At 37.4% G+C, this 1,153,433-nt stretch overlaps 1 protein-coding gene and 1 long non-coding RNA gene across 3 annotated transcripts; one reads left to right on the top strand and one right to left on the bottom strand.

Annotated features, from left to right (window-relative positions):
- Window positions 1–250,118: 250,118 nt before the first annotated feature.
- On the bottom strand, window positions 250,119–761,182 carry PCDH11X (protocadherin 11 X-linked). Of its 2 annotated transcripts, XM_054839633.1 has the most exons (7): window positions 760,502–761,182; window positions 708,301–708,884; window positions 682,382–682,429; window positions 676,816–679,302; window positions 513,321–513,392; window positions 389,825–390,023; window positions 250,119–254,819 (listed from the first exon to the last, which is right to left on the bottom strand). In XM_054839633.1, exons 2-7 carry the CDS (start codon window positions 708,838–708,840, stop codon window positions 254,428–254,430), a joined length of 3,738 nt encoding a protein of 1,245 aa, XP_054695608.1. In that variant the 5' UTR covers window positions 708,841–708,884; window positions 760,502–761,182; the 3' UTR covers window positions 250,119–254,427. The 2 variants fall into 2 exon arrangements, with proteins under 2 accessions (XP_054695608.1, XP_054695610.1); XM_054839635.1 differs by lacking the exons at window positions 250,119–254,819; window positions 389,825–390,023; window positions 513,321–513,392 and adding an exon at window positions 668,236–670,445.
- LOC129211877 (uncharacterized) lies at window positions 510,514–527,296 on the top strand. The gene is made up of 4 exons (XR_008578998.1): window positions 510,514–510,597; window positions 518,816–518,918; window positions 523,217–523,405; window positions 526,572–527,296. It is a non-coding gene; the product is annotated as an uncharacterized LOC129211877 (long non-coding RNA).
- Window positions 761,183–1,153,433: the final 392,251 nt, after the last annotated feature.

Below are 1,153,433 nucleotides of genomic sequence, written 5' to 3'. Positions count from 1 at the left end.
AGTTCTGATCTTCCAGCGCTTGTCAATGGAGACACATAACTTTTAATGGTGGTTTTAGCAAGTTTTGACTGGTGACAATGTTATAAGATGGAAGAATTGCTTCTGAGCTTTCGTAGACAGGTACCTTTTGTCTTTTTGGCTTTCGGTCCTAGAGCTTGAAGCCAAAGTACTGGAGACGCATCGATCTGGAAAAAGGGGGTATGCAGTGATGTAATAAAAAGGACAGTGCTCCATCTAACCTTAAGTTTTATGATTTTTATGCAGATGAGCACTAACCTGTGTTTCATGACTCGCTAATATCTCTCAATTCTGAAGACCTGCTTGTGTGACTTAATTATATATATGTAAATATATACCCCCGAATGTCATCAAGAAGAAAAGAGGAGGTTCGTGTGATGTGCATATCTGAGGTGACCCAGGTATGTTCTTGTGCACAGACTCCACCTTGCAATGCTGGAGTGGAGGGGTGAAAAAATTCAGGAGCTGAACCTTCATGACCATTTGCTTTTGGTCTCCTTAATAAGCCCTTTTGACTTAAAAGACAGGTTGCAAAGGTTATTGAAAGAAAATGGTGGTCTTTATTTGTGGTTGCTGACTAAGTTGATTTCTGTCTGTGTATTGGATTTTCCATTAGTGTCAGATTTTTAAATTTAAATTTTATAGCATACGTATTTGCTCCTGGGCATTGCAGTCAGTTCATTGTAACAAATAAAATCACAGTAAAATAACATTGCTTTTTCACAGATCACAGATTATTGAATTGATGCTTTAACATGGAAATTTAGCATTTAAGATGTATGTTATTACTGTCATTTTTGCTCTAAAGAAGCTTCTCAAAAAGTACTTTCACTTTAAAACTGCCTAAGTGCTTTACACTACATGGAATCAGGCAAAACTAACTTTGCAGTATTGAACAGTAGGACAAAAGCTGCCTGTTAATAGACCAAGAAAATGATTGGGAGAAAAATGGAGTAGCTGAGTTGAGAGAAACTTGTACTTTTTTCTTAATGAGCAGTTTAACTGCCAATTGATCAGTCATTCAGCATTACAGTAAATGGTCAATGAAATATATAACGATGCAAGACTGCTCTTTAACAAGACTGAATCTTGCAGCAATCAGGAATGCTTAAGGACAGGAAAATAAATACAGAGCAAATTTCTCTCTGTGCTTACTTTTCAAAAAAAAAGCCAAAAGAGCAGTAACAAACATTTAGGCAGCTAATCAATGGTATTCTTTATTGTGTGTGGTGACACACTTGCTCATGAATTTCCATTTTGTGCTTTTGTCTTTTGTTTATTTAATGCTACAGGATTATTTTAGTGTTGGATTTCAGTCAAATCTAACTGCTAGAGAATGGTTGCGGTTTTAAGGTCTTGAGCTCACAAATTTTTATGTACTTCCTTACTTATATACACGTGAGCTCAAGGCAGCTATCCAAATGGATGAAACTGAGAACATTGGTATGTGTTGCAGTATTAATTTCTACATTAACACTTAGGTAGGCTAAGACTCAATGCAGGGGATAATTTCTATTTTCATAACTTTAAAAATATACAGATTTTAGTTTTCAAAAGCAAATCTTAGATTATAATCAAGTAAAAATCAGAGCACATCACTGTCTTGCTTCTCACCAAAACCACGGTATCAAACAGTCCTTTGACCAGTGACATTTGCTAGTGCAAATGAGAAATACTGGTAAAACAAACAGGGTTTTTTCTTCTTTTCTTTGCATAGGGTGTGAAATGTACCATTATAGGCAGCTGTCAGTGTGAACAGGTTAACATTTACCTAATTTATAATGTGTGAAAATGGACACCTACTAGCAGAACTGGAATGGAAAGAGAACAGTCTCAAAAGAGCACAGTTCACATAACGTTTACCCCTCTTCCCTGACTCCGGCCCTCTGGCACTGAATACACTGTTTGCAGGGTTGTTCAATATTTGACTTTTACGTTGTGACCTCCTCTTTCAAGCGAGAAGGGAAATAGAAAGGCTCAGTTTGACATCTCTCAAGAGATCAGGTGGAGTAATGGGTAGCACTTACCTTTTTTGATCCCAGAGTTAAAGAAGAAACTTTTTTTTTCCTAATAACTTGCAGTGAATGAAACTGCTATTCTCCACGATGTGACCTAATGATCCTAGAAGGCTAAAAGAAAGTCATAGCATACATAAAAAAGCAGCTTTTGACGGGACACAGGTGAGTGACTCTCATGCATCTTCCATTGACAATTTTCATCTTCGGAAATGCTCAGATTTCCGGGTACTACCTACTTATTTCTGAGCAAATTTTTCAATGGGCTTGGAAAGATGAGAGAATCCCCATATCTCTGTAGTCTCATGTATGCGTACTGTACGTGAACGGCCCAACTTTCTCTTGCAGCAGCTGCAAATAATGAATTTAATATTCAAGTAGTTTGCAAAAGGTACAGGGGAGTTTGGCAATTGCAGTATTAAACAAACTAATTATGATAGCATTAACAACTCTCTTCTGCATGCACAGCTTTAATTAAATCTGATTTTGTACCTAACAGAACTGTCTCTGGGCTTTGAAAATAGTAGTAGTTCTGTTATTGATTAAGACTGAACATGATTAACATTAATTATTGATTAAACTTCCCCATACCTTCATACAGCATCAAAGAGAGATTTATTGATGAAATCTGAAAGGTCTTAAAACTGTAGTTATTCTGCTGTAATTCCTTTTGACTACAGCTTAACTGGAGCATTCACAAGATATCTTTCTGCACGTGGAAACTGAGCATAAAGTCCACCTCCTAAACCAGGCTAAGCACTTTAGAGATTCTTGAAATATCTGTCTTTATGGAAGCATAAGTTTGTGTTGGAGGGGTTTGTTTGGAATTATTTTTAAGGGTGAGAGAGGAGGGAAATAAAGCAATGTAGACACTAGATTAGGACACTAACCTGAGTTACAGGTTAGTTCACTCCTGATTATATGTTTGGAATAGAAAATTCTGCAGGATTTCATGCAGTCTTGTGGCTCTCTGTTAGTAACTGGCCTTAAGAATATTCTCTCTTTGTTTTTTTAACACCTCCCTCCAAAGATAAAGCACTGGAAAATGCTTTGTCTTTGACAAATCATCATATTGCAGTGAAAAGAATTTAAAATTACTATATGAATAAATAATGCTTGAGTGAGGAAAATACTATAACATTGATCTTCAGGACCTTTGGGAATCGGAATGATTGTTACATTGGATTGTTAATTAATGGAAGTCTGGTGCAGAATCCTTCTCCAAATAAATTGTCATCACTTGTAATTTTTCAGGGGAAGTTAAACAGCAATTTAAGACCTTTTCAGATTAATTGACCTACTTATTTATCAGCTATCCCATGTGTTCAGTAAATATTCAGATGAGATCTTCTGAATTAAACAAAGAAAAATATTTTTTTTAAACAAAGGGTGATGCAACAGGGATATAAAGTGGATATTGTTTTAGAAGGGTAACTGTACGACCAGTGCAGCTTCAGGCACCTAGTTTCGGATGAGTATTACAAATCCAAACAAGAGAGTATGGATAATGACAGGGCAGTAGCTCAGCGGGAAAGAAACATCCATTTCCTTACTGTGTCCTGCTAGCTATACTGGTTAGGCGATTTCGGACTGGTATTCATGACTCTTCCTACACTTTGTGCAGGGAACTCATTGCCTGAATTGCTGAAATTCTGAAAAATGGATAGGTATAAAATACAAGATGAGAAAAATCTTCAACAAGGAATTTTTGGCTGTTTTCCATGCATGTTTATTTTCCACCCTTCAGACGGAGAAAAAAATCTTACTGATTTTGAGGTTTGGTTGGTTGGGTTTTCTTCTGAAAAGCCATAGAGATGGAAAAGAAAGACGACTATAACTGGCATCATATAAAGCAGGTTGGTTATCATTTTTCAAAGTATGAAGATAATGAAATACTTCCTTGGGAACAAGTGTACCAGCACTGGCAAAACATTATGTACTTGTTAACACCATGGAAGGTCACCATACTCTTGTTACTGCTGAGTCGTGGTATTATTTTAATTGGGCTTTGCCCACTGATCTGCATGCTCAATTTGCAAAAGATGCCAGAGAACATGTGGCTTCGACATTAAAACAAACTCCCTACACAGCATAATTAAAGCTGGGGTTAATCCCAGTGTGGACGCAGAATTTTGTAACAGCTCTTGGACAAGCGCCGTTGGACACTCGACACTGATTATTTGCAATCAATAATTCTTATGCTTAAAGTACATAGAGAAAAATTAAAAGTGTAGGCATGTGTGATTTGGACAAATGGGGTCATTGAGCAAAATGACATAAAAGTAAAAAACCCAAGGCATTCAGAAGGCGAATTATTTGTGCTGTGTATTTTCTCCTGTATTTTGCCTCTGTGCCATATAAAATGTTTGATGTGCAGAACTGACATACAAGAAGGAAAATGTTTCCTTTACTTTGGATTCATCCTTTGGAAATTGAATAGCAACCCCGCCTTCACTTCTCCAGATCCACATCAGCCCAGGCTATAGAGAATTCCTTCCTTTCTCTTTCCTTTCTGTGTTGCACAATAACTTTTCTATCTTGTGCTGCTGTTTTTCTGGTTTTTGGATCATCTTGAGTTATTTCAGAAGTAGATGTTAAGCAGGTGTGCTGTAGAGCGTGTTAGGAACATTCAGGTAAAAATGGTTTCTGAATCTGATGTTTGTAACACCAAGGGCAAGATTCTTTGCATGACTTCTCCAGGTAATTATTTTGTATTTCTATAGTTGGTTTTAAAAAATCTGTAAACAGAACTGTAAAAAAAAAAAAAAAAAAAGGTTTTTTATACAGATTTTTTTCCCTTAACTCTTTCACAAGTGGACAATAAAGAATGTTTTACTTCCCAGCCTTTATAACTTTATCTTCCATGTCAGTGTTACAGCATTAGCCATGTTACTGCAGTTGAGTCGTCCTCTAATTTACTTTTGAGCATTCTGTAGACTGCAGAAATAGATCCTTTAACAGTAATAGCACCCATGTATGTATATGTAAAGGGCTAAAAGTGAATTATTTTTCCTGATGAATTTTAGTATACATTTAAACTATATTTTATACTCTGAATTGAAGGTGCCTTAGCAGGAAAAAAAATCATTGAACATTCATCAATTCTGTTTCTGGTTTCTTTGTTTCCTACAGTTTTCCCTTCTTAATGTGGGAGGTACTTTTTGGTTATCTATGTAATTAATGAATCAATGATGTCAAGTTATTTCCTGAGCTGAAACACTCAAAGAGATAGAAATGGAGGATTTCTTAATAATAGGAATTTCTTAAATTAAATGGCCACTGCGTATGGCAGATGAGTATATAGAAGATGAAAAGTTCTTTGTTAGGGAATAACTACAAATAATGAGATAACACTATCTGACTTGGCTTAAAGGATTACTATGTTAATCTGTGTCCCTCTGAGATATGACTTTTTAAGTCCCCTAAGGTAAGCAGCATTATATCTGATACGGACACTTTGCAAGAATACCAGTGGTCTTCAGAGAAAAAAATACTGCATTCAGGAAACAGCTTGTTCTCAGTTAAAACGTGCAAAGAGCAAAAGCTCTGGCACTCTGGGTAGCTGGAAAAAGCACAAGATCAAATGTACGTGCAAGGTAAGGTAATGCATCGGTTCACTCTTCCAGAGCCTCTATCAGGTTTGTGAGCAGTGCTACTTGCCTACAGGTGTCGTAGCAGGGAATACCGGCAGTCTGCAAATCCGCTAGCAGACTGACTGAGATTTAAACAGAAATGTAGAGCATTCTCTCTTAAAAAACCTCGGGGCAGGTGGAAAGTATGAACATATCAAATATTTTAACTGTTAAAACCTCTAGGGAGTTGATGTTCATAGGCAGGCTTTTTGTGTATCAATGAATGATTCAGATAAAGGAAAACCAGGATGGACAGGTTTAGCTTGGAGACTTGAAAATAATTACATTCCAACCAATCTTAAGAAGGAACATAGAGACTATATTAACAATGGATCATGACATAGATTCTGGCACTTCGATGTAACTGCTCATGTAAATTACCAGAAGCAGGTTTTCTGATCCCGTATGTTTTGTATAGTCATTCACAGCTCATTAAACCTTCACCAGTGCTGTCATTCACTAAATACAAAGGTAGCATGAGAACAGCATAATTAAAGTGTTTAAGTCAGACTACTGTAGCTAGATTTCTAAACAGTAACTGCTCTACCTGCAACTCACTGTGGTTTTGAGGAATAAGGGTTAGAGCAGATAATGAGCAAGATGTATCCTAGTGGACCCCAGAAGCTTTGGTGTTTTATTGAACTAGTAGACCTTCCCTACATTTAAATCTTTGATGTCAAGGTATTCTAGTAACTAAACCAAACTGTGGTTCTGCTGTCCTACTAATCTTTAGATTAAGCATAGTATCATAATATTATGGGTTTTTTGGATGGGGTGGTCATTTGACAATAAAGTTAAAAGCAGGTGAGTATAGGTGGACCATGTGGTGGCATATTGATAACATTTCTGCAGACCTGTGCTCAAAACCGGTATTGAATATATATTAAGCAACAATTTTACTTAGATGTCAGCACAAACAACTGATATTTTGATAATTTACTTTATACCAAAATCTTAATTAACAGAGAAAATGCCTTTACGTATGTGATTGACTGTTCATATCTACACTGCTTCATAGCCACTGACCAGTTTGCTCTGGAGAGTCTTACACATTCAACATATATACTCTTCTGCTTCCTTGACCTAAATGGGCTTTAGTGCGCATGATTTCTTCCTTGGTATCCCCGGCACACTACCTTGGGAAACAAGAATAAATGACAGGACATTGATGCCTAGACTAGCTGAGAACTGACTGTAGCTCCACACGCTGTAAGTCAGAACTTTTATAGCGGTATTAGCATGGCACCTTCCAAACTAAGAGCTTGAGCTTAGCGTCATGCTGACAGAACTATGTGTGTTCTTGACCTGAGAGGAGCCTAACCCAGCTAACTTAGGAATTTTTCGCCTGAGTTCTTTTGCACCTCTCTGACAGAAAATACAGACGTCACAGATCTAGTGAAACCCACAGAGCAGCTGCCTGTATTGACTTACCCAAGGTTGCCTCACCCTCAGCACTCCGAGCACACTATTTCCTGTAGTCCTTCACCTAACAAACAGTCTTGATTTGCAATTCACTTTTCAACTAAAAGCAGATGTGCAATTTAACTTAGTCGAGGTTTCTGAACATCAAAGCTGTAATAAAGCGAGAAATGTACCCAGGCACCAAAGCTAGTCGCTACAACTCTCATAAACGTAACAGGAACAACTATGCTGTCAAGTAATTTATCTCCTCGTTCAGTCCTATTTCCTGGTCCCCCGATCATCTGTGGTGCATAAATACCAATTCACTGATGATTTCTCTTTTGGTTTGAACTAATTAGTTCTTTCTTTAAGTTCTCTCAAGCCCAGGTGCGGTTCTGGGGATCACTTGCTGCAGGGACTTCTCCCAGTGAGCAGAGTTGGGGAGACAGACCCAGGTTTGGATAGCCCTTCTCTTGGACACCACTGTGGCCAGCTTCACGCTCTCAGGAAGCTCACCTGCTCTGAAGCTACACCCCCAGCTGCATAAAGCATACCTGTCATTTCAGGCCATAGATACCGTTATTCAGGTGGGCTGCGACATAGTCCTCACACCCTACTGAACCACAACAACAACAAAATCCCCCACGTGAAAGAATGGGACACAGCGTGATGTGAAGCTCAGAGGAACGCTTGGCCGCTCTGCACTAGTTGGCTGTGATCGGTGGTTCTTTACCTTGGTAAGGACATAATTAGCATTGCAGATGTAACTGTAATTTCTTTCTTACAAGGTTCAGACCAAAAATACTCTCTCTGTATGTAGTTACTAACTGTGACCAAAGAATGGTCACTGTTAAGTCATGAAGAAGGCCCTTCAAAATAGGAGTTAGGTGCTTTTGAAAAAGAAATCCTTATCCCTAATGTATTCCACATCTATTGTGTATTCCTTAGTTCTGCATATGTTGTTTGGGATATAAGATTTTGATGTTATTTGGGATATAATATGTTATTTGGGATGTAGGAGTTTTCAGTGCTTGAACAAAACAGGGCATAATACAGAGGTGTTGCTCTCCGCTTTGGTTCTGTGTTTTAGTGCCAATGATAAATCCTTTTTTCCTAGCTCAAAGCATGTTTTTATACGTGAGAATGGTCTTGTTTTTCATTGCTACTCAATACGGTCTATTGTTTGCATAATTAATGTAATTATTGCTAATTATGTAATTACTGTAAATACATGTAATCAGTGATTCTAATTTGTAATTATAGAATTTTGATGTTTATTTGTGTAAAAGTCCTTACAAAACTTAGTAAGGGGAAGAAAAATTGGTCACGTACAGCAGGTAATTTAAAAAATTTGTAAGACAGAAATTACACATTTATTTTTTTTTGCCAACTACCAAAAGGAAGTTAGTTTTCATTATTTACTAATTGGGTACACATTTTTATTTTTTTATAAAAGGTAATAATTACATTACAGAAGCCTAAAACTAATTTTCTATCCTCTTATGTTATAGCTTAAATGAGTTAGCAAAATATTAGATTAGTAGTGTAGGTGCCAAATTTAACCTGTAATTACAGTAGCCACTTGAAGTGAAATTACAGCACAAAAATTCTAACCAAAAAAGATAAAACATATTTTTGCAAAACCCCCTTCTCCCGTCCCAATATACAAAGTAGGTTACTTCCAGAGAGCTGGCTATTGCTTTCAAGGCAGACATAAAGCTTCTGCTTGGGAGAGTGTAATTACCCAGTGGAGAAAAAAGTCAGATGGAAATTAGCTTCTTACCATCTGCATATCACAAAATACTTTGCTTATTACCATCTTCTCAGTTCTCCTCCTTCCCCATCCATGGAAACTAGAGGAATTCCTGCAGTCTTAAAAGTCTGCCTGGGTCTCTTTAAGTGGAGATCAATAGCTATGAGTTTCAGTCCAAATTACAGCTGGTGGTTGCTGATAAAAAGAGAATCTATCCTAGTGCTATGCAAATTATTTGCGTTTTTGATTTGGTAACCAGACTGGAAGTCAAAGAAACTGAATCAAATCTATTCTAACTCTAGTTTCCATTTCCAATAAGATGGACCTCTCCTTCTAGTCATCTTTTGTGCCATGAACTGCTTAACGCAAGATAAACTGGGATCTTTTACACCTTTTATTTTTAATTATTTGGGATAAAAAGAGAAGGAAATAACGAGCTAGATGGGCAACTGTGAGTTCATGATGATGCATCCTCCTAATATCAAAGTGATAAAAGGACTAAATTAGGATGGAGGAGACCCAAGTTAAGATTTCAAATATCAGTCTAACTGCTTAGGCTTTAAAGGAGAGTATCCTTAGCTTTTCATGTTGAAGCTGTCTCTTTTTGCCCATTTACATCCTCAAAGAAAGGAAAAAAAGCTCTGGCTGTAGCTGATGACTAGGACAGTCTCCAAAGTCTAGAGTATTGCTGTGTTTGCAGTGCAGTGTGGATTTGTGTTGGGTTTTTTCCAGTTACTTGAAATTCTTCCATTTTTCTGTCCAGCTTAATTCCATAAAAGGTGTAACTGCTTCAGGAAAATTAGTTGCACAATTATTTCCTTTGTGTTGACAATTAAACATTTTTTTTTTCTGAAAGCAGGTGATTTTCACATAATTTCAATTTTCCACTTCAAAATTGTTCAATGGTCAATATTCTTAGTATTAGAAAAATATCTAAGTTTACCCAAAATTCTTCTGATTTCATCAGAAGAGATGTTTTTGGGGGCAGTGTTTACCAGTGTTAATAAAATAAGGTAGATGTTTATACTAATATTTAATACATGTTATACTAAATATGCATATACATAGTCTGATTGGACATTGGGATATTAGTTATATATGTCTAATACATGTTTTAGTATAATTTTATACTATAACCAATTGTTAAAATGGTAGTTTAAATAACTTGGGAAAAATGCTTTTTATTTTGAATCCAGTTCATATACTTGAAATATCTTTATATAAGATACCGTTATATAGCTGCACATTAACATGTATTATCATTTTTGGATAGGTAATTAGGTACTGAGTCTCACTGTACATTCCCATCTGGTAATCTATACATTTCTATTGTCCTTAACATAAGAATTTCTCCAGATTGTAGATAAAATGAGTTTCTTAGGTATAAAAATGTTTTAATTCAGGGGAATTTTTTTCTTCAAGTAGGAATTCACAAGAATGGAACTGTATGTTAAATGTAAGTTTGTGGTTTAGGAATTATCATTTCAAGTCAAAATAACAAATTTGGAAAAGAACTAACCTCACAAATAATGGACAAGGTTTTCCTTCTCCTTATGAGTTTGCATTTGGCAGATATAGATTCATGTATCTGTATCCATACCTACGTACATACTCCTCGCCTCCATTTCTCACCAAGTCAGCTGTGATCTGAACTTAACCGTTGATTCCACAGTGCTTTTATTTTCACTTTTTTTTTTCCTGAGGAATCTTTGCAAAACAAGGCTTTATGTGGTTTCAGAACCCTCTAAAGAGACTTTAAATAAATCATTAATGCTAGAGAAAAATATTTGTTTTCCTGTTCTAGGCAAAAGTCTAGATTTGTTTTTATTATTAGATTGTCTTGCAATAAACCATGTCTGTGCATTATTGGTAATTATTTTCCTTGATCTGTTTCTTTTAGGATAACAGTCAGATGATTGTTTTAAACACACTTTTCTACATTTCTGAAATTCTGTTTGCATCTACTTCCATCAATTCAATATGTTCACTTCAGGCTGCAAATATACAAGAGTAAACAAAAGCATTTTGGGGGAAATATGATCTTACAGATCAAACCAAAATGTTAGAGCAGCATATATGCCTGGAGAAGTGGAAAATACTATGCGACTGCATATTCCAACTGATACACAGCCCTTATAATGAAGTTTTAACATGCTATGCAGTTAAATGAAAATTTATGTATATGGAAAAGGATCTTTCTCTTAAAAACTAATCTTTTGTTTACTATTATGCTATGAATAATTAAATGTACATGGATTCCAGAAAGGGCTTGAAAGCTTCCTGCAGAGAAAGTTTATTCAGGTTTTCCAGATAGAGAAAAACCTCAGGAAGTCAGGAAAACTTTTAGCTTCAAACTGATAGATAACTGGAGCATTTCCATGCAAGTATCACTCTAAACTTGTCCTATTCCTGATTTTTTTTTTTCCTTAAGAGTCCACATGGAGACAGACGCGTCATTGACATTGAGGTTTCTTTGATCTCATCCATTTGAACTCTTCTTAATGCTTTTGAAGGTGCCATATTTCAGACTGAAATGTTGAGGTTTATCAACGGTGTTTCTGGGTCTTGACACATGAAGCCTAGAATGATCTGCTTTCTGTACTGAGCTGTAATTTGTCGTTCGGTCCCTACCTAACATTGAAGTGGTTTTAATACAATGATAAATTCCTTAAGTGTATCTGTGACTTGTAATGATATAGTGCACAGTAGCATATTCATGGTTTAGTGGATTATAAACCTGAAATGTATGCTCTGTTTTTTGAGTCTTGGTTTTTAAATGATATCCCTGGTCTTTAGCTTGGAGCACAATATGCCTTCTGGAATATACATGAAATTTCTTATTACCCACACAAAGCTTAAAAACCCCCAGCCTCATAAACTTCTTCATTAAATGATGCCTGGAAGCAATGAGTTCCATGTGTTAATTATGTATTATATTAAAAAAAAAAAAAAATTGCTCTGTTTTAATAATTACTTCCCAGTTTTCATTAAGTCTCAGATCATTTATGATGAGATGGTGCATTTTGATTCATATCATTCATTATCTTATACACCTCTGTCATATCTTTTCTTAAATCAATACATGTAACATGATCCTTTATAACTTTTTGTTGAAGAACTATGTCATTAGTTTAATTGATTAATTTAAAGGCTAGTATTATAATCTGAAAAGTGCTACAAAATACATGGTCTGAACCAGAGCAGCATTGGAGTGGTAAGCATGGATGTGATTTCTAAATTCTTAGCGTCTCAGTTTTGTGATTTGACCAATATGGTGGAATATTTAATATCTCTAAATACCATCAATCGATCAAATGGCCTTATAATGTACTCTTGGTAGTAGATTTATAACAAAGGAGTTATGTTGAAAATGCTGTTAAAACTTCGTCAGTCAATGTTTTTCAGGCAGATAGATAGCATTGGTACTCTTGTTGAAGATCATACCGTAATCTAAATCTACATCAGCTGTTGGCAGTTGGTTTTCCTTGATGAAGCAAGAACCTGCTTGCACTCAGTTCCGTGCAAGTGTCCTTTTGGAACAGGTCAAATGCCAGTGTTTATTATGCCAAGAATAAATATAATGAATATGAAAAGAGTGAACATCTTTTTCTGGTGAGAAGTGATTGCTCAAGTGACATGATGATCTCCAGCCTATTTTAAAATACTAGAAGGCTGCTGAGGATTCTGGCTTTAAACTAGCACAATACATAGTAATGTTCGAAAAAGCTAGTGTAAATGCAATTTTTCACTGCTGTAACTGTTAAAAATATAATGTTTTACCCTCCGGTGTGGATGGAAAAAACGTTTGTGCAGGAAAAAGGTGTGGATTTGTATCCAAGTTAAAGAATTTATATAATTTATTGTATACTTAGGCCCTAGAAAATGCACAGGAGTACATTTAGAAACAAATATCATCATTGAATCTATATACAGATGAGAGATCATATGAATATGGTACTCTAATATAGTAAGGTTAAATCATCATGTTATCTAGGTTATCGTGAAATGTGAAATCAGATATCAGATTTTATTGTTTATTTTTTAAATATAAAAGTTATTTGGGTTTTGCAAAAGCTATAGATAAATGTCAGGATTGATTTTTATTATTAGGTTTTTTTCTCCCAGCAACAATTGGTTACTATACAATAGGTCTCACTCCTACTCTGGGAAAATAATCTTTGATTTAAACCTACAAGTGACCTTAAATTTTGACGCATACACTACCAAAAGCATAGTTTCATATTTTATGTTATTTGGAGTAAAACCCCCAAACCAAAAGCCTCCCCAAACAAAAGAAACAAATGTGATTATGTATTAGAGTTCTTGCAAAACAGGCACCTAACCAACAGGTCTGAAATCACAAATTTTATGAAAGAAATGTGGATGATGGAAACCCTTTTGATTTAACTTTAAGCCAAAATTGAATGCATTAGCTGGAAACATGACCCGTGCCCTTGTTAGACCTATGAGTTGTTCAATGTTCTGTCAGGTTGCTAAACTTTTGATATCTCCCCAAACCTTAAAATACCCAGAAAAATCAGAAAGCTATACATACAGTTCCTGTAAACATATGGTCCATTCTAAAATTGCAGTTTTAAAGATAATAAAGTGTTATTTGTAGGCTAGATCTGTCACTGATCCATGACTTGTACAAGGCAGATAACTTCACTCGGATGCTCTAGAGCATCCCTAGGATGCTGCTTTAAACCAGCAGAGACCCTCTTGCTCATTTCCCTGCCCACACTACACTGCTGTGGTCGTGCTCCTTCTGCGACCTGAATGAGGATGGCATTACAAGCACAGGGCTTGTGTAAAAATCTCATTCTGAGTTGCACGATAAAGACTACTTGCAAATCAAATGCTTTTAACAATTCACTGGAGCCAGCGAATCATTTCCTGCGCTTACCCAGAATACTGTCTCCAATTCAGTTGTTGCTATGCAGTAAGTTCTGTTTACCATAAAAAGATACTCAATATTTCCTTATACATTCAAATGAGACAAAAGAAAGATGTTCTCATGTCGCAAAAGCGACAAGGAAAGGGGAAGGTGATTTGTTCCATCTCCAAAATACAGGTAGGACATTATTTGGCACGGCAGAACATGTACTTTGCTGACAGACTGAGCCAGTCATACCCAAATCAGCTGCAGTCACCAAGTGTGTCGCACTGGGGATTGCTTCAGGAGCAGTCGCTCTTAAGGCCAGGTCTGAAACCACCTGTAATGCGCTCACGAAGCTGCAAGATGGAGTGACATCATACAGCCGCTGCTGTGGGCTTTGCTTTGTGCCATGCTGGGTTATACGCTCCTGCATAGCATCCTTGGTTACAAAAGGGTTACTCTTAATATCTGGATTTTGTGCATAGAAATGGAATTATTTCATTGTTAACAAAATTTGTGTAGTGCTATGCATTTACATAACGGTTTACAAACACTGACATGCTTCTTGCCCTGAAGAAATGAAGGGAGGAAAATAACTTTATTTTTTCTGATTTTTTTTTTTTTTAAAAGTGGGTCAGTGCCTAAGGTGCACTAATTACAGAACAGCCATTGGGTAGAGAGCCGATGTATTACTTTCTAGAAATCTTAGTATCTCACATTTCTTATCTACCATCAATATATTGCAATGGTTTCAGGGTCAATGGTAAGTCAGAAATATTTTTCTTGAACATTTTGCCTTCATCCAGCTTGCCCCTATCACACGCTGCTGTCACTTACAGTTTTCTTGACGGTTGTGTTTGTGTTTCCTCTCTCTGTTACTATACTTCAAAAATACTCTGCAAACAATGTATATTTTTGAAAAGACCAAAGCATATAATTTTTCTTTTTGTAATTTTGGATGGGACTGTGATTGTAGAGCAATATCAAAATAAGGAGCATAATGTGTTAAAGGATCTGAAACTAGCAAACGCAGACAATATTCATCTGTGTTTGAGCCCAAAATGACAAAATTTGCTATCAGTTACATTTTTAGAAATATAAGGGATTCCTCGAACTACATTGCTGCAAACTCTCAGTAAATGGGAGAAGGATTTTTGAGGAAGTCTCTTCTGAGCTGGCAGACCAAACCCACAGAGCTTGGTTTTGCCAGCTGCTTCAGCCAGGTTTTCGTGGACTGTACACGTGACACCCAAGATGTTAAAAAATATGTAATTGCAACGAGGCAGGAAGCGTCTGCTATTGCGGTATGTTTGTAAAACTGTAACAATATTATGTGAATAGCTTGAAATCAAGCAAGGTAAGTAAGGCAGCTCCTGGGTATCCCTCAACCACGTGGAACCTACTTACCCATGGACAGCTAAGTCCTGAACTGAAGGGACTGATATACGTGTACAGAGACTGTTAATCAAGTAAGCATGACAAATACAACCAAAGGTAAATGAAAGTTAAAACCAGGGTCTAGTGAAGCATGTGTTAATCTTGCTGGAGATTTTGCCTTCAGCAATAGCGTATTACACGTTGCTTCTAAGGAGTATGGACTATATTGCTCTCAACCTACATATAAATGTGTTCAGAGAGTAATACAGTTACAACCAGGGAAAAAAGGCTGTTAACTTGAAAAGCTTATGAAGTGAGACCTGTGATTGCTCTCAAATAGTCCAGGAGACTTAGTTTAATGGCATATTAGTTATTTTTCAGACAATATTTAATCCCACAACTTTCAGACCTGAAAACAGTCTGGTGGAGGGAAGAGGAAGGTCAAGTCCAGTCTCTGAAGAACGCAAGAACTTCTGTTTTCCCCCATTCTTCTTTGTGACGGCTGATGAGCAAAGGTCGTTCTTACAAATTAAATGTGGAATGTCATTTGTGTGGTCAGCAGGGAAAACTGGGAGGAAGAGTTCAGTTTCTAGAAAAACGCACTCTCCTTGGCCACAGACTGATAAAATTGCAAGGGGCTGGAAACCATGAAGGGTGAATACGATATGCCATTATATTTATGTACTAGGAACAGTAAATGTTGGAGTTTGAAATGCTTAGTTGTTAGTGTGAAATTATGCAACTATTAAATGTGTTAATTTGCATAATTTTTTCTCTCGTATAAGCCCAGTTTTGAGCACTTCCTCATCTGTCCAGTTACAGATAATGTGGGTTTTGATCACCCTTGTGTCTGAAGGGGGAGGAATAGTCCTCCTAAAATGTAAACTGCTTTACAAAATCTCCTCTCCCCGTACAAATATATGAGAAAAAACCCCAATGCATTTCTAGGTATGGGCCATTGCTACGCAGGTGTTTGTGGAAGGCTGAACGTCCACATATCGTGTCATACGTAGCACGGTAGAAGTAAGACTCTGCAGGTCAGCGTGGTATTTGGCAAGATGGAAATACACCTAATGCCACAACTTTCAGGTCAAAATGATGGTATTCTGGCAGCTTTTTGGATATGGTATTACCAAGAACAATCAAATACCAGTAATACTACTTGGATTTTTTTATCTTATGGATGTGTAAGAAATATTTCAACTTTGTAACTGTTATTATTTGCTCATCTCCAAAGACACGCCTGCGTCACAGCTGAAGTGACTCCCAGACTGAGCCGGAGCACTCCAAGCCTCGTGGAGCAGATGCAGAGATATCAGTCCACCTGCAGCATAGCTGTGCTCGGAGGGCTGAGTGCTCAAGCCAGTCCTAATAAACTCTGACTCTGTAAATGAGCTCATTTACGGTACTGCATGATGGGATGCTCGCTGGCACATTGGCACAGCGCTGCACTGAGCCATGTCGACGTAAGAGCGCAGGGTAGCACCGTTCAGGGAACTCCGCAGAACACTTGCGCTGCGCAGCTACATCCAACAGCACTCATTCGAAAAATTGTACTATACTTTACAATGTAAATGAAATAAACTTTCGGCTCTGGATAGCAGAGAGTTTGGGTTTAGATAACATATATTAAATGAGAGCAATCAGCAGTGCGAAGAAAACAGAGGGAAGGGAGGAAAGCATTAGGCCGTCTGATATTTTTCTGTTAGCTTCATGGCTTGGAAGTGTTTGACACGGATGGGAACGTGGACTGTGAAATAATCCGAACGCATGTATGTAAACACTACTTGTTGCTCATTGCTCTTCACTGCAGCCAATTTAATCTGAAGAGGTGTTGTGGTTGGAATCGCACTTTGAAACAGGCTTTAAAAAAGTCAGTTTCTGCATGCACGTGATTAATAGCATCCCTCGTGTTGTAACAAGCATAGATTCTTCCCCAGCTTCAGGAAATACCGTAATACCTCAGTTTGATAGAACAAAGACACATATTCATTTTAGCTGAACTTCAGTAAGGAATCTATTATGCCTGTCTTTAAACTACAAAAGCACATATAACTGTACACAGAATGCTTGAAGACAGCCTTTGTCTAGTATTTAAGAGTGTTAAAGCGTCTCATACTGAGACCGCAACTTAAGAACTTGTACAAGTCAACAGCTGTGACCTCAGTCAAGCAGGCAACTGAGTTTTCAGATAGCAAGCTGTGCCTCGTTCTTCTTTGGCCAGAGCTATGTATATTTAATTAGTGTCCTCTCACCTTCACGCTACGTGTTTTCTCACTTGACAGTTCCTGGCATCAAAAGAATGTCCTTGAGAAAAAGTCGGGCCTATTGACTCCTAAGCATATTATTTGACTTGCTGTTCAAGTAGTCTGAAGAAAGAGCTGGAAATAATGAAAGACACTGCAATGTGGAGCTGCCTTAACTGACGGTGTCAGGTGGGTCGAAGCTATTGAACAGTTCCTATTAAATTAGCTTACCTTCATCTCAGCTAGTTAAAGCTGGCATGCTGACAAATTAGTTGCTTTCTGTATATAAAAGAGGAGAGGCAAGATGCGATTCCCGTTTTGGAGCTTAGTGACAGTAGATATGTCACATCACAAGGTCAATAACAATCTGTCCATGGAAGAAATGTAAATGTTTGGCTGATGTCAATACATTCTGGATTAGATTGTGAAATATTCATTCCTACAGCAGATGAGCTCATTTGCACTAATAAAGACCACTTTATTCCAACCCAGTTAATTACAATACTTTATATTGTCTGTTTTAAAATCTGATTACAGCTTTTGTTTAGCTTTTCCAATATTAGCTCTTGCGCATTCTATATGCTATTTCTATCCAAAGAGTGTTAATAGAGAAAGTTAACAGACATGCTTGGAATGTGAAAAGGGTTCGGATTTCATTTATTTATTTTTGCTCATCAGAACAGATGGATTTTACAGTTTTCTTTAGATGGAGAGTCTGAAACTGTCATAGGCTGTGTTTGAAATTCAAACAGAGAAAATGTTATTCAGGTTGGTTGGTTGCTGTAGATGTAGATTATCTCACATAGCTAAACTCAGATTTTTAGGAACAGAAAACATTTAAGGTTAAACTTTTTATTTTATCACACTGTTCTGCACCTAGCAAGTGTTCATAACTTTTGTATCTTCTCAACAGAATGGTAAGTGTTGGGGATACTTTGTTGCCCCTCTTCACCTATTAATTTCAAACTCCTTCATTGCTAGGTTTTGATCCTAAATTGCTCGCTGCCTAAAAGACTGCACTTCTTCATCTTTTGGGAGTAATCGCTGGTAAGGACATCATGACCTGTGTTTAAGCACTTCTAAAGTACACTGCTAATTACTGCAGAGCTACCTAGTAATGTTCTCAGCTAAGTCACTGCTTCTTACACACTAGAGTGACTGGTTTAGATATTTTGAAACTTAAGTATTTTGAAATTTAATTACCGAAACCACCAGTTCAAACAAATATATCATTTTGGGGGGGCTGGCAAGGTTTCTTCTCTATAGTTGTCTTTTGATATGACTGTTCAGTTCTGTGAACATTTTCTGACTCTTCATATCTTTCTTTAATTTTTTTAATGAAAATATTTCAGTGCTGTAATTATGTCCTGGAGTATAATATTGAACTCGCTTTTACTATTTTCAGGATGTCTGTAAATCTGTGAAGTTTCATTATCACTAAATTTAGTCTTGCCAGCTCATTTGGGCACAAACCAAAGCTCCAAGTGTACCACCTAAATTCGGGTCTGAAAAAGTGCTGTACTGCATAGGGCTTAGTCTAGGTAGAGGGGAGGACCTCAGTGGCTACCAAACCTAAAAGAAAGCTTTGAAATATCACTTTTAAGGTTATAAAATTATTTTTTGACATATTTTGAGAATTTAACAGAATCACAGAATTTGAAGGTCATTTTCCTATAAGGAAGGTTATGCTAACTGTAAATATACCTTCAAATGTGTACAGCCCTTTTTTGTTTGTTTTTATTTTTGTGTTTATTAATCTGATTTATATAACTTGACTCGCATCTATTAAATGCCTCTCAGAAGAAGTCTTAGCGTCTTTCACTTCCAGCAATTTGTAAGTGAAAGATTTGTTTTCAATTCTCTAAATAGTTTATTAAGTGAAGTATGATTCTTAATACTTTTTTGGCATCATGTTGATGTAGGCAACCTAAACTGTTTCCAGTGTTTTTTACTTTTATTGCAGGGCCCTGATTCTGCCAGGAATCACACAAGGAGTTAACCTGTACTTGATAATGATCACGTACATGTAAGCAAAGTCTCACACGCAAAGGTGCCCCGCAGTAAGACACGTTCTCTAGTTAATACCCTCATTTCTCCCGTCGCATGGCTTAGCGTACTGCCGTAACATCCGACATGACCCTGTGCATATATTGTGCATCCTATTATGTCAGAGGACCGTCTCCTATATTACTGTTTAATGTATGGAATTGACATGTCTGTGCATTTCTGTAAACTCAATTCCACGTACAGCCTCAGTGCCCATTCTCCAGGAACCAAGCCAAGTAAACAGCACTCTTATGCATAGTGAAGGACTTCCAGGTAATTGTGAATAGGCTAATTAATGTGGAAGTGAAAAGTCTAAAGCAGCTCAGCGATTCAGACCTTATATATTGAGGAAATATTTCATTGTGTTGAAAATCAGATGATGTGTAATTTTATTTCCTAGGACTCATCACTGAAAACCCTCCTTGTATGGCACATTGGCTCTCACGTAAGGAATGATGTTTTATCAATATTTGTATCCATTTAACGATTATACATCTTTAGAAACTGAAAAGGCAGTCATATTGCATCAACATTGTACTGGGAAAACACTTGATTCTCATTAAAAATAAATTATCTGGAGTGATAAGAGACCTGGTGTTATACGAACCAACCTATCAGCTTGATGCCTTGGTGTATACCTGGAGGCAGAAAAGAAATAAAGTAACTGCTATTCCGTGCTTCAGTTTCTGATGAACATATAATAGAATATGGAAATACAAAGATATTAAAATTATAAATTTTTCATCTGGCATGCTCAGCAAGCATGTTCTTTTTGCTTTATCCCATCTTTCAAGCCTATGAGTCTCTTTACTGAGGTTAGCGAGCTGTCTTAATCTTTTAAATCAGCAACAGCTGGAATGAGCACACATAAATTATCCACAGGTAGTGGGGTCTCTAAATGAACGAGCTCTCAGAAGATATTCAGAATACTCGTGTCTTCTAACTTTCATTCTTGATGTCCTATTTGTATCTGTCTACCTATTTGTATCAGAAAATATGGAGGACATTTTGGCAAACGCAGTGGAAATTTTTAGTTTGCAGAATTAGCTATAGAAGCTGATTTTAATCTGTGCCTGAGAGAAATCTATTATTGGCATGCAATTTTAATCAGAAATAATATGACATCTGCTACAGAGGTATAAAAGTACATAAATATTTTTGTATTCTCAGTAGAAAAATAAACATTCCTAGAATATCTAGTCTGTATTTTTACTTCTAAAACATCTCCCTACTTTTAGTAATGGTTATTATTGACAGATACCACCTATACTTTGTGGCACTCCCTTGAATCCAATTAACTGCACAATCAGGCCCTAAGGTATCTAAAATAACATAACAACCTACACAAAATATCGCTTTTATTGGTCTGAAAAAGTGTTCATTCTATTGATGTTGGCAAGGAGCTGATTCTTTTTCACGGTGTTTCATGTATTGTTTTATACTGAGTCTCAGCTTTAGACTTGTCTCTAGAGACAAGGCACAGAAGCATATGGAAAGAAGTGTAGAACAAATTACATACTTCCCAGTTGTCAAAATATTGTTTTATTTGAGTGTATGTTGAAAAGAAGAGAGTTTCTTGAACTCTAGCTGCTTCTCAAAAGCTATTTGGTGGATCGGGTCCATTATTCCCACCAAAATCATGTAGATTTTTGTCTGTGATGTGGATTTTCTTGTCCCTTCCTTTCATGCTTCATGTTTTGTGGTATCTTTCTCCTCCTGTGAAAAAGTAAGCAGAAAGAACTAAAAAAGAGGAAACATTTTGTATGCCATCAGGAAAATGAATACTGTGTTCTTTTTAAAGAATTTTTTTTGGTTTTTGTTTTTTTTATAGACTAATGGAGAAATGGAAGTATCAAAGTGGCATGAGAGCCATGTACAGAAGATTTTCTTGTGCCTCTTTTCAGTATAGCCAGGTAAAGTGAGAATATGGTGCTATAATATTTTAATTGAAAAGCATACAAATTATCCGGTTATGGGAAGATATTTCTAGTTTTGGTCAGTCTGAAATTCCCTGTTTGGAGCAGAAAAGAAACCTCAAAGTTTACTACCTAGCAAAACATTTGATCACATGATAATTGATTTTGATTTGTCATAGCTATTTCTATACTACTTGAAAAGTCTCATGTTATTAGTATTTTATGACTTTTAAAATAATATTTATCTGAAAAATACTAGTGCCAAGCTCTGTGAAGTTTCACTGGAAACAAATTCGCTGCTCACTCAGTTACCTTAAGTTAAGCAGCTAATGTGCTGACTACTTGCCTCAGCTCAAAATGAGATGGCAGGTAGTTCAAAGGAGAGAATAAGGACTCTGCTTACTCCATAGTCTATAATGAAGTTTGTCTGAAATCATACAGTATCTCCTGAGGGAATCAGTTGGTAAAAGTAGGGCCACAGTGATAGGAGACTGTCATGAGTGACAGTTATGATACGACCAGCAGTAGCTGGTAAAATAGATTTCAGCATGACATCCTATTTCTGTTGACAGAAGGTATATTGCAGTCGTGTTGTGTGACAGAGGATATGCTGGCCAGAAAGCATCGGTTATCCCCATCTGTTTTCAAAATGTTTCGTGAGATCTGTAGCAATGAACCCAAATCTATAACGTCTCATCCAAAGAATAGCACATAATAGATTGCAGTGTTAGTTTTGGCTAGGTCCCAAAAGCCTGGTGTGGAGGACAGAACCACCACCTTCTGGCCCAGGAATGAGGGCTGCCAAAGGTCATCTTCATTGCTCCCCCCTGCAAAGTCCCAGTTAATAGTAGACCTGTCATTTCCTTACATTGAACTATAGATACGAAGTGAAAAAACCCACAGCTTAGAAGTGTGACTTCTTAATTGCTGATTCAAACGAGTACCTGGAGGGTCATATCTGTTTGCAGGACTGGGACACTTATCCTGCTCCCAAGCTGACTTTGGCTATATTCATGCACTTCAGCAACAACACCTTTTAAATCTAAGTTCCATCGCTGACTTGTGGATTACTCAGGTTGCAAAAGTTAGCCATTGTTGTTAAGAAAATTAGTAACCATACTGGAGTATGAGTGGGTAATATCAAGAAGCTGAGGGAGCTTGAAGTTTAGGATATTACCTTGAATCATGCAAACCGAAGAAATACCTCATTCTTGAAGGATCAAGTTGTAAATGTTTAAAATTTCTCTTTCACTTCTCTCCTGCTCTCAGTTTCATGCAGATTTTCTGGTCACAAGTTTCACTAGAATGCTTTTATGTATTCAGATGGCACTACTGAAGTGCTGCTGCTGAGCTTACAAGTTTTGTCAGGAAAGCCATGAAGCAGGGGCAAAATACTAATGGGATGCTTTGACACCACTCCATCAAATATTTAACCTTTTTCATTTCTTCTTCACACACTAGTTATTCCAGCAGCTCTGCTTTAATTGTTTAGGGCTCAATTCTCACCAAGTGAAGTGGTATACTTGTGACCTACTTTTAGTGCCATCTTATCTTTAACAGGCGACATGGGAACTGGTGTAACTGTAAGCCGTTTCCAGGTGCTTCTCACTGCTCAGAGAAACTGCTGCTATAATATTCCTCTGATCCATCTGAAGAATTCTTCCATTCACGTGGTTGAACTTTCACTCAGCAGTTTCTAATTTTGCCATCAAACAGGTAAAAGGTAAAGGCTGAGAGGAATAGACCTCCATTTAGTAAGAAAGGGACATCTCAGGCTTTAAATTGGTCCAAAATTTACAACAAACCAGATTAGTTTTGCATATGGGCTTTTGTAACTGTCTAAAGGTTCAGACTCAAGCTCAGTGAGCCTGGTAACTCAAGATAGTTTCATCCATGATGTCTGCCGTTCAGGTTGTTTATTATAAACTTACAGGCTGTATTAACTTATCATAATTAAGACCTATGAATATTAATGTTAATTAAAGACTGCCAACAAGTAGCAATTCCTGTAGAGAGATGTTGCTGGACAGTGTACCCAATGCTTTAAAAAAAATGAGTTACTTTTCATGGAGAACTAATTTAGAGCACAGGGACAGTATGTGCAATAGTGAAGTGTCTTAACTGGAGTTGTGGTAGCAACATGTTGTGTAAAGATGACTAGGTAATGTAGGAGATTCCAAGTCTATTGCTAAAGTTAGTAGCAAGACAGATCTCTTCTAACCTAAATTTTGTATCCAACCTACTAGGCCATGTGGTTTTTGGCAGTGGAAGACTGCCACCACTTCATTCTAATTCTAGATGGAAATTACTTGCACCATCTCTGCTATGCGAAATGCAGCTGGTAATAAACTGCCAGCTTGCTCACATTTCCGAATGGCCTTATAAATTGCAGAAAATGCTTCATGTGAGGGAATAGTACCACTATATGCTTATCTGAATAGAACTGACGATTATAACAAAATCTGCTGCTCCTTTTTCTATTATATGCTCTTGCAAGACAGAGAAGTGCTTATGTATAGAGTTTTATCTGAGTCTGCTGATAGTACTAAAATCTTTTGGATTCTTGATGGAAATTCAATCTGCTTTTCTCAGAGTTTTCTCCCCAGCTTTGTACATGTTCTTTCAGTGGTACCCTTGTTAAACCTGAAGATATGGGAAGGTTTTAATTCAGTGGTCTTTTCAGACTTTCCTTCCCCCCTAAAGATTACATAATAATTCTGGAGACAAGAGTGGATTGCAAGGAAGGTATTTCTTTTTGTGCCAGTTCTGATATTTATTTTACAGTGTGCATTCACCTGCTGATAATTATCCAATGTTATACACTAGGATAATGTATTCTGCTGTATATAAACAGTGGTGCAACTTCTGAAGGTATTAAACAATGGCAGCTTCTTTGAAATGAATAGGAGGTGCAGGTATTCTATCTCTGCTTACATGATTATGTATGAATTTTATATTTTATCCTGCTGCCTGTGTGGTACAATTATGGTTCAGCAAAACTAAATCCACAGGGAAAAAAACTAATCAGATAGGAAACTGAAACAGGGTATAAATGAGTTCACTATGTAGTCAGAGAAGAAATATAAAAATCATATTCATTGAGGAAAGGGAGAGAAGATTAAAAATAGGTAGTGTGAAATGTGTTACAATTGTTCACATTCAAATTAAGGTTAGAACATGGGCCATTCACGAGCAAAAGTATAGAACATGATTTCAGTAAAAATTATCTTGGCTAATCATACTTTGCAAATTATATAAAGTCTATTCTGCAGATTAATTCTGCAGAATTAATCACACTAAATGTTAGGACTAGAAATAGCAGGTATCTTGGTTGGAGTCCAGGCCCTTCTATCGTTAAGAATTAAACTATATAATCCTATTTGCAAATGTTGCAAGCTTTATCTTACAATTAATTAGATTTCATTTCTGACTATTGCTGTCAAATGGCTATCTAAATGCTCTAAAACCTTACTCCTAGTTTAGGTATGATCAGGCAGAAAGTCAGTTCAGAAATGCTGAATAATGGCATCTTAAGAATTTTGCATCATTCTATTCTATTCTATTCTATTCTATTCTATTCTATTCTATTCTATTCTATTCTATTCTATTCTATTCTATTTACCAGATATTGGCTCAATAAGATTTTGGAGGCAGTGCCATAAATTTAATGCTCCAAAGTCTCTAAATTGTGACATAAGTAAAATGTGTCCACTGAAAAACTCACTGCATTTAAAAAGTGTGTTAAAAGAAAGAAAAAAAGAAGAAGAAAAAAAAAAAGCACTGAATATTTTTCTTGTATACTTCTGCTGTGGACAGGGTCTCATAGTTACAGAACAACTACAAGTAAGTTTAAATATTTTACTACCTCTAATTCATGATGTTTCACGTTTCATTAATGTTACTTTTTCTGTCTTGGGAATGTACAAAGAAGAGCCATCGTCACTTTAAATTTCTATTCAGGTGGAAATATACCTTTCATATATGTTTCATTCTGGAAGGGAACAAGATGCAATTTAATGACAGCAAAAACTGACAAGGTATAGGAAAGAATTTGAAATAATTGCTAAATACTTCTTGAGGAGGTTTCTTTATATTACTACACGCACAATAATTGCAAGTTCATTTCATAGTTGCGTATTTGAAGATTATAAAATATTTAGCAGGAATATAGCCTTCTATATCTTAGAAAAAGGATGATGTATGGAATGTGTCAAGGACTGAAGCCTTGTATAAATGTAAACAGAGATGGTAGTTTATGTTGGAAGGTGATCAATCAATGAATGCACGGAATGGCATTGGACTTCAGTGTGCTCACATGTCACAGTGATGAGGTCGGTACATACATCTGGGTAGATTTTCAGTTATTGGAATATAATAGAGCAGAATTGTCAGCAGCTTCTACTGTTGGTTATTTAAGGCATTGTAATCAGTTAGTTGAACTAACAAGAGTTGCATCTAAGAAAAGGAGAGCAGAGATAACAAATATTGAATGTGTTTTCCAGAAGACAAAGACTTATGGAATTCAATGTTTTTCTTCCTGTTAGGCATGTAAGACTGTTATTAGTTTCACTAGACAGAAGAATGTAATTTTTCATTTATAGGTTTTGCAGACTTTTTGTTTAGGGTAACACAATGTTTTTCATTCATGAACTCTGGTATCTGTTAGAGACAAAACTAAGAGATTATTGTGTTGTCCAAACAAATTTTTGAACAATAATGTCTTCTTATGTACAATATCAGATTAACACTGCTCAGTCCCAGAGGTTTAGCTTTGTTGCCTTTGAATTTAATGACAAAATTAATTATGGCTACTATTAAAGAAATTCCTGTTGCTCCAGTGCTATGGGGCCTATATGCTCAATACAATTTGTGTCAGCACTGCATTTGATGTAATATTGAGGAGACATGGCTGTACTTCAATAAATCCATAGTTTCTAGGACCAACAAAGACTGTGAATATAAAACAAATACATACAACTAGGATTTGTCCTGCGAAACATTTTTAGCGTACATCATAAGGAACATAATTTCTGAATACCAATATAGATATTTGTGGGAAGGTCTATGTGGCAGTCGATAGTGCTTAGGAAGGAAAATTAAACTAAACTCTGTATGAAAACAGTTTTCGAAGTAGTCCATCTGTTGATATAAAGCCAAAGGAATAATTTTTCTTCTATATTAATTCTCAAAGATCCCTAATAAAAGTACTATGAAGAGTTATGATGTCATTTTGCCACGCAGACTCTGGTTTTGACAGTCATCTTTGTTTGTCGTTTGATTATCAGAATAGAAGCAAATAAAATATTCCAATTAAACCGATATTCACCTACTCAGGGCACTAAAAATAAAGTGTTGAACTTCTTAATTCATATGGCCTAGATTTGGGGTCCTCTTAAAGAGCTTTTTCTTAGATGGATGTTCACCCATTCAAAACAATAAAGTAATATCCTTTTTCATTTGTGGGCTCAGATATTCAGAAGTACTTCAACTTGATATTTCTTACAATGTATCTAATTCTGTATGTGCAAGCTACTTTTCAGACTTTATTTAGTATGTAATTTCATGATTTTTTTGGTGAACCTCAAGAATAAATTTCAGGCAAATTTTATTGTTTCAGAAATATTTCCCTATGGCTTTTCCCAATATAAGCTTTTTGTTCTTTCTAAGACAGCACGTATTGTGTTCCCACAGTCAGTCTCCTAAACACTTCGAGACTTCACCTGTTTGCACTGCTATATATGTGGGATTTGAAGCTCTTGCTATACAGATCCTAATTTTAAGTCAGAAGGCATAGATTGTTTGTATGGCAACACATTATCCTGTTAGATTTCATCCAGTCTCAATTAAGCTACATCTTTTTGACATTCAAATCAGTGTTTAAAAAGCATAATTTTTCCTTCAATTGCAGCTTTCTTAATAAGATCTCAGAAAATGGTCTTAGATTCCAGTCTTATGCTCCTGAAAAGTTCCACTTTTTTCACTAGAAGCTACTTTGTTACCAGAAGTGAAGCCTTAGCAGTTGAAAATGAAATTAAAGCTAAAATTGCCATCCTAGGGGGAAGATTTGTTCCACTACCTCATTCATTTTCAATAAAATGTAAGAGTTAGTGAAGTATTTTAAGTGTATTACATGTTATGCCAGTTTGTTTTGTGCCACACAAGTAACATGATAAAAGGTAACACAATTTATTATGACAAACTATACAGGTAATTAAAACCAAGTTCAGATCAAATCTATTACTACATTAACTCTCAATTTAAAATTAGAAGCAAATGGACTTCGTAGTGTATTATAAATGTACCAGATAGCAGACTTTAGAATATACACTGTCTTGAAAGGAAATGTCCTTTCAAAAAATTTACGTTATATGACACAGTTAAAGAGTTAATACAGTAATTCTCAGATAACTAAAAGTTCCTAAAAAAACAAAATTGCCAACAGAGTAGATATTTTTCATATAGGCCTTTATATGCTATTGGATTTTTATCATCCAGTTATCTCCACTTTGTCACTTTTTAAGGAATTCATGATTTGAGTTAGGCAGAATCGGTTTCCTTGGATGTTTATGTTTATGTGCATGTAGAAATAGCTTTTCTCCTTTGTTATTCTCTGTTACTAATCTTCTAAGTGAGACAATTAATGCTGTGAAAGAATTTATACAAACTTTCAGCTTCCCAATTAGGAATTTATTCACTACTCTTTATATGTAACCAAGTCTCAAATATCAGTTATATGTTGTTGAAATCTTTCTGCTCTGAAGTAGGTGTCATATAGATTCTGTATCCATTTGAACTTCAGCTAATGGCTATTAGAGATTATTCTTAATGTTTAGACACAATGGTCATATACAATAGAAAATTAAAATATTTTTGAATTTTTTCCTGATGACCAAGCTCTTTTTCCCAAAGGATTTTTGCTCTTTAGCTAATTTGCCAAGTCAGATACATTCTGAGCCAGCACATCGGAGTTTTTTCTAACCTGCTGAGCTCTACAGGCTGGCCCAAAGTATACCTATGGTATGTAGATCTAAGGGAAGGCAAAAATATCAACTTGCCTTTCTCTCCAGCGTTAGTAATAAAGAGTTCTTCCCTTCCTCTTAATGTGACCCACTGAGTTTGAAAGCACATTTAATTTCTTGACTACTGACTGGATTCTAGCCAGACAGTTCATTTGAAGGTTTGGGGTAACCTTTTGCCAGGCCCCTTGTTTGCCCCTCCCTATCGATTTGCTAAAAACCCCGGTACAAGTGTCTGCATTAAGACTGAGACAATGCATAAAGCAAGCATGACAGAGGAAGGTCATATAGAAGACATTGCTCTGTGGAACTGTGATCTGTGAAAGGCAGGGATGTGTGAACTCAAATTTATAGGCTCTCTGTTGAGACATTTCCAGAATATTGCTCATAATACCACCGTACTCTATCAATCATCTTTCTATGGGCTTGTTCTAACTCACTTTTTTAAATTACAAGAAAAAAAAATATTTACAGCTTTCCATTTGTATTCTTATCATGAACTGAAGCTTCATAAGCACTACTTATAAGGTTTATCTTTTTTATGTGATTTATTACTTTACTACTTTTTCTAGTCCAGCTACTGTTCTAAATATTGCTTATTGTTGAGACATACAGATAATATTGCAAAAAAAATATAAAAAAAAATCTCCAGTTTAACCAAGAGTTGAGGATTTCTTGAATTAGTGCTGTCTGTTCACTCTTAATCAATCTGTTATTAATATGAATTACAATGTCTTTTAAACAATTATCATGTTATTTCCGTAGGACTCTACTTCCTTTAAAACAAGATGGACAGTGCTCTCATAATGTTCATTTTTGTTCCATTTCTTGTCCTACCTTATGATATGCAAGTAAAATCACACTATTAAGATGGAATTAGTTTCTATCTGGCTTTTGTACAGATTTTGAAAAGTTTAAGTGCTTTAAGAACATTAATTTATTTATTGTCAAATGTAAGATGAAAAAGAAGTTCTCCATGTAACTAGGGAATTATAACTAGGGAATCAGGGCACAGAAAGAAGATAAAAATACTCTCTCATACAGGGTGTCCAAGGAAAGGACATGCTGGTATTTTCAGCATGTTCATGTATCATTATATGGAACTTTGTATTTTTATACTATAGCTTCATTGACTTAATTAGTTGCTGTAGTAGCATATCTGTAAGCAAGATTAATTTTAAAGTTGTGTGCTAGGGAATTAATGAAGATACCTAACTTTCCATGAGCAAAATGACCACCTATAGAAAAACCTAAATAAAGGGATTACCTAGCATTATATATGAATTGTGCAGCAGAGGCAATTCTAATTTCTATTTTAAAACAACATTCAACTGTTCTGACTATAAGACAATCCTTTTTTTCTTTTGTAACAATGATACATTCACATTCCAGGTTCTTCAGGAACTGAAACAATAAACACATGTACAATGGGTTTGCGTATCGTCCGCTAATCAGAGTCACTAAATATGAGACACCTAAATCACTATTTTCAGGCAAGGTTTATTCTTATATTTCAGAAGTTCATTTTTTGCAGCCCTGACACTTCCGTGTGGCTCTTTTTGCTTGGTGAAATTTCTTCATTGTTTTTTCATCGTAGTCACGTTCAACTTCCAGCATCAGTTTTGGAGCTTTTCAATGTAGTGCTCAGGCTTTGCTGCACAGCGCAGCAGAGAACCTTGCTGAGGATAACAGTTTACTACCACCGTATCAACCAGCCCAGTATAGGAGGGAACGCTTTACTGAAAGATTTCAGATATGTCCCGTAAAAAAAGAATAGTTAAATTGTGTGTCCTGTTCCAATGGACTGCTTCATACATGCCACTTCTCCCTACCTTTGCCTATTTGTTCATTCTCTTCATCCAGCCAGAGGTTTTTTCCCTAGACTCGTTTTTAGCTGTCTCAGTCCCTCTCTATCCAGAAACAAGGCGTTCCACCCCAGCGTCCTTGCTCAGTCCTTCCCGACTGTCCCTCTCAGTCTGGGTGATAAGCAATCGAAGTGACATAGAAGTGATATTTCACTTCTTCCCATGCTGTCAGGGTACTTCTACTTTTTCCGTTGACTAGCAGCATCCTGAATTCCAGAATAAAATGATTTTTTTCTGCTGAATTCAGTGATGTGACTGTATCGAGCCCTCTTCAGCTGCGGCTTCATTATTGCATAAGCACAATCCGCATGGGATGTATAAAATTTCCTTATGGCAGCTTAGATTTCCTTTAAAATTATCCAGAAAATTATGGCTCTACCTGCAGCTAATATAAGCAAATAAATAGGTGATGTAAAAAGCTTAAAAATACTGTTTGGTACACGATTTCTCAAGTTAATTAAGAATCATTTCAGCATGAGGAACAATTGATAGTGCAGTAGGTCACAGTGGCTCTACAATTCCAGTTATAATACTTATTTCCCAAGCTTTCTTTCTTTTAATTTTTACTGAGGCTTTTTTAAGGCCTGTGGTGGTGACCAGGTCAGGTGGGTGGTTGGCAGCCTGTGCTCGATGCCAGCGCTGGGAGCGGGTGGCCAGCGGAGGGGAGCTGCCCGCCTCGCCTGGCCACCATGCTCAGGCCTGTGCCCCTGCGCCTGCCTGAGCGACCTTGGGCCTTGCCAGGGGTCCCTGACACCAGCCATGACGTCCCGGCAGGCATCTCCGGGGCTGCGGGAGGCCCTGGGCCCAGGCCCACAGCAGGTGCTGGGCCTGCGCCCCCTCGGTGAGGGCACGGCTGCCCTGCAGACCACAGCCCTGCTGCTCCCTGCGAGTGTCGTGTTTTAAGATGAGATAAAGGTTTTTCATTTAATGAGTCACAAATGTTACTTTCTTTCATTTTGAACGATCTGTCCCACATGGAGAATGCCTGTGCCCAGTTCTCTGACAGGAGGTGGGGGGGAGCAGCGAGCACCCTCACACAACCAAAGGCCCGCATCCTGGGGGTGGAGGAGGGGGCTGGGATTTGCATAGGGCTGACTGGCCTGCAAAGAGTGAGGGAACGGCTTCAGCCTGCCTCATCTCTGCCCGCTGCTTATGAAATATAATACAATAAATTGAAAGGGTGTTGAGCCATGGTTTCTATTAAATACAATGGAAACAAGGGAAAGAACAATTTCAGTGAAAAATACGTCCATAAGTAATTCCCTAGGGACTTGCTGTGGTCTGGGGATTAGGTTTGGGATTACTTTCAGAATTCAGCAGTGACTTATTGTGTAATTTTTGGTAAACCTTTTAAGCTTGGAATTTTAAATTTTCTATTGAGAAATGAGGTTGATGGTTTTCTGTCACGTACATTAGCATTTGTAAAGCATGCCGTGTCTTTTCTGCTCTACATTAAACTGGCTTCTCCTCTCCTGGTGGCTGGATTTCTGTTTCTTTATATGGTTTTTAAAACTATATAATTTCTTTTCTGGTCAAATTGCTCATGAAAAATAAATGCTGTCCTATCTTCTTACCATAGAACAGGATTAACTCATGTATATGTATGTGTTTGTGTGTGTGTAGGTGTATTCAAACAAAAAAGATATATATATATACCTTTTGATTGAATATATGGAAAATGAACCTACAGAAACAATAAAAATTAATCCCCCAGGAAAATGAAGAGAGAGAGGGGAGAAAAGAGGAGCTCAGCCAGTTGGTCTTGATTTACCAGTTGCTGATACCACTTCTGTCTAGAAACATCTGGGGTGCGCGTACTGACTTTCTGAATCGTGTGGGGGTTTTGTTCACTTTTTGTGGATGCTCCTTATTTCTTTGTTTCTTGGTCATACATCAAGTAAATACATGACCTTCCAGTAATCTTCATCCTATTCTAAGAACAGGACATCTGTATAAAACCCAATTTGTCTCGCCTTCCTAGTTGTTCATTTCCGGAGTAGTGGGAGCACTTCTGCTGCTGTTACTCACCACTTTCAATCTAGAATTATATGCTACTGGATACCCATTCAGAAACTTGTACCTATAGTGGAAATACCATTTGGTGTAGCTGTAAAACGTTTTGCAAAACCTCCATCCACTAGGTGTGTAGCTTTCCAAGTTGTGCAGCCTCCTATAAAATAAAGTACAGAAGTAATGGCTGCTGTCATAGCACATTTGTTCATATCAACTCACCACACAGTCCTCTTGGGTGCAGAAAATGAAATAGTTTCTTGTTTACCTAGGCTAAGTGAATAATTCATTACTATTTTACATGTCTTGTCAAGGTAAGTCTACAAATGTTGTGGTGGGTGAACTTAACTATGTTTGTGTTGTACTAGTTACTACTAAGTTAACTTTTATGTAACAGGTGTTAGTGTTCACTTCATGCTTGGGTCTCACCTACATAGCAGGAAAAGCTTTAATTTATTTCTTGAGCTGAATGAATAATTCATCAGTATTTTTGCATGTCGTCTTGGTGTCAGTCCACAAACATCATGCTGGAGGAATTTAACATTTGTCTCATGCTATTTACTACTACATTACCCTCCAAGTATCAGATGTCACTGTTCACCTCTCTGTCTAGTATCAGCTGTCTACCAGGAAATACTTTCAATTTACTGTAGCACTATTGCTGAGCAGCTGGAAAATAATTTTTCTAACATGTGGCAGAACAAATTATTGCACAGGAGGGGGTTAATGGAATTGTCTGCCAGAGGAATAAATAATTGAAGGGACATGGATCTACTTATTAGCTTGAATAGAGGTTTGATGTCCTAAATTATACCTTGTTAGAGGTAGGGAGCCTATGCTTTGTTTCAACAGAAGCTGACTTGAAGAAACAATGTCAGTATACCTGATATTTTTTTCTGTCATATATATCCTAAGAAGTTGAAAAACTGGAAGTTGTAGTAATTCTCACATACAAGTAAGATACTATTATTTTTCTCTATTAAAAGTTTTGTCTGTTGCAGTGACACAACAGAGTCAGAAGGGCTGAGCCATCTTTAAAAACAAAGCTACACATGTTTTATATTGGTCTGGCTAATACTGTTATTAATGACAGGACTCTATGAAATATAAATTGCTTGCTGGGTTCTTTTCATGGTTTTTTTTCTATACATTATTTTTTAAATGAAGCTATTTAAGTGATATAGCACATGTAGTTGCTGTTTTCATGTTAAAAGCTTAAAGTAAACTATGTCTTGCAGTATGAAGTATTTTTTTCTGGAGTCTTTTGTCATAAAGATATGGTTACTTAAAATTTTTCTTTCTATTTACTTTTTTTTTAACATAGAAACAGAAGTTAAGGTTGACTGCTGCTTACTCTCTGACTTTATTGTATGCATTTCACAGTAGTACTTACAAAGATAGCCTTATATGATTTTGAACTAAGAAGAAGAAAGTATTTTCTTAAAATTAAAGTTTTGTGCGTTTGGTTTTTTTGGGTTTGTTTTGTTTTGTTTTGTTTTTAAATTGAATGTATTTGCAATCTAGCAGAACAGATATAAGGCAAGGTATAGAAATTGCTAAACATATTTAGAGAGTAATTGGGTTGCAAAATTATTATAGGCTAACATATGGGCAAGAGGGCTGGATATTTAACAGTAAAACAAAGAACCCCTTGAAAATATGTGCATCTTCAGACACTAAAAGAATTTTCAAAATCTTCCTGGAAGTAAATTAAAATACAGGTTGCAGATTTCCAAAATCATCTTATGTAAAAACTGATTTTGGTTACTGGTGATTTTACTGAAGCCTTACGTTCTTCGTTCAATCACCTTGGAGTGCCAGCCTAAAGTTAATCCTGGGATTCTGATGCAGGACTGCTCTACAGCAGAATTACCCATAATTGCCTCAATTCCTGCTGACTGGTTATTTTTGCACCAGTGACTCAAATTAGGCACAGCTGGCCCTAGCAAGTTGGAGTTTAATAACAGCCAATTGTCAGAAACTAGCTGACGGTCAATGTTTTTGTCTCAAACGGGTGAGAGGAACAGTGACAGTTCTCCCCCCTCTCCCTCCCCTGCCCCCAAAGAAGTAGGTATCTACTTTCTGAAGCTGAAGAAACAATAAGTTGAGTAAGCTTCTTCCTGTGGGGAAATGTACTTTTTCTGCTTCTGATCAGTTGCCATAATACTGAGATGTCTATGCTAACCGCATGAATATTTCATGGGTGTTAACAACAAAGTACAAAAAAGATCTCATTCATTTTTGTACATAGGCATTGTATGTTGACCCAATGAAACTGAAAAAATAAAACTAGGTTTAATCTGAGAGACTTCTTACTAGAGGGGTTGGTCACTCAGCAGTGAAAGCTTTGCTTTTGAAATGAGACTGACAGTGGTTGCCATTTCATACAGCTGTTGGTTGATTTTACCAAAAAATTGGTAAAATATTGAAATAGCAGTCCATAAATCAATCAGAGGGGAGTCTTACTGCTGAACAGGCAGCTGTCTGTCTGTGGATCTTGCTGTCACTTCTGGTTGCTGTGGCAAGCAGCAATGCTGTGATTTTCATTTTGCATGAGATGGTGTCTGATGCTTTTTTTCTTGGTAGAGATGGGAATGTCTTTTGTGGCAAACTTGGCAGGACCACTTTTTCTAAGAATTTGTAGTGAAAATTACAGCTCTGTCAATAACAAACCAAAAGTATTTTGAGAAATCAGCTGCTGAGTAAATCCATGGATTTATGAGGCATAGTTGCAAGGCAGTGCTTCAGTTGCATTTGGTTCTAATGAAGTGTACAAGCTTTTGCAAAATTCCCTATTTAAATTCTTGCTGGCTATATGGTAACAGAGTGTGCACGCTTGTCCCTGCATATGAGAATCTTAGATCCATTAATGTGTTTGCTTCAGTGCTCACCTGTCCAATTAATGTGAAAGAATCCCTTGAAGTTAATTAATGTTGCATCAAACAAGATCACCGATGACAAAAAACAAATACCAAAGTTAGTCAAAGTGGAAATGCTGATTTTCATTCACTATCTTAAAACTATCTTTGAATGGTAACGGTCTGCATTCAAAAGCAATGTGTAATGAAAACAGGCATATGTAAAATAGTGTTAAATATTTGCTACCAGAATATTTAGTGAATCTAAAGATATTTGCTGCTTATGTCTGTCTTCATTATCTTGTGAAATCTTTAAAAATCACAAATGCCAGCACAGAGACATTATATGAAGACATCCCCAAGGGTAAGTTGAATAAAAATTCCCTAGAGCCTATAAATCTATTTGAAGGTGATAACCTAATCACTAGTATGCCTGTCAAATCTCAAGGAAAGTGATAAGTAAAACAGTAATTCTATGAAATATGGACTTTTACTTATCTGTCTTGACCTTTCCTCCTGCTCTTTAACCTTTCTGCCCTTCAAGTCTCAAAAAATTGTTGCGTACAAAGAATAATATAATACAGACTTCTACTTGGTAAGCTGGAGATGTTGAGCACTTCAATACTGCATTGAATCTTTCACCTACTGAGGATCTGTTTGGAAGCCAACATAATAAAATGAGCATAATGCGGTTGTATTCAATTGACCATTTGTCCTTTTGTGAAAAGAAAGGTTCCATGGGACAACAGGCCCTATATGGTACTTTGAAGCTAAGTTTTGGAAGTAATGTGGCCAAAAAAAGTTAGCTAAGGGTCTGTACTGCCCTAGTTAGCTGCTTTCAACATTGAAACTAGGTCATTCCTCTATATTACTCAAGTATTTCTGACTTGCAATTCAGACAGCAATACAGCAAAACTCAAAGAACTGAGCAATAAACAATTGAATCAAGGTCAGAACAACGAGTTAGTTTGTATCACCTTTCTTTAATCAGTGTTGGTCCAGAACCTCTGGTGACCTGAGTGGATACCAGCTGTCAATGTAAAAGCTTGACCAGCTCCCTTTAATGAGAACCCTTGTTTTTCACAGATACGCGTAATAAACATTCCGATTAAATTCATGGGCCAATCAAGTATCCTAAATGATTGAAAGGATGATTAAATTTTAAAATTACCAAAGTGTCTGAGAGACTAAAATATACCTGCAGTCTTTAATGATATGACAGTTTTATAAAAAACTGACAATGAAAATCAAGAAATTGCACAGCATATTCAACACAAATGTATTAATTGGAAGAAAAAAAAGCCTAGGTTTTTATTTTGCATTAATTAATTTCTACTTAGTCAATAAAACAGCAAATATTAATGCTTGCATGAGCAGTATTTCACATATTGGAAATGATCATATTCACTTCATTTAAGCTCTCTAATCAAAGTAATAGTTTGAACAATCATACTATGAAGTTTACAGATTTCCTTCCCTATAGGCATGCTATTAATGCAGCAGGTATAGTCATATAAAGAAAAAGATGCACATAGGCTTTTAGAAACAGAGACTCTATATGAAAACTAATAAATGGATTAACAATTTTACTTTTAGCTGCTACTCAGCCTTGACTGGGTATATAAAGTATATATACACTCATATATATGAGCGTATAAAGTATTTCTTGAGCCATAAGTAATATGAAATCAGGAAAAAAAATCAGTTAAAGATCCAGAATTTTTGTGTGCTACAAAATGACAGTGGAGTACATAGTTCTCACGAAAACAAATTTTCCCCTCCTGTTATATAGTTCCAGCTAAGCCACATATTTTGTTTGATTCTTCCACTCCCACACACAATTTGCAAATACCATGTATGAAACAAATAAAATATTTGGGGAGCAGGACAGGACTGTAAACTTCTCAAATTGTTCTGAAAATTACAATTTACAATTAAGGTGACAATTTGGTTCCTTCAGGAGCATACATTGTGTGAGGCTGAAATCCTATAACTGATGTTAAGCAATCAGCTTTCTTCATATCATTTGTTTCTTCCCTTTTTAGCTAGCTAATCAAATTCCTGCTAGCTCTCGTATGCAAATTCCTTGGGTTATTTCATATATGTGTTTATACTGATGAATTTGTTTGCATAGGCCTTTGTCTTACAGAACTCCCTTTTTTTTTTACTCACTCATCGCTGCTCATCATGTTGTCTTTATTCAAAAAGAAAGCACGTAGTGGAAGCTGGCCTCAGATACCTTCCAAGAAGTTAATGAATGCCCTCAGGTGGATTCTGGGAAATTTTCAATGAGTTGTTTCTACAAGCCTGTCCAATCTCTCTTAGAAGCCCATAAGAAATATCTTTATATCTGGGTTTTTCTCTATTTGGCAAGGACAGAGTGAAGAGGGATGTATATGTGTACATCTGTATATGTGTTAGGGAATGATTAACTAATATCCATATTAGAACAGCACCTGAATTATTTAAAATGTATTTGTAGATAGCTTTCTGGTTTCTGCCTGGGACGTTAATAAGGTGTGCTCTACAATGATTTGCTCTTGTTAGGCTTCCTGTGGGATTGTGAAGATATTGGAGAACAGAATAAGATGCTGCAGTGCATTTCAATTTCTACATGCTTACCTGAACTTGAACTTCCAGTTATATATTTTAATGTGCTACTATTTACATGCTTGTAATAACATAATTGCTCTATGAAAGCTGTGTTTCCCTTTTTGTGCCTTATGTGAGGCAATGCAGTCTGCACCTGTTAAAATGGGTGATTGAGGGAGATCACTGGGTGAAGTCTGGAAAAACATGTTTTTAAGCCCCTTCTCCTGGGCTTATTTTTCCCTCTTCATATGGTTAATCTTTTTCTTGCTTGAGAATGCCTCTAGGTCCCCAAGACAGATTTCAATGTTTAGCTTATTTTCATTTTTGGTAGGCTTCATTCTATGAGTGGTGAAATAAACTCTGCTGTTTGTATTACAATTTTATCATCATCAGCTTTCAAACTATTCAGTACTCTGCTTATTTTGTGGTACCAGTTTTTGGAATACTAAGTCAAGATGTACTGTTACTGGCAGTTCTTCTTTTGTCTGTTGATTTGGATTTTTTTTTTTTTTTCAATTCACAAAATATTTAGAAAATTTAACACTAGAAGAGACCAGCTATGGTCACATAGTCTGACTTCCTGCTTTACCTGGTTATAGAGTTTGACCTACACCAAATCCCAAACTTTCCCGGCTAAGGACAGCCAGCTCTTCGAAAGGCATGAAAAGTAAGCTTTAAGGTAAGTCATAGCTGATAAATTTTCTATAGGACACAAAAATAATGGGGCCTTTGGAATCGCCTGCTGAGGTTGCAATCAACTGGATATAAACCACAGGTGGGCGAAGGAGGGCCCTCAGGGCCCTTTAGCTGGTTTCCCTGCATCAGCTTCTTGAGGGTCAGCCTCACTCAGCTTTTCCTGACCAGTTGAAGACTTACTTTTGAGTCTGGCTGGTGTTTGTTACCCTGCCAGGTAAGAAAAGCAGTCTTATCTCTGGCTTTTAGCTTCTCAGTGCGCTTTGGTTATGGCTGCTTTCCTTCATCTCCCTCCTTGTTCCTGTCTACCTAATTATGTATACTGTCCATTTAACCCAGCTATAGCCCTGTATTACGCTTAGTGGAAAAATTCCATGTATTGTCTGATACAGGACTCTGTTGTAGGATCATCTTCTGTTGGAGTTAGGTACTGACTGTATCTTTAGGGTTTTTTAATTACTTCAGATGTCTTTAATCAGAAGACTGAGGTTAAGCTTTTGCTAAAATGAGTTTCTGGCCATGGGAATTCTTTATGTCTGATTATTTCTATCATACTACACAGTCATTCACAAGTGGCTATTCTAGCCCTCCTTATTCATGTTGTCTACTCACACTCCATATAGTTTCAGTAAATGTGGGCTTATATGTTCTATGTACTTTAACTCTTAGTAAAAAACCTCAGAAGATTAAACTTGAGAGGAGTGGATTCCAAAGTAACTTCCATGAGGTTCCAGACTTGCTTCAAAATGTCAGATGGTTTTCCATTTCACAGAAAAAGAACAAACGTCTTTTTTTCTGACAAAGTAGAAATTATATACTTGATATTTTCCCTGAAAGGTACAGAAGGTGAATAGTTCAGCAGTTATGTTAAAAGACCTCATTAGGCAAGCTAATTAAATGTGGCTGGAGCAGAGAGCTCTATTTCTGGTGCAGAAGTTGACTTCTAGTTGACTTATCTTGAAGATGTTTCTGTATGCCTTTTTACATGCCAGAAACTTTCAACTAGCCACCAAAAGAACTACAGTATCATTATGGAAGCATACCTGTTTCAGAAGTATACTGGTTTGTTTTTAAAATGTTAATTTTATTGTCTTTCATATTTTATTTAGTTTTTCTGGTGCAATCTTATTCCGTACCATCTGCTCTTCAGCTTGATTTTTCTCTATTTTGTTGCTGTCTTTAGGCTGTACTAGCAAGAACCTAAGTTTTTTACATCTTTCTAAGACACCAGGTCCACCCGTGATGATGCATATTGCAAATAAATGACATTTACTTTATTACTGCAAACAGAAGCACCCATAAAGACTCATAAAGAAATTAAGTATTTCTGTAGACACTGCCTTTAGACAGTTCAGATACTTTAATCTAGCTTTTCAACAAGAGACCTTGTTTACCTAAATTTATACAGAAGTACTATCTCTTAACGAACATATTTCGAAGGAACTCTCCTGGATTTTATTAAGTTACGGAAAATCCAAATGACATGTGATTATTATATTCTTTGGAGTTATAGACTGGAGAATGCATTGATCAAGTATTTAAGGCCATCTGAGCCATCCAGCCATCCAGGTGGAGGATATTCTTTGTTGCCAGAGGTATAATATAACAACAGGATTATTGCACTAGCATGTGGGGGTTTTCTTCTTAAGTGCGAGCTTTTTTCCTCTTAGCTGTGATTTCTGATTGCCAAACCATGTTGCAACAGCAGAGATGCATCTTCTTAACACTATACCGCTTTATCTACCTAATTGTGTTTAGGTTTGTAAGGACAAACCAGATTGTAATTAACTTCCAGGAATAAAAGATGTTTTATAATTTGTACTAGCTGAATAAGGGCAAGCCTTATCATGGTACATCTTGCAAACAGGCTGTCGAAGGTCCAAGAGCCCAGAGCTGCACTTCCTAGAGTAAGTAATGTGCTGGGGACTCCTTTTGTCCCCCCAAATAACCACATACCTCATGGATTTGGAAATGCAGCAATGAGGCACCCAAAGACTGTCAACAGAAGCCTACCTGAAACACAGTGTATGCTGGTTAATGATTTTTATCCATGTTCTGTAGGTGCTTAGGAAGAGCTAATCAGTAGATGTTACATTTGTGGGGCATTTTGACTCTGTGCAATATATTATGTGTCTGAAACCAATTAATTCTTCATCCAAGTAATGCAATTCATGCAGAAATAAATGTGTCTGTCTATTGCACAAGTTAACCATAGAATCATTTAGGTTGGAAAAGACCTTTAAGATCAAGTCCAACCATTAACCTAGCACTGCCAAGTCCACCACTAAACCATGTCCCAAAGCAGCGTGTCAACACGTCTTTTAAGTACCTGCAGGGACAGTGACTTAACCACTTCCCTGGGCAGCCTGTTCCAGTGCTTGACAACCCTTTTGGTGATGAAATTTTTCTTAATATTCAATCTAAACCTCCCCTCGTGCAACTTGAGGCCATTTCCTTTTGTCCTGTGACTTGTTATTTGGGAAAAGAGACTGACACCCATGTCACTACAACCTCCTTTCAGGTAACTTTCATGTATTTAATTGTAGGTTTTGCCATAGACTAAATTCACTGTCTTTTCAGTGTTTGGGATTTTCAGATTTTGAAAGTTTTGCAGACTTTTTTTTTTTAATTGCTGATCTCCTTTGGCTTTCTCTATTTTACATTATCTGTGATATTGGCAGTGCAAAACTAAGTGCAATTTAACCATTTCTTCAAATCTGGAACCAAAACTAAAAGGCTTAACTTATGACAAGAAAATGTTTCTGCAAACTGTAAAAAGACCCACTTTCCAGAGTTTGCATGAATCTTCAGTGGTTTTTAAATATTAATTATTATTTTTTAACTGGAAAGCATAGAAAATAGATATTTTTTATAAAAGTGCTGCTTAAAAGGGATTTTCTCTCCTCCAGAGTTCTGTACTTCCAAACATGAAGTCTGGCTTATATGACCTTTTAAAATAAGTGTGAATGAAATTGAAGTAAAATCACAATAAAGTAAAATATTTCTATTTATTTGGCAGTATGAATTATTTCCGCTTACTTACAAATTTGTTTGCATCCTATAACTATGCTAACATGTTTTTGAAGAGTTTAAAAAACCATAAAAGAACAACTTTTGATCATTTTAGCTTATGTAATTAGGATATTATCCACTAGGATACTTTTGCACTTTTTTTTTTATCATTGAGGTGATGTAAGGGATGCAAGATTTTGCTCAGTACTTTACAGTTAACATTGACATTAATATCCTGAATTTTGAAAGCATATTGAGGTCACTTATTGCCCTGGCTTTTTCTAGGATTTATCTGTCTGCCAGCACGGTGTGGGAGTTGTGCTGGAAGACTTTTTGAATGAGTCAAGCTTGGTTTTTATCACAAAATTTGAGTTGTTCATGAAATTGATTGCAAACTATTTAACTGCCATAATTTTTAGGATAAGGGAGGACTTTTAAACTGTAATGTCCTTAATAGTAGGCAATTAATAAGTAGATAAATTGGGGAAAAAAAAAATTAGTTCAGTTTTTAACCGATTCACTTTTAGTCCTTCTCTATCAGTGTTCCAGAAAAAGCATTAAGAAGGTGAAACCATTTCCTGTAATGCAGGAGAAGATGGGAAGATTCTTAATAAAAATATAAGCAGTTATCAATGTTTAATTCTTCAGCAAATTTATTAAAAGTGCTATTACCAGCATATCCATTGGCAGGATGAGTTGCATCATCAAGTTTATGATGTTTTTAATGTTTGTTACAATTAACTAATGCCATGAAAGGAACCTAACCTCTTTGGTTGGTTAGTTTGGATGAGTTAGTGTTCCTCCAGATCAACAAAGCTCCTGAACTACACTGCACAATTACAGGCAATGAGCTTTAGCACAAGAAAAATGAATGGCTGGGAAGAGGAGGGAGAGAAGATGTCCATTTTTAGCAGGAGCCTAAAGTTGGAACGGACAAAGCTTAGGGTGAAACTGCAGTCCTAAGTAACTGTATCCTCCTTTACTCACACAGTAGCATCCACATTCCACGAAGTGGCTGCTGATCCTCACAAATTATTTTCTGCCTTGTTATATCCGTGTGGCAGACTGAATTGGGCCACCCGTACTGGTATTCCAGCAGTGTGCGTTTAAGATAAGGCAAGATGTAGCTGTAGCAAGATGGCACAGTCCTTGTCTGTCACTTCTGTACTCCGGTTAATGTGTATTGGAAGCAGAACAACCTGTATGCCTTGGAGCTCTGCTTTCTTTTGCAAAGGACAAGGAAGTGGGGATCATGGAAGAGATAACGATCAGCGTTCTTCCTTGTCCACGCTCATTCTTAAAATAAAATTGTTAAAATCATAGCAGGGACTTAGAATGTCTGTGCATTCATCTCTCAGGTCTTTCAGGAAGCATTAACATTGGTAGAAATCCTTCAAACTTGCTCCCGTAAGTCATATAATGCTCCCAAATGGAAGAAGCTGAAAGCTTTGCGTGGGAGCATAGGAACACTGCTGGGAACCTTCTGAGCAGTTCACTGAAAGCCACTTGCTTCAGGCCTGGATATTTTCAGCCTCTGCACCTTCATATGTTATATTGTCTGTTGTGGTGCTTGGGGGGAAATGTTATTGTCATTAATGATGCCAGGGCCTTCAAGTAATAGGTTTCTCACTGTCCGCTTCAGCTCAGGAGAAATGTACTGTCCTATACAATCTGCACAGAGACCACTGCCCTTGGAACTGGCCTCAGACACTATAACTTTAAGGTTTTAGAACAAGACTGTTTGCATCACCTGTTTTCCCATTTAGGGAAAAACTTAAAAATACTGGTACAGCAGTATTTACAATTCTGGCTGTTTCTCCCAAAGTTTAAGGAAAATTTGCTATGACAATCAGAAAGTTTCTGATCAAATTAATGAAAGAGCTAATTCTGGATTAAAGGAGCAGGCAATGTAAAGCTCTCGATGTACACTGATGATTTACTGTTAAATGTCAGTCATGACTGTCAGATGCGGGGAGTAGCTTTAAGTTTGCTGGGGTCCCTTTCACCATCTTTATTGCCTAGCAGTGGCCTTAGGGGCTCATCATACAGATTGGTCCAAGCCCAGATGTTGCTCCCAGCTGGGAGCTCTAGGGAAAGTGTTACAATAAGGCAAATATTTAATGATACTTTCCTTGTGTATCCCACGCTGACTCTGATTTCTGCTCTTGTACCGTCCTTGTGCTTAACGAGTGATAAAATGTGATGATGAATGCTGAACTCTGACAAACTTTTGTTCCACGCATTTGTGTAACTGCTTCCTGGATCCATATTGCTGTTTTCTCCTTACTTTTTAAACTGTAATCACTATTAACAAAAGGAGTCTTCCTGGAAGTTGATGCTTCCATGATACTGGACTAGCTCAGAATTTGACCTGCTGTGTTTCTTCATAGTGTAACGTTATCAGGTTGTAAAGCATCAAATGTGATTATTTATGGATTAAGTGTGTGTTTGCTTGCAATACAAAGATAATTTGATACTTCTTAATATGTTCTCTCCCTGAATTGTTTCATAGAAATATAAATTTGTCACATGTGCCCATTTATATAATCAGATGTTGGTACCTTTCTTGTTCAGTCTTTCAGCAGTCTGTCTCCTCTGAGTTCTGCTACATTTTCTGTACAAGTGACGTATTGCATATTTTGTTTCTTGCAGCTTGCTGTTTCACTGTCAGTTTCTAAATTTCATAAGGTCAAAACTGAAATTACATAGAAAGAATAGAATAAGTTCCTTTGACCAGCTGGAAACACTTTATAAAACCAGAAGTCCATTTTTTTGTTCAGGTAGAAACAGGGACAGTGTATGTAACCAATCATTTCACTTAGAGATTCATTATACTTTTGAAGATGAGTAAAATTTCTAGAAAAAATAGAATTTGAAATAAAAATATACAGTACTGGAAATACCAGAAATTAATACTTTGATTTAGACACCTCAGGTTAAGTGTATAGTGGTTTTGTGATTATTTCTTGGACTTTTAATGTATTTTGATTCCAATTCCCCTTTTGAAAAAGGCACCTTTCTGTAGAGAAAGCAAACTCCAATATCAGACCCCAAAAGTTTTTCTTGAGTCGTTCAAATACTTTTTTTTTAGCAAAGTTAAAGGTTGTACATCCTTGGATAAGCATCTGGTTTTACAGTGCAAACAATGATAAAGAAAGCAAAAGCTGGAATAAATCCAACGATGTAACATACAAAATGTCATGGTAGCAAAAAAGTTCTAAACCTTCAGAAGCTCTAGTGCTAATTTGATCCCTTTGTGAAGAATACTTTGATAGGAAGCTTCAGACTCTGACAAATCAAGTGACTAACTGGGAAACTTTTTTTTTATTTATTTGAAGTACTTCATCAAGTGTAACCAGGCATAGGTATGGTATCTTTTGAACTGTCATTTACAGAAAAAAAAAAAAATAATAAAAAAAAGCACTTTGTTACTGTAAAGTTCTACTCAAAATGCTGGTTTTTCTTGCTGGATACATGAGAACATGGGGCATCCACTTGGGGCAGGGAAGTCTCACCTCCTTTTTCTTGACATGATAAACTGCACCTCATCTGATCACAGAATGTGGCCGGTTTGCTTAAAGAGCAAAGTGGTTTCCTGTCTTTGTTGGAATTTTGGTGTTGTGTAGAACAAATACAGATGCAATAATGTGCAGAGCAGAATATTTTAGGCTGTTGGTTTGGGTTTTGGGGGTTTGTTTGTTTGTTCTTTAATGCAAGTCTATCTATAAGGGTTTTTCATAGAAGGGTGGTTTAGTTTTTGCTTCAAGCCTGGAAATTTTTTCTCAGTAATATTTTTTTTTAATACATTCTTAGTTTCTACAGTGAAAGTAAAAAAAAAAAAAAAAACAAACAACAAACAAAAACAAACCCAGAGAAAAACAAACTGGATACTTTCCATTTAGAATCTCTGTTTGAAGAGTAAGCTGCTTGACTTTAACTGAAATGATAATATCCCCTGAACTGTTTTTAATAAAGGAATTTGGAACAAAAATGATGTTGGTAAATCACTATTAAAAACAAGACAATGCAAACTGTTCGCGATTGTTTCCAGATTCAGTAGCACTTAGCAGTTACGTATGTTCTGCCTTGAATTACATATCCCAGTAGGTGTGACTTTTATACCCAAGGCAAGGATTTATTTTAACATGGTTTAGGGTGCTCACTCTTTTAAAAAGCGTTCTGAAGGAAAGCTTTTATTGATGCTTCAGTCAATTCCAGAAAAATAATTGGTGACTAATGAGAAGTAGATACTAAGATATTTCTGAATGTTTAGTCCTTTACTTTTTATGGCTGTCATCAGAAGTTACTCCAAGTTGTTCATCTTTAATAATTACCTTTTAACCTGAAACCAGAAGAAATTAGAAGCTTGTATTCGAGGCATGCCTAATGGCATAGGTGGGATTGCTGATTTGAGTTCAGTAAGCCTCAAGAAAATGCTTCAGCTGGTTTTGAGATCCAAATGAAAAAACAATCTCATTTAGTAGCTGTAAAGACAACAATAGATTCTGGAAAAGAGAGAATGAATAATCAAATGTGTGCACACTAGTCTAAGTATGGCAGGAATTTCACAGCCACAAAACACAGAAAGTCTTTGTTCTTAAGAATTCTTCATATGTTATTTATCCATACCTCAATTGATTTAAAATCTTTAGCTTAAGGTTTGTGTCTTGTACAGTGCACAGTACAGCAGGGCATGATCGGAGCGAATCTGCATAATGATGAAAAAAGTAATTTTAGAATTATTTGTAATTTAGAACAAAGCTTCTTCCCTGAGATTGCCACCGTGGGGAGGAAAGGGGAAGAGAGGAGACATTAAAAAAAAGAAAAAAAGGGGTAAATTTCATACTTTGCACAAAATGCATTGGGTAAGTTTCATGAAAATTTCAGGAGTGTTCTTTTCCCACGCATACATATATACATATGTGAAAGCTTGGCTATTATACCATATTAGCTTTGATTTTGTAAGCACCAGAAAAGCCATAGTATTTGTCTCTATGGTGGCGGCAATGACTATTAATGTTATCTTTTGTGATTTCATCTTCTCATAATGTCTGAGAGCTCTGCTTTAAACTAGCAGTCTGTGATTGTGACTGGTGAGATAAAAATTTCAGTGAGATAGAGAAACCTCACGCTACTATGTGTGACAAATTGCAATGACAAGGCTGTGTTGATAGCAGCTTATGATGTGAAATGAAATCACAACCACAATACCATAAAGATGTGTGCTTAGGGCATCTTTACAGAGCTCAAAGTGAAAGAAGATACGGTCAAAATGTCTAGTAGACCCTGTGTTCCTTCTCTGCACTTCTTTTTATTGCTAGAGCTGGCCAGTGCTGTTCAATAAAAATATTTCATGCATTTCCAATTTTTTTTTCTTTGCTTTTTATCCCAGCTCCCGTGTAATGGATACAGTCAGCATTTGAAAATTAGCTAAATTCATTATACAACTATAATATTTGTCGGAGTGTACAAGTTCTTTGATTCATTCGATTGGCTGAATGATCCATTTGCAAAATCAACAACAGGAAAAGGTAACTGAGCAGTTACAGAATGCACTCCATGAAACTTCAGGGATTTGCACCAAACTCTTTATTCGTATTAGCTATTTATACGGCTGACAAAGTACAGCCTGACAGTAGAAGCAACTATGTTTGCGAATCTGTTCTGGATATTAAGTGTAAAATTCTGTTGCCTAAATATCGAAATCTGAAGCCATTTTTGTATATTATAGGCATTTAAGACAGCTTTGTGGGTCTAGCAGGTATGAGATGGGATGGATGGGACACCGGCGCCCGTCCGGAGCGGCAGCTGGAGGCTACATATAAGCATGTAAAATGGCACAATAAATCTATAGTTAAGCAATTGAGTTATTGACTAGTGACCTTTATGGCAACTGAAATTAGGGGTTGGGGGGGGGGGGGGGGGGCTGGTGTCCAGGAATGACAGGAAACAGCCATTGCAAAACTGAAAAATAGTAGGATTCAAAACTTATATAACTTTTAATAATCTCAAATATTATTAAGCACCAAGGGGAAAACGAGTGTCCCCAAATCAGGACAGAAATATGGAGGTGATATCCTTTCGGTAGAGAGAGATATGCATTCAGAGCACAGTTGCAGAGATTCTTGAAATCATTTTAGTTTCCTGATATGATCTGCTAAATAAATTGCCATTGAAGAGATGAGTTTTCACCCTTCTGAATAAATAAGCAGATCCATAATCAAATGGAGGGGGAAGGAGGGGGAGGAAGAAAGCTAGGAAACTATTTCCAAATCAGTCTCATTCAGAAATAATTGTCATAATAATTATTTCATTTATTTTATATATTGTGCATTAATTTTATTTTATTCTTTTTAGCATTACTATTCTTGTTAATTACCATTTAAAGGATAATTGTCAATTATGGCTTCTGCAGTTGCTGTAGATGATGGTTTGCTTGCTGAGATTCAGGCACGTTATGCTTCCATTTAAAACCTCTGGTTTTGTCATTGATTTCTGTCCCATCACGCTGATTGAGCATACTCTGCAGATACTCTGAGTACAAGCATAAATCAGTTCAGAAACTTCTTGATAATAATAATAATAAAAAAACCAAAAAAAAAACAAACCACCAAACATTAACTCTTAGAATTTACCTGAATTAGAACAGGTTTCCCCTGTTGTTATTCTCAGTACCAAATTACTGAAGGACAATTAAAAGAATGGAAAATACTCTCCTAATGAAGTGGGAAGGGTGCAAACCAAAAATTACTAGAAACAGCATTTCTGTTCCTGATTAAAGAGCAAGCAATAATTGATCATGGAGCACGCGAATACTATTTTCTACCAATAGGTGCCAGTATAAGCTAATTAAGCTAAAGTATTTAATGACAGGTTTAAAACAGACATTAGCAAAACATGAAACACACTCACCCCCCAAAAAATGGGTAAGTTATTTTAGTGATTTTTTTAAAAAAAAAATCTGTCTGTTTTCTTGGTCTTAGAAGCAGAAAGGTTGTCTTAAAACATATTCCGGGGGCAGAAGTGGAGAATCGTTTTCTCGCAGTCATTTGCAAAGTGCTGGTTTACCTTCTTCAAAGGGAACGCTGAAAGCAAGCTGGCATAGAGCATGGCAACGCGCCGCACCAGCCTCCGCGTGCGATCGCGGCAGCTTAGAAATCCTCCAGCATCTGCTCCAGCTCAGCCCTCAGCTAGCACCAAGAGCCCGTTTGCATTGGACCTGTTCATGTTTGACTTTCCACGGACATGAAGAGTGAACTGAGTTACCCAGATGCTAATTGTTTCTCTCCGTTAGTTATCTTTTTAGGTAGGGCATAACCTTTCTTGCGAGGATTTTGGATGCTGATGGCAAAGTTTCTGTTCTGTCCTTTTCCTGCTTCTCGTCCCCTTTGTCCAGTACAGCTGAATACACCCTCTCCCCCTCACTTCTGTGTCTAGCTTGTAGATATTGTAATCAGTCTCTCTTTAAAACCAGAAATTCTTTAAAGCTCTTTAACAAGCAAAATGTGCAGGGAAGAAAAACAGCAGAGGGTGATCCACTACAGCTGACTCTTGCCAATGCAGGTTTCGGCAGCTGGAATTAATTTATATAGGAGGAAATAAATATTTATTGTGTAAGAATAGAGTGAACCATCATTACAGTATTTCTTTAGTCAGATATTTCCCTTTAAAAATCATCAAGGTATGTTTCAAACTGAGCCTCACCAAAATGTGGCTAGCCAGCCTCATGTGAGTGTTTCATGAGCAAAGCCATGCAGTATCGCTCTGCATTTTTTTAATTTTTTTTTTTTTATGCAACTTAGCTCCTAACCTTCTTCCTATTTGGTGCCCTGTTGTAGATGTATGTAGCCAACCATGTAATTTAATCTCATTCCTATTCAGTCTTAATGGAAAGATGACCTTTCAACAGATTAGAATTGATTTGTTTATAAATCTTCTAGTCTTGTCAAAGCTTTGTTCTTACAGACAATAATTTTTCTGTCATCTGGCCAGCGCTGATACTTATCAGTGTATCATAGCAGATGTAATGTGGGTTTTTTTTTTTTTTTTGGTGGGATTTGCATAGTAACAGCCTTGCTGGGCACCTCCTCAGCCAAGTTCTCAGTTGTTCCACAAAGCCTGGACGGTGTCACTTGCAAAGCGTCCCTCCCTTTACTGCGTGAAATGCCACAGAGGCCGTTCCCTCTCTCATTTTCCCTCAGCTCCCCTCTCATTGAACACGTATATGCTCAGCAAAGCCACCTCAGCAGGAGAATATGAAAAGGAGGAGCCCCTTGGCTACATCAGCAGTCCTTTTCAACCCAAATTTTGCTGTCTATTCAATCGGTTTATGCTAAACGTGGTTCTACCATGATTGTATTATCTGCATATGGACTCTGTTGTTACCGTAAAAGTTTCATAGCGTCATTGCTCCTTTTTATGATACTCACCAGATTGAACCCTTCATCCATTTTGCAGGCTCTCTTTACTTTCCCTGTGGTGTTTGGGTGGGGGTCTTTGTTCGGGTTTTTTTAGAGCAATTGACTTGAACCTATGACAGTGGGCTGTTTTCATAAGGAGGAAAAGTAATGTACTTCTCAAGGTTTACTAAGGAACGTGGAATTATTTGCTGTAAAGCTTTTTCAGTGTTGATTGTAAATTTCAAAGCATACAGACATTTGTATAGAAAGGCAAATTTTGAGACTTAAGATAAAATATACTGAGGAACATCCTGTTGGTGGCAGCAATAACTTATATTTAACTTGGTAGAAGTTGGGAAATACGCAGCTACTGTGCAGTCTGTAGTGACTGCGTGTAGTAATGGGCTTGCTGTGCTTTTGAACGCTCTACATTGATTCTTATCTCTTAATAGCTATTTAATCCAGACTTAAAATCACACATTGGGTGTAATGTACAGCTAATATTTTGCATAAGCTTGTGAATCTGGACTAAAGCATAGCGATATGCCACGGATGTTTAAATTTCCAGACAAATGGCCTTGCCTCTGGTGTTTTGGGGTGTATGTGTCGTCTTGATTATTATTTGTTCATTTTCTTGTAGGAAGAAACATGATTCAGTGCTTATGTGTTCTTGAGGGTGCAATAGCAGAACATTTGTAGCTTCTGCGGTCATAGTACGTTTTTGACACTGATTATACAGTTGTTCTTCCCGGAAAAAATGGATTGGAATAATTCATCAAAAGGATGTTTTATATGATGTGAGTTGTATATAACATATAGTGAAATGCATAGGGATGCATATTTTAATACTAATTTGGGTTGGCAACAGTAGTTGATCATAGAGTCCGGTTTGGGCTGAATACTCACTAAACAATTATTTGAAGTTGAAACAAGATGGTTCTTCTAATGCTAAAATTTCCTTCGACTTCAGGTTTTGTATTAAGCTGTATGGTTTTATAAAGACTAATCAGATTTCTCCCCACAAAATATTTAAATGAAAAGTCAAACAAAAAGAAATGCAAAGGGAAAGTACGGCTCCTCAAACAGGCATATTTGTTCTGACTACATTTAAAAATGGATATACCTAGGAGGATCTTCTCAAACCTGAATTCTTTTTTTCAGCTAAGAGAAAATGGTTCCCTTTTTTACAAGGAAAAGAAACTTATTCTACCAGCCAAGATGTTTTTTTCTGCATTTATGACATGAAAATATTTTTTTCACACGTTATACTCTGATAGCAAGCATTATGTCAACACTGAGGGCTGTATCACCTGAAACATAACTGCCAACTTTCATAGTAAATGCCACTAAATATAATTTGTGTATGTGGAGCTGTTCTTATCTCTCCCTTTGTTTTCCCCTCCCTGTCTTTCTCATGCAGCCCTTTGAGGCTGTTTTTCTTGGACGGTGGATCTGGCAGTTTTCAGATGGCACACTATAATTTCTCACCTTAAGTCCTTCTGAGAGAAGGGACCTGGAAGGCTGCTTGTCTCCACAGATTGTGCAAGTGTTATCTTTAAAAAAAAAGCCATCCTTTCTCAACCGAAGCAAACAGTGGTTGTCTGGTTCCATTATTTCATTAAAGTAGTCCTCAGAAATTTATACTATTGCATTATATACATATATATCTCATTATATACTATAGCGCAGTGTTTTAGTACAGTAACAATTTCTGAAGTTGTTTTGCACAGGTAATTTGATGCACATATTTTGAAGGCAGGTGGTTGTGCGCGTGGTTTTTAATGACCGTTTCTGTGCTGCAGCTCCCAGTCTGAGCCAGGCAGCGCAGAGAGTGACGCGTTGGTACAGCAACGACTCCCAGCAGCGACCAGTTGTGAAGCGCGTCTGTCAGGGTTACGTGACGTACGGATCTGTACTTGGCAAAGGAGAAAATCAGTCCAGACAGAAAGGACAGACAGAAAGCAGCTGTCCCCAAAATGTTAACGAACTGTCATAGCTATTTTAATTTCAACTGTCTGTACTCAAAAGGAAGACAGTCTGGCCGGAAGAACTCTGTTAGAGAAAATCTAGATAAGACTAGAACACCTGGGTTCTCATCGAGGTCTGGCTGCCAGGGGCTTTATCACAATTATTACTTCCTGGGTAGTAATCCAAGATGTTAACTTCACGGTCACATCTTTGAGAAAACTGCAGCCATTCCTGTCGACCACCGCGTGCTGTGCACAGTTGCATGTGTAGGTGTAACTTTATCTCAGCACTGATGGTCCCTTCACTTCCAGAAGCAATTCTTCCATTTCTGGTCCTTCCACTTCTGGGAGCAGTCCAGCCTTTGGTCTCTTTTCCAGCCCTGCCGAAGATCGTACCAGGTTAGCACAGAGATGAAGCCGTACTTCACCAGAGACTGGGTGCTTGTTGGTTCGTTGTTTGCCTGGCTGGGGGTTTTGTTCATTTATTTGTTCCCCCTCTAGTAGTCCCCATCTCAGATTTAGCGATGAAGTTAGGAAAAAACACTTCAAATCAGTTTGCAATGATGGTTTCTAGCTACAAAGAAAAAAGCATTTTACTGAGATACGCATTTACAATATCCCAAGGATTTAAAAACTGAAGCAATTTATTTTTAAAGAATTCCTATTTAATAGAGTAATTGTGACATCAGTAAATTAAACCAGAAATTTTCCCTAACCCTTTTATTTAAAGCTACAGGATATATATTATGTATACTTTATGCCATGCAAGGTTTGTACAGAATCTCTTGTATTACTGCTTTACTGAACAGAAGCGTAGCTTCCAAGAGATTTTTGGACGGTTGCAGAATGTATGTCCGTGATTATTAATTTTCATCAAGCACTTCCAACACACTGTATATTACTACTTCATAAATGCAAGCTACTTTGCATCCAGCACAATGGAATGAATAACATAAATTTGTTGGTTTTTATCTGAAGTCACCCTTCCAAGCTTGTAAATATTTTCTGATCTCAAGATGAAATCTCAAGATGTGGATGGCTATTATCTCCTTCTCTTTTTTTTTGCTTTGTTAAATATGAATTTCTGTCTTGGCGAGAAACTATTTCTTATTGTGTTGTTATACCATATCATATTCTTAACTAAAAATAGGATACTTATGGAATTACTGTTCATTTGCTTTGTTGGTTTTGTGTTACTGCATTTTGCAAAGGTGTTTCATTGCAAAGGAAGTCTTCCAATGTTTTGCAGTTGTAGAACTAGAAATGATTATTTTTTTCATCCTGACTGAATGATTAAAGGATCTCCCCACCCAGTCTTTACTTACTATTTTTCCCTTGATGCTTCTTTTTAAGCAGGATCATTTAACATATTTGGTTGCAATGAGAAAGGTGAATACAAAGCACATGCAGGCTGATTTTTTTTTTTTTTCCTGCATTGTCTATATTCCCAGCCAACTATGCTAACCAACCTCTATGCCTAAAATAAATAAGGTTATTTTTCTAGTTCTGGATATATTTTTCAATACGTACACTGAATTGTGACAAAATTGCTTTGCTGTGAACATGGATTCATAGCTTCCCAGCTCCTCACAGCAGACGTGACAGAGCAGGGTAGGAAGGGACGTTCTGGTTGCTGGGTTAAAAGCATTTGCCGTTTGAGGCACCAGCTACGTTGGTTCTTACACACAGTGCTCTTTTCTGAGTACTGAGGTGGGTGACACAGGCTGTGTGATTTTGTCTATCTTTCTGAACAGTCTTGAACTGAAATAATGTTCCAGAAGGCAAAGACTCCTTGATATATGTTTATATAGTTTTTTTTCTAGGAAGAATTCTGATCACTCACTGTGCTGAGCTGAGGAGCTGCACGGTGTGCTGAGGTGACAGGCTTATATTCGTTCATCCCCAGATGGTGATGACATCTAGAATATTTACCTTGCTTATTTTTTTGTCATGCCTGTTTAACTATAAAAGGTTAAAGGAAAAGTACTTGTTATCAGGCTGGAGCAGCAAATTTTTTGACCTTCAAAGAAATTACATGTGCTCATTCTCATATTTTTTTTTATATATTCTGCTTTGAATTGTGTGTCTATCATCTTCAACATTTGAGACTCTTCTTTCTAGAGCAGAGCTGGTTGTGTTGAGTTACATTCCATAGTTATGATCTCCATATTGATTGATTTGAGGTTGCATATACGGATGAGAATCAGGGTCGTCATTGGGATTTAGTTGAAACAAATTTTCTTAAGACATCAAAACCATAGCTGACTTGAGAGAGAGTAGAAACTTTGTTGGAAGTTGGATGGTGCTAAGCAAGGTGGGGGAGGTACGAGTGGTTGTTTTGTGTTTTTAAGCTGGAGTTTGGCCTGATTAAAATTCTTAGGGCATTAAATGTGCCACAGTATGCTGTTAAAGAATTCTTTAAGAATTCACTGACACTTAAGGTTAGAGAATTTAAATTGGTAGCTCTTCAGTGTCAGACCTTTGAACTAATTTGGTTTTGTTCTTCAGCTTACAAAGCACTTTCTTAATTAGATTAGCCTGCCATGGGCTCTTGGCAATTTCAAATGTTAGTGGCAATAAGAACAAATACAATTAATTAATCCATACATAAAAAAGGAAGGGATAAATGTTCCAGTTACCCTGACAGGAAAAACTCTGCTATAACCTCAGAGTCCCACTGCAACTTGTGGCAGTTGATTTACGCAACCATGGCTTATGCAAATGTGTCTATTGGAAGGCATGCAAAACTTACTATGGCATATACTTTGAAAATTACTCTTATTTATAAAATTGCAATCCAATTGCTTATTTTGCACTTACAAGGGGTACAGATTTTCCAGTGCAGAAATGTGAAGCTGACCTCAGGAGAACCTTATGTCTTTATTACAAACATATAAAGTTAGCATTAATATTTATTTCGGTAATGTTGCTTCAAAGTATGGTCTGATGTTTTAATTTTGCATGACATTTGAGAAGCAGCATAGTCTAAAGTGATTTTCTATAAATACGTTGACTTTATAATATTAAAGACTTTATTCTTTGGTGGAAGTTAATAGCACTGTTACCATGGAACACTTATTCCTTTAATTTCATGTAAATTTAAATTTTATGATGTTTGCTTCTCCAAGATTATATAATCCCTTTTTATTGAAAAGAATCACAATTATGCAAATGATGATATCCAAGGAGACAAGCAGCAATTAACTGCAAAAGACAGGCTGTTACCATAAGAGTTTACTCTCAATGAATATAACAGGACCTCCTTTAAAATAAACCTTTATTTAAAGAAATCAATTTGGCATAGTTTCTAAAAGAAAGCGATTCATTCAGACAGAAGTTTCTAGTCTTAGGAGTATGTTCAATAGTAGCTTTGGGTTTTTTTCCTTTGACTCCAAGTGCATTATTTCTGTACGTGGAAGATGGAAAGAGGAAAGCTTCAGCATCAGCATGGACCCTGCTGGCTTTGCTTCGAAGAAAGCCGGTACAAGACTTGCCTTTCTACAGGAGGCTATTAATGGAGCAAAATAACCATCTGTAAGCATGGAGTTACGCAGTGTAATAGTCACCGGTCACAGCTCTGGAAAGGTAAAATAATGCTCAAAAGAACTGTGTGGATTGCTACTAACCTCCCTACAGAAGGAAATTATCTGGATCCAGCCATGTGCCGTGCATTTCGCTTACACTCCAAATGATGCCATAGTCTCCTGTGTGCTTTGGAACACACTGTAAAATGTTCACAGATGGCTTGAGAACATACTTAAGAGCTATCTTCCCTTGGATATCTTCCCTGTGCTTGATGGGAGAGTTATGCTGCTTCAGATATGGGCAGACTTGCAACTGTAGGCACTGTATGTGCTGTTATATATTAGAATTAATTTCGCTTTCCCATTTTCCTGTGTAGTGAACTAAGAAGTGTCGGAGGAGGAGGAGGAGGAAATAGCAGCTGGTTTCTTCCTCAGTAACTTTGATACTATGAGCTGTTAAGGAGCCTCAAGGGAGATTGTGGAAGGGAACACAGGATTTGAAGGTGGGATTTGAGCCAGTCAGAGAGCAAGCAAAGTGTGTCACAAATCACAGCGTAGCACAGCTACGAGAACAGGCCTCACGCACGAGCTACCAAAATCCTCTCTGCCATTACCTACTAGGTAAAACACATAACGCCAAACGTATTTTCTCTCGCCTCTTTACAGGTAATAGGTAGATGTGAATAAAATCTGGGACCAGGACTACATGTTTCATGACAAAAAACAGCTGTACTTTTCCTCCTCCGCTCTCTCTTCCAGCGAATCAGCCGAGGCAGCAGCCTGGGCAGGGATCCATCTGACTTCAAGGAGGGCTGTTGCTTCAAACACAGTTGTTACAGTTGTGCACAAGCTCGGGAAAGTCGTCTGGCTGCCAAAAGTCTGAAGAGTGTCAATAGATTCTGCGTGCTTTAAATCCCAAGAACTGTCAGAAGCTTCATAGCTACAGAGAATTGCGATAAGCGCAATCGGGAAAATATTTTTTTCCATTAGTGGCTTTTCCTCAATGAAAGTCAAAGATTAAATAAAAAGCTCCTCTCACCAAAAAAACCCAAGGACAATAGGTTTCAGAATTTATCTGATAACTGTAAAATAAAGAGACCTCATTTTATGAGTTTTATTTGCACTACTCAAAGCATTTTATAAATGTATTAAATAATAGGTGAGGTAAACATTTAGCTATTGCATTTTATAGGTAGGTCAACACTAAAAATAGAGATATTCAGTGAACTCTGCATTGAATCCCTTCTTGTACACGGCTTTTATCTGTAATAGTAGTCATACAGATATGAGGTTACGTACCGGACAATTACCTACCCTGAACATTTTGAACAAAGACAATATCAACTGGGAATAACAGAGTTCTTATTCTATATTTATCAGGCTAAGGGGTGGGGGTTTTTTTCATGCTTTGGGATGATACTAATGTGTGAAAGGGTTACTGTTCTTTGAGATGAATGTCAGACAAGTGCCAATAATGTGGGTGATAACGTATCAGGAAAACCTATGCTGTGGTTAAGGTGCAACTGTGAGGACCATGGAGATGACTTTCAGGAAGCTTTTGGTACTGGCAAATGGTTGCAATACACTGTGTGCAGGGAGCACTGGCATTTCAGTGCAGCGTGAATGGAAAGTCATGCAAAGGTGTTGACCTCTAAGCATTAAGCGTGTTTACCTTCCTCCGCTCCCAAATGCTTTGCCCCCAGATTGCTAGTGCCTCAGGGCTGGCATTAAAACCATTGCAGCTCAGACAATCTCTGTTAAGTGGGATGACTGTATTTTGTTCAGTGAATATGATGTATGAAGAGTGGGCTTGACCGTGTCTTTAAAAAGTGATGCGCTTTGGAGGTCACGTATGAAAACATATAGAAAGGTCAAGGTGGAACAGTTAACCAGACAGATGGCTCTTGCCCACCTAAGTGTAGTTTGGAACTGGCTTTCTCAAAAAAAGATTTTATTTTATTTTTTATGTGTGAACTAAGTAAACCTGTAAGGCAAACTGCCTGAAAAGCTGAGTTTCAACAGGCTGGAACTTACTCTGTTTATGCTTTATTAATAAAAAATCAAACCCCAGGCAGAAAGTGAGTGTTGATGATGATCACTTTGTAATGCCTGTACAGCAAAATGAGAAAATCAGCTACCAAGATACAATATAGGCTGAGGGAACAAAAGCATCGACTTCTGTTATTGCACTGGCTGAAAGTATAATGTTTCAGCTTCTCATTTATTTAATTAAGACTGAATATGGAGGACTGAAACCCCTTGTAATTAAATAATAAACTTTGGAGAAATTGATGTAATGAACAGAAAAGCACTGAGCATTTTTTAAAAAAAACTAGGGTTTTTAACTGATATATTCACTTGTGAGGAGTCCCTATGTAAGTTATCTACGGAGATGTATTTTAAATGTTACAAATTTAATAAAAACATAACCATAATTTTGATCCCTACATTGATGTAAAGGTACCAGGGAACAAGAACCTTAAGATACAGCGAAGGTGAGAAGAAAAGGTTCTTTGTGGAAAGGTTGTTTTCAATTGTACTAGAAACAAGTAATACTTAAAAAAGGTATTTATGTGATTGATGTATATAGCATTTAGCTAAATATTATATCAAGATCTTTTTCTAAGAACTCTGTTGGTACACAAATGTCTCTAATTTCATTCTTTCAATTTACAATGACATAAGCACTCTTGATTTAATACATTTTAGGTAGTACACCAAAACATAATCCTTAAACCCATTAGCCCCTAAAACTGTAGCTCAAGATACTGTTGGTTTGGAGAGAAGATCTTGCTAAAGTTAATTATAATATTTTAAAATTTTTGAGGCAGTAGTCAGTGAAATATATCTTATAGTCACTGCAATAATTACTTTATATTGCTATTAGCTCATCTGTACTTGCTTTCTGAAATTTCTTTTCCAATATGGAAAAATTCTCACAGCTAGTTTTAATTCTTTTCTTCACCCAGGTTCAGAGATTGGTTTGGTTATAATTCTTCAGAAATAGTTAACAGAATAAAAGGGAAAATATAAAGTAGCTATGTAGTAGGAGCCCCTATGACTTTGCACATTGTACAATTGGCGTCACAAAACTGAACTACATTTAGTGTATTTAACTTCATTCTGGCATCGCTGAATCTTTGAGATAAAATGATAATGAAATGATCAGTGCACTTTCAAGAAGTTTTTCTCCACCCACATCTCGTCTTTGATTTAGCTAAAATACCGTGACAAAGGGCTGATTTCATTGAGCATCTGCACCAGCAAAACACTCCTCACCAGGAACCTTGTGCAAGAAATCTGTGAAATATCAAGGGCATTTCTCCATTATTTTTTTTTCCCTTTAGTATTTCTTAATTCAATGGGGATAAAAAGAAGTTATTGAAGATATTGCACCTCCCTACCTGACACCTCTCATATTTCTAGGAAAGCTTTAGTAGGTTTACAGTTTAACATGCTACAGCATCTTATTGAGGTTTCTTCTAGAGTAGATATTTCTCAAACAGATTTTTTTTTTCTTTTTTCCAGTGTTTCAGTAGTGTATGAAACATAACTAGGGCTGATTGGTATGATAGAATTATTTTGTTTCAAAATTTATCAAAAAAACCCCCAAACAAAACAAAATCTCAGTTAAATAAAAAGGCCACTTCAACAATCGAATGAAGCAGGCTGAAAAGGTTTTTCAGAAGGGATAAAATTTATGAGAAAAGCAAAGCTGAGAAAATAATCCATTTATGAAGATGCAACATTGAATATAATTAACTTTTTTTTCATGTTCAGTGCCTTGGCTCCCCTAAAATTTATGTTTCTGAACTGCAAGGAATTTATCTATACTGAATTCTTTGGAATTTGAAGTTCATCCAGAACTTCATATTCTTTTTGGATGTAAAATATTTGTTGGCAATACAAACTCTTGCTTTGAGACCAAGACTCATTTTACATTAATTTACAAAACCTACAGGAGGTTTTTATACTAAAACCTTTCTGAAGATCTTAGTTTAGAAATAGTGAAGTACCTCGGGTAATAAAGTGAAACAGGTGATATTCATATGACATGGACTTTAATGAATAGAGCAGGAGAGAGAAGAGATAGCAAACACAGAGACATCCCTTAGGAAGATTTACAAAGTGCAGACACTCTGCTGAACTAACACAGCAGTATTTTCTGTTCTGTTTGTGCAACAGGAGATTGTGGGGGCTTAGCAGGAGACACTGAGAGGTTGTACAGAGAGTTACTGGTGAACTTGCTCCAAAAGTCAAAAGGTTTGCATGTATGAGCTAAGATGAATTCTCTATTGTCTCATTTCTCAACTATTCTTACTTGAAGTAAAAAGATTATTTTTTTTCCTTTTAGAACTACTAATGCCAAGTTTTATCCCCTAAACCCAGAAACAGGCATGAAAAACTACAGGAGCATATGCTTGCATCAGGGCATTCTTGATATTTACTGTAACAAACGTTTCAAGGAATGAGTCTGTATAAATAAATACCAATAAAATGAAATCCTCCCCTTTTCTCCATCGTCTCCGTCCCCTCACCCCTTCCCCAGATTGCTGCTAGAGTTAGGGGCAATGAACTACAGGAATTCTGTGCAGCAGTTCACTCAAATTTATTTATAAGCTTTCCCCTTTACAAAACAAGTTTCTCTTTTGTTGAGTGTCTTATCTAGACAGATTTTTTTTATTATATTTACTTTGAAACAATATTTTGTTTCAAACATGACGACTATATACTTTTAAAAATTGTTCTAAAGGAGGAGTATGAGGTACCAGACCTTCACTGTTCCCTCTGGCTCTCCTGTTGGTACAGCTGTGAAGGGAGACCAGACTCTCATGTGTGACCAAACCCAACAGCTCAAGATTTGAGAAATCCCTCCCTAAATTTGTGAGGCTGGGATTTCTTTCTCAAATCCAATATTCTTAGGTGCTTATACTTAGTTGTTTATAAAACACCCCTAATAAATTCAACCTGGTAAAAACAAACCCATGCTGAAGGCAACAGTGCAGAAAAGTGTTCTGGAAAGCTTGAGCAGAAAGTTGAACGTAAGAATATGTGGTGGATACAAAGTTGTATGAAATTAGGAGGTAGGAAAGTCAAAGAGGATTGATGAAATAGAAAAGCAAGAAATCCTAAGTATAACCAGAAAATATCTCAAAGTTAAAAAAAAAAAAGTATAAAAGTAAAAGCTATCTTGTATAACTGTGATGAAAAAGATTAACTAAAAAAAAACAAGATGAAAATGTTAGTTTAAATTTATATCATTTATATTTTTTTCCAGAGATATTTAGATGAAAAATACAGCTTCTATGATTTTTGTATCAGCGTCTAAAAGAGGAAATAGGAGCTTCTAAATTCAGTGCCTTCCCAGTCATTTCTTTTAGGCTTTTGATCATGGTATAGAAATGTAGCTTGTACTGTCTTTGTAGGATCACTTGTAGATGGCTGGCTGAGTTTCAAGTCCCTTTTCTCTTGGGCAGTCAAGTCTTTTCCAGCTTCCTAGTAATTAAAAAGAAAAAAACAGACTCCTACTGTGAAGGTATGGCATATCAGCAGAATTTTTATAATGCTGGAACGGAATGATTTCATAAGCTTTGGCAGGACAAAAAAAAAATCAAGTCAGTGCTTTGGTTCTTCATTAGATCATATTCTCTAGCTTCTGATTGCATTCTGGTGTATTCATCACTTTGTAACTCTGAGTTTGAGCCTTTGTATCAGAATGTGTACGTTTATGCGTTAAAGTCCACCTCTTGGAGAACAGCTTGCTTTCTGTATCTCAGCTGTATTTTATTTGGAGAGATAAATACGTTTTTTATGTTCTGGATTCAATAATAGAGTACTTGACTTGAGGTGGGGCCATTCAATCTGTAGTTTACATAATGTAATAAAAAAGGCAGCAAAAGGGCTTTCTGGACAGCAGAAAAACACTGGTAATTATGCTAATTCAGAAAATACATGCCATGGGTTAATCCTACTGTCACAAATTACTGTAAAGAGTTGTGAGTCTGGAAAGAAAAGACAGGCAATTTCGCGTGTGACTGAAGTCTCCAAAGAGAATCTCACTGTAGTGCTATATACGTTGTATTAGATCCAAAATATACAGGTGGTGGTGGGTTATAAATATAGCCAGAAAGATGTGCAGCTAAGTCTCTACTGCAATGCCAATTTATACTGCTTTCTGTAGTAATCACAACTCACAATTTGGACTGGAGCGGGGAGGGGGGGGAAGCGTTTTCAAAAGAAGCAATAAGAAATCCCAGAAGAATGAATATTCCACGAGGAGAATATCATGAGATGAAGTAGTCTATTTATATTTGTATTGCATTCCTGCTGTGAAAGGAATTGCTGCAAGTTTACAGCATCATTTAGAACTTTGTGTTTCTGTAGCTGTGAAGGTGTTCAGGTGTTTAGGAAGGTTTTTGTTCTCAGTTTGCTTTGTTTCTGTAGCATTAGTTAACTTTATCTAAAGAAGTTGGCTGTGATTTGCCAAGGAGTATGGCTCACAGCTCTCATCGCTACAGGAGTAATTCAGACCACAGACAATCATTTAGGAAGCATGAAAACACTTCCAAACTGGTTTGTAATGTTTTTACATCATCTGTATTTTCCTCTCTTCTCTATGCCATAGTGTTCAGTGTAAGCTGCTGCTTAAAAGAAAGGACTCTTTCCATGGCTCAGTTTTGACCCTTGAAGCTATGTGTCTTATGGGTGTCAGGTACTGTAAATACTGTATTTTTGAGGCATGTCTGAAATCAAATAAGCTAATCCTGGCAGCAGGATTTGGACCTTGACATTTAAAACACCACCTCTAGTAGAACTCATTTAGAAACAAAAATGAATAAGCACGATAGCTGTTAAAGTAATGGTAAAGTGTGCTGTGTAGGGTAGCACAAACAGATAAACACATTCAAAGTCTATGATTGTCTTTTTTTTTGTTTTTTATAACTGTGTATGGTGTGTGACATATAAAGAATTATCAAACAAAATTAAAAAATACATAGCCATTCAGGTAGGAAAAATGTGTGTGTCTGACGGAAATCTACTTACTCTTCTTCCAACATGCTAATTCTTCTGGCGTTTACTTCTCTGGTGTCTATCACCCTCCTGAACACGTAGGAACCCTACCTTTGTGAAGCCTTAATTTTTCCTGGGATGAACAAGCCAAGAATTTCTAGTCCTCGCTAATTTTGCAGTCTCTGTTTTCCTGACTCTCCTGTTCCAGAACAACTTCATTTTGCCGTATTTTGCAATGGTATTAATACTTCCCTATTTGTAATTCAGATATCTCTCTGAGGTGTCAATATCTTAGAATACTATTTATAATTTCCTCAGCTGCCTTGCATTGTTCTTCCTGCTTTGAGATACAGACATGGAATCTTATCCTTTTCAGTTATTTACATACAGCTGAATTTTTTTTTTTTTTAATCCCTTAGGAGAATATCTTGAAACTTTTTCTTGATCCCTTGTATTCATTCTGTGATTTGCAGTAATTGTCTCTTGCATTTGTAGGTATAGGATGTTAAGATATTTAAATTATTTCAAATGGTCAGAAGATATTTTCTTGTAGTATGAAGATGTGCAGTGCACATGAAGATGCCATACAAAAGGTTTTCCTAGCATCCATTTAGGATGCTCCCCAGAGCTGACTCGTAAGTTTTGCTGTTTGTGAGTAATGCTCCAATCTCGTACACCTGCTACTGTAGCTTTTGTGCTGTTCCACATCATTGTGCATGCTTTATGGCAGTAGTCTGAGCACAAGATTATGTGCTAGAAACCCCAGAATCCTGACGCATGTCATAGAGCTAGCTCTGACTGGTTTGGATACAAATCCACACACCTGGATATACATTTCTAATGAAAGACCAGTGCATACCTTTTCTGAAATAAGGAACAGATTTATTAGTTAATAAGCATTCAAAACCATATGCTATCTATTATGAATGATAGCAAGAATTTGGTACCAGAAACTGCAATGACAAACTCAATATGATAACCACATTATGAAAGATGTACAGTGCCATCCATTCAATCTTTATTCAAAGAGCTGAACCGGGAGAGGTCCATAGATGGTTGGAGGTCAAATGAAAAGTGTGACTTTAATAAAATCATGATATGAAAAACAAATTCTTGCTTGCTGAATAAAACATCTGCCTTTTATTTTGTGTCAGTATGGACATGGAGCACTGCTGTGTGAAGATACTTAGTATTTTTAAAAATTATGAATCCTTTTGTCCTTCCTGGACTTGAGAAGTCAGTTTTCCTAGGGAAAACTTTTAGATCACTAAGATTTTTTTATTTTTTTTTATGTTGCTCAGTGGCCATGATTAGGTTTACTTTTATCTGGTTAGTTCAACTTATTTTTTTAAAACCCTACCACAAAAGATTTGAAAGTTCAAATATCAACAATTACTAGCTATCAGCTTTATATGCTCTTGCATACATTCATTCTGGAACAAATAACAGTTAAATAAAATAAATACAGTCACTTCATCCACCACCAAGTAATCCATGTCTAAAAGTTTTGGTAAGGCCAGGTATCATTATGCTCTCCCAGCTGCAAAAATCTCATTAATTAAATGTGAATGACCTAATGCCGGTTTTATTCAGTATCTGTGATCATGCAAGTCATCCTCCAACAACGGTCTAAAGCTCATTCAGAAAGTCTTACACCGACAGAAATGAAGGGTTGTTACAGGACTATCTGCTTTTACCAAAACATTTTAGGTCGACTAACCATTTGAGGAGCTTCACTGCAATGTCAAACTAAATAAACATAAAGCTTTTTCCTTTGCTCATCTCTCCAGGTTTTCAATCATTAGAGTGGAAGCAGGAGGAGTATATAATGATGTTCGTTGGCATATATGGGAAAAAATGAATTCATCTAATGTGGAGGAGAAAGAGACTTAAAGTAGATTAATGACAGAGGAAAAGTACAAGCTTCATAAATGATTTGCAAAGTCTTGAAAATAGAAGTATCTGCTCTACCATTTTTCTTTTTTTGGGGGGGGAAATAATCTTTGCAACTTTATTGAATGGCAGATATGAAATGGCAAAATCTGATACTTCATGAGAGGAGGATGGTGAAGGATAAAAAAAGCAAGAACAATAACAGAAAATAAGAGCAAGGTGTGGATTTTCTTTCCTATCTATTATCTGACAACTTCTGGTTTACTGTCATACTACATTTGTCTTCTAATAAAACAAGCTACTTTTATTTGCAAAAGCTGCTATTTTACAGTGTTAGGAAAAGGAGAATTTTCAGGTTTGCATCCCTCAGTGAGAGAGAGACCAGCACAGGGAGAGAGGCAGTCATCTACTTTCTCTAAAGAGACAATTCATTTGTACTCTCATAATGACACGCTCACGTTCATCTCTTTACGATCCTTTCTCTCCCTCTCTTTGTCATTCCCTCTCTTTCTCTCTCTCTCTTCTCCCCTCTTTTCTGTAAAGCTTTTGACATCTAATCCAATTACTTTGCAGTTTGTCTTCTCCATGCCTCAATTTTCCTTAGAGAACGTTTGAAAGTGTTGGGTTGCGTATTCTCCTTTTGTGGGCTGCCCAAGGAGTATCTGTGCTCTCCCTCCTGAGGAGAGTTTTGTGTCAGACGCCCACAATGAATAGCAACAGTCTGTCTTTGACAGGAATACATATACTGACCTTCAATTAAGCTGCAGGTTAAGACAATACTGGAAAATCAATACCTCATTTTCTGTCTTTTGTGCTCAGATTTTGATGTTTACTAAGATAAAGGATGACAACGCTAAAGGCAGGAATCTTTGCGGAACATCCATCGATGTTACCGCGGGCTCAAGGGCCAGGTATGGCCTAATCTTTGCAAAGCTTCCAAACACCAATATGTCAATAGATATCAACTGTAGCTTTATACGACATCCACTATCTCTGAATTTTCATCAAGTAGCATTTTCCGTTCTCTTCCAGTCTTCTGACCCAGAGATTCTCGGGAAAGGTCATGAATAATCAAAACTCAGTTCATCGGAGGTTACAGTTACCGTGAGGAAAACCGGTAGCATGAAGGCTTAAACTCTTTGTATCTAATTTTTAGGTTCAAGCCCAAACTTGCAGGTTCTGGTGCCAGCAAGATTGGTTTTCTTTTTTTCTTTTTCTTTTTTTTTTTTCTTTTTGATGTGTGTGTGGGAAGGGTGAGTTTTGTTTACCTATGCAATATAAGCATGCACTGACAGCTGCATCCTTGTCTCAGTTCTTTCAGTATCTGTATGGACACCCAGAATGGGGAGGGGACATTGAACTCCACTTTTTGGCACGTACCTATCTGGCAAGGTAACTACTACCTGCAACTAACATTTGCCTAATTGTACACATAACAGCAATTGATTAATTACCCTGTGAGGCCAAAGCCAAATGTTCAAGGCAGGACCTTTCTTACAATGGCAAAAGAGAAAAAATCAGCCAAAAGATAGAGAATTTTGTATACAATAGGAGTAAATGTATCTTAATGGACTTACTTTCTTTTTCATTTTGACAAATTTTGAAATAACAAAACCTTTCTTTTAATCCAAATATATTTTTTTTCCAATGGAAAAATATGATTTTTATATATATATATTTACAAGAAATACTATTTAAATATTATGAGCATCTGTTAAAAATGCTTGTAACAGTGAAAGGGAAGGACATGACCCCGATGTGAACGCACTCAGTCCTGGAGCTTCTCCCTGTGCCATGTCAGGAGAGCTCACGTGGTGAGGCTCTCTGCCAGGGAGGGACGCAGTGGGGGAGATCCAAGGAAGAAAAAGATGCAAATTGGAAGGACAGAATGGGAGGGAAGAAAGGGAGTTGGAGGGAGACAGATAATTAGCCTTTCCCCATCTACTGCTGTAATGACAAACTGTGTGACCTTAACTTTAGCTGGAAGTTATTATAAGTGCTACACTGGATTTATCGTAGATGCATTCATGTGGACAAACAAATGGACTAGGCAAGTCAGATTTCAGTCATGAGAAATTAAGTATTTGCAAAGTATCAAAATGAAAATTGTTCCTTGTCCTAAATATATTTAAATTTTGGCCTGAAAGATATTGTCATCAGTTCTTTTTAAACCTTCACAAATTCATAACTCTTAATAAATTGTATTCAAATACAAAAATCAGACGTAAAAATTGAATGTAGGAGAACAGTTTGATATGTTATGCCATGTCGTATTGGAAACGGTCTTTGGATTTGCCCTGATATCTCTGTTAGGCCTGAAAATTAAACATTTGTTAGTATTCCATGTTGACCTGTCTGAACGGAGTGGTATTAACTAGCTCTGACTGACAGCCTCCAGTCCTTGACTAAAGATCTGGTAATTGTGACATGAGACCCTGAAGCAGAGAAGTGTAAAGGTCAGAAAACTTATGATGTCCCTTACAAGCTCCTGGAGGGAGGGTTCCCAGGAGACTGTCTACCTGATAAGTAGGAGTAGAGAGAGAAGTGGAATAGTCACGTGTGAAGGACGTGAAATGTAGCCGTGTTCGTGTAAATGAATAAGAAAACTTCCTCTCATTCTGTGTTTTGTGCCGGCTCCCAGAGCACCTTTTATTTTCTTTCACATTTTTGCAGGTTAGCATCTCTCCTTTCTTCAGGTCTATTTTTTGTGAGCCCTGCACATCACATCCTAAAAAGAATAAAAAAGGGTATGATTCTCCCCAGGCGAGGTTCCTGCCTACCCAATAATCCCACTGACATGCTGCTTTCCGAGGCACTCGCTGTGCGTGAGTGCAAGATTTCACAGAGGCAGAGCAGCACAGGAGTGCTGGAGGCATTCTGCTAATGAGCTGTCCAGGTTACTTTCAGATTCTCTATTTCACATGCCTCCTTGATTCAGGAGAAGCCAAATCCTGGGATCTCCCTACCGCTTCTTTCCATGCGGATTTTAAAGAGAGGAGAGCCTAGTTCTTTCCTGAACTTTTTCAGTCTTTCATTTTCAGTAGTAAAAGTAATAGCAACGTGTCCTCATACCTGAGCGATGGGTGTTCACATCTTTAATATTTGGTATGAGGATTCCATTCCAAACACCGCACTCAAGTTCATTTCTTACGTGACTATTTTATTATCTTTTTAACAACTGAAAATAAACCCAGGTTTTCCATTGATCACAGAAAAGCAAGCAGAACTTAATATGTTGTTTTCTTTCCTACAAAATCTGCAGTGATAAGTCAAGTAGAAGCATCTTCATGTTGGAATATGCAGCCTGGCTAAAACTTTATTTTGAGCCCTCTAACTCAATTTTTTTATTTTTATTTTGCATGTTTTCTGACAATGTCCACAGCTGGTAGAATCCAAATATATTTCGGAAGTGGAAATATAAGCAAGGATCAGTTTCCAATTTAGTTTAGCAACTGTGACTCAGAAAATAATAGTAAAATCCTATAAGGACAGCTACTGAGGGTCTGTTCCTTCCTCAGCTCAGTGTGGTTTTATGAGAGGTTCTTCAAAACGTGATTACAGCATTATACAGTGAATTTTGTATGAAACTATCATTACTTCCTTTGGAACATGATTGCATAGATTAATTCTTTAATTCATCTTTTATATTGAAAGTAGATGAGCAACGCAATTGGATGGGTTCTTGAAAATGGATAAAAATGTATATGAATTTGGATTTTCTTACCGAGAAGTTTAATGAACCAGAGAAGCAATGATTCACGCAATAAATCAAATAAAGCTGTATTTTCCATAGCTATCACCTGTTATTTCACTCTTCTGGAGGGGAAAAATGAATCTGTTCTTAAGGGGGTTGATATGGAAGGGAAGGATAAAGTGCGTGCAAAGCTGGTATTGGAACTAACATTGGATTTGTATTGTTCCCATGCAAAAAGTAAACAGGAAAAGACCCTGTCCAATAGACTTTTACAAATATGATTCTCCATGAAAACTGTATGTACTAAAATTAAAACTGAATTTTGATGGAGCTAAGTAGTTAATGTGTTCACTATATAATCTTATGTCGCTTTTTCTGGTTGTTGTTTATGAGCAGATTTTATTTATTTTTTAAAAACAAATATTAATAGTTTAAAAAATAAAGGTGGTTTAAATAATTTTGAACTCTAGAGATCATGAGTAGTTCAGTAGTTATTGACTGCTGGAGGTTGAGATTTTGTGGTAAATCAGAGAAGTCCCACAGCAGTAAGCCCTTCCAGCACAAAGATTTTCGTGTGTGGATTTTACTTTCCTTTTGCAAATACTGGTGCATCGTACTTTGAAATTAACTTTGCACAAATGTGCATGCCAATAAGTTAGTCACTCAAATGTTCATGAAAATCAAACACCTCAAAGGATGTGAGCATGGCCTAGGAGAACTCATTTAATAAAATCAGTTGAATATTCAGATATACTGTTTTCCTCAAGAAAATTGTTTTACCGTGGGCAGAACTTTAATACTGACAATTTTGATAAGTACCTCTGTAACTCTAAAGTGGTGTATTTGCCTAGGGGGCCTCATGCATTCAATCATATCCAGCTTATGGGGACATTAAAAAAAAAAAAAGGTGATAGAGAATTGCATAGTTTACATGAAGTGAAAATATCTTAGATGTTCAGAGCCTGAGTGAATGCAATTGCACTCACTTCTGTGTCGTTCCAAACCTTTTGGAGTCTGTCAAATGCAGCTTTGTGGTTTAAGTAGCAGTGGTATAATTGCATCCAGCCCCTGCACTGGAGGAGGCTGTGAGAGCTTTTGCTTGGCTGTGATCATATCCACTTGGAAAACCTTACTTTGGCATGGTACCACTTCTGAAGTTCTGTTACTTTACATTTATCATTAGGAAGCAAATGGCTGCCTTAGCTAAATTTGTGATAATGTGTTCACGTGCTCACGCCTTTACTCCAGCTGTGTTTTGCAATTTATGCATCTCATGAATCCTTCAACTTTAAGGCTTCCCAGAAAAGTCTCACTGAAGTCCTTTTCCCTAAGGATGAAAAGAACTCATCAGTGAAGAATTTTATTCCCAGATTCTTCTGCTATTTCTTTATAGGTAGGGCATTTTAATAAATAAATAAAAAGTTGAGAATTCAATTCTGAAGAGGGTCCAGAGGAGGGCCAACAGGATCATCAAAGGATTGGGAAGCCTGCCATATGAGGAAAGGTTTAGAGAATTGGGTTTGTTCAGCCTTGAGAAAAGAAGGCTTAGGGGAGACCTCATCACCATGTTCCAGTACTTCAAGGGTGGCTACAAAGAAGATGGAGACTTCCTTTTTACAAGGAGTCACATGGAAAACACGAAGGGTAATGGGTGCAAGATACTCCTGGGGAGATTCCGATTGCAGTCTGGAGGAAAATTTTTCACAGTGAGAACAATCAGCCATTGGAATAATCCCCCCAGGGAAGTGGTAGATTCCCCAGCGTTGGACACTTTGAAGATTTGGCTGGATGGGGTACTGGGCCATCTTGTCTAGGTGGTGCTTTTGTCTAGATGGAGCTTTTGCAAAGAAAGTTTGGACCAGATGGTCCTTGAAGTCCCTTCCAACCTGGTATTCTATGATTCTATGTTTTAATGATATGCTGATATAATTCGGCAGCTGATTGGACAGATTCCAATAGAGTTTTCACGAAATAGGATCCCTTGATTGTCCAAATTACAGCTTGCAACAACAAAAACCATGGGATTTGCCAGGACTACCTACTCTGAGTGTAAAAAATCCTTAGTTATGAAATGGCAGAACATAGAGAGCTATTGCTTATTCCAAAACTGTGCAGTAGATTTTATTTTTCTTCACAGATGTTCAACATTTACAAATCAGCTTATTTGGAAATCCAAAAGTGAAGAAAGAATCTAGATACTTGTTTTATATATATATATATTTGGTCTTTAAATGTAAGCATAGCTTTGCATTGTGCTTTAAGAGGATTTAGAAGTACAGATTGAAGGTGCCATTCAAATCCCTATATAAATAGTAAGTTTAAATTTTGATAAACATGAATTAAAATTTGGAAGTATCATTAACAACTTTGTATTTAAGGTCCAGATATTAAATTAGTTCTTCATCACCAGTGAAAGTAACCATAAGAGCTCTAAATTATGCTGGTATAATGTATCACTGGAGTTTACTTTGTCATCCAACATCTGGAAACTCCTTCCAAGCCATCGCCATGTTTCCTGTATAGAGCTGAAAGGAATGGCAATAATCTGGAAGTGTTTATTTATACCTATTTCCTGTATCACCTTCTATTTGTTCCAAGCAGTTGTGTGGGAATGTAAATAATGACAAAGGTACGAAGGTATGACCTCTCTATGCTGAACTTGGCAATTATTTTTTAAGTTTTTAAATAGGAAGCTTGTAGAGAGCTTCTGTTGTTCATCCCACGTGCAAATGCTTTTTAACATTGCTCTGAAATAGCAGTTGCACAGATCAATGAAAACAGGGTTAAAATTAAATCAAAGACATCATGGACAAAATTTGTTCAAAAAACTTTCTAAGTGATACTTAAGATCATGTCCTTTCACAGGAAAACTGTTCTTCAATGTTTGTCATGCAAACTCACGCTTAACATTTTCAGGAGTGACCAACCAATTTGTTCTGGTACAGAAGGTTTTATCCATGATTTTAATTCATGTGTTGCCATCTAAACTGAGACCAAATTAATGCTGATGGTCTCTGACCTCTTCAATTGCGATGCCAATTATATGCTACTCCCATTAGAATGCAACTGCCTTCCACATCTGGAGCAATGAGGCTGTAAACAGCTTGGGGTAAGCTGGGCAGGGAATGATGTGCCACCATCAAAATACACTTTAACTATGGATTACACAGGACCACGCTTTCTCTTGCTGAATTTCCGAAAAAGACAAAGTATGAATTTAGCGATTTTGTCAGAGCAACTTCTAAATTCTAGATGACAGATTAATCTGGTATTGAGAACTGTTGGGTTTGCATTTTGTTATTTGGTGTCTGATACGTGTCTGGTGTAATAAGGTCATACATACTAAGAAATTAACCACCTTTTTAAACAGCAGTTGTGGCGTTACTGAATGCCTTATGGATTGCAATTCATAATCGTGCATCCATCTGGACTAGATGATCACTGTAGGTCCCTTTCAAATGAAACATACCATTCTATATGAATAGAATATTGTATATGGCTGGCTTGAATCATGAAAACACGTTCTTGCCACAATTAAATCTCTTTACAAAATAATAAAAAAATCAGTGACTGCAAATGTGGTATTTGCAATTTCATGTATTGAGAAATTGGTATTGATGAAGACGTATCTCAGAATAAATGGCAAATGTGTAAATCATCTTTGAACAAGCACTGATGGCTCTTTTATTTCACTTCATACCAAGTCATCCATTTAGATCTGATGGTTTTGTTCTGTCTAAGGCATGTTAACCAATACAGTAACCGTTGCTATACTCTTTTTAAACTATAGGCATGCGCTTCTGAGAATCCTGCCAAAGTAGATTATGAATTCAATTCAGATTGGGCTTTATGATTTTTTTTTTCTTTTAATGTCAACTACTGAAGTGCCAATAAGGCATGACAAATGATGGTGGCTCATACACACTCATGGCTAGAAATAGTTTTACTGCTGAGCTATTAACACATATCATGAAAAAGACAGATGAAATAAGAGTAAGTACAATCTGTTTATCAGAGTCCAGACATGGAGGTAGAAACAGTTGTGGTTATGGAAAGACCTCTGTTTGAAGAGAGACTGAAAAGAATAGCCGTAACAAATACAAGAGTATTAGCAAAGAGAAGAAACAGCACAGATGAGCTGATTTTGTCTGGATTTTACACCGAGTGTATTTTTATGAATTAGTAGACTTTTATTCTTGAATTCCTACTTATGTGGTTGAAACTATCCTCAATTCTCTTGGAAGAGCTAAGCATTAGAGATCAGCCACACTCTAAAAGGTACAAAGGAACAAAACTACTGCTAGAAATGAAGTATTCATCAGCTGTCCCATATGATGTTTTACTACTACTGGGTAGTAAACTGTTTCTTTGAGGTGAAATAGTAATTTTTCTTTGCCTGTGCTGTAGGAAAAAGGAGTGCAGATAGAAAAGTATCGAAGCAATTGTGATCACTAATCTGCTTGCAGTGCTTGAAATTTGGTAGAATGACAGTTCAATGTAGTGCAGAAAGCCCTTTGTGCCTGTAAGAAAATGAAAGTATCGTGGTATGAATTTTCATTGCACGCTGCATTTACTAGGTGTTTTCCATTGTTTTAACTGTGATAAGGTGACCTTGATTTCCTAGATTTAAGATTTCGGTAGTTCATTTGACTGAATTCTGATGATCACAGCAAACAGTATCTGCACACTGAGTCCTACCGACCCGCAAGCACGTGGCCAGCTGACCCAGAACACAGAAACACAGAAGTTCCATGCACAAAATTTGAGTCTAAATGACCTTCTCCTGTACAAAAGACATGAGGGCACTCCATACTCAAAGGCAAATGAGATTATTAGAATTGTGTTCTCTATAAATAGCTGTAAAGAGACTGCCTGTATCTAGCAAATGTAATATTTCACTGCAGTTATATTTCACAGCTAGTTACTAAATTTCCTCATTCAAAATACAAATTAATAAATGGGCCGAAATATCACACTGCACACCTTGGCAGAATTGTTCATATGTCCTTTAAGTATATTTTCTTTGGAGGTATAAAGACTATCCGTTGAAATTTCAGCCATCACAGTCTATAAGTTCAGCATAATACTGTGGGAGCTTTCTTGTATTTTCGATTGTTATTACTGAGCATAACTTTGCTATGTATTGTCAAATTTTTCTAAATTTTAAAGGTCAGAAAAGAGGAGCAATGGTAAGACTGTTAATAAGAAACTTCTTGTTACTGTCAGGAACATCAATATAACTTTACTGATACGGTCACCTGGAAAACAGGGATCGTCATGTTGATAAATTTGCTGCAGGTGAGTTGAGGAGGTCCTTATACAGAGACAGGCCTTTTTTAGTATTGCTGCTAATTATTGCAATATGTGTCCTTTAATGGCCCTTGTGTCATGCTTTGCTGCTTCACCATGGCATATGTAAGAGCAGGGTGGAGGACACTATATTCCAGAACTGTTGCTTATAATATAATTTAAATTCAAGTGTTCTGTTGTTTGTTCTCTTTGTGAGTACAGGTCTCTAGTACCTATATGCAGTAAAATGATTTAAAGTTCATAAGTAAGTGTACTTCCAATAATGTCCGATTGCTTCATTCAATATTCACAGAAAATCACTCAGAAATTTCTCAACAAAGAGAAACAGTACACAATTATTTCTTGAGCAGAATTTTTGCCAGATGGAAAGCATATTTGGTCAAATCCTCAACTCTTAGAGACGCTTCCAACAGCTAGAGAAGTGTCCTAAAACTCTACTTCTTGTTCTCCAATAAACTGTTTCATTTTGCTATATTAAATCTACATTGGTTTCTTTATTTTGTTTATCCTTTGAGATACCCTCATATGCTATTAGATACTTTAGTGTTTGGATGTCAGGTTACTTTGCTAATGTCTTTGGATAATCTCTCATTCCAGATCCATGAACTGCATCTTTTGAGAAATATAAGTGTGTGTTACCAGTCTCATTTACGTATTACTTTAGGAGTTGTCCTTTTAGCCTATAGGGTTTTTGTTTCCCTGGAACACAGTTGGTGTACTTCCTGAGTATGGTCTCACCACATTGAGTTTGTCCTTTCTGTTTTAGCTTCCTTGCTGCTGTCTTTCTGAAAAGAGGAATAAAATAATTATTAATAAATTCAGCCTGTAAGATAGGGTCTATTAATTGGTTAATGACAGCAGTATTGGTTACTACAAGAACTAGCTGTAAGATACCAACATATCTTCAATCCAAAGACAAGCTGTCATTGAAGAGTAACTGAGTCACATTTTTATGAACAGCACATCTATATGGATATATTGGACTTGTACACATGCATCTTATTTTTTTAACTATATGACTAATGAATTAATGACTAATCTCTTACCACTTTGAATAAGCAAACAAAAAATCAAAATAAAGAACAGCTTTATAAAAACAGTGGAAAGCAGTTATCAAGATGTAAGATGTACCTGAAATACAAGATGATGATTATTAAATTTTCTGATTTTTTTCATCTCCAGAAAATGTTGTGCTTTAGGGAAAAAAAATACAGCATAACTGCTATATTTTATGTCATTACTGTATGTTGTTTTACCTTATTTTCCTTAAATATACAATAATGATTTATTTTTGGTGTGTTTGGAAATTGATGGTATGCCTCTAGAAGACAATGCTGTCTCTAGGGATACCTTATCTGCTGATATAAAGTATCCATCACACATTTATCCAAAAACTGCATATAGTGGGAAATATATAGCCATGATATTTGGATAATTACAAAACTTTCTACAACTAAACCAGCATTTTTTTTTTTATATTCTCAGCAGAGGTAAATCCCTGTTAATTATAAACTATATTTGTTTCATTCGAGATAAGCTACTTTCAAGCTGAGAATCATTATCTTTTTCAGAAAAGGAATTGTACTGCTTTAAAAATTATCAAATTTTAAACAATTATTTCCTTCGAACTCCTTAGACTCGATGGATTATTCTTGTTGTCAGGATAACCTTTAAGCCACTGATTCCCAAATTCATTGGATTATATCACATTATCTACCATCAGCACTTCTCAGACTATCATGGATCCTTATCATAAAACTTTTAATTGAAAATGTTCCAACAGGGATGAGATTTGGAGGCCACTTGTGGAATACTCGGTAAGGTATCGAAAGCATAATTTGGTAACTACAGCCCTAAACTAAGAATCTTACAAATAAGAAGCTATTTGGCTAACAATGGGTTTACTTGTAGCTTTGGGCATTTCTGAAGTGATATGCTAAACTGACTCTCTAAAGCAATTAAATTCACTTCTAAAAAAATTAAGACTCACTCTCCAGCTGTCACTGCATAACCAGAAGGAAATTACTATCATGGGAAAACTAAACTCTTACCTCTCCTGGGCTTTTCTTCAATTATACTTCGACATGTCACAGGAAAGACACTTATTGAAATTTATGAAGTTTTATTCAAATTTATCTTGTTTTTTAATAACACTTTGAAAAAAATTACAATTTATTTGTGGAATTGTATTCCAAGCCCCACTGTAAATCATGTACCTTGTCCATTTTTTGTATATGTGTGAATTTGTCAAGTTGCAGCGTGACAGACAACATTTGGTTGAGTTCTTTGTTCTAAATTTGCATCTTATTTCTTTTATAAAGGAGCGATCAGGCAAGGTGACACAGTCTGGAGAGAGGGGAGACAGTGCCTTTCCTGGGCTAACACTGAGCGTTGTCTGGGGAGATTCTGCCAGGCAGAAGAGAGAGACAGGGTCATAACAGCAAGCTGGGCACTCACAAAGGATCTGTAGACTAAGCAGTGCAGGGAACAGATTTCCAGGCCTTGATAACCTTCTAAATAACCTTCCTTGATCAGCAGGGATTATTAAGATATTGCCACTATTCAGAAAGGTGCATAATAGACTGAAACCCACCTGGAAGCAGGGATATATCTGGGCACTTGTTTTTAAGTTGCTTTTATATTTCTACCTGAGCTTAATCAGCTATTTTGAATTTTCTCTATAAAAACAAATATTCTAATTTATTTCATAAAAAACCCTAACTTTTGGGTCAAATGTCTTTTAGTCTTTTTAAGAAGAAGGTAAAGACAAAACTACCCTAGAGGACTGAATAGTTAAGAGTTCAGTTGCCATGAGTTTTTTCCTCCTGAGTATATATCCATTTATAACATTGATAATTCAAAATAGACTTAATAATTTGTAATATAGTATTTTATGAAGACATTAATACAGAAAAATGTGTAGAATTGAAAATTTTTAGTTATGTCTATTTTTACATCACATTCAGGGTTTTGGTTGGCTTGTCAACTTTGTTTGAACAGTGGTAACCTTCGCAGTAGTTCATTGAAAAGTGTGGTGGTTCTTCTATTCTGATTTTGCTTACCTGGATCAACAGAAATAATTAGGTTTCAAAATTTCCAGTCAGTGATATTCACACAGAAGCAGAGCTGAAATTTTTAGTGTAGATCAATTATACTCCACACATCATCAGTCTTGCTTCTTCTAAAATTGGGCTCAAAAGCTCAGATTTATTATTTTTTTCAGTTTACTTGTGTTTTTATTGGTGCTTCTGTTTCTCATTTTGCTAATTTTTTCCTTCAATTATTTCCCCTTGCCACCATGGTACTGCCATACAAGAACAGCATTTTTATAATAGAATCGTAGCCTTGTGCAGAGATATTAGAGATTATGTGTAGGTATACTTGTCAACAATGAGCTGCTTTTATATGAGATGATAGAAAAAAAAATTCAGTCTGAATATTTGCTCGCCCGTGTTCAGCAAGGAGCATATAATTTCATTATTTTTCTCGGCTTAGAGATGAAGATAGATAGGCTGTTAGTTTGACCATGTTTTGCTCTTTGGAAGACTGTCTTGAATTGCCATTGCTCAAGAGAAAGATGCTCATTCACTACGTCAGAATTCTTTAATACACCTGGTTTTCTTGTTCTAATCTGTTTTGCTGTGTTGTTTGTAGCTAAAACTGTGTGTGAAGAATGAGGATCTCATGAAGCTCATTATGCTTCATTCAATTCGAAAATTAAATTTTGCAATGGGAGTTGTAAACACTTTTGAGAAGTGTTGCTTCCTGTAATGGAAAACAACATGTTCCTACAGTGTTGTTAGGAAATAAATTTGTATCGTGAATCTTTAATAAGTCATTCAATATGTTGTGCCCTTGGGCTATTGATATACCAGGAATCTTACCTGTATTCTGGAAAAAATGTGCAATTTGGAAATCTTTTCTTCTTTTCAAGACATGTAACAATTTGAATCTTATTCAATTTGCCTGTAATAAGCCACAGCTATTTCAGCCTTTTCTTCTTACAATAAAGCTTCTCAAAGACAGGTAGTTTTCTGTCATATCTGTTTCCCACCACCAAACCTTTGCACATTTGTTTCAGCAGTAATGAAAAGAGAGTGAAATTCTATTAAGTATCACACTTTCCAGTATGTAATGCATACCTTGTCAGTGTCCTTTAGGGTCTTTGCTTGAGTTAGTTGTTATTGAATCAGACTTTCAAGAGACTAGACACTGGATAGTCTCTTGCCCATGCACCTTCAAGCTGTACGTAAAGTATTTATTAGACAAAAGCTGAAAGGAGAAGACCACATTCTTTTTCTAGAGGTCTAATGTAGACCTTAATGTGTTATCTGTGGATAACAATGCAATTTTTGCACAACAATACAGTGTCTTCTTGTAGCAACTCTTTAAAAGATGCCTTTTTCTTTGGAAAAAAAAAAAAAAAAAGCTGTATTTTGTGTGTGTGTTCATGTGCACTCACATTTAAGTATGTTATTTAGTAAGTGGAATTATTAGATTTAAGAAAGTCTAAGTGAAGTACTAATTCTTTCAATTCCTTGCATATCAAATGAGAGTGGTATTTTTCCAGAAGTTTTTAGAATGCTTGGTCTTGGAAATTAGATAATTAAGTTTTAGAAATTGCTTGCCTGTAGTTAGAAGAAGAAAGTACGTCCTATTTAAATAGCCTCTGGTTAAGTTTTCAGAAACCTAGATTCTCTTCTTCCACTTCAGGAAGTCATTTCACCAGTCTGTTTCTAATTTTTTTTTATTTGAAAAATAGGGGTAGCAGCAATATTCTCCTTTGATCTTTTCTGAGATTCAAATTCTTCAGGTAGAAGTTACTCTTTAAATAAATTCAGTATTTTTATTTATTCCACAGACACTGTTCAGAATACTGATATAAAAAAAAAAAAAAACCACAAAACCAAACAAACAAAACGCCCACACAAAGAAACCCCCACAAAAAACCCAAACCAAACCAAAACAAAACAAAAAAAAAACCAAGAAAAGCACTCTCAGCAAAAAGAACAAAGGTATGAGAAGCAGAAAGATACGTATTAGTTGATTCTAAATCTTGCAATAATTGTATGTTCTGAAATTCACTGAAGAAGATGAGGATGATCTGCAATATTTCCCAGTTGTGTAACTGGTTCATATGTTTTGTCTCATCTATTTGTTTTTGTACTCAGACTGACATTATGGAATTCCTCAAACAGGAATCTGAATATTTCTGAACTCAGAGATAAGGAGAAATTATTTATGGCATTATTTATGTCTCTAAAGGAAAAAGAAATTTCACACTTTTAAAAATATATTGAACACAGTTACTTTTTTTTAATAAACACATTCAGAGATTAATTATTGACCATCAAGGAATCCAGGATCACTTTAAAATAAAATTTTAGAAGTAAAAAAAAAAATATCATTTCAAGTAAAGAAGAATTTCCTTTGAAAGTAATTGATTAGAGTGTCTTTGCAGATCTTCAAGCACAGCAATAAGAGCAATTTTCTTGGCTCAGAAGCAAAAAATCCATAAATTTTGTTCTCTCTAATTTACACATTTTAACTTCAGCATTATGTTTGATTTCAGCTCATGCTCAATAACTCACATTCTGTTGTATGATCCCACCACTGACTTAAAGCTTGTTTCTCTTGATCCTCAAAATTTTTTTGTAAAGCCCAATGTAAAAGCAGCAGAAGACAAAGCTAAATTGCTGTAATTATCATTATTATGATTAATACTTCCAGTGTCAAAATATCTGCTGTAGGAAAGACCAGACCAACTCTTAACCTGAGCTCTTTCATTCAATATTCAGGTAAAGAGTATACTTTACTATTGTGTGACTGATCAATAAATTATGTTTGAATGGCAATAAATTAATACAGTCAATATAATTCTGAATAAAGATAATGCAAAATAATGTGGAAGAGGAAATTTCAATAGTTATTTCATGCTGTATGGGAAAAATTTTCTTAAGGAAATTAGTTTTTCAAACTTTTTCTTTGGACTCTTGCTTCTCCCCTCCCTACTTAAGGAATATTAAGGTCTCTGTTAACAATGAGGTCAAAGTTCTTTATGACTTCTGATTCTTACTTGAGTTAATAAAATTAACCCTACTGGGAGAGAAATCTTCACTTTTCTTATCAGTACCATATTTGTTTCCAGTGTACAAAATATAATGTACTAGGCTTGAGAGAAGTTAAACAGAACTACGCTGTTGACTACACTCTGTTGTTCCTGGTAAAACTTTATCTAACATATTATTTAAGATCTCCACTAATGGAGACCATACAGTTGCTCTGGTTTTCTATAGTCTAGGGCTTCATCATTACTGTGAGAAAGGTTTCCCCTTCCCTCCCACGTCTAGCCCTAATTTTTCTCACTGCAATTTAAGCCCACAAACATGAAAAACAGATTATTTCCTTCCTCCTTTCAAGGGCCTCTTAAATTCATAAAGAACGCAGTCTTTCCCTTCAGCTAAATAGTACCTAACTGTCTTTTCTAGTATGTGTTTCTCTTGACCTCTCATACGTCTTATTGCTCTCCTCCATGTATCTCTTGGAACACTATGTCTGAAACTCCTATTTCAACAGCAATTCTATCCATGCTGTGTAAATAGGGATCTCTTCATATATCTTGCAACTATAAACTCCTGTTTGTAGATCCCAGTACGATATTTGCCTTCAACAATATCATGACATTGACTCATACTTTTGTCGCAATCTAAAACAATGCCCAGATTTTGTTCTGAAGAACTTCTGTCTGATCTTTGATTCTTTATTGTGTGTTTGCAAAACTGATTAGCCCTGCTTTGGTAGCCCTCCTTCGGAAGCCCTCCTTCACACACTGAAATTTGCTTTTAGAAACGTGTGTGTAGGTGCATGTAAGATTACAAAAGTATGTAAGTGGGATTAATACATATTAGTCAGTAGTAGCTCTTGATTAAGGCTAGACAAAATACTAATAAAAAATTTGGGGAGTTGTTGAGTTTCAGCGTCTTGCCCATAGTCCAGCAAAATGTTTAAAATACTCTCAGAAGTAAGACTCTGCGGTTGCTTTGTCAGGCTGAATTAAGTAATTAAGGACAGAGGCAGGCTCGAGGCTCCTGCACAAGAATCTGACTTTTGGTCTCCAACTCCATACAAGAGATTGTTGGGTTTTGGTTTTTTGGGTTTGGCTTTGGGTTTGGCTTTTTTTTTTTTTTTTTTTTAACATAGCATGAGAGCAAGATATTGATTAAGTTTGTTTCTGATTGTGCAGGTGAAGTTCATACAAAAAAGTCTTGTTCCAGTTGTGCAAGCTAGGTTTCAAGCTAGCCATTGACTATTGTGAGCAGGGAATAGGCATAAGGTGTAAACTGCAAAGAGAGAAGAACCCTTGTGTAAGGAAGATGGGCTTGAGTCATTAAATGGCATTTCGGCTTCTGACTTCTACATAGGAGTTCTGTCTGCCTGACACTAACAAGCGGAAATCTTCGACAAGGAGTGAACACATTAACTTATGCAGCTATTCACTATGTAAATTGGGGCAAGTTGCTATGGTAACCTGCTGCATAAAACAGCTATCCTTGCAAGCTGAACTGGCCTGTCTGATGTCGAACCCCATGGTGTTCAGGGTCTGCTTTGATCCCAAGGAGCCAGTGTCAGCTACGTGGTGAAGAGGACAATGCTGCACAACCGTCCCGTTCTGTGTGTAAGCGGTGAGAGCGTCTCCTTTGTGCTGTGAAACCCACAACCTGCTCTTCCTCTACATGAAGAACACTAGCCACACTTTTTTTTTTAAAGATTTTTTTTTCTTACATTAAAATTAAGGCAAATGATAATTTGTGACAATCAACTGTGACCTTCATTGTTTTATAATGAGAGAAATCTTTGTAGTTTTTTTTCTAGTGAAGAATTAATTATTTTGTGATTACATCAATTTCTCCATTATTGTTCTCTCATATTTGTTCAGAAGTTAGCCTACCAGCCTTCTTTTTTTTGGATTTGCCTTGTCTTTCACTGCAATAACAGAAGTCAGTTTAATTTCACTAGAAAATATATTTTGGGAATATTTGAGGCAGAGCGAGCAGACTGCATTAGTAGTCGAATATTATACAAGCGGCTCTGGAATGGGTAAGAACACGGCAATGCTGTTAAAGCAGAAATGCTACATCATTCACACCTTGCTCTTTAAGAGGAGCAGTGTTTACAGAAAGGCTTAACGCTTAGAGCTAGAGCAGTACAAAATATAAAATAAAGCAAGCAAGCAACCAAACCACCTGATGAATTGGTACAGGGATTACCTTCATGATACTCATTTTTCTTTCCAGTCTCTATGCTTGCAGCCTTTACTGTGGAGACAGAGCGGTCTTGTGTTTTTCATTGAATTTGCAGTACAACCTGGGGGTTGTTTCATTCTCAACCAAACTGCAAAGTTTTCTTGTTAACTCCTATATAGACAAACCTGCCCTCGTTTGCAGAGTCCTCCCAACAATCATGTGCCTTTTCTGAGGAGTGCACATCCCTTTAAAGTCTCACTGGATGGCACCTCAGTAGGCTGGAAGCGATTTCAACAATCCCTTTAATCTTATTGGGAATACAGGCTTAGAAAGGCCTTCCTCCGCTGAGGCCGGTTCTTTAAATTTATCAAGCCTCATTTTAAAATTAATGCATTTTTTGCTTTGTTGTGTTTTCCTCCTCTCCCTCGCCCCTTACCCCATGAGAAGGCTGCTTTGGAATCTCACCCTTCTGGGAGTTATAAACCAGTTTCTTCTTTGTAGTCTAGATGTCGTCTTTGCTTTAATGCTGATGTGACAACGCTATCAGGAGCTCTAACAGCTTTCCCTGCCCCCCCAAGTGGTTGCTATCACCAATATACTTGTAAACAACAATTGCTCAGTCAATAAATAAATTTTATTGTGTATTTAAACCGATGCTTGAAAGTAATTCTGCAACCCAGAATGCCAACAAATTTTAGCTTGATTTCCCAGCAACAGTTTAGCTTGAGTCCTGCAGCTCTGGTGAGAGCAAGAATGTGTTTGGAGACTCATGTGCAGGCCCATTCCCTTAAGATAGTAGGAATTAAATTGCTCATTAGAGGTCCTGAACATAGCACCACCATTTCTGCTGCTTTTCATTCCTACTTCTCCATCCCAGGTCTGTTATCAGCCTTTAGAAACAGTCCAAGACTCCAAACAGAATCCAGACAGAGGACTAAAATGTATAATATGAGAAATACCACAAGAGGCAGCCTATGAAGAACTGTGACTCCTACGATTTGAACGACACAAGGGTGACCATCAGGGTTGACTGTAGATCTCAGTATTGATTCCTAATCACGCTTTTCTTATTACGTGTGTATAATTATCATTCAAAACCAAAGCTGTCTCACTGGACAGAAGTTCAGACCTGGTAGATGTTATAATGTATTCTACATACGGAAGTTTTGAGAGACAACTCAAAGCACATGATCAAAAGTTACTGGTTTTCTGTTGAATTGATGCAAACAAGTGTTTAAAAAGAATTTACTCATTTAATTCATATAACATGATGAATACTAAAATTAATAGATCTAGGCAAAATAACTTTCAGTTTGTAAATGTCTTCAGCAACTTGAAGACAACAACCTATTTTATATGTTTCTGGTTTAAAAGGCTCTCTGAAAAATATTTGAGACCATAGAGTTCAGTGCAACCTTCAGTAGAAAGTGACTGCTGCCTTAGTTGCCGTTCCGTGTACTGTTTTTCTAATTTCTGGAAGGGATTTGGGTATTATGATACACAGCATTAAGCTGAACACGGTTAAAGGCTGAATGAGTGACAAATGCCTCTGGAAACATTTAGAGAGCCATCTTTTTCACAAGGACACTTGAAAGAAAACAGCTTTGAAAAGAAGAAAAAGATGAACTTTAGAACATTCACTCCTTTGTCAGAAGAAATTGACTATATTTAATATAGAAAAATTGTCATCTAGTAAAAGAAACAAAAAAACCACATTTAATTGTTCCAGGACATTGTGTTAGTTTTATTTCAGTGGATATAACAGTTCATTTATACACCAACATGTGGCTTTGCTTTACAGTTAATACATTTGATGTTCAAAGAGATGTATTGCTTGTTCAGCAAGGCAAGATCTTATAGATTCATCTAAACCAAGGGAAATTTTGTCAGTCCCCTAAATTCAAAACTTACCTGATTTCCTTTTATTTTCTATGAGATGAAATCTTGTATAGTCATAAGGCAAAGCAAGTCAGCGTCTCTCAAGATTGGATTTTAAGTAACTGAGAATATGAGTCTTCAGGGGCCATAGATATATATATAGAGAGAGATAACTGAAGCTATAAAGGTATGTAATCAGGTAAGAGTTTGGAATTTAAATACATTTTAAAATATCTGGTTGTTGGAAAAATTATTTTTTTCCAGAATGATTTGTGTATAATGTGAGGCACACAGTCATATGTGTAAGTTTATCGGTTTGCTATTGATTAGTCATTCTCCTTGGAAAAGAGCTTGCCTTAAGTCTCAAGAAAAATGGAGAAGACCTGGTTTGGCAGTGAAGGATTGCAATAGCTTGGAAACCAACCTGGTCAAAGAATTTTCTGAATGTTTATTTTCTAACTATTATTTATCTTTATATTTTAGTAGTGAATAACAATACTCTTTAATTGGATACATTCGGAAGGCAAAAATGAAACTTAAGACCTATTTTTATCACCTTTCAGTTAAAGTTCAGTAACTAGTTTGCTTTGGAAAAATCTTTTTATCACTTCAATTTTCAAAAGAAAATATTTACCTGACAGAAAGGGACCGCTAGGTCTGATCCTTGTAGTTATTAGTAATTAACACTTTACTCAATAATACGTTTGACACTGTTGATATGAAAAGCAAAAGGATACCTTCTATAGCTCAGGAATCCAGTCTTCCTCTGCAGACAAGAAGTTGTTAAGAAGGAACATTTCTATCGAGCCTCATAAATATTCAACTCTTATTTTGTCAGCTATGTGTACAATAGTTTTCTGAAGTGCTGCAGTCTGTAAGCAAGAATATTTTTAAATTAAACCCAAATTACGTTAGACACAGATCTGCCAGCTTTAGGTAGGCATCATTCATACTATGATAGTTACAATTTAATTGTTCTCCTAGCACAGCAGGGAAGAAACAGGAGAGGCCAGCGCTTCACCCTTATGGGATCGTCTTCATCAAGGACAGCAGAGAGAAGAAAGCACACTGATATATTTGCATTAAAAATACATTTAACAAATTGCAGGAAAGAAGCAAGTAAAGAATATCTGAATACTTTCCCTACCTGATATTCATTATTTCCAACTTAAATCTCCAGCATCTGATTAAATAGCACCACTGATTCCATTAAATACGTGTGTGGAATGAGCACACATTTTTAACATTAGGTTCCAGAAGTAATTTTAATTAGAAAGAAGGCAAACTTTTGTATAGCATATAAAATTTTATTTTTCTTTCTTTTGTTCTCAGTTTTAATTGGATGTGGTTTCTATGAGAGTTATTGGCTGTCACGATATGTGCACTTTAGGACAATTGAAATGTATCTTCCCACCTGTAAAGATAGCCTATCTAAAAGCATGAGGCTTATTGTAACTTCTGAGTGCACTTCACGAGAAAAATCTTGCTAGGGATCTGGTTTTCCCCTTTGTGAAAAGTATGGTTTAAGATATTATTAAAAATCTACCCTTATTATTGCTTGTTCACAACAGTAGAAAGTAGCGCTGAAATGCTCTTTGTTTACATCAAATGCCACCTCACTCACATTTGACATTTTCTTATTTGTTACCTGTATGTCTGAACTTGTTTTATTAATAACAAAATAAGCATCTGAGACTGTGTTGGTTTTTTCTTACTGAAAAATTTATATAAAAATAAATATAAAAACACTGGGTATAACAAACTACCCAAATTGTGAACAGTGCAGCTTGAGGGGCTAGATTGTACAAAAATGGGAGTATGCTTTTGTCAGCTTGCTTTTCCCACTGGAATTTGCAGTTAAGCATTGAAGTGAGTATAAGGAGTGAAGCAGGGGAGCATAAGAGAGTTAAAGGAGGAAAAGTAAAAGAGAAAAAACAAAATAGATATAGGAGATAAATGCTAATATATGTATTCTTTCCTTCTGTCCACACTTAATTATAATAACAGTAAGGTTTTAACTGTAATCTTTTCATTTTCTCTCATTAAAAAAATAATGTACTTTGTACTGTCCTACATTAGTTCTATGTGGGGGTGACTTTAATACAGCTTTTGAAATCAGAAACCTCAATTCAGTATGGATATCACAAAGCACATTCTGCATCCACCTTGCGTGAAATCCTGACCCAGTGAAATCGATGGCAAAATTCCCATTGACTTCAAAGGGGGTTGGATTTCACACCCAATCTCCTCTTTCTTTTTTCTTCAGCCTCTCTGCTTTTGCTAAATGGGATCTCTTTTTCCCAGATGGAGCTCTTAATACTATGCACAATGATAATTTCAACTTTCTTTTATAAAATGGTGAGAGTCTTCTAAGGAAAGTTCTGTCTTTTCTTCTGTGGTTTCTTTTTAGTAAAGTACTGATTTCCTCCATAGTAAGGCCAGCGTGCCATCCCCCGATCTGTTGTCTTAACGGTATTTTGTGTCCTTTTTTTTTTTTTCTTTTTTACTTACAATTTAACAAGGCATAGTTTTCAGAAGTTCACATTTTAAATATATTTTGGCTGTATATCAAGGGAGCACACGTTTCAGATAAGAATTATATTCCACAATGAATGTTCATATCCACATACAGTCAACTGCACAAACAGCTAAACTGTAATGTGTTTTGAAACAAATTTCCACCTTACGCATAACCTCAACTCTGCTATGTTTTAATCACTTCATGTTACCTTCCTTATACTTCTTTGAGAGATAAACTAAAATTCTTCATGTTTATATACTTCAAAGCATCTGAACTACTAGTGTTATTTTTGGCGTTCCATTTAGAAGCTGAATTCCCCTTTCTTGATTCATTTAAGTCTTTTCCGTGAAGACCACCACCATATTTGCAGGCATGGTTGTACCTTAATCAGCAGAGAGACAGATCTATTTATGGCATATCTAATGTTTTATCTAACTTACGCCTTGTCCTTAAACATCGCAAGTGCATTTATATTTCTTTAAGGATTACCCCTTTCCTTAAACATAGTTACTGAATAAGGCTAAGCCATTTATTAGGAAATGTGGGATGCAACGTATAGACGTTTTCTTTGCAGTGGTTGCTGAGTAGTTATAGCTTTTATGTTCTGTAAATAAGGCAAAATCTTTATATAACTCGTTACATTACAAACTATACTTGTGATTATAGTATTAATCATAGAGAAATTAAACATAGACCAAGCCCTCGAGTGTTTGGAAGTTTTTAATGTCATCCAAAATAAGAAATTTTCCATAGGTTTGAATGGCTTACTCTCGCTTGTTCATCCAAAGCTATTTAAGTCTAAAACTTTCCCTTTTGCACTGAGCTTTTTTTTCATCAGAAGTGCACTCGCTCAATAGCTTAAGAAAATATGTGGATAACTCAGATAGTAATTTGAATGCATTTATGGAAGACTGACTTTAACTATAATGGGAGTAGATGCTGAACCCTATTATGTAAAACATGCTGGCTACTGTGTGGACATGAAGCTCTTAATCATGCTGCTGACAATAGTCCCAAGCTCATCTTTCTGAAATGCTTCCATTTGGCTAGCGTTTAAGCTTCCTTGAGTTAGAGGTATATTATAACAGATTTTTTTCTCTAATACTAGCATATTGTTTTGTCTTTTGGCTCTGCTTGACCCCAGTTTGGGCTTTCTCCTCATTAATTTGTCTCTTTTTTATTTACTAGCTGTATATGAAGATGAAGTGTCTCATTTACTATTATTTTCTCTATTCCTTTTTGTGCTCCCTTCACTTACTTTCAGGTATCTGTATATCCTTTCCTCCTCATTTATTATTTGTTTCTTACTAATGCAATGAAAGCAATCTGCCAAGTGTTTCTTAACATCAGTCCCCTCAAATGTTAACAATCACAATTTATACCCTCTGCAGCTAACCAATATAAAAATCTGTGCCACAGGCCTGATTGTTAAAAATTCAGATACTCTGATGAAATCAAGAATGCAGCCAGACTATACATAAACCAGTAATGTTCTTAAAACAGCACAGATAAACCAGTACATTTCTTTAAAGTTATAATTTACTTTTAAATTATAAGGTATAAATATATTCCTGCAGTTATAATATCTAACTAATTTGCAGGTATATTCTGTCTGATATGCTCTTACTGTCTAAATATGCAATTTGACATTTCAAAAGTTATTTTCATGGTTCATGCCCTAAGCACCTAATTTTTCCCAGAACATTTTTTCATGTTCAACACCTTTGAATAATTAGTATACCTTAAAAATGATACGTAGCTTTTCATGGAAGGTCTACAACAGATGGGCACACAGAAGCATGGAACTATCATGCAAAAACAATTCAACTTATTGAAAGCAATTCATGCATTAGACTGGTTAGCAAAGGAACCCTTATGGTATAGGTTTTACAACTTTTTATTTTTAAATACAGGACAATTTTTGACAATTCTTTTTGTATTATTTGGTAGTTTTGCTGTTAGCTCTGTTACTTAACTCTCAGGCTACTTTCTGGTTCATGTACCTGCAAACGAAAGCCTGTCTAAGTGCCCTAACCTCTTAGAGTTTCTGCATCTTTTTTTTTCTACCCTATTGCCAACAGTACCCTCGAAGTTCATGAGCATCCCCTCCTGTGAAAAGATACACCAAGGCGAGGGTTTGTACGCCCTTCTGTGCCAGGCTGGTAAATAAGCACTCGGATTGTCTGGTACCACTTGTATGTTACAAAGCTGTGATGGAAAGACTGCTACTAATTTACTACATGCTTTTTCTCTGCCATTGTGGGAATAACTTCTGTCAAATACTTTGTGAACCACAGCCTGCCTTTTCTAGGATTGTCTTCTGGTATTTAGTTGAATAGGTGACATATACCGTTCGGTCCCTCCCTTTCCCAGCTGTTCCCCGTTATAACACCTTTACATCTGTCACTGAGGTACACGGCAGACATTCTGCAAACGGATGCTAGTTTCTAGCAGTGTTTGACTTCCCTCCTGGTGAAAACAGCTTTCCTTACAAATACTTGGAATTTCCTGTGTTGCAAATTGTGTCCGTTGTCTCTCATCCTGTCACCAGGCATCTCCAAGAAAAATCTGGCTTCATGTTTTTTCTTCCTTCCCACTGTGCAGTTGTCAATAGCGATATGATCTCCCCTTCGCCTTCTGGTCTGACGGCTGAACATACTCAGCTTCCTGGTGCTCCAGCCCCCTGGCCAAAACTGGACGTACACACAACTACCAAATCAGAGGCAATAATCATGTCCCTCAACCTGCTGGCTGCACGCGTGCTAAGACAGCCCAGAATGCATTCGATTGCCTCTGCCACAAAGACTGGTTGTTGTCTCATGTTTGACCTGTTCACCAGGACCTCCAGGTCTTCTTCTGCAAAGCTGCTTTCTGTCCTGCTGGCCCCAACCAGTGCTGCTGCGTGGAGTCGTTCTGTTCCAAATGCTGAACTTGCATTTCCCTTTGTTGAACTTCCTGGGATTTCTGTCAGCCAAGTTTGTATCTTACCAGTTTGGCCATAAAAATATTATAAGTAGCATTGTCAAAGGCCTTGCTAAAGTTGCAAATTATATTAACATCAGCTGATCTCCCCTCGCTATAGAGCCTGTCATCATTTCATGGCAAGCAATCAAGTTGTCAGGTATAACCTGGCTTTGGAAAGGCTTCCAGAAGGATTTGCTCGATTGCCCTTCTAGGGACCAGGGTAAAGCTCATCAGCTTCTAAAGAAAGCTTCATCTATATCATCTTTTTGATCAGCTGGGCTGTAGAAGATGCCTACCACAGCATCACCTGTGCTGATCCCTTATCTTCTCCTGCAAGCTCTCCCCTGGCCCATCAGCTGCCCCAGGATGAAGCTGCGCGTGTTCCAGCCACTCCTCTGCGCAGAACACAACCCTTTCTCCACACCTTCCCAGCTCTCTCCTGAAGAGCCTTTATTTTGTCTAGTCTAATTTACTTAAAGTATGGTTTTGAGTGTTGCACAAGAAAAAACATGGGGTTTACACTTCATGTTGAGTGTGGGAATGGAAAATGCAGGAATCTTTGTTTCAATAACATTGTCTCAAACTGCATCTGCGTCATCAGCAACTACAAAGAACTACTCCGAAAGAGATACATTCACTTAAAATTTGGGTGCAGGTAAGAAATAGAAGCAATAAATCTGGGGTTTATGAACAAAGATGTTTTTAGAATAGTCTTAATATTGCCTGTGACAGATAAACAGGGTTTGAAGAATGCTTGAATTAGTACAAACTACCCACACCTCCTATTTACATTTTCTTTTTATCTTTGAAACCATATACTCTTCTAAAATTGTCACAGACACATGCAGAATTATAGCTAGCAGTTAGGTAAGACTGTCTGACAGCATTAGCCTTTGTTTTGATTTTAACAATTCTCTTGGATTAAAAAAAAATATATCATCTGATAAGATAGTGGTGAAGTGCTATGCATTCCTTCAGCAGGACTCTCAGCTTTTTTCTCGTTTTGGTTTTAAAAGCTACCTGGTTTATGGGGTAGGAGCTATATACCTATCACAGTCTGAGTAGTAATTATGATAACACTGTAATAATTTATTAAGTAATGAATGGAATATCTTACAAGTTTTTACTGTGGGATTTTTAAGTTCTGTATGAAAGTTGCATTCTAGGAAATGGAAAGGATTGGTTTTCGTCCAACCACTTTTGTTTTTCTACCGGTACGAATAGTTGAATGTATTTAACCATTTCTGCTCTCCTTGAAACATCTGATCCTGTGCAGAGATTTATTTTTTTTAGTCAAAAGAAGTTATGTGGGACTCAAAGGCTGAATGGGACTGTTCAGAATGACTACTGAACTGCAGTCAGTAATCAGAGTAGAAAAGGAGTCTGAAATATTCTATCCTAAATTTATTTTGACTGTCATTGAAAGCAAATTAAATTGAAATCATATCACTTAATATTTACCATACTTATTTTTATTTTTTTAGATATTTTGGGTCTATTAGTGCAAAATTACTAGTAATTGCGTTAGAAGTATAAGATTTATAAATACCTTCATAATAAATCCTATCAAAGGTTGCTTTCTAAAATAATTATATATGCATTTTGATGGTACTGTAATCACTGTTGTCTCTCTTTAAAACTAAATTACATTTTCTTAGCTGGAAGAAGTCACACACTGGAAAAATTTGTAGGTAAGAACAAAAATTTACAGATTTATGATCTCACAAGGAACACCTCTAAAATGTATCTGGCACAATGATTAAAGATAATGCTTTTGTACTTCATAAAATTTCAGTATTAGACAATAAAAGATTCTAAAATTAGATACAAGAGTTTCTAGGAATTCAGACTAGCTAGGTTTAACTAGAATGCTATTTATTTCTATTATGCGTGTAGGGAAATGTTAAACAAGTTGACCTTCCACTACCTAGCATGAAAGCATTTACAACTCCATTAAATTGAAGATGTATGTTTCAACTAGTCTGTCTCTTCCTCTGAGACATTTAATTTTGCCAGCATTTACTTCAGTTGGAAATAAAAGGGATTATATCAGTAAACTGGAAACACGAGTTAATGTGTCAGGATTAAGAAACATCATGTTTTCTGATTTTTTGAATTTTTAATGGGTGACACTCTGCTGCAGCTCGGAAGCATGGCACAGAGCAAGGACTGCAGACAGAAAGTATCCTTATAAAAACTGTCCTTACTCACTGGCCCTATAGGTATGTGCATCCATTTTGAAAATTCTCATGTTCTTCTCTTTCAAGACTTCCTAGTAATAAATGGAAGTTGGTCACTATTTTATCAGATTACCAGTGTTCTGAATTTTTATTTTCTTGCTTTCAAAATACATAAAATATGATGTTATGAAACATTTACCCTTTGGGCTTATCATTAGTTTTTAAATAATTAAAAAAAAAAAAAAAGAATTTGCAATTTACATGTATTATGACTTAAGAATACTGGAATAAACTGAAAAATACTAGTTCCATGGAACTAGTTTGTTTTGTTTTATTTTATTCTTTTCCTGCAAACATAGTAAAGCATTGGGACAAATTAAGAATTAAACCATATAATCAAATTCAGATTAGCCTCAGATGCTGGTGCACTGCTGTTAGGGGAGAAAATAGTTTTCCCAGTTGTCTAAAGGATAGGGTGATATATTTAAAATCAAAGTACTGTCAATCACATTTGCTTACAATCTGGTAGGGAAATTGCAGTTGCCACAATATCTGACAGAAACTCTTTGATGTTTTGTAGAAAACTATTTTGATATTAAAAGTTTGTATTGATTTCTCAAATTCATATTAGCATTTCAATTTAAAGTTTGTCATGGTGTGAAAATTATGCATAAATCCAACAATGGCTGGAAGGATTAGCAGAGTCAAGTGGAGAGAAAGAATCTTTTAATGTGCTACATGGACAGGCTTGATAGTCTTCCACAACATTTCCCTCTTGACCACGTCTATAATCCTCTTCCACAGTTGACTCAAGTGAAATGCAAGGAGCTTCAAGTCTTCATCTGCTGTCCTCAGGGAAGGTATTTTTTTCTGTTTCATTGTTTCCCTCAAAGAAGAAAGATGAAGAGGAAGTGAGGAATGAGGGGGAAAAAAAAAAAAAAGGAGGCAAAATTATTTCAAAGGTCAAACAAAAAAAGAAAGTCAAAGATCCTCCTGTGAAGCTTTTTGAAGTTAATCAAAAAGTTGGTTTGACATCTGCAAGTTTCTCTGACATTTAGATAAGCTTTTCACGTATATGTTAAGTGAGTAAGTTCTGGTTTATTTTATAACATTCCATATGTTTGTAGTCTGAACACATTTTGAACAGTGTCATTAATTACTATTTTTCTCTTAGTCTTTCAGCAGTTAGTCAAATCATGGTGGGTTTTTTTTTTAAAAAAAAGGGTTAAAAGTGACTTTTCAAATACTTAAATATAGCACCTATGTAACAGGCTGTATTAGATAGTTTAAAATTCTTTGATGAAACATAGGTTATAAGCTTTTATGCCAAATCAAGTAGCTACATTTTTCATAGCTAAATAACATCAGTCAGATGTGCTGCAGGCTATAGCGTGTATAGAGTACAACATAAGCTAGATAAATTTTATCTGTGTGATATCATTTTGAAATATAACCTAACTTAAGGCTTTTGTTAATGTAGAGTGCCCTATTGGCTTTTGTGAATGAAGAGATGTATTCTGACGCTATTTTGTATAGTTTAAGTGAAATACACTGGAATCTGGAATGCTAATCTCTGCTGAATGGAATGATCTTACTACAAAATATGTAAACTACTGAAACCTTCTTGATATTAATTCCTAGCTGAAAAATCTTTATTTATCCATTAATCATATCTTACCACCCCCCTCCAAAAAAAAGAGAAAGATAATATAGTTTATCCATACCTTGAGTTCAAATTTTTAATCAGTAATCACATGAATTCCAAAGTAAATATTTTTTAAAAAATTGCTTATTATTTTGTTCAATTTACTATTTCCTGTATTTGCCATTAAGGAAAGATAGGTATTGTGTAGACAAACTGAGATCCAGTGGATCAACCTGCGGTAGGTCATGGTGACACTGAATGACTGAGATCCAGGAGATAAGGACAGCATTTTCTGCATTTTAATGAGTTCCTCAGGTTTGAATCTGGTATTTGCTAGGAAACCTTAAAATTAAGAAGATGACACAGAAATCATTGTTGTGCAGGTAAAAAGGAAGTCGGTGCTCTCAAACAGGAAACACTGGAGTGAAGCATGTACTTCCACAGAGTAAAGCAGCCTGTTTTTCTGATTACGTTTGATTTTTCTGATTTTTGGTCTCTCAGTTCCTCTACCAGTTTCCAGAAATCTTGGATTTCTGAAAAGATGCACATTTTAGTTTAATCTGGTGGTTTTTCATCTTTACCTTCCAAGAGCTGATTATTAAATCTTCCAGAAGTTTTGTTCTGGAAAAGAAAAATGTATTACAAGTTGTCTGGTGACAACCTAGTGAAGATAACACATTATTCTTACATAAATTGACCTTTAGGTATTTCTTAATGTGCTTAGTCTTTTGCAAAAATGTTGTTTTACTAAAACTGTTGGTGTTTATACTCTTAAATTGAGTTTAATTACCACTGTTTCCATTTATCTGTATACATTACTCTCTGTAGCAAATTAACACCCTGACTTTGGGCCTCTAGTTAAGCAAGGGCGTTCTACAGGGTCATCCCCTCACATCACATCAAGGTCTTCTGCCCAGATACAGTTCAACAAAACCACACAACAACATTGTTAAACAAAAGCTAATTATCAAAGGTGAACAATGAGTTGCCTACAGCACACCATGTGCTGAAGTAGTCATTTAATAAAAGGAAATTATGCAGGGGTTTTTGTGATTATGAAAATATCATTTCGCCAGTTTATGCTCTCAGAACCCCCCAAAATCTGGTGCCAATGCAAATATGTGAGTGAAAAATTAGGAAATTTTCTGAGTGGCTCCTGTAGACCTCATACAGTATACATTTCAGTTGATAAAGTCTATGCAGGATTTAATAATACAGTTATAAATTAGGCAAAAGCAAATGAATTTGTATTTATGTTTTTTTCCTTTCTCTGTCTTTTTTTTGGCATAGAAGTGTCAAAATTTTTTATTCTATTCTTTGCTCCACTCTGGTTTCTTCTCAGCAATATTTCCTAAGTGGAAGACAAACCAACATTTAAATCAACTCTTCTAAATGCATGATTCTGCAGGTTCTTTTGAACTAAACTTATTATAGCTATATGTCTCTAATTTTGGAGGTCATTTATTTTTCAAAGAAGTATTTGTTCAAGCTATGTACTGTTTCCCACCTTACAACATTCAAGCTACCACAAAAACCATCAGTGGCTAAATCAGAAACTTTCTTATGGATCCCGTGTGACTAAATCATTAAAGCTCCTTCTGTTTGTGAAAACTTTGAGTATAGTTGTTTGCAACATCTGGATACAATATTCTTTTGTCATCTTTTGTCCCTTTCAAACATCTAACCAGAAGTAGTGTGTTTTTTTGTTTTGGGTTTTTTTTTTTTTTTTAACATAACTTCACAGCATAAAGCATTTCATTTTCAGCACTGTCCTGAAGGATAGATTTGTGACAGAGCAGACACATACATTTTTATTAAACTGATGTGTACCTGCAGCAGAAGCTACTGGAAGCCTCCAAGGTTGAAATTCTTTATGTATCCAGTTATGGGAAGGAAGAATTTGGTTTACTCTCATGCAAGTTTCCAGCCTTGAAACAATAGAATAACTATTGCAAATGAGGACACAACTTACCTTCCTATAAAAGGCACAATCCTATGTAAATCTCATAAGCTAATTTTTAAAAAGTTATATTACTTGATACTGCAATTATAAATAGCTTTCTAAAAATGGCTTGAAGGATATTGTAGTTTTTAATCATTTGAGCACAGAAGGAAGTCTACCGCAGTCACCTGGGGCACCGGGAGAAAAATCTCTACTACAAAGTTCTCTCTTTCTTTTTGGTTTTGTATATCTAATTGTCTATCTAAATTGCAATAAGGACCTCAAAGCGTAGGTTACACTTATTTCCAGTTAATAACATTTGAAGATAAGCAAACATTTTCCCCTCAGTGCTCCTACCAAAAAAAAAAAAAGACTGAAATTGTTCTTTTAAAAATAAAGCAGTTAAATGAGATTTTGCAAAGGGTAAAGCAGAGTATTTATGATAATACATGCAAAACAAATCACTTGCCTGTGATTTAATTGGTACATTCATGAGACAGTTTCCTTCAAACCATTTGTTACACAGTTATTTTAGCCCTGTGTCCTAAGGAAACGCTATTTGTGTGATCGTGGTCTCTGTCTGGTTCCCTTGCTCCTTTCAGTAAATGTTGAGTCTCTTGGCTGATTTCAACCAGATTTGGCAAAGGGACAGAAGTATCAAAGATAATTAAGTTTCTGCAAATTTGGTAACAAGTAGTGTATAGGGGATGGGGGACAACTCAGATTAATACTCTACTGAGAAACACCATAAGACAATTTCTGCCCCCAGCAGGCACACTGGTATGCAAAGACTATGTGAGGTGCTGCAAATAGAATAAGGGGCTCTGTGGGATTGTCCTGGTTTCGACTAGGATAGAGTTAATTATCTTTCTAGTAGCTGGTATAGTGCCGTGTTTTGGATTTAAGTATGAGAATAATACTGATAACACACTGATGGTTTTAGTTGTTGCTAGGTAGTTGTAGTGTCTACACTAAGCCAAGGACTTCCCAGCTTCTCATGCCCTGCCAGATGCACAAGAAGCTGGAGAGCACAGCCAGGACAGCTGACCCAGACTGGCCAAAGGGATGTTCCCTACCACAGAACGTCATGCTCTGGATAGAACTGGGGAAGCTAGCTGGGAGGTGGGATCGCTGCTTGGAAGCAGACAGGGCATCGAGTTTTGGTTTTTTCTGCAAGCAGTGAGCAATTGAATTTGTGCATCACTTGTTTTATGTATTATTGTTATTATTAGTTTATTATTCTCTTCCTCTGTTATCCTATTAAACTCTCTCTATCTCAACCCACAAGTTTTTTCCCCACTCTCCTCCCTGTGCCCTTGGGGAAGGGAGGGGTGAGCGAGTGGCGGTGTGGTGGTTAGTTACCGGCTGGGGTTAAACCACGACACGGGTATGGACAGAGCTGAATCAGAACAGAAGGACCATAGAAAATATTAATGGCGAAGAGATGGGCAATAACTGTTTTACAGGGGGCATGAAAAGCAATTTAGGTTGTGTGAGGTTGGGGAACTACTCTACCGAACAGCTACTTGTATTCTTCCAATGACTAAAGATTTGTTCACAATTTCCAGACAACTGGAGTTGGTGGGTAAAAGAAAATAGAAAACTTTCTATTTTCAGAAGGCAGGACTTAGTAGCAGACTAAATGTAATTTCACAGTGATGATGATAAAACTATATATTTGAGATGGAAAATACCAGGAGGCAAAAAGTCCTCAAATATTTGTTTGAATTTAATAGGTTATTTCACCAGCGTGTATCCTTGTTATGCCCAATTGAAAAAAGGAAATTTTTTTTAATGTTCTGTTAAGTAAACATTAAATGAAAGTAGAAATCCCTTCCCTGTACGTATAAGTTATTTCTTGCAACAATTTGTACCAAAATCTTCATAGCCTGAAGTAGTCAAAACATCTTTAATGGAAGTGATATTAGTGACAAAAGGTAATTTTGGAGAGTTCACAACTTTCTGCAGGAATGTAGCCATTTTGATGAAATCTCAGTCTGGAAATAAGCATTTAAATCCTTTAAAAGAAAAATATTTCTTCTTTTACTTTTAAGAGACAATTAGATAAATGCAATTTCCATAATTAATACTGTACATTAAAAATGTGGAATAACTAATTTCAACTATGAAGCAAAAAAAAATTGTGCTAAAAGAAATGACTTGAGTTTTTTAATTTATAAAATATTTTATATTGTATATCATAATTCATCATATATACTTTATCATATATGTTATGTATCATAATTTCCAAAGAAATGGTAGTACTAAGATTTGGACAGTGCTACTGTTGTATTAAACTTTATTCAGCATAATTTATAAGCTTTGATGCATTTATTTTGCAGTATAATTAATGATATCAATGTAGAAATTCAAATGAAATGCATCAAAATTAATGTTTAATTTAATAATTTAGGTTTCTATTTCACATTTACCAACAGCAATGAAAGAATTCTTTCTCAGATCTCTGAGTATAGAATGAGCGATTACAAGCAGGGGAATGATAAGTGAAGAACTATTTTAATTGTAGTAAGTGTAATTTGAAAGCAAAAGGGTTTTTTTTAAATAACTCAGTTTAAAAAAATGTAAAGTGTATTATAAAATGTTACCATTTTGGTCTATTAAATGTGTCATTGAGTATTCAATTATAAAGAGCATGTGTTTCTTTACTGTTTCTTTTCTCCCCAAAATAGATGTATGACAGTAATAAATATGTATATATTTTCATGGGGTAGGCAAGTAAAACTATACAAAGCTCCATAGTCCCTTAAAAAAAAAGCAACCACCAAACAAACCACAAACAAAGCTTTACTTAAAATATAAGCAGCTTCTCAAAGCTTTCACCAAAAGGTGTACATGGAAGATAATTTTTTTTGAAGGAGTTTGAAGTTATATGAACAAAATAACTATCAAGCCCTACAAGTAGAAGTCCCCAAGTTTTTATTTATTATTAAAATTCATACTCTTTGGCCTTGTCCTGGCAGAATATTAACTATGTAGCAGTTTAGTTATCTGCAATAGGTTTTGCAGATTAATGCAATCTTGCGTTGTGTTTCCCTTATTCCTTCCTTTCAGTTTGCCAGTATTCAATGCAGGAAGTATAACAGAAATTTCTATTTGAAGTTAAAAACAAAGCAAAGCAAAACAAAGCCAAAAAAAAAACCCAAAACCCCAAGCCTCCGGCTAGCTATAAAGAACCAACTGGGATCAAGATTAAAGGTAGAAGTGGCAAAAAATGCATAAAACTACTCTAAACCTCTAGGCGTTTTGAAAGATAGAACATGAAATGTTTATATAGATAAGGGAGACCTAATGAAAGAACAGAAATTTGATCACTACTGAATTTTATCATGACATTGTCTGGAATAAGAACTGAGGATCAAGAAATACGACAGCCTTTCAGCAGATAGGCAGTCTTACAGAGCTCTCTCCTTTATTAATCAGCAAACAATACGCTGAAAAGAGCAACAAGGAATTGTGTAGCTGAACCACATACCATAAATTGGATAGAAGTTTGGAAGTGTCTTTGGAGCGATTCAACTCGGGAAAAATCAGGCAATCTTGGGAACTATACTTCAGTAGATAAAATCATAAAAATATTTCAATATTGCAGACTTCCTGAACAAAATTCCTGAAATACAAATTGGGCAAAAAGATGATGTTTGTTCTTTAAACATGTAAGGGAGGTAATAGCAAAATAGTGAGCATTTAATGTAAATCAATATAATTAGAATAAAGTAATAATAAAAGCCATAATAAGAGGATGTTAACTTTTGAGAAGCCATAAGTTTCTAACTTCAATGCTTGCACTACATCTTTTGACTAGGAATTTCTTCATATTGTGGTTAAGTTTTGTCTTCCATTGACTCACTGGGAGATAAAAACAATATATATATATATATATATTTTTTTTACCTATCTAAAATTCTGGAATCTGTTGTTTGGATTCAATAATCTACAGGAAATTGCCTAAGATGTCACTAGGATACATATGTACACTTTATAGGGACAAGTCCTACGGTTTAACAATTTTTATAAAACCAGAGGTTTCTGCAAGCCATTTAAGGAATGAGGCATCTTAGTAACTGAAGCTGCAGTAACTGAATCATTTAAAGATCATAGTTGTATTTGTAGTTGAAGAAATATTTCTATACTAGAGTAATGTTGAGATGCAGAAATATGTGAGAGTCTATGAAGTGTACAGTAATGTCGGAAGTGTTGACCTAATTGTTTAAAGATAAAATGAAAACTACATGGTTTCTGGTATTCAGTATAAAAAAAAAAAAAATCATTCATTGCCAACTGATTTTTTTAAAATCCTGTTTTAAATTAAAAGTATCACAAATAAAAATTTTCTACTCCAGTATGCTATAGTATATGTGTATCAAAAAAGTGGATCTACCAAGTAGCATATTATTCTGGATTTTGGCAAGATATTGGTAAAAGATATTTTAAATATTTGAGGGGAAAATAACTAAATCCATATTATAGTTTCAAAATAATTCTTAAAGTTGCACATATCCTCCCAATGTTCAAATTAAAAGTTTCTATTACAGTTATTACTCTAAGTATGTAACCTTTTTTTAATTATCTCTAGCTAAAAGGGCAGCAGTTCTCATAAGACTTCTTGCTTTAGAATGCTACATTTGCTTTCCTTTGTCTGCATTTTGGACAGACTACTAAAGAATTTTTTTTTTTCCCCCTAATAAGGCAAAGTGAGCTCCTCTCAGCTTTGAATTGCAAGGAAAAAAAAAAAAATCTGCTGAAGTGTAATCTTAGCTGCATCCACGGAAACCAGTTACTTTGCTGGAGAGTATTCTGTCTTCCATTCAACAGACTCGTGTACCATAAGAGGAAAAAAAGAAAACTGGTTTGGATTAAATCATTACCCTCAAGAAAGGATAAGGTCTAAGGTTACTGTAAAAGTGCTTGTTGCTGAAAAGTATTCAGCCCAATAGTCCTTCCTGAGTTTGCTCTGGATTTCTAATCAAGGTGTCCTCTGGCCCAACTAGACTGAACAGTTTTACTATGGGTCTAACCCAACTTCTCACAAATAGTAGAGATCATGGGACTCCAATTCACACTTGTGTACTACTGAGGAAATTTTCTCAGTGACTTCATCAGCATGTCTTTTGGAAACTGCTGGATGAAAGATCTAATCCTAAGTAATTCATGATTTGATAATATTAAGAATTTTTGTTGTTTGGGTGGGTGTCGATGCCTATATTTTAAAGGGTATGATTCAGCGAAAGAATTCACACATTTCTGCAGAGCCTTAGTATATATCCCTCCTCTGTATAAGGAAGAGCGAGGAAAGTGAAAACTATTTTCCATAAATTACTTCCCACTCTGAAAAACTGAAATGTCTTGTTAAGCTGTCTAATATTGTTGTCCTCCTTTTTCTGCCTATGTAGGAAAGCACTCGCAAAGTATAATGAAAACTTTCTGAAAGCGTGAAGCGTATTGGTGTCGGGAATGGGGAAGAGCCTGTCTCTGAAGAAGCCGAAACTGGCAGTTTCAGAAGGACTGGCTTGCTGGGGAGGGTTACAGTCTGTGCACCAGCAGTGGCAGGTGGAGAAGGTGCCTCAGCTGCTGGGAGGGCTGTTCAACAACTGGCCAACTAAAATTGGCAAGCAGCTCACTCTGAATAGGGGCTGAAAAACTTCACCCTCAAATTCCTTCAGAATCTGTGGAACTATCTATCCGGCTTTGCCTGACTTTTTCTGATATCTTCATAAAATGAAAAGCAAGAAAAAGAACTATTCTCCATACAACTGGAACAATTTGATTTAATGGTTCCACTTCATGCCTTTGTGAAAGGGGTAACATTGAAGAAAAGCAATTGCAATACTGAATAGTTTATAATATTATAAAAACACAGGGCATAGAACAAGCAGGAGGACATTATAGAACAATTACCCAGAGTAAGGGTGCCCTTCTTTAATTAGACAGTGGTCCTGGCATAAATGGCAAATGGGTTTTGTGTGGGATGAGGTAAATTAAAAAATTAGGACCTAAGAGATTGAGGTTAAGTTTTGGGTTGTGGTTTTTTAAGTGACAGAAAAAAAATGATCCAGTATCGCTGCTGCTGCTGCTGTGTTACCTGATTGGTGTAACCTGGTTCAGACTAGTGGCCACTAAAAATGGATGAAATTCAATCCTGTATGTTTCATATCTTTAAAATATTACTCTGCTATCAACTTAAATACCTCATTTATGCATAGTTATAGTAGCAAACTGCATTTCTGTCATTTTGCTCCTCTGAATGTATCCCTGAACTGTAGAGGCCCATCTTTGTAAAGCCTTCCAGTGCTCTACCACTCTGCCTCTCTGAAGCAGGCTCTGCGGACCGCTCTCAGCGGAGCCGATAGCGTTTGAAAGCACGGCTTTCTGGCGCGCGAGTTCAGAAAGACCCGACTGTACTGTGAAATGGGATTTCACAACTCCTTGACCAAGTCTGTTAGTGAATGTTAGTAAAACCCTTAGGATTCATTTTCAGAGGCTGAATAGTGAATAAGCTTGACTAGAGAAACCTTTTAGTTTTCAGAACTTTGAAAAACTAAGGTTATATGACCTGTCTCGTACTGAGCATCTTACAATCAACGGTCGCTTCAGAAAACAGAAATATTCAATTTCTGTTTATATAGGCTGTCGCTACTATCTAGAATGAGGTCTTATTTCATACGTTTTACCAAGCCTCATGACATTCCTATAGCAGAATTTTAGCATTTAGAGAATTGAAATTTTTAAAAAATTTATAATTAAAGAGGATTTCCAAGTAATTTTTCAGAGTATATTCTCATTTTATTAATTTATGGTATATTCCAAAAAGGAAATAATTTTGGCATGATTTCCTTTTGATACTTGGTCTACATTCAGTTTCAACAGATCAATGCCTCTATTTCAGGCCACTATTAATCTTCTCACTCTGATGTAGTTTAACTTCTTAAGGTTTCTGATGTGGCCGCATGTGATGTCTATAAAGGATTCCTTTTGAACACTTTTGTGTCCATTCATTTCAAAGAGAAACAGCAGTAGCATTTATTTCATCAGAGATTAATATTGACTGAAATCAAGAAAGGTGTTTTTTTAAAAAATACATCAAACATTTGACTTCTTTTAAAATGGTATTACAATTTTCACAGAACTCTTTAACCGTGTTATCATTCCAGTGGCTTTTGTCTTCTCTTCTATTATTAACTAAATACTTTTGATTAGTGCCTCTGTGATTTTTATACTGAAATAAAATAATTGTTTGATCAGTGTATGAATTAAGTAACTAAAAAGGGCTACTTCTTATAGGAAATGTACATACCACTTACATTTACAGTCTACTTTTCATACAGTAATCAAACAATTTAGGCAGAATTCAGAGATATGTCTGTCCTGATTAGTATTTGCAATCAAATAAGTCAATCTATTAGCCATGTTATTCAGTATACTTCATTATCTGAGTGCTGTGTGACAACTTTACATTATTTAGGGAGTTCTTACCAAGTAGAAAAGTTTTTCCCAACTAATTATAAATCTTAAAATAACCCAAACCATAAATTTGAAGTGTCTATGGCAGGACTTGGAGTAAGGAAGATTTTAATAGTAGAAACTAGGTGACAGCAACGTCTTTTTAAATATTAACAGACAGATTTGCAGACATAGAAAACCTAAAATAGGGAGCAAAATGAAACCAAACCTTTTTGATTGCATTTCTTATGTTCCTGATGGAATGGAATGCACTACCATGGTTTGTTCTGTTTCATCTCATCTCATTCATGGTGCTGACATAAAACATGGATTGACAAAGCTGCATTATACAGTTTTATAATTACAGAAAATTCACTCTGCAATTCAAGTCAGATAATGACTCCTGAAGATGGTACGTCTACCACTACAGGTCGTCTTCAACTACTAAAATGCAGCTTTGAATGCTAAAAAACATTATTTCAGCACTTTTTCCAGTTAGGCATCTGTTTAATACCAGCTGGAGAGGTCTTTCTCTGAGGGCGTGTGGTAGCAGTGCTGCCGTTACCTTCCTGCCCCACAGGATCGAAGCGATCCTCCAGCTCTTGCTATGCCATCTTGCTCCTTACATCTCTCCTCTTGTGGCACTGAGCTGGCACAGTATTGGTGAGAGAGACACACACACACAAAAGGAACCCATGCATTGCTGTAAAGGGGTGAGTTATGCTTTATTACCTTACACCGCACTCCAGGAGTGATGTGTTCTGTCTTTATGGACACGTGGAAGGCTTACAGAAATAAAAAGAACTGTGTATAGATTGCGAAAAGCAGGAGCTCGTGTTGGTTCAGATACCTGCTAGTGCTACAGAACGGAGAGCTACGCTGCAGGTGGATCAGTCAGCACTGGGTCTCCAGTGAAAGGGATGATGCTTTAAGCATCAAAGTTAAGAGTAACTGCAAAGTACTGAAGTCATTGCACTGGGGGATAGCTCCCCACGTTCAATTCACGTTTCTAACAATGTATCTTGGACCAATAATGATTGTAGTTAGACCGGTATAGTCTAGAGACACTTTTTGATTTTAAGAACTAAAATGAGAAATGTTTCCAAGTATGAGTTTAGTTGCTGCAATATGTTGTCATGGAAATTTCTTTTCTTGCTGTGTGCCCGTTTTATAAATGCTGTGTGGTTTATATGGGGAAACAGACCCAATTCCAAGGCCGAACGCACCATTCAGCCTCGATTCCTGAGATTGCCTAGGGTTATGGTCAGGAGGGAAGGCCAAACAGAAGAGGTAACCTGCAGTGATGTTTCTATCAGCTCACACCTCTGTATGGTTTGTGCTGTCATTGTCGAGTTTTCCCACATTACCGCTGTAGGAAGGGATGTGACCTTAAGAGAAATTCTCTTCAGCTTCAGATGCTTCTTCAGCACATTACATGGGACAGTGGCTTTTGGTAGAGGAGTGATGGAGTGACCTCTGCAACTTTTTGCACTGATTGATTTTCATTCCCACTGCTCCAGCACTTTACCTGAATGTACCAATTGATCTGTGACTATACAGTGCTGAAGAGCATTTCATTTTCAAAGTTAATAAACTTGGCATCTAAAAGAAAAAAAGGAAAGAAAAAAAAGCAAGCTTAAAATATTTCTGAAACAGACATTAGTGATGGTAGAAAGAAAATTGTTACTACTATTTGGCTGACATTAATTTAATGTGTATTGATTTCAGTGTATTTTTTCTGTTGAGGTATCTCAAATAGTTTTGCCTAAGTCTTTCTCTTTTAAATCATGACAGAGGCTTAATAAAAGCACTCAGCTCTCTAAATCTTGGAGATACATATTCTCAGGGCTGCAAGTACAAAGTAAGATATTCGATACAGTAGTTTGGAAAAGCAGAAGTTTTTATTACTTCATTTAGCTGAGTATCATAAAAGAGTATATCTCACCATAAAACAGAACATGTCATCCTCAAACACTCAGGAAGAATAACTTAACTGTGCAACTTTCAGCCAAGTAGGGTTTGGGGGTTTTTGTCTTGGGTGTTTTTTTGGGGGGAGGGGGTGTTTGATTGGATGTGGTTTTGAGGTAAGTGGGTTTCTCCTCATTGCCACTTGGCCTGTCCAAGGCGAACCGATGTCTGGCAATCAGTCCTCCCTGATACTTTCTTTGTAAGTCTAATGTTAGCTTATTTCTTTTATTTGGTAAATTATCCGAAAGAACTTGCACAGGTTGAAGCCAATAAATATGCTGTTGATATGGAGATAAATGGACATTTATTACAAAGAAAGATTGACAGTTAATACTCTGTAAATTAAATTTGGTTTCTAAAAGCTAAAAAATCCTTCATGTCACTTAAATTGCCTTATTCAGGCAATTTAAGAAAGAGAAACATGCCTTTCCTTATGCTACCTTACTTCTGTATTCAGAAATGTTCATTTTTACTTGAAGTTTGCCTTCATAACTTTATGCATGAATGTGAAAGTTACCATTAAAGTTCTGGATTCCCACTCCCAAGGAGGAATTATTGAAAGCAATGAAGGATGTGTTCTTAAATTATACCCTGAAATATTGAAGGAGTCTGAGAGAGAAGTTAAATTTATTTTTTAATGCCATTTCAAAAAATGCATTCTGTTTATCATGAGTCATTTTCTGGTAAGCCCTAAAGTATGGATATTATACTTTAATATCATTTTCCGTAACATTAAATTTGCAATGGAGAAAGGAACTAGGTCTGATTCATCATTTCATTACACTGCTCGGATTTCCTTGACTTCAACAGAGTAAATTGGAGCAAGATAAAGGACAATCTGGTTTCTCTTCTCTTGCAATTATTCTGGTTAATTTTGTTGTTGTTGTTTGTTTTGGTTTTTTCATTCCAGAATTTCTTATGTTCTAATTTGAGTGAAATCATCCATGTACCAGTTTAAAATGCTCAGTTTTTTCCATTAAAAACCACCCAAAAACAATCTGGATTCAATGGAAGTGAACTGCAACTGAAAACCTTCTAATAGAGCTTTAGAAAATATTTTAAAGAAATTTGATTTTGTGATAACTTAATTGTGATTCTAGAAAGACTGAAAGTTTAGATGAGAGAAAGAAAGCTCAAGGAGGCACAAACACAAAGAATAAAAACTCATTTACCTACTGTTGTCCAAAGATTTTCTGAGAGTGCTGGTTAAGTTTCCCTTACTGGACATTCACCTGACTTCCTTGGGTGTCTGTGCTTTTAATCTAAATGGGGCTCAGCAGATTCTAACTCTCATTTTTAAGCATATTTTGGGTGATGGTTCTAGGACCACCCTCCTTAAAGATGAGTTGCCAATACTCAGTGATTAGTGCCAACATTAACAGTCTATCCAAATGCTAAACACACCTTTTCCTGCCCTGTTTATAATTCAATTCTTCAGCAACAGCTGATGGCTAAAAAAAAAAGTATATAGACTAAAGTTTTAAAGTAACTTTTTTAGATCACATAAGAAATGCACCGATCTAAAACAAACAAAGAAACAAAAAACCCAAACACCCCAATAATTCTTTGCTATCTGCTGTCTTCCTTGTTGTCCTTCAACTCTGGATGGAAAACCTTATAATATGTCCAGACTTTTATTCTTGAAGCTTATTGAGATCCACAAGAGTCCTGGGGCACTGCCAGACTTGTAGCTCCTCAATTTTTATTGCTTGGTTTCCAGAGTGGAATCCAAACCTAGTTCAGCTTCTGTCAATATGTGGAAAGATTACAAAACCCAGAGCAGCAATTTCTACACAGAAAATAGGGAGCTGCCTTATCCCAAGGATGTACTCCTAAATCTTGCCCTTGGGAACTTAAGCACAGTGGATTCAGTGTCCTCCCCGCTCTGAAGCTCTTCCTATCAACAAAGTATGGTGAATAGGGTCGTTCCCACTCTTTCCCCTCCAGAAAGGGATGGAAGATTCAGAGAGTATCAAACCGGGAAAAAACAAACAAACAAACCAAAACAAAACAAAAACCCCACAAACCAAAAAAACACAAGAAGTCTTAATAAGGATTCTCGACTTTAGAATTATTTTTGTTGCCTGGTAAAAGCCATTGTGCTTTGGCTCTGGTTGAGTGACTTTAATAAATGTTGAGAGACTGCTGTCTTCCAGGCTGTCCCACAGTCACTTGTATAATCAGCATACAGTTTCGGTGCAGGAAAGACATAAGGCTGTAGATGGTTATTAAATCTGGAGTTCATATTAAAGCTGGGGCTCATAAATTACATACAAGCTCCCCAGATTATCACAGCTCGGTTCTCAGAAAATAATATGAACCAGAGTGTCGTGATACTTTATACCTTCCTGTAACTCGGAATCCAAATTACTCTCCGAGTAAAGCATAAACAAAGATTACTAGAAATACAATCTAAAATCTTATACCAGTGTATCACTAGGAATCAAGACTTTTGAACCCATCTTTTTTTCTCATTACCCAAAAAAATATGAATAAACAGAAAGTAAATACAGTCATAAGAACACTGACCCAAACTCAAGAGTGTTCTCAGAACTCAGAAAAACAAATTTTAATGCTCAGATACTTTCTTGGTTTCCTTCTTGGCCCAGCGAAGTGATGACTACATGAGCGATTCCCACTGTTCTCACCCATTTGGCATCTTTTTCACTGAAGCAGTGACAGATGAGAGCAGCATGCTGAGAGAAGGTACTGGCAGTACCTATCGTATTTGTTATTTACAATGCATTTGCACAAAGAGTACCACAATATTATGGATGCTATCTCAGGTGCAACATTGAAAAAGACCTGAATATATATTCTACTCATTGTTCTCAGTGTAGCTTCACTAAAAACTAATGCTCTACAGGTTATTTAGAGAGGATGTCAAGACTAAAGGAAGATGGTATTTGCAAAGGAGAGATCTCTGGACAGGTAAGTGTGAAGGTGGAAGTATTTTCTGTATTGATCTTCAACATCATCAGAGAATATGCTGCAGGTCCAACACAAGTGCATGGCCTTCAAGGCTTTGTAGTCTATGGTGCTTGACTGTGGTCTCCTGGGTAGCATGTTTGGTTGATAGTGTCAGAATTTTTTCTAAATTTATGACCTTGTACAGATTGTTGTTATTTTGACCTATTGCTGCTTGTTGAGCTTCTGGGATGGTTTTATTGTGTGAACTTTTTTAATTATAGATTGTGCTTTCCTTTATAAATATCTGCACGTGCAAGTATTCAGAGCAGTGCCTTGAAGCGGTTTTGTGTATTGATGTACAGATCTTTCTTATAAATTAATAGTGGAGACATGCTGTTATATGCAATAAATAGGAGGTCTTTGAGATTCAAGATTGGCATTGATGTACTGTTGGTGGTTGGTCGAAACTTGTAAACCAGCCTTGATACTAGTACAGAAGGAGTCTTACTGTTTAGGACTACCCATGGCTAATTCTTTTCTTCCTTGGAGGGACTTATTTTATATGTATATTTTAGGCTCTACAGCTGGATTCTTTGAGATTCCATATATTAAAAATGCTATATAATAATAACTACCATAATTTCTGGGTAAAGATCACATTTTTTTCTGCTTACAGAAAATACCACAGCTCTTTTTAGGCATCTAAAGGCAGAAACTATTTTTATGTAGAAAGACAACCTAATGGAGTCAAGCTGCTGTTCACGGACTGTGTGCCTGTCTCCTGGGAACAATTTGCTATTTTGAAGCAGAAATGGTTATTGTAGGACGGAGCTGCAAAGTACTGCATGCCACAACCCACATTTTTATCAGCTGGTCAGCTTATGCATCCCACATTGCATTTTTTCCATTTTCTCTCATAATAGAAGTTTAAGCAGTTAAAACTTTTTATGGGAGCAGCTGAGATCATAAACTCTGCCTGATGAATAGGCTGGTAATAGCCCTCATCTTACAGAGGGAAAATTAATGCACCAAGGTCAAACGATGTGGATAAAGATAGACAGAAAAATCAGAAAAGATGGAACATAAGGATTTCTTGATCTTATTTTTCTTCTTTGTCTGATAGATTAAGGATCTCTTTGTCTCACCTACTTGGTGCAAGAGAAGGCTGCCTTTTGCATTGTGCAGCTGACTATACTGGCTATTTTAAGAGCTGTTTTCCAAAGCTGTTGACTGACTACTCTATATTGGATGCAGTTCTCTAGATACCATTTGGACAGAATAATGTTTTGTGCCAGACAGTCACTCAACAAGTAAAGTAAGCATTCATTGGATGCAGGTACATTATTATTCAAGCACTCAGATAACAGAATGGCTTAAGAGTCGATTGGGACCCCAAATATACGTCCTAAGCATTTAATAATATGAATGTCTGACACTGTTGAAATCACCCAACACAGCGCATAGTCAAAAGGTTACCCTAAGTACAGCCTCATTATAATTTTCCGAGGCTTGCTCATTACTCAGTAATGACTGTGACTTTATGTGAAGAGCAAAGTATTGAATTAAATGAAGCTTAAGTACCTTAATTTTAATGCAATCTTCATGTATTTTTATTTTTACTGAATTCAGCCCAATAATCAATCCTACAACAAAGCATGTGTGCCTACTGTTCAAAAAGTGAACCAAAGAAACAAATAAATCAGTATCTTGTGCTTTGCCAGCAGAATCGACCATAGGCAAAAGCTTTTTGAAAAAATTCTGTGAGGCATCAGCAGAACACGTAATTGCATGTTAATGCAGCACTTCAGTAGACCTAGGTAAACCAGCCACCAGGTATCCATAACCAGCCACATTCTTTTCTTTTTCTTCTTCTTCCCATAGAATTTTTTGCTCTTTCTGCTGTTGCTATTATTTTGGATCACAAATTCTCTTTCTTATTATTGTGGTAAATACAAATCTTTCCATTTGATACCCTATCTGTAACTTGCTGTTCAGAGAGGCTGTTTTAAAAAAATTCAGTAGGTAGCAAAACATGACTAATGATGTAGTTTGGAGGAGGGTGGTAGGAATATTTTTGCTCTTCTGTATGAGTAGGAGATGAAATTTCAATCGACTTCAATTTTTAAAACACAGATCCTAGCTCTTTTAAAGCTTTCCACTTATAATCTAAAATCTGTGGGCAAACTAAGTGTGCCTGGTAGGGACACATTTTCATCAGATACATGCTAATTTTTCAATGTTAATTTTGCATGTAACTAATTACAATAGTAGACAAAAATTGGCATCTGATTGACCATAACGAATTACGTAAGATTTGTAATTTATGATTGTGTATTGGAGGAACTTAAAACTGGAATTTTCCTTCTCATTTCAGTAAATGTTAGATCAGTCTCCACCTGAAAACCTGCCTTTGATTTTTAGGGAAAACTTCCTCATATCATCTGGAGGTCAGCAAATAGTGGAACTCTTTACCCAGGCTTCATTTATTCAGCTTGTGCTCACTAGTTCCTATTCGAGCTCATCCTGCTGTGCTCATGAATTAACAAGCCATAAGAGTTTTGGTTATCCTAATTTTCTTCTCTTAGAAATTTAATTTCCTGCCAATGAGCGTGTGCTGATACACCCACTGTTTTTCCAAAGATGGGGATAACAACCAACCACTCCTAATGTATTAATTAATGACCATGATTTTCAACATTCAGGAGCTGCATCTTGTTCTTTATTAATTTCACACATATGATTTTTACTCAAAATAACTGTCCAGTGACAAATTCAACAAATTACTATTGCTGGGATTCTTGCAGTCTCGTAATCTAATTTACCTGAGGTCAGGCAACATGACTGTGTATAGACATTCACCACTGAACAGCATAATATAAGAACGCACTTTCTCCCCCACCCCACTCCCCCCCCCGAGTTGCATTAACTAAACTCTAAAAAATGAAATTAGTATATCAGATAATGACTTTCTAAAGCACTTAAAGTGTCCTTAAATTATTTTAAACATGGTTTTATTTCCTTTTCTATCTACAAAGTAATTACGTGTGTTTTCTGTTGGAGTAAAAAGATAGATATTAAACATAGCTTCTTTTTAAATGCATTTAAAAGTAGGTGGGGAATAGTCTCATGTGTTTGGCTTTCAATTATGGTTTACAAGTCTTAGGTGATTATGGACAGCCTCCCTTCGAAACACATACTTCCATTGACCTTAAATAGCATTTATATTTCAAAACCACCCCTTTAAAACTGTTGATGCTATTTCCTTGTATCTGTGCTCAGTGAAGCAAAAAAGGCTGGAAAAAATTGGCTAAACAGCAACGAGATTAATGCTAATATTTGATTCTTGCAATATTTAGTATGTAGAACATCCAGTTTTGCCCAAAACTTATGAAGTAAGCATGAGGGACTTCTAGAAACCTACATAAGTCCTACAAATGCTAATGGATATTTGGCATGCTGTAAGTCACGGTGTAAACACAATTCTCTTGGCAATATTCTTTAACAGGTGCTGAACATCTGCACCTTTCGTACAAGTTCTTTGGAGCCGTGGGTGCTAAGAGACAGCTTTAAAATGAAGCTGTTAATCTCTCATTCTACACCTAGTTTTCCCCAGATTTAGAGCTACCCTGCTTAAGAGAAATATTAGAAAAGGAACTTCACAAACATTTTCAAGGCATTCAGACAAGAGAGAGATGAGATTCGTGAAAAGTCATTAGTGGTCAAATTAGGAGTCTTAAGTGTAAGTACACCCGTATGACAAATGCATGGACTGAACACTGACAGTTTAATCACCTGCTGGCATCTTTATGTTTGGATATTTTGGGCTTTTAAATAAAGATTTTCAGGGCATTAGCCAGAGAAGCTGATGGTTTAAATATCTCAAAAAGTATTTTTTTCAAAAAATGGAACTAGGCTCTGATGCAGGATCAGCTAGCAAGAATGATGCAGGATCAGCACTCCAAAATGATGCTAGGCTGGCTATATTTCCAGCAACTTAGTCTTAAGTCTACCTTTTTTTTTTTTTTTTTAATTCTCGCTGTCATGAGGATAGGTCTTCTCATTCCGAGTTCTTTCCTGATGAGAACTTTAAAGGAGAAGAGTTAAAACTGTTGTTAGAAAAAATTGCTTTGCTCTTTAAAACAATACTAGTCTTTTAAATAGTCCAGATGTGAAAACTTAGATTTGTTCTTTATTTTATCAGAACATGTTCTCCCGTTCAATAGAAAATAGAATGTAGCAAACTGCTATGTTCAGCTTACAAAACATACTCATCGATATCTCTACTAGCAACATAATCTGGAAAGTAATTCACTTATTGGCACATTTAGCACTCCCTATTTTATGCATCGCTCTGTCAAGTCTGATTGGAATCACACCAGTCAAACAGTCAAATTTGCTAATTCTAACAAGCAATAGCCTCTGGTTATCAGTTATCAGAACAGTGCCCTTACTGAGCCCACTGCAAGGTGGATCAATGCAATTATCATCCACTGACATATGGCAAGGAGCTATGAGTATTTTCACATGAACGGAATTGAATGGGACACAAATCATTGACTTATGTCAAGGAAACCCGAGACAGCACCTGAAATACACCAAATTTCAGAGGGGGCTGACAGGCAGTGAGTGAGAAAAACAGAGCTGCGTGTGGTTGATACTATTCTGGACAAAAATCGCCCGACCACTTCAGTGCAGCTTGATATTTGCTCTGTCACCCAGAGAAGGTGAAGCAGTGCAGTGTGATCTGCTCCCTGTATGTCTGCTCTATTTACGCAAGTGTTTGCTCATTTTCATATTCTTTCCAGAGGGTAAATCCCCTTATTCTGTTTAACAAGTAAGTTTGGTTAAATTTAATCAGGAATGCTATAACTGCTGCCGGCAATTTAGATGGAAAAATAGCAAGAGTTTCGATAGTCAAAATGCTTTCCACACTTTTGCCAGCCTCAGCAATGAAGACAAGAGTTTAAAAGGACTGGAAATGCCACTTTTTTTGGTTTGGTGGGGTTTTCCAAACATAGACTGTCATTTTATGAAAAAAGTAGTAGTGACTTAATTGAATTTGAATACTGGAAATTTTATTTCAGTTCATTAAGTCCACATTTGTAGACAAAGCGTAGTTCAGTGTGCTTAGTTCAGCCTATTTGGTAATAAAGAGGTAGTCACACCATCTAACTTCAGGAGCTCTTGGTCCCCAAACCAGAAACTAATCTCCTTAGGCCTCTGATGAAATCCATGATGAGAGAGGCAGATTTCTCCAGAGGGCAATTCAGAGTAAGAATTTCACTTAGGTGTTTTGAATTGGACTCCTCCAGAGAACCCCCTCCTTCTACTTCTGGGTATACGATGTGTGACCGGCTTTCTAACTTAGGTACTTTAGCTAGGTGAGTGAAAGACCATGTGAGCATCTCCTACAGCTCCATGAACATTTGGAATGGGACAAACATTTTCTTGCTAAATAGTGAATTCTTTCTACAATACAACTTACCTGTCTTGAAACGGTTCATGAATATGAGTAAAATTCACAGAATAAATGTAATTCTGCAGCTAGGTTGAGTGTAGCAAAGTGCACTGCGAGTGGTGGTTGTGCTTTTTATAATTAGTATATTTGAATGTGATTTCATTTTCATCATGCTTTTAGAAAATACAAGTTGAATAAGCTATAAATATGCGAAGGTTAAATAGTCACGAAAAAGAAAAGCAACAATGATAGAGATATATTTGTATGCTATGTTAAATGTATCTGTCACCTTGTTTAAGCAAATGTTTGAAATAGATTTGCAAGTTGCCTTGAGTGTTATACATTTGTTCAGACGCGCAGTTGCTGAATTTCATACGACGTTTTATTTAATTTTTATAAGACTTCATTTCAATAGCTACTTTAATAAAGTTTAATCCTGCAAGCCATTTTGTTTGACCAACATGCTTTTAATGTAAATCTCTCAAATGTTTTGAGACAGACACTGCAGTAGGGAAGTTAGCACACGCAGACCATACGGTCAAAGAAATTTCAGCTTGACAAAGGGCTTGGATAAACTTGATCCAGGTTTTGAGCAGTTAGAATCAGTGTATTGGGAAGGGCAGAAAGAAAAACTCCCAGTAAAGCTCAGAGATTTGTTTCTTAACTTCTAGCCTAGCAGGATCCCCTGACTGCTTTCTGCCAGTCCGGTTCTTCAGAAAAAATGGAAAACAACAACAAAAAGCAGCTGCCTAAGGATTCACTTTAACGTTTTCTGAGTTTTCTCTCTTTTGCTTCCCTTGCGGTTGTCAAAACCACCTTACTCTTTCAATTACCTCAGGCCTGGCACTTTCTGTCCATAGACCATTTCCTTCTAAACACCTTTTGGCTTTTACTCAAGTCTCCATCCATCATGGCCTCATTCTGAAAAGCTTTAGAGAGAGCAGCTCTGATGAAAACTCTGGAGAAACAAGACGGCTTTCAGGCCTTTCATATACTGACTGGACAAGCAAAGAGGGGAGAAATAGACTTAGGAGAGTACACAATGAGTTTCTCTTCAGCAGAAAACCACAAATACTCAATGGACATTCTCATCCAGTCAGTCCTTCAGCTGACAGCAAAAAGATGACTCAAATCCATTTTTTACTTCCATTTTTGATGTGTTCCGGAGGCCATTGTGGCCCCTGGTAAGAAAGCCTCCTCGAAGACTGCAGCCTCCGAGTTAAGCTCTAACTAGCCAGAGTGATAGACTCCCACCACGCTCCTGTTAGCTAGTTTGGGGAATACGGTTGGTGTAGTGTTTCTCTAACAGTTCTGTTCTAACTTGAAGAAGTATTTTTCTCAGAGGCCATACTGAATGCGCATTCATTAGCCATATGAAAAAAAAAAAAAGCCCTAGTGAAATGGAGAGTATAGTAAAAGAAAATTTGGGCAGCAAATATTTCAAGAGTTATTAAGAATTAATGCATTCCAACTATGCCCCTATGCATTTTGCCTCTCATTCCTCTACCTGGATTTGCTTTTGTTGATTATGTTTCAGTTGCGTTTTTTTCCTAAATGTGTTTTAAGAAACTTGTAGCACAGAAAGAAAAGGATCTTATCCTATACCACGTGAGAGATGTTTATTCCGTTTGGATGAATAATGGAGTGTGTCTATGGATAGATTTAACCACATCCGTCTCTTATCAAGTCCTAACCTTGTTAGTGAGCGCTAATACCTCAGCCAAGAGTTTTCCTTGATAATTGTCAACTTCTTTTTAATTACTGATGTCTTTGTTTCAAGTAAGTTTAAAATATCATAGTGGTGTTTTGCTATATCTGCTATACCTGAATATACCTGTTATTTTGTTTCTGTTGATAACATGTTCTACATTCTGTTTTTCTGCACCTTGCTTGTCTTCTCCTATGAGAAAAAAAAAAATACAGTTTCTGTCTGTTGAAAAGCTTTTGCATTTTTTGAGCTCACAGGCATAGTATAAATTACTGAATTTAGTAAATTGTAAAATTTCTTGGCCACCCACTCTGAGCTCAGAATGGACATCTTTCAGTTTCACATTAACATGTGTACTTAATCAAATAAAAATTCAAATAAAAATTACTTCTTAAAGAGGAAGGTTAAAAATAATGTTATTCAGAATATTTCTGTGATTTGTAAATCTGTACACAAAAAAAAAAAAAAGAAAAAAAAGAGAAAAAAGTTAGATCAAGGTTATATTTCTCATTTCTCAGAGTGAAAGAGCCTTTTCTGAGTTTAAGCCTGCTATACATAGTTTTACCCGTCAGTAGTACGGTTAAAATGAATTTGGATATTGCTATATTGCACGGCAGTTGCTGAAGCACAATTAACTCTCAGCAAGCTAATCTTTGAGAAGCAGATTCTTTTTGCCTTCTTATATATAAGAAGCTGTTACCTAAGCATTACTGTATGACTAATTTATTTCAAGACTTATATCATACTTAAATAGCTTCTAAAGTAACAAGGCAAAGAGAGTATCAAGTAGCATCATGTTCATATTCAGTATTCATATGTTGTATCAGATAATTATTATTAAGAGACTTTATGTTCAAATTCAAATACTTTCAAAAGTGACTTTAATAAAGATTATACAACATTAAGTATTGGAAGGACAGAAAAGGTATTCAGGTCAAATCCAAGCAAGAATTAGAAATGACTGAATTTCAGAGTACTTTTACAGTATGGGAATCCCTGGCTAGAGATTCCATATAATAAGGACTTTCTTACTGCATCTTTTCTACTCTGTTCCCAAGAAAAATAACAGGGCTTGTGAAAATAATCTCTTTTAAACTGAGTAAAGGAGGATAAAGATGTGTGCAAACTTAATATTCTCATACACAATTTATCTTCCTTTATTTGGGGGGTGATCATTTTGGCTGAGCGTGGATGAAGATTCTTACTGTTTGGTACAAAGATTCGCAGTGAATTATGAACAAAACTATGATGCTTGCATTAAAGAATTTCAAGCCTATTTATATACACTTTTTTTTTTTCTTTCCAGTTTGGTGGAGGAGTTTGTCAGTACCACGCAGAACATGTAAACCTGGTTAGTAAATTACCTGTAATTGTGTACTATTGAAGTGTGGATTCATTGAAAGCTCAATGCACCATAAAGCTCACGCTAACCACACAGCAAAATGATGAAGGTTAAATTCTGCCCTTAAATAACATTTTGTAGCTTCCCCAAAGCCATTCGTGTCCTAAACAGCAGAAAGTTGCTAAGATTCTTTAAGTATCTGACTTCAAAGCTGTGTAAAGGTATTGTAAGGACAGAGAGAGGGAAAAACAATTGGTCCAGAGAGCATTCAGATAAAATCAAGTCTTATCTCTTCTGTTGTACAGAGAAAAACAATTTAACAATTGTGAAGCTTCTCTTCCCTCAAGGATCTTACAGCCTGCTCTCTCCCATCCTGCCCTCAGCTGCTGTTCTGCTACCCATTTATTCTCTCTAGCACCACTTAAAAACAGGGGAACGTGGACCAGGAAGCAGCATGCGCCGAGAACACGAACCTTCGCTAGAAACCTTAGCCGAAAAAGAAGGGAGGAAAGGGAGTTGAGGAACTCCGAGCGCTGAAATGCTCTTGCAGCCTGTCCTTCCACTCGTACATAGCTATAGCTTGGACGGATGGGAATAGAAAACAGATTAATGGACAGATCCTATCCCAGTACTTTTTCTTTTTAAGAGACTGGTTCACAACTGGCAAAATATCCTTTTTTTTCCCCCTAGTATTTTTATCTTTAGTCTTATTTATTTTTGCAGCCTACTGAATTGTCGCTTAAATGGGAAATGTTTATTTTGCCATAAAAAAATCACTCCTTCCAATGTGTTTAATCTCTGTTACTTTATTAAGCCATTTTTTAAGAATTAAATTAAAAACCGAAGTCAAATGTTATTTGCGGACCCATACTTAAGCAAGTAGCTACAGCAAGATTAAGCAAATCCACAGAAACCGCAAAGCAAGTCACGCAGCTATGAAGCCACACGTGCATAAAATCATTTCACTCATATGGAAGAGCCTGAGTCGGGTTAAGGACCAAACTGGGCATTGTGAGCAAAGAGGCCTGCATTATCTTCATCAACAAAAGTATCAGTAATCCTGATTTTTGAAAGGAGTAGGAATGTTTGCTCCAATAGACACAAAGATATTTAATACTAACTATATTGTTAACCACACAGATTGGAAAGAATTAAATTTAGCATATATGTTTTATGCCCTACGTTGTTCTCTAAATAAAGCTACCGTGTGCAAGGCAGTCATCTAGGTCGAAATGAAACAATAGAGTAGCAATGAAACAGGATAAGGGATATAAAACCAGGGAAAAAGTAGTAAATACAAGTTATTATTTAAAAGGTTCATGCAATTACTAAGGTGGAGAAGAAATAGAACTAGGATATCAATAGTGAACAGAGTAAGTAAAAAGAAAGGTGGAGGGTGTTTTTTTTTTTAAAAAAAAGAAAAAAAAAGTAGTGTTTGGGTTTAAAACAGCATTGTAAAACCTGTGTAAGGAATAACAACTATGCCAGGATTTGAAATAAAGAAGCTGTTTGCAGGTCTTGTGAAATAGAAAAGTTCTCATCTATAACTGGGGAGGATGAGAAGAAACATTTACTAAAAGTATACCATGTGTAATCATCTAGCCTAGGTGACATAAATCCTGGAGTCATAGAAAAACTAACTGTGTAGTCCTCGACCACAATTAATATCAACATTAACAAGAAAACAAGGGTTGAACAAAAGATTGATGTTATAAAATTGCCCCAGTACTGGATAAGGTGAAACTCATGACCTGGGAATTCTATATCAATGAGATTGATTTTGATTTTAAGTAAAATTAAGGAACGATTGAGTTGGGACTTTAGATGCCTAATTATTAAAATGCTGATTCTTACATTACTTGTCTGGTTTTGTGGAATTTGTCTTTTCAGACTTTCCTTTCTGTATTTGTCTGTTCTGACAGGCTTGAAGACCTGGTCAAAACAGACAGTATCATAATATCTGGATTTCTCCAGCTTCTTTGTGATTGAAAGCTCTCATTACATGGAATAATAGGGTATTTTGCAGATTAAATTTAAAAATTACTCCCTCATAGAAGACAAATTTAAGTTGCTAATGGGCATAAAGGAAAGTACTGGGCTGTTACTGAGCAATTCATATTTGCTGGAGACATACAGAGAATATGTGGAGTCATATATATGAAGTTTGCAAATAATACAACATTTCTGGGGTAAGAAATGATGAGAAGGATGGGATACTAATGCAGAACAAGGTATGGATTCAGATGATGACCTGACTGAAGAGGCTGCTCAACAGCAGTCATGCAAGTGGAGCACGTTCACTGCTTCAACCCATCCTCTCTCAGGGCAGAAGTTACAACTCCATTAATATCTTCCTCCTTTCTTCCAGTACATCTGGTCTTAAGAATGACCTGGAGTACTTAATTAAATGGTCACAAGTGAATACTGATATGCATAATGATATGCATTTCCAAATGAAGACCATACGCTGTGCTTACAAAGTTGGAGCTCTTGTGTAGAAATATAGTAAGTTAAAAAGGTTTTTAATGGTCATTGTGAGTAGATATACTGTTGAAATTCACTTCAGAATTAACTCAAGAAATACACCCTAAAAATGAACAAGCTAAAACCAATAAATTTAGGTAATGAAAAGATTTTGCTTTTTTTTCCTGGCTGTGCTAAAACTGCCACAGTTCAAAAGAAATATTAAAATAATAAAGTGGGAATAAAGGAAACTCACAAAGTGTATCCGGAATTTGGAATACAAAACCTTATGTTGTGAAGAGTGGCCTTATCCAAGGGGAAGTTGAGAGAAGACTTGCTCCCTCTTTAAAAGAGCTTTGGCATGGATGCATTTAAATAGCATGAGGCATGAAGATCCTTCTGTCCAAGGACTGTTAACTGAGGTTAGAGAAATTCAGTGCCTAATTAGGATATGATTTCCTAGCAGTCTGACAGATGATGCAAAGGTGCAACTTCTTATCATTCAGAATCTTCGATGTGAGTTGGAACAGTTATCTGAGATGTGTATGATTTAATTCAGCTTTCCAGAAGAAATCTGAAGCCTATGTGTTCTGAGGAATCATCCTGAATCTTTCAGATGGTCTGCTGCATCTTCCTGGGGCATTTGTGACACATTCTTTTTGCTCTGAACACTCTCATAACACTTAGTTTTACAAAAAACATAACATTTATTAGTCTCATGCTTCAGAGCCTCATTTAGTCACCTGACCAATCAGAAATTAATATTTGTTTCCCCTTCCATAGGAATATTACTTTACTATGCCTTGCTGGATTCTTTTCTCCTTTCGGAAACATTATTTTTTTTTCCAAATGAAGATAGGATGATAAACTGTGGATGCTGCAGGGAGGTATTAGTTAGAATTGCTGCTCAGCTTGACGGATATACTTGTCCCTCCTGCTCAAGGCAGACCAGGCCCTCCTTCAGCCTTCTCTTTGGTAAGACAAATACACAAAGCTCCCTAAGCTCTGCAACACAAGGCTGATTTTCCAGTTTTGGGATTATTCCTTTCTTCTTCAGTGTGTGGTAGAGCTCACCAGCTGGATCACCTATGTATATCAATCAACCATTTTCCTTCTATTTGGGAGGTATTGGATATCAATGGTCTGCTAGGCTTTTTTTCTATTCTCATTATCAGTGTGTTTCGGAGGGTTTTCTGAGAATTCAGAATTTTTGAGTAATTGAAATTGCTATTTGTTAGAGGGAAGTCAAAAGATACAGAAGAATATATGATGTGCAAGTGGTTGGCTTCAAAAGTCTAAAAGCCCGTCTAAGAACATTTAGCCGATACCTGTGTTTCAGTTAGGTGCCTAGTCTACAAAACTCATCTGGAACTGATCTGTAGTCAGTGAATGTGTTCTCCAGAGGACAATTCAGCTCACCTATTTTAAGAAGGAATTAATTATCTTCTGGTAATTGATGGTGCAATAAATTGATGTTTTAGATTTAGACTATACTCCTCACTTTCTGGTGGCTAAAATTAGGTGAACTGGATGCCACCTACTGTGATATAAAAGCCTAATAATTTATTTTTTCAGATTGAAATATTATTAACTGAATATTTGGCTACAGACAGGTGATACACAGCATTTTTTATTTAGACTGATTCACTTTTCAGGAATTGCAGTTACCATAGCTGTATCATTATATTAGCAATTGCCACATAATTTTGGCCACACACATAACAGAACTGTTACGGTAGCTCTGTAGTTATTAAATGGGAAAATGAAAATGGGTTTGTTGAGCAACATCATTACTCATAAATGCTTCCTTTGTTATATAGTATTATCTACTGTGTTTTTCTCTTAGAGTGAATAACATTTAAGATCAAAACAATTATGCCAAATGTAGAAAGTAATTGTACAATGTCTATACTCAGACACAAGATTTATAATAGATAATAAGAACATGATCAAAATACAATTACACATGCAATTTGTTTTGATGTACATGTTTTTGTGTGATAAAGATGCTTTAATTCAAGCCTTCTTTTTTGTTGGTTTTGTATTTTAGTTTGGCTTGGTTTTTAATGTCCATTACTGTAAGGACAGGCTAAATTAAAGAAATGGCATTTATGAATTGCAAACCACCCTTTGGTCAGAATTATTTCCTCCCTGTAATAAGTGAAGCATGAAGTGCTATGTTTCTGCTGCTGTAAGCTGGTAGACCTAACCCTCCGGTTCAGCTAATACTTTTACTTATTTAGGGTTTTATTATAAGAAATTTATACTGTGGAATCAAACCATCGTTGATAGGGAATTCTCCCGCCGGAACTGTGGTCTTGTGGTACTGGATGAGAAATTGTAGTAAAGAGATGGGAGCCATGAAGGGTTAGGATTAAGGTCTTGAGTATTTGCTTCCTATCTTGTTGTTATATATGGAACAATCTGCAAATGAACGCTTAAAAATACCATGATTCTGAGAGGAGGTTCACTGTGAGACAAGATTATGTAGCATATGCAGCATTCACTCCTTTGGCGTATTGTCCTGTTACAGTTTCATTTGGAGTTCTTTGGCACAGATTTCCAAGTGGCAGTAGAGGGAGGGTGGTGGAATTTTAATGTTCAGATCCTGTGCTCAGCACGTTCAGAGTTATCTGTAGAAACAAACAAACATCTTAGAAGGAAAAGATGTTAAATATCCCCAAGATTAAGTTTCTCTTTTGCTGCATAAAGCTATGCATGTTTGGGGGTGGAGGGGAGGAAGGGTTACCCGTTAGCTCATGTTAACACAATTTCTCTATCTCACATGAGCAACTAGATTTCTCATTAAAAACTGGATAATTTTCTCATATTTTATTTTAAAATATTAAAAAATGTTTTAATTAGGTAATCTGATCAAAGGATGCGTGTAAAAATCTATATTACAAAACAGACTAATGTAACTTTTACTGTCATAGCTTCCTTCCCGACAGTGGTGTAGTTTCTGTGAGCTGCTGGGATATGGTGTCAACTTCCGTCCAAGAAGCAGTTAACACCATCATCACGTTATATGACAAGTCTTTATGCGTTCCAAAACATAATGATTTTGCTGCACCTGCCTAATACTGTTTCATTATCCTCTGTTCTGAATTTTTGTACTAACCATTTACTGCTTCATTTTCACTGGGATATCACAAACAAGAGATACACCGTGAGCGTGTGACTCTATCGGCTTGTTTTCATACACAGCAGAGGTATAGGTTGAGTACGCACTTGAGCTTTTCCATTTGTTCAGCTCTCTCCTGCTATCAGAGTTAAAATAGCCGTACTCCAACTCTAAGCTTGAACTTCCTGTTAAAAAAGTAAAAGTAACTGCTCGGAAGGAAGAACTAACTTACTGGATGTCAGAGGGCCCTTGACGGTGCTAAACTTTAATGGAGGATGAGCTGCCTCTATTTTTCCATGCTGAGATGCCTACCTATTTTGTCTGCTTAGACTGACAGGTCTGAAAATGAATGATTTTTCCTCAGTCATGATGGATACCATTTCTAGACATATTGTAGCATAATGGACAAATAACTTCTCTTAAAGACTTGTCATATAATTTGAAGGAAAAAAAAAATTGTACCCCTGAGACAGACATTTCTATCTATATCCTCTGGGAATAATGAGACCTTAGAGCAGAGTCTAAGGCTAAGAGTTGGTTCAAAATACTATGATGTGATGTGCCCTTATCTTCTTTTACAGATAAGACAGGCAGACTGTTTCTTGCACAGAAAATCAAAGAGCATGCTGCAAAATCATAGGAAATAAAAAACGAAAACTGAAATATCTCCTTTCCTTTGAAAAACATTTCTTGCAGAAATTCTTTTTTTTCCCCTCTCCCTATTCCTTGGTGACCCCCATTTACCTAAACTATACAGACCATAGAAGAATCTGAATATGGAAAATATAAAGCTCCATATTCTATTTCAAATACTTGTTTTGTTAGTAAGATACTGGAAAAAAAACCCCACAACTACTTGCTGCTTAACAATAAGGACAAGGAACTGGAGATCAGTAAGTCCCCTGCACTCCCAAGCATAGCAGAGGGATATTCAGGACAAAAAGAGCTTTGCAAATTGGTATATTGATCTTCCCCCTTCCCTCAAGCCCTTACAAGTCCCTTGAGGTTGTCTTGGAAGCAGCTAGTACAGATGTTGTGGCCTTTACTTAGCTTGAAGAGCTTGCAAAGCAGAAGGTGGTGGGAGGTCTGGGACTGCTGCAAGACATGGGCAGACAGTGATTTACTTGTATGTTTGTATAATCTCATTCGCACAATGTTTTTGTTGTCCCCTGGGGAGAAGGAGGCCACTGTTACCCGCCATGCCTCCTCTTCTTCCCGTGCCCCCTAACAGACCTGTCCCCTACGGTCCTTCCGCGTTCCATAGGTGGAGATGTGCACTCATATTGCAATGACTCTACATCCAAAGGCTGATAACCTCATGCCTGCACAAAGCATCATGCATGTGCTGTGACCCTGACAGGCTAGGAGGCAGTTCATTGAGCTGGAGAAGATGGCCTATAAACCTGTGAGAATATTCCAGGTTGAGGAGGAGCCAGCTCTAGGGTATCAGGTGAGAACTGCACAGCTGGGACAACAAAGAGTTCTCCTAGGAGAAGATGTGGAGCTGAAGGGGCCATATGTGGAATAACTAGCAGTAAGCAGTAACATCATGATTGCATTTGAGACATGTTCACCTTAGCTCAGAGGACATCATCATCAGTGTGTAAAGGAGCAATATCTTTCATTTCCTTCAGCCAGTAGCTGATTAGTTTCCTATTATCAGCACAAGAGGTCAGATGGTTGCTGTAGAACTTTCTGTGTTGGTATCAAAAGCTGGTTTTCCTCCTCAGGTCATAAAGTCAATCAGTGCCCAAGAGGAAGAGTTGATTGATGAATATGCATATCTGTGGATCCAAATGCTAAAGGTGCTCATGATGGGCTCTGAGAGGCTATTTTTTTTCCCCAGCTCTTCTCATCTATAGTAAAGGATCTTTCATATGTGCTGGAAGCCCTGCTGGGTGAGGATGTCAGGGGCTGTTACTATGGGATGACTGGGATGAGTCCACAATGCTGCAGTCCTTAATATTTTGGTGCTTTCCCTAGAGAAAAAGACAGCTTAGCAAATAGGTTAGAGCAGGCTAAAAATAGACTCAGGGAAGATGTAATATAAGAAGAAAATATTAAAAAATAAAGAGAAAAGATTGGCGTCTGTCAAATATCATTAAGTAGATCAAATATTAATCATAACAAAGGATGTAATTTATTTTAAATCTGCATTGTAATACACATAGAGAACATTATACTATAAAGTATGTTATCAGTATTTGGGTACATGATGCTTGTGCATGACAACCCGTCACTCTACCTATTTGCTTTACAAATTGCTATGTGGAACTGATTAATTGATTTTTGTTCATTAACAAGAGAGTCCTGGTTATTTCTAAGTCTCTCAAGGTTTCATAATTGCTTATTACTACAGCTTCTTCTTTTTGAGAATACCGAAAGATTGCTGTTTGACATGCTTCATTCATTGGCAGTGAGTAGCAGTCACCTTCTGCAGGCAATGAAACAGAGGGGTATCTGCAGCTGGGTGAAATGTCCAGGGTGACTGGGCTCTGCAGAGCCGTATAGACTGACACAAAGTTGTGAGTACTTTATTTGGCCAGTACAGTGCACTATCTATTAAGAAAAAAAAAAAAAAGTCAACTAGAATTCCAGAAAGATATTTTAAAATTTGAAAAGAAACATACATAAAGGCTTTTTAAAAAATTTTGAAATAACTTTTCTTCTGGAAAACGGCCTAAAACTAAATAGCACATTTTAAGGTTAAAATATATGGTTACAAACAAAGTTTCATTTGACTCAAAACAACATCTGTTGTTTGTTCTAAACAAACTAGAAAAAGATTGACCCAGATTTGATTAAAAATTGTAGTCTTTCACCAAGCCACAAACTGATAACATTTTTTTCACAGATCTAGTGCAATACTTCTTAACATTATATATTAAAATATCTGAGTTGTATGTGAAATCGTATTACAAAATCCCTATTGCCATTTATGAGGGAAAATACTGCTTGCAGCCCCTAACCACTTCATATATGTCATTTCTCTGGAGGAAATATTATTTTTATTTACTGGAAAAGTCTCTCTGATGAACAGACTGTAATTAATGAAATACATTAGTCTGTTTTAAGTAAAGACCAGTCTTACAGGATGGACCACTTTCTTCTTTAGAAGATGTGAATGGTCCTATCACAGTACACTGTATTCTGCATTTGATTTGACTCACAAACTTTTATCCATTTTCACAGGGGGAAAAAAAAAAAAAAGACGATGACAGGAAAAAAAGCAATAAAATCATAGCTTTTGCTTCCCTCATTCACTATTTGATCAACACACCTCTTCATTTCAATGAGCTTCTTGCGTGATAGGAAAAAGGAATTGTGAGTGTATTATATAACAGCATCTTCCAGCCAAGGACCATGGTTACCTAGGATGTATAAATCTTTGAATGCTTACATTGTCCTAGAGTATATTTTCCACTGTGTTAACTGGGATGCAGAGAAGGTAAGGCCAGAAGTTTCAAATTTTGCTGCCTAACTGAAGAAAATTCAACTGTGGCTGGGTACCTGGAGTGTTGCAAGTGCATGGTAATAGTGGAATTGCAGTACTTCATTTAAAGGCTATTTGAAGGCTTATAAAACTTAGTACTAAGTGTCTTTAGAAAGGGATACACCGAGAATTAAAGCTCCTAAATTTCAACTTTTATTGTTGCTTCTTAAATTACAGTGGAATTGCAGTCCACAAATTAAATCATTGACCACGACCCTCATTAAAAGTCAATATTTATGGAAATTACTTCATTCTGGGATCTGAGAACTGAAGCGTTTCTCTATACGCAGAAAAGGCAATGACTATTTCTATGGCATACACATCAATATTTTAATAGCACCACTGAGGCGAAGTACCTCAATTATAACTTCAGTGTCTTACAATGAACTGTTTGTAAATCTCTGAAAAATATTTTAATTTTCTTCTTTTTTTCATCATAATGCTGGAAAAGACATTCTTACAAATGTAAACATAAGTACTAAGCTTAAATAAATCTGTTTATACAATAAATTCTTCCGAGCTTCTCGTAGCTAAAATGAGTTAACAAAAATGCAAACCAATTCTGATGGAGGACAAAAAACCAACTGACCGTGGTTGCTCTGGTAACAAATTGCCTTTCTCTGTGAGTGTGTGTAGGCATGCATGAATATGAGACGGATATCTGTATATCGCTCATAGCTAGTCGCGTATTTGTACACGTCTGTTTACACGTGCATCATTCCCCCTCTCAGATTCCTTCACATGTTGTATTACCCATGGATCTCTCTTTCTTTTTTTTCCTTTAAATTTCATTAATCATCCTTGGAAATGGAATACTTCCCTTGAGTGACATTTTTATGTTAAAATTATATTATATTTGATTTGAAAAGCAACCTAATTAAGGTAGGCTTCCTGTAAGCTATTTAAGTCTCACCTCCCAGTGGAATTATGGAACATTTAGAAAAATAATGAATTACATCTTATATAATCTTTATTGCTACTTTGTAGAATGAATAATATATTCAGTTTGGGTTGAAATAACATATCCCTAAGGTACAATTCGTTTCCACAAATTAGATTGGTCCCTCACATACAAGATTATTAAGCATGAAGAAGTTATTGGGTCCCGTGTGCCCCGTAGGAATAGGGGTTTTTTTTCCTTCATATCTAAGCTTTAAATTTAGCCTTATTCAAGACAAATCTGGTAAATAGTTAAAAGAATGATGCAGTTGCTTGGGCTTACATATTAACCTTGTTTATTAAAATTTTCCTCCTTTTTTGTTTTGAATACATGATTTATATACACAGCTCAAAGTGAAACACAAAGAACAGAGATATTACTGTGATTCTCTGTTTTTATAGGTTCTGGATGTAGTTTTAGTTCTCTTTCTAGCTTTACCCATCTTTTAGTTTATTAAAAAACCCAGTGTGATTCACTCTGATTGTCAAAGAAGGGTTGAGTTATTATTTCTAGTCAAAAATGTGATTATACCAGTATTATGAAGTGGGGTGAAACATGTTCAATACAGAGTTACCATTAAATAATTTATGAGTCTGATAGTTCCCCTGGAAAAGGCTTGAATAACGAGTCATGTGATGAATCATGGAAAATTATTTGCAGATGATGCAACAAAAGATTTTTTAAATCATTGCCTAAGACAGTCATGTGGTTCTCAGTGGGTTCTCTTTATAATTACGTTAAATAATCATTTGGGTTTTTTGCATGAAGGTAGAGGTATATATTTGTTACAAGTCATTTTAATAGGTTGAGAAAAACAAATACTCTGCTCAGAGCTAAAAACTCCACTCCAAGTTACATTTTAAAAACACAGCTGTAGTTAGTGTTTATACTAAATAGGGAAACTGGTAAAATCAAAATTGGATCATGAAATATTTGCTGTCATATCTGTTGATTCTGTTAAAGCATATTAGCTGATGTAAAGAAAAGACAATACAGTTACTTAAATTCGGTGGTAACTATATCTAAAAGCCCTGCTGAATTGGAACCTTAAAATTAAGTAGTTTTGAAACTAAAATGAATATGAAAATAATGCTTCTTTAACGTTTTATTTTTCTGAGAATTTTCCACTTCTCTTATTATTAAATGTCTATTTAGACTAGTTTCCCCAAGTTATATTAGCTTATATTCTGCTAGTACCTGAACTGAATTCAGGTACTGAGCTGAATATCTATTCATCCAATCTGTTCAGGGCTGTAAGTAGGTTGTCCCAGTCTGTTTTTCACTAAAATAAAAAATGCATATATTTTAATTCTTAGATAGGTTTCTACTATTATGGTTGAGATTATCCAAATGAGTGCTTCACACAATATCAAATGATCAGAATATCAGACACCCCAGAAAGTTCCAACTGTTCCTGTCACAGGTAACACTTGGACAAACCTGATGTAGAGTATTCTAAACCTCATTTTCACCTAGCCTTACTTATACCTAGCTCGAATGATACAACTGGTAAGAGCCAGGAAGATCTATCATGTGTAAGATTTTATATCATTGCTGCCAACTAAGCTACGCAGAGATTTTAAGAAGCAAATGAAGTAAAGCTACTGCCATAAGCTCATTATAATTTTTAGCATCTTTACAGATCAGTAGTAATAGACACTCAGTCTTGGATATTTTTTCTTTTCTTTTTTTTTCTTGGAACAAATTGTGTTCCTGTAAGGGAAGGTATGAACTTACTAAACTTCCTTCAAATAAAAGATATTCTGATGGTTAGAGAGCTAAAAGTGAATTGGGAGGCCAAGGCTCAACTGCTTGTTCCTTTATCTGTGCTGTAGACTTCAGAAGAGGCAGCTGGAAGGTGGAGGTAGGGATTTCTCTCACAAAGGTGAAGGTGTAAGAAGGTCAAGCTCCCAAAGCTGCCCGGGGAAAGGGATGGACTTCTCTAGCTAGTGTTTTGGAGAAGAAAACTTACAGTACTATCACAGTTTGTCAACTGAAAAATAGTAGAAATGGAAAGGGGAGATAAAAAAGGTGAGAAATGTGGTTTTCAGGAAAAGTAGTATCTCATTGTCCTGTACATGGATACTGTGACTTGTGTATGAAGGAATCGTGTATACGTTACTTGATAGATAAGGATTTTTACCCCGTGTCAGACCCTAGGCATTTGCCTATTTAATGCAATAACATATTAAACTCAGCCTATAGTATGCGTGCACACATATAGCATAGAACAACAGGATGAATTACTCCTCTCTCCTTTCTGTGCTTGAACACGGCTTTGCCTTGCCTTTGCTTTTTCTGGAAGGATAAAAGCTGATAGCTTTTTACTATAGCTGACGGGCTGATTTATTTGATGAGGAACAGCAGATTTTGATTTAAGAAAAGGCTGGTTTGTTTTAAGAAAAATTGAATGTGTGAAACAGTGAATCACTCCCAGGAAATTGCTGCCATTCAACCCAGTCACAGCTGGAACTAATTTCAGGTGTCTCAGGTGTGACAGGGAAGTGGAGCACAGGAGGATTGCTGGTATGAAGGAGAGATGAGGCTGGCTGTGGTGGTCTCGATTGTTCCCTCTGGTCCAAAGCTCCAAGGAAACCTCTCCAGGTGCAGCAGAACTTCAGTGTCATAAAGCCAAGGGTTTCTGCATGAAGCATGTTCCTAAATGTTATAACAAGGCTGCTGTGAGCTCTGCGTGGTTCTGACTCAGTGAGAAGCAGAAAGTACCTCAGTGGTAGAATACATGTATTTGTTGCTACGTTTCCAGCCAGATGTTTTTTTCATGTGCTGCAAGTGGGTAAAATGTGAAAGCTTTGTGCAATACTAACATAAATTTGTACTTTAAGAGATAGCATCAGGTCCTGGTGCCTCTCATCTAAATTCTTCTGTGTCTGAGGTAGTTTGCTACAGCACTCCGGTCCTAATGCTACTGGAAGTAGCTCTGCTCCCGATGAGACAGGTGAGGTGCTCTGCCATGTGGACCACCTGAAGGACGGGTTCAGAACTCAATGTCCAAAGCAGGGATCCTCAATGCTTGGTACTTGTTAGTTAACACGTGTGAGTTGACCTTTCTCTCTGTTTGCTGGGATTGCTTAAGAAGGCTGTTGGTATAATCTTGCTGTTTGTTGGAATTTTCATGACTTGGACTTTGCTTCCAGGCAGACTCTTTGCAAAGTCATTTTGTTTGGAATTTTTCTGGTTTAGGTTATGGGCTATGAGTTAGGCAAGGAGTCTCTTTCCTAAACTTCTTGTGATGGTATAAAGTAATTTCAATTTTTGTTTGTTGTTTAATTCCTTGGTCTCATAATGTTTTCCTTGTCCAGGATGATTCATCTATGGCAGGTGCCTATTTTTCATTATCACCAACTGTGAATTCAACTTCCAGACTGCTGTGTCATCTCAAATTCTCTTTGTGGTTTAACACTGCCGGTGGTGTCCCCACAGGTGTGGGAAAGTGAGTTGTGCCAAGACAGCACCCTGGGCACTGTTTGGGAAACACTATTGTGTGTTGAACATAAATATTTATTTGTCAAAGAAGGCTTAGAAAAAGAGAAGGAGTGGAGAAATGCAGAACAGAGAGAGAGATGTTTTAAAAAGGTGAATGTGGTTTTGGTCCCTGGATCCTAATTCTTTGAAAATACAAAAACCAGAATGGGATTGACAGTGCTGACTCTGCATACCAGCTCACTGATTCCTCTGCCTGAGTTCTGGTTGGCACTTGAATCAAAGACTAGCAGTTATTATTTACAGTATCGGATTTTCTCACCATTCAGGAAATGCCAATAGGATCATATGACATAAGAGTTGAGCAGCCAAGAGGGTTACCTGAAATATTGTTTATTCAAGTAGATTCTATATGTATTAAAGCTTTCTGAAGTTTTTATTTTGCTTTGTGTAATGACTTAATCTCATGCTGCTGAAATTTCAGTCGTAGTCTCTTTTGAACAGATGTTAATAGTTGTGCTTTTTAATATAAACCTAAAATGCCAGGGAGACTCTGAATTTCATCTTCTGTCTGAAATAGTTACGTATTTTTCCCAGTAAATCCTATTTCCACTCAGGCCAGTGGAACTTTTCCATTGACTTCAACAGCATTATATTTTTCAACCTTAATCTGTGCAGGTGACAAATAGACCATGGCTTATACATCATATGACACTATTCCAAAGTCATCAGAACGCCTCTGAATCATCATAATCAAAATTTCGTGCACTCTATTGTATCTCGGCCTTATAGGGACTTGAATTAATGCTCACAAAGACTCAGCAGTGGACAAAAAATAAAGAGCACTTGCTATATTTGTTATCTGACTCCCTTTTCGCATTGAATTTATAGACATTCCAGGGTCCTGTTCCAGTATGCGTGTCATTTACAAATCCAAGGCTTGCTTTTTCTTCCCTTAATGAGATCCACAAATAACAGACCTACCTGATTATTTTAAATCAGTATTCTATGGGGGGGGGGGGGAATATAATTCAGAAATTGTTTTCAGTTAATAATATCCTTTTTATTTCTCTTAAAGAACAGATTTAACCATACACAGGATAAACAGTAGCTTTTATTTGAAAAAACCCTTGGAACTATTGTATTTGGGAGGAGTCACATTCTGCTTCTACAACTTAGTAATTACAAAATGGGGAAAGAATTCTCTTTCTTTTTTTTTTGGGGGGGGGGGGTTCAGCTCTCAAATTTTTGAAATATTCCAGCACAGAAACAAAAATTAAATGAAAAAATGTATGTATTACAGAAAAGTAGAGCCAGGGTCCAATTCTTTCTGTTGTATTCTGGGCACGTGCCATCTCTACTGAAATAATTTATATTGCTTTCCTGATGTATTCAAGACGCATTCATATTTTATCTTTACTCTGTCTTTGAATCATTCCGTTTTAAAGGTTGAATGCCATTACTGCTTGGTTTGGGGGGTTCAGGGGCTTATTTTGTTGGCTTTTTTTAACTTTTTATTTCTCTTTTTTTCTTTTAATGACATCTACTACTGTGCCATAATAGTTTCTGAGGAAAGCAGGAATGGGTCCTAACCTATTCAATAGAACAGTAGCAAAAACCAAAGTCCTAAGGAAGGACGTGTTTGGAAATCTGAGAAACCCTTTCAAAGGAAATCATACATATATTAAGAAGGAAAATTTTATGTTAGAGAAAATCCTCTGCCTCATGCTTCGTCATGTGATACTTGAAAAAGCCTGATTATTAAAAAGGCTGCATCCCATAAACGCAGTGTCGTTAGAGTGAATGCGCTTGAGCCCCTGTTTACTGTCACTTAAAGCAACTTGCTGTGCTTGCCTCTCTCTAAAGTTTTATATGTCACCCTTTCTCACTGCTTTTCTTTCTGTTACTGTCCCTAATGATTTCTTCAAGGAACCTGATCAGTGGGAAGGCTTTTTCCTGTGATTTTTACCCATGTGTCTTGCACGCTCCTTTCCCAGGTAGTGCGAGCTCGTCCTGCTCACCGCTGCTGCCGTCAAAGCAGCCCAAAAGCCCTTTATACTTCAGGGGTGTCTCTGGCCTTAAAAACTCATTCTGCCCATTCGGCCCAGGTTATTCCTATTACGCAGAACAGTTGATGTAGCACAGTAACTTCTTTGATGTAGCCCAGATCTGTTCCAATTCCAGCATCTAGGTAATGTTTCCTGGCTGTATCACTAGTGCAATATTCAAAATTCCGCCACGCCGTATGTTGTTGCTGCACATGCTATTTTGCATGAAATGTAATGTGTGAACCTACTCAATAACAATGTCTCACTGAGATGAATAAATGCCAAAGGCTAGCTTTTATTGCAGTTAGTGTGATGGCTGGGGTGATAGGTTGGTTTTCTTCCCTTCCGTATGATGTCTGTGATTCCAGTAGCTTTGTATTTTAATGACAGTGCCTCATGGCCCAATGCTTTTCCTTTAGTCAGTACATATACTGAACAAATTGCATGGAGCAACAAGGGATATATTGGTTTAAAACAGGGGATCACCTCCAGAAATGACTCAGAGTTAAATGGCAAAATATCTATCGCTGTGTCTGAAGCACTAGAAAAGGATTAACTTCGGCTTCTTTTTTGAGTGAAAAGATGTACGTGCCATTGACGGAGTTCTGCGTTTACTAGTCTTTTTGCTTATTTGACCACTTTACGTTTAAAAGTGAGTGATGATGTTCAAATCGGTTCGTAAAGCAAAAGCTTCACATCGGAAATGCACAGTAGGAAAGTCTGTCTGTTTTGCAAGGCAGTTTGTATTTTCTTTGTTATCAAGCAGCAGGAATACTGCAAAGCTCACCCGGAGTGAGCAACACTAACCCATAAAGACTTGTCTTTGTTATTATAAGGGTGGTCAGTGGACTGACAGTTGTGCGATAATCTCCTTGTGTGGCAATAAACAGCCCCATTTATCATTAAGTTAACAGTTTAAAAATTACGCTGACAAAATCGAAATATACAAATTGATGTTTGAGCTAAAGAAAGAAAGTTTGGCAAAAATCACTTGGTGCTGAATGTTCATGTGATTTCTACAATTGCCACATGAATTATCACTCTGATATGCAATAATATAACCATATAAATGAGTTCACCAAGATTTATAGCAAACCTAATCTGTGTTCCACTTGTAATTCATGAAGAGGAACAATCACATTTGCTCTGTGTGAGAATGAGAAATCTGCATCTGCAAATTTCCACTGCCTCTGCCTTTTAAAGTTTATTACTCCCTTTCATGTATTCTTTGTGCCTGCAATATTAAGCTGTAGGAGGACAAAATTTAGCAAAAAGAATACTTAAAATAGAGCTGTGCTATCTGTTTTGTTTTGAGGGTGTTTCTGAATGAAAGAAAATTAAGAAAGAACATACAGGCTCGGAATTTAGTGACTACACTGACTGGATATTGGAAATCAGTGTAGATTCCAACCCCAAATCTGTGTAATGCCTATAGTTCCTACATGGCATATTACATAAATACTAAAAAGGAGGTCTGTACTCTTATTTTAGAAGCAAATTGGACCACATAAATTGCATAACAATGTGCCTAGTTGAATATTCCAGGCTCTCTTAAGTCTGTAACTAAATGGTGTGTTTCTAGAAGACATGCAAAGTGCTGCTGTCACTTTTCTTATGTAACGTTCCGAGTGGTGCAAGGATATTTGTTCCTAGCAGAGTGCTTGAATACCTGAAGCAGAGTCAGTGCTTGAAAACTACCTATGTTCTACAAGGTTGTTTCAAATACTCTTTCTTGTAGTACTCTCATGCTTGAGATACAGCTTATGTCTGAATCTAAATGAAGTTATACTTAATGTATACTCAGATTCTATTGAATTGATTTCTTCTCCACTGGGAAAAGGTCTTGCAAGACCATGAATATTTTCTACCGCCTTGCAGAGAGACAATACTGTTACTTTCTGTCAATTTTAGAAACAGATAAATTGGTAGTCAAGTGTTGGATAATTTCACAACAGTTGAACAGCAATTGTAATTAGACCTATTTGCAGAAAAATCTGCTCTTGTTGTGCTTTTAAAAAAGTTTGGTCTGAAATCTGCAACTTCACAGAATCCTGTAATGAAGCTGTTAGGTTTTTTGGAATTATTATTACTGTCGGAAAGAAAACTGCCATATTTTATGTCACAATTTGCTTGAAAGAACCTGTATATAATTCAGAATCTAGAATAAGGATGTAACTACCTGTGCTCAAAAAGCCCATATGATTGTAGGGCAGGTAAATATACTTCCTATGCATGGAGATGTGAGAAGGAGATTTCATTATGTTTTGGTTTGTTTGTTTGGGTGTTGTTGTTGTTGTTGGTTTTTTAATTGGTAGAAAAGAATAACGTAGTGCTTCTTCCACTTAAAGGTTGAGATATGGCCCTGTTGGCTTTATGAGAGACGAGGCTATGGACCATCTGTCAAGGCAGATCTTTCCTTAATATGTCATGTATGAGCTACAGAGAAATAATACCCAAATTATTATTTTATTGATCAGTCTGATACCCAACCTGTCCCTGGGTGACTGCTGAGATTCCCTGCTTTCAGACTCTTCCTTTCTGTAGATAGTGCCAACATGAAGATTTAGCTTGTGGGTTTTTAGTTTATAACAGGTATGACACTGTTTTATCCCCTAACCGTCTACTTATGTAGTGATCATATTTTTAATTTCATTAGACAGCTGACTATGCTGTAGCTGCTGGAATACACTCACAAAACTGAAGCAACACAAAGGAACATTCGTTATTCAAGAACATATTTCAGAAATCTCCTGCAAGTTCTTTTCCACGTCAGAAATTCAACAGCTAAACCTATCGCTAACTCAGACCAAGGTCTAGACTGGCAGTGGGTATTTTTGCCATGAAGTTCACCTATTCATCATTACTATGTCATCTTCATTTTTCATTAACGCCAGCCTTACAATGTTTCCAGAATTCCAGTGTCATACACACAACTGTCAGATGTGAACTTCACCACCAGCTTGTCCGAATGGCACATGCAGTAAACCAGAAGCAGACGGGCTGAGCCATACTTCCAGTACCGAGCCATCAGAGGAGAAGTCAGTCTAGGGCTCTTGGTTACACACTCAAAGATTTGCATCACATCAGGATTTTTCAGATAGGCTTTAGACACAGTTATGACTTCTGCTTCATCTTTCCTTCTGGATATTTTCCTATTTATGCAATGGCGACTGAAAATAAATTGTTCTTTTTATCAGGGCATATGATTCAAATGTGTCAGTCTGTAGGGTGTACACACCTACAGCTGGAAAGGTGCCAATTTCACAGTAAGTCTTTCACAACACGTTTGAGCGCTGAAATAGTATGAAGTGGTTATTAGTCTTTCGTGAACAATTTTTTGTGATAGATAAAGGGCAAAACCCATGAAAACATTAGGAAACAAATCAAAACATAGGGATCTGAAAATGGGAAACAAATTCCAACATCACTAGAAAAGTAAGAGAGAGCTGCGAGGACTCGTTTTTTCTGAAATCCCTCTAGATATATTCACGGAGTTTCACATTCAGCATCATCAAACTTCCAGCTCCCACAGAAGGAGAGGCAGTAACTTAAGATGTTCTGGTGACCTGTATGACTTCATGCCACACTGCCATTCCTCCCTGTCCAGTTGATTCATTCCAAAATAGGCATCAGAACTGGTGGGAGTTTTTGGGTTTGGTTTTTGTTTTGGTTTTTTCCAGTGGTCCAGCTTTCACACCCAAACTCTCCTACCAGGCCAGTTAATCTTTTAGATATCATCCTCCTTTGATTATACTAAAATATACTGAGTTCGAGGGAAACCTGAACTATAAAGTTTTGTTGCCTGTTCCTGACAAGGTTTCTCTGCAGGTGTCCTGATTTCCAGGATGATCTGTCCACTGGCTTCCTCCCAGTGCAAAACGTAAGTCTGCAGTAAGGCAGTCTATAAATCCTTCCTGCCTCCACAATAGGTGATGTCTTGGTGTCCCTTTAGGAAGGACACTGAAACCACCGCAAAAAAGGAATCAGAGTAATCTATTTTATCTGGCATTAATGCTACAAGAACAGATGTGACAGCTGACAAGGAACTGGGTAATGCAAAAAATGCCAACTAGCCCACAGAGCAACTCACTGCACCCTAAAGGATTCTTCAGGATTTCCCTCAAATTGACCCAGGGGTTTTTCTTGCCAGAAGCAGCTAATTTGTTTTCAAGGCTTCTCTGCTGCTGCTGCTTCCCCTTTTCTGATGGGGAAACGTGAATCCAAAATTGCATGATAGATATATAGAGATGCCTGCATTTCTGTGGTGCTGTAACTGTAGGTTGGGTAACTCATCATATGGAAAACACAAAAGACAATTAAAAAACCACCACTCAACCCTGACCACCATGACTTTTGTTCTTCTTTTCTCTTATGTGCTCTTTTTATTCTCTAGTTTTTGGGTTTTTAATTTCTACTTTGACTTTAATTATGTTCTTGCTAGATTTCTGACTTGGCTTGCTACAGAATAGGCCTTGCAAATCCTCTGCAGCTTTAATCTGAACCCTTCAGAAGAAAACAGTGCTTTCCAAATGAGACTCAAAATGATTAGACTTACACATATGATTAGATATAGTTTCTGAAATGGTTCCTGTCCTGGTTCTGGCAAGGACAGAGTTAATTTCACAAAGAGCCAGGACAGGTGACCCAAGCTGGCCGGGGGCTATTCCATACCATGGGACATCATGCTCACCATAAAAGGGGGCCGGTCGGGCAGGGGCGGGTTCGGCGTGGCTCTGGGACAGGCTGAGCGTCCCGTCCGTCGGTCATCGGATCGGTAAATTGTTCTTTGTTATCACCCATTGTGAATATCTGTTATCAGCACTGTTGTTGATTGTTTCCCTCCCCCTTGCTGTCCCAGTAAACTGCCCTTACCCCAACCCTCGAGGCTTTGCCGTTGTGTTTCCGTTCTCCTCCCCATCCCGCCAGGGGAGGGGTGAGTGAGTGGTGCGTGGCACCCAGCTACCGGCTGGGGCTAAACCACGTCAGTTCCTTTCCTGTCATGGTTTCCAGCAAATTGTTTCATTATGAAAATTTAATCATTGTGTAGTATGGTGTTCCAAACTTTTTGAGATCCTTAGATTTCCACAGAAAAAATTAAGGCTGTGACTTTTTGCCGAAATTTTCCTTTCTCATATATATATCATTTAATTGGTATTGTAGTACAAATAATTAGAATCTCACTGAATTTTTATAATAAAGTAGCATATTTCCTAGAGCATGCAGGCACATGTTAGCACAAGAGATTCAATTTGCCTCCTGCAGGGGGGCAAAACAGGGTAGAGGTGGTCAATGGCTTCTCGATATCGTTAGTCCTAAATTGTCATGGGCACTTAGACAGCCGGGCTGCTGTCACCAATTCTTTGTTAGTGGCCCAATAAGTCTGGTGCTTTAAAGCAGTCGGTGCCCATATGACACAATAACCCCCAGAGAGGCCTGGGACTGTCACAGCCACCATAACACAATAACATATTTTTTTCTGTTAAACTGTGCCACTTTACAGTTGATGGAAAATTTCTGGAAAATGGGAGTTGTGTGTATTTTATGCACAAAGTACAACTTTGGCTGTTCTGTCTGGGCATTGTCATATTCAGAGCACTCAGGAAGAAAGCACTTTTTCTTCTCTTCACCTTTCTTTGCATCCAGGAGTAAAACCATCACACATGAATGATCCCCAGATAGTGCAAACACCAGCTGATAAAAGTCCAAAAGAGTCCGTATTTCCTTAGATAAACAGTGAAAGTTAAGATAAAATAAACACAATAGACAATTGTATTTTTTTCTTTAAGTTCAAGATGTGAAAGGGAAACTGCAAAATGCAAATTAGCTGGATTTTAGAACCACATATCTGAGACTGACCTGTTGAAATTAGCATATGATTAACTTCCCATAGAACCTGGCTACATGTCTACAAGGCAACTTTCTAACACGTTATGGCCACACTCAGAGAGCTTCCACCTCTCCTCTGTGTTTTAAGTTTATTGAACGCCTGTTTGAAGTAAATGTTCAAAAGCAATGTACTGAGCGTAAAGGCGAGGGACTTCTCTTGGATAAAGGTGCAGAGCGCTACTGAGCTCCAAGTATCGCCGTCCTGTTAATTGCGTCTGAGTATGCCCGACTGCTGCTCGGTACAGCGCACGATACAAAGTGCAATCACGTGGAATCCATGTTGATAGGTAATGACGCCCCATAGGTTACAGGAACTGCATAACAGCAGACAGGCAACTGTGTGCTGGGGGGTGAAGTTATCCTAATGTACAAAAGCGTTTATAGTTTCCTGATTTGCACTTTTTTCTACCAGCTGTGTCAACTATCATGTTATACCATTTTTTATTTTTAAATTATTTTTTAAAATAATTTTCAATTTAAGAATAATTTTGGGGGTTTAATTCCGTTATCTAAAACATTTTATACTTATTGTGTTGTAGTTCAGCTTACCTTTTGAAAAACTGAATAGTTTGGTAGCGGTGAGCCTCGGGTCTCATATATTCAGGTGATTTGACATCACAGTACTTACGCTATGTAAGATCAAGCTGTGTGTACATGTATGAATCTCTTTGGCATCCATATAAACAACTATTACATGATGCCAGCCTTTTGTAGGCATTGCTGGGTAGAGTACAAAGATGAGGGATGTGCACAGCCATGAGGAACGATGGAGATTTGGTGCAGCCATCCATATATTTCAGACTGTTGACTGCATGCATGGCTAGTCTGATTTTTTGAAGGGTGTTCATGAAGTAACACTTAAGTTGTCATGAACATAGTTTCAGAGACTGAGATGCAAACCTGTTCATATCTCATACAGAGGGAGGATAAAAGTTACCCACTGATAGCCCTGGGGAAGTTGTTTTATGCATTCGTAATGACACAAATAAGCTCTGCCTCATCTAGCGTGGCATATCATTCATCGAGGGAAGTGTTGGAAGCGATCTGTGACTGCCTTCTGTCAAGCAAAAATGAGTGGGATCCTGATTTACTCCTTCCTACGCTTATTAGCAATGAACGCTGTATATTGACCCTCATTAATCCTGATTGCGAGGTACCAGTGCAACTTGCAGTATGCTAATGGCATTACACCTGCCACTCTGCTGTGCATTCCCACTTTCTTCGTTCAAGTCTTTTAGGAAGATGGCATTCAGGTATTGCTAATAGACTCACATATCTGGAAACACCAGTATTTTTCTTACTGCAGCTCCTGCTTGAACTCACCGTATTCCTATGGTGAAATGGCTGTAGGTTCATGCACAGACACAAGCAGGGAACAGACATAAGAAGGGGAAGGTGACATATAAAAAACCATCATTAAGAACAGATTATCTGGACTTAAGAAAAAAACAAAAACAACAATAAAAAAAAAGCTACCACAGCATTATTGTGATGGTAAATTATTAAGATAATGTATTATCTTCATTTATTACAGCCTAAAAGTACTGCAGTGGAAGCAACGAAATCCAAACAAGTTAAAATGAAAATCAAAATGTTATTGCAAATCATGAGACTGTGAAGGGAAAAAATTACTACAGAGGCAATAAACTCTGTTATTGTTTGTGGTGTAAGAGCTTTCTATAATTTCTTGGGCTAACAAACAATCCCATCTAATTACAGAAACATTCTTCTTGATTAGGGTTGGCTAGTCCTTGCTTGCATCTTACTGTATTTCATGAATAGATGAACTGAGTTCTTGATTGTGTGAGAGTCTTGGACAACTGTTGCTACAAATTAAAAAAAAAAATCTGAATGCAGTTCAGCAACCTTTATTTGTACCCTTCCAGGGCATCAAATATCCTACCACGTCCCTTTGGGGAAAGCCTTGCATAGCAAAGAGGATACAGAAAAAGAATGGTGTTTCCCATGCAGCGGTCTCATTCCTCTCAACTCCACCAGCGGCCGTCGGTCAGTCTTCAAAGCCTGGAGCGTTGCTTTGCTGTGCTGGGTGATCCAAACAGGGACGGTGGCCATCAGTTCTCTAGAGAAGCTGAGTATGAACCAAGAGGAGCTCTCTGGTCACGCTGCAGAACTCCAGGCAGAAAAATGCATTGACAGCGCACTTCAGGGAGGGCTCCGGTAGCATTGCCTTTGTGCTGGCTAGAGAGCCTCACAAACTACTCTACGGTTTCTAATATCCTTTGAGTGCAATGTATTGCCTAACTTGTAACTGTAACGCAGTGGTAAATGCATGGTGTGCCTATAACCGCCACCGTGTGCGATGACAAGTGCTGAAATGCAGCACGATACCTAATATTTGGTAATTTCAGGTAAGAAACAGAATCTAATATTCTTAAGCAACTGAGTCGCAGCTCTTGGTATATATTTCCCAACTTAGAAAGCAAAACAGAAAAAGGTATTCTAGAGAATTCACTTTGGCTTTACTGTTGGTTGGGGTTTTTTAACCTCTCTAAAAATAAAAATTTCCCCTTAAAATCCCCAAAACCCTGATTGTCCTGAAATCTAAAATTTAAACTATTGGAATATGCCAGTTTAACAACTAATATATATGTTTAATGACTTAAATATTATATTCTCCACACTAATGTGATAGGTAGTTGAACTGAATAGGAAAAACACACTAATAAAGGAATCTTTCATAACTTAATCTTGATTTCAGTCTCATCTGGATGAGCTTTTCCATTAATTACACCCCAAAGTCTAATGATTCAATTATAAAGAATGCTTCAAAAATGGTCTCCCTCATTCATTAACCCTTTTTTTTTTTTCCTTCTTGCAAGAACTTGCTTTAAGTCTGATCATGTTTAAAGAGTAAGACATTTTCAGTTGATCAATGATGGTATATTGTACAGAAAGACAACAGTTTTTCTAAAGCTAACACTTTTTAAGTCAAGGTCATTAGAAACTTTCCGGTTAAAAGTATTTTTGAGGGGATAAAGTCAATGTATGTAAGTGAAACTAATCAGTTATGTTTGTACTGCTCAGGCCCAGGATATGCTCAAGGACCCAGAACAGAGGGAGAAATTTGGGATCTCAGTCTTGCCCCCTGAATGAGGTGAAGTTGAGTCGCAGTGTTCACAGTGAGACTGTAAATGACTTGGGTCTGTAACGCAGAACTTAACAGCGTTGAGCAGTGCATACCTGTCAGTAGGGTGTCACATCACCGTAAAAATAATAGTAGCTAATAGGCAACAGTAATTATTTTTTCCTAAATAAATTTCCCTATTTCAAATTCAGTAAAATCAATGTATATGCCCTTTGGAAATTGTGGTAATAAATTTTTCTGTATTTTAAAATACAAAGGAAAATATGACCTATCAAAAGATCGTTTTCTTGTTTCAGAGAAAACATTCCTCTCAATAAAAAAAAAAAAAAAAAAAAAGGCAAGAGAGCTGAGGAAGCATTCCATGAAGCAGATGAACATTTCACCTGAAAATCCCAATTGCAGTGATAATAGTGAGATATGATTAAAGACAAAGGCAGGAAAGGAGTTGTTTAATGGTATTTCAGTTTTCTAGCTCTGCTTATCAGGATTATCTTGAATTAAATTAATCCATCATTTATTAATAACTTTTTCCTTTTTTCTAATTTTAAAAAAATCTATTTTATGCAAATACTTGGATTATTTTTGTAAGATCTGTGGCAGTCTGGGCTCTATGCTTTAACACGGTGACACCTGAAAACACTTCTAAATGAAGCTTCTATCAGTGTTCTTCATTCTAAATTCCATTTTTAAGTCAAAGTGATGCATTTATTTTTTTTCCTCCACTGTCCTTTCTGAACTGTGATCCAGCACGTCAAGCTACAGACCATGCGAACTTCTGCAGCACAGAAAATAGTATGCCTACACCTAAAAAGACAAATTAATACCAGAATTATAAATTGCTTCCCAGGTATGAAGATAACATGGATATCAGCCTTGGATGAAATAAACACTAATCTTGTTCCTGTTACTCATGCTGCCTGCCACGGGAAGAGCAATCACCTAATGGAAAAAGCGCAGCAGTAATAGCTGGGTTATTTGACTTCAATTTTCGGTTCAGCTAACAACTTCTGGTACGGGTTTAGGTAAGTAACTGTGTGTCAGCTTTCCCAGGATAAAAATGGTTATGCCCTTTTTTATTCTCTCATTGGCAATACTGTGAAGACAGGATATTTCAGGTCTGAATCAAGATGACAGATAACATTTTTTTGTTCAACTTACAAATGTAGCTGATAATAAAGAATGGGTAAAAATCTCTTATGCCACTGAAATATGCCATTTGCAGATTACTGCTCTTCTGCCAGTGCAGACTTTTGTATTTGTCAATTAGTTTTATTCAACGTAAGTGCATGTACCTGCTGTTAGATTTGTGTGTGTATATGCACATATATGGAATGTGTAGTTTAATTTTAGTATACTGTATTACAGTATACAGATACAGGCTGTGTGCATAATGTATATACACTTTATAGTAAATAATATACTAAATGTATATACATTTTATAGTAGAAGTCTAATATTTTGTGTATGCCTAGATGAAACGGCATCTTGTTACATGATCGTATTTAGTGCCAGTTTAGTAGTCAGCCTAAGCACGTTCTTCCTGCTTAGATAGTAAACAACATACCTAGGGGAAGTGCTTTAGTGTGCAGATGCATCTGAACTCTGTTGAGAAATAAATAATCACCAATACTGGACTTTGCCAGCGCCTTCCCTCAGGACACCACAAGTCACTTAAATGGGTTAGCCCAGTACCATGTTTAAGTTCGTAGGCTTAGACCAACTTCCAAAACTTCCTGCACAGTCAGCGGGAAGACGTTTATATAAAAAACCCTAAAACACACACAAACCCAAACCAAAAAAAAAAACCACAAAAAAACACAAAAAACCCCACAAAAAGCATGATCCAGCACATCCACTTCAGAGCTGCCGGATTCCTTGTAGTGTAGCTGATCAGAGCTTCCCTCTGCAAGCACACACCCTCCACTGCGCGTTTCGGGACCCTGCATTTCTAAGTTACATATTTTCCAGGCACCTTTAAGGTTAAGAGTATCTTTTCTATTTAATACGATTTCTTCTTGACGATGTGATCCTTTCCATAGTTTCCTGTTTGTATCAAGCACGTAATGTTTACTTCAAAGGAGAACTGTGAGGCTAAGCACCTTGGTGTAGGGAAAGTTAAAGTTATGACGCCAGAATGAATGTCCAGCGTGAAGGGAAATTTTTCTCCTTTGCCCTGTTACTAGTCAATAAGAGGCATCTGATAAGTACTGATAAACAGAGGAGACGTATCCAACGTAACAAGGTAATGACGAGGAAAAGTAGTGAGATGAGCAAGCTAGCCCAAACTAGTAAAAAATAGTATATTTTGTTATTTTAAAGTACTTAATTTTCCAATAATGAGTAAGGGATGAGAGGCTTTCTCCATATCTGTGAGTGGAGCACAGAATCAGTCAGGACCAGCGGCAGGATGCGTGCGTGCTTGAGATAAGGTTCTAGCTGGGGGAACGACTGGCGGCTGCTGCCTGCAGAAGGGAAAATGGGTGCTGGTATGCAGAAAGCATTAATAAGACATAGCCTGAATATGTGGGATCCGTGTCAAATTTAGTCCCTGTGTTATAACTGTTCATGCCAGGCAAGAAGCTGATGGTCTGTCTGCTGGTCAGAAATGAAGTTCTGGTGAAGATTAAGAGCTGTTTAAAACAGGCTGAGGTGCAGCTCAAAACTAGGGGCATGTGTGATTAGATTATCAAACAGGCAAAACAGAAGAAAATCAGTCTGGAGCAGAGCAAGCAGCTAATAAGGATAATTTGATTTAAAAATGAAAATGGTTGCAGACAAAGAAGAGAGCAGAATGGAACCAAAGACAGAGTCTTCTGGAAGCTCATAGGGAAATATGGAGACATAATGAACGATGAAAAAGGGAAAAAGGAAAAAGGGTGTGAGGGGGAGATAATCACAGAAAGACAAAAACCTTGAGAAAAAAGAGACAATGAAGATATTGAAGACACCTTACAGGTTGTGACAAGATACTGAGTCAGTCTGTGTCCTGAAGAGGAGCAGCTGGCAACAGGTTTAAACTGAGAAAATAAAAAAGGTTTTCAGTCTCCATATAATTATACCATAGAATACTAATTACAACAGAGTAGAGACCTTTACATTGAGAATGCAGATTTGCTAGGTGAAAAATGATGCAATCTGAGTCAAAATCCTTCTCCCTGGTGGATCATATTTCCTGAAAACAGACAGTAAAGAAATTCTCCTTAATATGAAAAGACTCAGTGCTATCCTAGATTAAATGAAAGGAATCCTCTTGATTCCACAGTTCAGGCATTGAGCAGAGGGGGTTTCTGCATTTGGCTCAGAATGCAAAAATCTTAAAATTTAAACACCTTGGTGAAAATCTACTGGAAAGTTACTGAGGGAGCCACCTGCCTTCCCCCCCGCTTCAAATAACAGTTCAATTTGCAAAAAAAAAAAAAAAAGAAACAAGCCCCTTTCAGTTAGTTCCTTGCTTTACCTCATTTTTGTGGGGCGTTTGGGGTTTTTTTTAATGTTCTCAGTTTCCTCCATGGACAAGCTATGGGGGAGTTTACTTTGCTTGGCATAATTATTTATGAGTAACTCAGTTTATAAAATATATGTAAAAGCCATCAGCAATCTGTCATTTTGCATCTGTAGCAAAGTCCCCTATGCTCCTTAAAGAATAAGGGTCCAAATTCATCCTAATGCAATTTTATTGACTTACACTTCACAGAAGTTGGATGCCCTAGACAGCTGCACAGATTTAGCCTGAGTCATTTGTTTCTGATATTCCTGCAAAGCTACAGGATTCAGTAGCTACACGGGAGGCAATGATACAACACCAAAAACTTGCTGCCTGGGAGAGAAAAACAAAATCAGGCAATTGAACTTAAATCTCACTGGAAAACATGTTAGTGGGTCCTTCCGCTTTCCAAATGCCCCTCTTTTGCAGGCACTGAAATAGTCAACAGATGTTCATCATACAGCCCATTGCGAATCAGGATCATGATGTCACTTCTTTCTTCCGGAAACATTTGTTCCGATGTTACCTGTCTGAGAGTAGTGTAAGTTGACAGTAGTGCTATCACAAGGAAGTTGAGCAACGTAAGCTACAAGCTCGCCTAAACAGGTCAGTGAACTTCAGATCCTGCTGGGAAGAGAACCGTTTGGAGCGGTACTGGTATCACTGGAGATGGTATCACTGCCTCGTAACCTGAGCAAATTAGCCTCCGGATTGTGAATAGGTCAGTGCCTGCTATTAGTACAACAGGGATTTACAGCCTTCAGCTTTTTTCCTTAACTTTTTATACTGTTCTTCTTAAGATCAAAATTCACACCAAGAGATGTATTGTAACAAGAATGAACAGACCGACTATGTATTAACTTAGTGCTTTTATTTCGAGACTTGAACAGAAAAGAAAATGATACTTCAGGCCACGGGGATTTGACTCAGGTGGAATGCCCGTCTCTAGAGAAAGGAAAATAATTTGTTCCCTCACTCTATTAAAAAAAATCTAAAGAAAGTGCCTGCAGGCTAAAACATCATCTTCTGTTCAGCCTCAAAAGAAGGGAAAATGGGAAATAGTGGATACCAGAGAGTTAGAATATAAATAGTCCACCAAGCTCTTATTTTAATTACAGATGTATATTCTTTGTGAAAGCTGTAGGAAAACCGCACAGCACAGAGATCCAAAAATTATACAGATGGCTTTGTCATTATCTGTACCATGGCTCCTACAAAGATGCTTTTACAATGTTATTTTTAAATTACACTTAATCGCTTCTGCCACAATCTGAGAGTTTCCAGGATACTTCTCGTATAGGTTTCCCAATATCTTGTCTTACTAATTTTAGTGTTTTGGTGATATGTGACTGTCACTAGATTTTTTTTGCAGAAGAGGAACCCAGGGAACAGGAATACAGGAGGGCAGGCTCTTAACTGGCTAAAAGTGCCTTAGCTGCTGCTTAGGGACTATTGTCTATCACTTGTTAAATATAGTAGGGTTTAGATATTATTTATAAAATTATTATGTAGTATAATAATAGTCTTCTTTCTAAAAGTGCTTCCTTTTTATCAGTGATGCCAGTGAGTTTTTAAGAACTGTAATGAACTTCTTAAGCAGGTCTAAAGCTTGGATGCTAACTGTACAATTTCAAAGCTGGGTAGATCTCATGACAGCAAGCAAAACTAATAGTTCACTAATATACAAAGCAATAAGCAGAGACATGAATATTTTTCCTAAATAATCCTTGTGGATTTAAGGCAAGAAATATTTTTTATTTCTCCATCTCCCACGCAACTTGAACCATGCAGCTAAAAATTATTCCTTTATCTCAACTATTCCAAAGTTGAATTATTTTGGTGCTTTTGGTCATTTTTTTGATGCTTTTGATGTGAATCTGACTTTTATCTCTGGGCTTAGAATTCCAGCTCAACATCGGTTTAGAAATGCTTTTTTTTTTTTTACATTTACAATGTCCAAATCATTATTGTCTCCTTTCACTTTTATTTGTGCTACTAGTTTTCTGGAAGTACACAAATTCACTTACAAGTAAAGCTGATGATAATATGTATTAATCTGATAATTAATATGTATTAATCTGATACCTGAAATCTCTTACTACATTTTACTGCTTCTTCAGTTGTACAGCTGCAATTGTTTTGGGGGATCATGTAATCAGGGGTAAGATCTCTGAAAATGAAAAGAGACAGGAAATCATTAGTCTAGATGATTTTAGTGTAAAGACCCCAAACGCTGATGATTTCTTTTAAAGCAAATAAGCATGGCACTGCCAAGCTACTATAAAACCCCACAGTATTTTCTTGTAGTCTGTTCTTACATTTATTTTTATTTTCAGTGATGACTCCTGGTCCCATTTAATTCTCGTCTTTCATTCTATTCTGACTTGGTACTTCACTTGTTTTCAGTCTGCCCACTAACTATTGCTTTTACAGAATTTCTTTCTGAATATTTTCAATATAAATCTGTCTTGAACAAACACTAGAAATGAAAATGTTCATTTTATCCTAGGATAGGAAATTTTCCTCTGTTGGATGCTTTCATTTGATTTACCACCCCCTGAAGTTTTAACACATTTTGACAAATGTTCTAATTCCAATCTCTAAAAAAAAACCCCTGACCAAAACCCAGTATTTCACTGTGATTGACAGTGCAAACTTCGCAGCTCATTTCAGAGCTGCAGGTAATTAGTGTCATTACAATGTGCTTCAGTTAGATGGCAGAACTTAGTACTATTTTCCAAGCTACCCAGTCATAAGGGCATGAAAACAGTGTGTCATTTGTCAAGGACCGCCAAAAGAAAGCTCACAGTTTAGCATGGTATAAGAAAAAATGAACCTTTAAAAAGGTCTGTGGTTTAACGCTGCATCACCTTTGAAACTGCTATCAAACTGTCCTTTGACCACAGCAGGGGAGCATTTGATTAACTACCAGCAAGGATGCGGTGAACAATGAGACATCAAAGACGACAGCTTTCTGACAGCATTTATTGAACAGTGATTAATGAATGACATAAATGAAGAATGTATAACCTCCAGGATATTTAAGAGGGCTAATCAAGTATCATGAGATGAAGTTCAAAAGAGTCATTAATTGGTAAAAATAAAAAACAGCAACTTTAAAAATATTATTAAAATTTCCATTTGGTCTGGCTTAAAAATCAATTGTATGGGGTGACACAACTAATATTCATATCGTGACTTTCTTTTGTAATGAAAAGATCTTCTCAGATTAGTTTTTGGGAAAGATTGATGTTGACTTCAATAAGCATTACAATAACTTTTAAAATACTGGCCGTGCTTTTAAAAAACCCCAGTCCTTATTAACTGTCCCTATTTTTCCTCATAACTAGTTACTGTTGAATTTTCTATGGCAAAACTGAAGAGTTTAAGGAAGAGCAGAAATATTAGAAACATCAGTGATCCGTAATACGGGGAGAGATAATTGAGTATTATTACCACTTAAGCTTTTTTTTTTTGTGCCCTTGGTTTATGTCACCTGTTACTAATGACCCAAATAAGTATGTGACATATTTCATTGCAATCAGATGCAGTGTTCAGACCAGTGCTAATCTTCTCGTTTGCTTATACTTCTCTCATGCACTGCAAAATCCCATTCGTACCGGCCAAAGTATGATGTCACGGTCATGATGTGGTGAGAAGCTCAAAACTGTGAGAAAAATAAAGCTTGCCAGTTTATGTGCTGTTTTCCTTCTGGCAGCTGCTTGATGCTGGTCCTCCCCTTCCAGCATGCGTTTCTCACCACTCAACAAAATGCTCTGCTGTAAATGAAAATACATTCCCCACGTGGCTATTTCATATTGCATAAGCTCCATCCAGCTGGAGGGAGCTAAGGCCGGCGTTAGCGAGCCTCACACCCAGACCTAGTGGAATTCACAGCTCTGAATTAGGTATACAAGTTTCTTTTTCCAGGGAGAAATTGCTGGTAACGCGCTCGGATCGAAGCCAGCAAGTTAAGCAGTAGGCTGTGTGATCCACAATGGCAACTGCTGGGCACCAAGTTTTGTCTCAGTCCTAACCAGTTTCTTGGAACGCAACAAGGCGCCCATCCCAGTTGGACTGAGGCAGGAGCAGTACTCTTCTCACAAAAGGTGGCCACTAGAAGCCCTCTGCTCCCCTTTGCAGTTGCACAAAAGTGAGGACAGTCGTTGGGATTAGAAGGGATCGAGCTCCCTCCTCTGCCTACAGGGATTGTCAGAGCTCTCAGAAGAGTCCTAGTTAGTGTGCTCTGAAGTATTAAACGGAAGAATGTTCTTGGTCACTCCTGATGGTATTGCACTTAGCATTAAATAGTTAAATCTTTGCTGGAGAAAAGATGCAAGGGAATGGCAGGGGACAGGAGTGGGGGAGAGAGACCACACCAACATGACTTTTAAGCACAATGTCTGAGAAATTCAGACTTGTATTCTCATTTCTATAAATACACCAACATTTCACACTACATAGTCATTGAAGGAGGGAACATGTACCTCCCCATCCCAAGTAGCTCCCTATCTACTAGACAAATCAAATTTTCTTTTAATTAAATGTTAAGAGATTGTTGGGAGACTCACAGAATGTGTGTTGCACATGCTCATAGCACTTCTTTCCTGCAGGGAAGGTCATACCCCTTCACTGAGCAGAAATGCTTTGGTGTCCCTGAGTTCTTGGACCTGGAGATAAATCCTTTCAGCTAGGTTGCTGAAGAGTGCAAAGCATCTAGGAGGGAGAGATTTATATATGTAATCTTGATGCTTCTGAAGTGAAAGTTTAAGGTGTGATAAGGCAGATGTACGGCTGAAGTATTTAATGTGATTAGGAAGCTGTGAGACACAGGTTTGTGTGAGTGCTCCTGAGTTTTGATATGAGATCACTGTTGTTTTTCATGTTTGGGACATGACAACAGATGGAAAAGAGCTGCTCTACTTGATGTCAATCATGTTTGTGACTGAACGACCTATCTAGTTCTAGTGATACAGCAACTTAAAACCATACAATTGTACTGCTCGGCGTGTCGGGGGGTGTTCTGCTGTGAGTGAGAATTTTTTTGGACTTTCATGCTGAGTAGTAATATTTTTTGTGCATGCATCTTCATATAAAACTAGAAAGATGTTCTTGGGAAATGACTTCTTTGGTGACAATTGTTTAATTGTATCTGTGGTCTCTGTGGGTGATAGCCTAAGTATATACGGTTTTCAGAAACTGTGTATTGAGGCAGTGACGAACATGGGCAATAATTGTTCTTTCTGGGCTTTTTGTAATACTTTAATAAGACACAGTGATACCTGAAGTTAATACTTTTCTCTGTGAGATTTAATATGTGATCTAGTAACAAGGCATTATCTTGTGCCATTCCAAGACAGTAAGCTTTCCACATTTATCAAAAGTTCTGGGGGCTTGAGAAAAGAAAGATTTTTTTTTTTCTCGAGGCTTCTGGCATTGCTTGAGTCAGGCTAAAAACAATGTTTCACTGCTTTTAAACCCAAGAAAAGACTGGTATAATTAGTAATGTTAACTGAAGGCTTTCAAAGACTGTTCCAGTCTGAGAAGGCTTCAAGGGTTAGGGAGGGCAAGGTCAGAATTTTCAGTGGTACGATCCTATTAGTACGGAGCACTTAAGCTAATCTGTGCTGTGTTAAGACTAAGTTAACACCAGGGCTCGGAAATGGTGTTAAAAGTTCAATAGAAAGCACTCAAGAGTTGATGCGACCTCAGAGTTTCTGGATGGCGTGAAAAGCCTCCCTGGCCGTGGCTGATACACGTGCCTTATCAAGTGCTCTGGCTGCAGGTACACCATCGTGGTTTTGAAGAGAACTTGCTGTCCACCAGCTGTAATTGTGCTGTTTGTGGCTAAATAGTGAAAGTACCAAATATGCTTTCTCCTATTGAGTTACCTGGCTTGAGTCTGGGAATCAAAGTCTATGCATCTTGCTATACTCATATATAGAGATTTATATTTGAACATCGTAATGTTCTCAATTTGGTGTATGCTCTTCACTCCCTCGTTATCCCAAAGGAGGATTCATTTCAGTGATGAAGGAAATTATCTCTGTATATAATTGTATTTTTTGGTATTCCTGTGACTCAAAGGCACATTATAAGTGCAAAATAGAAATTTAATATTTTGATCTAAAGTGAAAAATACAGAGGAAAGTTATTAAGCTCCTATTCATCTGAATTCTGGCAAAACCTCTGGTGTCTTATGGTGATATTCTCTGTCTGCAGCTGTGTTGTAGAAACCAGATGGAACTGCAAAGCTTTACATTTTGCACACTCTATATCTGTGATGCTGCATGAAATTCAACTACAGTTACATTTTGAAGACAGACTGTTCTGCACTCATCTGGAGTGGAAGAATAGGAAGCTTCCAAACTTGAAGCAAAAATGAGCTTAAATGCTCAAGCTCCAGAGGGTGATGATGATGATCCCTTCCAGCCTCAATATTGCAACACATCTTTACTTTCAGAAGTTCACATTGTGGTAAAGAGGTTATCTTTAACTGATATTAGCATTTCTCACTCAGCGTGGTCATTGCGGAATTTACTGTCTTTGGGTTTTACTATTTGTGACTCTCTCTCATGTCAAGACGTGCATCCAAATACTAATAAGCAGCCTGCAGACTGTCTGCTCATCAGACCAAGACCACCACCATTCCACGTGTTTTAAAGGGCTGCTCTTTGACTTGGACATTTCTCCAGGCCCTCACACGTGTTATAGATTTGTTCTCTGTGGGTTGTCTAAGGAAACACCTGTCACGGCAAACAGCTGCATCATCTCAAGACTCAGTTATGGCAATAACTTTTCAACATCTCCTGTCTTGACAACTGCCATGTGTGTGTTTCTTTGACATCTCTGGGACGTTGACCTTTCACGTATCTTAATGCTTGTAGCATCTTGGCATTGTTTTACTGCTGCCTCCTGGCCATAAGGTGAGCAAGAAACTGCATCCCATGCTCATCAGAATTCTGCTTTCCCGTCTGCCTCTTTCTTCTAATTACTCATTGCTTTTTTTTAATTGAGCTGCAGGATCTTTACATCAATGATTATTCCTATCACATCATACCTTGAGCAATGATAGAAAAAAAAATATTGAAAAACAGCTCATAAGTGAATTTGGAAAACAAAGTGGTAAACAAAATTATTTCTTGCTGTTTATCCCATCTTAAAAAATGTATAGATAAAACCAGTAAACTGGCTTAGTTAATAAGCTAGTCACATATGTAAAGTTCAGCTATGCTGACGTTTGTTATAATCAGGAGATTATTAGAATACAGTAGATTTTAAATGCAATGTCAGTGACTCACTGAGCCATGAAATAGAGTATGTCAAGCCCTGGCCATGCTCTCTGCTTCCACTGCTCACCTCTATTGTGTGTGAATCCCAGCACTGGACTCTTGGGCTGGTGGGTTGCCGAGTGGGAGCAGGCTGTTAGGTATAAATCTGCAACTTATACTAGTTCATAGTCTGACTGCTCGGGCCTCTTGGCTCTTTTTTCTTTTTTTTTTTTTTTATTCTGCAGTAATCTAAATACCTTTTCTCTCTTGGATCTCCAAACTTATGACACTAGTTTTTCTGCTGGGTTTCAACAGTATATTACTCTTTGACAGATTTTTCTTCTATTACTGCACTCTCTCTACCTCTGCTTATTTCTGGAAACTCTTTAAAAGTGTAGAGGTTTAACCTCAGCTAAGAGATTTTGCTAAAAGTGGCAGGGGCTTGCACAAAGGTGTCTATCTCTTCTCTCCCCTAAATTGGATGTTATAATCTATGTCTATAAACATAAAGCCACCACATGAGAGAGAAATTAAGCTTGACATTGCATGAAAACTATCACTTTGTCTTCATTTTATCTAGTTATCCTGCATAAGGAGTTTCATGGCGTCTTTCAAGAAAGGCCATTTTTCTCAGCAAAAGCTATAGGTGCTTGCTAGAGAAGTAATGACACATAAATCACCTTTCCTCTCCTGCGACCCCTTCTTTTCCACTGAAAGTTCAAGGTTCTGCTTTATCTACTTGCGTAAGTGTGAGGAATTACACCAGCAGAAGTTGGTATCTATTTACAAAATCCATAAACAAACTGATTTTACTCATTGTCTATCTCAAAATTTGCATTAATTCTCACACCAACATACTCAATCACAGACCTGTGTGTCCCCAGATAGTCTGTCCAGGATCACCTGTGCTTGACACAGGACCAGAGACATCAATTATTGAATCCTGTCTCCTATCCCATCATGTCTCTGAGATTCTTGTGTGGTAACAGCAAACTCATTTGGGGCTTTCAGACTCTTTGGTGTCCACAGTTGTTGTGGAGTGGGCCTTTTCTTCAGAATCTTGCCTGCATTAATCTCCATAGATCTACAGCCAAGTTTGCTGTCTTGTTGTCTTGTTCTTGTTTGAGACCGACCCCTCTATATGAGGACAGCCTGTTTTCCTGGTGGGGTAACTGGAAAAGGAACAGGCTACGGGGCACGCTGTAACCCTGATGCTCTTGCCTTGCTTGCAGAACGCAGGGTCTCCTGGCAACATGCGCTCTGTGGCCGTGGTCGTATCAGAACGCAGGATTTCTGGTTTTGACAAAAGCAGCATGATCCCCATTTTATTGTTGGGTATGCTTTCCTCTGTTATCAGTATAGGACATTCTTTTCAAGTCCTATTCTGCTGCTTCATCTGATCCTTACATACACACGTTTCTATTTGTACTTCGATTCATACCAATCTTTGTACTTCTATTGCAAGTCTTTCAAAGGACGTTTAAGCAATGTGCTGAACTGAGAAAATTAAATTGCATTAGCATATTAGCATTGTTAAATGCATTATATGCCAGCCCTGAGATACCACCAGTTTTATAGATATTGCACTCCAGAATACAGTAACAATGAATTGTGCTAAATACACAACTCTTCCTACCCAGATTGTGACCTATAGCAGCTCTGCTTGTCCTTTCCTTTTGCAGTTGCAATTTTCCCTCTAAAGTCCCAGCTATATTTTTTCTTTTATGTTTGTCATAAGTTTGTGCTGATGACTCCTGGAAGACACGGAGACTTTTGGAAAACACAGTTATCCAAATGGTAGTAAAAGGTAATGCATGAGTTCAGCCTTCTGCATTGCTGCTTCATTTATCTACGACATTCTCAAGCTTGCTGCAGTATCTTTAAGTAAGATAACTTAATTGCAAAGTCAATGTTAAATGAATTTATAAGTCATGCACACTTTGCACAAGCATCTTCTTCCATGAACTTGAATTGTCATGTTAATTCAGCTTTCTCCTAAAGGGCTTTGAGAGTGATAATCTGATTTTCTCATCTAGTTTCACATGTAACAGAGAAACAGAGATGACGAACTACTGGCCTGGAGCACAATATCCTTCAAATGCATAATACTATTTTAGGAGTCTTAAAATATAGTGAGCTCAATGTTTTCTTTTTAAAAATATATTCAAAATGAATACCTGAAAAATATGCTGCATAATGAAAAGAGATATGAAGTGATTGCCTTGAGAATAACTTATAAAGATTACTTTTACCCTTCAGCTCATGCTCTATACTGAGCATTTCTCTCACATATTAATTTCCAAGTGGATTTTGGTGCTAATAAATAATGAGTCTTTGAAATGGCTAGAAGTAAAGAAAGTTCTGCTCCTAGGAATAAAGAACACTTTTTTTACAGAATGCTCTCCACCTCCTGGGCTTATTCTGGAAGCAATCCGCAAGTACAGTGGATAACCCACTCAGATTTGAATGGGCAATCAGTCGTAAGCTTGTCTGAATGCCCAAGGGGGCTGATAGGCTGCTTAGTTATATGAAGGAGAGAGTATTAAATAGAAAAATTCCAGAAGCTTTTCATTTAACATGGCTGTGATAACAACAGGAGTAAAGTGTCTGGTTCTGCCAGCTGTATACTTGATAAGGTGCGCATAGGAAGTGGGAGAAATTTGGGGGTGTTTGCTGCTGCATTCCTCAGTCATCTCACAGTCTGGGAAGGCAAAGGAGCTCGAGGTAATGTCAGAGCTCAAGAGAAGCAGTTCTGTGTGTTTCCTGGGAAAGTCCTGAGAATACGAAGGTTGGTGGCTAAGCAAACTGGGCGCACGCTAACCAAGAAGTGCCAAAGAGAAGGTGCGTGTAAGGAGGAGTTATCCTATCAAACGTGTTTCTGTTCCAGAGGCGTTTGCCCATTTCAGAGCAACCTATTGCTGTAGACACTCTTGAAGCTCAGTAAAGCCATTGTATGGCTAGGAAGGCTTACAAATTCAGTCTGAGCGCCAGCTCTACTGGAAACAAAGCTGACTCTCATACAGCATGTGGAAAGTGAGCTTTCCAATACTGGCATTCTGAGAGAGGTAGAGTGTCTTCAAGAATATTTGATAGCACAGTATAGAAATAAGCGTATCCTCAAAAACCAGATCAGACCTTCTGGCATTGGGTATGTCTAAATTCATATTCTTGACTGTAAGAAGATTGTACAAGATCATTGTGCGAAGTAGGTTCTTCATAGCATCTTTATTTCATGCTATATGCTGAATAAGCCACCACTGGAACAATTTTCTAAAATTTTGGTAGATTCTTCATCAGCAGTAACTTTTTAAAAACAAAAAAAAAAGTATTTTGGTTTTCTTTGAAAATTTCCTAGTCAAGCAGGAATTAATTTAAGAAAATCCATTGGTTTGAGTTGAGCAGGAGGCTCTTAGACACCATAATCATGGTCCTCTCTGGATTAAAAAAACTTTGAATCTTGACTCTTAATCATTCTTGAACATGTCGTCCTTCTGTGTCAGCTACCACATAGCTGTCGGTAGGATTCCAAGTTGAAGGGGACTAAATTGTCTTCTGGCCAGAGCTGTGTGGTAGGAGAAAGCTAAAAAGGTAGCTTGCATTTTGTCAAATGAAGGAACTCCTGTGTTTCTGGTCTCCTGGACAATAAATTAAAATGGTTCCCTGTTAACTGTTGTATTGAGAGAGATTTCCTTTCACAGAACCACAGAATGGTTTGGGTTGGAAGGGACCTTAAAGCCCATCTAGTTCCAACCCCCTGCCATGGGCAGGGACACCCTCCACTAGACCGGGTTGCCCAAAGCTCCATCCAACCTGGCCTTGAACACTTCTAGGGACGAGGCATCCACATTCTCTCTGGGCAACCTGTGCCAGCGCCTCACCAGCCTCCTTTTCCCGGTGGTTTAATCTGGTTATAACAACACGTGGGATGGTTGTGCAGATTTCCTCTTTTTTTGTGATAAGGAACACATTTCTGTGTTAATGGTGGAGGGACATGATTCTCTAAGTTTCGGTGGGTCAGCCTTATCTATCTTTTTTTTCAGTTTGACATTTAAATAAGAATGCAGTTTATGTGCAGAATTCTTCTTACTAGTGCCAAAGACTTGCCTACAAAGACCCAGCATCTATTTTCAGATATGCATATTTTAGATGCCATGCTCTTAATTCTAACTGAGATTCTGTTGCTTTTTAAAAAATAAATAATTAAGTTTACTGCCCTTGTATCTGTCTCTCTTCCAGCCTTTCCTTGGTAGTAAAGAGTACTATAAATGATAGCTGAGTCTAGTAATTAGACAAGACTTCTCTTTTCTGTCCTGCTTTTTTTTGGCTGTAATGCATTTTGTCTGTTTACTGGCTTGAGGTCCCTTCCCCCCTGTGAGACTTATCTTTTTAATGGCAGTCATTTTTAACACGCACAATTTTTCTGTAAGCATGACATTCACTATCTCTATAATAACAACCATTTGGCTTATGATTTAAACCATTACAGCAGTGTACCATGCTGTGAGACTCAAATGCTGGCTTCACTTTCACATTGTTTACTTTCCTATCAGCATGTTGACAGTTCATAACTCTTGGCTATTTCCGCATTGACTGCAATTTTCATAAGGCTCTAGTGGAAATAAAGAACTTCATCAGACAATTGGTTTTTTTGGATTGCTTGGCTAAGCATGCTGTAAACTTGGTAAAGTCCTAGTAAGATACTGAACTAGTTAGGCATTTTAACATGGCATGAATTTGCTAGTGAAGTGTGGAATGGGTGTAGCATCGTTTTTAATCACATATCTGAAGTGTAATAGACAAAGATCAATGAAAACCTCATAACAACTAAAATATGAGATGGGATATATTAAGTATTAACTTTAATACACTGTTGCCTGACCAAATTTTTTTTTTTCCTTGCTCCACCCCTCCTTGTCCCCCATGAAGAGTACTGCTCCATTTGAAGGATCAGGCTTTGCCTGAACATTTAGTCATGATGGTCTTTGAGAGTGAAGAAATTTGAAGGGTTTGTTTTAGAGGAGATGGTTTTATTTTGATTACTGGAATTTATTTTTATTATCTAATGTGTCTAAACCTTTGTTCCCTGCAATCATTTTACCTTCAGTTTTCCAACTAAATCTCAGTAGCCAGTTCAGCCAGCAGGAACATGAGAATGCATAGGAAAACTCAGTGCAAATGGACTCTGGAAATTCAGCACAAAGAACTCTTGAATATGAGCATATGACTAGGGCTTTGTTTTTTAAGAGGTTTATAGCTTGGTTAAATTGAGTGGAGTTTTTTACAGCTGTTTCTCAAGTCATATCTCTGCCATCAGATTCTCAGCTGCATTTTGAGTCCTGTCCTATTTCAAAGAAAAGATCTAAAGAATTTTTTACATGGAAAGGAATTATTTTTCAAAGATATCCAACCTGAGGTGTACATATGTTTAACTTGGGCAATGTTTTATGAGGCAGACAGTTTCTGGTCTGCATATTTTAATCTTAATGAGCCTTCCTTATAAAATGCACACTAGTATTCTGGTCTTCTATAGAAGCAAGTGTAAGTGTTGGTATAGATCAAAAATATATATTAAAGCTGAAAATTTTTGTTATACTTATTTTACCATGCACCTTTATTTCTTTTTGTAATTAGAGTTTGTTTCTTTTGTGGCAATTGTTTGTTATTAAAATGGAAAATAGAATGTGGGAGAACTTTTTCTCTTAAAGATGGTTGAATCTGCTTGTCATAAGCAGTGCAGAGTCAGAATTTGTTTTTTGGAAAGATAAATTTATTTAATAAAATCTCATTTTCCAGGTTTTAATACTAATGAGCTGGGGAATTTATACTTTCACACACTGCTAATGACTTACAAGTATGTTATGCTGTACACAAGAACAGCGTTACCTAGTTGCACAATTATACCACAAGTTTGCCTTGTTTGTATTTAAGCTTCAGGAACTGCGTGATTATACATTTTTAAAAAAACATTTCCAGTGTGTTTAGCTGCAGATAAAAAGCTTGATATCCATTTTAAAGGCTTAAAACCTGGAGAAGTTAGAAATATTTCAAAATGTTTTTTAATAAATCTTATGGTGGGAAACTGAAAATTTCTGAGTGACTGGAGTTGTAGTGTACTTTTTGGATATGGCAAGTATTGCTCATCATGAATGGGCATGTACCTGTATCTTTTTAGGACAGGATTGCAGGAGCAAGATGGGTGGATTTATTTTGAGTCTGTTTTTTTCTTAAATGACCTCTTGTGTACCTTGAGGGCACCATGCCCATTCTTGATGTCTGGAGGTAAAAAAATTTGGGTTTGGGTTTGGTTTGGGGTTTTTTCCCAGTTTCTTAACTTCCTTATTAGCATTTCAGTGAACTTGTACAATATATATTGATGAAACCTTTTAAAGAATATTTCATACCATTATACAATTTGGATCATGCTAGCGTAGAAATATTTCTAAACTCTGCTTCCCATTTATCTTATATTCTAGCATCTGAATTCATATTTTTGTAAAAATAAGTGGGTAGGAGGAGGGTAGGGGAGAAACTATGCTTGAAACATTCTTCTTCCACTTGGAGTTTGCCTTTGCTTTTCATCTTGAAATTAAAATTGATGGACAGAGAATAATTTGTGTTAATGCAGCTGTTATTCAGTTTGAAAGATGACTAACAGGAAAATAGTGCTCTTATCTGGGGAACAAAGGGTGACAAATGCTGTTCTGCAAATCAAGTTTTTCCAACACTGCCTCTGAAGCAGATGGTACGCTAGCTCAAAAAAAAAAAAAAAAAAAAAAGAGCATTTGAACCTGTTCGGTGTCAATATGCTAGAACAGTCTCCTAAACCTCTTGTCATCTGTGATAAGGACATCAATAATAGTCATTGTCAACCTTCATTAAGTTCAGCTCTTCCAGTTTTATGTCCCTCAGGATGTTTTTCATTGATATTTTCCCTGGAAAGAGGAAAGGCCCTACATCAAGCTAGTGTATAAAGCTTGATTCCTTTCCTCAGGGCTCTCAGTAAAAAAGAAACAAATTATTTTAATTACTCTTTTTCTGTTGTGGGGGTTTTTTTTATTTGCTTGGTTGGGTTTTCTTTTGAGTTCCTCTCGGCTCTTTAACCTGTTTCTAGACGCAGAAGAGCCCTTGCTTATTAATCCATGTAATAAAGTCTAAGAAAATGGGAATGTTCCACTTGTAAACAAATAAAAAATAAGATGTCAGGAAAATCAGATCAGATGCTTCCCCTTCTCCAGGGATTTGTCTAGACATTGTTGTTGATATTGCTTAGTTTACACGTGTCTAGAGTTAGTTTTTTAGATTCTCGTTAGCTCTTGCAGGTTGAGATACCAGTGACCAGCACCATGTGAGTTCTTCAGTTTTCTTCAAAAAAGACAATCAGAAAGATAAAATTCCTGACTCTGGATTGCGTTTGAAGTCTTTTCAAGCATGGTAGGTGGTTGGGAGAATGGATGTTGATATATTCAAAAAAGTGACTTAGCTCACAAATTGATTTTTTTATTGAAGGAAGAGAAGGAGCTTATTTCTAAATTCATTCAGTGTTACACTCTTTTCAGCGCTCTCAGCAGTTATTTCCAATGTGAGAAGAAAATATACCATGTCAGAGAAGGAAGGCTCACACATTCAACATTGCTACAATTAACAAGGAATTGTATATATTGTACCCAAAGTTTTAGGAGCCCATGACTTGAATTGTTGCTCCTTTTGAAATTATTTTCTATGCAATGAACTATTTTCTCAGACCTTCTTAGAGATTTTGACTAGAAATAAATATTCTCCACCAAAAGGAAAAGAAAACTTATCCCCAAAATACTTGGAAGTACAAGCAGAGGCTTTCCTGTCGCTGTAAAGAATTGGAACCAGATATTAGGTCCAAAGACACTTCTCATATTTTATGTTAATGTACATTTTTTAAATCTAAAATTCAGAATACCAAACCACTTTATGGAGCTGGTTTCTCATGCCTTTCACTTACAAATGAAACTGTGCAATCTAACACTCAGCCCTGCAAAGTCATTCTGAGAACAGAGAATCAAAGAGACGTGCTCTTATAACTGGCAATGTTATAATCCAGAAAGCATTTTGCTGCCAGTCCTGCAGACCTCTGTGAATTTAATTGCACAAGCTAGCTTGTCAATTATTATTTAAATCTTATGGAACTTTTACTATAGATATGGTGGTGTTGCACTGACAGTATTGTATCTATTTACCCCAAAATTGAGCACATTTAGTGAAAAACAAATTACAGCACAAAATAGAAATTGGTCTATTACAAAATCCCTTGACTGGATGTCATTTTCTGCTTTCAACCAGATCTACCAAAAAATCATCCTTTTTTTTTTTTTTTTTTTTTTACTATAACTTGTCCAGCTGAATTGTCAGTTGAATTGCCTGTTCAGGTTCAGTTAACAATCCAACTGATAGTAAAGCTTGTTAAAGAACTGAATATACATCCAACCTGGTTATAAATAAGTCTATTCACAAATTCTCATAAATCTGAAATGAGTTTCCAACAAATCTAGACTGACCAATTTCAAATGTGAATAGCCGTAAGGGCTGCATAATCTTCATAATCGTTGGGAGATATCTGAGGTCCTGTGATCATGTTTGTGTGCCAGGCAAAGAATTTGGAGAGTAGAAAGACATCTCTGCTCAGTGTAGGAGCTTGGATATATGAAATAATATATCTTTAAAAATATGTATCAGTAGAATTCCATTTATTAGTTAATTTCTTTGCTTGTTTCTGAGAGGGTTTGGGGGTTTTTTAAAAGAATTTTGATCAACCAGTCCCACTTGAAGTTTCATTAGTGCAGTGTTTGCAGAGCTCAGGAAATATCTTTCTCTGGCGTCACTTATAAGAGACTCTTCAGGTGGTGAATGTACTCATCATCCTTCTTTTGTCAGTGGTACGGGACTTCATTACGGTGTGCAAGCACTTAAAAGGGCAATACCTACTGTGTGAAAGACCTGTGCAGCTTATGAAAGAAGATATCCTATAGTGTCATTATGAGTTGTCAATGCAATCGTACCTCAGGCCATTCCCACAACATATCTAATTCTGTTCCCCTCTGACCCCTTTCATGCCAGAAAATGGTAGAATTGTGCAGTTGTGTCTTTGAAAAGTGGCGTAGCGCCTGGCACAATAGATTCCTTATAATATCATACAGCATATTGAGCTAGACCTACAGAGATTTTGAAAGAGATGAAATTATGCTGATCATCATATGGGAGAGTTAAGTCTTATCTTCAGTCTTAAAAATAAAACATGGGCGTACAAATTTTTTTTTACATTGAAAGCCACTCTATAAAATGACGCATGAAACAATCATGAAAGTCAGTGCTGGCCTGAAAATGCACCATATTTTAAAAATTAGTTCAAATCCAAGGATTTCGTGTGAGCCTTTCTAACACTAGAGTACTGTCTGACCCAAATCCACACAGAGACTGCACTCTGTGAAGCAACTTAAATGCCTCTGGCATCTGTAGTAGTGTAATGCTCTAAGAGTTTCTTACGCATGTGAGGAAATTGGAAAGACAATATTGTTCTCTAATATGACTTATAATTAAACAAACAGCTTATGTTCTCTTAGAGTGGACTGCAGCTGGTGTGTGTGACACAGCCCTCCCTCTTCCCCAGCATGGACACACAATCTACACTCGTTTTCTGAACCACGTGTTGGTGGGAAGGTAGTCACCGTGGCATCTGGTCACCTCTTCCAGCTATCGCAGAGAAGGGATGGAGTCAAAGGTGTCTGAGAGGAGGGAGGAGCACTGCAGGATCCTGCTAGGAGAAGTTTGGGGATGACAGACATGCATGTGCATCTTGAAGTTATATGCAGGTAAGCACTTCCTCACCTCACTTTTACACTTTGCTAAATCCAGATTTAGTGCCTGATATTCTTCTTGTTATATGGTTGTGAGGGCACATAGTCTAGAAAATCTTGAATTGATTTACTCCTTTTTCCTCTGCCTTCCCTGATATAAAGTCATAGTTCCTGGGAGCAGGCACAGGAATCCAAAAGCAAAATTATGTTCACCTCTTGGCTTCCTGTTGTAAGCATAATATCCTGAGTGTTTTCGCCATATTAATGTGTAGCTCATGATTGTTAATATTGCCAGCGATTTACTGATGAGCCTCTTAACTTTAAGCAATGCTGCGACTCAATCCCTTTCCCTGTAGCATTAAGAACTAATTTGACAGTTGCTACAGGCAAAGCTGCAAGATGACTCAGATTGTCAAATGTCCTTTGTCCTCACAAAAGCAAAATCCTCCAGCCAAGTTTCGAATGCAATTCCATTTTATTCTAATTTATTGTTCATTTCTCTTCTTGACATAGCAGCTCCCTAACAAGTCCGTACATCATTACTTAAATGCTTGCTCACAAAGGACTGTTGTCAATCACTGGCACAGAACATCAAGCAGAAAGAATGTCTGATCAAACACGTTTTGAAAGGTCTACCACAACAATAGAGAAAAGCTGAATCAAACTGGGGGGCAGGGAAGGGCTAAACAAGACTTATTTGCATCAGGCAGATGAGATTATTTTAAATAGGCCTAAAACTCTGAAAATCATGTGGAATTAATTCATTTCTAGATACTTCTTAAAGCGCATGTTTTTTTAAGCATTGATGATAATGCAAGTGGTGGATAAAATACTAATACCAATGAGCACAGCAAAAATGAACCATCAGACCATTCAGACCTTCCTGGGGCTGCAAAGAACCTTGGAGTCTGCCTGAAAATTACTAAAAATAAAATGAGAAATGATTGCTCTAAGGGCGAATCACTCCTGGGTCGTCTGTATTAACAGTAAAAAGAGCGTTTTAAATAATCATAACTATTTTCAGGCATCTTTTTGAGTCATGATCTTGATTTTATTTATTTTAAAATGCCCACAATAAGAGAACATACGTGGTTCAGTTTTACAAACAATATGTTTGCTTTTAATTTATTCTAAGATATAATTGTTCTTTACATAATGGATCAAAGCCTCCATCAGTTCAAGAGGTAAACTACACAAAGGAATTGATCAATTTTAAATTTGAAATACTAAAATAGATTTTTCATTCTGTGTACCTTGATGAAAGTAATTAGATTTTTTTTTTCCCTCTAATCTGAGAGGAATTTAACAACAGTGTATAGCCTTGAACTTCCCCTGATCTCTGCACTGTAGCTGCATACAAATCAATAACACACTTCACTTACAAGAGTTTATGTCCTTGTCAGCTCAAAATTCTGGTCACTCAGGGCTGTCACACTGAAGGTGAGCTGTGCACATCTCTCTGGATTTGTTTATCGCTCCTGACGGGGCAGGGAATGGCAGTGGGAGGAAAATAGCAATGGTTGTATGATTCTCTGCTAACCCTACTTCACCCCAAAAATCTTAAAAATAACAAGGTCTTTCTCAACAAATGGGAAAATCTTGCAGTCCCTGAGGAGTTTCTGGTATGACATTCCTCTGAGGACCTCCCGATGGGTTGGGCAGCAAGAACAGCTGGCTGTGGGGTTCAGCTGTACTGAACAGCGTTCCCACACTGGGCACTGGGGCTGGAGTCTAAAAGGAAAACCAGTAGATGATCATTTAATATAGCAACAGCTCACATCCATAAAGAGACAATGAAATATGGATAGCATTATTTTATCTCTAACTTTTAAATGCCTCATTGTGAAATTGCCTTTTAAGTTGCTTTAATGTAATTCCCTATGTTCTTTGGGTTTTTTTAAGTAAACAAAACCCCACCACCTCCATTGTGTAAAACAGCAATATTCCCATGGTCCACCACTTGGCTTTACACACAGATTCTTTTGGTGAATTGAAAACATGAACTAAAATGATTACGTAGGGCTAAACAAAATTACGTAAAGTACATGAATATTCTTGAGTAAGGTTACAGGAAACCTGGCTAGAAAGCACCACTAGTCTCAGAAGAGCTGAGCGCTTTATGGGACCAGCATGTTGCGTGTGTGTGTCCTAAACTACAATTGCGAGGAGATCCACTATTTGAAACAAGTTGTCTCCTCTCCTCTCCCTTGGTCTTTGCTGGAGATTGTTGGGGTTTTTTTCCCCCATTCACTTGTTTGTTTCCACCTGGGGATCCGGAGCACCCCATTCTCTGGTAAGAAAGTGGATATATTGCACAATCCCAACCACCACCACCATCTTCATCATCATCCTCATCATAGAATACCAGATTGGAAGGTACCTCAAGGTCCGACCTTTCTTTGCTCCATCTAGACAAAAGCACCACCTAGACAAGATGGCCCAGTACCCCATCCAGCCAAATCTTCAAAGTGTCCAACGCTGGGGAATCTACCACTTCCCTGGGGGGATTATTCCAATGGCTGATTGTTCTCACCGTGAAAAATTTTCCTCTAGACTCCAATCGGAATCTCCCCAGGAGTATCTTGCACCCATTACCCTTCGTCTTTTCCATGTGACTCCTTGTAAAAAGGGAGTCTCCATCTTCTTTGTAGCCACCCTTGAAGTACTGGAACATGGTGATGAGGTCTCCCCTAAGCCTTCTTTTCTCAAGGCTGAACAAACCCAATTCTCTAAACCTTTCCTCATATGGCAGACAATCCTTTGATCATCCTGGTGGCCCTGCTCTGGACCCTCTTCAGCCTGTCCACATCTTTTTTGCATAGTGGCAACCAAAACTGAACACAGTATTGCAGGTGTGTCCTGACAAGCACCGAGTGAGGTAATAATTTCTTTATCTCTGCTGGTGACACCCTTATTGCAGCAACCCAGCATCCTGTTGGCTTCCTTTGCCGCTGCAGCAAAGAAAGCACCGGGACCTCAGGTTGCTCTCCATGGAACTGCTCTCCAGCCAGGTGGATCCTAGCCTGTGCTGCTCTCCTGGTTTATGTCTTCCCAGGTGCAAGACCTTACATTTGTCCTTGTTGGACTTCATAAGGTTCTTGTTAGCCCACTCTTCCAACCTATCTATGTCTTCCTGCAGGGTGGCTCTCCCTTCCTAAGTGTCCCCTTCCCCATTCGGTTTGGTATCATCCACAAACTTCATCAGGGTGCATTTGATCCCATCACCCAGTTCACTTGTGAAGATATTAAACAGCATTGCGCCCAGTATCGAGCCACTTGTGACAGTTTGCCAGTTCGAAAAAGAGCTCTTTACCACCACCCCCCTCTGGGTGCAGTCTGTCAGCCAGTTCCTCACCCACTGCACAGACCACTTGTCTAGACCACAACACATAACCATCATTATCATCTTATTCTGAGAACCAGCCACTAGAGGTAAAGAGATTTCTGCTGAAAGCAAATTCTTACTGAGCAGGAGAAAAGCTGGGACCTCAAGTCTTGGACTCAGTGGCAGGGTCTGGAGTATACTGCTGTGACTGCAGCCCGAACCAATGCTGTAACATGGCTATTCATGGAGTAAATTACAAGGTAAAGAGTCTATAACCTTTTTAAAAGACTCTGTGGAACCTTTGGAATAGCTTCATCTAGAAACTGGTAGCATAGGTAACAGCATAGGAAGAGATTTGTTGCTTTAGTGGCACTGCAATTCATCCATGATAGAGTTTAGAATAATGAAAGATAATACCTGCATTGGGAAAGGTAATGGAGCAAAAACCCTACATTTATGCAACTGGAAAAAGCTACCATAGCATCCTCATTATAATTTTATTAAGCAGATTGTCTTGTCTTTTCTTATACTATGAAAAAAATAAAATAATTATTCAAAGATACCATCAAAGAAATTAATGATATCCAGAAGCAATGGGAGATCTTTGGTAAACTTGCAACACAATTGTACCCTTACAGCATCAATCAAATGTTTGAGCAACCTAATCTCATCATCCCAAAGCTGGAACACATTTCATTAGTTTACCTATGAAAAAATTTTAGAAAAAAACTTCAGGAAAATATCAATAAGAATTATGGAAGTGTAAAATCTGTTCAGAGATCGCTTCAAATCTACACTTTTAGGAAGAGAAAAAATAATTTACTAACAGTAGATTCCTTGTTGCTTTTATTGATGACTGTTGGTTAACTTAATAATTCCTTGGAATACTGTAGATCCAATGGTATCAGCATTAAAACCTTCTAAGTAAGTTGCATAATTTCACCTTGTTTGTGCTCTACCCATCATCTGTGTTGATTTAATAGCTAGGATTGGTGGTAGTTTAGGTTCTGTTTTGAAGTGCCTTTTTTTTCCCCCATGTAGAATTGGAGGCTCTGAATTGAGTCCTAGCTTCAGTTCAGAGATCAGAAGCTAGAGGAACAGTAATAAGTACCATCTGGCTTGAATAGAAGATGTAATATATATTAAGAGTGGGTAAAATTGAGCAGCATCAGCTGGAAAGGGAGCAAAGGAAAGTGCCAGTGTTAAGTGATGTATTGGTTTGATTTATATTGGATGAGAAAATTGCTGGTAGGTTTATTTTATTGAAAAATTAAGTAACAATCAGTAGAGTTTTTTTAAAAAGTACAGATTGCTTTTGAGCTAACAAACCATAAAACTGATTCAGTGCTACAAAAGTGGATAACCATTGTTTTATTCTTTTCTGGGTGTTTTTGGTGATTGCATGAATCACTACTGTGTCATAAACCAAGGTCTTAAAAGTGAGCTTGAGACAATAAAAAGAAAAGCCTTAAAATATTTTCCTGGGATTAAAAGATTGTTTGATTTACTTTCAGCTCATCTGAACTTGGTTGTATTGACAAGGTCAATATTTAAGTCCTTTTTTCATACCATTATAATAACTGGCTGGGGAAAAGATAGCAATTTCTTTCATTACAGCTCGAGCAGAGAATGGATTGAGATGTAAAAGTGAACCTTTTTGTAAAGTGATCATCTCGAAACAGCCATATCTAGCTTCCAGGCTGGGGAAATCCATGCAAAGGAACCATTAATGATTCACACCACCACCACACACATATTTATTGCTGGTATATTTATCTTCTTTTTTTTTTTTTTTGTTCTTTTTTCAGTGGGAATCAAAGAGTCTGTAAACTCAAAAAGCAAACAAACTGTTTAAATTGTGGTTAAAAAAGCTTCTGGACTGGGTAAGGTTGTTGAATGATCTTACAAACTATGTATGCCTAGAAAGCATCAAAATACTGTATATGCAGGCAAAAGCTTTCTGCAGTAAGTCCAGCACTTCTTAATAGTAGTAGCTTACTGCAATGAACTCGTATTTGTACGGGAAATCCTGTGAAAGCTTAAATATAGAAAAATTATCCAGTATTATTGCATTACCCAAGCTGCTATTCCTCCCTTTATCATTCTTATCCCCTTGGATATTCTTCTGTCTATAGTATGAAAACTAAAAATTGTTTCACTCAGAAGGCTGAGGGCTGCTCTGTGTGTTACCCAGAGCTCCCATCAAGAGCTAAACCCCTCCAATAATTCCAAAAGAAAAGGTCTGGCAAAAGGGTTAATTCTGTTAAGAAACAAGAGTCTCAGCAAATGGCCAGACTAAAATGTAGCTGTTAGCATCAAGCTCTACAGGTAATGTTTGCAGAATAAATGGGTTTACTTAGCACACATTCCTCACTTCTTAGAAACTAAGGAGAAAAAGCAGCAATTCTGTTAAAACCCAACTCTTCCCCTGTCTTGATTCCAGGTACTCTAAAAAAGCATTCCCTATACTGATTGACTTTCATCAAGAGCTCTTTCAATGTCACAGAAATAGATTTCATTGGTTTTGACAGCCTGGCTTGATGCTAAGCTTGTATCAAAAACCTACCAACAGGAAAAAGACTGCTGAGTCAAACATAATGGTCATATTTGGGGTTTCTGCTGTGCATGTCTCTGTGGTAGATGTGATTTCCTCTATTTTGACCCCAAGAAGCTTGTACAGAAGCTCATTTAAAGTTCATGTCTCTAAAAGGAAAATAGTGGAAGTACGAAAAGCGAAATGATCAACTGCACTTTTATTTTCAGTAGCCCTCCCACAGTCTGTGAGCTCTGCAGGGGAGCAGGAGATGGGAAATCAGTGTTGCCCTTAAAACAGAAGAAATGTTTTTCTAACATAATATACATGAAGCACTTGAGTATTCCCACTCTCTGCAAATGACTGAAAGATAATAGGTGCAAAATCTAACGACGTGGCCATCGGTATTCCCACTCTCTGCAAATGACTGAAAGATAATAGGCGCAAAATCTAACGACGTGGCCAGCTCTTCTAAATCTCTGCCCTCTTCAAGCATCCCATGCTCTCGTTGTCTTTTCCTATACGCTTAGCATTATGTGGCCTCCTAAGGGTATGTGAATAATACATCTATTGGCAACTTTCACATCTTGTGAGAATCTTCCATTTTCTAAAGGAGTTCAGATCAAGCGGGTAATTGAAACAATACACTGAATTAGTATTTCCATACTGGCCACTCCGAAAGTCTGGTCCCAGATTGAATGAGCCATTACATATTTCTGCATCATTTTCTTTTCCTATAGAGTCATTGACAAACCCCATAGAAACAGTCTAACACCTTGTCTGAAGCCACGATCGTTTTCCACGCTTGTATTTTCCTCTTTGTAGTTGATCGGCAATATCCAGTAGTACAAACTAGGGGAAGGAAATACACTGTCTCCTTCATGTACCGGCACAGAGTATTTCCTCTATCAAGCTGAAGAAGGGCTCTAGTCCTTCATTCTGCTGCTTCTTCCCCAAAGCCTGGTCAATGCCAAGTTCATAGCTACAGTCAATAAATCTTATATACATACACAGCCTCTCTGTGCATGCGGTTCGTTTGGTGGTGATGGCCCCTCAGTGGGCGATACTGAGGTATCTCCATGCTGGAGAGGGAGCACTGGGAACGTAATAACTAACAGGCAAAATCCATTTTTGCCTCCCACCCTTCCCACCCCCATTAAACAGTCCTGGTTTGGAAACAGAAGAACTGAACCAAAAATATAGCCTCTATGAAACTGTAGCAACATCTTAAAACTTCACAATTTATTCACATCTGCTGGGTGTACTAGAGTTTGCTCAAATTTTTTGCCAAAGAAGCATAACTATGTTATACTTTTATCCTTAGCTACGACTTTTTGAGAGCGTGACTCAGGCACGGAAAGAACTTGTGTTTAATACTCCAGTTTGGTGATGATGTGTGCAAATCTGTTCCCTTAACACCTTTTTAGACTTTTTTTTTTTTGAAACTTTTTTTTCAGTTCATACAGATGTAAAACTTTTCATGTGGGATGTGGTTCAATTAGTGTAGAGAGATACAGTTAATTGTTTAAAAATACTTTTAAAATGCTCTTATTTGTTACAAACAACTTGAATTATAAACAGCAAAATTAAGCTTGGTACTAATTTCTCGTGTGTTCCTCCCAGTTGGCAAAAATAGAAAATGGCTAGTCAGCTTTCCCATTGTTTACATAATTTTGAGTTTTTAATTAACATAATCTGCTTATTGCAATGTAGCTGCTAATTGCAGGCAGTTGAAGGAGAGGGGTACAAATTGCTGTGTTTATGTGGTAGAAAAAGGAGCCAAATAATTAAGGAAACTGTTTCCCATATAGAAAATGATAATATTTTCTTTCTTTACGTGGAAACATAAATAAATCTGTGACCAACTGTTTAGACACCATTTAAAAAGCACTATAGCAAAGCAAAGAACTTCAATACATTCAAATTGGTTCATTCCTCCATCAACTTGCCTGAACGCTTTTTTTTTTCTTTTTTAATGAAAACAAAGCTTGTATTTTGAAGAACTCCATGCTCAGTTTCTGAGGATTTTGGGGATGTACATAAAGGCTCGCTGATCTTTCCCCAGCCCACTCTGCAGTAGAGCTCTAAAGGTGCAGCGATACCAACTCTGGACTTTCCATATCTGAGACTGTTGCTAGAGTTTCTCTGAGTCTTTGTGAGGATGACTGTAAGTGTACGTGAGCCTTCCAGGGCTATTTTAGTGTCTTAATTATTTGCAATTAAAATGATGATTGCTTAGGCGCTGAATGTTTCTATTTATTTTCCTCCAAACTGGAATGTTTTTTAGCAAGAAAAAAAAAAAAATCAATGGTTTTGGCAAATATTCAGATAATAGGCCTGGCTCTAACCAAGCTTTACTATTATGTATAACTCTGCAGGAGAATCTTAGGCAAAAGGAACCATTAATTTTGACTTTTTCTGCAAACCTAAGCAACAGAACCAAACCTAATTACAGAACCGAGTTTTGTCCCAGCCATATAATCCACTGTGTAAATTTTACTCTTCTTCACACTTCCACTGAGCCAAATATGGTAAAGGTTATTAAGTATTCTAATCTCGTAAAATAAAAAGGAACAAAACTGGATGCTGTTAAGATGACTAGATTCTCTTCAAACACAGCAAGATTTACTTTATGCTAGAATGAAAAATGATTAAGAAGGTTTGACTGTATTATTAGGAATCTTTAATTGCAAAAGGAGAAGCAGCTATGTATTTTGTAAAATGTAATCGAAGTCATTTGCAGTAGCAAATTAAATATATTCATGAGTAAAAGTTCCAAATATTTTATCTGTTGACCTTTACCATACACTGTAAAATTTTAGTATTGGTGCTACTGTATAACTTTAGAAGCAACAGTGCCGAAATGTGTGGGCCTGATTCTGATTTCATTTACATCTAATGTAATTCTTTTGAACTCTGGAAGCAACTCTTGATTGGCAATGCTGACGGCTAATTGGAAACATGCCTTATGGCTCAAAAGTTGCCCTTATGCCCACAATAATACTCATTTCTGTAATTAATAAAAAGAACAATGGTTACTGATCTATTCCAAATTACACGCTCTATGTGCTTCTCTAGGCTGGGCACCTGAGTCAGGGAAATGGATGATGAATTGATGGTAGGATTAAATGCCTCCTTGCATTTTTTCTTTGAATCTTTCAAATCATAGTTATTACTGAAATTTCTATTCCTTTTATTTTTTTCTAAAATGGTGCCAGATATGTTCATAATGTTTCCCTAACAGGTACAGTAGGTAACACGTTTATTGTCCTAAGACACATCCAAACACATTTAGAACGCAGATCAGGGTGACAATATTATTGTTCTCTCCTTCTCCTTTGAGAAAAATAAAGAAATCCAAATTTGTAATGTATTGAAGTTAGACCCTATATCTGAGATTGGTGAATAGTATAAAATGTTTGCTCATGTAGCTAAAATATATGTCCATGACATACTAATAGGAAAGACGGTGTCCTTGAAGTCCTAAAATAGTCTTTTCTAACATCTGACACATCCTTTCTTCAAACAATGTTCACAGACTCAACAAAGTAATACAGCAAGTGTGCATGCATGAGCACCTGTTCCATAAACCAGGCTCCATCTGTGTTTGAGCTGACAAAGAGAATGTCTGCGTGTTTGGTATGAGCCAACAAATTCATGAAAGGGAAATCAATTAAAGGTTACTAAATACAAAGGCATCTCCTCTGGGTCTGGAAGTGTGACTTGCAAAGTATTGGTGCCTCTGAGAATGATGACTTCATGTTTGGCCTGTTTGTATTTCTGCTGTGAGGTCAGCGCGTTAAGGAGTAGTTGAAGTTGTCATCCATGGATAACAGAATAGTATTTGAATATGTACCGTCTAATTTTCAGCTTCCACTAGGAAGCTGTTGCAAATACTCTCCTACCAAAAAAAAAGCTTTGAGTTTTGAGTTCTGTTCCAAAACAGCATAGTTAAACTTCTTTTTCCTATTTCTTCTGGTTTTCTAAAAATAAGTTTGGACAGGCGTCACAAAGAGAATATTTAATCAGAACATATAGTTTTATACCCTAATAATTTGTTCTTTAATTCAAACTCTGAGATGGAAGCAATCTCAAACGAAGCTAACATGCAGTAGATCTGTCTTATAAGCAAGTCAAAATCTGGACCTTGATATATTTTTATTATTAGCTATTTCCTCAATGATTTTCCACCTTTTCTTCCTACAATTTATTATGCCAAGGTTGTTAGCCTGTTACATAGAAGTAAGCTCAGCACTTCCTTCCTTTTTTGTGTTCACTTAGCAGCAGCACCAAGAAAAGTCTGCAGGCATAAGGTGTCACCTGGGTACCCTGACTGCGTTTTCAGAGCGGGCTCATGCCTGGCATTGCAGCAGCAGAGCGATGGCATTGCACAGGGGATGCAAATGGCTTCGTAGTCGAGCAGGAAGCTCTGAAAAAATTGTTGCTAAAGACTTCGGCGTTTCTGATTCTGCCATGCTGAAGCCAAGTGATGTCTCCTTTCAGAAGACTTCTGCTGTTGTTGGCTACATAGTGCTTAGCATGGTGCTGTTAATAAAGCAGCTGTCATCTGTGACAGAACGCTGGTGTTTACAGTAAGATTTAACTCAGTCGGATGCTAGAGAAGAATGTCCTGATGAATTTTGTTCAGTAGTTTAGCAGAGGATAATAGATCCTGAAAAAAATCCTATAATGACCACTATAGCTGTTTTTCAGGAGAGGCAGTTCTCCTATTTACAGAATATGAAGAAGGGTGATAAAGTGCTTTTAGACAGACAATGAAACAACTCTTAAAACATTCTAATGACCTCAGAATACTACCTTGCCCCCCTCTTCCTGGTTCTTTATGATTCCAATCTCTTTTGAGTGAAAATGCTACAATGAAATATATTATCCCTTTTATAGAAATGACAGAGATAGAACACTTACCAAGCAATTTAAGAGACACAACTGAACCTAATCACTCCTGAAATCAAAAGAAATAAAGGGAAAATTCTTTTTTCCCTCCTTTTCCCTGGTAATGAATGTGAATACTTAGTTTTGGACTCCTTTCACCATTCTGCCTCAATAAATGAGAATAGGCAGGGAATAGATCTTCACATCGCTACACTGCTCACAGCTCAGTGCTGTCACTCCTTTATCCTCTGCTCCATTTCTCTGGTGCGTCACCAACTTTTTAAGTGGGTTTGCAACAGTGGTTATCAATTGATTCAGTTTTCAGAATAGTTCTTCTGTAACTATGCTAATGAAAAAGTAAGCGTGAGGAGAAAAAAGAGCTTGTGTTTCATGTGAGTCAATAGTCTTGATATACAACAGAATCCATTAAATGTTGTTTCATTTCTGTCTGCATAAATGGGTTTAAACCTCCTGGTTTCACTGTTCAGCTTTTTGCACAACAAAAAGCTTGGGACCATCGCTGCTGTTCTACCCACAGGGTAATTAGTAGCTTAACTATCAACTGGCTAGAGACAGGATAATTTAAGCAGGTCAAAATTGCTTGTATATCAACACGGTTGAATGCCTTATTTAAGTGAAGATAAGGAATGCATAGGCTTTTTGCTGAAGTCTGAACCAGGCATGAGCTTCATTAGCATCGTTAGTGCTAGAACCCTCCTGCCTCGTACCCATAAGCAGAAAGTAAACCAAAGACAGTGCAAAAATGCAATGATGCACTATCTGCTTCTGTTAGACCTTGCTCCTGTAGAAGGGTTTTTGTTTCAACTGGCTTTGTGGTGAGTGGGTGACAGCCACCAGCAGCACCAGAATGCAGATGGTGAGAAGATAATGCGACCTCATTGATGCTACACCTTGTTATTTTGCATACTTCGGTAACCTGTGGAAATTGGCACAAAACACAGTACTGACCATTGAGAGCAGATTAAGCCACACTTGTATAACAGACTACGAGACAACCTTTTAGCGGTTTGCTGGTGGGGAGGAAGACATTTGGAGGGGACATTTGCACAATACACTGTATTCGATTAATTTAAATTGCTATCATGGTTGAACCCGGCAGGCAGCTAAACACCACAGAGGCATTCACTCAACCCCCAGTGGGATGGGGGAGAGAATCAAAAAAAAGGGTAGAACTCATGGGTTGAGATAAAGACAGTTTAATAGCACAGAAAAGGAAGGGAATATAATAATAATAGTAATAATAATAATAATGATGATAAAAGAATATACAAAAGAAGTGATGCACAATGCAATCGCTCACCACGCGCTGACCGATGCCCAGCTAGCTCCTGAGCAGCAGCCCCTGGCCAGCTTTACCCCTAGTTTATACGCTGCGCATGACCTCATATGGTATGGAATATCCCTTTGGCCAGCGTGGGTCAGCCGTGTCCCCTCCCAGCTTCTTGTGTGCCCCAGCTACTAGGAAGAAAATTAACTCTAGCCCAGCTGAAACCAGGACAATTGCAAAGGAATCAGCAAATGGAACATTTTTCTTTTTTTTCTTTTTTTTTTCTTTTTTTTCTTTTTTTTCTTTTCTCTTTTTCTTTTTCTTTTTTTTTACATCCCAAATCGAGGGAACAATTCAGATACTATAATAAGATTTTTCTCAAAAGCCCAAGGGATAAAGGAAATGGTTGCTCGATATAGTGGCGTCTTTGCAATTCAGATGGCTTCTAATGATGAATAGGAACATCCAGAAACACTTATTTTGTTTTATTTTCACTTTTAACATGTCTTTGTAATAAACAAGCTCTATGAATAAATATACCTGATGCAACAGTTAAATATACTGTGTGCTATTGCGAGTGTTCCTCCCTCTGCAATATAACAGCTGGAAAATTATGATACAACTACAGTGACATAGTTCCCCCCCATGGAGCATTTTTGCAGCAAGAAGAGTTAAAAGTAAGAATAAGATAAAATGTTATTATAGGGCCATTGATCTTCTGTTACCTAAAAGGAGTGAATATAGGTGTCACAGCTGACAAAGTGCTAAGCTATCCCAGCCTATGCAAAGCTCAGTACAAAACAGTGAAAAACAGCCTTATCAGATCTTTTCCCAGCTTGAGGGGGGAGGGAGAGAAGGTGTCCTTTAGAACCAATACGACTATAAAAACTGTCAGGTTCCCAAACAAAACAAAGCTTGGATGACAGCTGCAAGTGCATACTCCACGAAAATATAAATTCCACTTAAAAAAAAAATTGCTTTCAAGCATCAAGTCTACTTGCCAAGTAATATCATGGAGTCAGATTTTATTACCTAGTTATAAAGTCCTAATACAGAGGTTCTGGAATAGAAGCATTCACACAAAATGATCTGTGGAGACTCCAGCGGTGTCGCTGAAATGGGGGGATTCAGAGCTGAGACAGGCTGTCGCAGGAGCTTCCTACAGACCAACGCTACCAGCGTGCCTTGGTGACACCAGGCTCTGCTACACATCAGACCGTCTTGTATGAGCCTGGCACGTATGAGCACAGAATCCTAATGATGCTGCCACCCCAGCACTTAGCGCGATTTGCAGTGCAATTTTGTTTCTATGCTACTCAATGATGATAATAACAATAATAATAATAATTGATTCTTTACTCATGCAGTTTGTGTTGATCTTTTTCCCCTTTACCCTTTGTTTTCCTTCCTCTCCCAGTCCCCGATAGTGCGAAGATCTCTCTACCACACCTTTTACTGCAGAGGTATAGCAAGTCAGTACGATGCATACCTCAGGGCTGTTTTTCTTTCCTTGACTACCAAATCACGTGGTAAGTCTCTCTGAATCAGTGCTCTTTCTGCTTTGAATAAAGTTTTAGAAGATTTAGTCTGAAGCTTACATACAACACTACTGCCACATTCAGTGTTGACAGTCTTACCAGGTTTAGAAGTAGAGCAATCCACTGATATGAGTAATTTGGAAGTAAACTGACAAATTCTATCTATGTTGATTTCTTTTGTTTTCCTCCCCACGAATCATTCACGAACTGACTGAATATTCTCAGAACATACCTTATTTTCTCTCTGACATAACTTGTTTGCACACTCTTTTTCCTGCCACCTGGTCAGATGACTTGGTACCATTCGGTTGGATTTCAATGAAAAAGTGGAAACTATTGGCTCAAATAGCTCTCCTCCTCTCTCCTTTAGAGCTGTGCTTACAAAAGGCATTCTTGTTGAAGAGAAATGCCGTAAGGGTGGCCACGTGTACTCTCTGTTGAAGGAATTCTGCTTTAAGTATTGCAGTAAAATATCATAGAGCATGTAAATGAGTCCTGAAATGTGAAGAGCTTGTTTAGTCCACACACCCCATCAGAGGCAGGATTAGCCTCCTGCTTCATTCTGACAGCTTTTTCCAACCCAGCCATCCTCGAAGGGTGCACCTGGCAGTCTATCGTGCCATGAGAGCACCCAAGCATGGTGACAAACCCAAGCGCCTGGCCAGAGCACGTGGAGGATGGGTGCCGAGGTGTGGGACGTGCCTGTGAAAGGCTGAGCAAGCAGCCGTGGGACTGCTGCCCATGGTGAGCGCATCTTGGCAGAACTGGCAGCGACCGCCAGCGATTTTGATCCGGTTCTCAAAAGACTGATCTAATCTAATCTTAAAACTCTCCAGTGAGAGGGATTTTATATTGCTGCGTCAGGCAATCTATCACAGCGCTAAGCTCTCTTCTTTGTCATAGAGGGTTTTGCATTGCCCCTCAGTGTGTAAAGCCCTGCAGAGGAGTGGGCCCAGCTGCCAGGGTTTACCTGCAGTCCGAGGAAGGTGGACGTTGTCTGAGGGACCATCAAGTACGATGCTACCTTTAGACTCTGGCACTGATATTACTAAAGTTTTCCTAAGTTTGTTTTGTTTTCTTTAAAAAAAGTGTAGAATATGTTGAAATCATATCAAAGTGTATCTTGTGAGCACAAAATCTGTATATTTCCTTTCAGCGTATGTGATCAAATTGTGGGGACAGGAAGGAGATGCTAGCACCCGGTGTGCAGAAACACCCTACCCTCTAGATAGTAATCAATATGTCAACTGAAATAAATAGCGCTAGCATGTAAAGAGCACGGGAAAGAAATGCCACAACAGAGGTGGTAGTGAGCCCAGCGTAGCAGCTGCTCTCTAGCAAAGGCTTTCTACCAACGTCCTTCTAGCACCGGCTGTGTGGCCGTGCCACCCACTACTTCTCGTTGCTTTTTATTGAGGAGATTCCAAGGAAAATAAACAGAACCGGCCAAACATCTTTCCCACTAATTTCATAGCACTGTTGTGTGTTTATATACCAGTTGTGGGGTTTTTTGCCTTAGGAAAAACACCTCAAGGTAATTTAGGTGAGTTTTGTTATGGTCTCCGAGAGATGACTTATATATCTTTATTATTCCATTTAGGTTATGATTTACCTGAGCTTAATGATCAGGTTTTCATTTGCAGCAATATTACATAAAGACAGACGCTAACCTTGGGCTCTTTGGACAGCATCTGTTAGAAGGTTGCATCTGAAAGACAAATACCTGATAAAGCTTCTGTGGCTAAATAGTCATAAATGAGGACCTAATCAGGACCTTTTAATTTCTCAGCTGCTTACAAACAGCTTAAATAGAAGGGTTTTACAACCCCTCATATGCTTACAGATTTTTATTTATTTATTTTAATACTTATCCTAGCAGAAAACCAATCATATTGTTAATTACTCAATGTAGTGTCTGTCCTTGGCAGGAATATTATCAAAACACAAGAGGAATGTTACCTGTGGGCATGACTCTGTATGGGAAGAACTGATGCTCAAAATCCATATTAGGTTGTTTTATTTATGTCTCTATGGCAGCTCATCTGAGGAAATGTATTTGGATGTAATTTTTTAAGCCATTTTAGGATCCAAAATTTTGTTTCTACATAAGCCCTTAGACAAAGAAAAATGCACTTTTGTTGGGTGATCAACAAATGCAGCCTCTTTCGTGGGAAAATGAGCTTTCCTTTCTTGTGCCTGTCCCTAGTGTTAAATGCCAGATATGAAATAGAGAAGGTACCAGCTGAAGTGAAATCCAGTGTGAAACCACCCCCATCACTTTAAAGTATTCAAGATAGTTCAAGCCTATCTATTGCAACGGAGCAGTAACATCTGTACTATGTTCAGCTTGAGTAAAAGATGTGTTCATAGACTTATATTCACTCCAGCAATCTGAATTTTGCATTTATGTCCTCTATGTGCTTTTCAGATACTACAGTTGGGTTCCTTTTGTTGTGGGTTTTTGGTTTTGTTTTGTTGTTTTGTTTGGGTTTTTTTTAAATAAAAATCCATGCTTTATGGTCAATGAGATTAAGTAAGTTGACACAAAATAAAAACTAATTAAATCATGTGATTATAAATTGTTTATCCTCAGAGAATAGATTATAAAAAATGAAAATAAATTATGTCAAGAAGCAGTCTGAATAATAGTAAAGTAGTGTATCTTTTGGCTGCCAGGAGCCAGCTACCAGCTGAGTCAAGATGCACCCTCATCTCCTGCTTGCTGCCTTTGAACAGCAGTTATGGATTAAGTCTGACAGTGTGAAAATAAATGGGAGAGTGTAGCTGAAGCCAAGCATTTATCAAGCCTGGTTGTACTCTATGCAAGGCAAGTCTGATACAATTTAATAAGATAACAGAAAACTTAACACTGTCTTCAGGATGTCAAAATATGGATTTATGCCCTGTGCCAATGCTACTACTGTTAACTTGATGAATTTTAAGCTATTTCAGGTTTTGTGTTTCGCATCCATAAGTCAGTGGTGCTATAGGAGTAATTTTCAGATACAGAACTGAATACCTGTGCATATGTATGACAGGAGTATTCAAAACTGTCAGGTGTCATAAAATGGGGGAAGAACCAGAGAAAGCCTTGAGATAGCAGATCTTCTGTCTCATTACATGTTATATGGCACTTTGCGTTCTCCAAATGCTTTGTTTCAGGAAGTTTAGGAACTAAACCTGTGAATGCAGGAAGAGAGAGACCAACAATAAATTAAAAGAACACTTATTTATCTGGGTTTTTTTCACTTTTGAAATTGGAGATGTCTGTCACAGACCCTCTTTTTTCTGTTCTTCATTACATTTAAACTGAGCAAACTTGGGATGCCTTAATCAACAATAAGGTTATTTTTCTATCCCTCATTTAATATGCCCACTGGTTACCAATCCTGCCCCTAAAATAACATCCTACCTTGTGGGTTTGCTGACTTCTTGTTGAAGAACCAGTGAACTTTCACAGCAAAGTACACGTAGGCCTGACTGTTGCCAGTGGCATTTCTCTCCAATGAGAGAAAATTAAACAATTGCAGGTGGGTTTTGTCCCTCCGTTTAATAAATACTATCAAGATATCAAGTCATGAGTTAAGGTAACCTTTTGGACTACATAGAAGGAATTCCCATAGTCCCTCAATGGCTATTCATCATTCTTTTCAAGAGTGATTTTGACCCAAATGGATTGTTTTCTTGTTCTACTTTATCTTTATGCCCTAGTTCATCTTTAACACACACTGCAGCACTATCTGTTCTTGAAAGTGCAAGGACTTTGATAAATGTACTCGGTCATCACTGCTTTTTCATACTAGGTATCTATTGATTCTTATAATATCAACTTTCATGACTTGCATCATTTGTTAGAATTCCTCTGTTTAGTTTTAAAGGCTGTCCACATTGATATACAAACAATTCAAGTTTTTTCTCACTAGTTCCTTTCAGCACTCTTTACGGCTCCTTTTATCGATCATATCTGCCTCAGTTCAGGAAGGACATGCCCCAGTTACTCAGGCTATTCAATGAAGTACCACAGGACGAGGTCCAAAGCTCTTCCAGGGTCAAGCCTTTATAGTGAGCAGAGTGAAATGGAGTAAGTAGGTGATATTCCTGAGCCCAATTTCCAGATACCCTGTAGAATAGGAGGCTATGTTTAATACAGAGAAGTCAGTAAGTACATTTTGTTAGAGAGGAATGGAACGGCTTTGCCTTGATCTGTTTCAGAGATGATCAAAGAACAGATTAAAAGGCCTGAAAGCTCTGTTCAGCCATCATTCACCTGTGTGCTGTACAACAATGCTGCCATGCTTCCCTCCTGCCTTGCTGTCAAGAGCTAGACGGGTAGCTCAACTTAGACCAGCATTTTTCCCTTGTGATTATACTGCTTCCACCATTCATGTTTTCATAATTCCATGCGTAGAAGCTAATTGAATTTATCTGTTAGCAAGTGGATATACGCTCAAGGTTAAATGAAATAGGTGTCAAATAATAGGTGCAGAACTTCCATCAAATATAAGGACTGCTTTCTTGACTGGGTGAAGGCTCTTCTTCACACTTACACTTGGATGGAGGTACGGAGGACAAGAGACAGGCAAGATTCTCAGTGAAATAAAATTGATGCAATTTTGCTTTTCCTGTAGTTGAACAACAGCAGTTCAAGTCTTATGCAGCAATCAGCAGTCTACTGTTTGGGGACCATCAGAGAAATAACTTGGAAGCAAGCATTATAAGGAATAACATTCAGTCAAGGGATACACAGCAGTCAGACCTTTAATCTGTTTAAGAATGGGGCAGCTGAGCAGCTACTCTATGTGCAAGCACTGCACCTTCCATTTAGCTAATCTGTTCTTTCGTTGACTTATTGGCTTATTGGCCTGCTAAAATGCTAGTCCCTGATTAAAATTAATAGATGATTTTCTCAGTAATGGTTGTATAATAAATTTTCCATAATAAAATGGGGGGTTTACCCCCAACTGTTGTGCTGATAGCTTCTATAGAGGTAGATGTATAAGGCACGAGGCTATATTGCTAAAATCTGTTTTAATCAAAGGAAATGAAAATTTGACTGTTGTCAAATGCAAATTTTTATTAACTTATAGAAATATTCCTAATTATTCAGAAGTTAGGTCAGGTCTTCCATTTTAGTAATCGTACCAATACGTCTTGCTGATTGAGAGTTTATAATCCTTTTTTCTTTGTTACTTTTATGCAGATTCCAGATGCATTTATCATTTCATCAAAACATCTGTTTTTAAAAACAAGTTAAAAAAATGGAATATCATAGATACTAATTCAGTTGCATTGCAGTGACAGAAAGACAATCAAAACCAATGAGATCTACAATAGAAACTTTTTCATAAGTTCAGCACATTCCCTTTGCACTCATTATTCAGTGGATTGGAAAAACACTTCTCCAAAACAGATGCTGATCTTGTTTTCACTTTTGGTGAAGAAATTCCTCCAAAAGAAATCTGAAAAAGTTGTGAGGAGACCAAAGCTGACAAAAGGTTGAGGACTGTAAGTGGTGAATGATGGCATTTCTCCAGAAGAAAAGTGAAGCACAGGCAAACCGAGATGCTCAACTTGATCCGTGCAGTGTGATAATTTGGCACTAAAGAACAAGCTGAATCAGTTCTTTTTTCCCTGAATGGAGCCGTTCATGGCTGTCACGGTCAGAAGGAAGAAAACCAAAATATGTTCTATTAACAGGTTTTTCTTCCCTCTTTGTAACCATATGAAAGGAGCCAAATTCCTCTAATTCAGTTTGGGCTACTCTTTAGGTACTTCATTTTAGTTTAAAGGAACTCCAGATTTGGTTCACTGGGATCGTGGGTTAAACACTAAGCTGAGTATGGAGACAATCCACAGTTTGAAAGAATGATGAGTTAATTACATGTTGTTCTGTCTCAAATTATTATTTTTAAAAGCATATTTCTCTATGGTGTGAGAGTATTATCTCTCTTGCCTGAAATTCTTTTTTCTTTCTACGCAAGAGTAGAAAAGGCAAAAGTGGCTGGGGTCTAATAGCTCACTTGATCTCTTAATAAAAAATGGATATGGTCAAAGTTATACCTCTCCTCATAAGAATATGACAAAAGCTTTTGACAGGGAACAAGTTAAGAAGCAGGAAGACCCAGGGGAGAGGTAGGAGTTGGGGGGGCGCGGTGACACGTGCACTTGTAAGAAATGTTATGGAGCACGTTCACTTGTTCACCGTGTGAAATAGAGCTGGTCCTGTATTTTCAGGTCACAGATCAGAAACCTGTAACCACCTTAGAGAACCAAGAAAGGACTTGGGGGGGAAAAAAAAAAAAGGAATTTGATGAAGGATGTTGTAATGACAGTCAAGTCCTGTGTGTTATATCCAGGACAGTGAAGGAATGAATGCAGTATGACGTGTAATTCAGGGTAATAGTCAACATTACAGAAGTTGAATGACAAATTGGAACTGCACAGTATGGAGCAGGGAACAGTAGCCAAGCCTGAACATTGTGAAGGGATCAAATATCGTATGAGATAATTATCTGAACAGTTTTCAGGTGAATATAATGCACTGTTCAACTTATTGGGAAGTCAGATAATTTAAAAAGCACGTACTAGAAAAGCGCTAGTAACAATAGACTGGCAGTTAGACTTTTTTTATTTTTTTTATTTGAACAATATTAGGCTGAACTAGCACCTCACCATTTCACTGAGCAGTAGCCTATTGTAAGTCACAGATTACAGCTCAGAGAAGAAAAGAAATACAAATAGCAGGATTTATAGAAAGCAGATAGTCATTTTGTCTATTAAGGGAGAGTCAAACTGAATGCAATGTAAGGGTGAAATCAATATGCTATGACTCATACATGTAAAGGCAATATAAAGGAAATATGGGCTGATTTGAAGGTGAACTCACTACAATGATCACTTTATTTTGAACACAGCAAGCAGTCTGGTGGTTTCAGCAGCAAAGATGAGAAGTTTATAAAATGTAATAAAACTCTCAAAAGCCAGAGCATTTTATTGGGTCACAACACAAATTTTTTTGAAAGAAAAAATGTCAACCATGTATTGGATCCTTCTCTGTTCTGGCTTTCAGTATTCTCCCCCATCTTGAATTTGTGTCTTCTTTCAGAAAGAACTGGACTATTAATATTTCCTTCCCGGTTTAATTATAAAAAGAATGATTGTGATTTCAACTGTCCACTTCACAGGAATCCATGCAAACAAAGGTAGGTAATCTTCCTTCTCATGATTAACACTTTCAAAGGGATATTCTGTCTTTCCCCCCCCCACACACACACACCTTGAAATGCAAACCCAACAGCCACATTATGCACGGTTCAGGGAATTTTACTTCAGATTGACTTTAATCTGATCCCTGGGACTAAAATCCCATTAACAGCTGGTGCTCCATCACATGAAGCAGAGCACAGTAAGTGGGGAAAGTAAATTCATATATATATAGGTTTCTTAAGATCAAAGTTCTTAAATTAATAGAGATCTCGAGATAAAGGAAACCAAGTAATGAAGGAAACATCTTGAGATCTTGAGCTACTCAGAATTATTGAATTCCATGCTTATTCTTTATTTGAAAATGTAATCTTCTGTTTATTCCTTTACAAAGCTGGCAGGTCTGAATAATCTGGTTTTAAAGGTAATATTCTAAACTATAATATCAATTTTGTATTTATTTAAAATTATTACAAAACAGAATTAAACTGTTACTCCTTGGTCTTGCTTTTAAATATCTTCATTAATAAGAATAATATTATTATTTGTTTGTATTTTAGCATACAGGGGCCCTACTTATGGATCAGGGAATCTGTTGTGCTAGTCACTGCTACAATCAGAAAGAAAAAGATGTCCCAAGTTGCATACCAAATGCAAAACAGCTATTGATATGTGCAGAATTTGAAGGAAAATCTTAATTCCCATAATGGGTATATTCTGTACACCCCCAGTCTTACTTTTGCTGAGTTTATTGTGGGAATAGTAACAAAGACTTTTAAGGTGGGACTAAGGACTAACAGGAAAATAGCAAAAGATACATCTGTGTGGGGTTTGTCTGGGGTTTTTTGGAGGAGATAAAATTTCCTTATGTGTGTTTGTTCAGCCAAATGGAAGCCATAAAGAGGGAGCGAACAGCATATAAGCAAAAGGTACTTATTTCTCCCTGAAAAAGACTGTGGGGAAAACCCTGAAATGGTCTTGTATGTGTTTTTGCAGAGAGGACCTCTAGAGCATGAAGAACAGCACAGGACAAAGAACAAATGCGTTTGTCCCTAACTCCAGTAAGTAGCTGAACAAGCTGAGATCAGAAGCTAATCAGTGGTGGCACTTGATGTGTCAGTGCCTCATGTGAAATGATGAGTTGGACGAAAGGCCATAAAGGCACATGATGGTCAGGTTATCTGTGAAGGGACAGAAATGGGTTAAAAAAAAAAAAAAAAAAGGAAAGGAAAGGATACAAAGAGAGGAAAAGAGAAATGCTCCTTGCAGAAGCATTTCAGATGGCTGTCTAAGGCAAATCTGTACTTATAAAATCTGCAAAGATGTTGCAGATATAAGATGAAAGCTCAACAAAATTGTGTGGTTGAAATATGGCCCACATGATTACAGAGCTGAGAGGTCCAAGCCCAGCTGCTATCTGGGTAAGGGACCTCCACAAGGAGAATGCAAGAACGGTTCTCCTGGGCCCTTAGCTCGTGGTCCTGTCTCTGAGAAAGACAAGTTGCAGATTCCTCTGGAAGAGAAGCTATATGAAAACAGGAAAGGCAAGAATGGCAATACTGACCACAGAAATAACTTGGGGAGATGCTAGGACATTTGGGGAAAGGGAGGGCTGACTAAGAAAGCACAGCTAAGCCAGACTCCTGTCGGATACCTTTTGCCGCCTTCAGTTTCTCACAAGTGAGACTGCAGCTCGACTAGAAAGTCAATAGCTCTTCTTCCCCATCCCTTTACCAGATCCCCTCAGAGGAGATTGCTGCTCTGTAGTTCCCTGAAGAATTGCCCAGTAAAATCAAGAAATACTAAGCTTAGCAAAGATAATGTTTTTGAAAGCTAATGGAGGGAGAAAAAAAGCCCCAAACCAAGAACAAGAAGCCAGAGATTTTCACACACACTGTAAAGAAAAAGAAAGACAGAGATATACCTGTTTTCTGTCATTGTAGGTCATTCTTCAGTGCTTCGTCTTGATATGAATAGATCCCTCAATAGTTAACTTAGCCAAGGGAGGATTCAGATCAATCCTCCTCACTCCAGCCATGCCTTCTTCTAAATCAATAATGGCTGATGAATACCTCTGCCAAGCTCGCAACACAGACACAATGGAAATCCTGCTCTTTTAGAAAGTGCCTTTGCAAGCCCTTTGGATCAGGGGTGCTTTACTTCTTCTCCGCTAAACCTCGGCAATGAAGCTGAATTCCTGATGATGCTGCCATTCTGCAGCAGCAGCACTGCGCTGGTAACCTGCACCTTTCTGCTCTTTTGAGGATTTAGCAAGAGCCGCTTGAATTCATTTGGAAGCGAATTCAAACACACATTCTATATCGCTTTCATCTTTAATAAAGTCTGGGGTTTTGAGTTAGACTCTGCTTTTACAACACATGTAACTTTGTTTTTCAAAATATCTCTCTGATAATTGGAGATTTTCTTTTTTAAAAAAGTTTAGAGTTCTGTAAGCAATGCGAGCTAGCTGAATTAAAATAGAGTTAGGGGCTTCATCTTCTGCAAAAAAAAAAAAAAAAAAGTTGGAAAGATCAGCTGGATCTTGCAGTTCACATTCATAAATCAAATCCCTTAATTGCATTAAAGCACTAAAAGGAGAATCACTTTTGTTAACTTGAAAGATAGGATGCATTTTTTTGACAATTCAGTCCTTTTTGATGCAGCTATTCCTAGTAAAAAGTATGCCTGATTATAATCTACAGTAGCATTGTCCATTATTAAAAATATTTTACAGGATGCTTTTTCAAAAACTCTGCAATAATTAATAATAAATATCTCTTTTCAACAGCACATGAATCTACAATAATAAAATAAAACTGAAGTTACAAGCGTACCACTCTAGACTATGCAAACAGACTTGGCAGTTATAAGTACAGATTTATGGCTGGAAGGGTGCATTCTCCTTGAAGCTGTTTGTGCAACCTACTTATCAGAAGAAAGAGATTTCCTGGAGATTTCCTTTAATTAGCTGGAACAAGCCATTAGTAAAACAAGCAACTAAAACCATAAGTATATAAGCAATTAGTCTTCCAGCATAGTTTATAAAAAAAAAATAATTAAAAATATGTCCTAAAATTCAATAAGGGAGTGGCCAGGCTCAGTAATAACCATTTCTGCATGGACAACAATATTTATAAGAGTCCAGGAAGGGAAAAGTTAGCAGTTTGCCAGTAAAGATAACAAGAAGAGAGGAAAGACATGATCCATGTTAATGTGGTTTATGTCCCTCCCTTTTTAAGCTTCTGAAAGGCTCCACTTATTATATTATGGCAATTAGGAGTAATCACCACTGCCAATGACATATTCGTACTAGGTCATCAATACAATGCAATGTAATTTCCAAAAATTTTGAATCAGATGAACTTTAAAGGTTGAAATGTAGCTATTTTACTTTGTGTATGGAGTAGCCACTGCCCAATGTGATTTGAATACGAATTGCGAGGTGCGCTTCCAGGGGCTTACATGAGGCAATAGATGTGTTTCTTCTATTAACCATAATGAGAATTGCATGACTCATTCCTCTCACACCAGGCTAAAATGTACCCCTGCGGTTCTGTACTATGTATATTGACTTGAATGAAGCTTTGTGTAATAAGATTTAAATTGTAATGAGTCATTATGTCAACCTTTTTTGCTGGCATTTTACATAGTAAGACTACTGCATAGCGTGTAGTATGCTACTGCAGGAAATCCTAGCAAGTACGATAAGTTGGCAGTGGGTAGGTATGAAAAAAAAATTATTATGAAAACTTCTCACAAAATCTTACCATGACCGTAGTTTCCAAGGGATGAGTTTTGTGTGTGTGCTTATTACAGCCATTATCATCCAAGTCCAAGACACACTCCTGAATCCATCACATTTAGATATCTGTCCTCATTTGCTTTTGGTGGGACGAGATGGTCCTGTTTACAGGGGCTCGAGGTGAATGATGTCAAAGTATTCTTTTTCAAGATTGTTTAAACATTCAGACATGCACACACACAGAGCGAGCTGTTTTCTAATAATCCTTTTATCAGCCTGAAGCTGAAATAACTTTCCTTCTTGCAAGGATCTGTTATTGAGAGTTTCTTATTAGTAACTAGATGCTGACATTGATTTCATTAAAAAATAAGCACAGTCCCGAAGAGCTTTTGATTTATATTTTTAATTGCATAACATGTAGAGTATAAAAACAAACTGCATTGCTCAGAACTGTACCTCTTTAATTGCTTGAATTAAAAGGATTTCTGGATGAGCATTTTCCATCATTTTTCAGCATATATTGGTGGCATGTTACCAAGGTACCTCTGAAACCTCTAAAGCTGGCTGGGGCTGAAAGCGATGTGGAAAAATTGTTTTTGTGTTTATTGTAAAGAGTGTTTAAAAAAACCCCTTAAGTTTTACAGTAGCAAAGTAATGGCTATTTTGTGCAAAATCAACTGTAGATAAATATGTTTTCTTCTTATAGTGATTACCTATACAGGACGTAAAGAATTAACTATGTCTTGAGATACCATTTTGCGTCCAGTGACTTTAATAGACAAATGTTGTTAATCTACACCAAAAAGTAAACAGATTCTAAGCCTAGACTGTGACTTTTTGGTCTCAGCGTTTCAAAGACAGACGTTAACAAAACTCTTCATGAAATACACATGCACACAAACCCTTTCTCTATAGGTATCTGCATTCATCCACAAAGCACTATTCTCCGACCAGTTTCTAAATTCTGTTGTTCCCTACTTAAACATCCACAGCAACGATGAACACGCCTCTCTCCTTCTGCACCCTTCTTGTGTCAGGATTTAGTATCAACAATCAAATCATTTCGGACTAGAAGAGAGCAGGTTGGGCAAGTGGGAGAAGGACCAGAAGATTGACAAAGAAATGCAAAAGACGATGGAAGCTTGAAGCTTCTTATAGTTCATCACAGTAGCTCACATTACTCTTACATTTGCACTCTTGCTTCTCTTAAGTATCTAAGTGTTTACAAGGTAGACACTAGAGGTTGTAACTGGAAGCTACAGAACTGACAAATATCAATATCTAATAGCTGGTGTCCTTCCTCCTTTTCTCCTCTGTTAGATATTGCCTGCAAAATGGTGTCAATGAACAAAAGACCACATAGCTGGTGCTTTATTTCCCCAACTCATCCTTAGATGTCCCTTTTCTCCCCCCTCCCAGCAAACTGTTACCTATTTCAGGATTGGTTTGCTTGCCTTTTTCGCTGGCAGCTCTTCCTGCTCTTGTTAGTACGTGAAAGTCAAATTGTGCTGGGCAGCTCTGTCTTGGCAAGCAACTTACAAATTATACGTGAAATGGGACAGGAATCTTGGAAAAGCCTAGCAGTAGACATCATTAATTCTACTCTTAGTAGATAAGTTTTTCTCAGGTGAATGATGTGCTCTGCTTCTTACCTGAAACAGCTCCGTATTTTTTTTTTCCTAAGCCTTCTGCATTGTGATATCAATTAATGTATAAAAAAATTATTCCTATAATTAATTAGCAATCAGTGAGAAAATCAGTGTGAAATTTAGAGACAGATTAATACCGTAGAGAACCAAACAATTTATGCTCAATCTAGTGACTCAATATCCAGCTTGTTACCTCTGTTTATTTTTTTATCAGTATCTTAATTCAGGAGCAGGCAGGGAATATATCTGTATGTTTTACTTCTCTTGTAGAATTATCTTAAAGAAAGGAAAAACACCACCAAAACATAGGATTGCAGACTCGCCATTTCTTTTCCTGAGAGGATCATACATTATTTAAAGTTTCTTCATCTTCAGAATGCCCAGATGAATGCACTAAAATATTCAGAGGCTAGAACCTAAAAGATTACACAGGTGATTCCATAATTCTTGTCAACAACTGAAATAAAAATTATGCCTTTTTCTTTATATTTTAAGTATGAGGAATTAATTTTTCCCCTTAATTTTCCCCTGTATCAACAAATCATTTCAGATACATCAGTAGTAAATGAAAGGATATAAACATAGCTGAAATGTAAATGTATGTCCATTTTTATTTTCCTTGGAAATACTTTTTCCCTTTTCCCACTTGGTTCTCTGTACTTGAAAAAGTAATATTGCTTTATGTGTACACTGGTAATTAAGTCTGGCATTCAGATTTTTTTTGTATTACCACTTTTCTTGGTGCTTATTAAAGAACTTTGTTTGCAAAGTTGAATACACGAGGTTCCTTTTCAACACTTGTATTGATTTTCTTTTGTATTTTAACAAACAGACAGCAACCTGTACACAACATGGAAAATATAACAAGCAGCCAGTGCTCAAAGAGCAAAATCAACATTCTTATTCTTCTTTTAATGACTACTATGAGCAAGCCAAGATCCAACAGTACTGCAACAGAAAAGGAGAGTCCTTTATTTCTCAAGTATCAATGATATGGTCAATAGTTAAATACAACAGGTGGGGGGGTTTCCCCCTCTTGACCTAAAAATGAATAAGTAAATTCAAATGGAAGCTTTTCAGCTTTTTTTGTTTCCTTACTAGGCTTTTCAGAATACGACTTACTTCAAATCAGGTCCCTGTCCAAAAATGGGCTGCAAATATGTTAATCCAGCAGGGCATGGAAAATTAATCTTGATTGTAAATTAACATTGTCACTGTAGTCCAGATAGTCAAGATATGGATATGCATCTCAACCCTCTGTGCATAACCTGGCAGGAATAAAAAGTTATCATAGCATTTCGTGTATGCACTTTTGAAGTGTGAAATGGGTCCAGAGGTACCGATGTGTGTGGATGGAGAGGAAGTTACCAGAAAATAGCTCAAGAGAGGATAAGTATGTGTTGAGAGATAGTGTTTAAAAACCTTCCAAGGTCTGATAAGCTCTGGAGACTAATGGTCTGACTGAACCTGCAAAAATGGATAAAACACCAAAAATCTGCTGAATTTGTCCAAAGCCACCAGCAGCATCAACAAGGGGTTGTATCACTCAGACCACATCCAAGAAGGTGGTGACTGCTGTATTCAAAGATATCAATATTATACGTATGCCCTTGAGTGTCTTCCACAACTACCTAGAAGCTGTTGGTGTCACCGTGGCTCTCCATGTGGTTGTCCTCCTGGCTTTTGCTCCATCCACAAAATCGTGACTCGCCCCATGTGAGTGTGTATATGAGTGAACTGTTTGGAGGAGTAAGTGGATGTACAGTTATCTGTACTTAATAATAAAGGCTGAATTCTACTAATAATGCCCACTTAATTAATGAAAGGTTTTAATAAATATTAGCCATGATCTGTGTCTCCCACAGCTTCACCCCCTACCAGGGAAAATGGAATTTATAATACTTGAACATTTTTTCTACTTGGAAGAGACAAAGGACGAAGCATTCAGTGCAGGATCTGCTACAGAAGACCCCTGTCATTGAAGTAACTTCATTTCCTGAACATACCCATCCATTATTCTCCACCAGCAATAAACACCTTATGATTTCTTTCTAGTAAGATCTTTATGAGTCTTCAGTTCATGTTAAATTTAAAAGGGTCATATTCTTTTGTGTTTTGACAGTGCAAAGGATTCCGAGTTGGCTTTTTTTTTTTTTCCTCTTTTTAAATCTTAACTGGAATCAGAAGGTTGGATCATCAGTAGGCATAATGCATTATCATTAACTTCATGAAGCAATTTCTCATGTACAATTTTGCTAGTGCAGACATTCTAGCTTTTAGTTTAATTGAATTTGTTGATAAATCTGTCATGACATGCTTTCTATATATGATCTTGCTACAGAAAAATTATTTCTACAGAATAAAATTCACTCCGTGAACAGGATTAGAACAAGGCTTGTGTATTGTTTAATCACATATTGAATTGGTTTCTAATAAGCAGTAGGAATGATTTAGATTGGCCCTCTGTTCATTTATGACTTTCCCATTAACATCTGCAAAACAGGCGATGAGAAAAAACACATGTTGAAATCACCTATTTTAGCAAATGTTTTCATTAATTACCAACTTTTTTTTCATTATTGAAAATGGAATATTCTTTATTAATCAATGAATCCAGTAAACAAAAGCACTATTGCCTGCAGTGTCTTTTGTATCAGCATTTCAGTTCCTACACTTGTCCCGAAGGCCAAGAAAGAGCACGACTTTATGTTGCCAATGTGCTGCGTTTCATCAGGTTGTGTCTTAGTACATACATCTTACTTTAGACCTAAGCAGATGTGACAGAAGGTAACAGACTACGCTGTGGTGCTGCAATGTCAGCCTGTGCACCAGAAAGATTAGAAAACGCGGTGCTGTAAGCACGTTGACTGGAAAGCAGAAAACAAACATCGGAACATCTAGTTTTCTGACAGGAAGTCAAATAATTGGAGCACACGCACTCCTTCGTTGCAAAAAAACCCTGTTACTACCATGAGAATAGGAACGGTTTGCTTTTCCTTTTGGTCTGGCAGCAAGTGATTATCATCACCTTCAACAGAACTGAAGCAGACAGTGAGTACATTGTATATACATGGGAAAGGAAATACTGACTACGTGCTGCTGGATTTAACACATTTTATTACTGCATGTAGTTTTATGAATTTGTAAAAGTGGAATCAATTTTCCCTTTCTGAATTCTGATTGTAATGATTTTATTTATTTCTTTTTAATGAGAATGCTATGGGCTTTCTGTGGCATGTTTCTTGATAATAAGACTGCCTTGGTTATTACAGTGCTACGTTTCATATCTCTTTGACCGCAACACAAGATGTTCCATTTACTCAAAGCTTTCTTGATGTTATCGGACTGAGAAAATTTACTTCAGTAGCCCTAAAAGCTATTCCAGGAATAAGACTTGATCCTGCACTCAATTATCTGTCCACATTCCATCAAACATCTGTAAAGAGGTTAAACAAAGTGTAAGGACACCCAGGCCTTAGCTTAGCCGGTAAATGTTATCTGGGAAGTGACTTTCTTCTTTCCCCCAGAATCACAAAAATTAATGCCAGCAAGTCTCAGCTGTATCAAAGCTAGGCTCACCTTCATGACTGCCAAACTGTTTTACAAACTCAATTATCTGTCATTTGAATTTCACTATATTTCACAAAAAATGCAGAGGAGGACTCGCATCTCAGACGAGGATGCAATACTGGTGTGGTCATGCAGAACAGCATTGTCCTTAAAAGTTATTAAAGCCAGTCGGTGGGAGAAGGGAAATAAAATTAGGTCATCTTAATTCAAAGCCCTATTTTATTTTCCTTGTCATTTGGCTTTTTGTAATCATCAGCCTTATCCAAACATCATACATTGTCTCTCTCACGTGATAATTATGTTTTCATAAACAAGCAGAAGTTTACCTTTGGAACTTTTTAACTAGCCAGTTTCTCAAACTTTTGAGGTAAACTTTTTCAATGAAATGTCTATTTGACATTTGAGCAATTTGGAGTAACACACAACGAGTTACCATACCTTCTTATGTCACCAAATGAAGGACTAAACATTAAAATTATGATGAAACATGAGACATCCAGTTATTAATTTGGTGACTGTGACCACTTCATCACGCTGTGTATTTCTGATAATTTCTAAGAAACTTTTAGCACAGACTAAAACTAAAATGGAAGATGAGCTTTTGACCATAGCAGTTCAGCTAGGTATGCCCACTTGCACCTATAAGCACGCTAATGCGTATGACAGCACAAAAGGCAGGGAGAGAGAGCGTAAGTGCCTGAGTAAGTGGAAATACAGTGAATAACTTTAAGGATTAAAGTGCATCAGATCCTTATAGCAAGTGGCATAGGCCTCCTGTCAGTTACGGGAAAAATAGCTCTGTTCCTTTCATGAAGTAGCTCTCTCTGTGAGGTTTCAAGGACAAAATGAAGAGGGTTTGTTGGGGGGTTTTTCCACCCAGTTTTTAATATACTGGCATGAAGAAAACCCAGGCTGCAGGGATTTTTGACCTGCAAGCATCTTGCTGTTGTTTTGGTACAAGATAAACTCCAACACTTAAATCCCTGTTTGGGGGACATATTAATAGGCGATAGACCTGAAATAAAGGCACATGTTTGGCAAAAGAGTTCACAAGTTTGTTGGTTTAGCGTAGCTTTGGGGGAAGAAAAGAAAAAAAAAAAAACCTAACAACAGGAAGATCTAAGCAATATGAACGTTGTTAGTGCAAGGAAAAGCAATGTGGGAGAAGAATTTAAAAGAGAAAAAAAAAAGATTAACCAACTCTTGAAGTTTCCTTCACCAGTAGAACAATTTGTGTGGTTATTCATAAATATTACCAAGGAAACAACTAACTTAATAATGCTATTTCTTCCTAGTAGACAGAATTTCTGGCATGCTTTGCCCCATCCTCCCCAAACATACAACCCTTTCTGGACATAAGAGTAAACCTGCAATAGCTGCATTCCAGGATACTTCAAAAAGGACTGGGGTTTAGTAATACTTTACCTTCTGCCATGGAAAAGTCAATTCTGACTTTGGGACATGAAGCAAATTTTTTATCTAACATCTGGGCTCCTATTTAAGTGCAATATTACCTCTGAGATATAGATAACTTCTTTAAATTAGATAGCTCATGAAATGTCTTTTACAATAATAATAATAAAAAATCTTTTACCATTTTAACCTCTACATCGATGCAGAGCTTATTCTAATCTACCTTTACCTCAGGTGTTAAAAGGATCCGCCAAAACATAAAATGAGTTTTTGAGAAGCTGCACTCCCCCTCCCCTAGCCATGGATAGTAGCATCCACTAGGTCTGCTTGTTTCTGAGACAGAAACCAAAAACATGTAGGAAAAAATAACATATTTTTGCTTTTTCCTATAAATCTGGCCTTTTGATTAAGTACGAAAAGACAAACAGCTAGGTTCACGGACTGCTTCTACAGAAACAGACACTTTATTGCTATTTAGAAACTAAAACCAAAACTGATTTAGATTTTGGAGGTTTAACTTACCTAAACATGAGACAAACCTTCAAATTTCAGGTGTGTTGTTACACTGTTTCAGCTACCTTTTGGCACTGCTAGCCAAGGTTTTACAAAAGATGACACTTACAGGTCAGAAACTTTATTCTGATGGAAGAAGTAAGTGGTTTCATATCCACTGTGCTGAAATCCAGGACAGAGAACAGCAGATGACTCGTATGCCAGCTGTTGGCTCAGGCTCTTCAATTTGTATTCCCGTATTTACCATTCTTGATCAATCTGCATGCTAGACACCAACTGGAATCCAGAATCTAGAACTCTAGATTTGCAGGCTGATGCAGAGCCAGGCTTTGTGCCCGCAGCCTCAGCACACAGCAGGACAGAGTAATAATTCTCAGTGAGGAAGCTGAATGCTTGTGTCACAGACTCTTGTGGGTTTTGTATAGCAGAGTACACTGCTGTCAAATAAAAAGCATCCTTGTTTCTCAGTAGTGCTGGCAAGTCGGATGGGAAACTGTTGAAATACGTTGTCTTCCTGAATGTTCAGGACATGCCTAAGGTGCTGCTGAAGAGTAGCAGGAGGATGGTTGGGAAAATTTCTGGTTGACTTTGAGTTTGATGACAGGAGATGCTCGGGGAGCGTTGCCTGCTGTACTCGGCTTCCTATGAAGAAAACTTGGTTGAGGATGCAGCTATACATTCCTGGTGAGGTTAGGAAGGACCAGGGAGAAAGGCATGTGTCCAAAGATGCTACTTTACCACTTTAAAAGATTCCTTAACTGCACCACCACTCTTAAATTTAGTGCAGCTATTGCAATGCTATTATTGTAGGTACAAGGAGCTATCTACCTTTAGCCGAAAGAGTAGAACAAATTCCATATAATGCAAAGACAATATGAAGAATAGATTATGAATTTATAGCAGACTAGTCATCTGCCTGTGAATCTCATCCAAACTGTGAATTAAAAGCATATTCCATTGAAACAAACAGCTTTTAGCAGATAACCTTTTGAATGCCATTCAAAAAAAGAATGCGTTCCATCATTTTTAATGTTTGTAAAAATACTTCTTTGTGGCTGCCCTTCCCACACACAGATCACAATGAAAATAAGCAAACGAAATACATAAAACATGCTGGACTCAAAGCCTGCTCTGTGTGTCCAGCAGACAGTGGTACACGAGGGGAAACTGGAGCCTAAGACAGAATATTCACCATTTAGCATGCATTGATTTGCCTGGTTGGTGTTTGCCGTGCCAGCCCCTCCTCCCCTTCTTTCACACAGTCTTGGACTACAGCAAGTGTCTTAATCAGTTCTTATATACATGGCCAAAGATAACTGCAATAAGTAGGGTGTATTTGTTCCCATGATGACAAATGACTTCATCTACATGAGACGGAGACCCAGAATCTCTCAGAAGGCTGCCCTACCTCTTTCATTTAGTCATGGAAACTTAAAAAGCAGAATAAGGCTTTTAGGTTATTTTTCAATCACATTGCACTGCAACTCAAGACTCCTCTAGAAGTCTTACACAGTTCTAAACATTGCAGTGATCCTGGGATTTTTATTTTTTTAGCATGTGTCCATCCAGAGGAGCTCATTTTGCCTTTCTTCAGCAGCTATACAATGGCTTGGTTTCATTTTTGAAAAAAAGTGTAAGAAATTATCCAGGCCTCAAGATAAAAATGTTCACAGCTGAGTTTTTGATCATTTAAACATCAATACCACTGGCTGCACACAAACTATTCAGAATCATTTCACAGGGCAGGCAGAAAGCAAAGAAAAATATTTTTCACAGTATTGCTATCAATTAAGCCTCTTGCCTCCCAAAGGCAAGCTCATGCCTTTGGGCTCATCCTGTCCCAAAAAGATTTGGTCACTGTCAGCCTCAAACAGAAACCAAGGATGTCTTTCATGCAATTGATCTCAGTTATGTGGTTGCATAAGTTATGATTAACATTCTTAATGTAAGAATGTAGGCTATGCTGGAGAGAGCAGAAGCTTCATGAGGGAGAAACACCCGATTTTTTTTCTCCCTAGGTGAAGTAAGGTCCACTTGTCTTGGTTGCTTGTTCCAGCCCTTCAACCATAGTAAACAGTTTGCCCAGGATGAAGTTATTAACTGACTCCATTTACACTGTCTGGGCAGGCAACAATCAGGTCTGGGTATCTGCAAGGCCAACCCTAATCAGCATTTTCGCAGGAACGTCTTCAGTAAGCACCATCTCTGCACTTAAAGAAAAAAATCCAAGAGCTTCAGCAAGTATGATGGGTAATAGTCCTAAAGAGATCGTTTTCATTGTTCCTTGATTTCACTTAGCAAAGACAGAGAAACAGGAACATTTCACCCAGCGTCTTTCTCTCCCGTAAGTGGTTCCAATTCCTTCATTTCTAAAATGAGGAAACACAAAATGGAACAAGCTTTGCAAATTTATTATCTAATGTTTCATGCTTGTCCACAGAATGTCACTATACATCCATTCTTGTTTCCTCCATTAATTTAATGATGTCCATGACACCTTCAGGGCACCAGGTAGCAGAAGGCTAATGAAAGCTCTTCTGAACAATTTCACTCACTTATTGCCTCCTGACAAATCCAGACAGCCTTACAGCCCAACTGGAGCGCATGCTGGTCTTCAAGGCTGATAAGCAGACAGTCACTGGCATTGTAGTATTTTATATATAGGTATATACATATGGTTAGTATCTCACATATATGTATGTGTGTACATGTACAGATTTTATACAAATACTGGCATTCTTTTTTAAAAACATTAACACATTAAGTGCCCCAGTGTCACTGTAGTACCAGGAGCATTAGATTTAATTAGGTAGCAAAAATAGAAACTGGAATCTGGTTAATAGCTTCCAAAGCTGATCTTAATTGGCTTATTAGTTGGAGATCGAGAAAACAATTTTTTCAGACATCGGCTTAAGTGAACACTGAATAAGTTATTCAAAATAACTTTGAGAATGAAATAATTAGACAAATAATACACAAAGTCAATAATGTGTGATCATCAACAAATGACAAATGTACGAACAGTGGAACAGTATTATTCCTCTAGTTCTACTTAGCTGCAGAGAGTTCCTGTGTATCCATCAGATTAATCGTTTATTCCAGTTATTACATTCATTCAAATGTATGAGAAAGCAAACCATTGATTTACTGCCGTCAAGGAGTACTTAGTGCAGCAGTTTAAACAAAGCATGGCTGTCTCCATATATAATTCATGTTTATTATAAATGTAAAGGAGAAAGAAAAAGCTACAAGAGTAGGTGTAGGCTCAGCTATGTAAATTCCTGTTGGTTTCTGAATGTAATAAATACAATGTTTACCTGTAGAAATAACCAAACAGAAATTTCCTGCACTGAATAGGTAATTTCCAGAAGGAAAGACAGTGTTATTAAAAGCATTCTGCAAACACTGATTGCTTCATTCTAAACTAAAGCACGTCATTTGGTATTTAAAAGCTGTCTGGATTTGCTGCTTTGTTCTTAATATGCTTGACACATATGCCTCACAAATCTTCAAATGGATCTAAAACGTGTCCCGGATTATTTTTTGCTGGGATAGCACTGATTTAGAGAATGCACAACCGTGCAATCTCCCCCCCCACCACCCACCCCCGCCCCGAACCCTGCTCTTCCCTTATTGAGCTTGTTGTAATTCAAATAGCGTTCAGATATAAAAGAGCATTCAGATCCTGTCACTCTCACAGACCCAACTGCAAGGCTGAGTTATATTTTGGATTTAGGCTAGTAATATATCAGTGGTTATGTCATGTCCTCTTTAGCATTTTGCACTTGTGGTTCACTCCGTTTCATTAGCCGGAGTTTTCTCCTCTCCCAGGTGTGAGCACCACGTTACAGCAATGAACTCGCTCTCCTTCCAGGAGTCTGTAATGCCTTCACTGCATAGCCCCCACTTCTTTCTTATCCTAATAAAAAGTAGAAAATCACTTGGGCTTTGTCCCTCGATTACATATTCACCATGTAACTCTGACATAGAAAAAGTAAAGTTCTAGGTGCACATTTCTAATTAAAATACCATTCCAATTACTAACTTGAAATCAGATTCCTACTGTGCAGTGGTTTCTTATGAAATGTATCTGAAGAAAGCAACAGAGGGCAATGCAATGCACAGCCCCCATTTTTTTTTAAGTGACTTCAGCAAAATAATAGGCCCATAAGACCAAGCTGTTCAGCTAGAGCATATCAGAGTGAATGAGAGCGTGTGTAAGTCCCTCGAAGGCGTAATAATGATAGTGCCTGTTAAGGTCACCATTTTCATTTCAAACTACAGCAACAGCTATTTAAAAAATAAATTTACGACCAAGAAGAACTTGGAATTAGCAGAGTGTTGCAGTGTATTTACAGATGTTATGTCATGTCTATATGAAAAAAACAACTTTGAAAGCAAATAATTTCAACTGCCTAAAACACAGAAACCCATTTAGACTATAGAGAACTATCAACCAGAAATCCTAAATATTCTGGATAACAGAACTGACCAATCATCATCCAAGCACCCAAGTAGATAGGCTGAGTGCTTTTAGAGAAATAGTTGCTGTGTTAATTCTTGTCTGTTAGTTTGCCTGCAAGGTCTTCAAAAAAATAAAAAATCTGATCTGGAAATAAATAAGGTTTGCACTTCTCTTATACTTTATTATAATTCTTAGCAGATTAGACTTGGTAAGACTCTTAGCATTTTAAATCTTAAAATACAGTCTTTAAATAAGCTTGTCTTTGCTGACCTGTCACCTTTAACTTATTTGCAGAGAACTTTGATTAAGTAGCATTAACTAAGTCTTTTCCTTAAATGATTTGAAAAATGTAACTTTAAATAGGTCATTTAAAAAAAAAACCAACCCAACTTTCTGAGCTGCTTTCCTCAAGTCTCTCCCCTATGGATTGTCTTAATAGGTAAAGCACTGTCTGCATTTGCTAGGGGTTGCAGCCTTTACTGGCAACAAAGTCAGCGTGTTCAGTCAGACAGATTCCTACAGAGACCTCAGAGCTTTCATGTGGGACCTCTGTCTCTTGGAAACTATATTGGATTTTACACAGAAAGCACCTTCCTCACTCCCACTCCTGCAATCACTGAAAAATTTTGAGTTCTGCAAAGCACGCTCAAAACTCTCTGCAATCCTATTTAATCAGCGATTGAGGTAGCCCTCCTCAACTATGGATTGTGCCAACAGAGTTTACATTACTTTTATCATTCTTACTCGCTGCTAAGAACTTCCTGTTTTATCAAAATACTTTGGTGATTCTCTCTCGGAAAATATTTCTTTTTCTGTATGAACAACCTGAAGCTCCGTTTTTGTGTTTTCCGTTTGTGGTTGGCGTGAAGAGCTAGTTGCACTCTAATAATTATGAGAACAAAAATAGTTTTAAATGGCTTATGTTTCAAAGCTCTTTGAGGATCTACAAATAGAGAGCATCATTCTTACACCCACTATGTGAACTTAAGTAAGTCTGCAAAACTAGCCTGGTCAGCTTGTGAAGCACATCTCTCTTTTCCAGCATGCAAAAAAAAAGCTTAGGAGCAGAGCAGCTTCTTAATGATGTTCTCACATTTGTGTGTCGTGGTTTAACCCCAGCCAGCAGCAAAGCACCACACAGCCGCTCGCTCCTCCCCCTCCAGTGGGATGGGGAGAGAACTGGAAGGGTAAAAGTGAGAAAACTCATGGGTTGAGATAAAGACAGTTTAATAGGTGAACCAAAAGCCGCACATGCAAGCAAAGCAAACCAAGGAATTCATTCCCCCCTTCCCATTGGCAGGCAGGTGTTCAGCCATCTCCAGGAAAGCCAGACTCCATCACGTGTAACGGTGACTTGGGAAGACAAACGCCATCACTCCGAACGTCCCCTTCTTCCTCCTTCTTCCCCCAGCTTTATGTGCTGAGCATGACGTCATATGGTATGGGATATCCCTTTGGGTCAGTTGGGGTCAGCTGTCCTGGCTGTGTCCCCTCCCAGCTCCTTGTGCACCCCCAGCCTCCTCGCTGGTGGGGTGGTGTGAGGAGCAGCAAAGGCCTTGGCTCTGTGTAAGCACTGCTCAGCAGGAACGAAAACATCCCTGTGTTATCAACGCGGTTTTCAGCACAAATCCAACACATAGCCCCATACCAGCTACTGTGAAGAAAATTAACTCTATCCCATCTATCCCAGTCAAAATCAGCACATCTCATTTTGGACAGAAGCATTCAAAAAGACATTTCTCACATTTTTAAATACTTTTTTCCCTCCTCCAAATTGCAGAGAAAGCTGAGGCTAAAGGCTTGAGCTTCAGGTATTCTGTCAAGTCACTTTCAATAGTCAATCACCACTGACAGACTTCAGTCACTACTAAGGACAGCAAATATTTATGGATGTTTCTAAAGTAATATCTAAAATCAGGCCACTGCTCTGACAAACTGGTGACCCAGAACTGAAAGGTTTTTGTGATACTGGTAACTCCCTTAGTCCCAGGATCTCCTGAGAATTACCTGTCGCCAAGCGAAGACTGAGTGATCCAGGATTTCACTAGCGAATACATTTCTCTTACCTTTGCGAACTGCATATACAGCTAAAATTTGCCATTTCAGTTTTCGTGGCTGGTATATCACACTTCATTCTGTTAGGGCATGCATTGGGAAGTAACCTACAGTGAAAGCAAAGCAAGTAGACATATTTACTTACCAATAAAAACACTCTTCTTCTTGGAATATTTTCAGCTGACCTTTTTGGTCTTGTTAACTCAAGAAGGGGATGTTACTGAGATTGTTTTAGATGCAATCATTGCTTAAACATGACATTTAGGACTCGCTTAGAGGTGAAATGCAGTAAGGCACCTTTTCCCAATCAGTGAGAAGTGTCTTACATTTCTTCCCATGCTCCTTACCCTCAGCTGTTCCTAAACACATCTCATACACAAGAACTTCTGTAGAGGATGCAGCAAATTTTCAGCCTGTAGGAAGTTTGAGCTGTTAAGAAGACTAGCATAGCACTAATAAAATCTAAACACTTATAGTCAAATCTTATTCCTGATGCTGCTAAATGGGAACTTACAGCTTAACATAATAGGCAATTTAGCATATAAATGTGCCCCATAAAAGCAGGATGTTGGCAGTGCAAAACTATAAATGTTAACCTTTGGGCAAGCTGTTACAAATGTGCTACAGGCTCTTGCAATTTTAATGAACTTGTTTGCACATCTGAGGTTTATTTTGTACTAAACACTAGGATACACACACCCAATAAGAGGAACACCTTCAGAAATTCAGACCCGTGGGAGTTCATCAAATTTGCGAGTTAACTTTTTTATTTTTTTTTTTAAACCTTGCCATTCTGAAGCTATGTCCTACTCATCCGTTGTCAGAGGTTTATACCAGCAGGCAAGAACGATGGCCTTTTTACCCTGAGAAACAATACGTAACTCTCCTAACAGTGTTAGAGAAGATAGGAAGTATTTTATAACTACAAGGGTTTGTGGTCAAGACTTACATCCTGGATAAGTACAGATGTGAATCAATGTGATTTTCCTGAGTTGTTATTTCATTATTTTTGCTAAGTTCCTGGTAAGGCAGAAGATGTTGAAAATGTGAGAAATGTATCGTAATTTCAAATCTAAATCAGGGCTAATAGTTAACTTATGAACTAGTAGGCACCTGAGACCTTTTGTGGAAAGTAATTACGGTTTGGCGAATCAATGTGTAAGCACCCTCAAAATCAGCTAATCCTGCAGAGTAACCAAATTAAGTTGCTCCGTTTCAGAGAAGCGCTTGCAAAACCACACATTTTCAGGCAACTTTGCTGGTCATGAACGCAATACGCACAATCCAGCCTTGATGGCGAGTATGTTTTCAGTCCAAGTCTCTCACGTTGTTTGGCTTTGGGAGGCCACTTCATTCCAAAGCAGAATTATTCAGAGCTACTCTTTCAAGCTAAATGTGTGAAACATAAATCATAAAAAAAAATTATATTTCACTCCTATCTGACTTCACTGCCAAATTTTCTTCACCTTATACCCTATGATTGCCTCAGCAAAATATCAAGTTTTCAGTTTGCATTCACACTATTTAGTAACATGATGTCTACTGGAACATGCATAACTAAGAATCTTTTCACTTGCTTATTCCTTCATGTAAAGAAAAGGAACTCAAAGAACTTTCTTTTTATTTGGCTATGAGGTTCTTTTTCCTTGGTTAACAACCTTAACTGCCAACAAAGCATGAATCTAGGTTGTAAAGAGAATTCATGCAGAGACGAAAAAGTACTTATCAGGTATTTCTCCTCTCTAACAACTCATTTTATTCCTCATTGTAGATATATGTATCTGTACACACAATAGGTAACAATCTGGAGACTCATTAAGAAGTAAGGCAAGAAGAAAATGAGGAGTTTCATAATAACTTACATTATTATAAAGCCTAAAAAATTATACGTGCGTATTAAATGGAAAGTTAAAACATGAAAGAGAGAGAGAGAAAATGTAGGGAGTGTAAAGTCACTGAAGTTTGCATTTTTAGAGGTACAGCCAGTGAGAAAAGTTTCTCTAATGTTATCCTTCAATATGCAGTGTAGTGCACCCAATTTGGATTCAAAAACATCCGAAAATGCTCCACATCATGTTTACTTACATAAAAGCTCAGAGTAAGAATTTAATGTACAAGTCACCATAAGAACAGGACAACCTGTCTTTACACGTCTCTCTCCCAATACCAATCTATTGAAAATTTGCTGAAGTTCTCAACTGGTTTTTGCATTTCACTATAAGAAAGATGTATTAGTTCATGTTTCCCAATTCGAGCAAGCAGTCAGGAGTCATCTTCCATCCCCACCCAAGCAAAACTAAAAAGCACCCCTCAGAAAATGAAACTTTGCTTTAAAAGCATGTCCTGGCTACTCTCTACAGCAGTTCTGCTTGTAGAGTGCCATTGCTTTGCAGCACCATTGACCTCCAAACGAGAAAGGCTGCTTCTCTTGGGGAAAGAACCATCCGCTAAGACTCTCAGTTACTCATCTGAGCTGAAGTAATGGGTTAGGAGACCTGTGCTGGGTGTGGGGGCAGAAGTGTCTGCTGCAGACACAATTTTTTTTTCTTCACTTAAAAACACAAGCAAATCTTTAGTTATGATGCAAATCTTTCTAATAGTAGAAACAAGCAGTATAATCATTAGGTTGCTTTTTACTCCTGGTCTCAATGACACCACAGAAAGAAATTGAAGTATATCACAAGTAAGAATAAATACAAGTAAATTGAAAATACAGCAATTTCATATTCCTTATCTAGTTATAAAAGAACCTGCTGGCCTATTACTTAGCTAAGAATTAACTTCATTGACTAGCTTTCCTAGAAGCCAAATCAAATAGTTTTTAGTGGATCAGATTTGGTTGATTGGTATGCACAGACTGTATTGTTTTAATTAAAAAAAAAAAAAAATTCCCTTGGGTATAAGTGCAATACAATCAGGAGATAAGAGTACTCTTCATGTGTCTGTTCCAAAGGTAGCTTTTGTCTAGCAGATTCATGTAGCAATAATTTTGGGATCCTGGCAGCAAAAGGTTCACTCTGAGTTGTAAAGGTCTGCAGAGATCCTAAGTACGTGCTCAGAGTGTGACTTTTATAACCACCCTGTGTGTGTCTTTGTGACTGACTTACTGTCGCATTCCCTTGTACATTGGCTATTTCATCTGGAAAGTAGCACAGAAAGTTACTTGAATTGTGGAAGTATCCCATTACTTTTAAACAGTCCACTTTTAAACTAAATATTTTATATAAAAGAAGATTGCAGATGACACAATATTAGTACTTTCTTCCACCTGAGTTTTCTGAAAGAAATTTAATAATTAAAAACCAAAACAAAAACATGTCTCAAAACTGAGAATCAGAGGTTCATTCATTTAAAAATTATTTCACAGTAGTACGATTAAATTGAATTAATGGATTTAGTACTATCATACCCCACTATGTATGAGTAGTACTTAACACACACAGGTTTAAAAGATGGAACATTTTAGGTTTGAATTATAAGAACAGGACTTGACCTGCATGGTTGGTTGCTTTTGTTGCTCTGGATTATGCCAGTTTACATACTGTTAAACATATCCTTGACATCAATTTTCTGTAGAAAGCAACCAGGAAAATTATTTGCCTAACTATAAAACCAAAACTCCTTCAAGTCATTAGTATAGAAAAATATTCATGTTCATTTAAACTTGGCCTATGAAATGAACAGTTCAGTGCTTTCCAGTCGGAATTTCTTCGTTTAACTTAATCAAATCTAATGGTGCAAAGGTGATTATCTGTCTTCTTCTAAGAACGTAATAAAACTGGTTACATTAGGAAGGACAATTTATTATCTGTACAATGACAGAAAAAGGTAAAGAAAAAGCAATTTATGGCGGAGTCTTCCATGCTTATTGTATCAGTTGCAGCAGAGGTTAAAACTCTCATCTTCTTAGACTTGTGGAACTGAGAAATCTTGTGAATACATGAGACAGCACATGTACGATAACGTAGAAATTACGCTTCTTGCCTTTGTGTTGCTGTATTTGTATAGCAGATGGAGATTCATTCTTTTGGAGTTATTTCAGTAATGTTCTGTTTTATGGTATGAAGAGTTACCCTGAAGTACAGAAGGAAAATCCTTGGGGTTGCATTCGCTTTTTCAGGTTGTTGCCTATTATGATCCCTTGGGAAAAACTGCTCAGTCGCATTGTGGCTCCACTCGTGGCAAAAGACGGAATCAGGACAGAAATATATTTCTCATTGCTGCTATGAGCCTAGTGGAAGATACTCAGCGTCCACAGGACTTGAAGAGAACACAGAGCATACAGACCCTTGGATGAATGGCGTAAGAAGCACAGCTATTTCAAGCCTTACTGCCTTTGCCTTTTCTGAGTATGATTAGTATGTCAAATAAGACAAAAACCAGAGATATTTTTCAGACACACGTTTTCTGGAAACATCCCAGTAATAATGGAAAAAAACATTCTTATTAATTTTCTGCTTTAGGAAACTCAGCCCTTTCTTTCCACGTTACATCTCTAGCAGTTGCACTACACTTACCTAAAATGTCAGGAAATTGTAAACTTGAAATACAGCAGCATATCTTTTTCTCTTATTACTGTAATATTTAAAGTTTTGTCTATTTTCTCCCTGTGTGTCAAAGTTTATTTGTATGTTTGGCCCCCCAGCCTCTCTCACCTTTCTGATCCATGGAACTTGTATATTAAGATTCACAGGGAGACTGAGGATGATGCTTGACTGAGCTTGACTGATCTGGCATTTACAGTTTAAAATTTATTAAATTTTGTTTATCTGCAAAAATATTTTTTTTTTTGGCTAGGTTAGCAGACAAAATTTGGCAAAGCCTTCAAAATCTAAGGTGGTTGTCAACTGTGTGAGTTCTCCTTATTTACCCCAAACATCTCCATTCTGTCTCACCAAACAATCGTTTGTTTGCTATTAAAGCAGATCGTGTGTTTGTACACCCAAACATCGCAGCTCTTTCATGATCTGATTATCTCGGCTTTCAAAACATCTTAAAATTCAGACAGAAAATAAGATATCATACGTGTGTGATTTCATACTCAAGTGCAGAAAAAAAGTCCATGCAGTGGACTATACTCTGAATGATGTCACCCATTAAATTTGTGATGCCACTTCCTGAATCTTCCGTAACATTCAGCAAATCAGCCACTCCCACTGCTGCATTAGCTGTAGTTTCCACAGCATCCAGCACCTCACTTCAATCAAGATGCATCACCTTTCAAATCAGAAACATCACCTGATTGAATTAGATACATTAAGAATTGAATCTAATATATGGTATATTAAATCACTTGATGAAATCAGCTTGTGATTATAGAAAAATGCAATGACATCCTTGTCTGGACTGCCTGCATCCTTAAGGAAGCTTGATTGGGTGTAGTCTCCTTACTGGAATTTTATAATTAAGGTCTATGTCCTTCAATGAGACTGACATAACTGTGTGACTTTTCAGAGCCATAAGAGCATACTCATCTAGATATGTTCAGGAATACTTGTTAAAAAAAAGTAAATTATTTTTCACTGCCTAACTCTTTTACTGCCAAACATACCCCAGCGACTCCTTTTCTAACATAACCAGATTTTTTTCCCCCAAAGCACTGATAATCTGTTGTCAAGCTTTCCTATCTACTGTTTGGTACCATTCAATCAAGTACATTTTACTCATGCAAAAACCTCTGTGAGATTGTGCTTATCAGAAAAAGGGTTTCTGAATGTGTTTGGCTTCACTTTTATGGTCCTGTTTCAAGACTAGTGTCTGTGTCTAGATATCCCAGAGTAGTGATAAATAAAGCCAAGGGCTGTTTATTACAAATGTTTCCTATCTTGAATGTGTTGCCATCTCATTACAACATGTTTCAGCTTCTGCATGGTCAGGTCTCTTATTTACACCCTACTGCATTGATGTAGGGAACGCTGATATTTAAGGTGGTAGAAAGCAGAGTGAAAGGACGCTGTTTCTAATACTTTTAAATATTCTCTTTTCATTATTTTTAACACCAGAAACTGATGTCTCTGTATCAAAAATTTAAAAGGTTTTTATTTTAGGATTCTCAGATTAAGATAGTTATGGTTAAAGCCTAGAACTGAGATAAAAATTTATGATAGTCTGGGTCAGCTGAGCTTCTGGGAGCTGTCAGCCAACCAACGCATATCGACAGTGAAACGTATGGATTGCTTCTGTCTCAGACTCCCAAAGCAAGTTTGAGGACATTATAGTACCATACGGACTGTCAGACTTAGAAATTTCAGATGAGAAGGTACAGTATGTCTTTTTTTCTGCCCCTGGTCTCTATAATGTCATTGCGTTGCTTGTGATATAAATGACACGACAAATTTTACCTATATAGCTCTATATAGCCTCAACGGAATATTCACAGGTAGATAATCAGGACATACTCTGTATGCAACACTTACTTTAGCTTTACTCTCAATGAGCTCTGTGAAGAACTAATTTTATTATCGTATATAACAAGTAATGAAATGATAGTTCATTTCTGGAATTCCTTAAATAGATGAAGAAATTACTCTAAAAATAAAGTAAGAGCAAAATTCATACCTGAAGTGCATCAGCTGTTTGAAGCCTGCCTGGAAGCTGATTAGAAGTGGCGTTACTTAGAGGCAGCCACCACAGCCCCTCACGTCTCACATCGCTGGACGGTGGGGGAAGGCACCCTGTGCAAGCTCACAGGTGACGATGAACTGGCACGGCTCCCTGGCTGCCCTCCTGCCATTCAGAGGGATCCCAAAAGACTGAAAAAAATGAACCAACAGAAACTCATCAACAAGATTCAACAAGGGCAAAAGCAAAGACATGTCCTTGGGACATCACAACCCCACGCAACAGCACTAGGAAGGCATCAACTGGCCAGTAAGCAGCTCCGCAGAAAGGAACCTGGTGGAAAAGTGTAAAATGATATCGTAGCGTGTCCTTACGGCAATGAACACTAACTTCACATCATGCTGCAGCTGCAAAAGCACAGCCAGCGGGTCAAGAGAAGCAATTATTCTCTTCTACTTGGCATTTGTTGGATCACACTTTGCCCAGTTTTGGGCTCTCAGTACCTTGCCAAACTTTTTTTAACGAGCAGTCCAATATCTGTTTTAAGTGAGTGTTTCATAAGGAAAACAGAGCCAGACTTTTCTGAGAGATGCACAACATGACTAGCAACAGTGGACATAAGTTGTAGCAAAAGAAAGTTTTCATTAGAGCTAAGAAAAAAATTGTTCCTGCTGAAGGTGGTCAAACATTCAAGGGCCCAGAGAGGCTACGAGATCTCCTTTACTGGAGATACTGAAAACTCGAAAGGAAAAAGCACTGAGCAACTTCACCAAACTAAGCCTTATTTTTAAGGGGGTAGACCAAATGATGTTCAAAGGTCCTTTCCAACCTAAAATACTCTGTATTTCTGTGGTTCTAGAATGTTGCATCTACAGATAATTTGATTGCTTGTATCTCCAGCCAGAATTTTCTCATTAGTTACAGATTTTCCCAGTGTTGTTTGTTTGGTTTGGTGGTTTTTTTCCAGTGGGTTAGGGTGCTGAGTTTTTCTGATGAAACCACCCTTAGCATCTATTTCTCAAAATAAGAATCTGATGCCAGAAACATTCTTCAAAAGACATCAACTGACTGAAATTATTCCATATTATAGATTTCCAAGGAGGGTAATTCATGGCAAATATAATGTTTTCCCGTACTTCCTATAACCTATTTCTTCAAGATCCAAATAAATGCTGTCAGAACAATGAATAAACTGTTCTTCCAGAATGTGAGAAGCGCAATCTTTCCACATTATACTATCTCACTCTCTAAGGAGCGAAAAAGGATTTGCTTCAGTAAAGGAAGCACTCTGTTATATGACTTTCTCTTTTGTAGTCTCATATCTTATGTTTCAATGGGTAAACTTTGCAAGTCAGATTTATATTCAAGTCTAAAGTTATGTTTTGTTGCAGTAAAATCAAAGGAAGCAATGACAGATTGATCTATAGAAGAACAGGTGGGAACTGAACAGACCTTATTAATCTTCTTCTCTACTTGGTGGCACTCATGTGCCTTTAATACACGGAGAGAGCTTTATCTGTGGCATGTAAAGTTAACCTTGAATAGGACTTGCATTTCTAAGCACAAAATGCAATTGTTTCTAAGTTAATAACCTCCCTTTTTTTTTGATAATATGGACATTTTGGTAACATCCCCCTGTTCTCAGTGCTTTCTGCCCAGCTGAACAACATTTAATGCGGATCCTCTCCTGAGACACCTCTTCCCATGTTTTATATCTGAGACAGTGGGATGAACTCCCTTTGTGGAAGAGAGGCCTCCCAAATGAAACTTTAAGGCACCTCAGACCAATACCTAAGGCATTTTAACAATTTTACAATGCATGATAAAGAACTTCATCTTCCTGTTGAAGCGACTTTATTGCAGTTCAAGGCATAAAAATTAATTGAGCTAAATATAGGCTAGTTTAAGCATGACATTGAAGTCTAATGACTACAAAAGAAATGGGAGGAACCCGTGCTCAAGCACCCATTGCTCTGTGTATTTTCCATGCTAATGTTTTGTGTAAAATACAAACCGTAGAGTACAGACTGATGTGCCTCTGCTGGCTCTCTTTAGCTGCCCATCCACGAGACCTAAGTACAAAGCTAACCTGTAAATGGGGTCAGAAACTACAAAGCTGACATTACAAGTATGGCACAAATATTAGTCAACTGTCATTATGCATGTTAAAGAGTTTTTACTTATAATTACTTAAATTTAACTAAATTCAGAGCTTTACCAAGCAGTATCTTCACTACATCACTTATTTCCTTCTGATTAGAAGGACACTGTATTTGTTATCTAATTGGGCACTGAAAAATGCAAGTGAAATTTTGCTGTCTTACACAAAAGCCATATAGCCATGCCCATACATAAAGGCAACATTATTGTGATGGTTCACCAGCCTTCATCCTGAGAGAAAATGAACTGAGCTGAAAGAAATGCTATGGCGATGTGGTGGCTAGGAGGGGAAATCATCCCCAAGCCATAGCGCTAGTTTCCTTTTTGTACTGGATCTGCTTCTTGAACTCTTATTCCTGCATGAAAATGCTCAGAAACTGAAGACCTATGTAAGTTACTGATTATTGTTGTTGTCTTTCAGCCAGAGTTTTGAAAAATGCATTTACGGGCATTAATGCCATTAAAAGAATTTAACAAGTTAATGCAATAAAATTTAATTATCTTGATTTGAGTGTGTCTCTAGTTGTTGCATTTACATGATGGAAGTGCTATAAGGCTCATTATCTTAAATAAACTAATTTTCTCCTCGCAGTCGCTAAAATGTTGTTCCAGGTTCAGCAGCACCAAAATGAACATTTCATTCACTTCCTCATGGTTACAAGCCTTCAAGCTTAAAAGCTGTAACCTTCACGTCATGACTGAGAAGAAATCATATTTTTGCAGGAGTACAAAATTGCCACTGCCAATAGCAGGCCACAGGCTTTGGCCCGAGTTTGCGAGGTGTCAGGACTGAGGCAGGTCAGGCTCTGCCCAAGCTTTATGCGACCTACCCAGCGGTTTGCTTTTTCTTGATTTTGCTGCAATAGCAACTTTTCTAAAAACCCAGTGGTTACCCCTAATTTCTTTTGGTAATCTTTGTATGGTAGAGTCTCTGTTTTTATAGAGATAACAGTAACAAGTAGTTTAGTTATTCTGCGTACTATGAGCTATTTATGACTGCAGCATAACAATTTCACGTAGAGGAACTCAGGCCTGGTATGACAGCAAAGGCGTTAAGAGGTGGGGACACAGGATGTGGTGTACAAGTGTGCTTGGGATGACAACCGATGGGCACGGATCGGCCCTGGACACTGTAGCATCATTATACGCAAGCTTCTAAGTTTCTGCCTCTTTCTGGCGTTACAGTCACCCTTCCACATCCCTTTGGGTGTCCTAATGTTGATGACCAGTCCGGTTGGAGGGAGTTGGAGGAGTAGGGTATGGCATTTCATCAGCATCCTAAGTCCTCTGCCCTGAGGAGTATGATGCTGGTGTTGAGGTTCTCTTTTTCCTTCTCTCCTTCCTTACCTTTCTACTCACCTGCTGTCATTTTTTTAGGTTTTCTAACATGCTTTCACATCTTGCTCTTTTTTTATTGACCTGCAGCTGCAAATTACATTCAAATTTGTTAAATATGGTGTGTCTAACATACATCAGCTATTTGGGGTTTTTTTTTCTCTTCTACCCCAAAAAGAGTTCTGCCCAGCTCCAGGTCTGCATTTCTCTAACTGACCATCTCAGTATATACATTTCTTAGAGGCAAAAATAAAGATGAGATTCTTGAACTAGCTAACTGGGGAAAGAGTGGGTTATCCTCAATTCCTCCCCCACCCCCACCCCCCCCCAAAAAAAATCAATTCATTAGATATTTTGTTTTGAAAGCCATAGGATGAAAAATTGTAACAATAATAATAAACCCCTCTGATTCTATTGTGCATACAAGTTCTTCAAAGCCAAAGACTGACTTTGAATAGATGAGAAACCAGACTTCCTGCTCTCAGGTTCCGTTGGTGAACCTTCCATGTGAGGATGTTGCATTGTAACAATTGCAGTCAATCACTCAGCAGCAGGAAATTGGTCTGAATACCTGACAAAGCAAACTTACCATTTTCTAGCCACCCCTAATACCTCAGGAGACGGCTCTGTGGTTTGCATCGATACTGCAGTTCATAAGTCTCTTTCAGTAACACGTCTTTTCAAGATGAGGGGTACATACTTGATTTTTCCAAACTACCATCACTCATGAATAGTCCTTCCCATTGGACCTGAATGATGGTAAATATTACTCAAGTGAGCGTCATTTAGTTCATTTGGTCGGAGGGTGGACACATTGTTATCACTGGTGACAGCAGCAAAGTTAAATTTAGTCCCTGTTACATATTTCAACTTCTGTAGGAGAACTGATAGTCTAAATAAAAACCTGCCTTTTTTAAAAGGGAATTGGCTTCTTGCTTTTTCTGTATAGCTGCTTCTTAGTTTGCTGAATTATTTCCTTTTAAAATTAATGTCATTAAATAACTATTGCACTATATGCCACACATAAATATCACAGAACATAGAGGGTTGCAGATCAAAAAAAAAAAGGGAAACAGGTGTGTGTGTCTGTCCATCAATAAACTAGAATTAATGAAACTACTTACAGAGAATAAATTTTTTACCATAGTCTGAACTACGTTTGATCTTGTTCTCCCATCTTTTAGCAGTCACGTTGTTGTAACTTTACTAGAACAATGGCAGACAAACACAGTCTTAAGGCCATAACAATTTAACGTGTTAGACAGTAGCCAAATATCCTCATGCTGTTATCAAAATCATTAATATGCTACATGAACACATGAACAACAAAAATTCCTCATTTATTCTCCCTGCATATCAGCAGGATTAATGTCAAATGCTCTCCAGCTTCCTGAATAAAAGGTTTCTTGTTTTTGATGTGACAAATGAGAAACAAAGCTCAGCCTGAACTTTTTCATGAGCTGATTATTTTATATCATGATTTGTATTTTTTTGACAGGCCCAAGTTCCAGGTGGACCAGAGGTAACACCAGTCACCCGTGCATGTTGGCAGAAAGGCAGCAGAAGACTACAAAACTGTACAAAATGCTAATTCTCAATATTCTGTTCCCATCCCTATGAGTCAGGCTTTCCTTGCTGTATTCTATGAGTTGTGACCTGATTCCACTAAAATAAAACTAGGATGTGTGTTAAGTTTTCCTGACATTCTTTAGGGTATTTCTTTACTGGCACAGAAATCTGTGGAAATAACCACTCTTCTTGTGGGCTATCACGTACCCGAATGCACATTATCAGGGACTGTGTGATAATGCATCTACATCTCAGAGAAGCAAACAGTTAATTCTATTTGCTCTTTCTGTAGAGGATACAATCAGGTCCTCCCTGCCTGGTCTTCAGGAACTTGCAAAGGCACTATTAACATGGTTCTCTCGCTTCATTTGGGAGTTCATTAAAAAGCTACTTTCTTAAATTACACCCAGAGTCTCTAATTTTGCCTAGACCTAGCCATGGCACGAGCTAAAATGAAATCTGAAAGAAACAAATTGTGATACAAATTCCAATCATTAGCCCAGGATCAAAAACATCATTTATTGGTGTGTAAGAACTTCCCTTAGCCAGAACTAGGTAGCACAGCCAGGAAAACCAAAGGAAACCATCACGTATTGAACAAAAGACCAAATCCTTCACTCTTCCAGCCTTACAAACTGTACTCCACAAGAACATTTTTATGCAGGAAGAGTCCACACCTAGAGTAAAGGAAATCAATTATTTATGCAGAGGGTTTTTTTCAGGTAATTTTGCTCTTCTTCAGAGATCGGACTAGAATGGGAAAGAGGAATAATTTTAAGCTAAGGAGTCTTAAGGCTTCTCTGCTAGGAATTCCCAACTTTATTCATTTTCTCTTGCAAGCAATACAATTTTGCTTAGAAATAAATTCCCCTTTAATGTCATCTTCCTTCTTTGGGGAGCCTTTAAGGCAGTTCTAAGAGTCACATTCTGCATATTCAGTAGGAGGGGGAAAAAAAAAAACTGTGAGTTTACTAATGCCAAGAATAACACCTCTAAAATGAAAAAAGCTTATCTACTAACTATTGCCAGAGACAAGGCTACAACTTTCAATTCAGCTAGACTAGATAAAATGCTGTTTATGAGCTGGGTGCAACCATTTGGAATAATCATAGCAGTTACAACAGAAGAAAGAGGACTGGGAGAGAACTAATTCACCCAACTGCAAATCTCAGCCTATCATTCTGAGTTCCAAGTTGACACATACTAGATTTTTGATGGCTAAATACAGTTATCATACAGTCCCAAAGTTGACTTTAATATTAAGGAATCTAAAAAAACTACACCTAGTGATAATGAAGTTATCAGCATAGGTGCAACTGATGCAGTGTTCCGGACCTTCAGTAAAAATTTCCAAGACAAATCTTCCTAGGGAATTCTATGGAACACTGACAAGACCTGCCCTAACGCCTTGCTTAGGATTTGATCTGCCCAAAATCAGTGCAGCTACGTTAAGCCCTGAGTAATCTGGCTTTTAATCAGCCAACATCCTATGCTACACTCTGTGTACTGTACAGGCAACCCTGTGTGATCTTACATTTCCACTCTGTCCATCATACTGTGATTCTGGATTGTAATGTCTCCCCAGATCGGCAGTACTACTGGATTTGGGCAGCCACCTGTGTTGCCTTTCCCAGTTCAGGAATCAAATCTTAACCAACATTAGCGAGGAGAGAGAGGAGGAAAAAAAGAAATTAAAAAAAAAAATGAGGAAGACCTTTTTTCCCACCTTCCTTCTAGATTTCAATTAATCACTGGATCAAAATGCTATGAAGAGCCTTGTTTTCCTTCTAATTGTTTTTTCTTGAAGTTACTGTGTTTCTGGAAATGCTTTCTCTTTCCCAGACATGTGCAGATTCTGTTTTTTTAAACCACTGGTACCATAGATGATCTTAATTCTGTCCTCCTCCACATTTCTGAATAATACTTTCTGCAGTCATGCTGGTGTTAGTTTGACCAAATGTGAAAGTTGAGAACCTAGTCTTTGTATCCTGAATTTCTAGTTGTATCTACTGTGGTTTGTGCAGATTTAGAGATAATTTCCTACAAAACGAAGTGCCGCAGAAGGACTGATAGGAAGAGGACTTCAATGGCATTTATGGGACCTTCTCCCATATGAAGTTACTTGATTTATCAAAGTAACTTAAATAGATGTTCTTTGAAGTATTGTTGTTATTTTATCATATTGTTTCTACTGTATGATATGCTGGTTTCTATCCTCAAATATATTGGCCCGTCAATGAAATAATGGTCTACTTAAATTAGTAATTTGAAACAGATCAGTTACATTTGCTAAATACGAGAGTCTGTATGACAACTAATTGGATTGTATATTAAATTTATTGACTTGTAATTAGAATATATTGGTTTGTATGTAGCAAACTGTTTACACTATGTGTGCCGTCTGCCATGATCAGTAATCATCGCATTTAAAACAGATGGGATTATATATAGAGCATATTGGGTTTTGTGTACATTATAATACATTGTAGCAGTTTACATGCTCAAATATATATATGAAGTTACAGAACTCTATTAAATAAATGTTCTTTTTATATCCTCCAGCAACAGATCCTATATACTTCAAGAAATAATCAAGCTATTAGAAATGTTTATTTATGATTCTATTTATTTTCTTCTCATAGTGTGTCCAAATGAAGGAACTACATCCTACTGGCTGTTAACGAAATGAAGATTCTCATTAGATTGTATGAATTTTACATGAGCATATTTTGCCTTTGACGTGTATATTTACTCGTTATCAGTATATCAAGACAATCTGATGATTGATAGTCACCTGCAAAAGTTGTGAAGGTGTAAGCAGTCATGCAGCATTCAATACAGTGGAGAATCAAGGTTACTTCCTTCAAAAAACACGTACAGTTTTGTCTCAGTAAACAAAATCCATGCAATAAAGGCAGGCTTACGTGTGGGAGTGCAATAGCCCATCGTCCATGGAGGTCCAGCTACTCCAAAATCACACACACTGCCAGCCTGCTCAAGGTCCTAAACCAGAGGAAGGGAATGACACCACAGTAAAAGGGTCAAAGCCAGAAGCCTAGCTTCACGGAAACATGGAGAGGAGCATTTATGGGACATTTGAGCACCGCTTGACATAACCCACTTTAAACTACACTTGAATATGAACCAGCTTGAAAAAAAAATAATTACACCACTTTGGATGCACATTGCATAGTGTCATATTTTTTATCAACATTAACAACATAAGCAGTTTTGTAATAAAACACAAGGAAAAAACAAAGCTGAGATTCTATAAGAACAAAGTAAATATGTTTTCCATTTTTTTTTTCTGTACATTTAGAGCCAGCACAGTAAGCTTTGGATCATTTCCTCTCTGAAACCTGTTGAAAATTCCTTTTAATAAAATGGTCCTCAGTATTGAAATGTCAATTATTGAAAGTACATTAACCATTACATAGTATGTACAAGTTCACGATTATTGAAAAAAATTACTTTTGTTTTATGCTATTCTGTATATACTGATGTATATAAAGTTCAGTTGATTATTTCTGAAAAGCTAGGTATTTATTTGAGTACAAGGGTTATATGTGGCTGAATTCAATTAAGTATTGAGTGGCCTCAAATTTTATGGGAAGCACTTGGTGCCCTGTTAAAATAAAACAAATTGATTGAGCCTATATATATGTACTGTAACAAGCTCTTAATGAGGAAGTGCCTGCTCATCAGTGGTGCTTGGGAATCTGTGCTTTATGGCTTTCGCTGGTCTTTATGGACTTCTCTCTCCCCAGTGATCTTTGTTCCGATGATCTGCTCTTCAATATCAAAAACCTTGTAAATACTGTCATGCCTTCTCCTTGGATGGGCAAACCTCTTCTCTCCTCGGTCTCTTATCGCCACTATTCTCAGAACCTTGCAAAATCTTCAGAACTAATTCAGATCTCGGCATCCGAGGAGTGGCGTTCCCAGAAAGCTACGGCATAAATTAAGTTCTACCCCATTTACATGTATTTCTATGAAGCCTTTCTGAGTCAGATCCATTGTATCTAATATCTTCTCAAATCCTAGTATGAGTCATGAAATGACTGCATTTATTTTTATTTATATAATATTATGACTAGAATGCTTACGCACTACACAACACACATTAAAAGGGTCAGTAACTTTTCATTATGTCAAATGATTTATATTATTTTGATAGATTTGTGACTTTGAGCAAGAATATTTTACAATAAAATTGCAATGATCACAAACGTACAAACTACTAGCTGCTACTTCATTTCTCCAACAGCACACACTGTATCATTAGACTTGTCATCTACTTTACACTGAAGTTAATGGGAACATTCCAATTTTATCATAAATAAAATAGGGATCATATCGTAGAAAGATATTTCCAGCAGTATTTATTACACAGCACTGCTTTTTTATTATATTACTTTATATAAAATTAGGCAAAAAGTTCGAAAGATTTCTTGGTGAAAAAAAGCCCTTGTTAGAAAAACTAAAGACTATTACAGGAGGAAGACTTTATGGTTCACCAACTACATTGGGAATCTCACAGTGAACATTTTCCTCTGTTCTTTACAAATAACCTGTCCAGAAGTCTCTATGACTATTCTGTTCAACAGCAATAAGCAACAAAGCTGTTACTTTGACAAAAATATGCTTACCACTCGCTACAGGTGAGCAATGCTATGATTAGCACGTAAAGATACGCCACACATGTATATGGAGAATGGGGCTAAAATTGGATGCATTTGCAGACTTGGATACTCAGCACCTATGATTGATTTGGATTGTTTTTTCACTGCTTTTCTGAACACTCTGAATTTGACCCAAAGAACTTATCTTTTTAGAGGTTTCTGATGACTTTGGATAACTTCCAAATTCATATTAATTTCCTGTAGAGGATAGCATGCTACAGAACTTTGAGGACAACAGTTTTGAACTATACAAATGGGTTTCCACATTCCAAAAGGTCATTGAATTTAAGAACAGAAAATTGTAAGGGACCACAGATCAGCAGAACTTCTAAAGCCAATTGTCTTTATAAGAACTCAAGCAAGTTGTAGCAGGATGGAGGATTTGATTTGAATTTGTTTGCTAACAACAACTGTTTCTATAGAATTTTTTCACTAATATTAAGTATATTTTAATAAACTAAAATAATTTAATCCATTTAATTTAGGTCATCAACCTGAAAGTTTAAAACGTAGCACTTTTTTTCCACAGTGCATGAACATATTTTAAAATAGGTTTATGAGCAGAGCAGTGGCTAGCAGTGCTGAGAACAGATCTATGTAACACCCTAGATCTGGCAGAAAAGTAGAAAGCTTTCATCTCATCTAAAATGCTTTGAAGAGTTAAGAAGAACATTTTAAAAACCATTGTCAGCATAATTTTCTCTCATTTTTCACACAAGTTTTATTTAGGTGGAATTATCTCCATGTTTCAAGGGGCAAAAAAGAAGGCAAACATTCATGTAAATCCTCCCATTTCTCCCTGGGAGAGCAGAGTGGAGATGACAAGTCTTCAAAGGACACTTTTTGTTTGTGTACATGCGTTTGCAGAGTCCTGGAGCTTTGGAGAGTTGATGACTCCAGGTCAGTAGGAAGCATCTGGCTGATACCACAGAGATACTTAGTATGTAACTAGGTAAATTGAGCTCAAATGCTTCAGCTGGAGCCATTCACTGACAAGTCTACTTCTGAAAATCAAGGGCAATGAGAAGCAAACAGAGGATGTCCTGCAGCAGTAGGTCATTCTCTAGGCTATAGACATGATGGTTCTCAAGAAAATGGGAAAGTGAAGCCGTGAAGTACATATTCTCCTAAGCAGAAACTCTAAGAGATACTGAAATTAAACAGAACAGAGGTGGAAGGGATCAGCTAGTTCATCCTGCTGACAATTCTGTAATGTTCCTGTGAGGATTAGCATATTGTTCAGCATGGTGTTAAATATTCCCTGCTAGGAACTGCTTTTTTTTTTTTTTTTTTTCCCTCTCCTTAAGAGACTATTCAAACTAGAACAGGTCTTAGTATCAGGAAATAGTCTTGTCTGTAGCCTAAATATGCATATTTCTTAATTTCATCCTATTATGTCTGCTTAGACCATGACACACACTGCTCTGTCAAATAACGTCTATCTTGTTTAACTCCTTCAGATACTGAATACTGCTCTAGTGTCTACCACGGATTGCTTAGCCAGAAATCGTTCCCATTAAGAGTTCTTTTCACACTTAACCTCTTGTTCCATGACTGAATTATTCTGCTGCCGTTGCCATCTATTACCATCATATCAAATACTCACGTATTCTAAATGAAATATCTGAAATTTATCATTTAAAGAGCAACAGTGGGAGAACAAACTCCAGTGTGAGTTATTTTACGTCAACTGTCATTTGCTTTAAAAGTTCTCATCGGTCTGACACAATAAAGCATGAAATAGAAGACATACGTTCCTCTGAAAACATCCCCAAAGGTTCAAACTTAGATTCCTACTGTGCCAAATATCAGGCAGTCTGCCAATAAGCTCAATTAGAATTTCTGACTAAATTAAGGAGCGCACAATCAAAGCATATGAATGAAAAAAGCACCCTCCAGAAGAATAGCTTTCCTGTAGGTGTAACGAAATCTTTTCTTCGCTACTCAAAATAAGTCTCAAATTATATCTGACTTTAGGAATGCACAGATGTGTTAAGTATTTCATCGGGAATACAGTGTGGTTAGTTGGACAAGCATAAAGCATACATAATTAATTTCACTCTTGCAGTGCCTCTGCTCTTTAGCATGATATTTGTTACCGTAGCAAAAGCAGCTTACTAGGCACCATGTTTAGCTGACAACATTGAAGGGAATTGTTAAAAAAAGAAAAATCTGTTTCATTCCACTCTTAAATTTGCACCTAGTTTCAGAGAGTATGTCTGCATTTAGTGTTTTAAAGCAGGCACAAGAAGAATGGCAGGTTCCTGCAGAGAAATATGTCACTGGTGATAAACAGCCCCAAAGTCAGTAGAGCAGATAATGCATTGCAGGTCAGAAACTACACCCCTGACAATACTGCACGTGCAGGTAATACACCAAATGTCACATCTGAAGGGGGTAATGCTTTTACTACTGCTACATCCTCAACAAATTGTAGTACATAGCTGAGCTACTTGCTGACATGGAAGCATGAAGGATCTTTAGGAGGTAGAAAATACAATGAGAGACTAAGACAGACCACCGAAACTAAAAAGTCCAGCAAAATTAACAGCCCAACTCTCATCAGCAATATAAGCCAAATAGTAAATCATCTTAGATTGTAATCGTAACCTATAAAAAAAGAATTGTTCTTTATAGCTCTGTGTTAAAAGATTAAGCCCTCTAGACAGAAAGGCATCAGACCTTAATAAGGTTAAAAATTGCTTGCTTGTTTGTTTTCAGTCTTGACACATTTTATCCTTTATGTGCAGATTTTTAACAGCACATTTCCCTTTAACGGATGCAGTTGAATTCATCTATGTTGTTCATAATTCTTACTTACATACATCTTGACTTGTATCTTTACAGCACAGACATTAACTCATTCATTCTTACCATACATAGATGAGCTGGAAATGCGAGAAGATGATAGTACTGGAAAACCTGCCTAAAATCATACTGGCATTACTACTGGCATGCAGTGTTCCTGCGTTTCACTCACGTGCTCATCCTCCCAGCCTATGCTTCCTCTTCCTCATCACCCTCCCGCAGTACTGAGGAAGACCCAGACTGTAGTATTAATTCACTGTCTTTAGTACAAAGCTGCAAAAACCACTGATGGGCAGAAGTTCCCAATTAAGTTTCTCATCTGGACGAAGCTTTCCCGTACCTTGGGTGATCATATCAGAGGTCAACATCTGAATATAAGCACGTATGCCTGCACAAGCATGCACACATATATGAAGCTAATGCAGCAGTCTCTAACCCAGAACAGGGTGGGGTGAAAGCAGCACTGCCAATTAAACAGACCCCCTAAAGTCACACGGCAGCCTAAGAAATGAATTTTAAAGGGTTTTCTTTTGTCGTACACAGTATGCAGCTTCCAGATTATCTCTACATAAAAATTCTAAATTCAGCAGACCATTTCCAAGCAGGAGTATGTTAAAACGTAGAAATATTTTCAGTAGCAGAGGATGGCAGGTCTATTTTCTATGATGAGTCACTTCTTGACGATCTGAGCATTTTCCTTTCAGGTCTGGAGCCACGGAAAAACCTGGAATATTTTTTAATCATCACCTGTCTCAGCCAGCAGGTAATTCTACTGGTAGCTTACTGGCCCAGTCTTGTGCTCAGAGTTTGGAAGATCAGAAAATCTGCCTAACAGAGCAACATGGCAAATGGTCTCCTGTAGCACAATAGAACCCGGTTAGCACTTCTCCTTCCTATCCCATAATCAAACAAGGATGAACTCTTCCTTTCTCAGTCAAGAAAGGGTAACAACTTAGGCAGATTTTGCAAAAAAATCGTGCTATCTTCCACGGACAGTTTTAGTGCTGACAGGGCTGAGTCAGATGATATGAGGACCCAGCAATCCACTATTTTTGGTGGATTTTCCATTTTTCAAAGTGGTCTTTGCAGCACATTCTAATCAGGTGTATGGTGATTCCCAGGATTTGTGAGGATCGTACCAGGAGCTACAGAATGGATAATGATGAACAAACATCATGAAAGTCGGCAGCAAATCCTTAACTTTGGTTCCTTCTATGGTATGCAACATCATACCCAATTCCGCAGCCTTGTGAACAATTCTGTGACACCTTCTTGCCTTAGATTGTTCATTTGCAGAATACATAGGAAGGAAATGTCTTCCAAAGAGGAGAGGTGCCATGTACACTGCCTGGAACTACTACAGTTCTGTATATTTTTAATCTCTTGAGTAGATGTCCACAGCAGCGATTCACTCTGCACTGCTGTATCTCCCAGTCTAGCTGCACGCCAGAGGTAAGAGACATGCTTCATCTTTTCAAGCTAAGTGAAAAACAATGCTTTATTAAAACCATATTCATGGGCTAGTAATATTCAGGGACTTCAGATCTGTCTTTGAGGAGGAACCGATGAAGAGCAGAGATTCTGCGCCATAGATGCAAAATCTTAACATTACCAGAGGAAGAAAACTACATTTCTTACTACGTAGATGTACTCTCAGTGGAAAATGAGGATTTATGTGCATAAACAACCTACGTTTACCTACAAGACCATAATGAGGAGGTAAATTTGATCTGGTATACAATAGGGCTGAGTGATATAGCCAGCAGGTCATTAGTGGAGAGCTGTTGTTTATGCATTCCACTTTAATTACATTAATATTTCTTAAGAGATCTGCTACAGTTTAACGTCATCAGTTATCATTAAGAAGTTCTTCCATATGGGCAGGACGACTTAATGCAACATGTTGTTTGTGCTACCACTTCTTACTTTTCAGTGTTCACAGTGGTCGTACATTTTCCACTACTGAAAAAGGAATCCTCATATGGCCGTGCAACTACTTATTTTAAGTCACAGAAAACGCAAAGCCTGGCATGTCAAATTCAAACATAAAATACGTGATATGACAATACCAGATCAAAGTGGCAAACTGTATATAGGACAGCTGTCTCTAATAATAGTCTTGTCAAGTGCTGAAATGATGGTTAAATGTTGATGCAGGGACCAGGTAAGGAATCACGCTTCCTGAGAGACAACGGCTTTAAATATTTCACCTTTTAAGTCCAATTCTGCCTTAATTTACACAGGTTCAGCTGATGTCAACCTTAGAGAAAAGATCTGAAATCTCATTTTTCCTGCTCTTAAAACAAAAGTGATAAATATAACCTGTAATAATAGTGTGAATTTTTTCAAAGAAGAAAGGAAAATTTCTGTACACGGAGCATGCCCGTACTACAGTCTCAGAGTCGCCAAGAATCCAAACAGAACTGGCTCATTATGATCCTCCTAATGCCCTAATTATGCAGCTGTTCCTGACAGAGTAACTCGAAATAACTAGTTGGATTTCTCCATACTATTTAGCGGCCACTGCAGTGAACTGATATCCACTGAGCCCTAAATCAAAGAATCTTGAATCCTAATCTATTTCACAGTTTCCAACAGAATATTTTCAGGGTGGGCAACAGCACTTTCTGTATGTCTGCCAAATTTCATAGAATTATGAAAATAGGCTGTCGGTCAACACAGACAACGGACTGATTTCACATGAAATAATGCATAAGAGCCCAACTCCATACTAAACTTGTTATCCCTTTGTACTTTGATATATAGGTATCTGCTACTGCCTACCTGGCGACCTGCTTTTCTCTAAACATCCCATGGAGTCTGAAGTATCCCATTAGGACAGTAAGAATTGCAAACCAGATGACAAAACTAAACCCATGTCATCTTAAAGGAAGATTTGCGTCCCTCTTAAAGGAAAATTGATCTCTTAGTTTAACACCACTGCAGTTCACAAGCCTGGAAGCTGAAAACCACTTGTCACTCTGACGAAGCTGTCTCACATTATGACATGATGCTATTAAAACCAGAATCTTTTCCATTAAAATTATTAATTTACTGAAAAAACCCAAACACAGAATACCAGTAATCACTGCCCTGACTAATCACTTCTACCTCAGTTTCAGGTGAACTAAGATGATATTATCTCCTACGCAGCACCCAGAATGACCTTGCGCCTTATCCTGTCCTACAGTTCCTTTGCAGGCATCAGGAAATTATTTAGACTGAGAAAGTATCCAGCCATCGGAACCGTCTGTAGCATGATGTGAGACCTGTGAAATGCCTTTCTTTGTTCACGTACAGACTGGGTGATTGCTTTGATAGCAACAGCTCATACTGCTACAAAGAAAAACTTAAGAGGATGAGAAAGATATGAAACATTCCTGAGTGAAATCTGAAGGATTTTAGCAGGCTAACGAATTCTTTTTCTCTCTGAGGGGAGCCTGGTAAGGAAATCTTACAGGAAGAGATTTGTCATGTATCAAGAAAGGGAATGAAACAGCCAGCTTTTTCCTCTGGAAAACCTGAAAATGTTTTCTGTCTATAACCCCTGTTGATAACTTCCCACCAATATACTGATTTGTACTCTTTGTTCCGCACAGCTTGGGATGCAAATTCCCTTCACTGAAACAAAGCCCAGGACTCTGTTTGGACCTTACGTGCTGGAGCTGTGTCCATTCAGGTTTCCCTTGTACTGACCAGCACTGTCATTTTTGACATGTTTCTTGAGCAAAACCGGTGTTTCCCTGTCTCAGAAATGGAGTATCACCATTGCATCACCCTGAGCTGTGTGAATGCAGCTGACCTTTCCCAGGTTCCTCACTGGCATTAGTACACTATTTTCCAGAGTCCTAGACTTTTGGGCTGTCCTATTGCTAGTCTGTCTCCGAAGAGAAACAGTGGGCTGATGCAACTTTCCACAAACTTTGCAGATGGGCTTGGAAAAAACACACAGTCTTCACTTAAAAACTACAACAAACGTATAAAGATGAAAAAAATTCTAATCTTATTCCCTCACCCTGCTGTGCTACCTGGAAACATTCCTTGTGTTGAGGAGCTAGAGGTTAATGAGTTAGGGGATAAGGATCCTCCCTTTTTCCTTTTTTTAACTTTTATATTCTCTTTCTGGTTTCCTCCACTTTTCTCTAAACATCCGGAAGGACTCTCCTTTTATTAAAGCGAGATCATATTGCTACGAGAGCCTGATAAGATTCATCAGGTGTCCCAAATCAGATGTCCAGAAGGTGTGTAGTTTTGCATGGTTATTAGCCTACGAGATGCTATTCCTAAAAGGGCAGCAGTGCGCTCAGTGCAAGATGTTCTAAAATTTCCTGAACATTAATACAAAGGTGCGCCTAAGAAAAATACAGAGCTATTGTACACTAAGATAGAACCTCAAAATGTTTTTTCTTCACTTTTTTACTAGCATTTGTAAATGCAAAATTAACAAGAAGCCATGACTCTATTAATTCTTAATTTATGGTTCCTGATGCAATTTCATCTGTTAGTATAAACAATAAAAATAGGTAGATGCATATTGGTCATACAAGTCATTACCGGCAGATTAAATTTCATCTGAATTTGTCTCCCTCTTGCCTCTGCAGTATGGTTTTACTTTCACTGCAATATACTTAGCACATAGACTAAAATGAATAAAAGACTGAAGCCAAAGGGAAGACACTACTAACAAGGCTGCATAAGGATTTTATATTATGTTTACAAAATCTGAGACACTAATATGAAACCAGTTTCATTAGTTTGGTAAAGAGTTTAACTGTTATGCTTATTATCTTGCACAGATTAATTGCTCTTTCTTCTCTCCATTGAGTTACATGTGATTCAGCTACAAGTAAATTGCTCCGTAAAAGCAGAATAAAGCTGGATTTGAAGAGAATGTTGCCACTGTCCAGATTACATACTTATGGGACTGTTCTGCTGTGGATAAAAAGTTGTGATACAGTGCACTGTGAATGACAGTACACCCTCAAAGTTACAGAGGAAACAAGATAATCATTTAGAAGTTAGGAAAGTAGGACAGGAATGAACCAGGCAACTCCAGTTAGACAGTAAGTCTCGGATGAAGACTTTCACTTGCTTGTTCAAAACTTTTTTTGCTAGTCTTCCTTTTCTCAGAAGTAGAGATATCGCAGAGGATGTATGTGGATGGGTCACTGCTCAATATGCAGTCTGGCAGACTCTTTATTTGTTCCACTTGGCCTTGCAGCACCATCATGTGGTTACTGTTGAGGAAATAAGATAGCCTATCGCCAAATACCACCTGCCTGCCACAAGTACAGATGGAATTTGTAAGCAGTCTAGTATTAGATGGAGCAAAGCCTACGTAGAGGAGAGATGGGAATAACAAGTACTCAGAATGAGGGACACACTGTGCTTTCTCAAGGTCATTTGGTTTCTTCTCCCTCATTATTAAGTTTAATAATTTATACTATTATTTGAGCTATTTCTGCTTTCTTTGTATATCTCTCACTTAAAGAATGAGATTTAGGTCTTTGTTTAGGCCTTCTGAACATAAAACCATGGCTGATCAGAGAATGAACAAGAAGCATGCTTCCAACTGTATTGTTACATTTATTTTGGTCCCCAAACAAAAATGTTTTAGGCTTACTAAAGTAAAGAACACTGAAAAGTGTATGGTCACTAAATGACTGTTAAAATATGTAGACATGCTAACTCATGGATTTAGAAAGCCCTTAGAAGCGTTAAATCTGGTAAGACAAAAAACTAGAATATCACAGTCTTTTTTCCTATCAGATTTGTAGCATTTACTGAACTATAGCCTCCGTTCTGGCAATAGAGAATAAACTTGAATTTATTGAATGTGAAGTGAAGCAGATTCCGGCCTTGAACTTACAGTTGTTTCTGTGGGACTGTTTACTCAACCTGGCTTAGATAAGGGAAAAAATTCTTAAGTTCTAGAAATTTGAATCCAGCTGAAGGAGAGCAGTACACCTGTACCCAAAGCTGCCTTTGGGCCTATCACGTGGCCATTTCTGACAATGACATTGAAGTGATGTAACCGACTGGTTCAATGTTTACAAGACATCATATGTACAGTTGTCTCGTATGGCAGGCAGGGAGGAGATTTTAAGCCAAAGCACACTACTTCCCTAGAAGAAGCAATGAGAAAAAGACAATGTCAGAATCTGCATATAAAGCCCTGCAGTATGAAATCTGTTAAGCTTTCTAAAAGGGTTTTCATCTAGAAGTACAAGATCTTGGCAATCCAGCCAATTTTATTACATGTGCAGATACGGTAAAACTATGGTCTCGTCATTGTAGTCATAATAAAAATTCAGTGGTTAACTTCTGTAGATAATCGTAACATACATTCTTTAGGTCACAGATGTCACAGGGTGGAATTTTAGAGTATATTATCCAAAGTGGCAGTGGCCTATTTTAACTAATAAGCAAGTCTTTTCTTCCTCCTAAGTTAAGAAGTTTGCTGAAGATGTGGTCCAGAATGCATTTCCTCACCCTGTTGGGGCTAAGTGGGCTTTCTTCTCTATTCATCTTCCCAAGCTACTATACAAACTCCTATGTGTAGGCTAACAGTTAAATCAAAATCAGGTAACTGGCAGAGCAGGGTGAAAGACATTCATTCAATACAATTATTACACTTTCTCACTCAAAGCCTTGCTCATCTTTCTCTACATTTTTCTTGCATAAACTAAAACTGCATATCCACTTTCCTGCAGAAATGAAATTCTATTTGCAGCAGAGCACATTTGTCACCAGCTGCAAAATTCATAGGCTAAACCTTGTTAGTATCTGATAATACAGTAAAATAAAGGAACAGCAAAGTACATTGCTATAGCAGGCTGGTCAACGAATCCTTTGAGAGGAACGTAAGGCAACATTACCATTCTTTGTGCTTCTCAAAGCTTGGCTACTTTACTTTTGGTATTCCTGCAACAGTCAAATCTTTTTAGGCAGACAGCTTGTCATGCCACACACACTCTGAAGCTGGCTCCTAAATTGTTTTGGTGTTTTACAGACCTTAGAGTTCATTGAAGCTCTTAAACTAGATGAGATTGGCACCATCATCGTACTATGAAAGAAACAACTTTCTGTAATGCTTAAATGCTTGTTGTCCTTTGCCATACTATTTACCCAACTACTATTCATTAACAACAATTTATATATCCTAACCATGGCTTCATTTATGCCCACTGTGTAGCTAATTGATTCCACAGAGCATCCCTACTCTATAATTTTCCACCAGTCTTTTTCCTCAAGAAGTGTTTTACCCAGAGCATTATAGTATTGAACTTTGAGGATTTACTCTGGGATATATTGAAGTTATTACACCTCCCATATTCTGTTAAGAGATATTACCAATATGCCTGGATTATGCACAGTCTAACTTGGGAATAGATTATTCTGTGATAAAGTCACAGGATTACGCAGTACTCGGCATTATTCCATGAAGAAAAATCTTGTGAGTTTTCATGCAGAATGAAGCAATTTTATTAGATTAGGGAACATCAACATTCTCAACTCACCAAGAATTCTGTTATAACAGCTAGTCTGTGGGAGCCCGTATAGTTCAGCTAGAAGTGCCTTAAGTGTTAAGGATATGAATATTACTTAGTAGGAAGGAGATAACAGGTCTCTGCCCCTGTGAGGCTGAGTCCTCGTTCCTTATCTAAGAAGATAGACTGAAAGATTGAGTTGAGCAGAAGTCATAGCAGTGCAGGTGGTATAAAAGACTATTGCAAAGAGGAAGGTCATGCTTTCAACATTCACAAGAGCACAATAAACAGCAGCGGATCACTTAATACTGCAGCAAGACAGACTCGAGTCAGACATTACAAAAAGCTTTGTAACAACTGAGGTAAATTTCGGAACATGCTGCCTAGAAAGATGGTAACAGCTTACAGGAAAGGGGTGGTCCTAGTGACTTTTCAAGCTCTTTGAGACAAATTTCTTGATCACTATGTCACTGTTTTTCTATTTTTGGGCATTTAATGCTAAAACATCTGAGTTAAATATAAATTATTTTCCAGTGCTTTATTTCCAGTCTTCAGATATCCTTTTCTTTTTCACTTCTTTCACATTTGTCTCCAGACAAAGAATTCAACCATTTTAAATAGATAACCAAGGGACCTGACTTTAGTTATATTTTATGGCTTTGAATTCCACAGATAGCAGCGTTACTCCAGTGACTATGCTGAAGACTAAACACTTCAGTGATTTTGACAGCTTACCAGCTATCACTTGCCGTTGCTTTCACAACTGAAAAATCAAAGTTGTTATCCATAAAATATGAATGATAAACACAAATTGTAGCCTTCCACAAGCTCTCAGGCTTTCATGGCTTTCTTAGACAACACGTGGCACAGCGTATCAATGAGGTGATCAAACTGCTACTTGTCTTCAGTGCTGCTTTACCATTTATCCTTGGACTGCAGAAACAAGCCACCACTGAACAATACAGGGCTGCTCTCCCAGGGTGAAGATGCATGCAGCAGACTGAGAAATCATTATGACCAAATAGGCAAATACTTCTCTTCAGTTGATTTCATTCTCTTTCTTTTGCCGATCAGTTGGCCACACTACTTGCGGGATTTGGCCTGGTAACTGAGTAGAACTCAGAATACATGGCAGAACCAATGCAGAAGGTCAATGTAATATTTCACGACATTCAGGTGAAAATTAACCTCACAGGAATGCTGCCATATCTTGCCATACTTCATTTACACATAAATTTGAAATATTTATTTCCAAGTTTTAAATGGAAGAAAAATAGTCACATTTATTTTAATAGGCACCACGCATAATGGATTATAAAATAATCTTTAAGTTAATGCAAGACCTTTAAAAGGTAGAAAATTGGACTACAAGACCCCTCTAAGAGCTTTCCTAAAATTTCTAACAATGTATCAGTATTTTTTAGTTTCAAATTCAGACTATTTCTTGTTTTACTTCTGGTAGTACACAGAGTATATCTCTTTCTTCACCAAGTTACATATTAGTCCTGTAGACTTTTAATTAAAAGACATCAGTAGTTTTCTTGAGTAGAAGAGTTACAGGGTGTGGTGTGGCAGAAATCAGGTTTCATAATAAAAAATATTATGGAAATACAGAATGTTTATTTAGAAAAAAAATGCTTCAAACTGACCCCACAAGTAATCTTTATATATATGTGTGTGTATATATATATATATAAAAATACAGACTTGCAGATGGATTTTGTACCCATTAAGATTTCTGCAAGTACTTATACAGGTTTATACTTATAAATTTAACTACAGGGCTGTAGTTAAACAGGTTTATGTAAAAAAAAAAAGTTGCAGGTACTCTTACTTCTTCCAGGTAAGAGAAAGTATTTCAAATTCATACTCTGTACCACTAAACTACTCCAAGATCGCTCTGTGAAGGAAAGGTATAACATGAGGTAGTATCCTGAAGGTGGAGAAAGTGGTTCCCTGACTGATGATCTTCTGTTAGCTTCCTGAGAGGGGAAAGGTTTATTAGTTATTTGATGCTTCTGGAAATTTGTACTCAGATTTTGTGTGTGTCACTGTGAAAGCTGAGCTGATATATCTAAGTTCTATTTCAGGGCACTGTTGCATAAACCACATGTTACATTCAATCACGTTTTGGCCACTGCTAACAAGAAAAATCAATAGAAATTCCAAAATATGATTAAAGAATGTCTACCCAGGAAAATGTATTGGTATGCTCAAACAAATATAATTATAGCACTCTACGTTAGTGCAGGTCTATCTTTGGAATTTAGTGTTTTTTCTTTTATATATATATTTTTTTTTTCAGTGGTTTTGCTAAAATTGCACCACTTCCAAGGAGACACAAATAACACTCTAAACGCTGTTGTAAATCCTGAAACTATGTGTTTATACTGAGAGTTATATCACTACAGCTATATAGCTAAATTTCCCCATTTCAACATTCCTCATGCTATGCTTATTTAATATCTTATAGACGATTGTTTTGTTCATAAGGAAGTGGCACAGCAGAGCTGCAGAATCGTGTTAGAGAAGATGACTGCAATTGCTGTCATGGTGAAATACTAGACTTGAGTCACTAAAGACGCTGCAATGTAACGCACTCAACCGCATGATTTGTGCGGAACAACGCTCATGTATTCCAAAGCACATTTGTAGAAGTCTACCCCCATATCTTACAGTAATCAATAAATTAAAACTTTGCTGAACTACTCTGTCTGCTGTTTGATAATGCTGGATTTAATATTATGATGATAACACAATATGTATAAGAAAACACCTTTAAACATGCAGTCGAACACATTTTAAAAAGCAAATTGTTTGATCTTCCCAGGACTCCAGATGGCACCATCAATTTTTTTTTTTAAAAGACTGAAGGGAAGTTACTGTACACGTCTGCTAGTTTACTGCAGTTCTTAACATCTTCTGTAAAACTGTTGGAAGAGTAAAGGCTTTCCTGACAGGAATAAAATACATATAAAGAAAGAGCAGAAATAAAAGTGAAGAGTTCAGGAAGTTCAGATTAATTCTCTAGTTGAGACTTTCACAGATGGCTCTTAGTACCAGTCACATTTATATGAATTGCATTCAGCTGTCATTGACTTGTCATTGATTTCTTACCAATCTTTTCTCTCATTAATTTTATTTCCTTAGATTTTCTTGTAGAGATATTCTGTATGTAGTGAATAAATGAGAGTTACTAACCGCCTATTAGAACTATTAAAGCTTGGAGACATTAAGTAATGCCTTCTATTTGATGGAAAACACTTAATGAAACACCAAGACTGGTAGATGCAAACAGAAACTCAAATTCACAAATCTGACTTATTTTTTTCTTTAAAAGGCAAATTAAGAAATTTGCCTTTATTTATCTTTGCCTGCATTGCAAATGACCCAGTCTCTGGAGTAAGAAAGCAACTCAAAAAAAAAAAGCAGCAGGTAGAGCTAATGCATAGTCTGAATTTAAGATGAAAAGGAATTAAACACATTAGTGAAAAGCTTTTAAAACAAAGCACTCTTTAAACTGACCACTGCTCAGAGGACAGGTTGTAATTTATGGTGTGGGAGACAGCCTATTCATCTCTAGTCAGCAGCCCATAGTAAGACTGCCACAGAACAGGGAGCCAAGAGCCATGGCACTGAACAAATTTGTGAGAGGCAGCTCCTCCTAGTTTTTGGCTTCCACCCTATTCCAAACCCATCGGGGGGGGTGTTATTGGCACTATCTACCTCTGCATTAAGGAAGAAATCAGTAGCATCTTGCTTCTTGAGAAGGAAACTCAGCAGGAGTCAGGAGACGATGAGAACACATAACCTCTAATTTGGAAAAGAAAATCAAATTTAGCACTTAAACGAGGTTGCCAAAGCCTAGTCTGCAGGCCAAACTCTCCAACTGTTTTGATCAGTGTTGTATGGGAAATGAACACATAGTCTGGGATGAGGGAAATGAACTGGCAATGGGATGATGCTGAAAATTTTGACAGGCTCAAGGATATTACATTTGATAAGCTATGAACTGCAATTTTTTATTTGGAAGAAAGAGATTGGCACATATATGTTTGTACATACACAAAGTGTAAAGATAAAGTGACATTTAGAAAAGCTCAAGTATGTTGAATGATTCCTACTAATTTTAAGCCAACTATGGTCCTCCGGGGCCTGGAGGATCTATCTATGAAATGAAGCCTATCTACGTCTCAATGGAAGAGGCATTAGGACTGTGACTAAAATTAAGAAGAAACCATATATCAGATTTTCCACAAATAAGCCATGAAGATATCAAGAACTGACCCTATTAATAAATGACCTTTTTCTCAATAATTAATCATGACCTACCCTGACCTTGGGTTTAACTACATCCAAATGATAGGCTAATGGTCAACATTTAATTTTAGTTTAAGTCCAGCAATCAAACCTAACACAGCCTTTAGATCATCTTAGTGACAAAAAAAGCTGTAATATAAACACTGATCAACCTCTACAGTGGCACAAACTCAGACCATGTAGACACCACCAATATACCCCACCCATCAGGTCTACCTGTGATACATGCTACCAAATCCTTCCCCTTATTGTATAAACTACATCCATCAAGCAAGTTTTTGCCATCTCCAACCCTCACTCTAAACATTAGGACCTCAACAATAAACAATGTACAGCCTTCTTTTTCAAAGCCTAAACTTAACCAAGTGCTTACACCAAAACTAACCACCTGCACTCTGTAGAGTTTTAGCATTACTTAGTCCATCTGTAATCTTACTTCAGAGTCCCTCTTCCCAAACCCTGGCTTAATCATTTGTCCTAATCCTTGATTATTCTCATTTTTAATACACATGTATTGAAACTAAACACTTCTTTCACTCAATCCGCTGTTGATCTGGAAACTTCAGTGACACACTGTTACTACTACTATTATGTAGTCTCCGTGCCTTCATAATAATCCCAAAGCCATCTCCAGCATCAAAAAACATTAACCATCACTATATATACTTTTGATATCAGCTACTGCTCTTGACAACAGCAGGCTTCTCTCTAGCCTCTCCAGGATTTAAAGCAGTCAACAATAGCCAGATATCTCCTAAGGCTGGGGTTTTTTATTATAGAAGTAACCCAAGCCACAGTGCCAGCGTAGACTATGGATGTGAGATCAGGCCTTGATTTCCCTTTTTAAATCTATTTGCCCTTAAGAGAAATAAGAAGTTAACAGTATAAGGAATTTCTACAAAGCAGAACAGAATTTGAATTCTTCAGGGTGATGCTAAATTCCTTTTTTTTGAGGGCCTGTACCAGCATATTGCATGGCTTTTACTTCAGTGTTGTAGAATCAAAGGTCATACATATGTCTCCATTCATACACGTATTTCTACCTTAAGGATACCTCTTGTTATCAAGAAGGCATTACTAACTACATTTACCCAGACTTGTGCTGTAGCTAGCATGCTACAGTCACGCTGTCAAAGCTGTAAACATTAAAACTATTATTTCTGTCTAGGTAGGAAAGTTTGAGATGCAGAGCTTGCTGTTAACCAAAATAATGTGACACTGTATGCCTGAAGAGCTATTTTGGACGTAGTCTGACTGGAGATGTGGACCGTATGTTAGAAAGCCTTGGTAAATTATGGTAAGCAGAAAACAGCTGTAAAGTAAGCAGTTTATACTCCAAGTTCATTTAATCTTTAAAGAAAGCAAGCTGAATAAATATAGGGTTTTGGGTTTTTTCTACAAAGAAGAATTTCTTTATGAAGAAAATCCTGAATTCGCATTTTTGTCTCAATTGAAACTTGTAATAGGAAAGCAAATCTTTCGTGGCTTTAATCAGAAACATTAGGGCTGGAAGTCTGAACAACTGTTTACTATTCCACTATCTGATAAAGCTTCAGAACCCTAGGGAAACTAATTTAAAAGAAAGACCTGAGATCTAGACAAGCTACTGCAAATTTAAAACTAGTCATCCAAAATGGAAACAAGAGAGAATTTCAGTTTACCTGATAAATCACCATCTGAATAGTGGTATTTTAATTAATGAACAATAATGAATAGAAGCACATGATAACCACTTCAAATCCCTTGATTCGTAACTCACTAGCAATGGAAGGAAAACAGGTTTCAGGGTAATTTTATGTTGTAATGTATGCTACATTGTAATGAAAAAGAAAGTATGTCTAACTATTTAAGAACTGCTTAAAGGAAAAGGACAAAAAAGCAATGAAAGTTGCTAAATTGAGCTTTGATCTCTGACTAGCTTTAACTAGAATCTTCAAGGTGTTTGGGGGTAAATTTTATTCTTCATAGTTGGTAATTAAGTATCACTTAGACTGTTAGGAAGTTAGAGTTATCAAGTCCCAATTCAGCAGAATATTTAAGCTCCTCATTAAATCCTTTCTTATTCAGCAACGAAAGGTACATACACATTTATGTGCCTGACATTATACAAAAAGGAATTTTGAAAAAATGACCTTTAAAAGGAATCAATTTAGATAGAGGAGAGGAAATAAACATATTTTACTGTATTCAAACATGTTTCCATTTCATTAAAGTTCTTAAAAATGTTTTAGCACTCCCTACAGCTTTTTGGACACAATAAGATATCCCATTACAAAGGAAGGGATAATAAACTTTGGTACTTTAAACATACAAACACAGTAAGTCAACCAAAGAAGAATTCAAGAAACAACAAGCAAAAGGAATCAAAGCTAACAATCTTTTTTTCATATATATCAACAGCAGAAAACCTTTCAAAAAGTCTGTAAGGTCACCACACAACTCCAAAAGAAGCATTCAGAGAAGCCAACGCTATTTCAAAGAAGCCAAATTCTTTTCATGTGTTCCCCGTGGCAAAAACTGAGGAGACTCTTACTCCAGAATCCTTCTCTGTGGAGGACTCAAAGGATACGTCTGAAACTGAAGTGACAACAGAAGAGATTCCAGGACATTTTTACATTATGAACAATATCAAATCAGAAGGACTAACTGGTGTTAATCTAAGACTTCTAAGGGAAGTCAAATAGCCAAATCACTTACTGCAGTGAATAACCATTCACTTAATCAGCTTGGCATCTGAACATTAGGGAGGGAAAAATATGGTACCAAATTTTAGAAGGATGCCAGAGAGATGTGGGAAATAACACGTCTGGAAATTGGACATCTACAGAAACTGTAAGGAAAAAATTAATGGACTTCTTGACAAAAATAATGAACTTTGAGAGAGTCAACCTGCCTTCCACTAAAGGAAATTGCCCCTCACAAACCTGAAAGAATTCTCCAAAAAGGTCACATCTGTGCAGTTAAAGCGATCCAGCTGATAAAAGTCTACATGTATTTCTAAAAGGCTTTCAACAAATTTCTCCATCAAGGCTTTGAAAGAAACTAAGAAGCTATAGCATAAGAGGGAATGTCATGGATAAATGATGGCTTAAAAGATAGGAAACAAAATGTAGGAATAAACGATCTGCCCTCATGAAGAAGCAAGGTCACTAATGGCATTCTACAGGGATGTGTACTGTGACTGTTGAACATTCACAAGATGGAAAAGGGATCGAGCAGCTAGGTAGTTAGGTGATAGAAGTTCAACAATATGAAGTCATTCAAAGGAGTAAGGACAAATAGCAGCTATAGAGAACTGCAGAAAGGTTTTAAGTTAGAGCAGCTAGGCACTAAAACCAGACAAAACTCAAGGAAGAAAAACATGAAGTGATGTATGTTGGGCAAGCAGAGTAATCCTAATTCCATATATAAAACAGGCTCTGAGGTGACTATTATCATTCAGGACCAAGACATTGGGAGTAATTATAAAGACTTCCATGAAAACACCAGCTCAGCAGCAGCCTCAAAGGCAAAGCAAATTTTAATCATTGTATAAGAAAACAAGATAAATAATCCATGATTCGTTGGTATCTTGCATCCAGTTCTGATCCTTTCACCTCAAAGAATACACCAGACCTTGAAAAGGTTCAGAGGAGGGCAACAAGCATGATCAATGCTTGATGAAGAGGGTTCCTTATAAGAAAGGATAAGTAAGCAATGACTCCTCTGTATCCTTCAGATACAACAAGTATCTGTAACTGAGTGCCATGGAGGAGGTGGCTCTGGATCAGTTTGTTGATCAATCACCAGCCCTTCATGCATAAGAACAATATAAACATGCATAAACTACCAGGATGCAGGTTCCAACCTACGTCAGCCTACCATTAATGCAACATGTCATTAGGATGTGGAACTCCTTGCCAAAGAACATCACTGATGCCAGAAGTTTACACAGGTTCAGTAAGAGTCTCGATGAGTTCATGGAAGAGGACTCCTGCATTAATTATGCCTTATTGGCTACATAGAAACTACATCTGGTTTAGTAAGTAGTCAACCAAAAATAGCTGAAACCAGGGAAAGCATTAGGTGTCACACTCAGCTATTAGAGGAATGTAGATTTCTCTTCTTCAAGCATTCCACCTCTGGGAGGTGGAATCCTGGGTTATATGAACTTCTGACACAATTCAGAACAGTGCTGCAGCAAAATAGAGCTCATGAGAGTGTCCTGGAATGGCTTTGTCCTTCAAGGGGACCTAGAAACACTTCTTATCTCCAGGGATATACACCCAAGGACATGTGCAAGGCATTTGACACTGTTCCACACGACATCCTTGTCTCTAAATTGGAGACACATGGATTTCATGGATGGACTACTCGGTGGATAAGGAATTGGCTAGATGGTTGCACTCAAAGAGTTGTGGTCAACGGCTCAATGTCCAAGTGGAGAACGGTGACGAGTGGCGTTCCTCAGGGGTCAGTACTGGGACCGGCACTGTTCAACATCTTTGTCAGCCACATGGACAATGGGATCAAGTGCACCCTCAGCAAGTTTGCCGATGACACCAAGCTGCGTGGTGTGGTCAACACGCTGGAGGGAAGGGATGCCATCCAGAGGGACCTTGACAGGCTGGAGAGGTGGGCCCATGCGAACCGCATGAAGTTCAACAAGGCCAAGTGCAAGGTCCTGCACGTGGGTCAGTGCAATCCCAAGCACAACTATAGGCTGGGCAAGGAATGGATTGCAAGCAGCCCTGAGGAGAAGGACTTGGGGGTATTGATTGATGAGAAGCTCAACACGAGCCATCAGTGTGCACCTACAGCCCAGAAAGCCAACCGTGTCCTGGGCTGCATCAAAAGAGGCGTGACCAGCAGGTCGAGGGAGGTGATCCTGCCCCTCTACTCCACTCTTGTGAGACCCCACCTGCAGTACTGCGTCCAGCTCTGGGGGCCCCAGTACGGGAGAGACATCGAGCTGTTGGAGTGAGTCCAGAGGAGGGCCACGAAGCTGATCAAAGGGCTGGAGCACCTCTCCTATGAAGACAGGCTGAGAGAGTTGGGGTTGTTCAGCCTGGAGAAAAGAAGGCTCCAGGGAGATCTAATTGCAGCTTACCAGTACCTGAAGGCAGCCTACAGGAAAGATGGTGAGGGACTGTTTACAAGGGAGTGTAGTGACAGGACAAGGGGGAATGGCCTTAAGCTGAAGGAGGGGAGATTTAGATGAGATGTTAGAAAGAAATTCTTTACTGTTAGAGTGGTGAGGCACTGGAACAGGTTGCCCAGAGAGGTTGTGGAGGCCCTATCCCTGGAAGTGTTCAAGGCCAGGTTGGATGAGGCTTTGGGCAACCTGGTCTAGTGGAGGGTGTCCCAGCCTGCAGCAGGGGGGTTGGAACTAGATGATCTTTAAGGTCCTTTCCAACCCAAACCATTCTACGACATACTGATAGCTTTTCAGATGGACTTCCATGTTGACTGTACACCACCTTCTGGTTGCTGCTGGAGAGAAATCCAGTGCATCTTAGTTATCTGATTACCTACCCTGGAAGCCTGGGAATCAGGCTGGCAGGGCACATGCCTGAAGGCACCCGTCCCTACCTATCCACGCTGCCTTTGAGACTAATCTGTAACAGGAATCCTAAATAAAGCCTTAGACCTGACACCAACACAGGAAGGTTTAGGAACAAATGAAACGGACACCCTGCGTTACCAGAGATGATGTCATCTCCTTTTTGACTACTATGTCATAAAATTCATTATCCTTTTACAACAGGTATCTCTTTTCTTTTTCTATTATGTAGAGATATATTTTGGGGACTAGCACAAGGTGAACAGAGAATTTCTGTGTGTTGTACAGCCTCATAACAAGGACTAATGAAAAAGCCATGTTATAACAGTCACCTCTGTTTTCTTTTAGTAACAATCCCTTTGCAGAAAGGCTGGAAAAGAATATTAACAAATCAGTAAAACTGCCCTATGTGTTTTTAGCAACTCCTGCACGGCGAGTGGGTAGCTTCTTCTGTTAGACTACTATTTACACTATTTCAGGATTTCTTTCTCATACATATATTGTTAGAATTTTCCCCAAGATGAATTTCATAATCATTATGGGTCATGCTTTTAGTACTTCTACAAATTATTCTTTCACTCCTTCTGACCTCAAACACCAAAACAATCCCCCCCATTAATCTCTTCTATTTGCATTGTAAATATTGAACCCTGAACACTGAAAGTAACAAGTAGTAAATTATAAAAATGCCATTGTTAAACTTAGAATTTCAAAAGATTGCTTTGAGGGCAGAAATTCTTACAAGAAAGTATTTCAAGCTTCCATCTTCAGTAAGGGGAACCATGATCAGGAAAAACATGCCAAAAGAAATAAGGAAATGCTAAGTAGGATATTCAAATTTCACATAGACTATTTCTGTTAATACTTTTATTCAAATCTAGTGCATGTGTAGTAATGAAGAGATGTATTAAAGGCTTACCAACAGGATTCATAGACTCATAGAATAATTTAGGTTGGAAGGGACCTCTGGAGCTCATCTAGTTCAATCATCTAGCTCACAGCAGCACTAAGCAGATCAGGCTGCTCAGAGTCGCTGAGTTTTGAGTGTCTCAAAGGACAGAGATTCCACAACTCCTGTAATCCTCTGTTCCAGGGTCTGACCACTCACATGGTGAAAAAAGTTCTTGCATCTAACTGGACTATCTCTTGTTTTGTCCCTTGTGTCTCAGCCTGTCCCCTGCGCATTTCCAAAGAGTCCAGCTCTGCCTCCTCCGCATTTTCACACCAGGTAGCTGTAGACAGCAATAAGGCCACCCCCTTGTCTTCTCTTCCTAATGCTGAGCAAACTGATTTCTCTGACTCTCCTGAAGACAGAAAAAAGGCCATGACATCCAAAGAACAGTCCATGGTCAGTATTAAGCGTTATTCCTTCGGGATGATCCTTCTGTTTATATAAACTTGAATCCTTTTAACAGGAGCACAGCTTAGCCCAACGCATAAGGAACAGGACAAAGTCAAACTTGGAAAAAGAATTCCTCCAAAGTTCCATATCGACAATGTCAGCATAAGTAAACTTTGGGCCTGGAAAATGCATTTGCACTCTCATGCATTTGGCCTGAACATCAACTCAGCTGAATGAAGCTCAGCTCAAGTGCCCTGGGACAGTCCCCAGGCCCTGCCTGCCACCTCAAACAGGACAGCAGCTGCTGGCACTGGGAACCACCTCTGCAGAGCACCCCCAGACCTTCCTGGACAGTTTCCAGCCCCAGCCCACCACAGACGGCCCTGTCAGGCACCCACTCACCAGCCAGGTACAAAGTCCACCACAAGCACCAGCAGGCAAACCAGTCACCAAGCAACCGGCAGGCCTCTTATTCAAGAATCAGCCAATCAGGAGTCAGCTAACAACCACGAACCTGCCAATCACAGCCCACAGAGGCTGTGGGCTACAGAACCTTCTAGAAGCTCCCAGGAGCAACTGAAAGGCTCAGCAAAACACAGTGCATATACAGAACCAGAAGTAAACAAGTGAATGAACAAGTTCTAATTAGATAGAGCTGAAAAATAATTCACAGGGATGGTGATCAGGTGGTGGAACGGGGCTGAGCAAGGCAAGCCCCAAGCAACCTGACCTAACCTTAGTTCTGCCTTAGACTGTGGGATGGACCAGATGGCCTCCAAATGTCCCTTCTAACCAATTTGTAAATTGTTCTCTGATTTATACCAGTGCACACACATAGATTAAATGTCATGTTAATTGGCAGTCCATAACTGAGCTCAATAACCTAACTGGATGGCTGTGAATAAGGAACATAAGAGAGGTTGTAGTGGATTCAAGCCAAAAGTCTGACCAGCCCAGTGGAGGTATACCTTGATGAGATGATAACAAAATGCTAAAGCAGGTACAGTACTTCCTCCTGCTACTCTTTCAGAATCCAACCATTTGTAGCTTCAGCATTTCCTGAGCTGACATCATTGCTATACATTTAATAAGTAACACAGAGGATTTCTCTGAGGATTTGCTATGTCTCCTCTTGAACTCTAAGCAGTGACAGCATCCTGTGTCCAGGAATGCCAGACATGAACTGCAACCACCTGAAGAGCCACCTCTTTTTGCGTTCTTTGAACTCTTGCTAGTTTTATTCTAGTTCTTTGATGGGCAATTAATTCCTCTTCACCTGTCAGACACCACTCATCATTTTCTAATATACTTCCAATCACTCCACTTCTGAGTTTATTGCCACTTTACACATGTCATTACAGAGTGACAGGACCCAATGACACTGTGGCTGCAGGGTAGATGCAGGCCTTGAAGAGATTCAGGCTTAGCTAGACAAACATGTGCTGCAGCTAACTTTGCTCATGAGGAAAGGTTCGAGTATTAGCTTTGCTGAAAGTCCTAAGACAATTGCTTCTCATCTGTGCGTTCACTTCAGTCACTCAAGGACCTGGATGGTGCTGTGTTTGTTCCTGATAGATGAGCTGTATCGTCAGGTGTCATTGGCTTTTGAGTCTGGAACATCTCATGTTACCCACTGCTGATCTGACAGATGTTGAATAAGATAGAGGACAGCATTAGTTCATGTGGGACCTGGCATATGAGAGCTTTCAGGATTAAAAATAGCTGCCCGTCTCAGACCTGTGAGATATAGCAGAAAAGAAATGAATGAAGACAGGATAATGTCATCCTAATGATTCATGCCATGTTGTGCACCTGGGCCAATTATACTTTGTGACTGACTGATAAGACAGGAAACTCAGATATTTTTCCCCAAGATTGTCGATGCTTTGTGTTCCCTATATTATACTTTAAAAGAAACCATTTTTTTACAAATGACTTCTATTAGGTTTTGAATCCCTCCCAAAACTTTTACATAATCAGGATACACTAAACTCATCCTCCAAAGTGGTCCTCTGCCAGGCAGCCATTCCTTCATCCAGACAGAGCTCCTTCAGTATAGCTCCAAAGTTCAGCCTATACCTAGATTACATCAACATTTGCCAAATACCTATCTCAAGACCAGAGCATACCAAGATAACAGACCACTTTAAAACACTTAGTACGCTTGTAATTATTTGTGTAGATGTGTTCTTGTACAAAAATACACTGCAAATAAAGAAATTGTTTATTTTAATGTTCACATAAGGCCTGAATATTCTGAAAGGAAAAAGGTGGTGTGTAGGATACTAACAGCAGGGCAACAAACATACTCAAAATACTGAAGGTAGGAAGAAAGAGGACTAATCTTCAAAGTAAGTATTAGTATAAAATAGCTTTTACTAATACTAAATGCGTTATCTTTTTGACAGGTAGAGAGAGATATATCAGGTCTCTGAAATAATAAAAAGGACATATTTTCCACTGCTGTAAAAGAAGCCTTATTCATTTAATACATGATTCAAGGTCCAACAAGAGCTGATGAAAATCTTTTGGTCGACTTTGCTGGGTTTTGGTTCTGCTATCTCTGCTCCTGGAAATCCAGCCCCCAGCAAAGCGTATGGATAAGGACTCAAGATATAAATGGGGTGATCTATATAGCAGCCTTCCAGTACCTAAAGGGGCCTACAAGAAAGCAGGAGAGGGACTGTTTACAAGGGCATGGAGTGACAGGACGAGGGGTAATGGTCTTAAGCTGAAGGAGGGGAGATTTAGATATTAGGAAGAAATTCTTCCCTGTGAGGGTGGTGAGGCACTGGCACAGGTTGCCCAGAGAAGCTGTGGATGCCCCTTCACTGGAAGTGTTCAAGGCCAGGTTGGATGGGGCTTTGGGCAACCTGGTCTAGTGGAGGGTGTCCCTGCCCATGGCAGGGGGGTTGGAACTAGATGACCTTTGAGGTCTCTTCCAACCCAAACCCATTTATGATTCTATGATATTTCACTCCAAGATGTATTAAAAAAAAATCTGGATAAAGAATGTTTCTAACCTTTTATCTGTAGCATTCTACTAACTCAATCATTCATCTTCCTGCCACATTTGAAACAAGGAAATGTTTTGTCAGATAAGTCTCTCAAACTGCAGCAGAAGTTTTATCACAGGTTTGAAATGGAAAGTAATGCTCCTGTTAAAATCTAGTCTTGGTAACATATAGATCTACTGACATTACTGAGGTTGCCCTTCCAGTGCATTTCAGCATGTTTTACTAGATTTATGATGAATACATGTAGATGGAAAAACAGATGAGACTGAATATAAGATATGACAAATACATTCTGGCTTTGCTTTGACCTGCTCACACCGTAATGAAAAAGTACTTGTGTGTATGTATAGATATGTAGTCTATCACTTACCATTCACCGAAAATAATTTTTCATGAAATCTATGTATGCATGTAAACATGCTCAAAGTTGAGTAGAAAAATATATCAGTGCTTAAGTGACTCTTTCTTACATTTCAGTTAAATCATCTAGAAAGAGCTTAGTGTGTACTTCATTTCATGTTTCCAGATTAATGTTAGGTTGGAAGGAAATTTGCTTGTTCTCCAGGCAGAAGTTGCTTTTCTTCAAGATTATTGCAGATTTTTCAATATTTTTGAAACACAACCAGATAAAATATCTTTATTCCAGAGACACAGCACATAAAGCTAATGGGAATATAGGCATTTGGAGACATTTTGTTCCTTCAGGACTAAACAAAAGGGGTTCGTAAATCCCATAGCTCCAGCTTGTGGCTTTCCTCTAGGCAATACACTATCTGAGATGAAAAAATTCTCTTGCTCTTTACTCTTTTTGTCACAAAATACAAAGCACATTTGGTTTGAACAGATGGCCACTGAATTCAGTGGAAACAAACTATTGATTTCAATAGGAATTGGATCAGGTTTGAGGTCTCAAACTCGCTACTTGATTCGAGCATTAATTTGTATCTCTGGTAGTAGGATCATGGGTTAAGGTATGTCTGCCAAATCTCAGATTTCCAAATGAAAGCTGCAATTTCAAATCCTGTTCAGAAGTGTACTACTTCCAGGTTGTTGATTTAGTTTAAAAATAGCTGTATGATTTATATTGCAGCACACAGGTTAAATTCATATTAGAATGTCTAAAACATGTTCCTTCAGCATTGGCTTTCAGGTTTACATAAAATTCTCATATCATAAAGGCTGTTCAAAACTATTCTGGCAGCTCTTTAACTTATCAGCCCCAATGACAGGAAGCCAGTCACTGTGAGTCTGTCTGAAGCAACATGCTAGTACTTTTCAGATGTTGAGAGATAATGTGTATGTCTTCCTGAAGACTTCTTCCTCCCCTCCTGCCCTGTCTCCCCCTTGAGAAAATTTCATTGATTGTGAAATATTGGGGAACTGTGCATGTGTTGAGTGGGCAAACTGAAAACAAGAAGGAAGGACTGATTATCTCAAGAATTGAGAAGACTGGATCACAGAAACAGCAAGGAATAGAACCAGGAACTCCATTCTCCTATGCAGTTAGTTGCTTTACTGCTTTCTGGTGACTGTGATTACTTTTACCAGTTTGGCATCCCTAATAGTTCTGAATCCAGAAGAATCTATTCAATAGAAACATCTAAATAAATCAGCAATCTGAACGTGATGTACTGTTGCACAGGGCTTAGGACGCTTAAGAACAAGAGTTTGCAGATGCATTTAGAAATGTGGCACAGTTCTTTTGGATTTTTTCCCAAGAAAACTCTTACTTGGGAATGCAAATATCTTCGCGGGGGCGGGGGGGTATGGAATAAAGACCACACTGTGAAAAACAGGGTGCTGTAGTGAAAAATTCCTGAAACAGTGCCGGAAAGTTCATTGACATAAATGGATTGTAATAGGGAGGAAACAAACTCTGACTGCCGGAGCTGGTTTTAATTAAATGCCTAAAATCTCCTCATGCCTGTCTTGCCCTTGATGCTGCCGCTCACTGGATCAAAATGTCGTCAACTCAGCAATGCTCACTTTCTCAACAACAAATGGTAGCATTTTTCCCGTGTTCTTTGCACAGCTGTTTAATGACCGCCTACCTGCAGCTCACCATTAACTGAGACAGAATTCCGTTGCGCAGAAATAGTTTTCCCTGCTTCATTGGAAGCATGGGGCACCTGCCTTAACAACTGCTCTTATGAACATACACGTTCCTTTAGAAGGCTGGTTAAAGGTAACAAAGTGCAGAAACCTCCCCTGGACCTTTTTGCCCTTGGGTGGGTAAAATATTTACACTGATTCAAAATAAAATAAAATCTAAAAATCCCATTTCCTGTTAGGAAAATGGAGTCGTTAATATGACTAGTGATTTTTTTTTTACATTGCGAATGTTCTATTCACAATATTCAATTTGAGTACAAGTTGCACTATTTGAGGTTCTTTGAATAATTCAGATGCATTCATTTACTCTTGATTAGTGGATCAGATTCTTCAAAAAGTGAGTATTTATTTTATTTTATGACATGTAGCATTAATAATGTATTACCTTTCTCACAAGCTGCTTTTTAAAGAAAGCAATAAAAATATGCAGGGAGACAAGACTTCTGAATAGATATTAAGGAACCATGGAGCCACTTAAGCTGTCATTTTGAAAATAGTCTATTATAACTGCTGTTTCTCAGGGAGGAAAAATACAATCTTGATAATGCAAAAGGGTGAGTAACCCGAGTTGAACAGATGATGCAATGCCAGAGAATTACAGCGCTGCTTTCTGTACAATAAATGACGGAGGCAGTTGTATTCCATGCCTTCTCTGTGATGAGTATGTGTTTGGAGAACAGCTTTGAGTATTTTTATGAAGTAGTACATGGAAGTTCTCTGGATTATCAAATACTGTTTGAAAATTGCAGTGGGAAAAGGCCAAGTAAAATTACTAGGACCAGTAGTAATATTAGTTATGGCAAATGAAAAATAAATCACAGCTGCAAAGTCTGAGCACTTTAAAGCTTGCGTTCAAAGAAGAGGAAAAATTTTTTAAAGACTTTTGCTTATGCAGAAACCCTTCTGAAGAGGGGCCATTTCTGCAGGCATATTGAAGAAGTGGCTCCTGGGAGACACGATTAATCTCCGTGAGCTGTGAGCACTGTTAAGTGTCCAGATGTCCTTGACAGACTGCCCGAGCACATGAGAAATGCCCTAACTCAGCGAGACCAGAAGCGTGTCCAGCTCTATGGTCTGCCTCTGATAGGGACAGCTGGACATGCCGCTTAGAAGGAGCAAGTGAACTTGGACTATCTTCTGCTGTCCAGGTCCCAGACAATCCTCCAGCGGTCCCACTTTGTGTTAGTGACGTTAGAAGCTGTACCGCGTCCATCCCTTTTAGTGTCTGGTTATAGATCTGCTGCCCATGATTTTGCCTAATCCCTTATTGACCGTGCTGTGACAGATATGTAGGTAAGTATGAAGGTAAGTTAACTGCAACTAATTGAAATGTTGCTATCCCTTGTGAGTAAAATCTTCATGTATGCTTAATTTTTTTTTTTTAAAAATAAGATTTTTCATTCTAGCCTAAAATGTGAAGATGTGCCAAGGACAAGGTTCAAACTAGTGATAGTAGAATAATATTTATATCCCTTTAAGGATACAGTTTTTTAGATAGAGAGCCCAAAGGGGAGCATCTGACAGCGTAAGAAGTTGACTGTAAAAGTTACCATGTTACTATAAATTTTAGTGCTAATTTCATTCCCTTATGGAATTAAACTCCTAAAACTTCATGATAGCTTCAGGAACCAGGTTGTCCTTGGTTGACTATTTCCCTATTGACTGCCTTCCTTGAACTCTCAGCATAACTGTTTTCTCTTAATTTCAGTTGTTGATAATTATATTAAGATTAGGAAGGCTCAGTTCTAGCATCACACTTAAATTACTGTAGAATGCAAGCTCCCTTCAACAGAAATTGAGACGTAAATTTGTTTTCATTTCTGCCAAAATCTTTTTTGTTGCTGAAATTGTGGTAGTTGTATGGAAAGAGCAGAAAGGAACAAGCTGCTATATTATCCAAAGATATTACACAGAACTTTTCTTGTTCTCCAGCTTTTCTTTACTGTGCTGGTTAAGGATAGAAGAATGTGATGTAATACTTACTGATTTGTACAAATCACCTTTGTCTACTTGCTTCAATACATACAATTTTCCATAGTAATAGTACTACTATAAATAAACACTTCTTAGGACTAAAATCTAATTTTACTACACCATCCACTGTACACCATCTACTGTAATAAATGCATGCGGTTTTGGTTGTTGGGTTTTGGTTGGGTTTTTTTTTATAAACAAGGTTACAATAACCTTGATTAATTCAGCTTTCTTTATTGAGCAATATAGTTACAATCTACTTATGTCAAACTTCTTAGACTAATGCTGAACAGCTAAAGCCTCTCTAGAGAGTCAGCACTCAACTGATCACTACATTTTAAACCCTTTATGCAAACTATCAGTTATAGAATCAATAGTCACAGACTCTGGCTTTTTAAATTAGTGTTCATAAACTGAGGAAAAATGGGCACATTCCTCTGCAGAAAAATCTGTAAGCCCTTTAGTGACTACAGCTGCCATAAACTCCATTTAAGAAAATGGCAAATCAAGTTTATAAAGTCTGTGTAAAATACAATATGAATATGTAACTTTATCATGTGCCTGCACTTCAAGGGAACAATTGTAATGTAGCTGTATAAAAGAACAATTTTCCTACTCCAGATAGGAAATTTCTGCACTGAAATTGCAAGCAGAACTTCTTTGAATTTATTTGTTATTATTATATTTTTATGTCACGTCTGGTCTGTGAAGGTAACTATGACTAGGCAACTAAGTTGTAAAGATTTGGGAAAGATTTGAGGAAAAGGTGAATAACTCGTAGTAGAAGGAATACTTCTGAGTAGTTAAAAAGGTTTATGATACAGAGACTAAAGTTGAGAGGAAGATGGAGAGGAAATGACTTAAAAATATAAAAAAATACACTGTACATATTTACATTACTGTGCATATTTATGCCCAGCTGAACTGAGAACCAGGTAAATGTAACGCTTATATTATGAATCATTTCCTTCTTACCAACATCCAACTTTTACTGCCTGTGCACGTTTAAAGTTAAACCTGTATCTCAGGTCATTTATCATCTAAGAATTGACTTGGAGAATGCTACTAAAGATGCTTTTCAGTCAGACTGAAATCACCATTGCATGTGCCGCAACCTTTCTGCCGCTGGTGTTACTACAGCTGGTGTTACTTTACCTAAGTTGTTTCCTGCTACAGCCAACTATAACCTTGTACGGTAGGTGTTTCTGGAAATCTCATCAGTTGAGGGCTTTTCTGGAAAGCAGAAAGTTGCCAACCCTGGCAACCAAGTCCTAATCCTCGAGCCCCGTGCTCCAGCACGTGAGGCAGATGTGACGAGTGAGGCAGCCGCGAGGAAGTTACAGGCTTACGGCAGCTCATTCTTGGCCATGCGGAGAACACGCAGTGTTGACGCAGTCCAGCAAGTAATGAATTAGTAATGAGTAATAAATTGTCAAAACTAATGGTGCAGGCTGGAGTAAACTTGTGAAACGTAAGTGAGGAGGAGTTTGAAATGTGCATAGGAGGAGCTGCTAAATATTGGAAAAATTCACTGGAAAAATAGATTTTAGTAGCTCCCCTGTTAGAAATGGCGCTGTCGGATTTGTGTGACTGTACAGCGTGGATGACGGCATGCCAAGAGATTTCCAAGTGGAGGAGACCTGGGGATATCACCCGGGTCAGTCCAACATGACCTTCTCACTGAAGTGCTATTGCCCTGCCCGGGACCTTCCTTCGGGTGATCAGCTGTTCAACTGAAGCTGAGGGGAAGCAATTTCATTGACATAATTGTTTTCTTGGCTTGGTGCAGCCACAGGTTGTTCAGACGTAAGCACTTCACAAACAGGTAAACTCACAAAAATAAGACACTTCTTCCCAATTTAGAAGAATTTTCTTTTTTCATGAAGAGACAAGGCTATTTACCAATTTCTCTGCGTTATGGCAATGCTTCTTGCAGAATTTTTGGGGTTTTTTTTCCACTCTTGACATTTCTCCTGCACAAAGAGAAACATCATTTAATGTTTTCATTTGGTTCTTCTATGGTACAGGTGCACATGCCTAAGCACAGTTGGCTCCCTGTTAGCTTTCCGAAAGACTTGTCACAGAAAAGAAAGCGATGTGCCAGCGCAGCATTTAGCAAGGGAGCGAAGAAAGGGAAGTGGAAACCCAGCAACTGCGCTTACCTTCTTCAATAAATTCCGTTTTATGCTATGGGAGCACGCTTCTCTGCGCGGCTGCCACTTGTGCTAGTTAAGCAAAACTTGTCACAGGAAACAAAAATATTTGCCAATTTGGCTTTAACGCAAAACCTATTCTTTGTTCTTTTGCATACATCAAATGTCAGCCTCTCTGTACCCCTCTGACGGGAAGCTGGCACGAAAGACAAAGCACAACCAGGTGCATCCTGGCAGGGAAACCGGTCTGAAGAGGTTAGCGGTCCTGCTGGGTGGGAGAAGAGGGGTTGGGCTTGGTTTATTTGCTCTCCACCAATCATACTTAGCATATAATCTTTTCTATAAATACTAGGGTTTGGATTCATTTGATTTTAGCCATCTAAAAGGCAGACACGTAATCTGAATTTTCGAGCTTTCCTCCATCGTCAGCTGGGCACATGTAGATTCTGAAATTTTAGAACTGCAGGAACTGCCCCTGCGGGTACCTGTTCCCCGATACCCAGCTCAGAGGTGCTTTACGCAATTGATTTGACAAAACACCTCCCTAAAATTAAGGGTGATGTATCTGTCTTTGGCTGTTGTTTCTAATTAGAAGTACACAGAAAGAATTTCTTTTTCCCAATATGTAATAGGTAAATGTTGATATATATTTATATGTTGTTTATATTCAGCCTACTGGCTTGATTTACTTTCACTGTAATTAGATTCAGGTACTCACTTTATGTCAGATGTTCTGAGTAGAGAAAGCATTAACGTTCCTGAATTTTCATTACATTTCATATATCCTGTGAAAGATTTATATGCAAATTCACTCAAACTGTACAGCTATAAATCTTCAATATTAGTGTTTTCTTGGTCCTGTGTACTTTAGTAGTATATTTTGAGGGAATTTCAGACAAGCATTTCCAAAACAGTAATAGGCTTCGATAACTGCCTTTTGTAGACTGAAGTGACAGCTTTTGGGTTGGAAAATCTGATCTTTTCTTTAATATTCAGTAGTATTACACTGACAAAAATACATTTATGATTCAATAGGCTGAAATCTGATAAAAAGCATTTAAAAATCCAAGTAGATTGATTGTGTGTAATCATTGCAAGAGAGTGAATTCGGCTAACAAAAGGGCTTTCTTACCATGCCTCACTGTGAAAATTTTACTTTTATATAGCTATAGCTGTGCAGCACATTATTTGCAGCACATAAGCTGCAAATATGACCCTTTAGATTATTTTTCTGCATTTAAAATACTTGTTTAGAATTTCAGAGACTTGTTTTCTTTGCCAATTTCCTCAGCATTGTTTTTATGAGCCAGTCAGCTCAGACAGTCTAATCTTTTTAGATGTCAAGGTCTTGTATTACGTTTCCTATGTTACCAGGCAGGCACAGTGCTAAATGTCTCCACTGCAATTAAAACAAACAAACAGCAACTTGTATCTGCCAAGACAGGCAGCTTTGACTTTGTGCACACCTACGTAATATAATGAATATTTTTAGATTATATGTAGTAATTGGTGTGATGCTCAGCGATGACATTTGTCTCTTGTACATAGATGAACTTTGAAAACAAAGATAATTAAATTGAGAACATGTATATTTATGCATAGATTGATTACACGTCTTTATTTTCTCATTGAACTTTAGTTTTTAAACCCTTACGGTCCATTCTGGTCTGCCTAGTTAGAATCACTGGAAAGCATTAGCTCTTGCACAGCAACAGCAAGAGTCCCATTATCATAGAATCATAGAATCTTTAAGGTTGGAAAAGACCTCTGGGACCATCGAGTCCAACCGTTACATGTACTAGAAATGAGCCTCTAGGTCTACCAGGTACAAGGGCCTTTTTAAATAGGCCTGAAAATATTCCAGGTATGTCATCTTTGCCATTGCAGATCTTGATTAAGTTGGTTTTAACTGATACTTTTATGCAAACCAAAAATTTTACGTATCTACGAAGTGTTAACTAATGAAATCAGCGTTGCAGTGCAAGTCTGCAGACATCCCAGTGTATCTGCTAGCTGGAAAAGTTGCTCATTTGACCTGCTTGCCTCTGTCTTTTTACAGTATTTTTCCTAAAGCATTCGAAGTATTCACCTTTCCCCCCACCCACCCTGCTCATAATCCCTTCATTTTTCAGCCTGATTTTAGCTTTCCTCTGTTCAATTAGCCTCCTGAGAGCTATACGCTGACTTATTGTAGTTCATACACCTGTAAATCGAAGCTTGATCTCCACAGCAGAGAAGCAAAAATGCAGCTTTTATGGAACAGCTGACATTTGGGAAGTTTAGACAAGCTTTTGGGTACAGTCTTTTATCATCTCTGATAACTAAACAACAACTCAAGCTAAGTACAGGTTAAAAGCAATTTCTCTTAGTTTAATCTCATTATGTTAATCAACTCTTTTACTACATACATAACAGCTGCGGTAGCAATGATTAACTTCATTTCAGCGCCTTAGAAAATGTCTTTTTCTTTGCACATCCCACTCATCTGCTCTAGAACACATCACAGCTGGTGGCTTAAAGCTATGGGCTGAAGTCTAGTACAGTGCTTCCGGGCACTTCAGTTCACCGTCTCTGTGATAGGTGTACATACTAACTTTCTTTTTTATTAATACAGACTTCTAAATCCTACTGGAGAAAAAGTGTAAGAAGAGGTAGCATCAATTCCGTAGCTAAAAGCTATCCAGAAAGCACGGACCTACAGATTTAAGTTCCTGCTTGAATTAAGTATGATGACATAGCTTTCAGATCGTAAATGCATCTGCTATTAGAGCTTTAGTTTTAAGCATGGAATTAGCACCATCAAAAGACCTCTAAATCACTAAAATAATGAAAGTGGAAATATATCATTAGTCTCATTGTAGATATCAGACATGATCTATTTTAGTACTGGATCCTGAATGCAAGAACCATTAAATCTTGGAAAAATACTTGTTATTTGCAAGTGGAGTCCATATGTACCTTCTTAAAACACGACTTTCACCACCAGACAAGGGAGGAGAGCTGTCTTCGCTGCAGAAAGTTCCTTCTTCTGCTTGATACATTGCACTTCCAAGGAGGAGCAGACTAGCTGCTGTTCAGTCAAACTACAGCTCGCTCCTAAGGCCACACCTGGAAGAAACCTGAAGAAAAGGCAAGAATTCTAAATGATCATATGGGCAGCATATCTCCAAAATTGCCTGCTGTTGGTAAACACATGTTCTTCTTTAAATAAATCTATGTGTACGTTCTAACGAGCCATTACCTCAGCATGAGTTACCTAGCAGGAGGTCTTTGGGAACATCTTACAGGTAAGAGATATTTTTTGGACACTGTGCCAGCCCTCCCTCAGTGCTGCAGCGCTTTGGTGAAAATAGTGCTCTCCTTAGAGCCCCACAGCAAATACCTGGGATTTAAGTATTGCCGACGTGGCCGGAGAAGCGCTCCAGGTATTCCTTGTGCCCGCAGGCAGGGAAGCAAGAAGATGAGTCCCCAGGAACATGCCTTCTGCAATCCCCCCCCCCCAGTTTTGCACAGTGACACCAATGCTAAAATTCTGCACATCTTCAGATGCTACATATTTCTGCCTTGCTCTGTTATTCTGGTTTATCAGATCTCTGTGAAATTCCACAGTTTCATTGCTTCCTGAGGTTGCCCTTCAAAATATTACTGAGCCCAGCTTGAGAATTTACCACCCAAACCAGGGAAACCATCTCCAGAAGTTTTTATCCATTTTTAGTTTTCTTTTTTTTTTTTTTCAATTTGTAGGCTGAATATGTTCTGTAGAATAACAACTAATGTGCCAACAGTTATTGTCAGTGAAGGAATATACTTGTGCACAGTTTTGATGCCAAAATAAATACAAGCTTCCTGCTTGAAAAGGTCCCGCAGACAAGAAAGCTATGCTTGCAAAGCCGTAACTGTGTCAAAGAATAAGATATGATTGCCTTAGTGTCAGGACAAGTATCAAAAGAGTTGCTTTTTAAATATGGTCGTAAATAATATAGAAAAATGCATAAAATATTGTTTCATTAGTTCCTCGTTTGCCAGTTATTTCATTACATCACATTCATGGTGAGAGGATAATCCCTTTAGCTCAACAACAACTTACTAACAATGTTCTCTCAATTAGAAATAGCTTCTTTTCTAACAAAACAAAACCCATAAACACTCTTGCCTCCAGCTCATAATGATTTTCTATAAGTAAGTTTATCAGAGGCAGCTTGGTATGAAAAGAAGTGACACAGAAACGGAAGATATTTCTGACGAGATTGGTGCACGCGTTTGTGAATACCAAAAGCCTGTTACTCGGTTGCATGAAGCGACTGCACGTGAAGTTAAATTTTGTTGACTTTCTGACAGTTTGGAGCTTCACAAAGAAATGAGGTTTGGGAAGCTGGAAAGAAGCGTAGCTGAGGAATGCTTTCAAACCCAAAGATGACAGTGCAAAGGAGAAAACTGCTTTTGTGGATCTAGTTTATTAATAAGCATTGTAATTAACAAGACAACATGCTGTACAGAAACCTGAAATAGAACTACTGCAAATTTACTGGTCTTTAAATGCTGCTGGACCGTAGTATATGATGTCCAACTGCATGATTTGTAAAGTGTGGTTAGGGCTGTTCCAATACACAGACATACACTGCTCACTCTCAGATCCTGGAGTATGTCATAAAGCAGGGAGATTTCCCAGAAATACAAACTCAAATATTTACAAGAAATCGTCAATCTCTTTCTTCACTAGGGATAACATAAGTTATACACAATTTTCCTACGTATACCAAATAAAATCTTTGCCTTCAACTTTACTTTGTGTCTGCACAAACCAATCCCTTTTTCTCTATCTGGTTAAATAATGGGAGCAAACTTCAGTGCAATCATTTAATTGATACTCATTCATTAAGGATTGGTATTAAAGCTGCAAAAGCAAAACTTGAGCAAAGTCAGGTGTTTAAAAACTTGAACTTTCTAAGCTTGAATCAAACACCCTTGAGCTAATCAACCATTACTGACCAGAAGTTATTTAGGTCTAATGTCTTTGGCTTGCCCACGCTGGAAGCGGGGTGATAACGGCAGCTCGGGGCTGACGGGGTTCCACGCTGGCTTGCAGCTTGCTCGGCGTACAACGGAGCAAACTTTCACTTCTCTTACCAAAAACCCCAAACTGGTCTATACACACCGGGGTCGTAGATGCCCGATACAAAGTGGCTGCTCTCCTCCAGCCCTACGCCAAGCAAAAAGACCTGGCTGGATTCAGAACCACATAACTAATGTTATGTCAAGCTAGCTGTCATGCTAACATTCATAAGCCCTCAGGTCCTATTAGCATGGGCTCATTGCCATGATAATTAGCTAAATAACCTGCATCCAGCCAGCTCACAGCCCAGAGAGAGCAGGTGCTCAGTAGTCTCTGTCTGGCCAAGCAGACATGCCTAATTATTCTTCCTTTAGAATTAAGTTACACTGCAGAATACAGCACGCTTTAGGAAAACAAAGAAATAGCACATTTTAGCTCAAATGCTTTGACTTGAATTCTTTTTCCTTAAGGTTTTCTAGGTTTTTTTATAATTGACTGCCCTGCGATATGGAAAAAAAAGCACCTTCCTTTCTGCCAGCTCTACCCATGACTTTGATGCAATACTTAGAAGAGCAACAAGCATGTGCTGAGTTTGGGGTGGGGAAATAATCTAGGCTAGACTGCGGGACACGTTACTTTGAAGGCAAAGGTTTTCCTTTATTGTTACACTGTATGAAACAAATCTAATCATGTAACTACCATTTTACTGTATATTGTATATAGGATTGTTTTTTCCACAAATTCACACAAGTAAGATAAAATAAGTTAAATGACTAAAAAAAAATTACACAAAAATATACAGTCTATGTACTAGATAAATTATTTATATATATGGCAAGATGTGTAAAGAGTCTCTAGAAACGTCATTCCTCTGGGTACTGACATGCCACTCAAAAATGTTGTCTCAAATGCATAGTTTTATATATTAGATATGCAATATATAAAAATGAGGAAAACCGCTTAGCTCTTGATACGATGTGTATTTACAATTAATTGGTCTGTATCTCGTTGACAGAATTTTAGAATATCACAACACAATTCATGGATATAACATGTAATACTTCCTATAATCAGATTCATCTTTACAATGCTTTTTGTGTACACAATTTTTTGTTGTCTGCTGTTGGGGTTTTGTTTGTTGTTTTCAAGAGAAAGGCTGATGGTTACTTGTTTCTGTACCTTAGGAAAAAAACCCAAACCAAAAAACCCCCTAAACGTTCAAATATGAAGTTTGTTGGTTTTTCTCCCTACCTACGAAAAAACACTAATTCTGGTTCTTTCATCTTTTCCTATGAAAATCCTAAAATCATAGAAATGAATTTTTTGCCAGGTAATTTCAGTTGCAATTTGCAGCTAGAAAGGAAATGTTACAGGCAAAAAAAATTGAGAGTTCTCCAATGCAGCTGCCAATTCTGTAAACATTTGGTGTGGCAGCCCTCTGTAATAAAAACTAAAGTCCTCTGCTTACAATCGGAAGCATTGGCTGTCAGCGTTATTCTAAATTTGCACAATTAATATGTTTGGTAAATCTGTGTAAACTACAGATAAGTTTTTTTCGCGTCTCCCTGAAAAGGACTGCTGAATTTTCTCATTGTGAAATCTCCAAAGCAAACAACAAAGAGCTTTGTATATTAGATATGAATTAATTTGTCAAATTTTTAATTGTCCTGGAATTGAAAATGAGTTGTGTCAGCTAATGTGTGTCAGTACCCAAAGGATTATTATTTTTTTCCAGGATTTACATGCAACTGGAAGCCAGTGTGCCACATCTTTTCTAAACGTTATTGAAAACTACATGAAAAAAAAAAGAAAAGTACATCATTAGATAATCTGATGTTCATTAATTAAACCCTATCAGTAGGTTAAAGGTGAAGCTTCTTTTATTTTGCACATAAAATCTAAATGTGATTTGAATAGATTTACAGTGGGGACAGCGATATATAAAGCTACTTATACCTGCTGGGCACATAAGAGAAGCTCTTTTAACATTCATTGGAAACCCTCAACAACTTGAACTTCTGTAAATTTTACAAGCAGCTAATATTACAGCATTTTTACACACAGTTTTGTTTATAAATTACAGATTTAAGTTACAATATGAAGCCTACGTAGAATTCTATTCATAGGAAATATTCACACACTTTTTTCCCCCCTCATACAACTTCGATTGTCTCACTTAATGTAGCAATAAAACTGAACAAAGTTATGCAGTTTTTTAAAGAAAAAAATTCTTGGTATGTACATATTGTAAATGATGAAATGGCTAAACAGCAACAAAACACTAGAAGGAAAATGTGTTTTTTCCTCTAAGGAAGGAACCTCCTTTTCATCCACTGTAGAATTTACCAGCTTTTTTCTGCCACTATTAAGAATATATCCTCCAGTACACAGAACACTGAAAAAAATCCCTCGTCTTTAAAGAGAATAATCTTGAGACTTTACCAAATAAACTGATTGGGGTGTATTTATAATTACATTTATCCAGCTTTCATTACCTAGATTCTTCTTTCTTTGCTGAGAACTGTCAGTCATTCTCTAATAATCTAAGCCACAATGACGAGAACTCCTTCATCTAATAGGTTTGTGGTGAAGGAACTAATATCATAGCTAACCTTTTACTGAATACTTACAATAGGTGAATATAGCTGTAAAAAAAAAAAAAAGCAATATACATCACTATAATATTCTTTTAAACACCAGTAGCTTGCAGCCACGACATCACAATAGCCAAAAAAACTACCCCATTTTCCTACTGTTTTCAGCGGTGCCCATGTAATTTTCAACTAACAGGAACAGTAGCCAAAGCAAGCTCTGCAAGATGAAAAAAAAAAACTAAAAAAAAAAAAAAATTAGAAACAGACTTATGGCCTGAAAAGCATAATATGTATCATATTGTTGATTGCATTATTGTAGAAAGGAAAATCTTGGAAATTAAAAAAAGTTATTTATAATTTTTTCCCGGTTTTGATCCTGCATAATCTATCATTGTCGTGTTGTTTATTTCACACAGAAAAGCCTAGCTGAGAGCTTTCTATTTCATCTGTTGCATTCTTTCAAAGAATAAATACCTGTAGACTGAGCCAATAAACATTAAAATCAAAAGCAGTTATCAAGTCTTTAAGTACATTTTCCTTCTTAATTATATAAAAGATAAATTTTGGTGGAAAGATAGACCATCCTTCTTAAGAATTAGATTTTAGGATCTTATTCATTTGATGATGTAAGGTAATCAAATGAGAAATTGCCCACTTGATCTCTATCACTAAGCAAATGGCAGATGAAGTCTAGGAATATGCTATAAATTATAACAACAAAGAAAAAAATTGAGTAAGCTCTATTTAGACTGTAATATTCCCCAAACCATACTAAGAAATTGCTTCCAACAGGGAGGAAGAACTGCTAACAGATAGTTGCACTATATGGCCCATATAAGAAAATGAACAGGATTTATTGTTTTTCTTTTGATTATTTCTGGGTTGTGGGTTTTCTTCCCCATTTTGTGGATTTTACCAAGAACTATGGTAAATTTCTTTCAACTAAGTCCTAAGGATTTAGCTTTTCAATTTCAAACTTAGGATTCTATATACATAAATATTCACAAGCCTAACAAGTTTGCGTACGCACTAAGACGACTGTTAGGCTGTGACTATATACAGTCACACTTAAAGCCTGAAATAGCGGATTTGTCAGATCTGCATTTATAGCTGGTGCTCGTGTATAAACGTAGCGCTACTCCCAGACACCGGGGCCTGGTGGGACGCGGCGAAGTTTGCCAGAGGAATGACTTTGACGGGATCTTCGCTGGCGCAATGTCTTTCGCAGGTGTTGTAGAACTGGGGCCTGGGCCCACCCTGGCCTTTGTCAGTGTCGTCCTTTGGAAGGGGCCTCCCGAGAGTGTGTCGTCCCTCAGGCCGGGCTCCCCGGCCCCAGCCTTGCTGGAAGCCAAACGATGGCAAAGGGGTGTTGGACTGCTGATACTGTGTCAAGGACGGCGGCATCCAGCAGTTGTCAGAATGGCCTAGGATGAGACACTCCTGCGTGCAGGTTTCAGAGGCTTCGGCCAGGGCTTTCTGCAGATTTACCTCGATAGCTGCGGGGGTGGAAAAAAGACAAGACGTCGTCAGAGGTCTGAAGACTGATGTGCACAGGGAATCAAGGTTAACGAAGCAATCCCAGTTCTACAATAACGGCCACAGCCTGGAATCAAAATACCTCCAGCTGTACAACTTAAGTGCAGGCTTAGATGTTCCCAAGTTTGGGGCCCGCAGTGTTGTCACTGGCTATCGTCAGAAAAAAAAAATGTTTAATGAACAGATGATACCATCATTACAGCTATGTAACTACAGCCCTTAAACATTCTACTTACCTCTTCGCTTTTTGAAATTGTCATTTGTGTAATAAAGCAAAAAGCTTTATAATAATCTAATACCATAACTCCACATATCTGCATACAACTACTTGGAAAAAAAAAAAAAACCAAACTAAAATTAGGGTGGGGTTTTTTTTAATGTTCTCTTAAAACTGGATTTTTTGATTGTTTTGTTTTGCTTAGGGCAAAACAAAATTAATTTGGACACATAGCCAAAGATGGTACATTGGCTTCAAAGATGCACTCCAGAGCTTTAAGAATGAAAGACGGCGTAACAGCTATTTTAAAGAGAATTGATTTCTCCATGCATTCAATACTGGAAACCTTGAAAAATCAAAGGGCAATAGCAAAAGAAGCTGTAACCTTCCATAGTTTGCTAGTAATCGAAAGATTTCTTCAGTAGATGCAAGGTTTGTGCCCTTGAAAAAGGATTATAGAATTTATAATTTGTTCAAAGGCAAAGTAAACTACTAAATCTGAGAGACGTAATTTGCAATACATAAACAACCTTGATCGGTTTCATTTAAACTGTGGCTGTACCATGTTGTGTACATTCAAACTAATAGAATCATTCCTTGAAATAGTTTTCACATTATATGTGTTAATTTTATATTCTCTCGCTGCATACAGGGTTTAAACACATCAGGAACAAAGAAGAATATCTGATTAGATATTTTGCTGTATTGTCTTCGCAAAACTTTCTAGTGAAAGATACATACCTATTTTTAATATCTGTCTTCATGAAAATAACATTTAAAATTGGATTCTGGCTCATAACCATTGGAGAAGGTATGCCGCTAGGAATTACTTATAGCAATATGAGTTCTGAGTAGGAGCCTCTCACCCTCTGAGCTTTATGTTTAAACATGTGCTGCATTTCTGTTTTAATAAATACTTTGCCTCTTGAAATCTGTGTAAAGCTACAAAGCACAAATACATATTTCCACGCTACATCTCGATACAAACGAATTAAGTTTTTCCTTCAGGCATTGAACTATATAATGCTGCTGTCCAAAATACAGTATGTACCTATATATAAATCCACCACATTTAAGCAGACAACTGGTTGCTTGTTGTATCATGAATGCTATACTCTTGATTATTTCTCCTTAAGTACATTGTATGAGTATGTGCCAGTTAGAGAAATGATTGTTTTTAAACGCTACTTTGCCCTATTACTGGTATTTCAACATGTCTTCAGTCATTTTGTCTCAGTATTTTCCAGTGTAATCCTGACAAAGCTTTGGCACCTTGCTGTTGAAATACTAATCCAGTTTTGATGGGCAGTAGGAGACATAAATATGGAAATAATTCAGCAGAGGCAATAGTTCCTGCAAAAAAAAAAAAAGTTACTACTGGTAGATTAGTCTAATCTTTCTGTGTCCTACTATCTGCTATTAGAGACATAAATCTGAGTATATACAAGTCTTTGTAAAGCTCTTTAATTATCCAAGTTTGCTTCTCTTCTGATCAAAGCAATTAATTGAAATCAGGTACAACCTTGACAGAGGTTATCCCTTTTTTATACAGAAACTGATCTTTACTGTATTTATTAAAAACCCCTCTTTGATACCCAGTAACTCAGTGTTTCTTTTTATCTCAAGGCTTTCTGAACGCTCTTAAAAATGCTAATAATTCGGTTAAACTGAAAAAACACAATTATTTGGAAATAATACTTAGGCATTTCTGGCTCTTCACAGCAAGCGGTTACAATACTTATATTGTACTAGCTCTCTCAAACTTCAGTAAGAGAGTAAACAAAGCTAAACCATCAAAAGAAGTGTTTGGCAATAAAAACTTAACATTTAAGCTTTCGACAAGGCAACTGCAGAAATAAAAGGTCACTTATAAAATATTCTCTACACCATCTCGACCCATCAGTAGGACAGTAATTTTGTGCCATGTGTTGTCAGAATACCTGTGGACTTGGAACATGCTACCATGCAAAGAATAACAACGTTGTCAGAATGACAGTCTTGTTTATTCTGTTAATAAAGAGATATTTTTACCTGAGTTTTTTAGCAAAAAAACTTTAAAAATAACAAAATCTCTAGAACAATCCCGGGCATAATCCTAAGTTATGCATACAAATTGTTTTGGCTTTGAGTTGACAACAGTCTGCCAATGCAGACTTCTTTAGAAGATACACTTTTTGTAGCAGTCATAATCTTTCTGTCGATGTCTTCGCAGATGTGGCACACGTAATCTTGATTGTCAGAGTATGTTTTTCATCACTGCTTATGATTAATAACATGTAAAATATACAGTTTTCATTAGCTTTGAAGAGTTAAGACCCTTTTCTACTAGGCACTTCTGCAGTATTGCAGAACAGGAAATAAAAGAAGTATTTAGCAAATACAAGTACTTTTCTGTATGATGTCTGACTCAATTTTTCACCAACAGTAAGTCAAGTTTTGTTTTATAATATAGTGAATTTGTTAAAAAAAATTAAATAAATTTTAAGAAATCAATGATATCTTTAACTTCTAGACTAACTTTAACAGGTGTACAAATTTAAAAAAAAAAATTAATGAAACAGTTTTGTGGGTTTTTTAAGGAAAATCACGTGTGTATAGGCCATAGCATTAGTGCAACCCTAAGGCAGTCTTTAGGAGACTGGGTGTGCTGTAGGAAACCAAATTAACTAAGGGTGTTACAATGAACATGGCGTGAGGTAGGCAAGGTCTCCAATATCTGCATTTAAAGGAAACTTAGAAAATCTCGTCAAGTGATCTGCTGCAGTGAATAGTACTAGCAAGGATAATTGAGATGCAAAACAGTTTCTGTTTGGTATAAAGTAAAAACAAATATAACCAGCGGTGTGAAATATTATATTTTTAGCACAATGAAGTAAAAATGACTGTTGGAACATAACTCATCTGTTTTGAATGAACCTTGAACAAAATGTAGGAAATTTTCTGCATGAATATTCACCAGGCATTATCTTTTTTGCCTGTTCTTCCAGGCTATGAAATGTAGCTTGTTTCTGTCAGTCTAATTTATTCTCTGTTTTCCTAACATATCACCATTCTCCCGCTTCTTTAGCACCTGAAATCCTACTAAATAGCTACTTGGCAATGGCATTGCACCATCATCTGAACTATGCTTTACTTATGAAAAGTACATTTTTTAACAATTTCCTATTTTATCAAAGAAGAGAGCTTTATGTTAGCAATGTATTATACTCATGGTGCCAACTTAAACCCGAATGCAGCTGACTTCCAAATATGCCGTTACAGACTTAACCCAGGGAGAGGTCACTGTAACTAGCATTGGGCGGATGTCCTCAGCACCCTGTCTGGCTCCCCCTCCACCACTTACTTTAAACAAAGGATTCTCTGGCTGGCTCAGCCGAGCATCCCAGAGGACCATCTGAGGAGGAATTCAAGCCACCCAGCTGGGTGAGGTTCGGTGGTGACGTGGCCATTTATCAGAGGCTGTGTAAATTGACCATGGCATTTTCTAGCTGCTACTCTTTAAGCTTTCTTTTGGTTTGCATCATTGCTAGATGTAGGTGACAAGAAAAGTTTTGAGCCCTTCTCTCTCATTCGAAAGTTGTAATGTTGGCAACTATTCTGCATAGTCTGATAAGTACTCAGTGGTAGGAAACATCTGTGACATCTGCCTCTACCAATCAAGTAAAAGAACGTTCCTGCTGTCTCTAAATATTTTCAGAAGAAATTATGGTTTTCTCTACTGAAATTTAGTGTCTAGTGACATCTTCTCACATAAGATATGACAGGGTTATAAGTGCAGATAGAAGTGTACATATCCCCATGTATTATGAATAAACAATACATTCCATCGAACTCTTACCTGTCTACCTCGCTTCTTACTTCACTCAGTAATAAACCCTTAATTTTATATATTTTTTTCATACTACATGGAGATTCTTCAACCATGACATACAAGCAGTATGAAAGAGAATTTTTAATTCATAGACTAGATCACACTCATGCACATGTGAGTTTACCACTTTGATTTGAACTCCAGATTGTATCAGGAATGAAACTATTTTTTAAATTGTCTGCCTCAGAACTAAGAACATTTTTAAAGAACGTGTCTGTCAGCTTTTATGCAATGTTTAGATCAGAACTGTCAAATATAACTAAAAGCACAATAGTTAAAAGACTTTTCTTCATTGTTCCACGATCTTTAGTCAGTATTGGGACCAGCGCTGTTTAACATCTTTGTTGGCGACACAGACAGTGGGATCGAGTGCACTCTCAGCAAGTTTGCCGACGACACCAAGTTGTGTGGTGTGGTCAACACGCTGGAGGGAAGGGATGCCATCCAGAGGGACCCTTGACAGGCTGGAGAGATGGGTCTGTGTGAACATCATGAAGTCCAACAAGGCCAAGTGCAAGGTCCTGCGCACGGGTCAGTGCAATCCCAAGCACAACTACAGGCTGGGCGGAGGATGGATTGAGAGCAGCCCTCAGGAGAAGGACTTGGGAGAAGCTCAGCATGACCCAGCAGTGTGTGCTTGCAGCCCAGAAAGCCAACTGTATCCTGGGCTGCATCACCAGCAGCGTGACCAGCAGGTGAGGGAAGGGATTCTGCCCCTCTGCTCTGCTCTTGTGAGAACCCACTTGGAGTACTGCGTCCAGCTCTGGGGGCCCCAGTACAGGAAAGACATTGAGCTGTTGGACCGAGTCCAGAGTAGGCCACAAAGATGATCAGAGGGCTGGAGCACCTCTCCTATGAAGAAGGGATGAGAGACTTGGGGTTGTTCAGCCTGGAGAAGAGAAGGCTCCGGGGAGACCTTAGAGCAGCCTTCCAGTACCCAAAGGGGCCTACAAGTGAAATCTGGAGAGAGACTATTTACAAGTGCATGGAGTGACGGGACAAGGGGGAGTGGCCTTAAGCTGAAGGAGGGGAGATTTAGATCAGATATAAGGAAGAAATTCTTCTCTATGAGGGTGGTGAGGCACTGGAACAGAGAAGCTGTGGATGCCCCCTCCCTGGAAGTGTTCAAGGCCAGGCTGGATGGGGCTTTGGGCAACCTGGTCTAGTGGAGGGTGTCCCTGCCCATGGCAGGGGGGTTGGAACCAGATGGGCTTTAAGGTCCCTTCCAACCCAAACTGTTCCATTATTCTATAAGAGGGCTCGTTCCTTTCTTGGTCTGCCAAGTCATCGCTTGCATCAAGGAATCACAAAAAGACTTAGGCTGGGAGGAATTTTTGAAGATATCTGTCTAACATTCTGCTCAAAGCAGGATATCTTGGTCAAAGGAGAAGAGAATAGATTTTCCAAAAGTTTAGGCCAAACTTTCAGAATTGCACATATCCCTTTTAAAAAACCCTGCATGTATATGTTAAAAGAGAAATGTGCGTTTCTAAGAGCTGAACAATTAATAAACAATCAATAACATGAGCTCCTGGAGAAGCCTTAAAACATTTCCACCTTTATCCACATGTGTAATAATGATCAAAAGACATTTGTAAATGCATGCATTAGCAAAGTACTCAGACTCATTAGAAGTTCAAAAAACTGCCTGACTGCACTGTACTGATGCAGGCTTAGGGGCTTATAAATTGTGCAAAAAAAATTTCAAAAATAATTTAAACAAAAAAAAGAAAAAGAAAAAAAAAGAAATCAACTTAAAATACAGAATATAGAGTGCTTGAATTTTAAAGCTATGTAGCTGAAGTCTTAATGAAAAGCCAGTATTGAATTTGACACATTTTGGATGCAAACCATCCAGTGTTACATTTAGAGCACTCTTGTTTCATAATAAAGCAAGCAACAATTAGCAAGCAATTAAGCAAATTGCCCATAATTATGCCATTGCTGAGCTATTTTTCATATTTTCACAACACAGCACATATATGAATACATGGCTTGCAGTGCCAACGCTATTCTGTCAGCATCCAGAAGTGCCTCTCATTTACTGAAGCGTTTCGTATTAAACAGCTCCCATCGCACTTTCAGTGCTCTCTGCTCAGCAGGAACCCACCAGAGTGATGAAGATGACAACCTTATACTACTCATCTCAGCCAATAGCTCCTAAGGAATGGGTCGTGTCCCCCCCATTTTTTGCCAATGTGTATTTACTAAATGCGGTACTAAATCTAAGCAGGAATTCAAGCATAATATAGGGAAATTATAGTCCAGAATTACCCTGGTGACCAAAAGCGGCCACTTGGGTAACATCATTTACCAGTCTGCACTATGTGGAGAGAACAGAAATGACATTAACAATAAAAAAGGGAGGGGAGAATAGTTGTTAGTGTAAACTGGGTTACTTTAATAAGGTCAGAATATAATAAGGAAGAAGCTTGGATGTAGAAACCCTAAATAACTGCTGCTATAATATACTCCACTTTTTTTGCTTTAATAATAAAATGCCTTTGGGAGAAGTTTCCTATGAATATTTTATTTCCTGTATATGTCTCAATAAATTAAAAACATAAAAGAGTTACTTAAGTTCTAGCCTTTAAACCATTTTATTCAAAGAACAAGTAGGACACACCACTTCCTTTCCTTCTCAGCTGTGTGTACAGAGCTTGCCTCTACCAAAGCCTGTGAGAAATCATACTCGGAGGAAGAGTGATCCTCCAGATGTTCTAACTGAGGAATCAACAGGCGTGCAGGAAATCACACGTTTTCATGTGCTACCTAGGCTTGCCAGATTGTACTGGATACCTTGCAAGAATAAGCTCTCCTTCCATTCCAGGGAACACAGTTTATATCCTAGCATCCGTGGGTTTAATGTGAATTTAATCCTAAAAACTGCCATGAGTTAGGCTTATTATAAAATCCTAATGGTATGAGGTGTGAGTATTTTGTACCTGGCTTCAATTAGTCAAGCAAACATTGCCAAAGGTGGCTGGGAAAACTTGGTGAGAAGGAAGACAGGGAATGGAATGGAGGAAGTATCCGGGCAAAAGAGACAGCATATGGTAATTCCTGTATAATTAACTATGCTTGTGAAGTGAAGTGAATCTTTCCTTCACAAATAATAGCCATATAAATAATGCACATTAATCTTTCATTAAGTCATCTCTTATTGTTATTCTGACTAGAATTTCAATCTTGTATTACTCAAACCCAAGCAATGGTCTAAAAGCAATGCTCCCATAATAATTTCAGTAAAAATAATTGCTGTTTTCCACAGGAAGAGATTTCATCAAAACACCCTCAAGTCCCCAAACCCCCTGCAACCTCTTCTGTTTCAGCCTAATGAACACGGGCGTGACGGTGTTGTAGAACACGGGGCATTGACCCTTATTGCTTCAACATTCCAATTGTATTCATCTTCAATGCCCATGTTTGGTTGCTAATTATGGCAAAACAAATACGGTAATTTGCAAAGGACACATGTTTCTTGGCTTATGAAGTACACATTGAGTTATCAATGAGAATTTTAACCATAACTTGTAAAGTACGATGACCATTTAAACGAATAGCCTAAAACCTAGTATATTGATTACAACACTGGGTAATACAATGTGCTTTATTTAATATTTAATTAACTGCTTCACATTTGTACTGAAGCTTCTTAATTATTAATACATGGTTCATTATTTAACACAGAATATAAATTTAAATTCAAATCAATTAAACAAGGTGAAACTACATAGTAAAAAATGGTTTATCCTCCAGCAATAACCTTCGACCTGGACACACAGTAAAGAGTGAAATTTGCATTTCTTCCCCCATACCTGAGAAGACTATGCATTTTAGCTGGTATACATTAAGCTTTTCTACTGATGTAAAGTTTGTGTAATAAACCTGACATTTTACAAAAATACGCTGGATGAAACAGGGGTTCAGCTGGTGCCTGGAAGAGGCATTTCAATAGGCATTTCATTCTCCAGGGCGTTTTGTAACACAGCAAACTTTCTCTCTTGATGTGTCATTTTAAGCCATTTCAACCTCTTATTTGCAGTAAGGGAAAGAAGAGGCTACAGAATGTTGTAGATACCCAGAATGACTGCCTCCTCGAGTAACATCTTTATCTCAGCGCGGTGGGCTGAGCCCGGGCAGCAGCTCAGGACCACACAGCGCTGGCTCGCTCGCTCCCACCCCGAGCAGTGTGGCGAGCACTGGGAGACTTCTACCCTTCTCCGGGGATGAGCGGTGCTTGTCGATGCTCTCTCTTACAGTCACCAGGAGGGCAAAAAGTGCAGTCACATATCTGCAAGCATTATTAGGGAGTCTGCAGCAATAAGTACAACACTAATTTCACTAAACACTCCAATATGATGATGTTTCTAAAGCCTTATTGCTCACATATGTGTGTATATGTATATAAAACCTAGTTTTAGGCTTGCTTAAATATCCTTAAACTTGAAATAGGAGACGAGGGAAATGTATGAAGAATAGTGTATATCTCATATCAACTTCTAGAGATTAAATTTCAAATGCTCAGTAAATGTTGCTGTTAAATGTGCATATGGAAGTCATACCTTAAAATTTTTAACTTGGAAAAAGTGATCTAGTCAAACATGTTGAAACAGAATGGGGGCTAATTGACAGAAGAATCACTTGACCAGTACAAGGTAACTCTGTACACTATGAAGTACCATTTATATCTCCTTTTAGTGATGAAAGAGTTATTCAAATGCCTCATTAGGAATGTGTATGAGGATCCACTACCACCAATTAAACAGATGTGTATTTGTGTAAATTCGTTTAGTATTTAATCCTGAGTCAGTTCAACGTAGTACGTTCTTTCATTTAATTCAACATTGAGGAGAATCTTTTGCATGTGGGTTTGCTGGGGAATTTAGGGGCATATCAATATACCATTTTAAGAGGCACTGAACATGTCAGGAGGATATAACAAAGTGAGAAAATGTATTATATCATGGAAGTATGGCTATTACTGTACTTTCCCCATAAAAGCAGGGAAAAAATACATTAAAACAATACAAACAGCTTGAGGTTTTGTCTGTACAGAAAGGTTGTTTGTCTGAAACTATAAAATGAGCAGTCTGCAAAATGCAGCTTCATATAGCTAACCCTTAGAAAAAGGAATTCACTTAGTAATTTCTACAGATAACTCATAACATCTGTTCTCTCTTCTTCAAACCTAGCTAAAGAGGTTGCTCAGTTTCATTCACACTTGCATTCATATTAAGTTTTAAAAAGAAGAAAATTCTGGCTTACAATATCTACAGTGTAAGTATACTGAATATAATATTATACTCAGTTTTTAAGGTGTAAGTTTTAAATAAAAGTGTGTGTGTGAAGGAGAGGTAGTTTACTGATTTTATTATAAATCACAAAATACCTCGAAAGGGTGATGATTCATAAAGAGAGCTAAGAATCACTGAATCTACATAAACTCATTTGGTGTGGAAACAGCAGAAAATACATTTCTTAAGCTTAGGCTGCAGACATCGTAATAAAAAAAAATCAATTACCTTTTGTGTTTCTCTGGCTAGAGAACAAAGATCTGGGCTTGGAGATAGGAAAAAGGATGAACTTCAAAGAGATAAGAAGGGAACAGAATTTCTAGGTGGGATAAGGTCAGTAGCATTTATTCTCGGTAACAGACCTACATGAAAATATTAGTATACTCTCACACTACTCTAATGATGAATTCTAACAGTGGTGACAATAAGCAGATGAGGTAACCGAGTCATCCTCAGCAGAATGCAGAATGCAGGCAAGGTGATGAAGAAGGGGACAAGAAGTTGATTTTCATTGTGTTTGAGATACTTCACATGCGGCAATTCCTTCACGGGATAGGTGTGGGATAAAAGACCTACAGTTCTGCTTCAAATATCTGTATTTACACCCTTTACGCACTTCAGTAAGAGTTTCTTGATGTATCTACATAACAAATGGGGCTCTGTTTTCTTTTTATTGACTTTACAGTAAAAATAAACAAAAGTTTGTTCTACTAAGAAATTATTTTCAATTAAGTAATTGAACAACCGTGGGCAATTGTTCATGGTTCAGACACTTCAATGAAACAGTAATTTTCAAAAGGAAACCACAAAAACCCCAAATGCTAAGCAAGCTGGTAAACATATCTTTCCTGTGATCACTTAAGAGGTAGACAATAAAAGATGTTTTGAAATTGTGTTTTCATCAGATATACACAAACAGAAATTTAAAGTCAAAGGCCACTAGAGCAACAAACAAAATAAACCTACAACACTCTGAAAATACTCTGTGGGTTTTATGCTCTGACTCCAATTGCATTTTGAGAAAAAAACAAAAAAAAAAGAAAGCATTTTTCTTTGTTAGAATGTAAACAAAAAATTATTTGGTTTTATTACAAATACCCTGATTTATTTATTTTGTGAATACTTCTCAGTGGTTTTATGATATTCACCTATGCTGGTATCTAAGTAACACACTATGCTTACTTGAGTGCTGACAGATTTTACATTTGATTGGACCATGAACAATATTAAATCTATTTATTTCACCTTAATGTATAAGTAAAGCTCGCTGAAGTTTTTTTGACAAAACAATTTTCCAATCAAAAACGTAGTTTCCAAGTTCAACTGTTTTGTGACAGTGTTGATTCAAATGACACTTTGGAGTATAAATACAGGAACTAATAGTTTCCATTTTCACTATTCATTTTATTTTCATTTAGATTTTTAAAACATGAGAATCCTTAATATTTCAACATTATGCAGAAATGACATTATTGAAAGGAAACGTTCTCGTTTCTCCAAAGCTTTTCCTCAGATTTTCCATTTCACAATAAATTTCAAGTTCCAATTACGATACTGAAAGCCAACGTGAACTGTTTACAGTTCACGGCATCTGCAACATGGTCTGAGTAATTCGGATAACTGTTGCAGGGCCAAGAGACACTTTTTAGTTCCCCTAAAGTATCCAGTAGCAAGTCGGTTCTGTTGTGCTTATTAAACTCCTTAATCACAATCCACAACCTTGCAGAAGGACGGGCTGGGGGAGTAAAACTTTGACATTTCCTGGCTCCGCAGGAGCTTCGTATCTCCTGCAGCTTTTGTCCTCCCCAAGAGGACACCCTCCTCCATATGGCTGCAGCTCAGGCGGGTTTTTCTCTTGGAAAACCCTCTGAACCACAGACTCCTTGATGACTAGACAAAACATTTTCTAACCAATTTTTCACAGCAGTTTTCTGTCACTACCGCTTTGTCAATCTGCCACAGACTACCCTCAGTGGAACCACGTAGCTACTCATCCCTTTGACAAAGACCCCAAAAAAGTGTGAATACACGGAAAGGGCCATGTTTGATTAACAACTTTGTGATTGCTGTAAAAATGAAATTTGAAAGGTAATAATTACATTTGTAATTACTTAGGTCTAAATCTCTTACGTTTCCTCCTCCCTCTCTTTCTGGGCAGCTGGAGCAATGACTCATTAATAATAAAAAGTCATTTAACCCTGCAGGCACATTACAAGGAGAAAGATGTCATTTGTCACCAACGCAAATAGAACAATCACTGAAGGATACAGAAAGACCACTATTTCATATTTATTGCAAATGATAAAAGGGACGTTTTGCACTCATTCTTACCATGACATCCCAATCTGCTTTTTAATTATCAGCAAACATAAGGGGACAGCATACAACATATGAGGGACTACTAATAATGTATTGTCCTGCGGTGACATTTCCATAATCACTTTAAATCTATCCTATACATATGTACTAGTTAAAGCTTTCAGCTCATGAAATCATACCCCCTAGTAAGGAATGAATTATCCTTTGCAGATTTAGCACACAAAGCAGCTCTTTCCCAGAGTCTGAGGGTCTGATAGCTGACGTATGTATTGCTATTACTTTAAGTGATGGGATTTGGCATTCTGTTGCCCTTACAGTTGAATACAGTATAACTTAAGAAGAAGGACATCTGTACACTTGTAATTTTAGGGCAGAAACTTTACAGTTGTAATTCTCACTGGCACTGATTTAGCCACGAACTTCTGCAAGGCACTTAATTTTCCAGTCCTGTTCTGTACTTCGCTCCTACAAGAACTCTGTAAGAAGCACTCTATATTAAAGGAAACAAATACCCCTATTCATAGGGAACTCAAGGAACTAACTTGGAATTTACTGGATTTTAAAAAAGAATTACTGTTATAACTGCCTGTGTATGAAACAAACTTCTGAGGAAGAGAAAAGACTATTCTTTCCCTAAAGGATTTATTCAGGAGATGGGAAACCTTGAGGAAAAATACGGAGAGAAGTTTCTACTGTGGTATTAGTATGAAAACAAATGAAAGAAGGCAGTTTCATGTAAATAAAAGTTGCCATAATCTGAGTTTCAACTCTATCAAGCTAGAACTTCAAATTCTTCTTTGCTTTGCTTTATCATCAGCACTTATCTAACCATCAGGCATGTAGAAAGACCAGAAAACAAATTTAACAAGTTATAAACTGTTATTGTGTGGGGTAGAAAGGAGGTAAGCAAACCTCCTAAATCTGTTTATATTTTCCCCAGGTACCACAACAGACTATATAAAGACATGCTTTAAAAAAGTTAAATAAGTAGTGTTAAGAAATAAGACACATCAGGAAAGAGTAAAATGCACAAGAGTAAAATACGTATTTTCACTCTTAAGATAGTGACAATACAGAAAAGCTTATACATGGAGTGAAATGTTTTGTCAAATTGAAAAATGGAAATAATATGAACACTACAATTTTCACATCAATTTGAGGTAAAATGTTTTGAATTACAGTCATTTTAATCTTGTTTTATAAAGAAAATTACTTCAAATGGGTGATAATTTAAAACAGCATAATCCAAACTTCATTGTGCTCCAGTCAGGCAGAGAAGTGTGGCTCCGAGTGATTTGGAGCAATCTTTGCACAGCGGCTCAGAGCCTCATTCGGAATACGCATTTCAAAGAAGAAAAAGGATGCCTGACTAGAGTCTCCATCATTTACCTGTAAGTTCAAAACTACTTACTGTGATGGCTACAACTTCCTAATTGGGACTTTATAGGCATTGCTAGCACCTTCGGAAATGTTGGCACCATTCTGATGGGGCAATTCTTTCACAGGACTCATCTCTTTAAACATTCAGTTGTGCCCAGTTTCTCCACTGAAGTTTTGCTGTTGGACTGGAAGTTTCTTGTATCGCTTCACATAAGCCTTTTCCAACTATTAAGGCAGCTTTGGCAACAAGGAGTTTTGCTGACAGGATAGGAATATATATATAAATTCCCCCCCCCCCGCCCTTTTCCTTTGCTGAAAGAAAATACTCTATTTAGTTTTAATCCTCAGTTTCCCGTGAACAACCTCCAACAGTGACTTTCAGATTTTCTTCAACATTCTTCTCTGTTGTTTTAATTTTCAATTAAAAGATAAAAATATTTTAGCTAGTAGCATTAGTAAACTTGTAGTTTCCTTCTCTAAACCAGATAATTCTCTCAGCACCTGGACAATTGACACATGACGGCAATAATTTAGGACAGAACAACATTTGACACAATTCTTTAAAGAACACGATTTCTCAGAGCATACGTAATTTTAAAAGACAGCGTTAGGGAACAGTCACAGCTGTGATTATTCTGAAAGATTTTAGGGTCGGTAATATCAGCCAAGAGAAGGGGAGTGAGCAACTGCTGACAGTAATCTTTTCAGCCCATTGCAATAGCTGTCAAGACAGGTTCTGTGACTGCAGCCGTGAGGATTATGATGATGCTTGAAAACAGGGTAGTGTAGTAGTATTATTATTAATAATAATCATCATCATCATCTATTTTAAGACATTATTTTGAGCACAAGAAATATAAAACTGGGGGGGTATAAAGTTAAACTTCATGAAGTATCCAATTGTTCAGAAAATTAAATTCCATTACTTCAAAGACAGACATGTTTTAAAATAGGAATAAAAAAATTGATTCATCTTTAAAGAATGCTTTTATAAACTTAATTATATAAACATCTTCTTATAACCACACACTCTCTATGTGTGTCTATATTGAGGATTCTGAAGAGACACATGTATTTGTCGAACTTCAAATTTTGGAGAGTAGATGTTAAGTTTTGACTCAGTCCTATCTGAATAACAAGATATCCTAGCATAAAACAATAATTTGTGGTTTTCTACATTTAATAGACCATAACTGTCTTTGCAAAAAAGTAATGTTCGCTCCTGTTTGATAAGCTTTGGCATGAGTATACCTAAGCGAATAAAAGCCTAACATCTATTATTAAATGAGGTTAAATACTAGCATTCAGATTTGTCAAGGAACTTATCACTTTTGTACGTACGTAAGCCTCAATCAGCCATCTCTCTATTGCATATGACAGAGGATCCCTGAGAAACAGATTTAAGAAACACTCAGCTCTTATAAAGTCACCGAAGCTTAGCATTCAGCTCTTTTGAAAGTCTAAGTTTCAAACCAGTTTGGAAATCCTGGGCATAGGAGGCATACATTAAAGTTAACCAAATAAGATGAAATCACAACAATTCTGGTTAGGAATGGAAGTCCATATACTACCCTAATCTCCGGTTTATAAAAGTAAATCCACAAAAGCACATAATTTACGTTTATTTTTTCATAAGCTCTACAGAAAGGATTTTTTAAGTCTGGGGTAAGTGCTGCTCTGCAGATGCACGCAGACAGCTCTTGCCATGTTTGGCACATAGATTTCTTTTTAAGAGGGTACACACCTGAATTTCTGAAGCAGATGTTCCTTAATCGTCAGTGGAGTACATCTGACAATCATTTTTTTCTACAGCAAATATGGATGGCAGGAGTTCATACTTAGTCTGTATTCCAAAAGGCTGCTTTAAAATCTGTCTATGGTTTTTAATTAACCATAGGATATAAAAGGACCAAAATGAAAAGCCACCAGTCAATTGCTGACTAAGTGTTCACCAGCCTGTTATTGAACCTATTTCATCTATTTATTCCTTAATTCATCCGTAGTCTCCTAGAGATGTCATTAATATGCTCAAAGTTAATTTATTATCATCTATTGCTTCTATTCAAGCTCATGTTAACAGAATAAATTCATCAAAAATGATCAGACTTGAAAAGGCAGATTTGGATTCTGACAGAGAATAATTTATCATTGCTGGGAAAAAGCCTCCCACCAACTGGGCCGTTGGAATGCCGGGAGATGAAATTGTAATGACTGCAGAACTTCTGCAAAAAAGGACGTTAAAGTCTCACGGGGAAAACAAACAAACAAAAAACCCCCAGAGTCTAACTCCCAAAATATGTAGGTTCCTGACACTGATTCTTTTTTATTTTCACACTCACGGGTCCTTTCTCTCACCCTCTGTGCTGCCTGGAGGCAGAAGGAATCATTAAGGCTCTGCTCACCATCATTTGCATTGAGCCTGGAGATGCAGCGGGGCAGCGTCACACAAGTACAAGGAGTGGCGGTGGCATTCAAAGCGAACAGAGATGGTGCTGATGCTCAGAGGGTCGCAAACTGTTAATCAACACATCCATGCAGCAAAGGGCTTCATAGTAATGCTGCATAATGTAGCACTGATTTCTTTTATTTACAATTTGTTGTAATTAACCCTTCTATAATAGTAATCAGTAGATTTTGGGTAATCTACTATAAGTATTATACCACCCTTTCTACGTATCTATAAATTATCTGAATTCCAGGAACAGCTGGCTATAACAGCAGTTATAAAATGTTTTAGATGCTATTACAATGGGAAAAAAAAAATCAAATTTTTTGCCATTATACAGTAGAATTGGAAAGCATTGTGATAGTCATGAATGTGGTACCACCATAATTGTAATATGGGTTGTGGAGATTTATTTTAAAGGCTGGAAACACTTGATTAATCATCACATTCTAGTGAATAATCTCGCTGCTATTGTTTCACCCAGTTATTGTTTTATCCCCCACTGCACCACAGAGAGAATTTTCCCTCCCCTGTACTAGAAGCTGCTGTATACTGGACACGGCCACTTCCCCAAGGGACTGTTACTCCATTTATCCATCACTTCATATACTCGTACTCTAACTCTCTACGTACCAGAGCCATTTCCCTGCTCCTTGGCTTGTTACGCTCAGTAATTATGCTGCTTCAAGATGTGAGTAACTAAATTTCCCCAGGGAAGGGGCGGGGGGGGGGGCGGGGGCAAACCCCAACAATGAGTACTCTAGATCTGCCCAAGAAATACAAACCTCACCAGGCTCTGCCTAGGTGTTTCACAGAAGATCTTAAATATAATAATAAATAATGATAAATATCAGTGCTTAAGTATGTGTATTTAGGCTTCTCTGGCTGACTCAATCAATAAATAAATCCTAGCTGCCTTTCCCCCCTTCCTTCTATCATATTCCAAATGCTATCATCATTTGACATTTCTGATTCAAGATCTATACTTACTTTATTATATTAATGCCTTGAATCTAAGAAATTCAGTGAGGTGAATATGCCAAGTGTCTGATCAGTACATTATGTCACACTGAAGAACCAGTACATTAAAAAAGAGTTAACATTTCCCAGGGAAGCACTGAAAAGTTAGGAAGTGCAAATTCTGCAATATTAATTCAGCTCCCTTGTGTAAATGTGTTTTGATGCAAACTTTAATTAAATTATCATATACTATTTTTCTCATAGGACCCTTGGGCCCAATTCAGACAGTAAGTAGTTATTCAATATTTCTCTTTATCTACTCTAATCAGCATGTGGCCATACACCTTTTTAATTAATACTTTCAAAGCCTTGTGTTGAATGCAGATTTATTCATTTCCTTCTGTACTTTGTTGTTGTTTTCACAGCGCAATCAAAAGCTGCATGAACATGAATAACATCCCACTTGCATAATTTGTTTTATTGAGGCCATTTGCATCTGGGAAACTGAGGCATAAAGAAATCCGGCAAAATTATGCAGTCTCCATTATTTCTGGGTTCCAACTTGAGATAGCTTACACCAGATTTTCGCACACTTGAGCTTTGGATAATACACTACGCTTTCAAAGCGTATCTGTTGGAGTAGTGAATGATGCCTTTGGCACCCAGAGAAACCCGGAGGGCACAACTTATTAGCAAAAATTCAGTTTTCTCTCTCTGCACCAAAAGAGCTGTGTTGTACATTTCGAAATGTGCAACAAAAACTAGACGTGTTAGTTATTTATCTTTTACTTTCATTAATAGATCTAACCAAATACAACATCAGAAAGCCACATACACACTTTAAATAGTCCTCCTGTGATGAAGAGCTCATTATTTTAATAAACCACTAAAAATCCTTGGATTATATGTGCTTGGATGATTTGATATGGTATCAAATCTTTCCAAAAGACATATCTTAAAATTTATCACTAACTCTAATTTAATAAAATTTAATGATTTCATAAATTTTTATGCGGTAAACCAATTTCTAGAAATTCCTTAAAGTGCTTCTTGGAATTAAACTTTAATTCTTTTGTAAAATAGATTGGACTATAGTTATAACTATTTGCATTGTAAAATCTTTATGGGTTTGTATGTAAATTAAAAGTTGTTTTGGCCATATGTAATTAAAAATAGACACATACGTGAGTATTTCTGAGAACTACTGTGTTAGTATCTATAACTGATAAGTATTTTATTTTGAAGATATTTTTTTTTTTTCCCCTGTATGTTTCTGACATGGGTTGTAACCTATCCTTCCTAACCACTACAGACAGGCTACAGTTTCCATGCAGTGAAGCTAAATACTTATTTCCTTAGGGAACAAGCCAAATACAAAGACAGATAATGAAGAGAAGGGAAGGAGGCATATGCAGAAGAAAGTATAAAATACTTTTGATAGCAGGAAATCTGCTCTCCCTTTCCAGTTCCAATACAATCATCATCTGTGGAAAAGTAAATCTTACAAATTGTTATCATACAGATGGCAGAAAGTTACGAATTAATTCCGAAGGGCTATGTACAGCTACGTCGGGTAACACAGAGGTCTATTCTGCAGTCAGCACAATATGCTCAGCTCAGTCAGTTACAGCCAAGCCAGCTCAGGCATACCTACCATTATGGCTGCAGCGACAGGGAGCTCAGCGGAGCAACGGCGCAGCTTTTCTCTGACTCTGTGGAAGCATTTAAGCTACATCCATGTTACTGCAATGCAACACTCCAATTTCCTTGGATAAACTGGCAGCCCTTTTCACTAGAAAGTCTGTGTTGCAGATACAGAGGAACTAAGATGCATATGACATGGGTTAGAGCTTGCTAATTCATGTTAGTGTGGATTATATTAATATAATTATGTGACAGAGTGTGTAAATGGGCTTGAGGACAGCTACAAAGGAGGAGGGAGAGGAAGGGGCTCCTCACTCATCACAGAACAACGGAGCTTCACATTTGGTCCCTATACTTATGTCAACCTGAAGAATCAGAGTTCTGAACTGAACAGCCATATTCTTGTAATCCAAAGCAAAGAAGAAAAATAGCAGATATGACTATCTTTCCTTCATGAAAGAAAAAAAGCAAAGTGGGGAAAGCAAGATGTACTCTAAAAGAGTTCTGGTCTACCAGGTTTTAACGCTCGACTTTTCATTACAAGGTTTCATCTTCACAAGCAGCAATTTGCTGGCCACCCCAGAGGTTTGTTCAGAAAACCGTATTTTCTAATTTGAGCCTTAAGTACCCACTAGAAAGGCCATTTGTTCAGAGATTTTTAGATACAGCTGGGCTTCAGAAATTCCACAGGCTCACAGTAAGCATCTTGAATGTAAACTTCTATCTTCCTCCAGCAAAAAAAAAAAAAACGAACAAACCCAAACAGCCTGTTACAAAATCTTCACAATTTGAACACAGCTAAAGTTAGGGTTCATAACTTTTGCTGGTCTGGCCAACTAGCCTGAAGTGGTAATTAATGCACACATGTAGACATGCCAAAAAAAGAAAATAAGTATTAAAAAAATTAAAAAAAAAAATTCCCAGAGCACATAGTTTCAAGTATATATTCAAATCAAAGCTAATAGTTGCTGTATTCCAGTCAAATAACAGAATGTTAGAAGAAACTCTTGAAAAAGAATATCAATATCTGATGTAGCCTAAGAGTAGAAGCAACTGTGAAATGATACATTAAAGGAAAAATAAGCTGTTCTAATAACTGCCTTTCACTCTGTTTGTTGACCCTGTATGATATCAGAATTTGACACGTTCATATACCGCTAACCATGTGATTGATTACTTTCTTCTCTGAAATATATACCGTTTTCTGTCACTCTCCTGTCATGCATTGTTCATCGCAGATCCATTTTTTTCTGACTTATTTTATGCACAGCTCGTCATATTAACAAAAACGGATGAAGGGAAACATTTGGCTTGCTGAAGAGGAGGCACAGAAAAGTATTGCTTAAATTCAGATTTTAAAATGGCCCTGAAACCTTGAATGGGATTGTGTGAGCTCTTAAGAACATGTTACTTTCTGTAAATTATTGGCCTAGGGTTCTTCATCTCCTGAAGAATCATCTTCTTTTATATTACTTACTGCTTTAGCTTGTCCATCAAAAAGAAATAAAGAAAGGAACAAAAACCACAGGGCGCCTAGAATGTATCGAGGATGAGGCAAAAAGTTTCATCAACCTCCTTCAAGCAAAGGCTTGATCTTTTTATTTCTTCCACTTCGTAACAAAGCTAGGTAATACACTGAGAAATCTTCATTATATTCTCAACAGACAAGCTTTTAGGAACCTGATAATACTAAAATATTACCTTGCTAAATGGTACGCCGTTACCATAACGCCACATTAAATCTATTACATTAGCATGTTATTTCCAAGCTAAATGATCAATACAAAATTACTGATCGTGCTAAATGGCCAGTGAAGTAGATCTTCTTCATGAACATACTTGATTTCCAGTCAGCCAAATGTGACCACCTTCTCATATATTAAACAACAACAACAACAACAGTCATCTTTATATCCAAAGAATTCAAACTACTCTTATATCTTTCTAAAATTGGGTCAAAATCTCTGATCCAGAAACATATTTGAATTCAAGTGCTGCTTACATGAATCCCAGTGACAGTTCGTGCCAATCATTGTGTGGAACTTCTGTCATAAAACATGGTGAATAACTCACAAATTACGTTGGGAAAGAAGAAAAAGGTGAAACAAACAAAAAAAATCTCTTGAAATAAGTGGTTTGAATTTGGCTTTTTTTTTTTTAGTACAGACAGCTGAGATGATTAACTAAAAATTGTTTTAGGCATGTACATCATGTTATCATAATTTTGAGAAGATCAGTAAGGATCACTGGAGATGCTGGTAACAAGATGCAAGAAGAATGGATAAAGGAATAAAAATAAACCCATGGGAAGTGATTGGGATGTTTCCTTTAGCTAGTTTTACCGATATTGTTACAGTAAGTAAGCTTGCAATATGCAAGAGAAAAATTTTTGAGTCTATTTAAAGTGAAGACTCTTCAGACTACTTTTCATAAACCCAGCAGAATTGATAAAGAATTGTTTTAATTTCTTTTTTGTTTCTAAGGAAGATGAAATGGCATTTTAAGAGGTGAGTGATTGCAGAATGTACAGCAATACAAAAAAGTTAAGCTCTATACAGAATGAAAAGATTTCAGTTCACAAAAGATTCAATACTTGTCTAATTTATTGCTTGTTTCTTCTCCTTTCCCTTTCTCTCCCCTGCCTTTGCCCTGCTTTACTCCCTCCCCAAATACCCTTTGCAGTACCCAATTACAACTTCTCAGACACAGTTTTTCATCCCAAGGCAATTTGGTAATCTTACACTGATTAATTAAACTGGGGTCTCCAAACAAACTGTTAAAACTCCTATATCCACAGCTTGCATATCTAATCCAGATAACAGGATAAGCAACGTGATTGTCAAAGTTCGTGCAGAAATGAAAACAAAAACACCCTGTATTCATTCTTCTTTGCAGAGTTCCCAAACAATGAGTAAGTTGTACTTCTAGGTAGAAAATCTAATCTGCATTTAAATAGAATTTCTCCAAATAATAAACAAAAGCCTGAAGCAACATTTTTACAGCAAGTCTTCCTGCTAGTTCACAGCCTAATCCTTCTATCTCTATCTGTAATCCCTTCTACCCTTGTATATTCATTTCCTTACCGGTTTATCAAGGCATCTTGGCAGTTTCTGCTCACAGTAACAACAGTAACTTTGCATGTCCTCAAGTTCATAGAATCACAAAATCATACAATGGTTTGGGTTGGAAGGGACCATAAAGCCCATCTAGTTCCAACCCCCTGCCATGGGCAGGGACACCCTCCACTAGACCAGGTTGCCCAAAGCCCCATCCAACCTGGCCTTGAACACTTCCAACCTGAGATAGAACCACTTTGATTAAAACAAGGAGAAATTATCAACCCAAAGAGCGAGAACAACAGACTGAAGGGACGTGCTTTGCACATGAAACACTAACGACAACAGGGGTACGCCTACAGTGTACTATGTGACCCCACCAAAAAGCTCTGATGTATTTGAAGTTGGTCTTCTCTGAGCTCTACAAACAGCTGCCCATGCAGATCCTATGGAGAACTATACATCTCCCAGGTGATTCAAAATAACCAGAATGCCACACCAGATGTCACTGAAATTAGCAAGCACATGCTGATTAACATAGTTGTCCTGGTTTTCAGCTGGGATAGAGTTAATTTTCCCAGGAAGCTGGGAGGGGACACAGCCAGGACAGGTGACCCGAACTGGCCAAAGGGGTATTCCATACCATATGACGTCATGCTCAGCATGTAAGTGGGAGGGCTGGCTGGGGAGGAGAGGTCGCTGCTTGGGGATGGGCTGGGCATTGGGGGTGAGCAAATTGCATTGTGTCTCACCCGCTTTGTATATTGTAAGTATTGTTATTATTTTCCTCTCCCTTCGCTGTCCCAGTAAACTGTCCTTATCCCAGCTCAGGAGTTTTACCTTTTTCTTTTGATTGTCCTCCCCATCCTACCCGGGGGAAGGAGTGAGCAAGCAGCTGCGTGGTGCTCAGCACAACAGTGGTTAACAGCTAGCCAAATGGCTAGCAATGCTGCAAATGAGCCTTTTGGGAACCTGAGCACGTGCTACATTTTCATTCTCTTTCTCTGACCATGACTTTGCTTCTCTTTCAGGCTGTAGCCACCTGAAGAAATCTAAACCTGTGACAGCGTAGAACTCCCCAAAATCAGAGGTTTAGGTTTAGAATAGGAGAATGCTAAATGCTAGAGATTACTTTTCAAAATCTTTTGAAATAGAAGTTCAATTTTCAGATGCCACCTTGCTATTCAAGCAGAAAGTACTTTATTCTTCTGCTTGAAGGCAACAGATCTGATTCTACTTAAAGTACCCACCTCTCCTACTGCTTTCTCTCTGACAGCAGTATTTTCATATTTCAGTGCAGAAATTAAAAGACAACCTGAAAAAAAGAAGGCTTTGTCCTAAATTTAAAAACAAGGAAAAAAGTCATTATTAAATGAAAGATGCCTCAGAGGAAAAGATGGAAGGATAGAATTAGCATTCTAGATGAGATTTACCAAATTCTCAGATATAAAGAAAGCTAGTACCAGATAAGCAATACCTAATTTAATTCAGCCAGCTCTGCTTTAATAAAGGTCACTTCTAATTAGACAAATGCCCACTAGATTTTGTCTACCTGATTCCCACTTTAGTCCTAATATTGACAGACCATCAGCACATCATCCTTTAAAATATTTTCTCACTCTACAGCCCAACAAATCTGACCTATAACTCTATTGCATTATTAGTTGTTGTTCTAAGCTGGCTTGTTCTTTAAAGGGCCAAGGAGACTTGCCTGACTTTGAACCAATATAGTTTGCAGGCACAGTGATCATCTTGTTTAGAGGACTCAACAATACAGATTTTTTTTTTTTCTGAAAACAGAGTTATAACTCTCAATTTGAGAAAGACTTTTTTTTGGATTTCAGGAAAGAGAGATAACTAAGTAATCAGTTCTCCTCCAGACTGTCTGTAGCATTTTTTCACATTCAGGGAAGAAAAAAACCCCAATATTAAGGATTCTGTAAAAGGACTTGATAAGCTCCTTTGGTAAGCAGGGAAAAAAACCCCAAAAACAATTACTCTCTCAAGAAAACATTCTCTTTATGAAACAAAGCTGTGTGCCAATAAATATTTCTAATATTTTAACTAGAAGACTCTTGCTCTTCAAGGTAGGAGATAGTCACTGCATAAATTGGCTAAATGTTAAAGTGAAGGAGAAAATGGTTCTGGGCAAGAAAGAAACTGAATAAAAGAAAAAAACCTTTCCACTTTACAACTAATGATAGGAAGTTAAAGAAAGAAAAGGCTATACATAATTCATTCATTACTGATGGATTAATAAAGTATTTATTAGAGACAAAATAATAAACTTTGCATCACTTGAATGCCGTGTATCCCGAGACTATAAATTGTTTTGCAAAATATATAGGGAATATTTCAGCTATGGGCAGAGGCTTAATGTTTCACCATTCCACTAAAAAATATGTAGGCATCCAGAGGGACAACAAAATCCCATGTAAAAACAATCAAATCACAGCAAGAATAATTAAAACGCTATTTTATGTTACTTGTACGGTCAGGGAGATTATTATTGTAAGCAGAATTACAAAAGGTCAGGTTTCCTTGCTCAGCTGGCAGATACAGGGACACTACACAGAACTTACTCAAACCTTTTTGTGCAATCAGTTTAAAAGCTGAGTACAGGACAAATCTCGGCTCCCTTGATGGGCGACAAGACACGAGGAAGTGAAGGAGAAGAAAAACTTAGTATTTCCTCATTTCTCATCTGGTTAGGGTTATACTAGACAGAGAATTAGCAACCAGTATCTCAAGGTCATTAGAGAAGAATACATAGGGTTAGCAGCAGAGGCCGACATCTGCCCCTCTTTTTTTTTTTTTTTTTGTGTGTGTGTGGAAAGTGCATTTTTACACTACATTTGCTATGTTTTGGCACCAAAGACATCCAATGACACACAAGAATTGTCGTGTCTCTTAAACCTAAGCAACCAGATGACTTTCAGAAAATCAAATTCAGAGATCAAGCAAAATGTCGCATTTAGAGAAGATTTTATAGAGCTGCATTCACCTGTACCTTTATGATTTTTGCATCTTCAGGATTTGTGTTTCGAAGCTTTTTAATCTCAATCCACAGAAGCAGAAGCTTCTTTTCAAAAAGAAAATCTTTTCAGATTCTCTAAGAGCTAAGATCCTGCTCAAGTAGCATGAAAACAAAAGGGGGAAACTACTAAACAGAACTGAGAATCAGCAATTCAGAGAAATTACGAAATGCTAGGTACGAAAGCTTTTGGACTACATGTAAAAATGTTTAAGCTTTCCAAATTATAATATCTTATAAAACAAATTTATCCACATAAAACTCTATTTGAACAATGTTTCCTGTAGGTATTTTGTTATTTTTACTGAAAAAAATTACAATGTTATCCGTTTCTCCTTAAGGAGTCTTACAATATAAATAATGGCATTCATAAAGTCAATTAGAAGTCAAAAGTAAATAAGTGTTGAACTGAAGTAATTAGACTATGCAATATAAATGATTAATCCATTAGAGTTCACGGCAAAGGTAAGACGCTGATCTTGCATGTACAGTGCCCCTAATGGAAAACAGATCTAAAACCCCCTCTAATTAGGTGGAATTAAGTGGTCACCTCTCTTAATTGGAAGGAAGACAGAATTCCGACTTAGAGAGGAGAAGCTCATGTTTAACACAGGAATAGCTCTCCCCTCCCTCTGGCTCCATCACTTCCCTGTGCATCCCCACACACCCGGACTTGATCTCTCCCTGATCTCCTTGATCTCTCGACCCACACGTGCGGCTGGACCAGCCCGGCTTCGTCCGGAGAGAACGGCCCGGAGCTCAGAGCTCTTACTGCTGCACCTCCTTCAGCCTGAGGAAAGCCTTACTGCTCAAGATGTTGTGCCAGCTCTCCCCATCCTTACTCCAAGGAACTGAACACGCTGATTTCTTCCCAAATTACTGACAGTTCAGCCGGAGGGATGAGATGGAAATAAAAAGGTGTAATCTGTAAATACCGGGCTAGTGGCCACTCTAATACAACAAGTATTTTGCTGTATTTCTTAGAATAGGTAATAACCTGCATTTCCCTTTCATGCAGTTAAATTTCACCTTGAGTGACTGTGGCATTTGGAATGTATTCAAAGATCAGGGGAGAGCATTCTGGAGCCAGGTACCAGAGAAAAAGAGCAGGCTGTGTTAAACAGTACCACCCCAGAAGCCGTGCTCAAATTATTAGTACATCTCCATATTAGCATTATCCTTGGGGGGGTGGGGGGGGGTGTGTGTGTATGTAAATCAGAATTTTAGCCTTACACCAAAAGAAACAGGTTTCTATTTTTGAGGAACACAACTAAAAATTTAGCAGTCACCCCTGATCACTTTTTTTTTTTTTTAAATTCAGTTTGTTGTTAACATAAATCACACTTCCCCTCCAATCTTCCTGGTACACATGTGGATACCATAGCAACTATCACAACGTACAAATCCTGTGCTCATAAAACACACAACTGAGTGATGAAAGGATTGCTATCTGTAAATCCACAGATCTGCAATCACCCCTTAGCCATGGCTTAATAGCATAAGTAATTGTAGTATAGCCTTTTTTTAATAGAAACGCAGCAATAGCAGCAGAAAATCAAATATTGCTTTTCCATCTGAGTTATATCAAGATACCCAACATTACAACTCTCTTAAGAAACTGAGTAGTTAATTACATTACCTTCAAGGTTAGTGAATAACTGTCAGGAAGGAGACTTAAAACTTGGAATCTGTTTTAAGTTATGGTTTTTGTGGGCACAAGTGAGGCTTTCAGGTCACTTAATACAAAATAAATTGGACTGTGAATGTTAAAAGAAAAGTCAATTTAAAATAGAGGTAGATTTAAGTAGAACAGGTACTTAAAAATAAAAGAATTGTTTGCAAACAAACCAACTGACCTGGCAGGAATGGGAGGAGGAACACAAGGCCAAGGTGCAGAGGAGAGCAGGACTACTCCAATCCCTGGTAGCCCACCACCATATGCCTAAATTAGCTGGAATAAACCAGGGTCTAAGATGCTGAAACATCTCTCTCTCCTAACTTTTCAGACTCATCTCACATCCTTTTGAAACAGTCTTAGTAACAAAAAGAGTACACTTTAGAAGATTTTGTAATTAATATAAGCTCATTTTTGAAAACATGTACTTCTGGTTTAAGTCAGGTGAGAGAAAGTATATAGTAACAAGTTATATTCAGAACTCTTCTTGTTTTGCCTGAATCACCTTTTTTCCTCCATCTGAACTAATTAAAAAATGTTCAGAAGAATGAGATTTCCTCAGCTTTCTTACCATGGGCAGGGATTTGTTTCTGGGTTACAGCATTGCAGAGGTATTATTCAGATAATAAAAAAGAAGGCCAGAGATTTGTAAACAATGGAAAAACAGCTTAACCATTTGATCCGTGCTTTCCTAATGGTCACTATTACAGAGCTTATTTTGTTATTATATTCCGTTCTTCCAGAAATATCAGGGAAAAAAAAAATAGTTTAGCTTACCCTTGAACAACATTTTAGTTCGTTTTAACAAAACTTTAAAGTTTCTGAGCATTTATATCCTTAGATCTGTATTCCATAGAACTCCACAATTCCTGAACAGCTGAAGCCCTGAAGAAGAATCCCTTGGCCATGTATTCTCTTTATAAATTCCCAGATGATGCAGTTTACAACACCCCACTGAACTTCTGACTTTCATTTACAGAGCTCGGAAGGGAACTCATAGCCAATGCTACGCTGTTTGCCAAAGGATACCCGTTTGGTTAAGGCTAGCTCTTTAATCTCCAAATTTGAACAGAGGGAGTAGGAGTAGCTTTCTCTTCTCTTTCTCCTCAGTTTTACAGGGGGTTTTTTTGTTGTTGTTTTCAGTGCAAGCTACTGTCATACAATATTTAGCTAGAAATGAACTAAAAAAAAAAGAATATCTTCATGGTAGGAATATATAGATTACATATAGAAGTAGATGGAAAGGTACAGAATTAATTTCCAGAGGGCTGGTAAAATTGTGTCTGAAATATCTGAAAGCACGGAACCTCTATGTATTTAAATACCACTGTGATTAGTGCTTTCAGAAAACAGACGAGCCCCTTAAAACCATCTTTTCCTGTTTGAAATTTGATTTTTTTGGCAAGTTTACGAGTTTACTTGTTCGACTCAGCTCATATAAACACCAGTGGCCGCTTGCAAATGCGTATGTATGATACTTCAGCAGTAAATCTACTGTGCAGTCACCTGTAAGCCGGTGGCAATTAAAGAAGCAATAACTAAGATAATAGTATTTTATTATTGCAGGGCCAGAGTAATGAAAATGATCAAGAATCTAATTAATGGTTTTGCTACCATGCGCATGACAACTGCCATTCATCACGATATATCAACAGTAATATATAAGTACACGGTGGATCCCCAGTGATTAGAGGTTTGAGATGAACCTGTCTGGACCTGAGCTGGTGCCAACTGCATCGGCCATCCCCTGGCACCCTCCTCCTGCACCCAGGGTGCTCACCTCCGCAGGGTACAGCAGCCACGATCAAGCAAACAGTCAGCCGTCCTGTTTGCTGCCCAGTCGCACAAAAAATAGTGTAAAGTCCCAATACAGCGAACTGTGAGCAAACAAACCAGAGAGCATCCGTCGCAAAGAGTTACAGGGGATTCACCTGGCACGTCAGAGGGATGGTTACTGCATTAACCCAAAACTGCCGTGAACTGTGATTATCATTGCACTGCAGGGAATCACAGCTGTGTCTCTTGCTAGTGTAGCACTCCCAGCCATGGATTGAATTGAAATTGGTATTGGAAATGCTGACTCAGAGGTATCTAGCATGAACTAGCCATACAAAAGCATAAAATGGCTGTGAGGGATAATGCCAAACCCATCTGTGTTCATTATCATGAAAACTCTCTTCAATCCTTCCATTTGGCCAAAATAGAATATGTCTTTGCAGCATTTTACTCGCTGCATGGTTTTGGGAACCTTAATTTAAAAAAAAAAAAAAATCAAACCTGCATGTACTGTTTTAGCCTGAAGAGAAACAAATTGTTTTAAGAAAACATCTTTGAGAACTATCATTAACATGAGATGTTAAGATGGTAGTAACAAGTTGTTCAAAAAGTATCTCTCACACACACACACACGCGCGCGCGTATATATTCTTTTGCTATTACCTAACCTGAATTTTCAGAGATCTTGAGAAGTTCAGGAACCCTAGAGTAACAATGTTTGGATGACCAAGAATATATTAAGGCAAACTTGAACTGTGCTTGGCAAAAAAATGAGTAAGAGGTGGTTCAAAATAACGTTAATCTATTACTGAGGAAAAACATATCCTGATGGATGGTTCCCAGATAACAAAGTTATGAGAAAATATGGTCCACAAGATGAACAGGTTATCTGAGAAAATATAATTTGATGGATCCCCAGAGAATGGATACATTAGCAAATTAAAAAAACCAACCAAACAAACAAAACAAAAAAAAAAAACCAAACCAGAAACTCTTTGTGGGAATTAACCCAGTACAGGAACCACAAAACTTAAATGTGGAGAATCAAAGTTGACCATAATTAATAGCACAAGTGAAACTACATCTAAATTGCTCAAGTAATACTGCAGCAAACCTTAGTCAGCTGTACGCGTTCCCTTTTCTTCAGAGTTGGGTTAAACAGAATTAATCATTCTGATAGCCCGTACTTCACTGCTTCTTTATATATAAATTACCGTCTTATCATTAAAAGGAACGGTATCGCAGGATCTGGTTTAAAGTTATTTGCATTGTATCTGATTGATCTGGTTATTTTTGAGGACTCGCTGCCAAGACTGGATGCAACACTACGCAATGAGAACGCTGGTGAAAACATGAGCTGTTTTCATCCAGATCATAATACCTCATTATATATTAAAATACATTCTGCTATGCCAGAGTCTGCCAAATGTAATATTTAGGTGCCATGCCCCTATAAAAATGTAAGCAATATGGCACCCACCAATGAAGAAAGAATTGAAGGCTAAGTGAAAAATAAGGAATCAATGGAATAGCTAGAGATTCAACAGAAGAATCCCAATTTCTATTCTAAATACACTTCTGATGGAATTTGTCTAAGGTCTCAGATCACTTGTAGATGAGACTTTCCGCTTTCCGAATTGCAGAGTTTGGACATTTTGAAAAGATCTAAGTTAGTTCTAATTAATACTATAACACGAACAGCAAATTCACATGTTTGGCCTGAACTTTAAGACACTCATTGCAATCTCCTTGAAGACATGACATTATGAGAACCCCTCACAAATTAGCTCACATAACAGAAAATAAAATTGAGTTTACCCTTTAGTAAGACAGAGTTCACAGTCTTCAGGTTCTGAAAGTAGAAATTGGAGCTGAAAAGAGGCCAAATTGCTTTAACATTTAACCAATTTGGATCAGACAGACTGAAGTCTACGGTCACAATGAAGTAAGCGAAATATAAAGGAAACTTAATTCTCCCATTTTGTTCTACTGAAAAATGGGTTTCTGGTAAAGCACAGTTAATCACAGTGAGGAAATGACATGTCATAGTCATGGCACAATTGTGACAGCAGTGCTGCTGCTAATTTATGAACTCTGTGACCATTCGTAATTCTCTTCTGCGTGTACCAACTCAAAGGCTGATGGCCAGAGTACTCCAGGTTTGTACTGTGAGTTTACCTTGATGGGCAGCTTGTGCAGCATATCCTTATAAGACAAAGATATCTACTATAATTTCGAAAGTTTGGGAAGCAACAGGTCAGGATAACTGGACTAGGTATTATTTTATGGCTAAAGTTTGGTGGGGAACCCTTTCTTTTTCGTTGTTTTTTTTTTTTTTAGTGATTTAAAAACTAATAAAAATTGCCCTTCCTAGCAAAAGCACATAAAGAAATATCACCTTGAGGACAAGAATAATTTTTTTATTTATTTGGGATACACCTCACATTAATAATGTTTTTAGTTTACATTTGCTGTCTAGGAAACTGCTTACTGAAGAATGGAAAGGGACACTGGTGAACAAAAAGGTTTCAGGAGAAGTTATTTCACACAGATGAATCAATGCAACGGAGGTCTATTTGCTACTTCATGTACTGGCTAACGAGAAAAGATGTCCTAACTTTTAAATCCAATTCCACTTCAGCTGACCCACAGTTCTTCTCATACAGCAGTGGATGGGAAAAGGTAACAATTCCCACTTGACTCAAAGTCACAAGACAGTAATAAATTTCAAAGCATTATTCTTCTGTAGGCTGAGTCATCAGAGTGTTTCTGAGAAACCGAACAATAAATGTTCAGCTGCAGAAATTCACACTACCAAAGAATTTTGTGGCCTGGGAACCACAGTTAGACGATCCAAAAATGCTAAATTTCATTGTTGATGAGAATAAGTGATGTTCCCCATTCAGTAGCTTATGTTCCAAGCAGAACCATCTCAGTTTCTGCTTGAGGAAACAAAAACCATCCTTCAACATGGTGGCAAGCACTTTAAATAAATCATTCCAACACAAAAGGTGTAACAATGATCACATAAAATTACATCTGGCCTATAGTGGACATGCTGTGACTTAGATGGTACCTTAATAAGCAGGAGGAAGAATAATCATGTTTGTTGAAGATGTAAAATAATTCTGAAGAAACTGAAATTGTTGCCTCTCTATGCGGTGGGCTTAAACAGTATTTAAGTGGCTATTATTCTACTTTGGAATTCTATTCTGCTCTGTGTTCTACTGAATTAGATCAAGAATAAATTTGGATGAAGTTAAAGTGCCAGTTCCATCAGTGAGAGTGGAACAGAGATCACACTCAAGTCAGAGGAATAAAAAGAATGATTAAATGAGGTCTACGTGCTTTTTGTAAGATGTACGGCTGGAGGCTCTTTTATGTGAATCGAGTTCAAAGCTACCTTGTAAGAGTACATTAAAAATAAAGTAGCACCCAGAAAAGATATGAGGGCAGAATTTTTACCCTGAAAGTTTCTGCTTTTTGTGGTAAATTACGGATAACACTCATCAGCAGTACTTAAGCCCACTTCTCTTCCAAGAGCTTGACAGTGGCAGCCAGGAATGCGGTGACAGTCCAGCTTCTTTAAGTAGTAAAGAGACAGCCTAGAAACATCCGAGTGATAGGAAGATAGTCTTAAAGGTACAATGACTGTAGAGACAAATCTCAGAACAGAAGCCATCTACTGCATATACTGTAATGAAGACAACCCTTCAACACAGAGAAGAGACTAAATTGTACTTTCTAATCTCAGACACTGACTTTACAGATTGATATTTGTAAATTTACATACACCAGTACTTACTGTCGCTGCATCCCAGCCAATACTATATGCGTGCACTGATGGAAGAGAAGGTACTCTCCCTTTATCAGAGTAAATACATTTGGTATGCAATCCTTATTTGTTTTATAGTGTCTGATTTTATTCTGATGCCTACACACTTATGAAGCGAAAACCCCAGAGATGGACTTAGGTTTTATACTTGTGATGGGAGTACTTGCTGAGATTTTTCAGCCAACATACTATGTCTTTAATAGCCATTTAATATTAATTTCGTGCTACGTATCTGTGCAGCACTTGGATGTTTCAAATCTCTTCTCTCTCCCTCTTTCCAATAATGTGCTTTCTCATTAGAGAGCTGTAACCTGTGCAAAGATGTAGCTGTAGCAAAGTTGCCAGTAGAGGCCAACTTTGGGTGAGGGGAGCCACCTTTTCTGCTCTTATTTCAGTGGGGTGTAGCACTGCAAGTATCCTCCTCCCTTACCCGTTCCTGTGTCAGCCTCCCATCCACCTTGTCCATGGAGTTCCTCTGCTCTACGCCCCATCGATGGGAAGAAGAAGGTGCTTGAAGCTGGGGAAAGGGAAGGGGACATGGCCACTCCTCCATTTCCACTGCCAGGTGAGTCGGGAGTTAGACCAGACTTTGCACTCTGGTGTAAAGGAGGCACGAAAATACTGTGGTTATACCTGTGCCTACCACCTCTGGTGTGGTTTGGGATCACATACATATGGTTGAGTGTTCTGAAAGTATCGCATCCATAAGAACGGCAAGCAGAGGACGTTTAAAATTGTGATATACTGACAGCATTTATATATTATTGCCTATCATCATCAGAGATTAGAGACAAAATGCAGCCTACTGACTTCCACATTGAAAATCTTGATTTGGCTAACAGTTGGGAAACTCTTATATCTCCTACCGGCTTCTGCTGAAACAGTGAAAGACAGTTTGCTGGTTGAACAGATGCACAATACCATGAATGTTCATGCCCTTATTTTCAGGCAGATGTTAATATCCACTGATATACAGCCAACATAATATTAAATCCAAGAATTTTATACAAATATATGCAGTATATACTGGTTTATATTTTTAAGGGAAGAAAAATAATCTTAAATCAGTTATTTATACTTTTTCCATTTTTCACTGAGATATAGTATGTATTAGCAAGCTGGGTAGAATTGGGCTTATAGTGAATAGGTAAATGTTTAGAAATAAAGAACCCTGATGATGGGTGACAGATGGTTTCAAGAGCTACTGTGTATTACTTAGTATGTTTTACTGACAAATGCACAATCAGAGTGTTTATAAATGAAAATGCTGTATCAACTAGCACAGTGACAATTTCATTCTTATTAGCATCAAATTTTGGGAGTCTATTCAGAATTCAAGTTAAATTGAAATTAATAAAAGAGATCATGTAATTGCAAAGTGGTCAAAAATTTCTTATCATGGATCACAGCATTTAAAACTTTTGATGAACGACAGTGAAAAAACAATTCCTGTGCGTTCTTACTTTACACAGATTTGGTGCTTTATCTAAAAATGGAAGGTAAAGGGTTGTTAAAGCACTAGCAGCCGGAATTTTTATGATGACAATTCAGTATTTTCAGTGTCTCAGTCAATTCAAACTGAAAAGCAATTTTACTCCTACATTTACCTTCAACAGGTATTCTACAATAGTAACTTTCCATTTGTAAGCCAATGTGAACTCATTATTACTTACAAAGCATGACAGCATTTTCTTTAACCCTTTGGTGCACTAAAGAATTAGTAACTTTTAATACATTATCTCTCTTTAGATCTAAGGTGGGATGTCACCATGACTTCGTTTTGGAGAACTAGATCTGTGGAAACAGCATCCTACCTTCAGTTGCTGAGTCCTGGAGTCACTACCTAATGTTTTGCAGAGAAAAGGACAGCAGTATCCAACAGGAATTGGTTCTACCATTTGCTGTAGACTGATAGCTCACATCACCAGCTGTGAAACTGGGGGGAGAGCTTGGTGAAACAAGGATGGAGAAATCTTTCCATACACTAAGAAGAAAGCTGTACCACCTACCACTCCCTGCCAGTCCTACCATCATCCATGCTCCTTCCCAGCAGGAGAAAAACATAATACATACATTAATTTGTATTTTCCTTATCTTAATTCTATTTGTGATAGACTGCACCTTTTTGCACAGAGGTTCAGCACTTCTTGCATCTTTTTTCCGCCTCCTGATCTCCTACATGTAATAACCTCTGTGCAAAAGACCCCCATGTATGGAAATTAAGCTTCTAGATCTTTTGATGCTTTTTTGTGGTATCTACGAAAGACTGCGCAAAATGTAGATAGAGGAGAGATGCCCCAATATCTGTTACAAAACAGTTCCATTTGTCACTTTTTTTAAACTCCATGAACTTGAAGCAATTTCCAAAAGAATTTTCTCCCTTACAAGTTAAATCCCTTTTCTCCTCCTCCTGTTCCACTGCTGTTAACAAAAAGCAGCTCATAAATCAAACTTTAATCAAGCTGAAAATCCCAATTTTATTTCTTCGCTTCCCTAGGGGGTCAGAGCATTTTGCAGAATCTTTTATTTTCTGAACTTCTCCACTTCAGAACTTCTGTTTGCTGCTTGCTTTCTCTCCTAATAAAATTACTTTCATTTAGGATTACCACCCTCCTCCCCTCCCTGACATTGCACTTGCTTCTTCAGCCTCCTGTGATTGAAAGTATTTAAAGCCCTGCAACTTAATTGGAAGAAACATGATTGTAAGGGATTAGCAGCCCCTCAATTCAATATACAGAATTATGTTTACACAGCCAAGGAGAGATTAATCTGCTATTTCTCTAATTTTTCCGGTGTTTTCCTAGCTTTAGACTTCAAATCTTTATAAACTAACACTAAGACCATATTCAAGCAAAACAAATGACAGAAGCACAGGACATTGTCACTAACTACTCATACTATTAACAGTGATTATGGTGAATTCACTTCCTAAACATTCCAGTAATATACACAATTCTTCTTTCTTTAAAATTCCATGCTATATATTTGCTACACAGTTTAACTGACACAGCTATTTTCATAAATCTTGAAACAATTCCTGGATTACTTTATCTTGGAATGAAACATGACTTTTCCTTTTAATCCACAGTTAACAGACAACAAAACATTGATCTGGGACAGATTCTGCTTTAAAATTTGGACTAGACTATAAAGATTTTACCCCCCCCCAGCGTCATTATTTTAAAATATAGTTTACAACGTTAGATTTGAGGCACCACAAAGCCTCTTTATGCCTTATTTATGAATAGAACAGGGGCAAGAATGAATAAAACTAAGCAAGCTGTCTTTGGATAGCACGATACGAGAAACTCAACCAGAGTACGCAAATGAAAGAAATGTTTCCTATGAGACTACCTTATGAGATTTCCAGAATGACTAAGATTGTCTTTAAGGTGATAAGGCAAGTTTTATACTGCAGTTTAGGGAATCACTTCCCAAGAATGAACAGAATTATGCCTATGGCATTTAGTAAAAATCAATGTTGAAGGACAAGAAAGCCCCACAGCTAACACTTATAAAAATCTGCCTCTTTTGCTTCATTCTGTTACCTAGTTGTTTTCTTTTATTATATGATGGAGATGGCTCTGAGCTGCAAGATGTGAATAAAAGAGAAAACTTCTTCAAACAGTGAAACTTCCCAATTCAATCTGTAGTAAACCCAGGCATTCCAGATACCGAATTTAATTTCTTTTAAACATACTTCACTACTCAACAAAAGAGATAAAAGCCCGAGAAGCGAGTAAAGAGAAAGCTTTACACAGGAGGCACCTTCCTTATTTCTTTTAAACAAGGAGCTATTTTCCTCCAAAATAAAAGCTCTGAGTAAAGCAATCAAACTGATATGTCTTCAAAAAACTTCCCTGAATCAAAGTCCCTTTCCAAGTACATATTTTAATAGCACAGAATCCGTGACACAAAGCTCAGGACTGGATTTCCTGTCATATGGAAGTGGAAATGTCTGGATCCTCAGGGCCAAATGAAAGAATGAATACTTTTGGAATGGTTTGCTTTAAATGTTATAACTGTATAGAATACTCACATGAATATCAAAGCAGAGTAAGCAATATCTGTACACCGGCACTAAAATCTATTCAAGTGCTACTTGGACCATATGCAGGGTTTCAGAAGTGATATATTGCAGACTGCCTGCTATTCTGGTTCTAAAGGTCTAAAGCCTCTCCAGGTAACTGCTGTGTGCTACTGATTATGATGAACAGTTTCATATTTTGGGGTTTTGCTGACTACCACTTTTCTATTGACAATTAATAATACTGTAGGGTTTTTGAGCACTACACTAAAAGTAATAAACATTGATTGTCAAGAAATCTTCATGTGTTAGCTCTTTCAAGCCGAGATCATCTGGCCAGTATAAGGCAAATAAAAGCCTGCAGCAAGGTCGCAGTCTACAGATGTCCACGTACCACTAGCTTGTGTCGCCAGAAACACTTCTTCTTGTAATCGATTTGGATGAAAAGTCTTGACACCTGATTTAAGTAGGCTAAATGATTTGGTTCAGTCAGTAATATGAACAAAACCACTGAATTCATTATTTATGCGTTTTCATTTTTTTCTTTGCTTTTTCTCTTACTGTTCAAATAGACTTTCAATAAAGGAACTTCAACTGTGACAAATAATGGATTAATTCTTTGAGGAACTGCTGTTAATTCAGCATTGAATGTCACGAGTTTACCCTTCTCCAGAAGTTTTAACTGCTTTTATAAAATTTTGTTATACCCTTAATGGGACTTTGGATAAAATTAATTCTCAGAGTAATTATCCATATTAAGTAGTTGACTACCTCTGCTGTAAATGAAAATGTTGAATACATCTGTGTGTGCTGCATTTTAGGTGTTATCTAGCTATCTAGTCTTCCTGCGAACAAGACAGCACAGTTCAAATATGATGCAATGAACTGTAGATAGTACACTCCATCACTTTCAAAAGTACAGGTAGGAGAATAGGGATTTGCATGAATGTGCTGATGCTTTGGAGAAATGGGGGACTACTTTAATGTGTCCTTCACACAGCAGATGGTACGTGAAATCTGTTTCATGGTTGGTAAGCTTTGTAAAGGCTTGTAAAGATTTGTTGCCCGCTGCTTTAGCCACAAAATGAAGATATATACCCACACCAAAAGCACCAAAAAATCAATTGTAATAGCACCATCTCATAGAATAATCCAGTTTTTTCTTAAAGAAACACTCGGTTTCAGTTAAATTGTGGGCTTTGACCTGACAATAAGAAATTTTGCACCCAAAAAATGAAGCTATGTTCATATTCCTCTGAAGCCATACTTTGCAACAAAAAAAAAAGAAAACAAAAAAGTAGAAACATGTATTTACAATATTCAGTAGGATTTAAAACATGCGTTATGGGATGTACATGTATAAACAATGAAAATACCAGTTATCATACACTGGTGAATCTAAAGTTTCTCAGCTGAGATCAAATCTTTGAACACCCTTGAACCTCTCTGACATTCACTAATCTATTTTCTCATGTGCCATCTATCAGCTTGAAACTTCTAAGACTTTTTTTTTTGTGTAGCAGAGCAGAACTTTGAGGCAACACTGTTCTAAATTGTTTATTCTTACCCTATTTTTAGTGTCTTATCAAGTTTCTAATCCAAACCAATAATTTAGCTGACAATTCATGACAACTTCTTCTCTATTAATCTGTCAAAAACGTTAATTTTTAATATTCCAACAGGAATATTAAAACATTTTTAAGATTTTTATTATTCCAACAGGTTCTAATATATTTGTTATTCAATCAACAAACTGAGGAAATCCTACAGAGGCAGGATGGAAAAACATACTATTACAGAAACTATGTTGGATTTATTTAGTTTTTTAGAATTCTTTTCACGTTGATGGGAGGTTTTAGATCTTTTGAAACATTTTCTCAACAACTTTTTTAATTTTCAAATGATCCTAGGATCACTAGCATTTTGTAAAAACTAGATACAGCAGCTGTTACCTTCTTCCTTCCACCACTGTTTATTTAGATGCAAACTACACACTTTTGTTAACAGCTTGCTCATGTTAGTACGTTCCTTCAAAATTCATAGATCAATATAGTCTACGCCTGACAATTTTTTTTACACTTCTTCGACATGCACTGGCACCTCCATTTTTGGCTCAGTTTCTAATGGCACTGGAATAATGCAAGTAAATAATCCTGATTTTTCACAATCTCATGATTTTCAGCTATGCTGTTTCCGAGTATTCTGACAGACTTGCTGATTCTTTTACAGACTTCATATTTCTGATTGATCCAGTTCATGAAGTGTTTTCCATTGGCTTCTAGTACTCTGTCTGGTTGTTCCACGCTTTCTTATTTGGCTCGTACAATTTTTTTATTTTTTATTGACTTAAATAGATTAAATTTCCATTTTCTGGTGGAAAGACACTTATTTCAGGCTCTACTACCGGCACCTTTGAACTGATATAAAAATACACATTCTGATATATGACAGCAGCTTTTTTTGTCCAAGAAAGAAGATCTAAATACAACATGCACATTTTACAGGCCTGTCCAATAATGGAAATATTACACACACAGAATACTTCATAAGGTACACTGAGGTATAAGTCCTGGTTCTAGTTCATAGCTTGAACCTTCCACATTAAATGGCTCGCAAAGACTCAAAAGGAAGGTAGTAGATAGGTTTTCACATTCTCTTCTGCCGTACACATTTGATTCATTGTCTGAACTTCCCCAAGTTTGCTGAAAAGACTCATAAGTGAGTTTTTACATAACTGAGCTGCTGCTGCAGCTGACTGGAAAATAGAGGAAAAGGTGAATGACCAGCTAATGGTTGTAATGAAGTACAGGAACAAAGCTGGCAGCCTTAATGGCTTCTAAATTTACTCGCTTATAATTTCAACCCCTTATTATGGTATTTCTATCTATTTCTATTCAGAGTAGTTGTCAATTAAGAACTTGTTGTTTACAATATTATAAATATTCAGGAGACTGTAATGCCACGGCAGACCCTCGAAGTCTCAGCCATGATTTAAGGATGCCGGCCATGCAAAATACTTCAAGTTTGTTGACTACAGCAGTTACATTATGATTCAGCTTTAAAAGTGGGTATCAATACCCTATTATTACACATGTAATATACAGACATGGATATGTTATTCATACAATAATTCTACTGAAAAAGTTCTGCTTCTGAGAACATATAACATTTTGAAAGAGTATTTTTATCTACTGGTCATCCCATCACTACATATTATTAATTGCTTTCCAAAAATGTCACAGATGTTCACATAATCAATCAGATCACATAAACCCCACAAAGTATTTCCATATGTAATAACAACTTTTCCATATCCTGACCCTCAGAAAAGCAATGGTCATCAGATCCAGCTATTAGAGAACCAAATATTCCGATACTATAATTCTCTAAAAGTTTACTTCAAAAAGAAAATACTGCAGAACCAGAGACAACAATATACAAAAGCCTGCATTCCTCATCATTTTCTCTGACAAGAAGAAAAAATCTGAAACCACATATTTTATTGGTTTTAAATACAAAAAAAAAAAGTTTGTCTCTCATTAGTGACTCTTCTCCTCTTTGACCTTATCTTCACAGAGAAGAGATAGGATTTCTTTTTTAACCATCTCAGCTTTTATCATACAAGATTTCTAAGAGCTACATTTTGGAAATTGGGTTTGTGCATCATGGCAGGTCTGGCATGTGAGGAAATCAGCTACATGCTGTATTTTTCCCCCCATTCCTGTCCAAAAATACACAGCACAATTTCCATCCCATCATTTCGGCTAAGAAGAAAATCTGACAATTTATTACAGTCCTCCTGTGCCAGATAATAGTCCAATTGATGGTATGTGACAGAGCAGCTTAACTTCAAGAGCCAGCGCTTCTTCGTATAACTGCTGTCACTTTTGCTTTTCTCAACTTCACCTCAGTAACTGATTTTTTTTTTGCTGCTGCTGTTTTAATTTTGATATGTCTTGTTTCCTCAGGAGGTTGCCAAGAAAGTGAATAAAAAATAGGCTGATACAAAATACTCTGTATAAGGTGCATCATTTTCCATCTAATGTATCCACAGAGAAAAGCGTGCAGGCATTTGCCATAGGTCTGCTGTATACAAACAAATGCTTAAAGGGTTCACTTTGGAAAACTGCCGATCTGTCTATACATCTACACTGAGAAACTCCGTTAATTAGTTTAGAGCGAGGTCTATATTGCTAGGGTCAGCCTGCTACTGTATCTAAATTTGCCCATGCAAAACTAGTTTGGCTGAGTTACTCTGCAGTCCCAACTAAGCATTTACACTAAAGAAATACATTACTGTAAATAAGGTGGAAGTGAGGAACAGAAGAGTAAGAAGTTTGGAAAGTTTTGGGCCAGTTTAGTACAAGGTAAACAGTCTATTTCTGTACACTCTGCCCTACTAGTTCAAGATCTTTTATAAATTTTGCAAATTGTCAAATGTATTTATCATTTATAATACATATATACCTCAATGTCAAAGAATTCTCCCTCAGAGAATCGCCTTAACCTCAGTATGTAAGAACATTTGCACTGGGTGGTGCCAAAAGACCACTTGCCCCGGCATCGCGACTCTGGCAGTGACCACGCAGATGGCTGTGCTGCCCAGCCTGCCGTAAGCGTCAGCTCAGGAACCGTCTGAACCAGTGGAAGAGCGGTGTTCATGAGAACTGCACACGAATGTTCATTTACTGTTCTCACAGCACTCCACATATATACCCACCCACACACAGTGTTTTAAAGGCATAATCACTAATACCTACAGGTTTTTCCCTCTAGTGAAAATTCTCCTTTAGGGATGCCTGCCTCAATTGTAAAAGAAATCAGTGAGAAGAACACAACTGATGCAATTATACTTTGTAAGTAATGTAGTATTTTTAATTTATCCATTTGTAAAATAAATAATGATAATAATAGCAACCAATTGTAGAACACAAAGCAGCTCAATCCTTGTCATATCAAGACTATACTTAAATAGAGACTCTACAGACATAGGATGAAATTAAAGATGAGTTATGAGAGTTATGAGTTAATGCATATACCTAGGCTTTTAACATGCTTAAGGTATTTACCTTTATGAGGGCCCAAGAAGTAATACATAGTGATACTCAACTTATACATCAGATATTAGACTACCTTTGATGTGAATAAAACAAAAGTTCATTTACTTCTCTCAAGGTTACACAGGGAGTCCTTGACAGAAACTGAAATTACAATTTTTGACTATTAGCTGTTTGCTCCAAAGGTGGTACAGAAAATATTTTACAGCTGCTTTTTTTAAAAAAAAAGAAACTCTTTTTAAAACAGAAAACAAGAAAACTGATGCTTGCTTCTTCCTATAAAGTATCAGAACAGCCGACATGTTTGAATCTCATGTTACTGAATCATAATCTATGATTACATTACAGCCTTTAATGGCTAAACGCTTTTGAAGAGATCCGTGAACCATGCTGCGTTCCCCAATTATTTGAAAGAAGTAACAAGCACTTCTTTGCAATACGTAAAACTTCTTTTTTCTTTTTTTGAAAAACAGAAAGGATTTTTCTTTTAGAATTATGTATTTCCTTATAATGCTCCCTGGCTGTAAGTCTTCTCAAACACAGATGCATTTAAACAATCAAACTGTGATTTCTAATGGTAACGCAAAATAAAATGACAATCTGATTGTACTTCAGAGATAATGTTTCCATCTCATCTCCCCTTCCACTCCTATCTCTTCTCTGTCACTCACAAAGAATAGTTTGGGATAGCTGCTAGGCTAGACAAAGCTAGTCAATACTTAGTACCTATTCAGACACTGGAAAATAAAAGGTGACTGTTGCGCATTATAATGATGTATGTATTACAAGCATCTTCAGTCAAAGGTGGATTTTTTTAATTACCTATTTATACACCACTTAATAACACGGGAATAATGCTCCACTGTTAAACATACATAAGTGTGGATCATCTTTCAACAGAGCATTTATTAAATTAATACATAATTTAATACAGTATAGAGAACAACAACAAAATTCAAAAGCTTTAGTGTTTTTATTAAATCTGAGCCCTTAAGTGTTTGTTAAAATTAAAAGCTTTTCAGCCTCAGCTCCTGCAGCAGTCACAATTATTTCACTGTGTTTGCCTGAGAGTTCAATCCAGAATCTACTGAAAGTCAGTGGAAGGGCTTTTGTTGAATTAAACGAACAAAGAGAAAAGCATTAAGCTTACTGGATCAATTAAGTCACATTGCAATTTGTATGTGGTTGAACAAGATTAGAGTAGCTAATTCTGTCAGTGTTGATCACCCCTGGATCTCACCCTGAGGTTCTTCCCCACACTACGCACATGCAAACTCATCTCCAAAATCTCTTTTGGACTGGAAATAATATATCTCCCACTAGATGAAACCTGGGACTACTCGACAAGCTAGTACGGCAGAGGCTGCGTCAGGCGTCACTCCTCCCAGCTCACTCTTCCAAATGATCTTGCAGAACCACCCTCAAACACTGTCTGCATGCTTCACACATCTTAGTGTCCTCTATAAAAATACATATACAGTTCTCTGTGAATCATGCTGAACATATTATTAAAAAAAACTAAATTCCTAAATGATCCATATAAATATCAAATGTTTCAGAATTACAGCACTAAGCCAGGTGCATGACCTTGTGACAGTGTCCTAGCCTTACCAGGATACGTGTGCTCCTGTGAATATCTCCTTGGCCACTTTCAGGAATGTAACAGCTTTGTGCTTCTGCCTTAGAGTCCTGAAAGCCCTGGTCAAAATAAAAAAACTCCGAAGCCTTCATTAAGGGTCTATAATGAGAGCTGAAAATGTCCTATAGAATACAAAGCAGAAAGGATTAGGCGTGCTACATCCACTGGGTTTGAGACTCTGGGGACATATGCATTTATGGGGCAAATGCCCCAAGCGAGGGACAGCTGTGGAGTCCTTGTGGACTGCATGCTCCAGACTGCCCTACAAAATGGGGGTCACATGGATGTGAATATATCCAAACCCAATGTAGGCATAGCCACTGATGCATACATAAGAACAGAACTCAGCAGAATTTCTTATTGCAACCATGTGAAGAAAGAATCTACTTTTTCTACTCAATTTTTCAAATGTGAAGACACTGACTTCATCATTTTCCCCCCTCCCCAGTAAATATCTTCACCTGTCATTGATAATTGGAAAAGATACTTTTAGCAGAGTTATAGATACTTATACACCCAGAATTTTTTCAGCATTAATGAGAATTTTAGAAATGAGAGTTTCTGGATCAGCATCTGTTGCGATAGATGGTATGTCCAAATATTTGTAGATCTCCTTCCAGCCTAGTGGTTTCAAGATAAGCTGTTCTTCTATGCAGTGTCCCTGATCCATAATAACTATAATTCAAATTTAACACTTAGCAAAACTACAAAGTATTTTTATTGAATTCATACAACCATATACTCTTCTATGAGCTGACATTTTGGATTACACTTTCCAAGTGAGCATTAGGTAAACTAAACTTGCACAGTAGGAGCTGCTTAAACTTTAACTTAAAAATCCTGAGCCAGGATGGTCACAGTTACGCACTATTAACTACCATACTGTAGCACAGGACTCTCCAAAGACTGGAGACTTTGCATACCATATGTGCTGTGAAGGTGTCCTAAAAGAAGGGACTATGTAGTGTTTTGAGTTTAAAAAAAAAAAAAAAAAAAAAAAAGTTTCATCATTCTTTTATAAAGAAGAGATGTAGGGCAGAAGGAGAGCGAGAGAGAGAGTGCATGTGTGTATACAAGCATGCACCGTTAGTATCTCCTCCAGTTAATCATAATAAAATCATGCCACTTCTAGACAAGAAAACATGATCTTATTGTTTCATTACTTACATAAACATTATTCCACAATTCTTTAAGCATGTACTGATGAAACATAGTATTTTCACCTAAATTTATAGCCGGGTTTACAACATTATCTACTTGTCAAAGGCATACTGACCTTCATTAACAATAATAACACTTCTGAATAGATGTAAAATGCTAGCATTTGGGGAATAACTTCAGACATCTGTTTATTCCTCTCTGAAACCTTTCTCAATCTAAACAAGGGGCGGGGGGTTTCTGTCACTATTAAAGTCGTGAAACAAATAAAAACTGAAATCTTTAGTAGATTCTAAAATAATCTTTTGTAGATTTTCTGATACCCTCTTAATTACAGTAGCACAGGTTACTCAAACAGAGTTAATGGCTCCTTAGCATTTTCATTACTATCAACTACTTCTGAGTAGGTGATATTTGTCAGTAAATGTTCACTGCTGCCTAAAACTTGACGGAAAATCTCAGCCCATCAAAGCACTTTGTCAGATCATGGAGCAACCCTCCATCTCCCAAGGCAGCCAGATGATCAAAAATCTTCAAGGCGACAAGTTTTACTCCTAGAACTCCTTGACTGGAGTGTCAAGAGAAATGGCCAGCACAGATCAAAGCAGTCATCTATCTAATCCCAAATCCTGTCTTGAACAGTGACATTTTACAGGAAAAAAACCCCAAAACTCTTCATTTAGGAGACAAATCTACCCTGTGAAAAGTGTCCTTTTAACCACATGTGCCACAAGACCATTTATGCAAGGAAGCATGAAGATTTGTAATCCTTTCAATACTCTGACATATTTTTAAATACTAATCATTTCAAGTAGAGTGTTATTTTATTCTTATTAATGTTCAGTTCAGGATACCATATGGCAATGAGTGATGCAGATTAATCATTAGTCCCAAGAGAAAAACAATCGCCCTGTGCTGGTTTTGAACAGGCCAGCTTTCCATTTCTGTGCCCTTCCTCCTTAGAACATGAAGAGCTTAGAAAAAGGAATCTATCCTCTCCACATTTTCCGTGATCACATATCACAGCTTTACCACATCTCCTCTCCAAACTTAATTCTCTCCCTTCTCTTAAGGAGAGTTCAATGAACAAAAATGAAGACTTGACTAGGTTGCTGAAAAATAAACTGGGGATTTTTTTCTTCGGCTGCGTACCAGATTAAATGTTAGGTGAGAATCAGTACTTTGTAGTTTTAAGTGATGGCAGGGAGACAATGAGAAAGAACATGACAGGGGAAAATAGACCACCAAATAGCTGGAGAGCTGTCCTACATCTGGAGACCCCTTCTAGTTATTTGTACCTTCTGCATCACCTTGTTTCTATCAATTCTCCCCTGTAATAAGTTTTGACCTCAAAACTGCTTTCTGAGGTTCAGAAGGATTCTGAAGTACTCAAATACAACATTAATGGGGAACATGTAAGGACAGATATAAGGATAAACAAATTAGGCCTGTAGTGTTGCAGTGAGTGAGCTGTACTATAAAAATAAATGAAACTTAGAAAAGATGGAGAGAAGTACAGACAACTAATGCCTTTTTTTTTTTAATGGAGGGAAATTACAGTGATTGAAAGGAAAAACTACTCATTTCTAGTCACATCCTTGCTTCTTATCTGCCTGGTTTTTTGTGTAAGCCCTTTGGCATCACAGCCAATGTTACGTTTTTGTACAGCACCTGATACGTCTTGGAGGCTATTATTAATAATATATAATCCAGCTAGACTTGTAAATTATTTTTTTTTACATTTATTAACTGCTCAGGCAAGTTTGACAGACTACAATATTCACTTAAATGATGCCTCAATTTACCGGAATATATTGCAGGCCAGTGTATGCCATAACTTACATTAAGACTTTAAGTTAGGCTTCCTAAAGTAGGAAAGGTATTTAATTAAAACACCAAACCTCACTTAATTCATGATAACTTGTAAATACTCATTAGGAAGTTTATACCTAAACTAATATTAGGTGTGGGATTTGCTTCTTGGCTACTATAAGGCTCATTAAATACGTTTTCCTTCTCACTGATGACAGGTGATTTGGGCCATGTCATAATTAAGAACAGTGTTAACAGCTGTATAGGAAAGAAATTTCAGTGAAGCCCAGCCATGCTATAAGACCTGAATTAAGGTGTTCTGGGAACTCAGTAGATACTATTCTTTAATAAATAACATAAAATAAACACCCACAGACAGCAATAGTACTGCAGTACGGATAGACACTGGCCTTGTTAGATGCTAACCATTTAGCCAGCTAGATACTGGCCATTTTAAATTCTGAGTATTTTTGTGGGAAAACAATCATTCTTTAGCATATACATACACTCCTGAAACAGTAGCTTGGACCTGCATAAATTTGTACTACTAAATGGAGTCCTACAGAGGAAAAAGAACTGAATTATTTGCAAATGTAATTGTCAAACATACATAATAAAGTGACTCTCATACATAGAATCACAGAATGGTTTCTGTTGGAGGGGACCTTAAAGCCCATCTAGTTCCAACCCCCTGCCATGGGCAGGGACACCCTCCACTAGACCAGGCTGTCCAAAGCTCCATCCAACCTGGCCTTGAACACTTCCAGGGAGGGGGCACCCACATCCTCTCTGCACAACCTGTTCCAGTGCCTCACCACCCTCAGAGTGAAGAATTTCTTCTTTAATCTGAATCTCTCCTCTTTCAGCTTAAGGCCATTCCCCCTTGTCCTGTCACTCCATGCCCTTGTAAACAGTCTCTCTCCAGATTTCACTTGTAGGCCCCTTTGGGTACTGGAAGGCTGCTCTAAGGTCTCCCCGGAGCCTTCTCTTCTCCAGGCTGAAGAAATTTGGCTGATACTTTCTGTACAAATATGAGAGAATGTATATGTACTTTGAATAACCTAGGAGGGGCTACCCAATACGGAAATACAAAGATAGACACAACCCTAAAATACAGTATAAAGGGCCAAAATACAACCTCAGTGGAAAAAAGAGATCAATTGCAATATGAATACACCTATTACGTGCAGAGGAGTTAACAAGAAAAAAACCAAGGGACATAAAAAGTACTAAATCAAGTGAATTAGGAAGATTTATGCTTAATGTCATAGGCAGCTTAAAGGAGTGATATGCCATATGCAGGACTGGAAAATCATCTGAATAAACACTGCTCTGGAAGTGTGAATTCATCACATAATGACAAGGTAAGATTGGTCATGTTTGTGCACATTGTCCCAGCATGCCAAGTCATTTGCTAGAAACGTCGCTCTGTTCACAGTGCACACAGGGGAGTGTCAACTGGTTAAAAACAACCAATACTCTTCTTTTAGGGGAAATTATGGAAAAGACTGTTAAAGAATAAAATTAAAAAGTGAACATACTAAGGCATTTGGGTTTCCCATGTCCTCATGGGCTTGGAAGCAACAGGCAGTCTCAGTGATGTAGGAGCTAACTGCACAGACCTTCGGCCATACAAGCATACTGGTATGAAAGCCAAATGGAGACTCTCACAATGAAGACTGTTCCCACTGGCGTTTTCTCACCCAAAAGGAGAATTCCCTAGAAAAAGGGAATAGCTTTTAGCTCCTTCACTTCTCCTCCCTGCTCTGCAGCCTGACTCAAATGATGACTCAGATCCTAAGAGGGTTGTCATTAGTAATTGTTCACTAAGTGGTCACTGTTACCCTTTCATGCCAATGAAAGAAACAGCTTGAGAAATCTATATAAATGCTTAGGGCTGAATATTTACAGATCAGTCCTCGCAATTGTTTGACAATGAATTTTGCTACAGCTAAGAACAAACAGGCATTGTATACAATTGCTTCCAAGTAGTATTTCCAGCTATACTGATCCAGACAGAGAAAATCCGATTGTGTAGTACGTAAGTATTCTGTCTACCCTCTTTTTCTTTAGACTATTACATGTTTATGTACTCTGTAAATTATCTGAGTAAAGAAACTATACATTACTACAATTTTGCTCTGCAAAAGTCACTGCAGAAAACAAGTCTGACTACATATCATGTCAGTTTTTTTCTGTACAGAAAAAAGTGATAGGTGCACTGCTTATACAAGTATCATGACAACCACATCAAATAAACTTCATTTTTCATGGAGTAAACTGACAGTGACATTTAATATGGGGAACAGGGGACAAATTTTCAAATCTATGGAAATCTTTGACAGCTTAGATACAAAAACAGGCTAGGATACCATAGACATGTCAGGGCAGAATAAAATCTAACTTTTTCAGAGACAATAGACAGGATTTTACAATTTACATATTTATAGGCTCATTCAATAACTCTACAGCAAGGGTATAATCACTATGTTTTTCAAATCAATCAATATTTCACATTCATCATAACTATATACTCTGCTTTAAAAGGGGTATTGAATATCCTAGAAGATCAGGTGCAAGTTTTCTCATGGTTTGCCTTTAGAACATGCAAGCCACATATCCAATGAATTATGGACAAACATTCTGGTTTGAATAATATTTTAATTTTGGGGGGGGCAAAGGGAGGAGAGCTTTATAAAATCCCTCAAGGGAATTTCTGCCAGATGATATCAGTTTCTTTACCTCAATCCCTGGAAAGTAATTGGAGAAATACAGATATTCACACACTGAATTAAGTGAAACTTTAGATTTCCTTTGTGCTGTATGGATGCCAGATAACTCTGAAATCCTAAATGCAACTTAATGCAAATAGTACTGTTTCCCTATGGCACAACATTATTTTGGTAGTATAAAACAAAAAGAAAATCAGCTTTTCATGGAAATGGAAATTGGAAGTGAAACAGTAAGATAAGCCTATGAATTTCAGAACTTCTTACAGGTTATGCTTTATTCAGTAGGAACTTCAATATTTTAACTAAAAATTTCTAGCTCTTCTGTTTCCAAAGATAGACTCTCTCCTGCAGAAGAGTTCATGGCCGTCTTGTCTGCTCACAACCAAACTGAAACAGTAAGGCACCTTCCAAGGCGTGAACAGCCCCCATTTATTTGGGTAGAATGTTAACATCCAAATGCAATTTTCACAGATTAAATGTTAATATGTGTATGGATAGTTTGTTCAAAACAAAAATTAGCTACTACTATACTATATAATACTGCTAATTCAGGATACATCACTGAAAACATAACTATATTAAAGTCTGGCTAACTACAGTTTTCAAAATAACTATGAAAGGCATGTAGGGAGGCAGTATAGATTTCAGTTTTGTGACACATAGCTTGTCCCTGAAAAGCTGACACGGGATGTAATTACACAATATGTTTTCTTCAGAAGTGGTTTAACACACCCTGCCCAGCCCATCATTCTTGTCACTCATTTTGCTGGCCCTCCATACCACACCAGTACAGACCTATTTGCAAGCCTTTGTTCTAAGTCAAATTAAAAACAATAGTTGAAAAAAAAAATCAGTGTTTCTGAGGTTTTTTTCACATGTGCATGTAGGGTTCTAGAGCATTTCCAGGGTTCACAAAGAGATGTATCAGTACATATGGAAGACTGGAATACAGAGATGGCAGCACACCTGATGTAGGGGCGAGAAGGGCTGGCAGAAGCAGGGGAACAGAGTAGGACCTTCTCAGACCAGATCTTCTGCTGAAGAAAACATGTTGTCTAACTATTCTGAAGTGAGAATCTCTCAGGAGTGTGTAGCATAATATTGTATGAGCAGTGATTATAAGCAATGATAATGACTGTTGATAAGAAAAAAGGTATAAACATAATAAAGAAACATGCTGAAAACAGAGGAAGGATTTTGCAAAAAACCCACACATTTTTGTGTTTAACATAACACATGTAATAACCCATTATCTTACAGTATCTTAGTCATACTAGATAATTACTTATGTTAATTTTTGCAGCAATAATGTCAAGAAATATGGTAGATCTCTATACTGAAAATAAAACCCAGTAATCTAAATAACATTCTATATTTCATTCCAAAATTTGATTAGATTTGTTTACATATAGACCCAGAGTTCAAGGTAGAAGTATGTACTGTTATTATGTTTGCTCTGAGTATTTTTAGAACACCATTTTTTATTTTTTGTGTGTGTGAAATACCTGGATTCAAAGCAGCTGCAGGTAGGCTTCACTGAAAGCATGGCGGAATAAACCAAATTGGTAGTTGTGAAGTTTCAGAGGGGCAAGATTCTGCCAAGGAGCTGACCACTACTCTGAGGAGTAGGGATTTTTGACTCCTGTAACCTGCTGAGCCAGATCAACCAGGAAATACAAAATTCTTCAAGATTAAATACATACACAAGACTTGAATTCATTCCTGAAATGACCATCATCATTCTAAAAATACAAATAACAAAGTGGATATGATTTTCCTGCTCTACGCAGGAAATTTCACTGTAGATATTTGGACTGATGTCATGAATCAGATAATCAAAATGTTCCCATGCCATACTCCTAGGCACACTGCAATATTCTATTTTATTCTATTTGCATGTTCATGTCAAAGGTTTGCTTTTTTCCCAAGGAAAGAAATTCAGATATAGTCTGAATTATTCAGAGAAACAAGTCAGAAAGGCAGCACTTGGTATAGCGCATAAAAACATGGGTATTGTAATTCCACAAAAAAAGAAAGCACTTTAATTACTTGCTGTCTAAAATAGGCTTGGAAACACACAGAAATAAACTGTCTTTTATTGTTCAACTCTTCTGTGATGAGTTTCTCTTCCACATGGAGGGAAGAAACCTATAAGATATTACTTTCCTTGTAAAGACATAAACGTATATGATAAATGGGATGACATAAAGCATCAATTTACTCATGACTTTGGATATCAGAATGATAACTGATTTTATAGATAAAGGAAATGTGGTAGAACTAACCTATCTGAACCTTAATATTAAGTATTTGACACATATAGGAAACTATCAGTCAATCTGTAGAAACTGGTAGTAAAAGAATTATGAAGATAGATAAGGAACTACTTAAAGGGTACATAGTGAAGAAAAGAAAAAGGAACAAGTGGGCTGGAGGCTTCTTATCTAAAGTTAATGGCTTCCATAAAAAAGTGGGAGGTGTTGGTGGGTTTTCTGGTGGCAGGAAGTTGGAAACCATCAGCTTGAAGGGCACTAGGATATCAAACATGAAGAACTACATGACCTTGAGAGTGATGGTAGAATGAAATGTAACACTATTAAAATTTAAGTGTACTAATAACAGGAAATGGTAGCTCAGGGGGTAGTTAATAGTTACAAGGAAAAGTTACAAGCTGAAAATATCTTTTGAATATTAATTAACAGGATGACTATGTCCCAAAATTCTTCCACCCTCGCAACTCCCATTTACTCCCCCATACTTCTTTTGAATGCCTCAAATTTCCCACCTCTGTTTTGAAGTATCCCATTCTTCCCTACATTACATATATTTAAAGAATTACAGGGGTATTTCTGACTGGGAGAGAATGGGTCTCTACAGAACAGTCCCAGATGCTCCTCTCTCCAAGCATTCCTGGTTAACATGATCATGAAAAAGATAAATGTACTTTGCTTTTCTATACAAGCATTTTTGGTATTTTTCTATAGACATTGGGAGGAATTAATGCTCTAGTTGAATGCATGAGGGTCTTATCTAGAAAGTTTTATACAATTCTTGTAAACAGCAATGAAAAAAATTAAGTTAACTTGGCATGGGTGTAGAGAAGAACTACTGAGGCCAACTGGTGAATGGCAAACTCTACAACAAAGTAGACTAAAGGATGCTTGCTCCTTTGTTTAGTAAAATGAATTCCATAATACAATTATAATTTATTTTAAAAAATGGATCAGAAGAATAAAAATTACTGAATTAAAAGAATAATGTTGGTACAAAACAAATGCCATGAATAAACTGGCATGGAAATTAGAAAACTTAAGAACCATTAAAGGAATTTGATAGCTCCAAGCAGTCATAAGAATAATTTTTAAGACAGAGCCTGACATAAAAGACATTATGTGACATGGTTGCCAGAAACAGAGGCTGAATTTGTTTATCCAGAAGTGTTCTGTGATCATAACTCTGAATTTGGCAAACTGCTTGTGCCTAAAATATGTGACGTACTTTAATCACAAGGATCTTTCTTGGTATATATAGGAACACTCACATAAGATATTTACCTTAAAATATGTATATATTCAGACAGGGTTTAGCCAGAAAGAAACACATTAGATCCTTGGATGAATAATTTTACATAAAAAAACCCATTTGTCAGTTGCTATTGTTTTATGAAAAAGCAGCATATCCATTTCAATTATATATACACACATATGTGTGCATGTTTGTGAACAAAACTGTATTTGAAAAAAATGTATATACTTGGAAAATAACCCTCAACATTTTTTGGTCTTATTCTCGATCCACTTTTGCAGTCAACAAAAATATTTGTTATTATAACTATGGACACAAACAGTAAAACTTCAGTGAACTACAAGCCGGTCTATTAATTGCTCTGACACCACTTCTTCCAGGAGCAGAGGGTCTGTGAGCATGTCCAGTGGAATGCTGCACTATTTCTTACAGTTTGAAAATTCACTCTACAAAAAAAACCTTAGCCTTAACATTTTTTTTAATAGACAAAATTTTATTTTTAAAAATGAAGCCCCATTTTTTTCAGAGTAAAAAGTAAAACAACTTATTTTGATTTTTCTTCTATAATATTCGCTAAAAAAGGATGTAGGGGGAAACCCCTGTATTTTTGACCAGCAGTTCTTCTTACAGGTCTTTTTTTCCTCATTTTACACCCATAGGCTTTCTATTTCTTAAAAGTATTAATTGCGTTTTTTCCTTTGTTCTCTATAAAGGAAAGCTACTGCGTATTTCAGAACACCTTCAGCCTCTGAGGCGCTTCTCACTTACATAACCAGAATATAATTCTGTATGTACAAAAACTGCATTACATTATTAGGAGTTTTAACTCATATTTATGGAAACAGAAGTGGTGTAACATAAATCTGTGTGAAACTCTTCATGATTTACATCTGCTTAAAGACCATTGTGAAACAGATATCCATAGCAAAAAAAAAAGGGGGTGTGTGTTATCCTCTGAGTAAAGTTATGCTAGGCAATAGTTACAAAAATCATTCCTGGAAACATTAACTATCTCTTAGTGCTGGTCCCCACATCTTTTGGGGCAAATATCCTTAAATCACCACACATAACAAGTGTGTAACATCTCACACATTAGACTCTTCTGACTTGCTACTTTGAAAACACCCCAAACACTACAAACTGCATTGGTTTTGTTAAAGCATAAGTTTAAACGCTTCCAAGGAACAAAGAAGCAACCCACCACACATACAAGGAGCCCAAACCCCATGTTTTTACTCACAGGCTGACTTTTGTGGGTTCAGCCCATGCAGGATCGCAGCTCACTGCCCTGTCCCAGGTGTGTACAATGTGGGCACACTGCCTCACAGGTGCAAGAACTCATTAATTCACACCACTTCCTCAAAAGACAGTGACTTTAAACCCTCCACCTTCCCACCAGTTTTCCTAGCATGGATAGAAAAGTTGGGGCCTGACATGAAGCCCAGGAGCCCCTGCCTAAGCCCCCCTCTCTCCCTGGGGAGGCAGCAAGGCCCTGCTGTGGTGTCTGATGTGGGGTTTGTTTGTGCTCCTTCAGTCATGTCCCCTTTCTCCAAGAAGTGACCAGCTCAGGAAGAGCCTCAGGAAGGAGGGAAAGCCCATCCATGTTTAGGGGACAGCTGGATGCCCTGCAGAGAGCAGCAGGAAGGAGGACATGGGCACAGCCCAGGGGCCACCTGCCATGTCCCACCCAGTGAGGCCTGCCTGTGCTCGTCCAACACAATTGGGCCCAAATATGTGAGGTTTTTTCATTTAAGTTTAAAATGAAAAGCCTCCTGGGAACTCTGAAAGAAGGTATATCTGATGCAACTAATACATATGCCTCTGAAAATTAGGAATGTTACTTGTTTTACCAAGTGGCTGCTTCTGTGAGCTCGTTAACCCTGAGAACAGGTCTCACAGTACTCTAAGAACAGGCTAGTAAGGAAAGAAAAAAAAAAAAGGAAGCTAATTATGTATGGTCACATAACAGAAAAACTTTTTAAACAAAGATTAATTTTTAAAAAGGTAGCTTCATACCATTCACATATAGTTCAAGCATTCCCTTATTATATGCAAATAATAAATGTTTACTTCTTTGGATGGCTTGCCAGTATGTGTCAGTTTGTGATGTTTATGATAAAATATCAACACAAAGCCTCAGTATATATGAGGTCCCTGGTGTTTTAACCCATTTAGTGCTTACAGTTCTATCTCAGTAACTCTACATGAAAAAATGCACAATATTTTTTCCACTTGATAAGACTACACTTAAGGGATCCTGGTGTATTGAAATAGTTATGCATGCCTAGCAGGTAACTTTTTTTTTTTTTCCCCCTCCTATTTCCAGATCCTCATTTATTTTTGTTTTTAATAGAATTTAAAATTACGATTTTTTTTTAGAGTAGATAAAAGAGCCAAGTGCTCACTGATGCTTTTAGGAAAATCCCTCTTTTGAATGCAAAAGCTGTTGCAGTTCACGCTATCCATAGCAGATCACACAGGAAAGTCTAACAAGCTTCTGTTGAAGCAGTGAGCTTTTTTATTATTATTATTCCAGTCAGTCAACTGACAACAGCTCCAACCCAGTTAGAAATCCTTTAAACTGCACTTCAGAAATCACCATCACAATTGCTACTAATTGGCACTTTTGCTGGCAGCCTCAGGAAAAGAAAGAAGCCAGTGACTGAATGGGCCATGGAGAAGCAGCTCCCCTTCCCGCCTGTCAGAAATCCGCTCCCCAGAACAGGGCTGAAGCTCGTTCCTGCCGCAGTGGGGGTTTTAAACTAAAACCAAACCAGACCTAGCCCGCTCCAGTTTGTAACTGGGAAACATCGCCCTCGGGACTGGCCATCGGAAGTGTTTCAGGCATCCTAAGAATCATTTAGGAACGGTTGTTAAAATAGTTTTTTAAATGGTTACTCTTTAAGCATGCTGTTGCAGGTTGTCTCTTTAGTTTTCTAGCTTACTATTCAAAAGGAACCAAATTGTCTGAGGCTGGATCGAAGCAAGCGATGAGCTAGGCCGTGCCCTGTGAAAGCAGAGCCGAGAGAAGACTAGAAAACAGAATGAATGTATTTAAAATCTCTGAAACTTTTTTCTCATTTTTAATGAAATGATGACGTCTATGTGCTGTGCTTTGATTGCAATCCATACATAACCAACCTCCTAGCCTGCTTTCTCTGGCACAAATCCATTTTATACAGATTGTGTAGTAAAGCTCTTAACTGAAAATCCACGACAACTCTTTCATAAACTAGTCTTACCATGACTTGTTTTCAATTCTTTTTGATACCTAGTTGTATGTTAGGACCATAAAAGCAACCCCTAGATTTTGGTAGGAGCTTTTTGTGAAGCATTTAACTTAAGGAAGACCAGACCTTAACTCACGTTAAGGCAAAAGGTTGTTCCTGTGTGTGAAACCTGCAGAAATGAGGTAAATTGCCTAAGCGATTACCCTATTGATTCTTTGATAAAATGGCTTTCCTAATGTGTGGCAATTAAAGGATTGTGGCATTCCTTTCTTGAAAGGTGCATTATTGCAAGTCAGCCAAATACAAAGAGTTAGGTTTGTGCTTTACTTGGAAGTCCCATTGCACAGCCGGATACACACAATATTCCCCTGTAACTATTGAATTGCTGACATTGTTAGGCTCGCTAAGCATATAATTAGCATAAATTAAGTCAACTTGTCCACTAAGTTCAAGGAACAGAGAAGAAATGATTACACTTATTTCATATATTCATGGACAATCACCATGTTCCCATTTTGAGCATGTCTCTTTTTTTTGCTGAAAGCTTCTCAGCGTCAGATGTGCGCTAGCTAGGGGACATTACTGTGCTAAGACTGGGACTTGGGCCTACTGCTCAGAATTCCTTCCTATTTTCCCAAATGATGGTTTAGTAAGACTACAGTCTATACACTGCAAAGTTCACCTTATGCTGAACAGGTGGAGAATTGTAGATCAAACACACCATCAGTTCATTGCCTGTGTGCCATTCAGAAAGATATCTGTAGTCTCTATAAGGCAGCTGGCTTTGCTGATCCTAGGTTGTGTTGCTGCACAGAAGAGCAAACAGCCAGCACTTGCAAATCCCACTCAGCACCAGGAGAGTAGGTCTGCTGTGCCGTATAGAATGACCCGGATGGTTCCTTGGATCCATCCTACTTGGATGAAATATTTAATTTACTTCTGCAATGAGAACAGTGAAATGGCGAAAGTGGAAGTTCAGATTTAAATGCAGTACTTCAGCTGCTTGAAAACTGTATTGAAATAGCCCGATCTAAAAATTCACTGTAAAAGTAGACACCAGAACTGTTGAAAAAACCCAAACAACCCACAACCAAACCAAAACCTCTTAGCATTCAGGTTAATTATGTAATAATTGAACTCTTCTGGTTATTAAAGGTTAAAATGTTCTTGTCAATATACAGTATACATTGTGTAAATATTATGAAATATAACAGTTTTATGCCAGTGTAGTGTAAACCAGCAAACATTGGTTTTTAGATATTGGGAAAACAAACTTTAAATCACTTTTTGTTTCCTTACAATGGAAGCAGTTGCTAGCAGCATTAAATTTTTTTTCTGTTTACTGTTTTATTTATTGTTCTGTCAAACTAAGAACATTTGAAGTACTTCTGCACTAAATATATTCAACTTATCAAAAATCATGTACAGAATGAGAAGTGTCAGAATAAAATTAGCAAGATTTTTTTTCAGTGTAAGTCATAACAAACAGAGCTCTATATTTGGTGCAGTGTAATTTTTGCTTTAAAGTCAAAGTTTAACCTTTAAAATAAACTGCAGAATTAAAAAGTGGAATCCTGTTTTTCTGAGGAGGAATTTAGAAACAATATGTTGTTATGCGTATAATTTTAATTAATGGAAATTACTGCACAACAGTAATTATGAGGCCCACATTTGATTGACACCTGATATTCAAGTGGAAAATGAGTAATTATGTGGTTTTTTGGAAAAGAAAGGGGCATAATTTTTTTGTTCAACATGTTAGTCAACTGCAGTAAGAATGTGGAGTATGAGAATTAACACCCACAAGCTTTTTGTTTAGTAAATCTCTACTATTTCAACTGCCAAATGAAAAACAGGAAGTGACTTAACTACAAAATATTAACAGATTTTTTCACCAAATTGATTTCCTAAGGGAAGGTGACTTTAATCAGACTGCAATGGACTTTGTTATGCTAGTTAAGACTTTGAGTAAAATGGTAAAACTGGCAGACACTTAACAGAGGCAGGTCATTAAAACATACCAGTTTCACTTTCTTGGAGCTATCAGTCAACTAGAGAGCCCTAAACTATACCTGATATCCAGTATACCTGATTTTCACAAATGCCAGCTATTAAAAAATACCTTTGAGATTCTCATTTGGTACCCATTATCTGGAGTAAAAAGTAGTAATATTTGCAAATTTAGTAGCAGTTGCCGGTCGCCAGTGCTGGTGAGAGTTACAGATCCTCTTACAGAGTTTTCCAGAAACTTGCTACACAGTCACGTCAGATGAGCAAGAAACAAATATTGCTTGATTGTTATGGTTAAAACTCTGGAGTGGAAAGTATGAGACTTTTGTTATATTGAATGACTGAAATAAGCTGAAATTCATAGCATATCACTGTGACAGACTCTAACTTTCATGGGCATTAGCCCTTACGCCAGACAGATATGACTGTAGTAACAGTGTATATAGCAACCTTAGTTACAATGGAATAATCTAACACTGCAATCTTTCAGTCTATGTGATTTGGTTAATTCTTCTACTTTGACTAAGCTGGCAGCAAAATGTTTGGGGACGTGGGGTTTTTTTATTCTCTCTGTCTAAGAAGTGTTGTATCCTTAATTCTAACACTACTTCTACAGGTATAAGAAAATTGGAATGACTTGCACCAGCACTGACTCCATTTGAACTATGAGTGAAACCACGTATTACTCCTCAGGTGAGTGTTCCATGGCTTGAGTGATACGCTTCCATTTCAGACCTAAACCCAGGATTATACAGAAGTGGAAAACTGTCTGTAATAATATATCTTCCAGCTGGTAAACCCCTTTTTTTGGAAATAAAGATAATCTTACAGACACTTAAAGATGCATTTTAAGAAGGACAACACTGTACTTGATTTGTATGCCTAATTTGCAGCGCAAAGGTAAGAAATCAACTACTTGTTCTTGACTCATATTTTCAATGAGCTTGTTATTTGCTCTGCTTAGTGTTTGTGCAAGAAAAATTGCTCATCGGAAAGTAAAGTGGAAAAGAACAAAGAAAAACATTTTTAGCTTAATTTTAATTTGTGCATGCTGGGTAAACAGCGTACATTTTCTTGTAAAAATTGTGTTGAAATTGGAGCCATTGAGCTAGGGAATGTTCAATCTCAGTTTTGCTTGTTTAACCAATTCTTGATTTCTGTGCAAGTGAATCTAATGCAGTATGGCTTGGGGATGTTTCTTACTGTATTTCATTACAGCTGCTGAGAATTTAAAGCAATTAGCTTTTCATGTTTCTCTCTGGGTTTTTTTGTGTAGTGTTCCCTATCATGGGACTGCTCTTATTATCTTGTATGTTAAAGCTCATCAAATTTGTATCCTTGTTTGTCAGGCAAAAATTATCTCTGAACTATATGAGCTGAGCTTGAGTTATGTTATGCACATGCTTCCTGATTTTACAATATGCTTCTGTTCAAAGATCAGCTTGCAGATTACTGGTACACCTTAGGGCTTAAGCAGATGCTCTCAGTTTTGGTTAGTTCATACAAATTTGGACACCAAGCACTTCTCAATGTAGGTGTCCTCCTTGTTGCCAAAGTTATTTGAAGAAATTGCCACACTGTATAGTAGGACATGGATTCTAACTGGTGAATTATGGTTCTGAAAGAGAAACTACGATACTAATTTTATTTTGCACAGAGTGATTTTTTTTAAATTTGTATAAATCTATTCTAGATCCTGCTTGTCCCTGTATTTTGTGACCTTTTATGATAATAATTCAGATTTAAACTTACCCAAAAGTGCATTTAACTCCCAGAAACTGAGACAGGCATTTAATTAGTTTAAAACAAACTCCCAAAATCTCTAGCAAAGTTTCCTCAGCATTTATGAGCGGTATTTTTTCCATTTTTCAGACTGCAAACTACAGTAGGGAAACCTATTTAAAATGTTAAAAGTGGTAAGAAATTGCTGTTTCATTAGTCTCAGAAGTGCTGCCAGTGTGCTGCAATAATGCAGCGCTTATTTCAGTGTTTTAAGCTTGAGATGATGCAAGACTCCAATTCAGTCAGGCTTTGAGAGCCTGGATCTGTGTAGATTTTCTATTTATAATGAGGAACATAGAAAAAAGGGCTTTCGAATGCAAAAGTCAAGTTTGGTTAGAACACACCTGGAGCTATTAACTTCTTCAATAGTTCAAATCAGGATGAGATAATAAAACCAAAAGATTTATAAACAGGTCACCCTTTTTGTCACTGTGCTTTACAGGATATTGAAAGAGCCTTTCTTTCAGCCTTGCTCTCAGTCTAGCAACTCTGAGATTGTTACAAGCTCTATTCGTTCTGCTCTAAGTCCCTAAGATGTTTCTGTCTGCTGCCTCTCAGGCCTCCACATCTGTCTGCGTGTCGGCTCCCTGCTGGTTGTCTCTCATTCTCAATCCTTTCTCCCTTTCTTACCTTATGCCAAAGCAACTTGAGAAGTTGGATTAGTTGCCCTCTTAAATTAAGAGGAGATGTGGAAGAATTACTGCTCTCTACCCTTCTTACTAGGTGAACCAGTTTGCAGCCAGCAGGCCAAGACAAACAGCAGCCTATACCCACACTTTTTAAAAAGAACATTGCAAAATAAAATGCAAGTAAAACACTTTGCAAAATAAGTGAGGCTTGTACATTATGGGAAAATGGTCACAAAATCCCTGGCAGAAAAACTAACAGGTTGCACAGTCTATTCTGTTCAAACTAGCCTCAAAAAAGGAGAATCGGGGGAAAAAACACAGACAGCTAAGACTCTAAAATTTTAATGAAAACTAGTCACTGAACTAGTTGAAAGCTTATTCTGAAAATTTAAATGTGGATTAGAAAGTCAAATTAACCATTCCCCACAATGGACTATAGCCCCGCTCAGAAGCCCCTGTTTGTGGCACTCCAACACTGTGCAGTTAGCATCAAGTGTACAAGGGGCACAAGCACAGTATCACCAGCTCTGGATAGCTGCATAGGAACATGACAGTCTACACAATCAGACACATTTCATAGAGATATATCTTTCCAGACACTTTAATAGTTCGCAGCCTTGGTGTTGATGAGCAGTAAGCTTGTACTTGAACGTCATTCTTGTTTTCTACCACTTTCTGGTAGAAAAATATATAGGCAATAAACTACCATTTGATGAAAAGGTATGAGTCCTCTAGTTGGAAGCATTTCCTATTTAACTCATGTTAAAGACATGACAAGAGCAGCCTGAGAAATGTTTCTAAAATTGAAAACTCTGTTTCTATCCTATTCAATTTTTGCTCTGTCTGCAACCATTAACAATGAGCAAGTTAACTATGGTGCTCTTTTTGTTACAGACTTTTTTTCCTGTAGAAATAAGCTAAGTCCCCTTTAATCAGAAGCCGACACAATACTACAAGTACTACTTCAAACCTTCTGAATGTAAGAGAAACTCAGTCTTACCATCCAAGGAAAAAACAGTAACCAGTTTTAGGTGTTTTTTTCCTGAAAATGGTAGTGTGTGGGGATGGGGACCTTTCTTACTGCAGCGGCTGCCTTAAGTGGTGACCGATGGCCCTGACCCCACCTTGCTGTAGCAGGATGGAGCAGCTGTAGTAGGCACAGTTCTCTGACGCTCTGCCATAAACAAGACAGTGCAGCCACATCTACTCTTTTTCTTGTTTTGCTAGTAATTAGAACAGACCCCATTCTCACACTCTCCTTTCTTGAAGACTCAAGTGTCCTCCCCAAAAGTTGAAGATAGTATCTAAGACATTTTCTTACATCTTTTGTATTTTGCCTCATGCATTCTACTTCTTTTAGTTTGAGGGTGGGTTTTGGGTCCTTTTCTTAAAACTGTCATATGGTTAAAACAGAAAGCCTTTCTTGTGTGGAATATAGTTAGTACTTTACATCTAAACCTCTGTTCTGCATTTTGACAGTAAGCTTGGATCTGGCAATCTAACAGAAGGAAAAAGCAGTCTCAGCAGACATGCTCCAACCTTATGTTCGACCATATTAAGAATTAATACTTAGTCTTGCCGTACAACCCAGCTTTAATAAAGCTACCTAAATCCTCTTGGCTGCTGCTTTGGCAGGGCAGCATCAATCAGAGTGCTCAACTTTTGTATTTGCTAATTCAATAGACAGCCTGACAAGGCTTTCGGATCTGCGTTTATGGGATAATGAGGCTTTTTACATAGTTTCCATTTTTGCTATGTTGACAGAAAAAAAGCATTTTTGAGAACAATGGATTTTAAAAATATTTTCATAATAAATGCTTCCCACATATTGAATGCTTCTGATAGGGCTAACCATTTGAACTTTTGTACCTCTTCAGGAACCTGGGACTTGGGATATGCCCCCTTTTTGTAACTTCACTGGCCATTTTTGACAGAGGAGAAGCCTTAAATCATCACTTATTTAGAGTGAATATAAATCTAAGATTTCAAAATGGGAGAATGTGCTTCTTGAGTCTTTTTTCTCGCATTTTATGTAACTTCTACTTCTCTAGAGTAACACTGCTACCTGTTTTGGCAGTTTCAATTACCGTTTAATATTGTAAAAGCACAAACATGCATGCTTAGCTGAAGGTTTGTGCATCTGAGTGGAAATTTAGAAGATGGCTTAGTGTTGATCTGGTTAAACACGCCATTGCCCAAAAGAATTTTGTCTCAAAGCTGCCTGCATACAGCTGTTAAACCTCGTGGTGCAGCAGAGCAGTTCATCTGTATGTTCGCCTGCTCTGGCTCATTGGAAGGGGAGCACTGTATAAATGTTAATTTACTGATCTCGTTAAGACATGTTATGAGAGTGAAAGGACTCTGTTATGCTCTGAGCAATTCTAAAGTAGATTTATAAACTCACACATAGAAAGCTAAATGTTGGCAGCAACAATGCGTTGTGGCAGGTACAGTCAAGATTCACAAATTCTGACCTGACTACCTTATCCCGTCTTTAACTGATACAATTTCTTTTAGTAAGTAGAACTGGTCAAATGACTTCTTTACTCTTTTGGCTCAAGCGACTTGGGAACGTGCAATTTTGCAGATAAAATCCAGACTCAAAGTGTCAAGGGCAAAATTTGCACTGATTTGACAATACCAAAATTTTATTTATGATTGGGGAAGATAATTTTCCAAATAGAGTTCTTTAAGCTTTTTTCCCACTCTGGAGGCTCTAATCTGAGGCCTCTTCTCTTGTATCTCTGGAAGCTTTTGTACTGTTCCATTTGATTTTTTGTTTATGGAGCTCTGTTCACTTCTTTTTCAGTACATATTTAATTACGTTTGGATTTTGATTAGGAATTTTGACCTCTGAAGTGTTTCAGTTTTAAAAATACCTGTAGTGATCAAAATAGTTCTGATTTAAAACTCATTAACATTTAATATTTAAAATCAAGAGTCTTTCGAGCCTAACTACAATCAGCAGTTAGGGATTATGGTAAAACTGTTGACTTTGGGGTATCTGTTCGTAGTATGCGTGCAGACCTACCCATATAGATGTCCTGAATGCTGCTGTACATTTCTAATAGGGTTAGATGATAAATAACTATAGCTTATATGCAGATAATGGGCAAATAAGCCATGTTACTGGGATTTGCTTACTTAGCTGTTCTGACTTAATCAGAACTACTCATCTAAACAGATGATATTACGTATCAGCAACACCACCTTTTGACAGATTAGTACTTCTCTAGGTGTTTTTAACATGCTGTATGAACATCAGTTCAGCTTCGTATCTGTCTAGTATCCTCAAGATAAGCCCTATAAACTATACATGCTTCCACCATTTTGCTCAAGATGGTGAGGCAGTTCCCCTGTGATGCTGTACTTCAACACTTAATCCCTAGTAAATATTGTTCTATATAACTTTTTGATGAAACGTCATTTCAGAGGCTTTCCCCTTTTGTCATCTCTGCAACCAGTTGGTGTTTGGGACTGCACAGAACAGCATTTATTTAAAAACCAAACAAACAACAGAGTTAGGAACTCTGAAATTACAATGGAAATTGAGAGTGTATGAATATACAGCCTCCTCGCTCATTCTTGATTTTTTTCCTCACCCTGCTAGCAGAGACCTTGTCTCTGTAACCTGATAATTTAGTTGTTTCAAGCTCTGCATCTTTTGACATTTACTAAGGTCCTTCATTGATTTATCTTAGTTAAGTACATTCATATGTTGACAGCTCTTGATAGTTTATTCTTATCTGCCCAGTCGTGGCTGTACAACTCAATCTCTCTCAGTCTTCAAGGAAAGAAATTACCACAAATCAAAGCCCTGAGGTAACAAACCAGAAAACTTAGTGGGCAAACTTTGCAAACTGAATCACCTGTTACCTTTCTAAAGCAGGTTTTCCTTACTTCTTCCTCAGTTTTGGAACCAACCTGAAGAGCACCCTGAATAGATTTACTACATAATAAGATTAATTTGTGCTAATAGTTCTATTTATGAGGTTAACTTGTGGAAAAACCTCCATGAACAGACAAATTTGACACCTTGCTGTTTAAGAGCCATCCTTGCTACTTGCTCAAGTCATGAATGGTAGTGCTGATGTTGTCAGGGAGTTAGTCTCCTGTAATACCCAGGTGAATGCAGATGCCTGTTCATGTTAAAAACCATTTTTCATGCAATATAGCGTGTTGCTCAAAATGTGAGTTTGTCCCCTGCTGCTGCCGAGCCATCCCTTCACTTCATACTCTTCTTTTGCCCAGGGCCATGCTGGTTTCTATTCATAAAGGCTTCACATCAGTGTCCCACTGCTGCCTAATTGCAGCTAGGAACTCAAAAGAGCAGCACTGTGGCTTTACCTAATGGGTTGCGGCTAGAAATTCCCATGCATAATATACTGTGGCAGGATATCAGATTCCTGTCACACAACAAAATTCTAGTCAGCCATTTGAGTTGTAATTGTGTTAACAGCAAGTTGGCTGTTGCTGAATTCTTTTCGCCCAGTAACAATTTGTAAAACTATCACAGAGTTTTCAAAGTAGAAGAATAATCTTATTTTCACTAAATGTGTCTATATTTTTCCCTGCCCTGGAAGTGCTGTATGCATTGCCATTTCTAAGCCTCATAATTCAGTGAGTTACTGACTCCTGCACTCTCACCATGACTGTAGGTCAGAGATGGTGACAGTTTTGCAGTCTTGAAAAACCTCACTGATCTCTGAAGCCCTGTAATGACAGTAGATTTAGACAATTATCAGCATTTTTAGCTCCAGTCACTATGGGGTTTGTGACTCAGTCATAAAAATAATCATGCAATGCTGAAACCTGACATACGAGCTCTAACTTGTAGAGCTATTAATATTGGGTTATGCATTTTAAAAGGAAGTCAACAAAACGTTTTTCACATCATAAGTGTATGACAAAGAACAAATCAGTGTGGAAGCTATTATTATTAAACCCTTTTATTGTCAGATCTGTTTCCAAAGAAGGTGTTTGACAAGGTGAAGCAAGACTGATGATTGCTGGTTGTTTAATGTAGTATTGTTGGTTTGTGAAGCTTTGATTGTCCTTGCATTACATACACTCATTAAATAAAACAAAAATTACACTACTTAAAACCACATGTTGTACTTTGAACTTTGTTTCTTAATCATTGGATGTCCAAAAGAAGCTGACTGTAAAAAGACATAATATTGCTTTATACCAGTCTAACTAGTGGCTTAATAAACACAAGAGATGATGTAAGAAATTATGATTACATAAATTATTTAAAATATTTTAGATTTTCTGTATGGTAATGACAACACAGTATCTTGTTACAACTGAATAAATTAGTGCTAACTAAGAGTACAAGTTTTTGTAATATCATTAAGTGGAAGCCCTACCAGTGTTGTCTGTTTCAAAGAGGCTAACGTCATTAGATTAAAAACCCCAGAGTTATGGATAGATTTATTACAGGCTTTTATGTTAAAAATGTGTTTAAAATTTAAAGGATAACCAGACTTTTAAACAATTTTAATATAATCCTAGAGGACATCCTTGTCCTGGTTTTCGGCTGGGATAGAGTTAATTTTCAGAGGAAGCTGGGAGGGGACACAGCCAGGACAGCTGACCCAAACCAGCCACAGGGGTATTCCATACCATATGACGTCATGCTCAGTATATGAAGGGGGCTGGCTGGGGAGGAGAGGTTGCTGCTCAGGGACAGGCTGGGCATTGGGCTCTGAGGTTGAGCAAATTGCATTGTGTATCACCCGCTTTGCACATTCTAAGTGGTGGTGGTGTTATTTCCCTTTCCCTTTGCTGTCCCAGTAAACTGTCCTTATCCCAACCCATGAGTTTTCCCTTTTTCTTTTGATTCTCCTCCCCATCCTACCGGGGCTGGAGAAGTGAGTGAGCAGCCACGTGGTGCTCAGCTGCCAGCTGGGGTTAAAGCAGAACACTCCTAAAAGTACACATGACCACCAGAGGCATATTCTTCATGTGCTGGAAACCTTCTACTTTAAGATCTTTTTTCTCTTCTGTCTCCAACAGTTGTTTGCTTATGGCCAAAAAGCATTAGACATACCATGTATAGCAGGAAAATCTAATATAATTAGCATCTATATAGAATTCACTGAGATAATATTCGTGATATATCTGGAGCACTTCAAGGTTACCTAGCTACACAATCACACATTAGAAATGCTAAACTTAAAGTTTTTAATTAGAGTTTACATTGATCTTCTTTAGTTTAACTAGAAAATGTGTATGGGCTCTAATTCGGTTCCCAAATTTCAGTGGGGGGAAAAAAACTACTTGTAATATTAAGACTCATGTGTGACCTCTTGTTTCCTGTCTTTTAAAGTGAACATGAGCTAGAAAACAAGTTTTACTATTAACGGGTTGATAGGTACTCAGAGAAACTTTATAATGGTTATAACTGAGATCTATAAATGAAAATATCTAGACTGCACTAAGCATATGATTGAGCATTGTTAATCCCACAGATGGATCTTGCATTAGAAAAGGAAGATAGATGGACAAAAATAAAGCAAATAAAGATTCTTCTTTAAATCTCCAAGTGCCAGATTTATGGAATCTACAGCATTAGTCACTTTTATGCCTATTTTCACATTTCAGTGTCTCAACTTCTGTCCACATCCACTTGTAGTGTGAATAGTATTCAGCTGATACCAAGAGTCCAGAATCTCACCTAGTACAATCATCTGTTTCTAAAAGAAGCCATTCTTGTTTTAAAAATAATTTTCCTTTTTGCATTTTGACTTCTGAATTCAATATATACCAGCACATTCATAGCAATTTCAAAGGAAGTCCTTCTCCATCAAAATACAGGGTTAAGTGGGACCAATCAATATAAAATATACAGCAGGGATTAAAAAAAAAAAAAGTTCAGGTCAGATACTTTAAGAGCTATAAAATGTCATAGTTAATTTTTCATTCATCTAGACTGGAGAGGGACTACTGAATTATCTATGAAAGTGAACTAACTTTGATAATTTTACATCAATACTGCATAACATTATCCCAAAGAGTACAGCCACTCCATTATTTACTATCTTACACGCAATATCTACTAATATATGTATATCCACAGAATCAGAGAGCCTTCCAAATTACAATGTTATAGTACAATATTAATTTTTGGAAATAGAGAAGAAAATGTAAATGGTGGAACCAAAGGATGTACGTACAGCTATGCTGACTGGCTGTCTGTTGGTCAGTCTCTGTCATGCCATGTATGTAATGCTCCCATAAGCCATGCAAAACTATTTCTATGCTGAGACTTGGCCTATTGCAAATTAAATCATTGTTTTCTACAATGTTAATCTTAATCATCTTATTGAAATGAACTTCTGCAAACAGCACTTCCTGTGAACTGTATTCTGCCTAATCAATTGCCAAATTGTTTTCCTTAGTTTCAATTGTTCAAGTGACTGTTCCCTTAAAAAAAAAAAAAAAAAAAAGCCTCTCATGTTAAAAATCCTTTAAAAGATTTTCTTCTGCCTTTGTTCATCTCAAGTATTCACCTTCAGGCTTTTCCAAGCCAAATAAAAATAATTACTAGCCCTCGATAGTGGCTACTCTCACACTGAAATTGCAAGCACTTAGGCAAGTTTCCTGTCCATCAACTTTAAATAAGACATGTTTGTAACTCACAATGCAAAAAATCTGAACGCTGCCTACAATTTTTAACTATTAGACAATCTTTTGCTTTCTTAGACTCTACGCTGGTGGTATTTTCTCCTTTGTTTTTACTGAGACGTTTTTCTAACTTGTCTTGGTGGTAACTATGGTGACAGTGATGTCAACGAAGAACAGATCAAAATATATCAGATAAGATAGAAATGATGAGACCCAGAGATGTAAAGAGATTGTGTGATTCCTGGTATGTTAATTTGTATTTAATAATTAATCAATCAAATTAGGATTTCACATATAGATATACAAAAATACTGATACCTAACTGGCAGCCATCAACTTTCTGCAGCCTTGAAAATGAATTCAGGATTGGATTACACACACAGAAAAAAAAAAGCATCAGTCATACTAAGCACCCATCTGGAAATTAAATGTCAAAGATAAATGCAAGAGAGGGGAAAAAAATCAAATCAGAAAGTCAGTGTGCTTACTGGAAGACACAGACTGTTCTGAACGAAATTACCAAAGAAATGAGATATTTGCTGAATGCCAAATACTTGCTTTGATTTTTTTTTCCATAGTATGACCACCTAAGTATCTTTTAAAAATATGATCTTTTCTGTAAACTCTCATAAAAAACTATTCCTGTGACACCTTTCAGAGGAATTCAATTCAGGAAAAAAGTACACTTACACTTCCATTTTACAGCTTACAGATTGCAATTTATTGGCACATAAGGAAAAAAATCTTAATTGTTATATCTGTACATGGATATGTTCTTTCCCTTCTGTTTCTTGAGTAGATTTCTCCCTTCCACATATATCTTGTAAGCGATTATCATTAGATGATTGATCAAAAGGGCCACATTGTAAAATGCAAAACTTCTATGTGCTTTTATGGCATGTAACAAATTACCAGATTAATATGTGAAATACTAGCAAGCTCATAGATAAATAGATCTGAAAAATGGATAGGTAGAACTATAGCTCCATTTCCTTTAAACTTCAAGGAAAAGTAAGGGTTCCTCACTGCATAACTTATTCCAATGGCTTCCTTCAAATAGACTTTTTAAATTTGCATCACAACTATTGACAATCTCCATAATGTGGAGATATTCAAACTTCTGTCGGAAGAAATCACCAGAGCCAGCACATGGGTGGTTGTACAAAACCTGAGCATTAAAGGAGGCTGTTGAAAGAGAAGTTCTGGCAGGTCTTCCCATGATAATCTAAGGAGTTACCAGCTGCTCCTGCAATGCTTCTCCTGGAAGTTATCACACACAAAGGAGTCGGCGGAAGAATGGTGAGAACAGCTGGTGGCTCCACAGATTCTCACACCCACAGCAGTCGACAAAAGGAAACGTCTGCATGCATCTTCAGCACTTCAGTGCAAAGTCTGAAAACTGAACTTAAATCAGCCTAGCAATGAGATTCATCAGAGCTTACTTATTAATACCCTCTGTCACCTGCTGGTATTTTGGTAACGTGAGATCACCTTTCTTACTGAGTTGCTATGAGGAAAGCAACAGTTTGCCTGAGAAAACAGGGCTAAAATCAGCTCTCTCAAACATATTTTGTTGCACAGCATGCACAGACATATGTCTTTATTTTGACGTAGTTTATCAGTTGTTAGGCCACTTCTCATTTGTCTCAAATGTGGAGCTGTGCAATCTTGAAAAATTCACATCAAATGAATTAGGTTTGGGATCTTAATCACATAAGTTGCTGGATGCAGGGGCAGAGTCCACTTCTGTCAGTTTTTATATCAGAAGTAGAGATGTATGAAACCAAAGTAATGAGAAATATATAGTTATGAAACCATGAATATGCCCTAAAACATTTGTTTATTACTGTAGTCCTTTTTTCATTATACACTAGGTCTTGACAGGATGAATGGTGCTGCTAACGGTGCTGCAATAGCTTTCATGATGCCTTCCTAAATCTGCAAGTATAAACAGGGTGAAAGTGTCATTGTCATTGAATTTTATCACATACAAACATCAGAGGATAAAACACAATGACTAACCTGAACCGTCCCTTATTTAGATTAGGTGCTCATTAATGAATGATTCAGACATAATATGTCAGATCTGAACCTTTGGGAGATAATCCTTTAATCTGCAAAAAGTTCTAGTATTTGACACAAATTCACCATTTTGTACCTTATTGATTTGTCCCTCCGCATAGAGCTAAGCCACCTCCTTTTGGTCCTGGGAATTTTTCTCACTTGAGAGAAAATTACTGCAAAATTGAATGCAGTCATTTTTATTTCCTGATTGCACCTGTGAATCAAACATAAGTTAGCCTTGATCCAGTCTGGCCCTTTTTTCCGTAGAGCAGGAAAACATTCTTATAAATACACTTTGGAAACTAGATTTTGGTAATTCAGTTAATTTCTTGAAAAAAATTGAATATGACTGACCTGATTTTGAAAAAGAAATAGTCAAAACCATAAGTAAGGGTATGCAATTTCTCCGAAACTTTTAGGAGAACACTTACAGGTGTTATGGTACAAAGGTGAAGTTCAGATTGTTTTTACTTTTAATGAAAATGTAGGAAAGAACAGAAATTTGCTAATTAATTAGCAGGAAATATCCTGACATAGCCATTAGGGAGTAACCCCTATGAAAGCACTATCATAATCAATTAGCAGGGATGCATTCTTAATTAAGTTCAAGCAATGGGAATGGTATATGCTGCAACACTAGTATTGAATTAATAATTTGTAAATAAGACTGTGGCTAGAAACTGCAATGTACAATTGCAGAATCCCCTCTAAAAGCAATCGTACATTATATTTACTTTAAATTTGGCATTTTATGACCTTTAAGCTAAACTAATTAAACTCAATAATATTAGAAAACACACAGTGTCTGCCCAGTATAGAGCCACTTAAAAAATTACCTTTGCTTTAGAAGTGACCACCCAAAATCATTAACATGAAGAACATGACCAATCACTAGAAGGAAATACTTACTCAATTTCTGCTGCAGAAATGAAAGTCCTTTTAAAATTATTTAGACCACACAGAGGGAAGTAGTAGAAATATAAACATCTTTATCATGCTGTTTCTTCAATCACACAATTCCAGCATTCATCAGCATCCATATGATTGGTCTATGTTAACGAAGAATATCCTTTCATAAATAACAATACTGGGTATGACATTTTATTAAAGTTTCACTGCTCTCAAAGTCTTTCTCCAGGAAAATATAATTTCTAATCTAAGAATTAGATTCTTTCTAAGACTCTTTCTTACTGGTACACTAGAGCAGCTAAGAGCAAGGAGTGACCTATATCGCTCCTACAGACGTTGGCTTCACTAGCGATATTACTGGACATCCACTACCTTTGCTTCCCCACAAAGCACTTCACATAGCTTGCCCTTTCCGGGCTGTAGTTAAGACAGCCTTTCCTGTGGCATACGAAAATGCTTATTACTTTTCTCATTCTGCTGGGAAGAAGAACCAGATTTGTCTTGGATTTCCTATGTAAATAAAGATCAAGAATAAAATCTTTACGTACGAACAATTGTGCTGCTTTTCCAGTGGCATTTCAGTTTTCACTCTAGATGACCTCCAGAGGTTCCTTCAAACCTACGTGTTTCTGTGGTTCTAGTATTATATTTGCAGTATTTCCTCCAGTATTGGAGAATTTTAACATGTTGTTCATAAACTATAATACAATGATGTGAGAGTAGAGTTATTGAATGTGGTAGTAGTTTGTTAGTGGGTAAGCATAAATGAAAGCATAAAAAAGAATTGTATACAACTCTGACTGGTTTTTATCCAGAGCCATGTCATCTTGGAGAAGAGGGAGAATTAAATTCTAATGTTAGATTTATAGCTATTATCACATATCCGATGACAGATATGCAGATGAGTTTTCATAGACTGGGTGAGTGGTGTGGAAGGAAGCCGTTAGTGCATACCGCTTGCTTTTACTGGCACACCCTAAAATTGAAGGACAACTCCTGTCTCAGTGTTATTTATATTGTAGTATGACTGAAATAACTAAATAATCACACATTACTGTCAAGAAAGTTATTATTTAGCCAAATCAAGCCATATAAAAATAAGATTTTCTTACTCTGCAATACCCATGCCTGTCAGGATCTCAGAGTAATAATGCGATACAGCACATCAGTAAGCCACTCTCCAGAGTAACTACACTTTGGGCCTACACCCAGTTACTTCTCCTTGGCTCATGCTTGAGACTTCACATTTGCTGGGTGAGACCTTCTCAACATTGTGTTCTCTGACTCTGCGAGAAAAAGCTCTTAAAATATATATTGGTCTTTAGTTCTGTCAAGTATGGCACAACTTTCAAACATTTTCTGCATACAACTTTGTAGCTGTCATCACAGTTCTGGCTTAGCGCTGTTTGGGTGTCTGTATGTCCCAGTTAGATTTGTGGTGTATGTGACATGCAAACATTCTGTGCAAACACAATAAATCTGATGTGTCCAACATCAGGTTTACTTTGCATGCACAACTTGTCTGCGTGGAAAATGTGCACTTTCTCCAAAAATCCGAAACTGGGCTGGTGGGTCTTGCTGATTCCTTCACTCCAGAGGCTTCAGGCCCTGAGCAGAGACCATACAAACCAGAATATAAGTAGCCACAGTTCTAATTTTCTCTAGGTTTTTATGATTAATCTTGGATTCCTTCATGTTAACCATGAATTAAGTGGGAGGAGAAAGAGGTTGCTCCGAGGCACCTGTAACTTTTGGCTCACTATCCTAGTTTAGCTACCAATGTGTATAAAGGTGTGCATTTCCAGGAAGAGGAATATAATTATCAGTTCACTTATTTTTGGAAGGGGAAGAGCCTTCAGCAGTAAATACTAGCCACTGGGCCACAACTCCACTCATTGCTGAGTGCCTTCCAGGGGAAGCCAGCAAAGATGGATCCCAGGCTGGATGCTTTTAGCAAGTAACTGCTTCTTTCTTCATTTAGTTCATGAGGAAGCAGACTGGCAATTTGACAGGATTAGAACCTAATTTCATTTTAGCTTTTAGTCATCTGTTCATTCATTAGTATCTATTTTTCTTATATCTGATCAGATGAAGAACATGGCAAGTTACCAAAAATGACCAAAATACATACAATGTTTTTCACTAAAGTCAGCCTTAGATGCCTTCTCCCTCACACTGCTTTTCAGCATATTTTATATTAAGAAACATATTTAATAGTGGCCCTCAATAGCGAAGAAATGCATACTTACATGTTAATTTTGAAGTGACTTACTCATTTTCATGAAAAATTGTATATACTATATTGGATATACCTTAGCCAAAGGCATCTATCCTTAGAATATGCCTTGTTAACTTTCCAAGGAAATGGGATCCAAAGATATTACCATAGATGAAGCATCTAGTGACGGAGTCATTTTTTGAAATGCCTTTGATTGAACTGCATTGCTACAGCAGGTATGCAAGAGTGCACGCTGAATGCATTTTCAAAGTGACCCTGTCAAACTCATAGTGACTGTATCTTATCTCTCTGAACTTTTGATGAAATGCTCATGATTACATGCTGATTTTGTCAGAAACTCCATCCAGGCATGAACAGTGTATCTATTGGCAGCAAGGTCATGATATAGCAAGTTTCCATCCCACAAAATAACCTACCATTAAGAACTCGTTTTTACCAATTTATTACCAAAGCCCCTGTGGAATGTATCTATAGATGTTTTCCTTTTATACACAGCTTGGCAGATGATCTGGTATCCAGCAAATTCTAACTCCTCAGAGAAGTGCAAAGAAATGCTGCTTGTATACAGCCTGCGTTAAAAAACTATCCAGATAGCAAATACGGCACTGAAACAGTAAGCGTTTTCATGCATTGTTGGTAGTTTAGTTTCTCACGCCTCCAGCGTTTTAACTATCCATATTATCACTGACTGCATTTATCTTATAAAAATCAAAATGGTGACAAACCAACTTCCATATATTTTTACCTCTTCTGCACATTGATTTTTTGGAATGCAAATACGTGCTATTAACAGGGCATCAGCTTGTATTTGGTATTCCTTGTTAAGCCTAGCTGTTCTTTTTTTCAGTTTGTTTTTCCACCTCTTCTCCTTTGTTTTTATTCTAGTTCAAATAGAATAGGAGGAGCGGGGTAATTTCATTGTATTGAATAGATTTATGACAGTGAGAGATATTTTTGAGAGATATTATACTTTGCTTCGCTTTTGTTCTTTCTTAGAATCTAAGTGCTTATTCTTTCTCCACTTGAATACTTTTCTTTAAACTCTGTTTCCTCTCTCTTTGGAAAAAAATCAAAGAAGTAAAACCAGACTTCTGTTTCATTCTGGTAGTGCTTCAAATTCATCAACAGAAACCACAAGAACAACTGATCATTGCTTATGAAAGTTGCAACAATTTCTAAATCACAATACATTCTCTCTGACCAGATTTTAAGAAGTTCCCCACAAAAGTTCCAATAAATTTATTCTCTGGAATGCAGGTTGGGTTTTTTTCTTGTTTTATGTTTGGGGTTTTTTTTCCCCAAGTTGTAAGTCCTCCCCTCTTTTTCTTCATAGCACTGTCCTAATCCATGACCCTGTTCAGTGTTTTTCATAAAAGTGTAATTACATAACAAAAGTGGAATTGTTTGATACAGATGTCAAGAAATGTATCACGTACTTTTCACAGAACATACTGTAGTCCTGAACTGTTTAAAAACAGCGAAAACAGCAAGAAAGGATGAAAAATAGCTTATTTATTTGTCTGTTGATGGATCTGAACCACACCACCACCATAAACTTTTATGATCTACAGTCGAAACTAGCCTTTATCTATTGAGGCGCAGATGAAAACTGTAACTTGCATTATTTCACAACTGTGCAGTCTACTATTTTTTTTTTGAATGTGCCAAAACTGGTAGTTTCTATGGGCCTATTGAATGCTGAAATCTAGAGTTTGCACTTGAACAATTTACCTCTAAGCTCTGTGTCACAGAGCTCCTCAGCCACACGGTTTTCCCTATTTCTCCATGTTAAGTCACGAAGCACTTATGAAAAGGGTTGAACAGAACATTATGGGACATGAGTAAAGACGGAAGTGAAACACTTAAAGTTGTCATCACATTTTCTATAAATTGCATTTTTCATCCTCTTTTACTGCTTGTGTCTTGCTCCTGTTTCCTGAATTTAATATAATTGTAGCAGCGTTCTATTTTCTACAGTCTAAATAGTTGTTTCTCCTTGACACTTCGGCAGTTTTACCTGGCAGGCCATCAGGGGGTAAATGCTTTTAATGAGACACCTTCACCTGTGCTGTATATTATTTTATCTTGCTTCTTTCTCCCCAGGGAAGAGAGAGTTGTGTACCCTACAGGGTATCTTTTGGTTTACTATTGAGCCTCTTTTGCATAACAACAGGCATCTGAATACAGTAAGCAAAAAGTACTTATGCCATTACTGAGATTTAATACTGCATTTATGAAGAGTCCTATTGCTATTTTAGGAAGAAGGTACAAAGAGTTTGTTAGAAACAAAAATCATTAGGCAGTAAAGGCACCGGCACTGTGCTTTGATCATTTCACAGAATCCTTCGCATCCTGAAGGGGTTGTTGATAAAGCAGCCTAGTGCAACTATTTAAAAGAATTGCTACAGTTTGGAAAGCGTTCAGTGTTTTGCTGTGTAAGTGAGTAAACTTCTGACAGATGAGTTTCCTTGAGACAACTTTTATGAAATACTTAAGAAACCAGTTCTGAGTCATTGAGACCTGAGGAAATATTTAATAAATACTGAGGTTTTTTAAAGTCTTCCCCCTTGGCCCTCCAGTCTTCTCAGAGAAAAATAATTGCTTAAAATTATTTACTTCATAACTTTACGATCTTGCCACAATATACAGTGTAATCACGTCAATTCTTTCCTTGTACACTGACTTTGCTGCACTACATAAGCTGAGAGAAAAGTTTTCTCTATATTCTGAGTATTACAGACTGACAGAACTATGTTAAAATGATATCTGTCAGGACAGGCCAGATTTGATATAAACATGAATCTTTGCACAGTAGTTGACTTGAAGGCCTGTTACTGAATTAGAAATCTATTTTATATAACATAGTGTTTGATGTACTAAAATATGACATGGGTGACAACATCACTAGTGGAACCAACCAAAGTATGTTAAAATAGCTACTTAGTCATTTCAGAAGCGTGCCCTGACATATGTCTTGTAGTATTGCCAAGGAATCTTTCTGCCATTTCTTAGCCACCTCCAGCACTGACTTTAAGTCAGAAAGCTTTAATGCTGCCACAGCTGTCAGCCTCATATTTCTACAGCAAGGTCATTCTTCAGTTTTCTCAACCTTGAGGCTTTCCAAGGGAAAAGCATCTGATCTTTAAATCTCTAGTGACCTCTTGCTCATTGCGGATTTGAGAGTAACACATACCTTTGTTTTAAAATTGAGATTCCTCCTAATCATAACAATTGTGAAACATCACAGTTTGGAAATTGGTTTATAGATTCTTCCAAGAGCTGTTCTCTTTTCATCCCTTGGTTGGAATTACTACTACTTTTGTTCCTTCAAATGGTACGTATTAACTCTTACTGTATGACCTTTTAGCCAAGTGGCGTGGACAATGACAAATGCAAGAAAACAGGTTTTTCATACCTCTGTACTGGTCAGAGCTGACCTGCCCCAAACAGCAGGGGCTCTTCTTATCAGTGTAGACCATCAGTCTTAACCTATCCTTGGCCTACGTGCTAAAGAGTGACTTTATAACACTGCTTTATGTCACGGACAGTAGGACTGCATGGCATCCTTAATTTGCAAAATCCAACCCAACAGTGCTTATTGTTGTTGTGCAAGTGGCTGAACCTGCTTAATGGCTGTGTGAGTTGAGTTCAGTGTTTCACTACAAAGCACAAGTATTTTACAGATTCTGCTACAGATTTTGAATATTCAGTTTAGGATTTACTACATAACTAAGCTTATTTAAAATATCAACATTTCTATTTCGGAGAAGACATTAGTACTCCATATCTCTCTCTCTCTCTCTCTCTCTCTGTGTGCATACATGATAGGTATTATTTTCTGTAACTCTTTGTTACTTTAGTAATATCCTTTATCATTCTAAAAAACTCATTGAAATTCTGCCCTGTCTGAAATTTTTTGTAGCATTTTGCCTTTTTTACCTCCTGCCTTCCATTCCATCTGGAGAAGATACGTGTTAGTGTTATTAATTAACAGCCATACTTTGTGGTAAGTTTTTACACTGAATGAAGCTATTTAATTTTAGTTCTGTCTATACAATTTTTATGTTTTGGAAAACAATAGGGGTTTTTGTAATTTAAAGAAAACTGTACTTGAGAAGTATTTTTGCATGCAACCTAATAAAACTTTGATAACACAAGCTTAGAATGTTGTTGTTTTGGGGGTTTTTTGCTTATTTAAGGTTTGATGCCTCTCAAATAGTGGTGTTATAATGGTATGAATTTGATATGCAACAAAATGAACAGAAAGTGTCTCAGGTTTTCATGCCATTGACAGTGATAACTTCATTATTTGCATGGAGGGGTTCAGCTAGCATTTGCCACTTTCTCAACCATGTATGTCATTCTGCAGTAGTATCTCAGAAAGCAGTATCCACTATAATTGTCCTACCCCTGTGTTCACTTGCTTTTTGAGGTGTTATGCTAACTGTAAGAATATTCACAACTTCCAGAGGCTACAGGGGAATATTACTGCACACAAGTACGTTTTAAGGTACTCCACATACTCATCAGATACAAACATTTAAATATCATTATATAAAGAGTATAAATAAAAATATAGTGCTGATATACTTAATAACACACAGATAATAGGACACAAAAGAACACGTATAAGAAAAAAATTAAAATAAACTGAGCTTTCTTCATGTTCTTGTGAATATTTTTATCTTTCAGAAAATTATATATGGTACATTTGAGTAATAAAATACCTGAAAGAATGAGAAATATTTTATTAATTTACTTTTTTCCCCATTTTCTGCCTCAGCTGACAGCAGGTTTATCTAACTCAGCTGTATATTGAATTTTTGCTTTATGCTAAATTTAATCGCACTGAACAAATTGAAATGTATTTCAACAACCAAGAATTTGTCTGAATGAGAGACATTAAAACTGTTTCCTGACAAACAACGACAAGACTCATGGACCTTCTATTTCAGGTCCTCTTGTGCATGCTTCTAGTATTAACAACTGAGCATAGTCTTTGTCATAATATCGCACAAGAACTGCTGGATGTTTTTTCTGAGAAGCTTCTAGAATTTACCTAGCATGCTGGATTTGAGCAAGAGGTAGAAGTCTGCCAGAATTACAATCATGTGTAAAAAAGTTTTATAATAAGCAGAGTATTGGGCAATGTTAATGAGGAGACAGCACTATCATATGGACTTACACAGTAGATATGAAACTATTTTCCATTTTATAATAATTTTTTAATGCAGGAATTCATAGAGTAATTTCCTTATTTCATTATCAGAATAATAGGTCAAACATGCAAGAATAAAAATAGAGAAACTGTTTAAAAACGCATAATATTTGCAAAAAAAAGTCAAACTGATTTTCTTTAAACTTACTATTTTTTCTTTTTCAGTGACAATTATTAAATACTCCAAAACTGACATTTTGTGTTGAGTTTTTTGGTGGATAAGTACTGAATTTAGAATGTATGCCAAAGTACAGCAGGCTTTTGTATATAATTACATAGCTCAAGAAGTTTCTTTTGGTCACATTTTTCCAGTGCTTATTTTTTGGCTGACTCTTACCCATAAAAAGTTTCAAATTAAAGAGGCACTTGTTTGACACATTGTCTGCAGTAGTGCCTCCGAACACAGTGATTTGCTCAGTATTGACTTAAAGCGCAATTTATTCAATGAAAAGACTCTAAGGAAAACTAGGAGGCTTCAGGAATAGCATGAAGTATTGACCTAATCCAACCTTGCTTAGACAAACTGGCAATATCAGAATTGAAGCAGTACATCTGGAGGCAAGAAGAAAAAAGTCTGGTGCCTCTACAATTTACATATTCTTCCAAGTAGCAGTATAAAATAAAGCCTGAACTGCTTCTGCAAAGCAAACCTTCTGGCTATGTGTAAATTTCTGCATAAAATTCTGGTAGCAGATCCTGAGCTGACACAGACTTCAGACACGGTAATTTACATCAGCAGATGATCTAGCTCTGCTTGGTTTTTTCTGCTGCAGTGTGACAGAAAGATCTGGAACCGCATTTGAAACAACCAGCTTATGAAAACCATTTCCCACATAGCTCATTGACCGCAGGAAGATCACTGCAATTACTGAGCAACATGTTTTGGCCCGCAGTGCAAATATTCACAGGCACAAAAAGACCTAAGGCAGCAAGAAGAATCCTTATTTCTCTGTAAAATGTAAATCATTGCAGATGCCATATTTGCCAAACAACAGCATCACATTACGATCTCTACTATAGATAGGTAACATAAAACCTGTAACAATTTCCCTGATGGCAATCAAAGGTTGTGTGTTTTGTAAGGGCTGCACATTTTTTTTTTAAATACACCCTTTTTATCTTCTTTTCACCATAAGATATTCCAACATGTTTGACATGCGTATGTGTTCTTTGTTATGCCCTAAAACCAGTTCCACCCAGCTTTCATTTCTTTAGTGAATACTAATTGGCCTTTCGTAACCTAGACTTACACATTTGGGATGCCTAGTGCCTGTTCTTTCCATGAGTCTGCTATCCTCCTTCACTTGTACTCTTAGGGACCCTTGCTATATAGTAAACCACAATACTCAGTTACATGTTTTTTCAAAATGTGACTTATTTTTGTTGTTATAGCTCTATAAGCCATATTTTCATGTGTGTAGCCAATTGCTATTTTTTAAAAGCTGACTCAGCAGCAGCTTGGGTTATATATAAATAAAAGTAATAAAAGTAGAGTTGTATCACAGCGCTTGTACTCCCCTCACCCCATCTTGCGTAGACAACTTTTGTCCTATAATCTACAACCATCCCTAACCTCCTAAGCAAGGAAAAAGACCTGAGGATGTTGCTTGATAAGAAACTCAACATGACTCGGCAATGTGCGCTTGCAGCCCTGAAAGCCAACCGTGTCCTGGGCTGCATCAAAAGCAACATGACCAGCAGGTCGAGGGAGGGGATTTTCCTCTCTATTTCACGCTCGTGAGACCCCACCTGCAGTACTGCATCCAGCTCTGGGGTCCTCAGTACAAGAAAGGGATGAGAGAGTTGGGGTTGTTCAGCCTGGAAAAGAGAAGGCTCCAGGGAGACCTTAGAGCAGCCTTCCAGTACCTAAAGGGGCCTACAAGAAAGCTGGAGAGGGACTGTTTACAAGGGCATGGAGTGACAGGACAAGGGGTAGAGGCCTTAAGCTGAAACAGGGGAGATTTAGATTAGATATTAGGAAGAAATTCTTCCCTGTGAGGGTTGTGAGGCACTGGAACAGGTTGCCCAGAGAAACTGTGGATGCCCCATCCCTGGAAGTGTTCAAGGCCAGGTTGGATGGGGCTTTGGGCAACCTGGTCTAGTGGAGGGTGTCCCTGCCCATGGTGGGGGGTTGGAATTAGATGGGCTTTAAGGTCCCCTCCAACCCAAACCATTGCATGATTCTATGATTCTAACCTCTGCCTAAAACTGGGGAATGGGTCGGACCAGAAGGTGCCTTGTGGTGGGGAGAGTCACTTCACCCACCCCAGCTCATGGCTTGCTCTCCTGAGCTCCCTTTCTAGCCCACAAGCCTCTGTATACGATTCCCTACTGCGTGTTCCTGCCACAGCAGAGTTTTTCTTGAAAGAGAAACAATAGTGAAATAATATTCTTTAATAAAGTTTTGAAGGAACAAAATGTTAAAAAGTCTGCTTAGGCTTATTGCACTTGTAATAATTACGACAGTTTTTTCTTCATTTTTCTTGTTACTCCTCTGCGTCACAGTGAATCTTTTTTTTCAGGGGAAGGGCTCTTCTTTCTGTTTTCATTTCTAAATCAGTATTAGTTGTGAAAGAAGATAATTGGTTAGTTTCTATCTAAGGTTAAACGAAAAGTAAATTATTGACTATTTTCTACCTGATGTCGCACAAACCCCACAATATTTGAGATTACAGATTCATGAGTTTAATCTTAGACTCCAAGTAAAATGTTATTGAATCATATATGGACAATAATAATCAAGATTGCAGAAATGATTATTTGATGTTTAAGGGCATTCTCACTGAAAAGTTGAATTACTTTAATGCAATAATCCCTACATAGAGCAAGCTTTATGGATATAGCTTTATGAATATGTATTGCATAGCTGTTTTTCTTTTATAACTTCATATAAAAAGTCTCATATGCTAATTCCCACTGCAGAGAATCTCTGATGAGCCCTGAATTTACTTGTAATTTATACTCTCATTTTGTTATGGACTAACCTTAGAACACTTTTTCTCAATGTTCAAGAGCAAAATTTACTGTACTAAAGGTCAAATCACGTGGAAAAGTCCAAATAAAACACACTTGGAAGATGCAATGCCATAACAATCCAGGATGTGTTTTTCCTGTAAGAAACTGTGGGAAAACAATGGAAGATTGGTGAGGAGGATTATAAACATGCTCAAGTGACCTCCAGCTAAGGTGTAGAAAAACACATACTAACACATACTAATTGTTATTTAGCTTTGTGTGTTGGACAGGTGGAACATCTGTGGTTCGATAACACAGGCCTGTGACAGACTGAGAGGCGCCCTATTGAACACGCTTGAGAGTCCTGCCGTGCCATGGGACAGATCAAAGCACAGCAGTAAACTACACCTCTGCAAATCCCTGAAACACAGGCGAAAACTGCGGGTTTGGCGATCCTATAGCGTGGACCGAGCTCTGCGGTGCCTGCATCCCTGCTTGTGTGCCTCCGCCTGGGTGCCGCTTCGGGGATGCCCCCATTGGCCAGGTAACAAAAATAAATTTACTCTTTGCATTTCATCCATGGTTTTGTGGCTGTTCCTGCATCCTGCCTGTGCCAGCTCCCACAACAATAGTAATTTTAATAATGTTCTAACACTAATATCAGGTGCAAAAATAGTCTTTCCTGATGTATATTTTGGGTCATTCTGCTTACAAAACTCACATGCAACAGTTATCTCCTACTCACGTTGGTGGCTTCAACGTAAGCTTTTTAAGACTTCATCAAATGTTCAGCTGAGGTTCAGGAAATATTTGTTTCAAAATCTTATTGTAAACAAGAATGTTTTGAAGACTGGGCTCACCTAAAAGTTTTATGTACATATGTTAAAAATGAGATACCTACCTACTTTGACTGCAATGCCAACAGATTTTAAGCTAATTCTATGTTGTGTCAAACCCCTCCAATTAGCTACAAATTGCAGCTCTGCCTGCTGTAATGCTATTTCACTGAAACCCACAGAACTGCCGCATGTTCCTCTGATTAAAACAGCTTAATCTACTCAACAGCAGAAGTTGATGTTTTACAAGCGATTTCATTCCTCTCGTGTCATGAAATGTTTTAGAAACATTTTGTTTACACAATGAGAGTCTGTTGTATACAGACTGTAAGATATTCCATGGTAGTTTTTCAAAGATGTATGCTGGATTTCGGTGAACAATTCTCAAAGGTAGCGGCGAAAAATATCCACAGACTTCATACAGTTTTGAAAATCTTGGATTGCTGCCTATGGACTTTGACAGAAGTGAATATTTGGGATTTTTACAAAGTCACTGAAAAATGCAACATAATTACTCGGAATGACTTGCTATAGAATATAGCGTAGGATGAAGTATTTTATTTTTCCTCTCTTATTTGTGCTTATGTGATGAAACATCACTAGTATAATATGAAAGTAATGTAGCATTGCAATTACTGGATAAAATACTTACACTGCCTCCAGGTAGGTGTGATTATTACCCTATAGCTAGCCCTAATTTACAGTACTCTATATGCTACTTACTACCTGGCAACGTTACTTAGCTTTACACTTTTAGATAACGTCTGGGATCATTTGTGGCTTAGAGGAATTTTACATATTTTCTTTGTGAATTTTAAGTAGCTAAAATTGTTTATGCTAGTGCCATGTTTCATTTTAACCATTTGAGCTCTATGAGCCATTTCTGTACATGTTCTCAAATTTTTTCTTACTTAAACTATACTAGCATCTTCGAATGAAACAATATGATTTAAGAAAAAGCTAAGCTCATTTAAAATTTTATGATTTGTATTATTACAGAAATAGAACCCCTAATTATGAAATGAAAAGGTGTGTGTTCTTAAAGAACAAAATACAGTAAGACAAATGGAAGACAGATGCAGACAAATTCCACAATAGGATGGAATAAGAAAACAGAAGGAATGACAAGATATTAAAAAAAAAAACAACCAAACCCCAAAAACCAGCATGGCTGACTGGTAAAAGCATCTGAGAGCTCAGGTAAGATAAGAATGACTTTCAACTGAAAATATGTGATTAAAAAGTTTGGTAAGAATAGTTTTAGCTGAGTGCAGAAGCTGGAGTGGGGTAAGACTGAGAGGAAAGGACCTGCAGACAACCTCAATTAGAATACGACACAGAACAAAAGAAAATGGCGAGAAGAGCAGAAGCAGTGTTTCAGGTGTTTTGTTTTTTAAAAGGTTGAGAGGCTTAAGGCTTAATCATGTTTTTATTGTCAAGGGAAATAAAAGGAAAGATAAAAACAGTGCAAGAAATGTAAGGAAATGTGATGGGACAGGCAGAACAGAATAGGAAGTAGATGAGAAACTTCAGCTTCTTTGTAATGAAGGATGTTTGTGATGGAGAAAAGAATGTCAAAAAAATGGGAAGGCATAGATAAACACCTTGTTTTGTCAGGGTTTTTTTCCAGAAGAAAGTGACAAGATATTATGCAGTGATATAAAAATAAATGGAAGCAAGAGAAGAATAAGAAGGGAGTGCAGATTTGAGAGAATTTTAAAACAAGTCCAAAAAATGTAGAGTGCTACATGCAGGAAAAAGCTGATGGCAGTATTGAGTAAGACATCTGCTGAAAAGGAGAAACAACAACATGCCTCCAAGAAAGAAGAGTGTTCAATAAAATAGTAAAGAAAAGCTATTTTGGTGCAGAGAAGTGTTGTAGTAGGGCTGTAGATTAAATGAAAACGTGAACAAGGAAATACACAGCTCAAAAGAAATTGGTCATTAGCCTGTAAGCTGAAGCATCCAGAATGAGTGCAGGATACTGCAAGGAGGAAAACAGAGAACCAGGTGGAAATCTGCTGCTGCTAATGGGAAGAGCTGATTGAAGAGTAAATGTCAGTAAGTTAGAGCAAGAAGGGGATAGAGCAGCTGTCTGCAATATCGCTCTGGGGAAGAGAAACTATAAGAAGAGAGCAAACTTGCTGGAAAAGAAAGTAAAATTTATTTCAGGTGAGGTATGTGAAAATAACCTGTCTGGTATCATGTGATTACATTTAAACTTTTAAAAAAATAGATAATTAGTTATTTTATTTTAGAGACTATTCTCACATTTAGTATGTTTGGGCAGATTATAGTACAGAAAAAGTTTCTGGAGCCTTGAAATTAAAGGTCTTGAAGAAAGTTCCTTATAAACATGAAGTCATCTTTAAAAGTTTTTAGAGAAAAATAGCTGAAGATTAACTCCACTTTTTTGCATGTACTTCTGCCCTACCTATCAGAGTCACTATAGTACTAAGCAATTAAACATCAGGTTCAGTGTAATGAAAACTCTGTGCAATTAAACGCTGATTCAGGTTGAAAGGAATGTACCGCAAAATTACTTTCTATTTCATTCAAATGCATCTTCCCATTAGAACATAACCGTGGGATCTCCATGATCTATTCCCTGTGCACGAACACACAAGTGTGCACGCTGTAAGTGATAGGGACTAGGTAACTTGCAATCTGTATATGGCATAAAGGATAAATGATAAGGATAAAATTCCAAACCTGACAAGATCAGATAATGTAAATAGGGCTGAATGGGACTAACTGAACACAATTCTGATCCAAAATCTGAGCATGAAGCCAGAAATTTCAAAGGGTTTCCTCATGTGTTTTGCAAAACATTTAACCACGTAGATTATGTCAGCACTGCAGATTTACCTGGGTTTTACCTCACAACTTATCTATCTCTAAATCTCTTACCTGCGCTGGAAGTGATTTAAATCCTGACAGACTCTAACAGTAGATGTACAGCTTATGACACTGGCTCCGCTTTCATTTCAAATAGAACCTGCTCTCTTTGCAGTGGGGATTCAAGGTGGGTCGTGAGGGCTAACGGTCTTCCAAAGGTCTCACTCAATGGACATAGTTGACTAGAGAAAGAGGAGACAACCTCTCACTAATAAAAAACCACACGCACACAAATGAACCAGCACCCCGAACCCCAAGGTGGGATATATCTGCACACATGACAAAGGAGTGTGACTCCAATGATGATCCAATAAAGTGATGCGAGAAGTAGACATCTGTATTAATACAAATGCTCGGAAGTCTAGAAAAAATAGGATTCTTGATATTGGGGATAATGCTGAAGTTACAGTCTTTTGTACTGCACATTCAGGTATGTAAATATAGCAGCGTCTGGGGCCTTTTCTTCTTCCTTAGAAAAGAAAATCTAAAAAAATCCTGTAATATCCCTCAGAAACTGAGCCTAGTTAGACAAAGCAGAGTAACAGACCCCAGAAGAAAGAACCATCTTCAAGAAAGTTGTTCCCTGCTCTCATTCTGCAGAGAGATGCCAGAAACACTCCTGTTCATCTACGTTACTGCATTAGAGATAGGCTGTTCATAGGAATTTACCAACATGATGACACTCAGGAAGGTTAATTGGAATTAAGTAAAATGTATGAACTCTGAAGTGGATTAATTACATTATCCTAAGTCCTTGTGTAGATATTCTTATTTAAAATTAAAATGATCTTAATTTAGTTTATCTTATTTCACTCCTAAACTAAAGATAAAATGAATTACGATAATTTCAGAACTCATTTGCATTAATTTTCCTGTGTACACATGTGTAAACAAGCGCTGAGATCCTAAAACTTAAAACCTCATTCACTTTCATTAAGCATATCAATAATGCATCAGAACTCTGAGATTGATTTTCAGACATAAGCTCTTCATGATGACATCGTTTAGGATGATCACAATATCCAGAGTAGTGGAGACCACAAATCTACTAGCTTTGTAAAGTTCTAAAATCCTTTAGAAACAGAAATTCCTTTAACAGAAAATGTGTTTTATGCGATTGTACTAAAAAGTGGGCGAGAGTAAATGGAAAATGTTATAAACATCCCAATTTATACATATTTCATCTTTGAAATAATAGCATCCTAAAGATAGAAGAGGTTTGCAAAAATTCTTCACAAAACCCAATATATGCTGTGATTACCATGCTTCTTTAAAGGCCAGTGAACGTAAAACACATAAGAAAATGTGGAATTCTGTAACATACAATTAAGATCAAATAAATTTTTCAGCAGTCCTGCTGAATGAAGGCAGACTATTGAGGTTATTCAGCAAACGGATGATGAAAAAGGAGTTCTAAAGAAATCTAAGAATATAACTCAGGTATTCTAAATAAAATGCTAGAAACAAGCCAGAATCCCAAGTCATAGGCAGTTTATCTCACATCATTGGCAAAAAGCATAATTGTCTAACACTTGTAACAAAGAGAGCTCTAAAAAATACTTTTATGGATATTGCTTCCAGTGAAAATTTCTTCTATTTCTTTACCAAAATTGAGGAATATGTAGATTGGCAAAAATATAGTCACATGAGAAAACTGTTGGAATGTTTGTTGTGTGACAAAATGTTCCACTGAAAACAACCAGAGATCGTAATAATACAATAGGTAAATTAAATCTTACTCACTGAATAACACTACTAAAGGAGCAGCGCACTGAATGGCCAGAACCACTATGCAGTAATTACAAATTGCATTGTACCTGCCAAAGGCTGAATCGTACTAATTATGGATACATGCATTGACAGAGATGAGCTATATATTTAGTACTACTGTTAGACTGATAAAGAATAATATTTTTTAAATATAAAAAACTTTGCTACATTAGTTTTTGCTAGAGGAAAGTTGTGATGAATGTGCTTTGAAGATTTTTTTTTTTGCATGGAGTTCCCACTGCGTTTTGTCCTATGTGAGGACAAAACTCACTGAATACTATTATGAAGAAGGGGTATAAAATACTGTAACGATGTACCTAATAGGTAAGGAACAGGAATCATGAGAGGCACTTGCTGTTTCTAAATCTACCACTCGTATCTTGTGTGACCTCAGGTATCTAAACTCCTTCTATCTCAGTTTCTCCGTTTTTCAACTGAAAGCAGTATTTGTTCATATATCTTTATGATACATAAAACTAAAAAGAGATATAAGGAAATATCATTCAGCTGAATAAGAATTTGATCATTGATAGACTAATTAAAAGAAATACTTTCAAAGCTGGTGTGCTCACCATAGCATTCAGTTGCTCTCTCAAGAAATGGAAGAATGCCTGAAAAAAATCCATAGTCCTTACTGCAAAATGAACTTATAGAAAACAGTGGACGTAGATTACCCTGGATTTAAAAGATAGTTTTGAAAAGAATCAGAATGTAATGCTTTCCTTTAGATCCCATCAGACTAGATGTTCTTTCTGTTATGTTTTGCATCTTAAACCACACACAATTTGTACTGTAGTTTTGAACTACCATTAGTCTTCCTCATCTTAGGCTCCCTGCTTTGGCAGAGTATTTGCTGCTTTTTCACCGCAATCAGAGCACTTAGAGAATAAAGAATAGCATTAGTTCAGATTGCTGCTGGTCTGACTGCAATTATAAAACAGAACTATGCCTGGTTTGTGTTCATTAAATAGGAAGGTCACAGGTATCTTTGAACTGACACTCATTCTTTGTGTGCAAACACATTCTCTTTCATGTACTTATCCCCCCTGCTTTCATACTATCCAATGTGAATTTTTTGACACTTCTTAAAATATTTTTAAAAAGAACTTATTTAAAAATTGGAAAAGTCAACTCATTAAATAACGTATTTGTAGTAAGAACCTTTTATCTTCCACTGAAGGCAGTAACAACAGTCTCTCTGAAAATTTTCAACAGACAACAAACAACCTCTTTGAGTTTAGAGCTTTCTGAAGTGACTGATCCTGTCTTTCTCGTAAAGGAATTTGCCATATGTACTAGATATAAGGAAACATCGCAAAAAAGGAAAGCATTCCAAATTACATTTACTAGTAGTTATTCCACTTTACATCTTCAGGTTTATTAGAAATATTACAAGTATTTTTTGAAAGTCATATGGCTTTCCTATTATTTCCTTTATTTATGATGGCTTAATTAAAAACTAAAATAACTTCTGGACAAACTACTCACTAACTGATTGTGAACCAGCACGACCTCTGCTAAAGACAACATGTAATCTGCATACTCAAGTGCTGCAGTTAACAGACATCTCTTAACAGGTACATGAGTAAATTCCAATTTGGATGATAACTCTGAGTGGAACCTACCTTTGATTTTTTTTAGCATTATTCACAGTAAGATCTATCCAACATTAACTGACAATTACATTACTCAGCAGTCAGTACACGTTGTTAATTCTATCTTGCATGTACACGGAACAAAGCAAGAAACCGAGATTCCACTAGGTAAGCACCAAAAAATAATTGCTAACCTGCAGGTCAAGAATCCAACAAGAAGTTGAGTTAGGAGCAATACAGTGAGTGAAAATTCTTTCCTTTACAATCCTATCTGAGATACAATTGTGGTATACCTGCTGTGCTCAAAGATGTGTCTAAGATGTCTGTACATGATCTGAAGTATTTCATACGTCAGAAAGAATACTAGGTGAAATTGCCATTTAAAGCAGAGTATTTTGGCATATCCAGATTGCCTGTAGGGCTTCCACATTTCTTATAAGTTTACTTTTCAGTTTATGTCTTTTTCATTTCCTATTAGTAATGTTTACATTTTACAGAATAACTAAATCTCAATTCTTCTTTTCCTTTCCAGACAGACGTATTGAACTTGTTCTTATTTGAACTTCCTAGTTCCATACCGCTCAGCCAGGAATGCAAATTACAGATCCACGGTGATCCTGTAAATTATATCCCTCTAATGCTCCTCACACCTCAGCAAACTCAAACTTTTTGATACCACAATATGCAGAACCAGAGAAACACAGTTCTAATTCAGTAAAGAAAGAAAAGGAAGAAATTTTACTTGTAAGTCTGCCTTTCCTGTATCTCACATTGAAACTGTTTCTAAAAAAGAGCAGAGATTTTTGCTCATTTAAAAATGTGTTATGTGATGATTACCTCAAGGAATATTAAGAGAAACATGGGGATAATTCCATCAAGGCTTTTAAAAATCCTGTATGCAATTTGTCTTTCTTTTCTGAGGGTTAAGAATCTAAACCGCAATGGCAGAAACAACCATTTATCTGCCATTGTTCATTCCCAAGAGTTATTCATAAGCACTGCATTAGTTTTCAGAAGGAGCTAACTACCTGAACTTTTATTCAGAACATGTACTGTCTGCACCGTTCATTGGTTGGGTCATACACAATTTACTCTTTTATGCATTCTCATCTCATTTTTGCTTTCTTATTTAAATGCGGTATTATTTATTGTGGTGTAAAAAGAAAACAGCCTCAATCCAAGGTGATTGCTAAGACAAAATAAGCAGTAAGTAGCTTTTGTCATTACTGCCCACATAGAGTCATTTTCTTCATGCTTGTGCCTAAAGTTACGAGAGTGGGAGGTTCTTGGGTTTTTTTCCAAGTCTTTATTTCTAAGATAGTTCTCAACCTTTGTTTAATTATAGAGATGTCAGTAGCCCCCAAAAATCTAGGAAATGAAGAAGTAGAGTCAAAAGCACACTACAAAAGTGTATGATGTTGGCAGAATGGATTGTAATTGTTATTGTTGTCACTTCTTCCTCTTTTTATTTCTCGTGAGTTTAAAAAAAACCCCATAAAACTCTGAATTATGGTATATACAGTTTCCCACATGCTGTAGAAGTATGTAAGCTTTGACCAATCGGTAGGAATCAGGTGTGCATACGTATACTCCCTCACACACTAACTTCAGACAGAACACTGTTAAGATTGAAAAAGTCAGGTACTCAAAGAGACGATATGCTGAATTAAGTTTGTGTTTGCAACCTCTGAGGCCTCTGTATGTATGCAGTTGGTACAGTTTTGATATGCAGAGTTTGTATTTAACGCATAGTTCATTTTGTCGGTGTGTCTGTAGTGTGTGACTTGTGTAATTTTTACTGCGCACTTCAAACTCAGCGCTCAGGGCAGACCTGTTCACTTCTTGATGGGAGAATTATTCATCGCTACTACCACTTTGTAACATTCATCGCTGGGGCATCTGACTCTTCACTAGTAATAATGAATCTACTTTCACAGAGTCTTTGTGAGACGAGATGTGTGATGGACAAGTAAAGGAATTAAGGTGGAAAGAAATTAAGATTAAAGGTACTTACAAATTTTTGATGGGCAGTCTGAGGCAGTTAGGACCCAGTAGTTCACAGTACGGAGAGCACTTTATTGTAAAGCTTGTCTGAAAAATTCTACAGGAAACTTATAATTTGGAATGTATTGATTTAAGAAAATTGTAACATATACTGAGAAATATACTGTTTCACTGACATAATTAGACCTGGTCTGGGCTTCATGTTTAATTAAAGAAATAATGGAAAATTAAATCGCAACCTGCTATCTATCCACCCTTATAAAAGGGTGCAACCTGCTATCTATCCACCCTTATAAAAGATGATGTAAATCATCTTTATACCCAAATGCTATTAATCCTACCTAAGAAGTATTCGAGTCTGCACCTTCGTTCCACCAGTGGCCCATAGTGTGCTAACATAACACTGCACTTTAAGTCTATGCATTAAAGGAATTAGGTAGCCCTAGTCTCCATGTTGTTAAAATAGAAACTCAATCTACAAACGTGTAAATAAATCCAACAGTTTGCTAAACAGAAAGAAAAATAAGTGCAGTACTGGTAAGAAGAAAATATTATCAGAATAGGGAAAGGAAAAAGACAATTGTGATTAATCTGTATTCATGTCATCTGCTTTGCACAGTATATTTCCCACTTAAACTCTTAAAAGAAAAGGTATAGAAGAACATGGTTATACACAGGCAGGCTCTGAGAAGTTTGCCAGAATAGCTGCTAGTCATTCTATCAAGTTCTGCTTTCGCATTACATACTGCACTTCTGCATTTCTACATGCATGGCTGCCATTCTACTCATTTCTTGAAGGCCTTATTTCTATTTTACTTCCTTCAGGAAAGCGCCGCTTAAGGAGGATGATACATAACCGAAGTTATACCGTGTTCACGTTGGACTACAAGGAGGCATTGCGATAGATACTCCATCCAGCGATGAGAAGGTATGGGGCAAGACAGACCTTTTCTGGATCCAGAATTATTTCCCATTAAGCTGCCTAATGACCCTAGGATATTGGTGAGTCCTAACCATTTCTTAATAATGGATATTATGACTCATCCATCCATCTTGTCTTACTTTTCAATGCACCATTGAAAAGGTAGGAAGCCATTTTAGTAACATACCCTAATACATCATATCAATTTAACTTCTAATAGATTTTATTATTGCTTTTAATTCTTTTTTCTTTCAAGGATATTGATTTTGAGAGTACACTATTCTTGCAATTAGATACAACCAGTTTTTCAGCATGTAATCATTTTTGCTTTGTAACTTCTGCAGGAGACAAACTGCCTTAATATAACCTCTGATCTCTCCGAGTCATGTACAGATGTTAAAATAACAAGGACGTAAATATGATACACAAGTTAGTGAATACAAAACAAGACGGTACCTATAATATCTTAAAGAAATGGCTCTATTCTCTGAGTTGTCAACACACTAAAACCTAAAACTGCTACATACTTGCACACACACAGCACTTAGAAAGCAGTTAGGCAAAGCAGCCTAAGGTAACGGCTGGGTAACATGAAATGCCCGTGGGTTCTCACAAATAGTCTACCAAGAAATGCAGCGGGCATCTCCACTGCAGTCTCAGACATCCATTTCGCAGCAAGCACACACTCCATCCTCTGCAAAAGTATTCTATAGAGAACGTATTTCATGGTCTGTTTCTCTGTGAAAATTTACATAAAACCAGCAAGCTTCTTCGGTTAGAAGGTGGCGCTTTACAAGGCTAGAGCAGTGTTTGTTCTATCAATAGTACTTGTTTAAGCATTACACTGCGAGCTGCTCCTCTTCTATTAACAATTTTGCTGCTGTTCTACACATATTAAGCAGCTTCCCTGGCGATGCAGAAACGAGGCATTAAACCATGGCAAGAAATGTTATTCTAATATTATCACAAAAAATATATTTACTATTCACAGGAGGAGAATCAGTATTGATGTTTAGTTCTTTTGGAGAAATAAAGTATTAAAAAGCACATGGAATTTTGTCAGGACCTTTTTCCACAATTAATGCTGATCGCTATACGTATAACCTAGTTTAAATTTCTGCTTTATTGTCATAATCTATGCCACCTAGTCATAGCTCTTTTATTCTTAATTCCAAATTATCTTTTATTTTTGGTGTACTTCGAGCAAGAAATTGATGTTTCTTTTAGATAGCAGCAGGGTGGTACCAGTCCTTTTCTTTATGATCTACATGAAAACATGGTCATAATTGTAATATGGAGTTTGTTTACTACATACAGAATTCCCCCCACAGTATCCTTCAAACTGTAACTTGTAATTATCAATGCCAGAGTAAATAGTAACTTCCTGCCAGAGAATATAAGAAACTAAGCACAGTTACTGGTTAACGCTCCAGAAAAGAAATAGTAATTTCTCGTGATTCCATCACAATTAAGTAGGACTTAAATGACACAAAGATGGACCAAGCTGTCTTGTTTTAGACACCTTCGATGAGCACACCAACTCTGTAGTCAACACCGCCTCAACCCCCTTTTTAAGCAATAGCAGAAATTACCATAAAAACTTGCGTATTTTGAAGTCATCATGGTCTTTTCCTGAATAGCGCCTTTTTTGAGAAAGCACCAGAAAAGCTGAGTCACAAGGAGCTGTTCAAACCAAGCCCAAACACCTCTGGAACAACCCAGAAATCACCATGCTCCCAGTCATCAAGAGCTGTCATGAAACAAAGCACCTATTCCTATGAGTGCTCTAAAAACTAGGAAGAACAAATTCAGGAATTAGTCATTTTGTCTCTGTTTTTAGTCACAGAAACAGTGACATAAATTTTTCTGCATGTCTATCTTTTTGTGCTTTTAAGAGAATTAATAGCTTGTAGCATATACAGCATTTAAGACACAAATGCATACCTTTTTTTCCTCGGAAGGAACAAGCTTCTGCACCCGCAGGGGTACCTGAAATATTTGAAACTATAAAACTGTCTAAGACCATTATTGATTTCACCGTGTATAAAGCAGCTGAAGCATTAGACAGCAGACATTCCTAGTCATAAACATTACAAGGTATCTCTGTATCTTCAGCAAATACATAATGCTGCTGTTAATGTAGCAGATTATTCACTTTGGAATCGGAGTCCTGGAAGTGTCCTTGGTGTCTGCTTCTACATACTTCAGCTGCAATGACAATCAGAAGGGCAAGGCTACTACTACTTGTTACGACGTAATGCCATGTTAAGCACATTCCTGAGCAGTCATCTTGCTGGGGACTTATCCTTGTAATTGCAGTTGCAAATCTGTCGTATCTGGAAGCCTCTGGAACTTTTTGTAGCCTTATTAGACGTGAGAGAGCCAAGCAAGCTCAGTGGCACTGTGCTCATGAAAAGCAGCCCAAAAGAACTTAACTGACCGTATCACCTGTTTTACACATGGCTTTCCTAATTGTAATTTGAAAAAAAACCCCAAAAAACAAAAAACCCACTCAAAAGTGTAATGGCCTTGTTTTAAATCACATGCTGTATTGGGATTAGAAAATAATTATTATTCCTCTTTTAGGTAAGCAGATTATCATGCCACTAATTATTCTCAACAGAATAGAAGAGATGAGAAAATAATCTAAAACTTTTCCTGATGGAACTAAAGTCATGACTAGGCTTAATAGGCTCATTATAATTATCAACAACTTTTGCTTCGCTAGTTCCAGAAAGAATTGTTACTAGGATAACATTTGAAGCTGACTTTCCGTATCAAAAAAAATTCTATTGGCTGCCTGCATTATAGCACAAATAAAGATGAAATCATCTCTTAGGAAAGAAAGTTCATTATTTAAAAAAAGATCTTATGATTTAGTGGTAGCATATACACAATTTGGGGTTGTTTAGAAGTGTCTGACCTGGGCAAAGAGATATCTGGGCAAATTGGGGTAATGGAGCAGGCTTCCCATCGAAGCAGGGAAGGGTGACAACGCTCTCAAAGCCCCAGCTAGCATGGCAGCTCCGTGCAGCTCAAGGCTGTTCCACTGAAGGTATCCCTTGCAGATGGTGCTTCAGCAGCACAAGGCTTTGCCTCCACTATGCTGCCATCTAAAGGGTACGAAAACAGGGAGGAAGATTAGATTTTCCATGTGCTCTGTGGGAACTGTGAACCAATTGGCACTGGACTATCCAAATTCCAGGTTTTAATTAGAACTGCACTTGAAACTTGAGGGGTATTGGTTGACTCAATGTAGTGGACTGGATCACCACCAGCAGTAACATAATACTTGTACTTTTAGAGATTTCATTACATGGGAAAGATTGAACCAGTCTCTGTATAGTTAGAGAGGAGGAGTCAGAAATTATTTATGGACTGCTCAGAAAAATTAACACAGATAGCAGACAGCTGTGTAAACAAGAGCCTCAATATATCCTTTTCCCATTCTGTGACTGAGTAAGCAGCTATATCAAAGCCCTCTTTAGTCTACCTCTGCAATGACTTGAAGTGAAATTGGAACTTGGTAACAAAAGTAATGAAGTACAAGATCTAACTCACCAGGTGGGTTTTCCCAAGAAACCTACAACACTAATTATAAAACTTCATAACATTGTAATTTTTGGTAGTTTATCACAGGTTTATGTTTATACTTTGCTATCAGTTTTTTTAAAAAATTGTTTGTATTTCTTACAACTACATTTTAATCTACATTTAACAAACAAAAGATAAGAAAACAATAGTTTTTAAGAGATTAATAGAATATTGAAATGTATGGAGTTTGTTTACATAAACTGTTATTCAATAATGGCTCACAAAACAAAAAGTATGAACTACTAGAGAATGTTTTTTCAGTTTTTGTCCATGTACTTTGTTTTCGAATTTATTCTGTGTACGGTAAAGTGCTCCTACAACATGAGCACTCTGACATTTACTTCTTTCCTACAAAGAAGGAAATGGTATTTCCCAAAATCTTACATTTGCTAAATTGTCCAGTCTACCTTCAAATAAGGAAAGGAAAATGTACTCATTTCTAAAGTCATGTAAGTTATTCATATGAAAACAAGGCAATTAAATCAGAGTCTGGAACTAGACAAGAATATTTGCAATTAATCCCAATTTCTTCTTGAAAGTCATCATTTTTGGTAACATTGATTGCAGAGCTCATACTTAGGTTTATAGCTAGAATACCAGTAATAAAGACAAGCAGTTAAAAAAAAAAAAAAGAAAGAAGTAGATATAAGGTTTTGTTTCAAGAAGAAATATGAATCAAAGAAAATAAGGAATGTTAAATGAAGTGAAACTGCCTAATAACAGATTATTTAAATTATTTAACTATGGAGTTATCAGAGTCACTACATATTGTTTCAGTCAAAACCAGTCAAAATAGTATGGTCTGGTGATTAAAGAACTGGACTACAGTAAGGACAATTTCCTGTCCATCACAGAGTTTCTGGATTATAGAAGTTTTTTTATTAAGTCATCTTCTGCCTGTGTTTCCAGCTTTAAAATGGAATCCGATCCGATCACAACTCACACAAGAAGCTTTATGGAGATAAACTGAATAGTGTTGATGAAGTACGTGGATAATGTAGGGAAAAAGGTCAAGAAGAAAATTGAACAAGCCTTTTTTTGAATAAGTATTTCTTTGAACAAGCTAATTCACTGCACTAAGATTACAATAAGAAAAAACACCAATATGACGTTACAAAGCACTTCTGTCATCTTGAAATCCACGAGCTCAGTGGCTCTGAAATCTGCACATTTATCTTTAGGAAGATAGAAATTAAACATACCCATCTAGAAACTGTATAAAAGTACACTTAAAATTGAGACTGTATAAGCAAAGATCAGAGACAATTTCCCAGTCACTGTTACAGTGGACATGACATAGAGCAGCAAATTCAGGAAGTGCTGATGATGTTTTAGTTTGACGTTACTTGACCTACAACAGTAACCGCGCAAACTCCTGACAGAAGTTTAGTATTTTCTCCGGCACATTCCAGAGCAAGTAGTAGCTACTGAACCATGACTACTTGAAGTCAGATAGCCAAATCTCAATAGCTAGTATCATTCTGCTCACCAGATCCCTGCAAATGAGAAGGTTTTAGAAGGTACATTGTATGTAGTCAAGTGCTGAACATAGTATGTCTTTTCAGCAAAATATGCCAAAATTCACAACTATTTTTTCATTCATTCTATGGCTTATATTCTACAGCAGAAATTAAAGTAGATAAAACAAAAGCATTCATTTCCCTAGCACATTAACAGAAAAATGCACTTGTATAGAGGTTTGTGTATGGAGGATGATGAAATGTGAAATATTCAATTCGGTTTTATACTTTAAGAGTAACCAAAGGCGACTTTAATCCACATTTATATATGCCACAGCATGAATTAACCAGCTGCCTTCCTCACAAGTGGGCAGAACAAGTTAAAGCAACCGGAAATGTAGTTTGATTTATACATTCTCCTGTAGTTGCGCTGAATAGTATCTGTACTGCGGTGCATTTGGCTAGGATCCCTGCCATGTGTCCTGTCTGAGGAGAACTACTTGATCTAAAGCAAAATCATCTTTGTTCTTTTCCACTCATTTTAGAAGAGCTTTGAATATTTTTTAGCTGGCATTATATTTACTCAAATTATAAAAAATAACAGCCATTTCATTGATTGTATGCAGTTGTTTGTGGAAACCAAAACACCCTGAAAAGATGGAAGACTTTGACATTTAAATAACAAAACATTTACTTCAAATAATTTCAAAATGTATCTTATGTTTTTTAGATTAAAAAATTTAATTTGAAAATGCCACAACAAAATAAGTGATTTCATCCAAAAGCAGCGTTTTAATTTAATTTTACAGAGCCAAATTTCCAGTGTTTTTTTAAAACATTCTTTTAGAATTTTTATTTAACTAAATATAAGCTATTTGAACATCTCAAGTCCTTTTCTGGCAGGTCTTAGCTGCATTAGAAAACTATGAGTTACTGTGACAAATGAACAACTCATCAGAGTAGTTGACAGCACATAAATAAGGACTGATGCACGTCTCAGTTTGTAGTATTAATTGAAAAATAGGACTTCCAGGAGTTTTCAATACTGGGTTCGGTGAGGATAATTTTAAAGGAATGTATAAAAAGTATCAAACGTTCAAAAAATATAAATACATATCACTTCTTGTCTGTCACCAGTTAAGAGTAATAAAAAGTAATAAAATACTTGAAAATAAAAGCCTAAATGAAACCTAGACCTCCTTGAACACAGCCAAATTGCAAAGAATCACCTTACTTATGTCCTGCAAAATCCAAGTAAAACCTTTGTGACTGGAAGCTGTAACTACAAAGGGCAAATTTCTCTTTCCAGACCACCATGTGCATCCACATCTTGCATGCACGCATTTTGCTCATTAACTACACGTTTAGAGCTCTCTTTCCACTGTGAGACTGTTGCTTATTTCACTGCGTCAGAAGCAAACCAACACTGCAGACCATGACACGGCAGGAAAGCCGCGATGAATCCTAAGTCAACACAGCTCATTTCCCGAGGTCTTAAGAAGAGCCTGGTTTGTGGCCAGCTACTTTGTTCCTGTACTGCTTTGTTTTGGAAGAATTCCCTGCTGGCTTGTTTCAGGCTTTTACAATAAATATGCAAGGCAGAAGTTGGATACATTTACCCTAAAAACTGAGTCAAAAGATAACTCTTTTAAGAAATGTTTAAAAAACCCCTACCCTACATAATGCACAATGCAATACCCATGGCAAGGAGAAATATGCAGTGCCTTATCTTGTGTTACATACACTAAGCTGGTTAGAGCAGCAACACTGCTGGAAATTATTAGGTGGAAATTATTGCCTGGTCAGAAAAAGAATGTATTTCAAATGTTGTGGAGTTTCTCAGAGAGAAGAAAAGAGATAAACGCGGAGGTATGATGTTTCTGTTTATGTGAATGTGATCACACTGCTCTTGCAAATATTATTTCAAGTGCTGGATGGATCATACATGAAGTAAAATTTGTGCCTTCCTATTAAGTAGTATGAAAAGGTCAGGCTGCGTTCCCCTAACAACATACTAAAAGTTGCAACAAGGAATGTGACTGGGGCATGCTGGCGAGAAACTGAGAAAGGCTCGTTTCAAAATTATTGGGAGATTCACAGCTATTTATATTAAAAGCTGACTCCAAGGCGTGAGCAAATAAGGAAAAGCAAGCACATTTCTACCGTGCCAGCTGTAAGCAGATAGGAGAGAATTAATTATCAAAAAGAGTAAAGTGTAAGAGAGATTTTTGCTCCTGCAAAGGAACATCACGTAAAGTACCAGGGCAAGACATGAGGATTTCTAGGGTAACACAAAGTTAAAACAGTGTGCTGTTTGCATAAAATTAGGCTGTCTTAGAGTTTAAAATGGTATTTTTTCCAAGGTTTATGAGTAATCATACAGTTGAAGAATGTTGGTGAGTCCGCTTGCCTCCAATTTCTTCTTAGCCTCTACGGATCATTGCACCTGAGAGTTTATCTCCCTGGGAACTTATTATACAGTAAATAAGGCTGTAAATTTATAGAGGACTCTTCACTTACTCCACTTGTAGACACTGTTAATGTGCCGTAAGGACCCTCTGTGAGAGTTCACTCTCCCTTTACAAAAGTGAACAACACTGAACACAGAGAATCTACGTGGGGGATCCATAGGGATCGCTGAATGGGATGTCATTTCCCATCTACGTTTACTCCCTTGCAAATACAAACTCATCTACGTAGAAAGACCAGTAGACTTCCATCTGCACGTGCCAGAGCACTTGCTTGGGTTTCCTAAACCCAGGAGCCTCCACTAACCACTGCCCCATGCAACGTGATCAGCTTTCACTCTGCTGTAGACATCAGAATTGTCTCTCCTTTTTAAATAACCAACCCAAATATAAATCAATATAGAAGTAAATATAAGCATAAATAATAGGAAGAATTGCAAAACAGCCAATATTGCCCTCAATATTAAGTTGTGCTTCAGTGTTCCAGACAACACCGCGCACAGACTACAGTGCTGCTCCCAGTAACCTTATGACTTGTACTGACTACTAATAGTAATACTGATAAAGGCACAGAAGTTTTAAGAGCTAAAGCATGGAATGGGAACGTAGTTTTGAGCACTGCCTCTGCTAAATTTTCTAAGCTCCTCTGGTGCTTGAGGCCTACGAGGGAAGATTTTATGTCTTTTCAGTAGCAGGTTGAACATTGGCAAATGTTACAACTTAGCAGACTTCTGTGGCCTTATCCAAAAGCAAATGGTGAAGCTAGAAATTTAAGGCAGATATTTAATGCAGTTAATTAAACTAAATGAATTAACAATAAAATTAAATTATTTAACAAAAAGAAAAAGCTGCTTTTCTTGTGTTGCACTGAACAGAAAAGAAAATTTTACTTAGCGTTCCCATCAGAACTTCAGCTGGTCTCGTATGTTATAGAGCATAACATAGCCTGAATAAGCCTTTGAATCTTGCATTCCTTGCTCTTGTACAATTCGTTTCTTTTATTAAAGCATCAGCTTACAAATGTATTATGGAATTTCATTTTCTGTGGTGAGAAGAACAAAGCAGCAGTAAGAATTCCAAACCCAACAGCACTTCTATCATTTATAGCTGCAGAGAAAAAAACCAGAAAATGTAACAAGTCTCACAAGTGCGAAATTACCCAAAGCAAGCCATTCCCAGAATTCAATATTAGTACAAAAAAAGAGCCTCATGATTCTTTCTAGAGCACCCCTTCACTAAATTTGAATACATGGGAATGACATTACCAAGAGCACATTCTTCTTTTGCATCTGTTGCAAGTGATCGAGTTGTGGAATCAGAGTCACCAATTAGATTTTGTTTTCATTAATGTCTGGAAAAGTAGAATTTTCCAGGCTGTTAATGCCAATGATTCAAGCTTACGTAGAAACCCAAAAAGGCACGGAAACAGAAAAAAAACTAAAGCAGTACCATATTAGCACTCCTCAATCTATATGACTTTTATAGTGATACCTGACCTTAAATTAAAGGATTTTTTTCCAATATTTCAATATGCTGTATCAGTCTGAAAACAGAAAACGCTAACCCTCTGCACTGTGAAATAGGTACACACACATCTACATGAGCTGAATTTTTTGAGGATAATTCAACTCATCACATTATTTGTAGCATTTCTTAAAGCAGGATGTGAATATATTCAGCTGAAGGCTTTCCAATACAATTTGCAAGGAGTTAGGAGAATTGGATGTATTTTTCCTTTTATAATATACACTCCATCACTTCTCCAAAGCTATTGCCATTCTGTAATGAATATTTCTGATTATTTATAACAGAGTAAGGGTCAGGGAGCATTAGAAATTGAACTCAGACAGAACAGAGCTGCATCCCAAGATACACTGCTAGCAGGCAAAGTCTGAGATTTCTTTCACTCTGTTGTTCGTGACCTCAGTCCTGACCCTTCTGTAAATGTGAGAGGTAAATATGTCTGGTTCCAACACAGTCCAAGGTCTTTGACAACCAAATATCAGGTAGCTGTACGTGCTTGAGTATGTCCATCTGCTGAGCCTGCTTTAAACCACAATCCATAAACCTGTCAGCTTGTATTTGAAGAGTATTACTTTTCTCCTCCATCCCCAGAATAGATGGAATTTATTTTATCTGTGTTATTTTATGGTAATCATGCTCGTTACTCATCAAACAATTATCAACTAAATTCCCAAACTGGTTAAAACATGCAAAATAACTTCTGTGAATTGAGAAATCAATTCCAGTAGTAGCTAACAACATATACAACCTACAGTAATACTATAATAGATGACCTTAGCCAAAGTAACGGCATAAGTGCAGCACTTATATATTTTACAATATCATGTGGTATCTGGGAGTATCTGCAATAAATTTTTACCTCGGGTCCACTGGCAAAAGAAAATTAAGTAGATATCATTTTGGTTCGGATTGGGAAAAGGACTAAGCCTAAGGAAAGTGTGGTTGGGGCACGTAGATATCGCCTGAGACTTCTGCTTTGCAGTTGATCATTCGTAATTTCGGTAGGTACGCATACAGTCAAAGAAAATAAGATAGGAGACATTAATAAAAAGAAAATTTTGTATAAAATATTGGAATTTGTAAACACAAAAGAGCAGATGGTTACAGATTACTTTAGAAGAGCTATTTTCCAGGGTATTTTACACAATAGTAGGGTGATTTGCAATTAGAAAATCCTGGTTTCACTCTGCTGGTTCAAGAAAAGCACCTAAACAACAGTACTATTGTGATTGAAATGAAAAAAAAAAAAAGGAAAAAAAATGAAAAAAAATCTGCATTTGAGATTTTCAAATAGGTCAATATCAATAAATATTCTTTCACTTCTGAAGCACTGAAGTTTTCATTCTATGCTATTGGATTTGTGTTTAAAAATACGGTAAATATACTGAAAGTATATTAAATACCCAAAGTAAACATTTTTTTCGAAAGTATCTTCCAAACTTTTGAGGAAGTTTCTTGATATAGTATGAATCATGGAAAATACTTGCGTGATCTCTAATGAATGTAAGTGTCAACGTTTATTTCTCATTCCCTATTTTAGCTAACATTTCCTCTTCCTTTTTTTAAAATAGTCTTTGACAAATTACAAACAGCATAGTTAATAAAAGGCATTGATATGACAAACGTTAAATATACATATATTGATATACATATAGATATACTCTTATATATGATGCAGTACACATACAACCTATTCTAGCAAGTTCTGTCTGAAAGAAATTCCTACCCAGTCTGGAAACAAAGACAAAAGCACTAAGATGATGTGTTACTCTAAAAGTGTGTTTGATGCGGGGAAGCCTCATCATTTCCTCAAATTCATGTTGTCGGCAAAGTTGTATTCTAGTATTAAACCAATTAATGCAAAGCTACGAGTATAATCAAAACTGTAAAACAAACAAAAAGGCTGTTTTGCTATATAGTCCCGTTCCGTTCTATTCATGACCACCTCTGTAAGCCCCAATGTACTAATTCTCCACCTGCAATTCTTTTGCTACAGTGACAATATTCAGAATATCACCTGTGGAGTTAGATAAAGGGTACCTGGGGTATCCCACTCAATTGAGATACAAAAAACCCTGACCAAACAACTAAGACTTAAATAAATCATTTCTGCAGATTATTTCTTTCGCTTTCAGAGAAAAAGAAAAGCTCCTTCCTCCCATTTTCAAACATTTTTAAGATGAGCAAAATCTCTATTGACAAAAAGGTTAAGTCAGATAAACACAGTTTTATTTAAATCATTAAAAAAATGGGTCTTTTTGTAGAGATACACAACTAGCAGCTATCATACTGAGCCTTCCATATTCCACACAATATAATTTTAAAATTACAAGCTCTGAAATCAGTCAAGATGTTCCAAAAACACTAAGTAGTCAAAACACAAGACTGAAATTAGCTCTGCAAAGAAAAGCCAAATAAAAAAATACTTTGTAATGGCAGACTTGATAAATGCTTTATGAGGAACCTGTAAAATAACCCACAGGACACTCCAGGTGGCTGCAGAACCACAGAATGCCGCATTCGCCCTCTGAGTCCACACTGTGACACAGAGTCAAGTTTAATATTTACAATTTCTTTTCATAATCCCTTATCACACATAATACTTTGAGAGACAAGGATTTACAGCGGTCCCAACATCTTCCTGCCAGCTTAGACATTAACTGGTGAACTTCTACCTCTTTTGATTAAAAGTCTCTTGGAAAAGTTGGAACCGATGCAAATTGCTATCTATCCTATTAATTTAGATATTTCTATAGCTAGGGAAGTTTATCTGTGCTTGGATATTCAGATGGGAAACAGCTCTTCATGAACATTTTGATTTTAAATTATTTGGCTATTTCAAAATTAGCGAATGCTTTCTCATATATATAAAAATCATAATTGACGCTACAAGCATAGTACACAAGTAAAAGATGAGGCTCAGATCATGGGAGTCTTTAGAGATTTATCATAGTTATCAGATCTTGTGAGTTGCAAAGTATTAGGAACTAAATCCATAAAATACATGGGTTTTGCCCTGAGCGTTTTTAATGGGTTAAAAGACATTTCACAGACAAAAGCAATTAGTGACTATGTTCAGAAATTGGTGATACCATCTTGATATGGAGCCGAAGATGCCAGAGGGTTCAATTTGAATCGTTTTGATGTTCTGAATTTTAGTTAATGATAAATCTCTTTCTGCGGGAGTTCTGCATCTATCTATATTCAGATAGCAAAATTATGTCTGTGGCCTCTTCAAACACCTCCCACTCCTTTTTTCTCAGCATTACGGATAGTCACTAAGATTAGGAAATATGACTTTTAAAATGTTAATGATAAATATGACAGAAAAATATATTAATTCTCTGCTAAGGTCCAGAGAATGAACAGTGCATAAAGGAAGTGAAAAGTGTAAATATTTGTACACAGACGTCTCTTTAAGCTATTGAGGGGATGTTCTGGAATGAAGCATGCAATTTTGTATTCAAACCTTGTCTCATCATATGTTAAGCCTATCCAAGCAGCCTTTCTAGATTATAAAAAGCAGTCTATTGAATAGAAATGTAATATTTGTTCTTGTTCTTTCCTATGTTCCCTGAAAATTGATGACATTCTTAGTGGTATTTTAAAATAGAAATGTATATATGTAGGCATATAATACATATATATTTTCATATTAAAAATGTCTTAAAACATTAAGCTATTAAGAAAAATAGTTTGCACACCTATGCAGAATGTGCCTTCGATTGGTATAAAATTGAGCTAATTGAGAACGCTCTTGCGAGCAGGAGACAGTTGGGAGGAAAGAAGGAAGGAAGCTTGCTGCGTCTGCAGGCACTCTGTCCTCAGCGCAGTCTGTACGCTCTGCGAAGGCTCTTGGCCAACAGTCCTGGAGGACCACAGCTCCAGACCTTACAAAGCAGAAACCTTCACAGCCAAAGCAGTTTAAAGCTGTTTTTCTAATTTGGGAGTTTCTAATTTTGGCTAAGGAGTTGTGCTCATTACAGGCAACCTGCTAAAATCAGCAGTTCCAGCAAGATGGCAATGCAATATTAAAATATGGAGATTATTTATTTGTTAAACTACAACGTGAGGGGAGGAAAATGTAATAAATAAAAGTCATCAGAAAAAGCAGAAACTCCATCCACATGTTGTCGTAGTACGAAGCATACGCGTGTGTCTGTCATTGTGTCGCTCAAACTGCTGTGTAAATGATGTTGGAGTTAGAATTTGAAGCATCTTCTACATCTTACTCTTAAGAAATAAATTCAGAAAAGGAATCCACAAAGCCCAGTCTCTTGCATGACTTCGTTGAGCGAAGTTTCTCCCAAATAAACTATAATAATATTATAGATGTAAATGACAGACATATATGCTTTAAAATAAGGGAATTCTGGGATAAAGTCTTCTGTGTAAATACACACACAGAACTCAGAAACTGATACTCCGTGTGCTTCATAATTATGTATATGTACCTAAGTAACCTGCTCAACGGGGATTTTAGGATGGGGGAAGAAAAGCAGGAAATATTTGTGAAGAGCATACATCTGAAGACCTCAGAAAAATAGTCTGAAGAGACTAAATTTTGTTATTGTCAACAAAAATGCCAGCACCAGTCTCAAACGAGTTTTTAAAATGGACACTTTCCTTCCAGAATTGCATTCTGAAAGGCAAACAGCATTTTGTTTCCATCTGTAAAAACCCAAATACAATAGAGAGAAAGGCAACTTCGTACTTCAGGATGTACCAAACTCCAGAAACCATAATGAACAGCTTCTTTGTAAAAAGGTTAGCGCTTGCAGTGATTACATCCTCTATTGCTGGTATATGAATCTTTGAATATTAAATGATTTTTGTCTATCAGGCCATTCCTTGCAAACAAATTATTAATGAGTTATGACTGCAAGTGGATGAGGAAATGACATGCAGGACCTTGCTAGTGCATGGATTATACAGATATATCCGCCAATGCCTTTTCACAGTGCTGTCTTTAGTTTAATGTTCAGATATACAAATATAATTCACCGAGCTATCATTTTTTGGTAAACTGCACTTTGCAGACAGTGCAGAGCGATTCGATGTCTCTCAAGGTGCATGAATAATTCATTAAGCTCACTGGAGTTAATGTTGTTGTACTCAAGGTTAAGTATTCCCCCATCTCCATATAAGGAATAACTTGATTGCTTACCTTAAAAATGAACTTTCTTTTAAAAAGCCATTGTATAAATAATAGGATATGTCTGACCACCATAATTTGTAAGCTAATCCATCAAGGTACCAGCAAATAATGATACACTGAATAAGCTTACTTTTTTTTTTTCAGCTATCTTACAACTCTTTATAACAAACACACCCATTTAGTGAAAATATCTTTGTTCGGAGACACTTTTTACTCCTTAGAGTACCTCTGCCAATGATGAAGGTGATTTTATTTATTAAGGACTATAATAAAAAATAAAAGCAAAATCAAGGGACTATGTCCAGATTGGTCATGAGCTTAATAAAGATTAATAAAACTACCAAGAGTAAAGCAACGTGCTATTTAGTCAAAATCGCAAATACACTGTAGCATTCAGATTATCCTCGGACAAATTGGGGGAAAAAAAAACCCTCTAAGAAACAAGGCCATGGAAACAAGCCAAGTTGTTTGGCTGGTGGTCGATTTAATTAAAAGCAGCAGCCAGACAGCTAGCTACGTTCAGCTGCAGCTAAGTAACTGGTTTCACCGTGTCCTCTACGAGCAAGTCCTTCTGCATGGCAAGATCAAATCCTGCAGAACAAAAACTACTTTCTGACAAGCGCAGCCTTCACCTCTAGCTAATAACTCCCTGATCAAACTCCAGTTGAACCCAGTAGGAAACAAGGACTATGTTGAAGCGTTCCAAAGGGACTCGGCATCTTAGAGATAGCTTGGTCTCTCCGAGCAGTAACGTAACGCAGATTATTTGGAAGAGGACATTGCCACAGGACACTAAGAAACTCTCTTCAATATTCAATGGACGCTAGTCACCTCAGACTCGCAGGTTCTTCAGAAACTCCTAGACTGGAGCGCATGTTAAAAGGTCATTTATGTATCTGTTTAATTGCTTGACTGGCTATAAAAGCTTGTTCAGACACACAGCGAAGTGGATGATGAAACTCCTGCTCCTTCTGCTGCAAGCTGGGGCTCTGTACGCATGCCTGCACTACGGCACGCTCCACCCCAGAACAGGGATGCTCTCCCTAATCACGCCCACAGAACAAACAGGAGCTGATAGCACCGCTGAATGTTTATCTATTATTAATGCACTGAAGGTGGTAAACAGTTGTGAGAAACTATTTCAGGTTTATTGCATTCTGTATATTTTGAGGGTTGACTATAAGTGATATTTACTGAGTTTCCACCATTGCAGTGGCCCTGCCTATTTAGCTGCCTTCCAGCTCTCTTATTTCTTGCTTCAACAAATGATAACAAATTATTAATTTGTCTGCAGATGACATTTACTCACAGCATAAAGCAGAAAGCTACACCAAAGAAAACGGTAATACAATAGCTTAAACAAGCCTAAGTGCCAGCTACCAGGCACAGTCATCGATAAAATAAATTAGTGAGATTTCTGTTCTGCTGATGAAATAATAGTCTGTGCTATGAAAACTGTACTCATAAAGCGATACTGAACTCCGAAGAAAGCTTCACTTAACAAGTCCAGGGAGCTGAAAACGTAAGCATTCACCAATTATCCTTTATTCACATTTAACAAAGAGTAAATTCCTTGCGGGGAACTGTAGCAAGAGAGTATGGTTTCCTAACGCTAGTGAAGGCACAGGACACATGTCCGACTGGGGATTTCACAGAATTCAGGTGAAAGAGAAAGGCTATGTAAGAAATTTTTATTATGAGAGATAGATAGTGACTTCTCTAAAAACTATTAACCAATGAAGTTGGCAACTACTCCTTTTCAATATATGTATGCACAGATTCTTCCCCCCCCCCCAAAAACATGCAAATGGTCTGAATACTATTGAAAGTTTGGAAGAATCTAACTTGAAATTACAGATACCGGTTTCAGGATGCCAGCAGGCAGACTTCAAAATAATAGGTTGCATTTGTTTGATCTTGAATCACAAATATAAAGTAATAACCACAGATTAATTTAAATCCTGATTTATGTACCTAACACATCAACCGTTGCACGGACACAAACCCCATTAAAAGAGACAACAGGTTTGCATCTCCTGACTTCCATTCAGAGACTTTACCTAGAATTTCTTATAACTAAAACTAATTACCTCTACTGAATGACTAACAGCATTTTTTCACACTGAAATAACATGAATATATATCTGTGAATTCACATTATTTCAGGACCATTTTAATTGCAAGTATAAGGAAATAGCTTAGAGCATCATGTGCTTGTCTCTCTGAGCTTACTGGAGAAAATTCCACTCTAATTTCACAAGTGAGAAGGTATTTGCATGCTGTAATAAAACAGCCAAAACCAAACCGAGCAAATTAAGATTTATAGAACAACAGTGGCTACGGGTCCCTAGCAAGCCATATAGATCTCAACTCCAATTTCCATTGTCACCTTTACTACTCCGATTGCACAGTAAATGGTTTTATAATGCTGGCAGTAATGCTGTGTCTAGCTAACATTTGCAGTTGGACACTAAGTTCAGTCAATCACTATTGTCTCTCTCTTGCCAAACCCCTTGAAGACGTTCTCCATGGCCATTATTCCAGAAACTTTTTGAACCATTTTGGATGAGTGAGTTTGATGATTTTTTTGACTACGTTTTCATGAAATGCATCTTTTCCACCTATAAATCTTACATACATCACTTTTTCTTAAAATTATTTTCGTCTCAGACATCAGTGACAGCATATAGCAATCCTGCCAGGAAGTTTATGAAGGCAGAGATGCCATTGCTGGATTAATGTTTCAGAATAATGAGAATGACTGATGTCAAACAACAGATTGGCAAAATGAAAAATATCAGCATAGCTTTGAAAAATATATGTGAAGAATTATTTCTTTACTCATTTCTGTTTGTAGGATTATTCTTAGCTTTTTCTTATGTTCTACTATTGGAATTGCAGGTTTAATCTTACTTCAAATCTCCTTCTCTTCCATAATTTCATTTGAAAATTTAGTTATTGAGTGTAGGCTGGCAGAAGGGTAGGTGTTTTTATTAATTAATTACTTAATATTTGCTTCTAAAGCAAAATGTCCCTTAAAAAAATGTATTCTCTTTTTATAACTGCTAGGAAAATTCCAACTCTTAAATATGCCAACAACAGAAATCAAATAAAACTCCTTAAAATTTAACAACCTTTTCTTAAGTTATCTTGATATAAACATCATTTAAGGTTGGCTATTTAGGAAATTATTTAATTATAATCTATGACAAGAGTTTAAAAATATGAACATGGAGAAGGTATTTGAGAAAAACATACATAGTGACCTCTCAAATTCATTTCTGAAAATCCCTGACTTTTTCACTGCTGGACAGCCCTCCTATAAATACCTACCTCTCAATTTTCCCGTGTTGTAACACCATTTTCATACTTTCATAATTCCTTTATCAGACTACAATTTAACATTATCAGGTTTTATTATATTTTATTAGTGTCTCATAAAAACAAATGAAAACACATTAAACTATTTTTAACTTCCTGAGCAAAACCAGGGGTTTTTTTATCATTTGAGACAGTATGGAAAAAAAATCTGAAACAGCATCAAGGACAAAACAGCGACACTATTTTTCCTTACCTGCCTCATCTTGAAAAAGAGATCTTGTTTTAAGTAATCATTCATATTGATGAATATCTTCTGGGAGGCTATGTATCCTGCCTACAGACTGAGAAGGCAGGAAAGCATCTACTGTATTTTCTAGTACAAAACCCAACATGTCTCTCTGTATTACATCAAGAGACATGGCTAAATGAGCATTTACAACAAAGTAAAAACACAGTATGAAACTTTGTGTAATGGGGAAAACTTTCATTTATCCTTCCATAATATCCTTATTTGTAAATATAGATCAGGTATGAAGGACGTGGGCTAAATAAAGTTCTCAGAGATGCTGACAGGATGTCATCCTGCCCATTTTTGCAGTCTAGTTTATTTTCTGGAAAAATAAATAATTTTGCACTTCTTTGCCTAATCCTGCTGAAAACCATTTCATTGTCACATTATGCAGGATTTATTATTATTTTTAATAGGACAAGACTGCACTTTCTTTCATTACTGCTTTTTAGCTATCTGGCAGGCTTGTCACAGTCTTGCCAGGTTTTCAGGTGCTGTTCTTCATTTCGCACGTGTAGCCTGTTCATCAGATTTGTTAGCCACAATTTTGGTAGTTCTCTATTAGGTGACAACAACTACCAGACAATATATACATACTTTTACTATTTTGAAAGTGGAACGGCAGTATCTCACTTCTATCAACGCATCTCATTTCTATCAACACATTAATAATTCCTTTAATATAGATTATTATCCATATCTAATATCTATCAGATAGTTTGTGCAGAGACAGGGTTTACATTTCGAGTTCTCACGAGATCAGTAGTTATTCAGTCAGCTTGATACTGAAATAGTTTTATCTATATCCTTTCTAATACCTTCCCTCATTTGGCTCATTAGTGTTTCCTAGTCTTTAAAGAAAAACAAAACCGTCCCTGCCCAAAACCTCCAACAACTTAAATTTCCTACAACCATTTTATATTTTCAGAGAAAACAGACTGAAAATGCAAAGAAGCAGCAAGAACAGAAAAAGATCGCTTTCACCTCCACGTATGAGACATATGTATAGTATCTGTTGCACTCACCGCATAATAATACCTCCATATGAATAAATGAAATAGCCGCAATGATTATGTGTTATTCATAAGCACATCATTTATAATATTCTGCAGAGACACTGTGAAAGTTTTTCACGTCGAGGGTCTCTAATCTCAGTCTCTCTTCCCTTTTCTTCTAATTTCATGGATCTTACAGAACCAGAAGAAGCGGCTTTGGAAATCATCATTCCCCACGGACATCTGTGCTGTTTTTAAAGTGTCGGACGACCCCAAGCCAGCCTTCGCCAAAAGCAGCAGGGACCCGCGGTGGTGGCGGTGCTGCTGCGGGAGTAAGCCAGCCTAAGAGAAACCGTTGGGATGATCTATCGCCTGGAACACGCATGGCTCCTATTAAAGCCTCTTGAGTAGATGTACTATGAAACCCTTTGAAAGGCTTGATATATAATGCAGTTCTGTAAAATACTTATTTTTCAAGACAACTCAACCTCTATGTGTTTCTTAATATATATACACATACTTGAACTTAAGTGTATATATAGAAGAGAAATAGATTTAAGTTTAATCCATTAAGTTTAAATTTCAATGTATGAAACGTCTTCTACAGAGATTGAGAAACTATTATACATTACTAATGCAAAAAAATGAAAAAAAAATTTGAGTGCAGGTCAAAAAAGAAAAGTTTTTGGGTTTTGTATCTTTAATCCATCTGCTGTTCTCTGGCAGATAAACATATTTAATCAAAGATAACGAGACTATTAAGGTTTCTTTTACAGGGAGAAACTAAACTCAGTAGCTCCACACTGAATTGTCCTATATTGGACTGATCAGATAGCTACTGAGTTTATAAATTACTGGTATCAGAAGCAAACAAAAAAAGAAGGTTCTTTAAAAACAAAATTTAAATTTTAACCTGATATTTTCCTCTTAATTTTGTTCCTGGTATTACTATTAGAGAGTTGTTACATTTTTAACAAACTTCTCTATTTCACACAAACAAACAAACCCTTCCTTTTCTGTGGCTTTCCACTGAGAAGCCAGTTAAAACATCACCACTTCCACCGCAAGTTCACTGGACAGATTGAAGGTAGTGGGGTCAAAAGATTCACAAAAGAAAACACAAGTTTTCTAATTTTTTCATCAGTTGCTGAACTTGTTTCTCTTCGTCTTCTGCTGAAAGTGTTACACAGCATTATTAGACTGGCAAAGGAAAAAGACATATGCACAAACTATATATAATGGATGTTTACGATATACTTCTTTTCAGCTCTTCTATCTTGAAAGCACTACAGTCTCAAGTGAAACATGAATATCGTACAAGTGAAGCACTGAGATTACATTTATTATTAACCACCCTTTCCTTCAGATTTTCAGTATTTTTATCAGACATGTTTCATTGTTGCAATGCTTGATTGTTATTCTATGACTAGACTTAAAAATCGCACGATTCAAATTTTTGTCTTGTATTTTTAAATACATCAGAAAGACTGACTTTTTGTTTGTTTGTTTCTTTTCAGATTAATTTAGTTATATAGTGGCAAAGATGTGATTTGTCAGCGTGATCCAAAACCAAGGGGCAATGGATCATGCCCTGTCAACCCCGCACAGGAAAAGTTATCTTCTTCCCGCATAACCCCACGCAGAAGTCTCACCTCATTAAGTCTGGCAAGGCAGAATACCCAAACAGGTGTTTTCTCCCCTGTTTTGAAAGAAAATATGCAAAAATATCTACTCCTGAGGTGCATACATTTTTCATCATTACAGCATGTGGACAGGGCTGCCAGGATCAGTACCGCATCCGGGACGGAATACCCAGCCATTCCTCATTCATTAGGAAGAAAAAAAAAGGGATTCCAGTTCTTGGCATTTAATGAAAAAACACGCTGGGTCACTTTTAGCCTTCCTCGCTGGAGGTGCTCGCCAAGATATTTGAACTAAAGAAGCCATTCACTGAATGAGGGAGGGTCTAAGAGTGCTGTAAAAACCAGAACCTTTGTAACAGAAACGTCTCAAATGTTTTGTCACAAAAATTAACAGCTTGCTTACAATTATCTTCTGGGCTCTTTTCCCCTCAATGAAAAAGAACAGAAATTATGAATGGAATAATCTGAAGAAGAATTCACCCAATTCTTAGAAATGAACCCCCAAAGTAATGATTTGATTTATGAAAGACCGTTGGAAATCACCACAGACCTAGAGTGGTTGTCACAGAATTGCTAACATTTGGGGTCCTTAACAGTATCTGGTATAAGAAATGGAGGGAAAACAATTAGCGTGGTATCAGGCTTTCTCCTAGGATAATAATTAAGCCAAAGTCAATATTATGAGTATACTCTACCTAGTCTAACCAGACTTACTGCAAAACAGTGTGCCACGCTATAAATAGAAATGGGATGTACTCAGCTTTTGAGCTACAAAGCCAGCTTGAAGTTCAGCAGATTTTTTGAGGGTAAGTATTTTCATAGTTTTTACACAAGGGGAACAAAACCAGATAAAAAGCCATAGGACAACTTGGTTTTATAAAAGGAATTTATATCTATACTTTTCAGAGCAGGCCGTGAAACTGTATTGCCAAGTATTAAAATTTCCAGTCACGCTTTGCTACAAATGAGGTACAAACAGCGTATCGGTTTCAGGAAAAATAATAAAATTCCCCTAATTAATGGAGAGAGAACTTTGTCGGACGGTTAATTCCAAGGATCACCAAAAAACACAGATGGTGCAAGCTGATATCATCTCAGAGCTATCAGCCCGGGCTACCAGGCAGCTCCTGTGGCCACCGCGGACACGGCAGCCCTGTGGCACCCTCTCACTCCTCTCTCTGCTCTGTTGCTGCAAAGCCAAACCACGGTGCAAGCTCCATGTAGCCTCTACGTACATGTCAGGCTGGCATTTACAGCTCACTTCTCTGAATATTCACTCTATACATTATGCAGAGTATTATAACAATATTTTATAGCTGCTGGATAGGCATGGATAAGAGTTTCTGCAAAATCGCTTTCCCATTTGTATACATAAAAATATCGTGACAGCTATTCGGTTAAAAATAGTTCAATTACAAAGATCTAGCAAACAAAGGTTCTTGGCTAAACACATATAAACAGGCATTACAATTCAGTGTAATAGAGGTTGTTTATGGAATTTCTTTTAAAAGGGTGTTAGAGAATTGGGATTTCAGGTCAGTAAAAAAGCAACGTGTGTAACACTAATGAAACGTCTTCCGTTTTTTAAAATTTTTTTCAGGTTGGATTTCAATCATCATTTCAATGAAATTCACTGACTAAAACCAGTGCAACCACCCATTTGTATTTACGCCTTTTTATGGATGTTTATACTGGGAAAACTAAGTCTCACAAAAGAAGCCTAAAACGTGACTCTGGTGTTTGTTCTGCTGGATATTATCTGTGGACAAAGCTTTGCTTATCTCCAGGTCTCCTCTGCTCTTCTGATTGCAATCTCATTTCACTTGTCCTTGGGATCTCATGTCTGCTACGACCTCTGGCTTGTTAAATATTCAGCCGAAAGTTTATGGACTTTCCCATAACCTTGATTAAAAGCCTATGGGGAACCTGAATGCCGAAAAAAATTCCTTTATTTGAAAAGAAACTTGAGTATACCGTGCTGATTTCTGTTTCACTAATAGTATTTATAATCAGCAGTCACTGGCACAGAGTCGAGATCAGAGGAAAAAAATGGTGATTCAATCTTACCCGTTTAATAATTATTGTATTATCATGCCAAATTGGGATTTTATAGTGGAGCTTAATTTAACTAAGTGGAATTTGTGGGAGCAATACTGAGAGGGAGTGGCAAGTACATAGGATAAAAAAAAATTGGTCTTTCAAAGAAAACAGAGAAATAGTATTGACAGAACTACAGATTTTTCTATCGTTGTCCCCCTTCAAGAAGGAACCCTGTCACTATTTTGAAGATGTGAGTTTCTGTGGTTTTGGGCAACTCCATCTCTTAACCCAGCGGACCAGTCCAGCCCCGCTTGCTCTGGCACTCCAGGCCAGCGCTCGGGCTGGCGGCCGGCCGGCGTCCTGGATGTTTCCAGCCTCAAGCTGCAGGCACTCTGGGTCCACCACTTCTTTCTTTTTTTTTTTTTTTTTTTTTTAGGGAAACACTACAGGAAAACAAGCAGACACCCCAATTTTCTACGGGCTTTTCAGTATTATCTTCCTGTTCGAGCAATTAAAATACAAAGTGAGACGAAAAGAAACCCAAAGTACCTAAGGAAATGCCTGAGTTTCCCATTACTGTAGAGCATCTTCAGGCACTGGTAAGAGTTTTTAGATAGTACAGGAGACCCTCACCCCCTCAATAATTTAGTTTGTCATCATCTCTATTTCTATTCTCGGTCTTTTGTTCCTCTTTCAGTAATGGACAGAGATCTTTTCTTTTAAATTGTCGGGTGATTAAAGACCCATCAGGTAATTTTGTGCTTAACTATTATATCCTTCCTGCTTTAGGCTTCAAAATAATTTGTTCTGAGTGATAGTCCTATTTCTGATCAAGACACACTCACTAAATGGAAGATGTCAAATTTTATTGTGCCTTTACAACTACATCAGTACAAGATGCAGTAATTTTCTTCATCAGCGTTTGGAAATTATCTCAATATGGGAGAAAAAAGACAGCATAAAAGGCAAGTAGTGTCAAAAATTAAACCTGTGTTTAAGCCTTAAGTAGAGCTACTACAGGGGATCCTATACTGTCAAACACAATTCTCAATCATACATCAAAGGATTTGCCACATGATGCTAAGATGGTTTCATGAAGGCAGGAGACTATATTGTATAACACATACAGTGGAACAAAAAAATCAAACCAGCCTTTTCACAATAAATTAGAACATTTCACTAAGTCTTTTTGTTCACAAAAGCATTTTACAGCTATTAATCAGTGTTTTATTTTTAATTCTCCCTCAATTATATAATAACAGGAGGATGAGTGAGAGATAAATTCTAACTGTGGCCCAAGGCTAAAGAAGGAAATAAGAGAAATATTACTAGCCTGAGGAAATCCTACCTCTTCATCATATTTGATTACCACAGATCACAATACTTGCAAGGAACTCTATAATAAAATAGAAAACATATGTTTTCTTTCATTATCGCTATCTTTTATTTAATTATCCTTGAACTGAAGTGACTTTGTATAAAGTTATGTTTGTTATATGCAACTGCAAAGATGTATACAGATTGTATTAAACTATAATCATACCAACACGGCATCGTCTTCTGAGTGGATTATCCATGTGTTGCATTGATTGGGATCCTTGAGTAAGATGCAAACCACTAGAGAGGTTTAAACAGCTATATTCTTTCTAAAGTACTCTTTAATTAATGTTGTCTAGAGCACTAATTATGAAAGCTTGTAAAGCCTAAAGCCTGAAAACACTTATGCACCTACTTAACTTTGCTCATTCAGGGTAGACCCATTGAATTCATTGGAACGGCTCAGAGTATGTAATTTAACTAAAGAAAGCACGTAGGCTGTTGCGGGTTAAAAGCTAAGCAGCGAACGCAGCTTGGCACGCTTATACCCATGGTGGACTTTAAAGCATTTTGCTCTTTGTTATTTCCCATTACAAGACTTGTCTTCCGTGGGCATATTTGTCTTTCCCCAACAAAGCATGGAACTGCTCCCTGATAGTGTCTTGATAAAGTGTTGAATTACGCAAAACTGAGCCGTGAGTCAGTGGGATACGAGATGTATGCCTCTGTATATACATATGTTTAGATGCACACATAATTTGTCCACATTATGAAGGCAGATAAATATGCATATATGTGCATATAAACAAGCATAGCTTCTACTCAGTGAAAAATATTGAAATTAGAACAGAAGCCAAATTATTGTGTCCTGTCAATGGAAAACTCCTAAATCTCTTTCAAAACAGAATACTCATGTTTCTAGTTCATTTATTTTAACATTATAAACCATTTTTATTTTGCTAAACAGATTTCTGTTTGTTTAATTAATAGTTGCAAAAGAGAAAAGCTTTAAAAGGATTACCAAGCTCCTCATTTATAAGCAGCCATTCACCTTTTGTTATTTTCCCCCTCCACTTTAGCTATAAACATTATGATGTCATTGGAAAGTTCTGACACATACATGCTTTGAAACTGAGACTAACAGCTGTTAAAGAAATCTCACTAACATTGCCGTTCTTTTTATAAAAGATGTTATATAATTTCCACATCTTATTTAAAAGAAGAGACCCTGACTCAAGAAAGGCAGTGGGCCGCTACATGTCTTAATTCTATTTTGGTTATATATTCCAGCCGCCTCATATTCTCATCAATCCTTTCTAATTTTTGCCCTGGTTGTACAACCCCCGGTGCACACGTGCTGGTTGGTCAGCCAGTTGGCAAAGATCAAACATATTTTCTTGTCTCAGCTGTTGGCAGGTCCGACAGTGGCTTTGGAGGCACTGCTTGGCCAAGTGGGCATACAGGTCCCCTTTGGAGACTTGCTAGAAATATGTAGCTAAATTCCATCATCATATCCCAGTCCCATTCCTCTGCCCAGCAAAACTAGATTGTCTGCGCGTTATCCCAAAGATCACCGACTGCCAACTGGGCTAGTGCCAACCAGAGCATTTATCTCCAGATATAGCTCCACTGTGCTCCCCAGCGCTCTTTGTAAGAACCAAGGAAGTGTTGAGGAGCAAGAAGGACATCAGTCTTTATTTAGACTAGTCTTTAAATAAGAGTCAATAATTGCAGTACCTATTAAAGACTTAAAATAAAAATCGAGAGGCTGCTCCTTCAAAGCATGCTGTCCATCCTATGACTAAATAAGCAAAATGTTTTGCAGAAAAATAAGATTTGACCCAAAGGTCGACTGAATATCATGCAGCATATGCAAAATACACCAAATTAAGACTACATAAGAAGTCTTGGTTCTCATTTTACTCTGTTCTGCATGTTTGGCTTTGAAACCTTAACAGACTCTAAATGTAAATCATGGGCATACTGATAATTATCGGATAATTCAGGCTTAATACGGAACCCCTGTAAACCCTTCTATCTTTGTGAAATGAACAACTACATAATGAAAAGCCAAACTAAACAACTTCAATATGTCAAAAAGTAACATTTTTCACATTTAAAAGCACACTGGAAGAAGGGCATCTGACTCAGCAGAGAATTTATCTGCAATCCACTCAACACGCTGTGTCGTTTATGGAACTATGCCGTTAGCTAAATAACAGCACACAGTGCAACGGCATCATTGCTTCAGACTGATACATTTTCCTTCCCCTGCGTCACATTACTTATGCCTACTGCATTACTGCAAGACATCAAGTTCTTCAATGGAAATTTTGTATATGCTCATAGATTTAAGCTAGCATAAGACACCATGGTGCAGTACGTTACCCATTGATTTGAACAGTTCCCACAACAAGGAACGCTTTTGCCTCAACTTTGGCTTTAATCCTAGAGGGTTCTCACTGACGGGAGACCCTGAAAACCACGTAACAGCAGTACAAAGTCCAGGAAGTAACACAATTACACACACTTCATATTATATATGCCATATAATTTCTAGATCATCTGGTTTTTTTCATACAGTTTTTGGGGAATGCTAGGTGATAAAGTCACGCTGTCAACTGCTGGTGTCAGCTATACGGTGATGGATCCATAATATAAACCTATGGATGCAGATGAACACTCTTCACTCTCAAGGGAGAGACACCAAAAAGCGGTTGCTGCAAAATGAAAGAAGCAACATCGAACTTGAGTACCCAATTGCACTAAATACGTGCAACTCTTGGAAGAGTGTAACATTATGAAATAAGTTTATCCTACTACAACAGACTACCTTATCCACATGATCCACAAGGGACAGAGTTTGAGCCTCCAGGAAAAACATACTTTTTTATAGTTTTAACATGCCCCTATTACTTAGCCATAGTATGTTTCTCAAGGTATAGAGTACTCCAGGGTAATTAAAAAAAAATAAAAATAAATTCCATTGTATAAACAGAATATTTAATTGCTCCCAGTGATGTTCTGTCTGTACAGTATATTCATTAATCCATCTCATGCACTCTGTTCTTCTGGATCAAAGGAGTCATTATTAAACATATGATAACGTAAGGACTTGTGCTGCTGTTACGACAACAGCATCAATACAAGGCCCTTCAATGGTCTCAACAGTAAGACCTTGAAAAACTAACTGGTGTGGATTTGATAACAAGACAATCCATAAAATCTTATCTTGATCTCGCAGTCCTATTCTAAAGCCTGTATTGCTTGCTATGTGTTACTGGCCGAACGATGCTATTTCACTAACATACACTGGCAAAATGCAGAGAAAATTCATTGACGAGGTCATCTGAATTTTATGGAAAGCTAGAGACAGGCTGTGTGGAGTGGTACAAGTGGAATGATATATAAAGGTTAGACCATACGACAGTTAGTCTGTGAAGATGTGGCCAAGTCACACTAGGGAGAGAGCCCAGAAGAATCTGCAGGGTTAATATATTTTTGTCTTGAGCAATAATGTGATTTAGTATGCTGATATGCCTAGAGCTTGAAGACAAGCACAGCTCTGTAGACTCTAACAAACGCAAATCTTCTCCCTCCTGATATAGCACAATCAGCTAGACTCATTTTCATGTATGGATTCAGGTGATAGCAGGAAACACACACAAATTTGGGGCCTCTGGTCAATCCAAACTTTTCCACGTTTGTGCCATCTTTTCAGTTACTTCCCCAGTGGAGTAGGATGGAAGATTGTGACATTAGCAACAAGAAAAAGGCTTTTGCTCCATCTACACATTCATCTGGAGAGCATCCGTGGGGCCCTGACACCAGGAAAATAGGCATGTCCTGTGTCCATCGGCCCATTACCTCCAGGTGAAACCCGATGCTGAAGATGGTATGAATATCCTTCACTACCTAGAGTGCAGACACTTCTGTTCAAGTCACAGTTCATAGATACATCCCATATATCACATGGTCCTAAACCCCAGACTAGAAAGGGGAAACTCCAAAATGAGTTTTCCAGCACACTGCTGCTACACCAAAGGTCTCACCGGTCCTCCAACTAAAGAGATGGATGACAAAAATTACACTGTATGTCCACACAGTCATGCAGAGCTAAGTTATACCTTTATCCCCAAAGACCTTAGTAGTGGTGCACTTCCAGACAGGATTGAAAACATATTTCATACAATGTGTGATTTGCTTGGAACAGTATCATCTGATACTGTAAGGTGTGTGAAAGGGATTATTGGTACTATTTAAGGATCATTGAGCCTTTTCTCCTTTTCTCATCTCACACAAAAATGATGCATATTTGCAATCCATTTCTGTAGTTGCTTTATGAAGTGCAATAGTGACTAGGAAACTGAGAGAATACAAATGAGACATTATCATTTGATCTACAGCCTTTCCTTAAAATTCCAAATCTTGCTACAGGAGCTCTCATGCATGCTGAACACTATCGTCATTAGATAATTACTCATTATAAATGAGCACACGCTAAAGCCAGACATAGTGTTCAGCTTTCTGAGCACATGCAAGTTTCAATGTTAAAATGAAAATATAATATACTTCAAAATAATTTTTACTGATCAAATGTGCTGGATTTACATCTAGGAGTAGTTTGTTTTTCTGGTGACTGGAAAAAATCTGTCTCTGCAGTACTCAGTGACTTGTAGAATCTCAATGTAAAAGGTTATTTGAAACTTAGATTTTGCTTTCTTTTTTTTTTTTTCCTTTCTGACTTCCAGAACATACAGCTTTGGAGAAACTGGTCTATAGGACACTGCATGTCATGCACTGCATTACCAGCATGGGATATCTGCTGGATGCTTTGAAAACTACCCTGACAGCTTCACTTCAGCTTCCAGCAGGAAACTGGAGAGATGCCCACCTTTCAAGAGCCCATGACAGTAAGTTCACAATACATTCAAAGGTCCGAAGCCAAAGTATGGTACATCCCTGGGCAATACAGCCTAGGATCAGTGTTGAGCTGCTATTATTTCGTGTGTTGGGGATGAACAATTCAATCTTCAGGTTTGTCAGTAAGTCACAGCCCTAACATCTCCCACTAATGTAGCCAGTTTTTGGATGTGGTTGTATGTTAGCAATGGTCTTTTGTCTATTTCCTTGACTGCTGAAAAACTAGAGTCACCTCCTCCACTACCCCAAACCCCCTCATGTCCAATTTATTTGCATTTATTCTTAGAAGATGTCATTCCTCCACATCTATGACTTTATTTATTCATTGCACTTCACAGTGAAGTTTGGCCGTGGTTGTGCCTGTTACACTGGTGCCCAGAGTTTCCTAATTTGTGTCTCAGCATTCATAATTGCAAATAGTAATTGTAATGATTTATGGATTGATAGTTCTTGTTATTACCCACTCCGCAGTTTCACCATTTTTGGAGGCAGAAAGCATCTGTCCCACAAGCCTGTGTCACATATAACTTCTATCCTGATGCCACTATACGGACCCCAAAGTTAGACTTTCAGCTTTGGGCATCCATCATCAGGCAGAGCAGGACTAACCAAAATCACACTAATACCAGAGGCTCACTCAGCGGTAGACATATTTTTAGATAAGATCCTGGGTGACCAGCCGGGGCCTTGCTGAAAGGCAGCGCTAAGTTCAGTACGTTTGGGGAAAAGTATATCACAACCCCATCGTTTTGATGCTGAATAGGTGACCAAGCTGAAGCACATGAAAAGAAAAAAGAAGAGGAAAGCTGTACCGCCCGAGCGAACTGCTGTGTCCGCAGTTTCAGAGCTCTTTTTTCTTCTCAGTCATTCATCTGTCTGCTCTATTTAATCAAGGCTGCAAATTGCCCAGTACAGTCAGGGTTGCTTATTTTTTTCCCAAACAAACCTAGTACAATCAGTGCAACATTATTGTTACATATTGTATATCTCACACATGAAACTAGAATTACTTTCACATCAAATAAAGCAGGTCTTTTAGTTCAAGATTCTCAAACAGTAATTTACAAATACATTTTACAACTGAGACTTCTTCTGACATGAGCAGAAGTTAGATAAATTCCTCACATAATGGGAATAAAAATGAAAGTTCCATCAAGGACTCCAGAGAAAGCTCCCCTCTTCTTAGAAACCTTGAAAGAAAAGTGGCATTGCACTTTTCAGCTCAAGTTGTCCTCTGGAAAAAAGAATTTGTTGAAATAGTACTACAGAGTTGGGGTTTTATCTTACTGATTTTACAGTGAGGTCTGCTAAACACAGTGCTGTGTTTTCTTACTGATAACTTCACGTACCGATCCTCTTAGACTGGGTTTATTTTTATCTTTCTCTCTTCAGAACCTGAAACTATTCCTGAAACTTTCTGAAATTTCTTCAGAACCTGAAACTATTCCTTGTACATTACCAAGAGTCCGAGAGACAGTGAACAACCCAAAGGTAAGCTCTGAGCAGATGGATGGCTTGCACAGTCCTCAATGACAGCTATGCAGATATCTGGGGAGTTAAAATTTTGCCAGATTTTTCCAGTTGTATCAGTAATCTACCAAATTACACTATTACTCTGTACAAAATGAAAGCAAAAGTCACCCGTAGAATCCAACTGAATTCTTAAGATTTTTTTTAAAATACGTATACAGATACACGACCATTTCTTTGCAGGCTGTCTCATGTCATCGATTAACGACTTCTTAATTTCCCTCCAGGAAGAACTCACTCCCACGCTAAGCAGGCAAGAGGTGTGTTTATGAAAAGGATTGTTTCAGAGCAGAATCATAACAGAAGCTCAAAGTGCGCAACATTCGAAAATGTTCCAGAAATACCACTGATACTTGAGTAAAAAACCCATTTGGCTTCAAAGGGATTTCTGTTGAGAAAAAAGCTTGTTTATTTTCCTCTTTTTGTTACTACGGACATCTGAATAAAGATAGTATATTTTTACTGGAACCATCTTCTACTGCTGTGAGGAAAAAAGTTGCCATCTGCAGTAAAATATGTCCCTCTGCAAGTAGTTATACACGCAGCAAAGACGATGATAATTTGATGCGAGTACATATGGAGCGAACACCTGAGAAAGATCTTGCTTCCATACAAATATTTTAACAATGGAAGACAAATATGTCTTAGTTAGAGACATATACACTGACATCAGATTTTAAAAATCTTTTTATGATGTATTGTGATGTAGTCGTAGTTTTTTGGTTTTTTTAAATCTCTTTCTTCCTTTACAGCAGCTTAGGTTGAAGGAGGAATGCCATTTTTAACCTTGAGATCCCTGTTCTTGCTGGTTTGTGTCATAAGCTTATTATTTAAAAGCCATTCTTTGTATTTAACATCTCACCTCAGCATGCAAAATGGTTATGGATTAGAGTACATTTGCTAGGGGGGAAAGGATGGAGTGACTGTGAATTCGAAATGCTGGCTGCCTGGCTGGGTCACAGCTTCGCTTCCAGCTTCTGGGCCAGAAAAATCTTTCTGTGACCCCCTGTCTACTCTATTTATGTGCTTATTTCAAAATTGTGCATCACTAGTCAAAGACTGTTCAGCGCAGGACGTTAGATCCGGTTTATCTCAGTCACTGTAAATAGTAAGATACAGTTACAGCGTATGCTTAGAGTGTAATCAATTTTTAAAGCATAAATGCAACGTAATACTGTACTATATATTCTGGAGCTTCATCAACAGTGCAGGTAAGAAACTGTCGTCTTGCCTTCCAGTGCAGGCAGCCGTCTGGTTTCTAAATTCATAGACTGGACCGTCGGTAATTCAGCTTGCCAATCATTTGGCTAAAAAGCCAAGATCTTTTCTGACGTACAGTCTATACTAACCAAATAACCTCGAAAACTACTTAGGTAATGCCAGTTCCAGTTGAGTAACGCAGTGAGTAACCTGTGTCCACACGTCAGCGGCAATCGCAGGCGCTGTCTGCAGCGCTGCCCGCCGTGCCAAGCGCTGGACCAGGGCACCCGCACACCCCGGGCTGCGCTCCCGGCGCTTCCACTGGGAAATGGGGCAACGACTGTAAGATCACCTTGGGGAAAAACAAAAAAGTACAAATAACCGATAGCAAGAGCATTAAAAGAGTATTACTATTTTGTGTCAGCATTTCTTTGAAAGATTCTCAGGGAACATTAAGATGACGGTGGTGCGGTTGGCAGCATTAGAAATACCCTGCAACCACAGAACGATGCTGCAGAGAATCCTGCTAGGAGGGAAACAGCAGCTCTATCAGAGAGCGAAACGTTTCTTTTTCCAGGGCCGTGAAACAAGAGGAAACCAACCCCCCATTTCACAGACTTGTTAACCTTATGTCTTGATGAAAATTAGCAGCTACAGTTCCTTTTAAATAAATTCTGAAATTTTTACTGGATAAAGCATTCCTCTATTCCTGTCAAAGAGTTGTACAGCACAGCTGTTTTTAACAAATTCCTATTTTTACTCCTTGACTTTTGACCATCATTATGTATATGAGTTTCTTCAGCCTGCAAAGCACGTTTTAACAAGAAATATTAATGTCCCTCTACATATATCATCTTTTCTCCTTATTCAGCAAGAATAGGTGTTATACAAAATCAAAAACATCTGCTTACTTGTATTATAATTTCTCTTGAACTCATTAGATGAGAAATACAAAGTTGATAGAGGTTAATGATGAACATACAAAGCAGAGCCACGTTTCCTTGTAAGTATGTTTCAAAGGAAAAAAATCCTAAATTTCAGTATTTATAAAAAAGCATGAAGAAAGAATTACGAGGAAGTTTGTTATTCAGACATCCTTAATATCTTAAGTTTTGTAATCCTTATAATGATTCACTCCTAACGCAGGAGCTAGAATACGGTCAGGGCATTTTCTCTTTTCCCTGCTCCTAAATATCTTGCCTCTCTTGGGATTTGTGGTCTGTCCAATATTGTCTATCAGCGTGTTTAATTTTTATGTCGGCGCACTGAATTATCACGATGCGGACAGCGGTCTCCTTGGCAATTTTAACCACGTGAAGTGAATCCCTCTTTTCCTCTCTTTGCTGTCAACTGCTGGGGCTCTGCGCGAAGAGCTCTGATGGCAAGATGCCTGTCACAGCACGGGCTCTGCTAGAAACAAACGCTCCAAGGAAATGCTCCTTAAAGGCCTCGCCTGAGCTCAAAGACAGAAAATCTCCTACTCCATTAAGATTTAGTGAGTCAGCTTTCGTGTTACAGAGGCAGGCAGCTTCAAATAAACCGAGCGTACTCATTAGGTTTATCGAGCGGTTAAGTGTTAATGTCAGAGCCCTGCTAACTATAATATTAGCTGGTAGCAGTGGCAGAGGAAGTCCTACTAACGTCACGGCTCCTTCCTTGGTGCTTTCTTCTGTTGTGCCAGTTCTAGGATGACAGAGCGCGTAACGTTTCTGAAGCTGTGACACGTATTTGGCAATCTGCTGCATTCTGACACAAATTAAGGGCCAGGAGTTAGACTATGATCCAGACACAGGCTCCCTCCACAGAAATGGCCCCACCGTATCAAAAAATCAGAAGATTTCAAGGGGAAGAAAAAAAAATAAAAGAATTGTCCCTTTCCAACTCCAGAATAATGCACAGCACTGCACTTCTGAAATCTTTGTGTAACTTAGCAGCTGTAAACAAAAATATAAAAAAAAATAAATCAGGAGAAAGTACCCTATCCTTTTCCCAAAAGCTAAACATCTTGCAATTATGAATCCTTAAATGGAAAACTGGATAGTTTGATATCCAAGCTGATTATGTATCTCTTAATATTCTTTACAAAACGCACAAACCATACTTTAATCATCTAAACTCCTAATTATCATACGACAACTCAGACCGCACGTACAGACATAACCCAATGCTATTCCATTCACAGGACAAAGGTGAAGCGCCCGTTTTCTGTGCAGATCTCTGGCACACACCTTTTCCACAGTGCTGTGAACACGTTCCAGTGCCGGAGTAGCTCAGAGTAATGCTGACTGATAACGGATCGATGGAAGGAGATTCTTGTGATCTTCACAAAAAAAGAAATAAGGAGATAATTTTAGATACAGATGTATGAGAGCTCCACCCCAGCAGAATCTGTAATCAGTGATATTTGACCCCCAGTGAATAAATGAGCATGTGTGTAAAGAAAAGCTTTAATATCAGTTGTAATAAGATAAAACAATTTTTGCTTTTATAGTTTTCAAAGTGCTTTCTCTCACCATTCCTATTTCCCTTTACTGCCACTGTTTTTCTCTACATGTACTACTCCTGAGGAGGAGAGGCAGAGGTTGTCTTTCTTTTTCTAAACAGTTCTTTGGTGTATGATTAGTATGTGACATGAGTAAAGCCTTTCTTGGTAGAGAAATGCTTGCTTTCTTTTAAAGTATTAGGTGAGGGCTAGACTTTATAACGTCTCGTCCTATACAGGACACATCTTCTGGGACACTGGTTTTGGAACATCAGTCAAGATAACCAGATAAAAGAACAGCTATTGAAACAGAGTCATTGTTCTTCCTGGTATTTCAAAGAAACAGAGTTATTTTGGATGAGAGGAATTTAAGTACAGTAGACCATATAGAATCAGCTAGCCATGTCCTTATCCTCAAAACAGCATTTTAGCTGGATCGGTTGTTGCTTATTATTATTATTATTATTTAGAGAGAATTTTAATTTGACGCACCATGGCTTCGAGTAGAGCTTTAAGCATTGCAAGGACAAGCATTGCAACCGTGCTGCTTGGCAGCAAGGCACGTCAGAAAGCAACGTTTTTTTCAAAGCACAAAGCAGGAAAAAGGGAAGATGCTGTTAACTACTGTTCCAGCTCTGTATCCCACCCTGTTATCCCATCTAAGCCAAGCTATTCCGGATGCAATAGTGTTGCTCACCCTGACAGAAGTAACGCGCATCTGCGGAACACAAAAGCATTCATTAAATACATTCAGCAAATTAGTGCTATTAACATGCAGAGATGCGGGTGGGTATTTGCCAGACACCTTATACAGTGAGGTTAAAGTAACTTGCTGTTGCAAGAAGCTCCATGAAACAGTAGATCTGGCAGTCGGGTGACTCTGCAAATTAAAGCAGCACGATGCTGGCTCACCACAGTACTGCCGGCAGCATTAGCACATCTCCTCGTCCGCACGCGGGGCGTTTCACGACATGAGTTACCCAATTCACATCTTCATTAACAGTGTGATTGAACTTTGGGAATCTAATACAAGACAAGCTAGCTATCTACTTTTACAGGATGAAATGAAAACAAAAAGACCTGATATGCACTGAGAAGCATTGCTAGTACAGCGTATGTTATTTGTACAGATCAGTTCCACACCTATTTCACAAGTATTAGTGAACATTTTTACTGCAATTGTACTGGGAGCACAGAATGAGCGTAACAGCCACACTGTGCTCGGAGCCCCGCAAACACAGAGCAAAATTTGTCTGCAATCCAGAGAGTTTCCAATCTAATTCAAAGTGAAACACGGGAATGGATATGTACAAATAACCAAGATAGCGTGAGAGGGGGATGAGAATTATGAGAGGGATACGTGAGACAGGAGCTTCCGGCATCGCTGCAATCAGCCATGTACAGTCAGAGGTAACTCGGAAAACATTTACGAACAATCAGAATGGCACTTGGTTTCATAACAAAAGTACCGAATCACACAGCATTCCGAATAAAACGCAACCGATACAAAATCCTGCCACTAACAAGAAAGCAGCAACATTATTTACTGGTATTAACATCACAGGTGAGAATCTCAACTTCTGATGTAATATAAATCCAAAAGTATCATCATAAATATTTAGCCTAGGTCTCTCCGTCTCAATCCAGACAAATCTACTTTATTTTTCAGAATGTGTATATAATACTGCTGGGCAGTAGGTTTCAAAAAAACCTGGTGTTATACTAGCTGGGTCAACAGCACGTACCAAGGACACCGGCCCCGCGGTCCCCTGACGCAGAGCCCGTGTGAGGGTTTCCAAGCCTTCCCTTGACCTTACCACAGCACAGCTGAGGTTTGAAAAGCAGCCAGAAAATAAAAGGGTCCCAACGCAGATCATGCAACCTCAAAAAATACAGAAACAGCAGTTTATTAAAAACACACTGCTTTTCCAGAAGACTGAAAGATATTTGAAGAGTTAAGGCAAAAATATCTCCCTTATTCAGGAATATATGGATATACGTGAGCTCTTTGGAACAAAAATTTTAGTTGTTCCCAATGCATACTTCAATATTGGATCCTATTTCCCTACCAAAAGTCCAGTTAAAGGGAAAGGATCAGATCACAGGATGCCCACATTTCTTCACAAACAAGGACAACAATTGCTAGATTTATTGAGTCGATCAAATTTGACTCAGCAAACATTGTGACTTTAAGTGCACTGTCAGTTGGGAATCTTCTTTGTTCAATAAATACAATTCTTCTGTTTAATTTCTAACACAGATTGGTAGCTGCAGACATTCATTAAACATATTTCCTGATATATTTTTCATTAATCATGGTGAATCAAGTAATAAATTATGATGCTTCAAATGAAATTATAATCATGCAATTTTTCACATGGCTTAAATGATATAAAATACAAAAAAAAAGGTGGGTGGGTTTCCTTTCCTATATTTCTGGTTTTAAAGCAGGAACTAGATGCTAACAAACATCTTAATACTTCATACTGCTAAAAGCTCCTCCCAGTGCCGCTGATTAGCTTGACTTGAAAAAAAACCAAAACAAATTGCATCACCAGTGTTTTCCTATTCTTAAAATTAAGAACAAAGTGAAAGTTTGAGACAAAATACGACAGAAGGCGGCCATAAAATGAATTGCTTGTGGCTCATAAGTAACAGAAACACAAACGTCACATGAACTTTACCTTACCGCGTGGGTGGCCTAATGAAAACTCAAGGCAAAGCAAGGCTTGCTGTCAGGAGAGGACCACCGCCTGCCTCCGGCCGAAGCCTTGCTGGCGCGGGGTGACAGCCGCCCCGGACTCCCGCTGCCGCCCGGCACTTGGGCCCCGTCCGCGCACTTGCCATTTGCAAACCGGGTGGACGAGATAAGGCACCGCTCTGCTTGCCGAGGTCTGCTTCCCCGTGATAAACTTCTATCTCATCCATAACTAGATTTAAGATACGTAGGATACGCTCGTCTTCAAAGCTGTCACCAGAAGGGAACTCTATCAATGACTTCAGCTTTCATACGCTTCAGATAAACTTCCCGCTTTAATCTGCCCTTTGTGACTTTCCAAGCTATCGTAACCATCACAGCCCAAATACACTCCCGGATACAGGGTGCTCCAAATTAGATTCCATTTATGTGGCCAAACTTCAGGGCCTCTATTTACTGCAAATGTGACAGCTAGTCAGATCTAAAAAGAGTTTGAAAAATTAGAGGGAAGAAATTTGTTCTCTTTCCACCTCTGCCCCACCAGGCTCCTTGCTATAGCAATATATTTTAAAACTTTCATAAACCTCAAACAGAAAAAAATAGGATTATCCATTACCATGTCAGCTTAAGTGATAACATAAATATATATCACAGAACATCTGCCACTAAATCACTGTTTATAGATGTCAGATCTCATTTATTATTAAAAAACCCCAAAAACAAACACTTTAAAGCCTTCCTTATTATTTCACAAGAGATGACTGATTTCTAAACTGCAAGGTGGAGCTATTCTTTCTAATCTTTTTATACAGAGTAACTGCTGTTACAAACCTCAGTCAAGAATCACATTAGATGGTATTCACAAACGCATTATTATTGCCCAAATTACTTCATACCAGTATGTAGTCCAGAAAATCCAACAGATTTTCCCCATTGATTTTCCTCATCAATCCCCATTGATTTTGCATGAAAGAATATGGAGCATCTTGGAAAACTTGCTTTTATCTTACTTTTCTCCTAACAGTAGAAAATGTACATCAAGGCATCATATTCTGGTATCAACAATAAAATATCTAAAATATATTTTTAGAGTAATTTATAGAGAGTGCTCGTATTTCACAGAAAGAATAAGATTTTAAAAATCAGAGTCTGTGTTTATAGCACTGTGTTTGACTGACAGGGTACGAGCGGTATGATCTTTTTGCTTTTGCGTTTTTTCATTTAATTGGCTTTGTCCATTTTTTCCACTTTGTGTCACCTGCTTTAATAACTATTAAGTCAGGCACTTGGGGATCAAATTACCAAATCATGGACTTATTTCTGAATATGCAATCTGTATCCTCTTAGGTGCAAGTAAAAATCCGCTTGCAAAAGCCACTCATCTGCATCATCGCAAATTCACCTCTCCAGTCTGACCTCTTTCCCTCTTCTCCAATCTCCAGTCATCAACAAATCAAAAATGTCATAATATTTTGTTTTGTAGGAGTTTCTGTTGGCTTGCTTCATTGAATGTGATTGTGACTAGACAGTAATTTCATTTTAGAAACAGATAGCTAAAACATCTGGAAAATCCACACAGTTGTCAGCCCTGTGACATTCGGTGCCCTCAAACATATGCCATGCAGATATAAAGCTGCCCTTCTGCAGGAGACATACTTACTTTAAACTGTGAATGTTGAGCACACCCTGATTTTGATCTCTGCCAGTTCCCCATCTTTTCAATCAAACAGGCACTTAATGATCGCTGTGGTGGTTTGTGTTACGTGATTCACGGGCGTGCTCTCAGGAGGTCATCTGAAAGGTTGGCATTTCACAAAGTGGTACAGTACCGTAGTCAGCCATTACATTCTCCCACCTACGTACAAGCTAATTTGATTAAAGGTAGAAGATCAATCAAACTGTACTGCCTCAGAAAGATTAATTACCTCAGCACTTTCTGAATTAATTATTAGTGTTCAGCCGTGGGGATAGAGAAACCCAATACAGCAGCAGTAAAGGGACCCAACGGGCAGATGTGGTAGACTGGGATGTATTTAAGCCCAAAATTTATTATCTTTAACTAATGACAGCGTCTTCCTTTTTTTACTCAAATTAGACCTAAGTGCTATAGTGTGTTTATAACTCAGCAACAACTGAGTTAAAACATTACTGTTACATTTCAACTGTATTACGGAACTAAAAGCACACAAGAAGAGAACAAAAAAAATTAAAACACCATAAAAAAAAATAACCTTATCTGCTGGCAAGCACTCCTTAAGGCCCAGTTTTTGGACAGGGAACGAGATACTTAAAACTTTGTAGTTCTATTTTTTCTTGTGCCCCAGCGTGAGGTCTGAAGTCCAGCTGCCAGAGCAGTCTTATTGATGATGTTTAAAGAGTATATTTCAGCCACTGCAGAGTTTCTGATTATCAGACAAGTCAGCACGGCAAAAAATGCAACCATTTTCCCCAGGGAGAGCGAGCTTCCCGTCTTCAGCTGTCTGCCGTCAGCGCGCAGCACTGACCCTTCCTTCTCCATGATGCCATCAATGAGATTTTGTATTACCAACACGGCAAAGGGACCTCTTGGATCACACACTAGATTTGCTGCTATTACGGAGGGCGATTTATTTGCCCCTCCCATAAATTTATCAAGCTTCTCTTTAAAACCAGTTAGCATTCTTATTCTCTGCTTCTATACTTCCTGACGGATCTTGGTTGAAACCCCCAAATTTCTGGCCTCGGCTGGTTACAGACATCACCTGGTCATCTGCCTGTGAAGCAACCCGGCGCATTCTCCGCTATTACTTGAGAGCAGTCCTAATCCCCAGCCAGCCTTTACCTTGCAGTTTAAACAAGCCAATATTAATTCCTTTTTCTGTATATAGGCATTCCATTCCCTTGTTATTAATAATATTTCTTTACACCTGTTTCTCAAGTGAGTTCACCTTTCTTTAATGTGGGAAGCCAACGCTATTCGTGATAGGCCAGCTGCAGTATCATCAATGCCTTGGGGGTTTTTTTCTCTTTTTTTTTTTCTGCTGTACTAAGAGTAACTCAGGATTTTTTCACAATCACATAAGGTACTGGTGATTTATAGTTTATCTTTGTAATACTCAGTTGTTTTTTTTCTTTATGTCATTTTCAGCTGGTGATTTATATACTAGTTACATACACCCGTTCCTATGAGAAAGACTCTCAACTATTAGATTTCATCCCACTGCTATTACTCCAAATCCTTAGCAAAATCCAATTCTTGTGTCATACACACCTCCTCCTCTATATTTTCAGTGATGCCCGGCTTTGAGATAGCAAAATATTTCATTGACACGCTCCTGCTTTTTAATGCCAAACTCATTAATGAAGATAATGATGGAGATTTTTCCAGTCTTGTATTAATCTGTGTCTTTTCCTTCTTAATTACTAATGCTCCACCTTAATGTCATAATAATATAGATGTAAATCTGTATAGACTAACTATATATGTATTCCCCAAAATTAAAAATACGTGTTATTGAAGTGAGATAATAGAGCTAATCTAGTACTATTCTTGAGAAACCGATGATACCATTTATTGTTTTATGTTAACGTATATCTTCATTTCTTTCTTGTAAATGTTTTCCAGTAGCGAAGCCTGATCGAGCGCTTTTTTTTTCTTGACACCTTGTCTCTTAGAATTACGGAAAAATAAGGAAAACATTATCAATTTTGATATCCTGGGAGGAAGATTATCTCCTCTCCTCCACATGAATGCACTAAACCTGCTCTGACTTTTACTTCCATTATCATCATTCTTCATCAGCCTTGTCTTTGCTCTCATCAACATCATCCTTATCAAAAATTAAGGCAAGGTGAAAGTGTTCTTTTCATTTTGGGGAAGGAATATATGCTATCTTTAATCATGAACAGATGTCATCCTTGCTGCAAACCTCTTTCTTATGTGGCTAAATACCATAGATTAGAGTCTTAATTCTTCTTAAGACTAATGCTCTTGAAGTTTGATGATCACTTAAAGCCAGCACAAGCTTTGCCCCAGCTACTCACTCACTCGTTTGCTGCCCACAAGTAGTGCCTCATGTAACGAATGCAACCGGGGAATCGATCTGTTTAAAAAGAACTTCCCGTCCACATCAGGTTGAACCCAGATGAATTCTTCTAGCCAGCTCACCCAAACAGCTCTACAAATGCTTGTGCTGCCACAAGAGAAGGTGCTGTGAGGAGATACGAACAAGCAGCCACGGACACCTCTGGCAACACCGGCTCCAAGTGACCGTGAAGTTAGAGCACACAGCGGCTCGCCTTTCAGCCTTCCTTTCCTTAGCAATACACCACCTGGCTTTCAAAACGACTTTCTTGGCTTATTAGTCACTAAGTCATGCTAAATTGGAGACCTCCTCTCCTTAAGACACCAGTTTTCTCCTATTTGAAACCCTGAAATCCCAGTGTGATTTGCCTCATTAACTAGTCCTTTAATTTTCAACTACCTTTATTTATACTTCCATTTTGTTTCTACAAAATGGAATTACAATTATTTAATTGCAGATTACTTTCAGTTTTTCTGGTGCTTTTTTCCTCCCCAAAGCTGCAATCATATTCCTCTTACTCTGCCCAATTTCTTAGCTGAACTGGGCGTATTCTACCTTCTCCAGATAAGAAAAATAATTTTATTCTCTAGAGCAAAAAAAAAAAAAAAAAAGCTGGATTGTTTTAATAAGGCTATAAAAACAGGTGAAGCATGAAAATTTGTCATTAATATGTTACACACGTATTAAATAACCAAGTATAACTGGGGTTAACATATACCTTTCAACCCCTTCAGTCAACATCGCTGCTTACAGCCACTAAGTGGGCACCTTGGCGAGACAGTTTGCTAGGGAAGTTTACCCTTTGTTACTTTTTGTATACGTTTGTAGTGTGGTTTGTATTTAAACATAACACAGGGGGAAAAATGAAGGGGGAAAAAAAAAGTGGTATGGTTAAAATCCTTAGCAAGGAGTTACTGGAGCATCCTTGTTAGTTTGAGCAATTTATGAGCAGAAAATATAAGACGACTGCATACATTAGTGCTGTTACTTAAGGATAACTTTCTCTACAAACCTACGTGCATTTTTATATTACTATTTACTCAGTGTGACAGTTTATTGGCATCTCTTCCTTATGACGCATCTACCACACTTTACATTATGCATTCTTGAGGAGGCAACTAAAGAGAAGACAAATTTTAAATAGCCTATTTCTAATTTTAATTAGTATAGTCAATTAATTTTAAAGGTGTACATATAAATCGCTCATAGTTTTCTAACCACTATAGTCTTAGTTATTCTTTCCCCCTTGCTTCAGTACTATATTGGATGTGAATTTGTAAGGCTTCCTCTCACCAATATTTCTCAGCTTTTGTTATTTTAAGTTATGCTCATCTTTTTCAATGTTTTGTAATAAATGCTTTGCTATTGCTAATAAATGGAAAGTTTCCAAAATACAATAATTTCCAACATTAGAGAAACAAATAAAACCTAAGAACTGTATTTGGGAAAAAACAAGAGGAAGAAAACACTTTTGAATATATTCCTGTGTGACGTGGCATCTGTCATCAGCATTCATAAATCACTTGCTGTCTCGGCTAGCTCTAGATGTTGTTGAAGTTGTTTCATCCCAACTCTAAGTCTCCTTGATAGGCAAAGTTGAACTAAATCACCATTAAATGATTAATCAGGCTTCATGTTTTTGACAATGTTTCAGATTAAGACAGGCCAGATATTCAAAATTTTGAGACACGATGAAGGCCATGCTTATTGTTGTATGAATTCTACTCAGATTATCTGACTGTATATTCCTTTCTATTTTCAAATTAACATTTTGGTCCGTGATACAAGAATAGAAATACTTCAAATATATCATGCCACTCCAAATTAGATGAAAAAAACCCAACAATCAAAAATCTAGCAGCATGTTTGTAGAGGAAACTATCAATTCAGAACGGTTTTCGCTATTTCACTACCGACTGTGTCATGCGTGCACAAGCGAAGGAAATGAGCCTCAGGCTGAACACTTTCATAGACCAGCACACAAGATGGTTTGGTTGCTCTTACCTAGAGTAAGTGACTTTGCAGGAGTAGACTGAATAAAAACATGCTGTGGGTCATCTTTTTTTTTTTTTTACTTAGACGTCTGAGAGCACACAACAGATATCTATTTATATCTGCTTTTTTTTCTGCCACTAGATGCTGCCATTAATATAAGCCTAAAACAGTAAAAAGGACTGCAAACTACGATTTCCGCACTGTAAGCATCACACTATATTGTGTCAATTAAACTGTTTCAATAAGATACAAGTTAGAAGGGCAAAAAATCTTCACATAACATAAATGCTAATTAAACTGTGATTTCAAGTTTAAAACTGAACTGTCAGGTAATTAAACAGGTGATTAAACTTTCTTCAACTTCACACTTGAAAAGACATCAGATGCCTGCTTAGTCTCCACACGATGATACGTGTCGAAGATACCCAGATGTCAAAGCTGTACTACTTTTAGGGCAACATTCTACAAGAGTCATGATCCATATTTCTTCTGAAATTGCAAAACCTGGGCTCAAAGAGCGCCGGTAAATCCCAAACCTGAGCCTCTTTGTAAACAGCAGGACAGGAGCCCCACGCCTGTTCTCACAGCTCCTCACGCACCGGGTCCTGTCCCACGCTCTGCGTGAAAGGACCCACGTAGTGATTTTGGGCACATCACGCTCACTTCAGCCAAGCATAGATATCAGAGTTACAAACAACAAAAGAGAGCTGGAAAGCAAGTTCAGATGATGAGTCTGCATAGCAAAAGCAGCAAACACAATTTGTAACTTGATACTTTCTTTCTTTGGGGGTATATTTGTAGCCTTTAAAGCCTCATTCTGTGAAGAATTCAGTTTCCCTGCCTAGAATATTCTTAAGGGTATATTACAGCCTCAGATATATAAACACAACAAAAGCAAACGATGAATAATGTTTCCAACACAACACCCAAAACCTCTGATGGTTCTTGTCAGCTGTCTATCAGCTCAGAAAAAAATAACATTCTGGCATTATTTCAGGAACCATACAACTTTACAAATTTTAAAAAGGCTGAAACTGAGGTTCCCTAGTTAACAGTTCATGAACCAAAAGAAAATGAGAGAGCAGCCCTCACCCGTGCCGACAAGCCCCTCCGACTCCAGTCTCGGGCAGCACCAGGCGGAGGCCGGAGGGCGATTCCCAAAAAGCTGGGCTGAATTTGTCAGAGCCAGCTCGGAGTCGGAGGCAACGCTGTCTGCTGGGTGCTGTCTTTGCCAGCGCAGAGATGTAACTACTTTCTCACAGAGCTATCGCAAGTGCATAGGACTTACTAATTCATTCCTCATGCTACACTAAAGCAGCTGAAATACACCTTTCGGGCCAAGTTTTGCCCAGAACAGATGTATTTTCAAATCACTTATTAGGCCGCTAACAAGGCCTTAGAGGCTTACACACGTTCAGGTGTCTCTTTATCAATGGCACAGTTCAATTTAATCCAGATAAAGAGCCCCTGGACAATTAACAATTGACTAAAGCGCGGTGGAGTCTCTAACCGGCTATCACATCACGGCAGAGAAAGCCGTACCGGTATCCATCACTCCGGCGTGGTCCTGAGCTCACCTTGACTTTACCTAACTGTTTGCAGTATCGTCAGAAGCCAGCGATAACAGCAGAAGTAAGATGACAAACTCTTTTGAGATTATTATTACTACGTACCATAGCTGCTCTCAAAAGACAGCTCAAGAAACCCTTACTTCTGGGGACCGCGGTGTCTTCACAGACCTACTCAACATCCAGAAGTTCCTCCTGTTAAAACAAACTACAACGCGCACTGCTCTTGGGTAGGGAAACACATTAAAAAGCGTACGCTCCCTCAGCACGGTATTTATGACCGTAAGGGCAGCGGTGTTAACCTCATCAGAAAGCTCCTCTGCGTACAGCACAGCAGATCCATAAAAATACCAGGTCATCCATAAACCCTTAACAGCTCAAGAGTGTTTTATTTCCAACAGTCAGACTTCGCATTTTTAGAAATATAGGGCTGCTTTGACCACATTAAAATCGACGTTCGGTTTTAATAATTGCCTGAAAGAGAAGCCTACTTTTGACACTCAAGTGATTTAATAACTAAGATGACCAGAGTTCATCACTTACTGGACTCCGGGTCCGAGTTGCCGTCTCCTTCCGTCCGGCTGTTGGGTGAAGCTTGCTCATAGTACTCCTCCTGCGGGAAGCCGAGGGGCAGGGGGTGCGACGTGCTGGCACCGCTCGGGGGTTCGTGGTCTCCAAGCCCACTGTCGCTGCAGCTTTCCTGGGAGCCATCTGGTAGGTGAAACGTGACACGGCGCTGAGGCTACAAGGAAGGAAGAAAATTATATGGTTTCCACTACAGTATCAGTAATTGCTTAATGCAAGCAATTTAGGAAATGTATTATTTCAGTTATCTGCTGAAGACGCATTATCTAGAGTCGTGCACAATTTCAGGCTTTCATGAACAGGCAGCCTGCTTTCAAACCCGCTTCACCTGACAGCACTGCTTTCTTCTGTTTTTTAAAAATGTAAGCCCTGATGCAAAATGAAAGACACCTCAAACTAAAGAGATTCTGTCAGACTTCACAAGTCTTTGGATGCCTTTTGTATATTGACTTGGAGATTTCAATCACTTTTTGAGGCTCAATTTATTTCACCGCTCAGTTTTCTAGTTTTCAAAAAACATTTTCTTTCCCATTAAAAGCTGTTCCACACTTTCGGGCCTAAAAAATGTGACACACTTCTAACGTCGCTGGATTCTTCTAAGGCAGAGAAAGAACAAACAATAACAAGCCTTACGTATTGAAAACAATTTTAATAGATTTTGCACATCCATTAAGCTAATGAATTGAAAGCGGATTCCACTACTCTCCTTCAGACATTTCATTTCGACCCTTTCGATTTCGGTGACGCCACAAACCTGTATGTTATCTGTGAAAGGCTGGGAAACAGGCTGAGGAAGGAAAGCGTCCCAGCGCAGCTACTGCAGGAAGGGCCAGGTGAATGAGGCACCTGATGCATCAGGCATAGCACAACGTTTTCATTACCTAAGTGACTCTGCCTGACTTAGGCCCTGAATAACTGAAATTTAAATCTGTCCCGGTATTAGAAGAAAACATGAACGAAGAAATAAGCAGCTCTCCTGCTTATTGCCGTGTGTCTTGGAAATATGAAACCTGATGATTCAAAAAAATCCCAAAATAACAATTTAAAGTGTACTTAGCTTGATGTTACTCAAAATTCCATTTGAAAGGCAATGTGAAACCTTCCAGTTCAATTGCTGGGATTAGTAATGCTGGAGATCAGATTTTTGATGCGATTATGCAAAAAATTGTATATACTGTGTTTATAATACAGCAGATGTTGTCAGAGGTCCCCAGATATGTGGTTCCTATAGGTGATGGTGTTGAACACCATCGGTTATATTAGGTTTTTGCTAAAAAGTGAAGTTCCTCTATTCCTTCTATCTTTTTATCACTGTGACGTTATTACATATGCCCACAGACAACTGCTGTACAGCGTGGTACAGCCAAGAAAATGGCAAGATCAACCTTACCTATGCAACTCCTGACAGATGTGGGTGAAAACTCTTCTTAAAAGCTACCAGCAAGAAATTCATGACTTCCCCAGAAAATCTGTTCTAGTGCTTCACCATTACCCACGGAGAGGTTTTCTTCTACTGTCTAGCCTGCCTCTTTCTTGTTACAAAATAAATCACTTCCGCAGTCCCATCCATCATGGTCTGGTTATTCCCACTCGTCTTTCTGGCATTTGGCACTTTAGTCTACTTCAGAATAAACAGACCTTATTATTTCAATCTGTCGTGTGCCTTCTGATACCTCTTACTGCTCCCCCCCCCGCACACGTGCTCACACACGCTTCTCTGCGCACTGCTCAAAACTCGTTACGCAGCTTCAGCTGAGATCTTTAAAGCGTGGAGTAGAGCAGAAGGATCATTTCACGTCTCCTGCAGGCTCCACTGCTGCTTTGCATTTTTCATGGCAGCGTAACGCATTTTCCTTGCCAACCAACATAGTGCCCAGCTCCTTTTCTAATGATCTTTTGCTACTTGTCCCCTTTCTGGTTGGTGCCATTGATTGCTGGAGCCTAACTGTGGCACTTCGCATTTATCCTTCCTGCCATTCTGTTTTTCCAGATGATTTCGTCTGTTTATCACCAAGTACACTCTGCCTCCCAGCCCTGCTTTCCTGTTTACCAAAGTTGCAGATTTTAGATTCTCCTTCATTAGGCAGATCTTTAAGAAAAACTGGGACAGATCAAGCCAAGAAATCAGTTGAGGAGCTCTGAAAACCTGAATGCAGAACGACTTCCCATCACAGAGGATGGAAAGGGGAGAAGACATCCCTCCTGTGACTGCAGGAGAAGCCTTACAGCCCACTGGAAAAAAAAGTCAGATGGTGAAAGGTTCGCAGCTAACATCTCCACCCCTACCACTGTATTTCTGGTGTCATCAAAAGAATCTTTTTATTTAATTATTTAAAGCGAGCCGTCTGGCGCTGCTGCCAGGGCTCCCTGGAAGGTGGCTGGGACAGTGGTCCTACTCCTCCCACCGGCTGTCTGACCCTTTTCCCACCACAGACGGCTAGAGATACATGGAGTGTCTCTGCACAGTCCGAAAAACAGATGGATCCACGGAAATTCTGATATGACTTACCCTATTCTACCTCTTCACTGTCAGTTGCCTCTCAGAGCCCTACTCACACCAGCAGCCTCAGTCGACTCTTACCTGAAAGTCCAAATAACTAAAGTTTTGTTGAGTCGATGCAGCAAAAATATTCCTGCAATGTTTCTGATTTACTCCCCGCATACAAAACCGCACCAAGCTTGCAGAGTCACACAGCTACGGCACGTGGAAATGGAATATGCTGTTTCTTTTGTCTTAAATGAGTCTGCTGCTCACAGTATCTATGAAAAATCAACCTTCATGGCATGACCTGTTCCTTCAGATTTATTTGTGAGGTTTATTGCCTTCCTGCCGTCTCCCCTTGTGCACGTACTCATGCTAGGTTGTATCTTATCTCCAAGCTACCAGTGAATCTTAAGAATAAAGTATTCTTAAAACATTATTAGCCCAAGTTTTAGCATTAGATACCAGTATTAGCTTTTGCAAATGGCTGGGAATGCAATGGTTACTATTATGCGCAACCGGGATTCACTAAGTTTAAACAAGAATATTTCTGTTCATGGTTCATCATCAAAATACAGCAGGAGTTCTTTAGCAGATGACAGGAAAGGAGACCAGACAGTCACCAAGTTTTTGTTTGGTTTTTTTTTTTAACTGCCTAGCCCAATGAGAACAAACAAAAGCCATACCCCAAGCAAAATTAAAAATCTCGCTAACCCTCACATTCAGTAAAAAATGGTAAATATTTAGTTGCATAATTTGAGATGTTAGTAGTAGGAAAGATAAAACCCATAAGATTTCAAGGAAACTGGCATCAGCTAAAGGCTCATGATTTTTAATTTGATAGTGTCCCTGAGTATATCACACCTGATAACGCTGATGACAGAGCACTTTCGGAAGAATTTATCCAGATGAAAAAAAATCCAGCTATTTCGCTCCATGGCAGTGCTGCCATTTTCTTAATTCATGCAGGCATCAGACAATGATCTGGAACAAGTAATTCTAATAAAATTTTGCCAAAAGCTGGGACTTATCTTCTGTCACAATTATTTTGGAAATTTCCTCCTTGAGGCATTTAAATTTCAATTTATAAGATTACAAAATATCCTCAGACTCCAGCTGTTTTTCTATTTATCTCCAAAGGGAGTTAGCACCGATAGTCATAGAATAACAAGGATTATGGTTTGTTTTATTTATTTGACTGACAGTCAGTATATTTTTTCAAAAAGAGAGAAACGCAAGCAAACCCATTATGTATTCTTAGTGGATTCTGAAAACGCTGATGTAGGAAGTTGTAATACAGACAATTAGACTGATGGGGGAAAATGAAGTGGAAATTTCAGGAAAAATGTACAGTAGTATATAGTTTCTCTGACATATTTAACAATATTAAATTACTCTTTATTGGTATGAAAAAAAGAATTTTGCTTCCAGAGATGTCACGAGCCCAGACACAAATTCTGTCAGAGGTCTCATACGGCATCCAAAAAAGAACTGCATCTTGTAAAAGCAATGTGTGTCTGGAGGGATCAAATTATCTCAGAAAACCGCAAACCTTTTACTCTCATTATTGAAATTTATATGAAGACTGATCAAAGCCCCAAACTATTCTGTGTTCAATCTTTCACTACAATAATTAGACTCTGGCAGTAGGGAATAATAAAAGATGAGTCTAAGTAAATAGCTTTGGATACATTGAAGGGATGATTTCTGGAATTATACACCAGGGGTTAGCCAATTTATAATCAAAAACTGAAAAAAGGTAATAGAAAAAGCAGCAGATAGCAACTGAGGAACATTAAACTATTAACCTTATTATCTTCATTCATTGAAGCAAATTAATATCCTTTTAAAAGGATATCATAAAGAAAAAATATTACTGTTTAATTTATGTTGAATTAATTATATTATTTAGATTATAATTCTGATTTAAAACAGATCTTATTTAGGAGATGCTGTAAGACAGCACGGAAGTAAAAGAACAGGACGACTTCAACATTTTTCTCCACTATTAGCAGCCAGTGAATAAAGAAGTAGTCAAAAATATCTTTTAACTTCAAACTCTAGTTTTGCTACTCATATTCATTTTCTCAGTTGCTTATGTTTTTCAAATGCTAGGAAGCTATGAAATGCATACCTTAAATAACCAGACAACAACTATCCAGTTATGACCAGTACTACTTCTCAGCTGTTAAAGAAAATCCCTAATCAAACTACAATTTCCAGCTCAAGTCTTCTTATACTCAACTTTATCTCCTTTTGTTCCAAAACTACAATCTTTTGTTCCATATGCTTTGATAGAGACACACAGAACCCAGGTACTATCAATGTAAAATTCTCAGAATAACATGAAAACAAACAGCTTAAAAGGATCCAACCACAAACCCAATGGGAAACGTGTCTTCGTGTTGAAACTCAAGAAAGAAAAGCTAATATTTTTATTTTTTCTTTCCCTAAACTTAGTAGCGTACAGCATAACTATTATGACCCAAAGAGTTTCTATCAATTGTTTTGTAAGTCTGTATTTCACACACTTATTACAGCTCAGAGCATTAATCTAAGACCTTACTATGTTATCCTGATAACTTCATAATGGAAAAAATACATAATTTTTCACTCAAATTAGAGTAACTTCTAAATTTTTACCAACAATGATCTGTATTTTCTTTTGGAGTATCTATGAAGATGCTGAACTCTCTTGGTCACCTTTATTACACACAACTAGAAACACTTCACTAGCAACGAAACACTATTGTAATCACCTTTTATGATTTTGCAGTTGTTTTTTTTTAAATTTCTTCAATATGGCCTGCAGTGATCCCACATAGGACTGTTTTTTTTAAAAAAAGAGCAAAATGAAGGGCCTGTGTTTGGGGGGTGGGGGGAAAGAGGAGAGGTAGTGTGTGTTAATACCCAGCTGATTTGATCAGTCCAAGCTTAGCAGACATTAAAATCCGTATTTTCCCCATCTCACGTGAAAAAGTAAAATATCCAATATTGCCAATACTATTAGCATTAATTCTCATCTCGTACAGACCAAGCTTGTTGAACAAGCCCTTCTTTTTATTAAACAAATTCAGCTGTATCAGTTACTGTCCTATATTGATTGCATCCCTTTCAGCTTTTGATGTGTTTGTCAAATCAAACAGACCTGCTGTTTTCCCAGTTTACCATATTTACCCTTTTAAATATTGGCAAAGCAGTACATTTTCAGATATTTAAAACTTCAGAAATTCAATACAATCCTTTTGACATTCTTGTTATAAATTTATCGCGTCTTCCTGATTTAATATCATTAACATTAATAACCGGTATCTTTCATCCTCACTAATTACTAATGGAAAATACAGCATCTGGCTTCCTTCTAAAGAAGAGAAAGCTTTGATAATTACTTTTACCTTTCCTCACTGTGATTAATGATCTAACTGTTCCAAAGCAGTACGAGATATGTAAATAGTTTTAGGCTTTCACTTATTATTGATTTAAATAACTCCTCCCACTTTATTAATTTATTTAGATGCAGGAAGCATCATCTATTCTTTTCAAAAAGACAAGAAAAAGTTTGGTTGACTGCCCAGACAAATGCAAATTCAATATGGATGAATACCCTAGACAGATCTGTAGTTTTTCAAAGAAAGAATTACTACCTCCACAGCAAAACAGTGGAACAGACGGCGCCCTGTTACCTGCTCAAATGGAAATTACTGAAAATTGTCAGAGCTTGTAGCTGGATTCACTCACACAAAGAGTTGGCTCAAGTGATGAGAAGTAATCTTGCAAGACAGTCTTGTAACTCTACCACACTCACTCACTCAGGGTGCCTTATTAAAATCATACTTACATGCCACTACAGGCATTTCTTGCTGCCATGTAAAACTGCGCCTGATAAGCAAAAATATTATATATTTCAGCTATTAGCTATTGCAAAGAAATAATTTTGTGAAACCCTTTTTCATGTGGGTAAGCGACAGGGTTTTTAACACCACCCGCTTTAAGAAGCAAATTTTCACTGATGCCAGTTTTCACTGAAGTAACTAGAAGCCTAGCTGATAGTCCCATCTTCCTCTTGCGGCACAGAGGTCATGGAACAAACTCCTTAACCAAATTGTCGCTGAACAAAAGCGTTATAAATCTGGAACTTCACAAATTTCTGATTAACAACCTCAATGGGTATTTATTTTCAGACTCTAATCGTTTTACCAAAGAGTATATCTCATATGACATTTCCCAGCAACATTTAACAATTAAATTGTATTTTCTGGGCTTCTTGAAATAACAACAAAGAATTGAAATAAAAAAGAAAATAAAACTGAAAATAACATTTAAAGCACGTCAAACATTTTATTTAGCTTTTGAAAGGCAGTTATTGTATGCTAACTAGATGTCAAAATGATAGCTGAAAGCATGCTTTTTAAAGTTTAATTCATGTAAGTCTTCAATTTGACATGTGATTAAATAAAAATTACACATGAAAGTTGCACTATGGCTGTGCTGTTGCTAAGGTTGAGAAATAGCAAAGTCTCAATTCTGATTTTTTTTTTTTTAATATGTTCTTCACTTTCCAGGTTATCATGTGTGATGTTATTATCTTCAATGCTTGATTTCCGATAGGCAAAGCCATTTTAGTTAAAAGCACATAATCATAAACAATAATACAGAAACATTTTGTAATATTTGACATCATTTCTGACTGCTGGTCCAACAACATGGATCTTTTTTAGCAGAAATATCAATCGGGTGTTATTACAGTTGTGAATATTTCTTTTAAAAGCAACACTACTGCTTACCAAGTATTTTCTTTGTGTTAATACTGAAATGGAGCAGAATTTATACTTTCATAAATGTACATAGCACTCTAGATCTAATTTCATTTTGTTAATTTATACATTTCAGTTGTAGCTCAGATAAATACACTTCATCTTCCTCCATGAGTAAGAAACAGATTTATGGAATAATAAATGTTGTTCCAGTGAATTACTTACTGACCTCCAGCCCCTACTTTTGCATCATAGCAGTCAAGGCTAAGCCATTAAGTTCAAGCCTGATGAGGTTATTAGATCTATAAAGACCTGGAAGAAATCTCAAAAACTTGATTCAATTTCCATTTGCAATTTTTTTTTTCTATTCAGTTCTTCATTTAAAGGTCAAATCTTTCTGAAGCAATACACATGCGTATAACACAAGCCATCACAAGCATTCACTTAAAGAAGCTTGAAAATGTGCTTTCATCATTTCTGAGCAATAAATGGAGCTATTCTTATTAGTGTTTCCCAGAAAAAGGGACTTTTATCTAAATTTGGTTCTTTGGATTGAAAGTTTACTGAAGTCAGAAGAAAAACACAGACACATACTTTCAGTAAGACATGCTCAAGGAGTATTCTTAAATACTCTAGCACAAGTAGCTGTGTATCACTTTAGTTGTATTATAAAATAATCTTGGCTCCACAGAACATTTTCCTGCAGGTGTGGACAGGATATTTGAGTAAGACGATTATCAAGTGGTTCACGTGTAATACAGACATGGAATAACCTTATGTTTGATATTCACATACACAGTTGTTGAATGTGAACACATTTTGCTATGGTTAAAAAAAAAAAAAAAGGTACACAAATTATGGCTGAGAGCAAGGCTGCAGTAGAAGCTCAGAACCTGAAGAGGCTGAGTTACCTCTTTATTCAAGAGACAGACAGACACACAGATCTCCTCAATTTCTTCTAGAAAACCCCCTGATATTTTTTGATCCAATAGTTTCCAGACTACATTTCCACCAATTTTGGTATAATTCATGGTAGCCTTCAACAGCCTTGGAGACCACCCGTTGCTCTTAGTCCCCAGGGAGCAGCCAGCCCTTGCTGCACCTAGACGTAGTAAAGCAGCAGGTTTTCTGCGCTATCTCCCTAAGAAGAGTCAACACACACAAAAAAAAGAATAAATTAAATTAAAAGTGAAGGGCCTTTAAAACTGAGTAGAAAAGCAGCTCTCTGGCATATCACTATCTCACGACATTTGTTTTGACCTTTGTTATAACAGCATTTAATTTGTTATAGCAGCAAATATACATATAAAATGTTTGATATCAAGTGTTTGATTAGCTAGAATGGAAACCGATGATAGTTGAAATGGAAGGATAAAACTAATATATTTTATGCTGTTGTCAAAAAAAGCATCTTGCTCTTTCTGGAGAAGAGAAAGAACAGACAAAAAGTTACCCTTTCACCCAAAATGTGCTCTCAGGAAACTCAAGACTTACTTAGAGTGCAGTGAAAGCATTCTCTTTTCTGTATCAGTATTTGCTTGCAACCTTTACCTTTTTGGCCTTTAGCAAATATCCTTTAACCACCTAGATTACCCATTCTCAATTTTAAATGTACAGTGCGTTTGCCATCTGAGGTGACCTATCTAAAGTACATTCTCATGGCAATTATAATGAGTCCACCTTTAGGTGAAACGGTTAAGGAAGAGGCAAGAGAATAAAAAGAAAACCCGCTGGCCTGTGTAAAATAAAGCCATAGACCAAAATTTACAAGCAGTGATGCAGTTCATGCTGTATTTGCTTTGCACAAAGTAAAAATCTAGCATTTAAGTATGGCGATGTTTATCAGCATTACACTCGTTAGTGGACTCCAGTGGTCCAGGACAATCTTCCCTGAATCAAGAAAACTGTCATCAGAAGAGGCACCACTGAGGAGAATCCAAGAAAGCTTCCAGAGTCAAAACACATATCCTGAAATTGCCTTTCCAATTGCCAGATAAAAGTTTTACTTTCAATATGAGAATTTATTCCATATACTGAAATAGAGGAATTTTTGACTGGTACGCTGCTTTGCTTCAATCTTCTTTTTTGTCAGGAGGAAAGATGCTATGTGATAAATGCCACGGTGAACACTGTTGCAATACTTTGGTTTTATTTCAAATATTGGAAATATCCATTTTTGTCTCCAAGTTGTTTTAAGAAAAAGCATTATGTTTTATTTGATTGAAGTCAGAAATCTCCCATTTGCATCACTATTTTCACAGCTTATACTATCAGGGTGATAATAAGTTTTTAGCTGTTATTTACAGTGGAATACATGAAATATTCAAAATTACTGAAGTGAGTTGAGCTACATGCTACTAACACATTCCTAAAAGGATGTCTGAAATACCTATTTGGAAATGGGAAAAATTTTGCAAATTGAAATGCTGTATTGTATCATTGATACCATCCTCCGCTCCTCAGAGCAATGTCTCTGCAGTTGTCCTTTCAGATAATCAGAATATATAACTGTCTGTCAGAATTCACCACTTGTGTAATTTCAGTAAAGCAAAATAAAAAGCCATTAGCTTTCCCTTGTTCTTTAAATCTCTCCAGCTTATTTTTGTATTCAGTGCAGCCATTCGTTGGGACTATTAAGATTACTTATCTTTCTTCATGGAGCAAAATATACAATAAAAATTACTCAAGTAATGCAGCATATGCTAGTTTGCATAAAGAAATAATGCAGTTCTGGGCAAGGAGAACCAAGGGACTCCAGCAGAAGCGTGGGGGAAGTCTCTTCCCCCCAAAGCAGGCCGAGAGCGGCTGCGTGCCACTGAGAGCGGGCAACCTGCCCGCAGCCAGACCCGTGTGACTGCCCCGATTCCAGCCCGGCCGCGACCTCCAGCCGTGGGGTTCGTGCTTCGAAACCACAACGAGAGGGCAGCTGTGAAGGGGAGCTGTGAGGCAAGGTCTGGTTTTGTGAGGTCCAGACGTCTGTCAGCAGGGACCTGCCTTTATAAAGCACAGCCCCGTGACCGTGGGTTGCTTTCCTGACAAACAGTTACTGAGCTCATTGAGAAAACAGGTGAACTCAAGCCACGCATAGTAAGCGGAAACCGAGACAGAAGTGAAGCGGTTTACTTAGTAACTCAAGGAGTCAAGAGAAAGAATGCAAAAACCCATATAAAGCACCAAGGGGAAATAGTAGAGAAGTCAGCAGAAGTGAGGACCGGGCACTGCCAGTGAGCAGTGAAGGCCAGCTCTTCCTCACGGGAAGCCCGACCGGACCACCAAGTGCTCTCAGCAGCACTGAGCATACCGACGTTTTGCTTAAGAGCAACTCAGTCCCAGCCATTTACTGTATAAACCCAAAAATAACATTATCGCATACTTATAAATAGCATAGTCCTGCATCCGAGTCCTCGCGGCTTTGGAAAGATGCCCAAGGAAAAGTGCCCCGAAGAGCTGAGAAACAAAAGGGGCTGGGGAGGGAAGGCCGAAGGCACAGAGAATGCCTCGTCTGCAACTCCCTGAGTCCGTTCGGTGGCTACGTCTCCTTCCTCACCTGACACCGCTATCATCTTTACTTCAGGACTATTGAAATATCACCTAAAGCTCAGTTAAATCAGAGGTAAATGTTACTCTCCATACAAGCCACACTGAACCTGCAAACTATAAATCGGCAATACTTTTGCAACCCTGACACCAAGGAGATGAGCAGGAAAGGCGACTGCTTGCTCTAGTTGATCCAGAAAAGCGTGACGGTGCAGAAATCCCTCGTAACGTGCAGTCGTGCAAGAACAAACGCAAGGCTGGGGGTCTGCACTGTACTCTTACTGCTCAGGAAAAGCAGATTGCTGTAGATATCCGAGAACCAGGGAGGACATTTGATATAAACCAGCAGGAAAAACGTGCGTATGGAAGGGTAATAACATTAATGGGAGCAGAGCTGGCGTAAATCGTGAGGGCAGCAGGGAGACACTATGGGCACGAGTATCTTCCACACACAGCCACACGTACATGCACGCAGACTTGCGTTCCTGGATCAGTTGCACTATCGAACGCCCGTGGTAACTGCCCTGGCTGCTCACCCTGAAACCATTGTTACGCATAAATTTTCCTGACTAAAGAATTCAATTTAATTCTACTCTTTAAGATATTTCTTAGTGTTTTCTTATTTTCATTGGCATACAGCGTCTGTGCTTTGCACAATACAAAATGGATTTCACATATTTTCCAGGCAAAACGTGTAAATACAAACTTGCAGTACTAATTATGTTCTTTCTCCTACTGTTTTTAATTAATTTGACCTTTAGTCCTATTTTTGTCAATTCAGGAGGCATATTGCAATCAGAAGAAAGCTACTGTGTATTCTGCAAGTCACCAACTAAATGAGTAAGCAATGGAGGAAAGTCTATAGCACGCAATTAGCATTATCCTTTTCATTTTTTTTTTTTTACTTCACAGAACTCATTAATAACTTTTAGTAGGTAAAATTGAAGCTAGGAACCCTCCTACACCTTAGGCACGTTATATTCTACCTTTGCACAAAAGAAAATCTTTTGATGTGCTGGAAATCTTATTAATAGATTCACCAGAAAACAAGCATGTAAGCTGGCAGAGGCAATTGCAAGAGGTAAAATGAATGTCAATGACAGATGAAAGAAAATTTCCATGCCGTTCAGATCAATATAAACAAAAGTGCTGCAGCAACCACAGCACAGAGACGAAGGGAATTCATCAAACTTGTATTTCAGATTATTTGTCCTGTTCCAAATGCACCCTCTGTGTTCCTGAGCTATGTTCTTCCTTTACCCAATTAATACTACATTAAGATGCACTCCTGCAGGGGCTTTTTCCTTCTGTTGCCGAATTGAAGTTTTTCAGTGCACTCAGATATGGGAGGGGGGGAGCGTAGAGAATAGATCTTGCTTCTAAATACTGCCATTTGGAAAGCCTGTAATTGCAGCACTTAATAATTTTCTAAATACTTAAGCCAGAATTAATTATCCCTGCTATTATTGCAGGAGTATGGATCATATATTGGGTATGATGAAGAGAACGTGTGATAGAACATTTTATTGTACTCGGTGCGTGCAGTGGGTGCGCAAAGCACTTAAACTATTAGAAGCAACAGGCTTCTCTACTTCAATTATATCTCAGTGTGATCATCGGATATCTACAGAATCAGCTTTGCTCATTTCGTGCTTTTTGTTGTTGCCTAATTAAACACTTTCAGGCCCCCTCTTTACACCAGGGACTAATCATCATTTTAAAAAGAACCCTACTTTATTTAAAATCGTATTGGTTCTTGGTGAAGAATTAGAGGAAAGTAAATGCTGATTGCTAAACAGCTTCCATTTCAACAGACTTTGAAATGCATTTTCATTAGTAGCCAGAAATCACGGCACGTCATGAACTTCAGCAACCACCTTTAACAGAGTGCATTCTACAGTCGTCTGGCAGTTTTATATGGTGCTGAGGAATCAAAAATACCTGTAGCTACGGTTATAGTTAATTGCCCACGCTGTTTAAAAATCCCTTTATGCAGAAGCTGGGTGAATGCAGGAGGGGCGGTGGGAAGGGGACGAATGGCTGCAGAACTGGTTGTAGTCGATTCAGCAGTAGAAATACTACCTTTAATGCATAAGATGTTTAAACATTTTGAGATACATAACAAAGAAAACACATAAACATGGTATTTGCAAGGGGGAAATCAAAGCCACGAGGAGATGAAGCTTCGCTTCCAGAACACTGGATTCAGACCTTCGCACAGAGCACAAACTAAAGTGACTTTGATCTCATTCTAGTGTGTTGAAAACAAAACAAAAAAAAAATTTCTTCCAAAAAGACCAACCAGCCCCTCTCCAAAAAACCCAATGCTTGTCTGAGATTCAGTGGAATAATATTAAACTGTTGAGGCAGGCTCACTGTTTGAAAGAAGGCTGGCAGTGTTGCTTTGGTTTCAAAGTCGTTTACTGGGAAGCCAGAAGTGAAGCAGCAGCCTGAAGCACACCAGCTGACTCTTCCCAGAAGTTCAAAAGACTTGGGCGGCGTTGCCGTAGGTAGCTGAAGCACGGACAGGGGTATATTTACTAGAGAAATGTACTGTCACACCTCAGATGAACACATGCAAAATCAAGCGCGGATTTCAGCTAGTGCCCATGTAGCAAGCTGGCAAGATACTAAATGCCATCACGAGCAGTGACACAAAAGGGATCCAGAGCGACGCTTTGCCCCTTTCACCTCCGTCTCTAGAATTGCCTTTGAGACTCAGGACCGTGGTACGCTATTTCATAACAGAAATCACGACTAACGCTGAGAGTGTCTGATGAAAGAGATCAGGCAGCTGTGGAAGTAATTTCCCTAGTTGGGAGGAAATAATTTCCTCTTGTGTTATATGCCCTTGGTCTGGCTCTCTGTGACCCCAGCCAACAAATTCACTTTCTGTAATTGTTTATATCCCTGCCTCAAAAGATATACCCCATTTTTTCCCCCACAGTTAAAGACTGTAAATCCAACTCTTGGTACAGACTACAGTCTAATTCCCAACTGACTCCCCAGGGACTCACAGAAGACAAGAGAAGACAAACAACAACTACAAGAAGATGACTTTCCAGCTCCAATCAATAATTTGCCTGTCACTCCGCAAGCGCATCGCCCTATCGGCATAACTCTGCAAAGTTCCTTATCAGTGATGCGCTCTTACACTTGCTAGGTAGACATTAAGCATTTTTGCATCCCGTGGGTTTTGCATTTCAGTAAATCTCCTTCTCCCAGCAACACAAACGTACAATAACCGCCACAGACTGACAATAGATGTTAGAAATTTGAAAAACAGCCTGTAGTGTAATAGCACTTTGCACGTATATATCATTCTTTACTCGAATGGGCTTTAGAAAGATGAAGTCAGTTGCAGAATAACAGAATGGAAAAGACAGTTATTAAAACAGTTTACAAATCAACAAACCAAAGCACAAATGGCTATGCTCTCTTGATTCTTGTGATTGAAGGTTAGGCTAAGTCAATGGCGGAATCCAAAAATGAAAACAGGAGTCCTGGACAGAAGAGACGCTTTTCTGCAAGTTGTAATTACATTTTATGTTCTCCGTCTACCATGCCTCTCCAGAGAACAAGCTTTTGTCTCTCAAGATATACCAGAAAACAGTATTTACACTCCAGTAAACTATCCCAGGCTGCCCAAAATAGGGAATTATGCACGTGCATTTTGTAAGAATAATGCACATAAACACACGCACATACAGCATCACGTAAAACCATATCAAAGCCAGACAATACACCACAAACCCAAAAGAAAGTGACTCAATAAAAACTGTTTTCTGACTAGTTTGGCCAACACTAGCGGGCATTCACTGAAGTGAGTGCTCACGCAGTCTGTTTCGATGGAGCCATATGGATTTAAAAATGCCATTAGCAACATCATCTAACACTAAACCTCTGCGAGCAAGTGAGAGAACAATAATGATCTTATCTGCTCTAACAAGACTGAAAAACTGGTGACTGCAGAAGGTGCATTCTGCCAGATATTCCATCTGTGAGTAACAGACCAGTTCATTAATGGAAATCTTCAAATTAGAGCTGAGAAACCTGTGGCTAAGGACAGACTGCCTTGACAAGCAAAGTTCCTGCTTAAAAGCTCTACAGGTTCATGAGGCTTAAGACTGAGTCACTACAATTATCTGCAATCACTTTTAAATATGTCTTTTTCTTGCGCTGAAGTTGCATTGACAGCAGTGCTCCTGCCAGCGTTTGCCACTCGGTTCCACGAGAACAGTCTGAGCTTTGGGAGGAGCTCTGAGCACGGAGCCTGAAATCTGTCATGTCCGACAACTTACCAGCTCTGCAGTATAACGCAGAATTTAAATGAGAAGCACGGGTGTCCATTTTAGCATTTAACTCAGTCCTACAGTCTGCTCAGACGTGTAAAATGCTTCCAGGCAGTACCATCTTACCCCCGTGGGATGCACTACCTACCCACGGCAGACTTGATCCCAAGCTCCCTGCAGTACTTCTCCCCCAGCCCCACCTCCCTCCAAATAACTGCTGGGTGAAGTGAAGAGTAAAAGCCCCAATAAAATCCAGATTCATAATGTAAGACATGGTAATACTGACCAGTTCAAAGATATAAGGCTAGATCTTGAGTCCCAACAAGCCATCCCTGGTAAAACCAGACATCCTCAGAGGAAAAGCAGACATCATTTAAAATTTTCAGTTTCCCTTCACAAAGGAAACATTAGTAGCAAAGTATTCGGTGATTTTCCTACATAATCTTGCAATTCAATATTGACACAACTTGTATCGAAACATCAGAAGAAATAGTTCTACAGAAAATGACTGTAATATTTTTCCCCCAGACCCTCTTTAACCAAAGCCCTGCTACAGAGCAGCACTGCAGAGTTTCGTCGGGAATGCTAGCACAGGAGTTTCATGAAGCTTCATCGTATTAAATGGATGCCGAAATACTTTATTGTTATTCATTTTAGAAACTCAAACAGAACACCAGAGCTCTGTTCAGCTTCAGGCCCACTCCAAATTTTTTTTCCATTTAATATTTCAAGGTCTAAAGCCAGGCAGGACGGGAGCTGCTTTCAGCAGGAGGCCAGTGGAGAAGCGAGTGGTGTGTATCAATAGGACAGTTAGGTAAAAGCCTAACGGGGGATCAAACAGAAAAGCCGCATTTCTAATACCAGCCTAGAGGTAATCAAACAAAACCACAGGCAAATCGATGCAAATCAAACCCAGCCAAGAGGCATTATATCACAAACTACCACATCCGACTGTGAAGTCCGAGCTTACATCTCTTACAAGCACACTGCGCCAGCTGCCAATACTCCCAAATAAGCAACCAAAGTATTAAAACTTCGCAACGCTCAAAGCGGTAACAGCAAATTTACCTTAACAGACTATATGTTTCGGCTGAATCATTGCATAGGTACCAAAACATTTGTCCCTGCCCATGGCAGGGGGTTGGAACTACATGACCTTTAAGGTCCCTTCCGACCCAAACCATTCCGTGATTCTATAACGTTCTGCTTCACCTCAAACACCAACCTGTGGAAACCCTAGTAAAACCTTGTACCTCACCTTCCCTGAGCGACAGGCCAGCCAAGAGTCCTTTTTGCCCCCCGGGATAACAGTACGGTGACAAAGAACTAATTCACCCCGCGGCACATGTATGAAGTTGCTGGAGTCACGCTGCTGGGTAGGATTTATTCAAAAGGCTCTTGAAAACCACATTAGTTCTCACACCAGCATTTTTTTTTTTTTGTTTACGCCGTGTTCTTTTTCATCTCGTTCATTTTAAAGCCTTTAAAAACCAAAAATAATCCCCCCAAGAGAACAAACAGGAAAAGAAATAAACTCCATCTTTTTTAATTTGTTTACAACTTGCTTGTTCTGGGGTGATTTCTGGAACTATTTAGTGATATTGTGGTTAAGTTCAAAACAGGAACCAGAATGGATCCAGCTCATTTCTGGACAGCTGAAGACATCATGCCCTCAGATTTTCACTGTTTTGTTCATTCAAAATAATTACATTATTGTATGGAGTTTGACTTCTAAACCATTTTTTGGATCCTCTTGATAATTCCTGTGAGAAAAAAGAATTAATTCGGTTTTCTGATAGTTTGAGTGACTGAAAAATCTTGAAAAACAAATTGATTTTAGACATATTTTCAATCACCGTTGGCCAAGATCTTGTACCTTAATGCAAACGTGCAAATAGATTTTTCTTTTTCTCATTTAAAAGGACCTCTTAGCAGGTGAAAGGTCATTTGCGAGAGTTATTTTGCTTTACATTGCAAAACGCTAAGCTCATTAAAAATAATAAAATAAAACCAAAAAGGTCGAATTCTGCTGTTAATGATGGCTGTTCATTGCCTCCGGAGTGCTCTTCTCCCCTGGTCAGAATGCTGCACCACCCAGTCGGGGACAACGCCTCCCTCCTACGGCTTTCTTCAAACAAAGGGACGCCATTGAATTAGAAGACTTCACCTAAATACTTGAGATACTTGTTGCTTGACAAGAAAGTATAAGGTAGATTTTTCTCTCTAATGAGACTGTTTTGCAGGTTGGAAATGCAGCACAGACTCTACCGTGTGCTGCCTTACCTTCCACCGGTGCTCGAAGTGGGCACGTTTGCAGAAAAAGCTGAAAACCTGATTGATTTACAGAGGTGAGAGAGGACCAGACAATTAACTTCCGAAATGGAAAGTTAAAACAGTCAATGTCTTCTCAGTGCATGTTAACATCCGACAAAGGTTCCCACTGAGATACCCCTACCAAAGGCAGAAGGTTCAATTATTGCAACTTAAAATATAAGTGTAATGATTTGTGTTATCCCAGCTAGCTTAAAACTTGAGTAAAACAATCAATGGCTGTTTTCCCATCCATGAAAATAAAGACGTGGACATCTGGGGTTTTTGTGGTGGTTTTTGGTTTCTTTGTTTTGTTTGTGGGTTTGTTTTAATTTAAGTTCACCAGAATGGAAATTCAGGCAAAAGACAATTTTCCAACCGTAGGAAGATACATCTGAAGCCACTGAACAACAATACTGAGCTTCTGCATGAAACTGAAGCAAAATTCAGGAACAGAAGAAATCCTACAAATCCAAAATTCAAAACATACTTTACCTTGACTTTACATCATTCCATATAAATGAGTTAAAAAACCCCACCCCAAACAACAAAAAACCAAGCCCATTCTTTCCCTACATTTAATCCACATTACCATATTTGTATCGTATTAGTCTGCCATCAGAATAAATCCAAAGCTTGTTGCTCATCAGGTCAATACTTACGCCCATCCCTCTGAAGTGGGGTTCCAGCTGTTGACAGCTGTACACAGACCCACTGCTTTTAGTCCCTGCTTTGCCAGCAGTATTTTAGTCATATATAAACCCAGTAAATCCCTATCGACCGATCACACAAAAGCTTCCAACGCTGGAATTGTGGCTATAATCTGGCATATATAGCACTGCTTGCCACACAGGCACACTCCCTCACCCTTGGGTATTTTGCAAGGAAGATTGATTCTTCCACGCACAATAAAAATGCTACGATGCAGAAGCAGTGTTACCATAAAACAGAAGCCATGAGGCTTCACAGTGCATCCGGAAGGTACTAAGCCTCTCGTGGGTCACAGAGGAGACCCCAGGTTCCTTTATTTACAAGACCTGGGTTACACCTGGAGATATTTTTAAGTTGCTCCATCAAAACCAAGTATATTCCCCTCTCTCTCCCAGGAGGAGAAAGGGTGTGAAAGAGGGTGACTGCACACCAAGAATGACTGTAGCAGAAAGAAAAAATATGTCATTCCTAAACAATGTGTACATATTTCTCCCTTACCAATTAGATGATTTTGGTAAGAAAACAAATGAGAAATAGAAATGGGGGTGGGGCACAACACAACCTTAATTTACACCTATAAATTGCTTAAGGTCAAAGAGACATTTATCTTCACTGATTAGGCGACACAATGGTCCATATCTGTGAATAAAATGTATTTTAGACATTCTAGTTCTCTACTGTGTTTATACTTATGACATGCCTATATAATTTGTCTGTCAAAACCACAAAGCTTGGAGCAGACTATATATGCCTGTGTGGATGGAATTAGAGTAGGCTTTACAACAGGTAATGAAAGTCACAGAATCATGGAACAGTTTGGGTTGGAAGGGACCTCAATGCCCATCTCGTTCCAACCCCCCTGCCATGGGCAGGGACACCCTCCACTAGACCACATTGCCCAAAGCCCCATCCAACCTGGCCTTGAACATTTCCGGGGAGGGGATATCCACAACTTCTGTAGTACTGAATTGTGGAATACCATATTGCACTATTCTACAAAATCCTGCTTTTAAAAAAATCATATAACAAAATATCTTTTCTTTAAAGAAGAAAAGAAAGATTTTAAAGGAGACTGAAAGAAAGAATGAGCTACCTCTTAATACAAAGAATAGACAAATCAAAAAAACAACTTACTCCAAAGTTGCTCAAAGTAGTTAGCTGCTTCTCCTTTTCATTCCTCAGTTACACAAAGGTTGCTCACACTCTGATCCAATCCTAAGATCGATGTAATGACCAGTATATTGGCCAGCCATACATCTTAATAAATGAATCTTCATTAAGCAATCTCCTAAATACTTCAAGAGCTGGTCTGCCACTTGTAAGTGCTAATGAGAGGTCAGCTTCTGCAAATAATAATTTGTGACCGAACTGCAATCTCTCTTTTGCATCCATTATTTATTATATACTATGACTCAAATCAGCCCATTGTGAACAAAATAAAATTCATTTCATTTCAGAAAGTGCTTAAATGGATAATGTACCTTGGTACAGCATCAAACACTAGACTCCAAAGTTACGCGGACTTCTTCACATACTGACCTTTGGCACAACACAGGAGCTACAAACAGGGGAAAGAGCCAGGTGGTGTGACATCTCTACTTGCATAGTAAGAGCAATAAAATACCACCTGGATTCTCAAGAGCTACAGCAAACTCAATAAGACAGACACAGGAATGTTTTAGGGACAGGCTGACAGTTTAACTTTCTCAAAAAAAAAAAAAAGCTTATTATTCATTCGGGTCCATTACTGCAATCACAGGCATTATTGTCAGTGTACAGGCATGGCAATGCAATAACAGCCTGCTTTTGTCCCCTATCCTGTCCACATGTACCTTCTCGTTATTCCCTCAAATCTTACTTTTTCAGAACCACTGACCCAGTCTAATCTATCATACAAATTCCTTGAAAGCTGGGACAAATGCATGAAAGCCTACAACATACGAAAAAAGGAAAGTGTTCCAGAAGTATAGCAAGAATTATTTTCTTCTCCCTTCTCTCTTCCTCTTTGTTGGTTTTTTTCCCAGTAAAAAAAAAAAAAAAAAAAAAAAAATTACAAAACCCCACAATAACGTTCCCAAACATGAAAATCAATACAGAGAAGCCATAGACAACAGACAGCTTATGAAATGGGATACTGTGGTTATTTAAATTGTGCCCAAATCTGTATCAAATCAGCATTCCATTTATTTCTTAAGACTTCAGGGACAAGTCCACTTAACAGCCTTCTGGGATATTTAGCCTTTTGACACAAAGGGAGACTCTCTTCAGCTTCTGAAAAGATTAATTATATTATATAGGCATACAGCGATCAAATTACATGTTTTGATAGTGAAGTACATATGAGAGACTGCCCATAGATTGAGTGAGATTCATCAGGAAAGAACTTCTATATCCGATTTGATTAGCAATCAAGGAAGAGGAGGAAAAATGGGTGCTGAAAATCACAGGGGGAGTGAGCACTGTTACACTTAATACTTGGAATTACTTACAAATGCTTATTGCAAATTACTTGGAGTTCAGACTTTGCTCTTCGTGTGCTCAGCGCTCAACGTCTGGTGCCTCTGCCCAAAACTCAACAATTACGAATGCAGGGCAGGTACACAGACATACATTTCATCCTCATTATTCATTATTAAGAGGGAACAACTGTCATTCTCCAGCATTCAGATATCCCGCTGTTTGGTACCTTTCAGGGGACATCCCTGTAAAGAAAATTAGCACAAAGGGCGCGAATGAAGCAAGCATAGCAGCTGGAGGTGCCTCCTTGGGGAGGGGGGACTGCTGGCATGTCAAGGTGAAGTTTGCAAAAAGATAAGTGTGAAAAAGGTGGCTAAAGGTTTCAGCTTACTGTGGTGAAAGAGAAGAGAGAGAGGTTTAGTTTGTGATACGCTAGTAGAGAAGAAAAGTGTAACTAAGCCTTTTTCTTTGTTACGTAGCCTAGCAGCCCAATAAATGTGGTGGTGCCAGCGCTGGGAACAGGCCAGCGGCTTTGTGCTAAGCTGCAGCGCAGACCTCAGGTGCTCTCAGGCTTTGCCCAGAGGCGTGCTTTGCTTCCCTGCTTTGTTTGCTGTGCTTTGCTCCTACCAGCCATACTCGGAAACGCGGGAGCGATTGTTTCTGGGCTTCTCATACGGGGAAGTAGCTATTGTTTCATATATATGCATAGAAGTATATGAAACCGATAAACAGCTATAACATACAGCTATTCTAGGTAAAGTGAACTCTCTATGACTGCAGATAAGATGCAGCGTAGAGGACTACTGGCACGGGATGACAGTAGGGCCCTTAAAAGTACCGGCACGGGGTGGTACTGGAGGCCCAAAGGCTGTAAAACCCCACCTCAGTACAGTGAACGCAGCCCTGGGAGCGGGGTAAGACTACTGCTACGGTTAGCAAAGAACAAGTCCCCAACGTATGTAAAAGACACCGTATATCGTAAATTTGGACCTAAGCAGTCCCGTGAAGAAAGAGCAAGGTGTAGGACATTTAGCAGGCACATAAAGATGACCCCGACTGGACTGACGGGCGAGGAAGAAGAAACCATCAGCATCACGCTTCTGGCAAAGCACTCGAATGCTCATGGCTGAGGTATTCTCACCTCCCTCCAGAACGAAGCTACCGACCAGTGAGAGTGGAAAAGGTGACACCTTAGAAAGGGACAGATACTAGAAAGTTGGCATATATTGAATTTAACTGTATATACTTTGAATTATAAGTGTAAGTATCATTGTAACTGGACTAATAATAATTCTTTAGCCCACTAAGACTTCAATTAGACTAAAAAAAATTCTTGGTTTCGCACAGAAACTGTGTTTTCTTTTGCCCGCAAAATGATGGAGAATTCAAGCAACCTCCTCTGTAATTTGGATGCAACAAACTGGCAACAGTGGCAGCGTACAAGACCACGTTTGTAGAAGGAACAGGGAGAGATGCTTACTCACTTGAGCAACTATGAAAACTAGCACATTAAACCTCTGACCGTAACCTACATCAATTCCATTTTCAAAAAACAGAAGCTGATTTGAGAAACTGAAAAAGAACAATATTGATCTCATTCCTTACAAAGTTAATTAGTGTTGTTCCTTCTTCCTAAAAAGCCTGGCTTTAGCATGCTTCCCAGATTAACTAAAATATTATGTAATTTGAGATGATAAAATGCAATTATAAATACTTGTTTAGCTTCAGAAAGAAAAAATGAGCATGCAATAACAATAAAACTTTATACACTAGCATCTTACCACAATGAATACTCTACAAGCACGTAAACGCTATTAAAAAAAGCAAAAGTCGTCGTGCTGATACTTGCACAAACATAATTATATTTAATTAGTACATCAGGACCTTTGACCCTGGTTAATTCTCCATGTCTCATTTTCAAAGGTGTGCTCTTAACATCTCTCTCAGGAATGCAGTGGCTCCCTCGGAGCCATTCTGCAGCAAATTTTTTGTGGTTTACTGTTCAGAGCGCGCCTCCCCCCCAGTTTTAACAAGCATCAGTGCAAGTGACGGAAGATGAAAAGCAGCATATACTCACTATGACGATAAGGTCTGAATTCTTAACAGATATCTCACAAAACTGGAAAATTTCCATTTTCAAACTCTTTAGGAATACCCAGTTTTGACAGCTGAATAGTTAGAACTTGTAGTGGATAGTTCACTGAAGTTCTAATCAACCCTCCATTCGTTAGAGGCTGCTCCAAACCCAATGTCTTGAAATCTAGCACCTGGCCAAAAAAAAAGTATATTTAGCTGTGATAAAAAGTGAGTTAAGCTCTTAATCAATACCCTTTCAAGCCGTCTTGACAGACTACAGCAAAAGAGGTGGTATAACTAATGAGATGAAACTCCAGCAGTGAAGGAGTTCCATCACCAAAGTGTTGTGCAGCAGCCAGGGAGGAATCATTTCAACCTTTTGAGCTGTAGGTAAGATCACATCAGAGCAATCTTGAGTTCTTTTCTGTTGTTTCTGCAATAAGTAAATCGGCATTGGTGTCTAGGGTTTTCATTACTTCACCTTCTACACTGCTTAACCCCACAGTACCAAAAAAGTTGAAAATCTACTTAGAAACTTAATTTGCTTTGTAAACAAGAGTAGTGTTTGTAGGAAAACAGCAGGAGGGTGCAGAGATAATGACAGGGGTACAAGATATGGAAAGAACAAAAATCTGCTTCTTTCCCAGTCAATACCCTAGTGCCACGTACGCCGCTCCAGCTCAGCATGCCCTCGCGGGGTCACACCTTCCTTGCACTACGGAAAAATGGATTGGGATGGGATCCACATTTGTGGGTGACACAACTCAGAACTTTCAGGATGTGTTGATACCTACTACAGGACACTTATCTCTCCAAACCCACCGATTTTTTACAATGACCATTTAGAAACAGCGTGGAAAGATTATTTTTGAGCTAAAATAAAGAGGAAACACATATTACTGGACCTGTCATAAACTATAATGAAAGGGTTGATAGAAAGCTGGAAACCAGAAATACAATTAGATATCCATTCTTGGCCTATTATTTCTTTCAATAGCAACACAAACAATGGAGCATCATTGGAGACACTACTTTTCTGGCATTGTAGCCACCTTATCAGGACTCACCAGGGCAACTGTCTGCACATGTGTCCATCCCTTTTTTTTTTACTTTTAACAAATGACCTTCATAAAAGGAGGGGGATAGAAATTGAATCCTTGTAACTTTTCCCTGTAAAGACCAGGACTGAAACAGAACTAAGAGGGATAACATCCTATCATGCCAGGACCAGCACCCTAATACTACTCAAATGCCTGGGGGGAAATGCAGTAGCGTGAATGAAATGTCTGCATATCTTCTGTAACGTTACATGAGCACGAGTGTAAGTCAGGATCAAGTCAGGATCAACCCGATAAGGGAATCACTGTGCCATCGCTTCCTTAATTCCCTGACTCAATGGTAAACCTGAATGCAAGAATTTTGGGAATGGACTTTTATTTCTCTATGCAAACAGAAGTAAAGATTCTGGATACAAACTTAATTCTGGGATGGGGTTTTTACCTCTTTGCAGCTGTATTTTGCCTGGGGGGTAAGAAACTTGGAGCGTTTAACTAAGTGGGCAATCAGACAGCGTTAGTAATGAGACAAACGGAGCATCTGAGCAATTCACAAGCTGACATTTGTCTGCAGGAAATACTTAACAGGTAATTCAGAATAGGAAATTCATAATGATGAAAGCTTGCAGATGAGCAGAAAAGGAGGTGAAATTTGTCAAGTCGATTTGTTCATTAAGCCTGGTCCTGCTACGCGTACTCTGGAATGTTCTTTTCCTCAATGTATGCCAAAGCACGACCATCCGCCTTTGCAGGCGCTCACTATGGTTTGCTTTTCCTTTCAGCTGTTTGTTGTCTGACTAACTTCACATTATTTATTGTTTGTGCGAGGGTGGTGGCAAAGTACTAAACTGCCTTTTGGGAACTGGCCTGACACGTGCTGACAGATGCCTATGTGACCCAGCTGGTTCTGTCCCGCAGCAACGCTCGCTTCCACGTTTGCTCTCTCATCTCCACCCACGTGCATTGGCTTCGGTGGTTACACAGGAAGCAGACAGAAAATCAGTCCATTTAGCGCTAGCGAAACACACTGATCTCAGAGGAGATATATTTTGGGAAGACTAAGCGTTATGACATTACTTAGGCAAAATTTAAAACACATACATGCTCTGTTGCTGTATCCTGATCCTACGGTTTGATGACCTCAGCAGGCTCTGATCACGGCGACAGAAACCACCACAAACAGTCCTGGGGATTGCTCGCTACAAGTCACGGATCTGCATTCCTTTCTAGAACAGTATTTTAAATCCTTTTCTTAAATGATGGCGGCTAATACCCTGTTAAAGTACTCTGGAATAGGAAAAGCATACTTCGTTGCGGCTACTGGGTATACAAAATAATAAAGGAACCTCCAATTCAGCCTCCAAGTGATTTCCGGAATTTATGGAATGCTATTTTGAAAAAGGTTTAGGTAACAGTAATTTTTTATTAAAAATATAATACCTGATATGTAGAAATATACTACTACTATTTTCTTTATTATGTGCTATTGGGTTTTTTGGGTTTTTTGTTGTTGTTGTTTAAATACCTACATTTAATATTCTTTTTTAAGCAAATTGCTTTCAGAACTAATTTTGAAAGACATCAACTTTTAAGAATGAATCCTCAGAATCTTCCTTCGTGAAGAGAAATTAGGATTATCTTCACTCAACCTGAAGCATAGTAAGAACATATGACTAAAATGCAAGAGCCTGAACCAAGACAGAAACTTCTGGAGACTTCTACCAATCCAGTTCCTTAACATACCAATAAACATATATTAAAACCTTTCTGAAGAATAATACTTGTTACAGATTCTGAACTCTGGTGTGAAAATGAAGAGAAATACCTTTCGTCTTCTCATCAGTATAGGGGCGGGTGTTCTTCTGAGAAAGAAAATGATGTTCTGGTGATTGTTCTCGTTAGACAAAGGGCTCAGAACGGTGGTCACGTATATCTGGTCAGAAGGTCCTTCAGTTCTTCCAGAGCTCCTCATTCTCATATACGGCACAGAACACTATAGCTGCCATGGAAGTCCTAAAATTCAGGAGCAGATCCAAGCAGTCTCCTTGCCTTTTTCTTTTTTTTTTCTTTTTTTTTCTTTTTTTCTTTTTTTTTTCTTTTTTTTTTCTTTTTTTTTTCTTTTTTTTTTTCTTGCTATAAATTAAGCCACATTCAAGGATGCAGATGCTCAGCACAGAAATACATACAGGAACAACTGAGCAGAAGACGACAGAATGCAATCCATGCAAGTGTCATTCAAGGAAATACACCTGTGCTATGACATAAAAGGTAAATTATAAAAATAAAGGGAGAATCATAGAGCCTCCTCCATAAGAAAGGTGATCATAACACTGAGAACTCAAAGGACCACCAATTTACTTTTCAGTTTTCAGCTGAGCGGACTCCAACTGCACTTATTCTTGTCACTGCAGCTCGTTAGTATCCCTGTTAAACAGGAAATTAATTTGAACTATGACAACAGCACCTATAATGGTAATTTCAGTCAAAGGGAAGTGTTGAATCCTGAGCAGACAATGCTCAGAATGAGGGGGATGAAATATATTCAGTGTATAACCTCACATGAATAGTCAGATAATTTTGCATAAATGAGAAATGAACACTGAAAAACAATACTGGATCTACATAGTGATCGAATTAAAAAGCACAATCAAAGCACTGGAAGCATTCATTTCTTCAATGATTCAAGTCCCTTACGGTCCCAGGCAATCAGATCATACATGGGCAGCATAGACAGGTCTGCAGAACAACTGTTCACCAAGCCACGGCACGAAGAGACCACTGAATACATCGTAATGTCCAATAACCAACACTACTGCTGCAATTAAAAAAAAGTAAAATAATGTCCTAAAACGTTGAACTATGGCATGTTGGAGGAAGATGAAGAGAACACAGACATCAAGCCTCGTGTTACACACAAGTGATACTTCAAGCCAACACTTGAGCAAACACAAGCTCTTACTCTGGGAGTGCCACTGGTATACCTACAGATGGGTGGAACTTGCCTTTCCAAAGTAGTGACCACAAACTTGTCACAAGTCAGACTGGTATGTGACCAGGAAAAGAGTCCTTTGTACTAAATTCATTACTGCTTCTTCATTAATTAATGATTTATTAGACATTAAATCACATCTAAGAGTTTGGCAACATGAGAGACCAATCACTAGCAAAATTACTATAACAATAAATTTGCACATTTTAAAGCCTTGAGTATATTGTGGAACCAAGGTGAGAGGACATTAATATTGGCTACACGAGGGAAACTTGTTCCTAGTAAAATAAAGCAACAAGACAGGGAGACATAAACCCCTGTTGTAAGCAATAAGATAGATGAGCTATCATCATGGCTATAGACCAGATTTTTTGGCTGCTCTGGTCAGTGCTCTGCCCTGATAAATTTTGACTTTGCCGATTACCTGAATGTTAGTGATTCAGGAAACGTCCAATGCGATTCAATTATTCCTGTGTCCAGTATCAGATGAAGTGCGTACTAGCGGAGGGTATTTTAACACTGCTTACCACCTATTTGGAGGCATAGAAACCTGAGTTAACAGCAATTATGGAAAAAGTAAATAGTCAATCCCGCTTAAAAAGAAAAAAAAAAAGAAATTACACAAGGTCAATGACACTTGAATTGTCTGAAATCAGAAATTTTCACAGGCACTATGGAAAACCACTGACGGTTTGTTTTAAGACTTTGAATGTCAGTGTTTCCTTGACTGTCAGAATGACAGCTGCAGAGAAGGCAATTTATGTCTGTAGTCCCTGGGGAGCTACGGTGATAAGGGTAAAGGCACGCAGCAGTAAATTCCACTTGTACCTCAGGTATTCAGCTGACTCATCACAGCTTATTCTCTCTCATTACACAGGGAAAAAACCCACCACGAAGCAAACAAAACAGTTGAAATAGCACAATGTATTGGGACATGCTTAATAAAACCTAGAGTGCTCCCAAAGCACAAGGATGTGTCTGGGCTTACACAAGATGGAACTAGTAGAAAGGGGAAATTTTAAGTCAATTAATGTAATAATTCCAGTCTGAGAGCTGATGACTGAGCTTTAAGATACATACTAAATGGATATTAGCTAAAGACATGACTGCTGTGTTTGTGTGGGTATACGTGTATACAGAGAGTTTCGGTGGAGCCCATTTAACATGTGAATTTCGCAATATTGTTAAAACTCCTAGGTTAATTAATGATTGAAGAATGGGATAACCAAATTAACCACAATAGCTTTGAATGCAAATTAAACTGAGATTTGATTTGCCTGAGATATTCCTGCCTTCCGATATACCCAGGCAAAAATAAACAAATGCGACTTTACAGTGTGGTCCGAGTGCAAAATGCACAGTTGAGCATGGGTTGTTACTGTGTTTTTTGCTTCTCTGCAAATGTACAAACAAATCTGGTGGATATTGTTCGGCAAAGGTAAGCTATTATAAAAGAGCAAATGAAATGAAGAGAAAAATAGTATTTCTTGCCCTAGGCATGAAACAGTGCCCTTCAATTATGTGTTACAATCAATTTCCAAGCTTAGACTATAGATAACATCTTGCAGTGATGTCTCATCAAACAAATTAGATCTGACCAGTGAAATACTGTAAGTTAGCTGGAATTGATGAAAATATTAATGCATTTGCTTTACCGAGCCCCTGCTGTCTAAAGTATTAACTCCTTTTGAGACCACTAGCTACTTTACTGTAAGCTCTGACCCACGGACAACAGAATTTAACAAACCTACGTGGATTTACAGTTAAGAAAGAATAGCGTTCTGCATTAAGCAAATGGTCTAATTAAAATCTGGAGTGGTAGAATGCGGCTTCTGTTTATTAGACAACAGTATTTCAGGAAAATAAAAGAATCCCAGCACAGACATGAACCAGCATCCGGCAAAGTGAAAACTTAACGGGCAGCTGCTGTTGGGCACCCTCCAATTCTGGCAGGTATCACAGAACCAAAAATTGATATAAACCTATGGGAGTCAACTTAAAAATTTTTATTTGAACATAATTTATTGTAGGTGGAAATAAGCTTTGTTTCAGAATTAAACCCTCGCTATTAATGTCATTATGCCAGACTTACAAATTAAGTTTCAATAAAAGTGCACTCAATATATTGCAAATCAGAACATCAGAGATTCAAGCTTAATTCCAGAACTTAAACTGTGTATCTTGCTTCTTTTTTAGAATGAGGTGTTTAAATCTACATTCCCACTTATATTTTTAGAAAACCAAAATCTGTCCTGGTGAGGCCAATGGGAATAGCAAGTGACTGACATTTAGAAAAATTAGGTCAAAACATACTTAGGAACCTAAATCTTGCAATTTAATTTGTACATCTAACTTGATGTACCTGCTTGTACATACCTTGGCTTGCATTTACTTGGAAGTCAGAGTTCCCACTGATAAATCACAGATATATCGCTGCTACTCAAACAATTTGGGATGCTAAACTGGGTAACAAGATGAGCTTTCATAGTAAGCTGCACTCTTCTTTGGACATGCATATTGTGTGTCTGCCATGTAGAGACATGAGAACACTCACATCTACCTGCAGAACAGGATAAGCCATATTTATATTAGCAAAATATTTGAAAGAATACCTTGATAAATAAAGGGTTTGCAATAAATTAATTGTTCATTTTGGTGAATCCAAACTAAACAAGTCGTAGAAGCCCATGCTTCAAACTGATTGAGTAAAAACATAAAAAGGGATAACAGTTAATCTACAGCCTATGTTTTTATACGCATGAAACACTTTAATACTGATAATAGGATTTCTTTAAAAAAAAAAAAAAAGGCAATCTAAATTGCACCTTGCCTCCAGGTAAAGTTAAAGCAGTTCTATGCATAAAGTAAATTAAGTTCTAGTGCATCAAAGATGCACAGAAAGAACAGCTGGATTTTTGCTTTGCTATTCAGATTATCTCCCAGGGACTATTTCCTCCATGGATCAAAGTGTGACTGTTTGCTAGGAGCACTGACACGCAAAAATATCTCAGGATATATTTACACCTTAGAGATCCTGCGTGCAGGCTCTACGCTCTTCTGAATCCGTGCTATTGCCTCAGAGCACAGAGTCTGCCCGGTGCACAACGTGCAGATGTACCATCTGTACCATCTATACCATCTATACCATCAACCACGTAAGACGGCAGAACTTTGCATAATGCTCTGCTAGGATACTTGAAAGGAAGGGCAGCAAAGCCAGCGGTGCTTTGGTTTCTTTCAAGACAAGCTGAACGTGAGAGCCCGCGATTTAGGCTGGCCTGAGAAGTGAGCAGGGAATAACGACGACAGGCTGGATTTGCACAGACCTCGGGTATCCGAGATCAGCGCACCGGAGAGCTTGGGCAGAAACCCACAGGTACTTCTCCAGGCAAAGACTCCGATCACCGTACTTGTACAGTCACAATCAGTTTCAATTTCTTGCTGAAAGTAATAAATAGGACCTCATATCGACTATCACGTGGTATACACCACCGAGCGGTATCACTAATTGTTTATGTTACAACTACAAGCACGCCACAATCTCTACCCTGCAAAACTCCATCTGACAGAGGCTTTAATGCAGAACAACGCAATTTCTTTTGATGGAAAGTATTGGCAGTGCCCCAGACCTACTCAAGCACGGAGCAAACAAGCAGCCTGTAATTTGCTGACGCAGTAACGAAGGCGACCAGAAAGATCCTTACAGATTAGCAGGCAATCGGGGAAAGTTTCACTGTACGCTAACTGCTTCTCCGCTGGCAAACGCGAAATACGCTTAGGAGTGCTAATAAGGAAAAAAAACCCCAACAAACATGGTGGCTCATGCTTCCGTTGCTAAAGTAAGCTTTTAATAAGAAACACGTTGCATGCAGTGGTAAAACACGGGATGACATTTTAAAAGGCCTCAATCCCAACTAGCAAATTGAACACTGCGTCTGGTGACAGGTACATAGCAGACATTGCCGCACACCTAAATGCAGATTAATAGCACGTACAGCTGCTGAAAAATATGAACACAAAGGGGAGAGACAGTGAAAAGAGAAGTGAATGATTTGTGACGTCTGTGCTTTATTTATGAGGCTGCATTGGCTGTGGGACAGGCTTGTCTTCCTGTCAGTGATCATGCAAAATTCACCACAGTTCCTGTGTTTTAATATCCAAACTTTCTTCATTTTATCTCCCTGGATATATATTTTCAGGGATATTCTTGCAGAAAATTGTGGACTATCTGCGTATGAGGAAAATTATTCAAATGCTAAACGAGGAAATTATTCTGGTGCATGGTACAAAGTAAGTGAGGTAGGAGAAACTACTACATCATGCTTTTAAGTTTTAGGAACCAGGTTTGTGATACTGATCTTTACATTATTAGCCCCTTTGTTAGTCAGACATTTCTGTTCATTGCTCTCCCTAAAAACAAAAAATCAAATGCTAGAGACAATAGACACTCAGAGAAGCCAAACCTGCATTGTTATTCCACATGACCTCAAGAAGCCAAAAAAGTTTATATATGGGATTTGTCTGAGCTCAACATAAACAGATTTCAAAGCCTGAAACGATGGAAGAACTCAAACAGAGGCATTTATGACCTGACCTGTACAAACATGTCAAGAAATGGCACTTTGTCTGTAGTTACCCTGTACAAACCACAGGAAAAGGTTTCAGAGATCAGTAGAGTTAGTGGAAAGCAGAAAACCGTATATCAAAACATTTCTATTTTTTCCAAACCAAGCAAGAATTTCTGTAAATCAAGTTTTATAAAAGCATTTTGCATAAACAAAATGAAGATAAAATGAAGGTATGTATCATAGAATCCCAGAATGGTTTGGGTTGGAAGGGCCCTCAAAGCCCATCTCGTTCCAACCCCCCTGCTGCAGGCAGGGACACCCTCCACCAGACCAGGTTGCCCAAAGCCCCATCCAACCTGGCCTTGAACACTTCCAGGGATAGGGCATCCACAGCTTCTCTGGTGAACCTGTTCCAGTGCCTCACCACCCTCACAGGGAAGAATTTCTTCCTAATATCTAATCTAAATCTCCCCCTCCTTCGGCTTAAACCCGTTACCCCTTGTCCTGTCACTACACTCCCTGATAAACAGTCCCTCACCATCTTTCCTGTAGGCCCCTTCAGGCACTGCTAAGCCGCAATTAGATCTCCCTGGAGCCGCCTTTTCTCCGGGCTGAACGATCCCAACTCTCTCAGCCTGTCCTCACAGGAGAGGTGCTCCAGCCCTCAGATCATCTCATGGCCTCCTCTGGACTCGCTCCAACAGCTCCATATCCTTCTTATGTTGGACACCCCAGAGCTGGACGCAGTACTGCAGGTGGGGTCTCACAAGAGTGGAGTAGAGGGGCAGGATCACCTCCCTCGACCTGCTGGTCACACCTCTTTTGATGCAGCCCAGGACACGGTTGGCTTTCTGGGCTGCAAGCGCACACTGCTGGCTCATGATGAGCTTCTCATCCACGAGTACCCCCAAGTCCTTCTCCTCGGGGCTGCTTTCAATCCATTCTCTGCCCAGCCTGTAGTTGTGCTTGGGATTGCCCTGACCCGTTTGCAGGACCTTGCACTTGGCCTTGTTGGACTTCATGATGTTCACACAGACCCACCTCTCCAGCCTGTCAAGGTCCCTCTGGATGGCATCCCTTCCCTCCAGCATGTCAACCACACCACACAGCGTGGTGTTATCAGCAAACTTGCTGAGGCTGCACTTGATCCCGCTGTCCATGTTGCCAACAAAGATGTTAAACAGCACCGGTCCCAATACCGATAATATTGATTAAGCTAAAACATTTGTTTAGTTTTCTATTTGAAAAAAATACGTTAATTTATCCAATAAATTTAAACATATTTTAAACATTTCCACAACAAAGAGAGGAAACTTCTTCCTCTTCTATTTCAAAGTTCTCAAAAGTTTGAAAAAAATCCCATTTTTTAAAACATTTATTAAAAATCCCATTTTTTAAAACATTTATTCAATCTTGATATATTCCCTGAGATTTCCACATCACAGGACTTTATCATCTACAATATATGCGCTGTGGGTCCACCATTCCCAAACGATCAAACCTCCAAGGCACAGCCAGGAAACGCTCGGCAATTTGGATACGCTCAAGGCCTCTTGGCTTTACTGTGAAAGCACAGATTACCGCCCAGCACATACAGAGCTGCTCCAACCATTTATACTGGTCATTGCTAAAAGAATCGCTTTTTCTGAGTACGTCTGAACCACTATCAGAGGCTGCCACATGTCAGGCAGCTCCATGAGATAAGTATTCAGAGAGAAATAAATCTGGCACACCCATGGAAAAAGAGGAGCATACAATAATTGAAGGCTGTTTGTAAAAACGTGATTACATGACATGACCTGAAAACACAAAAAACAGTTGTTAGTATTAGCTGATTATTACTTGCATGGCCACCTAATTTTCTTCTTATACAAAAGGGTCCATTCCTGATGTTTACTCTTAGATATGCAAAAATTTGAACAAAGACAAGACAAACACTCTTTCCATATTTTTGGCTAAGTTGTTGACCATGATCAGCACTGCCTAGAAAGTGGAAATTGTCTATTTGTAATTATCAGATTAATTTTAAAAGGCCAAAAGTTACACTATTGACTTAAAAAATAAAAATTAATTAGATAACAGCATTAAGAATTCACTAAAAGGAACTATTTGGGGATTTTCCAGTAATGGCCAACCCTGATTTTATTCACCTCTGACACTTGAGTTGGGACACTACATTTCAAAATATGAAAGTGGTGGGCTCATAAAAATATTGATCCAGATCCCATTGAAGACAGTATCTGTTACTTAACGGATGTAAGCATATGCTGAATTGGACTCATAATCGGCCACTAAAGAGGTTTGGGGGAATACATGGCTGCCAAACCTAGATGTTCATTTTACAAGACTTTCATAGTGTGAGACTGTATGTTCCTGTAAAGATAAATTTCCCAGTTCTGCAAAACGTAAAAAAGAAGATAGATAGTGCTCACTAAACGAGGAGTTTCTCAGTATTTTGTTCTCCTTGGTTATTGTAAAGAAGCATACTGTATTTCCATATACACTTCAAAGATTTTTCTCATACTTCAGATGAAGACTTCATTATTAATCTTTCTAATAATTTTCTACACTATCCATTAGTGTAGCTTCTTAGGGATTCATAGACACTATTCCAATAGTAATAGTATTTTCAGCATACTCGTGGTAGTAGTAGATTTATTTAGAGAAAGGCCAGGTTTCAAGGGGCCTGTAGTCAGTTCTTGTACAGTGAAAACGGACATCCATTCCCCTGCCGTCCCGTATTCTTCCATGGCAGACAGTGGGTATATAGAGCTCCCCAATGCCCCTCTGTCCTCAGGGGTGTTGCACCTGAAGCTTCACACCATGAACCTGATTCATATTCATGCTTGCCTAGGCACAAAAAAATGTGATTATTTCATAAAGAATATACATAATAGGACTCATAGTTTCACTGAAACTGGATTTCTAGTACTTTTTAAGTTTTCAGTGGATGCAAATTATTTCCTTTTTCCATGGAATTTCCTAGTTTTCAAAGCAACTTTCCCCTCATTCATACCACCACAACAAATTCAAAACCTTTTTAATTTGCCACATTATATCTGTGCTCATTGACCTGACAAAAGAACGGACAGCAGAAGTAGGTTCCTGTCCCCAGGAAGAACCAGAAACGGACTGAAATACAACATGCACGTCACATCTATTTCGTTATGGTTAGGAATGATGAGACTCAACATCCTCTGAGTAAATCATAGATTTTTTACTTCTTCCCTAGATTCAATTCCTGTCACCTCAAGCCAAGTGCCTTTTAGATCAAAAGATCATTTAAATACCCTATAATGTGCATATACACTTACTCCAGGAATAAATTGTCTTTACTCAAAACCACTGAAGATGCTACACAGCTAAGAGAGACAAAGATGGGTTCCAGCTCCATCTTACGCTATCCCACATGCTGCCCCACCACAGACCCTGCTACAGGGGCCACTTTTTCTAGTAAATCCCCTTAAATTGCTGAATTTAGGGAAGCACAGCAGATGGCTCAAGAATAAAGTTAGATTCATGTGAAAAATGAACTTTTTGATAAATATTGTTAATATCTAGCATAGGGTTGATATATATTCTCATTAACTTGAGCCAGACAGATTGGCAATAAAACCTTCCATGCTGAAGTCAGAAAAATGCAAAAGTGTCTTCATTTCTCCCGCCATTAAAAATCTGAGGAAAACAGGAGAAAGAAATTCTGCAAGATAAAGGTTAAAGCCAATCTTGTAGAAGTCAATATAATTTCAGGTTCTGAATTGCAGAAGTATCTGATTAGGCATTATTGTTTCCTATAGTCTCGAGAACAATAGAACTGTGATCACTGTAAATAAATATTTTGCTTTGTATTTTGGTTAAAAGCTGGAAATCAACTGCCAGGCTTACTTTTCCCCCCGAATTGCAAAATGTTCTGTATGGGTTCAAAGCTCCTAACAATCAAAGGCAGAAATGCAGCGCTGACTGCCAATTTCCTATGCCTGTTACTAAGCAAATATTTTATGCCAAAACAGAAAATAATCAAGGCGGTTGTAGGGAACAAGGAAACATGTTTAATAACATGGTAAAAGGACGGAATACAAAACGTATCAGAAAATTCACGCACCTACATACATTTTGAGTTTCCCAATGGAAGTCTCTACGAGACTATCTTCCTATAACTGCATCAAGCAAGAGACGGTCTCATTTGGTTTCTTCGTCTGGAGTGACACTGATGCTGATGGGATAAACAGGCACAGTCTCAGGGTGGCTAGATACTTGACCTGTGACTCAGCTTGCCTCTAGATGATTATTGATGCTAAAAGGAAGTATTTTTGTCAGTCAAAATGTAGCGCACGTTCCCCATTTCTATTGGAATTGTCTTAATATTTCAATATTTCTGTCAGTTCTTCCACTACCTTCTGATTTCCAGCACAGAGCAAGGGGATGTGCCATTTTCACTCCCTCTCCCTTAAATAAAGGATGACAGAAGTTGAAAAGAACGTTTGGACGTTAACTTTGGTGGCCAAACTGAAGTATATAAAAAGATTTCCATCTCAATTAAAAGAAAACAGGGATTTTTCTAGTGTGTCATGAGCTTTAGGAGGAAAAATAAACAAACAATTAAAAACTATGTGGATTTCAAAGACTCTAAGTCAGAGGACCAATGATACAGAAGAGTCTAAAGCTCTCCATTTCCAGACAAAACTCTACACTGACAGCAGTGCAAGTGCCTCCATCTCAGGAGAGAGGCAGTAAGCCCTTGCACTGTATCTGAATTTAAAAAGCAAAGGAAACAAAAAAACCCAGTAATATTAACCACTCCAAGTTTTGCCTCTTTCTTTTTCTTTTTAAATAAAAATCTTGGTCATGAGAGAGAAATATTCTCATTCGAGAATAGCTTTTACTATCCATCCAATGCTTGCCTGTCCTAGGTAAACTGGTAGGTAAGTTAAATTATATTTAACTACAGTAGTAGAATAATTTCTCATGATCTAACAGAATACTAAAAAATGAAAAGTAACAGAGCAGACCTGATATTACGAGAAGAGCACAAAATTCCAAAACAGAACTCACTGAAAGGAAGAGGACAGAGTCCAATATTTCACAGCTTGAGAGACTGGGATGCAAAATGATTTGGGAGTGTAAAGCACTTAGTTATGATGGGAGCAAGAAATGGCTTTTTTTGTTGTTTAAAGGTTATTTGAGCTTTTAATAGATACACATTTACAGAATGTTGCGATTGTTTGCTTTCCCCTTATTTCAATTTTCTGAAGCATTTCTGAAAGAACTCTACATGCTGTAAGGAAACCTTTAACGGACATGTTCACACAAATTATACAGATGGGCGAGCTAAGGATTTATTAGGAACTCCAACTGTTAAATTTCCTTTGAAGGGTTCGGATTCAGCACATCCGCACTATAAACCCAGAGGTGCAGTGATAAATTTTGAAAATTGAAAACACAGACATACTGAGCTCCCAGTTATTTAAATGGTTGCTCATGGGATTTAGGGCACAAATTGATTAGTTTATGAAAGAAAGTTAGAAGACACGGTTACCGAGGCTAATGAGGAATCCAACTGCGCTCTACTCATGGGTTTCTCGTCTGCCATAGCTGAAACACACCTGGTACAAGTGTTACGGTGCGGTAGTGAAACAACTGTCCAGAACCATCCTTCCTCTTAAAAGTCAACTGTCCCTTTCAATAGAAACTCTATCTGCTTTCAATTGCTGTTACAGCTTTCACTCTACTAATATTTTGATTTCTCCTTGAGCTTCAGAATCAGATGCTTTGTCGATTGTAAATAGCAAACATGAAAGAATAATTATTAATGTAATTATCAAACTTGCCATGAACGTCAAAAAACAATGACTCTTCAATAAAACCTACTTTATAAGATTAAAGCTTCCCAAGAGACCCAGAGACATTTACATGCTTTGATCTGAAAAGGAACGTAAAATAATACTAATGACAGCAAATCACACCATATATGAACAACTCATTGCTCCTAACGAGAAGGTATTGAAAGAAAGCAAAATTCCAGAATAATAGAGAGAAGGTGGTAGACCAAGCCCTGCCCATGAAAGGCAACTCCTGAAATGTAGGAGAAAACACTGTAATGGTACCTGTCTGTCCATAATTGACTTTGCTGCTGTAACCTGTGCTCAACAGACATGACCGTTTCGCTCTGTGGCTTACGAGGACTGTGAGTTGATGCATGTCCTCTGTTTCTATCAAAAAAGCCTCCAAGGGGTTGTGAGATGGTATGAAAAATCAGGAAGAATAACGTTTTGAGGATGAAAAATGAAACCCAAGCACAGAAGTTAGAGGGAAGGGACAAAGACGAGGATTGATCCTGAAAAGGAAAGGCAGGAAGAAAAAAAAAAATTACCATAGGCAAAAGGTGGAGTAAGCAGTGACATGAAGGTTCTGGAGAAAAGCAGAAAAAATAGGAGAAAGTTAAAAAGGGGGAGGGAAACATAGGAGAAAGAGGCAGGGGAAGAAAAATTGAAGAAGAGTGTAACATATAACATAAACTAATTAAGTTTATTTTTCCGAGAATCTTAGCTGCCGAAACACTGACCTCACTTGCTTTGTAGTATGAGATGCCAGAAGAGCCGTAATTAAGTCCCCTGTTTGACTAAATAAACAAAACTTCCTTATTTTCCAACAGCTACTGCTTTGCCAACATACGGAATATTAACCAAGACACTGACTGATTAAATTGTAATGCCAGGTGACTATTTCTGATAGTACAGGATTTAAAAAAAATTGCATCTAGAATATAAGAAACTATTTATAAGCAATTAATGTCATATTTTATGTTAAATATTGTATTAAATAAAACCACATGAATATGCAATGCAATATAATTTGCCATCACTTCTGAAATTCCTTACTAGGTAATTTCTGTGAAAGAGTTATTTCAATCATTACTTATTAAATAATATTCACCAATTATTGCCAGAAATAACGTGAAAGCGTTAGCTATTAAAAAGTGTATCTTTTTTTGAAGGATATTCCTTATGTAGAAGGGCACAGTGGAAAAAAAAAGCAGTGTAGCTAATTAAAAACCACCACAAAAATACACACATCTGCTAAAATGATTTTAATTTCTGGAAATATCAAAACTTCCTTCAAGCATATTAATTTACAGGTGGTCCAGTTTTACGCCAAGCCCCCATGTGTACAAACCATTCAAATGCACGTACACACATTTAACCTCCAGGTAGACTGCACTTAAATCCTTTTTATTTTAAGGTGGGGGAAAAGTAATAGTTCAGAAACGTAACTCCACAGAGCAATAAAGTAAAAGCTATCGCTCTTATTACTATAATTAAACTATCATGACTGCCAACAATATTTTTTTCCATTTTTATGTAGCCTGTAAAGGTTAAAAAGAAGAAGAACAGAATCTTGTTTCATCAGTAAAGGAAAGCTTTAAAACAATGATTTTTTGAAAGAAATCATTTAGGTAAATATATATATATATGCCAGAAATAGATTCGTAAGACAGAACAGAGAGATGGAATAAAACAAAAGGCAGTACAGAAATGAAGTTGTTCCTTATACAGAGCTCAAAGGAATTACAAAGTCAAACTTTATGTATGTGATACGCTTTTATTTACCATCCCTTCCTTCGTGCCTTACGACACCACTGTAGCACCACTCCTCTTAATCGCTTTGGTCAATGATTTGCTTGGCTTCTCTGGCCATACGTTTGGCCAGAAAGGAAAAAGGACTTGCAAAATCCACTCCAAGCAAAAAACACGAAATTTTTTTAATGTAGTAACATGAGTCTGAGCTCGCCGAGTCTTTCGTGATGTGAGATACCTGATACAAGGATTAGTCTGCCAGGAATGCAGAGAGGCTGATTTTGGAGGAGGAGAAAGGTGGACAGTGCGTGAATGGAGAATCGTGGTGTAACGGTAGAGGAATCCCATCTGAAAATGACTTAGGATTCTGTTATCACAAGGTTTAAGTAGTACAAACTTTGAGGTATAAGATAAAGTATAGATGTTTTGCTCCAACGTGAATCTCCATCTGGGCTGTTCACTGACATTAAACAGACATTTCTATTTTACAGGAGACTATGACTGCCTGATAAGAGAGACATGACCTTTCCTTTTCCTCTCTCTTTTCCTCAACAAAAATGGTCTACTTCAAAATGTCATGGAAGTGTAAGAACTTAATCTCAAATCTGTCACAGGACCAACAGATTCATGGCCAACGCAGTATCTTTTTCCCCATTCTTAACGTGTGGTAAATAGCAAACCAGCCTTTGCTTTCCTAATTACATCCACTCTTGAGCTTACCCTCCACAGAAGTACAGAGAGCAAATGACAGTATGTTAGATGAACTGTAGATTCCCTTTTTAATTATTTATTTAGGTTATCAAAATAAATTCAACTGTCCACGACAACCTTTCATCTGCATACAACACACTATTTTCTTTGAACAAGTGTGTGAGATCACGTTTTGGATGAGATTATTTCATTTGTAAGATACTGATTTTTTTTTTTTTTTTACTTTAGAACACACTGAAAAGCAGCAAATGCTTCTCAACAGTGGTCCTAAAACCTTCAAAATTCAGCAGCGTAGTACAGAGTCATACAAATACTGAACAGTTCAGAAATAATACAACAGCCAAATTTCTGAAGGCGGGTGTTTGCTGCTGACCTGGAACAGCGGCGTACAGAGTGGTTATACATCTGAGCGTAGTTTTTGGATTTGGAAGAGTGAGGAAAAAAAAAATTATAGTGTGTTCAAGCCCGTTCCTGCAGTTCCATATATGAGAGTTTGTTTCTTCCATATCCGACTTTACAGTGGAATGCTTTCCCCCTAATTTAAGTCTTGTAAGTAGATGGGACTGGAAGATATAAAACTTCGTTCTCCACTTACCGTCTCTCAATGACAACGGCTATTTTGCCGAGTTCTTATTTATAGAGCAAAGTTTAATGAATTATACTTGAATTCTCCATGTGAATGCTCTGGAAAGATCCATCTACTTTTTCTCATGATTTTGAAATACCTTCTTCTTTAGGATAGAGATAATTTAAATTCATTTTGGGAAGAAAGTAGACATATAAAGCATGTATAAAGAACAGATAATTCATTTGATTTTCCACTCAGCTTTTCTTTTCGCAAATCGTTCTATTAAGAAAAGCAGAATTCTTTACTTCCATTTCCCAGTAAGTCTTGATTAAAATATAGCCATAATACGTGCCTTTTAATTTACTTCGGATGATGTAGAAATGTGGTATTATTGCAGGTATTACCTGTTCAAAAGAGATCAGTGGATTATCTAAAATGTTAAGAGCATAAGTTACAGTGAAGACTCAATCTTACAATGAGCTCGATGTCCTCGGCTTCAACCCAGGCGGCCTTGGTTTCCATTAACTTTACAAAAAGGTTGAGAGAACTCAGTACTTTGTAAGATTGCATCTCAAATGCACGTAATCTAACACACATTTCTGAGGTAGTATTGAGTTCAAGGACATGACTGTTTAAGCTGATGTCATTACGGCAACTTTTTAACACCATTTTACTCGGTAACTTGCAAAATCTTCTGCTTAATTACTAAATGCAAGTAATTCAATGGAGTTAGAAAAAGATAGAAAGAATGTTATGTATTTCTTAATGTAATTTAATACTGTTCTGTTGGAATTTCTTTTCAGGGAAACTCTTCAAAGCTCAGGCTTGGAATCGAACCTCTTAAGAATTGCTCTGACTTTTGGTGGGAACAAAACATAAAGATCGTCAAAAAGCCTTTAAGGAAAGAGCTTTGCACCTCATTTTAGGATACAACCCAGCAGGGACCACGCACTGATGGCTAGGCACGCTACAGCAAATCACAAACAGCTCATATCTGGCAGGCTGGCAATTATTTGCCAACAGTCGGCCTGCGTGGATTTGTGAAGCTTCCCTGACGCAACACCGCGTAGGCTGCATCACGGGTGAAGTTTTCAGGCATGCAGCACTGCGATGTAATTGCACAGTACGCGGGGAAAATACATGGAAAAGCATTACAAGGCAGTAAAACATTATTATGCAATGGAAAGCATCCAACTTTTAAAAAAGCCTAGCTTTATTTATGTGCTATCCTGCAAATTCAATTACAGGATTGAAAATTAGCTACAGGTTTTCTACTTAAAAGTGCTTGTACTCATTGTAGGATAGACTTCTTTCTGTCTCTATGCCTAAATTATTCCATTAAACACAGGAACACAGTGACAAGCTTCTGCAGCTGCAAATTCTGCTCAGTGCTCTCCTAATGTGGACTGGTCAGATGGCTACAGCACGTAACTCATCTTCTCTGAAACATCAGTATTGCATTTACCATTAACTTTGTGAAAAAACGTCACAGAAAGAAGAGGCAGCTATCTCTATATTTGTCCGAAGGGGTTAGACAGGCAGACTTCAGTTACAACTGGAGTATGTAAGAGGGAGGAGTATCTGGGCTGTCTGGGAAGTGGCTGAAGAAACACCTATAGGTGTTCTCTCTGGGTACAGTTTTACTTACACATTTCCCTTTAAAAGTTCAAAATCAACATTTGCAGGTGGAATCATTAACCTATTTCTTCCTTCTCCTTCCCAGTATGCGTCAAAAATCTTTAGGGTTACTGGACTGTTAGAATTTCAATTAAGTAGTAACGTAAAATTAGCAAAAGAGGGATTTTACAAATTGTATTGGTTTAAAACTCCAGTTTGGAAAAGAAAAGACGACAAATACCAAGCTGGATAAAATTTAACTTGCAAGTGACAATTTACAGCTAAGAATCAGCATATTTTGGGAAACCTTGGGCTGTCACATTTTTATGAGCTCAGATAACAAGATCTCAAACTCTGCAGTCACTTTCCCCAACCAGAGTTATACACTGCCCTATACCATCCTGGAACAGATTTTGCTGCAAAGACTTATTAGACAAAAAAAAAAAAAAGAAAAAAAAGAAAAAGATAAGCATGCTAACGAAGCTGTCATTGTATGTATTATAAACTAAGCTTGTAATGGGATTATTCTTTGGAAAATTTGTTAAAGAAATGAAGTTTGTGGTGCAGCAAGCTTGGAGAAAAATTAATGAATTCACAGATGTTCACCTTAATGAACAACAGATTGAGAATATATTATTAAATTCAAAAGGAAAAGTTTGCATATGTTGTCAAAATTAGGTTTTGATCTTTACAAGCGCTGTGCTCATGTGAATAATCAATTAATAATTGATTAAAGGCTTCCTCCAAATTTATCATGTTGGTACAATTTATTATTTATCAATTTTCTCCTGAGAACTCAATAGATCAATGTGTGAACAGGTTCCTCCTGGGTACCTTAACATATAATATCTATCTCCGATAGGAAAAGTCCCATCACAGTGGTTAAGAAGTTGCCATGTTGTTATGGCTAAGCAATAACAACCCTCGTAGCACAAGAATCCTTTTTCAGAAAGATTTTTTCACCTTTCCCATGTTTCTGCTGTGTAGCAGTTGCATCAGGAATCTTATCTTTCTCTCAACATGAAAGGAGGGAGGTGTTTGATCTGCGTTAGCCTCGTATCCCTCGCAGTAACCGCTCGCCTTACAGAACGAAAGGTGGGAAGGCAGAAGGGAAGCGTGGTCAGTTCCCAACCCAGGCATCAATCCTCTTGCTCCTGGGAAAAGGCCATCCAATTCACAAAGCACTTAGAAAATGGGAAAGTAGTGTCATGTAATACTGCAATTTATGGCATTCTAATTTAAGGAATGAAAGCTAACTACAAATCTGTTCCTACAGAGCTCCTTTGCATTCAATCCTCAAATAATTTGAAATTCAACGCTGGAAGAAAACCTCTACCAAACAAAAAAAAGAATTTTATCATTTCACTGCTTCTCCCTAAACAGCAGTCTGGACTTTGGGCCGGTCCTGTATGCAACGCCATATTAAATTAACAGCAACAAACATCACGGAGCTTAACGAGCTCCCTGCGGATGGTGGGGAGGCACTTGCTGGATCCTGCCTGCTGAGAACAAGCAATGCCTCAGACAGTAGAAACTGCTGTTATTTCAGAGGATTAACTATTCATATCAGCATCCTGAGTGTTCAACCGTGCAGGACAGCAAGACATGGTGAGAAAACATTTCCCTATAAATAATTACATCTTTGTTACAACAAGAAATGATATCCCTTATGTGACTTTTGCCCTGGCGTAGAAAGCGCAGGCAGGGCAGAAACCACAGAACAAAATCACCGCTCCGTTTTTCCACCAGCAACGGGGCAGCAAAATGACGGTGAAAAAGAGTAATGACAATTCAGTCCATTAAAAAGCAGCACACGCAATTTTGCATCTACGGGTTAATGATACTCTTCTCAGGTTTGTTTCACATTATACGATCCTTAGAAATAAGCCATACTGCATTGGCTCTGGCTTAGCTGCCTAACGGGGTTAACCCAGAACACTTAGGGATAATAAACGCATTAACAGTTGTTTCCATAAACTTTGTATCTGTTGAGTTCGATAATTTAGAGAAAGCATAAATACATTAGCATTTTTTTTAAAGTCTATACAAAACAACCCCCCCCCACGTATACCTTGCTGCATAAAACTCGACCCACAAAACAACCAAGAATACAGCCTAAATACCATTTTATAACTGAATCTGATTCCAGAAGCAAACAAACAAGACTCTTAAAGACAGAGAGACTACACTGAAGAAAGAACCCAGATTTCTACCAAATTTAGGCAAATTACAAAGCAAAGTGCACATTCAAAGCTATGAAAAGTCACAAGAAAACTCATTTTGAAATATTCTTCCACTGCCTACTCCTTTCGGCAGTCACAATATGGAATATTCCCCGTTTACTCACAAGAGTTCAAGCCCTGAACTTTAGCCCGAAGCACGGAGCGAAGTGCAAAGGGAAGAGCAGCGGAGTCACTATGATGCTCGGGGTCCCACTCGCTTCCTGAGTAGCTGATCACCTTCTGCAAGACAGCAGAAGATGAAATTTCCAGACAAATACCACCTGCAGCGCTTCAGCACATTTAACTCACTATTAGAGGCTTAAATCAAATTGGCAGCAAATTGAAGTGGGACAACTAGGGAAACGACTCGCCTTAGCAGCCTGCCCAAACCCTCTCCTGGAGGATGCTACTCTGCAACCCCGCTGCAAGATTGCCCAACGGTCTCGCTGCTAACGCTGCTTGCAGGCCAGTGGGTTACAGGAAGCAGTTTGTGTTTTCTTCACCCAGCTCGGTTTGAAGAGAGACGCTTCAGGAGTGCCTGCATCCCCCCGCGGCCACCCCCCCCCCGCAGGGCGCTTACCCTCTGCAAGGTGGGTGAACAACTTGTCACAGTTCAGTGCGGAGCTCCTCATAAACCAACACCCAAAGAGTTCAGCGCTCCTCTTGGGCGCAGGGTTTCTGAACAGCCTTCCTTCTAGTGCTATCTAAAATGTTTTTGAGATTTCTTGGCAAAAGAAAAAAAAAAAGCAACAAACCAGAAAGTGAAATAAATTTCACGCACACACTTGCAAATACATGGAACATACAAATAAAATTAGTATGTATGGGGTGGGAACTGAATGGCTCTTCGATGTAAATGCAACCTGTCCCTATAGGAATCTTAATACAATGTAAATAGCATTTTGGGATAAGTTGCATCATCACTGTCACCTCAATAGCTCTCAAAAGTTGTGAAAGAATGTTTTCGATTTATAGCACTGTATGTATTAGCAAGCTATAACATAAAGTGAATTTATGTCACCATAAAACCAGCCAAAAGTCTCCACACAAAATCAGCGCCATCTTGCCAGGACTTAAATAGCGGAGCTTATTTTCCAAGGGATATGGGAAATAAGAATTTGTTTCTATACCAATTCTCTTTCACTGAAATTCCAAATTTTTCAAATGATAATATAAGCCTAAAATAATTTCCAGGTTTTCTTTAGATGAGCTGTTTTTCAATACCAGTAATTTAACTCAGAGCTGTAGACCCTCATCCAGAATATTTCACAAAACTATTCCTCGCGTATCAATTGATTTAAAAATATTCCAGATAAGGGCATCATTTAACAAACCTTTCATCTCTAAAATAATAATTTCAAACTTGGCAAAAAAAGCTATCTTGTTCAGATACAGAATATTCGGAAACCTGGACAAACAGAAAATGAAATAATGTGCTTTGAGAGGGATGATAACTGAGCTTGTAACAAAGCGTTATTTTCCACCTGGCTTTTGCAGACCCTAGAAAATACGCTCAGCAAATTCAAATGCATATTAGCTCATAATGGAAAATACCCAGATACTTTTCAAGATTCAGCAAAACCACTGAAAGTTAAGCCCTTCTCAACTGTCTGCATTTGGAAGTGGTTTAGAATAGTTGCAATACGTATGGAAACTGGTCATCAGAGACATTTTTTTAATAGCTTTATTAATTCTGTTTGTTTATTGAAAGTCCTTAACCAAATTGAATATTAATGTTATTTTCTGCAAGGCATCCTAACAAACCTAATCCTCAAATGTGTAGCAACTAATTAAAAAGTTGCGTGGATGAGAATTGGGTTACCCTTCACTTTGTCAGCAGACTTGCACATCGAAGCATAGATTTCCTGTACTTGCTCAGACTGAAAGCGATTCAATTATAAAACAGAACGTAACTGCAATGTAAATGCAATTTATTGAAACAAAAGATACAATTTTAACTATGTAAAAGTGTAAATTTACAGACTACATAAATATAATCTTTTACTGCGAAAGTATATGTTCTTGAAATACCATAAAAACAGCACTGAAATGCTGAAGACCTGCACTAAAACTAAGAAAATTAAAGCTTTATAACAACAGCAGCTCCTTTTTCTACAGAATTGGTCATATTTGCCCGAGACATCACTCTCATACAACTATTCCTATTATCTTTCCTCATTTTGAAACTACTTTGAGGCATAAGACTAAAAAGAATAAAGATGATGAGTATTGAACGGTTGAGTCTGGACAATAGACTCAAGCTGGCCTTTATCTTCTCGAGAGACCTTCTGAGATTATGTGATGCAGTACCTTTTTTGATTTCTTTCTGAGAAATGGATGACTGAAGTCAGCAAATAATTTAGACAAAACCCAGCTTTCGCAAGCCTAGTCAGAAGAATATTTCTCCGATGTTTCATTTTCTTTATAAGAATGGCTCTATTCATTTTATGCATTTAAATACAAAAAAAGTGGCACTAAAACAGGGGAGATCTTCCCTTTTGCTCCCAAGAACTTAAAAGGAACAAAACTATTATAAAAAATCAAATCAGGCAATGTTTTCTGGTTTAGAATACTAGGTCTTTTCTTAAACCTGAAGGATAGATTAATTATGACTGTTTGTACCATCATTTATATGAATTAGTACTACTTTGCCACCCAGAGTACTATTACTAGAAGCCAGAGATGAATGTAGATACATACAGAGACAGGAAAGCGCTTTATGTGTTTGCCAAGATTATAATTTGTTGTATACTTAACATTCAAGACTGGAAATGCAACGTGCTTGTAAATACTGTTTTTCTTGAAAAACTTATGACTGATATTCATAGCCCTAGAAGACAGTTTTCACCTGCTTACAAATGATCTATTTGAAAAACAAATACCAGAGCAGAGTGGGGATGCAAGGCAAATGGACTGTTAATAGAAAAAAAACCAAACCAACCCACAATCAAACAAAAAAAATTAATTTATTTATATTTTTCCCATTTCAGTGTTAAAGATTAAAATGCCATGAACTGTAAATAACAGAGTTTTGAATTTGTAGTGAAATATGAGTTACGCTCTCTACAACTCCCTGAAAGGAGGCTGTAGCCAGGTGGGTGTTGGTCTCTTCACCCAAGTAACAAGCGCTAGGACAAGAGGAAATGGCCTCCAGTTGTGCCAGGGGAGGTTTAGATTGGATGTTAGGAAAGATTTCTTCACCCAAAGGGCTGTCAGTCATTGGAACAGGCTGCCCAGGGAAGTGGCTGAGTCTCCATCCCTGGAGGTATTTAAAAGACGTGCATAGATGTGGTGCTCAGGGACATGGTTTAGTGGTGGAGTTGGCAGTGCTAGGTTAATGGTTGGACTCAAAGGTCTTTTCCAACCAAAACGGTTCTATGATTCTAAGTAGTTACTGGGGAGTTCACATGTTTAACAGACTCTGAGTGAGGCAGAATCTGACTTTGGCATTGTCGAGTTGACTCTCAGGTTTAGTAGTGTAAGACTGAATCACTCCTGGAGCAGTGGCTTGTGTGATGCCTAAGGAGGAATTTCCCCGCTACAGCAACTCAGAAATGAACCACTGCTCCAGCAAGATGTTAGTACAAGGACATAATTAAAGTTCCTACTAACTGGAAGAAAAATCAAAGTCTTCTTACAGGATTAAGTATCTCCTGCCCTGATTTCTAAGACAAAGTGTCCAACTTGTCTAACTTACAGGCAAGATTTTGTCTTGTAAACTTCCAAGCATAAAACTGCAAGGTGAACAAAACCAACATTTCTTTTAAATTTACAACTTTGCAAAACTCGTCAACACGCTTTCTGCCACATCTAATTTGAATGCAGAGTTCACATTTTCCTAGACATACCTTCCTCAGCCAGTGCTTCTGCCAATCCAATCAAGCTTTTATAATGATATCGTTATTCTAATGCTTGAGAGCATCCACGAGCAATAACCAATGTAACACAGCAAGTACCAACCAAGACAGCTCGACATATTCTGGAGAGGTCTTTAAATGTCACCTATCCTTTGTTCCAAAACAGGCGTTTGTTTCTCCCACACTTTAAAGGCTGATATGCATAGGTTTTAGTAAGAAATCAGACCATACAGTAAAGGACATTAAAAACATATTAAAAATCTGGTATAAGCGCCCTTTTTTAAAATTGAAAAAAACCCAAGCACTCAATAAATCTTGTTTCCAATGAGATGTCAAAAACCCCCAATCATTTCATGATTCAACTTCTTGCCATACATGCCAAAAGAAAGTTATTTATGCCACTGGTAATTTTTTTTTTTTCTTCCTCCTAAATTGAATAGAATTGAAATGATGTGAGAGTGGTTTTGATTTCTCTGAATCAAAGGTATGATTAAAAATTAAAGCCAAAGTTCCATTTTCCACATTTCTGTGCGAGATGCGTATGATACATGACATACCCAAGACTTTGTTTCCTTGTGTGTGCACGCCTCAAACTTAGAAACCATCTTGATGAAATCTATTCACATCTTTGAAAGTCTCATAGACACAAGCCCTAGACACAGATCTATTCAGTTATTAAGTAACACACGGAAACCTTGCAGGCAATATAAAGTATTTTAAGACACTCTGAAGCAGGGTGCCTACACGCTTTGTACAGCAGTCCAGTGTGCAGTCAGCAGACTGCAACATCACAGATGAGAAATGAGAAATTTTGAGGGCAATTGAGCACAATGAATTTTCACAGTGGATCAACACAAAGTCATTTAGAATGGGTATTTCTGAAGCACTGTTACAATGAACACATTTACAGTGTTCAATGGCCCTAAAAATTCACCCTTTCACCTGTGGCGTAGCTACTGCTGTGAGTGAATTCTTAGATGGTTTTTCTGATGTATATTTATATGCTGTATGCGTAGATATACATCTAGACACACACACGCATACCTCCGCTGTACCAATCAGCTTGTTGGCATATTATGAAAGAAAGTATCTGCTGAAAAAGAAAAGCTTCACTGAGCTTTGAAAACACTGATGCTTTCTGCCTCCTTCCAGCTGCATAATAAACTCCATGGTAATGGCCAAGATCACTTCAAGAGCACCACAAACATAAAACTAGTGAGCTCCAGAAATCTGATTATGTTAAAAAGAAAGCGTGGGATACAGTTACCTTCTCCAGTTCTTTTCTTGCATCTAAAATGAGTTGAAGAGCGGGTCACCATCAGCTCACTGTCCACACTTACAACAAGAAGCCCAGCTATGGTGAGAGTAAGCTGCTCAACACTTTCAGCTTCCTACAGTTTTCCTATTGTAGTTTACAGAATGACACATACTAATAGATTCTTATTTTTCTCTTGGATTTTTATGCTTAATATGGTGCATTAAATAACAAACAAAAAGATCTGTACTTTTTACCAGTCAGCTACTTCAGCTGACCCCGTAACTCATTTGTCAGCGCTGGGTACTTTAAAGCACGCCTGTCTTTGCATCAAAGCCCTGCTTTGGTCTATAGCTCGTCATTACCTCTGCAGGCATGGCGGCTACCAACAAGCCACACTGTTCCAATTTTATTCTGCACCGTCTCCATGCTTCCCTTTTCAGACATTACGCTACCTTAAAGAAACCATCTTGTTTCTTTTTCTGTGACCAATGCTGGTTATTTCCGAAATAACCACACGTGCTTCAGTAATAACAAGATATTTCCCCTTGCTCTGACTGCAGAATGGATTTGCCACATACTTCTATGTTAGTACTCTCAAGCCCAGTCAAATTAACCTTTTGCCTGTGTAACGGCCCGTTGTCAGTTCTCTGTAACCTTAGTACAACTTGTCAAAACAGTTAAGTACAGCAGAACTGGGAGATTCCAAGGCACTGTTTAGAGATTACACAGAATTACATAGAACGCCTCTTCTGCCGTTTGGAGGAAAGAACTTACTACTTTTTTCTTACACAGGGGCTGCACACCAACTGTAAGAGTTTCTTTTCACAAGCAAAGCATTGAAGAACACATTGGAGTGTCAATAAAGTTGTCCCAAGAAGACAGAATAGGTCTACACATTATTACGAAAGTTTGTTAATATTAGAGAACTCATAAAAGGTTATAGAAGACCTTTTGTACTCCCCATCAAAAAATTATCATTGCTACTTTGTGAAGACCATCCATAATTCATAGCATAAATAGGCTTCTTTAAAGAATTATTAAACTTTATTTGCCACATAAGGTGGCAAATGATCATCATGTGATCATTTTAAGAGTAGGTGAATCCTCACTATCCAAATCTCCTTTCCCTTTTGACTTCTCCAGCCATCAGAAGGCTGCTGATGTGTCAAGTAGTACTGGCACAAACACCAAAAGGTAACATCCTCTAACACGAAAAGACTACAGGTAAAGCTCTAGGGAGCTAGAAAAAGGATACTTAGCTTGATAGCTACAAGCTTCCAATGCCACACCTCTCTTTGTGATATACATCTCTAGGTTTACAATACAAACTTTAAGGTATTAACAAGAAATCCTGTTTGTTGTTTGACATCTTTTGAAAAAGTGTTGTGATCTCAATGGCACGAAGAGTCACAGAAAATAATACGTCAGTGACCACTAATTCCCTACAGTTATTTTCATGAGTGGTTGTTTCTAACACTCTTTCCTATTACAGAGGTTTTCTTTCACTTAGTAGAACCAGGAACAAAGTGGTAAGTAACCCTCCTATATCTTGCTTCAATTCGTAAGGCTGTTGCAGTAGCTGCCAAAGGTGGTTCACTGAGGTATCTCCTTACCTGCACGAGCCAGTTTATAAAGTCCCTAAAAGCTCTGAAGACCCAGAGTGTCCCAGAAGATGTTGATAGGTATTCACTCACGGCGTCCTTGTACTTTTAATAACCTGATGCAAACCCTCAGTGCCAAGGTGGAAACTAATCTGTGTGCGTCTCAGTGATAGGCAAACACAGGCTGTCAGAAGCAACTGCAGTCAGGAATGGGAAAGCAGAACTTCATCTGCGAAGCTGTTAGCTTTTTGAGTTTGGAGTTCGACAGCCGAATTACGATAGGGAAGACAGTTGAGGAAATACAAAGATTAAGATGCTAGCATTTCTAGCAAATGCAGCATTCATTTCCACTGCCACCCCATTCCTGGGAGGATAATTTAAGACAGTTTATTTCTTGAGATTCTCTCAGAGTTCTGAGATCTGAACAACCTTCATCAGGGGTTTTCTGGTTTTTTTCCTCTCATCCATTGCTTTTTTCCAAAATGGCAATTGATTGATTTGTACTAGTTTCTGTGCTCGAACAAACAGTAAAACAAATCCTCAAATAAAAACTCTTTTGTTTTTCTTTTGCCTTAACTGCTTTTGTAAATTATGAATTTTTTTTTTTTTTCACAAGGTTGATGGGATGAAAGAAAAGTCAGAGAGAAAGAGAAGAATTTTGGTTCAAAGCAACCTCTGGAGCTCACCTAGTCCAACCTCCTGCTCAGAGTATGTCCACCTAGAAGATGTTTCCCTGAGCCATGTCCAGTCAGGTTCTGAATTTCTCCAAGGATGGAGATTCCAGAGCATTTCTGGGAAAGTGCTTCTGGGGTTTGACCGTACTCATAGTGCCTCCATCTTTTCTCCGCTCTTCTCTAAGACACCTGCAGATTGCAATAAGATCTTCCCCTCACCTTCTCTTCTCCAAGCTGAACAAATCCGACTCCTCACAAGACATGTACACCAGCTTGCTGCCTATCTTGGTGACCTCTGCTTAACGTGCTTCAGGAAGTCAACGTATGTCTGGAGCAGGGAGCCCAAGCCCAGACACAGCACTCCAGACACGGTCTCGCAAGAGCTGAATGGAGGGACCTACTGCCTGCGCTCTTGCTAACGCAGCACGGTACGTGTTTGGATTATTATACATAACGTGTTTTGCAATTGAAAATCTCTTTCCTATCCAAAGGATCCTCCAAGTCAAGAAAAAAAACCATGCAGGTCTGAAATAATTAAGGTGCCAGAGTTCAGGCTTTGGAAACTTCTGTTGTAAAGGTTATTATGTCAGAGTGTCCTCCCAGGAAGGGCTGACAGAGGAAGAAAATCTCAGAATATGACAGAACACACTGTGCAATGCTTTTCACAGTTCACTCCAATCAGCACACAAGGACACAACCTCAATAAATTCTTAATAAGTTTACAAATGCTTAAGCTGCAGATGCTCACAGACCATTAATATCCAGCTTCCAGAATATTGCATCTGGTAGAATACGAACTTTGTAGTCAAATAGAATTTCTTTTCTGTACTCAACACAAACAGTAGAAGTATTTCAGATACTGTCATAAAATCAGGAAAAATACAGATTAGTTTAGCTGTCAACATTCTAACAATCTAGGCTGTACTTATTTTAATATTTAATTATATTCTGAAACTACTAAAGAGATGCTGCTCTGAAACGGATACTATCATTTACTTTGAATTCGCAAGTTCAGAATTAGGGCAATAATTTACTTTGTTGCAGTTGCCCAGACAACAAGATGATAAGCTCTGTAAACCCTTTCCCCGTACAGTGAGAAGTTGGGGTAAAATCGCAGATCCTGTATCATCCCTGTCGGCTTAATGAATGTAATCAAGGGACCTGAAGATATGGCTTGTGCTTCTCTGCAGAAACACCTCTTATTCCAAAGAGTGACCCATCAAAGAGAACGGGGTAAAAAAGTGCCCTTGACTGTGATGGCCCTCAGGATGTTCTCTGTGCTTCTCAACCAGAGCTCAAGAAAATCCAGAATTGCCCACTATCCTATTTATTTGTTTGGTTGTTTTTTTCTCCATGTTCCTTTGGAGTTAGTGAGTAATTTCTGCAATTGGATTACAATTTGACAGGTAACTTGTGTTTTCATCAGATGAATGGCAATTTGAAAAGAATCGTTATAAATTTCACTGAGTTTATAAGGGTTGTTCACAAGCAAGCACAAACATCCATTCCCTGTCTGCTTCAGCGCCGTATATCATATCTGCATATTACTTGTTCAGGTATTTCTGGTTTGATCTGCTTTTTAGTGGCTTTCCTAGTAAACTCCTTTTAAAAAACGCAGACTACAACTTACTAAGGTTAAATCACCTGAAGAAATTAAATTGAAAGCAAAAGTTGTACTACATCATGCTACAGTAAGCCCCTCTTAGTATAGTAAGGTTACTTTTCTCCACAGCAAACCTAGTCAAACTTCATGTTGCTCGTCTAAAAATGTTGTGTCTGTGATTTCAGTTGCTGACTTGACTCACATCTTCACGTGAAAGGCTATCTACAAAATCTCTAGCTGCAAACAGTGTGCAGTACAGGGGGTTGCAATGGACTGAGGTCCATGGAAAGCGAGTGGATGCAAGGAGACAAACCCATTGTAATATTTAATTGCAGTTAGCGGCTTTTGTATTTGTTCGTGCAGCACTCCTTTCCTCTTTCGGAGAGCAGAGCAGAAACGGTGCCCACCTGTCCTCCTCTCCCACTGTTAGGGCTTATGTTGCAAACAGGGGACATGGGAAAGCTCAGTGAGGGAGAGACATGCAAAAACTGAACTATTTTTTATATCGCTATAAAACCAGAAGACAATATAAAGGCAGCGCGATGCCAGCTAAACTAGTGTAGTTGACAGGTATATGGATTGAAAATACACTGGCAATTAGAAGCCTTGGCTAAAAAAAAGCAAACGTATACAACTTTCAAAACTGTGCTACTACTGTCTACACATTTCAGCCATCTCAAAGCTTTGGCATTAGTTCGCAGCTGGCAAGTAAGGAGGACCTGCCCTGGAAGGGGATCCTGTGTGGTTTCTCTCCAATCTAAACAACCCCTTTTCTGAGTACTGAAATCAAATCCCTCTTCCTTCAAGCACCTGACGTCGAGCAGGAGGCCCAAAGGAAATGGTTACGCACTCTTACAACAACAGCGAGGATGAACATTAGTCCTCCTCTGGTACCCAAGCAGCTTTCACGGGAAAGGTGCTCTACATGGGTGAAGCATCCAAGGATCAGCTGCTACGTCCCACTGTTCCTGCTGGATCCATCCTGACGAGCACAGCCCTGCCAGGGCTCTTCCTACAGCGCCTGGTGCCGGGCACAAGCCTGGAGGAGCTGCAGTTCCAGGCTGTCCCCAGCACCTGCAGATAGAAGCCCTGATGGCGAATATCGAGAGGTCGTTCTTTTTTCAAAAATTCTTATATTTTCATATTTTTCGAAATAGGCAGGCAGGGGATTGAACGGGGTTTGAAGGCTTCCGAGGGCAAGAAAGCAGGTGATTCAGTCAGGACTCGGGGGCATGCTGTACACTGCGAGGTTGAGGTTTTATTTCCTCCGCTGGTAATTTGTCAAACAGATTGTTATAAAGAGTTACAGAATCAAGAAATGTCAGACAAATACAGAAAAGCTTTGAAACCTTTTGTGATAAAGCAAAAGTAACAAGTATAGTTACAACAGCTGCATGCACAACTGTGTTTCCGAGGCAACAACTCACAATCCTTACAGCTATAAAAAATCCTATACACCACGGGGGAGTTGTGAAATTAGGGAGACTCCAGCTAAAATAGAATATAGAAAAACGGACTAAAGCTGAGAAGCAGCAGGAACAGTGAAATTATGAAACTCACGCTGCTTTTAACAGCTGCAGCCCGAGCGCGCCTCGGCGATGTTTTGGCGAAGCCCTGGCCTCCAGGTCTGTCACACCGCTTTCCCTTTGTGTCCCAGGTCCCAGATTGCCCACTCGCCGGTGCCATGGGAAAAAAAAAGCTATTAGCCTAAAATTGGCAGTGCGGTTACTGTCACTCCGCGTACTTGCAGGGTAACGGCAAAATCCTGCCCGTGTTATTTGCTGGCTTAAGCAAGAGTCTAGCCTGTTAGCAAACCAGTGCACTAGGAGAAACTCATACTTTGTCATCACTTCAAGGAAAGAAAGAAAGAAAGAAGCCCATTGCTTTCCTTTTAATATTATTGTTGTGCTTATCTGACAATAAAATGTTACACCTTAGGACTTCAAAAGCACCTTTTGTCTTGCGTGAACTCATTTATAAACACATTAAATGATTCCAAACCAACTTGCAGGTTCGCATGCAGAACTTCAGCAGCTTTTGAAGACCTGCAGCTGCCCAGTTCCCAGCACGCGAGCAGCCAGCGGGACCCCGGCCGGGCAGCAGCTACGCCTGCCTGCACGATTCCGAGAGCGCAGAAAGGCAAACGCCCCGAGTGACTTCTAGTTACAGACATACCTGTCTATAACCAGTTAGTAAAAGCTAACTTTGTGGCAGAGGCTCGGTAGCACAGGTATCTCTTAGATGCACTGGACCTGGATACGTGTGAGTGCAAATCGTAAACAGAGAAAAGTACACTCCAGGAGTTAAAACCATCTAATTAAACGCCATGCGTGGGCATTCGGTAGGAATTGCTAATTTAAAAAGACAACAGGCTGGTATCTTTCCTCCAAAGCATTTGAATTTGCAGTGTGAGGATTAGGAAGGTGCAAAATCAAGTTATGGAATTTAACGGATACATAATTACTACCACTGGGAGCTGGTACACAAATGAAAATATCCCGGACAGGTAAATAGGCACTGGAGAGCTTTACATACTGGTAAACAGGAGTCTCCTCCGTTCCACTTGGGCAAATCCAGGGCAGTAGGACTGAACTCAACAGTTATTTTGCATGTATAGAGAAATAAAAGTGCACCTTTGCCTAGTGCTTCTGCAGAACCACTGGCCACGTCTCTGTGCTCTACGTTCAGTCCCTGCAATGCTTTTCCTCTAAATTCAGGCCGCTAGCTCCCTCATGCCTTACCGCTCAGTGGAGTATTACAAACATTTCATTTGCACAATCTGCATTTTTGCAAGTAGTGGAGTTTCCAGTGAAATCTTCACACTCCCTCCCCTTCACATAATCATTTCCCGCAGTTCACCAGTGCCCAGGACACACAGACAGTGTGACTCGATGATCACGGAGCACATTTCTCCTCTCTAAGTAACATTTCCTATACGGGTACTGATCAAAAACTAAGTGACAAACTATATCTGGATCCTACTTCCTCCTTTCATCAAATGAGTATAAATAAGAGATGACTACAAACATCTCTCCAGACATACCTGGGGAATTTTTAGATCAAGATCATTGGGTTTTTCTTTTTCCTTTGTTATTTATGTGAGTAAAACCAGATTTTGATTGCAAGGCAACACTTTACAAAGACGGCTTTAGATTGACTAATGTGAGCTGTGATCTCTTCCACAGCTTTTTTTTCTCTTCACATCCATTTTCATTTTAACAGGGATACCTGAGCCACAGGAACGGCTCATGACTTCAGGAGCCGTGACAGCGGCAGACCTCAGGCCAGTGCTTCCAGCCTACTCAAGCACTTGTATTTTGACGGTTAAAAGCCTTCAGGGGTACATTCACCGCTGTATATATTATATACACTTATTCTAGAGAGATGGCAGGAAAGCAGGAAAATGCATATATGCTCTGCTGAGAAGAGCTAATTTTCACAAGCTAATGAAGTGATGAGTGAATTTTAATGCTTTGTGAAGCATTAATCACTCATTTCTATTAAAATATTGAAGATATTACATACTATATCATAACCCCTACACATTCAGTGATACAAAAGCCTATAAAAAGAAATATGAATATAGACTTAATGGAATGTGTAATATTTTCCACACTCTTCCCTGTACCGTTTTCATATATGATTGTTAAAAATGGGACTGAGTTGTGGATCACGGGTAGAGTTTGTTGTCCCATCCTCAGTGTGTCCTCGTCCCCAGACAGACTCGGGTCAGTGCTCCTGTGTTTCCACACAACCCAGAGCTCATCCTGGTTATCCTGAAACTAAAGAAAAAGATCCTATAATCCCAGTGGCAGAGGGCTTGGACCCATTTTTTTCCGGGAATATTGGCGTTCAGGAAAATACAAATGGACTGTGAAGCACCGCCTCCCCCCAGGGAGAACCGATTTTGCCTTTTCTACTGCAGGTAGGGTTAAGCAGCTCAACAGAAGGGGAAATATCAATAGGTTCTTCAAGAATCAAAGCAGCACGTATATAACGACGCTTTTGTCTTTGATGATAAAGCTAATTGTTCTCTACTTTCTAAAATGCCTCTGTGTCTCCTATAGATTTTCCACACATTATTTTTCAGCCACTTCTACTGGACAATGTAAACCTTTCTCAGCGTTGCAGTCAATAAATGGAAAATATAAAAAGTCTTTATTTACACCACCAGACAGGGGCTCTAATGCAGCCCTTGTAGTGCAATACATCACAGCTCTATAGCTTTCCTTAGGGTTTATTCTCTCTCTTAAACAACTGCAAATGGGTTTAAATCAAACCAAACACCTGGAGTCTTTCCAGTCCTATTTTCCTATCCTAAATGAGTAGATGTCACTCTACTTGTCATATACCCAATCCATACAACAGTGAGTAACCGTTCCAAAGTACTAGGGAGAAAAGGAAACAGTCCCACTGGCATATCCTGTGTGATACAACAGTTTGTACCGACATTTATTCTTTTGTATTTACCAAGAAGAACGAACACATTTTTAATTGCCTGTATCCTTCAAGTGGAAGAAACCCAACTTATTCTAAATAAATAAATACAAGTAACAGTAACTACTTGCAAAAATTTTAGAATGAAATAGCCCTAAGCCTTTCCAGCAGCCTCTGCACAGATTGAACTAGATTAGATCCTAAATCATTTTCACAATTCAGATACTTGATATTTTATCTGTTTAATAGGTTCCCCATTTCTTTTCTCTTTACAACTGTGACAGCAATTACAAGTGCAATGAATATTGATACGACATAAAAACAAGTCATTTTTTCCTCACACTGCTTTTAAATATGTAATAGATATTTAGACACTACTAGTGTGGTGAATAACACATTTCACCAACATAAATGATAAGACTGCGGAGGAGAGATGGCTGAAATGTCAAGCATAACAAGCCCTCAACAATAAGGACAGACTCTTCGGATAAAAATGGCAGATGCACATGGAAGATAAAGAGATATTACAGGGAATGGAAAATAAAAATTTGTTCTTTCAGCATCTGAAAACAAACTATTCACGGCTACCTATGTACCTGATTTCTTTAGGAAAAAAATCCAGACATACCCACGAGTGTTGAACAAATGTGAGATTATTTTCAGACACGGGAACGTGGCAATACCGTCAGACACACGCACCACGTGCCAGCTCTGAATGCGGTTCTCTTCTGAAGCACGTCCGGAGAACTTAAACTGCAAAGACTGTAAGCGTGCTTCCGTTGCTTTTTCACCTGGTACAGTAATGCATACCTATTCGTGTGTAGCTTTTCTTAATTTCAGCTAATAATTAGTGTTCGGAGATACATTAGGGATGAAATCAGTTGGGATGCTTGATTTATGTATGTTGTTTCAGGGTAATGAATATAGCCCAGCAGGTACACAGCATGAAATTAAGAAAGAAGATAATATTAGAAAAATAAGGTAAAATTTAGGTGAATTTCACGAACATATAGTAAAAGTGCACTTTTTTATTTAAGAAAAACTGAGGATCTTCTCAATTTTGACTCACATCAACCATAATTCAGCATCCCCGCAGTAGAATCTCAATTTTTGGTACATGCTTTCATATAGAATATTTCAACTTAAACAAATTTCCGGACCAATTTACAAGTGAAATACAATTTAGAACACAATGTACTTTAACTTGACCTTCTCATTGCTACTGATAAGTCACCTACTTTCATTTACTTATTATGACTGGACATGAAACCAGAAAACAAGAGCCTGAGCACTGAGTTACTTTACCACTCCTTTGCAAATTAAATGTGTTTTCTTCCATCTGTTTCACTTTTCTCTGTATTGAAAATGTACCGAGTCATATTCTAAACATGTGCTGATTATTTCACAAATTATTTAAGTAATCACAAAACATACCAAAACAAGAATAGGGAAAAGTATCACATAAAGGAGATGTGCGCTTATCAACTTAGATATACATACTCGACAGTAACAAACAAACAAAAAAAAATGTACTTTAATAGACCAACACTTACACAAAAAACCAAAGCAGTCTCCTAATGGAAACAGAAAAGCAACGTGGGAATTTTTCTCAAATATTGTATGGTTCTCTTCAGTTTGGAGTTCCCTCATGCAGAGTGAATTTGTACCCAAACAGGAGGCACATCGTGGTATGTCGGTGGGAGTAACTCGTTGAGAAAGAAGATGGACTTGACCATAAAGAAATGGTCCTTATCAGTCATGCAGGGTCATGCTTGTGGAAAATTAATGTTCTTTGCAAAGCTTGATCGTAAGATGTATTCATCAGAAGTTGGGGTTTTTTAAAAACCAAAATCACAGTTTTAAAAGCAGACTAGCCCATGGGTAATATCTGTGCATTTCAGCATCCATTAAACTTACAACTGTATCATTTGTAAAATGTGGAGGAGGATCAATTCCCCTTCCAGAAGAAGCATAACGACGTTATCAGATTTACAGTGTTAAAATAAAACATGATGAAAGCAAAACAGCTAAAAAATGTAACTCATTTATAGCCTACATACAACAGAGTATCTTCTATTCACGTGACCGTGGTTGCCCTCTAGTACCACAAACTTCCAGCATTGCTTTCATATAATTATATATTTAAGATTATGATCATTCCGATGGCAGTCATGATCAAACACATAAATTTGCTGTAACCTACTTTGGACAAAAGTCCCCGCAGTTAATTTTTCTAACGTAAGCCTTCGTCTAATTCTCTGAAATTTTGCCAGCACCGCACCTCAAAGATTTCAATTTCCTTCCTGTCAGCAGCACTTTCTCATGATTCACATTCTGACTACCGAAGGAAAAAAAAAAAGCACTTACAATTCAAGTTTCCCAATTGTTTTACCTGGGAATTTTAAGAATTCTTGACAACTGATTCATTTAACTGAGAAGCAGCACAAACCAGTAAATAGTGTAGAAGAGCTTAGGTTGGATCCTAAATAACTGTATTAATTTACTGTCTCTACAGCTCGATGACTGTGATGTCTTGCAGCTCATTTTGATTAGTGAAATCTAAATTTCTGACATATTCACAAACAGTCCTTATTCTAGGTAACATTCTGTTGCTTTGAAATTGGTGGTTGTGGAAGGACACTGTTTTATTGTTACAGCTGAAATCTGCTCAAGGAAAGCAGTTTCACTATGCACGGTCTTTCCCTTATCCTATTTTACTTCCCCCGTCACACGAAGGAAAAGCTGCAAACTGACACATTCTCCTCTCGTACTGTTCCACGACCCATTCACTTGCTGTGATGACAGAAATTATCCATGTCATCATATATACATACACATATTTTTAGACAGACATCATCAATATACATACACAAGGATGAAATGATAAGAAATAATGCTTCTAAGTAGTCACTGAAGCAGTCTTCAGTTGCTCATGCTATCCCATGCATCTTCCAATAATTCGCTGGGCAATATCCTGATACATAAAACTATTATTGCTAACGGCTAAAGACAATTTCCTCTCGTCTGTTGCAGTTTCTAGCCTATAATTCTTGCCACCTTGTGCCACTTGTGTATCATTTTATCATTAATACTTTGACAAAAAGCGTAATTGCTGTCTCCCTGCTGCATTCCCTCCTGTTTGTGGCTGCTGGTGGTGGAATATTCCACACAAATTCCACTCTCTAAAGGCACTTTCTCAATCGGGAGTCTATGCCATCCCAGGAATAAAGCCAGTCAGAGCTATTTGCCACTCCATGAGGTTTGAGAAGTTTCAGAACTACAGCTCAGCTCTGGCTGCCAGTTACAAATGCAATTGCTGAATCCAAGCTGGACTCCACGAGGCCCATAAGATTTACATGAGAGTTCAAATTTCTAAATTTGTGTTAAAAATGCATTCCCATTATCCACATGAGTTTGTCTGAATACCTAAGAAAGTATACATCGGACAGAGTTGTGACATTAATTTTCTAATTCTTTTACAGACAAGAATAAAAAGAAAAAAGTGCTCTAGAACAAAATTCCTGGAAATGTACCAACAGCTCCAATAAAATTGTCATTCATCTTTGCACCTACAAGGAGCAAAAAAGTAAAGCTTCTGAACCTCCTCCAGCCACCTGAATGGATCTCGTTAATAATTTCTCTGCATCCTGCACACTATTCTCTGCACCTCAAGTCTACGCATCTACATCAGGTCGGTTTGTTCTGATTCAGCAGTGCCTTGGCTCTGGGACTGTTCTTTTGTTCAACCCAAAGACTGAGCTTAAGTCTAATATTTGTTTTTCAAAGAACTATGTCTATATTTTTTTTTTTTTAATAAATCACCTCTAACCTTATTATAGTGCTCTGAATTACCTTCAGCCATTGTTCAAAAGAAGCCTTCTTCATTTTCTCTTCATCAATCCCATGCTAAATTAAAGGCAGCAGCATAATGCAGTTCCTAAACATTTATCTATAATCTGCATCTTTGGTAAAAACTTTCTGAATTCTGTGCTTTCAGGAATGTAATTTCAAATCTGTGTTCTGTAGAAGCAAAACAATTTCACATTAGCTTCAATATTGCTTTCAATAATCTCACGTAGCACATCTTTACCCTCCTTTAGCACTAACCTCATTCTTCCCATAATCAAATTGATTCTGTATTTTGAGATACAGCTTTTCCACCACTGTTTCCTTTTTACTCTGTTATTGTCAGTAGTAACTTCATCGTATAAATAAAATCATGCCTTGCGCGCTGAGATCTGGAAACTCACTGCTAATTGCTGCATTATTAATTGCTAAGTCAACTAGCGGCAACAGGGAATCCAGCTGCTGTCTCTGGAGGGTGAAAAGGATTGTCAGAGAAGGAGCTTTTTTATCTGCTGCTCTGTTTTCTTTCTTTCTTCCTTCCTTTCTTCCAGGGAATGCAGTCTATGTTGCTTTCCTGAAAACATGCAAGCGGTGATAGAATACAAAGAAACCCTACGCAATGGACTCAGCGCGCTCTAAGAGAAGCATACTTTAATTAGATTATGTCACTAGAATTGCTTAGTAATGACTATTGAAGGCACAGAAGAAGAATGCTACAACTCTAATTATAGTACCTGACAGACCAACAAATTAAGTACTAGATGCCTCCACATTTACCAAGCTTTTCCCTTCCTGTCTTTCTACTGATGCAATATTTAAAATGCTTCACACAGAAGCATGCATGTGCAGCATGACAATTGATTGGCACAAGGTGATTTGTTTTCCTGAATGATGCTGGTATGATCCTCACTCACAGTCTTTTATTGATCCTTGAAACAAATATCATCCTGTACTGGTTTCATTAGACAGGCTCTCTCTTGTTAATTACCGCTCACTCAAATCTTTTGGTGTTTCATTAAGGTGAACAAATTGGAAGAATTAAACAAACAATCCATGTCAGCTGCCACTGTAGCATTCTCATTCCTGGTCTTTAATTCCCCAGAATGCCAATAAGGAAAGGGGGGTCCCCCCCCCCCTTTATTTTTTTAGTATTTCTGACATCAAGTCACAACAAAGTGGTGCAATGCACCATTAGAATTGACTAAATCAAGTTGGAAAATAGTCTGAAAGTCTTGGCTGACTACATCCCAAATCCTTTTGGACTTTAGGGAGAGGTCTTCTACCTAACTGCAGATACATGCAGCTTCATCAGCTTCTCTGCAACAGATCAAAAAGAGTTGTTTTCCGCGATTCGCAAGGCAGAGAGTGAAGGACTAAACAGCAAAAACAATTTGTATAGAGAGTTCCAAAATGAGTGGTACTAAATTGCTTTGATAAAATAATTTGAAAATTGGTTCTGCAGAGAAAAAAAAATACTTTCAAATTTCCTTTACAAATAAAACAAGCAGTTTTTTCTCTTTATGGGTAAAATCTGGAATTTTTTTTTTTAAAAAAAAGGAAAAGTAAAAAATTTACTTATTACCTACACTGGATAAAACTAATTTGGGAAGGCTGTACAACAGTAGACACTGGAATTAGAGAACATTCCCTGTAGTCAGGAATACCTAATACAAGCTCAAGATTCAAGATGATTAAGAATAGCCAGGGCACTTTTTACTAATGAATCCTTTACTGTATGTGTTCTCAGGCTTCTGAAAATGTCTAAATCTCCCTAAGCATATTTAGCAGCTTTATCAGTATTAATGTAGTGATTCCCACATCTCTTTTCACTGCACTGTCATCCAGTCACTAACAGATTTCCTTACGACCTGCAGTGAACCACTAGAAAAACAGAAAGCAGCAGAATTTAGAGGATGTCGCTATTTTTCAGAATTTTCCTAAAACCAGAAACATCTGAAAATAATTCAGCTGCTGCTGAAGTGCCTTTTTTTCCTCTTCGTTCCACTTCTTTACCAGCTTGCCTTCCCCAGGACACAATCTTTGCAGAAAGAAACCCCAAGACCATCCAGAGCTAAGCTGCAATAAATAATGGACCAGGAGGAGATCTGGGAGAAGTCCACTTTCTTTTTTCAAGATAACCATACTCTGTGTCATATTATACTAAAGAAAGTGAGAGACAATAATCTTAGTATGTAGAACAGAGAGATTTTTGACATCTCAAGCAGGTAGCGACTATCTTGAACCTATGCTTTTGGAGGTTTGGAGGAGGCACTATTTTTCAGCAAACATCTGCTCATTTTCAGAAGGATAAAGTGCAAAACCCAAGAATTACCCTGATGACCACCACTATCAGTTGAAAGCTGCAAGAATTCACAGCAATATTAACATACATTTAAATGAACCAGAGACCAAAGGAGCATAACTGCAAAGTGAAAATACTGACTTGTCATCTTCCCTTCCTCCTCTATCGCCCTTTCACTCCCCTTTCTCTTCAGTTTTCTATCTTCTACTCGTCTCTATCTGAAAGGGACCTATCAGCTATTATGTGGCTGACTGGTAGTGATGAGACTGCCAAAATGTGACAGCCTTATCTACAGCACAGCCCTGCAAATTGCCAACCATTGATCCAGCAGTCTGTGCCAGCTGATCAGCGCAAAGCTGTTTTGATTTCTTTTCTTCTGGGAAAGAAATGAACTTCTCTGCCAGCAGGCACTATCCTGCCAATGCTATTCCCCAGCCAAACAAAGGGCCTGAAAATTAGAATTTAGTTAGATGAATTAACATGACATCCCTTTTTCCTCACTTGATTTTTGCTGTATTATGGATGCTGCATCCTATTCTGAAATGTGAGGAAAAACAATACAATTGATTATAATAATTTCTCTTCAGGCTTTATGTACGTAAATGTCTTCCAGGTACATAGTTTAGCACTGCCAGATCCCCATAACCTTATATCACAGGAGCTTTTCAAAGCAGTCTTTCTCTATTATTACAATCAAATTTCACCACTGAAGAAATTTCAGCTAGTTATGTCCCGTTCTGAGAAGGAATAATATTTTGCTTAGTTTCTTCTCCCCAAATGATTTCCTTGTGGGATCATTGAAAAAAACTGTATTTATTTACCTCTTCAAAAGAAAAAAAATTAATCCCCCAAAGGCACTCTCATATTTCTGTTTTCACCCCTACATTCTATAGCTTATGTACATTTGTCCCTCAGTCTAGAACAGCTTTACGGAAACTTTAAAGAACGCGTGTATGCTTCAACACACAGACCAGGCTAGATATACCCAAGACAGACCAAGAATATAACTTTTTTTGGCTAATTTACTCAAAATGGGGCGTTTCATAGCTTCTCTCTGCTTAACTCTGAAATCTAAACATTCTTTTTGTGGGCAGAGGGCCATGGATAGGTTTTTCTTTCTTTTTTTAAATTAATGAGGGACTTTGCTGAATGAAATAAGAGCCCAAAGGTTGGCAAAGAAGAACTTGCTGACGTTGGAATCAGAAGAGATTTGTAATAAAAGATACAGTCTGTCCTGAAGCTTAGACTCTTGCTTTCATATACAGCAGGATTAAGTGGAAAAAAAGAAAATTCAAATGATTTTTTCTTTTTACACTAAATTGCCTCTCTAAGTGGAAAGATTTGGGTTTTTTCCTTTTTTTTTTTTTTACCCCTGAAGCATTTCTGTTTCATCCTTTAAAAGTTTTTCATCTTATATCATCATTTCCTTTCCTAAGTATTTCTCAGTTTAGCTAAACTTTCTGCAGAGGCATGCTTTTATTGCATTTGATTTTACCTCTGCAGACATGTTCAGATCATTTTCTATTTTATTCTGAATTCCTGAAATATGTCCTGGAACTTTTGATCGACTTCATTAAAGCATTTGCTTAAGTCAGAATCTTTATCAACCTACACAGTATGTTGGAAAATTAGCTGAGTATTCATTAAGTCCTTTCTAAGTTCCTGAATTAGGGCAGAGTGTATCAGGAAACCCACCCCTTCTTTCAAGTTGCAATAGATTTGTTGCCCCTTCACCCAAAATAAAACATTTCTTATTGATGGACATCTTCCGGCCCCAGGCAAGTCTAAATCTGTAGAGCCAGCTCCAAAATGTAACATCAGAAAAGACCTCACACCTCTCATTACATCAGAGAAAGATGTAAAATATGCATCACGGCAGCTGAACTCTTCAGAGGAAACTGGGTTTGTCACACTTTATAACACTTCTTTCCGACTGCTGCGCTACCTTTACTGAACTTCAGTGTAGGGGATAAATCAAAGGGGACACAGGCAGGCAGCGGTCCACAGGCAACCGTTAAGTAACATTAGCTCAGCCTTCTGCAAATACAAAGCACTATGAAAGTCCCGAGGAATATAAAATCCTTTTTATCTTGATTTGTCTATGCATATTGGAGTGAGATCTCTCTCCTGTCCTGGGAAGAATGTGTTTAGCATTACTGCAACGCTGTTTTTAATTCCTCTTTTAGATGTTAATCGTGTTTCCCTCCCACTTTGAGTCTGAAGTCTTCATTACACTTGGAAAAACACACAAAATTACAAAGATGCTGTACCAATAAAAAACACTTGAAGAATGAAAAGCCATGCAGAAAAAGAATGAATTACTAGAAGATTATTGTACTAATTAGCAAACATAAGCTAATTCATACCAGTAACACATGAAGGAAATAGCTCTACTTCCCTCCAGTTCCCTTCGGTAAGAAGTACAGACTGTAAAACCTGCTGCAATTGTGCAAGTTACATTCCATATTCCGCTTGACCACTATGCAATGCTATATGGAAAAAGAATCATCCACATCTAAATAAAGCACTTACGAAAGACTTAAGCACATAAGTAGCTGAAATTAGAGTACCCAGTTAACCAAAATTAAGTGGGCATTTAAGTGCTAACTTAGATTAACATAGTTTCACTAATTTCTCATCTTGGTATCATCTTCTGGAGATTGGAAAAGCATCAGTTTATAGTTCCATGGGAATATCAAGTTTGGAATCGCTCAACACTTTTAATTTCTCATTAGGATTTCATTTGCTGACTGCAGATGTGATGGGGTTTAACTGCAGCCTGTGTTTGAGGGTTCATGAATCAGAGTAAATTGCAATTGCAACAGTCGTCTTCCACTTTCTTTTTCCACTACTTTTTGCATCAGTCTCAACCATGCCAAAAAATTTCAGCCAGCCAGGAAACTCTCACCAAACCAAAAAGTCACTGACTGGCTACGAGCAATTTGCCAAAGGAAAGGCTCACTCAAAACCGGTGGCAGAAAGAGAGAAGAGCAACAGAATCCGAGCCAAGATTTCACGAGTTGGAGATCTAACAGTCTATTGACAAAAGCAGGCAATCCCAATTAACAGCAAATTACACAGAGAGATGAATGCGCAGTTCTGAATTCAAGACTGTGTTCATCCACTGCCTACTTACAAAATTAAGATTTGTTGAAAGCCTGGGTCAGGAACTTTCAAAAATCATATATCAAATATGCCATTCTATGATTCTTATTTATTTGGAAAGCCTTACAAAGCCTTATTATACCAATTATTTAACAAAACAACAAGACAATTAGAAAAATAAATTAAAATAATGGTGAGCAAGTTTCAGACGTGAGCGAGAACATCATCAATCCACGACTTCAACACAGAGAATTAGAAAAAAATATTGACTTAGTATAATTTTTAATGATTTTATTCTTCGGAAAAAGAATTAGTGAGTCTCGAAAGAAAATGAGCTGGAAGAATAGTGCTGTAAAATGGAGATGCAACCTGTCATCCTTCTATTTGCTCCAATATCACTCCTACAATCTCTTCAAAGCCTAACTACTCTCATTTTCCATATTATATCATAGAAAGATACTCTAATTTTATGCTACTTCACAGTGTACTTGTAACCTTTATACTCATCACAACTATTAGTTAGGTATGAGGTCATCCACAAACTATGTAAGAGATCATACTACTGCACGCTACACCACCATACTGTTTGATGCCTCAGAATGCTTCACAAAGGTAGGAACGAGATTATTCTCCCACTATCACATCCAGAGTCTTGACCTGGTGCAAGATCCTGAAACCTACTTCTGTCTGGAGCATTGATCCCAACCAGTTCTGTAGCCAGGAAGCAGCAGCAGTCATTAACCTTCATGAACTGTGATGTCTTCGGAGCTTCCCCGGTACTACAGGAACAGAGAACCAGAAGCAGAGAAATAGTATTCATGTCACTTCATTTACATGTGGGCAGAAAAATGTTTTGGTTCTCCAAAGGTTTCACGTTCTCTCTCGTTTTAAGAAAATACTTGATGTGACCTACCTGTAACTCCACAGCTCCTTCTTTGCACTGACCTTGACTGTAAAGAAACAAGAAGCTGATTCCCACCATGGTTTTATTACCTTTAACCACAATATTATTCTGTCTACAGAAACAAATAACTCTGTAGTTTTCTGTTTCTGCAATGTCTGTTTTCCTCTTTAGGATTAATACATACACGCGCTCACTCTGAACGCACACGCATCCACCTCCACAAATATACACACAAATACACAGAAGCCTGCCGGTGTTGTGAATTCATCCACAAAAACAGAATTACGAAGATAACATTTTTAATTAGTTTAACACTGGCATATCTTTCCCTATGCTCCCAATGCATTCCTGAGCTCCTAACGAAGCTCTGGGACACGGATAACTACAGATGCTCTCCGGCGGGCTCCCAGGGCAGCCCAGCGAAAGAACAGAGCTTCTCTCCACTACAGGTTTCTGTGAACAGGACAGAGAAGATAAGTGCACTGGAGCCATGAGCCCAGACTTCTCCTGAAACTGCCAGCAGATCCTTCAGGTTACCGACGAGCAAGGCGAGGGGTCAACAGCAGCCAAAAGAAGCGCAGGCTTCTGCGTGGGAGTCAGCCCGCAAGAAATACGTCCTGCTCAAAGTGGTAGCACCATGCTGCTCAATAAGGCGGTGGCTTATTTTTCCTTCTACAGGCTTGTAGGAAGAAGGTGAATCGTTGCAGGGATCTGATCTCTGCTAGCTGCTGCCCATTCCCAACCCTCATTACCCCTGGAGCTCACAGCCTGGCAAAGCGCTCCCAGGCCACAGGATAACGGCTCTGGCACGGAGAGGGACGGCCCTGATTTAACCACACCATCGGACCAGGTTCTTGTAAGCCATTATTCTGCTGACTGAAAAACTAAGACAGACATTCACATTTCAGAAAGACAAATGCACCCCTGTGCTTAAAACACTCACGCTGTGGTCTCTGCTGAGAAAGGTCTACTTAAGGTATACACCTAAGTTTCACCCATTCTTACAGATACTGCTTTTAAAGAAAGTTGAATTAGATGTTTCAAGTTTTCCCTCCCCTCGAAGGGCTGCTGCTATCCCCACTTCAGTTCTCCAGTTGACGAGGATTATTTCTCCCAGCGTTCTGCATGTACAACCTCCCGCGGAGAGCCAGCGATGTCTGTGCGGGTCTGTTAATATCACATGGCAGCTTTCATCTTGTTCATCCACAGCTTTTCCATGAACTCGTATCATAAAATGATGCAATTTTTCAGCACTGCCTACTAATTAGTTTACACCCCGAAGCAGGAGGATTAAGAATCTTAGTAAACAATATCTTATGTAATTAATAATTTTATTTACATGCTGTAAATATCTAATCCTTGCCAAATCTAAGCTATTTAATCAATGAGGTTACGTTGCGTTAAATGCCACATTTTTAATATAGTTTTCATTCTTCTTCCCTTCTCATCTTTGAGATCTGAACAAAGTGCACTAATGAGAAATGAGCCAGAACCACTTTTGTAAGACAAAAACTACATATGCCATTCCTGCACAGCTCCTTGAAAACAGAAGTCAACCTGGAAAAGCCAGAACATGGACAATGACAGCGTGGATTTCAAGCTAGCTGGTGTTTGCGTAGTCTCTATGGCAAAGTTGGATCATCTTTATCGGCTGGAAGGAGTTTATCCACTGGTAACAGCAGCCTGTTACAAGGATATTAAGTCATGTACCAAATAGTACCTGATAAAACCAACGGTGACCAAGCTTTGCCACAGCGAGATCCTGTAAATAAGCATATTGTCAAGGAACAGCGCCACATGACGCACTCACAAATAAACGCTGAATTTTTATTTCAATTGCCATACATTTGTTAGAGCTGTGTGAAATCTGCAATTATTCCCAGTACCCTTTACTTGTATATGAAGGCCTGGATCAATCTGTTATTTAAATAACGCTCAGCTTCAGACTTCTCTCTATATTAGACACCTATCAAATTTTGACGGGGGTAGAGAAAAGGCAAACAATAAACAGGGTTTGACTCAACTCAGGAGAGCTGTGACACATATCAATAATGGGGAGGCAAATTAATCTTAAAATTACTACTGAGTTTGACAGTATAATATACACATAAGATTTATTTCCATCTTTCCTGTGGAACATATTGAGCTTGCAGTGTTTCTACTTACACTTACCTATGTGGTTGCATCTGTTCCTCTCCTGAGTAAACTACAGTGATTCCCTTTTAGCTAGAAAATTTCTGCAGAGAGGCATGTTTGCTGACTTCCATGAACAATCCCGGAAGATTCAAGCATGACAGAAAATTCACCTTTTTGAAGAGGCCAGCATCAAGCACTTACATCAGTAATACCTTCTTGGCTGTAATTCAGAACGTCATTTATGACAAATATCCAAATCCCTTTGATATTAGAAGGTAATACCCTACCGAGGTGAGTCACAGTTAGACAAGCCTGAAGTCTGAAACGGTCTAGGACTAGTTTATGAGAAGGTAATGGCACAGTTTCTTAACACCAACAGATGGGAAAGAGAGAAGGTTGGAGTACGAATGAGGAACATCCTTAAAACAAGAAGTACAAGAAACGGGACTGCAGAGTACACACAGTTATATTCTGTGTCCAAAATCAAGCTGCTTTCTTGTATATATGTTAATGTTTCGGAGGCACACCAATCCAAATAGCTACGAAGCAGACAATTAAGAAAAAATAATCTGAATCTGGTATTAAATACATTCCTCAGAGAAATAGCATTTTACTTTTTAGCAACTACATTCACCTTGCTACTCAATGTTTTCATAAGTTACCATTAAATAATGGTAATTATTTGCCATAGCAACTATAACAATATGTAATTTATATATAGTTTTGAGCTGTAACGATAGGTCCATTTCATTAAGTAGCACAGCTGAGGTACAATGAAAATATCTGTACTTTCAATCAAACAAAAAGAAATACGTTTGACAACAGGGAGAGATGGCTATTTGTCCTCATTTTGCAAAAACACTTAATCATCTGTTTTTCTCCAAATCAGAGTGTATTTCTGGTATTGATTATATTAAAGCAGATCAAAGCATTTAATTCAGTAGGAAAATACAAAGTCAGTAATTTAGACGGTTGCCATTTGGCTTAAAAACAACCAAACCTCAAGGTAGTTTATATAGAAATATTTAAAGGCGTGTGTTTAAAAAAATCCAAGGTTTTTCAGCCATGCCTATTAGCATGTAGAAAAACTTACATTGATCCATTAATTTCACCGCTACTGGCAAAACTAGAAAAAACTAGAAATAACACATTTGGAAAATAAAACAGAATCCTGACATTTCATTCAGATCTTTTCCACTTAGCTTCATATATGTCTGATTTTTCTCCCAGCTCCACAGAAGCCTTTTAAGAAGAAGGAAATCTATTTTATGGTAAATGGACCAGAAAACCTGATCCAGACACTTTCATATTTTTTTTTTTCACAGTTACACAAATCTGAGCCTGTCGCTGCTGGTGGGAGGTCTGGGGGGTTACGGAAAGCTGCTACCGTTGGTGCCAGAGCACATCATATGCATTGAGCATCGCAAACCCGAGAGAAACCTTTGGATCCACCACAAGAATCCCCTGACGGAAAATGAACAAAAAGAATGGAAGGCATTCAAAAAGCCCTTAAAGATCAGGAAAAGGGAACGAAGGATTAAAGGAAGATAAAGGATTGGGAGAAGGCAGGAAAATTTGATGGAAATGACTACACAGGTTGGGAAAAAGGAAAGCAGTTCAACCTCAGAGATACACCCAGGGAGAGAGACAGCCAAAGTCTTGTTCCCGTTTCGTGGCCTGACGGCAGTGAACCAGCAACCCAAGGACGAGATGGTGCAACAGATTTACTGAGCGTCTTTGATAAATTACTGTAGCTCTCCATATATTGTTCCACAGTGCTGCTGCTGAAGGACTCACTGGTGCTACGGAGGAAAAACAATGTGCTCATCCTAGTATTTACTATTTAGTTCCTACTGTGAGCTTGCAAACAGGCTCGTTTGCCACGAACAAAAAAGAGGTAGCGCACTTTGCCACCAATGAACATTTTTGTGATGTTAGAAGCTTCTCTGGTGTCACATTCTGCAACAGAGATGTGGCATTTTATACTCAAAACTTGTGGTAGACTGTTTTTCATGATGAAAAAAGCCAAAACCAACAAAAAGAAACACAACAGAAGACTGAAAAACAACTTTAAAGTGTTTGCTCAAATTCAAAGCAAAATATGAGATGAATTTCAGCAGTTACGAAGCTACGCTATCCTTTATACATCCAACATAAATCTATTAGTAAACATATACAAAAAGTTCTACTGTGTTCTACTGTCTTTTCCAGTTTCAGGTGAACACAGTCCTATTGCAGTCCAAGCAATCTTGCTGCCATCCAGGAATTCAGCTGTGTATTGCATTATTCTAGAATAATTACTGTATTTCACTGGACAACTTCAATCACTCATCAGTTGGAACCCTTTTAGCCTGATTTTGATAAAAGCTACCCATGATCTGCAAAACACAACTAGACAGGCTATTAAGGCTATTTGACACAGAACCCAAATCAAATAATGACTTATCAAATAGCTCATTGCAAAAATATTCTCAAAAATTAGCATATTTATTAATGTCTTCCATTGCATTCATAACAGTTTTACTTTTGCATATCAATACTTAACAAGCCTTAATAACAGCAGCATTTTTCTGAAGTCATTAGATCAATCTGAAAGGAAATGTCTTCCTAAAGAATCATGCATTTCCACTAGACATTGTACTATAATGGAGTTAAATTATTTAAATGTAATTACAAATACAAGCAAGGCACTGAAGCCATGTACCAATATTACAAGCTGACGTGGTAACAATATATAATGCATTTCTATGAGGCGTGCTATGAATGCTAAGAATTCTTTTTCTTGTATATGGAGGAGCTTTTAAACTATTTGGGCCCAGAGAACTTACTTTTTTTTTTTTTTAATTCCCTTTTGTGATACTTCAACATGTTTCTTGTACAAATCCAGGTACAGTGTGCCAGTGAGATGACCGGGCTTGGTTTAAAGCAAAAAACCAAACAAGAGCAACAACAGAAACCCCAGAAAGAACAAAGCCAACAGCTAAACCTACTGCAGAGAAAGGTGAATGACAGCTGACCGACAGAGAATCACAGAAATACTTTTACACTCCCCCACTCTGAAATAAGTAAATTATATTTCATATACAAAAGCACCACAATGACATAGTGCAAGTGCTTGTGAAGTGAAATCGCAATCCTAATATATCCATTTGACTTCAAGTCTACGTTATTACGTCCTGTCGAAAACAGATGCGTTTTTCCTTTTAGTACACCGCTTAGTGCAGGGAAAGCAGGTTGACAAAAACATTTGAAGTCTGGCTAGAAAAAAAGAACACAAAAAGCAAACAGAAAACCAGCAGGCTGACTTTTAGCAGTTATCAGCTAGTAAGTCAAACTCTGGAGCTTGAGGGTAAGTGGTAGAAGACAAGAAACAGGCTATAATAAAGACGAACAGAAAATGGACAACACAGACTAAATAATAAGTACTTTGAGTCTCCTGCCTGTATCATAATAAACTTTTCCCTTTGTACTGAGTCTGAGTGATCAAATCAAAAGCCACACAGACATTTGGACATTATTTTACTGCAGCCAAACTGTTTTAACATCTCTCTCTCACACTCCCTATTCAAGAGAAGCATTAAGACCCACTGCAGTCACAGACCAGCTGGAAGCCTCGGCTTTCTTTTTGGTATTTTCATTTGGCTTTTGGGCCCCCGAAGAAATCTTCGAAACAAACAGTGCCTCCATTTCCTCCAGGTGCCTACTGTGCTACGAAGGCTTCCAAATGCTAAAATTCTCAATTTTTAATTCAAAACACCTCCTATTTAATATTTTCCTTAGATCTCTGCTTCTAGAGAGATGTGATTACGCGACACTCAGAGATTTAAGAGATTGCAGAAGGTTTTAGTACATGAATCTTAATCAAAGCTGTAAAGCAAATGCAGAAAAATCTTCCTAAAATATTCAATGCAAATGTTATGATTTTCAATCCAGTCTTATGATCCCCAAACAAATGAGACTGGATAGGCTGGATAAGAAGTTCCTAACTTTGGAAAAAAGGATAGGTAGGAATTTATTCATTTATTTTTTAAAGATTTCTGACATCGCCAGATGGAAGATGCTATATACTTTAAGCTGCACAGTGCTAATTAAGAGTTCCAACAGAAACGTCTGAAAGGCGATCTATCCCCTCACCTCAAAGAAGGAATAAAACAAAAAAATCTGTGATTTTTTTTCTTATATGCTGGTTTTCTAGGACAATATCTTCCTTGAATGACAGTTAGCTGTGACTATTCTTATCCAAATGAAGAAATAAGTGCACCAGAAGTGTGTCTCAGGACATTTTACGAGGGTGCCCACACAGAAGCAGCAGCTCCTGCCATTTTGCTACTGGTCAGGACCTTCCTTCTCGCTGAAACGTCCCTGCACGGGCTGAGTTCAGATCCAGCAGAAGCCAGCAGCCGCTCTTCTTCCCAAGGTGCCGGTATTCCTGACGGCAGGAGTCTGTCCACGTACCCTTCTTCACATTGTGCTAGAGGTTCACAGCTTCATGGAAAAGTCAAAATGAAGGACTGCTAAAAAACAAAGTCCTTGCCTAGTCAGGGTATACTGGTTTGATGTCTTCTCTTTCCAAAGCCAGCAGATGTCATTGTCTCCTAATCTTCTTTTTCTTATCAGGAGTGATACATTTAACTCAAAAGCTCTCATTCATAAGCAGAGAGAGTTACAAGTCATCCAGACAAATTTATCTTAGCTAGAAATGAGAGAAATTGGCTGATTTGCCACTTCAGCTCTTTCCAGAGGATTCCAGCATGTCTAGGAAGTCTCAGTTCACACAGACTGCTCTGCAGGGTCCCTCCCCGCACGTACCGCAACGTTAAAGACCTCCTTACTTGATTAGCATTCTGTACCTTCGGGCTTCAGGTCCTCACTCGCGTGGGTAATGCAGGCACGTGTTCCCCAGTGGGGAGCAGTCTCCTTCCGTGGAGCAGCAGCAAAGCACGAGCGTTTCAAATGATAAGCAGCCCTTACGCTGTATAAGTATCGTACTGACTTGATTTCAAAAGGGAGCTGCAAAATAAATGGTCTGTGTGCAGCTCTTAGCAGAGTCTTCCTCGAGTGATAACAATGAGATCAAAGCAATTAAAATTGAGGGGGTTTTGGGTTTGTTTTTTTATATCTTTTCTGGTAAGGTAAGAACTCTCCATCTACTTTGCAGATTCAATGAATAAGAATATGGGGGTGTATAGTCTCTTGTTAGAAGCAGAAAAATGAAATGGAAATGAAAATAGTGGTCACAACTACAGAAAAGTCTTTTGGAAAAGTACTGTGGTTTACTTGTCAAACAGGGAGTAAAACTGACATTTTTCACCCACTGAGTCTGATGTTGTCCTCCTATTCAGAGTATGGATTTTTAACACGCCAATTTTTTAAACTATTTATGCTTTCAGTCCCACAGAAGTCAGCTCACATAAGCACTGCCTTTGATTTTCTTTTCACCATTAATATGTTCCTATTTCATTTACTGCAAGAGCATCAATGTTGGTTTTATTTCCTCAATTGAAATATCGTCATATTCTCACTCAACAAGCACAAACCACAATGCCACATTGCTAAGGGTGCTACATCAGAAAAAGTCAGTCACAATCATTTACCAATAACAATACAGTTTTGACTGGAATTCAAAAAGCTATAAAACCTGGAATGGTTATTAATATACCTGGTTTATACATAATTTTGTTGCATTTAATACAAATGATCCTTCAGACTTCAATCACACTATGAGCTGCTCCTACAGAAATCAGTTCCATAATAAAAATATACTCTTCTGCAACTAATGAACACAGAAGAGGTTTGCTCATTATCACTCTAATCATTGCCATCATTTTAAAGACTTCATTAATATTGCTACATGCTACTGCTTTTATAGGAGTTCTCAATCCAGCAGTTGTTGTTAAGGCTGCTGCAGAAGGTAGAATTAATATTTTGAAAGTGGTACCATTGTTAAAAAAATACTCCAGAAAACACCTCCGTGGAACATGGAGAGCAAACCATAATGCGACTGGTCTCTGCACTGAACTGGAAAATCTGGAGTGCCCGCCCCCACCCCCCCGTTAAATTAATATTAGCATAATTTTACTATGAATAAAATCAACCCCCAAAAGCCTAGGCTTGGTTTTGTGATTAAGGCACAAAAGTAAGAATAAGGATTTCTAGATTTTAATTCCAAGCTTCTTACTAAATAGATGCTTTTGGAAATAGGTGACCACATCTGAAATCAGAAAAGACGGACATTTCACATGTATTTACATTTCACAATTACAGAACAGTTACAACACTTCAACGTGAAATTCCGCTCTGTACGGGGAAGCCATGCCCGTTATCAAGCACCTCAGATTGCACTTTTTCCTCACGTGTCTCAAACTGGATTGCAAATGGTACCCGTGACTTTGGACAAGAGTGAACTGCCATACGCCAAAGCTGATGTTATAAAATCTTTTACTGAGATTCCCATTTCAGTGTTCTTACGTGTTTCTATACAGAATGTAAACGTTTTAGACTTTGCTGCAATTCTGAGAAGAGTCTACCAAAAAGCCTGACACAAAATAACATAAAAAAAAAAGATTGGAATTGATAATGAATTGATAATTCCAGCAGATATCCAAATACGGACAAGAGGTCATGAGGTTAAGTGATGACATTTCCTCTCCGTTATTTGGGATACCACTTATGGGTTCTTAACCTATTGCAATTACTGTGTGTGCAAGTAATTTTTTTCTAATAAGTCATCCCCTTAATTTGTCTCCAGTAAAGCAGCAGTGCTAATATAAATGCTACATGATGAAGCGAATATGATTTTTCTCAAAGACATTTATTCATTTTGAAATTTCTATTGTAGTATTTCTTTCAGCAAATGTGTGTGTGCACGCACCGTTCTTTCCTACGTACAATAGCAACATTGAAGTAAGAATAGGCACAGGATTTGCCTTGCAAAATTTGTTGCACCATCAAATCATGTTTTAATTTCTATTTTGATTAAATCAAAATTTTGGTTTTGTGTTAACACTAGCTATTATTTTAATTGCAGATTTACCTGGTCAACACGACACTTAAAATCAGCTAACTCATCCGCTAACCCTTGTTCAGCCTTAGATACCTTCAAGGCTTCACTGCCATTGCCACATTTTATTCATTGGTATCAGAAATTGTATGATAAATGATACCATATTATATTTAATTCCTCTATATCGTTCAACACCTGTCTGCTTCCATTATCTGAACCTCATCTTCATGCCCTAACACTGACTGTGTGATCGTGTGTTCCTGTTTATTATTGAATGAGATAAAAGAAGGAATCCCTAAAATGCCGAAATAAAAAAGTTTTAAGTTACATTAGACTGAGATTAGCTGTGGTTTAAGCATTTTAAATACATACTTGGGAGAAAGATCATTAACTAAATACAAAGCCTGGTAGAAAAGTTGAAAGAATTTACCTTACTGAAAGAACATTAGACACAAAAGAATTCCAAAGGGTTACTTCAAAACATATCTAGCTATGGGATAATCCAGTTTCAAATCTAAGAAAATAGTTTGTGCCATGGACCAAAAGCGATATCCTTCCCCTCTCGCTGTGAAGACCTGGGAAGACTGCATATCCTATAATTGTTCAGAAATAATTTAGTACTTTTGTCTCTGAGCCTCCCTTGGCTGATCAGAGTACAATCATATGCATTGAGGAGAACTAGTCCACTAATGGTGCAAACACCTTTACATCAGAAACCAATCAGTTAGTATTAATGTAATTCTTCCTCTCATCTATACAGGTATTTAGTTACGGATGTTGATAGACATGTAGACTAAAATCTGAAGTTTATGTTAAATGACTTCATAATTTGGATATCCGAGGTGTATGAAAAATCAGAAGTTAATTAAGAGTAAGTGTCATCTTTTCCTATGCGGCAATTTCATTATAGAGTTTGCAATTTAGAGAATTAAAACATTTCTGATCCAGTTAAATAGGAGGCACCTCAGCTCTGACACCATATTTTTGAAAGATCTAAGAAAAAAGCTTAAAAAAAAATCCCCCATCTCTTATACTATCTATATTGTGCTTCACCAGCTACCCAAATTGGTTTCAACAGTTCAGTATATCTCATAGGGATTTCAGATCGAATGTGAAATACAGTACCTGATGTGGGAGGCTAGTATTTTATACACAAAACCACAGAGCAATAGGTTTCTTTTTGCACAGCATTTTGGAGAAATTACAATGCATTAGTAACATGCAATTCAAAAGAAAAGTATAAAATTGATAGTCTAGAAAATATCCCATGTAAAATACCCAACTATATTTGTAAAAGAGAAAAGTTTCCATATAAAACTATGTCCTGTAAACTTCTAGATGAAGGTGAACCTTCACCTGAAGAGAACTGTTCTGTCAATAATAAGCTAGTGTTTGCTGCAGTCAAACAAGCACTTAGAAAGCAACCCTAGTTTACTGCCAATATAGCCCCGGGGTTTTTATTCTAACATTTTTTGAGGACAAAACCACCATTTGAATGTCAAAACTTTTGATTTGGGGAAAGACTACCAAAGACTCTGGAAGCTAATACACGTACAATTATTTTAAAATTTGCTTATGCATGTCAGCGTGTGTGTGTGTCCTTATTCACAAAATGCAGAATGTCTCTGTCCTAAAATGTCCCATTCGTGTCTCAGGTTTTTTTCTCCATCATGATCTAAATTCCCTATAATACTGCAATGTGACTCAATAACTCCATCAACAAATGGAGATTATAACGTTCTGTAGCATTATAATGGATGGAAAGATACAATAATTCCTATATTATGACATGCTTGGAGGTGTTCAACTGAAAGGCATTACAGAAAGTCAAAATCTTATTTCTCTAATTTTTAAATAGGTAAAGAAAAAAATATGGATAGGTTAATTCTTCTTTCACTGAGAGCCAGAATATTCACATCAGCAAAGCTGCCAGAAGTTAACTTGCACTCTTGCTCAAAACATGACATCAGTTTGCAAGGCCTAAACCCCCCATACACATTTGTTTCCCTTTGAAAGAATTACAACACACATAAGGAGTGATATGCACATAGACTTGAAAAAAGACGACGTCAAGACTAGCAGACTTTTCAGGTTTTGTAGTTTGGTTTTCCTTCACGCTGCCAAGGACACTGGAACGGAATACCAGTTCACAGGTACTTTCCTGTAGACAGCTGCCCCACATACTCAGTGAACTTGGTCTCCCAGGAACAATTAATTCCAAAGAGCCCATGATGTATACTGATGTGGATTTACCTCAAAGGAAAACAATCTCCTGTACCGCTCTCTAGCTAACTGAAGAGTGGCTAAGTGGGCAGATTTTATTCAAAATATGGGATAAACCTTGCTGCTGTGGAGCATTTATTTTGGTACCTCTGCAAATCCATTCGTCACAGCAGGAAAGGTGCTAACCCCATTGTGTTAGAAAATAATTTGATTCACGGCACTTGATATGGAATCATCCCGAAGCGACAAATCAAGCTTTGGGCACTGCATCAAAAGCTGTAAAGGGTGAAAAATGTATTTGGAAGCATGGATTCCATCTTGCTGGGCAGTAATATGAAAGACGTCCCATATTAAGGATAAGGTATTTTAGGCGAGAGGGAAGTATGTTAACTGAGTGACTCCATGCTTTTCACACCAGTCTTTCAACTTAGACGTCTTTATTTCAGGAGAGGCAGCTAGAAATCATCTCAAAATCAAGACTGAAGAAAGCTACGGTTATTGGAAGTCACAGGACAGCACCACCTGCTCGCTGTGACTGAGATCTGCCATTAGCACCTTCTCCTTTCTCCTTCAGAGAATGCCCTCCACACACCACCACTGATGTTCAATCCAGAATCAACCAACTAGTTCAGTTATCCCAGTCATTTTAAGCCACTAATGCAATTACGGAAATTTCACTTCTTACTCCAGATCACAACTCAATGTACAAACACAGACTTTCTCTCTGGTTCTTCCACACCCCCACTTGTTCCTTTCCAGAAGCTACACAAGACTCTTCTAAAGGAGCCGCTCTTCACAGACCTTCTTTGACCACATAGCACATTTCAATCCATACCCAGAATCTCTAGGCATGTTTTTCTTTGCCAGCAAGGTTCTTACGAGGCAGTACAAAAATATTTCTCTAAGACCATGACGGGCAGGGTAACATTTTTTTTCTCACAGTAGCATCAGTTCTATTAAGTTGCTTGCTGCAATAGATGTCTTACGGTTGTAGTAGCTACATGCTACACAGCTTGTTCCTCCGTACAGAGGCAAGATCTAAATGTTTGCTTTGCAGACATTTTGAACTTGTAATGAACGTGATAATTAATTTAAAACTTATTGGAGGTTGTTATTCTACAAGAGACTTTATACAGGCATATTCAGCAGCCGTATATATTCAAGTGTTCCTTCATGGATGTCTCTGCAATCTATTCAATTCATATGGACATGCAAAGCTCAACTGACCCTGGAAAACACTACTGAATTTTTGTGTCAATAGGAACTTGTTCCTTGACTCACAACATTCAAAAATATATTTGTTCCTAAATTAACCTTATAATCAGCAACCAGTGAAGGAGAAAGAAATGGAATCAATATTATCTCTGTGGACTATAGAGTTCCTCTGGAGAAAAGAAAAATATAAAGATAGTAAAGAGTAGCTCCATGTTAAAGTAAAACATTAAGCTGAACATGCTTTGCAACGGAACAGTTTCCAATCTTTTTGTTCTTTTCCTTAAATTTTCAATACCAAAGCTCTGCCTCAACTTGCTAAAAATTAATTGCTCCTTAAAATACCTGATCCAACCTTACAGAGCAAGTTACCGCAGACAAGGGTTCTTGGGATTTACTCATTCTTGAAGACAAAACTCAGCTGACTCCATGCGTCATTTTCTTGATGATGAGGGTACATATGATGCCTTGTCCTCAAGAACAGAACCATTTTCTGGATGACCAAAACACTAAAACAGACTCAGTGCTAAACATAGATTCATTGATCTGGATTCAGGTGATAAACCCATTTCAACATCTAAGCTAAGCACTTGCTTTAGACTCTAATAGATTCTTTCATACTCTGCCTTCTTTGATCCCAAGTATCCTCTAGCTACTAACCTTGAAGGTAGCACATAGATTAAATTCAGAATGATATACTTAAATAAGTTGCTGTTAGCAATGTGTTATCGCGTGACACCGGAGCCTATGAATTCTTTCAGCTGTCAATGACAGCTCAGTGATAAACTTCCCCCTCAGCCATAACATCCCCCTGATGCACCTTATTTTCCCATTTGCTTTTATGTTTAACAAAATGTCATACAGATACAAACAAATAGGAACATATTGCATCAAATATTACTCACACTAGCATTTTTTTAACAGACAATGACACAGACAAGAGATATATTTGTTTCTTTGGAATATACAAGAAAATCTCAATGAACCATCTTCTTTGTGTTCAAGCTTAGGCCCCTAGAACAGACTGTATACTGAGATTCCTTCTTTCCCTGTATTTCCAGCTCGATAATAATGTAGAAGTTCATATTCTAAAAGGGTTTTTAACCACATTTTGACTGTCTGTCATTTGAAGCAGTTGTTTTCCTTCAGTAACACCTTTCTGACCAGAAAGGTTAAAGAATCAGGAGGCTCTTTTAAAGCTGGTATCAAGGACCTCACAGAAAGCATGCAAGAGACCTATGAATTAAGGTAACTGCTGCAGAAAAGTGTGTTCTGTTGCCTCAGCATCATCTAGCTGACCCAAAAAAAGTTGTTTATTAAGCCATTTAAGCTCCGTGTAAATTATAACACTAAAAGACTACAATGAATTTCATTTAAGACACAAGTTTAAGCATATTTTTCTTCCCTCTGAAAAAGAGGTGGAGTAAAAAAAGGATATACAATCTTGGGAGTAAAGAGAAGAATATCAATATTCAGTAGCTCATAACACCGACACACACAACACACATAGTACTGTGGGAAGCACTGCAAGGAAGGTGTGGAACTCCTAGTTCTTTACTGTTGATGCTGGAGATTCTTAAAAAAAAAAAAAAAGAAAAAAGAAGAAAAAAGCAATAATATCATTCTCTGCCAGCAAAAACAAGAAACATCAATAATCAAGACATGTTACATAGTTCAGAGTACAATAAACATTTTCTTTGAACAAATCTGTCAAGCCCACATCAGAGATTTTTATGTAGCATAGAAGAAATACTATATGCACATAAATGATTTCTTTCAACAGGCCATTTATTAAAGTGGGTCAATAATCCCATTTATTGCTTACTGTTCCTCAACCTCTCTAAAGAATTTAAGTGGTCGTCTTGGTGTTCAACACACACACACACTCGTGCACTCCAGATACCTACAAGCACACCAGAAAAAAAATCCAGACTCCCTGACAACTCAACTGCCTTAACCAGGAGTTTTCTTTCTCTGCGCTATGTTCACACGTATGCACCCAGAAAAGGCTATCGTTTGGTAACAACACAGAATAAATAGGGATATACATGCCCCATTTTCAGATGAACCTTAAGGCTACTTAAGGAAGTCCGCTATGCTTCATTTGCCATGCTGTCCAGCCTATGAGATCAAAGTAATATCACACCTTCTCAAAGGTTTTAAGAATATAAGGCTATTACAGCATGGAAAAATCAGGCATTATAGAGCAAAGTACAACAGAAAAACTACTAACAAAATAAAGCAACTTATAAATGAATCATTCAGCAGTATTCAAACTCTGACACCTTCTCCCGGAGACAGCCTTCCCTCTGGAATACTGACAGACACACAATTACATGAAAAGATAGAGTTTTATAATTTCAAACAGGTCTTATTAAAAGCACGAATAAAAGTAATAAACCTACATAATTTGTAATTTTAATGTTTCCAAACCACATCTATATTTTAACCCCAGCCTACTATTACTGCTATGAGATGGATAAGCTATGAGAGGATATGAGCAGGAGGGACATTTTCCGGCTGGTGCTTCAATTACTCAGTAAGTATTCCAATACTGTACTTAAGATCTCTAACGTTCATCATAGAAACACAGGGTCAAACAGCAAGTTGAGGTTGCAGATCTAGAGAAGCCTTGTCCATCTTACTGCTGGCTACTGCAGAGCCACCTTTACCTCCTCTATCTCAAGCTACACACTGCTGCCCATCTCTTGTGCTAGTTCTGATCATCCAACCCTTTCCCAAGCCTTTTCAACACACTGGGCTGGTAGAAAGGCTACTGTGGTCCCCTAATCCTGAATTTTTTTTCACTAGCTTTAACTCAGTCGTTACATCAGTATATAGAACAGCATTGCAACAAACCCCATTAGCCATGTCCTCCTCTCACCGGAAAAAGAGATAAAAGCAGCAAGAACCCCTTAAACTAGCAGTTAAATACTACAACTAGTAAAGTGAAACTAAAGAGGTTTTACTCCTCAAAAAGCAGAACAGGCAGGGTCCAAACTAGGTATTGGTTACCGGAAGCTCTCAAAATTGTAGGGAATCCTATACTACAAAAAAAAAAATAAAAATTGAGTATTCTACTTTTAAGCAGGCAGACACACACAGAGAATGCAGTTTAAAAGGAAAAGGACTTTGCTTAACACAGCGTACAAAGTACGAGTATATGAATCTGAAAATCAAACTCATGCAAAAAACCCCATTGGTAACCCTAGAATAATAAGAAATTATTTAACAAAAAGAAATGAAGTTAATGAATGGCCTGAAAGGACTGACAAGATTTATTCATTTATTTGGCATCGACGCCCAAAGAGCAGCCAAAAGAGGTGGCTGGAAGAAGAGATACATATGTTCTCTTTGACACTGGTTCCAGCCTCTTACCAGTACTGAAAACATACGCTGCTGCTCACTCATGCTTATCAAAACGCTCTCCTCACACAGTTGCAGTCCTATGCAAGAAAGAAATCCACAAAGATCTGATTTTAAATTAAAAGCCTAATTATGTGGACAAAACTACTTCTGGCAAGTACTCTGAGCTTCCAGCACTTAAAGTACTGGAACAAACTGACAGCTTCAGAATTCGTTATTCCACTTGGAAATATATTACATCCTTTGTCAGTGACAAATAATTTGGTTTTGGTTGTTGAGGGTGGGGTAGGTTTCATGCTTATGTGTCTTTTGGGGGAAAGGGAGATGATTTTTCTGTATTAGTTTCTCAAAGTATTCCGTTCATTGCCTATTCTGTCCACCACACTTCATATGACATTTCTCTGTCCCCCTCTCCAAGTTAAACTTGGTGATGCAATATTCCAACACTCCAATTTTTCTACTATTAAAGCTATGACTGAGTCCAGGTAAGGTGTGAGGACACTGGTTATCAGCTCTTCTCCACCATACCTTCTTAGTAAACATGCTGTTAAACCAAACCCCACCTCTAGTCCTCTGAAGCTCTGTGGTAAACGCTACTTCACAGTGAATTGTTCTCTTTAGTATCTAGATGAGTGTGTATGTGTGTAGTAACCATGCATCTAGATGACAATTAAACTACAATGATTCTCACAGACGCAGGAATAAGCTTGCCTTCATACATGTATGTGCAATATTGGTTGTCACTGGAGATGAAACCCCGTACTTCCCGAGATGAATAGTTTCTAAAGCTTCAGCTGTTGAAAGATTTATGTATTCAATGGAAATTACAGGAGGGATATTTTGGGCTGGAAGCGGAGTGAAACATATCAAGCCCTACATAAGCTATGCCGATACAAGTCATATGGAGGAGCGAAATGTTAGTGCCTAGTCAAGATCTATAGTTTTCCAAATACAGCAGAAAATGTTGAAACACTAACAGCCAGACATCTGAAACAAATGGTGCTGGATAAAACCTCCCTTGACTGTAAATATTTGAACTATTTCCAGATAGGGAACATACTCATCTATCTAATCAGTTTCGAAGTACAGATTCCAGTTGCTGGAGAATATGTAGGTCCCTCAGCAATCTGTAGTTTTTGTCTTTTGAGTCAGATTTTGCCTCGAGTTCAACAGAACTATGTGGAAGGAGAGTGGTGCTCAGCATGAGTAAAGGTGATAGTTTGGACAACACCTTCATTTCACTGCTCAAGCTGGAGAAGTTACTTTAACTGTGTTAAAAGCCATGGACAGCTGAATTATCATCCTACCTTTACAAAAAGATATTGATATACACAGCACACTGTTTTATCAGTACTTTGTTATTTATACAACATATTAAAATTAAGCTAATGATTTGGTCTTTTTCCTAAGACAGCGCAATACACTGAGTCAGAATTAAACCAGTGCAGCAGCCTAAATACTGTGTAAATGAAATGTTTTAACAGGATCTTGAACAAGATGCTTCTTAAAAAGTTGATGTGTCCTAGCTGAAATTTAAGGACATTACTACAGTCTCCGTGCCCTCTTTCAGCAGGTAGGTGGAGATACACAATACTTCACCTTTTTGACTTGCTATTTTACACAAAGATTTAACATGTAAATGACTGCTGGTGCCCAGCCTCCAGGGAGCTAGATTTCAGTAAAGCGTTAGGGCCGCTACTCTCAAGGTGGTCACCATCATCTAAAATGCTTTACAGCATTATACACCTGTGCTGGAGCATGCTTTCATCCATTGAAACTGGAATTTTGGCTATTTGATGTTTCAGTGGAAACCAGTATATAAATGTCGCGTTCCATGAAAAAAATTTCAAGGATTTCAAAAGGATTTCAATTATTTCCTGTTAAAAACTGTGCTAGAAAGTGTCCAAACTACAAAGAGAAATATTACTATAAGATTAATATATGACACCCAAATCCATAATATACACCTATATGAGACAGTCTAACAGCACTTCATCAGCCGAAGAATTTGCATGTTCAGAATTGCCACGGCAGGCAGAATGTAATGCCTGATGAGAGCTGACAGGCAAGGGATTAACAAGAATAGAGACAAGTAATTCCACCGTAGGTTTTACCTGCGCCTGACACAGGTAGAAGTATTTAATGAATTATTCCAAAGAGATGAGAAGAGTGACAGAGTCCTCCACCTGCCTCACATCAGCTCAGGCACTGTTTGATAGCTCTTGGCACCTGGTAGCATCCCGGGTAAATCCTGGATGGGATTGCTGTACTGCTCCCATAGAAGCAGGCATTAGTTTTAAGCAGGTGAAATGCAAACTGACTTTACAGTCCCTCACGGTGGGATCTTGATACTAAGCATGGATATAAACCCATATACTAACAATGCTGTGCATTACAACGTTACGCTTCTTTCTGAGGACAATGGAGAAACAATTAAGCAACTTGTTCAAGAATATATAACAATCCCCTTACAAGGAGTCCAAGCACTCTGACTTGCTGGTATTATGCTTTCCTTAGAGGATCACCCTCTCATTCCCTTGGCTATCTGTGTGCGTTGCTGAATATTCATTTTGCGATTCACAGGACTACAGCAGTTTTTAGTTTGCCTCTGCATCAGAGATAAAATTTCTGAATAGAGCTTTGTAGCTTGGAGTGTTTAGTTTTCCTGTAACATCATTACTGAGCTAGCTACACACATCCTAGGACATCAATTCCAGATATCCTGCCAAAGATCAGATGAGATCCAAAGGACTGCATTCATTAGCTGCCAAAAAAATGCTGGGGGGGAAGGGATAGAAAATTGCTTACATCTGTGACAGGCAAAAAGAAATACAATGTAGTTAAATATGAAAATACAAGCAAATATTTACACAAGTTAAAAAAATGAGTGTAGCAAACCAAATTTTATTTTCAAAACACAAATAAGCTTGCTGAATATCAGAGAGAATGGATTTTTGAACAAAGTCTTACAAAAGCACTAAAGGAGTATTGTCACTTGATATTTCGGTAACATTTTCACTTGCTTACTCTTCTACTGTGTTCTCGTAGTACTCTCTGAGGAAGAATGCGAGCTGCTTTTCTTGATTGTTCCATTATAGTGCCTGAATATTCCGTATTCTCTACAGATGGAGCTGTATATTAACAGAGTCAGTTTTGTACAAACAGCTCAATCAACGTAACACAAGGATTAATCATCCTATGCCTGATTTCCTATAAAAGCTGGGGAGAAAAACAGGGGCTTGCAAGAAGACCCTTTTCAGCCCTCACAGGAGCTGTGAGTTTTTCAACCTCTTAAGATACTTGGGCCTTGAAAGGCGTAGAAAAAAATTCATCTTTTCACTGGTCGGCATCCACCTAAGTATCCTGAAAGCAGTCTGAAAGGAGCTGGGGCATTAACCTGCTTCCAGGCGCTGATTTTACTTATGTTCATTGTGCATGTTCTAAACACACCCTCCCCTTTTCAAAGGGCTCTTATTCTAAAGATGCTTTATTTTACAGCTTCCCGCTCAAAGGAAGCGTTTGACGACTGCGTGCGTGTCTATACTGCTCCTCCAGCAGCTGTTCAGCCCGTACTGCCAACCGAACAGCAACGCGGATGGATCCGTGCTGGCAGTACTTCACAGGGAATTGTGCTTACATGAACGGCTGTACGTTAAAGCAACAGACATTAAGACCTTGATCTGTCCGAAGCGTGAGTTATTAAAAATACACAAATATAATGGTTTTCCCCTCTGTTCCATGGACCATTAAGGTTAATCTAAGACATGTAGCCTCATTAACAATACAGTTCCTGGAACTGGAAACAGAAGCACAACAATGCCGATAAATGCAAAGCAAAGAAGTCGGTTCCATTTTCAATACTTTGTTGCTAGCACACTGTTAACTAACACAATATTATCTTGTTAAAATAATGGTTGTGATTTTAAATAGACATACAAAGTTTGAGGGTAAGGTTTTTTCAGGAAGAGGAGGCCAGTCTTATTCATTGCTCTTTAGACCATGCTTAAAATTCGAATTTTTCTCCTAAGGTATTTTAACATTATATAAACTCTTCAAAAGTGGCTTTGAAAGCCATATGTGATAGCAAGAGGGACAGAAGAATACAGAAGCTTTATTTTAAGTTGTTACTTAATGAAAGTTTAGTATAGAGTAGGTCCATCAGTACGTTAGACAGTAAATAACAAAACTAGTTTAAAAGAGAACATAGACACAGAATTCATATGTTTGTTTGCCTAATGATTTTTGTGTAATTTGAATAATTGCTTAACATTATGTTTGAAAACCAAAAGGTAATTTATTTTGATTACAAAGTAATTGATTAATTCTTTAAGTACTAAAATTGTAAAACATCTAAAAGCATTTACAAAACATATGCATTATATTAGAAGCAAGAGAGGACCCTCTCTGTTAAAAGAAATTGAAAGATTTAAAAGGTTATGTAAAATTATTTCAATATCACCCAAGTCACAGGAACCCGCCTACCTATGGAATTGAAACAGGTGTCGTTTCCTGGCTCCCCGTTACCCCTTGCAAGCCCTCGGCACCCTGTGTGGATAGCAGTTTACTTCCTCTCCTACAGACTATCAGTTCTGACCAGACAAGCAAGCAAGCGCCAAGAGACAGCAATTTCTTTCCATATTCATCATAATCCTACACATCAGTAAGGGCAACTCTGCTGCAGGACCGCATACTGATACGGGAGCACTGTAAAGCGTCACAGACTGACTTCAATGTCATTCTGAGAAACTGGAAGACAATTTAAGGAAAGAAAAAATTAGAGGGATCTTTCAGCTGCTGCATCCATGAGCTAAAATTAAAAGGGACTCTTGAAACTGTACATAAGGTTCTCATCGGGCAGCCAGCGCTATCCAAACACAGGGTGCCTGGGACTGTATTTCAAAGGAAACTGCAGAGCTGGACATCCATCCGAATGACCCTTCATGACGGCTGTATTTCCTCCCACTCTCCCTCATACCCAGGTACTTCGCTTTGGTGTAGGAGCTCCATAAATTGCCTTGCTTCAGAAAGAGGATGTAACGGGGAGCCCTGCTAACCACAAAAATCTACATAACTAAGCTCTAGCTTCCTATTTTACAAATCATCTTTGACAATCCTTAATAGCTACTTAGCAGAGTAACAGCATAAATATTACTTTTATAAATAGGAACGATCTATTTAACACCTTTTTCTTTATTAAGGCATTTAATATAATTACAGAGGAAATAAAATTTCCCTAGTTTGAAGCCATACATGCAGCTCACACGGTAGAAAAGTTTGCTTCACTTGGACTATGAAATACAGGGGAGACCTGCAGGATCTGCCCCCTGATCACAGAATATCCTGAGTTGGAAGGGACCCATAGGGATCATCGAGTCCAACTCCTGGTCCCACACAGGACCAGCCGAATCAGAGCATATGACTGAGAGCGTTATCCAGATGCTTCTTGAACTCAGTCAAGCTCGGTGCTGTCACCTCTTCCCTGGGGAGCCTGTTCCGGTGCCTGACCACCCTCTCAGTGAAGAACCTGTTCCTGATATCCAACCTAAACCTCCCCCTTAACCTCGCAGCTTCATTCCGTTCCCTCGGGTTCCATCACTGGTCACCAGAGGGAGGAGATCAGTGCCTGCCCCTTTGCTCCCCCTCGTGAGGAAGCTGTAGGCCGCGATGAGGTCTCCCCTCAGTCTCCTCTAGGCAGAACGAACCAAGGGGCTTCAGCCTCTCCTCATCTTCCCCTCTAGACCCTTCACCATCTTTGTTGCCCTCCTTTGGACACTCTCCAATAGTTTTATGTCCTTTTTGCACTGTTGTGTCCAAACCTGCACGCAGAACTCGAGGTGAGGCCGCACCAGTGCAGTGTAGAGTGGGACAATCCCTTCCCTAGACCGGCTAGCAATGGCGTGCTTGATGCACCCCAGGATGTGGCTGGCTATAACCACAAGCTATATACTCCAGCCACTTGACTCCAGCTGAGCTGAACCTTGTGACTTCACAAGGAATTTTAGATTCCAAAAAGCATGACAGCCAGTCCAGAGCACACACTGGAAAGTGGAACTGAGTCAAAAACAGAAGAAAAAAAAAAAAATCAGTGATGGAAGTAATTTCCTAGTACGTTGTAAAGCCACGAAATGGTAGCGGGATACCTGGGGATGAAAAGGTGCAGTACAATGCTGGCAAGCGAACAGGGAAGTTCGCATTCCAACATATGTTTCCTCAAGCCCTCAGAGGGTTTTGCACGCCTCCACGTCAGCACGAGCGCACCGGCCGCCCCGCTGACAGCTGCTCTGAAGATGAGCGGCCAGGGGCAGGCAGCGACTTTTACATTCCCAGCTACCGAGCTCCTGTTGCAGCTCCCGGCTCGCCTCGGCGACAGGAACCACTTTGTAACTTCACCTCCGGCAAATACGGAGCGGTGCGTAGCGTGCTCCTCTGAGAACCCCCTCCATTCAGCTCCCGCCACCTCTCCTTTAGCACTTTGGTGAACACGCTCTCTTACAAGGCTGGCCATTTGCTCAAGGCCTGAGGGCGATTTAGTTTTAGACGTTAGTGAGGAAAAAAAATCCTCCGCGCTGAGCGGGAACCTTTCCACCTTAGGATCCACAGGCCAATTTAACTAACAGAACGATGATTTTTTTTTTCCCCTCATAGGAATTTCACCTCTGTGAAATATCTATACAAAGAAAAAGTGTCTCAGAGGGACAAAACCTCAATTCTACCTATAAAAATACTCTAGAGAGTGTTCTGAAATATCTACGTATATTTACATACACAGGTCCAGGTTCACTCCTTAACTGTCTTGTATAAAGGCAGCAAAATAACTCAATCCTCTATGCATTTTTAGTCAACAAAAATGTGGTGAATATTGCTTATTTGAGTGATTTCATTGCCCTCTTCTCCAACGCCTTTGCTCTAAGAAAATTGAAACTTGTATTAATTAAGGAAAGTTCATTAGTGCAACAGAATCATTAACCTTTTTTTGGGAAATATACACTGAGCACCAAATTAATCAGCATCCTGAAATCAAGTCACAATTTATGTCCCTGTGTATTATTTTTTAGAAATATCTTTCAATATACATGTGCATAAACCCAGCGTACATCATTTTGGGAATACTTATTTCCTACTATAATTCCCTAATGATCAGCTCACATATAAAAATACAGTTTTTACCTTATTTAAACAAAAGAACAATTTAAGAAACCTCCTGGGATTTCAAATCTGGTTTCAGACATTATTAATTTAGAAGTATTGGACTGTGCCCTCCTCTGACTCCAGCAGTACCCCCTGAAGAAGCTGTCTTTCCACCAAATTAGCCCAATCCCCACTGATAAACCCCCTCCAGATCCGTGCGTTGTCTTAATCACTTTCAGCCAAATGAGCTCATTTATTTTAAGCTCAGTTTTTACCTATCAGGTCTTTACCAAACAACTTCATTTTACTTGGAAGGGCACACCCGAGGCTGTGATGATGTCAGGCCCATTTTGGGTCCAGTTCTTTTTTGGTCGTAGCTCCAACAAAGCTATAGCATGTCAAAATGGTCAGGCTGGGGAGTAGTGAGGTTGCCCACAAGTCCCTCAGATCTCTTCTATATATTTGTTTATAAAAACTCCACCAGATGTTAAGAGTCCTGATTGATTGGTTTTTATGGCCACTTCAATTTACTCCATTACTGAAAAAAATGTGAAGAGTACATTATTTTGTATTAAAATCTTACAGTGACATTTTATTTGAAATTTTCTCTCAATTCCACAGTTAAGGACATGGAAGCTTGTGCCAACGATTTGCTATTTGTCATGCATGTGAAAAGCTGACTATACCATAAAACCTTTGGTTCTTCACAAAAAAAAAAAAAAAAAAAGGGCAACAGCCGGTGGACCAAAACAAGACCCATCGAGTCCTTTCAGTGGCAACGTTGACACAGATCTGCCAGGTGCCCTTGCAGCAAAGGCCAAACACATCATCATTTTATCACCGCATTTGTTTCAGAACCCCTCTCATTACTTTACAACTCCTAGTCACCAATTTTTGGCACAGTTAAACTGAGAATTAACATCAGTAGTTCCCTTTATCACTGTGTGTTATATTTTAATATAAGAATATTTCAAAGTGATGTTGCCAGCTGCATGTAGTTTCCAAACAGCAGGAAATATATTATTGGTGGGAAAATAAAGACAGATTGAAAACCGCTCACAGATGAGTATTAAAGAGTTAGCACTTTAAAATACTTGTTTCACAGAAATCAGCACATTTATATCAAACAAAAGGATCTTGGGAAAAAATTCTCATTTTCAATCACATGTAACTAACATTTAATCCTCCGTTTCATATTAGTTTCATTCTGAAGAGCTTCTATAACTTTAGCAAGATCCCAATTTCAGAAGAAAAGCTAACTTATTTTCAAAGAGGTAATCATAACTGCCTGATCAGCACAAGAAAGAACTGAGAGTTAACTGTATTAATTTTTAAATTATTGATGGGTAGACACGTAAGTAACCAATACTGTTCTGTTAGGATGTTTTCTTTATTGTTTTTAAACGTAGCTTATAAATATTTGTTAATTGGCACCATCGTGTCCTGTTTGCTCTGTTAGGACTAGACTGGGACAGTCAGAGGTGAACGTCTGTGTTTGGCATTTTCATCCTGGAGGACACAAAGACCCAATGGTCCCCATGATACGGCAAAACCCAGAAATATTCCAAAAACAGCCACCTGGGCTTTTTGATTATTATCATTGCTAGCCATTACCTAATTCAGATCTGATTAAAAGGCACTGTGCATGCCTCAAAGCTTACACACAATGTGTGCATAGTACTAGGGACAAATATTCTTAAAATGGTAAATTTTCTTCATAATTTCCCAAGGAAGCTCATTATGAGCTGTTTAATCATAATTAACATCATCTGGGATATGGTCACATCTCTGGCCAGAACATAAATCAAAACCAATCCACATCCCTCACCGTTACCACTGATACGTGAAACCAATAACAGTTTGACTTGCCCAAGTTTACACTCGTCTGCTCCCAGATACGGTGACTTCATTAGCACACAAGACATCACTCTATACTCGACCTCTTACATACGTCTCCTTAGCAGAAGCCACATTTGCATTGCTTCTTTTCGCAGTTTTTACAAAGTGTTAAGCACAGTACATTTTCCAGCGCCACCTGGGTTCCATTATTCACCACAGATCCAAACCACTAAGATGATAATGATAATATAGAGGGGGAGGGAAATGCTTGTTAAAAAAATCTGCAATCTTGCCTTTTAAATACTCCTACAGACTAATTTAACTAGCTCTTCAGAATTCAGAGTCTAGGAAATGTCCACTTAATATGCAGAAACTATCATACCTGCAAGAAAGAGCATTCCACTCCGAAATTAATCCAAGCTGTCCATTTATCCATCACTGTTTACTAATGTTTTTCAGTATATCACTAAATCCTAACTGTCTGGCAAAACACTGCTAGCTGCATTGGTTTAATTCCATAATCTCATCTATTCCATTAACTACTAGAAACTAATTAGCAATAGTAAAGCCAGTGAACATCTCTATAAATAATTTTCTTTCTCTTTCTGTTAGTCAAGAAGGAATTTGGTGCGCAAATTTCATATAAATATATGTTGCTTATTCCCATCTAAAAGCTGGAAATTTAATTAATGGAGATACTATCTAGATGCTTCAACTATCAATTCTTCATCTCATCAGTCACAAATTCTGATGCAATATAAAGATATATTTTAGTTTCAAATTTGGGAGGGTAGTTTACTATTTTATATTGATTATTGGCTTTTAATCATAAAGGCTTGTCTTTATGCCTGTCAAATTTTACACAGGTTTAAATTTAGCAGTTGTACCAATACGGAGCATAACGCAGAGATGGCTATCTATCAAACAAACCCCTCAGAAACAAACCACAATGTCCTAACTACACACAGAAAAATTGAGGTGTGGTTAGGAGAAACTAGACGCTTTGCCAGAGTACGAAGAAGAGCTCTAGCCAAAGCGTACTCATAGAATTCCCAGTTTCCGCAGGCTGGAAATCCAAGGACCTACATGACTCTTTACTCTTACAAACTGTGAAATCATTCACCTACACAGATGACCTTCCTAAGACTAGTGACCTCGTGTTGAAGGTCGCCAACGTGACTAAGTCTTGCTGCCAACTGAAGATAAAGCTCACATCGTCCTCCTCCTGCCCTTTTGCTTATGAACCTATAGAGCAATCTGTGCAAACTTCATTCTGTTTTCCTGAGGGAAGTCAAACTCTATTCCGTGCACTCTCTTTTAATAGAAATGTTGGATACCACATCCCCAGAGAATCTTGAAAACTTGCACTTAAATGGAAAGAATACACTTGACCATAGATCTCAGACTGATGGAGATACACTTCATGCAAATAATACAAATAAAATATTAATTCCAAGGTAACAGAAAAAGTGCCTTCCTAACTTTTCCTTCAGTTTTAAAGACTTGAGACTTTCTTAGCTCAAGAGAAAAATTCCAGCAAGTTTTGAATTTCCCCATAAGCAATAAAACACTTTTAGAAAAAAAAAAAAATTCTTCTCAGATCCTCAAAGGTATTTAGACATTTACTTCTCTGCTGAAATCTTTTAAAATTAGGAGACCCACAATTCTGAAAATATGTCTGAATTTATGGATTCTTACCAATTTAAATGAGGACTGCTCACACCCTTACAAAGCTAGACAAAGAGCTTAAGGTTTAACTAATGCAAATGTACCAACCATAAAACTATAAAGCACTGTTCGGGTGGATGGCTAGAAAGAACCATCTCCATGCAAATTTTAATTACTAGTCAACATTTAGGAGTGTTTTGGTGAGACACATGATTTATATTAGTGCTGTTATAGACCTGAAGCTGATTTCATTGAGGTCATGCTCCAAGGCAAAATTGCACCACATAGCAGTAAGCCGGTATAACAGACAGAGTATTAAATCAATACGGTGTCTCACATTAGCTAATAAATTACAAGTGTGCTATCAGACCATCTGCTGGGAGCGAAGCATGATGAGTTGCAGTGATCATGCTGATTGACATTCTGGTTTGAACATCTAGTCAGAATTAGTTCACCTTCTTGGCTTCAGTAACTACTTCACTCATAATACATATTTACAACGTTGTTCACGGGGCTAGTGGGCACGAGGAAAGTTCATCCTCATCCTCCCATAATCCTTCGCACTTTGCCAGTGCAAAGTATTTGCCTAATAGAGTCTCCAGTGAATGGAAAAAGTATGCGCAGCTTCATTTGCAACCGATTACATTAAGCTAATAATTTTATATAATTGAGTTAATGGTTTGATAGTCTTCACGCGGTTTCTACAGTATAGAATTAAACTATCGCATCAATGGTAAGTCATTTTTAAACCACAGAAGTACAGTTTTTAATATGTTTTGTAAGAGGATAGAACTGAAACCAGAAGGAGAGGAGCTACATCCCAGATGGGTTTTATGCTGTGGGAGAAGAAGCCACAATCCTTAGGACTTTGCCAAAGTCCTACCCATTCATACCAAAAACATTTGTCAACTGCTTGCCTTCGTACGTGGTTGAGTCACACAATCCTCTGTTCATAGCGTACAGGATTATAGACTGCTTTGGGCCACGCTTTGGGGACTTTTGCACTGTACGTTGTTCGCTTATGTTCCCGACATACGCTATTTGTTGTTCTTATCATAACACTTTGCATTTAACTAGCCATAACTAGCGTAATTAACTTGCTGTAGGACTTAAAAATACCAGCTGGTTAAGCCTCACAAGACAACACCCATACATCAACTGATTTTTAATATATACTTTATATATTTATATATATTTGTATATGTGTCACATATAAGATCATTCTCTCCTTCATTGAACTGCAGCCATTCCCAAAGGTAAGGAAAATGAAGATACGGGCATGGATGATACTTTTTAAGTAAACAAATTATCATTTTCTGATGAAGAAAAAAGGAATATAAACCGTGTCTTTGTATGGCATGTTGCCAGGACAGCTGCTTTGGGTGCCATGGCCACAGTGAGCTTAGTCATGATAGTTAGTGGTTTAAGAAACAAACTGTCGAGCAAAAAATGTTTGGTTATGGTTAGTCTTATTCATCAAAAAAAACAGCTGAGTTTGAGAGTTTCTTGAAAGGACACTGTTGGAATGATTTTGCTCTTTCAGCAATTTGACCTCAGTTACAACAGGAAGAGTGGCCAGCAGAAAAATCTGAAAGTCCTGCCTCTCAAACCAAAATATCACATTATTAGGTAAACCTACAGTATGAAGTCATTTGAAGCATAAACATTACAAAGATTAGGTCACAATAATAGTTTTACAGACTCTATATTTAATATATAATCTTACTATATGAAGTCTGCAAATCTGTTCACTGAGCTAATTTGACAAATCAAGACACAAACAAGTGATTCTCCAAAAACTCACAGGCAATGTGTTAAAAATTCAGATTAAATATTTCTGCTTACTATACCATTGTTCACTAAAACAGATACACACAACGCATACAGAATATCATCTGAGCACTGTAACTGAAAGTGCACTTCTAAAGTCTTTGCTTGTGTAAGATTTACAATGTTGATCAACAACCAGGAGATGCAAATACTTCACTATCAACAGAGAAGCACTACAAGTGAGAAATTTTTTCCCTTCTAACACTGAAATGATGTCCTTAACCGTTTAAAGAACGATGACAATATTTTGCGCAACAGAGGATTGCACAGAGTGGCACGTAAAATCTGGCAGAGGTTGGCAGTAAAGTCAAAATTTACAATCCATAACATGCCCATGTCTTGACACAAGAATTACTTTTATTGAAAATGTTGTATATTCTCCAACAGTTTGAAGCCAAGTTGTTCCACAGATGGCATCTATAATGAAAACAAACTCTAGCAAACATAAGACAACTTCCACATTAGAGCAAAGCATCAGCAGAAAAAAAATGAAAAAGCAAACATTTCTTGCTAAAAATCATTATAACAAAACACTGCATGCACAATGCCGTAAAGCTGGTATCATATACAAGGACACTACACCTACTTGCAAATACACCTTCTGCCACAAATTAAAACAAAGAAATGGAAAGATTTTCTCAGTTGGTATGCAGCTCTCATTCAAGGTGAACTTGAAATCCTAAATTACAGGAAGCAAAAAGTGTCAACAAAATTTACTGAGAGCGCAAATTAAATATGCTGAAACAATGAGAAAGCTCTAGAATCTAAAGTTAATCTAAGCGTAAAATGCGGGATACAGAAATGTGTTCTCCTATTTGTCTACGCAAAACCTCTACGTAACTAGTAATTATCATCCTTCCGCCCTTTTTTAAGGGAAGTTTTAGGGATCTGAAGGATTGATGTAAATAAGACATCATTTACAAGAAAAACTTTGTATCCTAATTGTGCCACAAGGCTTATGGGACTGCCTTTACTGAATCAAGCTAAAGCATCCAAACCTCTTTTCAGTGCACAGGTTTTAAATTAAAATATTCTCACAGAAACAAAAAAAAAAGAAAAACATATAAATCTCTATTACCATAAATCTGTCACATAAATTGTATGACATCTTTTTTTCTAAGCTGTGGTTCCTATGACTGGAAGATACAGTGAAAGAACAATAATAAAGGACATAAAAGGATCTTATGCAAAGGTTTATGAATATTGGCTGTTCCTAATATTCATCTATAACATGATTTCACATAACTTCTCTTTATTGCATATTCATTTTTATTGCATATTCATTTTATCAATGTCAAGTGAAAACTAGTATCTTCAACTGATGGAAGAGGGACTTCCTTTTCCCCTCTCCCTCCTCTTAAAATCCATTTTATTCTTGCCTTTCCATTATTGCAAAACTTCAGGCTGCAGTACTTATCATGTTCTGTAGCATATATTTGGTACTAATGAATCACAGCCTTTCACAACCTGGGCGAAATGAGTCATCGTAATGACACCTTTTTGCTACACTATATTTATTTGCCAGCAGGATCCCAAATGGCAATACTTGCCATAACATGGCTGCTCCTGCTGCTATTCTCAGTCCTTACAAGAAAGGGACAAATAAGGAAATTTTATTATTTGCAGTACTCATGGAAGAAAGCACAAAGAGTCTTTTTTGTGACCCAAAGAGTACTAGAAATTGGCTGCCCTGAGAAGGCCAGTCTCAAATGCTCACCTATAAAAACACTTGCACACACATTCAGCATTCCTCATAGAGAAACTTCATTCCAGAGTAATTCTGAAGTTGATCTGCAGCACCCTTAATTTGAAGGTGCAATAGCATACCGCTTTATTTCTTAAACAGCGTATATAAAAATCTGGGTGAGTATGAAAGAAAGTATGAAGAAAATGGTATTAGGAGAGGGAAGGAAGCAAGTGTAGGAACAGCTTTTTTCATTTCTTACTTTCCATGCTCTGGTCTTCAATATGATCAGCAAAGCAAGACGACTGAATTAAGATTCATGTAAGTCTTCTATAATATTATAAACTCTTTACATATCCAAACACATTAAAAGAGAGTATAAATGTACAAAAAAAAAAAAAATCACACTCATGAGTATTAAATAACTATGATATGTAAAGCAAACACCTTCAGCTACTACTTAATATAAGCCCTTAGCAACAAAAACCAGTGTATGCCTATTCATTTCTAACAAACTGGGACTGCATTAACACGCCCAGACAAAAATTGTTTCTACACGATCATCAGCAGTGCCAAACTTCAGACTGAAGAAGAAAAAGTAAATGTTTGCCTAAGCGAAGACAAAAGGTGGTAATTCAGTAGCAAGTATGAAGATGGTGATTTCTTTCAATCTCAAAACCAGTTGCTGGCGTTAGTTCCTCCTGCGCAATAAAGTGCTATCAACACTACCAAAAAAATAATAAAAAAGTGTATTTGTAAAAAACCTATTAGCCGAGCCTTTTAAGAACTTGCAGCATTTACCAAAATCTAACAGTGATAGTATGCAAACAGTTTAAAAAAATGATTTGTTTTCTGGAAACATTTCTTCTCAGTATTCCTGTTCGTCATGTGCTGTTTCTGTGTTACATAAATTCAGTTTTCTTCATTCACTTGGTCTATGCTGAGAGTTTCGGGTTTTATAATATCATTTAACATGAATGGACCATTCCAGTGATCTCTTTTTGGATTAGTAACTTTGAACTCCACTTAAAATTCTCAAAAATCTGTATGTAATCATTTTGTGGTGAACGCCAATGAATTACCAAGAATGCAAAAGACCTTTGCCAAAAAAAATTTTCAGCCAACATTTCTTCAAAGATTATACATTTTCCTTGTATTATTGCATAATGTAAGATAGCAGAAAGATCTGAAACACCTCTTCATAAAGAAAGGAGAAAGAGGGATGTGATAATAGCAGTTGAGTTTTCAATTTATGATCTTCAAATTATTTCTATTCTTACATATCATAAGACATCTGTATTAAAGAGGATGGCAGTCACCTGTTCTACCTGTAATAATAAAGTCATGTAACTTAATCCATGAATGTTAAACCAAGCGCACCTTGGAAGCTCGATCCATTGGCTCTTAAAACATCCTGGCACTATTTTCCCTCTAATTTCAACAGTTTATATAGAAAAAAATGAGTGTTGCTTGGAAACTTGGAAAAAATACCATAAAAATTGAGCGAATGTCCCACAAAATCCAATTCACTTGAATTCAAAAGATCACTACTCCAATCTTCACACCAGTTTCTCTCGCCACACCGCCAAGCAACAACTGTTGTGTGTACAAATTCTCACGGGCAACACTCTCCAAGTTCTCCCATCAGCACAAGCATAACGTACAGAAGAGGCGCCTGCTTACACCTAGGAAAAGGGCAAAAGTCTTAAAACCCACCCAAGAGAACCAGGATTTAACCGAGCCTCACAAAGAGATATAGCTCCTTGTAGCTCCACTGAACCTAGTTACTCAAGATCGTTTCTGTTTCTTTATTCTAAGCACCTAAAGCTTCAGAAGCTGTATCAAGCCTTCCCTTTAAGATGCACGCTTCGCCAAGTGGCACAAGCAGCAACACCAACTGAGCTGAACAGCTCAGATTTGATTGCGACGAAGCAAACGACCAAAACAAACAGTTCAGTGCTTCATGGAGTTAAATGAAAAACAGTCAGAATAGCAAATACCACGGAGGAACCCAAAACTCACTTTTAAACAGCCTCTGAATTGAAAAGGAAACTAAATTCACTAACTGAATTATTTACAATTAAATTATTTGCAAAGCTCAATTTCATTAACAAAGTATTTGATCGTGCTGGCTTTGCCTCAGCTCGTTACTTTACACTACTCAAGCTCACCTCAATCAGATGTGATTCACCTAATCACTGGGTCAAGATTTTAATTCAGCTTTTCAATACCACGTGTTCGGTTCAGGGCCACCTTGCAAAGCGGTTTTTCCATTTACTTCTCTATTCATTAGGAACTACCCGACATTGCGCGACAGGCCCCCACGCCCTTGTTGAGGATGGCTACCCAGGGACAGCAAGCCACTCTTCTGAACAAAGGTGTGATACAGAAGGAGCACAGCTCTAATGCTATTCCTTCAAATTCACTATTTTGAAATAACGATCCAGGTAGTACTTTACACGTATACAGAAAATAATTATATTGTTCTAGAAGATTAATTATCCCATGTATGATTAGCCTGATTCAAACATTAAATCAACATGGAAAATTCATTTGGTTTTAATTGCCTCCCCAGCTTTAGCACATTCAGTTCAATAATGCTGTTTCAGAACGGGTCTTAGCTGATTTTTTTTCTACACATTGGGAAGGTTGTTTTATACCCTGGCACCTCCAAGGGCTAAGCAATATCTTATGAATACTGCAACGCAGAATCACTTATAATCACGTGGGTGTTGGTCTCTTCTCCCAAGTAACAAGCGCTAGGACAAGAGGAAATGGCCTCCAGTTGTGCCAGGGGAGGTTTAGATTGGATGTTAGGAAAAATTTCTTCACCGAAAGGGCTGTCAGTCATTGGAACAGGCTGCCCAGGGAAGCGGTGAGTCTCCATCCCTGGAGGTATTTAAAAGACGTGCATAGATGTGGTGCTCAGGGACATGGTTTAGTGGTGGAGTTGGCAGTGCTAGGTTAATGGTTGGATTTGATGATCTTAAAGGTCTTTTCTGCCTAAATGATTCTGTGATTGTATAAAATCATGGACAATTCATGGCTTACAAGGTTTAATATGGAAACTTTCAAAATGGTCTATTTGTTTTTAGAAGATTGCTTATAATCTTCTAGTCAAAACCAAAGCTTTTCCACAGTTTTACCATAAACATGAATGATTGATAAACATAAAGTGTTGATAACTTCAACAGATTTTTCATGTTTCTGACAAGTTTCACTTTTGCTGAAGAGAGTTTAAATAAACCTCTGGAAAATGTATACAACTCCCCGAAATCCCATTTATACCAGCTTCCTTCTGATGTCAATCTATTATTCCAGTTGCCTTAGCTACATCATTTCAGTATCTCAAACATGGATACCTGTGGCTTATCTCCACATATAGATTTTAGAAAATTCATTATTTCTCTATGCGTGGAGTCTTTATTTTCAGAATGTTGCTCTCACATCAGTGGCTTCATTTATTTCTGTACTTAAGGCAGATAAGAGAGAGACAGCGAACTCGAAGAATTTCTCTGCAAGATTTATACAAAAAGTGCTCCTACCAACTGAAGGTCTGAAATAGCAGCAGAAGATGCATTTCCCTATTTTCGGCTATGCTGGACATCCTGGCTGTTAATGGTGTTACACAGTTGCTCTTCGGTTACACAAAATCGGGCACAGCACTCTTTTCTAATTTACCATTTAACCACACATCTGCTCAAACCTTATCAACGAGCAGAGGCACAACAAAGGAATTGCAAACAGATGTTTTTCCATGCACAAATTAATAAACATACTATATCCTTAATTTCAACCCCCATTTTTAAGAAGGGAAAAAAGGAAGATTCAGGGAACTACAGGCCGGTCAGTCTCACCTCTGTGCGCGGCAAGGTCACGGAGCGGATCCTCCAGGAAAGCATACCAAGGCACACGGAAAACAAGGAGGTTCCTTCCAACCCAAACCATTCTCTGATTCTACGATGATCTTTTTTTCCCCGGCTGGTGGTATGCACCACTCAGCAAATGGAAAGCCAAATCACCACAGAGAGATCCAAACCATCCAGCTTTGAATAGACTCCATAAGTCAGGTTAAGTTTATTAAAAGCTTTAAACATTTATAAATCTCCAGGGAAGCATGACTTTAACACATCACATTTAGAGGTAAATCACTGGCGTAATAGAGAGGCTCCTTCCTGCAACCTCCTGGGACCAGAAGGCTGGCTCAGATGATGAACTCCTTTATCATCCCCACACTAATTGTAGCACATCTTGAAATGATTAGATCTATTGTTAGAACAGGCCTTGTCAGCAGCTGGGACACAGTGATTAATAGAATTTTCTCTTTAATTCCTTAGAATGTATAAGTCTAAAGTCACAGTTGAGCCCTGGACTCCAATTATTAGGTGATTAATGAAATTATAATTGCCACTCTTTTGTTCACATTCATCACTACATTTACTATTAATCATTAGAGGTAAATCACAGGAAAAAGAAAATATTTTACAAGCGCTATGCTACGGTTACATGGGAGAAGCATAAACAGGTCAGGAAAATATTCTCCAGTGCACCAGGCTGGAGCAAATGTGTATCATCACCAATAACGGTACTGATGGTTCAAGTGAAGGTCAAACTTGCTAGTAGGAATCATTTTCTGCCTGATAACAACAGCAGCTACCACCTTATCCAGCACTTGAAAGACAGACACAGGCCAGCTGGCCACCAAGGTAGAAGAAACAGTTTTTAGCATCCCTGTCGGTTAATAGAACAATCAACTCCAATAATAGCATTCCATTCCGAGTTTTAAGAACGTTTCCTTTAAAATCACGCAATATAGAGACTATATATACATTGTGTGTGCCTGTCCGTGTGCACAGATGGTCTTGTGGCATTGGACCCCTCCTCCGGACATCACGTACCTACGCCACGCTGGCAATCGGTCGGTAGAGCAGCCGGGTGGCTGCTAACGCTTCCCTCCCTCCCTGCTCCCCAGTGCTTTTACTCACTGGTGCCTCTGACATTTATGGGTCACATTTTCCAAGCCTGATTATTTCCCAAAGACAATTCAAAGTGGCCAACACTGTTCCAACAATTAGGAATTAAGTGAATAATTCTTTTGTCTATAAAATATACATTTGAAAAGGACATTTAGAACTGCCTTAGCCCTCTAGCATTAATGTCAGGAAAGGTCAGATCCAAGATTTTTTTTTTTCCCTTCTCAACTGATCAGATTTTTCAGAAAGAATAATTACTTTTTCACAGATCAAAAAACTACACAAGGGAAGGAAATGAAATGCAACTGAAGAGAAAAACTGAGGCTCCTTTATCTCCTTTGGCATGAACTGCTCTTTTAAGGTTCAAGGGCCCAGCTGCCATCACTCCCCAAGAGAGAGTGCAAGAGGTGGAAGGAAGGTTTCCCGGGCTGCCACACACCCGTCGGCACCCTCAGGCAGCAAATGGGCCGAGAAAGGGACGGGACTTCGTCCTTCCCCACCGCGCAGCCTCTGCTCTTCAACACCGCAATACGTTCGAATACGCTCGCAGCTACACAGCGCAAGGTAAATGACTATTTACTTTGTGCTGATCTGTATCAGGTGAAAAATCACTGTAATTTAGATCTCATTTGTTTATATAATAAATGATTTGTTTATACTGAACTTGATGCTTTACCTCAGCTACTTGAAATTTCATTAAATAACAAATCGCTTGTAAGACCATGCCTAGGTAAGTCAGAAACAGCAAGTCTGCCACACATGCCCTCTCTGTATTAACATCCAAAGCGCACAACCACTTCACTGTGTTCGCCGGCAGAAAGAAATGATTTCTGTGATCAGCCATTTCTGAATATGTCTGGAACTCTGATTGCAGGTGCTTTTTTCAGTGCCGGTTTGAGCAAACATTGCTCAACTTACATCCTGCGAGTTTTAAAACAGGAGGTGGGTGGGGATAGCGATGCTGGTTAATTTTCATAATGCTAAATTTCAGTCTTCTGGGGAAAATAAAAGACCTCACTAATCTTTGATGTGAGTCATCTGAGCATATGCCAAAGCGTACTAAATTGTATAAGAGAGGATAGTAAATAACTACAGTGCCTGACAGAGCAGGAATAAAGCGCGGTGGAGTTATATTGCACTGTTCAATCAGACGGTTGGGCCAGTTAACGCATGAGCTCAAGGCTGATCATCAATCTCGGCAGCTGGCGTGACATCCAGCGACGCGGACGCCAAGTAACTCACAGGTCCTCAGTTGGGTGGGCATGAAAACAAGAACATCGCAGAAATTTACAGAAATAAGCATTATCATCAATCACTTTACCCTAGTTATTTCCCATAAACCAGTAAATATTATTATCGAATTTCATCATGAAATCGGATATTAATATCTCTAGTTTTTATCTGGAAGCTAACAGATATATCAGTAAATTGGGTCACAAATTTGGCAGAGGACTACAGCTATTCCAGATTTCTCCTACTGCAAATTACAACAAAGTTGCCCTTCCATCATTTCTTAATCTGTGAACTGGATACTGGAAAGCTTTTGACTTTCTAAACCTGCAGTATTACTAAAAAACAAGGAGGGGTTTATTTTTTTTCATTCTGATTTCCATAGCAGAATAAAATATTTTGCTCTTTTTTTCCCCTAGTTGTGTTTTAATAATAATTTCACAATAAAGTAATACAGCATCATCTAAATGCTAGGAAAGATTTTAAAGTCATATTAAGGTTCTGATAATTCATTTCCAGTGGTGAGATGACATTTATTGTGCTAATATTTAGTCTAATGATGCGGTATTTTAATGAATTTCCTTTCTAATGGTTACTAGGTAGGTGCAGGTAGGCAACTAGGCGGTTACATAAAATAAGGTAACTACCTAGATATGTATTTGGACATACCATAGAAAGATGTACTTAAAAAGAAACCTAAATTCAGTAACTTCTTGAATAGATTAACTCTAGGGAAACAATGGCTTTCTAAATAATAGAGCACATATTATAAAGGGTCACATTTATATTGGCTTTTACAGACCCAGGAGGGAAACTACAGTAGTTGTCTTTGATCTATTGGCCTATATTAAACAGTGATGTGCTGGAGCATTGGGAAATGTCCTAATTTATTCCCGGAAAATATGTATGCATATTGTCAGATAGAACATTCTTTATACTGCAGTGGTCTATTATATGGGAAAGATTAAAAAAAGTAAAAGGAAACAGAGAAATGTTTCATTTGTCCAAAACTGAACAGAATGGCTGGCTAAATTGCTGGGAAGCAATTTTGATTGAACTTCTTTGCATCAAGATATTCACTTCATTTTGTCCAACAAAACGCTCCTCTTTAAGCTCAGAAGCAAAGCAAAAAAAAGAGTGCATAATAAGTAGCTAACTTCAGATCACAGACATTACAAGGGAAAATAAGATTTCCTGATAGATATTAAAGTCTGCGCAGGTAGTGACAAAGAACAGAACCGAAGTTGTCACTCCTGAATCAACACTCAGGCTTGAGGGCTCTTCCAGTAGACTCTTGGGTTTGGGGTCCAAAGGTGCAACAGAAGGAACGTCACAACACAAACATCACATGAACGTCACTAAGATCTGAGCGCACCTGTAGAAACTTTACAGCCTTGTATCTAGTGGTAGCATTCACAAACTTCCTGAATTTTAGAGTGCTACAACTACACCAGAACTATTCAACCAACACCATAAACTCCATACTCATTCCGGCATATTTAAGAGTTTTGTTAACAAGTGCTAATTAAAAAGAATAAAACAAAAAACCCGCTCCAAGGCCGGCAAAGAGATACAGCTCTGTTCTCAAACACTAGATATGTCATCCTTTTTCACTTTTTTCAGAGCACAAATAGCAAATAGAAGAAAATAACCTCCCTTTCCTTTGCATTTGCTAAAATTGAATTTTCCTTCTTTTCCTCAGACGCTCGCCTTGCACTGCAGCGTTACAGTCTGACAATACTTTCTGTAACGGGAAATGTTGCACATCTGTTTCTAATCAGAAGAATTTAATAATATGCCCTCAATGGAGGCAGTTTGCCTTTATACCATCGCATTTATAATTTTTTTTATTTTTAAATAAGAAAGGAGTGTGAATATTCGTTGCTGGCCAGAGTAGCCACGGACATGAATAGCAGTCTAACAGCCTCCCTCTGCATACAAAAAGCGCACCCCTCGGTACCAGCTGAAATTCTAATCAGAGTTCCCTCACAACACAGGTATTGTAGGTGTGCTGTGCTAGTCATTTCTGTTATTATAAACGACCTTTCAAGAATTGAAAAAATTGTAGCTTGTCAGTGGAGACTTGTAATCGTTATCCATTCAGCTAAAGGATTTAACAGGCCTGCTTGTAAAGGGAGAAAAAATAGATTCCCTTCTCACTAATCTCAGAAACACAAGTGGTCTAAATTAACAATTACCTTAGACATTGAGGGAGATTTCTAATAACGCCGTATTAGAATGAAAGTTAGTATATTCTGATGGGAATTTAATAACCACAATCAGCCGCAGCCTGACCAGAATATGTGCAGCAGTTTGATTACCAAAGGAGCAGCTGTGATTCCTGTTGCCCCCAAGCCCCGTCCTAACCGTGCCCCGTGCACCCCCCGCTCTGGGTGCCACCGGCATTGGTGACGTATTTAGTGGAGGCCATTCGACCACGCTGAGGGTTCAAGGGGCACGTGAAATAACACAGAAAGGTACGTACCCTAAAGCAAGTAGAGGCCACATGATAAATTTACTATAGAAACAAAAGCTGTTTAATGTCCTGTGTAACCCAAGAGGAGTTCCAGTGCCCGGTGGTGTTATCGCAGTCTTAAATGGAAAGTTATTTTAATATAATCCCTTACGATAACTTCAAATTGCTCCTGAAAATGTAATAAATGAGAAAGATGGTTTAAACTTTCATGTCTTTAACTACATATTTATACATGTAATTTGTATAACATGCTTGTTACCATCTTCACACAAAAAGGGAACTTATAATCTATAGTACAAGTTCATTATTAACACTTCAAAATATTCAAGAGCCTTTCTAGATGATAGCCTGTATTAGAAATAAACATTCAGGAATAATTCATTATACAAGCAGATAACTGAGATAAGCAGTGAAAAAAGATAACATGGAGCATGATTAATATTAAAGCTGTCGTACTGGCCTATTGGGGAGGGGAGGAAGAAAAAAAAAGGAAAGTAACCTCTGAAACAGTAAATCATCTTCAAAACAAACCAGAGAAACCTAAACCATTTGTAAGTACCTCTGTTCCTAACAGTATTACTGAATTATCAGATCTTATCATTCTCCGAGCCGGGCCTCAGCCATTAAAGTTAGGCAGAGCACTGTTTTTTCCCTGCACTCTCCTGTGTTACTACTCATGCTGCTACAACCCCAGCACTGCTGTCAAATCAAGTTGAAATCACGCTGTCCACTTAGTCATAAAATCAGAGCTACCTTCCCGTCACACGAAGCACTTCATACTCTAGTAAGCATTACAAAAAGTATGAAGCGCTCTAGGAAGAATGGCTGTGTAATAAAAGCATAATTGAAATGGCTCTACTGCTGCCTCATTTCATCACTCACACTGGCCTCTGCTTGTTAAATTTTAAGATCTCTTGGGAAACCAGTGCATAATATAACTACACTCCAGAGTGTCCAAACAACTACTGCTATGATTTATCTCATGCATGACATCAAGGATCTATTTTAAAGTAAAGATTTTTACCAGTAAAACAAGCCCTTAAACTTTCACACTTCCCTTAATTTAAAGAACGTAGGCCAAGAATTTTGGAGGAACTTAAGGAATTTTTAGACTTCCAGTTGTCTTTGCTTTTCAGGAATGTTTGAGTCTCCTTACTCTTTTGCACATCCAAACTCGTTATAAGAAGAAAAGCTGATGTGGGTTTCTCGAACAAAGTTTAGCATAAGAAAACAAAATTTCATCAACAAGGCAACTAACAGAAGAAACAGCATTCAAACAAATACAAAAATCCAGTGAAAAGTTTTAAAACAAAGAATTTCTGAGTAGTGTTGTAAATTATCTTATGTTCCATTCAACACACAGGGATTGCAATTATTTCTGGGTAACCCACACTAACACCTTCAGGACAGGACATCTGGATACCCAACAGATAGACCATGCTCCTCCTGCCGTGAGCTGCTCTCTTGGGCCACCTCCCAGCTGGCAGCTCTTCCCACTCTGTGCTTTGAAGTTGCCTTTTTAACTCCGGCTTTACTAACACGCTGAAGTTAACAAGATTTTAACGGTGTATGTTTCTCAGTTCTGTTTTCATGTCAAAAACAACTTGTCATTGTCCTGACTTGATTTTTCTTATGCCCCTGAGGAATTTGTCACCACTTCCAAAAGAGGTAGGACCTGCGTATTTGCTGTGGGAGCATTTAAAGCTCTCTTCAGACAAAAAGATTTTGGATCTATACACATTATTCCACTCTCATATGTCTTATGACAGAGAATGGGCTGCTACCACTCTCGTAGATGACGGAGGCAAAAAATATCCACATTTCTGCACCCCCTTTCTTAATTCACCAGCATCTACCGTTAAACTGGAAAATCCTTAAAACCACAACTAGCATCTGAAAAATTCCTTCTACCTCATACCCTGCTGCAGCAGGTAAGGCCACCACAGAATAGTTCTTGTTATTTCTTTCTAAGAAAAACCACCACATGCACAGCAGCAGTGCTGTTTTTCATTTGGCTTTAATTTCCCCATAAAGCCTGCCACAGCCATATGAAGTTACATATAGGAAACACACCGTAAAATTTATTTTGTTTAGGCTTAATTAGCAGTTATACATTTAGTTCCTTCCGCTGCACAGAGAAGCCTTGACTGCTCTGCAGTAATGCCTAGAAGTCAGTAATAGGCCATATATACAAGAATACTTTTGGCTTTCTGTTCCAATAGCTTACTGCAGCTATGGAAGAGCGATCGTTTTGAGTATGCTTTTATTCAGAGGCAAGTTCTTCCTTGTGTTTGGAAATTGTGGCTAACTCTAAGGCAAGCATCCCAACAGAAGAACATTCAGAAGAATACTAAAATAATGATTTAAGGAAGTACTTTTTACACTCACCTGTCCTCACCTTTGTAAAAGCTGACCAAAAGATCAGAACAGGCTTAGAAGTGACCAAAGATGGTCTCCCTTCAGGATCCTAGATCTGACATTTTACTCAGTACCATCGATTCACAAGAGCGTGCCTCAAAAGCTTAGATGTTGTACGTGTCATGATACCCCAACACTGTATCTCAGAGGAAAAACAGCAAGAGGACACAAATTACACGGGGGATTAAATCATCTTTAAGAAAAATTCACCCACAGTACGAGTAGACATGTTGGGTTTTTGTTCTTAGTTTTACTGTTTCTAACTTGTAGATCTATAAAGTGAAACCTTTAAGTTACGACTACTGTTCATCACTTAGTACCCCTCAGTTTGTTCCAGCATTAACTGGCATGAAAAGAAGCACAGTTTCTAGGCATTGATAAGAGGACAGCAGGCTGTCACAGGTAAATTTGGTTACCAGCTCCCTTTCATTCTTCCAGCGAGCGCTGATCATTAGTCCTCAGCCCTCAGAAAGCGGCAGAACCACCAAACACCACAGTTGGAACAATGCGTAAGGAAACGCGGAATTGAAGCCCTGTGTCTCCACGCTGTTAACACACCCTGTCTATTCTCCCTATTTTCTATATAAATTTAAGCAATTTAAACCTTATTGTCTAAAACATATTGGGGAAGTAGAAATCAATGGAAGCTTTGTTATTTTAAGAAAGCAATTCCAAAGAGTCTGAAATATTGTCTCCTTAAGACTTCAGTTTGCATTTTCATGCAATTGCGTGGCGAATTCTTTAGCTGCAGAAGAAAAACAAATGAAGGAGCCGTGCAGACTGTCTGTGCAATGTTCCCTATAGAACGAAATGAATCACAGTTACCCGACTTCCACTTTGCATAAACAGTATTGCTCGTTATTTAACTAAAAAAACTGAGATTTTTATTGTTACGGAATCTAAACTCTGAACTCTGCAGTTTTGTCTGGTGCATAGACTGTAATGATCAAGATCTCAAGGTCAGAAATATAAGGAACCGAGTAAAACAGTAATTTCACACTGTGTAACAGTCTCTGAGAATACTGGCCCCTGACATATAATGCCATGAAAGAAAACAACGAACTTTCATTTTTGATTTAAAGAGTGTAAGTTTACTCAAAGGTGCTTTGCTATCCCCCAAAGTTTTAGAGCAGTATAACCAGCCTTTACCACTTGTCAACATTTAATAGCCTACACCCCAATGATTGATTTTGTTCAATTGGATTTTTTTTTTTCCTCTCCAACTCATGTATTTAGCTTTTAGCTGCAGCAGGTTGACAACGCATCTATCATAGCTAAACAATCTTATTCAGAAGCATTTCTTTTCTGCACCTCTGTTTGTCTGGTCTTCTGCTATATACATGGTTTTGTATGTTCCCACATACCAACACAGGTTTACATCGTGTCTGCTTACAATATCCCATAAGCCGTTTTGTACCTCCTCCTCATTCTGTATCTCTTTCCTTATCATCATGACTGCCAACCTTGCCTTCCAAGGGAGCTTCGTTTATTTGGAGAATGAAGATCAATGAAGAAGGACGAGTAGAAATGTTATTAAAATTTGAAGTAGTTATTAAAAAACATTTGAAATATTTCTATGCTCACCTCATTTTAAAATATAATCTCTCTACTTAAGTACGCTACTTAAGTAGAATTGGAATTTTCCTCTCCAAAAAGGCGGTAGTTACACTTTTCAACAATTTATGCCCTCCAATAATTCTGATATCTGAGTGCAATCGCTATACACCATTTTAAATGTACGGTTTAAGTTCTTTCAGTGAAGCACAGCTGTAGGTAAAACTTATCCCTGAAGATCTAAAGTATGCTGCTACGAGGGGGGAAGCAATTCAGCAAAATACACAGCATGAGTTACTTGCAATCCCTTAAACTAATACAGATGTCACAGGAATTCACAAAGCTACGGGACTGACTTAAAAAAAAAAAGTAATAATTCTGGGGTCTATTCTGAGCTTCATCTATCTCCGAGTGCGGAGATAGAACAGAGGGAGTAAAGCCTCCATGGGAACAGTGTAGAAGAGGGGGGTGGTGAAATCTTCTAACAGCAATCTTTCTGCTTTGGGCAAGTCCATTAGGCAAGGTTTTTAAGATGTTTCTTAAATGTGTAGCCCCACCTCCTCTTTAGGAAGATAATTAGGAACTGTCACCTCTCTGTTGTTTGGTAGTTTGGTGAGGGTAGGAGCACTACACAGATTACTTGAGAAGCAGCGGAGTTAAATCATGCCCGTTTGCAAAAACTAGAATCTGTCAGGGCCTGAGTACTGTTTTGTAGAGTATCGTTAATGGATTTGTAGCCCACGGAATAAATATCACTCGCAAGTAAACTAATATTTGAGGAGTACGTGAGGAGCAACTATTTCACATGTAGGAAAAGACTTCTTCAATAACTGCCCGTCTCGCAGCTCTCACAGGTATTTCCCAGCTCCTTCTATCAGCTCTCTAGGTAGTTCTAGCATGAGGATTTATTCCTTATAAATATTGGTTTATGTTCTGAGGGCCAAAAATCGGTTTTTCTCATTCAGGAAAAGTGCTATAAAAAATTCTATAGAGAAGTTGCCCGAACAGAGCGCAGTTGTCAGGCACGACTGGCTTACTTTACAATGGCTAGCAAGAGAGATTCATTCCTTCTAAGGGGAAAACAGCATTTTTCCATTAAGTGAACTCTTGTATAATACAGCAGCATATCTCTGCTTCTTGGAGTCTACGCAACGCTTGCTATCCATGTTTCCAACTGAGTTGTTTACTTTCTCTCAAATCCGCAACTTGGCAGGGCTTGTGAACAGACTGCCACTCTGCCAAGCAGAGCTTCACAAATATGAAAGAAAGAAGCAATTCTGAAGGAAGCACATCTGAAAGAAGTAAGATAAAATAGTGATGGCACGATTATTTTTATTTTATCAAGTTGCTGTAAAACTGCCAAGCCCAGAAGCCTACCATTTTAGCTGTGTTGTGAAAAAGAAATAAAGCAAGCTAGTCCTTCTCACTGCTCCTCTTAAAAAAAAAGAAAGTTCAGATGCTTCTGAGTCACAACACTTGTAAATCCTGAAATAAAGAGCATGAAACAGATCATAAAGCATCATTACTTTTACTTAAACAGACAAAGATCTGTGTGTTAGATGTATATACGAAAGCAGTTAAAGAAAAAAAGGCGTGCTGCTGTACAGGAATATCAAATTGGCGGATACAAATCATAGGAATCCACTGTGGATGGCAAAGGTTTTACAGATCTTGAGAAATGTTCCTTAATGTTCAAACAGAAAATCTGGAAGGAGAAAATTGTAACATGCACATGACAGAGGATCACTGTAAAGCCCAGGTTTTCCTATAGGGAAAAGTGGAAGAAAAGAGCAAGGGAAAGCCAATGAAATACATGAGACTGGACAAACTACTTGTCATTCATCTTCGATTATAGAGAGTGCACTGCTTTTCTGAAAAGCAAAAAAACCCACAAAATTTTCTAAAAGCCTTGAGTAATAGCATTCTCAAAACAAAAGAAGCCGTCAGTTTCAGACTATATTTTTTTCCACAAAACGATGAGCTACAAAATCATAAACAATACTTCCATACTTTGACTTATCTGTATAAAGTTAGCAAACAGAACAACCACCAGGTTTACTCCATGCGTTTCTGTCCGTACGCTTACACGGATTACAGGCACGGCCCACCACTGACATACCTGCTAAAACGACCCTTTGGTCTGTGGAAGGCCGGCTAGGCAACGAAGTATGCATGAAGTGCGCAAAATACATAAAAAGGCTGCATCCCTATTAAAAGCATTCTGTACTGCACATTGATCCATCAGTACTGGCAATTACTCTAATGAAAAGCCATCACAAACCAACGTAAGCGTGAGATGTACATCTCAGCTGCAGGGCAGACCACGTGCTCCTCACGCTTCCCACTCCCTACCTGGTCAGTGCTGCTACAGGTTCAACCTGGGTTTCTTTCCCAGTAAAACTGGGGACTGGATGCTCCTAGTCCACAGTTGGGTTGCACAGAAATACCTGGAAAGCTGTTCAAGGTCCTCTAGCAAACATACGTTCTGTATTAAACATACAGAATAAAGAAGATGGTATTTTATCATGTTATCTGAGCCACAGATCCAAGAACTATTGCGATTTGGAGAGAAAAAATATAATCATACAATATTACCAGATAAACAACTCAGTACTAAAAATGTCTCCATGTTGTAAATACTTAGGGAGTTGTTTGCAGTTCGGATTAGGACGATACTGCCCTGAACACGTGGAACTGTACAAACGAGCACCTAGAACTAATCTCAGCCACTGCAATAACTGATTGTGGGCACCTCAGGAGAGGAAGGTTCCACAAGTGGTGGCAACTTGACTATTTAACGTGAATCTCTGCCCAAGAGCCAAGAGGAATTTGGAATAAAATCCTGAGGGAGAACAGTAGCATAAAGAGAGGGCATGACAAATAAAACATAAAGTGCAATTTCTCCCTCAGTTCATAGTTTACCCATCCATATTGCAGCCATATAGTGAAATTCATCACATTACAAAGCACCGTGCTACTAGTGAAAATTTATGGATTTTAAAGCAAAGCAGTAGAATATGCATCTTTTCAGGGATGATGAATTCTACTACAAACACCAACCATTGTCACAGTGTTTGCAACATTAATTCCATTCTGGGTCTGAGCTGCTTCTAATAGCTGTTAGAGTTAGAAAAACAGCATAATGCACAACAATTTTTTTAATTTTTTTTTTTTTTTTTTACTATCCTTGTGTGGTACTTGGGAAAGCACAGAGGCATTTCAAAACAAAATCAAAATGTAAAGTTTTGGTCATCGTTTTTCCAAACTACAGTCTTGGTCTGCAGCACCAACATCTACTATCTGGAACTTGGCATTCTTTTCTAATAGCATTTCCCCTAATTTAACTTCATAAATAAACAAATCAATTAGAACCAGTTTGTAAAATCTGTATTCGTAACAGCACGGAAGAATGTTGTAGGAGCCTTCCAAATGAAGTTCATACATAGGAAGAATGATATACACCAAAAAACTACCTTCTGTCATCAAAGCAGTTCGTTGCTAAACAAAACTATTTTCATTTCTAAGAGAAGACAAATACTGTATCATACAAATCTAGTTCAAGCACCTTAAGAGTCAGGACATACACTATGTCGTTCACCTGCGTCCTGCAGTTACAAGCAGGCAGACTGCAGGCTGGATACACCATTTCAGCAGCAACTGATTCCAGGCCACCGTCTTTTTCAGCCCCCCTGTAATTTTTCTCCAACTGTTACAAAAACTTGTGCTGCTGGAAGATGACAGAGGCAGGCTCAGTCAGATGGACAGAAATGGCTTGGAATCACATGGCTTGAAAAATCAGAAACTGCTCCTGCTTTGCAGGAATACGAGACGGGAGAACATGCGATGCAGAAGGAAGAGATCTGGAAGAAAGTCTTATTTGTTGAACTAATTATGAGAGGACACACTTGCTTCCCTACACATTGCAGAGACACTTGGATGCAGATCAGGGGGCACATGCAAGGGAGCCATGTGGCCAGGCTGGACTCTGACACTCCCAGCTCAGCACCCGAATCTGTAATCAAAAGCTATCAGAATAGGCAAAACCTCCACAACACTTTTTTTTTTTTTTTTTTTTAAACCAGCTCCTTATTTTGCAAGCCCTTTTAGATGAAGATAACCAATTAAATCTTAACAAGAAGCACCGTGCAGCTTTACTTGCCAGCGAGCCCACGAGGCAGAGCCCAACTTCAAGGCCAGCGCTGCTCTGGGTTGAGAGCTCACCACAGGCACTCAGCCCCACAGCACTGCCCGCCCACTCCGAGTGGGCACCCGTCTCCCTCCGACAATTAATACACACACTGTAAATGCTGAATGTAATGTGATAATCTTCCCTTATATGCCTTGTTATCTGTTGGATTCTTTCTCAAAGGCAGATGGAGAGAATAGCGGTGTTAATCTCATTTGGGATTTGAATGGATACGTAACATCCATTACCATATAGCCATCGGGGCACCAAGTTGGAGTGTATCTGATTTATAGGCAATAATTTGCAGCCAAAAAAATTATTCGGTCCATAAAATATCCTTCAAGAAAAACAACTGATTTTGTAGCTGAGAAACAGACTGAGAGGGTAAGCGACCTGGTAACAGCAACCCAGAGCCACTGTCTCTGCTACAGATACACAACAATAATGATGTAACTGAATGCACTGGTGAAATACCTCATTCCAGTTAATTAAATTCAGTCAAAACCTATTTTCAACATTGAAGATACATGAACTATCGTTTGGTCAGTGTGCAGTGGGGGCCCTAACATCATTTATGAATAATTTGTCCCTCTTACCTGAAAGCTAATACTGAGTTTCAGTCTTTTTCCATCATGATCAATAGTAAAGGTCCAGCGTTACAGAATCACGACCAGGATGGACACCTCCACGTGTGGAGTGTGCCGACTCCTGTATTCCCTGTGACAAGACTTTATGGCAGTACCCGTGTTTGCTAACTGGGAAAACTCGCATCGCTAATTCATCAGGAGGGAAAGCACAACATCTTCCTTAAACATTGTAAACATTCTTATTAAACGTTGGATAAGCTTATAGCAACCAACAACAACCAAAAAACCCCCATGACACTGTCAAACAAAAACAGCACCAACAAGAAAAAACAGTTTAAAGCACAGTGTGGGAGAGAAAAACCTCAAGAAATTAAGAGACATTGAAAGCCCAACACTTCCAAAAGCTTTCTCTCAAACACTCACTCTTCACACAAAGGTCCACACTGACACTGATACCATTTTTAAGGTTAAACCTAACACCACAAAGCTTTTATTATGTTCATGCTTTCCAAAAGCTTTTCAGACCACTCCTCGTACTCCGCGATACATAAATACACGCGCCGGCTGCAGTGGCGAAGAGGATGGGTCTGTTCCCGTGCACAGCTCCCGCCCTGCATTACAGCTAACTGCTCTGCGAGCAACAGCGAGCTGGACACTGGAGAAATGGACACCTCGATGAATCACGCCTCGTTTATGTTCTCTGTTTTAAGATTTATGCATGTTGAGCACAGCTCTGAGCAAGTACGTTACAGTTCAATGCAACCTAATGACTTTGTTACTCCATGCTTTCTCCTAAATAATGGGGACTTCTCCGCTTTCTTGCCAAACAGGGGTGATGGCAGAAGAAATACTGTGGGGAGGAAAGCTGTTCTGAGCGTCCTGATTGATAACTAAGCACCTCAAAGATCTCATCTACATTTTCTGAAAGTCGGTGCGCGGTGATTTACTTGGACACTGACAGGTCTTTTGGCGCCTCACAAGATGAAGGAGTAGCTGTCTACCTGCCCTTTTTTAAACAATGTCATTGGATATTTCACTACTGAGTACCCCATCTCCTCCAACTCAGCGTACGGCAACGGCGAATAAATCAACCGCCTGCGCTGAGCAGTACAGCTCCCTCCTGCAGCTCCAGTACGATGCACGCTGACACGATGCTTTCTGGGGTTACCCCTTTTCACGCACTCTGGGCTGAATTTCCAGGTGATGCTCTACAGCCGAGCGCCCGTTACCAATTGTTCCTCATTTACACCGCTGCTTAAGTCTAGTAACACCACCGACATATCAGAAGCAAGGAGAAAGATTTATGCGAGCCAAAGAAATTAGGCAGACGATGTCGCTGTCATGACGGACAAAAAAGGCAAAGATGTTCTTCAAAGTCTCGGTGAATGACTTAGAAAAGATTTAAATATTTCAAGGTAGTAACAACTTGAAACCTTTACTATCCCCTAATTTTCCACTCAGTAGCTTTGACATTTGAGCACTGAAAATACATGGAATAATCTGACAGAGACGAACACGCAAGTGCCTGTCCGCAGAGACGCAGCCCCCAAAGCGACTGGCTTTCTTCTGTACAGCTAAACGCCTGAAAACATACTGAGTAAACTGTACGGAAACCGCCTGTAGAGTTCACATTTATTTTAATTAACTCATAAGAGAACTGTAGCTTAGCTCAAATCAAGAGGTTTTAATCATAGCATCATAAGCTGGTCTGGAAAACAGACAGATAAACGAAATGGGAATTTTTTCTGCCTTTGTAATGGTCTCCCCTGCTGAAATTCAATAGTAAATTCAGTGCTCACAACTCCGATATCCTGCTTTTTTTTCTTATTTTCTCTAAGTCACTTTTCAGCTATATCAGCTACTAACTTCCAACGATCATACGCTATGGCAAAACTAAATCTTGACAAAAATATGTATTTTTCAATATATATAAGCCCTGTCAAATGTACAAAAATCTTATGAGATTAATAAAAATAGAGTTCTTCCTTTGGGCGGGTTATCTAAGCAACCTTGCTCCACTGCAGAGTAAGGCTGTACTTAGATTATAATTGGTTTTTATTTGCAAACATCTCTTCATTAAACTTCAGTTCTTAAATTTACAGTTGAATACTCCCAGTGGCCTAATACAGCCACAACACATGCTGATATACTCTTTTATATATGGCATATTGGTATTCTTCTCTTCTGTATTAAAGGGAATAATCAGGGAAAAGGAACGCTAAACAGGAAATGGTTAATGCCCATTTCCAATTAATAAATTGCTTTTCCGTGAAGTTGCCTTCCAGAACTGTATCCTGATTTCTGGATACACTGTTTGTATAAAGCGTCAGAAATACAGATTTTAACCTAGAAACACAGCTAAAAAGAAGAGTGGAGCTATCTGTGAGAAGCCAGGTTTGTACCTTATGGCAATCAGGTACTACACTACCTGCTGCTGGAAAGATTCTTTATGGGACTATCAACTGTAATTATTTTCAAAGTGCAAAAATTAGTGTGTTTTTCTCTTAAGTTTCCTAATAATATATTATTTAATTCCTGTTGGTACCCAAATTAGACCAAAACAACTGTCTGCTTCCAGTTGGCTTCTAGTTTGTGAGGCCTGCCATTTTAAGAGACAAAAAAAAATCAGGTTTTAAGATTGGAGTGTTCAAAAATAGTTCAGATATTTATGCTGACAACTGTAATGGCATTTAGGATCCTTACACCTTCTACACTGATCTGGATAATATTTTTTTTTTTTTTTAAATTTACTAAGTCTTTTCTGCCAGAACTCAGGATCACAACTGAAGTTCCATTAAATAAGAAATATACTTGAGGCATATGTAATATTTATTTATTATTATAAAATGGAAATATTTTGAGCACACAGATTCTAAATACTAAATAAAACCAGGGTGTAAGGGTATAACAAGACTGTATAACTCTAGTTAGGTGACTGTTCTGTATTTAAGCTGAAGACATGAAGGCAGAAATAAAGCTTCACTTTCAGTCTGATTTTCACTGATTTCAAATCCTGAAGGCTGAAGCTGTGAGCTAAGTAAACAGAGCACACCAGGACTTCATGAAAAATAATTCAGTTCCCATAACTGTGGGAACAAAATATGCACAGAATTATTATTAGTTGCTTCTCTTCAAATATTTAACCGTGGCTGTTAATATTTCTTCCTAATGTAAAACACTCTCTTTATAATTAAGAAAAAGAAAACTATTTTACTTTTGATGTTTTTTTAAAACAAGATAAAAAGACAAGCCATATTGCAATATATCTCACCGGTCAGTAAAACTGGGGTCTAAACTAAGTAACTTAAACCACACGTATCAGAGGCATAGTGGCTAACGTGGCTGGGGTATACTTATTATGGGCAGCTCTTCGCCTCTGCGACTCGCTCCATCCCTTCCCAGCACGGCAGGCGAGGGGACCAAGGTGAATCGCCAGCTCACCTACTAACACATCTCTCTCGGAGGATGCTCGGAGACTTTTCTCTCCAGAAATCTCTGTCTTGCATACCAAAAGGAAAGCACGGCTGCGGATCAGGGTACAAAACTGATAAAAAGAACAAAAAGTACTGCACAGGGTTCTGCCTGCAGTTGCTGGGCATTTAGAGGGAACGAGAATTACATGACTTGATTTACTTTACAAAAACTGATTAGTAAAACCCCCTGTGGATTTCTTAACTATATTGTGGAGGGATATAAGATTAGTGTAGCAATTCCCATCATCAAACGTATTTACTGTTAAAATATTGGATTAGCGATGTTGTTATCCACTGTTCCAAGATTATAAAGTGATTCTTTAAAATTGAGCAGAAAAATACTACACTCTATCATTTGTAATTAGATTTCAGTCTGAGTGTTTTTGCCTTTCCACAAAAAGTAATTCTGCTTAAAAAAAAGAAAAAAAAAAAAGGACTCTGCTCTGCACGCAAAGAGAAAACAAAACTACAGATGCAAAAGAGGACAAATTATTTTCCTCTTCTGCTTTTGAGAGACAAATGGTCGCACTTGGTCTGTGTCTTTTTGCTTCTGCTAGTCATGCTCATTGCTATGGTGATGCACCACCGTTACACCAGGTGGTAATAAAGGCCACGTTGGTGCTAGATGTTGCTTATTTGTAAGACACACACGAATGCGCACCTCCTGAGCCTGACAAATCTCAATCCTTGGATATTCAACCCTCACAGAGAACTTTGAGGAGAGCTATAAACCTTCAGGGTCATCGTTGTTTGGGTTTCCAGTGACAACGTGGACTGCGAAGGAGGAATAGCGTGAGAAAAGGCAATAAATTAATGTGTTCATTAAAGTAATTATGCTACATTTGGGCCAGAAAAAATTAATGCAACTATACCCTGGCTTTTTAGCCATTATCTTAAGTGAGAAAGAGCACCTGGAGCTATTACAATTAATAAACAAATAAAAAGCTACAGCACTAACACCACCACCTTCTCACATTTTACCCTGTCGAACACCTCTAGGAATCATTTATATGCGGTATTTCACATAGATATAGAACTGATAGTGAGGTAAGAATCGCAAAAACCGAAAGAAGTTTTAAGTCAGAAACACTCTGCAACTGAAGAGTGGGAGTTTTGCTGTACCTGCCATGCTATTTGACCTTGTTATTTGCCACTCCTGCAGCTTTAAGCTACATAACCTTAATCATTGTTCTTTTCCTTATTTTGGTAAATCCTTATTCTCTCTTTCTAGATTTATCCTCCTAGTAATTTCAAAGAATAGAGCAATTTGTTTCTGAATCAGAATCATCAATGTTGTTTCGTGCCGTTACCACACAAATTTCAGATTTTAAAATAGTGTCAGCAACCTCAAAAATTTAAACGATCAGATTAGTTTGATTTGAAATTATCCTGTTTCTAACTGACCATAAAAAAAGAGGCTATAAATACATAATCTTACCTGCAGTAGCTCTGAATGGCCTTGACAGGGTTTATCAGCTAAATGTTTAATCAGGCAAAGCAGTAAAAACCATAACCACAGGAATACTTGGTATTTAGCATTTAAATAAAGCTTGTAAACCAATGACAAGTCTATTTGGGCAACTACTAGCACACACGTTCCTTATCTGCAAAGGTCTTGTCCCGAATTTATCGGAACGAGTCTCTCGTACGTTATTTTCCAGGCAGTAACATCAGTTTCCGTTCACTGAGTTCACAGATAAAGATACAGAAAACTGCAAGTTAAAAGGCATGGCCATGAAAAAGAATTCCCACGTTGGCAATGTCATATTGCTCTAGGAACTTATTAAATCACAGCCAAAAAAACCCCAAAACCAAGAACAAAAACCCCACCACAGAACAAGAAGTGAGCCTGACAAAGCACTACAGTTCTTTATTTTTTCGTGTAATCGAACAGTTCAGTTTCAAAATTTTCAGCTACCTGGCTGCTTCTAAGATGAAAACCTTGAACAAACAAGGCAAAATGAGAGCTACAACAGAAGAGGGGATACAAAGCCTTCCCTCCCTCTCCACAAAAAGCACCATTTCTTGTTTCCCCCAGACTATAACCTCTGTGGGAAATTGCCCGACTGCTAATCGGCGCCAGCTTCTCACCTCGTGGTACCAGGGGCCAGATGTGGTCCTTTCTGCTTCACTGCCCGCTTGGCCCTGCACACCGAAACTGCGCTCACAGCTATTGCCTGCACTCTCTCTGTTGATGAAACACATCCCAGAGCAGCTCTCAACACTGAGTGAGCAGTAAGTAGCCCAAGAAAATGTAATGATTTTTTTATTGTTGTTATTAAATAGACAAAAGTAGTGAGTGTCTCCCTTGGGGTTAGGGGGGAGGGTGGCAAAAAACTTTCATGTAAATAACACCTTTTGTAAATAGGGGTTGGTTTTACTCATGGTTCATTCTAGTGGCTTTTAAATATATTCCTCCTCCTTTTAGAGTTGGGAACCATTTGCTTTATGAGCATCATTTGGATCATTTGCCTGTTGCTCATAAAATAGACAAAGCTTTTATCCATGCCATGAATTTTTACTCACTTTATACAAAATATCTAAGGAGGGATTTGCAGGGGCCAGAATTACATCCATGAAAGAATTAACAACTAATTTAATTTTCTGCTACAATAATGGCTCCAGCAGTTTTTGATTTTGTTGATTACATTTCTTCTCTCCACGAAATAAAAAAGCATATTGGTGTTAGCTTCTTTGCACGTATTTTCTTAAAAAGCAGATTTTTTTTTTCCCCAAGAACGAATAGCAACGACAAAAACATTTCACGTTTTAATCTGTGTAGTTACTAAATAAAGCAGTGGCAAATGCAGCTTTCAGAAGCGCTCAGATAACCCAGTGACGGTCTCTATGCCCAGGAAGACCACTGATCATCGTCAGCACTGGGACAGCCCAGCAGAGCATTTCTGTGACAGCGCTGCTGGCAGCAGTCACACAAACCACCTCTTGCAACAGCTCACCTCCGACACCCACGTCCGTGCACCAGGGCTCCCCTAAACGCCAGTCACGGCATCAAGCTGCTTCGTCTCCTCCTCTAACAACTCAGAAGCCAAAATCCTCTCTTCTGTGCCAACAAACTGAAGCCCAGCCCTAACTCCGAGCTCTCTACTTGCCTGCCCTGCAACACGTGCTGTAGGCAAGGGAACAGGAGGAGCCTGCTCGCCCTCCCTCCAGGATCCGTCAGCCCCTCAGCAGTAACTGCTGGAACGAAACACTTCCCTCAACAGTTTTGTTCCTGCACGTAAGGAGTTACTGTCTATTAGTAACTATGGACCATAGCGAGCTCCTGTGGTCCTGCACATAAACATTATTGATTGGAGACACAGATCAATGCACGCTTAACTGTTGCGATTAGCAGCTGCCAGGACAGAGGCGTTTGGAGGTTTGGCCGTGCAGTAGCTGGAAACGGTCGGGGCACGCGCTGCATTTGGGAGCCTTTTCTGTAGGAAAGAGGGAAGATCCTACATCTTGGAGTAACAGCGGAGGGATTTCCCTACAACAGAAGGTTTGCATGTTTACCCATGACTGTCTTCTGTACGCAGAGGTACACAAACATAAATACCGCTTATCTGTGGCTACAGTAAAGAATATACCCTTTAAGAACTACCAGCAATGTTATCATATTGTAATCAAGTGTATAGATTGTACCATGAAAGCCTGCATCGCAACTAATAAAAAAATGCGCTCAAGCATGAACAGAGTTACCACTAACAGAGATGTGGGGGGTTTTTTTTCCTTCATTTCTTCTAAATTCCTACACTGTGTTTACCGCATGCTTTTGGAGTAAGCATGCCTCTAAAACAAGACTAAGTTGGAGGATTTCATATATGTAGTTTGTAAAACCTAGAGATTAACAGGTGATTGTGTGTTTGGGCAGAGTGCTTACAGCCTGAAACCATGAGGCAGAGCCTACTTAGACCACAGTCACACTGTCGTCACAGACCAGGGGTTGCCACCTCTGCCTGGTTCTCTCCATCTTCGCCAGCGAACTCTCACCTTGGGCGTTACAGCTATAGATTCACTGCTGCCTTTAGCTACAGGTGAACCCTGCAAAGCAGAGGTGGGTGCTTCTGTCAGGAAGAGGCACTCGGCCTAATGGATTACAAATGTGGTGGCTGCTGAGGGAAAAGTACCCCACGTCCATAAAAAGCAACAGCTATCTTCCCCTGGGAATGTGAAGAAGCTGCCTGATTCTCCAGGCTGGTCTCCCCATCTCCACCCTGCTCCAGTACCTTCTCTCTTACAGCCCCAATCTCTATCCTTGGAACAGCAACGTCCGGTTTCACCTGCGCTACGAATTGGCTCTTTGCTTCCATCACCTCCGAAGCCACATACCGCGATGTGCGGTGCAGTACACTGATACACAGGGAGTGAGTAGCAAAAATGGCTCTGAACTCCTGCATGTAAGAAATTTATAACTGATTCGCTCAAGTAAGTACACAACCGCAAGGCCAAAACATCCAAACCCACTTTGTGTTAAGGAAGATTGCATATTAATATCGCCATTTCTTTATCTCTTTTTGCATGATTAAGTATTGTTTCATTTTTGGTTAAATCCTTATGATGCAAAAGGTTGATCTTTCAAAACTTTCCTCTCAAAATAACAAACTTCCACAAACTTCATTGCTACACCAGGAGACGCTTGCAGTTTCTTGACACACCATTCAGAAAGTAGTTTTGTTTTGTCAAGTTCCACAAAGTTTTTTAAGCACATAAATGAACGCAAACTGAAGGCAAGATAATCCTGGCATTCCTCCCTTGGAAAAAAGCTGAGACTTCAGTTAAAAGGACACTACCAATAGTCTGGGCAAAGACCAAAACAAATCATTTTGACATACGATGCCAAGAACCACAGAGCTACCTGTAGCAGCGTTTCTTTAGAGCCCCAGATTAATTCTGTCAAGACTTACAGAAACCACCGTTACAGAAAACACATTATCAGAAGAGTTGTTCCAGCCTACCTGTGGCTGAGTCCAAGGCTCCAAGGTTGTTTCTTTCAAAGGAGTTTGTGGCCTTCCCATTTCTTTTGTGTGCTTTTAGGAGAGAAAAGTATGCATCAGTTATAGGTTCAACCACTCTGTCAGCATTCAGCATAAATTTCCCTTGCGGGAATAAAACAGTCAAGTACAAAATTCATACAAAAGTAATGGTAATGTAGCACAACTGCATACATTTGGAGTAACTGTAGGTCTGATGGGTTTTGCAGCTAAGTAACTTAATTTTTATAGACTTGCTTTAACTTTCAAGGTGTAGAGGTACACACATTCTGTGTGTACAGATGAAAACCTCGGACAAAAATATGAAATAATTTGCCAACAGAGTAAGGTTCAGCGGCAGAACGTCAGAGGGAACTCGACTCTGGTTTCTCTGCTGTGCTATGTTCAATGGATACCCTGAAAAAAGACATGGACTGCAGTGGAACTAACTTCAATAGGTGAATTAAAAGAAATGTTAAGGAAAACATTTTTAAAGTCTGCATTATTTGGTCAGGGGAGCCAGGTTTTCAGATGACGGCCCTTGCCTTTCCTTTACGCCCTTTGGAGCTGGAGCAGAAGACTGAGCAGCTTAATGGCTTCTTGTCTCCCACTTTTCACTACCTTGGCATATTTCAAGATCAACCACCTCAAATCAAAAGCCAGTATAATCAAATAGATTAAAGTAGTCCTCACAGAATTAGACTTGCTGACCCTTCGCATTTCCTTTTTTTTTTTTAAATATTGCCATAACATCCTGCACATACTTGTTAATACCTGTAATGGCTCTGCTTCAATAACAAATACGTAAGATTTCTGAGCACTGAATAGGATGTTGGCTCCTTTGAATTTTCTCCATATGAATTTCCCAGGGATTGCTGCAAAAATACTGACAAGTCTCTTATATTTCCCTTCTCCTTAAATTCTTTCTGTCATAAAATGGGAACACTGACATTCACAAAATAGGTCCTCTGCTGAAATACGCTATTTAAGTAGCACCAGGATTTTCCTCCTCCTGAAATACAACATCTGTAACGTACTACCCTTCGGATAAGGCCTTTGACAATATGTAATATAAACAGCATCTTATCCAGGTCTCACATCAGAGCGATCCAAACTTCCATAGAGACTGCAAGGATTGACAAAGAGAGGGAGAGATATGCCATTGGATTTTCTGTCATATACAGTAAAATATGGTCACTTAAAAGTAAATATTTCTTTAAATATGGGATTTGTGGGCAACTTCAGTTAGCATGGAGCATTCACAGGGCTTAGTTCAAAAAACCACCTTATTAAATGGCAATTTTGTTTTGGCAGGTTGGATTGCCTGTAATAATAGATTACAGGCAATCATTTTTACCATTTTTGTTATGTTATATTTTGGGGTAGCAATGGAGCATGATTCATTCTTGAAATAGAACAATAAGTGCATTTCAAAAGAAAAAAGAAATAAGCACAGATTTAGTGAATGCTAGAGTTAGAATGAATGCATCTGGAAAGGGAAGGTTGTGTTTTTCATATGTTCAAAAGAAAATGTACTCTACCTTATAATCTTTTTTTAAATGTAATAATCAAGCATCAAAGGGACCCAAACACATAATGAAAATTATTAAACGTATCAATTGTGGTGCCAAGATACCATAATAATTCCATATGGGATAGCCTGCCAGGAACTGACATTAAAAATCACACTATTTCTTGAGAAATAGTTTTCCTTGGAATTTCACATCATGTTTTTTATACAACATTTGTCCAGTCAGTTCTATTTTAGAGCAGAGAGAAAAAGGAAAAAGCAAGTGCATGAGTACATGAAGAAAAGGGATGCAAAAGTACATTTAGGTGAGACAATACTCAAAACCTTTGAGTAACACTTGAAAACCATGCTCTAAATCTTAGGTATAGGTTAATGAAGACTCAAAAACCTCTTTAATACTGAATTTCTTGTACACTAGCACCTTGTGTTCTTCATTTCCTTCCTACTGTTTCCACTCCCCAGCACCCTTTCACCCCTCAGACGACAAGCATCAGAAAGTAGTGACAAAACACAGGCGAGAGTGAAAACAGAGCAGATTCTGGGGCAACTGCTGGTCAGACAGTAGCCTGCATCCTGGAGCACAGGGCAGAACGGAAAAAAACAAGCAGTGACTGCTTTCAGCCCCTACACGCTTTCCACACTTGGTACACACCCTTCTAGCTCTCATTCTGCTTTCACGATGCTGTTTCAGACCTAGAGCTCTAGAAATTAAAAGCCTTAACACACAGCACGGATCTGGCTTGCCACAGAGAACCTGGAAGTGCATTTTCATTGTCGCTTTTCGGCGTAGAAAAAAATGACACAAAACACCTAATACACGAGCCGTGACGACGCGTGAGAGAGCTTACCGTGAACCAGCACTTGTACCACTACCTAGCGGCACATCTGCTGCAGCTTTCCAACTCTGCATGCTGCAAACCCTAAAGCGTACAAATACTTGTTCAGAACTACCTGCTACTATCGTAGCATTGTGCTTCTAGTAGACAAGCTCCCTACTTACTGCGCTCTGAGATATACACACATTCTTAATGGATCACATAAGCAGCACTTACTCACAAGCTCTCTTTTCTCTTTTTTTAAAGAAGAATGTGGTAATGATAGACAATCCTCCCGGGAGCTTCTTTCTTCCAACCCAGATAAAGAAGCTCTTACTAAAAGCAGTAAGTTTTTGGAAGCCTTTATCCCCCCATTTTGCTTGGAGCATCTTCCTACAGCCTTCTGCAGCTTCTACAATTCCTCTAAAGTAACAACAGAATATGCCCACAGTCTTTTGTTTATGTTCCTTCTACTTCCTCAATTTGACATTTAAATTTCACACATAGAAGAAAATTGTACTCATAATGAGATAAAGATGGAATGATTTCAACCTGGATATTACATTATGGTTTCAGCAGTGCCATTAAAGCTCCCTTAGCTCTTGTACACACACAGATTACAATTTCTCTAGCAGGCAGGCTTGACTTCTGGAATAAATTAGGTTCTTTTCATGGTTGATGAACCACCTGTCACTTCTGCTACAGCCAACTACCGTTCCACAAGCGTGGTGCCTATCCGGACAACCGATTCAGTTCCCACCCTTCCTCTGACGCCTTCTGAAATGCCCCCTCCGCTGGAGTTGAGGGAGACTCACTTTGCTCTACATCATTACCTGACCCCTCGTATTGCTGTCCTGGTACAGGCACCAGGGAAGGCAAAAGCCCCACATGAGGTCATGCTGGCTGTAAAAGTTTCCTTTATCTCAGTAATCCCTTTTCCCCAGTGGGAAACACACTACTCCTATCAACTGTTCCCCACGGCCAGGCAATCCTGTCTGTGCACCGAAAGTCCCATTTTCAGGTATTTTCAGTGAGACAGTATGAAAGAAGTTTTCGTTGGCTGACTCATCATACAGCCCGTCACATCAGTCTTCCACCTGACCACCTAGAAATTACCCTGATCAATTATGTTAGTAATCAATACAGTCCAGCATAATAGCCAGGTAGTAAAGAGACTGTGCACAAAATATTTTGCTGATATCTGGAATTTTCTGTCTAGTTGTAACAGCAAAAGAATGCTTTAATATTTAATCAAAGTAGTTATTAAGTCTTTTTTTAGGGAAAAATGAAATTCATCATGAATATTTCCTGTTGTTTATTAGGAACAGTAAGTTAACAAACACATAATTACTTATGACAGCTTGACAGGTAATATCCAGGCTTCCAAAATCTACCAGAGAAAATAAATTGTAAAATAGATTTTAAAGGTTATGAAAGTCATCATTTTAAGTCAGACTTCATTTTTATCTTTAAAGATGCCACAATGGTGATCCCCACTCTGAAACACAAGGGGGAATCTCTTGTGCACCTGAGATAACTCAAACTAATCGTACAAGAACGCGCAGGAGGAGATCTCCATTCTGATGGCCTCCTCCCTCTACACTACTCGGCCCCCAGGGCCTGTACAGTTTAGGCTGATCCGTCACAAGATGCTGCTACTTTGCTCAACCTATTTTCACCCTCCGACTCAACCCCCGTCTGTCTGTCCTCAAGACACCAGGCTCGCCCTGCCTGGGATCCCGCCCTGCCTGGGATCCCGCCCTGCCTGGGATCCCGCCCTGCCTGGGATCCCGCCCTGCCTGGGATCCCGCCCTGCCTGGGATCCCGCCCTGCCTGGGATCCCGCCCTGCCTGGGATCCCGCCCTGCCTGGGATCCCGCCCTGCCTGGGATCCCGCCCTGCCTGGGATCCCGCCCTGCCTGGGATCCCGCCCTGCCTGGGATCCCGCCCTGCCAGTCCCCGGTGTAGGTCAGGGAGGTGGGATGCGGGTGAGGGATGAGGAAGAAGAGGGATGCCCGTTCTGCCATGCTGCCTGACGGCCGAGCTCTCCCTTCTGCCTCTCCCTCTCCACACTGCCTCAGACTAGAACCAGCAACCAGAGGAAGCTGCCGCGTCCAGCCGTACACGCAACCGGCACCCTGCTCCGCAGGCAGAACAGGCAGCTGCCTGCTCTCTGCCAAACCCGGCTGGAGCTGCAGAGCCTGCCATATCCCTCAGCGTCCTGCAGCCTGAACTCCGGAGCGGCCAGGCAGCCGCCTCTAATACAACATACATACTCTAAAACTGGGGGAAAGACCTCCCCTTTTTGCTGGAATGAAGTTAAATTACATTCAGTTGGTTGGCCTCAGCTTCGTGAGCTGGGGTTTTAAAATAATCATAAAAATTTCTATTAATTTGACCCATGGATATGACTAATTTTTCAATGATTATCACTTTTCCAGGCTGCAAAGGGAATTTGTTCTAGCCCTCAAACTTTTTATTCCAATACTAACTACGGGGTCCGTTCAGCTTGGTATCATCTCCTTTTCATCCCGCTTCCTTATCAACAGAATTTTTTTACTTTTCTTCAAAAGCAAATCTGGATTTATTAGAGTTAAAAAGAAAAGAAAAAGTTACAACGTGACAATTTTGGTTTATGTATTTTGATTTCTGGAAAAGCCCTAAAATTATCTAGATGGATACTACCACCAATAATTCTAATGGTTATTGATTGCTGTGAGAAGCAAAAGCAGACTGAAATTCAAAGATAATACGATGCATTTTTCTCTGGTGCCTTACAAAATTGCTACGGCAGCATTAAGATTGTCTGACTCAAAGTGTTCCACTCCTGCGCTTTACAGGAAAGAAAAAAAAAAAGTGCTTTATGAAATTGTCTTTCACACTGAAATCCTGCATGGCTTGAAGTGAGATTTAGGAAACAAAGAGCAAAAGACATTTTGTAAGTAGTATATTAGCTATGTTACATTATCGAAGTCTGGTTGGGATTGCACATGTTTGTTTGGGGCAGCTTTTGTCTTTTCTAGTTATGTTTAAAGTACACAGCCAAAAACTACACTTTTAGACAGAAACCGCAGACTTTATTTTTCTGCCCCACCTTGTAGTCAGGAAATCATGTGTACTAATTTCACTGTCCAGGGAGAACATCTTTATTATCACACCGAGAGAGAAATGCTGTAAGCCTGCGAAGGAGATTACCGCCATTAACAATGCCTCCTTCTTGCCTGTAAGTTGAGTTCAGGTAAGTGGATTCCTGCAGTCCTCTCCTTCAGCCTCCTAAGACCCTTCATGTGAAAGGTCAACAGAAGGGTTAAATTAAGTGAAGAAAGTATAATTTTATCTAACATATTGCTAGGACAAGTAATTTTCTTCCATGTTTCCAAGCTTTATATAAATATGAAAATAAATCAGTGTGGCATAGAAGTATATGAGAAAGCCATAGGACGGCCGAAATCAAGATGTTAGGAATGATTCCTATGGAAGGGTTTTTGCTTTGTGTTTGAGAAACACATTGGGTCTGTCTTTTGCCAAAGAACAAAAATACAATTTGGAACTCAGAGATAAAAATCCTTTTGGGGAGGTATCGGTGAAGAACCCAGAGTCTAGAGCCCTGAAATGTGATTTAGGAACGACGGGAACAATCAGCTTTCCACACCAAACAGCAATCTGGAATCACCACTGACACAACTTCTACGCTCTTCTGGCTGTAACAACTGCAGCTCTATCTCTGAGAGTATCAAAATGCTTTGTGATTTTGCTATGTGTCCTCCCAGTGATTCCTTGGCCTCAAAAGCCACAATTTAACCCAGCAAGTCTCTAATGGTTCTGCCAACAGGCAGCTTTTATCTTGCAATTACCTCTTCAAAGATGCAATAAATCACCTAGTGCATATACAGCCAGACAGCAATTATAAGGGCACGATTTCCAGAGGTGCTGCACACCCACAGCCTCCATCCTTTACAGCTGTTATACTATTCCTGTGGAAAAATCAACCCTTCATTTACTTATTTCCCTCTTTTGTTCCAACATATCTCTGAGCAAAGTGGGTGCCTGGCAGGAGACAGGGGAATGGGAGATAAGGGCAGGGTGTGGGGCGGGGGTTGAATGACTACAGCATACTAGGAAAGCTCAGAGGTTTAACAAAGCCTGACATGAGATTTGCCAGATGGTTCTGTACCGGATTGTAAAACTTTAAACTAATCTTCATTTAAGAGTTTTAAGGGCTGTATCCCTCTTATAAAGCCTCTTGCTCTTTTGCCTGGTTGATTCTGGTAAATTATAGATCAGACTTTCGAAAACTGCTTCCATGAACAGCGGCTCCTTAAATCTCAGCTAAACTGAGCAAGAAGATTACATGTTATTATGATGTAGCACAGCAGGATTTTTGTGCAGCAAACATAATGATGTAGAGAAGGATAAAACTATCATTCTGTGCAAGGAGGTCATCCACAGAAGAACAATGCTTTTTATACAGCTAGCAAATCCATACATACATGATGAATCTTCACATGGCAAATCCTTTCTCTTAATGGTTCTGTAGAGAAACCCAAGAATAAGCAAACCCCAAATCTGTATTCGAGGATTCCATGATCAAACATCTTACAGGAAAGAAGATGTCATTTGGGAGAAATTATTCCAAACATTACTAGAACAAGTATCTATTTCAGGGGCAATTTGTAGGGTAAATGCATCCTATTGGTTTTATGCAAGGAGAAAGGATTTCCTCTGAAACTCCAATGAAATGTCAGATACTGTACATGGTATTAAAAATCAAAATGCTCGCTAATCTTACAAGTGTGTATTATATACACTTTTAATTGTAAATCAAATACAGTTCACATGGAAAAGCACAAAGCAAAGTCAGTATACTGAAGGGTAGAAATTCTTTCCACCTGCTGTCAGTATTTGTAATCATAGTATCTTCACAGGTGAAATTATAGTAGAGGGAATTTATAGACTGCAGACACTAAATGATGACAAAGTTGAAGTGGGAAGAACAGAGAATAAAATCAAGCGCTTGGTAACTATCAATAGCAAAATTTCAAAAATGGAGACTGAGAGCACCAAGTTCTGAGACTCGATACAGTAATTTGGTACTGAACTTGTGAGCTAACAGCCTTTAGAACAGGTGATACAAACATTTGAGTCTGTTCAGCTTTAAGTCAGCAGCCCATTGAATTTCCTCTCATTTTCTTTTTCTGTACATAATTTTGAATGCAATGTAGCAATGTCAAATGACCTCCCCTTTCTCTCTCTTTTTAATTGAAACATTATTTCCTGCACATGAAAGCTTTTGACTTAAAAGCAATCAGGTGCGATATTCACAGCTCTGGTCTTTTCAAAATGTCATGCACAGGAATTACACGGATTTATCCTAAAGCTCTCTGTAAGAACATCAGCATTTTGGAATGCCTAAGAAAATGTCTATCTATGGGAACATGCCTCTCTAGACTTCCTTGTTCAACTGATTTTATTACATTTAAGTAACAATCAGATACTGCAGTACACTTCCATTTCATCTTGCACATCATTGCTAACATACTTAAACTAGTTTCCCCAGATTTCTTAATCCATGCATAATTAAATTCCTTCTGATATAAGAACAGAGGCATTCCCACAAATTCAGATAATCTTAAAGGAGCAAAATTACTTTAAATTTTGTAAACACAGAACTTTTTTCTGTTAGTTCGTATATGTAAAAATCTTAGTGGTAATAGCTGATAAAATATGCTCACACTACATGTTCTGACTTGAAAGTATTTACATACATAAAACTAATGTGACATTATATGCTAAGGTATTCTTACATCAAGTGAAAGGGGGGAAAAAAAAGAACATAATATCAAACAGCTTGTTTTAGTTGCCTGAGCTCTACTTAGCTTTTAAAGAATGAATATAAATGTACACAAATCCGTTTTGTGACTCAGATATAAAGCATCATGTTAAAAATGTAGTACATGGTAGCAAAACTACGAATTTTTATATTCCTGCATATTTTCTCTGGAGATGTTAAAATTCACATTTCTTGTTGCCTCCCTTCATAAAAATAGTTTCTCTTTCTGTAGGTTTCTGTAGGAAAACCAGCATAGCCTCTGCCAGGATCCACCTTGTCCAAATGTGGTTTTTTTCTAGGGCTTGTCATCATCTTTCTCTATGGTGTGACTAAGTTACACTTTATAGAAAGCCAGCTTCTTATAACGAACATTTGCAATTTAAATTGCTCTTTCTCTCTGAACATTAAGTCTGAATTGGATAAAGGTGTTAAAAGCTAAGGCTTCCTCATTTTTTTACTTTACTAATCAAGCAAACTAAAATTTCATTATCGGAGTTGTCCAGGAGTAGCCTGGACCTGGCTGGTGGAGAAAGCCCTGAACAGGAATCTCACACGCCGATTAGAGCCAGGAGAGAATGGCTGACAAACCCCTATGCTTCCAGCTTTGAAGTGTGGCAGAACTAAGCAAAATGTGCCACCTTAAATTAGATTTTTCCAGCAAGTTGATAAATAGGCTTACTCATAAAGAGCAGCAAGACTAATCTGCAATTCTCCTGACATTAGAGACAACATGATCTATAGAAGCCTTGTTGGATCATCAGCTATTTTCATTTGATGTCATCCTATTTATATTCCTTATCCCCAGCTGTGACTATTTGTCTTATAAAGTATGTTTGATTTTTCTAGTGCATATTGTAGTTCTTAGAATATGAAGTAAAATAAAAAGCCAAATTGTTCTTCAGGTAGCAAGAGTTTGTCCAGAACAGGCACCGGTACCATAAATAATCCCTCAAGAGATAAACAAGGTGTGTTTGGAAATAATTTTTTTTAGTATCAAGTCTCTGAGTAAATTATTCAGCATGTATCCTAACCTATGGCACATAATTCAGACTGAATGCAAACAGTGTAACTTGTAAAACAGGGAAGGACATGTAGGAGTCACCAAGGGTAAGTCGAGGCAAGAGGAGCTCCATCTACGCTAAGGCAGGTCAACGCAAGGGAGATCCATCGCCCCGCTTAAGCCAAGAGCGACTGCGGGCTGTATCAGCACAACTTGCGAAAAATATGAGTCTTTTTACAGCATAGACATATGTAACAAGTGACAGGAGTAGGTGATTACTTTACATGCAGTCAGGATAGAGTCTGAAATCTCAACATTATTAAAGTAAAATACATTTAAAGTTGTATTACTTTCTTGTTAACCAAAAGCAACTGGTGCCTGTCTGCCTCTCTGCTTCTTCCCTTCCCTTGGACAACTATGCACGTCAGCTTTCCATCAAGAAAAACAATATAAAATACTTATTTACTTGTTCCAATGAGAAAGTGCTACACACAGAAGTCCACAGAGTCCCATCACATTTCCCCTAATGCTCGTATGTTATACCAACCACATCTTGACTCTATGTCAGGAATCCCTTCCACAGTTACAGGAAAAACCCTACCTTGATATCATACATTTAGCTGTGCTAATAGGGTTTGCTGTCAAGAGACTAGTAATTCAATTTCAGGAAGAATTATAACATTCTAACCTTTTTTTTTTTTTCCAGCTAAACATAATAAATAATAACATTATAGAATTTCTTATCTTGCTGACCTACATAAATCTGTCTGCTATGCTGCTTTTCCGGAAGGAGGGAACCTACAACTCACGAGAAACCTTGGCGAGTGGGGGACATCACCTAGGGAGCCTGCACTGAAGAAGGAGATTTTGGAAGTCCAGAGGGACTCAGGCCAAGGTACACCAACTCCAGGATTTCTCTGATACTTAACTGCCTCCACACTTACAGTAGATTTGTATGATTGGCACATGGCAGGAGTGCAAATCAGGCAGGATCAGAAGCATTCTCAGTGGTTTTTGAGGTTTTCTATTTTGAAGGGGGTTTTGGTTTGGGGGTTTTTGGTTTTTCGTTTGGGTTTTGGGGTGGGTTTTTTTTACATACAAGTAATGAGCCCACCCTGGAGATTCAGGAAGTTATCATAACATAGATGTGCTTTCATTATTGCCTAGTCATGATTACAAGGTTAATTAGCCCAGATGTTATTTAAAACTTAAGGACTTTATACAAGTATTTATCTTGTCCCTCCTCTGATCAGAAGTACGCTCAGAGCACGGGCACGCAGCAGAGGCAGAGTTTGTCTGCTCCTGTCGTACCCAGCACCAAGAGTGCCAACGACGCGGCAGCGGTGTGATCGGCGCAGATCAGCGATCCACAGGGATTACGCAGCCTGTGCTGAACCCAGGTTACTGCAAAATTGTATCGCTACTGCAACTGAAGACAGTTAGATAAAGCTGACAAGTTAAAAGAATGAACACAGGAAGAAATAAACCCCATGCTCTCTGTAGGTTTTATAAGCAAGGTGAGAATTAAGAATGCAAAGGGATCAGGAGAGATCTGCGTCTTTTAAGTAACAGACAAGGCAGGAGGAGTAATCCTGACGTACTGAAGAACATTGACAGGCGGGTGTTACAGTGGTGTTAAGGATGTCTAAACTTAATCCGGAGAGGTGTCCTCACTTAAGATAAATCAGTTTCTGACTGTCTTCTACCAACAGCATTGGACCCAAGTCCAAGCACATTCTCACCTTCTATTTTAAAGTTTATTTTAATCCTGACACATAGTTTCTCAAATATGTTTCCTGACACTTTCCATGTTTTCTATTTTTTTTTCGATTATTCATGAATTACTGAACGAGAGATTGATTTTCAACATTGGGGCAGGGTGGGGGAAAGAGAAAAAGAAAACCCAGAACACAGTATCTGAAATCAAATCTTCCATAAATACATGATTAAATTAGTTTATGGAGGTCCACTTCCACTAATAATGCCTGCAGTTGAAAACTTTTAAAGCACAGTCCTTTTGTTTTATAAAAACAATAATGAATTGATATTAAGATCACTCCTACGGAAGCATAATTTTCCTCATTTTAAAAATGGCAAACTAAAGAGCAGAGTCACACACGCAGTGACTTCTAAAGCAACGACAATTTTTATTCCTAATCCCAAGATGAGAGACAAAATGCCCTCTCTTTGAGATTGGGAAGAATACTACTGTCATAAACACACTAAGAACATCAGAAGTAGATTTCATAAAGTATAAGACTAGACTTTGGAAGACACCTTTGCAAACAGATGCATATTCACACACATGCCCTCTCGCTCTCCGATTTCCAGAGCCGCTCCAGATTTCAAACATTTCAAATGTGCTACATGAAAATGTATTTGATTTTTGTTATGCATTTTTACTAAACAGACTCGGTTACATTGTAGAGGATACTCTTATTAAGCAATGCACTATATAAGTCAAGCTTATTTCAAAACTACTGCAAATAATTCTTTTTCTGCATTTGACCTCCCAGTAGTACGTTACAGATACGGGGCACATGAAACCCGAGGGAATGAGTTAGGTGATCTGGTGCCTCAGTTACAAGCTCTGGCCCTAAGCAGATGAATATGAAGTTCCTGGAATTTCAGCAAAAATGTTAGCAAAGGATTTTTAATGCTGAATCCAAAACATGGTAATATGTACACATACTTGGTCTGGTTTAATTCTAGCTACTTGGAACACCAAAAATAGTGAAGACATGATGGCAGAGTCTTCAATTTGAGACAGCTTACAAAGAAATACAGGAAGCTTTGCAAGTTTTTTCCACCAAAACTCTACATGTTGTTAGGAAAATGTGCAAAAAACTGGAATTTCTAATTTCAGGTAACTAAGGCCATAGATATGAACTTACAAAACAAAGATCACTTTAAACCATCCTCATTTATTTGTAGGAAAAAATACATCCCAGTGGCTTAAGGAAAACAATATCAGTGGAGCTGTTCTGTCGCACACAGAGCTCTTAGATGTGTTAGAGAAAATGGCAGTTTGCTTATTAGGGGGAATTGCTTTAATTCCTCCAGATGATGTATTCCAGGACTAATTTGAGCTTTTAGCAATAGTTAATGAGATAAAAATCATTGAAGCATCATTCTGATGGAAGTTGAGGGGTTTGCATATCTCACTTAACATAAGAGACTTGCAAATAAACATTTGGAGCATGTGAAAAGCAATGGCAAAATCACAGAAAATGGCCATCACTGGATTTCTAAACTATTTACACTGAATTGCTACTTATGTTAGATTAAGCACACTTTCAGTGAAATAATATATGGCAGTGAAATCATACACAGTAGCCACTGTCATTAATATATTAAAGTGCATTATTTTGTCCATATGCAACAGACTAGGAATAATTTCACTTATAAAGATTGCAATAATTTTCTAAAGGTTATGCAAGTCTTGTATGATCTTCTCTAATACCTATGATTTATGTATTCCATAAAAAAACATTCTGTTATCTCAGGATTATTGCACTAAACCTCCTGGTGTAAATTCAAAATCTTAAGGAACATGAAACACTCTCACAACTTACATGAGAGTGGCCCTTAGACCTTTTCAGATTATGTTCTCTATGTTCTTCATTATTCCACTTCCTACACCTTATGAAGTACTACTGAAATGAAACATCTGAACTCACTCCAATGACTTTTAGATGGAAAATACTGATCCAAGGCTCACTGCAGAAAACAACCCCACCAATTAATAGTCTAGGTCAGTTTTCTTTATTTTTACAGATTATTTATTTTTTAAATGCAAGTATAGCTTAATATTATGTGTGAATTGAAACATTATCGACAAGAGAAATCAAAGAAAATTTATTTAAATTATTTCTTTCTGAAGTAAGGAAATGTTGAACACTTTGTCCCACAATCCTTTGAATATTCTTGTCAGTCCCATTGTAACATAAATAAAGATAAAACACCGTTATTATATAAAGCCGTTATGATCTATCTATACACGTATAAAGCCTCAGCGTGCAAAGGTAAAAATAATATTTTTCCTTTCTTTCCTATTCCAGACTTATCTCAAAGGGAGCAGTTGGAAAGAAAGAAGAGGCCACGTACAACTTGTTGACTGAACCAAATGGAATTTTCCAGGCGATCACAAGCAGTACAGATAGGCTGGCTATACAAACGCACCAGCTCCTCTTCCACGTAGTTGAGCACGTACACTGCTGCTCAATATTAGTGAAGTGGAACTCAAAAAGCAAACATCATAAACTTTTCGTGTCCTTCAAAATTTCTATGTTCAATTCTGATGCAGCAGCGTACCTGGCATGAGTACACTCGGCAAGATTTATATCGGCCAGCCCAAGGAGCCTCTGCTGACAACATCCGAAACCAACCCCATCCTATTTGTGTGGCAAACAAAGTATTGGAATGAAAATCAAAATGAGAAGAAAAAAAAAAAATGTCACTGCTGCTCAGTTACTAGGTGCTAAGAGACATCGCTGATTAAGATACTAACTGAAAAGCCCAAAAAGATAAACCTTTTGAAACAGGGAATGAGACACATTTGTTCTCCTTTGTAGACATACACTGATTATGCTACAAAATTTTAACCACTGCAAATATAAAAAAATCACAGCTAAAATAATTAATAAAAATGGTAACTGACATACAAAGAAAATGACATAAAAGATTTTCCTCAAAACCAGCTGCTTTTGATACACAGCAAAATGAGCACGTGTCACACGACTGATGTTAGACAAAAGATATATCAACAGGGATGGAGGAAGATTTCTGGAAAGCTGCAGATCAAATAAAAAATGTGAAACTATTTTCTATGTTAAATATGTATGATATACATAAACTTTAAGACAACAGACCTAATCCTGCATTGTCCTGGATCCTGTGAGGAATTTTACATAACCCAGCATCTCTGTTTCACGGCAATTTTTAAAGTACTATGTCACATCAGTGAATTTTTAGACTCTTTTTAAACAATCTTAGAAAGGCCAATAGCAGTAAATAGAAGATAGCAAAGTATCATGACCTATTATACTTCTATTTTTAACACATCAATGAATCACAAAAAAGATTCAAATTACACGTCCCTCCTCTATTACCCAACTCATCACACAGAGAATCTAGAATCATTCTTCACTAGACGAAATACTAGTAATACAGAATTCATATTTAAACTTCCCTTCAGATTATACCCATGAATACAAGAACTATTACAAAATCACAAGTTTATAGAAAAAAAAAATCCACTGCGGAATTATTTTTTCTACTTCTCTGTTTACAAGTTTTTCCTACGTTTACCTCTCACTTTAGAGAAAAAAAATCTACTGTAGCAGAAGATACCACTGATTCACTTTAGGCAACCAGTTTCAGCAAAAATTAACGTGGCAGAATCTTATCATAAAAGGCTAAAATGGCTATAAAGGAAATTACACAACTCAAGTAAAGACTTAAATAGTCATCTCCTTACAAAAGTTTAATATTATATCTCAACCAGAAATCAGATTCACTTTAAAAAATTGCAACATTTGTCTCCCAGATACGTATTGGGATTTGATTTTTTCCTTTCTTTTTTTTTTCCTCATTCCCTATGAAGCTATCTCTAGTTTATACAGTTTCTTCAAGCAATTTTCTGCCAACAATTGGCTGCTTTAATTTACCTCTATCATAAATTCCCAAGCACAAGAGTAGGTTCTTTGCAGCTTTGAAATCTGCACTTAATTCTACATTCCTTCCTTTCATTTCAGAAACGTCCGCCTTTATCTACATCATTTTACTTTGGGGCATCATTTAACTTAGTCCTCCCTAGCCACAAGTCCTAGCAGACCCTCCCACAAACTTCTTGCTTTAGGAAATTGATTTGCTGTCTCCTCTAACTATCCTTCACAACAAATCAATCCTTTGACTCCTCCAACTTTTCTGAAAAGCTTCCCTCTTGCCTGCAAGAGCAAAGTTGTAAACATCCTTCTTTTTTTTGTATTTCTCCTGGGCGGTGGAGAAAGATTCATTTTATATTAAGCATTTGCCACCACAGCTGGGTTCAGACAGAGCCAATGGACCAGTCACTGCTCCCAGTCTCACTGCCATCACTGTCCATCGGAGCTGGAAGATGGCAGGAACACTGCGAATATGCTGCCCCACACAAAGGAGTTACCTAAACCAGTAGAGGTTCTCCACCCGCTCACACACACCGACGTGCACCACAGTTAGAACTTCCCTTAGGATATGCCTTTCCATCTAAACGGTTTTGGAATGCTTCTTCTGTTTCCTTCCATTTGCCTCACTGTTACAGAGTGTACCAAAAAAAAAAAAAAAAAAAAAATCAGCATCTAGGACTTGATCTCAACTGACGAATGACTAGAATCTGCCACACAAAGAAATACCCTTCAGAAGCTCTACTGGGAGTGACTGCTGTACCTCAACGATCCGGAACATAGTTAAAGACCGAGCTGTTCAGACATCCTGGAGTAAGTCAGTAACTCAACTTCACATGAGACTGGTTTGTGTCTTGGAAAGAACACCACATCATTAGATAGGTCAGAGAGGCAGGAAAAAAACTGATACAGATAAGGTAAACATAGTGCTCCCACAGAAATATTAAAATTAATGGCATTGTTCATCTTCGAAGAAAATGAAAAGCATAACGTAAGAGGATATATATACCAACACACGCAAGTGTATTTGTAGGTCAAGTAAATTATATGGTGACTGCTTGCAAAATTCTAGTTCAAGAAGTGGGAGGAATCAATTAAATTACTATGTTTGTTTTTAAGGGAATAAAGAGAATATCGTGTGCTGTATGGTTGGAGTGCTGAGCACATCATGGATTTCACAAAATGGCATTAAAAAGTAACAATGTTCAGAGCTATAATAATTAAGACAAAATAGACACGATCTCCGGAGAGCAGGGCAGAACCTTATTTTCCAGCACCTTTAAGCTATTCTAAGCTGTGGGAGTGAGATCTTTATAAGCGATAATTCCACCCTATAGCACTTCTAACACATTTTTCATAAACAACTCACATTTGCCCGTGTTAGTTCCGGTGTACCTTACAGTTTTAGCAACACAGTGGTTCTTGTTTCTGCAGATTTGCATTTGTCCACCTGCGTTTGATGTAAGCTGGCAAACCATAGCTTGTCTCCAGAGTGAAACAACCCCCTGAACAACCCAAGATCTCCTGCTGACAAGCAGGCTACGCCAAGATGTCACTATGCGTGTGCTCCAGTGACTTAATTTCAGTAACTGAAAGTCAGAGCTCTGAGGATGTGACTTTCCCAGTGTAGGCAGGGCACAGCATGGCATTTTACGGTTCTCATCACAACCCACGTCCAAACCTCAACAGATCGCATGACCACAGTACCAGCAAAACCTGCAGAATCATTGAATCATTCAACAGTTATCATTTCAGTAAGTTACACAGTGTGGTAAACTGTGTTTCAGCAATAATAAAAATAGGTCGTGGAAGAAACCACAAGGTAGTAACAGGAGATATGTTGTCCTGTATTTGCTAGAGCACGTTGTGATAGTCAGCTTCCAATCCCATGTGTTAATATAGGAAAAATAGTTTCTGACTCTCAGAGAAATCAATGAACTACAAGTTTTATGAGAGAAAGCTGTAGGTTGTAGTAGTTTTAACACGGAGAAGTAAAAAATAACACAGAAAAATTATTTCAGGGAATTTAAAAGGAAAAAAAATTAAATGTGCTGGGGCATTAAGGTCAGCTCCCTAATGCACAGTAAGCGTTCACTAGTGTAAAAAGCTTTTACGGTTTCCCAAGGCTCAACACGCACTACTCTGCTTTTAGATGTCAACAGGTTCACCCTAACCATGCCCTTAGCATTCGTAAATCATCCACTTCATTATCAGCCAGTGCCAACTGGCTGGGTGATAAATCTAGAGAAGTTAACTACCAAACACAACATCCCTGCTGCAGCACACTGTACTGAATTCAAAACTTGTATTCCTGAGATTGCTCTCAATGTGCAGGAGATCACCTCGCTGAGAGACGCAACAAATACACGCTGTTATGCATGCAGCACTGACAAAAAAAAAAAAAAAAATGCAAGCATCTTGGTCTTGTCAAGCCGATGTTAAAAGTTACAGCCAAGTTCTTCATCAGAATCATTACCTGCCACATAGGACAGCAGCAAAAAGGCTCGCATGGAGCATTACACGCTGGCTGCCCTCCACAGCTGCCACCACACACACAGAGCCAGAGGAAGATTAGAATTCGTGTATTGGTAGTCTACTAATACCCCCCCAAGCCCTGCTACTGGGGATAAAACCAAACTGATTACGTTTCCAAAGATTCTTCCAAAGCTGAAAGCTTTTCTCTTTCCTACTGCGTATGACTTTGACCTACGGTTGAATCTGTTCTCTCATTTTACATTCTCATGTCCAGAAGAGGTTTCTCCAGTAGAGTAAGTCTATGGCTGCATCCATCCCTCCTTTGCTTCTTTGGTTCTGGTTTCCCAGTCTGGAGGTTTGCTGGAGTTTGTAGCTTAGATACATACATCCATATACATACGTGTTTAGGTTTCTTTCACGTAAAGATGACTAATCATTTAAAGTTATCAGCCCATGATAAAAAGTCATGTGTAAGGAAAAGACTCTTCTGGAATCTGATTTTTAATCTGTTTTTATTAAGGCTGTATAAAGGTTGGTTTTTCAGATTCCTACCAATATAAAACAATATTATGAAATCTCCTATCTGTAAACATCCTGTTTTTACAGAAAATGAGGAATACACGCCCATTTGTATGGAACTCACATCATAGCGTCTGGCAGCACGACAACCACATTGTACAGAATTTGTCACCAAGAGACTTGATCCGGCCAGAATAAATTTGCTTACCACAAACCGGTAAGGGCAGGAATGTCTCACCAGTATGAAATGGCATGCTTTGTCCATACTTTAATAATTGGGGTCAGAAAGTAAGGACACTTCCAACATAACTGAAAGTCTTTGAAATTCCCTAGTCTACTGTTTTGTTTATGCTGGAATAAAACCAAAACTCTCAGCTCAGATCTACTTTCTTAAGGAACTCTCAAAGCTCATCTTTTGTGCCCAGTGTCTTTAAGAACAAAAACAACCAGAGAAGTCTGTGCTACTGTTTATTTATATTATGTTAGCTGTCATTGGGTTCCCGCATACCATAAAACATTACTAACGATTAAAAGAGTATGGTTATTTTCCTACAGGGCATAATACAGAGTGCATATCAATTTACAAATATTTTATCAATTTTTATAGTTAGTTTTAGTATACGAATAAAAATGGTAGTTACAATTAACATTTATCCCTCTTTTGTACTCTTTAGATATATGCATACGTACCAATTTAGATAGGTAATAAACAGTGCAGTATCTTTTAAAGGTAAATAAGCCAATTAAAAGAATTTACTAAAGTACTTAAATGTACAATAATTTTGTTTCAATTATAGAACTATAGTGAATTTTAACATCTCAAAGTGTCTAGTTTTGATAGCTTTTTTTTTTTCAATCAAGTAACCTTCTCCAGTCTCAAAAATATTTTTAAACATCATAGGTACAACATAATTGCAGAACTACAAAGATCCATTATGGCTGACATGGCACTAATAGTCCTTGTGGGTGTACTTTTATTTTAAGAAAGGATGAAAACTTTTTGTTTTCTGGCTTTTTGTCAGAAATTGCATTGTGCATTTCTTTTTTCGAAACATGTTCAAGTACTTTCCTCACAGCTTTTCTTCCTCTCTTTTCTAAGCTGAAGAACTTCTTCACCATTTCAGATACAACAGAGCAAGTAGGCCTTCTACTGAACTGCCAATGTCTAAATCACTTACCTAGCCCTTCCTGCAGTAAGAGTTGAACTTCAAATGTTTATTTAATTACACTTACTCTTCTATCCTTTCGGTTATCTATTCCTAGCCATCTGGATTATCCACCATCAATAAAAATGGTTTTGTGCTGTTAGACAGGGGTCAGCATCTTGAAAAGTCTCTCCAACTAATTATATAGATTTACAATTAGAGCAGTGTAAAACACAACATCCCCATGTTAAAGCTATAACTTACAGCCTATACTGAAATAATTGCAACAGCGAACACTGTTACGTACTCTGTTCCTTTGAGATAAGCAGCGTAGGACCCACTCACAATTACTGTCATGACACCTAAGGAGATGCGCGTCCCAAACGCTAGACTAAACCATAAAATGGCACCAGGGCACCAACGCGTGGAAGAGAAAGCAGCGTCACAGGCACAACTCCTCACCCCTTCACCCAAGGGCTCTCACCCGGGCTGGCCTCCAGGCACCCTCTCCAGCTACTCTCATCGTCACGGCTTCTCTACAGCCACTTTCAGTCCATGTGGCAGAAGATTTAATGAGAGATTTCACCCCCCGGAGAGGCAGGGCTGTATTTCAGTCAGATGCTGAAGAGGAAAATTCACAACCCAGCTGAATTACAAAGCAACAGTCGCCTGGATTTTCAGTTAAAGTAACCAGCGAGAAACTTGAAACTCTGCTGGTGAGAACACCACAACACGATTACTAAGCTAATACAACATTTCTACTCTGAAGTCTTTCAAGGCAACTGGAAACCTTCAGAAAGCACTTTTAGTCACTGCCAGGATGAATGGCTTCAGTAAATACATTTTAGAAGCTGGAAGATAAGGATCTGAATTTCTCTTTTGTCTGGAAAGCTTTGTCTTATATCCTCTTCCCTCTGCCCCTGCTGATGCCTCCAAAATACAAAGACTCCACAGAACTGTGGAAGTCACAGACTTAGCTTGGTTTCCCTACAGTCTGCTTTTATGTGAAATCTCTTTTTTCATCTTTGCTTTCTCTTTGCACACTTTAGCCTAATTCATCCTTATAGACAAGTAATGCCTGCTTTTCTTTTAAGCACAAAATGCTTTGTTTGGAAAAAATGCAGAGAGATCAAATTAGGACAATATATGCGTGTGCATATTACCATTTTAATTTAAATAGGCTGTTAAGTAGAATAAGGCAGCAATCTTTTCACTTCATTTCTCCCAATAGATGCTAATAAGAGAAAGATATGAGTATTTTAAACTACAGAGGTCAACAGGTATTCTAAAGGTGAAGCAGAGATATTTCTGTCAATGTTCTTATGCAAGTATCACTATGGGAAAAGACGAGCACTACCTTGGGTGTGATGCATACATCCTGTTACACGCATTGCCACAGAAGCGAGCCCCATTCCAAGGCATCTTGTAGCTTGTAACAAAATAGTCATATCAAGTCTCTTAGTTAGTGCTGTGAACAGTATTTAAATTCGAGCTTTACTTACAGATATACTATCCTGAACTGTACGCTCAGTTAGAGTGAGAAGATGGTATCTGCAATATTAAGTGGCCAGTCCTAGAACTGATAACTTCTATCTATCTACTGAATTAATTTTTTTTGTTGTTCTTTCTGGGTTGGATGATTTTCTCAAAGAATAAATATGCTTGGCAATATTTTGTAGCTCTTTTAAATGCAACTAAGTAATTAATTCTTCAAAGCACAAAGACTACAGAGATATCAATGAATAAAATAATTCTCATCCTACGTAAGCACTATTATTCTCTGTGTTTTTTCAATAACAGAAAGATAAATTGAGAGATTAAGTGAAATGTCCAAGGTGGTATGTTGAGAAATTCATAGAAACAGACTTAATGGCAATAGCATCTCCAAGCACCAAAACATTTAGTCTCACAGACCAGTAACGTTCTGGATGAAAGATATGATGGCTCTCCTGCACAATATCATGCACACATTTTATTTCAGAAATCAAGTAATAGTATAATGAGTGCTAATGACCCTTCTTAATTGGAAAAAGCCAGATATCGCACAACGGAGTAGTAGGATGAAACCATGCTGTTCATTCCCATGAATTATTTTATTCAGACAGGAATATATATTTCCAGAGCAGATGCTTTAGCATTTGGGTCTTAGATTAAATTCTTGAAGAGATACATCTGAAAATACTTACAGTAATAAGGCAAATTCAGACTAGATAAAAATTACAGTCACAACTGACATGAATTTTTTTATGCCAGTTCTAGATACAACACAGATTACAGCAAAAGTTAAATACGTATGCTATTTCTCAGTTTCAGTATCTCCAATTTGTGTCACAGATCTTGCAAATCAGCTCATTCAAAAGCAAACATGCCATTTTAACAATAGCAACTTTATTCATTAGACAGAGAAAATTATTCAACCTGTTAAAGACTACTCGATTTCACCAAATTAGTAAGAAGTCAGAACAAAAACTCTTCTCCACTCAAAGTACAGAACACGGACCAAACAAGAAAGAAGAAACAAATAGGATGGAGCCTAGGAAATGTAAGGAGGTACTCATCTTTGAAATATCAATCCAATCAGAAAAAAAGGGTAAAATCTCTAAGTGAAAAGTTCACTCTAAATTCACAGTTTAGAAAGTTTCTAATGTATTTCTGAAGAGATATTTAAACTTAGAAGAATATTTTCCACTCTGTTGACGATCTCTTGCATAGCATACAGAGTTTCAGATTGGTCATCATCTATTTTGAAGACTGTTTTTAACAGTAAGTTGCAAAGTTTCCAAGACTTCCAAAGTTTTTGTGGGTTTGTTTTTTTAGTTTTTGCAGTTTGGGAGGTCTCATGGTGAAGAATCAAATCTCATATAATAATTTGTCATGAGAGCAAAAAAACATTTTGCAGGTGTCTATAGAAAGACACCTGCTTCTTTCGCTTAGAATCAAGAAGTGTAAGAGTGATACTTCATTAATGCCTCCTTTCATAATGCTGAAGTTATTTTTAAAAGTGTACTTCCTCTAATGGAATAGATGACTTTTTTGTCTCTGTGACTTTCTTTCCAAACTGCACGTACTTTATATGAAACATAGCTCCGAGGCTGTCAATTGAGCTTGAAAGTTAATGTTCCTGTAAATCACCAACTGCCAAAACGAGTTATACCATTTACCTTGTGACTGTTTTTTGAAAGTTATCATCGAAGTATTTAGCTAATCGCACTTCAGACCCTGTTTGTCTCCCAAGCCTCTATGGCCAGCAGCCATTCACGTATACAAGACCGAACAACAGAACTGCACGCTCACTGGATAAGCGATGTTATGGTAAGTCATTAGTGTGCTATACCAGTGATGGATTTCAGAATTGAAATGGCCATGAATCATGTCATTAATTTAAGATTCTCTCTCCACACTAACGCATCTTGCGGCAGAAGAGCCAGAGCACCAGCACAGTATTTCAGAGAAGTGCTTCCCACAGAACTCAAGAGGTGAAATGAAGGGTTTTCTTTCTTTAAATGCACAGTTTAGACGGATAGGTTTGCAACCAGCAATCTTTGTTTCTTTTTCTTTATATGATTTTCCTAGATTATTTGTTGGCTTATTTTTACACTCTTCCCTAAATCTACTTAAAAAACCCCCAACAATTATGGTACAGCCTTAACCTTATACAGTGGGAGTAATTGCCGGGAGTTCAATAAGCATTAGAAGAGGCAACCATTGCTCTAACCCAACTCAATGGCCAAAGACAGACGTTGTGCGACATCCATAGTGAAACCAGCTCATTCCTATCACTTATGTTGCCAAGTTTCAACTGAGCATAGTATTTCAAATTAACGATTGGAAGAGACAAAGTTTAAACCACAATATCAACACAGATTAGAAAGCTCAAATCCCAGAAGAGACTGGAGCCTGTGAAATGGTCTGAGACTGGAGCATAGTGAAATGGTTGGTGACCAACCCAGGTGTTTCAGGAGTTTCAATCTAGCTTCAGTTTGACCCCATTGTTAACCACCAATCTTCACTGAAGCACAGAAGGTGTCCTCCTGAAATGTATCCTTCACTTTATTGTACCTAAACTCAAATCCAGTCTTCATGCTCCCAAACCATTTCACAAAATGAAGCGAGGCACATGAAGCAGAGATCACGTTATCTGAACTAAAATGCAGACACACCTTCTGCATCCGATTGGCAAATTTGGGATCATTTTCATAGTATTCATTCAATAAGACTACACAAGATTTTGAGACATCTTATTGTAATATCTCCTAATTTATAGTGAACAGGCTTTTTTTTTTTTTAATTTAAGATCAGTTAAAATAATCCGATTGCTATTTTGTAAGTACAGTTTTTAGTTAAGCAATCCCAAAGAGAGGAAAGCAGAACAAGGAGCAAAATCCGTCTCAGGTTGGGTACATTTGGTAAATAGCACGTTGCCAAGATGTCATTTACAAAAACACCATGCCAGGACACCAAGGAGGGTCTGAACTGCTGTGGACAGTTGGGGGAAAAGAAACAATAAGTCTGCCTCATATTCATTTCAGTAGACAATAAATTTTTACTGAAATTACATTTTTGAATTACATCCTCTGCTTTCTTCTTTAAATCAGTGGAGGACCCCTATGTCATTACAAAGCTATAAACAGCACTTCAGCAATGATTATATGCTAGCATTGTCATTTCTTCCTCATGCTTATTATGGGTCATATTTCTACCTAGATTGCAAGATTATTGTAATGCAAGGATTAGTAAAAACAGTACATAAATAATACAGCGTGCAACTAAAATCAGGGTATTTGAGGAAAGGAAGAGGTAGGTACGGATTTTAAGTGACAGAGAACTGATTACTTTAATGTTCATAATAATACGACCTGTCAACAGAATAAGGAATAGAGTCATCAGTTTACCACCAGTGGTGACATTTCTTGTTGTCATTCAGCAAACTAATTGCCTCTTTTGTCAGGTATGAATTCCTTTTAACAGAGATGTTAAAGGCAACGGTGCCTGGCCAAGCAGATACTCTGATTCTTAAAGGTTTCCCCCGTTTAGTAAAGTTCTTTTTCAAGTTTATCATTTATGCTGATATCTGAGCAGCTATTGGGTTCTTTTTTTTTCCAGAGCAGGGGATAGAAATAAGACAGAAAACATTATGAAGCAATTTGCCAGCCTGTATATAATAACCTAAAGCATGTATCTATTTCTTCTTTAGAGAACAGGAAACGTTTAATCATTTCTGAAAGACCTACTTATCAAACTGAATTACTTTAAGCATCCTCCTATAAATCACAAAGTAGTAGTATATTACGGTTCCAGAAATGAAGCTCCTATTGCAATGAGTGGAAGTGTTAGCAAACAAACACGTCCTATTACTATGCTAAATTCTGCAAACTCCTGTTACTTCGCAATGCCTATTCTACGAATAAAAATTTTGCTGAGCAATATTACTCAGTCCAAAAAAAAAAAAGTGATAAATAATTAACATCTCACCTTATTAACTCTAGCAGCCCACCTTTAGAAGATATATACAGTTCTGGGGAGAAGTCTTTCTACCTTCCAGAATTTTTGCTCTCCTTTTTGTAGGCACACACTGAAGCACATTCTGGTGTCAATCCTGAATGATCAAGCCCAATAAAATTATTCATATTGATCAAGATTTACTTTTTTTTGCATTATCAGGCTATGCGTGAAGTTACCAGCCTGTAGACAGGAATCATGCCAGACTGAAGAGATTTTACTTACAACAGCTGATGTACTCATATCAAACAGGGCTCCTAACATTACTGACTTCCATTTGAAAACAAAACAAAACCAAAACAACACAAAAAACAAGCCCAAAACAACCCACAACCAACCCTCAAGAATTTAGCATTTCCCTCAGTAAAGCACTTACGTACGCTCTGCATTGCTACCAAACAGGCAGCCATTTTTCTGTTCTCATCTTGCTTTAAAATCAATAATATATGTCATCCTTACGAAACAGCAGCAGAGATATAGGGCTTTACATAGCTATAACATACACATTTATGGGGGAAAAAACCCAAATGCACAAAACCAAAATGCCCAAAATATCTTTCTATTAGCTAGAACACGTGTAACATTGCATACATAATGGTTCCACCCCCAAGAAAAAGTTTTAAACACAATTTTCATGTATCTTTTCAGAAGAAGAGAGGCCAGAAGGCAAAGTGGCTGAGCACATTAGTAGTTATCCCTTCTAGTCACAAAGCTTCTGTGCCGTTACCAGTAATGACAGTTAATTGGGAGATCAAAACCGTGATCTGAGCTACTGTGCAAGGCTCTTAAAAGCACCGAAGCTATCTGGAGAGAGATGTCCTATCAAATAATATTCTGTTATAATGCTGCAGCAGCGCACTTGGACACATGATTGCGCAGAGTATACGCTGCCAACCAATGTGCCAAAAAAGCCCAAGTGTCTGACGATGTCTCCGTGGTCCAAGTGCAAAACTGGACACCAAAAATGAGTGAACAACATGAAGCGGGGATAACAATAACATTGCAGTTTATCTTCAGTTACCGCCAATTAGCTTAAACTTGATTTTAGTTCAAAACTACCCTCATTTCCTTCAAAAACCCTCTGGTGCTAGGACGACCACAAGTTATGGTTTAGTATTAACAATCTGAAACAAAAGTTAGAAGTCTAACATCAGATGCATTGAGAGAACATTTCTAAGCTAGCACTGAGTCGGGGATGTTAGCACTCAATGCAGCTGTAAAGATAGGTAAAAGCCATCCAGTGATTTTCACAAACCAAATGCTGACCCTTAAAACTTCAGGGTCTTGAACATAAACTACAGAAAGGGCAAATGCTCACTGAGCTCTACACATAAGATTAGCCACTTGAATCTGAAAAGTTTGTATTAATTAAACAAACACGGATTTAGTCTTACTAACTCACTGCCATTGTCCATACCTTTCCTTCTGTAGCAAGTGGTAATCTAACAATTTAATTTGCAATTTTGAGGCTACAAAAAAAAAAAAAAACCAACAAAACCACAACACTATCAGAGGAAAGTAAATTAAAAAGAATCTTTCATGCTCTTGTTTCCCTGTGAAAAGGGGTTTATTTTTAAAATGCAAGTTTTAGAGTCTTCTCTATGTAAGCACATATCTACAGGTATTTAGGAGAACTAAATTTAGGTTGAGAAATATGTATGCAATTTATTTTCAATGAAATATTTCCTATAGAATTTTATCATAAGAACTTCATATAGCCACCACTTGTGAGTACTTTCAAAATAAACTTTTTGTGGCTTGATGCTGATAAGGTATATCCTAAACAAGGCCAACAAGATAGCTCTCACAGGCTCCCTTAGGGATCTCACTACCTGTCTGGTAAAAACCCCCTCAATTTTTAATAAATCACCCACAAGCTTCATCAGAATATGCAGTATGAAAATGGTTAATTTAGTTCAAAGTCTCCTAAAACAGCGGCTGAACTATATAACTATTAGCAAGAACTTTTGTTTTCCAAATACATACACGGGGTTTTTTTTAATCTCTCTCTGCTGTTACTTTACAATTCACTGCACTACTTTACTGAACTCACTTCGCATTTTAAGCCATTTCCAAACACAATTTGATCAGAAAGCTTCAAATCGAGAATAAACCAGAATTTGTCAGTGGACGCAATATCCCCTGATTTAGATACACAGTTAATTTAAGATGGAAGAGGTTTATTCTGCTTTCTTTCTTGTTCCTAAGTTTGGAAAGCATTATGGCTTTAATGAATCTGCGAAATGATTTCAATAGGAGGAGCGTTTAGGAATCATTTTCCCTAGAGAGGGATATTTTTCATGCATTCAAAAAAGACAATTCCTCTCCACTTTCACACACTCATATTATGACTACATGCCTTAATGCTCATGTTATGAAAACAAGTAAGTCTTCTTCTGGTTTCAGTATCGTCGATCAAGCCTTTCTACAGTGTCATAACAGGATCCAGCCCTCGTTGGAGTAGCCATTTGCCTGCTGTGCTGCTACCTCTGTACTACGAGACGTGCAGCTGGAAAGAAAGCCGGACATTTTATTTGTCAGTTGTTATCCAGTAAGATAAGCAAAGACTCCAATTTGGGGGAGGGGGTGTGGTGTGTGCGTGAAGATGATAATTTTAATTATATCGGATCCTACTAAAGCATAAGGAGTTACTTATGGTTCCAATACATAAACAGATTTTTCGCCTTCCTGCTCATGTAGCTTAAAGTAATGAACAGTCAACTCTGATTTCAGATGGATTACTTGTATATTTAAGGTTAGAAACATAGCCTAGCCACATACGGATGCACGGCCACGGAACGTAGCGAGTGAGCTATTTTACTGATGTCTAGCTATGCTGCACGTGCGAAAGGCTTCACATTTTTTGCGCTCTTGAAATCAAGTAGTAGACTGTATGAGGGAGGCACTCATCTGACATTTCACTATATTCTTGGTACATTATATTATATTTCAACAGGGGACTACTTTAACATTCTGATAATACGTATAAAATATGTATAAATGTCTTTATGACATTCCAGTCACCAAAGTGCAAAATGTCTTTTCCTTCCTTAACTATAATTAATCATCATTATCAGTATCCCACCAGGACACAGACACATTTTTATCATTAAAAATTTGGTATTTTAAGACAGGGAAAAAGAGAGACATAAATTGGTTGTGATGAAGATACAGGAACTGGTATGACTGAGGCAGGTTTATATGAGGAACACTGATTAAGCTCCTGAAAGGATAATGATTATGATCAAACAAAGTGCTAAAAACAGTTTCTCAGCAGATATGTGAAGTGTTACAAAAAAAGCTACTTAACTAATGGAGCTACCTTGAAATGTTCTAAACTATTTACAGGAGACAAATATTTATTGACTCTGGTCGATAAGGTATTTGTTACTGATATCAAAACTCCCAGAAATAATAGTTATGAGGATACACAGATAGAAGTCAGAAAGGAGTCTGAAAGCCCAGAGAGAATGTGTTGTGTCTAGTATATGAAAGAATATCGATATAGCATAAATATCATACACAAGCACACAACTGAATATAAGTTCATAAATTAATGTAACAGTAAAATAATAAAAGTAATTTACCCTGTATGGCATTAACACACAGCTAAACTAAATAACATGCTCTGGTTTAGAATTAACATTTTAGCCTTTAGCCCATGTTTTTCAAGACAAAATTAATGTGGCAATATTCTGACATAGGTGATACTGTAATACAAGGGTGATTTAATTGCAAATAGTAAACCAGTAGAGTAAAATATTAAAAACATTGTGAAAGACCTTAAAAATTGACAGTTTACAAATGGCCATGAGCTGGATAGCTCAGAAGATAGAAAGGATACTTTGCTCTGTTTCACAGAACAAGGTGAACAAAACAGGCACCTTCTCAGGCAGTTTGCAAGTATGACAACATCCTTAAGGGTTTAGTGTTGTTAAACAACTTATTAACATTAAGGAATGTTAAATATAAACTTCACTGTTTCTATAGTACATGCATACAATACTTAGTATATTAATTTATGTAAGTTTTGCATGACTTTAAAAGGAAGACCTAATTAAAGAGCATGCATTTAATAGATCTATTTTTATCTGTTTCTAAATCAAGATTTAATTAATAACCTTTTTGAGCCAGCACTTCAATTTTGCTACTGTTCTTCAAGGTGTAAGGAACTCCACACTTTAACAGATTCCATACTCTGTACCTCCTCAAAGATAATTACATTTGCATTGTACAGCCGTAACAAGAGAATCTGTCCCTAGGTACATAATATGGATACTGTAATAAATATCACATTGATCAAAGTCCCCAAAGAAATACATAAAATCTGACTCAAAACCACTAAAGGCATACTTCATCAGCTCTGCGAACCAGTCGCTTCTGCTTGGGAAGTCTTTAGTTCTTGCCACAAGAGCTATGGGACTTAAGGTGTGAGTTGCACGTACGAAAGCCCAGTTTGTCCTTGAGTTGCAAGTGTGGTGCAGTTGGGTATCAGGGCTGCGTCTCTGCCCACCCACAGCACTCGGACCAGGCATTCCCTGGGTGACCCACAAGCTCCCAAGCCCCTTCTCCAGGCAGATGACTCCCACCAGCAACCCTGAAATCTCATTTCAGCGTGTTATCAAATGTATAGTTAGTTATTGGTGCACACGTATTTTCCTCGTATCCAACAAATGAAAACTGCTGCTGAAAAGACAACCATGGCTTAGAAATCTACTCTGTAGGCTGGAATTAGAACAAATTTTAACAGCAGCAGCAAAATCATCAAAACACGTCTAAAGTATTTTGGTCCTCTGTTTATGCAGTGCATGTTTAGATTGATAAATAACAATTGCAAGATTGAGAAGAACTGTGACAGTTTGATTTTAGGTAAGTAAACAATTCGAAACAAAACGGGGGGGAAGGAAAGAAAAAAGGGAAAAAAAACAACAAAGCCAAAACACTAGAGATTGTGTTTTTAGCTTTCTTTAAGTTGACCGAGACATTTTCAGCATTCAAAGCATTCATGAAGTGTTCATGAAGCGTAACAGAAGCTACATAAGCAAACATAAATCTGCTATATCGCATAACAACCTTAGGGAAAAATCAGTTCTTCTGCTTGAAACTCTTCAGGTACAATATTTGAAAGAGCCAAAGAGCAATTCACATGAAACTAAATAGTATTAGATCCTATTATTGTACTCCTACTAAAGTATTAAAGAAAAAATTGTTCTCTATTCAGGTTGTTAAAATATGGGGGTTTTACTAGCTGTGGGTGCCTATTTATCAGTGTTCCCTGACCGCGGGGCTCGTGGTCAATGAATATCCTCCCCAATATCCTGCACAGCAACATCACTGCAGGCACCTTCTAACTTTGGAGATTCCTGACTTTTCCTGGTTGCAAACACCCTGCAAGTGCATCCACTGAACTGCTTGATCTTGAAAAGGAACCTGTGCTGAGCTTGCTAGAGTTTTCAGAAATCAATCATACCAACAGTCAAGTCTGAAGCAAAAAACCCCTCCCAAACCTGAGTTCGTTCTCACCAAGTACATTAGCAATTTTAAACTTATAAAAACTGGAAACAAATCAAGAGGAAAAAAGTGAAGTAAAACATGTATGGATGACATCTAGCAATTGGACTCCACATTGACTGTGGTTGTTGTAGTAGTAAAACAAACAGAGCCCCCCTCCCACCTCTCAGAGCTTATTCCTTGGAAAGTTGTTTCTGATTCTGCATCTTTCTTCTTTAATTTTACAAACTTGGTGCACCCTTTCTAGCTTAAACAGCCTCCCTCCTACTCACAAAATCATGAGAAGCACTCATTGTACCGACAGATAATGAAATACAATCTCTGTGCCACCATTTATTCTTCACTGAGAACACTCACTGCACCTTAATAATGCAGGGAACTTCTGACGCTCACCTTGCCTTGCCAGCCTCCTTCCTCGATTGCCCACCCGCTGGCAGTCTGTCAGACTGGGTAAGAGAGGGTATCCTGTCTGGTCACTGAGAAATGAAGCACTGAGAAAAGCTCTAGAGTTTGCCCTGTCTTCTGAGATGATTAAGTTGGCAATTTAGTAGATATCTTTAGCACTCAAGCCTCAATGTCAACTGAGAGTTCTGCAGATGAGATGACATAAAACAAGACGCTATCGTTAGAAACGGGGAATCAAGGGGACGTTTGCAATCTGCTTTGAAGCATTTGTATTTTTGACACAGAAGTGAAGGTTTCAAAATAACATATATGAATACTGAGAAGTATTTGGTGCTTGGAGCCTGAGGTAAGATAAATCATAGAACGTTTTGGGTTGGAAGGGACCTTAAAGCCCAATTCCAACCCCCCTGCCATGGACAGGGACACCCTCCACTAGCCCAGGTTGCCCAAAGCCCCATCCAACCTGGCCTTGAACACTTCCAGGGATGAGGCATCCACAGCTTCTCTGGGCAACCTGTGCCAGTGCCTCACCACTGCATAATTTCCAGGAGGATCTGCTCCATGATCTTTCCATGGACATAGATAGTTCCCTGGGACTTCCTCTTTAAAAATGGGGGTTATATTTCCCCTTTTCCAGTCAGTGGGAACTTCAGACTGCCATGACTTCTCAAATATTATGGAGAGTGGCTTAGCAACTTCATCCATCAGTTCCCTCAGGACCCACGGATGCATCTCATCAGGTCCCATGGACTTGTGCACCTTCAGGTTCCTTAGATGGTCTCGAACCTGATCTTCTCCTACAGTGGGTGGTTCTTCATTCTCCCAGTCCCTGCCTTTGCCTTCTGTGACTTGGGTGGTATGGCTAGAGCACTTGCTGGTGAAGACTGAGGCAAAAAAAGTCATTGAGTACCTCAGCCTTCTCCATATCCCAGGTAACCAGGTCTCCCGTTTCCTTCTTGAGAGGGCCTACAATTTTCCCTAGTCTTCCTCTTATCACTGACATGTACCTATAGAAGCTTTTCTTGTTGCCCTTGACATCCCTGGCCAGATTTAATTCTATCAGGGCTTTAGCTTTCCTAACATGATCCCTGGCTGCTCAGACAATTTCTCTGTATTCCTCCCAGGCTACCTGCCCTTCCTTCCAGCCTCTGTAGGCTTCCTTTTTGTGTTTGAGTTTGTCCAGGAGCTCTTTGTTCATCCATGCAGGCCTCCGGGCATTTTTACCTGACTTCCTCGTTGTTGGGATGCATCACTCCTGAGCTTGGATGAGCTGATCCTTGAATATTAGCCAGCTGTCTTGGGCTCCTCTTCCCTCCAGGGCTTTGTCCCATGGTACTCTACCAAGCAGATCCCTGAAGAGGCCAAAGTCTGCTCTCCTGAAGTCCAGGGTAGTGAGCTTGCTGTGCACCCTCCTTGCTGCCCTAAGGATCTTGAACTCCACCATTTCATGGTCACTGCAGCCAAGGCTGCCCTTGAGCTTCACATTCCCCACCAGCCCCTCCTCATTGGTGAGAGCAAGGTCCATCATAGCACCTCTCCAAGAACCTCCCGGATTGCTTATGACCTGTTTTGTTGTCCCTCCAACAGATATTAGGGTGGTTGAAATCCCCCATGGGGCCAGGGCTTGTGACTGTGAAGCTGCTCTTATCTGTTACAGGGGGCCTCATCTGCTTGGTCTTCCTAGTCGAGTGGCCTGTAGCAGACCCCCACTATAGTGTCACCAGTCCCTGCCCTGCCTTTAGTCCTGACCCGCAAGCTCCTCACCCATTCCCAGGCAGAGCTCCATGCACTCCAGCCGATCGTTGACATAGAGGGCAACACCCCCTCCTTGTCTCCCCTGCCTGTCTTTCTTAAGACCTTGTAGCCTTCCATTCCAACACTCCAGACATAGGACTCTCCATGATGCCAATGAGATCACAGTCCTGCAGGCATGTGCATGTCTCCAACTCCTCTTGTTTATTCCCCATGCTACATGTGTTTGCATAGAGGCATTTAAGTCGGGCACCTGATGAAGCTGGCTGGCTGGAATTCCTTCGTGCTGCACTCCAGGTGCTCTCCTGCTGACCTGTGATCCTTCTCCCAGCTCTGGGCTTCTATTGCTGGCACTGGCATCAAACTGGTAGGAGCGGGATGGATTGAGGTTCCTCTCCCCTGGCAACTTTTAAATGCAGCATAGAGAACAATAACAGGTTCAATGAAACTCAGGATTTGCTTATTTATGCTGGGTGCAAAAACACGAAAATCACAGAAAAAGCCCATCACAAGATACAGCCCAAGAAATAATGCTTTGACATTCTCTTGCAAAAGCTGTGCAGTGAAACATCTCAGGGCACCCGAGCCCTCTGGAATACTCAACGTGCTACTTATACCTTGTGAAGGGGACAGCACTCTTTACAGCTGCCAAGGTATACTGCCAGACGCAGACTGCATAATCACTCTCAACGCTTTCCAGAATGAATCTGGATGTGAAGACGTGGGAGACAATATCGTCAGAGTAAAACAGGTGCAATATTCAGATGCAGACAGCTGGCTTTTATCTGTGCTACTGTCATACTTACATTGGTGTCCTTATGATAGATGGGGTACGGATACCACGCCTAGGAACAGAGCACGATATAGAAGGACACAAAGCCCAACCACATTATGGCATTACGTCTATTGAAGGAGTGTGTGTCATTTTACATTAAACATGAATGACTATATCAAGGGCAAAATAAAAACACATTTCCTCAAGAAAGCAGGATTTGTCATAACAAAGAGATTTTCAATTCATTAAAACCAGAAACCTTCTGACCTTCCAGTCAACTACAGACGGGGGACATTCTGTTTCTGAACTATGCAAATGGTAATACAAAAATCAAGAATTTTTATTATCCTTTTCCATATGCATAAACTACACATTCCATTTTAAAATTACATTATACTGTGGCCTTCTAACTCTGAGTGACTGTTGCTAGCTAAGTTTCATCATTTAATATGTAGCACCTGCATTTGGCATAATAACATTAAGCATTCCCTTGGAAATCAGATAGCTAGAATGTTTCTGTTTCTTTTTTAGACAAGGAGAAGACCTGCCTCCAAATTAGTATCTTTGATGTTGACTTTTCATCAGGTAAAGAGAAACTGGTTTAAAAATTAAAAACACAAACATCAAAATGTATGAAAAAGCTGTTAGAACTATGCAGTGAGGTAACAGTACACAGTCACTGGATTCGAAGGCTGCTTCTGCTCTTTAGGATTTCATGGAAAAAAAAACCAAAACAACCCACAAAGTTGTTTGGGAACAAAAGCAGCATAATCTTTGTGAACTTTCTGCCGAGATGGCTAAGACTGGCTACTATCAAAGACCACAAATGTCTCCATTCAGATGCAGGCTTAGCTCCTTTAGCTCTAGTTAAGACTTCCTTCAGAAGACTATCCTATGCTAGTTGCAAAGTAAATGGGAAAACTCCCTGTTTCTGATAGTTTCCCAAATATTTTCAAGTGACTGCAACCCAAGGGGTGAGCTGTGGCACAGGGAAAGAAAGGCTCCTGTGGATCGCCTGGTGAAACAGCAAGGGCTCTGCCTCCCGCTGACACAACGAACATAGCGCCATGAAGCTTGCCCTGAAATGGAATATTATCAGAAACTGATTTTAAACTTGCCTGTCCTGGAGAAGAATGTACATTAGGTAGGTTGGATGCTGCTCACAATTATTTTTTTAGCTTCCCTTAGACCTACAGGCAACACCTCCATTCAATTTTCTGAATGCTGTTAAGCACTGTGTACACGTATGGGAAACAAATCCTTCATTCACCTTTTTCTTTGACAAAATACATCAATGCAAGCTGTGATTATAACATGACTGGTATATTTAAAACAGTTACACTCTCAAGAGAGATGGAAACCGCGTGAAAGAAAAAGGAACGGGCAAAACAGAGAGATGTGAGCCATCACTTGGCCAGGCTTAGCATCAAGGTAAGTCTTTAACACAATAGCCAATTTCCGTGCGTGTTTAAAGCCATTGTTTTTGGACAAGTGTCTTTCCTACTGCGTACTACTGGTTACTGACTCCTGAAACAAAGAAGCTAAAGAAAAACAACCCAAAGCCACAGATCCAGTGGGGAAAATGCAGAGTGACACTTGAGATAGGCGAGATGCACAGAAACTGCTCAGAAAGAACGGGGGCAAAAAACCCCAAAGGCTTTGCTAACCCAGTGAGCATTTCAAAAGCGGTTGCAGAGTGCCATGTTTAAGGTACCGAGAGCATTTAACAAGCTAATTCTAAGCTCCCCATAGCGAAGAAATGAATGAGAGCAAAGACACAGCAGCTCGAGCAGGACAAAGCAAGAGAAGAGAGTGGCATAACGCACTGTGTTCGTCATTCTGCAAGACAGCAACAGAAGTTTCAGACATTTAGGATACCACAGACACACAGCATAAAAAAAAAAAAAAAAAAGACATTTCTTCCTCTTCCCACTGATAACCCCTAGCTCTAAACAGCATTATTAGCTTCCTTCGAGATCTCCAATTCTGCAACTACCAGGGAAGCTCCTCTCTCTGCCACGACGGGTGGGGGACAGAGGCAAGGAGGGCAGGAGAGAAAGAATTGCACTAGATGAATCCTCTCTCAGCTTTCCTCTGCCCCGTGCAGCTCCAGGTCTCCCTCCCTCTCCTACCTCCTCTGCCATATATCCTTGGTCACGGTGGTTCTGGATTGCTTTTCACCACCTGCAGTTTTATACCAAACAAAGTGATTTGATGATCCTATTGTATTTATGAATTAGTTCACACACTTCTGGGGTGAAACACAAACTATTTAACATTGCATAGCACGCTACATAATTGTTCACAAAATGAAATCAAAGAGGCTGTATCTAATTAAAAGTACATGGGGAATCTACTGTAAGCAGAAGGTATTGTAATTATCTTGTTTCGATGCAAATGTACCCAGTAACGAGAACAGTGCAAGCAAAGCATTTAGCCTTTACCTTCAGGGACACACAGGTGAAGCTAGAAACACTTCTGATGATACTACGCATGTAAACACAAAAAACCCCTGTCAAATAAAATTCATACTATAAAACTGGATTTTTAAACAGGCAAACTCAATCCAAACTCCAAACTTGAGCAAGTTAAAGCATTAAATGTGTATGTGAGGTCTTTTTCAAGTATTGTAAACTAAAAAGCAGTTGCAAAATGCCAAACTACGAAATAATCGCAAAACCTATCAACAAAAACTTTGCTTATAACGTGTTATCAAAATTTACTCCATGTCTTTGAGAAAGTGTGCACAGGATTTAATGGGTCAAAAATCAACACTAAAATTATATCCTAGGTTTTGTTATTCTGTAGTACAGAGCTGTAATGTATGTTTTATTTTTTCATGTTACCTAGACACAATTTCATGTAATTTAATAAAGTTTATGTGAAGAAACATTCTTGTATAACAGCTTAGTATCTCCACAAATGTAACGGGGTGTTTAACAAAACCTCAGCTTTCCTGTCTCAGTCAGTGTGCGGTCAGTACTCAGCCTGTTTCCTTCCTGCACACCGGCATCTTCTTGGTTTGACACGGGAGACCTGGCAGGACGTTTGCTACCTCTCGAGAGCAACGCTGCTCCTCAGCGGCAGGCTCGCTCGTGGAGTTCTGCTTTCTGACTTTTAGCTCACTCCTTGCTCAAACATGGAAACTCAGATAAATATAATAAGATCTAAAAATCCTAAACAACAGCAAAACAAATACAGTTGTAGATAAGTCAGGCTCAAGAGCATCTGCTGAGTGATTCTAGCAGCTTAACAGGAGCACAGAAAAATCCCCACCAAGTTTAAAACACATTTTCCCAGAGAAATCCTTCCTTGCGTGAAGTTGTGTGTTCCTTCACTAACCATTTACCTGAAATGTCAGGACTTACATTTATTAAGCTATGGCATAACCTTATCAATGTTTAATTTCTATTTGATTTGAGCGGGACATATACATGTCAACTCCTGCAATGTGACTGAAGTACAGAGAAAAATCGAGGAGGGAGTGAAAGAAAAAGATTTATTCAAATGTTCAACCACGCTGATTTACCAAGCCACAAATATTGGGGGGAGGAAGTAAATAAACAAATAGTTTTTTTCCAAAAATCAACACACATTACTTCTATTTATAGTTTCTCTCCCATACACCTCCACCCCAGTATGAACACAATTTTACTACGATAAGGAAATAAACAAGAATGAGCCATAAGAAACAGTGTTATCTCTGACATGACAAAATACTTGCTCTTCAGATTTCCCAAGATGTCTGTGTAAATAAGCCTGTGACTAAGGGGTGATTTGGTTAAGCCTGCATCTTCACTGAAGTTTCTTTCTTGCTGTGTACACATCTGTGTGGAACGCTATATGGAGCTGATGGGAAAGGCTACAGACGTGGCCAGGCTGGGATATTTTCTCTAAGATGAGAATATACACCTTTACTGCACTTTGCTGTTTAGGAAAGCATTTTATCCACAGAACAGAACATACTAACTTTGAAGGAAGTTAAAACACTTCCCTACAAAAGGGAACAAAAAATTAAATGGAGGATAAGTTACTAAATTTATAGGACCAGTACAGACCTAGTGTTAAATGTTTGTTCCACACTATTTGGTTTCACTTCTGCACTGAGACTTTAAAAGCAAGTGCCTGCAAGCGCTTCTTTTTGGATGTACGTAATCTATCTCACAGTCACTGGATAAGCTTTATAGCAAGATTTGGACTTTCCATAGATGCATCACAGCTCAGAGAATGCCCATTAAATGGTGGTTTGCAGTATCTGATCACAAGAGCTGATTAGCCAGGAAGTAGGAAAAAAGGCTGCCAAGCGTTAGTCTGCGCACATTAGAAGCAAGAAGATACTACTTCTACACCCATAAAGTATAATTTACAAAATGTGAGAGGATAAAGTAGATAAAATTAATATCTAGAGGATAAAAGGGATCGAATGAAAATACAAGATTTCACTGTAACATTAGCATTTTCCAATTTGCAATATTTAAGCAAAGCAGATAAATAGTCTCAAAATTCTGTTACCAAGCCTGCCGACAGCTGGACACAGCAGCTGTATAAACTGTTCTAGAACATTTGACTGTAAATGCTAACTTCACTTCTGAAGTTATAGAGCTAAAATAATAATAAACCCAGACAATTTAATTTGCTCAGAGTAAAGATTTGTCTTTGAATAAGGCTGACAGACTCATTTTTACTTAATTAAAAGACCATCCTCCAGCTCAAATGAGGCCTTGATAGTATCTTACCTTATAAAAAGGGGGAAGAAAAGTTCAGGTAGGAAAAACTAAAGTGCCTTGTCTAATTTTTGTGTACACATGATGGTCCAGCATCCTGTCAAGCCACAGCTCATACAAAAAAGAAGAAGAAAAAAAGGCATTATCTGGTCTGTTCAGTGTCACTGCATTAAAATGCAATACATTTAATAAAAAAATTGATTTGGAAATGTTGCTATTGCATCCAACAGTGGCACGAATGACAGCAGAGAATGTGCTAGGGCTCCCATCCACGTGTTCCCCAACAGCTACATGACCAGACGTGCGAGCAAGAACCACCGCATTTTCTACCAGTCGATAAGGACTGACAGAGATTTCAATCTGCCTGGTTGTTTCACGCTTGTATAACCACCCATTTGGATTTAAGCCAACGGCCCCAATTCAGCAAAGCTCTCCCTTCAAATTAATAGTGGTGTTCTGTTCCTTTAAATTTAACGGTGGCGTTTAATTTTGTGCAGGGTTTCTTTGCTTATTAGGGATAAAATTAATCCTAGGCTTAAAGCACATGTAGCTAGAGCAGAAAAATGAAAAAGCACCTCATAGCAATAGTAATTTTCATTTTGACTAATTCCACTGATACAGTAGTAAGATCATCAATAAAAAGAAAATACAGATGTAAAATTGTATCTTGGCAACGTACAGGTTAATGAAGAAAATTAATTACCATAGCAAAATCAACATGAGTATTTTGACCACTGACTTTCCAGTAAGTTCACTGGTAGAAAAGAAACTAAATATAAATTAAAGTCTCAGCTACATATTCATACCAAAATGCTTTAAGTTTGCTTCCCGTTTCAGTCATGTAATCACACGAGGCAGCTTTCCTTGCATTGAGCACAACCAAAAAACTCTCTTGGTGCTGTATCCTGACTGGACAGCCCATATTGTCTGTTGAGAAGGAACAGACAAAAAAAAAAAGTCTGCACAGCTACTGTATTCCAGTAGCTTTCTTGAATAATTAAGAGAATTTTCTAGTAAAATACAATTACTCTTCTTCTGCTTCCTTGTGCTATTTAATAATGTATTCTCTGATTATTTTATTGACAATGTACAGATGCATGCTTATTCCAGTAGATAATCTGGAAAATATGAGTAGCAATCTCCAGCTTTCTCAGCTCACCCTGGTGACCTGTCAGTGGAACAAGAATGAATGATGAACTGTTTGTCCTCCTTCTTCCATCCAAGAAGAGACGCTCTTGTAAGTGGATAACCTTTGCATTTTTAAGTTGTACTTCTGATAGAAAAAGGCAAACTTTTTCTAAATAAAAAAGAGTAGAAAAAGAACAAGAGCAGCAGTGAAAAAACTCTGGGGTAGAAGCTGGGAATTCAGGCTATCTCAAACTACAAGGAAAGAAAGTAAAGAGGACAGATACTGGTGATACACTTCATTACTTAGCTTTTGAAATGAATATTCACGTGACACATTTATCTGACAGTCTTCCTCAGGATTTGAATCCTAGCAATGGGGGTTTTAGCATGCTGGAAAGATCAAATTTTATCACCGGCCCAGCGTTTCCAGAGCATGACAGTCCAATCCTTGGATTCTTTTTTGTTTGTTTGTTTAAAGGTCAGGTAAAAGTTTAGAAGTTAGGTCTGCATGCAAACACGCAACCAAAACATGAGCTACAAGTCCATAACGGACTATACAATAGCCTTATAGAAGTCTAAAAGCAAGTCTAACTTACTTTGTGATAATCTACTTGGCAAAACAACACATAAAGTTAAAGAAAAGAAAGAAGGGAGATTTACATGTCTATTGTGATTATATCAATCACTAAAGATGACGACATCACACTGAGGTTAATTGGGAAAAAGGAAATTATTCTAAAAATTTCAAATCAATGGAAAAATAACTTCTATTTATTCAAATTAAGTGTGCCAGACCAGATGAAAGCAACTGATGAAAAGCACATTGTTTCATAAGGTCACTTATTTGTGAGCCAAGTGATTAGCGTGCATTAAAAAGAAAAGGGAAAACAAAAGAAAGAAAGGGGAAAAGTAAAAGTTGTGTTATCCACTAGCACGGAAGCACAATGACAGTTTTAACCAGGTTTATTGAAATGTTTCCTTTGCATTTCCCTCTGCAACAAACCAAACAATCTTGTAACAAACTCTAATGAACCTTCTAACAAACAAACTAAACCTTTGATGACAACTCTGCCATACTCTGACCTGCTGCAGGTTAAGGAAATTACAATAATTTTTTTCTCTAGATGATCTACTTTTCAAAGTCCGCCATTTGCTAAGTACGCCATGCCCTGGATTCTGAAATGCCCCAGCATAATATTAAAATCTTAAAATAGTTTTATATAAATCAAAATTACCACTAGTCTTTCTAGGACCCTTCGTTACCTCTTGCAGGCCAGCAATGCTGTGTGCAGTCATCCTCTCAGTGCAGCTTTGGCCCATTTTTTGCCAATTAAAGGTTAATTGGCTGGAGACTTTAGAACAAATAACTCAGTTCACCATATCTGCTCCTTAGACGAACCTCCTGGACTTCTTAGGGAAGGTAAAAAGTCCACTTTGCCAGGGAGAAAGGTCAGCATAGGAAAGACCCAGGAAAAGGACCACCCAGTAATAAGCGGGAAGCGGGGGGGGGGGTGTGTGTGTGAAGACTGTTGAAGTAAAACTAAAAAGCAGAACTCGCTCTGAAAAAGCAACGTAAGGTCTCTCACCGGTTTGGGTTTCATCCATCCTTACAGGAGTAAGGCAGACATTTAAAGCACAGGATCACAATGGAGCTGAGTAAGACCAATGGCCGCCTTTGAATTGAACTCATATACAAGGTTAGCAAAGTACAAGAAAAATCTTTGTTCTGACATGTTCTCCTTAACTCCCTCTACTTCCAGCACTTATTCAGGAAGCATTCAGGACTGTGGTTTCTTTCCTGGATAATGCAAATCCCATCTCCCCTCCGATAAAAAAGATGCGTATACATGCCTCCAGACAGCTGAATAGGAAGCTGAAGAAAAAGCTGCGTAAAAAGCTCAGACGCGACAAAGTTTGCCCAACATTTGATGCTCATTTAAGAAATGTTTAATATAAGTACCTAGCACCTACTTTTACATTTTGGTGTTGAGAAACTTAGCATGTAAGCAGAACTGGTCAGGAAATCTCCATCAAATAAAATAATGACAAAAAGAGGTTGTGAAACCAAGAAATATTAATAAAAGCATCTTTGTCATGATCAATAGCAAAACCCAAGCAGAGATCAGAAAAAAAAAAATCCATCTATCGTATCCCTAAAGCACAAATTTGACTCTAACATTATAGATGCCTAGTCAATAGATTAAAACAAAACCAAACAAAACAACCTCATACTTTACTGGGAATTCCTGTAGGTACATGTTAGAGGCCAACCTTTGACATCCTGCTTCAAAATTCCCAATGTCTAATTTTGGCAGTAGTGCTTTGTCACTTTGTAACTCAAACAGCTGAACGCAGCTAACGCTCCTGTAACAACAGCCCCATTTGTCTGCAGAATCCATCAACCACACACAAAACAAAGTACTTTAAACCTCAATCTTACAAAAGCTCTTAAGCACTGTAGAGGCAGCAATTCTAACAAACTAATGTCATATACAATACTTGTTTGTACATTAGTTTTATACAAGGAGCTCTTAAAAAATAACTGTGCAGGTGTTGCATCATGGCAGTGCCTGTAAAGTATCAGAAAAGCTCTTCTGAAGTGTCTCTCCTGGCTGCAGGGAAGTGGCTTACTACTGAATTTCTATGGGTTCCCAAGACTGATTTTAAAAGAAACAAACCAAGAACAAGCGACTGAGATTTTTAGCAGAGCCAAGCACAGCTGAGCTAACCAGTAACCTTCTGGGTCATCAATAATTTGATTTGCAGCGGTTCCTCCTGGAAGGGGAGTATCTACAGTATGGACTTCACCCATGCACGAGAAACTAGCCGTTTGCAGTAGTTAATGTTCATGCTATAGAACAATACCACTTAAACTGCATGCTAAAGGTGAGGCCAGTAGCACTTGTGAAAACCCATGGAAGTTAATGCAAAACACTGAAGTCAGCAACATGGAATATTTTTCCATCAGAGTTGTTGTGTTATTTCTGATATAAATCCTTCAGGACTGCAGAAAAAATATGCCCAGTTTCCCTACTCTTGCCACATGGTGGTAAAGTATTGCATGACCCTTGGCAGAAAGGGTCGGGGTAAGTAAAAGACGGAAAACCAAAGTACTTATCAGGGATGAGCTGCAGCCTATGGCTAGAGGAATTTTTTTGTGAAGTGCTCACAATTTTAAAGACAATTATTTATCTATTTTTTTTAAATAGTGACTCCAAAAGTCCTAGCAATTTTGCAATCTGAAACACTCTTATTGAATTAGTCTACAAGGTCATTTTGCATTAGATCCCAATTCTAAACCATTGGTCAGGTGGGGAAGATCCAAGATATACCTCTGGGAGCACAGTTCTAACTCAGGCAGAAGGCTAGACTTTGCTCTTAGTCCATGTATATCAAATTCTATCCATGTATTAAAATAATTTCTTCTTTGCTCATAGGAACATACCTATAGTTCTCATCTATTCTTTGATTAAGTAGGGGATGATGCTTCTCTCTTGGTATAGAACCCCATGCATATCACTTCCTATACAAAGAGGATTTCCTGCAGTATTTAGTTGTCAACGTGCAAAAATCAGCCCTGCCAGAAATAACTGACTGAAATTTACTGTGTAAACAGCCTGCAAGACCAGGCTTCTAAAACCGCAGCACAACAAAGAGAACAGGCTTAGCAGCTTACACTTTAACATAGCAATCTATACCATAATTTGGTTGCAATTGTGACACCCAGTGTGTTCATTTCCAGTGTCATGCTTAAGAGAGTCCTCAAAAATTCCTCTCAAAAAGACAAAGATTAGTTTCATATGCAATTTCAATTATTCAGCTTAAATTGAAAAAAATAGACAAGACATCATGAAAGTGCTTTAAATATTTAGGATCACAGTTCTGCACATTGTTATTGTCTTCTCTTAAGGCAAGTACTGCAGTTCACTGGAAAAAAAAAATCACTAAAAGGAAATCTCAAACTGTGCAGAGAAAGAAGTGCGCAGAAACCGAAGAAGCGGCAGTCCTCTGCCGCACAGGCATTGCCACCTGCAGCAGGACATTACGGCCGGGGGTTTACGGACATCCACAGGGTCTACCTGCAACTGGGGGTAGCTCCCAGGGAAGCATTACAATTCACCAGAAACCCAAACGTGTCACCTGCTGTGCTTTTGTGGTAGCACGGGTAAGCAGCCATCCCTAGGGTGTCAAGTAGGCTATGTCATGAGCTGAGATATAAACCAGCATAGCCAGAAATGGCACTGACACTTTATCAGGAAATATTAGAATAAGGGAAGAATAAGGGCAGTTATCAGCGAATGCAATACACAAACGTCACGTTTCAGTATGCAGAAGAAGAGCTCTTGTTTGCAACCGCCACCATCTATTCTGTCTGCTTCACCTCTTGGAGCAAGTCCCAGAGCATATTTTCTTTGGGTTTTTAGGGTGGATTTTTTTTGGGGGGGATGGGTTTTTTTTAGTTTTTGCAAAACTCCATCATGTTTCCCCACTTGCTACGTGCATTACATTATTGCTTCTGTTTGTTTACTCTTTGATGGTAATGTTCCTTCTGCGAGGAAATTTTTTTGACTGGTGTCCTCCCAGTTAATATTTTTTTCATAAAACACACCTTAAGTTTCAGATCAGCCTCTGAGTAAACATTTGTTTTCCCAGTCTTTCCTTTAAAACATGCTTCATAGCTTTCTGTTAACATTTCCTTCTCCTGCTTGGACATAACAGGAAGGCTAGAGGTCTGGGAAAGGGCGGAGGGAAAAGAGCTTTTTTTAGATAGTGATTCTATCTCCTAGAAAAGCTGAAGTGTGCTTTCAGACATAACTAGACAAATATCAAGATATACCACAGCATAAAAATTGTTGCCAAAGTTCAGTCATTTAAATAGGATCATAGCAATCAGATCTCATTAGGCAGATGTTGACATATTCTGGAATATCAACTAAACTCTGGCTCCAGCAAATGAGCTAAGTTTGTGAGTGTACAAAACCCCAACGTGTATTGGGGGAAACAATACATCCCAAGAAATGACACAGCAAAATTCCTTTTAACATATTACATATAAACACGCCACGATTTCTGAAACTACCAGTGGAAAATGGAATTTTCTTAGCTTAAAGTTATCTCATAGGCACATATGCTTCATTTGCTGCGAGAGGTACCGATAGCGCCGTGCGAGGCAGCCAGCAGGGCCATTCAAGCCCCTGAATCTGATCTTCAGGAGAAAAAAGATACCCTTCAGCCTGAACAACAAGGTGTTTCAAGCCGATTATTTTTACATACACATTCACCCTATGTTACCAGATGCTATATTTAACAAAGATAGGTTGAGGCAAGATGACACCGTTCCTGTTACGTCCAACCGAGGCGAGGTTAATGAGTGATCCTGCAAGCATAAGGCAGCTCCAATTGCTTTTCTGTCCCAGCGGCTCACCGGAAGGGCCAACAGTGGGCAAGACTTGCACTTGAGCCTCCACATTTGCAACTTAATATAGGAACATATCACATGACATTTAAGTGGTTATATAAAGATCAGCTCATATAAGCATTATCATCTTCACCATGTCCTGGGGTCTATTTTAATTACAGTAAAAATAAATAAATAGATTCCTTCTGTGATATCAATGGTCTAGATATGTAATGATTTTCCCAATAAGTCTATTGCTTTAAGCCTTTATTCAACAGGACTACTCATCTGATTAATTGTTCATCAATATAAACTTCAGTTTTATAAGACTAATTTTTAACTGGTTGGGATAACAGAATTAATTCAATATATATTCACCTTGTAAACAGGTGAGAGTCCTTGCAGATTCTTTGTTATAATGCTATTGAGGGTAAACCTTCAGGAAGAGGGGAATCAGCTCTTTCTAGAAACATACTCTCACCGATTTCCATAGGTACAGCTGACACTTCAGTATGTAACAGTAAGAAATAATTACCACACATCCAACAGTCCCCCACGACCTTTAATGCTTTTTGCACTGTGGCTGTCAGTTTAATAGAGTTTAGCTACTTACAAGAGCTAATTAACATTCCAGCAAAGTATCCTGATCTTCACGTGGCCCAGCTGTACCATACAGGTGTTTGCATCTTGTGCTCATAAGAAATAAATGAAAGGCACCCACTGGCTGGATGCCATTCGGACTGCCTTGAATACTAAGTCCATGTGCTGCTTCCAGAGAGTAGTGCCCATGCTTTCTCAGGAGATAGCAACAAGCTATTTCCCCGCCACCAAACTCCTTCTGGTCTAGTTGGTCACCTTTGATCAACCACCTAACTTTGGTTAACACTCAACAGTCAGTGCCAATTGTGACACGCTTCTGTTCCCATCTCCTAGTTGATGCTATGTAGCTTCTTGCCCAGGGAACCTCACTGTGGGCAGACATACCACAAGACAGTAAGGAACTGACACAATGTTTTTTCCATTTAATTTATGTCGTTTTCAAAAAGATTAATATAGCTGCCTAAAATTTAGCTGTTATTATCTACAACATGGAGACTCAAAACTACCAATTCTTTTTGGAAATACCAACAAAGCTGTATGTGAAAGATCACGACTTCACTCAGCTCCAGTGAGGCCTCAGGAGGAGCAGAAGACAGAGACAGACCAGAGACTAACAAAACAGTCTAAAGTTTAGGATACGAGATATTTTGCGGGGGGCGGGCAGTTAAGAGTGCAGCTATCCTTTAAAAAAGGCTAAGATGGAGCACTAGAAATGGTAAAATATTTGTCTTTAGGAAACAGTGATGTGTCAGGAGTCTATGTGTTTCCCCAAAGGTTGATGACCTATTTGGTCTTCTGCCTTTCATGATGAACTGTATCAATTCAGCATCATCTACAACAGTGTTGGCAGTAGTGTTTATTTTTACTGAACCTCACAAGACCCTAAAGGACCACTCCTGTCAGGTTAGAGCAAGCATTCAAAATTTTCTTCAAGTACAGCAGAATAATACTCTCTTTATGCCAAGCTCTGTAGTAGAAAACATGACTATAATGATTAGTAAAGATTTTGCGAATTGTTACATTGCTCAATTTTTGGAGGCGATGCAGCGTAAGCTGCACTCTGAAATGAAACATGCATGCTGAATACTGGGAAAGAAATTTGTCAGTACCTTTTGTTAGGGGAGGATTCTTGGTTTTGCAGGTCACAAGTAGCAACACCTACACTCAGTGGCTCAGAAGGTGTCTCAGTTGTGACACACGTGCCACCCAGCTCTGCGATTCTTTTCAGCTCATTCAAGATAGTCCCTTAGTGAGTAACTTTCAGGACCAGATGCGTAACTCTCTCTTTACTGTACGGGAGAGTTAAACTGTAGGTTTAGGATTCCACTATAGGGACAGAGGTTTTAACAAGTTAGGCACTCACAAGTTGAGTTCTGCAGTGCTTAAGGCATTAACGGGATCTAGTGCTTTAAAACTATTATGTCCTCAAAACCAACCCTCATTAAAAAAAATACATATATAAGCCAATTGAAGTATCCAATCATTTTAATAGCAAGAATTTCGTGTTTTCCCACGGCCCCAAAAAGATTAGTTATCTATCTTATGCCAACACAGGAGAGCCTTTAAACTACAAGAAAGATTAGCATCACTCTCCTGAGATAGACGGCCTCATCACAACCAATTTGTCACAATGATAGTCTAATTAAATGCATTATTCTTCTTCAGCAAAGAAGTGAACGCTTGACATGTTTGAGTTAGACATACAAGTCTCTCCCTCTTCTTCAATCTATACCTTTTTTTGTAATGGCAGGCCCACAGGGAAGGCTGTGGGCCTTCATTTACAATGAAATCCGTGAATGTAAGAGTAATTTTTTTTAAAACCATCTTCTGTAATGGTTGGATGAATAAACCCCATGTGTTCACAGGGATCGTGCTTCAGGGTAAACACTGAAGTTAGCTTTGGCTGGTCCTTTTAATCAAAACATTTCTGTTATTCTAAATCAAGCAAAATGAAAGCACCAGTGCCTCCAGAAAAATGTATAATAAAGCCCTGAGATGTCAAGTGGGCCTGAAAGGTAAAAGCAGCTAGCTGGCTATTGTCTTCAGTAAATACAAGGTCAAATGTCCAATTTTTCCTCAAAGTTATGAAAACGACAGTACTTCTCCCTAATACCATTTTAATCATAAATCAGGCAGCAATTCACAGAAATGTCAGCCATTTTACAATAGTTTAGGTGAATTCAATTGCAGGCTTGTGAAAGTTGCATGTGATGCTCTGCAAACTAACAGAAAATCAAGATGGTTTAATGGAAAAATCCAGGCTTATGGATTAACTCTTCCTGTGACATAGTTTAGGACTGGATTGTCTTTTCCAGTATTTCATTGTTTTAACCTTAGAGTAAGATAGAGGAGACCTTTAATTGCTTTATGTATGGTTAGAGTTTACTTTTGTAACTGAGGTTAGTTGTCCTACACAGGATTTTTGATACCATCAGAAATTCCTTCCTATTTCCAACAGTAGTTAAACATAAAACCTTGGACCCATTTATTCTACTCTGGCATTAGCACTGAAACAATTCTTCAGACGAATTCATAAAGTTATCCGTACTGTAATCTCAATGCTATTCTCTGTTAGGTTTCACAAATTTTTGTTTTTCCTTGGACAAAATATCCCAGCTGCCAATTGTAGGTACTCAATTTCCAACACACTAAACAAGCCTGCTTTCTCAGTGTTTACAGCACTTGAGTTATGACATCTTCCTGGTGATGGTTTGTGATTATGTGCCTCATTAAATAACGTACTAAGCACTGGGGACTAAGCCTAGCTGCAGTCCCTCAAAGGGGAAACAGGGAAATGTTCCTTCTCATATAAGGAGCCACTGGGAATCCTAAATCCAAGAGGAAAGGAAGAGTTGATCTCCCAGAATGGGCCAGTAATTTTTAAAAGCAGTCATTACACATTTGGATACTGCTCATGCAATAATCACTGCAACAATAGAGTAGGAGAAACAGCAACCTGACTCGCTCACTTGAACCTCTACTTACACCAGCAAATTTTTCAATTCTTATGCTCATTTGACCAAATTTGTTCAATTTTATATAACAAAGGATGACAAGATCATCAAACATCACATCAGACTACTGAAAAACCTATGTCAACTTAGAGAAGTTTAAACAAAAACTAAAAAAACATTAATGAGAAATGGCTTAAGCTGGCATAAAAGTATTTTAAGTATTCACTAGCTGAGCCATGATCACTCAACATCAAACAGCAATGACTTCTGCACGTAGAACCCCAAAACTACATCAACAGTAACAATTAAATAAATGTATTCTTAACAGGAGCTCATCCCTAGAAGGTGCTACATTGGTTGCGACGGGGATTTCCATTTAACTACATGCTTGATTTCTTTCTGGGTTTGAGGGAAAGCCAATCACATTTGTAATTGTAAGTATGCGCTTACGTGCCTTATTGCACTGGGTTCAGAGTGCTCAGCATTTTACTGGATGGAGCCCTATGGTCCTGTTGCTACAGAGCAGCTGAGGACCTTCAACATTACAGGCTTAATCAATTTGAAAGAAAATAGAAAATGCAAAGATGGGGGGGGAGAAAAAACCAAAAACAAAACACATTTTCCTATTTTGTACCTGGCCTCTAATCTGTAAATACAGGCCCAAATCTGCTCAAGCTATATACTCATTTCCTAACACATACAAAAATCACATTTTGGCCTCTGGGCTAAGACACAAAGGAGAATCCAACCAGCCAGCCATGTTTTTTGCTAACAGAATAGATTATAGTTAATATCCAAGGCTGCAAGTGAATTATTCTCCTGCACACTATATTTGTACCATCTGCCTGCCAAGTCAGTGCACTGTCAGCATTTAACATATTATTTTGTCAGTTCCAGGAGAAATAAGGAGCCTTTCTTACTCAGTCTAAACCAGATCCCATTCTCTAGCGATTTAAAGCCTCAGACTTTTCACTCCTAATGTGGGTACGGCCTTCTACTACAGATACCGCATAAAAAAGGAACAGGCAACTCTGTGTCTCTTGCTGGCACATCTTCTCTGCGTGTACCATAAAAAGTACATCTTAGCTTCTACAGAAAAAAATCTTCACACAGTGTTTCATGATTATTAAAAATAGTTTGTAATAAAACCGGATGCACTGTAGCATTTATTTAGAAGGGCAAAAACCTCAATAAGCCTCATGTGTGAGGAGTTTAACCTATGTTAATGGCTAAAGAAAAATAGTCAGCGTGAACTCCTGGTTAAAACTCAGAGCTAGAGTGTATAATCATGCCAAAATCAGAAGGGGGGTGGGGGAACAGTAGGCATCTTCATAAACCAGTCATCACAATTTATAAAACATCTCAATTTTACTTGATGGGATTACATATTTTTCATTACATGACATTGTTCACTGATTTATAAATGCAGGATTTTGAGTGGCTTTACAAGGAGAGAAAAAAAGATGAAAATTAAGCCAGATAAATGTTTTTCCTGAGCACCACTTCGGCCGAGCCAGAAGTCATGCGCATTTTTCTGTGCGAGTTCATCTCAGGGATTTGCACGTTTGTACAAATGCAGATGGAAGCAGTGAACTATCTGTGATAATCTAAAAGAGACAAGTCACAGCACTGTGTACTTCTGGGCCTCTACAAACATTTTTATAGTCAGCACATATTAGCATACCACAGAGTATTGCGATACTTAAAGAATGATTAAATATTACTGATATTCACCATTAATTAAAACAAAAAGCATTGCCATACTTTTACATTTTTTCTTCTTCATTGATTCTTTCTTTAGATTACAGTGAAAAAGGCAATTTTAAGGTACATTCTTCTCTGTCACTCCAGATTTCACTTAATTTATCACTGTAGCACTTCATGAACAGAAATACTGAAGAATTTGAGTTTGGTGTTTTAATTAATTTCATTTATTTTAATTTAACTTGATACCCTGTATATTTAATTAACATTATTTAAGGGGTTTTTGAGCCAACATTAGCCTGCAGGGAATCCTAGTTACAACAACAAAAAACCCACACCACACAAAAACCTCAAACAAAACACCCAACTTTGACCTATATCAAGACAAAAACATGAAATTGCTCCTCCTTGTAAATTCTGATTAATGCCTCGCCACATCAGGTAACTTTAACATAGGTTTATAAATTCCACATTGACTTGTTTCAGTCATTAATTCTCTCTGCTTTCAAGCAATTATTGGATTCTATTAGAAATAGGTGAAAAAGGGAAACAGCACAGTATTTTCACATCCCTTAATTATGGGTTTCCAACAGTTACCAGGGCACATACATATCACATCTTACATTGTGAAGGATCCCAGAGCTTTGAGAAACGGTGTCATTTCATTAAGATCACTTGAGGTACCGCACACCCAGACTCGTACGGTAACATTTTGCAACCCAGTCCGCCAGACGCATGCAACGCCATGGAGAAAGAAATGCCACACAACGCAGCTAGGGCACCCTCTGTAAATCGGAGCGTCTTCGTTGCCGTCGGTGGTGCAGGATTAAGGTGTCAAGTGTAATTTGAGGATGAAGGTGTAAGAACATTTTCACTTGGTAGAACCTAACTGAGACTTGGACTGGAGAACTTGCTCTTCTTCCGGATTTACTGTGGGCCTTTAAATGCCCCCAAGGCAGCACGACTCGAGTCCTACAACTCTTCCAACAATACTGGCTATCAGCGATAAGTAAGTTATTGGCTAATGGCGCTACCTAAATCCACTCCAGAACACGCTGAGGGATGTTTAGGGGGTTAGTTTAGCTCTATCTCTACAAGAAAAAGTATCCTTTGGTGTGCACAGCATTATTTCCCCAATTAAAAACATTCTTGTCTGCAACAGACATGCCACATTAAGAAAGGTTAAAGTCAAAAGGACCCCGTTTTGTTAGATTACAGCAGAATTAATTGATGTGTTTAATCAAAGAGATGCTACTTGGCAATGGCATAAAGCTTCTCTTCTCCGGGGATGGTACCAACCTCACTGGCAGACTGGCAGCTTTTAAATAAATACAAAACAATAACAGTAAGTGTATGCTTCTGTCAGAGCCCATGGTTTATAAGACTTCTTTTGACAGTCAAACTTCATACACTATCTTTTTTTTATTCTTACATATACTATTAATCTTCTCTTAGCTTGAGAAAGAAAGCAGTAAGAATCATATTGACAATAACTGTAAAATCAAAAGTATGCTAAAAGCACAGAGATAGAAGAAAAACAGACAAAATTTATTTACTTGGTTATGGCAAAATCAGAGCTTACAATATTGTACGCAATCTCACGCCTGCCCTACAGAAAAGAGGGGCGGGGGGGGAAGATGCATCTGAGAACAAGTTTTGGCCATGTCTCATCCTTTGCTTTCATTTCTCTCTACAGAAAGCTTATGTCTTGAGTTATTTCTGCCAAGCACTTTTTTAGAAATTGTAGTTTGTGTACTTGCAATGTCTATTTCTGAACTAATCCATCTTTCACCAAATAAATAAAAAGCGATGATAACTAAAAAGATACTTTATGCAATATGTGCATGCATCACCATTTTATATTAGTGTCTTCTGTTAAAAATCTGTGGAAAAAAAGATGGTGCACTGACCGCAAAAAAATAAAATAGAAAAAACAAAATTTTCATATTTTTTGGCAGTACTTCACGAAGCAGAATTACTTGTTTAAAACCAAACTTCACAGTTTGGGGTTGTTTTGGGGTTTTTTTCCCCCCCTCCTCCTTTACATAAGAGTTTAAATGGGTTAAAGTATTTGGGAACTGGGCATAAAAAACCCTAGAATCTAGGAGGGTATTTTTGAAGAGAATGGTAGAAAATAGCACAAAGCATTTCCTTACAAATGGACTGTTTGCCAAGTAAGCAGTCAAGTTCATCGAGCAACAATTCCCATAATTATCTTGCTAATTTCCCATGATGCTTATTGCAGTTACACTGGAAAAGCAGCTACTGATATTCTAATTAAACTAATTTTTGGAGACTAAAGTTTCTCTGATCTTTATGTTTTTCCAGAATTGACTGAAATTTTCAGTCTATACATTTCTTAAGAAAGAAATTCTGGTTCCTGAACCATAAATACAAGCTTGTATTGATAAAGTGGCTAATAACAACACGGCGGAGCAGACTGCCCTAAACCAGCAAGCTTTATTTAGAAACCGCCTATGGATGCCAATCCGGCCTACTAGCTATTTAACCCCAAACAACTCCCTCCGTTGTTAGGAACCCATCCTTGCCTTTTTTTTTTTATTTTTTGACAAGATACATGCTCTTCCACATTTCTCTTAAGCTGAAAGAAACAAATCTCCCTCCTCTCTTCTGCATGCTTGTACGGGTGTGCGAATTCCTACTTGGAAATTGCACACATCGCCAATGCCAGGGCCCACCTGGGAGACACTCCCACATGTTGTTCTTCATCTTTTCCAGCATTACTTCTGTAAGGACAGATGGACTCGCAGGTACCCTATGCTTGAGTGGGCTCTATAACAGGGGGTAGAAGTGAGGTTTCTTTTTAAAAATATCTGCATGATCTTTCTAGATCCAACTCCAAAAGCTGCCTTCAGACAACAAATATATATATATAGATAAATTTAGATTCCTGTTTTCTCAGAAGACCTTGATACAGAACAGTATAGATGCAGCCACTGAGAAGTAATACTCTTAAAATGTCTCCTCTGTTAGGCTACTTTCTGCAAAAGGACGAATTGGAAATTTGGAAGAAACATATCTGATTTTTGTCCATTATAACAATGTGTTTCTTTAATTAGGTATCATTATATTTTAAGAAAAGAGACACAATATTGTGTTTCCTACAAGGTAAAATATAAGCAGGAGAAACAAGAAATAGCATATTTGTTTATGGACAGAACTCTTTCAGTATCACCTAAGACAGCATACAACCCCTTTATCTAACACACATTGCACAATTATGTTCCATCTGAGATGAGACAAATGCTTTCTCATTTCATAAAATCTCATACTGTTATCAGGTAACTTCAGAGTAGCAATTTTATGCCTTATCAACTTGTAATTTTGATCCTAAAATAATGTAAAAGAATCTCTTTCCCCACATTTCCCTCCCAGCACACACGACAGCTCAATGAGCTAGATGTCGCAGATCCGTATCTTCCAAATTTTTGGATAAAATTTCTCCTGACACCCATTACATAATTGACGTAAGAATGATAACTGCAGCTTGCATGACAAACCATAGATATGCCGGTAGGAACAGAATGATGCATTATCTTTATGAGGCAGAGGAACGCGTGATTGCACTGTTTGGCTGTTACCCTATTCTGGAACTTGTCACGCTGAGAATATAACTCCAGCCCCTTCAAAAGCTCTGATCTCCAGAGAACCATTACAACAACTTGTAGAAGAGCTCATAAGATAGAGCGATGCCCCAGGTAGCACTCTTTCGCCTAGGCACAGCTTTGCTAGATACCAAAATTAGCATGCCAATTCTGCTGGAGCTTGGCTTCTTCCTATTCCATATGGATTGAGAAAGACAGGGAGAGAGGGGTAGGGCTGCCACTGCTGCTGGTTCCATATGGCCCAGCTGGACCAAGCTGGCTCTGAAGTTGGCTGTTTTACGGAAATCACTTGCCAGAGTTTCCCTTTTCAGAAGCATAATGTGTATCAGAACTGGCATGCAGCTGCCAATGTGGTTTCCAAGCGAAACTCTACCAAATTCTTCAGCTGCTAATGGGGACTCATTCTTTCTAGCTAATTATCTGCTGGTTTCCAGTCTTGCTCTTCTCTGAAACTAATTATAAAACTTCCATTGCTTGTATGAAGTATAAAATTACCTCCAGAACTTCAGTGACTTATAACAGAGCCAGAGTTCTTTAAGGAGGATATAGAAACATCACAAGTAACCACAGTAGGTTCAAATACTGAAGAACTTTACAGTACTATGAGAGCCAGTCCTTGGGATTCAGCATAAATTCCTCCTAAATCGTTCAGGTAAGCCTGACACTAGCATATCCTGTGCTACTGCGTATTTAATTCCTTTGGGGGTTTTCTTTTCTTTTTTTCTTTTCTTTTTTTCCATTTTTTTCTCTCAAGGTTTGCAAAAGCACAGAGAAAATAATCTACCTTTGGTATTAGTCTTTTGAGTCATTTCAAGTTCAAATAAATTTAAAGTTTCAGGAGGCATTACAACAAATCCCACCAAATATGAATGCTTAGTCCAACTAATTCTGTGTACTCTTAGACAAACAGGATAATTTGCTAACATGAGTCAAATTAGCTATTTAATCAATTTACTCCTAATGGCAGTAGAAGAGATTAGCACTTTAAAGTGTGGGCCACTGCCCTACCTACAATGTAGCATTTAGCTAAGTGAAAATACTTAAAAGATGTAGCTGATAAAATTTTAAATTCATAACAGTTACAGCAAAAAGTAACTTATTTAACTGTTAAAATAATGAGACTTTTAAGAACTTTATTCAGTCTGACATGACTCTACTAGCAGATGTACACACGAATAAACTGAGGGACTGAAAAAGCCTACAAGAAGCCACGTGCTAATGCTTTTCTCCAGCTTGACACACACGTTTCTTTTAAAAACAGCTTAATCTCGAGTATAAAACAAGAACAAAACATTCTTTGTCCTACCTGCACCTCTCTCCTCAGCAGTGCTCCTGCTGCAGTAGCGACTCCAGCTAAACTGACTTTAGTTGAGTCACAAACAAGTTACTACCCACACAGAAGTTCTTTCTCTAAAAGCAGCTAATCTTACTACTGGGTGGGGGGAGGAGAAATAAAAAGGTGTGCTTCTCCATTATGTGATTAAGTCACCTACTGTGCTGTAAAATCCTAATGGAGTCAAGTATCTCTACTTCATGATGAGACAAATGAGGTAGGGTCAGTCTTCAGGTCAGGAAGAACTGCCAATTTAGCTTTTCAATACGAGTCTTGCTCTTTGTTTCTCTTAGGGTTTAAAGCAAGATAAAAATCATGGGTCAATGATCTCACTCTAATAGTACCAAGACTTATGAGAGACATTCACACCGTAGGAGCAGAGGAATAAGGAGCTGACCGATGAAGACAGACAATTTAGTTGCATCAGTTACCTGACTGTTGTTCTTTCAACAGTAGGCAAATACATCTTTTCTTCAAGTATTTCACAAGCCTCTGGGCTGAGGCAGACAGAAATATTACTATTTTGAGTAACAGACACAGATGAAGACATTTTCTCTGTTCTTGCAGTATTTGTTAATGTATGTTCATTTTCTTCATTTTTTTTAATTTTCATTCCATTATTAGTCATGCCTCTTCTGATAGCCTCTTTCATAACAGCAATCTTTCAGGCAGGGCAAGTTCTTAAAAAACATCCCAACATTTTGGTATGGTCTTTTATATCAATTCCAGCATGTCAAGAGTATGTTTTTGGGATGAATATTTAAAGTCATGCCACCAACAGAAGAATATCAGTTCCTTAACCTACCTTTACTACAAGCTTTGTCTTTTCACACTACTGAACAATAAAATTCTATGCTGTATTTAATTTCCTTGAAAGTAAATGTATTAAATGTACAGAAATGTACGTTTTCAGAAGTAAAACACTTTTTTCTTCATTAACACTATGAACTGGCCAATTCCAGTCTTTGGGAAGAAAAGAGGAGCAAATCTCTTGCCGTGCCTTAGGAAGCTCTCCCCTCAGCAACCAGAGGAGAGCTCTGATTTAAAGGCAGTCTTTTGAAGGTGTCAGGTTTTTTAGCAGGAGTCTGGGGATAGTATCACTTGGTCATTACAGAGTATAAGTTTCAGATGAACATATGGATTGAACTCAAACTGGAAAGAAAAGGGACATACAAAAATCAGTATGCAGAAATCCTGATAATGAAAATTATCAGCAAGCTTAGTGTGAGAAGCTTAAAGAAAAAAAAATAGCCTAGTGGGAACAAACTGCACAATGAAAATTTAGGCTTTCTTTGTTATCAGAAATCAATGTTATTTTTCCGTGAGGAGACACCTTCCATATTTGCAATGCAAGCCTGAAATAATCTTCATCAGTGAGTTACAGGGTACCACACAAATCATAGTTAAACTTATTTCTTACAGAACACAAAACCAGCAGGAATTATTTCAGATCACCACACTGGCCTGAATACACACAGCATAGGCTCATTTATACCCACACATTTGCACAGAAACATTTCCATACAGAGAGCAGAGTTTAGTAAACTAAACAGATGTCTGGTGGTTTACATTTGAACATATGCTTCCCTGCAGACAAAGAACGACCTCTGGTAATTACTTGGTAGCTAAAGTAATGTACTACTTCAGCCAATAAATAAATTCTGCGTCTCTATCGGGGTACTACCAGTAAAGTTATCATTAGAGTGACTCTACATTTATATTGGAAACTTAAATAATTATCAATGTTACAGCACCCGGGTTTGATTTCCCCCCCCCCCCCCCTACTGGAATACAAATGACTCAAGAGGACTCTTCTCATTCACTGCTGAAATTCAGAAAGTTCTGAATTTAATTGGCTTATTGTTAAATTAATAACTGCATTCCATACTGAATGAATCCATCTCCAATAAATATTACAGAACTCTTAAAAAATATTTTTCCTTGATATGCAAGAAATCTATGGAAAATTAATCAGGAGAACTATGAGATCTTTTAGTAATGCTCTTTACAAATATTTTAATGTGGAGAACAGAATTTTAACAGTTTTGGCCACAGATTTACTTTCCCAAGACTCTGTAGTCACTACAATTAAATAAAATTTCGCTAGGTTTTAAATCTTTGTTTAACATAGAAAACCTGGAGGACTAGATCCTTTACATATACCACAAATTTAACCTACATCCCACTTAGCATATTGAATAAATCAATAAAATCATCCAATTTAAAGTTAGAAAAAACCCTAAAATTCAGAATATAAACTAGAGGAAGGTTACAGAGCATAAAATATTAAAATCCTGTTTAGAACCACATTCCACCTTTCGCATCCTTCAAATTCTTTTTCAGTGTTCCCTTGCAATAAACACCAAATTATTGTCTATGAAACATATGAAGCATATCTAACATATGAAGCATATCTAGAGTTTTTTTACTCTAAATAATTTATGTTTGTGTATATATATATGATCTGTGCAACTACAGTACCTAAATGTGTCCCGAGTATTTGATCTATTAAAACTGTCAGAAAAATGGAAGATATTAATATCCACATTAACAAAATAGAGACTTGAGGCAAAGAGAACAATGCAATGATTTGTTTATGCTCCCAAAAAAAGGTTTGTGGCAGAGCCAGAAGTTCAGGTCAGCTCTTTTAAGTCCAGTCCGGAACTAACCGTTCTTGTCAAAAGCATAGCAAAAGAAATGTTTCATTTTTTAGCAAGGTCATAGTAAATTCTCTTAAAATACTTAAATTATCTGAATGCCGAACCAATCAATTATGAGGAAGATTCTCTTTTTAAAAAAAGATATAATGATGTGGCAGGCATATTCAGAAAAAAAAAAATGCATCTTGAGAAGGGAGACAAAGATAGGAGACGCTTTGATGAAAACTCATCCATTGAAAATGCAGTACTAATCAGACCTAGGAATATAAAAATACTGAAAATGTTCTTTTGCAGAACTTCAGTGAGAACTATAAATAAATACAGTCCAAGTAATGAAGAGTAAGAGCTTCGGAGGAGACACTTGAATTTAATTTGTATAGCTTTGATGAGAAATTTATCAGCAGAGCAGGTAATAATTCTATTCCACTCTACAGATATTTGTTTGCAAACTGCCAGATAAAGGTGGACTTCAAACATGAATATGGTTTTGATGGTTTATTTTTTCTTGGTTTTTCTGTCTGAAAACATCCTCATGTGCTGGGGAAGGACTGCTGACTTAAGCAGTTCGAGCAAAAAGATAATTAAAAGAAAATTAATCTATTAGGTGTTTCAAAACCAACTCAGATTGTTTGTATGTTTGTACTGTGAACTGAAGTATCACATAGTCTAATTCTTTGGAGACTCATCTATAATAAAACATTGCAGACACAAATTAAACAAATAAAAGCCTGAAAATACTCCTTTCAGTCAAATAAAGCTAAAACCCGTAATACTCGAGATGATTGGTAGACACTGAATAAAATGCCACATTAAGGAACTATTAAGACTATGAAGGACTAATTCTTTTTTGTATCTGAAAGACAGCAAGAGAAAGTTTAGTAGATGAACAGGGCAAATATGAAAGAGGAAAATATAGATCCATCTTGAATATCTTGAAATGTCTATGAGGTATTAACAATTAGTGTTTTGGGATAAATACCAAATAGCTAAGTATAATCCTCCCTTCAGTGTTAGGATACAAGAAATGACAAGTTATTAGTCATTTAAATATGACCTCTGCAGGGTCACTGTTATCTAGCGATATACAACAGGCAAATATTTCCTTGACAGTATCAGCAATAGCTTCTTGAGACAGGTGGTATTTCAGAGACTTATCACTGTCCTTTAGCTAACAATCATGGAGGTAAATTGAGTTAAGTTGTATGCCATGAAAGTTGCCATAAAAATATAAATATCTCAGAATCAGATTTTGATTATGTTTTCATAAACTTTTATATGCTGTACATCTATCTTTCCATCTAGGAAGACAAATAAACTCTTCTGAAAGTTCAGTTAGTCTCATTTTAAAAGAATTAAGCTATTGCCCTTTAGCTGACAAGAACCACTCACGATCCCTGTAACAAAGGCTACGAAGGCAAGCGTTTCTCTAGCACACATTTTCTTCTTTAGTACGAGAACTTTGCCTTAACATCTATCTTCCAATCAATTTTCTGCTCACGTTACTGCTAATTAGGCTTCAAACTTCTGTATTTCTCTTTGAGGGTTATTAGAGCCAGTGTTCCTCTCAGTTGTGATTGTATATCTAGACATATACAGTTCACATACAGAGATGCATGCAGATGTATATCCGTATGGCCATAATGAGAATACTTTGATTGGATTCCTTTTTAAAATGCATGATTTTGATTTAGTTTGATTATTTAAAATCTTCAATCAAATTAGCTGAATGCTTGAGCTTATTAGATTTTGGTAGACTGCATTGCAAGGATGAATTTGGTGATCTATTAATTCTTTCCATCTCTTACATTTATAAAAAGATATAAAGGTGGCCAGTGACAGCTCTCCTACACTTTGGGTTCATGGCATACCAGCGTATGCCATCCTTTTATAAATATTAGTGGCAGTAGTTATGCTGCAAGTCAGGCAATTTGCCTCTTAACTCCATACATGCCAAAGGGCAAATGGCTGCCTCTACGCAGTTACCTGATGTGGGTACTCTGATTACATTACCCCTCAGCACAGAGTAAGGAGCAACTTTATGTCAAGCGTAAATGGGAACTCACTGGTTTAGATTTTAGACTCCTATTACTGCACTGCTGCAGAATTAAACTCAATGTCATAGAAGCTGTGACGGATCTACCTACACGAGCTCTGCACTAGGTTTTGGGAAAGATGCCCCACTGATTGTCCTTAAAGCATAATGACCACATTTCACACAAAGTGCTTAGCGACTTCTTGAAAATCCACTTTTGATAGCTTGAAGGAAATTTGTTTCGAGATGGTAAGATGTTGATGATTATCAAGCACAAGGCCCTATAAAGCTACTTCCACCTGTACACTCAACACCCTCTCCCTCCTCCAAAAAACCAATGCCCAACCCCCCAAGTTAGTAACAATTTTTTTAAAAAAGTCTTGCCTACATCAGTTAAAGAAGTTAAGACACATTATGTGAACTGGAGAAAAATGATGAATTCCAAGATTAAGTACTTTTGCTGAGTTCTTTGGAAGTGAAGATAGAAAATATTTCCTATGGCTCCTTTTAAAGATATTGTGACATTCTGACCTTGTAATCTTCTAAGGGGAGGACAGAAACATTGTCAAGTAGCAATTCCAATAGGAAGGAGCTCGTGCACAGCGTGAATTCTACACATTTTGATTTTGGTCTGTTAGAAGCATATGTTCTTGACTTAGTTTAATATTTAAAAATACTACACTCTAAACTGATGGATAAAAAAAATTTCAGAAGTTAAGAGTTTCAATCCACCTTCACAAAATGCGATTGGACCTGATCAATTGTTTAAAATCATATTTTAAGTTTAATGATCAATTGTTTAAAATGATATTTTAAAACACTCACAGTTTTAGAATCCTTTTCAAATGCAAGTACTAAGAATAATTTGGTTCTGATATACTTTGACAGACAAGTCATATAATTTACTCTTTCAAAGTAGTTCGGTAAAGTAAAAATTTTTGATAAGATATTAACCTTCCTAAAAATAGTTTTATAGAACGGGTTATCTGAGATCTCAAGTAAACAAATTCCAAAAATATGATTCTTCAGCAAGTTCTTTTGAGCCTCCTAATCAATCAACATTTGGCAGCATTTCTTAGCTTTTCCTATGAAAAGCCATGTACAGATTGCAAAAGTGTCAGTTGCTCTGATAAATCTTACTATCTGAATGAGGTTGATTATTTCCTCTCCACAGATGAGAAGAATATTGGCAGATAGGCAGTAATCTGTTATTAGCACCTTCCCAATAACTGTTTTTATTTTCTGATTCATCTGACAGAGCTCATCTATAAGTCTCATAGGATTTACACAGACATAATGACATCAGTAACTTCCTTTTGCTAAGTGTCTGCCACTCTGAAGTGTGTTCATACTAAGTCTGTTCAAATTAACCTGTTCTGAAGAAGCTGCTTACTCTACAGAGTAAAAATTCCATAAGCATTCGACTCTTCTTCATTCTGATCATGTATTTGCACTCCCAGATGGAATACAAGAGTCCTGCAATTAAACTATTTAAAAGGAAACACAATGTATTTCTGTTGCAGCCATCTAATTACATGCCAGTTATCAGACCAAAATCTAAATAAATGCTTATATAAAACACATATATAAACACATAATCTAACTGGGAAGGCTGTATTTTGCACATAATGAAGTTTTAGTTCGTAAAAAAAAAAAGTTGCAGGGAAAATGTTTTTACAATTATTTTTTAATTATATCTAGATATCTCATTTGTGTTATCGACAAATTTACCCATGCTCAGTTCAGTAGTGTGTCAAGATTACAGTGGAGAAAGATAGGTGACCCATAGCCTAAGCTAAGCAACATCTGCTACAATGAAATTGCTCTGACTTAGTTTCTTTACAAACCGAGTAAGGAAAATATCTAAACAAATTGTATTTGCAGTCAAAACGTTTCAGCAGGTCTGAAAACTATAGAAGCAGTAATTTAGCCTTTCACCCCAAGTCAAAATTACATAAATTGGTGCTATAACCCTTTGTCATAATACTCTAGGACATTCAGAGCAATAAATATTAGGCAGAAATATGAACTACATGATATTACAATACATGATGCTGGATAGCAAAAAACAGAGGTGCTAAGCTGAAACAAAACAAATGGAACTTGTGGACAGAATATTTTGATGCCAGACAGATAAGTAAGAGATTGCATCCTAGAAGAAAAGAATATTATAGGGCAATATGACTGCTATTTCATCATTTGGAAAGGAAAATAAGAAGTTCTATGTGTTAGAACAGGAATTTAACTCCTGAAACTCTGGTCCAAAGATCATTATCTGTGCAAGTACTAATTACAGAAGCATTCATACCTGTATGTTTAAATTCCTTACTATAGCAAGCCAATTCAACAACTCCAACAAAGTTTCTCCTGAGTAGGAACTCACACAACTGCCTCCTGTAGGAACATCGCTGCCTGACTTGAGACTCAATTCATTGCTACACACATGGTTTGCACAGCCATCTACCCTTGGCATACATAGGGTGTGAAAACCTTCAGTACATATATGTAGCTGTTAAGGAGCTTTCAAAGTTCACCCATAGCACAGCTCCAGTGTATAGCTATTACTGTACAGCAATCCATAATTAAGAGCACCCTTACCTCACCATCTCTCCAAGTTTACCACTGTCTGCCACCACCTTCCACAGCAAACAACCCTTTTTCCACAGCTGCACCTCCACCTGGGAACTATTTCCTGAGCCTTCTTACAATCAGGAAACTTCTACCCAGCTGAAGTCTACAAGCAATCAGCTCCTGATCAGTACCTCAAGTTTTTGTGCCCAGAGAAAACAAAATGTCAATAGCACCTGCTGGGGGTCAACCACCTATAGCAACTTCTCAGATGGTTATAGATTCCTCTGGGTGATCCAGAAATAGTAGAACAGTAAGATCATGTTTTGAAAGGGAGAGCAGGGAAGATCCACGGGAAGCTCAAGGACCTTAAGATCCTTTTTTCAGTACCCAGATTAACAGCCTAGCTGAAGCTGAAGCTGCTGAAGCTCTAGACTAAAGGTAGCGAAGACTGATGGCTCTGTTTATGCAGCTTCTTTGGACAAACCTTAAGTCCCAAAAGGGGAAGTATTTGTTTCTTTGTTTCCTCTGGAGTACAGACTAAAAGAAGTAGTTCCCAGATTTACATTTTTTTCTCAAGGTTGTATGCTTTGCTGTTGGCCAAGATGACAGCTTGAATCTACACGTACTCCAAATGAACATTAACTTCAGGAGCCCAAAAAAAAATTAGATACCAGCTCATCTCACAGAACCATGAAGGAGGCTTTGTGCATCCAGAAATCAGTATCTCATTGCCGGTTATCCCACTTCTGGAATGTCTGTGCATGAACAGAGAATGAAAGATATTTAACAACTGAAAGATATTTGAGATCTGCATGAGAAAAGGACCAAAATGATAAGCAAAGAAAGATTAAAACTCCCTGATCTGATACCACATAACATCTTCTGTCCAATATGTACACACACTTAATGTCTTTTAAATTCTGGCAATATTTTTTCATGCAAAAGTTTACCTTTCAATTCTGAACAAATGATAGCATATACCTATACCACAGTTCCACTTATCTATGAGATACTCATCTTGCTAATATTTTGATAAAATTAGCTTCAGCATCGTCAGTGTGCAGATGAAGGAACCGACAAAAGCTGGGGGTTTGCTGCCTGACATACCCCCCTGATTCCTGTGCTCCTGCGATTCTAGGTATCCGACCATCATCTGAAACAGCCGAGGCTGTGTTTGACAAGCAAGGAGGGATTCAGAACTGTAAGAGATGCTGAACAATTAAGGCTCTGGGACTTAGTTTTGGAAAGGGTTCTTTTTGATGTGTTCTGCCCGTCTTCTAGGGAAACTACCTTTGATAATCTGGACGACTGGCTCAGAACATTATAAAATCAAAGTTAGTTCCCACAACATCAAACTTTAATTTAGACAGAAATGCCTCCCTCAGAGTTGAAATGCTCTTAATACATGGTTAGCCTTGATCTCTCATGTTCTCCTGATTCAACATAATATTTCATCCTGACCTTTTGCTGAGAGTTATAAATAAATGCTGACAATTATAATTATGTACAACTGAAGATAAAAGTAGACTCGATCAGTCTACTTTATACTTGAAACATTCCACCCATTTTGGTCAGTTTGCCTTCTGCAACTAGAAAGGTGAAAGGAAGGAAAGATGAAAAGTTAAGATGGCAAATGGAAAACATCTTCACTGACAAACTGCTAGCTTTTTTAAGATATCACTTGTGCATGCGCACGTTTTTATAAAGAAAGGGACAACACACTTCTAAAACATGCTTTCGTTGTTTCTTCTCTGAGGAAAGCATATATATTCCACATTCTGCTTTGTCGAGTCCTAAAGGGGAGAAGGTTTTTTAACTTTGCCATTGAAACACAGGCTAATTATGTTACTGCAGAAATCTACAATATCTCTATATTGTATATATACAATTATATATAATGTATATATACAGTTATGGAGAGAGAGGAAAATGTAATGACAGATAGGGCTGACAACAGAAGACAAGAAGTCTGAGAACTAATCTATACTGGAACCTGAATATTGACATTAAAGTGGATGCATCTGCAATCAGAAGGATGCCGCTTCAAAATACTGTTCTGCCTTTGTTAAAGAGCTTTCTAGCTATGTGGTTGGGTTGGTTTTTTGTTTTTTTTTTTAAATTGACTTTTAGTTTTAAAGAAGCAGAAATCCCTAAGCCACTTGATATACCATGGGAAGGTGAAGAGGATCACTAAAGCCTTGCTGTTTATGCTAATAAGATAGTAGCTCAATTTACTTGAGTACTGATCAATGCTAAACAATCAGAGAAGTTCATGTATTATGTATTGCAGAAGAACCTGTGCTTTTTAGTGGAATGTCACAAGGTTAAACTACTGGTAGACACTGGTTCCCTTGAGCCCAATTTCTGTTACAGTGCTTCCTATCCACATAATGAAGAAACAACAGCAAAATAAAGCATTGTTTGGAACGCATAATGAACTGCTCTCATAAACTTCAACCTTCAAAAGTCATTATATTCTACAGTTTGATGCAGCAGACAATTATTGGGCCTCCATTTGGCTGGCTACATCAAACAACGTACACTTTTTTACCCTGTCTCAGTAATTATTGATAGAACAATTGTCATGGCTTGCACGGTTAATATCAGTGCATTAGCAATTGAAACAGCTTGGTACATACTTCCTGGCAGGTATACTGCAGTGCTATCAAATCTGCCTCTACTTAGCCTAGTTAACTATTACTTTAGGAAATATCAAAAAAATATTACTTTCAAGTTCTCTCTTCCTCCTGCCACTGACTGCTTTCTGTGGTTTATTTAATCCTTTTACACTAATTTGTACTGTGAATTACTAAGACTGTTTTTCAGTTCACAGCCATTCACAAGAAAGTTTTGTTTGATTTTTAAATCAAATGAGACCATTTCATACTCAAAACTAAAAGACAAAATACTTCTGCTCTTCTATGCAGTATTCTGCTGATGGGTATTTGTGAGGGCTGTTACTCCTAAACGATAACTGCAATATGATTACAAAGTAGAACTAATTAATACTAAAATTCAATTGGTAAAAACAGAGACAGATTTATTTATTTAATGTTGTCATGTTACGTGGAGGATCTCATTCTTATGCTAATTAACAGCTCCTCTTGAAGTTACAGGACAACTACGATGTGTCAATGAAAATAATTCAATCCCATTTTTAATTGGTTTTGACCCTGTAACATTCACAAATACAGTCTGGAACAAGTTGCCCAGAGTTTGTGGAATCACCCTCCTCAGAAATGTTGAAAGATAACTGGAAAAGGCCCTGAGTAGCCTAATGCAACACCAAAATTTGCCCAGCTTTGAGAGGGGTTTGGACACGAAGGCATTCAGACATCCTACATGGCCTAGATCATTTCATGATGCTTTGATGATAACTGGCAAAATTAGGTTCCCAAACTCTCCACACACAATCCTACATTTCATGTGAGCAAAACGAACGGAAAACAGTTTAAGTTGCAGAGCAGCTCTATATGGGATCAGGCTCTGCGAATTCACTAAGAAAATTATATATGCTAACAATAGCTTTTAGAACTGAGAGGGATGGAGAAGGTATGATACCATGAAACACTTATCAAGATGTTCAGAGGCATTAATGCCACTATTTATATATCAACATACATTGCAAAGGTTACTTAACATCTCCTTAGATTAGTATGTTGTTCAGAATCTTAATTAAAATTTATGACTGGAATTTTGAATAATTTATAGATATCACATGCTAGGGTACTTCAGAGTTCCAATTCAGTGGAATGAATATGTACATCTAGATCAAATACATAATATATAGATATGGAATTAATTGCATACAGAAAGAGAGGCAAGGAAGAGAGCCAGATGAAAAGGAAAAGCGGGTGCACGTTCCGCTGAACACAGACACTTTTTTGTGAGGTAAGGAGAAAGCACTGCAAGAAATGGGTCACAAAGAAAGCATAACAAAATGATCACAAAATACATCATCCTTCTGTTCTGAAGTCTGTAAGAATGGAAACCTGGATGAGAAGTCCAAAGGGCAGGAGAACGGTCCTGTCCTGACAGAGAGCACCCTCGGTGCTGCGGGTCAGTTAAGCTCGCCGTCTCCCACCAACGGTTTAATACGGTCAGACCCTTTCTGCCAGTCTCTGCCTGACTTAGGCCCTTGAACTGTGAGGTGGTTTGAAGTTAATTTTTAAATTAATCTGGTAGAATGTAAGCTGACTCATTATCTTTATTAGAGATCATTAATTAAAAGCAGTATTAGAACCCATGATGACGTTGGTATCCCAGAGTCATTTTTCAAGGTAAGTTAGATCTGACACAATGAAAGGAGAGCCCTTTTAACAGGCAATTTTCAAGATAAAACTGCGAGCCCTTAGGAAAACCAGTATCATCGGCTATGCACTTTAACATCACAAAGAGTACAACTTACTTTAGGTCTTTTAGGTATGTAATTACACATTCTTACTAATAAGCATTAGTCTATATTTAATGTAACTGTATTCTTGATTTTGTGTATCAGCAGTGATGTGTGTTGGTAACTGCCAAACTCAGCGTAAATACATATGTTTGTAAAAAGACAGTATGCATGCTCACATAGACAAGACCCAGGGAAAAATTATTGATTTATAGGATGGCAGTCTCAATAATCTTCATAATAATTAACATCTTTTACAAGTGGGTAATCAGATGAGTTGGATCTCCCTCCAGTACTTGCTTGCACATCCCTTGAAATTGTTGTTAAAGGAATCAGAACCCCCAATCTTTCTATTTTAACAATTTTCATTTTAAACCCCCACCCTTAAAATTTCAAAGTTCAGGATCGCTATTTAAATCAAATCTTAAATATGCAGACATTAGATTTTCTCTTCTTTAAAGTGAATCTTTTTCAAAAAAATAAGCATTCCTTTACTTCCACTAGATCGGGTTAACATATTTCCAAGGAGATAGTACTTTGGCAGATGGCTTGAATTAGAGAACTGCTATAGTTATCATTATGCAGCTATTCAAACAGAAAATTTTTAGAACTTGGCAAAAAGGAGAAAAATAATCTGTCTCATATACGCCATCCAGACTCAATGCAGGCAGGCAGGAAAATGAGAACTTGTAAAAATCAAAATACTAAAAATAATCAACCAGAAGAATGCTTGAAAAATTGAAAATGATAAGTATGTCTGACACTAAGATATGAAATTAATATATCCAAGGTAGAGAAGAAAAGCATAGCAGTAGGATTATTTACACAGAAAAAAGAATCTGCACGACACACAGGCAAGAAGTAATGTTATGTAAAATCTAAGATCTAGAGGTGCAAAAAATGTGGGGTTGTTTTCCTTTGTCTTTTTTTCTGCATTCTTAGAATGTGCTGAAAATAGATCCGTACATACAATCAGATATATACATCAAACCATACTAACTGTGAGGAATCGATTTCCAAGTGTTTATGGATGCAACCACAAGTCATCACAAAAACTGGATGAAAAAATGCCACTGAAATAGCTAATGACTACAGAAATCTGACTTATCTCCTATTAAATTTTATTGTGAGAAATAACATAACTTCATGAACCAATACACTAACTTGTGCGCTCAGGGGACCTTGACTCTAATCCTTCTTTGGGAGTTAGCTACTCCCAAAGTGAAAAGGTGTTTAAAAGTCTTCATCTAGCCCATACAAATAATTGATAACATCACAGAAGCAGTCTATAATCAGAACTGGGAAAACAAAAAAAGGTGTCAATCAGGTCAGAAAAGAGATTAATCTACAGATATGCAAAGAGAAACTTTTGCAAGTCTTCCAAAGGTTTTTAGTTTCTATATTTTATCAGCGCCATTTACTCTAATGTATTACCTTTTTCTTTAGGCTGCAGGCAAACAGAAAAAAAAACCCAAATAAAAAGTAATTTAAGTATAAAAGCATAGAATCATAGAGTCATTGAAAATGGCCAGATCCAACGGAGGCAGAGTTAGGTCAAACCTCAGCTGTTTTAAAAATCACAGCAATGTGCAAATGACTCCAGTAAAATGGTCTATTTCTAATATAACGATGTCCTGTCTGCAGAATGTGATAATACAGGATAGACCTGAAACTAATCTTAGAATACTTCGCTTACTGATTCTTCCGTAAAAAGTAACTGCAACAATTAGCAATTTAATACATCTTCATTCATGAGCAACGAAGAAAGGTCTTGTTCATATTTGATAAGAGCATAAAGCAGATCTGAGGCAATGTAATTAAGCAGTTATACTTATTAAAGTTGTCTTTTCAGTAATAACTGATATTCATAACTTGCCAACTGCAATAACAGTTTATCTGTTTTCACCACATTGCAGTATTACAGAATGCTGACTTTATTGTGTGCTTTTGTTACAAAAATATCAAAACAAACAAATAATCATACAAAGGCACCCTGTTCTCAAGGTTCCTACTACAGAATCCTATATACATTATATATATATATATATATATGACTATATGTGGATATATGAACATACGGGCTGAAGTCTGGACACAAACATGATATGTATGTGGCTAACAGTATTTTCTGGAAGTATTTGTGGGACTACTCTTTGTAAAGAATGGTTGGAAAAAATCAAAATATGAAGTCGCACTAACCTTTTAATAAAGAACTTTTATTCTACAGGAGAAAAAAAAATCATGAATAGCTTAATTACCATTTCAGACCCTTTTTCATATGTTTTTTATTACACAGCTATGGTAAGTCAATAATTTAAAATGCAGCCTTGAAGACAACAAAAGTAAAGCATACAGATTGATGCCTCCTCCTTCTGAGATTATGTAGAATGGTATTATTCTGTTTACACTTTTTTCATTTTTGAAAGCCACAGTAGAATATTCCTCCTATGAGTTCTGAAAATTAGTGTCTCCACAGATGTAAAGGTGATAAGACAAAAAGTGATTCGCCTTGACCTTTCTAAATGGTTTTCTGGAGGTTTTGTTTTGTTGTGTTTTGTTGTGTGGGGTTTTTTTTAAGTTTCAAAGGCATTAGAACTAAACGTGGAACAGGAATGATACTCGAAACACTAAGAGCTGGCAATTTTCTCCCTGCATCATTTTTGCTAACAGATATTTTTTAAAACCAAAAATTGCTGCCTTTTTCATTTTGAAGCTGAGCTATACAAGATCTGATAGTTTAGTTGCTTTGTTTGTTATATAGTATTGATTTCAGTCTTCAAATGCCAATACAAACAAATTTGCACCCCAATTAGCTTTCATTAATCAGTTTGTTTCCTGGGGCTGTACACTACCACGCAGCAGACACCAGCTAAACTACTAACTGAAAGAAGCAATATGCAATTGTAACCAATTAACCTGAAGGGGGGAAAACGCACAAACAAACAAAAAACCCCAAACCCAATGTTATAACCTTAGCCTTCCACTGATTTCTCTTGTGTGCCAGACAGAATCTGGTTCTGATTTTTAAGTCGACAATTTTCCTATTAAAGAGATCAATACGGAGAACAACAGAAAAGAGACAATAAAATACAACTGCAATGTACTCTGCAGTAAAACGGAGAGACTTACCCTTTACACAAACATTTTGACTACAGTGGAATACAACACAACGTATTTTTTAACGGATGAAAATATCTATTATTGATCATCTCGATTACTAGTTGAAAGGAGAAAGGGCAGAGCTGACTGCAATTCCAGTTGTGAGAAGCCCCAGGAAAGATCACGTGGCAATCGGAAGATCTTAGGCGGCCAAAGACGCCCTGATCTAGCTTTGAAAGTAGGACGAGGCAGGGCCAGCTGCTCTTAAATCTCAGGTAATTATCTTAAGACCTTCTTCTTTTTCTTCCCCCTTTCCTTCTCTTCCCTTGAGCTACAACAATAAAAACTTTTAAATGCATATGCAAATAAATAATTTAACTAAATCACTTTGATCACTAGAAACTGTTAGTTAACATTAGAATGTTTCAGCTGAGAGAGATTCAGAGAGATTAATTTGTCTTCCACTGTGCACAACAGCTATTCAAAATCCTCTAAAGACCAGGTTGTGTTGTAATGAAGCATATTTACAGCTTTCTTTATATTTTATTTAGCAAGTAAATACTCTGGCATTTTCAAACTGAAGGAATCTTATTTGTTTTCAGGGAACACATCTTTCCAAACGCCAGCATGTGCAGAAAACACTATTCTATTTACAACGTACTCTGTTCACAAGCCAAAAACCACTCAGGAAATTCTTGCCATGGGTCTCCAGATTTTTATATCATATTTTAGTGTTCATGGATATTAAATTTCCTACCCAACCATACCCTTAGATTTGGAGGAACATGATGATACCTTGCTGAATGCAGTGATTAGTACCTTTTTGCTTTCCAGAGACCCATCCTAGTTAAAACTGCTCACCAGACAGCATTTCTTCCACATCTCAAAACCACATCACTAAATGGCCTATGAAATTTCTAGAGGGCCACACACCATTACTCTTTACTTATCGCAGAGTGAACCATTAATGAGAGCTGAATACTTATCCAGATTTCAGTATCCTGATTTACAGATGACACCCTTTGATGGGCAACTTGATGTTGACCAGGAAAACCTTATACTTAACTTTAACACAAACTTGCTTAAAAGTAAACTGAAAATAGAAGTACTTTATGCACCATCCAAAATAGACATTACTGTTTCACATAGTTACAAGAAGACGAAATGACAGAGAAATCACACGACCTATCAAACGAGGATTGCATCTTAAAGGCCCCTCTCTTCCTGTATCCAGCTGACTTGCTTCAGATGCTTTCCTGACAAAACCTCCTCGGGGACTCTGTCTTCCTCAGGTTTCTTTAGCCAGAGAAGTCTATTTGAAAGTGGAGCCTGTTAGCTTTTAGAGTTAATCTTCTTTTTGAGTTTTCCAAGGAGCTGAGCAGATTTAACACATTCCTCCCCTCCTTGTTCTCACATCCCAAACATGTTTATTTTTAATTGCTGTAAGAAATAGTTAAGAAATCTATCCAAATAAATGAAATACGTTGATTATTTTGTTCCTTCTTTGAGATGCAAATGTTGTTTTCACCAGTCAGGCATGCTCTCTTTATCTGCCTGAGCAGTGAGTTAGTGATCTGCTGGCCCCGTGAGAAGTTAGGCTTTTAAGCTCTTCTCCCTTAGTCATCTGGTAATCAAAGACCTGCAGGTAGACACATCCTGCAACAAACTGATAGTGAAAAGTGTTTGTATCCACCAAACTTTTATTTTTCATCAACCTGCACATATTGTCCTTTAGATAACCTCCAAATAAGATTAAGTATATGTTATGCCATGTGTCTCTTCATTGAAACTAGATATAGCGATAATAAGTGACTTTCAAGTGACAGGAGCTTTGGAATTTAAATCTCTTCAAGGAATATTGTAATATCATCAAAAAGTCTTCTGTGGAGATGCACACTTTCATGTCTTTAAAGACAGCAAATATCATCAACTCAGAGATGTAACTCCGTGCATCCCTTCCAGAATCTCAACCTATAACACAATGTACGAAGGTATCAGTGGCTTTAGGCTAACTACATACACTCACGTTATCCCAGTCTTTCTTATGAATTTGTAGTGCGGATTCTTTTTATTAAACAGTAGGATTAATTATGTGACATTTGGATTTCTAGTAGGTAAGTGCAGAATTACACATTTTATAAAGATTTACCAGGAGGAGGTTTTTAAAACTCCTTGTGAAGATCATCGTATGCAGCTGAATACCTGGACTAATGCATAAGGGATGAAGTATTTTAGCACAATTTCAGTTACATAAGCTTAAAAATTGTGACCTGTTTCATGACAATGACTAGCAGCCTCATGGACCAAACTGAAGGTGGTACACCACTGCCAGCATTCAAGTATTAATTGAGAAAGAACAGAGTATTTTACAAATTCCCAGTTTTCTATTTCAATCCTAAAGAAACTAGCAAGTTTTTATTCCCCCAGGCCATAATTACTAGTAAGTGGAAGAAGCTCATGAATTGAAGATATAACAATTGTGATTTTCATAATTAAGGATAAAATTTTAAACATGGTTCAGATTTAAAGGAAGAAGAAAATTACGGTTAGTCTAAAAAGATTTTTGAGCTAAGACTTTCATAATCCTTATACCAATGTTGTATTGAAGCTTTGCCATTCACTTCAGGGGATAAAAAACACAGTTTAAGAGCTATAATATTTAAAAATTAAAGAGGTAAGAAAGGCCGAGTTGAAAAGATATTTTCTCACACATTTCTAGTCAGTAGACCTAGCAAGTATGCCTTTGTATACAGGATGTCATCAGAAGAGGTGCCATGAATTGGAAGATTGTTTAAGAAGACTGCCATTTCAAAACTGAGGGATATAAATCATGCTCATAACATGATCTGAAGGAAAGAAAATCCCCAATATGCCCATCTTTGTTCTCAGGAGATCAACTGAATTGCAGCTCTGCTTTTCCTCAGCTTGTCACAAAACAGCAAGATGAAGTGTGTCTGTAAATGCCGGTGACAGCAGCAGATACTAGCAAAGCGGTAGGACGGCTTTTAAGTATGAAAATTCCAAACTCAGAGTGCCAAATTCTTACCTGCTTCAAACAGGAGATAGTTTTATTGAGATCAACAACGTTAACGCTTCGTGCTACCTAAAGGTTTGGCCAGAAGAGTGGAAGGAATTGCCTTGTGGTACGGACAACTTTGTCAGCGCGTGGAATACAAAACCACGAAGAGCGCAGGCTGATGGGCCAACTTCAGGCCATTGTCCTTAGCGTTAGGAGACCCCCCAGAGGACAGCAGATACAGGGTCACCACCCAGGATGACCGCTGTCTGCAGCTAACTACTGTCCAGGAAGCAACCTCGCATCTTTCCCTTGCATCGGAACTAGGATGGTTAAATTGCAGAGGGTTGCTTCAGAGACCTGAGCTGAAGGAAGCTGCATTTCTCATTTGGCTTGTTTCGTATTCCCTTCTCAATCATCAACGAGATCACTCTGATCACTAAGGGATCATTGCATCCAGCTCAAGTGTGCAGATAGATTCAGAGAAAAGGCTTTCACCAGCACTTCACTGTGTCATCAACCAGGTGAAACCTCATCATGAGAGTCTGTGCCTAAAAACAATCCACTAGGTATAGAAAATCATTATAATCTTAAACAAAATTTACTCTGAGCTCTCTTTCTGGATTTCACATTCATACAAGTATATAAAGGAATGTAACATACCCCATAGTTCTTAACTTGGACAAGTGGAGGGATACTTGTCTACCAGCAAGAAAACCTACCAGAGGTGTCTTGGGTGAACATTTTTCTAATAATAATTTTTGTTAAAATTGTAATGTACATGTTTAATTATCAGAATAAATTTTTAAGGAAAGCAAAATTACTGCTAAATACTCCTTGAAACAATTTCCAAGAGACTTTTTAAATACTATTATATACTAGTACTGCCACAGCTGTCAAACACTAACATAAAATAAAAAAGGAAACATTTTTGGAGGCTTTGGCCCAGAAAAGATCATAATGAAGTCATTAGACATTATCTGATGGGATACCTTCACAGAAGAAGGTTACCCTAAAGCGATATAGCCATCATGTTAAAATGCTTTATGTGCCAAATATTGCATTCATGTTTTGTTACAGATTTACCACTGAAGCACAGTAACTGAATCGAGTATATATAGGCAGCCATAATTAATTGTAAAACAACATACTCATGTTGAAGGTGTATTATTAGCTATTAAACTTCAAACAAGGAACTAGTATTATCATTCATTCATTCAAATGTGCTTTCTTCACATAGATTATCCAATTACTAGCAGATGAATTGTTTAAGACTTGTTGTTATCACCATTACACAAATAGTTTTAACAAATATAATAAACACAATGGCCACAATCACTTTTTGCAGCGTTAAAAGCCAAGCAGAAAACAAACAAAAACTTGACAACATGTGCTTGCTAAATAGCACTTTAATGGAATTATTTAAGAATACAGTATTAAAATTTTTGACGACGCTGCATACGCAAAAGATCAAATAGCTTTATGCTTCTGTAAGTAAGAAATAAGCTGAAAAATGTTTTTCACTACATATTCTGAGCTGAGATACAGGCAGCTTCTCTCTGCTACCCTAAACTACAAACAGTGGATGACTTTATTTCTTTAGCTTGCATTCTGAGAAACCACGCACGGTGAAAAAGTACCTCAAAATATAAGTCATATAATGTAATTTATTTGTAAAAGAATTTAAATTTCATAAACTGCATGAAGGAAATCTTTTTGCTGACTTCCTATGGGTGCCAAAGGGATGCTTACAAAGGCACACGTAAACCGTGAGCACCAGCATTTGACTGGAAAGTCTCCTTTCTCCCTCCAGCAGAGCACTGACCTGTGCTGCCGTGTCCTGCTGAGAGGAAGGACCAGAGCCAGCCCTCAGGGCTCAAAACCCGGAGGCAGCGACAGAGAAATTCCTCTGCGTTTTCAATAAACAAAAGCTGAAGAGTTTCAGGAGATGGAGGTCAAAGTGCTCTTGCTCCTACAAAAATGTAAGAAACTAGTAAAATGTATCAGGGTTAATTTATGTTGGAAAAATATAAGTAGAGGAAATTGGATGAATCCCCTTCCTCAAAAGACCCAACTTTGATCCTTAAAATCTTTCAGTAAGTTTAAATTAACTACAAGTAATCGCTATTCACCACTGCAGCCTTTTCTTTACCCTCAGAACCTCACTTAAGGCTTTGATCTCATTCTTACCCAGCTAATTTCATTCTGCTTAAATATTACAGATTGCTTTGATAAAGTCTTCCTCTGCTTCTCTATTTTACAGGTTTGGCTTCAATAGCACCACGCAATACAGCTGCTAACTTAAAGCCACATTTGCAAAGTGGAATCTATAGGTCACCGTATCTGTGAAGATATTATGTTGCTAAAAATATGAAGGTTTCCTGATCAGTTTATTACATCTGTAACTATCCAAAGCCAAGCCAATTATGTCAGAAAAAGGATGAATTGCCTAGACTGACATTAAATTGCTCCAACCAGAAAGTCTTAATTTACACATTGACTGGACTGCAGAAATTTACCTTTATATTTTTATGATCCTATATTTAACCAAGCATGAACGAGCCTTTAGGAAAGAAGCCATTATAATGCAGTTATATATTTGTCCATTCATTCTATTGCCCAGCCTCTCTCCAACCCAACTACAAAGGTTTAAAACAGAGAGAACCAAAAGCTGACAAAGACAATCGGGTGCTCTCTGAGCTGAAAGCTCGCTGCTCCATGCACTACAGAGACAATGTCGCATCAGGAAAAGGGACTTGCATGTCAAAGTGATTTTGACAACGCTTATTTTGTTATTGTTATCGTGCCAGTGTGAAGTCAAACACAGCGATTACAAATTGGAGGCAGGATAAAATTATGATATAATCCTGCTCTTATGAAGCTAAAACTTGATTGTGGCAGAGGTTTTTACAGATCAAGGGCAATGAAAATATGCAATCCACATAAAATAAAATTCTACATATTAAAAAAAAAAGTTGACGTTACTCCAAGTCTGTATATTCACCTTTCACCACCCCATTTAAGTGCCTTTTTTATTTCAGAGCTACGACTGACAATACAAGTAATAAATCCGATAAGCGGGAGTCTATTCCATCAGCCAGTGGATGTGATAGTAATTGTCTTTCTCAAGAGGGACTTCCAGGACAAACAGAACTCCTAACTTCTAAACCAAATGAACAAGATTACATATTATTGAATTCAATGACAAAATACCAGCTGATTTCTGTAAGCATAAGCCAACCTCCTAAAGAATAAACACCACGGCTGCCAGTTTGATAGTAGAACCTGGTTTTGTGTTCTTTGTTTTTCACTCCCTTATAACTGAGAAAGGCAGGCTTTCTTCTGGAGAACTTACATTATTTCTCATGTCAACTCTTAAGAATGATGAAGTACAAATAGTGAAATCAAGGGGATGGTAGTTTACACAAGGTAAAAAAAATCTGGTCCAATCTCACTACAATAAAGCAATTCTTCCAAAATGAAGACAAAGGTCTAAATGCAATACAGCTGGATCACAACACCACAAATGCAAACCCAAGAAGTTTTTAAATACACTTATAGAGTAGCAGCTGTGCTGATATGCTAAGCATTAAAACTGTGATGTTATTTTAAAAAAACCAACACAAAAACCACACTAGATGTATCCAGAGGTTCTTAATAAACATCTAATATACAGAAGTGTATCTCAACTGTGTGCTGCATCTCGCTTCTTTTTGAGGGTGTAGAGTCTGCTGTAAGCTATTAATAGTGTTTTATTTTCTGCAAGTCTCAACCTTACAGAACTGAGAACATGCAGAAATAGCCTATGAGCATGCCATTTCCCTACAAAGACAGAAGTCAGAATATAATTGAAGAGCACTGTGATTATTTCACAAATTGCTACTATACCTAGAAATTCTACTCTGCTGAATGCAGTACCGGAGTTTATGTGACAGAGATTTTGATAAAAGAATGTTCAGCAAACAACTTCTAACTTCTCACCCTGAATTCAATCAGGTATTTTTCCAGAAAAATCTTTTGGAACATCATACATGAGAAGGATAGCATTTCTAGCACCTCTTCAAAAAGTAATTTAAAAATGGAATATGTCTTGAAAGCAGTATCTGAGCGCATTCTTGGAAATACCTACTATGTATTTAATTTTTTCTGTTTCATTTCTTGAGTGTGGCAACAGATACTGAAACTATAAAAATAATTGATTCTTGAGCACCGAGAAGTGTTTTTTTCTCCGTGTATAATGGATTCAGTTGATGTGCTTACATCATAGAGACGCCAGTGTGAGCAAGGAATAAAGCACTCAATAAATTTGTTGGCCTGAGCCTTTCAATAGAAAGAGTCATAGTAAAAATCTCAATATTACCGCCATTAGGGAACATTTTAAAGATATTATTTCCATCCTCAAACATGTGAATCAAATGCAAAAGAAGAAAAATCCCTCCTTTTGATTGCACAAACATGCATCTATATCGGATTCTTCTAACCTGTATTTGGATTCATTTTTTTTCTTTAATTGCAGTGCCCCAATTTGGAAATCAAAGTTCTAGGTGAGATTTCAAGTTTATTTCTGTATAATATACATAATGCAAATATCGTCAGTGCTGAAAAAATTAGCTTCTTTTTTGTTCAGTCATCTTGTGAAGTATCACAAGCTACACCCATTTGACAATCCTCTAGTGAAGGGAAAAAGGCAAAATAGTAATCAGCATGATATGATAATATAATCTCATACTGGATGTTGGAGTACTATGAAAAGAAACATTTCCCAACTATGTAATGTTGCAAATATGAAAAATCATGAAAAACATTCAGAATTAAAAAAACCACTTTGCATTGCATGAACTGCATTGCGCTTGCTTTGCCAAGTGCAAACAGTGACGTTCAGCCTCTTTTGTGTTTCCAATATATTCAACCTCAATTCAATAGTAAAGTCAAATCGTGATGTTATGCTAAAAACATATCCTTAAGTATCTGCAAAATAATTAAGGTAAGAGGATCTTCTTCCCACTGTCACAGTAAATTTGGATTAAATGCTCTGTCCAGCAAGCAGATTTTGCAGTACTAAAATGTGTTTAAGACTGTGAATGTCTAACTTTTTTGGAAAGTCTGTTGAAGGAGATATGCAGGATAGAGTATAATGGAGTAAACATTCCAAGCTCTTGGAAATGATGGATGTGTAGAGCACCTTCATACTGCAGCAAGCCACTCCCTGTCAGGCAGAATACAGGTAACAGGTAGATCTGCAGCTAATTAGACTTACTATGAAAGCATCAGCCTGATGCATGAATATATCATCTGCACCCTGCATGTGCAATGGGCACCTGCTCTCTTTGAGCACTCAATGGGAACTGGGAAGACAGGGCAACTGTAAGCCACCTCTGCCAGGCCAAGTCATCTATAGTCTCCTGGCTGCCTAAGGAGCCAACTGTGAATTGGATTAGTAGATCTGGAAGCACATCTTTTCAAGGTCACCGCTGGTCTTGTGACCACAGGCAATCCATCATATTATGAGGGAAGGGATAAAAAGCAGAGAGGAACCAGCTGGCATTTTAAAATTAGATGTTGGAATAATATTCAAGGATGTTGGAAAGGAGAAGGCTGTAGGTAAGATTGTACCCATGGCCCTGATACAGGCTGTGCATCACGAGGTAGGAAAAACTCCTCAGGGATTGGACCTGTCTTCAGGGCTTTCTTTTAATCAGGAGAGGTGCATACATCCTCGCACTAGCTCAAAACTGGACTTTACGTTCCACCACATGTCCATGTGTCATGTCCTGTGACTGACGTTCTCATACCCATACATATTGTGTTTGAATGAAGGATCTCAGCCTCCCCAACTTTATTCCTTACATGTAACAAGTAAATACACTCCTATTTCTATGTAAGAACAGTAGGGAAATGTTGTTTCAGTGACACTTTCAGAAGACACGTTTCTGAAGCCAAATTGGCATAAGGCAAATGGATTTTTTTTAGTACTCTGAAGTGCCTCCTTTGCTTACTCACCCCACATACATTTACCCACCCGCAGCTCTCACTAGTATCTCACTGGTATCTGCTTCACTTTCAATATTGAGTTCCTTTAAAATAAGCTAAATTGGGAACTATTTGATGTCTCCCGAATTAGCTATTTCTAACAGGAACATCGTCCTGAAAGAAGCCTAGCCACCCGGGAAACTCTGTCAAATGCAGCAGACATCAAAGAGAAAACGCTGCCTGCCATCCTCTGTTCAGCTCAGCAAGAAGTATTCACCCACCCAGGCTTTGCTTTTCTAAAGCTCTGGCTGTACTAGCATCAGCAATCTACAAGAAAAGCAAATGCAGAAGGTTTTCCTGCATTCTGCACATGTCTTTGGAAAGCCAACAGCCCCTGGGCTACTAGGGGAGCTCTGCTGGAGACAACAAACCGTACCTCTGACAGGCAGCATCTATTTCAGCAGTGGCCGTGATTTCACCACAGAGATTCTTTATGCAGAATTTTCTCTTCTGCATTACTTTGGCACACATGTGAATATCTACCCACATGTTATTATCCAATACAGAGAGAAGTAAGCACTGCTGTGGGCACCAAGGACTTTTTAACTCATCTTCATACTGCAAATGTATATTGAGGTGAACACCTGCAGCCACGGTAGCTGAAGTAAATTCAAGTACCACGGTTCCCTCCCACCTTTCAACAAGCATACTGAACACACTTTCATGTACTCTCTTTGACCATTTCTGTGCTCTACTTTCAGATAATAAATAGGCTATCTTGACATCTCTCTGATTAGTACTCACACTTCCATACAGCTTGCAGTTTCACCATTCTAGACTATCTTCATTATCTGAAGCAGCAATGGCCTCTACTAATCCTGTCAAGAAGTTTGTACAGACTCATGGTAATCTTGGAGCAGTAATCTTGCAGCAGTTCGTGGCTGACATGAGCAAAACCTGTGACTTTAACAAAGAAGAACATCAAACAAACCGAAGTGCTTCTAAGAAGCTGCAGGAAGAACATGAGATAAGGAGGCTAGACATCTGTGTACAGGAAAGATAAAGTGATTAAAGGAAGGGTACTCAGGAGTAATAAAACATATTTCTCTTTTTCATTCAGTAGTAATTCCAGGTGGTCTCTGAGATTTCTTGGCATGACAAACCTCACACTGCTACCACTGCTACTTGCAATTCCCATTTGGTTATTTATCAGTTTAACTGTCAAAAGACATACAAAAATTTCTTTAGCAAAACCAGATGGTCTCAGCCCCAATGCATGAAATAACAGGTCTTGCTTACATTGCAGTATCTGAAATATCACAGCTTGTAAAGTTGCAGTGGCTGCAAAGAAGATTTTAATGGGTAAAAGGTAGAATTATCCAACTATTCCTTCTTCTGTAGCAATCTTAGTGTGTATGTATATGTAAAACAAAGGAATGTCATTCTTTTGAGTAAAACAACCAAAAAAATTCTTTACTCTTTAATTGTAATAGTGTCTGCGTATGCAAGAAAAACATAAGAGCAAGTTTTCTTTCTGGAACAAATATTTGACCTGTCAAGAATAGCACTTGATGTCAGGATGCTGAAGTTGTGGATGAAATGACAGACCAGCAGAGGGAATCTGATAAGAGATTAATGAGATGTGCTCCATGCAGTCTTGAAAGTATTTGAAATAAGAAACAAGGAAATGGGAAAAAAGAGAGAGAAATAACACTGGAGAGAAAGGAGCTGCTTTCTGAGCCTTCTGTTCTGATCCCATGAAAAATGAGTGACACAGAATTTTATAGAGAAATTTCAGAAACCCTGTGCATCAAGAGCCAAGGGAGTGAACTGGAATACACTTTGAATACGTTTATTTGCCTTCACCTACTCATGAACTACAACATTTGTTATGTGATATTTGGGGCACCCACTATATTTGGACTGACACTAATTAAAGGCAGCTACGTATCCACCATTTTAAAAACTGTCAGCATGTGCACTTCTACAGAAAGCAACAGTCCAAATATGCAATCAATTGTGCATTTTCATATACCTGCCAGCCAGCTGAAGAGGAATCCCCATCTGGCAGGTAATACAACTGGTAAGTTAAGATTTGTTGATTTAACAAGCCCATTCTGACTCAGAACAATAACAACAACTCTGTGACTATGTTCTCTTGGTATTCCCCCTTTGTTTCTCATTAACGCCCATTCATATGGCGTGCCACAACTGTGTGCTGTAATGCACTGAGTAGCACCTAAGACCAATGCCAGCTCTTACTTGCTCGGTGTACATTTAAACTGCCTGTTTACCTGCTGGCGTACAACTCTCAGCATAAGGATTACTCAGAAAGGGAAGAGAGTGAATGAACGCTGGCCTTTCCAGAGTAATGAACGCCTCTTTACAACTCTATCATTGGGGTTAACAGCAATGAACGGGTGCATGGGACATCTTTGTATCTTGTCTCATTTTAATGTCCCTACTATATATACCAATGAATATGTTTCGGGATTCTTCAGACTTGCCCCTAAAGGTCTATATAATAGGAAAAGTATTCTTTCCTAAACTTATTTGCTTGAAATAGTGTGTAGATGATATTTATGTATCTGCCTGAACAGATTGGAAACTTCATCTATTCCATTCCTACAAAAATTATAGGAATATTTTCGTTGTTGACAAGTCAGGAGACAACACAGCATTAATGGCCTCATAAAGCTCACTGATCCCAGTGCCAAATGCAGACTTACCAGCACTTAATGCTTAACAAAAACCGGGTTGCCCTTTTTCAGAGATTACTCCATTCCTCTGACAAACTGGACCAGGGCAGAGACTCAGGTGAATACCACTTACTGCATCAACAGTGGAGCACTAGTAATGCAAGTTGCAGTGAGTAAATTCTACACACAGTAAATTCTAACAATATTTCCCAACTTCAGTGAAAAATCCATTTTAATTTACATTTAGGCTGTTTTATTTTTTGTGAAGAAAATGGCAAGAATTCTGATAAAATTGTGTAAGTTAGAACAACTCATTTGACTTTTTAAGACATTTAATTCAAGAACATTAGGTCTTTTTCCTTTCTGAGATCTCAATCATGGAACTTTTGTCACTTCTAAAGAATTACTTCAGTATTTATCAACTCAACCTAAATGCGGAAATGAAAAGGGATAATTCACAAGACAAAACATACAGCAACAAAAAATCATACAGAAAATAGAGTCTGGTGTGAGGTTCAGCAGAGTCACTGGTTACCCTAGATGGTACTAGATGGTGGAAATGCGAGAACTGAAGTATTAGAAGCAAGAGGGATCATATTCAAAGTCCTTACCTCTTCTAGCTATTTTTAGGTATTTTTAACAACAGTTTTCCTGGCCAAGAGTCTTAATTTGAAAACAAATAATACTAGTTCTGATCAATGAAACAATAAAAATCAGCTTTATAGGGGCACAGTGAAGGAAACTGAAATATTGTAGCATTTCAAGTTCAAGTAGAGGAAATAAAAGACACCTACAGAGTGAGACTCTGGGTAGATTCTTATTTGTTGTCATTGTTTTTCTTCACATAAAAATGGCCTTGGCTGTAAACCTAAACTTAAATTTAAAAAAAAAAAAAAAAAAAAAGGAAAAGAAATAGCACATTTGCTGCTGTCTTGCATTTTGTACTGGTTTATTTATGGATTTTTTTCTTTTTTTTACCTCACAAGTTTAATGGAATTTTTACTGTGACTTTATAGCTGTGTGATTTATAATACATCAAACAAGTCAAATCAATCAGCAAAGGCTTAAAAATCAGCACAGGTTGATATGGCTCCTTTAAAACAAATCATTACAGCTGTTAGAATTCAAACATTCGTAACAAGGATTGACCGCTAATGTGAGTTATTTTAAAATCTCATTTTCTTGGTAAGAAATTCTGCCCTTTGTATATAACTTTTTAACAATCTAATAAAACCATCTGCAGAAATACAACACAGAACATAGTTCTTCCTTTTAAAGCTCTTTAAATACCCTATACCATTCTTTTAAAGGAAACCTATCCTTATTCTCATTGATATGGAAAGTTAAATCAGTTTTTTAATTGGCACACCTCTGTCATTAAGCTTTAGAAGTAGTTATTCTATAAATATAAGTTATGCTATAAATATAATCACATAGACTTTAAACATTCTGTTTAAGCCGGAAAACGTCTTTTCCATTATTTAAGTATCTATCTAAATTATAGACAGCATAAGGCAGTGTAACTGTGACCAAAACCCAATTTGAGTTCAGACTTTTCAGATAGCACTTAAAGAAGTCACATACTTATAAAGACTTTTAGAAGGGAGATATCAAAACTCCAGCTGATGCATGCCAGACGAACAAGCCCACTGATGCCCTTTCCCGTATTTTGCAACCCCTTTCTGCCAGCGGTTTCCACGCCACCTGAAACTAGGCACTAGGAACGTCACAAAGCCCAGGATACCGTTCAAGTGTGGAACGAGCAGCAGCAAAGACAGGGGATGTGCACTTTGCCTGTTTGAGATAGACTGGCTGATGCTTTTCGACTGGCTTCTAGAAAAGCTGGAGAGCCTCTGTCCGCCAAAGTGCTCCAAACAGTCATTGCTTCCAGAGGTCAGGCACTTTTATCTCACAAAGAAGCAAACCTTGACAGAAAGAGAGGTGTATATACCTTATATATGGGAGACCATTAGCCAGTTTTGACAGGAAGAAAAACCAGCAGATAATTTTGTAGCTGAAGGGTAGGCATATAGGAGTTCATCGATATAAGTTATACACAAGCACTGAGATGCATTACAATCATTTGTTGTTAGGATCGATAAACCTATGAATATTAATTTTAATCTGTTATTTTGTTTCTACGGAAGCTCTTTTCAGAACTACTTTTAGTCCAGGTAGATGCAAATAACCACAGAACATGCACATTGACTCCATTTCTGGGTTTCAGCTATCATTCTCTCCCCGTGGTTTTAGAATGGATTTTCTTTTCAATAATTTTGCACGGGATTCCCCAAGCTGACTGTTACAACCCCAGTCTCACTGAAATTTATACTTTGAATTCTTTTCCAGTAATAAAATCCAATGAGTATAACACACAGTTTAATCAATGATTTCTTAGAAATGCAAGACAGGAAGATAAAGAAAGAAATTACTGATGACAATAAGAAGAGAAAATGGAACGGTACTCATGAGTATTGCTGGCATCACATTTTGCCACACAGAATTGAATCATGATTACCTAACACATTTTTGGCATCTGGTCACATCTGCAGGAGCTCATGTAACGAATGCACAGTTATGTGACTTTCAGCACTGAACTACTAGAGATGCTGTTTTCTTATTATAAAGATATTCTGCTTCTCAGTGACAGTGAAACAGTGCCAAAATAATAACCAAGTTCTTGTATTCAATTTTTAAAGATTTTTAACTCCTGTCTCATAAGATGAATATACCTCCATAACACAGTGAACCCAGAGGTAACAGACATTTTGTAGGACAGGAGGAGAGTGTGCATGCATCAACGATTTCTGGAAGCAATAATATTGCTAAAAAATTAGGCATCTAAAACTAGTACTTAAAGGTGTTAAGTGGTGAAAATGGTCATCAGCTCTTCTGATCGGGATCTCGGTGTACATCTGAGTAAGAAACAAAACTGATTTGACTCTTCTACCATTTTATATACTTTGGTTCTGAATTCACTTGTATAAGAGCAAGTGGATAAAATTCTCTTTCATTACTCCTTTCCAAGAAGTTTTCACTACATAATTGCATTATAAGTGCTAGTGAATGAGCCAAACTATGATGGAAGCGAAGTGAATAGACTAAAGGAAGGATTAGCAGCTAGTTATATGAATGCAAATGAAAGTAAAGAACACTTGAATTTACTCCACTCTTAAAAAAAATAAACAAAAAACCCCACACAAACAAAAAAAACCTCCTCTGTAATTCTAAGCATATAGTGTATCTTTTTTCTTTGCCTTTTTTCCTCCCTTTTCACCTGAAATAATTTACCTTTTCAATGAAGTCGAGGGGATTAATTTACTAGTTTTTACGAGCTTTGCAAACAACAAGTTCTCTACCACATTGTTTACTAAACACTAGGGTCTGCTAAAATCATATTATTTAGAATGTCACATTTCTTTATAAATGTCTGATCTCCTGTAACTATTGCTGTTGCACACCCACTCATCAGTGGTGTAGAATACACATCTTCCAATACACCTCCATTTTCAGAGACACTTCTGGCTACTTCTGAATCCATTAATATTCTTGATGGCTCCTCTCATCCCTGATAATCATGATAGGGCACCGTCATGTTCACTGCTGCTCTTAGCTTTCCATTCTTAGATCACACATTGTTGCTGAATCCCTTTGTTAAGGCATCTATACTTTTAATGCTTTGAGTTTATTATCTCGGCAAGCATACACACAAATTGAAAAAAAAAAAAGTATACAAACATAAGAGAAGATTTATTAATAGTTTGCTTTAGGACATTTTCCCCAAATGTTCTTGTCTATGGATTTTAAGATTGGACAATAAAAGAAAAATGAGAAAGACATGTAATATAAAACTCTAAATCTATTTAGCTCATTTTCTCAGAGGAGCTTTTTTTCATTTAGCGGGGTGAAGTCAAACACTGCGTTAAATGATGGCTAATAATTAAGAGACTACTTAATTAAAGACGCAAAATATTTAGAACGTATGGAATTCTTCTCAAGAAATGGTGGCTAGTGTTTTCTGCTCTATGCTTATGTTTCTTCCCGAGACATTCATTACTAAAAGAAAAGCATACAGCATCTTTTGCTATGCTGAGGATCCTATGGGCAAGTGTGTACTTGGGCAGAGTGAATTCTACACTGAGTAAGGTTTTAGTCACGGAATGCTAATTAACTCAGACCTAAAGACATTTTTTCCTGAGCTGGCTGTGATAATGTAGCAGAGGAACCAAACAGAAACAAAAATGGAAAGTATTTTGTGGCATTGGAACTAAGGTATTCTCCTGGAAATAGCCAAAAGATGAGGTCTAATAGACAGAGAAAAGCAGGAAAGTCTTTTTCAGACTAATTCAAATCTATTTCAGACAATCTTGAGTCATGTAAGTGAATACATACATACACACACAGAGACATACACACACTCAGATTTCCTTAAGAAAATATGAGTTAACCTTGGCAGATTTAATTCTGTCAAAAATCTTCAAATATAAGCAAATATTTTTTTGCTCCCTCAGAAAAATCCTAAAATTCCTTTAGGAAGATGATGCTTGTGAAGTCACCAGAAGCAGTTTTACACATGGCTTCCTTCTGTTCAGCGTCTGAAGTCCATTCCTTTCCCCGTGGTTTTATTCCTTTAGTTCATTCTCATCACTTTTTTTTCATGGCAATCTATAATGCAGATCATGAGTATTTGCCAAGTTTGTCAGGCAAAGTCTGCTTGGAAAGAGGTAACGCTTGGATTTCATCAATTTGCCATTTTACTTTGTAATTCTCTGTAATTATTTTCACATTTTGTCTTTTGAAAACATCTCAGGAATATATCTTCCCTTCTTCATAAATGCAGTCCTAGTCTGGGGATTCCTATTTAGGATGCTATCACAAAGAGATTTTCCAAATCCTGGCTGAACATGTCAAGAAGGAAGAAGGGCTTATCTGCCTGAAGTCTTCTCTGCTATAAGCTTTGTCTTGGTGATATCCTTAAATCATAAGAGCTACAACACCGTAAGTGTGCATCTTCTGTGTGTACTCTGATGAAGCCAACTGGACAGGAAGCGCAGAACACGCGGCTGCTGTGCTACAGGATAAATGGACTTGCCTGGACCTGCCTGAGCCGGAGAGAACTGCAGTTAGATACAAGCAGATGCTGCCAGGTGGTGTCATCTCAGCTGCAGTCTGCACCCTGCCCGTGTTTGAGATCCCTTCAAAACTGAGGATGGGTAGGAAAACATAAGATGAATTGTGTTGGAGTTGCATACAGCTGTAGATCCCAAAGACTTGGCTGGTGTTTAGATAAATATTCCATAATATCTCATGAGGGAGACAAGGAAACACATTACTTTTTTCATCAGTTACATCTTGTTTTATACTAAGTCTGCAGGCTCGTGGGTCTGTCTCGCTTTGTTTTCTCCTAGAGGACACAGGGCTCTGGTGCCCTGATCTAAAGATGATTTACAGGTCATGAGGATAATGTGATAACAACAATACAACCCTCAGAATCTCACGTTTCCTTCTTTCAGGTCCTAATGCATAATAAAACATGCTTTATGGCTCTTATCAAAAGCTCAAGTTCCACAGTAAAATCCAGTGACTGCAGGTGAGCTTGACATTTCAAGAATATGTCATGTTGTACTTGTCTGTCTTTGTTCAGATTAAAGAAGCAGCAACCAGCCAACTGGAAATACACGCATTAGTAAAATAGGGCCAAAACTGATACTTAAAATAAAATGTATTTATTGTTGTAACATTTTAAATTCAAGCAATTAAATTATTCATGCCCATCAGAAAACCATCCCAATTTAATGCCTGCAGTCTCTGTTTTTTAACACTCAGTTTACCACTGATAGAGAAAGAAAATACTCCTTCTTGTGAACTATTCAGATACCTCAGATGCCTAATAAAAATGCAGGTATATTATCTCCATGTTACTTATCTTGAAAGGAGGATGATGTTGAGACAATAAACTGTTTAAAAATAAATCCCTTTCTGACAGTCCACAGAACAATGGGTAATGTATTCATCTCTGTTTGCCTTACTTACTGGCAGTAAAAACTAACAGACAACATAGTCATCAGAAATACTTTGTCACAATTCCACAGAGGTTTAGCTAATTCTTTTCAAGTCCATTTTATTAGTCAGGAGAAAAAAAAAAATTAAGTCAAATCCTGATTTAATAAGTGGTGGATTTGAATAAATTACTCTAGTTCTGTGTTCATTGAACTTTAAATGAATTGTTCCACAATCCATTGCCAAGCAACTAGAATATATCCTTAGGAAGTTCAACAACATACTTCTATTAAATTGGTAGGGTGAACAAATAGTTTACTGGGAACTTCAGGCTTGCAAAATGATTTACAAAAGAAGAGTTTTCTACATTAATTCTATCAATCACCTATAAAAAGAAGCTTATGCTTAATAAATTGATAGAATCACATTAGGTCTGAAAACATTTCTATTACTGATAATGTGTTCGCCCAGGATGTTGATGACATTTTAAGACTGCTGAAATATTACAGCCCTATCTTTAGCCTAAGACAATTACAAGAATTAAAATAAACATTTGAGGACAGAAAAAAAGTCACAACTTCTTTTTAGAAATGTATTCGCATGTGTCAGGTTTATTATCTTGGATCTTTGACCCACTGTAGCCTGAGAAATCATTGCACCCTGCGAATGTCTGCATTTTGTCTCCTGAATGAATCAGGATGACAAAATTTCCAACAATTTTAAGTATTGATAAAAGGATTCTGCTGAATTAAGGGGTTTGGATTTCTTTTTTTTTTTTTAAGAGAAAATTTGGGAAAGTTTTCATTTTATTATGTATTTTGGAACAATCTTCTGAACTCTCTCTAGAGAAATGAGATTTAGGATCCTTCCCACTCTACATGTATTAAATGATTACACACTGATTTACTGAACATTTTCATATTTTGGCTCACAGTTTGGATAATATGAAAATTTTATCCTAGTACAGAAATTTAAAATGTCCATTTCCATTTGCTTTACATTGTGATCTTTACTGTTTGTAAAACATAGTTTCTGGCTTGGACTGCCAGGCTTGCAACGGAGTATGTCAGGAAATAACAATGCTTCAGCTCTTTACACTAACAAATTTCTACATATAAGAATAATGTAAAAAATTCAAGTTGAATCAGTTCTCTTAGCTCCGGATTTTAAAAAGCGAAACAGTTAAAGTCATTCCACATTACTTTTGGTAACTACAGGATTACGGAGGGGTAAAAAGTTCAAGCTCAATCCATCGGATCCACTCCACTCTGCCAAAATAGCCAATTTAGAGCTATTATGAGAAAATAACTTTCATTAAGCTTTCATCATTTGTAGTCTACTACATACCATCTCAGCTTTCTAAAATGTCAACATCTAAAAGTATTATCATTCTTCATTATGCTGGAGGGAAAAAAATAGATCAAATGGAAATGAAGAACTTTCACTTCCCTTTCAGATAAGCAGAGAGCGCTAAGTACAATTCCATAGCAAAAATGAGGATCTAATCTTTTAGCACTTACACTTACTCTAAGTATTTGTAATAACAGAAGCAAGACCATACTTGCATGTAAACATTGTATATATTTGATAGCAACTCTCTCCTGTCATTGTTCATGTGAACCTTACTAGGCAGTTATTTTGTTCTGGTCAAGGACCGTATGATCATTTATCACCCAGGACTAGCCAGGAAATGTTTATGAAAGAGCTTTGGATATCACTGTATGACAAACATACCCAGTTCGTAGCAATTTTTGGGGCACCAATTTACAAATGGAGATGGCTAAACCTGTGACTTCCATAAAAGCTCCATGTTGCAGGCTCTAATACTCACATAATGTTCACTGAATCACTGAAAACTACAAGGAAATGTATTAATGAAGACCAAAAATCAATGACTGTTTAACATAATATGGGATAAAATCATAGTGGTTACGCTGCTGATTCACAAAACATGTGAATGCTAAATGAAAGAACAGAGGAACGGATGACTTTGAACAGAACTGACAGCACTGAAGTTAAGCTACTCCTACTTGTGAGTCAGTCCTTACTGTCAGCTTTCTGCAGTCACTGACTTCAGTGAAATCACTCGTAGGAGCAGGGATTCACTAAATAAGCCTGAGAAAACCCTAGTCTCTTAAAAATCTTCCAGCAACTTTCAAAATGAACTGTGACAGCTTCGCACAATGCACAGGAATTTAGAGAGAAGTCAATCCCCACTATTTTATCCAATTTCTAAAATTTTACTTCCACATATTCAATGAATAACATTTTCCTGATTAGGGAGAATGAAAAAAGTCAAGAATGGAGTTTTTATTTTCATTAGCCACTGAAATCATCAAAATCTCTCCAAATATAGAATCTAATATTTGAGTTTACATGAAATTTTATTAGAATTAAGTACATCCATTGAGAATTATTCAAATGCAGGACGCGTGGTTGTTACTTTGTGTGATATACACAAGCTTTGGAAGTATTCTATACTGTTGTAATATAGATCCTTGAAAAATATAGCTTTTTGGAAAATTTTCAACAAGAAATCCGCTACTAAGCTTTAATGCTGTTTGATGCAAGAAGATTTATTTAGGGTATTAAAGATCTGTCTGTTGGAAAGATGATTTCGAATTTCAAACTTTAAGTATTCCTCAAACTCTATAAGTAATACCTCTATTTAGGAAAACCTCAAGATTATGCCAATTCTATGTCTATTTTGTAAAGCCAAAGGAAATGTTTAAATATTCACTTAAGTCCCAATCCAGGCTGATTTGTCCAGGAAATGTATTTCCTAAACCTGTTGCACTTCAGTTATCCTGGAGATGTAACTCTCAAACCAGAGGTTCAGCTGTCTGTGATCCAGGCTTAGCTTTGATGCAGCATAGCTGGGTGACCTTGGCTCAGGTTACTGAGAAAATTGAGAAGTTGTTAGAAAGAAAGTGTCAGAAAATAAGCTAGAGCCAAGAAAAGAAGAGTAAAAACAGAGTGAGATGGTAGTAGCTACTGGCTCAAGGATATAAGAGGAAAAATGCTGACATGAAAAGGTATAAAACCTGAAGGGCCAGGGGGTGGATGAAGGGGACAAAGGAGTAACAAACCTGAAAGATGGCAGCTCAGTACCACTGCACTTGAGCTCGTCCCAAGGAGCAGAGGTGGCCAGCCTTCCCCCATCCAACTGATGACGGGCAGTAAAACCTCACTGTGTGTGGTTTTGGGACCGGTAAGTATATTAACACTTAATCTACTGGCTTGTTACCTTTAGCTCTGTTGTGTGTGCATTAACCAATAAATATGTAGGTCTATGTTGAGAATATTCTGCTTGTAGATTCTCTTTTTATGAAAGTTGCCTAAACTAAACTAACCCAAAGTGGGAGGGTTGCAGACAATCAAGATATATTTTTTCACCCCTTCCTTTTAAAACATTTCTTACAGATGCCCTTTGGTTATGTTTTAGATTAATCTATCAATAGGGTGAATAAAATTAGGGTCACACAAAAAGACACTTAAATGTGGAAATGCAAATCATGCTAACAGACCGGTTCCCTCTGAGTGAACCACACACGACTGCATGAGATATACAAAAAGATTTTGTCCTTTAACTCAAGCTCAGTAGTCCGCTCCTTCCTTCAAGCAGCTCAACATATTCTACCATCAGTTCAGCGTATATACTTGATAATACTCCTTAAATGTTTTCCTACATATTCAATAGGAAATAACTGCGTATTTACAATTCCTATATGGCTGGATATCTACAAGTTTATCCAAGATAATTCACTGATTACCTATTAGATTTTGGGTTTCTCTTTGGTGTTTAAAAATGTGAGAAGAATCTTACATACGTTAATTGTAGCTTAACTACATTTCTGCAAAGGTGAGAAGGTGCAAACTAAATCTGCACATGCAGAAACTTCTTAGCCTATGTAAGAAACACATATTCAAAGAAGCAGATATTAGAGATAGACTGCTTCAGTACAGAAAAAAGAAGAAAATAAGAGAAATGTTCTCAGGCAGATCGACAACAACTGTTGGTCCTGTCTAAAATAGCCATTATTGACCATCAAGGACTCTCCATAAAACTGCAAAGTGAAGTGTCTGGAATGGTTCACATAATTTCTTTCACTTTGTGATCTGAAAAAGTCATTATTTTTCTACCAAGCTTTCACATTATTCCCATGAAAGTCAACTTTCTCATCCATGGGACTGAAAAAAATTATACAAAACTTCTGGAAAATCTGGAAACACAGTACACCTACAAGAGTGTACCTAGAAGAATGTCAAGAGACAGTACCTTGGCCCTTCCATCTCTTTTACATGGTATGCAAAAGAACTCTTGTGTACCACCTTCAACATTCAGCCAAAACCAGCAATTGAATGACCGAGTTTGTACAGTCTGCAAGTTTTGACAAGACAGTTACCTATTTCTTTCCCAACATCAGCTATTAGATCCTGATTTATTTTTTATTTTGTTCTTTCTTTTTTTCTTGTTTCTTGCTGTAGAACAGTTGCATTTAAACATTCTTTCAAAGAACATAACTCTAGGTTAAGGATTTATAGATGTAACACACAAAACAAAAAAGGAAGAAGCACTATGTTTTTTAACATTACCACCTGTACATATCGGATGTTTTGCAGCAGGGCCTATAAGGACTGCAGCAGTACAGAGTAGGGCAGATTAACATCAGCCCTGTCCTTTAAATGCAATTCCATTTTCTTCTACGTAATTAACTGCAAAGTTGTCGTCACATGAAAGTGTCAAAGGCTCTAGAACTGAACCATGCTGGACCCCAGGAATGGGTTTAGTCACAGGGTGCATACTAAAAAGAAATCACAAATGATACTTAAGGAGATATACTCTTTCGGCAAGCATGGGGCAGAGACTGATCATCATATGCTAAAGACTATGCTATCAAAGAAGAGACTGAAGAACAGAGATATACTATGACTGAAATGCTGACAAAGCTGCCTTCACAGAGGGGCTGAGATTCCAACTAAGGATGAATTTACTGTATAAATAATACCTGTTTTATTGCATTTTACTGATATCTTTAACAAAGATCTACAAGTTCTCTTAAGAATGAGAACCCCAGCTGACAAGGATTTTTTTTAAACCTGTAATACCTATCAGCTGAACATTTATTTACAGGAGATCACATTTATTTACAAGAGATTATCGCTGACGTGCTGAGATAGAACTGTGAGGATAAGGTGGCTACGCCAAAGTGTTGCATCCCGAGAAGAGGTGCCGAGTCCAGGAACATTGCTAAAGACAGTGATTAAAGTTCTCTCGAAACCCTGTTGCCATGAAAACGCAAATAATCCAGCACATGGACAGACTTATAAATAGTGTCTAAGACTTAGTCAGACTGCAATACATACTTCTGGTGACACCAGATAATAGATTCATAGTTAAAAATAGATACTGATATTGAAAATATCAAAATGCATAGATTACAGATAAATAGCACATATTTATATCTAAAAATTGCCTGCACTTTTCTCCAGCAACTAGGGTGCTGAATCTTACCTGTTCAAGTTTCAAACTAATTTATCAGTCCCCATGTATCAGCATAATTTCTCTGTTCCCTGTTCATTTATAGGTTCTTATGTCAGTAAGACATGTTTTAATCACTAGTTACAGAAATAGCTACTAAGTGTAGGCAGCCACCAAACCCGTGCTTTGATCTCATTTCCTAGATCACAATTACTTCTTTACTCAGTGTTTCTCAGCACAACCGAACTCCCTGTGAGCAGCGGCTGTGTAGCGTTAGGGACAATTGGTACAATCTCTAAAGGTACTTCGAAGTCTAGTGAATTCCATGAACATATCGTTCATGCTAGAGCTAATGAAAAGTTTCCAGATGTAGCACTAATACTTAGAGCAAGAATACTTTTGAGATTCACAAATGTCTTCCTGACAACTTTTAGCAATTTGTCCTATAAAATTCAGAATAAGAAGCAGCTTTCTGAGAGTACTTTATATTTCAGCTTTAATAGGCTAAAAGGACAGTGTCCTCAAAAGCTTTTCCAACAAGGAATGACCAAAGGCAATACTTGTTAAGTGAATCCAAAGAACTCCTCTACTTCTGGTAAATAGGAGAACTCATTTTCTTTTAAACAAGAAGAAACAGAATTGGATAAACAGAAGATCAGTACTGAACTTGCTGTTACAGTAATCCTTTATGATAATTTAAGAGATAGTGATCAGAATGAAAGCAATGTTAAAAAATTGTAGTCTTGAAGTAATCACTCATCTGTTTTATACGGATGTGGATTAAATTTATGTACTGCTGGGAGCTCTGAAAGTAGCACAGAGTTAAACTGGTAATAGTTACACACATGCCAGGGAGAAAAAAGTGTTTGTAGGAGGAAAGGAAAAACTCCTCCTGCATTGCTTACTCCAGTTTACAGCAAATCATAATTTCTCTTGCAAACTTGCATAAATTCACAATCTGTGCAGATGGCTCTCCCAGGAAAATTAAAAAAAAAATTGTAAATTTGGAGCATTTTTTAAGCTAAGGAATGCACAAATTAAACTTTCCCTTTGCTTGCTTTTGTAACCTTCTCCATCTTTGGGGGTTGGGGAGGAAGGTAAAAATTAGAAGGAAAGAAAAAACATTGCAAGTAGAATTGCAAATAGAAAAGCAAGGACAGTGGGAGCCATCTTGGGAGCAATTACACCCTTCATCAATTACAGAGCAGACCTGGTGGGGTGGTGCAGTGACAGCTACAACGCTGGAACCAGCAGTCACCTGTGCCGCCTGCAACCAAGGGTGCCATATTTCTTTCATGGAAATACCAGCTGAGCTTCATCATGTCTATATGACATCTCTCCATGCTCATTTGGTGCAAACTTAAACTTACAGGGTTATATATTAGATTCCCTGCCTTATCCTTTCTCAAAGATGCTTGGTGAGCCTAAAAAATATCTTCATCTGTGCAAGGTATTTGACACTGTCCCACACGACATCCTTGTGTCTCTAAATTGGAGACACATGTATTCGATGGATGGACCACTTGGTGGATAAGGAATTGGCTGGATGGTTGCACTCAAAGAGTTGTGGTCAACGGCTCAATGTCCAAGTGGAGAACAGTGACGAGTGGCGCTCCTCAGGGGTCAGTACTGGGACCGGCACTGTTCAACATCTTTGTCAGCCACATGGACAATGGGATCGAGTGCACCCTCAGCAAGTTTGCCGATGACACCAAGCTGCGTGGTGTGGTCAACACGCTGGAGGGAAGGGATGCCATCCAGAGGGACCTTGACAGGCTGGAGAGGTGGGCCCATGCGAACCGCATGAAGTTCAACAAGGACAAGTGCAAGGTCCTGCACATGGGTCAGTGCAATCCCAAGCACAACTATAGGCTGGGTGAGGAATGGATTGAAAGCAGCCCTGAGGAGAAGGACTTGGGGGTATTGATTGATGAGAAGCTCAACATGAGCCATCAGTGTGCGCTTGCAGCCCAGAAAGCCAACCGTGTCCTGGGCTGCATCAAAAGAGGCGTGACCAGCAGGTCGAGGGAGGTGATCCTGCCCCTCTACTCCACTCTTGTGAGACCCCACCTGCAGTACTGCGTCCAGCTCTGGGGGCCCAGTACAGGAGAGACATTGAGCTGTTGGAGCGAGTCCAGAGGAGGGCCACGAAGCTGATCAGAGGGATGGAGCACCTCTCCTATGAGGACAGGCTGAGAGTTAGGATTGTTCAGCCTGGAGAAAATGCGGCTTACCAGTACCTGAAAGATGGTGAGGGACTGTTTTTTAGGGAGTGTAGTGACAGGACAAGGGGTAATGGGTTTAAGCTGAAGGAGGGCCAATTTAGATGAGATGTTAGAAAGAAATTCTTTACTGTGAGGGTGGTGAGGCACTGGAACAGGTTGCCCAGAGAGGCTGTGGAGGCCCCATCCCTGGAAGTGTTCAAGGCCAGGCTGGATGAGGCTTTGGGCACACTGGTCTGGTGGAGGGTGTCCCTGCCTGCAGCAAGGGGGTTGGAACTAGATGATCTTTGAGGTCCCTTCCAACCCAAACCATTCTATGATTCCATGATTCTATAAAAAAAAATCAGCTCCCAAAATGGCTAAACCCTGTCCCTGAAAGAAGGGTAACCCCTTTAGCACCACTTGTCACCTGCTGACACAATCTCTTTGTATAAAAGTTAAGGCCATAGAAAGACTTCCATTAATAGCCTTAAAGGTCTTCCTTTTTTTTTTTTTTCCCCCTTCAGTATTCCTACTATATGCCAAACAGGGTAAAGTAGTTCTCCTGCAATATGCTGCAATGTATTTTTTATAATACAGTACAGCTTACTGAAGAATTACAGGTAATGTGGTATGTCCCTCAAAAATCTTTATGGAACATTATTTCTGAGATACATCACAGAAGAAAATTATACATGCATTTACATACCATTTTCTTTGCTGTCCAATCTATTTTAGGAAGTTCTTCCCTATGATTCTGCTTCCAGCTCTTGAATTTTACCAGCATCCGGCTGAGTTCCATCCCCACCAGCTGCTGTGGTTCAGTGATCTTGTAGCTGTGTGCTAGACTTGCGAAAAGGTACTTCACTCAACTATCAATCTCTAAACCTTACAACCTAAAATCCAGCTTTATTTACTATTTCAAAATATGTTTAGTTTTATCTTTTAAAAACTACATGTTAAAGAACAGCCATACAGCAAAAAGATTCATCAAACTCTGTATCGTGTCCCTAATAGTGACTGACAGGGGATGGGCCCCACAACATACTGCCCTAGATTTTTCCCTCAGCTTCTGACTCAACTGTCTCCTGAACAAGAGGCGTATTGTATTAATACTTTGTATAATATTGTATTAAAGTTCCATGGGGATTTTTTTATCACTTTAACTCATGTAAAACATGTTATCAACAATGCTGTGTGGCAAAGAAATTCCAGAGCTTAACTATAACTGGGAATTGTTATTATTCTGAACTTCCCAGATGCTAGCTTAAATTGATGTCTTCCAGTTCCTGTATGGAAAACTGTGATTAGTTACTCCCTAGCCTGTTTTTCCATTGCACATGTGGGTTTACAGAGTTCTGCCACATCACATCTCCATTCAGGTGCCCCTTCTTCAGTTTGAAGAGTTCTGTTTCATGCAGTCGCCCCTCAGACAGAAGCGGCTCCATGCCTCTGGTCATTCTTCCTACTCGCCCGCAACTTCTCATTCTACTACCCTTTTTGAGTCTACAGTAAAAGCAGTAACAAGCGCCTCAGGCAGCACCATCTCTTCAGTTAGTGCTGTTGTAGAATGTTTTGTAATGTATAGAGCAGCACTTTCATGTAGTCTAGCCTTGCTGAGGGGAGTAAGTGTAAATTTCTGCAAAGTTACTTCTGCAGAAATAGCATATCTTGATGTACAGAACACTGCCTGGGTTTTTCTCAGTCTTTCATTCTAACCCTTCATTTTGGGATGCTTCTTTGCTCTCCAGCTTCATATGATTCTCTTTGGTCATGGACATAATTGAGTGTTCCAAGACCAGTACAAGGTGCCTCCTTTGAAACTTTCTTGTGGGGATGCAGAGCTAGACTTTCAGCAATGCTCTGCAGTTGCTGGTCCTGCCTTTACTAGAGTGATGAAAGAACTTTTTGTTTGGTTGGATTTTTTGCTCACACTTCTCTGAACTGTCTAGCACATACACGGCTGACATTTCATAGACATATTATTTAATGTGTGGCATAATTAATACCACTGACATAAGATGTCCTTTCATAATTTGGATACAAAGAGATAGTCTTTATTAATTATAATTACAATTTTAGTAAATGTTTTCTAGACTCACTTTGAGACAAACTGACACAACAAAATATTTTCAGGGTGCTTTAACTCTTCGGGCTTCAGAACACTAATGTATCAGTTAGATCCAATTCATCAATACTGTAAAGCCAGGAATTTTAAACATAGAATCACAGGATGGTTTGGGTTGGAAAGGACCTTAAAGCCCATCTAGTTCCAACCCCCTGCCATGGGCAGGGACACCCTCCACCAGACCAGGTTGCCCAAAGCCCCATCCAACCTGGCCTTGAACACTTCCAGGGATGGGGCATCCACAGCTTCTCTGGGCAACCTCGTCTAGTGCCTCCCCACCCTCACAGGGAAGAATTTCTTCCTAATATCTAGTCTAAGTCTACCTTCTTTCAGTTTAAACATGTTTCTCCTGAGAAGATGCCCCTTTTTGTTGTGTCCAGTTACAAGGGAGAGCAAAGCCAGGATTCACTGGTGCTTAGCCTGCTCACATTTGCAACTATAATTTCATTAAAAAAAGAACATACTCTATATTATTTTAAAATGTTATTCTACCTAAAAATATTCTAAATATTAGGTAAATTTTAATAAATTTTGAAACTACATATATTTAGCAAACCGAAAGTGCTGTACAACCACCAGCTTTGCTGAATGAGTGCAAAACAAGGAATTACACCCGGGATGATACAGATATACAGAAGTTTTCAACCGGTAAAGATCCAACTTCATCTACGTAGTGCAGTGTTAAAAGACAAAGCCTGAAGAATCCAAATGCCAGGTGTACCATACCAGAAGAATGTTTTCCTACAGTCCATGTACTATCAGTAGTTGGCAGATATCAGAAATCCAGGAAAATAAAAGTATTAACTGGACTTCAAATCTAGCACAATTTTGGTTTTGTGTATCACATAGTTAATATAGAACATCCACTGTGGGAATACTGTAGGATATGGTCTGTGGATTTTTTGCTGTTGCTGTTGAAAAACGTAGGTAGGTAGGTAGGTAAAACAAGCCTGAAAACTGGTGCACTGAACTATGTAATCCTGTTCAAGATTTTTGTTCTGAGTAAAATTTTTCTGTAACATGTAAGTGCTAACAATTGTCTTGCTATGTATTGTATTTACAGTAATTCTCAATCTCTTGTCCACTAGTATGATTAGTCATCATTCATGAAATGTTTTATCCTGAAGCATTAAACACAAAGGAGACTGCAAGATAGTGTTTTACTTCAGCTGTGTATTACTCTCTGCTGGTTAGATGAGTAATCAGCAGTGCTGCAAACACATTCCTGTTCCAATATTCTGGGGGAAAAAATCATACAACGCTGCTTATCTGACAGAGAAGACAGTACCAAAAGCAAGATTTAACAACTTTTTGTGAATTTATATTTTCAGGAAAGAATAGGTGAATAAAGACTGAAGAACTTTTTCTTAAACTCAAGTTTAGATCCTGGGTGTCATACTGCAATTCTGGTTTTCCATTTCAGATCATGGCATTCAGTGTGCATGGCCATATACCAGCAAGGGTAGAGCTCATGCATTTGTTTAGTTCTTTGTATTTTAACGAAGAACATTAATTACCAAAATCTCTAACCAATTCATTTCATCAAATGCAATCTGATCTCTGATCACTTGAACACATAATCAGCCTCACACTTCTGCCTACTTGAGAATTATTGATTTTGTCTATCAACCCAAATAGAGGTCCAGGTGATGCATATAATAATTAGCACAGCTAATGCGATTACTGCATGTGAACTGATTACTATAATTAAGAAGTGTTTGTTTGTATTAAAAGAAAAAGTAAAGTAAATTGCCTCCTAGGTTTTAAGGAAAAACAAAAACAACAAAAAGACAAAAAAACCTGTAGTTGTAATTATACAGTCCTGATTAAAATATGTCAAGAAATCTATTCTCTACACAAAGTTTAAATTTTTTTTCTAAAGAAATAATATTCAGTAACATATTGGTAGGAATAAAATATCAAATAAATAAAAGAAAATTTTCTATATATAGCTTTCCTATAAATGATACTGAATAAGACATCTTTCTAAAATACTGATGTAAATAACTTTCCTCTTCTATTCCAACAGATTCTATTCCTTTCATCACTGCTCCTGTACATTCTGTTTTAATATCTTGGATAAACCCTAAACACCTTCAATTGTGCTACACCTTGCTTCTTATAGAGTTTGATATTTTAGATGTTACTGCTGAAGAATCAGCACAAAGAATCTGACTTATGAAGTTTTACATATCATATTTCACTAAGAATGGAACTGGACATAAAACAGATTTCCTTGGGACATAACCCCACATATGCCCAGAAGATAAACCAGTGTCCCATAAGCATTTTATATACAGTATTTTATAATTCCATGCAATTTATCAAACAACAAGCTCAGCAGAGAATTTTGAAAAATGGCAACAGTAATAGAGGTTTTATTACACTATGCATTGCTCATTCTACAGGCAGGAACACTCCCACAGTCAGGGTGTTGAAAACTGCCCTCAATCACTAATGACTTCACTTGGCAAAATGACGAATAGCTCCATGGGGCTGAAAAATTTGCTCATTATTTGTACGTATTCTGTAACATGCCATAGGTTTATAGTAACCAACCCAATTTTGCAACCCAGGAAGAAATTCTACAGTTGTATGAAGCTGGTTGTGTATGTGTTCATGATATTTTAAATGAGAGAAACAATGAGGGAGAGAGGGTGTCAGAAAAAGAGAAAAGAGTCAGTCTGTGTTAGAGCCTGATCTATAAAGTGATGACAAAGCGGGTTCCCTTCTCCCACCCTATCCTTATCTTGTAAGATTTTAAGTTAGCTGGAGAGTAGCCTTTCTGTGATATAATTAAACATTTATTCAGAGCTTCTCAATGCTTCTGTAATACTGATAATATGCAGTCATAAATAAATAATAATGAAAATGAAATTTATACCAAAACAGGAATTGAAACCTAGTTATGGGGTTTTTTTCTAACTGTGTTTTCATGCACAGCAACAAGAATTAAATGATACGACCATATACTCCCAAAACAATTGGAGCTGATCCAGTTCCTGAATTTTTAATGGTCATTTCTGTAAGTGATTAGCAGGAAACCTTAGGAAAAAAACAATGAAATATTAACACACTTCTAATATTATTAGAGAATCACAAATGTTTCCAAATAACTGAAGATATTGACTGAATAATATAGCAAGGATATAAATCTCCTAGGAGCTTAAACTTTTTGTTTGACTTAACAGCCTAAGAAGTTCTATACTTAGAGGACAGAGGACTTCAACCAAAGATTTTTGTTTCCCAGAAAACCTGCATTTAGTATCTGGGCATTTTTCTACTTTCTTTACTCTGACTGTACATTTATAGAGTCAGAACAAGGACAAAAATGTATCTAAGTGAAAAGTATCCTAAAAAGTGTGAAGACTTTCACCCAAGTTTAGGTGCTGTGTTTCACAGGAACTTTATTTCCATTTTAACTTCTATAAAGAATACAGAGGTAATTCTTAAAGACTAATGATTGTTAGTCCGCTCACTCTTAGCACTGATGTTTCACTACTCTTTGAATAAACTTATTATTTCCATTACAGTCTTTCATTTCTAAATCAATATACAATAAAGGAAAAGCATTTCCTCCTCTTCTTCCTTTTTCAGCTGTTCCTCTGAACAAAAGGCAACACACATGATCTTACAGGAAAACCTGTTTTATTTACATGTAAAGGTGATTAACCTAAAGGAGAAAGGGAAAGATGTAGAGAATAAAGAAAGTAGAAAAGTGTCCAGATACTAAATGCAAGTTTTCTGGCGAAAAAATTACAGTTTTCTAAGAAACTGTATTTGTTGTGTGTCTTTTTAGTACAGTTGATACAGGCAGCAGAGAAAGAAGAGACTAAAGCAGAAAGCTCATTCTTATTTTATAAACTAAATGCTTGAAAATAAAGTATACATATTAAAACTTAACACTGCATTCCAAGGGGAATTATAAACACATGTCATAGCCCTCTTGTCGAAAAGGAATATAAACAAAACTAATTAGCTGAACTATGTTCTAATTGTAAATTTTGTCAGGAAGTCATTAAAGCTGTTTTCACAATAATACATTCAGATCTATGGAAAACTCAGCTCTCCTGATTCATTATCATTGCAATTGACAGGACCGCATGTTTGGGATACTCATTACCTTTAATGGACGCACAGATCTCAAACACTGAATTACGCATCCTATATTGCAAGGTATCCCTTCCTTTTCCAGTGGCAACGTTCATCTATGTTCATCAGCTTGACAATGTAAAAGCAACAGCCACTGCAGTTTCAAATACATGTCCAGATAACTCAAAAATTATTACTAATCTTAGGTCTGTTTTATAATATTTCTATCTGCGGAAGCATATAAAGCACGTACCTGACTGTAGTCCAACTTAGAAACTTCTCTGATAAATCATAGAAAGGATAAACCTTTCGAGAGACAAGACAATACTCACATGAAAAAATTCAGCTGTATTTTCAGAGAAATAAGAAGCAGCTACTGAACTAGGCTATAGTACATATATCTTAACTAACAGCGCTCTGATTCAACAAGGTATTTGCTCCCATGTCTAAAGTGCATGCATGATCTCAGTGGGTGCAATGGGACTGCGGTTCAGCAGGACAGTACAAGGCACTGTGGCATGTGTTTGCTTTCCAGAACTTTTGCTGAAAACCTGAAGAAAGCATTCTTATTTGATCATATCTTCTACTAACCCTATCTACCTATCTCGGTTTCCATTTTCTTAAAATCCTTAGTAGAATTTTAACTATTTTACTGTGTTGGGGTACTCCTACTAGTACCCACCCACTGTCTTTGCCTCAGTCATCACTAGCAAGGTCTTCTCTCAGTCATTGTACAGATCTGTGTCTAGTAGCAAAGTTTACATAGGCAAGAAAACTTACCCACGATAGAGGAGGATCAAGTTAAGGACTGCTTGGATAAGCACACATACAAATCCAGGCATGAGATCATATGGGCAGCATCCAAGGGTGTGCAAGGAGCTGAAACATGTCATCATGAAGACACCTTGTGTCATCTCAAAGAATGTGAGGATTGAAGGAGGCCCCATGACTAGGAAAAGGCAAATACTTATGGTCATCTTCAAAACGGCAAGAAAGAATTCAGGATAGTCAGCCTCACCTCAGTCTCAGCGGCAATTATGGAGCAAGTCTACACAGAAGTCACATCTAAACACAAAAAGCACAAGAAGATAGAGCCATAATGGAACTAACACTAGGCAAACCACACTTGACCAACCCTTTTATGGGTTTTTCAAGCCTTTTATGATGAAATGGATGTGTCTGTGGATAATGGAGAACAGTAGGTATCATTTCTCTTGGCTTTAGGAAGGCTTTTCAGAGTCTACCATACCATACTGGTAAATTGAGGTAATATGGACTGGACAAGCAGAGTACAAGGTGGACGAAAAGAATGCCTGTACCACTGGGCTCAAAAGCTTGGCCAATGATTCAAACTACAACTGGCAACCAGTTACATATGGTGTTACTCAGTGGTTAATACTGGGGCTAATTCTCTTTGACACATTCATCAACAGCCTGAATGAGGGGATGGAGTGCACCTTCAGCAAGTTTGCAAATGACACCAAATTGGAGGCAACAGCTAATGAACTGGAGGGGAGAGCTGGCTTTTTTTGGCCTGAACAAACCTTTATTTAGGACTGGCTGCCTTCTAAGGGCAGGATGGGAAGATATGGAAATAAAAATATTCTAGATGGCATGACCATTCAGTTAAAAGTATAAAATTCACCTTGAGTGTTTTCCAGTTGTTCACATTATATCTTAGGTTGCAGTGCTATAGCTAAATAAGGAATCTAGATGCCAAGACAAAGGTCATTTTGGAATGACTGGAGTACTGTGAGGATAGAAGAAAAATGTAACTTAGAGTGGCAATCTTGGCTATAAAAAGATCCCTTTATAACTCTTTTTTTTCTCCTTAGTAGCTTATAAAAGAAGCTTATAAATTAACACAAAATCAAAACCAAACATAAGCCCATTTTTCTCTCACTTTCCTCCTTAAGCAGAATACTTCCTTGGAGAATCAAATAATAAGTGATATACATAACATTGTGATCCTCTAATTGTGGTATACATCCCTCCCTCTGGTTGGATATTTAAATAAAATGTGAAAAGGAACCACTTCTTAAAGTAAGAAGATGCATTTTTCCCAGCTGCCACATACCTACAAAGTTGGTTTAGCAGAAGTAATGAACGATCTCCTTAAGGCTATCCATTTATTTACATAACACATTCACGTCTTGCAGCCTTTTGAAAGGAGGTTTCCTAAAAGTTTCTTTCCTGAAATAATATTCACTAAGCTATGCTGATTCAGTGACTGTTAACATTTTACAGACAAGCATATATTTCTCTCTCTCCAAAATGCCAATATTTCTTCCACAGGCGGGACAAAACTCAATTCCTTTTTTTATTGTCATAAAACCAGCATTATGCCTACCCTCTGTTTTAACACTTGCAGCTGTCCAGTCATGCCTCTGGTTCTTATATTTGCCAACAAAGGGATAAGTGCTATTTCTTACAGCCCTTCAAGTGAAGGAAATCTCACAGAGGCATTTTCCACTATGTTCTTCTTTTATCTACCTGTTTGAAAGGTTTCAATTCACGTTTTTACAATATTCTTCCTTTATTGAAATTTAACATATTAAAAATATTAACCCGCTAATAAAAATCAAAATACTAGTTCTGGACTTGAAGAAAGATGTTCAAAAGTAGAGAGGATCAAAAATCTTCAAACTGCTTTGAATTAAGAAAAGTTTATTTCGCCATTAGCAGATTATCATGTTAGAAACAACTTCTTACAAATGCATATGGTCCCTAGTAGTACAGAATATGATGTCATTACAAGAAGTGCTGAAATTTATGCTTGCAACTCTGTACAGCAGAAAAATACAATGCAAACAGGCACAAACATATTAATATAATGGGTTTAAGCTGTCTTTTGAATTTCCTGGATCACTTCAAGATTCCTTTCTTCATCTGTTTTTTCCCATCATAGTTTTAAATCCTCTTTGGTTTACTTCCAGATTAAATATTTTTATAAAAATCTCACCATCTGCAACTCTCATCTCCAAAAAGGAAGCTAAATATGTTTGTAAAAGCAGGATTACTTATGAGCATTTGGAAAGGAATTGACTACATAGAAAATTAGGGAGAGATGTACTCACCTGTCCCAGAAAAAAAATAAAATTGATTTCATCTTCTTGTTTATTGAACTCAAATCTATTTTTAACTGAGGAGATTAAAAACTGATTTTCAGCACCATGGGAACTGCTGGATACAAAAAGGGAAAACCAGGAGCACTTGTATCTGTTTTTGCTTTGAAAAGGATGAGTTATATCACCAGGGTGACTGAGTATGAAAGACCAAATGAAATATTATGGAAAGAAGGGGAAAATATTTTTTCCATTGACATTTATTTTTATGTAAAAGTTAAGGGATGACTTGTCTCAAGCCTACTCAGATTGTTAACTTGAAAAATACGGAAGACAGGGAGATGAGCCAAAGATCAGCTGGCATTCCTCCTCCTCTGAAGTCAAAGTAGCAGAGCGTAGCATTTGAGGGGAGCAGAGCTTAAAATTTCACCCTTCAAAGGAGATGTAAGCTTTGTCCTATAAAGGTGCCACTTGCACGTAGGGTAGCAGAGATGTAGAGAACTCCAGTGAGATCAGGAGGGCTGGGCAAAGAAGGCAGAAGGAATTGTCCACTGGCACAAGCATCCTAAGGAGCAGACTATACCCATATAAATCCTAGTTTGAGCGTTCATACTTAAGCCCAGGCGTATATAAACCTTCCTCCCTTTTCAGGGAAGCAACCCCTGAGAGGAGTGGGGGGTACACAGTGCAGAGGGCTGCCAATACACTTTCTCTGTGACTGCAAAACCCATGAGGAAAACTATAGAAGTAACACGCAGTATATTTGCATAGATTTGTGATGTATATTCCCTACTTAGGGTTCAGGTTTCCATTTATTGACTTTTTTTTCCCCTGTAAGAGAGGAAAAAGAAAATATAATGGCAGATCAGGAAACTAAAGTCAGGTTGATTAGATAGGGCTGTCAAGAAATTACATTTGTGATTTGTACTTTAAAATATTTTACAATGGGATGCTGACTAGAAGCAGATGGCAGAAATGGTTGCACTTATTTTGGCTAGAGAGGTCTTGAAAGTGAAGTATAGTGCAGGTCACAGAAATATGGGAGAGAGAAGACAAGCTTTCTCTGGTGCAAAGAAATTCTGAACGGATGAGCTGTTGTACAAACTGCACTGACTGACTGGTACAGCGTAAATTCATACAACCTACAAAAAGACTCCCCGTTAGGGCTTCAGAGGTTATGTAGCCACCAAGTAACCTGTGATACTAAAATCACATTGTTTATGCAGCTCAGCTTAGACTACGTGTGGTTACCTATGGCAATTGGTTTGACACACTGCAAAGTGCTTTACAAGCTAAAGGTACATCAGTGGGATTTAATCCAGATCAGTACAAACCTGGTTTACTGCAAAATCCACTAGCAGTTCTTGTTTTTCATAAAAATCTACCAGATCTCTATATATATTATAAAAAATCTCCCAGAATAATTTACAATCTCATGTATGACATTGTGAAGGTCAAAAAGCCTGAGTCAGTAAGTTCAGGAATATGACGGGACTTACGTCAACACGTTCAACCATATTAAGGCCTTAAATATCTCCAGTACAACAAACCAAAATGTTCTGGAAATAATAAAGGCTTGTCTGACATCTGTTCACTTGCAAAATTCAGCAAATGAAATCTCAGAACAGCGGAAAAAGTCACTTAAAAGGGTAATGCATCAAGTCTTGAAGACAAATTACTCACTTAAGGTTAGGTAACTTGCTTTAGAGAAGAAACAGCTGTGTCATCATTAGGACAAGGTTCTCACGATCATATGGCCACCTGTATAAAATATTCAGCTACCTCAACTTTAATGAACATTTTATCTTCTCAACTAAATTCATTATCCTTAGAACTGACAAGTCCTCTTGGTCTGACCTCTTGGTCTTCCACTTTAAAACCCTGTTCACCTGGGGAAGAAGTGAAAGCTGAGTGACTTTACTCCACGTGCTCCTTTTCAATCTTCCTCCTTTCCTTTTCCCCGACTCTTCTTTTCTTTCCAGTTTACAGACTACCTCCTTTAAAAACAGAAGTTACGTGTCCTTCCCAACTTCACAAGTGTCCAAGAACAACCAAGTGAGTTAGCCTAATTGAATTATTTTGTTTTTTCTGAAGTATGTTAAGTTGCAAGCCTTTGTTTTGCTATCATAACCTCAGGCTACAGTAAATGAATTCTCTGCTGCCTTTGAAGGGAGAGATGAAGTAAAATTCCCCAAGTGCAAAATCAAACAGAAAAGAAAGCCTCTTCTGGTTTGCTTGAAATATACATCTTGTCCTGCTGTTCCTTTAATGTTTTCTTTTATGATAAGAATCAGTGAAGGGCAGGTAGAGGGTTTTTTCTCCCCCTCCTACAAGTACCAGTTTATTACAAAAGCATATTGATGACTGGAAACCATTCTAACTCACATTAATCCACTTGTTTACGTCAGATCAATCCGCTTATTTATGTGTCAGATCAGACAAGAGTAGGTTTTCTGCTTTGGCTTCCCACACTCTCCTAACATTTTAACACATTTTTGAGCATTGCTATGAAGCAAGAGCCTCCTGTGGTTACTTTGTTGATACTGGATTACTCTTTTTCTTAAACTATGCAGTCTGGCTGGCATTCAGTTGAAACTAATGAAGAATGATTTTTAAATTGCCAATGCGTCATTATCTAAGACGAACACTTAAAAACAAACCAGGTCTCTGCACTTAGTCACTCATTTCACAGCTCAAAACTGTTCCACCGCTTAAACTGCCTTGACATGTGGAAACATTTGCAAATGCCCACAGGCTTCCAAAGAGTTCCTCCCCAGATCAACCCAAATCTCAGGCAATGAAACAGCTCTTCTTAACAGCAGCCACTTTCTAATCGACTCTACACACCCCCACCCCCCCAAAGCCCCCCACAACCCATCTGGAAAGAATAAGAATATATATTCCTTTAGGTTATAATGAGAGATCTGATAATTTACAACCTAAGAGGTGAAGTTCACTAATTAAGAAATACATACTTGAAAACTCAGGACCGGAATCTTTTTTTTTTTTTTTTAATAAAAAGAATCCTGTTGTGCTTCTGTTCAGAAAACAAATGTTAGAGTTTACACTTGAAAATTTCTGTGTGAGAATACAATGCTCCTGGAAGTTGGCAGCAATGTTAACTACACCATAGTCCAACTTCATCACTGTTACAAAATTTGCCAGTACAGAGAATGCGACATGGCTGCCTAAGACCATTACAGATGCCCTAAGTTGTCTTGGCTGGAACCCAAACACCAACCAAGAAGGATACAGATCTTCTGTAGATTCCATGTAAAATCTGTTATCCCTACACTCATCTTTTGGATATCCTCAGGCAGCAAAAATAGCACTATGTTGTATTTATCAGAAATTTAAGTAAAATAATAATTCTGAAGACAGACAAAATCCCCTCCCCATGCTCACACCTTCCTTCCCCGCTCCGCTGTTCATTGAAACTGTGAGTGTATTTCTACTTTGCAATGATGACAGAAGTTCTCAGCTGAAAGCTTCTTGAAGAAAACACCGGGGACAAAAATAACTCCTCCCTAAAAAAGGCTAGAAAATCACAGAACACTACATTGATGTTCTATACCTCCCAGTAAATTTGTCAGAATTTAGCCTGAGAAAATGCAAGGATTTTTTTCTGCAGGGTATAAAGACAATGGCGAATATTTAAATGTGAACATTAATGCTGATTTATGTATCAAGTATTTTCAAGTTTTAATTGTTTGGGGAAGGGGGTGGAGAAGGGGAAGCATGCAATGTTTAAAGCCTTAGCAAAGGCCTTTAAAACTGTATGATACTAAGAGAAAGAGCTGTGGGCTGTTGTGAGATGTATCTGAACTATTTTAAAACTACCGAGAGTCTGAGTGGATAATAGGCAACCACCCAGTAAATGTTTTAGCTTTTTAAAACATGAAGTTTTCCACTCCCAGGTGAACTACACAAAGGTGCTGTGCTAATGAACACAATTAGAAGGCATAAAAAAACCCCAGTGATCATTAATTAGTGGAAAAATAAAAATTCTACCTTCCAAGTAGAGCCTTACATAATAATAATAAAAAAAAAAACCTCACACAAGGTTAAACTGAAGGTCTACAGTATCTCAGCCAGATCCCCCAGCATCAAATACAGATGCTAGAGAACACCTAACAAAAGAACTCAGCAAGGATGCAGAGATATTTCCTTACCTCATAATGGGAAAGAGGGTCAAGGTACCCACCCCAGAGATTTGAAACTCAGACTTTGAGAGACAGGCAGTTGCATTTAAACTCCAGAAATCAGTAAAAATTGTGAACGGTACTTTTACTTCTTATCTTGTAACATTCGGAAAGTGCAAAAAACCATTTTTATCTATCACAAGGAATAATTTGTGATTTTATGGCCTTTCCAATATTCAAAATCTTGCTATAGTGTTTTTAAATTGTATGTGAGAGCTTTGAGCTACTATACCTAGAAGTAAATTTAATTAAATGCTCTTTTTTGCATATTTTAAAGCAAAGCTTAGAAAATTCCCGTTCTATTTTGAGCTCAGTATCTGACATTATATTCAAAAACCTGCAGGAAACAATGAAGTTTGCTGTAAGAGTCTATTTAATGAGCCATAAAATACAGCAGTATTCAGCACTATTTAAACTTAAGTTTAGCAGTTTTTCTAAATTCTGGTTTTTAGCTATTTGCGTGGTTTGGCACCTGTAGAACAAGAAAGGCAGACTGGTAATAAAAAAGGGTTTCTGTACACTTCTTTTAATTAGTGTTGGTGCAACCATTTAAAGCTTTCTATAACAGAAGTAAATTATGCTGGTTAATATAGCTTGATACACTCTAATTAATATAATTTGCAATACTAATTTTCCTTGACTAAAGCTTTTAGTAAGATCTTGACATTTCTATAAATAAATAGGCTGTTTGCAGGAACTTTGATGACTTTATGTCAATCCACAAATAATAGAGCCAATCTGTCAATGACTTCTTGCCATTACAGTTATTCCATGTTACGTGTTCAGATATCGAAGGATGTAAATATTCACTTAGGAAGAACGTCTGCTTTGGACAGTGACAGAAAGTATCAATAACTACTAAATATGTATTAAGTTTATTGCTTTAGACCAGTGTATTATGAGCACTGTCATATTTTAGAGCTTATACTACTCTGCACTATAATAAATAAATTAAATCAGTAGTAAAGTTACTATTACAGTTGGTTAGGGTTTTTTTAATTAACAATTCTCAGTCAAAACTCTTCCCCTCTCTACCTACAAACCACATCTCACTTCTACCAGCAGGTAAGTTGATGGGAAACTCACACGACAACACACACTTCAAAATGTGAAAGAATCAACCTCAAGGCTTTCAGCCCTCTGCGTATTTGCCCTGAGACAACTTTCACGCTTTCAAGAGCCTGAGGCAATTTTTCTATTGTCTTCAGAAAAATCTCAATCAATAGGAAGTATGTTTCTAATATATCTCAATATAACTAGATGATAGGAAGCAGTGCGTAAGTATTCCTAGGAGTTGAAATATTCAGATAAAAGCAACTTGCAGTATACAAACCAGATGCTCAAAATCCATCTTTGGTTGCCTATTCCCAAATTTCCTGCTCTTTCAGATAAGCGTGTGTTTCAGCTGTTGTGCTTGCAGAAAGCTTTTTTCCCCCATTCTCCATATGTAGATTTATTTGGGAAGGAGTCTAGCGTTGACAAAGAGCAACATTCTTGCATGTTTCATAAACTCCAGGACAAAAAGTAATTATCATTTATTTTTCAGCTTTTTTCATTAGTCAGTGTTGAGCACACACACACACAAAATCACAGAACTACAAACATTTGTGTGCTTTCATCTTCCATCCCATCTCATTAGTGCATACTGTGATTAGATTCTATATATGTTGATTATAAGAAAATAATTTATTTGGATTTTATGTTCATGCAATTTTTCAGATCTATATCAGGACTGAGACAGAATATCCCAAAAACATAGTTCTTCAGAAGACAAACACAACTCGTACTTATCTGTATAGTGATGCAAAAACACTTCAAGGTGGATGAATGCTAACATGCCTTCTGGCAAAATCAACAACCTCCAAAGTAAAGAATGAAAATCATGCCTTTGTGTTTGAACAGTTTGTGGGAAGGAAGCGTGGTTAAAAATAAATAAAGCAGAAAGATTCCCTCTTTTCCCGATTATTGTGAAAGACTTCTGCAGATGACCAACATGATGTGCTTTCCATTGATCACTCCCTGTAAATTCAAATCTCAGTATACTAAGTCTATTTATAGTGTATGTGAAAATCTGATCACAGGTACCTGGCATTTTCCTCTCCAGCATAAATAATTAAAGATATATTTGCATGAAAGCATCATTGAGAAGAAAGAGGTTCAAAACAGGATAAGCAAAACACATCAAGCAAACTAAAACCAAACTTTCCTTTATCAGATGTTGACTTGCAAAAAGTATAAAAACTCCCTCACAACCTTAGTCACCATTGACTAAGTAACTGATTGCAAAACTCAAGTCTCACTATTTTGAAATGTTCAACCTATCCTGTTTTAAGGAGTCCTAATCTGTTTCTTGCTTAGTCTTGCTGACCTCTGAACAAAGATGGATGTGTGTACACTTCCATGTATGGATATCTCACTGGTCTGAATCTCCACCTTTTTCTCTGAAATACATAAGTTGTTTAAAGTAATGGTTTGTCACCAGTTGCCACCTTTCTGGTCCCAAAAGAATGAAGAGCTATAAAAATAGAAAATCTGTTTGACCATCCATCCATGAAGGAAGAGGTTAATACCGGTCTGTTCAAGGTAAATAGGTTACAGATATCTAACCATGGATTACAAAAAAGGTCTTCATAAATTTGAGGTCATTTCCTCAGAACAATTACTGTTTTTCATTACCCTCCATTGATCAACTTCAACTATATTTAGTGGTGAAACTACAACTACTATCTGTAAACCTGCAAAGTTTGAGATGAGTCAACTCCATGCAGGAAAATTTCAGATTAGAAGCCACAATATCAACAGAAACCTTCTAAATTTATTAAGAAACATAAGGGTATTGGCAATCAGATATTTGGATATTTTTTTTAGTTCTCTTAATATTCATCTTGTCTAAGATATCAAAAATGTTTTCATCTTGGAGATGGGTATATGCTAAAGATGAAACTACACAAAGACTTCCTCTCCATGCCTGGGGAAAAATAATACCAACAGATATTGGTACTCTCAGTACAATTGCTGCCCTGCTGGTTTAATCTGTTTGCAACAGGATTGTTGCACAGTAGTCCATGGAAAATCGCTGCTGCAGTTTGCTGACTTTCAAGTGCTTTTTGTTCTAGGTGGTTTTGCTGTTAGTTTTCTGTTCCTCTGTTTTTAAGCTGGAGGGTCAGTTACAGCAAATTCAGCAGACCCATAGAAGGAACATAAACCATACATGACTAGTCCCTATTCCTGCCCGGACAGTAAGAAAGACTTATTCTGACTACAGAAATAGGCTACATTGGAACAAACATCTCCAAAAGTAATAGAAACTCTCTTAAAGAGTGTCATCATTGATCTGCTGTTATGCCTATACAAGTCATTCTATGACTGTATAAAAGAAGCACATACGTAATTCACTCTCTCATCAAATCCTCTTAAGTCAACATTTAGTCCTCTTCTCATGTCATTGAGATTTTTATAGCATTCCCTAGTATATGTCACACTAAAGACATTGATTTAATGTATATAAGAGGTATTATGATCCTTAATTGCCCTATTGACATTCTGATTTCAAATCTGAGATGTAAATACCTCAGAGCAAGAACAAATCAGGTTATATCAATCTAAATATTAAAGATACCTTTACTGCTCAACCACAGTCTGCAGCTGTAATTTTCTGACCGTTAAGCACAACACACCATCTAATGCAGTAACAGATACTCCAATACTCTGTGTAAGCTCAGTTCCACTCATCAAAAAAATATGTAAGGTACTTCAAAACATCCAGAGGCAGCATAATCAAAAACATGGGATGTTTTCTGTACAGCCAACAAGCAACACCTCTTTTGTCAGAAGAGTTGACTTTGGGGTGTGTGACATAAAACCTTTAAACTAAGTGGCATAGAGAAGGCAAAGATTGCCTGGTTACTATGTTTTCTTTGTACTGGAATAAAAGTAGAAGAATTTATGAGGGGCATCAAGGGAAACTACCAAGTAACAAGTGAAAAACAAAACAAGTTGCTTGTTCAGACACCCTGTAGTTAAACTGGGGAATTCACTGAAGCAGAATGCTATGGATGTTGTGGTTTTGAAAAGAAATGGAATAATTTGTGAAAGTAAAATACACTAAATGCTCTAAGAATCAAAGGCATAACTAAGACATATACTATCCTAAGCTGAGAAGAATTACTTCTACCTTTGCCACTTTTTTGTCTTCTCTAGAAAGAAGATGCTAGTTTAGATAAACATGAGGAAAGCCATGCCAGTTCAGACTACAAGTTCTTAACTTCTGGTTTGCAATGCCTGAAATGCATCAGCCACAGCTTTTCATTTTGCTATTATTCATCAGACTAGTTTTCAGACCCAAACAGTTGGTGACAAATGTGTGTTGGAGGGGGCAGGGGGAAGGGGGAGAAATACAGAGTTATTCAAAGAACCATCACTTCTTACACAGCATAACTAATGGTGGCTAACAAAATCGCTTCAATGAATAGAAAGTTCATTACCAAGGTTCTGTTTTTCTGGCCTAATTGTGTATCATGCTACCATACAATAAATAAAAAAAAAAATTGTTCAGTAAAAGAATTCTAAGAAATCCTTTCTCCTTATCCACTGCCTACTGCTCTACAAGGACGTTGGGGGTTCTTTGCCCTCTGCCTACAGCAATTCCTCATCTAGCTACATTCTGCACAAAATGAAGTCTTGTTACATATTTTCTAGCTACAAGAAAAGAAGTTTATAGGTGCTAAATTTACATTATTGTATAGTCCAAAATGCTGCTTTGTGAGCGAGGACAACCTTTTATTCTTCATTCAAGGATGTTTCCCTGATTTAAAGCACTGAGTAAATTGTATATTCTCTTGTTCAGACACAGGTAAAACAATCATGCCATAGGCAATCAGCTTTGGAAAACAAATGGTTGTAGGAGGCAGTTCCTTTCATCAAAGAGCATCTTCAGTTATCAAACATTATTTCAGGGACGATCACATATTGAAAATACCTACTGTTCTGAAAGCTTGGAATGACATGTCTTTGCACATAGTTAAAAGAACAAAGCAATTCCTTGTGAGACCAGCAGCACACTCGCAAACACAACTGAAACGGACAAAGAGGTTTGGATGGGTAAAAGCACATAATAGTCCTGAATTATAACATACGATGAAAATGCATTTGGGGTTTGTCTTCACTACCTGCCAATCTTCCCCTGCAGCTCTTAATATGTATGTGTCAGTCCTCTCAAACTAAAAATGCAGGAAAGTTGAAATCCAAGTGGAGTTTAGAGCTATTCTACCAACAACTTGTGTGCTTTCTTCAGGGCGGTTGTTTAATACTAAACTGCTAATGTGTTAGATACCTTGTGGCAAAAAAACTTACTTTTCTTCTTCTTTTTTTTTACCCCCAGTAAAAACAAACCCTTGGAAGTAAATTAATGAAGAACCAAATGGCAAAGCAGATTGGATTGTTGCTACCAAATGGTGTTTCAAACACAATCTAATTAGGTGATAAAATGGACCAACATACACTGAGACTAAGTAAGCAATTAAGTGCTGTGTATCATAGAGTGGGAGAGGCATCAGTTATACAGGACTGTAGTGCGAGACATTTGGCATTTACATCTATAGCAACTTATCTATCTCAAGGGAAGAATAAAATGAGTCAGAGTAGAGGATGGCTTCTTCAAATTGAAGCATCTTCATTTTCATTCCGATTTTATGACGAGTCAAAAAACCCCTCTAATGTATCAATACTAATTCTCAGTACCCCTGTACAATAGATGGTTGCTCTGATCTTTGACAGTGTCAGCACTTACCCATTTACCACAAAATTTGGTTTTGAGGCTTGAATATTTCCTACATAAAATAACTCAACAAATTGCATATTAAAAAAAAATATTATTTGCATAACTTGAATGTAACTTCAGATGTCAAGATGGAAGCAGCATAATGTATTTGACTTAGCAGGAAGCAAGTAAAAGCATAAATATATCAGCCATTTACTCTTTTTCAAATTCCTCAAAATAAGTCATATCTCAGACAGAATTTTTCACACACATGCATACTCACAAAAGAAAGGCACAGAAAGCCATCCCTGCACAAAGGTACGCCATGAGATACTAATGCCATTAAATCTTGAGAGTACTTTCACAATACTTCTTGAATATTACCTGCTCCCTTATTTGTGCCTATTTGATTCCAAGTGGATAATATCTAAACAATCATTTAGATTTATGGTTGATCATTTTTAACACCAATAATCCAGCCCTAGATATCGAGTAAGTCTTTCTTAGAGCAGTACTCTTAGAAAAGGTAAATCTCACAGCTGCATGGTCACATACATTCATAATTCAGATTACATTATAAGTGGCAGCAATGATTTTGGGAAACTGAAAACTCCCAACACTCTTGAACAAACTTTAGTTTCCTTGAGTGACAGTCCTCATCCTGCATTCTCAGGGGCAAATTACTATTCCTATATTACTATCAGTATATCTATTAATCCAGACATTGAAGTACAATATGCCACCACACATACCATATTAGCTCTCTTTATGCATTTTCAATATGAGAAACAGGTTTTACAGTCAGGCTTCTGTGTTTGTATCATGATTACTGAATACACTGACATTAACTTTTACTTAATAATACTAACAAAATAAACATTTGCATACATGTAAGCTTTTACATAGCACAAATGCTAGCAAATAACATGCTGCTTAAATTTGTGCAGTTCAGCTTGTCAAAATAGCAAGTGTTGAGAGTAACCCACATTGTATCACTGTAATTCAGATAGATGAGCTAGACGTGTACCCGCATGCTATTCTTTCAAAGACACTTTAAAACTGTTTTTAGATGTCATGCGAATATTCTGAGATTCTCTCAATAAATACTATTTAAAAGCTCTGCTAACTTTGCAAAGTACATAATTGCTGTTAAAGCCTGCTAAATGCTTAGCTCCAGTGAATAAGACTGATAATTATTTAAGAGATTTATGTGATTAACATGGTAAAGTTAACTTTGAAGACATTTCCTAATAAAACCAAGTACCCTCATGACAGTAATGTTTTTCAGCATTACCCATTTCATTTATATGACTTCTGTTTAATGTACTTTACAAGAAAGATGTGGAATTTCTAACATTACAGAGACCCAGTAGGTATTGATATACAAAGCATGAAAGTATTTTCAAATTCTTTTGTAACTGACAATTCTGTACTGACATTTAGTCAGCACCCATAACACTAACAAGTTATTATTTCATGCATGAATGTGCTTTTTTTTTTGAGAAGTCACATGATTGTCATCTATCGCTGTACTAGGTGTAGAGCATAATTATAAAACATCCTCAATATTTCTGTTACTACTTTAGCGCAAGCCCTATAGAGACTCTCAGCAAGGAAACACATGTGAATACTACAGGAGAAATTGTGCACTTGAAAAAAAGTTTGATTTCCTGTACTCATGCGGCAGACATGACAACTGATGTACATGCTTTGTTAAACCTTTCATCATTATGGAGGTTGAGATTATTTTGCTTCTACAGTATTGCAACACAGGTGTAAGGAAAACAGATTCTTCTGCTTTTAAAAAGCCTTCAGTTTTTTGCATCACAGCTTTGGGAAAAAACTACTGAATTTGAAGGAAGTTTTGTAGAAAACTAACAACACAGAGAAGATATATGACCTCTGAAAGCTGCCTAACTGATTGCAGATTGGTAGCACTTTGACTTCCACAAACATAAACAGCATCTTTAATAAACATTTAGGAAAATCAGCCGTTTCTGTTTACACAACTTTTAGTATTTAACTTCATCACATGATTGCATATTTCCTCAGCTTTTCACTGAAGCAGAATTGTCACAAAATATTTTAAACCTTTTCAGCAAACCACTGAAGATTTCTTATTTTTTACCACAAGAAATAAATCATTTAAGAACATCCAGACCTTGCTCAAACCCATTTCAGATTTCCAAACTTTGTATTTTATTCACTTACACATCTGCAAAGTATGAATGCACTTCTGTTTCTATTCACAGTTGAACATTCAATGAAAAATTATACTCAGCAATCGTTAACTAATCTACATAAGTGAATACAGTGCCAAATATATAGTAATATTTAAACATCACTTGATATCATTATGGATTTTTTTGGGTGGTTTTTTGTTTTGTTTTGTTGGTGATTTCTCTTTAAGATATTTATGTCTTCAGGCTTAGTTCTCTGTCTCATGTGGCAAGTCGGGCTACAACAGGCTTTGCTCCAAACCTGATTCTCAGACAGTCAGAAGAAGAAAACAAAAACCACAACAACAATCCCAAAACAAACCTCAGTTAAATAACATGAGTCCTTAAGGGCTTACATTGAATTCAAAAGACTAGTTAGCCCAGTATGCTCAAGCCCTTCGTTTGATCAACATCAGAGAAGTCAAGCCTCCTGGATATAGGTGATGGCTGTGGTCAATAACACCAACTACCTCAGAATAACACACTGATATAACTCTTGCAAAGAAAGTACTCCTTTGTCTCTGACAAATTCTACGTGGCATTTGGTTAACACATTACTTAGCAGTGTCAGCGGGTGGTGCCCTTCACTGGCGACGAGCAGCACTCACACTCCATGACCTATTAGAGGGTGCCAAAGTTCCTCTAAGTGATTCAGGGAAGGCATAGGCTAAAAAGTTGAAAGACACTGATCTAACATAATTACAGCTTCTTTGGGGTTTGATTTTTCCCCAAGACTGGCCTCCTGGATCACTATACAGTATTCAATATAACATTCATTCATTCACTCATTCACTCATTCATTCATTCTCTCTCTCTGTCTCTAATCCTGGCATCCTTTAATGCCCATTTCCTGTATTTCTGTGTAAGACAAGTAAGAAAAAATACTGTAGGCTTAGCAGAAGATGACTAAATACTGAAAGAGCATCAGTATTTTTATCCTAATTGAAAATAAAAGACTACAAATATTATATTATTATAAAAAAAGTTAGCTGACAGAGTGTGTACTTTATTAGGTATATCTGAAACAGGAGGATCAGTAGCAGTTGAAAGGTACACCTTAGGATTGTGTACAGCATCTAAAAATTTACAATACATTCTAATGCCTCAAAGTATGAAGTACCTGTTTGCCTACTATAAGTTTATAAATGCACTCTTCAAAAGGAAGAACTCATGTTTCTTACTGCTTCATAGAGCTGTGTCACTGCTCTATGAAGTTCACTCCTGGGACTCCATAGTAGCTCAACCTGTGATCCATGGGAGACGTCAGCGCTAAAAACAATAAAAATGATCACAGTGAAGGAGCCGTATGCATTTGTATGTTTTTTTAAGATATTGAAATGAAGGACATAAATTAGTTAAACTTTTTAGTTTAAACCTAATTGTGGCTGATGCAAACACATCTTTTTTCTACAAAAATACAATTTTTCTGCAAACGTGTGCTTGCTTTCAGGTTTCATTCCAAAAGGATCCCAGATGAGCAGAGATATCTGCTAGTAGTTCAGACACGAAATGAAATTTTCAAGGTCAAAATAAAAGCCTTCTTAGCAAGTAATAATCCAAGTGAGCTATTTATGGAAGACGTCTAAATGTTCTACACAAAAGGAAAAACAAGATTTGCAGGAAAGCACAATGAAAGAAACCATTTATCAAGGTTCTTCAGTTTTGTGATCCAAGGAAATTTTATTTTCTCCTGACTAAGAAGTGGGAATTTCTTGGAAGGTAGAAAATTAAGTAAGAAGGGCTAAGTCCCAGCTTGCATAGCTATCATGGCAATTTGTAAGAGAAGTAGGCAAACTATGAAAAGAATTTATTATTATTTTTTAAAAAATCCAGGATTTACCACAGCCACCAATATCCATTAATACAATAGTGCCTTAAAAGAAACGGTAAAGCAGCTTCCTGCCAGACTGTCTCACAGAAAAATGTATTCATTTAACTTAGAGCTAAGTTCTTTTGATTGTTTTTCTAGTAGACACTTTAGCATGCATTATTTTCATCATGTGCATGTTATTGTATGGCCAAATGGCAAATTTCACATGTACTTTCTTGTATTTATTATCATACCCTACCAATCTTATCTTCTACATTTTATTTCTCATTTATAAGAGGAAAAAATTGTAAAAATTGTGTCAAGCCTTAACCACTAATGGTTATATCTAGGAATCCATAATAACAGTATCCCTCAGTTTTAAAGGACAAATAAAAAACATGTTACTTCCCAGTTTGCAAAACTAATACAAGTGTCATTTTTGAAGCATGTGTTTCTGTTAGAGTTGACCTTCCTAGAGAAAACCATGTAACAGAGATTTTGTATACCTATTTTAAAATCAAATGACCCAGTCTAGACAGAGTTTCCAAACTGTAAGTCTCCAGTTTTGCAGTACCCCTAGTCTCCTGCTGGAAGTTGTGGAAGATGAAAGAACCAGCAGAAAGACTCTGGGAGCTAGCTAACATTTGCTAGAATTATCATTTGCAGGACAAATGGAACTAATTTTGCAAAACTATTAACTTATGCTGGATTTCAGCTGCATCCTCAAGTTCTAAATCCAGATTGAAAGCTTGAAAACAATAGTCTAATTTCCACTAAACAATAAAGCTCTTCTTTCATATTATTGTATGTCCTCTGTGCTAATGACAGTCTTCCAAATTAATTCTAAATGCACGTACATGGCAGAGTAAATCAACTGATGCTATACTTCAGTTTGGAATTTTAAGCATCACCATACTTATTCAAATCAGGTTTGGGACTTTAAAAGCTTTAGTCCTCAAGGATTAGAAAATGAAATTGAAATTAATCACAATTTGTAAAATAAAACATCATATATTATTTTCCTTTACCATCTGCCTAGGGTTTTTTTCTTCAACCAACCTGTCAAATATTAATTTTCTTTGGGGCAGTATAACTTGAAAATGATTATTCCAACAGCAGAGCAGTACACTGTAGAAATACACAACTTGCACACTACAGCCTTATGTCAGAGCAGTGATATATAGTGTACTTGCAATGTGAAGAATGGAAAGTGAAAACCACTTCTCTAACAAATAGCATTTCAATAGCTTTCATAGCAAGACTGATACAAAAGCTCGGTGAAAGACACGTGTAGTTTTTGGTACACTAAAATGCTGACATTTTAGGCTCACCACTGTTGCTACACTAATTTCTCAACTGAAATTTTACAATTTCTAAATACTGATCCTCAAATTAGTGGGCCGCATTTTTTTGTTCTGTAGCCATTTGAAAAGGTCTCAATGCAAAAACCGAAGGACTACTTGTGTGATAAAGATGAACTACTGAAAATCTGCCACACTGAACTGCCAGTACACGCAGGCAAAATAAAATATGGTGCATCCTCTTACATGCAGAGTGGATGAGAAAACTGGGATTAGATTGTGAAGCTTGATTTTATTAAAACAAGTCTAGATAGCTGTTCTACTGCCCTGGAAGAGACTGCAGCAATGGACATACCGAAAGAGGTGGAGCTCTCATTGAGCATTGGGTTTTTATTTAAACTATGGTTGTGTTTGAGCAAGGGCATGCAAACAGCTTTTAGCAATATTCTGTACAGTAAAATAAACAGGCTTTAGAAAAGGACAAAAAACTTGCACTTCCTTTTCACCAATATGTGGCCAACACAAACAGCTTTATGAAACTTAGCAATGAATCAGTTTTGAATGGATTCCACACATTATCTATTGGAAATGAGGAATAGACTTACTTTATTCATTTATTGCTACTTGTTATTTTGACTAAAATAGCCTCATTGTAAATAAAACGAATCTGAACTCAACAAGCCAAGGAACAACACTTCACATGCTCTTTCTCCTCTCAGTTATAAGCACCCTAGAGTCTGGCTGTAAACTGCTGTACACACCATGCAGGGTACCAACCTGGACGCTGTAGAAGTCACAACAACAGGGGGAAAATACCTCTTGCAGACGTCAGAGAACAGAGCTGTCTAACTATGCTCAAGTGAATAAAACAGTCTAGTCCGAAATACTACTCTTAATATTTTCAGAATACCTTATATAATTAAGTTTAACCTCTTCTGAACACACACACACACACACACACAATCATTTAGCATGTTATCTCAGAGGCAGATGCTCTGAATGTACTTCCACAGAGATACTTCTCTCCTATTTATGTTTTCCTATGCAGGAGTCACAATCAAAGATGTAAGCTAAGGTTCTTTTTAGGCTTATCTCTAGACAGAGCACAGTGACAGGTTTACAATGCAAATGAATACTACACATAGGATTTAAAAAAAAAATCACTCCCTCTTAATCTGCAAAGGAGATGACACAAGTGCTTTAAGCACGTGCGGTACAGGTAATACAGGACTGGACAACCATAGTCACTGCAAGAAGCAAAAAGACCCACAAGAAGGATCAGTGCCAAATTCCAAACTACATAGGCAAAATGTGTAAGCAATCAGGATGCTTGCAGAGTGATATACAAACCCGTACAGAATTTTGTGAATTATGCACACACTAATCTAAACTGTCTACTTCTAAAATAAGGAAAACAAAAAAACACAGGAACATTCACACTAAAAAACATCAGCCAAAGCTTTGTGCTCCTACACATTAAATCAGATTAGTAAAGCTTCAATATTAAATTTAGATAAATGACGAAGCAGCAACAGATTATTAGAGGTACTTTTTAAATCTTTCTAAAGTGTATATCAACATGAACAGCTATTCACTAAAGTGAATCAAGCATGGAAAATAGTGCCTAGTAGAAACAGACCTCCCTTTCTCTCCACTGCACCTCATTAGGGGAATTCATAGGCAATCTTGTAAACACAGTCACGGTTTCAGGTGGATATGATAAATATTGGACAACAGTGACTTAGAGCTCCGTACTGGTACAGAACAATGTCAAGGTGTGTTGGGTTTGCGTGGCAAGGTTTTGGTAGCGGGCGGCTACAGGGGTGGCTTCTGTGAGAAGCTGCTAGAAGCTCCCCCTGTGTCTGACAGAGCCAATGCCAGCTGGCTCTAAGATGGACCCGCCGCTGGCCAAGGCCAAGCCAATCAGCACCTCTGTGATAACATATTTAAGAAGGAAAAAAACAAGTTAGAGAGAGCTTTTGCAGCCGGAGAGAGGAGTGAGAAGATGCAAGAAACTCTGCAGACACCAAGGTCAGTGCAGATGGAGGGGGAGGAGGTGCTCCAGGCGCCGGAGCAGAGATCCCCCTGCAGCCCGTTGTGAAGACCACGGTGAAGCAGGCTGTCCCCTGCAGCCCATGGAGGAAGGATGAGGGGGTGTAGAGATTCCACCTGCAGCCCGTGGAGGACCCCACGCTGGAGCAGGTGGAGACACCTGAAGGAGGCTGTGGCCCGTGGGAAGCCCACGTTGGAGCAAGTTCCTGGCAGGACCTGTGGACCTGTGGAGAGAGGAGCCCACGCCAGGGCAGGTTTGCTGGCAGGACTTGTGACCCCAGGGTGGACCCCACGCTGGAGCAGTCTGTTCCTGCAGGTCTGCACCCCATGGAAGAGACCACGCTGGAGCAGTTCATGAAGGACTGTAGCCCGTGGGAGAGACTCACGTTGGAGAAGTTTATGAAGGACTGTCTCCCGTGGGAGGGACTCCATGTTGGAGCAGGGGAACGATGAGAGGAGTCCTCCCCCTGAGGATGAAGAAGCGGCAGAAACACCGTGTGATGAACTGACTGTAACCCCCATTCCCCGTCCCCCTGTGCCGCTGAGGGGGGAGGAGGTTGAAGCCGGGAGTGAAGTTGAGCCCGGGAAGATGGGAGGGGTGGGGGGAGGTGTTCTAAGATTTGATTTTATTTCTTGTTCCTCTACTCTGTTTTGCTTAGTAATAAATTAGATGAATTTCCTCTCTAAGTTCAGTCTGTTTTGCTCGTGATGATAATTAGTGAGTGATCTCTCCCCATCCTTATCTCGACCCACAAGCGCTTCGTTACACTTTTTCTCCCCTGTCTAGTGAAGGAAGGAGACTGATAGAGCGGCTCTGGTGGGCACCTGGCCCCCAGCCAGGGTCAACCCACCACACAAGGATAAAAGCAGAAATTTGTTTCCACCTCCTTGTGAGTGTACAGTATGAGAGGGTTTCACTGTAAACCAGAGTTTCTGAGATCATATGTATTTAATAACAATGAACAGGGGCCATAAAACCCCCTCTACTTCCAAATCCTCTACAATCTATTAAAGAATCCAATATTTAAACTTTGCAATTCTTATTTTTTGAAAATTACAAAGTCTATTCTTAGTTTTCAATCCAACTATGAAGAGACTTGCATTAAGTTGTTTTGAGTGACTTGAACTTCTGTGATTTATCTGGCTTTGGGAAAAAAAAAAGTGATGGATAAAGCCAACAGCTTTGATCTTTATTTTACAAGTAAGGAGCTTAAAAAAAAATCATAATAATATAATCCAAAATGATGGCACCAAATAAAACTGAAATCATATCTAGTCTACTGTTTCATCATATCAAGCTTCATCACATAGATAAAAATATAACTTTGCATCAAAAAAAAAAAGGAAAAAACTCAAAACAACTATGGGCACTGCAACTATAAGGACTTATTCAACAGCCCTCCCATTAATAATAGCATTCATTAGCATAAATGTTATTATTAATGACCTTTTCTGTTTGTCTTCTACAGCAATTGAAGAATAAAATATCATGTAAAATATCATTTATTATGTAAAACATAGTGAAGTTCTGCTTGCTCCCTTTCTCTTATTACTGCTCCTGTCTGCTTCAATTGCACACTTTGTCTGAAGTTCATCTTGATTTCAATTTATTTAGTATACTATCAATAGTGGTCATGCTACATGACAAAACATGTTGCCAGGATGTTCTTTTTTGATAAGGAAGCGGACTGCATGAAATGAGGAAAAAGTGAGAGTGTTGAAGGAGGAAAAGCAACATAGTTGTCATTCTTTTATCAATAGTCCGCAGTACATTAATCTCAGGGTATCTATCAGTCTTTCTTGAAAATGTATTGAATTATGACAAGAAAATCTAGGAACTAAGGCTAGTCTTCAAGTTTATTCAGAATCACAAGATGCCGCAAATTGACTGCAAGCCCTAGAATGGCTAAAGGTACCTTTGCAATCTACTTTTGGACATTTGAGGTGTACTGTCTGCAAAATGAAGAGATGAGAAATTAATAAGAAAAAAAAAAATACTGTTTCTTCAAAAAGTCAAGCAACAAGCAGTGGAAGAGTCCACAGGTCCACTTCTCCTCAGATAACCTTTTCACCTTTCCTGAAGTATTTGCAAAGCCAGACAAGACCATAATTTAATTTAATTCAGTGAAATGAGAGAAAGGTCATATTTGCATGAGAAAATAGTTAGGTGAGATGAGCCATCAGAAGAAATAAACTATTGCATCTGCAGCCAAAACCTACAGGTAGGACAGTAAATGGGAGTTTTCTCTCTTCAAAAAATTACCACAAACAGCAGCTAAAGATACTTAAAATACAATTACTTTTAAAAAGTATATTCTCACAGAGTAACTGTGCCAAATGTTGTCTGTCAAAATTCACATTAGAAACAAGATTATATTTTCCTACACACATCATTACCATTTCTAAACAAGGTTTACTTTATTTTTCTATTTTCCTTTTAGAAGCCCTTGGAATACAGATGCAAAACAAAATTAGTAAAAAATCCATTAGCAGCCTGTTTGCCAGCCTCTCAAACTGAACTACATTAATCAAAAGTAAATGGTTTCACATCTAGCTTGTAACAAATTCACTTTGCACATTTAACAAATCCCTCCATGACCATATTAACATTAGTACTTATGCACTGATCCAGTGGACAAATTATGCTTTACCCTGGACATATTCATGTCCCAAATTACACAGGAAAATTAGGCTGCAAATTATCAAGTCCTGCCAATTATTTATTTAATTTGCTTGTTAACAATGAGAAAATCCTCTCATACTAATGAGAAAAATTCTAAACCAGAAATATACCTCTCCCTATTCAAAGGAAGAAGGAAAAAAAAAGTAAACCCCATAGAGTTTGATAGATATTAGAGTTATTTCTGTGATCTTCTTATCTCTTAGCCTGCAGATGGATGGACCTTTTGATGAAAAACAACGGTCACCCTCATATTAAAGCTACAAAGAGCGAGCAACTTCTTAACAAGAGAACAGCTAAAATACCTCAGAAGTGCTCTGATCATCTCATGTGTTGTTTCCAACTGGAGCCTTACGAAATGCCTCAATTTTAAAAAAATAGGCTCTCCATTTCTTAAATGTATTTCTTCATTAATTAATTTGTTGAAATTTTGTTACTATTTAACATTCATAAAATCATGACTATATTAGCATAATTCATAGCTATAGTACTGAAAGCCAGTGTGCTATTCGTCATTCTATAATTCCTCTTAGGAACACAAGTGTTGAATACTAGCACAAGATCGCAAATACAGCATGTTGGCTATTTCTCCTTTCCTGCATTCCCAGCAGCTTCTAACTATGCATGACAAAAATTAGAGAAGACTGCCTGCTTTGGATCTCTTGGTATTTGGGTATTTTTCAGAGTGTCAATTTCTGACTAGATTCCCACTATTAGGAAAGGACTTTTGCAAAAGAAGTTACAAAATTTGATTTCTTTTACAGAGTATAACACACCAGTCTCAGGTTCCATGGAAATATTTCTGATGATCTTTCTGGCAGCTTCTTAGATTTTACCTACTTCTCTTCTCATTGTTTTTCAAACTGGCACCAACTCTTTGCATGAAGTGAAATGCTCATTTGCTTAAATTAATTCACATTGAGTAGTGCTCACATAATTCCCCGTAACTAATTCTTTTTGTTCTGCCTGCAGCTGCACCACCTTATCTGCCCATTGCTTCTGTACCTGTAACCAATCTTCTACCTCAACAGTAACCATGACTTCTCACATCTCCTTCTCCTCCGTAGGCTCTCCTGTAGATTCAGCTCATTATATTCCACACGTTTCAGTCTTCTGCTTTTCTCTTTTATTCTCACTCTTGTTGAGACACAAACCTGTATTAATGCTCAATATTTCTCCCCTCCCTGCACCATATACTATCTGTTCCCACACACACTTCAATGCCATCAGTTCTGAGTGCTTCGGATGTTAAGAATCAGATGTTCATTTTGGATGGTACACACAAATTCCTATGTGTTTTTGGCTCTTGCAAGTTTTTTCATCTCTGTCCCAGAGGTGAAATGAAAATAGTCAAGATTTGAGAATTTTAAATGCTTTTATTTGACTGTTTCCTTCACATTTGGAATTTTGGACATAATATGCATTTTTAGTTATGCATCACACAAAAACACTTTCGCGTGTAATTGATACATACTCCAAAATACTATTTCCCTCTCTTCTGAATCTCTTGCATTCCATGAATTTATGACTTGCTGATCTGCATCTGTTAGCAATGTTTCAAATACTGGGATTCTTTTCAAAATCACTGACAAATACAGGAACAACATGCATTATTTCAGTTGTAACAACTTAATGCATTTTACTAGTCCAACAGACACATCCATTTACCAAGTCTCTATGATACCTTTGGTTATTGAATAATTTTTACTAAGAAATACAGTTATGCAATACTTTTATGATCTACAGAATGAGAGGCAGAATGAGACCTTAATAGTCAGGATAACTAAGCTCAAAGAGGAGACAAATTAGAATGACTGGTACTGTGGTCGCTACTTGTTGCTCTTGGAATCCCAAGCACCAGAAATGCCATAGAGGATGTGAATTCTCACTTTCTGTAGAAGTAATGTAGCTGGTCAAGTAATGCACTAAAAATTTCAACTAATTCCAGCAGCATTATACTGAAGATGTAATAATAATAATAATAGTTTGATAGACTAATGATTCTAGGAATGAGTCATATTAGCATTACAGGGAAGATCTAGACTGTGTTATATTTAGTTCCAAGAAAATGAAATAACCTTTAAGGAGAGGAAAAAGTGTTACATTACTGCAAGCTAAATATATCCACAGGGCCGTAACAAAGAGTTAGTCCCACTGTGAAAACACACTATGGAGTTGCAGTGTTGAGGACACGACACTTACAGTGAAGAATTTCAGAGTGCTCATTCTGTGTTATTTTCTATTAATGCTCAAGATTATTCAAAAGAGAAAGGTCACACTGATGAAAAGTCTTTTCACATCATAAGAAGGAGATAAACGCCTGACTAGCACTAGGCCACTGGATCACTATGACTCAAAAAAGGGGAATAAAATAGAGCCTTCTCAAAACTAGATCAAGAAATTAAATAATAGGAAAAGTGCAGGTGGAAGTCATCGAAACATCTGAAATTCTATAAGCTGGAAAACCACTGCTTGGGACATTTAGAGATATCTAAGTTTCTTAATCATACGGAGTCACAATGTGATTTTCTGACTGCATATCTGGATTCATGATACTCAAAGAGTTTCTGTGTCATGGAGTCAGAGAATGTTAAAATACAAAGATTACACGTTAAATCAGTTAAAGTATTCCTACATGCTAAAGGAGCAAAGGTGGATCGTGGCATTTCACATTAAGTGGCAGTACTGAAGCATACTTAATACAGACAACCACAAATCATGTGACACATTGCAAACTAATTCTTGTAAAAACTCTAGGCTTCCTAACAATGAGTTCCTTCATTCCTACACATAGTGAGCAGGTGTAATTGGACTTAACAAAACAAACAAACAAACAAAATCACCCAAACCCCACATAGCACCGATCAGATGTGAGTGAAGCTTCTTAAAACTCTATACATTCTTAGATATATTGCCAGATGTTTTTCCAGTTCAGAGATAAAAAGATGTATTTTGGAATGTCTTCAAGGATGCCATGAATTAATTTTTCCAGACATGACTGCTACACCAAGGACCGTAGCATCAACAGCTCATCAATAACACATATGCCTATGAAATTCATCCAGGTGCGAACCTGCTTGGCATATGGAAGCATAAACAAACACAGAATATGCAAAGGGAAAAATAATCTAAAGAATTTAGTATCTATCTCCTGTACTTTATTGGTAGGACTCAGTCCTTCAAGAAAGGTAGAAAAAAACAGCTCTTGTTCTAAGAATACCTCTAGGTGTATACTCTTCTCCTTTGTGGGTATGCAGTGCAAACAAGCAGAGGACATTCACATTTTGAAGTGTTTAGGGGTTAATCCAAGACCCACAGGTAACCAAGCCAAGCGGTTAAACATATGCTTAAGGTTAAGTATCCTAAGGGCTCTACAAGTGAGAACTGACAATTCCAGTGCTGTGACAGTACATTCAACTATACGTAGTTACACAAGTAGCACAAAAAGTCTTCTTATCATTATATATAAGTTGCTTCAACTATTTTCTAGGTGTAAATAAGCATTACTCCACTTTAAAGTTAAAATTCTTGTTTTCTTTGAGTATTGCAACAAGGTCTCCACTGTCAGGCTAATAATCATAAAGTTTATTCACTAAGTATTCCCAGCCTCTGTCTGTCTCTGTTTTCTGATTACTGTCTGGTCAGTTAATTTCTACAGCTTTTCAACCAGCACTAATCAGGAATTAAAAGCGGCCATCAGCTTTGCTAGATACAGATTCCTACCCCTGGTTAGAAAGGATTTTCCAAATAGGCAATTCTTGGCCTTTTCTGATTATCCACAGACAAGCTCATAATCCAGTCACTAGTATTTAGGAAGTCAAGCAGTGAAATAAACAATGTTGATTATAATCTACTGTTCTTTTTTTGAAAATCAAGAAATAAAGCAAAAAAACCCCTTCAGCATTCTAATCTTGAGACATCTGTTTTGGGGTAGTTTCTATCTGTAATTCAACAGGAGAATGGATTTGGGTGACGATGAAAAGGAAGGGCAGGAATCCAATAAAAATAACCCTTTTTAGATGATACATTTACAATGGCCAGTACATTGTATGTCTAAGTTTTTCTGTGGCAAGTAAGCAAAGACATTTCAGTCAAGTTTACTACTATTAAGATAGCGATTAAAGAGATTTTGCAGTTTTAAATGGGTAGATTTCAGGGCAAGGGAAGGGGGAGAGACCTATTAGACAGACTGGATGGGAAAAAATCTTTTAGTTATTTTTCCAGGTGAGGAAACTCAGAATAAGTCTTCTGACTAGCCTGTAACCATCAAAAGAAAGATCAGAGAGTAACAGAACTTCTGTTGTGACACCAATAACAGAGTAGTTGCAAGTTTGGATACATTATCATTTTACAATTCACCTATATATTCCTATTGCAGCTTTCATCAACATTGTTCATTCTCAAATTTCACTCACATATCCGCTTCTTCAAATCGTTCTACCTGCTGACTTTGGCTAAAATAATGAAGCAAGTGGGTTTGCATAACTCTCCTCAATATTGTATCAACCAGCAGAGCTACTGAAAATCCAAAATCTTCTTACTGAATTGTCTCTGAATCTACTTGAATTGTTTTTTCTGTGTCAGGAACATTACTCTGTCAGATCACACAGACAGGATTTGGGACAAAAACTGTGACAAACCACAGGGAAAGATCACTGAGGGTAGGCGGGCTAAAATTGCTAATAATTAGATATTGTTGAAATTGTTGAAAAAATATTACATACGTACATACATATATATATATACTTTTAAGATACCATTATTTTGAAGAGTGGACTGTCAAAGACTCTTTAACACTATTGCATATTCAGTGAATCCCAGGCTGAGAGCAGAAGCCTGAAAGATGCAGCCACCAGATGAAACCATAAGCCACAGAGATAGAAAAGTAGATGACCACTTGTGGATAAAGATGGAACACAATCTAGAAAGAAACCTGCTTCAGGGCATAACAAAAGCAACGACAAAACCAGGGCTGTGTACATGGCTTAATTGTGTTAATGAAGCCATTAGTTATGCTATCAGGAAGCTGTATCCTAAAGACTATTGATAAACACCCAAAATTCTCCTGTTGAGAAATTTCTTGTCTTGAAGGATGGCAAGAAAAAAAGGAACTTGTTGTGAAACACTGACTAGCTGTTGTGTAGGGGTCACACATTCAAGTTGTCAAGTAACAACTGGAGAACATAGGTAGCCTTGCCTTTAAATTTTGTATGCAAGCTTGAAACAAAAAAACCCCAGTAGTTCTGCTGCTGCCTAATTTCACATACAAAGAACCGATGTCTCTAGCAGCCTGCATTGCTACATATGCAAGTTTTTGGTTTACTTTAAAGGGAAAGCATTAGCTTGTGTTAGGGTCAGTAGTCCACTGTTTGTGCTTAGTCTGGTATTCCATCCTCAAAGCTTGCTAATTTGGATGCAATGCAGCAAAAGCTAGAAAAGCTAGAAGAAAAATTAGAAGCATAATTCTGATCATTACATTTCATTTCGATAGCTACAGGAGATATCTGATGTACTGTAAGGATGCACAATTATGAATCACCAGCACTGTGATGGCCTTTAAACTCATCATATTCAGATATATTATCTAGAGGGAGACAGAAAAGGAAATAAGGACAGGACAATGATGAAAATGGACTGAAACAGTAGCAGAAGATAGAAGAGGAGATGGTATTCTGTTGGATAACATAATAAAGAAACTATCAGAGAACCAGGAGGAGGAGGAGTGGGTGACGGAGTGAGGAAAGTCATGACACTACTGCAAAAGTTGTGAAGCTGTATTTTCAAACCTGTAAAATAGCAGTTGTAACTGCAGATATTCAGTGAAGAGAAGGAACTCAGGAGTGGCAGAATTTCAGTCAATTTTGTGTTTCATTTTATCAACTAATTTGCATTGACATTTTAAAATCAAAATTTATTTAGCAGCATAGTTCCTTGTTGTTTGAAAAGAATCTGCATTATTGTTAGTTCATATCTGTGTAATGTGAATTTTGTGAATTGCACTAGATAGAACAAATATTAAAATCAGTAGTCCTCTGGTTTTTTGTATTTGTTCACTTTATTAGGCCTGGCACTTTAAAAAAAAAATGTATTAATAATAGCACATATCTATAAACTCCTATCAATGTTGGCAAATTGCCTGCATATTGTGAGTAGATATACAACATCAAGGTTGTGCAAGACCTGCCCTAAAATGAGAATGAGTTCAATGTAATTCAGAATACTAATTCAAAACTTCACACATACAGCACAGCTATGCAACTTGACTGCCTGATGAAAAAAGGAAAATGCTTCTAGTAGCCTGAAAGAGAATAAGACTGGCTTATATTAAACAAAATGATAGCCTGAAAAGTTTTACTGACAATCATAAATGCTTCAACAAAGGAGTACGAACTGTTCCCAGCACTACAAGTGGTTTTAAAATGATGATCACTGATAACTGACAGAAAGGAATAGAAAGCAGTAAAGAAATAAAAGGATAACAAGAAATATTTGAAATCACTGCTCGTATTTCCTTTTGTTCCCATGTGCTCTCAGACCACAAAAGGTGAATGTGATGTTGAACCCAAATGTATTGCTTTCTGTTTGGCCTCTGCTATGCACTCATTAATGCAGGAAGCAATAGCTTCATAGTAGAATACCAATGCTTTTCTACTGTCACCCCTTGCCTCTTAGTGTTTCGTGAGGGCATGATTCTCCTCTTCCTTAACCTAATTTTACACCAGTAAAACCCTCTTGACTTCAGTAGAACTTCTTTTGATTTTCAGTCGCATAAACACAAGGATCAAACCATCTTTTCTAGGTTTGCATACCAAGAAAAAAATCACTTTTTAAGTAGACGTTCTTCTGTTGTCAATACAGTACATAAAGTATACTACTTGGTAAATGGAAAAATATAAGTCTGAATTATTTAGTGTATCAGACTTGGCTGGAGTTCTAGAGAAAGTGCCTCAAGTACAATGCAGTGCATCCCTATTTTATACACCATTGAACAGAACATCTACAAATTGCCCTGGAACTCGCATACTGCCATAGGGCTAACTGACATTATTCCTGGGCTGTGGTTACTTCTAATGCTCTGCTAATCGTTCTGTGCTCTAACATGCTCTGGAGGAAAATCTGTATGTTCCCACAAAGTCAGAGAAGTCCCGCTAATGAAATTAAGTGAAAGGAATATAATGTATTTTTGTCAAAGTGAGTCCCTTAAGCTAAACTTTGGAGGGTGAAGCACATGTATTATTCAATAGAAAAGCTTTAATTAGTTTTTCTTTAAAATTACTCCAAGAAAGGACTAAAAGAATCAAAATAGTCCATCAAGATTGTTGAAAGTGTAGCTAAGTAAATCTACAATAAGCTAGCATCACTGTACTGATGTGCTTGAAATCTACCTGAAAGCTAAGTAAAGACAAGTGACAGTAAATCAAGTTCATTTCACAGAATATTCAACTTCTTTCCCATGGTGTACATGACAGTAATTTTAATTAAGGTCTGGCATTCATTTTTTCCTAGACTATTTTTAATAATATTACCTGATTCTAAGAATCCTGAATGTAGACTATAAAGTGCATTTTAAACAGCAGTAACTCAAACTCTGGAGAGGGAAAATGATTAGTTTATTTTAAATAGGCCTGTGCATAAAAAAAATGCAAATATCTCACATTTGCAGATATTTATTTCCAACCAGCCTGATGCATGACTATAATTGCCTTAACAGACCATTGTCTACAGCTTGTAAACTTGAATCAACGTACATCCCTCTTTTACTAGAAGATCCAAAAGCGTATTGATTCAAACTTCGTCTCTTAAATTGCGATAATCTTTTTGAGATTTCAAACTTAATTTGTTGATTGCCTCTAAGTGACATGGGTTCAACACTGTCATCAGATGAATCAAACTGTCCTTGACAGTTCTGACACTTTAAATAGCTGGTTTTGCACTGACTGATTCACTGGCAATGGACTCATTATCTGTAGTGCTATGTGGAACTTCTACGACTTGATTCTGACCTGGGTAGTTTTCATCTGCTTCTGAGCAGTGGATTGCTGTGCACCCCTACTGAGTTTCAAAGTAATTTTCGCTTTTGTATTTCCTAATTGTATGCTTTTTATTTCCTATCAGTCTCCTTGTGGGGCTCCTTTGTGCTGCAGCCAGCAGGTGACACCCTGTGCATGATTCCCTAGAGAGAATCATTGTCACTCCTAACTACTTATCCAGTGGCTGCCTAGTGCTAAGTTTCACTCCCAACTGCTATTTAATGTCCTCCATCTCATGCTCCACAGAGAAAACCAATTATCATACAAACAAAGTAAAATAAAAGTATTAAGTGTCTGATTTAGGTTTATAAACCTGACCATGCACTCCCAATGAGGATGTATAGCTATGGCTGGACTGCCGAGTGGTGCACCAAACTATGTATTTCACTCTTCTTTCTACCAGCTTAACTCTTTACAAAAGTCATAAGCACTGAGCTCACTTATTTGGTGCTAGTTAATTAAAATAGTGGCAATATTGGTCTTTCATAATCTGTGCTATTGCCATGGTTCAGCAAGCCACGATTCCACACTTTTTCAACTATTTGAGCTCTGCAGGTGACATGCACAGCAAAACCCTGAATTATTCACTGTCTGTGTGCGTGATGGCCCCATTTGACCATTTACTTGTTTGTAACATTGCTAGCTTTTTAATCTTTAATCCACTATATTTCCTGTGAATTCTCAGAAGACTTCATCCGACATTACACTGACAAAAAAGCTTCTCCTTGTAGAAGTTTTCATTTAGTTTCTAACAATACATTTTACACTTTTTGGAGCATGACAGAAGTAGACAAGAAAGTGCCTTCAGGAAAACTCCAAGAGAACATACTTCTTATTATCCGTTTTGCTCCTTTAGAAGACCCCAAATCTCATTGGTCTCTCTTAAATATAAAATAAAATAGCAATACTGCAACTGTGCAGTTTATCATTCCTAAAGCTTTTTTTCAAAATACATGTCTAATCACAATGGGTCCTGTTCAGCACTCTTTATGCTTGACTCCATCAAAGTCACACTTCCATGGGAACTTAGCCTGAGGAAGGAATCCAGGGTAAATCAAGGTGATTATTGCAATCTGTTACAGGGGAAATACAAGAAAACCTAATTTTTTTTTTGTCTTCACATTTAAAGAAAGTTTTTAAATGTAGATTGTGCTGAGGCACTAGGTTCTTAAGAAAATGCTTCTGACAAGTTAGGAACAAAACATGAACAAACAGTCTGAGCCAGATTTTTAACTGAAGTAGAGCAGTATAGTTGTACTGAGAGAGAATTTTTTTCAGTTAAAGAAGTAAATAAAACAGTGGACTACACTCTAGAAAGAGTGGTAGAAATACATACCATTATGCCATACTATAGTTTATAACTCAGTCCATTTACAGTCAATGCTTACAGATAAGAAAATTTATTCTTTGTAACAACATAATATGCTACATGCTTGACTGAAAATGCACTTTACTTTATTTGGGGGTTGGACTAGATGACCTTTAAAGGTCCCTTCCAACCCAAACTATTCTATGATTGATTCTATGAATTCACCTTCTCTATCACTCTTGCGGATGGTCATGTCATTTCCATTTTTTTATGCATCTAATTTGAATTTGGTTATTGCAATGTGTGTTTGCCTGATCTAAAATATGAAACAACACTGCACACAAGCTTCATGTCTGGCCATGAAGACAACTTGCAGACAGGATTCTGATTCCTGCTTTTGTAACAAACAGGTTCAGAAAGCATTTTGAACCTTCTTCACATTGTAATTGAGCTCCATTCATTGTCTGGACAGTGATAACAGCCAGTGGTAACATGGGAAAGCAGAGGGAGAATTTACAACAGAATATACAGTGTCAGCATCTTTAAGAATATTGATTTATGGTGCCAAAAATTTTTCCTCCTTTCCTTTCTTTGTTGACTGCTGTACGACATATGCATTACACTTACATGCTTAATTAAGGATGCCTCAACAATCATTAAGGGAAAATGTGTTCACAAAATTCAGACAGCTAAACAAAATGCAAAATAAAACTGATATGTAAATTAAAAGTCAGAAAATATATGGTTAATTCCTTTACCCAACCAAGTTTTGGTTAAATGACCCAGTCTGACAGAAAAACTAGCAATTGCTTTCTAGTTTTAGTAAGATCATTAAAACTCCATTAAGTTATTTTTAATCTTGGTACAGAATATAATCACTTCATTTATTATTTGCCTGCCATCAGGGGCTAAACTCCCAAGTATGTTTTCTTGACTATAGATACCGAGACCAAGTACGTTACTTATTTCTGAATGTAGCTAATTCACACTGTTATATTGGTAACTTTTTGTTTTGTTGACATCATGCCAAGCTAGGTCTATGTTTATGTAAGTTTTATGTCCAGCAGCATTTTCAAACCTATTGGATGATTTCTGTGGAAGTAAATACATGATACAGAATATATTTCTGCATACAAATGACAATATTAGATGATGTTAGCTACCATGTTTCATCTTTAAGACATTGTATGAAAATTAACAAAGCCTCAAACCTTCACAGGAATTTGGGCAAGGATCATTGGCCCAGTCACAGACATGCACTTTGCATCACATATCCCTAAAGAGCAGCCTTATAACTGATGTAATCAGATATTGAGTACAGCTCCTGTTTTGAAGAATATATATGGCAGTAAAGAATTTATCAGGTTTCCTAACCCAGCAACGCTTCTGCAAGTCCCATAAGGGGCAGGCCACACTGTCCACTAAGAGGCAGAGATGAGTCCCCTTGAACAACTCCAGTGTATGTCTGCCTAATCTGAATGTGAGTCATGGAGGGGGGAGAGGGGAATTTGCTCATTGTGTATGGCTGAACTGTTCTTTTCTTTGCAGCTGAAATAAAACCTGATCTAGAGATTTCTCACTTGAGTGGATGAGACATATTTTCCTGGGTTGGCAGAATACAAGGCCAGTTTAAGAGATGTTCCCGCTTTTGTAATCACTGGGTAATGTCACTACACTGCTACTCACTTTGAATTAAAATAACTGTTCGGCTGTGTTAATTTATGCTGGTGGATCATTTCAGTCCATGATTCCAATCATGCATTCCCTGCGTTCTGCTGACTGCAGAGAAAGAAACGTGCGGTAACCATTGTAGAAGTAGATCAGACATAGATTTGACTTTTTTCATCTGTCTTTAGGAACGGCTGCAATTGTGTTGCCTGTTCTGAATGCTATGAAAAAAAAATGGTGTGCATTTACATTTTTTTTTTTTTAACCTTAAATGTATTTTAAGATATGGAATAACAAAAAAACTCCTTACCTATGACTGTAGAGAATATATCAGCTAGGACCCTCAAGCATCTTAACATATCTGCTAGATGCCAAACCATCCTTCACTTTACCCACAGCGTAACAGTAGGCCTCTGCTCCAGGTATCAAGCTAGGTGAAAGACTGGGATCATGAGACACAGTATGTCTTCTGGTGAAACTCACTGTTTTCTGGCATATAGTACGTTTCTGGAGTTCATGGCTCAAGAGTTACAAACAGCCTTCTGTCATGCTTTAACATTCACAAAGTGCGCTTTTAGTAATTAGAGTATCTGACATCCCTGAGATGCAAACTTGAAAGATCTCTCTGATATTCTTGATTTTGCGTGACTATTTGTACACAAATGCACAAATAAAAGGCTTTTTTTCCTACTTCTAATTAAGTTTTTTATTTCTGTCTATAGCTCAAACCAAATTGCATAGATACTATTCATACTATCAGAACAGGAGTAGATGAACTTCATGAAATAAAAACAAAGACGAAGATAAATCTATCCAGCTACCATGGTGTACATCTTATAAATACGTGGATGGTATCTATTCATCATCTTTATTTTATAAGCAGGTAGAGAAAATCAGAACTTAGAGACCATCACTCAACTGAGATTGAACCCTTTAGATTTATCTTAATTACAAAAATTTGACATATATGATCTGATAATCAGTGCAAGTAAGACTGGAGATGCAAGTGACAGACCCCTCTCAATGAAGACTCAGACTTTTATCTGGCACCTTTCAAATGGCCAAATTTTGCATGACTGCTTCACATGCATTTGTATTATCTGTAGGAATATTTAGAAAATGGGAAGGTGAACACATTCAGATTCTATTCTTTTTGCTTGCCATTTCATTCTAAATAATGGTAGACTTCAATAAATACCAAGCATAAACATTTGTGGGGGGGAAAAGTAAAATTTATTTCACATATTCAGCAGGATTTGAGTGTGATTTTTGCTTACCACATCTCAAAATTCTGTCCCCTTTTTTAGAATGGTGCTTATCACAGGTACTTCAAGACATAAAATTAAAAACACAGATGATTTTTTTTCCCCCCTACTGTGTTCACCAAAGAAGCCCCAGCTGCCTCTGCCTAGTGCAAAAGGCTGTTACATAGCAAATACCTTTCACATTTCCTTGGTCTTTCTTCTCAAATTAGAAGTATCATATTCAAATTTTTTACACTTCAGTTATATTTTACATACTAAATAACTTGTTACATTTGTATTTTTACACCATTATCTTCAATTTCACAGATGGAAAATGGTCTTTAATATCCATAAGTTGTCAAATAAGCATTTTGTTTTCTTTTTAATTACTTTCGTAACAGCGGAAGGAATGAAGAACCCTGGCATACAAACACACAAATTAGTATCTAAGTTTGGAGTATTTTAGAAGAGTATCAGAAATATTTGCAGAAACTGCCTTTTACATTTTAATAAACTTAGGCTACTCAATTGCCTAGATAACCTATATAATGCTGAATTTGATTTATTTCTTACAGCTCTCTATTTTGACTGATGTAAAAGGAAAACTGCACCACATAAAATCCTCATCATGATAATGAATGAGAGTTAAGACAATCAGAAGAGTTAACAAGCTTCTTGCCAGAGAGCAAAAAGTTGGTTCCTGTTAGGAAGGTGAGAGAAATGCATATAATTAACCATTACCAAACTCATTAATGGTATAACGTTTTACAGCTTAAAAATTTTGGGAAGTATCTGTTTGACTGGAATCTCATATTGACCAACGAAGCCAAGCAAAGCATTTAGCAAAAGCATCTTTTTGATGATAAACTGCAGTAATCATGAAATGAAGGTATACTTTTAAAGTAATTTCATTGCTCAAAAAAGTTATTACTGCTGAGCAGTTAATTTGCATGAGAAATTCCAGCTCTAAGGAAAACACCTCACAACACAACATAACAACAATGAAGTAACACAGGTGAGATGACAATACCCTTCCACGTTTTTGTGAGATAAGTGAGGCCTAATCAGCAACGTGTCTCAGCATATGGCTGACCTCACCTAACTTTCATTGTGGTGAAACTAATACGCCCTTTTACTGTGCTTTTACCTCAGGACAGCTTCTGTATATAAATTAATTCAAGCAAGAAATATTTAGCAACAAAGAGAAGGCCTTTGATTTGGCTTCTAGATGTTTGTGTCAAAGGGCTTGTATTCAGAAACAGTTTCACATTCTCTAGCTTATCCTTTATCAGGATTCATTGGTATGGCATTTAAGGATAGTACAATTTTAAACAGGCTCTTTCTAGTCCAAGCCAGGTTAGCCTAATCATTATTCAAATAAAACTTTAAAGAATACAGAACTGCAGGATTCTCCAAGTTCTTGCTTTGTAGGCATTTACATGCAGAGTGCTATAATACGGAAATGAGGGATTACAGATCTATCAGAAGCAGAATATAAGTAAGTGAAGCAGCTTCCACTGTAACAGACACCTTCAAACTTTGTAAACTTCATTTATTTAGCTGGGTGGAATTTCCAGAAGTACGTAACAACAACGGGTAAGGGCAATAAGGTCATTAGTATAATATGTTAACTCCTAGTCCAAATCTCCTAAAAGAGATTTCAATCAGTTTTTCATCTTTCTTTCTTCCAGACAGGGGTAAAGCTGAATATAATGAATTACTAGTACAGCTGTATGAACAAGAAGTAAAATCAGTCATATTTCCAAAGCTTATAAGCTTTTCTTTCCAGGGAGATAAAGTCTGTTTTGAACATCTATGTCAGAAAACATCCTGCACAAACGTATCTTACCCATTCTCTAGTTACCATTACTTCTTCCAAGTCAAACCAAAACAGAGATCCTTACTGAAATCCATCATCTAATGGAGCATCATTTACACTATACGGTTAATTGACAAAATTCTCTTTAGGCATAGTGAATTGGTACATATCTAATCCAATCTCAGATCATTTCTAGGTTTTGCTCTTGGTTTCCCTCTAATTAACGGGTCCCATCTGCTGGGAAAATTCTACTACTACTTAATACCAACACCCATCAATCAATGTTCCTCTCTCTACAAGGTTCCACCACACGCTGCTAGGCTGGGTTTACAGGGTTTTATTAACCATTCTACAACATAAAAAAAAAATCCTTAAAAGAGAAAGTTTTAAAGATGTTTTATTTGGGGAGTTGTTTGTTGTTTGTTTTTTTTTTTTAATGAGATTCCTATACAGTACATACTCTGAGTTCTCTGCAGTCGTTCATTATATTCATTTTGCGAAAAGGGCAATTTTTCTTAAACTGTGAATTGTTGAAGGATAATTAAAGAAAATTGCTTCAACTTAATAAAATCTTTTTGCTGGCCACCTAATACCCAGTTTTCTGAAGTGATCTAGTTCCTTTAAATAATGGATAACAAGGAAGGTTACTCCCTACTATGTGGAACAAGTGGTCAATAATTTGCAATAGTAATTACTCTGACATTTTTTTCAAAAAGCTTGCAGTGTCCTTGATATGGAAATATAGCTAATGGAGACTGAAGATTATTAAGCCACAACATCTGTTCTAAATGCAGGCAAAATAATAACAATGGTTTCCAAATGGTGAGTTCCTATGCTATCCGAAGTAAGAAAATCCATGAATGCATTTATCAGGCTGTAGGGATTCACACCGTTCCAAATAAACTGTCACTAGGTTCTGTTGTGATTGGTTAACATTTGTTGGAAAAAAGAATTTTTTATCATAAATTTTGGGATGAGACTGAACAGGTAGTGCTACAAGTGAATGTGGCTCTATGTTCATCTACAACATGGCAGATAAACAGATTAGCTGGCCAATACAAGTTTCTCCTTGCATCCCACTGTTTCAAGCATGTCTTTACATTTAGACCTCCAAAGTGAAAAGGGATGCAGGACAGCATACAGCAACATACTTCTTCAAGAATGCAACACAGAAGTTCTCTTCAAAAACAGGTCAAGAACTCTCATATCTAAAACTGTCTCATTATCATTATATCTAAATCTTGCTCTCACATTTTTCCAGTATATATCATAATGGTCTTGACTGAATTTTTGCTCTTTTTGTTTGCTTGAGCAAATTTTATTTTAGTTAAATTTACGATTTCCCACAAAATGTATACACACTGTAACTTCCACTGCTAAAATGGAAGGCAACTTTTTTCTTCCCTTCCACTGCTTCCTAGTAATCTCCCTTTCAAGAAAAGAGTGTTCAGATCACCATTCCTACGCTCATGATTCCCTCCCTCTCCAAGCAGCAAGGTAATTGATTCATTACACCTCACTTGGATCAATCCACTGTCCTAGTCCTATCAAATCAGAGAGGTCTTGTTTAAACTTGGATTCACCCAGTCCTAATTTAACCTGTCGGTAAGACAGAAACCCCAGTAAATAGATGTAAGGAGCAGTGGATTAACAAAGAGAAGCATTGATTTTAATGGCTCTAAGCATAGAGCCATTCTTTACTCTTGAATGTTTAAATTTTCTAATTATTGAAACTTTTTTCCCTGTAGACATCTGTAAACAACCAGTGAAATAAATACGTGTGTACACACACCTCTCTGATTACTCAAAACCGAAGTAACTTCTGCTTTAAATTTGAGAACCAAACTACAGCTTAATTTAATATAATGCTAAGTTTAGCTTAACGTAATGCTTCTTTATAGAGACACATAGAGGATTACCTGATTTGATATAATGTCATATATGACATAATTCTAAACGTACACCATACCAGTTTGGCATGTGGCTAAAAAGATGGATCTCTAAACTGTACAGAACACTGAAAAATTAGGTACTTTAAAATAAATCAATATGATATTAGATAAAAGAGTGACAGTAATGGAGTCATCTGTAACTCCAGCCATTTCGATGACACTTGCATTCACCGCTAACCTCCCTATTTCATATTGGCTACCTTCTTAATGATAACCTGGAATGAAAACCAGATAAATGGAGTTTTGCAAAGCTTTGTGCATTGACCTTACCCTGCATCCCCAGAAGTCAACAGTTAACGCTTCTGTACTGAAAGCAGAGTTAGCCTGCATAGTTTTGAAAAGCCCATCTTAAGCATGTACAGAAGTAAGAATCTCTGAAGAACAGGAATGACCTCATACTGTACCAGTGACGCTCAGCAGCTTCAACTCCTGAGCAAATGCAGTCTCCTCTGAATTCACTGCAAAATTTGAGTACTCATTCATTACGATAATCAAGTTCCAGTGCTTTGAGTCACTAAAAGTAGGGAATAGTGAGCTTAAAGCAGATAACGACCCTTGATCCGGAACTTCACCAATTTACTAAAATACTTCTATTACTGTATCTTCACTTTTTGTTTGTTGTTCAGTACTTGAGATCATGCAAAGATGCTTGGTTTCATACAAAACTAAAAAAAAAATTCTTATAAAGCAACAGCAACCTTTTGCCACTGAACAAAGAAATAAAATATAAGATGTCAAAGCACAGTGAAGGACAGATGATTCAAAAATTTTAACCTATAAAATTTTGTAGCTAAAATTGATACAGCAAGATAGGATGGAAGAAACCTGTAGCAGAGACTACCACAGTGATTTCAAGGCATGTGAAGAAACACACACACACAAAAAAATAATCTAGAGGTCAGTGGAGGAAAAAGAGATATCCCTATAACTATACCATAATGAAAGAACACTGGACATAATGAAAATGAACCTCTACTAATATGATTTTCCAAAATATCTTTTCTTTTTTTTGTATTAAATTTCAACTCATACATCAAAGTGAGTGAGAACTCAACTGATTGGTTTGCTGCTAAAGAGCTGCAGATTGCTTCTGAATGAACAAAATTGTGTGGGACTGCATTGCGTTTTTAAAGGTTAGCAAGACACCTTATGCTCTGCTATTGTTTGTTCTCATTTCACAGGGCTTTTTCTCTTGAGGTTTCATCCCCTTGTAGTTTTCTTACAGTGCAAAGCTGTGAACAAACATAATGCAATATGATATACAGTATCGCAAAGATGTCTTTATAGAATATCATTCTACTTCTTATCATACTTTTTTCTTGGCCTTTTATTCCTACAATAAAAGCATGTTATTTCTCCAAACTAGAAGAAAGCAAATGAGTTGAAGCATCAAATAATAACTGTACCTTTGATTTTCCATTAAAATAAATTCAAGATGCCTTGAAGAAATAAAAATTAGCCAAATAATAAACAGTAATAATAATACTTCTTTTTTAAGGTTTACCAAAATGCAGCCATCAGAAGTAATTTTTTTTGTCAAATTATCTTGATAGAAACTAGATTAAAATATAGTTTGGGTTTTTTTCCTACTTCTTAAATCTCACATGTGAGTATCAGGATTACTCAGGAAGGTTCAGGTTTGAAAACTCTCCAACCTGAAAACATATCACAGTGTGAGAGCAGCTTTAGCACACCACTAACACATGTAAACCCTGACATGACAGGAGCTGCACTTATGCTGAAAATATAGTTCAGCTGTCAGATGCTAATTAGACTTTGAAATCCCTCTGGACATCACAATAAATGTGTTAATTACTATCACATGGGAGAGCAGTTTATGAGATTTGGGATGTCTATCTCTGGCAACAGTAAAAGAGCAATAGACTATTTTGATAAAAGGCAGAATTGTATTACAGTGGAGTTTAATTTCAGCTTCGCCACACATAATAAGGTTCTCTTCACCCTGCACAGTACTCCTTGTAAAGGAAGGATAAAGTAAAAACTGCTTAACACACATCAAAATGCCTGGACTTTACCAAAAGCTGTGCAAAGCAACAAGTTTCTTCTGCTTCAAAAATTTTAGGAATTGCTAGGTTTAATTGGTAAAAATCCTCCCTACTTCCAACTTCTGCTCCTACACGTTTGCATAAAGATGTAACTGTGCTGCTTAGTTTTCCAAAGGTTTCTGGGAAGAAATAGGCAACTGAATACAACATTCTCCATTTACATCCCATCTCAGAATTATTATACTGACAAATGATCATTCTTAGTCAGATTTTCCAAAAGCAGGCCTGGTGGCATAATCCCAAAGGAACATGAACTCTTTAAAACCATTATCTCAATTTAGGCTTTGATAGCAGTACATGGCAAAACATCTAGTGTTTTGAGAAAACAAGCACACTCTCAGACTGCTTCTCCCAAAAGGTTGTGCCGCAAGTTACAAAGTAGCACTATAGGAATACAGCTCAAGGAGACACTGACTTCTCTTACAACATGACCTGAACTTTATCTTGTAATGATGTGTTGCCAAAGAGACTTACTTACTAAACTGACCAATGCTTCCTGACTGAGCTCAATAGTGACTACTGTCAGAAAGCAAAGTGAATGGCGTTTTCTCCAAAGGTTAGATGCTATCAAAGGAAACAAAACCATGCATGTTGACACCTGTAAACTTTACAAACAAGAAAGTGATTACACTATCCACGCTGAAGACAACATTTCTCACTTTCTCCTCAGGCATGTTTTTTTCGATTACTGGAATGTACCAGGATCCACTGCAGGTTGTCTGCTGGCAATATAGAGGCATGTACTGATATACTACATACATGTTCTCCAAAATCCTTGCTCTTTTTTTCTTTGTAAATATGCTGGTGATAAATTAAATGCCCAAGTAAACAAGCAGAATGAATCCACTTGAATCTCTAACAGCTTATGGCAAAGAGTAAAGTAGGTGAATCAGACTGATGGAAATACACATTCAAAAAATACGTAAAGAAGAGAAATTACTTCAAAGGTAAGAAATATGATCATTAGGACATAGCATATAAAATGTTTATTCTACAAAAATATGGGAAAATATCAGAGAATTTAATTTCTCTTTACACAGTAATATTTACTAATATTTCAAGCAACTTTAACAAAATACATGCAATAAGCACCCTAACATTAGAGTCAATGGAGGCAAAAATATCTGAGCACAATACTTCCACTCTCTTTGAAAACTCTCCTCTGCATTATCTGTCATTTAATTACCTCAGTTCTTCCCAACTGACAGTACATATGCCTATAGTACTGATGGTCATAGCTTCAAAATATTCTCAGCTTTGTGATCATTTTTGTGTTAGATGTCAAAAATCATCTTGCTCAGCTTTAGCTATCTAAAAGCTAAGTGTTCATATAGTTTCCTCCTACAGCGCATAGAGGAAAGATAGTTACAGAGTGACTCATTCCAGCCTATCCTAGGTATCTGAGACAGCTACAGCAGATGATTCTCTAGGTGTGTTTCTCTTCCTTCACCTCCTACAGAAGAAATGAATTTCAACCTAAATCCTTCATTAAAAAAAAATATTTCTGCTACCTCTATAGTCATTCAAAACGGACGCTATTATCACTTGGAAGAAATCACTATGAAATTCTGATGGCTGCCTTCGACATCAAGCATTACATAATACGAAGTGAATAATAAGGCTGTATGTGCTTTGCTTATTCTCCCTCCCCAAGCTTGTGCTTCAGCCCACTGACAGTTGAGTATCTAGGCCTGATAGAACATATTTACTGATCCAGTTTGTCAGCCAATCTATTCTACATTTGCAAAAGAGAATTAAGTAACCCAAAGACAGTAAAAAGAAAAGTAAAGCATTACCTCACCACTTTTCAGCATTTCTCCTACTAAAGTAGGTACAAAATGTTCACTTCTATCAGTCTAAAGGATTCAGTATGATCAGAGAGATCATACCTTCATCTGAACATGGTCCATTTACTTTGAGAAACACCATGGTGTACAACAATGCAGCTGTGAATTAGAATTCTGTCTTTCATTAAGCAAATCCCATTCATCCTCAACAACACTCCAAATGACAGAGCTATGAAATTCAGTTTTCTTTGTTTTCTCTGTCATTTACTTAGTAAAGAAGGGGTGTTCCATTTCCATCCATCTGGTTTTGGTTATCCTCTCAAAATTTTATCAAAGTATGTCCTATTGGGCCACCTTTTCTTCTCAACCATCCTCTATTGTTTACAGCTGGTGTAGGGCTGACCTGTAAGGTTTTGCAGTTTGCATTTGTCTGTAATTCACTGGTTATTGGTTGATCCAGCTGTAACCATTTAAGCTGGATCAACCAGTGTCTCCCTTTCAAAAACAAAATTGCTATAAAGCTTTTCAGACCTTTTTTCTTTTTCTTCCAATCTCCAGCCACAGTATGGCTAAAGCAAAAACAATTACAAAAAAGAAAATCTATACAAAGCCTACAACCACACACAAGTCATGGAACGGACAATCCCTGTGGAAGATTACAATACATCCACCGGTGAATTCCCGTCACATTTTTTTGACCATTAGTGGAACATCCTGTTCCAGCCCCTCACTCCCTGTCCTAACATCCTTAACAAAGGCAGTATCAGCTGTGTTGTAATGCCAGATAAAACCAGAAACAAACAGAAACCAATTAAACAGTTAACAACAGACTAATAACTCTCTTCTATCCTCAGTAAAAACGATGACAGTCATGAACTATTATATGAAATTAGCATATGGCAACTTTTGGTTCATTGTACCCAGTTTGATTTCTTCACTCATAGAACCTAGTAATTCTGAAGAGTATTAATTTAAAGTAACTAGTCAGATACGATACTTTTTCCTCTGGAAATAATTCACAAAATAAATAGTTACATTGAAACAAGTTCAAATACTACATAACTCCTTTGGAATAACAGGTTATACAGATTTGCCCGTAAGGTTGTGACATCCATTGGTAAATTCTGATTTATTGATAGAATATTCTGTATTTGAATATGAAAGAACAGAGTCTAATTTTTAAATTATATTTTAGATCAGATGAGAAGCAACTGAATTCAAGGTTCACATTTCAGCACACAGAGTACTAAACTAAATACCTCCATTAAATATAGATCTACATTCTTGACTTGCAGTCTTTAAACCTGCCTGATGGAAAATAAAGAGTAAGTGGCATTTTTCATCAGGATTTTATCTTGATAAAAAGACCTTTTTGCAGATATATTTGATATTCATTATGTTCCTGTAACAGCCTCTGCATCTCAAATGTTATCAAACCCTGGCAGGATCTTTTCATCTTAATAATACAAAAGTAGACTTTGTGTTCTCAACCCTATTTTGTTCAGATTATCAATAGGAAAAATTTGATTGACATAGGGAAAGGAAAAACAGTTCTGATGATTACATCTGAGAGTTTTTATTAGGGCTCGTTTCACAAGAAGAAAAGGTTATCTATTTGTTATGACATATGTCAGACTTTTCTGGCCGTTATTTTTTATATCGACCATTGAACTATTATTTTCAGGAATAAGTGTAGGTAGCCTTCAGGTAAGTTCTGCATTTGTGGTTTTGATAAATACCTTCAGTTTATCAAGCAGCTAGATTCTGTCTTTCACTGCTGTGACAATTACCTCTTCATGGGATATACTTTCAGAGATCCGTATGCTGTTGCTTATTTGCTTCACTTTTCTATGCAGGTAAATGGGAAAACTAGTAAGTCATTACAGAGAATAAACACCTTACAAATATACAGCTAGAAACTAAGTCAATATTGAGCCAGGCTACACATTATTCTATTGATATAAAGCTCACTAAATTATCTTAGCTGTCCACAGAAGAAACCTCCTCTGAGGATCTCCAGATACTATAAAGCGCTGTGTAGACTTCTCCATCTCCATCCATGCAATGACCTTCTTTTCATTGGGAACAGAAAGCATTGTGTGGGGACCATGCTGGACTAACATAGCCAGAGAAATACAAAGAGAATATAAAACCAGCTTTAGATTTATTCCTTCCCTTGCTTTTCCCTGACCAGCTCCTCAATATATTTGGGTGCTCAGAGTCATTTAGCTCTGAGATTTAGCATTTTCTCCTTCCTTCATTTTAGATACAGGGATGCAGTTTGCAAATGCAGTTTTATGAATGAAATTCAATTTGAATTATATTTAAATGGAAAATTTAACAAAATATGTCCTGTAAGTATTGGTAGGAAATACTCAGGGCTTTTGAGGAAAACATTTTACTCTTTCATCAGAATTTTTGAACAGTAATTTTGGAGCTTCAATTAAAAAAAAAAAGGAGAAAAATAGTGTATTAAAAATAAGCAAAATTTTTTGCTTAAAGTTAATTTCATTAAGTGACAAAAGACACGTCTGAAAGACACTTAGATAGCCATTCAATTGCAGAAGCATAAAAAAATGACATCAATGATGTGAATTATATCCTGCAACGAATCATCCAAAATATTTGTCAGCTTTATATTTTTTCCTATTTAAATATAAATTAAATATGTCTAATATAATGTTAAAATTTAATACTTCCCCCCCTTTTTAAATATAAATATGCTTATTCCTGAAGGGACTTTATATGACACAGGGAAGAGTTTTAAAATAGAACATACTAACGTTCTTTGAAGTCTTCTCCACTTTGCCACTGAGCAAGAACAAACCCTTAAAACTTCTGATACATACAAATAGATTGTGCATGTTGATTCTGTTTGTGGTACATGTACAGATTTCACTCAAGTAGTGAATACCCTCTGAAAATAAAGCTCCAAAGGGGCTTTGTTTTTTCCATGATAAAATTTTAGATTCTCCCATCTATCTCAAGAAGAATGATGTTCTTCATGAGTAAGATGATTGCAGTTCATTCTGTGAAATTCCGCAGTTATCATATCCTCATGTGAATTTAATAAAGCTTAGCCTTAGCTGCTCTTGAACAGCAGCCAAGCATTTGATTTGTTCTATTTCATTTTATTCATTTATATGCATCTTGCTACCATCTGGAATCATAAAAACAAACAGTTCAAGCAGTTAATGTGTTAAAAAGGGGCAACGAAATAATGAAATATTCCCTTCGAACCCCAACCCTCCCCCCCTCCATATACTTTGTTTCTTTCATATCCATTTCAGAACTCATGTTGCCATTTCCTAATTCCAAAAAGATTTTCTCTAAGAGGATTGTCAGGACAGATGTTGGAACCCTTGCACAACTGAGCATGTGCTGTCTTAGCCGTGTTCAGTGTTTCGAAGCCAAAATACTGTAACTAATAAATCATGCTTGGTAGGTGAAAGCGAACAGATAATTGCACCATTGTATATCTTGTATACAGAAAACGTCAAAAGAATATTTTCCCCACCAGTTACATTTTCCTTTTCTAATTGCTATTGATCGGATTATTCTGTCATTTCTATCTGCTTTTAATATACCACCTTCATGGTAAGTTTCTGAAAAGGTTTGATTGACTCATTACTTTCTGAGTAAAACAATCACGACTATGTCAACTTATCGGTGTTTTCACTAGTAGAACTAGATGGAATCCAAATGAAAACTCACAACATATTTATAAAATAGAGACTAATACAAAAGTTCATGAGCCATGCAAGTGAGCAGAAAACACTATGCTTCTGGGCTTTACCCTGAAAATGCATGAATAGGTACATTTAAAATATTTACACCTATAAGTAAATTCCTTTGGATATTTATGCATCTAAGTAGTGGATCCATAAAAGCAATTAAGATTCTGGTTTCCACTGAGACATCTACATATACTTGAGGATCTAGAAATATTAAACATTAGTACTGACACAGACATGTATTAATCTCAGAGAATTCTGAGAAGATCCCAGAAACAGGCTGAATAGGAAAAAGCACTTTCTTCTAAATATTGACATGGTAAAGACTCAAATTCTCCGAAATATGCTTGGTTCTCAGCAGAAGTTTGAAATTCATTTGCGTGAATATTCACAAATTCTGAATCAGCATTAATATGGAGCGACACAAAAGAAATAGTGTGATGATGCTACTGTATGCATGAAAACAGAAAGAGCGCAAAAGACATGAACACTGAAAAAGATGAAGACATGTTTGGTGAAGAGTGAGACGACAGCTGAAGACTGTTCAATATCTGCAAGTGAAGAGGAAGATGGAGATACAGACAAAAGTGAGACTGTGAAGAAAGAACATATCCTGAAGCTTCCTCATGTGAAGCAGCTCAGTTTTCTAATTCAAAATGAAGCAATTCTCAAGGAAGGAAGGAAGGAAGGAAGGAAGGAAGGAAGGAAGGAAGGAAGACAGACCTCCCGAACATGCGAGGGCCTCACTAGAGCTGAATGGAAATCTTCACCTTATCCCATCATGATTCTTTCAATTGGGAAGCCAGGGAACAAGCTTCTTGTTTGAGAGGTCACAGTACAATCACTCTAAGCACAATTGCACATATATGCTGTCTGGGTCACAATGCACACCTTTGTCAAAGAAACAAACAGGTATGACTGAAAGCAAATGAGTGACTGTGATCTGCTTTAATGACTTCTGTCCAAATCAGACTTTGCTGGATATTCTCTAAGGCCCCAGAAAAGGTTTCACTGGTACTCAGGTACTTCATGTCAAGCTGTAAAGCATATACATGCTCTTTCAATAGAAATTAAACACAGCCAGGGGAATTCCCAGTTAAGACAAGGAAAAACTTTTCACCATGGGGGTAGTCAAATAGGAACTATTGTTTCAGAAAGGTTTTGGAATCTCCATGTTTAGAGATACTCAGAAGTCAACTGAAAAATGTCCAGAGCAAACTGATCTAAATTAGCCTAGTTTTGAGCACCGTGATTGGACTAGGTGACTTCCATGAGTCCCTCTGAACCTGAATTATACTATGATTTCATGATCTGTAATCTTATAGAACTCTGATATAACAAATAGATGTATACTCTGTGACCAACATATCCTAAAATGTTGTAACACATTGTCAAAGGAGATTTATACATCTGATATTAATTCCTTTAGTTGGTATCACAGTGTTTTTGTCAAATGTCAAGCTGACACAATGCCAAGTGCAAGAACTTATGTATGTCTGGACTGTTATACAAAAAAACCCCCACCATAGTTTTAATATATTAATATAAAAATAGGGAAACATATAAATAAGAGAATTCTAAATCCTCTATTAGAGACCAGAAAACAAGAATCTCATGGTGTTAGACCATATAAGTATTCTTTTAAATCATGAAAGAACAAAGGTAATATTTGATGAACAGAATATGAAGTAACTTGAGTTAGGAAGCTGGCCAAAGGAATAATACCTAGAAGTGGTCTTACAATAAACCTGACGAAGAAAGGGAAATGAATTGGCAAAGATGACTTATCAGGTATTACTTCACAACTTTGGCTATACAAGGGCCAAAGGATGTTACTACTTTCTTAAAATGTATTCATCACATATTTTGAAGTTATTACCTTTGAGTTAGTAAGTTTGAAGGAATCCTAATGTTTTCAAAATTAGTAGGTTTGATGATTGTCCCATGTGTAAGTAAACACCAATCTGTTTATCCATGTTTTTTAATTAGTCACAATGTCATTTTGCTAGATTAAAATAAAAATCTGCTTCGGGCCATTAAAAAAGGCATTCATCCACGCTACTAAACAGCAAGACATATCTTAGAATACTCCCTTATAGAGAAAACAAGCATTTGAAAAGTAGTAAAAAATTACCTTCTTTTTGTGTGTGTATCTATGTATAGGCTTCTACAGCCCTATAATTTATGAAATAAGAGTTAAAAAGGTGAATATTTAGTGTAAAGAATAAAGATCCATATAGAAGCTATTATCTTACTTCAGTATGTCTAATGGGACATACTTCTGAAAAGTACTAGGTATCTGTATTTGGAAGAGTAGCTTACTGCTATTTGGAGAGAGGAAAACAGGATTTTCTTGTAGGATTTCTGGTAAATCCATTGTTCCCACTCAGTTCTAAAAAATATTATAGATCAAGCTGACTCAGCATGGACTGCAGAACAGCAAATACAACAATGCCGATCACTGCTGCTAATAACGGTATCAGACATACCTTTACAAGTGGCAGCAGCTCTTAGTTGCAGCTCTCATCAAGTTCTGAGTTTAACACGAGTTGGGAGAAACATTTCTTCTCTAAATTGTAGTGGTTTTGGCTTCTAACTTTGAAATCAATAGCAATCAAAATCTCAGCAGGCTGTAGAAGTTACTGCCTCCTTTCTGCTAAGTTTGAGAATGTAATCCAATGTTTTCCTCCTCTCTTGAAGTTTTGTTTAAAAATACACTTATTCAAAACAGAAAAGCACTTTCCCAGCTTCAGTTTGATTCATTGGTATGTTTGCTACAGACAGTTTCATGTTAACCCTCCCCAAACCACATGCTTTTGAAAACAGAAGGCAGAAGGTAGAAAATGCTTATGCTTTCCTAGTGTATAATTCTAAATATCTATACCTATATGTTTATGTAATTATAACAACTGGGTACTTGCAAGCAAAAGTACTTACTTTTTTTTTAAAATGGATTTCAAGAAATAAAATGCAACAAAGCTAGAAGACACTATCGTTACATAAAAACTATAATTTTACCTCAAGTAAGTTTAAAAATGGAAAAAAGGGAAATCATACCACAAACTTTTTGTACATTCCTTAAGAATTTAAATAGCTTTATCCAGTTAAAATAACAAAAAACTGTACCATATGTTTTTCAAGTCTAGATTGTATTTCTTTTTGACTTTCAATTCAAAATGCATTAGTTTTCAAAGGAGTGAAACAAAATTTCTAACAATCAATAAAAAGAGCTATCTCACCACAATAAAAACTATACACTAGCAAGATCTTCCTTTTCTCTCATCTCTTGTTATCCTAATACCACCTAGGTCCGGCACACAATCATGGCCTTGTCTATACAGACCCTAGCAACTCCAGTTGACAGATAATCACAAAAGATATACAGCACTGAATAGCTGAGGCACAGGTATTTTTCATTTAACTGGGGGGCAAGAATAAATACCACTATGGTACTCTATTAGTTTCTTCCAGATACGATAAGATGCTTTCTTGTATCTTAACAATTAAGATAATACAAATCACCTTATCAACAAATTGATTTGAAAATATAGAATAATTTGAGTGCTCACCTCCCCCCAAAAAATAAAACCACCATGCCATATGTATGTAAGCCGAAATATCCTCTTAACTTCAGGTCAGATCTTCTAGTACAATTCCACCAATGGCACGCTCCCAAACAGATGGAAATTGTTGGTATACAGTCCAATGACATAATTCTCCAAAATTTACAAAATATACAGATTTATTCTTATTTCTTTATAAGTTCCACTTTTGCCACAAAATATTTAGCTGTTATTTTGTGTTTAATTGTAATTAATTAATATTTTAAAATCTAAAATATTTAAACTGTTATTTAATACAAAATAACAGACAAAGAGCTTGTGATACCATTTGGTTATAATAAGAAATTTTTTTCTTTCCCCATAAAGTTCACTAGTGTCTGGATCAGACCAGAATTTGTCCCATTGATTTCTTTTAATAGAAGGTGAAGAGAGGAAGAAAGAAATAAAGAAAAAAAATCAGCCCAATGATGGTTTAGACATGGATCTAGACAAAGTATTTTTGTCTGGCGAAGTCTACGATTGGAGTCTTTCAGATTCATATTAGTGTCAGTGTGTCTACATGCCTGCAACTTGTTTGCTATCAATGCAGACAGATAAAAGGGAAGTTTTTGTACTGCCTAGACAATAAAAAGGAGGACATTCTTTTGAGGAAAGGTCTTGGATTCAAATTTCATGTCAGACTCTGGTGATCATATCAAGAACAAAGACAAACAGCATCACAGTCCAGAAGGAAACAGAACATAAGCAGAGCGCAGTTCATCCATCTGACAGCCATGGACATCTTCTCTTAGCAGAGAAAGGATGAAAACTATGCTGAGAAAATAGACTGGAATTCAGCTCATAATTCTTAGCTGGAATTCAGTGATGGGAAATCAAACCTCACATCTTTGATATCATCATTCAGTTTTTATTGGAAGTTATTTGAGCTTTAATAAACACCTTCCATAAAAACAAAAAACAGCAAATACAAATGAATAAAATCTATGTAAAAGATTGCAGAAAGTCAGCAGTACCCCTGGAAAATTCCTGGTAACACACTTACTTAATATCCATCTGTATGAATATAAATAACTGAATTTGATTTACATATGTCTGTTTATGAAATAAGCAGAGGCTCACAATTTGGAGGAAATACAGAAAGCGTCATTTTTGTGACATTTTCAGTGGCAAGATTTAAGAGAATGAGTCTATATAATGGAAAAAAATAGTATTTTGTAATAGTGAGAGACAGTATTGGAATGAGTAGAAGTGAAATAGCGAAAGAAAAAGAACTGAAATTCAAAACTATACTTATCATACTGTATCCTAACCTCCAAGAATTATCAAGAGTCACTTTCTAATACAGTGAGAACCCAGTACACTCTCAGAAGGAAAGAATGACCTTTCCAGATCTCAGAATAATGTGGCAAAGTGAAAATCTTAGTGCTTGGCTATCTTTCAGGGACATGGTTTAGTGGTGGACTTGGCAGTGCTAGGTTAACGGTTGAACTCGATGATCTTGAAGGTCTTTTCCAACCTAAACAATTCTATGATTCACAGCAAGATATACTGGGTACCACTATAGGCACATATCTACAGTTATAGTCTATGTAATATATACTGCCTATAAACTTCGGTAATTGAATATGTGATAAATGCATATATACACCCTCATGCTCTTTCTTTATATACACATGCACACAAAATACATACATACACAGATATATATATTTCAGCACTATATATATCTTTCTCTCTAGCTCTAAACACTGTATAAACACTCACACATACATGTAAACATTGTTAAAAGATGTACAGCTCTTGGAATTCCTGCTTAGACCAGATTTCTTTGAAGAAAATGTAGACAAAAGAAACGTACTGCTAAGGAGCATGAGGTTTTGAAAGAAGCGTATTTCTTCAGAGAGATTACTAGTAAGCTTTATGGTACTTTATGTATGGTAAAGTTATTTGAATAATTACAGCTCTTAATCACTGTAAAAAATATCAGTATATATAGATTTGATGGAGTGCATGCACTAAGCAAACAGATCAGAGGTGCATTTAAAAACAGTGCTTCTCCAGAAGGTATACAAATATAATCTTCAAACAAAATTTATTTTAGAAATAGATAAATAAGACATAAAAAGGAACAGTGCTCGGTAATTCAATATGAAGGCAAAAATATATATTAAAAATATTTGTTAAAAAGATTTTATAAATAATACTTAAGACCGGGAGATACCATAAATATATGTTTTATGGTAAAATGGGAAATCACTGAAAATGTGTAACAAAAAACCCCACAGCATTACAGGTTATGTTAAAAAAATAATTCTATTTACATCACAAACCAGCTTTGTTCCTGACAGCACCCTACTGCCCTTCAGCAGTCCTCTACTCAATTAAATTCTGAAGGATTTAAAGATATCCTCCAAAGTCCAATATATTTTCTCATACGACAGGCAGCTGTCATATAAACTGCAGATTGTGTGCCATAGCTTTTCCTTGGAGTGACTCGTTTGATATCAGGGCATGTTTGAGATCGAGTGGCATTGAGCTTTGGTAGACACACATTCATATGAAATCTGGGCATTGACAATATGACACAGGATGCAGAAGAGCAAATCTGAGCACCATCTTTGGCTGCTGGCATTGCAGGGATAAAAGCAGCGATGCGATTAATTTCCTGTGTAAAACTGGCAACAAATAAAGAACTAGTCTTTTTGCTGAGCCACACTGTAACTAACCAAACCCAAACTCTAGGACTTTGTCTATAGACACAGACCCGCCTGCACTGGTGACAGGGGTGGCAACGTGCACCAGATAAAAGGATGAATCTCTTGAAAAGTTTACTGAGATGATGGTAACAAGGAATGTAGTCTAAAGTACAATAAAATAACTTAGAAAGTATGATTGATATGCCAAAGAAAATATAATGAGTTTTTAATTTCAACAGCAGCATTTGGTCAACTCAGTGATTTTTAATCTTAATTTACTCTAACTTCCATGCAGTCAGAAAACAGAATTTCTGTAGGTGAAAACATTTGAGAACATAAGCTGGTTTTGACACAGATACACCTAGCTTTGACTAAGGATGCTACTACTCATTTAAAAAAACCAAAACCAAAACTAACTATAGATTGTTTTTAACTGGCCTCCATTTAGCCTTCACATCATTGAAATGCATATAAAGTGCTATTTGGCACACATACATATTTGGTCAGTACACATATAGGCTTTCACGAGACTTTCAAGAACCCATATAACCATGAGAAGGAAACGAGCTCTGTGAACAAGTCTTCTGCCAGTCTATGAAATAATTACTTTTTTAAAAGTGATACTTAGATATAAGAAAACAAAAACTAAAACAGAGGAAACACACAGACCTGAACTACTGAAGAGGTTGCTGGCTTTTCCCTCAGTGCATTTGGAGGGTTATTATATTTGGCTGTGCTGACTCATGAGATAACTAGGAGAGAGAGATTACTGATTTGGACCAATAATCCAACCACATGATGTACCTTTTATAAAGTTTTAAAGTACTTTTTAAAGTTTAAAATCATCCTAGATTCTTTTGGAATTATTTATTGATAGACTAGAATGCGAGCAGTGAAATACTAGGAAAAAGTTAGAACTTCAGCTAGGTTGAAAGCAAAAGAACTAGGAATGTCATGAAAAATATTTTTGTCTGCAAGCATCTAATTGGCATGTTTAAATTAGAGAGGTACTTATCAAAGGTTTTCTTCATACTCAGTGTAAGAAAGTAGGCACTTCTAGAAGGCATGCAGTCCTAAAATCAAAACAACCTGCTATAGCATATCTATGCCTCTTCACTACCAGAGAAAAAACTGAGGGCAACTGTATGTCCCCTTGAGATGACTAAGTTACATGCTTGAAGTTAGATTAGACTAACCTAGTCCAGTATCTCATCTCACTATCCCTCAATTAATACATACATAAATTCCATGTAAGTGTTCCAATTATTGTGTGCTTTTCTTAATCAAACATTAGTTTTGTGCATATGAGTTTTCTCATGAAGGAAATCCAACCTAATTATCGTTAAGAACAGAAATCCAAAGATTCAAAAAACAAAGAAGAAACTGAAAGTCTGTGAAATCCTACTATCTTCCTGACAAACAAAGGGCCCTACTGGGCCAAAGGGTTGTTACTCTAAACAAATACATCTGAATGTTTCCCATCACCCACCTATGGAGCATCTAAGTGAACAACTGGAATAGCAACAGTCAGGACCACTCTTTGTTACACTAAACAATACTTCTTGAATAAATTCCTTACTATGTTAGGAATGAAACTTTCAATGCAAAGCAACTGGCTGAATTGTGGCATTGAGTCAATAAATATCATTACTGTACGTCTAACCACTAAACGTGTTGGTTTTTTAGTTTAAAGCATAAATGCTGCAAGGGTATGATAAAAAGGAATAGCAAAACTGTCTTACAGATACATAAACTTCTTTCCAAGAAAATGATTTCATTATCAGAAATGAAAAATTTTCTGTAACAGTCATAGTTATAATTATGCAATACAATATGCTAAATTACAATACGTACTTCATTATTAATAGAATTTATTTTACAGATCAGATAGCCAAATACACATTTTTAAAAGAGCCAGATAGCAAATGTGCAGGAAACCATAGGCAACAGTCATGGTAGACATTCTGCAGTCCAAGAACTGAGGCAACGTGATTATTAAGTACAAGCCTATAAATATCTTTACATCAAACATACAGTAATGTGTAAGAATTCCATGTTGTAGTCTAATTCATGAATCATTAATAACTTTTTCTTTAAAAGAAAGATATATATACTGTATACATCCCAGTTAAAAGCAGTGTCTGTATTTCATTTTATTCTAGCAAACTAATATTACATGTCTTTATATAAGTGCAGAAAACAGGGTTCTTTATACTCCTTTGCTTCCTAAGAGATTTTTGCATTGCATATGAAATTCTAATATTATAGATGATACATATTAAGCATTACTCCCTAAAATGTGAGGCAATATACAAGAACTTGCAACCAACCTGCAAATGAAGCTATGATATTCAAATTTTATGTTTTAAATGACCTGTGCTAAATAACAAGTTATAATGTAAAAAATTTAAATTAAAAAAAAAGTTAGCTATATAGAGAAATAATTTGGGAAAAAAGCCAACAGTAGGCCATTTTTTTCCCCATGTGCTGGCTAACAGTGAAAAAAGTATGTATGCCATTTCCTCTTTTATCACACTGAAAAGCAAGCCACTGGATTTATGACATTTTTTCTTTTTAAATAAAAGTACTTCAAAAGGTTAAACGTATGGCACCTATTACACAGACATTATCTAGATTTCAGCAAGCAAAATGCAAATTAAATTTTATTTTTCAAAGTTAAGTGAATACTTTCAGTTATTTAAAAGGTGATCGTTTATTACAAAATGTGGATAAGAAAGCAGAAAGTATTCATTTTTTCACTACTACTATTGTGCCTATAAAATGAGAAAGCAGTGATTTGGTCAATTCTATTTATGATCCATAGCAGCAATATCATCATTAAAAATATTATGGAATATATATAAATAACACTTAATTCTTAACATGTATAATGGTGCTATAAGTGACAACAATTCATTTGTTTTTCTTTTTAAATGCAGGGAGTATAAAGAACTTTACATTCTCTTTTTAATGTATGAATAAAATTTATTGCTCCCTTTTAATATATTTATAGAAACAAAATTTCTAATTGTTTCAACTAAAATAAATAAGGAAAAAATCTGGGACAAAATGATGATTACAAGCAAAATAGATTTACCATAATTGCCAACTGTGAAGAAGGATGGGTCACATTACTTTTTTCTTAGCAAAACTACGTTATAGAACACTATAGCACAATGTACTAAAATTTCTTTGTCTTTTCTTTTTAAAAAATTCTTGCCCTTGATACCTTTCAGTAGGGCAGCTTGAACAGTTCATCGTCACTTCCAAACCCCTCTGGAGATCAGACGATAAATTTCTTCGGCAATCAGAGACAGGACAAAGGGCTTTCTCGTGCTATTTCCTTGTTTTCATGTTTGCTGGCTTAACATCATTGTGTACACGTACGACTTCAGTATATAACATCAGATGCGATGACGTTCAGAGCTGGCAAACAGAGAAACAGCATGAGAAAAGCCCTTTCCTGCATAATTTTCCCCATATATTGTAAAGTTTGTTTCCAAATTTCTACCATGTCAATCACTGTATGATTTGAGAAGTACTGAACTACTGTGGTTCTAAGTAACCAACCATTTTTGATGGGTGTGTGTTTTCAGGTTCCTATACACAAGCAAAAATCTGCACACATCTATATACACATAGCAAAAACGGTGAAACAGAAGTAGCCACAGAAATGGCTTCTATGTATGTTATTCTAGGTCTCTTACTATTTTTTGTTCTTTATCAGCTCGAAACCCCCAAGTGCTGTTGCTTAACTACAGCTATCAGAAGACTACCATACAACCTAGAACATGTTCTATACGGTTTAAGCAGACTTCATTCAAAAGCATCGTTTCCAAGAGGATAAAATATTTTCAAGAGTTCTTTTGCATCTTTAATCTATATTTATCATCAATAGATTTAGAGTTCTAAAAATTCACAGAAATTAAGCCATTCAGATCAATTATTTCACAGGGAAGAAAGCACTATTGATACCGCAGTCACCAAGATACTAGCCACTCACTGGTCAGGAAATTGCTATCAACTGCAGATTATTGAGTGCAATACCTTCTGGGAGAAAATAGGAAAAGAAACAAGTGTGAAAATTAAACTGCAGTTAAATCAGACTTCATTGTTGAAGCTATAAGTCATTTAAAAAGTTTATAGCTATAAGTCATTTAAAAAAAAAAACCAAAGTTGGGTCATGAGGAGAAAAGAGTAAACTTTTCAGTTATCCCACTGAAAAATGAAAGTGAAATGAACTTAATATTTAGGAAAATTTGTGCTGCTACTACACAAAGGCAAGCTCCTATTAGAGACAAAGTTGCATATTGTTCTAGCTTGCATAAAAATCACCCAATTATTAATGCTGGAACTTCACCTACCAACTTCACTATAAACTCAGTCAATGAGTTCTTACTAGGAAAAATAAGAAAGTCTTTGTTTTCTCTGAACTAGTTTTTACTTAAGTGTCATATTAAAAATATTTCAGTTTTTCCTCACATAAACTTTTTTTTTTCCTTTTCTTCCCATTTGTGCTGTTTTTGACTTCTACTATGGGGCAGGCGGGTGCTTTCCAGATTCTTCCCCCATGCTTTTCCAGTAAAAAAATATATATTAAAAGAACAATTCTGAAGAAGTTTTTCTTCAAAGTGTTCCACAGAGGAAAAGCATTTTATTGACAAGCTTTACTTCAGTAGTACTGCACATTTAAGTAACTGCTCACTAACTTCCGAGTTGCAGACTTTCGCTTATCCTTCCATTAGAAATCTTTTCTCCAGATGTGAATTTCAGGTTTTTTCTGGAATGTGTATACATGGCAGTATATCAGAACTACCACCAAAATCACCAGCCAGAAAATTAAGAGAAAATAACAAAAGTATTTAGAATCATAGTAACAAATTTTTAAATGGCTTTTAGGAAGGGCTTAAACCAACTGCTATTTAGCTGATATTTAGAAGAAAATGTTCTTTGAGTGTAATTTACTCTGTATCTGTCAATGCAAAGTACCAGTGTTATCTTTATACCCTTTTACATGCGAGAAGCATCAGCACTGCCTACTGATTATTACAAAATACTAGATTAAACTCACTAGTCTCACTGTTATTAAACAAAACAATAAATCCTGCAGCTAAAGATTTACACAACTGGTGAGTTTTCAAAGCTATTAGTTTCAGGAGCAGTGCAACATTCTTTCAATTCACATCCTAAGCACACTGTTCTTACAGTGGTGGGAAGCTATAACAACATTTCACCACATTTCAAATCAGAAAACCAAATATACCATGACTGTAAGCAGGTCTAAGCAGTCACCAGTGAGATGGTAGGGCCCAGAAAGGCAATGTATTTTAAATGAGGTCTACTTCCCATTCAGATTTCTATAAGGAATATAATGTCTATCTTCAGTCAGTTTCTAACAAGTTGAGTAGAGATCACTGTGTCATCTGAAATTCCTATTCATAAGTATGGATATGTTTACAGATGATAGAATCCTGGCAACTAAAATAAACTACTGAAGATTTGCTTTAGTAAATATGAGAAAAATCAATCTGCACGCCTGTTCACTCCCTCAACAACTTCTCAAAGATGGTATAGTGCACTAGCAGTGGAGCTAAATAAACATACAGACCAGAGTCCACTGCGAAGCAGAGATCACCACCAAAAGGCATGTAATGATAGATTCAGAGCATGACTGCACCTTTCAGCTCTGTCAGTGGAAGTCCTCCAGTGCTGCTTTCATGAACTCTCACATTTCTTCACTAACACAAAGTCAGATAAAATTTGTTAAGTTAAAAATGACAATATAAAATGTCAGAGGAACCTGAGTGAGCGGGTGTTTATTTTTGAAGATTTCTACTATTCCTATAGTATGCATTATACTATTTCCAAATGAAAAGAATGTCTGAAATAATAGCATTAATTAAAAGAAAGGGACAAGAAAAAGGATGCATGGGAAGTTCTAATGAACCGTTGTGGCAGCAGCTTCTTTAAAGCAAGCTACCAGCAATAACATTGTACTCTATAATTATGCATGTTTTGCTGATACCTAGACAGGCATTTGAATTGTCTGACTGTTGTTTATAGTACTCGAGCAAAGATTTCAGATTTTAAAAATTGTGTTACGTACTACATGAAAACCAGACTGGAAAAACCTCTCCTTTCTTTTCATCATTCCAACGCAAACAAAAAAAACCCCACCAAAACAATTAGAAGACTTGTGTCAGTATGGAATACTTCACATAGTCTGCTCTCACCAAGGTGAATGTCAAAAGCAATTGAGCTTTTACAAAGGCTGCAGACAGATAAGCTTTAACGGTGCTGTTTGTTTTTCTACCAAAGAAATGCATCTTTCCATGAAGCCTATGACTACCAAAACAATGAAAATCTGATGACACTGAAAGTCAGTTTCATTTTATGAGTCTTCAAATATCCTAGTTTGAAAAACTTTATTATGAATAAGAAGCCCCTTCACAATTTATCACTTGGTAAAACTTATTTTAAAAAAATTCTCTCTACCACATCCCAAAAGAAAACATGCTATTCTGAAGGTCTACTGTCACTAGTATTTATTAATTCCTACTGTGTAACTTCAAAATAGCATTAATAGCGCTCTCCCTTTCTCACATCCAAGTACAACAGAAGCTTGATCTCTCTCTTCGGGGAGATACGTTAGGACCAGACTTTTCCCTCTTCATGTAGTTCTTGATTCTGTGTGTCCTCAGCTGCTTCAGGAGTCTCTGATTCCTTGTCCATAAAAATTTCAGCTGTTGCATTGCTGTATTTATTTACCCACACGACCACTAGAGATATGTTGTTTTTTTAATAGAAAAACCTTTCCATCTTCTCTTGCATGCTTTTTGAGTACAACTATTATAATGACTTTCTGTCATTTTATAGATCATTTAGACAAATTTAGCAGTAAAGCAAAGACATAATTTCCTTTCTTTAAAGACCTGAATCAATATCATTCAGACATACGCAAAATTTAAAGCTTCAAAAGAAAACATGAATTTTTAGCTTTAACTCAGTATTTCAAACATCTGAGTAGAAATTCTTGCATGGACAAAACTAAGAACAGTTGAGCTGTGTGGCCTATCAGTATCAGCACCCATTAGAAACTGAAGAGATATCTCCACAGTGAATATAATCTTCTTTAGACTCCTTCAGAGAGCTTTTGGCTTGTAAAAGGGATGCATTACGGTAATTGCCAGCAACAAAGTAAAATATTTTTTCTCACATTAGACATCTTGTTTTCATTCTTCAAGCTAGCACATCTCCCCTTTTAACTGAACTTATTAGCCTTCAATTCTCCAGGCTGCCCTACAGTTTTCTGAAAATTCAGAGCGCGCCCGACACAAATGCACCATTAACCACAAACATCCTGTTAGTCTCTGAGGCTGGAGGATGGCAGGACAGCATGACATCTGAAGCACTGTGGCAGAAGCTTATTTTTGTTTGTCTTGTTTCCTTACTGGCTAACAGTGACAACTTTAAGTCAGCCTGTCCTGAGTCACCTTCTACAGCCCTACAGGAGATAAAACTATACAGACTACAATACAGAAAACCAGGTTAGGAGTAAGACTGACCTTTAAAAGATCCGTTGAGGTTTAAGAAATACTCAGCTTGTTTTTACTTATCATGAAATACAATTCTGCCTTTGTGATCACAGTCCAACACAAAAGATTTAACTCCAATGGCCTTTCTTGCCTGATTTATGTCAATAAATGCATTCATGAAATTACTTATATTTTATTTAAATAAGTAATAAAAATGTGAATTCACATGTTTAAAGGTAAATGTTGTTTCCAAATTAGTGTAAAGGGCCATTGATAGCGAGTAGTTATATTTTCTCCAACAATGTGATCACCTCCATACAGAAAAATATACCTAAAAGGATAGCTGTAGATATAACAAAATCAGTACAAATAGTAACATTAATCTCTCTTTGATATATTCAGCACATCATACTAATATAATTTCAGGTACAGCTATATGAAGATAAGCTAATAACAGGTAGTGAGTATTAAAAAAACCCCAGTTCTATTCTGCTATTCCAAATAGGAAGCCCCTGTCATTGACCTTTAAGGTACAGATAAAAGAAAAATGCTCTTTTCCCCAACCAACTTCTGCAAAAGAGAATTGCTTTCCATTCTACTTTAAAAGTCCCTTCTGATGGAAGAACTATGTTAGTAAAAACCTAGAGTCATGAGCTTGCTTTCTTTGTTAGCAGCATTACTGCATGACAAAGTGTATTTGAGCAGACAATGGAAGAACCTTTGTGGCTCAGAGGAACTATACCAGAACTCAACTGAAAAATCACTTAGATCAGGCCTATAGAAATGCTGAAAACAGCACCACCACCCTCAGAATTATGAGAGTTCAAACAGATGAACAAATTAGCAAGAAGTTTTTCTACTACGTAGTTTAAATTAACACGTTGAAATATCTTTGATAGAAAATACTCAAATCTCAAAGAGCTAAGCGTTTCTCATTGCTGTCATGTCTTCGAAATAAGAAAATTTTTTTCCTTGAATTTCTCTGTTAATCTATCTCAGAAAAAGATAAAAGTTTTATAAAGCATAGTGATATGGACTACTGCACAGATTTGTGCTGGTAAGGGGAATAAAACCGAATAAACAACCCATCTTGCAATTTAAAAATATGTTGACTACTTTGAATGATGAACTTTTTTTAGGCACATTTTGTTATCACTATAGTCGTAATAAAACAAAGCCCATAGAAAAAAATTCAAAACCTCAGCTGGTGCAAAAAGTCTAACAGACTTAGTCATGATGAGGATTTGTTCCTGAGCAATAGTATTAAAATATATTATCAATAATATAATAAACTGTCCGGAAATATTTGTTTCTTTAATGATTGCTTGACAAATTAAAGCTTAACTAGAAAACTATTTTCATTGAAAACTTTGCGATGTTTGCAGAGAGAAGTAAACAGAACAACAGTAAAGCTTTATTAGTAATGAAACTTTCCAGAATATGGATAGACATTAGATTCAATTTCCAGTGACCTAAAGCTTTTCTGTAGGGTCCTGAAGAATAAAAGGTACTTTGGTTCACATTTTATTTTTAAGTTGAAGATTCTTTAAACATTTCCTTTGCCATACTAAATTTCTGAAAAGCTAGTATCTGATTTATCAGGCACAGCAGCAAATAAGTGAGAGCAATTATACTGATGCTTCTAATTTTCCCCTAACTTTGCCTGTCAACTGTGTCACTCCACCTGATTTAAATAGTCCACTACGTTTCTAGTCTGAAAATGGCACTGAAACTCCCAGAGGAAAATCCTTGCCTGCTTTCAAGAGACCTTGAAGTAAGGCTATGCCCAAAGGAAGGCTGCAGTTCCAGACTCCATTAATATTAAGAACCACTTATCAGATCTTGCAAAGCTTTACTGCTTTCCACCTGGCCTAGATTACTTCAGTTCTTGGGCATGCAATACTACAGAGGACAGTGCCATAACCCCTCTCTGCCTTACAGAGCTGCACTAGGTACTGCAGTAATGCAGGAAGTGCCATACTGCCATCTGCAGTCAGGAATACCTGCCAATGCAGTGATTCACTGGTCGATTTCCTTACAGCCAACAGTCATTTTCTTTTAATTTTCTCCCTTAACACTGATGAATCTCAAATTGTTTACTTTTCAATGCCTTGATCAAACATGACCTTTCAAACTTTTAATCCTTGCAGAAAGAAGTTTCATGGTGTTTTTTTTTTTTTTTTTTTTGCTTAGAGCTAAAGTTATAGGAATGGTAAAGTAAGAAGGGAAGGAGAAAGCAAACACTTTAAAATTTGCATTACCTGTCTGGTGTGTATGGGGCCTGGGGTCTTGAAGCCTCCTTGACAGCTGCATTCAGAAACACTGTAAGGGTCCGAGCTGCTTGATGAGCATTTGGAGAGTGAGTCACAGCCCACCACAAAGGTGTTATCTAGAGGCAGTTCCTGAATGACATGGTGCTTCTTGGGGGGTACAGGAGTCTCAGGTTTAATTTGAAATGTAGGCTGCGGAGAAGCAGACTTGTAATGCTTTGCTAAATCTGGGCTATCAGGCTTAAATGTGGTTGGTGTGGTGGCCCAGTTATATTTTCCCATAGTCTGTTCTTCTAGCTCTACAGGAATGTCTAAAGTGCCATTTATGTGCTCATGGCCAGGATCATCAGGCTTAGATTCTTCAATAGTCACAAAGTTGAGGAGAAGACTTTTTGGAGAGCGCTTCTTCTTCTTCTTCTTCTTCTTGATCTGCCTATTCTCTTGGTTTGGGGAAACCCATTCACCACTCTGCTTGTTTTTTTGGACAACCTTGTGCCTAGGCGTCTGGCGGCACCGTACTAAAGCAGTAACAAAAATTACCAGAATAACTGTCATAGTGCCTGCAATAATGGCAATGATGATCTTGACATAATCATTGGTTTGTGGGGTTATCTCACCATCCCCAACATTCTGGCCAACTGGAGTTTCCATATTCCTGCGCACTAGCTCTTGTACGTAGGAAGTGTTGCTGACTGTCTCATTCACAAACAAATGCACAAGAGCTATAGTATAAAGAGACTCCGGTTGTCCTAGGTCATTGACTTTTATCACCAGTCTGTGCAAGCCATGATCTGATGTCATTACCTTCTCTTTCAAAGTAATATTGCCTGTTAATTGGTCAATTGTAAACAAGCCCCTTGAGTTCCCACCTATGATGCTATAGCGGAGCTCTGCATTCATTCCTGTGTCATTATCAACTGCAAAGACTCTAGTAACTACAGACCCTGGACTAGCTGATGTTGGAACCAATTCGTATGAATAATTAGATGAAGGAATAACAAAAACAGGCCTATTGTCATTTACATCAACAACATTGATGGTCACTTTGGCAGTTGAGGAACGCTGCAGTCTTCCTCCATCCACAGCTTTCACCTGGAAAGTATACGACCCCTGCTGTTCCCTATCAAAGGTAATATTAGGTCTTATTACACCAGTAAGTGGATCTATAATGAAATTATCTCTACCATTTAATATAGAAAGAGTGACCGCAGCATTCTCTCCAGAGTCAGCATCTGTAACTGTGATAAGCCCCACTGTGCCATACATGGGTAAGTTTTCTGGCACATAGAAATTATATTCATTATGTGTGAAAGCAGGGCTGTTATCATTCTGGTCCAGGACCGACACTGTCACAGTAGCATTGGTCTGCAAGGGTGGCATCCCGTTATCCTTAGCCAGCACAGTGAAGGAGTACCTGTCTTGCTTTTCTCTGTCCAGCTTTCTCACTGCTGTCAGAATGCCTGTACGGCGGTCAAGGTTGAAAATAGGAGGTGCATCAGAACCCAGGATATAGCTGATCTCAGCGTTGCGCCCACTGTCAGCATCTGTAGCACTTATCTTGGTCAGCTGAGTACCAGGAGCATTGTTTTCAGGGATGGAAAGACCTATGATTGGCTGTGTAAAGACTGGGGCATTGTCATTTTCATCTTTAATTTTGATCAGGAGCATTGCAGACTGGTTTAAGGGAGGTTTCCCTGAATCTGAAGCCACTATTTTAATGGCATATTCCCGTGTGGCTTCATAATCTAGAAACGTGGCTGTCTCGAGGAGAAACTGATTATCAAACACTGGCTTTAGCCTAAAAGGGACATCGTGATCTGTAAAACAAGTTACTTTTCCATTCAGATCAGCATCCTTGTCCATTACTGTTATTAATGCAATTTTTGTATTAAGGGGAGCCTTCTCAGACAAAAGCACTGTCCCGTTCACTGGATTGATGATGTATCTTGTGTCTATTGATGGGACGTTGTCATTAATATCTGTGACATTAACAGTCACTGTTGCTTTTGATGGAGTTGAACTGCCATCGCTTGCCAAAACAGTTAATTTGTGTACAGGAGATTCCTCCCTGTCTAGTGGTTCTCTTATAGTGATGAGACCAGTGGTGTTATCAATGGCAAATAGCCTTTTGGCCAAACTGGAGATCTGATTGCTGAAATAGAAGTGGATTTGCGCATTTGAGCCCAGGTCTGCATCAGTGGCGTGGAGCTGAGAAACAGAGGTGCCCACTGGAGCATTTTCTGGAACACTAACTTCAATGTCATTCTCTTTGAAGACTGGGCGATTATCATTCACATCAGTCACTGTGACTTGCAGAATGGCAGTGCTAGATCTTGGAGGGCTTCCACCATCTTCAACTTTAATTTTCATCACATAGGTATCCTTCTGCTCCCTATCCAGGATCTGTTGGACAATCAGTTGAGGCCACTTATCTCCCTCAGGTGTCTCAATTATATCAAGACCAAATACATTTTGACCCTATAAGACACAGAAAGAACATACTTTAGCATGACAGTATATTTAAATAGATAAACATCTACTTAATGTTCTGAAATTGTCATGGAATATGTATTTTTATATATACCGTATAGAGGAACACACATTTCTATATTTACCTTATTTTTGCAATATCTGATTTTGCTCTAAGGCCTTAAGAAAACCTCAGAGAAAACATGTGAAGAAATGGATACTTTGGAAAAACAGGGTGGGTGGGTTTGGAGGGGATGGTAGGGTGTTTTGTTCTGTGGTTTGTTGTTTTGGTTTGGTTTTTTTTAACTAGTTTCTCTATTTCTACAGAAAAATTATTAAATTCCTGGACAGATGTAATTTGGTTTCTCTGTTGTATGAATGAGTGTGGAAAAGAGGAATAAAGCCAAATTTCAACCACATCCAAAGGCAAGACAGTATGCATACACTGGAGGACCGAAAACAATATTCAATTTCAAGGAAAACAAGAAAGATAAAGTGACTGTGTGTTCGTGGAACAACTCTAAACATGATCTGAAACCATTAGCATAAAAAACCAACAGTATCATTGAAAAGGGGCTTACTACATAATTCAGGTGTTAGATGGTACAGACAAAACTAAACCATAACAGTTTATTAGAAATAAACTAAAAATTTAAAAACTCATTAAAACTATTCCTTTCTTCATTATTATATATTTTATATTTGTAGCAAAAATTACAATACCAGTGAGAAAGGAAGATCTATTTTCATTTTAAAAAATATCACGGAGTTATGAGATCAATTTGAAAATAATCTATTTTTTTTTCCACAGGGTTTGTTGAACAACTAACACTCCTGGAATTGCAAAGAAATGCTACACATATTGCATGAACATAAGTTCTTTTAAAACACTAATGTTGACAAAGTAGTCTGCTAAAATAAAGATTGGAATCTAGAACTAGATTCCCCCTTCTGCTGTCTCCTCAGACAAGAAGGGATTAAGAATATCAGAATTATCCCCTTTTCTCCCATCTCTCACCCTTCAGAGGAAGAAAGGATGTAAAGGCAGTTTGCCAGCATCTTCTGTAAGGGCAGAGCTAAAATGTAGATCACTAAAGCTGAATGTATATGATGACCAGAAAAAGAAAGCATCAGTAAAGATGCTGACTAATTCTTTTTTTGTGTCATACTTGTAATAATGAACTGTGTCCAGCCTGGTTATTTCTGTTTATTGTGCTTGTCTCACCTTTACTCATGTAATTGTATGTGTGTTCTAAACTGATTTGAGACATTTCAGGCCAAAGGGAAAGAAAATGTTCCCAGTGTGCAAGGTTCTTTATTTCTCACTAATTGTAAGAGATTTATATTATTTGTGTCTTGCTACCCACTGTTAAGTGAATGCATTTATAGGTCTAATTTGGTGTTAGGTTGTACTCTTTCATTAATTTGTTTTCTCAAAGCCAGAATTTGACCCTACATAAGTAATAATTTATTTCACGGAAAAGAACTATTCATCCACATTTCAAAAATTACTGTGCCACTTGCACAGTATTTGTGACAACATTAAGTTGCAAGGGGGACAGTCTAAAGTGAATTGGCACACATTCTGAAACAATAAAATAAATACAGCTTCGGCTTCTTTAGCAGAAGGCACATGAAAATATAACTCTAGCAATTGTTTCTAAATCAAGATACACATTTTGAACCAATTAGGTTAAATTTTAGCATGGTAATTCTATGCTGATCTCTTTGTGAAGGCAGAATGAGAGTTTCCTCTTCATCTTCAATCTGGCTAGCAGTTATTCGCAATAAATTTCATAATTACTGAGAAATGATGAATTATATATTCTATGCTTTAACATAGATTTCCAGAAAAAAGTAACAGAAGCTAGAGGAGAAAAACCTGTCAGCTATCTTTTCTGTCTTTATTTGTACACAAGTTGACAGATGGGCACTGATTATTCTGTCATTAGATCCCACAACTACAACAAACACTTCATATAGACTTTGAATACATGCAGCTATACATATGCATACCCAATTCTGCTTTTCTTTAACTATCAAGTATGAGAAAGGTATTTTTCATTACAGCATAAGAGTTTGATATAAAATACAGCTTCAGTTCCCCATCACTAGTAGTAAACTACTGCAGAAACAGAAAAGAATGCAAAGATCTCTTCCAAGTTAATTATTAACACTTGAGTAATTTTCTATGGAAAAATATTATCCAAGAGTACTTCTTGCTATTCATTACAGGTTTATACATCTTTTTAATCTACCAAAAAAAAAAAAAAGAATTACAGAAAATTATACATTCTCCTAAACAATGTGAAACAAGCTTGCTTGATTTAAGGGGTGAGGTTAGGTGTGACATTATGCTGCATTGTAACAAATGCATTTTCTAAGAACGGACAGTTCTCCCATTCTAACCACTCCAAAAAATGATGAAACATTAAAGAAACATATTTTTTAAGATTAAAAATATGTCATTCTCTCCCTTATGAGCAAAGAAACTGAGGGTTAAAAATCCTGAGAGAAACATGAAGAAAACCCTTCAGGATTAAATTCTTCATGTTGAAGTAATGGCTCTATCATCATTAAAACCTCAGTGAAGTGAAAATTTCCATTAGGGTCAGATTGTTATTTGGAATGAGCTGTACCTCAGTCACCACATTATCCCAGTGATCTGAAGGTTTCATTCACACTTGAAAGGGTATGAGTCCATAGGAAAAGCATAATTAACATTTATATAGTACCTTTCACCATTAAAATGACTGACTGGTAAAAATAATCTGCTACATTTTTATCTGCACCACTACAGAAGGATGGGAGTGAGAAATAAAAAAGGTTAACTTTTTTTTAATTTAAAAAGACAGTTTAAGCAATGTAACCTAACTATTTGAGGCAAAACAAGGTTATGCCCATCTCAGAGACAGGATTAGCTGTAAGAGGCTCTGGCCCTGATCACAAGATCCTTTATCAGGGCAATAAGCACCTCTGTTACCTTATTCAATTTTCATAACATCCTTTTCAGTGGATTCATGAACACAACAGTCTCTGAAATAATGAAACTGGTATTCTCGTTGAACACTCTCTACCATATATTTACCTGATCGTTTGTAATGGATCCAAATGTCCTTTTCGGAGCTGTTTTGGGCTGTCATGTAAATAAAAAAATCAGAGAGTTTTTTTAAAATTGTAACATTTAGGTAGATTAATACATAAACAATGACACATGGACACTTCATGTGATAAGTTAGAAGAGCCTCTTGTATTATGGACAGGACTGCATGCGATAAAGTGCACCTATAGTCTACATATAACTTGCCTCTAGACATACATATTGCAGTACCACAGTCTTTTGTTAAGTCCATGGGGTATTGACTACCTGGACATTGTAATAAACGTTCTTTCAGGCCACAAATTGTAATGTGGGCTTCACTGTTGGGAGGAATGGGAAGAAACACCACCTTCTGGTTAATGCTTGTAACAGTGGCATGGTCTGCTGCGTTCAGAACATCTTATGACCTTACACTTGCAGACCAGTAAGTTGATAAATTGTAGTAATTTCTCAAAGAAATAGGGAAGGGAAAGAATATTGTGCTAAATAACCATATCTAAATGACTGCTTGTGATACAAAGTACTCTGAAATTAAGTCAGTCTATTAGTGACTATTTCTTAAAACAGTACAAATTATATAATTTTATATTATAACTATACATTGTTAACTGACAAATAATAGTTCAACACTGTCCCCAATCTTCATTCAAGAAAAGTATTCTCAACCTTTAGAGAAAGACACACAAGCAAAGACAGCTCATTGTTTTGTGTCTACAAGTTTGCCCTATACTTATTATCAATACTTATCTTCATGCACTGTAAATGACAAACACATTACAGGATGTATGTCTTGTTTAAGATTCAGTTGAACTAAAAAGTCAAGGGCTAGATGACACACATAATAAACTTTTACTAATGTTCTACAGTAACTCATTTCAATGAATATTGCAACAAGCTAGAAGTGCACACTTATTACACGTCAACAATCAGCTAGTTCTATTATTTCTAAAAATCTTACTCTGCCTGAAATTTAAAATAAGCAGATTTAGAGTGACTAAATTCCAGCAGACCAAATACAGCAATACTGGGAAATAAAATGAACAAAATGTTTAAAAGAGGAAAAAAAGAAAAAAGGAAGATAAAAAGATCAGCTTCCCATGAGAAAGTAATTCAGTAATTCATTAATTACTTCATAATGAAACCTTTGGCTGAAATGCAATGTTGTGTCCAAAGGACTCTAAAATCTTTTCACAGTCCAGAAAATAATGCACGTTTGCTAACTGCTAGTTATTTCAGATGTAGCAACACAGAAAACTTTTGCAGGTCTCCTGCAAAATTAAAAGACAGGTCCCAGCCACCGTTTCTTTGTCTATTTCTGTCAAGACATACAACACTGCTCTATAACTGTAGTGTTGTATTAGCAAAGAGTAGCATAATTTCAATTCCTAGTGCAGAAAACTGGACAACAGTTATACAGTGGATAGCATTTTTAATAAAAGTTGAAAATTAAACTTGCATTTTTCTTTCAAAGGTGATATGTTGGATGTGAAAAATGTGAACTCCCAAAGCAAAGCTAAAGCCTTAAAACTAAAATATTCTACATGATAGGCAGTAACGGATATAAGTTCCTATAATAGGAGCATATTACTACACTCAGATCTATAATATCATAAGTGTTGTAGCTCTACTAAAGGTCCCTTGTCTGCTATTACTTACACAGTCTGCAATTTATGTGTTCATGCATTCAAGAAGATTAAAATTTGTTGCACAGCTGTCCTGTTTAAAGACTGCACAGTCACTACCCTCATCACATTGCACAGCTTACAACTCAAAGTTACTTGAAATATGTGTCATTAATACCAAGTTACCTTATGAACTGAGTGACAGTACCTCAAAGGAGAAAATAAAATTACAAAGGTAAGACATTTTTATCATCAGATGCAAAATTGTTTACGTATTTGAAACACTAGCTCTTTGTCAAAACAACTACAATCTTTTAATTTGTAGGCCAAGATTCCCATGAGTTTTGTTCATTTTATGGTTTTCTGTCAGTATCACACACTAGTTCACATGGTTTCCACTGAAGCAAGCCAAAGCTTAGCTCTGAATAAACTGAACTTACAGGTTCAAATCCACAGTCAAAGTAGGACTTGGAAGCTTCCAATCATGCATGAACCTAAAGAGAATTTTGTGCATTCAGAATCCTAATTAGCTCCATGTGTACATAAAAGTTAAGGATATAATTTATTAGCCATGTCTATATCATAACTTGCTATTTTTCCACCTCCAATTATAAAAGAGCTTCTATAAATGTAAAGCCCTGCCAAAGATTTCTTCTCCATGTATACCACCACACACAACACCTTACTTGTCCTATGAAGTGTACAGAAAGCAAAATACTATAGATGAGATCAATAGAGTGTAAGGATAATAATAAACCATTTCATGCTGGAAAGGAACAGTATAATATAGAATGAAGCAGCAGACAATCAATTCAATTAATACTGATTTTCTGAAGAAGAAGAAAAAAGGCTAGGAGGTATACCTAAACATGAAATTACTTCCTTGGAAATCCGAATTTAATGTTACTGCAAAAGACTGAAACAGTTCTAACAATTATATCACCTGAATCTCCTTAATCCTTTCGGCTGATTTGTTCCTTTCTGCAAAGATTTCCTTCCAATCTTGTCATATTCTGAATATTGCCAACTTTATTTTGTAAGATAGATATTAGATAGACATATTGTGGTGGGTTGACCATGGCTGGGGGCCAGGTGCCCACCAGAGCCGCTCTATCACTCCCCTCACTCACCAAACAGGGGAGAAAAAGTGTAATGAAAAGCTTGTGGGTCGAGATAAGGATAGGGAAAGATCACTCACTAATTATCATCACGAGCAAAACAGACTGAACTTAGAGAGGAAATTCATCTAATTTATTACTAAGCAAAACAGAGTAGAGGAACGAGAAATAAAATCAGATCTTAGAACACCTCCCCCCACCCCTCCCATCTTCCCGGGCTCAACTTCACTCCCAGCTTCAACCTCCTCCCCCCTCAGCGGCACAGGGGGACGGGGAATGGGGGTTACAGTCAGTTCATCACATGTTGTTTCTGCCGCTTCTTCATCCTCGGGGGAGGACTCCTCTCATCGTTTCCCTGCTCCAGCATGGAGTCCCTCTCATGGGAGACAGTCCTTCATAAACTTCTCCAACGTGAGTCTCTCCCACAGGGTGCAGACTGCTCCAGCGTGGGGTCCCCCCCGGGGTCACAAGTCCTGCCAGCAAACCTGCTCTGGCGTGGGCTCCTCTCTCCACAGGTCCACAGGTCCTGCCAGGAACTTGCTCCAGCGCGGGCTTCCCATGGGGTCACGGCCTCCTTCAGGTGTCTCCACCTGCTCCGGCATGGGGTCCTCCACGGGCTGCAGGTGGAATCTCTACACCCCCTCATCCCTCCTCCATGGGCTGCAGGGGACAGCCTGCTTCACCATGATCTTCACCACGGGCTGCAGGGGGATCTCTGCTCCGGCGCCTGGAGCACCTCCTCCCCCTCCTTCTGCACTGGCCTTGGTGTCTGCAGAGTTTCTTACATCTTCTCACTCCTCTCTCCGGCTGCAAAAGCTCTCTCTAACTTGTTTTTTTCCTTCTTAAATATGTTATCACAGAGGCGCTGATTGGCTTGGCCTTGGCCAGCGGCGGGCCCGTCTTAGAGCCGGCTGGCATTGGCTCTATCACACACAGGGGGAGCTTCCAGCAACTTCTCACAGAAGCCACCCCTGTAGCCCCTCCGCCACCAAAACCTTGCCACGCAAACCCAACACACATATTTTTTTTCTAAGATGGAATATTTTTGCATCCTCCTCAATTCTTGGCGTCCGATTCTCAGAATGTATTTATGAGATCACGTTCACCTTCATTAAGGAGAAACAATTAGTGATAATGAATACTACATTTTTAATATATTTTCTTTGCTGCCCTAATTTCTCCAGCCTACACTCTAGAGCAAGCCTGAATCTCCATCCCCAAAATGGGTTAATATTTTTAATCTACAAACTTTACAAGGTGAGAGAACGTGGAGAGCAGGAAAGTAGAAATACACATACTACTTAACTGCCCTCTGCTGAAATTAGGCCCTAATAACATTTTCAAGAGTGCATCAGGTTTCATGAGTAATTCTCTTCCCATATTATATCTCTGGTCTATGAAATGATGTTTCAACTTTTTATTTATTTATTTATTTTCCTAGGAAGTCTAACTTCTCTTTTGAACCATGGATTACAATTTTAAAAAACAAAACACAAAACCTTTCCCCCCCAAAAATATTTTTTTAAATAAAAATACATTTCACATGCCTCTACAAACTAGGATAGGATAATGGCGTATCCACATTACTGCATTAACATGATATAAAATTAACAAGATAATTGCTTACAAAACATGGCAGCAGGAACCAGGCTGTCACTTGAATAGTTTTGTACAATGTACTCTAGACATTCAATTATGTATTTCAACAAAATTTGCAGCTGCACCAGAAAACTTTAGGCATTTATCTTCACAATACTCCTGCTATAGAAATAGTTGTACCACTATCTAATGATGGGAAATTGAAGAACAGAGACATTTTATCAGTTGTCTAAGGTTTGTAGCTTGTCTGAAAGAGCCAACCATTTCTGAATTACCAATCATGTTTTAAACTAAAATTCAGAACTTTAAACTTTAGAAACTAAACTTTAGAATTTTGTTTAAAGTTCTTTCATTTAGAGACACTCTTCCCAAAAGAAGAAAGGTCAATAGCTGCAGGTAAGGCAATTAGGAAAGTAACCTCCCCTCTTAATCTCCTCTACTATAGTTGTTCAGAAATATTCACAGACATTCTATTGAACAGGAAACATTTTCAACACACCTGGAGGTGTTCAGATTAAGGTATTAAATATGTTTGAGCTTTGCTCTGAATTCCCATGTTTCTACAACTAGATAAAGCTCCAGATACCTGACGTGTCCTTCAGTATGTTCTCTATCTTCAGAGTCACGCTATAGATATGTAATGAAGGAAAAAAAATTTGGATTTATATTAGGCAACAATATATTCAACCAGTGAATTTTTATATTTGCATTGTATACGTGTGACAATTATGTATTTTCTCAATTTCCTAGGTGAGAACAGCAACAGGAACAGAACGGAATATCTCTAAAAAGAGAAATAAATGAGCAGATGTTTTAGTGATTTAATTCTCTAATGCATCACTCTGCTTTTGGAGGTAACAGCTAACAGTTCTGTATTGCTGTTCAGAACAGCTCCTAAATCACAACCTCATTTCGCTTCAACAGCCAAACAAGGTATCTTAGGCTCCTAATCACACATTTTAGAGCTCTCAGATGAATGCTGACGGTGTTGGAGCAGTGTGAACCTGTAATGCCCTCCTATTCGCTACCTGCTCTATAACCAGATCAGTACTTTCAGGCAGAAGGAGATTAAAACTGACAGCCACTTGTATTAAAGAAAATAGAAACAACTGAGACATTTCTGAACATTCCTTTACCCTAAAGCAGACTGTCCAATATCCTCAGCTTCCAGTAATTTCAGCGTGAACTGGAGGTGGTGGACATGTATGGATTCGGCTCATAACAAATGGAAAAACAAAAAATAAAATAGAAGACCTTTGTCGTTTGTTAAAATGGAATACAAATATTTGCAAACTAACTTTCATTAAATTAATGTATTGTTACTATCTCATTCCCTCTTACACACGGAACATTTCAGCTAAGGTGCATGATTTCTTTAAATAGATGGCATTGCATCTTCATTAAGACAAATCCACATCCTAACCTCTGATGCTGTAGTTTCCCAAGAAGTTATTTAGCAAGATTATCTTATTTGATCTGACACCCTTTTAAACTAAAGTTCAGCTGTGAGCAAAACCACTGTATCTTCCCTTTATGCTTACACTTTCAGGAAAAAACGTTGACAAAACTTTCATCTGAATGGCATGAGAATCTCACACACACATCCCCCTTCTCTTCGGGGATCTTAGCATCCAGAAACACAAAGAAAATAAACGAATAAGACAGTATGTTTTCTGGATTTACATCACAAGGACATTCACTCACATGCAGACACCACACGTTAATGTGTGTGTATCACTGCTTTATAAAATTTTACATTAAAAAATACACAACCTTAATGCAGAAAATTCATAATTCATGTGAGCAAAAATATAACAGAATGAGAAAAAACTAATATAATGGAGTTCACTTCTTTCTTTCTGAGTACACTTCCCCCAGCTTTAACAAACAGGCTTTAGGAATTGTAGGCCTGTTGCAAATACTGTTGAAATGAATATGATAGTAAGCCCTTCTCAAGGCCTCCACTCTTTGCAGGGTTTTGTAAAACTCAGAAGAAGAGAAAGTTTCTGTGGGACATTTACCTACCACGGGATCATTTTTGCTTTTGAAAGAAACAAAGCTATGCTTTTCCAAATAATGAAAACTTATCCTTTTTATATTATTCTGAGAAAATAACAGTGGAACTACCATATTAAACTGTAAAATACGTGATGTATGTAAGTGCAAGATGCCACTTCACTACACATTCAAAGATAATAAATAATACTGCAATTTCAGAGTAATAAATCAGACACCATTGCTGAGAAGACATACAGAGTGACAGTAAGTACTAAATATAGTTCCAGAGAGACTGAATTCTAAAACTCATTAAATAAAAGTCTTTTCACCATGTTGATCAGGGAATGTAGAGGATAAACCAAAAATGTGTTTTCTGGTGCTGGATTTATCAGGAAGACAATGTGTCTTCTTTCTCCTCCAGTGTTATGGACTCCTATGTATCTGAATCAGTAGAAGAAAAGCAAGATAAAAAGGAAGAAACATTTCCTTACTGTAAGGCAGTAGCGCAACTCTGGAAGTCAATTGTGAAAAGAAATCTCGTGCTACCTGTGTGTATTGAAAGTTCTAGTATATAAACTGTCATGACTTTCTAGTTAGCAAGTTATATTCCTAAAAAGAACTTCCCTCTGAGTTTTTTGGATAAAAAACCCTTAAAAGCATATTTATACATACTTCTAGAAGTACTCAAGAATATATTCCTTTCTAAAAATAAAAATAAAATTCCAATTTTACTCTAATTGACTACACTTCTGCTATTTCTCAGACTTAAAATCAGTGATGAAATTGATACAATTGATTTGCAAGAAAGATAATAAAATTAATAATATTAGAATGGCATGTATACGGGGGAAAACACCAAACACTCATCATTCCATTCCAGCTTTTCTGCTCAGTTTTTCTTCACTGTTTACATTGTCTAGCAGCAGTTCAATCTTGAATATACACTACAAATTTTGGCTAATGGGCAGAGGTTTTTCCTCCAACAGGAAATAATGGGGGGGCGGGGGGGGACGACACGACGGAATGACACACAAAACATAGAACCATAGAACACAATAAGCCAACATTTAAGAATGAAGCACAGCAGCTTCAGAAGGTAAATATAATATCCATCTCCTGTTGCAAAGATCTAAATTAGTCCCACCAGGTAACATGTATCTTCCAATAAATTGTGAACTATCTATTCTCTGAGACAAGAAAAACTCTGAAAAACTGCATAGAGTGGTTAATTTTAGTTATAAAGTGAATGATGGGCTGCATCTCCACAGGAAAGCTAACACCAGAATAAACAAAAGAGCTGAAGTGTTATTTAGCAATATGACTGACCTCACACAAACTGTACTATTCCAAAAAAAGCAAATTAAGCAAAGATAGTTGAAGCCACTTCTGCCCAGTAATGACTCGTGTAATCCAAGTCAGAGAAAAAGCAAGCTTTCCCAGGCCTTGATTTACTCAAAGTTCTTTCCTGAGGTTAATTCAATCACTGTCCTTAAACAGATGTTTCCAAATAACAGTACATATACTGTTTGTGGCACAATAAAACTTTGTAACATGCACAGAGAAATCAGACCTGTGGCCTCTTCCTTAGTGGATAATATCAACAGCTTTTGGGCTGGTTTCAACCACCAAACCTTGTCAGTGTGGCAAACAAGAACTGAGAAATTTCCCTAGATTCTTCATAACTACCCCGCTATGATAATAACCTCAGGTTAAAGAACCATCACAACGCCCGTGGAATTAATCTTGCTTTGAGACACTTGATAAGACAGCATCTCTCAGCTACATACAGGTTAGAATTAGGAAAAAGGTTGTAAGTAAAGCACCCTCTGGGGATGATAACATGCTCTGAATAATTCAATGCGAAGTTTAGCCTTCATATTCTAAAAACAACGGAATCTACCAAACCAAAACTATTAAAATAAATCTACCTAAAATCCAATAAAAACATGTTAACTTATATCCACCAACTTGGAAACTGACCATCAGCATGGGAAATGAAACACACTTCAACAATGTAGCTTAAACACTCCTTACAATTTTTAACTTAGACAGAAAGACTTAGCCTATACCTTGATTTTTACACTTAATTTCTATTTCTTTATTTTTAAAGGTTTAATGTACTGTTAGGATTCTTGCATATTAAGGTATTAAGCTATGAACAAGAATTCAATTTACGTTTATGAAGCAGTGAGTTAAATGAACAGTTGATTTTAAATTCAAGATTTTTGTTAGGTACATCACTATTTTTAAAACATGCCTAGGACATTCTACCAATTACTACATCTGTCAATAGACATCAACTTCACAGACACTGAAATAAGACAAAACAAGTACTCTCCAGGAAAGGGTTGAGTCAATTTGTTCATAGAAATCTGCAGGACTGCTTACTACAACAGAATAGTTTTCAGTTGTTACGGTGATTCACAATTTAGAGCACTATCTCAAGATCCTAAAGTGATGCTATAAAACTAGTTGCTAAATTTGTTATGCATTCTACCTACAGAGTCAAAAGTCTACTTCCACTCTCAATTTACTTTATTGTTACCGTAAGAAGAGACCCACTGTGGATCTATGTGGAAGAACGCATTGTAAAATTAAATGAACTCTGTTTTAAAATTCAGCATTATGGCTTCTAACAAAACAGCAAACCTAGACTAAATTAGTGAAAGTGAGTATGACAGCTGAAACAACAGAGCTTCCAAGAGGGCTAAGCATTATCAAAGTTTTTCCTTATTATGTTCTTAGACACAATCTGATTAGTTCCAACAGCTGCCCAGCAGGAAAAGCCAACCAATCATTCCAGTAATATGCATATTAACATATCTCTTTAGTTTTCAGTGATTTCAGAGCCAGGTAGTACACAGCACTATAGCATAAGCTTGTATGTTTTGATTTATAGTGATACTTTATATTTCAATGCAAACCACGTTAGAAATTCCTGATCATCACAGTGTAAGTTACTACCTTAAAATCTCTTCTGATGGATAAACTTGTTCCACCCATTAGTATACAAAGAAAAAACAAAACATGAGAGGAAAAAAAAAAATCCAGTGCATAACTTAAATTAGTCAGGCCTTTCTTAGAGGCAATGAGTAACAAAAAGCAATTCTCTTTGTTACCTTGCTCATGAAACTCACTAGCCTGTAGCATATGCTATGCTGTGACAAATACGTGGCTGAACTTCAAACCAATATACAAAATAATTTCTGAAAGACTTTACTCCTGTTTACAACAACTCTTCTAATATTATCTAAACATTACAACAGCAGTAAGGAGACTAGTGGTTTTACTACTTCTTCTAGCCCTATGAACATTAGATATGATTTCTACACACACACACACTACTTACTGTGAAAGGTTTCAAGCCAGGGACTGAGATTTTAAACCAAACGGAACGCTGAATTATATGGTCATACATCAAATAATTTTAAAGTTGTTATCAAAGGTAGTCATTAATAGGGAAGCATCTGAAACCCCAAGGTTTTAATTCCATAAAGGTAAATTTACTTCTTAAAAGAACCTTGACTGTTCTTCCAGTTCCTTAACATAGGAAAACATAGGAGAAAACCTTATTCCTTCAGTAATACGAAGTTTTCTGCCACTGGGTAGCAGAATAAATTCTGCTTACATCTCTGGCCTTTACTTCTTATCCTAGCTCAAGGACATATACATTTCAAATATGAACCAAATTAATTTTATTTCTACTTAATATAATACAATGGGCATGCCTATTTGTGAAAAATGTATTTGCACAGTTTCTGATCCTCCATGAGCCTATGAAAACCTATATACATTTTTAAGTAAAATAATAAAGTTTAATTCCCTCACCACTGAATGAAAAACACATTTCAAAGACAGGGCTGTTTTCATAGTAAAAGAATGTCATCAGTGGACTGATGCAAGCAGAAGCTAAAATAAGTGCTGGTCACATGATGTTTCTAAAACTTCACCCATATTCCAAATGCTCAAATTTTACCATTTAACAATTTTTACAAAATAGGTTCAAACCCCAACTGGAGAAACTGCACACATGAAAAAAAAATCCAGGTAAGACTATCAGAACCACCACTTCTGAACAAGAAATCTGTGAGCCTCAAATTGGTGGAGGCTCAGGAACACCTTGGGAAAATAGGTTAGTGCTGTTCTTACGGTCTCTCCTAAGTATCTGATACTAAGTGTTAGAGACAGGATACAAGATCAGATGAAACTCATTTTCATCCACCAAGGCCATTCTCAGGTTTAGTTGGCATAATTCACATCACTTAGCTGTAAGGAAACTGAGGCACAGAAAGCAGAAGTGACTCATTCACAACTACTCTGTAGGCCAGTATCAAAACCACAATGACCCAAATCTCACAGTTCAGTGATCCTCAAAGATCACATCAGAGTACAGAATATATGTTACAGAAAACAACACAAAAGCACAAATACTACTGGTTTAGGTAGCATTACAAAATGAGAACCAGATTTCAAGTCAATTGTACCCTTTCAGAAAACAGCCTTGAAAGCAGAGACCACTATTTGTCATGCAGCACTGCTCTAAATAACAAAAAAACCACTTTTCTTCAAATTGCTCATCTATTCTCTGCAGAAGTTAGTAGAAAAAATGATGATAAAACTGATCTTTTCTAGAAGTCATAAATAATCATCCTGCCACTCATATGTAACAGTACTAGAAGAAAGATCATTGGAATGGTTTGTGTCCTTTCTATTTTTTAATTCAGACTCTTTGAACAATTTATGTTTATTTTTCCCTTCATTATTATTGAAATACACACACTTTTGCCTTCTAGGACCCCACCCGCACAAGTAGCCTTGAAAGCAAAAACGACCACAGAAGCAAAAAAGATTCTATTGCTGTCCATGCTGTCTATTGCTGTCATTGTTTAGTACTTAGCAGAAATAATTGGGCTGGCAGAGGTAACTATTTGAGAGTTTGAAAACTGAGACAAGGAAAGATTGAAAAGACAAAAGTCCAGCTAAGATTCCTATGGGAAGGTGTACAGCAAAGGTCATAAAGTCTTAACACAATGCACTTCAAAATCTGAATATTAAAAACCCAACAACATCAGAAGCAGACATTAAAACACACAGTAACATTATTTTTTTTTCTTTAACTTTGACAAAAGTCCAGTTAGGCATTCAACTTAATTGCCAAGAACTCTGGATGATGCTGGCAGTTGAAGGTTTAAATTATTCAAATGACAATTTTTATGAGTAAGTGACAACTATTGGACTACTTCAGAAGTTAAAAAAAATTATAAAATTAATGTAATATCTTACAGAGAACTAGGTAATCTGTAAACTGGAAGGAACTGATTCATGTTCTGATATTTTACAAGCATAGTAAGTATCCTGGATATTCATCTTAGATGAATATTTCATTTATGTGAAACAATAAAAAGTGCAACACGATAGAAAGCAGGAAAGTTCTATCAATCTTTTACTGTCTATTTGTAAGACTGACTTTCAAATTATGGTATTCACACTTTGTGTTGGCTTTCCAGACAAAGGTCAATTCACCAATGGAAAATACTAATATATAACTGCCAGAACACTATTTTTGAGGTTACATGGGAAACACGATGGGCAACAAAATAGAAGCTACTACTTTGTTTATACTTTTAAATGTGCTACAATGAATAGGTTTGAAGAGTCCCTAATGGCAATGAGGATGATAATTATACGGCTGGGGTTAAAGTGAAGAGTAAAAAGTAATCTCAGAGTGAAAAAGCCATAAAATATCCCATTCTGAAAAGCACAGAGGAACATCCTGACTCAAAAGAAAGAGAGAAAAAAACCCCTCAAAAAACGTCAATTTGCTTGATAAAGCAAAGAGAAAAAAATTACAATTATTTGACTTTGGAACATCAGCAATAACCAAAGCAATAATACACATCACATTAATAGAGCCAGCAATTATAGCACAATGTGAGAAAAATGTATTTCAATACTGACAGCTGATGACTCAGAATTCATTCCTTTCACCAATGTTTCTTTTTGTTTCTTTAAAATTGTCTGAAATGCTCTTTGCTACATGTCCCAGCTTCAAAAGCTCTATGGGACTTCAGTGTTCAGACCAATTATATTTCTGGGCTAGGGAATATAAATTACTTTGTAATAAACCTTTCTTTCAGGAATAAAAATAACCACACTAATGCAGTCAAGTGCCACGATCCATGGTTGACACTCGATTTAAATGTATTCTTTGGTAGCTAAAAGAATATAATTTTGGACTTACATTTTTGTCCTCCCTGTACTTCCTCTTGAAGGGAAGAAAAGTATTACATACAGTGTATTTGGAGGAGAAACAGACAGGATTCTTTAAATCGCTATCACTAACATCCAACAGTAGAAAGCTAAAAGCAAAATTAAAATCAAGAACACATCATTATTGTAAAAGCTTCTTTGGTATTTTGTGTATTTTATGACAACTAAAACCAGGAAAAACTGAAACTACCTCTCCTATTGTCAAAACATATCTTAAAAATTGGAAATCTTCATCCCTCCCAAAAACAGAGGTCATATAAAAGTGAGTTGATCAAAAGAAAAATCTGAAAGTCTTGTGAATATTGTCATGCACCTTTATTTTTCCTTTGTCCCACTGAACATTTTGAAAATAGTAGTATTTTTTTGGTTGTCTCATATTTATATGTGAAAGAACTATTCATGAATAAATTGGAATTTTTAATAATAGGAATAATTTTAGAATTTGCATGCAGTCTGCTGGAAACCTAATTCAAGGTTTCTCATGATATACATCCAAAATACAAGTAAAACTTTTACTGCCGCATCCATTTCAATAACTAAAAGAAGCAGAAAAAATCCTCACAAAATTATTCTGAAACTAGAATTGTTATGGATCCAAAGAATTTTTACATTCCATGCAGCAGTAGAGAGTACATTTAGTTAATTTTCTTCTAGAAATTGCCATCATTATTTTTAATTTGGTGAAAAAAAACAATGGTCTTTAAACATAATACGTTTCATGCTTGGATGGTGATAGGTCTTGCTGCCTTTAGTAACAAGGTTCTTATTTAGTAATAAATGAGTTTAGTGACAAACTTTTCATTTTTTTGGTAATTTTTTTAGTTAAAAAATCCTGTTGGATACATCGGTGATGACTACTACATCAAGCAGGAAACCAAAATCAGTTTCACTAACATAATTAATAAATAAATGGTCTGAAATTCAGAAAGCTATGTCAGGTCATCCTTTAAAAATAAAACAGGGGCCAAAGAAAACCATCTTTATTCATAGATACTAACTCTGAATATATAAAAATAATGTACCAGCATAATGGCAGTAAACTCTCAGGGTATTTTGAAAAGGCTCCTACCTCTTTCCTTTGTGACGTACAGAATATCAGGTCTTTAAAATATTGTAGATTTTGAGACAGTAGTAAAGATTGTGTGTGCAGTATAATGTCTTAAGTGCATTGTTAGCAACCTGCCAGAATAAAAGGTGTCCCATATATAAAACTGTTAAAAATATATATATATATAGTCTAAGCCACAGTTATGTCTTCTACTGCATCTGAGAAAAAGTTCCCAGAAGAGGTAATTTGTTAGCACTATTCTCACCTATCAGATTTGGGGAAAGGTAACAGCTGGAAAACTGGAGGCCATACTCAATCTGTAGTATTTTGGGAGGACCTAATGTAAGCAAAGCAGGTAGGACAGATGAATTTTCAACAGCACACAAAGAAATCAGGTGACTTATCACAGTCAAGAACAGGCTTATACGCCACTCGCTGGATGGCTGCAAGATCAGTATGTGTCCTGTTAGCTGTATTTGGTAGCTTAAAAAAAAAATATAAAAAAAATTGACAACAAACAGCTATCAATAAAACAGTTATAAATACTGCTCCAGGAACAATGTATTAAGCAGTTATCTCTTTAAGAACCTACTGTAAAGGCAGCAGGAAAGACAGACACTTACGAAGCAGCCATTGATGACTGCATGGGGATTCCCAGACTTACCAGTGAAAAACACAGTAACCCACTGTGGCACAACATAAATCTGTCACCATTTTAAAAAAATGTGAACAACTTACTGTGGTAAAGCTCCGCATTTACAAGTGAGCAAACAACTGCTACCTTGTTCCCATTTGCCATTGTTTTTTTTTTTTTTTACTTCCCTAAAGTAGGGAACATGTGATGAAATCTGAGGCGCCTGAAATTTTTGCAAGTTGTCTGAAAATCATCAAGTCATGAAAACTTAGCAAAGATCTGCTGAATTCCTCACTCTTCTCTATGCTTGCACTTTTCATTGCACTGTAAGGCATCAAGAGCTTCCTAAGACATTAGGAAAGCACACAGTGATGTTGTCTTCTTCACCTGAGTACTTCGGTGGAAAATTTAGGGTTCATTTCTATATACAGTTTTCAAAATTGTTCTGATTTTAAAAACTGTATATGGGTTAAACAATGATCAGGAGCTGCTTTTATAATTGATAAAAGCATTTACTCCTCAAAAGTGCAGATAAATTTATTTCATTTCAGACTGTGAAGGTATTGATTTTTCAAAGACAGAATTTCAATGTTAGACTATCACAAAGAAAGCTAACAATAGCTGTAAAAATTAAAATTTCAATTTAGAATTTTTTTTTACTTACATATATTTTTAAATATAGCCCCCAGTAAGAATGTGAAATATGTTGAGATACAGTGCACATTTCTGCTTTCCTAACTCAAATTAATTTTCCAAGTAGTGACATACACAAGAAATCTACATGCAACTGTAACAGCAGCATACTCTGTATCGATAAACTTGTTTTCCTGCCAGCATCTTGTAGAAAGAAAAAAAAAAAATAGAGAAAGTCACATCAAATAAAAATAATAATTTCTTACCCTCTGAAACTGAGGACAACTTTATGGCAAGCATAACACAAGGAAAAGTTAAAGACTCAAGGCAGCTTCTACTGAAATCAAATGAAGTCTTGACCAAGTGACCAGTAAAACTCAATCATGGTTTCAGTTTTAACTTTCAGAGAGATCTTCCTAGAGATTTTTATTTTTGCTTGCACTTATGAAATGTTTAGCCAACAATTTTTGCAATTAACTGGTGGGGAGAAAAAATAAATCTCATCTTCAATGATTCTTCAGCACTTTTTGAAGTACTTTTAACTGTCTACATTCACATGCTTCATAAACCCTCACAAGTCTCAAATTCTCTTAAGCCAGAGGTAGTAACACTGATTTGTTTCTTTCCTCCAAGTACCTCATAAGATGTAGCTATCCAAAACCAGGTAAGCACATTAAAAAACCCCCTATCTTCCAGGTAACCATCACCAGGATCTAAACCTACAGAAAAGGGCAAAAAGAAGCATTCAGTATACTATTACTTATGTGAAATCTTCAAAACCTTCAGAAAGTTCAGTTAAAACTTGTAACACACAAATGACATACGGAAAACACTATTTCTGCCATATGTTTTACACCTGTAGTCAATTCAGATATTGCTGACATTAGAAATTTTGGCAACTTGTAAAGATTTTTAAAGTATTCATAAAAACCAAAATTAAGTCAAGTTTGGAAAAGTCTGTTGAACATGAAATACAAGGTCACTGATTTTGAACTTGATATGTAATATTCTTCTATAATTTTTCCTCTGAGGTGCATTACATTGCCATTGTATAGTAAGCGTAAAAATTCACCATTCACATGAGGATACTTCAACGTAACTGCTTAAGAATACGACACACTTTTTGTAACTTTGCTTGCCACTGCACATTTGCAGTTCCAATATCATGCATATATGCAAACCAAACTATAATTTTATTGAGATACACGGAGGTTTTGTTACTGCTTTTATTATGGTTTACTGTTGAAAGCATTATTGATTGTGTAATTGGTGACTTCTTTCCATATAAATGAAACTGAAGTTTTTACCCAATGTATTTTGGGAAAATATTAATTTCTAAGTGTTGCCTATAATTGGTTTCAAGAGAACTACGTAAACAAATCCTTAGTCTATTATGCTCAGAAAGCATCACCACATCTATGTTAACTAGCACACTGATCTGTCTGGACATCAGCAAAAGATAATATTCATATAAGATAGATGAAGTGAAGATCTCCATTTGACAGATTTGTGCCTTCCAGCTCGAGTCTATCATCCTTCCCACACAGAGACATGCTAAGTTATACATTATTGTTTTATGACAGCTAGTGTGAAAATCAGAGCCTTGAATGCAGAAAGATACACCAACTTGTCCCTCACCCTAACTCACTGAACTTACCATGCCTGGAAGCAAGACTTTCTCCTCCAGTCTTCAGTCAATCCCCCAAAGGGATGTCAGGATAATGGAACCTGACAGTTTTACAGTAACAATGCCATAAACCACCCTAAAGGAGCCTTGTATCAACCAACAAGAAGCAATTACCTTGACTCTTGACTCACTACCACCAGTCAGTAGTAGAGTTTGATCTACTTAGAGACACTAATTCACAGCTGTAAGAATGCAGATCAGGTATTTTCCCCTTTAAAAATCAGACCTGGTGACTTTTTCAAAACAATGTTCATAGATGACCATTTATCTGTCCCGATGTCTCCAGACAAATTACTACTAAGCAATATTTTTGTTCTACTACAAAACCCTTTCATAAGGATTATATACTTTGATATTTCAGATAGTAAGAAAAATGGGTAAAGGCGGGAGTGGGACTTTGTAAGAAGGTAGATGTTGTACTACATCATAAAAACAATGAAAATTGTCTTACGATACAAAGATGATGTAAAAAGATTTCGAGGTAAGGGAGCTATGTAAAGAGAAGAGAGGGTTGTTTTAAATTCCTTATGTCCCTAAAGTTAAGTAATTGGAAAACAGGGAGAAGCAAATATATTTCACTAGATGTTCAAGGATAATGACAAATGTAAGGGATAAGAATTCTACCTACAAATATTTGTATTTTCTCCCTCAGCCCACCTTCCAAATTCTCCTGTAATTACTAAGAAAAAATAAGATCAAAATGAAAATTATTTGTCCCCTTCATGTATTTGCAAGGGAGCTTTTCAAGATTTTAGGATGTCAGTTAACACTCATAAGCATCCCTCAAGTTTCTGCATCTCATTTTATAGCTTATATCACCTATGTCATGTTATTAAAAAACCCAAAACTACCTGACCTAGACAAGAGAAATGATGGCAGGGAGCTAATTATTTTTCACCTAAACTAAAAGCTGGGTAAGTTCTCTATTCCATTCTATTTGAACTACTCCTCGTTACTTCAACGTATCTTTTATACCACAAAGAAACTGGTAACAAGAAAATTCTGCACATCTTTGATATTAGGATTTATTTAGTATTAAGAACTTTTATAATTTGCAGTACTAACAGGTTTTTCCTTCTCTTCTCTCAAGAACATAAGGGGTTACCTAAATATATCCTGTCCTAAGTCATTTGATTTGTTCTTTAAAGCATTTATCAAATACTTGCTGTGCAAACCTGAATCTTCGTTGGACAGGCTCACTATAGGTTTCTTTTACAGGAAGGTACTGGGGTAAATAAAAGTTGTGCAGGGTAAGTTAGTTTGGTATACATGTAAAAACAAGACAGAAATCCAGGGGGGTGGGGGGGGGTGTTGCATAAAACAAGTTCAGAAACAAAGCTATTATCAGGCCTAATTGTACCTATCAGACAAAAGCCCGAGTGAAAGGAAAGTCATTAACTATATATGTTTACTTTTCCAATAACTGATTTAGAGAGTAAAGGACACTTAATTATGAAGCTAACTCTAAAACCGTTGTATCAAAGTTATTACTTCACTTGAAGCCAAATGATCTCAGGTTTCTGGAACAAAAAGGCTCTTTCCCCAATCAGAGCTTTACAGAGTCAGCATCTCAAACTTGACACAACAGTACGAAGGACAATGTTAACTAAACCACATAATCAGTGGGAAGCGTTATGTATTTGTGAATAGCTTTAGACTCTGTGAGGCTCAATCTCTCGTAGAATTGAGCCTTTTTACTAACACTTAGAACTCCCCTATAGCTAAGATGAACTTTCAAGTCTAGCCCTGTTGTGCAGCACATTACCACTTCAGGAGCAGAATAAAACAAACAGAATAAAAAATCCTAAATTACTTGGAAGGTAGGTGCATCAAGACTTAAAAGAAATCTGCAATGACATTTCAACCTCTACAAATGTATATTAAAGGAAATAACATAAGTTTTATGAACAACATCTATTTGTTCAGTTAGCCATCCTATCAAGTAGTATTTTTAAGTCTTCAAGGGACTGCTGAAATTTTTGTCACTTCAGATGGTAATTATCCATATCTCAGTGGAAAAGACAAGGAGAGGGAAACATCCATGTGAAAAAACCTGAACCTATGTTATAACATCAAACAAATACACTGATCTTCTAGCAGTAACAGAGCAAGGGAAAGATGCTTCAGGTCTGACCTATTCCCCACTGCCACTGTGGACTTATGAAAAAAAGTACTCGGCATCATTCAAAAGACAGCCTGTCCTAGAAAATTGCTCTCTTCTAAAGGACAGCTAAAAGTTACCTTAGAAAGACAACATGTCCAACTCTCCATATTTATTAAATTACAGATACTAGAGGGTCACCTTAGAGCTTGACTGGAGTGCAACTCCAGAGGAAAAAAAAAAAATCCTGTATCTATTTTTGAGCTCCCTAAATCTATTACGTTCCCCATCTATGCTGGCACATGAAATGGGAAAGAAGTACTGTTCCACAAATATGTGAAGTATAATCTGTATGAGCCAATACAATGAAGACGGAAGTTAACTTGCCCTGCAAAGTTATGCTGAATGAAATCCCTATGCTAATTCCACTAAGGGACTGTGAAGTAAGTAAAACAAGCCACTGCCACCCCCCATTCAAGCAGAAACTCAAAATCTTAGTCTAAGCTACATGTCAGAGGGAGGGGAAAAAAAAACCAAACCAAAACCAACAAACAAAACCCCCAACATTCAAATGCTTTTTTAACATGCATCTTATTTTCACCTTGTATATAAGCACTGTCAAATCTATGACTTCTTTGAACAAAACCTTTATTTCTCAGTTTTAGGTTGAAATACCTAAATACTATTGTTACCTTGGACATCAATATGCATGTAATTGATTTTTGTTTTATTGTGAGTGAATCTTGAAATATCACTGATCAACTAGCCATTCTCCAATGACAAGAAATAAATGCTGAAAAGTTGTCATCGTCTTATCAGGAAGTCAAGAAGTTTCCAATCTGAATCATGCATTTTCCTGAGTATATATAAGTCTGTAAAATGAAAATTCTTGGGACCTGGAATAGCCATCTTTTACAATTCAGCTGTATGTCCCTTAAACAATTACTAGAAAGTGTTGCTAATAAAAAAAAAATTAGGAAGTGCAAAAATACTTTGCTACTAGTGGGTTACAATAAATTTACAAAGGATTTTTGATAACAGAAGAGTAATGAAGGTAGAATTTACCTAACCTTATTAGTGTCTAACTGCAATATTCACTAATACCTGACAATATTAATAAATGTCTGTTTACATGTAGAAAAAGCTCTATCTTGGCAGCTTTTTCACAGAAGGCAGATGTTGATGATAACCACCCAGGCTTTCTGTATCCTATTTAAAGGGCCAATATACCACTTCATTGTCCTCTCATGCTACTGAAGCCTACACTGAAGAATCATCCACATTAATTTCAATATGATTAGCTGTGGGATGATCCCTCATCCAAACATGGGTTGACAGTACAAGTGAGGATTGCTGCTTCAGCTTCTACTTAAAGGAATGAATGCATAAAAAAGGACAGAAATGAGAGATTCAAGCAGCTGATCCTTGCCCAGTGAAGATGATATGATGAACACCTGCGTTAATAAAAATGTAAGTCTGTGTCACTGCACTGCATTTGCAGGGACATTAACCATGCCTTCTTCCTTTCTCTCTATGTACTGAACCACTCAGTACTGGTGCAACATTAAAACACAAACAGGTCATGGAAAAGTTTTGTTAGTCCTCCTCCACTGTTAGTGCTTTTGACTACTAAATTTGTACCACTGTTTACGATACCAACAATGATTTAATTAATCTGGCTTTCTGGTTCTGATTTAACTACAAATCTAGTCTCACTCTATAATTTTGATTTAACTACCTTCCTAGCTTTAATTTTACATAAAATACATCTCCTTCCATTCTTTATTTTCACAAACAGCAACATTAGTTACTTGATCCAGAACTACTCTGAAGCTCAGAAATAACCTAGTTGCAAGAGCAGACTTGAAATATGATGGAGATTTGTGATCTCCATCTTCCACAGGACACTGAATAGATGAACTGTATCAGAAAGAAGGGGAAAGCTCCTATTGAAAGACATCACAAGCGATGATCTACAGTAGCAAGAGGTAACTCTCCTCATCAGAGGCAAGACTGATGTGTTGTGAGACTGAGTAAGAATCTATTTTGTCAGATTACAGAGGTATGAACTGACAGCTACAAAAAGATTGTTATATTATTCTAGAAGGAATGCACCAGCTGCTTCTGATGATAAGTAAATACAGGAAAATTACTGTAACAGGTAAGAGTAATGGAACTATAACAGTTACATCAATTTAATTTCCCCCAAACTGCGGCAGATTAAAGCAACAACCTATTAGCACACAGGATTATCTCACAGAAGAAAATGCTCTGCTCCTGCAAGAGCAGAGCTATCCTTTCACTCCAGTCCACTGCTAACTGGGTATTGTTGTGCCTATGCAACATCTAGTGTATGTGGTAGGCCTAGCTGACAAGAAATGCTAAGGAACAAATAAAAAAAAAATTAAAACATGCACTTACATGAATCCTTTTGGAAGTACGCATGTGACTCTCCATTACAGTGCTCCAAGCTGGAATTCTATTCAAAACCTGCTCTGAAACAGCTCCCCCTTTTTAACATCCAAGAGATTAAAGAAATGCTTCACACTACAATCTTCATAGTCAAAACGGAGGCCTGTGTCATCTGTATATTCTAAGTGTATTAAACAGGTTATACTACACATTAGCTTGCCTTGAACTCAAATGTAAATGTGCTGAAATAGTGTAATCAACAACAGCCTGTATTTTTAACACTGTGGTGGTATCGCCAGACACAATGTACATTTTATATCATTATGTAAGCAATGTGAACGCCCTGAAGAGGTGAACAAAGATCTGTAAGCTTAGCTGCCTACTGGGGTTAAACCACAACAGTAGTGTTTGTAGATTCATCCCTAATCAGAAATCACTGCTTATTAACATTTCAGTTTAAAATTTGCTCTTGCATACTGCTGTTTTAACACATTACTTCTGTTTATGAATGCCCATGTCTCTTTTTCCCTGTTATTTCCAGTTTATACTTTAAGTAGTTATGTCAACTGAGACAAAATCATTGTTATTCCATCTGGCCATTTCCTTCTCTGAACTACTTCACTACGTGTCTTAGCTGCTGCCTCTTCTACCACTTCCTATCAGTGTTATGCCATCTTTCTGCCCAATCTAGACATGGAGAGATTTCTCTTTCTGAATGCTTTTTCTTTTATTTTTAAATAATATCTAATTAAATTCTCCATCCCTAGCCTTGTTCAGAGTAAACATTGTTTACCGTTTGCCATCTGAACCCTTAATGTCATCCTATCCATTGTCAGCTTTGGGCATCTCAGCAGCGAAACACGATCTTTTATAATACTATGCACAACAATTTCTTTGGGTAACAGCAAGATGCCTTGCATGACTCTTTCCTCTTTTCTATGGAAAAATAACTAACTAACTAACTTCATGTAGTGTTAAAGCATCACTACTTTTAAATAATTCAGTATTTGTAAACTTCTACCAGAGCAACTCTTGGTCAATTACTAGTGCTATTACATTGGCTGGGTGGGAGATATTTGCCAATTGTTGCAGCTCATTTTCTAAATAAGGAAACAGTAAGCACACTTCAAAAGCTATCCAGAAGACATGTTTGGATCTTCCTCTAGAAAAAATAAAACCACTATTTTCCTTCAAATATCTCTTAGAACCTCCACATAACTCCTAAGTAAGTCTTACAAGAAGAAATGCAGAAGTTACATAGAACAGTTGTCTTTTTAGAGTTGATGCATTTCAGACAGTGTAGAGTTGAATCACAGACACCCGGAAAGTTTTCAAGTTGCAGTACCATGAATCAGTTACATATAAGGAAGTTATTTTCTATTGAGGTACATTTTGAGAAAATGCAGGCCGGCAAAAAATACCTGAATACTAATTTATGTGCTAATTAAAGCACACTCTTGTATTAAATAAATCAAACCCTGTGTTATGAAACTTCCAAGTAATGCTGAACCCAAAATACAAGAATACTTTCTCAGATGTTTCATATTCTTCTCTTTTAAAAGGATTCTTAGAAATAGGCAGGAGATTAAAATAACATTAAAGTTTGTCATATAGTTAAAAGACTTTATCATTAATTATCTACTTTGCAAAAGATGCTGAATACAACAATTATACACAACATTTTTCCCCTAGTTTGAGAAGGGCAGTACAGTAAGTGTAACAAAGTGAGGAAACATTGCAAGACATGAATGTTACCTTCCCATCAAGATACACAGTTGCTGAAAATGTGTTAAAAACCTATGAACTATTCAGTTGCGTTTGTAGTGGGAAGTTCATTCTTTTTCAGAAATTGTTATGGCAAAAATCTCTTTATCTTCCGGCAAAATAGGCCTGGCTTCACACTGATAATAAGCACATTTCAGCTAAATTTTTTAAAAAGTGAAATGTAACTGAAAAACTTTCTCTTCATTGCACAGCTTGTCAATTTGCTATTACTTTCTCTAAAACACGTTTCACTGTTGCTGCATGCATACTAAAGCATCAGCCTTTGTGCTTCTATAAAGTGACTTGCATATCTTATCATCTCCCACTCCTCTACCATCCTCCAAGTATGCTGTCCTGCCCATCATCATCATATCTGGTGCTTCCCAAAATTCCCCACAACATCATCACATCAGCCCTGCTAGATCCATCCTGTTCAGAAGACAAGACAGCTTCATGTGCTGCTGTTTCCCCACTTCTCTGTATGCTGGTTATAAAAGGAAGGAAAAGGTCAACACACATCACAATACAGAAGACATTAGTATCTTTAGAGCACATCCCAATAAATAACATAGGAAAACACACGAGAAGAGTGTTTTGGAAGAAAAGGCAAGCAGCAGCACCCCTGTGTGCCTGCCACCCTCCCTCCTAGTATTCCAGTGTTACCCAGGAAAGAACTCTTGTGTACCACCACTCTTTCCTTCCCTTTTCATCCTCCAATTATTCCCCACTGACAGATGTATCTTTGTGTATGCTATGTTCCCTGCCTGCTCACCAGAATCCTTCATTTCAACTACTTCCCCTGCCCCCCCTTCTTATATGATTGTTTTTGGTATTAACGTTGTAAAAACTACCAATGGAATAACATCCGGACATTATTCCGAACAGTGTCTGGCTGTCATAAACCGCTTCTTGGTTTTACAGATACTTTCCAAGGTATATGAAATTGCTGGCTCATTTAAAGGTAGTGGATACATAACTCAGAAAGTACCTGACCAACAGGCATGCAAGAGAAAAATGCAATTACCTCATTTAGGAGATCTGTGTACAGGGCTGTGATTTTACAAATTATTTTGGTTGTGGCACATCTAGCACAAGAATTCAGAACTTCCAGTCCATACCTGTGTGTGTTCACCCACATCACTTTTCCTGACATGGCAAAAGCAGTTTTTCAGAGACATTTAAATAAACGTGCAACTGTGTTTGTTGTTGTTGTTTGTTTTTTTTTTCGCCTAATTCAAATAACAACAACAAAAAAAGGTATTTGCAAATCTCTCAGTGAAACCTGGCTCTCTGGCAGACAATCTCATTTCACATTCAACAAGGCCTTATGCCCTACACTACTTTTGGTACAGAGCTGTAGTTTGTATTTTAGATGAGCTCCCACTTGCGTGATACAAATATGCTATCATTCTGCTGATCTGTTATATTCTGTTTCTGAACACACTGTCCAAAAATAAACTCACAAAAGATCGCTATTGTGGCAATCTGAACCGTTGCTCACTCAATCCCATGGACTCCTGATTTTGCTCTTTTTTTTTTTCCCCCTTTTCCTAGAACAACAACAAATTTATCTCAGATATATTAACTAACATTTTGCTACTCAGGCCATGTATTATTTTGCCAATTTTGCCTTTAGCCCTGAATTTTTTATTATTTTCTACTCCTAGTGTTATTTATTTAATATGTTGTTATTAATTCCTCACATTCTCATTTAAAATGCCAAATAAAGAAGCCTGCATCCTACCGGATGCTTCTGGTTACCTATCAAAAAAACTCTAAAAACCACCCACACATGTAGATCTGTCTGCTTTCAGTATAACCTAGAAATCTAAAACTTTTAAAAAGCTTACTACAAAGACCTCAAACTTCTTACTAAGTTCCTGAAAAGTTTTAAATTCCTAGGCTACACTGAGAGCACATAGACATGTTTTTGTGCTAACCAAATGTGTCCAGTGGGATACAGTTTTCTGAAAGAGATTTTTATGTCTTTGTCATTAGTCAGTACCCACACTGCCACAACCACTTCGGGTTGTAAGCAATTTAAAAAGAGCTAAAATAAGGTAGCACTTTATTAAATAGCTAGTAAGTACTGATAACAGTAAATATTAGCTGTCAAGTTAATCAAGCAATATATAATCAAGCCTATATAGTCTATATTATTCCAGTCAGTAACGAGGGTGTCAGACTGATCGCTGAGCAATCAAACTACCCAATAGTTCCCTATTTCAAATCAAGGGAAGTGAAGACATTTTCAGCTTCCCATATAATAACCCAACAGTTTTAGGATAAGTTTGTTACTTGTTTTAAACTCTCTACTTAAATAAACTCAAATGAAAGTAATCCTTTATTTAGCAATCACACTCTCTTAGACACCATGTTTACATGTTATTTTTCTTTTGTTCCTTAATTGCAGTTTTCCTGTCATTTGCTAGAAAGGGTAAAAGCAGCAAGAATATGAAATATCTGCTCTTACAATGCCATTGGTACTGCTATTCATGCATATCTTGGACTTTCCCCTGGCCAGACATTATACCTCCCAAACATTACAAAGCTGCTTCAACAAATGGACTCTTTTTCAATTTGGAATAGCTCATCAGTATAGAGATGAGCATCCCATCACATAAGCTTCTGGGCTAAGGTCTACTGCTCAATTCTAGCAGTCATGCAAGAGGGAGACATAAACCCGACACAAAATATAGTTGCACTTGGCGCTGTTATGTTGGTGGCCATAAGAACACATCCTTAATGGTCTAAGACGACTGCTAGCCAAAATGTACAAACACTTTGATTGCTGGTGGAGAGTCCATGACGACATGCATGTTTCATCATACTGTTACATAGACAGACATATACAAACAGCTTCCAAAAAGTGAAGATATAATGCACTAGAATTCACTCTGGGGCACACATTAACATTTTGAGACAGGTATCTGCATATTTCTAACGGGTTGGTAAGGACTGGCAATGTTTGCGGGAAGACAGTAACGCAGACAGTGACATAGAAGAATGGAAGAAACCCACCTTAAGGAGTTCATAATGTTGAATACCATTCACACCAATGTCTGGATCAATGGCAGATGGGACAGAATAGCGAGAATTAATTGCTGTGTTTTCAGGGATAGAGATGTTAATAACTGTTGAGGGGAAGAGGGGGGCGTTGTCATTTATATCCTGTATCAGAAATCTGATCTTGACCAGTCTGAAAACTTCATCAGGCAAAACAGCAACCTCCACCTCATAAAAGCAGCGATTCTCACTAAAGATGCCAGCGCACAGCTTCTCTCGGTCTATGCGGTTTGCAGTTGTGAATATCTCACCAGTGTTCTCCTCCACTCGTACTAATGGTACATCCCCAGTCTTATACACAAGCTTGAACTGTAGCGGTGAGGAAAGGGGCACATCTGGGTCGAGCGTTAGGTTAAGATCCTTGAGCAAGTTGCCAATGAGGACATTTTCAGGCAGTTCTTCCCGCACGGTGTAATTCTTCTCCTGTGCGCCAGATTGAAATACAATACAGGCTAATAAGACTGCCAAGAGGTAGGTTCCAGACAGCAAGTCCATCTCCAGAATGACTAATGAATATTCGTGTAGAACACCAAGAGTAGCTGGAAATAGGAAAAGAAAACAAAGAAAAATTCTTTAAAATCTACAGAATATTGTATTCTTAAAGTGATGGAGACATGAAAGAAGTGCCTTTCCTATAGCAAATAATCTGAACTGTTTGAAAACCCTGTTAATAAAGTGATATTTAACTTAATCCTTCATAAAATGTGTAAAATTTCTTGCACAATTTTTTTTTTTTTTTTACTTAAAACTGTTTACTGCGCACTGAGGTAAGAACCTTAGACCTGGATCAGAGTGAATGAAGAAATAAATACGAAAATCCCTATTTCCAGCACAAGATTTTCCTTTGCTCCTTAAGAAAACCTCTTCCTTTGAACGCTCTGCCACACTGTCCCCAATTTTTTTTTGTTTCCAAAAAAAAAAAAGTAGGTAAGAAGCTTGCAAGCAACTATCTGCTGAGAACCAGATCTTTTTATATCTCTTGCTCAGAAATGGGAAACCAAGAACACTTCTCTTAATTTTTCCCCAAGTTTTGCACTAACAAAATTATGTAGTATTTGTTAGCGGCAAAGAAATCTGGCTATTTTCAATACAGGAACTTATACTGGCAAGAAAACGTTATCTAGTTGGAGTCTGGTAAACCTCAACCAACAATGCATGGAAATCTAACAGAGGGACACTAATACAACAGTCCCTTTCTTTAAGATTAGCGGAAAAGAAAATTTTGTACTTTTCAATGTAGTTTCTGAATAACAATATATTCTCCTCTTAAGATTGTTAACAACCTCACGAAAGACAGAAGTAGGATGAGATGACTTATAGGTATATACAGATATCTATGTACCTACAGCTGAAAACCTTTAAAGCAAACACACTATTGAACACCATGTATAAAATACGCTGCTTTGCCTAATCTTTGCATAATTCTGCCCTTCCAGAACTTAAGATAATCTAGAATAGCATTTCCATGAGGCAAATGTTCAAGCGTTCCATTTAAAGTGATTTTTTTTTAGTTAATGAAATTTATCTCCTACCAGCTTAGTATCTGTTTCAAATACACCTGTACTAACTCATCTACATTGTTTTCATTGTGCGGGTAAAAATGTAAAATTTTTCCCTGCTTTTTCTTATTTTAGTCTCCCTGTCATAGCATAGATTGATTTACTCCTGCAGATCAGGTTGCAGTAGTTGAAGAAATTACTGAAGCCAGTAATTATCTTCACCCTTAGTTACTGCCTTTCAGCAGTACCACTTTCAGGGTAATTTAAATTAAAACATTTGACTTTGCAGTAAAACAGATTAGGAACACCCAATATTGCTATTCCATTTCAACTCTGCGACCTGCTTTTGACTAGTAGTAAGTAACAGATACAGAACATTCCAACAAGATCTGCAAGTTGTATCTTTCCACGTCAGCATGATTTAACTCTAAAGCATTTTCTGGCTTTATGATTATACAAAAGGAGCAACATGAAATAAAAATCCAATCCTGCAAGTCTTCTCTTATGAAAAAAGGCATTTCTCACTGGAGTAATTCAATTAACCTGAATGAGATTGCTGACATGAGTGAGAACTGGATATGCAGTTTATGTGGCATAGTTACCGCATTACCTGCAGTATTTTAGTAATTCACTGACTTATTTGCAGCACTTTAGTAATTCAGTATACAGCACAATACAACACTAAATAGGCATTCAGAAGTGAAGAAACAGTCCTGTAAACAGCCATTTTATAAATCCATTATAATATTAAACTCTAAATATGTAAATAAGGAAGTCATCAGCAGATAGTGTTACCATTAATGATAATCAGTATGGTAGCAGCAGGAGCTTAATGAAAGAACTGTGGTGATATTGTACGAATATATTAGTTTGACTATTATGATTTTATTTATTACCTGTATTATATTTTTGTAAATACATCTCTCCAGCAATTGTCACCCCACTAAAGTAATTGCCCATGTACATTCAACCTGCAGAAAGCTCACTATTTCAGGAAAGTACATTTTTGTTTCTAGTATTAGTAAAATAAATACATTTACATTGTTGCCATGCAAGACACCAATAAAAACCTATGAGTTACAATGAAGAGTTAATATTTAAATGTTCCCCTCAACCCAAAATTTCAGTATGGTAGCATGTTCCATGTATACTGGAAAGCAGTACACTGTCACTTTTTCTTCTCTACTAAAAGTTAAACTGAAAACCTATAAAACAGCAGAAAAAAACTTCACATCCTGATGTTTACAGAGTAATATTTTAAACTTACAGTTCATTTCTGAGAGGAGGAAATAAAAAACCCCTCCAAACTCACAAATATAAACAAAACTCCAGTCGCTATCCGAAATTCTTCTGTGACAATATTAAGGATTGCCTATAAATTATAACAACACAAAAATATTATGTAGTCATGCATAGACATCTTCCAAATAATCTTACGCTATAAAAATCTTTTGATTATTAACAAGGTTATTAATGCCACACTGTTCCTCTCTCTCTAGTGTGAAGGACACAGGAAATTTTAGTCACACTGAAAATGTAAGTTTGTGTTTTATCTATCAAGTTTTACAAAACAATTTGAGGATGAGTACATAAATCAAATAGTCTAAAGAGTTCATGAAAAACTTTCCCAAATCAATTCTGAAAGTTGTGATAGTACTAGTAGATAATTTATATTAAAAATAACTGATAAGATTTCCTATAATTCCAGTTATAATTGCAGTGGAGTTTCTAGGGATTATAAAGTAACAACACCAGGACTCAGATGTTTGTGAGGAAAACTGTGGGGTGGAACTTCTTAGCATTACACTGTTTAATTTTTAAAAAGATAAATAAAAATATGCAAAACAAAGTTTGAACCATTATATTAAGAATGTTTGTATCATAAAAAATACATTAAAACGTGACAATAATAGAACAACATTGTTATAAATGTCAGATAAATGCTAACATTGACTTTTTGTAATGTCTTTTACCGCTGTAGATTTTTCTGAACTACTAAAGGGTATAGACATGTAACAGGTAGTATGATGACAGAACACTGTTTGGTCTTGAAGTAGAAAAGCAACCAACAATGACTTACAATTCTTGAACTTCTGTAGAGTACATTATTTTAACACTGTCTTTACATGTCTCTCTCAACAATTCTAGGAACAGTTTTGAACCTTTAAACACTGTTCTAGAGCAGCAGACCTTTAAGGGGAAAAAACCCCAACATGACTCAAGTTTTCTGCTTAGATATAGCGTGGAAGATCTTATGCCATGGGGAAAGTGTTGTTTTTAAAGCAACCTATTTATATAGTCATAGCTGTATGCTCCCTGCCATTTGTGCCATAGCACTGATAGCAATACTATGGTAACAGCAATGCAAAGACAAAGAGCATGAGGTACTTTCTAGCAACCAAACATCATCCTGAAAGACATTTACAAAATCAGAGTACTTCTAATGACATACACGTCTCTCATATTTGTCTACCCATCAAAAATATACATTGTTTTCCAATTTTGTGGTATGTAAATACAAATCCAAAAGCAAAGGCTAAAGAAAGTGCAGATGGAAATAGCAGAGTCAGACAAAATAGAACATCAAGATAAATTATCAAAAGAGAGCACGTGAATGGTACCAGATGGTAGAAAAAGTTAGAGATGAACTAAGACAGACAGACAAGATAAAAATACAAAAAAAAGAAAAAAAGAAAGGAACTGGGTAGAAAGGCAGTCACAGTACAGTGTGTGGAAACAGGCTTTCCTGATGACTGGAGTACAAAGACAAAAAAAAAAAAGAAAAAGTACAGAAGGCTAAACAGTCCAACTCTAAAGGACCTTTCATAGCTCCAGCACTCACTAACACTTTTAAGGTAGTAAAAAAAAAATAAGAATAAATAAAATTCTTTAACAGAAGGTATGATTAAGTTTGCCAAGCCATTTTCCCATCTTTCAGAAGAATACACTGATGTCTGTGCTACTGACTTCTGTAACTAGTAAGGCAAATGGCCCAGATAGACAGGATGGAAGGTAGGAGGGGGAAAAAACAATTTGAGATTTGCTCTATTTCATCTGAGTATCTATGCACTTAAATATACCTGCTTTTTTGTCCAATATACTAAATATTAATGGCATGATTTAAATATTATCATTGTTCATTATTATCTTCATTTAGCAGCTGTCAAATCATACCTTGAAAAGTAGACAGAATATAAAAACTTTAACTACCTAATGGAGTATGATGTGAAGGTAAAATCTAAATCTGTTCTTTATACACAAGGCTCTACCTGGTCCCACCTGAGTCAGAATTCCTGTAGCTTATTACAGGACTTGACTGCTGTTTCTTACTTAAGAGGATCACAGAATAGTAGTAAATGCAATAAGAAGTCCAGGTGTCCATTTCAGATGAAAAAGCAACACTATTTCATAATACCTGGGTTCAGATTTGACTCAGAGCAGGAACAAATAAGCTGTGGTAATATTTTGTAACTGCTATACCAAGTTTTAAGAAAAAAGTATTATAGATAATTTTAAAAATTTAGGAATATTACATTGAAGTCCAAAACTGCATCAATATCCAAACATTGAAATCATAAGAGAGAAGAAATACTAAAAAATAACACTCCTATTCTTATCTTCATATTCCTGAACCTATTTTAATTACATGAACAAATCTAGCTAGTATACCACATTTTTTCAATAGAACATCCCTTTTATTTGCTGCTAATCCACTGTGGACTCCTTAAATAGGAGTATTGCAATCCCTGTGTTAAAAACAGTGTTTCTCAGAGCAAAAGATCCCCATGACATGGGCTCTATTTGTCTGTCAATAGCATGATTATAATGTTATTTAACTGAAGAGTAAGCTATGTGCAACTATTCAAGTTCACAAAGGCTCCCTCTGAAGTGTCCATTGATAATTAAGCAGTTCTATGCTATATGCCAGGGGTTTTGAAATTCTGAATCATGTTGATATGGATTTCAGCTGTATCCTGTAGACCACAGCTGCCGGATTGTTAGGTAGGTTTTTTTCTGGTACCACAGATTCTTAGTATTGGGTGTTTTGGTTTTTTTCCCCCCCCCCCCCCCCCTGTAAATCACTAACACAGCTGAACACAGCAATGTCTATCCTTTGTCACCACACTAGTTTATTTCAGGAACTGGCTGGTTTTGATGGTGGTTAACTTTTTTAAAAAAAGGTAGAGACTTTACTGGTATTTCTTACCATTTTTGATGACAACAAGAAACATTACAAAGCTGTTGCTTGACAAGAATCCCTCTCATTTTTTTTTTTTTTAAGACCAGGCACAAATGATAACAAACAACCTGAACTCATTTTCACACTCTGTTTCAAACAAAATATTTTGCAGCCATCAAGATTTATCCACAAGATCCATTCCCTACATAGTATATTTCACAATGATATTCAAAGAAAAAGACCTACATCGAATAGAAACAGATAATTTGTTATATTATTAAGGCTTTCAAATTCATTCCCTCATATGATTTTACTCTAAATCCACTAAGAGACTGATTTATTCTTCGATCTATTTTTTTATTAGTGTGATGGTACTGAATTCAATGAGGTTTCTTTAATATGATTTTTTTCCAGTGATGAACAAAATGAAACTGAAAATTCTTATCACCAGGAGAAAACATCACCCTACATCCATTTAAGTCAACAAAAGAATTAAGCATGAGCCACAACTTGCTTACAGTTGCATGCTCTCCTGATTCAGTCTTCACTGCTTTACAAGTTTTTAGCGTATTTTTAGGTGGTGATGGTTTGCTGGTTTTGGGTTGGTTTTGTTTTTTTTTTTTTTTCCCCCCCCACTTTTCCAGGGGGTAAGAAATACTCTTCACTTGAAGAAATAAAAAGTTAATGACCAAAAGGCAGATTCTTGCAGCTACATGAAGAAGCAAAGGTGTAGAAAAAACCCAATTGATAAATTCTTACTGAAATAGAATTCTATATTCCTGCTATTAATTTGCAAGTAATAGGAAAAGTGTTCATTATAACTTGTATCAAGACACTGGAAACAGTGAACAAACTATAAATGCACAACAGGCAGTGAGCATGCTGAGTGGACAAATTGAACTCTATCCCATTGATATATGGCATAAAGAATAATTTCTTTTAATTGTTTCAAATGAATCTCTGTAAAGCTGAAGTCTCTTTTTTTACTAAAATAGTAAGTACAGTCCATGTTTGGGAAAGTGCATCTAGCAACCACTCAGCAAATATTTTAAAAATATCGTGTAACTGATTTCAGAAGACTGTGAGAATACGAAGTATCAAATTTATTTATGTACTGGTAACACTAGAAAATACATAGCCCTGCTATTAGCAGTAGAACAGTTTTGCACCAGGGCATAGAAAGCTAAAGGCTGAGAACAGAAATCTTGGAAAAAAGGTGAAGAACTCCCTGATAAGCATGGCTATTTCAACTGGCATACCTGAACAAACAGGGGAAAAAAGAAGGAAAAAAACCAGACACCCGACCCCAAAACAGAAACTGTCTATAAAGCTGCTGAATGTTACAACTCCAAAGCTAACACAACAATGCTCTACAAATTCAAGTACATATTCACTAAAATTCAATGACCGACTTTCAAAAACAATATAAAAAAATCAAGTTATTAATGGTATGATTCATAATGTCATTTTCTTAGTGCTTTATTTGTGTGTTTGTACACATGAATACATTTTACAAATAAAGTGAAAATTGCTCCAGTTTTGTTCCTTGAAAATCTGTTCATGCCTCAAATCTGAAAATTAAATCTCTGCTAAAGCAAACAAAAGAAAAGTCATCAACGAACCACTGGCAAGAGAATGCGATATCACAATAAGAAATTATGTGAAACCACATATGTGATCATTGGATGTATTTCATTTTTAAATGATTAAAAAAGTGTTGACAGTAAATCTGATTTTAGTCACTTGTGTCAAATCCTTTGAAATGGCAATTGTCAAGATCACCTGTTTCATACATAATACATTTTGCTTTACTGCCTCATTGCCAGTTAATAACTTTCATTCTTGAATAGTAGACAAACACACACTTCACAGTGTCTACTAAACAATTCAAGTATTTGTGGATAAGGATAGGAATATTGCTCACAGCTGAATGCTATATTGTCTATTACCTTACACTAAATACAATTCTGCCTAGAGTCCAGTCATATACATATCAACATTTCTGCATTCCAGCATAGCAGAAAACAGCTTTCTTCCATCCCCCCTCCAGTTCAAAACACAGAGATGATGTAACTACACTAACTTACACTTCTCATTTAACCAAAAGTTCCATTTGTGAGAACAATGTTCCCCAGAAAAACAAACTGTAATTTTTTTTTTTACTAAGTCTTGAGTTAAAAAACCAAACAGACAACTTCTATTTATATTTTGTAATTCTTGTTAAAGCCAGGATATCTGGAATTTTGCACTAGTTGCATGAAATTCCTGAAGAAAAAAAAAGTTCTCTTGGATGTCCAGATTCATATATTAGACTTTCAATGATACCAGAACCTTACTCTTTCTATACATTTCTTTTTCAATCACTTCAACTTTTGTGTTTCCACCAGTTTCTCCCTACCTCAGCATAACATACCCAGAGGCTGAGCGTCCTGTGAAAATACTCTCACAGATTTTTGTAACAAATTCTTACAGTACTCCAAGCCTGAAAGGAAGAGTAGCTGAACTTCCACCATCATTCCTGCTCAGCAAATTATCAGTGTGCCTATGTGAAACAGGACCACGAGATTACAGCAACAAAGCAAGTATAAAACATATTCTAGCATTTGTTTATTCTGACCTCCCATCAGGCTGTCTAGAAATGGACACTGTGTTCCATTTCTGATGCTGTAAGGCTTGTGAAGGATCATGTTAAAACATAGAAAATTCATGCACTTAATGTATTTCATTACTTATCATTGCAATTAATAATCAGCTAAGCATCAAATAGCTTATTTTCTTCTTCCTCGGTAAAATGGGAAGAAAATAGTTCAGGCAATTTTACATTCATCCTTGTGAACACTTTACAGAAGCAAACTTTCCTATTCAATCTATTTCCTTCAAACAAAACTTTATACAGTACAGCAAAAAAGAAAATTTTAATAGTAGCATAGTCTCCACAGAAGACTTGAGGTAAGAAACAGTATGGTTTTCATCCAGTGGCAGCATAACTACTCATTTTCATATGGGATTTTTTGTTCTTCTTAAAGATAGCTTCAATGTAAACTAGAAGGTACTGGTCAAGAGTTTAAAATATAAACTACTGCATAAAAGAGGTTTTCTATACTTCAGCATATATCTCACCAATTAACAGCCTAATCACCATGTTTGCCCACAGTTGTCAGATGTAACATATGGATACAATACATGTTTATAAATCATTAAGTCAAATCTGGAATCTCTAAAAGTACCATGAACAAGGAAGTAATTGCACATGTTGGAAAGAATTTTCTCATAATTTACGTACGGACCCAAATAGCATGGCAGCAATCACATTTAACTAACTAACTGGCCCTATCCAAACACACTATATGAATAAAACATCTCTCTCCTAAGGAGAACATGATTTGAGAGCAAGGCTTTTCCAAGGGCAGAACAAAACCACCTTAAGTTACATTAGAAAACAAAAGTGTAACCCTTTAATGGGGATTAAAAAAAAAAAAAAAGACTGAGACAAAACAGAAAAATAAGATTATAAGGAAATGTCGCTCCACCCGCAGTTCTGGCAGGCCAGTTCCTCCCAGTCAGGCTCGCCTGACTAGCTTAAGGGCTTATTACTCCCCTCCACAGACTATCAGGCAGTTTCTAGGAAAACCTTTACTTTTTCATTACCTGAACACAAAGACAGAGCTACCACCTTTAAGCATAGAAGGTCTTGTGATAGAAATTGTGGGAAAACTGAGAAAACACCACACTTTACTAGCTCTACCCTCACAACCTCACAGCTGCACTCAGCTAGGCGGGACCCAACACCGCCCCGTAATGGCGGCATCCACCGCCCCCGCACACCTCAACGCAGGGCGCCGCCCCACGTGACCCTACCCCCTACCCCTCCCGAAGCTGCTCGGGCTGGTTTTACCTCAGCTGCCATCCAGCCGCTGTCCTTCACCCGAGGGCTTCCACACTGCCTGAGGAAAGGCAGCCGATAAGGTACCCCATCAAGTACCATTGCCTAAAAAGCATAAGTAAATGGTAAACCTGATTCGGTAGAAACTGTGGCACAGGTGTGTGTATTGTCTTTTGCATTATATGTGGAAATGGAGGAAACTAGGGCAAAGAGAGGCTGTAATTTTTTGTAAGGTTTTACATGAATAAGCACTTACAAGTTATCAGTAAGTTCTGGCCTGAATTACCACAGGCTGGGCTGTGTAAAGGTTCAGGTGGAGAGGTTATTTTGTGCTCCCTTTCCCAAAGCCGCTTCACTGCAACACTGTTAGTACAGACTTTTGGTGGTATGTGGTAAAACAAGCCCTGTTTTTAGAGTCTATAAAGCACTTTGGGGATCACTGAAAGTGAAAGGTGCTATATGTATAAAAGGTGTTAGCAATGGTACTTGGAGCACAATATGGTTTTAGAAAAATTTTCTCTGAGGAAGAAGTGAATCACCCTTTTTCCTCTACTAACTATAAGAAATAAATGTATCTAAAAATAAATGAAAAGCAGTTTGATAAAAGTTTTCTTGTGATTTATTAAGTGGGAGACAAAAAGCATCTGAGTTTGATCCCAGCTGGTTGTAGTTAAAAGGATTAAGATCAAGCCTGACCAATTCATATCTTACATTATTAAGGGTGTGAGTTTGTCTCCTGTAATACTGTAATACAGATAGAGTAAATATATATTTAAAAATCAAATTCAGTAATACTATTTGAATATTTTCTTGTGACACAACTCTGTTTTTAATTACCTGTTCTTCCAATCCTCCTAAGGAGGAATTATCTCCCTGCTACGTTTGTAGAATAATAGGATGGTTTGGGTTTGAAGATCATCTAGTTCCAACCCCCCTGCCATGGGCAGGGACACCCTCTACGAGACCACATTGCTCAAAGCTTTAAATTACCTTTGCTTCAATATGTTGATACAGTGCAAGTAAAGTTAATAATAGCAATAATGATTATTTTATATTGTGCTTCTGCAACTTTTTTCACATTATTTTATGTAACTTTCAAACAAAAGATCTATAGCAAATTATGCATGAACTGCAACAAAATTTAACTTTGCATTTTATATACTAATGGAGTAGGAGTGAACTTTTAATAACTGAGTATCAGCATATGCATGACTATTAAAGATAGAACACCTTTTGAAATGAAGTAAATTTTTAGGAAATTTCTCTTACTAGTAAAAAGTATCATGCCTTATTGATATATAAGAAAAATACTTTTTTAATTCTATAGTTTATGTAGACAAAAATGTAAAGCATTTTTCTCTGTTTTCTTAAAAAACAAAATAACACTGGAATAATCTAACTGTTCTGGTAAAATACGTTCTAGTGCATAGTAACTTTCATCCTGACAGATCCCCAAACTGCTCTAGAGATTGCAAACACAGGAATTGCTTCTCAAAGCACTGAAATTCTGTGCTAGGAGCACTACATTAAAGTGATTCTGGAAAGGGTATTGAAAACTAAGTTATCCAGTGGAAATGGTGGAGCATAGCTGTTTAGACTTGGGAGAAAGCAGCTACCAAAACTCAGCTGGACTACTTTTACAAAAAATACTCTGTAAAAAGAGTCACAGAATTGGATGAAACAGAATTATAAGGATACTTTAAAACGTGTTACAGCAGTTTGATGTGCAGGGCCTGATTCCATACTTTAAATTTTGTTTTACCTGTATAGTAAATATGGTTTAAAAACTGGAGGATCTGGTCAATAATTTTCTGTTAAATTGATTCAGAGCCCACTGTGGCATGTTCTATACGGTTGTGTTGGGTTTGAGTGGCAAGGTTTTGGTAGCGGGGGGGCTACAGGGGTGGCTTCTGTGAGAAGCTGCTAGAAGCTCCCCCTGTGTCTGACAGAGCCAATGCCAGCCGGCTCCAAGACGGGCCCGCCGCTGGCCAAGGCCAAGCCAATCAGCACCTCTGTGATAACATATTTAAGAAGAAGAAAAACACTTAGAGAGAGCTTTTGCAGCCGGAGAGAGGAGTGAGAAGATGTAAGAAACTCTGCAGACACCAAGGTCAGTGCAGATGGAGGGGGAGGAGGAGCTCCAGGCACCGCAGCAGAGATGCCCCCTGCAGCCCGTGGTGAAGACCATGGTGAAGCAGGCTGTCCCCTGCAGCCCATGGAGGAAGGATGAGGGGGTGTAGAGATTCCACCTGCAGCCTGTGGAGGACCCCATGCCAGAGCAGGTGGAGGCACCTGAAGGAGGCCGTGACCCCGTGGGAAGCCCACGCTGGAGCAAGTTCCAGGCCGGACCGGTGGACCCGTGAAGAGGGGAGCCCATGCCAGGGCAGGTTTGCTGGCAGGACTTGTGACCCCGTGGGGGACCCCACGCTGGAGCAGTTTGCTCCTGAAGGTCTGCACCCCGTGAGAGGGACTCCATGCTGGAGCAGGGGAACGATGAGAGGAGTCCTCCCCCTGAGGATGAAGAAGCGGCAGAAACACCGTGAGATGAACTGACCGTAACCCCCATTCCCCGTCCCCCTGTGCCACTGAGGGGGGGGAAGGTTGAAGCCAGGAGTGAAGTTGAGCCCGGGAGGATGGGAGGGGTGGGGGGAGGTGTTTTAAGAGTTGATTTTATTTTCTCATTCCTCTACTCTGTTTTGCCTAGTAATAAATTAGATGAATTCCCTAAGTTTGGTCTGTTTTGCTCGTGACAACAATTAGTGAGTGATCTCTCCCTGTCCTTATCTCGACCTACAAGCATTTCGTTATGCCTTTTCTCCCCTGTTTACTGAAGAGGGGAGTGATAGAGCAGCTCTGGTGGGCACCTGGCCCCCAGCCAGGCTCAACCCACCACAACGGTTTACAAAATTTGCCAGAACTATAGCTCTGGAAATCAAATGCCTTAACTTAAGTGTAAAGTGAGAGAGCCTGCATATCTCAACAACAGAACTTCATTAAATATTTGTATAGACAGCTATGTATCAGCACTGAATACGTAATTTCAGATTTTATTACAAATGTCAGGCTAGATCAAAACAAGCTATGCTCTTGACTGAAGCCTGCCATGGTAGAGCTGATGCTTAACAGATTCTCGGAAAACTTGATTTTTAAAGTTTTGCCTAGATCCATGAACTTTCTAAAGATACTATAGCTCCTTCATGGACTTGTACATAAATAATGAAAAATGCGTTGTTTACATTTCTTCACCACCTCCTGGCTGAAACCTGTCAACAATTTGGATGAAATAAGAGGACAAAATATTTCTAGTTAGAAATCTGCATGTCCATTGACTCAGCGTGGCCAGCCTGTTGTCAGTGATGTTCAGACACAAGTGATGTGGCATAGACTCAGGCTTGTAATGTAGAACAAAAAAGTCTGGGATTATTTCCCATCTATTCTCCTTCTTCTCACATAGTGCAAGAAGATGAACAGTTTCAAAAGGTTTTTAAGGGGGGGGGAGTCATAACTACATTAACAATGAGAACAGTGTACGTCCGTATATCAGAGTCCTGTAGATCATTATCGTTCATGAAAAAGCTTTTAAAAATCATATTAAGGCACATTTTCTGACACAATATCACGGGCCTATGATGTGTTTTATCATTACTGGTACACTGCACAGAACATTTTTGAAGAAAATAGAATATTAGTTCTTGAAAGTAGGAATTAAATGTGGAAAAACCTGAAAGGAATAATGTGAACAATGATTAGATTGAAGTTTCAAATAGATGTATATTCTTCTTTCTCTGTTTTGTCTAAAAGTCATGTCCCTACTCCACAAACCCAGGTGAAAAAACTAATTTTGCATATAAATGGAGTGACTTCACCACTCGCTAACAGCTTATTATTTAAATGTAAGAAATAGAAAAGAGCACAAAAAGTACCACAAAACGCATACCAGCCTATTAGCTGAAGTAATCACAACACAGAGAATCTTTGAATAGTATGTGATTGTATTACACACTGTATTGTTTGTAAGTTTTATCATACTTTACATTTGGGTGACTTTCCCTGTTTCAGTCAACTAGAAATGACCAAAGGCTTTTTGGTTATCCTTGGAAATCAGACATTTATATTACCGTTGTAATAGAAATGTCATGAAAACACATCAGGATAAACTGTTCGTTTACATCAGCTAATTATGCCTCCAAATCTAAGACCTCCCAAGAAAATGGATGGTTTTCTTTATATGCAGAAGTTGTTTTGAATGACTTAAGCAAGAACAATGCAAGTCACACAAGGACATAATTATATGTTGCTTCACAAGATAGAAGGACAGTGATGAGATTAACTGCTCCATCAATTACTGGTGTAAGAAGTAGGAATATTGATTTGTGATTAAATGAATAGAGAAAATAATAACATTTCAAATCTTTAACTCCTGACAATGTAACTGTCAGTCAGAACTCCTAATGATTTCCAGTAAAATAGATGCTCAGAACTTGCAAAATTCAAGCCCTGAGTGTTTAGTAAAGAAAACTTGGTGTTCTGTTACTAAAATCTATCAGCATTCCAGTGTTGTGGTTATATGTGATATGTATTAAGTGCACTAGAGCAAATTTCCCAGAGAAAATGTTCTGTTCTGGTGTAGGAACTGGAAGTATTAAAGTACTGTGATATTGAAAAGTAGCCACAATTTCTATTACAACATAATCATTAGGAACAAAATATTGGAAGGTTTAACAGGATTTCTGGAATACTTTCCTGGAGCTTAATGATGCTAGTCCCATGTATACTTTAAAGTATTATGAGACATTTTGAATTTTTTCAAACATGCCAATATATAAAAAGAGTGTGATATGGTGTCTTAAGTTTGCAGGTCTATTTGCCTAATAAAATTCCACTATACTTTATGTGACACAGTACATTACACCTATTTTCTGATATCCAGAGATGATGAATTCCTAGAGGCAGCCTCATGTCTCACAGTGATGTTTCTGTATGTGTCAGTAGAAGTGTGTATATTATCAGTAGTTTTTTCACTACTGCTACTACCAGCATTAGTGATGGGAGTATTTTTATTATTTGATTTTTTTTTTACTCTGTGCCACGTAGCACAGATTTTTGTTTTTTTTTTTTTACAGAGTTTGAGGCAGCATGTTATTCCTTAGTGCACAGTGTGGATGAATGCTGCATTGTTTTAAATGGAGAATCATTCTCTGTAACCTGAGGGATACTGCCAAGTCTGATTTCTTTAAAATCAATTCAAGAGATTCATGCTCAGACTTGGCTGGAATATGGAGGCATACACTTTTTGATCAAATAAAAAAAATACAAGGACTTGTAGTGCCTCTTCTCTTGGGATGCAATGTTTTCTTGTAGGGAAAAAAAAAAAATTGTTAGACTTTTTTTCATGGAACACACTATATTCTGCCATATATTTGCTAGAGTATTCTACTCTTACTCAGATTAAAGCACACAAATATCAGGTTGACATATCTTTTCTGTCCTAGAAAAGTATGATCAGTCATCTGAATCCATTGTTTAAATTCATATGATTTCAGTAGAAAACAAAGCAAGTAATTACACTAGCCACACAGTGCTCTTTCTTATACAATTAGAAATCAGTGCAATGGGGCTTTCTGTTATTTGTTCATTTATTTGTTTTATAACAGAGACATTGGGGGAATTCAGTTGAAAAATATCTGTGAGATGAATTTCCAAGCTGATGACCAATATAGTGTTGCCTGGAATGCAGATTATGTTCCATTCCTTGGTTCAGATATATACTTCTCACATGGTCTCTGCAGAACAGTAAAAGCTTTGCACTCTCCTTGACTGCTAATATTTAAGAATTCTATCAATGATAGATAAAGTAATCATTAGAATTTCAGCCATCTCATTTGACCTGAAATTAAGAAGGTGAATAATCATATTGAAATAAATCTGTGGTTAATTATTTAGCCATTCAATTGAACTGTAAGACTTTTTAATGAAGGCTTGTTATTGAAATGATTATTTTATTACATTTTAAAGAAATAAAATTGATACTTTTTTTTAAAATCAGTGTCCAAAAGCTCAAACTTAACACCACCTCAAGTCACCACATATCTCCTTATACCGACACTAAGAGGAGACCAACAAATGAAAACATCAAAATTGCTGAAAAATACAGTTTATCATAGTTTGTTCTAGCACAGGACTTGGGTTGCAGTGCTCCAAGACAACTGGTCACGTCTAGCCTTCAGTTACTAAAAACCAAAACCAAGAAAAAATCAGCAAGGTGTAGCTCTGCTTACTATTCTTGATTATTGTTTTCTGCAGATTGCTCTCTGAGATCAGATTGAGTGCATGTGTACAGCTAACTCCTAAAACATTAGCTGTTACATTTGTTCCTGAGAAACAATGAATAATACTGACCCTTTTCATGTTTCTGAGCATAATACAACCCATTAGGTTTCTTAAAAAAAAAAAAAAAACCACAACCAGCTACAACTACTAATTTGTACTTCTCAGTTTTTAACTGAGAGAACTAAGAGCTTACAGTTTAGAGAATATACAGGTTAGTCTCCCATCTTTTGGTGTGAAACTTTGATCTTTTATAGTAGTGGGAAGGAAAGAAGACACACACTAGATATTTCAGTGGTGCCAGCACTGCTAAGACATTGCTGGTAAGAGAAGAATGTTTTCACTCTAAGTATGAATGAGTTACTGGTCTTCCTTAAGCAAGCATACAGAGAGGAACTAAATATTGTCAGCAAAACAAGAACAAAATAATCGCATGCTAAGTTTGTTTTAGGTAGGTTGGACTATCTGCAGATTTACATGAATATGCTATTTTGCATGGGATAGTTTAAATGCATCATTCTCTTTTAGAAATTAAAGATGCATTTATATTTACTTATTTTTCACTCAGTGCTTTTGCAAATTGTCTTTGTGTAAGTCTTCATTACTATGTTTTAGCAAGCAGGCCACCTAGTGCCTAGCAATAACAAGTACTCTGTAATGACCTGAAGTGTTCTGCAAGAAGTAATAGTACGCTTAGTTGACTGGGTATCAAAATCATGTTGCCATGTTACAACTCTGCAAAAATAACAGAGAATTAAGTACCGCCCCTACCCCGAGTAGAATTGTGACGGTTTCCTGTGAAAATTTAAATATGGAATAGATAAAAACCTTTTTCTTGTTAAGAAAGATCACATTGTTTTCTTTAAAAGCTAATTTTGTAAGTAATCAAGCTACTTGCAAGATTTCAATTATTTCAGTCTGTTGCTGAAAAATAAATGACAGTCCTTTTCTACAAGTAAGATTTCCAATTTTTCTTAGACCCGTGTAATTTCTAATCTAATAAGACTAAGAATGATGTCGTATTTTAATGTGTGAATGACATGTCTGGTATTACTGTTGCAAGGGGTATTTCCTCCTAATTTTGCTTGTGTCAGTATTTTAGAATCCAGTTCAGCTTCTTTTAAGATTGTTGGCAAAGTTTCCATAAAGATCAAGAGATACAGTGCCTGTTAAGCTTTCTGTTTCATCTTGGCGATATACAGCTTTCCTGTATACTGGAATGAAAATTCAATAATCTCAAGAAGCAGCCAATAGTCCCTCAAAGTAAAAAAGAATGCTTCTGTCTTTACTCAATTTTAAATTACCCTTAGTGCTTTGCTTGGAATAGTGAGATTTTAAGCCTATTGAAAGGCTATGTTGAAAGTTATCAGAGGATACTTCTTATTCAGATTCTATAGACCAATTTTCAAATATTCTAATTTGACGTATCTCCATGAAAGTAAGTCAGATCACAAATGGCTTAGTCAGAACCAATGCTTTAGTCCTCCTAAACTTCAGTGGAACTTAGGTTCCCACAGCACTGGGAGATGTATATCCAGTGCTGGATATATTTTTCCAAAAACTTATTTACCCTGGAAAGCATACCCTGAATCTTCTGGTTCAATTTATGAACTTATTTAGGATTTATGTGTGTGTATACATACACTGCTTATATGGAGAAGAAATAATGAAAAGCATTCAGTGAAATAAACTTCTTTTGAGGATTAAAGTAAAATTTAAGAGAACATGCCTACTACTTACAAATCTACCTCAAGCTAATAGTTAGAGATTCTTTCCCCAAGATACTCAACATTCTGTAGGTGACTGTGACCATATAACTGTACAATACTATCCAACACCATTTAGATTGCACTGCATTTACTACTGATGAGATTTACTTTGATGGCCATCGATATTTACCAAAAAAAACCCCAACAATACTCCAAGATGTCAGACCTGCCTAGAACAGGAAGTAAATTCTGAATGTGTTTGAAAGAAAAGAATCTTTCATTCCCTGGTAAATGAAAGCTCCCATTTGCCAAATTTCATGTTCTATCTAAAATTTAGATTCACAACAATAAAATTCCCTTGTAGCAACTTGCGTGCTTTTTGGAGTTTCACAGGTAAAAGGAATTATTTTTTCTGAAAGATTATAGTCTTATTACCCATCTCTTGATATCTACTAGTCATGTATTAGAAAGATAAAGGACACCCATTCATACCTGCTTGACTGATTATTTCCACCTTTCTGATCTGAAAGGCATCATCCCTACCCAGACATTAATAACAGCAAAAAACCCAAATTGAACCATTATTTATCCCCTGCCCCAAAGAATCTGGGGACTGTAGGACAGAGCCAGTAATGTCTGGGATAATTAAAAACAGAGTACATGAACTAGATCATGACATGACCATGAATCTATCCCATGATGGATTTTTAGTTGGATATGAATGTTACAACATATGAAATTAAAATTATCAAACCAATACAATCTAATACCAACGTGCTGGGGTGAGATAGCATTCCTGGAGCTAAGAATCATGGGCTAAATTGGTCTCTAATGGGGATACAATGGACAATATCATAATATAAGGATAAATTTTCAGGTGTGTTGGAGCTCCTGAAGCTGACAGAATTTTCATTTTTTCCAGTCTTGAGGAATCAATTATGAAGCAGGATCCAAAAAGTGAAAACATCAATACTGGCTGCAAGAATGGCTGCACTACCAATACTGCTTGTCGTTTGCTGCCTAGCAGTTTTCCTTCTTTCAGAGTGACAACTCTAAAAGAACTTAATCTAACTACATGTTAGAGTAGAGGACCTGTGACTGGTTGTTGTCATCAATGTGTAACATCCCTTGGGTGACAGGTTCTCTCATTCATCTGAGTGCTCATGCATATTGACAAGGATGCTGCCTGCCAAAAATGACAATACTGCGCAGTATTTCTTTAGCTGTATCTCGCCTTTTAGACTGCTGCATGCCACAGGATAGTCTGCTAAGCCAGACTCTTTTTCACAAGTAGGTCCTATAGCAACTGCATTCTTTCAGGTCCTTAAGAACCAGGGTTCTTTCCTGGAAAACTAAATTTTTTTTCTGATACAAGTGAAGGGACATCAAGGGAGTGAAGTCATGCATAACAAGGCTTGTCCTATTATAAGGCTAATCTATAAGGCTCTGTCTTTATTCTTTCTATCCTCAGCATAAGACCAGATTAGAAATAGCAACAAAAGGTTTTGGTTTCCTGACAGACTAAAGTAGGCTGGAGGGACAGTGGAATTGGCTGTTGCAATTTCAACATTGGCATCTGTTCTAAGCTTGAGTACCATACGCTGCTGCAAGCAGAGTGTAAAAATGACAGCATATCTATGTATCCAATCTAGTCCTGCAGTAGAAACACTGGTATTATTTGCAAAGTGGTTAATCATTTATAATTCTTCTATTTGAGGAAATGGCCAATAGTATTAGCCATGCAGGCCTCTGTGGGCTAATGTAATTAGTCTTGTGCAGTTTAAGACCAGATAGAATGGTATTAGAGAGAATGGAGGACTATTTTAATTGGATGATGGCAAAATCCCTCTAAGCACTATGGCTGTCTCCTGTGTTCAAAATCCTTTAAAAAGTTCACAGATTCCAATTGTTTTGTGCAGAAACAGTATTTCTATCTAAATTATATTAAACGTGTCAGCTCATTTCCAGAGTAAAATGATAAAAGCACATTCAACTTCTGCAAAGCTGATCACTTTAAAGAGAAATATAAGATAATTAAAAGCTGTTACAACTGACAATACAACACTGCAGCTTCAAAATTCTCCCCTAATTACAGCTGCTAACTTTTAATAGCAATTGTAACAGTGAGTCAGATTTGACATTACAATAGCATCCCAACCTCTTCTTTGGGAGAAAGGCTCCTGGGAAAATACAAGGTGAGCATATCCAGCCAAGACCACTGCAAGTTTTGAAAAGCCAGTGGTCGCTTTCTATTTTATTCTTGTTGAGAAATGTAGATTAGTTCCCCTTTGTTTGAATGCAGTCTTTTTAACAAGGTCATATGTAACCAGGTGGAGCTGATTCTCTCAAAACATTAAGGGACCTTCAAGGCACTGCTCCTTGAAAAGACCTTCTTTTATAGGTACTTTCTGAGCCAAGTATAGGGCTGATATAAATAGCTTTATACCATTCTTGTTCTTTTAAAGTATTTGCATGACAGGATAGAGGAAGGGCATTCTGAAGCATACTGTACTTCTTGGTTTGGTATTAATTAACCTTTTCTTAGTTTGGTATTAATGTGTTATAGAAGACAGAGAAATTCTGAAACTGCTATAGCTTAGAAATAGTGTATGCTTTTGCCCTCCAAGAATAGTGTCTCCATTGTCTTTAACAGGGATTAAATGAGGGATGAAAATGAAAATTAGAGCCACTGAGGCTTTTTCTCAGCTGTGCAACAGGAGCTGTTGACTCCTGGTCTCCCAGTCAGCCTAACTGAAGATCAGGCCAGCATGTGACTCTCTTAAGCTTGTGCAATTGGCACTTATTTCTATGAAAGGAGGATACAAAAGAGGAGAGGGCTGAATTCCTTATGAGCATAAACAGAGAAAATACCCATGGTGGACATTTTGTCCAGAACCTGGGAAGACTTGATAGGTCCTGTGCTTTCGATGTTACCCGCAGGTTTAAAGTCTTAAGGCTACATATCTCTGTCCTCTAAGGACACTTACTAACCCTTATGTGAATTTAGGGGTATGAACTGTATCTGACAACCTTTCAACCAAAGTGCTTTTTAAATCAAATCACTTTCAGTGAATTTTATCCATCACTGAGAATTTGCTTATATGAAGAAGTAGTTCCATCAGATTGTATTGGTGATTCAGTGCACAGAGAAATTGCATAATATCTTATGAAAAGGAAAACACACAAAATTTAATCACTGGTCTACTGTACTGAAATGAATGCTAAGATCATTCTAAGATCAATACAGTGTTAGAATAAAAACTGAATCAAATTCTTTTCTCAGATAGTCAGCGGTTTAGGTTTGTCAAATTAATGGGCAATTCTTTGTAGACTTCATGGCTTATCCTGTCAGTTTCTCACTTCAAGCAAAATTACCATTAAATAATTCTTTCTGAGGAAGTCTTTTGGATTAAAGCTAATGCCAACATTCAGGTATGGAAGATTTATTTCTGTAGAGTTTGACCTGCTACACATCCTCGCAGAAGGAAGAGTAGAGGAGCATAATGCTGGGATTTTCAGTCTCCAAAGTATCTTCTGATTTGTGGTATTGCATAATTCCCAAAGAGTGATACACAATCTATTTTGAGAAACAGTGGAATAGAACAGTGACAAAATAGGAAGTGTTGACTTACCATCCCTTAACAAAAATCTTCCTTAAGATCCAGCTATTTGTGAAATCCATCTCTGTCACTGAGTAGCTACTAAGAGCTGCCCCCAGGACAGGGTTCTGAAAGGAACCACCATCCTGTTCCCATAGCAGGACATCAAGACGTCAGTTAGATACCCTGTATCACAGGGGTCTGATCCAAGGCTCTGCAACAAGGCAGATTCTATGCTGCCCTCTTGCAACATTTCTAGTTACATTATAATTATTTTAAAATATTATAATTATTTTAAAATATGTGGCCATCATGGCATGAACTATGTAGATCAATTAATACGGACCTTACGTTGTTGCCACCTGCTATGAAATTTTCAGAGGACTTAAATGTGAATCATATGAAACCCTTTCAAGGCTATTCTTGGTCTAACTATATACTATATAGACCTCACTTATTTCCCTGTTTCATCGAGTAGTAATCAGCTATCCTGAACCTGTGACATTCACACCAAAGTGATCATGAAGAGGAAAAACATTGTCAGTGTTGTTTCAGGTCTCATCTGGTTCTAGAAGTAATTGAAGAGGGATGTTCCATTCCGTTTAAAGTATCCCAAGAGTAGAATTTAGTGGAAAAGAACTTCTAAGAGCAAATGAGGAAGGTTCTAAAAGAAAAATACCCAAGGGATCATATCTCAGACACAAATATTTTTTTAAATTACAGGTGCTCATAATTACTTGTAAGGGAGAAAACTAATTATGGCAGTCTTCAGGGAGCTTAAATGTGGTAAATACTGAGAGAAAGCAGCCTGGGTTTTTGAAAGTTATTTGTATACATTGCTTACACTTTCACTCCTTGCTGGCATGTAAGCATCTCTCTCTTCTTTGTGTTTGTTTTTTTTTTATTATTTTGTTATTACACGGAAGTATTTTTCTTTATGTTAAATAATGAGAAATAAACCTCAGTTCATACTGAATTTCCTGCTTTTAAAAGTTTTAAAAGGTTTTCTTCTTATAGAGAATATTCCCATGCTCACTAAACGAACACATAAAATCTTATGTTCATCAACAAAAAAAAAGCTATCTGAGTGTATTCTGTATTGCCATGTAAGCCATGGTGGAAAAATGTAATTTTTTTTTTTTTTTTACATGTGAATGAATATATTCTTGTACTGAGACAAATAATAAACACTGAAATACTTTTCATATATTACTATGGAAAATTGCTGTGGAGCAAGAATACACCATATGATAAGAGATACAGATGTGGCTTAAAAGATGACATTCAAACATTCAAAATAGCTAAATATGTTTTGAATAAGGCTTTTGCATATATCCTAGCTAGTGGTATCTTCTATATACTTCTATATACTATGTATTGAATCATTGTTCAGACTCAAATTACCATAACCCCAAGGAAAATGTATACAAGCTACAAGCCATGTATCCCTTTCTACATGTCACCTATGTTGGCAAAATAAGGATCAGAGAAGAAAAAACTGAGTTTTGTTATATATTACGTAGCTAGTAGATTACTACAGCATGTCTGGATTCATCAGTAAGTTCTAGAGTTAATGACAAGAAATTAGAATTAAGTACGCTTTTTACACGATAAACTATGACTACTCAGCACTGTGGTTTATCATATATGGTTTCTGGTTGCGTGTCATTATGACAGGATGCTGTGAGCTTTAAAAATCTCTTGCACTGACTTCAGCAAAACAGAAAGGATGGAAAAAACTGAATGAAAGAAAACAAGTATGTTTTCTGTTAAAGAAAAATAGGATCCCTCTTCTTCCAATCTTCTTCCTATTTTTTGTACAAAAATATTTTAAATAAACCAAAGCCTACCTCAGTATAATCCCAATAAAGCCAATGTCATAGAGATATAATTAATTTTAAAGAACAGTAAAGCCATGTACTATATTATTTTGATTTGTACTGATGTTCCATTGACTTGGACAAGACTTCCATTGCCCTAGTTCAACTGGAGTCAACGTTAATTTTGACATCATGAGAGATTCACTGTTACAGTATTTCTGATCTTCTATCAGTCCAAAATATTTGCATAGCAAAAATTCAATTGTATAAAAGGCATAAATTGTTTCTAATATTATGGCATTACAAATTTTGTCCCCTAAATGCTAAATTAGATGACAATGAGTAACTCTACTTGCTGTAGTGACTAGTCATGGACTCGGTATATGTGTTACATTGCTTTAAAATACAGCACCTTGGAAGTGAAATCCTCTGAGTAAACAGTTAAAGATCTTTTTTTGTTATAAGCTTTTTACTTGATATAGCTAATTAAATGATCGGTTAGGTCTAATTCTAATATTCTTGTTTGCATACTTTCCACTTAGATCTAGATTTGTTTGAATTTCTAACAAGCATCTATTCCATCTAGATCCCAGTGACAAATTCTTAAATGATCAATCAGTAATTAATTACCAGAATAATAGCTACACCTCACTGAATTTGGTAAAATGTGTCTAGTTATACAAGTATGTTAATTAAGAGATTCCTGTATATTATTTGATCAGTTACAGCAGTCTAAAAGTGATACTCAGTCAAGATCCTGAGGGGACAAAGGAAGGCAAGGAGCAGAGTACAGATCCTGGACTTCGAGAGGGCAGACTTTGGTTTAGGCAGGGATTTCTTTCGGGTGGGTGAGATCCTGTATGAGGCAGCTCTGAAAGGAAAAGGAGCTCAAGAGAGCTGGCAGACCTTTAAGGGCAACCTTCTGCAAGCAGAATGCTCCAAGCTGATAACCCAGGAAAATAAGCAGACATACCAGGAGACCTGCATGTTTTCACAGGGAACTCCTGAGTAAGGTCCAGTACAAAAAGGATGTACACAGGACATGAAAGTGAAGACAGACAACAGAAACATTGCCTCTCTGTCTTTAAGGAGGAGGTCTTTGTGCCTAAAGACAGAAGGTTCAAGGCGGAAAGGAACTACCAGCATAGAAAAAATCCCAGGAAGCCAAAGCCAGGCCCTTTACTGAGGTGCACAGTGAGGGAACAAGAGATGGGCTCATAAACTGAAACGGGGAAGGTTCTGACTGGATATAGTGGCACAAAAAAATCACTTGGGATAATTAAGCATTGGAGCAGCTTGACCAGAGAGGTTGTGGGGTCTTTCTCTGTGCAGGTTAAAACCTGACTGGACAAAGCCTAAAGCAACCAATCTGAATTCAGTGCAGACATTGCTCTGAGCAGGAGAAGATTGGGCTAGAAATTCCCAAGGTTCCTTCCTACGTGAATTATTCTATGATTCTATAAAAATTTAATCGCAAGGATAAGATACAGGTATAAGTATGAGTTTGATTTGTGGAATGCAGTACTTTTCATTTCTTTAATCTTGTGCCAGGGTAAAGGTATAAAAAAAAAAACCTTCACAGCTATTACATTTGTGTCAGGTCAAGAAGTCTGTGTCAGTTTTTTAATATCAGCCAGAGATTACCAAAGACAAAAACTTGATGAGCACTTTGCATAATTGAAAAGGCAAAAATTGCTTCTCAGAACTATTTTAAATAATTCTTTGCAGTACCAGGCTTATTGGGCATGTTTTTCCTTTCTACTAATGAAAATTATTTGAACCATGAAAAGAGGTTCACCTTTAATCCCAAATACTGATTTAAGGGAAAAAAAGAAAGTATTTTGTATGTATTATAGATTCATTAAACTGTTCAGCACCCCTTGAAACCTGGAAAATCTCCCTGCAAATGGAAAAAACTCTTATTTCTCACATGATGTAAATAGCACTTAATGCCATAGTGAAGCACACCATTTTATGTTCAGGAACAATGCTGCATTATTTGTAATGAGGGGGTGTGTTTTCAGTGAGAAAGTATTCATCCTCACCATCAAGTAAGTTAAAGTAATGTCTGCATAAAACATACTTTCCACGTCTTCCAGATTTAAAAATGACTGATTCAAAGCCAGAATCTACAGAACTGTTTTATATGAATTTCTGCTTTCTGTGATGCAAATATATATCAATTCCCTAGCCTTGTTGCTAGTGCTTTGAGGAATATTTATATGAACCCTCAAACACAATGAAAATTTCCGCCTGTTACGGTTGTACAGCTTACACGTTGCAGTGCTTGTAGACATACAGCTAGAGGACTCTTACAACCACCTGATAACTGTCACTGCTGTCCCATGATGGTCATCTTAGGAAATGGTATTTGTGTTCTGTGTATCTGAAAAACTGAAAGTTTTTTCCATTGAGGAATAACATCATTGTACAAATAAACTGTATTAAATTGGAATATATTGCCTTTAAAGATGGAATTAAATATGGATCAGGCACAAATATCTGGTTTCCAAAACCCCTCTCAAATAATGAGCAGTGTTCTAAGCAGTGATAAATTCCGATCTATTTTTGAAGTTGTATGAGTGTAGAGTCATGAACATTTTATATCATTTCCCTTGATAAATGGATTACCATCTGGCAATTTCTCATAAACAAGTATGTTAGTTTAATTTAGTTTTTTAATAAATTAAATGTGGTACCTAACTGAAATTGGTACATGTTTTGTCTAAATATAATAAATAAACAAAACACACCAAAAAAATATCTCCATTTCAACTTTATGGCTACAAACTTTTAAAATGGATGGAATATATAATGGATGCCACATGTCTAGTCAGAAGTTAAAAAGTACCTCAGAAAATTTTCTTATGCTACAGAAAGAAAAAAGGAGACACAAAATAGATTTTTTCCCCCAAATGTATCAGAAGTCATAGCCAGTAGGCAGTTGTGCTTTAACTTTAAAAAAACATGCCTGAACTTTATGACTTTACGCCTTTACCTTCCAGCGAGGTTTATTTTTGGTTCCTTTCCGACTGTAAAATGGACTGTGAGATTCTCTTCAGGTTTAAAATAATTAGTAAACCCTTAGAATACTCATTATAAATAGATCAAAGCTTCAACCCAACTTCAATACAAAGGCAAGCCTTTTAGATCAAACTTGAACTACCGCCCATCCCACATACGTCCTGCTGATATCTTACTTTGGGTTCAGTTAAATTATTAACACCAAAATACTGAATAATTCATTATTTAAAGAAAAATAACAAGAAACTTCATTTATACAACTCCTATACCAATTAAGTTTTCTCTTATTTCCTTTTTAATCTGGAGTGTTTTTTTGCTGTAAATTTAATGACTCAATCCCTCATTTATAGGATTGAAACAAAACTCAAGGTAATTAGGAAGTCAAGAAAATGCAAGCAGGAGGCATTAGGCATGAATTGAAAAGGTAAAAAGATGTTTGTAAAGATCAAACTTTCTTACTCTGCTAAGTACCTAGAATTCTTGATGACAATCCTAGATGTCCAGTTGCCAGGGCAATTCAGAATTAATGTAATCAGGTATACTAATGTGTCACATAAGAGTAACAGACAAGTGCCCCTGGATTTTACTTTAATTTACAATATCCAGTTGGATCTGGACAATAATATAAAAGAAGCTACACTAGGAATCTGAATTCTGGAAAGAACGATATACTTTTTATATATCAGAAAGTTCTCTTCTGTGCAGAGTCTGTAGTTTGTCTGAATGGAAAATGGTCAATAACAACTGTATGTAAAATTTTTTGCCAATGTCAAAAATATATCAAGGTTGGATATAGCACAAAATACAAAATTAGCAAAACATTTGAATCTCTGTGCCTTTAAAATTTATGAACAATATGTGATATCAGAGGCATGATATTTAATGAAAACTAGCTTAAATTTATAAAAAGTAAAGCAAAAAGGCAGTTTATCAGTCAGCAACTGAAATCGATGGCATGTGCCTTCACGGTCTTTCTACCATAAACATTTCAGTATTCACACGGGTACACTCACCCTGCCTTATGTCTGGCTTGTGTGCTTAGCACTTATAAATCAGAGCAACCCCTTTAATATCAAAGTAAAAAATGCATTTGTATGAAGATAAATCTAACTCTACAGATTTAAGAGTTAGCATTTTCAATATGGAACAGCATGTTTAATTTAAGAAAAAAATCCAAAACACTTAAGATCCTTATTTTTCTCTTACTCTTTTAAGCTTCTACCATGACCTGGAAATGATCAAATAAATTATTTTTGAGGGTTACTGAAATAAAAAACTTTAACAATGGTTTGCTGCAGCAGCCTGTGCACTGATTCAGAACATACTGTGTAGGTAATGAGAAAAAGGTCTGCAGTATCACTAAGAAGTATTTATTAGTGAAAGTGGGTAACAAGTTCATAAAAGAAGATGCCCTTTCATGAGGCATTAGTTCAAATTATCAGTACGCATCAAAAAAATAGGATCACTCTGCATAAAAATGAACACACTGCAAGTGCCTCATCCTTTATCGACAGAAATACTTACTGTGCTGAAAAACTGGTACTACAAGGTAGAAATTAAATTCACACATTTTCTAAGACTTTCTGTGATTTTAGTGGGTATGTTTCAGGCAATTTCTGATTTGTTCATTGCCAATGTGGAAGTAGCCAATAAAATCAAAATCCTGTTTTGCCAATATTTTCTTTGGTCTTGGAGATACCTATAGGTAGAAAGGGCAGATTTTGCATTAAAATGTAATACCATCTTCTAGAATTTTTTTTTCTGTTTGTTTTTTTTCTTTCCAAATTGCTAAGGATGTAATAATACAGAATTACGAAACCCGTAGGAACTCGATTCTCATGTCAGGACCAGAAAAAGCACAGAAAGCATGTATCTATTTTTACTTCATACCTGTTATTTAGGAATAAAGATATTCTTTGTGCTCACTTTATATTCCTAAATTCTTCAAGCCAGAATCGTGTTTTTATGTACATCACCGTCAGCAATCAATCCTGATGAGAACTTTTCAATTCCATATAATATAAATTCTAATTATCAAATAAATTTCATTTCCAAATGTCTTGTTTTACTCCAGTATTATTTATGTCAGAATATTTGCTATGGTGAGAGTCATTGCTGTCAGAAATAAATAAATAAAAAAAATTAAAATAATTTAAATGCAGGTTACAGAATTTGTCTAAACAACAAAAAATTTAGAAATATTTATTTCATCCTTATTTATTGTTTTTTATTGTTCCTAAAGAAATGTTTACAGTCACTCTGCAGGACTGAAAACTTAGAAATAATATAAAGAGAAGAACATGCAGTGAACAACAAAGATTCTTCTGATTCTCCCAGATAAAAAATACAGCCATTCATGTTCCAGTAATGCAATCTCAATAACTGTTTCTCAGTATTCTTCCAGTTTTATTCCTTCTACACTTGCTTGAATTCACCATATAGGTTTAAGCAGCTGCACAGTGTATAGCGCACAGTATATTACTGTATAGTAGCTCAGACTGAATAAGCAGATCTTTCTTTGGGCTTTTCATCACCACCAGACTAAGATGCCTCTATTAATTCAAGTCCTCTGGTATAATGTATCTGGCAAAATGGGGCACCAAATGTTTGCCACAAGTTAGAGAGCAGTGAGGAAACATGAAATAAATTATTCTTTGCTGCTACCCTACAAACAGAAAGTGAAGCGAGGTTCTGGGACATTTAGCAGTTGGGTGGGTTGAAGTTGCAATGTATTTTAATTTAAATAGGAATGGGATTTTTTGCTGCATCACACTTATGCAACTGAGACCATATTCAGATTAACTGATAGTTCTGACAGAAGGTATAACTCCTTAAATTGAAGAGTAGCCTTAAAAAAACAAAGTCTTGTTATCTAAATGGTTACATTTTATTTAGGAAACATGATACTAATTTTAGTTGATACTCATGCAATTAATCTAGTTTACAGACATTCACATGTATTCACATTCTTAATAAAAGTGTTTCTTCTGCAGAAAAATAAAATGTAAAAATTATTCAGCAGCCAAAGCAGAAGTCAAACCAAAAAGTATTTCCTCTGAGACATGAATAACTCATGGATTCTTATCCAACCTAGCTTTCAAACCAGCTTCATACAAACCTTTCGGTCAATTTAAACATATATGAGTGTAGTTGCACATGCCTCTCATTAGCATTAAGTCACAATTGAAAAGCAAGATACAGTTTTCTTGTTTCTCATAAAACTTTGGGAATTTAATTACTCTTCCAGGATGGAAGATTTGTAGGTAATTCTTCCAGTAATCTTAATGGGAATTCCATGCATAAAAATGTGCATGAATATAAAATTCTAAGAATACAGATTTCTGGTTTAAAAGTTTCTCATTTCCTTTTCTATGTGCATGCAAATCAGCATGGTTAAGCATAAATTGAAAAGGAATTTAGAGAGATTACTTTGTTAGTGGCATATAAAAGGATATTCACATGATAACACAGAATCAGGCGGCACTGTGGAAGTAAGAGCTTTCCAAGGTCTGTTAAACTAACAAATGTGATTTCTCTTCTCTTTGATTTGCTTTGTAAAGAATACAAGATCATAACTTAGCTTATTGGCTTTGTGCTTACTGAAACTGGATTGCACACTGGTTGCCAATTCTACTACTTAGAAATGGTCTGTCACGTACTTCGCTTCTAGGATCTCAGTATTCTGTGTTTTTCCTTACATAATTTTCACGACCAAGTTTTACAATTCATTGCAGTCATTCATTCAAGGAACAGTTAATTCTAAACTTCAGGTAACGGGCTTCTGAAAGTTAATGTTACACAAATTAACATTAAAGACAGTTTCATTTCATATTTCATCAGGATGTAATTTCATTTAAGTCAGTGTAAATACACTGGTGTAAAAAGAGCATAAATGGAGGGACAAGCAGACTATGTGTGTTCATATCAAACTTTATTTTCAGAGTACCAGAATGTATGTAAGATGTTACTTCTCCAGAAAAGCTCTCTTTGGGGTGCCAGGCAAATTGATACACAAATACTTTTATGAACCTTTATTTTTTTATTTGCTGTCCTTTGTTTGGTATTACTGTTGCTGAATTCTTGTTGGTTTTATGCTGGTTTTGGTAGTTCAGTTACTGATGCCTGTAACCGGCATGTTTCTTCTAGGCAGCAGCAAAAGCAGTACTTTATACAAGCCCTTGTAGATAATTTTGGATAATTTCCTTCCTCATTTCTGTTTTTGGAAACATATTTAGGTGATAGGAACAAACACTGACAAAATGGATAAATAGTAATTGAATGTTATGTAAAAAAAAAAAATCTGTACCATTTTCTCCATCAATTTCGAGTTATAATAGCAATGAATACTTCATTGCAGGTACTCCTGGCAATTAATAGCCAGATGAGTCCTCTTGATTACTGCAAGCCAGCAGTTTCTTTCAGTCTGTCATTATTCCCTGCAATACTTAACGCTCAATCACTGTTGCTCAAACAATACTCATTTTGATTGAATGCTATATTGTGCCAAGTTGTTGAATGCCCACAGGTACTGATGTGTGACTTAAGATTCTGACTTTTCACAGTTTTCCTTATCTCCCATTTAATTTTATCAATTGCTGACTTTGGTGTTGTCTTTCTTTTAAACAAACTTCTTTTTTTCAGTTTGAAGTGCCTAGAGAGGGAAATTTCACTCTCACAATTGAAAATAAAAAAGAAATCTCATACATGTCGGTATGTATCTGTAGATCAGATAAAGACAATTGGAATCCATGAATATAGACATTTACAACAAAATGTAGGCTCAGTTTTAACTAAGATGGCAACAATACAGATGTTAAGAAGACTGAAGCTAATGTAGGTGCCCTTGATGTAGCATCAAAACCAATACCAAATCTCTCGGTGAATAATTAACATTTTCACTGTCTACGAGTCTGTTCACCTCACAAGAAATGCAGTGTTGTTAACCTCAAATACCTCAGCACTAAATATTTGCATCTAAGAGTTTAAAGTTGAAAGAACAAAGTGATGTATCGCTATGGGAATCTGCTGGAGTTTTGAAATCTTCAGTAGTTTATCAATTCTTTGCTGGCAAGAGGAATTTTTATATTTATCTACTTGAGAAGGGGAAAATAAATAATGGAGGTTCTGAGGTGTGAGAAAATTATTATTTGCAACAAAATCTTATCCCTTTCCCACACTGTTTATAAGATTTAAATAGTCTGTAAGTATATATGTGAAAAGGACTATATAGTGAGGTGTTTGCAGTAGCAAGGTTCAAGATTGTTAAGACCTACAACGTCTCCTCTCCCAGTCTTCACATTCTCATTTTGGGAGTAAGACTAAATGTGATAAATAATGCTGTTTGTTAGTAAGAATTTTAACAGTCTCTAAGAATTTTAAGTCATATTCAATTTACAGATATTTTAATGCACATCCTGGTTTTTGCAGCAGGCAGAGAAGCATGTGGCCAGGCATGGAAGAGAATTATTGGAACCTGATCAGCAGAATTTTAGAAAGATGACTGTACATTAGATTTTGCACATTTTTACATTTATTGTTAGTATTAGCATTTTACATTATGCTGTAAAGCTATTTAGAGCTCAAGCTAAGGTCTTTGCAATTTGTGAAAGATACACACTATTATTTCCAAAATAGTAAATACTTATGGGACATAGGTAAGAGTCATTCTTTAGGGTTTGGTAGCCTAAATCCTTGGATATTTTTTACTTTGGTGGCAAATTCTTGATTAAGGTTCTCAAAGCTTTAATCATCAGATAAGTAGATGATTCAGATATGTATGCAAGATATGTAGCAAACAGTATGCTGCTAGTAAGAGTTGCATCCTATGGTACCCTACACCTATGGTACAGTAAGACCCAGCAAAGAAGCTCATTATCACAACAAGGAAGCTGAAACTCACGTGTCAGTCATGTGAAAACCAAAAGCACTACAGCAGCGTGGTAGAAATACCAATGATTAAGATATTCCAATGTAGAATGGCAGAATATTGCACAATGTGCTTCCTCTGTATTTGTTTCCTTTTTAATCACAGTCCAACAATAAAATTAAGTTTAACAACCTTGCAAAAATAACACACAACTAATAGCATTCTGCTTAGTTCCCCACTGTGACTTCATAGGAAGTCATTGAATCACTGACGTTGCAAGGGTCCTTGAAAGGGCTGTGGTCCAATCTCCTGTGCAGATATGTGTCAGTGCTGAATTCATACCAGATTGCTTCAGGCTTTGGCCAGTTGGATCTTGAAAACCTCTAAGGACAGAGATTTTACAGTGTTTCTGGGCAACCTGCTTCTTTATTATGACAGTGGTAAATACACATTCTATTCACACACAAGTGAATAGAAATGAGTAATGAATGACTTACATTAAAATTTGAGTACTGTTTTGAGCAATTTATTGGGGTTTTTTCCCTTCTTAGGGGGTCAAAGATTCATTTACTCTACTACACATACATGTTTCAGAACTATCCAGTCATGCTGGTAACTAGTAGTTGAGAACAATAACCACCAACAAAATCGGTAGTGATTACACATGGGTGACACGCAATCATTATACTGGTCGCCAGGTTGAACAACAATCTGTATGCATACTTAATGTGCAGACACCTTATAAATAGCTAATAAATGATTAAATGAAATTGCTGTTTTCATAATGAATTAGTGCAAGATCTGTTGTACATAATGTTTGGAATATTTAAATGGTTTAACATACTCCAGTTACAAGTACTCTGCAGCTGGCTGTTACAACACAGATTCATCATTTAAGTATTTTAGAATTGTTTATACGTGTCATTACAATATGCCAGAACTTGTATAATTTTTTTTAAAATCATTTGTAATTACTAGGGTCAAACCACAGGCCAGTTCTCTGAAAAAAAACCCAAAACAAACAAACAAACAAATCCCAACAACAAAAAAACGCAAAACAACGGTTCCCTCTTTGGGCACAATGGAACAGAGCAGAAATGGGGGCTTGATTTGCATCACACTTGAATGTAAACTGCAACAGCTGCTGTATTTGATCAAGACAAAATTTCTTTACCCAGATCTCATTCTGGGAAGCAAAATGTCATTTTTTTCTAAATCATTTCTGAAGCTGAGCCTGGTTACATAATGTACACTCTTCCCAAGTTTCCAGCATGCTCTATTTGCCCAAGAGAGATTTGGATCATGTACAAATTTTGTTCTGAATCTCCAGTAGTTCTCCCACAAATTTCCAGTGCCTATGGAGTTACAATGTGTTCAGTGCTACAGACCAGCATTGCAAACACTTGAAGGGTAAAGGGAAAATTTTGGCTGCTCCAAGTTGATTCTTTTCCAAGCTGAGGGATCCTTCCATATGCATCTGAGTGCTTTGGCCTCTGACCATTTTAAAACCTTGCACTAGACATCTCTCCTCGTACTCCATGAAGAGGACGTTACGGAAGATAGTAATCAAAATATACTTTCCATATTTCATACTGAATCTGTGAGCAAAATGCATGCATCTATGTTCTTTTGCCGCCAATCTGTCAGAATCTGCACAGAACACAAGATACTGTATGCTCTGGAAGTGTACATCATTTGCTGTCTGAACAAACAGATGAAGAAAAGTGAAACAACATTGGCCTTAGCAGATGAGGTAGTACTTAGGTCATACTGATAATTGACACACTGATCAGAAAACCCCTTAAACTAAAGAAAAATGAAAGAATAAACTCTCTTAACATCGTACTAAAAAACTTACCTTTATAGAAAAGCTCTGCAACTATTGACAGAGTATCACTGACAGTCCCAGTCCGTCCCTACATAAAGCAATAGTTTATACAACTGCAAACAGAGCAATTTCTAATGAAACTAAATGCTTAGAGTTAAATGGCATTCTACCAACTCCGTGGACAACACCACGCATATAGTGCATATAGTATTCTCTTTCAAGGTGCACTGAACCATGACAAATGTGCATTATTTTACATAGATACAATTTCACACACAAATTGTCATCACTCTGGTTCTTCAACCATTATTAGTGAGACAAGTCTACTTAGGGTTGAGTTGAGTCTCTGTGAATTTTATACCCATCTCCGCCTTTCTACAGTTTCATCACATTTTGCCTGAATATAAGCTAGAAGGGCAGTGTCTTCTGTTCTGCTAAAACTTGCATCTCATTTCCCTTCAGCAAATTTCCACACCAGTCACTGGACACCATTTATCTTATAGTCCTCTTCCTACTTTTAAAATAAAGACATACCAATGAAAAATACATGAATATTCAGTGAGCTGAATATTATTGGGTCACAACAACCCCATGCAACACTACAGGCTTGGGGATGAGCAGCTGGGAAGCTGCCTGGCAGAAAAGGACCTGGGGGTGTTGGTTGACAGCCGGCTGAATATGAGCCAGCAGTGTGCCCAGGTGGCCAAGAAGGCCAACAGCACCCTGGCTTGTATCAGGAATAGTGTGGCTGGCAGGACAAGGGATGTGATTGTGCCCCTGGACTCGGCTCTGGTGAGGGCACACCTCGAGTACTGTGTTCAGTTTTGGGCCCCTCACTACAAGGAAGACATTGAGGTGCTGGAGCATGTCCAAAGAAGGGCAGTGAAGGTGGTGAAGGGTCTAGAGCACAAGTCTGATGAGGAGTGGCTGAGGGAACTGGGGTTATTTAGCCTGGAGAAAAGGAGGCCGAGGGGAGACCTTCTTACTCTCTACAACTCCCTGAAAGGAGGCTGTAGCCAGGTGGGTGTTGGTCTCTTCACCCAAGTAACAAGCGCTAGGACAAGAGGAAATGGCCTCAAGTTGTGCCAGGGGAGGTTTAGATTGGATGTTAGGAAAGATTTCTTCACGGAAAGGGTTGTCAGTCATTGGAACAGGCTGCCCAGGGAAGCGGTTGAGTCTCCATCCCTGGAGGTATTTAAAAGACGTGCATAGATGTGGTGCTCAGGGACATGGTTTAGTGGTGGGCTTGGCAGTGCTAGGTTAATGGTTGGACTGGATGATCTTAAAGGTCTTTTCCAACCTAAGCGATTCTATGATTCTATGATTCTATCAATCAACACCAGACCGAATCATAACATCAGCTTCACCAAAAAGGTAGTTTCAAAGAAAAGCACTAGTTCGACTACTTCCATGGTTCCTTTGTTCAAGCCATTCAGTTTGAAGTTATTCAACTCTGTACTTTTGCTTTTGCCTGTTAAGCACTTTCCATTAGCACCATCCATTTTATCTGAACATTTTAGCATTTTTCTTCAGCACCTGGGTGCTTCTCCATGAGAATTTAATGTTTTGCCGTGGTTCTTGTTCTCTGCTACCTTGGCAAAACGTCTCAGGCTTTTTGATATTTTTCTCAGTACTTCAGTGTCTTGCTTCAAAGCTTCTCTTTATTGCAAGGCTCCAATCCCATAGTTTCTTTGAACACTCTCCCTTCATCCTGGCACTTTGCCTTGGTATTGCAGCATATTCATCTCAGTACTTTGGTGTTCGAACCATTTACTTCTATAACTATGTCTTCACGTGTCTATGAAATTTTTGTCTAGAACTCTGCTCTGATTCTTTCCTACATAGGTGGTGCTTTTCAGCTCCATTGTAAATTTACCAGGCTTAAGGCAGGGTCTGACATATCTGAGCAGCATAACGCAGTGCTCCTAGGTAACACAATGTACTGTCCTCCATCCATCTTCCCCACTCAAAATAAAATGAGCAAAAGTTAATGAATGAATGATCATCAGCTCCTGACACAGAAAGTTAATCCAGTGAGGTATGCCCAGTTTGTTTTCTTTTTCTTATTCTGATACATCAGAAACTCCTGGGAAGAAATTCTCATGAGAATTTTCTTGCTCCTGGTTGGGTAGTCTGTTCAAGTAGTACTGTCACCAATACTACTGATGTAGCGCTGTTGCTACTACTGTTACTTTATGTCTACTTGGAACATTTTCATTTTCTACTTGGAACTTCTTCAAATCAAATTGAGCTATGTTTTTCTGCATTTTCAGTCAGAAAACCGTAATAAGAGAATGACATCAAGCTTCAGTTCTTTCCCAGTATATGCAAGTCTAATGTCTCTTGGTGTTGGTGCTTTCTTTTGGAAAGAAATCATCATGTAGAATTCCAAATTTCAATATACTAACTCTTCCTGGATCAGTGACAAGTTCATACTGATTAATGACAAAAATATACTAATAAGGATTCGTTTACCACTCTTTTTCCAAAGTTGGCCGCTTCACTGAGCAGTACATGCAAAAGTTAATGCATTAGACATTCTCAAAAGCAAAGCAAGCAGCTCTTAAACACTGAAAATATTTTGTTTCAATAAATACACTAAGCTGAATTTCTATATATGTCTGAAAAACAGAGATACTGTAACTTTGAGTGACATATGATACAATCCATGTTTTTTATAAGTCAGCACAGCTCAACAGACATCAATCATGATATGCACATTTATATAGCTGTAAAAAAGTCTTATACGAATGTTTACACTACATACTGTAAATATATTCAGCTCTCTTAACACTGAATTTATTTTTGTAGGAAAAAAAAATTCCAAATTATAGACTCCTTCCTATAAATAATTCTTTGAAAAAAACAGTGGCAGATTTGGGTTTGGCGTTTTCCCCTCGTCTCAGTGATCTGTTTGTTGGAGTTCTATCAGTAACATGCTGGCCAGTAAGATGAAAGAATTACATCAAGATCCTATCACAAGCCATCCAACTTTTAAATCTTATTCTTCAGTAAGTGCTGTGCAAAAGAAGGAAAAAGACCAAACAAGCAATGAACAACATTCTTATTAGAGACCTCATCATGTCCTGAAAGCAGCAGGGTTTTGAGATAATGGCAACATGCAGCTATTTACTACTTGTTAACCTTAACACCAGGTTCTGAGAGCCAAACTGCCTGTGCACTAGCTGGCATTTTTCCTAAAATCTTACAAGCCTTTGTGAAGGAAATAGTCACAGGATTTCAAATCATATTTTGGAACCTATTGTTTTCATAACAAGAAATGTTCCTTTTAGGGCCCATATCTGTGGAAAAGTCGGAGTCAGTGGGAGACAAACAGGCACAGAAAGGTGGATAGTGGATATGTGAAAAAATTGGCAAAATGCTTTCCAGTCATCTGGAGAATTGACAGTCCAAATGTAAATTCATGTAAAAAGGAAATGTAAAGAACGTAAGTTCTAACACGTTGCAACACTGATACTTAAGACGTATCCAAACAAAATGCCATTAGAAAATATGTCACAAAACCCTTCCATCAATCTTCCACCAACATCACAAAAATGATTCTACATGAATGAGTACATTCCTTTACATTTTGTGGTATTTCAGTCTTAAGCTCAAGCAGACTTGATGTCCTTATTCTTGTCTTGATTTACCTTCATTGTCAGTCACACTGTTAAAAATGCCATGACTGAAGTCTGCTCAAGAGGATTCTGCACATGGGTATTTCTGATGACAGATGAATTTTACTGAGACTGCTTCATGAAGAAGCTTGCTCAAAACCTGTAAGCCCGATGTTCAGCTCAGACCAAGGACATAAGTTACAACTTTCATGACCACAACATGTCCATGCATATACATAAGAAACACACACATATGCTTTTAATAACAAAAAAAAAACCCAAAACAAAACACCAAAACCAACCAACCAACACACACACATATCTTGAAAAAATGCTCAGTGGCAGGTAATCTTTACAAAATATTAAGAAAATTCAGCAGAAGTATTGATCCTCTTTGTATCACCGTGATTTTATTTTGAAGTTCTGAATATTTCCAGTATGACAATAAGACCAGATTCAGAGTCATGTACTGAACTGGTAAAATCATGTTGTGAATGGCAGTGTCAGCTGAAATACATACTATTCATAATGATGAGGCACTGTGAATGCAGCAGTTTGTTATGCATATTATTTGCAAAGGGTGCGACCTCTTGGAAAGCTGAATGAATGCGAAACTACTGTTGTTATGTTCAACAGATGCGGTTAGGACACAGTTCACGTTTTGTTGTTATCCAAGTTTTCAGTACATTTGTGCTTCATTGAAGAGTTACACCAACAAAACAAAACTAATGCCAAAATTCACCCGAACTACAAACAGTCTTTTTCATGGCAGATCTAGAGCTTTCTGAAGAAGCAAGAGATATTAACTACAAGAAAATGTTCAGAGGAATCTTAGATGACCAGTTTACAAGTTCGAAGCAACAACTTTTGATGAATAAGTTTAGAAATATTTATCTACATTTAATCTTTTAGCAGTATACTCATAACTGTTCACTGCATCTGTAATACTTCAGACAAAAAAACCCCAAGGATTAAACAAACTATTTCATCACAAATTATGAGGTTTTACTGTATGCTGCTGGTTCAGTCAAGCTTGAGTGAGTAATCAAGGGCATGAAGTGCCTCGTGGAAAGGCAAGCCTTTTAGCAGTCCTGTGCTGTCACTTTTTGATTTACCAAAACAGTAACTCGCCAGAGGATTGAGTTGGGTTATTTTGGAATTTATTTATTTAATCTACAGACTTTTTATTAATTCATTTTTATTTAATGTAGAAAATCAGATTTTCAACGTAAGGCCCTCCAAGTTGTTTAACTATGCGGTAAGGATTTTTTCTTCCACTCTAATGCTTTTTCTAATCTAGACATGAAGGAAATATTAGTCTCAGGCTTCTTCCCTTCAGATTTAGATCAATGCTGTCTTACCTATAAAATTCTCAAAACAAAATAGTGAAACTCATCTTGCAAATAGACTTACTTTTAATTGTACTTTGTATTTCATTATATAATGCAGTAGTACAGACCATTTAAAGAGAAACAGCTTTTTGGTTTGTAAATCATCTTCAGGATTTCTGTTTCATAAGAAATGTACAGATAACTCACATTCATCTTCTCTTTAATGACTTCTCCCAGTAGAATGTTTACAGCTTTTTTAACCTGTAAATCTGATGAATCTCTCAAGAGATTCATTAAAAACTTGAACGGGGTTTTCTTCTCTTACAACAAACAATACTCTGGTAATACCTCTAATAATGAACACATTCCAAGGGAAATTGAAAATCTGTGATTTCCCTATGGGTATTACAGCCCATACATATTATCTGTGATGGTAACTATACATTTAAATTACACTATCTTGCCTCACTAGGATTGCATTGAAGTATCTTTTGGGAATTTTTTATGATGATTCAAATAAGGGAAGGATCAGAACAACTGTCTGGGTTCTGAGTTTGTGGAGACCATCTTATATTTGCATAACACTATTTTATTGTAGTCGCACCAGTGCAGAAACAAACAGAATCTGTTCATATACACGTGCCTTATTCAGAACACTTAATATGAAGTTTCTACAATGAACACTTGTAATATCTTAACAGAGACAGCCTGGATTAGCATTAGAATAGTATTAAGCAGCTCAATTTAGATCCAAAGCTGACCATGCATGGTTCCATGTCATATTCCTGATCATCAGTCAAGGCATAGCTTTTGCTGAATTATCACCAGTTCACACTGGTTCATCAGGGGATTTCTTTTATTAAGATTTGTCTCATAAAACAGTCAGTCCCTGAATACAAGATGGAAAAAAAGTCATTGGTAAATGTTCCCAGTTGATGGCAAAAATAGAAAACGTAAATGATAAAGAGTGACTGAAAACCATTTCATCCCCTCCTCCAGTGAAAAAAAAAATGGCAAAAATTATTTTCTGCTGGAGATGGCAAATTATATTGACATTTTTATATTCAGCACCATTGGGGCTGATCATCTCAAAGCAAGTCTAAGCCCCGTGTCTAAGACACGTGCTAACAAGCATAGAGTGCATGTTGCAGATCTCTTTCTATGATATATGCTTTTTCTATAGAATATTCTGCATATTTAGGAAATTCTACAATATACTGTAGATTAGCACTTTACTATTAAATTTCCTAGTGATGGAAAGAGTCCCTACATAGGGTACCTCCTGGAACTCAGGGAAACTTTGATTTAGTTTCTTGGCCTACCAAAGATTTCCCTGTATACCATTTGCTCTTTTCATTTATTTAAAATCCACATCTGCAGGGTTCTGAAAATATCAGACTGAGAGTGTCTAATGGTACAAATGCAATACAGCCTTTTACATGCATTCATTAAGATAAATAATTAGGATAAGAAGCTTTCCTCAATGTAATCTGAAGCAAACAGTCCATCATTGTGGAACAACTATGTTTAATGACCAAGCAACTACAAATAAACTGCAAACAGCGGATATTTATTGAAATATTTTAGTAACACCTAAGTATTTTTCAAAGGAAAGAAAATGTTCAGACAAAATGGATAGCGAAATGGTACAGCAAGAGTCAAGGATGGAAAATACTGAATGAGTACATTCAGTATTCTGCTGAGCTTTCAGTTAAAATTGGCCAAAATAACACAAACCCATGGAAGTAATTTTTAACCTACATTTCAGTCAAATTTAGCATATGCAGTATTATGATCCTTTGAGACATTTAAAAAACATACCAATGACATCATGTTACACAGACAATGGCTAATAAGTGCAAGTACCTGAAACGAATAAATAGGCTAATCTTAGCTTTAACAACAGCAACAAATCATGAAGTGCTGGTTCAGGCTCAGGCACTTTCATCACTACTTTCCAGTGCACAATTTTTGTTTGCTTGCTTTGACAAATAATTCCATGATGAAACAAAGAATAAATTACAGCTTCTGTAATGGTAAAGATCCTTTTTAGAGAATTTTTAAGAACCTTGGTTTCATTTACAGTGGTCTTTTTGTATATCCAGTGAAAGTACTTAAATTCCTGCCCATAAAAGTACTGTCTATTCTCAACCTTATCTTACTGGCTGCTCTGCACAGCCCATACATTGTTCTGTCCCTCTCTAGAAACTGCTTTTCTTGCATTTTTGTAGTGAACCTGTCAATCAACCTCCAGACACTCTTGTAGTAAAGAGCACTAAACAATCAACATGAAGCATCAGCAGACCGCACTTCACAAACACAAACAAAATTACACTCCACCTAATGTGTCCACTCCAGAAAACCCACAGGAAAAACTGCGTTAACAAGTTTGAGACAGGTTTTGTCTTACAGCTCTGAATGTCAACTACCTTAGGTCTTGCAGGACTAAGGGGAAAGAGTCAGTCTCAGGTTTTCTTGCCCTCAGCTCAGTTTATAAAGCTGAGGCTTCTGCTTTCCAATTGGTTTTTACAGAAGAGCAAAAACATACAGCAGGTCTTCCTCAGAAAGAGAAATGAAACTAAAAAGTGTTTCAGAGATCAAAAACAGTACTTCAGACTGTATTCAGAACAGCACTGTAGAAAGACAGTGAACAGATGACTTGTTGAAGTGGGAGCCTGTCTATATAACCTCAGTTCAAGGAGGCCTCCAAAAATTACACCAAATAGCACACGCTGCGACAGGAATAGCAAACAATGTTGAGATCCAAATCCAAGAACAAAAATAATAGCTCTCTTCTGTTGGCTAGCAGATTCCTCTTCCTCTCCTGTTCCTGACTTCTTCATTACTCCTTGAACAACCAGAACAGCAAGGACATAGCAAGCTCCTGCGTTTGAGCAAAAAATCGCAATCAAGGCAAAGCGAAAAGGTATGACCTATATAGAGGAGTCAGCATCTTTTTCATAGAACCACAGAGAAGTTCAGACCAGAAGACACATCTGGAGATGCTGTCTAGCCAAACCTGCTTATAAGCTTCTAAGTTACATCAGGCTGCTTAGGGCCTTAGGTCAAGCTTTGAAAATTTCCAAGGCTTCCTCTGAATATTAAGTAAACATTTTTAGTATGCCAAAAGGAGAAACCGCTTCAAGCTTCAGTTTACTACCAAGATTATCTTACATGCTCGCAGCTTCAAATAATGCACGCTTTCTATCACTAGGAAACTCAGATGAATACACAGTTTAGGTTCGGGAAAATAGAAGATGGCATAGGTTCTAGTGCAAATTAGCCTGCATAATGCAGCCTAAAATCACAAAGACATCAGGCAACTCTTTATATTGATAGAAATATGTTACTGCAACTAGGGCTCCCATTTACAGGGTCCTTCATAAAACTGAGTAAGATCTCCAAAATCTGAGAAAGAAATGAGCTGTTGCCAACCTACAAAGGATTTGACATGTTTGTCCCTCCAAAACAGTTACGGCTGAGTTTGTAAGAACTACATTAGTCAAAGTTGTATGTATTAAAAGAAAAGGAAAGGAGGAAAATCTGCCATAACTGTGGTTCACAAAATGATGGATGGCATCCTTAATCTGTTCTTATGGATCACCAAATAGTCTATTAAAAATTACAATTCCCTCAGTGATCAGACTAATAAATATCTGAGCACATCTAACTTCTGTGAGGCTCACCAACAGGTATTTTACAACCATAGTAACTTACTGAAGCTGTTTCCAACAGTATTTTGACATTTCAGAATTTCAACATCACTGTCGCTTAGAGGTTCCTTACACTTTGTCTTCCCCATCAGACATATATCACAGTGTCACATATTTATTATATATACCTATAACCACATGCACAGCAGAGACGTCCTGACCACGTTATCACTTTAATCACTGAAGCACCCCAAATTTTTCAGAAAGTACTTTCTCTTGATTGATTAATATCTCCATCAACCACTGTCTTGCAGGTCAGCACATCAGCAAAGTGACGACTTTTGCTTCAGCAATGAGTAAATCCAGACATAGATCCAATACTCTAAAGTGACTGAATTTTCAGAATTTAGTTAATCGTGCAATGGTCACACTGTACCACCTGCCAGCCTTATCTAAATCACTTACGCTAAACCTTTTTTCAATGATTTCTTTCAAGCTTTTTTAGCATTTATAATACAACAAAACCTAAAAGTACTGTACCTGCCAAAATGAATTACATAGAAGGAACTGAGACACATTTTTTGCAGACTGATGTTGCACTATTTTTGATTCAGACATTACTTTTTAAATACTTGTTTTTGTTAAGTGCAGTACAACAAAAATACAAACATTGACATTACGGGAACTCACAACTAATGGCACTTATATGAAGCCAGATTAAGCTTTCATCAAACTTGAAAATATTCTGGGGTTTTATATTTTCCCATTGATGTTAAACAATAACCAAACCCTGAAACCTGCTTTAAATTAGCAAGATAAAAAAATATCCAAAGAAAGCAGCTACTGAACAAATCGTATAACACAGTATATGAAGCTAAGCAGTCCCAAATAGCAATAATATTTTGTTAATTAAGATTTTTTAGTAATTTAAAAATACCCTACACAGTGATTCCAAAGAGCACTACTCAAACACAGAACTGGAGCCAAATTCCATTGACATTGTTAGAAACTTCTTACTGAATTTGAGCTGTGTAATGCGGTACAATCACAAAAAGACTGTCCTATCACAACAAATTTACCAGCATATTTACCTTTTTCTCCAACTTAATAGTACAATGGATTTCACTTTTAGTCTACCATTGTATGATGAATAAAAATAAACAATTTTTATCATAAATTCTGGCAAATTTCAGTCAGTTCTTTTCCTTTTTACTAAACTCTTCCTTCAGTGTTTTAAATTGTGTTTATTGTCCCAGTCTGTCTGACTGGATTTTAAAGTTTAGATTAACAGGAAGTAAAAAGGCTCTCTTTTTGTGACTGGAATTCAGGCTTAGTGTGATTGTCTTAAAATACAACTGGGTCTTTCTCCAGTGCTGAAGGTTCAGCTCAGTAACAGTTCACTGCACAGGCTGGTTGATGCTTAACTGTATCTGCCTGATGATCTACAACATACAGACTGTTAAATACGAAGTAACAGGCCCCAAACTCAACCCACATCATGACACTGTACAGCCTTGCTGTAATAGATTCATTTCCATGACAGCTTTTCTAATTCTTCTGCTCCTCCTTCTCCTTTCTATTTAAGTATTTGAAATCTCCTTGAATAAAATAGAGGAAAAGGACATAATCATTCCTTTAAAAAGTTTATTTTGTGCAACTCTGGTAAAGACTGCAAGTTTTTAGCTTAAGTTCATAGTTTGCTTTTAGGTTTTTGATAGAATAATAGAATAATCATCCTTGAGTTCCACCATATTTGGAATATCAGATGTGACTAGTTTGAATGTCCCTAATATTCAAAGAAATGTAAGAAAACATGGATGAGGTACAAGCTGTTACTCTAACCAGTCTTTAACAAAAATGGTACTGTTTTCAAAAACACTTAAAAGCTTTAGGACCTTTCAGTGTCCCACTCACTTTGAAAATGGGACTTGTACAGCCAAACTATGCAAGTCCTTTTGAAAATATTAGTCCTGTCTCAGTTTCATGGTAAAAAATTATTAGTTTACTGCTTTTCAACTTCAATTAACAAAGTTAATTCAAAGACACATTGTTTTCAAAGAACCAGAAGAAACTGAGTTTCTGTGTCATTGAAGGGGAACATGAATTCTTTATTATTTTGAGCCCCAGCTGGCAGCTGAGCACCACACAGCCATGTGTTCCTCATTGTTGTAAAAAGGAGGCAGGGGTTATCAACCAGTTTTCTCCTACATGTTAAAATGATACTTCTATTAGGAAGTATCCTTCCACTCTAGAATATTATGCTCTAATAAACAATTCAATTTATTTTAAAAAGTGGGAAAGAGTGGGCACCATGTAGATTGAATTTTCTTTGTGTTCAGGGACAGGAGAAGAAAGTAGGAATCTTTAAGCGCTTCCGTTAAAACATTCAAAAGTGACAGAGGCAACACCCAAACTCTTTAGGGTCATGGGTATTTAGTCACCAAGAGTTTCTCTTCCTTTAGCACAAAAGCTTCGTGTTGCTCAGTGATGCTCATGGCTCAGTACTGACATGGTACTACAACCAGAGGGTATTACTGGTTCAGCTCTCACCGTAAGGCTGCCAACGTTCCACACATCCTAACCTCATTCCTCAGCTAAGAAAACGAAGGTTTCTGACCACACACACTAGTGATACAGTTCTTTGACACAGACTATTAACGTCTTTGCTTTCTGACTCACATTCACTTTTTTTTCAAGGGGTCAAACTTTTTCCTCCCACCCCCTTTGTGGCTTGAAACACCTTGAGCTAATGCTCTGTGAACTCATCTCAAACCTACTTTGTATTGTGCTTCAGGGTTCTTCCAGGGCAGTTCGTGAAAGTAGTTTTCTTTGTATATGTAGATAAAGCCAAACTGTAAAAGATACAAACTAACTGATATTTGACTGAACGTATTGTCAAAAAAAACCCCAAACCCCCAAAAAATGATGGGCCACAATTCTGTAGCCTTTTGAAGAGGTATTTTAAAGACAGTTTTTATTAAGAAAGCGTGGTTTACATTGTTCTCCAAGATGTATGGTCTTTTTAAAGACCTTACATATGAAAAATGAGAGGGTGGGGGAAGAATATGTGAATATCAAAAACGTTACAGTAGTTCATTTTGTAGTCATCATTATTCCGGATTGATTATATAAAACTAAAATACAGTTATTTGCCAGTATCTAAGCCCCCTTCTGTAACTTTCATTCCTCAGATTTAACTAATGCCATAAACAATCACACATGTAGACATACGTGATTTTTTCCCTCAACTTTACGGCAGATGAAGTAGTAATACCTGCTAGTTCAGCTGCCATGTGGCCAGAGGGAAAGGCCATTCTCGATTACCTCAGAAAACTACAACAAACCAACCAGGACAGCAAACCCCTTGATTTACTTTATAGCCGGTTTTCTTTAATAAGTCATAAAATTACAGATCTCCTGAACATGAATTTTAAAAATAATTCTCTGATAATTAGACACGAACATACACTTGTCTGACAAGCACTTAACTGATCTCCTGTAGTAGAGTCCCGATTACAGGAAACTATTATGAAGCCCTTAGCTGGAATCCATTTATTCTGGTAAAGCCTCACATGCAGACAAGGCAGGGAGATGAACAGAAAATTAATTTTATGCATTTCATTCCCAATTTTCATCCCAAAAATTATTACTGTGTTGCCCTGTATTCTCGATCTTAATTTACAACACATTGCCACGTACATTTTCCAAGGGTCAATTAAATGAGTGACAAAGCCATTACTCCATTTAATGATAGCTTTCGTTTCATGCCTTGTATCTTGCATATATTTATAAAAGTACTGGCAGCAACTGTAATCTGAACTAACTGCTACAGTGAGGTCCCAAACTATTTGAGTCCAGAGTTACATTTGTACATTACTGTTCATATTAAGTCACCATTTAATGAAGTTCCAGAACGCTAGAGTTCCTCTGTGCTTTTCCTTAGGGCATGCTATGGCACGCTCTTTGGCTATTTAACACGGACAAGTCAAGTCTAGGTCTGTCAGCAGAAACATCACACAAGTCCAAAGAAAATCTCTTTCCAATTTGTGAATCCAACCTGGACCTTGACATAATGCTTCCTACTGAAGCTACCCTCCGTTCCAGGACGAGAACTACCAGCGCACCCAAGTACAACCAACGATCCAGGGAACCGTGTGCCTGTCAGGACACACGGTTTCATACCTGTTCGTCAAAAGACAGGAAGATACATATTTTTATAATTACAAAAGCAATCACAAAACCTGCATAAATGACTAAACATGGGTTTACACCATGACTTCCATTTGCAGAGAGAAAACTCAGTTCCTCCCCAAAGTCATGAAACTTCCTTTCTTGGGAGGATTACCAAAAAACATGACCTAATGACATCTGAGTTACAGGCTAAAGGCAGACAGTTGACTTTTTTATAACGGGTCCTTACACTGCATTTTAATGGAACTTGCAGTTCTGCCATCCCCCAAGTATTTTTCACTTTTCTTTCGATGGGCACATATGCATTTTATGTGCCAGGGACTAAAGCTGGAAACAAGACTGTATGTGGCTTTAGTGTCCCCGCATATGTGATCATAGAGCCAATAGATCATAGATTTCCATACATTTATTTATTTAAGAGAGCACAGAGCAGTAACAACAATGGTGTAAGTAGTTGGTTAAATGAAATATGCTGTGCATAAAGTACTCCAAACTTTTACTTTTCTGCCATTAGCATGTATTTCCTGCTACTTCAGTAGACAGCATAAGGCACACATAATTACTAATTAAATTCTTACAAAAATAATAAAACTATGTCCTTAAGGATGTAAGAGAGAAACACTGATACACAAACAGACTACATCACCAGTGACATCTTATTTCTAGACCAGCTTGGAGGAAGAAAATCATCCCCAAAACAACCATATGAAATCAAAGTAGTACACAATGCAGGATGTTCCCCTGGCAGGAAAATGAAGCAGGCAAATACCGTATTCAGCCCCACAGTGACAGGGTTTAAATACCGTGGGCCACGTCTGTTTATAATTTCACTACTGAATTTGGAAGTCTCGAACAATTTCAATGTCCATCTGTCTCTCTGAGAATGCATTTGGCTCTCTGCTGCTCTGGTTATGTAGGTTCCCTTGAAATGCTATCATCTTTGTGGAGTCTAATGCAACTTAAGGAAAACAATGGTCATTTTAAAAGAACTCCTTGGGAAGTTAGTAAAGCACTTGCAGTTAAACAGGCTAAGGTCTGCCATCCGTGCAGGCGAAGCTGTACCGCAGTGCCTTCTATGCCACTTTGACACGTTGAACGCTTAAACAAGTGGCAGAAGTTGAAGCAGGGACGTGGTGTAATGCAAGAAGCAATTCCTGAAGGCCCTGTTCCGACAGGAATTTGTTCACAGACTGCAGGAAGCTTTGGCTCAGGCCACATTGGATCAAGAAGGCTAAATCTCACATTATGGGAAAATGCTTATTTTCTAAGCATATCTGAAATAATTTTCAACAGGATATTTATTAAAGGCAATGACAAAAGACTTCAAATAAAAAGAATGCTTAATTATGACACAGTTACAGAAAACCCTTTACAGTTTCTTATTTACTGTCAAAGCTACCATGATTTGATTGTATCACAGACTAAAAATTTCACAATCTTTTTTATTTGTATTCTAATTTTTACATTAACTTTCCCTGGACCTTCATGAAACCTCCCATGCAAGTGGGGTGGGTTTGGTGGGGGGTTTTTCATCCAAATACGAAATCTTACTGCCTGATTGTGGCAATATTATTAATTTTCCTTATTTGGAAACAGGATTTTTTTTCTAAAAAGTCTTTCAAAAAATTAAAAAAATTAGGTCTTCCATTCACTTGTGCCAGAGGTGGTAACTACTATTATTATCACTCAAAATGTATTTTCCACTAATCCCACTCTCATTCACAAGATAACACCTTAAAGACAAACTGAAGGACAGTTTAAACTCCTTTTTGAATGGAGCTTTTAAATGTGCAAAAGCTATCGAAGCTTTGATGCTTCCTGGCAAGACACTCTACTAATTCAGAGACCCTAATTGAAAAAGACTGTTTTAAACCTATTTTCCTTACTTTACCGCTGGATAATGAGAATGGGAATCTCCCCACAGATCTTAAGGGATCATCAAATTTCCATTTCCACCCTAAATTTCCTGTTTCATATTACTTGCAGGGAGCATGAATTTTCAGAAGACCCAAGAAAGATGATCACCACTACTTCAGCGCAATGAAGACAGACAACTGTTACAAATTCCCTCTCAGTGATCTCGTTGCAGAAAGAGGTAATTGGGACAGAAGACTATTAATCTCCCTTAGGAATTTTTATTTAAATGACAAACCTTTTCATTCAAACAATACTCATTTATTTCATCCAATCCAAAATACTTGGAATATGGCAAGCTGTATCTTGCACCTACTAACTTGAACGTAGGTACCACATAGCACGTGCAACTGTAACACTGAATCCAGATGTATTTTTAATTCTATGCTTTTAACTTCTAACCTGAAATATGCACAAAGTTGTTTCTATAAGCATTCACATACTTTGCACAGGTGAAGCAACCGCTTCACTGTTGGAAGATGGCTATGTAAGCCAGACAGGCAATTGTAAAAGATTTTGAGGTGCTTTAGAAGAAAGGGTTCTGTTAAAGTGTAAACCAGCTATTAGTCGGTACGTGATTACCTCAGTGGCTGGTCTCAGGTGGACTACCTGGCAAGTGTCTTTAGTAGCAGCATCCCCCAAATGCTTTCAACACCTTGGTCAGACAACCAACATTATTCAGAAATGTATAGCTCTTTTTAGCTCACAGAAGGGATAACTTGGCTGGTTAAGATACAGAGCTTTGGGGGTGGTTTTGTTGTTCTTGTAACATAACCCTCAGAAGAACTAACTGGAGTAATGCCAAAGGCATTAGTTCTAATGCAATCTAAACCTGAGCCCTTCAATGGAGATCTGACTAATTCCTGGTTCGAGCCAGTGCTGTTCTCCTTTAAAGAAAAGCCCTACTGCCTGCTTAACAAACACAGGCCCCTTTAAAATCCAGGTGTAAACAGTCACCTGGATCCAGACAAGGCTTTCCAAATCTGAAAGGATATTATTTTTTCCATTTCATCGCTAAATTTTTCAGGCAGGCGTTATTTTCTACTAAGCTTTCTATAAATTCAACTTAACAGTGCTCCAGTAGCAAATGCCAATTGCTGCTGTACTTCATTGCTTAGGATATCTTTTTTTACTATATGAATGTGTTTAACTTAAGCTTAGAGCCCGTCTTTAAAACTAGCTGTTAAATTACTAAGCAAATGGGTGTTTTAATGGAAAGACTGACATATTCTTAACTATGGGAGTGTGAATGGATCCAGTATAAGATTACTCAAGTCCATGTAGAATACAAATGCAATACAGGACCACAGGTTCAGATCTTTGATCTCCTTTTTTGCAGAGGCTGTGATGTATAAAGCCAATTCCACTGAGCAGACAGTACTACACTGAATATAAATTATCCTTTAACTATAGCAAGGCTCACATTTAAAGAAATGCTGCAAGGATGAACAATGCAGCCATGAAACAGAGTTCTTCTGTAGCAAAAATACAGACCAAGATTTCCATGGATAACCATGGTTTCGAAAGACAATTTTTCCCTCAGCTGTTATTTGATAAAAAATAGAGTCAAATCTGGAACATTTGTACATACAGAAGTACAATTAAAGCACACTGCTTGCTATTTCTATAAAAAAGTGAGCTAGGAATACTTGCTTTATTTTCTGGATTAAGCATCATTCCCCTAAGAAGCATAACAAATGATTTTAAAATATGACAACCAACAGTCTCCACTGGATATGGCTTAAAATATAAAAGCACATCTTTTCCAGATATCTCTTTAGAGGAAGAACCTTCTGCCTACTGAACTAACACTAAGCTCCCTGGAGTTTAGCCATGAATATTCTAAACCCATCTCTTACAATTCACTGAAAGTCGTCTTTTGCCAAAATAAAATGCTTAAGAGGAATTCAATACGCTTATGCTGCTTTTCTTCATTTTCTTTAAAATAAGCATTTGTGTCTCAACTTTATGCCAAAGATACAGCAAGAGAGAGACTGAACTGTGGAGCTATTACCTCAGGTTTTGTACACAACGCACCTGGGAAAACAAATTGCTTCTGAGAACATCAGATATTTGGGTTTGGTTTATTCTATTTAATTTTGTATTTAACCAGCTCTTTTGCAGTTACAGATAAATGCTGTTGAGTATTTGTACAGGAATTTCTCTGCTGCTTACACAAGTTGTAACTTAGGTGGTTCTAAGAAATGGTGCTTTCCCACTCTGTGCTGTTTATCTGTATGCCAACTTTGTGTGCGTGGAAATGTTAGCAAATAAATAAATAACTTTTTTCTATCTTACCTCTTTTCACTTGTGTAATCTGACAGATCAATGCTACTTCTACTGCTGAGAAGCAAAAAGTTACAATTAATCTTTGGCTTAATCTTTTTGTTCTCTAGGTTTCCTTTCAGTAAGGCTTGAAGAAGGTGCTCTTTATGGCTCAGTTCTCTGTGCCAAGATAAAATTTAGCACAAAAAATTGTGAGAGTGAGTTGATAATATCCACTGTCCTCAGCTCTGCTCCAGTTCAATCAGCTTGAACATCTTCTCCCCTCCTTTGCCAATTGAGATAAGCAGCAACAATTGCTGAAAATGTATTACCAGCTCAAGCTCAGAAAGACAGGACCAGATGAGCTGACTCCATCTCTCTCAAGCTTACAGTATCTTCCTGGGTCCAAGGGGGGCCAACAAGTCCCTGTTTGCCCCTTGGCATGCGCCTCACAGCTACTTCTTACAGGCAACCACACCGAGGTTGCAAAAGGAAAGTGAGATAAATCCTCGGCTTCCCAGATTGCCTGCAAGGTCTCTGCTTGTAGCCAGCAGGTTGTAAGCTTTGTGCCATTGTGGCAAAAGTCACAAATGAACCATCCTTCTCCTCCCCAAAGGATAAAATCCTCTCCTTGCCTTTCTGTGGTCTCCCCTCTCCTTCCCTTTCTGTGGTCTCCATAGCTGAAGCCAAGTATTCATTGGGCATCACTGCAATGCCTCTAACCAATTCTAACTGCATCCAGAGCTTGAGCAAATTAAAATATATTTCAGCTTGGTCTGGGGTTTATCCCATTCCAGTACTCCACATACACAGCAACTTTAAGCTTACAGACATCCCTTCATGCTTCAAGAAAATCCTTCAATCAAAGAACTTCATTTACAATCCAGCATAGTTTTTGCTTTCTCGTCTCTCCACAGCAGCTAGGCATTTTGATGCAATCCTCATTTAATGCAATCTCCATTACAGGATTATGATCACATCAATAAAATGTTCCATATGGAGGTTTTTTTTTTTTCCATCCCTCTCCCTCTTTCATTAATACTAGGCACTATATCTGCAAACCCCACCAAATCAAGCAGGATGATGGGATGCTCCAGGGAGGTAGTGGGGGTACACATTCAACAGAATGCAGCAGCCAATGCAAACTGCCCATCAGAGACTGAGACCATACATCTCATTCCTGAGCTGCGTGAGTTAGCTCAGTGTCCGCGCTGTGAGCATACATCATAAACATGCTGTGTTATCAGACTAAAAATAAATGCATCTTTTCCAATCAGTTGTGAGCTCCATGTACTTTTCACAGGAGCAGACTTTCATTTTACTTCATCAGTCCCAGCCTATCGATACTGTTCTGGATGAACTGCTGATGCTCTGCTGAAAGGGGGATGCTGGACAAAAGATGTAAAAGCGTATCAAAATCCCTCTTTTCCCCAAGCCCCCTTCTTACCTTCAGTGCCTTCTCTGCACAAGATGTCAATCTACATGGGCTCCTCAGCGCATCATCGAGGCGTTAGAGTAGTGAAGGCTGCCCCACTGCATGGAAGTTACACCGCTTTGCAACAGCAAATCCTCGATCCAAAACACAAGCTGCTTCTTCCCATGCAGTGTGCCGAGCGCGATTCATAAGCGACTTCCACACAGGGAATAAAATTGTAAAAGAAGGGGGGGGGGGGAAAGAAAAAGATATCCTAACTTTTAGGTAAGCCCGAGTTTCTTTTATTTCTGTTGGGTTTAGTTAATTATTGGCTTTTGCAGCTGCAAAAGGATGGAAACGCAATCGCGCCCGGGAAGCCCCACACCAGTCCGCAGAGGTCCTGCCGCGTAACCGAAGTTGCGCGGAGAGACTCTGAACTCGGTGCCGCTCCGCAGCGCAGCCCGGCAGCCCTCTCCTCGCCGGGCGGCTGAGGGGAGCGGAGCGCCAGGTCCCCCTCGCGGGGAAGCCGCCGCCGCTGGGCGCTCGCCCCCCTCCCGGCGGGGCTGGCTGCTGGCCCGGCGCGGCCGCTGCGGCTCCCCTGGGGGCGCGGGCTGCGCTGCCGGCGGCGCCCCGGAGCCCGCGCTGTCCCGGCGGCGGCGGCGGCGGCAGCTCCGGCTCGGCTCTGCCGCGGCCGCCCGCGCCCCGCTCTGCCGCTGCCAGCCGGCCCTCCCCGCGGCTGACATCACCGCCAGGAGGAGGAGCGACACCGGGGATGCGAATAGCCGAGCCGAGGGGGGTTCCCCCTCCCGCAGCCGCCCTGCCTTTTCCTCTCGGAGAATCCCCCGAAAGCGGCGGCGTGGCCGCTCCGCCGCCTCGCCGGGGGGCGGCCCCAGTCCCCGCCGGCGCCCCCCGCACCGCAGCACGGCCCTGGAGGGGCTGGCGGTGCTGCCCGGCGGGCGGCTGCCCGCGCTCCCCCGCTCGGGGCCGGGGAGGACCGGCCTTCAGGCCCAGGCGCGGGTCGGGAGCGGGGCGCCGCGCTCCCAGCTCGGGGTGGCCGGGCGGCCCCGCGCCGGCGGCTGGCCCTTGCCTCCCTCCGCCCGGGCTCCCCGCCTGCTTTCCGCCTGCACAAGCGCCGCGGCGAGGGGGAGGAAGGGAGGTGGGAGAGCCCTCTCCGGCGCATCGGCACGGCCCAGGCTGGGAGAGCGCCCGTGCCCGTGGAGGCGGCCACCGCCCCCGGCTCCCCGCGCCCCCCTTGGGGCCGCCGTCCTCGGCAGTGCGGCGGGTGCCCTCTCTGCCCTCCCCCGGCGGAGTCCGACACGGGGACGGAGGAGCTGTCGGCCGCCGGCGCAGCCCCGCTCCCGCTGCGGAACAGCCGCCGTGCGAAGGCGCCGCGGGGCCGGGCGGGGGGCGCCGGGCAGCGGCGCCGCGGAGGGACGCGCTCCCCTGGCTCGGCGCCCGCGGCGGGGGGCGAGGGCCCGGGGCCGGCGGCCAAGCGGCGCCTTGTCGGCGGCGAGTGCCAGGGGCGAGGGGAGGCAGCGCGGGGCCGGGGCGTGCGGGCGGGCGTCCCGGACGCTTCGGCGGGCGCTCCTCGGGGGCCGAGGTCTCAGGTATGCCGGGAGACCCGGGCCGGAGGCGCGGGGTCGTGCCGCACCCTCAGGCAGGGACCAGCTGCGGAGGGGGACGCGGACGGGAGAGCAGCTCCCGCCTCGGCTCGCCTCCGGGCGGCCGCCACTCAGCCGTCGGGCCGGTCTGTCCCGCGCCGCGCCGGGCACCGCTCACCGAGGAAGGGCGGGCGGGTCGGCTGGGTACGGCCCGCGGGGACGCGGCGGTGGGAGTCGGCCCGGGGCCGCACGGGAGGCGCTTCCCCGGGGCGCTGTAGCTGTAGGGAGACTGGTGGCCGTGAGACAGGGCGGGAGCCCAGCCTTTGCCAAGGCAGTTCGGTTTACGTGCAGGATCAGTGATTGCAAAGTGAGAGTGTGGGGGTGAGTGTGGCTGTTTATGAATGCTTGCGTGAAAACACAGTTTAATTAATAGTTAATTTGTGGTGTTGATTTTAATAATTTGAGTATCTTGAATTATTTGCAGTATTTTGCCAGATGCCTGCAGTAGGCACTTCTCAGTGAACACAATAATTATTAGTAAATAATTTAGCATTTTTTTCTGTACTTTGCTGTTGGGTGAGGAGACAGTTTTAAACTCTTTTCTGATGAACAAGAAAAGAAATTGCACTTACCCTAACAGCACACATTTTTGCATGTGTCCTTCTTTAAAAATAGCATGAACATATATGTGAAAGCCTTGTTTTACCTTCTTCACTGTAGCAAGATGTAGGTGATGTCTCACTTTTATCGCTAAATATAAACGCCAGAATTGCTCTGAAATAAAGGTATATATGAGGATCAGAGAGTTCTAAAAACAGCTTGTAAAAATCCCCAGTCATTCAGCGAATTGTATCCATCTTACCTGTTAACGCATATATTCAGTGAGATTCTTTAAACATTGACTCGGAATGAACAATTGCATGGCCATTAACCATGCTAAAATACTACAGAACTGATGTAATTCCTCTTCTAGGTGGTATTTCCATATCGTACTTCAGTTGCCTGACTGACCAAATGCCCATTGTATTTTACTAGGTTGGGTGCTAAAGTCTATGAATTTAGTGAAGCAAGTTGTGACTTCGTTGTTTTTGTCCCATATACAGACAGTAGAGGAACCTTGTTATGTACAAACACAACATTTCCCACATCTGAGATTTCATGTCCCAGCTGCAGTGCAGCACACGCTGAGTAATGCCTCCCAGTCAGTTATACCTATTTATCAACATTTCTGAACATACTGTAATAAAATGTGAAATAAAACATATATAAACATCAAAAGGACAACAATAAAAGCAGCGTGCAGCTGTGCGTATGTGGTTTACATCATGTTGGTGGCATACAGATTAGGATTGGTTGTCTGTCCTTTTAATACCTATTTCATTAAGCCATCATTCCAATGGATTTCTAAAATAGCCAAGTCCATAAAAGGCACATCCTAATAGACAACTGTATTTCACACCTCAGAAGAGGAAATTGATGGAGGAATTTCTGTGTATTGTTTGGACACTGTCATGTTCTTGTCCTCCTGGTTTTAGATTAAATTAAAATAAAGATGATTACTTGAAAAAAATAATACCGAAAGAGGTTTGAATATTACTGGGAGATGAAATGACCTACACCATGGTTTGTCCTGTGCAAGAGCGATCAACTGCGATAGCATCAGCCATTGCAGAAAGGAAAGCCACCAGCATGTCTGGGGGGATGACCCGTCCTGCTTTTCAAAGTGGTGTCTAAGGATAAGCTACAATAGATCCAGCAGTTCAGCCTGAACGATGTTTGAAATACACAGCCACAAGGCAAATTTAGTGCAAATTGTTATTTCATTTTAACAAAAAAAAAAAAGGTGGAGATATAGATGGCTTATTTAACTGATACTGGAACGAACCAGTACCCTTGAAAAGGGCAAACCCCCTTTACAAACCAAAGCAGTTACATCATGAAAATAGTCAAAGGCAGAGTAAGATTACCTCTGTCCATGCGGCAAATGCATTACTTCACTAAGAACAAAAATATTTCTGCATATCAGAAGGTATTGCTGCTACCCTTCATTCAGATCAAGGTCTAAGCCCTGAAATTGTTTGTTACTCTAAGCACATGAAGAGGCCCCACAGGAACTATTCACATGTGAAAAGAGCTAGGACCTGAGCCAAAGTTTTGCATACTGTGAAGGTCAAGCTTGCTTCCTTTCTAAAACTCGCACTTAACAGAAAAACTCTCAGAAAGATGGTTTCCATACAGCACCTGCAGCTGATTCTTCAGGATGCTGTGTGCACTGTGGCTGATTCAGAGCAAGTTATGCACTAGCAGGTCCCTGTGACTTTGGTGCGGGTTGGCTTGCAGGCAGGCTGCTGCCTTTCAGAACAGGGGCTGTCCCTGCGTTGCCCTGATTGCAATTACTGAGGTTTCTCTTCCCACAGACGCCGATTTTTTTATAAACTCAAAATGTAAGGAGAAAAGTCTCATAGCTATTATACAACTACTGGCTTTATAGTTGTTGTGGAATAACCTGTTAATAAAAATGCACTGCCTGTAGGACGAATTCTCAGCATTTTTGCAAAGGTCACACAAAATATATTGCTTGAGTAGCCTGGCTTTGGTCACCTAGATAAGTCATGGAGAGGCCACAGTAGATGACTGTCTCCAAGAAAGATTACAATTCACTTTTATGTCTCTATGCAAGAAACCAAGAGACACATGCCTTGCCTTCACTCCTGCGAATGGGGCATAGTAGAGGCTGGTGCAGGGAACACAGAGGAGCTACTCTCAGCAGACTGACAGAGACGGTTGCAGGTCTCTCCCTGCTGGAGGCCTCCCATAGTTCTGCTTTGTTTCTTTTTTCCTGTCAGAGCAACAGAAGAACTCAGAAAACAAGTTGCAACTACACTGTACCACATCTTTTACAAGGATTTTGCCTCAATCCCAAGTAAGACTCGTATTCTCTGTATACTTATGTGAACAATAGTTTCTTTTTCTTCTTTTTCCCTCATCCTCATTTACTGGGCATGTAAAATAAATCCCACTTGGGATCTTTGAGTGCTAGCACTGTTTTTACTCTTGCTTCTCGATAATGGAAATTCCCACGTTTAGCCTTTTCTAGGAGCAACATTTATCTATGTTGCACTGTGCTCCATAAATGCCACTTGATACTGTGCCTGGAGTTCATGATGAATACACAGTGGGTCTCTCAGAGTCCCACCATCCACAGTGGTCTATAATTTACAATGGCTGATCAGTTTTTCTAACTTATTTGTAGAATTTTATTTTTTTGCCAAGAAACTGGCATAACTTCATGTCAAATCATGTTAGGTTAAATACAGTAATAATTAGAAATGGCAGACATATAAAAAAACCCTACAGCCACAAATTGTCACACAACTATGTGGTACCTATTCCTTTCATTCCAAGACTGGAGACATCATACATCTATTGACAGGAACATGTAGGAAGTTGAGACTGTGTTATTTTTAAAGGGGCTATGATTTCTAAATACATACCTTTTTGAGGGAGAGCCAGGCACCAGTGGTGTTTATCGTTTTGCAGGGCAATTGCTATAACGATGACAATATGGAGCTTTGGAAGTCCGGTACCTAACAGCAGGAGGTAGAACATACTAATTTTATTATCATCTCAGCTGTCAAGTGACAATGCTTTTTAAATGTCATGAATTACGTATAAAATACATTCACTTTTATACTGTGCATTTTGAGAGTTCACGCGCACATACCGAAAGGGCATGGCTTTGGCATGGGTGTGCGAGACAAGATGTTAGAAAGACTCGGAATGGAACTTAGTGCACTTTGTGGACCCAGTTTCCTGTTTGGTTACATGAGTCAGGAGCTATGATATCGATGACAATAGAGGTGATAAGATCTTAAGATGAGTTACATAAGATAAAAATCAAACTGAGTCTTTAGCCTAGGAATTAATGAAATACTTTTCGTATAATAAGTATTTGTCATCAGTCCTTGAGAAGAGGAAATTACGTGAGTAATAAAAATCAGCAGAAATTGTTCATTTAAATTAATTTTGTAAACTTAACAAGTGTTACACTGTGCTGTTCTCTGAATCTTTAAGAGTGTTTGGGGATTTATGTCTTGCAAAATAGAAACAAACTAAGAAAGCTGAAATATATTGTGTCTTTTGCTGTACTTTACAGCACAGCTTGTGTTTAAGAAGCAGTCTAGACATGCAAAAATGCTAGAATAAACAATATTTTTTTCATTATTTTAAATTAGCTTGTACTGGAAAGCTATAAATTTCAGAGTGATGCACACTAACAGGATTGCATATCTATTCAAATATTCAAAACAAAAGATACTAAACGGCTATTCTGTTACCTGCCATTATAAATATAAATTTCCTTCCGAGTTAATGCAATTACAAGTGATTTCCTATAAAAGAAACAACCCAAAACATTTCCATAAACCTTCAGGATATTTTACAGGATATTTTACTTAGTATTATGAAAAGTCATATCCTTTTTTTTTTCCCCTTCCTTAGTTTAGTGGCTTGTTTAACCCACTTTAACATACAAACATTATTAAATACTATTTAATATTCATTACAGGGCTTCAAATATTGGTTGGTCTTAAATAAATATTTTTTCTTTATTCTTTCAGCTGAATTGTGTGTGCAATTAAAGAATAATCAGCTAAAGTCATGATTGAGATTTTGAATTTATGACCATGAGTGAAGAAATGAGCTGTTTATTCTGGAGAACAATGATGGAAGTGGTCACACCAAGTTAAGCGATTTTTCTCCCTGTGGCTATGAAGGGAAATAATAAAGCAGATAGATACCAACCCCAACAAGTATTCCTCTGGCTTATGGACAGAGAAACAATTGTACAACACAACAACTATACATCAAGAGACACAGTCTCACGCTCCCGAGAGAAACTTTGCACATAAGCTGAAAATCTCAGTTGAACTTTTGGGAAGGTATCCTTGATTGAGCTCTGTATCGTATCAATTATAAAATGTTACTTAATTATCCTTAGGTGGTAACAGAGATGTTGCAGAAAAGCCCCACTGTCATCACAGGAGTTTTGTAAGACTGTAAATGAATATTTTTCAAGAGTATTTCCAAGAGGAAACTGCCTACTCTTGTCTGACAAGTAAGAGGGTTAGTGCAGTTCCTCCCCTGGCCCCTCCCAGTGCTCAGGATGCCTTTGTGTTACACCTCTGGCTGGAGAACAGGAGTGCAGTAAATCAGGCGCTCATCTGGATCTCGGAAGACCTGTCTTTCTTTTCCACCAGGGTACTGTCCTCATTCTGGCTTTTGGCGAGTCACTTAATTTCTGTGCCTGTCAGATCCTTATTAAATATGAAAAGTAAAATTTCAATAATAGAAATATCTTAAATATTGCCTAAATTATGTCTGAATAAAAAGATATATATGTATTGTTTGAGATATTGTTTGATATATTGATATAGTTCAAAATTTTCATGTTCCAAAATGTAATTGATTTCATGAGTATTTTACATGCCTAGATTTATTTGTATTGTCTTGCTATGAGAGCAAAGACCTGTTAAAATAAAGTGCTTTTAAATCTTATCAGACCTAGATTTCTTAAGCTATTAAGTATACTGTATTTTGCAAAAGGGAAAAACATTGCTCTTCAGTAACACGGGTTTTTTTGGCATCCTTTTTGGCACCACATTAATACTAATGGTATTGGTGGCCATATAATAGTGAAGAGAGTTCCTTTCAAAAAATTAGATTTCTGAAGTTTCCTTGAAGTGTGTATATTCAGGGGACTCAGGACCTCATCTGAATCAAACTGGATCTGCATTAAGCTCAGAGCGCATTGGCCTGTGTCATTGTTGGTTTGGGGTTTTATTTTGCTGACTGAAATTAGCATGTATGGAATACCGAGTATGATGAGAGTGAAATCATCAGGGAAGGAGTCGTAGAACATGCCTACATCACTGTAGGGTATCTGCAAACTTCAGACTACTGCATGTTTACAACTGAGTTTTTGCAGAAGTATTTCCTTCTACCCAATAGACTGTGATAATGCTGAAACCTTCCAAAGAACGACACAGGCCAACGGGTTTTTCAGTGGTGCAGTAGGAACTGCTGTAACGTTTCCATAGGTTGGACTCACTAGTTCTACTTTATAGTAAGGGTAAAAGTGTGAAACAAAGCATACAGCACTTTTTGGAATCAGAAACTATAGCAGCTGTATTGTTTTTCAAAAGATACATTCTGTATGAGGTGACGAAGTTCCCAGTAGATTGAGCAAGCCATGTCCAGACCATGCCTAAGCAAAGTGATTATTTTGCAATCATTACCATAAAAGAAGTCCAGTAACACCAGCAATGTAAGATCAGCATAATAGAATTGGCCTACTTTCAAATTAATATCCAGGGGAATTAAAAAAAAAGGAGACTTCCAATAAGCAGATGTACTTAGAATCTCTGAGTGGTTAGGAAAAGTCTGTTAATAAGATAGTGATTTGGTGAAGCCTCACTGAAAAAAGATTCCCGAAGTTCTGATTTCTCTAAGTAGGAGAGAGGTGTGCAAACCAGGTTACTTTGGTTCCAGACGCATGCTTTGCAGGGAATGGCTTTTCGTGCTCTGTAGTCTGAGTATCAAAAACGTCCGATATCAGTTTTTATAATAGGACCTGGGAAAGAAACAGAAAAACTTGTGTCCATAGTCTCAAAATCCTTTGAACCTAACTTTGAAGCATTTACTCCCTCGTGTGCTAGAGAATGGAGGAATTGCTTTGCAAAACAGAGTTTCGAAGATAGAACACTAACCTGGACCCAATTGATAACTTTATTCATTCAATGCAAGTAATTATGAAATAGGACTTTCCAAATAAACAGCTGCTGCAGGGTCAAAATAATAACGGAGAATGGGTAGGAATGCTCCTAGCTGTGTAATGGTAGCAAGCGTTTAGTAATTCCCATTCCAAAGATTGCTGAATTTCAGGGGTTAGCGAAGTTGTTCATTTTAAAAATGCTTGGGATTGTTTTGGAAGAAAGAGTTATGCAGAAATGCATGCCAGTGGGATATGGATTCCTTTCCTTCAATTTAGATAACAAAATATTTATTATTAAGTTTTTCACAGGATTATGTAACATACTAGGCTTTCCTTTCATTACAGGAACATGAAGTGGTTTATTGACAAGAAAACTAAGGACTCAGTATGAACTAATGTGTCAGTCTGACCTGGCTTTTGAGTTGACATCATAGGACATTTTATGTTCTCTTCAATTTTGGCTATTAGGTGTGGATTCTAAATTTTGGCCAATCAAAATCTGGAATTGCATGTAGATGTTTCTTTCATCAAAACTACATCTGTTGTTAATGCTTCACTGAACTACTCATAAACCTTATACCACAAGATACCTGCATGCAAAAAATACCAATCCAAACCCCAAGTCATTATTGAATTACAGCAAATCACTTTTCAATAGTAACTTCCCCTCATTTCTAGGATATTTTTATGATTAATGAACAAATACATTCTTCCTCTTTTTTTTTTTTTTTTTTTTTAAATACAGAGAAAACCAGGATATTATTTGCTACAGATAGATGTTCTGTTCTCTTTGAGAGTTTGTGGCAAACTGATGTAGGCTCTTGTTTATAAAGAACTGGCTGATGACATTCCCAAACCTGGCCATGGATATGACATACAATTATGGCAAGGAGAAATGCTAGCATTTCTTTGTGGCAAAGGTTATCTATATGTGGAACAAACAGAATATTTGCAGTTAATAAAACTCATACATTTCAAATGCTTGTGAAAATTGAACATGTGCTTGTAAAAGTTTCTTGAGATAGTGTCGGGATACCAGCAACTGATGGTAATGGTTAGCGAGCATTTGAATGGAAGAGAAGACTCTAAAATGTTAATGTTCATGAGAATGTTAACGTTTCTGTGTTCATACACACAATGAAATGGTTGTACATTGATCATCTTGTGACATTCTGTCTTACTGCATCACAACCTGATGCAAAAAGTGATACACAAAGTGATGCAGGAAGTGCATTAGAGTAATTTTTGTGTTGGAGTTTCCCAATTATCTAAGAAGAGTGCTCAGTATATTTGGAAATTAAGTGCTTTCAACAGTATCAAGGTAGCAACGCACTGGCACTATTAATTTTTAACATATAAACTTTTATTTCTATTGGCTTATCAGGGTTCTCCATTAAATAGAAGGAAGAACAGCTCCTCACATCAGAAAATATTTGTTTGCCGCAGAACATCAATTTCCCAAAACAGTGTATGTTCTACAGTACTTTACCCACTGCTTGTAAAACCCGTTTAATTTATTGAGGATTCAATTGCCGTTATGAAAAACTTTTTTTTAGACGTGAAGAATTTAGTGACTAATTCGGGGTGATTTCGTATGGCTGGCATCTGTAGTTGGCTGCATTTCCCATAGCAGAATCACTAGAGGGAGTCATAGGCAACGTTACTCCTTCACCATCTCCAATAGCTTTGCAACTAAAAAATTAGAAAAGGGGTTTTTTTGTAATATTTAGCAGGAAAAATACACGATAATTTTCATCACTCTGATTTAATTTCACTGCCTAGTTACTGATTATTTATGAAACTGTTTTAACCTCACAAGTCACCTATTGCAAGTCATGATCTTGCTTAACCACCACAACAAACCGGCGAGATAGACGTCCCACATAAGGCTTTAATTTAACATCTTTCTCAATTAGTATTAAAAAGCACAGACGCAATGTGCTGATATACTCACAGGAATTTTAGAGCAAACAGCAAAAGAAAAATAAGATATAAGTAAAAATCAGTTAAAAATATATTGATCAGTCAGTTTTAGTAAGACTTATGCACCTTTGTCTAGTTCAGCTTAGCCTAGGCCTCCTTTGCTTTTGGGTTTAAAATGTAGATTTCAGTGCAATAGAAGAAACTTAGTTTTATTCAACTTTTACATAGCATTATTGTTGTTGCTGAAGGAAGGAAATGCTTGTTGGGGAAAAAAAATTGAGTATTTGCTGTCCTAGACCATTTCCATATTGAAACCAAGTTGTTAGCTCACATGATTTCTCAAAACTGAAGAATTTGAGGGGAAAATCAAAACAGATTAAAAATTGTTCTTATCCTTAGTCCTAGTGATCTTGAAATACAATGAAATAATATGCAGAACTCTACAGTGACAGTTTGCAGATAATGCATTTGATTTATAGTAAGAATTGACAACAAACTATTGTTTCTCTTAACACATGGTTATTCTTTTCATAACTAGTAGCTACCAATGTAGCCTGAAGGTCTTAAATTTCCATTTATCCAGTGAAATTAGTGTGTAGTCCATTCCAGAGTGTCATAATAAATATAATATGAAGAAAGAAACAACTTTGTACTTAGGGCACTTAATAGTGAAGCACAGCTTGCTTTCAAAAGATGGCTACTTATGCCTATTATTTGAAAAGAACGTGAGACAAATAATATACAGGTGATGTTTTCTTAAGTGGCTTAGATATACAGTTTAAAACCAGGTGTATTTAGCTGTACCACTATGGCATTTATGGCTATGATTTCTTTTTTACAGGCATAATCATGGCAATAAAAGCACTAGCAGTTGATATGGTGCAAAGAGGATTGATGTGAGTAAGATTTCACCCTCCTGAACTCTTATAACTAGTTTTAAACTGATATTAATCAATGAATTTTAGGTTTTGTCACTTTAACTGTATCAGTATAAATTGCAAAACTTAAGAATGGAAGCACCCTAACTTTCATGAACTCTCTCTGAAAATTAACTAAAAAGTGGAGACAGGACTACAGAGCACCAGGGTAGATCATCACTGAAGTTCAATATTGTTTGACAACAAAATCAGAAATCAAGTGGCTGGCAAAAAAAATATTGATCCCATATATGATACAAGTCCCAGAATATGTATAGTTTTATTTATGTTTATGTATGATATTGGATATATATTAATGATGGAACACAATTTGATCCAATTTGATCCAATAATATCTAATATTACATATTCAATAATATATATATACACAGTATAATGGATCATAATTTGAGAAGAATAATAATTTAGCTGGCTGAAAAGGCATAAGCAAGGCTCTGTTTCCAGCCCAACAATGGATCTGGGCACAACCTTGAAAAATGGCCTGTGATTCAGTTCCAGAGTTTATCTATATGAATAAAATTTTAAAATAATCCATAAATATTTATCATCATCTTTGTTGTTGTCTTCATCACCATTATCAATAACTTCAAACATAGAACTCAACAGGAACACTGTCTACTCCAGGTAGCTAAAATCTGTATTACTGTAATTATTCAGAGCACCCATATTTAAGTTACTTAACCTTTGCTATCACGAACACATATTTTGGATTTTTTGGCAGGAATAAATTTTGATATTTGTATTCTTCACATTAATTTTGTAGAGAAGACAGCTACTGAGAAAAAAAAAAATCACTGTCATGGTTTTGAGAGTTTTGTTTGCATGCCTTGAAAATGTAAAGGCAGGATAAGGCAAACTGGAAAAGAGTTGCTCTTTCTTCATAACATTACCACAGAGTGACTTAAATTGCCGTAACTACATAAAAAGGGAACTCAGACTTGCTCACAAGTTATTGAAGCTTAACAAGATAATCCATCATCTGACCTGAGTAGCTGACCAAGTCAGTGCCCTCTGCCCATGGCAAGGGCTGAGTAAACTGCATTAGCTTATACTCTGTAACACACTCCCATCCAGCATTTACAATGGTCTAGACCACACAGGTAGTAGTTGCCATGGATAAGCTGATACTATGCTTTAATGCATTACTGTTGTAGTCATTTGTGTGCCTGAACCCCTGCTTATAGCAATATATTTCTGCTCATAAAATTCCCTGCACAGACAAGACCAGCTTTTGCTTTTATCATTATTTCAATCGCTTTAGTGTAGATCCAATTACACAGGTATAAAATGTTTCTACTGGCATACCCTGGCATCAGCACAACAGCAGTTAAACAGATAACTCTAGAATCAGGATAGATGTGTGAATAACAACAGCTGATCAACAGCTATGCTGATAAAATTTAAATGAGATCAAGCCTAAATCTTATCCTACGCTGATAACAGGAGTGTCTGTTATGTGTCAGACGTACTGGATGTGAGAGGAGAGTAAGACCAGGAGGTGATCTTAGTAAAACCTCCAAGTTCTTCTGGGTTATCCTTTAACCCAAGTCAGAGCTATCCAGGTTTCTAGCTATGCTGTGGGCACTTGCGTTCTAATCCACAAACACACAGGCATGGCACCAAAAATGCCAGATTGATGATTATCAGTCGAGCATATACATTATGGCATTGTCCAACTATACTTTAACTACGTATCACCATGTTTTACAATTCCCAATGAGCTCTGCACTGTTTCACTATGTAAAACAGAGAAACAGTCTGTATATCTCTTTAGAGAATACAGCTTTCTCCTGACCAAAGCCATGGGTCAGCATATAAAATGGCAAAGGCCAAGTATCGTAGTCTTTCTCCACTTCTATTTATTTGCTTGCACCATGTTGTAAAGGAAGAGCAGAGGCTGTGATCTGTGTTAGACCTGAACTAAAAATGTCTCATGTTACTCTACGAAGTAAAAAAAGCTCAACCTGTAATCTGTACTGCTGTGCAATTCAGGGCATACTCTAGCCATAGTTAAACAAAATGGTTTATCTGAACTGAAAATAAAGTATCCGTTGCTGTTGATACGTCTGCCAAATTTAAAACATGATATAAACTAAAGTCGACAGCATAAGCCACTCAAACAAGGCCTCAGGGATTCCAAAATGTGCTTTAATATTTATTTTTCATATTTGATTGCAGGTTATGCACAGGTAAGTGTAGTGCTACCCTGAGGGTTTTAAGTGTAATGTAGTCAACCATGATAATACCTTCAGTATCTCGGAAGACAGTTCTTACAAAGACTAATATGAAATGAAAGCAAAGCTGAGTGTTTTTCAGACTAGTGTTAAGTTTCCTCTGGAGTTATTTAGTAGATTTCTGAAATGTTTTCAGTATTTGCCTACTAGTAAGACAAAAACAAGTATTAACCTATTTGTGACACTGTTACGTTCCAGCACTCAAAAAACCCTAACATTAACTTGCTTTTATAACCCTGTAATACATGAGAAATTGCTATCCTCCTGTCTATCCACTCCTTCCTGCAGTAATTTTGACTGGTATTTACCAGTCATTTCCTCAAAAATGAATCACTAACCACTGACACATATACATGTACCAGTGACATAAACAAATTAGCCAGAATTAGTCTTCTTCAGGTGCTCCCATCCATTTTAACCTATCTCTTAGCAGTGAAACATGTAAGAGCTAGTCATACAAATACCGTGTACTTACAGATATTTTTCTTACCCTTAATTATTTTAAAATAAAAATGCAATCTCAGAATAAATTTGAAGATGTTTGTACATATTACACAGACAGGTGCAAGACCAGAGTTGTGCCTCGGAAGAAAACAGTCTTCAGATTAGACTCACCAGCTCTAGCTGCTTTATGTTGTTCAACTGATACAAACAGATCTACACCTGGCTTAACAGTGAGCAAATTTCAAGCAGCTTTATGTTGTTAGAATAGCACAGGACACCAAAAAGTACTACTGAACTTAATTTTATCTCTGATAAAAGAAAAAGAAAGGTCAAGGGTAAAGTTAAGCCTAGGCTTCTTACACAGTATTTTGCTGGAAGGTATACTTGCAGAATGGGATAAAAAAAAAAATCGCATGCTAAGTGAAGAAACACAGAATATAATGCTGTATCTATCTGGAATTTCTGCCCCTCTTCGAGGCTTATTGTCACCATGAGTTTTCCCCTTGTTTTGGCATTTATAGCACAGAAACCTCTCTGGAAATACAGAGTTTGAGAAACAAGAAGGCATATACAAGAAAGGAGGGATGATGTCCTCTTGCCCTTTTGCTGTTAGCGGCTCTGTTGTTCACAGGAGAGCAGGTTCTGTTCTTCCCTGCCTGCTCCTGGGTAGACTAGTCCCTTTTTGTGTGGGTCGTCTTCCATTGTCACCTCAACTTAAAATCTAGCTGCTACCAAAAAAGTTCCTTGTGTCTCATTTAACACCCATGTTTGTAGGGGAGGCCAAGTTCTATTTGAAAATATGGGATAATCATAATTCTACAGATTGTGGTTATGATCTCTGCATTGTGGTTGTCTTCTGGGCTCTAAGAAGAGCTTTATCACAATTCAGTGTTGAATTTTAGAGGCCCTGTCTTGTGCCAATAGGTCCAGTTCCTTTCCCCTTATCATCATAGCCATGTCAATGGATTAATTATGAAAGCATAACAAATACAGACTTTAATATATGTTAGTGTTTCAAGACTACTGTTAGATTCGATAGTTATGAAAAATAAAAAAAAATACTCTTGGTTTTCTTGCTTTCTAAAAGCAGATTGCATGCATGCGTAAACCAAGAATTAGTGTTGGAAGGTTTCTGTGGATTATAAAGTTATTCACCTCAAGGGACTTTGGTGACATTGTACTAAATTGAAAAAACAGAGCTAAAGTGGTTTGTTCTGTCACCAGAGCCCCTGAAATGTACTTACAACCTTTTTCCTAGTATAGTACTCACATTTTTAATTTATGTTGCACAAGAAGGAAGTTAAAATTTTACTTCCTTCACTTCTTCCTTGCTTCTTTGTTGTCTTGGAGACCCATGGCATTTTTTTTCTGTTTTCTTAAAACTACTTGCAAGAAGATTTTTATATGCTTTATCTTCATTTTGAGCCTATATTGTTTGTAAACTGTCAGAGGGGTTTAAACATCACCCCTCTGTAAGTGAGATTATAGAAGTGGTTATTCAGAGTTTACGACTTCTTTCTTCTCTTTGAATATTGTTAACGAGAACTTTGGTTCTCATTGTTCCTTTGTCCATTATCTTGAAGAACCATATAGTATTAGTTAGGCTCTTACAGAAGGGAAACGAGCTTCTTGTAGTTCTTATTTCACACTTTTTTCCAAACCTCAAATTGTTCTAGCTTATCCTTTAATAATCTCCAACTTTAAAAATTATTTCCTGTCTCAGCCTGTAATTTTGTTACTAATAAGGAAGATGCCATTATCCTAACCCAACTTACTTCACCTTCATCTGGCAGATCACAGACTTATCTACATAGACCAGTGCAGTAGAGTGCAGAGATCCCTGAAGCACTGTGGCTTCATCAAAACAATTTGCAGCTGGGCAGATTAGCTCTGCCTTTCAAACTGGGCTAATACGATTATATTCAGCCACACTAACATGATTATATTGCTTCTAGGCTTTATTCCTGTAGTTCTGCACACTGCTGCCATTATGGCATACAGACCTACCGACTTACTTGGTGACCGCGGCACTGCCTTAGTTTTCTAGGCTGTGAGAACCGCTTTACTGCGTTACTATGTGAAATTTATAGTGACCATGTTTTGTGGAAGTAAGAATGCTTTGCTACAGTACAGACCCTTTCCTGTTCCCTCCATGGCTGAATCCTGCCTTGCATCATTTCTCCTTTATGTTTTATTAAAGTTATTAAAGATGTTCTTTTTGCACTACGAGAATGACAATGAAATCTAGCCTGCCAGAGTGGTGCATCCAAATGTTTCCCAGAATAAAAAAAAGATAATTGCTAGTGAGTTGCAAGCCTCAGTCTGAAGTAGTAAATAATGATTCTTATTTCATGTCCTAAGCAGTCAATCCCTATCATATGCTGACTGCATGCACCAGTGACATATTTCTGCAAATAAATCTCATACTAAGGCACCCTTCTACTCTGCACCAACCCCAAAATGCATTGCTGCACTGGCTATTTAAACACTGGAAAGTAAAAAGCATTTCACAGCATTAATTTCCTCTCTTTCATGAGAGAGATATAATGCATTAACTGATTTGAAAACCTAGTGAATTTCTTTTATAATGTGGTCACTCACTAGGCAGGCTTTCCATAGGGCACAGGAGCTAAAGTAAACAATCACTTAAACAGAAGGAAGCTCTCTAGTGCCTTCCCATGCTGATGTTTCTAGAAAAAGAAGAAAAAAAACCAACCAAAAACCAACTAACATTTCATTGCATGTTGAAAAGAAAGTGTAAGCACTCTCTTTAGAAAGCTTTAAAGCATAATTGAAATTCAACATGCAGATTTCTGTATTATTACAATGCTGTGTGCACTAGATCATTTGCTGAGCAGCCAGCATTTTAAACAACACATTGCAAGAACTTTGTGCTGGTACAATAACAATGTAGAAAAATTAGGATGACAGCGCAAGTATGCTCAGCCCCATAAACATTCTTCAGCTGGAAATGGGAACTACAGTGCAGTGCTAGCCTATGTATTATGAGAACAGAACATTTCTGCTTCCATGTACAGATGGAGCACAGATCACCAGTGTGCTGACAAGCTGAACTCAAAACAAAGAGGTAAGCTACATATGTACTGGCAGGTAAGCTCACTGATCTTTTTAACCCAATGAACATCTGATGTGATGTGAGATTCACTAAATTGTATATTGCAAATCGAGGTCAGCGTGAAGGGTGACTTAGTATTTTGTTAACATTCTCCCTGCTTCAGTGACTGAGAGAGTCATGAATTCTAGAGTACTTTTTCCTATTTTAATCTGTTAGCAATTTGAAAATGTATTTGACTACAGAACTAAGTGTATCTAAACTCAAATCTGCAAGAAGTGGTACGAAAAATAATTGAAAAAAGTGATTTTACACTTGTTCTTATACCACCACGATGCGGATGCTGCTGTGCACAAAGGCCAATGTCTCTGTGTGGAATTAAGGTACCACATTCCCTAAGAGGGCCAGGAGGTTAAACTGGCACTGTAATATTCTAGGCTAACCCTTCATTTTGCTGACTACAGTCACAGCAAAGAGTTGCATTGGTATGTGTGTGACTGGAGCCTCCTCTTTGCTTTGGGAGATGGATGATGCTGGCAGAGCAGTCCAAAGCGACGGCACACAGGAGAATCTGGTTCATTGTGCAAAGTGTTAGCTGTGCCAAATCATAATATTAGTGAAATCATCAAACCGCTAACCTAAAAATGAGTTCCTGATTGTTGAATATATGTCTTAAATATACAATACAGAAAAACATTTACTGAGATTGTAAGGTAGTTTTGTTTTTGTTCTCAGAATAAGTCATATTAAAGAAAACTATGTACAGAGGAACAGTGTGTGAAAAAGAGTATTTACACACACGGATGTGTATTTACACTCATTGAGGTTTTTACCATTCATGGCATACTGCAGGATTCACTGTCACTAGTAGGACTCAATGAAATGCCTGTTCTCTGAATCAGTCTCCCATTATCTACTAAATCTTTCTATTTCATCCAATCTAAAGAACTATTTGTAAGTGGAAAATATAATCTATACATTGAGAAGAGGAATACATTAGCTCTTTAATAAGGATGTGAAAGAAAATGTGATCTTGGATTATAGCTGTATTTGCCTATAACTGTAGATCATTAGCAAGGCAGACCGAGTGAAAAGAAAAGATTCCCTGGCAACCCTCCCCCTCTTCAAATGCCTGCTCAAGCAGAAAAAAAACAACCGCCCTGCATACATATTCCAATGAGCCACTGTGGGGCAGTAACAACAAAAACATTCCTAAGCAAAACAAGGATCTTTGAACAGTCAGTTTGCCTTTTTTGAGCAAAGGATACAAAGAAACTGTTCTTCGAAGAAAATCTGAACATTAGGATTTCCATTCTTATATTATAAAATGTTATTAGGCTTTTTGGGAAACATTTTATAGATACACTTAGCTTCAACTCCTTCCACACAGATGCTTGCATACAGTTATTTTGAAGCTCTGTTACTCGTTTTTAGAGCAGTGAATAGAGGTTGCATGCGAGATATGCAAGACTGTTTCAGGCGCTATCCGGATTTTCTGTGTGTGCATAAACTCTTCTACCTGAGGGCTAAGTAAATAAGTTCTTTTCAAGTGATTATTCTCTGTGCAGGAATTTTTCCTTGTAAAGTACAGAAACCTCTGCAGATTACATATTTTTGTGCAGTCTTTGTTCCTCTTGGCAAAATCTTGAGTGAACAGAAGTTATTACAAAAATTATTCTGTATCTGTCTCAAGGGTAAAAGAATATACTTTGTTCAGTTTGGGATGTAACTTGGAACCAGAATTACTGAGCTGCTTTGGATCCAACAATTCACATCTATAGGTTCAAAATTAGATTAATAGTTTTGTCTTCCTTTCTTCTATCCCAACCATTCTGTAGTTTTAATAATATCAGTGAAATAGGAAGAAATTAACTATTCTTTTTACGTAGTACCAAAAGGGAAAAAATGCCTGTTAAAAGATCTCTCATTACAATCTGAATTTTGTATAAATACAAAACTTCCTGCAACATTCATTCCAAATGGATATTGCCCTTTAGTGCTGCAGAAGTTTTTACCAGATGAGTAGTATATGCTGAGATATAGAATCTGTAAAAAGTCGAAGTATCGTACTTCAATTGAAGTGTTAGAAAAAGAGGATCAAGACATACAGAGTGCTGAATTACAGCCATGGCTCTTCAGTTACTCTTTGAAGATCATTTTCATTTCCATTTTGATCTTAAATCTTACTCATAAGTAATTAACATTTGGGGATGCATGACAGATGGTATGTACCACCTTGTCTTTTTGGGCAGTCTTTTCTTGTCTTGGCTTTTCCAGATATATTCCAGACCCAAAATAATTTTGGGGAAAAAAAAAGAGAGATAAATGAACTTACTTTGGCTTGCAGACAGCAATGTGAAAAAGCTGAAAGTTTATTCTAATATTTAAAAATTCTTCCAACTTTTTTTTACATATTTATTTATATTTAAATATATTTAAAATATTTATTAGATCTGTAGGTTTTCAAATCTAGAATATCACTCAATTTTTACAACGATAGGGCTATAAATTTAATGCAAGTACCACCAGGAGCATTATTCCATGTACTTCTCTTCGAATATCCCAGCTAATGAATCTTACAGCTGATCCTACTGATATTCCAAGATATGAAAGATGATGCTGTCATTTCATCTGCAAACTGGAGATCCCTTACTGATCTTCCCTGGGTTTACAGCATTCATGATTCTCATGTTTAACTTTATCTCCACAGTTTGCTTTGTGTCACTTTTTCATCAAATAGAAACATCATGAAAAATTATGAAAAAAGTATTTGGAAGTTTTCTTAATTTAAAGATATCTCAGGGACTAGGCAGCCAGCTGAATTTTCAATCAAAAGACTTGTAAGGGCTCATTACTAAGCCTGCAAGATGGCATTAACCACCATCTTCAAATTTTAGAGCTTCCCATCAGTTCTTTAAGAGAATTGCAGTGAGATTCTTGTGTTTATTCTTAAAGTGGAAAATGTTCTGAAGATTAGATCCACAAATTTTGCCTCACAGGAAAAAGGAACTAAACAACAAAAAAGTAAGAAAGTTGGTAATACCTTTTCACCATTAATCGCCCTGCAGAATCAAGAGTCATGAGAAGACACTATATTTAACAGAAGAATTTTAACAGAAACACTATGTTTACAGAAGAATTAGATGAGTTGCAGTAGCAGAATATTTAGTTTGAGGTATGCGGAGATCGTAACTATAGTCACATTTTTACCTATGCTTCGTGAGATATCTTGGCTGTGCTAGTATTAGAGACAATAAAGCACACCAAAATTCACATTCCAAGATCAGTTTAAAGAGCTGCCAGTTATAAAAAACAACTTTCTGCCTGTTATGATCCGTAACAGTTTATCCACATAGTAGCACACATGGTTACATTGCAAAAGGGAGATTCGAACTGTAAGCAGACACTTGGAGATGAAGAAATTAGTCAATCGGAAGTCCATAAAATGAAAAATAGCAGACAATATTAGTAGACCCTACAGTCATTTCATTTAGAAGTTGCTATTTTTAATAGATCTTTGTCTTAGCCCTTTGCTAACTCTGAGACAGCCTTTTATATGACTGTTAATTCTACAACATCCCACAGCCACTGCCAATCAATCGAAAATCATACTTTAGGGCCCAAAGTGTTAAAAAAATTAAGAGAACACAACTTGGATTATTTTGATTTGAGATCTCAGGGTTCACTTTTGCAATCTTTTGTCTCCAAACATAGATGTACTTACTCAAAAACAAGCCTTCAAACATTCACATAACTAACTGCTTGTGAATTAAGGAGGAAAAGAAAGAAAATCAAGAATATCTTCCTCAGAAAAACTAACCACATTAAATCTCAATCTCAGTTGAGTTCCTACGCCTTGCACTGCTGGTTCCTGGGCTGCAAGTCTCGCTTGACAATTTGAGCCAACCAGCAACTTCAGTTTCTGCATGCCTTTCATCTCCTTCCTCATCTATTTTTTAATTAGTATTCCGATCATTTGTGCCCTGTGATCTTCGAGTTAAAGTCTTTCTTTATCAACATCAAAATCCAGCAATTCAAAGTTTTACAATGCTCAACCAAAATTATTTATCAGTGTCATACTTACCAGTAGCAGGTTAACTCGGTGGCCTTCTTTATACTATCATGGCCCTGCGTGAAATTATAAAGAACTTAAACATTTAGAAGTGGAGTAGAGTGGGGCGCAGTTCTCATTTTCAATCATATTGTTCTCTTTTTTTCAAGTAAAATTTGGTTAACTGACTGTCTTAGATCTTATCAGGATTCTGCTATGGTTCTTTACCGTATAGATAGGTATCTTAGACTCTCAAAGTCCGTATTTCCCTATCATTTATTTAGGGTGTACTTTGTTTACTACCTGTTCAGATCGAACTTTACGCATAAACTGGCTGGCTGGGGATAATGAAAGAGGTTAGAGTGTGGATTCCATGTTATGATGAGCTGCAACCTGTTTGTAGTGAGCACTCTGGGTAAATCACCTCAGTGATGATATTTTTTCAATGTCCTTCAATGTCCTCTATGTAAGGATATTGGTGCTGTTTTGTGTTTTTAGTAGAAATTAATGAGTTACCCAGAACTAGCTAGGAACGTGATTTTAAACAAGACCAGGGGGAGTTTTAAAATAACCCAGCTATTTCTAGTATAAATTCAGTGTTTGTGCACAAGCTTTGTATGTTTGACATCAAACCCACAGGATTGGCTATAAATTGTGGTTGGAGCCGGTGGAGGTGGGGAGAAGGGAGTGAAGACTTGGCTTGTACTAGAATTCTCTTAAACCTCCATTTTAATCCATTTGATTATCTTCCACTACCTGGCTTGTACCAGAAAATATGGGAGTCAAATAAGACAGGAAAAGATTGTCAAGCTTCAGAATCTTAGTTGTTAGTTGTTAGTTTTCTGTTTTTCATGATCTATTTCTTCTAAGCACTATGTTTAGAACAAGGGATAAGTAGTCCAAATGTACATTTTACTGGAAAAATTAAAGGACCGCTGTGAAAATTATAAGAAATGCTGGAGAATGTAGTCTTTTCTGAACTGTCTGACACACATTCTGGAAACAAATGTGTGCTGGAAACACTGATTATATATACCAGGTATAAAAGCATAACTGGCAGTTAAAATCTTGTTGAACAATGCAATGATACTGTATTTCTTAACTCGGAAGGTTGTTCATCCAGCCTGCTCAGCCAGGATGTTCATCCGGCCCGTTTACCATTTATAAGACATTGTGTTAGCATTGAATTAGCTTATAGATTGTTTTAATATGACTTGAAGCAGTGGGGTGTATAATTGTTTGAATGTTTCTTTCCACTGACTGCACAGCATTACTTCTTTCTGCACCTGAGAAGGCTTTTTCCTCCACCTGAACACTTAACAAGCAAATTTCCAGATATTTGGAAGCAAACACAAACAATTTAGAACAAATCTCATCCCTGTGATTAGGGCCCAAAATGAAATTCTACCAAACAGAGCCAGTACAGTTAAGTTTTGTAACTTTTTCTCTTCTTTTCAGTGGTTCTTATTATTTTCTTAGCAAGGCATTGTAGCACAAGATATCCTTCCTTATCCTAATTCCTGTTTTCTGGAGAGAAAAGTAGTTTTAAACCCTCTATACAGTAAAATCTGTACATACAAAGTGTATGAAGACTCAGTGGGATGAGTAGCTTTTGGTACCATTTAACATTTGTCAGACTGATGTTTATTTTCTGCCACAATTTTCTGGGTACCGTGTCATATTGTTGATGTTATGAGTTAAATTTCCCACTAATTGCTAAGTGGACTTTACCAGTAAAACTCAGGCTGGGGAATCCCTATGAGACCGTGCTTTGAATTGCCTACACATATACAGTCTACAAAGTACTTGCATCAATCATAGTCATGTGTGATAAATACCATTATGTGACTTAATTAATGTCTCCATAGCATTTTCAGATTCATAAGCAGTCCAGAACATTACCATGATGTTTTTTACATCTGCTATATTTTCTTTATAAGCCAGAAATAAAACACTGAGTAAAGGTGGTCAGATGGGTTGGCAATTAATTGGAAAATCACCAAAGACTACATGGTGAGGAAAGCAATTACTGCAAAGTGTAGAAATGAGAAAATGCAGCCATTAGGGATATCTGGTATTAAACCTTCAAAGAAACGTAAATATTTAATTTTTAAAAATTATTTTTGTATAATGCATTAGCTTGCAATGAATGTGGCATGTAATGCATGTGAAATACTCCTTGGTCAGCATGGGAGGCAGCAAAATGCCTAACATATTAAAGCTTACGTGTGAAAAGTGGTTTTTTACTTAGTTGACTGGTGCGAAGACAGCACATTTATGTTATTCTAAATATGAAATACTTTTATGCATGTAAATATATATGTATTTATGTATATGTAAATGTATACTTTTATTTACATACTCTTCTTTAGAAAGTCATGTAATTTACTAAGTCATGAGTTTGGGTCAATTATGTTTAGACTAAACACAAGTTCCACGAATGGACTATATGAGGGGCATTGCAAGACCAAGTAAATTAATTAGCAATAATGACAATTACAGATATTTTTTATTTAAAGTTTATGATATGCTAAGGCTTGCAATACTCTTGGATGAGGCCTAATATGATAGCTGTTTTACATACAGGTAGATAAAGAAGGTTGAAGTAACCTGATCAAGGGCTCTATGCATCATCCTTATACTTGGGTCGTACTTCCATGTATGATACCACACATGATAAAAATGTGCAAATCAAGCAAATCCTATGATAAATTTAAGAATCTCTCACTATAACCTTCTCATTCCAAACTTAGTAGGAAAAACTGTATCAGATTCAGAAGAACGTCAGGTAGATGTCCATCATGCCTGAGTTCTATGATCATTGATAATATATGACAGTAAAATGTTTGCAGTAGTGACAAATGTCACAAATGCCACTATAATTGCTACCCTTTGGGCAGATGGTGAACTTGGTAATGAAGAGGTCAGGAGGCTGTGCGTTAAAAGTCGGTGGCTAGCAAACTGTAAGTTTTATTTTGTACTATTTGCTAAGTAAGAAACACATGTAACAAAGCACTGAATTATCTGTTTTTATCCACTCAGTAATACTCACAGTTCTCAAATAATAATGATGCCTCACTTGGTAAGACATATTTTGTCTTCTGAAGAACTTGCATGCAAAGCAGATGAGGAACAGGATAGGAAACGGGCCCAGAGTGACATGCTTGGGTCACACATGAGAGAGCAAGAGCAACAACTGAGAACACAACTCAGATCCCCATGCTCCAGCTAGTACCTCAAATACTATGTCATGTTACTTAGCCAACACAGTACTGGGAGTTTTGTTACTATAAGCACACTATACAGCTATGAGTGCTTATAAGTGCATGACAGCATTTGGGATCCATTGTGTCTAGTACTTACCATCGAAAAACAGCCTACGGAGTTTTTTGCTTTTGCTTTTTCAGAAACCTATCATTGACACAAGGGAATAGATATCAAAAGAGGCTTGAAAATGATTTATTGAAAAATGTAGTTCTTGCCAACTGAACTAGACAGCTGAATGTAGAAGCAGCTACACTTTTATTAGACTAACATAAAATAAGAGGTGTACATAGTTCTAGAGTCCCTCAAAGGTCCCTTCATCAGTTATCATCTTCCATTCTTGTGAAAGGAGCACTGAGATCTCCAAATCATGTGTATTGGCCAAATTTTCTCCTCCCCCCAATCTAATAAAGGTCTCTTCATAACAAAAATGCTACTGTCTCTCTCCCACTCTGTGAAGAAAACCTGCTACAACTCCATTATGGAGAAGGATCTTAAAAGATAAATAGCACTAAGGAGACCTGTTTGTTTTTACCAGTTGCTTTTGTGAAGGAGAGGTTGACTGGTGTGTAACTCTGTAGGTACAAACTAAAAACAACAGTGGGTGACTTGTCGTTGCCTCAACAGCTATATTTCTACTCGATTCCTTATAATGTGATATTTATTAAATGTAATTATGAAAAAAAGTAAATGACAAAACAGCAAAGAAGGACTTTTCTAGATAAGAATGCCTCACTCCAGAGGAAAGAGTGGTGCTCGAGAGTGATTTAAACACACTTGGGGTCTAGCTTTCTTGCTAAGAGGAGGAGGTAGTGCTAGACCTTAAGCAAATGCATGTAAACAGCATGGAGAGAATGAAAATATAGAGTAAGGACAAATGGGACCAATAAGATAGATAGATAGATAGACAGACAGATAGATAGTAAATGGAACTGAGTAGGAACTAGGATGCAAGACAGATGTGGAATTTCAGGAAAGACGCTGATACAGACGGCAAGACAAAGTAAGTACAGCCAACAGAAAAAAAAATTAATCACAGTGTCTTTCAATAAAGAAAAATCTAGGGTTACACTGCAAAGGTACAATTTTTACAAAGAATTGTACTTAAAATTCTGATCACACAGATAGCCTGTATGTACTGTAAGGCTGCACAGGCTAATACTTAAAAAACCACATCACTGCACTAAATACTGCTGCATTTTAATCATGATATGTAATGTAAAGATGGGTAAAGAACTTATTGTTACTACTTTGAAATGACAGTAAAATCTTGTGGTAAACTGCTAACTTCCTCTTTGGCTTTCTGCATAAAAGTACATCTGAAATACAGTGCTTTGTATGCAACTGGAACAGGAATGCTTCAGGTTTTGATATCATTTGAGACCTGAATCTCAGTCTATGTGGGAAATGAGAAGGCTGCAGTAGGCTGTGCAGCAGAATGACAGGTTGTGTGCTATAAAACAAAGAGAGAATTTTGGCACATCATATTGGTGTGAAAAAGCACTGCCATGGGGCTGTGTAAAAGGTGTGCAGGGAGTGGAAGAATAAAGAAAACAGAAACAGAGAAAGAAGCCAGCTGTGAAAAGCACTGTTCGAGTTTTTTACTCAGCAACCTATTCTAGAAAATATGAAAGAACATCATCATTTAAAACCATTTTTAAATGATTACAAATATGACCTCAACTATGTTTTCTTTGTCTGTACCCATGTGTTTACAATCTGAAAGAAAATGGTGAGAATGACTGCCAAAGATGCCTCATAGTGTATATTTTCTTGGAAGTATATTTTCATATTAAGCAAATGTCAGTACAAACACCTGCAATTTGTATTGCTTGTAACAGTAAGAAATAAATTTAGGCTGGCTCACCGCCACTGTCTTCGAATAAGGTTATTGTTACTTTGTAGCTATTACTGTGTGTATTTTTGCACTTTGAAATGTAAAGAATAGCATGTTGATTATTAAAAACATTGCTCCTTGTTTACAAAAAATGAAGTAAATACTAATATACAGTCTTCGGAGAAGAACAGACTGTGAATTACAATCGATTTTGAAGGGAATACTCTACCAAAAGTCACTGTTTCTTTACAAGTAATTTGGTTGACAATTTCAAGGTAAGTGCAGAAACAAACTGAAATGTGATGCTGTGAGAAAGACATTGAAATTAATTTAAAAATTATTGTGGGTACCACGATAAAGAAGAACAAAGCCATAAGACTTTGTACTTTTAATTTCTTCTTTCTCTATTTTACCCAGCTGAGTACCCTAAGTTCAGCATGTATTAGTCAGCAGAAGAGAACAAGATTCTGTGCTGAACTTTGACCAGAAGCATATTGAATTTGTATTCATTCCCTTCTCTGTTGACTGACACATTTGGGTAGGAAACAAAATCTTCACATCTCTTTGCTCTATGCCTGAGAATGTGGAAAAGACACTAGTTGCACAACCTTTGCTCCATCCTTTGTGCCTGCAGTGAGCAATTGAAGGGACTGCACAGAGGTATGTTTTTGTCTCCTAGTATTTTCATGTCACAGTTTGTCCCTGTAAATGAAAACCCAAATGGCATTTTTGAGCAGATAACAGGTCTGATCCTTCAGGCTTTCTGGGCCTGAAGAAAAACCTACTCATGCCAATGAAAATCTACGAAATGGTTTCTTTGGGGAAGGGGTTGAGAAAACAGCCTGTGGGGCACTTGCAGATGTTATGCTCAACATTTGTATACAAGGTAGAATGAAATTAGCAATTAGTTAAGAACTGAAAGTTGCAATATTTTGGGGGGACTTGTTATTAATTTCAATTATTTTCTTTTTCTTTTTAATTTTTGAGTCACAAAAAAACCCAACCATGAAACATTTAAAAAGTTATTCATTCCAAAAGAAGAAAACAAAAGAAGGTATGTGTTATTGCCCTTACTTGATGGCTTGTTACTGCTGCAGTGTGTTTACCCACTTGTACATTGCCTATCTTACTGCAGGAACTGCAATATAATAAAGGACTATAAGTGTGTGGATGTAAATTACAAACTTCTGAGATTAAACAGTACTATCTTAGTTCCTGCTCTTGTTGTTCAAACAGTTACACAGGATTCCACATACTATCACTGAGGAAGGCGCTGAAAGATTGCGTCACTCTGTCAGGGTGTCCTGTGTAGTACTTTTTTTTGTTATATTGAATTCCACACTTGAAGGAAATTGGGATTAGATTTTCATGCACTTTCTCTAGAAAGTAATTTTATTTTTTTTTTTACACAACTGGTTATTCGATTCTGTTAAAAATTATATACATTTTTAACATAATAAACAGAAAAATGTGTTTTAAATTGTTTATATGGTGTGGCTGGATCAGAAAAAGAAAAAAAGAAATAGTAGTTTTTACAGCTACTCATAAAAGAAAAATATAAATAAAGGCATTTTAGTGTTGGTGTAGAGCAGTATTGTCAAGAAAACACCATTAAATCAACTAAAGTTAAATTCAGAAAGAAGGTAAAAAAATAGTTTGTACTAAGAACAAGTATAGCCAAATAATCACGAACCCATTCCTTAATTTCTTAAGTGCAGTAAGAAAAATTTTCTCATCCTGAAGGACTGTTATGCTAAAGATTAGGGAATAACTGGATAGTAAGTAAAGGAGTAGGAGAAGCACTGTGACAATATTCTCAGGTTTTTTGAGGCAATTTCTTAAGGCAATGACTAACTGGTACTCTTTGTTTATGGAACAGTCCATAATTTCTGACTCATTGATAAATGATTCACAACATGAAAGCATATGTAAAATTTGCATGCGTACATACACTGTTGGTTGTGTACCTTTTCCTTGAAGGCATCAGAGAGCTACCGGTCAGGACAACTGCATGAATTGGGACATGTGGCACAAGTGTCCCAGTCTCTAATCTGGAAAAAAACCTGCAGGATTCATTTGAAAATCTACACTGGTGTCAGAGCTGACCTCTTAAAATGAGGTAATAACTATGGAACTCCACAAGATGGGCTTCAATATCACTTTCTACAGCAGTAAGTAAACACGATCAATTTTTACAAAATCCATGAGAAACTATAAGGGCAGCTGTAAACCTTATTTAATTCCCCATTATTCTAATGTGAAGCTATCTGGTAGGCTCGTGATCATCCTTTTTCCTGTCTGGGATTTGCTATGTGCTTTTTTTTTTTCCTACATCTCTGTCTCTTTTTAGAAGATCTTGGGTTGATCATGGCCTTTTCTATAGAAGACACTGTGGAGTTCTTCAGGGGAGGTAAAACTGCCAACTTGGAAATAACCCTTAATGAATTCGAGGGTATTTTTATTCGAGTACAACATTAGGGCAAGTGCACTGCTTCGGTCAGAGCTGCGGCCCACCTTGGTGCCTGACTCTATTTAAAATAATGCTCTTCTGTCCGTAACACAGAACTGGCTATTAACTGAGTATTCCCTCATTCTTTGGAAAACTGTATTGTGTCATCCTAACCTCAGAGAAAATCAAATAATTTCAGCCCAAATTAAAAAGGATTATCCACTTGTTGGAAATTGTATGGTTTTATTTTACTTTTTCTTTATGTAAAGTCTTGGAAATCTCTTTCGTTAGCTTACATAGTCAGGCTTCTGTTAAAACCATAACTGATGCAAACTTCTATATAGCATAACACTCCTCTCTTATTGTAACTAAGTAGAAGACAGTAATATTCAATGGTGTTAGAAATCACAAGCTTCTCATAATTAGTAAGAAATTCCTGATCAATTTGCAACTAGCTATAAAAAAGAAAACATAAGAAACATAGTAACTGAGTTTTTCACCTGCCAGTATTATGGGATTGGCTTAAAAATCAGAATGCTTTTAGTAAATTCTTAAAAGCAAATTATTTTTCTAGTAGTTCATGAGTAGAAGTTAATATTTTTCAATTAGGAGAAAAATACTCTAACAAGGAATCCTGATATTCTAGGCAGTGATGTATTAAGAAATTAAAACAATACATTTAAAGGATTAATAACTGAGAAGTCAGAGGGAAATTGTCATCCAGCTGAAGTCTTTCTGATAGGATCCTAATATAATTGGTTCTTTGTCCTTCACTGCTTGACATTTTATCAATGAGCTAGAAGAAAACATCAAATCATCTAAGATAATTACTGTGGATTATACAAAGACAGATAATGAAGAGGCCAGGTCACTGATCCAGATCGCTGAGGTGAATTCAAACAAATGCCATCTATTGCAATCCAGCCAGATAAATAAACCCCATATATCTAGGCCTAAAAATAAAGGTAAACTTACAGGATAAATAAAACATGAGATTGTTGGGATCATGGTGGGTAGATAGCTGAACTTGAGCTCGCATTGTTAAACTGGCCAGCGGAGGAAGGTCAAGCTTTGCCCTGCAGCTTTACAGTCACTGAGGTACCAAGGCAGGGTCGGTGCAGGGAGCAGTGGGGCTGCTGCACTGTACAGGGAGGCAGCCAGGGTGACAAAGAGCCCGAGAGCCCTCACCGCAAGCTGCAGCCCCAGAGGAGCTGGGCAAGATGAGCAGAGCAGGCCTGGGCACAGTGGCCATGTCAACCACAGGCTGGTGAAGCCCCAGGTGAGGAGGCCAGTTGAGTGAAGCCAGATGAGGTTTATGAGGCAAGGTCAGGGTCAGCACAGCACAAACCCAAATGTGTTTGTTGCTTTTACTTTTCTGTGGCTGCAATAAAGTATGTTGTGTATTCACAGCCTGGCAGGCACCACAGTTCACAAGCCCTCAATTTCATTACTGTGTGGGTTAGTTAGCTCATCTCTACTTAATAAATAACCAAAAGACATAAAGCCTACCACTAGAAAAAGCTTACAATGGTGACATTTAATTGGCAGGGAACTTACTGATCCTAAACACATTTAATCATTCTCTGTCATCCTATGGAGGAAGTATTTTCTGAATAATCACTAAAAACAGCACAAAAGGGAGCATACAGCAGTGGTGTGGGGCATCAGGAGAACAAGGAGGCTCAACACACTAATATCTAAAGGTGTGACCAAGCATTTTACTGGTCTAAGGCTGCTCCCCACCTGTGCTGCTTTGAGTTATGAGAAATCCTGCCCCACCCTTGTGTGGAAGCTATTAAAAACGCCTACCGGGACCTGCCTCGGGAGGTGCCTCCGGAGCGGTTCTGTGAGGTGAGGTTGCCCTGCCTCGCCTCCCGCCCCCTTCCAGAACCTTCGGCTGCCTGTAGGGCGAGGGGCGCGCGCGCGCCCAGTCGGGTGCGCTTCCCGCCAAAGTGCTGAGGCCGTGCCGTCCCCTCCGTGCCGTCCCCTCCGTGCCGTCCGCAGCCGTGAGTGAGCCGAAGCGAAGGGGAGTCGTTTACCGGCGGAATTTCAACGCGCAGAAGAACGGCTGGGCTTCTGGCGGCCGGTGGTTCCTTGCCCCAGGGCAAGGTAAGGGAAGCGCGGTGGCAGCAGCCCGGTCCCCCGGTGTGAGGTGCGGGGCGGGTCCTGGGGACCGCTCCTACTGGCTTTGCCCTATCGGCGGTGGCACAGCCCGGGCTGCTGTGTGCCTTGTGCTCCTTGGTGCATCTGGTCACCCGAGGTGCGGTTTGCTTGGTCTGCAATTTTATGTCAATCTAAACTGACTCTGTCAGTCAGCCCCTCACCAGCAGGGGCTCCTTCTGTTGCTCTCCTCGCAGGCTGTCAGTTCTGTCTGCAGGTGGGATGTCCTCGTCTGCCACAGTCTGTGTTCTTCCTTTGTAATGGACATGCATGTGTCTAGGTGCCATCACAACCTTTGTGGGTCACTGTTCAGCTACTGCTGCACACTTGCAGCCTGTTTATTTTTGGCGGTGCCTCCTCTTGTCTTCCTCAGCTACTGCAACAGTAGAGTCTTGAGGATGAGGTCCTGGTAATCAGCTTTTATCTTCATTTCAGAAGACTGTAGAGTAGTACTCACCTACTTGAGTAAGCCAGTGTCCAAAGTGATGACAATATACTTATCTCTTATTTAGTAGGATCTCTTCCTTGCTACCGTTAAATTGCATGTTTGTTCAAACAGGAGCTAATTTAGAGAGGGGAAGGGCCTTTCTCTGTTCAATTCATCATTCACGGTGCACCAATTGAAAAAGGTGACACTTTGTAAGAGGGAAAAGAAAAACAAACGGAAGATGTGTTTTTGTGATGGCCAGCGTGTTGTGGAATTATTGCCATTTTCCTTGAGTTTTAATTGAAAACTGAAATACTTGCAATTTGGAACTCCCTTACAAAATCACTACGGTAATTACAGCTTTCTCAAGCCTAGGTGTCATTTGTGGCTGATAGCAGTGTTTGAAAGGCTGACAAATAAAGGGATTAGATTGGTTCAAATGGGAGTTAGTAATTTTTAATTAGAATTTTTATTCTTCTTTTCTGAAATGTTGCTTAGGTAATGATTGGATGTGGGTCTTTCTTTTTTTTAACATGTTTCTCACAATCAAAATGTCTAAATTAATGTCTTTATGCTGTGTGTGAAACATCTAAATGATTCCTTTAGTTTTTAAGTTGTGAAGTTATGTCACTGAAAATGCTATTGTGCTTTTAAATATATACAAAAGTCTTTCTTCTTTTTTGATGGCTATGTGTTTGTGTCTTTATTTACTGCATGTTTCAATACTACTGAATTTGGTAAACTTCAAACAGGTGCCTGAAGGTAAGTGTGCATGCTGGGCTTGTATGAATGAAGACTAGTGGCTCAGTGAAATCTTATGATAAAGCTGAAAATCTTGGACACTGAAATTCCAGTTGGAAGGATGAGAAGCTAAAAAGGTTATTGACTTGTAAATAGGGCTTAAAAATTGAGGTCTTTCATGTTATTGGTGAATTGTACAAATCTGATCTAAGCTACTTTTTGATGGAGCTGATAATTAGCCTTATTTTGTGCTGAACAGGTGAGATTATTTAACATTAAGAGCTATAAGCAGTGAGTGTGAAAGAAAATGTCTGATGGTGGAAAACTAAGTGTATATACTGGTGGGAGAGCTCAGGTAACTAACAGTTCTCATTCTAAAAGGCGAAGATTTAATTTATTCACTCTGCATGTGTATCATAAATTGTATGTTAAATATGTAATTAAGACAGTTATTCAAAAGTCTTTTATATGGACCCTTCAATGTACTGGGTAGCATGGCCATGAATTCATGGCTTCCAGAAGCTGTGAATATGAACAAAAATCCTGTCCAGGATGACTATGATCATCAAACTCCTATTAAACCCAAGGTATAATGTTGGTATTGTCCATATGTTCTGTTTTTCTCAGCTTGATTCATAAATAAATCACATTCTCATTAAGAATATTTGTTCTTACTTGTCATGAAGGAACTTTTGGTATTCTCCTACGAAATTGATTTCCTTTTATTCTTATGTGCTTCTGACTTTATATCTATTTATTTTAAACAAAGAAACCACTTATACAAATGCAGCTTCACAAATGTCTCACAAAATGCTCTTTCCCTTTGGTAATAATTGTACCAAATATCCCAGTTGAAAGAAGAATATGATTGTTTCTGAGAACAGACCTTTCTCCTGCTCATCTCTGTAGGATATAACTCATTAAAATGTTATGTTCCTTTTTGTTTTCCATCACTGTCCCCTTCATAGTAGCATGAACCCTCTATGCATATGAATTGTGTAACCTTCTTGCTTAATGCTGACTGCCTGTGCTTTGTGAATATTGTCACCACAATCCATGTGGCAGTGTATAAATCTTGAGAGAGTGAAAAGAATAGTATTCATCTTGATACTGATTCTTGTGGCACTCCTGTACTTGCTGCACTCCTTCAAAACTATTCCCACTTGCAAGTCTCCTTTGATTTGAAATCTGCTTTTATTAATCTATTCCAGTGACTCAAATATTTTAAGGTAACTTTGTAGATTTGCTCTTTACATTGGGCTCTCTCTAAAGCTTTCTAAAAGTGTAGATAAACTATATTACTTCTCCTGCATCTTTCTTATAAAGTATCTTTTCCCCTTAAGTCTATAGAATGTCTTTGTTAATATCCTTTATTAATGACTGAAGCAATTGAGTGATTTGTGAGGAAAGGCTGTTGTAGCCTAATGCCCTTACAGTATCCTATAAAGGTAGGGAAACCAAAGGGAGGTTTGGGAAGGGCTTTGGTCAGGGAGTTGGAGAAGCTTTCTAGCTGAAGTCCTGCTTCAGCAAGCTCAGAGGTTGGTTGGTGTGAAGACAGGGATTACCATGTTAAGTGAACAGCATGTGTCTGCAGCAAAGGAGTCTGGTTGGGAACCACTGAATTTAAGTGCTCTTGTTGCTTGTGTTGACTCTTGTGCTGTGACTAGGGGCTCTGTTAGTCGCCACCTTCTCCACTGAGAAAGAAGCAAAAGTCGGCTGCAGTCATTGATGAATGTTGTGCTTTTAGCTTATGTATACTGTGGTGGTTATGTCTACCCAGATACCCTCTTGACAGCCTTTCTTTTACAACTGCCCTGTTCTTGTCTTAGTACAATAACTGTTTTGGTCATCATAGATTCATGTACCTTTTCTGCCTGAGGAAAGAGAAATTAATTGATTTGCATATCTAACGAATATTTTAATGGGATACATACCTGTGCAATTTCATCTTATCCTTGTTGCAGATAATTATTTAATAGAAAATACTGTAGAAAAGCCAATACTGGATATGTCTGCAAGAAATATAATGGCTAGTGAACTGCAGTTAATACTTTTATTTTAAAATAGCATGTCTGTTTAAAATTTCAGACTAACTCTGCTTTCTAAGTGGTTCTTTGGACTAAATGCTAGCTTCAGATATTATCAGTGGAAAGTGAATCATGCTTTCCTTTTTCCCTTGGTGTGTGATGACGAGTGTGTTAAAGATCCTTTGGAATTTGTTTTCCTGTACAGTTTTGTAATTTATTTTAATTTCCGATTGATCGAGTGTCTGTTCTTGAGCTAAGTGTTTCCTTATGTTCCTTTTGAGCCCTACCAAAGAGCTCAAAGTTAAAATCCTCATAATGGAATCTGAGACAAGCTTAAACTGAAACAGATGTTGGTGTGTGAGCCAGTGAAACAGGCAACAGTCACTGGTCCATGTACACTTCTTATTAAATAGTTCCCTAGAGGCTGGAGCATAGACTGGTTTCTGTCAGGGCCATGGTTGCACTAATGGGCCCTAATTACTTTGACCAGACTTAGCCAGGGCCTTCTCTCACCCTGCACAGTCTGCCTGTTGGTCATACAGCACAGGCAGATGTCCCTGTACCTAGCATGTCTCCTGCTGTCCTGGCTTCCTGACTGGTTTTCCTGGCTGTGCTGTGGGTCGCTCCTCTCTGGTCTCATCCCTGGGTCTGTCTCCAGGAGGAAGGCTGAACTGAGTCATAGCCTGCACTCCAGTCCTGTCTCTGGCCCTGCCTTCTACTTCGCTTGATACACCCTGGACCTTGCCTTGTTGGGACCCTGTGGAAGTTGTCTCTCTTCCAGCCTGGTCCTGTTTGATCTTGGGGGACTCTGTCCCCTGCTTGATGAGGCTGCCCTTGCCTGTGCTATGATATCACCCTCAGTTCCTGGCTTATTCCTGCTCTTAGAGCAGCCCATCTTCTTGCTCTTCCCTGACAATTTATTTGTAACATCATGTTTACAATCTCTTGCAAAGTTTTTCAAAAAACACTGTAAAGGTTCTGTCATCAAGCAAAAGCTCATATTGCATAGCTTATGCACAGGAACTTGTGTAAAAGAAATCCACTTTCTATTTGAAGGAGAAACTTTTCCTGCCAGCAGAGTTCCCCCTAGGTGACATCCAGATCAGCAATATTGCAGAGACTTAATGGACAAAGCAAATGGGATGTGATTAAGGAATGTTTCCCTTAAAGGTAATCTTACAAGCATAAGCAAAAGTGACAGTTGCCATCTGTAATCTGGAATTTCCCTAGATTTCATTTGATTTCTCATAAACCTGTGAATTTAGTATAAAGAGAAAATCTCTGTGGTTCACATAACTTAATATGATTAGAGTCGTGAAATGCCTGGACAAAAAAGCAAGAAAGGAGAAGGGGGAAAAAATCCATTGTAAGCATATTTCTGCATGCAAGACTACTAAGACCTGGTAGAAAACTCCAGCATCATGGGGACAGAATGTCTTGTCTACCCCTTCTGGACTGTATTAGGATCCAGAATTTGCTTTGGAGAAATTAGGCCTATTTCTTCTTAAGTTCAGTAAAAACAAATAAACATTAAACTGTAAAATCTGAATCCATTTTTTGTGAAGGAACTATAATTATTCTAGTAGTTTTGATTCCTTAACATGGAATTCAGTCTTAAGCTGTCTAAGCAACAGGAATAATTTTGTAGAATAAGACCCACAGAACTGTTTGGTATCTTAAGTGTTTGACAGCATTTTTGTGTATCGGTGCTCTTGTATTTGCGTCCAGTGCTCTCCTGTTGTTGCCTCCTGCTCCCTGCAGTAGTGTGGAGAGCAGTTCAGGGCAACGTGCTCATCCTTGGGGTGGGGGAAGCAGAGGTATCAGTCTGGTAGGGTCAACAGAGGGGAAAAAGGGATGTTTCTTGTGCTGTTTCTGAGGAGATACAAAATAGCTCAAAATGGTATCACATGAGAAAAGAACATGCTTTTGAAAACCCTGAAGGGACTGAATGTTTTGTAACAGTAAGTTAGTTCTATCCTTATGTGGAGGATGTGCAAGATGATAAAGCTTTTCTACAGAAGTGTATGCTTTCATTCTGCTTTTATGGTAGAATACTTCTATTCAAGTACTTGGATCTCTGCATAGGAAGAAACAATGTCCAGTGTGAGAAAGGTAATGGCATTAAAATCTGAAAAAAATACGTGATGCAATGGAAATTAAGTATGTGATGAGTGAAAGACAGGTAGATGTAGAATTATATTCATTTCTTGCCTTCATTTAAACTGCTAAATAAATGATGTTCAGTATTTCAGTAATGGAGACATGATCTTATTCACTCAACATTTAATAAAACAATAATTCAATGCTATATTGTGAGTTTACTCTCAGAAGATGAGCTACAGGAAGAATTGTATGGTAAATGGGCAGTCTGGCAATCCTTTGAGGTTTTTGTCATGTATGCATAGCTTCTATAACACGCACCATGTTTCATCTTTTATGTTTCTGTACCACAAAGATAACTATGGGAGCTCTCTGCAGGTGTTCAGCAGTTAGGAAAAAGTTGGAAAAGATTAGGACTTAAACAAAAAGTGTTTAGCTGATTAGGCTACAGTAGAATATTTTAGACAGCACACACAACAGGGTGCTACTACAAAGACTGTCACAGTATCAAACTAAGTAACATTAAAAGGAACAAGATGATTTAAATAGGCATTTTTTTAGCTCTCTGGTAGGGGTTTTTATAGTGTGTAACTGTCATACCTCAGAGTACCAAGTAAATCTGCATAGCAGAATTTCTAGTGAATCTTGTAATATTTTTTCCTTTCAAACTTATTTTGCAATTACACGGAAAGTAAGTAGTATCTTAATGTATGTTTCTAGCCTGTTCTAGTGGTAACACTGAATTTTTAAATGAAGGCAGAGTAATTATAAACATAGTCATGAAGCTTTTTAAGTTGGTGATAGAGTCCTGATCAGAATTTTTCAGTGTTATTTCTGTGTGATGACAATACAAATAGTTGCTAAATACTTTCTGTTGTATTATGTAGCCTGCAATCCATTTAATTTAACTTCATTTATATTAAAAGTTTGCTCCAGGAAACAAAGAAAGAAAGATAGCAAGAAAACATTAGGTTATTCTACATAAACATGAAGCTGTTACAGTTTTGGGGCCATTGTTGTGGAGATTCTTTCTATTGGATTGCCTAAGGGCCTACCAAAATTTGGTTTGGGACTTGATATGTTTTTAAGGCTTTGAATCAGATGTATTTAGTTTTCATGAGTGTTCTGCTTCAGAATTTCCAATATGGTTCAAAATCAAACCATGTTCTTTCTGAAAAGAGCGTTGGACAAATCAAACACCTGGACCAAATTTGAACCAGTGAACAGCTACTTCCTGTTCATCTGTTGAAATCTCAAGTAGAGACATGTAGAATAGTAGTCATAAATGTTGTTTTGTACTTGGTACTGGGCAGAACTGTGGTGTCTGACAAAATGGCAGACTTTTGCAAAAGGGAATATCATTTGGTATTGATGCTTCTGATAACTTGCAAGTTCATATGGCTGCAGCACTGGTTGCACATCATGTTGTTTCACTTGTATCCAGGCAGCTCTAATGTCAGAGATGGAAATGAGTTTACACTTTCTTTACCTATTGTACTGAATTTTAGTCTTCTGCATGCCAGGGCTTAGTGATCCTCCTCATCTGCAAAGGCTTGTGTCTGTGCCTGTTTCTTGTGTGATAGCATGAAAATGATTAAAGGATGCTCTCTGCACCACCTTAGGAGTCACGTTAAAGATTTTGGGAATCATTATGAAACTTACATATTTGGAACCACTAACTTTGTAGTTACACTGGTGGTATTTTTATCAGTGATCCTGCTGACCTTCTGTATTTTCTTCGAGTCAAATTTCTCATTAACAAATCTTGTGCCTTGTTATCTGCCTGTCTGATGTCAGAGTCTATATCGTGTATGTCATTTTGTTGTACGTTTGTCTGACTTGAGTGGAGTTTTCTACCCAGAGTTTTCAGCTAGTTCAGTAAGTCAAGCTGAAAATTTATTTTCTTCAATACTAACTGGTTACTTAAAATACATCATAAAAATATTTCTGAGAATGCAATTGGATGTCTCTTGCTGTGATTTCTTTAAATTGGTTTACCTACTTAGAGAGCTTATTGAAAATCTGGCTAGATGATTTTTTCACTTCTGGACTGAAGAGCTTGTGAAATTTTTATCCTTTGACTTCAAAAGCATCTCTTCAGTGGTTAGGTCCATGGTACAATTCTGATTCTTTGAGCTGGATGCAGAAAATTGTGGTTCGAGTGCGAAATAAACTTATGTATTATGCATCAGAAACTACAAGGTCAAATTTTGGCAAACTAATTCCTACTAGATTAAATGGCTATGCCATGTAATTAAATAAATCATTTGGGTTTTGTAACACTTTATTTTTAATGACAGTAGGATGTCTTGCTGGGCTATCATCCACTTAATAGTAGACTGATATGAATCAGGGGCAAATAATACAACCTTTTTTCCCACTCTAGGTAAAACTGTTATACCCATCTATTCTTGTAACATAAAGTGATGGTGTAAACGTACTTAGTTTTTACTTGGTTTTTGTATTAACTTCTTTCATTTGAAAGAAAGCAGTATACACTTGTGAAGAAGGAAAATTAACATTATGTGCATGGTTTTATCCACAAGTCTCTATGCAAAATAGAGAATGGCAAATTGAATTAGTCAGGAACTGAAAAATATAGCTAAAGAACTATTAAGAATATCAGAAATTATATCAAATTAGCAAGCCATAGTTAGTTGTATTAACTTATTAATGATAGTGGCACCCTGCCTAAAATCAGTACCTGACAAAGTTGCTTGAAACGAGTGCCTTCCTAAAATGCTGGAGAGACTCCTTGTGAACATTATATGCATCTAACTCATTTGTCTTAATACTCTGTGCAGTTTGGCTTGATAACTGTTGCCTGGGTGGTTTAGTGATGTCAGTGATAAGAGCTTCACACCTTCAACACCTGGTAGAACTCAGTCTGATATTTTGGTTAGTGTAAATATATTTTTTTCTTGAGCTTCTCTCTCCCACCTTGCCCTGAAGCATAGGATCTGCATCCTCCACTTTTTGTGTCCCAGGGTGTCAGCAAAGCATACTATGGGAACTGCAGATTGATAAGAAAGGCTAGCACCTTTTGCTAATTAGTTTGATGATGGCTGTATAATTTCCATCAGACCAGTGAAATGTTAAAGAAAGCTAAAGTTTTGGCTTCTGTGAGTATCTGAATTTTCTAACTCAACAATGTCTTACTAAGATATGTAGTATACTGATGACTGCGGTATTTTGGTTAGTGCCTTTTTATCTGTTTCTACTTGATATCTGGTAAAGATAACTGTGCTGGTCTGGTCTAGAAAAAATTAGTGCAGTAAGTAAAAGGACAGCAGCAGTTGAAACATTCTTCAGAATTTGCCTTAATGCCATAGTATGAGAGCTAAAAGAGGTTTGTTTCTATGATGGTGTTAACTTGCTGCTGAAAATTTACATAGCTTTCTGTTGTGTTAGAGGCATGTGAATTTGTGCCTTATTCCATTAATGGCCTTAAATGGAACACCCGGAACTTGGAAGTGGAGTCTGGTTAGCTGTTCCCACATCAGGATGGGAATATGAGAACTTGTTCTGTCCAGTTCCTGTGCTGCTTTTACTGCTTTAGTAAATTGGCTCACTAGTCTTCCATATTTTCTTTCCTTACATAATTAAGAATCTTTGAAAACAAGAAAATCCCATGCAATGTGGGAATGATAGCACTAAAAAAAGTAATCATTGTCACTTTTATTGAATGGACAATATTGGATTTTTTCTTTTCACTTTTTCCGGAGAATCTCTTGGTGTTTTGATCAGATCATGGGAAAGGCATCTTGCATTTTGGGGGTAGGGAAGAATAGGAAAAGGAAAACCTTAGTCTAAAAGCTGTTGACTTCCATGATCTTTATCTCAAGCCTAAAGTTAAATAAAACTACAGGAAATCTGACCTCTGTAAGTCTAGAACATGAGAAAATCAAAGTAAAGTTCTGCACTCCAGTGCTCTTGATGTGACATAGTAAGGTAACAAGCATGGTGGCTGGGGTTCTGGATAGCCTTGTCTGTTCCTAAGTACGCCAACCCCAGGTAGCAGCAGTGTGCCAGACTGTTCCATGTGGCTTGATAGTCATCAAAAGAGGTAGTTTGTTCTTCTCCTGGTTTATTAGATGTTTTGTTACATTCCTGTTTACCGTGTGTCTGAAAACTAGCAGACACCTAGTACAGACAACTTATTTAAAAAGTAAACACAGTTAACAAAAATTGCATAAACCCTTAAGGCAAACTTGGGATCTGTAAAGTTTCCTCATCAGTGTATGTCTACAGTAAGCTTCTCCTTCAGTGTACTCTACCAAAACTCTAGTCTTCACTGTAGTTATAAATTTTCTGTGTTAGTTGACTTGAGAGGCAACAGGCAGTCATGTGCCTGAGAGGAATCTACTGCAGGAGACATTGAGCGATTTTACTTGAAAATAAAAGCCAAGTAATGCAGTCAGGCTGTAAGATTTATTTTCTGTATCATACCTGTCAAAAATAAGACCCTTCTGGACAGCAGTACTAAGATTTGTAAAGTGGGTAAAGATCTAAATCTGGAACTTACTGGCTATTAGAAGAGGAGTAATTATGTCAAAACTAGTGAACTTATATTGGCATATATATGTACCCAGGAAATACATACATTAGATATTCTGTTATGGTTTTAGTTATGATAACCTGTAAGAATTATAACTATTGTGAAAAATAGGTGGACTGTATTTTAGCTGTTGTATTCTCTTAAGTATTGTGCTTTTTCACTGAACAAGTTTGTGATTGTTGCCAGAAAAGGATGCATATTATTTTTGAAGGATATTAGTTCTGTGCAATCAATATTACAACAATATATGTCAGGTTTTAGCATGTTTAAGGAGGCTGCTGCAATGACACATCTGTCAGTACTCAAGAAATGCACAGAAAGCACTGCTGAGGTGGTGCACTACCATGACACCACGAAGGGTGGGGGTTTGGGAGTAATTCCCAGGAACAACTAAGCCATTTGCTTACCTGCTTTGTAATGTCTTACCCTAGCATTGACATGAGTCAAATTCAGAAGGCAATAGTTGGATTTATTTTCAGGAGACTGTTTTCCTCCACTTCAAGAGTTTTTTATGGCACTGCAGGTGCCCAAGATGAGTGTTCCATTTTTCAGTTTCAGAGAAGGGGAAACAGCCCTTCAGTGTGGGGGAAAGTAATACTGAGCAGGAAACTCTGGTGAAACTGGTCCAGCTCTGGTGGTTCTGCTCTCTCTGTTTGGCAGAAGATTAGTGTAATGCCTATAGAGTGATGCTATGAGGAAATTACTGCATTATCTGGGCATGACTGAAGAGAATTCAGTCCAATGACACAAGCATGTTAGTGTTGCCAAAACATAAGGAAGAGCAAAAATCCTTCAGGTATCGCTTGAGGGACAGTTTGTCCTGGATGTGCTTGAATGCTGTGTTTGGGCACTTATCCCTTGTGTCTATTTGTCATTGCTGTACTTGATTCAATGTGAAGATGATTCAATGCGCAGTGTCATCTGTCCCTTTTTTCTCTGAAGTTGAGACATTTTTCATTGTTTCTAAGTGGAACTTCTGTGGTTTCTGACTCCTGTACTTTAACTGTCTTATTCTTCATGTCCTCAAGCAGAAAAGTGTGTTGCTTGTTATCTCTTTTGTATGTTGGATACAGTTTATGCTTTAGAAGTGCTGTGCTTCTGTTTCCACTGATGTTCCTGTTGGAACTTCTACTAGCTCAACTAGACACTGAATTTGACCTTTGGAGGTTTCTTTGAGGTGTTAAGAACATACCTCTGTGTTTCAAGTCTGTTGAATGTTTAATAATAAAATGGAATTGTATACAGTATGTTTCTTTCTCTGGATACTTTGTGATTCTTCTGTTAAGTCAGACCTCTTCTGCATAGAGTTGAGTTTGTGCGCAGTGTGTTCCTGTGCTCTGAAGTAGCCAAAATACCAAAATGTAGTCTTTTCCAAATTTCTCCAATTCTTTTCTCTTACCTAGAGAGCAGCATCCCTTACCTGGGTGTGAAAGGTCACCAGTTAGACTTTGTCAATCAGTAACATGTAAAAAAAAAGACAGAAAAAACACTATTAAATTCCTGCTTATTTAAGTCAACAAAATGCTTAGTTTTGCAGACTGATTTCCAACATAATTGAAGGACTGAAGTGCTTGCTGCTGTAACTTTGGACTTTTGTTTTAATGTTACTGCTTATTTACCCTCATTTTTGTACTGACAGTGTAAACTTTAGTCAAGACTGTGCTCAAGACAAACACTAACTCTAGTCATCAGTAGCATGACTTGGTTCCTGTGAGAAAGCAGCAGACAGAAGTTGTATGAGTTGTACATATTATATATTCCGGGTGATTAATGTGCATTTGAAAGTGTCATGATCATGTTGAAGAGCAGTGTTTGACTTTTCTGGAGGGATTTCTTGGTTTTATTCTCCCTTGCTTCTCTAACAGATGTGTGGAATATTCTCCCTGTGAATGATCTGTTATGTTAGTGATACTGCACATAATGCTATGTCTAGATCTAGAGATTCCCTCGCTGGCCTCCTTATTATACTGTAGCTTAAAATTACCTCTGAGAAATAATTTCTTTTTGTTTATTCTGATCCTGCCACCTATTGGTTTGCTTTGTCCTCAAGATCTTACTTGAGAAAAGTTTGTGTATAGTCATTGCAAGTTTGTTCTCTGTTCTACTTAGGTATCAGCTAAATCTGTCTTAGGCTCTTGATTTCCCTTTCTGAGCCCAAAGAATTCCAGTGTATGAGTCATGTTTAATAGTAAGTTCAAGTACTTAATAGTATTTTGAAAAATTTTGCAAAGTATGTGTCACAGTGCTAGTTCACAGAAGTAACAAGATGCCTTCATTTGACAGTATTGCATTATTTTTTAATTAATTATGATTTAAACTCTAGTTGATACTGTAAACAGGATTCATTAAGTCATTTGCATATCTTTGAAAACAATTTGCACTACCAGTTGGCCAAATCCGAGACAATAAAGAGTACATGGTTGCACTGTGCTTCATCGGTGTAGGAGCTGGGAAGGTCAGTTCTAGGGAAGTCACGGAGTGTAGGAAAGGTCTGAGTGAGGAAGAAGAATCCTGGGTACTTTAGTGTCTGTGGCCAAGACCAGTGATCCTAGTGAGGGATCAGGGCAAGATCCAGGTATCTGTAGTGCACTCTAGACAACATTTGAGGTATATCATATACCTTGCCTTTTATCTTTTCATGACAAGAGAAACTACATTCAGAGCATCTGTGTGGTCAGATTCTAGAACAGAATATGTTTAAGTACCCAAGCCCAAGAAGTGCTACACCTGAGATCTTGCGTACTCATTATGTTTTTGTGGGAGTTTAAAATGTAGTCATCATTCCAAAAGTGTGCCAGGAACATGTTTTATTTATCAGTGGGAGAGTAACAATCTTTTTAGATCAAGGGTACTATTAGTGGACTAAGACAGAGCCAGCATCACAAACTTCTCTAACTTCTGTTTTTAAAATATAGCACAATATAGTAGCTTTTGGATTGTAGCTCTGGATTTACTGATCACTGCCTGGACTTCCGGTGTAACTGGGAGTGACAAGGCAGAAAGTTACATCTAGCTTCTCTTGAGTATGAATGAGTTCAGAACTGGCTATGTATGCAAAGTTTTAATAAAATTAGCATGGATAAAGTTTTTTCTTTCTCCATTTCCAGACAAAGTATTTCCAGTGTAACTTTTTTGTTTATGCATGGGTTAACTTTCTTCAGTTGCTTGCCCCCTTTGTTTCAGTTCTTGGTTTATATTAATTGGATGGATTGAGTTTTTAATCAAGAGAGAAAGGACCTGAGTATGTTAGGTTATTTCTCTCATTTTTCCATGCCCCTCAAAAAAAAAAATCATTTCTTAAATGGAACAAAAAGCATCTTTATTCTGTAGTGGTAAAAGGAAAATTCCTTTCTGTTTCAGCAGGATAAGAGACCTTTATCATATCTTTTAAAATGGTTTAAAGTGGAGTATTTTTTGTCATCTGTCAGCTTGAAAGGTCATGGTTTAGGCGATCATTCCTAAGCCCCTTGGATAATGTTTACAGTGCTCTCAAATGACTTAAAATGGACTAAATTGTTTTCAGCCGACAGTAGTAAAGGTCATGGAGGAAATCTGTTTAGTCAGCCTTGCTTGCTTCCTAAGTACACATAGTAAAAATGTGCCGTAAACTGCAGCAAGAAAGAAGTTTTAACTTTAAAAGACACTGGAGGCTAAGGGAATGGAATGTACCTCTTGTGGATATAAATTGCTTGGCAGAGAATTTGCTAAGTAGGGGTTGTTATGGCAAACTTTTGTCCAATCACTGCTAGCTTTTACCTTTTCCTTTTGTTGTTCCCTTTCACATTACAATTCATTACTTGGAGAATTTGTGGACTTTGGGGCATACTCTAATCTCAGTGTGGGTGCTCATAACTCCTAGAGACCGTAATGAGGGGCAAGCATGCTGTTAAGGAGGAGGCGGGGGGGGAGCAAACAAAAAAGACTGTACCTCAGTATTGAATTTCCAGAGACTCCTTTTCAGCCCCTGCAACCAGAATCTGGTACTGTTAGTCTCATTGTCTTAGCCTCTGTGTACTACCTTACCATGAAAGTCATCGTGTTGATTAGTGACAGTTCTTGCTGAGTAAGGTATAGCCAAATATAATGATCAAATAGTCTTACCATTAGAGAAAAACAAAATAAATTCCTGTCTCCAGTGGCATGGTTTTAATCAGTTTGGCATGATACGAGGTAGCAAGGGGTAAGTTTAGAAACTTCAGCTAGAAACTAATGCTACTGAGCTGATTCCAGGCAGCTTCTGCTGCATTTGCCAAGTCTGAAAATGGGACTCTTAAATGGTGTTTATGGCTTGTTAGTACCTAGTGGTGGTGGTATCGTATATTTTATCTAAGGTATCTCACATTCAACACAGTTGAAACTTATCCTCTGTATATACACTGAAATAAACAGAATGTGCTTCTAACTGTTCAAATGGATTCTCATCATACTCTTGTTTTGATTTCGGCAATCACAGGGACAGATTATTAAGACTGAAGTTCATTCAGTGTAGGACCAGTGAAGGAAAGGAAGAAGTGGCAGGTTGCCACATTCATGAGTCATCTGGTCCTGGGCCTGGTTAAGAGCTGCTAGAACTGTAATTCCAGGGGCTGTCTACTGAGCTTTTCTTAGCTTTTTTCCTTCCCTCCCCTTACCTTTCCAGCCTACTGTCTGTTACACAAAGAGAACAAAGTAATACTAAATTGCAGCATTTGCCTCGTGCCTTCTAAGGATTGCAGTACGGTGTGAAAGCACTCGGAAATAACTTGCCTGTTATTCACAGCTGAGGAAGAGAAAATAAAATCTTTAATGGGTTAATTTTTTGCCATTCTGTGTACTGTTACTTTTTAAGCAAATGTGAGTAACTCATATGCTGTACAATTTAATTTCTTAAATGAAATAGCCAAACATGTTTCATTCAATTTAACTGGTTTGTCTCAATAGACAAAGGAAAATTGAAAAGACCACCTTGCCTAGTATGGTTAGCATTTATTTATTTATATTGCATTTAAAAAGGACTTTATCCAAGATAGAATATTCTTTGAATCAGTTGAAACCTTTGTATAGAACAGGATAATTAGCTGTTTGGTTGTACATGAGAAATTTCACCTGTGAACCTACATTTAAAGTGTGAATTGTAGGAAGGAGAAAAAATCCCAGCATTATGAGGCTTTGGGCAATGTGGTATAGTGGAGGGTGTCCCTCCCCGCAGCAGGGGGGGTTGGAACTAGATGATCTTTGAGGTCCTTTCCAGCCCTAACCATTCTATGATTCTATGATTATTTCAAGTACAGTAGCATGCAGGTAGCATTTTGGCTCTTTTGATAAGTTGGAACTAGTCTGAGCAAGGTCTCAGAAGGTACCCAACTCTCTGGTCTTCATACTACATTAAGAAATTTCATTGGTCCTAATCTTGATATCCCCACAAGCCTCTTTCCAAACTTTGGGCTGGCTATTGCCACACCACTCCTAGCTGAAATTCCAGTTAGCTATATATCTGTCTCTGTTCATCCTCCCCTGCATCAAGTATACCTTACAAAACTACATTTTGTTGTTACATAGTGCCAAGTCACAAAGAAATACAGATTTTGGATGAAGAGCAGGAAGACATTTTGCATGGGTTGAAAGATTAATTGGTCTATTCACTGCTGAAAAATATTGGTGGATTTGTTCTTAGTCTGATTCTTCTGTAATCCAGATGACCAGTGTTTGCTAATTTGTTATGGAAAAAAATTGTATGCTTGGCTGTAATTGACATTGACTTTCCTTTTGAAAAGGGTAATGTCTTTATCCAGACATGGATCCAGACACGTTGCAGGCAACTTTGCTGGGACTCTGGAGACAGTCAATGATGACTCAAAGGAACCCCTCCCTCCCTCCCTACTTTACTCTCTGCAGGTACAAAGTATGTCAGTGCCTGAAAGAAGCACCAGGAATGCTATGCAAAGGCAAGGGTCGGCCCAGGACATTCCACAGAAATCCCTGACATTGGGTCTGCAGCATCTTTGTGCAGATGTAGGGGCATCCAGCCATATCCAGGATTGAGCAATTCTTTTATTATAATTTTTTTCCCAGCTTGAGGCCTGACAGAGGTATTTATTATTTTGGCTGGTCACTGACTAGTAAAAACACAAGTTATATCTGAGAAAGAGAAAACTTTGTTTCCTTCTTCAGTGCAAAGCAGTTTTCCTTCGAATAGTAATTGAAGCCCCAGCAAGAATGCTGTGATTCTGCATGCTTAAATCTTTATGTAGTTGATCAGGATTCTGAGGAACTGAGGTCTTCCAATTAATGTGACTTCTGATGCTGAGCCAAGACATTCCTTTTGTTTTTTTTGTGTGGGCCCTCCAGCACAAGAGTTATGGTCTCTTTGTAGAGCATTTGTTTTCTTAAGTCCTTTGCCCATTGTCAGAACCCTGGGTGCCATAAGTCTTAATGGCCTTGAGCAGCCAGATCTGAATTTTTCAGCTAATTTTCCAGCCTTGATGCTGAATGACAGTTGAACAATTTATATGGATAGGCTGCTGTGAAAACTTTACTGTGACAGAAAAAGCCCTCAAAGTTTCTCTTTTTATTTTTCTATTGAATGTGTTTAAAAATCAGTGTATTTTAGGGTGTAGCTTTTATTCTGTTTTTTATTTTAAGATGGATTCTAATTCTGCCACTTTGGGTCAGGTTTCTAATAGCCTTTCCCTGTGAATTTTTTCTATTAATGTCAGTCCAACCTTTCCAGAAATGTATTCTCTAAGTTACAACAAATGCATAGCAACTAGTTTTGTCTTTTAGTATCTGGTATTGTATACAAATATGATTTTTCTTCTACCACTTTGGGGTTTCTAGAAAATACAGAACTTTTGCACTGGAAGCCTCTGAGGAACCTCTTTTCACATTATAACAGAATAGTTCCATTCAAAAAAATGAATGCACGATATACAATTACATGTTAACTAAAGTTTTATTTGAATCTTGAATATAAATAGTATTTTAAAGCTCTTCTGTAGGCTTGTTGACATATAGCTTCCCATAATACCATATACTGTCTCCCAATCCTTTAATGTAATACCAGCTAAGATGTTGCTTGTAGATGCATTTGAATGTTAAGGATCGTTCAGTTGAAATTGAACTTCCAAGTAGTAATTATCAAAAAAGAAAAAGTCCTAATGAAGTCAACCCAAGATAAAGATGCAGGTTCAATATTTCTTTTAATATGATAAATTCATTCCTGAGTTATATCAAATATTAATGTAAGAATTATGTTGAGCTTAAGGGATTGCTGAGTATTACAGGTAAACAACAATCTTTTCTAGAGAAAGCAGGCAGTTTTAAACAAAAAAAAAAAGCACCTCACTACAGTAAGGCATAGGTGACCATTTTATGACATCATTAATACTAGGAGGGGGGAAAAAATGGTTAGGGAATTTGAATAGGGAAGGAGTCTTTTTCAAATACAGGACCAGATCTACTCTCAGGGCTAGATCACCGTTTTACATGTCTGATGCTTACACTTAGAAACCACGGTGCTGTTTAACCAATAACTACACTGAATAAAATACTTATAGCTATGGCTTCAAAGCAATAAATATACAATTTTCTGCAGCATATTTTTCAAGATAATGCTTTGTTGCAGACCAAGTTCCATATTACCCAGGTAGGCTTACTTTCCATACTTCCAAAGCAAGGAAGAAAGACCCCCAAAGTCCCCAGATGCACTATGATTTCTAATACATGTGAAATACTCTAATGTGGCAGTTCAGTGAATGCCAAGTGACTTAGTTTGCAAAATAAACCCAAAGTGCCTTGTATAATTGGTTTCTTTGGGTTTTCTTTAAACAGTGAAGACCAACATCATTGGAGTTAGTCCTGTATTCTTACTGGTAACTTACCCAGACTGGGTTTTTCAACACATGTTAAGTGACCCAGGTAGTCTATGTTGTAAGGTTTTTTTTACCAAGAGCAGACGTGATCTAATTTGAGGAAACGAAGTGAAAGGTTTGTCTTTTCTCAGATGGCATCAGAAATTGTGCTGCATTCTTTGAAGTGATGAAGAGTAAGAAGCAGAGAATACAGTTACTTAATGGTATTTTTCCACAAAGATATGGTAGCAGAATGGAAGAGCTAAAGTCTGTGCTTAAAATGTGCAAAGTGCTTGCACAATATACAATTACAGAAAACACTATGTTCTATTACAGTAATTCCATTATTTCCCAACTAAGTGGTTAATTCAGGGAACGTAAGTGATACAGCATTATGAAAAGATTGTCTGGGTTTCATCTTTTGCTTTTGACGTATGTGGAGTCTTTCTGCAGAATCAAATGGACACTGAGTAAGGTCCTGTGATAAAGATTCCATAGAAATATCATGTAATTAACTTCCCTTGTTTTCAGTGTTGAATAAATACTGATTTGAATGTGTAAACTATGTGAGTGCATAGTGATGTAATTTTTATTACATCCTGTTATGGACAGATTTGTGTACATTAGAGTTTAGAGGAAACTGAAGAATCTTGCTCTGAATACTCATAGACCATATGTAAAAAGTAATGGTGAAATAGAGAAGAAACATTGTTTATATTCTATAAACAGCAAACTAAGGGTTGAAAGAAATGAGCCATAAAGTCTAAATAGTCCCTGAAATCTGAAGTCCAAAAACTTTTTTTACTATTTAAACCATTTAAGTTACTTTGTTGAAAGGTTGAATTCTTCCTAACTGCTCTAATCTGGAAAAGAAGTAAGAAAGTTTTAAATGCATTTAGCTTAAGTTTAGGCAGAATGTCTTCCATGAATAAAACCTACTGTATTCTGATAATAACTGTTAAGAATTTTTTGTTATAGTAATATAAAGGAAAAATAATCTTCCTAATACTTATTCTCCTCCTCTAGTCTTATTTTCCCTTATTGATACTGTGCTGAAAGCTCAAAGATTTAATCATTTGTCCCTGAGTACCTAGCCTTCATATTTGTTTTGAATCTCTTCATAGCTCTAAGCGTGGTAGTTTTCAAAAGAAATAATTAATAGCCATCACTTCCACATTTATGTGTAACTTTAACTTAAACAGGTGTGTGTGGACACCAGTGGAAAAGTTTTAAAGAAAACATACTTTTGAAACAACTTTTTTTCAGTGATTTTTATGAGAAGTAGCATGTTTACTATAGACTTAAAATCCTGACAATCCCAAATGAGAAAGCATATGAGCAAATCCTGTCAGAAAGTGCCTGTCTGCTGCTGCAGGTCAGAACCATTCCCTGTTTAAAACAAACAAAAGAATTGCGAAGTCCACTGAGGTCTATTACTCTATAAATGCTGAGTGGTATGTTTAACTTCACATAAGTGGGAAATTCCCCCTCTTATTGCATGAGCTGAATTAGAGTATGTGGGGTTTTTGTCTGATACTTAAGCACAGCCTTAGAGCTTCTACACCCTGTATTTTGATGTTTGGGTTTGTTTTATTTTTGTTCTGGGTTTGGTTTTTTGGGGGGATTTTTGTTTGTTTGGGATCACTCAGTGTGATTTGAGTCATTTGTCATCTATAAATCAGGCTGAGTGGAGCACTTTTCCTTTCAACCCCTTTGTCTCCCATCTTCCACTTGCACAACAGTTTATCATCATAGCTGGGAAAGCTAAGCTAAAAGGATAGGAAGACCTTGCTCTTCTGTCATGTTTTCATCCCTAGATATTGGTGTGTCAGTCAGATTTGTATCATTTTGCTGCATGTCACATAGCATAAACTGAAGGACAACAAAAGCTGACTTGCCCAAGCCTGTACAGAAAGGTAGTTCCCCATAGTCTGTATGACCATAGTTGAGTATTAACTTTTGACCAATTCAGCAGTCTTCTGAAACAGTAATATCTATGTGCGTTCCATTAAATCATTGTTCTGGAATAGTTGAGTTCCTGGCAGCGGCTAATAGGGCACACAAGGCCTGTTGCCAGTGAGTAAACTGGAATGTAATAAATTCGTGGATTTTTATGTCAAAATAGCATATTGTCTAACTACATATATCACAGAAAGCATGAATTAATTGAAAATAGAAATTAAAATGGTTACAGAGGAAGGTGGCCTATTAGTGTTTTGTTAAAAAACCTTCCCTTGGCTTTGGTATAAAAGACTCTACTGTTGAGTAGTTTTGCCATGTACATAGCTGAGCATAAACAGGAGGCTTAGAAAATCAGTCTCTTTCTGGAAAAGTTTGATTAGAACCTGTTACTAGCATTTACATTAGCAATTTTAGTTTTATATTACTTAGTCTTTTCAATTTATGTTTACATATGTGTTGAGAATTTCAGAGGAAGCTGTGTGTTCCCTGCCCTATCGCCTCGTGCTGGATGTGTGACGCTGGCGAAGCAGTCGTTCCCACCGGCTGCTGGAACTGCAGTCCCTCTGGGAAGGGGAGGAACCATCAACTGGGTGCATTGCTTTGGCTTTTAGTACTTTACAAAACCAGTAATGCGTAACTGAAATGTGTGTGTAACTTTTAATCTTTCTATTATTTGATCATCTGAAGTAAATCTGATCACAGTATCCTTTTCATATCTGCATCTGTGGTGACCTTTTTGTGGTACCATAAGCTTTTTTAATGCCATCTGAAATTCTCCCTCCCCTCCAAACCAAGAAGTATTTTAATGAAGAAAGAGATATTAATACATTATTCATTTGATTTATTAATGGTCTAATTGATCTATGTGGATCAAGGGGTGTAGAGATGCAAAGTCTGCTTTACAAAGCAGCCTCGTTGCTTTGGCCTTTTATACTTCAGATGTAATTCAACACGGAAACTATTAAATGCTGAGGTAAAATGCAAGCTCTGCTAGCAAATTGAAAAGATAGATATTGACTAGGTGTTGTGTCACTAGAACCAGACATTCAGGCTCCCTGAAGTTTTAATTTTTGATTTAATTTCTTGATAATGCTGCACAGTTGTAACTATGTGTCTGAGGCAAGGAAAAAATGACAAGCTGAGCCATTAGGGAGTCTGTATCTACTTACTGTTCCCCCCACGCCATCGGAATCCTGGTTTTTCCCAAGTAATAAAAGTATGCGATAGAAACATTACCTGACAGTAGGACAGGGACTCAGACAATATTAAACAAAAGATAACTTTAAAGCTTAAATTGTATTACTAAAATGCCTATTTTTAATGTAAAAGCACATGGTTATAGCTAGTTCCCAAGTGTTACACCTTTGTATATGTCTAGATCTGTAATCCAAGTCTGACTCTGAGCAAGTTTCTTAAGTCTCATTGAAAAATATTTCTATTGGGTTTTATTCATGTATAGTCCATGCTTTGGGAATGGGTGCAGCCCTATTTATTTCCACATGAAAAACTTGTATGAACATCTCTAAATGAGAAGTTAAAGCAAGCTTCAGGCAGTGTGATGTCTTCATGAGCCCCTCCTCTCCCATTACAGCCTCGGTGTTTCTGATTCTGTCATTACCTTACCAGCACTGATAAATTGCTGGCTTCTGCAGTGTGAAAAGTATGTTTTAGTTCAGGTCTATGCTATGTATAGTTATGGTTCTTGTTTTTCTCAATAGACTTATTACAGAACTCCTGTCATCAAAAAACGACTTTTGATGCTCTGATAAATGCAGTTATGGTGTCAGCAGTGCAGTTTCAGTGAGGTGCTTCATGTCTGAGTAGGAAATGCACTGACCATCCTGTACCAGTACATGACAATTTGGGCAGTAGAGGATGTTGTTGTTATATTGATGAGATGTTCTTAGAATAGACATAACATGAGGAACCATAATCTTAATGGCTTTTAGCTGTGCTCAGACTGCTTTAAGTATAAAACACCTTTGAAAACAGGATTTAGGTTTAGTCAGTTTAGACACCTCACTATTATTTCATAGTCATTTTTGTCATATCAATAGTTTTTTCATATTTTTCTAAATGCTGGAGTATCTTACCTAGCTGAGAAAATAAACATTATGAAAAAAAGATCCTGTTACTTCTGAAAAATTCTTACTAATTTACCTGTATTACATTGTATTGTTTTTTTTGTGAAAACTTAAGATAAACTTGCTACAGTTAAATGTTTCAAACATGAAAAATGAAACTATTTCCTAGAGCTATTTCATCTTCTGAAATATTTTATAAAAGCTTTAGTAATTCTCTTTGGTAACTAGACTTCAGGTTCTCTTTGGTAACATAAGTTGCTGTATGTGATCAACGCAGTAAGGCAATCTGAGCAATGGGTGTGATTCTGATTTGTGTACCTACCCAATCAGAAAACCACTTACATAAGTCAAGTCAAACAAATACTATTATCTGGGGGTTTTTCCCTTTCCAGGGACCAACAAATTTGTACCTGTATGAAATAATTAAGTCTGGGTGTTAGAGCATTTTGGAGATAATAGCAAGAAAACCTGTTTTCTGTTAAAAACCCAAACCAACAAAACACCACACAACACCATTCAGTGTGTTTCTGGTTCTGGCACTGCAAATTTGTCTACTTGCATTCACTGAGACTTCAGCCCTAGGAAGATGTACAAAGGTGGTACAGGATCTACCCTGCCGATGATCTCAGTTTCATCTTATCCACTACTTTTCAGTCTCTTGTTAAATTTTCAGGTTGCTAGAATAGTGCAATTTATTTCCAGGTCCTCATTTACTTACTGATGTTTTGTATCTTTATTAGTTAATTTATTGGGAGAGGTGATTAAAAACAAAGCAGAAGAGATGCTGGGTGTTGATGCTGGGTGCAGCTTATTAATAAATAAGCCCATATGAGTCGGCAAATCTGTAAGCAAACAAGTGAGAGAAAGCAAGCCTGTTGAGTTGCTGTAGTTAACCTGGCCGGCAGCTAAAACAACCACACAGCTGTGGGCTCACTCCCCCTCACAGTGGGATGGGGGAAAGAATTGAAAAGGGGAAAAAAAAGTAAAACTCGTGGGTTGAAATAGAGTTTAATAGGATGGAAAAGAAAGATGATACTACTACTAATAATGATAAAAATATACAAAACAAGTGATGCACAGCACAATTTCTCACAGCTCAAAGCCAATGATCAGCTAGTTTCTGAGCTGCCTCACCTCCCTGCCAACCCCATGTTATATACTGGGCATGATGTCATGTGGTATGGAATATCCCTTTGCCAGTTTGTTAGCTGTCCTGGCTGTGTCCCCACCCAGCTGCTTGGGCACCCCCAGCCTTGTTGGCAGGGCAGCGTGAGAAGCTGAAAAGTCCTTGACTGCTTGGCAACAACTAAAACCATCAGTGTGTTATCAACAGTATTCTCATCCTAAATCCAAACCACAGCACTAACCAGCTGCTAGGAAGAAAATTAACTCTGTCCCTGCTGAAACCAGGACATGAACAAGAGAGTCTGAATTACAAAGTACACTTCTAAACTTCTCAGTTGTCAGGGACAAAACTTGCTGCTTGTGAATTTGCTGGTCACAGTTAGTGGTAAATTCTGCTCTTAAAAGTCTCAATTTGCTTACTCACCTGTATCACTGGTAATTTTGAAGTTTGCTTTTAAATAAAATAGTCATGCTGGTGTTAAATACAGAGACTATTTTTTTTAGTGGTAGTGGAAAGCTAGTCTAGGTCAGCATTAACTTCTCTCTCACTTGACTTGTTCATGAAGTACAATAGTTCTTTTTGTGGGGCATAATCTGGTACGGAATCCTTTCAGTACTGATGAAGAGCTTACTGTTCCTATTAAAAGCAGAGACTGTTGTACAAATGCACAAATCTATAGGTTCAGATTATTTGCAACTAAAAGGCACATGCTTTAGCAACAGAAAAAAGATCACTATAGGGTGTTTGTGTCTTCCTTAAGAATAGTAACGGAGAGGCCACAGTTATTAAGTGACAAACACTGCTTTTAGTATCTTCAGATATTAATTTATGGCAATGGTGGTATTTTCGTGCTGCCGTAGCAACAGAAGAATATAAGAATATAAATATATGGAAGATAAAAGACTGGGAGGCAAGGATGGGGGAAGAAGAGGCTGGAAATAGTAGCATAGATAGCCAGACCTGGTGTCAGTTTGACCCAACCTGAATAAATCTGCAGACATTTGTGATAGAAAGGGAGTGGGCAGCAAATGGTTCAGCTGTGTTGATAGAGATTATTTACTTAAGCTGTACTGTCTCCTTGTGATCCTGTGAGAGCCATATGAGGCTATTTCTACAAATGAATCAGTATTTAGAGGTTTTTATTACTTTTTTCCCCTTACAAGGATCCATAAAGAAATACTAAGCTATTCCTAGTGGAATTAGGGTCATGAAGAAAACAAAAGCCTCCAGTTCTGGAGACCCAGCCATTACTTTCAAAGTAAAACTGCATTTGTTCTGGTCTTTAAAAAAGTGAATTGGCTTATCTAAAGTTATGAGAGCGAAGCCATCTTAGAATAGGAATTTGAGAGCAGAAGAAGAATTAATATTTAATGATTTAATATTACTTATGTATGTTTTAGAGCTGATATTCTCTGAGGCACTTCACCTCTGCTTTTTCCAGAATGAGATGCCACTCAAGGCATGGCTCTGTAAGGTCCTTGCAATCAGTTCAGAGTCATCTATAACAACTAGGCATATAAAGCAATAGTAATTAGACCACCAGAAAGACAGTTTTGGCTAAACAGATTTTTGTCAAATGTGTTTCAGATACCTTAATTAGATTTCTGTTGCTTTGCCCTAATGGCTGAAAGCCTCAGTCCCCTGCTATCAGTGGAAGGTACAATATCCTTGTATTGCTGTCTGCCTGGGGTGTTTTGCCCTCACTCTGGCTGTTATTTTACATTTTAATATACTTGAGCATTAATTGTTTAGTTATTAGCAGAAATAAACTGGACATTTGTTGATCAAACTTGAATTGAAAGGGACTGGACAAGCATTTTAACAAGCAATCCTAAACAAATTTTCTAGTTTCTCTGGCTCAATGAATAGTTATGTATTTTGTATCAAGTACTACAGTTCTTCAGAGAAGAGCTGAAGATAACTCACCTCAAAGCTTTAAGCTGGGTGACTGCTTTGAAAGGTGGCAGACCTCAGTTAATTTTTGACATTAATTTGGTAGACTGGACTGGTAATCTTTAGACTGTGACAAAAAAGTATACAAATAGGAACACTACCTCAGACTGTCTTTGAAGACCCTTGCTAGAAGGTGGTCTGGTATTTCCTGCTTATTTCAGAGACTTTTTTATGTATGCAATGTACAACAGCTCCAACAGGAGAAACTAAGGAGACTTTTCTGGGTTAAACTAGGAAATTTCCAGAAAATGGAATGGAAACTTAGACTTCTAGAAGTGTTCTGTGCTCTGGTGCATAAAAAGCACATTGTAAAGGAATGATGGGGGAAGGGAGATGTTCAGTGTGAAGTAAAACTTTTTTAGTCTTTGTATCTTTACTTCAGGGGAACCAGAAAGTGTCTGTCTGTTTTGTGTGTGGTTTTGTGGGGGTTTATTTGTTTTTTCCTTCAAAGTACTTCATACTTTGCACTTAAGGAACTTTGGGCCTTAGGACTTCAATTAATTTTGAATTTCATATTAACTTGTTTTGAATAGACCTGCAAAAATTCTGTACTTTACAGCTGAGACTGTAGGCAGACTTCACAATAAAAGATGTATCTACTCAGTGAACCTTACTTAAATATATATTATTTTGAACATGATAGCCACATAGCAAAACTGATTTTAGTCTCAGCAATTCTGACTCTTCCCTTGCACATTGTTTTACTTCTTTTGTACATGTATTTGTCCACTGGTGGCTTAGATGAGCTTTGCAACACTTGTATTTTTGGGTGCTGCAGTGCAACTGATCAGTTAATTACCCAATGGAGATTCAAGGAGTCCTGCAATACAAAATTCAGTTAAAGGGGATGGTTGCTTAACATGTTGGTAACTCTTTCAACAGGCGACTAAAATTATGATTATGTGTAGCTAATGGTATTGCTTTATCTTGTATCTGTATTTCCTATTGACACTACTTTTTTCCCCTTCCATTTTATTTAGTCCTAAATGTCACTTAAGCCCCCTGTAGTTATTTAGTGGTAGCACTGAGCAGGGTGACTTTTGGGCACTGGAGCGAATGATTAGAAATGCATTGACTGAAAGAAACAGAAATCCACAAGTTCAACAATTACAGAAATTTAAGAGGATGATCCATTGCCCATGAAGTGAGAAGATAGGTTTACCCTTGGCTTCGAGCACAATAATATGAAAGACTTCAGACATCCCTTGTCATTTGAAAGGAAGTGTTATTTGAGTGTGTTCGTGGGTGCAGAAGTGATTGTAAGATTATTTTAACCTATTAAATTTAATCTATGATACAATTATGCAAGTTGTTTCAGTATGTTTTTTGTTATATTTTGGCAGCTTCCACTGCTTTACTTACACAAGTAAAAGTGGAATCAATGCATTTAATACAGAACTCCCTGTCAGGCCTAGGAATCCATGTCTGTCATACATCTGCTCTGTATATATGTTGCAAGTACAGATTCTGTATGTAAGATAGTTACTTTGAGTTACCATGTAAAATAACTTAGTATGGTAAGAGCGGTGTCATAAACCACTTGGAACTAAGTTAAAATATTTAGTTTCTGAGCACAAATCAAAAGAGAAGAGTTAGATTCACAAGATAAGTAATTCTGATGTAGTGGCTCTGGGTCAAGGATTGACTATTTATGGTGTTCCTCTAAAAATAGGAGAAACTATTGGGTTGCCTCCTTTGTAATCTCCCAGGATAGTATTACCAAGTCTCTTGGTTTTAGATGTTCTAACAAATCTTCCCCAACCTCTGAGTATTCTTCCAGTTTGAAAATGCTCGGTCACTGCAGTAAAAACAGTACATCTTACTCTAACAACTAAAACACCTTTGCATCAGGTGGAACATCTGGCTTCTTGTTCCTCCTCTAAAATCCTTTATTTTTAGGAACTGCCATGGAGCCAGATTAGAACTCCTCTGTCCACCCCTGTTGCAGACAGAAATGCCTTTGGCCAGGGGAGAGATGAATTCAAATGAAAATGAGCAAGTTTCCTTTATATCTTGCTTAGCCTTTTGTGTTCAGCAGGCTGTAGTAGTTGTATACGTATGTAGTTATAACGTATGCATACTTTATAACTGTATATTGTGACTATCTACTGACTTCTAAAATTTATTTTAATGGCATAAAAATGTATTGATTGGATTAAGTGGTTCCTATATAAAACTCTGTAGTAGAAAGTTTATTATAAAACATTGTGAATTTAAATGTTAATTATTTTAATTTTAAATGACTAATTCTTTAATCTTACATTTTAATTGCATTCATCTTTTTACTTTCTACCTTTCTTGCTTTGTTCTTGCATTTCGTATTGCAGAAATATAAAAATAGATGATGTGGGGGTTTTTTCACATAAAAATGAACCTACTCTCAAATACAGAAAACAGTAGAAAAATAGCACAAAGAAAAGCAGTAGTAGCGTGTTTGGCCATACCGCCATCTTATCAGCTTCTGTGAACATGTATGTGTTTCAGTGAAAGAAATTTTTTTCATGCTGTGTCCATTTGGACTACCTCTTTGTTTTCTGGGTTGAACTTTAAAGAGAGAAAATAATCTAAAATGGGCTTTTTTTTTAAAGCAATGAAAGCTCTTTGAGCATATCTTTGTAAAAGCCAGTTTTATTGTTGAAGCTAAGGAATAGAGATGTTATTTCCATCAATTTTAGTGGGAAATAAAATGGATTCACATTCCAAGATCAGTTGGGTGCTTTAGAAGATCTCACTAGGTGGGCTGTTACTTCCCCCTGTTTTTTAATCTCTATCTTCTTTCTCCAGAAGTCTACCTTCCCCTGAGCGATCTGTCTGACCTTTCTGCTCTGCCTGTCATAACTAATTACAATATCATCCATCTGCAATGTGCAAAAAAAATTCCTAGAGCTAATAAACCCTGGAAAACCTGGGAGAAAACCCATTGTTTCCTTTGACAGGTACAGCTGACTCAATTCTTTCATAGCTGTGCAGAAGTAAATGAGTTTATACCTTTCCTTTTCAGAGAGATGTCCATGAGGACAGTATGAAGAACAGTCTGTCAGTTCTGTTGTGTGCACTGATTGTTCCAGGATCTTATGCAGTCCAGCAGAAGTAACTTTACTTGTACAGCTGTGATGCTTCATTTGGGATTGGAGTGAGAGTATCTTTTCTCTGTACCCTTTTATGTCCAGCTTTAAGCTGCAGTGAATCTTGTTTGGAAAGTTATTCTGGGAGATAGAAGTGTCCAAGGACCTGATAATAGGGAGTTTTATATACAAAAAAACCTTTGGAAAGAAAGGATCTGGAGCTCATGTTGACATATCGAAGCTAGGTTTAAACAAGAACTATAATAAAACTATAATAATGGATTAATGCTTCCATTTCACAAGAAATGTCCTTGAGTCGGTGTCCTCTTGATAAGCAAAAAATGTTTATAGTTGCTGCTCTTCTATTGGAGAGAGATTTTCATAAAATACTGTGATGTATGTCAGTACGGGAATAATAATTGTTTAGAAGTTCTATTTCTGTAATTATTGCACACCTATAATATAAGCTTTTTATTAAGATTTAGCATACTTAACAGTTGCTTTCTTAGCAGTAAGAACACTTGGAAGATGTCAACTGTGGCATATATTGAATATTAATTAACAAAGTCTTAAACTGGTTTCAATCATTCAGCTATGACCAAGTTCTAAATTGTGTTAGGTGACTTTTGGCTAGCTTGCTTTTTAATTTGTAAACTGCTGGTGAAAACATAGTAACAATTGTTAAATGTTCAACAGTATTTGCTTCTGCCTTTCTGGGTGATAGTTTGTTAATCTCGTCACTAGTTAACAATAGCTTTTTTGATAGGAGGTTCTGGCAGCAGGCTGGTAGGCTTATGTTCCTTCCTGGGATGAGCATAACTCCTGCTATCAGGATTCTGGTGCAGGTGCAAATTACAAATTTTCTTTTCAGGAACATTTGCTAGTAATTCAAGACTTCATTGAACGTTCTTGCCAATAAGCTAAGTGTTAGAAAGTCCGCAAAGCGTATGTAATGCTGTGAACACACTTCAAGTCCTGAAAAACCCAATTGCGTGATATAGTATGCATGAGTAATATAACTTCAAGGAAGGAATTCAGTCTGTCAAACTTCACTGCCAATTGCATTGATGACAACCTGGTGCATTTTTGCAGAACAGTTTCCCTTACATAACACTGCAGGCATTTGCTGTCTGTGAAGTAGAAAAACTTGATAACAGAACAGTTTTTAAACAAAACAAGCCCTGAAGGTTTTTCTTTGCTAATAGTTTGACTAATGGTATTTTATTTAATTATTTAAATTTTGTTTTTTTTTTTTTTTTACCAAAGTAAATCTGTAAGATGTATCATTCAAGCTTGAAATCTCTCTTTCCTCTGGAGGGTTCCTGACATCCTTTACCTGAAGAAAATGATCTTAGAAAACTCAGCAGCAGTCTACTGCTTCTGTATCACTTTGTCCTAATATTAGGTGCTCTTCAGAAGTGAAGACTGAGCCGAAGGATCTTTCAGAACAGTATTGCAGAACAGTAAACGTTATTCTCATGCCACTCAAGCATAAAGTGTTTAAACATTTTTCTTAAAAGTATGTACGTTCTTAGGTATCTCTGTATGCTAGACAGGAAACTCACTGACTTGTGACTCCCTGACTAAGAAGTATTGTTTCTACCAGAGTCACTACTGCTGTGATCAACTGAAAATTCTGGGCAGTGTCTCAGTGGGAACAGATTTCTACTTTTGGGGTTATGTTATTGTTTGATCTTTTGAAAAGTATGTATTTAAACTACACAAAGATGAGCACTTGAATTGTTGTTTTGAGTCAATCAAAAAGGAAGGTATGTTTCTCCAGCAGTGCTCAGTTTCAAGACTCACTATGCATCAAGTAAGACAAAGCTTTGCTTTAATGTGTGGAATCCACTAACTTGCTGCATGCATTTTCACAGCAAAGAGCTTCCATGTCTTCAAGTGTTATCAGTAGAAATACAAGCAGGGATTCCAGGTGTAATTTTGAATTCACAATAGGTCGTGGAAAGCTACAAACACTGTCAGTATGCATGAAAAGGAGAAAATAATTATTCTAGGCTGTGAATAACATCCTTGAATAGTTAGATGGAGCAACAAATTAAGGGCATAACCCTGTGCTATGATGAATGATTTTATATACAGTAGATAGAAATTTTTGTTTCTAATAACCAAAGTAAGTAGAAGGAAATACAACAGAGGCAGATTCTCAGGGAATAAGAAGTATTTTGATCTAATAGTATGCTGTGGCTTGTGAAAAACTGGTCAGAGAAGTGACTAATACCACAGTTAACAGCAAGACTAGAAATGGGATCAGTTTTTTGTTCTGGCCAAACTCCAAACTGCAGTCTTTGTAAAAAGAACTCTTTAACAGGGATCCAGCCCTCTAGCTGGTGGACTGAACTGTTCAAGCCCCTGCCCTGATATGAAATAGTAAGTCAGAACTATCATGGTAGTGCAAAACAGAACTTGTCAAGGCTGGTACGTGGACAGAGGAAATCTACTGTACTCCCAAGTGTTGAAATTAATTGTGCAAAGAGAGGATAAGACCAATGAGATCCAGATCTCTTGAGCTGGAAAGGTACATAAAAAGCAAAGGAAATAGTTTAGTAAATATTAATTAGATCACACTGCAAAACTGCAGTTGGCAAAAATAGTATTAGCACTTTGTTGTGGTTTAACCCCAGGTGGTAAACAAGTACCCTGCAGCTGCTTGCTCACCCCTCCCCACCCTATGGGACAGCGAGGAGAATGGGGGAAAAAACTTGTGGGTTAAGATAAAGACAGTTTAATAGGATAACAGAGGAAGAGAATTATAATAGTAATAACAATAACAATAAAACAAGTGATACACAAATGCAGTTCTTACTGCATGCAGAAAGGAAAAAACCTGCAATGCCCAGTCTGTTTCTGAGCAGCGATCCCGCTTCCCAGTTCTATCCAGAGCATGACGTTCTATGGTAGGGAACATCCCTTTGGCCAGTCTGGGTCAGCTGTCCTGGCTGTGCTCTCCAGCTTCTTGTGCACCTGGCAGGGCATGAGAAGCTGGAAAGTCCTTGGCTTAGTGTAGACACTACAACTACCTAGCAACAACTGAAACCATCAGTGTGTTATCAATGTTATTGTAATACTAAATCCAAAGCACAGCACTATACTGGCTACTAGAAAGAACATTCTCAGCCAAAACCAGGACATCCTTACAGGGGAGGAAGGGAAGGAAGATGCTCAGGGAAAACAAGTGTATATACAAGAGATGGTCAGAGGTTTCACTTTAAATTTGTAAAACAATAGTCCTGTTCATAAACTCCTGAATCTTGGAAAAATACAGTACAGCTGTTATACTACCTGCATTGCTGATGCAGTAGCTTGTAGAACATGTATGGCTTCACACATCTTAGTTGGTGACTGTCATGGCTTAGTGCAGTGACTGGTGATTATTTTAAGATTGTGGTGGTCCTTGAATTTGTTGGATGCTTCAAAAGTGCTAATAAGAAAAAAACAGTATGACCAGTTATAACCTACTAAAAGACATACTCTTCAGCACAATATATTTTGAATTTGTTGAATCATCTCTTGAAATATGTATGTTTACCTCTTGGTTTTGGTAAACTAATGTCTTAGAATATTCTAAATATTTGAACATGATATACTTCTCAGCTGCTGCTGAGACTAGATTAGAGTGTTAGGTACAATCTGAAAGGTGATTTCATTTTTTAGTTGCAATCTCGGATTCAGTCCTGTTCTTTACTAAACTGACAACCTTCCCATGAGAAATAGTGGCTTGCGTTCTACCAGTGGCTTATGGGCTGAGTTGTGTTTCACTTTTATTTGTCAGTCCTTGGAGATTAACAAAGGACCTTTGCTTGTCACTGTGACAACAGCATAAAGCCCTGCCTCATCAGAAAGTCCAGTAATCTTAAGTAGATGTGGAGGAAAAGTAATAAGGAAAAGACAAATAATAATCAAATGGAATGGACAGGGTTACAAGTATTAGGAGGGGACTAGTTCTATATAATATGTAGCATCAAATGCTGGAAACAAAGCAGGAGGATAGAGAGGTACAGCAAAGTGGGGCAGGGGAGTGGGGAATGGATGCCAGTAGACTGAAACAATTGAACAGGTTGTAGGGCAGAAAGGGCTGTTCAGTTTTCCAGTACGAGGATAAAGGCTGGCAAATATTCTAAAAAGAGTATTAATAAAACAACAACCAAAAAAAAGTTGCATTTTTGATAATATATCATCTTTGCTTCTGAGCTGGTAAAGTTTTGTTTTATATTAACTAACCAATTTTTGTTGAATTATGGCTTCCTTGCAGATATCTTGATGTGATATGTTCTTCAGGCAAAGAACAAATTTTTTCCAGATTTAATAATCACTTCTGTGTTGCCCCTCTCCTCCCAGAAGGAGTTCAACATCGATAGCTATTATGTTCCTTTGTTTGTATTTAGCTTTATATCCATAAGTGATCAAATGTAATGAAAGAAATCCCAAAACACCAGCAGAAGTTGGTCTCTAGTGTTATTTGCTTTGTGTTCCTCAAGTAATTTAAAGAGGCACCCCTAAGTAGTAGAAGTAAAAATGCATTTTACGTACCAACACTTTTAGAAGGCTAATAGTGGCACTTGTAAAAATAGCAACAGCAGTCCATTCAAAACTGCTAAAAATATCGCATGGCTATTAAAGGTTAATTGTGGAGCACAGGGGGCTAAAATAACAAAGTAAAGGTCTGGCCTTGTTCCTGCCCTTCTGTGTGTGTGAATTTTAAGCATTTTTACAAAAATCATTGTTTCTATAGCAGTGCATCTTATATCAGCTGCTATTTCTCATTACAGAATTAGTAACATGAGTATGGAATGTGGCATATTTTTCTGAAGCTTGAGTGCTTGAACAGCACTTGTGGTCATGATAGTTCACTGTATCCCTATTGACTTAATTTAGGCTTTTTATAATATAAGTTTCTCTAAGTTACATATTTTGCTACTTGTCTCAACAGCTGCATGCTAGGAATTTTATTATCAGCCAGCAGCACAGCTTTGTGTAGGTGCAGCTCATAGGATGAGGCAAATAACGAAAGCCAACAAGTTGTAATTTTGTTAGGTATCCTAGAGCATTGCATGTGTGCAAACTTCCGCTATTGTTCTGGACCACAAGATTGGTAATGTCTTGAAAACAAATGTTTCACTGTATTTACTATGCTGGTGATTTTCATGAACTTTTGATAGATTAGAATGTGCGATTTTATTGATGTTTTCAGAAGGAATCAAATAGAAAAAGCAGTAAGTTCAACTACTTGGGCTGTTCTGTCAGACATAATTGGAAAAAGTCTGGCTATGAATGTATATCAACTTAAATCTAGTTGTCTTCATTTCTGGATGCTTTCACACTCAGTGATAACATCTTGAGATAAGTTCTTTCAATGAAACTTGGTATTCCTTGAAGAAATGAGAATATCTTTTTTTAATTTGTATCCTATCCCCAAGAGACCTCAGTGAAGTCATTGTTGGTATGTACAGAATTCATTTAACTTTTAATTACATGGGAAAAGCAATACATGTATTTTCACATGTACAGTTTTTAGACCTCATGCAAAATATCTTGAAGATAATAAAAACCATGCAATTATTTTATTTACCTGATTGAGACCACTGTCAAAAGTGTAGGGGAAATAGTGTGATTGCAGTAGAGCATTTCAGAGTAAAATGAATAGTCACTTCTCAGAAAGCCTGTTCAGTGAATGTAGAATTCTGCCTGTCTAAAGTTATGACAATTGCATTATTTAAAAATAAGTGTATTATTTTCAATAACACCTTCAAAATAATCTTAAAAGGAAATGCTTTTAAAATCACGCACACAATTAAACATCTTTCTGTTTGTGAATTCGAGTAGATTAATTTGTCTACAACTTCCAGAAATGTGTCTTCAAAAAAAAGCTAAGATGACTTTGGTACAAAAGGTGGAGACTAACTAATGACATGATAAATTGAAAGCAATTAAATGAGACTGGAAGTATTTCTGCAGCCTTAAATGTAGTAGGAACTGCCTGTTGAAATGAGTGTTACAGCAAACTTGGTGCTACCCCCATTTGGCAGAGTTGTTTTGCTACTTAGTTTTTTAATTTTATGGAGGTTACCAGATCTCAAGACTGTCAAAATACATGTTAATTCATCTTATCCGAAGTTGGTTAAAAGATGGCAAATAAAACATATAAATTCATTCCTAGCCTTTGCTTAGGGATAGTACAGAGTCCAGTTCCAAAGTCTGTGCTACTTTTTTTTTTGACACAAGTGTGCCAAATGCCACTGTCCTCTCTGAGAGGAACTGTGAACCAGGTGAAGGACAGCTTTAATTGAGTAGCTGACCAAACAAGCAGAGGTGTGAGCATTTGCACCTTTAATAAAAGAGCACTGCACATCCTTCCCTCTTGATGAAGCAATCATGCAGCCACAGTAAATGCAAGCCCTTCCATTTTAATTATCAAGCACCTGCCTGTCTTGAAGTGATTGTCTTGAATAAGAGAGGAAGAATCTGTCTTAAAATGAGTTGTATTCCAGTGGCATGCAAGCCTCTGGGCAGCTGACTCAGCAGTTACTGCTGAAGTCCATTTCCAAGGTTGGAAAAGCAGTAAGCAAAAACTCATTTAAAAAACAATAAAAACCAAACAAACACAAAAAAGTACTCACTGCCCCTAAATAGAAAAATCAATCAGATGTTAATAAATTTATTTATTTTTAATGTACATTTCACTGTGGAAAAAATAAGGTACAAAACACTGGATTAAAAAATTACTGGTAAATTGGTGAGGTGATAATTGCAAATTATTTAATGGAGCTATGCACTCGGAATATAAAGAAAATAGATGGATATAGCTGAAGGGAAAACAGCTATGCATACTTTGTCAACAGTAGTTAGGTCAGAACGGCCTGAAAGAGAAGGGTAGTGCTGTAGAGGACTTATGAATAGCCTGACTTATAAGTATCCCATCTTAAATAAGCTTTTGCTGTGATTGTTTCTAGATAAAGAAGCTTAGTGGGCTGTTACTGTCTTGGTCTTTATGCCCAGGGCTGTAATACTTAATTCTCATCCCACCATTAGACTTTCAATCCATTTGCTTTTATTGCGGTTTTCTATTTTAAAAACCAAGTTTCCTAATTCTCTTCATCGTCACACTTGCTCCTGAAGTTATGTTGCGGTGCTTTGTGGGTCACAGATAGGTTCATACTGTGCTTTATCAAGCTGAGATTTAGGGGCACTGATTCTGGTAACAATCAGAAAACAAAGTGTTCTAAGCACAAGTACCTCTTCACAGGAAAGAAATAGGGATTCACTGTTTCTAAATATAATGTAATTACAGGTAATATGCTTAACATGTTGAAGGATAGCTGAATGTCCCAGTCAAAATTATTTTTCCAGAATTTGTGATGCTCTGAGCCTCAACCACTGTCTGTATCCCTGCCTACTGGGGAGGCAAATCTCCCATAGATGCTCTCTGGCTACAGCTACTGGCACAGTATAAATTGAGGAAGTCCATAGGGGCAGGTTTAAGAGTAGTTTTTCCCTCCCTTAGTAGATCTCAAAGTATCTGTTGCTGATGCACCTGGTAGAGATAAATATGATAGGATACTTTGGACATTCTTTTTGGCATTATTGTTGATGTCCAAGTGAGTTAGTGTCACAACAATCCTGAATGTTATTTATGTACATTAAGATGATCAGAGGTGCTTTAATGGTGGATGCTGTTATGTTAACTCTGTGGTATGATTTGTCAAAGGTCATTCTTGTGTAGTATCTAGAAGACTGTTCCTCTTATTAAGCAATACCCAGGTTTATTTACAGCAGTCTGTGACTTCTGAAGCAAAGTCCATATGAAAGGACACTCGAACTTTGCAATGGTTTGGGTTGGGTCACTGCAAAGGTAGTTGCTGAGACAGTATTGCTTCCTACAATGCTGAGTCAACAATTAGATCTTAATTGCAAAGATGGTAGCAGGTGTTTTATAAATATCTCTTTATGCTAATGACTTCCCAAAATGATGTTTTTCAGGATCAATGAAGCTGTCAAGGGTTATGAGAGTGGCAGATAGCCACAAAGCTGAGACTTCATTCATTGCCAGCACAAATTACAGCAACTATTTTAACTACTTATTTGATTTCAGAATGATAAAAGGACAGCTTCTTCAGCTGAGTTAAGGAAAAGAAGCCAAAAAGAAGGCACAGAGAGAATGTAAACTGGGGGAGAAGAAATGGTGTGGGGTGTGTGTTTATTTTTCTGTGGTTTAAAATGGGCACCATTGTTATGACGGTTTCTTTCCACTGCTGGGAATTCACAAAACCTGTCACTTTCACCCTCACCTCTTTTCCATACCCTGCACATCAAGTCCCTTCACTCTTTTATTGTGGTTCATTATTCTCAAAATATCTAATGTTTTACTTCCTTCCTGTAACTTTGATTATACATATTTAAAGAGACTGTAATTATAGTGTAACCCTGAACCCACTTCCTTCACATAGCAGACATTTTCTTTGATTGTTCTTATTCACTGACATAGCAGCATCTCCTTAACAATGACTTCTGTTGGTCAAAATGTCTTAATTGACTTACTTTGCTAGCTATAGTGGTTGCTAGCTATACCATTTCAGTAGCTAAAACACATGAAAGTTGCTTGAATAACTTGGAAAAATAAATTTTAGTGACAATTTTCCACTAGAAAATTGACTCTGGCAGTTGTCTATCACCTTACCAATTCAGGAACTCTTAAAATGGAACTTAATGTATATTTAAACCTCTCAGTAAGTATTCATAGTTTTTAAACTAATCCTCACTCTGTTAATATCTCCTTGTGGGGTAGGTAGGGCATAAAATACACGGCCATCTTCTCAAAGTGGTGATGGGATGTATTGTTTATGGACTACCTGGTTTGGCTATCATGTAATTTGAGCTTTGCAAGGAGATTCTATACATGATGCCATTACAGTTTTGATAGGAGTTGGGAACAGGCTGTGATTTCTTTTCTCTTTGATAATATAATGTGAAGTATAAGGGCACCTGATAGTGTTATCTTACAGTACTATCATATAAAAGGAAAAAAACTTTATCTCACCACTGGCAGTTGGAAAGCATCACTACTTTCAAGAAGGAAGGGTGATCATTAGTTTTGACTGTAACAAGCAAATGATGAAAGTTGGAGAACAGGAAAATGTGATTACACTACATTTATCTAAATAAATATTTAATTTAGATAGATTCAGGCATTTGTATAAAGGCAGAATTACAATAGATTTTGTAGGTTAAGCCAATAATATTATTTTTCAAAATATCTCCTAGGAAATTTAAATTATAAAATTACTTTTGTAAGTAATTTCCTGTGCAAGACTGCCCTATAAATGTGCCCTGTATGTCTACTGTAGCACTAAAACCCAAGAGAATGTTTAAAGTTTCTCAGTCCTTTTTAAAAATAGAATAGATTAGCATTGTGTGACTTTTCTGACCTTTCATACTGTTTTTAAAACATCTGGAAAAAATTGGAATTACTGGATGATTGATTTACATTATTACAATGATAGTACTTCTGTGTTTCTTTGAGTTGAATGTAATTTGATGCTAACAGTTCCACTGTGATCTGTGTACTGGTGTGATGTAAACTGTCACCAGTGACATTTTTATGCCCTGACAGCTTTGTTTCTAGTGTGTGGTTAATTGTAAATTAGGCTAACAGACTTTTTAGCTAAAAGAGACCTCTCGTTCACCTTGTTCTTGAATGTGTGTTAAGTAGATGTGTACAGCAATTACTCATTTTGTTTCAAGATGTAGTATTTTATCCTTAATGTTGCACTTGTCACTGTCAATAAGTAATGATGTAACTTTAGATTGCTGAGTGTAATGTTGCAAAAGTGGCCTCTCTTCTTTCTTGATATTTTAAGTGAAAGCTTTCTTATATGGGAATGTAGTATGTACCCATATTTGCAGACTTACTCAATAGTGACTTCTACAACCTTTCTGAAAGCATGTTTCATCTATAATTAATTAGGCAACATAATTCACTATTTTAGATCTTTAACTACTCTATACTTTATAGAAGGAAGTAATCTTCAGTTGCAGTAACATAGTAGATGTTCCTAAACTAATAATCTTTTAAAAGTAATTCTATAACTGCGATTTTCTCACTTTGTCCTGTATGATCTTTGTCATGTTTGACGTGACAGTTTTATTCACATTTTTGCCTATTAAAGCTTCATAACAGACTTTGAATTGAGGTTTTCTGCTAAGCATGTAAATGAAAAGCAAATTGCAAATGATTCAGCAATTTATTAAATGCCCCCTTGTAATTTGTTTTTACATAAAATACATAAGGCTATTTTGAAGAAAGAAAGAATTGTTTAAACAAGTTTTAGGAATTTGTGGATAGCTTCCTGATGCAGTGGCAAAACTTGAGTGTTATTTTCCCCTCCATTCAGTTAATCCAAGAGAAACTATTTTTCTTTTTGTCAGCTGCATCCAGGAATAGGCTTCCTATTAATGTACCTGGATAAGACAAGAAATATTTTACTAAAAAAAAAAACCTGCAGAAATTGAGTCAGCTAAGGATTGTCCTACACAGGTTTGCAAACAGAAGACTGCCATCCCACTACTAAAAATATTTAGAAACCGGTTGTGTAATATAGTCTTAAGCATCTCATAACTCTTGTTTTTCTATTGTATTTGAGAATTACTTGCTTTTAATCTTCTTTCAGAAGTTTAGATATCTGAAGTATAAAATACAGCATTACCCAGTAAAGAATAACTGCCACTTAAAGATTCTAATTGTCCTGTGGAATAAAAAGGAAATGCATCCTTGGACTGTCTAATAAAAAGAGTTGAAATACATTTAGGAAGAGTTAGTCCTAAAAGATGACTCAGATTGTGACTATCCTAATGCTTATAGTTTTCTGTAATTATGGGAATTCAGCTTTCACAGATAAGAACCCACTGAATAATTTCATGGTAAGAAGGGATCAGCTATGCAAACGAACCACCTGTATTCTCTGTATGTATGACTGGGAAAGCTTTAGTTTTACTGATCTTATGTTTTTTTGTGTAAAAGTAATGCATACCTGTTACTAGACTCTTAAAAGGAGCATGAAGAAAGATTTTTTTGGAGCATAACAATAGCATGGCTATTAAAATAGATTAAAGTAGTAAAGCAAGTGAAGGTTAGGCCTTCTTGCTAGGGTTTCCTTTCGTAGGCACTTTCAGATATTTCAGCTGTGTACCAGTAGTGTGGGGTTCAGCTTTAGAGGCTCTACTTTCAAAGCAGGAGAGAGGGATAGAGACCCTATTAATGTTAATCCTGTGTATATGAAAGTGTTGTAATAGAAGAACAACTTGTTTACTGTATGTGCTGTCAAACAGTTGAAGTACTGTATTTTTCAGTCAAAGTCAGGATGTAAATATACTATTCCTCTTTAATCTGGCAGTGTAAAACAAAAGGACAAATTCTTAAGTGCCTAATTGGAGTTTAATGCTGCAGGAATTTGATGTAAGATTACTGTATTGTGACAAAGGAAAGTGTTTGTGGATACATTATTTTGAGGGCAGTAACCTGATGTATGTATCTGCAGAATGATTTAGCAGAACTAACTTCTCACTGTTTCTGTGAGAGAGCATGTTACTCTTGGCCTCTGAGATAGTGTAGTATGAAGTCATTAATAGATGACATAATGAGCTCAGTAAAGAGGAGATAGTGATCTATATATTTATAGGCGTAATCATGTTTATGTAGTGAATATAAACTTACATTTTAATGTATTTAAATTACTAATTTGTAGTAAAAGTAGGAGGTTCATACTGAAATGTACACAACTAATCACCAAGAGTTTTGAGTTAAGGAGTTTGTAATCTGGATTACAAGGTGATGTCTGTCAGAGTTGTATCTTTTAATGAGAGTTCAGGCAGGGCCCTTGAATAGTGTAAAGCCTGTAGAGTTCCTCTGGCATGCTGAGACCACGACTTGCTGGATTCAGGTTGCTTGGGAATGCATCCCAACACAGGTGATAACCTCCATGTAAGGCTAAATACCAGCATGAGACCAATAGTCAAGAAGTAGTTTCCTCTGTTATCAGCATCCTGGAGGAAGGGTACCTAAGAAAACAGTCTGTTGCAAGGAAGCTGGACATGCAGAGAGATGGACTCCAAACATCAGTAGGGTGAATGTGGATTGCCTTTCCTTGTTTTCCACCTAGATTCTTTGTATTTCTACCAGCAATGGCTCTTAAATAGTGTAAATAAATACTTTGATTCCAGATTAATTTTGAATTCAGGGTGATTTAAGGTAATAATAACACCAAAGATACAGACAATATAAAACTCAAATCTTTCATAGTGCTCAGTGTGCTGTTCTAGATACTGTTACTGCTTTATGCCTGTATCTTCATAGGTCCTTACATTGTGCAAAGTACTTTAACGGCTTCCATTCTAGAGGTGAGAAAGCTGACTAAACCTTATTCCTAAAGCAATAAAGAAGTGCCTGGGTTTAAGCCCTGCAGTATCTGTTCCTGCTTAAATCTCAGGCTATTCAGCAGAAGTAAGAATGAATGGGATAACTGCATATCACAATATTTTTCCTCTCATTTTTCTATGTATTTTATGCTGCACTCCTTTTATCAACATTTGGGAGAGTTCAGTGGTGTCTATCAGGAACTTCTAATTGCCACTACAACTGTGGAAGACGCATCTGCCCACACTCCCTGAACTGCTTGCTCCCTGTATCATCCCTTGCACAGCAGAATTGCAATAGGGCCCTGCCACTCAGGCCATGTGCCTTTGCTGCAGTTGTATAAGCAATTAACTTTAGGGTATTTCAGTTTGCTCTGTGGCTGTTTGCTGATGATAACTTAGTATGAATTCCTGGCATTCTAAGAATATGTATTTAGATTTCAAAACTCCCTGCCTATGCCTAAAACACACACACGCTTGCTTCCACCAGCCCTTTAGAATTTAAATAATTTGAGTTATTCTTTGGAGCAGAATTCTTCACTAGCAGAACTTGGATGCATTTGTTAATAACAGTGGAAAACAAGAATAAAAGCAGCAGAACTACAGTATCACAAAATATAAGTCACTTTTATTTGCCTTGAGAAAACTGGAGATTCTGAAGGGAGATAAAGGGTTACATTTTGCCTGAACACTAAAAGACAAATATACTCTGACATTAAAAATTAAATGATACTGAAAGAGGAAAGAAAAGTAGCTGCCGGATGGAATCTTTTACTTTGTGATGGACCTGGCTTGTTCACTCAAACTAAGAAAGATGGAAAAGCATTTTTGTAATGACATGAATATGATGGATGATAAGCACAATCAGCAGTTTTGACTAAGATCTATTGTCAGCAATGTAGTATTTGATCTCTGCGGGTTCACAGCCTTCTGTGCAGTTCTGGAATCAGTGTCTGTGCTGCTAGGCAGTTATGATATGTCCTGCAGTTGTGTTGCCTGAGTGGTGGAGGTGTAGGGAAGCTCCTGGAATGTATGGCAGGTCCCTCTCAATATTTTGTCCTCTCTAAAAAGAGAGATTGGTTTGCATGGGTGTGTTTTCTGGGTGCAGTAGAGACATAAACCTAAAGCCATGGCTGTAGAATGGACCTCTCATGCTGGGGAAACCAAACAAAAAACTTAAAGCATTAACAGCTCATTAAATCCAATCTTAATGTGAAAGACTGTTACTGCTTCTTCAAATCGAAGTGACTGAGGTCAAATTTTTTTAGGTTTTCTTCAATGAGTAGCTGAATGTTTTGCTATTTTTCCAGTCTTAGCAGGATTTCAGTTCTAGCAGACTTGAATTCTAAGATTATTCTGGATAGCTCAGTGTTCTACTGAGCTGAAGTCGCCTGTTTAGGAGTGTATTTCTTTGCCATGAAAAACAGCAGTCTTGCATTTGTCTTCATTCACTTGCCTTTTAAAAATTCCAGCTAATGGAGGACAAGTGATTGACATGAGTTGTCTTGATTTTGTTGAATAGTGCAGTAGATTTTTTTTTTAGTAATCTGTTGAGATCCTGTCTCTGGTTTTGAGTATCTTATTTGAACAATGGTGTTTACAGTTTCCAGCAGCATCTTTTTCTGTGGACTTGGTACATCACAAAGACTGCCATATAGACCACGGCACACTGTTTGCATTGGGAAATGACAAAGTCTTAAACTTCTGTTTGATTTTTTTGCTGTTTTTGCTGCTTGCTTGCTAACTGTTAGAAAATAAAACATAAATAATGTAGAAATTAAGCTTTTAGTTATGGATTTATATAGCCAGCATCTGGAGTCCAATATAGTGATGGGATAAGCTGAGAACATGACAAACTAAATAGTTTAAAAGGCAATGTTGTAAAGTACAGGTGTGTAGGATTATCTGAAAATGGTCTGAGTTAGCAAAGGAACCCAAAGTGACAAGTACAGTAGACTACAGCAGCAGTTACCATCCGTGTAAGATTCAGCACTCAGTTTTATCTTAGAAATAAGTAATACAAGTTCAGATCTACTCCTGGAAGCTTTGCTAGTGGAAGTTCAGTTCTGCTGAGCAGAAAGTGGTTCAGTAAAATTGAATTCAATGAATGGTAGTGGAAGGCTTTTGGCATTTAATTTCTCTGCTCACAAAATAGACGTGGATGTTTAAGGTATTGAGGGCAGTCATCTTGGATGAGTTCTGCTTGAGTTGGTTTTGTCCATTTTCTCATTCAGACTTTGCCCATAAAGATGATTTATCTTACAGGGAAGGTCTTAAACTCTGGAACAAAACTCTAGTCTGGAATCATAGCATAATAGCATGTCTTCTGGCTCCAAAACATTAATGTAACTTTACTCAAAAGGACATGATTTTTGGTTTTGATACAGACAGTATTCTAGTCAACAGAAATGGTAGACTTGAGTTTGTTGGATTATTTTACGAACTTTAAGATATATAGCAATGTCGGTGTAAGCATGCTTGGCTGTATTGCTACTTATCACATAATTTTCCCTTGCTGATGTGAGGATTACCTCCATATCAGTGAAGATAACTGTGGACTGATCAGAGTACTATTTAAGGTGGTTTCAGATTTGTCAGATAAATGTGATGTGCTGATGAGGATGTTCTGTCACTAGTCCTATCAGATGCCTTTCATCATAATCTGTTCAGAGGCAGGATTTCAGAGGTCCCAAGTTTTTGCTGTACACTCGGTGTTACTCAGTGACTCAGTCTCTGTAGTCGAGTACATGATGATTATCTTTCTATTCTAGTTTACTGCAATTTTCTTTCCCTATTTCTCTTTTCTGTTACTTGGCAGTACAGAGCTGATCTCAGATCACAGGCAGGGGGTTAATATCTTGTAGTGATCTGGCAGGACACAATGTCAGTAATTGTCATTGATGGATTGACCAGCTCCATCCCTTTCCCTTTCTTGGTGTGCCAGAACTGTTCTCAAAGCTTGCTTCCTCTATCAGCGTACTACCTGTCCTGAGGAAAAATGAACAACTTAATTACCAATGACAAACTATCATGCACCTTTCAGAAGCACTGATGTATCTTTTTTAAAATCATTGCTAACATCAGGGGTTTCTTTGATGTATGATATTTCTGAATGAATTGCACTCTCCAAATATTTTGTCATACTAACTCAGTAACTAAGATATTCTTTATATTGTTTCTCTTCATTTATTGAATGCCATCTTTCTGATTTGCAAAATATAATAAAAGTGTTAACTGTGCAGTTGTTAGGGTTTTCAGATTTCCTAGGTGTAGCTGCAACTGTCACTGCCAGTTGTTTTGGCAAGCGGTTTTTAGGACTGAGAGTGTTAGTGTTGAGGAGATGGTCAGAGAAACATCCAGATATTTGCCAGAAGCAGTAGTGAGGCTGCTAGGCCAAAGAGTTATTTGCAAGAAGATACAGCATGTCTTGAAAAATGAATGGAGTTTGCAAGAACAACAACTTGAAGTGATTCAGTAGTTCCCTTACTATGGGGGTCCCAACTGAAACAATTTACTGTAAGATTTGGTTGAGCCACTACTGTGAAATGGTCCTTTAATACTAGAAAAGATGCAGCAAATGTTAATATCTTTCTGGCTTTACCATTTAGATTTCACTCTTTTTAAAGATGAAATATCTTCCAAATGTCCATCATAAATTCTTGTAATAGAGTTGTAGAAAGAAGACTAAATCTGTGCCAAGCAGTCTTGAACAGCATACTACTAATACACTTAAGACATTTCTCCTAGGAAATTGGAGCTCTGTAATAGAAAGCATGTTTTCAGATTAATCTAAATGACTGTATTATTAGAGTGCAATGGAATACTCACAGCCAATCAAGAATACTTTTTTCCCCATTCAGTCCATGGGGTGAAAAGCAGATGCATTATCTGGTTCCTGTTGATGGGAACCAGGAGGAGAATAATCAGCCAAGAGTTAGCCAGTAAGCATATGGATGATACACAGATAAGGATGGAAAACAGTGCAGTATTTTCCCATCTCATTTATACTCATTGCAGTCTGAGTTTGAGCATAGATGAGTCCTGATGAATAGCAATGCTATATGATACGCAAACTAGTCTGGGAATGGAACAGCAGTACAACCATCATGGCCGACTGAGAAAACATTTTGGTACAATGCTGCTCATGTCTAAACTTAATCTGAATTAATTAAGCAGATATGTGGTTTGTCCATAGGACAAGTATTAGGTAATGGCATTGAGTAGAAAAAGATCTAAAGTGCTTTTCTAGGAAAAGGTAATTCAGAGGTTCACTTCTAGTTTTTACCTCATGTCCTTTCCTCCCCACCCCTGTGTTTTGGGAACCAAGAGGTACTCCAAAAGGAGAAAAACTAGGAACTTTCTTCTTCCCCCTAACTTGTTTTACAGGGAGAGGTCATTTGGCCAGTTGGGAGCTACACAGATTTTTGTACAGAGACATATGTGACTGTTGGGTACCATCATGAGTTTGAGAGTGAAGAAAAGCAGTGCTCCAGCGTGTTGTAAACTGCAGTTACTGTCCTACCAATGCACAAAGGGTAAACTGGCATCTTTGCCGGTGATCTCAGTGCTGTGAGAGGTCATCGAGGAAGGGTAGTTACTGTAGGTTTGTGTGGTGCTTTTTGCTACGGTGTCTGTTGGTTCTTGTTTGATTTTAGACATGTTATGTGTGCCTTGCATAACTTTGTAGTGGGCTTGATGTAGTGAGGGGGGGAAAAGTCGTCTACAACAGACACTACCCAAGGTGAAGACTTTTTGAAAAGAAAGTTTGCTGCTTATAGGACACAGCAGGCTTTCCTCCTGCATAACTTTGACATGCACCTGCCCTTCTACTGTACTTATGAATTGTGCAGCCATAAAGTTAAATATAGTCCTTTTGGGCAGGCAGGAAGAGTAGTCTAGAGAGGGAGTAGAATATTTATATAATGAATAAAGGCTGAAACATGCTGCAGGCTTTAATTAAGCCTCCAGAAACATTGTGTCAGAAGAAAGTAGATACCAACATGAACTGAGTACTGATCTACTATTCAGAGATCATAACCTTGGTCTAATTACATTATTAGTATATAAATTATTACATGAATTATTTATTTAAAATTAATATTACAGATATTAGTTGTCATTAATAACTTGGAGGTGCCTTTTTGTCACAGAAGAACAGATTAACATTATAATTACTGCATGAAAAATAGATATTGATGAATAATTGCTGTTTGAGACATATAATTGTCATTACATTATGTATTTTTTCTGTTCACTTTTCTCCGTTCATTATTCTGCATTTCTGGTTATTGTCTTTGAGAAGAGCTGTTAACTTTGTGATTTATTAGTAGACATATCAATATGGAATATTTTAGCACCTAAAAACACAGTTGCTTGATTACTTGTGGAAGGTAAAATGTACAGAAGAAACTCTGCAACAGCTTAATAAACTAACTAGCAAGTACTGTGGCTACAGACTGTGAAATCCTGGTCTCAGATAAATAACTTGCCATTTCCTTTGATTTTTTTTTTACCCCTTCATCTTCTCGAAGAAGGCGAGAAGAATCAGCAGTATAATTAAAGCCATGATACACATCGTAAGAAATTAGAGGTGTTGACGTTTTACTTTAATTGTTCAGTGCCAACTGTTGGGGAATACTGGCTAGACAACAATTTAACACAGAAAAGGCTTCTCAGTTTGAGATCTTCAAAACAAATGTTGTGCTGATGTTGTAATATTTTTGCAGAAATGTTAAAAACCTCTCTTTGCTAGTGACCTCCTGAAACTGCTCAGAGATTAATAATAGCTATAGTTACAAGCTCACTGAGGAGTACCCCTGTAGACTGACTTTTGGAGTAGAAACATCTTTTGTGCTTGGATCAAAGAATCATGATTTATCTTTGGTTTAGATAAATATTTGGGCTCTAGTAGCCAATATATAATAAAAATCTTCTATAAAATTATTTTGGTGAAAGACATCTTTCTGTGAGTGGCTTATCCACAAATTCTACTTCTCATTTGCTGCCTCTTCCTTTACTGTGTTCATATATGGATGACCTTTCAGGTATCCTCTGTTCAGGAGAACCTCAGTGTTAGGCTGAATTTTCCTGCTGTGTAATTGTATGCTTTTCTTATCCTTCATGCATTATGTACATCACACTTAGGTTTTTGGGTGTGAGTTTCTTTTTTTTTACTGCCACCAAGCAGTCATGTTTCTGTTAATTCTGGGTCAAATGTGATTGGCCCAAATTCATTATTTTCCAGCTTTATCACCAGAGGAACAAGGAGGTTCTCTGGCTCAAGAAGGGACACAGTGGTTTTCTGGTACAATGATTCATTGTCTTATGAAGGACTATACAAAGTTACTTTCCTGGCTGGCAGAGCTTCTGTTAAATTTATGCTTGATATTAAAAAATGACTTATACTATGAATAAGCGTCACTGAAATGACTACAGTATTTAGCTTTAAAAAATAGATGAGCAAATCCTGTAATATTTATTTTGTAATATTTATTTTTTTTGTTCCTACTGGTAGTTAAAGGAAAACTATGATTTAAGAACTTTACTGCTGCCCATACTATGTCAAATAGGCTGGATGCAATCTACAGCAGAAGATGAATTCTTGTTGAATTGCAGTGCATTTCCACTTTGTATAATGGGCATTTTTCTGTAAGACTGCAGGTTACTTTTTCTTACGCATTGGGATGAAAGCATTGTGTTCTGTTATCTATTATGCAAAATATGGAAAGCAGAAACTGTGTGTCTTGTGGCTGTTATCAGGAGTTGTGTGTTGCTTGGCCACTTGATCAGCTTTTGATTACCATCATGTTGTTATTAGGACTTCTTTTTATAGGTGGATCAGAAGTATGAGTATGAACTGTCTTAATCTGAAGGTTTAATCTGAGTCTTTGATATTTTGGCTAAGTTGCCTGGAAAAGGATAACCTCAGGTTTTCTGCAGGAGCAGTCTCTACTATGTTATCTGCTGAGCCTGTTATCATAGGTGGGTGTTTTGCAGATCAGGAAGGATTACCTTGTTTATTGATCCCAGCAAGGGGTATATGTGAATGGCTTTATAAACACTGGCAAGAACTGGTTGCTTCTGAGTGTGTGCAAAACGATAAACATAGCTACTTTGGATACTTACTGATGAAAATAATCTTCAGGCACCATACCTAGTTGACTTAGTTAGGTGTTGTGAATTACCCTATTAATGGTTTCAAGACTCCCTAGGAACTGTTCTCAATGATCATTTGTGGTGCCTGTGTGCTGCTGTGGTTGTAAGTTTTAGTATTTTTGAGTGCTTCAGTTCTTTGCCTATAAAATAAGAATAAAGCAACTTTTCTGAATTCCAGTAATGATGCCAGATGCTGGGACACTACTGCATCAAATTTTGTGGAAGTGCTATTCTGATATGTGCAAAAATGAGTCAGACAACTTGGGTTCCTTTGTTGCCCCTGCTACTCATCTGTTGCATGACCCTAAGCTATTTGTGTCAGTTTTCTGTGCCTTCCTGTGCACATGCATGCAGACTTTTTCTGAAAGTGCACACACAAAAGGATAACAGTATTCATTCCTGGTAAACAATCTTTAGCTCTCTGGATGCAAAATACTATAGAAGGCAGAATGGGGGTGGGGGGAGGATAGTGGTGTCTAGAAATAGGAAGGAAGAATCCAGAAAAATAAGAATACTTTTGCTTTCACCAAATAGATCGTTTTGATAGTTCATCCACAAGGAAGCTGTCCATGCTCAAGTTGCTTTATGGACTGAACTCTGTTTCTGGTTAAGTCTAAGTACAAGCTATTTAGGAGCACAGTCTTTTACTGGGCAGACATTTCTTATTGAACTTAACAATAGAATATCTCTGAGTGCAATTGAGTAAGAATGATCAAGCACTCTAGAATGTATTTTGAGAAAAATACCATGAAGCATAAGTAGTTGAAGGCAGAAGTAGAAGCAGTCATTATTTTACTGGGAATCCATTTCTGTCCATCTGACTAGACCATCTGATTTTGGAATTTCACTTAGATTGTAGCAGTTCAATGGCAAGCCACAAAATCTATCTACAAACCAAAATACTTGAGAACAAATCCTTAGAAATGAATAACAGCAGAAGGCAATTATCTCTATTGCTCTTTTGGGAAAGTGAAGATTCAGTTAATGGAAGAGCAGTTTGATACTGAGGTGCAGCAGAAGCATTGCTTTTTCTCATCTGAAGAATGGAATTTTATCCAAATGATTTAAAAACAACAAATTGTGCACTAAGACGTGGTCTGTGCAAGTACGTGCTTAAGACAGATAGCTTCTTTGTATTTCAGGTGAAATTTTACTGTTGTGGTTAATAGTACTCTAGCATTTAGACATTGATGTCTAAAGAAATTATGTACATAATGTGTCTGTCAAAACAAGCTTTTTGTGTTCATCTTAGACACATGTATCTTTCCATTTTTTGTTTGTGTACAGATTTGTTTTCCATAATGACATGGATGTTAAATTTAGGCTTTATTCTCAAACTAAACTATGTGGTGGTTCTAGCAGGAGCCCAGTTTGTTCTAGCTCTAAAGTTACTCTTTTGCTACTTACTAGATTTGCAGGTCAGATCCTAGACTGGAGGAAGAAGAGGGGGATTCCTTTTCTGAGTGAGGTGTTACAGATGGCACACACTCAAGCATAAGTTGAACTGGTAACACTTCCAGGCTCATTTCCATTTCCAGCACTTTAAAGATGAGCCCGCTCTGAGAAGATGAGTTTAGAAAGTCATCTAGCAGCACAGCATATCATGTATAATTGTGTATACTTTGTATATGTGTGTAGTCAAACTGTGTAACTCCTCTATGTATTTGTATATGAAAAGTGGAAAAACTTTCTCAGCATTTGAGAATAGATAGACATAAACTCTAAACACAAAGTGCTAATTTGCTTATGCCTGAAGAGTTTATCTCCACAAAATATTCTCGAGTCATTGGATTCATATGGATGTTTGTATGTTGATAACTTTTACTAGGAAAGTCTTTCATACATTTAGAATACAAGTGAGAGCACTCTCCTGCTGTATGCCCCATACATTATTGCATTGTATTTGATTTCTTCTGAAAAGATTTTAATTACTCAGAAAACCTTGGCTTTCTTAGTGATGAATGGAGACTTTCAAGTTGACTCTCACCTGAAAACTGAAACAAAAGATGTGATTACTAGTTCAAGAACAGCAGCTTCTGCTAATGTTGAAATGGCAGAAAAGTTGAGCTGGTCCATGCCTTTTTGATGAGTGCCTCTGAATTATTTAGCTGTACCTGGGAAGTCAACAGACCTGCAAAAGCAGGAATATTCTAATGGCGATACTGAGTCACAGCATGTAGGACTCTGTCCCTGCCTTGCCATTGTTTTTCTCCATAAGTAGTATGTGAATTCAGCCATTCTCTAGGGAAATGACTAGAATCACTGCTGTTGGACTGTAGAGATTATTTCTCTTATCACTCATGGGTTAGGGCGGTCCTTCAAAACATGAGAACTGTACTTCATTTCTTTTTCTGCCAGAACAATTTTGAGCTGTTAATCTTTTCTGTTCATGACACTTGTGACCTCCATGCTAGATGGTGTTCTCTCTCTTATTCTTTCCTGTTAATTCTTTTTTGCCCAGCATAAACAGACAACCACAATCCACTGCTTCCCACATGAGTGTCTACATCATCAGAAAATCATACCTGTTTTTTTATTCCATGAGTATGTACCTACTTTAATACAAAGTAGAGCAGTGGTTTTCTGTTAAACAGGAACTTCTGATCAGCACATCCCAGAGCCTGACATTATGAGGTCAGTTCAGTGTATTTCAGAGCCTGATCACCTGTGAGAGAAGTGTTGATTGAAATCTTTGCAATTAAGTAGGCAAAGGAAGAAAAGCCAGATTTAGCTCACAGTTGCTAAGAGTGTTCTAACCCTAGAGTTTGATCTCCTGGAAGGAAACAGAGCTATTCCACCATTCTCTGCTCCAGCATTCATCTGTATTTACTTCTACTTTTAAGTGCTGAAAGTGAATTGTTCCATTTTAAATGGAGTAATTTGCTTCTTGTAACTTGGTTTTTTTGGCAAAATGAGCCAGAATAAGTTTTCTGTTAAATGTTATGATTTTTACATGCTGTTTGTAACTCAAACAAAAAAATCAGTTATTGGAAGTCATTTGCTATCAACCAAAAAGGACTTCCTTTAAGTTCTGGCTTTGTGTGGTGCCAGGAGAAGGAGAAAAGAAAATGACAGATCTGTGGTTATTGGAGGATTTTCCTTTTTCATGCTGTTAGCACTGGTTGTACAGATTTTGGGATGTGTTGAGTTGGGTTGTTTTGCTTGCTTGTTTGTTTTGGAAATAGTGAGTTCTTTAGAAAATGCTACAACACTATTATACAATTTCCAGTATTACTATATGGTTTACAGTCCTGAGTAAAACTTAGATTTAGAGCTAACAGAATATGAACAAAAATATTCACCAATAAGCATTTCTATAGTTAATGAAATAATTGTGTGCAATGTACTTAGCAGTTGTGTGTGGATCATTGTTTTCTTGTACAGTGGTGGTCTTTGCTATAATCCTTGTCCACTGAGATCACATTTGCACCTCTAATAGAATGATTTCGATATAAAGATCTACGGAAGGCAAAAACCATGTTGGGAAGAACCTAGCTGACACTTCTGCATCTTCAACCAGAGTACTGCATCACACCACAATCAATCATGATCTGCTACAGCTGAGTCTTTACAATTTGCCAGAGGGCAAATAAACAGTCCTAGTGCTAATGTACATCTGTTAGGAGCTGTAAGAACAGTAGTGACTGTGAAACTCGGTGGCTGAAATATTAAATGATTATTTCTTTCCCCATAGTGTGGTTTATGACTCTTTGGAAGCCATCAGAAAAAACATGAATGACACAGCATGTTCATTTTTTGAAAAATGTAGGAAAAGGCAGCTCCCTTTTTGTTGTGTGCAGCCTTGTGTGTGTGGGAGGATAAGTGAGAAAATGTATATAAATGTTGAAGAGGGAGGAGAACGCCCAGAAAGACATAAGGAATAACTGAGGGGAAGGGGTATGTGGGAGTGCAACTGAGGGCCAGAACATGAATGAATAGGCAGCATGTCAAAACTAATCCAAGAAGTGAAGAAGTACAAACAGAAGAAAGTAAGAGAAAGACTTTAGGATAAACATTCCCAAGAAGCAGTAGTTATTCACTGAAAGTCCATTTCAGCTGTTTTAAGATGAAATGCATAGACAGAATGGTTCCATCATTTTATCCAAAATAGAAAAAACCTAAGAAGGAAATTCCAACCCCAAACTTCTTGTGTTCCCACTGAATATGAAAAGTCACACTTGATCTTGTGCTGCCAGTCTTTAAATTTCCCCTTTGTGCAATTTTGATGATACCATATTAGCAATACTTTGAGATGTGTCTAATTTTGCCTGTCCAATTCTAGCAGGCCCAATACAGAAGGAGCATGGCTTCAGGAATTTTCTGTGTATGCAAAAGATACTGGTGCTTTTCTGCAGGAATGTACTGAAGTTAGCCGAAAGCAGTTACTTATAAAGATGGCTAGAGATAGCTTTGTAATATTTCTATGGGGACTTCTTAGGTGTGAGATAAACATTAGCAAGGAATAAAATTTTGTCAAGGGCCTTGCTAGCACCAGATGCTCCAGAAAACAGGCACTGATACTTTATATTTACATTTCAGCCTCCTTTGTAAATGTGGGTCTCTTTCAATATGGAGAAAAAAATTATTTATCCCCCAAACAAGTCACAGAAGTGACATGCAAACATGGCAATGGTAACTGAAATATTTTAGGGGGGTGGAAGACCTCCAGGATTACAAGCCATAATTACTGAGAAAATTCTGTTCCTTTTTTTGATCTATTCTGCCAGTTTTTCTGGAAGTTAATTTCTTCTGTAGGCAATCAAGAATATTTAATTTTTGGAAAGTATATTATTCCAGCTGTAAAATACACTGTTTTCACTACACATTGTGGTTCAAGAGAAAATTATGTTTCATTTGGTTCGTTGTTTTTATCACAATAGTCTTTGTGCACAAGTGTAGAATATTTGATAGCTGAGCAGCCATTGGATACAGGATACATCCAGATCAATCACTAATGCTTTTTAGTCTGTTAATCCAGGAGTGTTGCTGGGTTCACTGTAAATGTTCCTATAGATAGGAACTTTCTTTCACTGTATGTGAAGTTAGGTAACACTTCAGTTTTCACTTGGCACATTTTCCAAGTTGATGAGGATTCCTTACACATTCCAGCAGTATTGTACTTTGCTGGGATTAAGCCAGTTCTGATTATAAAACTAGTACCTGTATTGAAACTGTCTCCAGATTTTTTGGACTTCCTGGAATTACAGTAAATGCATATCCAGCTACAATGAGATCAGCAGACAGCATGGAACAGTACTTGGAAAGATTAATGCAAGATATTCAGGGTAATTTTGTACTTCTCGTGTTTGGCCAGTATGAATTTTTCAGCGGTGGCTTAAGGATTTTTAAGGATCCCTTTTGGCTTTGAATCTGAGGAAGTGATGGCTTTGTTAAGGAGGAGAGGGAGGACACATAAAGCCTCTGAAGATGCAGTAGCTTACTCTTACATACTGCTGACTTGACTGCTCACTCTGCTAGTTTCTCCCTGGCTTCTTGAATTTCTGTTCCCTGCTGAGTTACATAATGAATGTTCTCTGAACTCCCACACTTTTCACATGCCTTCCCACACAGCCTCTTTCTTTTGCTAAAAACGGATGTAAGAATTCTAACCCACTTGTTGAAAAGCTTTACACAATGCTGCTGAATCACATCTTGAAATAGGAACAAATCTTTCAAATTATCTTTAAAAAAAGAACAACAAAACATAGAAAAATCCACACACAAAATAACCCAACCCACCCTCCAACAACACTGACAAGTCATTGTAGAAGGGCAAAACAACTGCGAATCAACTCTGGTTCTTGCAGTATCAATCTAAAAGAAAGCTTGTAGGTTAGCTGCCATTTTAAGAATAATCATCTGTGATGTAGTTCACATAGCTACCAGATGGCAGCAGCTAGCAGTGGACAAGTAGCACAGATACTTGCTAGTCAGAAGTGTATAAAAACTCACTTTAGTGTAAATATAATAGTGAAAGGAGGAAGATTTCCAGTTGACTGTTGCATATTTATCTCTGCGTGGTTTACAGCTAGACCCAAATGGAAGGGGGTAAAGCCCATTAGCAAGACCCTCTACTGGCCAAATTCCAGTAGCTGTTATGTTGAAAATTGCCTTGATATTTTGGGGACATCAGGATCTCTACATTGCTGGGAATCAAGGCATAGCAGTCTGACAAAAAATGTACTTTTTAGCCAATTCTAAATATACTTAGAAAACCAATGCAAAGTCACATTTTCAACTGACTCTCAAAGTGTGAAAGCTTATTAGAGCACATTGAAAGTGTAACAGGACCTTGCCAGACTGAAGCTGGAACCTGTAACCTTTATTTGATTGATATTAATTTGCTAGGTGATATCAAAGTCTTCCAGTGTCTTTAAGCATCTTTTTTTCATAATTTTTCCAGTAATAGAGACTGCCTAAATCACAAAATGTAGATATTTAGGGATGTTCTATGGAAAACTGATGTGTGAAAGAAATGGAAGCTGGAAAGCAATCAACCTGGGTTCTTGCAGATTCTAGCAGCCTTGTCTTCTGGTCTTGCTTTTAAGCCCAGGAGCTTTCAGTGGTTTCTTCTGATGAAATAAACTGCACGGTCTCTTTTCTTCATTTTTTACTTCATTTCCTCACTGTGAGGCTTCTGCTTTACACCTTGTGCCTTGAATGTCCCTATCCTTGGATCTGTCAATCTGTACCTATACCACAACTTTCATCCTTAACGGATCTTTCTCTCCCCTCTATTTTGCTTTCCAGTGAGTTTCACAGGTGGATGTACTTGGTTTCTCTCTAGGAGAGACAATTTTTTCCTCATCTCAAGAACATAGCAGCTACGCAAGGTAAACTGTAGGCATAACTCTTTGCTTTCCAGAATAAGATACACTGAGGATACTGGGGGGAAAAATAAGTGTCATCCTACCGTACCCTTACAATGCTGAAAACATTTCTTTTTTTCCTCAGTAAACTGTTTTAAGTTTGCACCCATCAGACTAATGTGGGAGAACTCAGTCCCTCAGAATCTGTCTGAAGTTCGGTCACTGCTCCTGTGTTTTTGGTTTCTGGGCGGATTTGTTGTATAAACCTTTTTGTTCTCTCCTGAGAAGTGATGTTCACAGTGTAGTTGTGTAGTTCCTATGTCAGTATGAAGTCTTTTTGTTGTTGTTTTTGGATTTTTTTTAAAGATTTTTTCCATGCCATATCCAGTCAGGGACCTTAGTTTCTTTCTCTTCTAAGCATGCATTGTACCAGTAGACACACATGGCTTTCTCCATCTGTCTCATCTTTCTGCAGTATTGACAGTATTCTTCAGTGTATATATATTTGTATGTGCTTCTAGCGGTATACATAAATAATGAACTATACATGTGCTTCCCTGCAGTAACTTTCTGAAAGCATTTTGGGAATTAGGATCCCAGTTTTCCAAATATAATTCCTTCTGTTTTCCCCTTCCTAGCTCTGAAATTCTCATTCTAAAGTTCTTTATATTTTTTGTCATGTGTTCTCATGGTATTTTGAAGGGCTTCAGGTAGATCTGTTCCACTGCTTGCAACTTTACAAATGCCTACTCCACCCTGCCTGAGTTTTTCTTATTAAAGTTTTTTCATTAGGTCTGTCACATCTGTCAGCTGACTGTGTGTGGAGGAAATGGGACCTTTAAATCACCCAGGACATATTCTTTTACGAACTGTTTCATTTTCTGGCTCGGATACCATATGCAAATGATAGTTGCAACATCTTAATTCCCATTTGCTGCGTATCAGACAAGGATTCCTTCTCTACTTGCAAGTGATTAACATACAGGAGGAATCATTTTTCATGACACTAGAATTATTTTCCTGGTCATCCTTAAATTCTGGTTGGTTACTGGTGTTGCTTTTCAGTACTTTAAGGGTTTTGCTTATTTTCCCCCAGTATGACCTATTTTTTTGGTTGATAGTTGAGAAGAAGCTTTTCATGGTTTAAAACAGTGCAAGGAGTTAAAAGCACTGTGACTGACTCACCCGCTGGCTACATCTTAACGAGTTTACACAAAATCAGAGTCCAATTATACACTGTGTTTGTTATCAACTACAATATGATGATAAGGAAAGAATGGCCCAGAGGGTAGGGACTGCATATGCTATCATGGTTGGTGGTAAAAACAGCGATAACATTTGAGTTTTGTTTTTAAGTTTAAAGGGAAACTCATAGTTTTGGGATGTTTTTTATGTTCAAATAAAAATCCCTACTGTTGTGTAAGACTCTATCAGACATTCTCACTGATTAATCGCAGCAATCTCTATGTAAGGGCTACCCAGTATGCCATTCATCAGATGTGCTAACTGCCTGAGCATTTTGTGGGTCATAGCAAAGGTTTGGCCTGTGAATTCCAAACTTGTGTAATGCATGTTTCGTTTTCCTGGAGCACTGTATGTACAGTCTCCTTTTTTAATAAAAATCAGTAGAAAATCTACCCTGACCTTGAGTATTTATAATTGTAACTTCTCTGTTAATTTTGGAACTCAGGAATACATTATGTACCATTTCACAATGTTTGATACTTCCTTTTGAGGAAGTGGTTATTATTGAATTCTGATTCCTTCTAACTCATTGGCTGTGTAAGCTCTCTCATTCTTGGTACAGTTAGCTTCTTAATGCAGGATTCAATGGAAGATCTTTTATGTAAGTCTTGATCTAGGAAACAAAACTAGTAAGAGAAATATTGAATCTGTTTGCTCTCATCTCTAATATTGATTAGTAAGTCTGATTGTGTGGTAAGCTGGCCATTGGCAGGGTGTTTAAGAGTCTGGCTTGGCTTGTTTGCCAAATACAAGTGTCTGCCAATTTACATCTGCAAAGGTAAAAAGCCACTGCCTTTACCATTGGAGTGCTCTCCATATCAGAGAAAGGAAAAAACCCCTTTCATTATGAGGCTTGAGTACAAGAATAGCAGGGAGAAAAATACAATGGGAGATGGCTACAAACCCTTGTCCATCTTGCATATTGATGTCCTATGGTATTCTGTGCATCCCTGTCATCTGCCTGCCTTCTATTTTTCAGGAGTCCCAAAAGTACATTTGCACAACAGCGGATAGGTATCAGTCTCAGCTGGCATCCTCTGCCAATAGAATCCTCCTCCAAGAATTACTTTGTTGTGTTAAAATAAAGACTGCTTTTTCTATTTTTCTATTGTACCTGAATGTCTTTTTGTACAAACTTAACTAAGCTATGACTTGTAGTATCTCTACCTCATGTTCTGTCTTAATATTGGCTTCTCATAGTATTAATAAACACTTTATCTCATGGACATCTTTGCATTTTCCCTGCATGCCCTCTCCTTTCAATTTTACTTCTATGCTGTTAATTCCTCTTCAAGTGTAATGGTAAGATTCAACTAGCCAAAGTAAAACCACTATGTACATGTTAAATGGAGCCCAGGACCAACCCCAGCCTGATGCATGACAGCTGTTGGAGATTCCTGCTCTAGAGGGTTCATGCCCTGCTGCCTTGCGGGGAAGGGACCTTCTGTCTGTGCAGGCAGAGATCAGAAAAACCCGTGTGCCAGGCTGAACACACTAAACTCATGGTGCTTGTTGCTCTTGGGTTTTTGTTTTCATTGAACTCAGTATTCTGATGTATATTTTATTTATGGTATCAGGGAAAAGCATAATAGCTCTATTAAAATCATATCTTCCCCCTTTAAAAAGTGCCTGTGCTCTTATAGTACGGAACAAGTCTCTTTCATTTTGGGTTAAGAATTAATACTGTGCTGCGTTCTCTGTATAATGTGATTTAGATTCAAAGACCACTGAATGCCTTACTATATATTTTAAGACATAAACCGATTAGTTTTCCAGTGCAGCACTACTATTACAAGGTTCTGGTGGCACAAGGTAGTGCTACAGTGTAGATGCTGAATGATAATTGTTGTTAGGAGACCCCAGCAGACCACACAGTCTGTGCTGTGAATTTTCTGTGATGAGCAAGAGAAGCCACGGCAAGACTAGTGCTGCCATGCTCCAGCAGTACCTGGGTAAATGAACAGTCATCAGGGCTTGTAAGAAGTTGTTGTGGATCAGAACAGCGCTGAGAAGTGAACATATTGTTGATAATCCTGAAAATTGAAAAGTGCAGGAACTCCATTCTCAGATCTGATAAGGAGCACAGTGTAGCTGGAGCCAAAGTGTAACTATAAAGTTGGCATCAAATAACTCTTTACTGGAGAAGTTGCTTGTTTCTCACATACGTGGTGTCAGTTCATATCTAACTTGCTCTTTTTCTACCCATTTTTATCTATTTTCTACGAGCCGTGTTACATACTTATCTCAAGTAACTACCTCTTATGTACATTGCTGTATCTTATTTTGTAGTGTGCAATTCTTAGCTTTTTAAATTTTATTTCCTGTAGCTTTATCCATGTAGTAATTTGACAATTTTGTTTGGTTGGTATGCTAGTGTAGTAATCTCCAAAATGATGGAAGAGTCAACTCCATGTTACAAGGAGCAGTATTTTTGTTACTGTTCTCCCATAATGCTTTAAGGAAGTTCTTAGTAATAAAATGAAAATAGGAAAACATTTACTGTTTTACATAAAACTATCAACATAAAATATCTCTGGAAAAAAACAAACTCAAAACTTTGAATTATGTTGTTGGTTTTCTGAAGCATAATGAATACAAAGCATCCAGTTCCTCTGAGGTCTGATTTTTATGCAAGACATTAGTTTGTCCAGAGGCCTCAAGCTGAGATATGAACCAAATAAAATTAAATGTAATTGTTCACGTAAAAGAGTTTAGAATCACTTTTACATTTGCTTCCTTTCTATTAAGAAAATCTTATTTTTTTAGAAACATCTTTTATCCATTCAAATGAGTCTCAAAAAACATGACTTGTTCTGTTACACTTATTTCGTCCACGTGCATGTTGTGGGTGGAAGAAGCATCTGGTGGTTAATTCATTATTTCTAAAACAAAGCAGCTAGTTAGAGTGGGACAGTCATGAAGTGCTATTTCAAGTCTCATGTTGTGGTTTAGCCCCAGCTGGCACCTGAGCACCACGTGGCCACTTGCTCACTCCTCGTGGTGGGATGGGGAGGAGAATCCAAAGAAAAAGGTAAAACTCGTGGGTTGGGATAAGGATAGTTTAGTGGGACAGCAAAGGGAGAGGAAAATAACAGCAACACTTAACACAATATACAAAGCGGGTGATGCACAATGCAATTTGCTCACCCTCAGAGCCTGATGCTCAGCCTGTCCTCCCCTCCGAGCAATGACCCCTCCTCCCTGGCCATCCCCCTTCAAATACTGAGCATAACATATGGTATGGAATACCCCTTTGACTGGTTTGGGTCAGTTGTCCTAGCTGTGTCCCCTCCCAGCTTCTTTTGAAAATTAACTCTGTCCCAGCTGAAAACCAGGACACTTAAAAGATTCCTTAAAGCATAATCTAGAAAAACAAAAAAAGGCCTCTTCTGCTCCTTTGCCCTTACTTTAAAAAAAATCCCAAGGTCCAGACCAAATGTAAGGCACTAACTTTTTAATTAGAAACACAGAGCAAAATCTGAAATGTTTAATTTAATGTATTGTAATTATTTATTTTTACTCATTTTTACCATTCATGATGTATTTGCAAAATTCATTTAATTGACTTAGAGTGTGAAAGGACTTGAACTTGCAGTTTATTTTTGGCGTTCTCAGGAGGAAATTCTGTTTAAGCTTAGCAGCAATGGTTCATGCTTTTGGAGTTAGGTCCTCAGCTTAAATTAGTGTATCATTGATGTTTCTATCCTGTGAGTTTCCCATCCTCCATGTTTTGCATTCTGCTTAATTAAGCCTGGAGACATACTAGCATACCTTAAAAAAAAAAAAAAAAACCAAAAAAACCCAAAAAACCAAACAACCCAAAAACCACAAACAGGCTTGGAACCCAAGGATAACCACATGGATTAATTGAAAGGCTGAACTAAAGGAGTCAGGTGACTGCAGTTACTGGATTGATGTTTTGCATCTGACTGCTTCTCTGCAGAAATGTCTAGTCTAGTACACAGAAAATTCCCAGTGTACAGGACTGGAAGGACTGGGGGTTTTCTCTGTGGGGTTTTATGCTTTGTTAAAATCATATGTCATATCCATTTGTTACTTCTGATACTTTCTGCAAGAAAATTCAGCATCTGCTATTTATGAGCAGGTCTTAAGCTGCAAACGTATTGATCTAATAGATACTTCAGGTATATCTAATGAAATTCTGCTGTCCTCTTAGAATGTACAAGGTAATTAGTTTTTAATAAGTATATTTTAAATTCAAGTGGCAAATTATAAGAATAAAAATATAAAATGGTGTACCTGTGACTGTGTCCCAAAATAAGAAATAAAAATGCTGGAGTTCTGTCTACCCTAAATTCATTCTGATAGCTCACAAGGGTTTTCTTATGGCCATCCTTTATTAACCTTTGGTAGGTTGCACAGGCTAAAACTTGTGAATTGCTGACTTAAGGCATCATGACTTTTTCAGTACTAAATTTTAATATGGTTCAAGCCGAAGACATTAGTGTTTGCACCATTTGTTGTTTTATATTTATATATGCTTTTGAATAATATAGCCTTAAAGTTCTTTGGCTTATCCTGTTTTCTGTTTTTCAAGTGGCAATATTTCTTCTCCTTTCCAAATGAGAGATTATGTACTACTTCATTTAAGTCTGTAATAAACATCTAAGACTTTGATAGAATATAATACTGTATAAGAAGTTCTTGTTAAATTTCTTGTTACTGGTGCTAATCATGTGAGAGCAAAAACTGGCAAAACGCTCTAAAAAGCCTAAAGCAGGATCTAGAAAACTTCCATTTTGAAAATTCATTCTTCTATTAAATTATTTCATTCCTAACTCACAGGTGATTCCAAAGCTTTGGCTTGAACATTACAAAGATTTAACAAACAGAAAAAAAACCCCAAACCAAAACATAGTGGTGTTAAATTTGATACATACTTGGGAGAGAACAGCTGTTGAAACAAAACTGAAATATTGCTTATATGCTTAAGGTTGAAATCCTGCTTGTTCTATCATGTTGGTAAACTTTCAGGTGAATGTGCAGGTGAAATTTTGCCCCTGGTAGAAGCTGCACAGGGAACAGAGGAGTGTTAACTCTGCTTTTGCTGTAGTGATGGAAAAATCATCTGAAGCATCTGCAACTAAGTGTGCTGGCATGCTTTTACACTGAAGCATATGCCATGTACAGTAGCTACCAAACAGAGGGGCTGGGGGGCAGTCATGGGATGCTAGCCTAGATTAGAATCTCTGTTGAGATATTACTTAGTGCTCCGGATAGCTTTATTATTTATCTCATATCATTGGTAAGTTAGAGAAGCACGGAGTACTAGCTATGCCATGTGTATGTAGTACAGAGATATTGTCTTCTCAAAGGAGTTGAGGATTCAGATCGTATCAGATAATTCTTTGCTTATATGAGCAAAGCACAGAGCACAGTTCCTTCTCAGTGAAGAGAAAGAAAAGAATAAAATTAAATATGTATTGTGAGCAGATGATTCAAAACAGCAGGTTGTAATTTACCCTTATAGCTTCAGGATTAATGTGTGAAGAATCTTTGAAAACAGATTTGATCTGCCTTTTTATACATTATTTTTCCCCTCTGTACTGCATTCTGTTTAGTGCTCACTGTGTTGTATGTAAAGTAGACCAGTTCCTTGTCAGTTAATGTTCGTCTTTGATCTGTGTCATCACAGTTGTTGCTGGGGTAGCAGATTATGATTTCTGCCATTAATAATGATAGCACTCTTCTGGTTGCCAGAGCAGGAGGAATTGCTGAATAGGACTTGTACTGTGGATTGATCATCTTCAGCTTAAGGAACAAAAATACTAAAATGATTATGTAGTTGAACACTACAGAGAAGACTTCCAACTGTAGTTCAGATTGTAGCTTTAACTTTTATTTTGATTTTTACCTCCAAATTATACATAAAAGATTCAGTTCCTGGAAGACCTCCGGAAGAGTTCTGTTTTTTTTGTTTTAAAACCACCACCACCCCACAAAACCTCAACCACCCACAATCCAGTTATGTGCCTTCTAAAATACCAAGTCTCAAAACCACCTGCTATCAGGCCTTTGTTGTGTTTTAATGAGGAGTAGATTCCAAATGAGAGGCAGGAGGTAAAAAGTCTATACTGGTTCATGAAGAAAACAAAACCAAAAGAAATCCCAAACCCTCCTGTGGTACCTCAACTATTGTAGCTGACAATTAGCAGTAATCAGCTGGCTTAGGATAAAAAATGGGGCAGAGTTTCTATGCCCATTTGCTTTTCTGCAGCCTTTAGTCCAGTGGATACCATTTGAATTTAATCTTTACTTGTGGGACTGATCTCCTGAAAAAGTGGAAGAAGGCCTGAGGAAAGGCTGGTGTGATGGTAGGAGTTTTTGCTTTGATGCATTCTGTTGAACTGGGAAGTGTGTAGATGTCTCCTTTTTCTGCCCTTTTGTTTCTTCTTCACTTTTCTTTCTGGACAATGTAATTTCAGGAAATGAACAGACTATGCCTCCAGTTCTAATACAACCAAAAAACTATAAAGCTGGGCAGATAACTGTAATAAATGGGCTAGTTTGTTTATTATGTCAAGTAAATCTTAATATAGAATCATACAATCTTTAAGGTTGGAAAAGCCCTCTAGGATTATCAAGTCCAACTGTCAACCCAACACCACTGTGTCTACTAGACCATGTCCCGAAGTGCCATGTCTACATCGTCATACAGAACAATGACCTCAGAGGAATGGTTCTGAAAGTTGTGGTAGTAACAGATCTATATTTATGAGAATACTTATTAGGAAAAAGATCTAAATTTTAATTTAAATTCCTTTATTAAAGATGCCATTGAGCTGCCTTTATTTCTGTCCGTGGTGGTACAGGTTGGTCTGACCCAAACTGTAACCTTTTTTCTGTTTGCTTTTCAGAATATACTTGGCTCAAGATTTGGATAAGGGGTCTGACAGCTGTAAATTAAGATGTTTTTCCTAATTTCTGTATTTAAAAATTGAGATTATTTTTGCCTACCAAATGTTTCAATGCTGTTTACTTCCTATGCTGAAACGTGCATCTCCTGTTATCTCAGTAGTCAGCCAGCGTATCAGTATACCACATTTGAATGCAAGGTGAGAAATTAGTCAAGTCTGGTATCTTCCACTTTATACTTCTGAAAAAGATTAGGGTCTGAGTATCTCATTACACTATTCTTGGCTGAAAATGTAATGGTGTTTGGTCTTCTACACTAAAAGAAAGCAAAATTCTCTTTGTCATTCATCATAAGCAGCCTGACTGGGAAGATCTGTGACAGAACAACAAGCCTGGCACAAATACAGAATCTTTGGAGTTTTCATGATCAAGTAGTTTGGTATCACATCGTGTGTGTACATGTACATGGTTCATTGCTGCTGTAAGATGTGCTATTAAGCAATGTGACTAACAGCACTGGGCAAATTTATCCTTTGTGGGTCCCACGCTGTGAGCACCAGTGGTCATGTGAGCGATGTAGGAACTGGGAACCACATAGGCTGAGTGTCAGTTGTTGCTTTCTAGCAAAGAAGCACTGTGCTGTGCTTGCAACAGTAGAAAATTTATTTCCTTACATCCTGATAAGAGTTACAATACCCTCTAGTTTCCCTTTTAAAACTGAAAACAGAGCACAAAGCATCCTACTGACAACCATGGAAATGGGCAGCGTCTGTGCCGAAAACCCACAGCTAGTAAACTGAAGGAGACTGTGTAATCAGGACAGAAAATATGAATTATAATTACTACATTTCCCTCACAGGGAAGAGCCATCTGTAAGACAAACTTTTTGATCTACTGTAGATATGAGAGGGCATATCTGTTCAATTGTGGCAATGTTTGAGTGCAAACAAAATCTGTGAGAGGAAAGAATAGTATACTTCCAAGTGTTCATGCTTTGCAGATGGGCTAAAACAATAAACAGAATGCTGAAGTGAGGATAATAGCCCCTGAAAGCATACTGAGATTGTAACTATTGACTGAACTGTGCTGACTGTATCTACCAGCCCAATTTTGTTCTTAATGTATTCCCTGTTGCTTTACTTGTTTTGTTCCATTGAAATAGATACGTTGTGGAGGTTTAAAAATGCAATGCAAACTGTATGGTTCCAGGTCCTTACCTACTCTTGAAACTTGAAACTTGTTTTTTTTTTAAAGTTGAATGCATTTGTTTCTGTCTAGATTTTGATATTTTTATTCTAAATGCAAAATAAACTTGTTTGTTTATTGTGATTCCAGAACCAAGTTCTCTTAATCAGATTCAGAGGTCTCCATGTGATGCAACTTTGATCTTTTCAAAGAAGCGTATTATTTGACATGAATATGAATAGTAGAATTTCATATTTTGCCAAGTTGAACTGTTTGCTGGGCTCAGGGTTATGAATCTCCTGTTATTGTGTAGAAGATGCAAGAAAACCATTTAGAGAACATGCGACTCTGCAAGCACATAAGGCAGTTCTCAATTCTGATGAGAGTTGGACAGGTAAACAAAGATTTGCCATATTTTTGAATTTTTTTGTCTTTGTTAATGCAGTGTTCTCTTTTTAACCAATTTGGATAAGTCATCTCAGTGTTCTTCATCAATTGTTTGCCTCACCCTCTTTGAACTCACAAATGTTTTTCTTAGGCAAAACAAACCAATGCCTCTTCTTTCAGGCAGTGTATGGTCCATTTACTGATGACATTCTAGGACTTCACAGCATGTTCCCTCAGAATCAATTTGAGACAAGGACCATAACAATTACTATGGCGGTGGTTGAAAAAATAAGCTAATAAATGAATTGACAATCTGCACATTCAAAGTTAAAGTGGATTTTGCTGCAGAGAACAGTTCTGTTCTATCAGATATGATGTGACATGCGTGCATCTTACTGTGGTTCACTAAGAACTGTAGGGAACCTTTGGCAACCCTTCATGCAAGTGTTTTAGGCTATACAGCTGATCTTAAGTTACACAGAACTCATTTTACGTTCTTATTTTGTATCTATTAAGATCATGTTAAATGATATATCACCTAAATAACTAGACTGCATATTTCCCTGCTTTTAAATCTTTAACTGTCCACCTAAGTTTATCTGTTTAATTTTAAATGTTAAAATTTTCATGGTTACCTCTGTGATATCCTCATTTGTGGTGAATGGTGAAGTTGCATGTAAACCGCAGTTAGGAAAATATCCCCTGTAGTTCTGTGAGTGTTGCCATATAATGTGTTTACAGGAGGGGCACTGAATGTTCTCATGAGGAAACAACACAGCTAGATTTAGGAAGACTTAAATATTTTGTTCTACATTCATATCTTTAATGAACACTTCAGATCTTTCAATATTTTTTTTTAAATTCAGGAGCAAATTTGTACTAAACTATCATTTATAGTTTCCTTTCAAAAAGCTTCTAACTTCTTTAATACTTGTACCTCTAAGTTAGGTGCCTTGAGCTACCAAGAGAAGTGGCTGTTAGCAAAGCAGATTGAAGCTTCAGACATCAGACTAAGTGGTAGCCTCAATGTTTTCTTTTTTTCAGAGGATGGAATCTGAGAGAAATGTAAACCAGCAATGGGGGCTCAACTGCTTCACTGTCAAATGAATGCTATTATTTTTGTTACTACAGACTGTCAAAGACAGTTGCTCAGTGCTCTGCCTTCCCTAACAGATCCCACAAATATCCCGTGGTAACAGTGAGCTGTTGCACAGCATGCTGTCAGGTTTGCTCCACTCTGGTTACTTGTTGCTATACTTCAAGTTAAGTAGCAATTTCATCAAACTTTATTACTATTCTGTAAGACAGAATATTGGATTTATGATTTCCTGCACAAGTAGGGCGTACTCAGCTGTTACCTGCTTGAAGTCTCAAATTAAGTTCCTCTTACTGTCAACACTTTTCTCGTCTTCACATGTACTGTTGTTTGAGTTATGTCAGCAGTATGAAAACACCATCATAGCAGTTGCCTTGGGTTTGAGAGCTAGAACTCAATAAATAAAACTAAGATGATCTTGGTTGAATACTTCAGGAGAGATTGTAATGTTTGTTAGTAATCTTTAGTGTATCTAAGTTACTGTTTTTAGAATTATCACACTATTCTAGTCAGACACTTTAAAACTAAGGTCACTTACTCACCAGGCTCTGAATTTTTTACAGTCCCTGCAAGATCTTCCTGCCTGCTGGCATTAGTCCCATGACAGAATTCATCCTCTTTTTTTCTCGACCCATTCTTACAGCAATCTTTATGAAATACCTCAACTACCCAAGATGCTTCTACTGAATTTTACAAAATTTCGTAAGTGTATGTATATCATGTATTCTGGTCTGTACTCATTTGACAGAGTGCTATGTCAGTTAGGAAAAAAAACCCCAACCAACCAAACAAAAAAACAAACACAAAAAAACCCCCGGCAAAAACAATGGTATTTGCCACTATCAAAACCTTAGCACAAATCTCTTGCAACCAGTGTGGTTAACGGCTGTGGTAACCCTTCTCTTAATTTAGTTATGTCTGAGGCACTTCTGTATTTGGAAGTAGTTTTGAATTTGTAGAATAGCGCATAGATCACTGTCTGGTTATTGTTTTCAGAGTCAATCAATATTATGTGTGCTTGAGATCAAAAGCCTACTGTCTTCAAACATTGACAGAAAAGGACCCTGATGCTTGAAATTTCATTAATCATAATTCATACAGAAGTTAAGAAGTCATTCAACACCTAATTAATTAAGGAAATGTCAGGTTTTACATGCATTAAGTCAGCTGATGTTAGATGTACCAGCAATATCTATCAAAAGTGATTGTGGAAGACAAAGGTATTTGATTACAGAAAAGTGTTGTGAGAGGGATACACTGCATGAAATATTAGTAAGGCTTTTAGGCTTCGTAGGCTTAAATTGCCATGAGCAGCTAGAACAGAGCTTAACTTCATCAGAATTTCTGTATTCTGATTATTCATATAAAGGAATGCCTATTCCCATCCAGCAAGTTGACTGATAACTAACTTACTCTTCACATTTTGTTTGAATGTAACAGCAAATAAACAAGCTTCCCTCTGATAAGGGCTTTGGTAGTTGGCATCTTTATCTCATGCAAATGGAAATATTAAACCACTGTATTTGTGTCTTAGAACAGTCTTCCTTGAATCTGAGACACTTCTTTCAAGAACTGTAGTTCATACCATTAACACTTTAAGAGAATAAACTCAAACTCTGCAGCAGTGTTTTTTTAAGGGTCTGTTATTGAGTACTGTTTAATGATTTTCAGTTTGATCGTGATTTGAATCCACGTAAGCTTTGAGAATCTACAGTCTATGAAACTCCTTGCTGCAGGATCTTGTGGATATGAAAGGTCTGCATGGGTTCAGTAAGAGACTAAAATGGTAAGTGAAGTGAGAGCTTAATACATGGACCATTTCTGGCTCAGATGCTATGAACACAAAAGGACCCTGAGGAGAAAAAGTATTATATTCTTTGCCTTGTCCTGAGACTCTTCTGTAGGCATCTGCTTTATGCTACACAGGGAAAAGAGGAGAGAGACTACAGTGCAATGAACTCTGTGGTGCTACAATGAACTTTGATTTGTTGAAGTACAGCTGTTAGTACTTTCTTAAGGCTAGGCAGAAAAAAGAGAACAGTTCCTTTGCACAGTATAATGGTCTGCTGCTGGGTTGTTTTTTTATGGGGATCTTGGAATAAGCAAAAAACTATATTTTTTGTCTCCAGTAGCTATCTGAGCAATTGCAGGAAAACATATCTTGTAGTAATACATAAACATTATTTTGAAAACTACATTAGCCTTACAAGAGAAAATAGCATTTGTAATTGTTCTCTTACAAAGCACATGGGAAAACACAGAGAAAATGCATCTTGCTGGATTATTGTGTTACATAATATATAAATGTGACTTTCTTTGTGATCTTTTGAACACAGAACATTACAGATTTATCAAAGGTGCTGCTGCTTGATAGCTTTGCCAGCAGATAAATGCATCCTGATTATATTTAAGCCTAAGCAGAAACTAAAAGCTCAGTGCATGTATAACTTGTCCTCACTAGGTGCAGGTACAGGTGCACAAATTTTTCCTAAGAAAATTTAGGGACAAAATCTCCAAACCTAAACCCACCCTTTCCCTGTCACCTTAGAAGTGGCAGCTGAATGGTAGCAGTGTGACAGAATTTGAGAAGTGATCGGAGGGTGTTGGTGACACCTCCCCTGACAGTATCTTTGGGGGCTGTTGGCTGTCAGCTGCTGAAGTTTCCCTTCTTGGTTAGGTGGTGGCAAGGGAACACTCCTGTGCTTCAACTGACCCAGCTCTCAGTTGGGGTCTTGGTGTAATACCTGCCTGTATTGGAGGTAATAAGCTAACTCCTTGGGAAGAGCATGGAGCAGATAGCAGTTCCCGATAGCTACAGTTAGCTATCAGATTTGCCAGAATCTGATTCTCCAAATCCTGGTTTTTTTCTTCCATCTGGATTCTAACTAGTACATCTCGTCAGCTCTTGCTGCTTCTGAAGTATGGCCTTGAGTGTGTAGTGAGAAGTGCCGTCTCCCCAGTGAAACCCTTATCACTTCTGCTGGTTGCCTACCCTCTTCAGATGGACACAGCAGAATCTGGGACCTATTTGAGGACTTGGACAAAGCAGGGAAAATTTCTTCTTTACTGTGCACCATTTTTATTGTCTCCAGATTGAATTTCCAGATAAAATTTAAGAAAAATTGTATTTTCTGCATCACTTTTTTAATAGTCCATAGTTGGTGACACGGTATCTGTCTTAGTAGATCCACTGCTAAGAAGTGTGGGGCCCTATGGATATACATGAGTGTTTTGAGAAGATGGGTGTTCATTGGAATGCTCTTTATAGATGTTTCTTCAGATATTTGAGGGAGGAATTGTAAGGAGCATTGTTTCTTTCACTAGTTTCTCCTGCCACTTTCTGGATTTCAACCCTAATAAAATCCTGCTCTGTGCAGATTTCTGAATATCAGTTTCTAGCCAAGATTGTCATGGCGTTTACATCTGGAACTTGAAGCAGAGCTCTGAAAGTCTGTTAAGATTTATGAACCGGCTTTGCAGACCTGTGAAGCTTTTTCTTGGCTAACATGCGTCTTCTCCCATGTGAGAGATCAGGAGACTGTCTCCTCAAGTTGTCTTTTTTCCTTTTTTCCCTCCTCTTATATCATATGTGACTGAAAAACTGAGTAAATGACAGATTTCAGAGTAACTTTTTTTATCCGTTCTGGTTTTCAGTGGAGATAGTTATCTCTCAACTTTGCAATGCCTCTATTAGTATGCTACTTCACAGGAATTTTGTATCAACAGTCTGAAGAAGCCTCAATGGAGTGATTAGGCGAAAGAGCCCATTTTAGAGATAATTGTATATAAAAAAGTGTTTTTTTCAAAAACATTTGCAACTTGTTCAAATATTTTAATGAAGAAGTATTGGGGAAAAGGTGATGACAATTAGAGGCAAACTTGAATACCTAAGTATTTAATAAAACAACAGAAATCTATGAAGATCTAAATCTCTGCTTAAGGAGGACCCCATCAAAACCATTTTATTAAAGTTAGGTCTCATAATTGCTTCCTCCCTCATTCCTGCCATTAAATGACTTGCTTTGTATGAAAGCACTGGTGGGACTTCTTACTAGTAGGTACTTTAAGAATGCAAATGTTTGTGAAGCAAAGCTTGTAAAAAAAAAAAAAAAAAAAGATTTTTTTTCCGTGTTTCTGCTGTTTAACAATATCTGTCTTTAACAAAAATCAAGAAGTTTTTCTTGAAATTTGTACTGTGCGGTGTTTCTTACAAATATTGGAAAAAGTGAGAAGTGCAAAACAAACTGTTTAGCAGAGCATGGAAGGTTTGTTTCTTTGTTGAATTACTTCATTAAAAGCTTTAGTGCTTCCTGGGTATATTGTGTGTGCTTTTTCAAATAAGCTTCAATCTTAAAAGTTATAATGCACCCTGTTTCCCATTTTGGTGGTGATTTGAATTTGTATTCTAAAATCCCTGTTCTACTTGTCTGCTCTAAACCTCTCTGTATCTATGTGTTTAAAGTGCAATGTGTTTCCATATAGGATATTTTAGCTTGAAATTTCATTTAACAATTAGCATTTTCTAATGTTATTTTCTAACTGCGGGAGCCAGGCAGTCAGCCTGTCTGACTTGCAGCGACAATTTTCAAGACTAATGAAGCCAATTATAATGTCAGTGTAAAACAAATTTAAAGTAAAAAGTCTCTAGATCCTATATGAAAGTTAGTAAGCATTGATTACATTTTACCTTTTCTATTTTAGTTATCCATATGCATTTCTGTCTCTGAACTCTGATTTCTTTTATGTTTTTGCTGGTATCCTACTGTGGAAAGAGACTAAAGATTGCTTAGGCATTCAGTTAAAAAGGAACGTTGCCCCAAATGTATCTTCTGTCTAAAGGAACAGAATATGTTAGCTGCAGAGACACATCACATAAAGGAATTTTAGAATTTTAAAAGGAAATAATAAAAAATCCAGCAATGAGTGTGGGAACTGGCTTGCTTAACAAAATTAATCATGAAGCAGAATAAGTGGCTAGATTAAGGAATATGAAATAAATTTTGTTATACAGTATGAAATTTTAAAAGGTTTTACAACAGAGCATTTTAGAACTAACAAATAACACTGATTCATACCAGCTCAGGGAAATAAGAGAACAAATCCCTGGAGTATTTCAAAGTGAGAGTTTTCAAGCAGGAATAGATTAAGTGTGATGTTAGAAATCAGAGTGCAAATGCATATGTGTTACCACTAATGCTCTGGGAGTTTTATTCAGTCATCAGGAGCCCTTTGCTCCCTTCTGCTATGGGGATATTGAAGTGCCAGATGCAATGGAAAAGGAATAGATGGGAAAGTCAGGACTCAAGTTCACAACAGTTCTGCCTTGATTTTATTTTGTTTGGTCACTGCGGGATTTCAAGACAGAACTGACAGATCGAAGCAGCAGCTATGGTCTGTGTAAATGCTTCTTTCAAAAACTTGGGTTATTCATTTTTTCAAGATGTCTTTGTAACCGCTTTCCATGTGTCTTACCTAATGCCAATTAGCTAAAGTCAAAATAAATGTTTCAAAAAAAGTTCATAAGGTTTATACCAGTGGTATACTGCAAGTGATTCCACAGTGATAACTGTCAAGATTTCAACATTTGCTAAAACCCTGCCACAGTGTATATTTGATGCACTGTAACATTCTCTATGTAGAGTAGCAAAAGCTGAAGTGTGATGAATTTTGCTGTATGGTAAATGTAGGAAGTTCTGACTTGTGGTTACTGACAAGTAATGTATGTGCAGAAGTTAAATGTCCCAAAACCTCAATTTAATTCCGTTTCAGTGCTGAGTGCATCAATACCAATGCTTTTTTTTGTCATAACATTCCCGTCTTCTAGAATTTCTCATTTTCCAACACTTGCTTTAAATTAATATTGATGGATTTTGGCATACTTATCTAAAGACTATTTGGGAGGAGGATCTACTGAATAATCAGACTTATTCTGTACAAGGTGCAGGGGCCATAAATGTTAATCATTCTTCAGCAATTCACTTTTATTTTTCTGTTATTAATTCATAAACAGTCCTTTCTGCTTTTGCCAGTATCTCAACTCATTGTTTTGAATGAGTCTTAAAACTGAACATGAACCTAATGGGTTTGGAGAAATTTCAGACTTGAAATATTTAGTATTGGATATAGGGACTGAAATGGCATCGTACTGAAATATTCAGAGATACTGTATACTTGGTCTGAAATCACGGGCGAAGTAACTTGATCAGTTTTCTTCAATTTTTTTTGTTATTAAAAATTACAGTATATCATAAGTGTTTTAGCCTGATCTGGGAATCTGTGCAGTGAATTGCATTGTGCAGTACACTCCAAACTACATTATAACTTTCTATCCAACTGCCTATTAAAGAACGTGTGCAGTGGTTTTTTAACTTTATAGAAACAACACTGCTGGGATTAAAATATCAACAAAAGGGTGACTAAAAGTGGTTTAAGTGAGCTTAAAACCCAGCTCTTATAAGCCAAGGAAACAAGTAAATGGTCTTCAGTCTTAACTTTTTTCCCATGCATAGCAGCAAATAAACTGTAAATGCATAATAGAAATATGGTTGGTATATGAGTCCTGTAAAAATTAAAACCATTTGAACAGGAAGGCAAAATGGGTTTGTTTTGAGGGATATTCCACAAGCTTGAGAAGTTATAAAAAAGGCTAATGCTTTGTGTCTGAATACCTCAGAGCGCTTAAATGATATAAAAAGTTTATACTTCAATGTAACTAGATAGCAGAAGATCAAATCTCCTATAGTGAATTTGCGTGCTGGCCTTGCCACGATTTTAACCTCTTTTTATGGACAGCGCTATCGGATCCCGTGGCTGGCTCAGACATCAAACTGCAGGCTCCCTCTTGCATTCCAGAGCGGTGGCTGCAGCATAGATGCCCTTCCTCGGGTCTCTGTGTGCTTCTGCTCATGGGAAAAAAAAAAATGGCCAGGAGCAGGTTTAATGGGAACTCTTCTGGCCTTGTAACCTCTTGATCTCTTGATCTTCTGACATCCTGCTGTGCTACGTCCACATCCACACCTATATGTAAATAGACAGGATTTGGCCTTGGGGAGAGAGGGGCTTTTAAGAATGCAAATTATATCTGCCTGTGCTTCCTCTGCTACTTCAAAGTAGCAGCTTTGACATAAGTAGTTCTAGGATGGGGGAATTCAATGGCTTTCACTAGGAGAGAAGTACTTTCAAGTATTGGCCATTGATTCTTTATCTGAAGTCGCTATCCTACGGAGAAGAGAATTTGAGGTTCCTGTCCATTTATTTAAATGCAGTTACTTACATGAACGAAACCAGTCTTTAGAGTTCACGCTTGTTAGAATAATAGGAAACTTTGAGTTGCATGAGGTAGGGCTTTCTCATGCTAAATTACAAATACTGTTAAAAGCCTGAGAGGGAAGCTGACAGAACTGCACCAGAGGTTCTCTAAAAAGGCAAATCCCTCTTTATGTATTTATTCCTTAAGTAACAATGAAATACCTAAAAAGAGAATGAGGCCATGTAGCAAGACAGCAACTTCCCATCTGTGGTGAAAATGTAAAAGGAAAATAATCCTTAAGTTGTTTCCAGTAGTTTTTTGAGCTTGCTTTTGTCTCTGAAGTCCCAACATATTATTAGGCTGTCCTGTTTTTCACCACTAAGACTCTCTGTACAGAAAGAACTTTGTCTCTATAAAATTTTAGAAGCAACTCCGAAAAAGTATCTTTCCGCCAACAGAAGCATTTTAGAAAATTCACCTGGTCTGATAAAGAGAAAAGTTATTAGTGAGAATACTGGTAAGTATCTGTTATGTTGCTGAATTGACTATAGAAAGATTGCAAACTGTGTGGTTAAAACCTGAAAATCCTAAACACAAACCCAATAGGGTTGCTTTTAAAAAAAAAAAATGCAGCACTAATTTCCTGTTTGTATTAATCTGTAAATAGCATAAAAAACATCCATATCAGATTTGGAGCTAAAACCAGCATAAACTGCTAAAGTGAGACAATGTATATAGCAAAGAGAAGACTCTATTTGTTGTATCCAAATTTTGGGGAAAAATTTACAGAAGCAAGCAAGATCTGAAGCTTTTTGCTTTTGAAAGGCAGTTCATTCACAGATGAAAGCAAGCAGAATTAATTTCTCTTTATTTGACTGTCAATTTATACAGGAATTATCAATGTTATTTCTCAATGTGTAGCTTTCCAACATGTCATTTTCAGGTTAGTTTTCTAAGACGTGGGTACTCATTTAATGGGTGTGTGTAAAAGAAAAGCTTCTAATAACTGTGGAAGCTGTGACCTTATTTCAACAGAACTAGGCAGAGGAATAGAGATCACTTGTGTTAGAGATTCCCACAGATCTCATTAAAATAGGTATTTGTGGAGATGAAATCCTCACTCCTCTGAGTGAGGCTTAGGCCGAAGCTGGGACTTTGCAAACAGTTGGTCACCAGACAGTCCATGTGAGAAGGGCTTTATGATTGGGAAAACATTGAATCGGCTTAAAATGAAGGTTGTGATCAACCATAAAGCTTCTTCCTCTGTGGTTTTGGTTAATGTGGGCTGTAAGATCAGTGCCAGCAGCTGATGGCTCTAACTCTGTTCCTTGAGTAAGCAAAAAGCAGACAATCCAAATCCAACAGCTAAACACTGACTTCCCACAGACTGAGAGCAACCTCTTGGTCACCACTTTAGTCCTAATCGTGGTTCAGCTGCTAGTATGATGCCATAGGTTTTTATTGTTGGCTTTTTAGTTAAGTGAACAGCAGTATTTCTAGCTAACCTTTTATGTGAAGAGTGCATGTATGTGAAACTGCAGCAACTGCTCGCTGCAACTGTGGTTCCTGCTTCTGTTCCCATTGCCTGTGAAAGTCTGAAGGCAGTTTCAATGTGATGGATTATAACGGTTCCAAGGGAACACATAGCTGTGTTCCAAAACAAAAGTCGGTTGTTAGCAAGTGAGAAAAGCAGAGCACATACAAAAATCATCATGTAAGTAATATGGGAATTACAGCTATATATGGCCAGGTATTCTGCAAAGAAAAACATCAGAGGAGTTTGCTAAGATACATGGGGTCGTATTACTTGTTACTTCAGCCAATGTGATTTTTAAAATATATTTTTATTTTGTATATGTAGCATTAGTAGTTATATCTAAAAATTTTCATCAGGTCCATGGAAATGTTGATCCTTTTGTGTGTGTGAAATGAAGGCTTTAGGAGCTCCACAGAGATCAGAGCCCCATTTTGCAGAGCAGAACAGACATCTGATTTAACTGTTTGTCCAGACAGCATGTGACAGAGGCAAGAGACTGAAGTCTCCAAATGGTTGTCTGGAAAAGCCAGGTGCCCTAGCATTTGCTATGTATTTATACTAAAACATATACTTGGAAAAGCTCAGTTTAATAATCTATCTGTGTTGCTGAAGACAATATGATTAACAGCGTAAGTAAGCAAATCCAAACTAATTCCACTTTAGCTGGCATTAGTAAAGATGTGATAATTGAGCAATGGGAACTCCAGTGATGTATGGACAAATCCAGAGTAGTTGATGTGTTGTACAGGCTATACTGGAATTTGGACTGCTGTGTCCTCGCTGCACATGTTGCTTGTATTTAAATTATGGTTTTAGAATGCGACTATTTCAGAGGAAATTAAAATAAACTCTATCATGCAAGAAAATAATGGTAATTAAAGACAGTTGTGGAATAATAGTTTGCAGAAGTGTATGAGGGAAAAAAATTAACTAGTTTTAAAACATAGTTTGATTAGCTTATAGAAATTCTAAGCAATATGACTGCTTTTACTAACAGTCCTGGCCTGTTGGTCCAAGGAGTCCCTTTGACTACTAATATTTTTGTCTTATAAACCACTGGTCTGCTCTGCAGGAATGTTACTGAGGGGTACAATTGCTACGCAGTACTGTGTTTTCGATCTGTATCGAGTTATTCAGGAATATGACCGGATTAGAAATAAAATATAGATGCTTCAAGAAGCTTTCAAATGGGAAGAGGAAAAGAGGTATTTTCATTAACAAGACCTAGCATGAAGAACTTGCACTATGACACAGGACTGAAGGTGGTAACTCATGAAACTATAAGTACAGACTAGCATTGATCTTTATGAATCCTGTTCTTTAGAACTCAGTTTTGCATAATAGGCCTGCGCTCAGACTTAAAGCTAAAACTCCCCCTCCCCTCATGCTTGGCACACTACACTGAGCTTCAAAGCACGGGGTGATTAGGTAATGCACCAAATACAGCTTATGAAATCATCACCCACATCATGTAGCGGGTGGGTAAATTACAAAGCATTTAAATTAATTTCTTTGCTGTTTATAGTTGAAGATGGACAGTAATGTTAACAGAAGAATTTCGTGAGGATCTTTTTATTGTCTTATGTGAAACAAAGCTAATTCTAAAGGTATTAAGGGTCTCCAAAACCTGCCTGTAACAGTAATGTGCTAATTAACAGTGCCTTTCATTAGTGGACGGACTTACTGTGCACAATACTTCTGTTGTGGTCCAGCACCAAAAGACTGCAACGTAAGCTGATGAAAGTTTTCTGGTTTTTCTGTGTGTTATGTTTCCTGTAAACATGCTTTTGATTGTTTCCTTACTCTCTAACCAATATGGAAATGCAACATAATTTGCACATCTTTTCTGAATGCTCTGAATCTTTTCTATGATTTGTACCAATGGTCTTAAACAGATCTGATTGTTCTGCATTATGTGGGAAGTAACTTTCCTTCTGGAGCTCATAATCAAATAATTTGGGGGAAAAAAAAGAAAAAAATGTTCTTCCTATTTCTGTTTTATAACAAATTCATATTAGACATCAAGTCTCACTCTGCAGATGAAAAAGTACACTCATAATTCAGGTAAGAAAAATGAGTATGTTGGATTTCACCACCAATCTCCAGAGTAACTTGCCATTTGCAGTAAAGCTGCATTTTTAATGTTGGGGTTTTTTTTGTTGGAAGCCCACAATACGTTGTTGTGCTTCTGAGATTGCTTTTTAGAACAAGGCAAAATACAGTTATGTTGGTAATTAAAGTCTTTTTTGCGTGCTTTGTATTTAAAACATTAAAAAAAGTACCTTTAGTATCTGCAAAAGTGTTGTCCTTTGCATTGACAAAATCTCACTTGACAGAATTGAAATCTGATCAAAAATCAGTTTCCTTATAATAGCTGCCAAGTTCTTGTACCGTAATAGTTTAAAATATGGCTTGGTGATGGGTTTGGAGAACATGGATGCCACTTTCCTGTGAGAATGGCACTGGCTATAGACTGGAATTCACTTCCATACTAAGTGCATGGATTATAAGCAGTGTTATAAACATACAAAACTCCCAAAATTCAAGGGAGAGGAGAGAAAGATTATTAAGGTTATTCTACAAGGCATGCGGAGCTTCTTTAAGTTCTTCAATATTATATTCATTACAATTAAGTTAAACTTCAAAGAAGTTTTAAATAATTTGGCTATGGGTCATTAAGTTAACAATGTCACTGTGTTCTTGCTATCTCATTTACCTTAATTAGAGTGCACTTTTATAAACGATGGTAACACTGTGTAACAAGCAGGGTTTGATAGGCACTGCCAAACGCAAGTTTTAAGATGGTTTTATTTTGCTGGCTGTATCCTTGCTGAATAATAATCTATATCAAGTTATTCTCATAACAAGCTCATCATTGCTTTGGGATTTCATTTATGAGAGATATGCACTGCATAAATGTTTATATAGGAAAGAAATGAATGGATTGGGGTACCTGAAGGGTATAGATTGAGGGTGAAAATGAAGCTGGTACTCTGGATGTCTAAATTTTTTCCCTGGGATAAATTCTGCATTCTTTGTAAGGAAAATTTTTGTCAGAAGAAGTTTGGTAACGAAAGAATGTTTATCAGCTGTGGACAGTGTCAGTGCTGTTCAGCACAGCAGCTGAGAGGCTCCGATCAAAGGATGTGTGTTGCTAGTCAGCGCACATATGATTTTGGCAGGGCTGGGTGGTACATGGACATTTGGATGTATTGTTTCTTTATGTAGTATTTTAGTTGTCCTGTCTCACTATTGGTACCTTTTACATGTGAACACTTGAGATGAAATGTTTACTTGAAGACTGAGCTTTACTGTGAAAGGTTGAGACTTACTTTAAGTGTTGCTCACTGTTACTTGGAAAACTCCTCAGTAATAGTTTACATTACATAACTTTATGTTGCATGAAATCCATGACAAAAGGTTGCAAACCAAAACAAAAGGAAAAAACAACAGCTGTATCTCTCTCCCTTGATGAAGTGGCAGATGGTAATTATGTGGCAATGCTGCTTTATACATTCAAAGCAAACAAATATGTCTGTATGGGAACTCAATTTATGCTCTTACCTATGACAAAGCAAGAAAAAGAATACCTCTGTTTTGGACACGTATTCTCTTGCATTGTGTGGTACTACCCCTCAGCTGAGTGTACTGCGGGAGAGGTCATCAGTTCTGGTGGGACGTGCTGGGAAATGAGGTGTGAATGCTAATCCATTGCTCCCTCACCCTTCTGCTGAAATAATCATACATACCATCAATAAATCTGTTTAGTAGCTACACTACTGTGCTGAAGATGAAAAAAAACAGGGAGGCAAAGTGTATTTTCTCTGTTCTATTGATAGTATTCTCAGTAATATCAAATCTCTCTTGTATTCTACACTGCCTTGCAGCTCATCTAGTCTTCTACATATCTGGAGAAAAACATGTTTGCTAAAACTGATACCTGAAACTGAAATCAAACGAATCTTTTAGAATCTTGTAATGTTGGGAGCCACATAAGTATATACTTATAGATATGAGAAGTTCAACATCATAGAGGAAGGGGTGAAATACAGTGTTTCTTTTCCCAACTCACAAACCTCTTTTTGCTTGTCTTCTAACTTTGACTGCTCTTGATTAGAGGTAGAACAACAATATAGCAAAAATAGTTTGGGGAATCTAGGACACCTATAATCACTTTTCACAGCTTTGAACTACTCTGTGTCACTTGAATGAAAATGTCTGCGAGTCACATATTTTAATTTTTAAGTGTCAAACTTAAGCTACTCTTGTCAAGTTGAACACGTAAGTCCGGAGGGAATTCCATAACACGCGTGCTGTTCTTGGCTTTCAAAAGGATCAGCTCAGCCTTCTTCACATCTAGTGCTTATTTAATTTAGAGTGATTGTTGAGGTTGGTGTACTAAGGTGTGTTACATTAGCAAAATAAATTGATGCTATTTAATTGAAAATACTGCTGTAGAGCTAAACGATATTTGTATCTGTACATGTACGTGGTTTTCTAACAGATGATGGGTTTCTCTTGAATGTTATATTTTACTTAATGTTTTTGTATTACTTCTTAATGACTTAAATCTAAGTTTAATTTTTGTGCTTCTCTAATGGCTGAATGATGAGAAGATAGACCTTGGAACCAAGATCATTTGAATTCTATTCGCTAATGAGCAGGTAGTTTTACATGTAATGTATTAACAGATTTCAGCTCTTATACAGGTATGGAATATCATGTTGTACATTTACTGGCATACAATGTAGAGATAAAATTACACACTCTGCAATTTTTAGATAAATAAGATTAGATGTCTACAAATCACCCTCTAGAGTAAATCAGATTACAAGCCCTGTCTGGCCAAAAACCCGGGAGTGAAGATGACTGAAATAAAACATGTCAGTGGTACGCAATAATGCAGAGCCAGACAGAATCTTAGATTCCCATCTTTGCCTGTAGAATGTGGAGAGGACTTATTCAGAATATTCCAACATACATAAATGTTTTTTAAGCGGATGAATAATTAAAGGAACAAGGAAATGTTGGCTACCTTTCTGATTATAATTTCCAATTTTTCCCATCTTTTTTTCTCTTCTAACTATCTGAGCCTGAATGTGGCTTCATCTGGAAAAAGTTTGTCCCTGTGAAGCTCGCTTTAAAGCGAGGAAATAGAAGCAATCAATGTTCAGTACTTTGAGGAATGGTGCAGACTTTCCATGAAATATCGGTCTGATTATATGTTTATACTGTAATGGAGGAGAGGAAGACTCATACTACATACTTGTTAAGCTAATTGAGAACAGCTGTTTGCCAGTGAATAAAGACACACATTCTTTTCATATCAGAAATGATGATTTTTAAAATAAAAGTCATGCTGTTTGTGGAATAAGTGCTTGCCTATTTACATCCACTCTGCTACCATCATGTCCACTTTGCTAGTATTCAAATTATTACTGAACCATTTAGTAGCGCTCTCAAAACTGTTCTTTGGCTTGACTATCCTCTAGTGTATGCTTAAGCAAATCAGCTCTAAGTAGAAACTGTAATATGCAGTCCTAATGAAATGAAAGTCCAAATTAACTCTTTAGGAAAAATCTCTATTGCTAGGGGCTCAGGTATTGCTGCTATTCCTGTATGCTAGGTATTTTCTTTCCAACAGTGGTGGTCTGGAATATTTCCTATCAAAGATAATGAACATGTTGTTGTGTATTTCTACTTTCATTGTATTTAATTTATTATATTCAGTAATACATTTCTGTAGACACTACCTATCTAGGAATTAAGTAGAAGTAGATAGAATGACTTTGAAGACTACCAAGAAATAAAGTAGAATTGGTTTCTGTCTGTGGCTGTCAGGATATCTCAAAACCAGGAAGGTGTCCCAGTTATGTATAAGGAAAAGCCAAGTACAGACAGATGTTGGATTTGGACCTAGAATTCTTCAGGTTCAAGAAACAATGGGTTTAGTTTTTCAGTTGCCCCAGGTGTAGGAATTAGCACAAGAATGGTTTGGGTCTTGAAGGTCTCTACTAAGTTAGTTTCATATCTGAGGTATGTTACTTTTTTCCCACCCCTATACTGTTACATCTGTTACATATCAATTTGATGTTAATGAGAAGGACAGTCAAATCACTTCTGCTTTTACTGGTCTGAAGTTTAGCATTTTATAAGACCTCATTTGAGACATATAACAAACACTTTGCATAAACCACTGAAAAATACAGCAGTACAGTGTAACTAAAAAGAGAAAAATAAATGGAAGTCTGACTTAAAATTAATTCACTGGTAGGGTGAGAGGAGAGCCTGATTTTGAAAATGAGTGACTGCTGAAGAGCCATCTTACTGAAAAAAAATTCAAGCTGTTGGGTATTACTGTGCTAGCAAAACTAGAAGAATGAATGTAGACTGGATTGAGGAACTTGGCAGTTACCAATGAGATGTATTAATTGTAGCACTGAGAATTTTTTTTTCCTCTTGTCAAGTTAATAACAAATGTAACCCTGGCCTGCTGTTTTGTCCTCTGCCGTTGGGATTTAAATTCTAATGTACAATGTGAAATGGAAATGCTGTTACACTGATGTAAATTATATCCCCATATGTGAAAGATAGTGTGATGTGTCACATTTCTGGTATTTCTGCTGTTTTTTGAATGGTCACTAGTGGCAACACCAGCTTTGATCTTCCAAATGTAAGCTGTTGGGGTTTTTTTATTGTGGTTGAGGTACTACAGTTACTGTTTAGTGAAATGAGGAACATGGTAGTATTAGTCTTTTAGAAAAATGCCTTGGGAATTCCATTCTTTTATTTTATTTTTCCTTCTCATAAGGGTCAACAGTAGATGGGGAGGTTCCAGAAGCCTATATTAGAATATGAAGAAAATGAGGGTATATCAGTGTTTGTGCTGACATGGACCTTCAACCAATACTATGCAACAACCTTAGACTTTAGAAGCGTCTTTAATTTCTCCGTAGGGAGCATTTTACTGATTCCTGTATGCTTTTAATTGCGATCTAATTTGTCCTTTGCTACACTCCTTGCAATCATTTCATCACACTCTGGCAAGGAATGGTTTCTACTTTAAATGAGATCTATGGTCAGCTGAACTGCTGACTTAACAACTGATGCCAGGGAGTTTGAGGGGGTTTAAGATGATGGCTGCAAGGGCTCTTGTGTATTGAATGTTACCACCCTGTCACTGAATGTTCCTCAGTCAGCTTCTTAGGCAGTAGGCCAGTGATAACCATTGCTCCTTTCTTAAAAAAAGATCCTGCCTGCATAACCAGTGCTGTATAACACAAGGGAAAACATTTCCATAGCCTTTTTTTGTGGATAAAATGCTGCTTTTTGTGCCAGAGATGATGACAATAGCCATATTCAACTATGTCCTAATTTCCTTCATGCAGGCAGTGTAACAGCCATATTGTGAATGATGGGAGTCCGCGTGCTCAGGGAATACCAGGTGGTTAAGTAGTGGCAAGCTGTGGAATGGTTGTGTGCTTCTCTTTTCTTGTTGGGTTTGATTAGTAAACCTTCCAAAATTCTGGAAGTTGAAGCATATTTTGTCAAAAATTTCCATCAGCTGGTACTTGAAGGACCATACTGCTTGAAAATTTTCTTCTTATAAGGACATCTTGAAAAGATAGTGGTGTTCTTATCCAGTAATCACATGCTTTTTCATCATTTTGCACAAATAGTATAAAGCTTTCCCCGAGACACTGATGTTAATGATTTATTCTGAGAGTAAGGGGTTGAGGTCACAACATTTTTTGACTTTGAGTAAGTGGCTTCCAAACTAAGAAACATTGCTCAATCAATAAAATGGTTCTGTATGCAAAGAATAAAATTCTGGCTAGGTTGTCTGTTTCTGTAAAGTATGGAAAAGACTGAGGGAAAGGTTACCTGATTAAAGTGTTTCCCCTTGCAGAGGTCTGAGTTGTTCATGTAAATTCACTTTCATCAAGTCCAATGACAAACCAATAATTCATAATAAACATATTTGGAAATGGAATATGTTTCATTGAAAGGGCTGTGAGAACTCAGATCATCAATCACTTCTCCCACAATTCTAATTTTAAGCTGTCTGCCTAACAAGAAACATTATAGTCCAGTTGCATATTAAACAGTGCTTGGGGAGAGCATGAGGAGTTTGCATTTGTAAAGTCCACTGAAGCTGTTCAATTTTATTTTCATTGCTTGGTCATTATGAGTGGCTTATAGGTGTCAGTGCAAACTCCTACTATTCCATGCCTCACAAATTAAGAATAATTCCCAAACAACAATACTATTGTTTGTTTTTCCTTTGATTAGAATTTTTGAATGGATTTGGTGGAGATCAGTTTCTTATGTCGCAGCAGAATTGCTTTGACTTTTGAAATAATCACTGCACAAGAGATAGATCACAGTTGGACTGTCTGGCTTATGAATTACTGTTGTAAAACTAATTCTGTATAGCATTTGGTCCCAGCATGGAAAGCAAGAGTGACACAAGTGATCCATGCAGGGGCTGTATTTTTTTTTTACATTTTAAGTATAACTTCAGTATTGTGATATCATTAACTTTCAAGTCAAGGTTAGAAGAATCTTTGCTTAGCCTCTGTCTGCAACATGTAAAGTAGCTCTTCCTACTTTTTGTGATACTTCTAGCAATGTTTAATTGGTTTAGGGTTTTTTGGGGTTTGTTTTGTTAATAGTCCAATTCTTAATTTCAGGTAAGATTGAGTTCTCATCTTGAGAGGGGAGAACATTCATAAAAATGAACTTTGTATTGAGAGAGACTACCTTCCTATCCCTGTCTTCACAATCAAGAAATTCTTTCATGCACTGATTCTGAAGAGGTTAAATTAGCCTCTGAATAATACTATGAAGCCTTCTCCATACCCTCCTCCTTGCATATTTTTCTCCCAAATACAGTTATGATCTTTTAAAGCAAGCCCTTCACTTTTCTCCAAACATGAGGAGTCTTGTGCTGTCACACTATAGCACCACAGAAGGAAAGACAGCTGGAGAGAATATGTGCTTCACAAAGGAAACGTTCTTTTTTTATTCCTCTGATTGGGTTTTCTGCAGTCGTCCTTTTCCTGTCCCCTGCCTGATTTTAATAATGAGATTTAATAGGGATGCAAAATTTGTGGTAACAAAGATGGACATTAATCATGCCTCTTCTGTCTTCAAATAGCCTCTAAATTAGGTCTGGATAGCTATCTAGACCTAATTAATGATCTCATGGCTATCTAGTCCATGTTGCTGTTGGTACTCTTTGACTTCTGCACAATGATACGGTGTTATTAGACTAGCTTTGATCCTGGGGCACAGGCTCTGCTTGTGACATTCTGCCAATGCTAATGTTACTGAAAAAACTCCTGTAAACAATACTAAACACCCCTAAGGTATATATGAACCATTCTTCACAAGAAATGTCAATTTGATAAACAGACATATGCACTAACACACATACATGCATCAAACTTTGAATGTGTTCTCCAGAGGTAAATTTTTGCTTCCGCTTTTTAACTTCTTGGAGTACAAACCAGTTCACCTCTGCTTAGGTACAGCACAAGGCAAGGTGCTGCCGAGCTCCTTTGGGAGGGTTAAAATGCCAGCATGTCCCCCCTTTGCGCTCCAGCTGCTGATACTTCTGGGTGCTGCATTGCACTTCGTGGGCTGCCAAGCTTGACATTGGGCTCCCTGTCTGCTGAAGGATTGTTTTCCCTGCCCATGTTACAAGCTCCTGCTACTGAACATATAATTTTCTTTTAATACAAATAGAATATTTTTATGTACTTTCATTTTTAGAGATCACCAAATGAATAGTTACTCTCTTTATGTATGAGTTACTTTCCTTGTACAGATTTCAAGGAAAGATTTTTTTCTCCAAAGCTAGTGAGCCCATGACTGCAACTCATTTACACTTCTAATAAAGCTGACCATAAAATCCTATCCATGAAGCAATCAATATTTGATACAGTTAACATTTCTTAATGATGAAATACCACCTTCCATAGCAAGATCTGAAGGGTTTATATGGAACTTTATAGCTTTATAAATGATATTTTCTTGCTTTTTCATCATTGTTTACTTCTTTAATTTGTATTGTGTATTCCTGTCATGAATGTAGAGTTACACACAAGGAAAGCAAAAGTGAAAAAGATCAGAAAGATCCTTGTCTGGTTTAAAGTTAATGAAAAACAATAGAGCGTTGATCTGCTTGAGGGTAGGAAGGCTCTACAGAAGGACCTGGACAGGCTGGATTGATGGGCCAAGGGAACTGGATGAGGTTCAACAAGGCTCAGTGCTGGGTCCTGCACTTGGGTCACAATGATCCCATGCAGCATAATTGGCTTGGGGAAGAGTGGCTGGAAAGCTGCCTGGTGGAAAAGGACCTGGGGATGTTGGTCAACAGCCACTGAATGAGCCAGCAGTGTGCCCAAGTGGCCAAGGCGGCCAACAGCATCCTGGCTTGTATCAGGAATTGTATGGCCAACAGGACCGGGGCCGTAACCATCTCCCTGTACTTGGCACTGGTGAGGCAGGAAAGACATTGAGGTGCTGGAGCGTGTCCAAAGAAGGGCAGTGAAGGTGGTGAAGGGTCTAGAGCACAAGTCTGATGAGGAGTGGCTGAGGGAACTGGGGGTGTTTCACTTTGAGAAAAGGAGGCTGAGGGGAGACCTTCTTGCTCTCTACAACTCCCTGAAAGGAGGTTGTAGCCAGGTGGGTGTTGGTCTCTTCACCCAAGTAACAAGCGCTAGGACAAGAGGAAATGGCCTCCAGTTGTGCCAGGGGAGGTTTAGATTGGATGTTAGGAAAGATTTCTTCACGGAAAGGGTTGTCAGTCATTGGAACAGGCTGCCCAGGGAAGCGGTTGAGTCTCCATCCCTGGAGGTATTTAAAAGACGTGCATAGATGTGGTGCTCAGGGACATGGTTTAGTGGTGGGCTTGGCAGTGCTAGGTTAACGGTTGGATTTGATGATCTTAAAGGTCTTTTCTGCCTAAATGATTCTGTGATTCTATAACTGCCAGTTTGCAGTGGTGGACAAAAAGTTTAAGAAATTACTTTTCTAATATAACCACTACAACAAAATTAGACAATGACCGATTACTTTTTTCCCTGACTTCTGATTTGAAGTTGTGCTTGTAGTAGTATGCAGAAACCCTGGAATCATTGTGCTGTGTCCTTCACAAGAAGCTCCAAGGACAGCGCTTCCACAGAGCGCTTATAATCTAGGGGTAAGAAAGGTCTTCACCATTAAATAGGTCATAAAATTGTAAGAGAAGTTATAAAAAGGTCTGACGTAGCAAATATCTAAGCCTCGCAGTTAAGTCAGCATTAATAATTTGAAGTGGCTGTGGCAAAGGTGGGTTCCTCCCTTCCTTCTTCCCAACAGTGTATCAGCAGAGCTGACTGGATACATAGCTTCAGGTGATTGTTTCTAGCAATGACATCTTTATATAGTTGGTTAAGGTGTCATGCCATGAGCAACAGTTGAGGGATGGCTATAAATACAAGGCTGAATTCCGAGTCGTCTGCGGTTATCTTGACTATAATTCTCTACCAGCTGTCTCAACTATAGTTAGAAATGTTCTGGTGAACGTACTCTGAAGTCTTTGCAACAGATCATGTTTTTTTCTCATCAGTAGAGAGTCTCAAAGCTTAGTTTGCAGTAAGGTGAGATTTAAATAAATTCTCTTCTCCATTCCTAGAACTTCTGCTTAAAAATTAACAATTTTCATATTGAATTTTCAAAAAAAAGCACTTCAAGATAGAATTTGTATTGCAGTGTCCACCTACACCGCAATTTAGCCCTGGACCAAAACGCAATTCAGTCATTTAGTGCACTAGATTCAGGAGAAAGAAATTTGATTTGAGCCTTAAAATTATTTTTTCCAGGAGAGTAATTATTCTAGCATACCTTAAGTGGTTAATAACCATATATTTTGAAAGTGTTATCTTTCTGTTGTTAATTTCATAGTTTTTAAATCTATTGACTGTTTGTGGATTTGGGAGATGTAGATAAAACTACCTTGTGAGAACATACAGTTCTGTGAAAACTGTATCTATTTTACTGGAAATCTGTTGATCTCTTAGGGAGGGGGGAGCAAGGTATTGCTTTGTTGCAATTTTATTTCAGAAACAATCTTTTCTGTATAATTTTTAAGAAAGTATATGGAATTCTAAAAGAAAAATATTGTAATTGTTCTGTAAAGTGGGTTATTCTTTTTCTTTGTTCCCCTCCTTTTTCCCCATGAAGTTCAGTGTAAAGACCAGTTTTTAAATCTTAATCATCTTGATTCTGAATTTTGGTAGAGATTTTTTTTGCATAGTATTAGTGCCTCTGCGTATGATTCTGGTATCATTTGCAGAGAAGAATATATGGTGATGAATATGCATTACTTTTTTTTTAAGCTATTGTTTCAGTTTTTGCATTTTTCAATGGTTTTAGCAATTTGAGTAATGATTAACTCAGCTATTTGTACTTAATGGGAGTAGGCATTCCAGAAGATAGTGGTCACAGAGGAAGGGTTCTGTAGTCAACTTTATTTCATTACTGAAGTTACATTAAACACAGTGCTCATTCCACAGTGGGCAAGGCTAGTAAGATCCATGGTAATTTCCCATAACAACTTAAAAATTGATACTGATTTCCATGGTTTAGGCAGCATTTCAGCCTAATACATGGATACATAGCTAATCTTAGTGACTTTTGCAAGATTACTTATGGGTTGGGGCACGGTTCTGTAATGGGACTTGGGAGGAACTGTCTCCTGCTCTTGCTCTCGCTACTAAGTGCCATTCTACCAGTGGTGGTTGTTTGCTGAAGTAGCACTGCCTTGTGGCATAAACCAGTATTTCTAATCTTGAGTGGAAATATAAAATTATATGAAACTAATCAACTGTGAAGAAACATAACTTTTAGTGTCTGCTGCTTGCTTTCTAGAAGAAACTCTCTATTATCAACGGTTAAAAAAAGTTTTAAACCACAGAAATGTATATAGCATTGTGACTGCATTGTATTGATGTAAAGTTCTTACCTTTATTTTAATGTATGGATGCTTGTATTTATTTTTCTTCCTTAGTAATAACCCAGATAGATTATTGAATTGAAGGATGATTACCTTCTATTAAAAAAACTTAGCACAGAGTGCTAACATCAAATGTAGAGTAATCTCTCATACAGGTAGCTTGAGATGTGCCTTTTTTAGTAGCAGATAAGCCTTATTCCTTGTAAAAAATAGTAACAATCAGACAATCCTGTCTGCAGTAATGATCACTGGTTGAGTCTGCACTTCCAGACAACAAAGCTGTACCACACAAATGAATCCCTGCTAAAGTCTGAGGGCTTTAGGGCATTTTGCTCTACACAGGAGAGTTTTCCAGCATCCAAAAGATGAAAAATAACCTTCTGAGATGATGTGATACACTATAATGGTAAAGAGGTTTGCTGCTTTGTATCTCATCAAGGGTTGTTCCAAGTGCACAAGTCTTCTTACTACCTTCCTGTTATCAGGTAAAGCTTTGTTGTCAATTTGCAAAATGAAGACAGGAGATATGCTTGTGTTCTTTTGAGATACGTACTGTACTGCATTTATTCACCAAGATTTAATATAAATAAGTTAAGTTACCTAGCATTATTATTGAACTTTGATCACCAGGAAACTTTATTTAATTAGTTGTTGCCGCTCTTTGCAGAGCATCTAGTTATCATTATCAGAGTGTCTGTTCTGTCATTCACTTTGTGCTTGTTTACACATAGTCCAAGGGAAACAACATGACTGTATTCCCAACCCTGCAGCGATCATAAGAGTAAAGGCACTTACGGATCCCAGGAGTTGAGTCCCTTCTGTGAAGGGGAATTCAAGGACTTGAGTTGTTGTTGTTTTGGGGCTGGGTTGCAACTTTAACCACTGCTGACAATGGAGCATGCCTCTGGAGCTAAAATCTTCCCTGTAATGCTCCTCTTCTTTCACTGAATAAAGGCAGGGAATAATTTTGTAGTATTGAGTATCAGAATGACTCAGATGTGATTAATAAACTCTCCTCCTCAAAAAAACCCTCCCAATAAACAAACAAAAAATAAAATCAGAAGCTCTTACAATCAAAGCACTAGAGGAGAAAGGATGGGGAGTGAAATTGACTGACTGACCCTACACCTGAAGTTCCTCTCAGCATGTATGTATGTATTTACCTTTTCCAACCTTAAATGTAGCCATTTGAAATGTTTCTATATATCTAGAAAACAGCAACAAAAATTGTATCCTTAGAAATCATATGCTGACATACCTTGACTGATTTCTTCATTGAAGAGGTTTGGATAGCTGCAATGTGCTAATCAGCAAAATAATTAGATTCTGCCTTGACCCAACTTCAGATATTTTGAGGCCTTGCTATCACTGGAATTGAGCCACAAAATGCCTATGGGAAAGTAGCACGCATTGTCACTTCATTACTCTTCATAATCTGAGGTTCAAACTAAGAACTAGGAGATGGTTTCTAAAATATTCTGGTTATCTGCAGCACCTAGCTAATAGCAAGTTATAGCTAGTTTTAGTAGCCTAAATAACAGGTAAATAGCTCAAATGTTATTTCCAATCCAAATATATTCTAATCCATAGACATAATTGTAAAATTAATGTGTTAAAGACTTTTCAGTGGGCACCTTTCATAAAAATGAGCCAAAAAAAGTCTGTGAATTGCAAACATGAAAATTAAATTCTAGTGATTTTGTATGCAGGGAAGTCTCCAAGGCTGCAGATGAACAAGCTCTCTTGGGGTAGGCTAATGCTGTGCCAGGCGGACTACACAAAGTGGCATATGAATTTCACTGTAGATAAATTTAACGTAACGAATCTGGGAAAAAAAAAATCTTATCTAAACCTGATAAGATGCTGACAGATTTCAGAAAGCAGAACTTAGAGTCATTGCTAACAGTTTTTGAAATTGCTGGCTCAGTGAATACCTGTTCTCTAAAAAGCCCTCAATGTCTTTGGCATTATCAGGAAAAGTATTGAGGAGGAGATAAATGCTATTTAAAACCTTATGCCCATATCTTGAGTACTCTTAGAACAACAGAGTAGAGTTAGGGTGTTGAAGATCACAGATAAAATAATCAAGAGGATGGAGGAAGCTACCTTGTAAGTAGAGGCTAAAAAGGCTGACATTTTTCAGTTTGGAGAGTAGAAGGCTGAAGTGGGGAAATTGGAGGCTTATGGAATCATAAAGGCAGTGAGGAAAGTAAATACAGAGTTGTTATTCACCAAATCTTGGTACTAGAACTAGTAGGCGCTAATTAAAATTGTTAAGACATCAATTTAAAATAGATGGTGTAACATACTTTTATGTAGAAAACTTTGGAAATCTGTTGGCATAGGAGGCTTTGGAGACAGTTTCAGCTGGTTAACAAAGGGATTGGAGAAATTCCTGGCCAGGTAGCCTGTAAACATAGACTAATGGGAAGAAATGAGCACGGACAACCTGAATGCAGGGATTACTGGTGCTTGGGGAGTGTCTGAGGAAAACGAACTGCCGATAGCTAGGCTTGCCTGTGCTCTCCCCCAGTGGCTTGTGCTCCTGCCCCTGTTGCTCTCTGTGGGCTCAGTGAATTATGGGCATTTCTGGCTGTAGAGTAGTTGCGTGGCAGGGTTCTCTCCCCATCATGCAGGCCAGCTCAGAGATTCCAGATGAAGCAACTGGGTATCTGTTTCTGTCATCAGCTTATTTTCCCCACGTTACAAAGGCCAGGGCACGCAGTGTATTCAGCCATGTATATTTGTAATGCTTGCTGTACCAAATGGCTATATACCAGGAAGTACAGAAATATCAATTTAATTTGACTTAATGTAGTTACAGGAGGCTATTAGTTTTATCGTTAATATTAAATTCTATTTTTGAGTAGAGCAGTCTAGGACAAGGATCAGATAACAGAAATGTCAAAGATACTAAATTAAACTTTGATTCTTATGGTTATTATTTATGGACTTGTAGGATTTCCTACATCTAACCTCTTATTTCCACTTTTTTACTAGCAGACTGTTTTATATTTTTCTAGCTTCATGTGTTATATCTTTATTTTTTCATATCCATGTATGTCTGAATATAGCATTGAAATACCATATTAATAAATTATGTCCAATCATCTCTATCTGTTGTATCTGGGTTGCAGGAAAGCCAGACCTTAAAGTACTTCGAAGTATTCAAAGTAGTACAAAGGAAGTTGCTATGTTTTTTGTGTAGTTATATCAACTGGTTCCAGATACTGTGTTGTTTACCAGTCATTGCTATTTTTCTCTTCTGACTTTTTTATTTCCCATTTTTCACTTATAGTTGCATTTTATTTATGTTGGCTTATCCTGAGGCCCATTTTCTTGCTTTCCTTTTTGATCAAGTGTGTTGCTGTTAAGTTAGAGTACTTGCACAAATACCTGCTGCAGAGGTGGACGCTATCGGCATCCAGAACAGGAATGAGGTAGGGAATAGATAAATGCTCTTACCGGTTATGTTAAAAATTCTAGTAATCTTTTTAGACACTTCATATTCCTTATTCCAGCAATTTAAAGAACACAAAAAAGACAAGTCAGTAACACAATGAAACTCTGAATTTCTCAAGGATGTCTGGGGAGGATCTCATTGGATACTTACCAAAATCCTAATAAACTTCTTTATAATGTTGAAATGAATGGCAAGGGATGTATCCTCTGGCTCTTTGAGATTCTGAGACTAATATGCAATTTCACATGTATACATGTATGCATTTTGGCTGTTAATTAAATAGTGATTTGATGACCAGTATTTTGTGATGTTCAGGTAGAACATTTCACTTACAAATTGTGGTTGAATGTTTTCATAACTCAACAGATTTTCTTCAATGTCCCTGCAGTATGTACACACTAAATTCTTAACAAACTGTCATTATCTAAGAAAAGAGCTTCAGTGAAACAGTTTAGTTAAAATACTACTTTTTTTCAATAGTCAAAGATCAAAGCTTCATAGTAAAGTGGTTATTGATATTATCTTTTAATAGCCATTTTAAATCATTATCTATTAGCAAAACTAAATCATACAGTTGCTAATAGTCTATATTCTGAAGGATTACGGTTAGCTGCTTCTTGGGGCAGCAAGTTGTTATATGTGATCAATGTGATCGCTCCTAATGGTTTGTGATTTAAGTGATTACTGGGCATGAAGAACAGTTTTGTAATTTGTTCTCCCCAGTGAATAATCTTTGGTTTCCTGGATACATTTTTTCTGTTTATCAGTTGGTTAACTTCGGGTAAATGAAAGGGAGAGGAGTGCATAAAACTACATCAAAGTCCAACTCAGTCTGTACTAGGCAGTCTCGGTTTCCTCTCTGCACAGGGAAGTATACCTTCCTTTTGGAGCTTTGCTCTGTAATGCAGGGCTTCTTTGAAATATTGCATTTGACACAAGTGGTCGGAAACTTCTGAATTTAATAAAGAAACCCAGCACACTGCTGAGCCGAAACAGTGAGATTTGTAGGCTATTTATGGCATAGCTCCTGTGGAATTTGGCCCAGTGTGATTATCTTCATAGACAGATGGGGAGAAAGGCATTGTTACCTTCACCAAGCTGTAGTTATTATCTACTAACTGGACTTACAAAAGAGATGGTCTGTACAAAATGCACGATATAAAGGGTTTTAACAAACTGTTGGAATAGGTATGCTGCTTAGTACTGACAAAGCGGTGATGAGCTATTCAGGTCATTTGAAATAAGCACTGACAAAAGCTTTACAGTATACTTCGTTCTGGATTCTGTTTAAAAAACCCTCCCCTATTTTAAAAAGAAACAGTGACTGTTTCAATGGGAGTGGTTTTTCTACCTATTGCTTTACTATGTATGCAGTAGGTCCCACTGTTTCGTCGCCACGTAAGACAGAAAAAAGAAATGCTTCTGTGTGTTTTAAAAAAATTTCAGAAATTTTGGTAAATTTGTCCTTCTCACCATCTAATGTGGCCAGACTCATTTGTTCTTTGTACATCATTAGTCTTGACAGATTCTTGTATTTAGAAGAGATCTTTTTTGGCTGTGGCACATGAAGATAGGCAGTGCCCTCAGTTTTCCCTTACCCTTGTAATCAGGACTTTGTAATCAGGCACACATTATGCAAGGAAGAAAATGATTATAGCATCACCTCAAATATGATGCCAGAGTAAGTTAATTTCCTGGACTGGGAAACTTTCTTTAGTAGCTGAATATACCTTTGTAGCTTAAGGCTGAATTCAGAGATGCTCCAAAAAAAAAAAAAAGCTTCATTTCAAGTTGGTGAAATTACCTGAGATTGTAGGTTGGTGGATTTGTTTCTGCTGTATGGTTATCTAAGGGCATGGGTGCCACATGTACCTTGACATTTAATGCGGTACACTCTGGGCTGACCATTATCAAGCACAGGACGATGCCAGGGGCCCCAGGGCTATAAACGACTCATGTTTATAGTCAATGACTGGTTGTTAAATCAAAGCAACCTGGAGAGCAGGGTATAACCAGTTTTAGAGGTAACAAAGTGAACAGAAAAAGTATCCAGCGGAGAAAAATCAGATGTTACATGGAACTGCAGACCAATGAAGAGAGAACGAACAGCTCTTCACCAGGTTCCCCATCACTGCCCAGCCTGTGCTGCTGCGCGGGGCTCTTCATCCCAGATGCAAAGCTTTGCACTCCCCTGTGCTGAACTTCATCAGCTTCCCAGTAGCCTGTTTCTCCAGCCTGTTCACGTCAATCTGAATAAGCCATGCCCTCCACTTACCACTTTGCCCGTCTAGGTACCACCCGCCAGTTGTGGACTGATGAATTGCCGTGAGTGATTTGAACCAACACATACAGGTGGGTACACTGGTTTTTGTATGAGACTTACTAATTTTCCTATAGGTAAATCTTTTTTTGTAGACTACTCCCAATGAAATATGGAACTATTTTATTGTTTTCAGCTAGTTTTGCTGTAATGGTTTGGATTCATGTCTTGAGTTATTCCAATTCAATATTCTTATATAAACAAGCTGTAGGGAATTCTGCTTCATTCCAGGAGGCTCGTATTGTTCCTGGCTAACTTGTGTAATACACAAGTGCTGTATAACCAAAGAAAGAGGTATAAAGATTACGTGTAACAGTGGGAGAGTTAGACTTACTGGGATGCCTAACAAGCAGCAATCAGGAAGAAGGATGTCAGACAGCTGGTTGCAGTCTGAACATGTATGTGGCTGTGAAGGAAGAGATTTGAAGGAAAAATGTCTCTGTGCAGGAGTTCTATACAAGTGACTTTTTAAAAAAAAAGTCTTAGAGCTTTTATTTCTATTTCAGGTAGAAAAAGGTGCTTGTCTCACTGCCTTATGGAATGACTAGAAGGACTTCTTGAAAGTCTAGTATGTCTTTTTAAGTTCCTCTCAAATTCCAAGGTTAATGCCATTTCTTGCAATGTAGTTCACTATAAACTAATGCATGGTGTTTGATACCAACGCAGTTAAGGCCACATCATATCTGCACAGTTAAGGAGCAAAGCTTAGTGTAAGCTTAAAATACCAAAAAGCAGTGTATGTAATTTCACAAAAAAACGTTAATCATTTATATAACATTCATAGAAGATTGATTTTTCTGTTTTCTGGTTTCCAGTAGCAGAGGACTCTAATGCACATGAAGGTTATGGCCTTTCAAATGTTGTGCTGCATGTCATATTTAGTGGATCAAGTTGTCTTGTAAACTTTCAGTTAAATCATTTTATTAGTGTGAGTAACTGATGAGAAAAAAAATGAATTTTTTTCTAGACAGTCTCTGAAGCTGTATTTCTGTCTTAGCTTTCAATCACAATGTAGTAACTATTGATTATGCAGTATTGAAATTCATCAGTGTTAAGTGGTATTATTTTGTAAATTGAAGATTTATGAGTAGTTATTTACAGGCATGTAAAAACAGATGCTAAAACCAGTAGATAGTAAGGTGAGGAAAATGTTGCACTGAAATCCCAGTATTGCCTTACATTTTTCACTCTGTTCGACACTACCAACAATTACCGTCTTTCTGAGGCTTCTCTTAATTAATGTCACACTGGGGAGTAATGTAGGGATTTGAAAATGGCTGAGAGCTGACTTTTTTCTGTATATAGCCTGTTAAGTAAATATCTAAAATTGATAGCACTGTTCACATAAATCTACAAAAATAATAGTAAATACAATTTTATTATTAATTCCCTCTTCTTTTTTCTGTTATCCACCTCTAATAATAATGACAGTTACTCTATTTTGTAAAATTATTAATTTATGACCAGAAAGCTATTTTAGATTACAAGCATTTTGGTAGTGATATGAAAAGCAATTATTAAATATTTCATCTGTGACCTAATAAAATGAAGTATCAATTTAGGGGAAGAGTGGAGAAGTATTGCAAGTCTTTGGTTTTTGTAGTGCTCTCAGTGTTTCTAATTACATACAAGTTACTCAAGACACATACCCAAGCCATTCTTTTCTGATCTTGTTTTTTATTTACATGTTTTCCACATCCTTGTGCTATTAGCTGTCACTACCATATGCCTATATTGTCTACTAACTTACATACACATTAGTCTTTCAGTGAGATGTTAGCAAATGTCTTGGCAGGAAATCTTTTGCTAACACATCATAGGAAAGCATGTGACGGTGGCGTTTCTGGGTCATGTTGAGCTTCTCCACCAACACCCCCAAGTCCTTCTCCTCAGGGCTGCTCTCAATCCATTTTCCACCTAGCCTGTAGTTGTGCTTGGGATTGCCCTGACTGATGTGCAGGACCTCGCACTTGGCCTTGCTGAACTTCATGAGGTTCACATGGGCCTACCTCTCCAGCCTGTCAAGGTCCCTCTGGATGGCATCTCTTCCTTCCAGCGTGTTGACCCACCACACAGCTTGGTGTCACTGGCAAACTTGCTGAGGTTGCACTCGATCCCACTGTCCACGTCACCAACAAAAATGTTAAACAGCACTGGTCCCAATACCAACCCCTGAGGAACACCACTCGTCACTGGTCTCCACTTGGACGTCAAGCCGTTGACCGCAGCTTAATATGTATATTTGCTATGCATATATAGAGTAATTTGAATTTGCAGCCTTTATATTTAGAGGACATTATCAAATTATAAGTGCTTTTTTTAGATGCAAAATTGTCATGGAATTGGTTGTGCAAAATGAAAGGACAGGCTATTATGAGTACACACAAGTGTACTCAACAGTCAGTGTTGTGTACCCTGCAAAACTAACCTTCAGACCTTACCAGTAGAAAGGTAGAAAAGTGAGGCTTCTAGGTGTTCTGGTCCAGCATCCATTTATTAGAAAGTACTTCACAAATATTTTAGAGTATGTCATTTTGGTCTATTGAATTTGTATCTATATCTTTGTAGCAGGAGGAGATAAATGTTTGAATATTTATATTTGGAACGTATTTATATCCCTTCAGAGTTATGTTGGTGATACTTTTGCCTTTATTTTTGCAAAGTGATCAACCAACATTCCTCTTAGCACATTAGGAAACAGTGATGTATATGTGGCTATTGTCTTAACGCATTAAATACAGAGATTTGAGTTACCATATTAATGCAATAAAGATTCCTGTTCTGGATTTTTTTATCACCAGGTTGCTGTACCATAATCCAAAAATGGGATCTGCTTTGGGCCCCCAAATTATGGGCAGATTACAGGTGCTACATTTTCCCCATCTCAACTCACTTCCTGACTATTGGCATAGAAGTTTGATTCAAAGGGCTACTGCACAAGATTATGATTCTCTCAAGATTTCCACTTGCTAAAACACATAGAAAAAGATATTCTCCTTTAGTCTGTCCTTTCCTGGGCTGTATGACAACTAAATCCATAAAGAGATGGACTTTGCTAAACTGTTCATCCTTTACTTTAGACAGAACAAAAGAAATATGAATCTATGTGAAATAAGAAACACTTATGTGGAATGGCAAAAGAAAACCCACATAGATGATGATCCATACTTCAGTTTCTTAACTCCGGTGTTGGAATTCAGATGGTGTTTTCCTGAATTTCTGACTTTATTCCTACAGCGTGGATTTCTCTTTTATGTCATTATCTCCTCTTTGACTCAAGCAGCCAGCTTTCTTCAGTCCAGCATATATTAGGATGTAATATCAATTATTCGTTGTTGCTTCAGAACAGTATCATGTAAAATGAATAACTGTCCACAAAGGGGATTATTCAAGACTTGAGAAAGTCTTTGTGGATAACAAATGACTTCAGCTGGCTTTGGGCTCTGCCTGAAATTTTAAAAAGGTAAAAACTTTGATGACCAGCCAAATCATAGAATTAAGGTTTCAGAAAGCAATAAGTGAAAGAATCATTTGAGGAATGAGAAATTGGGTACTGTGCATTTTGTTCAGCTGTGACCAATGAGTCAATGCATAGCACTGCTTTGTTATGGCATTATATAGAAGCGTATTGGTTTGGGGCCATGTCGTCCCACCATTTTGCGCCTCTAATCCACCGCTGGTTTTAGCTGTGATGTAGTTCAAAAGCCAGCACCATCAGCTAATCTGCACTGTCAGATCACTGCTGCGAAGAAGTTTAGTTTATTGGGAGCTGATTGTAGTAAGTGTGTAGGACATGGTAACCTCTGAGAACCTGGGCTAGATATTGGGTGTTAAAGTCAACGTGAAGCTATACGAAAAATCCCTGTCCAATATGGTCTGTCATGTATGTAGCTTTGGTTGTTGACCTCATTCGGTGCTTCATTTGGTGAAATGTAATAACTGTTTAGGCACAACTTTGGCAAACCCCTACTGTTGAATTGAATTTTGAATGTATTTGATCAGTACTTACCTCTTTAATTTCTAGTTTTCTCTTCTGAGCACAGATCTGGTTCCCAGCTGGTGTCAGTGATTTCCTCATTGGGCAGCACTTTTGTATGCTGAATGTTTGTCATCCAAACAGATGGACCGTGGAGATACTTGAACTGACATGGACGTGTGACAGCTCAGATTTATACTGAATTAGCTCCAGTTTTTCCTTAATATTTATTTAAATTGCAGCCAACAGGGCAGCACATCCCAGAATATGATACCACACTGTGCTTTGTTAAAAAAATAAAAAAATTGCACCTATATTTACTTCCTTATGCAAATGTATAAACATTCATTTAATTAAGATAGAGAAGAGGGTTCGTGTAAAGAATGTTTTTACCTTTTTATATTATAAAACACTTTCCCTGGCTGTATGGTTTTGCTTGGTTTCATGACTTCAGGCCAAAACCAAAAGAAGTTTAATTCACCTTTACTCTTATGAGTTTATTATGTCAATAAAATTTTTTAGTGAAAAACTCATTGAAATAGAACAGTGTGTATCAGCTGGAATTTGTAAAACAATCTTTTATGAAAACTGTAAATAGAAGCATTATGTCAGAAACTTTAATCAATTTAATATTTATTGCTCATTAATTCAACTTGATTTTATATGTGAAAAGGTTTTTCATTTATTGCATATTTATAGGTTTTTTTAATAAGGAATAAGATAGGACATTGTTAAAAGCAGAACTTTCACATGTTTTGTTTCAGAAATAGAAACAGTTTCATGATTCCATCTGTCCTACTGATAATATTTGGAAAAGCACTCTGTTTAAGTTCATCCACCTGCCAAACAGTTTAGTAGCTCGCTCTTAGTGCATTTCATTCCTGTATTGTTAGTCATTTTTACTGATACCTTGAAAACCTTGGATACAAGCCTTTTAAGTTTAAAAAAAAAAATTGGTTTTTTGTTCATAAATAAGCACATCTTAAATCACTGTCTTTTCAGGAAATCAAGGTGAGGAGGTCACCAAGGTTCAGGAAAATGGAATATATATACACACACACATATATATTCTTTACTGATACTGAGAGCGTTTCTGTCACTGTTTTTTAGATTGCTGTGATGGTAGTGCTGAGAGGCCCCAGCTGAGATCAGAACCCCATTGTGGCAGACATTCTACAATCGTAGAGTAAAAAATAAGCAACTGAGAAGAAACATCAGTGGAGATGCTTTGTAATCAGTAGGACAGTAAACATATTTATTAGCAAAATATCCTACTGGTTATAAAGTACCTTTCTTAATGCCTGTTTCAGCGGTTTATTTCTATGCATATTAATTCATATCCCCATTTCTTTAAAATATTCCCTTGTTCTTCCTGCAGCTGGGTGAGGTTCTAGCTCCGATGCCTCTGGCTGGCGGGGCAGACAAAAGGTGCCTTCCAAAGTCCCTGCAGAGGAGACAAAATGGAATGTAATAGTCAACCCACCAGCCCTGACAGTCAGTGTGCCAGTGCTGTGGTGGCCTTCCTTGGCGAGGGACTCGTGCTCCTGCAACTAAGGTCACTCGGATGGCGCGCTGGGCCTCTCTGGTGTGGGAAAGAGTTGACAGAATTTTAATTATTTTAATATGTGTCTACTTCCCAATTTTCCAGACTTGCTAAGTTCAGTGGATTTGTCGATTTGCATAAATCCTCTGTTTTAGGCCTAAACCAATTCTTTCCATCACTTTTGAGGTCAGCCTGTGCATCTGCTCCAGGTTCCTTTCCACAGTGTCTCTACTGTCTTTACTGTGTTGCAGATCTGTCCTTGCCCATTGCTGTGTTTGCCTCACATGTGCTCGGGAGAGGGGAGATGTAATCCTGGCTCCTTTCAAGGGGTTCCTCAAGTCCAGCAAGGAACCAGTCCTCTAGTTGGCTACCCAGGACTCTTCTTTTAAAGGAACAATATGTGGTGAAGAAAATCACCTCGATATTTTGCTTAGATGCTTTGTTCCTAGGTTTTCTTCTCTATTTGCTTGCTGACATTATTGGGATTTAAGAAGTAAAAAAATGTAGTGGCCACAAAAAATGCTTTTCAGTCTACTTCCTGCACAAGTACAGTAATCTGATGGGCAGAGAGGATAGTTACCCTTAAATGTTTCCATTGCAAGGTTAAAAAGTGTTGTGTAGTTTTTGAGTAATCCACAGCTGGAGTCCATTATAAAAAAAACAGTGAAGTGAAGGTGTTTAAAAGGCATTTCTACAGTAGAGTTTCTTTACTGCTTTGAGTGCTTTTAGCTGTTTCAGATGTCTTTCAGTTTTAAGGAAACAAACATCGTCTTCCTCTTCACTTCTAATATGAAGATTAAAGATAAATATTAAATTTAATGTTTTATACTTCAAATGGGTAAACAAAAATTAAAATGCTAGCTAATGAATGAATTTACTAAAGTTTCCCACTTAGCAAAATTCCCCTTAGAAATAAAATAATTAATGTCAGTCTTAGAGGTAGCAACTTTCATATTTCAGTACAGCCAAACACCCTCTGACATGTAGATACTTGTTCAGTGGACATTTATTTGTATGTGTGCCTAGAAACTAAATGGATGCCCTGGTCTCAAAACATACCTAATGTTCACTGGGATTCTGTTAAAGGAAATCTGTTTCAACATACTTGTTTAGTACATAGCTGCTTAAATTAATGTTGGTCATAACTGTCCGGAGTATTAAATAGTGTAAAGTAACACAGCTATCATAGGTTAGGCACAACAGGTTTTTAATGACCAGTATTAGATAATGATTATTGTATAACATAAATTTCTAGGGCATGTATTCTTTAAAGGTATTCATAGTATTGCAAAAAAAGTAATTAAGCATTACGTTACAATAAAGAATGCATGTATGCTGAGTTTAATCTAATAGTTTTGAGATACATTAAACACTCGCCTGGTTTGTAGTACCTTGAGGACTTGTAACTAACTCTGCTTGCCTGCTTGTTTATTGGAGTGTTTGAATGAATTTCTTCTAATAAAAACCTTGGAGAAAAGAAAGTTTGAGCCTTCTAATATTTCCCTGGAATCCTGAAAGAGTCTCCAGAGACTTGAGTGGCTGTTTCATGACAATACCCTAAAAGAGTAGATATGTTTCACATTTCCCATAGGTGGGAGCCTGTCAACAGCTATTTCCATTCCAGCACTTTTCTTATATCATATTCAAACTATTCACGCTTGAAATCAAGTGACTAAATAATTGGAACAGCTTGGAATAAACTGATTGTCAGTCTGCTTTTTTGTTTTCTAGCTAGAATAAGTAGATCCTATAAATAAGAGTGTAAAGGAGTTGTTGGGACTAAGAATCACAGTTTGTTTATAAAAATAAGTATTTGTATGTTAGACAATAATTACATAGACATATCATGAATATACACAAAATTGTGCTACAGTCAGCAGATCTTTCCTGTTTCTATCAACAGCTGACTTGGCTGTAAGCTTTCAGGCCATACCAAAATAGAACTTTCTGTAGGTGATTTGTCTCCTTCACCTCAGTATTTTAATTCTAACATGTTCAGAAAGAACAAATTTGATGATGTATCAACTTAGCAATTTGTTTGCTAGTACGGCATTAAGACTTGGAATGCTGACATGTATCTACTCATCGTTACGTAGACTACCTAAAACGTAGGGCTTTTGTTTTGTACAAAGCTCAGGACTGAAGGCTAGGGGCCACTCCATTTTGTACGTTTGACTATTTGCAATTCCATGTATTGATGCACGTCGGTATCTTGAACCTTTTCTACAGTTATATATAGTATTTATTTTATGTATGGATGTAGGCAAACTTCTGTGTGTTATAAATCAAATACACTGAATGAAATCCTATCTTCAATCAAGACAGAAGCTTTTTGCCTCTTGGAGAAACTGATTTCTCCTGTACGTTATTGCCGATATTTTTAATGCTTGATTTTTAATTTTGTTTTTCCTTGCCTCTTAACGTTCATGAGGGATACACGGCTATTTTGAATGGGAGCTTAAAGTTCAGAAGAACTGGACCCTGGTTTTATCTTTGTTACTGACTAGTGATGTGAAATTTTCTGGGTCATATAATGTCCTTCACGTCAGCATCCTGTCTTGTAAAATGAAGCTACTGCTGCTTTGAAAAATATTAGAAGAAAAGTTGTTCTTTACAGAATGTATGGAGTTCTTCTGGCATTCCAAGTCATCATTAAAAAAAGACTTAAGTTCCTAAAAGCAGTACTCGCTATTTATGCTGTCAGATCTTCAGATAGTAACCATTAATTTTTTTGAGTTCTTGTGTGATTATCCTTTTAGCAAATTATTATGTGACTTTAACTGTGTTCGGCATATTAAATACATATACATAATTGATGCCATTTTGAGCAAATGCATTTATGTTCAAGTGTTGAGCACAATATATATGGTGAAAAGCGCACCTATATTAGGAAAGCAATATGATTAAGTAGCATTCTTAAATGTAAAAAAGCATTTAAATTGGGGTTGGTGTAATTTAATAAGACTGAAGGCAAAACTCATAAAAGTAGGGGAAGTAAAGTTTTTTTTCAGCTATCCTTAATACATTTTTAAAATACTTCTGTTGCTGCAAACAGCAGGAAAAGACCTGGAGATTTAAAACTGACTCGATATCTGTACAGCCTGTTATTTGTAAAAGCACAGTCACTCAGCCTGTAATTGTAAGAGCCTCATTCTTCCTTAGTCATTCAGCATGAAAGCAGTGCCTCAGGCATTGCTCCTTTTTTTTCTTTTTATAGTCTTTGTTTTGTGAATCGAGGCTTTAACCTTTCTTAAAACTTGTACTTTCAGAAAATTGCCAAAACATTTGGTGTGTTTTGAGGACTGAAGTATATGTAACTGAAATTTTTAAGGACACATGAAAATGATCTGACTGCGCTTTGTGGCTTGTAGATTAGGGAAGCTGGAGATCTACTTTTGCAGTGCTTAAAAGTGTTAAGAATCTCGCCATTAGCAACTCGGCAATTTGCACATTAGACAAATAATTTGCAGTGCTCTGACTGAATCATAGAAGAACAGTGACCTTGCACATGTTCATGCTGCTCTGGTGTTGTGTTTTATCTTCCCATGAGCAGATTTTTCTTGTTGAAGTGTTAAAATAAGTTCTCAGAAAAGAAACTGTATAAATGTTCTTAGGATGGGGACAATTTTGGTTCCGGATATGCTCATCTCTTCTTTGAGTGAGTAAATTTAATTGGAAGACAAGACAAACCTAATAGTTTAACTAGAAGCACTCATAATATTATTACCTTTTAAAAGGCACTGCTGTAATGAAGTGGCTTTAAATTACTGAGTGGATAGATTGGGAAGCTTGCTCATTGTAATGGCTGTATAGCAGTATGCTTAATTTCATCTGATTTCCAGAATGTACTGCAATATTTGACTGAAAGTCGTGAAGGCAAACCTTTTCTTTTTAGTGCAACATGGTCTCTTAAGTAGCCAGCCTGTACTGTCTTGTACTTGTTACATGTAAGTGCCCAAAAGCTTTGCATCACAGACAAGATATCTGAATTTAGCCGTTAACTGAAGAGAGATGTGACCGTCTATTTTTCAAATGCTCTTCCTCTCTCTTCTCATCTCTTTCCTATGGGATCTCTAAGAAACGTGGGAATTTAATTGGATCATGAGCCCTAATGTGAATTCAAGTAGAGGGTGAATTTTCTTCTACTATCGATGTGCTCAGTGCCTTTCTTACTTGCACCCACTGTGCTTTTGCTTATGTTTTGGAATTGTAATTTGCACCCCTGTTGGTTTAAGGTCAAAATAAATCCTAACATTTTAAGGTTTAAATGAAATGTACCACGAGAGTTTATAAGTGGAGCAAGCATATTTAAAATCATTGAAGATTAAAAAAAACCCCAAACCACCTCCTATTCCACCTGTAAAATTGTGATTTATCAAAATGAGAGTTGCTTATTGGTAGCCAAATGTTTTTATGCACATCTCTATTGACAAAAGCTAATAATAATTTCTTATTGTTGATGGGAGAATGTTGAACTCAAATATTTTCCATTATTTACACAGGTTTCTCTTTTCATTAAGTTTTATAATAGTCATCATCACAAAGCAACTACTTAATTTATAACCTCTGTATTCAACCTGACCTTTTTCATTAGGTTCACCATGTATTTCTCAATTTCTTGGCTAATTTTTCCATTAGTAATTAAAACTAGTGTGAGATCTTTTGAAGAGGGTTTTCTCACCAGTACATAGCCCGATGATTAAATTCAGCATTCACCTAGAGGTGGGTTGTCTAGATTGCAGTACCTCTGCTTGATTCAGATGAGGAAAAATGAATCAGGATCTGAATAGATCTTCTATAGCAAAAAATTTTCTTAACGCCCTGAGCTGATTGCTATTGTATGGCTCAACTTGTGTGACCCTTGTGAAGACTGACATAGTGCTGCCATAATCCATCACTAGGTTTTAAGCATTTTGGGGTTTTAGGAAGAAGGAAAGGTTGACAAATAGCCTTTTTCAGGCCAAAAAGCAGCCTACCTAGTAAATAGAGTGGCTGCAAGTTTGTGTGCAGTGTATTTTGTGTTGGTCTTATTGATTTGGGTAAATTTGTCTGCAAGTGCCTGCAACATCCTAACAACTCTCAAGAAAGTGCTCTGTTTAGGCAGCGCGGGCTGTCTTCTCATAGGCCCTGTTTCAGCTTCATAATGAATGAACCTTATTGCTGAGTTTAACTGTAGTCAGTGAAATATTACATCATGTTCAGAAGGGCTTTGCCCTGATGGGTTGATCCATTCATTGATCTTTGAGAGGCAGTGTTTTGGAAAGTTAGTGGGAATCTTGCTTAAGTAAGAATTATCCCTGTTGTCCACAGGGGAAACTACAGATATCTTTGAGCCTTCACGGATTTCATTTATGGGATGGCCAGAAGGGTTGCAGAAAACTGTAAATTAAATATGTGACCATGACTCACGACTGAAGTAATTTTGCACAAGCAGCATTGGGGATATTGCATACTAATACACACTCAAAATGCTATTTGCCACCTTGCTGTTCTGGTGGACAGATAGTATGTATACTGTTCTTGATATGTAGAGGGACAGTGCTGATTAAATAAGGATACATTACTTATTATTAAGTGGTGTGTCTAAACATGCCACAGCCATAAACAGTGTAAAATAAATCTTTAAAATATTTTCCCTAACATAACATGATTTGTCTTGCAGCTCTGCGATGTGTACACCTTTGCCCCCTGAGATCTCCACAGGTACAAGAAATATTCAGTGTATCCATATACAAATGGTAGGGAGAGAGGAACCTTAAACAGAACTTCAGAGGCAGGTCCCAATGTTAATTCTCATGAAAACCTTCATGTTCTTGATGTTTTTTCCCCTTGAGCTGTCATCCCTGAAGAAATAAGACTAAAATTGTGTGCTGTAAGATAGAGCAGCATCCCTCCTGTCAAACCTGGTTATATAGTACAGGGCTTGCTGATTTTACTACCACATCACCAATTCTCTGGGAGAAAGTTATTTAAAGAAGTTAGTATTTTCCTGAAATGGTAAGGTTAATGCAGACTCTGACCCACATTGAAATTCCACTGTGCTTATTGAGAGGTTTGTCACAGAGGGGAGACGCTGGAGGTAAGACCACAAGTAGGCAGAGCTTGTTACCAATTTTCATAACATTTCCAACATTTTAAAAATGTCATTTGTCCAACTGGAACATTCATGTGTACACTAAACCAATACATTGCACTGTATGAGGACTTCCTAATTTTGCTGGCCCCTCTTCTTTTTTTATTTCAATCACTCTTTTAATCTCAGTTGCTTGATTTGGTAAACAAATACAAAACATAGTGAGGTGAGACTGCTGCAGTTATCCCTAAAAGAAGAAAAGATGATTTAGCTTGAGTAAGAAATAGTGATAAGCCTTGTTATTCTTTAGGAGCCATTCAGTTAAACTAGTTGAGTGCAAACCTGTTAGAGCAGAAAGGAGGTGTGTGTATGGAGAATGTACAGGTGGAGGAACTGGCTGTCAATTTTCAGCATCAATTACGGTTCTTCTGATCCATCATAATGTTTTTAATTTACGAGCAAGGCAAAATTTTAACATTTTCCACTTGCTTTCCTACTGAAAACTTTTTGCATCTCATAGGGTGACTTTCACACCAGTCAGGCGTTAGGTGTCAGTCTCCTTTTAAGGAATCGGAATGTTTGAAGATCATTGGCTTGTGTGTGAAATTAAATTGTTTTATTATTTTCCCAAAAGAATAATGCGTTAAACTCACAGCAGCATAGCTAGACTATAGCCTGTGGGTCCTGACCTACATTTTTTACTCTACAGAGCATGAAATACCATGCTATGTATGATGCTAAGTCACTGTATGATTAGAAATTGTATTCAATTGTATGGTTCTGATATTCTGGATTAAAAAGTGATTTAGAGTTAGATCCAGCTAATCAATTCTTTACTTGCTGTAATGATATATTGTAAAATGAATTTAATGTTTCTTTTTAATTTCCTTTTTTTTTTTTTTTACACTGATAGGTGCTTTTTTTAATAAACAGATTTGATACCTTGCTATTTAAACTATTGTAAGTATATGGTAAACCCTATTTTTTCCTGCACTTTTGGTGGTCTGGTGATGATAATGATGGGTGTTTCAAACCCAACTTGAACAAAAATAAATGATACTCGACGTTTCAGTGTCTTGGAAAATCAAAACTCTGTTTTTTCCACCACGGTAATTAAATAGTTCTATCCCCATAACTCAGTGAATAGAAATCATTTTAGTTTAGAGAAGACTCTTCATACTTTCTTTTTTCTCCCTGCTCCCCCCCTGCCCCCAACAGTTTCTTTGCTTCTAAATGGGTTCAGTCTCTTTACCAAAGAGATCATCTACTGTATGTCAGGTTAACATGTTCTGGTCATGAAGTCTGAAGTTGTAAACCCAGTGATATTTCTTTGAGCTACGCTTATGGCTTTTGAACTCTGCCATAACCCTTGAAGCTGTTTCTGTTACTGTGAGAAGTTCTCCACAGGAATAGAGAGGTTACTCTTTCTTGCCCTCCTCTACATCGCAGAACTGAGAAAAAAATAAGCTTCAAGCAATAATTTCAAGAAATATGAGAAATCTTGACTCATATTTTGTGAATTTTTACTGAACTGCTTGCCATTTTTGATCCCTTATCTTTAAGTTGAAGCTATTTGAAGGTATGAGTGTAGCCCTTGGTCTGTGAAAGCAGTGTCACAGTTATAAGTGTGGCTGTTGTGCAAGAAGTGACTTACAGCACAGCTATGGCACTAAATTTACTGAATATTGCAAATTACCTAATGTCTGATGATACGTTATTAATGTAGTTGATGATGATGATAGGATCCAGGAAAAAAGATGAAGCAAAGAAGTCTAAGCCTGATTAAAATAAAAAATATTTTTAATAAGTTCTTGGAGGATGTTTTGATAAATTGGCTAAAGAGGTGAAAACTTATCGTTGTCCAAATAATTCTAGATTTGTTACATTTTAAAGCAGTGATAAAGTTTCCAAAGGAATCCTGAAATAGAGATGTAAAGGTGAAAGAAATACTATGCCTTTTCTGGTTTTGTTACCTTGAACCTGTAATGTTACAGACAGTGTTACAACAATCATTGAGCTGCTCAGAAGGCGGCCAGAAACAGAGAATGGTGTAAGACTTTATCTTTGGCCGCTATCCCACCTTAGAGAATTCCTGACAGATTTCACGTATATTATTGTCTTCTTTTTCTAAGTCTTGATGAGGATAAAGAGGAACACAACTATCTTCTGTCGAGCGTTTAGTTTTCACTATTTCACCTTGCAGACAGAACATGTAAGTGAATGGGCTTTTTGTGAAGGGGTGTGTGTGTACCTCTTCTAAGCCTTAATATCTTCTACTGGGGCTATGTAGAGCCCTCGTCGGAGATCTAGGGATTTGATAAAGCCCTGACGAAAACTTCTGAATTGCGTGAGACGTCTTTATTTCGTGAAACTAGGAGAATATAGACTGTCCTTCAGAATTCTGCCTGGAGTGTCAAACTAGCAATATCTCAGCATCTCATGATCAATAGAGTTGTCCTTTTTTTTTTCCCCAGTGAAAACATGTTTTGTGCTATGCTGAAATATAGCTAAATTAATTAAGTGCATAGATCAGCTGATCTTAAAATCATATTGTTATGATGTGTAAGAAGACAATGACAATCCGTTTTGATTTGTTCAATATATTTGGATAGATCTTTAGCTTCTCTGAATTGGCTTTGCTCCACTGAATTCATTAGAACTGCTTTGATTTATGTAGTGCTGTTATCTCTAGCTCTATTTTTTTTTCTCTTGACTCTTATCTGCAGGGTTTTTGGATTGACGGGTTCGTTGTGCTGAGAGAAACTAGCTTTACAGGAACGTGAAATTTCTAGTACATCTAGTTTGCACAGGCAATTGCATTCCATAAGTCCGCAGACGTTTGAATGGAAGCCTTGTTGAAATACATGGTGTATGTGTTCCTAAGCATTTAGGAACTGTAACAACAAAAAATTATTTTAAAAACAAAAAAGCCAAGCTTTTGAAAAAAACCCACAGGTTTTTTTGTTAGAAATATGATGTATAGAGTCCATATATAAACAGGTATGGAGACCATGATGCCCTTGATTGACGTCACGCTTTCATTTCTTGTACATGACTTTGGAATTTGAGAATTATTTGACAATCCAGGCTCTGTTCTGGTAAGTACACAGTGGTACGCTATTGTGTACATGCACACAGGTGTACTGGCTTCATTATACTTTGCAGAGGGGCCTTTTGTTCTTAAGAAAAATAGTAATACCTGCCAATGAGAATTGACTGCCCATCTTTAATTGAAGAGTTTAATTGCTATTGGAGGATAATGTATTGTCCTTTCAGTGCCGGAATTAACCTGTATCTGCTATACTTTAAGCTAAAGAAGGAACAGTAAAAAAAATAGCAGGGCATTCAGCTATAAGTCTAACAACTGAAGAATAATTTTAGAAGTTATGTAAGGTACATACATATCCTATATGCTTATGTTTGTGCCAAAAAAATTGCTATAGACCTAAAGTTGAAAAAGATCCTTGGAGCCCTTACAAATGTTGCTTGCAGAGGTTTTCAATGCACCGTGCAATCAATTTTCCTTTTTATATTTCCTTCAAACTTATCCCCTTTACCATTAAAAAAAAAAAATTGAGAAGTATCACTGAATGAGAATGTCTTGAGCAGATGAGCAGACACTGTAGCTGTGTATAAGCGGGTGTGAATTTACTTCATTTTTCAGACTCTTCCTCTCTAGGAAGCAAAATTGTTACTTCCAATAATACAGTCAGGCTTTGTGAAATGACCATAACATTGATCTTGGCTATAATTTTCTATCTTTAATATGAACTCCTGATGCAGAAATAAAAGCCAAAGTCGGGGAGGGAGGGAGTTTCCACAAAATATGTTGCAAGTGCATTTCTGTAATTTTTTTTTGTAGTAAAATACCAAAGAATTGCTGCTTTACCCAAAGCTAATTCTCTTGCTCAGCAATTTGTTTGAGAAGGTAAAGAGTGCCCATGAAATTTTACAGGAATACTTATTTCTTAGAAAAATCAGGAAGGGAATTTTACCTATCTTGTTTGTAAATCTGGCTTTTTATTTTAATGCCACTAATAAAATAAGCAGAGTCTATTTTGTCTGATAAACCCTTTTCTAGGATATATAGTAATAGAAGTTAGAAATGCTAGAGACAGACTGAGACAGTATGTGACAGAACAAATTGTGATACACGTTGTCATGGTTTAACCCAGTGGGCAGCTAAAACAACCACACAGCTGTTTGTTCACATACGCACCCCCCAACACCAGTGGGATGGGAGAGAGGATAAAAAAAAAAAAAGGTAAAATTTGTGGGTTGAGATAAAGATGGTTTAATAGGACAGAAAAGGAAGAGAATAATAATCATGATGATGATGAAAGAATGTACAAAACAAGTGATGCACAGTGCAATTGCTCACCACCTGGAGATGTTGCTCAGCTAGTTCTGAGCTGCCCTGTCTCCCAGCCCATCCCCCAGTTATATACGGAGCATGATGTCATAAGGTATGGGATATCCCTTTGCCAGTTGGTGTCCGCTGTCCTGGCTGTGTCCCCACCCAGCTTCTTGGGTGCCCCCCCCAGCCTTGTTGGCAGGGCAGCGTGAGAAGCTGAAAAGTCCTTGACTGCTTGGCAACAACTAAAACCATCAGTGTGTTATCAACAGTATTCTCATCCTAAATCCAAACCACAGCACTAACCAGCTGCTAGGAAGAAAATTAACTCTATCCCTGCTGAAACCAGGACACATGTGATGCCTTTAGAATATAAATCTGCAAAATGCACGACTTCCCTCACATTTGTGCCTTCAGAGGGAGTTGAAGATGTTAACAAAGACATTCAGCACTTTAGGAGATAAGGCTGTTGAACTACACATCTTAAAATTATGAATTCATTTTCAAGAAAATATATTCTTTCACAAATTGCATCTACAGAAAAGATCTGAAAGTAGCCAGGGATGTTTTGTTGACAGAGTGGTTTGAAACATTTGACAGATTTATTTTTTTTAACAACAGAATCAAATTAGAGATTCAACCAAATTAATTTTGTTTTGTATGTAAGTCCCACCTGACAGGATGTAGTCAAAGAAAGAGAAGCACTCTAGATATTAAAAAATGTGTCAATTAGAAGACAGGAGCATGAAGTCTCCATAACAAATTGTTCACTAAAGGGTAAGAAGTGAGTTTCCAATGTAGATAGCTTCATTAAAGATACTTTTTATTTTGATAAAATTATTTCCTTTTTTTTAATTGAGAAATCTTGACAGCTATGTCAACAACAAAAACTTTTCAGTGCTATTACTAGTTTCAAGTATTTTTTCCCATACTCATCAAGGCTGGGCAAAATTCTAGGGAGAATGCTGAGGGAAAGATTAGATGTTTTGATGATTGATTTTTCAATTGCTAGCAGAGCCATTTCTTTAGGCTTCTTTTTACTTTGAGATTAAGTACTTCGGAACAAAACCACAGCAACTCAGTAGATGGTAGATACTTTGTAAGCAAAGAAAACAAACAAATATTAAAATGTATTTTATCCAACCAGTTAAAGTACTGCAGGAAGAAACTGGAATTGCCGAGCAACTTACGCAAGCATGACTTGCCAAGACATTTACTGACATCCTTGCAGAATGGAGCTCTCCTATATAGGAGAACAGTGAATAGATTAAACAACCTTTGTAAACACACTGAATCTGATGCTTGTGTAAACTGCATTTGTATTATGTCAAATGTTTGAGTTACAGTAGTATCTCTAGAATCAGAATTGGACTTAAAGCATTCATTTAAGCAAAATTTCTAAGGAAGTTTAGAGAAGTGCTGCTGTTATTTTGTTATTACTGCTAGTACCACTACTACTATTTCATTATGTAATAGCCAGTTTCTTCCTCCCTATCTTGGAGACACTCTTGGCTGTCCTTTCCCAGATTGGAAATGAATGGAGTTAAATCTAGTTGGCGGCCAGTCACAAGTGGTGTTCCCCAGGGCTCAATTCTGGGGCCAGTCTTGTTTAATATCTTTATTAATGATCTGGATGAGGGCATTGAGTGTACCCTCAGTAAGTTTGCAAATGACACCAAGTTGGGCAGGAGCGTTGATCTGCTTGAGGGTAGGAAGGCTCTACAGGGGTATCTGGACAGGCTGGATTGATGGGCCGAAGCAACTAGATGAAGTTCAACAAGGCTCAGTGCCAGGTCCTGCACTTGGGTCACAATGACCCCGTGCAGCACAATTGGCTTGGGGATGAGTGGCTGGAAAGCTGCCTGGTGGAAAAGGACCTGGGGGTGTTGGTCGACAGCTGACTGAATATGAGCCAGCAGTGTGCCCAAGTGGCCAAGGCGGCCAACAGCATCCTGGCTTGTATCAGGAATCGTGTGGCCGGCAGGACAAGGGATGCTCGGCTCTGGTGAGGGCGCACCTGGAGTACTGTGTTCAGTTTTGGGCCCCTCACTAGAGGGAAGACATTGAGGTGCTGGAGCATGTCCAAAGAAGGGCAGTGAAGGTGGTGAAGGGTCTAGAGCACAAGTCTGATGAGGAGTGGCTGAGGGAACTGGGGTTATTTAGCCTGGAGAAAAGGAGGCCGAGGGGAGACCTTCTCGCTCTCTACAACTCCCTGAAAGGAGGTTGTAGCCAGGTGGGTGTTGGTCTCTTCACCCAAGTAACAAGCGCTAGGACAAGAGGAAATGGCCTCCAGTTGTGCCAGGGGAGGTTTAGATTGGATGTTAGGAAAGATTTCTTCACGGAAAGGGTTGTCAGTCATTGGAACAGGCTGCCCAGGGAAGTGGTTGAGTCTCCATCCCTGGAGGTATTTAAAAGACGTGCATAGATGTGGTGCTCAGGGACATGGTTTAGTGGTGGGCTTGGCAGTGCTAGGTTAACGGTTGGATTTGATGATCTTAAAGGTCTTTTCCAACCTAAACAGTGCTATGATTCTGTGATTACGTAGATTGCTTATACAGGTACAGAGTCAGTGGGATGTTAATGGGCACCTTTGCCAGTCCTGCTGCTGTTACTGAGAGTTCAGAGTGGGGATTCAGGGAGAACCGATACATCTGTAACCTTTTCATTAAGATACACTAGTGATTTCCGTATTTTTTGTCTGTATCTCCTGTATTTTGGAAAGCTGACAATCACATAGCCTTGCATTTACTTAATGAATTATGTTCTATGTTGAATTTGTCTTCCATGGAAATAAATCAGCATTTGCAGCATTCTAGCATTAAAGTTTACCAGTACTTTGTTGTAACGTTTCTTAGACTCTGCTGTTTGTTCCTAAGGTTTTAAATATCTAGCACTGTGATGGATGGGTGTTGTCCATCACTGGCTCACAGATATGAATTTTTTTAAGCAAATTTTTTCGCTCCACCACTCCTGGAAATGAGCATGTAGATTGCATCAGTGAAACTAATTGGAGTCTTGATCGTACACGATATGAAAATAAGTCTATTTTCTTACCAGAGATCATTAAAAGCAAGTCCTCCTGATGCAATACACAGAGGTAAACAGTTGTTCCTGTATCTGTTCAACAACTATAACAGAGTAAAATAGCAATTTATTATTATATATCTGCATACATGTGCAGATATATAATGCCAAGTTCTGAAGTAAATTCAAATTCTGGATCCACTTGTCTGTTGGGGAAAAAAAGCTAAAACAAATGAGTTGGATCTGCAGTGACCACTGTATCAGTATTTATGACAATCCAGAGCAGTAGGAGCCATGTATTTCCATGTACTTCATCTGTGTTGCTAATTACTACCATTTACTTTGTGTAACTAGTGTTTTTTCTCTTCCTAATACATGAGGGTGATTAATATTTTGACCTTTGATTATGATAATGAACTATTAGATAAATGCATCAACAAGCAAATTTCTCTCATTACTCTTTCATACATTGATACATGAGAAGAAATGTAGAAAGGTACTGTAAGTGTCATCATAAGCTAGAGAGTTAGTTAATAGCAAAACCAGATTCAGATTTTCTGAAGTTTAAAGCATCTTTCAGCCAAAATGAACCCAGACTATTCCTTCCAAAGTTAGGACTTAGGACCATGTGCTCAAAGAATTGCATTTTCTAATGGACACAGAACTTCGTTGTCTCCAAATACTTTAATTCAGCGTTTGTGTTATAGATTATGGTATTATTTTGCTATTTTGGAGTCTTTGCTTAAAGAAAAGTTACGATGTATTTGTGTAATCAGACAAACACTATTCCAGAGAAGTGTGTTTTCATAGAATCACAGAATGGTTTGGGTTGGAAGGGACATTAAAGCCCATCTAGTTCCAACCCCCTGCCATAGGTAGGGACACCCTCCACTAGACCAGGTTGCTCAAAGCCCCATCCAGCCTGGCCTTGAACACTTCCAGGGATCCAGGGGCATCCATGGCTTCTCCGGGCAACCTGTGCCAGTGCCTCACCATGATCACAATAAATAATTTATTCCTAATATCTAATGTAAATCTCCCCTCCTTCAGCTTAAAGCCATTAGCCCTTGTCCTGTCACTCCATGCCCTTGTAAACAGTCCTTCTCCTGCTTTCCTGTAGGCGCCTTTAGGCACTGGAAGGCTGCTCTAAGGTCTCCCCGGAGTCTTCTCTTCTCCAGGCTGAACAACCCCAACTCTCTCGGCTTGTCTTCATAGGAGAGGTGCTCCATCCTTCTGATCGTCTTTGTGACCCTCCTCTGGACTTGCTCAACAGCTCCATGTCCTTCTGATGTTGAGGAGGGTGTGCTATAGCTTCCTGTCTGAATGCCAGTCAAGCACTGTAGTTTAGTTCTCATAAACACTGGCTCTGGCAGCCTTTTTCCTTAAAACCATCAAACAAACAAAATAATGCCTGTTTTGAGTAACATTTCTATTTATTAATTTTTGTAACAGGAAAAGGTGTTTCTTAAGATTTTGTGCTGAAACAAGTTCATAATGTTGGCTTTTTACATTTTTCTTTAAACATTTAACTCTTGACGATAAATAATAGGTGCATTGCATGAGCCACAGCAAATGCACTAGATAATCAAGAAGTACGTATTGAACAGAATTCTGAGAAGCTTTGTTACAAGTCTGGTGAGATCTTGTGGTGGTCTCTTTACCATTCACATTGTTAGCCTGTTCTCTGTTTGTCTGCCTCTGCGGAGGTGCAGGTGAGATTGTCCAAACTTTTAAATGTTGATTAAAACTTTCCAACTTAAAATAACATTTTCCTCAAAATTATTATTTTTCGCTTTATGTATTTCCTGGCATATTTTAGTGCTCATAATTGCTTATGAAGTGTTTAACTTGTAAAAAAAGTATCAAACTTAATTCCTTGACATAAAATTAAATCCCTTTAATCTCCTGACATTAGGCCGTAGTTGTGATTGGTGAAGCATCAGGATAATCTTTGCTGCGTTTCTGGTCTCTGATTTGTCTGGTCTGCTGAACTATTGACTGTATTCATTTGAACGTGTTATGTGCATTAGAAAATCAATGTGGCAGAGCAGATGGAGGCTTTTAAACTGATGTGACCTCTGTGACCAAAATGTTTAGTTTTGAGATCTTCTGTACTGAACTAAAAAGAAATGTAGGAATAGTGGACAATCTCAGTTTATGCAAATACTTATTTTTATGTACTCACTTATATTTTTTTATATTTATTTTACTTTTCAACTATGTTAAAAATGTACATAATACAACATTTATGTTCTGTTAGCTATTAGAAAAGTCTATTTTGTCTGTCTGATTAAGGTCTTGAGAGGAAAATGACTTGTCCATTGCCAACAGAAGTAGCTTGTTTTTTACTAGGTTACGTTCTAGTTTGACACTGAATAACCCTCTTGCTTCTGGGTTTTGAAGCATATCAATAGACTGGACTTCAGAACTTTGTCAGTATTGATTTTTCTAATGCATATACTATGTTAAATCAATATTTAGCAGATCATATGAGGTCAAATACAGATAACATGCAGCTTCACCATGCAGAGTTGGCTGAGAGATTAGATATGCAAGGAAAAAGTTGCAGGTGAAATGATGATAGAATGTTCAGCGGGGGAAGGTACAGAGTCATCTCCAAGATTTATTTTGTGCAGTTTTCAGGCATTACAGCTTTCTGCATGTCCTTTCTTGTGATCTCAGTATTTGGCTTCTGCTCCAGAGTGTTCAGGCAAGGTTGAAAATCCTCTTACTAGACAGTGCAACTGGCAGTGGTTGTGGTGATGTCCAGTTCCTTCCTGTCACTGAAAATGATGGGTCCGTATGGCTCACTCTTCCAGCTGTGGCTTTGTACACTGTTTGTGGTACACAGTATACGTTGAGGACCCCTGGACTCAAATGCAGCAGCCCTGAAGCCCCAAGATTAGCAAACTGTGCATAACTTTCCATAACCGTTTTATGGTAGCCAATTATGTCCAGATTTTAGACAAGGATGTTGTGGGTTTGCCACTGGAACCTTATAGATTGCATTTTCTGTGCTCTGGATATAACTTCAAGGAACAAAGTCAGAAGTACCTTTACTTGTTATGATGGAAATTTCTTTTGTTTCCATTTTTGAAGAATGATAAACATAATTTTGTAGTTTTTCATCAATAATAATTTGAAATCATAATGGCAAGGTCTATATTGTCTATTTGTAAAAGCTGAAAGAAAGAAAAAATATCGAGCTGAACAGATGACTGAGGGAAATGCAAATCTTGTCCCTAGTCATAAGTGACAACAGATAGTAACACTCGCAAATGATATAACTGCAGACCAAATGAGTGATTTGAGTAAAAGAAGTAAACGTAGTTTTGAATGCTAGTCTGTGAAATTGGTGAAAACCTTAACTATAATGTAATGTTTACAATGGCAGCACAGTGTCGGCCAAAGGAAAGAAATAGGCCATTGTCCCTTTTTAAACGGATTGAGAAACGTTATTTAATAAAATAAATTAAGTCAATTGCTACTCTGCTTAGTAACATAATAAAAATAAACATAAGACATTTTGAAATTGAACTAGTTAATAATATCATCTTATTAGAATTTGCGTTATAACCAAATTAGTATAATGGGGAAATGTAATAGTACTCTCTAGATTTTTCCTGTTAAGTTAACTTTGTATACTTTAATGAATACCTTAATTAGGCACCTTTATTGATGCAGACATTTCAGAAATAAAATTTGGTTCTATATTCTCCTTCACACACCAACATCCATTAAAATAAAAGTAATCTTGTAATGACTAAAGGGCAATTAGTTTGAAAACTTCCTGTGCCTGCTGAAGGGACTTCGATGCAATGGTTCATCTGTCTGTATGCAGGAATTTTATGACTTCCGTAGGTATATAACTGTACTGGGTTTTTGTTATTAATTGATGTGATTGAGAGTTCTTTAAGCATATTGCCAATGGTCTGTTACCCTGTATATGTAATGCGTGTGTATTCTTAAGATGAGAATCTTTTGGAGTCGGTTGTTTTAATCAGCAGTTATGGTATATTAGATGTAGAATATGAGGCTATCAAATGATTATAATCTGCACACTATGAAGGGAGAATTGATTGAGTGACTGAATAGATCTGAACACATTATGTCAAAAAAAGCAACCATATGCCACGACTGTCGTAATTTATGTCGTGGGGTTTGTGGACTTGCGGGCTTATGCTTTGGCAGAAGTAAATGTGAGTTGGCTTCTTTAAATATCTCCTAATGCTATGAGAACTATACAGTCAGGCAGCCTAAAGCAGTTAACTGCCATCATGTCTTTCCTCAGTTAAGAGCCAGTAATGAGGGTTATATATATAATTATGCACACATGTCATGTATGTCTTTAATGTTCAAACTGATAAGAGAAATGTGCCAAACAGAAGCAAATGGGCCAGGGGAAGGGAGGGAGGAGCAACATTGTACATCTTAGTGAGACAAGGGGCTAATTGTTGTAGATGAGTCTTAGTCTAACAAGGACATATATACATAATTAAGTCAGTGAAACTACCTTTGTTTTTTTTCTTTTTCCTTACGAGAATGCCGATACTCTGTTTCAGGAGAGAATAGAATACTTCTTGGAGGAGATGGGGATGTTAAAGCTGTCTGGACAACTCCAAAGACTTGCAAGAGAAGATTAGCCACAAAACCCCAATACTTTCCAAGCTGCTAAGGGGTAAGTGCAAATCCAAATCTACATGAGAATGCAGATCATGGAATACTTCTAATTGTGTTCTCTGATGGGACCTTTCCAGGAGGAGCTCTTTCCTGTGGGTGACTTTTTCAATAGAGGTTTCTGAATAAGCATAATCTGAGGCATAAGGAATACAAAACAACTGAAAAACTCTCTTTTAAATTTTTTCCACAATCTCCATAAGGCATCACAGTTCACCATCTCTAAAGTTTAGTATTAGTTGTCTTCTAGCCTATTGTGAGGATGATTTTTCTTTGGGGCATAAATACCTTCAAAATGAGATGGTGCTCATTTTCAATTCTTTTGTTCATTTTGAAAACTTTCTGCATTTGCGGAAGTCAACACTCATTATTTCACGTGTCTTATGAAGAGTTTTTATTCTTCAAATTTGAAGTAGCTGCAAAGAATCATGTGTTGCCCGCACGTGGTTTCTATTTCTGAAACAGTCACTTGAAAGAGGCCTCAAAAGTAGCAGCTTTACATATGTGCAGTGAATGAAGTTCCCTTTCTCTGTCATACCTGTAACTTACCAATTCCAACTGTGGTTTAGATAAGCTAGGTGAAGTGAGCTGTCTTGTAGTAATGATAAAATGAAGAAAAAAATAGAAATACCTCCCACAAAACCTTGAAAAATGCAGTGGTAAATTGCAGTAAGAGTCTTATATGCCGTAGTGATGTTATGTCTGTGTGTTATTACAGAATACTGTGGTATTGCTGTAAAAATACTTCATAATTGCAGATTTCAGGACAATGCTGCAAAAATATTTCACTTGCCTTAATTATCTGTAGTCATGTAAAATTTCTAAATATGAGATACTATAATCCTTTTACTTAGTTTTTAATTTACAGTATTGCTTCTTGACATTAAGCTGTTAAACCCATGTATTATAAGTTCAGAATAACTTCTTTTATGTTCTGGCGCTAGGCTAGAGTTCTTGCCTTGTCTACTAATGTTGAATAATGGAAAATAATTAACTTTAATTTAAAAGTGTTGCTTTTTATTATGTGACAGTATTAGTTATAATATGGATTTCAAAAGACATTTTTAAGTGCAAGCACAAATCAATTATACACAAAGAATAAATTTTCTCTGCTGTAGAAAGTAATATTTATTTGATGAGAAGCTTGTTCGTGAAGTTGAGTGCCATTAGTGTCACAGACTTGTACGTTGCCTGTGTGTATCTGAAATGAAGATCCACTAGATAGTTGTGGTGCTCTTCAAAGCGATCTTGACAGGCTGGAGAAATGGGCAAACAAGAATGTTATGAAGTTCACCAAAGGGAAGTGTGAAGTCCTGTACCTGGGGAGGAATAAGTCCATGCACCAGTACAGGCTGGGGACTGGCAAGCAGCTTTGCAGAATAATTCTGGGGGCTGTCTGGTGGACAAGTGGTCCATGGGCCAGTAGGGTAGACCCTTGACCAACAGCATCCTGGTCCGTGTTAGGGCATAGACAGTGGGTCTGTTCCAGTGGGTCAGGGAGGTGATTCTTTCCTTCTACTCCACAGTGGTGAGACACATCGGGTGTGCTGTCTGGTTCCGTCATATGAAGGGAGGCTGAGAAAGCTGGGATTTACCCCCAGAAAGAGGAGGCTCTGGGAGGATCTTGTCAGTGTGTATAAATACCAAATTGGGTGAAAATGGGGGTAGCAAGAGGCAGTGGGACTAAACCGAAATACAAGAAGTTGCCTATAAACATAAGCTAGAACATTTTTAGGGTGAGCATGGTCAAGCACCAGAACAAGTTGCCCAGAGAGGTTATGGTCTCTGTCTTTGGGAACAGTCAGAACCTGACAGTACATGTTGTATTTGGGACTTAGAGCTTGAGATCAAATGTGTCAGTAACATCTGGGAGACCATGGCCAACAAATGGAGAGAATCCCTCTGCTCTTGGGTGAGGATGGTGATATGTGGAGGATGCCTGCCCTTGCACGCTTTTCCCTATGAGGCCTTAGAGGAGAGCTAGTAGTTGTCATTTGTGAATTCTAATGATTTTTGCAAGGATTGAGAGTTAAATACGTAATTTTAAAAATATATATAAACACAATGCTTTGATGTCTTTTGTTTAATTTATAGCTTTTTTTTCTTTGTAATTATGTTGATGGTTTTAAATGCTGTGCCTGTGGCATTTTAATTTTTTTAAGCAAAACTTTTGTTAGAAACAGAAATCTCTCATGACAGTCACTATAAATTTGATGCTTTTAACTGCCATTTATGAGTGTCATTGGTAAACTGTAACTCTGAATGTAAATCACAATTATTGAGAGGTTTGAATGGGAAATCTCATTATCAAATAGAAGATGATTTATGAACAACTAAAGGAGTATAATTTCCTTTATCATCTTTATTTTCTAGGACAGAGAACAAAAAGGTCAAATTACTTGACTTGTCTTTGGTTCTGTTTTTATTTTTCTTCTCTTTTTTCTCTTCTATTTGTGAGTTTGTATGCCACACCAAGAAAACAATTTTTTTGCAGAATTTGTATATACTTTTGGGCTTACTTGTGGAAAAAGGGGATCCTATATGGACATCGGTGCCTTTTCTTTGTATAATAGTTACCATAGAAAACACATCATATGGCTTCAAATTGCTTTAGATCAGTACAGAACATTAATACCTCATAAATGTAGAGAGCATTTTTTCATGAAAATAACTGTCCATAAAATGTAACATTATTCCGTGTTACATAAGAGGGTTTGTATAAATCTATTGCAGAGCACATCTGAAATGTTTTTTCCCTACAGCAATCAATATTGTGTCTGCAGCGCTGCTTTTCTCTGCAGATCTGTTGACAAAAAATTCTTTTGTGGTGTTTTCCATTGTTATTACTGCAGAAACAGCTCACCTGGTGGCTTTTTAGAATAGGGAAGGGCAGTGATTTAACAGGAACATTTTGACTCCCTGTGAATATCGTTAGCTGAACCAATGATTAGACTGTCAGGAACCATGTCCCACTGTTGTATCTACACTGTTGTAGTTGGGATGGGATTATTTTACAGGAGAAAAAAGCTTAATGCAGCTCTAGCCAAAGATAATTTAATCTTTGAATTATGTAATAACTCAGATAAACATACCAAACAGTATTTTTGTACCACAGTAGCTTTTTTTCTATTCGGCAACAAAAGATAGTTTTTATTCTTACTTATCATTAAAATGAAATAGTTCCTCTGTGTGTGTCGTTAATATTTCTCAAAGTTTGTGTAGTGTTTATAGGAAATTGAGAAATGAAAAAAAGCCCAAAAGAATGTAAATAGAATCAATTGTGGAAGTTTATTCATCTATATTAAACATTGCATATTTGGCCCTTCAGATATAAAGAATTGTATGCGTTTCAATCCACACATAAAATACAGCAAACTGTAGTCAATGAGAGTTCCTCATTACAACCTGTACCTTTCCTGGGAATGATGCTTGATGGTGGGGGTGGGTTCCGAAGAGGGACACGAATCCGCTAGGAAAATAACGGGCTGGGTTGCAGTCTCACAAAGCTTCCTTAAGCTGTACCAGCCGACAGGCTGTCAGGAAGGGGCGATGCTCAAGCTGTCCCACCTGTTAGCATAATATTCCTTCTCCAGCATACACTAAATACAAACCAGTTCTTCTCAGCTTTCTTTACTATGTTTGCAGGGATATTCCCAAGAGGAGGTAGCTAAGTTACTTTTGGCAATGGTGACAATCATATATCAACTGCAGTAAGCATAAAAAGTTGTGGCTCTTCATGCACTCATGCAAAAAGTCTTCACACTGTGGCTCAAAAGTAATTTCTTCTGTGAAACAAGGGATTTCCCCTTCTCCCAAAATAATAAAATTCAAATAAGGAAAAGAATCCCTGGCCCCTGATTTTCTGCTACAGTGTACTCTGAAATCATTTAAACTTAGACACTCCAAGGTCAAACTTGTTATTAAATGCTGTCAGAGCAAAAGAATTTGCTTGGGTGGAAAAACCTTAAAAATCCAAGCAATGAAAAATTGGGCCCAACAGTATTCTCTGGTAGAAGAAAGTGTTTCGTTCTGTTGTAATGTGAAATAGCACATTGGACATTTTCAGCAGAGAGGCACTACGTTTTGAACAAAGATTGAAAACCAAAGGTAAGGTTGTGTGCAACTGCTGTCCAGCCCTGTGACTGAATCAGTCATCATTTTAGTTATTCCTAGGGGTGTGTGTTTATTGGTAATATATGACATAATGGTAAAATCTTCATCAAATTGGACAAATCCAGTTATTTTCAGAGGAAAGTATGATACTTGCCTAATAATTCTTGGTGTATAGACAATTCGTGGGAGGTGAAAATGTCTGGGCTTTAAGATGGGGGTTCTCTGGGTGCTTAAAAGAGATAAGAGGGATACAGAATCACACCTAATTTCAGGCACCAGATACACCAGTAAGATCAGAGTCCTCTCCAGGGCCTTCTGTGTAGTGAATAGTTGTATGGTGACTCAGGTTCTCTCTGAACCTTAGTGCCCTATCTAGTGCTAGTTGAGGTGAACCCCTTGGATTCAGGACAGTGTGACTTTCTTCTGAAATAGCACTCAGTCCTCCTTAGGGTCTTTGGGGTGTATTTATTTTAATTGGTTTGTGTGGCCCTGCCAGAGGTGGAATAAGGTTATCATGATTGGGATTTTAATTTGATTTTTGAAATTTAAATTCAAAACCTAATGTGTCTCTCATGGTGGTACCTAGGAGGCATTTCTTCTACTCTGTGTAGCTGCCTGCTCCAGGAGAGAGAAAATTAGGAAAAGGAGCCTACCAGAGAATGAGGAAACAAGATGGGGCTTTGTGGGGAGTTGTGGAGGTGTTAGGGAAGTTCAGCACAGGCAGTTACGTAAGGAGGAGAGAAGTCGTGTATAGAAAATTTTAAGGACAGCCAGAAAACTCCATGGGAAGAACAGAAGAAAGAAGGACAAAAACCAAAAAGTATGTGGCACACAGGTGGGGAAGGCATGGGCTGATGGTGAGGAGCCATTTACCGTTTGGGAGATACATATTTGTCCTGAAGATACTTTTTCACCTCCTTCTTGCGTGCTTTGTGGTTAAGATACTGATGCAGTGCGAGCAATCCATGGAATATTTGGTACGTTTTATGTAGTGTGCTTTTTATTATCATTGGCAATTGCGTTGCTAACCAGAATGCTGCTCTGGCCTTGACAATTTTATGCACTGTGTGCTTATGAAAGGAAAAGAACATGTGCTCCCAAGCCTCGCATATTTGTCACATTTGACAGTAGGTTTTTTAAATGACTGACATTTTATTCTGAGCTAATATATGCCGTAATCACTTTTCTAGCTGAATCCTGTTTATGCTTATTCGTGTTTCCTGAGATTTGTAATTCTCTACCAGAAGCTTTCCAAAACAGATAGTGATCGCGGCAGTTGGCATGGAGGTAGAATAAAGGCTTTTTTATTGTTGCTTTTTGTTCTCAGGCATTAGATAAATTACAGCTTCTCACTCCTGAGGGGAAAAGAGACTTCCAAGTTATTCAGAACATTACACTAGAGTATCTGTGCATCATCCTTGAGAGTCAGTGCGAGTTGGCTAAAAGACCAGGTCAAAATTGTGTATTGCAGCTTCACTTTCTGCACATCACAGACAGCAGTAGTTGAGGGTTGAACCATTTGGGATGAATTGGTAGTAACTCCAAAAGAGAAAAAGTAAGAGTTTTCATGATCTGTAAATTGCCGTGATATACATTGAATGTCACAGACTGGAAGCAGAGTGTCGAGTAGCATTTAGTGGCAGTGGTGAGCAGAGCCGTAATCTCTTCACCAAGTTTAAAAACTGAAGCTGAATAATTATTCTTAAAAAAAATAGAAATGCAAGTGCTATTTTTTTCAACAACTTTTTCACTTGCTTCTCTATCAGCAGATCAATATTTACAGCATGTACAACTTAAGTAATATATGCAAATTATTCCCTTTTAGCTTCCTTTTTAGAATGTGTGAAACATCTTGAGGCATCATGTAAGACTAACAAATTATAGTGGAGCTCAGTAAAATGAATACCTGTTAAACCAATACATCCTATATGGGATGTGTTTGCCTGTGGAAGATGTCAAAAACTTGAACATGAGATCAAGTGAGTAGATACGTGAGGAGGTGTTAAGGTCCTTATTATAGCAGTAAGCATTATATTTTTACCACACAGAAACAGAAAATACTGAGTCTGCTTTAGAGGAGATTTCTCCATCCTTGGACAACATAGTATCACCCAAGCTTCAAAGTATTTAGATCTTTATTTTAGAAGCTGTCATTTGAAATAGGCTTCTCCGGTCTTTTGTTTTATATAAAAGATGTTTTACATGAAGGCTGAAGAACTTTGCATTTCTCTAGGTTCCCTGGTACTTGGGATGTTTAGAGATCTGATGCTGCAACATGGCACAGCAGCGTTACACGTTTAGTTCCTTCTCTCCCAGTGTTAACGCTGTTTGCTGTAGTGGGCCCAGACCCCAGAATACAGTAAAAACGCAGTAAATTAAGATAAGCAGGAATGTCTGAAAATAAAGATTCATGTCTGTTCTAATGCTGCTGACTTGAGTTATAACTAAAGATGAGAAGTGAGTCCAAACTTATTTGAAATACCAAACCCAAAACCCCAAACAGAAAAGTGCAGGCTTTCTTTACCTAACATATTTTCGTCTCCTGAAAACTTTGTAACAGTAGCTGTAGATAATAGAGGAAATTGTTATTTATTAAGGGAAATCAGAAATCTCAGGTTAGGTTACTTACTAATTCTTAGGAAGGTCTTAGCCTGGATTTTTGTATGTTTATGAAATTTCTTTTCTTGTGTGTCTGCATTTGTACCCTGATCGGACTACGATAAATCTTTTGGGTTCTTAGTGTCTGGTTTTAGGTGTCCCATTTTGGGTAGCTGGGAGTATCATCAAAACCATTCATCAGCTTAGAGAGTTGTATCATTTCAAAATGTGTTAGCTAACGAATCATAACTCATAAATCATGATGTAGAATGTGTTTGTAGAATGGATGTTTGGTATAATCAGCTAATGTGTTTTTAATTATGATTATCCTTGCCCAAAAATGAAAATTGTGTTCTACTTTGCTAGCTAGAACACATAAATTAAAACACTTGCTGACATGATTTAATCAACATAAAGTAAGAGCAAGTAATTTTCCTTGAATCTGAGAAAAATACACTGGAAATAAAATTAAGGAGCAGCAGCTATTCTCAGAAGAATGCTCTGCAGTCATTTGAAAATGAAAGCAACTTTACACTAAAAAGGAGTCAGGATACAATACTAAATGGTTGTATCGTATAAGGAAATTGTGCTACTCATCTGAATTCACATATCCTACTAGTTTTATAGGGGTATTAAACTCTGCCCCTGACCATTTCTGAAAGAAAGGTCAGATTTTAATTGGATTCAAAGATTCAGATTGCAGTGTTCTTAATAAACATCTTAAATAATATTTGCTGCATGTTGTTCGCTGGTTACTAAGTTTCCTAATGGCAAATGATTATAATGTGCCCATCCATAAACTTGCCTTATCACCATGAATTTAAGTAATTTAACTAGCATTTTCCTGTTTTCTCAAAGGATCTGAGCTTTAAATCAGTAAAGAAAATGCATAGAGGGGAAATGTAACAGCCACATGGATTGCTTTGTTATAGGACATCTTTTAATTCACAGTGGTGGTTTTAGTTTTAGAGCAGCTAGCAAGGTAAGGGTTCCCACCATAGATGAGTATTCAAGTTTTGTTTCTTCTGCATATGTTTTTCTCTCCAGCTCACAAGCGGTCTTACTGTGCATCTCTAGATATAGCTGTATCAGCACAGCTTTGTTACCACATAGACTTTTGCTGAAATTCTGGCTTCACTATAGTAAGCATGAGTCATCCACCAGTATCATTCAGATCTTTCCTAATAAGATTATCTGCCAGAGTTCATGGTCCATTTTTAGTCTGTCTGCGAAGTTCGGCCTCCCCCACAAAAGCACTTTAAAATGTGTTTCCCTTTAAGGGTGTATTTTACCCCTTGGTGAGCATATGCTTACATTCTTTGTTGGCTGGAAGTCTTTGTGCCAATGGAGGTGATGGTTTGTTTTTAAGTTGTGAACACCTGCCTTTTAGGAAATGAACTGAGACCAGCAACTCGTTTCACAAAGGCCAGCAAACAGCTGTCAGATGGCAATGATATCAACTTTACAACAGCAATCAAAATTCTTGTGAAAATGCCCAGAAATGGTTCTGAAGGAGGAGGGGGAAAAAAAAAGAAAAAAGGTCATATGAGCAGCAATGTTGGAAAAGAAGCGGCTGTGTCAGCAGAAAGAACAGTGCGTTGGGTATGAATGGTTTGAGCAGTAAGACAATGCAGAGAGAATATGCTTTTAGATAACATTTAAATGAGCCTTTTCTTGCATCTGCAATGTAGACAGTAGCTTCTGTCTTGATTAGGAGAACTCATTGTTAAAATAGTGAAAAGTCTTAACATTATGCCATATGGAATATGTGCTGCTGTAACCATGTTTGCTTGCGATCCCCCTATCACTTAATGTAGAAGTTTCTTCCTGTATCTCTGAATAGATAGAAGCCTTCAAAGGAACAATACAGAAGAAAATATAATAAAAATAATAATAGCAGATAGACACTGTCTTTAGTATTAGTACGTAGTTCTCAGCAGCAAATTAATTCATGATAAGTTATTAAGCCAAAAAGCATTGATGATACTTGAAAAGTGTCTGTACTCTGTATTAGGTATGCTTTGTTCTCTTTCACAGGTCTACATCATACATTGTAATGCTACCATCAGAGAAAGCCTTTTTCCTATTGTATATTTCTGACAATTTTAAATGTGATATTATGTAGTTAAAGTTACAGAGAAGGAGAGATGCAGTGGAAAAAAGGTGATGTGTTCTAACTATACTGAGGGTGCCCTCTGCAGAATGTTGCATTGTGTTAGTCTGCAGGGAAGACTGTTGACTTCTCTTTTTTTAACTTAGAAAAACTATAAAATAACATTCTTTCATTCTTTAAATGCTAATAGATGTGTTCATATAGGAAAGGAAGGAGAAGGGAGAAACTATGGAACTAGTACTAGATAAAATATTAAGCCTAGACTACAGAGAACCTATTCTGGTATGATACTTTACTGATGGCTGAGTGATAGATAATTATGATGATGGACATAATTTCTTATCTTTTCTTACCTGATGTCCATCAGGCACATCAAATTGGCACAAGCTAGATTTAACTTTATAAACTCTTTGGCAGTAAATTTGATACTAATAGAAGGTCATTTCCCTTTCTTCTTTTCAGGAGATGGATTATAATATGCTTCAAACCTCATAATTCCTTTGAAAAATGCTGTAGGTTTTGTTAGCACAAACATTAATCCATGTGTTCAAGTCAGGTAGTTAACCATGCAGCTTCCTAACTGGGCGAGCTGTGTGTACAGGATTGGGGAGAGATGGAAAGTGAAAAAATGCAACATACAGTGAGTGCTTTGAAATTTGTACCAAGTACTTTTCCTTCTCTTCCTCTCATGACAATGCGAAGACTTTCTTGATACTGCAATTAGTAACATGCTTTGATGTTACTGGATATGTAGTAGGAGAGACAGGATAGGTTCATGTAGATAAATTGCCTTTTTCCCTTTGACTCCATGGGGTTTCAAAATCCTTTCCTTTCATCTGTGAGATAGCAGGACAGGGAGAGAACTTTGGTTTGTGTTTCTTTACACCTGGAAGGGGAGACACTGTTTTCATATTACAATGTTCAGGCATCAGGTAAATATATCACCATCAATGACCAACAAATAATTAATTTCTTAACGGGGTTTTTTTTTTCCCCTGTCACTTACAATGAACTGTTAGATCTTTTGAGGTCTCGTGTAATGAAATTTGAGATCAACTTTACTTGGTCTCAGATTTTTTGACAGAAGCCAAGAATGCGACTTAAGAGTTGCTCAAACCATTCATTATATATCCAGTGATTTCTAACATTTTAAGTAAATATATGTTAGGTTGCAGAGGAATTTTATTGCAATGTAAAACAATTTTAGTGAAAGCTGAGAAAAACAGCCTGACCATGGACAGCGGAACATCGAAAATATTTTATGGATTTAGATGGGTTGTACTTTGTTTCAAGTATATGTCACCACAGTGCTGGTCTAGAAATAGTCCTTGTATGGTATTTACCCTGCTTAAGCTCTAGATAGTAGTTGGAGTATAACTATAGACTGTATGAGCTAAAAATGAAGCAGCAAAAATTGTACTTGTTAGACAAGTCATTTGTGCAAAAATATTTGAAGAAAACCTGAAAACATAGAAATGTCACCATGGGTCATCTAGTTCAGTATCCTGTCTCTGTAAGTGGCCATAAATAAGTCTAGGGAAAAGAGAGGACAGGGCAAGCATACATGATACATCCACCTGATACCAACAGTCTTACATCTGATTTCACCTCACTAACTTTGAACTTCAGTTCATTTCTGTGTATTTAGTTACTTTATGAAAAGAGGAGTTAGGCTTTTTGAACATGTGTAGACCTGTAGCATCCGCAGCATCCTTCAGCAGAAATACCAGAAATCAGGTATGCTACTTGTGTGAAGAAGCTCCTTTTCTTTCTTTTTTTCTGTTTCTTTTAATTATTTTTTTGAACTGAGTGGGTGCTGCTGCCTTCTGAAGCTTTCTTGATTCTGTACTGAAAAGGGAGAGAACAGCTAGTTCCTACCCACCTCTTCCATGCCCTAAATGATTTGCAGGCCCCAGCTCAACAGCCACCAACTCCATGTTGTCCTCCCTTCATTCTGAAAACTCCCAGTCTGTTTTGTGCCTTTACCAGTTGTTTTCCATGCAGGAACCTTTCTTCTTTTCTTCTTTTCTACATCTGCATAATTGCCTTGACAGCCTTTGGTGGACTTCATCTAAGGGACATGGCTTAAAGGTACACAATGTCAACGCCAACCCCTGCAGACAACATCCGCAACTTTGTAAGGCAGAACTCTACAAGATGCTTCCCTGTGGCAAGCAAACTAACCTAATGTTAGATTCTTCCAATCTAGGTTTGGACTGTCAATCTCATACAGATTTTATTTGGTTTGTTAAACTGATTTCACTCTAAGCTCTAATATCTGGCAGCACATCACGATTGTCACACTGTAGTTTATTTTTACTGTACAGCAGTACCTACAGAGGAGTCAAGAGGAAAATAAGTGTATGGAAAAACCCCTCAAATCTAGGGATGATCTTATTTCACGTGTAGCTAAACGTAGACAGTAGGACTTAAAGGTACCTCAGTACTATGTTTAATCTATTCAGGAGGTCTAAACCAAGTTCAGTTATTACTTAGGTATTACTATTAAAAATAGTTTTTCTAATGTTTTTGCTAACATTGCTGTCCTTTAAATCCACTAATTCACACACTGCGCCACTGGTTATGGTATTATTTAAAATTTTCTTCATTAATTTACATACCCACGTCTTCATCAGCACTTCAGGAACTGGAACTGTCATTGCGACTTGTTTTTATCTCAGCTCATTGTAATAAAACCCTCGAATTTTCTATTTTATTTAAAAAAAGAAAAGAAGGTACAAACCACCCTATAATGCTTAGTTATGAGATGTATTTCTGTGTGCTTCTCTGGTGGACAACATTATCAACATTAAGCATGTCTGGTAATTAGAGTTGTTTATAGGTATTTTCAGAGGGTTAAATAGACCTTGTAAAAATATTTTAGAAGCAGTTCCATTAAAACTTCACTATAAAAGTGTCATCAATAAACCTTTCCTTTATTCAGCAAGAATTGCCCTTTCTGAAAATGCTGCATTATGATCAAATAATTTAAAAGAACAAAGGCTTATCATAGATTCCCTTTAAGGCTTATCCAAGTGTCCCTTAAACAAATTGTTTAGAAATATAAAACTAGATTATCAGCACTACCTCAGGGGCATCTCTGGTGGACTTCTATAATTAAAAAGTACAACCAAACAAAGACAACACAATGAATAACAAGAAAATCATATATAACATAAATAATTTTAGCTTCTAATTAAAAAGGATAGGTATGATGAACTTACATGAATAGTGCGCACAGGATTTTAGCAACACCTTGTGCTGAGAAGGACAGAACGACCTCTGCTTATGACAGCTGAGACTTCCATCTGGCCATGACAGGTTTCCCATGTCAAAATCTTAGAACTTAACCGCTTCATTTCACATCATGGAGTAAAGCTCAACCATTACCTTGCTCTTGCAGCATTCACTTGGTGTAACTGCACAGAACACATGGCCTGATACAAAGCCCACAAATGCCCGTCTTTTCCCTATCTTTCCAAATACTTTCACAAGTATTGGTGATTTTTGTCATGCAGATAAAAGCCACAAAAGCGATGGTAAATACCTGCTTATCTCCTACTGCTTATAGGCTCGTGTCTTACTTGGTCACGTAAAGTGCTTATATCGATAGTAAGCCTTCTGCTGTGGTAGAGTATATGATAAAGTTTGTGTTCAGTCAGGGATTCTCAAAGATGAGGTATAATTCTCAAAGCAAAAGAGCAATAGAATAGAAATTAGTTCTTCTCTTAATCACTAAAAGGCTGTTATTTGAATTGCAGTATTTACACTAGTTGCTGACTAGTGAGACCATTTGAAATATTCTCATCTATTCTTTTCTTCAATTATATCTCTGTGCTTTCCAGACCGTTTCACTGTCTCAGTTCTCTAGCTGGTGATTTTTCAATTAAGATGTGAAACATTCCTTTTTTGTAACATAGATTTAATTAAAATTCTTTGAAATATAATGCTTGGGTGTTGGGTGTGTGTCTGTTACAGTTCAGGGAAATTAAACTACTGCTGCGTGTTCTATCATTTGGAGAAAATTCAGTTAATTATTTTCAAAATGTGGGAAGTATTTTTGGAATCTTATACAAAAGGCTCTGGTTATTTTGGTATTGTAAGGTATTCCTACCAGTCTCCTAGTTTTTAAATAATACAAATTATTAGCTATACATTTTAAAGCTCACCAATAGAATGTGGTTTTTTCAGGATTTTTATTTCCTTTCTTTACTGGATTATGAAAGCATGTTCTATGCTGGCATTTTTACAATTAGTTTTCTTATAATTGAATATTTAATATCAAAATTATAGGACAGTCAGGTGAACAAGATATGGGACACTGTTTCTGCGTTAGGTTTTTCTCTGGCTTTCCAGCAGTGTTGCTATAAAAGCTGCAAGATCCCAAATACCTCTAAAAATAATACCCATTGTTGGTTTACAGTCTCTGCTTCTCCACCAGACTAATACCATTTTTAAGTTTATCCTAAGACATAGGAAATGCAAAAAGGAAGAAATACTGAAATTATTCACTTAGTCCATGCAGGTTCATAGCAAAGTATGAAGATTAAGAATTGTTTCTGAAATTCTTTGAGATGGAAGGCCATACTATATTGGCATTATTTTATTATAATGGAATATTGAGCCTTCACCTCAATATGACCTATTTCTATCCACTGCTATATGGGCAGAAGAATTTGTTATGTGTCAGATTTTGTTGTATAGTGAATGATTCAGCCCCTCGATTCCTGAAGAGATTTGCTTTTATGAAATAAAAAGAATCCAGAGAATAATAAAGCTGATATTTTATAAAGCAATCAAAAGACAAGTCAGTTAAGCAGGTGGAACCAACACTACCTGTATCTCTTGAACTATTCTTGAACCCGGTTGTGTGAGTGATAAACATGTATGTTAAACCTCTGTAGTAATCATATTTATGCTTTTCATTTAATATGCATTTCTGCAGAATAGTAACTCAGTAAGACTCAATTTGCTTTTAATTGTGTCACTACGCAGTAATGGATTAATTCAATAATGGATTAGTTGTTTAATGCCCATCTTACATTCAAGAAATTCAGTATTTAGGATGGATGATACTTAGTAAACAAAGTGAAAGATAATTTATACCTCTGCTATGCTAAGAATGATTCTCTTATTTTATATATTTAAAGTTTCTTTATAACAACATCAGTGTGAGGAAAACTGTTGTTTCAATGCACTGAAATGTACTCCTTAAACTTCTGTGACTTCTCTTTAATGATATAATGATGCTACCTAAAGAGCTTACAGATCAAAGATTTTAAACTATGTCGGCATATTCTGCAAGAGCGCTGAGAAGTAGTAAGATTCTGGTGAAAGATGATGACGACTCCTGCTTTTTGCAGCAGGCTAGGGTGAAAAACCGAAGCTGTTCGCATCCTTCCTAGCAGTCCATCTTGGTTGTTCAGTAAATGCTCTGAAACAGAATAACCACCTGCAGTGGACCCATGTAAGCATACAAAAAGATTTTAATACCAAATAAAAAAGGAGAAAGTGGTAATTTGGTTCACTTAGTTGACAAGATTAATAAATGACAAAACAGAAGATGTGATAATTAAATGAAATTATTTCCAGACCTATTAACTACATTTATCTGTCTTAATTTTCAAATTGCTCCAAGCTTTTACTTATGTCCCCTTTGGGAGATCAAAAATTGTTGTAAGATGATCAGAATCTAAGAATTCCTAATTTGCATCTCAGATGGAACTCCACTTGCTGAACTGCACGTACTTCTGCGAAATCGGGTAATTTTAAAGCCTTCATTTACAAATGTATGAAAATTATTATGTTTAAACCACAAACGTTTCTTATCTTTTCCTTCAGAAATTAGTTTTTCAAGGAAGAATTCTAGAAATGTTGCAAAAGCTTTGAACTACTTTTTAGTGGACCGTGGGACTAGTTATGTGTACAAGGTACAAGTCTGCTATCTCCTACTTCTGTGGGGAATAACGAAAAAATCGTAAGCATGATCTGCGTCAAAATCTATCCTTGATAACTGTGGAGAAGCCCTTTCTCAGCATTCAGCCTTTCCTTGGCATGATTTTTTTTTAAAACTGCTCTCAACACCTTTAGGAATCCCAAATACAGTGGCACGTGATTTGAAGAATTCCAAATATAAGCAGGGAGAGCGGGAGGAGGAGGTGATTGCTGCATAAACACATTGTATGAGAATCTTGGGACTAAAAGTAAATGTCACTTGAAGCAGATTGGTTTGGGTTAAAGGCCTAATTAGTCTGTCCGTCTACTTTATTGACATATCTGATGTCCTGATTTTTAATTCCTAATGTATTTGGAAAATGAAAGGGCTGTGACATACATCGCAGCTATCTTTTTTCCAAACACAGATAGCAAAGCAAAAGAATTGAAGCAAATTTACCCGTAGGGACATACGTGTCCTCAGAATCTACTTAGTTTATGCTGTGTCCAGCAGGCAAGAGGAAAGTAACTGTACCACGGTGAGCTGAAGTGGGATGCAGTGCCTGTGTTGCTCGGAGAGAGACTTGGATAAAATGTTGATGAAGCTTATGGATTACAGGAACTGATCGAAAGACAGCCGAAAACTTTTCATTTCGGGAGCTTTGGATCCGATACTCAGTAAATTAGAGTATGTGTGTTCAGAAACAGCTCCAATGATTACAGGTTTTAACAGAATATATAACATCTGATACCAGTATGGCTAGCTCAAACTGAACAGCGTGGTCACAGGGAGCTATGCACCACTCAAATTAGAATGGATAAACTTCTTGATGATTTATTTTTCCATGTACATTCAGAGGTAAATATATCCCACCTTTTCCAAAGCTAATACACCAAAATTTCAGTATCTAGCAGTTTCACAGGTGCATCTTGGGATGAATAAATTATGAGTATGAATAATAGAATGAATGTGTGAGAGAATGATTAAAAAATTAAATTGATCTGAGCCTTGAAGCAGACCGCTCTGCTTTGTGTTTCTAACACATCAGGTTTTTTTTTAATTTCCTGCTGACACCCCAGGTTAATTTTTTTGCTGGTAATTAACTTGAAAGTTAAATGTCCAGCCGAAATATGTATGTATAATTACTGGGTTAGTTACCTGTTCTAAGCAGATAATTTTTTAATGTCTAAATATAACAGTTACTATATATTAACTCCTCTGCATGCCACATGCATGTTATGCGTCCATTCCTTCCACGTACTAAAACGGTTTCAAATTTTTTCTCATAAGTTTAAGTGATAAATTAACTCCTGAAAGACTATGTTTCTTGGATATAATAGTAATTGGAGACTATTTATTGTTTTTCCACTGTTAATGTGAAGCCACATAGATTTTGTAGAATTTTACTGCACTCTCAGGAGTGACGGATGCACTCAACACTTAAGGGAGAGATACAGCTTGGAAATGTGAGCCATATTTTTGTCTGAGAGGTGAAACTCTCCCTGTCTACTTGCAGTGCTTTCTAAAATATTGAAACAGTTGCCCTGGAAATAGCAGAAAGAGTACTATTTCGGTTAGAACCACCACAACATTACCACAAAATTACAGATGATTTTCCAGATACTCTTTTGTCGGAGTCCACTTGTTAGTGGACTGCATGGAACAAGAAAGGAAGAGAAAGAGAAGTCGTCAAAGGTAGAGAAGAACTCTATTATTGCCTTTCTTTGCAAGACCTTGTTTCCACTGATAAATCAGTGTGGCCAGTAGAGGTATAATTCCAGCTTTGTGTGCTGAGTACAGCAGCTTCTAATCTTAAGAAAAAAATTGCAAACCTTCATTTGCAAGTGTCTTTCTCAACCTTAGTAGCTTGGAACAGACACAGTAAATTAACAATCTCAGTAAGGTGTTTTTTAATTTTTTTATTATTTGATTGCTCTTGGTTAGAAATATAAAAGTTCCTTAGTAGTATGAAGTGATTAAAAAGGATGTAAAGCGCTCTAACTTGGCAAAAGATCTGGCCCTTATACTGAGAACCGAATGTGAAGGCCTTTTAGACCTGGATTATTTTGAAGAGATGAGATATGCAAGGGCTGTTGTTTTTTAGGTTAAACAACATTTTTGTTCTGTGGAATAATGGAATTTTAGTCTCCCACATAGAATTTTATTGCCTATCAGCATAACTCTTTAATTTCCGTTCTACCTTTTCTTATGTTATTCTGTCCTACAGGCTTTTCAGAATGATAAAATAAATAATATATATCAAAAATGATATAATAACAATGATAAGAATTTCCTGTGCATTATTTTGTTCATGTTGCTTTTGTTTAAAAATATTAAATGGTGAGGGAGGAGGAGAGTTGTGTGTCTATGAGCATGTTGCTCTAAACTAAATTATTCAGGACATAATTAAATAAATTCCCCAAATTCTTTGAGTACTGTTCCAGTAATAGCAGCATTAATAAAGACACTCCCTCCCCTACTGCTTTCTTAGTGCGTTTACTATTCATTCTCCATTAAACAAATGCGATTTCCTGTTTTGCTGAAGATGATGCTCCAAAAGAACAGCATTTATAAAGCGTGAATGTAGTGACACGATCTCTTGACTTGCCTTAATTTCAACTAAGCTGTCTACCATACCGATGTGGTACCTGTTTAAGTATTAGCCTTTTAAGAATCAAAAACATTAATAGAATAGACAGTCAGTACTTAATGGACAGTAAAGTCAATCTTCTGTCACGGGGCATGGATAAACATTACAATGCTGCAGCAGCTGAAAGTCTCTATTGATATCTAGCTCTAGTGAGTATCTTCTATGGATTTCTCTGTTGCAGTTTAGCCTGCAGTGTTGCAGAAATGTGTGCGGTTTGCATAGTAAATAGAAGAATCCCAGAAGCTAGTTCATTGGTCTAGTTGGCATTCGAGGGGTTTGGGATCTTGAGGTTTTTAGTTCTTTTCAACCTGAACTTCTTCATTAAACTTGATGCTACCACACCTATGCTTGTTTGTTACTTATCTACTGAAGATATTTTTCAATTTTCTTTTCTAAACCAGGAAAATATCATAAGCATTTTGGTCTGGTAAGTATCACAAAATAGCACTGAGCGCTATTGCCAAGTTGAGAAATCTTGATTGTTTGCATGTTTGGTGGGGATCATACAGGGACTTGACCCCAGGAGATCCTGAACAAAACAGGCTGAGCAGGTTGAGCTGTGATTGAGCAAAATACTTTATTAGGTAACCAGAGGGTTCAGCTCATTGCGTCTCATAAGAGACTTTTTGTCTTTAGATTGAAAGTCCTGGGACTGGCAGACAACTATTATTAAAACAAAGTTGAAAAAGGAAAAAAAAAAAAAGTTGTATTTGCCAACATGTGGCCAGAAAGTCCCAAGTAAATTGATATTGTTCATTGTTTCAAATTTAATTTATTCTGTAAGAAGAAAGCAAACTTTGGGACTTCGTATATGTGAACTAAAACTATTTGCATAGTTATTTTCATTGCCAAGCGTGTGCTTTCATATATATCTATGTCCCTATGTAAATATACATAAAGAGATAGAGATATAAAATACTCATGCTACAGTAAGTTGATTTTAAAATTCATTAACTTACTGAATGTTACATCTGGCTTGCTGTGTTTTCTGAAATGTAAAGAGAGTAGAAGGTCCCATGGGTTACACTGACTAGCAAAGCAAAGAGACCAAAATTCCTGACTGCTGAACTGAGCACTGTGTCTCTTTCTATCTGAGGCAGGTAGATGTGCAGATTTGTAAGACTGGTTTAGCACTGTATTGTCTCCGTCTGTTTTGTCAGTTCATCTTTTCAGTCTATGCCAAGAGATTATAACCGCTGATGAAATTTATTGACTTACTGCAGCCTCCATGCAGGCTAAGTCCCTTCCAGAAATAAATCAAAATGAATAGGTGTTCTTTAAGATGAATTAACATCAATGTTTTGCAATAACTTAAAACTAACTGCATGACTTTGGGCTACTACTGTCTAGAGCATAAAGGCTCTCATGACCTTGACAGAACCAAAAAACGAATGCCATGTTCCCTGCTGCTTCTAAGCTTCTAAACACAGATGTGCATTAAATAACATTGCTATACAGCAATCAGGTAAATCTTGTTTATTGGTTACCACTAATTTTTTCCCCACTTAAATCTTTCGGATGCATTAGACATGGAGTAAGTCTTTGCATTCAGATTTTTCTGAGTTACAATTGATTAGAAGAGTATAAAGAACTTTAACTCTATGAAGTGGAACATTATTTTTATTCATTATTTGCCTTGATTTATGGTGGCATAGAAAGGCACTCATTATTTACTCTGAACCTCCCTGACAGTATTTAAAATAGCAAGGTACTGCAAACTGGATTGACAGCATACCTCTAAAAAGAAACTGTAGTAAGGCTGCATGCCTCACATAACCCACTAAGGCTTTCTCCAATAAAATTCTGCTCAAAGAGAACATCTAGTTCTTTCCAAATGCCATTTGAAAACGTGAACTTGTAAAAGTTGTCGTGGAGGTCAGTGATCTGGTATTAACATGTGCTCAGCTAACAAGTCTGGCTTTGATTAGTGGGGGCCAGGATTCCTACTGCAGAACTGGGGGGAGAGGCATGCAGTCAGAGAGGGAGAGTCAAAAACCTGTAGGCTTGGAAAGCAGCAAATGGCAAATAGCGATCTCATGCAGTAATTACAGGTGGCCTGTCCCTTTTAACACCATCTTACTTTTCTACGGTAAGCAAGAGAGTATAGAAGGGAATACGAGGAAACTCTTGTATTTCTAGACTAAGAACTAACAGTATCTGAATCAAACACTGAAATGGTAGAAGAGCCTTTTCATTTCCCAAGCGTTCTTTCTTAAGTACTTAAGAATTTGCTAAGACCAAGTTCTAAGAGATGTAAGAGTGAGTGTCACTGGTCTGTTGGGACAGCTGTATGGGAAATGCTGAAGGAAAAATCCTTAAGCCCTTTTGCCCAGCTTGGGGGCTCAGAATACCTGGGTGTTTTGTCATGATTTTTTGATAGTGTTCATGATTCCAGGCATCATTTCAAGAGTAATGAGTAACTGCTGTGTGAACTTTCTACCTGTGAAGAAGTCATTGAGCTGTTGCTGCTATCCCTATTTCTGCTGAGCTCTGTTCTTTCTGTCCCCTTCTCCTTCGCTGGAATATTGCATCGTTAGTGAGAGGAGAGAAGAGGGACCAGACCAAGGTCAAGGCTTGATTCTTTCATACCAAGGAAAGAGAGAGGAAGGACGTGAGGCCTGTGAGGATGTTCAACCTGTATCCTCAGCCGTTAGGAGCAAGAGGTGCTGCCCAGCACCCTGCTGGACTGGGCAGCTGGCTGAGTGCCTGTGTCCCCCGCAGCCCTCCTGCCGAAGGGCAGGAAGTTCAGCTCAATAATAAAAGCTGCGTCTGTGACTCCCAGACGGTGTCTTAGTTGAAGACTGTGTTGCCTCATTACTTAAGAGTAAAGTGTAATGAATTTGTGAAGATATTTACATGTTTCACATGCAGTGCATTTCAACGAACTACAAGTATGTTAAAATATCTTGATCAATGCCTTTGGGGGGAAAAAAAAAAGAAAGAAATTATTATGTTTTGCTCCCATCTGTAAAATCTTGAGAAATGCTAGGTATGACCCACTGGTACTGTAGCAAGAGAAAATGCCTTGATGAAATGATTGCTTAACCATTAAACAGGAGAAAGTAAATGCACTGGCTTCTAATTTTTGAATGCTTTTTGCTGTGCAGCATATTAACATTTGTAGTCTTTTCCATCACACTACATTTATCACATTTGAGGTGTGGTTTTAAAAACCCCTCTGGAGAAAATGTAATTTGTTGTCTGTTGCCTGCACATTCCACTAAATACTCATTATTTATAAAATTCTATAGTGTCTTTCTACAAAAACACTATCGATCTTTCATTATAGAGTGCCAGCACTTTGATTCATGATCTGAGGCATAAATGTCTCAAACTAGTACATGATCCCATGATCCCACCCATTATAACTTGCTGTCTGTACAAGGTGGCAGACTAGAAGATCATCAAAGAAGGAAAATTTATGCTTGTAAAGATGACTACTTGAAAATATTCTAATCAGCAAAAGCATAGGACTTTTCTATTCTATTTTTGTAGAAATAGAAATTTATTGTAGTATGGTTAGCGTTAATATGGTGAGAACTGGCACAGGTTATTTTTAGAAAGTTTTAAAGGAAACAAGTTATCAGTCTTCTCTGAATGTGCTGCATTCATGTTCTGGGTTAGTTATAGTTATAGCTTGCTTAAAACTTATCACTGAAACTTTCTGAAGGAAACTGAGCAAAACTACATTTTTAATGGAAAATGTCTGATCATTCTGAAGACTTCAATTTTTTCTGAGAAACCAGAAGCCAGTATTTTGGGATGGGGATGCTGGAACAGTAGATTAGTTTGAAATGAATTCTTTTCCATCTAATTGGGGGGGGGGGAACCCCACCCCAAACAAACCCAAAGTGAGGCTGTGGAATGGGGGCGGTAATGTAAGAGAAGAGTTTTATAATTGCAATTGGTCATTTCAATTATGGTATCGTTCGATTATGGTAATACCTAGAGAATTTCTTTGCGTAGGGTGCTATATACACACTTAAGAAGATCTTGGCCCGAGGATCACAGGATGGCACCGCACAAGAGTACGCTGCTGTCCGTTTCCTAAAGAGGGCTGGGATCCCCATCCCCTATGATGGTGATCGAGGTGTTGCTTATATTTTTTCATTTTATTTTGTAACTCTTCCGCAGTGTTTGGAACTAGCAGTTGCTGGGGAGAATCTGATCTGTTTGGTGATGGGCATTTCTTTGTTTGGTTTGGGGTTTTTTGCTATATTGTAGCCCAGGACTACCTGCCTGTACTACATTTTTATGTGCTTTCATGCATTAGTGTGATTTTTTTGTTCATATTATAAAAAAAAAAGTCACACCTTCCTGCCATTTATCAAGAGGCAGGAAAAATGAGAGAACGTGCAGATCTTTTGAATGGTCAGTGATCCCTCTGTTGAAAAGTGCTATTTCTGCTGTAACTTGCCTCTCCGAGCAGCAGTGGGGTAAGGATAATTTCATCCTCCTCAATATGCCCCATTTTAGCAGGCTGCTTACTGTTAGAGAATGATTCCTACCCTGCAAGACTTTTAGTGAAGACAGGTTTGTATTTAGTGCCATGGAAGGAAAGTCAGTAGGGCCCTGCAATGGAGAGAGAATGGGGTCGTAAAAATAATGTGTTCATGCTACGGGTCTGTGGAACAGGGTGGTATTAACCAGAGGGTTAACAGGAGCAATGACCACCAAAGGTGAAGTATTTGGAAAAGCTCTGGGGAACAATGAAAACTCAGCTTTAGAAACCTGAAGCTGTTCTTTTGGCATCCACAAATTTGTATCAGTGAGCTTGAGATTTTTTCTAAGTAGATGAAGACAATAATGCATGTAACTAAATGTGATGCAGAGATGGTGGGATTCAAGCTGATATGACTACACAGGAGTGAGATTTTGGGGCTACAGTAGTCCATATGAAGTGGAGAATTCATTTGCGAGACTACCCTGAGCCAGGGTACAGAGAAAAAGTGGGGATGAAATCCAGAGTTGTATTAATTGCCCTCAGGAAACTGGTGTGGGAATGCTTGAAGGAGGAGGATAGAAAGACAGAAGTCAATGATGATAAGGTGTCATGAAAAAGAAGGTGGCTGATGGGTGTCCGAAGTGGCTGACAGGTCAGTTAGGATAAAACAAGTATCGATTCTGAACTGTAACCAGTGAGATGTAATTAGAGACTTTGTTGAAAGCAGCGTCAGTGCAGGGAGCTGAGGCAGAGTTGGAGATTGTCTGGAACGGAGTCAAAGAGTTTGTTTCCCAGAGAGCAGCTGTAAATAGTTTGTTCAATCAGTACAGGGGATAAAAAGAGAAGAAAAATGGGCTGGTAGTTGGAAAGATGAATGGGAAAGACAAATTACCCAAGAGTGGGTTTTATATAAGATGGGAGCAACTAAAACCTGACTTTTAAATAATAAAAGCTGAGATTCCTTGAACCAGTGCAGGCACTGAGATTTTACAGATCGGAGGCCTCAAATAACAGATTTTGTGCCACGGCTATGACAGGTTGCAGTACCGTGCAGCTTTGCTTTTGCAAAATAAGCTCGGAGCAGTTCATGCCACTCACCCCAAGCAATAAGAAAAACAGAAGCTAGGACACCTATGCTTAGGAAATCTTTTATGCCTTCAGTAATACTTCAAACATCATAATTCCAGCTAATGTTCATTAGAACCATTAATAATTAGTATAGTGTCATGGTTTAACCTGGCAGGCAGCTAAAACACCCACACAGCCATTCACTCACTCCCCCTCGCACAGTGGGGAGAGAAAAAGGTAAAACTCGTGGGTTGAGATAAAGACAGTTTAATAAGGAAGATGATAGCAGTGGTAGTAGTTGTGGAGTATACAAAACAAGTGATGCCCAGTGCAATTGCTCACCACTCAAAGCCGATGCTCAGCTAGTTCCTGAGCCAGCCCATCCCCCAGTTATATACGGAGCATGATGTCATAAGGTATGGAACATCCCTTGGTCAGTTGGGGTCAGCTGTCCTGGCCGCGTCCCCTCCTGGCTTCTTGGGCACCTCCCCTTCTCGTTGGCAGGGCAGTGTGAGAAGCTGAAAAGTCCTGGGCAGCTTGGCAACAACTAAAATATCAGTGTGTTATCAACAGTATTCTCATCCTAAATCCAAACCACAGCACTAACCAGCTGCTAGGAAGAAAATTAACTCTATCCTTGCTGAAACCAGGACGTACAGTTCATTGTCATCTGTTGTAGTTAAATTTATACAGGTTTGTTATAAAACTCACAGTTCTAGTTTTAAATATATAAGATTTATCTGTTCCATAAAAAAATTCTACCACAAAGTTTACTCAATGCTGTCTTCAGCATTGTATAGTCTTACAATGATGGTAATCTCTAAATTATTTAATGCAAGGATATTTGTATTTCTTCTGTGTATTTTTGCGTTGTATTATGTTATGTATTTACTATGCATTGTAAATAACAAAGAACAGATACATAATTAGTATTAATAATACCTTTCCTAACTGCTTACTAAAACTGTTTAGATTGTTAGTAGAAAGAAACAAACAGCCACTTATATTCTTTAGTTAATAAAACTTAAAAAAAAAAAAAAAAAAAGGTTTGGATTCTGTTGAAGTTCCGTACCTCATCACTCTGGCGGGTTAAGTTTGCTTTTTTACCTTTTTGTTTGACTGATAAATTCGTAGGAGTTCCTCGTTAAAATACACAATTGAAGGCGAAGTATTATGTCTTTATTGCCTTGCTTATCTGCCATTAATTACAGTCAGGTTTTGTACAGCTTTGTGTGCAGTCACCCACACAATAGCCGTAGGACTCGTATGTGTGTGCTGCTGTATTCACGTGCTCCTTGTAAGGAGCTCTAACTCCATTAGTTGTGGAGATTTCCTAACACCTTCTGCGATAGGTTTGCATCTTTGGTGCTGGCTTTAAATCTTCACACTGAAGATTTTTTTTTTTATGGCAAGGAGTCTGCCACAGAGGCTTATTTTTAAGTTCTTGCAGGAATTTTATTGTTTTTTCATCATAAGAAAAGCCTTGCCCAGAATACGAGGAGAAAAATGTAATTGCTATATTCTGTTTAGGTTCCATAGTAAGTTTAGGAATCACCATTTTTGAGGATTTTAGTCTAACATTTTTGAGGATGATAGGATAGATATATGATTCTGAGAATTTAGAAACTGCACCAGTTTCAGGTGTTTTACAGTGTTACATTGCAATGATACTGTGATCCATGGAGAGAAAATGTCATGGTGTGCAGAATGACCTTGAAACTTGATCATAAGTTTATTTGAGTGTAGGGACATGCCCTTTGCTGTTCATATAACAAGTCATGCAAATTTGCTGGCACATCTTTAAACATTTAATCACACACATGTTCTGTAAGAGTGAGTGAAAAGTAAATTATTTAAAAATCAGTGTGTCTTAAGCACCTTCTAGTCCTGCAAAACTCCTAGCCTGTCTGTTCTCTTCTGAAGCCATTAAACATGAAAGACGATTGTGGTTTCAAGTGTGAGAACTAAAAGGAAGGAATTTACACTCCTTCTCCTGGAGGGAATGGTTTGACTTAAACATAGAAGAGTAAAGAAGTGGCACAGGGATAGAAACTCAGAAAGGGTTAGGAGATGCAAGGCAACGAAGATCTGAAGCAGCACTGCTCTCCAGGGCTACATGTAAAACACATTTTTTTTGTGCCTGAACCGCCCATTCCCATCGGTTACAGTCTTCAGTTTCTGGAGGAGGGGCATTTACAGGTGACGGTGGCCACCTTCACTGGGAGGCTCCTCCAGCCCTTTGTGTGGAGTGGGCTCTTCTGCAGCGCGAGGCGGTGGGAACTGTGCCACGAACATCATGTGTAGCAGTACTATGCGGTTAGGTACCACAAATGCAGCACGGAAAATGAGTGAAGATTTGTATCTGTAGTACCTTTGTGCTTCAGTTGCTTATTTCTAAAATGGACTATAAGTGCTATGAAGACGAATTAACTAATTATTTCTAAACCATTCCAATACTACATTGGTGAATATTACAGATAACCTTATGAGAGAAACTGTTTCTTGTTTTTAAGTGGAGTTTTTGGATAGCAAGCCATTCACGAGAAATGAGAGCGTGAATTCTGTGATGAGCTAGAAGTAAATATTAAACAATTCTGTATTCTGTGAGGCAGGGATCTTGTGGGGGGAAAAAGGTGTGTGATCATGGAATTGGACTTTATTATAATTTATACTTTTAAGTTTGCAGTAGTGATGTAATTCTGTCATCCATTAATTTTTGAGTGCTTGAGTCTACAAATTTAATTAGTTAACATATTTTGGAAGATGCTTGGAAGGTGTATATTAAAACATGCATTTATATACAGAATTATGTAGAAGATGTTCTCTTAGAAATGATGGCAGTAGAACTGAGTCTGTTAGATTAGCTGCATGATGTGAACTGTGCAAAGAAGTGTCTATGAACTAGCAGTTGCTATTCGCTTAAGATATCCCTTACAGATTGCTATGAATGTTTTAAATTAAATATTAACTTTTTTAAATTAGGAAAACAAAAATTCTCCATGAGTAGTGCCAACTGCATGAGAAATGTTTTTTCTTTATGTCAATATTTTCATAAAATCAGAACATTTTAGATCCATACATGCTGCAAATGCCTGAATGCCTTTTGAATGCATTGGCTTTCTGTTCTGAAATTTGGATTTTACAGACAGACTAAAGAAAAAAGACAACAATTGGGTATGAAACATAAATGGTTGAAGTCTATTAAATCTATTTTATATAACATTCTTCTGTTTATTTACATATAGAGATTTTGTGACTGCATCTTGGTAAGGAGCACTGCTGTAACTCATATGAACCAAATGTTTATTTTCTCCTGTTGACATCAATAGAGTCACATATGCCTTTTATGAGATACTTAGATTAATCTATTGACCTCTGGCTTTTGAATGAAATGTCGCTTAAACAAAATTGTTTTTTTCGCTTAACAAATTACTGGTAACTCAAGGGAAAGGATAAGTTAAGTCAAAATGGTTGTTGTAGAAAGTCAATAGAGTTTGGATTGAATTCAGAATGTACACATTGAATTAAAAAGAGTACATCCACCCTGTCTACTGAAAAAGAAAGGGAGACCTTAATGATATGGATTTCCAATAACTTAGGGTTTCTCTTCACCTTTTCCGTTTTCTGTACAGAGGTATTATAATAGCAGACTAGTTCGTTAAATTGTGAAATGAAACCAGGTAATGATTTCTCACCCTGGCTGACTGTATAAATGAGGTACATATTATTTTGGAAATGTATAGTCCTTGTATCTCTGATGGGATTGAAGGAAAAACTTGTTTATGATGAGGACAATCAAATATTGGGACAGGTTGCCCAAGAGAGATTGTGCCACCTCCTTTCTTAGAGGTTTCCAAACCAGACTAGCTAAGGTTCTGAGCAACTTGATCTGACCAGGTTTGAGCAGGAGTTTGGACTAGATGATTTCCTGATGTCCCTTCCAATCTGAATTATCCCGTGGTCCTGATTTTGTTCTAGTGTTCTTACTTTAAAAGAATTGTTAGTTGAAATCTGTTTTTTGAGCTTCTGTGAATTACAGTTGGTTTTCATTTGTCTTTAAGATGTTGGAGATCTCACTGAAATCACTGTAGATCATACGAAGGTGAGGAAGATAGATCTGCATACTGTTATCACACATTTACACAAATTAAAAGGACAGATCAATTTGTATGCTATCTCTGATGGATTATGTCTTATTTTAGCTATGTAGCCTTCTTTTTAAAAATGTTTTGTTCAAATACAGTTAATAGGTTCAAAATGTTTAGTATCAATTGGATTATCCCTGGTTTCCTATCTTCATCCTTGCTTTTGCAATAAAGTAGTGCATAAGCCTAAATTAGCAATGGTTGTTATTAATTCTCTCTTTAAATCCCTCGGCATCCTCTCTGGCCCCATTTAATAAAAGCTGCAATACTTGAACAGTAAATATTGTGTAAAAGTTTCATATTTGAAATGAATTTCCTTCAGGCAAATAACAGAAGTAAGATGATATTTTGCAGTGTTGTATATTAAAATAAATATACAGCTAGTTAGAATAGGAACATTTCCTTGTAAGTAGAGCCAAAGAATGTGAAACAGAGCTTTAATTTGATTAAACTTTGTGTGTTTTGAAATACATAACATTTACCAATGTTTACCTATCCCACTTTACATTCAGAGAAGGTGAGTTGCATCTGCCTCAGAGTTTTATTTATAATTTAATATTGAACTTCCAGAATGGATCTCGCCAATTCTTAGCTTTTTATGCGGATTATATTTCAAAAGCCTAATGTATCCTGGACAATAACGCTGCAGAGAGATGGGGGGAAAAAAGTGAGTATCTGATTTCCAGAAAACTGTAGTCTCTCCATGTCTCGTTTTGCTTTCCTCAATAAATTGTATTTAATTTCTTTAATCCACTGGAGGAATAACTCAGCAAAATAATCACCTGTGCGAGAAAAAAGATGAGCTCAAGTGAAGTTAACACCTTGGTGACAATGAGCTTACCTCTCCTTCATTATCCTCTTTATCCTCTCCTTCATGCACATGAAAACTTTGGTTCTTTTAGATGCTATATTCAAAGAAGTCACCTCTGGAGTATCAAAAGGTCATATGCACTGGAGCAATCTAATCTTTGTTAGAGATATAGCTTGTAAAAGAAACTTCCTTACCTGTTCAGTTACATGCATTTAACAGTTTTCAAATGTACGTCAGAAACAGTTTGATAATCTTTTCAATTACTAGAGATTGGTCAAGAATCTTTGAGAGATTCCTTGGAGATACCTATATGGCAGAAATATTTTATCTACATTATATGATGCTATTAAAATCCTTCACAAGTCTGGACATAATTCTTTACAAATAACTATCAAATACTTTCAATTTCCTTTGCACAGTTACAAATTCCCTTTGGAATCAAAGGTTATTCTTCGGAATACTTTTTTTACAGTTTGTCAGACTGTGTGGATCTTTAAAATGTATTGCTTGGCAGAGATTTTAATACCATTTCAAAATATTTTGAAACAATTCAAAGACACAAACAACTGCTAACACATCGTAAAATTTCATATGAATGTGAGCTATGTAAAACATTTGTTTGCTATAGGGCTCGCTCCTCTTCCACATCTCTCCATCCAGATGCTCCATAGAACAGCGTGCACCAGGAAGAAGTTCCAGAGAAAATGTTTCTCAGGAATTAATAGGCAGCAGCACCTGTTAGATCACAAACTTTGTGATTGAAATTGCTTATTGAAAAGGCAAACTATAGATACTCCATAATTAACTCATTACACCATAGCAAGCTTTACACTAAACTTGTGTAATATTTCCCATTATAACTCCCTTTTTTCAGTTATTTGTGAAGGTAAAATCAAACATAGGCAATCTCCATTGTGTAAGAATGTTCTTACAAACACATCACAAATGCTAGAACCTGAACCACATCTTTATAAGTCACTAGAGGAAAAATAAAGGATTTTTTTTAACAGAGCATACAAAGCTAGTTCACTACTCAAAAATCCAGTGTGAAAATACTGTTTAACTAGGGACTTCATATCAGTCTTGCTATCTGAACTTGTAATTACACAAGGATTCGGCATGATATACTACTTAATTTATCTTTCGCTATTCTGTGTATTAATTCTCTGGAGAAGCCAGTTTTGTAATTTGCAGCCCATAATCCCACAGAAGTATTCTTCTCCTGCCTCTGGAGCATGAAGCTACATTGATTTGGGGGGGAAAGCTGCAACGCACTGTCTAAATTCCTCCTTTCTTATAACTGCTGTGAAATATTATGCCCAATATGTGCTTGTACAGGAGGCCTCGGAAAAAGATATTGGAGCAAAAGGAATGTCAGGCCTTCTCAGTTGTTGGCTGACTGTACAAGACCGTGTTATTAAGATTAATGTCTCCACAGAATCCCCCCCTGCCCTTTATTTGCTCCTTTAGTTACATCTGTAGTGCCCGGGGAAAGGCAGCGGCAGGCACGCGTTTGGAGTACGCTCTTCAAGGGCAAACGTTTTGTCATTCCTGGAATCCCACTCCACACGTACGAAGTTCCTGGGAGATCTGGAGGTGTGTTTTTAATGGCATTAATTTATTTTCTCATCTTAGCCACCAGAATTGCAAGTAGATGGAGAGGAGATGAGTTTGGTTTGTAACTTAGTTCCGTTACCAAGGCGGTACGTGGGTGCTGTTCCTATAAACTGAAGAAACAACAGTGTTAAGAATAGAAACTGTATTCTTCTGGCGAATTATTTCCTATAGCAGTGTCATATGCCTTTTGGAAGTTACGTATTTCCATAGGAGAAATCTTCCATCTCACATCTATAGTAGAAACTATAGAATTAGGCGTAGTTTAGGAAAGCAAGCGGTTAGTCTAACTCTGATTGCACTGGTTTATTTTAGAGAGGGTAAATAATTCTGCTAAGGAAAAAAAAACTTATTTCCTTGTGCGTTGTTATTTATTGATGCAGAATGGTATTTTTCAGCAATAGTTTCTTCAAAATTCAGTAATAAAGAACAAGTAGCTTTTACCTTGTTTTCTGTGTGTATCAAAGGACGGCGGGAAGAAAAGTTAAGCTTGAACTCTGATGACCCTTCCTGAGTTCAGTAAACACAGAACATTAAAACTGTTCTAAAGGAACACGTGTGTGTGTTTACTGATTGCACTGAAGAGATAAATAGCTTTCACTTAGAAATATACTTCACTTTAAATGCACGTGCAAGAGAAGTGTTATCTAGAAAGTGCCATTCGCACTGCAGTAGAAGAGGTTTTACAAGTTTCACAGGGTTTTTTTCTGTTTGTTTGTTTTAAAGAAAACCATTGGGCAAATTTGCACTGGCAAACCAGAAAATAAACCAGAATATTTCTTGTATTCATGCTGTTCTCTAACTTTTAAGGGAAAATTTTTGAGATGTACTTGAAAATTGTAATTGTTAATGAAGAGATGGGAGTGTGAGAGCAGTAGCGTTAAGCAGGATAGTAACTAATGAGCCAAAACCACTAACAGCATATTTCTGTCTTTCAGCCTCATTGTTTTACCCTATTACATGCATTTCCCTATACATCCCATGCTTATTGTCATACCTGTCTGTGTCTCAGGTGGAAATTATTTTTTGGGACAGGTCTGCAGTACTGCCAGAGGTCTTACCAAGACCGAGCATGTACCTCCATTCCCGCTGAGACACTAAGTGTGGTGGGAACGTGGCTGCATGGACTTCAACTGTTTAGCAAGAACACTGGATTTTGAAGTAGCACACAGTGTGCGTGAACCTGGGGTGTTAATCAAGTTTCAGGTGCCTATGTGGGCACTATCTACTATTGTGATACTACTGTTAGTAACAGAAATGTCTTTACAAAGCATCCTCTTGGACTGACGAGTGACTCTGAGCAGTCAGAGCTGTCTCCTGCTGTGGAGAGGCAACTGTGTTCTTGGGTCTGCACTAACACCGGCTACCCCAGGCGTGTCAGGAGTCTCGCAGGGAGAATCCCTCAAATAGAACTTTAAACAATTTTTAAGAGAGCTAACACGGGGGAATATCTTTGTCAAATGTCAGTTACTATCAAAATACTATTCCTGGTGTTGATCAGTGTTGCTGATTTATGAACAAGTGCTGGGATTTACATTCCAAATTCCTGATTTATAGAACATGTGACTTACAGGACAAGCCACTGATTTATCATAGTGAAGTTGTATTACAGTTATGTCGGTGTTGCTATTATAAACTCCTGGTTTCAGAGATTTATAACTTGCCTATAAAAATTGCTCTAATTGAAACTGTTTTCTCTCAATTGCCTGGCTATATTTAAAGGCCTGAGAAAGGCAGAAGAAGAGTGACTTTGGTGTGGGTCTGATTCTACACATGGGATTAAGAATATTTTTAGTTCTACAATGTTGCAGATGCTTAATATATGATATTCCAGAAGATTTTATGCTTCTACTGCAGTTGTCTCTCCAGAGACCGAGTGATTACCTTAGACCGAAGTCCAGCAAGTGATTTTTATTCATGAGTGTCTTTGTGAATTTTCTACAAATGCAGCCTTAATCAACCCTGAGAAGTGCTTAATTTGCACAAAAAGCTACGCAATCATTGTCTTGAACTGCCAAACATTTGTTTCTGCATTAAGCTCGTGTCAGCCTATTCCACGTGTGCTTCCATATCGCTGCAGAATTCCACCTGTGCTCCAGAAGTTTCATGAGGCAGCTCCGGGGTGGTGGCATCGGGCAGTCACTGGAGCGGGTAGTCCTTCCAAGCCCTTTGTAAAAATCAGGGCAGCAGACAGCAGTGAATGTGATCCTGTATATAATTTTTAAGGGAGCATCTGGCTTTACCTTTTATGTCAGTGTAGTTGTAATTCTGGCAATTAATTATAATATTTGAAATATAATTCTGGATACCAGCGAGTAGAGACCAGACTGTCTGGCCACACTGATGAAAAAAGTTTGCAGTGCTGTTTGTAGAGACAAAAAAACCCAGCCCTTCCTTCTGCTCCTGTCTTTTCCCCAAGAGTAATTGTGAGAAGGTGGTAAAAGTCTTGCACAGGGCAAAGATGAGAATATATTAAACTGTCTCCCAGAAAATGTGTCCCTCCCTCTTTAATTTGTCTTAGTGGCTTGGCAAGGGTGCAGGTGGGGTGAAGTCATTTGAGGAATGTAGAAGAAAGTTAAATGGGCTGCATATAAAGGAGGTTTAATAAAGTTTGTTGTTTCCTTATGTGTTTGTGAAAGTAGAGAATATCTTACTGAAAAGGTTGAGAAAGAATGAAGGAACAGTAGGAATATATCTTTCTTTTTTTCTTTTTAATATTCAGCTAGTGAGTTAAATTCATTTCTCAGACTTTGAGGGGACAGTTGCTGAAATGAAGATCCAAACAAGACAAAGACATTAAAACAATTATTTCTGTTGTGAATTTGACATTAAAACAATTATTTCTGTTGTGAATTTGGCATGCCCATTTGCCGGAGGCAGTGAGGCCAACAGATTGCTTCAGGTAACATTAATAAACCCAACAACACATTTGTTCTTGGCAGTGCCGGCAGAGAATAGGTGCCATGTTGCCATAGGAGGTTCAGGAGGATGACATTTTTGTTGTTGAAACCATTAACCCAGTAAAATTAACTGATTGAAACACGTTGGGAAAACTTTAGCTCAATTCTCAAAAAATACCCCAAAAGAATCTCAAATGTTAGGATTTATCAGAAGAGAAATAAAAAAAAATAAACCAGAGAACATTATTAAGCTCTTTTGTAAATCTGCAGTGTACTTGCATTCTGAATACTTCATGTACCTCTATTTCTTGCCACTTAAAAAAGAGCATAGTATAATGAAAGTAGCAGAGGAAACTGGAACTGATATTCAAGTGTGTGGAAAGGCTTCCATACAAGGACTAATGATACACACCAAGATGCTTCAGCCAGGAGAAAGGATGGCTGAGACACAAGATAGAGGTCTCTAAGTCATGCATCACATAGAGAAGACCTTTCGGGAATGACATTCGTTGTCGCTTTTGCGGCAAGTAGTAGAGCATGTCAACTGAAATTAAGAGGTACCAGGCTCAAAAGAAAGAAAGGAGTACGCTCAGCCAGGGCAACTCTACCACAAGAACATGATGAAGGTTTACACGGGTCAAAAATGGTGTACACAAACACATAAAAATCTTTTCAGAACTACCTAATATCTTCTGGCTCCTTGTCCTGCAATTCCCTGGAGGTTGGGAGACCTGTTTTAGAGAAATATCGTTGCATACTCACCTTGTTCCGCAGCCACAGTGTGAGGTAACGGTATGTATCCACAGCTCGCCTCTGCTGAGGACAGAAGCCGTAGTCTGACTCGATGCTTATGTACTTACATGGCAGTCCTCAGTATACTTAATGGGATGAACACATGTGCTAGAAAGGCAGTGAGAAGGTTGAGTTGACCAGCAGAGATGTTTGTTACTTTTGTGTCATTTTCAGTGGTTCAATATTTATTTTGCATGGTCTTACAGGTCTTTTTTAATTGAGCTGGACTTTGAGGATTAAAAGCTTGCTGCCGTATGAGGGATTTTTTTGTTTGTTTTGTTATTTACATCCCAAACAATTTGCTTTCTCAAAAAGCTTTTCCAGAAGCTATTGGCTATTTTTCAAACCCCAAAATGGAAACTATCTCATATTGTGTGAGTGACTCAGGAACTCTTACTGAAAAGATTGCTGTTGACTCTTGACTTGGCTGATTTCTTTGTGTAGGAGTGAATGAGGTTGCTTTTGTATCTAAACAAAGAAAAGCCATGCTCCTTTGGTTTTGGCATCCAAAGCACTGAAAGCAGTTATGAAAAAAGGCAAAACTTTTAAATTGTTTTCACTACAATTCTTTCAGTTTTGGGAGTATCAAAACTGAGTTCGCCATTCTCTGATGCTGCCATCGTGTGAAAAAGCGTGCTCAGGTTTCTTTACCTGTTTCTTCCATCTGTAAAGCACATATGGTTATAGTTAGCTAACTCATAGTGACTGTTTTGGTAGTTAATTACTTGATAAATAATGAACAGTTTGTGGTCCATAAGTCTTAAATAAAAAGAAATTAATGGTATTTCTTACTAAGGTTGTAAGAATATTGCCGAGAGAGTTCCAGGGGCTTGTGTGCATCTGACAGAGGCGCCAGTTCAGTAGTCAAGTTAACGTCAAGCCAAGCTACAACAGCAGAATCTTCTTTTTATCCTTATGAAACAATGCCATTTCCTCAGAATTCCTCGTTGTTTGTTGGTTTGTTGCTACTTTCTATCATCCAGCCAGAACCTGAATATGTCTGATCAGGTCTTTTTTTTATGGGGGTTAAATGTCGCTTTTTAAAGGATACTTAATAACAGGTACTTTGTGCCAGAACTCATTTGATGGTATAGACATGTCGCTCTGAAAATGCGTGCTGTAATTTTAAGAGTCAGTCGAGGAGGCTGGAATGATTATTGCAAGATGTGGTGAAATCAATGCAGAGAAACCGTTTGTGTTTCATACTTTATTTAGATTGATCACAATGTGCTTCGTTGAATCCCGTTCTTTGCCATAGAATTGTCTTTCACCAGAGCTTGCCAACGAGGTAGACAAATCACTTGAAAATGTGTGGATTTGGTAATCTTTTTTCATTCAATGATTTGCATAGAAATCCTTTGGAATGGCTGTTCTGAGCTGTTGCTTTGCCGTGTGGGTAGGGTTTTCAGCAATCTTTCCCGGAGTATCCTAGCCAGAGTACAACGCAACCATCACTTTCCAAAGCCGCTTTCTGAAAGATTGATTACTGTTCTCAAAGTAATACCAGTCATGAAATGAACCTGGGGATAACGCTCACAAATTCAGTTTTCTCATTTTTTTTTAGTCATGAAAAATACTATTCTTTAATGTTTATAGTGGAGGTCACTGGAATGACAGATGTAATAAAGTCTATTAATAAAGAATCAAGTATGCAGCCACTCTTTGACATCTCTTTTATTTTTGATTTGATGTCCATATTGTAATAAAGTACCAGCTTGGGTTATGTCAACCAATTAAAACTGAGATTCTGACCGACTTTGAACCCATTTGTTAGTGACATCAAAATTCTTTTTTTTTAATCAAAAGTAAGTCACTTCTGTGGAAAGGTGAGTTAGAAGAATATTCTATAACCATTTAAAAGTTAATCATGATTCTAAATCCTTGACTTTCCACTTCACTTCATACAGGTTATAACCCCCCTTTTTCTGATTCCTTTTGTAGTTCTCCGAGTCCCTGAACATGCATATCGCAGTGTTACTGAAAAAGGATAGTGCTGCTTTATTAGAAGTTCCGGTTAATTGTCAAAGGATACCTAATTTAAGCACTGTCATTATTTTACGGTGTGCTTTAAGAGTTTTTTACTAACAGGGTAGGTGGAATAGTACTGGAAACTCAATTTTTTTTCCCCATCCAACTGTTAATAAAAAAACCTTTTAAAGTACACAGTAATCCATTGTAAATGGATTGTAATTTGTAATTGGTTATTTGCAAATCCACTATAAATGAAATTTAGTTTTTGGTTTATAGTACTCTGATGATGTTTATTCCACTAATCACACTATGCCACTAATCTGAGTGATTTTAGAGTTCATAATAAATTGTTAATCCCATAGCAGACCGTGTTTGATAAAGCATCTCTGCCAGTACATTAAGGGGATTATTTTCCTTAACTGCAAATCATTGGAATCACAAGATGAGCTGTCTTTAGAAGAAGCAATGAAGTTGAGTTTCTCAGCTGTTGATGGTGGTGCAAAGACCCAGGGGAAAACCACAGGGAAACTATAGAATAATTTTTTTTTTCTTTTAATTGTATAGCTGTCCATCCAGGCCAACATTGCCCCTGCTCTGTTTGATGGAAATAAGTAACGGTTCCTAATTCTTGTGTTGATAGGTTTTGCAGCTACTTTGTACTCAACGATCTATAGCTATATCTCTCTTTGATTAAAACAAAGAAGAAATAAAATATATTATGTCCCTACCAAATATGAAAAGTTCCTAGAAGAAATGTAAATCTAGAAAACTTAAAACATCACCAATACAGTTTTTGTTGTGAGAATACATTAGATATGTAAGTTTGTATGGTATAGTATGTTACGTGAACCAATTTTTCTTATAAGAACCCTTCTTTGTAAGTAAATTTGGCGCAGTTTTGTAACATTTGAGACTAGTTGTCATGGAAACGCAAAGCTCAGTGATGTTTTTCAATAGTGCTGATTGGTTAGAAAAAATATTTTGACACCATGTTATTTTCATCTTGAGAACTTGGTTAAAAAACATCTTAACATTGTTGTGTAAAGTCAAGAGCATAACACAGGAGAGGCAGTCATTTAACACAGCTGTCATGATAATATATTACCTTCTTACTACAATTTTTAAAATGGATTATTGTTGCTATGGCATCAGATAACAGGAAAACCCACCATGACTGCTGGAGTACTTTCAGCAAAACAGCATAGCTTGCTTATTTTGATTGAAGAACTATTTTACATATGGCCCACTTTTTATATCTAGCCTTTCACGTTGTGTTCATCTTCCACGCGCCATGTTAGAACACAGCTAAAGGAAAGGGACTCTTTCTAGTTACTTTTTTTATCCAACAGTTTCTAATGTGATCCTGTGGTGGGTTGACCCAGGCTGGAGGCCAGGTGTCCCCCAAAGCTGCTCTGTCACCGCCCTCCTCAGCTGGGCAGGGGGCAGAAAATAGAACAAAAGGCTCGTGGGTCGAGATAAGGACAGGGAGAGATCGTTCACTAATGACCATCACAGGCAAAACTGTTTTCTTGGGGAAAACTCATTTAACTTATTACTAACCAACTCAGAGTAGGATAATGAGAAATAAACCCAAATCTTAGAAGCACCTTCTCCATGCCCCTCCCTTTCTCCTGGGCTCAATGTCACTCCTGATGTCTGTACCTCCTCCCCACCAGGGGCACAGGGGGACAGGGAATGGAGGTTGTGGTCAGTTCATCGCGCATTGTCTCTGCTGCTCCTTCTTCCTCAGGGGGAGGACTCCTCACACTCTGTCCCTGCTCCAGCGTGGGGTCCCTCCCACAGGAGACAGTCCTCCATGAACTTCTCCAACATGAGTCCTTCCCATAGGCTGCAGTTCTTCACCAACTGCTCCAATGTGGGTCCCTTCCACGGGGTGCAGACCTTCAGGACCAGACTGCTCCAGCGTGGGTCCCCCACAGGGTCACAAGTCCTGCCAGCAAACCTGCTCCAGTGTGGGCTTCTCTCTCCATGGGGCCACAGGTCCTGCCAGGAGCCTGCTCCAGCGTGGGCTTCCCACGGGGTCACAGCCTCCTTCAGGTGCCTCTACCTGCTCTGGCGTGGGGTCCTCCACGGGCTGCAGGTGGAATCCCTGTTCCCCACCATCCTCCATGGGCTACAGGGGGACAGCCTGCTTCACCGTGGTCTTCTCCAGGGGCTGTAGGGGAATCTCTGCTCTGGCACCTGGAGCACCTCCTGCCTCTCCTTCTGCACTGACTTTGGTGTCTGCAGACCTGTTCCTCTCACATCTTCTCACTCCTCTCTCTGGCTGCAATCGCTGCTGCCCAGTTTTGGCTTTTTTTTCCCCTTAACAACTGTGTTATCCCAGAGGCACTACCACCGTTGCTGATGGGCTCAGCCTTGGCCAGTGGCACATCGGTCTTGGAGCCGGCTGGCATTGGCTCTGTCGGACATAGGGGAAGCTTCTAGCAGCTTCTCACAGAAGCCACCCCTGTAGCCCCTCTGCTACCAAAACCTTGCTACACAAACCTGATTTATTTTACTGCAGTTGCTTAGTAGAGACCTGGCAAGTATGTTAAAATGACTGAACTTAACCTCGTTCTTGTCAAAATGCAGTGCGTCCGTGTGCCGTGTGTGCCTTGCTGTGTCTGTCTACTTACTGGAGGGCCTTGCAGCTCTTCCCCGGTTTTGTCCCTCAGCGTTTTATAGTTGATGTAAATGACTGGAACTCCACTGACCTAATAAAATCATTTTGAATTAAAGTAGGTAGAAATTGTGCTGAGATTCATAGAGCTTGAAATTTGACCGTGGTCCATTGAAGCCCAGGCGCTTATTTCGTACATTTTTTTTTTTAGAAATGCAGTGTAAATGCCTGGAAATTAGTAAGAGCACGGCCAGAGCTTACTGTTGTCTCTAGAGAAGTGAGCTAGAACAATTCCTCTTCTAACCCTGCAGGCTTTAATCGCCAGGCTAAAAGCAGTAATACAGAAGTTAGCTATGAGATTAGTTTTATTTGCTTTTGAGATTTTGATGCGATCGTTTGGTAATGTGGCATTTTCTATAGTGAATTAGTTCGCCTTATTCTCCTGGTGGGAGGGCTGCAGCACAGAGAGGTGAGTTTCCAGGTGCCGGTTGTGTGGCAGAGCTCAGACAGGAGGTAAGGCTCCCAGCAGAAATCCGGTTCGATAGCTGGAAGGTGCCCCTTTGTGGCCTATTTTACAATAATCACATTGAAAAATGTTTTCAGACCTTCTCGGGATTCTTTGAGAGATGTAGCACGTGGAAGATGCTGTTTTTCCTAATCACGTGTAGTCCAAGGAGCCACATCTTGAGGTGCAAAGACCTTTACTCAGAAGTTTGTTAGTATATTGGCTGTGAGAAAAGAGAAGGTGAAATATTTGGTACAATTTTGTATTGTCACAATATCCTCGTTAGCTGTAAGAAATACTTTATCCTTTCATTAAAGAATTTCCCATGTAGAGGAAGAAAGAGCAGTGTTCAGGATGTGTTTCATTATTTGTAAAAACTAAAATACTTGATCTCTTGTGGCTGTACAAGCAGAGCTGAAGTTGGCCAAGGTTGCCTAATATGATGTGGAAATGATGTTATTAACCCTCCAGTCTAAATTCTTCACCTGCGCTTCATCCGTGACATATTATTAATGTACTGTCTTGTAATGTAAGATACTGCCAAGTTTGGAAATTGTGTTCCTTCAGATGAGTTCTTTTGAGGTTTTCTTCTGATCTTTGTGTGATTTCCGTCATGCTCTGATATATAATTATATGACTAACATCTTTAAAACTTTCAGCATTTGGCTTACTGTTAAATTTGCACAATGAAGAAGCAAAAAAATAGCAGAAGATGAAATAAAAGCTCAAAGTGGATCTGAATCCAGACTAATAATATTTTTTTATTGTTATATACCATTCCTAGGAGCCAAAAGTAAAAAAAACAAATTAGGACCGAGTTGGGTTAGAAATAGCGTATCAGGAAAGCTATCTATGAAAGAATAAAAAGACGTTGTTTGATCATTTTGCCCAGCAAACTTTCTTTAGCTGCACTTTAGTACACCTGGATTTCAATTCATCCCTCATAGAAGCAGCTGAAAATAGATTTCATTTTAGGGTTGTGTACCAGCTTACATCAGGACTGCGCTTTGTCTCATGAGTAAACTTTTAAGCATTAAGAAAGGTTGTATTTAATAGATTGCACTGCCTGCTAGAGACAGAAGACTTCGGCGTCAGTGGCTTTTTCACAGTGAAATAGTTGTAATGAATGTATGGATGGAAAATACAGTACATAAGACTAAAGTATTCAAGATACACAGGATAAACTCTAGATAGTGGCAGCCCAGATAAAGATTCGCAGCTCAGGCTTCACCAGCAAGTAGTGTTGTCTCGTCTCTGACCTCCCAGGTTGTCCCTTTTACCCGTTTTGGTTTTCATACATAGAATGTTTGATAGGACAAGAAAGTAATAAATATTTCCTCTATTAACATACTATAGGATGATAAAAAGAAATTTCATGAAAAATTCAGTATTTGAAGGGATCAAACTACTAATGAAAACAACATACCCTTTTATGACTTTAATAATAAAGAATGTTTGGAGGCATAAGTCATACTTTTTTATTTTACAGTATAAAATCAGAAAAAAAAATCCAGGGCTTTTGTGAAACAACTAAAAAAAAAAAAATTCTTTAAAGCATTTTTGTCCTGGATATTGCAGTTCTAATATTAACACTTATTTGCAAATTCTTAGCAGTTTTACATAGAACTATTGCAGCAGTTAATCACCTCTTACCTATAAAACATATTAGAGAAATAAAGTATACTACAATAGCACGAATATCTGTGTCTCCAAATTCAGGTCATTAAAGAAAAGAAAAAACAAAATGCAATAAAGGTTGAATGAGTACTAAGGAAATAGTTTATTTCTAGTGAGACTTATGAGGCTTGACAACATGTTTGATGAGTCAGTAAATGGTTGGAAGTTAGGAAGGTAATGTGCTGTATGGAAGAAGAATGCAAGCAAGCGTGAGAGAGGGAGGACCAATTATGTACGTCTCCGAAGTTGAGAGCACTACTCGTGGAGCAGTGCTCTTGGGAAACAGGCAATGCAGAAAAAGGGGAAACACTGGGTTTCTTTTCTTGAAGAAGCATAAAATACGTCTAAATAATAGTGCATTGCCTTCAGTACTAAACCATCTGGAGAACATATCTCTCACAGGAACTATAGTCATTTCTGTAATGCTTGACTTTATACCTTTTTGGCTCCATTTTTATTGTTTCCTCCTCGTCTTTACTGTGGATTTTGGTTTTGGTTGTTTGTTGTTGTTTTATTTTTTTTTTTCCTTTAAGTTTATAATCTCCTCTGAATTACTGAGAATTCTCCGGAAACAGGAAATTCTCAACAGTACCAAGGAGATTGTTCCTAAAACACATCCTTGAGAGAAAAGTAAATGATACAGTTTGCAGGAAATGGACTTTGAATTACATTTTCTCTAGCATTTTTAGAAGATGTGAAAAATGAAATTAAATTACTGTTGTCAGTTGTTAAGGTTTTAAAATGTTGTTAAAAAATGTGCACAGTCCTAAAATTAATTTTGGTATGGTTCAGTATATAATAGGGAAAAAATACGAAGTGACATGCTGCATAGAAATAGCGGTGCAAACTTACACTTCTGTAACTACAATTAAATTGAGGTTTTGGTGTTCACAGAAAGCAGCTCACCACATTAAAAATAGAAAAATGAAAACGCTTTTAAAAAGCATTATTGAATGAATTAAAACTCTGGCAAAGGGAACCATTTCCTGTATAAATATATTTTCTTCTGGGAATACCACAGTCCCTCAGTTACTAATCTCAAATTTAGGCCAACATTATCTGGTAAATGCTGTGTTTAATAGTTGGGACTGAATCTATTGAAGTCAGTGGAGACGTTTGTCAGCTGAAGTTCTAACCTGGTTTGGGGGGGTTATTTTGTCCTACAACCTACTGCAAAGACTTTGGTATTGAGAATTAGAAGTGCAGAAAATTTGTTAAACTTAGCTGAGTTCAGAATGTATATATTTTTCAATGTTTCATCCCGTAGACTCTCAACTGTAAGTTTTGACAGTCCCAGATGTCATTATGGCAAACTTCATATATATGAGTAATTTTTTCTGCTACACTATATTTGGCTAATTCCCTTTCTCACTATTTTTTGTGATTAAGGCTTAGCAATTAAAATTCACAACCATGCTTTTCTGTGTGGTTTCCTATTCCCTTAAACTAAAAACAAACAAAAACCCCAGAAACAAAACAAAACAAAAAGAAATTCTCATCATAAAAAATAACAATAACAGTATAATTGGAGCTTGGTGCCATAATTACAAGGCATATTAGAACTGCACTTAATGGCATTGTATTATTACTTTGCACATATAAAAGCTAGAAGACCAAGCCAATAAGCTTAAATAATGGTTTTGCTGAAGCCTCTGAAGCAATAATCAGGTTTTTAAATTCCGTATGTCACTGGGAGTGAAATTCATCCCCCTTTGGAGGACTAAAAGATGGCCTTTAACCCACTTCAGTTTAGATTCTCAAAATAATCTAGTATTGACGGGTAAATGGGATGGTGGTGGTTTGCACCTTTGATAATCAGGATTTTCCTCGGTGTAGAGGTACTGGCTAACAAGAAGCCCGTGGCAGTAGATGTCAGCTGTAGATACGCACTGGGCTTCATGAACGCCAGCGTTACAGTTATCATGCACCTTTCCGGTGTAGGTCTTGGAGACAATTCAAGCTGTGTCACCAAAGTTTCATATTGCCTAAGAAATGATGATTGCATGGGATTCCCATACCGATAAGTTACTGTGTGTGAAGAATTAATGCAGAAGAATTGTCTTATTTTGGTGGTTAGGCTTGGACGCAGCAGATTTGAGTACAGTTGGGATCTTTGAGCACAGAATATTGCAGGTGCCTTTAGCCAGATTGCTTTGGGTATTTTTAGCATGTAATGCTGATATTCCTGAGCTTGCATGGAGAACTTGAAGCCTTGGGAGTTATAGTTTATCAGCTCAGGTAGAGTGATACACTGCTTTCCCTACTGGTTTTGTGACTGGAACTCCTGTGTCTGTATCTCTCAAGAGCAGTAGATGCTTTCTGTGTACTTTGTTTCAATACCTGTGAATTGGGGAATATTTGAAGTGTTAGAAGTACCATCATTTAAACGGGATAGCACATCAAACATGTGAATGGTCTCAGACTGAGTATTGACTAATATACGATGTGAGGGCCCCATCACATATGAAAAAAATTATCACCAGTTGATAATCTTGCACAGCACGAACGATTCAAAGTAGAGGCTTTTATTTCTCAAATTAAAGTCTTATTTAGGTACAGATAAAAATGAATGCTGGCCACAGGGGTGAATGAGTTATCTGGGCGATAAAAATGGACAAATATAATCATGGGGTGTATTAGCAGTACTGAAAAGTCTACCGTTGTTTCGTGTAGTTGCTCTTTCTTTTACTGAGTTGCTAAGTAAGAAAAAAGCATACATAAAAAAGACATATCTCTCATAAAGCTTTTAACATTTTTATGTTATTTCATATCTGCATAAAAATGTGTTTGGTTTTTCAGAAGCAGTGACCTAAAAAGAAAGACGCAGAGTGTTGTTGGCCTGCCACTTTGGCCTCTCAGGCTGACCGTTCTGTCGCCGGGGCTCAGCACAGGGAGCCAGCACGTTTCAAAATTATCTGTCCAGGGAGAAAAAAACTGACTTGGAGGTTTTAGATCTTTTGTTGCTGATTTTATTATATCTATACATTTTTCTCCTGGAATTATTTTAGTATTTGACTTTCTGTAGGTTATGCCTGTGACAAAATTTTCCTTTCATTAGAAAACACTGAAGCAAGAACAACCGATACTCCAGTGATCAGAGCATTCGTTTGGGGGGGGGTGGGGGTGTCGTCAGCTTTAAGCCCCCAGTAGAAATCAAGCTCCATAGCAACTCCCACCAATATTTCTTCTCCATTGCAGAGGAGTCTTCTGATTTCTAGTGTCTTTATATTCATGCATATTTTATGCCACTATATCCATACAAAACCCATTGGAAAATTTTGCATCTGGCAGTATTTATGATTGTGGATATTTAAACACTGATAACTGTATATTTGGAGCATTAATGAACAGTTCTCAAGTTCAATCTACATGGGAAAGTAATTATGTGGATCACTGATTAGGGAGTCTCCCTGGCAAAGTTGAAAATTGTCCTGAAAAAGGTGATTTAATCACCAGGCCTTTGCAGTCAACACAATGCCCTTATGCACAGTCTTCCCTAGTGTTCAAAGCTCAAGCCTGAGGAAATCGTAGTCCAGATATAAGCAAACTAAAATTTTTATTCTGTCTTACCCAAGACTTGACAAAATCAGTCACCTAGGGATATTTTAGAGTACTGTCATGGTGGAACTTTGGGAAAGGTTCTTCTACTGAAGAAGATTTGTGAGCTGATGATAATTAGAAAATTATGTTCTCAGTAGTTGAAACATGAAATGCCAATTTCCACAAGGAATTATGAGACTATGGCTGACAACAGCAAAATAGTTACTGCTCCTTACCCTCTGCTGCAGTCCTGGAAAGCATGATGGGTGGCTATGTCATTAAGGGAGAGACAGGAGTCCACAAAAGCTAAAGCTACTTCTAGAAGATACAGCAGTTATCTTAGTGACAATATTCTCTATCTCCACCTCTTTCGTTCCGCAAGTGAAGAGGCAAGGAGGCTTTCCAGAACTTCCTTCTGTGGCTTTTTGAATTCACTGTATCTTTTACCATGTATGAATAACTCATATTTTTGGAACAGTCTCATTCTATTTTGCATTTTATCCTGTTGAGAGACCTAAAAAAATAACTAGAAACAGACAGCATGATTCTCACCTCTGCCTGCCTCTTAAATTTAATTTTAAATTTTCAGCGATCCGCAGGATCAGTGATGAATCTTCTTGACTCCACAAACACCATAAAATACCATCAAGACTCCCATGACACTTCCACCTCAAACATACAGATGATAAGGAGTACTCTAGGAATATCTTGCCGCAAAAGATGACAATTCTTTAAGCAACGTGCTTCTCAGTGGAGCTGAGCATTGCGTGCCGTTGGATTGCCGAGTCCCCTGGCATTGTTAGGATCCACATCTAAGGACCCACATCTCTGCTAAGATGGCTCTTTACACAGAACTCAATTTACTGAGCAGCCCCTCTTGCTGACACAGCTTTTCACCTCTTACACAGGAGAATGGAAGCAACCCTGGAACATCTCATGAATTATGTATCTCTCTTATGTATGAGTCATACTCTGTTCTGGAACTGTGCAGATGGCTGCCAGATCCCTCACTGGTAAAACAGGAGATTCTGTATTGCTTTGCTTCCTGGAGACTAAAACAAAGCATAACTACTGTGGCAGGCAATGCTGAAATACTGTAAAATTCATTCTGCTCTGATGCAGTACATTTACTTCATCTCTGTATTAACAAGAGAAAATATATGGGAAAATTTCTGCCCTTTTTTAGCCATTTTATCCTGGCAGATTAGAAAAAAAGGCTTTAATTACAATGTCTAGTGGATCTTGATTCAAGCCCTAGCAATCTTCAACCAAAAATTCTATTTTGATTCCCAGATGCAAAGATAGATCTTTCCTAGAAAAATTGGTTGTGGTGGTGCAACTGATAGAAGCAGCTTCATTGTGCTGATAGCAGCTTACAGGCTGCACAGAAAGCCTCAAAATAGTACGACGTGTATGCAATTAAATGGAATGTAAAATCCAAATTGATTTGTGCCTCCTTTCCTTATCACAACAGTCCATCAGAACATAGTAAATGCATTGGAATAATGGAAAATCCACTTGCTCTTTTCTGTGCCATCTCTTTCAGATAATGTCTCTGAAATACCTGAGGAATGTTTTTACAGTACAGTTGTTTGGTTGGCTTTATGCGAGCAATTTGCAGAGCTCTTTTCAGATATCCACCTACTAAACAGAAGTGAAGCTAAAAGGCAGAATGTGAAAAATACTTTTTAATCTGAGAATTTTGAATGTTCCATGTCTTAAGTCTGTAGAAAACAGGTGGGTTTTTTCATTCTTTTTTTCCTCCTTTTTCTCCCCTAAAATGCTTTCAGCTCTCAAAGAACAGTGACATCCAGTGGCAGGTTGTTTGATCACATGTCCGAGTTTTGCTGTGTGAACATTACATAGTGGTATTTTCCCTTATATTGAGATTTAAAAAGAATGTAGTCTTTCATGTTGTTTTAGGTTACAGTAGTCATTCATCTACCCTTGTTTGTTTCTAAAGGCCAAAGAGCTTAAGTATGCCAAATGATTATTGCTGCAAGATAATCTCTGCCCCTAGCACGACTAGTGTTCTTACCTGGATCGAATCACAAAGATGTATTAAACAACTGGGCCTCTTTGTGCAACTGTGGTTAGTTCACGCAACCTAGTGGAACGTTATTAGTTTTAGTAAAAGCATCTTAAGAACCAGAATGCCACCCTTGACAAACAGATCAGCATGTTACGAGTTTTTATACAGGTTACTGGCATCTTCAGGGGGGTAGGGAATCTCATTTAGTGGATCAATTCTGTTAGAATTTCAGAACTGTTGGTGATTGTGTAAGACTCCGTATGCCACTTCTTATTAGGAAGGCTGCATACCGAGGCCCTGCAGATACAGTTTGATCTGCCAGACACTGTCCGCATTTCTCTGTACTTGGCCCGTATCACCAGAAGGCAATAGAAGTGTTAAATAATCCTTGTTACCTCTCAGTTTTGTTCTGCCACCTTCCTCTCACAGCACTTTCTGCTTCCAGTCTTCCATCCTTCCCTATTATTCACTTCTCCCTTTTTTTTATCCATTTCACTGCCCTCTTACTTTTTCTGCTTCCCCACTTCCATTTTTCTTTAACCTATGCATGTTCTGTAATGAAATTGAAACGAGTACACAGAAATGTGAGCCAACCTTCATACTTCAAAAATTTAATTTGTGTTCTGCATCTTTTCCTCTTCATCCTTTTGGGTGTTTGGTCTAGTTTAAGTGGAAGCTGTTCAAAACCATGTACTGGTTCCATTCTGCTGCAGTCTGGCATAATCATTAATAATGATAATTTTTCTACGTTATGAACTTAGACTGTGTTTTATGGCAGCGGATAAATAGAAGAGGATACATCATCACAGAGAAGTTAACCACCTTTAATACACAGGAATTTATTTTGGCTGCTTATGTTGAAGCACATCAGATCTGATTCATAGATGCTCAGAGCACCCATAAATCCAAGGAAATGAACAAATACATGGGTGCTTTATGATCAAGTTGCTAGAATCTCAAGGACTCAAAAATTAGTGAATTTTCAGACAAAACAAATATCAAGTTGTTTAACTATACTGTAGCCAGTGGTTAATTATGCTGTTGGCCAATGATGATACCAAATAGTCATTCTTGGTCTGGTGAGCAATGAAAGATAGCGGCCCTCAGGAAGAAGTGAAAGGCAATCTGCTTCAGAAGATCGCTCAACACTTGGGAGTCGATAGAATTGAAATTTGCCCCATTCCCCTTAGCACTGAGAAGAATGTCTTCTGTGCTGAGTATAGATTACCGTTTCATGCTGGCTTTGGCCTTAGAGATACAAGACAAGAGTCTCACTGGCTTTATGATCATTTACTGAATTACTCTCTGACTACAGCAGTTGTGATCCAAACCCAATTCCCACTTGCTTTCTCCCTCCTATATTATCCCACCTATATCTCCATGGTGTATCTGTTCTCCTGTCAATATCCCATAATAAATAAATAAATACTGCTGCTGTTTCCCTTTATTATTGACACACCTATTGTTGTTTGGTTGAAATTCGCCCAGGAGTTGTGCTGACTAAATGCTGAGGAGAGTGTGCTGAGTAGCCACTGATACTCCCAGGAGCCCAGCTCTTCATTCTTGGTGGGACGGGTTTTTGAGGGTGGATTTAGACCAAGTCCATCTGTTTATGACAGACTGTCCATCATGGTACAGCATCTGCTATGAAAAAAAAAAAAAAGTAGTTGATTGGCTTAAAACAAATGAAAGTAAGAAAAGTCTCAATGCACAAAAACTTATTTGATGGGAGAAATGTCAGAAGTAATTATACTGAGTGAATGTAAAAAAACCCACAACCAAACAAATAAACTTGTAGAGCTAATGTAGCTATTAGAAGGAATGTGTTTATGCCCAGATGAACAGCTGTCCAAAAAATTCAGTTAGATTAATGAACAGCACATGAATTTACTGACAGCTGGTAATTCTGTTAAGCATAGCAAACCTACAGGCAAAGGATATCGCAACAACACCGTTTTTAAGGAAAAATTAACCAGAAACCATTTTTATACAAAAAAGGTGCGTGCCCACGTACCCGTGTATGAGGTAAGCGAGCGTGTCGGTGAGAGCACATTTGCAGATGTACTCTCAAAGTAACTAAAGTGTTTTCAGAGCAGGGGAGGACTGAGGTAGGTAAGACGCGACACGGAAAACTTCTCCTAATGAATGAACAAAAAGTAGACGGGAATTTGGATGGTCTGCAGTAGTTGTTCGCCTCCGGCATGCTCGAGGCATATTTAAGACACGTAAGGCCACATCAACTTAGGAAATAACATTACTTTGTTCTATGGTCTTATGAACTAACTTGGCTTCTTGCAAAACTTCCATAGCTTTTGATCTTCTTTTTTTCTTCTCCTCATGTTCTTCTGCCAAAGTAGAAAAAGGGGCAGAATCGAAATGCATAAATGCATGGCTTTTATGTGAACTGCATCTCTAACGACTTCCCTTTGTACTTGTATAAATTTCAGCTACTCTGACCAAGTTGTTCTTATTAAATCTAGCCCTCTGAGTCTGTATAATGCCTGGAGTGAGTTCAAGAGGACTAACTTTCCAAATGTAAATGCAGTGTGAGGTTAACACTTGCAGTGGAATAATTTGAAGAGTCCCTGAAGTTGCTATCGCGCAGTCTTTGTCGTTGACTCCTTACTGCTTGGTTTCCTGGAATAACATCTACATGGCTGCAGACTTAAATTGCGTAGAGGGAAATTGGGCTTCAGGTCTCCCAGAAAAAGCGATAAAAATATAGGTGAATGTGTTCATCCTGTAAAGGGAAATGAAGAGGTGGTTTGACTATGGATGGAAATCATCTGATAAACTGACCAAATGAAGACTTTCTGTTAGACTTTCTGATAGATATTTAAATCAGACGTGGTGTCAGTACAGCACACAGGATGATGTAATAGCAGGAACCATTGTGCTTAGCAGAGTTGCTAGGTATTGAAAGATAACAGCAGTCACTGCATTTAATCACAAGTCTGTCTGCTTTGCCAGTCTACTTTAAAAAAAAAAAAAACCCACCCACTTGTTTGGGGGATTTTTTTTTTTGCGGGTGTTTGAAAAGAAGTTAAAGCTGGATCAGTGACCTGAGTTGGTGCTAAAATTACAGATACTTTTGTCACCTAAATTTGAATATGTTATTTCAAATAATTTCTTTTCTGGTTTAGCTGTGGCTGATAATCTATTAGGAAAAATAGAATAGAATTCCACACTGTTATTGTTTTGTTACGTTGTCAGAGGTAACAAAACCTCCATGTTACATCAGGGAAACTAAACATGCTTGCGTTTTCTCAGTGACTTTACATCATTCCTTCTTACAGACTGCAATGACTAGGTTTTTCATGACAACAGTGTGAATAAATTAATATACTTGTCTTTAAAATGAGGAGGTGATAGTCTGAGAATATGAGACCTTACCGTATTCTACAACTTCTACAATTCTTTTCTTAAATAAAAATCCATCTGAAGGGAAAAATACTTCATTTTCTATTTCCAGTAAGCGTATGGAACTTGGATTATGTGTTTTTGCGGAATAGAAGATGGTGAGTCAAAAGGCCTGAGCATACATAAGGGCTGTTTCTCACTTAGTGTCAAGGTATTGGTGTTTGACGTTTCTTGGCTGCTGTGGCATTACTGTGATTCATCTCAACATATTAACATAACAGAACATGACTGATGTAACAGCATGTGACATACCAAAACAACACTATCAGAGGCCAAGGAATTCCATTTTTAATACTGCTGCAGAGAGGCCATTAATTTTTTGAGACTTTGTTTTCACTCTCAGACTTGCTAAATTTTTGTCACTTTGATCTGAATCCAAGTGAACTTCTGAGATGTTATGAGCAGAGTCTTTGTCTTAAAAGCCAGAAAGTCCAGAGACAAGGCCCTGAAACAAAATCAAGGTCTGAATGTAACAACATTTATAATGGACAAAACATAAAGCAAAAAACCAGTATTTAAATTATGGCTTTTTCCAAAATTTCTTGGTTTTTTATCAGCATAGTTTAGAGGTTTGCTTAACCACAAACCTGAAATCAGAGTCTCCTTTCAAGGATTTTGTTCATTATGAACTTACAAAGACGTCATAATCTTCAAATGATTTTTTTCACCTACAAGTTATTGCTTCTTACAGAGGTAGAATTTCACTGTATACAGCCTTTTGTCACTTGGCTTCTGGATGTCATCCATGGTTGGAACTGAAAATACTATCGCTGTCATATTGTTTTGATTGTTCCAGAATTTCATAAGGTTTGCTAAGCTTTCCAGCAGTGTATCCAAGGCTGAGTGGCCCCTGGGAAAGGGAGGGCTTGGGGGAGGGTTGCAGTTAGAGGGCCAGCTCAAGTCCCCATGAGAACTCATCCACTTTAGACTCTCCTCGAGCTCTGAAGTTTGCACTGTTGATGTCTTTTGAAGTGTGTTTTACATGGTTCCATGTGGTTTCTGTTTTCCTCATTTGGATATGGTCACTCCATCATTTTCTGACCCTGCTATTTTAGATATATCTAGAGAAGTGGTGTCAAACGGTACGTACATTGTCACACTGGACAGCTGTGCAGAGGTGGTCTCCCCTGAGAGAGGATCCAAACCTGATAGGTTAGAATTAATAGTAGAGCAAGGCTTGGATGTCAAGCTTGAGAAACTGAGTAGCAATGACCACTTCAGTTAAAAATAGACAGGCCTGTTAATCATCAAATCTGATGAATGTGTTAAAACTACAGCCATCTTTTCTTCAGGACATCCCACTGTGGACCAAAAGGCTGAGGCCAGAGAGAACAACAGTAATTTTTTCTATAAGTAGAGAAAAGAAGAGGTGAAAAAGTCAAGAATCTTTTGGGATCTTTTGTGTTCAAAGATGAAGGTGAACCAGTGTGATTCTTTTTTCTGGTCTGTGTGTACTTTCTCTAGAAATATAAGTAGTCCTTGGATAATTTGTACAAAATTTCTTCAGCAATATAATAGAAGGCTAAAGGAGTTTAGGAAAACTTTTTTATTAAGAAGAGTTTGAATATTTCTTTCTTCACCATCATTGGAAAACATGGGGCTTTTGTTATTGTAATGTGATTTTTGCTATTGGTGGTTACTCCAGAAATAGAACAAGTACTGTCCTGGAGATCAGAGGTTTTTTTTCTGTCTCTGAAATACTGTATCTTAGATTTTTAGCATATAAAATAGCAATCAGTGAGTATTGTGCTTTGTTTATTTATTTATAGCTGTGATGAACATCATAAAACCAGAAAAACTGAAGTAGAAGAAAGGGCTGAAAAAATGGAATGCAAGCAGGAAAGGGAAAGAAACCATTAAAGAAAGATGATGTGTCTGGTGCTCTGCTCAACTATTTGACAGATACTGCTTACAGAACACACTGGAGCAGTTTAGATCTCACTATATTAAATTAACCCAAAGTCAGCACAGTTATAAACTCTTAGGAACAGATTCATTAAGAGTGGTCACTTTAAACCAAGTTTTTTCATCTCTTCAATACAGATTTCTAGCTCTGCGTTTATTTTGCTAGTAGACACATCTGCTAGATTGTCAAATACTGAAAACTAGTTGGGTCTAGGTGGATCCTTTCCCTGTTTATACGAGGCTCTTCTGTTTTGAATGTTCGCTTTTCAGACTGTTGCTGAAATAAAATGATCACGGAGTTACGAGATTTACTTGGATTTCAAGCAACAAAGAAAACAGATTACTTCCATTTCACTATAATTTGACATTTTGAAGAACGTTCTCTGCAGCTGTCTTCTGCCAAATACCTGATACGTAATTTATAGCAAATATCTTTTTTGAGGGGAGAAGTACAAATACAAAGTTTTGGGTGAATCGTTTGTCATTTGTGTCTAGTCTTTCTTAGTTTATTACATTTTGAACGACAAGATTAACATTTGTGATACGGCTTACTGAAATTTTCTGGCTATCAAGTTCAGTCTTACATATTGCAAACACCTTCAGCATGTAATTTCCTTCATAAACCCCAAAATCTTTCTTTTAGGTTATTATGGTTTTTTCTTCCACTGTCCTTCTGGGAAGGCTATTCCAGAAAAGATGCTCACTACCTTTTTGGTTGAGGAGTCTTGTTCTGGTCTCTAGCATATTCCTGTACCTATGACATGATATCTGTTACTCTTCCTGTACCTATGACATGATGTCCGTTACTCTTCTGCTGGAAATTGCTTGAAGACACATTTATTTATGTAAACTACGTTTGCCAATCAATCAGTGGTAATGGGTTACATGATGTGAATATCAGCATTCAGATATCGGTATTCATAAAAGACACAAATAGTAGAGTTTCATGGAAAAGTAATTGCAGTCTTACATCCGTAAAGCATGTTAGTTATAACTGAAATAGCTGAATTAACTACATACCTGACTTGAGCCCCCAAATGTAAGTACTTTTCTCTTACCTATTATCATCCATGCAGCAACTTCTTCCTCTTAAGTAGAGGGTTTTGATAACCCATCACCCTTCTATCACATGTAGTTAAAAAGTGAACCTCTGTTTTGAAACACAAAGAATAAATAACCATCTTTGGAGTGCTAATCAGCTGGCGCTAGTAGAAGAGTTTGTCATCTCCTCCTCCTCCTCTTTACATTAGGATTAGTTACTGTCAGATACTTACGGAGTTCCCTCCTCCTTAGATTGAGACTTATCAAGAGATACGCAACCCGCTGGGTTCATAACAGTACCATGTACTTGCTAATATATATATATAAATAGTATTATATACGTGAGAGATTTTATTATATGTGAGAGATTAATATTATGTCCTTAAGATAACACTTTGAAGCACAAATCAAACGATTTCATGTGAATGGAATATTCTTCATTTTGTTCAAATATTAGTGATGGGTTAGTGTAATGAAGACTCCATTTTGTTGAGTGTGCCAAATTTCTGACTTAAGTGGGATATATACCTTGTGTGGGGCATAGCGTCTTTGGTATATGGTAATAAATCAGGGTCCCATTGAATTTTTGCACATAATTGTGCTTTACAGTTTTGGGGTTTTTTTTCTCCTGTCTTTGAAAGAATGGTATAGGGAAATAGAAGAGCCAAGGTAGATGCCAATCCACTAAATACTATTTATTGTGTTTTCACAGCTAATGACTTTGCCTGGGAAATATATGCAAGTAGTCTGTGATATTAACGTAATAGACTTATGCCTACTCAGTTCCATGTACTGTCCTCATCTACCTGAAAACTGTGAAGGAAAATAGAAATCTGAAAACCGTCAATGGTAGACACTCCTATCCAGAGGAGATTGTTATCGTTCTTCCATCCTACTGCATGTCATGGGCCAAGAGCATTTTGTGATACCTGCAGTCTGAAACCCATTACTTGTCATAGCTTCTGCTTTCTCTCCAGCGTAACTATTAGGAAATATGCATGTATCTTTTAGTGATTTCCATAGAATTTTAAATACTCAAGTGTGTAAATATTTGCTTTTTAATGATCATGAAAACTCTGACAAACCCCTCTTACCAGAGGTGTCAGCATATACCCTACTGTCCTGAAGAGTAGGATACAAGTGGTAGAGGAAGATTTGAATAGTTTTGATATATGAACTAAGTTACATCGCCTGTTATAGATATCCATTTCAAAGGTAGTAATTTATGTTGTGTAAGTAATAAAATATTTTCACTATTACTTCCATACTGGGCTATTAATTGTTTCTTCCAGGCTTATTTCTGAAGGGCTTTCTTGATTCTTAAGAAAACAGAATTTGTATTTCATTCGTAGAATTTTTTTTAAAAGCTAGATTTCTAATTTTTTTCTGTCATTGCTAGAGAATCATTAGCAACTGCTGCAAGATTTATATTCTTGGAAATGTCTACAGTAGATCATAGTCTTTAACTACTGAGGAAGACGCAGGGAAAAGAAAATGTGTGTTTAGACAAGATGAATTGTGTTTGTCTTTCCACTTAGTTTTGAAATATTTATGTGTATTCTTGTAACATTACATTAGAGAATTTGCATGTTATCCGCACGTCACAACACATTAAAGTTGATTTGACCTTAAACTATATTAAAACAAAAGTGTGAATGGCCGTAGGAGTACTTTACATATAATACTTCCTACTCACAAATACAATTACCTCTTAGCCTTCTTTTTTTTTTTTCCTGGAAGATTTTATTTCCTAGATTTGCATTCCTGTATCACCTTTGTACTTAACCATATTTCACTGCAGTATACAGATATAAATGAATTTCTGTGCCAGATCAGCTGAGGAATAAGCCTAATCTAGTACTCCATTTGGTAGTAACCAGTTGTCGTGGTTTAATGCCAGCCGGCAGCTAAGTACCTCACAGCCGCTTGCTCACTTACCCCAGTTTGGAGGGGGGAGAGAATTGGAAGAGTAAAAGTGAGAAAACTCATGGGTTGAGATAAAGGCAGTTAATAGGTGAACCAAAAGCCACACACGCAAGCAAAGCAAACCAAGGAATTCATTCCCCCCTTCCCATGGGCAGGCAGGTGTTCAGCCACCTCCAGGAAAGCAGGGCTCCATCACGTGTAACGGTGACTTGGGAAGACAAATGTCATCACTCTGAACGTCCCCTCTTCCTTCTTGTTCCCGCAGCTTTATGTGCTGAGCATGACATCGTATGGTATGGGATATCCCTTTGGTCAGTTGGGGTCAGCTGTCCCAGCTGTGTCCCCTCCCAACTCCTTGTGCACCCCCAGCTTCCTTGCTGGTGGGGTGGTGTGAGGAGCAGCAAAGGCCTTGGCTCTGTGTAAGCACTGCTCAGCAGGAACGAAAACATCCCTGTGTTATCAACGCTGTTTTCAGCACAAATCCAAAACATAGCCCCATACCAGCTACTGTGAAGAAAATTAACTCTATCCCAGCCCAAACCAGCACACTAGTACCAGATATTTTAAAGAAAATTTTTAACATATTTAAAACATATTTAAACCAATATGTTGCTGATTGATGATACCCTGTATAATCATATACTTCATTTACAAACGTTTTATTGGAGAAAAAAACATTCTTGGAAAACTCCTTGCTATTGGAACTCCAGATATTTTTGGGTTTGGTTGTCATGCTGTGTTGTAGTTTTTAGTGTTTCTGGGTGATAGTAGTGGAAGCAATTCCAGTGCTTAATTTTGTACAATATAAATCAAAGACCTCTTTTCACATTTAAAATACACTCCTTTTTCAGATTTGTCTCAGCGATTTTTCCAGAAAGAGAATTCAGATGCAGAGGGTAATGAAATCGGGGTGATTAGCGTGTGTGGGCAATAGAAGTACAGCATAGAGTCACATTGAAAATCCAAGACCTTGTATAATTTGAGTAAATTTGAACTAATCTATGGCTTATTTAGTTTGAACATTCCTGAGACCTGCTTGAAGGAACACTGCCTGCAGGTCTGTGGCATGGGAGACCACCACAAGCACAGAATGGCAGCTGCTTTTAATTCCCAGTTCTTCCAGGAGCTCCAATTATTTTTCGCACTGCCAGCATGAGTGGGGGCCAGTCCCAGAAGGGCTAGGACATGGCTGACAAAGGCAACAAGCAAGCGTGATCAATGCGCGAAGCTAAAATACTCATGATGGAACGCAACAGAGAAAATAACTGCAGTAAAAATCCTCTTCATCACCTTCATTATGCCTTGACTGCTGCACTGAATGCTAGACAAGGTGAGCCCACTGTTCAGCAATTCCTGATAGAGGAGGCTCAAAACATCACTGTGTGTCCCCTCTGGTTTTTGTGGACTGAGACATTTAAAAAAACAACCCTCAATTATTTCTCATTTGTCCCCCCTGTATTTATTCATTAATCAGCACTACTACTGATTGTGCTACCAACGCAGCTGTGCATTCCCCAGGTTGCTGTGTGCCTCACACAGCTCTCAAGTAGCAACACTCATTTATTTCAAAGTGGTATCACTGAAATTTAAAGGTCAATATTGGCTCAACTCATCTGTGGGTTTGAGTGCTTAAAAACAACAGCAGCAATGTGCATGCACACACAAAGAAAATCCCTGGTCAGCTGCTTTAAGTCTAAGCGATTGCAGTTATCAAAAGTGAAGATGTCTTCTGGGAGCTGATATTTCCTTTTTTCTATAGGCAGAAAGCATTGCCATATAAGAAATATTTGTGATTTGGTATTTCTTTGTGAAAACCTGGAAATTTTTTTGTTGAGAAACTTTCTTACATTCAGTCACAATGAATGCGTCAAAAAGTTCTATTATTTTTCTATATAGATGTTATTAATATGAGGCACCTTAAATTCATGAGAGAGAAAAAACCCAGAATGGTCAGGAAAAAATATTCTTCAATTTCAAAAAGAAAATATTCATTTGATTTAAAACGTTTAAAATATAATAGCAGAGACTGTCAAAGAGCATCATAATTTGAGTAAATAGACATTATCACACATCATAAGCAAAACTTTCATCAGTATATTCAGTGAAAGGCATATGGAATGACAGGGTTTTCCCTGTCCTACCCATCATGATTCTTAAGGTGTAGACTACTTCTTTCCATTAATTCTGTATATATGCCTGCATATTGTATATTTTTCTGTATATGGAGCTATGCACCTACCTTTCAAGTCCTACTCTGCAAGTTCATTTGCAAAAAGACAAGACTTAAGTTATATCTTCATTACATCTTTTACTTATAGTAAAATGATTTGATTTTGCAGCTAGGAAGATAAGTTTTATAACATACCTTTTAATTCCTAAACCAATTCTCTATCAAGGAGCCAAGAGAGGAGAAAACCCAATAGATATGTTTGTGTGGTTTTTTCCCTCAGTGTATGGCTGTGCATGGTCCAGAGAGCTTCTGCTGCATAAAGCTTTGGAACCTTCTGATCAATAACTAATGAATAAAATGCTAAGAGTATCGAATGTCATTTATAGTGGCATTCATGCAGGAATCTCAAAGTTCTTAATATCCTCCATTCTCACCCACACCACAGAAGTAGGTTTGGCTTTCATGGACTGATACAGATGAAGCGTTATGTGTCCAAGGTCGAAGACATTTAATGTATCAGAAAGAAGATGGCTTCTGCTCCATTTCCCTACTGGTACAAGTATTCAGCTGCTACCAAAAGAAGGAATATTTTCTGAGCTCTTCTCTTTTTTTGTAGAGTGATGTGAGATGATTTTTCACAAAGCCCTTTTGTTATGCAATCTGTAAAACAGAATTCATCAGTTTTCTTTGTAGCATTTGAGTGTCTTCGTCATCCCTTATATATTCCACAGCTGAAGTCAATTAGAACCTTCCACTGACTTCACCCCTAACGCAACAGGGCTCATGACAAGAATTTCTTCATATTTAGCCTAGAAATGAAGGATTAAAGGTTTTTCAATCCCATGGCTTCCAGTAAGTGCTTCAAACCTTTGAAATGTAAATTCAGTTATTTCTTTTTTCAGTTTTTTGCACCTTATTTATCACAGGCATCTAGAAAAGGGGCCTCCACCATACGAGCAAGCCAATTGTGTCAGCCAGGCTGCAAAATTATTGGTGATTATGATATGTGTTATGCTGGCTTGTACATGTGTGTGGAGCTCTCACCAGACAAGTTGATCTGGATGACCGTGAGACTTCCTTTTGGACGCAGGCTTTGGGGCCTGGAGTTCTTGATACTGTGCTTGACATGCCAGATATTTGAAATGAACTGACAAGTACCTGTTAAATGTGTTATTCTGATACTGAGATAAGTGCTGATTTTCTTCCTGTTGTGAAACTAAAATTATCATAGGGAGTTCAGGCTGTGTAAGCTGCGATAACAGTCTGATGATCCTACAGTGAAGAAAAAAGGTTCAGTTCCTGGTCTTGGATCGAACTTCCCCTTTTCCTATGGACGCATGCCTGACTCCACATGGCTTTAGGTGAAGAACTCCTTTATCAGATTAAGGGATAAAACATTATTCGAGTAGGACAGCTGCTCAGCTGGTATGAATTAGCATAGCTCAGTGGGAGTTGACAGACATATGAAGGATTAAGAACAGCTCAGGGCCTGGCCTAACATCATTCTAAACATCATTTCTTAGCATAAGCCTTAAAAACCTTTCTTTGACATAATGCCAGGGAAAATACTAGGTAACAGCACAAGTCTGGCAAAACTTGCTGCCCATTAAGAAAATATCTTACCCTAAGGAATGAGCTTTATAAGCTTCTCCAAGCAGGATGATAAATAACACCGGGGAAGCTGACTCCATGTACCAGGGATGAGTGTTGTGGATACTTGCATTTTATGCGTTCAGCATTTGTCTGGCAAAAGGAATGGGGTTTTTTCCCCCATTTAGTTTCATATTGGCAGGGTTGCAAGCCAGTGTTGTGAACGTTACTGAGGTGTGGTCTGAAGGGTGTACCAGAGCTGGTCAGTAGCTGTGTGTGTGTGGCGGCTTGGTCTGCTTGAACTCTCTAAAAGTTCTTATTCTCTCCAGCATCACGTCTTCATCTGGCCTGAAGCTTCCATTAGGACAGAACTTGAGCTTTCTGGGCCTATGAGACTCAACATTCAAGTCTAAGTCCTTATTTTCCACATTCTTCTAGGTTTCAGAAACCCCCCAAAAGGTAGACAGAGCTCAAGCAGTGAGAGGAACATCTCCTGTACACATCATGCTTTGTTTACAAGAAACTCATTCAGGCAGACAGCAAGTGCCGCTCCATTTTTCACATGCAATGAGTCAAGCTGCTTGCAAATAGCAGTTTCTCACCAAATGAATCCGTGTTCTAGTAAAGTGTAGGCTTATCACTTTTTTCTTTCTAAGATCTTGTTATTTAAAAGTAACTTGTATATATTTGTATATTTTTGAAATGCCATCATGAAGATTTGTCAGCATTTACTGATTTACAGAGATACAGAAAGGAGAAGCACATTGTACCACTCCAGTGTTACTCACCATTTGGACAGGTTTAGGGCATGATAAAATATAAGTTCTGGTGCTTCTGCCAAGAGTTCAAGATTAACTAAAGATGTAGCATAAATAATGGCTGTTACTTATAATCTAATACTTGCACTATGCTCTATATGGAAAAAGACTAGGATGATTTGGGCAGGGGAAAGGACAATCTTTATGTTTCAGACTTCAGTAATACTGGAATTTTACATCAAAAGCTACGTTGTGGTGCATCTGCAGTCCAGCACCTTTCTTCTGACATGCTTAGTGTAACTACCTCGATCCAAAGTCCATAGAAATCCACATCGCTTTCATTGATTCTTATACCTCTGTTTCTAAGAGCTCTGTTCTAAAAATGAAAGCAGGTAAAACATGGGCTAATGGTGGCACTGATCACTCGACATCATTTATTCCATCTGAGCAATACCTAATTTTTTGCAGTTAGGTGGGGCTGCCTATGGAATGAAAAAATACATAATGTAAAGGTAACAGAGTGTTTCCCTCTGCAAGTATACAATATATTTCTTTTCTCCATTTTTTTCATCAATTTGTATTTTCTTATACATCTTCTTGCCTAAACTATTTCTTTCTCTACGCTTATGAAATGTTGAACACATTTTAAATATTACCTCCATATAAGGAGTGGCCTCTATTTTATGTGGGAATAAAATCCTTTGCATAATCCAAGTCAAAGGAGAACGTTCCTAGAACATCGTGCTTTTTCCCTTCTTCCTACTTTTAATTTAAATTATGAAAGATCAATTCCTGTTTTATCTCTGCAGCAGGGGAAGCAAGTGAAGGGATCAGTTTCCTTTTTTGTGTCAGTTTTCCTCAGTTTATTTGGGTTTGGTCGCTAATATGTAATTTGCTCTCTCTGACGATGTAATTGATGATTACAGTGTCTGCCTCCCTTACTTTGTTGGAGGATCAGAGTTCTCTACTTCAAAAAGACACACATGAAAATCAGGTGCTGTTATATTCACTATTTAGTAAAAATAGGCTTGAATAACTTTGTTCTGACTTCAGCAGTTTGGAAAATAACTTGCATTTAGCGTGACCGGAGGACAGTGTGTTGGCTTCTAGTTCCAGTAATATTATTGATTTGAATTGTATTGTAGAAATATGACAGTAATTATTCATCAGGATATCTCTGAAAATTATTTTATGATATGAAATTGCCCTTCAGTAATTGAAAAATTAGACACTGTTGTGTGTGTGTGTTTGTTGATTTTGTATTTATATTTGCATGTTTGAAAGGAGCAGTTTAGGTAAAACTAGGTGAAAATCTCTTTGATCACTGGTCTTTTTTCTTTGAAATTATCTGATGAAAAAGTTGGGGTTTTTATTTTTGAAGTACCTGCTGGACATAACCATACTGACTAAACAGGGATTTGTTTAATTTTTTTGTAACACACAAACAGGCGTTTGGGATCTAATGTGTTTTGAGGTCAGATACTCACCTGATATAAATCAGTGTAGCTCGATGTACATCAGATGTGGATCTGGCTCATTTTCTCTCTTGTAATTGGTACTTGCATAGAAGACTCCTACATTGCCTCAACTTGCACAACTAATTTAAATAATTGGGGCAGAAATGGGAGATCTGGTAGCAGGGGGTTTCAGCAATGTATTGAAAATGTAGGATTTGTTTTACTGCAGAAAAAAGAAACTCAGCATATGAACATTGCTGTTACTTAATCAGTGGAAGTTGAAAGCAGGTCACCATTCAGGTAAATAAATGAATGTGTGTTCAGTGTTAACCGACGAACAGGTTTTCAGGAGAGGGAAGATATCTTCTGGTTTTTCTTTCCATATTGGAAAAGAAGCCTTAGCACATCTGGGATGTCTTCTTACTTTCCTTTTTAAAACAAAAGGAAGCTTTTGTATTATGTACACATAAGTCCCAAGCATCAAGGATTCTTCTTAGCTTTTTCTTTCAGGTATTTTGGAGACTAAAGCTAGTGCAGATAATAATGTGATAATTCTTGAAAATAAAGCAGATGATACCAGGATGATCCTCAACAGTGTCAGCTTCTGAGGTTGAGAGATTGGCTTCTAGTTTGCTCTGGCTGTACAGCTGAAGTTGTAACACCAGAATACCTTCAGAAAGTTTGCTTTAGGGGAAGATAAGCGTATGCCGAAATAGCCTGGTGATTAATGTGGAGGAGCAGTGTGTGGGAGGAACTGGGCTATAAGTTCTGCTCAGTCTAATTTGAGATACTTAATTAAAGTCTCCTGAATTTAAAGCTGAAGCCTTAAAGATAAACATGTCAAAAAATGAGAGGGTCTTTTCTTTCTCCAAGAGATACTTTTGTGAACTGTTTTGACTGTGAGGAAACAACGATTTGGTAAAATTTTATTTAGCATAAATTAGATAGGTCTATTGGCTGTCATTTCTTCCAAAACCACAGATCATTTCATATTCTTATTCATCCACCAGGCTTTCCTTGCATATTTAGTAATTCTGTGATTACCATTTGGAATCAAGAACTAGATAAATAATATTTGGTACTCTGTCTTGTTATATTATATAAGATATATTTGCAAGTATTGTCTGACATGTTTTAAAATATAGTGTAGGCTTTGAAAGAACTTGCAACCCAGGTTTTGCTTCTTATGCACAGTTCCCATCAGTAACATTTTAAAATATTGTGACTTTTCATAACACAAACCAGTTCATGATTTCTTAAAGACCATATAGAGCATAATTTGACAATGCAAATTCTGTATTTGGATGAAGGGCATTAACATGTGGTATAAACTTTTGGCATATAGTCTCAGAAATGGAATAGGGGATATGTGCACATGATACAGAAATGGACTGAAAGCTCAGCGAACGGGATCTAGTAGATAAAGTTTCTTCCTGCCTGCCATTTCTAACATTTTTTCATTGATAACTGATGGTGTCATCTGAAAAATCACTTAAAAATCTGTTACTACTAGCAGGCATATAATTTAACAGACTAGAAAGCATATTTAAAGAGACAGTTTTATTAGCTGTTATTCTGTCTTAAAACCTCAGCATTGGTTCTGCGTTATACTCTTCATTAATCAAATCCTCTGATACTTGTGTCATTTGCAATGGAAGGTGACATATAAATGCCCATCCAGGAACTTGATTCTGGTTATGATAGGCAAGTGAGTTCAATGATAAAGACACAGGGTGTTCCCTGAAGAAAGAATACATGTAGCCTAGCGAGTTATGTCAAAAGAAGGCCCTTACCTGACTGGTCGTGTCTAGCAAAAAATCACTGTAGATACAGTGGTGACGAAGGGAAAACTCACCACCTCAGTTTTGCAACATCTCTTGATGAATTCACTTCTTCCTGGAAAGTGGCCTGCATGAGAAATTAGGCATCTTGTTAACAGTACTTTGAATAGAGAAAGGGATTAAAGATTAAGAAGAAGAGAACAAAAATATAGTTGCCAGGAGTAAAGAGATCCTTCCTGTATTTCCACCATATCACAAAAAGGCAGTGATTAATCTTCTTTTACAGTTTTTCCTAGATGTCCAGTGCATGCTGTGGGGTTTTGCATTCAAGAATAAGATGAGATGCTAATGAGTTTACGGCTTTTGGGAAACAAAGTAAAAATGTTTCTAGATGCCAGGAACATCTATCATTTACAGTCTACTAGAAAACAGTGGTATTGCCCCATCCCATTTGCAGTGCTAATTTACTGTAGGTTTCCTAGAGAGAAGAGCTATCATTAGATGACATACAATTTCTGCAATTAGCTGGTTAAGCAGCATTTCTTTTTTAAAGTAGCATAAAAATGACATGTTCAGGAACAGCACATTAGATTTTCTTCTAAGTGGCTACTCCAGGGAATAGTATTTGTCCTAGAACATAAAGGTCAATGATAATTGAAGAATGTCAATAATGACCAGAGCCACTACAAAAATGCATATAAATCTGTTAGACCATTTTATATGTTCTTTCTTCAGTAATATCACAGGAGGCGATAGTCCCATAAGTCAAATTCTGTAAGTAGGAAAGTGCTCGACCTATCCTTCAAATACTTGGCTTGTAGAAAGAAACATGTTAAATTACTACATTTGTCCTGTAGCATATTTCTTTTTAATTAGTGTTTCTAATGGGTGGAGTCAGGTGGCAACCAAAAACCTGTCACGATGCATTTATTTGTGATCTAGGGAACAGTACAAATGAACAACATTTTCAAGTATGGCCTTAGGAGAGTATAACTTTGATATATATAAACTTTATCTGCTAACCTGCATTATCTATAACTACTCGCTGGGTATGAAGGGAAGAATGAAAGAGTGAAGGATGTAAAACAATGAGAGTTTCTTCCTCCCATGCAGTAGAAAGCCTCAACTTGAATCCAAAGAAAGAAAAGGCATCTGGGATATGGAAGCCCAGGAGACAGGATCCATTTGCATTCTGAAAAGTGTGTCTTCCATGTGCAAAAAACTGAAGAAAACCGATGGGTTTTTGTCCCTGCTGCTCCTCCAGCGGGAAGTGTGTTGTCTGTCTAACGTGGCAGCAGCTCTCATGATGCATTGCCTTGAGTCTGGCATCTAAAATACACACGACTGTGAACATAGGAGTATTGGCATACACACTTCTAGTATTAAAGCCTCAGTGAACTTTTTTAAAAATGAATGAGAAAATGCCAGAGTTCCTCTAGATAAAAACTTAACCAAGAATATAATATTCAATTTCTCAGTTTTATATGCAGCAATTAATTGCAACAGCACTCACAGTTTGTTGTGTTATATGGCTTTCCTCTACAAACTAGTTTTCATTCTTTCATTATTTCTTGGAGATTATGAACTCATTTCTCCATTCTTTTAAAAAATAAATGCAAAAAGTACTTTTTCCAGGGGAAGAAATTTTCCAGGATTACAGCAGATTAGAGCAGGATTTGGTGGCCTCAGAGACTCTAAGTTTCATCGGAGAAGAAGGTAGAAGTGAGAAGGTGAGAACAGAGTAAAAGTAAGCTACCAGGTGTTTTTCCTCAAGTCATGTAGACATATGCCTTCTTTTGGTTTAGTATTGAAAGTCAAATGCAGAGACTTTTTGTTTCTGTTTTACTGCATTTCTTTTACTTTCTGCATACGTATTTGAATGTGTCTACTCCTTTCTATATCACATTGTACCATGTGTGCAAATTCATATCTGTCAGTGCTGTGTGTTGACGCATGATGTGTCTTCTGCATATAGATGTTCTGTGTTAATTGCCTTCATAAACCTAATACTGTCTTGCATCCAATTTCCCTCCCTGTTTTGCTTTTCAAAAACTAACATACAAATATATTGATTGACATTTTTATTCATTATAGGTGGGCTGAATAGACTCAGAAACATTCAGGTACAAGCTGCTAGTACAGTTGGTGTTTTCCTTTCCAAGAAGCTGTCCGCCAAATCTAAATAAGAAGTGTTTTTAAATACTGTGGAGATTTGGCTCTACTGACGACTAGCTGTGGTGTTATTCTCCTGAAGTACCTTGGGAATGACATTATGCTAGTACTGTTTCTCACACCTGGAGGCATTCGTGATGGAGCGTTACCAATTAATTTTCATTGTGGCTTTCAGTGGTATTAAAGCACAGCATAGCAGAGGTACAAATGAATTAGTGTAGGATTCAAATGCTTTGCTTTTGTTTTTTTTCTTAAAAAGCCAGTTATCACTTCAGGTTTAGAGCAACCACTGACTTGATCCTTAACTATACAATTCATCGAAGGGCACTTGTCCTGTTGATAAAGTAACTGATGGGCGTAGAGTTCGCTGATGGTATTAGAAGTCTGCACAACACGACGTAGCACAAGATAGAGCTGATGTAAATTGATACCTCCACAGTGGAAATAGTAACTCAAAAGAAAATTATTGTCTCTGTGGTGAAAGTACAGCAAAAGAAAATATAATTAGCGTGTATTGCACCATTTGGAAATCAGTCTTTGAATGTTCCATAAGGTGAGGATGTAAAGCTATCTCAATGTGGTGCCATGCAGAAATAACTGAGCTAGATCTGAACAAGGCAGTGCCTGTACCTGCAGTGTTACATGCGTAAGGATCAAAGCGGAATGCTGCTGTGGCACTGTGAGGGTTTTGGTTGTTGTGGTTTGTTTTTTTTTACCTTGATAAGAGAACAGCTCAAAAATAGCTCAGATATTTATTTCTGAGCCATGCTTCTGAGGCTATGTAGAATTTGATGTTCAAGCATCCAGAAAACTGTTCAGCGATAGATGTCCATATATGTGTTTTGTATCAGAAGATGTTATGATTGTGAGGACAAATCAGACTTGAGTTTGTAAAACTAACACATTTTAGTCTGGAATTTCTGGGACAAAAAATTGTATAAATGGCCCGTGGCATTCCTACGTGATTGTTCTGTGCACACCAAATAATTCTGGCACTTGTGCAAGTGTTGTAGTTTCAGCAGAAGTGAAAGTCAGTTGAATAGCTGCTTAGAAGTGTTAGACTCCCTCCATGTGCACAAATAAGCAGCACAAAGTATGCTTGGTAGATGTGTTCAACACTTCCCGCTTGGGTCGGTGCTACTATGTTGGGTTCATGCCAGTTCAGCCATCTACACCAGGCTCTTCTTTGTGATACAGAAACATCTTGTTAGAGAGTTCTATGCCCATCGGTTAGACACAGCGATAAAAGAAGTCACATTAAAGGAATTCTGCAATTTATCTGAACACAGGCTGTAAATGCATCCAGGTTTTGTGTAGATACAATAGTTTGGGTACATGCGGAGGGATCCATCAGCATGTTGGACATTCAGAAACCTGTGATAATGGTGGAAATCTTGTACTTGTGGTAGCTTTAGTCTAATAATTCAAGTTCCAATAGCGAGCAGTTAAGTAATGTATTTTCATTCAGGTGTGCCATAAGATTTCACAGGTAATTTACAACTCTTAAACAAAATGTTTTAGGTACAAATCTGACCTTTTCCGTAAGAAATACAGATTTATTTTTTTTTTATCTATCTATGTGTGTTTTTAATACTACTGAAAAGATTACTCTGTTTATAATAAAAAATCCATCCTGCCCATCTGAAATGGAATAACTGATTTTTAAGCCAGGACTGAAAATAATCATATATGTATGAATGTCAGGAGTGTTCAATTTACCAGCCATTATATTGGGCACTGGATAAGGCGAGAAGATTATTGAATCAAAACTTTAAAATCTCTTGTCACATTTTAAACAGGTTTGACACAATGGCAGAAATATGAAAATATTCAGGTTGTACAAGTTGGAAACAAAAGTGCTACAAAGAGAAAAAAACAAACCACCAAAAAGCAATAAACAAACAAACAAAAAGCCAATGCCCCAAAACACCCAAAGCAGTAGACACAGGAGAAGCCCAACAGACAGAAGCTGCAAGAAATCAGTCTTCCTCGGTTTTATCTGTTCACACAAATACTGTTTTTTGAAGGTCTCCATCAGTAGGTATTTGTCAAAAGTCAGCACATGAAAGCCTTTTTTTCCACTTAGTTTTGAGTCTGAAATACAATAGACTGAGATAATCAAAGGTACTAAAAATGACAAAAAAAAAAGAGATTCATGGTGAAAGTTCTTGTATTCCTCTTACAGCTAGAGTGGTAGTGAAACTATCAGGGAATATAATCCAAAGAAAGCTGTGCTGGACCAGTTCGTTTTGGCAGCTACATCTGGAATGATTCCAGAGCAGCTCATCTTTTATTCAAAGAAAATTTGAAAAGGGATTTGACTTGGCATAGTGTCTCATCTATAGAACAATGAAAGCAAAAAAGTAAATAAAAATAAATGCAACAATAAAGGCATGTCAAAACACTAAGCCACACTAAAAAAACTGCATAAAATTGACAAACAGAAAGGAAGATGAAATAATAGAAAAAATAATGGAAAAAAAATAGTAGAATAAGTGAAATAAAAGCAAGTAGAAAATTACATGTCAGAAAAAGAAGTGCAATAGAAAGAGGGAACAGGAGAAACCATGTGGAGAGAGCAAATAAAGCAGAACAATATTGAAAATCAATTTAAAGGTGAAAAATATATGATTTGTTGGGTTTTGTTTCTCTTGAAAGAATTTTAAACATTAAATTATCTATTGTTTCAGGTCTAAACTGAAACTTATTTTTGCCTAAACAGTAGGGAAAATACAAAGATAATTCTATCAGTTAATAACTAATTGCAATTAAAACTGAGATGGTCAAAATATCCAGTGAAGTCTTGGATGATTTTAACAAAGTTTATGCCTTTGAAATCCTGGAAATGAAACATTAAAACCAGAGATGCATATTATTTTTGATACTTTTATCATAATGCAAACCATTAGTCTCTTTCATGTTGGTTATTAAAATATTGTAAATGAGGTGAAAATTAATGAACTGTGAAAATTAATGAATGAACTAACAAATGAACAAAATATGAAGATCTACTTGAGCATCATAAATGTGAAATCTTCTGGTCCAAATTCCAGACTTTTAACCTTTGTCTTTTGCTACTTAATTGCTCTCTGTGGTCCCTCTCTTTCATAAAGCTAGACTTTGCTAGCTGCAGCACTAAATGCAGCTTAGCACAGACTAAGAATGCTTTTCTTTTGGTGTCAAGAGGAATCTTGGCCATGGGAGCATACAACTAAGCACAGGTAATTTAGCCTGTGTGTAGGTGGATTTTGCAGCTTACTCTGAGCTCCCAGTATCCTCGCCAGACTCCAGGTCAGTGGGACACAGTACAGGGCCACTGAACTGGCACTGGTTGCTCCAGAACTGAACTTGGAGCTGGCTGCTTGGAGCAAAATTTGGGAAATTGTGGCTACTGTGAAGCAGAGAGGTAAGTAAGTCTGTTATCATGGGTTTTCAGTGCTTTGCTATTCTAACCTAAGAATTCTAAAATAGTGTATTCCAATTGACTAAAATAGTGTGTTCCAATGCCAACTCATTTGGAAAAGGCTGTTCTTTGTCTCTGCAAACACCTGCTCTTGTATGGGTCCAATAGGGATAAACTCTTTATCAGAAGTCCAAGCTCATTTAGTCTTGCAGGGAAAGCCCCAGTAGAAAAGAAGGCTGCCCAAACCACAGAAACTCATCCTGGAATGGTAGAAGTGTAGGATCAGAAAACATTTGCTTAGGGCTTGGAGCTAAAGCATGTTTTTATAAAAATCAGCAGCAACAGAAGTTGTGAAAACTTTGAGATTGGGTCTAAGGAATTTGCCTGCACTGGGCAGCTAATTTGAGGGAAGAGAAATAAGAAGTTTGTAATGGGGACTGAAGTTACTGCATTTAAAAACCAGAACACAAGAAGAGAGAGAAATGAATTATGCTTTTTGGTATTATTTCTTACGTGCTTCACTGCAGATGTTTTCACAGTTAAAGGGTATGTTACATCCCACACTTCTGTTACCTTTTTGTAAATAATTTTGTAAATTACACTGATATTTATAGTTAGGGATTTGAACATTCTTGGTATTTCAGGTGGTTCCATAACTTCAGTAGGTCATCGTGTAAATGAGCTGAAAATATAAGTACAGCTGAATCTGCCTTTTCATAGATTCTGGAAATACTTGTGCAGTTGTGCAGATGCTGTTGTCTCTTAAATTTGGCCTATACCCTTCCCACCAAAATCTATAGGAATTGTGCCTGTGTGTATAAGATATGGAAGTTCTCTGAAGACAAGTTTTCTGCTGGTGAACCATGGCTGGAAATCTGTTTGATAATGCATTGAGTATCCCTTTGAGGACCAGCAAGGAATAAACCTACTTGCACTCTCTGGAGTGCTGCATGCATTTTCTGTGACAGCCACATAAGAGGCAAGGAAGACTTCATGTTCCACTTGTTAGAGAGTCATTTGCATTTTCACTGTCAGAGAGTAACACAATTTCATTTTTATAATAGGTTAAAGCTTTATTACGATCATCCAAACTGTTTTACTTCATTTAAAGATACATTATGGCTTGACAATGTTCTTTCCTAACTTTGGCTTCTGTCCTCATGGTGGAGTGTAAATTCAGAGTACCTCTCAGCTCCAGATGAAGTTGCAGCTTCCCTTTATTCTGAATCAAATGCTTGTCACAGGCAATGAAAACAATGCTGCACTTTCCTTGAGGTGGAAGAGAAGCCCTCGTTTGACAATCATCTCATGACTTCAGCATGAGTTCCCATCACATCAGAGCCATTCGTTTCCACGCATGCTGCATCATAGTGCTCCCTCAGTTATACTAACACAACTGTTTATGGGGTCATGTTGTGAATTGGATCAGCAAACTCATCTGGGCTAAAACATAACCAATAAAACCCCTGCAAAATAGGTGGAAGGGGAACACTTACAACTGGTGCTGCTTCTGAAATCTCTCTATTTTCAGCCATGCTTTGAACTCTAGTGTCGTTCATGTTTATCTTGGGCTTACTAGTTCTTTGAGTTCTGGGATGGCATCCATCATCATTCTTTCTGACAGCATATTGTTAAAATCTTAGGACCCTTGCAAGATTCCCAGTCTTCACCCATGCCTTCACCTGATGGCCCATGCATGCGCTCCTGTGCTTTCTTTAGCAGCTACATAGTGCAGCTTCTCTCCCCCACGTAAACGTCCCACTGTTGTATATTATATCCTGCTACTGCTGAAGTGATGTTTCTACTATTGAGAACGTTAATTTAGTCATACGTTCAATAGCTATTTTTGTGGAGAACATGATATTGAAAGCAGTTAATATATGGACTTCATAATTATATATCTAACCACTAAACACTATGTGGAAAAAGTAGCGGGTATATACAGAAAAAGAAAAAATGCACCCATCTTCAAGCTCTGTTTCAATTTCTTAGAGCTTTAAAGCATTTTTTGAATCTCAGGTAGTGGTTTCCAGGAAACCCAGAATTCTTCTGTGGCTCATTTTGCCATCTGCTCTTTTGAATCTTGGTAGCTTTCTTCTCAAGTACAGGCAATGTTTCTGCTTATAAGCATGGTTTGGACCATAAGACTCAAATATCACACCTATACCCATATTGCATTTAAAAATTATAATCAGTTAGAGTAAGATTCATTCACAGTTCAGCTGTCTTGCCGGAGAGTCTCTTTCTTCGTACTAAACCTGTTTTTCGAATACTGACAGCCATAAATAACTCTCATCCAAAGGCAGTCACTAAGGTATAAGTCTTAAATTTTTGGGCAGAAATATATGAAGGATTTATGAAGTCAGATAGAGATAAGTATAAGAGACTTGCAGTCTATCAAATCACCTGAGATTTGCAGATTGGACTCTACTGAATTAAAGTAAAATTCAAAATCTGCTGAAACTCTATTGTAGTCTCTTTGATCCCTTCCTTCTATTCAAATTAGACTAATGGTTTCTCTAAGTTCTGCTGAATGTTCAATATAGGCATTTATAGGCTGCACAGACAATGTGAACAATAAACAACTTCATTAATAATTACATAAAAATTATTCCCCTGTAAGCAGATTCTTCCCCGTCCACACTCATTCCGGTTATTGGGAACAATGCAGCGTTCAATTTGCTAAACAAAAATAGCTACTTATTATGGCGGCGACAAGATGCAGATTGCATTAGGATGGCATTTCGTCTTATCTGTTAGAGCATCTGGGATTATTCTTTCCTTCTCCCATTTCAAAAGGAATTCACTGTGCTGTGATGTACAGCAGGAATACAGCTCCCTTTATAAAATTATTAAGCTGCTTTACAATTAAAATTGCCATCTTTTGTCCTGTTACTGTTGTTTATAAGTGAGAAGAAAAAACTGAATGCTAAGTAGAATTATTGTAAAGTACATGCTTATTCTTCAGGAGTGTATTTTCCATTTTCTTATGAAGTACTGATGTTGCTCTAGTGTGTATTATTAATGACATATTTTATTTATCTCGCAGTGGTAGAAGCCCCCAGTTGGGACTGGGGTCCTACTGTGTGATTGCTGCACACACATGTAATAATAAAAGAATAAAAGAGATCCTGCTTCAGTCTGTACAGAAGGTTCCTACCAGCACCGTTAAAGGCCGCCTTTCTGCAGGCCTCGTGGGGCCTCAGGTTCATTCAAATGCTGTTAACAACATTCTTTCACTGTCACAAAGTCCACATGGAGCAACTGCTGCATCCAATTAAACCATGACTACTAAATGGCAATGGATTTTGTTAAAAAAATTGGGAGAATTCTGTTGTGGCAATTTGTTTGACGTTGCAGCGTGCTTTATATGTGGTGTTACTCTTGTATTGATTCTTGATGGCATCATAACCCAGTACACAAAGCAGAGCTTAATGTATTGCATCGTATCAGAGGAGATCCAAGAGGGAAGTTGAATATTTGCTTTCTGCCTCACAAAGCTTTCATAAGAGGGACTCTACTAGGTTTCACAGTTTACACACGAAGCAGTCGAAGGCACTAGGAAGGAGACTTTGATTAAGATAGAATGTGTTGATGGTAGTTCACTCTCTTGTTTTCATTCATCTAACCCAAAAGGAACAGCACTGTACATCCTAATGCCTGGGACATGAAAGAAAGCTTTTTATGGCTGAATCCAGGTGAATTTGGGATGACATTGGTATTTACAAAGCATCAGCAGGGTTAAAATGGTACACTATTTTTCTTCAGGATAGAGCAATGGGAATGAAAATATCAGGTAACTGATGTATCACTCTGAATATATAATGAAAAAATCAGGGATTGGTAATTATCTAAAAATTTTCCTTCTGAAAACCTCTGGATTACTTGACAGACTGCATGTCAAGGTTTAATAAATGGAGTGTAAAGGAAAAGGAGTATCGATCACATGGTCAGAATGTGGAGATACATCCTAGAAACTTCTGATTTTAAAATGGACTTCAGAGAATCATTGTCAATACTAATTAAACATGATGAGAGAATGAGATGGATTAATTTCATAAGGAATATCAAGAAAGAGCAAAGTATGCCAAGTGAAAAGCTGAAGGCTGGCCTCCTTTCAGTTACTCATTCCTGTCTTCTGTTCAAGGTTTCATTTTGGCTGTTGGCAAGAGAGAGAGTAACAATACCTAGGATGCATTGCAGAAAAAAATTGCATATACTAAATGCTTCATCTTGCATAGTCTATATGATGAACATATGCCACATACTGGTGATAGGCAACAGATGCTACGTTTGAATTCACCATTAATTAAGCTATAGCATTGAGGTGATTAAAACTATGTTATATTCTGATGACCCTTTGTTAAAAAAGCAAATAAACACACACACCCCCCCCACTCCCCACCCCCACCTCCCCCACCCCCCAAGGTCTAAGATGTGAAAACTTCAAAGGTTGGTAACATCTTACGTCACCCAGCTATGTCAGTCAAGGGTTATTCTTTGGCTTTATAAGAAGAGTGTATAGTAATAGCAATAAATACATGCAGTCTTATTAGTAACGTGGCACATTGATGTAAAGAGTAAATACATCATCAGGTTTGGAAATGTGCTTCATTAATCTTAACAAACTTAGAAGTGATGAAGGATAAAATCTGTCACACCTCTTTAAGATTAATTTTAACTGCATGTGAATATTATTGACTGCTACACTCAAGCACAGAAGTCCTCTCTGCAGGAAACAGAAACAACAAGGATAATACCTATATAATTTTTATATACTGTTTTGTCAATGTGTCTGACCTTTAATCAGACAAAGACATTTCTAGGAACAAAAGTGCAGTTAGTTTGTAGCCTCATTAATCCTCAGCCTATCTAATGAGATGTCCAACGTGGGTTTGAACTGATTTTTTCTCATACAGATTTTTATTCCCTCAGAGCTAGACTGAATTCAGTCTGCTCACTTTCTCAGGTAAGTGATTTGCTGCTAGATGGCAATGATTTTAAATCAGTGTTATACTGAGAAATATTTGCAGTTGTAATCTAGCAGAAATCCTTATACTTTTTCAATATCCTGTCTTTTCCACAACATTTTAAAAAATAAATAGAATCCTAAAATGATTTTAGCATAAGCACATCATTGCTTTGTTGGAACATTACTGTCTGTGTCACAGAAGAGTTGGTACCACCTGGGTCTTGATTTGCCCTGCAGAAATTATATGCTTGTATTGACATGTTTACTCAGTATTTTATGTTGCTCTTTGCAACGTTCACTTTTTGGTTTTATTTGTTTTTATTGGGCATGTTTGGCACAAAGACAGACATATATTGGTTAATAAAGTGGAAGTATAGTTTAACAAAGGAATTACTCTGGATTAGACACACTAAGTTGTTACCAACAGCTATTAATTTCTTATATAGTAAGTATTTTCTGGTTTATTTCCTGCTGTTTGATACTGTTATTTGTTCCTTCATTAAACAGATAACTTGAATTAAGAGATAGATGGCTAACCTGTAATACATAAATCACAGCTATGCATCCAGATGTATATTACACACCTGGCATACATGAATTATACATTATTATAATCTCAAAGAATTCATTTGGTAGCTCTGCTGTTATACTTTTTGTTTCATCATTAATGAGAAATTTCATTTAAAATGGTAAGAATGCAATAAGTTATAAATTCTCATTGAACATTGTATCCTGCAGCAGTTAGTGTTGTTTCATATTAAAATGACTTCAGGTGACTGTGACAGGCTTTTGGCAGGGTACTGGTCTGTATGGTCTGTATTTTTTAGATCTGATGAGAAGGAAAAAAAAGTGAAGGCCATCTGCTCCTACAAAATGAAAAGAGATCTGTTGTCTTGGGAGTGTTCAAGTTTATATCATTACAGCTGCATTCATATCATTTCCTGGAGAAGGAATTTGAATAGGACATGTACAATTACCAGATTTGTGAGAAGGGCGATAAAGTCTGTGGAAGGCAGTAGTGTTAGCGCACAGCAGAAATTATTTCTGTGTAACCACATGGGCTGCATCATCTTTATATGCATTCCCAAATGCAACCTTCCTGCCACCTCTTTATTTCTCAGCAGAAAAGAAACTTGTTAGTGTGTTTTCAAGCACGTTTGTTTCCCTGCATTCGAATATCCCATTGTGAATTCTTGCTCTTTGGAAGATACGTGGTTACCTAGTTTTGCTGAGCAATGGATTTATAGTTGTATCATTTCTAACAATGTTATGTCAAAGCCGCAGAGAAAAAAGGAAATGGCAAGGATTTAACAAACTCTTACGATTGTTTGTGACTTCTAAGTCAAAGTCTTGTTATGAGATGCAAAAGGAGGAAATGTCACTTGCATGGTAATTTTACCTCGAGTGAAATGTGGGCTGTTAGTATTTTTAGCACATAATTGGCAGAGCAGAAACACTTAAGAGATTATTATGGACTATCTTCTTGTCAATATTTGATTTTCAGGATTTGGTTATGGAGCTTCAATGTTTTAATTTTCTGCAGAGTCTAGTCTAATCAGAGCTTCTTTTCCTTTCCCCACAGATCCTAAGCCTTATGTGTACGTAGCTTCTTAATGCTCCTGGACATAACACAACTGATGCAAACAGATACATACAGTGAAAAAAAGGAGCCAGCGCAATGTTCTTCTGATTTCTAGTTCTACCTGTGTTTTGGGACAAGAGGCAGACATAGGCTCAGGATGCATCATCTAATAGATTACCCGTCAAGTCAGATCCCTGTAAGACCACCACGTTTCTGGTGGCATCCTTCTGACAGACAACAAAGGCAGGACAAACACAGTTTTTTCTCTGAAGCAGAACTGTAGGGCAAAATAGAGCATAGTTGCCAACAACCAATACGAAGGCAAAGTAGAATCAGAATAATTAAGGAATGTTTAGGACTGTCATTCTGTTTATAGCTTGGCAGACTGATGTTGTATCCTACATGTCTCAGATGCAGCTTTCACCTTTGGTCCTATTCAAGTGGGATGTTTCTCAGAGAAAACAGATGAGCAGTGACACTGTTCTTTCTCTTGCAAAGAATATTTCACACCACTGCAGGGTCTGGTGGCATGGAAATGTGCAAATCTATGAGGAGACGGTCACATTCGCACTTAGGGCTTTCACAAGCTATCCAAAGAGAGGGTTCCCTGGAAATGTGAGCAGTGTGCTGCAACACAGCAGCTGCTCCATGAACTCCCTTTCATTTCACAGTTGTGTAGGATGTAATGTCCAGAATTCCTAAAATTTTGAGGAAAAAAAATAATGCTTAATTATTAACTATTTGAAACATTACCATAAAATCAGATAGCAGCAATATCTTGGTAATACCTTTTCTTGAGAGGGAAAAAAATTGTGTTTGCCAAAAAGATATGCTTTTCTCAGGAATATTTTGTGTTTAAAATGTGTCTTGGGCAGCTCTAGCAGCAAACCTACCCCAAGTGGTGTTAAAGAGTAAGATTTGTTTTTACAATAAAGCCACACAGTTCAATGCAAAGATCCAGCTGGAAGGACCAGAATGAATTGGTAGCAGAACTGATTCATTGAAATGCCTGCAAACCCCTTGTCCTAATCTGCATACAAGACAAACATAAGTAAATGCCTTTATGGATCAGTTAGTTGTACATTCTATGTAGTTTCGTAGGGCCTTATAGGTCAGGGAGTCTTCTAACACTTCTTGAATATATTTGACTGATGAGTATATTATATTTGTGCCCAAGCATCTTTGTAGGATTCATAAGTCACAGTTTTTTCTAGGAGAAGATGCACAGGAAAGGCCATTACCTGGAAAGGAAAAGTCCATGATTGCAGCATGGAAAAATTATGGCCTCCTCAATTCTTTGGCACAGAGACATTACTATTGAGCATCATGTACCTTTCTGAGATCTGCAATGTCATTTTCAGATTATAATTTAGGAAATAGAGAATGTGAATTAAACCTAAGTGCAGGAGCCAAGAGACATTATGAACACTGTAGCTATTAATTCTCTACACAGAAAAATAAATAAGAGAAAGACTTTAATTACCTCTCTTCGGGGTGCATTTGACATTCCCCCTCTGCCACAGCATGATGTTGCTTGTTTTCTGGGCAAGAATCAGACCACCTCTGCTTTCGGCAATGCAATTTCCAATGATGCTGACTGAGAAGAACCACTGTGGCTTTAAAATTAGTGTCTTCTTATTTGTCTTTTCAAGTTCATTTATGTCAGTTGACACCAGAGCCAGAGTGCAATCTCTTTTTAATCATTTCTTCATTCCCCCTTGAATGGTCGCAGTATAGCCGGCTAGAAACTGAGATGAAAAACTCCACTTAATTTGGTTGCCTTTCATCAGGAACTTCACTTACTACAGAGCCACTCTATTAGACCACAGATGTCAAGGCAACTCAAGACATTAGCTGTCAAAGTAACTCTCCATAACCACCTGCTATTTACATGCAAAACATGCCTCCCTGTTGAGAATAAAACTGTAAACACATTTCTAGGAGAAAACTACTGGCTTAAGCTATGACAGAAACTTTTTCTTTTTTGCTTTTATGTGATCTGGAAAAAAAATTCCCTTGCTGTCAAAATGAATACAAGAAGCCCCATTTGGGAAGAACTCTCATTGCTTTAAATGCTTCCACAAAACTACTTTGATTTTACTTTTGCAAAAAGGTTATAATTTATTTGTCTCCCTTTACTCCTTTCTGCCCCATAGCAACTGTGATTACATACAAATAATAAAATCTGATTGTCTTGCCTTGCAGTGTGACAGAATTGCTGCTTCTGCTGCAATACTAATAGCTGGTTATTTATACCTTTGTGCTAATTCAGCTCTGCTGAATGATGCTTTAGAAGGTCAGCTTCTCATCCATCTGTGACTGTTTGCTACTCAGCTGAACATGTGAGGTGCCTGTTTTCTCCAGATCCATGGAACAGCTACTGAATGAAAGATAAGCCTTTTAGTTCCTTCACCCTCAGTTTGTTCCTTCATCCCTAAGGCACATTAAAAAATAAGAGCTATTCCGCTGGTAGCATAAGACTGTGGCCTAAAACTCTTGACAGTATTGATACCTTTTGGTGATCCATGGTCTAGAGATGTTTGCTAACACCATATGGATGTGGGTAGATATTCTGCCACAACTTCTGCTGGTGAAACTGGTTGAATAGTGTAACTTGATTCAACAGATGTCCAGTTCAGAGGCCATTTAATGTTTTAAGTTTCTACTTATGACAGTAGCACAAATAAGGTAGTGGTGTAACTGAAAAGTTGCAGAACTAAGCAGAGAGCAAATATAGACCTATTAGCTTTTGCAAACATCATTATTTTTTCAGAGAGGAACTGCTAAAGTGTATCTTTAGATATTGGTAGTGATCTAACTGTGTAAGAAAGTTCATTATTCGGGAATTTCAAGATCTTATGCTCCTGATATGAGAATTAGGGAGGTGTATTAGAAAGGCAGTAGTCACTGCATTGGCATCAGGTGGAATTTCATCAAGATTAAATTTATTCCAGTACATTTAGAAAGTAATTATTGCCACAGAAATGTTATGCTCATCTAATATTTTTTCCTGTTAATACAGAGCCCAAAACTCTGGGTTATGTCAGGCTAAGTTGGTGGTTTTAATGTAACAACTCTCTGAACTTCTCATCCTTTATCCTTTATATATTCTGAATTTTTACTCCTCCTTGAGATTCAAAGGGGACATGGGGAAGAGCGTATGACTGTATTACTGGAAAGAAATCTGTGTATGGAATCCCAAGCAGGCAACTTCTTAACGAAACTGAGGATATTTCAACTATGCAGAACTCAGTTTGTGCAGAAAGATAGATTAGGTGACCTATTAGGAGTTTTTCCATTTCTGATTTTATGCTTCTGAGAATACCGTGCTTGCCACCAATGCCTGAAAGTCATTATTCCAATGTTCCTTTTCTGCTGATGAGAGAAACGCCCCTCAGAGATTTCTATACATTCTTGGCATCTAAGAGATGGCAAATTAGGCAGGGAAAATGGGAGTAAGTTAAAGGATATTGTAATGCCTAAATGGAAAAGTAATGGACTCCCATATCAGAATATCCCATCTACCTACGAAAAACCTGAAAGGTTATTTTGATAGGACTTTTTTGACTCATTTTCCTCCTGTGTATTACAAGTAGAATATGAAAACGATAAAACAAATTTGAAGGTATGTAACTAAAACAGCAACCAGTAAATTAGAATGATCGGTTCTGGAAGTGCTGCTGCTGCCCCAGTCCCCAGAAGAAAGCTGTCCTTGTTGGGAGTGAGAAGGCAGGCTGTCCAGGGTGTGCGCAGCACCGCTGCTCTCTTCTTTGGTGGAAATCTGGCAGTGCCTGCAAACGACTGCAACAGCAGAGACTGCAAATTTGGGACTGCCCCCAGCAAATTATACAAAGGGATACTGCCTAAGGAAGCAATAAAGAGTACAAACTTAGTCAAGGCCAAATAAGAATGACAGGACTGTGCACTCCAATTAATAGTCTGAATACAGAAAGATGGATATTGCAAACATAACCATTGGCTTCCATTTGTATTTTTTAAGCAAAAGGCAGGGTTGGGGTTTTTTTTCTGATTTTATGAACAGAAGACAAAAAAACCAAATGCACCTTATAGGTCTGAGGTTGCATAAATTACATTCTGTAGCATCTCTTAGCAAGGAGAAAGCTAAATGCAGAAAAACCCCTAAAGCCAGAGATGCTCAAGGTTCCTTAGAATGAGATGTGAAAAGAGAAAAAGTGTTCTTTTGGGGAAAAGCTTTCAGGGGTATTTCTGACTGTGAACATGCTTTTGGACTTGTACTGGAACTAGCTACAGAGAGACTGTAACAGTAGGTACTGTACACATACAGCATGGAAATGCTGATTGGCTTCATCGCTATAATAGAGATACTGTAGTCATGTCATTCTGTTAAAATAATTACTTAGAAGAAATTTTAAGGATGGAAACTTGGAGTAGCACAGTAGAGGCTCAGGTCCATTGCATGTAGCTTATATTCCTGTTAATAGGTATATAATCCTATTAATAAGTATTTAAAGTGATATCCTCAGCTGTTCTAAAATACTAGAGTGGTGCTGCTCTGCACCACCTGATTCCCACTCAACGTCTTTTCAGCCTCGTGCTATCTGTAGGTATAAAGTTGTAGCCAGAGACCGATTGAGTTTGACCTATGTATCCTAGAATAGAAGACAGGCCACAGAGTTGCAGCTGAGATTGTGTCTCTGACAAAGGCTAGGACTTCAGGAAGCTCTACACAACAGGACCTTTTTTTTTTAATTGTTAATTAGATATTTCTTTAAACAAACAGACTCTTGGACATTTACCTAATTCAGCTCTGTATTCTCCAAAATAATTACTGACATGATGTGAGGACTCTTTTCATGTCCTCTTTAACAGAAGGCATTCCACAGAGAATTAGTTTAATGTTTTGGCCTTCCTGCAATCTCCTTTCCCAATAATTAGTTCAATTAGAACACAAATTCATCTTTTAACTCTAGTTTCTTATTGTAGAGGACTTGTATGTCATAGCTTCACTACTGTTCGTAATTTTTATAACAGATAACTTCAGAGCTATTTATTGTACAACATAAAAGAACAACAAAGGCTTTTGATTGCTAGCCTTTGATAGACACTAGATAAGTTGGCAAGCAGATGGATTGGGAGGTGATAAAAGAGATCGACCTTAAATATGGCTTGCTACAATGGGGAAGCAGAACTTAGGCAAATACTTAAATCCTGATTAAATGTGTATTTCCCAAGTAGAAATGGGCTCCTGAGTTGAAGATTTCCTTAGGCAAAACATTTATCAACCTTACTAGTTAAAAAGATACAGTGACTGGGATTAGTTCTTTTGTGTTGGGTTTGTATCAGCGTCATATGCTGATTTTTATACAAAAGCGCATGACGGTAGTTCTTGGAGATGTGGAGAAAAGTAACAGGATTTGGGTGGCTTTCCTGTGTCACATTTTGGAGTTGGGGAAGGGCCTCGGTGGTGCAGGCTTCCAGACTAACTCCAGCATGGAAGTATAGCACAGTAGCCAATATTAGAATCATTACTGAAAAAATAATTCTGTGTTAATACCAGGGTACTTGGCACTACATTGAGAAACCGTAAATAGACCAATGAGGACATCACAGTTTACACCACTTTGAACTGAGGTCCTTGATAATGTCAGTCAAACTACCTACAAATACTGTATAAATCTAATTATCATTAGAACAATCTATGTTATACCTTTTCATGTGATAACTAACAGAGTATTTATTCAGAAAGTATATTACTAATATTGATGCAGATATACTCACCTATGTCATCGTTGTTCAACTGTTGTTTTTTCTATGGTGCAGTAAATTTACACTACTAAAGCGTAAAAAAAGGATCTTTTGGGGTTTTTTCTGCCACTTACCTCCATTGCAAATCTGGAATAGTACATAGAAGTGATTTGAGCTCCAGTGTGAGAATGGGGGGCGCGAGGGGGGGCAAACATCAAGATTTTCATGACCTCCTTTACATCTAGTATGCTTACAGTAGTTCCAGAACAGTAGCATTTTCTTTGAAGAATTAACTTATCCACATTTCAGATCATAGTTTGCTGCAGAGAGCAGTAGCTGAAGAACCTTTCCTTCTTGGGAGTGATGGGCTTGTAATGAACGTTGTTGTCTCCCTCCTAAGCAGCACCGCTGAGGGATGATGATGGGAAAGGTAAAATGCACACATTTAGTGAAGGGAGATAATAGTGAACAGTGGAATTGGTGCTTCTTATCTGGACATTATTTTCCTCCTGTGCTATTTTCATCCTGAAGGTCTGAGTTACTCAGCAAACAGGTGCTTTTAAAGGCACCATTATTTCTATGTGCAATTAAGCCAAAGGATAAATACACATGCTAGCCCTGAAGTTAAAAACTGGAGGTTTTGTGCCCATTCATATTCTATGGATTTGGGCTTCAACTGCCATGAAAGCTAGATAGGCTCTCTGCATGAACACTAAATTCAACACAAAGAAGAAAACTAAATTAGATGAGTAGTTTAAGTGAACTGTTAAATTTCAATCCTGTCGTTAATTAAATGGCTATTATGTTTCTAAGTACCTGAAAAATTAGCTTGTATACATTAAATACATATTAAAGGATAATTCTTAAAAAATACTGATAGAACTTTTTAGAATAGATTAAAATATAGTATACATGCTTATATTAATATTTTTGTATTTGATTAGAATTCATCAAGAAAACTAGCTTTTAATGATCCTTTTTGAACATTTTTTTCTTACATTGACACCATCCTTTGTAATACTGTATAATGAATACAATTTGAAGCATCTGTGAGTTTTTGCTTCATGTACTTGACATGATTCTGGCCTTTTAACTTTTCAAACATTTCTCCAGTTAAGCTGTTCAAGCCCTTAAGGCTGTCCACAGCTGCTGCAAATTGATTTCTGCCATGATGATATTTAGAATCCCTTGCTGAAACATGAGAGGGCAAAAACCCAGCATTTTTTATATCTCTTTTTTATCCTTTTGGACTTCCTGTGCATTTTTAAAGGTAATCTGAAAGTTGCATTTTTCCTTCCTTTCTTCTTCATCATCTCCCCCTATACTGATCATCTTGAAAATGTTTATTTCTAAAGGCCATCTTATCCAGGGTTAATCCTTAAAAATGTCCCGCATAGTAACTTTGGTTGGAAGAAATCTGAAGTGTAAATGAGAAGGCCTGAAAAATTATTGAGAAATAGTGTTATAGCTGTCCTAGTGTAAAATGATAAGGTTGTTTACGTTCAAGCATTTGCCCATTTTTGCAGTTGAGGTATGAGCCAGCAGTAACTCATGTGGAATCACTCATTATCGGTGAAGTCGACCATAGCCTGAGAGCTGAGTACCACTTATCTCCTGGAAATCCAGTTGAGATTCACTGATGGGGAGGCCTTGTACTGGTCTTCTAGATAGGAGTCAGCTCTTCACCTCATCAAAAAATATTTCTCACTACTGCAGCCTTACATGTAATGGTCAACTATAGAGTTTCTTTGCATTTGATCCAAGACTTGTGAAAACTTTTGGAGGGCACTTGTTTGGTTTCTGGATATACCTGCACATCAGCACATGAGCATGCCTGACCTGGCTTTTATCTAGAGAGCTTGTGTATACATACAATGAAAACATTGTGGCATAGATTTCAGTATTGAATCCACTATCGTAGGTCTCTTCAGCCCATGAAATTAAAACCTCGTGTCTTCACAACAGGTTGATTAGGTTAAAGATGACATACACACACACACACACATATACGTATATGTATGTATGACATGCATGTGCTACCATTATGGCAGCGTCCCATAGCACAGTGGACACAGAACAACTGAAATTTTTAGTTTTGCTGGTTATGTGTTTTCTACTTAGGTGGTGTACTGGCTTAGCTAGGTCACATCATACTGTTTCTGGTTGTTGATTGGATTTTTTTTTTTTTTTAATGGAAAATCAAAAGATGACAAGTATTACAGAAATTCCATCCTGAGTGTTTGGAAGGACAATCAAATCTCCAAAAATTACTGATTTTCTGAAGTTACAAAACAGCGAAAAATAGCAAGTATCTGTGTGGCTTTACAAACAAGGAAAGAAAACTAAGTAGTTTAGCTAAATATGTCCAATTCCTAACGTGGCTGTAAGTTTCTGTATTTTGCCTGGACATTGATCAGGTGCAGATCCCCATTAAGGGAAAATTTGGGGAAAAGTTAGTAATCACCAGGCAGACAGGATAACTCATGTTAGTCATCATTTAAATAATTTAATTTATGTCACACCATAGACAGAGTGTTGATAGATCTCTGCAGTAATTAATATATTTGTATTTTTATATCTCAAGTTTTTCACAGTAGTCCTTATAGCTTCCATGAGAACCTGTTAGTAATTGTGAATTTAGGAATTTGGTTTTCCTCAGACCATTGCGTAATTGTTTTGTGACTGAGTATTGCACTAAGCTTTTTCGATATGCTGGGATTTCATATGAGTGTCTGAACGTTGATAAATGAGGTTTTACTACTGCTGGAAGTTCAAATTTGGCCGTTGAACCTGTTACTTACAACGGGGTGTATGAAAGCATTGACTCTGAATTGACAACTATCAGAAATAAAGATTTTATGATACTACTTAGTTTGACATTTAGTATTGATCCTCTTATTGACCACTGAACTCTACTATTCCAGTAAATTCAGGGAAGCCCCCTCCCCTCTAAGCACTGTATTTAATAAAGGCTGAAATATAATTCTTTACATTTCCAATCTCTTTAGTTTGACATTAAATCAGTTTGCTTACATAATTTTTATTTGCACACTGTTATTGATGGACTAAATTTAATTTAATACTAAATTTCAACCTGCAGTGAAGTAAATTCCAGACAGGCGGCCGATTAGGTTACACAATGATTAAGTCTCTGTTATCAGGAGCACTGTTGCTGTTTTAAAGAGTGTGCATGGTTTAATTTCATCTCATCTAATTGTTATCAGCAAGCTGACATTGGTTCATTAAAAACCTTGCCCATCGAAATAGCAACAGTCTAATGACTTTATATAAAGGTCTGCTTCCAAGGGTCTTTGTTGTTCATGGTAGACACAAATTAGAGCGAATTATTCTAAGATTTTTTTTCAGTTACTACATTTTATCATAATTTTAAAAGCTATGTGTTGGAATCTAATTTGCTTCCTAACTTATTTTTAATATTTAAATGAGGAAGAAAGGAAACGTTTTTTTTCTACTAATAGCCTGACTCTTTAGTGTCTAGTTTAGGCTTTTTTTTAGGTTAATTGCTTCTTCTCCAAATGAACATTATGCCAGCTAAGCTCATTGTCATATTTATCCATATTTTCAATGGTACATGCTAATTTTCTGACAGTTTTTCATAGCACTAACTTTGAAAGAATGTGGCATTATTCTTAGTTTGTGAGCTTGGTAGAATGAAGAATGAAAAACTCAAGTAATTTTCATATGTATATTTACAAAATAAAAAAACCTAATAGTTCACATATACCTTGTTATAAGTAACAGACTAGTGGAACAAGTCTTGGCCTCCAAAAAGGTAGTATCTTAATTTACTTTCACTCAAAATTAGAAGTTCCTTTAGCTATTCTATCTTCACTACTTTGCTGCCTACAAAGGAAATTTTCCTATATGGTTCAAGCTAACTAAAAGATAAATTATAAAAATATGTATTACACATTTTTTAGCATAATTTTAAACATGATTTGAAAAAGTTAGTATCAAACAACAAAGCATAAGGTGGTGTCTCTCCAAACTTCGGACGTTAAATGCAACCTGTAGCCACAGAAAAGTAACTGAATGTATTAAAAATATTTACATAAAGTCTCTTGGCACAAATAGCAGCAATGTGTAATTATCTCCTTGTTATGCTCTGCTCACTGATTAGCATTGAAGGGAGGGCCCAGGATAGAATAGGCATAGCAGGAAGGCAGCCAGCACATTAGCTGCCACTTGTGTATACATAACTCTTAATAAATCAAATTGGCAAAGTATCAGCTGGCACTTAGTTACTGTATGTGTTGTGCAGTAGTCTTACACAAAATGTAATTTTTTTGTCATAATCAATAATTATTATTGGAGACATCACAATTAAACAGTTAGAAGCAAGTTGTTAAACTCTGTTGATGTTTTTTTTCTGAGAGAGGTAATGAGCTATGCATACTAGAATTAATCTTACTGGTTTCCGCTGAATTTGACTCCAAAGCCACTCCAAGCAAGACATCAACTGACAGCAAGGTTAGAAGCTTTTATCATTACAACAGACTGTCACTGTTACGCGATGTCCTGAAGGCACAATATTTTTTCTCTCTAGCTTTTGTGTAAAACTTACTGAATACTGAAACATGCCACACAGTGCTTATTTATGTTAGTAAACAATTAGTTTTCCACTGTCTTAAGAAACTTACTACAGGAGAACAAATAGCAAAGAGCGTATCAATTATAACTAAGTTTGCACATCTTTGAACTTTTTCCTATTCTAATGAGAAACTCTATTTAGTCCCCATTGCTCAGATTTTCATCTTTTCAGCACTGAAATTTCTCTTTTGAAGCTTGACATTGATAACCAGAACTCATTGGTATTGCTCCTTTGTTACAGCCTTGTTTACTCTATCTCAATGCTGCATGAGTTATACTTGCAAATACTATAAATCCATGCAGGAGCAAAGGCCATTACTGATTCTGATAATCCTCCTGAAAAAGAGAATCTTGCTTGGGAGTGGGCAACAGAGACTAACATTAACAATTCAAGGTCATTTTCTGGGCCAGCAGAAATTGGGCTGCCATGAACCTACAATTCTGTTGCAGTGTGAGGTGGAATACGTGCTCCAGTCAAAAAGAAGCTCTGTATATACATAAGTATGTCTAGATGTATATCATAGAATCGGAGGATAATTCAGGTTGAGAAGAGACCTCTGCAAGTTCGCTAGTCTAATACCCTGCTCAAAGCAAGGCTAACTTCTAAATTAGTTCAGGTCGATGAATTTTGGTTTTAGGTTTTTATTCCTGTAAAAGTTGGGATTAGAAGGTGTGAATGAAATGGATTGAAGAAAAGGAACAATCAGAAGATGGGTGGTAAAAAAAAAAAAGAGTCCAAGGGAGGTTGTCTTTCCAAAAACCGGAAAGAAAAGTAAAAAGAAGGGAGACAAGAGAAAAATTGGCAAAGCAGGAATGAGAAAAATCTCTCTCCCATAATTCAGCCTAAAGGCTTTTCTGGCAGCAGCATCCTCATCTGACAGTGGTGGAGAAGCGAGGGTAGGTGAGAAAAGCCATGTGTAACTGCATGCGGTTTTTGCTTGACTGAAAGCTAGCAGATAAAATGTGCCTTTCTGTTGTTCCAGAAGATGCCATGAAACAGCACAGTATTCTTTTTGTTCGTAATAATTTTGCTGTCTTTCCATGGTGGGCTGTCCGTGGCTGGCTGCCAGACACCCATCCAGCCGCTCTCTCGCTCCCCCCCCCTCAACAGAACAGGGGGAGAAGATAAAAAAGCTTGTGACTTGAGACAAAGAGAGTGAGATTACTTACCAATGACCATCATGGGCAAAACACACTCCACTTGCAGAAAATCGATGTAATTTATTGCCAATTAAGAATGGATGATGAGAAACAATGACAAAAACTAGAAGCCCTGTCCCCAGACCACCAGCTTTGCTGCTGGGCTCAGCCATGCCCTGTGGTGGGACCGGCACGAAGCCAGCTGGAACCGGCTGGAGCCGGCTGGAGCCGGCAGGAGGCAGCCCCAGCCTCTCCTCACAGAGGCCCCTGCAGCCCCGCTGCTGCCAGCGCCTGGGCACGTACACCCAGCATGTTAAAAGCTTTGGTTGGGCTTGTCAAAACCAGTTTTAAGTCCAAGATTTTAAAAATGTATAGTAAAATTTTCATTTGATGATAGTTGTAGTACAGGATGTGTCGAGTAGACAGCTTCACAGCAACAGGTGTCGGTCAAATCAGGTGTGTACAGGTTCACTGGGGCACAGGGTGAGCTGAAGTTGTACGGGTGACAAATCTGTGATCTCAGGTGCTGCTTTTATTAGATTCTGCATTTTGGGGCACAACATAAAATTCACGTTTGGCTTTAATGTAAACAGTAAAGGAGGAACAGGGACCGTGTTACCCTTCAGAACGTGGAGATGAGGCTGGAGATTTGTGCTCATTCTCTCTGGTAGTTCTTGAAAGATGAGGAAAAATTATCAGAGTGGAAGATGTTGTAGATGCAACAAAACTTGTGCCTTCAGAAGGAAAGAGTTTAGGGACTCAGTCCTGATCCCTGGTGGGATTTTGGCTTTTTAGCTACTCCTTCCCAGGGCAAAAGAAAAAGTTATATTAGACAGTGTATCCCCATCACACCACCCACCAACTCCCCACCCCCAAATTAATACACTACTTATAAAAAGATATCACAACCCAATGGCCATTCATTTGGAAGACATGAGAAACCTCTGAGTTGGACGTAGTGCTTCTAAATGTTATTAGATAAAATTTGTAGAGAAAAAAAGCTTTCCAATACTGAGAAAGCATATTCATCATGAGTAGAACAAATATCTAATCTGCTTCAAAGTCTTGCTGAAAGCAGTGTTTCTGCATGGAAAGGGAAGTTGGTGTTTCTCCCTGGAATATTCAGTCTGTACACCCAGTTTGGGTTTACAGAGGCAATTAAGGGTGTAACTATACTAAGACAGAAGCAGCAGAGTTGTTTTAGCATGGCATTCCACTTGAATTAATATCTTCCACTTCTTTGCAAGGTTAATTAGTGCCAGTTGTGTTGGGGATACTAGGTAAGTACACGTTAGGTTGAAATTGCTGACTCATTTCACGTTTTAAGCTGAGCAGATGTATGACAGCAGCGATGGATTTTTGGATACTCTTAATTTTTGCAATATATGAGTCCCTAGCCCAAAGGCAGGTAGATTATTATTTTGTTTATTTCTTCTCTTCACATTTTTCAATTATCATTAGTCTCAAATGAAATGCCAGATTGTTTTCTATAGATATATAGCCAACACTAGTTGGGCTTAAAAATTGAAGGTTTTACTTACGCCCTACTCCCCCTGTAACAATTTTAACAGCTTGCTACATAAAATAATTAAAAACTGAGCTTTGCTGTTTCTCTTTTGAAAGAGCTCCTGTCACTTTTAAACCTCTTCTAAACATCTGTCCTGCCGTTGCTCTCTGTCAGAACATCTAGACAATTTGTGATGTATTTTTCCTAGTATTGACAATGCAGGCAAAAACAAATGAACACCTATTGGGTTGTATGCTGCTTCTGCAGTGAGAATAACATGGTAATTATGTGACAAATGCCCCTGTAGGTAGTGAGGGGGAGATCTGTTATTTTCCAGTGATATGGTTGGATGCACCTCAGTATAATTCTGGTTCTTTCTGAAAAGGTTTTCTTCTAAACAAAAATGAATGTGTTGCTACATGGTAACATTATTATATTTGTAATTTATGGTAATTTTAGTAGCATACACTGACTGCCTTTCGGTCTTTGTTTCTTGAAGGAATGCCAAGCACCCGGATTTTCCATCCAAGTACTTTTGCAAACTTCACCTCGTGTTTTACAACATCTCAGTAAAATAGGGAAAGCAGCCTATGAACTATAAATGAATGACTTGAGGTTCACATCACAGAGAGGATCTTCACTATTCTGGGAGTATTTTGTAGGTAAGGAGAAAAAAGAATAAAAGACAGAATATCATATTAGAATGGACTTAAACCTCTAATGACGAATTACCTGATCAACAATATTAAAGCTATATCTCCCACAGACCATTCATTGGAGATTTTTTTTTTAGTATTGGTTGAACAGTGTTTGTTGAAGGTCAGCAGACCCATTAATTGACCTGTAGGTAATTTTGAAATATCCACAATAAACTCTCCTTTGTTATTATGCAGTTATACAGGGTCCCTGTATCATCAGGCATATTCAGGTTCACAGGCTTAGAAGTTGCTCTTCCTTCCAAATAATTTGTTTAGTGCTAAAAAAGTGCAAAATTGCATTTTAAAGCCCTGTTCATCTTGTTTGTTGTAAAAGAAAATGTACTTTAGGTTTTCTAGTTGCAGATAACTTTTAAATTTGTGAATATTGCTTTTTCTGAAAGTTGAACAAGGTATTCTATGTAATATATCTTCTGCCTTATCCTCCATTTCTCATTCCCTTGAATGATTTGATCAGAAGTTAATAGGTGTAACTGTTTCATTCTAGAAAGATCAAACATGCAGAGTCGTATCCTCTCTGGATCTTCCTGGTTCTACTAAATAACTTTGTAATACTAGTGACCAAGAGATACCCTCTCCTAAGCCCCAATTTTTTCTTTGCTTTGTTGTTTTTTGGATATGAAATCTTGATACCATCTTTGAAGATGATGAGATCTTTGGGGATGAGAGGAAGTTGTCTTGTCTGGGCATGGCTGAACTGCATTGCAAAATGGCCACATCCCGCAGTTCCGTTATGTCTGGCTACATTTTGTGTACTTGAATGGATGAAGTTCCTGCAGTCAACCGATGCAAGATTAGAGTTTCAAACAGGCTAACTTTCTAGAGTCTTCTACTAGCTTCAAAAAGTTTGAAGCATGACTGCTACTCACCCTAAATTAAAATGTATTAGGATACTTGTCCTTGATACATGCAGGTTACATGCATATTCTCTCCAGCTGTACTGAACTACCTCTGAGTTTGAGGAGGGTGGGGTGGTTACTGTATTGTTTGTTTTTTAAGTAGAAGTACATTCATCTTCCTCCTTGTGGAATTTATACTATGATTTACTTCAGGAATATTTGTTCTTCACAGTACTCAAACGTGCATTTTGGAGAGTAAATGCTTTCATTTCTACTGGACATTCGAAAAAGTAACTATATGTGGCCAGCTGTTACACTACAAAAATCATGCAGGACAGATGTTTCTTAAAACGACTAAGATTAGAATAGATATAGTGCAACCTTCTTATTTTCTCAATAGAATTAGGTTGCAGAAAAAGAACTTACACTGATTAAATATTTTTGAAGTAGATACTTGCACATTGGAAGCAATAGCAATGGTCAGCAAAATTGTCTGATAATCTTTGGTGCCTTAGCATGGATTAATGCTGCTCCAGTCAAAAAGAAAAAAAAAGTTATAATAGTAGTGACATGTGCTTACATGACCCTGGTGCAGATTTTCTGGAAGTTGCACTGTATTTGTTTTTGTTTCTTCTGCTCTGTGTGGAAAGTGTAGCTGCATGTTTATTCCCCAAATATTACCTTATTTTAAAAAATGATTGTCAGTAACATAACTGCAGCAAAGGACCCCACTAAATTACTGTCTGAAAAATGTCATCATCAACGTTTTGTTCACTTAAAAGTGTGCTTTTTGTGTTGCAAATGTGCTACAGTAATTTTCTTTCATTTCAGCTATTATAAAGCATAAATGATCTCAGTTATAAGCTTAGTTCCATTGACTATGTTTTTGTAGTAAGAAACTCTCTTCCATTGTAACATCAATTCAGCTACTTGTATAACCATATAGCCAGCATTTACCCCAAGTGACCTTGATCATCATTGTAGCAAAAAAAAAAAAAAAATAAAAAAAAATCTATGCTATAAAGTGTTTGCATTAGGTTTTTTTTTTTTTTTCCATGGGATCAGAATTTATGTTGGAAGGGACTAGCATATGTTCAAATGATGTGCAAGAAAAAGTCTTTGAAGAATCAAAAATATACTGAAATTTAATTTCTACAATCTCACTTTTTATGTAAAAACCCTTTAACATTTTTGTAATAGTCTTCTCTAGAGTTTGAATAGGAATCTATAAAACTTTAAAAACCCATGCAATTTAATAGAAAATTCTATATCTGTTGTAAAATTCTTTAGACTGCTTTAAAATTTGTAGATCTAAGTTATAGTTTGCAAATTAAATTTTATAGGCATCTTCAATAAGAATAGATTTCAGATTAAAATGAAATAAAAGGCACTACTCTTGCATTTTACCACAGTGTGTTGTGGGGTTTTTGTTGTTGTTGCTTTTTAAATAAATATAGCAGTGCAGGGACGGTAGGTCTCAGAATACAATTTAATATGGCCAAAACTAATTTTTCCAAGGAAATCGTTTTAAACCAATTTTTTGTAAGAACGTCCATATATCTGAATTTTTTCCTCACAGGTTCAGGGGAAGCTGTTACTTGTGAGGTAAATCGCAACCTGCAAACAAGCTCTTTCTGGAGACCTGTGCGTAGAAGTTCTCCATGAAGAGAGAGCCGGTGAGCTAGTTATTACGAATATCACTTTTGCAAAGGTTTGTAGCATGTACAATTTATCAGGACAACACTAATCAGTAGATGCCTGCCACAGATTTTCAGTGTGAAGTTTGTGAATTAAAAATGTGAAGTAAAACATATAGCTGGAAAGCCATTATAAAAAATTTTCTTTTTTGAACTGTGATCCCAGTCTGACTGATGAAATTAGATGGGTGCTATTTTGGTTATTTTATTGCTCTTAATAAAATTACACCAATAACTGAATATATAGGACTCTACAATGAATTTGGAGTTTGACTCTTGAAAATGTGAAGCGTATGGGTATAGAAGGGTATTGTTTGTTGGTTTATACAAATGACTTGGATAGTGTGGCTACTTCAGCTTTAAGAGCTGGTATCCTTAGAGCTGGATACTGACATCGATATTGCACAAAATCATTGACCAAGCTTTGTAGAGATTATGTGGGATGCTCTGTTTGCCACTATTATGTGCAAAAAAGAGAACACATTAATTTGGCTAAATTGCTTTTTTTTTGTTTCTGTGTTTAACTGCAATGCCAAGTGCAATGACACTGCATTTGGATGGAGTTGCCATGTAGTACCTCAGCAACAGAAGATAAGAGTAAATGCAATAGGAATGTCACCAGAAGAAGTGTCCCAGTCACTGGGAAATAAACTGGGGATAAGTGAGGAGGAGAACCTGTGCTGCTAGTCAGTTAGAGTGCCATGTGCCATGTGAAGGGAGCGTAACAAGCAGCCTGGGCCAGGAAGCTTCTGTAGGCATTAGCAGCTCTTGGGGTCGGAGGTGTGCAGAAAGCCTGCAGCAAGGAGAAGCTTTGGACAATGCAGGGCTTGTAGAGCTCTTGGGAAATTTTTCAGAAAGGAAAAAAGACACTTGTGAGAGGACTGTCCAAATGACTTGAGCTCTGTAGGTGAAATTCTTTTGCTTCAATAACAGTTTCTTTGGTCATGTCGCCGCAGTAATATACAATGAGAAACCAGCATGCTGATAGGACTGCAATACAGCGTGCTTTCCTTCAGACCACTAAGGCCTTCAGTAAGGGTATCTATTGCTATTACTCATTAAAGTGTTGTCCTGCTTCTAAGGCGATAGGACTGTGGCTGATTTCATTCACTGCTGTTAATAAATTGTGTTTTCACTTTTTCTCTCTTACACGAACTACTAGTGGTGAAAATTTGGACTCCACAGGCTAATTAATAATAGTATCAAGTGCATTTAGTTTCATTTGTTTTAGTGATTCTCATGAACTTCAGAAAAGCCATTTGCACCTCATTTCTGATGCCATTCTTACGAAACTCTATGACAATTACTACATCCAATGTGTTTTGACAAGACTTTTGTAACCTTTTCATAAATACCAGTTTTGTTAAGTAGCCTACATTTTCAAATATCAGAAGTACTAGTGATAAAAGACCAGATAACTCTTAAAGTGGAAAGCAATGAGGTATCCTTCTCATTTCAGTGTATGTAAAAGTAGAAAATACTGTACACATTCATACAGAGTGAAAGAACCATCTCAGTATAGATCCCATTCTCTCTGAACGCAGAATAGTTTGCATTAGCTGTACCTAAGTGTGTAATAGAAGCTTAATGTGTGAACGACAGAAGCTTGCAATGTTTCCTGGTCTACCTGTGGAAATCATTGCATTTCCAAAATATGCAGTGTGTTGGGGGTGAAATGCATGCAAGTAGAACTTGTCTTCCCTCCTCCAGAATGGTTTTATGCAAGTGGGATGCATGAGGCTCAGGAAATTAGTAGTCAGGTCACAGAGCTGTTCCAGCCTTCAGGCTCTAGTAATCAATGGCAGCTCCTATGCAGGGTACTGAGGAGATAGGATCAGTCGATAGTGTTTCCGCTCTCCTGCTTTTGCTGCAGCCTTTTCTCTTACTGGTAAAGAGACTCTAGTTGCATCCAATGCTCTCTGCCACCCTGCAGTCTTCTGAGATGATGCATGCAGTAGACACAAGGACATCATGCAAGAAAATCTAGCCACTTTGAAGATATTTTTGTTCAGCATGGAGAGGGACTCGCTCACATCACTGCCGCATTTCATCCTCACTTGAATGGTTTCTTGGTGTTCGTCATAAAGAAACACTCTTCTTCTTATGCATGTGATTTCAAGCTTATTTGTTGTTTATCAATGGATAGTTACACTAATATATGCTATTATAGTTGTGCATAATTTATATAGACTGTATATTATACAATATAATTCTTGGGTGAATAACAATTTCTTTGATTAAGCTAGTACGAGGTGGAAAAACTTGAACCATGATCATCTTATTAAACATCTGTCCGGACCACAAAAAGTAACAATTCGTAAGCATCGAGAGCTGCGTTACATAGCCTATTGAGAGTTTACCTACTATGTCTTGTGTCACCATCGTGCTTTTATTCCTTATTCTGGTCTTCGTTATTCTGCTGCAGGACAAAGAGCATGTGATGAACATTATTTAGGAAAAGATACTGCTTCTATGCAGACTGTTGCATTAGCATCTCCCAGTCTGGGCCATGAAGCTTAGTAAAATAGCACCCTCCTAGCCTTTGAGAAATCTCAATCTGTGTTGCAGTGAAAGGTACTGTGAGAGTTTTAAGAATCAATAATAATAAATGGCATTAAAAGCCTTTTTCTTCCTCAAAAAATTGAGAATCAGTTTTAACTATTGACAGTATTTAATGATAAAATAATGCTACTTTCTGTAAAAGTAAAAAAGCCAAACTATGTTAAGCTTACTGAGAGGAGGTGCCATTGTCTTCATGCTCGTTTTCTCGTGGGAGTACATGCCTTGTCTTGTATAGTGGAAAATTGCATTTTCTGTTTAATCTTAACAATAGGCAGAATCAAACAAAGAAGCTAACAGATCTGTTTACGATGAGAGCTTACTGTATTTAAAGGTTGGTTTGAATTCCATTGAAAGTGTTTTCTGAATAACATAATAGTTGACTTAAAAGATTAAGGATAGCAGACTTGTATTTATTGTAATCCCTGGATTTTGTCATTAAAGCAAAGAAATTTTATTTTAAAATAAAAATGAGTGCACACAAAGTCACATTCTCGCTCATGGTGGCTGCCCTAAAGAACCACCTCAGCATTAGCCGTTCCCATGCTAGGGGCTATGCAAGAGCACTGGATGTCATGGCTAAACCTGCTAATCCCAACACTGTTGTACTCGATCTGGTAACTACTTGTTTCCTAGCACATTGCTAGCCTGTAGAATATATATACACACACACAAATGTATATAATGTCCCTTGAACCTGCAGGTTGTCGCTTAAATGACCTAATCAGTTGGTGAAGGGGAGCTATAAACACGGGTGGTGCAGTCTGGGAAAAAGATGTGGATTTCTTATAACAAGAAGTTGAGATATCTATACATGTTGGAAGTAACTTTTAAAAAGTGTGTCTACTGAAATACTAGAGGGCATGTCAAGGAGAGCTTAATTATGCATAAATTGATTAGTAGAAGACTTTTCAAGGGTTAATAATTATCCCTGAAAAAAATCAATGTACAGTGTAATTAATTTGAAAGTGCTTACCAGATGCTTTAAACTGATACCGCACAAACAAAACATTGTAATTTTCATTTCAGCAGTAAAGTATGCAAAATGAATTGAATGTGTTAGGACAGCCAAGCTATGGAATGTGTACTCCTTTGCTAGCACAGAATTACCAAAAATCCCACTGTAAAATGATTTTTTAAAAGTATTTTAAGTTCTTTTTCTCATTCTACTCCATGACACAAAACAAATAGAAGGGCTTGGCTCATTCATATACCAGGTCTGTTGCTTAACTCTAAGTCTTGTGGGTTGTTGAAAGTGTTGCTAAGTATGTATATTTGATTATATAAAAACCATAAAGGGTTAGTGCACAACTTTCTGATTTGACCTTTTTTTTTTTTTTCTCTCCATTGAAAGATGGTGCATGAATAAAAATGTAAGATTTTTATTTACAATTGACTTACTGGAATATTAATGTGTCACTTTTTTTTTTTTTTAAATACAGCATAGTAATGCATTTTTTTAAAACACAGAAAAATACTAGGAAAATAAAAAAGACATTAAGAAAAATCAATAATGCTTTCAGTCAGTGAGGGAATTCACGGCCCTTCATTCCAGGGAACTACAAACTTCTAGCATCCTCAGCCTTGACCAATATACTTTTGCTATGCCTTTACAGGGTATTTGAAGTCTGGGATAGAATCTAGTTGCTTTGAATTAGGACAGGCTTTCCTTGGAAAACCTGCTTTTAATAATAGTAAGCATTTGAAGAATCAAGGTGTTACAAGGGCGATTTTGACTTTTCTTCGAGACAGTATTTTTCAGTAAAACATTTTGTCAGAATAGTGTTGACCAGCTCTTTTTTCAAGCTCTGTATTCTGTCTGATTGAAACCAAGCATTTGGAAACATTCCAAGGTTTTTAATCTCAGCTTTACTGTCTACTACTTGTGTTTTAGTTTATTTTAAGATAAGGTCCAATATATTTTAAAGCCATCCCTAGTAGGAGGGAATATGTGAAATGGAGAAGAATACTGAGAGACTGAAAATCCTTTTCAGCCCAGCCCTTAGTGCATGTGATTTGGAGCAATTTACTGCAAAACCTTTCTTGTATCTCACAAACCTTACTAATAGTATCATACAGAAGAAACAGCAGATGAGAGTTCACAAAAAAGAGTAAGAAATCTTTTACAAATATTGATCTTAATTTTAAATGAAGTCCTAATTTGACATCATCTGTGCAGAGCTGAATCAGATTGTCTGTTGCTTTTGGTGAGAATCCAGTAAGGATTTTTTCCATGTGGCAAATTTGTCAGCTGCTCTAAACCCAGGGAAATATCTTACCAGTTGTGGGGGGTTTGGGGTTGTTTTGTTTTGTTTTTACCTTCCTTTCTGTTGCATCTAGCAGTTTTTACAGCTGACAGCAGATGACCCAGTTCTTGGCACTCAGACTGGCTTACTTTGTACATGCCCTTCTACACATTGCTAATCTTTCCTTTGATTCCAGAAGTCAGTGACAAAGTGCAGCCTAAGAGAAAGAAAACAAAGCACAGATCCCATGTTCTTTGCAACAGCTTATCTCCATTTTGCTACACTTACAAAAAGTCTTTTGTAGAAGCTATATTAATACGAATGGACATTGTCCATGTTTAGGGCTACGAATACGAATACACATTCCCCAAGGGTGGGAAAGCCACTTTCTCCCATATTATTTGCATATAATACAGTATTCTTTTTTTTTTTTTTTTGGGGGGGGGGGAGGATTACACGACAACAGAGGATGACACATTTAGGTCTTTGGGGCCATTTTTCTTCTGTTGCTTGAACCTGCATTTTTCTTGGCTCTTGAGAGATTTCACACACATGACTGTATGAAAATTTTCAATACAGCAGAGAAAATCGTTGTTTTGTCAAAAGTCCTGCCCAATCTAAACTAGAAATACTCAAAACTGTAAGGATTCATTTTCACACTTTGGTAATGATTGGTGTTGACTTTTTTACTGTCTACAAGATAAAACATTCTGTAAAGCTTAAAAAGCTGCTTAAAAGTTATGCTGCCAAAATGTTTATGCATATCCAAAAAAGCAAAACTCATAGAAAACTATTTCCATTCTGGTTTTTGAAAATGCAATTTTCTAAAGGTTGTAATTTCCATCTGTGGTACAGTAGACTGCGTTTGGTTTGATAGCACATCAGCAACGTTCGTCTGTTTTGGTCTTTGAGATTTGCTAGAGAAATTGCTGTGCAGTGTTGTGTTGCCATGTTGGGTATTCAGTTTGCTTGAAACTCCCATCTTAACACGGCAGTATGTTCTGGGGCTCAGTTATTGCGACAAGTGAAGCACTTCAGGCAGTCAAGAAAAGTGTGCTGCTGCTATCGCTTTCACTGGTAGGATTCCTCATAGTAGATGTTGAGGATGCTTGGTATTGTGCAGGACTCTGCTCAAGGTATATATATACCTTAATAAAATAGAAAAAAATCATTCTTTTACTCAGTCTTGTCAGCTTGTGACATAGCTTATCTCTGATTGTTCACCTTAAAAACAAACAAAAAAAGTGATAGTTCATAGCAATATTTTGGTTGCAAACATGAGGAATGCCACTAAGTCCCATGTAAGCTGTCTTACTCTTTTCCTTAAAAAAAACCAGATGGGGTCAGTGCCATCTTTTTTTCTTTTGTGATGGTGAATGGTACATTGAATTGCATAAATGGAGAAAGGAAATAGAAGATTTATTTCCTATTTTGTGTTCTGAATTTTTGGAATTCCTTTGAATTCCAAAGCAAACAATTACTATGAAGTTTTTACTTAAATAGGAAGAAACTAAAAGGTCTTGCTTGGATCAAAAAGAATCAAAAGAATAGCACTTTTTTCACTGTTGTCAGAACAATCACTTGTTTCCACAATTATGCTTTTTCTGTTGTACTAAATTCACCATATGTTTAGACTAGGCCAATAACTATTTACTCCTAAGAGTAGTGCTCCAAGACATTTGATCTACCAAGCGGAGCTAGACAAAAACAGTTTTGGTATTTTTTTTAAGACAATGATAATTAATAAAAAAATCAGAATTTGTTACAGGAAAAGAACATGTTAGAATTCAAGCAAATTGTAATTAAAATGTTTTATTTCAAAAAGAATTTAAATGTTTCCAATCTATAAATTCAATATTAAACATTTTTCATTTCTACTCTTAAATGGTTAGCTGGAATTACTTATCATAAATTTCTAGGAAGTGTTGGGGAAAATCTCAAAATGTAGAACAGGAATATGATTTTAAAATAGAAATATATTTAAATGTCAACAAAATCAATGTATATGAAATGCTTTAGTTTCCATATCTCAACTGTGTCATTGGAAGCATTTTTTTCCTGTCTACAGTATCTATAGGCAAGTGAGGAATGGCAGTGTCCGTATTTAGCCACCAAAGACAGAAGGCACAAAACTAGTGCATATTGGCTCTTTGTATAATTTGCTGACTAAATTAGACTTAATTAGACAGATTTATAATTTGCAAAGTAAATTAGAATTAATTAGACAGTCTCAAAAATACTATTTTTCATTGACTGTGCTATTTACTTCCTCTTCATACAGGTGATGCTTTACTTATATATTTGATGTATCCAACATACTAAATTGACTCACATAGTAAGCATAATCTTGCAAGGAGCTTAAAATACTAGATCCTGCCATGTGTTCAAGTGCCTAAGAAAGGTCCGAAGGAAGATATTTGTCAGCTTTCTACTGAAATGTGTGACGGATAATGTGAATACAAACTGACCTTGTTTATACCTGCTGACTGTATTCCTGGAAACTTGTGAGAGCGTGCAAAACAGAAATATGTCAGAATTTCCGTATGACAGCAATTGCACTCTGTAAGGAGGCTAAAAGAATATAAAAAATAAGGCAAAACTAAGTTAATAGTATTACTGTGGTACTTTTGTAAATAGGAGGTGTGAGTAGTCTAAGCTCTGTAGGTTTCATGTGAACCTGTGCAAGCATCACACAAGCAAGATATCCTTAAATCACAGACTCCGTTCTCAATTCATACAGTCAAAAAAGGGAATTCTGGTCTTTCTCATGTGTTTTTGTTTGACATTTGGTTTGCAAGAGACTTTTTCCAGATAAATTGGGATTTTAACACGTGAGTCTAAAGTAAGTGTGACTATGCTCTGAAGTGCCCTTAAATTGCAACACAGTATTTTTCTCTTAAAATTTAGTCACACTACTAGGAAAATATGTGGCCCTCATTCTCTGTCCTGGTGATTATTTATGGTATTGCTTTAAATCAAAGCTGGCCTATTATTCTAGTATTTGTTGGTTTAAGTTAAATAACCATTAATATGCATCATCTTTAAAACAAATATTTATATTTTCAGCCCTTCAAGCAACAGAGAAATGCAAAGAAATTTTAAATATATTTCCAAGCTGACAAAGAAGAAAGAGAACTTTAACTGAAATTTTAACTTTAGAAAAGCTGCTTCTGAATAATAATTACTGATACTTAATAATGTAATTGTGTCACTTTTTTGCATATGTACTAGTAGATTTATTTCTTCTATGGCTGTCTGAGTGTTCTTAATAAATCAGTTTTAAAAGTTTTAAGGTTATTCTAGTACAGTCTTGTACTTTGAATGGGAGCTGAGTTTCTTGTTTGCTAAAATGGGTGAAATATGTCGCACAAACGGGTGCCCATCTCTGTGTCCGCATACCTGTGCTTGCTTTCTCTTATGCTGTGAAAAGACCAGGAGTGTCTACTGCAGTAGTATTCATAGAAATAGTTCAGAAAATAGCTTTGTAGACTTTCCTCTGGTCTCAGAAAATGGATAGAGCTAAAAGTTTGATTGCACTTCCTTTTTAGCTCATCCCCCTTGGGTAGTCTAGGGCTTGTAACAACATTGACCTTTTACGCATCTGTGGAAGAGGGAGATAAAAGCCCTTTTCTGTCTCGACCATTGTCGAAGTTGGGCAGAGTCCCTCTCCAGTTGTGTGGTGTTCTAGTTTGTAAGTTCATTTTGCTGCAGTATTATGGTAGTTCTCTTTGTATAACTACATTTTATTGCTCGTGTGTATTACTGTATTTTTAAAAGCAGTAAATGCTGGTCTTTATCAATTAAATTACACACAGTAATTTACAAAACCATGGCTGCAATTTTGTATATGTCTCTGCAGTTAGAGTGTACTATCTATCTTAGTTACTTGGAAAGGTCATCTTTTTCCTTTATACTTGGCTTCTTGTATGTAAAGAGAATAAATATAGACTAGTTGTGAGCCAAGCATTTAACTGGTAGTTTGTTGTCTTAAGCTAATATTGTACTTACATTGTATTAGGCCTTCTCTCTTTAGAAGTGACTGAGACAGTCTGATGTTAAATATTAAAAATAAGATTAAAATTTAAGTAGTTTTGCATGTTTCCCTTCCTCAAGGAAACGATTTTTGTTCCACAGAAGTTCCAGATAACTGTCAGTTCCCTGTAGGCTTTCATCATCTCCATTTCTGTTCCATTTCTGCCTTGTAGTGGTCCTTGTTCAAGGCATTAGCTCATTAAAAATACCATTTACCCTACTAAATCTAAAGATACAGTTCTTAAAAATCCCATTGATATTCCAGAATCTCAGTCCATTTCTGTCCCAATTAATGCTGTTTACGTATTAAAAAATGAAGATGTGTTAAACATAGAAGATATTATTGACCTGAAAAAAGCCTCACTAAGGGGAAAGAAATCGTCTTGTTTAGATATGAAATGATACCCAACTTCATAGACAAAAAGAAACAGGCTGGAAGAGGAAGCTCAAGTAGCTAAAAAGGGATCTTGAAAAACTGAATAAATGCTCAGGGGTTTTCCCTGATATGTTATGCCTTCAACTGTTTCACCTGTTACTTTCTAGAATTCGGATAAATCTATTATTTTCCTGGAAAGAAGACAATTTTATGAAATTCACTGGCTTAATTGATTAGCTTCTAACTGCACCAGGAGTAATCCACTTTGCAAAGAATAGGAGGAGAGACACAGAAAGGGAAGGAGAATCAACGTGATCTTAACCCTGTGTTTGTTGCCCTTAAGGGAGGCTTTTTATTCCTTTTGGTTTCTCTCTCCAAATGCCATAATAGCCAATGTAATTATTTCATTTCTGCCTTCATAGAAAAAAAAAGTTATAAAAATGTGTGTATGCATAGTATGGAACCATTTACTCAACAGTTTTTTTCTTTTTTTCAGTTATATTACTGAATGCAACTCTATTTACACTTTTTTTAGAAGGATCATGACCTATTTAATATACGAGTCTGCTGCATGTACATGTATTTTAGTCACTTCAACATTCAACCTTAAAGTGTTAAACTGGTAATATTAGGAATTTGATGTGATAACTCATGATAGGTTTTATTTTTAATAAAAATAAAATCTAAACTATATATTAAAAGTTTTGCATAATAAGTGCCAACAATTATTTTTGCAGCTAAAGTGGAACTTTTCTTTGCTAATCAGTGGAGATGAAATAATTGGATAATAAAGGCATAGCACTGATGTGTAAATGATTGATTAACAAAGAAAAAAAATAAGAAAATACAGACTTAGGGTTTTTTTTTTAAAATTTAATTCTGAGTTTGAGTGGAACAGTATTTGGCATATTTAGATATGGATGAATTTTACCATTGGTTTTAGAAGGGGGGGAGGGGAAGTCATAAGCCTAGGTGCTTATACATAATGAATCTTATTTCTGTTATAATGATGCTGTCACATCATTTTAATAAATAAAATTACCCTAGTGCAAAATGGAAGCCAGGCAGCAGTGAGTCATACCCATTGATTCTTCAAGGTGTGCTGGAATAGAGCTGGTGTAAAGTAGGTGAGTACACAGGTCTCTTATCTGCAGCGTGCTGCTTTAGGCAGCATCTTTAGCATTATGGTAGACTTAGTAGCTCAGGTTAGTGAGATGCTGTTTAGCCAAAAGTAGGAATTGTTTTGTTTCCTTGTCCTAAACCATTTATGTACAGCAGTTTATTCTGATTCTTGTAGTTCTTCTTACTTTCCTCTCCCCATTAAGTGCCCACAGCTCAGATCTTCTTCCTCTTTCCTTTTAAGAAATTGTGAGATACTGCATTCCTATGAGTATGGAATTGTTATTGAATAACTATTGATCTCCACATTTAAGTCACAAGCCATTGTAATTTTTAATACATCTGCACATTTGCAGCTCCATCTTTGAAAGATTCTTTTAAAATTCTAATATTTGAATATCTAGAACATGCCCCTTGGCATCCCTGCCAATGTTGATTACATAGCACATGTGACCAACACCGAAGGAAGAAGAATTGTTTTATACAGCGTTATACTGTATATAATGAGCTGCCCAAGTGGAGGATGATCTTTAAATCCATTCTGTGAAGTAGTGTAACTTTTTCATATACAGCATTGATTGTATTCACATTCTGATGAACAAAACCGTGGTGTTTCAGTCTATGTGTGTGCTGGTGTGTAATTTTCTTTCCCTATTTTTCCCCACCTCTAACATAAATTGCACAATTGAACTACCTTGAAAGAACAGAATCTGCATCCTTCCTGCCCTGGAACTGTCATGTGTCTATCATGATCCTTAGGCAATACCAGAAGCAAATAGGAGGCTGACTTTTTTCAGTACTCTGCAAATATACAGTTTTCTGTTTCAACATAAATACTTCTACAAAAAGTTTCAAAGCAGTTAAAAAAATTATTTTTCACTTCGCAGTCTGATGGGAAATAATTTTATCAGATTTTGTTATAAATGGAAAAGTAAACTGATCTAAATCGAGTTTGCAGGGTCCAGTCCTCCCATCTGCTGCCAACGGTGTGTTCCTGCCTTGTGCTGCACTGGCTTTTATGCCATTGTGTGGTAAGAGGGCTCAGGGAGCTAACCTATGGAAAAAGATGCCATTCGGGCGCTAATTTAACTTCCTAAAATGGCTTATCTGGACTTGTACAAATACTAGTAAGGTACAAGCAAAAGCTCTAAAATGCCTCAGAAAGGCTTCAAGTTAGCTTAGTGACTGTGGAATGGCACTCAAAACGCTTCTAGACTCAGTTCTGAAATTTGGTGACTAACTCAGTAGCTGGCTGTTTACACGAATAAAATCTAGACTGAATTTGCCATAGTTACACTCCTTCTATGTTACTTGGCAAAACAACCAAATCTTCTGGAAAGCAATATAACTTAACAGAATGTAATTAAAATTCATTCCCAGGGATACTGATATTGAAATAGCTCATTTAAAATACAGCTGTATTTGTAAAGGGATAATATTTATGACCAGGAAACCGTAACCTGCTTGAGATGTAAACTAATCCCTTGAATTTTCAAATTCCTTTTCTGTATTTAGAAGTTGCAGTTTATAATGTTTATCTATTTTATTATAGATTTAGAGACTTAAGAAATAAAGTTTTCAAAACCTGAAGAAAACTTTAAAAAGTTGTACCTGAAATACAACCTATTCACAGCTATCTTTGCAAGTCTTTCTTGTAAAATATGAAGGCTAAATGCTATCTGTTCTGAAGGAACACTGAGCAAGACAAAGTATTTGATGTGACACATTCATGCTTTGCTTGTCAGGCAAAACAGTTTTCACTATTATTCACTGCCCTCTGTATATTGAAGAACATATCTAAAGTAGGCTGAACGCTCTTGTGTTTTGTGATAGTGTGTTACTGGGAAAATAAAACAGCTACAATTATCTGCTCAACAAATAGAACTTGTCAGCTGGCAGGCATGCAGAACTAATGCAGATGGCCAGCTCAGAAAAGCTGTCAAACAGAAAGACTGAAATAAAATCTATTTTCTTCATATTCTGTAGACTTTCTAAAAGAATAATTTTTTTAAAGGCAGTTCAGAGGATTTTAGTGCTCTTTCTTAGCTCAGGTGTTTTTCCAACTTCTGGAAGAAAAAAAAATTTTTTGGAGGAAGAGGTATTACCAAAATAGTGACAGGTATCTTTGGATGTCACGTGGAGACTGTGGAGAGGATCTTTGCATTTAGCTGTTACTGTCCTTGGAATAAAAGAATAGGATTTATGTCTACTATATGTAGAGACTTTGGAAACATAAAGTTAGAGATTTTGTATACTCCAGGACAGGTAACTGTTTTCCTTTTTTGCATGAATGTGCTGTTTTCCTCTGCTTGGAGCTGCATGTTGGTAGCACCCAGAGAAACAGTGTTTTATTGGAGAGCATTTCCATTATTTACTGTTCAATCAGTTATTTTATTCCTTACAGGTAAATGAAAAATACTCCTTTGGATCTACTCATCCTCACTAGGTGTTACCTCTCTGTGCAGCATAGCCATGTAATAAATGCTACAAAGTGTCGGACTAAAGTAAAAAGTGCATTAAACAGTTACAGTTAGCATAGGGATTGTTGTACATATTGGAGAAATTGTACCTTATTTATTTATTAATTTATGGTTTCCCCTACCCTGCAGGGTGATGGTATGAAGAGAATGCTTTGTGTAAAATAATTCAGTCCATCTGGATTGTGTCTGTTAAGACTTTTATAGATAACTGTTAAGCTATTTTGGTTTTGTGGCATCAGATTTCCAATTACTCTATTTTTGCTTGTTTGTTGGGTTTTTTTACAAAATTTATAATATTCAGAGGGGTTTTTTGTTCTGTTTTGTTTGGGATTTTTTTTTAATGGGTGCTGTGCCGGGAGAGAATTTTTGTCCTGTAGTGTGAAAACAAAGGGACTTGCTATGACTACAAAAGGAAATAAATTGAAAACAAATAGAAGGAGACTCAGAAGTGACACAATATATATTCAGACTGTGGAAGGTATAGCTAGAAGCGTTCAGTCAATCAGAATGGACTTTTCAAAGGGCTTCTGTGTGAAAGCGCACAATTGGTTAGATGTATATTATATGGCGATGTCAACCTCCTAGGGAGGATCACACATACACTGATGGTCTGATCCAGTAAGGTGCATCCTTTGATCTGAATGATAAGAAGCCACCCATGTGCCAGTAGAAACTTACTTGATTGCACTAGCTCTTGTTATTTCCCTTTGCTCTGTGGCATACCCTAGTACAAAGCTAAACTCGAAGATTAATATTCACTTTTGTGTCTGTACCCTTTGTTGTTCCCTCTTAAGGAGAAAAATGTTGAGAAGCCCTTATTTATTTTTAATAGAAATCCTAATGTGTGTTGTAGCTTGTTGTAGTTCAAACCACTCTACATCCCAGACTGGTATGTGGCAGGTTGTACACCGTTCTTTGCTTAACTTCTTACAATAAAAGTAGCTCGAGGCTGTGTCAAAGATTAACTTGCTCACGGGATTCATGAGAAATATATCTGGATAGGGTGAAAAGCAGCTAGGTTTTGGTGGGGGTTTTTTAATGTCTCCAAAGTCTTATATATTAAAAGCTTCTAGCACCTGCTGTTCTTTAAAAGATCTTTTGTTCTTAAGTTCTAGGATCCTGGGGGGCTTTAAGAACATAGGCTGCCAAAGTGCCACTTTCGGGACCTCCAGGGAAATTTACAAACACAAAAAAATGGCACAGGAGTCTCGTGCTCCACCATGGCATTTATTTCTTTAATATTTCAACAAGCTTCAAAATATTTCTGCAAAAAGTTAGAAACATTCTTAAAAATATTTTTCTTCTGGTTCAGATGTCACATCCTGAATGCAAGAATAGTATATAACATGCTTTTACTGAATTTACAATTCATCAGGTCTTTTTTCCTTTAAGTAAGTGGATGCAGAATGCTAAACTTCAGTAAGAATTAGAAAGTCATGAAAAGGACCTTTCTGGATATACATTTATCTATCTATATGTGTTCTTTCAAAGATACAAATGTGTGTTTGCTTTAGCAGGCTGTGTGTGTGTGTGTGTACATACACACACTCAAACACATATTCCATATATACACTTGCTTATTTTGTATGTAGGTTGGTGAGTGTGTGTATATATATACACACACATACATTTACACACTCTGGTTTTGAAGATCTTGTACCATCTTCAGTAATTCAGATTTCTGTTTAACTGGCAGTAATATTTTGTCTCACACTGAAAAGCTGAATTGGATTTGCTTTTCAGTGTTAAGCCTCAAGGATCTTTCTCAAACTATAAAGCAGAAATCAGACCAAAAGTGTTGTCTTCAGCAAAGACCAGTTCTTTTCTGGTTTATAGTTTGTTGGTGGCTTCACGCCACCCCCACACCCTCCAGTCTTTTTCTTCTGCTTAGTTCCAAGAGGATTTCAAGTGTCTGAAAAATAGCTTGGTGAACTGTTGAAGTTTTCCCTCACTGACTTCTGTGGCTATATTATTTTGGCTGTGTTTTTCTTGCATTTTGACCATTTCAGTCATTCAGTGCTGACAATGAAACTTTTTCCTGCTCACATTCTATTTGTGTTGAAATGTGGGTGTTAGAGATGTTTGACTTATGTTCTTCCAGATGTATGAGCAGAATTTTCAGTATGCCATATGGGAACACAGAAACATGAGACATAAAGGTTTATTAGCCTTTCAACAGAAAATGCAAGTTGTTATTGAACACTTTGTTGTCAAAGCAACCCTAACTACAATGTTTGGTTACAATAAAGTCCAGTATAGAAGAAGTAATTCCAGAAAGTCATTTACATTTTATTTATATGATGACCATGACTTTTTACCTCTGTGAGCACTGGTGCTACATTCTTGGTGTAGCATTGGTTTTGGTCCAGTTACCCCAGTGGTAAAACATGCTGTACCTCGATTTTGATACCACATGTTCCTGTCATCGTTTTATTATTTGATCCAGTTATTTCAGCAGAACAAAAGACATGAAAAATACACTGGGGAGTCCATAAGTGGGCCTTGCACCACAGCCAGATTATCTCTGGAAAGACATATTTCATTTTGCTTTTGACTGTTTCATTAGTGAGTATAGAACTTGCCAAAAAAGGTCAGACCTTAAACAAAATCTAAAGCCAGGTTTACATGTGGCCAATAGGAAATGCATAGCTAACATCAAAACAAAGGCAGAAGTGGAGCAATTAATAATCTTTGACAAGTAACTGATATTTTAGAGAGAGACTCTTAAAATATGTTGTTGGTCATTGTAGCACCACAAATAAACAAGAACTTCCACATTAAGTATCAAAAGTATTTGGGGTAATTGAATCATGAAAGGTAATTTCCTGGAAAGTTGTTTATAAAGATAGTAGGAAAACAGAGGATATCCTGTTTACAGCTGACAGATGTAGTGCCTGCTTTTTGATTTTATTTATTTATTCTTTTCCTCCCTTCACTTGAACTCATGAGGAAATACAGTATATCCAGCAGCACAAATCCCAATGAAAAATGTTGATGGTGACTGCATTCCAGTGCAGGCAAAGCATATTGTAAATAATGTTCTTCCTTTTTTCCCCACATCTTTATTAGCTTCTCTCCAGTGCCGACTCTATCAGTGCACTTTTATGTCGGTATCTATAAATTATCAGCACCCACTATTGATCTGATAGTGAGGACGAGAATGAAGTATTTAAATCTCAGCTTTGATTTAAAAGTTTGTGCTGGATGTTTTTACTGTCAGAATTCCTTTCTGAGAAGCTGAATTCAGTAAAAACCAGTAAGACTAGAAAACCTATACTTGGAGTCTTCCCCTTTCTCCCTCTTCCCCCATAGCTTTTCCCGCAAATATTTTCATAAAAGGCAATTCAGCTTTAGTAGAAATGTTATGACCAATGTGAAAAGCTTGCCAACTGTTTTGCAGGAACAGGGCTTCTGATACAGAGCACGGAGTTGTGGATAAGGTAAAAGTGCCACTACCTCCAGACAATTTTTAGGATAAAGGATTAACTCTAACTTCCTCAGCCTAAAGACTCTTCCTGGGCAATGTTCAGATATTTCTGCTTTGGTTTAGATTATTTTTTTCTATACTGTGGCTGTTGGTGTCCTTTGGTTTTGCTGCTTAATTCTTTGCTAATTGTTTGGCGTAGAAAGGACTTTCTCTAAGGGTCCTGACGTCAGTCTCTGTAAACGACGTTGGTTTCTGGCCATAGCTCATTATATGAAGACATCAGAGAGGTTGCCAGCCTTGTCTTTGACTTTGACACCTGAGGAGAAAACATGCGTATGATGTCAAAAGAGTTACTTTCGACTTTGTGCGCGCGCGCGCACACACACACACACACAAACCTCTCATTGTTATGCTTGAGAAGAAAACTCAAAACACTTCAGTGGTTCAGACATATTATTTTGTCAAGTCCTTACTCTGTCTTGTTGACAGAATACATTTTCTCAAAAGCTGAAATCATTCTGTCAAGGAAACTTATTTTGTTCAATAATCCTGCTTGTTGACAAATGTTCAAAAGGGAAAAAAATCTTCAATTATTCTGGGAATGTTCTGCCTGGTATCTCCAGGTTTATTTATTTTGCCATGGGAAAGAATGGTTATTAGTTTGTAGGTGAACTATCCAGGTCTTGATGTAATGAAAGAAAAAGGTATCTTCCATATACTTACATGAGTGTGCTTTAGGGGAGGCTTTTTCAAAGAAGGTTGTTCAATTTTAGGTCACATTCCAAATGACTGATCAGCAGTGGAGGACAGGCAGCATGTGTATCATGTGAGTGGAAAACAGACATATCTGTTGTTTATGTCAAGCAGCCACGGCAATGAAATGAAGACACATTTTCAAGTGGATTCATCTTAATAGTCATATATACAAATAGAAAAATATGAGAATGATAAAAAATGTTCACACTGGGCTATTTCTACTTGTCTTCCCCGCCTGCCCTCCAAATTAAATCGGTTCCAATTTAGGGAGGTGTATTCCCATGTTTTGGTGTGGATTTTTTTCAACTGAAGGACGGTTGAAAATATGCCAGAGGTATTCTTTTGAGTGACAGGAGCAACGTGAACACCTCAATATTCAAATCCTAATTATCATCATCTCAGTACTGGACCCTATGTAATCTTTATGAGCTCTAGTATAAGCTTTTTGTTTAAAATTTAGTCTAATGAATGTTCTTATGTTTTAATAGTTAAGCCTTATAAACTATCACTGCTTGTAACGATGTATCCTCTCCACTGCATATTTGCAAGTGACGGTGATGTCTGTGTACTTGTGTTCCATTCCTCATTCAGTGTCATCAATAAACCTTCACTCAGTCCCATAATCTAGTTCTACAGGAACTTCTTCTGTTAATCTTTGGATATGTTCAGGTTTCTTTTGTTCTCTAGACTCCCTTAAGTAAAATAAATACTGTGATTTGGTTTTGGATAATGATCCTAGTCCATTAATTGATACCCACAAAGTTTTTCGTTCTTTAATAGTGCAATCATTTCTTTATTGTGTTTTGGCTTATTCTGTTCTTCCCTATTGTATTGTCTGCAACATTTGTTTAAGCATAATGGTGGGGTTTGTGTTTTTTTTTCCTTTTCATACATTTCATTCATTCTATTGATTTACCAGTCCTTTGTAGTCTTACCGTCAATTGTCTTGATCTCTTTAACTCCTAATATATAGCATTTTTGTCATACATTAAAAAAAGGTGTCATTCTATCTGATTTTCCATTCAAAGGAAATTCAGATTTTTGAAATAATAAGCAGTGTGTTATAACGGATGCTTCTTTGACACCTTTAGATCAAAGAGAAAAGCAACAGGGTTTTTAATAGATACTCTTAGATGTAAATCACATTGAAAGACTGAGCAAAAGTAGAACAGTCCTGACTTTTCCTTTCAGACAGGCAGCCTTTCTATTTATTAGTTTCATCTCACATCACAGTACTAGTTTCACACCTGAATGTGTTCAGCAGAGTATCCGAACAACATCATGAAGTTTCTACATCTCTGATGTTCTCACCTACAGACACAAAGTCTGAAGAATGTATTTTTATAGAACTCATCAGGTATGATACATTTTTGAATTCTTTGACTTTTCTGTGGAAGATTCTGCCATTCCTGTTGTGGTTGTATTTGAGCATGGCGGCTTGGCCCCTAGTGCTGTGACAGATGTGAAGTGTTTGTGTGGTGGGAGCTGCTCAGCGCTCTCAATGGAAGAGCCCAGAGTCGGTCCACACAAGTATGACTGCTGAACCAGAAGTCAACAGAGGAAAATGTACATTTTTAGGAGAAGATACTGGACCTAAGCAAGAAAATATCTATAGTACCAGCAGGGACAGATGGTGATTTATTTCAAAAAAATCTTCATTTTGCTAATGTCACTGTTCTGTTATTTGTTAGTTAAGAGAGCTGGGGTGAGATTTTAATGAAAACAGGGTAATGAGTGCTACTGACTCGCAATTATACATTTTAAGTCTTAGATAAGCTTCACTGCAGTCAGCCAGTAGATGCAATACATTTCCGTGGTAGAAGTGTTGAATATACTACATTCTCTGGTGAGATGAACTTCATTTGGAGTTTTCTAGTACCAACAGGGTTTTAATGCATTTGTACTTTGAACATCTCTCTTCCAATTATGCCATTCTCAAAGCTGATAATATCTGGTCTGAACTTTCAGTTTCTGTGTTCCTTTTAACTCAACACTATTTAGTCTATTTTCTTCATCTTTCTCTGATGAGATGAGTTGCTGATTCTTTGTCTTCTCAAGGTGCTCAAGGTAGAGAAAAAGGGTTTATTGCCAGTGGCATTAATTCATTTTGTGTATCGTTTAGAGGATCATCATAAGTTGAAGCCTTCTATTTCTGGTTTATTCTCCAAAGTAATGAAAGATTAAAGCCAAATGAATAATTTAAAATAGTTGCTGTTAAGTTCGTTTAGCCGATTGAGTGTCTACAGAGAAACCAAGGCAACTTTTCAGTACTTTAACTCAAAATAAACATGAACACACCTAAATAATCATAGAATATCATAATAAATCATTCTAAAATAGCATTATACATCATCATAATGATTTATAAATGTTATCAGTTTCCATTATTTTAAGTACCTTTAGAAATCATCATCCTCTTTCACAAGGTCGCTAAAGTACAGAGTCATGGTTCTATTGTAGTGCTGCAGAACCTGCAAATGAACATTTCTCAGCTTAATGGTTATATAGGCTGTAGTCCTAATGCATTACGCTATATTCATTCTATTTCTTTCTGTCATTTCATTCTCCAGGAACTACCCATTAGTATTTTATTCTATTTTTCTGCTTGGTCTGATAAATTAATTTGATATTACATTGCTTCTTAGGAGAAATATTTTTTTTCCTAACAGCTACTAAATCATAAGATCATCAGACTGAAAGAGATCTCCAGAGGTCCAACCTCCTGCTCAGGGGAGGGTCAGCTAACAATAACTGTTCAGAAATTTTAAATATCAGGATATGCTTTAAGGTTTGTGGTGGTGTTTTTTGGGTTTTTTTTTGATTAAGTGAATACACTATGGAATACAATGCATTCACTAAAAATACCAAATCATTATGAGAGTTAGTTGCAGTACTATTTTCATAGCATTTTTTGCAGTATAGGAAACTAAACAATATGAAGAAAGATACACGATTGGGTCTTACATAGATTGTTTCCATAATAAATTCTTCAGATTTAATTCATTCATAAAAACAGGGTCCTTAATTTTTTAAGTGACTGTTGGAAATGAATAGCACTATCAAGTATTTGTTTCAGTAAAACAGGATGAAAGATGCTTTTTTACCCACTCTCCACTCAGTGCTGAGGTAGAGAAATTCATCCCTTTGTTCTATAATACTTAACCTTTTGCTCTGCACATGCAATTTAATGCTCCTACTTGTTGTTTTGCAAAAGCAGGTAGAATAGTTAACCAACAAAGTATATAATACAATTGGATTATTGTCCCTTGACTGGTATACTGCAATTGTCATTATCTAAATAATATGCAGGAATTGACAGATAATTGTCACTTACTCATACAATTGCTTTAAAGGCAGCAGATGATCACATCAATAAGGGATTTTTTTCTGTAGAAATTAAAAGGAAATAAAATCCTGTGAGATCTTATGCTGTCTTGAAGAAGGATTCTTTCTCCAAATTCTTAGATGGTACAAAATGATGAATCTTTTTGGAGCTCAGTATTAGTACACAGTAGCTAAGAATCTGGTCTGGAAATTTAAAATTAGAATATTTGGAATGCAAAAGTATTCAGTAATGTTTTTACTGTCAACAACTAAGACACTGCTTTAATTCACATTTTGTGAATTATATTTAATCACACTGAAATTATTGTAATTTTTTTTTTCATGTAGTGACAACAAAAATAGCAAGCAAATTTTGCGTATCTTTCTTGGGTGATGCTGAGCAGTTAGTTCCTCGCAGTACTATAGCTTTAAAATCTGCACCTACAACTACAGTATCTAACACAATAGAGATGTAGATCTTGAAGAAAAAAATCTGAGTGTTTAATTCTAAAATCTGTCAAAACAGTAGTCATAAAGCTGCAAACTTAGAATGTCTATCTCTACCTTTCAAAACACCTTTTAGCTAAATAATTACCGATGGGAGGGGGTGTCCACAACACCATTAGGTTTTGCTGAGAACCTGGAGCTCCTGTCCCCCAAAGGATCACACCAGGCCTCTCTTGTAGAAATTGCCTAGTTAGAGAAAGAAGTATCAAGAAGTGCAAATACAGTACAAGTGGTTTCACCATGGGCACTGGGGATAACTAATGTGGTAGAGTGCTTTGTTATGTTTGAGGTTTACTATGTGGAAAGACCAAAGGCATGATGCCTACAATAGAGACTGCCCGTATAGACAGCAAGGGTGAAATACCGTGTGTGGAGTCCCTAACACTGAACTACTACTGCGAGTTTCCAAAGCAGCCAGATGATAACCTAGGCTTAACTTAGGTAATACAATAGATCCTTGTGAAGACAGAGGGAGTATTCAAGTAAGTAACACTGTTCCACAAACACTGCCTTTTTTGGTGTCGTGGTTTAAGCCCAGCTGGTAACTAAGCACCATGCAGCCGCTCACTCACCCCTCCCTGCCCAAGAGGATAGGGAGGAGAATGGGAAAAAAAACTCGTGGGTTGAGATAAAGACAGTTTAATAGGATAACAAAGGAAGAGGATAATAATAATAATAATAATAGTAATAACAATAATAATAATAAGTGATCCACAAATGCAATTGCTCACCACATGCAGAAAAAAAGAACATGCTGCCTGGTCTGATTCCGAGCAGCAATCCTGCCTCCCAGCTAGCTTCCCCAATTCTATCCGGAGCATGACGTTCTATGGTAGGGAACATCCCTTTGGCCAGTCTGGGTCAGCTGTCCTGGCTGTGCTCTCCAGCTTCTTGTGCACCTGGCAGGGTGTGAGAAGCTGGAATGTCCTTGGCTTAGTGTAGACACTACAACTACCTAGCAACAACTGAAACCATCAGTGTGTTATCAGTATTATTCTCATACTAAATCCAAAGCACAGCACTATACCAGCTACTAGAAAGAACATTAACTCAGCCAAAACCAGGACTGTAGGCCATGGACGAGGACAGGACCCTGGGCTGGATAGGACCTCTGCTTTGATCTAGTGCAGCTATGTTCTTAACTTCTTACATTCTTCAGTGCAGTTCTTATGTTTCCATGTTATGTGTTCTTGAACATCATGATGTATGATAGGAGAAGAATCCTGAAGATTAAGGAAAGAAAATTAATAAACCTAAGATTTTACTGTCCTGTATGGATACCTATAAGGCCTTTGTCAGATAATTTTGTGTGTAACCACATTGGCTGATCAAGCAAACAATAATACAGTAAATACTAGGAGGGTCTAACTGAACAGATAATTATAAATTCCCATACACGAAACTTTCTGAAAGAGTGCTGTATCCTGGCTAGGGATGTAATGTATAGACATTGATTTATTAAAAAATATATTATAGAATATTGTAGAATTGTTACAGAGTTTTAGTTTATAATAGCAAATCTACCTCTATTTTCATTCCCTCTTGTATCATCTTATCTGCTCTATGCTCAAATGTTTTTCACTGATTTAAGAACAAAGGAAAAAAGCCAAGATTAAAATAGTCCTATAGTTGTAGCAAATTAATTTTCTTTTCACTGTTTTCTGTAGGAGTATCCATTTAAAAACTCCTACTGTTTATTATATGCCAGGATGATTTTGAAAAAATTTCTAAAAAGAGCAATACAATATTCTAGTAAGGTCTTTGTTATGCTGTTTTGAATATGCTGTCAGAAAAAGCCACTGCATGTTAAAATAGGTTTGGGTTTTTTTCAGGAGTTTACTCTGTAAAATCTGCATTTTATTTTTTTGCTAATGCTCTTTTTGCTTTGTTCCACTTGTATTTTGGATAAAAAGGTCCCTGAAACATGTATAACATTTTTTCATGTTTTTTATCTTGTTTCAGTGGGTTTTTTATTTCACTGATACTGTTGCGCATTGAAAGCATAGGTGGGAAGTATTTTTTCTTATACAGAAAAAAAATCATATGTCTAATCACTTGTATATGGATTTTTTGGGAGTACTGGAGGTTCTGTATCCTCTGAGATTTGTAAGTATTTTCTGAGTGCAGACCCATAAACCAACAAAGCAGAATTGGTTTGTAGTATTATAAAAACAAATAATTCATCAACTGTAATTGACTATAACATCATTAACAAAAATACAAAGCATTTGTCTTCTCCAAATCCTTTTTTAAGTAAGGGCATTTTCTATTATTTTTACATTCTATATGAGATATTAGAAACAAGATAAACCTTATCAAATAAGATATTGGCTCAGACAATTTGTTAAACCATTTTTTTCTCTTCAGACATAAGACACTTCTTTTTCTCACATCATGAAGATACATTAAAATTGTGTTAAAGGTTTAATTTAGGATTAGTAGAGCAAGAAAATTATCTACTAGGGATTGCATTCTTCTACCAAACCACAGCAGTTCAGAGTGGCATATTGGTAAGTTGCCACTTTTTCTTGACCTTGCAGTGGGGTCTTGACTCTCCTCATAGTTAGTTGTGAATTGTCACATTTTGTGTAACTGATGTCTTTATTATTGTATTGCTGTAATTAAGTGTAAACGTGTAAGAATTGATTCTGTTCATATTTTGCTTTCTAGCTGGTTGTCGATCTGTGTTGTGTAGAGTTTGAAAAGAAGCTAAAAAAAGTTCTAAACAAATCAAGTGCCCCAAAACTTTGATAATGTAGTATTACCATCAGTGAGGGGAAGTCTCACTCTTTTAAACATAACCTCAGCTATGTTCAAACTTTAAAGTAGGAAGTGCAGCACCTCCCACATCCTGTTTGGAGGGAATGTGGAGAGTACCAAGGATGCCTGTCCTCAGCTCCTCACCCTGAGTTCTGATTTCTGTATCTCTGCTAGGCCTCTGGTGCTCATGACATCTCTGTATTATGTGCCACAGCTGTGTAACGATGTATTGCATCTGAGTTCTGGAATCAGCAAACCTTCGTTGTCCCTTTCACCTCACTAATATCGTTAAAGTGGTAGGATAGCTCTGAGCAGGAAATCTGAAGATGGATGCCATTGCCACAAAAGACAGGAACGTTGTAGATAGCTCAGTGTCTGACCTCTCATGCACACAATGGCTGTGTGTTCACACCTGTGAACACCTTTAGACTAGATGTCTTTTTAAGGTTGACCTTTGTTTCATCAAGAAAAGATAAAGAAAAGCTACAGGTTGATTTCTTTTTTTGTCAATTGTTGAACTGAATTTGCATAAATACAGTGAATGTTCACAACAACAAGAAATTGTTACCTGGAATTGCCTGAGCCATCACACTACGAGCCTGCACGTATTCTTTGCAAAAGGAGCTATAACATTTCAGGCCTCCTACTGCTTTGTCACATATTATTCTTGAGTTCCTTTATTCCCCATTCTCTGTATCTGAGCTCAGCCATCAAGCTGTTAAAGAGCTAACAAAAGCCAAGCAGGTCCTGTGAGCATGGGAGCTTCAGGTTTATAGATAACTTAACCAAGGGACTTGGTGTTTTCTTTCTCTTAACCAGACTCAGTTCAATCATGCAAAATGCATGTCTGCATTTTCTTATCTTCTCCGTAACTAATTGATGTTCATTACAATAGTTCTGAGGTAAGTCACATGTTTAAAATATTACACCAAAGTAATAAATTTGAGTTTCAGACAAAACATTTCTGGATTCAGGCTAAGAGCAAGGTACATGCCCAGTCCTCCCAGAAAACCGATAGACTACAACATCGTATCGCCCAGGACACATCATCACCACCTACTCTGCCACTTTGAAAGTTGTAAACCTCAGTTGAACCGTTCCTAGGTTAACTTAAAGGTATATTTCACTTTATGTGTCATTTTTCCATGCCTTGATTCTACATGTTCACCTCAACTATTTTATAGTATTTCTTCCACTATAAGGAAAATGCATGTCGTTTACCATCATTTAAGTTCGGAATTTGTGCGGAAAAAATATAAATTAGAAAAAGATGATACAAACTCACTTGAGAGAGCCGACCTGTGTCTTAAGAACCTGTTTTGCAAATTGCCCAATATTTTGGCCACCACCTTGAAGCATAATAATTTTCAAGCATTTGAGTCAGCACGTGGAGAGTTTAGAATAGCCCTATGTTAAATAGTAAGCAATTTTCAGCCATAACTATAGTGAACTGCTATTCAGCTGTAATATATGGAAAATAAGTAAAATAATTCACTTGTGTAATACCTGCATTGCATTTTAAAGTTTAACATCTCAGCAGTTTTTATGGGAAGAAAAGTATTAATATGACAAATCATATACCTTATGATAATTAGAAGATATGCTTAACTCCAGCATTACACCAGCTTTCTTCTTCAGAAGCCCTCTGCTCCAAACTTGTGTATTGAGTGAAAAAAATTAAGGTCTGTTCAGAGGTCAGTGATAGAAAGACCTTATGAATCTTGCTGAGAAGATCTTCACAAAAGCAGATGGCAGTCATCAGATACAATCTTGGTGGAAATAGTCCCTCTTATGTTACAGTGAAAAATAAGCTTATAATGCAGCCACTGTGAGAAGGAAGTTCTGAAAGTTTCAGAGCTCCATCACTCACAACCAGAAGTGTCACTTGGTAAGAGAAAGATCCTACTTTTACCATGGGTTGGTTTTGGTTTGTTTTGGTTTGTTTGGTTTTTTTTTTTTACTGTTGCATCTACTTGTAGCAATCATGATTTATTTATTTTTTTAAATCAGAGCCTTCATCATTCTGTGTCTGGTTCATTATCTTTCTTCTGTTGTCCATTTCCTTGGAGCATAAGCTCTTAGTGGCTGCAGTCATGTTTATTATTGTCTGCAGTAATCGTGGTTTTAATTGCAGTGTGTAAAAGATGTGATGAAAATAATCGATTAAAAGCATAATACATTCATTAAAAAAACAATTATTAGAGCCAGATTTTGCTGTACTTTCTGTAGATGATAGTCCAGTTGACTGCGAGGTATGCTTTTGACTAATCATTACTGAGCCTGCTATTTTCTTTTCCCCTTCTCCTCCTCCTCAAGTCTTAAAACTGAAGATTGCAAATTGCAAAACATCACTGGAAAAGTTCACCTGAAATAAGACAGATTTTGGTAGAGAAAATGGGACTCATCAGTAGATTCTCAGACTTACAATGTCAGATTTAATAGAGAATTAGATTTCAATTGCAGGACCTTATATGATGATAACAAAAAAAGTATTTCACCAGGAAAATTCTGAAGATGCCATTCAATAGATATTGTAGATGACCATAAGTGATACTGAACTTAATTATTGAAGCAGACTATCCAGCCCTGTGGCTCTACCTAGGAATTTAGTTTCTTCTAAATTCCCAGATACAAAAATCTAAAGTATGTAAAACAATCTATGAATTTATTATTCAAAAGGCTTCCTCAGCAATTTTCCTCCCTCGATCTAACTATGGATGCTGTAAAAAAGTAAATAAATTAGGCATATTTATTCTGTGCACCTTGATGATTTCCAGAGAAAGTTGTACGCAGCAAGACATGTTCAAAATAATTTAATGGTGTCTGGATTTCCCTGATGCTTAGCTGCTACAGATGTCAGTCCAGTGCATGTGGAAAACAGGTTTCTTGACAGGTGTGCTTTTTTCCATCACATAGCAAGAAAATGCACATTAGCAAATTAGGCAGTCTTTGTATGAAACATCAGACACAATTTGGGGGTTTCTGAGGATGATAAACTTCTTTTTGGTCTAACATCTGGATCTTGTTATTTCAATAGCTTTTCCTCAGTGGTGGAAACATTGTCTAATGTGCACCTTCTGTCATGCTGATTGGTTTAAATGTTTATTTGGGAGAAGACAAGAAAATGGTTTTAGTACTATACTTCTGCAGCATGAATCCGTTACACTATTGCATAGATAGTAAACGTGTTTTTAAATTCAGGGGAGCAGATGGTTCTCAAAACCTTCACACAATATGCTTTTCCATCGATTTTAGGCCAAGTGCAAGTATTTATACCTGGTATAAAGAACTAAATTTAAAAAAAATAAATTGCCAAATGACAATAATTTATTTCCCAAACATGTTTTTTATCATGTGACTACTTCAGTGTTAGTTTTGCTGAAAGGTTATTCCTTTGTCTTTTCAGCTAGCTTTAGATTTAGTTCTTTGAGTCCAAAGCTCTAGTCTCACAATTAGAGTGGATTCCCTTTTAATTTTGTGATGTTTATCTTTCGTTTTCTTTTTTCTTCCAAGGAATCTTATATTACCTGCTACTGTATGGTTTCTTAAAGATACAATTTTATATATGATTAGCCATTAGTTGTGCTGTAAATACTACCATGAGAAAATTGGCTTCATTTTTGATTGCCATTATTATAGCAAATGTAAATCATGCTTGGAATTATTAGAAAAAGAGCTAGATGGATGTTTGTACAGATACTTTAGAAAGGCTGTCAGGTCTAAATGCCAAGTGACAACGTGTTCACAAGTCACTAAATTTTTTAAAAGCAACTTTTGAGAAGATGGTAATTTCAAATACAGACTTTCTGAAGGAAATACACTGATGAACGATATCTTGCTGAAATTATAGTCCTGTTGTTTTTATTGATTGATTTAACACTTTTGGAAGCTTCCAATGTACTTAGCAGAATTACGAGCTCCATCTCTGGCTTCCATTTAAGCTCTGTCACCATTTCAGCATTGGCGCTCTAGGACTGGCGTACAAAGCCGTAACTTCACAGTGGAGCTACAAACACTTATAGTAGGAGAATGAAACAAATGAAAATGCTTTCATCATTTAAAGCAGAAGGGATGTTTAGGGTGAATGTGGTGGTGGGTTCATTAGTATTTATTTGTTTAATATGAATTGGAAAGACACCAAACAGTAAATCAGGCTGACAGCAGTATCTCCTTCACCTCACAAACAAGCAATACAGCCTCTGCAAAAGTGGAGCAGTGTTATTTCTTTTAGTCAGAAAATTTGAAATATGTTTTTGGTCATGCAGAAGCTCCATAGCATTTGAAATAAAGGGAATAGCTAGGACATAACATTTACAGAGCTGAAAATGACACTATGATCCTCCTCACTTAAGGTACTGTAGGTATGTCGGTTCATTTTATACTTACAGAGAAGCTGACCCTGTGTTGAATCACAGTCTTTTTTGAAGCTACTACTATTTTTCTAATTCTTTAAATGTCATTTTCGTAACTGGCCAAAATCTTGGGATATGTAAGATGGCAGCAGGCTTAAGTTTAGATTTAAGTATTCAAACAGAATTCAAACACATGTTTAATGCTACACTTGTGAAATTAATAGGACTACTTATATCTAACATTTTAAATATTGTTACAAGATACCGAACTGAGCTGTTTCAGAGAGTATCTAAACCCAATTGTTGACAAATATTGTATCTAGCAAAGATGTATGTAGATTTACTATTTAGATAGAAGGGCTTTCCAATTTGGAATATAATTTAGTCTGTAGTAGCTACATGAATGGTTATTTCCTAGTTGTCTAATCTTTAAACATCTTCTAGTAAAAGACATTTGATAGTTAAATATTAATAGTAGCATATGAAAAATGGAGAGGATGAGGCAGTATAATATGTGAAAGTGACATGGAAGAATAGCATGTAATTAAGTCTAAGAATGTTATGACCAGACTAATGCTGCCTGAAATATTCTTACTATATCACTTTTATTTAATTTTTAATAATTTATTTTTCATTTGGATAAAATAAAAATCAGATCACAATAAGAAATTGTGTTTGTGAATGAGTGTTTGTATTGCTGATATTTCATAAGTCATGTCAAAAATGATGGGTGATATTTTGATGAAAAATGTAAGCATGAAAAGATTACTTTACCAGTAAAAATAAATTTAGAAAGTATTACATTTGTAATAGAAGCTTACATTTAATTTTGTGAACTGAAACAAAAGAAATATATAAGAAAAAATATTCAAGTAAGTTCTAATACAGACAAAAATTCTTTTTTTATTAAAGGAAAAACAGTTATTCTAAGTTACTTTTCCAAAGCTAACTCTCAGTTTTAAAACTATCATTAAATGAAGTATTTGTTTATGTAAGATGCCAAGAATGATGGCCATGAGCATCTAGGTAATAGATTATGCAGCCAGAAGGGAGTATTGTTGTCATCTAGTCTGACTTCATGAATTAATTTTTGTTTGTATTGGTGCAGATCTTAAAGAAAAAAAGAAACCACCTCATCTTTAAGATGATTAGTGTTGAAAAATCTTCTATTTGTTACTATGCTGGCACTGTTACAAAATTGAACCTTATTTCTGACTGTTTCTAATTTATCTTCCAGCCATTTAATCTCATATTCCTGTCTGGTAGACTGAGCCAATTGCCAAATTTTTCATCTACAGAGCAATAGTTGATCTCAAAGGCTTGACCTTAAGCTTTTTGATAAATAAAGCATAGTAAGCCACTACATTCTCCCATGCATATTGTCCCGGCATTTAACCATTCAAATGGAATAGATCTGAACTCTCTTGTGTTTATGTTTTTTTCTTAATGGTTGATCAAAACTTGGATACTGCATTCTGAATATCTTTGCTTACTTGAGGTTTTTTCTGTTAATTTGTGAGTATTAGACCTTTTGGATTCTGCTGAAATCCCACATCCTGGCTGATTATTACTGGAATTTAAATAGTTTTTTTCAAGAACCATTGCTTTGCAGGACAATATCTATCGTGGTATAATCATCATTCTTTTGATACTCAAAGTATGACTATATTTGGCTGTATCAAAGTAAATGTTACATAATTGTGTGCACCTTGCCAAGCCATCCAGATTGCTTTGGTTTCAGGGAATATCCACTTTATAGCTCAATGCTTTTTGATTCTTGTGGATCTGCGACATTTACCAGAGAGCAGATTAGGCAGGTTTTTTCTAACTAACCAAATAAAAATGAAACAATCTCAGGCCAAGAATGTATCCTTTCAGGCTCTTGCTAGAAGGACATGTTGATGAGAATTCTACTTCTGCAGCTATAGCTAAAGACCCTTCAATGAGTTGCTTTTCTTCAATTTAGCTTATGCCTTCTTTATTTTTTTATTATTCTTTCTAGTTGCTTGAAGTATGCAGGATTAATTGTATTTAGCTAAATTTAATAATCTACTGGGTTGCATATCAGCTATTCCATAATTTTGTTTGGGATTAGATCTTATTAGATGTGGATCTCTCATGCATGTCTCCCTAAAATCTTGTACCAACAGATCTATTGTAACCTAACAGAATGTGAGTGAATGTAAACTGTTATCTAAGGATAGGATTTTATGTACCTGTGGCTATGCATTTTAAGAACCTGAATTTAACATCTTTCTGTGTTGAAGTTAATTGGAACTGGCAGACAATCATCACAGGTGAGACACAGTTACAGAGAAACACCTTTATGCAGGAAAGAACTAGTTGATATTTTGTGTATGCCACAATGCATAATGCAATTCCTGGTGGACTGAATGGAAAACATGTCTTAAATTTGCTTTTTAACTGGTGTTCTTTCATTCATTCAATTTGATTAGGTCTTTTTGGATCTTATTTTGGATTTGCTATAATCAGATATCATCTATCAACTTTTTAGGATTATATCCTGCTATCTTCTTCCAAATCTCTTCAGGTGTACAACTTAACGTAAAATTAGAATAATTCCATAAGATTCAATTCTTAGTGATTTTTAATGGCCTTTCAAATGATTTGTACACTTCTTACTATGTCTTTACTCTTCTTCACACTTGCTTAGAATATATTCAGAAAACTCCTCCTATTTTAACTAAACAACTACTAGACTATTTGCAGTTCATTTTCTGTACATCACTAAAGTGTTTTCTTTGATCAGAATCACTCAGCAGTTGGGGTTTTAATAATGTGAATGTGTCTTTCACTGTTCTGTATTTATTGTGCCTGAGTCTTATGAGACTTGATAGCTTTTCTAATGGGTCCCTAATTCTTGGATTTAGACGTATTCTTTCCTCATCCTTTGATTTCTTCTCTGTATTGAACTTTGTTCTGAGCTGAAATCCCAGGATGCACTGCTGATTTTGTTGCCGTTGTTGAACCACATGATACCCTGGGAGAGTCAAAGGATCACCACAGTTCATTATCAAAGGCCAAAGAACCCATTTCATACAGGAGGATAAGGCAAATAAATTATAGCTCTTACAAGGCACTGTGGCTGCCTGTCAAGAGAGGTTAATGCTAAATTGAATAGTAATGAAGTGTTTTGATTTGGGAATGGTTAAACTTTTCATTTTGATTTAAAAAGTCAAAGTGATATAACAGAAGTTATGAATGGCCCTTTCTTTATCTATTCAGAGTAATATATTTTGGAATTTGCTTTTAAATAGCAATATTGACAATACCTTGGTATAACATGTTGACCATCTTATTTCACTTGAAAACAACTTCCAGTTTTAAAACTAATTAAATCGAGAGACTCTTTTTACTGATTAGGTTCTTCCTGAATTATCTTATATGTATAGTATGATATGTGGAATAATACATTTGTTTATATTAGTGAAATATAGATGGTGATTCTAGCTCTGAAGTAATGTAATTTTAATTATATCTGACATGGGGCCCCTTTGATGCTTTTCCATTGATTTATTTTTTGAAGTTGATATCAAACCAGATTATATACTGCAAATGTATTCTAAAAGAAAGTCATACTGCTTATCTGTGCATTGGAGCTCATAGAGCTCATCAAAGCTGTGATATCTGGTTTAAAACAGTATCAGTACAACCTTGAAGATGACAAAAGGAACAAAAAAATAAATTGTACAGAATGACTACACATTTGAATATTGAACTATAACTGAGCCAGGGCTTGGAAAGCACCACAGAAGACTAAGTATTTTGTTAATAACGGCACAACCCCATAGTTGTACTGCTACTTTACTGTTCTTGTGAATCACTCATACTATTATATATTTTTCTTACATATATGAAGTTGGAATATCCTATCCACAGAGGAATAGAAAGAAAATTGAAATACAACAGAAATCGGCTGTTTTATTTAAAAAAAAAAAAATGTTTAAGTAAGTAACTTCTCAAATTTTTTCTTAAAAGCAAGTTATGGACACACAAGTTATACTGTTTAGTAGCTTTCATTTCACTAATATGATCATGTAACAGATTACAACAAATATGTCAGAATGAAGGAAGTCAGGACTTTAAAAATGTTGAAAAATAGTGATAACTGGTCACTGTTTTGTAACTTTTAACTGTAATTATTTTAGGTAAAACAAGTAGAACTTTACACTGAGTAATGAAAGTTCATTTTTTAAGTGCTACGACATTGTCTTTAAAAACTTGTGCAGTGCAAATTGGCACATTTCTGAACTTTCAAATGTACATCCTCATAACAGAGAGTCCAGATCCACCTTCTAGATCCAGATAGGGTATAATGGAACAAAGAGCTGCAGAGGATCCACATTCTGCTCACCTCATGCTCTGGGTTAATCCAGTCCAGAGACTCTGTAGCTGTGTTAACGCGGCTGTGCTTGAGTTTATGTGCCCTGATGAGAGATGTGAAACAACCATAATCATTCCTATGGCCAGTTGCTGGCTAATTTCAGATGTTGATATTCAGAATAAGTCTATCATTAGCATCACTGATTTTTGTTATCATGGTGCCTGTACTACCTACTTGCTGTGATTTTTCTTTGTAGGGTTCCATAGTTATGCTAAGGTGCATCCAGAATGCTGTAGGCCCATGTATGTACTTTGTTAGTAGTCAGTAAACAAACTGAAGCACTATCCGAGTAAAATCTTTATGGTCTTGATTCTGTGGCTCCTATTCAGTTCTCATATAAGACTTATGCTTTACCAGAAGAGCCACTGGGATACTTTCTATGTAGTTTACTTCATTTCTTGAACTGACCTGAGTGGAAAAGTAATGTTTTAATTTTTAATAGTTGGAAGAGTTGCACAACTGGGAAAAAAATAAAATATGTATTTAATGATTGAAACCGCTCTGAAGCTTCTTGCAAAGTAAATTTACGGTTGGTTGCTATAATAGAATTTTAAATCTACTAGGAATTAAGACCACTGTTCTGGATAGTAGACAGTTTCCAATGGGAAACAAAAAACTTTGCATAGCTTTCTCACTCACTGCAGCTGGTTTGCAGTTAAATGTTAAAGGTTTTACTTTTCACTGAAATGGAAATCTATTGCTTTCTTCAGCTAGCATTTAAACAAACATGCAAAGTATGAAGATGATTATCCGACTGAGGATGAAATGCTGCGGTGTTCCACAATCACAAATGGTTCCCCAAAACAGTTGGTATTTCTGTTAGGTTAGTAGTCAGAGAAGCACTTATTAAATTGTCACTGTTCGGCTTTAGAGCAAGCATGCCATAGCAATGGGTGGCAGCATTTTTGGCCTCTCATGACACCTCTTGTTCCACAAGCAAGCTGCAGCCTTGGGGAGATAAACCTTTACCAGCCAAGAGGGACATCATCATAATGACATCCTGGGTCATAAAAAGCTACCAGCTTTTTCCCTCTTATACAAAAATATCTTACTGTAATTAAGGTTGAGCTGATAATTATTCTGTGAATACATGAGACAGCACATAATTCCTCTCCTCTCTGAAAGCTCCTTGATGATGCCAAGTGGTTGCAAAATGGAAGAATTTTGCACTTGTGTTCTTTACATAAGCACAACTGAAATACAGGGAGGGGAAAAGTGGTCATTTTCGCCTGAAAATTATCTGACCAGCACTGCAATTCAGCTCCTTAGAAATACCTTGCATTTATTAAGTGATGTTGCATTGCACACAAAATACTGGAAATATTTCTTCTTTTCTTTTCAATACTGCACAAGCAATAATATCTATATGTAAATATGTTGTTTTGGGGGGAACTAATGGTTTTGTGAGTATAGTGATCAAAATGTTTTCCTTTCACTATTTTCTAAAGCCTGAGAATGATCTCTCTTTCTAAGACTATCTTCCATGATTTCTTTCATGACTTTACCCAAATGGAATGTGAATATAATATAGAATTAAATGAGACAGGACATTCAGGCAAGCTCTCGTGTATCTGGCTACAAGCCAGAGAGAGCCTTCCTGGTCATCACCAGTCACCGGAAGACTCATCTCCTGACATCTGCTCTACCAACCCTCGACCTATGCACCTTTCACTGAGACACTCTAGAGAATGTTCTGGACAGGCAGGTACTTCCTAGTGCCCAAGCTTTTAACATCGACAGTGATGAATCCTGTCCGAAGGGGCAACTTTCCTCCCGTTTGGCTTCAAGTGACCAGAGAGGGCAATTCCAGACTGCTAAAATGGTGTGAAATGACTGAGAGTCAGTTGTGCTTTCTTTTCTAGTGATTGCATTGATTCTGATAAATGTTTTAAAATACTGAAATTATTTTCATAAGGCAGAGTTATGCTTCTGTTACTATATATTAAAGCATTGATTTTCGTCGCTTACTGTATAAACTTCCTCATATAGTCTGCAAAAAAGATCAACAAAGAGAAATAATGATTTTAGACTTGCACAACTGTTTGGACAAATCTAAGCAGTTCCAGTGACACTAGCATTTAACATCAGTCTTTTCCAACCGCATTTCACTTGTAAATATTTTCCCATTGGAAGCACCATATTTTTCTCTAGGAAAAATACCAGTCTCCTGAGATTTTGCTCATTTAAATTCAGAATCAGATGGCATCAGGCAGAAAATAAGTCATCCCCTTATCCTATTCTTATTCTGACATTTCAGAAAAGGAACTTCCTTCTAGGGTGTAGCCTTGTATGAACTTAAATAAGAAGCACAGCCTAAGGTAGCATACGCTTTTAACATTACATAAAGCAGAAATTTGCTCGTGGAAGATGATATTGCTGTTGAAGGTCCATATTTAAAATGCTAGGTTTTTAAAGGTTTCATAACCTTGAAAGACGACTGTAAGTAAGTTTTCCAGTCCCCATCCCAAGAAAACTCTAGGTCAGGATTTAACCAGGTTTGAATGTGACTTTTAACTCACAGATTGCATGAAATTAAAACATCTGAAAATCAAAATTTCATAATTAATAATAAGAAATATTTCTCAAACTTTGTAATGCTAATCAGTTAACTAACTAAAAAATTACAAAGTACGTCCCCAGAGAGATGACTAGTTATACTAGAATGCCCTGTGGAGGTCTTCGTCACCTGTTGAAGGTAGGTAGTGTAGGGAGAAAAGTAGTACAAAGGCCTCTGGTAGGTCCACCACTCCTGAAGGTATTGTCCATACTGTTCTGTTCCAAATGTCCATGCAGATCTTTCATGATGAGCTTTTAATTGGTATAGCTTTCTCCATATTACCTGATTTCTTTGCAGTAGCAAAAGTACGGTCACTGGTAAATAACTGTCATGGATAATAGTAGAATGGAAGGTTGAAAAAAAAAAAAGGCTCAAAAATGTGCTGAGGAGAGTTAGAAGAATGAAAAATTGGGAAAATACTTTTTCAATAAGGAAACAAAGGGGAGAGATACATTATACACTACTAGAAAGAAAAATAATCAGTGGTTTGTTTGCTATCCTACACATTCACTGCAATAAGTTTTCTACTATGTCATCTATTGTCATCATAGATATCCTGTAAGTGATGGATATATGGCTGTGATATTGTTGGTATTTGGTCTCTGAGTGACCTCAAAGAGAGGAATTATTTTATCACAGAGTTCTAGCAAGCAGCCTCCTGTCAGAATGAAGGTACTTCTCTGCATATACGTAATGGTTTCCTGGTTTAAAACCAAACACAAACCCTTCTCAAAATAAGCAACTACAATATGGTTTTAAAATACTATAAGAATGAAATCAACAATTCAGCAGTTTAGCAATTTAAAATGGTATAAAGCAAAGATTTAAAATGTTGAGCATCAGCTTAGTAGGGTTGCTAAAAGTGTTTGTATTGCAATAACAAGTAATGGCATCAACTGGGATACAAACCCTACCAGAGGCTGTGTAAGTGAAAAGTGGAAGGCAGATGTTGAAGGGTCTTTGCTTTAAGTGAAAAAGCACATCAATGAACAACCTGTTTTCAACTGCAGAGTCTTCTGTGTGACTTATGTTGCTTAATCCCTTATGCACATGAGTTCTCAATGTGTAAAATGAGGATGATAATAATTCTATTATAAATCCTGCTCCAGTAGTATTCCCAGTGAATAATTGTTCATGTCAATCATTTCCATGATAATCACAGGGGTTATTAGGAATATCTTTTTCTTTCATCTAGAAAAAAAATTCATGAAAGCGAATACCTCCAAATGAAGCTGTATGATTCTTGTCGCCATATTTAAAGGCTAAAGGAACTGCATATCTTGAGAGCTTTGAAGGATATATGTGAGATTTTGCTTAATTCAGTATAGGTATTGGAAGAGCTCTCATTCCGAATTTTGTCATAATTTGTCATAATTTGTTTCATGTTTGATTATGGTAATTCAAAATTTATGTATTATTGCAGTGTAACATTTTAACTTTTTCCATTTTAACAATATTCAGATTTGACATTCCATTTCAAACATAGATTTATAATATATGCTATAATTTATTTATCATGGTAATTTTGGGGAATGGAATTGGCAAAAAAGATCAGGCTTCTGTTTTCCCTAAAGTCTGCATTTTGGTTCTGTATTTGAAACACAGTGACACCTTTATGAGAACAAGTCCATACATGTCAGAAATGTCACATCTTAATTTCCATATTGTAATCCTAAACTTTAGTGATATCTAACTAGTACTAATCTCCAAATTAATTTCCTGTGCAGGGTAATATAATTTCCTTATGCACTTATGGCATTTTTGGCTGAAAATACTGTGAACGTTTATTTCTTGTCTGAGGTCATACCTTTTTTCTTGTCTACTGAGAGCTGCCGAGTACTGTTACAAATCAGATATATGATGTTTCTTTAAATAAACAGATGTAAATCATGCTCTAAAATCATACTAAGTGCAAGAGAAACATGTATTGGGTGTTATTTCTGAAGATGCTGCATTCTGTTTATATGTATTATGCAGAGAACTTTGACATTACTTTGATCTACGTTAAGTAGAGCGTGTATGTAGGATGCTGAATGGTTGCAAATGTTGCTCTGAGATATTCTCATACAAAATATATCCTATGTCTAGCTTGTCTGTAAGACGAAATGCACGTACAGGCTGAACTGCTTACTTCGGCTCTATTGTTGCCTGTTCTTCATCCAGAGGTTCTCATTTGTGTTCCATATTCTGTTGTTTTCTCACTGAAAGCAGCAGCGATAGATAAATCTTATTTATGAAAAAAGTGTACAAGTCTACAAGTGTCAGCCCTCCACGGATTGTCCTAGCTTAGCTCAGATTTTCATTCGAATATATGGCCCAGTCTTTGTGTTATGCAGTTTGAAGGACACATTCAAGGACAGAACACATACTTCTTCAGGCCAAATGTGGAAATGTATAATCTTCACTGTCTAGTTATCTTCAGTTTCACTATTAAGTCCTTTACTTGCCTCTAAGACTGCCACAAGAGTTTGAGTATCAACACAGATGAAAAAGCTAGGGCTCTGTCTCATGAGGATCTGTAGTCTAGATGCTCTTCTATCAGTTGTGCTTAATCTGATGCCCATTCCTGAAGCAAATGAAGCGGAATAAACTTCAGATAAAAGACGCCTCTCAGTCTCATTATGAAATAGCTGAGAGATTAAAATGACGTGAAAGGCCGCACTGATTCAGTTCTTTCCTCTGCCTGAGAGAGATAGAAGCTAGCACCTCCTCTGCCTCCTCCAGCCACAAAGCTGGAGGGCCATCTGGATATGCCGCTTTCTGTCAGTCCTACTGTAGTGATCTACTTGTGTGAAACTATTGCATAGTCATAGGACCAGAAAAAAATGGTGAGAGTGATCATGCTGTCATTTGAGGAGAGCAGGTAGAGGATGTGTTCGGGTCCCAGCTCTGAGAATTCTAGTATTCTGTGCTCATGGAGAACATTTCAATGTTTCTTAGTGCTTTTATCTCAGTCTGATGAATAGACATACATAGTTGCTCAATTTTCATTCAAGAAAAAGTTTCTGTGGTTTGTCAGCCTCAAATCTCAGGGCTTTCTCAGATTTGGAATTGCAGCTTGTCATATTGGTGAAAGGAAGATGTCTCTCAGGAAATGAAAAAAACCTGCTAATAATCGGTCACATACTCCTCCATATTCAGAACTATTATTCAGTGTCATTATTTTTTTTCCTTTGACTGTACTACCTTCTGCCTTTGCTATCTGCCAGCTCTTCATAATTTTAAGTTTTTCCCTCAATTTCTGAAATACTTTGTCCCATAACTAAAGCAGAAGCCCAGCCTTCAATTCAGGAAGCTTAATTGTAAAGCAAACCCCACTTTTTCAGTATTTTGTTACAAGAAAGAGACAACTTTTTGATTGCTTAATATCACACTCCCTATCACAGTGTCTTTCCTCACAGGAAATAGAATACAAAAATTAATCCACTAAAAAATAGTAAGCTGTTATGGAATTCAGTCTGGAATGTAACAAACTCTGAAATGAAATGGTCAAATAGTGACAATGTTTCTGAGTTGTTGTTTGTCTCTTGAAGTTATGGATAGCTGAATTAAACAGAGTGTAAATATAAATTATTTGAGCCCAGTCATTCAGTGGATGTCTTACTATTCTAGCAAGGCCACCAGCATTAAGTATTCCAGACAATATCAGATTTCTTCTTACATCTGTTTTTGAAATGTTAGTGATGACATGTTCATTTTCAGAATAAGGGAACCTAACTATCTTTTGTGGGTGGTATTTACAGGTCATGTGCAAACACCTGAAAAGATGCCCGTACTGTCCAAGGAGCTAAACTTCCTGCAACCGTTTCTAAATAATTCCCTACATGTCTGAGAATCTCTGTCTTTCCATCAGCTCCTGAAGGGAAAACTTGTTATCTCCATTTGACCAAACATGACCTTTGCTGTATAAGCACTGAACTCTGATGCATTAGGAAACGTATGTTTTGGTCAGCTGTGATCTTTTACCTTCCTGGGTCTGATAGAATGCATTAATTAACTCCATTCTTCTGTTAAATAATTCCTTAAAACATGCAATTTATGTTTTAAGTAAGAGAGGTAATTAGTCCTTATACCTAGTTACCGTCAAAAACAAAGAATGCATCAAACCGTCTCTCATTAGTATTCATACAAAGTGAATTGCTCCTTTCAGTTCCCATTCATTATTATTTAACCATTAATCCAAAAAGTTTATAGGCTCATGTTACGATGATGATTATTTTTTTGGCTGGTGTCCAAAGGGTCATTTTGAAAGAGGCACATTTCAGAAGGGTTGCGGAGTATGTAGATTTGCAGGAGCATTTAATGTGTTTTGCTTCCAGTCTTTCTCTCACTGGGCAACAAGCCAGGAACTGTCTGAGGTTTGCTTTGTAAGTACTGAATCACTAATGCAAAGGCAGTGAAAGTACATAGCTATCATACCCATCTGTCCAATATTACTACACATGGAACTGACCATATTGAACATATTGAATTAATTCCACTGCAGTGTTGCCCATCAAATTACTTGACTCTTTACATCACCTTTTTTTTTTGCTCCCTAATGCAAAACATCCATTTTATTTGACAAGCCCTTCTTTGGCTTTGGCCTAAACAGAGAATGGGGATGATCTTGGCTAACTTCACTCTAAATAATCGTTCTTTAATTACACTAGAGGTGGTATCATCTGCAGTAATTACTGAAAAGATGTCAACTCTCAGATAATGGAATAAAACATTAATGGAACTGAGCTGGCCCAGGCATTTGCTCATAGAAACCAGCCACTTGTTATGCAGTGGCTTGGCATCATTCTTAGCACCATGTCAGTCCTAGTTAAGGTTTGAGCTGAGTACCTGACTTAGGACCTTTCAAAAGTTCCATATATCATAATGCTTATGTGTATTGTGTTGTTTAAAAATGAATTTTGCTTTTTCTTCAGAAAACAAAATAATTTGTGGCTCATGATAGATTTTTACAGCTACCTGAGCCATATGTCTGAGACGTCCTCATAAGCACCCAAATCATTTATAGAAGCCCATGACCTCTTGAGACGGACAGACCATAATGATACATACAGGACTTTTTCAAGTTAATTAGCAGCAGCAGTAAAATCTTTGGTATAATTTGACCTGAAGAGAGTACCCTTCCCTTGGCAGACATTATTGGATTATGCATTTGTAAATGAGAACTATTAGCTTATAATGAGAATAAACTTTATTGCAGATACGAGTGAAATAAAGATAGAAGAAGGTAACACTTGCAGTTTCTTACATGCATGACAAAGCAACACCTACTTTCAGGTCTAGAGGCTGAAGGATTCTGCTGGTAGATTCGTTAGCAATAGAATTTCATTCATTTCAAAGTAGTCACATAAAATATCTAAAAGCTATGTATAATTAAAGCAATAACAATCTGATAATATGTTTGCTTTCTTATTTATCAATAAATTAGTTGTTTTATCTTATCCACATTTAGTCTTGTAATCCCTTTTTATAGTAGAAACCCCCCCACTTTCCAGAGAGGTACAATATAGCTGTATTTCTGAGTTCTGTTAAAATAATACTGAAATTCAGTCCTGGAGATACTTATCCACTGAATAAGTTACCTCAGTTAAAATCACAAAATCAGGCTATGTTTTCCAAGAACTGACCAAAGTTCTGACACATTGTAATGAAATCTATAATGGAGAAATAAATCGGCATTAAAAAAAAACCTTAAGCAACTGCATTTGAAGATGTACAGTTATGACTTTCTAAATGGGTATCTTTGGTTAAACATCTTTTGGCCTTGCTGAAGTTGTGAAAACCTTTGAATCTAACAGCCCAGTAAAATTAGAAGTATATAAATATGATATATAAATACATAACCTTCCATGGTTTATATGTATTTCATACTGTGTAGTCTTCATTCTCCTTTTTTTTTTCTTTTTTGCAGTTATTTTAGCTTTCATATTCAAAGAAAATAGAATCCAAACCTATCAGTCTATAACTGACAGTAATATTGAGTGTAGCAACAGCAGTCATTTGTTATCGAGTCAGATAGAAAATCTAATATTATTCCAATTAAAAATAAGCCAGATGAGATCGTCAGAAATCACTTCTTATGCATCTCCTCACATATGTTACTTTTCGAATGAAAAAAACTAACATATGTGGAGAGTACTTTGATCCATATGGTATGCTCCCCTTGATATTTTTTCTATTAAAAGTCTCTATACTGATAAGTCAGCCTTTTGATTTATATAGTTGCTTTTTCCTCAGTATAGAATATTGAAGGCTGTTTTTCTTCCCTTTCCTGCCTCTTCTTCTTCTTCCTAGATTTAATACTATTTTCAGTGTCAGGAGGAAGTTTCAAACTATAAATTTCAGGTAGGGAGCGAATGTGATGAATGCAGGTTTGCCCTTTCTTCCCCAGCGCTTGCAGTGCAACCCTGGGTTGTAATAGTCCCAGACAAGGCTTGATGTGAGTTGTCTTCCCTATTAAGGACAGCAACATGCTTAAATGCACGGAATTCTGCAGCGAAGATTTAAATGGTGTAGTGTGCATTCAGTGGCTGCCAAGTCTCTTATTTTCCGAGATTCTCTTTTCAGTTTGCCTTTCTTTTGGAAATATGAAATACAAAATCCCAAAGGTTTATTGCTATTCAGAAGCTGATTACCTTCCAGTTATAACTTGATTTGTTTAATTTTTTAAAAAAACCCAAACATTTTATCAAGCTTAAAAAAATTGTATTTATTGATTGATTGGATTAGCGGCTAATATATAAAGTAAATGGTGGCTGACAGGAAAATTTATTTATTAAACAGGGTTGGGATGAGGTATTTGATTTTGCAGGAATGAATGCATTAGTTATTTCCTCCTATATGACACTATAGTGCAATCAACATGATTTCACCTGCGTTTTGATTATAGCAGGATTGCACACTTGAGTTGATTGTAGCTCCATCTCTTTGTTTTGTTTTTGATAGACCTACTTGTACTTTTTCACTTATATGTGTAAGATACAGCACAACATATAGCTGTATATTTTCTCTGCTCAATCTGACGCTTCCTGTGTTCCCTGTTGCCCTACTGTTAGGAGTTTTGGAACTAGAAGCAAAAAGAAATGGGAACGTGTGGTTTGACTGTGAGTTTCCCCAGCCCTTTGGCTAGAAGAGTAGCTCATCCATGTGCAGCTTTGTGTGAAATTGATAAGAAGTAGACTTAATCAAAGCACTCAAAAAATCTGTTTTACTGGAGGTATCAGAAATGTGTGAGAAAAAGGTTTAAAGAACTCTGCAGTGTCCTTTAATGTTCTGGGTACATTTTCTACTAGAGAAGCGAATCCTGTCTGGATAAGAAAGTCCATTGTTTTTACAAAATTCAGAATCTTTTCCTACATTTTCGAAGACACTGTACCATACGTTTATAAACAAAGTTCCTTTTGCTTTCAGTGGAGAGTTCTACTTATAAATCAATGTCAGGGTGTAGCCTGTGGGTTTTGTAAGTAAAGTTCAGGAGACAACCCGAAGAAAATAAAGCAGCAGACTCATTAATGAAAGAAGGTAAATGAATGATGTATCCTTCCCACCCCCTGCCCCAGCCCCATGGCTGCTGGTATCCTACTTGCAATTATTTTTATTTTTGTATCTGGTCTCTAGACATAGCACAAGTCTGCTGCTCTTCTTAGGAATATTCCCACAGTGAATGCAGCGATCCTGTTGGATCCTGGATATTGTATGGAAATTTATATATATATGCATTTTTATTATACCACATTGATTAACATCGTTATTATGGTATAGTTAAGTCTATATAGGATGCAGCAGCTTAGCCAATCACATTAAGCCGTATGAAGGACACAAGAAGCATACTAATAATAAATGTTTCAGTCAAGTCAGTGTAATAGAATTTCTTTCAGTATATAACATGAAAATAGATCTCTAGAAAATTAGGAGACTAAGCGCTAAAGCTATAAAAGGACTTGGGCATTGTAGTGTTCAGGGGAAAAAGATTTCATTTTTGGGTGCCCTGATGTTCCACCCTTAAGTTCAATATGGTGCATACTGCCTTTCTGGTTTGGGGGTTACAAATACCACTTTGGACTAGGTTTACTAGGACTAGGTTCAGCTACCATTCCTGCTGAAAAGGAGAAACTATTATAGAAAACATTCTATGGCTCTGAGAATCCTATTTTCACATGTTCATTCTGAGTGAGGGACATGAATGAATATTTAACTTCAGTAAAAATATGTGTGAGCTTGGCCGAATTGAAAAAGAATTCAAATTATCAGAGAAGTGTCTAAGTGACTTTTTTTTTTTAATGTATCAGTGTAAGTTAGGTTTTGTTATGACAGGACATAGGCAGCATGTTTATGATGTGTGCTTTATTTTTTTAAATAATTGCTTTATATAAAGAACCTGCTTAGTTACTGGTAATTTTTTGGTGAAGGTTATAATTGTTTCTAAGCTTTCTGTATATTAGACTTGCAATTTAAAAGTGCTTATTTAAATCTTTAATGAAGACTATCATAAACAAGTTATTATAAGCTGCTATTAAATTCTGTTTTGGTGGGGAAAAAAAGCTATGTGCTTTGAAAAACTGTATATGAATAGTAATTATAGTAAACATAATTTATAAAATTAGAATGAAAGGTGCATAATCCCAGCAGAAAACCTGACGATTAAACTTTAGAATGAAGACTCATTTAAATTTAAAAGGAACTTTGTTTTAAAAAGTGCTTTATTTAAATTTGCAATATTTGTCTACAAACATAGAGTTTTACCTGAACATGGGAAGGATAACAGTCAACTGTTATTTAGGAAACAGAACCTTAATAGGATTTTTTCCCCAGTTTATGATTAATCCAAAAGATTAATTTAGTATGAAAAAAATCATAGTTGGATTTTGATATAGTATGATATGGTACGATATCATGTTAAAAGCTTATAAGGTGTTAAAAGGCACAAGCTATGTGTATCGTATTTTAAGATTAATAAAAAAAAATGCTAAATATCTTTTTGCAATTGCAGCTACTATCATCCACTGCTGTTCACTGTGGTATAACTTCTAACATGGTACCAGTGTTACCTTACTGCAATGTAAAAGGTATGGTATATGGTATATGCCAAAACCAAGCACTGTTTTCTATAATAATTTGCAAGTTTTGCACATTATCATTTGAATGGAAGGACAGTCACTGTTAGTCTTTTGAGATGAAACATTGCAACGTGACATTACATTAATTCATGAAAACAGGTGAAAAAGACCTCGGATAAAGAACTATTGAACGAATTGGCATTTTGACTTCTGCGCGATCAGGATTTCACCCCTAGTTTGTTTGTTTTTTTTTCTTTTAAGTGTCTAGTCATAGAAAACAACCTTGTCAAGTATATATATGCTTCTGCCTGGAAAAACCTAGCCGATGTATGGGAAAGATAACAAAGGAAAAATGTGATGAGGGAAGCAAAGGGAAGAAGACATGAGAAATATAAAATCTAGGAGAGGACAGAACAAGCAATACCTGTGAGCTTTGTGTGCATAGAAATTACTACTTTTATCATGTCATGTAGTAACGTGATTTGGGGGTGATAACATGTCTCTCAGCTGCAACCCAGCCCCTTTGTGGAAGCCAGGACGAGTATCTCTATGTGCGGACTAGGCCCTTTTGATTTGCAGATACCTAATGAAACGTATAGGTAATCATATTACACTTGATTACCAGGTTCACCAACATACACGTGTATAATCTTTCTTCTATATTACACAAGCAATATCAAGAGTATTTGGAGACCTTGGCAGTTTGCAGCACTATTTTATAGTATCTTACTGATTGGTCACTTCTTTTTTTTTTTTTAAATAACTGGAAATCAAGATGAACAGATTATATGGGATTAATTAAGAGAGATTATATATGAAATAAAATAATTTCCTGGAGGTGAACGTGCCATTTGCTTCTAAAAGTTTGTATTGAGTCTTGTAACCCAAGAAAAGGTTACAGTGCAGGTTTCTGGCTTGAATACGGCATATTGACCAGTGCTCTAGTTGAAAGAAGGGGAGAAGCTTACCTGTCAGGTAGTCGTACCAGGAAGTATTATACTTAAAATTTACTCCAGCAACCCTTACTTTGGATGGTGTGAGAACAGAAATAGGCTTTTATCACAGCCATTATTGTTGGCCTGTTTGTTACTGGCTCCTGTGTAAACTGCGTTGCCATGCAATTGCTCAGCTTCTGTTCCTCCCCCCGCCCCGACCTTTGGTCTCCAATTAGATAGAAATTATGTGCACCACTAATCTTTATACAAAGGTGGTATTGTGTTCTTCTTAAATAGTTTGTCTGTGGAGAGATAGCTGAGCAGGATTCCAGTCTTTCACAGTTCTCTTGAGAAGTTCAGCCCTATAGTCAGAGCCATCACTGGAGGTTAACTTGCCAGGATATTCAGGAACTTAAACTGTAATGGGCTTCCTACCGAGTACACTTACACAAAAATAATTCATGTCTCAAACAAAGGGTGTAAATTGCACAACTCCCTTTCAAGGAAAAGCCATTAACAAAAGCAATGTTTCTAGCTCTGATTTAGTGGAAAAATTTGCATTTTTCTATACTGTTTTAGGGATAATACTTTGGACTCCTGGCAGCTATCTTTCTCACTGCAGGACTTTTGCCTGAAGCTGCTTTTTCTACAGCATCACTTATGCCCTTGTTCTTGGTGCCACCTTATCCTCATACTCTGCTGAAACCTCGGGTACTTTGTACCTCAGTGTAATAGTCTCAGGAGGACGGACTATCCCAGGACATTCAGCTAGACACAGTTTATTCCTCTATAATCTTTTAAAGTGTGCAACTCAGAATAAACTGAGAAGAATTCATTGCTGCCATGTTGCTATTCATAACATCAGGAAATATGGTCATGGATCACTTAGAGTTACTCTGCAATGACATGACAGCCTGGCCCTACTGAACAAAAGAAGATTTCATGCCCTTCTTTTAGCCAATCACTTAGGATGTTAGAAGGAAAGGTGACTGACAGAGCTTCAACAATATTATGTAGCTCACTGTCCCCCTCAAAGGAAAGCATAATTCTTCAGTTTTCTTTGTCTTCTCTGCTTTAAACTAACTTCACAGACTAATGAGTTATTTTTCATTATTGGGTTTGATGACATAAGTTGTCCATAACTGCAGGCATAAGTAACAGAAAAAATTACAGATCATTAAGAGAATAAAAAAATCCAGATTTTAAGCATGCCATGTTAAAGATTCAGTGATCTGCTGCTCCCATTATTTCATTTATAAAAATATTAGACTCATATGGTACAATCAGTGCTAGATGTAGCTTTCAACCTTTGTTAATATTTTACATTTAACTGTATTTACTCATATATTTACAAAACCTCAACATATACAGAAGGAAATAGTGTAATGTACTTTGGTTCTGAATAAATGACAACAGGAACTTTGGTAGAGCTATAGAGGGAGGAAGGAAGAAATTCAGGAGAAATCAAAGTATTATTTATAAATAAATCCTACTTCAGAATATTAACTCCTTTCAAACCCAAACAAATTTGCATTGTATTTTCCTTGACTCTTTCTCTGTTCAGACCTTCCTTCTTGGCTGAACCAGTTACTATCTCATGTTATTACTGTTCTCTTTTTTACATTCTTGAAATTGTGCTGATGAGAAAATGTTCACATAGCCAGACTGTTCTCCCTATTTAGAAATTGAAATCTCACTGTTTTTCCCAATACCTTATCCTTCATTTTATCCCTCTTAAGCTGTCTTCCAGTTCTTGAAGTCTTCACTACCACTGTTATTTCCTAACATTCACCATACTACATTCCTAACTTGATCTTCAGTTCCAAATGGCTTCTTAAGATAGGCTAATTTTAAATTTAATTTGGTGAAAACAAATAGTAGCAGAAAAATAGCAATACCGTTAACTTTTCGTAGTCATAGTCACAGTCCAAGATGCTCATGTATCTTGGAACCTGGAGGGACTAGCACTAAATGAGCAGAGTAGTTTGGTCTCAAAATAAAGTGTGAAAATTTCATCTCCGTATGCATAAAGTGGTACTGTACGTAAGGTGAGGTGACCTCACCTCATTAGAGATGACCCCAAGTTATTTTGCCATCAAAAGATGTTGGGGTTCTAACTGCAGGTGCAAACAGGAGTTTGGTCCTGAGTATAAAACTAAATCTTTGGCCACTGTCCTGATTACACTAACATCAATCATAGAATGGTTTGGGTTGGAAAGGACCTTAAAGATCATCTAGTTCCAACCCCCTTGCTGCGGGCAGGGACACCCTCCACTAGACCACATTGCCCAAAGCCCCATCCAACCTGGCCTTGAACACTTCCAGGGATGGGGCCTCCACAACCTCTCTGGGCAACCTGTGCCAGTGCCTCAGCACTCTAACAGTAAAGAATTTCTTTCTAACATCTCATCTAAATTGACCCTCCTTCAGCTTGAACCCATTACCCCTTGTCCTGTCACTACACTCCCTGATAAACAGTCCCTCACCATCTTTCCTGTAGGCCCCTTCAGGTACTGGTAAGCCACAATTAGATCTCCCTGGAGCCGCCTTTTCTCCAGGCTGAACAACCCCAACTCTCTCAGCCTGTCCTCATAGGAGAGGTGCTCCATCCCTCTGATCAGCTTCGTGGCCCTCCTCTGGACTCACTCCAACAGGTTGATGTCTCTCCCATACTGGGGCCCCCAGAGCTGGACGCAGTACTGCAGGTGGGGTCTCACAAGCGCAGAGAAGAGGGGCAGGATCACCTCCCTCGACCTGCTGGTCACACCTCTTTTGATGCAGCCCAGGACACGGTTGGCTTTCTGGGCTGCAAGCGCACACTGCCAGCAATAACACCAGAGAACACCAAGTCTAGTGATGCTGACATTTCTCCATGAGGAGCTCTTGACAAAAAGACATGTGCTTTATCTTGCAAGGCTTTCAGAAGGTAATGAGTTCCAGTCACCACTGAGCTGAATCAAGTTTAAATTGGTGACCTAAAGGTGAAAGAAGTAACTCTACTACTTGTTCTGCCTAATTGTCTTTAACAATTTCTGCTCCTTTGAGCAACTGAATAATTTCTTTTCAAAATTCATGTAATGGGTTTCTTTTTAATGTTGCTTTATGACTGCATCTTAGTGAACAGCATAGAACATATTACAGAACTGTTGGGAGATCAGGCCATGAAGGACTCTAGAAACTGCATTTGTATTAATAGGTAGAATAAGCCAGGCTCTGTTGTCTGGCCCTGAGATGAAATGGTACTGTATGGTTTACAGCCAGATGGCTTAACTCTCTTCCTCTCGAAACAGAACCCTGCCTTACTGGTATTGCCAGCTGTGAATGATTCTTAGTCTCTGCACTCCCCTAAACCATGCCCAGACATTTTATGGGAGCATCCTAGTTGGCCTTGGCCAAACTGTGTAGGGATGTGCTGACAGTTAGCAGCCTGAATGGTTGCCTGTCAGTTCTCAAACTTGAGATGGAGATCCCAGGGATTCCAGAGCCTGTCTGTTCCCATGCTTAACTGTCCTTACCACCAAAAACATAGTGCCTAATTAGAGTCTTTTTTTTTTTCCTTCAATTTAGAGAAGTGAACTTCTGTCCAGTTTAAGGTGAAGCTGAGCTCTCATTTCTTTGCCACTTGCAAGAGTAGCCATTCTATTCAAGCTTCTAATAGTAAACTGATACCAAATGGTATTACATCTTTAAATCTCTTAACTGACAACCACTACTAACACTTTCATAGGTCTTTCTTATGATGATGAGGAGGAGGATGATGCACGTGTCAAAGGTAGTCAGAAAATCGTCCATCAGTTCTCTTTATTGCTCATACTACAACCCTTTCATGAATAATCCAGTGGGTTGCATCTGTATATGATTAATTCTCTGACTGTGTCTCATGCTGTCTTGACCTCACTTCACAGCATGGTCACAAGGTTAGCAGGGTGTTGCATAACAATGTTCTTCACCTTTTGTGTGGTATACTTCATTCTTGTCCAGCAGGCACATGGTATGAATATTAGCTACAGAAATTGAAAAGTGGTGACACAAGTTATCCTGATTCTTAAATCCCGAGCCCTCTTACCAGACCACTGTAAATACTTTTTTCTGTCTCAGGGCCATTCCTAAACTATGACTAGTCTCCATATAGGCATATCCGTAGAGCACTAGGGGACAGTCGGGGTCAGTAGGACAGATGAGCATCACAACCATTCAGTGACATCTGTGATCTGGGTTCCATGGGAGGATCATAGAACCGTAGAATGGTTTGGGTTGGAAGGGGTCCCCTAGCTCTCCCTTCTTATTTATCAAGAGGGGTACCTTTTCTTTAGTACCTGTAGGAGCATCGTATTTCCCAGGAAGCTATCAGGCAGGTGTGGAGTCCTCAAGAGAAGGAAGCTGTTAGCCAGTATTCCTCTTAGGAATGGGGCTTGTGAATCTCATGGACTTTGAAGTGCTTAACCTGCATCCCAGACCTGTAGGGATGGAGCCTGACTGTTTGCTAATGGAGTTTTTCATCTCAGTAGGTCACAGCTTGGGGACGTAGCACTGCCAGGCTCCAGGGGAACTTAGCAGTCTTTCCTCTTTACTTTTGCTCCTATAGAACTCTGTAGCTGTGTTTCTTTGGGGCAGAGGTCCTGTAAGACAATATTTTAAATACTTAGCTTTGCCACGTAATGATTTACACATACCGAGAGGTGGACAGTTCTGAGGTTTTCCCAGACAGTAACTAGAACTATGTAATGAACGCAATGTAGAGGCAAAAGAAAAATGATTGAATGTTTTTGTCAGCCGTTAAAATTATTTCTTTGTTGCAGTAAGTTAATTGCAAAACATGTTTTATAATAATGTTTAATCAAATTATGGGGGGGAGGAAGTTCTGAAAAATAAAGTAATTCAGTAGTTATTTTGTATTATGTAAAATATTGTATCTTTATAAGTTTAGAATGTTTAATGATCACTTTGGTAAGCTTAGCAAAAGTGTGACTGATTTTTTTTTTTAAAGTGAGACTTTGGAAGAGGATATAAAGCTTTTATATATCCTATTAAACTGGCACACACCACATTATTGATTATATATGCACAGTTAGCTTTTCTTATCCAGTTATGTATTATGGCTGGATTAAATTTCTCTGAAATACTTTATGGTATATCCTGGTGTTTAAAACATTATTGCATCTCTGAATACCCCTCATAATAGTTTCTGGTACAGAATTTTATTCTATGAAATGGATTTGCCGTAACAGATGCATTTAAGTATTATTCTTTTGTATTCTTTTCAAATCCATGCACAGCTCAGAATAGGCTCCTCTACTTTTTTATTGTGTTAAACTTTCTCTTTTAGCATTAGTACATCGTCAGTGGTAGACAGAGGAAAATATTGTGCAACAAGTAGAGGAAATGGGGAAAGTCCTATATTTTCCGTGTTGTTCTCTGAATGGCAATTATTGCAATTCCTTTGTAAGGTAAGGAAAATATATCCAAGACTTAACAGTAATAAATATGTCTGCCTCAAAAGTATAACCTCAAAGTTTTAAAACAAAACACATTTAAAAAAAAATCTTTTAATCCATGTGGATGGTTTTACAAGCCGAATAGGGGTTTCGGCAGGTGAAAAATCAGCATATAACTTCCAGCGTGTGTGCGAGTTGCTCTTCTTTACACCTCTGAGAGTCTGACCTGCTTGTGTAAGCTTGTGGTCTTTTTGCTGGCAAGGTGGTTATCTAAACAATTAGATTTGTGAATGAAAATATCTTGTTTTGATTTCTGTACAGAGTTAGGATAGCTAACTTTACATTTTAATCTTCTGAGTAAGTGCTGGAATGACATTGCTGTCTCAGGTCAGAATTTCACAACTGAGCGGGCATACAGGCTGACACAAACTCACAGTTCAAGAAGTACTGGTTTATAGACATAATGCCTAGCTTGTTTCCTAGGTAAAGAAATAAATTTAAATGATACTATGAAAAACTGTGCCATTGTGTTCTAAATTTGTGGTAATTCAGTAATTTCCAGATCATATTTTCTCATCTGAAAAGGGAAAAAAAAAATATTTTTAATTGGCAGTCTTGCAAACCCAAAGTCAAATAGGTTCTCTCTGGTTCACAGTTAATAAATAATAAAAATTTTGCTTTGAGAGTGTAATTAACAGTTCTGTAAATGTCTTAATTGGAATCCAGCACCTTTTTCCCGTTGTTATGTTGGCTATGCAAAGCTAACAGGAATAAAATGCAATAAAAACAATGAGGTACACGTATGTATGTGGATGTCACTTTTTTATAGTCACTTTTAGAAGTGCCATTCATATTCTAGTGTTCTTAACCTGGCAGATTTCATTGGCAAAAATTAACTTCTATGGAAATATGAAAAGCAATTAAACACAAATGAGTTATTTCCAGAATTCAAATATTTGTCCAGTGTTGGAAGTAAAAAGAGTGATTATAATGCAACACCTTGTGTAGGATATTTATGTCAGATATCAAACTGATTACAGCCCAATCACTGAGAAGAGGACAAAAGATTGATTCTGCAATTCAGCGTCAAGGGGTTTTGCACTTTATGAAGTGAGCAGTTTGTACCAAAAGTAACAAATATTTTTCTTGCATGTGTAGAAGGCAGTGATATATGCAATCATACCTATTTTCATAGTAAACCTCATCATTTAGCCCGATTTCATGATAGCAATGGTGCATAAGTAAAGTCAAAGTCTGTCCAACATAGCAGTGCAAAAAAAGGAAACTGTAGACATCTCTGTATAATGTCTTTCAATTTTATTTTGGATGATCTGTTTTACAGAGCTGAAGGTGCTATTTTCTGTTATAATTTAATTGGTAACATCACCATGATATTAGCAATCAACATATCTGCTACCTCAGCGAGTCACTAAGGTTAAATAATCATCTTCAGCTTCAGTATGCTTGTACCTGGGTTTGGGTTTTCTTGGTATCCTCCTTAAGAACAGAGTTACATATCAATGCAAGTAAATATTAATACTTGGTTTCTAAGTTTGTGTCAGAATTTGAAGTCAGTAATACTATGCCAGGTTTTTTGATTGTTTTTTTTCTGTAATGCTGGATCCAGCCCTTTATTATTAGAAATTTATACAGAAAAATATTCGTACATGTTTTGTTTATGAAAAGTACCATATGTATTGATTAGGGCCAGGTTTTGACATAGAATCTATGTAGATAGATATGGTTTTGTGGATAGATGAAAAATGAAACTATGCATATTATTAGTGATAACGTTACCATTTCTGATGGTTTTGCATTATCTCTGGTAGGCAAAGCTGGATTACATCTTTAATGAGGGAGTAAAATGATTAGGATTTCTGTGGCAAATAGAAATTACCTATTTCCATGACATCTTCATGTATCTAGGAAATTTTAGTCAAAGCAAAGGCATGGGCTGATGGAATTCTTGATAGTATGTACTGAAGACATATCAATGGATTTCAATATGCCTAATATGTGCAGTTGATCTGCTGTAATCCATGGATCTGTTCTGCTACCCAGACCTGAGAGTAAAAGTAATCACTTTAATTTTATTTCTTGCAAAGACATGAGGGCAACGGCATCTTCAAATATGTGTCAGGCAGTTATTTAAAGATGTTGCTGAGATGGTGCAATGCAATATATTTTATCTTAAAAGGTGAACTGGAACCAGAAAATCCAACATTCACAGGGAGAGGTGCTTTTTAAGTTGATATGAAATCATAAGAAATATAAATAGGAGAGAAAAAAACAGACTTTATGAGCTGAAAAAAGCTCGTAAAAAGGGGTTTAGTCTTATCAGTGTTTAAGGGAAAAAAAAAAAAGACGTGCTGGATGGCAGAGCTTTAAAGCAAAAGTGTGAGCACAGATAGCTTTTGAGTGATCAGAGAAAATGCCAAATTTTTTTTTTCATCATATGCATAACAATGAAAACTGAAGCGAGGTTGTTGAAAAAAAACCACCCCTGGGATGCATGTAAATACACAAAAGCTTAGAACTCAAAACAGAGCCTTAGGGAATTAAAAAATGCACAAGAAAGATAATAAAAATGGAATTATTTATGGTCACTAATTGAGAGCATTGACAGGGGACTAGAAAAATCCTAACACACTTCATAAAGATTGCATTTTGTGGAAGTAATTCCAAGAGATTCAGCACTGAAAAAATCTGTTGCCTGAGAGGACATAGAAAACATGTAGCAAAGTCACCATGTTGACATATAACCCACAATCAGTGTGAAAATCCTTTGAAAGCTCTTAACCATCATTTTTAGTAGTAACAAGAGGTAACAGAAAACTATGAGACAAATTCTGATATAGTTTTTCTTTTTGAATAATATATTTGCATGCTATGTAGAAAAAGATAGTCAGGGTTTTCAGGCCATAACTAGACAAACACTGCCCCCAACAAAGTTTCTGTAAATCCGCTGCTGCTATCCAAGCAACCCTTTTATCTGCTTTGCCTGCTTGTCTCCTCACATACCTTGCAAGATTCACTCTACCCTATCTGAAAACCACCTCAGTATTTTGAATGTTCTAAAAATGGGTTTGTCTACTTCTTTTTGATGAAGCAATCAGGCCATTTCCTTTTCTTAGTATATATGATGGTTTATATCTTTGGGTTTTTATGCAGTTTGAAATAATGCATGAAAAAGAGTTAAGTCAGCTTGTGTAACAGTCTTGATCCTAAAAAGTGCTGATCCCTTGTCCCCTGATCCCATGAATATGGAATGACTGAGTTATAAGAAAGATCAATTTGGCTGCATTTTATCCTCTAGCCATGTTGTTCATGGCTGATCACTTCTTCCTCATTCTGATGTGGCCTTGATATATCCAACAAGCTTAATGCTCTGGGCTCTGGGTTGGTTTTTCTTCTGAATTACGCCATAATTCCAACAGGAAGTCACAGATAATAAGGGATTTCCAGCTGGAAGGCTCAATACCTAATTTAATTTAGATTAATATAAGTACTAAGCTGTGATGGTGCTGCTCCAAGGTCCTGCCATGTAAAATAATTACAATATGCTATAAAAAGATAAAAAAGGCTTTTAGCAGCATTTTTTCACTACAGAAGAGAATAGAGCGCTGCACTGGTCATACCAAGGAGGGCCAGTACAGAAAACAAGGTCTCACAAATGGAAGGTCTCACTTTACTTTTTAAAAGATACCAACAACATGTCTTTAAAACAGAAGTGAATAATAGAACCATAACAGAAAGCACTATTTGCTCTCCCTGAAGAAGAATTTATTTTGAACACTGATCCATCTCATTCAAATAACATCAACTGTTACTTGCTTGACCCAGAATGTAAAAGCATTCATTATAACTCTTTGGAAATTCAAACACACATAGCAAATGACCTTCTCTAGGACTTTCCTTGCCAGTCTTAATTGAGAGACCTAATAATAACTGTGTTCCTTACATCATCTTAGCATTTGTGGTTTACAACTGGATAATAATAATAAAATGAAATTAGAAAATATCTGAAAGCTAAGGTCTAAGATTGCTCTCAAATTGAGCTTTATTAAAGAGTCTGAGGGCATGGAATAAGCTGGCAGTGTGTGATTAAAGGTATTTCCAAAAACAATGTACATGGCATTGTCCTTGAACCTTGGGTTGTTCAGTGGGAGCAGACACCTGTGTTTCAACAGGAGTGAACAGAGGCTTTGTCTGAATCCAGGGAGAGGAAATCTAAAACTGCAGTGCATGATGAGACTGTATGTGATGTACTAGGCAGTAGTCCTGGATGTTCCTAAGCGTAATGAAAAAACAGTGAGTCCAGCAAGAGACCACAAGAGTAGCGCTCTCCCTCAGAACAACATGCAAGATTTTAAAAACAATTAAAAATTGGAGACATCAATCTTAATCATAGGATCCATTCTTTTGAATGCTCCATTGGAGTAGTTCTGCAGCTCTTTCAAACTTTTAATCACAGAAACAGTGATACCAACACCTAATTTTTGTTTTTAAAAAGTGCAAAAAGAGAAGTTTTTTTATACAAGTGCTTTCTTGTATCTCTAAGATGTTCCCAAATTAAATAACATAGGTGTTAGGTGAGCAACCCATACACTATGAATTTTACAAAAAATATTCATGAGCAGAACAACGCCAAGAAATTGCTCCTGAAAATAAAATAGCACAGTCTACAGAAGAATTTGCTGGTATATCTAATTATTTTTTCCAGATCCATACTAAACAGTAAAAGAGGATAAGGCAGTAAAGAAAAGCTAAGGAATGCAATAATGTATCCGGACCCCAAGTATTAACTGTGGGAAGAAGTGTAAGGCTTCACAGTGCAGTGAAAGCCTGTAGTAGTCCAATCTCTAAATGAAACTAATAGCCATAGGAGGAAAGTGGGAGATAAATATATTAAAGAAATTGAGATTTTTATATAGAATTTGAAAAGGCATACTAGAACACGGAGAAACAGCAGTGTTGGCTTGGTATTGTTTCTTGATGATTTTGTACTCTTTATACTTTTAATATTTTGTAGTATCCAATCTTGAGCATGTAAGATGGAGAAAAGTTGTGGCAATCAGCCTTGTTCTATGTGAGCATTTTATAATCTCATATCAGTCTCTCTCTCTCATGCTTCTGAAGAGATCAATAGATGTTGCCTGCTGAGGATGTTATCTTTGGTACCAACTTTTTAATTAACTCTTGTCCTGAGCTCAAAGAGCAATGTTTCACAGTAAAAACTCTTCATGTACAAAGCAGATCTGACATTTATCAATTACGCTTCATGATATCTGGTAGAGTGATCAAACAATCGAGAGCTGTAGTACCGTTTGTTTTCCAGTGATGGCAAAATAACACAGATGCCCACATCAAATACATTTGCATCACTCTGGACCCTTTTTGAACATGTTTACCAATCATTTTGTGAAGAATACCCTGGTGACACTAAAGAGAAATTGTCAATATTGAGATCACATTGTGTATATTAGACATGATAGAAAAGGTAATAAAATTAGTATAGTTTTAATTTAACTTGCTGTTTTGATCAAAAGTCAATGAAAAAAAAAACGTTTTCACTTCCTCACTTCTATGACTATACGTCGAGAGTTTGTTTTGCTCTCCTTTGGTCATCAGGGAGGCATTTTCCAGAAGATGAAGCTTTCTTTGGGCATCTGTGTACCAACCCACAGGTCTATGCATTTCACTTTCTCCTTTGTTTTTCAAGCTAAAGTCTAATTTATCAGAAGTGAATCAGGTGCAGTACGTGAATCTATATGACATTTTTGCCTTAGGGAAAGCGCTCATCCAGACTAGCGGTCTTGCGAAAGTGTTTTCTTTTTACTGCCATCTCTGAACAATACAGCTATTCCGTGGTGCAAGAGGGAGACCTGAGACTATCGGTAAGCCCCTCTACCATTCACACCAGAGTTCCTGAGTGCATGTCTGAATGTCTCTTATCTTGCCTGATCATTCTTATTTTGTGTTTATTGGGAATTCTTAGGATGTTTTCCAGAAACGGTACAGACTTGTTATATGGTGTAAAAACAAAATAAAGTCTTAAAATTTTAAATCTACAGCTTTCTAAAATTTCAAGTTAAAATGTATTATTTCATATTCCTTCTGTATCTGCATTATTTTCTTCTGTGATTTTAGTAGTGGTTACTATTTGACTATTTCACCTCAACACTGTTGATGCGTCATGAGAATAGTCAAACTAACTTTTTTTAAAAAAAAAACCCAACCAGCGACGACAGCTGCTGCTTAATACTGAGTATGTGTTCTTATTTGTGTAAGGGGCTTTTACTGGATATCTAGAAAGAATTTCTCTCCCTCTCTTTTGAGATCTCATATATTGCAAAACTGTTGAGATTTCAAGAGCCACTATGTTTTAGGAAGACCTCCTAAAGACATCTTAATTCCCAAATCCCCTTGAGAGCCTGTGCACTTTTCGGCAACAAAGCTTCTGCCTCTGTTATTACTGTTTATTTTTGTTGAAGGAGACACTAACATCAAGAAACAAATGGCGATCTCTCCCAGCAGTCTTATTCTATTAAGGACAGCTGTTATTGTGTCTGTGTACAAAGCATAGGATATAATTTTTTGCTGTGGTCCGCTGATTGCTTTGTTCATCTCTGCTGGTGACAGATTAGCTTTGCAGCACATCCATAGGTCACCAACCACCCTTTTTGTATTTGCAGTGGTCAGTACTGTGAAGAAAGATTTTAAATTGAAAATAACACTTTCTTTTGTTGTCTTGTATTTTGGAGACCCAGAACTGTGTAGCAGACGTGCCATAGGTCATACTAAAGATTTGCTAGCAATGCTACATGCAAGAGCTTCTATAGCAGCACCAGTGGCTCATTATACCTGCTGTCAGCTGGTCCTATCTGTCCATGACATTTATAAAATTCTTTTAATAAAAAAATTAAGGTTAAAAAGTGTTAAGAAAAAGTACATTGCTATGGTTTACTAATGAAAGAAGGAAAGGTTATTTTATTATGGAATGTACAAAGGAAAGCACTTTTCTTCATCTTAGCTGGATGTTTTCTTCATAAAATGCAAAAGGCCTTATCTTTTGTATTTCGTTTTGATCAGGTTTTCCTGAAATAGTTGCAATTAAATAGTCTTTTAAAACTTAATACTGAAGCATCAAAAGTGTATTTTAAAAGAAGATACGAGATTTAAATTTTTACAGACTCTGTAAGATGCTCTTTGCAAAAATACCTTAAAAACAAACCTGTATTTTCAAGGAAGGAGATGGCGTATGTTGACAAAAATTGAGAAAATGAAATAATGGTGATGAGACTGTTTCCAACAAATGAACAGATCCATCCAATCTTTCTTTAAAATGACAATGTCACCAAAATGGTGAAGCACAGTGAGGTCGTTTGGTTTTATTGATGCAATGTGTGCTGCTCCAGGAGCCAGACCAAGCCAAAGCCGCACCAGTGAGGCAGGATTGGTGTTTCTCTGACCTGATACAGAAATTTGTCTTTTACTTCCTTCATGTAATTTCCAAATGGAGTTATTTATTTTTCTGCTAGTAATCAGGAGAGAAATACCCATCATCCCTTTCATTGTTGGACCAAATTTTAAAATGGAAGAGAAGCTGTAGACTTTTCAAAATTAAAGACACTGCCAATTTTAAGCTTTTTACATGAAATACATTGTCAGTGAAGCAATTTTTTCTAGACTGATTCCAAGAAGGAAAAGCCCTGTAAATAAATACATCGGAGTGCACAGAGCACTAAGTTAGAATCTGGGAGGTGGATTCTGCTGCTTTTTTTCCAAGGGTGTTAATTTGGTTCCTTCCTCTGTCTTTGTTTCCCCCTTCTGCCTTCTCCCTGCCAGCACCACTAGCTCTTGGAGGTAGGACCCATCCCTTCTGATGTGTATGAAATGTAATGGACAGGGCAGCTCCAGTGCCAGCTTAATTTCAAGACACTAAAAAACAAGGAGGGTAAATCAGTAACTAGATCTAAGGTTATAAATAGGTTACTCTTTAGCTTAGATAAATAGACTAAAAATACAGCATCACACATGCTGCAACAAAATGGTTTCAAATTAGTTAAAAGCACAAGCTAAAATTAAAATGTCCTTTAGATTCAACCAGACTGTTTCAATTGAAATGATGGACATTGTTTCTGCACAAGATCCGCTCAAAAGATGGCCGTACTTTATATTCTCACCAGTTGTCAGGGCTTTGGAATGAACTTTCCTTTTCATTTGTAGAATAATGGGAAGGTTAAGCCCCTGTTATTGAGGATTTTTTTGGGGGGGTTGTTTTGGGGGTTTTTTTAATATCCATCTCATGAGTCATGGCATAGAAATCTTCTGGGTGAACTTTTTCTGAACTGAACTGATTTTTTCTCTTGGGGCCCTGACTGGGCCAAGCAAGCAATTCCTGTCTCTTGTCTTCTGCCTGTCTCAATGACAGAGCCAGAACCTTGAAAAGAATTACAGCTGATAAGTTTGCCTTCATAAATGAAGTGCTTAAAATTGAGAAGAAAATGCAGTGTCTGAGCTAATTTATTCCTAGTCTCAAATACGTTCTAGCCCTCCTTACCTTTAAAGTAAACTGAGAACTTTTGCCAAATATGTTTTGATAGTAATAAATAAAGACTTCTTTGGGAGATGGATGCTGCTCATCTCCAGACATGTTCAGAGTGAATGAGCATTCAAGTATATCTTATATCGTTGCCAAAATACCATTCCAATACAGCTTGCCAAAAAAGTCCCAGAGAACAGTTCTTTATCTTCTTGAGAGCCAAAAAATGAGTCTGTATTGTGGGATAGACTTACTTATCAGTGGTACAATTCAGCTTTCTTGGCCCATACTTCATTCAAGATAGAACCTATTTAATGGATACTCCTGCCAAAAATTGTTAACAGCTTTCTTGGGGTGTTGATAGCTGCTCATGAACCTCATCAATTCTGTCCTGCTATCTGAAAGGAAAAGAACCATCTTATAGGAATATGAAGATCCTTTGCTGGGACTGATGTGGAAAAGGATTTTGAAAGTACTATATACTTCATTTCTATAAAACAACAAAGAGAAGAAAGTATGGATTATCAATATACCCATGACATCACACACTGGAAGCTAAATTAGCAGCACAGCAAAAGTGGCTTTTGTGAAACCTGTAAGCTTTGATATAAGGGGGAGAGGCAGTTCATGGAGCTTGCACAGACTGACTACACTTTGAAAGTCACTCTGGTTTCCTGGTAGTTTTTCCAGTTCTGGGAGGAAGACAGTGAAATCCTATTCATTTTAAAATGAGGAGTGTAACCGTAATATTTATGAGTATAAGAAAAAAGGCAGTTCTCCGTCTGTCTTTAAAACTCTCAGAGCTTGTTAAAAACTTTTGTCTTCAGTGTGAGCCTAGTTTGTCATGCTTACGTTTTTCCAGTCCTGATTTTTTGTGATCGAGAAATAAATTCCTCCCTGGAAAACATCTTGCAGCTAGATTATTGTTGTCTGCTGAGCACACTGTAAGTTCCTGTATGATCTTCATTTTGGATTTAAAATTAAAACTTTGTACCCTTTTGTGTCCATGAGTTTCCTACCATGATTTAAGTGATTAATAGACTGAAGTAGGAGAACTTATTAAAAAAAAAAGCTATTTTTGCTAATGTTGTTGATAATATACTGTAGCTTCTCTATAGCCAAGTTCCTTGTAAGAAGCAAGTAGTTTGGATCTTGAAGGTCATTTGTGTCCTGGTGCTATGATGTCAAATAACTCACAGCTGTATAAGTAAAAGAGTTAGACATATGGAAATAATACTATAGGTCCCTTCCAATTTTCTCAGCAGCTCTTTAGCCATCTCTAATGAGTATCTGTAATTGTAATCTCTTCAAAAAGTTAGTTTATTCAAAAGCTCTGGCACAACTAAACAACATTATATGTTGTTTTGATCACCTTTTACAAGCTTTGTAGTATCACAAAGAAATCATTATGGGATAACACTGAAGATGAGCTATGTAAATCTGCTTTTCTGTACTGGATTTTCAAATAGGCTTCTTAGTACTGTTAGACTCCGGATGCCTGGATAGGAAAACAATTGAGATTCAACAGCAATTGCACTCTATCTGCAAACAGTTTTAATATTCACTCCAAAGCTTACACCAGTGAGTTCCAGAGAAGATTTAGTAATGCAGTATCTGTTCAGATGAAATGTCAGAAAACCTTGAGTCTGCTTGAATAAGGATACACGTGATCACTTTTGTGGCAAGCCTTCCAGCATTTTCTGAAAAGGAATCCAAATCTGTCTCTGTACTGCTATGGATTGTCTGGATGTTACAACCAGAAACTATTTTGTCTTACACCCATTTTTTATGTTAGTCAAGTTGTTTTCAATCCTTCTTTTTAAGAGTTATCCAGTTTATGTTAACATTTCAGACTGACTCATTACTTTTGTTTCCAACCCATTTTTTTTTTTTTTTAGCAGTCTTCAGAATCTGTTGAGTAATTATTTCTGCAGTTTCATCAGGAACTTCAGTGATACTCAGCAATTTCTCCTATAGAGTTTTGAAAGTATTCTGTTCAGAAAGAACTATGACATGCAAAAGATTCTTTGGGCCATGGCAAGCACATTTTTAATAAAGTGTTCACACTTTGTGCCTGAATAAGAAAGTGTCTTGTCAGCAAGCTTTTTTCTGTAGCTTTTCTTTTCTGACCTACAAACCAAATACTCTGGCTGTGATACAGCATGTGGTATTCTAATGTTCCTTCTTGCATATTTATAATCATTCTGTGTCTTTAAAGGTTTTATAATCATCCAGACTTCGGGAGAAGAAAGCAGTCGATCTGATTTGTGCTTATAAATGTTCCCCACCTGTCTCATCACCTCAGGTAACAGAAAACAGAAATGTTACACATCCTGCAGAATTCAGAAATTTCCTTAGTAGTAGTCTTCAAATACTGGAAATACTTTTGAAATTGTTTACTGAAATGACACTGCTTTTTCTTGGACCATGTGGGAATGCTTTGTATGCTAAATTAAACCAGCAATCTCAAGAAATTTTTCACCACTTGTTTTCTGGAAATCCTGCCTCAGGCAGTCCAGTGGGGTAAAGCACAGAAAGCCATTTTTAAATCCCTTCTAAATGCCCTAATTCTGTTTAGATAGGAACCTCTTTCCAAGCTCTACCAAAATATAGTACTTTTAAAGCCCTCACATTGACTATACTTATGTTGTTTCAGTATCAACTTAAGTCAATGGCAAAATATTCATTAACTTTGGGATGATGATCAGTCCCTAACAGTGGAAGCAGACTGTACCATGTGACTTAGGTCCACTTGCAACTAAGCACTGTAATTTACATTCTGAATAATGAGGATTGCAGCTGATTAGTCATCAAAATGAATACAAGTAAAAATACAAACACAGCATAATCACTGAATATTTTACTACTAGAAAAAAAATGGAGATCTTTGCAAATAAGTAATTCTTCAGTCTTGACTTACACTTTTTTGCAATTATTTCAGTCACTGCTGAAATGCACCCATGCAGCACAGTCGTTTTAGGCAGAATGTGGAGAAGAAAACTTTTTCCAATTAAAGCTGCAGGACCAATTTTGATAGTAATTATCTGAGGTTGGGTCAGCTCACTCGATGTTATTATCTCCTGCCAAACTAAAAATGAAATTTATGAAAAATGAAACCTATAATGATCCTAAGTGGTTAGACCATAGTAATGGAAGTCATCCAGAAACACAGATCTTCCTGCTGCAGAAGTTATCATTTGGTGGCATTTCTTCTGAGTTGCTCTGAAGGGAAGAATTCCAGTTAAATATGTATTAATATCATGTCAATATCATTTTGCAGCACTACTGAATCTCATCCTATTAGGAATCCTGAATGTATCCCATCACCATGTAGTCTGCCGGTGTCAGACGGGATAGGGGAAAGAAGTGTGGCGAACCTTTGGTCACTGACCTGTGCAATTGCAGACATAGGTCCTTCAGTTCTTTGAAAGCTCTTGTTTGTGGCAGTAGTCCTACAACTGAGTATATTGTTTGTTTGCTTGTTTTAAGTATCCTTTTAAATTACTTACAAGCTTGATGGATTAGACTTGAAAATGCTTTCCACTATCATACCTATTGAAAAGTCATGTTCATACTCTTCATTCTTGCGTTAGTCTCTTCAAGAATCACATCGTTTTTCTTGGTGTGTGGTGTTCTATCTGAGATTTATCAGGTAGTAGAAAAAGAGGAGGATTGCTCCATGTTACATACAGACATATTCTTGTTTATGCCCAGTCTGATTGCTTTTGAACCCCAGTCTGACTGCTTTTGAACCAGTTTTTTTTTCCCAGTTTTGGCTCTGAAAAACTGTGGTTGCTCCTGTAGGCTATATTTTTTCAACTAGATATTCCTGCCTACATGTGCAGCTCTGCATTTGTCCTGTTTGGTCTCAGATATATTTTAGATACTTAGACTCTAGTCGAGTCTCTTTTAAACTTTCCTTGTTGAGATAAACAGTCTGAGCTTTTAAATCTTTCGTTCAGGCTGGTTTCCCAGTTCTTTAATCATTGTTATGGCTCTCTAGTAATCCTTGCTGATCCCAGTGGTCCAGAGGTGAAAGCCATTGTGATTTCCTGCACCTCTCAGTTTAGGAACTTGTGAAAAGAGATTGTATTTTAACATCCCTGCAATCTCAGTCTCATGGAATAGCCCTGAGACAGGAGTAGACAGCTGTAAATAGAGAAGCCTTTGGACCACTTTTATTTGTGATGGAAATTGGCCCATTTGCCAATAGGTGTGGATCTGGTCTTTCAAGCAGCTCTTGATTTTTGTGACAAGCATAATTCAACTAAACTATATAGTATCCTCAAATTATTCTAAACAAAGTTCTCATAAATTTTATTCAGAAAAGCTTCAGGATTTAGCTCTGAGTAATATAGCTATCAAATGATATAGTGTATGTTTCACCATAAAGCATAATGTCTCACAAATGCTAACACCTAAGAATCAGAGGAAGTCTTTGGTCATTGAATTCTCAGAGGTCTTGGCACACCTTGACTTATGTCTCGTATCGAGCTGTCTTTCATGTATCTGATTTAGAAACTGCAGTAGATCAGAATTGGGGAAAGTACATCCGGCTTTCATCACTGACTTGTCAATATAAGGAGAAGTGACATGACAATAACACGTCCCAGCATGTTTGTTAGGGATTCTTCACCCATGAAATTTATAATCCTTTCAAACACAGAAACTGTACGATTTTAAAGGAGCTTTGTAGTGCCCATGAAAATTAAATGCAGAAAATATGGAGCTAGTGGAAAATAAAGTAGCTTCCATATCACTTAGTGATTTGCTGTAATTGCAGGAGAATGTTTTAGCTGAAGAAGTAAACCCTTTTCTGTTCTTATTAAATGAAAGAATACATGACTTTTATGTTTTCAGCCATTTTGAGTAAATGTGTGCAAAGTTTTGGTGTAAACATGTTTATTTGAATTAGTGTCTCCCTATATTTACTTATAGAGGATTCTCAGTAATATTAACTTTAATAGCTGTACTTCTGGTTCAGTTGGTGATTTACATTAAAACAAGTTTTTGAAAACAGATTACTGTGTTGGATGCTACAGTTCACTAGCAGAAACAATACAATTCATTTAATGTCACTGTCGATTTCTGCTATCAGCAGTATGAAAGATCCTATGATGTCTTAGTAGATATTTCTGTATTGTTGTAGTAATATCATTTTACGTTTATATATAGATTAACATGTTTCCCAGGATAGTAATAGGTCCAAAAATATTTATTAAGTATTCACACTTTCATAATATTTATAAAAGTAGTGATTTGGCATATCCATGTCAAAATACAACCACATTATTTAATTTAAATATCTACGTTTCATTTGGCACAGACAAGTTCAGTGAGGGAAAATGGTGACCAGAGTTGTTAGATGAATTCTCCCTATCACAGTTACCTTCCTCACATTGGTCCTTGGATCTCATTTCTCAGTGCAGCCTTGGGAAGCTGCTCCAGCAGATCCCTCCATGACCCAGAGCTGCAATAATGAATGCAGTGACTCTTTCAAGTAGCCACTTGAAGGGGCAGAGTTAAGGTTGCTTCAGTTTTCATCCTGACAATGCATCTTGTAGCTTTTCAGACACAGAAATCTGAAGTACTCTAATTCTTCACTCCTTGTTTTTCAGATCCTTGAGTGACAGTGAACTTCACTTTCTAGAAGCACAGAAAACTGTCAATAACCTTAACGATGTGCATGATAGGGTTTGTCGTCGAATGATAAGAAAATCTTTCCCTGCACTAGTTCTCATGTCACTATTCCACTGTTACAGTAAACTTATTTTCAATGACTGCCTTTAAGGTGCTGCTTTTGCCTTTGCTGGTCATTGCCATAGGAGCACGGCCAACAAATAGCCCGGTATGGCAGCAGATTAAGGTAGAGCTTTCCAAGAGCAACAGTGAATCATGTAGGTAATTTGTCATCTAACACCAATCACCTCTTTCTACAGTATTTTGTAGTATTCAGATTAGTTCTTTAGCCCAGTTCTGAAATACTCTCCAGTCAAGACAGATTTATTTATTTAAAATGTATGTGTGCAAGTTTCTTAAATTATGTGATAGGCTGGAGCTGCACCAACATAATCTTATCAGCATTCAGTATCACTGGCTTTAGAAAAAAAAATAAGCAAATGCATGATAATGAGATGAGATAAAAATTCAATCAGAAGAATAAAATATTTTTTGCAATTGTTTTATTCATTTTCTTTCTCACTCAATTCCCTCTCCTAAAACACCCTTTCTTAAGCAGCCAGTTTTGACATATGTTCCAAAATATATAAAACCTGGCACACAGGAATGGAGGATTTTTAAATTACTAGTGAGGACTGGATATACTTTCACTTTAATCTGAATTGGAAAGAGCTCAAGTAAAGAATAACAATGTTGTCTGCAGAGATACTGATGTAAATACAAAGATATTTCAGAGCATAGTCCTTTATTTTTACTTTTTATTCATAACTGGTAAGGAACTGTAAATAACTTCATAAGGGATATTGCTGATTAGAGTTAAAAGGAAAATAACAATATAGAAGTTATAGAAAATTGGAAAAGTTCTGAAGAAGTTCCCCATTTACCCATTTCTTCCCCCTTTTCTTCCTTTAAAGAAAAGAATTAGAATTAAAATTTCGGTAAAATATGTTTTTGCTTTCCTCAGCTGGCACTTTTTTCACCTTATTTTTGCTCTCATTTCAGCATTCCCCTTTCTATAGAAGTAAAAGAGGGAGATATCTAGTGAGCTTTGCTCTAAGTGTGTAGTTCAGCTCCTTCGATAGGTCATTTTCTAGATATCCTTTTTTCCTCTATTCTTACATGTTGCTACATGCTTTCTCACCAGATTTGTTGGGAGGGGAGCTAACAACAGATGTCAGAATGCATGAGCCTGGTGCGCTTGACAAATAGATAGATATTGAACAGTTTGCTCACTGGCTCATGTAACTGCAGCTTCGTAAATCTGAAGGCTTGCAGCTTTTGCGTGTGGGGGCATCATAGGTAGTTTCATAAACCTGTGGAAGAACTTTTTCAGGGAAGAGTGTCTTAATTATACTACATCTGTTATGTTTCTATTAAATATTGACAAGGGACCACTACAAAGGACAACCTGATATTTATCAGTTATATATATATCAACTCTGTACTAGTTTTGGAATTCTTTATACTTCCTCTTACAGCCTGTTTTCCATCAGCAGACTATGAAAAACTTATATGTGCTGTTTAAGCTTCACAAGATTTCCCTGAGCTAGATAAGACATGGAACATTATCTTTCTTGAATGCAAATATATTAGAAGGTATGTATCACATTTTCTGAATCACAACTTTTACCTTTTACAAAAAGCTTATGTATGTTTTTAGTCAGTTAGGATTCCTGCTTAGGTAATAAAGTTGCTGCATGTATCCATATATTAGGTGCTTAAACTCCTTTCAAAACTTAATATGCTTATACCATTTAGATATTTTGATATTATTTTTGTAGATACACACACATGTATATACAAGTGCACATACTATTTTGGTGTCATTCACACTGCTTGTTTTGTCTCATGTGGGCATCTAGTAAAGATATGGTACAGAGCACCTAATTTTTAATCTTAAGCTTGAATTCTCTCTGTGGTAAACAGAGAGGGATAGGTGCATAGAATGGTATGGTTCAGGCTACAGCTAGACTCCAAAGTCATTGAATTGCTTGCTATGCTCTTGGATCCTTGTTCTGGTTGCTGAGGTTGAGTGTTTAGCTAGGCCACACCATGGTTCCCTTCTAGCTCATGTGCACAGAATACTTTCCATGTGAAATGACAAGTAAATACAGTTTTCATCTACGCCTGGCATTACCATGCAGAAGGAAGTTCATCTGGAAGTGTGTCCCACATTCTACAATTTAGCCATAGTCTGCAAAATAAAACACATTATTCAATACTATGCATACCCCTTCCTTATGACTTAGAAATTGTCGTAGCTGCCTTCTCCAGAGCAGTTGTTTCCCTGAGTAGTAGAAACTTCCGTTGTAGAAGGTTTGACCTCTTTGTCATTTCTATCCAGAGAAACCAAAATGTTCTTGCTTTTGTACCAAAGAATATTTCTTTACACCCACAACTTCAAAAATTGTAGCAAATGTTGATATAGGGTCCAAAAATGTTTCTGTATGTTTTGTATTTCATTGCATTTGTTAAAGCAGTATAAGTGCAGGGTGCGGGCAAACTATATCAGCCACTCCTTGACTAGAAGTGTCTGTAAAGGGCTTTTATAGTTGAGGTCTTTTGCTCATCATCTTGTATAGCTTCAGCCATGAACCAATTATTGTCACAGAAAACCCCTGGCTATATAAATAACAAAACACATATGGTATCATATAGCTTAGCTAACTGATATTAGGCAAAAGTAAAGCATCAAAGGAGCATTTTTGATGTTTAAATACCTACTTTGAATGTGCCTGATTGTATTCCTCATCATTTTGATGAAACTAATTTGAAAAAATAGTAAAATAGTAAAGAATAATTCCAAGTAATGTATTAGTTCTCAATCATTAGCATATTGTAATGGCATATTAATAAGACATGTAAATATGTAAATATATTCATAGAAGATCCAGGGAACATATTTTTTAATTTATTTTTTTATTTATTTTAATTTATTTTTTTAAAATTCCACTTTCTGAACTTGTTGCAAGTACAAAGCTACTTCTTTTGTAGTTTGAGCCGTAAGTATGAGATTTTGTGTGCAATTATAGTGTTTAGGAATATACAGTGTTCTGTATCTATCAGAATTTCTATAGTTACTGAAGCCCAGACTTGAGCATCCTTAGGTTTGGGTATTTTATCTACTGTGTACTGTATTTGTGATAACTCATGTACCTTTCTTTAAAATAATCTGAAACTTTGAAGCCTTCTCAGATCCTGCACTTCTTTTAAAATTCAGGTTGATGTTTTTATAGTATTTATATTATGTATGTCAGTTGTAGACATAGCAAACGTAACACTTAAAAACATCCAGAATTTGTCCAGAGTGATCCAGAAACAAATCATATGCCAAGTTAACCTTTTGGATTTGAGTTAAATTGTCCTCAAACTGCTTACAAGTGTGGGGTTTCTTATTATTTTTGAAGTGATGCTTGACTTGGTTATCTTGCTATGAATAGTAAAAAAAAAAGAAAAAAAAAGTTTAAACTTCAAGAGTCCCAATAGGGAGAAGAATTTCAAATGGACACAAATTCACATTCTGCATTTAGACAGCAATCATGTTCATTCTCTGAAAGAGTTACATTTTGGATCCTCAACTTTTTTCAACTGTAATATGCATAACTCTTCTCTCTAGTTCAGTTGAGCTCAGCATAGGATACAAAAGAGTCAAGAGGAAAAACTAGCTTTATGCCACCTTTTCAGATCTCTAGTTAGAATTAATTTCAACGATTATCATAAGATAGAGAAAAAATTAATATAATCTACATATTGCATAGGTCATTCTGATATTAGCTATAGTTTAAAAGTATTCAGAACCTACCTTTTTTTCCCCCATACAATTTTTCTACTTCTTTCCACTTGGCTGAATTTAGCAAAGACAAAAAGTGATGGTATGCTGATCTTAAAGAAGGGCAGCATTTCTAGAAGGACGTAAGGAGCTCCCAGCATAACGGAGAAGTGATCTTAAGTTCTTTAATTTTTAATATATTGATATTTTATGTACTCACCAAAAGAGGAAAGATCCAAAAAGCTGTAACTAGTGCTGTATTTGTTATCACAAATGTAATAGAATTTATAGTTAAATATATAATGGTCTTATCTCATTTTGCATTAACACGCTGGCTTTTATCTAAAAAGAAAAGACCAAATGTACTAGGCAAAGGATACACCCTGCCAATAAAGTGAGTCATGCCTTATGCACTCAATGTGTGCATCACCTTGAGTATTATAAAAACCTATAAAACTGTCAACAAGTTATGCTTTAGCATCATTCCTGAAAATGGCATCCTTATTTCTGGAACTATATACTCAGGGATTCCAGTCAGTACCCCAGTGACGGGACATCCTTGGAAATACCACAGACTGAGGACTGACAGGTGGCAACTGTAGGCACCAGAGATATTTGATGAATATATTACAGTTCCAAAATACTGGTATACTACTTGTACTTACACATGCAATGCAAAGTTACTCTAGCTGTAGCTGAAAGTTCCTTATAAATTCAGGATTCATAAGCATTTTAAAATAAAGCATAAATTAGCCTTAAACAATATGGAAAATGTATTGTAGGCTGGTAAGTAATACCCATTATTTTCTCTTTTATTAATTAAAACCAAAGCCTGACCCAAGTATAACATAATATGCATTCTCCAGGACACTTCCAATTTAAGAGAGTTAAAATTTTTCAGGGTTCAAAGGTAACTCCTTCTGCAAATTTACAGAAAATTACTTTATTTTCTGTTCATAGATGATCTCTGTTGAATTCTTGCTCATAAAATGTCCACTTCATATGTGGTGTTTCCTTTCCCTTTCCCAGTTCTGTGGTGTAGAGACTGCTCATGAATTTCATCATGTTGCGCTAGTATAATCTTTTAATATCAGTTTGTCGTGGTTTAACCCAGCCAGCAGCTAAAACAACCACACAGCCTTTTGCTCACTTACCCCCCTCCCAGTGGGATGGGGGAGAGAATCGAAAAGGAAAAAAAAAAAAGGTAAAATTTGTGGGTTGAGATTGAACTAGGTGTCTTAATAGCATCTCCCTCCCATGAGTGCTCTAAGTTTTAAAGAGGAAATTAATCTCCTTTTAGCTTTACAGAAATGTGCTGGTTTTGGTTGGGATAGAGTTAATTTTCTTCATAGTAGCTAGTACAGGTCTATGGTTTGGATTTGTGCTGAAAACAGTGTTGATAATATTGAAATGTTTTCATTCCTGCTGAGCAGTGCTTACACAGAGCCTTTGCTGCTTCTCACTCCGCCCCACCAGCGAGTGGACTGGTGGTGACTAAAGGGATATTCCATACCATACGACATCATGCTCAGCATGTAGAGCTGGGGGAAGAAGAAGGAAGAAAGGGACGTTAGGAGTGATGACGTTTGTCTTCCCAAGTCACCATTATACGTGATGGAGCCCTGCTTTCCTGGAGGTGGCTGAACACCTGCCTGCCCACGGGAAGTGGGGAATGAATTCCTTGGTTTGCTTTGCTTGCATGTGCAGCTTTTGGTTCACCTATTAACTGTCTTTATCTCAACCCGCAAGTTTTCTCACTTTTACCCTTCTGATTCTTTCCCCCATCCTGCTGGGAAGGAGTGAGCAAGCGGCTGCAGCGTGCTTAGTTGCCAGCTAGGGCAAAACCATGACAACAAACAATTTAGCAAATACAATGCAATTGCAAATAGACTTTAAGAGATAACTTTTTGGGGACTTAGGCTCTCAATGTCTTCCATGTCAGAAATCCTGGCAATAATTTAATCTCTAGAAGTGAGAATAGGAGGTAAGGGATTTCTGAAGATATTCTGGCCACTTTGAGACTCCTTAATAACTGTGCTGATTTACAGAACTATCCATATTTTTATGAAGCTTTCAAAACATCTAAATAATACACCTTTTATTATAGACAAAGACAGGTAAGAGCATAATTGATGGTTTGTCCTTATTATTATTATCAGGCTAAAAGAGCCAAGCTGATCAGAGTCACTGCAGTTGCAGCAGGGATGCAATTGGTCTGGAGCATGTCATAGTTGAACCATCAATCATTATCTGCCTTCTTAAGGAAAAAAAAAATGAACAGTTACAGATGAAACCAGCTTTTGAGCTTTGCTTTTTCTGTGGCTGCAACTTTGTCTAACAAGATGCCTTCTCTAACAAGATGTTTCAGAACAGCTAAGAAGTACTTAGGTACATAAGCCAGTAAAGAGGAGAGGTAGCTATGTTAAATAAGCTAGATGCTTATGTGTGTGTGAAAAATGAGCAGGCTTCTTGAAGCTTTATTATCTAGTATTGTAATTTAGGGAACTAGATTTGCGATATTTTTTTAATACTTCATCTAAAGCTAATTAATTTCTATACTTTTATTCATAAGCAAATCTAGCTAATAAAATACGCTGTCAAAATAGTCATTTTCCAGTAATCTGTTTTTAAACATCCAGACAGACAGACAAACCTAAAGGTGCACTCTTAAAGTAAATGCATTAAACCTTCAGTCTATGTAGCATTGTAGTATAGTGTTGTAGTATTACAATAATAGATAGAGGCAGAGTATCTATTTATTATAGTCATGTGTCCTAGAAGTTAATATAAGAAAGAGGAGTGTAATTCATGTAATTCAAAAAGATTTCAAGATTCTACGCATTTTTTATGATTTCAAAGTAGTCAGTGCTTCTTGCAGCGCTGTTGGAACATAGGGGTTCTCCAGTCATTGAACCCGCTGTGTGTTTCCACTGTTTAGTCTAGAACAGGGGTTTTTTTCCTCACTGTCTTCATGAATATCTGTTTGTAATTTTCTATTATTGCACTTTTAGGGAGCCATTAATTTAATTACTATAAGTTAACGGGACTCCAGCAGTGTCAGTAGGACTACATGAGTTTGGGATCTGTCTCTATATATTGATGTACTTTTAAAAATAACATTACATTTACACCATACCAGACCAGAAAATTAGGCCACTACCTCTAGTCTGCTGTGTTATTTTTTATTCTTTTCTAGTATTTCTTGCTGTAGCTATTGCAGAGTATAGCTTTGGGGGATGTGGAGTTTCTATATATCTTTTGAAGAAATGAGCACGAATTTCAGATGCAACCTGTTATTACCTGTTCAACATGATTTCTGAGAGGCAAAAAGCCTGACTGTGCTTTACAACTTTGATTTGTGAATCAATTATTTTTATCTAGCTTGAAGTAGTTTCATCAGCTTCAACTTCATATAATATATTATGACACTATGAAAAGCTAAAAGCCTTGGTTAAGTAGCACCTAGTAAATGTTGACCAAGTTCCATATTTATGTGTTATTTGAAGTATTCCAATTTTTATGTTTTTAACATATTCTAAAAGGGTGAGAAAACACATGATGGAAATTTTCTGGCTCATTAGTCCATCTTTGACATGATTCAGAAGACTTAAAGTCCAATTTAGTCAGTCTCAGGGGTAAAAAAGTAGAATTCGTGAAATACAAAGAAGTGCATTAGTTTTAATTTGTCTGTAATGGTAATGGAGTTGGTACATTCACAGTTCTCTCTCCATTCATCAATAGAGAACCTCCACAAACCAGCATCTCCTCTCATTTTTCTTCCACAAAGGTGCTACAGCTTCATTTTGGACAAAGTATAATTGATTGCATTTGGGCGAGACTTCTTGTACAATTAGTTACATTTTAAATCAAAATGTCATGGGGGTACAAATGTAACACGTGCAAAGAAGTTCTTTGTGTTGGAGGGATTCGTTGCTCAAGAACAGCTGCAAATGCACAGCCTTGTGCTGTGCTTTCTTACACTACAGTGATTGAAATGGTTACGTATAAACATAAGGTCTCTTTATGAAAATGATGGCTGGATCAGTTAAAGATTTGGAAGCCTGAAAATTGAGTTTGGTGCCTAACCTCTACGCGCTTTACCCTAGCGTGAAAGCCTAATATCTTATATATTAAGGCTTAAAATATTTGTGTAGTAGTACATGGGGAGTGTTAAGTTAGGTCTAAGCAAATTAAGATCAATACTTTTGATTCCAGTCACTGGATACTTTATCCCTGAAAGGAGAGATTAAAGTTCAGGAGATTTTATATTCTATTCCTCTGTGTAGGAATCAGAGTTTGAATCAAGAATGTACACAAAGCTTTTCAAACTTCAAAGGAACATGATAAAAACGTGGATAATATTACATCTTAAGTATATAGCCTCCCTTGCATAAGGTTAATTCCACTAACTTCTCTGTGAAGAGAATAATGTATGTTCAAGAATTGGCACTGGTATAAGCTTGAATGTGGTACCCAGTGTTAGAATTCATTATTAAATTCTCCATGCCAATGGGCCCCTGCTTCAAAACGCCTTCAGGTGAGCATAGGTTATTGCTGATTCACAGCTATTAAATGGATAAAAGATTGACAACCATAATCAAAGATCTGAACAAATATTTTATTGTTTCATCTTTAAAGTTCTCCAATTTTGAGACTTTCATGCTTGTATGTGAATTTATCTTTGTCACAGAGTGACAGGAGAATTCCAGGATCTCCTTTGTGCTGGGAAGTACACTGTTCTTCCACTGATTAGTTAATTACTCACTTGGGCCTTCTCCACCTGAGTACCCTGATATGAATGAATATAAACAAAATAGTTTCCACCAGGTGTCAGCCCCTTAGAATAATGAATAGGAAAATAAATTAAGGTGTTGTTACTGGTATAGCTTTTTTTAAAAGAAGACAGAAATATCTCTAGCAATTACATTGTTAAAATGGTATTTAAATAGGCTGGATGTGTAGAGGGCTTTGCAATTTAGAAAGATTATATAAAAATAATGAAACTTGGGGGGTTTTCACTCTTCTGTGAAATGGAATAATCAGCACTCTCCTGAACAAATTGTATTATTTTCCCATGTCTTTTCATTACTGCATTTGAAGTTATGATTCATATATTATGGTGATTCATAGCTTAGCCTTATGAAGCAGAGGTTTATTTTTAGAGTGTTACCTTAAATTAGTATGACCAATAAGTGATTTTGAGGTACAGTGATTTCAGTGGTTCTGCATCTACTTGTTAGAATTGAATATGTTTATATATGACTTACTCTGACACTTCGCAGTAGACTTTCCAGGGAGCAGGTGACTGCTGGGTGTTAACCATGATATATTAGAATCTTTAAACTCATGAATTATTGGGCCTAAAATGAAATGTGCTTTACTGCTCAGTTGAGAAACATCTTTGCATCTGACATCTGTTATGCAGCAACAGGGGTCACATTCATACTTCACCGTGCACTGTATCATCTCAGAGGCCTTGGGCGATGGTTGGGCATGTGGTAGAGCTCCTCACTTGCTGTTGGGACATCAGATGGCACCAAAACAGTTTGTCACATAATTTCCAGAAGGGAGGAAGCTCTTTGGAGTTTTCTGCAATATGAATGTAAATACGATTAACTCTCAGAGACTGGAAGATTGAATTAAACTGGAAATCTTTAAGATGTGTGATATGAAAGTGTATTTATTTTCTCCTCTTTTGTACAGAGCTTTCCAAGATTTGAAATTCAATATCTATGGCCAAAGGAAAATTTAAATGTTCCTGGATATTCTCCTCCTTATCTACCTTTGGGACAAGCACCATGGAGCAAGGACATGCATATACTCTCTAGGATTTTTGCAAAGAGGAGATGTTTTCCAGACCAGACTGATGGGTCATTAAAAAAAAACCAACCCAAACAATATGAAGAACTCCAATTACTGGTAAGAAAGCGTATTCTCTTTTTTCCCCCCTATATTATACTACACAAATATTTGGTTCTTTCTGGATTCAATTCTGTTTGCACCCCCAAAAGAAAATGAAAAAAACTAAAAACAGATCAGGAAGGAAACCTGGGGTATCTCTGAAAATTACCTTAATGCTTGAAATCTTGTTTGAAGACTGTTTGGCTTCTGAGTATTGGTATTACAGAGCAGTTGAAGAGAATGTGTCAGTGTTGTCAAGGTGAAATATATTTTTTGAAGTTTTAACCATTTTTTATGTAGCTTGGTATATATTGTGAAATATTGAATAGTTAGTGAAATTGGTATTTAACTTACAAGTCCCTTAAAAATTTCAGGCTAAAAAATTCACCTAAATCTATTCCTAAATTAATTTCAGGCATTGTTCCTTGAAGAGCTTTTATATTTCTCTTTGTGAACAGATAATTGCTGCTATCGCCCCTCTTCTCTTGGTAAAGTGGGTATTATGAGCTTCAGTACAATCAGTGTCTAGAAATAGAGAAAAATTGCAAGGTTAGGGGATTTTTCTTCTTCAACTAATTCTTCTCCTTAAACTCTTAAAGGGTATGTATGGCTGACATTTTGCTCTAGACTTAGTATCTGTATCTTAAAAAAGGTAAAAGAAACAAAAAGCTTCTGGAACATGAGGTCATGGGCTGTCATTTCCTTTAAAGGCCAGGAGTGGGTTTGTTTTATGAGGATAGCTCTTACCAGGGGATTACAGCCTTTCTTATTTCTCCTTCAAGGTTATGCTTTCCCTACAGTGTTTGTAAGGGCCTCCAAGGTGATAGGTAGTACCAAGGGAAGTAGTTTCACTTTTAGTTTTGACAGCCATTTGCTGCATTACTTAAAGAGTATGTCACATTTGTTTTCCAAAAGCATCCTTGTTTCTTTGTGGTATTTGATTTGGTGTTGAAGGACTCTGAATCTATGATCAATGCAGTTGAGGGTAAAGTTGGGATAATACAAGAGATTTGTTTGAAATCTGCCTGGCACGTCTGCAGTATGGCTCAGTATAATTGCTTCTGTCTGCACATGGTGGAAGCATGAACTTCATAGATTAATACAGCAATTTTTATGACTGTATCTAAGCCCACTCAAGCTTTCTCCTGAGTTGAGGTTTTGAATCATTTCCTTCTAATCAAAAGCCATGGTGGTATTTCAGTAATAAATCTTTCCTGTTTAAATACCTCATGTGTCTGCACCCCCCAGGCCGCTGCATTTCTCTGCTCTGGACAAGGGACACCCGAGAGCCCCTGTCTTCTTCGCGAGGCATCCTTGCTCTGCGCTCTAAAGCCTGCCTGATTCTGCCTGCATGGCATGGCTGCAGTCGGGGCTGCCATGGAGGCACCAGGCATCACAAGAGCTGCAGGTTCTGGGCAGAGAAACAACATGAAATTCTGCACTGCTAGGGGAAATGGTGAATTACAGAGGGAGGAACTCAGTGGCCTGGAGCCATCCGGGTTTGAGGTTTGTGCCAACAGGAGCCGAGTGCTTTCGCTGTCACCATGCTCCAGTGTCCCTTTACTTACCTCCTCTCACTGGGCACCCTTACAAGCTTAAGGGTGGACAAGTTACAAACACTCCAAGATGCAGCTGAGTGAGCCATATCTGAAAGACGTGTAAACCTATTAATTTGACACTGGTTCCAGAAAACAAGCCTCTGTTAGTTATACGGGTCTTTATTAATCTGAGCACAGTAGTGTTCTAATGAAGCAGTGTGGTTTCTAAGATGCACGTTGGTTCACTTGGCAAGTTATTGGAGCATCAGCAAAGCAAGCAAAAGGTAGTTTATATGCTGATGGAACAAGTGTAGTGAGAATATGTGCTTTGTATATGTATCTGAAAATCCTACTCAGTCATCAGCCAGGAAATTGTTCCCCATGCTTGATTTAGATGTGGCCATTTCCCATAATAAAGGCAGAATAGTTTGGTAAAGAGGAAAAACCTTTTTTAAGAGTATTCTGCCTATTCTGTATTGTATGCACCTCATGCCACTCTAACAACTGAGACTGAGATTTTGGGGGGATTGTAAAATCATAAATGAAGTTAAACCATATATCTAGAATGAACAGTTAACCTGAGCACCGCTGGTGCTTGTAGTCCCATTGCTTACCCAGGAGTAAGGTAAACAGTGTTTTCCTCTAACAGTGGAATTGCTTCAAGAATGCTTTTTTCAAGCTTTTATTTATTGTATTCACCTCAGAATCATGAATAAAACAAACAGTAAAAGATGCAACGCTGTTCTCACAATAAGGTCAAATAATATAGAGTGAAATCCAACACTCTGCAGGAGGCCAATACAAGTCATACACCCCAATTAAGCCATCAAAGTAGATTTAAGTGGAATTTATTTGGTGTATAAGATTTGAACTATGAGTTTCACCTTTAGAGAGGCAGTCTACAAAGAACAAATGCTGGGCTTGAACTTGTCCCCAAATAAATCAATGTTATCCTGCTGATACCACAGGAAAAATGACTTCTAGAGTCAAGTCACTTGACTCTTGTTTGTAAATACCTATTTCTAAACCTTTGGAAAAGTATTTCAGTACAGAAAATAAGTAGAACACATTCCCATCTTGGCCTTATGGCTTTTGTGAATTATTTATTCTGGGTTCCGAGTGGCTTGTTTTTTGCCCTTGCCATCTCTAGATTTACTGATTTATATTTCCACTGCAGAACGTTACCCAGGACTGAATATTGAGTACAACAGCACAAGGCATAAGGAGGTGGGTATGCACAGGAAATGAAGATCTTCATGTCAACCGTGTTCAGAGGGTGAATGAATACAGAACAAAGTTTTTGCACTATCATTTGATTATCTTTCTCTTTTAGTCCATGTTTGGACATTTCTAGTACACAGTAGAGAATACAATGTCATTAAATTTTTATCTTCTGGTATATACAGAATTTGTAGGCTCTGCGTAAACAAACATTCCCAATACACTATATTAAAAGTCTCTATGAAGTTTCTTGAAGACCTGCTTAGGGAACATTTATGGTTTTGTATATGCTGACTTTATATATAGGCTTAACTTGATGCTGAGAGTCTGAATTTGTGATCATTTGGCCTTTGTTTGTTTGTTTTTTAAATTATCGAATTATTAGTTGAGCCTAATGCCTTAGATGAACATTTTTCTCTTCTTCAGATGAACAAAATAAATTACTACTCTCGTCCCTTCTGTGTTGTTTAAGATGTTCAGTTTAATAGAAAACGGGGAAAACACCTACATGAGCTCAGCTTCTTGGCTGAGCGTGTTTAGTTAACCTTGAGTGGAATGTATCTAAAAGGAATTAACAAGCAAATTAATCTAATTTGAAAGTGCTGAGTTTTTTATATGTGCTGTATGTAGAATTTGGACAGTGATATAAAATCCTGATCTGCATTTGCTGATTTATGATTGTGGGAGCCTCGTCTTTTAGCAGAGCTGGGAATGAGGATACTTCTCTCTGCATTGCATATTAAAACAAAAGCTAGAGCTTTTTTCTGATGGAACTTGCTTACTTGAAGTAAGTACATGTGATTCAGTATAACATTTAAACATCTCATTATGTCCTTGCATATTTTTTATTTTTTTTTTAGTGCTGCAATAAATTTGGCCCTTAATGTGTGGGTTTGCTCAAATGTAGTTTCAAAACATCAGCCTTTTGTGGACAGAGCTCATCATGAAAGGAACTGTCAAAGATGAACATGCAGTTTGTTACTGCAGGGAACCAATAAATAAGAATTCAAGCTTGTCAACATCTAGCTGTAGGAAATTTGAAGACATTCAAGCTTTAATGTCACAAACATTCATAGAGTGCTGAGAGAGCTGTCGAAATGTCTTTAATGACACCACTTAATGGGAGCAGATAAATGTAGAATGGGACCCAAGGCCTATACCTGAGGAGTGCCATAAACAACTCTGTCAATACAGGGAAAAATATAGATCACTGAAATCATATTGTGAGTGGAATGAATTTACTATCAGGATTAAAATGTTGCAAGTGTAGCCCAATGGTCTGGGAAGCTGTCAGTAGTTTCATTAGCTGTAGGGAATTCTACCAATTCAGATTGGTTGTATGTATCAAATAAAGAGGTTAAATAAGAACTTCAGAAACAAGACCATTGATGGGCCTCATCCAGGTCTCAGATGAAATGTTTGGAAATGCCCTTTTCACAGTAAGTATCCCTGAGTTTGATACTTTCTGTAAGGTAGCACAAAGTGACTGTGGTTGTAGAACAACTTACATATTTTTCTGTCTTGGGAAAGTTATGGTCTTCTCTTTTCCATTAAAGTACAAGCCTTTCATCCTGTGAGGGCATGTTTTCTTTGCCTGTATAAGGACACGTAACCCATCACACTGAATAGACACCACAGGGATGTCCCATAGCAGTACCTGGCTTTGTGAGACCAAAGTGCTCGTCTTCCAGGATTGAGACCTGGGCTTTGATCAGAAGCATTAAAATACAACAGTTCCTATATTGCATCTTGTTGCATTGCATATTGTTTGGTTTTGCTGCTTTTTTTTTCCCCATGAGGTGAGAGGAAGGATTAGGAAAACTAGACTTATCTTAAGTTGCATTACAAATAATTTTGAATTGTTCATTTAAACTCTGTGATTCTTATGTGCAAATACTTATGTAGGTTAAGTTTTAGAATATTTAACTCCTCTTCTCAAGGAGATGCTTCTAATTATCCATTTTTAATAATCCTCAGTGGAACAGGTACCATTTAAAAAATGCACATTAATCATAAGTAACCTATAATTATAAGCTGAAGTAAGTATACTTGCACTAATGAGCCAGTGACATTTAAGGACGTTTGTGCTCGAAGGAGTATGGTATTATGAAACATTATGTCACAAAGGTGAAACACAGCAAAACTCCTAAAATGCTTTTCTTTAACGAAAGATATTGTATTTGACATGGTGATTTTTCTGCCAGTCTTGTTTGTTGCAAGACAAATTGTTGCATGCAATCTAGCTTACAGTAAGAGCCAACTGCATATTTCTGGCTGTGAAATGAAATTAAAAGTTGGGTGAACACAAGCAGTCTCCCTCTTTGGTCTGTCTTTTCATTCTGGGAAAGTATTTGATCAAAACTGAAGTACAGGCTGCTCAACTAACTATTTAAGGTATAATTAATGTTAAGGTTGTGATTAAGTCATTGATACAAGTGAACCTTCAGCACTGTGCTATAAAACTGTACTGATGAGAAATGGACTGCTGAATGCAACTGCAAACCACTGGAGCATTTGCCTAGCTGCCACTGGTTTCAATGGACTTTCACCAATGTGAATTGAAAGTAACTCTGCAGAGAATTAGGTTTCAACAACAGTTTAATTTTATTCATTTAATAAACTGCCTACAAATGTGTTACAGTACCTATAAAAGGAAACAAATGTCTGTAAAATATATCTCAGTGAAGTGTCAAAGGTATTTTCAGTGAGAATCTGTATGTTTCTTTCTCTAAATATAAAACTAAGAATTTTAAATTAAATTTGAAAATAAAATAATGGATGTTACATAAATGAAACAAAGTTAATTTTAAAAGTATTTTCTGTTAATTGAAAACTGGGTTTATCATTAAAATTGTGAAAGGGAAACCAACAGGTGTCACTGAAGATGAATATACTACAACAGGTGAGTAATATTAAATACCTACAATCATGAATTTCATATGAAATGTCTGTCAATAGGATCTGAATGCCTTTTTGCTTATCACCTTAACAAAGACGTACAGGGAAAGGTCCAGAGAATAGGAAAGCAGCGGTTGTAGATCATTTGGCCACAGGGTTTTCAGTCCAATTAACTAGATTAGGTTTATGCCTCAGAATCCTGAAGAAGCTGTGCACTTTTTGAGTGTGTGTTGTAGACAAATGTCTATGTTTGTCAGCATTATTTTCCTAGTATTTATTTCATATTTTATGAATTGCTGTACCTGGTAGATAATTTACATGTAGCTTATACAGATTTTCCTAGGTATCTTACCTTAACACTGCAGGAGTCCTTTCACCTCTCCGTATTGCACGCGTTTTGTGTCCCATTAATGTCATTGGTGTTGTGTGTGAGCTTGGAAGGAAAATGGAGCTAGGGAAAGAGTACCTGAAAGTAATATTTACCACCAAATAGACGAATCCTGCTTCTAAGACAGGATTTCACAGAGTCATCTATTTTAAATGGCAGAATTGTCGCTGTATAGAAAACAATAAACATACAGAGCCTTTATTATGTAGTGCCTGATACTGAAGTGCGCTTAGCATTATTAGTAAATCATAGTATTTTATGATAAGCGCATGGCTCATTCATCTGCCTTTTTTATAGTGCAGCTTTTGCAAAGCTGCCCAAGTTAGTTCTGATATAGAAGGCCCGTGTGAAAATAGAAGCATTTCATTAAGAATACATTAAAAGGAAACTGAAGTGATGAAAATATGCCAGTAATGAATCTCCACAATTAATGGCCCAAATTAATGAAGGTTTCTCAATTCAGGAATGAAATAAGAGCTTCTAGCATACTTGCTCACAGATATCTAGCTTTCAGTCCGAGAAAAGAGAGGAGTAATTTATGTCCTTTTCGATGGATTAATGTTATTTGGCACAATTTGTAAAGTTCTTTCTTCTCTCTCATTCTTATGTATAGTATCAGACCTGTATGCTGAGAGCTATGAGAGGAAGTAGTGAGTAAAAGGAATAATGCATACATTATCCCTGCTTCTCGTTAAGTATCCTGTGCATCTGCAGATTCAGTTAGTTTTGGAAATAGGATAAAGTGCTTGGATAGCAATATTTTTTCAGATGTTTTTTACATGGAGGTTTAATATGCATAGCCTGTCTTCAGTACACCTGTATGTTGTAGACTGAAATGGATCTTTTATGAAAATGTATTTATTTTGCATTATCCCTGAATAAGCTTTACCATGTGAATACATTTTAGGTTCTTTTAAAGCAGAAAGATAAATACAGGACGGTTATATTTAAAGATATTCCACAAATAATTATAATGTTGCTGATGATACATTTTTTAAAAAAAACAATCATATTGCTTATGAATAATAGGTTTAAATATACTTTCTTTAAATCTTGGACAGAAATTTTAAAAACCTATATGTATTTCCCGTTATCCCATATACTACATGTAGGTTATGCACAATTGGCAAAGATGCAATGTTTGGTCATCCAAGTTTGTCTGTCTCTTCCTATGTAATTTACCTTCACGTGATAAGGTTGGCTATTGATGTTTATTAGAAGTGATCCATAGATGGAGTTGCCTAACACTGCAGGCATATGCTGTAGTTGGTAGTGCACCGACTCTTACCAAGGCATTCAGTGGGGTTATAACATGAATCATCCATAGTTGGAGATAGTCAAAAGCTGAGATTCCTGCAGCAGAGAGATGCTAACATCAAATTCAAACTTTCAAAATATTGTGGGGAAAGAAAAATCTTCCAGAGCTTCCTATTGTAGTTATCAGCAATGCCAAAGACTTAGAAGAACGAGGAATTCCAGAGGAAGAGCTGATACTTCAGTCTACAGAGGCTAATGGAAATTCAGGAGTGTAGGAAGTCACAGGTGACCATTGTTAGAAAAATTCAGAGAACTCTTAGTGCCAGTATTGGAATAGCATCAGGACTTTGATGAGGATGTTACCACAGCAGCTCTTTTTCTTTCATTGTTATTGATAGCACAGTATTAAAGGACGCTGTCTCTGCTTTCTGTGTTTCAGATGAGACAGAACAACACTTGGCCTGATTCCATGTACCAATGTTTTTGTAAAATCAGTATTTTAAGCTTAATGTTCTTGCCAAATTCCAAACACGATTGTTCTTTCCTTTCAATTTTAGTCATGAGTAGGTATTCTCATTGTCAACTTTTGCCTAGTGCTGCTAAATATACTACTCTGGTGACTGGATATCAGGAACCTGTCTCTGAACTAATTTTTAGAGAAAAAATTGGTACTGTGTGAGTAAAGCTGCACATTATGGCTGAGCCTGCTGAAAGGGGAAATACATCTCCTCCCACCCCTTCCTTCGTGCTGGCTCTGTGGCTCGTTGGACCTTTTTTTAGGCAATTCTGTTTGCTATACCCAGCAGAAAGGTATTACTTTTTTATTTGCTGGGTTATTTCTACTGGTATAGAAGGCTTTAAGGTATGTAGAACTGGATCAGAACACCAGACCGTATTATCCAAATGCTTATCATGGTACATCTGGGTAAAAACTGCTGAGATATTGGCTGTGCTAGAATTAGTAACTTCTGTCTACCTTTTTGTTTTTCGTGTGGGACTTTTTTTTTTTTTTTTTTAAAAATCAGGTCTTTCCTACTCCATTTCCATTCTCTTTGTGCCAGTGTCACATCTCCCAAAAGTTACTGTCCTCCTTTTAAGGAAACTTGGGCCAATAATATGTCTGTGTTTTCCTTACTGTTTCTCTTACAGTATATGTATGCATATATACTTTCTTTTCTCTGGGCCCACTTCTAGCTCCTGGGCACGTAACTAGCTTCTCAGTAGTTCTGTCACTTCCAGTGTGTGAGCTTCAGGCATAGCCCAGCTCCTGGAAGGGATTAATCTGGCGAGTTTCCCTGACAGACAACGTGACTGCCATAGCAGAACAGGGACGCAAGTTCCCCACCCTCAGCTTCTGAAGCCCTTTAGCCTTTCTTGAAGGAGAGTAGTAGTAGTAGTACAGCAAAAAAACATTAATACCGTACTTTTCTCAGGCTAATATATCCTGCTACCCAGGAGGGATAATTACAGCAAGCCCAGCTAGAGCATCATGCCATGTATTATACCCACAGAGATGTGTACACAAGGCTCTGTGGCTGGAGAAGGGCATGCTTTCCTGCCAGGGGAGTCCTGCTTGACTATGGTATCAGGCAAAGCTAAACATAGCTGCCTTGGAGCAAGTTACCACCACATTCTCTTTGTTAGTATATTTCTAATACTGAGTCATTTTATATTTGTCTCTACTTAGAAATACCTTATTTGTCCCCAGAAGTGTGTGTGTGTATGTATGTCTATAAAACATACACATTGAAATATGATGGATATATACTTGTAAAATTACACTGTAAAGATTTAAATGAGATATATTAGATATTTGAAGTACAAATATTTAATAACATTTTTTATAATTAAGAAATCCAAACCAGCTATTTTCTCTCCTTTGCTATTTGTTAGAATGAACTGATCCTGTGCCATTTTTTTCTCCATTTAGTACAGTCTCTACTATGAAAATGTATTTTGAGACATTTTCATTATTTCAGATGCACAAGGAAAGACTAATCAGCTAATGTTAGAAGACTAACAACATTCAAATGCAACAACAGATGGCATTAGGAATATTGCTTGAATAGGGAGTTTAAGATGAGGCTCAGAACTCCACGTGTATTTCTGCCTAGGTTGCAGCACGTGCCTCTTGATGTACAGCTGCTTTTGTTTGCAGATCCCAGTTATATTTAGGCACTTGCAAAACTAAAAATGATGAACTGAAAACCAAAATGAATATTGATTTAAATATCAAAACATGATCTTGCTTACCAGTTATTAGAGCATGAAATGTTTACATTGAACTATATTAACTGTGTTACTGTAAGGAGAACTGGCAATTGCCAGTTCATTATTAATGTCAACTTACGCTTCGCAAAAACTTAACAATTTGGATTACAATTCTCTGTACCAAGCATCGATGTCAAGAAAATATTTCGTTTTTATTTTGTTTTCAGAATATCATCTAAATGCTCTGCACATGTACAGGAACAAGGGAAGGAAATAAAGTATTCTTTGCTGCAGTTAAAACAGCAAGAACCCGCTGGGTCCTTACCTGTGAGAAGGCTTGGCGCTGCTGGTTTTTGCAATAGGGAGTTGGTATTTGGCAGAGATGGACATTTGTCTCTGTTGTTTTCTCGAACTCTTGACATTGTTAGACTTTTGAAAATGTTCATTAGATGCTCTGTGCAGTCGTCTTAGTGTGTGGTCACTAAATCCTGAATTATGTCCTTCAGCCTCAATCTACTCCAAACCCTCGAAACATACTTGGATTTATGGATATGTACAGTAACCGGGCATGTTGTACCCCTCTCAGAGACTGATCAGTCAAGCTACCCACACTCTAGAACTGCATGAGCTCTGCAGACACCTTGTTTCATACTTCATTGCCTGGGAATTAAAATGGATATATAGAAATATCTCAGCTTTGGACAGTGACTGTCATGTTTGACCAATGCAGCTTGAATTGAAATTAATTTTTGAAGGAATAGAAGTGTCTCACAGCGTGTGTCACAGATTGAGATGAGTTAAGGTTAAATGGACCTGTAGTGGAGGATTGGATTTGGAAGCTCTATGGTAGAGCCCTACGAGTATTAAAGTTTGTATACCTGATATAGGCAAGTAACTGATCTTTATTACTGCAGTATGAGTTGCCTCAGTATTCAGTGTCTTTGAAAGTCAGCCTGCTGATTTTTAATACAGGTGTACATGCTGAAATTTTAGGCTCACCTATAAGGACAGGTTGGTGTGAGGATATTTGCAGATTTCCATGAAGCTACAAGAATTTAGGGTGCCTGAGGTTATGGTCTAAATTGCTACAAATACAGTATGCAATCAAAATTACTAATACTAAAATAACTGTAAGATGCTTTGAGCATTAAACCCCTTATTATGATTTTTGTCAGTAATTAAGTTATACGCTTTTGTTCTTAAAGCATTAACTAAGATCATCTCAACTGTTAAATGAGTCTTCTGCTGAAAGTATGCATTTTCTTCTACAGTGGCTCCGAAACACTGGATGTAATTTATCTGGTTCTCTTTATATTGACATCATCACTCCAGTCTCTGAATGTTTTCCAAGCATGTATTATATATTCCTGTGAATCAGAAGCATTATGACAGAGGAATGATTAAGAGATGAAAGTTAATGTTATAGACAGATTTAGCATTTGAATTAGTTACAAAGGTATGTCCAATTAAAAATGCTTAAAGATGCTTTAAGTCCGGTCAGAATTCTTGTGAACAATATCTGGAACTTTTACAATATTTCAAAACTTCATTTTCTGAATGTCATCATTTTCCTCTATGTTTTTATGTATGCTTTAAAAAACATATTTTAAAAATTTTCTAAGCTGTTTCATGAGTTCTTATGTATATACGCATCATATGAAATATACACATAATATGTCATAGCACAATAGTATACATATTGTAGTATTTAATTTTATATTTAACTTTTATCTTAGAAGTCATTACAACACTTCATCAGATTAGTCTGAATTAAATCTAGTCTGTTAATGCTTTTATTTTGGCTAGGTTTATTTCTATCCAGTCACTCTGAATATACTAGAAATAACAGCTTTCTTTCAGGAACAACTCCAACATAAATTTTACTTTGTACTTATATAAATATATATTTACTCATATACATCCATGGGTACACCACCCTGCTACTTTGCATTAATTTGCTCTGTCAGAAGGCCTGCTGTCAATACGGTACTTGAGAAAAGGAGTTCCAGAAATCACCTCTGTAACTATGCTTTCGTATTTACTTTATATATTAGTCTTCTAAGCATTTGCCATTTATGTTTGTTAACTTCTTTAAAACATTAATATGCCTAATTCTAAGTGCATATAGTTCATATACATAATACATATATGTCAAATTTACACTGGAACTTTATACTGTATCACTACGTATATGTTTTACTAATTTTACTTGCATAATGGATGGCTTATTCACTAAAACAAAGTTTAATAGGCAAATGCTGGAATTTAATAAATAATATCAGTTTGTCATTTTTCTCTAACCACAGAATAACTCCAGCTTTTCTAAGTAATAAATTTCTGTAGATCTACATACCAATAACAAACTTCATTTATGTCAGGCCAACTCCAAAAATTGCCTACTACTTCTATAAGCCTAGCAAAACCTGAGCAAGTTCAACAAAGGGCAGCTGCAATACAGAATGGCTTGAAAGATATTTTGAAAGATGTTTGAAAGATATTCCCTTCTTGCTGCTCTGAATGGGTGGCTGTAATGAAATAGCTTGACCTTTCATTCAGAGTGTTCCTATTTGTGTTGGTATGAAATGACTCAATACTTTAAAAAAAAAAAAAAGCTGAAATTAAGGCATGAAATTTAAAAATAAAACTTTTCTGTGGCCATTTTATGTGACTGAAGTATAGGTGAAAATACTAAATGTACTTCTCCTCAGTTTTAAAGGCAAATATGAATATGTCAATGTTTCCCATAATCCATAAGTTCTAAATTTCATACAAATCTACTCAGAACCCAAAACAGAGCCAAAGATGGTTTTCAGTGTAGCATTTCAGTGCATGATTGGTGATCATTAAGCCTGTTAACTGACCTGTAAATGTCATAGTTGGAGCTCACTACAATTTTGAGAGCAGTGTTTGAAAATTAATTTCTGAATTTGAAAAATTTCTTCACCTCGTTTCCTGAAGTTACAAATGAAGAAATTTTGGAGCTATTAATTGCCTTAACCACTGGATTGTCACTCTTACCTCAGTGTGTTTTGATAGAAGGGTGGAAGGTTAGGGTGTGAGAGGATTTGCAGTCATACTTCAAGGAGCTGAGTTGTCTTCCCCTTAAGCAGGTGCAGCTCTTTTCAGTGGAGTTTTTCCTTTTTTTGTCAAGTGTAAAGTTGGGCCCTGAGCAGTGACGGATTATGCTGGCAGCTGTTATGTCCTGTTAAGGTCTTTGCTAGAGTCTTTATTTTACTTGTCTGATATCAGTGGTTTTCATCATATCTTCTGATTTCCGGAGAGAGCATATGGACGGAAACATACTGATTTGCCTAATGTAATCTTTTTTTTATTTTTTTTAATTTTTTCTTTTAACACCTATGTCTCTCTTTTTCAGTTTTTCACTGAATAAAATAAAGTGGAAAGGATAGGAAAGAAAAGAAGAGAATAGGTCCAAGAAAAATCTGGAAAGAACTGTGCAGGGTAAAGATAAGAACTTCTGTTTTCCTCCTTTATTAACATTTTAACTTCAGGTCCCACTATCTCAGCAAGGTATATCCTGGTAATAACTTGTAGATCCAGCTAGGAATGGTAGCATCATAGAAAACAGGCCTCTCTAAAATATTCTTTCCAAAGAAAGAATCGTGAAATTCTCTCCCTTCTCTGTTCTTCTGCCATAGGAATTCTGCTTTATTGTCATGACTCGCTGTGGAATTACTCAGATGACACCACCTCTGGTGTACATAGGCATAGTTTAACTGGTGACGGGTGTTTTTCAAAAGAACTTGCATCTTAGCTGAGTTTTACCATCTCTTTCTCTGAGGCATATTATCTCTTCTAAATGCATAATATGTCTGCCTGAATGCAGGTACTCTACAAGAGCTTTATGTTAATTGTCATCTCATTCTCAGTTGGCTAAACACAGCACTGCACAATAAAATCACCGCTGCATAAGTGCAGTTGTACTGACCAAAGATGTCATTCTTGAAAGCACTCTTCACTTCAATAGAGAGTTTCTGCTCAAGAGCAAAAATCCTGGGGCAGCCAAAAACCAAGAGGAAAAATCTTTATTTTTAATTACCTTGAAACCAGGCTTCTCAAAGCTTCAGTTTTCCCAACAGCCTGCCCACTAAGCAGATGACAAGTACAGCACAGACAAAAAAGGTTCTCTGACTGAAACAATTACTAGCCAGGCCAGAGAAAAGCCCTAATGCAAACACAGATAGTGTGTCCCAGTAGCATTTCCTTGAATCTACACCAAAGCCGCTTTCAGCTACAACAGTAATATATAGATTTTTGACAAGGAAGTGATTTTTGATGGAGGTGGCAGTATCATATAGCTTTCCTGCTCTTTTATCAGCATAGCAATGGAGCTGTCTTCTATCAACAAAAAGGGAAAAATGCCAAGGGAAATAAAATCAACCAGGCAAACTTTTTACATTTCGACTGATGAGCTGTATGCCCTTGTTTGGAAAATTTAAGGCACTACAAGCTCAGAAGCCTTTTTGTCAATGCAGAGTTTTAAATGTTAATGCAAAGGCTTTTGTGAGATTGCTCACAATTTACTCTAATAAAACCAGTTCCGTTGTGAGTTTAACAAGTGCTTGTACTGTGTGTTATGTAGCAATACTGTAGAGACATCTTCTTAGATTTTGATGGCAGGAATCTCATAGCTATGGCTCTGTGGTTTTGCTTTGCTTTTGGAGGTTTTGAACAGAGATTTGACAGAGACTGTGAGGGAAGGGATTCTCAAGAAGTTAATCCTGGGGGAACCTCTGGTTACAGGCACTTCAGGAAAAGAGATTCGGGAAAAGTTCAGATGTAGATTCATATCTAATCTTTCGAACTTGTCCATCTTATTACCTGAATTTTAAATTTAATTAGATCTCAGTATCTGAGCATCAGATGCTTTCCCTGGACATTTCAGAACTATACTACAAGTATGAATTTTCTGCAGACATTTTCTCAATTCACTGATATGCTGGGGATGGAAGAATTTTAGTTGAAATAAACAGAACTAGGTTGAACTTGCCCTAGCCCTGTTCCCAGCCATCTGGATTAATTTCTCTCATCTGATAATGAGCCCCCATCATCATTTATTCCTCTAGTAGATTTTTGGACCTGTTCTCAACCCTGCAATCTCTAATATTGCCTGAAGAGTTTACAAAGATAGCCTGGAAGGTAGCTGCAAAGACATTCTCATTACTTTAATGAGTTTCTGACCACTGGTCCAGGCTATCAGCCCTATATTTAATTAAAGTAGCACAAACTGTGTATCCACCAAATGTCTAGGCAAAGGTCAACAATCTGTTCCAGGCTCCAGCACTCTTGTAATTGTTAGGATTGGAGGGAGGCTCTAAAAAAGACAGAAACCCAGCTCAACTCAGGGCTTTTTAGGGATGCTGTGGTCCTGTTCCTTTTTCTCTGTTAACCTTGAACTGGCTCACACAGCTCACTACCTCCTCCCATCACTTTTTGGGGAAAATACTTAGCTATTCAGCTCTCTGAACCATTCATATACATATTAGTGTCAGGACTGGGACAGGGATGGGGCTTCATGGGTAAGAGTGAGGGGAAAAAGAAAAGACCATCTCTGCCTTGGATTATTTTAAGCTTCTGTAGAGCAGCACCTTTCAACCCTTCACTCTAGCATGTGCATGTGTCATTCAGAGTTTTTGAAAAATCTTGATGCAGATGTTTTGCTATCTTCTAGTTCTCCAACTTTTCCCCTGTTATGTCCTGAGGCAAATTCAATAGAGGGGAAACAGATACCCCCTACGAAGTCTGCTACCAAGTGAAAGGAGTGCTTTTGATGCTAAAGTAGGGTTTCTTCTTCAATACTCAGATTTTCTTCCTCATAAACAAACAAGAACCACTTTAGCAGTAGAAAGATGGGGAAGCAGTGTTTACCTAGACCATAGAAGCTATCTAGGGAACTGAATTCCTTTTAAAGCATTATTTTCAATATTTAAAATTAATTGGGTAAGCGTTGAATGATCAAGACCATTGTACAAAAGGCTATAGTTCTGTTCTGAAATCTGAGGTTGTAGAAGAGAGGTAATTAACATCTGCCAGCATAAAGGCTGGCATGGATTTTATTACAAGCATTACTTTCTGAGGACTTGAATGACTTTGACCTCGAAATGTTAATCTTACTGAACTCCAGAGCAAATATCAAATGTCAGGAAAATCCAAATAGATGTGTGGACTTTGAGTACTTAAATTAGTCTACCTTTAAACAGAAAGGGGTTTACAACTTATTAGCAGAGCTGTCCCTCAACTCTGATATGAACAGAAATGGTTATTCAAGATTCTGTGGTTGGCTGATAGAGAAATAAGAGCAGAGAAGGGTGGGAACCTTCCATATTAATGGGTGAACTACTGTCCGGAGTCTAGCTGCCTAGGGCAGAATAGTTATCTTTAAATTGATACATCTTTCCAGAGCCAGAAGAAGACACTTAGACAGCTGAAGTCTGTGCCACCTATCCCCCTATTTATCCCTTTCTCTTATCATGAGAGATGTAATGCTGCTTTTCTGGACCTGCGTCCCCAGCTGCCGATAGGTTTTACATATAGCCAAGCCTGTGGCTCTGCCTCTGTGCCTGACTGACGAGCAACAAATTGTCGTATACCGTAACCAGCTATACTATAAACTAGTCAGCCTTGGCAACAGCTTGAGGAAAGCATCGCGAAAAAGATTTAAGATTAATAGGAGGCAACTTGGCCTGTTTTGAGACAAATGGGGTGGGATTTTTGAAAAAAAATCAAGTTGTTTGAAGGGAACACCAGTACAAATCACTTTGTAGTCTTCTCTGGTAGCTGGATTTCAGTGGCTTTCTATACTTTTATAATGCCTGGTGGGATTCAGCTGGCTACTAAGTTTTGGGGTTTTTAAAGGAAATACCTACTATTTGTAATAGTTACTTTAATATACATAGAATAAATATAAAACTACTTATCAATAAAAACATTTGGTTTTGAATTACATTTTCAAAAATTATATGAATTTTCTCTTTCTTAGATTTTTTGGGGGTGCAAATAGAAAACATCTTCCCTAAAGAATGAAATCTGCCTCATAAAAGTACAAAGACAGAACTGGAATTTTACCTGCATACAGTAATTGATATTAACTGCTTGGGGATGCACTTTAAAAAGGCAACATAACTAGATACTTCCCAAATGCAAATACTATTACACAAATCTGTTTCTAATGTGTTTGGGATCTTTTCACGCTATTCACTCTAAAGCTCTTCCCGTTTCTTTGCTGCTGCTTGCCCCCTGCTGTTTTTGCTATTGTTCTCTGAAAGAAAACTTCAGTGACCACATTTCTTTGATTTTTAGAGATACATATATATATGGAGGTATGCATGTGCCTGTGTATACATACATGAAATCAAAGTGTATACATAAATAATTGCATATGTAAACTTCTTTTCATTTGACAGAGGGTACTGGAAATGGAAAATTGTTGATGCTTGGATTGAAATTAATGAAGATTTTCCTGTACTTAATATAACAAGGAATATAACTAGATTAACCTGAATGCATTAGTACAGAAGTGCCATGTGCTAATTTCTCGAAGATTCACATTAAAAAAGAAGGATATCTGTTACAACAAAGTGGGAATGCTTTTCCCTATGGTACCATTTTTTAAGAGAGAACTGAGGACTTTACTGTGCTCAAAAAACTGCACAGATATAGTTCTGTGACTCATGGCATTCCCACTAGGAAAGTTTGCTATTGGTAAAGAAAAAGAAAAAGGTATTTTTGTTGTTGTTTTGTATTGATTTAGCAGCTAAGTAAACTCTTGTAGTAAACCTATTAACAATGCCGGAGTGATCTTTTACTTTGGACCACTTGTGAAAATTGGCAGTCAGTTTTGCAGTTCCAGTTTGTGACCCCAGCCTACAAATCTTTGTTGTATTATTATGTGCTCTATCCTTCTTCAGTCGTAAAAATATCATATCTAGGGCAACATGGGTAGAATAAACAGGTTTGTCCATTGGCTGCAACTCCCTAGATATTTTAAGTTTTGGAGAGGAAAAAGCATTCAGAGAGGATCGTGTAGGGTTTCCTTAGCCCTTTCCTTTCCATAAGGAGTTTTTATGCCCTACTATGAGAACATTATCTCTTGAATAATACTAGTCAGTTCACATCATGCATCTTTGTTCTGAAGAAACCAATACAATACGTATCTGTTTCAAAAGCAGCTCTTGGAGATGGGTGTTTGTAAAAGCAATCTTGCTCTGTGCAGTTGCATTCAGCCTCAGTGCAGGATTCCCAATGCTCTTCCTCTGTGCTGGTGCTTGAATTCCTATGTAGTACCCTGAGAGCTCCCTTGACCTTGACAAGAGTCCGCTGCTGTTCTCATGCACGCACATGGAAAAGATCTGTGCAGTTCTTTGCAAATAACTTCATGACTTACAAAATTTTGTTATTGTATGCCTTGAATAGGAATTTATGAGTAATTATTTGTCAGATACTATGTTAGATAAGATCAATTATGTACTCTTCTGGATGTAAGAGCTTTCTGCTGATTTGTTCTTAAGTTTCTGTGTGATGGAAATATGCAACTTTCTTTTAAAAACATGCATACTAGATGACACATATTGTTCTTAGAGAAGTGGCCAAAGCTTATAACTGTGTTTACAGGGTGACAAGGTACTTTTTCGTATAAGTCTGTGGATAAGGAAGTGGTGCCATGAGGGAATGTGGGATGAGCAAGAAGGGGGAACCATGCCACTCAGTGCCATGAAACCTAGTTTATTTGCTAAGTGGGATGGGTTGAGTGGGTAGAGAGCAATTTCTGTTCTTTATGTTCTAAGGTTTCTATTCTATTACACTGACACACTTTACACTCACAGCAGTCAAGGCCCCTGTCCCTCTACTCCCAGCTAGACAGGCTTCATAGACACAGGGGAACAGGACACTCCTGACAGTTCAACATACCTCAGTGCTAGCTGGTGGTCTGACTACATCATGGCTCCACCTCAAGCTCATACTTCTGCATGATGTAAGGTGTCTGTATATGGAGATGGGTAATTCCGTCTTCTTTTGAAATATTTAGGAAATATTTTGTTGGAAAATTTGGAACTGTCATAATTTGAGATGAATGTTGGCTCTGTATCCTGAAGCTTTAAACAGAGTAATAGCAAATATTCCTTTAGAATTCTTTTCCACTACTTAAAAAAATAAGGGCTGGTCAGGTAAAACATTCTGGTTTTCAAATTTTTTAATTTTTTTTTTTTACATTATATCTAGCCTGGGAGACAAGCATTCTAAGTAACATCTTTCTATCAAACCCCATGAGAATTTCTATTTTTTTACTCTTAGCCTGATTTTGTCTTTCATGGAAGATGAAATTCCTGTGAACAATCACATGTGTTAAAGGAGCGAGGAAACTAGAAGACAGTTACTGGTATGATACACAAAAAATGCATTAAGGTTTGGACATAAACCTGCAGGAAGGAGGTGACTCATCCTATAGTCACCTTCTTTTGAACTTATGCCAGGATTCAATATTGCAAAGTATAGCACACAAGTTCAGCTAATGTCTGGGGATACTCAGTGGGAGTAGCAACTTTTAATTCTGGATTTCCTGTCTTTGGTGGGTTTTAGTCTGACCACTTATGTTATTTTAATGGAGACATTTCTATCTAATTTCCTTTGTTTCTTTTCAAACCATTAGGAAAAAAAAAAAAAAAACAGACAGAAGGGGGTTATATTAATAATATATTATGCCTGAGACTTCTTCAAACGTGATCAATGTTAATGGGATCACTGAGACTCCTCTCTAGAGATCAGAATTACTCTTTAGAGCTGCTACAGATCATGTTTTCCCTGAACGCTAAGTATGAAGCATAGTACACTATGGTTCACTTGTGTTATCAGTGTCAATGGTGCTTTAACAGCCAGATCATTGACATTAGACACTATCCATTCTAATGTAAAACTTTTTTCCTATTAAATAGTAAGAAAGTGATCTGCTTTTTTTTTTTTTTTTAACAAATATCATCTTACATGGTAGACACCTGTGGAATATTTAACTGGCTTTGAAAGGAAAAAATTGAAAAGTTCAAAGTAATGCTACTTGCAGATTTGGCAATATTATGCAGTTTCAGTTAACATATCTTCATAAAATGTCAGAAAACAGTATACCAGCCATACAAGGTGTGATATATTTCTGATGTAGCTCAACAAGCCATACTATATCATAACTTTTTCAAGACAGAGATTTGTCTCTCCTGAATGGCTACGATGCTGTTAGATTTTGAGAATTCACATTGGAAGTCGACAGGAACAACAAAAGATGTTTTGAACGTTCAGTTTAAAACATGAAGATCAGAACAGATGCCTTTTCCATGGTTTTGGTGCAATATCTGTGTGTCTCTTCCTTGGCACTGTCAAAGAAGTTATCAATCTTATTACCTTCATGTTTCAAATTGGGAAGTATAACGTGAGTAACTGCACATGTAATAATCCGTTTTGAATTAAGAATGAAGTAGAAATATCATTTAATCATCCAAGATGTCTTTCCTAGAAATAGCCATCAATTATACTTATGTAGTTCATATATCACTTGGCCAATGAAATTTGCCCTGGTTTATGGAGGATTACCTTTAAGTATGCCTGAGTCTAGACTGAAATATCAGGGCATTTGTAATGGTGTCCAAAACCCAACTTGTAAAGAATGTGAGAGGAAGACAGTGAAAATGCCCACATCGAAGGGGTAAAGAGCTTGGAAATACTTTCTGCCGATCTGCAAAATAGGCCATTGTGTTGTGATTTGTTCAATTTTGAGAAGCATTTCCTTCTGGTGACAGAAATTTGCAAGGAGAAGCCTTCAGAAAGGCTCCCCGCAGGTCTTAGCAAGCCCCAAAGCATGTGCCTGGGGCGTGCGTGTGTCTAGCAGCACTGCAAAGACTAGAAGAAAGCGGTGGTACAAGCCTCATACATATCCACCAGATCAGGGTTTTCCTCCTGTTTACCATCCACGGTGTGTATAAAATATTTTTATGGCCAAATGTCTTCATGATATAGAAAAGCCCCAAAAGTTTATATTAATTTTTCAATGTTGCAGTAGTTTAGAGGTTTTTGAAGCTGAGTCTTATTTCATGCCCGTCTCTTTTAATGAGGGCATTTTTTTCAGGGCTGGGCTAGCTTAGAAGCTGAGACAGCGCAGTTGAGCAGCACTGAGCAGTTTCCATTTGAAATGAGGCTGTTGACAAAAGTTTAAGGGAATTGAAATGAAGTCTGAAATATCCTTCCTGCCTTCACCAGGATGTTTGGAAGCCCTAGGGTGCTACAGACTGTGAAAGATTAGTAATTAGAGGCTCACCTTCTGTATACTAATGAAAGACTCAGAACTAAAGCTTTTAACATTGAAGGGATTGCTACATCCTGCATTTTTTACTTTGAGGTTTTTAGAAAAACTAACTGTGTCAGAGGGCATATCTAGCAAGTTATACTGAGAAAGTGACAGTATTGTTTAAGCACTTAGGGTTTAATTGTGTGCTATGTAAATCACTTCCAATGTACTTCATCCCTGGTCCGCAGCAGCACAGCTGTGCCTGTACTGGGCAGCTTCCTGTGATCCTGCCAGTCACGTAGGGGTGATGGGCTGGGGCTTCCTGTGGAAGGCTAAGTCTGACTTTTCTGGCCAGAAATACCATGTCCCATCTATCAGGAGACAGAATTAGGAAAGCACTGAACAGCATTTTGATAGGATTTGATAACAGTCAAATAAACTCTTATATAGCACCTGTCTGTCATATCTATCAGTGTTTTGAATTTGGAAAAAACCTGCTCTTCTGTTTGGCTTTGGCTGTTTGCACATAAAGGAAAAATAGACAAGTCAGTTAAAAAGAATTCAACCAGGTGCCAGTCAACTTCATTATTTATAAACTTTGCATCTTTGTTATGGACTATCATGAAGTTTCTAGCCTTATTTCATTTTAATTTATACTGAAATATAGTATTTCACCTCTAACAAAATAAGAATAGATAGATGCAATATCCAATCTACCCCTAATATCAGTAGTGTTTTCCTTCATCAAATACAGGTATTAACAGATGTCAGAGAATAAATTGATAACTCAGCGCAATATTCTAAATTCTGTTCTCAAACATTTATACAAGGACTGACATTTCAAGAGCTACACTTTCTGAAATGCAGATTAAAATAAAATTACCATGAAAGTGTCTATTTTGATGGTAACATACATTTCTCCTTCTACAGGAGAATGTCATGGACTCAAATGTTATGGTGTCTTTTCGGTTTGGATTTCTTGTCAACACAAAAATTGAATTTGTTATAAAAGCAGTAAGTTTGCTGCCCTGTAGAAAAACATTTCTCATGGACAGTTGCATTCTTGTATATCTCTGTGGGGAGACTGAATTGAGCTAAATATGGGAAGAAAAGAGGGATTACATATTTTCCTTTAAGAGCCCATAAGTTGGTAAGTGTGACCTCACAATAAATGGTTGGGCATATGATAGGAAATATTTTTTTCTAACTAAAGAGGTGAAATAATTTGCTTCTTCCTAATAGTAAGCAAAACTGAAAACCCTAAGTCTTTCTGTTCTGCTGCTGGGTGCAGTAGAGAGGCATGCCACCCCTGACTCAGGATAAATTACAGGACTGTACTGTATCCCAGATTTAACAGCTACTTCAAAGATACATCAAACAATTCACACTATGCATGGGAGGAGCAGCAATTCATCTAAAGGTGGCAAATCTGAGACATGACAGGTATTAAAAAGGAAAGGCTAAGTGCAGAACCACATTTTTATTCTACTGCCTTTCCACACAGGTCAGGAGAGGCAGTCCGTTCATTCCCTCAGTACATCACCAAGTTAAATATATGCACAACCACTTTCAAAGCCACTCTTTCTCCCTTTTAATTTTATGTCAATCAGCAGTCACTGAGATAGTCTAAATCCTTCCAAAAACAAGTGTTCATCTAAATTAAAATGCACTGTGTATTGTCTAATGTGAGAGTGTCTCAAACTCCTGTGGTATGGATAATGTCATAAATAGCAAGCCGTATTTCTAGAGCAGCTGGCTTCCCTAGCCTCTTTCTCTGCAGCATTGACTTTAGAAAGTAGAGGTCCAAACCTTTTTTCATTCGTATTAATTAAAAAAAAAAAGGGGAGGGAGCAGTGGTAGAATATGTCTGTGAAAGTTAATGGAGTTAATTATATTCATATCAGTTAGATGCAGAAGAATGAAAAGGTCAATTTGTATAAGCAGAGAATTAGTTCTGGTATTTTCTGAGTAACATCAGCAGTTTGAAGAAAAAGGGGCCAAATAGTCCATACTGCTGAACTCTCACTTTTCAGAAATCACATAGAAAATGTGGCAGGTGGTTGAGCACTGCAAAGATCCAGGAAAAAGACTAAAATTTAAGCAAGCTGTAGGGTATCTACTGCTGTTAAGGGAGGAAGGGTCTTTAGTGACCTTAATGTGGTCATCTTACCAAGGACTCCTAAGTATTTCCTTAAGGCTCAAGGGTGAAAGATTCTTGTTCTCCCCTTGTAACATCACAATCTAACTATTTGTTTTAGCAATTCAAGGCTTGGGAGAACAATCAAATTGTGAAAAGTTGTTTCTCCTGAATCAAATCCAGGAAATTCTAAAAGCTGACTTGGAAATGTCTTTCTTCCCTGGGAGAGTTCAAGGTCACTTCAGTAGGATTAAAGGAGCATTTCCCTAGTGTCCAAGACAGACAGAACCATCTTAGCCCCGGCTTTAGTCTTTTAGCCTTCATTTGAAATGAGACCTGGAGATCAAAATTTAAGAAGGGAATAATTACTATCACTGAAGGCAATCATATGAGAGTTGTAATAGAATTTCTCTAACACTATAAATTATATCAGATATTATTACCTCAGAACACAGTCCACAAAGAACTTTTCAGGAAGAATCAAAATTAATTTATAAAATCTGTAATTAAAATGTTGAGGATTAAATCAGTGCTTGAGGTCCTCTATGATTGCATTATCTTTCGCTTACGTTTTTGCATAATATTCAAATGACTCTTTTCTTTCTTTAAATATGGCTGTCGAAAAGAGAGAAAAAAATCTAATAGATTAATTCTTCTTTCTGTCTTCCCTGATATTTTCCTCTTAGTGTTCTTGTAAAATTAGGGGCCTTGGTAATTGTCTTGTCTCTGTTTCAAAAGTTTAAAGAGTGATTATAAAGGGAAGAATTAGTAAGTTGCAAATGAGCAAAATAATATGAGTTTATATATCAGCTATTTAATATTTTAAAAGATCTGTTTTGTATAGAGAGTCTGCTAGTTAGAAACCTGACTGGAAGAACCCAGAGCAAGAGGTAGGAAGTGGATTAACACTCTCTGGACAACTGCAACTGTTTTACTGTTGTGATGAACCAGTTTTTGATGAAAGACTGAAAGACTGTATATGGTGAGGACCATGATAAGGTAGCGTACAAAATCTCTGTATCTTCCTTTAAGATTTTCTATTGAGTTTGAAGTCCCATTTTAGGCCTGTTTTCAAGTGTACAAGTATTTATTGCCCAGCATACCTCAGAAGGCTTCTGTAATTGTGGCCTCCCAGGTTTTATGCTAACTAAATAATAAGAGTCTATGTCACGTCAAAATGAACGGGCTGCATGCTACCCTTAAGAGACTATCAGGAATTAATTTACTATAGAGAGCCCCAAAGTGGCTGTGTTGCTGTCCTTACTGTTACGTGATATCATGATAGCCCCTTTGCTAATTGTAGGCAGTACAAACTTTCCTCACTCTTTGAGCTTGACTTAACCAGAATCTGAATCTAAGCTGGTTTTGAGCTGAACAACTTCCTGAATCGTCAGCTCCAAAATTATTAATCAGGAGGTACAATACTGAGATTTTACAGTTAGGCAATGTTATTAATTTCAGGAGTACCACTCCATACTTCAGTCCACACTATCTGGTGGCCAGACACCAAAAGACACTTGGAAACTGTTTTAACTGGGTGCTTAACACCTTTCAGATATATCAGTGACTGATTCCCAGGGCTCTGTGATCAGCACCTTTGAGAACAGTGCACAATGCCTTCTATTTCTGATGTAAAAAGAGTTAGAATGGGAGTAAAGTGCTCTTGCTGGTTTTGCATATGGTTCGTTATTTCTGTGCTTCCCTCCCTTTTATTTCTCATTGCAGCCAAAACCTTTCCGAAGGGATGAAACGAATGGTGAGTGGCATCTTGTGGCTCTCAGCTTTACCGCATGACTGACTCAAGCATTAGGAATGTTAGTGCCCTAACAGTTGGCAGTCTCCCACCTCAAAGACTGAGCAATTCAGTATAATAGGCTGAGCAGCCTCAGCTACCATTGTTTCTGGGATTTTGCCTGAACTGTTAAATCTAGGACTTTCAGTTGGCACTTCCTGCTGCTGCTGCCTCTGGGCCAGTCATGCGCATGAGTAATTTGTATAAACCACACTTTGCAAGCTTGAAATGAGTTGTGGTCCTGCAAGATTAGAACAGATGAGCGCAGCTCTGTCTAGATGCCATTGTCGACTATTTTTAAAAATATGCAGCGTGTATGCACAAGTAAAATAGAACAGGAGAAATCATGCTAAATAAAATTATTTTGTATTGCCACTTCAGTTTCCATTTTAATTTTACACAGAATAGAGTACAATACAGTTGTCTTAACAAACTTTGCAAATGTGTTGTCAGTGGTAAATTTCCATAATTTGGTAAAACGCTTTACTAAGTACAGACTCTTTCTGACAATGCCATTTAGACAGAACTGTAGTGCTTTCATTTTACTCTTAGAGTATAGATATTTTTAATTCTGACCATAAGTATTAATGGCTATAGGCTTTTCAGAGGCAGAGTGACAATTCTGGGAAGATGGTTTTTGCAAAACTACATCAGCCTCAGTCCCCTACCTACTCCAGCACCTTGCCAGTACCAAATAATTTAGAGGAAGGGAGAATACATCTTGAGTTATACAAACATGTAATGTAGGATCTAATACAGTCCTGAATTGAACTATTTCTGGTATATTTTATTTGGGATTTTGGCAAATCTACTTTTGTATTAACAGGTTCATGAAGTTAGTTTGCTGCCATGAGTCTCTGCTCTTTTCATCGTCTTTTACTTCTTCATTCTCTCTTTTCCTGTGTTACAGCGGGTTTTAGCCTAACTCCAGTAAAGAGCATAGCCATTTGCTTATCTTTAAAAGAATGCTTACATTCAGAACTAAAACCAGTTGAAAATGCTGCATCAGAAGCGCAAAGGTTTTGCTTTGTGTTTGTTTTGTGTTTTGGGGTTTTTTTTGTATGAAATGTTTTCCACATAATTGTTTTTGTAAACCAAGCAGCAAACCCAAATGTTGTTTTTAATATAACTAAGCCATCATCTAGCCTCCATGTAAACTGTAAGGAGATGAATAGAGTCTTGAAAATACTATATTCTCCATCCAGTGCATCTAACGGAGTACTTATATTTAAATTTTGTTTCATCCTCTTAGTACAAATTCATGTCGTTACCAAATGGTAAACAAAAACAGATGTCAGGCTCACTTTTTCTAAAGTGGTAAGCTTGCAGTTAGATATTGAAGTGAACTGCTTCTGAGCGCAGGGTTTCGATATACTTCGGTCCATGTCTTTCAAATGAATATCTTTATGTTGGAAATGCCATTAGTGCCCTTAACTCTTCATAGAAGTAGCCAAAAAGGAAAAAAAATAAAAATGGTGGAAATATCAAAGCCATTAGGATGAAGAACTTCGAGAATATGTGGTTAGTTAAGGGTATTTGTTTATTAAGAAGTGAAGAGAAAAGAACATCTGGCCATTAAAATAAGATGAGCAGGCTATGGAATAAATTTATATAAATAAGCCTAGCTTAAAAAGCAGAACAGTTGTGTGCTTTGCTACTAAACAGATTTTGTGGCAGTACTGCAAACTTGCCAAGATATTAAGTAAATTAAAGCCAACAATCAAGTCTTTAAGTACATACCTTAATGTCATAAGAGTATTATGGGTTTACAGAGGAAGAAAGCTTATAAAAGTACTGACCTTCATCTATACTCTGAAAGACATTCAGGTGAGTTAAAATAAGACTTTTTACAATATCAAAAGAGAATGCCTTAGAACAAAAGAATTGTGTGAATGCAAATATTGTAGCAAAAGTTTATAATATAGGCTTTCATTATTCATGAAATCATAATAGATGGCATTTTGTAGTCTTCTACCAGGAGATATGAGGCATTCTCAGATACAAAAAGCATTCTATAAGAGCACAGTCAATGGAACAGAGTTCACATTTGCAATGGAAATAGCATTTTCCCATTAATATAGAGGCAAAGTGTTTACCAGTTTAATGGTATTTAGCAAAAAAGTCCCATTTTCCTGGATATCTCTTCTCAGGTGCTAACTTAACAGAACTGTCAATATTGACTTCGTGTCTAATTTAGCCACATTGTTTGTTCCCTGTCCTGTTCTGCTGGTGAGCTACACCACATGTTTGTTAGTTTATTGCTGAGCTCCTCTTAAAATGAGACAACTACTTCCCTCAGATGCAAATCTCAGATGAATTTTGGAGCCTGATCTGGCTGCCTCTGTCCTGCAGGTTCCTTCAATGCTAGTCCAGCAAGCTTTGCACCAGCAAAAACTGTCATGAGGCTATCCTCTCAGCATCATATGATAAATGGGTCTACAGAGGTATCTGGACAGGCTGGATCGATGGGCCGAGGCCAACTGTATGGGGTTCAACAAGGCTCAGTGCCAGGTCCTGCACCTGGGTCACAACAACCCCAGGCAACACTACAGGCTTGGGGAAGAGTGGCTGGAAAAGGACCTGGGGGTGTTGGTCGACAGCCGGCTGAATATGAGCCAGCAGTGTGCCCAGGTGGCCAAGAAGGCCAACAGCATCCTGGCTTGTATCAGGAATCGTGTGGCCAGCAGGACTAGGGCAGTGACCGTCCCCCTGTACTCAGCACTGGTGAGGCCACACCTGAAGTACTGTGTTCAGTTTTGGGCCCCTCACTAGAGGGAAGACATTGAGGTGCTGGAGCATGTCCAAAGAAGGGCAGTGAAGGTGGTGAAGGGTCTAGAGCACAAGTCTGATGAGGAGTGGCTGAGGGAACTGGGGTTATTTAGCCTGGAGAAAAGGAGGCCGAGGGGAGACCTTCTTGCTCTCTACAACTCCCTGAAAGGAGGCTGTAGCCAGGTGGGTGTTGGTCTCTTCACCCAAGTAACAAGCGCTAGGACAAGAGGAAATGGCCTCAAGTTGTGCCAGGGGAGGTTTAGATTGGATGTTAGGAAAAATTTCTTCACTGAAAGGGTTGTCAGTCATTGGAACAGGCTGCCCAGGGAAGCGGTTGAGTCTCCGTCCCTGGAGGTATTTAAAAGATGTGCATAGATGTGGTGCTCAGGGACATGGTTTAGTGGTGGAGTTGGCAGTGCTAGGTTAACGGTTGGACTGGATGATCTTAAAGGTCTTTTCCAACCTAAATGATGCTATGATTCTATGATTCTATAAAATGCCATTGTGGCAGATTATGACCCAGTCCTCATTTTGAACAGAAAAAAACCCACCACAGCACAAAAAATAATAATGTGTCTTAGAGGCTTAGGGGTAATGCAGTGCACTAGGAATACTAGGCCAATGCTATGCAGTGTGAATATGACCAGTCTATATGGAATACTCTGTAGGAGACTACCCATGAAGGATTTCAGGCACTCTGCATCTGATATCCCAAGTATTCCTCCATAAGGTGAACATACATAGCCTGAAGCATGGAAGTTTAATGGCGTCGTCATGGCCCTTAACACAATCATGGCGGCTGCAAAGAAAAAAGTCACAAAAGCTGATTTACTTTGTTATCTGATGGGGTTATCTGCTCTAAGAGGGTAGAGGGAACTTCTCAACAGTGGCAAGATGTATCTCTTTATAATGAATGAAGCAATTTATGCTTCCAGTGATGGGTCTGCAGAGATTTGGATATCTAGCGTACTTGGCAGTCTTAATGACTCAACCTCTCAATGGCATTGCACTTACTGCACATGTGCTTTTCCTTCGGACTAAAGAAATCCTGTTATATGAAAAACAGCAAGGTATTTGAAACAATCACTCTTTGAAGAAAACAGCAGTTTTTTAATTCAAGAAATATTTGCCTTAAGGCAACTGACTCAGTGATTAAAACCTCAAACTTCGAATATTCCATACTTACCACCTAAAATCACTGTTGATTTTATGGGTTTGGTAAATGATTAACGACTAAAGAGAAAAATCTGGAATAATCCAAAGCTAGCAAATATTGAAATTAATATCTGTTTGATGCTTCGGTAGAGTACACACAGAAGTGTGTATTGCAATTTTCTTATTAATTGAGAGCAATGAAGGATGCTTTCTATTATGTCAAACTGTTTAAATAGTAAAATTAATAAACATGTATTTTAGTGCAAGGTCTGAATCCTGTTCATCTTACCTCACTGGGTCTACTTCTACGAGTAGGGTGAGTAAGCAGCAACTGACTACAGTTTTTGAGAAACTGAGCAGGTGAGTGGAATTAGAAGTAAAGTATGTTAATTCATAGAAAACTAATAACGTTCAGGTTTCTTCTACTGTGTTCCGTAATGCAAATTTATCTATCAAAGAGAGGAATGCAGTGCAATTAAAAAGTGATTAAGAAAGCAAACAAAAACTTCTGCTATCAAATTACATCACCATCCCACCAAACATTTAAATTAGTCTTCAAAGGCTCCTCTCAGCTGAAGCCATTCTCAAATTCTTAGTATATGTGCTAAGAATAGAGAACTGAAGATCAGTGGGTTCTTTCAAACTATCAAGTGTTGTCTCAACGTATAATTCAGTCTTTCTGAATTAAATGTATCTCCTATTATGTTGAATTTTGTAGTAGGTTTTTCTATACAATGCCATTTCCTGAAAAATTGTAACTTACCAGAAGATTGTTAAAGGGACAGTCACTCTAGTGGTTCTTCATATTATCTGTAAACTGAAAATACTTCAGGCTAGCTTTCAAGGAAGTAGCTTCAGAGCTGGACACTGAGCGCCAGAAATACATATATACATTATGGAGCCTGATTCAAAGTTTATGGAGTATCGGAATACATGGTAAAAGACAGCACTGGATATTCTCATTGTTTTGGGGGGGATCTGAGGTTCATTGTCTCAGCTGTGGTGGCCACACAGAATCACAGATTGTCTTGTCTTGGACAACTGCTTAATTCTTTGTCATTTCTCTTCCATCATAAAGGAGTGCAATTTTCATGTTTAGGTTCAGTTTTCAAACAGGTTAGTAATAAAGGTTTAAATAATAAACTGGAGTGCAACTATGTTGCTCTCAAAATCTGTACTCAGTTGCAATTTGAGTATTTCCCAGGCAGTATTTGGAGCAAAGCAGTTGTTAGGGTTTAAGGCCTGATCCAAAGGGCACTGAAATAAAGAAGCTGTTGCTTGTGACTGCCGTGTGGCTCAATCAGGTACTGTGGATTCGTAATCCTCTATTTACACATGTTCTAGAAATTATTTCTTCATATTATGTAGGAGACAATTCTTTAGTATCACTGTGCCCCAAAGAGATGAACAAACAGAAGCCAGAGATTGCAAGTATCTCTTCTGCGTGGATGAATAGATAACTGTGTTAAGCTTTTATAGCTACCGACTGTAACAGAAGTATACAGCAGATTAATTATGAGGATTATATAGAATGTAAGTATTGGATTAATTTAAAACAAGTTGCATTTCCAAAACTGCAAAAGTAAAACAAAAATAAGCACTTATCATATAGTCCTCTGTCATGAAAGAATGAAAGGGGTGTTTTTAAGAAACTTCCGAACTCTTGAGACATCAACCAAGTGAAAGACAAATGCTTAGAAGCTATGAGTTAATGAATACAAATATGACCACTTTAATTCTGACATTAAATTATCAGTTTATCAAATTAGGATTTATTAGTCATATCAGATGTGGTGCTTATATGATATATTGCCAGTTTAACACAAGTAGCACATAACAGAGCTTGTAAAACACTGCCTAGTTTGATTTCTAATAATTTTCTAAGTTTATAAAATGTTAAGAGGTGTGTAGGAGATACTACAAGAATACATTACCACAGGTGTGTATTTGTCCTTGTATCTAAGTCCTTTTCTTGAGGTTTATTAAGGGGTAAAACTCTTAAACAAAATTGATGTACGTGATGAATAAGTAGAGTTAGTCGCTGTTGAAGCCTCTTTCCTCCTTGATGTCTTCTGTACAGTTAGCTGAGTTGTAAACCAAAGTTCAGTGCAGCAATTGCTTTTTCAGGTTTTAATATTACTCAGAAGATACATGAGATAAGAAAAATAAAACCCCAAACCAAACCTTGAACACTGATTGGATAGTCTTTATCTTTTTAACAGATACAGCTAAAGCAATGTTTAGAAATGATAAGCTGTCCCAGTTTCAGTCAGGTAGTGATTTCAGGATTGTCTACTACTGCTTGGCAATATTAGCTGTTGCTGTTACAGGCTATGGCAAAGGGCAATCAGTTAATTGGTGCTCACATCCAGAGGTATTGAAGAAAAAGTGGTCGCTCCTGTTTGTAATATTAAGAAGATTGTGTAAAAGTTAATACAGGATTGGAGCAAAGCCTTGTCCTGTTTACTTATAGAAGAGGACTAGCAAAATGCTGGTTCAAAATGCTTCTGAAGGTGTGCTTCAGTCGTCCTGTAAATGTTAAGACAAAAGTCTTGATAATTTCTTCTAAAGATTCATTTTTCTCTTTTTATTCAGACCTTACCATCTTTCTTAACAGAGTCAATAAAACCATATAAAAGAATGGAGTTTACTGAGTGAAAAAAACCAGATTGACAAAGGAATTATGCTGCTAGAATATACTTAAGAGATTGAAGCCTTAAATTAATTCCAGAGAATTTGAAGAATCAGGGCTAACAATAACAGAAACCTAGAAAGGGTGAAAAGGGGTAAATTTGAAAAAGTAGAAGTATGTAATGATAAAAAATTACTTGTGAAGAGATTTCAGTCATGTATAGAGAGCAAAATTAATCTGATCATAGTGAATTGGTTTTATGTGAAAGAAAAAAACCCCTCCACCTTGACATAAATCTCTGTTTTTTGAATGCTGAAATACTATAGGAATTGTCATGAGTAAAATAGGCACAAACAGAAGGAAATTGCTATGCTAGGAATTCCTCCTCCCCATACCCACAACCTTCAGTCCTTCCTGGAACAGTAACAGCTATCCTATCTGCAATCAGTTCTTCACAGGAGAAAAACTTTGGGTTTTCTACTGAGAATATTTTAATCCATTTCATAGTATAAACTTAAGTATGTCCACATAGATTAATCCAGCAATTAAAGACCAAAATGAAAAAAAAACCCCACATATTTGCAAGCTTGAGTTTGAAAGGGCACTTTAGAAACTGAGCATTTAACATTCTGATGGGGAATGTATAGTATTCTCATGGCATTGAAAGTAAATGCAACAATAGAAAACAAATCACTATAGAAGACAAGACAGAGTAAATGAAATCCTAAGGATAGGCAGAAAAACCCCACTAGGTCAATTTAAGAAACTAGAATAGGCAATAACATTTATGGCATTTTTAATGCAGGGTTGTGTTTTGGTGGTGGTTCGGGTTTGTTTTTTGTCCCCCTATATGACACTTGAGTGGTTGATTTGTCATTAGAACTTTGAAGAAATAAAGGGTGCGGTCATTGTTTTAGGTATTTTGAGTAGCTTTTTGCTTCTTTTGCTATCTGTCATATTCAAGTCTTGATCTTTCATCTGAATGCATGAATAACATTAATACAAATATTAATAGCCCTTACGCACCTGTGAACCTCTGTGTTTGCACGGCCTTTCATATTTAATATCTGATGTGCTTGCACCTACTCTCACAGTAGTACTGAACTTAAAATGGTTAGTGCAACCATAAGCGCAACATCCCTGCGAGGCAGGGAAATGCTGTCACTGTTATTCAGCAACTAGAAAAAGGCCGAACAAAAAAAAGTTTGCCCAAACTTGTGACAAGGAGCAAAAAGGAAACCTTGATTTTCTGTGAGCCGTTAGCTCAGGCTTCTTCCTACAGAGCTAATATTCAACAGAAAATACATCTCTCTACCTCTGAAAGCTGTCTTTTTAGAGATCAATTTGGCTTTAATTTAATGAATTCAAATTTAGTTTGGAGTATGAAGTTACTTAATGAAAAATGTTTTTTTCTGGATAGTTTGAAATCCAGCAAAGTTTTAGTAATTAAAGCAATAGGGTAATAGTAAACCTGAAAATAGAATTGCCAGACTGTTTTCACTGTGATAGCATGGTCTCACCAGGTTTTATCTGATTTTTGAACATGATTTATCTCATGCTGATATGTATGTGAAGGAAAGCTAAAGGATTTATCTGCACTTTGGGGAAAAAAAGCATTTCACCACAACAACGTTGTGGCCCGGAATATTATCCTACATTAAGGAAAGAATAAGATAACATATCTTTTTGGCACAAACTAAGACAGCCAGTAACTCTTGGGAGATGCTCTTTCTTTGTAAATCAGAACTTCATTGTCTTTGAGGTAAAAACAGTGTCTGGTGTTCATAGACATATTTTATGAAATGCATTACAGAATCTCTAGCCAAGTGCTGTTGTGGCTTATTTGAGGCTTCCATGTGGCATGCCTTTTTGATCGGTTTACCTTTTACTGTTTTCCTGCTGTTCTTGTTCCCTTCTTGCTGCTTAGTTACAACCCTGCTATTGCTAATACAGAATGGACCCAGCTTTCTGATGTGCTGAGCACTGGCAGATCCACTTGCAGTGAATAGGATGCTTAAGCGGGCTGCATATGTCCAACTGAAAATCAGGCTCTGTTACAGTAAAATTTAAGCTTGCATTTCCAAGAACTTGTAAGATTTCAATTAAGTCAATTAATTCATTCAATGCAGAAAGCAGAGTATCAAAAATTATGTACTGGTTTAATTAATCTAGGCCTGCTTGATTGAAAAGCCCTGTGAGAGGAGCACAGTGAAATAAATTTTTTCCAGAGAATTGGGCTTTACAATTCGTTTTCTTAGAGATAATCTGAAGATTACCATTTGAAACAAAAGAACTTGTTTATAGGATAACAGGAATTGATGAATCTCAAACGTGCATTAAATTTTTAAGCGTAGATGTTTCAAAGTATGCCGTACATGTGGTATATTAGTAGAGAATGGTTTGCTTCACTTCCTAGTTTATCTTATGCTAGAGATAGCCAAAAGTCAGGCATTACATGTCAAGGGAATTTTTTCATCTTTCTAAATGAGTTTTCATCCAAATAAGAACAAAAGCATTTTCACCTAAACTTCTATGAAATGGCAATTTGCAGAAAATGAGAGTTTAGAAAACACCAGCACATGGTGCTTTGAAATGGTTTCCACATTTGCTAAGTGTATTGAAGGCAAGAGAAAGAAACTAAGCTTAAGAAGTGAGCTGCATGTAATCAACCAGGTGTTGTGGTTACTGAAGCTGCAGTTACTTAAACATAAGAAAAAAACTCTTTTACTGTGAGTTTACTGATTGGACATACCAATAAGTTGCCCAGAGATTCTGCGGAGTCTCCAACCTTTTGACGTACTTGAAACCCCCTCAGACTTGGTCCTGGGTGATCTGTTCTAGCTGGTTTGAGCAGTGAGCACACTTTCCTCCTAGAGAAGTCGAGATACACACGCTACTTTTCATTTTCTCTTTGTGTTGTGAACATGGGTGATTTCATACATGAAAAGATTTCCCCCTACCCTTGTGAAAATGTCCCACAGGTGCCCAGGAAGAGATAAACGCAGAAGATGGGTGCACTATACATTGTATAGATTCTATAACACAAATCCCTATATAATCAAAGCAGTTTTATTTGGCTAGATAGGAGATTTATAAACATTCTCTTTATCAAGTTGCATTTAAAATTATCTGGATTCCAGTATTTGGGGAATTTGGAGGATGTTTGGGTTGGTGCCATTCTTAGCATGGCAAGTTGCCAAAAATTCATTATATAGTTCCTATCTGTTGCCAGGTTAAGGTATTTTCATCTTTCATGCATGTCTCTTATGCTGCATATGCTATTTTCTCTGATTTTACCCTGATTTTTAATTTCGTTCATTCTGATATTATTCTGATGCAGCCCAAACAATTAGGTTCTGTGAAGGTACTCCTAATTTACACTGCAGTGCGGGAGAGCAGATTGCTCTCTAGTTGTTCCGGTCCTTCCGTTAGTGGCTCTTCTGCTATTCATTCTACAGCTTCTTTTAAAAAATCCTCTTTTTAGCCTCTGTATAGTGACTATTTTCTGAGCTAAGTTGAACGAATCCTGTTCTGTTTCTCATTTTTTTTTTCACATTTTCATTAAGTATCTTACAAAGATATCACTCTGTTATCCTAAGTTAAATTAAGTATATAACATCAAACGTTAATTGTTTATTCTTCAAACTGTGCTTGTTCTTTGAAATAAAAGACGGCGATGCTGTGTTGAGGATCCTAGCTATCCTGTCTGGATATATCCCTAGGAATTTTCACATCAGTGATTAAGGGATTAGCTTGAAACCACAAACACATGCCTCAAGCCAAAACATATCACGGTGGATTCTGTGATCCTTACAAGTAATACTGGGCCATTCCTTTGTTTATACAAGGCATGATTATAGAGCAGCCAGTCATAAATGAATCTTCTGCTGTTTTTTTCCAGTATCACAGCCTTCTTTTCTGACCTACTCAAAAGTCTTTCACAGTACACTATGCTTTTTAGGATTCAAAGTACCTGGTATTCAACAATTCAGAATTTCTATATCTCTTTCAGTATTCAGTACTACTTGGAGTACTGCTATTTCAAGCTCCGCTCCCACCCAGATCCAGGGTGGTACGTCATGGGTTGCTAGTAATTCTCAACTTGTCTCCGTCACGAAACAGAACAAGAGTAGTTCAGTTTGTATTGGTCTGGACATCAACCTGGTGAGCTTCCTCTAATGATTTAATTGTATTTACGTTACAACACAACTTTGCACTTAGTGAAGGATTTTCAGTCCACACAACTCCTTTAAAATTTTCCAACCTTTTATTTAGAAGCAGTGACCGGACCAGTTCAGGTGAGAGATGACCATAATTTTCAATTACATCAAAGCGGAACTGATCCAGCGGAAGACAAGATATAACCTCTTGGACAGTGAAGATTAGCATAGTCGATTTGAAAAATGTTGTGAATCTTTGAACACAAGAGTGTTTAGGGGTTTCTGGGAAACATCTGTGTTTGTCTAGTTGCACTAAATACTCCCCAGTGAGGAGGGTAGTTTCTCAATCTAATATGCACAAAATTGATGAACCTCTGCTTGAACAGTGGTTGCAAAACAAACCCTTCACAATGATTAACAACCACGTCGGTTTTATACCTCAGACCAGCCCCAAAGCTCCTTACGAAAAGATGCAGCTTTTTGCTAGGATTGCAAGGCCTGCGTGCGAGTTCCTATTGCCAGTCAGTGTTTCAGCTGCTAGAGACGATAATGTTTCCAGATACTAACTGGAAGGGCACTTCTGGTGGATGTGAGTAAGAAATCTTGTCACATGGACTCCGTGAGAGTACGGCAGTCCTCCCATGAGGCCTCCCCTGACATATTTGCAGGTGAAAACACTACACAAGGAGCAGTTTTGATGATGCTCCTTGGTAAAAATTTGGTCTCCTGTTCTCTACCTGTATGTTTCTACTGCGGAACTGTTTGGGGGGGGGGGGGTTGTGACTAAAAGGGGAAATTGAATCAAAGTGCAATACATAATGAAATCTTAACTTTATAAATTCTAACTTTTCTGAACTATCAGCATATAAGCTATTGCATTATTGATCACTGGTCAGTAATATCACTGCTGTTGGAAAATTTAAGTAAGTCCCTGTTTTATATAGTATCATAGGATTTGAAATAAGCACATTTAATCATAAACACAAATTTTCACTTAAAGTAGAAGAAAAATCCTTTTGGGTATCAGTTTCAAGCAAATACATAATTATCTCTCCAATTGCTGAGGTATTTCTTATTTTTTAAATTACTACCATACACTTTGTGAAAACAGTCCTTTCTGTTCCCCCACTTGAGACTTGTTCTCTATTGTTGTGTTTGTGTGCTTGAGACAAGGATACAAGAATACAATCATCAATAGGATGTGCTAATGATAGCTTTGAGTCATCTCTGCCCTGTTGAATCCCCAGAGAAGGTTAGAGAGGCCTCTAGGTGTCTGAATTATATTCCGTTTTCTGTAACCTCCCATCAACAATTATTGTTAGAGTTTTCTCATCTAATTCTGAAGATTATTTTTTTGGGTAAGGATCCAAATAGCTGAGGACACAGTGTGTTGTCATGTTTTCTATTTGTGTGCTGCTAACTGTTGTATCACAATTCCGGTTTATTCTCTTAGCATAAATGAGAGTCCTGCATTCCTATTTGTGTGATTTTTAGGCTTTTGGGGGGAAATAAAAAGGTGATATATTCCCTAATGCAGTTGGTGGACATTTAGCTAATGATTATAGTCCCTATGAGTTTTCCGCAAGGAAAAATCTAACTGTCTCTGTATAGGTATATCTCTTTATTGCAATATTAAGTAATGGTAAAATGCATGTATAATGTTTCTGGTAGAAATTGTCCCTTGCCCTTGTGCCTGGAATGTGTTCAAACTTTGTTGTTAAGATTGTTACTGCTAGACTAAATTATGAATTGTTCTAACAAAGAGAGAATAGTGATGCCAAAAAGTCTATAGAAGATTGATTAGGTTATAATTATGTAAAAATTGAATTAGTAAAGAATGCTTTTTCTCTTGTTTTGAAGGATAGTATGTTTTCCAGAAGCAACCACTTACAGCTCCTAGAATCACTTTATTTAATTGCTCAGTGGTCAGACAGGCAGGCCCATAGCACACGAGCTACACTAATTAATTATTTGTATAGCAATAGACCTTGGAGACAAAAGGCTCTGGATTTTCTTTTGCTTAATTCTTCTTTATACCAGGACAATTTCAGAAACACCAGTGGAATTATTCCAGATTTTCACTTGAATGAGATGTGAATTGTTCTTACAGATTTATTTCTAGAAATGTGTTCTTGGGACGCATTTCTAGATTGCAAAAACAGTGTAGGAAACATCCGTTCTCACTATAAAATGTGCTTGTATAAAAATGTGAGTGGAAGGGCCTCAGATCCATTTAGGAGAAGCATTTTAGAAAGAGTATTCTGGTTCTAGTGTATGTTTTATTTGTTTGTATAGAATACTTAATGTCTTGAAAATGCAATACCCATGTTATGGGACAGGTTAGGATGATTTTTCCAGACTGAGAAGGATCTTATTCATTAGGGGAGTATTCACTAAAGTGAATACTTTGCTTTGTTGGGACACCAAAGTTATGTATTCAAGAAACTAGTCCTGTTAAATACCCTGAAAAACAATGTGTCACTCTAAATCTGCAATGAGTAAGGTACCACATAAGGAACTTGTGGCTTGTCTATTGATACAGATGTAGTAAAACTAGATAGACCCTCCATCTTTGAGACACTACATCTGTCTTCCTCTTGAAATATAAGGAAATTATAGAAAAATAGGAGCACGCAGAGCACATAGCTTAGGTCCCATACCATCCTTCTGTTTGCTGGATTTACAGCTGTCTACAGCCCAGACTTGTGACATTCACCATGTCGCTGTGCATGGTCTCCTTATTTTTTAAATAATTTTCATCATTCTGCAAACTGGAAGTAAATGCTGGTTTAATTCTCTCTCCTCTCATTTTAAGAAGAAAGGAAGTCTTGAAACAAAATTTAAAAGCCAATATTATAGGCTTTAAATATATATGCTGCAATATTTCAATAAAGGATCTTATTACCTGTTATTCTTACATCCAGTATGTTACACAGGCCTTTAAGAGCCTCTGCATCTGTTTTCCAGCCCGTTGATTGTGCTTGACTTTCTACCGTGTCACAGTGAGTACAAATGATGGCAAATCTTACTGTATTGCTTGCATTTATAAAGATAGATTGACATTGGGCCGCTTATTCCCTAGATGATTTAGCTTTTAAGTGAAATGGAATAATCGCTAGGGGTTAAGGAAACAAGGGTATATATGCATGTATGGGAACACAGTATTAGAACTGAAAGAGTTGGATTTGGAGAGGAAAAAAAACTACTTAATATCTGCATCTGAACTTTATTGTTGGCCAAAAAAACCACCTTTGCAGTTGATAAATGAAAGCAAAGTAAGCCAGGCAACCTCCCTAACCCTGCGGTACCGTGGGTGAGTTTCTCAGCAGGAATTTGCCAGTGTTTCCACTGAGGTTAAAGCTTTCACTTTCTTTACAGAACTAAATGAGGACATCAGGTGAAATACAGAAGGGTACTCATCAGGCTAACGCGTAGAATATTGTATACCCCAGGATACCAACTTCAGCTGTCTTCAGAGAACTTTTTTCTTGGCTTTACGATTTAGGAGAATACCATATCCCAAACTTTTTATTCTGGATCAGCATGAATCCTATTAGACCTATTCCACACTTCTGGAAGGGAGTCCATTTTTCAAGCACCTTGTTTAGCTCAGCATTTTAATTGTATCTGCAGTAGTGTGACCTGTAACTCCTGAAATGAAATGGCATTGCAGAGTGATTGCAGTTTATCTGCACACAGACAGCAACAAAAGGCTCATAAACAACCCGAAATCTACTTTGAGTTGTGGGAGTTAGAAGGTGAACAGGCTTCAATGTGACATAGATTTCCTGTCATAGCAAGCAACACTGCCAGGATAATGTCATTCCTCTAAGTGTTGAACAGTAATTTTCCTCATTGTTATGATTTTTTTTTTTTTTTATGATGAATAACCATGCTAGAGATGATGTTCTTTTGAAACGGAGGACTGAAATGGGGAGAAAACAGAAGAGGCTTGAGTGAGAGGCAAGGAGGCAAGAGTTATAAAGGGTGGAGAGGACCTGGGAAAGACTCGCAGGTGTCTGGATGTAAGAAAACAGCAAAATGCCAACAAAAGAGGAAGTAAAGCAAACAATGTGTCCTTTCTCTTTTTTCTCTCTCTTTTTCTTTTCCTTTTTTTCCCCTGTTTATGTTCTTAAACTGTTCCTGTCTAGTGAGAGGGAGAGAAAAATAAAATGCAGATAAGGTTTTAAAAATGGGGTATTCAGAGTCTCTTCCTCAAGGGGACACACTCATGAGAAGTAAATTTCTCTTTAGTTTAAATCCAGTTAGCTTATCTTTGTGTTGTTGCTTGGGGTTCTTTTGGTTCGGTTTGGGGATTTTATTCCTGTTTGAAGGAAGCTCCTTAGTTTTATTTGTCCTCTGTATGCTATGTATAATGCAATAGTCGCAGCAGTGCTTTGGAAGTCTAAATTCATTGTTCATTTATGATGATCTTCCATTAATATAGGATATGGGATTATTTACATAAGATAAAAAAGGGGTTTGTAAAACAATCTTTGGACAAAGGCATGGTGTGTTTTGAATGCATACGATTTTATCAATGCATGACTATACATTCTATATGAACAAGACCTTTCATACTATGAAGATTTTCTGCTTGCCTGGCAAAGCTTGGAGCAAAGCTGAAATCAAAGCAGCCTTACTTAGTGAAGCAATTTCATTTTACCTGAAACACTGAGGCTTAAATTATAAGCTTCAGGATGACTCAGTAGAAATAATGCATGCATATAAACTACATAATTTTCCTAGTGTATTTTCACAATCAATATAACTGTGTGTTTAAAGTAGGGACCTTAGGTCAATCTTCTAAGCAGTGAACGAATAACATATTTTTTATCAGAGAAAAGCTGCTCTATGCAAATAATATCTGACATGAATATTTAATAGATTGTACAGTAGGAAGTAATTGCCAACTAGTGGGGCATGCTAAAACGAAAAAGAAAAATACTGAAATAACAAATCCGATCAGATTTCACTTACAGCATTTTCTTAACACTAGGTGGTCTGACAGGTCTTGATGGAATATGTGTAATAAGTGTAATAACCTCTGTCCAGGTTCTAGATAGTAAATATTCCTATTAAATAACTGAACAGGCTAGTTGATAGGTATATGTTCATCTATCATAGATTTAGTGTTTATTGAACATAATGTGAGTTGTTCTTCTTTTGCATCTCAAGATATTCTCCATACTGGCATTACCATCACTATTCACTATAGTAACTGAATCCATAAAACTTGGGGTGTCTTTATTAGAAAAGACCACATGTCTAATAAATCTTCTTTATTGCCCCCACCTTGAATAGTCTTTCCATTCTCACATTACTCTTTTGTCTTGGGAACCCTAGGGCTAATGGAGACTCACAAAGCTGAAGAAGGTTTCACAACGTTTTCTTACGGCAAAAGATCACTTGATGCTTTTGGTCCTTCTGGTTGTGTATGAATGTTTCCTATAAAGTTTACAGAGGGAGGTGGTGTCCAGGAGCTATTATATAGTGACTGAGCAGTTGGATGACTTGATGTGAGAATGTTCTTTAATGTGGCCATAAACCTTTCTGGGCTTTATGGCAACTTGGCCATGAAAGTCGCACATAAAACAGCCTTGAATGTGTGCAGCATCTGGACCATGAGCACGGAGAAACAGGAATGCATATGACATAGATTCACATACTTAACCACAAAGTTGCATCCACATATTTGTTATGTGAGTGGAAAGCAAAGAATTTATTTTAGTTTGTACCCTCCTCCAGTGAAATAAGCTTGCACTAATTTAGAGGTCAGTGGATGTAAAAATTTATGCCATCCACCCTTAGTGCCCATGGGAGCCCCGAATTATGGATGTTATAATGAAGATAATTAGAGTAAGCTCTATTTTAGCTGAAGGCAAAAGGCCTTAAATCAAAAAGGAGTATGTTCTAGTAACCTTGAAATTGGGGTGAGGAATGCAGACTGCCTACTGGCATAACAAATATCTAAACTCATTGTTTAAAAAAGTAAGAGGAGAAAATCACCATGGGAGTCAGTGTTCTATCAGGCCTAGGCTTGCTTTTGGTGGGCAAGATGCATATTCCTTGACTCCTGGTTCTGCAAGCAGCATTTCTGACGATTAGTGTGGGCTGGGGTTCATACGTACTCCTGCATGATTCCTTGAAATCATATCTCAGTCTCTTTGTTGATGTATGGGTGGAAGAGGAACTGATGTGCCTATGGCTGTATATACCTGAACAAATATCCAGTAAAGATTTTTCTTACCCTTTGACCCCAATTGTTCTTGTATAGCAAGCCTTTGTATTCCAAAACTGCTGTTATGCAAAACCCTTTCTGAACGTCTCTTTCTCTTCCAAGAGTTAAAAAAAAATTATTACTGAAGCAAATGAGCTATTAGCACATATGACTGTATGTATTAGGGAGTGTATCTTGTTAAATTCCTGAAGAATATAACAAGTGTTTGTATGTGTATTCACTGTCTTTTACCTTGAGGAGTAGTTTTTCTCATGTGAAGAGTTAGATACTTACTGTCCATTCTTTCCTCTTGCCTATTATGTTTTGTAGTTATACCTAAACTGTAATTACCTTTGTTTATGCCCTATGAGATAAAGCCCACGTGTTCACTGAGTTGACTTAGATGATGTGGTCATGGTCCAGATGCTGCATCTGCAGCACCATCCACAGCTTCTCTGGGCAACCTGTTCCAGTGCCTCACCACCCTCATCGTAAATAATTTCTTCCTAATATCTGATCAAAATCTCCCCTCTTTCAGCTTAAAGCCATTCTCCCTTGTCCTATCACTCCATGTCCTTGTAAATGGTCCCTCACCAGGTTTCACTTGTAGGCCCCTTTGGGTACTGGAAAGCTACTACAAGGTCTCTTTGGAGCCTTCTCTTCTCCAGGCTGAACAACCCCAACTCTCTCATCCCTTCTTCATAGGAGAGGTGCTCCAGCCCTCTGATCACCTTCGTGGCCTCCTCTGGACTCGCTCCAACAGCTCCATGTCTTTCTTGTACTGGGGACCCCAGAGCTGGATGCAGTACTGCAAGATGGGGGTCTGGCGGGAGGAGAGTAGAGGGGCAGAATCCCCTCTCTTGACCTGCTGGTCACGCTGCTTTTGATGTAGCCCAGGACATGGTTGACTTTTTGGGCTGCAAGCGCACACTGCCGGCTCATGTTGAGCTTCTCATCCACCAACACCCCCAAGTCCTTCTCCTCAGGGCTGCTCTCAATCCATTTTCCACCCAGTCTGTAGTTGTGCTTGGGATTGCCCTGACCCACATGCAGGACCTTGCACTTGGCCTTGTTGAACTTAATGCGGTTCGCACGGGCCCACCTCTCCAGCCTGTCAAGGTCCCTCTGGATGGCATCCCTTCCTTCCAGCGTGTTGACCCACCACACAGCGTGGTGTTATCAGCAAACTTGCTGAGGTTGCACTCGATCCCACTGTCCATGTCACCAACAAAAATGTTAAACAGCACTGGTCCCAATACCAACCCCTGAGGAACACCACTCATCACTGATCTCCACTTGGACGTTGATCATTTGTGGCATATTATCAACCACTTCAATTCACTTCGGCTAAATAATGAAGTACAGTAATAAATTGAACAGACAAGCAAAATCTCTTAAACATGCTCTGGGGGGCTCTACCTATTTTCTTTCTACTGTCATGATATTTCTTTTCTTTATGTGTGAGCTGCTGCCAATGCCAGCGTTTGAAATCAACCAACCAAAGAAACCCAAATATACTGCAGAGCGTCTGATAAAGAAAATGTGTGAAGCTGATCGCAGTGTTCTTGACTCCATTTTTTCTGACTTATTAACTTAGAGCTGGGACTGAAATTCCCATGGGATTGATGCATAGTGAATTCTGGATGTATAGTGGGACAATGTAAGTAATTTCCAATCTCTAAAGAAATTGTTGGGCTTTTTCTGTCTTTTTTTTTTTTCTTTTTTTTTTAAGCAAATCTTGCACCTCCACTGTTCTACTTTGGCTAGTTTAAAATCCTAAAGGAGGAAAGGTTTATCCCTCACAGATGAAGGAGAAAATCAGCGTTACATGGGAAAGCATAATCTCTAATGCACCCTGTCACGGCATGAGCTCTTTGGCACAACATATGGCAACAGAATTACCTTTGTACTACCCAACTGTGGGATATAATTTATCCAGTCCAAGGGACTATGGTGACAGGCAATAGATTTGATAGCGCACATGTTCAGCATGCTAAAATGCAAGACTGTCCCCTTTTCTCTGGAATGCAGAGCTCTGTAGCACTGCAGAGCAATTCTGACTGTTCCTGGCAAATCCTTGTTCTCCCCTTATGATGTCACTTACATAGTGACATCCTGCGATAGTAATAAGAAAGGATGTGGTAATGTAACTGCTGGAGAAGAATGAAAGAAAAGTGATAAACTGCAACTTTTACAATGTGCACTGTCAGCTAAAGAATGAAACAATTTTAGGCTTGAACATTAAGGACATGGAAAGTGCTTGGAGATTTATGCGACAACAATACTTCACATCATTTTATGGTATCATTGTCTCAAACAACTGAAATTAAAACGGTGTAGTACAGTGGTACTTCAATAATTCTATTCATTGGAGAACTGGGATTTTTATTTGGAAAGTAAAATATCATCACTGCAAAAGATAAACAATATATTTTTATTGTTGGGCTCTTGTATTTTTAAGGTGATTTACTTGCTTTTTCACTTTTTTGCCTACTCTAGAGATCTAAATATGCAGACCATATTGACCTTCAATATGACTATTGAAACTAAACAGAGAGTTGAAATCTTATTTCTTGTCATAGAAAACAAAATTCTGAGGTGCAATTTCTTTGAAAAGTCATATACTATCCATAAATGTCTCAGAAACATTGGGAAAGATCTTTAAAATTTCTCAAAGGGAAGGTTTGGTGTTACAGATCTAGTACAAAATGTCTAATAATAATCAGTGATTTGTCAGCTGAAAAACAAATCTGCTTTTTGCTTTGGCAGTAGTCTATTGTATGAGCTTGGAAGATTTAATTTGAAAGAATTGTACTTGGTGTTCTTAATTCGGTGTAAAGAATAATGTAATGCCATAATAACCGTGTCTGACTTTGTTAATATATAGTGAACTTGGTAGGTTTTCTGACATTGACTGGATTTTTCATGCTTGGGAAGAGTGTTGGTCAGTTTTTTAATGAGATGGGTATTAGCAAATTTTACTGACATTGGGTCTAAGTTAGACATACCTGTTGGTGGCCCGTTGAGACCCCTCTGCTGGGTAAAGATTTTAGTGTTAATATGACCCATAACTACTGTTTAATTGAGAATGGGAATAATGTATATTAACTAACAAGGTGTGTTGGGGTGGAAAGGAAGGGTGATGACAGAGGAGTGATAGAGCATTCAGAAAACATCTGTGTGAGCAGGAGGTCCTGGCTTGCCACAGCCTGTGTCCTCTTCTGAATTGGGAACAGGAGATGGATGTTGCTGGGGCTGCTTTGAGGCTGTATCTCAGAGACCGCAAGCTCAGGCAACGGAGCAGGAGGTTTTCATCTGCACACTGGGCTTCTTGCAAAATACCCAGCTTAATCCTGATCTTCAACCTTACGTCAGTGTATATTTTTTTTAAGACAAAAATAACAACAGAAAAAGGTTGGTGGTTTTTTTCTTCTTGTTGAAGATCTGGTTGCAAGGAAGAATTGGATTAGTCCAGAGGAAGAGCCCTTTGACATACTTTCATGGAAGACAAGGAGTTGAGAATTGATTTTGAAATAATATATGCACAAAAAATCTAGTTTTGGAAATGAGATTTTTTTTTTTTTTTTTTAAGAAGGGAAGCTTTTACTTCCTACTTGAGCATTCTGTAACAATATTTCTGATTTACTACACAGTGATTTTCCTTTTATAGCAGTCAGCATGTGGAATATTTTAAGCTTTTTTTTAAGCAGCACGTACTGTGGATTGTTGAGCTTGTCAGTCAATACCAAACTTAATTGTCTAATTGTCTTGATTAGGTGAGGCTCAGCTTCAGGACAGATACTATTTTTTGGGAGGAGAAAAAGTTGCTAACAGTTGGATATTTCCATTTCTTAGGTCACCAGTGATCTCACTGCCAAACAGAGGTTGGCAATAAGTGTTCAAAGGGTTGTTAAACTTTTTTTTTTTTCCTGAAGTGATGTGAGTGATAGCAGTTCAATCATGATTCCTTAACTTGAGTTTGAAGCATAAGGGGTTTCCAAGTGATCCTCCATACCCACTCTGGGGTTTTTATTTTCTCATTTCTCTTAGTATTAGATCCATTCATTCCGGTGTGGCCACAGTTAATAGTGAATTATGGTGAAGCAATTATCCTAGAGAACAAGTGCGTATGGTTGGTAGGTTATAAGTGGGAATAATGAGGGATAGAGGAGAGCAATTCTGGCAGTGCTCATGAGTGTCAACCTGTTAGTAGCATGTAATGGTTTCAGGACACTTGGGAAACATATGGGATGGCATACAGCTGCTTCGAATAGGAAAATAAGAAAAAAGTCTATCTATACTTCCCAGCAATCGCTCATTCTGAGTCAGTTTGCATTCAGCCTAACCCACTGGATGGCTAGAATCTGTGTGTTAATAAATCATTTTTCTAAATTAATGTATCCTAGTGTTAAAAGCTTGGCTTCAGGACAGTCTTAACAGTATCTCTGCTCTGACAGCGCTAAGTTGTTTAGCATATCTCACCCTTAAGTGTTAATGGGATTCATGAAGTAAATGTTCATTATTTCCTCTGAACTAGATTTGTTAAGTGTACTTAAAATGTGTCCCCTGGTGTTTACTGTTACCCTTGCACTTTAGATGCAAAGGTACTTCCTTTGTAATTTAGAAGTTTCACCAGGATATGCTACCTTGGGCTACCTGGTCTAGTGCAAGGTGTCCCTGCCCGTAGCAGGGGAGCTGGAACTAGATGATCTTTGAGGTCCCTTCCAACCCAAACCATTGTATGATTCTATGATTCTATGCATCTTGCTAGGCAAAAGATAAAGCTGTTTCAAATTTACTTTCCCTGTGGGGTACCTGCTACCCACCAGACAGGGGGGTTCACCCCAATGCCTTTCTCTTGTACAACCATCAGTTGGTCACTGGACCAAAAGAAGTGGGAACAACAGTGATGCCCCTTTGGTGACAGGATCTCCCCATTTCCCCAGACATCCTTTTTGGTGAACAAAAGCAGAGGTAGGCCATCTCGTAGCGGTGAGGGGTTTGGGTATCTGGTAGCCATGTACCCAAAGGGGTTAGTTACCAGGTACAAATACTGTATTTTTCTTTATAGTGTTGTGATTAGAGCACTTGCTTGGTAGGCATTGTCCTGGTCTCTAGTCCTGGATCCTCTTTGGTGGTACTTTTTATCCAGGTCTTGCTGTGCTAAACACACAGACCCGTAACTGCCTTCCTACATGAATATCTGTATAATGATCCTCTATCTGGTCTCTCTCCTTCTCTCTCCTCCTTTCAGTAAAAAAAACGGTTTCAGTGGGACGGATAAGGAAAGAAGTGGTAGAACCTTTCCAGTGGCTTTTCCTGTAGTGTATGTGGAGTCTTCTTCTCAACATGTCAGATGTGAGTGCGATCAGAAGAACATGAGAAATTTCAGAAAATTCCCAGATGATTTAACTGTGTTCAAAGGTTTGTGGCTTTCACAGGGTTTGGGTTAAGAGGTCAAAATTTCCATCAAATTATACTTCAGACACTTAATTCTGAGAATGTGTGTGTGCACGCACGTGCACGCGCACGGTGGGGGGTAAAATGTGTTTTGTATTGTTAAAAAAAATCAACATAAAATATTCACGTAGTTATTAAATAGCCATCAGTTCACATTAGTTTGCATTTAAGGACAACAATTTTTCATTGTAGATTCCTGAACTTTTTCACCTAAATCCATTACTTAAATAAAAATCTACAACCTCATCTTTAATCCGTGAGGCACGTGAGCAACATACAGGAGTATACAGGGCACCGTTCTGAATGTTATGACTTGGCTGACCTGAAAGACACAATTCAGTTCTTTGTGCAGTTAGTACCAGTGCTGAGTCCTGGTGACTATTTTGGGTGTAGCAGCCGTTGTGTAGCCAGCCTCCTGCTTGCAGCAAGCTCACATTCGGCTGGTTTGGACATTGCATACAACAAACTTGCATGAGCTTGCAATATGCAATACAGAGATACCTTAAAAGCCAGCATGATATAAAAAATAAGAGAGACCATAAGAATTGAAAGTGTTTGGTCTATTTGGAAACCAGGCCACTCTTGTTTCAATTTCTGTCTGTAGATTGAATTTAGATATTCATATATGAAAATTGGGAAGCATTTTTATCTTCTAAGCCTGCACTGTGAGATGAAAGGTTCTTCTTTAAAGAACTATTTTTCCCTGTCCTGCTGCTTTTTAAATAAAAGCAACTCTTTTCAGTTTATTGGTTTTTTTCCCTTTGGTTCCCTCTAACAGAAGGCACCTCTTTCGCACTAACTACCTGTATAATACCTGTTTGTGGTGAAAGATAGCAGTCTCAAGGGTTGCACATCAATCACGTCAGACAGAGATGGGATCCTGTTATGACACACAGCTCTCAGAACATACACTCTACACATATTAAAACGAAGTCAGCTGCAAAGTGGTGTATGTACATACATTACCCCAGAATTAATATTGGTACCCAGCAATATCTAATCACACTGCAACCTACCACGTCACTGCATGTTATTGCTTTGTGTTGAGGTCTCCTTTCTGCGTTGTTAAGTCAAACTAAAACAACAAATAAGCTTAAAATTGATCATTGCTGCTTTGGAAACAGTTGTTTAACTCCTTCAAAGTCTGTTTACATTTGACATTTCTTGAGCAGAGTCCTTTAGAGATAGATATCTTTTTGTAGATCTTCAAACTGAAACTCAAGGCAAATTCAAAAGACTGCAGCTGTTATCAGGGAACTTTGAAAACAGGATTACTCTGCTTTGGTCTGAAGTTATAGTCCTGCATTTTTGAATACTTCTAGGTGACTTTATGGTTTTACATCAATGAGAGCTGTATGGCTGAATCTGTGCATGCTTTTTTGAAATTGTACAGGCTTAAATCTACTGCTTCTGCATCTCTGTAGTGAACCACACAGAGTAGGGCATTGAAATCTATCGGTTCTTTCATAGTCTCAAAATTTTGAAGCAATTCAAATGTTCCTAGAATGTACTGCCTGCAGTTAATGTCTCTATTTGGAGTGAATGTGGTAATGAATTTATTCTGGAGATGTATTCTGTGGTTGAACCCAGGATGCATGTCATTAGGTTTGTCCAGTTTTAATTTGGGCACGCTGGAATTCAGCCACTTCTTGTTGCACTAGAATGGAAAATAGGCGTTTATTCTCTTACTATTTTTTCTGAAACTACTGCTGCTTGGTTTCCAATAAGGGAGTTAGAGAAAATGCTAAGTAAATACAGACTTAATGGGACTTTCAAGAGCCTTGTAAAGAGCACATTTTCTTACTAATTGCCAACTTTTCAGGTGCATCTCAGCCACAAATAACTTGGGAACTACAGTAAAACTCCGTGTTTGTCTTTTATTCTGCTACTAACAACAAAATTATTGGCCATTTGCTTGGACTGCAATGTTCTTGCTGTCTTGCCATCCTTCCACAAAGATGGCACTGGTCCAGCTGAATTAATTTACTTGGACTCTTTCCTTTAATGTGCTCGTTTTGTACTGGTGAGGGTCACTGGGAACTACTTGTCTCGGACCAAACTACTATTCCCTTGCTCTAGAAAACAGTCTGGCCCCAGTGAAGGAATACGGCCTCAGAAACACTGTGCATGGGAATCAGGGCACAGGCTGTGGAGAAATGCTGGATGTGGAGCAGAACTCAAAGTCCAAACTGTTTAATTCCCTTCCCCTGTATAATCAATATTCCTCCTCACCCTATAGATGATTCCAAAACTGTAGATATTGATTGTCAATAAAAAGAATGTAAACAGATATAAACAGATGGCAGAGAAAACAAAATATATTTTTGAAGTGAAAATAATAATAACAAACACAAGCTGTATAAATGACTGTTATTATCACAGATTTACATTGGTACATTTGCCATCAGGATTTTACTTTAGTGCTGAGGAGTTCCTTTCAGTTCAGTGGGTTTACTGATTTACACCTCTGGAACAGTCAGAGCATGACTTTCAATGACAGTGTTCCCAATACTGTGAATATAGGATTGTTTTAGTAAGGACAGGAGTGCGTGTAAAGCAATGTTTCCAAAAATATTTTAATTTTGCTGTGTCCAAGAAGACAAACAACTCTTGGGGATACTGTGGGTTGTCCCTTAACAGGGGTCTGTATATCCAGCTTGCATAGCTCAGCTGCTCTTCTAGCCTTCTTTGGGTTGCTAATCCTTCAGAGCCTCAGAGCACAGACGCTCTTTATTACATTGAAAATACAGATGGGTAATTTCCCTGTGAAACTGTGACTTTTGGGGGGTTATGTTGGGCAAAATGTAGCTTATGATATTTTTTTTTATCAAAGCGTTCAGAAAGCTAATATCCCAAATCTCTGTTTGACACTGCAAACACAGGGAGGGAAAGGGGATATCAGATGAAAGAAAATAGGGTATCAGTAACGGTTAATTAGAGCAAAAATATTAATTAAGTATTAAGATAGCATAGTGTAAATTGGAATCTTTTACATATTTCTGTGTAGGGAATTTTGCACATTGAAGACTTTTGTAATAGTCAAAATCTCAATAGATTTTTTTAACGTTTATTAGAACTTGCAATCCGTGGTGGCCAAGTTTCTGGCATAGCTTCATTTTAATAGAATGAGATCTGTAGTGAATTTCGAGGCATTGTCTGTTTCATAAAAGATTACACTAGAAGCATTCTTTTTAGTATTTTTCTAAATTGTTGTAAAAAGGAAATAATAAAAAAATCATTACTTTTAAGCAGAAGAAAATGAATGTTTTGCCTACAGCAAGAAACATCATGAGGGTGCTTGTTAAATTATTTGCAGCATCTATAGACAATCAAACCACACTACAACATTCCACACAATATTTATTCTGGTCATATATTAAAGAAAAATCACTCCAAGAATAAGCTAAAATATAGGACAGATTTGTCAACATCTTTATGCCATCGTAGGGATACATCACATCTAGAACAGCTTTCAGAACTGCTTGGTCAAGGAAAAAAAATTGTTCCTTAACCCTTTTGTGTTTTCTGCAGGTATGTGTGCTGGTATGGGTTTATGCCAGCAGTACTAACTCCTGAAACTTTGCATATTTTAATATATCTTAAATTTGACATAAATAACAACTTTGAGACGATGTTTACTATCTACTGCAAAGAAACCTGCTAGAAGTATTTCTGTACACACGTGTTACACAGAATTAGCCCCAAAGCCAGTCCTTACACATGGCAATGTGTAGTTACAGTTGAACTTTATGAAGTCTGCTCTGTTTGGTGAGAAATACAATGTCGTGAGTTGGGATGAGGAAGGACAACCATAGAGAAGAGAGCAGTTGGAGTACTCTACTTCTGCAAAGCAGGGCTTGTTATTTGCCCTCATTTCCCTCCATCTCGCTTGGCCTGAGAGATGGGCTGAGCCCTGCCTGCAGGCAGGGAATGGTCTCACGTTGTAGGCAGCATAAAAAACTTGCCCGGCCTTCACTGCTGCACAGCTCTTTGGCTTCTCCTCACCTTTGGGGACAAGTTGTGTTTCACTCACAGCTGTGCCGAGAGTGTGAAACACCTTCGCTGGGTTTGAAAAGGGTAACATGAAATACAGCTTTGAAAATCTGCCTTACTTGAGTGACAAATTCTGTTTAATTCATTTGTGCTTTTGATTTTAGTAGGAGGGAATATTATTGTTTAAAGCTTTTGACCCACTTCCTTTGTTAGTAGTAGTAGCAAAGTAAACTGCCTGCCTTTGAATTTCATCCTGAGTAAATTCACTCATGCTCTCCAAGAGCTGCCAGGGAGGGAGTGCAGGGTGGTAGTCTGCCTTCTCTTGTGATGATGCCTTGGAAGAAAAGACGCCGGGAGGAGAGCTGCACAGAGGGTTAGGAGGAGGGGAGGTGTTTTCTTCCCTGGTAGGGAGCTCTGGGGAGGCAGGTACTACTGTTAAAGCACTTGCCTCCTTCCACTGTGCGAGCAAAGGCTTCAGCTGAAATAAGGGGCATCATCTGGGACTCCAGGCAGCAGAAAGGCTTTGAATACAAAAGGGTATATTCTGTGTATGAAGGTTTTCTAGCATCTTTTTTGGTTGTTATCATTTCTGTTAAAGCCTTCCAGCCTGGATTTTGCTCATTACTGGGTTTTTTTGCTTTTTATTTTTCTTTCCAAAACCTTGCTACTTGCATCTGCCCAGGACAAGAGGTCGAATTTTAACCTGAACTGTAGTATCTCTGTTTTTCGTGGTATAAAACTGCTTTCCAAAAATTGGTATAAAACTGCAGGACTGTCTGTCCCATTTCAAAAATATATCTGCTGGGCTATCTGCCGACTCTTTCTACAGGATTTTCTCCTGTAGAAAATTGTTATTTCTTTAAATGACATTGAGGGAATGGTGGGTTTGACAGAGCCAAGTATGCTGCCCTGCCTTGTTGTTAAAAAGCACCTTGAGAAAAGGAGTTGATCAAGGGGAAAGAGAAAAAGTTTTTAAAATGTCTTTTTTATATTTCTTGTAAGCCTGCCTTCATTTTCCTTTCCTCCGTGCACCAGTATTTGCTCATTTTAGGATGGCTCTGGTTCTTTCCTGCACAATCTGAATAAAAACTATTGTTCTTGGAAATGATAAATGTACCCTTATCGTCTAGAGTGAGGATTGGAAAATTGTAATGCACAATATAAGCTATAAAATATTAATTCACAAGAAATAAGCAGTGTGTTCCCCTGTGAGATTGAGAGATTACTATCAGGCTGAAAATCTTGCAGGATAACCAAGGCTTATTTGGGAAGGAAGAGTAGTTAAAAGGACTTTCAGAATGTGTATTCTAGTTGCTGTCTCAACTCTTCATGTGACAGATACTTGGAAATGCTTTTAGTTTTACAGATGAAATTTATTGATTAGTGAAGACTTGCCACTAAGGCCTAGAGAAGATATTAAAAAACGATGCTACAGGCTTTCTCCTTCAGTGTGTTGGTTGGATAAGAAGCAAAACACATAAATGTGTTACAAAAATTACAAATGATGGTACTTGACACTAATGAGAAGCCTTATTTAAGAAAAATGTGTGGGCAGAAATCAGTCATTAACAGCTATTATGTTTAGTAAGTAGCAAGATCATCTCCGGGCAGCTCTTCATAATCCTATTGTTCCTCTCAGTCAAACAAAGCTGAAGGAGCAAGGCAGAGAGAATATTGCCTTTTTAGTGGCTGCTTCTTACCTGAGGTTGGATGCTGATGAATATTTCTGTGAATCCCAAGCAGGGCTGTAAAAGCAAATTGCTGAATCTCAGGCTTTTCTTGAAAATGTGGGACAGACTCAGTTGATTGAGGTGCTTCTGCAAGTTGTTTACAACGTATAAGAAAGGTTAAGGCTGTTGAATAGGTAAATAACTAATTATCATTTTTTCTGTTTTCTGGCAAGTTAAAAAATAATCTTACCAGGGTTTTTTTAAAAATGATAGTGAGGTTGGACATGAAAAGATGATTTGGATAAGATGTAGTAACAAAGTAATTTGAGAAGATTAAAATGAAATATTTTGTCATTTTTGTAAAAGAACTTGTATTAGCATTCCAGTGTAAACACTTGGAAAAACTGCGGTGAACTTCTAAAGGATTTTGAAGTAACTTTGTTACCACCCGCACAAAACAAGATGAACCTTCTTCAGGCGGTTACAATGATGAGGGTTTATCCATCGTTAAGGCTGAGTTGCACAACAAACAACTAAAGTAACATTTTAGGGTATGAACTGACTATATAATTGATCAGGTAGATTATACTTTTTTTTCCTTCTGAAGAATTACTTGCTGGAAACAGTAAAGAGAAGAATATTAGATTAAAATGAATGAGATTAAAAAGAACTCTAGCTCTGATACAGTGGTGGTGTTGAGTTCTGGCAGCAATGATGTATCCCGCAATTAGGGTTCGACTTCAGTTTCTGGTATAGCGTGGGATTGTTGGTAGCGGTTTGGTCCTCAGGTTAGCTATTTGGTCTTCCACAGATTATTTCTGTCCGGAGGCAGAACTAATGATAATGCTGTTAATTTAAACAGGAATACATGTAGGGCTACATGTCCTCTCCTCCAAAACAGATAATCGGACATCTGTATCCACAGTCAGCCCTGTGGGGTCTGATTTGCAGGCAGCAAATCCAGTCCTGCTGCGGTTATTTTAAGATGTTTTTCTCAAAGGAAATTAATTTCCTCCAACTTTCCCAAACATGTTACATTCTCTCAGTAGTATCTTTTCTGTACTTTTAAGTAAGCAATTGTGTTGAGCTTGATTCATTACAGTATAGCTTTCACTTTACAGTAGTGAAATTCAGTTAAGTTCAGTGAAATTATAGTGAAGTGAAACAAATACTGCAGTAATGTGCTTTGGTATGTTGATCAAAAATTATGAGTCAGAGAAGCACAAGGATTTTGGAGAGTAATTATAAATATTACAAAGCAGAAGCCTTGGATGCTGAGGTTTCTCAGTGAACTTCAATACTAACCTCGTTCTTACTTTTGACATGTTTCATCTTTTTTGCTCAGCCTACTGCATCTGAATAATGAAATAGTGACTCTGACACTGAAGCGCTGATTTACTCTTCTCAACATTTCACACGTTTTCCTCAATTTTGCATCTGTTTTCTTGCTGGCAGCAACCTCTTCCATCAAAACTGTCAGTGTTTTTTAGAGTCATGAATTTAAGAAAAAATAGGGAAAAAATCTCCAAAACCTCTGAAGTGAATTTCTTTACTTCAGAAGCACTTCATACGGTAGTTTTCTATCAAGAAGATATATAGTAGAGGTAGTTGAAAAAGAAAAATGGCAATTTGGAAGATCACTAGCTAATGATACTTGCTGCCTGCTCTCAGCAAGGTGTCAGTGTTGCCAGCTACAAAGCTTTTGGGAAGGAACCATTATGCTGTTTATGTTACAAGAGGACAAATGTGGGAAAGGGTTCAGGTTGAAAAGGGGATGAAGCCAAATTCCACTTCTAAAATGTACCTGTCAGCAAGCTGGTCCAGGAAAGAGCATGAACTAATAGTGCTCTAAAAAATGTGCTTAGTTCTCTCTAGGATAAAATAATAAGCCGCACTATGCTAAAAGGTTATTGTTATTTTGATTACCGTGAAGAACGCATTTTAAGTAGGGTGTTCTACACCCAGACTGTAGCCAAGACAGGTGTTTATTTCTGAGTTGTGGTTCTCACATGCAGCTACACAGAACACCACAGGAAAACACTGATTAACCAAAAAGAGCATACGTGTTGCTGGTGAACCATGTACAAAAATTCTTCCATTTCATTAACTCTGCAACTTTTTTAAGATTCTCTTAAACTGTGAGAGTATGCCAGATGGAAATAAGAAACAGGAAGGATATTTGGGAAAGTTGTAATAGCTATGAAGATCAGAGAGAATTTATGAAATATATATAATTTGAATTTTATAACCTATAAATCCTTAATGATAATATTGTTCTATGATTCTCAATTTAATAATCTACTATAAATTTTACAGTTCATTACAATAGAAACTAATTATTCTATTCCCACATTTGTCTTCAAGTAGAAGATGTGGGAAAGTGAAAGCAGGCAGACACTTTAGTGGCATAAATTTATAATATTTAAGTTTTAACAAGAAACTTTCGGGGTGTTACAGTACACTTCAGTGGGTGTTCCTTCCAATTTCAGCATGTTTCTTACTGTTTCTAAGTGATGATAACTTAAAAAAAGCATGAGATGATAGAACTTCAAAAACAATCTCAATTCAGGAAGTAATAATAGTAATAATTTTCTTGCTTGCTTGCTAATGATAGTAAATGGAGACATCAAAGAATTCTTTGGGAAGAGAGAAAAAGGGTGATTAGAGCTGATGGGGATAAATGGATTATGGAAACTGGAAATATATTTCTCCAGATAATCAGGTTCATAAATCGGAATGTCAGGCAAATATTAGGGACCTGGTTCACAACCAATCATTTGCAAACTGTATTAAAAAGTTTTGGCTTCTGATGAGACATCAGATTCTTCAATCCTGTAGTATTTTCAGATCACAGATGATGGCAGCTGCTGTAACAGAAAATGAATAAGTAAATTGCCTGGAAATGTCACTGTAGTGTCCAGCATGAAACAGCAGGAGAGGTGAGTGGCGTTTTTTGGAATGTCCATTTTCATTAGTAGGTTTAAATTTGCTGTTGCTGAGACTGGCCCTAATCATATTCTTTCCTAGTCATCATTTCAAAGTTAGACAGAAGAGATTCACAATTCACACATTCTTAAATACGTATTGGTGTGGATATGTAATATTTGCTGGTTCTGTATTTTTAGGTTGTGCTTCTTTCATTTTCAGCTTGCGGCTTAGAGTTGGAAATTTGTTTTTTATGACCTCTGAGATTCTAAAGCAATCATTTTCTCAGTGCAAGGTGGGTTGCCAAGTACACCTTAAATATATATTAATAAATTTGATATAGCTTCCTTTCTACTTTCATAATCAAGAAGCAAATTTCCCTTACCATGACACCCAGGATTTGGGGATCACCTACAAATTACATCCTTCCTAAAGAAACTAGAGACAATTGGAGATAAAAACATACTTTTCAATTGTGAGACATTGTAACTCTGATAAATTATTGTTAGGATCCACATTCAAAAAGAAAAGACGACTCATATTAAAAAGAGCTTACAAAGTAGTATTGAGACCTAAGATGTAAATGACCTATTATGAACTATGTGCACATAAAATCTCCTGCTGTTCTATGTTTCAAGATGCAGAAAATGGAGAAGAATAAACCAGGCAGAAGAGCGAAAGGATTCCTATTTGCTAATTATTATTTCTTGCTTCAGAGAATAATACTAAGTTTTCTGGAATAAAAAGGAAAAAGATTCTTAATTCTTTCAAATGTGAACTTCACTCAGCTGTTTCAGGGTGGAGTTAGCTGTGTTATCTCAAATGCCATTTTGTGTTTCTGTACATGTAGCATATTCACATGCACCATTTTGCTGTTTCACTTCTTCCTGGAATGGCCAGGAGGGATCAAATAAGGTTAGGAATAAGATCATGTCCTGAGGCAGCATTAGAGACTGCACAGAATTTTTCTCTGTAAGCTCGCTTCCACTGCAAATGCTTTCTTTATTCTTTTATTCTTTCATTTTTATTTTTGGCGCCCTTTTTTTTTTTTTTTTTTTTTTTTTTTTAAAGATTTGTGTGCCATACACAACATTTCAGACATCCTATGTAATGTTAAAGACCAGTGTCTCTGCCCAAAGAATCGGGAGAGCTATAACACTGGCAACCAGCACAGGATTAGAGAAAAATCCTAAAATGCCAGAAAGACATTTCCACTGACAGATGAATTCTCCACTGCAGGTTTTGGAACCCCCTTTGCTTTCAACAAGCACCAGCCCATGGGATCTCAGTAGCCCACCCAGTTGAAAGACATTAGTCTATATTTTATCCTCTTGTCACTGTATTACTTAACTGTCAAAGGATACTGGGTGGCCACTGAAGTTATTTCTAGCGTGCAGACAAATCAGAAGGTGAAAGAACCTTGTGTATTTTATACTTTTCGTGTCATATGTTGCAAAGAATCTCCAAATTCAGAGTTGAAAATGTTATCTGTTAAACTTTTTAGAAATGAAATCTTTTGGACTATTTAGCCATTATCAGCTTTAGTGCCAGGAAATTTGTTCCCCTTGGTGATTTTAATATTCATAAAATTAACATTAATTGGGACTCCATAACCAGTGAATTTCTATCACTGTTTAGACTCATTACATCTTCAGCTCCTTAGTCATTTTCTCAATCTCATTGATATGGTGTAACATTTTTCCAGTAAATTGAATAGCTACCTAATCCCTCTTTGATCATTTTATAGTAAACTGTGAAGTTTATTTCCAGAAAGCAGATTGTTAACTGTGAAAATCTGTAAATTATTTATCTCCTAGAAACTATTTTAATGCTGATGTAGTTGTTAAGTATATTTTTATATGACAGTTTTAATTAAGTTTTTCAAAAGGTTTCCAAGCATATGCCTCTACCTCACATACATTTTGAACTAAAAATATGATGGTTAGTTTGTTTCCTGATTTTTTTTTTTCTGGAGTAGAAGAGATGCTGTATGTATAGGAATAATGCTTCTTATTGACTTCTTGTTCCATTCGTGGTTGCAAGGGCTTCTTCCTCACCCAATTATGTTTGACCCTGGCAAACAATGGTGAAGGTGGGAAGAAAAAGCAGTATGAGCCAAAATGTACACAGTAGTTATTTCTCTGTGTGTGGGGTTGAGAAAAGATGAGTGTGCTGCAAGGAAAGGTTGATTAGAAGAATATGCTGCAGAGGTACTGCAGAATGTTAAAGCGTGATTCTTTTTGTAAAGAGACTACTTGGCTCAGCAAGAGTGAGCTTTGTATTCTTAAAACTTCAAGTCAGGAAATTACCACTTTATTCCAGAGTTGGAAGATTTTTCCCCTTAAAAAGCAGAAAGCGATGGAGGATGGCATATAAGTACATTTTATTAATAGTTTGCATTAACCAGATCTATCCATGCTGACCATTGTGATGCATCCAAGGCTGGGTGCATTTTTTCCAGCTCTCTTGCTGTTGGAAATTATTGTTCCTCTGTGATAGCCTCACATTTCCTTGTTTCATTAAATCGACTTTGCTTCTCCTTTGAACAGTACAACAGCTCTTCGTACTGGGACAATTGACGGTTAGTCCACGCTGACTTTGACTACACCGTGTCCTGTTCAGCAAGTCTATGCATAGTAAAGTAAAATGTATACATGCACGTCTAGCATTCTGAATGTTCATTTACTGCGATTGATTACCCCACCCCTGCTGCCCTAATTTGTAGACTGCCAGGCTGTAGCTATACTAAGAAATCAGAGGCATGGAACATAATATCAAGTTCATGGCATGGAACACATAATATCAAGTTCACAGAGCTTCCAGAACCAATTCAAAAAAGTCAGAAATAGTCCATGGTCTGAGCTAAATTCTGATATAGGATTTATTTATAACTCTGCAAAAACTGTTTTAGCAATTTCATAGTAAAGGCAATTGAATTTCAGTTCCAGTAATTGTTTATTCCTTTGTGCTGTTAAATTTAATACTGTATGTGTAGCCATTGGGTCTATGTGTGTGGAACCTTTTCTGTGGCAGCCGTTCCCAGGAGTGTAGTGGTTTTGTACATGTGTCCAGCAGCACAGCAGTTGCATGGATAACAGATGGGATAAAAATGACTGAAAGGCTACAAAAAAGTTAAACAGCTCTTCCAGGTCCTGAAAATCTTGTTGATGGTACTCTAAAAAAGTTTAAAATACTTTAGTGAGTCCTACAGTTATAACTTAATAGAATTATGGACATATTTAGAGAATTGTTGAGGAACCAGTGCATGTTCAGTTACTACAAGCTCGTTTGCCATGGCAGGAATCTCAGCTTTACATATGGTATAGCCTAGTTCTTCCCTCCAAAAAGTCCTTTGTCTTACTTGAGAATCCCTTTCTTCAATCTTCAAGTCCTTCTCCCAGTGAAAGGTGTTGGGCAAGATTGTGCCTAGCAAATAGAATTAAAAAATAATGCTAAGTGACTGGAATTTTTTCTTATTATTTCTTTGTTTGTATAGTAAAATATACTTTAACAATAGCAAAAATTAAGATCAGGTGAAAAATGGGATTCTAGTATTTCCACTCAAAACTAGGTAACAAATATTCAGCACCACTTCTGCGAGCAATGAAGATGTTGTCATTCTTCATTACAGCATACCAGGATATCTTTTAAGCAATTTTCTGTGGTGATCTGGAAAACTTCAGATGTTGCTGACATTTCTGTGTTAAAGTGATATACTGGAACAATTGCCTGTGGGTGTATATAGCAATATATTTCTTGCAGTCCTTTTCTGGTTTCATCTTCTAATATGCCTGGAACAGAGAGTACTTTTCTTTTTTTCTCCACTCTAGCCATCCTATCCATGTCTTATGCACAGTGTCATTCCCTGGTGCGTATGCTCTGCATGTTGGTATGTACATGTATTTGCCAAACACTGCGGATGAAGGCGTCTTGGCTATTTATAACTAAAAGCAATTATTTTTACTCTGAATTTGAAACAGCTCCAGCTGTGATTGTTTAGATAATATATAATGTTTATTCTTCTCTTGTACCATCCTATCCACAAAAAGTTTTATGCCTTCTGAGGGAGAAGAATCTTCATTAATGTTTGGTAAAGCAAGCTGGTAAATGGAAAACTACTGAGATTATAACAAGCTCCTTAAGAGGAGGCAGGCTTTACTGCCACAAACAGTGAAAGAAGTACGATCTGTCTACTTGTCTTCTTTCAGCTAATAGCATGATAAGATTCTGATTTTGCTGCTGCTGTTGAGTACTGAGTAGTCAAGAAAAAGGTAGAATATTGTGGACCAGAAATCTGCATTAATTAGGCTGGAGGATGTATCACGGTAATACCAGTATCAGTATCACTAAGTCTTTGGATCAAGCAATTTCAAAGACTGAGATTGTGTTGCGAGAGCAGTAAGGGATGTATGCAGGCCTATTTTGTAATACCTTGGCATGAAGTTTTTAACTATGCTTGTTATTTGTGAATATGCTGAGAAGATGATTAATTGGTAGATTAAAAAGAACTCTTTGATCTTGGAATATCTAATGCCTGCTGTCCATGGAGACTGATATTAAAACAACAGACTTCTGTAAAAGTTCACATAACACCAGTCTTGTCTTATCTTTACATAGGCCGTTTCATTAGTTGGAGCATAGAGAAATTGTATTGTTGTAATTCAGAGCCCAAAGACCCTCAGAGGTCACAACAAGTAGCAAAGCAGTATTATGCTACAGGAAGGCTTCAGTTGTCTGCCCACCTCACTTAAACCCTAGCACAGACATAAAAATGGATTGAAACAGATTAACTCAGCGGTGAGAGCTGTTTCTGTGCAGGGAAGACATGTAATGCACACCAGTTTAACTACAGACGGACAGACTGGGATTTTCAGAGGAATCTACCAAAATTACATTGGCGAGTTCTGGTTTTAATACAGTTAGCAGTTAGCTCTCCTACAGGTAGAAAATTACTACCCAGTTACCTGTGTGTGGCTGAACTTTGAACAGAAAAGACTCTGCTACTGCAAATGCAACTGGATTCAGTGATCTGACAGTGGAGCTACGGCAAATCCAGTTCTGGTAATGTGAATTAGCATGGGGAATTGGGGTCTGTGTTTCATTCATGGTTCATGCAAGTTGACAGAGTAACTTTGTGCTGAAATACCAGATAGCACTGCAAGACAGAAGGTGATGTCACATGTTTCATTTTCTGCTACAGGGATGGTAACATCTGGCCCAGTGATAATGAACAGCTGGGGAAGTACAGCTTTACATTGCCACAGCTGTTTGCTTAGTGAGCGTGAGTCGGAGCCTTCGGTCTCCTACCATGCTGTAACCTCATGACTTCGCTAGAGGTAGACTTCACATTTCTACTTGACTTTTTCCTGGACTCCCTGTTGCCAACAGACACTTCACTTGCTTTTATTATCAGAATGATGTAATCAAAATAAGGGGTTTGTACTAATCTGCCAGATTCCTGAGATATTATGTTAAATTTTAATGGACCGGGGGAGTGTGCATGTGTGTGTCTGTTAAAACACAAATGTGCTCTTTAAACAGACACCTTGCGTAGCTCTACATGTAAATTTTATTTGTATTTGGAACTTTTGTGAACAAACGCAGCAATCAAATAAAGGTAAGGCCAGTGAAGCATTTTTGCAGATTAATAGCAAATTTAAACTTTAGTCTCTTCCTGTAATGGCAAGGCATATTTGGCATTTGGAGTTCATCTGCAGGCACATCACTTGATCAGGCTTCTTCCACTGTAGGAGCTTCTGGCGTATCTGGCAGCTCAGTCCCTGACATTTTCGTGAGAACTGTGATGCTCCCTCTTAGAGCTCTTCATCGAGAGATCTGGCTGAGATGTGAGAGCTAATGACTGGTGATAGACAGGAAGCTAGATCAGATGAGATAATAGTCTTTTCTGACCTTAAAATCTTGCAATAACAGTAACAATAATAAATCAAAATACCTCAAAGTTTCAAGCCTGAATATTACAAAAGAATACAATTTACTTTGCCTTCCACTGGCTACACTGCCGTTAAGTTTCAAATGCTTACTTTGATAATATATAATATGCAAAGGATTGCAGTACAGCCTTACAGGTTATGAGGACAACATAAAACTTTTCTGAATCCTAGACTTTACCTACATAGCTTATACCCCTGCAATTTTGAAGTTCCAAGTATTATTTTGATCGCCTTTTTATATAAAGTCTATAAAACAGCACTTAAAAATAACTTTTGCTTAGAACACAAAATTAACTCCTGTGGCTGAGTGTTTATGTACACTGATGTTATTTCTTCATCATGGAAGTAATCAGTGGGGTGACCACTTACATAATCAGGATGTTAATTTTCTATCATAATGTTTAAATTAATTGAGAATTATTAAATGCATTTTCAAATATTAAAACTAAGTTGTGAAATAAAAACACTTTTTTGCTGTGTTTGCTTTACTTACAGCACTACTGCTTTTTCTTTCTGTTTGCTTTTCCTCTTGCTACCAATGATTTATTCTTTATTTTTTCCTTTTCATTGCTTAACTTTGTGCTGTATATTGCAGATTCAGCAGAGATGGGTAACTGAGATTTAACGTTGAAATAGACTTTTCAGAAAGCAGTCCTTATTTAGCTTTTTAACAGTGAACCTTCCTGTCATATTGATCTATAGCTCACTGATTGATCGAAGTAGATCACATGCCTCCTGCACAAGCTGAGCTGTTGCTAGCATGTTTTAGGCACAACTGGATCCTTTTCAGGAAAGTCGTTGTTGGGATAAGCTGGGGTGAGTTATCACAGGCATTTGTTGAAAATTCCGGGATGAAAGATGAAATTTTTGCCTCAGTGAAGTCACCAAGAGTTTTAAATTTAATTCAATGGAGTTGCGTGCTCATATAGGCTTTCCGTTTCCAAAATCCTTGGCGTTCAATGACCTCATCCTGTTCCTCTAATATAAATATGAAATATCCAGGCTCATATAAGACAGAAAATATACTTTTTAGCTGCCCAAAAAATCATTTTTAGTAATCAGGATCTCCTCAACATTTATTTGGGACTAGGTCATCTTCTGGTTTAGGAGATTAAATTTGGTTTGTCACATCTTCCAGATAGGAGCACCTTCCTGCTGGACTAGCCAGCAAAAGATCAGAATAAAGGTGTCTTCAGAATGCCAGGACTTGGACTTCACACTCAAGGAGCATAAGCCCAGGACAGATGAAGATGTTTCCAAACTAAGGTTATGAAGATTTTGTTTTTCATGGACTCCCAGGCATTCCAAGGATATAATTAGAAACGTGTTAATAATCAATGTAAATCAACAATAACTGGACTTAATGGAATGAACATTCCTTTCTGGCAGAAACACAAGCTATCTATTAGTATAGTGTCAGTCTTACTTGTACTTGCTCAAGAAGCTATTTTGATTTTCAGTAGGGTTTACTGGGCAGATACCATCAATATCCATGGGTTAAAATTGGGAAAAGGACTTGGAAGAAGTCAAAATACCAACTATGTAGTTCTAGTAGTTCTGTACTGTGCGTAGAAAGGTGCATAAGTACATCTGTTTACACCCATACATGCACAGTGTACATCCCTGCTTCCTGTATTTAGCTTTGGAAAATGCAGAAGCACCATCTCCTCCATCTACGTGTAACATGCTAAGCATTATTTGAGTAGTACATAACAATATCATACTAATAACAAAGTAAGATTTGAAAAAAGCCTATTAACTTGGTTTTCAATTAATTCCAAGGTGTATGCACAGAGAGTGGGTATCTTAAGATGCCTATTTCACACCTTGACAGCCTTTACCATTGTATCAAGCAGGCATTGCGAATGGGCTATATAATCCTCATTGCTGTGGTATTATTACGCCCATGCAGAGAAAAGCCTCTGAGCAACATGAAGCCATGTATTCTGGGACCTGTGGTTCCCCCATATGGTCTTGTCCTGATTCCTTTCAAATGTTACATTTTATGTGCTACTTTCTGGTATGTGAGAGATTGTTATCTCATACGATCAGCCCATGTCCCCTTAAGGGTTAAGGAGAGGGCAAGTGTGTTAGCTTAAAAAATGTGCAGCATCAATGCAAGCACGGAGAGCAAAGTCAGTAGCTGCAAATCAGCTGTAAAGTATAAAACTCAATGCATGAGAATAGTAATGAAGTATTATTTACAAAAATATTAGAAATACAGAGTAATTCTTTCTGTCACCTTGGTTTAAAACCTAATGAATGTATGCCAAGACAGAATGGCAATTCTCCAGAAACCCGTCCTGTGATGTCTTCACCTTCCTGTCCTTCATATTTATTATCTCCAAGGTCCAGACTGGTGTCTACGTCAGGCAGAGCCAAGTGAAACTACAAAGACTTCCTCTATTGTTTTCTGGAAGTGGCTGTGGCCTCTGCAACATGTTATTTGCTTTTCCCTTCCACTCACACCCTCAGTTCCTTCAGCAGCGCTCTATAGCCACGTCCTGTCTTCAGTAAGGGGAAAATATGATAATGAGGAGACAGATGGGATCCTCTTCATGAACTCTAATCTCTTTCATTTTCATTGGTGACAGGTGCTGGAATGAATTCTGTGCTAATGGGAACTCCTGAACTACTGGGGTAAAATTTAAATACCTGGCAGAAGAAAATTATCATATGGTTAAAGTACCAGACTTTGGTTCAGGAGCTCTTCTGAAGACTTTTGTTTGATTTGTGGCATGACACTTCATCTTCTGTACTTCATCCATAAAGTGTGGATAATATTGCCATCTTTTCTTAGTCCAAGAGAGGGTGATGATTCACACAGGCTAGAGAGGGAAAGACATACAAAATTATTGCTTGAATTTTAAAAGGCTCGTGTTAATGCACTGTGCAGAGGATCTGGAGCACATATTAAATGAATTATTATTGTTTTCACTTCCTATGAGCCATCGTTTCTTTTCAGCCCTTGAACAGTCCAAGTTTCTGATACAAGGTTTACTCTGAGCAAACACTTTTCTTTGGAATTGCTTTTATTTCCAATTGAAGGAGAGAAAGGGGAATAAATGAATAAGGAATTAATACAAGATCAACATGAGAGAGAAGGCAGGAACCATTCTCTTTATCTCAGCCATTTTGAGTAGATTTTTAGTCCTGTGTTGAAGCAGAGAGCATGGGACAGTATTATTTAAAAGGATGCAAATGAAACAGGCAATCAGGTGGGCCGCTTATACCTCCATAACCCAGGAAACCCAGTATTTTAGCACAAACCTCCATCTATCTCTGCTGCAGCACTGCATCACTCTTTCTCATAAACTAAGAATTATCTGCTGTTTCTGTATGTCCTCTCTTTTTCCCTTGTCAGCCAGGTGAGGCGGAGGTCTGGAAAAAGAGGCGGCAGCATTAGGGGTGCAGAGGATGTCAGCACCAGATTGAGGACCCAGACCTACCTGCCTCTAAGAGACGTGAGTGAAGAGAAGAGGTTTTGCAGATAGCTGCTTTCCTTGGTCTTGCAGCAGGCTCACTTCACAGACTCCACTGGGAAAGTCCCTCACAAAAAGTAGCTTATTTCTTAGCATAAAAAGCATGCTGTCTTCCTCCTTCCTGATTTCCTCAGAAATGCCTTATTTCTTAGAATTTTTTAATCCATTTCATCCAAATATTTTTGTCCAATTTCCTTTAACATAAAACCTGGTGTGTTACGTCTCAGTATTTTAGGATGTTGTGACTGAATTGTTTGTATACACTTGGATATTGAAATCACTTTTCTTTCCTTTATGATAACCCTTCCATTATCATTTTCTTCCAACTACTCTCTTAGAAAACCTTTCACTTCGGTGCTGAGATGACTTACTAAATGTCATAAAATTATTTGCGAATTTATAGTGAATGTTCTTGAGAATGAAAGGGCAATAAGGATCAGAAGAATGCTGATAATACATGACTCGGCTATGTAAGGCTCTTATAACAGAAAACTTGGAATCCAGTCAAAAATAGATTGCAGATAGTACTCTTATTACATGAAGTACAACGTTAAAAAGGGGTTACTGCTCTTGTAATCCAGCTTACCTGTGAAATTTAGGAGAATTGTAAACCCTGAACAGTTTGTGACAGATGTGACATTTAGGTGGCTTTGGTACATTTAGAATAAACTTTTCTAAAAACCATGATGGAAGTTTTTATTTTGTGTCCCTTCCTTTCTGATACTGGATGGAAATACGCAGATATTTTTTCTCTTTGGAAGTTCTGTCTCTGATCATCACTCAAGGACCTTTTAAACCTCATCTGTAACAGAAAGAGCAGATCAACCAAGAATGTAATTAGGAAAATCAAACGTTGCTTATTATAAAGATGAGTCTTTTTTTCAGTTCTGTGATTTATTTTCTTAGCATATACTTTCATGCAGTTGCTATGCTTCGTGCAAATTGTGGGTACCAGGTAAGGTCACCACAAGGTGCACAAACAGCAAGCGGTATTTTCTGTTGTTATATCCTTCCTGGACGTGAGTTAAGAATGGTAAAGCATTTTGAAATGATACACGAATGAAAGGAGATGATCGTCTACTGCTAGATCACAAGCTTTAGCCAAGGACTATGCAGTTCAAGTCTGAGATAGCTCTGTAGTATCACAGATGGATAAAGAAGGATGCAAAATGGCTTTTGCATCGTTATATGGATAGGAGGGAGCAGGTGACTCGTTCTGTTTTCTCTTACCATGCATTTGTTTAGCTAAGGACTGTTCCCTTCTCACCTTAGCTTCTTACAGAGTCTCTGTTTCCTCTATATTGCTATTTTTTTGATAACACAAGGAACTCTCCTGATTTGTGCAGAGCTTAGCTGCAACATAAGCTTATCAAAGCCAGAAAAATGGGAGGGGTTTTCTCCTTTTTTCAAAACTTTTGTAGTATGGCTCTTGTCCTTGCTACTGTAAGTCTGTGCAGTGTCACATAAAGCTTCATCTAATAACTCTTCATCAGCCTCGTACACACCAATTCATTTTCAACCGTGAGCAAACCTCGTGTCGGCAACGAAGAGGATCACTTCTGCATATCTTTTAGCTCAACAGGAGAGTATACAAGAGAATAAATCCATCTTGGGTATATAAATGTTTTCTTTCTTTTGGCAACAGGTTTGCAAGAAAATTGCAGCGTTCTGAAATTGGTGAGAAATTTCTCCCCAGAGGCGTATTTTAGAAGTGGTGCTTGGGCAAAATACATTTATGGAGGAGGGGACTGCTTCTTTCAGTACCTGCATTATTCAGTGCTGAGTGCATCACTCCTTATTGTCATCCAAAGAGATGTACTGCTAGGAAGCTTTTATGTTTACAGTGTTCAAAGAAAAGGTCGCTTTGCATTGATTGTTTCTTGCCCTAATTTTAATTAAAAATTCACGCAAGATTTTCTTTTATTTGCTCAGCTTTAGGCATTTGTTTGCTGTAAGAAAGGGAAAACATGAAGGATTTCAGATATCCTTTCTTCTCAGAACATCTTGTAAATCACCCTGTAAACTTACTAATGTTTAATTCTTTCTGATGGCAATAACTTCAGCTTTGTAGATAGATTCTTTTTGTTTTCTCCCAGTTTCCTGGGGATCCTGGCACTTTTTCACTTGGATAAGAATACTTACCAGGCTCATAAAGAGCAGGCAGGAGCTGCAGGAAAGCTAGTTGTGTTAATGGCTGAAGTAGGCCAAGTGCTTGGATCACACATCCTTGTCCCCAGCTTCCAGTACTGTGTGTGTGAGGTGGAGGGAGGAATGATAATCTAACTTCAGCTCATCTTCTCACCTTGTTCTCAGATACTGCAGTGCAGACCCACCTTGATCAGCTGTTGAGGCTGCGCTCCTTAGACTGAACCAGGGAAGCTGTAGTGGAGACTCACATCTCGCCAGCCTGGTCAAGGAGGTGGTGGGCAGTTGGGGCCATCTTCAGAGGTGTTCTTCTGTCAGATCTGTGAGCAACCTGTGAAATGGCATCTCCGAATTATTTTAAGTAACGAAACTATTCTAAGGCTGCGCTATGAATGTATGCTCGTTGCACTCGTGCACTGATACATACTGCGAGGTCTGTTTCTTGACATAGCTGTTGTGAAAAGTTCATCTGATTGTCAGACAAAACCTGAAATGGGTATTCTGCATGAAGAACTTCAGAGGTAGCCACAGTTGACCTAGCAACCAAAATAGCCATTTTAATTCAATCTAATGAATATTATGCATGGAGAGTTTTGGATGTAAAGTAAGAATTGAAAGCATTTATGTCCTTATAAAGTTAAATATTACATTTGTTCTTAAAATTTGGAAAACTTGTTTGTTTAATACGGCATTGTTAATTTCAATAAAGCAAGCTGATATTTAATGATGGCTTTAATGCACTGACAGGCACCTTAGTTTTCAGGCTAATGATAATCAGGAACAGATAAAACAGTACAAAGAAATGCTACTTACCTATTAATTTCAGTTGCTGGTTTAATACCCGACAGGTTATTGTTTCCTCAGTTATGTCCCTCTTCCTATTCATTTCCATTTGATGTTGCAATATTGTGATCCTCTGTGCTAGCTATGTCATTGGCCTGGAATAGCAGTATATATTGTGTCCCTAGGAAGGACCGGATCTGTGGTGAGTTTCCAGTGAAAAATGAAAGAAAATAGTACAAAGTATGGTGAGGACAGCCTGCGATACTTTTCTGTACCAGTAAAAAAAAAAAAACAACAAACCTTTGCAAATATCAAATTAGTCCTCTCTTTAGATCTTATTTAGCAAAACTATGTTATGCTAAAAGAACTTATTTTTATCAGAAAAATGAATGAAATAATTTTACATGGAAGGATTTTAGCTTTCACATGTTTCACTGATAGTGTTGAAGAATTACACAGAGTTTCAAAACCATGTAGTTCTAGGTCAGTTTAATCTACCCAGTGTTTCAAGATTTCTGTGTATCAGGCACTGTATTTTACTGGCACTTTCTTTAGGGTAGAGCTATATCCTAGAAGAATGGAGCATCTTGGACAGACTAGCAGGGCTGTCATTCAAGAAGCATAAACCTTCTCCCCTGTGCAATTAGGGAACAAGCTCACTAGTGACCGACTAACCCTGCCAGTTACGCTTCATTGAGGAGCAACTTGTCAAATGTCACTTTTTAGCCTGAAAACCAGAATTCCTGAATGCTTTTTAAGATGAGTAGCTGCTGCAAAGAGATTTGTTTCCTTCAATAAAGAACCTACTGATAGTCACAACCACAAAGTAACTGGGTCTTAGAAGGGTCTTAGGGCTCAAGTCGGTCACCAGGTAGGGAAATTCCTGCCTGCTTGGCCCAACAGCAGCTGAATGCAAGTCTAAGGTGGGTGTTGGGCCGAGAAACAGTGACAGCAAGTTGGGACATTTTCTTACTGTGAGTCATTTATTTGTAAAAAAAATATTAATGTTTTCTCTTTCCTTGAAGAGTGGCAGGAACAAAATAAACAATCAGCATTCCTTCTCTGACTGTTCTGCAAGGGATCTACATTGGACTCGGAGTCTGTGCTGCTTTAGGAGGTGCGGAGCTATCAACAGTGCTGAGCGATAGTTTTGTCTCCACTGTTCACCTTTGAAATAATGTAGGAATTACACCTGTTAGCTCCACGCTTCTCTCTGACCACTTTGTCTCAAGTGGTAGCACCAGGCATTCTCTTTTTCATTTTACTATACAGAGGAATTTAATCTGAGTGCTTAGTATTCATTTATTTAAATGAGATCAGTTCACATGTTTGCTTCCAACTCCCATCGAGGAGGACCGTTACCGCCTCATTCCTATCAACGTATCTACAAAACTCTGTGCATATCAAGTAGTATATGGAAATTGCCTCTGCTTGCAGGTTAGCCACTAGGCTGTTGTTATCGTTCCTAAATTCTAGTAGCCTAACGGAAGAGTGTCCTCTTGCAGAGAGATCTTACTAGAACTATTAGAGAAGGATTTTGTAAAATACATTGCATGCATAATATTGTACGTGATCAAATCAGTTAGCACACCTGACTGGAACAGCTGTATTTTGTTCCTTAAAGCATGGACAAATCTGAAGAGTTGGCTGAAATAGGCTGTAATCCTGGGGTTTGCACTAGGAAAGGGTTAATGCTTTAGTGGATGGTTTGAAGGCAGGATTGACAGTAGCCTGCTAAGGAGTGAGCTTGACATTGAAGGAAACTACAAATACAAGCAGGTGAAGCTGTAACAAGCAATAATTGCAGGCTAATTACCTTTTTCAGCAACTTTCCACCAATGAATGAAAAATTAAAAAAAAAAAAAAAGTCTTTTCTGAACAAAGAGACTATCGATAAACTTTTAAGGCAGGAAGTTTGTAGAACAACTTCTTGAAGTAGTAGCGTGTCAAATGTTTATTGCATTTGCTGGTAAGCTTGGAAGTTTTCTTAATAGGATGGTCAGGAATCAGTCAAACAGAGAAACTATAGCCTGGGAAAAAAAAGTACCCTTTTGTTCTCTTTTATTGGTTTGAATTTTCTCCAAATGAGTAAGTCAAGCAGAACAGGAAGTCTTGAAAGCATTTGTTCTCTTGCTCGTCTAAAGTTGGCTGCACAGCAGTCCTAAAATCCCAAATCAGCAGCTGAAGAGGTGAGATTTAAAAACTGTGGATAGAGTTTGAAATAAATCAGCATTTCAGAAACTGAATCTCAGTGTTTCTGTATTAGAAATGAGAGAAGCTGCTTGCACCTAGGTTAAAATAGACAGCCTCATCGTGATGATGTCCCCTTCTTCCTAAGCTTTGGATCTATATTGTATTTTCGTTCTTCAAGGACACGGTGCTTTTCAGTTCCCCGGTATGTTTAGAGTTTTAAAAAGCTGTTGTTTTATTTCTTGCAATCCTCAACTGCCTGGAAAAAAAAGAATTTGGATCCTTTTAAGGAGAGAGAGGGAGAGGGAAGTGCTTGTTCCTTTGTATTTCTTGATGCACAGCATGTGTAGATCACTAGATAGGGGTTGCTGGTTTTCTCTCTAGCTTTTGTGAGGAAGTGAAGATGCGCTGGGGGGGGCATATCTTCTTCGGGGTTCCAGTTCGGATCTCATAATGTGCCATGTATAGAAGGAAAGGGAAGGATATAAAAATCTGAAAACACCCTGGAACTAAGTTGAGCTGAGTAAGGTACAACAGGACTTTGCTCTAGACCGTGATAGACTTGGTCACTTCGCATGCTGTGATTTGACTTACAGTCACTGGGTGCAGACTGAGGCACACACTCCATTGCTTTCCAGTCTAAAGCGTACTGTTTCCTGTAACAGGCAGTTCAAAGTTAAAATTGCCCTGCTGCTTTATGTAGCTTTGTTTTACAGAACATAATACCACACTTAAGAATTTTGTTGTTCTCATCAAAATTACGTAGATTAACCTAACTTCTGTGAGAAAACAGTGAGGCTGACAGCTTGTTTGCTAATCATGAAATACGATATTGATAAAAATGTAGAATGGGTTGTCTTTGATTAGCTGGCTTAAATGTCTGCTATGAACAACATTTAATGCAATGATCAGTCATTTTGTGCTCGACTGAGTCATTTTAGAAGTGAAATAAAACTGACTTCTTTTATGAGAAACAGTAATACAGGAGATAGCTCAATATGTGTGTTTTAATTGTTGCTGGTTTTCTCTCTTTTTATGAGGTTTCAGAACATTTTGTGGTTTTTACAACAATTCACTGGTGTGCTGGGGACCAAGGCTTTATGTACAAAGAAGAGTAGCTGGATAAGAGCCAAAAAGAAAAACAAATGCACATTGTTAAATTTACAGCCTACATGAAATACATAATTCTCTATTCTGCTTATTAACCTCTTCTGCAATCTAGTTTGCATTCAGGAAATGAAATCTCTCACTAGTTAAAGGGCACTGTGTTATGTAGCGTAGTAATATTAAAGTACAAGATGTGTAGCTTGTTGGCAGGAAAAAAGAAATTCCCTCAAACCCAAAGGAATAACTGACTTGTCATAATAAACATAACAAGTGCATGACTTGGTTTAAAGTTCTTTTCTGGCAAGTGACAGGTCATTTCCTCCTATCATCCCTTATGGTTACTTGCATCCTCTCTTGAAAAACTTATGGCCAAATCTGAAAATATATATATCTCAGTACCCAAATGCAATGAGATTCTTAGGAATGAGTGGTAGTCCAGCACAGCGATAATTAGTGGTGGTGTCTGGGGTGATTTTTGGTGTTTTGGGGTTTTTTTAAAAGATTAATAATTTTATTTTCATTTTGTAACTAAATATTCTTGACTTTATGTACTTGGAGTGGTATTGCCCACACATTTCATTTTTCATGAAGCCCCCTAGAATAATGTGTGTTTTAAAATATGATTATCACAAGCCTGATATGATTACTTTCAAGGTAATTCTGAAAATATGAAACCTGCTTAAAGACAAAAAAAAAATAATGAAACCTGTTCTGCTGCATGACTAAAACTGTTTGCACTTCATGCAAAAACTCCATAGCATCTTGCAGGTGAATCAAAAAATTGATAGAGGTTTGCCAAAACCAAACGAAATGCTTCTTCACCTCATTCTGGGGATGTGACTGTTGCTCGGGTGCTTTCTGCAATTCTGTCTAGAAGCAGGCAGAATTGTGGAAGGCACATTTCCAGGCAGAAAGTGAAGTATTAATTTATACCCCAAGGAAAAATACTGGGAAACGCACAATGAAGTCTTTCGTAGTTTCTTGAAGAGGAAGAATTCATTACATTTTCCTCAATGCTGATTCAGATTATTCCCTTCAAGTAATTATTTGCTTAGAGATGCTTTTGTTTCTTCAAGAAAAGCATAAGAAATATCTCCCTGGTGCTTTTATTAGTGTTTGTTTAGGGTAGATTCCTATTTGTCTTCCAGATGTCTTCATCTTTGCTGTTCAAGGAGAAGAAATTCAGAGTTTACTCAGAAACTTTACTTTTGTCTCATCAGAGAATCCTGATTTTTTTTTTTACAAGGTATAGAAGGTAACACAATAGTCAGATATACACATTTATGAAATATAAGCATTAGTGTTCAGGCGGGATTGATTAAAAACACGCAGCACTTACACTGTTAACAGACCGATGTCAAGTATTTATGTTTTGCTCTGAACATGTTTTAATTTTCACGAGCCTGTGGAAGGTAATATTAAACCAGAATGTTTTGCAAAACTAATTAAACAAACTACTACACGCACCATAAACATTGCTTGCAAAATGTAACTTAAGTTGGAAAAAAATTTGTCCCTTATATAATTAATGGAAAGAGAAAAATAAAAGAATTCTAATCTGCCCCTAGCATTATACCAGTCGAATGTAATTCATACTTAATGCTCTGCGTATTCCTTTTATACCTATTATGTGACTTGCACTGTACTATTTTCTTACAAACTGCATTCCTACTTCTGTTTTAACTGCTATTTGTCTCCTAAATATATAATATATTTTAAATATATTTTGCGTTTACAGGGAAATGTCAATTTGAGGTCCTCTATAGTCCCTGACTTTTCCTTTTAAAGATAAAACAGGAATTCAAGTTAACAGAAAAGGTAGCAGTTAATTAAAATAGTTACCTACAATGTTATTACATGGCAAAGGAATGCTTGGGATGGAACATTTTCTCCCTCTCATCTTCATCAATTTTGGATTTGAAATCTGGATGGTTTCACCTTTACATTTAGGCAAATGAAGCCATTGGAGAGAAAAAAGGAATTACAGTTCCTGCAGTTCCAACCCTGTTCAGTATCTCCCACTTAATGTTTTTCATTCAGTGTCTATTGGTTTACATATATAGATAAACAATGTTGGTGTCATACATCACATCATTTTTTAAATTTATATTCATATAAATTGAGAAGTGTGTATTGGAGCGTGTTTATCTCTCCTTCTGTAGTCTTCTCTAAGAAACCACATTGGTTTTCAGCTCTCTCTTCTCGTGGATCAGTTCTGAGAGACGAAGAACACAAGACCCAAAACATGTTTCCATCTCCATGGCAGGACACTCACTACAGCATCACTATGTGCATGAAACAGCTTATTTTAGGATTAGTGTGGCAGCATATCAGGAATAAACCTCTTTTATCCATAGTTATATTCATGTCCAGAAGTAGAGTTCGTTGGGGAAACAAAATGTAAAGGTTTACTGACTGCTCAGAATATTAGAATTAGTCTTTTTTTCTTTTCTCAGATGCTTAGGAAAAATTAGGAACTCGCTGTATCCCCCTGCTGAACTAAAACACAATCATTCCTTTTTTCCCTTTTACCAAAAGGTGAAGTGAACTTGCAAAGGTATGTTCAGGTTTATGACTAGCTGATGTCTGTTGGAGGCAGTGCTGGAAATAGCCATTGCACGACCAAAAGCTCACACGCAGGGGCTGGTGGCAGCGGAGCTCCTGCGCTTGGTGCCGCTCCTCCCAGAGCACAACCAAGGGCGGCCTTCAGCACGCCGGCTGTGCTGGTTCCAGCTTCTCCTCTGGAGCTGTAGCCTTCTTCAAGAGTGGCAATGTGGAGGCATTCTCCCATTCCCCCTTGTTCCTCTCTTGAGAATAGACGTCTGAGAAAGGTAAGAGCAACCACTGCTGAAACAAAATGCCGTGGTTGGGAATGAGCTGTCTGAAGAAATTGTGTTTATTTTTTCTTCTGTCGTGGCGCTTAAATGGAAAGGGGTTGGCAGCACTTATCACAGTAGAAAGAGCAACACTGTAAAAATTACAAAAGAGGACTTGACAAACATGTAAAGTGGTTTTTAATTTCAGACACCCTGGAGCATGATGCATTTGAAAATTTTTAATTGGGAGCTTGAAGTTTGATAGATTTAATTGCAAAAGATTGTTAAGTCCTGAGCCCAATGAGCGCAAACAAGAATGTATATTGTTTTGAAGCTTTCTTTTAATGTTAGAGAGCCACCATGTGCATAATGTGTGCCTTGTTTGTACCATCCGTGCTGTGACCCCTCCTTCCACAAGGGACCGAGTTAATCTCTGATTTTCAGAGCCTGTATTTTTGTATCTTGGACGCTATAAAATGCACATACCAAAAGAATATGAGTGGAGGGGAATTCATAAACCTCAGGCCAGCCACGTAACCGCAGGAACCAGAGAGGGCTTTTTTGTCTGCCAATACGCAGACTGATAGCACTCCCCGCGAGTACCGCCTGTTGGCAGCTGTCACGTTAAAATCACTCTGCTACACCCTGAACAGGGTTCTAACACATTTCTTCAGAGAACAAAATTCTGAGTGTATGTCATCTGTTGTGGGTTTGTTTGGCTTTTTTATTGAGAGGAGTGGTAGTGACTTTTTTGTCCTTTGTTAGGCTTGCTTTATAAATACATTTATTTCAGTAATTCTTTCAGATTTACTCAAATTTTCCAGCAGGCAAATTGCATATATATGTCATCATCTAAAATGCAGGGTTTGAGGTTTTTTCTTTGTTTTTATGTATGTTTTACTTGCACAGTATGTTCAAACACCATTCCCCCACACCCCTGTTTACTCACTTAAATAGATAGGTCTACAGAATTCATCAGGTCCATCTGTGGGCCAGCAAACTTGTGTATTCCTCTGATAAATGGTGTATGCTTCATTTAGAAGGGGATTTTTATTACTGTTAGGTACTGTTAGTGCCTGTTCTGGTTAAAGCTTGGAGAGCTTAGTGCTGCTGGTGATGATTCTGCCTACAAGCATGTCATACAGGAAAGTTTCTCCTTCATCCTGGTCCCTGAAGGTATCTCTGTTTAGAGGAACATTTTTAATTACTCTTTATAATGTTGCAAAACTTCCTTTGGGCTTTGTAGAGACAGTTGCAAATAGAGAAGGAATCTTATCTGGAAAGCAGGAAAAATTATCAACTCAAGAGCTGAGATGAGAGTTAGAAATACGGACGTTTTGAACAGAGTTAAAGAGTAGTTTCTTCCAGCGTTTGAGATTGCTGGGCCAATTGCTGCCTGTGGTACCTGGCTGTTTGAACTTCCCAGATGGTCTCCAGGTGTCAACCCAAGTAAAGAGATGCTAAAATAAAACTAACAAACTGTTTGAATATTTTGTTTGTTTGTTTGTTTTGCTGGCTTGTCAATTTTGTATTTTTCCATACTTGTTTGGTTTGGAGCTTGGAGGTTGATTTGATTTTTTTTTCCCCTAAGTTTTTTTATCACATGTCTCTTCCATTCAAAATATCATAGTCAGAAAGATAGTTGGAAAAATAATTACACTTCTATACCAGAGAGATAGCTGATGATAAATCATGCTAAGCACAAACCTTCCTCCCATTTTTCCCAAATAAAAGCAGCTTTTACAGGAAAACTTTAGAGTACTACTTAACCTTACTTTTGAGTAATCTAGGAGTGAAACATTGGTACTAATATTCGAACATTTTCTCAATCACAATGGGATGCTGAACTATGTAATTTTATATATGCATCATTTTTCTAATATATATGCACTCTGGGTGGGTGAAAGTTTTCTCAAACATTTTGAAAATAACAGTGATATAATATTAGTATCTTGTTCATTTATCTGTTGTGCTTTTCAGAAGATCAAAGCTCTATAATTTGTTGGAAATATCTAAGAATTACACGGTTAACTTAATGAAGTGTTTTTGCTCCTCCATTGAGTACAAACATCATTAGTATTGAAAGATTATTACTGAAATGCAAGCTTCACTGAGTAACAAGACTTAGTATAACTATTTTGTGCAATATTCCTTTCAAAATGCAATTAGTGAAAGTACTTTTCTCATGAATAGCTTGTATAGGGTGATCAAAATAGCAAACACTTTTTCTGAAGAAATGAAATTGTTTCAGCCTACACATCAGCTTAGGAAAGGTAGGGTGTAGGTTTTTTGCATTGTAATTTCTGTTGAAAATTCAAGACATTGGTGGGGGGAATATATAAATAGAAACAAATGGAAAAAGGGGGGAAAATAAAGTAACGAACTGCTTTGTGTTCATGTGTTTTGCTGTGAAACTACTAAACTAATTTTGAAGAAAATGTTCACTATGACATTGTACAGTCTTGCTTCCATGACTTTGCCATTTTTATTGAAAAAAGGGTACGTATGTTCCACTGATTAGTTAATTATTCCCTGTTGCCATACTGCCTTTCTTATTCTTTAGGTTAATTTTATTTTAGTTGAATAGCAAATGAATGCAGAGTATCTATGAAAAGGTATTGGGTGGCCGGTAATGGAAGGAAGGAGAATTTGTCTTCCAGTCAATTGAACATTGAAAAACACTGCAGAATTCTCTGAAATTTTACTTCATTTGTTGGAGCAATTTGGCCATATTTTTTCCTTTTTATTCTGATATTCCATTTAATTTTTCATAGTTTCACTAAAAATAATCAACTGCATACATTCAAGCTGCTGTTGAAAAGAAGTCAGTTAAGGATTTAGGTCAAATTACATGTATATACCTAAATGATATGTTTGATGCCCACGAGGAGATGAGAGCTGTCCTAAGATACTAAGGGCCTTGAAAGTTACCATTTTGTGTGACAGGTATGTTTTGGAGTTGCTGCGTTCTTGCATTGAGCAGATATGATATAGGTGATGTCTTGTGAGCTTTTGGGGTTTTTTTTGCCTTTTGACTTTATAAATTTCCTCTTTTAATCATAGTAGCTCTTCCTCTCATCTCACTTTACTGCCCTCTTCACACAGATGCAGAAAATTACATCATCTTAATGAAGATTTAGGGCCACTTTTTTAAGGTGTCCGGTTAAGAATTCCTCTAATATATGAAAGACTTGTATTTTCACATAAATAGCCAACAAATCCTGGCCATTAGGCACTTGTTATCTACTGGTGACAGTTTCTTAGAACAGTTGACTATTTTCATTATCATACCTGATCATTGCATATTATTTCATTATTTTGACATTATGTTGCAGCAGGAATGATGTTTTCCGACTTAATATTCCATCTAAAAGGAGAATGGCAGCTACTCAAGCAGAAAGCTGATGTTTCCAATTTCCTAGCTTCTTCCCTTTGATAAGCTGGCACTGGTGGTATTTGGGGACCTTGAACACAGGTACATTTCTGACTTCCTCTGTAGATCATTCTTGTCTGACTGATGTGAGCTAAAGACTGAACTTCCTAAGGTATGTTTGAAAAATTCAGAAAAGCTTATCTTTGATTTTTATGTTTGTCATTACTAGGATTAATCATATCCACTCACACTATTTATATCTTTATGTTCCTTCAAGTAGTCAAGATCAAAGCCATTTCTAATCATTAAAAAGCCAACATATATATTTCTCAAACACATACAGAAAGGAATGCAAATTGTAAAGAAAACAAATCCTAAAAGAGCAGTACTGCAAAACTGTGCTTCCCACACATTCCTATTTGATTGACTGTCACTTAATATTTTATTAAGTAGCAAAGTCTAATCCCCCTTGTGAGACCTCTTAGTCCCCTCTCCCCCTACCCCTCCTTCAGAATATATAACATTTAAATCCATCTCTCTCTGGTGAATAAAGCTATTTTTAACCTGTTTTCAGTACTAATCTCGCTTAACCTGGTTTTAGTATGCATTGGGCAGAAACAATGTAATTTAAGAATTATGAGATTTTGCAGTGGGAATGGGAGGGCAGTAATTGATTCCTCTACTTCAATAAACTATTATTGGTGAAAATATACATCACATATAAAAGAATGGTGCAGTAGGTGAAATACAGACTTCACTTTTCTTGCCAAACATGGCACAAAACACAAAATGCAAGAGTCAAAGCAGTTCACCAGGGTTTATGTTAACTGGCCGCTTCACCTTTGGGCAAAGGGTATTAGGGAATTATTATTCCCATGGTCATGGTGAATATTCTGTTATAAATGGCTGTTTTTCAATACTGTTGGCTGAATGGCAGGAAGTGACCAAAGATCTGGGCAGTCTGGGCTTTGAGTCTACAATCGGTTTGCTGAATTTGCTCTATATAACTCTTAAATTCATAGTGACTGCGATACGTTGCAAAAACGATTTTTAAAATTAAGATAGTTTTAAGAGAAATGTATCAAATGTATCTTCATTTTAAAAGCAAATCTGGTTTATAGCAGATGAGGCATATCCAATGTAAGAGAGAATCAACCTTTATCTTTGAAGCCTAAAACTAAAAGGAGAGTTCGATATGCACTGCCTGTGCTGCTGCAGTTGCCTTTGTTATCCCACCAGTTCTTTCTGAACGTGCTCCCTTTTGGTGCCAACAGAAGCCAACAGAAGAGCCGAAAGTTACCAGAAGCTTAAATTTAGTCATTTGAAGAAAACACTGCAGATGCTAGAGGCTTTCAAAGAATCATTTGCATCCCAGGAAAGGTGTTGTCAGTGCTGTACAGTTTCTGGTATTACTTAAGCAGAACAAAGGAAACTGCAAAGTTGAAGTGTGGCTAGCTTTTCTTTGAAGTATTTAATGTATTTTAATTAAAAATATTATGAAGGTAGCTGTCAAGTTGTGAAGTAACTATACAAAAGCACCAAGATTCATATAGTGAAGCAAACTAAAAGAATTGCATTTGAACATACAAGAAAATTTTTATCTGGCTCTCCTTATGATTCTGTGCATACTGACTTTCACTACTCAATCCTGGCTTCAGTTTTACTAGGATGAATTTCATAAAACGAACATTGAATCACAAATCATGAAAACTTTGCCCAAGACAATTGGCCTGGATGGGCCAGTTTGAAGAGGTTTCCAACAAAAGAACACAAACAGTGCCATGTGCTACTCGGCGTGAGTTCTGATCTGAAGGAGGTCGGGGCTGGTTGTCCCCTGCCAGCAGCTGAGGACTACACAGCTGCTCGTTCTCCCCCCAGCCTCGGCTGGAGTGGGGAGAGAATAGAAGAGCAAAAGCAAGAAAACTCGTGTGTCAAGTTAAAGACAGTTTAATAAGTGAAGCAAAGAAGTAGTGAAAAACAAAACCAAAAGAAGTGATGCACAGGTAATTGTCACCTCCCACAAGCAGACCGATGCCCAGCCAGTCTCTGAGCAACAGCTCCTTTGGAAAGACTCCCCCCAGTTTTATTTATGAGCATGACGTTATCTGGCAGGGAAAGTCCCTTAGGTGAGTTTGAGTCAGCTGTCCCGGCCGTGCCCCCTCCCGCCTCTTGTCCATCTGTCCAAAAATTGCGTAATGTTCAGAAGTACACAAACAATGCATGGAAGAAAAAGGGACATTCAGATGGATTTATTCTGTAAGTCCCAGGAAAGATTCTGTTTTGTTTTAAATGTGTATTTTTTTATTATTTTTTACCATAAAATTTACCATTTTAGGGAGACTTATTTCTTCCTGAAGAAGTAATGAGTCAGCATTTTGGAATGTTTATAATCAGTATTTCCCTAATTAAGAAACCCACATTAAGACAAAACATTCCATTGAAATCAAGACAGTATGTGAAATAAATTAGTAAAGGGACTGTGACGTGTTTGTTTACTCTGCTTCCATTACTGTCTGTTCCTGGGCTTTGTGGTGTAGTCCATGACTGTAGAGAAGACCTGTACTTGGCATTTAGCTATTTTACAGCCATACAGTCCATTACAGATAGATGCTATTGTTCACATGGTGGACATTGTTGAGTGTTGATAAATGGGATTTGTTCTCATTTTAAAACTTGCCAGAAAATGTCATGCAACTGAACTGCAGTCCTTTGCAGTGGAGTCCAATTAATGGGAGTTTACCATATTAAAAGAATGGGATGGTTTGGATTGTACCAATCATATCTGTAGACAAAACCTAAGCTTTTTATTTTGTTTGCTAAGTTTTCAATGGAACCTTTTCTATCAGACAACAAACATTCTTTGTGATGTTGACCCTATTTTCACTCACTGCAATATTTTCACTTTCTGATATTTTCTCTCTTTTAAAGAAAATCAACTCTATCAAAATCCAAGCCCTCTCTTCAGTTGCTGTTTCCATTTGCTCTTTATAAATGAACAATGAATCTGAAGGTTTCTTTTCTTCTAAATCTTTGAACTGTGAGACAATTAAATTTTCCATGGTAGGAACAGGTAGCAGATTACATGTATAATGGTGTTCTGGTTCCTGAAGAGTTTGTTGAAACCGAGGCACTGTGGACACGCTGACAAATGAGAACTTTAAGAAGAAATCACTGCAGCAAAAAATATGTTACTTTGGCTTTAATAACTTTCATATTTGGTGGAATTAAAATAAAATGAAATGGCTAGGAATATCTTAATTCATAGAGGGAAATGTATATATTGACCGAGTAGCAGAAAAATTACATGCAGCTCCTTCCCACTAAAGGTCTGTTTGTTAGGCTCTGAATTAATACAGTTGTAGAGCTTTAGATTTCTAATAGCTTTTTTTACTCCTGTGAAGAGATGTAGTTTTTATACCAATGTGTTTTGATGGTCCATGTCTATTAATGCAGAATAATTAAGGGAAACGTGAATCCTACACCAGCACTCAGGGCTTAACATAGACTTCTGTGAGGCATAGGACATTATAGTCTCCAGTTTTCAGTATAAATGAAGCCATTTGAACACAAAGCCCCAGCTTTTCATCAAAACACTTGTTAGCATGCGGGTCACAAAGTTTAACAAGTCCCTGTAGTTGCTGACAAGGCAACTTCTGGAAGTGCCAGACCAGGTTTTGACTATGCTCTTTTATTCGAAGGCATTCCTCCCTTACAAAATTTTAGGCTTCCTTTATAGTTCTTCTTAAACCGACTCCTCCTTTTTCTCATGAGTCTTTTTGTAATTCACTGGTTACTCTGTAATCTACATTATGCTAGGAGTAAACCTGTCATTTCCTCCGTCACCTAGGAACTCTCATAGACACATTTTGTGTAACATACATATTTCATGTATATACAAATAAAGTTAAACTTCTTACTGTGTTTTTTAAAATAAAGTTTTGTAGCAATTTCTTGTTGCTACTCTGAGTTCCAGTTTTATGTATTGTAATGATACATCATTGGTGTAATCAAGAAGAGTTTTCCCTTAACAGTCTGTTTTTTTCCACACTGCTTTTCTTTTCCCTGTAGTCTTCTTGGGGATAATAAAAGCTCTTTTTTTTTTTCTTTCTTCTTTTTTTCTTTTTTTTTTTTTTCAGACTGTAAGAATATGAATTTGCTAAACCATTTTGGCCTGTGTTTTTCACGAACAAATTGCTGACCTGCTCAAAAATTGCCTTTGCTCATTCA

This window comes from Grus americana, chromosome 12 (genome assembly GCF_028858705.1).
Source record: "Grus americana isolate bGruAme1 chromosome 12, bGruAme1.mat, whole genome shotgun sequence".
Lineage (NCBI taxonomy): Eukaryota > Metazoa > Chordata > Aves > Gruiformes > Gruidae > Grus > Grus americana.
This window is presented reverse-complemented; position numbering and strand designations above follow the sequence as displayed.

Coding starts and splice junctions, on each gene's coding strand:
- PCDH11X (XM_054839633.1), bottom strand. CDS start 708,840: ATGGACTTGCTGTCTGGAACCTACCTCTTGGCAGTCTTATTAGCCTGT. Junction 682,430..708,300: donor AACATTATGAACTCCTTAAG/GTGGGTTTCTTC, acceptor TTTACATGACAG/CCCAAAACAGCTCCGAAAAG. Junction 513,393..676,815: donor GCCCCATACACACCAGACAG/GTAATGCAAATT, acceptor CTCTCCTAAAAG/CACACAAAAGAAATGGGAAG.